The 1,153,433-nt window shown below is 44.5% G+C and overlaps 2 protein-coding genes across 4 annotated transcripts in view; both read left to right on the plus strand.

The window, feature by feature from the left end:
• The first annotated feature begins 445,899 nt into the window (after positions 1–445,899).
• Positions 445,900–944,787, plus strand: HBS1L (HBS1 like translational GTPase). 2 transcript variants are annotated; one of them, XM_085611611.1, is made up of 17 exons: positions 445,900–446,115; positions 498,073–498,138; positions 529,566–529,685; positions 709,663–709,774; positions 761,750–762,012; positions 797,861–798,026; positions 809,366–809,483; positions 820,018–820,164; positions 823,853–823,927; positions 832,370–832,487; positions 892,196–892,264; positions 896,136–896,240; positions 898,195–898,285; positions 915,515–915,623; positions 927,004–927,104; positions 940,320–940,464; positions 944,077–944,787. In XM_085611611.1, exons 1-17 carry the CDS (start codon positions 446,073–446,075, stop codon positions 944,086–944,088), a joined length of 1,860 nt encoding a protein of 619 aa, XP_085467737.1. In that variant the 5' UTR covers positions 445,900–446,072; the 3' UTR covers positions 944,089–944,787. The 2 variants fall into 2 exon arrangements, with proteins under 2 accessions (XP_085467737.1, XP_085467738.1); XM_085611612.1 differs by lacking the exons at positions 709,663–709,774; positions 761,750–762,012; positions 797,861–798,026; ... (9 more) ...; positions 940,320–940,464; positions 944,077–944,787 and adding an exon at positions 575,577–577,115.
• Positions 944,788–1,001,309: 56,522 nt separating this feature from the next.
• The window catches only part of ALDH8A1 (aldehyde dehydrogenase 8 family member A1), a 256,594-nt gene continuing 104,470 nt past the window's right edge, over positions 1,001,310–1,153,433 (plus strand). The window contains exons 1-4 of one of the 2 annotated variants that reach the window (XM_085611613.1): positions 1,001,310–1,001,531; positions 1,050,075–1,050,222; positions 1,061,177–1,061,332; positions 1,146,228–1,146,377. In XM_085611613.1, the coding sequence (XP_085467739.1) occupies positions 1,001,394–1,001,531; positions 1,050,075–1,050,222; positions 1,061,177–1,061,332; positions 1,146,228–1,146,377 (592 nt within the window). In that variant the 5' untranslated portion in view covers positions 1,001,310–1,001,393. The remainder of the gene's footprint in view (positions 1,001,532–1,050,074; positions 1,050,223–1,061,176; positions 1,061,333–1,146,227; positions 1,146,378–1,153,433) is intronic. The other variant, XM_085611615.1, reaches the window with a different exon arrangement.

Here is a 1,153,433-nt window from a genome sequence, read left to right on the forward strand (position 1 = left end):
AGCAAATCCAAGATAAAAGAGAATCAATTCTATTCTCTACTAGAGGCCCCAAAGATAGAAAAACAGAATCATCGGTGAGATTTTTAACGACTTACAACACAAAGAATAAAGCACTCAGGGATCTACTGAACAAGAACTGGTATATTATAAAATCAGATTCAGTCATAGGGACGACAATCCCAAAGCACCCCTCCATAACATACTGCGGGCACCTTCATTGAGAGATTCAATAATAAAGAGCAGTCCTGAGGTGAATCATGAACAAATCTGGTTAAGACCATCAAATGGTTTTAAGAAATGCACCCATTGCAAAGCATGCTGTATAGGTAAAAATTCAGTTAAATACTGTACCCCTTTTGGAAAAGAGGAGTTGTCGATAAAAGGTGCTTACAACTGCAAAACAGATTTTATATTAACTTGCTCCTGCAACCTAACATATGTGGGCAGTACAGCCCTACAAGTGCACAAACTAATTTTACAGCACATGAGGGCTATAACCAATGGGGATTGATCAAACCCAGTAGCACAACACTGTGAGATGATACACCAGATGAATCCATATTCATTATTTTGTCTTTGATGCAGTACCAATAAGCAGATGGGGGAATCATACAAAATCATTATGGGAACTAAAAACCAGATACATAATAATGGTAGACAGCAAGGTTCCCAATGGGCGCAACTATGATGAACTGTACTTGTGTTTGTAAATCTTGAGTAGGATCATTAGTTAGAAAAAAGAGCAGTAGATTACCTGTGAATTCAGGTAGTGCTTGTTCTTTGTTTACACTTTGTGAATTTCCCTCACACATTCGATTGGGAAAAGGCACCTAAAAAGTTAGAAGGTGACAGTCAAATTAACCGGCACTTGCCGAAGTATTGCACACAGCACTTTATCACTTTTAATAGAATCAACTTTCTAACCATAATTTGTATGAATGGTTTTATAAAAGTAAATGGATTGGAATGTGTGTATTGAATTAGGCATTTGCCTACTCACAACACATCCACGACTGTTAGTTGAGTCAGTGGATATAGATCTAATTATCCATTAGGCACTTGCCTGAGAAGTGATCACTAACCACGCTCATCTATTTTTTACTTTCATTGTAATTCGGGTTTTTTAACTAGTATGAAAAGTTGGGCTAAAAACTTTAGTTGTTTCCAATCATGATATTTTACAATGAATTTGCAATTGTTATTCATATTTGATATTGCGAGGTGTAGTCTTTAATCCATGTCTTCCCGAAAAAATGGAAGTAAAAAGTATGCAATATTACGTACCTGTCATGTGACCAAGGCCATTGCAGCAGCCGGAACCCAGTATGAAGGAAAGCTGGCTAAAGTAATAAGCACAAATCCACATAGATTCGGCTCCATTTGTTTTTTTTTTTAAAAGCGCACTAACGAGAGGTTGATATATATTTTTTGAACTTAGCACGTGTATTGCACCTTGCACTTTAAAAGAAGTTACGTAACTCCTAGAGCGTGTCATGTGATCAAGGCCATGTCAGGCCGAAACGCATCATGGCGATTGTGGTGACTGAGCAAATAAACTAAGCAAAATTCATGCACAAGAATTGGGTTCGCTTCCGTTTGTTCCCAAGGAGAAAGGAAGTGGCAGATATATATATATTCACTGAAAAAAACACCGGTTTTAGGGATGTTATAGTTAGTTGGACAGCTCACTCGAACAAACCAGAGAAATTTGGCCATTCTAGTTAGTTGAGCTAACAATAACTTGCGCCCCCGCAATGCACTGCTGATGACGTCACATATTACATCACTCATGACATGGTCAGTGATATCACTGATATCTCAAATGACATCACTGATGACATCATCCAGAGACTGGGTGATTTTTAAAGGTTTAAGAATGTTAATTATAGATACGCAAATCTGTATTGAAGAATGAGTGGGTGTAAGAGTGTCTGAATGGATGATTTAGTGGGTGCGTGACTGACTGTTTAAATTGATTAAACGTGTCTTAGTGAATGCATGGGTGAATGACTAATCTGTGTGAATGCCTGTATCAGTCTGTCAGTTGGTGTGTAAGTGGCTGTGTGGGTTGGTGAGTAGCTACATGAGTGTCTATATGGGTTGATGATTCGTTGTCTGATTTCCTGTATGGGTGCCTGAGTGTCTGTGTGGGTGGATGGGGTGTGTAACTCCCTGCATGGATGTGTGAGTGGGTGATTCAGTGGGTGTATATGTTCATGAGTGCATCTGCAAGGGGCTGTATGGGTGAGTGAGTGTGTGTATGGCTGTGTTGGTGAGTGAATGGATGTCTCAGTGGCATATGTGTGAGTAACTACATATGTGAAAGGCAGTATAAGTGAATGTTGGAGTATATAAGTGACTATATGTGAGAGTGAGTGATTGTGACAGTGGCTGTATGGATGAGTATGTGCTTGTTATAGTGATTGTATAAGAGAGTAAGTATGTGCTAGTATCTGTATGAATAAGTGAGGTAGTGTGTATAACTGTGCATAACTGTATTGGTGAGTAAATGGCAGTGTGATTGAGTCTTTGGGTGACTGACTAGGTAAGTATCTCTGTGGATGAGTGGCAGTATGTGAGTGTCTGTATGGGTGTATGAGTACATATATCAGAGGCTGTATTGATGAGTGACTGAGTGTATGAGTGACTGTATCGGTGAGTGAGTGGATGTGTGTAGACTTATGAATCAGTGAGTGGGTATGTACTAACTGATATTGGTGTGTCTATGGTTTCGAGAACGGTAGTCTGTATTTTAGAGTGGGTGTATGAAATGTTATATTAGGGTGTGAGGAGGTGCATCAGATTTTAAGTGGATGATGTTATCAGTGATGTCATCAGTGATGTCATTTGAGATGTCATTAGTTATGTCATCAGTGATGTCACTGACCATGTCATGAGTAATGTAATATGTGACGTCATCAGCATTGCATTGCAGGGCACGAGTTATAGTTAGCTCAACTAACTATAACCACTGAATTTCACTGGTTTTGTATGAGTGAAATGTCCAACTAACTGTAACATCCCTGAAACCTGTGTTTATTTAGTGAATTTCTAAGGTTTTTTAAATGCTAATTTCTAACTATAACGTACTAGTCACACTTGCAGACTGGTGCAGAAATGGGGCTGGGCCTCCGACAAGTGCTCAGTTGTCTGTTGCGTAGGACTTTCAGGAGATACCAGGAGGGCTTCTTGGCTCTCAAAGTTCCTCAGGAGTAAAGTGGACTACATCCAACAACCCGTAGTGTGCCAGGAGGTGAGTTTGCAGAGTGGTGGAGAAAGGGGGGGTGGCCTACAAAGGCATTTTAGCAATCCCACTTTGTGGGACTTACTGGCAGTAACAGGAGGGGTAGTTGGCCCCCAAGGACTACCTTGGGGGCCAACTTCCTCTCCTTTTACCTCCAGTAAGTTCCACAGAGCAGGACTGCTAAGTTCTCATAGCAGGCCATGCACCCTTAGCCCACCACTCTTCAAACGTGCTCTCTGGCACGCTCTTGGATGGGGAGTGAAATCCCCTTCGCTGCTGGGGGTCCTTAGGGGCCAACTAGCCTACCTGTTACCTCCAGCAAGCCCCACACATTGGGATTGCTGAGAGGTGGACACAGGCCATGCCCCCTTTCTCCACCCCTCTGCAAAGACGCCTCCTGGCAAGCTCTTGGTTGGGGGATGAAGTCCCATTGCTTCCTGAGGGTCCCTGGGGGCCAACTAGCCCTCCTGTTATCTCTAGTTGGATTGCTGAGTGGTGCGAGGCCACGCCCCCTTTTTACATCACTCTGCAAATGCACTTCCTGGCACACTGCTGCCTGGCGGATAAAGTCCACTTTAGTCCTGAGGTCCTCCGGACACAAGAAGACTTCATCACCCCACCGGCAGTGCGCCTAGAGGCGTGTTTACAGAGTGGTGTAAAAAGGGGCATGGCCTCGGACCACCTCTCAGCAATCCCACTATATAGGACTTACTGGAGGTACCTGGTGGACTAGTTGGCCCCTAAGCACCCTTAGGATTCAAGGGGACTTGATCGCCCGAACCAGAACGCGCCAGGAGGCACGCTTGCAGAGTGGTGCAAGCAGGGGGTGTGGCCTCAGGCGACATGCCAGCTTCTCTTTTTATTTTATTTTTGGGAGAAGGGGCTAGGTGGCCCCTTCCCTTAATTATTTTTGGGCCCTGGGAACCCCATCCCGCAGGGCTTGGGACATTTAAAAAAAAAAAAAATTTAAAAACGTGAAGGGGGCCGCATGCCCCTTCCCGTAGCCGATTTTGGCCCCATGAACTCCATCGCCCAGGGCATAGCCACTGTTAATTGTTTTTAAATAAAGTAAATTTAAATGAGGGGAGCACTGTGTAAATCAGCGCTATGTAACTTGCTGTTGAAGTTTGTGGGGAAAAGACACTATTCCCATCCATATTGTTCAACTCAATAGTAGTGGTCTAGATGACAAACAGTGTAGAGTGATTCAAGGTCCCCAAGACGCAGAGTAGATGTGCACAAGGTCAAACAGCTTAGGCAGCAGGTGCTAGAGATCACACAACGCAGGCTGTGACCAGATTCCAATTCGTGTCAAATTGTAGTTATAATTACACAAGGTTGTAGAGGGTGCCTGGAAATGCAAAAGCGTGACTGAAAAGAATTGTCTGCCTGTAGTGTTGATGTGGTTGAAAAGTCAGGCAAAAGAAGTTACCAGAGTCCAAAGAACGTAATGTAGATGAGCACAGCATGCCTGGGTTAGGGCTGGCCATTGGTGAGGCCACTGGTGGGGCTGAAAGGCGTAGTGCTTCAAGCTTACTTGTTTCTAGTTGTCTTCTTTGGTTTCTTGAGAAAGACTTGTTTCTTCTTTGATGATGTCAAAATTGTACTGTGTCAAATACTCATGTTTCTTGCACGCAGTTATTCCTTTCCTGTGGATACCTTCTTGTGTGCTTTTTGTTGAATCCATATTGTTCAACACAATACATAACATTACCAAATGCAAGATACTACACACTGTTCCCGCCCTGCCATAGCAAACTGCAATGTCACGGGGTGGGAACCTCGGAAAATTGCTGAAGCCGGCCCTGGGGGTGGCGGTCCCCAGGGCCAAGGAAGGATTCAGGAGGGAGGCTGCGCGGCCCCCCTCCCAACTGATTAAAAGCCCCAGGGGAGGTGGTGGTCTTTGGGGCTGGGGGTCCGCTACGGAGCCCCGTATTTTATTTGCTCAAGCCCCGGGGAAGTAGTGGTCCCCGGGGCAGTGTGGGGGAAGGGCAAAAGCCCTCCCCCACGCTACTTTCAATGTTATACAGCCCAGGGGAGGTGGTGGACCCTGGGGCTTGGGGGCGCCTCGAGGCCCCCCACCCATATTATACAAATGCCCTGGGGAGGTGGCAGTCCCCAAAGCAGTTGGGGGGGGGGGGGCAGGAGCCCCATACAGATTTTTTACAAGCCCTGGGGAGGTGGCAGTCCCCAGGGCTGCAGGGGGCCCCCGCATAATATTAATTATGCCACAGGGAGGTGGTGGTCCCCGGGGATTCTGGGACCCCCACGGGCCCCGCATTATAAATCTGCATTTTCCCCGGGACCTGGCCCACCCAGGGGCTTCTAGAAAACGAAGCGCGAGAGACCCCACTTTTTTTGGGGGGGGTGGGATTCACGGACCCCATGCACATCCTGCCAAAATTTTAAATAAATGCTTTTTTAGGCCATCGGGGTCCCTGTGGGATCCCCTGAGCAGGCCTAGGGGGTCAGGGGGTTTCTACCCTGCCCCCTTTTCGTGTTTTTTGTACTTTTTTCTTGTAACTCAGTTCTACCGAGTCACAAGAGGGCTGCCAACACTTCTTGATTTGAAGTGTTGGCAGCCAATCAGAATCAAGCTCATGATCGGGAGGGTTCACGGATCCACTGCGGTCACCAGATATCAATCTTTTTTTATTTTTGAATTTATCGGGAACAACAGAATGGATGTACACCATTTAAAGCAAAGAGTGCACTCTGGACAAAGAGCTATCTCTCTGCCAAATTTAGCGTAATTCCGTTCAGCGGTTCGGGCTGTAGCCGCGACAAACGTTTCCTATGGAAATTAACATAAGAGAAAAAACGTTTTGGGACCCCTCTTTTTTCTCGGCCACCGCTTGACAAATCACCCCAAAACTTTTAAGACAGGAGCTGACCGGAGCGGGCCATTAGTTTTGAAAATGTTGCGAAGATGCTTCAACCAGCGCCAAAGATATTGGCAAAAGAAAAAACTCATCTTGAATAGAAACAAGGTCCTAGCTATAAGTACCTACTTGCAACTGCCAGTAGGTAATATATAAATATATATATATTATAGTTATCTCAAAAAACTATAACTCGGAATCCCACATAGCTATAACTCATGCCCCATCATGAACAATTTTTATCATCAATTTTTTAACAGCAAATGTTGCAGTAATATTATCAATGATGTCATAGAAGATGTCATGAGTTATGTAATATCTACAGGGTGAGGGTGTGAGTTATAGTTAAGTTAGACATGATTTATAGTTAGTTGAGATAACTATCACTATAACTGGTGAATTTCTGAGGATTTTAGAGTTTAAAATATTACGTTGTTACTGAACATTTCACTTAACCATAACGTTATTTTAATCTTTGTTTTTTTCAGTGAGTTTCTAGTTTTTTTTAACTTAAAGTAGTATTTAGTTAGCATACATAAATCCAACCCTCTACAATGCAGGGCCCTGGCTGTGCACAGTGAGGGGTTGGCTGCAGGGCCTGGCCTGCATCCAACCCCCGAATGCAGCCATCCTCATGCTGCACACAGCCTTCAACCAAACGCAGTTGTGGTGTTGGCCACAAAGCCTGGCCTGTGCCCAGCCCCTGTGGCCAACCCATGTAAATGCAGCCAACCCCACACTGAGCATGGCCTTTGTTCATGCATTGCGGGGGGTTGGCCACAGGGCTGGCCTATCACCGGGCTCTGCAGCCAAACCCCTGCATACAGCCAAACCCCCGCTGCACATGGCCTTTGGCTATGCGCAATGGGAGGTTGGTCACAAGGCCTGGCCTGTGGCCAACCCCCCCATAGGCATCCAACTCCACTCTGCACATGGTTGCACGTGTGCCCCCCTCCCTGCTGAGTCTCTTAGGCCCTAGGGACCTCATCCCCCAGATATGCTTTTTTTTATCAAAGGGGAGAGGCCACATGGCCCTCCTCCCCAAGCCTTGATAGGCCCTGAGGACCATATATATATATATATGTCATCAAGGCCCTCCGGGGCTGAAACGCGTAATGGCTGCCGCACATTTTTGCTGAGAAAAATAACATTTGAAATCGCTGATTCAGTGGTCCGCGCTCCATCTGTTTTAGAGACAAAAGACAAATGTGGAGTTCCAGTGATATATATATATATATATATTTACTTAAAAAACCATAGGTTTCACACATGTTATAGTTAGGTGGATATTTCACTCGTAAAAAACCAATGAAATTCCCTCGTTATAGTTAGTTGAGATAACTATAACTCGCGCGCAATCCTCTGCTCCTGACTTCACATATTACACCACTCATGACATGGTCAGTGGCATCACTCATGACATCACTGATGACATCATCCTTGTGATAGAGTGGTGGTCGCGCGAGTTATAGTTATCTCAACTAACTAAAACGGGGGAATTTCATTGGTTTTTTATGAGTGAAATATCCACCTAACTATAACATGTGTGAAACCTATGGTTTTTTAAGTGAATTTGCAAGGTTTTTTAAATGCTAATTCCTAACTATAACGTGTGTGAAACCTATGGTTTTTTCAGTGAATTTGTACGTTTTTTTAAATGCTAAGTTATGTATGTATTTTAATTTTTTTTATATATTTATTTTTCAATAAACTACGTATTAAATTTTTTTTTTAGTTTTTTTAGTTTTTCACCGTGCGCGCACATCCGCGATTTAAAAAAAAAGAATTTAAATGTTTTTTTCTGCCTTCGGGGTCCTTCAGGGACCCCCTGACCAAGGCTAGGGGGTCAGGAACTCTCTACCCTGCCCCCTTTTCACGTTCGCCACCTTCCTTTTCCACTCTCGCACTGAAAACAAACAAAATGGCGGCCGACACTTCCTGATTTTGACCGATTCGAACGTTGACTGACATGTAACACCCAATCAGAATTACGCTCGCGCACGTTAGGGTGCGCGCACGGTGCGCGCACGGTACGCGGCTATAGATATGTATGTGCTTTTAACTGCAATTTTCTCAGGAACTACTGAACAGATTGACTCCATATATGCAAAAGGCACATCCCTGACCTGAGGACTACCTCTCTGCCAAATTTCAAGTAATTCTGTTCAGCTGTTCGGGCTGTACCTTCGACTAAAGGTTCTATGGGAAAATGCATGGGGAAAACGCGTTTTGGGACCCCCCTTTTTTCTCGGCCCCCGCTCGACAAATCCCCCCGAGACTTTCAGGGTAGGAGCTGAGCGGAGCGCCCCATTAGTTTTGAAAATTTAGCGAAGATTCGTCAACCGGCGCCAAAGTTATTCAAAATAGAAATTTGAGTTTCCTATGGGAACACGGTCCTAACTATAACTATCTACTGGCGACCGCCAGTAGATAATATATATATATATATATATATATATATATATATATATATATATATATATATATATATATATATTCACTGAAAAAACCATAGGTTTCACACGTGTTATAGTTAGCTGGACATTTCACTCGTACACTGATGTTGACGTCACATATTACATCACTCATGACATGGTCAGTGACATCACTCATGACATCACTGATGACATCTCAAATGACATCACTGATGACATCATCCTTGTGTAAGAGTGGCAGACCTCCTCTTATCTGAATATAAACTTTGATACACACATTGAAAAATACAAACTAAAGTTTTGAAAACTATAGAGATACCAATACCAGTTAGAACAACCTATTCAGTAATTCCTGTGCTGTTCTTTGCTACGGTGAGAGCAGTATAAACTTGATTGAAAACAGAATACAGCAGCACACATGCTCCAGCCCATAATTTTTTTCATTTTTTTTTTCCTGTTGAACAGTTTTTCATTACCAGTTTTTTTTTTTTGGGTGCTCTAGAAAAATCAAAAAAAATACAAAATTGTTAAAAAACTAAAAAAAAAATACAAAACAAAAAAGAACTCACTTCACTTCTCCAAGAAGAGCTATATTCCTAATATACTGTGTTGTAATTTTATTGAATGAATGTGTAGTGTATACATGAATGATTGAAATGATTGAAATGACTGAGTGAAGAGGAGGAAAGGACAGACAGAATGAGTGAGAAAAGGAAAGTATGATCAGTCATGAAAGGGAAGTGAAAGACTGACTGCAACAAAAGGACTAAGGGTAGAGGATACAGGTAAGAAGAGTGAATGAGTAAGGGAATGGCAGTGAGTAATGGAGAGTGATGGAGGGGGAGTGAGAAAAGGGAAGTAAGGGACGGAGATAGGAAAAGGGAGTAACAGATGAAGCGGATGAAGTACAGCAGGGTAAAGGGATTGAAAGTAAGAGAAGTGGAGTGATGGTGAGATAAGGGGTATGAGGATTAGAAAAGGGGGTAAGGCAAAGTGACAGATGGGGAGTGAGGGGATGGAGGGATTTAGGAAACTGGAGTGAGAGAAAGGGAGTCAGGATTTCAATGAGCAAAGGAGAGTGAGGGAGAGTGAAGGAAAGAATGCAAAAAGATGAAGGGGTGTGAGATACAGACAGGAGGAAGTGAAGTAGGAGAATAGGAGTGACTATGAGTAAAGGATAGTGACAGTTAGGGAAGGTGAGGGAAGGAGAATGACGGAGAAGGTTAAAAAATTAACATAGATGGAAAATGAGTGATGGAGAGAGGAGGAGTGGTAGAGACAGAGATGTTAAGGAAATTAATGGTAAGATAGGCAAAGGGAGAGAGACAGAGACAGAGAGCAAGGAACTGAGAAGGAGTAAGGCAGTTAGAATGACTGAGACATATGGAGACAGGGAGAGAAACATGGCTGAAAAATAGTGCTGGAGGCAGTAAACCTAGGGGAGTAGTAGAGAAGGAGTGAGGGAGTTACGAAAGAGCAGTAAAGGAAGAAGAGAGAGGGAAGGGGAATGAGAAAAGCAGAGTGAAGAGAAGTGAAGAAAAGGGAGCATGAAAGTGAAGGGGTGAGAAATACAGATATTTGAAACTTATCTGACCAACAAAATAACTTAATTAGAAATAAATGGGTTTTTTAATTACAAGAAAAATGGATTCAATTTCCTAAATTTTTTTTCTAGATCTGAAAAAAAAGAAAAAAAGTAGTAATATTTAACAATACATTTTAGAATACAGTACACATATTTTCATATTTAACAAAGTCATTTTTTGCACTTTTTTTGCTGTTTTCAGAATATATTGAATTTCACTGAAAATAGTGATATCAATTGCATTCATCATTTAACAGCGGGCAAAAAAATAAACAATCTGAAAGATTGTTTAAAAAAAGCCCTGAAACTATCCTCAGTAAAACATACCTTGATAGAAATGTAACATATATATTAAAAATATCTTCTAAGAACAATAACTATTTGCAATAAATAACGTCTGTAAATCTTGTTGCTTAAGCACATACACCAAAATATTATCTGTCAAAAAAGTCCACAATAGAAACATTTACCTTTCCATGAGGCCAAATGGTAATTTTTAAATCCTTTTTAGGTGAAATATCCAATGGTAATCCTATAAAATCGAAATAATGGTTTCTTCAGATGCTGCAATTTGTATCTAAAATTTTGGTTTTAGAAAAATTAAGTAGGAATTTGGTAATTCTGCAGGCAAACATTGCTTGAAAATCAATTGAGAATCATTACACAGTGTCCAGCCTTTTTCACATTTTAGATAAACTGTGTAATGACCAGAAGTTATAGAAGGTCCATCATGGAAAATTATTGCAACTGCAACAAAAGTATTTCCTGATATTGATAATTGATTTCCTACAAACTTCTTTATTAAAGTGTCCAATTTTGTTCCATCAGCTCTACAACGTTGCATCATTAAACTTTTATACTGTCCATATTTCTTTAAAAATAACGTTGATAACATTTCTGATTTACATTGAGAACATTCCATGTTGTGATTTGCATCTTTAACTAATTTACTAAAAGTCACTCATTTACTCTCTGGTAATGTTAAATGTATGAACCTTTCAGAATCAACATTAGTGCTGCATGTGTTCATACAGTTTTCACACCAATGTTCCCATTTATAAGAGAGACCAAACATATTTTCTATTTCTACCCCTTCATCTTCCAGTACCATAAGCATATACATTAAGAATTCCTGTGCATCTTGCTGGACATTTTGTGTAAACTGTGTACATCCAGAACATACAGCTAAAATATTTCTAACATCAGAAGCACTTTCTATTTTAGTTTTATCATTACTCAACTTCTCATGAAGGAAACTCAGCAGAGAACAAAATCTTTTTTCATGATTTAGTATTATCTGCTCTTGCAAACTTTCAAGATAAAATACAACATTCAGCACTACATTAGCGTAGCAGTTGACACCAGAGCTATTTTCAAAATGACAACCAACAACCTCTTCAACATTGTCCTTTTTATTTTTGCTTGCAATCACATCACTCTCCTTTTGTTTTCTCTTCTGTACATCCTCATTACAGATATTCTCAATTCTCCTTTTCCGACAAACAACACGTTTTTCAAACACAGGATACTGACCTAAATGAGGAGCATAGCTTCTTCTTAATCTATTATACTCCTTTACACAATTTGCATCAGCACTAACTTTTGAGTCATCAAAGTCTATCATGAATAAACCAGATAATTTTTTCACTCGTGACAAAGCAACATATGCCATACCTTCTTTAAACACACTAGATCCAATGTTTACAAAAGCACTATCTACAGTTAATCCTTGAGATTTGTGAATAGTTACAGCATATGCTAGACAAAACGGAAACTGCTTCCTACGTACATATAAGTCTTTCACAAGCAAAAAATGAACTGAACAACGGCTAATGTCTTTAACCTCTTCAATCTGATCAAATTTTATTTTAAAAAATTCAATTCCATCTTTTTTCTGGTAATTAACAAAACCCACAACTTTACCGATAGCTCCATTCACTAAACCTTTTTCTACATTCAAATTACGTCTTAAAATTACTCGACAGTTCATACGTACATAAAGATTCTTTTCTAAACCAGCTGTTTTCGATATGTTTTTATCTAGAGAATCCAATTTAGTTTTCAATTTGCCTGTCAATATATTAGTTATTCCTTCATGCTGTATTTTATCCACGGCTTCCATTTTCATAATCTCTTCATTTTCCAATTTCAAAAGTTCTTCATTGAATATAGAGCATTCATGTAGTGTTGGCATTGAGCAGATTACAGTATTTTTTTCTGCAATTTCCTTGTATATTTTCTCTGGAACTATTTGTTCTGTTGGAAACAAATTACATAGCAATCGACTCTGTAAAGTTTTTCTGCCATGTTCTGTGAGTAGTCCAATTCTGATATCTTTGAGAATACTTGCATAATCATCTTCATTTGCTTGTCGCATATTGGTAATCAGTTCTTTGTCCTCAAAGTATGACCAAATATTCACATTACCTATACTTCCTAATGACTTTTTCGTGTCTTCATGTGCAAGAGTATTAAATACTGGTTGTCCTTTAACTGGAGTGAGCTGCAGTAGATCCCCAAAAACTATAACATGTTTTCCTCCAAATAACACGTCATAGTCTGTCTTTAGAATTTGCTGCATTCTTAAATGCACAAAGGCAAGCATTAAGTTTGATAACATGCTTACCTCATCAATAATGAGAACTTTCATTTTCTTCAACACTCTTGAAACTTCAAAACATGCTTCTCCTGTGGTATTCTATTTTGTTCTCATGCTCTACTGGTAACATTAGCAAACGATGTAAGGTAATTCCTTTTATGTTATATGCTGCTAACCCAGTTGGAGCAGTAACAACACAAGACAAAGTTGAATCAGTTTTTTTCTGTAGGTAGCTTCTAATTACTTTAATTAAGAAACTTTTTCCAGTTCCAGCTTATCCACTCACATACATTCTGATTGGTTCAAATGATGTGCATTTTCATGTAGTAATCCATGATCAATTAGTTTTGTGACTTCTTCATAAATTTGTTGTTGTTCATCATTCAGTTGTTGTTCCAAATTTGGTAAGTCTATTAAATCATCCTGAGCTTGATTCATAGCTGTTTCCACTTCAGTCATGGCTATTGCAGCTTCATTTTCTATGATTGGTTGTCCTAGGGGATCTTGACTGAGCGTACCAGAACTTTGACTGTCTTGAGAACTGTCTCTAGCTACTTCAGCTGCAATTGTAGCTTCTTGTTCAATTTCTTCATTTAACATTTGTACATAATTTCTGAAAGTACTGCATTCTATGCTATCTTTACATGCATTAAAGGAATCTTCATAGCTCTGAAAATCTCCAAGTAATTCATCCTCTGAACGCCATGGTTTAAACAGCTGTAAAAGTGCTAAGTAGTAAAATTCCTTTTTGTCAGTAGTGTCGCAACTCAGCTTCCTGTGATTAATCAAACTTCCTTTTGTTTGTTTCACCAAACATCCTTCCTCACCAATGACTTTATATTTTCCATTGTTGATGTCTTCTGTGGCATTCCGTGTAAAAATGTAGTTCTGCAGCACTTCATAGAGACACATGTTCTCAAGATGATGACTTCTGTTTGGGTAATATGTGTCCAACATATTTGTTTTCAAAATGTCTGTACTTTCTGGTTCGTTCTCTGCTAAATATTCAATTTCTCGAATAGATTTCAGTACCCGATTTCGCATTCCTGCAAGGCCTAAACTTACCCGAATTATTCTTCTGGATTTGGAGTACAGACTTGCAGATGATAACCTATCTGAGCATTCGTATGACCCAATTTCTCGATGCGATAACATCTTTAAACTGAAACTGTATAGCTTTTTACTGACAGTCTTCTCGTGAGAAATCTCTTCCCACATTTCTTTCAATTCCGTTTTCTCAGATTTAGTGATGTAAGATGTGACATACCGAGCAACAGCAATAGAATTGTCAGCTACATACTGAATATCCATGTTAGCATTCCACATGGATAAAACGACTGGGTTGTAGTCATTTATATATTTTGACTCTTCTTTTCTTCTTAGGTTGTAGGTATTTTTCGGAGATTTTCTTGTAATGGTATGTCGCACAGCTGACATAAAACTGTTTACTCTTCCTATTGAAAGAACAGGTCGTGGAAATCCAAATCGACATTTTGTGTAGAATTTATCTTTACTCTTGTACTTTCGTCGACAGTATTTTCCACACCGATGACTTTGGAAACGTAAAACTTGCTCTTTTAAGTTTTTTCCTTCTGTGCTTTTAGGTATAGCACATGTTGCATATTCTTCAATGAAAGATAAAACTGCATCATCAGAATCTGTTCCAAATTTTGGGGCATCCTTGATCCACAACAGCATATGAATATGAGGAGCACCTCTTGCTTGGTACTCTTTTCTCCAAAAGAAATCCACAACTTCTCCAAGAGGTGGATTTTTTTTATTGCAGATGAAGGACATCATAGCCTCAAATCTATGATTGAAATATCTGCAAACATTAACCGGATCCAATGAGCACAATTCTCCTGCTGTCTTGTATTGGATGTTTTCAATATTTGAATTTGCCTCTCGAAGAAAATCCAGTAAATCATCCCAAGCGTACTCAGCACAGTTTGGGGTAAGGAACCATGTAGGAGTACCTAAATTCCGTAACATACATTTCAATTCTCCATGGCGTCGGTACCAATATTCATTAGTTCCACGCTGACAAGCCATCAGATTAATCAATTGAGATTCCAAATGATCATCTCGCTGTTGCACTTTGTTCATAAAATCCTTTGCAGACACATTATGTAGATGTACTCCAGTTTTTAAAATGTGATTTACTGCATAAGATAGTGCAGACAAGTCACTTTCAAATAAAAGATGGAACAAATAAGGAATACTTTGACAAAATCTTGTATCTTCTGCATATAATCTTGTAGTCCGATACGCAGAAGGAGGAATCTGTACTGGACGTTCATCATATCGTCCACCTTTTCCTGTAGGAAACAGCTGGGGAAAACAACGAGCTTCCAAGCTCTCCTCCCATACACTCACGGGAGTTCCTTTTGCTTTTTTCATCTGAAACAGATCAATAGTGTTTCCCATAACTTCTTTAGAATGAAGAGGATGTACGCTGAAATGTTCATAAATTTCTTCTTCTTTTGACTTATCCACTTTTTCAATTTGCCCAGTTGGTATTCCTGTGTCTGCTAGTAAAACTTCTTCATCTTCATCCATATAAATTGATTCATAGTACTTATTATTTCTTTTCAAATATAAATTTGCTCTTTGTACTTTTCGTACATCTACTAGCTCCTGCCAAATTTTCTTATTCTTTGTAGGTACACCATTAACCAGAATAACTAATGGTTCAGTTTCCAAACTATCTGCATCAATTGTTTCAATATTTTTTTTCAAATCTAATGGCAAATAGACAACTCTTCCTTTTAAACCTCTTTGTAAATCTGATGGAGGTAATTTACCTGTTTTGGGCTCCATGCGAACTATAGTCTGAAACGGATGGACACATTGAATGAGTATAGACTCATACGTATTTAAATCACTAAGTTCTGCAGGAACATCAACCAATTCTAAATTATTATGTACAGCTCTAGCTGGCATTTTATTTTCTTCTAACTTGTTATAACAGTATTTACAAATATGCTGATCTTCACCCAAATCAAAACAATTTTCCAGATACAAATATGTAGCAAAATCCTTCCACTCATAATTATTTTCTTTTTCACTTTTTTTTATAGAGATCAACATTCCTTGTTTGAGTTTTATAATGGCTTCTCCGGCAACAAATACAAGTAATATTTGGACTTTCATTAGAGATGATAGTACATTTTGTCATTTGATCTACAAAATTTTTACTAACAGTGGGTTCAACATTGTCTTCCACATTTTCTTCAATAACTGTGTCATTTCCTGCACTTTCTTGTTCTGGACCAAAGTAACAAAACTGAATATCATCAGTAACCTTCTCTACATCTGATACAGATCCACGCAACGGAGCACTATTCAACTCATTTAACTTTAGTGCTGGACTTTTAGCAAAATACAATCTTCTCACAAACTTTCTCATTTCAGTATGATGTACTGCCAGCATCCTAAAATGGTGAAAAACACTTTGACAAACTTTCCTAGAAAGACAAGCCAGAGAATGTCCTTGCAAACCAGTATTCTTTCTCACTCTGCATGGATCTAGTCTTTGAAGCACCTTAATCTTCTGTTTAACACTTTTTTTACTATATTCTCTTAGAAAGTCACGTAATTTATCAATAGATTCTTGTCGTACAGTACAAATACTACTACAATTCCAAGTGTACACTGGGGCTTTAGGACGTTTCCCCATAACCTCATCAGCTAACACTTCTTCCTCATTTCTTGGAACCATTTTCTCCTTTTCCATTACACAACCATCTTTAACTTCATAACTTCGACCACTGGTGTCAACTGCATGCAGCAAACTATTACTTTGAAGATAACTCTCTTCATTAAAAAATGGTTCAGTACTTGAACTATGCTTCCATTCTCCTAAGAACACATTACAAAAGTTTTTTTTCACTATTCTTTTCCTTTTGCTTTTTGACTTCATTACATTGACTATTTTATCTAATGTACGGATCCTGTTCAAAATTAAAATGAATAGTTTTCTTTTTAATTCCAAAGCCTTTGCAACAATTGATTCAATATGTTTCTTTTTCTTATAAAATATTGCTTTGTTCCTATATTTTTTCACATCCTTTAGCAAATTGAACACCACTCTTCTCTGAAACATTTTTTTACGAATGTTTTGAAATTCTGTTTTTCTTTTTAAGTCATTCTTTCTTGCTTCTGATTGTACATTAGCATTTAGTAATTTCTTTCTATTGTCTTGTTGTTTTCTTCTTGAAACACTATTTGCAGTGGATATACTTTCTACATTTTTTCTATGTTTGAGGATATTTAAAAAAAAATCCTTAGTCCTCTTACCAGAAGACTTTTTCTTTTTTCCAACATGAGGATCTTCAACTAATTTCTGTTGTCCAGTTGTCTTCAAATATAGATGTTTTTTCTGTTCTTTCCTCTTTCTTGATTTTATAGGCATGTTTAATTTATTTCTGTGTTGTTCAGCAATACCTAAAGGAAACTAAAAAAAAATACCTTTATGTAATTTAAATATATTACTATATTTTTTTTGAGCTTTTCAAATCCTATTATATGAGCTGCCCCTTTCCTATGAGTGCAAGTCTTACAGAACAAGAGCAACACAAATTAAATCTCTGACAACAATTCCTGTGTGCAGACAGACTCATGGTGTGATTCTAGGCAGAAAACGATATTTGATTGGCAATTTCAAAGCACATTTACTACTGTGGTAGAGCAAGTGATAATTACTGTAACAGCCTGACACATTTTCCTTATAGTTTAGAGAGGCAGAAAAGAGCACATGTCCTAACAGCTACTTGAGACCATGAGCATGTGGAACCTGGGTGAGTGATTAGACTAGAGCAAAGGAAATGAGCCTTGGTGATGTTGAATGTGTTAGCGTTACACACTGCTATCTGAAATACCACACAGTGCTGAATAGTAAGCATGGGAGTGTAGGAGAAGCAGCTGCCTGTGTGCTAAGAGTGTGTTTCTGGAGACTGTGTATTGTCAGGTACAAGAGAGATCTGCATGGACGCTTGCACAACTGCATGAAGACTGCAGAGATGTATGTAAGATCACCTATGGTAAGGGTTAATTGGAGTTTTGAACATGTAGGAACTACCTCACCCATTGCAGGAGTGGAAGGAAAATCTACCCTGTTGTTTTCAAATGTGTTACCATTTGCCTCTCATCTGTGAGATAGTGATTTGTGCTGTATGCTAACCATCACAGTTCAAGAAAACAAGCTGCCCCTTTCCTATGAGTGCAAGTCTTACAGAACAAGAGCAACACAAATTAAATCTCTGACAACAATTCCTGTGTGCACACAGACTCATGGTGTATTTCTAGGCAGAAAACGATATTTGATTGGCAATTTCAAAGCACATTTACTACTGTGGTAGAGCAAGTGATAATTACTGTAACAGCCTCACACATTTTCCTTATGGTTTAGAGAGGCAGAAAAGTGCACATGTCCTAACAGCTACTTGAGACCATGAGCATGTGGAACCTGGGTGAGTGATTAGACTAGAGCAAAGGAAATGAGCCTTGGTGATGTTGAATTTGTTAGCGTTACACACTGCTATCTGAAATACCACACAGTGCTGAATAGTAAGCATGGGAGTGCAGGAGAAGCAGCTGGCTGTGTGCTAAGAGTGTGTTTCTGGAGACTGTGTATTGTCAGGTGCAAGAGAGATCTGCATGGACGCTTGCACAACTGCATGAAGACTGCAGAGATGTATGTAAGATCACCTGTGGTAAGGGTTATTGGGCTTATGAACATGTAGGAACTACCTCACCCATTGCAGGAGTGGAAGGAAAATCTACCCTGTTGTTTTCAAATGTGTTAGCATTTGCCTCTCATCTCTGAGATGGTGATGTGTGCTTTATGCTAACCATCACAGTTCAATAAAACAAGCTGCCCCTTTCCTACGAGTGCAAGTCTTACAGAACAAGAGCAACACAAATTAAATCTCTGACAACAATTCCTGTGTGCACACAGACTCATGGTGTGATTCTAGGCAGAAAACGATATTTGATTGGCAATTTCAAAGCACATTTACTACTGTGGTAGAGCAAGTGATAATTACTGTAACAGCCTGACACATTTTCCTTATACTTTAGAGAGGCAGAAAAGAGCACATGTCCTTACAGCTACTTGAGACCATGAGCATGTGGAACCAGGGTGAGTGATTAGACTAGAGCAAAGGAAATAAGCCTTGGTGATGTTGAATGTGTTAGCGTTACACACTGCTATCTGAAATACCACACAGTGCTTAATAGTAAGCATGGGAGTGCAGGAGAAACAGCTACCTGTGTGCTAAGATTGTGTTTCTGGAGACTGTGTATTGTCAGGTGCAAGAGAGATCTGCATGGACGCTTGCACAACTGCATGAAGACTGCAGAGATGTATGTAAGATCACCTATGGTAAGGGTTAATTGGAGTTTTGAACATGTAGGAACTACTTCACCCATTGTAGGAGTGGAAGGAAAATCTACCCTGTTGTTTTCAAATGTGTTACCATTTGCCTCTCATCTCTGAGATAGTGATTTGTGCTGAATGCTAACCATCACAGTTCGAGAAAACAAGCTGTCCCTTTCCTACGAGTGCAAGTCTTACAGAACAAGAGCAACACGAATTAAATCTCTGACAACAATTCCTGTGTGCACACAGACTCATGGTGTGATTCTAGGCAGAAAAAGATATTTGATTGGCAATTTCAAAGCACATTTACTACTGTGGTAGAGCAAGTGATAATTACTGTAACAGCCTGACACATTTTCCTTATAGTTTAGAGAGGCAGAAAAGAGCACATGTCCTAACAGCTACTTGAGACCATAAGCATGTGGAACCTGGGTGAGTGATTAGACCAGACCAAAGGAAATGAGCCTTGGTGATGTTGAATGTGTTAGCGTTACACACTGCTATCTGAAATACCACACAGTGCTGAATAGTAAGCATGGGAGTGCAGGAGAAGCAGCTGCCTGTGTGCTAAGAGTGTGTTTCTGGAGACTGTGTATTGTCAGGTGCAAGAGAGATCTGCATGGACGCTTGCACAACTGCATGAAGACTGCAGAGATGTATGTAAGATCACCTGTGGTAAGGGTTAATTGGAGTTTTGAACATGTAGGAACTACCTCACCCATTGCAGGAGTGGAAGGAAAATCTACCCTGTTGTTTTCAAATGTGTTAGCATTTGTCTCTCATCTGTGAGATAGTGATTTGTGCTGAATGCTAACCATCACAGTTCAATAAAACAAGCTGCCCCTTTCCTACGAGTGCAAGTCTTACAGAACAAGAGCAATGCGAATTAAATCTCTGACAACAATTCCTGTGTGCACACAGACTCATGGTGTGATTCTAGGCACAAAACAGTATTCCTGGGTGATACCAGTACACCTTAACTTATGGTGAAGACATACTCCATAATATCTTACAAGTTCAAGGCAGTTAAATATCTTCCAAAACATAAAATGTAAAACACAACTTTAAAAGAAGAAACAAATTTCTATTATTTATATCAAAATACACCACATACATCCCCTCTCAAATTCATAACTCACCTTTAAAAGTAGTTAGTTGATAAAGAAATGTGCCACTCACACAGCAGATTATCAGAGCCAGAATCTCTGAGCTGTACTCCTCTCACCAAAACCACTGAATGGCAAAATTTCCCTCTCTTTTTTCACACATATACATGTTAACTTCAAATCACATTGCTTCCCACATTTTTTTTAATGGAAACACACATTTCTATTGGTTGCAAATTTCAACCCTTTCCAAATGATTCCTACCCCCAACATGACTTCTGCCTGCTACCATAGCAACAGATCATGGAACACTAGTGTGAGCAGAGAGGTCAGAAGTTCAGCACACAATGTTTCTAATCCAAAGAGCAAGAGTGCTTGACTTTTCAAACCTAACAGCATATCCAAAGTAATCTTCTGTGGGAACACATTTTTCTGAACCAATACAAAACATGCTTTTAAAAATTTAAACATACAGCCCAGTTTTTAGTGTTGAATGGTCTGAAACAGCCAGTGAGCTCTTTTTATTAAAGAAAAGTATGTAAGCCTCCATTTTACAACTATCTTTCTTTTCATATTGCCATTCTACTGAAAGACACCTTCTGAGTGCATCCAGATCTCCTTGAAAGATGTTCACAGTGTGGATTGTAGGTCATAGCTCTGTCTACTGGAGTGAAAAGTATGCAGAAAAAAGAGGTATTGTGAAAGACCTTGCTTTGCCAAATGTAGACATTAAATGGATTGGTCAGAGAGGGTTAAAGTAGCACCAATTAATGCCTTTGGTGATATCCTTTCTACATCTCCCACAGCTTGACCTTATAATTGTGCACTGTGGTGGAAATGACTTAGGCACTTTAACTGGGTAGGTCTGGAAATGCTTGTTAAGGACACCTTTGTGCAATTGATGTCACTTTTTCCACAAACTACCTTTGTATATTCTAATATATGCCAAAGGCAAAAGTTGAACTGGTCCAACCAATACTGTCCGCAGTTTGAAAAAGCAAAAAAGCACGTCAATAAGTCTGTTTCTGCTTTCCTCAGAGACTATGGTATGGGTTCTATATACCACAACAACTTGCGTTACAACATGCAAGGCATTTATAGAGGAGACGGTGTTCATTTCACAGATGAAGGGAACAGAGTCTTCCTCTTAACCTTTAGACTCTGCATCAGTACTTACTTGTAGGTACAAAAAAACACTCAATGAACACAACGGCTCTTTTTAGAGCCAACCAACATCTAAACACTTAAACTTGATTTTTGATTCTATTTTTTTAATGAATTTTTTGCCGCCGTGCGCGCACCGTGCGTGCACCGTGCAATATTTATAAAAATTTTTGGATTTTTTTGGGACCTTAGGGGTCTTTCATGGTCCCCCTGAGAAGGCCTAGGGGGTCAGGGACTCTCTACCCTGCCCCCTTTTCACGTTCTCCACTTGTGTTTTTAGCTCTCTTCTGCCTCTAAAACTCAAAATGGCGGCCGGGGGTGCGCGAACCGTGCGTGCACCCCGCGATTTAAAAAAAATTTTGGGATTTTTTTTGGACCTTCGGGGTCCTTCAGGGACCCCCTGACAAAGGCTAGGGGGTCAGGAACTCTCTACTCTGCCCCCTTTTCACGTTCTCCACCTTTCTTTTTCACTGTCACACACAAAATGGCGTCCGACACTTCCTGATTTCGACCGATTCGAATGTTGACTGACATCTAACCACCAATCAGAATTATGCACAGTGCGCGCATATAGATATTTATGTACTTTTAAATGCAATTTTCTCAGGAACTACTGAACAGATTGACACCATATATGCAAAAGGCACTTCCCTGACCTGAGGACTACCTCTTTGCCAAATTTCAAGTAATTCTGTTCAGCCGTTCGGGCTGTACCTTCGACTAAAGGTCCTATGGTAAAATGCATGGGGAAAATGCGTTTTGGGACCCCCCTTTTTTCTCAGCCCCCGCTTGACGAATCACCCCGAGACTTTCAGGGTAGGAGCTGAGCGGAGCGCCCCATTAGTTTTGAAAATTTTACGAAGATAAGCCAACCGGCGCCAAAGTTATTCTAAATAGAATTTTCAGATTTCCTATGGGAACTCGGTCCTAACTATAACTATCTACTGGTGACCGCCAGTAGATAATATATATATATATATATATATATATATATATATATATATATATATATATTCACTGAAAAAACCATAGGTTTCACACATGTTATAGTTAGCTGGCAATTTCACTCGTAAAAAACCAATGAAATTCCCCCGTTATAGTTAGTTCAGCTAACTATAACTCGCACGCCCGCAATCCACTGCTGATGACGTCACATATTACATCACTCATGACATGGTCAGTGACATCACTCATGACATCACTGATGACATCTCAAATGACATCACTGATGACATCACTGATGACGTCATCCATGTGATAAATTACCACATCTTCTCACACCCTAATATAACCTTTGATACACCGACTCAAAACGCGCGTGCTCAGTACGCGCATGCGCGCGTGGTCCGTACGCGCATGCGCCTGGTCCGTACGCGCATGCGCGCGTGCTCCGTGCGCGTACGCGCAAGCGCGCGTGCTCCGTACGCGCATGCGTGCGTGCTCCGTGCGCGCACCGTGCGCGCACGGCAAGTCATGTGATTTAGAAACAACACTTTTCATTGGTTTATAGTAGTTTCAGTTCCAGAAACATCCAACACCACACCCACTCCCCTCATTATTACTTCTGATTCCCTGGGAGAAGGAGCTGAGCAGCTTTTCCAGTACTCCAGTACTTGAGAATGGCAGAGCAGCAGTCATCTCCTGGGAGTGAGCTGGAGACCCTTGTGAGACAGAGACAGAAGAAACAGAAAGACTCTTTTATATGGCAATTTTTTACATTTCCACAGGGGCAGAAGAAGGTGAATGCTTCAAAAGTCACCTGCACTCTTTGTGATCGTGTCTTATCAAGAGGAGATCCTAAAAAGAAATACTCTTTTAGTATCTTCACTATGATCAGGCATGTTAGAGATGTACATCCTGTGGCTTATGCTCGAGCTGCTAGAGAAAACCCTCCAGCAGCTCAGCCGAGCACATCCGCAGCAGCTCAGCCGAGCACATCATCGGCAGCTCAGCCGAGCACTTCATCTGCGGCGGCAGCTTCACCTGGTTCGGTTCCTCTGGATATACACCCTCTGTTTAAGAGGGTGCATATAGGGTGCAATGCGTGCAATGCTCTTCTCTCTTATGCGGACACCAGCATTCCGCTAATAGAGAGCAAGATACAGCAGCACACGTGCGGCACCCTATAATTTTTGCCATGTCTTTTTTTTCCTCTGTCCCTCAATTAACACAACGGCTCTTTTTAGAGCCACCTAACATCTAAACACTTAAAACCCGCACCCCGCGATTTAAAAAAAAAATGTTTTTTTCACCCTTCATGGTCCTTCAGGGACCCCCTGACAAGACCTAGGGGGTCAGGAACTCTGTACCCTGCCCCCTTTTCACGTTCTCCACCTTTCTGTTTCACTGTCACACACAAAATGGCGGTCGACACTTCCTGATTTCGACCGATTCGAATGTTGACTGACATGAATCCACCAATCAGAATTACGCTCGCGCACGGCACCGTGCGCGTACTGTTCGCGCACGGTGCGCGCACGGTGCGCGGCTATAGATATTTATGTGCATTTAACTGCAATTTTCTCAGGAACTACTGAACAGATTGACTCCATATATGCAAAAGGCACATGCCTGACCTGAGGACTACCTCTTTGCCAAATTTCAAGTAATTCTGTTCAGCCGTTCGGGCTGTACCTTCGACTAAAGGTCCTATGGGAAAATGCATGGGGGAAACGCGTTTTGGGACCCCCCTTTTTTCTCAGCCCCCGCTTGACGAATCACCCCGAGACTTTCAGGATAGGAGCTGAGCGGAGCGCCCCATTAGTTTTGAAAATTTCGCGAGGATTCGTCAACCGGCGCCAAAGTTATTCAAAATAGAATTTTCAGATTTCCTATGGAAACACGGTCCTAACTATAACTATCTACTGGCGCCCGCCAGTAGATTATATATATATATATATATATATATATATATATATATATATATATATATATATATATATATTCACTGAAAAAACCATAGGTTTCACACATGTTATAGTTAGCGGAAATTTTACTGATAAAAAACCAATGAAATTCCCCCGTTATAGTTAGTGCAGGCAACTATAACTCACGCGACCGCAATCCTCTGCTGATGCTAATACTGTATTTAGACACTTATTTGCCCATGTCTTCTTACATAAATTTTTAGCTATACATATATTACAAATATTTTTTTTTCATAAAGACACATATGTCATCAGCAGAAGATTGCGGTCGCGTGAGTTATAGTTGCCTGCACTAACTATAACGGGGGAATTTCATTGGTTTTTTATCTGTAAAATTTCCGCTAACTATAACATGTGTGAAACCTATGGTTTTTTTCAGTGAATTTGCAAGGTTTTTTAAATGCTAATTCCTAACTATAACGTGTGTGAAACCTTTGGTTTTTTCAGTGAATTTGTACGGTTTTTTAAATGCTAAGTTACTTTACGCCATTCGTGGCGTGCGTGCCCACTTAACGCAGTTCGTTCTGTGCGCGCACCGTGCGCGCACCGTGCGCGCACAGTGAGCACGCGGTGCGCTTCGCGCACCGCACGCCCACTTTACGCAGTTAGTGCCGTGCACGCACGGTGGGCACGCGGTGCGCTACACGCACCGCGTGCCCACTTTACGCTAGATGGGCCATGTACGCACGATGCGCTTCGCACACCGTGCGCACATGGAGGACATACGATGCACTTCGTTATGAAAGGTCATTTTTAAATTTTGTACGTTTTTTATAAACCATGCACAAATGATGCCCTTCGGGCACCATTTGCACATGGGGTGGGGAGAGTGTGGATAATTTTTTTTTTTAAATATTTTTTTACCGTACGCGTACGGTAAGCGTAATCGGCGAAATTAGCGAAAAAATAAAAATTCCGTTTTTGGCATTGGGGGATCTTTGGCGACTCCCTCAACATGGCTAGGTGCTTTGGAGCTGTCCAAACAGCCCCTTTACATGTTTTTGTGCTTTGTATTTTAATCCACACTCTCAGTGCGAGAGAGAAAATGGCGGCCGCCCCTTCCTGGTTTTGGCCGAGTCGAATGTTTACTAAGATCTAAGAGCCAATCAGAATCGCGCTCGCGCACGCCACCGTACGCGTACGGTAAGCGCACCGTAAGCGCACCGTAAGCTGGCTCAGATATATATATTGATTTAAAGGCTATTTTCTCAGAATCTACTGAACAGATTTACACCAAACCTACAAAAGGCACTTCCTTGACCTGAGGACTACCTCTCTGCCAAATTTCAAGTAATTCTGTTCAGCCGTTCGGGCTGTAGCTGTGTCTAAAGGTCCTATGGAAAAATGCATGGGAAAAACGCGTTTTGGGACCCCCCTTTTATCTCAGCCCCCGCTTGACGAATCCCCCAGAGACTTTCAGGGTAGGAGCGGAGCGTAGCGCCCCACCTATTTTGAAAAATTCGCGAGGATTCGTCGACCGGCGCAAAAGTTATTCAAAATAGAATGTTGCGGATTTCCTATGGAAACGTGGTCCTAACTATAACTACCTACTGGCGACCGCCAGTAGGTAATATATATATATATATATATATATATATATATATATATATATATATATATATATATATATATATATATAGATATATATATATAGATATATATATATAGATAGATATATTTATATATTTTTGGTTTTTTTTTTTTCTCCAACAAAGAAAGGCACTGCACTCCAGAAGCTGCTGAATAACTGTTTTTACTTCATTAAGTTAAAACGAATTTCGTTGTGTGCGCTGCATCGCATTTGGCGATGCAGCGCGCGCAACGAAATTAGTTTTATTTATATGTTTACTTACCTCTAATCAGTCATAATTCGTAGTTTACTACCCCTCACCCTGCCCCTCCCCCACCCCACGTCAGCGCCCAGCAGCACTCCCACCACGGGCCGCTACTGCTAAACTATAAGGAAAATGTGTCAGGCTGTTACAGTAATTATCACTTGCTCTACCACAGTAGTAAATGTACTTTGAAATTGCCAATCAAATATCGTTTTCTGCCTAGAATCACACCATGAGTCTGTGTGCACACAGGAATTGTTGTCAGAGATGTTGCTCTTGTTCTGTAATACTTGCACTCGTAGGAAAGGGGCAGCTTGTTTTCTTGAACTGTGATGGTTAGCATTCAGCACAAATCACTATCTCACAGATGAGAGGCAAATGGTAACACATTTGAAAACAACAGGGTAGATTTTCCTTCCACTCCTGCAATGGGTGAGGTAGTTCCTACATGTTCAAAACTCCAATTAACCCTTACCACAGGTGATCTTACATACATCTCTGCAGTCTTCATGCAGTTGTGTAAGCGTCCATGCAGATCTCTCTTGCACCTGACAATACACAGTCTCCAGAAACACACTCTTAGCACACAGGCAGCTGTTTCTCCTGCACTCCCATGCTTACTATTCAGCACTGTGTGGTATTTCAGATAGCAGTGTGTAACGCTAACACATTCAACATCACCATGGCTCATTTCCTTTGCTTTAGTCTAATCACTCGCCCGGCCTCTGTTATAGAGGGAGCGCGATTTGCCCTCTACGCAAACGGATCCTGGAACAAATAAGACTGATCTAACATGGAGACATGACTTATGCTATATCCAAACATCTACACAGACAACACAAGATGAACTGGCAAGATATACGATACTTTGGTCTAGTATCAGTACCTGTGAACGAAAGAGGAGGAAATCGAACCTTAAAACTGAGAAGATTAGAGTCACATCTAATCATCAGGTTCAAGATCAAGGCCCCTCACGGCTTGAACGGGGATGAGGAGTTACACACTCATCTGTAGAAGGCATTTGTGAAATACTGTTATAGAACATCAGACTGATGCAGAAGAATATATAAAGGTACTATACCTTTAAGTATGAGCCAACATCCACATTTTCATAGAAGGCATTAGTTAAGCTGGAATAACAGGTACTAACCATATATAAGCATAACGAGCCCAGCGACCCGTATTGGAACATTCCGTAAAATGGGGATCGCTCCAAAAGGGCTATTCAACACAAAGCTCGAATGAAGTGATAATCAACTAAACACAACTAGAGAAAACAAATATAACATGTAGAACAGTTGGAGATGAGTTCCCAATCTGCGCCAGAAATCGTGCCATACTGGGAGATACAACAAGGACATTTGTCATAATAATGAAATGTGGGATAATCAAATCAAACAGTTAAATGGACAATGTATACCCAGAAATTAGCCTCTACGAAAGTAACTAGAATAAAAAGACAATAACCCATAAATTGAAACGAGACATTTGTGATCGCTTTTTTCAACTCGTGACTGACGTGAGAATATCCTTCTAAAAAAACCACGCTAAAACCATCACATAGTTTACCAGTAAGGCACTAGTCCTTCATGGCCTCTTAACTAAATTAACACTACACTCTTGTGTTACTCACCAACATGTGTATTGGTACGAACAATCAATGTAAACAATTGTATTGTCACAAATTTCCTGTATTATTTGATCTGTATTTTGTAACTTCAATTTACATGATTTTCATTGTTTACAACAAACTATATATTTTTTCTATGTCTATGGGGGGAAAAAAAGTGCACCAAGACCACGGACGTGGTCGAAACGCGTCGTCCTCTTCTGTCTGTTGAAGAATAAAACTGCTATACTGATCGAGTGGGCTCGTGTGGATTCTTTCCTTGACTGGAATCGACATTTTCGAAAATATATATATATATATATATATATATATATATATATATACATATTATCTACTGGCGGTCGCCAGTAGATAGTTATAGTTAGGACCTATTTTCCATGGGAAATCTGCAACATTCTATTGGGAATATCTTTGGCGCCAATTGACGAATCTTCGCGAAATTCTCCAAACCTTTGGCCAGCTCCACTCCGCTCCTACCCTTAAAGTTTTGCGGTGATCCGTGAAGAGGGGGTCGAGAAAAAAGGGGGGTCCCAAAATGCGTTTTCCCCATGCAATTTCCCATAGGATCTGTTGTCGCAGCTACAGCCCGAACCGCTGAACGGAATGACACCAAATTTGGCAAAGAGGTACTCCTCAGTTTGGACTCGTGCCTTTTGCATATTTGGTGTGAATCTGTTCAGTAGTTCCTGAGAAAATTAGGGTAAAAAAGTTAGTGATATCTATGGCCGCGGAGGATCCACGGACCGTACCCGCACCGTAAGCGCACCCTCCCCGAACGGAGCGCGCACCCTCCCGATCGCGTGCTGAATGCTAATTGGCTGTCGAGCGTCTCTCTACATTCGAAACCAGGAACTGTTGGCGGCCATTTTCTGCCTCGGTAGAAGCGAGGCTGCAGATGGAAGGGGAATAAGTGTGTAAAAGATATAAAGGGGGCAGAGTAGAAATACTCTGACCCTCTAGATCTGCTTAGGGGGTCCCAGAAGGACCCCCTGTGGCCCCCCTTTTTAAAAAAAAAAGCGGCGAAATGCGCGCACGGTGCGCGCATCCTATCGCGTTGGATGCACGGATTCTCTCGCGGTGGGTGCGCGGATCCACGGCAATGTTTTTTGAAAAACAACAAGAAATTATTGGTTGTATAACAAGTTTCTACACTGAAAGGTAGGGTGTATATTTTTGTTTTTTAAAGGTATGATTGTTATTAGTTAACAAAAACAGATTGTAAGGAACATTATACATGATAAGCTGATATGTTGAAAAGTCAAGCACACTTCCTGTCTTGTGTAGGAACATTGTGTGCTGAACTTGTGACTTGTGAGCTCAGTGCAGTGTTCCATGACCTGTTTCTATGGTAACAGGCAGAAGGCAGATTGGGGTAAGGGTTGAAATGTATTTCAGTTGGAAAGGGTTGAAATGTTTAACCAACAGAAATGTGTGTTTGCTTTTGAGTTTATGTGCGAAGGATTGTGATTTGATGTTTACATGTATATGTGTGGAAAATGAAAGGGAAACTTTTCCATTCTTTGCTTTTGCTGAGAGGTGCACAGTGCAGAGATTCTGTAAAAGAAAATACGGTGAGTGATTGATATACTCCTTAATCTACAAAAGAACTTGAAAGATGAGTTATTTAATTGTGAGGGGATGTATGTGGACTAATTTGATTTTAATCAGACTAATGTATTTTTCCTGCTAAAGTGTAGGGAGTACTTTTTTTCTCTACAATGTGTGTGCATGTAGAAACCATTCTGTGATTGGCATTTGTGTTTTTCATGTGTTTGTAGAGAGATAACTGTGCAGTTTTTATATTTTGGTAGAATTAGAAACCAGTCATTGCTTATGAATTTGTGAAATGAGTTATGTTATGTTTCTATACTAAAATGCAGTACTACTTCTAGATGAAGAAATGTGTTTTGATATAGTGCAAGGGATAGTGTTGTTTGTCTAGAATCACACAGTGAGTCTGTGTGCATTTGGGAACCACTGTGAGAGAAGCATTTGGTAATATTGTGTATTTTCTGACAGATAAGTGTTTTAAAACCAGTCAGGTTGTCAAGTTTTAGTAGCATTAGAAGACAGTTATGGCTTATGCTTTCATTAAATGAGTGAGGCATTGACAGTAAATTGCAGTTGTGAAATATGTAGATTGTGTGCAGTTCCCTTACCACTTGCACTGTAGTGAATGAGTTTTGGTAAGCTCATAGGGATAGTGGTGCTTGTCTAGAATCACACTGTGAGTTAGTGTGTATTTGGGATCACTGTGAGAGAATCATTTGGTAACATCATGTATTTGCTGACAGATAACTGTTTTCAAATCTGTCATGTTGAGAAGTTTTAGTAGCATTAGAATCCAGTCTTTGCTTATATGTTGATTAAATGAGTCATGCTTTGACACTGATGTGCTGTACTTAAATATGTAGATTGTGTGCAGTACCATTAACTCTTACAGACTAGTGAATGAGTTTTGGTAAACTCCTAGGATAGTATTGCTTGTCTAAAATCACACTGTGAGTCTGTGTGCATTTGGGTAAGGATTGTGAGAGAAGCATTTGGTAACATCGTGTATTTGCTGACAGATAACTGTTTTAAAACCTGTCATGTTGTCAAGTTTTAGTAGCAATAGAAGACAGTTATGGCTTATGCTTTCATTATATGAGTCAGGCATTGACAGTAAATTGCAGTCGTGAAATATGTAGATTGTGTGCAGTTCCCTTATCACTTCCAGTGTAGTGAATGAGTTTTGGTAAACTCCTAGGGATACTGGTGCTTGTCTAGAATCACACTGTGAGTCTTTGTGCATTTGGGAACCACTGTGAAAGAAGCGTTTGGTAACATCGTGTATTTGCTGACAGAAAACTGTTTTAAAGCTTGTCATGTTGTCAAGTTTTAGTAGCATTAGAAGCCAGTCTTTGCTTATGTGTTGATTAAATGAGTCAGGCATTGACACTAAAGTGCAGTCGTGAAATATGTAGATTGTATGCAGTTCCCTTATCACTTCCAGAGTAGTGAATGAGTTTTGGTAAACTCCTAGGAATACTGGTGCTTGTCTAGAATCACAGTGTGAGTCTTTGTGCATTTGGGAACCACTGTGAGAGAAGCGTTTGGTAACATTGTGTATTTGCTGAGAGAAAACTGTTTTAAAACCTGTCATGTTGTCAAGTTTTAGTAGCATTAGAAGCCAGTCTCTGCTTATGTGTTGATTAAATGAGTCAGGCATTGACACTACAGAGCAGTCGTGAAATATGTAGATTGTGTGTAGTTCCCTTATCACTTCCAGTGTAGTGAATGAGTTTTGGTAAACTCCTAGGGATACTGGTGCTTGTCTAGAATCACACTGTGAGTCTTTGTGCATTTGGGAACCACTGTGAAAGAAGCGTTTGGTAACATTGTGTATTTGCTGACAGAAAACAGTTTTAAAACTTGTCATGTTGTCAAGTTTTAGTAGCATTAGAAGCCAGTCATTGCTTATGCGTTGATTAAATGAGTCAGGCATTGACACTAAAGTGCAGTCATGAAATATGTAGATTGTGTGCAGTTCCCTTACCACTTCCACTGTAGTGAATGAGTTTTGGTAAGCTGCTAGGGATAGTGTTGTTTGTCTAGAATCACACTGTGAGTCTGTGTGTATTTGGGAACCACTGTGAGAGAAGTGTTTGGTGACATCGTGTATTTGCTGACAGATAAGTGTTGTAAAACATGTCATGTTGTCAAGTTTTAGTAGCATTAGAAGACAGTTATGGCTTATGCTTTCATTATATGAGTCAGGCATTGACAGTAAATTGCAGTTGTGAAATATGTAGATTGTGTGCAGTTCCCTTACTACTTGCACTGTAGTGAATGAGTTTTGGTAAGCTCATAGGGATAGTGGTGCTTGTCTAGAATCACACTGTGAGTTAGTGTGTATTTGGGATCACTGTGAGAGAATCATTTGGTAACATCATGTATTTGCTGACAGATAACTGTTTTCAAATCTGTCATGTTGAGAAGTTTTAGTAGCATTAGAATCCAGTCTTTGCTTATATGTTGATTAAATGAGTCATGCTTTGACACTGATGTGCTGTACTTAAATATGTAGATTGTGTGCCGTACCATTAACTCTTACAGACTAGTGAATGAGTTTTGGTAAACTCCTAGGATAGTGTTGCTTGTCTAAAATCACACTGTGAGTCTGTGTGCATTTGGGTAAGGATTGTGAGAGAAGCATTTGGTAACATCGTGTATTTGCTGACAGATAACTGTTTTAAAACCTGTCATGTTGTCAAGTTTTAGTAGCATTAGAAGACAGTTATGGCTTATGCTTTCATTATATGAGTCAGGCATTGACACAAAAGTGCAGTCCTGAAATATGAAGATTGTGTGCAGTTCGCTTACCACTTCCACAGTAGTGAATGATTTTTGGTAAACTCCTAGGTATAGTGGTTGTTGTCTAGAATTACACTGTGAGTCTGTGTGCATTTGAGAACCACTGTGAGAGAAGCATTTGGTAACATTGTGTATTTGCTGACAGATAACTAATTTTAAACCTCTCATGTTGTCAAGTTTTAGTAGCATTAGAAGCTAGTCTTTGCTTATGCATTGATAAAATGAGTCAGGGTTTGACACTAAGGTGCAGTACCATGTACTATTCTGTTCACTGTGGCAGAACTGAAAATTTAAAAGTTTTACCTAAGCACTGTCCTAGAAGTAGTCTGATTATTTAGTCAGTTTCTAAGTACCAAATAGATTGTTTCAAATAAAAGTGTTCTGACATACTATACACTTGTCTTTTACACCTTCAATTCCCTAGTCAGTATCCATACACTTCCAGGAAACATCCTGCCACTTCCTTTGCAGTCCTCTAGAGACCCATTCAACAGCATGTACTAATCCATTGACTGTGCCAAAACTCAAACACTTATAAATTCACCTAGACACTCTCTTTCCAGTACTCTAGTGATTCAGTCACTGCCTAAGTAATCATGCACTGAGCCAGTTCTTAGCACATGGACTACGTCAAACCCATATCTACTATGCATGCAGTCCTCTAACCACCTACACACTTGTCTTTCACACCTTCAATTCCCCAGTCAGTATTCGTTCACTTCCAGCAAACACCCTGTCACTGCCGTTGCACTCCTCTAGTGACCCATTCAGCATCATGTACTAATCCATTCACAGCGCCAAACCCTAATAAATTCACCCAGGCACTCTCCTTGCAGTACTCTAATCATTCAGTCAGTACCCAAGTACTCGTCCAGTGACCCAGGCCTTAGTATATGGACTGCTTCAAACCCTTATCCTCTATGTATGCAGTCCTCTAACCACCTACACAACTGTCTTTCACACCTTCAATTCCATAGTCAGTATCCATACACTTCCAGGAAATACCCTGTGACTCTCTTTGCAGTCCTCTAGTGACCCATTCAGCACCATGTACTAATCCATTCTCTGTGCTAAAACCCAAACACTTATAAATTCACAAAGATACTATCTTTGCAGTACTCTAATCATTCAGTCAGTGCCTAAGTATTCATACACTGAGCCAGGCCTTAGCACATGGACTGCTTCAAACCCCTATGCACTATGCATGCAGTCTTCTAACCACCTAGACATTTGTCTTTCACACTTTCAATTTCCTAGTCAGTATCCATACAGTCCAGCACATGTCACTGCCTTTGCACTCCTCTAGTGACCCTTTCAGTACCAAGTGCTAATCTATCCCCTGTGCGAAAAGCCTAGCACTTAGAAATTCACCTAGGCACTCTCCTTGATGTACGATAATCATTCAGTCAGTACCCAAGTAGTCATGCAGTGAGCCAGGCCTTAGCACATGGACTGCTTTAAATGCCTATGCAGTATGGATGCAGTCCTCTAATCACCTACACAGTTGTGTTTCACACCTTCTATTCCCTAGTTAGTATTCATACTCTTCTAGCAAACACCCTGTGAGTCACCAAGTGTGTCTCCTTATACTACTTTAATCATTTAGTCAGTTAGCATGTAGTCTTTTAGTGAGGTAGGCTTTAGGGCATGAACTGCTTCAAAGTAGTATGCACTATGCATGTAGTGTTTTAATGATCGTCACACTTGTGGTTCAGGGCTATAGTTTCATAGTCAGTTTTTATATAAAATGTGTTTGTACAGTAATGGAATAGTATAACTTTGAAAGTTATTAATATACATTTATTTGTGATTCTTTTTTACAGATACAGAACATGAGTGTTTCTCATCTGTTTGCACTCTTCTCGTGCAAGATTGTTTGGATGAAGAGTCCTTAGGTGTTTCATCATACTTGCTGTGCCGCACGAGTATTTTTTGTTAGGATCTCCTCGTAACAGAACTCTTAGGCAAATCTTGCGAGTGACGAAGGTGGCATTGGTCTTTGTTTGCTCCTTGGAAAAAGTAAAACATTTCCTCACCACTGAAGAAAAACGTTGTTTGTGTGGTGCCTTCTGCAAAACATTTTCTTCAGATTCGGTAAATATTTTAAAGCGGCAACATTTACAGTTTTTGTAAGTTAAACTTATAAAATATTGTTAAGTGTATGCATTTTATATATCTGTGATTTGTTTCTTGTGGTATTTTGTTGAGAATAAAATGTTTTTTTTTTTTTAACAATCTTTCTTATTTTCCAGGTCTGTCGTCGACATCCATTGTCCCCACAGTAGTGTTCCGCCTTGTTGTTTTTTATTATTGTTGTTACATTTTGTTTATTAGTTTATTGTTCATATATATGTTAATAAAATAAAGTTTGAAAATAGTTTTTCGTTTATATATTTATTATTATAAAAAATAAAGTTTGAAAAAAAATTAATAAGGTTTTTGGTTGTTCTCTTACCTGCTGTGTGACTCTTTCTTGTTCTTATTACTGTTATTTGATGGAGTCCACCATGGTGTTAAATTTTGGGGAACTTATCGCTGGAATACTGGTAATATCTGCAGTTTGCACCAACTTCTGAATAGTGTGTTAGATTTATCTCAACTTTACTTCCGTTAAAGTGCTGATAATGAAATGGAGAGTAGCCATTCCCGTGCAAAAAGACACGAGGTGCACCTTTCCGATTTATTCTAAATACTAAAATCCTGTATTGAATTGCACTGAGGTATTGGCTGCACTTACAGTGTACACACAAAATCTTTTAAGAAATCTCATTGGATTTATATTGATTGGGAATAGTGTGTCAGGTGCTGGATCTTGATGAGATACACTGCTCAGTTCGTATATTGTTCTGCACACGAAAAAAATCACATCACAATTTTCACACCAATTGCAATGCGAAACAAATTCCGGCGATAAGACACGTTAGCACCAGGGATTCTACACCTGCTTTCTGCTGGTGTTAAACAGGACAACTACCTGCACCATGAAAGGGAACACAGTCAAGAGCCACACCAGAACACCCACAGGTACCATAGAGTCAATGAGCATGATACAGGGATACCGATGAGGGCCAGAAGACTCATCTCAACAACTCCAGGACCGCCAATGCCCCCCAAACCCACATCTTAATAAGTGTGTCCCTGTAGTCATTGTCTTAGCATGATAGGCACGAGCCCTGCAACATCACAGTGTGCTGTCACCTCAGCGTTGGCAGTGAGCCTGGATGTGTAGCTACGCACGCATCCTCCTGCATGCACAACTGGCGTGTGCTGGTCTGGGGTTCACAGGTCAGTGCAGGGGTGTGCCTATCCGGCAAGGGGAACGGGGTGTCTCGGACATGTCCGTGTACAGGAAGTGCAGTAAGTGTGTCTCTGTGTTCTGGTGTGGCCTGCTACAAGAGCCCCAGCAGTTGATGTTGTAAACTGGCATGCACCACCTCCAAATGGCACTGTGATGTTGTAGTTGGAATGTAGCAGGACATGCGCAAATAGGCATTACAATGGTGTGCTGTATGAGTGCACGAGATACAACTGCGCACCGTTCAAAAGTGTGGGGGCTTGTGGGAGGGAGGTGCAGCCGTTTGGCAACATAACACACAGTGAACTCGACCATGTGCCACATGCTGGGCATCTCATCCATGATGACCACAGTCGCAGACATCCCACAACACCAACGACTTGCCTTTGTACACATCCTGTATGAATGCAGCGTGGTTTTCACTTCTATGCTCGTTCAGTGGTGTGATGTTGGCGGGTTGTGTGACTTGTGCTGCTTGTTGGTGTGTTTCATTTTGGCCATTGTTAGTCTATATGTGTGTTGTACTTAATAGTGCATGTGTGCCATTCTGCACATCTCCCCCCTCCCCCCACTCCCTGCTTCTTCCTCTTCCTAGTGCTGTTGTGTCTATAATTTTGTTGCTGCACAGATAAATACATGTAAAGAATAAATTAGAATAGTTCCTTGATTCTTTTAGGTTTCCAAACTTCTCTATTGGTTTCTTTTTAATTTTCCATATGAACCGTTTTTTAAATATTGAACAACACATAGAAGTCAGAAGTGCAACACACTTTCTAGAACATTCTACAACACGTGCAGGTTAAAAGTTCATCAATTTTTTAAAACTTAACCATATTTTTTTGTAACATTTTCTTGAATATTTAACGACACGTGCAGGTTAAAAGTTGACGATTGTTTTAAGTTCGAACAGTGCCTTTCAAATGCAAGTAGCAGGTGTGGTTGATCTGAGCAAATTTTATCCTTTGATATGTACTCCACGTTGAAACTGCTTTTTCTTAACCAATCACAAAGATGCTTTTCCACAAAACTAATGTGCACCCTACTTTTAAAAAAGAATGCTTTTCATGATATCTTCAGAGATAAGTTATAGATAGGAATTAGCATTTAAAAAACCTTTGAAATTCACTGAAAAAACCATAGGTTTCAGGGGCGTTATAGTTAGGAATTGGCATTTAAAAAACCTTAGAAATTCACTGAAAAAAACAAAGGTTTCAGGGGCGTTATAGTTAGCTGGACATTTCCCTCGTACAAAACCCTAGAAATTCCCCTGTTATAGTTAGTTCAGCTAACTATAACTCGCGCCCCCGCAATGCACAGCTGATGACGTCACATATTACATCACTCATGACATGGTCAGTGACATCACTGATGACATCACTGATGACATCTCAAATGACATCACTCATGACATCACTGATGACATCATCCATGTGATAAATTAGTGCATCTTCTCACACCCTAATATAACCTTTGATACACCGACTCAAAATTTCAGACGGCCATTTTGAAAATCATAGATACTCCAATACCAATAACTACATACCCACTCATTAACTCTTAGGTCTACATACACCTCCACTCACTCACCTGTACAGTCACTCATACTTACAGTCACTCCGTACAAGACTATCATATGCATTTATACACCTATATAGACACTCACACACCGCCAATCATCCATTGAGGTACTGACACACCTAGTCAGTCATGCAAGTAATTAAACACAGTCCAATTTACTCACATATACAGTTAAACACACTCAAGTTCACTTACTCATAAAAATAGTACCACATTCTTACGCTCTAATAGAATCATTGATACAAGCACACACTCATCCATACAGCCACTCTCACAATCACACACTCTCACATATACCCACTTATATACTCTTACACACATATATACTGCCTTTCACATATGTAGTTAGTCACACATGTACCACTGAGATATACATTCAATCCCTAACACACCCATACATACATACACTCACCCAACCATACAGTCCATCACAGATGCACTCTTAAAACCATGCACCCATAGAATCACCCACTCACACATCTATGCATAGAGTCACACACACCGTACCCACACAAACACTCAGGCACCCATACAGATACTCAGACAACCAATCAATAACCCATATAGACACTCATATAGCTATTCACAAAACCATGCAGCCACTTACACACCTACACACAGACACATACAGACATTCACACAGTTTAGTCACTAGTCTGCAGTAAGATACATTTAATGACTCACTTAAAGAGTCATTTACGCACCTACAAAATCATCCATTCACACACTTGTACACCCACTCATTCTTCAACAGACCTTTCCCTATATATATTAAACATATTAAAACTGTACAGAAACACATACCTACTGGATGATGTCATCAGTGATGTCATTTCAGATGTCATCAGTGATGTCACTGACCATGTCATGAGTGATATAATATGTGACGTCATCAGCAGTGCATTGCGGGGGCGCGAGTTATAGTTAGCTGAACTAACTATAACAGGGGAATTTCTAGGGTTTTGTACGAGGGAAATGTCCAGCTAACTATAACGCCCCTGAAACCTTTGGTTTTTTTCAGTGAATATATATATATATATATATATATATATATATATATATATATATATATATATATATATATTATCTACTGGCGGTCGCCAGTAGATAGTTATAGTTAGGACCGTGTTTCCATAGGAAATCCGCAACATTCTATTTGGAATAACTTTGGCGCCGATTGACGAACCCTTGCGAAATTTTCAAAATAGGTGGGGCACTCCGCTCCGCTCCTTCCCTGAAAGTTTCGGGGGGATTCGTCAAGCGGGGGCTGAGAAAAAGGGGGGGTCCCAAAACACGTTTTCCCCATGCATTTTTCCATAGGACCTTTAGTCCAAGCTACAGCCCGAACGGCTGAACAGAATTACTTGAAATTTGGCAGAGAGGTGGTCCTCAGGTCAGGGATGTGCCTTTTGCAGGTCTGGTGTAAATCTGTTCAGTATTTCCTGAGAAAATAGCATTTAAATCAATATATATATCTATATGCGCGCTCCGTGCGCGTACGGTAAAATTTACCGTACGCGCACGCTGCCGTGCGCGAGCACGATTCTGATTGGTTGTTAGATCTTAGTAAACATTCGAATCGGTCGAAACCAGGAAGTGTCGGCCGCCATTTTGTCTCTCGCAGTCTGAGGGGGTGAAAAACAAAGGTGGAGAACGTGAAAAGGGGGCACTGTGGACAGTTCCTGACCCCCTAGCCTTTGTCAGGGGGTCCCAGAAGGACCCCCAAGGGCCAAAATATCTTTTAATTTTTTTACGAAAAATCGTGGAGTACGCGTAGCGTGCGCGTGCGGTAGAAACGGAAAAATTCCGCGAACTGCGTAACGTGCGCGTACGGTGCGCGCACGGTGAAAAACCTTAAAAAAAAGAAAAAAATTAATACATAACTTAGCATTTAAAAAACCGTACAAATTCACTGAAAAAACCATAGGTTTCACACACGTTATAGTTAGGAATTAGCATTTAAAAAACCTTGCAAATTCACTTAAAAAACCATAGGTTTCACACATGTTATAGTTAGCTGGACATTTCACTCGTGAAAAACCATTGAAATTCCCCCGTTATAGTTAGTGCAGGCAACTATAACTCACGCGACCGCAATCCTCTGCTGATGACGTCAGATATTACATCAATGATGACATATGTGTCTTTCTGAAAAAAAAAAATTTGTAATATATCTATCGCTAAAAATTAATGGAAGAAGACATGGGTAAATAAGTGTCTAAATACAGTGATGTAATATCTGACGTCATCAGCAGAGGATTGCGGTCGCGTGAGTTATAGTTGCCTGCACTAACTATAATGGGGGAATTTCAATGGTTTTTCACGAGTGAAATGTCCAGCTAACTATAACATGTGTGAAACCTATGGTTTTCTAAGTGAATAGATATATATATATATATATATATATATATATATATATATATTCAATGAAAAAACCGAAGGTTTCACACATGTTATAGTTAGCTGGACATTTCACTCGTAAAAAACCATTGAAATTCCCCCGTTATAGTTAGTTCAGCTAACTATAACTCGCGCGCCCGCAATGCACTACTGATGACGTCACATATTACATCACTCATGACATGGTCACTGACAGCACTCATGACATCACTGATGACATCTCAAATGACATCACTGATGACATCACTGATGACATCATCCAGTGATTGTGTGTTTTTCTGAAAATTAAATATTTTTTATATTTTTGTATATCTCAAGGTCGATGGAAGAATAAATGGGTATATAAGTGTCTAAATGGATGCTTTTTTTTAAAAAAAAAAAATTGTGTAACTGACTGATTAAGTATATCATAGTGAATACATGGCTTACTGAGTAATCTTTAAATATTAAAATATCTGTATCAGTTTCTTACTTTGTGTATAAGTGGCTGCATGGGTTGGTGAGTAGCTACATGAGTGTCTATATAGGTTATTAGTTGGTTTTTTATCAGTATGAGTGTCTGAGTTTCTGTATGGTTCGGTGGGGGGTATTACTTAGTGCATAGGTGCATGAATGAGTGACTCACTGTTTGTATGTGTTGAAAACAGCATGTGTGCAGGACTGTATGGGTGGATGAGTGTGTGCATGGGTGTGTTAGTGAGTGAATGACTGTCTCTATAGTGTCTTTATGAGTAACTACATATGTTTTAAACTAGTATATGTGACTATTGGTGTATATAAGTGAGTATATGTGAGAGTGAGAGATTGGAAGAGTTCCTGTATGAATAAGTATGTGTTTCTATAAGTTATTGTTTAAAAGAGTAAGTATATGTAAGTTTCTGTAGAAGTAAGTGTGGTGGTGTGTATATAACTGTATATGCAAGTAAATGGATTTTTGATTCTTTATTAGCATGAGTGACTATGTGTGTGAGTAACTCTATGGATGAGTGGCGTTGTGTAACAGGATGTATAGGTGTATGAATACATATGATGAGTGAGTACATGTATGAGTGACTGTAGAGGACTGTTGGTGAATGACTGTATGTGTATGGGGTTCTTAGAATTACTGAATAGGTTGTTGTAACTGATATTGATATGTTCATTATTTTGAACATTTTAGTTTCTATTTTTGAATGTGTGTTTTTCAATGGTTATATTAGGGGAAGAGGAGGTCTGCCACTCTATCACAAGGATGATGTCATCAGTGATGTCATTTGAGATGTCATCAGTGATGTCATGAGTGATGTCAGTGACCATGTCATGAGTGATGTAATATGTGATGTCATCAGTAGTGCATTGCGGGCGCGCGAGTTATAGTTAGCTGAACTAACTATAACGGGGGAATTTCAATGGTTTTTTACGAGGGAAATGTCCAGCTAACTATAACATGTGTGAAACCTTTGGTTTTTTCATTGAATTTCTAAGGTTTTTTAAATGCTAATTCCTAACTATAACGTGTGTGAAACCCATGGTTTTTTCAGTGAATTTGCAAGGTTTTTTAAATGCTAATTCCTAACTATAACGTGAGTGAAACCCATGGTTTTTTCAGTGAATTTGCAAGGTTTTTTAAACGCTAATTTTTTTTTTTTTTCTTTTTTTTTTTACATATTTTTCTTTTTATTTTCTATCCTTTTTTAAAGACTATGGTTAAATTTGAAAAATTCTACAATATGTTTTTTTTTACCATTTTTATAAAATAAACAGGTAAGATTTATTAGTATAACTTTTTTTTTGTTTTTTTTTGTTTTTACCGTGCGCGTACGGTAAGCGCACGTCTTGCTTTAATTACGTAAGATTTCTACGCTGTCCGCGTTTATTTACGCAATTTGCGTAGACGCACGTCACGCGCGCACAGCGTGTAACGCGTACGCTGCACGCGCACGTTACGCGGAAGTGAAGGGGCGTGCCTGTTGTGCGCATGCGCGCGTGCGCGTGTCTTTTTTACGCGCATGCATACTTTTGCCGTAAGCGCATCGTAAGCGTACCGTAAGCGTACGGTAGGTCATGTGATCAAGAAACAAGACTTTTGATTGGTTTATAGTACTTTCAGTTCTAGAACCCTCCTACACCACACCCATTCCCCTCATTTCTGCTTGTGATCCCTTAGGAGAAGGAGCTGGGTTGTCTTTGTGATACGATGGCAGAACAGCAGAGCCCTTCTGAGAGTGAGGCTAGCAGCACTACCTTGAGGCAGAGAACGAGGAAACAAAAGACCTCTTTCATATGGGAGTATTTTTCTTTTCCAGAGGGCCAGCAAAAGGTAAATGCACCCTTAGTGACTTGTAAGCTGTGTAAGCGTGTACTTTCAAGAGGGAATCCCAACTAGAAGTATTCCTTCGGGAATCACACCATGTTGAGACACCTTAAGGATGTACACAAAAGGACACATGCTCGACTTACTGAAGGTAACCCTTCAGTAAGTCAACCAAGCACATCCACAGCAGCTCAGCCTGGACCATCATCTGCAGTGCCGAGTCCATCTTCGGCAGGTCAGGTGAGCCCTTCATCTGTGGGGGGAGCATCTCCTTTTTCTCGTCCTCAGGAAATTAACCCTCGGTTTCTGAGGGTTGAAATACGGTGCGCCACTTGTCATGATCTAATTTGTTATAGGGAGACCAGTCTTTCCCTAGTGGACAACAGAATAGATCAGCACATTTGTCGTACCGTGTAATATTCCCATTCTTTCTTTCCTCTGTCCCTGCATGAACACAACGGCTCTTTTAAGAGCCAACCTTACCTTTCAACTTTTTTTAATATATTTTTTTAAACTTTTTTTTGATTTTTTTTTACTGTACGCGTACGGTACGCGTAATTATTATTTTTTTTTTTTAAAAACACTAAAAATCAATTATCACATTACAAGGTCCTTGAGAGACTACAATGAAAAACTGAAAATGTGATTGTGGAGAAGTGGAAAAAAGGGACCATGAAATTTTTGACTTACCATACCCACTCAAAACAATATTTATTCATTTAAATTTTTTTTTAATTGCTTTAAAAATGGTTCTAGTTTTCGGAAACTTTCTATCTCAATCTGAAAAAAAAGAAAAAAGTATTAATATTTAATAAAACATTTTATAATACAGTACACATATTTACATATTTTTCCCAAAAAATGTTTGCCTTTTTTTTGCTGTTTTCAGAATATATTGCATTTCACTATAAATTGTGAAAGCAATTGCATTCATCATTTAACAGCGGGCAAAAAAAAAATTAACAATCTCAAAGATTGTTTTAAAAAAGCCCACAATCTCTTTTTGCATAAACATAACTTAACAGAAATGCATAATATTCTTAAAAAATATCATCTAATATCAATACTTATTTCTTTAAAATACCGTCTGATATTTTTGTTTCAGAAGTATAATCACAAAAATATATCTCAAATAACTCTACAATACATCTGGTTCCATTTCCTTTAGGCCAAATAGTAATTTTAAAATTCTTTTTTGATTATTTTTCCAATGGTAATCCAATAAAAATCTAAAGTTTAAATTGTACAGATCTCACCGATTCTCTGTAACATTTTGGTTTCCGAAAGATTTATTAATAATTAAATAAGTCCACAATAGAATTGTTTACCTTTCCGCATGGCCAAATAGTAATTTTAAAAATCTTTTTTGAATAAATTTCCAATGGCAATCCAATAACATTCCAAAATTTACATTGTGCAGATGTTACCGATTTTTTCTAAATTTTTGGTTTTCCAAAGTTTCATTAAAAAATGGAAAAATTCCACATTACAATTGGTTACCTTTCCATTAGGCCAAATGATAATTTGTAAAATCTTTTTATTTGTAAATTCCAATTGTAATCCAATAAAATGGTAAAATTGTTTTGTCCAGATGTTGCCAAATCTCTCTAAAATTTAGGTTTCAGGAAGATTAGATAGGAATTTGCTAAATCAAAAGGCAAACGTTGCTTAAAAATCAATTGGGAATCATTACACAGTGTCCAGCCTTTTTCACATTTAAGATAAACTGTGTAATGACCAGAAGTTACAGTAGGTCCATCATGGAAAATTATTGCAACTGTTACAAAAGTTTTTCCTGAAATTGATAATTGCTGTCCTGTAAACTTCTTTATTAAAGTATCTAATTTTGAACTATCAGCTTTACAGCGTTGCATCATTAAAATTACATACTGTCCGTATTCCTTTAAAATTAACGTTGAAAACATGTCAGATTGACACTCACTGCATTCCATGCTATGATTAGCATCTTTAACTAATTTAGCAAAAGTGACTGTTTTACTTTCTGGCAATGTTAAATAAATAAACCTTTCAGAATCAACATTAGAGCCACATATATTATAACAGTTTTCACAACTATGTTCCCATTTATAAGAGAGACCAAATAAATTTTCAATGGGAACCCCTTCTTCTTCCAGTACCTGAAGAAAAAACATCAAGAATTCCTGTGCGTCTTGCTGTACATTTTGAGAAAACTGTGTTCGTCCTGAACATACATCTAAAAGTTTTCTAATTTAAGTAGCACTTTCTATTTGAGTTTTATCATTACTCAGCTTTTGAAAAAGGAGACTCAACTCAGAACAGAATCTTTTTCCCTGATTTACTATTATCTGCTCTTGCACACTATCCAGATAAAATGCAACATTCAGCACTACATTAGCGTAGCAGTTGACACCAGAGCTATTTTCAAAATGACATCCTACAACCTGTTCTTCATTTTCCTTTTTCTTTTTGCTTGCAATTACATCACTCCTCTTTTTTTTCCTCCTCTCTACATCTTCATTACAGATATTCTCATTTCTCCTTTTACGAGAAACTACACGTTTCTCCAACACAGGATACTGACCTAAATGAGGAGCATAGCTTCTTCTTAATCTATTATACTCCTTTACACAATTTGCATCAGCACTAACTTTTGAGTCATCAAAGTCTATCATGAATAAACCTGATAATGTTTTCACTCGTGACAAAGCAACATATGCCATACCTTCTTTGAACACAGTTGAACCAATGTTCACAAATGCACAATCTACAGTCAATCCTTGAGACTTGTGAATAGTTACAGCATATGCTAGAGAAAACGGAAACTGCTTCCTACGTACATATAAGTCTTTCACAAGCATGAAACGAACTGAACAACGACAAATGTCTTTAACTTCTTCTATCTGATCAAATTTTATTTTTAAACATTCAATTCCATCTTTTTTCTGATAATTAATAAAACCCACAACTCTTCCCATAGCTCCATTAACTAAACCTTTTTCAACATCCAAATTTCTCCTTAAAAATACTCTACAGTTCATGCAAACATATAGATGTTTTTCTAATCCAGCTGTTTTGGAAATGTTCTTCTCTAGTGAATCCAATTTATTTTTCAGTGTGCCTGTTAATGTAACAGTAATTCTTCCATCCTCAATTTTGTCCACTGCTTCCAATTTCCTGATATCTTCCTTTTCCAATTTCAAAAGCTCCTCATTGAATATTGAGCATTCACGTAGAGTTGGCATTAAGCAGATGACACTTTTCTTTTCTGCAATGTTCTTGTATATCTTCTCTGCAACTATTTCTTCCTTTGGAAATAAATTATGTAGCAGCCGACTCTGTAATGCTTTCATGCCAGCTTCAGTGAGTAGTCCAATTCTGATATCTTTCAGAATACTTCCATATTCTTCATCGTTTGCTTGCCTCATATTAGTAGTAAGTTCCTTGTACTCAAAGAAGGACCAAATATTTGTATTACCGATGCTTCCCAATGACTTCTTCGTGTCTTCATGTGTCACAGTATTAAACACTGGTTGTCCTTTAACTGGAGTAAGTTGCAAAAGATCTCCAAAAACTATGACGTGTTTTCCTCCAAATAACACGTCATAGTCTGTCTTCAGAATTTGCTGCATTCTTAAATGCACAAAGGCAAGCATTAAGTTTGATACCATGCTCACCTCATCAATAATGAGAACTTGCATCTTCTTCAATACTCTTGAAACTTCCAAGCATGCTTCTCCAGTTAGCTTGTTGTATTGTATTTTGTTCTCATGCTCCACTGGTAACATTAGCAAACGATGTAAAGTGATTCCTTTTATGTTATATGCTGCTAACCCAGTTGGAGCAGTAACCACACAAGACAAAGTAGAATCCGTTTTTTACTGTAGGTAGCTTCTGATCACTTTTATAAGGAAACTTTTTCCAGTTCCAGCTTGTCCGCTTACATACATCCTGATTGGATGAAATGATGTGCATGAGCACTCTTTTTCTTCATGTAGAAATCCGTGATCAATTTTGTTTCTGATCTCTTCATAAATTTGTTGCTGCTCTTCGTTCAGTTGTCTTTCCAAATTTTGTAAGTCTATAAATTCTTCTTGAGCTTGATTCATAGCCGTTTCCACTTCATTCATGGCTATTGATGCTTCATTTTCAACGATTGGTTGTCCTAGGGGATCTTGACTAAGTGTTCCTGAACTTTGGCTGTCCTGTGAACTGTCTCTAGCTACTTCAGCTGCAATTGTAGTTTCCTGTTCAATTTCTTCATTTAACATTTGCAGATAAGTTGAGAATGTACTGCATTGTATGCTGTCTTTGCAAGCATTAAATGAATCTTCATAGCTTTGAAATTCTCCCAGTAGTTCATCCTCTGTACGCCATGGTTTAAACAGCTGTAAAAGAGCCAAGTAGTAAAATTCCTTTTTGTCAGTAGTGTCGCAACTCAGCTTCCTGTGATTTATCAAACTTCCTTTTGTTTGCTTCACCAAACATCCTTCCTCACCAATGACTTTATATTTTCCATTGTTGATGTCTTCTGTGGCTTTCCGTGAATAAATGTAGTTCTGCAGCACTTCATAGAGACACATGTTCTCCAGATGATGACTTCTCTTGGGATAATATGTGTCCAACATGTTTGATTTCAAAATATCTGTACTTTATGGGTCATTCTCGGCCAAATATTCAATTTCTCCAACAGATTTCAGTACCCGATTTCTCATTGCTGCAAGGCCTAAACTTGCCCAAATTATTCTTCTTGATTTTGAGTAGAGACTTGCAGAAGATAACCTATCGGAACATTCGTAGGATCCAATTTCTCGATGCGATAACATCTTCAAACTGAAACTGTACAGCTTCTTACTGACAGTTTTCTCGTGAGAAATCTCTTCCCACATTTCCTTCAATTCTGTTTTTTCTGATTTCGTAATGTAAGACGTTACATATCGAGCAACAGCAATGGAATTGTCAGCTACATACTGTATATCCATGTTAGCATTCCACATGGATAAAATGACTGGGTTGTAGTCATTTATATTTTTTGATTCTTCTTTTCTTTTTAGGTTGTAGGTATTCTTAGGTGATTTTCTTGTGATAGTATGTCTCACAGATGACATAAAACTGTTTACTCTTCCATTTGAAAGAACAGGTCTAGGAAATCCAAATCGACATTTAGGTGCCGATTACGATCCGTTAAAAACCGCGTACGAACCGTCGGTCGGAGCGAATTCCCCGTCCGACTCGTACCCGGTTGTAAAACTTTACAAACATGGAATTACGATTCGCACGGAAACACCATTTCCGTACGAATCGTAAAAAACACCGACCGACGAAAATTTACATACGAATGTGATCCGGGAATGCTGCGACGTGACGTCGGGACGCTTTCAGGCAGCGTTTCACGAACCAGGAATTACGATTCGAACCGACAGCAGTCCGGACGGCAATATTTTCACGGCACACAAAAAGTGCCGCAAAAGCGAAGTACGGCGCGAATCGACCAGAGTAGGTGGCCCGGTACGCGCCGACCCCCCCCCAGCCCCCGTAGGTACGCGCCGACCCCCCCAGCCCCCGTAGGTACGCGCCGACCCCCCCGTGTGTAGACCCGTGTACGGTGCATACCCCCCGTGTACGCTCGAGTCGGACCCCCCCGTGTACGCTCGAGTCGAACCCCCCCGTGTACGCTCGAGTCGGACCCCCCCGTGTACGCTCGAGTCGAACCCCCCCATGTACGCTCGAGTCGAACCCCCCCGTGTACGCTCGAGTCGGACCCCCCCCGTGTACGCTCGAGTCGGACCCCCACCCGTGTATGTACGGTGCGTACCCCCCCGTGTACGCTCGAGTCGAACCCCCCCGTGTACGCTCGAGTCGGACCCCCCCGTGTACGCTCGAGTCGAACCCCCCCGTGTACGCTCGAGTCGGACCCCCCCGTGTACGCTCGAGTCGAACCCCCCCCGTGTACGCTCGAGTCGAACCCCCCCGTGTACGCTCGAGTCGGACCCCCCCGTGTACGCTCGAGTCGGACCCCCCCGTGTACGCTCGAGTCGGACCCCCCGTGTACGCTCGAGTCGAACCCCCCCGTGTACGCTCGAGTCGGACCCCCCCGTGTACGCTCGAGTCGAACCCCCCCGTGTACGCTCGAGTCGGACCCCCCCGTGTACGCTCGAGTCGGACCCCCCCGTGTACGCTCGAGTCGAACCCCCCCGTGTACGCTCGAGTCGGACCCCCCCGTGTACGCTCGAGTCGAACCCCCCCGTGTACGCTCGAGTCGGACCCCCCCGTGTACGCTCGAGTCGTACCCCCACCCGACTCGAGCGTACACGGGGGGGTTCGACTCGAGCGTACACGGGGGGGTCCGACTCGAGCGTACACGGGGGGGTTCGACTCGAGCGTACACGGGGGGGTTCGACTCGAGCGTACACGGGGGGGTACGCACCGTACATACACGGGTGGGGGTACGACTCGAACATACACGGGGGTACGCACCGTACACGGGTGTACACACAGGGGGGGTCGGCGCGTACCTACAGGGGCTGGGGGGGGTCGGCCCGTACCTACGGGGGCTGGGGGGGGGGTCGGCGCGTACCTACGGGGGCTGGGGGGGGTCGGCCCGTACCTACGGGGGCTGGGGGGGGTCGGCGCGTACCTACGGGGGCTGGGGGGGGGGTCGGCCCGTACCTACGGGGGCTGGGGGGGGGTCGGCCCGTACCTACGGGGGCTGGGGGGGGGTCGGCCCGTACCTACGGGGGCTGGGGGGGGTACTGCACGTACCGGGCACCTGTTTGTACGTCTCCATGGTTGTTATGGGAGTTCGGTGCGGACGGTCTTTTCACCATACGGTTGTACATTCGGACGCCCGGGATGGATCGTGATTCCCCGGTCGGAGTTCACCTTTCACGTTTGTACGGTGAATCGTACGAGGACGTGTCGGACACATTTTCCGACCCGAGAACGTGTGGGGAAATATTCCCAGTGCGGTTCGTATGGACTTTTTACCATGCGAATCGTGATTGCCAGTTCGTACGGCACTTGTACGATTCGTACGGTAAAAAGACCCGATACGAGTCGTACGGGGACATTTTTTACCGGATCGTGATCGGCACCATAGTGTAGTATTTATCTTTGCTCTTGTATTTCCGTCGACAGTATTTTCCACACCGATGACTTTGGAAACGTAAAACTTGCTCCTTTAACTTTTTCTCTTCTGTGTTTTTTGGTATAGCACATGTTGCATATTCTTCAATGTAAGATAACACTGCTTCATCAGCATCTGTTCCAAACTTTGGGGCATCCTTGATCCACAACAGCATATGAATATGAGGAGCACCTCTTGCCTGGTACTCTTTTCTCCAAAAGAAATCCACTACTTCTCCTATAGGTGGATTTTTTTTATTGCAGATGAACGACATCATAGCCTCAAATCTATGATTGAAATATCTGCAAACATTAACTGGATCCAATGAGCACAGTTCTCCTGCTGTCTTGTATTCGATGTTTTTAATGTTTGAATTTGCCTCTCGTAGAAAATCCAGTAAATCATCCCAAGCGTACTCAGCACAGCTTAGGGTAACGAACCATGTTGGTGTACCTAAATTCCGTAACATGCATTTTAATTCACCATGGCGTCTGTACCAATATTCATTTGTCCCACGCTGACAAGCCATCAGATTGATCAGTTGTGTTTCCAAATGATCATCTCGGTGCTGCACTTTCTCCATAAAATCCTTAGCAGACACATTTTGTAAATGTACTCCACTTTTTAAAATGTGATTTACTGCATAAGACAGTGCAGACAAGTCGCTTTCAAATAAAAGATGGAACAAATAAGGAATACTTTGTCGAAATCTTGGATCTTCTGCATATAGTCTGGTAGTCCGATACTCAGAAGCTGGAATCTGTTCTGGACGTTCATCGTATCGTCCTCCTTTTCCTGTAGGAAACAGCTGGGGAAAGCATTGAGCTTCCAAGCTCTCCTCCCATACACTCACGGGAGTTCCTTTTGCTTTCTTCATCTGAAACAGATCAATATTGTCTCCCATAACTTCTTTTGAATGAAGAGGATGTATGCTAAAATGTTCATAAATTTCTTCTTCCTTTGACTTGTCCACTTTTTCAATTTGTCCAGTTGGTGTTTCTGTGTCTTCTTGTAAATCTTCTTCTTCTTCTATATAAATTGATTCATACCATTTGTTATTCCTTTTCAAATACAAATTTGCTCTTTGTACTTTCCGTACATCTACCAGCTCCTGCCAAATCTTCTTATTCTTTGTAGGTACACCATTAACCAGAATAATTAATGGATCAGTTTCCAAAGTATCCGCATCAATAGTTTCCATATTTTTTTTCAAATCCAAGGGCAAATACACCACTCTACCTTTTAAACCTCTCAGTAAATCTGAAGGAGGTAATTTACCAGTTTTGGGCTCCATACGTACTATGGTCTGGAACGGATGAACACATTGAATGAGTATAGACTCATATGTATTTAATTCAGAAAGTTCAGCAGGAATAGCATCCAATTCTAAATTATTATGTACAGCTCTGGTCGGCATTCTATTTTCCTCTAACTTGTTGTAACAGTATTTACAAATACGCTGATCTTCACCCAATTCAAAACAATTTTCAAGAAATATATATGTGGCAAAATCCTTCCACTTATAATTATCTTCATTTTCACTCTTTCTGTAGAGATCAACATTCCTAGTTTGTTTTCTATAATGAGTTCTGCGGCAACAAATACAAGTAATATTTGGTCTTTCATTAGAGATTATTGCAAATTTTGTTATGTGATCATTAAATGTCTTACTTACAGAGGGTTCTACATTCTCTTCCAGTTCTTCCTCATTTACTGTGTCCTTTTCTGCACTGTTTTGTTCAGGACCAAAGTAACAAAACTGAATTTCATCAACAACCTTCTCTACATCTGATACCGATCCACGGAACAGAGCCCTATTCAATTCATCTAACTTTATTGCTGGACTTTTAGCAAAATACAACCGTCTCACAAACTTTCTCATTTCAGTATGATGAACAGCCAGCATCCTAAAATGATGGAAAACACTATTACACACTTTTCTAGATAGACAAGCCAGAGAATGACCCTGCAAACCAGTATTCTCTCTCACTCTACATGGATCTAGACTTTGAAGCACCTTAATCTTCTGTTTTACACTTTTTTTACTATATTCTCTTAGAAACTCACGAAATGTATCAATAGATTCCTGACGCACAGTGCAAATACTACTACAATTCCAAGTGTACACTGGGGCTTTAGGACGTCTCCCCATAGCCTCATCCGCCATCACTTGTACCTCATCTCTTGGAACCATTATCTCCTTCTCCATTATGCAACCATTTTTCACTTCGTAAGCACGACCTCTGGTGTCAACTGCATGCAGCAAACTATTACTTTGAAAATAGCTCTCTTCATTAAAAAAAGGTTCACTACTTGAACTATGCATCCATTTTCCTAAAAACACTTTAGAAAAGTTTGTTCTGTTCACTACTCTTTTCCTTTTGCTTTGTGATTTCAGTACATTAACCATTTTATCTAATGTACGCATCCTATTCAAAATTAAAATGAATAGTTTCCTTTTTAATTCTAATGCCTTTGCTGCAATGGCTTCAATTTCTTTTTTTCTCTTATAAAACTTAGCCTTTTGCTTATATTTCTTCACATCCTTTATCAAATTGGACATAACTCTTCTCTGAAACATTTTTCTACGTATCTCTTTAAACGCTGTTTTTCTGTTTAAGTTAATCTTTTTAGTTGCAGAAGGTATATTTGCATTAACTAAATTCTCAATTTTTTCCTGTTCTTTTCTATTGAAAACATTCTTTCCAGTACAGACATTTTGTACATTTTTCCTTTTTTTGAATATGTTCTTTAAAAAATCTTTTGTCTGCTTACCAGAAGATTTTTTCTTTTTCCCAACATGAGCATCTCCAACTAACTTAGGTCCTCCAGTTGTCTTCAAATATAGGTTTTTTTTGTGGTCTTTCTTTACTCTGGATTTTGTAGGCATCTTAAATTTTGTTCACTGCTCTTCAGCAATACCTGAAAAAAACTAAAAAAAAAATCCTTTATTTTATTTAAATATATTACTACATTTTTTATGTTCTTTAGAAATCTTAAAATACTATAAACCCCTTTCCTATAAATGAAAATCACAATAACACCTTCACCAATTAAATATCTAAAAACAATTCCTGTGTGCACACAGAGTCATGCTTTGAAATTAGGCAGAAAACGAAATTTCTTTGCCAATTGCAAAGCATACTTTCTACTACTTTTTAGGCAAGTGAAAAGTACTTTTACAGACTGACACATTATGAATCCACTTTTCAGATTCTTAAAAAAGCACATGTCCAAACTGCTTTTTCAGACCAGCACCATGTGTAACCTGGGTGACTGCCTACACTCCAGCAAGGGCAACCAGCCTTAGTGATGCTGAATGTATTTGCATTACTGACTGAAACCTCAAACCCCACTCGCTTGTGAATACTGTGCATGATTCCACAGGGTAAGCAGCTGGGTGTGTGCTAAGAGTCTGCTTCTGCACCAAAAAATGGCTCCCCCTTTCCATCTAATGCAACTGTGAAATCACCAGAGCAATACGCAATAAATCTCTGCCTGTAATTCCTATTTGCACACAGAGTCATGTTTTCACATTAGTCACAAAACGAAATTTCTTTGCCAATTTGAAAGCACACTTACTACTCTTTTTTTTGGCAAGTGATAAACACTTTTACAGTCCGTCACATTTTGAATCCACTTTTCAGATTCTTAAAAAAGCACATGTCCAAACTGCTTTTTCAGACCAGCACCATGTGTAACCTGGGTGACTGCCTACACTCCAGCAAGGGCAACCAGCCTTAGTGATGCTGAATGTATTTGCATTACTGACTGAAACCTCAAACCCCACTCGCTTGTGAATACTGTGCATGATTCCACAGGGTAAGCAGCTGGGTGTGTGCTAAGAGTCTGCTTCTGCACCAAAAAATGGCTCCCCCTTTCCATCTAATGCAACTGTGAAATCACCAGAGCAATACGCAATAAATCTCTGCCTGTAATTCCTATTTGCACACAGAGTCATGTTTTCACATTAGTCACAAAACGAAATTTCTTTGCCAATTTGAAAGCACACTCACTACTCTTTTTTTTGGCAAGTGATAAACACTTTTACAGACTGACACATTATGAATCCACTTTTCAGATTCTGAAAACAGCACATGTCCAAACTGCTTTTTCAGACCAGCACCATGTGTAACCTGGGTGACTGCCTACACTCCAGCAAGGGCAACCAGCCTTAGTGATGCTGAATGTATTTGCATTACTGACTGAAACCTCAAACCCCACTCGCTTGTGAATACTGTGCATGATTCCACAGGGTAAGCAGCTGGGTGTGTGCTAAGAGTCTGCTTCTGCACCAAAAAATGGCTCCCCCTTTCCATCTAATGCAACTGTGAAATCACCAGAGCAATACGCAATAAATCTCTGCCTGTAATTCCTATTTGCACACAGAGTCATGTTTTCACATTAGTCACAAAACGAAATTTCTTTGCCAATTTGAAAGCACACTTACTACTCTTTTTTTTGGCAAGTGATAAACACTTTTACAGTCTGTCACATTTTGAATCCACTTTTCAGATTCTTAAAAAAGCACATGTCCAAACTGCTTTTTCAGACCAGCACCATGTGTAACCTGGGTGACTGCCTACACTCCAGCAAGGGCAACCAGCCTTAGTGATGCTGAATGTATTTGCATTACTGACTGAAACCTCAAACCCCACTCGCTTGTGAATACTGTGCATGATTCCACAGGGTAAGCAGCTGGGTGTGTGCTAAGAGTCTGCTTCTGCACCAAAAAATGGCTCCCCCTTTCCATCTAATGCAACTGTGAAATCACCAGAGCAATACGCAATAAATCTCTGCCTGTAATTCCTATTTGCACACAGAGTCATGTTTTCACATTAGTCACAAAACGAAATTTCTTTGCCAATTTGAAAGCACACTTACTACTCTTTTTTTTGGCAAGTGATAAACACTTTTACAGACTGACACATTATGAATCCACTTTTCAGATTCTTAAAAAAGCACATGTCCAAACTGCTTTTTCAGACCAGCACCATGTGTAACCTGGGTGGCTGCCTACACTCCAGCAAGGGCAACCAGCCTTAGTGATGCTGAATGTATTTGCATTACTGACTGAAACCTCAAACCCCACTCGCTTGTGAATACTGTGCATGATTCCACAGGGTAAGCAGCTGGGTGTGTGCTAAGAGTCTGCTTCTGCACCAAAAAATGGCTCCCCCTTTCCATCTAATGCAACTGTGAAATCACCAGAGCAATACGCAATAAATCTCTGCCTGTAATTCCTATTTGCACACAGAGTCATGTTTTCACATTAGTCACAAAACGAAATTTCTTTGCCAATTTGAAAGCACACTTACTACTCTTTTTTTTGGCAAGTGATAAACACTTTTACAGACTGACACATTATGAATCCACTTTTCAGATTCTTAAAAAAGCACATGTCCAAACTGCTTTTTCAGACCAGCACCATGTGTAACCTGGGTGACTGCCTACACTCCAGCAAGGGCAACCAGCCTTAGTGATGCTGAATGTATTTGCATTACTGAGTCCAACCTCAAACCCTGAAAGTATTTTTTTTTTTTACCAGTACACCTTAATTTATCGTGAAAACATAGTCCATATTATTTTACATGTTCCTCACATTTAAATTTCTCCCAAAACAGAAAATAATAAACACAACTTCAACAAAAGGAATTCCATTTCTATTATTCATTTCTTAATTTACCATATACATCCCCTCTCAAACTCTAAACTCACCTTTAAAATTAGTTAGCTGTGAAAGAAATGTGGCACTCAAACAGCAGATTATCAGAGCCAGGATCTCTGTTCTTTACACCTCTCTCCTCTCAGCAGAACCAGATAATGGCAAACTTTCCCTCTCTTTTTCCACACATATACATGTTAATTTCAAATCTCAGTGCTTCCCCCTTTTTTTCAAATGTAATCACACATTTCTATTGGTTGAAAACCAACCCTTTTCCAAAAGTACCCTTCCCCCAACTTGACTTCTGCCTAGTACCCTTCCCCCAACTTGACTTCTGCCTGCTACCATAGCAACAGCTCATGGAACACTGCTGTGTGGAGTTAGGTCAGAAGTTCACCAAACAATGTTTCAATTCCACAGAGCAAGAGTGCTTGACTTTTCAAACCTAACAGCAAATCCATAGTACTGTTCTTTGGTAACACATTTTTCTGTACCAATACAAAACATGCTTCTATTAATTTACACATACAGCCTAGTTTTTATTCTAGAATGGTATGAAACAGCCAATCAGTTCTTTTTTTATGAAAAAAATATGTATGCCTCCATTTCCAAACTGTCTTTCATTTCTTTTTACCATTCTACTGAATTACACCTCCTGAGTGCATCCAGTTCTCCTTTGAAGATGTTCACAGTGTGGATTGTAGGGCACAGCTATGTCTTCTGGAGTGAAAAGTATGCAGAGAAAACAGATATGGTGAGAGACCTTGCTTTGCCAAATGTAGACATTAAATGGATTGGTCAGAGAGGGTTAAAGTGGCACCAGTTGATGCCATTGGTGAAATCCTTCATGCAAATCCAACACCCTGACCTCATAATAGTGCACTGTGGTGGCAATGACCTAAGCACTTTGGCTGGGGTAGGTCTGGAAATGCTTATGAAGGACACCTTTGCACAACTGTTTTCACTTTTCCCTAAAACTGCCTTTGTGTTTTCTAACATATGCCAAAGGCAAAAATGGAACTGGTCCAATAATTTCTGTCCGCAGATTGACAAAGCAAGAAAGCACGTCAACAAATCTGTTTCTGCTTTCCTCCGTGACTATGGTATGGGTTCCATTTACCACAACAACTTGCGTTACGACATGCAAGACATTTATAGAGGAGATGGTGTGCACTTCAATGATGAAGGGAACAGAGTCTTCCTCTTGAACCTTAGACTCTGCATCGGTACTTACTTGTAGGTACCACTAAAAAATCACTTCATAAACACAACGGCTCTTTTTAGAGCCCCCTAATATCTAAACTCTTAAATCTGCATTTCATTTCATTTTTTTTATTTTTTTTCTACCGTACGCGTACGGTAAGCTTACCGTACGCGTACCCCGCGATTTTTTTTAAAATCAATAAATGTTTTCTTTGTACTTTTCTGTCCTTCTTTGACCCCCTTACAAATGTTAGGGGGTCTGTAACTCTCCTCCTTGCCCCCTTTTCAAGATATCACTCTTTTTTTCCTGAGTGAAACACACGAAATGGCGGCCGCCGCTTCCTGGTTTCGACCGATTCGAATGTTTACTAAGATCTAAGAGCCAATCAGAATCGCGCTCGCGCACGCCACCGTACGCGTACGGTAAGCGTACCGTAAGCGCACCGTAAGCTGGCTCAGATATATATATTGATTTAAAGGCTATTTTCTCAGAATCTACTGAACAGATTTACACCAAACCTACAAAAGGCACTTCCTTGACCTGAGGACTACCTCTCTGCCAAATTTCTAGTAATTCTGTTCAGCCGTTCGGGCTGTAGCTGTGTCTAAAGGTCCTATGGAAAAATGCATGGGAAAAACGCGTTTTGGGACCCCCCTTTTATCTCAGCCCCCGCTTGACGAATCCCCCCGAGACTTTCAGGGTAGGAGCGGAGCGGAGCGCCCCACCTATTTTGAAAAATTTGCGAGGATTCGTCGACCGGCGCAAAAGTTATTCAAAATAGAATGTTGCGGATTTCCTATGGAAACGTGGTCCTAACTATAACTACCTACTGGCGACCGCCAGTAGGTAATATATATATATATATATATATATATATATATATATATATAAATATATAAATATATATATATATATATCCAAAAGTAACCGGCTTAACGCACCACCCAACTACGGGCGAGATTCCCAGGAGGAGCTGACTGTGTTTATGCATATATATATATATATATATATATATATATATATATATATATATATATATATATATATATATATATTATCTACTGGCGGTCGCCAGTAGATAGTTATAGTTAGGACCCTGTTTCCATAGGAAACCCGCAACATTCTATTTGGAATAACTTTGGGACCGGTTGACGAATCCTCGCGAAATTTTCAAAACTAATGGGGCGCTACGCTCCGCTCCTACCCTGAAAGTCTCGGGGTGATTCGTCAAGCGGGGGCTGAGAAAAAAGGGGGGTCCCAAAACACGTTTTCCCCATGCATTTTCCCATAGGACCTTTAGACACAGCTACAGCCCGAACGGCTGAACAGAATTACTTGTAATTTGGCAGAGAGGTAGCCATAAGGTCAAGGAAGTGCCTTTTGTAGGTCTGGTGTAAATCTGTTCAGTAGTTCCTGAGAAAATAGCATTTAAATCAATATATATATCTGTAAGCGCGCTCCGTGCGCTTACCATAAGCTTACCGTACGCGTACGGTGGCGTGCGCGAGCGCATTTCTGATTGGTTGTTAGATCAAAGTAAACATTCGAATCGGTCGAAACCGGGAAGTAGCGGCCACCATTTTCTGTCTCTCGCACTGAGAAAAAAAGGTTCATAACACGAAAAGGGGGCCATGAAGAGAGTTGCAGACCCCCTAGCGTTCGTCAGGGGGTTCACGAAGGACCAAAAAGTATGAAAAATGGATTTAAAATTTTTTTTACAAAATCGCGGGGTGCGCGTACTGTAAGCTTACCGTACGCGTACGGTAAAAAAAAAAAAAAAAAAAAAAAAAGAATTAACAATCACATTTAATATATAAATCTAAGGACCCCCAAGAGAGAAAAAAACAATTGATATTTTGTAAAAAACGGCGAGGCGTGCACGGTACAAAATGCGCCACGTGGGCGCTCGGTGCGCGAAGTGCACCGAGTGCCCACAGCGTGCGCACGGTGCGCGAAGCGCACCGTGCGCGCAAAAATTAAAAATAAATACATAACTTAGCATTTAAAAAACCGTACAAATTCACTGAAAAAACCATAGGTTTCACACACGTTATAGTTAGGAATTACCATTTAAAAAACCTTGCAAATTCACTTAAAAAACCATAGGTTTCACACATGTTATAGTTAGCTGGACATTTTACTCGTAAAAAACCATTGAAATTCCCCCGTTATAGTTAGTGCAGGCAACTATAACTCACGCGACCGCAATCCTCTGCTGATGACGTAAGATATTACATCACTGATTACATATGTGTCTTTCTGAAAAAAAAATATTTGTAATATATGTATAGCTAAAAATTTATGGAGGAAGACATGGGTAAATAAGTGTCTAAATACAGTATTAGCATCAGCAGAGGATTGCGGTCGCGTGAGTTATAGTTGCCTGCACTAACTATAACGGGGGAATTTCAATGGTTTTTTACGAGTAAAATGTCCAGCTAACTATAACATGTGTGAAACCTATGGTTTTTTAAGTGAATATATATATATATATATATATATATATATATATATATATATATATATATATATAGATAGATATTATTAAAAAAAAGAAAATAATTGTATTAATTTAACATCAGTTCTGATGGTCTGTTATTTTAAGTCCCTGCCTCCATTATTTTGGATGGGAATGTAATGTACTGCCTGTGCATGGCTATGTGTGATGCTTAACTTACTCCAAGTCTAAGTTGAGGTATAGTTTTCTCTGTTTTCCAGCCACTACCATAGTCCCTCCCACATTTACTATTAAATCAGAGGCTTATGTGTGTGGAATTCTCTACACGTAGGTTTGTGAATTACATTTTGTAGCACGTAAGTAGTACTGTTATAGTAAAACTAAATGTACTACAAAATACAGTTGTTGAATTGAACCCTACATCCAGTTTTCTGTACATTTATACTGAATTTCATAATTATGACAAATGCCTGACTGGAAAGGGACAATGTGTAATCTCACATTCTGAAATTGCTACCCATGTATAAATGGGTGATAAGTTTGAATAGTTTGCCAACTTTTCAGGAGTGGATTGGAGACAATGCATATAAACACCACTGTCAGTGTTAGCATCACCAGCCTAATTTTAATTAATTACCTGTTTAATAATTTATTGGATTACAGAATATTCAACATTATTTTATAAAGGAGCAACAATATCTCCTCCTCCATCTTACCCTATAATACATATGGGCCTGTTTTAGAGTTGTTCTGCAAATACATTGGAAATGTGTACTCTTAAGAGAACAGAAGACATTGTAGATGTAGGTGTCCAACTGGTCATATTTAGTACAGACAGTAGTCTGCATGGTTAAGGGCTGCATCCTATAAAGCGATCACTGCAATTGCTAAGGTAAGACTAGTCTATGGAATGGGTTTTTGGCAGATCGGGGTCTTAATTAGATGAGGAGCTGAAGCATTGGCAATTTATCATCTTAGCCAGTGGTAAATGGCTAACTTTCACTGAAACTTAAATGTATGAGCTGTTTTTGGCTGGCAATGTACCAGGATGTGTTGCCACATTTAAAATAAACAACCAAGCGTAACATAATGATATACACAAAGCAACATAACAACAGCGAAGAAAGCAGGGAACAACATAGCCAAAACAGAATGCAGGATGACAAGCACACTACAACACATCAACATCACATTCCAATAATACAGCAGAAAAACACAGTAGCACAAAAAACAATTTACTTCACAACAAAATGTCAAACAACAAATATGGCCAAACATACTTGTCATTCATTACCATTTCCAGAAACCTTTTTTTTTTTTTTAAATACAGTGATAAAAGGTGTTTTCACCAAGCACTGGCATAACTTACCACATCAGTCATAAAATAATACACGTCAGAAATGCTGATGCAGTCCGAAGTCTATGTACTCGCATTTTTGTGCCATTGAGACCTTGCAGCTGATTTACTAAAGCATGTTGGAGTACAGAAAGTAGTATTACAGGAGTACTCCTTAACGTACTCCTGCATGACTTTATAAATTGACCCAAACTCCAAAGAAAGCGCAAATCTTTTTATTTGTACTAATTTGTATACGACTAGTCCCTGAATAGTCCCATTTTATTCCCATTTTAGTTGTTTTGGGGATAATTCATAAAGGCATGTAAGGGTATGTAAAAGAGCACTACAGGAGTGCTGCTTTACCAACTCCAAATTGCCATTGTGAATAGGCCCTATAGTGCCACGAAGACAATTGGCACATGTGAACGACAGGGCCAGCGCTAGGCATAGGCTGATGGGCAGCTACCCAGGGCCTCGCACTCAGCCCACCAGCATGGGGCCCCGCACCAGTGCCACACACCACCAAACCTTTTGTGCCCCTATGGATCCCATTGAGGAAAAGTGTCTGTTTGCAATTGAGCTTACAGGAGGTGTCCCCCTCCCTGGGCCTCTCAGGGATGGTGTGGGGAGGCCTAGGAAGGGAGCGACTTCATCTTGTGCCAATTGCAATAAGGCCTAATTGCAGGTGTGTCCTGCAATTAGGCCTCCTGCCTGGCTGCCCGTTGAGAGACACTGCGGGACACCCATTGTCAGCACTTTAAAGTCTGCACTGTTTTAACTCTCAGCCCCCAAGCTATTCTCACACCTTCAGCCAGATATGAGCTGTGAAAGAGGTGCTTGTAGGTGGCAGAGCGGGAAGCAGCGGCCCAGGAGGAGCCTGCACAAAGTGGCTTCCGGAGCCCTGAAGGGGTCACTTATGTCAATTAGAGGGGCCTCGCACATTCGCCTTCACGGGGCCCCAAAAATCCTAGAACCAGCCCTGGTGCCCTACTTCGTGACACATCTGCTCTTGGCCTGGCTCCTCAATACTTGTGGCCTCTGGTCTGCTACTATCACCTCCTGCATATTTTCAGAACCCACCCACTCCATGGTAATAATATGCCGCGTTTTCTTCTGGCGGAGGGTCTGAGCGACAAGTCCATCGATAGAGCCAGAATCATGGCCCTGCAGGCATGTGTGCGGGGGCGCTATCTGATTGGGCCTCAGATAGAGAGGAACATTCAAGAATATCTGTTTTAAATGATTAGTCTCGAGAGGATATGACGATTAAAGTGGAAAGCAGCAGGGTATAGCTCGGGCACGTGAGAGAAGGGAGATAAAGGACTCCCTTCTGGGGCTGCACGTTCATTCTTTCACGCTATCGGGCTCCGCATGCTGTATTGAGTCACAAAGATAGTTATCGATTCAGGTCACAGATGAAATCCAAGTTTCCATGGTCACTACATCTTTAATTGATATTCATTTGTTTTTCTTGGAGTGGGGACTACATTTTCGCAACTAGAAATCTTTGGTGGAATATGTGCGGGTTAAACAGTGAGCTATTCTTTTTCGAATTCAGTGAGCATTTAAGGCTCACACACACCCACAGGCAGACACAAACTTTTGGCTAGACCCTGAGCCAGCGCGTGAGTCACACAGAGATGAATTTGTGCCGGTGGGTGCAGGTGCTGGGCACCGGCATTCGTTTAAGAAGACTGTGACGTATTTTATTCATCAGAGCAAGACGTAGAAAGGCAGAAAACGGAGGAATAAAAATGTATAGCCACGTGTAGTAGTCAGTAGTACTAACAACTGACAAACCATTGACAATCGTCTTCCGGGTCCTGGGGCTTGTGCTATGAGTCATAAAACGTTCTAACTGGTAACATTTTCCTCACCATCGATAACATCTGACATTTTCACTTGGCTCGAGGGTTTTTGGCTCCTACCACTTCCACTATCACCACACAGCTGTAAAAACAACCAGCCGTTGTGAGTTGTGGGCGCTTCTCTTTCTGATTGCTAGCTGGTGGCCTTAGCTTGTCAATATTGCAGGGTTTTTATTAGTTCATACTAGATGCTGCCAGAGTGGCTCACGAAAAGTGGCCTCTCGGCCACAGGCTCTGACTAGGTGCCCAGCTGTGTCACAGTCAACCTCCAAAGCAGAGAGCTGTAAAGAAGGAATCCTCGCAGGATTAGTTGAGAACGCCTGAAGTAATTAGAAGGCTCAGAATAACAAAACATTAGATATGGAAGTAACACATTTTTTTTTTTTTTAGATTTATATAGCGCAAACTCGACCCGAAGGTATTGGAGCGCTTTACATGAGCACCGGTTACATTACACAAGGATCCATTCATTTTTTGGGAGGCACGGGTAGATTAAGTGATTTGCCCAGAATCCCAGGATGTAAACCTTGGTTTCCCAGCTCCAAAGTCGGCAGCTCTAGCCGTCAGACCCCATCCTCTCCCACATCTTCTCTCCATAAACATGTCTGCCTCGTCTTGAAAGGGCGCTTGTTGTCCATGCAGGCCTTCCAGAGTTTCTACTGTGCCCAGGTCAGAACCATCATGTATCCCAGTCGGGGGTGTCTCAACAAGGGCACCTTTAGCGCTAATGCAAGCAAGGAAAATGGCGTCCCTGGAATTGGAGAGGCAGTAAAACACAATCTCGATTTGGGTGCAGTGCAGAGGGACTCTCATGTATGTCTGTCCCAGTGCAGCTAAGCCTCTGGCACTATTGATAGCTACATACTTGGTTCTAGTTTTTAAAAATGGGGAAAGGAGAAAAGGAGGCAGCACCGGCACCCTGCATCATCTAGTGCTGGGCCACGTTAACTGCCATTTCGTTAATGAACAGTACAGACTAGTCTACAATCTATTTCTAAAAGGAAGGTGCACCAGAAAAGAAATCCATATCTAAATGATTATTTCAAAGTCTTCTTTTATTACTTATATATATGTTAAAATACAGCCAACACGTTTTGTTCCATTAAACAGAGGAACTTCATCAGGGCTCCCAAGTGGTGTTGTGGAGGAATCATATATATCCTTTTTTTAGGCAGTATCAGGATTGTTCTTCTCGTTATGAATAGTCATTTCCAGGTCACAATTAGTATGTGGGGACCCTATTATGTCCCATATTCAGTGCCTGCAAAGGGCCCTCTCCGTGCCGCTTCTCCCTACTGAGCCGGTGGCGTATGGTTGCATCTGCAGAGTACACTCTGGTGTATCAAATGTACTGAGCCCCCTCCTTGTGACAGTACTGTGTCCAAGCAAGCACATCTAACTATACATTCTAGCATTGCACGTATTTCTCTGTCGTACTCTCCAAGGAAAATGGTAATAGCAAAACAAACAACGAAAAGGCCGTGGCTATACCTTCCTATATCCACAGAGAATCTACAGTTAACATCTGTATGCAACACCCGTAGTAGAAACTATACCCTCGCTTTCACCATTACTGTTCACCCCACGCATTACGAGCTCTTTATGCAGTTACCGCTTCTTCCAGGAACACCTTGCCTCCTGTTCCAAAGAGGTTATTTCACTCAGGGCACCGTCTACCTCACACAGTGCTATAGGTGGGATGAGAAAAGTTAGGGGTCTCTAAAAGGGGTATGGGCCAAGAAGTGTAACTAGAAATCCTGTCTAAGGGGCATGGCCTGGTTAATTAAGTGTGCGTCCTAATACACGTAAACTAAACCCCTCCCAGACAAGCAATCAGCCACCGCTCCTCTTGAGGCTATCCCCATGCACCCCCTCCCTCCTTGCTTTAGTAACCACAATGGGGGAGCCAATTTTGGTGCATAACGTCCACTGTTTATTTGCATCACATAGCACGAGTATCAGAATTTAATAGTTATAGGCACTCTCCATGGTTATTCTTTATACCTTCTGCACAACTGTTATTGCTAATGAATCAGTTCATATTTATTTGCCCATATTACTTATGGACAGTACTTACGGCACAGCCTTTTGCACAACAGCCCCCTTAAGTAGGTGTCTAGTATTTGCAGCTTTTAGGCTTCCTTTGCTATGAGATTGATAGAGCGCTTACACCACTCTAATTTATATGGGTGCACTATACTCATGGTTTAAACGCACTCACATGTATTTTATTGTTTGCAGTGTTTTACGATTATTAAGATGCATTTAACCGACGTTATCTTCACATTGAAATGTAGTGTGCACATTCAAGTAGGATTTTACATGTATTAGAAACATTCAGAATTCCTGTATATGTAATGTGCAAGACGAAATTATATTTGTGCAATATAACCATGTTTAGTTTAAGTTGCCTTAATCGTAAGCCCAATTTGTAAAATTGTTGACAGTTTCGATTCTCCTAGGCCGCTCAAAACATTAATTAAATGAATCTCTTTTGTACTCAAAAGTAGCGTGTTCTCATCCTACTGCAGGTGCAGGAATTCAGCCTCAGTATTCTTAGATGTAAGGAGATACCCGGAATGTCTTTGAAGAAGACTAGAAGGCGAGAAGGGAGGACTTCTTTCGTGCCTAGCCTGTCTGGGAACCAAAGCCACTGGAAGATGAAGAAGAATTAATGAAAGCTACTTGAAAGTTACTGAAATGATACAATAGAGAAGTTTACCACATGATACATCGGGGGGGCTGAACTTTGTCTGTTTTTGATATGATGAGCAGGGACAGAGTCTAGAGACTTCTGCTGATTCTCGGAGGAGAAGGAGCATCTTAGAGCGAGCTCCATAGCCTTAATCTAGGAAACCTTTGACATGAGTACTTCTTAGGAAGTCAACACGTGCTGACAGCTTTGGGAAATGATATAAGAGAAATAGGTAGGACCCTCGATTAGAGCAGTGTAGGGAAAGATTAATTTTCTTTGTTTTGTTTGCCTCCCAGATGAAAAGAGAACTCGACTCAGCTTCTATTCTTTGCTGTATTTTGATTTTGGAGTTCATCATATTAGGCCTTTTATGCCGGATGAACTATATTCGTAAAATTGGCTTTGTATTGATTTTCATGTATCTGTATACTCTTATACTCAGGTGTGTTTATATTCAGTCATTTTTGGCCTTATAATAAATCCACAACAAATTGGAATTCGGAGTCTGTGATCCTTTGGAGTATGACTACATTTAAAGTATAACAATGACTTGTTTTACGCCCCTCTACCACTTTTAGCAAGGAAATAAAAGACCATCAGTCATAACTTAGTAGAATAATTAGGGAAGACTGATTTGGCCTAATCAAATGGTAGCAGAGGATGGTTTGCTTCTAAAGGAGAGGGGGAGAAAAGAGAAATTAAGAGTAGGATTGGAAAAACATAGAGCTTGGACCGAGCAGAAGACGGCAAAGGTGATGGAGGTTGGCGGACGCTGACATGCGGCGGAAACAGTAGTAGCGTGAGTATGAACTTGTGTGGTGTGTTAGATTGCGGTGATGAGTAATTGTATGATGTCTTGTGGAGTTGGAATGCTAGTTGAGTGATTGTGGGTTTATCGGTTCACTGGTCTGGACACGTGCGAATCAGGAAGTTTGGTTAGCGGACTCAAGAGAAGTCCAAGATCCCGGGATAGTTTTGTATTTGTAATTGTCTGATCAAAAGTGTGGGCATCATGAAGCGCTATCAACGATACATTTTGTGATAGGGAACTGTGTGTGCATGCAGGAGTAATTCGTGGTAGAAAGCCTCAGGTACCGGGGGTGGACTATGGCGATTGAGTGATCAATGCAGGTCGGGGGTCACAGCGGACAAATGTTCTTGTGAGAGTGTTCTATCGATCTTTTAGTATACAGACAATTATTGTTTTATGTAACTGTAAGTTATTGTGGCTGTGTAGGAGCAGTTACTTGGTTTAATAACTTTTGGATATACAGTTACTGGTAGTGTGAATGTACAAGCGAGTGTATGAGCTGAAATTGTAAAGGCGGGTGAGCCGCTGCAAAGAGTAAACAGTGACGTCGGTGGGATAGGTCGGTTGGTGTAACGCCGCGCTGGGATTAGTCGAAGTTTGTCAGAAGTCTAATATTGACATTTGGGTTGCAAATAATTGATTTTCATGATGAGATGTTTTAAGGTGTTGCGAGATTTGTGTAGAGGCGACACAGGGGTGGTGACTCAAGTAGGAGAAGAAGCGCCGCCAGAGGACACCCCGGCACATTATATGGCAACAAATGTAGGATTACATACTATAGTGTGGTTGCAAAATTGGCACAAAATCACAGAGAAAGAAGGTGAATTGGCTTTCCCTCGCTATGGGTCATTCCGAATGGAGGTGCTGTATCAGCTGAGGGGAGTGATGTCTTCTCTGAAACCTCCGCCTAGACCAGGGGTACTCACAAACTTTCTCTGGGGGGCCAAATTTACAGTGTGGTTTGTGGCCGAGGGCCGCACCGGTGGGGGCGGGGTCAGTGGGGGAGGGGGCGGGGCTAGAGCAAAAAAAAAACTGTGACCATGAGGTTGAACACAGGCCCCTGCAGCAGACGCCTTCGTCCACTGAGCCACCAGACCCGGCATTCATACATCTCTATCTATCTATCTATCTATCTATCTATCTATCTATCTATCTATCTATCTATCTATCTATCTATCTATCTATCTATCTATCTATCTATCTATCTATCTATCTATCTATCTATCTATCTATCTATCTATCTATCTATCTATCTATCTATCTATCTATCTATCTATCTATCTATCTATCTATCTATCTATCTAGCTCTGTCTCCCTCCCTCCCTCTATCACTCTCCCTCTATCACTCTCCCTCTCCCTGTCTCCCTCCCTCTCCCTCTCTCTCTTCCTCTATCTCTCTCTCTCCCTCTGCCTCACTCACTGCGTTTGTCTACCTCCCTCCCTGTCTCCCTCCCTCCCCCTGTCAAGGGGGCAAAAGTGAGCCCAGCCGCAGGAACAGCAGGATGACAAGAAAGCAACAGGACAAGGGGGGCAGCCGAGGTGGATTCTAGTTAATACATGCCGATGTTTATAGATAAAGGGCGTTAAAAGCACTGGCAAACACCCGCACAAATTAAGCCCTGGAAGACTTTGTCATGTCCGTCATATCTTTCAGACAGTGGCACAGGGAAAAGCCGGCTGTTGATAGGTGCACTAATGCTACGCGGCATATGAAGTGGTGTACAGCCAGTGCGCACCCTGAGTGTGTGCACCTTCAGGAGTAGGACACAACGTTCCCCGGGACCTGCAGGCATCACTCTGCAGGGTAATGCTTTTGTACTCAGGAATCCCTCTCGCCTTCCCAATGTGCTGCCTGGACCTCTGCATTGACGGAGAGACCAGCAACTACAGTCTGTTGCTGCTGCGCTGTCCTCAGCAGAGGTGCACCTGCCCTGGAGAGAAGGCATATTTTTGCGATATTGCACACAGATGCTGTCTGCACCAGGCCCACCCAAATGAGAGCCTGAGGTTTTATGTTTTATAAATATGGCTCCTGGTGTTATTTTTTTTGCACGGTTTGTTAAATGCAGGTCCAAAGATTTTACCTTTCATTTATATTCTTTCTTTCTTTCCCTTTTTAAAGATAACATTTATATTTCACTTTCCTGTCAATAAAAAAATGTAACTGTCTTCAGCTGTTGCATCAAAATTGCCTCTGATGTTGAAACCCTGTTTCCTATCATAGGTGCTTCACAGACTAACGCATGTGTGGTGTGTTGCGTGGGTGTGCCACGACAGATTCCACATTCAGAGTGCTGAGCTCAGGGTGGGGGCTGAGAAGGGTTTAGGCGACCTGGACGGCAGCGCCTTGATGGACTAGGTGTGCAGTTTCCTCTTTTGACAGGTGAATAGTCAGCGAGCTGTGGTACGGCAGGCGAGCGCTCAGCACCCACATGCATACACATAGTAGTGCCCGGTTCTTTTGAGCAGACTCCATGTGTGCTCCAGCCAGCCAGCCCAAAGTGTTGTAGCTTGTAGGTGGCATTGCAAGGTCTGTGAACAGTTGTTAGCCCATTGCCCAAATGTCCTTTATATCTTTGGATGATTAAAGACCTTAAGTGTTTTGAAATTACTACCCCCGTTTGACAAATCACCTGGTATTACCTCTCAAACTCAATTTTTGTAAGGCGTTGTTTTATCAACACAGATGTATTTCCCACTAGTTAAGCAGGATGCCATTAATCTGGCCAGTGTATGATTGCTCTGTTTTGTGACATTTTTGAAACATGAAACCTTTTGGTGAAAGTCCGTCACCTCACCCCGCGCTGATTCAGCTTCCCTGGAACGCACACAGCCGCCGCACCCAAGTACTTCACAGGTCTTTTAAAGACCATTCACTTGTTAATGAGGCTTTGTTGTATTTCATCTCTTCTTAGTGCCCCTGCATCTCTACTCATTCAGAGGGGAGATGCAGGGGCGCTAAGAAGAGGTGAAATACAACAAAGCCTTATTAACAAGTAAATGGCTTTCAAAAGAATCACCCGGCCCGGCCCCCATAGCTCCACGCTGCTGCAACCGGCGGTGCTTGCACAGGTACGATGTCTGCAAGGTCCGTGGGCCGCCAAGGAAGGCTTGCCGGGCCGCTGGCGGCCCGCGGGCCGTACTATGAGTATCCCTGGCCTAGACCAACACAATTTGAGGCATTAGATGCATGGATGAGAGCATCAATAGCGAAGAAAAGAGAAGCTTCGCAGGGAAGAATGAAGACAGCAATGAAGGCTTATCATGACGCCAGATGGGATGTGCAGGTAAAGAGGTGGAGAGTAGACACCATATAGGGCGGGAATGATTGTATCCATTCTGGCTGTTGGAAGGAGGATCTGGGGCGAAAAAGTAAGACAGAAGAGGACAGTGATACAGATGACAGTTTTCTTGATAGATTACAAGCAGAACGTCCTCCTCCCAGTGAATCTAGGTCTGAGCCGGAACAGATACCACGCATAGAGGAAATGTCAGGAGTGGGACGAATGCCATAGTGTACCACCTGCATGCACATGCACAATCCTGACAAATGACAGCTCCCACATGAGCGGAGAAACCCCCCAGGATGCACCAAAAATAAGCCCAGGGACAAGAATAGTCCTAAGTGTATGTGACAGACACACAAGTAATGCACACCACACTGGAAACACACATCTGAATGAATCACAAGACACTAACAAAACACACACACTGACATGCAAATAGAACATCACACACAGAGCATCTGTCAGCTTCAAGAGATAACACAGACCAAACACTGCACACATTCACATCAAACACACAACAGATGCACATGGCAATACATCACATTGCAAACACAGCAGGACATCAGGGGGTGCACTCCAGGCAAGGACAAGGCAACATACACTCACAGCACTGCATGCACGACAAGCAGTGTGTGCACAACAAACATACCAGTCACACACAGATATGAGTGGCAACATGAACACACACACCACCAATCAGCACAGCACCGACACAATATCACACTCAGAAAGTGATGCAGTAGCACAGCAAACACACATACAGCCAATACAACACCCACACATGCACAAGTCTGGGACTCCCAGGTGACAACACCATGACTAGAGGACTGTGCTGCACAAGCAGCAGAACAGCAAATGAGAAAACATCTCAGAAAAACAATACAAGAAACTCATATATAACCAATTGGTCAACTGTCCTCAGTGGCACATTGGTCCTGTGCACAGATCAGCACCACAAAGCATAGTGAAGCCAATGAACTGATGGGGAGGTACACACACTGGCAACCCAAGGGGACAGCTGACATGAAAGTGAAGTGGTGCGTGCGCCAGTAGTGGACAGGTGAGGAGTGCCCCATACAAATATAGATGCAGGGTAGGCATCCGAAGCACAGATAGGCAATGGTCGGACTCTACACCACACATGCCATAATGGCTCCAAAATAGACCCAAGTGACAGCAATGCATGCTAAAACACACCCACAATGTCAGTGTGGCTGAGCATGGCTGCACAGTGAGCACAAACAGTTACAAGACACATGGCTGATCAACAAAACACAACACTGACTTGCCAGACACACACTCTGCATACTTACAATTACCAACAACAAGTAGTTGTCCCCCACAAGTGCAAGGACACACCAACACACTGCATAGTGCACAACCTACAACTCGCATGTGCACACAGTCACAAGCACAGGACTGACCAATACAAACAACAGGCACTCAACTCCAGGGTGACACATGTGTGCAGTTGACATTGCAGGGGCACACACACACCAACACCACTGACAAAGTCACACCTTCACACTGCACACTTCATGAACACCCAAGTGCATACATTGAAATTAGCACATGTGACTAAGACGCCTGTGTAGGAGAGTAGGATCTGCTTCACATGTTTTCCCCCCACTTTTTGCTGGTGTTTCACTGTTTTTCGACTTTAGTCTGGCTGGGACGCTGCTAATCAGGGCCCCAGCCTAGCTGCTTCCTCTCTAAAATGATTCTATGTACTTTAGGTACAGTTCAGATTGGAACTGAGGTGCTCTTGTAAGCCCCTAGTATATGGTATACTATGTACCCAGGGTAAAGGTACCCCAGAGGCCTACCAGGGGCTGAAGCATATATTATGCCACCCCTGGAAAGCCATCCAAAATGACACCACAGGTCTGCTACGGCAGCCTGGGTAAGGTGGTGCATGCACCCGTTACTGAGATACAGGTTCACTATATCTCACCATATACCCACATATAAACCTATAAGTCACTGCTATGGCAGGCCTTATCAATCCTGCAGGCAGAGTGCTTGGTTCCTATGTGAGAGGGTGCCTCTGCATGAGCAGAGTCCCTCTGTAGTGTACGGAGACCCTTCTCTGATGCTGTTGGTAGTGCAGCCTGACCATATACTCTTAAGTGCATTATAACCAAACTGTAAATGCTAACTTTGGACTGGCTGCACGGAAACATGCTGTGTTTGGTGTCAAACACTTTGGAATCATACCCCCACACCAGTAACTGGTGTGAGAGTAAGATCCCACCCTTCTAGGGGGAGAGACATGACAGCACTGGTATACCCGGTAGAAACTTAATAGAGACCTGGCATCACAAAATGGATGCTGCAGCCACAGACACGGGTCTGGCCTCCTGCTGCTGACCGAAACTCCGGCAGGGGAGGCCTGGACAATAGGTTTCCTGTCACAGGGAGGTGTAACCACCTCCCAGACAGGCTGATGTGTATTGGGACTGGATGGGATCACTCTCTGAGTACTTTGAAGTCCTGCACTGGGGGCACATTTGGTGTCCCTGTGCATAGTCCAGCTCAAACCGGTTCAGGGGCTTCCTGCCCCTGCTCTGACATGAAACTGGACAAAGGAAATAGGTGTAGCCACCCCTCTTTCCAAACCCTCCCACAGGTGGGTCCCCAGAGTATATCCAACCCCCTACCTTAGTATAAGTATAGGACCCCTGTCCTTAGGACTTTAGATTACTCTGGACAAAACTCTGATGCTGAATCCTGGACCTTCGACGCTCTTCTCAAGACCAGAGGACTGAAGAAATCTCCCTTGGGGTCAAGGAGTGACTCCCCTGCTTGGCAGGCACCAATGAAGCAATTTGCCGGTCTGCATCATCAAAGCTCCCGCCAGACTCCAAAGTATTTGTAGCCCAGGAAGAGAATTTCCAGACATCTCAGAGGCCGACCCGAGTCCCCAGCAAAGCTGAGACCCACAGCCCTCGTGAGTAGCGTGGAACTGGAACTCCTGGTCACCGTGCATTTCTGCAAGTGTATTGACTTCTCAACGTCATGCTTGGGCTGACTTGTAGCCCCCATCTCGAGCACTGAATCCACTAAAGATTGTTGGCCTGGTCATTCCGAGTGACCCGTGGACTGCCATTTTGTGTTTTGTCTCAAGGTCCCTTTGCAATCCCTGGTCCGTTGACTGGTAGGTCCCTGAGGGGGTAACTTTGTATTTCCTTGAGCTTTCCTGGTTGCTCCAGATGTGCCCTGACTCCCAACCAAGTGGTGAGTCCCTCAGACCTTGCTGGTCTGCACCGAAGCATCTTTCTTGTTTCTGCGTGGGTTGCTGTTGCCAAGGCTTGTTGTGTCCAATCCGGACACCGACACTGCAGCACGCGACTTCCTTTGTGGGACAGCTCAAATCCAGCTCCTGGTTGTCCTCAATGCCTCCTGGACCTCATGGCTGAAGAGTCAAGCTTCACCTCCTTCACCTGAAATCATCCGACATCGGTGGGCATCTGCTCATCGCCTTCCTGGTCACTGACAAGTGAACCAGACTCTGTCCCCTCTGCTTTCAGGTTCTTCTCATCTTCGAACCAGGCTTGGATCCCTTCGGAAACTTTGCATCTTCACGGCAGCAGAACTTCTTCGCCAGCTCCCATTAAAATCAACGACGCGACCCGACACCAAAAGACACCTATGCACCCGGCTTCCCTGGGTGAGGTAACACAAGTACTCCAGTGCTCCTGTGGGTGCTAGTCCTAGAACTTCCTAAGTCCAAAAGGGTTTGGTCCTGACTCAATTCTAAGTGTCCCTAATATTTAAAAATCTAACTGCGACTTTCCCCATAGAAGCTAACGGGAGCTTGCGGCTGTGTTCACACACTTCACACCGCCCCCGTGGGTCCTCTGTGTCACTACCTTGGGTGGTTCCTTGGGGTCCCCGCGATTCTACAGGCTCTAGGCCTTGTGTCTAGTTAAGTCGTGGTTCTTATACCACTATTTTAGTATATGGTTTGGCTTGCCCCTAGGGCCTGACGTGTATTTGTGCTATTTTACTGTGATTATTGAAGTGTAACTTATGTGTTTTGACCTCTAGTCTCATAAAGAGACTAGGAGGGTGTGTTTAGTAATAAATACATATATTTTATATATATACCTGGTGTGGATATCTTTCATTTAGTGACTCAAGAGATTATAGACAAGTGGAGTTACATTCCTTCAAGACTTAGCCTGAAGGCTGCTCTCCATAGCTACCACTAGGATAGCTTTCAATAAAGGTTGTCTTTAACCTATAACCAATAAGGGGTTGTTTGGACTGATACAAGGTGCCCACTATAACTAGTGGACAGCATATATCAGGCCAACTTCTCACAGCCTGTACAACACTAGATGAGCTTACACCAACACTGCTGTGCACACATCAAGAAAGCACACACAGACATGATTAACCTCGCCTGCCAGCCTGCAATACTGTGGATAGAATCCCACTTTGTGCTGGCACTGTATACAGACATGACATGTGTCCAATATAGCTAAGCTGTCCACAGAGTGACCATAACATTGTTGTGTGCAGATTTAGATTCCGTATATAGGTTTCCTGAATTTATGCCCTTATATAGGTACAATTCACATTGCCCTTATTTGGACATAGAAATCCGGCCCTTATTTAGAAATTGTCCGTACAAACCAAATACAGGCATGGCCACCTACATCGGTCCATCCACGTCACAACGAATTCTTGGAAAACCAGACCCATAAGCCTTTAGGAATTTCTCTCAGCTTGAAGATTGATTTTGCCAAGAACTCATTAAGTATGCATGAACATCTATTCCTTAGGGGTTCATTCATGACGTTCCTCTGCCCGACATTTACGTCAATACTGGCATTCCTAGACACCTTCAAGGTATAAATATACCAGCACTTGCCCTGGCAAATTGCGGTTCCTGGAGGATTCGATCCAACCCAGACTACGCTGTTCGCCATGGCAAGTTCGGAAGGAGATCGAGTTCCAGTGTGATGCTCTGACCTGACGCTGCCATCCTCCTCGCAGAGAATCCAGCTCCAGTGCTCTCTGACTTCCCTTGCGGGGGTTAGACTATCGAGTCCAGAAAAGAGATTCCAACCTCTCTCATTCTCAGGTATGGAGCTGACTTGAACTTAGAGAAACATTTGACAACTCTTGGCTAAACTAAAATATAGCTATAGAAATGGCACCTACTTCAAACCTCGTACTGCACTCAGGTTAGGTACACTGGGGTAGAACAATTTAGAAGCATCAGATGAGTATCACATTTTAGCTTATGCTATTTATGTATGTATTAATATATGTCATAGCTACAAACCATGCTATTGCAGTACTATTTTATCTTACTGCTAACCTCGTACATATTGTACTTCGCAGTCTGTCTTACGATTGTAGCAATTCATATCTCTTGCATGAGAAATAAGACTGTTCAATAAACCCTTTTTATTGAAACACCTGTCTCTCTATTTCTGTGCAACTCTGGAGAAACGAAGCATGCACGATTGACTGAGTGAAACTGTTATCTTTTGTTTTCACGATTCTGAGACTGTTCCGATTCTAAAAGGAAACAAAGTTGTCATGTTTATGCGGCTGTCAGAGAACTAATCCCTTCTTGTATATTCAAGAAGTTTCTAGTGACCTCTGAGTTAACTGGCACACACAAGTAATTAAGTTTAATATACTCGATAGAGACATACTGACCTTAATCCTATGTCATATCTATAGTGTATGTTATTCCAATGCACAAAGCCTATCAGGGAGATAGGAACTACACTACAACAACAGTAGTCCATCACAGACCATCATCATTGCACCCCCAAGACTCAGAGTAAAGAAGAACTGTAGTGCATGTCACCCCTATAAAACCCAGATTAAAGTGACCCAAACCATTGGCAATGTTGAAGTGGCATATAGAGCTTGTGTCACAGCAACCCATACCCACACAGAAGAACGCTTTATTCATCAAGGACACTGACAATGCAGACAACAGGTGCCACTGGTCACATATCACAGTGATGGGCACCAAAAGTCGACAAGAGCAAGGCCAGTGGCCACGACAAAGTGCAGACAATGTCCATGAGATCCTGCACAGGGAAGGGGTAAACAGCAAGGCCAGTGGCCAATCCAAGGTGTAGAGTATGTCCATGAGATCCTGCACAGGGAAGGGGTAAACAGCAAGGTCAGTGGACAGTCCAATGTGCAGAGTATGTCCATGAGATTCTGCTCAGGGAAGGGGTAAACAGCAAGGCCAGTGTCCAGTCCAATCTGCAGAGTATGTCCATGACAGCAGTGAACAACAAGGCCAGTGGCCAGGAGAAAGTGCAGGTAAGGTACATGAGAAGCTGCACAGGGTATAATTAACACAGCCAGGAGCAACAAGGTTAGTGGCTTATACAAAGTGCAGAGTAAGTACATGAGATCCAGCACTGGAAATGGGTGATACTGTACCCTGCCATGGTCAGCAACACATTCAGGGTGCCAACAATGGGCAGTCCATGGCACCACTGTGGGAGAGACATGTGTGTGAGGGGGACTAACACTCAGACTTGGCTGACAGTCTGACTGGGAGGTGGCTGTTGGGGGACTGGACCGGGGAGAGAGAGGCCCAGCTGGGGTAGATCCATCAGTGGTTTGGGAAGCCTGAGGGCTGCTAGGACCAGGTGGGGTGGTGGCATGTGGAGGTGGACTCATGCAGCCTTGAGACACAGTGTGTGTGGGAGATTGTGGAGGGGTGCCCTTCCACTTCTTGGGGATTCAAAATGGCTTCCCTGTCTTGGGATTAATGCCAAGTGGTGTGTACACAACAGGCACACTCACCACAAAAGCAGGATCCTGTGCAGACGGTGTCCCTCCCTCTGGAGGCGTCCTGGATTCAACGGTGCGCTTGGCCCGGGATTGCCTCTGCCCCTCCATCCCCTGTTTACCAGGTGTACCCCCTACAGTGGCCTCCTTTCCCGGCTTCACAGGGCTCTGGATGGGAGTTGATGTTGTGGGTGAACCTGCTTTGGAGCTCTTTTACGTGGACTCTTAGCAGGCACCTGTTTCTCACTGGGCACAGGAACTGTCTGCTTGTCTTTGCGAGACACTTTTGGGCCAGGTGAGTCCTGGGCACAGGAACTGTCTGCTTGTCTTTGCGAGACACTTTTGGGCCAGGTGAGTCCTTAGCTGGGGATGCCTCTGAGGCATGTGAGCCTGAGGCCTGCTTCTTGGCTTCCTTGCCCTGGGTATTGCCTGAAGGGATTTTGCCTCTGCGTTCTGGGTGGGTTTAGCTTTCTGTGGGGATGTTGTCTGCACCCTGGCCTGCTTGAGTTGCTGCTGTTGTGTGCTGCGTGTGCTGTATCTTTCCCTTGATGTCTGGGGTGTGTGGTCACCATCATCCGATGTGGCCACTGACAGGGTGGTGGACCTGGGGACTGGAGCTGGACTATGAGATTGTGCCAGGTGAATGGCTGCCGTCACCGCAGAGGACAGAGACTGTACAGTCCGGTGTAGCCCACCCACGTCTGAATGAACGCCCTCCATGTAAGCAAGCACCTGTGCCAATTTTTTGTCGTGGTCCAGGAAGGCATTGAGGAGAGCTGTCTGCCCCACACACAGCTGGCGCAAAAGGTCCACAGACTCAGCACTGATGGCACCAGGGGGGACAGGTGCAGGGGCAGCGGTGCCTGGGCTGAAGGACACTCTTCTTTTTTTTGTGGTGCGAACACGGGCAGCAACAGTGGGAGTAGCTGGGAGGGTGGGAACTGGACGCTGTGTGATGGATGAGGAGGTAAAGTCCCCATTCCCTGTGCCCGACAACATAGATGCATCACTGCCGTCGTCAGATGACGTTGAGGTCTGCGTCTCTGGCTGCAACTCCTCTAGAAGACTCCTGTCCCCCTCCGATGCGCTGGTCACATCCGTGACATTATGCTCGTGTGCAGCAGTTGTGCTTGATGCATCACCACTGGTGTCTGTCCCCTGTCCTTCCATGCCCACGGGAGATGCTGCATGAGGGAGAGATGTAGGATCAGTACATTGGCATCAACATTACAAATGTATGCAAGCAAAGCATCACAAAAGATGATGAATTCTCCATGTTGCACAACACCATGGACAGTAACATTGTGCAACCTCAAACCAAAACTCGATTTTCCGTGGCATAATGCAAACTTGGCATAGGTCACACATGTGATGAACACACAGCCAAATAGCCTGTAGGTGGCTCCGTGTAACCAGACACACAGATCCCTCTGTGAACCCCTAGGGCCCTGAGGGGGGAAAAGATGTTCCTCCCAACATGTTGCCACTGCCACATCTTGAGCTAGCAGAAGTGGCCAACACAGTAACAGACTCCAACATATCACAATGGCCATGAGCGCATGCCATCCACCATGTCATACCTTAGGGCACAACTGCAGTTGCACATTGGTGTCAGATGTGTAGTCCTCACAAATCAGATGTCAGGCAATGCACACATTGATGATGGCACACTCAGATGAAGCACTCTGCCATTCCCTGCCATGGGATGTCCCTGACTACCCCAATGAAGATGATACCAGAAGGCCACAATGACCAATGGCAGGCCAAGGGGCCTTACACACATGACATGGGAAAAGACATGTAGGGAGAATGCATGACAGCTGCACCCAACACCGAGGCCACTTACAAGCCATTGCATCACACTAGCAACATCAGAGCCCTGCACTGGCCCAGGCTTGGAACACATGCAGCCACTCAGCACCAAAGTCACACTCCCAGAATACTCACCCACAGCTTGCTGCTGATGCCCCTTCAGACGTGCATCCAGTTCAGGCTGTGTCACAGCTAAGGTGCGTGCCATGAGTGGTGTCATGCTGCGCCGCGCCAACCTGCCGGCCTGTGGGATCAGACCCAGTGTCATCTGGGCCACGTTCTTGCTCAGCCGAGAGATGTCATCCCACCTCTTGTGACAGTGGGTGCACCTTCGGTTGGAGACACCCAGAGCCCGCACCTTGCATGCAATGGTCCTCCACACGGCCTTATGCTGGTGGACTTTGAGCTGCAGGCATGGGAGACAAGAAGGTGAAATAATCATCGTAACAGTGTAATGTACCACTATTTCCCAGTGCAGGAGCATGACACTGACTTATCCCAACTTCACCCCCATGTGTAGCAGAGACAATAATTCAGCGAACATCGTACATCAGCATGTGGGAAACATACATTAATGCATACAGGTATGAGGGTGGACACAGTACATGCCCATCTCATACCCATGCAGGATGCCAGCACAGAGAGCAATGTATGTGCTGACCACATCTACTGTACATTTTTCGGAATACCAAGACATACATGACATTGCTACATATGTTTGTGTGAAGACTCACTGTGTCCACCACTGCGCAACCCTCAATGCACTTGCCGTTTAACTGGCTTACTGTGTCATGGAGGTCACATTGAGGGACATGATCTCACTAACGCAACCCCTCATCACAAGGCCTGTCGTGTGCAATCTACATGGCTAAAATGGCTCATTGATGGAGAGTCAAGAGGAAAAGCACAAATTTGACACTCTGAACATTCAGTGATGTGTCCCTGTCAGATTGGGCGGTGATTGTGCAGGCCAGGTGGGGTCACACAGAGGTCCAACGTGGGGCATCAGAACTGTTACATGAAGGGATAATTTGGAAGCACAAACAGTGCCAACACATGCGAGTATGTGCACATGCTGGTGGTAATTGAAGGGTCTGTGCACAATAATGTGGAAATCTACAGTGTCATAGATGAATGACCAACAAGAGTTATGGGTGAGCCCCTCGTCCACCAGGACCTCTAGCTCCTCGGTGGTGAAGGGAGTAGCACGGATCTTCTCAGTCCTCGCCATCACTGTGGGCAGGAGTCAGCAGCAGCAGCAGTTGGTGGTGAGGGGTGGCAGGCAGCAGGCCCTGGAGACAGCAGCAGCAGTTGGTGTTGAGGGGTGGCAGGCAGCAGGCCTTGGAGACAGTAGCAGCAGCAGTTGGTGTTGAGGGGTGACAGGCAGCAGGCCCTGGAGACAGCAGCAGCAGTTAGTGGGCAAGGGTGGCAGGCAGCAGGCCTTGGAGATAGCAGCAGCAGCAGCAGTTTGTGGTGAGGGGTGGCCGGCAGCAGTGTCTGGAAGCAGTGGAAATGTGTGGCTCTCTCACACACATATATAGCCCCGGGCTCGTTTCAGTGGTTCTAAGCTGCTGCAATTGGTGTTCCAGGCCTGCCTTTTTCAAATCCATCCAATGACCGGCTCCGCGGTGGCGGTGCACACCTATCGCGATTTACAAAATTGCATCAGGCTACCACGATTGGGGTTCCCATTGGCTGTAAGAGCATGGTCCATGGTGGTGACACACAGCAGGGGCCAGGCGGACGCTGCCGCGATCGTGCATCTTTCAATAGCATCCAATGACCGGCCCCGCAGTGGCGGAGCACGCCTACCGCGCTTTTCAAAATTGCATCAGGCTACCACGATTGCGGTTCCCATTGGCTGTAAGGGCATTGGTGGTGACACACCGCTGGTGCCAGGCGGTAGCTACCGCAATTCCGGGGCCATACATTGCTATGTGTGGCCGGGATCTGGGTGGCAGAGCATGCCAACCGCCATTACCCATGTGTATATATGCCTATCTCTCCCGCAATGGAGTCTTGGGCCATGGCGGTGACACACCGCTGGTGCCAGGCGGTAGCAACCGCAATTACGGGGCCATACATTGCTATGGGTGGCCGGGATCTGGGTGGTGGAGCACTTTCACAGCACATATGGATACATCATGCTGTGTCTATGTCCAATGGGCAGTTGTCAATAGTGCAGAGTGACCTCATGATAAATGGCACGTCATTGTGCACACAATGTCAATGTGACATTTTCCCCACTGCTGACTACACATGCCGTGTATGTGATCTTGAACATTGCCATAGAAATCCCTCACATGTCACTTGTGATATTGATGGGCATGTACACCGAACAGTGTTGTGATGTAATCTGCAATGGGTACACAGTGCAATGTGTGAAAGGGCTGACAAAATCCCAGTGATGTATGTGATGTATGTGTTAATGGACGATGTGCAGATTTGACTGTCCACTTTTCTTGGCTCATGCACACACTTGTTGTTTAGGCACAGACTGTGCTCATTGGGTTGTTGATGTGGGCCCTGTGCAACCTACACATGAATGTGGGGCAGGCACAGCAGCAATATATGTGACAGTAGTGTTGCAGTTTCACACATATGCTGTATGAATTACTCTCAGGGCTGCCCGTGCTATATGTGGCCATATCCAATCCAATCCAATCCAAAATTTCTTTATTTCGGCCAATTAGGCCATAAAAGATAGAATCACACAAGACATTTAAAACATCACAAAAAGTGCAGACATGATAAAAGCAATAAAATCAATGTACAAATGTTACGGGCATCTAGAAAATGGAATTCATTAACCAACACAGTTCTTATTTATGATAGACCTTATGTGCCACATAGCCGTTAAAAATTTTGCAACTGCAAACACTATGTGCGGATCAGTGTTCGTTTTCAGTATTCTGTACACCTGCTGGTGACTCCTAATGCCCAGATTTCTGCATAGTGGGACTAGCCAATATCTTCTTGGTCTATTATATGCTGGGCAAAAGAACAGAATGTGGGTTTCTACCTCATCATGGTTGCAACACCCTGGACAGATTTTATCATTCTTTATTGTCCAGTTGTGGGTAAAAGTTTTAATAGGGAGAGTCCCTAGCCTCCATTGTATAAACAATTTTCTGGATAAAATGGGAAAAATAATGTCCATAAATCCCTCAAACTGATAATGGTCCTTGAAAGTTAGGAATCGGTCAGTCAAGGACCCCTTGTTAGATGCCGAGACCAGGGAGGCATAACATTGTTCCCTATATATACCCACAAGACGTTTGCGGGAGACCCCAAGACAACCTTGCTCTGGCGAGTCCCATAGTTCGTGTAGTCCCAACCTATAGAGTTCTTTCTTTATCGAGACTAGCCAGGTAATTTTGTCGCAGGAGTTCAGATTCATGACATGTGCAAGCTCTTGCCTATAGTGTAGAAGCTCAACAGTGGACCAGAGCCTATGCCAGAACCTTAGTGGCATAAGTTCCAGGTCCTCTTTTATAGAGGGTAAACCCATATCCATTCTTAAAGGAAGGAGGGGTGTGCCTCGGGGGAGGGCCAGGAGACGCCTTAAAAAATTGTTTTCTGCATTAATAATTCCTGTGCCCGCCTTGTAGCCCCAGAGTTCTCCACCGTAGGATGCGGCTGCTTTAGCTTGTGACTTGTACATTGCAACTGCCGGGCTAATTGGTTTGTAGGTGGAGGAATTTGCTACCTTCAAAATTCCCCCAGACAGTTGTGCGAGTTTCATACGGCTGATTGCTACGTGAGGTTCCCATGATAGGTTCTCATGCAGCGTTACCCCTAGGTACTGAAAGGTTTTTACTCTCTCCAGTGTAACTGAGCTCAGGGATGGATTGGGTCTGGTTTTGGCTGAAGGGTTGAATATCATAAATTTGGTCTTCCCTGTATTTATTTCCAAGCCATATTGGCTACAGAAAAGACCAAAGCCATCTAAAATCCGTTGTATCCCCATCGGGGATTTGGACAGCAGGAGGGTATCGTCCGCAAACATGATGGCAGGTACCCTCCTACCGGCCAAAGACGGGGCGTCATTATCTTGAACCTTGTCAAGATAAGCAATTACATTGTTAACGTAGAGGCAGAACAGGGTCGGGGCAAGGACACAACCCTGTCTGACCCCTCTACGAACTGGGAATTTAGATGTCAGCGCACCCGTCTTTCCATACCTGACCTGTGCAAAGTTGTTTTCATGGAGCCTAGTAATGGCATTTAGGAGATGGGGTGGAACTCCCAGCCCCATTAGTGTCTCCCATAGTTTCTTCCTGGGGACCAGGTCAAAAGCTGACTTCAGGTCCACGAACACCATGTACAGCCTTCCCCTCTCAATGGTCACAGTTTTCCAGTATAGGAGTACGAGGCGGAAGATCTGATCCATGGTGGACGTGTTTTTCCGGAAGCCAGCTTGTAGGGGGCTGAGAATTTTATTTTCCTCCATCCACTCCATAAGGTGGTTTAGGAGAAGGCGCGAGTAAATTTTCTGGGGGACATCTATGAGGCTTATTGGCCTGTAGTTGGCTGGGAGCAGAGGCGAACCCTTTTTGAAAATGGGCACTATCTCAGCCCCCAGCCAAGTACACGGAATCTCCATCCCACCCAGAATGGCGTTAAAGAGTGTAAGGAGATAAGGGCCCCATATATCTGCGTATGAGCGAAAAAGATCGCCAGGCAACCTGTCAAGGCCAGGGGCCTTCCCCCTCGAAAGGGCTAGAATGACATTTACCACCTCGGGAAGAGTAAATTCTAGGGCTGGTTCTAAGGCAGGAGCAACAATAGAGACCATGTCGCTCCCACCATCGGTTTGGGGTGGTTCCTGGTATAATTGGCCGAAATGGGCCTCCCATATAGATGCTGCAATATTTGGCTCAATTGCAGCTTTGGGGTCTGGCATACCAGTATTTACCAGGGACCAAAATTTCCTCAGATCTTTCGCTTCCAGTGCTGATGTCAGATCCTGCCATTTATTCCAGTCCCATTCGGCTCGCGCCACTGCCATTGTTTTCTTGTAGATTTGTCTAAGCTCAGCGAGTTTGCTCTTGTCTGATCCTTTTTTGACGCCCTTCAGGAGTTCAGACTTAGCCTTTTTACAAGATGCATTATACCAGGTTGAAGTTCGAGTTATATTTTTCCTTGGAGGTAACACTGGGTAAAAGACCTCACCTAAAAGGGCCACCAGTTCCTCATGTATGTGGGCTAATTTCTTGTTGAATTCCAAATTTCTTGGCTGTGAAATTAGATTGTCCGTTTCTATTAGCTTCGGGAGTGCTAGCCGGAAAATCTTGCTTAGGGACTCTTCGGAGCTCGCCAATTTCCCCCATTTGATCCTGCGTCTGTTGGAACTAATTATCAAGTTCCCGGGGTCTTTGCTGGGCTTTACGGCAAGTGATCGATCGGCACCTTTAGGGTGCGCCATAAGCATTACGAGTGCGTTATGATCACTGTCCGATCTTGGTATTATTCTAAAATCCTGAACCGTAGGCCAAAGACTGATATCAACAAAGATGTAGTCTAACCTGGATTCATGGTTCACCCTGTTAAAAGTGCATGCAGAGGGTGTATCTGAGGTACTGCGACCATTACATGCCCTTAAAGAAAAATTTAGCGTTAAAGACAAAATTTGTACTACAAGGGGCGACCAGATTTTGACATATGGCGATTGACATCGCGGTACGCCCCAAAGGTCGTCTTCCGCAACAAGGGCTCCTTCCTTAAGGCCTTCTAAAGGCTCAAAATGACAATTCAAGTCGCCTCCCAAAACTATCTTAGAGTCATTAGGGAGGGTGGCAAGGAAGCTAGTAAGATCGTCAAGTGTGGGAGATTCCATGGCCAGCTTGGTGGGACGGGAGTATACATTGATTATTGCTAAGCTCGAGGCGTTAGGCCACCTGAGTAGGACGCACTGGATGTCCTGCGAGTGCGTCGGTAAACACTCCGCATTACACCCAATGTGACTAGCCACCCAGATCGCCAACCCTCCGGAGGGCCTCCCTCTTCCTGACCAAGTCGCATTGATTTCGAACACAGCATACCCCACTCTAGATAGTGACTCCCTTGCCCAAGTCTCTTGAAAGAGACAAATGTCGCTGTTAGCTATCAGGGACTCCCAGTCGCTCGTGTCAAGTTTATTTGCAATGCCAGCGACATTCCAGGAGAGAACCTTTAAAGGGATGTCAGGCGGGTCAGGGAGACTTCCAGCACTTTTGGGCGGAGCAGCATCCAATAGTACAGTCGTAAGACTGGGCAGGAATGTTTCCACAGTGGATAGTTCCTTCGGGTCTGGTTTATGAAACGTTGGAACTGGCAGTTTTAACTTATTATTAGTACCACCCAAGACAATTTTGGTTTTAGATGATTCAGTTTCTTCACCGTGGGGATTAATAGATGTCAGAATCACCCGTGAGGGGGCGCCATATTCTTGACTGGCGCTATCTATTTCACATACACCATGCCCCTGACCCTTAAAGAGTCAATCCGTCTGTTCAAGACAGCTGTATCTATTGGGATGAAAAAGGTAACCAAGGTTTATGCGTGGAGCATTACTGGTGGGCCTGACTCTGTAGCCATCCGTGGACGGTCCAACCCGGGTCCAACCATTATCAATGGTCAAAATTGGCTTAAAAGTATTGGGATAGAAATATGACAGGGGGACCACTTCAATAGATGTAGACCCTTTGTTCCCGGTCCAATTGCAAATATAGGACACAATTTTGGGGTTCCTAAAATTTACAATTATACAGTCACCAGCACAATTCTTGTCAGTGTGGCCAATCCAAGGGACTCTTCTAACCATGAGAATTTCTCCCCTAGTATTGGGTGGAAGTGACCTGTGAGTATTAAGCCAACTAGTAACCTTGTTATGTAAAGCGTCATATGGTTCCAGCACCGTTCCCTCAAGCGGGGGTACTCCCTTCAGGACAACCGAATAGGCAGCAGCCTCTGGAGGCAGATTAACCACTATGCGCCTATCTTGTTGACTGTCTTGCCTATCTTTGGGGTTCCTTACGTCATTTGGTGATTTTACCTGATTAATACCAGAGGCCGTGCCAGATAAATTCTGCCTATTGGAAGATGCTGTAGCGAGTGGTGCAGAGGCGGGTTTTAGCAAAGGAGCCGGCTGCACCTTTTCCAATAGGGTGGCTGTCGGGGGTAAGGGGGGCGCGATGATGGAATCTGAAGATAAGTTAGGTACATTGGGAACCCCTCTAGAGTGCCCACCTATTGCATGCATACCTGTTCTTTGGTCTGATGCTAAACTTAGTAATCCCTTGCGCAAGTCTATTAGACAGATTTCAATGTTGGCCAGACGGTCTTCTAGGGGATTAAGCAGTTCCCTCACAAGAGTACGTAAATCAGAGAACATACTGTCATACATCCCTGCTGCGTTTTGTTTGCTTGGAGGATTTTTATCCGGGGTGTGTTGATGGATAGCTTCGTGTTTACGGGATGAGGCCGGCCCTTTGCTAGCTATGTCCTGTTTGGTTCCCCTAACTCTAGGGTTAACTTTAGTAGCTTTAGAGATACCCCCCCTAGTTTTGTTTGCCCTTTTATCCATTTTCGGGATTGCTCCCTCCTTCTCCCGCTGTGTGGGCTGGGTCTTGCTTATAGACTGCTCAGTGACAGCTGCCTCAGCAGTGGTGTGTGTTAAGGGGCCCTTGCAGTTTGGGAGAGGTAGGATGCTAAGCTCTGCATGCTCAGGATTTTCACAGTCAATGGAGGAGGTAGTGGAGCGGTTGGTATCAGATAAGTCTAAAAGAGCAGGCAGTCCCGCTTCGCCCCCTGCCGGAAGTGTTGTGAGACTTGATGGCTTGGCGGGGGTGGCAGCATGTGCGATGGGTCCCAGGGAGGATCTCCTCACCCAGTCTATTTCTTGGGAGATACGTCTTTCAAGGATGGAAATCTCATCCACAAGAAGGGACCCAGCTTTAGCGAAGTACGTATCCAATGTACCTGTTGGCCTTCCCGTCGCCATAGCACTCTTGCTCCTGGTTTCTCTCGTGGTCATAATGTCACCGACAGCACCTAGTATGTAGTGGATTCTAGACACACTGAGGTGCCCCACGCCCTCCCTCGACCGTACTCGAACGGCCTCAAACGGCCCGCTCTTTGCCCGGTCTTCGCCCCGGACTACGCCCCGCACGCGTCCCGCTGACGCGAGACAGGGAGCGACTAATATAGGGAAGGGGAGGAGTCGGGAAGAGGAACCAGGTGCGGCAGTTCAGCAGGCAGCAAAGCGCCCTGGTCCTCGCAGTCCCGAGGTGGCTAAAAGCAAGTAAAAATGTCCTCTGCCTCCCGGTCCAGCAGTGAAGTTCTCCGTGTCAGCCCCAGCAGTAAACACACAATCCAAGGTTGCGAGCGGCTCCCGCGAAGCGGGGGCCGCGAGGCGCTAAATGGATGCAAGGGGAGGAGTCGGGAAGAGGAACCAGGTGCGGCAGTTCAGCAGGCAGCAAAGCGCCCTGGTCCTCGCAGTCCCGAGGTGGCTAAAAGCAAGTAAAAATGTCCTCTGCCTCCCGGTCCAGCAGTGAAGTTCTCCGTGTCAGCCCCAGCAGTAAACACACAATCCAAGGTTGCGAGCGGCTCCCCCTTTGTGCATTTACATGGCCTGTTTTATTGGGAGGCACTTGCTGTGTGAAAGGGGACAAGTGTACAAGTAGTGTAGCAGAGGTTGTCCCTACATGTAAGGTGGTCTATGACTCAACTATGAGGCTTGTCATTGTTGTTGTGTCACGAGATGTTGTACACGTGTCATGTTGTATTGCATTGACATGTGTCCCCTTTCATCTCAACTAGGAGTAGACCAAATATACATCATCCCTTCACAGTGCTGGCAGACATGGAGAATGAGGAGATCCTCCGGAAATTCCATCTGGATAGAGCCACCCTACAAACCCTATGTGCTATGTTGGAGCCCCACCTGCAGCCTCGCAGGACATATCCGGGTGCTTTCACTCCAACAACAAAGGTGATGGCGGCCCTGCATTTTTTTGCCACAGGATCATTCCAGCACACAGTGGCCAGCGCAGGTGGGATATCACAACCGATGTTTAGCATGGTGCTACGGGATGTCCTGTCCGCTCTTATGATATACAAGGACAGATATATACATTTCCCCAGGAGGCATGAGTTGGCGGATGTTAAGGATGACTTTTATGCCCTTGGGCACATCCCCCATGTTGTTGGTGCCATTGATTGCACACATGTTGGTCTGGTTCCACCACAGGTATGTGAGTTCGAAACATTCTCATTCCATCAACGTGCAAGTGGTGTGCCAGGCGGATATGATCATCTCGCACGTGTGTGCCAAATTCCCAGGCTCGGCCCATGATTAATACATCATGCGTACCAGCATCGTGCCCCAGCTGATGGTTAATCTGCTTCTGGAACATGCATGGATTGTTGTGGGTGAGTGTGCAGAGTCAACTGGCATGCTGTGTGTGTGACATGCTGTCCTCTGACACAGTTGTATTACTAAGTTGATCTGTGTATCTCACACCTAGGTGACTCTGCATATCCCAACCATCCTTGGTTGCTGAGCCCAGTGCGCAATCCCCAGACACCGGCTGAAGTCTGCTACAACGATGCCCATGGGAGGACCCGTCGTGTGGTGGAGCGTACTTTCGGTCTCCTGAAGTCATGGTTTCGCTGCCTGGACAAGACGGGAGGTGCCTGAACTACTCGCCACAAAAGGTGTGACAGATTGTTGTTGCGTGCTGCATGCTCCACAACCTGCGTCAACAGCTTATCAACTGCTACTTTACTTGAAGGTGAGTGACAAGGTACAACGGGGCCATTGTCTGCTGATGTTGTTGTTGGTGAAAACGTTGATGTGAGCTTTGTGACTGCAGCCTGTTGTTCACTCAGTGCTGGCTGCCAATGTTTAGGGGACACGGTAGTCATGCACAGCTATAGGAGGTCTATGTCGGTACTGTTGCTCATTGTAGTATGTGCAGATTGGTGTACCTTGATAAAAACTGTTGTGTGTTGGCTGTGATGCCCCCGCCTGAGTAGTGACTATTGTTCTGTTGTGTTTTCCTAGGTCCCTTCAGCCTCTCCTTGCCTACAGACAATCCGTGCTCCTGTGACATTGTAATCATGGTTGACATTGCACATACTGTGATAAACATGGAGCCAACACAACGACATTTGTGTGTAAGAAGTGTTTATTTACAAGGGATATATGTGACAGGGGAGTGAATATTTACAGAAATGGGAAGGGTGAAGCAATGAGTTTAGATTGATGGTAGATGAGACAAGTCCAACAGACAGATGCCATTAACATGGTAGTGTGGGGAAGGATAGTTGATAGTCATTGGCAGGGGGAAGAGCTGTGCCATCATGGCTGGCCCCTTGGATGACGTTTTTGCAGGTTCTTTGCCACGGCTGGGTCCCAAGGATTTCTTAGGGCGGGCCCTTGGTTTTTCGGCAGGGAGGGCCACAGCTGCATCGCCAGTGGCATCCGAGGATTCACCCCTCTCCGTGTCCACAGGGGAGGATGGGGAACTGGCATCCTACCGGACACCGGAGGGAGGTGGAGGTGTTGTCTGAGCCGCTGGCCTTATCCTCAGTTCCACCACCAGCTGGCCCAGGAGGTCCACAATTTGGCCCATGCAGTGGTACATGGACCTCAGCACCTGTTGGAGTTCACGGGCATCTTGGTGGGCCTGGTCCTTTTGGCCCTGCACCTGTTCGTAAGCCCCAATGACCCTGGTGATATTGATCAGGGCTTTGGTACCATGGTGCAGTTCCCTCCGTGTGTCCCTGGGCCTCGCCCCTGCCCTGCTGTCACGGGCCTGTTGGCTCACCACTGTCTGTACACGCATACTCCCCCTGGCCTCCACAGTTGTTGGGGTGGGGTGTACATCCTCTGTGGCAGGGCGGGTGTTGCAAGCAGCACTGGTGCTGGTAATGGTGGTGGCCACAGGGGTCATTCCAGCATGGCTCAGCGTAGTAGTTGTTGCTGAGGGTGCAGGGGTGGCTGTGGTGTCCTGGGACTGGTTGCGCCCTGGCATGCCAGATGGGCTGGCTTCCTGCTCAAAATCAGAATTCAGTGAGTCTGTCCCAGAGAGTCCATGTTCTTACGGGGGAGGAGACTGGCTCCGCATGTTGGTGTTATCATCCGCCGCGGTCAGTTCTTGGTCACCTGTGGGACAGAGGGGAGATGGTCATTGACGCGCACACCTCAAGCTTGCAGGTCACTGTCTCAAATTCACAGGTAATGCAATGCACAGTTGACTATTTCACACATTGTATGTCTGCACAGTGATTAACATTATGACATGATGTGGGGGTACATACATTTTTTGGCCATAGGGTGACATGTCAATTGTTACCATGCCCCACGTGCATATTTCATTATTACGATGAAAGGTTGTCATCTGACAACTAGCGGATAGACAACTATGTGGGAAGCATCTTTGCTGATTGCTCTGCCTGGCAACCTTTACATCTGTGCATGACCTAGCCATTGTTGTCTCATGCATTTCTTTGTCCTGTCCTGTGCTTTGATTCAACAGACCATGCTTGCTTACTTTTCCTATAGTCCTTCATGCTCAGCCCCCATGGAAGTTACCGAGAGCATTCGTTGCTGTGCATGTTGGTGCCCTGATTTGCTTCTACATTGGATTTGGTGATTCACACTGCTGTTTCTGTGACAGTTACTCACGCTTAGCTGTGTGCACACTGTATATAGAGATTGTATCTGTGTCAATTTATGTGTGATGTGCGGCCTTGTGCTGTCATCTGTCTCCATGTTTTTCTGTTTGTATGCTGGGTTGCATGCACCGACTGTTTATCTGTCCTGTTGTCACATTGTTGTGGACTTTCTGGAACATGCTTCTGTGTAGGGTGTAGTGCTCCGTCCTGCTCAGGGGTGGGACAGGGGTACCTGGTGGGAGTCGTAGTGCAGGCCTCCCAGCCACAGACAGGACAAGCTTGGTGAATGGATACCCACCTTTTAGGTTTCAGTCTACAATGCACTATTTGCCACATGCTGGTGAGGGTGAGTGCTCCATCGTGCTGTTCTTGTGAACAAGGAGGCATGGTGGGAGTTGTAATGCAGGCCTCCCAACCCCCCACAGCCCTCCCCGTGTCGATGGCTACCTACCGGTTAGGTGAAGGTGGCACATAAAATGGCTAGCACATGCTTGGGTGGGGGGGAGAGTGTTCCATCTTGCTCAGCTGTGTAACAAGTGGGGTTGGTGGGGGTTGTAGTGCTGGCTTCCCACCCATCCATACCCCTCTCTGGGAAGATGGCTACCTACCTGTTAGATGGGTGTGAACTGTAATATGGCTGACACATGCTCCTGGGTGGGGTGTGGTGCTCTATCCTGCTCAGGGGTGGGACAGGCATACCTGAGGGGAGTCGTAGTGCAGGCCTCCCACCCACAGACAGGACGAGCTTGGTGAATGGTTACCCACCTGTTTTGTTTCAGTGTACAATGCGACCTATGCGACATGCTGGGGGGTAGGGGGAAGAGTGCTCCATCTTGCTGAGCTTGTGGACAAGGAGGCACGGTGGGAGTTGTATTGCAGGCCTCCCACCACCCAACAGCCCTCCCTGGGAAAATGGCTACCTACCTGTTAGGTGAGAGTGAACAATGCAATGGCTGCCACATGCTTCTGGGTGAGGGGAGTGCTCCATCCTACTCAGGGGTGCGACAGGACTGCCTGGAGGGAATAGTGGTGCAGGCCTCCCACCTCCCAACAGCCCTACTTGGGAAGATGGCTACCTACCCGTTAGGTGAGGGTGAACTATGCAATGGCTGCCACATGCTTATGGGTGGGGCGAGCACTCCATCCTGCTCAGGGGTGGGACAGGGGTGCATGGTGAGAGTTGTATTGCAGGCCTCCCACCCCCAGACAGACCAACCTTTCTTAATGGCTACCTACCAGTGAGTTTGGTTGGTAAGATACAATGGCTGCCACATGCATCTGGGTGGGAAGGAGTGCTCCATCCTGCTCAGGGGTGGGCCAGGGCTGCATGGTGGGAGTGGTAGTGCAGGCCTCCCACCCCCCAACAGCCCTCCCTGGTAAGATGGCTACCTACCTGTTAGGTGAGGGTGAACTGTACAATGGCTGCCACATGCTTATGGGTGGGGGGGAGGGCTCCATCCTGCTCAGGGATGGGACAGGGGGGCATGGTGGGAGTTGTATGCAGGCATCCTATCCCCAGACAGACCAACCTTGCTTAATGGCGACCTACCAGTGAGTTTGGTTTGTGAGATACAATGGCTGACACATGCTTCTTGGTGGAAGGGAATGCTCCATCCTGCTCAGGGGTGGGACAGGGGTGCATGGTGGGTGTGGTAGTGCAGGCCTCCCACCCCCCAACAGCCCTCCCTGGGAAGATGGCTACCTACCTGTTAGGTGAGGGTGAACTGTACAATGGCTGCCACATTCTTATGTGTGGGGGGGGGGCTCCATCCTGCTCAGGGATGGGACAGGGGGGCATGGTGGGAGTTGTATTGCAGGCATCCTATCCCCAGACAGACCAACCTTGCTTAATGGCGACCTACCAGTGAGTTTGGTTTGTGAGATACAATGGCTGACACATGCTTCTTGGTGGAAGGGAATGCTCCATCCTGCTCAGGGGTGGGACAGGGGTGCATGGTGGGTGTGGTAGTGCTGGCCACCCACCCCCCCAACAGCTCTCCCTGGGAATATGGCTACCTACTTGTTAGGTGAGGGTGAACAATGCAATGGCTGCCACATGCTTCTGGGTGGGGGGAGTGATCCATCCTACTCAGGGGTGCGACAGGGGTGCATGGTGGGAGTTGTGGTACTGGTTTCCTGGACAAATACCACCCTGTAAATGTTGTGTGGTTTTGGGGTGATTCAGATGGAGTGAATGTTAGATCTGTGAGACCTGTGTTGGGTATTGTGGTGCAGATGAATGGACTTGCGCCTAGGAGGTGTAGGTTTGTAGTTGTACAAGACAGTACATAGCAGTGTGATGGTATACATTTGTTAGTACTTACCAGCCTGCACTCCCCCGGCTATTCCTGTGAGACTCTCTGGATGCAGTATGGCAAGCACCTTCTCCTCCCATTCTGTGAATGTTTTTGGTGGAATGGGAGGGCCACCGCCAGTCTCCTGAGCCAGCTCATGGTTCTTGGCCCTCTTCTTCTTGACAACAGTCTTGAGGTCATGCCACCGCCTCATGATTTCGTTTCTGTTGCACGGGGTGGTCCCTACTGCGTTGACCAAGTCAACTATCCTTGCCCACATTTGTGGCTAATGGTGTCTGTTGGACCAGGTTACCAAACAGGTGAGGTTCAACTCGGATTACATCATCTACCATGACCCTCAACTCACCCAATTTTGGCATTTTCTGTGGTGCCATGGTGTGTGATGTGCCAAGGGGTTAAAGGTGCAGGTGTGGAAGTGGTGGTTGTGGTGGTGCTGTGTGATGTGCAAAGGTGTTAGAGGTGCAGGTGTGGAAGTGGTGGTGGTGGTGGTGATGTGTGTGTGGTGTACTGTTTTGCCTCTCCTTTCTGATCTGGTTTAAGCCCTTCTCTTCTGGAGAGTTGCAAAGGATTGTGGTCCTGGAAGGGGCTGGTTTTATACTCATCTATGTGGGTGAGTCAAAATGGGGTACTGATGTTAGGTGTGTTGTGTGGGTTGTCCTGGGATTTGTAGTTTTTGAATTTGCCATGGGGTGTGTCTTTGGGATGTGTTGGGTGTTTTTGGGAGCTGGACTAGTTTGCTGTGTGCCCTTGGTGGCCTTGTTGTGTGTTTTCATGTCGGCTGTCATTTTTTTCACGGAGCGTGCGCAGCGGTGGCTATGCTACAGCCCTTCCGCCGTATCTCCCATTCATCACTGTTTGCGACCGCGGCGGTCGGAAATAGCGGAACGTACCGCGGTCACAGCAGGGATATCCTAATTTTCCGGCCGGTATCTCCGCTGTCCTGGTGTCAGGTTGGTGTGTTTCTGTCGTGAATCCGACCGCCACGGACGGGTTTACGCCTTCTCCGCACGCGTCGGGCGTTTTTTCGGTGGCTCTTTCCTCCGCGATCAATTTTTTGGGCAGTTGATTCTAATCGGACCGCCGGTTTTGTCATGGTACCGGCGGGCGGTTGTTTTCTGCTACCATGGCGGTCTGGATGGTTTTCCGACCGCCATCCGAAGGGGCCCCTTTATCAAGAGGAAGCCATACAATGAGTGGAATGGGTACGACACAGATACCAGTGGAAGCTAGTACCCCACTGCCAGCTTCAGCGGATCCATAAAGGATAGATAGTGGGTCAGAGCGAAGGCGAACAGGAGCTTTGGCAAATTCTAGATCAGACATCAGAATGTGGGTTCCACCGGTGAGGGAGTCAATGATACAGAATGAAGAAAGAGAGATGAGACGAGAAGCACCTAGAGTAGCACCGTTGGGGGTCACATTTTGTGTGTCCAGGGAATCATTGGAGAAGCCGAAGCTGGGAGAGAGAAAGTCACCCGGTTTTGAGAATGGAAGAAAGTGGGGGTCCAAGGAGTACACAAAGTTGCGACAGGGAGGAATCAGGAAGTGAAAGAGACCAGAAGAGGATTCAGGTTGCATTAAAGGCACCGTTGTTAGATGTGGTGAGATTAAAAGCAGAAATCGATGAGTTGATTGAAGGGAATCTGCCATTGGAAGGAATTGATACTTATGACCCAAGCAAATTGCTATTCGTAGCTAAATACATTACCAGAAAGGCGAAGAGAGCTCATGATGCCTTATCACAATTGGCACGAAGGTATGAGGTGGATTTGACAAAGACTAAAATGATGCAGGGAACCTGCCGATTGAAGTACACAGATAAGGAATTGGAAGAGTAGCGAATGATAGGATTAAAGGCACACATCAGGGAACTAGTGATAGGGATGCGAGGTTGGAAAGCATTAGACAAATGGAAAGAAAGGTGGGCCAAAAAGAAAAGCACCAGGAATAGTGTAGGGAATACTCCACCTCTGGGTGGAGGGATGGGAACAACAGGGAATTTCCCTTTGAGAGAAGTACAAAATGGAGGGTATGTACACGTGCCATGGAGTAGAGGTGATTTGGCAGCTTTCACTAATGATTTTCCTCTGCTGAGGGAAAAACCTGCAGATTGGTACAAACTATTGGATCAGTTTGTTAAGATTTCCAAAGTGTTGTGGATTGATTTGAATACATTGTTTGATATAGTGGTTCCAGGTGATTTATGGTCGGAATGTAAAGTTGCCATTGAATGTCCTATTGCAGAACTAGCTAGAGATCCGGCAAATAATGGTCCTTCACCCGAGGTAATGAAGAAATATGAGCAAGTGATTACCTGGTTACAATCCAAGGTAGCTCCTCAAACTGTTGATTGGCTTAAAATCGATCGTACAACTCAAGAATCTAAAGAGTCGGTGCATGACTATTATGAGCGACTTTTAGTGGCTTTTAAACAGCATAGTGGATTGGACGCAATTGAGCAGAAAGACATGGGACAGTTTGTCTCGAAGTTTGTGCTGGGATTAAAATCTGATATTAGCTTGATGATACAGACTCACTTGATCTGTTGGCAGAATTAAACGATTGATGAAATTCTGCGTTATGCAAAATACTGTAGTGATCAAGTGGCATCGACACAAAAGAAAATGAAAGGCAAGTTGATGTTGGTACAACTAAGGAATGCCGAAAGGGCTGATCAGATGTATGGGGTTGGAGGAGGAATGGGTCAAGGTAGAGGAAGTGGTAGAGGAATGGGTCAACAGATGGTACCCCAACCTGGACAGGGAAAAGGAAAGGGGATGGATGCTGGTACAGGAGGTGATTGGGTAGCAAATCAAAAGAGGGTCACTGCATGTCAGTTTTGTCATAAACTCGGGCATTGGAAGCACGAATGATAATTGAATCCAGCAAATCAAATACAGAGTGAAGGATAGGGACAGATGTCCGAGACTTTAAACATCGTGACTAGACCCAGGTCCATGTATGAGAGAGGATATGAGCCACAAATGCAGGTACCTCAGCCTCCCAGAATACCTATGAATAATCAGGTGTATCATCAGATGCCCTACTTTGAAATTCAAGACAGATTTGACCGAACTCAAGATCCTCAGGAGTGTTAGAGGGGGGTGCAGGGAGATTGCACTTTGGGTGCGGCCTTAGAAGTAGATCAGAGTGGACCGTTTGTAGACGCAGAAGTGAATGGACATCCTATTACCTTTTTATTAGATACTGGAGCTGCGCGCTCCACAGTAAGAACAGAAGTGATTCCAAATGTATCTCTTTCAGGAGAATCGATTCAAGTGGTCGTAGTTTCTAACCAGAGAATGACTAACTCATTGACAAACAAGTTACCTGTGAGAATAGGACCATTCCAAGATAGACACCAATTTGTAGTGTGCAATTCAAGCCCAGTCTGCCTTTTGGGGCGAGATCTTTTGTGTAAGCTAAATTGTACCATATCTTGCACTCCGAGAGGTGTGGAGTTGCAAACATGTGATGACGATGCAGATTTTAAAATGGCCAATATGAACTTGTGTGCAGAAATATTCGTGGCACTCACGGCAGAGGAGTTGTCACGTGACTTGAGAGACTCGGTCTCTCCGAAGGTGTGGAATTTCACAGGAGAGGAAATAGGATTGATTCGAGGGGTTGAACCTGTCAAGACACAGATTAAACTAAATGCTGAATTCCCACGAACTCCGCAGTATAAATTGTCTCCAGAAATTGTGGCTGGAATAAGATCAGTGATTGAGTCTATGATTGTACAAGACATTCTTAAAGAGATCAGAGGAAGTCCCTGTAACTCACCTATTATGGGACTGCAGAAGCCTAGTGGAAAGTACAGAATAGTGCAGGATTTGTGCAGGGTCAATGAAATCGTGATCCCATGATCCCGTGATCCTGTAGTACCGAATCCAGCTGTTATATTATTTCAGATACCATGTGAGGCAGAATGGTTTACAGTAATAGATTTATGCCAGGCATTTTTCTCCATACCATTACATGAAGACGGACAGTTTTTATTTCCATTAAGGATGGACGATCGTGTGTCAACGTGGTGTCGTATCCCTCAAGGGTATACAGAAAGCCACTCTATCTTTAGTCAGTGTCTGATAAAGAATCTTGAAGGGCTGGTGATGCCTCAGAGGTCAGTTCTAGTGCAGTACATTGACGACCTTCTGGTCGCTTCTGAGACTGAAGATGCTTACAGGATCGATACTGTGGCTTTGTTGAATCATCTGGCAGAAAATGGACACAAAGTGTCTCCAAACAAACTCCAATATTGTTAGACTGAAGTTCAGAATCTGGGTCACCGGATTGAGAAGGGAAAACGAAGAGTGTCACCAGATCGCATTGAGGTGATTCTGCAAATGGGTACTCCGAAAACACAGAAAGAAGTCCGCGTGTTTTTGGGAATGGTTGGCTGTTGTCGACAGTGGATCCCAAATTTTTCCTTGCAAGCAAAGCCACTATTGAGATTGACTGGAAAGGACATTAGTGATCCGGCACCATGGGATAACGATTGCTTGAAAGCCTTCTACGAGCTGGGAGAGAGCCTATGTTGCGCTCCAGCTCTGGGAATGCCGATTATAACAAAGTGTTTTCGCTCTTCTGTTCTGAGAAGGAGGGATGTGCTTTAGCAGTCCTAGTACAGACACATGGAGGTGCCCGTAGACCAGTGGCATACTTTCCAGCTACATTAGATCCAGTAGCTTCTGCATTGCCCGGATGTCTCAAATCCGTTGCTGCAACAGATGTCAGCATTGAGAGATGCAAAAGCATAGTGATGGGTCATCTGCTTATTGTTTATGTACCACATTCAGTAGAACTGTTAATGACAAGACTCAAGACACAGTATCTAACGAATAACAGACTTACAAAGTATGAGCAGGTTATATTGGCTTCTGAAAATGTTACATTAAGACGCTGTACTACCTTAAATCCTGCCACATTGTTACCTGTTCCGCAAGAGGAAGAAGAGGATTGTGAAGAGCATGACTGCTTTGGTTGAGACTGAATTATCTACCAAACCCAGACCTGACATTGTTGATGAACCACTGTCTGAATCTGATTTGATACTTTTTGTCGATGGTTCATGCTTAATAGACAATGAAGGGTGTTTGAGAGCAGCATTTGCTGTGTGCACCATCCTAGGGGTGGTAGAAACTGCCTGTTTGAAAAGAGTATACTCTGCTCAGGTGGCCGAAATTATTGCTCTGATACGTGCTTGTACAATCGCGAATGGTGTCCGACTGACTATCTATATGGACAGTCAATATGGGTTTGGAGTGGTTCATGACTTTGGGCAGTTTTGGTCAAAGAGGGGATTTTTGACGTCCTCGGGATCCCCAATCCGTAATGGAGAATATGTACGACAACTACTAGAGGCTTTGCAGAAACCTAAAGAGATTGCAGTGGTTAAATGTGCAGCCCATGGGAGAGGAGAGGACTTCGTAACAAATGGGAATAACTATGCTGACGAAGTGGCTCATTTTTGCGCTGTACATGTTTGTGTTTTTAATGGAGAATATGTAGGAGAGAGCACAGAAGTGACCGAGCTCAGCATGATTTTAGATGCAGCCGATACTTGGGATGAGGTGAAGCGGCTGCAGGATGAGGTCCCAGAGTAGGAAGCTGCATCATGGGTCAGAGCAGGCTGTGAACAGAGGGAAGATGGCATTTGGGTATCAACAGATGACAGAGCATTACTACCCTATTGCTTACTGAGCCCAATGGCACAGCAAATTCATAGAGCAGTTCATCTTGGGAGAGATGCTATGGTGCAAGTGTTTAGGCAAACGTGGTTTAACCCACAATTTTGTGTGAGTGCTGAAGCAGTGTGTCACAGGTGTGTTACGTGTCAACAAACTCTCAAGAGAACTGATACCGCGGTTCAAATTTCCGACTTCGGTGGAGACAGATAGAGGAACACACTTTCATAATGAAATCATGAAGTTGTTGTGTACAGCTTTGAATATTGATCAGAGTTTGCACTGTAGTTCCAGGCCTGAGGCTTCTGGTCTTGTAGAGCAGATAAATGGTACAATCAAGATGAGGGTGTCGAAGGTGTGTTCGTAAACTTCACTGAAATGGTCAGATGCACTGCCTTTGGTGCTGATGAGTTTGCGTAGTACTCCTAATAAGAGGACAGGGCTCTGTCCCCATGAGATACTGATGGGAAGAGCTATGCGGTTGCCTACGGTGCCAGCTACAGCATTGATAAACATCACAGATGATTTGGTAAAGGATTGTTGTAGGGGACTGGCTGATGTGGTTAATTCTGTGTCCCACTAGGTCGAGGCTGCGATGCATCCACCTCGAGAGACCTGCTGCATGATCTCAACCCCGGTGACTAGGTGCTTGTCCGAAAGCACGTAAAGAAGAGCTGCCTTAAAGCTCGCTGGCGAGGACTCTACCAGGTGATTCTGGTCACAAGTACAGCTGTGAAGTGGGAAGGATTACCAAATTGGATTCATGCTTCGCATACTCGTCAAGTCCCAGAGCCTGTGGAGGAAATGACTCCCAACGTTCTGAGAATTGAAAACGCAACAGACGGTGCAGGAACAGGTCAAATCGTAGGCATCGGTGATGATGCTGAACAAGCAACTGAGCAAGAAAGAAGAGATCAAGCCGTTCCAGAGTTGAGTTCAGAACCTGACATAGACGAGATTGCAGAAGTGAACGTTGAACCAGGGCAAAGTGAAAGACCTGGTGCAGAAGGATCAGATCAAGAGGAAAAAAGGAGAACAGGTGCAGAAGCAGAAAAGTGTCCGACAAGAAAAGAAAGGCTAAACATAAGGCTTGCATCTGAGAAAAATCTCGTTCCAGCTCCTGAAACGTCTGAATCAGATCAAAGTGAAGCCGAAGAGAGACCGGATGGTCTAAGACGATCCCGAAGGGAGAGGGTACCGTCTCAAAAGTACGCATCTCCTAAGTGGACGTACCTGGCTGCAGATGCAGAGACCGAGGAACTCCGGGAGGTTGGAGACTGGCACAGTGAGTTACGGAGGGGAAACCCTATCGATTGATATTCAGTTGTTGGTACCTGGAGTTGAGGCTTTTGGAATCTTAACACTGACCATCCCCAATCCACCAAGGCTGAGTGGGTTACGATTTCTGATCCTTAACCAGGTTAATTTCCCTACCTTTGGTCGACACCCCACTGCACAAGAACCGGGAGAAATGTGTGCAGAGATTCTGCAACTTGTTCTTACTGTGCTTGGATCTAATATCATTAATGATGAAACTTAAACTGTGAAATAAGAACTCATTAGGCTTTAGAAAGAAGATAACCTAGGCCCTAGTGGAAGAAGATTTTAATTTAGGGACGTTCAATAGATGACGAATTAAAGGATAGGGCTGACTACATTTCTACAATAGGTTTAGTGTTATTGGACTATATATTGCAACAATCAAAAGCATAAAGAATAATAAAGAAACATTACAAATAACAGGATAAAGCAAAGAAAAGAAACTTTATTGATTTCGTTTGTACCTCAAGATACCAACAGTGGTTCAAAATGGAGTCTGACAATTCAGAACGCAAGAAAAAGTGCATAATTGGTACCCTTATTGTCGTGGTGCTTATTGTCATAACTGTGGTGATTGTTACATCTTTAGTTGAATCTCAAAATGTTGTAGGGAAGGGGGAACAGGTGACACTTGCCCCACTTGCCACAGATGTGGAAGGCGTGCATCCGCAAAAGATAGAGAAGTTATCAGGGAGACTAGTCGGATGTAACATGTAGACTTATCAAAGGTGATTTCAAGCTGAATGCATATGCTCGTTTGTTTTATGAACATGTGGATACGATGGAAGCGAAAGACTGTTATGTGTGTATGCAATTGCCTGCATCAGTAGAAGAAGGCATTCAATACCATCACTTACCTGTGACATATGGTATTACATGTAGTGTGTTGTTGAGCATGTTTTATAGTAAGGCACATTTTGAGTACTACTTCTCGAATTATGATGTGGTACTCTCAGACGTTCCAGTTCTTAAGTACTTGAACAAATATGATTACTATAAGGAAGTATGTCTAAGTATTTTCTGCCTACTATTACCTTAGATACATCATATGCCCATAGACACAATTTGACCTGCATGCTAACAGACATTGAAAAGTAATTTGTGGATCAGATAGAAGATCGGCATAGGCAGACCTTATTTAGACCAGATCCAAAGCCTAAAGTCATTCCATGGACACCAGAAGAATTAGATCATAAGGCAAATGGAAGTTCAGGTCCAATAGCTTTGGACTTTAAGCAAAAAGGAAAACTGTGCATTAGACACCCATCAACATATTATGATATTTGTGGGTGAGAGTGATTCTGAATACATTTTCTTGATTGAGGAGTCAATTAGAAAGGCGCTCTTGGATAAAATAACCATAGTGTCAAATCTGTATTTTGTGTGCGGAACAAATGCTCATGTAACTCTGCCTAAGAATTGGTATGGCACATGTTATCTGGCTGTGGTGTTCCCCAAAATCTTTCATGTGGAAGATTTGAGGCCTTTGGAAGGGAAAAGATCTCACAGAGGAAAATGTGGTGTAAGTGCAGGAGAAACTGTTGGGGATATATTTGGAGCCATTATACCTAGTGTGGGTGTGATTTTGAATGATGTGAAAATCAGAAGGTTGGCAACTCTGCTGGACAAGCTCTCTATAAATACGGCCCAGATTCTATTTCTTGTAGATGGGGAGATGGTTTCGATAAGGACTATGGTTCTTCAAAATCGTCTTGCTTTAGATGTGTTATTAGCAAAAGCTGGAGGAGTCTATCAATTATTGGAAGTTCAACAGTGCTGCACGTATATTCCTGACAATAGTCGGGATATATGAAAGTACATTAGTAACATTTGAGAAACACATCAAGATTTGCAGGATTTGGCTGCTGATGGACCCTGGGAACAAATTGGTAAAGGATTTGAAAAGGTTGGAAGCTGGTTTGGAAGTCTGGGACAGGGATAATGGGATACATCTTGAAACCTATCATAATAGCTGTCATTTGTATAATTGTACTACTGGGAGCCATCAAAGCTTACAAGTGGTAGAAAGCACGACATAATGAAAATTCCATGAAAAGGCGAGAGCAGCAGTTAGAAAGACTGCAGGACAGTCATTATCTGCATCTTAAAGGGTTAGAAAGATTTAGACAAGGACGGCAAGCTACAGCTTCTGTTTAGGTCGGTCTCTTCTCCAAGGAGAAATTGTGAGAGGTTAGAATGGTGGTGTTATGACACTAGTCATAAGAGGGGTGGACTGATAGAGCGCTTACAGCACTCTAATTTATATGGGTGCACTATACACATGGTTTAAACGAACTCACATGTATTTTATCGTTTGCAGTATTTTGCGATTATTAAGATGCATTCAACCGACGTTATCATCTCATTGAAATGTAGTGTGCACATTCAAGTAGGATTTTACATGTATTAGAACTATTCAGAATTCCTGTATATGTAATGTGCAAGACGAAATTATATTTGTGCAATATAACCATGTTTAGTTTAAGTTGCCTGAATCGTAGGCCCAATTTGTAAAGTTGTTGACAGTTTCGATTCTCCTTGGCCACTCAAAACATTAATTAAATGAATCTCTTTTGTGCTCGAAAGTAGCGTGTTCTCATCCTACTGCAGGTGCAGGAATTCAGCCTCGTTATTCTAAGATGTAAGGAGATACCCGCAATGTCTTTGAAGACTGGAAGGCGAGAAGGGAGGACTCCTTTCATGCCTGGCCTGTCTGGGAACCAAGGCTACTGGAAGATGAAGGAGAATTAATGAAAGCGACTGGAAAGTTACTGAAATTATACAATAGAGAGGTTTACCACATGATACATCGGGGGGGCTGAACTTTGTCTGTTTTTGATATGATGCGCAGGGACAGAGTCCAGAGCAGAGGTCTTCAAACTTTTGTAGGATGAGCCCCCCCAGCTGAAGTTTTTTAAATGTCGGGCCACCCCCCACCACCTGACAGAAATTTCTGGAATCTGGTACACCACATATTCGACCACCAACTGCATATCCCGGTCCATATACGGCAAATAATCTTCAACACAATAAGAGTGTTTTAGTTAACTGCAGGTTTGTGAGTAGGTGTGGTTAAATGACAGCGGCTTATTACACAGCTCAAAACAAAATGTTCCAAGAGAAAATGTGCGCAAATTGCCTTTACTAGGATGCTTTGTTTTACACGGCATAGAATAATAATAACACCACCAACATTAATGTGACGGGTGTGCCTGTTTTTCACCACAGAGATGCTCAATCTGTGGATGGATTTTTGCTACTGCCATCCTCAGGTTGTGCTCCACATCCAGTCTGGAATGGTACTTAGTCTTTAATACTGAAAGGTGAGATTTTAGGGTGGAGTGCACACCCCCCTGAGATTGTGTCGCACCCCATATATTGAAGAACACTGCCATAAGTGGAGGGCCACATGTAATTGGTGCAGTCGCTATGGGTGGGAACAAACCACCACAAGGCGGGACAAATAAAACAGATGTACCTATCACAAGCACTGATTAATGCACGGCAGGAAATGGAAACAATCAAAAGTGATGGGCATGGTTGAAGGCATGCGCTGCCTAGGTTCGACCTAAAAAGGTATATCTTAACCGTGCAACCCATCCATCCTAAAACCAATTACTTACAAGGGTGTTTTCTTGTCCATAACTGATAGAGTCAGAAAAGACTACATTAACAGTCTCTGGTCGATATAATAGTAAGTAATACTGACAATGATGAAAACGTGTTATCTTAAATCGTGCTATAACTGTCTGAAGTGGAATGACCATGTAGATAAATGCCATCTAATGGCATGCCATTAACAACCCCAGATGCTAAATGCTGGTGGTGGAGTGGAGACAGAATGCTGGTGGTGACAATAGAAAAGTGGCACAGTCATTGCCAGTAAAAAAAACACCAAGCACTTAGCTGTAAGGCTCATCAATAGAAAAGGGGCAAGCGTTATCCCAGAGAAAGCAAGGTACCTGCTTTAGGCTACATCCTGGCACAAAGCAAGAAGAAGAATCCTCAGAATTATGCACTGCATGAGAAACACACCAGGAGCAGGGCATGAGTGGGGGTACACAGGGGTGGACGGTGTCCACCCACTATTTTCACAGGGTGAACGCCGTCTGTCAGATTCTAATTACTGAACGCTACTACACAGGAACAGAGATGCTAGTTCCCAAATCCACCCCAACAGCAACCCAGAGCTTAGTGTAACAAGTCTCTAGAGTGGCTATCTTGGGGGGAAGGGGGAAAAGTGGATAAAATAACAAAAGAGAGAAGAGACTGTTCTGCTGGTTTCTTCAGTAGTCCGTCCTGCAGACTTCTATTGCTGAAGAAGTAACCTGTAGACAAGAGTTCATGTTATCATAAACCATTTAGACCTTAGACCTCTCTTTATCTCTTTAACCCTGTTTCCTCACTACCTTACCATACTAATTCCAGAACTCAGCCCCTCTTCTATTTCTTTTTACTCTTTCCTGTGTGTGCTCTTTGTTCTTTAACTGTATTCTTCGTCTGCAATTAGAAATAAACAGCTAAACCTAATGCTTATCTTTCTCATGTAATTCTTTCTCCCTGCGTATCTTACTTACTTCTCTATTTTCTTTCTATTCTCTTCTATGTTTTATCTTCCTTGCTTTCTGCCTTAATTTGCAGTTCGTTTTCTTTTAGCACACCTGCAATATATTTATATTCATAGGTTAAGGACTTCTACTCTCTTTTTGACTTGGTATTATTTATGTTCAAATTTGAATTCTACTTACTGTGGTTGGGGCCTTTTCCTATTGGTAATTAATCATCTGTGTATTTGGTATTTCTCTTCTTATGCTTTTCGTTGGGGTCTTATTACTCTCAGCTTCTAAACCACTGTTTGACGTTTTCTTCCTGTGGTAAGTATTGTTTGTCTATTTTAACTATTTGCAGGTTGCTCAAGTGTACTAGCGTGTAAGGCTAAGCACTTCTTCGTTTTTTGAGGTCTTGCCGACTCTGCACATGACCTCTATGCTGGAATACTAAAAGCTGCCTTCTTCACAGTAAGTTCTTATTACTTATATAGCTCACAGCAATTTACTTCAATTCTCTGACGTGACAAAATATACGCTTGATAACTTAGCTTCGTTTCTGTTTCTTTCTTCAGATGCTCCGGGCGACGCTGCTTCCTCTCTCTCTTTCGAAGCGGTACGAAAGCCTCACAAAAACAGAGAATTGCCGTTCTCCTCATATATCACTTAACTTCCTTGAACTCGGCTTACAACCTTATTATCAGCTGACTTCCGAATGCCCTTCAGTCCTGATAAATGATAAGCCCTCAAAAACTACACTTTGACTCTTTTTGTTAGCGTGCTCTGAAGCGCGGTCCTGACTCTGGAATTCTTGGTGAAGTGCGCAGTTCATAAGCCGCGCGAGCCTCACCTGGGATTCCAGTGCGTTCTCTGCTGTACACTAGAACGCTAACAGCCACTCGGTTCTGGTGGCCTTTTTAGGCGCCATTTCCGAGTCAGCTCCACCCAAGTATCTTCCATTGCACAGGGTGCGTAAACTTTGGGTTTTCGATGCGCAATTAACCCTATCTGTAATCTTGGAGTCCTGACAGTACCCTCCAACAAGGTAGGTTCTCTCCTCTGGGGTTTAGTTGGAAATCGTCGGTGAAAGGCCTTAACTAATCTTGGAGCGTGAACATCTTCATCTCGTTCCCAAGATCTTTCCTCAGGCCCATAACCTTTCCAGTTCACCAAATAGTAAAGCTCCCCTTTTTGCATTTTGGAGTCTAGAATTTCTTTGACTTCAAATTCAGTACCAGTCTCTAGTTGAAGAGGCCTTGGTGGCAGGTTTTTTCGTAAGTTTTCTGGAGCCTTCTTCAACAGGGATATGTGGAAAACTGGGTGTATTTTCAGCCTTGGTGGTAATTGAATTCGGTAAGTCACCGGATTTATTTTCTCCTCTACCAGATATGGACCAATAAATCTCGGTTGAAACTTCCGATTTCCTTTTAGTCTCAAATTCTTAGTACTTAACCAAACCTTATCTCCTATTTCCAAATGGGGGCCTTCTCATCTCTTTCTGTCTGCATAAGTCTTATACTTTTTCTTAGCTAGTTCCAGATTTTCAATTGCACTCTTATGTACCTGTTCCAACTGTGTTACGATCTCCTCCATCGCTGGAACTGAGATTTCAGTTTGCCTGGGGGTTGAGTTGGGGTGTCTTCCATAATTCATAAAGAAGGGGGAAAACCCAGTGGAAACATTCTTTGCATTATTATGGGCAAACTCGGCAGCCCATAGATAGTCCGACCAGTTTCCTTCTTGTTTTAAAAGAAACAATCTCAAATACTGTTCAAGTTCCTGATTCACCCTTTCGGTTTGACCGTCAGTTTCTGGGTGATAACTGGTGGAGAAACGGACTTCTGTACCCAACCCTTCCATGAAAGATTTCCAAAAGTGGGAAACGAACTGTGGACCTCTATCTGTGATTACTATTTTAGGGATTCCATGTATTTTCACTATTTGGGCACTAAAATGAGTCGCCAACTGCTTAGCCGTTGGCACTCCCTTTAGAGCTGTGAAATTAGCCATTTTAGAAAGGGAATCTACCACTACTAAGTTGGTATTGTAGCCCTGACTAAGGGGTAAGTCAGTAATGAGGTCTAATGTAACAGTGTGCCAAGGATAGGGTGGAGTGGGTAAGGGCATAAGTAAATCTTTAGGGGCCTGCCTTTCGGATTTTCCCTGAGCACAAATCTCGCAAGTCTTAACATACTGCTCAATGCTCTTTGACATTTCAGGCCACCAGTAGTGTCGCTGGATCAGTTCTCTGGTCTTTGCCTCTCCCTTATGTTCGGCCAACCTTGCATCGTGGCATTCCCTGATGATCTGTTGCTGCAACTTTTTAGTGGGAATATACAGAGCTCCGTGGAAGTAGGGCAACTGATTACGAATTTCCCTTCCTTCTTTCTTCGCCCACTCTTTCAAGGTCTTTTCATCCATTGCGTCAGAGATACTATGTTCAAGATCAACTGAAGTAATTGCTCCAATAATCTTTTCACTTGGGATAATGGATTGATTTCCTAGGGGTGTCTTTTGATTTTCTGTGTCTATCCTGGACAAGGCATCTGCTTTCCCGTTCTGGGCTCCTGGCCGATAAGTGATGACGAAATCGTAATCAGCAAAGTATAGCGACCATCGAAGTTGTCTTGGTGTTAGGGTTCTGGCTGTCTTTAGAAATTTTAAATTTCTGTGGTCAGTGTATACAGTGACTTGATGCTGTGCCCCCATTAAATTATGTCTCCAATCCTTGAATGCGTCTTTTATGGCCAATAGCTCCTTCTCTGTGATTGTATAGTTTATTTCCGCCGGAGTTAATTTTCTTGACCTATAGGCGACTGGATGCAGCTGCCCCGTTAACTTGCTTCGTTGGGACAAAACTCCTCCCACAGCCTGATCTGAGGCATCGGTCGCCACATAAAAAGGTTCAGTCGGATCTGCATGTTGTAGAATTGGGGCAGACATAAAACTTTCTTTTAGAGAGCGGAAGGCGTCTTCAGCTTCAGTTGTCCATTCAAATTTGAGCCCTTTTTTTAATAGACGGGTGAGTGGTAAAATCTTATGTGAAAATTCACCAATGAATCTCTGGTAAAAATTGGCAAAACCAATAAAGCTTTGTACTTCTTTGACGCTCTCGGGGGACTTCCAGTTTATTACTGCTTCGATCTTTTTGCGGTCCATAAGAATGCCTGTTGGTGAAATTACAAAACCCAAAAATTCAACCTGTGAGACACTGAAAGCACACTTCTCAAGCTTTACAAACAGTCTGTTTTCTCTCAACTTCTGTAAGACCCTTCTAACCTGGCTCTGATGTTTTTCCTTGTTCTCAGAGTAAATAAGGATGTCATCAATGTACACCAGTGCACACTGGTCGATGAATTCCTTCAATACATCGTTAATGAAGTGTTGAAAGGCTGCTGGAGCATTACATAGCCCATAGGGCATAACCTGATATGCAAATAGGCCGAACCTCGTTCTGAAAGCTGTCTTCCACTCATCGCCCTCCTTCATTCTCACCAGATGGTACGCTCCTCTCAGATCCAACTTCGTGTAAATTGTTGCTCCTTTCACTTGATCTAACAAAACAGATATTAACGGCAATGGATAACGGTTCTTCTTTCTAATCTTATTGATGGCTCTGTAGTCGATGCTAGTCCTCAAATCCCCTTCTTTCTTTGGCACAAAAAATAGGGGCGAGGAGACTGGGGACTGCGAGGGACGAATGAAGCCGTTTGCTAGATACTTATCCAAATATTCCTTGAGTTGATGGTGTTCTTTTTCCGTAAGGGCATACACACGGCTGCAAGGTAGATTCGAACCGGGTTCAATCTCAATTTTACAATCATAAGGTCTGTGGGGTGGTAATTGTTCAGCTTCCACTTCGTTGAATACGTCTTCAAAATCTCGATATTCCTCTGGTATGTCTTGTACATGGATTACACAAATTGATCCTCCAGTCTGACACAACAAATGTGCAGGATTAACCTCTTGCTCTCTCTGCGGACCTCCAAAACAATTTCCTAAACAATAATCTGATTCCATCTTAATGGCTCTGGTGCTCCAGTTGATAGTTGGGTTATGTTCAGTGAGCCAGGGAAGTCCAAGGATTAATTGGAATTGGGGGGCATCGATCAAGTTAAACTGGATCTTATCCTCATGTCCGTCATTCGAGATCAAATGTATTAATTCTGTGTGACTGACTATTGGACCCGAGGACAGATTGGTTCCATCTACAGCTCTAATGGGCTCAATTTTTTTTAACTTTCTTATGGCTTCAATTCCCACCTTGCTTGCAAACTTTAAATCGCAAAAGTTTCCGGTGGCTCCTGAGTCGATCATCACTGAGACTTCCCTCAGCGTCACGTGTCGGAATCTGATTTCCATCGATAAAATTAGATGTGGCGCTGCAGATTGTAGAGTATTGGTCACCCTATGTTCCTTTGGAGTCTGATCTATAATCACATCCACCTGTTCAACTCCTCCAACAGATGGTGCCTTTAGTTTTCCTTCGGCTTGAAACTTCCCTTGGGTTTCTTTGGACAAGCTCGCACAAAATGGCCTCCCGATCCACAGTACATACAAAGATTGCTGGCTCTTCTCTTTTCCTTCTCTTCTTTGGAAAGAGGACCCCGTATGGTACCAATCTGCATTGGTTCGATGCTCTGCTGACCTTCATAACTTCGTCCTCCTTCCGACCTGATTCGATCAAATTTTGGAACCACCGACTTGAAATCCTTTCTTTTTTCACCTTTTCTTTCCCCTTGACGGAAATCGATTTCCAGCACCAAGTCTACCAACGCTGAGATTTCTGTGGGTCTATTGGGTATTCCAGCCAATGCATCCTTTAACTCATCTCTTAAACCACGATAAAACACCGCTGCTCTCTTACTCTCAGGCCAGTTGGTTTCCACCACTAGTTTATTGAACTGAGCCAAATAAGAGACCACATCGCGATTCCCCTGTTTCAGGTCAAGTAGCTCGTTGTCTACGGCTTGGGATATCCGCCTTCTGTCAAATATTCGAAGGAACTCTTCTTTGAAGTTCTCATAATTTCGCAATATGGGATCGTCCTTTGAAATCAGAGGCAAAGACCAGGATGCTGCATCCCCACTTAGGTATGACAACACAAAGGCTACTCGAGATTGAGCATCTGGAAAAATGGAAGGACGGCACATGAAGTGTAACGAACACTGCGTAATGAATATTTGAGCCTTCTGTGGATCCCCACTAAAACGCTCAGGTGCCGCTAATGGAATGACGGGAGAGAGGGAGTGAATCACCTGAGTAGTCATCCTATTAGTCCCTTCTGTCAATGAAGCTTGAGCGTCCGACCCAGAACCAAAAGGTTGTCTAAGCCTTTGTGCCAATTCTGCGGTCTCTTTTCTAGAATTTACTACTTCTAATCTGAGGCTCTGGTTTTCCTCTCGGACTGCACTTAACTCTTTTTGTATGGTATCTAATACAGTTCCTAACCCTTGTAAGTCTATACCCTCAGCCATCTCTGTTCGGGTGTAAAATGCAACTTGGGCACTTCACTCTGTCAGACTCTAATTACTGAACGCTACTACACAGGAACAGAGATGCTAGTTCCCAAATCCACCCCGACAGCAACCCAGAGCTTAGTGTAACAAGTCTCTAGAGTGGCTATCTTGGGGGGAAGGGGGAAAAGTGGATAAAATAACAAAAGAGAGAAGAGACTGTTCTGCTGGTTTCTTCAGTAGTCCGTCCTGCAGACTTCTTTTGCTGAAGAAGTAACCTGTAGACAAGAGTTCACGTTATCATAAACCATTTAGACCTTAGACCTCTCTTTATCTCTTTAACCCTGTTTCCTCACTACCTTACCATACTAATTCCAGAACTCAGCTCCTCTTCCATTTCTTTTTATTCTTTCCTGTGTGTGCTCTTTGTTCTTTAACTGTATTCTTCGTCTGCAATTAGAAATAAACAGCTAAACCTAATGCTTATCTTTCTCATGTAATTCTTTCTCCCTGCGTATCTTACTTACTTCTCTATTTTCTTTCTATTCTCTTCTATGTTTTATCTTCCTTGCTTTCTGCCTTAATTTGCAGTTCGTTTTCTTTTAGCACACCTGCAATATATTTACATTCATAGGTTAAGGACTTCTACTCTCTTTTTGACTTGGTATTATTTATGTTCAAATTTGAATTCTACTTACTGTGGTTGGGGTCTTTTCCTATTGGTAATTAATCATCTGTGTATTTGGTATTTCTCTTCTTATGCTTTTCGTTGGGGTCTTATTACTCTCAGCTTCTAAGCCACTGTCTGACGTTTTCTTCCTGTGGTAAGTATTGTTTGTCTATTTTAACTATTTACAGGTTGCTCAAGTGTACTAGCGTGTAAGGCTAACCACTTCTTCGTTTTTTCAGGTCTTGCCGACTCTGCACATGACCTCTATGCTGGAATACTAAAAGCTGCCTTCTTCACAGTAAGTTCTTATTACTTATATAGCTCACAGCAATTTACTTCAATACTCTGACGTGACAAAATATACGCTTGATAACTTAGCTTCGTTTTCTGTTTCTTTCTTCAGATGCTCCGGGCGACGCTGCTTCCTCTCTCTCTCTCTCTCTCGAAGTGGTACGAAAGCCTCACAAAAACGGAGAATTGCCATTCTCCTCATATATCACTTAACTTCCTTGAACTCGGCTTACAACCTTATTATCAGCTGACTTCCGAATGCCCTTCAGTCCTGATAAATGATAAGCCCTCAAAAACTACACTTTGACTCTTTTTGTTAGCGTGCTCTGAAGCGCGCTCCTGACTCTCTGGAATTCTTGGTGAAGTGCTCAGTTCACAAGCCGCGCGAGCCTCACCTGGGATTCCAGCACGTTCTCTGCTGAACACTAGAACGCTAACAGCCACTCGGTTCTGGTGGCCTTTTTAGGCGCCATTTCCGAGTCAGCTCCACCCAAGTATCTTCCATTGCACAGGGTGCGTAAACTTTGGGTTTTCGATGCGCAATTAACCCTAGCTGTAATCTTGGAGTCCTGACACCGTCCACCCTGCCATAGATTTGGACCCCACTGAATAATGTGCTGAACTCGTCCCGGTGTAATTTCCAAACACCGGGACACTTTCAGCCGTGCCTGCACGTTGTCTGCTTTCCATCTGCAACAAGCAACAAAGTGCAGGTGGGGATGGGGCTTTGTTTTTAAGACTCCTGCTGGGCCTATAATAAAGGCCGAATTTGAGGGGTTACCAGGCCTCCTTTTGAGAGTCTCTTGGCTGGGAGCAGTCAGGAGCCTCACACCTAGATGCAAATGAAGCAGAGGGCAAACAAAGGTTATCACTTCACACATACACAGCTTTTCACTTTGTTCAGTCCATGTTAAGGAGATATGCATGCACTGTAAGAATGTCAGATGTGTTGGTCTTTCCCAGTATTTACACACAGCAAATTGCATTTATATAGAGCTTACTACACCTGAGGAGGCGTTGAAATAATTTATGTACCACTATTTATTACAGTATCACCCTACTCATCACAATGCAGGGAGTCAGAGTGCTTTACATCAACACGCGCATATTACATGTACAATACATGATATAAGTTTGTAAATGAATGTACAGGATGTGTTACATAAAACTGAGGAATTGCAAAGTGTAGAAGTCACATATCATCTTCCATAGCTCACTGTGCGATTATCCTCGCAATGCGCTAAAACGTACACATGATAGACCTGCTAAACATATGTAAGGACTTTATATCTAATGTCACTTCTTGTGATGCCACTTCCTGTAAAGTCGTGGCTTGTGATGCCACTTTCTATGATACCAATTCCTGTGATGCCATGTGTGATGTCACGCGCCGTGATGTCACTCGCATACTGCCTAACAAGGTTAGTCCCCTACTTCTTTTTTAGGATTTGTGCCCTGACCAGATGCATTCAATATGTTACTTGGATACGAATGTACTCCTGTGTTGCTCGGATGCCACAAGTTTCCATTTTCCTCCTTACTTGAGGTTTCCTACCGTGATAGGTCACTGATCCTCTCCTAACTGAATAACCGTGTCAGCTGGGTGTTGTGGGGGGGTTGTCACACCTTGGTGGAGGAACATGCATTACATCAGTTTGCAAGCTCACTGTATGACACTTTAATCTCAGGCCGGAACATGCTTAGATCATGAATGCAGGGGTGCAAAGAATGCAGAGTGCAGTATTCTCACTGTCACAGACCTCACTCTGTTAGACAAGTATTTTCTGAGGCACGCAACTCTTCCACTAAAATTCAAACTCTGCGAGATATAAGTTCCTGTTGCCCGCAGGCCGTAGCTTTTGAGGCTTCCATGTCTCTGGCACAGTCATTTGAAACACTTTCAAAGTTCATTCATTCTATTTTCAACACTTTCAAAGTCTTCACAGTCACTGGTGCAGGTGGCAGTTATGTTGCTGCCCATGTTAGAAGTTCTTGCAAATAACAATGGCGGTATTTGCACCAGCGCTATTCACACTGCTGCAGTGGTTTCCTTTTTTTATACAATAGTTTTGCTGTTTCTGTAATGTAATTGACAGACCATCGGAAAAATTCAAATAGCCCAAGTCGCAAATAACATCTGCCTCATTCCTAGAAAGCACAATTCTTAAAACTCGGCCTGCCTAGGAGCATGATAAAGGTATGAGTCAGTCATTATTCAGGAAAACACTAGATGGCAGCATTCTGCTCTTTAATGTTAACTGTACTTGCACTGATTTTCATAGAAAGGAGACAAAAATTAAAAAGAGACAAAAATGATCTTTAAATTATAAGAGTATGCACGTCGTACCCCATCGTTTTCCCCTCCATCCCCCTCCAAAACCAATGAACTTCGAGAAATGGGCTACACTAAATGTGTGCTCAAAGGCTGTAAATAACAGGGCAACATTCTTGTAAAAAAGCCCTTTTCACTTACCTGTTGACGATGTATAATGTTCCTGCCATCGACGATGCTGTCCCACTCATTGGTGGAACGTCAGTGGTGACGTCCCTGTGTGCTCTTTGGATGCTGTGCTCCAATGGAAAAGCCCCATTTAAAAATGAAGAAGAAATGCAGGAAGCAAACGTACCTGCGACGTAGGAGTAGACAACAATGAAAGTGAGGTTTTATTGTGGAGTGCGCGGCCCCCCTGAGATGGTGCCGCGCCCCCCCCTGGGGGGGGCGCGCCCCACAGATTGAAGAACCCTGGTCTAGAGACTTCTGCTGATTCTCGGAGGAGAAGGAGCATCTTAGAGCGAGCTCCATAGCCTTAAGCTAGGAAACCCATTTGACATGAGTATTTCTTAGGAAGTCAAAACGTGCTGACACCTTTGGAAAATGATATAAGAGAAATAGGTAGGACACTCGATTAGAGCAGTGTAGGGAAAGATTAATTTTCTTTGTTTTGTTTGCCTCCCAGATTTTGGAGTTCATCATATTATGGCTTTTATGCCGGATGAACTATATTCGTAAAATTGGCTCTGTATTGATTTTCATGTATCTGTATACTCAGGTGCGTTTACATTCAATTATTTTTGGCCTTAAAATCAATCCCAAAAAATAGGAATTCGGATTCTGTGGTCCTTTGGAGTATGACTACATTGAAAGTATAGCAAAACACACAAGATGATGGACGGAATGTTGCACATTGGCAAAACATTCACCCCCAGTCACAGATCTGGGTTTAATCCATTGTTATTTTGCTCAACACGCCACCCCAGTTCAGACATGGCCATATGGAAATCAGTCTTGACCCTGTGCCTCATGGGAACAGTCCGGCCCGAACTGCCAAGCCATGTCTTCCCTGCACCGGTATCAAGCATCCTAGGACCGGTTTCGGGGTTTCACCCCTCTTCAGCCAGGATAGCTTGACTCCAGTGGCGTAGTGAGCACGGGACCCACATCTGGGCACACCCTTCCCACATAGGGCGAACAGCAAAACACACAAGATGATGGACGGAATGTTGCACATTGGCAAAACATTCACCCCCAGTCACAGATCTGGGTTTAATCCATTGTTATTTTGCTCAACACGCCACCCCAGTTCAGACATGGCCATATGCAAATCAGTCTTGACCCTGTGCCTCATGGGAACAGTCCGGCCTGAACTGCCAAGCCATGTCTTCCCTGGACTGGAATCAAGCATCCTAGGACCGGTTTCGGGGTTTCAAGACTGATGTGCATATGGCCATGTCTGAACTGGGGTGGCGTGGTAACGATGGATTAAACTCAGATCTGTGACTGGGGGTGAATGTTTTGTCAATGTGCAACTTTCCGTCCATCATCTTGTGTGTTTTGCTGTTCGCCCTATGTGGGAAGGGTATGCCCAGACATGGGTCCTGTGCTCACTATGCCACTGGAGTCAAGCTATCCTGGCTGAAGAGGGGTGAAACCCCGAAACCGGTCCTAGGATGCGTGATTCCAGTCCAGGGAAGACATGGCTTGGCAGTTCGGGCTGGACTGTTCCCATGAGGCACAGGGTCAAGACTGATTTGCATATGGTCATGTCTGAACTGGGGTGGCGTGGTGAGCAAAATAACGATGGATTAAACCCAGATCTGTGACTGGGGGTGAATGTTTTGCTAATGTGCAACATTCCGTCCATCATCTTGTGTGTTTTGCTGTTCGCCCTATGTGGGAAGGGTGTGCCCAGACGTGGGTCCCGTGCTCACTACGCCACTGGAGTCAAGCTATCCTGGCTGAAGAGGGGTGAAACCCCGAAACCGGTCCTAGGATGCTTGTTTCCAGTCCAGGGAGGACCTGGCTTGGCAATTCAGGCTGGACTGTTTCCATGAAGCACAGGGTCAAGACTGATTTGCATATGGCTAGGTTCAAACTGGAATGGCATGGTGAGCAAAAAAATCTGTACTGGGGTGAATTTATGACATTGTTCTGTATTCTGTCCATCAACTGTTATTTTTGCATTGGTCGCCCCGAGTGGGACGGGTATGCTCAGACATGAGTCCCGTGCTCTCCATGCCACTGGAATCAAGCTATCCTGGCAGAAGAGGGGTGAAACCCCGAAACCGGTCCCAGGATGCTTGTTTCCAGTCCAGGGAGGACCTGGCTTGACAATTCAGGCTGGACTGTTCCCATGAGGCACAGGGTCAAGACTGATTTGCATATGGCTAGGTTCAAACTGGAATGGCATGATGAGCAAAAAACAATGGATTTAGGCTCAGATCTCTGTACAGTTTGAGCAGCTCTTTACATCAGCTACTGTGCTTTCACAGTGTCTTTTATATGCTGTCTCTGCCATGCTGCCAGTGGTTACCCACCCAGCAGCAGCTCCCCCTTTCAGCCTTCATCCAAGAGAAACCTAGCTGCTTTAGTACCCCCGCTATATTGAGTAGGAACATGTACATAGCCACCCGAGTCAAGTGGACTCCATCTGAAGCGTAGTAACCCGGTGCTCTAAGATTGATCAGCCTGTGTCTGACGAAGCCCCACCAATTTGACTTGTACAGTTTTGCCATGGATATGTTTCATTTAGGCCTGGAAATTTCAACCGCCCCATGGTCGATCGCCCCCTCCATTCATACCTTGCTATGATCTCTGACCATTTGATGTCTGCCGTGCAAACTAGCCTTACGATTGCTGTGAGCCCAGCTGTCATTGCCCCCAGTAAGTCCTTCTTCCCTAGGCATGTTAGGTCATTCCTGGGTAGGTGTTTCAGTCGGGCATCCTGCCTCAATGTGTTCTGGAAGGCTGGTAGTAACGGAGCCCATCTCATGCCTGGTCTTCCCAGCCAGGCTACTGCTGTGTGCCGCAACCAGGTTCCCTTGTAGTTTCTCAGCGCCAGTGCCCAGTGCTGCACACTTTTGGTGGCCCAGGATCCACGCTCTGCACCCCTTTATGGGACCCCTTGTTGTGAGAGAAACACAGCTCAGATACCTGTGGGCCGGATGTAAACCTTGAAGGCGCCTGATGTCCAGTGACTTATCTATCTGCTTTGTGCACTCAGTGCTCAGCCCTTTCGCTGCTGCGGTTTTGGCTGCGCCTATGCGAAAGGAGTGTGAGCCAAACTCCCTCTGAGGCAGACTGGTCTTGGCCAATGCAATCCGGAGGACTACGGTGAATTTGATGCGACTTAGGCACTAGCCATCTTCGTGGAGAAAGTGCAGCCACCCTCTGGGCAAGATTGGCCTTCTATAGGCTTGCATGAGGCAGACTGGGCAGCATGCCCTGTTGTCAAGATAATCCAAACGTGTGTGAAAAGTGAGGGGTCTTGAAAAGGGGCATGGACAAAGAAGTATAAGTAGTAATTCTGTCCAAGTGGCATGGCCTGTTTAATTAAGGGTGTGGCCTAATACACATGAACTACAATAACACACCTGTATTTGGGTGCCTCTGGGAGTTTTCGATCAGTTGCATCCAGACATATCATGGAACAATGTACAGACGCCCTAAGTTTTGCCAAAACTTGTTCACAATATCAGATGAATGAATAACAGGAATTATATAGTTGTGAATAATTAGATTTGAAAATGTTTCATTTCTGAATATATGATACAGTGAAAGATGCATCAGGCTTTGGCGCCAACAATATTTCAACAGCTGTGTGCCCCTTTTAGCCCTTTCTAATATAATGGAAATTACTATTGGCAAATATGTGGCCATTGCTCTGTGGGCTCTGCAGAGAAGTCAAGGACTGGAGGAGCATGTAGTCTGACAACACTTTCATGACCCACAGTCAGGCACTATGAGAAACTCGTAGTGCCTTTAGCCTCAGCGATTCCAGAGCTCTGAATTGTGTACCGTCATGAACACCCACCTGACCTCGTTCAGGCACCTAGAGGCAACTCACTTTGCACTATGACTAGAGTGTCTAGTCATGACTAGCCCGAGAACGACTCAGAATCCTAGGCATCAGATCCCAAATTTTCCTTAGCCTGCCTCTACTCTCATCTTTATGAATTAGTGACATTTCGAGGTTGCCAGTGTTCAGAAATTCATGCCACTACAGCATCGGATTATGGGCTACGGCGAGCAGCCAGTGGTGGGCTAAAACTAATAGCGCAAGCGTGATCGCAAAAATATACATCCCTAAAAATTGCGGTGGGATATTTGGAGAACGCCCTAGTGCCACTAACTTGAAGTCCCAGGCAACATTGGCCTGACATATCTAAATCAGTTTCCTCATGTAAGTCTCCTAATAATGAACAATGGAAGGACATGTGGCAAATATATGTACTGCTTCTGCCTGATCTGCAGCGCATCAAAAGTATTTAGCATCCTGCCTAACGTTCATTGTGTAGAGACGGCAGGGCATATAATAAAAATTGTTTATAAATGTAAATTGATGTGCTTTAACTCTAGAAACGTAAAGCACACTCTGCCCCAGCACATTAGTACCACTGATGTCCTCCAACCTCACTTCCTCCCCGAGATAGTTGCTCCAACTACCTGCCACTTATTGAAATGAATCAGCCCGCCTACCTACCTCGGCCACCAGGACCATTTTGTAGGCCTGGCAATGTTCCTCTTAAATGGACTTCTCATCAGGTACACAACCCCATAGGGCTAAAAGGGCTTCAGCACCCCCTCTCTCCCTCCATATGTCGGAGCCCGGGCTGTTGCAGCTCGAGCTGCTGTGGGCTCGGCTGGGCAGTGTCTGGAGTGTTGCCTCTGGCACGCCCTAGTTTTTTCATAACTTTTGCATAACTTTGGAAACTGGTTACAGGAGGCTTAGCTTTTTTTCTGGTTCCAGTACCCCCAGGGCCTCCACTCAGCCCACTCCTTACATTTGTATTTTACATTTACTGCCGTAGTGTGAGAATGCATTTCCCTAAACACCGCAATTTAACTGTTTTTATTAGGACAACTCCCTCATACCGAATTGTTTTAACATTTCAGGTGGTTTAATTAAAGTACCCTCCAGTCGGGTTGCCCCTTATTGGTCCTGATGAAGACCCGCAAGGCCAAGGTTTAAATATCCACATAGGCCATCAAGACGGGTCGAAACGTCGACGCCCACCCTTTGCTACCTGGGACACAATTCCAGTCCTTCGTGCAAGACCACCAATGGGGTCTTTTTTCTGAACTATACTAATTGTGTTCTCAATAAATGTGACCAGGTTTTTGGCTTGTGTACGGTGAATTACAACCGATTCACATTGCCTGTAATTGTAACTAATTGATCACCCCTACTACTATGCATCTTTCATTTCTTGTTCTATCCACGCACTTTTCAATCACTTTCCTCTGATGCACGTTTCCTCTTGGAGCAACCTTGTTCTGTTTTATGAATATTGCAGTAAAATTGCCAAAACTATAAAATAAATGTATATATAACGGCTTTCAGTGTTTTGGTTGTTGTCCTTTTGCTGATTAGAATGACCTATTCAATATTACGAGCCTCTGTTTAAGTATAATTGTGTCTAGGCTCCTGATTAGTTAACTAACTGACTAAGTAAAACATATTACACACTTATCAATCATTGGATAAGGACCATTGTTTTTGATATTACTAATTCGCCCAGGTCCTTCTTCCTTGGGTTACCCCATTTTTGTAATGGCCACCTTTGTGCAGGCAAGTCCTGCGAGGGTTTAATTGTTTAAATGTTCATTGTTTGTGTATTTTTGAATTGTTTCATCTTTGTGGTTTCGACTGTTCTTTCCACACTGTTGTCTTTTTAAAAAATTTCTATACAAATTGTCCTACTATGTCAGAGAGGGAAACACTGTCATACAGCGAGGATTATATCGAGAAACTATTACAACTACAAGGAGGTAACACCTTCTTAGGTGGTACCTCTACAAGTATAGACCTAACCCTTAACGAAAAGGTGTCTAAGCTAGAAAGACTTGAGAAGAAATTGATCAGGACTAGACTACACGGTCGCACTCTCGCTCAATATCTCCAATCGAATGTCATCCCGGTGGGACTACAAGTAAGGAACGAACTGGCCATTTTTCTTGATAATCCCAAGTTCAAAGAGAACTTCAGCTTTGTGTCTAACAACTGCTCAAGGCACTGGATGGTGCTAGGTATAGAGACAGCAGTTGAAGAGGTACAACGACTTATCAAGGAAATTTCTGAAATTAAAAAAGAAATTATTGAGGATAGGGCTTTAGTCAATGCTAAGGAGGCATTAGAGAGATTAGAACGTACAATCCAGGATTTTGATACATACACACAGGCAACAAAACTAGACAAAGTGACTAGAGATATTAAATTTTATGACAAGAAGATCACTTACCCATATTTGCAAGAAGGTTACTACGTTAGGGAACAACAGGGTACCTTTTCCAGTAGAGGTAGGAGTGGGTTTAGAAGGTACACTACATTCTCAGGCTCCTCCTTTGGCAGCAGCTCAGGGAGTGACTCTGAACGCCCAGGACCCAGTACAGCCATTCCTACTGGTGGTCTGAACCAATCCAACCAACAGCCCTCGTGCTCCTCCTCTTTTTTACCAGAGGAACCATGGTGGGGCCAGCGAGGACGGGGCCGCCCCTGGGGGAGACCCAGGGGGAACAGAGGACAGACATGGAACCAAGGGAGAGGCCAGTCAAGGAGACAGGCACACTTCCAACAGGAAACACATGGGGAGATCCAAACACGCAGGCAGCATTACAGATGGTAATTTACAAAACTGACAACCCTGTCATCAACTTGTCTAATTATACCTTAGCCCCTAATGAACAAGGGATCCTGGAAAAGGGTTTGTCATTTGTCCCGACCAACATGCCTAACAACCTCCACTTGAAGATTGAATTACACCAATTCTTTCGCAAACTGCGTCTTAAATATCATTTTTTAAAAACCCCCTACAACCCCACCTTTTCTGCCAGCGGACTGCGACCACCGTCTAAATTCAATCCCCCTGCGTCACTGATGCCACATAAACTTCTGGCCTTTGAACAGGTGGTTATGAGGGATGTGAATAACATACTGACTAACAGACAATATGTCCCATATAATATCAGTAAACAGGAACGCGCAGCTCTGGACACCTTAAAAAACAATCCCCATATTGTGATTAAACCTGCTGACAAGGGGGGTGCCATTGTTATTCAGAACACCGAGGACTACAAAAGAGAGATTGACTCCCAACTGGCTGTTGATGGTAACTATTTGAAACTACGTAGGGACCCCACTCAGGACATAAGTAAGACCATAAGGAACCTAACAGGTACTGCCCTGGAGATTGGTTATATCAACAAACTAGAGCATGACTACCTGAATAATAAACATCCCAGACTTCCCACTATCTATACCCTCCCTAAAGTACATAAACGGATGCAAAATCCCCCAGGGAGGCCAATTGTATCTGGTTGTGGCTCAGTCTTAGAACCCCTTTGTAAATACATCGATGTATTTTTAAAGCCCATCGCGGAACAGACACCTACCTATCTAAGGGATACGATGCAGACCATACAGCTCTTGGATGAGTATCCATATGACCCTGACACCCACTTATTAGTCACTATGGACATCACTGCCCTTTACACTAACATCCCACAGGTGGCAGCTCTCCAATGCATAGAACTAGCACTGGACGCTAGACCTGCACCACACCCGGTTCCTTCAGAATTCATTGTGTCACTACTTAAAGTTGCAATGACCCAAAACTATTTCACCTTCCTGGATCAGTTTTTCTTACAAACTAAGGGCGTGGCGATGGGGGCCAGCTTTGCTCCCAACCTGGCCATCATTTACATGAGTGAATTTGAACATCAATATGTCCTCAACCAGGTTAACCCATATAGTGAGTGTATAGAACTATGGCGTCGCTATATCGACGATATTGTATTCATCTGGCGTGGTGAGGAGGATGATCTCAAGAAATTCCACCTTTGGTTGAACACATGTTCAACTGATATACAATTCACGATGAATTACAGTAGAGAAAAAATTGATTTCCTTGACATTACAATCAAATCAGACTCAGAATCAGGGAAACTATACACTACACTATTCAGGAAAAGTAGCGAAAGGAACACTCTTCTTCGTTACTCCAGCCACCATCCACGCAACCTACGTGATAACTTACCGTTTGGACAGTTTCTACGGATTCGGCGCAACTGTTCCAAAAAAGAGAATTTCATGGAGGAGTCCGCAGGCCTACTATCCAGATTGGTAGACCGTGGCTACCCTATCAGGCTCTTAAAAAAAGCGCGCAAACGCGCATGGCACAATCACAGGGAACTCTTACTCACACCCAAAAATAAAGATAACACCCAAGAGGAACGGTTGGTTTGTGTAACCACGTTTAACACAAAGAGCAATGCCATCAAGAAGGCCATTAATCAGCATTGGCACCTAGTGGCTGACGAATTAGGTAACATGCCCACTCCCCTCCACGCCTTTAGAAAAGGTAAAAACATCCGAGATTATCTTATCAAATCTCTACTACCTACTAGTCATACGGGAGGACAGACTACCCTATGGGGTACTCAGGTCATGGGCCACCATCAATGTGGCTCATGTAAAGCATGCGCTCTAACCAGAACCACCAAAGAGTTCACACATAACAACCACACGTACAAATTACGGGAACACAGCAACTGTAACACCTCAGGAGTTATTTATGTGATCGCCTGCCCATGTAACTTCCTATACGTGGGTCAAACCATTCAGAAGGTTAAGTGCCGGATACTGCAACACTGCAGCCGTATCCGATGCAAGACACCTGGGGCCCCTCTGGTTGAACACTTCACCAATTTTGAACATACAGCAGACAGCCTGAGGTGGTGGATTTTGGAAAAAGTTAAACCTAACCCTAGAGGTGGTGACTTTACTGAAATACTGAATAAACGTGAGTATAGAGGGATCCATTCCCTTGACACGGTCACCAGGGGCTTGAACGAATTGGAAGAAACCAACAAACAAGTTTCCACCATGAATCAAAGATAGAGTAAAATTTCCCCCCCCCGACTCATTCTGTGATTAAAGGGATCTTTAATCAGTGTTACGTATTGAGTGGGAACAGACTGTTAAGTATCACCTGGATATCCATTGTATGATGACAGTAATGTATATATTGTGCTCTATAATTGTCAGTATGTATGTATATAATGTCTGTGAAATTATTATATATGTTTTATCATTGTCTTTGTAAATAAGTGTCAATATGTGGTTTGTGAACAGTAATTGTGTCTGTAAGGTATCACAGCATCCAAACGGCGTTGATAAGTTGTTCAGATTGTTCTAATTTTGTATCAGAATTGAATTCTTTAGAGTAATCCATCCCCCCGATACACACTAGTCGTCCCACGCTATCTATTCATTATTGGGTTCAACCATGGGAATTGTGTCCCGCCTTCCACCCTGCCTAAATAGGGAGAATGACGATCCACAGTTCCGCGATCTGCAGTCCCTTCACTAATCCCGGACTCATGCTGGGTTACCTTGGCAACCTCACGGTAGCCTCGGTCTAGCACACTTACGCCGTGCGTTCCAACTGAGACGCGCAACTTTAGTCCGTCTACTATCTCCGAGCCCCTTGACTTAAACGCCAATACGGTTACCCTGGTAACCGCACGGAGCCTCGGACGAGCTCACACCGCGCCGGGCCTTCAACGGAGACAGACGCTCCGGTTTCTTGAACACATTTGATGTGTATTTCATGGTAAGCTCTACCGACACCGCCACCTTTAGTTTGTAGATCGATCACTCACATGGGAGGCTTTTAAGTAACGATGCCCCCTCTTTGTTTTAGCCCTGATTTATTCTCTGCGCTGGGTATCCATGAACAAACCTTGGACACATCGCTATCAGTTTCGACCTTTCTACTGAAACGGTAAGATGCCTGGGTCTTTATCATTTAGAAAGAGCTGGTTAATTAGTCACGACTTTGTTTCCTTTTAATATGGTTTGCACCATTAGTTGTCTGATCCAAATTCTTTCTCCATTAGACACGGATTTAAAGACCCTTCAATACCAAGCCCTCTTACCCGGCCATTTTCTCTGTGGAACCACACCACTAGGTAGGCGAATTTTTCCCTACACACCGCAATTTAACTGTTTTTATTAGGACAACTCCCTCATACCGAATTGTTTTAACATTTCAGGTGGTTTAATTAAAGTACCCTCCAGTCGGGTTGCCCCTTATTGGTCCTGATGAAGACCCGCAAGGCCAAGGTTTAAATATCCACATAGGCCATCAAGACGGGTCGAAACGTCGACGCCCACCCTTTGCTACCTGGGACACAATTCCAGTCCTTCGTGCAAGACCACCAATGGGGTCTTTTTTCTGAACTATACTAATTGTGTTCTCAATAAATGTGACCAGGTTTTTGGCTTGTGTACGGTGAATTACAACCGATTCACATTGCCTGTAATTGTAACTAATTGATCACCCCTACTACTATGCATCTTTCATTTCTTGTTCTATCCACGCACTTTTCAATCACTTTCCTCTGATGCACGTTTCCTCTTGGAGCAACCTTGTTCTGTTTTATGAATATTGCAGTAAAATTGCCAAAACTATAAAATAAATGTATATATAACGGCTTTCAGTGTTTTGGTTGTTGTCCTTTTGCTGATTAGAATGACCTATTCAATATTACGAGCCTCTGTTTAAGTATAATTGTGTCTAGGCTCCTGATTAGTTAACTAACTGACTAAGTAAAACATATTACACACTTATCAATCATTGGATAAGGACCATTGTTTTTGATATTACTAATTCGCCCAGGTCCTTCTTCCTTGGGTTACCCCATTTTTGTAATGGTGGGCTCGGCTGGGCAGTGTCTGGAGTGTTGCCTCTGGCACGCCCTAGTTTTTTCATAACTTTTGCATAACTTTGGAAACTGGTTACAGGAGGCTTAGCTTTTTTTCTGGTTCCAGTACCCCCAGGGCCTCCACTCAGCCCACTCCTTACATTTGTATTTTACATTTACTGCCGTAGTGTGAGAATGCATTTCATAAAAAGGAATATAAAGTAGGGTTGACTAAAGAAAAATGCCAGCCATGTGGTTTAAAGAGCCTGCAAAGACCTCCTCTTGACACTAAATAGGGTTATAAATAAAAAAATATGTAGTCATTTGTAATGTGACTGTTCTGTCTTTGTTCCCTTTAATTATCATGGATCAAACAGGCAGCCCCAGAACCAAATTAAAAGTGCTTTCTATTTATATTTTCTGTTCAAAGTATGCACAGCTAAGTGCTGAAAATACAGCTTTAGGTGACTGTTTATTTTTGTACTGTCTGGGACATCAAAATAATGAGCTGGCAACCCTAATCATGAGACTGTAAGTTTGTTGCAGGATCAGCACATTATTTATTTCCTCCACCCTCAATCCCTGATTAATACCATAATAGCTATAGTTTAACTTATATCTGAAACCCTACGCTGCCGTCAATAACATGCTGAGTCATTTCAAGTATCTGGGAATGCACCCTGCATTCAGACAACTCACTCCCCATTCTCGCCCTTCACTTTCACTCTCACCCTGCACTCACACCGCTCACAATGCACTCACACTGATCACCATGCAGTCACACCATTCACCCGCTCACCCTGCACTCACAGTGATCACTCTGCACTCACTATGCACTTGTGCTGTTAACCCTGTATCTCACCTTGCAGTCACACAAGCACACTACTCACTCTGCACTCATGTGACACTTCACTCACCTGTCCCCCTCACTGCCCAATCTGCAATCTCACTCAAACAAGCCCATCACTAACCATGCATTCATTCGTCCCACTCTGCACTCACATCCGCACCCAAAATCATATGTTCACCTCATTCACCCTCCAGTCACTCCTCTTACCCTACTCTCATGCTGTCACATCGCTCAGTGTGCACTCACATGAGCACTCCTGCCACCCGCACAGTGCAGATGGTTAATGCGCCTGCTACAAAGAACGTCTACCATGCAGATCACAGAACTGAGTGTGAGTAAACTATAAGGAGCACTTAAAAAAATTAAATGTTTGTCAGAAAGGTGCTCTAGAGAGATGAGATGCATTCTTGGTGAGTGGTAATGAGGGAATTCATGGAGAAGGAGGAAATGGGGGAGAAGCACCAAAAAAGACTGTTGCACTGTGTGCGACCAATGCTAGGGCCAGCCCTGGCTGGGAGTGCTAGCCCCCCACTCCCCCCCCCCCCAAAGTTCGGGTCTAGTCGCGCCCCTGCTTCTCATCAAGTAATCCAGAAAACTGTTCGAGGAGCAGTCGATATCTTCCATCTTCAGACTACCGAGAATATGCGGAAGCTGTAGGTATCGAAAGAAACCAGCACAAAGAAGGGAAAACCTTTGACACAAAGTTTGGCATGAGACAGCAGTACCCACATCAAATTCCCCAAAGCAAGGAGCTTACCACCCTCCCAACACTCCAGAAAGCTCTTGTGGACCTGCGGAGGCAGGTTAGGATTATATCAAAGATAAATATATACATTTTAGAGAGTGGTATTCGGTAGCCTCTTTCTGAGATAGGACCAGAAAGAGTGAAACACCCTCAGAATCTTGAACTGAGTCTTTTTTAAATAGACAGAGTCTATAATACCAGAGGGAGGCATGATATTTCCCCCCTATAGTAGATATTCTGGGTACATGAGCCCCAGGGACCAAGGATCACCACCCAGAACCTTGACTAATCGTAAAAGGAATGTGGCCAGACAGTATGCCTACAGGTCTGGTAGTGAGAGACCACCCCTTCTCCCGCAACAACTGAAGAAGCTGTATACGAGACCTAGGCTTTTTGTAGTCCCAGATGAATTTTTTCCAGGAAGCCTCAATTTTACCAAAGAAAACCATAGGAAGGTAAAGAGGTATATATCTGAAGAGCTGCAGATATCGAGGGAATATCACCATTTTGATGAATTACACCTCCCAATTAACCCCAGATTTAATTGGGTCCGCTTGTTAAAGGTCGCTACCGTCCTCAAACATTTGACTGAAATTTTGCTTAAGTATCCCTTCCATTTTTAATTACAGTTTAACACCTAGATATGTTGCAGAGCTAACCCAACACGTGTCTTGTCCCGAGGGGGGATGTTAAGTTTGTAGCCTGACACGACTTCAAACTCACAGAATAGTGTATCATTTGCAGATAAAATTGATACTAGCAAAGAAGTCAGGATGGCTGCATCGTCTGCATATGCAAAGACCTTGAGATTTAGGTGATAAATCTGCAATGGGAGAATGTTGTTAGATTTATTCAGGGCTTGAATGTAAGGCTCAATATAAAGTGCAAAAAGCTGGGGTGAGAGAGGGCACTGCTGCCGGGAGTCCCTAGTGATCATTATAGGGAACGAGAGAGTACCCGATGATGAAGCACCCTGATGAACTGATCAATAGCATCTGTAGATGCGAACTCATCCTCGCTTTACATTTCTGATAGAACTGACTAAACTCCTACCGTATAAGCTTGCAATCACTATCTCGGTGTCCCTTGTCATTAAGGATTTTCTGAACAATATGCGCAACAGCTCGGTCCATGACCCGAAAAGATAATATTAGCCCAGTTTCTTCTCAGTTTTCAAAAGTGTTAATTGTTGAGCCAAATCTTCTTAAGAGCCCTATCAAAGAGTCTTTTCCTAAGGGATGCCTGAGCAGCTGCAAGTTGATCTGAGAGTATTAGACACAATGCCCAATCCTGGATAACTGCACTTTGTGCCAATCAATGTTCCATAGTTACAAGCGAGGAACGTATGCCAGTCTGCACCCTTCCTTGCTCTTTCTGATGATTTAAAGAATATTCTAAAGAATGCCCTCCACAATAGGCCTTGAGTGCGTTCCATACTGATAATGTGGAGGGCAAACCAATAATCAGCTCTAAATAATAACGCAACTTCCTTTTCATGGAACAGACAAAACCATCATCAAGAAGGAGTCTCCTATCAAAGGCCCAGGTACAAGGAAATACAGTTGAGATAAATGTTCCAGTCAAAGAAGTAAGGATAAAGCGTTACGGTTCGAAATCGCCCTTGGGTTCAGCTGAATCTTAAGGTGTGGTTGCAAAGAGTGGCCACAAGGAACATATCAATCTGTGAAAGTGTCTTATGGGGGGGAAGAGGGGATGAATAACAGGCAAACCCAGGCTTTCCAGGAAACAGTTTTGCCAAATGTCTACTACAGCATATGAAGCCATTAGTTGCCTTAATGTGTACCTTTTACACTTCGTCCCACTGGAGGTAGCAACCCAAACCCATCACGAGTGGAGTCAAAATCGAGGAAGAAAGAGATATTAAAGTCCCCACACAGTATCCAAGGTTAAGGCCATTGACGCAGTTTTGCCAAGAGACAATTGAAGACCGTGGAGTCATTCCCATTAGGCCCATAAACAGCGCATAGAGTGAAAAGAACACTTTTCCTAGTAATCATCGCTATACATCAACAACTGTTTGGGTCCAAGCTAGACCTGTTTATAGTACAACTCTTATCCTGCTACAAAAGGGCAACTTCCCTCTGGGCAGGAGAAAAACAGGTAGTACCAATGTCTCAATAGCCGAATTCATCAAGCAGGAATGTTTGCGTCTTAGTCAAGTGGATCTCCTGAAAACCGCCAATACGCGGACAAAGAAAAAAATGTTCTTCCCTAATGGGTTTTACTTTTATGGGGCACCTTAATTCCACTGACGTTCCATGAGAGCATATGGATTGGTCATGACTAGCCACAAGTTTAGCCATTACCATGGTTTGTCAAAGGCCCGATGCACCCTATGACAAGGCAGAAGAACACCCACCAACTCAGCACACATGTCTCACTAAGGATCAAATAGCACTTTTTCTCCTCCAAATTTTGTTATTTTGCCCCATGAATCCTGGGCCATTGTCACTTAATATCCTAGTGAGAGAATACATGCCTACAGTGTACCTCCACCCAAATACCCCTCCAGCATCCCTCCCCCAACATGATCCTTACCCCTAAGCCAAAACCCAAAACAATGGCCATCCACCACCCTTCCCCCCCAAAAAATAATTAAATCCTGTCAATAGCCATGATGATCAGAGCTCCAAAGGAGGGGCCACCAAATCTGAGATTAAGAGAACATAAATGAGAGTCCAGGGATCAAAAGAAACATCAGCAAGAGAAAAGCAAAACACCCTACCCACTCCCCTTTGCTTTGAATTATGGGTCGCAAAAAGACAGAAAAAAATAAGGCTAGAAAATAGATTTAAGGATAAGAACAACAGTTGTGAGTCGGAAAGCTGCCCCCTAAAGAAAAGAAAGAGATAGAAGAAAGAGAGAGGAAAATGGAGAAAGGAGGATAAAAAGAAGAAATGTGCAGCCATAGGCCCTTCCGAAAATTCGGGGGTAGATTGGTGACGGTCGCCCCTCTGGGGAGCCCAAATGGTGTCATTGGTGAAAATGGCATTGCTAGGTGAAAATGGCTTGAGCAGCATCTGAGCCCTGTAGCGGTCTAGTTGATTACCGCTGGCCGCCTCCGAGACCCCCCACCCAGAAGCATACCCACACATTGTAGCACCTTCTGGCCAGGCATGGCCAGAGGGCTTAAATAAACGGGCCGGGGTCGCTCGGGACTTCCAGTCCACACCAGTACCCAACCTCTGTGTCAGTGTCCCTCATTTTGGCACGCAGGCCGATGTTATGGTGCAGCACTAGGTGCGATGACTACTGCCGTGACACTGGTGACGAGGATGGGATGTGGAGAACCTGCCATCCCCCAGCTGGCGTGAGCAATCCGACCCGGCCTATCGGAGCAACGGTGAAACACACCTGTGCCGCTGGCGCGTCAGTGCGTGAAGCCCTGGGAGGATCTGCTCGGCGGAGCAGGGTCGAGAAGTCACCGGCCGGTGGCTTGAGGTATGGCCAGTAACCCCCCACTCAACCCTGGAGTGACAACCGAGCGTTAGGCAGGAGTGCGCTGGTGCTCCCGGTGAGGCCCCGGTAGAGCCCGCACTAAAGCCCAAGGCGCACGCATGCGCCTCAGCGCCCTGCCACAACCCGCCTGAAACGATCGAGCCAACGCCCGCACTGAGGCCCGTGGCACGTGTATGCGCAGCAGCGCCCTGCCACAATCAATCCGGAGAAAACCTCAAGCCCTGAGCCACAATACTGACACGCAACTAATGAGCGCATAGTCAGCTCTCAGCCAGAAGAGCAAACAAGCACTGGCAAAGACAAGTTGACAAATTGCCAGCAGCTACAACTAAAGCAAGCACAGCAAACAAGCATTGGCAGCAGCTACCACTAAAGCAAGCACAGCCAACAAGCATTGGCAAGGCTCACTGCTCTGACAGGCACACAACCTAAAAGAGAAAAAAAAAGAAGAAAAAAAAAGAACCCTAAGCCACGAGGACCGTCGTGCCACATTCAGCCATGACTGAACCGGCCGCAACAACAGCAGCTCCCCAACCAGCACCCCTTGCAGCACAATCAGCGCATGTGCGCACTCAAATTAATGCACTTCCCCCTTTTAGTGAACTGATTGACCCAGCCACCACATCCCCGAGGTGGAACATGTGGATCGGCCGCCTAGACAACTATTTCATTGCCACGAGAGAGACAGATGGTGCGGTTAAAAGGTCACTGCTATTGCATTTCGCAGTGGATGAAATCGACCAGCTTTTCGCGCATCTGCCGAACACAGGAGACCCCACGGAATACGAAGCTGCAGTCAGGGCACTCAACGCCCATTTTGACCCCCAACTCAACCCAGACTATGAATGATTTAAACTGCGACAAGCCCGTCAAAGAGAGGGCGAATCCATGGACGCTTTCCACACACACCTGAGAGAGCTGGCCAGCACTTGCACTGAAGATGACCAAGTCAAAGAAGTACGGGCGCAGCTCATCCAGGGGTGCCACAACAAAACCCTGTGAACCCTCATCCTCAGAAAACCCCGCATCACCCTAGAAGACATGCTTGTCCTGGCACGGTGCCACGCCCTGTCAGAAGTCAGAGCTACAGCCATGGAAGCAGCACTTACCCCCACAGCAGAACAGGCAGTGATGGTACCGCATTCTGGATCTGATTTATCAGAAAATGTCACTGCGGTCACAGGAGAACTACCATCAGGACTAGTGGCTCCTGTTGTAGTTTCCACTGGGTACCTTGAGGGTTTTTATAGTTATTGTTGAAAAGTGTGATATTTTTTGCCTGTAAAGATAATGTCGTGACTATAGGACCCAGTAATGATCCTGTTTCAAGGTCCATTTTTAATTATTTCAATTCTGAATCCTAGCAGGCCTTGCCCCCATTTAAAACCCTGACCACACCTGTAAAGACTATGAAATCAAAGCCCTTTCCTAAATGTGAGTAATCTGAGGTGGCTGAAAGGTAACATGTTTGGCAGAAAGCATATATCAATAATACAAAACACACAAAATAACAATTCAAATTAATGAAGAACCATCCCCCTTACATAACCCTCTCTATCTATCAATCAATCAGGGGTTTGTAAAGCCCAATTACTCACCCGAAAGGGTCTCAAGGCGCTGAGGGGGGGCATAGCTCCTGGGTGATCATGGTGATTCTCCAAAGAGCCAAGTTTTAAGGTTCTTCAAGAACTTGGAGAGTGTGGGTGTCTGTCAGAGGCGGAGAGGGAGGGTGTCCCATGCCTTGGAAGAAGGAAGAAGGAGCGTCCTCCTGTTCTGGACTTCTTGATGTGTGATGCCGTCGCAAGAGAGAGCTGGGCTGAGCAGAGAGATCTTTGTGGGACGGGTAACGAGAGGCGGAGGTTCATGTAGGCGGGTCTGGTGTTGTGGAGGACCTTGTGGGCGGGGGCAAGAAGCTTGAAGGTGATTCTCTTCTCGACGGGGAGCCAGTGTAGTGACCATAGGTGCTGGCTGATGTGGCAGTGGGCAGTAGATTGAGGACTAGTCTTGCGGCGGCGTTCTGGATGTACTGGAATTTGTGGGTTCTTTTTGATCCCTGCGTAGAGTGCATTGCTGTAGTCTAGTCTGCTGCTGATGAGGGTGTGGGTGACAGTTTTCCTGTGTTTGAGGGGAATCCAGTTGAAAGTCTTCTGGAGTAGGCGGAGGGTGTGGTAGCAGGAAGAGGTGGCAGCGAGATTTGGCAGTCCATTTTGAGTGCAGAGTCCAGGATGATTCTGAGGTTGCATGCGTGGTCCGTGGGGGAGTGAGGGTTCCCAACGGTGGGGGCCACCAGGTGTTGTTCCAGGCATCGGGGTGTGGGCCCATGATGAGCACTTCTATTTTGTCTGCGTTGAGTTGTAGGCAGCTGTTTTTCATCCATCTGGCAAATGCTTCCATTCCTTCTTGGAAGTTGTGTCTGGAGATGTTGGGTTGGTTGAATATGGAGATGATTTGTGTGTCGTCTATGTACGATACGATGTTGAGTCCATGTGATCTGACGATGGATGCGAGTGGGGCCATGTAGATGTTTAACAGGGTGGGGCTGATGGAGGATCCTTGGGGGACTCCGCAGGTGGTCATTGTGGGTTCCGAGAGGAAAGGAGGGAGTCTGACCCTCTGCGTTCTGCCAGAGAGAAATGAGCACATCCAGTTGAGGGCCTTGTTCCAGATTCCTGCATCGTGGAGTCTGCTGGCTAGGGTGTGGTGTGAGACTGTATTGAAGGCGACGGAGAGGTCCAGGAGGATGAGGGCCACAGTCTCTCCTCTGTTGAGGAGGGAGCAGATGTCGTCTATTGCAGTGAGAAGGGCGGTCTCGGTGGTGTGATTCTTTCTGAATCCAGAATGGGAGGGGTCGGAGATGTTGATTTCTTCTATGAAGGAGGCGAGTTGACTGTTGACTGCTTTTCCCATGACTTTTGATGGATAAGGAGATCGGTCTACAGTTTCTGAGGTCGGTGGGTTCCGCTGAGAGTTTTTCAGGAGGGGGTTGATCTCGGCGTGTTTCCAGTCATCGGGGAAGGAGGCGGTCTCAAAGGAACGGTAGATGATTTGTTGGAGCTCAGGCGATGATGTCTGCGGCTCTGTGGTAGATGTGGGGAGGGCAGGGGTCCATGAGGACACGGAATGGGTTGTCTCCATATTCTTTAAGGTATCTTCGATGCTGAGGGCAGGGCAGTAGTCCAGTGTTGGCTGTGTGGTGTGGAGAGCGGTGGGTGTGGGTTCCTCGTGAGGGTTGTTGTCATTAAAGTTGTCATAAATGGTCTTAATTTTTGATGGATGAAGGCGCTGAGTCTGTCGCAGAGGTTCTGGGAGGGTGGAATGTCGGTAGTCTCACTGTGGTGGCTGCTCTGAAGTTGTCGAGGTCTGCTGGTGTTTTGGAGTTCCTCCATAGCTTTTCGAGGCATCTGCAGGTTCATCTGGATTCTCGGAGTTCGGTGGAGAACCAATTGGCTTTCTTGGCTTGTGGGTTGGATGTTTTCTTAAGGGGGGCTATGGTGCTAGCGCAGCTGGTGATCCTGTTGTGAAGAATATGGGCACTGGTGGTAGGGTCGTCCTCTGTGGTGGTGGGAGGGAGGCGGCGAGCTGGTGGTCGGATATCTTGTTCCAATTCCTGCGCTGGAGCTGGTGTGGGCATTTGCGGGAGCTGATAGTTTTGAAGGTGAAGTGGACTCAGCGGTGGTCCATCCATGGGAGTTCGGAGGTGTAGCTGAAGGTGATGGAGTTTCCTGCTGTGAAGATGTGATCGAGGGTAAGTCCTGCTGAGTGTGTTGGTTCTGGTACGATCTGTTTCAGTCCGATGTTTTGGAAGTTGTTCAGGAGGGATGTGGAGTTGGGGTCTTGGAGGTTGTCGAGGTGGAAGTTGAGGTCTCCCAGCAAGGTGTAGATGGTGGAGGCGATGGCTTGTGGGGAGATGGTGTCTGTGATGGAGTCAGAGAAAGATGTGTGGAGTCCGTGGGGTCTATAGATGAGGGTGTCTCGGAGGATGGTGGACAGGTTGGTCTGTATCTTGAAGTGGAAGTGTTCCATTAGGTCTGCGGGCCCATCGGTGTAGGTGCTCATACAAAGGATGGCTTTGTAAGTGATGGCGATGCCTCCCCTGGGGCGATTGGGGCGGACCTTCTCGGTGATCTTGTGGCCTTCGGGGCTGGCGATGTCAGGTCCCGAGGCAGCGTTTGTCCAGGTTTCGGTTGGGAAGGCAACGTCAGGGGTGGTGCTGTTGAGGAGGTCCCAGATTTCTGTGGCATGTCTGTGTAGGGAGCGGACATTGAGGAGGATGCATTGCAGGGTTTGGGGTGCGGTGGAGTTGTTGCTGGAGGGTTGAGGTGGGTTCTGGTCTCGGCGAAGGTGAAGGAGTGTCGGCAGGTGAAGGGTCAGTGGGTGTCGAGGTGAAGAGAGCTGTGTCCCAAGTCCCCTCCTACCTATGGAATACATAGATCTTAACTTTCTGATATTTACTATCTCACAAATAGATCTCCAGGGTTCTTTTCATCTTCAATAGGTAGCTCGCACATAGAGGACCAGACTGACCCTGAGCACTATGTGTTGTTTCTGCTTGCTTTGGAGTGATACATACACTGGAGAAATTCCTTACTGGCCTTGAGTATAAAATGTTTGTAGTTGCAGCATAAATAACCTATGGTTACTATTGGGGCTTACTGCATAAATAGTACAGATGCACACATAGTTTTTACTTCACTCCCGTATCATTTTAGAACTCAAACTATTATTTTATACAATTTTCCCACTGTTTTAGGGAATGGTGCATCATTTTCTGGGATTTATTAGAACTTAGCATCTTTTTCACTCTTTTTTAGTTTAAAAACCTTTAGTAAATGAATTAAAGAAACAATAACTGATTACACTAAACACAAAATCATCAATGGAATAAAAAAGTTCCAATTCTAAACAAATTTGTGAAACATAACGCTCACACAAAATAATTTATAATCAATAAAAACAAAAACCCATATTCAGAAAATTACAACCAGTAATCATAGGTACATAACTATTTAAATTATTGCAATAAAAAAGAGGGGAAGAAATAAAATGGAACAAGCACAGGTAAAGCTAATAGGTTGCACCGATGCTAGAGCTATCGCCTTTGCCAATGTGTTTTAAGCTTGTTGTACACCAGCATGGCTAAAGGTTAGTGACATAAAGGAAAGTGGCATGGAGTGGAGTGAAATGGAGTGGAGCACAGTGTGATAGAATGAATTGGCAGAGTGGAGTGGCGCAGAGAGGAGTAGAGTGTCATTGAGTGGAGTGGAGTAGAGTGTCATAGAGCAGTGTGCCGAAGAGTGGAGTAGGTTGTCATTGAGTGGAGTGTCTTTAAATGTAGTACATAGAGTTGAGTGGCATAGAGTGGTGTAGAGTGGAGTTGTGTAGAGTGGAGCTTCATGGAGTGAAGTGGAGTGACTTAGAGTGGATTACAGTGTGATAGAATGAATTGGCAGAGAGTAGAATAGAGTGAGGTGGCACAGAGTGGAGTAGAGTGTCATTGAGTGGAGTGAAGTACAGTGTCATACAGCAGTGTGTCGCAGAGTGGAGTAAAGTGTCATTGAGTGGAATGGCATAGAGTGGAGTAGAGTGGCAGAGTGGAGTGGCATAGAGTGGAGTAGTGCAGAGTGCAGTAGAGTGGCATTGAGTGCAGTTGCGTAGAGTGTCATTGAGTGGAATGGCTAGAGTGGCGAGGAGTGGTGTGGAGTGGCGTAGAGAAGAGTGCTGTTTAGTAGAGTGTTGAAGAGTGGAGTGTCGTAGAGTGGACATGAGTAGAGTGTCATGAAGTAGAGTGGAACAGAGTGGAGTGATGTAGACTGGTGTAGAGAGACTACGAGTGACATAGAGTGGCATGAAGTGGAGTAGAGTGTTGTACAGTAGAGTAGCATCGTAGAGAGGATAAGAGCATAGCAAAATGGAGTGGTGTAGTTTCTTAGAGTTTAGTGGTCTACAGATGAGCGGTATAGTGTAGAGTGTGAACAGAGTGTTGTGGAATGAAGTGGAGTACAGAAGAGTAGAGTGGAGTAGAGTGGAGTAGCGTATAGTGGATTAGTGTGGAGTCAACAAAAGTGGCATGGAGTGGCATAGAGTGGAGTGGCGTAGAGTGTCTTAGAGTGGAGTTTCTGGAGCGATTTCTTTCCTTTCATATACAAAAACACATTTAATTGAAAAGTGAAATATTCTATGCTTGTGTTCCTAGAGTTAAGCGGACACACCGAACGATCGATCTTTCTCTCTCCCTAGCACTCTAGGTTTGCTTTATGTGATCCATAGGGTTACCTCTCTTCAGAAGAGAGTTCCCACTTGAGCCCTTATTTCTTTTAGATGATGTCTGCTGATGTAAAAACTGTGAATACTTTCCATCTTAAGAATTACTTTAGTGATAAAGTGCAGATCATTTATGCTTATGCATTTTATTCTCTCATCAGAATTCTTTTTTGGGTTTCTGAACAGACCCCTTTTTTACATTTACTTAATAATGGAATTACCATTCAAATGGTTAATTTAGATTAGTGAAATTCCTCAATAGAACACGCATGTTGTAGCATCTCTATTTTATTTGTCACCTTTACAAATTTGGTATTTTCCCTTGTTTTGAAATATCGACTAATACATTATTTGAACATGCAACAGTGATGACTAAAGACTGATATTTATTGAATAAATCAGATTGAATTAAATTAGAATTGTTAATAAAACCCTCTAACTTACACTAACTCTCTTATTTTGTAATTGTGGAGTCCCAAATTGACATCACTGTTCATGGTGTTTGATGTTTAAGGTTGTTCCTTTTAATTTCTCCTTGTCAATGAACAAAGGTCCATACAACCAGTAGTGGGGTTATTTAATGATTTCACTCAAAGACTGGGATACAAAGATCCCCATGCCCACGGGTGGTAGTGAAAGGACAGTTTATGTCACAGGAGCTGAAATAAATTGCCCAAGTTTAGAATTGCCCATGTGCCGTAAGTCCAAAGCCCTTATTGGAAGACTGACGAAGTTTGCAGTTCCAAAGGCAGTTGCAGTAGTGGAAGAGAAAGTATCAAGAGGGTTGTAAATCGTAATTGTTTTGTTGAGCTTACAATGTTGTGCTGAAGTTATGTGTCTTGTATTTAAGCAATGGTAAAGTTTATGAGTTTGCTGTTGAGCAGTTGAATTTGTTATCGGACTCAAAGTAGTGCAAGATCCCGGGATAAGAGAACATAAGATAGTTAAATAAGAAATATTGTGATATTACTTGTCTGATGGGATTTTGTGTTGTCAATTCATGAGGCACCATGGACCGCACAATCGAGATGGGGATTATAATAAATTGTTGTGCTCATACTAATAGTGATTGGTGTTAGTGAAACCTATTGCACAAATGGCAAACTATAGTGTACAAGAAAATTGTAAAGGAGGGTGAACCCCTGCGAGGAGTGAGAATTATGTCAGAGTGTGCCACGATAGGATAGGCCAATTGGTGCGAAGTGCCACACTGGAATTAGCTGATGAATCCTCAGGTGTTGTAACGTGAGAGGCTCCCGAAAAAAAGATTGTGTTGGGATTGGAAGTGAATATAGATTTGTACGGTACTGTAAATTGAACAAAAACATTGAAATTACCTGAATCGACATTTGCTCATTAATTTTGTATTTCTGTAATCATCAAATGCTTTAAAGCCCTTTGACATTTGATGAGAGGTGATGTGCAAGTGTGTCTGTTCGTGAGGGTGAGAGGGCTTCATCGAAAAGTATGCCAGTATTATACGGTGAGAAATATAAGGCTTCATACATGTTTGTGGCTGTGTCAATGGCACAAGATCACTGAAAAGGAGCATTAAGATTTCCACAATATGGTACTTTTCATTTAAAGGTTATTGCAAATTTAAGGGAAAAGCTATATGAAACTATGCCGCCTCCTAGATCTACACAGTTGAAGCATTAAATGCTTGGGAGCGAGCAGCTAATACCAAAGAGAAAGAAAGAGAACAGAATAGAGCAAAGAGGGCAGTGCTTAATTATGCTGATGCTAAATGGAATAAACAACAACAGAGATGGAGAAAATGTGTAGTTGAGGGTGCTAAAATGTACCCAGCAATAAAGACAGAAAAGCCTAAAAAAAAATAGAAATCAGGGAAATGAAAATGAGGTGACCGAAAGGAAACCTGATATTGATAATTATTTGGGGGATGACATATTAGATGCACTGTTGCCCGTCATGTCCGCCACCACATGCAGCTACAACTTCCGGTTCAAAGAGTGCTGCAACCGCTAGTGGAACAATGCACAACATGCAGCTACAACATCCGGTTCAAAGAGTGCTGCAACCGCTAGTGGTACAATTTGCTAAAGCCCCTCTTGATCTAAATATAATTCAGAATGGGGTACCACATCCATTACTCTTGATTACCATTGTGCCTGATGAAACAGCCACTACTATAATTGCTCCAGGTGTTACAGCTTCTTTTGTGACTGTCCCTGCCCAAATCACAAGTCAGATCAGCTCAGACATTAGCAATTCTGTTGCGACTGCACCAATCAATATTGCTCCAAATCATGTAGTTCCTGGAGAAGTAGAAGGATTAGCCTGGACTGGGTTTAACCCGACATCATAAACTCACAGATCGTTGCCCGGACCCCAACCCAGAATGTTCCATCATTAAGAGAAGGGAAAAGGATTGTTTTACAACCCCAGCTGCACAGGGAGAGACAGTACAATTTGATGATGACATTTTTCCCCTATGGTTTGAGGAAACTCCTGATAATAAGAATAGGAGATGTAGAGAGACCATCTACTAGTCAAGAAGAAGCAAAGCCCCTAGATGTACTAAAATTGAAGGTGGAATTGGAAGAGATTATTGGGGGATGTTAAGATATTTCACATTTGAGTCAATATCAGGAGAATGAGCGGATATACCTGAGTAAGGAAATCACAAGGTGTGCAGCTGAGAACATGATACATTGGCAGAATTAGCAGGTAAATACTAGGTAGACTTCTAGAAGAGTATTACTTTATAAAAAATGTTTCAGAGCACAGTTGGATGATGAAGCAATTGCGACCATGCACTCCTCAGGGATGATAATGCACATTGCTGAATTGGTGAAGTGCATTTGGAAACTAAGCAATTTTCACAGATTAGAGGGAAGCGGGCAAAGAAACAAGGAAAGAAAGAGAAACAATTAGATACTACAGTGATTAAAAGTAAGCCACCACCAATACCTCCAGATGAAGATAAGGCTCTAACATTTCTTATGAGAGAGAGATAGCAGGTGGAGGGTATGTTCATGTACCATGGAGTAGGGGTGATCTTGCAACATTCACAAACAACTTCCCAAAATTGAGAGAAAATCTTGTCCAGTGTTGTACACAAGTTGAATGGTTTTTGAAAATTTTGAAGGTTTCCTGAAGACAGTCTCAATATACAGAAGTTTTGGCTGATCAGATATACAGTTTGTGAGGTACAATAAAACAATTCCACATTCTTAGAGAGCATGTGGGTCAGGGCCTAGTCATAAATCATGAACACAACCATCTGATACGGGAGACACAGGTGGCTCTCGACCTTGGGGAGAGCTTGTGTAGGCCAGTGTGTATGTGTCCTGATGTCCAGCATGGGGAACGTGTGATTACTACATGTGGTGTGTATGCTGTGTCCTGATTGGCTGAGTGTTCCTGACTGCATGTGGTATCTAACTTTGTGGTATTTTAGCAATGTGTGCCTTTGACAAATGTGTTTTATTGAGGCCAATTTCCTCGGGCCTGTTTGTGGTGTACCTGCCTATCTGTTGAATCGATCAGAGTTTTCCCTGGTTGCGAATTTGTCTTTGGGCTGAGTGTAACCCTACCTGTGGCTTATCAATCAGTAGGCCTGGTTTTTGGTCGCAGGGCCTGCCTGACTATGTATCTCTGACTTGGGGTTGATGGGGAGGTAATTTTAGGTGAATTTAACAGCAACAATAAAAGTTTGTTATTGCGTATACATAGAACATGACTGTCATTGAAATCATATTTACCGACATTCTCATTATTATACATACAGTTGTCATAGCGTATATCGATATTGTTTTTACTGGTATTGACATTCTTATGCATGCATAGTTTAAAGTGTACATCGACATTGCATTTATTGGTATTGCCGCCATTATGCATGCATATATCATGGTGTACATTGACATCGCATTTACCGATATTAACAAGTGGTATGTAGGAAATGTTGGTGAAATGCAATGTGTTGGTTTCCAGGATGGAGGACAGATGTCACAAGTTGAAATTACTATTTCGCAAGGAAATTGTTGAGGTGTTCCGATTGATCCAAATTCAGGGATAGATATTGCACGTTTAAAAAGTTGACTCCTTTTCATTATTGTAACAAACTCGGGCATTGGAAGAGGGAGGGTCAACAGAATCCTAATCGAATAAGTGGGGATGTACAATGCAAGGTGAAAATCAAATTCAGATTCAAAATGTTCCAGTTCAGGGCCAGTTCAAGGAATGCAGACACCAAACCAGTCACCAGCCCCTTTGATGCAGGTGCCACAAGCGCCAATGGACCCACAGAACAAGGATAATCCCAGATTTATTATGAATCAAACACCAAGAGCAAATTCAAATCTGTTCCAAAATCAGAACCCATTTCAGCGGTACCCCATGTTTGATAATGAGAGTTTTGATTCCGACAATTCACAAACATGGAGCCTGTGGGAGGAGGAAGATTGAGTACTTGATGCAGTCTTGGAGGTAGACCAGAGTGTCCTATTTGTAAAAGGAAAGATAAATGGCCACCGTGTGTCATTTATCATAAACATAGACCATACCCATTCCACTGTTAGAACAGCAGACCTATCCCTCTCAGGAAAGACGATCCAAGTTGTAGGTATTACAAATATGCAAATAACTAACCTTGCTTCAAAGAAACTTACTATGAAAATAAGATCATTTGAGGAAGATCACTTGTTTGTTATGTGTGACTCAAGTCCTGTAAATCTTTTAGGTAGCGATCTTTTGTGCAAATTAAATTTCACAATTCACTGCATACCAGATGGTGAGTTTTAAGCACAATTTGAAGATGCTGAATTCAAAAGTTAGTTCAGGAAACAGCTGTTGGCTTGTACCCTGTAAGAATGGTAGAGGATTTATATCCTGATTTGCAAGACAATGTAAAAATCAAAATCAGAAGTATGGGATTTTTCAGAGAAAGATATCAGACTAAGTAAAGGTGTAGAACCAGTCTGAATAACAATAAAAACTAAATGTAGTGGTCCCAAGAACATCACCATATAATCTTATGCCTGAAACAGTGGCTGGAATCATTCCGGTGATTGAGACAATGTTAAAAGAAGGAATTTTGAGAGAAATTGTTGTCCTTGCAAATCACTGATTATGGTTTTACAAAAGCCCAATGGCAAATATAGAGCTCTACAGGGTTTTTAAAAAAAATGAACAGTACAGTTCAATGTTGTCCCACGGTACCGAATCCAGTTACAATATTATTTCAAATTCCATGTGAATCAGAATGGGTTACCATTGCAGATCTCTGCCAGGCCTTTTTCTCTATTCCATTGCATAAGGGAAAGTCAGTTCCTGTTCTTGTTTGTATTCATGGATAGAGATTTGACATGGTGCCAAGTTTCACAGGGGTATACAGAGAGCCCTTCAATCTTAAATCAGATATTAAAGAAGAATCTTTAGATGTTACAATCCCTTGAAACCAGATTCTTGTGCAGTACATTGATGACCTACTTGTGGCATCAAGTACACAAGAATTGTGTAAACAGGGTATGACTGTTTTACTGAATCATTTGGCTGAGAATGGAAATAAATTGTCCCCATACAAGTTGCAATACTATCAAAAAGTTCCTATATTTAGGACATCTGATTGAAAAGGGAATACGAATGGTCTCACAATAGAGAATCACAATTCTGAAAATGAATCCACCCAAAACACAGATAGAGGTAAGAATGTTTCTTGGAATGGTGGGCTACTGTAGGCAGTGGAAACCCAATTCTTCCCTTCCCCTTCCTGCACAAAAACAATCTCCCCATGATGTAGGCATCCTTCCACCATGGTGCAAGGGTGCCTGCGCCGGCACATGGCAGCTGTTTGTGCGCCAGCGCAGGGGGGAGCAAAGGTATACAACATATCCTTGTAAATAAGTCTCACTCCTGTGGTCTGAAAGTGCCGCAGCGTGGCGCAGCCAAAGGGCTTGCGGTGCCACTCTGCAGCACCTTCTTGTAAATCTGCCCCTCAATGCTTACTCAATTGTATGGAGACTCTCAAAGACCTGTGGCATATTTTTCAACTACTCCTGACCCTGTTGCAGCAGGACTTAAATCAGTTGTACTGGTTGGTGTCAGGATTGAGGGAAGCAAGAGTATAGTTATGGGATATCCTTTTATAGTGATGGTACCTCATTCTGTTAAAATTTTGCTCACTCATTTGAGACCCAATATTTGACACACAGCAGACATACAAAATATGAACAATTGATTCTCACAGCTGAAAATGTGGTGCTAAAAATATGTCAAACTCTCAATCCAGCTACATTGTTACCATTGCCTGAAAATGAAAATGATGGGGAGAAGGTTGGCATGACTGTCTCGGTGTTACGGATCTCTGTACAAAGCCAAGACCACACATTAAGGATGAACCCCTGATGAGCCCAACTATGTCATTGTTGCAGACAGCTCATTTCCTTGAGACAATGAGGGGATTTTGAGAGCAGCTTATGCTGTTCGTACAATTCAGGAAGTGGTGGAAGCCTCGTAGCTTCAAAATGTTAATTTCTGCACAAGTGGTGGAATTGATTTCCCTTACAAGAGCCGGCTATCCTTTAGGCCAATTGCGAGTGACTATATTTAAAGATAGTCAGCTTGACTTTGGTATGGTCCATGTCTTTGGACAGCTGTGGTCACAAACGGGGTTAATGACTTCAGCTGGATCTCTGTTCCGGAAGGGGCAGTATGTGATGAGATTGTTGGAAGCATTACAATTGCCACAAGAAATTGCAGTAGTGAATGTACAGTCCACACAATCAGAAATGACCATTTCACTGTTGGAAACAGATATGACGACTAAGTCGCTTGGCATTGTGCGGTGGTGGCACGTGCATTTAACAGGGAATATACAAATGCATCTGATGAGGACACCACCTTTTCACTGCTGCTGTCAGTGCTTGATACATGGGAAGAAATCAAGGGATTGCAGGAAGAAGTTTCAGAGGCAGAACAGTAGGGATGGATCAGAGCAGGATGCATTATAAATGCAGATAACATTTGGGTTTCAGCTGATGGAAGATCCAGGCTGGTGAATAGCATGTTATTTCCCATGACATTTCATTTTCATGGCTCTGCAAACATCGGAAGGGATGCAATGGTGAGATTATTCAGGCAGAACTGGTTTAATCCCCTATTCTGAGTTTTAGTTGAGGAATTATGTCATAGATGCAGGACATGTCAGCAGATGAATGTAGGGAGATGAACCCCCTTAACATTAAGCCACATAGAAAGATCAGGAGGACCCTTTAGCAGGGTGCAGTTTAATGGTATCTAAATGACTGTATGTAACAGGCTGAGATATATCTTGGATATAGTATGCATTTTCTCTCGATGGTTGGGGGCCTACCCAACATGCAGAAATGACAGTCTCACGGTAGCCAAAATGCTATTACACAAGCTCATACCGAGGTTCAGATTTCAATTTCTCTGAAGTCAGACTGAATTACCTTCTTTGGCAATGGTGTCCTTGGAATGTTGTGTGTGGCACTTCAAGTGGAACAAAGGCTGCACTGTATCCATTGTTTAGCAGCTTGACGATGAGCGGCTAAATGGGATGCTGAAATCACATTTGGCCAATGTCTGTGCATCTACTTCACTGAAATGGCCAGATGGTTTGTCATTACTATTGATGAGTCTCCAAAGCATCCCGGACAGAAGAACAGGATTATCACCACACATGAAAAACTCATGGGACGTGCTATGTGACTGCCTGCTGTACCTGTAAATCAGCTTGTAAATATCACAGAGGCCATGATACTTACCTATTTCAAGGGGGGACTGATGTGGTACGTTCTGTTTCTCACCAGTTTGGAGCTGTCACCACCACTCCGAGCGAGGAGCATAGTCATGACCTTAACCCTGGTGATTGGGTCCTTGTTAAAAAGCACATTAAAAAATTCTGCTTGAAGCTAAGATGGTTGGGACCCTACCAAGTGATTCTAATCACCAACACTGCTGTGAAGAGTGCTAAGTTACATAATTGGGTGCATGCCTCTTACACCCAGAGAGTGAAGTGTCCAATTGGTTAAGTGGTGACATACGAGCTAAGTCCGAGACCAACTGTGTCCATACATCCTGAAGGACTGGGGGGGGGGTCATGCTGATCGGAAGTCCTCATCTCTCAAAGTTCCTGAAATTTCGCAATGTGGTGTGGAAGCCTCCCCTGAAGATAAAGATCTGAGGATTGAAAGTAGGGGAGCCACTGGGTTGCCACCAGAACAGATGAACGCTCCTGGTGAAGGAACAAATGTGAGGAAAGAAAGGCTACACTTGAGAGCAGAATGTCCAAGTAGTAGGAGACCATTGACAACTAGTGTGTCAATTGAACACATCACAGTGGAAGCAGAATCCCATGCTATACTTGACACAGAAGATCAACAGAAACTAAGGCAATCTAAGAGAGCGAGAATAACTTGCCATAGGTATTTTGCACCCGAAAGGTCCTATTACACAGGAAATGTGCCTAATGCAATAGATCGGAATCCCAATGAACTGAGCAGGGGCAGCTCCTCCATTAGGGTGGAGGAGCGTCACCCTCTGGGGCCGACCAAACCAGTCATGCGCACTCTCCGTTTTCTCTATGTAGGCTACATGCAACCTTCATAGAGATAATGGCCTCATCATAGGCGCCCGGCTTGGCGCCGTCCCCACCAATCACAATGCTGCCATTGCAACATTGTGATTGGCTTAGGGGAGGGGAGGGGATTAAGGCTGCCTGCTTCCTGTTCCTTCAGGATGCAGGAGAGCAGGAAAGCAGCAGGATAACACATGACCCAGCCAAGGTCAGAGGCGGTGCCGGACACGGTAAGGTATGTTTTTTTTATTCCCACCCGAACCCCAGCATGACCCCCCCACACGCGAATCATGCCGGCCGTGACTAATTTGCAATGTCAAGGGCCACAGGATAATAGATCCCTTCCTCCCTGGGTTTAGTCTGCACAGAGTACAACCCTCACAGCTTACCTACCACCTCAGTTTCCAGGAGGTGGTAGACAGGGTAATATTTTACTGTAACACAAAAATTAATTGAATACATGTTTTGTGTAATAGTATGCATGGCTGGATTTGTACGAGCGATCATATTAACTCAATTTTGATGTCTACGTTTTTCTTTCACAAGAATTGTTTACTTTATGTTTTCCTTGTTTGGGTTAATAAATATGGCGTAGAATATTTTTCACTTACCACAAATATGTACTGTGTGTGTTCATCGCCTGATTCGTGTTCTACGCCCAGCTCGCTCCTAAGTGCGGTGGTCATGTGTGTTTAAATTTGGGAAGCAAATCTTACAAGAGGGGCTGGGATGTGGCAGGGGGCTGGTATGGATTTCCGCCGGAGTCCTGGTGGACTGCATTGAGGGATAGATTTGATGCGGGCCATGTCCTGGATGATTTTATACCTTTATTAAACGTAGTGTAAATGCGGAGGCTCAACAGAAAATTAAGGTTGAAAGCTGACTAGATGGTAATACGCAATGCAGTAGTGTTGGCAGGAGAACCTTCACTAGATCCTGGTTTTGCAGATACGTGGTGGACTGAACAAATTACAGCTTACCTGGGCACGAGCTCCCGCTGCTCCCAGGTGGGCCGACCCGCAACACCCATATGTTGAGTGGTTTCTCAAAAGTGATGGCTTTCGGGCTTGGTTGGTGAATTTTTTTAAGGATCTAAATCAACATGCTAGTTTGTCTCGGAACATCCAGGTGTGACACGTAAACCTGCCACCGGGCGAATATATCATAAGTACTTTGTCGAAACATGGTACTTCCTCAGTGTGTAGGAGGCAGGGATAAGAACGAGCTTGTGTAACAACATGCTTATCTGATGGTGAAGATTCTTCCACTTAAGAATGTACAGATATAATCAAATTGTAAACTACAAAAAAGTCTATACCAATGATTGAGCTAATCCTTACACATTTTTTGTACTGGTTGAAGCACTATGTATTTTTTATGTATTGTTAAGTGGATTACTGCCCCTGCTGCGAACATCATTGTTTGAACTCCAGAATTGGGCTCAACCTCCACATGGCATTCAGGACAGCCATTTACACCTCACCACTTTTAAATGGCACCAGCCTCCACTGAGATCAGATACACTTGAACCCAGGTGATATGATATATGCATTAAGACAGCATTTGATTCAAGCTATGAGAAAATGCAAAATAGGATTGGACAATTGACACCTCGTTGTTTTATTTTAGCAAAATCTGGCTCTACAAATAATGAACTGTGTCTAAAACAAACTGTAAAACATTGTGAAAAATAAACATGACAATTATTGTTAAAGACAATTTAAAAGGATGCCCTAGGGCCAAGGTTGCAGTAGAAGAGTAGGGATACCACAACATATTTAGATGAAGACGGGGTGAGGCTAGGGATGACTCACGCAGATCATATTGTGTATAAGGTGGCTAAAATATCCCCAAGATAATCATCAAATGGTTTGCTCAATTTGTACAAGTAGAAGTCAATACAAAATATTTTAGGATCTGACTGTAGAAAACATGTGTTTCCTTACCAAGGCTAATTGTAGAATAGTAATTACTATTACACTAATAGTTCTGGTGGTAATATTTGCAGTTCTTTTAGTTCGTATGAGTTTCACTTCCAAGACAGAAACTCTTAGATCAGCACCTACATCAACTACACATACACTAGATAAGGGAAAATTATAAGTTTCATTTATTGATGCTTCAAATGGAGATTTCACATCCGATGTTTATTATAGATTAGTTCAAGAATACACGCAAGGTGTAGATGCTAAAGACTGTTAGGTTTTATCACAATTACCTTCCTTTTCTTCTGAAGATGTAACATACCTTCATATTCCGCTTTGATATGCAGCTACATGTAGTATATTACTTAGTTTGTTTCATAGATAGAAACATTTATGAGATGATCCTTTTTAAAGTTCCCCTACAGAAAAGAATGAACGTTCATCAACAGGCTAAAGATAAGGGTGTAGCATCAGATTTTTTATGTCCCCTAAAAAGATGGACACTGTTAAGGCAAATAAAGAAAAAGATGTATTATAGAATGTTTGGAAGAAGGAAGAATATGAATGCAAAAAAATATATATATCCAAAGTTAAAATTAGTTGAACGATAGAAAGGCAATTTATGTGTTTATAAAAGGACAAATCAGTTTCAAAAATACAAATTGGGATACGTAGCTGTGAATATACATTTGACTTTCTTGGAGGGCCTGTTCAGACATTAACTGGAGAAGAAGTAGTTATTCCTGGAGTCTTTTTCGTTTGTGGGCATGATGCATATTTTCAGTCGCCTGCTGATTGGGAGGGTGTTTGTTATGTAGCTCTATTGTTCCCTAAGATGGATCGTTCAAGTAGCATAGATGCTGTAACAATGACTCATTCTCACAGACATACATACAGTATCATTGATGGATCTCAAATAGTTGAAGACATTTTTGGGGCAATCATTCCTCCAGTGGGAGTAGATCTAAATGACAAGAAAATCAGAAAGCTCTCTACCACGGTAGATAAGCTGGCTACTAGTACATTTAGTGCTTCATTAGCAGTTAACAGAGAGTTAGTAGTTATTAGATCAATGGTTTTACAAGATCGATTAGCTTTAGATATATTGTTGGCAGAGAAAGGTGGTTTGTTAAAGGCTCAACACTATTGTTCATACATACCTGATAAGAGTAAAATGTTAGAAGAATTTGCAAATAACTTTTCTGACCTAAAACCTGAATTAGAAACTTCAGAGACAACTAGTGTGTTAGTAAATGTAGGCAATTTTGGGGAATGGAATCCTAAGGGTCATACTAAAACCTATACTGATAGTTTTTGGCATTTGTTTAATCTGCTTATATGCTTTGTATACAGGATTTAGATGTTACTTAACAAGAAAGAAAGAGAAAGGCAAGCGAGAGAAGACATAGAAATGGAAGAAAGAAAGAATGAGGCCTACAGGAAGTTGAAAGAGGTGGAAACCTTAAGAGGTAAAATTGATGGCTCAGCAAAGAAGGAATGTGCACCTTAGAGATTAATTTGTGGTAAAATTGTGATGGCTGTTCTAGTAATCAGAAGGGGGAGGCTGCCGGAGTGAATTTCCTCATTTTATACACAAAAATGCATTTAATTAAAAAGTGAAAAATTCTATGCAAAATAACACATGTATAATAAATGTGAATTTTGTAGTGGGTCATCATGCTTATTCGTTGCAAGCATAGACATGAAATAACAGAATGTACTAATTTAAGTAAGCCTAACTACCGATGCCACATTAACAGTGATTTATGTATTTGAATTGAAAGGCTTGTTTTCCACAATGAACTGTTGTTTTGCACGAGATTGACTCTTCCACTGCAGATGCCATAACTTTTCAGAAGCCTGAATAGGCATTTGTTATGTATTAGACAACTGCTAGTGAGTTTCTCAATGGGAGGAGAAGAGAGGGCATGAAATATGACTCATGGGAAGAACTGTATGAACCACAAGATGTGAACTAAGGGGCAGATTTACAAGCCCCTTGCGACTTTTATGCCGCCGTTGCGTCTAGGGAGATGCGTCACGTTGTGAAGCCCTACACCACATTATACCTGTGGCAGGGTGGGCGTTCCGGCGCAAGAAAGCCTAGTAAAAGTGACGCAGTGAAATCTACGAGATTTCACTGCGCCACTTTCACGACGCCACTGCATCAAAACCTTACGCGTGCTTGAAGCAGGCATAAGGAGTGACACAGCACAATGGGAATAGGCATTCCTGAGCATTGCTGGAGTTGCGTCGTGCTTGCAACACGAATCCAGCAATGCGTCACCTTTACGGCAACAGATGCGTGACGCATCTGTCAATCCTTGCGCCATGGTGAGTCGCATTGTAAATGCGACGCATCCATGGTGGTGCAAGGGTTTTTTTGGGTGACGCAAGTAAACTGACGAATCTCTGCTATAACACAGAGATGCGTCAGTTTTTTGTAAATCTGCCCCAAAGTATCTTTTCAAGGAATTGTTTTTATGGCCTGTTGTGAAGATAAGAGAAACTAGGGAGTTTACCTGCTCCCAGAGATTTGTTGAAATCCTACTGGATACTGAGAATGGGGAACATGTCAATTGCTACAACATGAACGTTGTTACATTTATACTAGTGTGTGTTCATAGAGTAAGGCGGACAGACCAACTGATTGATCTTTCTCTCTCTAGCAGTATGATCTCTATTTCTGTGATTCATAGGGTTGCCTTTTTTCAGGAGAGATTTTTTTACTTGAGTCCTTATCCTTTTTAGGTCTCGGCTGGCGAAAGCAGCGCGCATGCGCTATACTCGTCATACGAGAGCTTCTTGGAATCAATACAGATTCCAAAGCTCTCAGAGGCGGAGTTGAAGCCCGGCCCATCTTCCTGATTCGCTGGCCTCATCCTGCATGCAAAACGCAGGCTCTGGACTAAAAAGGAGGCTTCTTAGTCCCTCCTTGTTGCCGCCTTGTCTCCTTTTAGCCCTCCCACCGGGATTGGATCTCTCACTTGCGGCGTTACACACTCATTATCTGCTATGCACTATATTTTTCCCAACACCGACAGCTTGTTAACTTTGAAACTGAGCGCTGCGCCACTTCACGGACACCACGCTGGGATTATTTATATATTTCTTAACTTTAGCACTGAGCACAGCGCCCGCTTCAAGGACACTGCGCTCAGTGTTAAAGTTAAGAAATATATATAGAAATCGAGCGCGGTGCCCTTGAAGCGGCGCCGCGCTTAGTTTTAAACTTAAGCATTTGCAATGTAATCGGACCGATTACATTGCAAATGCTTATTTTAATTTGGGAGGGAGCCCCAAACTCAAGGCACGCGGATTGTGCTGCTGTGCATACTCACACTCAGCAACGACGACTGGTACTGCAAACGACAGCGAGTCACAGGGATCTGTTTGTATATATTTTTTTGGTATTTGCATAGCGCTCGCCCCCCCATGCGATGCCCAAGTGCTTAGAGTTGTGATGCTTTTCATAGCTCTTTGTGTTGTAAGGCCTCGGCTATGTACCCTTTCCTTGACATGTTTGCCTTTGTTGAAATGCTGTTAACGTATGCACTAACTACTTGACCTTTAGGAAAAAACTCAAATCATCACTTTTCTAGTTCCTAGTCACTGCCTCTACACCTCCATAGCACGGAGATACCCCAACCGGGGTGATTCAAGCGCTCTATAAATGACATATATAAATAAATAAAATAAACGTAAATCATTGTTAATCTTAGAATTTGAGATCCTGAGAAGTAGCTGCGAACACTGCGGTAACGACCCGTTTGTTCTATTTTAACGAGTCCGCTCTGCATTTTATGCTTCTGAGGTTGAGTAAAAGAGGCCGCTTGATTTGGAGCAATCACTGCACATGTTTGAAGCAGTGTCTAATTCACTGACCTACTGACCTTGGAACCTGATGATTTGAACTTTAATCCCGGCGTCAGCACTTGACCAAACCGTCTTGTGATTCTTGCAATATTGTCATATCTCCTTGTAAATGCATATGAAGCAATTGTGTACATAGATAAAATAATGGGGAAAGGATGTAAAATATCCCGATCACTCGACCATCGACCACATACTGGTAGTATCTGTAAATAAAAGAAAATCAAGCAGCGGCACACACACTTTACAGTTTGCACAGAGTGGACTGATGCACTTTCTGGTGCGCATCCGATCTCTCCCCCTCGGCCATTCATCCTTCGGATTGGGATATATTGAGCACCACAAAGCCAGCCGGTATTGGCATGAAGGGATGTTTCACTTTGTAGAGCGCAGTATCCAACACTCAGTGGAGCGGGTGGGCTGTTCCTTGTCACCGGGGTGTCATCTGGATTGCGCAAGATCACATCTCATGCTAGTTTTTGTAATCTCTTTTCAATTCAACACCGAAACCTTAATGTTTCATTTACAAGACCTCATTTTGCAGATCTTGTGTTGTGACAAGACTTCAGTGTAAAGCATTGCTCCTTGGCAATAGGTCAACATAATATCAATTGCCCCAAAATAAATAAATAATAATAGGAACTGTTCATGTCATGTTACTTGTCTCCAAGCCCATTGCCATCTGTTTCACTAAAATACATGCTCATATCATAGCGAGGTTGGCGTCCCAGGGTGGGTTGAGATGTAATCGGTGGCTACATCGTTGACGAACCAGCACACCACATTGTATGATCCTGTCCAAATCTCTACACCTCAGTCTTTTGATCTGCAAACAAGGGGTGCACCATGGCCAGTAGTGAGAGGTGTGTTAAAATCTAACATTTGCATTTGCTGAGTATGTTTTCCATACAGAACAAACATGTCACCAATTATTAATGTGAATCCGGGTTAGTCGGAAAAGGTTAGTAAGGGTGTATGCAAATGTTTCAGGTGTGTTAGTTCTTCAATATTTTATCCTGAGTCTTGGCAAGGACTAGGGTCAACGTGATCACTTTATTAGGTTACCTGCTGCATTTATTTAACAGCTTCTAAAAGGAGAATCAGTGCGAGCTTCCAAGAACGTGTTTTAATAAGACCCAAGTTAATGATGCTTAGCTATCCAACATATGAAGCATGAATGGATGGGTGGAGACAGCTGGAATCCTAACCTACAGCCTCCAGGTTACACATAGAGCTCACTGATGGGTGCATTAATCCACCAAGCTAAATTACAGGCTTTTCTGGGTATGTTCTACTAATGAATGCATTATGTGCCTACTTCAAGTGTCCTTTAAGAGTGTTATCAGAGGTGGAATAGCAATGGTCAAAAAAGAGGCTACCCCAGGTAATTTTAACTGGCGACCTCTGAGTGACCTCTGAAAGCTTTACACCATGGTCTAATTGAATCCCTGAAAGAAAGTCAACGGCATGTTACTTTTGTCACTTGGCTGGCCTCATCCTTGTTAATTTTCTAGTTGGCCCATTTAGAGGAAGAACCAGTGTGAGTAGTGCTGTGGAAAGCGACCCTATTGCCAGGCTCTGTGAGAGCCTAGTCTCCATTATGAGGTTCTCTGAAAATGTTATTCATCTGTTAATTTTTTCATTCAAATTGAAGGTCCACAAACTGCAAAAAAGCTAAAAAAAAGTTTGCCACTAGTACTGTTGTACAGGCCAAACTCCAGCGGCACGCTCAAGTAGACAATGATGTCAATGAAAGGTTCAAAAATCAATTTTAATTGAATTTTGGATTTTTTTTAGAGATTCTTTGGCCATGTATACGTTTGAAATCCCGAGTTACCCACTAGCGCAATATGCAGGAACGGTGTGGGCTTGGTCGGGCTTAACCAACTGCAAAGTTATGGTGACAGAAAGCACTTTAAATGGTTTACTCCTAATATTTTCATGAGGTTTTCATTTCTTTTGTTGTTGCACTGAACAGATCACAATAGGCTATGATGTGTAACAGTCTCTATTGCATGTAGAGCTTCATATTTGCCTAATATTAAAGTCTATTTATATTATTTTTTTGTTAAATGTCATTCTGTTGAAGTAGATGTGGTCTAAAGGCTGGTTTGCAGGCTCTGGGCTGGTCGAAGTCAATTCTAACCTCCGATTCCCCTTCATGAGATCTGTGATCTTTGGCAAGCTAGCCAATCTCGCTGTTCCCCACCAACTCTGTCAAAGCTTGTAGTGCTTATAAATAGGCCTTATGTATGAAATAATCTATTACACTCATTTAATGTTTCAACTGAAAGTGCCTAGATGTGGCAATTTTTCCGTAGAATTGCCGTGATCAGACTTGTGATCTTTGGCAAGGTAGACAATCTCGCTTTTCCCGACCAACTCTGTCAAAGCTTGTAGTGCTTAGAAATAGGCCAGACTTCAGTATGAAAGTAATCTACTACACTCATCTAATATTTTAGTTGAAAGTGCCTAGAAGTGGCTCTTTTTCCATAGAATTGCCCTCTACGAGCCTCTTTCCTGACTTGCTTCGCGTCTAGGTGCGGGATTCCTGTTCTTATATATACTGAACATCATATTGATTTTGGTAGTTTAGATTTCCTCTACAGGTAATATATTTCGAGCACAGCCAATGAGTATTTACAATAAACGAGGACTCTTAGGGCCCGATTCACAGAACTAACTTAAGACAAAATCCTAAACTTACTACCATTTTGGTATTCACAGAAGGCACTTACTCATTTTGGTATTCACAGAAGGCACTTACTCATTTCGGTATTCACAAAAGTTAGGAGTCCTAACTTTAGGACTCCTAAATGCCTTCTGTGAATACCGAAAGTCTTAAAGTTAGGATTTTTCTCAGTTTAGGAGTAGTAAAGTTAGGACTCCTAACTTTAGGACTCCGGCTCTTCTCCTTGGCAAAGGTTCCTCTTGATTTCCCAGAAGTGATCTAAAAGTCTGGGGTCTGGGCCCCTCTTTTTATACCCAAAAACCCTTTGTTCTCTGAAGGCAGAGAGTATCTGTACCCAGCCAAAACCAGTTCTGGGGGGCACTTTGCTAGTGTACAACAACCTCCATTGTCAGTGTGAGCCCTGGCTCCAGACACACCACAAGGGGGCGGAGCCGCCATTATGGAAGGCAGGCACAGCCTTATTCAGGTGAAGGTGCTCCTCCTCCCACCACTCCAAATGCATACCAGGCCTATTCAGCCCAGCCCTGACTCATCATATTTCGAGAGCCGCTGCCCTTCTCCAGCCCCTGTCATTCAAAAGCCAGACATGCAATACACAAACCTAGCAGAGGCACACTGCATGGTTAGGCAAGAAAATACCTACTTTCTAAAAATGGTATTTTCAAACACAGAATGTAAAAATCATCCTCAATAAAAGATGCACTTTAACATTCTGAGTTCAGGCATACTAAACTTTACTTTTCAATCTTGTTCCTAGAGGCAGTTATGTTTATAAGATGTTATAAACAAACTCCCCATTCTGTCCTATGGCAACTGATAGCCTTGCAATAGTGAAAAACAAAATGGGCAGTATTTCACTATCAGGACATGCAACACACATCAGGGCATGTCCTACCTTTCACATACAGTGCAACCTGCCCACAGGGGTACCATGGGCCTACCTTTGGGGTGACCAATATGTAGAAAAGGGAAGGTTTAGGGACTGGCAAGTGTGTGCACTTGCCAAGTTGACATGGCAGTCCCAGACTGCTCACAGGCTCTGCAATGGCAGGCCTGAGTAACATTTTACAAGCTGCTTCTGTGGGTGGCACAATCAGTGCTGCAAGCCCACCAGCAGAATTTGATTTGCAGGCCATGGGCACACATAGTGCACTGTACTAGAGTCTGACAAGTAAATCAAATAAGCCAATCAAAAATGTATGAAGACGAAATAGTAGTAGTCAGTTACCTCATAAATGCTTAATTGTATGGTCCCTCAATCACAGTTCAACTACTGTGTTCCATTTCCTGCATCATTGCTGATTTCCCATTTCTTCCCTGTTTCCTGCACTCCTGTGGTGTGATGCACACACACTCCTGTGCTTACCTAGTTTGCTGAATTCTTTTAGCTGCTGACAAAGTTTGGCAGTATTTTCCTTGGTACTGAAGTGCACAAAAAAGTGATGGGTGGAATACTTGACTTAATCTCAGCCGCTGGTAATTATTTGGGCTGCATTCAGGTCTAGTGTTGCCATCTCAGTTTTAACCCAGCCATATGCAAATCATTGTTGACCCTGCTACAATAGGAAGACTCCAGTCAGAACTGCCAGGTCCACCCTGAACCAGAACACAAACAACCAAAAACCAGTTTCACCCTGATTGGGGCCCTTCACTCTGCTCTAGATTTGTTGCAGTGGCACAGTGATCATGGAACCCACCTCTGGGCATTGCCACTACACTTAGGGCGTCCCATTGAGTGTACAATAAAGTGATGAGGGGAATTCTTGAATTAATATCCTCCACTGGTAATTACTTAGGGCAAAATCCCAGTCCATCATTATTTTGCACACCATGTCTTCAGCTTGGACCTGTTCGACCAGGAACAGTCCAGCCCATACTGCCATCCAGATCCTCCTTGAACCAGAACACAAACAACCTAACACCGGTTTAGGCCTGATTGAGGCTCTTCATTAGAGTGTAGCTTGGTTCCAGTGGCACAGTGAGCATGGGACCCACATTCAGATATACCCGTTGCACTGGAGAAGTCACACTGAAGTTTACAAAAAGGTGATGGGTTGAATGCTCCTATTAATATTAGCCTCTGGTAATTTCTTGGCAGAATCCCAGTCCATCTTTATTTTGCACACCATGCCACCTCAGTTTGAACCAAAAATATGCAAATCAGTCTTGACCCTGCTCCAATAAGAATAGTTCAGCCTGAATGCTTGAATTTAATCTCAGCACGTGGTAATTGCTATGGGTTCCAATCCAGTCCATCAGTATTTTACACACCGTGCCACCTTTTTTTGGACCCAGTCATATGTAAATCAGTCTTTACCCTGCTCCATTAGGAACACTCCAGTCCGAACTGCTGGGTCAGATCCTCCATTAAATGGAACACAAGCAACCGAAGCACAGTTTGACCTGACTTTAACTCGTCAATTGGGTGTAGCTTGGCTCCAGTGGTACAGTGAGCAGGGCCACTCTGGGCATACCAATTGCACTGTAGTACATAAAAAAGTGGCTTGTGGAATGCTTGGATTAATCTCAGCCACACGCAATTATTCAGGGTTGCATCCAAGTCCATTGGTATTTTGCACACCATGCCACCTCAGTTTGGACCCAGCCATCTGCAAATTCGTCTTGACCCTGCTGCAGTTGCCAATCTTCCAGGCCACGTCCTCCCTGAACTGGTACACATGTAACCCAAGACCCGTTTTGCCCTGATTGGCACTCTTCAGTTGGGTGTAGCTTCGTTCCAGTGGCACAGTGAGAATGGGACCCACATCTTGGCATATCCAAGCAATGAAGTACAGAAAAAGTGAAGTGTGAAATGCTTCAATTAATCTCAGGCCCAGGTAAATGCTCAGGGTCTCATCCCAGTCCAAAATTATTATGCACACTGTGCCACCTCATTTTTGACCCAGTCATATGTAAATCAGTCTTTACCCTGCTCCAATAGAATCACTCCAGCACGAACTGCTGAGAACAGATTTTCCCTGAAACTGAACACAAGCAGCCCAAGCACAGATTTTCCCTGTCTGGCACTCTTCATTTGGGTGTAGCTTGGTTCCAGTGGCACAGTAAACAGGAGATCCACATCAAGGCATACCGGTTGCACTGTAGCATATAAAAAAGTGATGTGTGGAATGCTTGGATTAATCTCAGCCTCTGGCAATTATTCGGGGTTCCATCCCAGTCCATTGTTATTTTGCACACCATGGCACCTCAGTTTGGACCTAGCCATCTACAAATCAGTGTCGACCCTGCTGCAGTAGGAACAGTCCAGCCAGACCTGCCAGGCCAGGTCCACCCTGAACTAGAACACATGTAACCGAAGACCTGTTTTGCCCTGATTGGTAAATGTAAATGTCTTCAGTTCTGTCTAGTTTGGTTCCAGTGGCACAGTGAGCATGGGGCACATCTTTGGTAATACCAGCTGCACTTTCGGCATTGCACTGAAATTTATAAAAAAAACTGATTGGTTGAATGCTTGAATAAATCTCATCTCAGTCACTGGTAATTACTTGGGGTCACACCCCAATTCATCCTTATTTTGCACACCATGCCACTTTATTTTTGACCCAAACATATACATATCAGTCTTCACTCTGGTCCAGGGGAAACAGATCAGCCAGACTGGCAGGCAAAGTCCTCCCTGAACAGAAACACAAACAATGCAAGACTGGCTTTGCCCTGATTGAGGCTTCTCAGTGGGATGTAGTTTGGTTCCAGTGACACAGTGAGCACAGGACACACACATGGGCATGCATGTCGCACTTAGGACTTCGTAGTGTCCTTGGCTTTATCCAGTCTTGTCATTCTCCTGACCTTATACCACCTGACAGCAACCTCTTTCATCCTCCATGTCCTACAATGTTGTGAGATGGATTCTTTGCCTTGTTCTTGTGGAAAGACTGGTGAGTCCCAGCCTGGGGTGTTCTATATGAAGAGTCGTATTTGGATAACTCTCACTAATACTTTCTGTATATCATCCACTCAGGGCGAACATATTTTTGGGAAGTATGTGAGCTTGATCACTCGTGGTCTCATGAGACATACCCACCTGAGATGCCTTAATGCAAGCAGCAAGTAGTGCCTAAGTTTATCTCTATATCCCTTCCCCACATTTTTCTCAGTACAAAGCTCTGGCTTCCAAGTCCACTCAAATCAGGGATGGAGTACAAAAACGTGCGGCCATTAAAATCAGCTCCTCACACATGTGATCAAAGTCAGATCAATAGCTGAAATCACAGCTGCACATTATCCAAGTTAAGAAAGGGTAAATCATGTATTTTTCGATTACTGAAATGAAATAGGGGAAATTATATAGAATCCGATCAACCCTCAAATTCGCTTTGGCCTTTCAATTGATTTAACATTTTATTGTTATTTCAAATGTATTATTGCCAAAGTCAAAGTCAAAAAGGCTTTATTTCGATAAAAACATATCATAAAAGCTTTACAATTAAAAAAGAGTTTAAATTCATTTAAGTTAAAATCCAAATATCACATTAAGAGAAAGACATATCATAAATAAATGTTAAGAACGTATTAAACAATTTCTTTAAGCCTTTTGCTTCTGATGCGCCATGCCCAAGATAGGAATTTTGATAGGGCGCAAGCATACAGAGGGCGGGAGTCAGACATTAAAATACGTAACGCCTCAATGTAGTGCCTAGTGCCTAAGGAACGGCACAATTGCTTAAGCCATCTTCTTCTTGGGTATGCATACTGTGGGCATTCGAATAAAAAATGGGCCACAGATAGACAAAAAGGACAAAATTCAGTGGTCTGGGCAGGGGGATTCCACCGGGAAGTAAAAACATAAAGTGGGAGAGTCCCGGTCCTAAATTTGAAATAAAGAGATCTATCAAAAGGTCTCTCAATAATGTCGAGATACAATTCCCGGATCAGCTGATCCTTGAATTCCAAAAAGTCCTCCGTGAGTCTACCCAATGTACAGTTCAATTTTCTTTGAGTCGCAATCCAATTCCAGTATAGAGACTTAAGCGTAGCTTTCAGTGGGGAAGACCTGTTTTCCCATGCTGCGCTTAGCCCCAGATTGCACAGGAGGATTTTCATGTCGCTCAGCCACTTTATCTTGTGCCATCCCGGGAGTGACATAACTTCGGAGAGGCCTTTGGCATATTTAGCTAGTTCCGGGACACGCCATAGTCGGGCCCATAGCAGTAGAGGGCGAAGTTTCGCCAGGTCATCAATAGGACGACAACCTAGTTCGAACATCAGTGGGGTCGTTGGAGTACCTTGAGGGAGTGACATGATTGCCCTACAAAACTTTCTCTCAGCTCTTGACAACTCACTAATATTGCATGAACCCCACAGCTCAGCCCCGTAAAGAGCAGAGCTGACTGCCCTTGCTGCATAAATTTCCATAACAGGGGCTATGGGTCTAATAGCACAGGAGCGCTGTTCCTTCAGTAAGGCCCCTGATACTCTCTTGTGGGCTAGCAACATCTTGCATAAGTGGGGGGCCCATTGCATATTATGAGATAAGCGGATCCCTAGGTAATCAAACACATCCACCCTCCCCAAAGGTACGTCATTTAATTTCAAAGGGCGCACAAGATTTTTTGGGGGGGTTCATCACAAGATATTTCGTTTTGTCAGTGTTAATTACCAGGCCCCGTTTAGCGCAAAAGAGTTGGAAGTTATTTAATAATTTTTGGAGGCCCATAGGGGATTTGGAGAGTAAAAGGGTGTCGTCCGCGAAGAGGAGGGTAGGGATACGTTCCCCTGCCAGGGATGGTTCATCTGAAGGATCGTTCAGCAGATGCTCAACCACACCGTTCACATATAAGGAAAAAAGGGTGGGGGCTAGAACACATCCCTGGCGAACCCCTCTCTCTACCGGGATTCTACTAGTTCTCTCTCCATCCCTGCCCCATCTAATCTGGGCAAAGTTGTTTTCATGCAACCTTGCAATTAACAAAAGTAAGTAGTGGGGTACCCCCATGTCAGCAAGGACTCTCCAGAGGGTCTCCCTGGGTACCAAATCAAAGGCAGTCTTTAAGTCGATAAATGCGAGATAAAGACTGCCTTTGCCTAGGACCACCACCTTCCAATACACTAGTAACAATCTAAATGTCTGTTCAATGGTACCAGTGCCTGTTCTAAATCCTGCCTGGTAGTCGGAAAGGATATTGGTTTCGTCGATCCATTGTGATAATCCGACCAACAACACCTTCCCGACTACCTTTTGGGTTATATCCAGCAGGCTTATAGGTCTATAGTTAGACGGGTCGTCCCTGGCCCCCTTTTTGAAAATAGGGACGACCTCCGCCCCTTTCCACGATGCCGGAATAGGAGCTCCCCTACTAATGGCATTGATCAAACAGCAAATAAATTTGCCCCAATTCGAAATATCCGAACGTAGCAGATCCCCGGGGATACCATCTAAGCCGGCTGCTTTTTGGGGCCTAATGTTACCAATTGCATACTCGACTTCTTTGATCGAAAAAGCAGAATCTGCCGAACCTACCCCCCAGTCATTGAGTGTCGTGATTGTGCCTAACGTATCGATTTCATAGTCTACGCTTCTTATTGGGAGGTCGGGAGTTGCTGACGCCACCCCCCGCACCAGATCATCATTAGAGGTGGCTATGGGGGAAGTTTCAAGAATATCCCCAGTGTGACTAGCATACAATTTAGTAAAGTGATCGACCCATGCTTGACTTGTGATATTGCATGTGATAAGTTCGCTGTCGGGTCGTGTTTTAGCTCTAATTGCATCCCAAAAACGCCTTGGATCTTTCCCCAAGCTGGCCTCTTTTAAGGAGCACCAGTATTCAAGCTCCCACTCCTTTCTAGCGTTTGCGAGGGTTTTCTTATATAATGTCCTAGCTCCCTGAATTGCTCCTTGATTTTTACTTTTGATGGCCTTAATCAAGAGTGATTTTGCATGTCTACAGGCAGATGTATACCAGTCATGTTTCCCCCTAGGGTTCCTAGTTACCTTGTTCTTGGCCAGATGCTCCTCTTTAGAAAACACATTCCCAATAGACCTAAGGGTTTCCACAAAGATGGAAGTGACCCGGCCAGGGGTCGAGAAGGCCGGGTCACTGTTGTCCAACTCCATTTGTGAGGCAATAAGCAGTGTGTGTATAGTGTTGAGTTTGGTTTCATCCTTGGAGACCAAACTCCACTTCAAACGTCTCCCACAAGAGGAGATAGAGATTTTGTTAGCTACCTTAGGAGATGTTTTAATCCTATCGTTGGGCCAGGGATTCCTAAGGGACAAAGAAAGCGAATTATGGTCGCTTTCAACTGTAGACAAAACGACCATATCCTGGACAAAACCCCAGAGAAAGAAATCTAGCATGATATAGTCGATCCTTGAGGTGCAGTTCGGTCTATTAAATGTGGCCGCACCCATAGGATCTGAGCGTGTGCGGCCATTGGCAGCTCTCAAGTCGAACTCCAGCGTTAGAGCATTCAACTGGATCGCAGTTGCAGACCATTTTTTAACCGGGGGGATGGCCAAAGACGGGATGCCCCATCTTTCGTCATCCTCAGCCGGGTCAGAAGCGTCATCCTGTATCAGGGGCTCGTAGGTGCAATTAAAGTCGCCCGCGACCAGAACTTTGGCTCGAACTGTATTTTCTCTCAATATCGTGTCAAGAATGGAGACTGTCGGAGACGTAGAGCCACACTTAGCACCTCTGGCATATACATTAAGTACATCAAGAATAAATCCCCTTTGGGGACCTCTCAGGGAGATTCCTAGGATGTCAGGACAATTGATTTGTTTTGCATCTATACGAAGATTTAGAGCAATGCTTATCCAAATGAGTAGGCCTCCAGAGGGACGGCCTATCCCATTTCTAGCAAGAACTGCAGGAACAAAATAGGTGACATAACCTACCCGGTGTAAAGGTTCTAAACTCCAGGTCTCTTGGAATAAACAGATCGTGTGTGCCTCTACTAAGGCATTCCACTCCGGAAGGCATAATTTCCTGTGGATGCCAGCAAGATTCCAACTTAGAATTTTTAGAGTACCAAGAGGATCTTGGACGACATTTTTTTGGGCACTTTGGTGGACAATAGAGGGCGTGAATAAAACAGGGGGCACAAGCTCAGTGGAGACCTGAGGCGGTATGCTCCCATGCCCTGTGGTCACAGTGGAGCATGGGCTTAGAGCGGAGGCCTGCGGGGTTTCTTGAGGAATTAATTTTGGGGATGAGGCAGTCTTGGTGGAATCAATACTGTTTTCAAAGACAAAACTATCTAGGGGCTGGGATAATTTGGGACTATCATGTTCGGTGACCTCAGGGCGATTTACTGGACCCGATGATGGTCAATCCACTTCCTCTAAACAGCTAAATCTGTTAGCGAGTGGTAAACCTCTCCAGCCAACAGAGAGAGCTGCGTCTCTGCCCTCGTAATCCGGCCATTCGCTCCACTCCCTTCTTATATTCCAGTTGTTTATTTGTGGCATGTTCCTATCGGGGATGTCGGCCCAATAGTGTGTGGGAGGATAAAAGGAAGAGAGCCTTCTCACCTTTATTCCATCGTACTTAGGCCACAAGCCACGACGGCAAATATAATCCGCCGTACGTGGATTGTCAAAATTAACTATAATACAGTCCCCTTGGCTTGTTTTCTTCTCGCTTCCCACCCAAGGGACCCTACGCACCATTAGGATCCTACTACCACAGGAGGGTGGGAGCGGTCTGTTGGTATTGAGCCAATGCTGGACCTTGTTTTTTAAGGCCCACGTTGGTTCCTCAGCTTTTGGCCTTAACTCGGGGACACCGGTCAGGATCACAACATATGGATCTGCGTCTGCTGGTAGATGTATGTGGTGCCCGTGCTCCCCCCTGATATTATCATTAGGGTGTGTTGGCCCTGAGGATTTAAGTAGTGTGTTTTCCGAGATTTTGGCAGGGCCGGGGGGTTTAGGGGGCTCCACAACTTTCTTTAATTGAGCTGGCAGTGGCTTTGATCTTGTGTTTAATACATGGGAGGGTGCATTTGCCACTAGCCGCTCCGTTCTCAAGGTTGTGGGGGTTGGTTGCGGTTCCTCATGGGAAGCCAGCCCAACGCCCAACTGGACCCTAGGGGAAACATTCATTGAGGATAACTGTTTTTCAATGTTAGAAAGGGATAGTGCAATGGGTTGCATAAAGTCTTTGATAAGCTCTTCTAATCTAGATAAAAATAAGTTTTTGGCCTCGCAGACTTTGCAACCCTCGCCCAAACTACCAAGGTCACCAAGAGTTGTTATGTTTGTGGGCGGAGCAGTTATATCAGTGGCTGAATTAGGTAGGTTACTCTGATTAGGTATGCTTTTGCTTTGTACCCGAATAGGCGGTATTTTTTTCTTAGGTTTACCCTTGCATTTTTCCACCTCCCTAGGCTTCTTCCGTTTTGGAATGGCGCCCTCCCTCTTCCCCCTTGAGTGATTAACAGTGGGAAGCTCCTGCCTAGAACTAGTAAAAAGATCGGGCGTCTTCTCAAGAGCGTCGCTTGAGTGCATGTCCGAAAGAGCCAATGAGGCCGAAAGATCGACCGTATTTGGCACGCCATGGGTTGTAGTGAGTTCTCTCTGAATACGTACAGGCATTGTTAAGTTAGCATAACCACGTTAGATGTTAGAAAGCCATCTTTTTGCTTTTGCACACGGCACTGCGTTTACATGTTATTTCTTAAAACAGACTGTTGACTCGAGACTTGCTTCACACAAGCGCGATCTGTTGTTACTATCCCAAGCTCTGCGCAGCGACCTTGGTCTGTACATGGTGTGACAAACAGTCTGGGGTATTACACAATGCATGTTTTTCACTCTAGGTTGATCGGCCCACTATTTAGCCATAACACACGCGCAGCTGCAAATGCCTGAAAATTAGTGCTTTTAGTATCACAGACATCATGTTTATGATTCAGACCGAAGACGAGCCTTCCTGCGAGAAGTCTCCTGATGCTCCTGTGATGTGATTTCACTAAGCTGATCTTTGAGGTATGGGGTCCCCTATTCAAGCCTAAGAGACCTTCTATTAGCATAATAATAATATTAGCTTCTTAGTAAAGGGAAGGTGGTAGTATCCACTGTCATTATAATATGATCACCCCTTTTATATTCTATGGTATTGTAACTATGTTGCTGGTTTTGATATTAATCATTTGTCTGCTTGTATTAGCCAAAGTACTGCATCTTAGGACACGTGGTCTATAAAAATAAACCCCTTTTATTTACAACGTGTCTCTGTTGATTATTGTTGTGGACTGATGTGAGAATAATATACGAACAGGTATTTCCGATTCCCACCATTCCTGAGTACCCTGAGTCGCTTGTTCTGGGTTGTCTATTCATTGGGATCTCTGAGCTAAATCTTGGATAACGAATGGGACACTTATGCTAGCCGGATACTGGGTTCTGGGTTCTGAGGTGAGTTTCTGGTACACCACAATTCACTGAGGTCCTGGGGTTCTTCGCATAGTTCTGTGTATCAGCAGAATCCCTGCAACATGGCGCACCTAACGTTTGGTCTATGAGTTGAAACGCCTTAGTAGTGCTTACATTTAGTCCACAGCACCCTCATTCTTGTTTCCGGATAACAAGTCTGACGGATTTCAAACCTACCTAGTTCTATTGATATAGGTTCCTTCAAGCTTGATTATTAAAAAGGTTATTGAACCCTTGTGCTACTGAATACTTGAAGTGTAGCTTGTCCTTATGGCAATTAATATTGCGGCGCATAGCCGTGCGGCCCTGAAACGGCACTTGACGCAGTATGGGGTGCCGGACGCAGGCATGGACGTCATCTTTGTGGTGGGAGCCGATGCGGCTCACCCCTTTGAGTTGTTCTACTCTTGGGTGACGATTCCGGCAGTCAGTGGTAATGATAATACATTTCATTCTTACACTGCCACTGCCGCGCCTGCCGCCTATGCGCCTTATAGGACACAGGAGATACCAATATCTGCTTGGCAACATCAGATTTGGTTTAATGGCGCCCTCCCCCATGTGGTTATACCGCCGAGAATGGGCCCTTTATCAATTGCGGGGGCCACTTGGCCGGTACTAGCCGGATTTACGCCTCATCCCCGTTACCTCACGGTGACGGTGGATGAATTGCGTGTACTACACACTGCCCTTATAACAGTATATAGGGCGTTAGTGCAGTATGTGTCGCGCACTGTACAGGCGGGGGCGCCTGTTAGTGCGGGACAACCTAGTGATCGTCACGCGGTGGTCATTAGTCCTGTTATGGTCAATTCTGTTGTGGGCAAGCGCCCCCTCACAAGGGATGATTATCCTTTTTGGCTTGCTGAAAAATTTGACCAAATAGAGGCGGTGTATCCGCATACAACTCCTGTGGAAAAACACAGGATCCTCACCATTAGTTTGCCTAAAGACTTAGTTCCCCATATAGATGACTGTGTATCCTGGGGTAAGATTTTTGCTGCGACGTACGCGCAGTGCTTCGGCACTCCGTCTATGTTACAGCTGCCCTCCATCATTAAACAGGTTCAAGAGGACCATGGAGCGGAGTCTGCGATAGAATTGGGGATGCGGCTCCTCGGAGATTTTGGCCTGGTGGCTACCATGATAATGGGAAACCTTAAGGGTGATGCGTTGCACTTTCAGGTTCGTAATGAACTGAAGAAGGTTGCTGAAGAGGACAAGCCGCAGGAATTTGCTAAAATAATCGCAGAAGCATATCGTGATTTGGGTCGTAGCTCTTTAGGAGTTAAGCCTGTGATCAAGAATCCCGATTCTAAGCAGCAGGGTAAGGCAGGAACTTCTGGTAAGGATGAACGACCCTTTTTTCCAAAACAAAAGTGGCCGTTTAAACAACAGGGCAAGCAGCAGCAGAAACAGGGCTCTCGGCCTGCCTCTCCCGTACAGTCAAGTAGTGAACGCACTTATGATCTGCGAGATCGTGCTACTATTAAGTCTCCTGATAGATTTCAGGTTTCTGAACCGCGTTCTCCTCGTTCTTCACAGGAAACATCGGCTACACAGACTGGTGGCGGAGGCGGTGGCAAAGGTCGGGGTGCTCCACAACAGCGTGACCAACCCCGACAGACTGAGGGTAAAGGCAAGCAGGACGAGTTTGCTCGACAAAGACCCCCGTTTCAGAAGAAGAAAGTGGCGGCTCTGACGGCAACATATGCCTCAGATAGTGCGGACACAGCTTCAGAACCGGACATGGGCGCTGACGCTACTAGACAGCGCAGCGGAAATTACCATAGTCCGTCAAGCTCTGCGTCCATTTCTGGCGGCGACAGCAACTGATGTATTGGTTACTGTTGAAACAGCTGACACCAGAGTGGCTCCCCCTGATAGACTTTATGAAATAGTCTTATTAATAGAGGGTGACATACAACGTACTATAAAAGGGATTTTTTGGGATAATCTGACCACCACCTATGATATCCTCCTAGCGGAGGCAGATTGGCCCCCGGCCTTCATTTTGGAAGCTCCTAGAGGGGAGGAGAAAATCCTCCCGTCCTTTGCGCACACGGTGCCTAAGGACCAAGCTGAAATGTACGCTGGTGAGTGGGCGCTGGCGCTTGCGCCAGCGGTATATCGTACTCAGGTGGGTTGGGACCGGTTGTCCCCCTGCCATGAGATTCCATTGCGGTCTATGCCCCAGCCTCAGCCCCAATATCCCATGCGTCGTGAGGCTAGACCTCACGTCGCGGCGATCCTTGAACAATTGGAATATCAGGGTGTGATTGAAACATGTGTGTCCCCTATGAATAACCCTTTATTCACTGTGACGAAGCCTGACGGCTCGTACCGTTTAGTTTTGGATTACCGGCACCTAAACTCCCAGTGCCGGACCTGCGCGGTACAAAATACACATAGCTCGGCTCTAGTCGACAGTCTCGTGCGTAAACGATTTAAAACGACACTTGACATTTCCAATGGCTTTTTTAGCCATAACCTGTCCACACTGAGTAGCCAGTGGACAGCGTTTACTTCGGGCGGTAAACAAAAACAGTTTACGAGATTAGCCATGGGCTACAAAAATAGCCCTGGCGTCTTTTCCGCTCGCGTGGTTTCCCTTTTAGAAAGAATAGACCCCGAGGCATACTCCTATGTTGACGATATCTACCTCACGGATGACGAGCTGTTGCCGCATCTGTCTCGAGTCGACAATATTGTAGTGAGTTTTGCTGACTATGGCTACAAATTCAATTTTGCGAAGTCTCACATCGCGGAATATACAGTGTTGTTTTTGGGCTACGAGCTCAATAATGAAGGAAAGGGGTTAGCTCCCCACTTTCTGGAGAAGTGCGCATGCTTGAGTGCGCCAACGACACTAAAGAAATTACAATCTCTACTGGGCTTTCTGAATTTCGGCCGTACGTACATTCCTGATTATGCCCAGCGTATCAAGCCGCTTTACGCCTTGGTACAACCCACATTTTCGAAGTCTAGCTGGCAGCTGGAACATTCTAAAATTTTACAGTCTTTACAGGCTGACCTTCTTGCTTCACAATATTTGCTGACACGTGATAACCGCACCAACCTGGTAATAAGAATAGTGCCAGGCGCCGTGGGTTTCACGTATTTGACGTTTAATGAGGGCGATACAGTCCCAATTGCGTACAAATCCCACTTGTACACCTCTGCTGAATTACGTTTTTCCGCGGTCGAAAAAGTTCTGACTGCTGTACAGATGGCGATCCTTAAAGAACGCGCACTGTCACATGGGAAACAGATTCTGGTTGTAACACCCTATCCCGCCTTAGAAGCGGTGACAAAGGCAAGTGTACCAAATTCTAAAGCTTTGCATCCTCGGTGGATACAATGGGCCACAACACTGACGTCGCCAGACGTCACCTACATCTTTGATGCCTCATTACAGACTCAAGAGTTCTTGCAGTATGAATTCGTTCATCCGGCTCCTCTGTCTTTGCGCCCGCTCGAAGAATACCATTGTGTCATATACACTGACGGGTCTGCGCAGCCCGCAATTGGATCAAAGCGCGCCTACTCAGCGGCTTGCGCAATTGTCGTAGGCTGAAACCCTGTTGATGAGCCTGGATTTCAATAAGAGGTCTAAGGTCCCTAGGGCTAGTGGGTGTCTTCGCTAAGGCCAAAGGGCCTATAGAGGAACGCCTTGCTAAGGCCAAATCCTGAGATACCCTCCTCTCCAAGAGCGATATGCCTTGGTTGATGGCTTCATTTGCCCTGGTGATGTACTGGTCAATTGGGCCAGATGTCTGTACTTCCCCATGTGCAGTTTTACTCCTAGAAGCCCTCGGCATCCTATCACAACTACTAGATAAATACACAATACAAACTAAAGCTAGTCAACTAAGCAGAAATCGCTAGTATGGTACTTAGTGTGTATATTAAGGATGGCAGAGCAAAAACACCTATCTAAAATGTAAGAGGGGGGCCCAGTCCAGTCTTACCCGGTCTTTAACGGGCTTAAACGGGCCCGCCCTTGGCCCGGGCTTCGCCCGGCGCTGCCCGCGCGCTGTCCCGCGACGCGGGAGGTATGCAGGAATTTAAAGCGCCTCCGGGCGCGTGAATAGCGTCACCTGATTGGCCCTCCGGAGCTGGGGAGACTGGGTAATGTAGTTTTCTCCACTCGGCGGCCGCGTTTTTGGCAGGGCGGCGGCGGGAGGAAATGAGGCCAGGAACACCCAGAACAAACACGAGGAACAACAGGTAGGTTTTTATGGGTCCCACAAGTTCTCAACAGCGTCAGGGCAACACCCGCTCCCCCGGAGGTATGCAGGAATTTAAAGCGCCTCCGGGCGCGTGAATAGCGTCACCTGATTGGCCCTCCGGAGCTGGGGAGACTGGGTAATGTAGTTTTCTCCACTCGGCGGCCGCGTTTTTGGCAGGGCGGCGGCGGGAGGAAATGAGGCCAGGAACACCCAGAACAAACACGAGGAACAACAGGTAGGTTTTTATGGGTCCCACAAGTTCTCAACAGCGTCAGGGCAATTATTATTGCACTAAATGAGATGATGAAAACATTGGTGGTTAGTTGATTTTTTTTTTAAAAGCATAGTGCTCAAGATGCCACATGCATTCCTGACAGCAGGAGAACACAGATAGTTAGGTTTCTGTGTCATAAATTACATTTCCTTGAAAGGAAAAGGGGATTCATGTTCCTTCTCTACATCCACTCAAATGGGAATCGTTTTGTTGCAATCATGGTCAACCCAGGCTGGTGCTTGTCTTAATAAAATAAAACTCTGGGGTGTTAACCCCACCATCCCAGTTGTTTCAAGCTTTCAATTTAGCCAGTGAAATACAAGGCTTTTATCGGTCCATTAAATTAGAACAAACTAGTGCTAAATGAGTTAAAAAACATTTAGGTGTATTATTTGGAAATATTGATAAGGGAAGCCTTTAATGAGTACCAACCTCATTTTGATAGTGTCCAGTGTGCTCCACCATGACTGAAATAAAAGGGCTCCATTTATTTTTTAGACTGCGATTTTTACGTTTGATCAACACTTAGATTAACTTTAACAGACCCCCTAATAACATTAGGCAACCAAATTCCTAAATATTTAATGTTAGTATTCCTCTAACTTGAAGCGCATTGATACAAATATATCTTCTGACAAAATGCATTGAGTGCCAAAACTTGAAGTTTATTTATAGTTGAGCTTGTATCCCGAAATCTGGGAACACTGAACTATTAAATCAGGCAAGAAAGTACTAGGTTTAGGTATGAAGTAAACCGTCATGCACATAAGAAGAATTTTTGTATTCCTTCAGTTCCAAATGAATAAGAAACAGAATTGCTACATCTGTTCCTAAAAAGAAACAGTTCCAACCTAAAAAAAAGGAGTTGTAATACAGGGCTCTCTCTAGTTCATCTCTCCGAATAAACAACATAAAATAAACTATCCCATTGTCTAATACAGACTTTTAAGGTTTGCAATAAAAAAATGATATTAACTTAATGAATTTTAGACGTAACCCATGCTACTTTAAAGTACTTAACAGACATTGCCACCCTACTCTGTCAAAAGCTGGTATGGAATTTTATCCGAAATTATCGTTCCTTTAACTGACCTTTTTGCTATCCTTTCGCAATCCAGGGAGAGAAACCTCTAAATCTAATGCTAATAATTTGTTGAAAAAGAACTCTAAATTAATTAACAAAATTGGTCCATATCTGTAGCATCCCTATGTGTCCTATGAATTGGGAAAATTATAGCAGCTTAAAATGTACCCTCACTCTGCTTTATCCCTTTCACTAAAAATATGTATCGTTTAACCAAATTGGGAAATAAAATCTGGGAAAATTGCAAGTAAAATTAGGCGGGAAAACTGTCTGTCCTTAAGCTTCATTCTTTTTATCAATCAATCAATCAATCAAGGGTTTGATAAGCGCAACTACTCACCCTCTGGGGGCGCAATTCCTGGAAATTCACGATGATTCGTCAAAGAGCCAGGGCTTGAGGTCCTTCAAGACCAACCAGGGTCGGAGCAGCTCCTGGATGTTCACGGTGATTCGTCGAAGACCCAGGTCTTTAATCCTTCAAGAACTTGGAGAATGTTGGTGTCTGGCAGAGGTGGAGAGGGAGAGTGTTCCGTGCTTAGGCCCTGAGGAAGGAGAAGCAATGACCTCCTGTTCTGGTCTTCCTGATGCACAGCGCAGTCGCAAGGTAGAGCTGGGCTGAGCGGAGGGATCTTTGGGGTGCGTGGAATGAGAGGCGGTGGTTCATGTAGGCTGGACCGGTGTTGTGGAGGGCTTTGTGGGCGTGGTGGGAAGCTTCAAGGTGATTCTCTTCTCGACGGGGAGCCTGTGTAGTGCCCGCACGTTCAGGACTAGTCTGGTGGAGGCATTCTAGATGTTCTACAGTTTGCGGGTGAGGTTCTTGTTGATCCCGGCTTAGAGTGCGTTGCCATAGTCCAGTTTGCTGATGATGAGGGCGTGGGTGATGGTTTTCCTGTGTTCGAGGGGAATCCAGTTGAAGGTCTTTCATAGGAGACAGAGGGTGTGGAAACAGGACGAGGTGACGGAGTTGATTTGACAGTCCATTTTGAGTTTAGAGTCCAGGATTATTCTGAGCTTGCGTGCATGGTACGTGGGTGTGGGTGGGTTCCCGAGGGCGAGGGGTCATCAGGTGTCGTTCCAGGTGTTGGGATGTAGGCCCATGATGTGCACTTCGGTTTCGTCCGTGTTGAGTTGTAGGCAGCTGTTCCTAATCCACCCGGCAACTTCTTCCATTCCTTGGAGAATTTACAACCCCACATGTAATGAACATACTTTTTATTCACAGACACACAACTTTCATTCCAGGATTAGTTATATCTTAAAAGAAGACAAACTTCTTCATCAATCCTTTTCCCCACACATTGAGCCAATCGTGGTTTCTGATCACGCTTGCACATCTTTAGACCTCAAACTAGTGGTACCCTCACCTCCATCAAACCAATGGAGAACAAATTATATTATTATCGATGATGAAGATATGAAAAAATCAATAAAAAATTATATTATCCACTATTTAAAAGAGAATAACATGACAGAGATTCCTCTTGAACTTTCTGGGATGCCTTTAAAGCCACTATTAGGGGATGTATGATCAATCTTATGGCGGACAAACAAAAAAAGGAACACACACATTTAAACACACTAGAAGGCAGAATTAAAGATCTAGAATTTAGATTTCATCACAACAAATGTTCCATCAGTTAATGTGAATTAAAAGCCCTTAAATGTGAATATAACAAAATATTAAGCGCAAAAACCCACAGATGGGTGGAAGAGACAAAAAAGTATAATGCCCTCTATTAAAAATAAAAGAGGTATGCACATTACCTCAACAACTGATATTTTGAAATCTTTTCAAGAATTCTATGAAGAGCTACATAGAGCTACTAAACAAATTGACCTAAAAAAAGTGAAGAACTTTTAGATAAAATATCACTGTCTGTATTAGACCCTGAATCCAGAGATGCTATCAACAAATGAAATTCTTAAAGACATTGCTAGTTTGAAATTAGGTTGACTATAGTGCATGCACACAGTTTCTAATAACGCCTCCATATAAATCATTCCTGCACTATGCTGACACAGGCTTGATCCAAGGATCATTTTCTGTAGTAATACCTAAAGAGGGCAAGACCTGCTCGATTTAAAAATATATGCTAATGTATTAGCAACCAGATTAGAAAAAAAGCTTGGTCAACTGATACACCCTACACAGCCAGGATTCCTTAAGGGACGGTTAGCCTGTGACAATATGAGGACGCTGTGACATGCTTTAGAAAATTTCTTCAAATTCCTGCAGCCACAATAACCTTAAACACAGAGAAGGCCTTTGATAAAGTCTCATGGACATTTTTGAAAATGATCTTATTTTAATTTGGTCTTGGAGATAATTTTATAAAGCTGTCCCCTGCTTTATACTCCACTCCAACCCTCAAGCTATGGTTTGTATCAAAGGCTGTACCTCAAAAACATTTCCTTTGCAATAAACCACTAACCAGGGGTGCCCTTTATACCCGCTCCTCCATAATCTATCCATTGAACCTCTTCTTGAACTGATAAGTTTGGACTCAATATTAATGGTATTCCTTTCTCCTCTGGGATTCAGAAAGTGGGGGGTACATCGATGAAGTTTTGATATTCACAGAAGAAACTGAACTGGCTATTCCATGCATTTTTAAAGTGATGTCAGAATATGTGGAGGTGTTGGGTTACACTCTTAACTAGGATAAAACTGAGATTTTTCTTCTGAACATACACAGCTTGCCCACACATGTCCAAATGTTGGGTTTCAAATGACTAAGTAAATCCTTAAAATACCTGGGGGAGTGTTTTCAGAAAGACCTCAAAGAAACCCTAACTCTAAATGAGAGTAAGACAGTCACTAAGGTTAATGAATCAATTTTACAGTGGTCCTCCAAATTTAGAAGCTGGTGGGGTAGACAAGAAACAATTAAGAAGATGATAACACCAATAATTAGCTTTTTGATTAGTACGCTCCTCTTTAAATTTTCAAATTTTCACTTGACTTCTTTAAATCTGTAGATAAAATCCTTGTTGAATTTCTTTGGAAGTGTAAGCAACCCAGAATATCTATCAAAAAATTAGAATGGCTAAAAGGGGGGGGGGGGTTACATTCCCAAAATATCACTGTTACCAGAAGGCCTTACTGGGTAGATAAGGTGCTCAGTGGTTATCCACTTTAAACATACCCACTTGGTTACATATAGAGAGAAATCTTATATCGCCCCTTCCAATATGTGCTCTCATAATGATTCAAAATACTAACCAATTGAATACAGAACACACACTTTCTATCATGCATGATGCAGTAGACACACTACATAGAATTGATAGAAAACATTTGCTGCAAATGCCCAAATCGGATATGGCATCCCAGTGGTTCAACAAACAAATTACAATAGTAGCACATAATTTCCTTTGGTTTACTTGGGCACTGAAAGTCTTATCATTACTTAAGAATCTTAGCACTAGGTCTCCTCCGATGTCCTTCGCTGAATTGTAACACAAACACAATGTTTCTAATTTAGACTTTTACTCTTTTTTGACCTGCAACCGGGAAATTAGATCCTACTCATTCCCTAACTCTATCAAGCCTTTTAGGTAACTTTGCGAAACTTGGACGTGTAGCTTCATAAATATACCATTTCCTCTTGGCTCCTGATACACGAGTGAAAAAGAAGAATATTGATTCATGGAACACAAATATTAAATCACGATCTGGAAAAGATACTTCTCCCTTAGCCTAGCCAAAAATCTGGAACCCCCCTTTTATAGGGATAATCACTCCGGCTCTTTCACAAATGAGATTGTGGATAATACACAATGAATATTGGACTCCAATGAAACTACATAGATTGGGGATCTTGAGTTCTAATCTTTTTTGGAAATGGAATCTGGCACTAGAAGACAGGGCACATATGTCCTTCAACTGTAAAAATATTGGCCCCGTTGGCACCACATACAGGAAAGAATCCAGAACATTTACAAAATACAGTTTGGGCCGATATATAACTGTACCAATTTGCGAGTCGCAAGTTGCGTTGTTTTGCGACTCGCAATTTGCGACACGCAAAATGGAATGTATAACAGTGTCTCAGACACTGTTTGCAATACCCAAAGGGGTCCCCTGGGGACCCCTTCCCATTTGCGAGTGGGGTACCATCTTTTTGAAATAGGTGGTAAACTGTAAGTGTTTTGCAACTGCAATTGCTGTCGCAAAACAATCGGACATTGAACTGCGACCCGCTATTAGGAAGGGACGCCCCTTCCTAATAACGAGTCGCAACCCCTATTTTGCGAGTCAGTAATAGGTTACCGACTCGCAAAATAGGGTTTGTACATTGCACAGACCTATTTTGCGGTCCAAACAAGCCAATTTCCCGTTTGCAACAGCAAAAAATGGTCGCACATCTAGCCCTTCATCCTTAAAACAGCCACAGCTATACTGGGCATATATGCCTCCCTAAAATTTGATAATCTCCCTGTTCAGGATATCCAATTTATTGATCTCTTATTAGCAATAGGTAGCAAACTGATCCCTTCTGAAAGGATGAGTTCCACAAAGGTTTCCTCACAAACCTGGTGGGCCTGGATCTGTTTTATTAGAAGTGCAGATAATACTTATTTTAGGAAATCTCATACTTCATCTTCTATTCGAATATTATGGGATGCTGTGGATAGTTCTCTCCAGTAAACCAAACCACCGTAAGCTATTGTCTATCCCACAATATAATATGGTGTTAACTGCTTATATGTATGTACAGTCTTACAATTGTTCTTAATAATATCCTGTACATTGTAGACATGACAGATATCCCAATATCTGTCTTTCCTACCCATCTCTCTTCCCCTTATTATTTTTCTGTATTAAAAAAATATATTCTCTAGTAATCGATACATGATGGTATGGCCATAAAACTCCTATGAGTTTTACTACTATTAAACCACTATTTGTTCTTCAGATTGACTATCATATGATTTAATATCTGTGATGTCTTTTTGTCTACTTTTGAAAGTCATTTCCTATGGCCTGTCTAGAAACCACATAAACAGTATTGTATTTTTTCTGTTATCATACGTCGTATGTCAGAGATGGTTATCTAAACCTGGTAATCTGTATTGTGATGTTTTATTTTGTATTCTTTAAATCAATAAAAACTGTTGAAATGAAATAAAAATGACAGAACCAATTACTGAAGTAAGTTTACACATACATTTCTGTTAGAAAAAATAAAATCAATGCAAGACTATGACCATGAACAGGGGAAGGGGAATGTTGCTAGGGTATGAATTTACCTTAAATAAATGAAAAGACAAGAGGTGTTTGGCAAAACAGGAATAGTTGGTTTAATTAAACGCTGCTGTCAGGAGAGTCTTGACAGAGTGCATCTGCCCAAAGTATCTCGGTGTACAAAGTTTTGGCCATTGTTATAAACAGTTTATGAGGTACAATAAAGCAATTTCTACATTCCAAAAAAGCCTCTCAGTCTTAAATCAACAAATGTGGGCACCTAATAAGGACACAGATGGCTCTCGACCTCGGGGAGAGCTAGCGTAGGCCAGTGTGTATGTGTAAAGATGACCAGCATGAGGAGTGAGTGATCACAAAGTGTGGTGTGCATGTCGTGTCCTGATTGGTTGAGTGTTTCTATCTACATGTGGTACCTAGCTTGCGATATTTTTTGGGAACGTGAGCCTTTGGCCAAACATGTTTTATTGGGGCCAATTTCCTCTGACTAGATTATGGTGCAACTATCTATCTGTGGGATCGATCAGGGTTATTCCTGGGCATGAGTTTGTCTTTAGGTTAAGAGAGCCACCTATGACCTGGTATTAGATAGGCATGGTTGTGGGTAGTAGGACTTGTCTACCCACGTATCTCGACTCACGGTTGATGGAAAGGTCACCAAAAGAGCACTCATTGTATGCCTATTGCAGCAAGAGGGAAAGGGAGAGAAAGCGAGAGTGATGTTTCTGGATTCTTCTCCCTCTGACTAAATCCACTGGATGATTGCGCAAACACAGAATAAGTCCTGATTTCATCAAAGTGGTATTAGTGTTCTAGATCGAGGGTTACTATACAAAGGTATTAATAAGGCAATTTGTTATACGCAATAACTAGTACTTTCAACCAAACAGTCAATTGTTACATTTATACAGCTCACCAATTATAGTAGTTTTTCAATTTTAGTGGGATCCTTCTTTGAATTGTTTCATAATTGGACAACTCAGTCTCACTGTCTTAAGATATTTAGAGTTTGACTAAGATTGTTGAGCTTCACAACCCTAACCCTTAGTATGTGTCTCTAAGTTGCTTGATAATCACTATTTCAGTATTCCATTCACTAGGAGGGTTTATCACGTCTTGTGATTCACCTTAAAGTCTTAACAAGGCCTTTACCACAAAAACAAATGTAGTTGAAAATTCTCTCTGAGAACACTTCTCTTGTTATTCCTACGGAAGGAGGATTAGTGCACTAACCAGTATTTGAGTTTTGCTCATTCTAGGGAATTGCAACCAGAGGCATTAAATTGAGTCTGGTTTAAAAGTTGTTTTCTCTATTACAGGTGTCATCGGTGGAGAGTCGCACATGGTGTCAGGGATCAGGTGGCTTGGGCTTGGTTACTATTCTCTACTTCCCGCTGCAGCAGCTCAGAGGCACTGCTCCCGGCCCTCCAGCTGCTTGGCCCACAGTTCGAGCCCTGGTCCTCCCTGAAATGTTTGGGTGATTTAAAATACTTCTGGGTTATTGTAAAACACTTTGGGGTGATTGTGAATTACTTCTGGGGGATTGCTTAATACTTTTGTTTTTGGTAGAATTTGTGTGCATATACTGTGTTTTATTTTTTCCTACTGCCGCACTTGCTCACAACCGGTCCATTCTGGTTTTGCCGTTTAACCGTTGCCCAAGTCCTCAGCCCTTCCACCTCCTGGACAGCCTTCCCACTTCCCAGGGCTACTTAATGGAGGCTGCAGTGTGACCTTACAGTTGCCCGTCTGCACCCATCTGCGCATGGACCTCGTCCACCTCCAGAAACCCTGGCCCACTGCACTCCCAAAGGTACTCTGCCACCGAGCTCCATGCCCTGTACCCTGCACGCAACAACAACTGTTGCCTCACAAAACCAACCTCAACAATGGATCCTTTCTCTTGCTCCCACTGCTGTTTCACTGTCACCCTAGCACTACTCACCATCCCATCAAACAACGCCACGCCAACCCCAAATGCTGACACTCCACCGGCCCAAATAAACTGTGTCCTAGTCAATGCTAGATCACTCCGCAAATACGCCACCAAAATCTGGGACACCACCATCACCCCAGATGAGACCTTCATCACTGAGACCTGGATCACCCCCGTATCTGCCCCAGACATCGTCACGGTAACCCCTAGTGGCTACAAGATGGAACACCGAGACTGCACCAACAGACACGGTGGAGTCATCGCCATCATGCACAAGGAAGCAATCACCTGCACCATAACCAATGACAACACCACACCAACTATAGAACACACCAACTTCCAGCTCTACACCAACACCAAAACCACAGTCAAAGGCACCCTTGGTTACAGACTCCCAGGACCATGAGCAGGCATCAGAGATGCCATCGCCGAATTCATCACCTCGCTCGCCGTCAAATCCGAATACCACATCTTCCTGGGAGTCCTAAACTTCCACCTGGACGACCCCACCGACACCAACACCACTGACCTCCTTAAAAGATCAGACAACATTGAGCTGAAGCAGATTGTCACTGACCCTGCACACAGAGCAGGACACATGTTAGACCCCATCTTTACATCCAGCAGCAGAATCAGAAACAGCCACAACTCAGAACTCACCTGGACGGACTGTTCCATTGTACACTTCATCCTCACCGGCCTGCCGCACACCACCCCCAACCAATACAGCTTCCCTTACCACAGCTGTACCAAGGTAACCAATAAGCAAAGGGCCAACACCCTCAGCACCACTCAGCCCAACATCACCACCAACCTGAACCAGACAGTAGAAAATTTCAATGGCTGGATCACCAGTGCTGCCAACCAAGTCCCCCCACCAAACCAGCCAAAACACACAGACCCACCAAGCAAGCCAGCTGATACACGCCACAACTCAGCACATCGAAACCCAAGTGTAAAGAACTGGAAAAAAGATGGTAAACCAGTAAGAACTACACTGACCTAACTGCCTACAAAGCAGCCCTCAACCATTACAACCGCCAGCTCAAAGTCCCAAAAAAAGAGGCCCTGACACGCCGAATCGAAACCAGCACCAACCAAACTAAAGAACTCTTCTCCATCGTCAGAGAGATCACCTGCCCCACAGCACTGAAAACTTGAGCCCTCCCTCACAACAACTCTGCGACTTCCTCACTGACCACTTCACAAGATAGCAACCATCTACAGACACTTTGATCCCCAACACTCCAAACTCTTCTGCAACCCAACAACCTCAATCAACCACCAGCCACCCACTCAGCACATGGGAACAACTCAGCAAACTGACAACGACCACCCTGGTGAACTCCATTAACTCAGGAGCACTCACCTACCCCCCAGGTCCTCTCATTGAAGTACGAAGGCAAGCATTGGCCTTGTGGCTGGGGAATAGAATTTATACCCACTCCAGCCAAGATGGCCGCAGATCATGTGGCTAGGCTTTGTTTATCCCCCCTTTTTTGTTTCAACTTATCATATTTTTCACTTTATTTATCATTTTCTTTTACTCCATTATACAGATTTGCATGAGTAATATCTATTTATTTTCTAATAACAACAGCTGCTAACATGGATAAAATCAAAACCTTTGGGTTCTCCAATGAGGATTTTGCCAGACTAATAGGTGAGAGCTCGTTACCAGGCGGTTCGGCCCTTACCAATAAAGGTGAAAATGAAGAGTGGTTTAGACTACTTAATCTTAAAAAGAAAGCAAGACGGACTGAGTCCCATGCGGAATTCATGATAGAATATTTGAAAGCGGGAGTGATCCCTAATGGTCTTAGAATTTGAAACATCCCAGGCCTCTTTATAGAAATAAGGAAGTTTCTTGAGCGTTGGTCACTTATAGCCAATAAATGCTCAAGAGACCTCATGATTCTGATAATTGAGACAGCCAGAGAAGTGGTTGAAGTGCTTATGAAGGAAATTGCTGAGTTAGAGGATACCATAAAGAAAAACAACCCAGTAGAAGATGCTAAACGGAAACTCGATGATATTAACACCGAATTGAGCTCTTTTAGTGATTATCTTATCAAGAAAAAGACTGAAAAACTTCGTAAGGACATAAGATATTTCTCTGAGGGGAGAGTTTATCCATACTTAGGAGCACAATATTACAACGGCTCTAGAGATTATACTAATCAGCCTGATCATCAATATTGGTCTAGCAAGAGAATTCTAACTTTTTCAGACACGTCAGGATGGGAAGGGGAAGAAAGTCATGGTTCGTTTGATAACTACAGTAATAGAAGAGGTGCCTTTGAGGGACAAAGAAGAAACTCCAGTTTTTTAGGCAACCGACGGGGGAACATGAGAGGGAGATACAGAACACAGGAGAGGGGGCGGTATCAACATACAGACAACAACCCCCCACAATTCCTCCAAACCAGGCGGAACCAATACTGGAGAGAATAGATCCCTCACCCCAGGTTGAACCCATCCCTATTTTCAACCTTTCCAGGATCAGGCTTGATATACATGCTGAGGATCTCCTTGCGAGAGGCCTGTCATTTATACCCAGCACTGGTCTTAATCAGTTTGAATTAAACCAAGACTTGCAATCCTTCTTCCGTAAAGTTCGCCTCAATAGATTTTTTGAAAATCTTTATGTACGAGAGACAGAGAATAAATCTGGACTGAAACCTAAATTCATTTTTACTCCCAGTCTAGATGAGGTTGGCCCGAGGTAGGGATTTTTGAAAAAGTTGTAAATAAGAAAATCAAGCAAATGATGCAATTTGTACCTAAACCTCCCTATAACCTGACTTATGACGAATACCAAGCCATGAAATCGCTTGCTAATAATAAGGAAATCACGATCAAACCGAGCGACAAGGGCGGTGGTATCATCATAATGGACTGTTACCAATATAAAGCAGAAATTTATAATATGCTTAATGTCCCGGAAAACTATACTAGGGTCATGAATTATCCTGCTCAGAGAATCAAGAGTAACATCTTTGATATCACCAAAAGAGCATTAGATACTGGGAGTATCTGTACTCAAGAATTCGAATATTTGAACAAAGAACATTATCAGATCCCCATTCTCTATGGTCTCCCGAAAATACATAAAATCTTGGATAGGCCTCCGTTTAGACCTATAGTCTCCACCATTGGTTCACTCACCGAACCTCTTTCTAAATTTGTTGATGTGTTTCTGGCTCCACTAGTCAGTAACTTGCCAGCATTTGTGAGGGACACGGGAGATCTCATTACCAAAATAGAGGGCATTGAATTCAACCCCGCTACGGACATCTTGGTCTTAATGGACATTGTGGCTCTATATTCTAATATACCCCTAACCGGGGCATTGGAAGCTGTCAGAAGTGTTCTAAATGATAGTACGAATAACTTGAACAACCTTTTCATTCTTGAGTGCCTGGCTATTGTTCTAAATGAAAACTATTTTGAATTTGATCAAGTTGTATACAAACAGACACTGGGCATCAGTATTGGAGCCGCTTGTGCTCCTAATGTGGCCAACCTGTATATGGGGGTTTTTGAGAATAGGTTTATATATAATGAGGTAGCACCTTTCTCTGAGAATATCACCCATTATTATAGGTTTATTGACGACATCTTCTTTATTTGGAGAGGGCTGGAGGAACAACTCTCTGAATTTATTCTTTGGATCAATCTTTGCGATTCGCATTTGAAATTCACCTCCAAAACGAGCAAAGAAAAAATTGAGTTTCTGAATATTTGGATAGAGGCCATTGAAGACCATATTGAAGTATCATTATACACTAAACCGACGGCCCATTATACCCTCCTCCAATACCATAGCTTCCACCCACGCAGTCAAAAAGACAGTGTCCCCTTTAGTCAGTTCCTGCGTCTCCGCAGGAACTGTACTTGTATACAATCCTTTGAAGATCATGCTGAGACCCTCAAAAGCAAGTTGCGGAATAGAGGGTACCCTAATAGGATTATTAAGGATTCATACAAAAGGGCCAAATATTACAATCGAGATACCCTGCTGACCCCCAAAAGTAGAAATACACAGGAGAAATTGGTTTGTGTTACTAAGCACTCCATTTTTAACAATAAACTCCGCCAAGCGATCAATTCATCATGGCATATCTTGAATTCGGGAAACCAACAGAAAGACCTGCCCAAACCTATTTTTGCCTTCCGCAGAAATAGAAATTTGAGAAATGTTTTGGTTAAATCTATTATGCCAAGTGAAAACCGTATGGTCCAGCGCTCCATCACGGGTGCCTTACCTATCTTCGGCACACATAAGTGCGGCGGATGCCAGGCATGTGCTTTTGTGAAAACCTCCCCGACCCTTAAATGGGGCAAAAAGACCTTTTCTTTTACTGAAATGTCGAACTGCAGGACGACAAATGTGATTTATTTAATCTTGTGCCCCTGTGGCAAAGGCTATGTGGGTGAGACTAGCAGAGAGATGCGTGTTCGTTTTTGCGAACATAAATCTTCCATTAATAACAAACGTTCAGGAGCTCCTCTAGTCAAACATTGGCTTGAGAAACAGCACTTGATTAAAGATCTTGAATGGCTAATTTTGGAACGCGTAAAAATACCCAAAGATCATAATACTGAAGCCTTCAGAAAAAATAGAGAAGTTTTCTGGATATTTACTCTTCAGACTTTTGATAATGGACTTAATGAATCCCTCCCCTGGGAAAACGCGATTTGCTGATATCCAGATGTTTATTAGTACCTTATTCAAATTATTTTCTGATCTAACCTTCATATCTTCTGTAGACATGTAATTCCAACTTTGGTCGTTACCCTCTATCTTTCTTGGGAAGCGCACCACCCGTGCTTATTTGTAATTCATCTATGTTGATAGATTGTTATTTTATGACGATCTATGCATGCTCATATATACATCCGCTTTGGCTATTAACTGCCCTGATATCGGGTTCTTATTTAGGCTTTGTTTACCTATTGCCGGTACCTAGTCATGATACTCTTCCCGTTATAAGATGGCGCCTTTGTTCTACTTCGGACCAGCCTGATCCTCTTAATGCCCCACGAGAGTCTGGGTGATTTTCATCTATCCCCTCCTGAGTTTTGCGGCTTTTATTTCGATCACCCGCTTTAAGATGGCGGCTGTTTTTGCACGTTTTACGAGGCAGGAAATTAAATTATCCCGGAGTCTTGTAATCTTTATCAGGTGAGACTTGCTAGTTTTCCCCTCCCCCACGATCTCACTCATCAGTACTTAAGCAGTACGCACACTAGTAACTCGCTAACCCAGCGGTGGGGAGACCGTGAGGCCATTACACTAGAACCCAGTATATGCGATTGGACTTCATGTTGTGAAGTAAGTTTTTCCGAGTATCCCTGTTATTCCTAAGCCTGTGAATTTTACGATCTGACAGCTAGCGCAGGCTTTATTTAGGAGTACTTGTTATTCTATATTCCCCCATTTTATGAGCTGTTGCAAGCATAAATCAAGATAGGTACACTGTAGGCTGTTCCTATTTTTGGAATGCCAATTTGGCCCCAGATTCTATTTAGCATATAAAAGGATTCTTGTTTTGAGTTCTTATCTTAGTAATATGGTGGGCTGTAACTCTTTGGCCATAGCGATATACATCCTGTATAAACTAGATGTACTATAGGCTTCCCTATCGCATTGGGGTCCTTTATGCATGAGCTGCCCAGTTCTTTATGGTGTTAGTCTGTTGATATTACTAGGTGAAACTTAATTTTTGCTTGCGTAAATAACTCGCCCTCCGTTTTAGTTTTGGGTCATTAGTTCTTTCTGTCCCTTTAAGGAGTACTGTCTCGTTTTTTCTATAGATCTTTTTTAATACAGATTGACCTCTGGTTAGACTTACAGCGAGACGGCTTTTGCTCTTGCCACAAGAATTTTGACTCTGGGAGCATGAGTCTTTACCGTCACTTGAACTACATCAGTGTACCATGTAAGTTCTATGTATCTGTTTAATAGGCTAGTTTGACTGGGTCATACCTTTAGTTTTAGTTTTAATTATTTACTAAGGGCCTCCTAGGCTTATTGATGTTTTTTCTTCACAGCCTCTTGAGACACATTGTTGAACATGAACTAGATTTGGGATATCAAAGCTTCTCATTTTGTACCTGAGTGTACTCTGATTTCGGGATTTTCTTCGCCTGCTCCCCATTCCTCGGCCATTTTGATCGTGAGACTTCTTTTGACGATAACAAGTGTGTATTATGCCTACATAATTCACTTTCTTTTAGGGGGCACACTTTAAGGTGTTTTATTTTTATTTTCTCTTTTACTTTTCCTTAAATTTTTTCACTAATGGTTTATGAGTCTTCAATTTTTTCCATTTACCCGCCACCTCCTCCTATTCTCATTTTTATTTTATTTTTATTTTTATTTCTCTTGTTCTCCAACTCTCCTTCTATTTCAGCACCTCTGAAGTACTATGTCTTTATTTTATCATGTATTCTATAATTAGATAACCTAGTTATCTCTTTTTCCACAGATAAGACTGACGAGGCATAAAAGTTAATTTATGTTAGTCAATTCTGATCTATTTGTTGGTTTATTGTATCACATTGTACCTTGTTTCTCCGCCTTTTGAAATGCCATCAACGCCCTGAGGAAGGAAGACTCAGAAACGCGCGTCGGCGCATTTGTGTGTTTTTTATGTTTTTGTATTGTATTGTTTACATATCTGTATGTGATTATTTTGTATACACTGCACTGATTGTTATTGTTTATATGTTATTTTGTCTTTGTAATTTGTATTGCTTCATCGATTCTAGCCTGATGAATAGCTGCCTATTTGTTAATACTTTTGAACAAAAAATGAAATGATTTATTCGAAAAAAGAAAAATTGAGTAATATATATTTTTATAATAAAAAACAAAAGAATGTTATAAATTACTGTTTCTTTTCTGTGGTCTTGAGAGGTTATCTTTCTAATAGGGGTTCTTCTCTTGTATTTTGAAAAGCTAGGCTGAAGTCACCCGAGAATTCAATCTCGTGAGTGTTTAAAACCTTCAAGCATGTTGGAAATGCCACTGTTCCTAGAGAGCATATATAGGCTATGTCATATATGCTGGAAATTAGGCAGATGGAGGCTTTTAAACCCACTACTGCTTGTTTAGAGGGATTAACAGTAAAATGATTGACTCATGGCTGCTTGGGGGGCGGAGAACAGACCATGGACTTGTGAATGTGGCTAAACAACGCTGACGAGCAGAGGGAAAAATGGCTTTAAAGAGGAGGAGGTGGTAACAGCAGTAGCTGGTGTGAGTAGGAACATTTCAGATAGTCCCAATTCGTGAAAATACCCGAATAGCCACCAAATTAATAATATCGATCATTATGGTAGATTAGATAGATTTGCATCTGGCTGACTGACAAAGAGGAGAATCTTATCTGCAAGGATGCAAATGAGAAGTTTAGCTATTTAAATAAAATACCTCAAAGTGTGAACTCCTCTCATAACCAATAGGCAATCACAGAGAAAAGTGGAGAGATTGGGCATATACATCCTTGCCTAGTCCCACTATGTGTGCCCCATGTGTCTACCTCCATTCGGTTTTGCTGGCTACCATCAAGTGGTTCATACTTCCGCACTCTACTCAAAAAATGTGCATCATTTGAGTAACAATCAACTCTTGGCTAAACTTAGTAGCACAAGACAACACAGTCTCCAAGAGGCATATCAGCAAGAACCGGAGATAATTGTCTCTCAGCGCGCTTAGCGCGAAGATAATTATCGCCGGCTAACGCTGATTTTTATCGCTGAGATAGCGTGCTATCAGCAACGCTCATCTCAACAGCGATAAAAATCAAAGCGCAAACTGCCAAATGTGCGATTATCGCTAAAATCCAGCGATAATCGCACAACGTATGGCGAATGCTTGCTGATAGGGCAGGGACAGACTTAGCCATGATATCCACCTTCCATAGGATATCATGGCTAAGTCAGATGAAATGCAGGCATAAGGAAAGTAGCGATAACCGAGGTTAGCGCTACTTTTCTTATCGCTCTGCAGTTTAGCGTGAGGCTTGATAATAGGAGAAATGTCGCTTAGCGACATTTCTCTAATTATTCTGGGGAGGAACGCCCACTTTGCATCTCATTAGAGATGCAAAGCTGGGCGTTAAGGGAAAGGGCGCTGAGGCAAGGGTTCACACAATAGCGTGACCTTGCTAATAGGGCGATACAATTATCGCCCCTTTCCGGCCGAAAACGGCTGCTAAAGCGGCGATAATTGTCTTGCTGATATGCCCCCAAATGGGTTTTCTACCCTCTTCGAGAATTACAGGTACTCTTCATATTCTAACCCTAGCCAACAGGAGCGCACTGCTCCTTGCAGTCATATTGACATGCTTAGAGTACTGCAACAGCATATACTAGTATGCCCAGCCACGACTATCAGACATCTTTAGATTGTGTAATTCTCCTGATCAAATTGCCTGTCACAGCGCTGCACTAACTACAAATCAAAGAAAGATCTAATTGCAAGATTGTATATATGGTCACTTCCTGAAATAGGTGTAAACTAACTCACCAAGGTAATCTGGCCGTACACCCTGATCAAACACTGAATGTCCACCTCCCTGAATGAACTAACCATCCCAAAGTTTGATACAAACGGGTCAGCTCTACATTCTTCCACATACACGACTACGACCCTCTGTGAGTGGGTTGGATGATTCCAGTCCCTGCACAAAGCCCTGTTTATGCATCAAATGGAAATGCAGGCTGTATTGCACCTTTGTGTTAATGTTTGTGCTAAAGTCTGCCTCCTGGTAACTACCAGTTAAGAGACAAGGAGACCCTAGGAGCCAGACGGGACCGAGGGTAGGTACATTATTGTAAAAAACAGTGGTCCCATTCAAACAGAGTAAAGTAAGATGCTGCAATTAGTACAATGAAAAATTGGGTTTATGTATAAAGACAATGCAAAATTACTGGTCAATACAATTAAATAGTAAGCGAGGAAATAACGAACCAGTGAGTGAGTTTCAGTGGCAGGGTAAAAGGGAAATCAGCCGATTTCCGGAACCCAGGCAAGTGATTTAAAGGTGACTTTTTAGTACATGAAAGTAAGCATTAACAAAAAGTCAGTAAGGCATTTCATACTCCAACATTTGAGATAAAGATACAAGGGAGTTTAGAAATGGTTGTCGACGACGTTTCGATCCCTGTGTGAATAATGGGATCTCTTCAGGACAGGAGGAAGACAGGATTACCTGGGAGGTAGCCTGGGGAGGAGGGGAGAGAAAATAGAGAATGTGGGAAAAATTGAGGAAGGGTTAAAATATAACATAGGCGGATCATGGAGATGAATGAGGTGTATAACATGCTCAATGGAGGATGCGGGGGGGGAAGGGAAAAGGGGGGTTAGGTTGAAAGAGAAGAGGGGGGAAAAGAAGGTGGGGGGGGGAAGTTAGGGGTTGGTGTACAAGGGAGTAGATAGAAAAGGTAGTGAGTGAAGATAGTCAGTCCTATGGTAAGCATAGGAATAAAGAGTCTGAGGAGAAGGTGCAAGGTGAAAAGAATGGTGAATCCCAGCAGTGGGAAGTATCCAAACGGTGAGCGAGAGAAGGGAGTGGTGCAAGCGATAAGGTGACAGAGTAAGGAATGAGAGAGGACTTACGAGGCCAAAATTCAAAATAAACCAAGGCAAGGGAATCCAACAGAAGCCACGCAAAGCGGGGAAGGTCTGAGGCGCGAATGCGTCTGGCGGGTAGGCGGTGACGGGGTCGGTGCCTCGTTTGAAGTAATTGAGTACCGATTGTAGCGGGATACTAACGCGGAGGACCTGCGGGGAAAGGGAGGGTGGGGTGAGCAAGATGGTCGGAGAAGGGGGGCGACGGGCAAGAGGCAGTGAACGCGGCGAAGGCTTACCAGGTAGGTCGCAGCGAAGATCCTGGATGCGAGGTCTCGATTTGCAGAGAGTAATTCACGATGTGTGAGGACTCGTTGAGTACGAGCGAGTAGAAGGACCCAGCTAGGTATGTCCGAGGCGCGGACGTGTCAGGCGGATAAGTAAACTCGGGATCGGAGCCTCGCGGGACGTTAAGAGAATGGTTTGAAAGTCCCGAGCATTACGGGTGTCCCAGGGGGGGAGGCGTGATATAACCGCGCCCCCCCACCCCGACCATCTTGCTCACCCTACCCTCCCTTTCCCCGCAGGTCCTCCGCGTTAGTATCCCGCTACAATCGGGACTCAATTACTTCAAACGAGGCACCGACCCCGTCACCGCCTACCCGCCGGACGCATTCGCGCCTCAGACCTTCCCCGCTTTGTGTGGCTTCTGTTAGATTCCCTTGCCTTGGTTTATTTTGACTTTTGGCCACGTAAGTCCTCTCTCATTCCTTACTCTGTCACCTTATCGCTTGCACCACTCCCTTCTCTCGCTCACCGTTTGGATACTCCCCACTGCTGGGATTCACCATTCTTTTCACCTTGCACCTTCTCTATTATCATTCTCCTCAGACTCTTTATTCCTATGCTTACCATAGGACTGACTATCTTCACTCACTACCTTTTCTATCTACTCCCTTATACACCAACCCCTACCTTCCCCCCTCCACCTTCTTTTCCCACCCTCTTCTCTTTCAACCTAACCCCCCTTTCCCCCCCGCATCCTCCATTGAGCATGTTATACACCTCTTTCATCTCCATGATCCGCCTATGTCATATTTTAACCCTTCCTCAATTTTTCCCACGTTCTCTATTTTCTCTCCCCTCCTCCCCAGGCTACCTCCCAGGTAATCCTGTCATCCTCCTGTCCTTAAGAGATCCCATTATTCACACAGGGATCGAAACGTCGGCGACAACCATTTCTAAACTCCCTTGTATCTTTATCTCAAATGTTGGAGTATGAAATGCCTTACTGACTTTTTGTTAATGCTTACTTTCATGCACTTAAAAGTCACCTTTAAATCACTTGCCTGGGTTCCGGAAATCGGCTGATTTCCCTTTTTCCCTGCCACTGAAACTCACTCACTGGTTCGTTATTTCCTCGCTTACTATTTAATTGTATTGACCAGTAATTTTGCATTGTCTTTATACATAAACCCAATTTTTCATTGTACTAATTGTGGCATCTTACTTTACTCTGTTTGAATGGGACCACTGTTCCTTACAAACCTGGTAACTACCAGGCCATAATCCACGTTATTGCACATTATTGAGAAAAATCTTTCAGCAAGTGCTCTTTTCCTCGCCCATTAACTCCTACCCCTGCAGCGCTTTATTTCATTGGTTGTGATACATATCACTTTCTCTCCGTGCCACTCATAATGAGGACATAGACCCTCTGCATCCATGTCCATTTGCATCTCAAATTCGAAGAAAAATTCCTGAGATTTCGCTGAGGACTGAAAATGTCTCTGTTCATCGCTTAGGACATGGTCTAAAGAATAGGCAGCAACTGATTGGGCACATTACCTCCTCCTACCACCTTATGTAAAAGCTTTGAAGTCAGCTATATATATGAAATGCCAAATAAATGCATATCAATAAATACAATGAATGTCAGACCAGAATTCCCTCTGCACAATAACACACCCTCGGAAAGTTCAACAGTGTAGACAAAGGGTCACTGAACATAGATACTAAAAAAAGAATATGTTTTGGAAACTAAATAGGCCACTGCTAAGCAGAAGACAAGGCAGAAACTGAGACAGGAAACCAATTTGGCAAAAAGATGACCTGCCAGCAGAAGAAACCATGCCCTGTAGAACACACACCTTTGTGACCGCTGTGTGCCCGTCTACAGGATGTTTCTTCTTCTTAGATGGCAGAACACTACACACTATTATTGCCTTTGTTGCCAGTCCTACTTAACCATGAGGCTCAAGGGACAGAGGTGTTGCCAAACCAGCATATGAATGAAGGGGAGAAACAGACAAAGTGTGTAATCTTCGCAGATGCTGCTGAACAATGATAGGCCTGTTCCCCCCCCCCTAAGCTGCACCATTCTGTCTGGCGAGTACTTCCTGAGCACTAGATTTTGTTCCCGTGGGTTTAGGAAGGTTGTGGTAAGAGAAGACTGCGTTTTAAATTGTTCCTTGTTGCAGACAATCTCGACTTTGTTCCCCGTCTGATTCTTACACAGATTTCATCTTCGGCAGAATTATAGTTGTTGGCAAAGCCACTGTAGTTTTTGAGTTGTAACATTTCCTATTTGTGGGCTGGTTGTAATTTCTGCCACGTTTGGCGTTGTCCTTGACATCTATCTGGCATTATTTTAACTGTTATTGCATCGTTTTTGATCAAGAAAGCATTTTCAATATTCTCATTCAAAGTCAACCAGTGTTCTCAATTTAAAATCCCATCATCATGAAAGAGAATCCTTTCCTCGTATTCCTGTGACTTCTACGCAGTCCCCACAGAGCTGAATTTGTGCAACAAACATAAGTGCAGTGTCCCAAAGTTTTTCATAGGAGTCCACCGCTGACCCTGCAGAATGCTGGGGTTCTCGAATACCAAGGCAGTTTAGTCTTGACGCCTCTTTCTTCCATCATCTTAAACTTCCTGTCTCTTTGTCGCACTATTTCATCCTTACTTTCTCCCCACTGGCGCAGCAAGGTTGCCAGGGGGCCTACTACAGGAAACTGCCCACGCCCTGACCGTTGATTGGATAATGAAATAGAGAAATAATCAGAGTTCAGTGGGTCCCTCAGAACCCTTGGGCCGGTGCCCCTGCACCTACTGCACGACTGATAGTTACGCCAGTTTCTCCCTGTTGTTACGTTAGTAGTAGGAATTTGTTATAGCTCACGTATCGTCCCGAAGGGACATCTCGGCGCTGAGATAACAGAGAGTCAGGAGCTGCAAATTAAAACAGCCAGGTTTTAAGCTGTTACTTGAAAGCCAGTAAATTCAGTACAAGCCCTAATAGCCACTGTTTTGTTTTTCCCTGTGCCACTGTTTTCGTATTTTTTATCTTCCTTATTCTTTTTCCCTATTCAGACTTTCTCTCGCTGGCTGTGCTAAAACCACTGGATGAACAATAAATCCCCATCCCCGAAATGTAGTTCTGGTGTCAGCGGCAACCATGGATACATGCTTAGCACAGATTCCACCACTATTAAATATCTTGGGGCTTATTTATGAGCCCTTGCGTCACTTTTGCGCCCCCTGTGCGTCACTTTTTGTGACGCACCAGCGGCGTAAAAAGTGAGCCTTGTTGCACCATATTGACAAAGTGACGCATCTTCATAGATGCGTCACTTTGTAAACCCCTGCGTCACATTATACCTGCACCAGGTAAAATGTATGCAGGGGGGGCGTTCTGACGCAAGAAAGGGTCGTAGAAGTGACGCCCATTGCATTATAAATGGTTGAAACCTATTTGTTTACAATTAGGAATTTTAAATGTAAACACTTTTTTTCATGCACTTTATTGTCCTCCAAATGAAATGTTCTGTTTTAAAGTTTTTAACTTTTTTAAAGGTTTTTTAAATATTTATTGAATGAAATATAGAGAAATATCTGTCAATTGTCTGACCAGTGTATATGATGTATCTTCTTCTCAACTGTTTGTCTGTGATTTTATTGTAAGTATTGTTGTATAATTGTGTCTTTATTTTATGTGGCCCTCTTTGAGAGCCAAAACATAATAAACTTAAAATTTGAAATTTGAAAAAAAAACTTTAAAAAAAATCCTTATTGATGGCGAAGAGTTCTTTGCTATTGTGTGCATTGGTGTTTATTCTGTCTTGAAAGGCTGTTTTCTTTGTGGTTTTGAGGAGAAGGTGGTGTGCACTGTCAGTGGATTTGAAGGTTGCGTGGGGTTCCAGGGTTATATTGTTCCTCCAGCTCTTCTTGAATCATCTACAGGTGTGCCTAAACTGGTGGAGGGTGGGAGTATACCAGATGACTTTCTTGGAGTGTTGCTTGCCTGGTGTCTTCTTGAGGGGTGCCAGAGTGTCGGTGCAGATGGAGATCCATCGGTGAAGGTTGTGTGCTGCAGTGTTGGCGTCTGTTGGTGTTGGCGGAGTGGTCGTGCTGAGGAAGTCGTCAAGACATTCTTCGGTGGACTTGTTCAAGCTCTGACGAAGGGGGCGATGAGGGCAGTGGTATGTGGTGGGCACGACGAAGATGAGATGCACGCAGTGGTGGTCAGTACAGAGGAGTTTGGTGGTGTGGCTGTAGGTGAAGGTCCCTCTTGCAGAGAAAACAGAGTTGAGCGTGTGTCCGGCTGTGTGGGTTGCTGCGGTGAGAAGCTGCTTGAGCCCGAAGTTGTCGAGGTTCTCCAGTAGGGATGCTGTGTTCTGGTCACTGGGGCTGCCCAGGTGGAAATGGAGGTGTCCGAGTAGGATGTAATCGGTGGATGCAAGAGCCGGGGGGGCCTGTTGAACAGAAAGGAGTAACTTTCTGCACATAAACAATCATTTCCCACAACGCAGGTAACCTTGCACTTCAGTGCTTGATGCTTTTAAAACCTATTCAGATGCCATAGGTGCACACAGGTTTAGACCTGAAAGAAAAAAGTTCTTACTGTTACATTCCTTAGGATTTGAAGGGAGGGCTACTCTCAAACATTTACCTGATGTTGTGGGTGAAGAAAATAAAGAACTCAATGAATATGAGAGTACTATTAGAAAATTATCCAAAAGATATGATGTCCAACCTAGTATTGTTGTATTAAGGCACAAATTCTTCAAACATGTGCTGAAAAATGACGAGGATGTAGACACATACATCACTTCCCTTATAAAAATGATTGCTGATTGTGAATTCGAAAACATTAGTAAGCAGTTGGTACGAGACCAATTTATAAGCCAATGTTCTGACAGAACAATTAGACAGAAGCTCCTGTCACTAGAGAACTCCTCTCTTGAAGAGTCCATTCGTATTGCCAAAAGCACAGAAACATCACAGGTTTCAGTGAAGGAACTTGAAAAGAAGACAGTTGAGGTTGTTACCGCTGTACGCTTTACTAACAACAACAAAAAAGAGATATCTCTCAGAACAGTTTTTTTTAGAAGAACTGACATACGCTTTAGGTGTGGTAATCCTGTTCATTCCAAAAACGACAGACCATGTACAGCAAAAAATGTGGTTTGCATGTCTTGTGGTAAAGTTGGCCATTTTGAAAAGTGTGTCAGGGATACAAAAGAGAAAATGTCAGAATAGGGCGTGTCAAAGACACTAGTGACAGTGACAATGAAGATCCTTTGTCCGAAATGAAAGACATGATTCTTGTAGTCACGGACAGTGAAATCAGGACTGGGAATCTCTCAGATTGTGTTGACCCCTATGCAAACATACTTGTAGGTGAAAAGAAGCTTAGTCTCCTTGTGGATTCAGGTGCACGCATCACCATGATTTCTGAGTCACGTTTTACAGCCATTTGGGGCGAAAGACAGTTAATGCTCGCTGATTGTGCTCCTGTATCCTACGAAGGGCCTAAATTCGATCTAAGTAGCCATAGAAGGTTTGAATATCCTAGGGTGGTTCCACCAAGGTTTGTTCGATATGATGTTGTGTCCTGGAGCAAAGGAACAGGTTATAGCCATTTGTGATTCCACACAAGTAGAAGATCTATTGAACAAGTTTCCTAAAGTGTTCTCAGGTGACTTAGGTAAAATAAAAGGGTTCAAACATAAAATAAAAGTGAGAGATGGTGCCATACCCATAAAACACAAACTGCAAAGTGTACCATTTAGCATCAGAGAAGATCTGGAGAAAGAACTCTTGACATTGTGTAAAAGAGGTGTGATCGAACCTGTTGAATCCTCAGATTGGTTATCTCCTTTAGTTATAGCGCGAAAAAAGAACAACGATCTCAGAATATGCATTGACTTGCGCAGTCTGAATAAAGAAATATGGGTAGACTCTCACCCCCTTCCCAACATCTCTGAAATGCTTGGCATGTTGGCTGGAGCAAGGATTTTTTCTAAACTCGACCTTGCTTCCGCTTATCACCAGGTTGAACTCGACAGAAGCTCATGCCATCTCACCGCATTCAACTCACCATCAGGCATGTACCAATTCTGTCGAATGCCCTTTGGTCTGGCTTCGGCAGCTTCAGTTTTTCAGCGCCTCATGGTCAATCTTCTTAAAGGGATTAAAACATCACCATCTTTCAAGATGATGTCCTTATACAAGCCGCCTAACCGGACAACACATGATGAAACGTAACATTGTGTCAAGTTCTGTCCACATTTCAAGAACATGGGGTTGTCCTCAAGAGAGACAAATGTGTGTTCTCAAAAGACTCTGTAGAATACCTTGGTCACACAATCTCGAGTGCTGGTGTAACACCCAAACCTAGTCTGGTTCAAGCCATCTTGGATGCCTCTCCTCCCAAAGACAAAAAGGAGTGAAGTCATTACTTGGGCTGACTGAGCTCTATTCTCGCTTCATTCCCGATTATGCAACCAAAGTACGCCCCATCTCCAACTTGTTAAAACATCAAACTGTTTTTGTGTGGGACAATGAATGTAGGCATGCTTTTGAGTGGCTCAAAACTCAACTCACAAAGGTCAAAGCATTGAAACCTTTTGATCCTTCAATACATTGCATCTCAACTGTCGATGCCAGCTGTTACGGTCTTGGTGCTGTCCTGACCCAGCAACTAGGAACTCAAGAACACACAATAGGCTTTGCAACTAGGGTTTTGAGAGACTCCGAATCACACTACTCAGTAATCGAAAAAGAACTACTTGCATGTTGGAGGGCCATCAAAAAATTTAAATGTTACCTATGGGGCAGGAATTTCACCCTTCAAACGGACCACAAACATCTAGTGGCCATCTTACACAACACCAGCTATCGTAACACTACGCCACGTATAGCCTGTCTCGCCTCTAAATTCCTCCAATTCAACTTCGACATTGTACACATCCCAGGGGGGAAGAACATATGCGTAGATGCACTTTCACGCTTGCCTCCCACTCCTAACATGTCAGAGTTTGGCGAGAAATCCAATAGCGATGAAGAGCTTGAGGACTGCATAGTTACAGGCATACACCTACAACTTGTTTGTTCTGTTAACGAAAATGATTGGTACGCTGCCATGGTCAGTGATGAAGTATTGAAATGTGTAAACAAATACATTACTGAAGGCTGGCCCAAAGAGAAGAGTTTAAATGTTGACGTACAACCTTATATAAAAATCTGTGATGAATTATCTGTTGAAGATGGGCTTATTTTCAGCGTAGATAAAATTGTACCTCCTTTGGACCTCAGGAATACTCTTTTGACCAAAGCTCACAAAGGTCATCTAGGTGCTACACTCACCAAACAAAGAGTTTGTGATTATTCCTGGTGGCCCCAGATGGACAGAGACATTGATGCCTTGGTCCAAGAATGCACCATTTGTGCTGGTAGTGACAAGACCTTACGTATTTCTAACCCACCCCTTACTCCCAGTCCTCTTCCTGACAATCCTTGGGAAAAACTGGGAATCGATGTGTTGGGACCCTTCCACACCTTACCCCATCAGACGCGGATTGCCATAGTCTTAGTTGACTATTACTCAAAATGGCCAGATGTCAAATCTGTAGCCAAAGTTGACTCGAAAAAAAATCTCGACTTCATGAAAGACATTTTCATGCGGGAGGGGTTTTCTAAGACTGTCATTTCTGACTGCAGGGTACAGTTTATATCTACTGATGTTGAAGAATTCTTCAAAGAATCTTCTATCATCCATTACAAAAGCTCTCTCTATCATCCCCAAACCAACGGGCTTGCAGAGAGACTTAACACATTCATTGGGGACTGTATACAGTGGGCCATTGATCACAACAAAGTGATACCCATGGCTGTCAGAACCATGCTGTGGTTCTACAGAACCATGCCCCACTCATCCACGGGAGTGTCTCCCTTCGAACTGCTTAAAGGCAAAAAGTCCAGCACTGATTTAAGACCTGATTGGATGTCTAAGTGGCTCAAACGTAGCACCCCCTTCCCCACGAGCTTGATGCTTTGGTTAGACACAAAATTAGCAACATACAATGTAAACAAAATACATATTTTGACTCTAGGAAACATGTCTCCAACAGCAAGTTTGCAGTAGTTGACATAGTGAGAATAAAGAAACAAGGCTTTGTTAAGAAAGGTGACTCCAAGTTCAGCGAACCTGTTACCATTGATAAAATCTGTTGGAGTGCTGTACGTGTCAATAAGTGTAACTGGTGGAACATGAACAAGATTGTTAAGGTCAATGATATGTTTGGTGAGAGACCGATCCCGTGTTATGATACGATCTCAATACATTCTTCTGTTCCTCCTTACAGTGCTTTGGATGTTGTAAATAACCCTCTTGTTTCCCCCATGAGGAGTTGCAGAGATGTCAGATTACCCGTCAGGTTCAGGTAGTTTTCTTCTCGTTCTCGTTCTCTCTCTCGCTCTACCTTTCTTTTCCCTTCTTTTTCCCTTTCTTTCTCCAAGGGTAAGAGATATATGTAGTGTGCTGTCCACGTCTGCCCTTCGCGTGTGGACACTCTTTAGATAACTGTCTCGCGCTGTCCGTTGGTGCGCGAGCTGATCGAATGTTGACAGTTTGACTATGTGGTGGGACAGTTGGTGCGAAGTCTGCGATGCGCTCGCACGCCTTCAGTGCGATGTCTGTGGGATCTTCACTTTATTTGCAATAAACGTACCTTTAGCTACGGATGCTTCCTGTCTTCACTGCAATTTGGTTGGCCGTCACTTTTTTCATGCTAATGTGAGTTTTGTTATTGCCTTATTGCTAGAGTTTGCGTCATTTTTCGTGGCCGCTAACTGACCCTAATTCCATGTAGCGACGTATTGTAAATATGTAGCAAACACAGCATTAGGATTTGGTGATTGGCAGCAGTAAAAAAACTGCAGCTAAACATACCCCATAGATAGAAGTTGCAAAGATAGATAGATAGATAGATAGATAGATAGATAGATAGATAGATAGATAGATAGATAGATAGATAGATAGATAGATAGATAGATAGATGGATGGATGGATGGATGGATGGATGGATGGATGGATGGATGGATGGATGGATGGATGGATGGATGGATGGATGGATGGATGGATGGATGGATAGATAGATGATAGATAGATAGATAGATAGATAGATAGATAGATAGATAGATAGATAGATAGATAGATAGATAGATAGATAGATAGATAGATAGATAGATAGATAGATAGATAGATAGATAGATAGATAGATAGATGTATGGTAATGTCTATATAAGCTTGACATATAAGAGCACTGAAAACAAGCTATAAAAGCTAGACATACAGACTAAATTGATTTACAAGTATAACAGTAGTCCTTAATTAAAATATATACCAGCATGACGTACAGGAGTGTCGCTGCAAACACACTTCTGTGCATGCACTCTAAAAAAAGGATAATTTTTTAAAGAACAATTTCAAATTAACACAATGGAGTAGGCTGTGAAACCAGAGAAGTCTGATAAACAAAATCCACTGCAAATGGAATTCACAATAGCCTTAGCAGGCGATAGGAACTGATACAGCTGAAATATGCCTTGTGCTCACATCTGGTAGAAAGTGCCCTGCTCTCACATCAGGATCTAAACACAAAGGTAAAACTGAAGTAAAAATAAAAACAATGGGGGAACTACTGTGCGTGTGTGGATGTGCTCCTTGTGAAAGAGCAAAATATGCAGCCACTCAAAGTGCAGTTCGCCAGAGGCTGAAATTGGCTGACCCACTTCCTATGCTGTGTGCTGTGGTGGGTGGAAGAAAAATCTGATTGACACCACAACAGACCAATAAATGAAGAGAGCCGACTGAAAGCCCCTTTAAATAAGTACATTATACATATCATTTTCGCAAAAGTAAAATGTCTCGGCTAACGCCAGGCCTAAAAATATCACTATTCCCAGCAGTATGCATGTCAAGCCATGGGACGTATCAAAATCTCAGGGGACCCTCCCCTACAAGGTAAGGTGAGGGGGATCCATTACCCATTCCCTAACTGCCTTGCTACTCCTGTATGTTCTATTTGTTTGCACCTGGCCAGGTGAACAGTGTGGGAGTCTTCATGCACCTCAGGGGCTGTGGGGGCCCCCGTTACGCCCCTTTATCAAGCTGTAATTGATTTTCACACATGCTACTTTTAACTTGTTTAGAACTTTATTTAAAGTTTGTGTTGAACTTGAACAAACAGCGTAGTGCATTTTGAGGTAAGTAAGCCACTGAAAGCAATCCAGGTGTTAGCAAATTGCCTTGGTCTGACTCAGCCGAGGTAACCTTTGACCCTCAAATGCAAAACGAGCGTTCATGTGGCTTCTGCCTGCCACCCCACTCCACCCTCATGCAGAAGGAATAAAAAACAATGCAGTGAATTTTGATGTATAAAAAAGGAGAGAGAATGAGACAGCCTCTGGTATCTAGCTGCTGAATTGCACACTGTGAAATTAGATAACATGAGTCAAACTCACCTTCCCAACTTCACCACATTATGTGATCCTGGGCAAATTTTACTTTAGCAACGTCCTTTTTTTCATTAACATATATGAGAGCACCACCAATTAAGTGAGTTCAGAAAATGTGCATCCCAAAAAGTCTTGCTTTTGATTTATCAGACTGTAATGTTGTTCCATGCATTATCAGAATCTAGGCTACATATAACGCACACATGACAACTGTTCCCTGCTTAGTTCACTAGTACATTGCCGCCTTCGGCATGTTTGTAAACTTCATGTTCAAAAACTATCGCTTTTAATAAATGCCTCGCAGTGAAGTAGTCTGATGTACTAAGGTGAAACACTTTGAATGTTAAAGAAATACACTTTTTTGAATTTTGATGAAACTATGTCATATTTTTATATAATATATGCTGCTTGATTTACAAGCTGAAAATGCTCCAGGGTCAACCCTAGCCTCAGCTCTGGCTCGACTTTCCTTGCTAATTTGTTGGCTCGCCCATCTCTTAGTGCAATCCTATGTTTACAAAATAAAGCATTATATTTCATAGTATACACAAAATTGGTATCTAGTTATCTTCAATAATTCAAAAATATACCACATTCCAATTTCCAATACCCCACCTCGGCAGGTAGTTGAAAAGCCATGGCAAAGTAACTAAATAATTAATTACAAGCACATTTCGTCAGGCACGCCATGATTTACATACATTAAATTCCAAAATACATCTACATACATTTGAGGTGTTGGAGGGCCAACAATATACTACATTCGATCTAACTCTCAGCTATCATCTCTTATCCAGTGCTATGAGTCCGGGTGCGCCTAACACTTTGGGTATTCCTTAGTGGGGCCCAAATATCTTTAGGCTGACTCTGGGGTGGCAACAATGTTGGATAGCAATCAGCAGCTTCATTGCAATAATCCGCATGTCAGATTCAGCCGCCTACCCCCTCATCAAGGTACCCCCTCATCCAAGCCATAGCAGTTCTGCGTTTGGCTAGAAGAAATAGCAAAGCAGGTAATCTCCTAACAGATACTGGAAGTTAAGCAGCATGCTCTAAAAGGGCCATTAGGGCAGTCAGCACAAATCCCCTTCCTGTAACCTCTTCTACAGGCTTTGCCACTATACCCCAGTAAGGGGATATCTCCGGGATCCGCATCACGATGTAAGAATTCAGCTCGATTCCCATGACTTCTTTGGCTGTCTGGCTTCATAGATTGGGGGGGGGGGGAGATTTTCATGGTTATAGGGGTATAATGCGCTCTATTTATAAATCTGAAGTTTATGTCTGTATCTCATAGAGATCACTCTGGTTTGGGCACAGCAGAATGTTCATATTTTGTTGCCAAGTACTATAAAAAGATCTTTTTCCTGCAGCTTTTTTTTTTGCAGGGTCTCGTTTAGTTTCCACCTCATGGTAGGAAATGAATGTTTTTGTACAGCATAAACGTTGGGATGGTGCCAGACTGATTCTATGCACCCACTCAGGATATATTGTCCTATAGACTCGCTAGCTCACAGTGCCAACATAAGCCTAGTCGTGCAGCGAATGGTTTCTGGCAACCACTGACCTTGACAACCCTGGTCCCCCGGAAAGCATGGCGACAGATCTAGAACCCTTTCGTACAGTCACCCAATACTCTAGTACTCTTAGAGAAATATACAAGAAATACTCAGAGGGACATTTTCAATATTTTATTGAACCAGCGTGATTCTTGTAAGAAATATAGGTGCTACAATGATCAATAGACAGAAGCAAATGAAAGTTACTAACACCATCACAACGGTGAGCAGAATAAAAGGCTCCACCATGGTAGTAAAACAATGTATATACGCAGGCATAAAATACAATATAGAGTATTGGTCGTACTCCTACTATGCAGTCCCTAATCTAAGTGTCTAGGGTGAGTGTGTGTATGCACAGCCAAGAATCCCCATAATGGATGATCCAACCCCAGTTAACCTGATGGAAAAAAATGCAAGCCCCCATCTTGGTCATGAGCCGGACACCCTCACAAGAAGTCAGCAAGTTGCTGGGCCAAGGCATCAATGTGTAATGTCCTCGCCAATATCAGCGGAGCGCTCCTCTGCCTAAACCCAGAAATGCTTTTTAATTTATAAAGAAAAGCATCCTTGCAAGTTCTGTGCAGGGCAGCATTGTTTTGGTCTACAGATAGCCATGTCACCCTGTGAATAAAAAATAGAACGACATTTGCAAAATGTGTGTCGAGACCTTGGACGTGGTGATCATGGAATCATGATAATGTTAGGAGGAGCAGAATCTGTAAGCAAAGCGATTTCAGAGAAACAAATCCAATATTACTACACACACATGTGTGTAAAAGGTTGTTGTGTAAAGGGGAAATCAACTTAAGAAAGTGTGTCCATAATGAAGGATGGCATTGGTTCTATGTGGGCCTACCTCAGACGCATAGCAAGGGAAGCTGTGTGTCCTGCCTTATTCATACAATGCATTTTACAGCTTTGATACCCAACGCTAATTATTGTCTAATGTACATAGTTATATCAATGGAGTGGCTCATGAGGGAAGGACAGGAAATGCTGCTTTGGCCTACAACTGGAGCCGGGAATACATAAAGATGTCAAAAGGGCTAGTAACAACTTTGCTATATTATTTTTCTAGCATAAAAAAAGAATTATTCACAAATAAATGGTCAAGCATCCTAATCCCTCTCCTCACCAACGAGGCTTGCACCAGCTTTTGTAAAGATGGTGGGAGTAGGGGATTCTCTATCACTGACAAAGTAAGTGGGTATACCATATCATGTCCCTCCCAGTGGGTAAGTGTCCCCAGGCCCAGAGCATACGACAGATGCTATGCATGTCAAGGGCTGGCCTGGACAGCTTAAGTCATAGTATACTATCAGTCAGTCAGTCAAAGTACTTTTATTTCGATAAATGAATATCATAAAAAGACATAGGAACAATACAATACAAATTCATAAAGAAACATTATTTCATTAAGACGACTCAATCATTAAAAATGTTAAAAAAGAGGTCAGTCAAAATAAAACCATCTATTTACACTCACCTAAAAATTTCATTTATATACAACAATCCCCAAAGAAGCGATATCCTGCTAACAATATTAGTGATGTCACCATTATAAATTGATATTTGTCTGATTATTGGGTAACTTGCTTTTCTTGATCCTAACAGCCCCGACCAGGAAGCTAGCTACATGGTACATAATCCTAGGTGTCTGTAAAAGCTGTAAAAACATGATTGCAGGTTTAACTTGAATAAACCCTGCCTCCCTTAAAATGGGAAGCAAATATTTCTTTCTCGGCGCTGTGTAATAGTCACAGAACATCAAAAAATGCGTAGTGTCCTGTATCGAAAAATTATCACATTTACACGGGCTAGCGTTTTCTGGGATACACCAGGTTGGAAAATGTCCAAGTATTAGATGGATCATGTTAAACCTGAAACGGGTTAAAAGGAACCGGTGAAAAGGTAGGTTTACTGTAGTTAGATAGGGTTCGGTACCTATGTGAGTACTCAAAATAATGCTACTCCGAACCGAGGGTTTCTCCAATTCAACTCTTTCCCTTTCTGAGCTTAATAACTCGCCCATCATCCCCTTAATAAGACCAATATCTTTAGCAGTAATCCGTTCCGGAGAAGAAAAAAGTTCCAATCTCCCTAACTTAACAAAACAATTTTTAATGTAAGCTAGCCACGGTATATTTATAGCTCTATCCAACTGCAAACAGTCTTTTAAAATGATGTGGTTGAGGGGAATTTCTTGATTCTGCCAGGTTTTTAACCAGGCCACCACCGGAGCTACTCTAATCAGGTCTGTGATGTAACCTATTCCAAGTTCTGTATGGACAATATATGTCGGAGAGGACTGCGGTGCAGAGAGTACCGATCTCAAAAATTTATTTTCAGTAATCTGTATACTATCAGAGTTGCAATTGCCCCATATAGCACTTCCATATGTGGCAACAGCAAGACATTTTGCCCTATAAATTTTTAGTAGCGATGCTATTGGCCTAGCTCCTAATTTTTTACCAAATCCATGAAGGGCTGAAGATGATCTAGCTAGGGCAATGTTTCTATTCTTTATCTGGGGGCCCCAAGTGCCTCTTTCATCAAATGTGATCCCCAGATAAGGAAAAGTAGCTACTTTACACAGCTCTTGCTTCCCACAAAAAAATGTCTTTGAGATCTTACTCTTTTTACTCTTGCCCATTATCATAATTTGGGACTTTTTAGCATTAATCTTTAAGTCCAATGATCCCATAAAATTCTCAAATGCGTCCAATAATCTTTGTAGGCCCACCCCAGTGCGAGAGAGCAGGACGGCATCATCGGCATATAAGAGAACTGGAATACCAAGTTCTCCTACGCGTGGGATGTCTAGGGTTGCATCTTTGAGAATAGGGTCCAGGGCGTTTATATAAATGGTGAATAGTAGCGGCGCCAGAATGCACCCCTGCCGCACGCCCCTTTCCGACTTAAAGTGACTCATGCAGCGCCCTTCTGAAGTTACTCTAATCGAGGCTGTTAGATCAGTATGTAGGTCTACTAATAGATTGACAAGGGCCCTATCTAGTCCGATGTCTAGCAAAATTTCCCATAATTTAGAGCGATTTACCAGGTCAAATGCTGATGATAGGTCCATGAACGCCAGGTACATAGAACCCTCTTTAGCCCTTGTATATTTTTCAAATAGTAGGTGCAAGTTGAGCCCTTGGTCTATTGTACTTCTTTTTGGTCTAAAACCATACTGAACATTTGACAGAACCCCTTTCTCTGTAAGCCACTCATTTAATTTTGTTAAAATAACTCGTCCCAATATTTTCACCGAAGTATCAATCAGAGAAATAGGTCTGTAACAAGAAGGATCTTGCCTGTTACCCTTTTTAAAGACAGGAATAATAATAGATTCTTTCCAGGAATCTGGGATTCTTGCATTAGGAAGAGCATTAAAAACATTACATAAAATTTTTGCCCAAAATTTCGGCTCACTTTTATAAACATCCCCAGGCACCCCATCAGGGCCCGGGGCTTTATTTTTTAGAGTTAAGTCTATCGCCCTTTCAACGTCTACTACATCAAAGGAGACAGCAGTGTCAACAGTGGAGGGGGCCCCTGCGTCAGTTTCCGGAATCCTATTATTAGCAGCACCACTAATTGTTTCTGAATATATCTGACTAAAATATTTGATCCAGTCTTCGTCTGGGATATTTGCCTCCAAGGGGCTGTTGGTGTCCTCAGAGAAAAGTGGCTGGTTTATTATTTTCCAAAATAAACTACTGTTTTTTAGAATTTCTGGATCAAGGAGTTGGACCAGCGCATTAACTTTCAGGACCCTCTTTCTTTCTAAAATGGTTTTTTTATATACAGTCCTTGCACTGATTATGTCAGCACGAATTATAGGGGTCGCTTTAAGTGCTTTTAATAGGACTCCATGTGCTTTCGTGCATTCCTTGTCAAACCATCTTTTTCCTATCAAGGGCTTCTGACTCGATTTATTCTGAAGACCATGGTTCAATTCCTTACAGATGTTTTCAAAAGCCATTAAAATATCTATCGGTTGTGTGCTACTCTCTAAGCATATTGTTACTTCCTCTTCTACTTTGGACAACACATCTCGTAGGAAGATGTCCGGCACAATTTTAGTCCATTTCAGCCGACGATTCTGGTCTTTTGCCTTGAGGTTTACACCCCCTCTATCTTTTACTCTATTTAGTGAGATTAGATCTGTTTGCATCACTGCAAGTACAACGGGATTATGATCACTAAAAACTGAGACCTCTGTATAATAATTTAGCACATTATTCAACAAAAAAGGAGACACAAAAATATAATCAATTATAGTAGCCGTATCCTTTGCCTTGAAAGTAGGGGCTCTATATGTTCCCTTCCCACACCCTGATTCATAAAAGTTCCATCTAGCCAAAAAGATTTCCAAAAGCTCCCCAGACCTGGTATGTTCCAAATGAACAGGTGAGGAGAGGGGGGGGCCTTCATCCTCTTGACTTATACAGGGGAGGGTACATGGATGTATGTTAAAGTCCCTTAATAATATTAATTCGAAAGAATTTACATTAGCACTATAGACCGACAAGAAGTGGTCCAGTACTTCCAGATTTTGGCTGGTACACTCCTTAGCATGTGCATTATAAAAATTTACAAATAAAATCTTAGCCTTATCTATGGTTAATAATTCAACAATCAAACAATTTTCAGAGCCCGACATACACTGTGATAAGGTCCCTTTCAAGTCCAGTTTGAATAAGCTCAACAGACCCCCCTTAGACCTCCCTGCCACACTGCTAATTGCTGGAATAAAAAAATGGGAATAGCCATCCAAGGCGAAACTGTTCGTATTATCCCAGGTCTCTTGTAGGGCAATGATGTCAAATGATTTTAATGATGTTAGCCATTCGACATTCCCACTTTTATTTTTTATGCCGGCGATGTTCCATGTGGCAATTTTAAGGGATGATTCTGTTGGCTGTGTGGACTTCACTGATGTTTCAGACAGTCAGTCATTTTCCTACTATCTATTAAACTTGATTTAACTTGGTGTTTTTCCTTCACAAGATGGGACCAGCATACAACCAGTTTATGCGAATAAACAGCTTAATGGGTTTGCAAGACCAGAAAGTAAGTGTAAAAGTCAGGCACTTCAAAACTGCTCCGTTCTAAAGGTTGCATAAGGAGCTCCCACCTAACTCTGGGCTGCTTATCCATACACCATAGCCTGATCCACAAAGACGGAATACAATGAAAGAATAAGGCGTTCAGTGAATTCGGAATATTAAAACAAACATTCACAAGGCCCATTTGTCTTGCCTATATGAGACTCATTGGCTTTGGTGGAGTGGCATGGAGTGGAGTGGAGCAGTGTGGAGTGGAGTGGCATAGAGTGGCACAGTGTGGGGTGGCTTGGAGTGCCATTGTGTGGGGTACAGTGGCATCATGCGCCATAGAGTAGAGTAGTATTGTGTGACATGGAGTAGCATGGTGTGACATGTAGTGGAGCTGAATTGTGTGGCATGCAATGGCATTCTGTGGCTTGGTGTGGAGTGGAGTGACATTGTGCAGTGTGGAGTGGAATTGTGTGGCGTGGAGTGGTGTTGTGAGGTGTGGAGTGACGTGGTGTGGAGTGGCATTGTGTAGAACGGAGTAGAGTGATATTTTGTGGCATGGAGTGGATTGTCATTTTGTGGAGTGGAATAGAGTAGAGAAGAGTGGAGTGGAGTGGAGTGCATTCAATGGTTGGAGTGGTATTGAGTAGAGTGCAGTGGAGTGGTATTGAGCAGAGTGGCATGCTGCAAAGCGCTTCAATGCCTTATCAAGGGTAGTAAGAACATTGTAAATACAATTCAAATTGAGTGGAGTGGCATTGAGTGGAGTGAAGTGAAGTGAAGTGCCATTGAGTGGCATTGTGTGGCATGGAGTAAAGTGGCATTGTGTGACATGGAGTGGAGTGACATTGTGGCATGTAGCGGAGTGGCATTGTGCAGCTTGAAGTAGAGTGGAGTGGCATTAAGTGAAGTGGAGAGACATTGAGTGCAGTGGCATTGTGTGCAGTGGAGTGGCACTATGTGGCATGGAGTGGAGTGGCATTGTGTGGCATGGAGTGACACTGTTTGGTATGAAGTGAAGTTGCATTTTATGTCATGGAGTGGAGTGGAATTGTGTGAAGTGGAGTGCAGTGAAGTGGAATTGGATGGAGTGGAATGAAATTGAGTGGAGTAGAATAGAATTGAGTGGGGTGAACCTGAATTGTGTGGAGTGGAATTGTGTAGATTGGAGTGGCATTGCATGGTGTGGACTGGCATTGTATGCTGTGGAGTGGAGTGGAATTGTGTGATGTGGAGTGGCATTGTGTGGCATGAAGTGGAGTGGGATTGTGTGGAGTGATGTGGAGTGAAATTGAGTGGAGCGGAGTGGGATTGTGAAGTGTAGCGTGGAGTGAAGTAGCATTGTGTGGCATGGAGTGGAGTGGAATTGCAAGGTATTGTGTGGCGTGAAGTGAAGTAGAGTGGCTTTGGGTGGTGTGGACTAGAATTGCATGGCACTTTGTGGCACTGTGTGGCATGAAGAGGATTGCAGTGGCATTGAGTGGTGTGGAGAATTGTGTGGAGTAGAGTTGAATTGTGTGGAGTGAAGTAGAATTGTGTGGTATTGTGTGGAGTGACTTTGTGTCGGGTGGAATTGTGTGGCATTTTGTGGAGTGGAATTATGTGGCACTATGTGGCATGGACTGGTGTGGATTGGACTGGAGTCACATTGTGCGAAGCAGAGTAGCATTGTGTGGGGTGGAGTGGCATTAAGTGAATTTGAATTGTGTGGAGTGAAATTGTGTGGCATGGTATGGAGTGGAAAGGAGTGGCATGCTGTGGAAAAGAGTAGAGTGGAATTGTGTGGAGTCCAGTGAAATTGTGTTGCATTCTGTGAAGTGAAGTTGTGTGGAATTGTATGGAGTGCAGTGAAGTGGAAGTTTGTGCCATGCCATGGAATGGCATTGTGTGGTGTCATGTGGCGTGGAGTATATTGGAGTTGTATCCCATTGTGTGGTGTGGAGTTTAGTGGAATTGTGCAGAGGGAAGTGAAATTGTTTTACATTGTATGGAGTGGAGTGGAATTGTTTTGCAGTGCGTGGAGTAGAGTGGAAATGTGTGGAGTGAAGTGGGATTGTGTCTCATTGTGTGGTGTGGAGTGCAGTATTGTAGGAGGCTGGCTTAGTATATGGTGCACACTTAAGTGGAGCACCTTGCACTAAGCCAGATAACCATTACTGTGATTGTAGTGGTCTTAGAGAACCGTAGAAAGCTCTGTCGGTGGTAGCTGTGAAGAGAGCCTTCAGGCTTAGTCAAGGAGTGTGAAGCAGCTTGTTTTGCCAGTACTAATCATATAGTGTAGGTTACGTGAAAAGGAACCACACAGTGCAGTTCTAAAAATATGTATTTATTATAAACACTCACTAACACATTGCGATATCTCCTCCCCAGAGACATAATTATAATACGCACAATAGTTCAGAAATAGAACACATAAGTAGCACAAATAGACCATATTCTCCAAGGGGAGACTAAACCATATACTAATAAAGTGGAATGCGACCCACGACCCAAGTCGAGATTGGACCCAGAAGACTTAGACGAGCCGGGGTACCAAGGAACCACCCATGGTAAGTACCCAGAAACCCCTGGGAGGCCGTGTGTAGAGTGAAAACACAATAGTGTGCTCAATACAAGTCAATGTGGAAGTCGCGGTTGCAGTTTTCAAGAAGAAGGCCCCTTCCCATAGGACTTGGAAGAAACCCCATGGAAGATGGAGGGTTGGAGGGTCACCCCACCCGGGGATACCCCGGGAACCAGGATACCTACAACTATGAAGCCGGGTGCATAGGTGGGAAATGACGTTGGAAACCGCCGTAGATCACAATGGAGGAGTTCAGTAAAGATGCCACTGGCAAAGAAGGTGAAAGAGTCCGGTAGAATCCAAGGGTAGATTCAGGATAAGAGGTACCTGAAAGCAGAGGGAACAGCTTTTATGCCACTCAGTAGTGACCTGGAGGCATGGAAGACAAAGGCCCACTGATGTTGGAAGATGCGGGAGAGTTGACGGTGACCTTGGTGCTGTAGCTGTGTGGAACAGGCAAAGCTGTAGAAAACCAGGAGCCGTTCATGAGCTGTCCCACGTCGGATGTCAAAAGCGAGGGGATCGGTGTCCGGCGAGAGCACCAACAAACCTTGGCAGTGGCAACAAACATTGCAGACGAAAAGGTGCAGTGTTGGGACCAGCAAGGTCCAAGGAACTCACCCAGTGCAAGTGAGTCAGAGTAGGCCTCGAGCAAACAGGGGAATCCATAACAAGAGAACCTTGAGCAGCTCACCAATGATGCTGGCCCAAGGTAAAGAGGATGCGGTTAGGACAAAGATCTTGGTAGCAAGAGATGCTGGAGGCTGGAGCTTCTTGGAGACTGTAGACTCTAGAGAAGAGTGTTAACAAGCCTTGCGGTGCACAGGGGTACTGCTCCAGTGGTTCCAATGAGGGATACTGACTTCAAACTTGCTGAGAAGGCAGTGCAGTCCTCGAGGGAGTTGCAAAACCACCACCTCTGTTGCAGGACCTTTCGGAGTCCATTGGAGCTCAGGAACAGCAGACCGGTCAGCTTTGTTGCAGTGCCTGCATGTGCAGGGGAGTGTCATCATCACTCCAAGAGAGATTCCTTTGGGTGTCTTGGATGCCCACAAGCCTGGAGAAGAATCTGTATGGACCACAGGCACAGATGACGCAGAAGACTGGCAGGACAACGAGACCAGGAGCAGCAGGAGTCTTCCCGGCACAGGCTCGGTTCCCAAAGTGAAGTCCACAGTGCTCAGATGGTTGAAGATGAAGTGGTTTCGGATCTGAATCTTGTCCCTCAATGAATCCAAAGAACTACCCACAGGTAAGTCCTTAAGTACCCTAAGGAAAGGGTTGGGATGATTCAGGGGTCCCACCCAGTGGAGGGCTGGACAGTGAGGAGGATTCTCCCATGTCCTTTGTCCAGTTTCATGCCAGAGTGGGAGCCAACGGCTCCCTGAACTGTTTCCAACTGGAGTATGCAAGGAGGGCACCATATGTGCCCTTCAAAGCAGTCTCATGGCGCTAGCAAGTACCTCCTCCCTGGCCCAATACATTAAGTCCTGTCTGGGAGTTGGACCCACCTCCCTGTGACAGGAAACCAATTGTCCTACCTTCCCCTGCTTGAGCTCAGCTCAGCAGCAGGAGGGCCGAATCATGTCTGTGATCGGCAGCAGCCATAGCTTGCTGTCAGACTGTGGAAGACTGGTAGCGGGAACACAGAGGACTTCCCAGAGGAGCCCCACAGTGAATGGAATCATACCTCCAACACTGTTTATGGTGTTGGAGGTATGATTCCAACATGTTTGATACCAAACATGCCAGGGTTCATTACAGCCAGTTTAGAGTTGGCCATTGTGTAATGACGCATGGCCACTCCATGTATTGTAATGGCTGATGCACTTACAATGCCTGGAGAATGGAATCTGGTGTTTGTTGGGGTGCCCTGCTCATGTAGGGGCCCCCTCACCATTATAAGCAAGCACTCTGCCTTCAGGATTGAAAGGCCTGCCTTAGGGGTGACTTTAAGTATAGTGACATCATATATATAATAAAAAACTTATTTCTGTCATAAGTAGTACTAACACCAGCTTATACAGGCTGCAATGCCAGGGCTGTAGTCACAATGTGAGTGGTCTCCCATGGGTACATAATACATGCTTCACCGCATGGGGGACCCCTGGTGTACCCATGCCCGGGTACCTTAGTACCATATACTAGGGACTTAGAATGGTATACTAGTAGGTAGTCTGGGGGTACCTAAGTACTCACAATGGTCCAATTTAGGGAGGAAGCACAGAGACTGGGGTCCTGATTAGCAGGATCCCAGGCAGACTAGTCAAAAAATAGAATGCCAGCAGCAAAAAGTAGGGGTAACCAAGAAAGCAGATCCTACTTTCCTACAAGTGCAATCGGGGTCGACAAAGAATTCCACTCCCCTGGTGGAGTTTGTAAACTTTTGCCCACTCTGCGCTCCGTGCGGAATTCCGAAAAACTCAGCGAAGTGACGCGGGCGGAGTTTGTTTCTCAAGCGGCTTGCCAACAATAAGATGCCGAGCGCCTGCGTGAAAAAATAATGTACTAGAGCACCTCCTGGTGAGATTTCTAATTGCGGACTGTTGCAGCCGGTCGCGACCATTCGCGTTGAGAAATCTGCCATTCGCGTTGAGGAAGCTGCCGCTGAGTAGAATGTCTGCTCGAGCGGCAGAAAGCAGCAAACACCTGGTGCTAAAACTCAGTTGCGATTTAACATACTCCACCGCTGACGGAGCTCTGCAGAGCATGGCGGAGTCTTTCTGGCACTTCGCAGAGTTCCGCGGAGTAAAACTCTGTGAACCCCGTAGAAAGCTTAGATTAGAAATCTGTGGCTTTGTGTGGAGTGGCATTGTGTGGCGTGGATTCGATTGGACTAGAGTGGCATTGTGTGGTGTAGAATGGAGAAGAGTGGAATTATGTGGCATGGAGTGGAGCTGAATTGTGAGTTACTGTGTGGAGTGGAGTGGAATTGTATGGAATTATGTGACATTGTTGGAGTGAAATTGGTTGGAGTAGATGTGGAGTGGACTGAAACTGAGTGGAGTGGAGGTGAATTGTGTGTAGTGGAATTTTGTGGATTGGAGTGGCATTGTGTGATGTAGAGTGGCAATGTGTAGCATGGTGGAGTGGCATTGAGTGGCATGGAGTGGAATTGTGTGGAGTGGGGGGATTGATTGGAGTGGAGTGAAATTGAGTGGCATGGAGTGGAGTGGCAGTGTGTGCCATGGAGTGGAATTGTGTGGAGTGCAGTGGTATGGAGTGGAGTGAAGTGGAGTGGAGTTGAGTGGAGTGAAAAGCCCAAGGAAGCAAAGTCTATAACTGAGGCAGTGGCGTAGTGTACTTGAGAATTACTTAGTCGACATTGACTTGGAAAGTTATGAGCCTGATAAAAAAATTTGCATTACTATATAGTTACTTGGGCACAGACTTGCAGAAAACATTAAATCGTCTACCTGAATTCATGGTTACCAGAAATGTTGTTCAGTGTCACAAGGGAGGGTTTTGGCAGGTGAATATGTTGAGAAGGTAAAAAAGCTGGATAAAAGTTTACAGATGGAGGAGCCTAGCGCTTGACCAAGATGGCCGCGTGAGCTCTGAGCTCCCGAGACCCTCGCGCCCTCCGTCGACTATCCTGTCTCTAATCCTGTCGGTATGCATGGCATCGTGTGGATGACCTGTCAGGGAGGCGATTGATGCTATCCGCGGTCGGATCGCCCACCGGGAACCGGACTTATGCCTGGCGGAAGTTTGCGGCCTACATCCGAGGGATGCCAGGAGCTAGAGTTGGCAGGATGCCCGACTTCTAGTTGAACAACAACGGCCAGGCGAGGTGTGAACTGTCGGACGGAGGTCCCCGTCCTTTCACTTTCGCTTTCTCTCCCTTTGTCAGCCCTGCCCCTGGAGAGCTCTTGGTAGCTTTATTACCCTATGTACGCTCTGCAGGCTACTCTGGTGGCCCACTGCAGAACTGATCACCCCTGATTCCTTCCATTGAGAGGGACCCGTCTTATCTGAACCGACCTGCCTGGTACCAACCATGTCGGGCAAAGCAGAGGTGGATCGGCTGAAGCCTAAGTCTACCAGGCGGGGAGCCTATACCCAAGTCAATAGTATGGACCGCTATGCTCTGCAGAAGGGATCACCGAGTGGGTCGAGCCAGTCGCCGGATACCCAGAAGGAGGCCTCGCCTTTGGCCCCGGAGCTCTCACTACAGGATGTCATGGGCGCGCTCGAAGGGATGCAGACCTCGATGGGGAGACAGTTTGATGCCCTGGCGCATAAGGTGGATGCCATCTTGGTGGATGTTAACCTGATCCGTGCGGACTTGGGCAAAACGAATGAACGGGTTAGGACCCTGGACCTCAAGACCACGGGCCTCACCGATGATGTCACGGAACTGCAGATCGAGGTTCGTAAGCTGAGGACCGAGAGTGATCTCGCCGCCCGCCGGCTGGAGGATTTTGAGAGCCGGGCCAGGCGCAACAACGTGCGCGTCATCGGGGTCCCGGAGTCCTCGGATGAGGCTTCGGTTGACCTGCTTGTCGAGGACTTGGTGCTTAATCATCTGAAGCCCAAGGGTCTTGGAAAGTTCTTTGCGGTTGAAAGGGCCCATAGAGTGCCGGGTGGGAGGCCCAAGGTGGGTGCCCCACCGAGGCCGATCGTCGCTCGGCTCTTTCATTTTCGAGATCGGGACGCTATCCTGCAAGCATCGAGGGTGACGGGCCCGGTCCCCTTCCAGAACGCGTCGGTGAATTTCTACCCGGACTTCACCCAGCAGGTGCAGAGGCAGAGACAGGGCTTTCTGGGGGTGAAGAGGCGGCTTCGGGAGAGGGATCTGAAGTATGCCATGCTCTTCCCTGCCAGACTACGTGTGGTGCACGAAGATCGGACATTTTTCTTTGACTCTCCTGTTATGGCCGATGAATGGCTGGACGCTTTGCCCCGACGACGGACGGGGGAGGACATTGCCGAGGATGGGGACAGTGGCCGGGATGGGCAGGGCTGATTTTTCGGAGCCGGTCTGATTCGATTTGGCTATATTTGAAGACTTGAATAGAGTGCAGTCAATGCGGAGGGCGGCGGGAGGACGAGGGGTGCTCTTTTCCTCCCTTAGGGTACTTTTTGTAGATTTTTGGGGGTTTTTGTAGGGCGACAGGCACACTGCAAGTTGGGGGGGCTTTGTAAGCTGCCGCAGGGGTGCAGGGTGGGGGGGGTTTCTGGGATTTTGGGTTTGTTGTTGGGGGGTTTATTTCTGCAAGGCATGATGATTCTTTCCAGGACTGTTCCATGGTGGCTCTTCGGGAGTGGGGTGGGCCTCTTTACGTTTGAGGATGGGGGGTAGGGGTTTAAGTGTTATAAGCTGGAATGTTAATGGTTTGGGGGATCGCATTAAGCGTGGGATTGTTTTGCAATTCTTGAAACGGTCAATGCCGGATGTTGCCTTGCTGCAGGAGACGCACCTTATTGGTAATACGTGCTATGCTCTGAACAGGAAGGGGTATAAATTCATAGCACATTCGGGATTCTCCTCTGGGTCCAGGGGTGTGGGCATCCTAGTCAGAGCCTCGCTACCATTTGAGGTGGACTCCACCATTGTTGATGATAGGGGGAGGTTTGTGGCGGTGGCGGGGCGGTGGGAAGGAAGAACTTTGGTTTTAGTTTCGGTTTATGTCCCGCCGGCCCTGCAGGCCTCCACGTTCACAGATCTGGGTAGGGCCCTGCTGGATCTCCCGGGGGGTATGCTTGTGGTGGGAGGTGATTTCAACGCTGTTGGCTCTGGCCTGCTGGATAGATACCCGCCCAGAGACACAGGGGGGGCTCAGAGGTGGCTCCCAGACTTCCTAAACACGCTTGGCCTGATAGACTGCTGGAGGCTCCGGCACCCAACACAGAGCCAATACACGTTCCATTCCGGGGCACATGGTAGTCTCTCCAGGATTGATTACCTACTCACTCTGGCTGCGCATGCCTCATTGGTCTCCGAGGCGAGGCACATGGCGCGTGGTATATCTGACCACTCGCCAGTTTGGATCCGGCTGGATCTGGGTCGGGAGGGAGGCGGAAGGGTGGCCCCTATCAACCCGTGGTATTTCCGAGACCCCAAGATGCGCAGCGCGCTGGTAAAGAAAGTAGATAATTTTTTCAAGGATAATCAGGGATCCGTGGACTCGGCAGTGTCGCTGTGGGAAGCATTTAAGACCGTGCTCCGAGGGGAAGCCCTCTCCCTAGTAGTAGCTGCCACGCGGCGGAGAGATGGCGAGGTTCTGCAGGTTGAGGAGGAGATCGCGGCTCTGGAGGGAGCGCTGGAGGAGGAGGTTACAGAGTCCTCACTGCATGAGCTTTGCTTGAAGCAAGCTGAGTAGAAGGATCTGGTGACGAACGCCGCTAAGACCCTCAGTAGGGAGCAGCAGGGCCGATTGTATGATGTTGGTGACAAGGCAGGGAAACTCCTGGCTTGGCTGGACAAAAAAGAACGGGTCAATAGAGTTGTGCCAGAGTTGACGGGAGAGAGGGGAGAGGCGATTGTGGAACCTGAGAGGATTGTACAGTGTTTCTCGGAATATTTCTGTAGGGTCTATGCCTCAGTGTCGGATAGGCCGCCCGAGGACTCGTCTGACCTCCTCCGTGATATCGAGTTGCCCTGTCTCTCCGACATAGATAGGGAAGATCTAGATGGTGACATAACGGTTGACGAGGTGGCGGGGGCTATCCGCGCGTTAAACTCGGGTAAGGCCTCGGGACCGAACGGTTTGCCGGTCGATTTGTACAAGTTATTTCCGGATAGGGTCGCCCCTCACCTGCGCGCCATGTTTATGGAGGCGCGGGGGAGTGGGACCCTCCCGTTGGACCAGCGACTGGCGACGATCGTGGTTATACACAAAGAGGGCAAATCCCGAGATAAGTGCGTCTCATATAGGCCTATCTCACTTCTTAACGCAGAGCCGAAAATTCTGGCTAAAATCCTGGCGACCCGATTAATTAGGGTACTCGGTGACTTGGTCCACCCGGATCAATCCGGCTTCATCCCGCACCGAAACACAGCGTTAAATCTTCGGCGCCTTCATGGCGTAATCGCCAGGGCGGACACACTGCGTGAACCGGCTATTGTGGCGTCTCTTGACGCCACGATGGCATTCGACACGGTGGAATGGGCATATTTGTGGGCCGTACTGACCAAGTTCGGCTTTGGCCACGGTTTTGTGAGTTGGGTGAGGTTGCTGTATGAGGGGCCACTTGCGAGTGTGGTGGTGAATGGTCGTGCGTCGACTCCGTTTCAGCTTGGGAGGGGTACCAGGCAGGGTTGTCCCCTGTCGCCTTTGTTGTTCGCCCTCGCCCTTGAACCGCTGGCTGCGTGGATACGTTGGCACCCGGATATACGGGGCCTTAGATGGTCGCCTGAACACGAGGACCGTATTTCGCTCTATGCCGATGATATCCTGCTGTATCTTGCCTCACCCAAGAAATCACTTATAGTGGTCTGTGACGTACTCACATCTTTTGGTAGGAACTCGGGTCTTGTTATCAACTGGAGTAAATCATATTTGTATGTTCTTAGTGGCGAGGTTCCCCGGATCCCTAGAACATGTTCGATACAGGTCGCTCAGCAGGGCTTCGTGTATTTGGGGATCTTTATCTCCATGGACTCTGCGGTGCGATATGAGAAGAACCTGCTCCCCCCCCTGGCACGCCTGAGGCGGGATGTTGAAGGCTGGCGGAGGCTGCCGCTCTCCCTCGTCGGGCGTGCGGCCCTGTTCAAAATGATGTCGCTTCCCCGCTTCCTCTACGCACTGCAGAATACTTTGGACTGGGTTCCGGCCAAATACTTTCGGGAGGTCGAAGGCCTCCAACGACCGTTGCTTTGGGATGGGCGGCCGCGAATAGCTATTGCAAAGTTGACGCTTCCATGGTACGACGGGGGCATTGCGCTCCCAGACGTCCGACGGTACTATTGGGCCACCCAGCTGAGTGCGATTAACCATGGGTTTTATGGCCCTGCCCTCAGCCCTGGGTATGCCATGGACAGGTGGTTGCTGCGTGGTGGTAACTATTACAGGGCGTTGTATTCGCGGTCCTTGGACTCGTCCCTCACGGGGCCCACTGCTGTGGCGGTGCGAGTGTGGAAGATGGCAACTGACTCGCTGGGCTGGAAGGATAGGCTCACCCTTGCTACCCCGCTATTTGAATCTGAGAGAATGGGTAGGCTTTGGCACACAAAAGGCTTTGACAAATGGGACTTGATCGGCATCTCCAGGGTCGGAGATGTCCTGATTAAGGGGAGGGTGAAGTCCTTTGAAGAGTTGCAGAAGGAGTATGAGCTGGGGCCCTCTGAGTTTTTCCGCTATATGCAGGTGCGTCACGCCCTCCGATCAGTCCTCATAGAGGGTGAGAAGGTGCCTGAGTCCTCTCCTTTGGAGGACCGGGTCCTTGATGGCCATATGCCCGAGAGCACGATCTCGCTCATCTATAAGAAACTGATCAACGTCCGGGCGGATATGCTTCTGGGGTTGAGGGACCAGTGGGCTAGGGATGGCCTTGAGTTGGATGACGAGGATTGGCAGTCTGCTGTTTCATCTCCTAAGGAGGTAGCGATCCCGTCGTGTCTGAGGCTGGTGCAGCTTAAAATACTGCATCGAGTGTATGTGACGGGGCCAAGGCTGGTTCACATGGGATTCTCGGAGGACGGCCTATGCAGGAGGGGTTGTGGTATGGTGGGTACTTTCCTGCATATCATTTGGGAATGTGGTGTCATCACGGAATTTTGGAGGAGAGTCCATGCAGTGATGGAGGAGGTGACGGGCATTGCTATGCAGCCGGAAGCGCGGTGTTGTCTACTGAATGTCTGGGGGCCCACTGATCATAATGCGGCGCAGACCCAATGGGTGACTCTGGGCAACATGGTTGCTAAGAGAGATATTGCGCGAATGTGGGGCTCTACGGGGCCCCCCACATTGACCGCGTGGAAAGAAAATATGGACTGGAGTATGTTAAGGGAAAAGACGGTCTATTGCGCTAGAGGCCGCCCCCGGAAGTGGCACGCCATATGGGGGCGGTGGAATCAATACAGGGGGGGAATATGTCTTGCCCCGGATCTGGATCCTCCCGAGGAACAGCTTTCCTCCTAACCTTCTTTCCAGCCCAGTATGGTTTATGGACTTTTTGGCCTCTACAGTCCCTCTTCTTCCTCTTTACTTTGTACTGTAACTGTTAGATGAGTGGGGTCCGACCTCCCCTGGGGGGCTCATCATGGGCTTTCAGTATTCTTGCCTTGCTGGGGTTTGTTGTGCGTTTTTGTGTTTAATTAAAATTGAACCTTTGCACTTCTCCTTTCATGGTACTGGGGACGCATCTCTGTTTCTATATATCGATGCTGCCGAACCTCCGGGTTGTCGGCTGAATAGCTGTGTCCTGACTTTTGAAAATAAAGGTTTTAAAAAAAAAAGTTTACAGGTGAGCAAAATATTGTTATAGAACATCATAATTTGTACTCTAGAAAGTAGTTTGCGGAGAGACAATCAATAAATATGTGGTAGTGCTGCATGTATTGGCCAGTACATGTGCATTTGAAAATAACATTATTTAAAAGACCAAATAGTGACTAACTGTTATTCAAAAAAAGTTCAGGTGAGTCTTTTGTGTTAGACAGATCCATCACTTGAAGAGACTATCAAGCTAACCAAAGAAAATGAGAGATCAGCAGTGTGATGCAAAGTGATGTCAGGAGTCAATGTTCAAACTGAGCATGCCGATGAGAGTATATTATGGAAGTACAATGGTGACCCTGCACTGTATGTGAAAGTGAATGCTGTATGGCAGTGTTTCTTAACCTGTAATCTGGAGACTCCTGGGGGTCCGCGAAGCCTACCGAGAAGGTCAGTGACAGCGTAGAAAATAAATAATATTAGCATATAAATACAAAAGCAAAATATAAATTTGAAGAATTTGAAACATTCTGTAAATGTGGAGGAACTGGAAATTGGAGACTAAAAATTTAGTTGGTATCCTCGGTTTGATTTGTGAGACTGCAAGTGCATCAAACAGAATGCAATATGGATGATGGGTTGCCTTAATTGAATTTACAAAAAGCTCCAACCTATTGATTAAAATTAAAATGGTGATTTGTTTATATTTGTTAGCGAATTAAAGAAAATATTTCTTAGTTTGTGTGTTGCTTTGAGGTTGATATCATCAAAATTGCTAAAGTCAGGGTCCCCAGCTTCCATTAATGACTCAGTGGGGGGCCTAGATCCCAACAATTATTAAGTCTTGGTCCCTGGATTCCAGTAATGATTAAGTGGATGGTCCCCAGAAGTCAAAAGGTTAAGAACCATTGCTATAAGGTGAGACTATGGTGAGACTTGTGTAGGAGCAGAGACCGAATTTGAACAATGTCAATTGTCATAGCTGTGGGTCAAGGAACCACTTAGTGAAGAATGCAAATTGTCCAGAAGTAGAGTAAAAGTGCAACAGCTGTAATATTATTGGTCACTTCATGAGGGTTTAGGGAGCCAATGGGAACCCTATTTAAGTGAGCTTGGTAAGTAATGTTAGTTCACTTTGAAACAATATAATAACATTATGAATACGAGTCTTCATTGTTGAACTCTGCACCATCTGTTCTCATGCTGTAACACTTGTCCTTTGGCTCGCATTCAATTTCTCAGTCACCGTTCCAGGCTCCCCTTCAGGAGACATGCGCAGACTTCACGTTACTCAGCTTAATTCAGTTATACGTGAGAGGCCCAAATGCGCACTAGTGATAAAGTCAGAAAGACAAATATTAATTTCACAAATAAAGTGATCGCACTATATACCACCCACCTCTACTCTATTCCCTTTTACTTATTAATACTTTTCCCGCATTAGCATTAGCATTAGCTTGTTTTCGTTTCAAGTAAGCAGATGACATGCACGTGAGTCTTCAAGACTCCATTTTAGTATCTTCTGCTCAGGCGCTAGAATTTCCCTCCACGCATTAGTTCGTCATACTACGTAGATGCAGTTGACGCATGCGCACAACAGTTCCCCATTTAAAGCGGTATTAGCCCGTCTTCATTGTTATCCACATTATTACACAAAAACGCGAGCTTCACTAACCCGCATGTTCATGTGGTGGGTATTAGTTTTCACAAACTTTTGTTAATACCTTCGCTGGTAAGTTAAATGAGTGAATTGCATCTGAGCAAGTCTCTTTTCTACGAAACCTTGCTCCATCAATCGCCTCTCTGATGGCATTTTTGAGCCATCACAAAATTACCCATCCCTTCCCTGATGCCAACTTTAGCATATCTCAGTTTCTTTTTCTTGCATCTTATTCATGTCAGTTACTTATTTTCCTTTCGAATTTTGCATCTTTTTATATAGCTTTCCTTTTATATCTTCTAGCTGAATTTCCTTGTATTCCCTCTTTTGTTTCTTTCCTTTCCCTTTCCTCTCTAAATGTATTATTCTTTTTCCTTTACTCCTGCAACACTTACATGTAATCATTATTGTCAATACTATTGTCATTATCACAACTATTGGTAATATTAGCAGATCTAGAAAACTGTTCCTAAAATTAGCAAACCATTTCCCTATTGATGTTATACTCTTTGTTAATTTCCCCCATACAATGAATATGTTATTATAGTCTGTCTTTAACCTATGAAGGCAGAATTTTCCCCTTTTCACAAAGTCTAGGGACATTGCAGCATGAGCCTCGCCCTTTGCATACATTCCCTCTTTCTCAGCCCATGGAGGTACATGAGATTTCTGTTCAGCAGCTTTCTTTGTTAAATCTTGTCTCCTTCTACTAAATTCAAAAATTATTTTTCTTCTTCACGTAATATACATGTTAGGTTATCCTTGTGTGCTTGTGCCATATCTATTGAACTCATTGTTAAGAAAAAATCACCCATAAAGTGTGCATCTTTACTAGTAAGTACTGGATTCATATTCTTTCTAATAGGTAGTTCTGAAAATACTACATCTAAGTTTGAATAAAAATACTGAAGCTTTCCGGTTACATAAAATAAACTTGATAGAACGCTACTTGATATACCATATGTCAAGGGTATATGGTGATAATTTACCCCTTCTGACACGGATGACGGTAGTTTCATACAGACATAACAATCACTAATTTCCATTGTATTAACTTACTGAAATAACAATTTAGAAACACATTTAAAGACAAATCATTGTCTGATTCATTATGATGATAGTTTATCTCATCTTCTACCCCTATTTCTATTTTAGTCCCTTTTATTCTATCTACTTTCTCATTAGTAGTTGTATTATTCTTATTACTTGTAACCATTAACAAAGGTACTCCCACTGTTAGAAATAACCACACTAATACTAATAATAATATACTACATAAGCAAAACCTAAGACATTTTCATTTTATACCCCGTTTCAGTTGCTCAGTGACTTCAACTTCTGCCATTTTCAATCTGAGAAAATTTATTTTTTATTTATTTATTCGCAATTTAATCTCTTTTATTCCTAAGGTGGTCTTAATTTGTTTTAATCAATCTGTGCAACATGAACTTTCTCAGATTCCTCACGTAAATGGACATTTTGAAATTCTACTAGAATTACATAGGTCCACTCAGTGGCCTTGTATTTTCTGTTTAGAATACTCAGTCTTGGCCTTCTTCAAGTGAGTTTTACTATTGGCTGTTTGGGTTTAGGTTGACTTGAAACTTCATTTACTTGCTCTGGTTTCCCCCCTGATTTTCTAAGGTAGTATCTTAATCTTTTCACTCCACCTGGCCAATTATCACCTTTTCTAACTCTTTTGTCCTGAACTGCACTTTCACCTTCTTTGTCGTTTTCTAAAGTTCTTTTATTTTCAATATGTCGGGCACAATCTGTTCTTGTTCTTTCTGTATTTGGAACTTCTTCTGCCTGCTCTTGTTCAGGTCTTATTGTAATTTGTTCTTCTTCTGCCTGAACTTGTTCTCCTACAACTATCTGGTCCTGTTCAGGTCTTATTTTGATCTGCTCTTCTTCTGCCTGAACTTGTTCTTCTTCTTCTATCTGACCCTGCTCAGGTTTTTGAATAACTTTGTTCTCTTCTTCCTAAGTGTGTTCATCTTTCCCTGTCTTTTCCTTTCTACCTTCTTGTTTTTCAAATTTGTTTCTTCTTCTTGTTTCGATAACAGCTTCAGGTATGTCATTCACTGGTATCTACCCTTCTTGACTTGTACTTGGTTGTTCATCATCTATTTGTCTTTCAGAATCTGCCACCTTAGATTCTTTGACTTCACAACCTTCAGCTTCTGGTGTCTCAGCTGGTTCGGTCAGTTGCTGCTTTTGTTCTTCAGATGGGCTTGGAATTCTTCTGGTATGGCTAGCATGAATCCAATTGGGTAAACCTGCACATTTCACTTCTGTGGTAGTGACTAGTATGACTTGACGTGATTTAGCCCACCTGGGTGCTAGACGCGATTTTCTTGCATGTTTCTTCACTAACACCCATTCTCCAGGATTCAAATCATGCACCTGGTCTGGCTGCCTTGCAACTGCGTCTTCTACAACCTGATGAGAGACAGAACGCACCATTTCAGCCAATCCTTTGCAATAGTTCAATACAACCAGGTCATCAGTTATATTCATCAATTTATTTCCAGGAATAAATGCTTATCTCATTGCCCTTCCCATGAGCACTTCATGAGGACTCAATCCTGTTTTCCTGTCAGGAATGCTTCTGAGACCCATCAATACAAGAGTACAATAAGCACAGTGCAGTTTTTGTTCAATGTCAAATGCAGCACAGATTAAACAAATTATCTCATTATTAAAATGAGGTCCTCTATCTGATTCCAAAGTAACTGGAAAACCCGAAACGAGGTATCAACTCCCTCAACAATAATTTAGCAACTGTAAGACTGTGATTTCTTCTTGTGGGGTATGCCTCTTCCCATCTCGAGAACAGACACACTATGACAAGTACATACTTCAATCCATTGCACTGAGGCAACTCAATGAAGTCTAACCACAGTCTGGTGAAGGGTCCTTCTGCTTTGCCCAGCTAACCACTGTCTTTCTGCCTGGGTTTTGCTGCTGACAGATCAAGCATCTTTGGCAAAGTCTTTCTGCAACTACTCTAAACTTTGGATTATACCAACTTTGTCTGAATAGTCTGATCATTGAGTCCCTGCCAATATGTGTTGTCCCATGGTATACTCTTGCCATTTGAGAGAGTAAGCAATCTGGCTTGACTGGTCTGCCATCTAAGTACATCCACACTTTGTCTTCTGTCCTTTTTGTACAACCTGACTTTATCCAGATTTCCTTTTCCTTTTCCTCAACTTCTTCATGCAACTGTCTGACCTCATCCCATGTTTCTGGAACTGAGAAAAACATAAGTTGGCAGCTGGTTTCACCCGTTTCGACTTTTCTGTTAATTGCCATTGTATTTCTCGCACAGTATTGAGCAATTTGGTCTGCGTACCTATTCCCTGCTGTCACATAGTCATTTCCTGACTGATGTGCAGCACATTTGACAACAGCTATTTCTTTTGGCAATTGTAATGCTTCCAACAAATCTTTTACATTTTTACTATTTCTGATAGGAGATCCTGAAGAAGTCAGAAATCCCCTCTGCATCCAGAGCTGGCCAAAGTTATGCACAACCCTGAAACCATATTGACTATCCGTAAATATGGTTATTTTCCAATTTTTCCCAATTTTAGATGCCTTTGTTAAGGCCACTAATTCGGCTACTTGTGCAGACTTGACTCCCGGTAACCTAGATGCTTCAATGACTCCTGATATTTTGCATACAACATATGCAGCACTTAGCCCTCCTTCTTCTGTTCTCAGACATGACCCATCCACGAACAATTCATGATCAGATTCCTTCAAGGGAGTTTCTTTTATATCTGGACGGGGCTTAGTACATAATTCAGTCACATCCAAACAATCATGATAAATCTCATCTTTCACTTCCTCACAACATGGATCTGGCAATAATGTGGCAGGATTCATTATTGTATATCTTATCACTGTCACATTCTCAGCTCCCAAAATCACTCTCTCATACTTAGTCATCCGACTAGGCGTAAGGTGCTGTGTTTGCGTCCTTGTTACAAGAATCTCAACTGAGTGTGGAACATATACCTTTACAGGATGTCCCATTACAATTGACTCACTCTGCTCCAGACTCATACAGGTAGCAGCTACTACTTTTAATCAGCCAGGTAAAGCTGAAGCCACTGGATCCACGGTGGCAGAGAAATACGCCACTGGACATCAGCTCAATCCATGTCTCTGTGTTAAAACTGAAAGTGCACAATTTTCTCTTTCACAACAAAACAGAGCAAATTCTTTTGAATAATCAGGCACACCTAAGGCAGGGGCCTCACACAGACAATTTCGCAATTTCACAAATGCTTCCAAACATTCGTCATTCCAATCAATTGGATCTTTCGCTCTTTTCCGAGTCAGTTGTATCAATGGTTTTGCTAGCAGGGAGAAGCTATTTATCCACTGCCTACAATACCCAACTACTCCCAGAAACATTCTCATCTCTTTCTGTGTCTGAGGTAGATGCATTTGTTTGGTTATTTTTATTCTTTCCAGGGTCACTTTTCTAACTCCTCTTTCTATTTTATGCCCTAAATATCTAACTTCTTGTTGACAAAACTGCAATTTTTCTGGAGACACCTTGTGTCCTCCTTCGGCCAAATGGTTCAGTAATGCAATTGTGTCAGTGACACTATCTTCTTGTGTCTTTGATGCCACCAACAGGTCATCAATGTACTGAACCAGAACTGATTTCCCGGGATAACTAATGACTCTAGACACTTTTTCAGGATTTGATTGAAAATTGAGGGACTCTCTGTGTACCCTTGAGGAACTCGACACCATGCCAAAATACGATCTTCAAACCGGAAGGTGATGAGATACTGGCTGTCTGGATGTAATGGTATGGAAAAGAATGCTTGACACAAATCAATCACTGTATACCAACCTGCATTCCAGGGTATTTGATAATCACTGCTGGATTTGGCACCACTGGGCAACAAGGCACTACTATTTTGTTTATTTTCTGCAAATCCTTCACTATCCTGTACTTACCACTAGGCTTTTTGAGTCCCATAATTGGTGAATTACAAGGACTACTCATTAACTCTTTCAAAATTCCCTGTTTAATCATCTGGTCAATTACTGGAGCAACTCCTGCCTTTACTTCTGAACTCATTTTGTACTGACGTGTGTTTGGAAAAACTGCACCTTCTTTTACCACTATTTTTATTGGATCTACATTCGCCATTAGCCCTATATCTTTTCTTGAAAAATCCCACACCTCTGGATTTACGGTGGTTCTCAACTCTTCTGGTAATTCACATTCAGTTACTAATGAAAGCATTTCATCCACTTCTTTACCTTGCTTAGCTAACATCATCTTGTAAACAACGTCCTCATCAGGTGTTTGAAAAGCAACACCATCAGGCATACAGTAGATTGTACAATTCATTTTGCACAATAGGTCTCTCCCTAACAGATTTACTGGGCTTGAGTCACAAACTACAAACCGATGCATGTCTTTAAAGTTTCCAATATGCACTTCCATTGGTTCTGTTACTGGTGTTCTAATCGGTTTGTTTGATACTCCTACAACTTGGATAGTTTCTCCCAAGAGGGGTAGGTTGGGGATGTCTGCTCTTCTCACAGTAGACCGGGTAGCACCAGTGTTCAATAGAAAAGTGATGTCACTACCTTCAACTTTCCCATCAATAAATGGACCTGTCTGATCTACTGGCAAGGATGCGCCAAGCACCTCTTCCTCCCCCCTCAGGCACCGTCATTGCATATAGTGCGATTCGTCTTCATTCTGCAAAAAATACTGTGAAACCACAGGGTTACTCTTACCACTTTCTCCGTGAAATCCGGTGTTCGCACTGTATATTTTAATGTTGACATGGTTTGGTATAGGAGGTTGTGGCACCTGACACTGTGGAGTAACTACCTGCTGCTGCTGTTGCTGTTTCACAACCACTTCATTCTGCATCTGCGGATTTAAATTTTGATTTGGCCCATTATTATTCTGGACATTTTTACACTCGTTCTTCCAATGTCCAAGCTTTCTGCACGCATGACAAGGACATTTCTTCAAAGCTTCCTCTCTATTCATTTGTCCTCGTCACTGTACCACCACTCAACACTTGTTCACTTTGATTCTGGTCTTTTATCTCATTATCAGTCTGAGAAATTAATTTTGCTTCCTGCTTCTCTGCCAATTTCACCTGTGCCCACATCATTTTCTCTTTTAGCTTTCTATGTTTTGCCTCAATGTTGTCATCACAATACCTTGCATATTTCAATATTTTGTCTATTGTCTTGCTTTGCCAGCACAACATGGGCTGTTGAATCATCTGACTAATCTCTGGCTTCAGACCATACACAAACCGATATACAAAATGTCCCATATCCTTATCACCAATGTTCTCAAATCCTCGATACTGCTTGAACACCTGTAACAATCTCTCATAGTACGCGTGTACGGATTCTTTTGGCTCCTGAGTTGTTCTATCTATTTTAACCCAATCAGTCTCTATAGGAGGTATTTTCCCTTTCAAAAACGTAATCACATGGTGATATTTCTTCATCACCTCCTCTGATGGTGCTCCTGATTTGGAATCCCTTGGATATTCCTCATTTGGCCAAGCAAGTGTAATCTTACATTCTGTCCATAAATCAGCCAGTACCACAATGTCAAATAAACCATCCAAATCCTTCAACAAAACCTTTGAAACTTTCACAAAACTTTCCACCTGTTTGTACCATTCAACTGGTTTCTCCCTCAACCTAGGAAAATCATTCGTAAATGACAAAATATCCTGTCTGATCCAAGGAACATGAACGTATCCACCACCAGGAACTTTTCTCATTGGACATATTCTCTCAATCTTATCTGATTCTCTCACTGCAAATGCATATGACAATTCTTTTTCTTGTACTTCCTCTTTCTTTCTTGTCCACCTAATCCTCCATTTGTCAATGTCTCCCCACTTTCGGAAAATATTCATCAACTCTTTTATCTGTAATCTTTTACCAGGAGCATTCACACTTTCTAAATCCTTTTCAGTAAACTCCACTCGATATGGTTTTTGCAATAATTTCGATTTTCTTATATCTATTCCAATCTCTGAGGCAACTTCTGTTAATTTCTCATGAAATACTTTTGCTCTTCTTGTTATGCTCTTGCATAAGAATAACAACTCCTCGTCATTGTAAATGTTCAATCCTTCTGTGCTCACATTACCAGCTATCATTTCTTCCAAATCTACTTTCAATCTGCTGATATCTTGAATCTTTGATTGTGAGTTTCGTTTTTCTGTTCCCTGTTCCCATCTCTCTAAATCTTTATGAGTAACCGTTGTTGAACTTCCTGTTCTTGCATGGAAGAGGGACCATTTTTCTTTCAAAATCGCGGGTGAAACTCTCTTCGGGGTTTCTGCTAAAGGTTCCATTATTGGGAGATCCATTAATGAAATGACTGAATCACTCTCACAGGCCTGATCATCAGACATCACTACTTCTTTTCTAGGATTATTCATAGGAATTGTTACAACTTGAGGTTTCGGGCAAACCTTTTCATCTCCATATAACGGAATACCAGGACCAATAGTCACTGGTACTGTCAAAGCCTCTGCATTTAAATTCAATTGGCTTATTTTCTGAACTAATTCTTCCCTAGTTTTACTTAAGGCTTCTCTCTCATTATCTTGCAACACCCTGTTAACTAATGTATCATGTAAAATTTGTGGGATTAAAGGCGTTCCTATCACTGGTGCACTCGGGGTGCTTCTTGGTATGGTGGAGGGTTTTTAATTAGAATATCCTCCAATAATTCATCATCTGATTCTCCATATCCTGTCGTATTCATGTGTTTCGTCTTTTCTTGCCTCCTGACTGTTCTTCAGCCATTAATACTGGATATAGACCATCTGTCACCACAGCTTTTCTCCAACGCTTCATTTGATCTCCACTTGACTCATACGGATATCTAGGCAAAAATCCTCTAAATCTCCGACCACTTCTGAATTTTTCTCAATCAAATGCCTCAATCTCCCATTCTTCCAAAGCTTCATACTGTGTCATTCTAGGATTTGGTTCTAACATATTCATTCTATCTCTCAAATTCTGAAGTATCTTTACATTAAAAGTACCATGCTCCGGGAGAGCCAAAACACCATCACCTTTTGTATACTCCACCCAATTCTCCAACTATACGCACGTGTGATACCCTTTCTCCATCATCATAAATGAAGCAGGCGTTTTAGGTGGCGGAATAGGAATTCCCTCTCTAGTCATCACAGGCTTGTCTTTCTTAAAGAAAATTTTAATTTTCTTTATTAACGTCATTTGTTTTCGTTCTCCAAACATTTCAGATGAACGATATAGGAAAGAGTCTTCCGTATATCTTCTAGCTCTATTACCTATGTTGCATCCTTTATCAGCACGACTCATACCTGCAGTCAGATTAGGACTCAACATACAATTCTTTTCCGACCAATCCTAGCGCGGCTTCTATCAATCAGCCAATCAGACTCAGGCTCGCACTCGTGGTCTGACCAATGCCAGCGCAGCCTTTTGTGACGTCAGTATTGCTCGTCACTACTGACCCTCCCTTTACAATCTGCTTCTTTCACACGCCCGCTGTTTCAACCAATCCCAGCGTGGCTCTTTGTGACGTTCGTATACTCTTGCGACTGACCCTCCCTTTACAAGGTAATACGAAAACTTATTTCTTTAACTTATCTTAAAATAAACTTCGTTAGTAACAACATAAAAACATTCACTACTCTGTGTGTTCCACTAAACAAAGAATAGATTTCAACTTACTCTTGAGTTTCAGAATTACTCCTCTTCCGCTGCGAGTAAAACCCCTGTTTACTCTTCATTCAAGCTCAGGAGAACCTGCTACTCCTTCAGTGATACCCCTTTTGGGAAATAATACCAAAGTTTTATCAGCGAACCCTTCTGCTATCACTTGCACTTTTACATGATATATTCCCTAATACAACACTGCCAGCCCTCCGTAGCTTCTCAGTGTTATGACAACAGACGAGTAACGTCCTGCAGTATGGCTTCAATCACCACCCGCTACTCCATTCCCGGGATGCCCAGGCAACCTCTGTCCCTGTGCTTCTAGACAACATAAAACAAAACACTAACTCCTTTGTTAAACATAAATCAATAATCAATAATACAATTTATCACCAAATTCTTCAATAATAACCATAGCTCTGCTACCAGAAAACTGATCCAACGGTGTACTAGCAACAGATACTCTACTACCATATACTCACCTGGGCCCATAAACTCACTTAAAGTAAACCGCTGGTTGAGAAACCTCCATCAGTAGGACAAGGTAAATATGAAGCATAAAATATTATGGATAAGTACAAAGAGGTTTCTCCTGGGAAAGTAAATAAGGTAAAAGGTTTTGAGCATAGAATAATTTTCAAAAATGGTGCGCCCCTGTTGCAGACAAAATGCATTATGCTCTACTAAGTGTGAAAGGAATTACATGAACATTTAGAAGACATTTTGTAAACACAGAATAACAGAAGCACAGAATAAGTAGGTGAAGCATTCAACATCGCAAAGAAGAAAAGGGCCAAGTTTTCTTGCGTGAGTACTTGTGCTCCTTAAATAGGAATATTGTAGTTGATGGCCACCCCTTACCAAAAATGTAGGTGATGCTGGCAATGGTAGAGGGCTGAGTGTTTCACTACAATGGACTTGAAAGCAGTGCACCACCAGGTTGTTTTAGAGAAACAGTCAAAAACAGTAACTATATTTGTAATACCTTATGGAACCTACTTACAAGTGCTACTTGGGCTTTCCACAGCCACAAGCATCTTTCAGAAATTGATACATTGCCTTTTCCAAGATTTACAGTGAGGGTGCAAGCATTCCTGGTTGACTTTTTAATATTACGCACCGATCAAGGAGGAGCACAATACCCTTTAGATAAGGTGCTCAACATTTGGAATGAACAATGTTATGTTATGTTATGTTATACCATTTGTAGAGCGCGCAGCTGCCCCAGCTTAGGGGCGTCTCGGCGCGGACAGCAGTTTCCAAGGAAAGTCAGGTTAGGCCATGGGAAAAAGATAGGTTTTAATAGCCTTTCGGAAAGACAGCAGACAGTCTAAACAACTGAACTTCAGGGGGAGGGAGTTCCACAACTTAGCGGCCAGAAAACTGAAAGATCTACCCCCTGCTCTGGTTCGTTTCACTTGAGGGACAGTAGCCAGGATCTGCTCGGTCGAGAGCAACAGGCGGGCAGGGACATAGGGGACGAGCAGATTAGATAAGATCTCGGGTGTAGAAAGTTTTAAAATTTTGAAAGCTAGACATAAGGTCTTAAATGCTATCCTTTTTGAGATAGGGAGCCAATGGAGGCGACGTAGGGTGCCCTACCCGGAGCACGTTCTTGGAAGTCCAAGTAATACTCGCGCGGCTGTATTCTGGACACGTTGAAGGAGGTTCAGTTCCGCTTTATTGGCACCTAACAGCAGGGAGTTAGGATAATCGAGTCTAGATAAGATGGTTGCCTGGACTATTAGTTGACGTGAAGCCGAGTCAAAAAACCCTAGAATAGGCCTCAGATCCCGTAGGAGTCCAAAGCAGGTGCCCGCGATTTTCTTGGTGTGATCTTGAAAACCCAGAGTAGAGTCAAGCCAAAACCCTAGGTTCTTTACCACCAACTTAGGGGTTGGGGCAGTGCCCAAAGATAGAGGCCACCACTGTGTATTCCAGAGCCCCTTGTCCTTCCCCACCAGCAGCACCTCTGATTTGTTGGCGTTAAGCCGGAGACAATTCTTCGTCATCCAGCCTGCAACCGCCTCAAGACCATTCCGAAACTGGGTAGCATCTTTAGCATGATCATCCGAGAGAGCCACCACCATCTGGGTATCATCCGCATAGGAGACCATGGTCAGACCATGGTCTCGCGCGACTACTGCCAGGGGTTGGACATAAAGGTTGAACAGAGCCGGACTTAAAGCCGAGCCCTGGGGAACCCCCTGCTTGGTGAGCTGGACGGAAGAAGCGAAAGGGGGGGCAAAGACCTGAAATGATCTGTCGGACAAGAAAGACCGAAACCATTCCAGTGCCAAGTCTTCTACCCCAGCTTCTTCTAGACGGCGTAGTAGGATCTGATGGGAGACCGTGTCAAACGCGGCGCTCAGGTCAAGCAATATGAGCGCAGCCGTTTGACCTTCATCCAGAATGGTCCGCAGATGTTCACTCACTGCTAAGAGCGCTGTTTCGGTACTATGGCCAGAGCGAAAACCATTCTGGGAAAGGTCTAGGATCTTATTATTATTCAAAAAGTCCGAATGGACTTTATTGACGTGGGCCTCTGCAACTTTAGCAACCCAGGGCAAAAGAGAAATAGGTCGAAAATTCTCCGGCTTGGCGGGGTCCAGTGATGGTTTTTTTTAGAAGAGGGAGCACTTTGGCCTGCTTCCAAGCCAAAGGGACCATTGCCTTGCTAAAGGAGGAATTAATAGTCTGCCATAAAGGTGTGAGAAGTATGGGTAGGCAGTCTCTGAATTGGGCCGGCCTCATGGGGTCATGAGGGGAACCTGATTTGACTTTGGTGCTCAAGGCGAGAAACTCATCCTGGGAGATGGAAGGTATGACTTCCAGTGTGGTATTAGGCTTTGATATTAGAGGGCTCACCAGGTCCCTAGGGCAGTTAGGAAAGGATTTATAAATAGCTTCTACATTTTGAACAAAATAGGCGGCTAGATCCTCGCATTGTTGCTCAATGCGAGGCATTACTGTGCCCAAAGAAAAATCTGAGTTTCTTGTAAGTTCTGTGGAGTACATGGAACCGTAATACCAGAGGGCATCAAAATAAAAGAAGATTTGCTTAAAGCTATCAAGGAAACACCATCAATAAGAGACAAAGAACAGTTAAATTATTTTTTGGCATCAGTGACTATCACTCTAGGTTCATAAACAGTTATGCAATATGTACAGAACATTTAAAATATGTTAAAAAAGATCCATTTGTTTGAGCAGATTTAAAACAAACGTTTTTGAAAATTTTAAAGAGATGCTGAAAGAATGCCTGATTTGATTACATATATACCTGCTAGTGTGATTACAGTTTATACAAATGCTCTTGGCATCAGTGCCATTCTATATCAGCAACAAAGGGTGGAAGAAATAAACGCTAACATGTGTCTCGTACAATAAAAGACATTGAGCAAAAACTTGACGCCGTAGCATGTGTGTGGGGCATCAAAAAATTTAAAACACAAATGTAGGAAACACTTACTTCTTTACATTGATCAGAAACCTCGTACTTATCTTTTGGGAGAGAAAGGAACCAAGGGGCATATTTATAATGATGAGGAGTAGCATGGAGTTAGCCTCCTTGGCTTATCGCCGCACTCCGCCACTTCAGAAACGCAGGGCTGCACCATATTTACAACAATATGGTGCAGCCGTGCATTTTGTCCTGATCTGGCGCTACATTTAGCAGTCTAGTGTCAACGCAGGCACTCTTGCACCATAGTGCAAGGTTGTCTGCAATGAGGGGAAGATTGTTCATATGCAGGAAGGTCTCCGTTCCTGCACATAAACAATCTTTAAATGGCGTTTTGTAACTTTTGTGTGTGCTGCTTAATGGAGCACACATAAAAGTTGCAAAACGTACTTTTTTCATAGTTTATCTGCACAAATGGAGACCTTCCTGCACATAAACAGTCAGTGGAGTTTCCTGGGGTGAAGGGTGATGTGAGTTCTTCTAGGGAGCTTGAGGATGAGGCTGGTGCTGTGTTCTGGATAGTGAGGAGTTTTGTGATGTGTGTTGGGTGGTCATTCCTACATTGAGGGAGTTGCCGTAGTTTAGTCTGCTGGTGACAAGAGCTTGCATGACTGTTCGCCTGGTGTCAGCGGGTCTTCCTGAGCATTCGGAGGGCGAGGAAGCAAGTGAATGAGACAGCACTGACCTGCCTCTTCATGGATAGCTGGCAGTCAAGGATGATGCCAAGGTTGCAAGCGTGATCAGTGGGTATGAGTTTACGGAGTCAACAACTATGTAGATAAAACAAATAATTTCTTGGGGAAAGTGTTTGCTATAGAAGGATTGCTATGTGAATTGGTTTCCGACAATATTGTTCAATTAATCTTTGAGAAAATGAGATTTTTTGAGAGACAAGAAATTTTGTATGCTCTACAATCCAATGGTTGTGTGGAAAGAGTGAACTGCATAATTAAAGAGAGAATACAGACTGCTCTGACATGTGGTAAAATGTCAAGGGGTTTAAGTAGGAAAAGATTTGGTTTATCATAACTGTCCACATTCTATGATCGGTGTTTCTGCATTTTGGTTATTAAGATGAGAGGAATCAAGAATCTAGTTGAAGCCAACTAGTTATGCGATAGTAGTGAGAGACGATTGCCTATAGATGACAAGGTTAGGGAAAGAGTGACAGTTGTGCAAAGAAAAATGAAATAATATCATGAGCAAAAGTGAAACATCAACCATACCAACGTGGTGGTCAGTGTATGGGTTAAGTAAACATGGATGCGGATTTTGTAGAATGAGGACAAAAAGAAACATGGCTGCACATGGGAGGAAAACTAATTTAAAAAAAATTGAGGAACATTTTCATAAAGACAGGGGTCCAACATTGTGCATTGTTGGAGGATGAACGTTTATGGCCTGTATGCTATCTAATTGTTCTGACTGAAAAATAAAATAGATTATTGCTCTCAGGATTTCAGTAGCACTTATCATACCAACGTTTTTGTTCTGTAAATTCAGTCATGATTGTACTGTTGCGCGGTCTAGTAGTGGGAAGGGCGGAGCATGGGAGGAGCGGGAGGAAGAGGAGGCGCCAGGAAAGGGAAAGTTAGTTAGAGTAGGGACGGCGAGGTGTAAGGAGGCAATAAAGAAACCTCGGATAACGTCCCGTGTCTGTTGTCATTGTGGGGGCATCGCAGGGGACACGACAGCTGGCGACGAGGGTGGGATGAGCAGCAGGCTCTCCCGACCCCACTAAGTGAAAGAGCCCGCCGGAGAATGAGTGGCTGCAGAAGAAAAGCCCCCCCCCTGCGCACAAGGAGGAAGAAGCGTGTGCGAGCCTGAGCAGCAGCAGCAGCAGTGAGGCCTACCTGCCCGATACCAGCTGCAGCATCACGGAGTGGTGAGTGAAGCTCCGACAGCAGCGCTTGCAAGCAGGAAGCAACGGTTGAGCCTCGTGGGAGGCCCGGTGTGTGTGTAGATCCGGCGGCCATCTTAAAACCAGGCAACCTCTGGGGACACCCTTACTAAGGTGAATCGGCGGCCATCTTGAAGTCAGGCGCCAAGACAAATCCTCAACAAGCACAAGCAAAAGTAAATATAAAACAAACAAGCACGAGCAAAACCAAGACAAGGAAACAAACAAGCACAAGCAACCACAAGACAAGTTTCAACAAGCACAAGCAACAGCAAATTTGAAATAAACAAGCACGAGCAAAGCAAAGACAAGGGAGCAAACAAGCACAAGCAAACCCAAGACAAGCTCTCAACAAGCACAAGCAAGAGCAAATGTGAAATAAACAAGCACGAGCCAAACCAAGACAAAGGAACAAACAAGCACAAGCAAACTCAGACAAGTTCGCAACAAACGTAGACAAAAGCAAGCGAGAAGCACAAACAAGCACGAGCAAATTCAAGACCAATTCGCGAAAGCCCGTGAGCTGACAGAAGGGTGCTGAGCCGAACACATAATATCAAACCACAGATCACCGACGCGACAGGATGCGAAACCCATCGTCATGGGGCTATCACACCTGCGCCCTCCAGAGCCTCTGGTGCTTGTCGTCGGTAGCAGCATGGGCCCTCGCTGGGAAGAATGGATTGAAGATTTTGAGGACTACATCAAAGGCTCCAAGGTGCTCGGGGATGAGGATCAGTTCATTGCACTCCGCAATCTTGTGGGGAAAGATGTCAGCAAAATGATCAAGGAAATTCCTGCTGCGGATGCAGGAACATACGCCAAGGTGCGTGAAGCCCTGGATAAAAAATTCATACACAAGAAGAATGTGGACTATGAGAGGTATGTGTTCCAGCGGGCGCGTCAAGAGAAAGATGAAATAATGGGCGCCTACATAACGCGACTTCGGCGGTTAGCGCGTCACTGCAACTTTGAATCGTTCTCGACGGATGACGCCATACGCTTGCGCGTGATCGATGGCTGTCAGTGAGAAACCCTTCGAAGAAAACTATTGAAGAAGAGTCACACCTTGGACGAAATCGAGGAACTAACGAGGGTGCATGACCAGGCCGAGGAACAGGCCAAGTCCATGGAATCAGGGTGCATGGAGCGCAAGGAACTTGTATGTCAAGTGCGCACCAGTCGCCCCCGCCGACGGTCGAAAGAGCGCGAGCGACACGCCCGACCATCATCGCGCCGCCGCTACCCAGAACATCGGCGACCAGATTCAGGGAGGAGGAGCAGGCGGCATGATCACGCAAAGAAGGCGACTGCGCGACGTTGCTACAGATGTGGGTATGACTTTCCACACAGCGGAGCATGCCCGGCTATGGGACAACAGTGCCGCAAGTGTGGCCGAAGCCATCACTTTGAAGCCATGTGCGGGGAGTATCGCCGTGAGAAAGACAAAAATGCACCTGAGTCATCGCGAAGCGACACCCGCAGGCATCATGTGCGAGCAGTGCGTGACCGCCAGAAGTCATCATCAAGGTCCTCCCATTCCAGCAGGGAGTCGCGGTCATCAAGGTGGTCAAGGAGATCTCCATCTCGAGAGTCTGGGTCAACGTCAGGTGAACGGGAGTACTCGGTGGAGTACGCGAACATGATCGCCGACCCAGACCAACTCAAAAAATATCCCCGACTGGATATCAGCGTCGGTGACCATAACACGAAGTTCGTGATGGACAGTGGGGCGTCGCTGAATTACATCCCAGTGACAGAATACAAGAAGATGAACCCCCGCCCCCGACTGAGCCCTGCGCACGTCCGTGTCTACACCTGGATGTCCAGGGAACCACTTCCGTATCTTGGAAAGTTTCCAACTGTACTAAGGCATCAATCAACATCGGTCCCAGCAGTGATACATGTCATAGAGGGGCCGGAAGCGGACTGTCTCCTCAGCTTACCGACGGCTGAATGATTAAGGCTGGTGGAAATTCTATATCGCGTCACCAATGACGGCGACATCATCCACAAATTCCCGAAACTGTTCACTGGACTCGGAAAAATGAATAGGGGCCAGATCCGCCTGCATATCGATGAACAAGTCCGACCTGTTGCCCAGCATCCTCGGAAAGTTCCTTTTCACCTTCAGCAGGCTGTGGAAGACGAACTGCAGGACCTCTTGACAGCCGACATCATCGAGCGTACAGAAGGCCCCACGCCGTGGGTGTCGCCAGTGGTGATTGTCCCGAAGAAAGGAACTCCGGGGAAAGTCCGGCTATGTGTGGACATGCGCATGCCCAACACAGCCATCGAGAGAGAACGCCACCCAGGACTTCACTTGAGTGACATGATAGCCGCACTAAATGGTGCGCGAGTGTTTTCCAAACTAGACCTCAACAAGGGGTATCATCAACTGGAACTCCACGAAGACTCTCGATATATCACGACGTTCGCAACGCACCTGGGGCTATTCAGGTATAAACGGCTGAACTTTGGCATATCATCAGCTGCCGAGATATTCCAAGAAGCCATCCGGCAGACCATCCATCATATCCCCAACACACTGAATTACAGTGATGACATCTTAGTGTATGGGGCAAACATTCAAGCCCACGACACGGCCCTCGACCGAGTCTGCCACGCCCTCTTGGAAGCAAATCTAACGCTCAACAAAGAGAAATGTGAATTCCATCAGGCAAAGCTGAAATTCTTCGGACACATCTTCTCCGGTGCGGGGATGAAACCTGACCCAGACAAAGTGAGCTCGCTGAACGACACCAAGAGCACACGTGATGTCAGCGATGTGCGGTCCTTCCTGGGCATGGCGAGCTACTGCTCACGGTACATTGAAGACTACGCCACTCTCAGTCACCCCCTCCGGAGGTTGACCAAACAAGGCCAGACATTTGAGTGGACTCCGGAGTGTGAACGAGCCTTTCAAGACATCAAACAGGCCGTAGGGAAAGCCGACAGTTTGGCGTACTTCAGCCCGGACCGCAAGACCGAAATCACAGTGGACGCGAGCCCTGTTGGCCTAGGTGCCATCCTGGCTCAGTACGATAAGGACACTGACCAGCGCCACATAGTGGCCCATGCCAGCCGAAGTCTTTCCGAGACGGAGAAAGCCTACTCCCAACCCGAGAAGGAGAGCCTCGCGGTAGTGTGGGCCTGTGAGCACTTCCACGTGTTCATATATGGGAAACATTTCACCATGGTGACGGACCACCAAGCACTCGTCACCATCTTCGGGAACCCGCGTTCCAAAATGCCACCCCGTATCGAACGCTGGGGATTACGTCTGCAGGAATACACATTCACCATCGTCCACAAACCGGGGAAGTCAGCCAACCCAGCCGACTACATGTCAAGGCACCCCGAAGCCTCCCAACGTCTCACTCTGTCTGTAGCCGAAGAGTACATCCACTTCGTAGTGGACCAGGCGCGGCCGCCGGCTGTTCCTCTGGAAGTCATCCAGCAAGCCACCTCGCAGGACGAGCTGCTACAAAGTGTGATCCACAGGGTACAATCACATCGGTGGCGACAGGACGACACATTTGAAGAAAGCGATCCGCTGAAGCGTCAAGAGCTGCAGGCGTTCAGACACGTGAGCGAGGAGCTATCCATCACAGCGGAGGGTCTGCTCCTGAGAGATCACAGGATCGTCATCCCCCAGCAACTACGTCAGGGAGTCATTAATCTGGCTCATGAGAGTCATCGAGGCGTGGTTGCGACCAAGAGGGCACTTCGCGAGCGTGTCTGGTTCCCGTTTCTTGACAAAATGGTAGAACTTACTCTTAAAGACTGCCCGCAATGCCAAGTGGTAGGGCGCGGTGATCCTCCAGCCCCGCTTCAAATGACACCATTACCATCGGGTGTGTGGCAGGAATTAGCCATGGACTTCTATGGCCCCATGCAGTCGGGCAAGTACGTGCTGGTGATAGTTGATGAATACTCGACATTTCCCATTGCCCGATTTGTCCCTTCCACCGGAGCAGCTGCCACGCTTGCCGTCCTAGTGTGGCCGAAGCCATCACTTTGAAGCCATGTGCGGGGAGTATCGCCGTGAGAAAGACAAAAATGCACCTGAGTCATCGCGAAGCGACACCCGCAGGCATCATGTGCGAGCAGTGCGTGACCGCCAGAAGTCATCATCAAGGTCCTCCCATTCCAGCAGGGAGTCGCGGTCATCAAGGTGGTCAAGGAGATCTCCATCTCGAGAGTCTGGGTCAACGTCAGGTGAACGGGAGTACTCGGTGGAGTACGCGAACATGATCGCCGACCCAGACCAACTCAAAAAATATCCCCGACTGGATATCAGCGTCGGTGACCATAACACGAAGTTCGTGATGGACAGTGGGGCGTCGCTGAATTACATCCCAGTGACAGAATACAAGAAGATGAACCCCCGCCCCCGACTGAGCCCTGCGCACGTCCGTGTCTACACCTGGATGTCCAGGGAACCACTTCCGTATCTTGGAAAGTTTCCAACTGTACTAAGGCATCAATCAACATCGGTCCCAGCAGTGATACATGTCATAGAGGGGCCGGAAGCGGACTGTCTCCTCAGCTTACCGACGGCTGAACGATTAAGGCTGGTGGAAATTCTATATCGCGTCACCAATGACGGCGACATCATCCACAAATTCCCGAAACTGTTCACTGGACTCTGAAAAATGAATAGGGGCCAGATCCGCCTGCATATCGATGAACAAGTCCGACCTGTTGCCCAGCATCCTCGGAAAGTTCCTTTTCACCTTCAGCAGGCTGTGGAAGACGAACTGCAGGACCTCTTGACAGCCGACATCATCGAGCGTACAGAAGGCCCCACGCCGTGGGTGTCGCCAGTGGTGATTGTCCCAAAGAAAGGAACTCCGGGGAAAGTCCGGCTATGTGTGGACATGCGCATGCCCAACACAGCCATCGAGAGAGAACGCCACCCAGGACTTCACTTGAGTGACATGATAGCCGCACTAAATGGTGCGCGAGTGTTTTCCAAACTAGACCTCAACAAGGGGTATCATCAACTGGAACTCCACGAAGACTCTCGATATATCACGACGTTCGCAACGCACCTGGGGCTATTCAGGTATAAACGGCTGAACTTTGGCATATCATCAGCTGCCGAGATATTCCAAGAAGCCATCCGGCAGACCATCCATCATATCCCCAACACACTGAATTACAGTGATGACATCTTAGTGTATGGGGCAAACATTCAAGCCCACGACACGGCCCTCGACCGAGTCTGCCACTCCCTCTTGGAAGCAAATCTAACGCTCAACAAAGAGAAATGTGAATTCCATCAGGCAAAGCTGAAATTCTTCGGGCACATCTTCTCCGGTGCGGGGATGAAACCTGACCCAGACAAAGTGAGCTCGCTGAACGACACCAAGAGCCCACGTGATGTCAGCGATGTGCGGTCCTTCCTGGGCATGGCGAGCTACTGCTCACGGTACATTGAAGACTACGCCACTCTCAGTCACCCCCTCCGGAGGTTGACCAAACAAGGCCAGACATTTGAGTGGACTCCGGAGTGTGAACGAGCCTTTCAAGACATCAAACAGGCCGTAGGGAAAGCCGACAGTTTGGCGTACTTCAGCCCGGACCGCAAGACCGAAATCACAGTGGACGCGAGCCCTGTTGGCCTAGGTGCCATCCTGGCTCAGTACGATAAGGACACTGACCAGCGCCACATAGTGGCCCATGCCAGCCGAAGTCTTTCCGAGACAGAGAAAGCCTACTCCCAACCCGAGAAGGAGAGCCTCGCGGTAGTGTGGGCCTGTGAGCACTTCCACGTGTTCATATATGGGAAACATTTCACCATGGTGACGGACCACCAAGCACTCGTCACCATCTTCGGGAACCCGCGTTCCAAAATGCCACCCCGTATCGAACGCTGGGGATTACGTCTGCAGGAATACACATTCACCATCGTCCACAAACCGGGGAAGTCAGTCAACCCAGCCGACTACATGTCAAGGCACCCCGAAGCCTCCCAACGTCTCACTCCGTCTGTAGCCGAAGAGTACATCCACTTCGTAGTGGACCAGGCGCGGCCGCCGGCTGTTCCTCTGGAAGTCATCCAGCAAGCCACCTCGCAGGACGAGCTGCTACAAAGTGTGATCCACAGGGTACAATCACATCGGTGGCGACAGGACGACACATTTGAAGAAAGCGATCCACTGAAGCGTCAAGAGCTGCAGGCGTTCAGACACGTGAGCGAGGAGCTATCCATCACAGCGGAGGGTCTGCTCCTGAGAGATCACAGGATCGTCATCCCCCAGCAACTACGTCAGGGAGTCATTAATCTGGCTCATGAGAGTCATCGAGGCGTGGTTGCGACCAAGAGGGCACTTCGCGAGCGTGTCTGGTTCCCGTTTCTTGACAAAATGGTAGAACTTACTCTTAAAGACTGCCCGCAATGCCAAGTGGTAGGGCGCGGTGATCCTCCAGCCCCGCTTCAAATGACACCATTACCATCGGGTGTGTGGCAGGAATTAGCCATGGACTTCTATGGCCCCATGCAGTCGGGCAAGTACGTGCTGGTGATAGTTGATGAATACTCGACATTTCCCATTGCCCGATTTGTCCCTTCCACCGGAGCAGCTGCCACGCTTGCCGTCCTAGACGAAGTATTCGCAGCCTGGGGAGTACCCAAAGTGTTGAAAACTGACAATGGTTCCCCGTTCAACGGGCAGGAGTTCAGTGACTTCATGAAATTGATGGATGTTCGGCACCGGCGAATAACGCCGCTATGGCCACAGGCCAATGGCACTGTCGAGAGATTCATGGCCACTCTCAAGAAAACATTCCAGCAGGCAGTGTATGACAGAAGAGATATGCAGTCAGCCCTCAATGACGTGCTCCGTTCATACAGAACAACGCCGCATGCCACCACAGGCAAATGTCCCGCGACACTCATGCTGGGGCGCCCTGTTTGGACACGGATACCTACCTGGGAAGGAGCTCTACGACCAGTGTCCCCAAGTCGTATCCATCGAGAAGTGGTGGCGGCTGACAGGGCCCGCAAAGAAGGCATGAAAACGTATGCTGACGGCCGGAGGCGAGCCCGGTCGCTCTCTTTCAGAGAGGGAGACTGTGTAGTAGTTCAGCAGGAGCAATGTAAGAAAACGGACAGTAAGTTTCGAGCGGAGCCCCTGACCGTCACTCGACAGAAGGGAACCATGTTGACGGCGGAATCGGACAGTAGGCGCATCACTCGAAATGTGTCTCACTTTCAAAGATGCAGCTCGGCTCTGCAGGAAGCACTGGAATCACGGCTAGAGTCGCCAAGAACTGAGCGGTCTGAGCAGCGACGTACAGCTGCCACTGACCCGGAGGGGGAAAGTGGAAGCATCCCCACCGCGGTGGCGGAAGGCTGGTCTCTCAGACCACGACAAACAATTCGCCAGCCATGACGGCTAATCGAGGAGATGTAGATACTCTGTGAGTTTGTTCTGTTAACAAAGGGGGAGATGTACTGTTGCGCGGTCTAGTAGTTGGAAGGGCGGAGCATGGGAGGAGCGGGAGGAAGAGGAGGCGCCAGGAAAGGGAAAGTTAGTTAGAGTAGGGACGGCGAGGTGTAAGGAGGCAATAAAGAAACCTCGGATAACGTCCCGTGTCTGTCGTCATTGTGGGGGCATCGCAGGGGACACGACAATGATGTTTCTGTATGGCGAGAATGGAACTGTCGAATGTTCTGAGATAGTGCATAGCGTGTGTTGGATGAAGAACTGGGGTACACTGTTGAAACGTTCCCTTGCAGTGAAAGAAGCTTTGCGTGGAGATGCTACTCAGCAAGCCACTGTGTTGACTAGAAGTGGAGGAGTCTCTAGATGTCCACATTATTTAGGAGCTCGTGAGGTAACTCCCTACAAAAAGATGACATGAAGTTAAAGCATGTGGATTAGTTTGCGCAATATAGTTTTCACATAATGACATGTTGAGGTTATAGCATGTTGTTCGGTCTGAGATATATTGTTTTCAGATAATGGCCTAGTGTTTTTACTTTATTTTCATACACGGTTTAGTTGGTGCAAGTCATAGGTTATCACGTTTTTATGCTTTCTTATTTGTAAGAAGGGGGGCAAATGCATCCTTGTGCTTTCTCTATTTCATGTTTCTTATGCTTTGACTCACTTTTCCCTCAATGCTTGTGTCTTTCCATTCCAGCTCACTTTGTTCCATTTCCTTGTCTCAACCGTTCTCCGACGATTGGAGCCTGGCATTTGGAGTGTCAGGCTGTTTGATTGATAGGTTCTGTATCTCTACTAGTAAAGATGCTTACTTTTTACTTCAACGTGTTCCTTCGTATGCCTTCCAATGGATCCGTACAAAGTGCACCAACATCACTGCATAGTAGTACACGGACGAGATAACTGCACTATTTTTTTTAATGAATCCAGCCCAGAGAGTTTTTGTTCGCCCTATATGAAACTCTGTATCTCATAAGCTAACTCCTGCTTTTCTTTAATTAGATGACTTCTGCTTACTTTCTGGAATCAAATAAATTCTAATCGTAAACCCTTTCATCTGCCTGGCCCACAGGGTAGCGATACTGATCACAAGAGTGGATGGAGTTCCTTATACAAATAGGCAGAGCGTCCCATCTATATGCCCAGTATGTGCAACAATTGTTCATGAAGTAAGTGCCAGCTTTGATCGCCCACATTCTTCTCCTGTCTGGTACAAACTAATTAAATAAAGAAAATCCACCTCTTCTTCTTCAAAGAACAAAGCCATTCATCCCAGAATCACATTACAGAGTTCCAGGACAGTTTATCACAATGATTAAGTAGATAGTAGGAATATATAATTATAGTGCTTAGGACTAGATTTGAACAACAAGTCATCCACTATGAACTCACTGAAAATGAAGTGTTCTGTCACTTACAGCTGAGGCATGCACTGGCGAGACCTCTATAAACTACTGAACAGCAACAAGAAAAGGGGCTCTGATCTGACCATTCGGGCAAAATCATGGCTATAAACCCTGTATAAATGTAAGGCCCAGCAGGAGGGAGACTTTCTTTTTTTTTACAGAGATTTATATAGTGCAAACTAGACTCGAATCGGGTATCAGAGCGATTTACATGAGCACAAGTTTCGGGACAGAAGGACACATTCATTTTTGTTAGGCACGGGGAGATATCGTGATTTGCCCAGAATCACAGGATGTTGAGCATGGTTGCCGAGACTCAAACTCAGTTCCCCAGCTTCGAGGTCGACCGCCCTAGCTGTAAGGCTACATCCTCTCCTTGAGCGTTGTTGCCGAGACTCGAACCCAGTTCCCCAGCTTCAAGGTCGACCTTAGCTGTAAGGCTACATCCTCTCCCCAATTTGGTCCCCTAGATGATTCAGAGTGGTGATGTAGCGCCTAAAGAGTTTGAAATTTGTAGGGGTGCATCATATTCACTGTTAGTTGGCACCCGCACATAATCAATGCATATTTAGTTGTATCGTATACAATGTATTAAGCAAATGTATCAGTTATATTGTAACATAGAAGTGTTAGAAATGCGAAACCACATTGTGAGTATAGTCGGTAAAATGCATAACGATAAGTTTCTGTGTAATGCAATGTATTAGACTAAATGTGTAGCTCGATTGAATTAATTCATGTATGTCGTCTATCCACGTATGTGAAAGTAAAAGCACTAATGTTAGAATGTAATTTAATAGTGTGTTTAACCTAGTAGAGGCCCGAAGTCACATATATCGTCGAGGAGAAAGGCCTGGTATTTCTTATGTTAGCTGAATGCGGTAGGCCGCAAGTGATTTATCCTAGTAGAGGTTTTGGGCCGCAGTAAATTGTAGAGTTAAAAGATGCGAAGTATTTCTTCACTCTGTGATCTCACCGCAGGTGCAAGGACAGTTGGTTCGTTAGTAAAAAGGTCTTTGTCTAACAGTTGAATTATGGAGGAAGCCAGACATGGGAGTGCATTGGAATGTGCCAATCGCAACTTCTAGTGCCGACGGTGTCTGGGACTCAAGGCCAAGCTGATGGACGATGGAAGATGGACGGAGCCGAATGGAAAATTACTGGAAGAAGACCTGGTTGAGGAGGTGTGCCGGAGGGCGTGTTCTGTGTTTTGGGGTTTCGTATTAGGGACAGCGCCCGGAGGGTAGAAGAGAGAAGAGGTAGGCGAGGAGCTAGAAGGAGCGTTTTATTTTTATTTATTTATTTATTTATTTTGAAAAACTTTATTGTGCAAAAATAGCATCGGTACAAATATGGGCCTACAACCACCAGGGCCGGCCGCTAGTATATGCATATCAGTTGCTGGATGTCACAAAGCCGCGACTGATCCCCAGAGGCGAAGCAGGGTTACAGGAGATATTCTAAGCAGCTCAGAAGCTAGGCAGGATACGGATATTTTAATTTTTAAAGGAAAAAAACAAACAAACAACGAAACAATGAAACAAAACTCAAGGCGAGAAACAGTCTAGACGATGTTGAGCTCCGACGGGGGGATCCCACCACACCAGGTAGAGAATCAGGAGGACAAGGAGGATGACCGGGGGGGGGGCACGGAGGCAGCGGGGAAGTCAGAACAATCAGCCAAAAGAGTACCGTATTCCAGGAACCTCAGGATCAGGGGGACAGAGAAATGTCCGGAGTATCTACCAAAGGGGGCATACAGATGTTACCTCGGTAGGTGTTCCACTGACCCCAAATTCTACCCCACGCCCCAGGCTTGCCCTGAACCAGATACACCATCTTCTCTCTGAACATGCACCAGTCCATGTTTTCCTTCCACACTGACACGGTGGGAGGCCGTCGGGAACCCCAAAGCTGCGCAATATCCCTCTTTGCAATCATGTTCCCCAGTGCCGCCCCCCGGGCCTGAGCGACGTTGTAGTCATTCGGCTCCCATACATTCAGCAAACATCGACGAGCCTCAGGCAACAGAGCGACCCCAGTAACACACTCCATTACAGCATGCACACGGTGCCAATATGCCGCAACCTCGCGGCACTCCCAAAGGATATGAAGGAAGGTGGCGCTCATGCCACAGCCGAGCTTACACAACCCATCCGAAGAAAAACCCATCACAACCAACCGAGGACCCGTCACATAAACACGGTGAAGAATTTTGAGCAGGACGAGACGGAGACGGGCAGGAATGGCAACCTCTTTCGGGGAGGACAGTGCGGACTGCCAGTCTTCGTCATCCAGCTCCAACCCGTCTCCGGTCCAGGCCTCCCTAAGACGCACAAGGAGGTCCGCCCGATTGTTGATCAATTTCTTATAAATCAAGGAAATCGTACTATCGGGCAGATGACCATCAAGTATACGGTCCTCGAGTGGCGAGGATGCAGGGACTGTGGTACCGGCCTCGAAGACCGACAGCAAAGCGTGGCAGACCTGTGCATATCTGAAGAACTCCCTCTCACTCAACTCATACTCACTCTGAAGCACCGCGAAGGATTTGACCGCACCCTTCACCCAGAGATCACCCACTCTGCTAATGCCAATCATTTCCCAGTTATCAAAGCCTTTCGTTGTCCAGAGGCATCCCAATCTGTCCGATGCGAACAAGGGGGTCGCTCATGTCAGATGATCATTCCATCCCACAGCCACGTTGGCATCCTTCCACACACGTACTGCGATCTTAGTGGGTCCCGTTAGGTTCCTCCCCGCCGTCCGAGAGTAGAGCGCTCTGTTGAAGTTGCCACCAGGCAACAGATATTTATCCATCTCAAAAGCCGGATTCGGACCGGGTGCATACGCAGCATGGTTGATGGCGGACAACTGGGAGGCCCAATAATACCTCCTGATTTCCAGGAGCGCGATGCCCCCGTCATACCAGGGGAGAGTCAGTTTCGCCAGAGCGATGCGTGCGCGCCCATCCCAAACAAGTCTCCTCTGTAAACCCTCCACCTCCCGAAAGTAGGCCGCCGGAATAATATCAAAGGAGTTCTGGAGTGCGTAGAGAAATCGGGGCAGGGACATCATTTTAAAAAGTGCCGCTCGACCGAGTGGCGACAACGGCAATCTACGCCACCGAGTCACGTCCAACTTCAATCGCCGGAGAGGGGGAAGAAGATTATGCTCGTGGCGGATCGCCGGGTCCAACGACACGTAGACCCCCAAGTACTTGAAACCGGATTGCGAAATGTGAATAGGAAACCTATTCGGTAAGGGGGGAAGGCCACCGGAGATAACATACACACACGATTTAGACCAATTAATGATCAAACCGGAGTTTTTCCCGAAAGAAGTGAGGACGTCAAATAAGACGTTAAGGGATTCACACGGGGTAGGTGAGATACAAGAGAATATCGTCAGCGTACAACGAAACCCGGTCTTCAAAGTCAGGGGCCCACTGAATGCCCCTTATCGATGGTTCCCATCGGAGCCAGGCTGCAAGCGGTTCGAGAGCAAGAGCAAAGAGTAGGGGGGACAACGGACACCCCTGCCTAGTACCCCTCCCGAGGGCGAAGGGTTGGGACACCCTACCATTGACAACAACCTGAGCTAGCGGATCCGTATATAGAAGTCTCACCCAACTAGTAAATCCCGCACCGAAACCGAACTTCGCCAGAGTGACCCAAAGATATGGCCATTCTATCGTATCAAAGGCCATCGTGGCATCCAAGGAAGCCAAGATGGCCGGCTCGGAGAGAAACTCCGCCCTAGCGAGAACGCCATGTAAGCGCCGCAAGTTGAGAGCGGTGTTCCGGTGCGGAATGAAACCAGATTGATCCGGATGAATCAGGTCACAGATGACAGCGAGTAAGCGATTAGCAAGGACCTTAGCGAGAATCTTCGGTTCAGCATTCAATAGGGAAATAGGCCTGTATGAGGCACAACGATCACGAGGCTTGCCCTCCTTGGGAATCACAACTATAGTAGCCAGACGCTGGTCACAAGGGAGGGAACCAAGCTCACGCGACTCCAGAAACATATCACGGAGAAACGGTGCGACTTTATCCGGACGCAATTTGTACAATTCAATAGGCAATCCATTGGGGCCCATAGCCTTGCCAGAACGGAGTGAACGAATCGCGGTCGCAATCTCGTTGGCCGACAACGACGCCTCCATGCGCTCTCGATCCTCTTCAGACAAGCAGGGCAGCGCAATGTCCCTCAACAAGAAACGAGAGTCATCCTCATCTCTATCGGACACCGGGGAGTAGACCAAACGAAAATAGTCAGCAAAACACTCCACAATCTCGCCAGGGTCAGTCACATGCACACCGTCAGAATTCTGAAGCACAGGGACCACACGGTTCACTCTCTCTTTCTTATCAAGCCATGCAATCAATTTACCCGCCTTATCCCCGACATCATACAGTCTACCTTGCTGTTCCCTGTACATTGTCTTGGCAGCATCCGTAACAAGGGATTTATATTCAAACTGTTTCAAGCTAAGGGCGTGGAGCCTATCCTGAGTGACACCTAAGTCGAGATCAGCCTCCAATTCCAGTATTTCGACCTCCAGCTTCACAACCTCCCCATTCCTAGCTTTCTTGGTCTTGACTATCAAAGATAGGGCCTGTCCACGAATAACAGTTTTGAAGGCTTCCCACAGGGACACCGAGGACAAAACAGACCCCTCGTTCTCCAGGAAGTAGTGGTCGAGCGACTTAATGAGGCTGTTACGAGTCTTGGGGTTGCGCAGATGCCAAGGGTTAATAGGGGCGATCCGCCCCGCGGCGTGCGTCCCCGTGTCGAAAAGAAGCCACACAGGGGAGTGATCTGAGATGCCCCGGGCCAAGTGTCTTACCTCCCCCACGTGGGGGGACTGGGCCACGGGCATGAGGAAGTAATCCAGCCTAGAGAGACTCCCATGAGCCCCGGAGTGGAAGGTGTATTGACATTGCGTCGGATGCATTAACCTCCAGCAATCCACCAAACCAAAGGTGTCCAAAAACCCACCAAGCCATGATTGGGAAACGGGAAGGGCCCGGGGGGGTGGCGATCCAGATCGCCGGATAGCACGGAGTTGAAGTCCCCACCCATGAGGAGAAGACTATCGGGGAGTTCCAGCAACATCCGACCAACATCAGAGAAAGTGGAAGTCTGGAGGCCTGGGGGAACATATATCGTGGCTAAAGAAAGAGTCTTACCCTCCCACCTACCGGTTAGGGCGGCATAACGCCCTCTGTCGTCAAGGATGACATTATCAATCTCTAGTGGGAGGGAAGACCGGACCAGAATACCAACCCTCTGGAACCAGTGGTGAACCCGGAGTGTGCAACCAATCGGTACCCCCACCTGTTCATAGCATGACACACATTGCCGACCAAATGCGTTTCCTGCAGGAGCACAACATCAGGGGTCAAACGACGCAAATATTGCAGTACAACACCCCGTTTAATACGATCCCCCAATCCATTGACGTTCCAAGATATCAACCTCAACCCACTACCCCCCATCCCCACAAGAGTTGCATGGGTCCCCCCACAGAGAGCAGGACACCTGAAGCAGAGAAAGAACCAATATGCCGCCTTGAGAAAAGAAAACACAAACACCCTCTCCCACCCCCCAACCAAAACCCGTTACAACTCCCCCCTCCCTGCACCCCTGCAGACTAAAAAGCCACCCCAAAATGCAGTGTGCCTGTCGCCCTAACAATCCCATTCTACAAAAAGACCCCGGAGGAGGAGAGAGGCCCGTCTCCACCCGCCACCCGGACGCGAACTACTATAAGGCAAAATATACAAAAGAAGTAGAACTCAACTGAGCAATGTCCGATTATCAGGGTTAGAGACCAAAAGGTCACTTCTGTGTAGGCTCACCACCCTCGGCACCTCCAGGGTGCCCCGTTCGATCGCTCCGACCAGGCAGGGAATCCAACCAGTCACTCACATTGTCCGGTCGCTCAAAAAAGGAGGTCCGTTCCTCGTATTCCACTCGAAGCCTGGTAGGGAAAAGCATAGCATACTTTAATCCCAGGTCCCGGAGACGTCGCTTAACCCCCTGACAGCCCATCCTCTGTCTCTGGACAAGTTGAGTGAAGTCCGGGAAAAAATTAACAGAGGAGTTTTCAAATTTCACAGGACCGTGCACTCTCGAAGCCTGCAAAATCGCATCACGGTCTCTGAAATGAAAAAGTTTTGCGATGCTAGGCCTCGGAGGGGCGCCGACTTGGGCTTACCACCCGGAACACGATGTGCACGCTCCACAGCGAAAAACTTGCTCAGTCCAGAAGGGGCAAGATGGGTGAGGATTAGATCTTCGACCAGGAGGTCAACCGCACGAGTCTCGGGATTCTCTAGAACCCCTATGACGCGAATGTTGTTGCGTCTTGCCCTGTTCTCAAAATCCTCCAGCCGATGGGACATCAGGTCGTTGGCCGATTTCAGAGTGCCAAGGTCTGTGTGAAGTTCCGACACATCGGCCGTAAGGCTGGAAGTCTTCAAATCCAATGACTTCACCTTCTCGTTGGTCTTAGACAGGTCGGCCCTGATTAGAGTGACATCAATGGCGACCGTGTCAATTTTACGAGCCAAAGCCTCATACTGCTGGCTGATGGTCTCCTTCATGCCGGCGATGGCGCCCATAATGTCCTGCAGGGACAAGTCAACAGGGGCAGAAGGGTCGTCTCCGGCGTGCTCTGGGGTATTACTGGAGAGCCCGGGGGATCCTTTGGCTTGAGTATAACGGTCCATTACATCTGTCTGGAACGGTCCCCCATGAAGAGACGTCTTGGTCTTCCGCTTCTCGGGTTCACCCCTGCCCGTCATGTTGGAAGGTGCACCCCGGAGGGGCCCGCAAGACCTGGTGAAAATGGCCGCCGGCAGGTCGGGCACCAACAGGCCAAGAAGCTGGCTCGTACGGTCCGGAGGAAGTCACGACTTGACCCAAGAGGCTATAATGAGGAGGCAGCGATGACACCAAATGGAGGCTGGATTGGTCCCCGGCCGAGCGAAACAGTCTCTCAATCAGACCATTTCAGGATCCGGAAACGAAACCGAAAGTGGGGGTACGGCCACCGATGAAGTCCCACTGCCGTTGTTGTTCAACTACGACCCGGCTCCACAAGTCACCAAGTCCCCGGCACGGCCTCCAGGTGGGCCTCAAAAGTTCAAAGTGCTGTAATTCTGGTCGCCCAAGTCCGATTCAAATTCTGAAAAGAGTTATGAACTCAGTCGAGGTTCACCTTCGAGAGTCCGTCCGAGAAATCAGGATATCATCAGGATAAATTGCGAGGAGTGGCGAGGGTCCGGGGAGCCCTGTGCTCACGCGACCATCTTGGATGCGCGCTAAGCTCCTCCTCCTCAGAAGGAGCGTTTTTAGATCAAGCTCTCCAAGTGAAGACTTCTTAGGAAGTTCACTTCTGACACCTTTTCACGATTTCTTGGGTCTTAAGGGAATGGTAAGTAGGGATGTCATCCAGCATAGAGTAGGGACAGAAATGCTTTGGTTTAATGATTCCTAATATCGAAATTAGCTTGGTAGTTATCTACCTCATGCTTTTAGAAGCTGTACTTTTGTTCATATTCAACCGTATGCGGATTCTTCGTAGAGTGGCATTTGTATTAGTACCCATTTACCTGTTGAGCCTTGTGCTAAGGTGCTTGTATCTGCAGATGTTTTTCCTGATAATAAAATCCCGATAGAAATAGCAATTGACTTCCGAGTCTTCATTTATGTCAAATTGCGGAAGGTATTCTTTGATAATTGTGTTTGCTCCCTCCACGCTATTAGGCAGGTAAAAAGGTCCAGTCAACCAGAGTGGGTTCTTGAGATAAATGGATATAAGAAAATTGGGCCCCAGCAGTTGGTAGCAGGGTCGGATGGTTACTTCCGATAGCGAGGGTTGATTAGATAAGATAAGTGATCCTTGAGACCCATAGACGATAAGTAATGGTGAATCATCAGATGGTGAGCAGCAGACGACGGCGGATGATGATCATAGACGGCGAGTAGCAGTGCGGCAGGAGGCAGCAGTTCGTAGAGTGAGTATCAACAGGATGAGATGTTGTAGATTGCGGTGGTGATTTGTTGTGTGATGTCTTGCGGAGTTAGAGTGAATGTTGAGTACTTGTGAGATCAGGCTGTGAGCGCGCGCAGCCCGGGAATTGTGGTGTAGAAGACACCCGTGGTAGATTTTGTTGACAACCCAAAGGAGATCGTGAGGTACCATCGATCACCTGGACCGAGATAGGGGGAGCGAATATGTGAGTGCATGACAACTCGACACTGGTCGCGGGTTGCTGTATGTGGATTTGAGTATTTGTAACCTATCAGAGGCGCTGCCAACCGAGGTCAACAATTTCGAGAGACTGTGGACGAACAGTCAGAGGCTGTGGACGGACAGCCAGAGAAGTAACTTGTTTGGGATAAACGGTTATTTAAGGGTATGAATGGGACGAGTGCAGGCATGAAACGTAAACAGTAAGGAGAGGGAACTGCTGCGAACGAAGAAAGGTGACATCAGAGAGTGTCGCGCTGTGATAGGCTGGTTGGTGTTAGTCGCGCTGTTATGGGAGGGTTTGACATCAAGAGGTAAACAGTGTGTGAGATCGAATTTGTCAATCATGAAGTGTTTTAAGGTTTTTCGAGAAATGTGTAGTGGCGATAAGCATGTGGTTACTCGAGAGGGAGAAGAAGCCCCTCCCGAGGTTACTCCAGCACATTATATGGCAAAGAATGTGGGTTTGCATACGATCATTTGGCTTGAGAATTGGCATAAAATGACCCAAAGTGAAGGGGAATTAGCATTCCCGAGGTATGGCTCGTTCAGGCTAGCAGTGTTGTACCAGTTGAAATCTGTAATGGTGGGGTTACGACCTTTGCCAAGGCCAACACAGTTCGAAGCACTACATGCGTGGATTAGAGCAGCGCATGATAGGGATAGAGGGAGGAATCAGGAAAGAGTGAAAAAGTCGATCAGGGCTTATCAGGATGCTAGATGGGACGCAGCGGAGAAAAGATGGAGAGTGCAGGCGATAGAGGGAGAGAGACTTTATCCCTTATTGATCACATCAGAGGGGGTAAGGAATGTAAAGTCAGAAGAAGAGGATGAGAGTGAGATAGACGATGACTTATTGGAAAGATTATTGTCAGAGAGACCACCTCCGTATAACCCAGAGGTCCCAGAAGGGACATTGGTTCAAATAGAAGATACTAGAGGAGTAATAGGCCATCCAGAAATGAGAGTAGAAGGAAGACTCTTAATAGGAACAGAGAGTACGAGGAGCCCGTCTGAGGCAAGCGTAAAGGTTGAGAGAGAGGGGAGGTTACCGGATGCTTTTAAGGTACCGGTTACCATTGGACCCATTGTTTTGATTTACCACCCGGATACAGAGGAGGGCGAAAACCCAGAGCAGACAGCCGAGGGGGTTAGGAGAGAGGTCACAGTAAGTGGCCTGGCGGGTGCAATGACCCGGAATCCGAACCCTATAGAATGGAGTACACCCTTGCCAGCCATGTCAGATTCCTCAGGGGAACAAAGAGAGCAGAGACCAGAGAGGTCGAGGTCCCTGATGGAGTCGAGATCAGATTTACGATCATGGGTACCACCCCTGAGAGGCCAGGACCCAAGGGTAAGAATGGCAGAGAGAGAGCAGGTCAGCTTCGGGGATCGGTCCGCTCCAAGGGAAATGTTCCGAGAAGGGAGGTCGCAGGACCAGGAATGTGAGGGAGACGGTAGAGGGAGGGTGGTCTGCCGAGAGGTGCTGAAAGGAGCCCTGGGAGCCGGGATGATAGATGTAGTAAGTTTGAAAGCAGAAGTGGATGAGATAATAAGCGGAAGCTTATCCCTTGAAAGATTGGTAACATATGGACCGGATGAAATACTCTTTGTGGCGAAGGATGTGACTCGGAAGGCACGAGTTCCACATGAGAAATTGTCAGAATTGGCTAGGCGATACGAGGTAGATTTGTCTAAAACTAAAGCACTGCAAGGAAGCCATAGGTTGCAGTAGAGTGACCAGGAATTGGAGGAGAAAAGGGTCGTCGGATTGAGGGCCCATAGCAGAGATTTGATCCTAGCCATGCGAATATGGATGACGCTTGATAAATGGGAAGAAAAATGGTCCAGGAAGAAAAGCTCCAGAGGAATGATAGGAGGGACCCCAACTCCGGGTGGAGGGCAGGTAAAGATAGGGAATTTCCCTTTAAGGGAAGTGCAGAATGGAGGGTACGTGTACGTACCCTGGAGCAGGGGCGATTTGGCGGCGTTTACCAATGATTTTCCCAGGCTTAGGGAGAAGCCAGTAGAGTGGTATAAGCAAGTTGATCGTTTTTTTAAGATCTCAAAGGTATTGTGGACCGATCTGAATACTTTGTTCGACATCGGCAGTATCGAAAGATGTGAGAGCATTGTGATGGGTCATCCGCTTACTGTTCATGTGCCACATTCTGTTGAGTTGTTGATGACTAGGACTAAAACACAGCACCTCACAAATAATAGGTTGACTCGTTATGAGCAAGTCATCCTTGCTGCAGATAATGTGACGCTGAAGAGGTGTTCTGTTTTAAATTCTGCTACACTGTTGCCTATTCCAAAGGTAGATGATGATGAAGATTGTGAGGACCATGATTGTCTCGATGTGATGGAACTATGCACCAAACCGAGACCTGACATTGTCGATGAACCGCTCCCAGTTTCAGATGAGATTTTCTTTGTGGACGGTTCATGCTTAAGAGACAGTGTCGGTCGACTGAGAGCAGCGTTTGCTGTGTGTACCATCACAGGGGTGGTTGAAGCCGCTTGTCTTGAAGGAGTACACTCCGCACAGGTGGCTGAGCTTATTGCGCTGACCCGTGCCTGTTTGGCCGCTGATAAGATCCGTGTAACGATTTACACAGATAGCCAATATGGGTTTGGTGTAGTTCACGATTTCGGACAGCTATGGTCCCAGAGAGGGTTTATGACATCTTCCGGTTCACCTATCAGAAATGGGGATTATGTACTACAATTGTTGGAAGCCCTACAAAGCCCAGATGAAATTGCCGTTGTTAAATGTTCTGCACACACTAAGGGAACCGATTTTGTGTCATTGGGTAATAATTACGCAGATGAAGTTGCTCAATTTTGTGCAGAGCAGGGATGTAATTATACTGAAAATCATGTTGTGGAAAGCGAAGAGAAAACAGATTATACTGTGATGTTAGCTATGGCAGACTCATGGGAGGAACTGAAGCAGTTGCAAGATGGGGTCACCGACCAAGAGCGGGACAGTTGGATACGAGCGGGATGTGAAAAAGGAGAGGTGGATATATGGGTTTCGAATGATGGACGCGCTGTGTTACCGGAATGTTTGTTGAGTCCCATGGCGAGACTGATACATGGTGCTGTGCATCTTGGCAGGGATGCAATGATGCGAGTGTTTCGCCAAACGTGGTACAATCCGAAGTTTCGGACGGTAGCTGAGGCTGTGTGTCAGAGGTGTGTTACCTGTCAACAGATGAATGTAGGAAAAAGAACCGCTGTGACGTTGAGTCACATAGGTAGGTCAGGTGGGCCTTTTAATAGGATGCAGCTGGATTTTATTGAAATGCCGAAGTGTAATGGGTTGAGGTACATATTAGTTATAGTATGTGTATTTTCCAGGTGGGTGGAGGCTTACCCAACACGTGGGTGTGACACACTCACCGTAGCTAAGTTGTTATTGAGGGAACTAATCCCGAGGTACGATTTCCCGATCTCTTTTGAATCAGATAGAGGAACTCATTTCCACAGTGAAATTATGAAGCTGCTTTGTGCTGCCTTAAATGTAGACCAAAGATTGCACTGCAGCTACCGACCAGAGGCTTCTGGGATCGTGGAGCAAATTAATGGAACTTTGAAAGCCCGAATGGCGAAAGTATGCTCTTCGACATCTTTGAAATGGCCAGATGCATTACCTTTAGTTCTCATGAGTCTCCGGAGTGTCCCTGATAGGAAGACTGGATTGTCACCCCACAAGATAATACTGGGGAGGGCGATGCGCTTGCCAGCAATACCTGCTACTGCCTTGATTAACATCACTGATGACATGATTTTGGACTATTGTAAAGGCCTGGCTGACGTGGTCCGTTCTGTGTCTCAGCAGGTGCAGACAGCAACGGTTCCCGCCGCAAGCGACCTGTGCCATGACCTGTGCCCAGGCGACTGGGTATTGGTGCGCAAACACGTGAGGAAGAGTTGCCTGGATGCTCGCTGGCGCGGGCCGTACCAGATAATCCTGATAACGAATACAGCAGTGAAGTGTGGGGGACTGCCGAACTGGGTACACGCTTCCCATACCCGTAGAGTTCCAGCACCCTTGGAAGAAACAGCCCCTCTTGAGAACGAAAACCCAGTTGAGGTGGCAGAGCCATCTGAGAGGGCAAGTCAAGCTGTAGGGGTTGCTGACGCAGCTGGTTGTGCACTGAACCAAGAACGTGAAGATAACACTGAAAGAGACTCGGAAGAAGAAGAAAGAGCTGCAGGGGGCAGTACCGAGTCGGATTCTGCTGAAGAAGAAAGCAGTGCACAGGGTACCAGTAGGGAGCACGGAGGTGCCACAGAAGCAGAAAGAGTTTGGCCCGTGAGTCAGAGGTGGGGAAACTCGAAATCGGCACCAAGAACAGATCTTGCCCCAGTTTCTGAAGAATCTGAAGCAGAGCAAGAGGACGTAGATCGACCCCAAGGTGCTCTGAGAAGGTCGAAGAGAACAAGAGTGCCATGCCAAAAGTATGCCTCACCAGAGTGGGCATACACAGTGACTGATGCCAAGTTTACTGAACACGGGAAGATTGAGATCGATCACACTGGTCAACAGTCTCCCGTTTCCGAGAGTGGAAGTGTTGTTGAAGATCCCAGGCTTGGAGATCGAAGGAGTATTGACCATCAATATTCCGAATCCACCATTCTTGAGTATCATCCGTGGTCTGATTTTGGAAATGCTAGACTTCCCAACCTTTGCAGTCATACCCGCACCCCAAGAACTGACAACCCTTAAGCTTGAAATGCTGCAGGCGGTCCTAGAGCTGTTGGGACCGGCAGTGATTCTGGATTGATTGTAAAGTTGTTGCACATAAAAGTTTGATAAGAAGATAACCTAGGCCCGAGAGGAAGAAGAATAAATTTAGGGATTTTCCGGTGAAGAGACGAAGAAGAGTTAGGGAAGTCTTCCCGATCAGAAGAAACGAGAAATTGGACTTTGCTAAAGGTTTCCCCGGTTCAAGAGAGTAGCTGGATTGAACTTACTGGATGAGAAAGAGACTTGTGTCCGCAGAGACTGTACTAAACATCGAGAACATTTCAGAGATGGCGGAACCTGGGAATACGCATCGTAGAGCCAAAATAGTGATAGGCACACTGTTAGGAGTAGTGATAGCGGTTATATTTGCAGTAGTAGTGACTTCATACATGGTGGCCCATAGACAGGAGGGGGAGGTACAGGGAGCACCCACACCTACCACTCTAGGACAGGGAGGGGTCACTATTAGAGATCAGAGAGCTCAGACGCTCAAGGAGGATCGTATGTTTCACATAGATTTGTCCAGAGCCGATTTTAAACTCAATGCTTATGCGAAGCTGTTGTATGAATACGTGGATGCGATAAATGCGAAAGATTGTTATGTGTGCATGCAGTTGCCTGCTTCGGTAGATGAGGGTATTAGGTACCATCATCTCCCACTGACATATGGGATCTCTTGCAGCCTATTGCTTAGTTTGTAATATGAAAGGAAACAGTTTGAGTACTTTTTCTCAAATTATGACACAGTACTTCCCGAAGTTCCGGCATATAAGCATTTGAATAAGTATGACTATTACAAGTCAGAGGATAGGCTTCGGAAGTATTTTAGACTGACTGTGAAGCTAGATACATTTTATGCTCATAGACATAATTTGACATGCTGGTTTTCCGAAACGGAAAAGAAGTTCATAGGTCAGATAGAGGATAGGTATAGAAAATTAACCCAGACACGAAATACAGGAGATAGTCCAGTGGATTGGACGGATGAGGAGAGATGGCATAAATCTAAGGGAAGTTATGGACCGATTGCATTAGATGAGGTACAGAAGGGGAAATTGTGTGTTGCCCGGCCTCAAACTCCCAAGGAGAAGGTTCTAGTGGGGCATAGTACGTGTGAACATACCTTTACCATGGAGGACTCTGCTAAGAATTTCTTGCAGAATTCGATACAGGTGATTCCGACTGTGTACTATGTGTGTGAGAGAAATGCATATGTGATATGGCCTGCGAATTGGTATGGTACGTGTTACTTGGCGATTATCTTCCCAAAGATTTATCATACGGAAAATTTGAAGCTATTAGAGACGGGACGCCATTCTAAGGTGCGTAGAGCTGCGAATGTAGGAATGGTGATTGGGGATATATACGGAGTGACAATATCTAGCTTGGGAGTGGTTCTGAATGATGTGAAGATAAGAAGGTTGGCGACTGTGGTGGATGAATTGTCAATGAATTCGGCAAGGTCATTGCTGTTGGTGAATGGAGAAATGTTGTCGATGCGAAATATGGTTTTGCAGAATAGACTTGCGTTAGACGTATTATTGGCAAAAGAGGGCGGAGTCTGTAAATTGCTGAAGGTCCAAGAATGTTGCACGTATATTCCAGATAACAGTAAGGACCTGGTGAAGTACATTGTCAACATTACCACGATCCATAAGGAAATAGAAGATTTGACGGAAGAGAATGTGTGGGAAAAGATTAGCCAAGGATTTGGTCGAGTGGGGACTTGGTTTGCGAACTTGGGAATGGGATTCCTGGGTTCTGTTTTTAAGCCAATCATAATTGCAGTGGTATGTGTGATCTGTTTGTGGGGACTCTTAAGAGCCTGGAAGTGGTATAGAGGGAATAGGGCCGAAAGAGCAAATGAGCAGAGAATGGAGAGATTACAGGATCGTCAGTATCAGAATCTTAAAAGAATGGAAGGGATCCGACATGGTGGGATGGTAGCAACTGCGGTTTAGATCAGCTTTATTCCAGGAGAAATGAGAATGATGGTGTGATGACAGTTGTCATCAAAGGGGGGAACTGATGTAGTGCCTAAAGAGTTTGAAATTTGTAGGGGTGCATCATATTCACTGTTAGTTGGCACCCGCACATAATCAATGCATATTTAGATGTATCGTATACAATGTATTAAGCAAATGTATCAGTTATATTGTAACATAGAAGTGCTAGAAATGCGAAACCGCATTGTGAGTATAGTCGGTAAAATGCATAACGATAAGTTTCTGTTTAATGCAATGTATTAGACTAAATGTGTAGCTCGATTGAATTAATTCATGTATGTCGTCTATCCACGTATGGGAAAGTAAAAGCACTAATGTTAGAATGTAATTTAATAGTGTGTTTAACCTAGTAGAGGCCCGAAGTCACATATATCGTCGAGGAGAAAGGCCTGGTATTTCTTATGTTAGCTGAATGCGGTAGGCCGCAAGTGATTTATCCTAGTTGAGGTTTTGGGCCGCAGTAAATCGTAGAGTTAAAAGATGCGAAGTATTTCTTCACTCTGTGATCTCACCGCAGCTGCAAGGACAGTTGGTTCGTTAGTAAAAAGGTCTTTGTCTAACAGTTGAATTATGGAGGAAGCCAGACATGGGAGTGCATTGGAATGTGCCAATCGCAACTCCTAGTGCCGACGGTGTCTGGGACTCAAGGCCAAGCTGATGTTCTGTGTTTTGGGGTTTTGTATTAGGGACGGCGCCCCGAGGGTAGAAGAGAGAAGAGGTAGGCGAGGAGCTAGAAGGAGCGTTTTAGATCAAGCTCTCCAAGTGAAGACTTCTTAGGAAGTTCACTTCTGACACCTTTTCACGATTTCTTGGGTCTTAAGGGGATGGTAAGCAGGGATGTCATCCAGCATAGGTTTGGTTTAATGATTCCTAATATCGACATTAGCTTGGTAGTTATCTACCTCATGCTTTTAGAAGCTGTACTTTTGTTCATATTCAGCCGTATGCGGATTCTTCGTAGAGTGGCATTTGTATTAGTACCCATTTACCTGTTGAGCCTTGTGCTAAGGTGCTTGTATCTGCAGATGTTTTTCCTGATAATAAAATCCCGATAGAAACAGCAATTTACTTCCGAGTCTTCAATTATGTCAAATTGCGGAAGGTATTCTTTGATAATTGTGTTTGCTCCCTCCACGCTATTAGGCAGGTAAAAAGGTCCAGTCGACCAGAGTGGGTTCTTGAGATAAATGGATACAAGAAGATTGGGCCCCAGCAGTGGGTAGAGTCCTTGCAATACACACGAGAAATTAATATTAGGGCAGCATCTAGACTACTGCAACTTAAAATACTGCACAGAACCTGCCTTTTCAGCATATCAAAGAAATATAGCTTGAAAGCCTGTGTCACCAGTGCCATCCCTTTAACCAGACTTGATGAGAAACAGTACTGGCCTTTATGATACACATCTGCATCTGGAAAAATAGGAGAAAAACTGAGAAGATATCCCAAGTCGGTGTGCCTAGATTTCACATTGACTAGGGCCAGCTTCCTCCTTACTAATGGAGGCTGGGGAAGACATCTGGGGTGTAGGGTTGGGGCGCTTTGCCCGCCCACTCCTTTTTCCAGGAACTGGAACCTGAAATTTCTGAATTGTGCTTGAAGGAGATGCCGTGTACCATGTTGAAGGAAGGAGCCCACTGACTGCTGAGGAGAGGTTTTGGAGGGATCCCTGCACCATCTAAAAGCTGCCTAGCAGGAATGGGGCTGTAAAAGATGAACAGATTGCTCACCTGCTGTAACCCAGGCAATGATCTTCACTGTGAACGTTCGGCCATGTGGTGAGACCTTGCCATCCTGGTCTCCCTGAGGGCACCCTGGGTGAGGCATCTTGTTTATAGAATATGGGCTTTCATTTGGGTACTTTGATCTCCACTTCACTGGTCCGTAGAGAGCTGAAAAAGGCAGCTGGAGATGGTGAGAGTGACTACAAGAGACAGACAGGAAGATAAAGATGAGCCTGAGATGGCTTGGCACTATGAAAATCACAATGGCATCCGGTAGTTTCAGTTCAGTCTCCACAGGCTCCCTGCTGCAACCTGAGGTTAAGTCTTAATTTCTTTCGGTGGTAAGTATGAGTTTTGGGCCAGAGGAAGCTCCAAAGACGAAGATCCCCCCTCTGGGAGATGCAAGCAGAGTTGGGCGCCGAACTTCCTGTCCCCGCAGAGCCCCTGCTTTCCATGATCTGAGGCGAGCTTGCAAAGCAACAGGGCCGGAGGATGTTGTTGGAGACACAGGTAGGCAATGAGTCAGTGCTACCTTCCTCCGTGGTCGGTGTGCAAGCGCAAATAACAGCAGGAGTGGAGTTCCCCAGGCTGTACAGTGCCCAGCTAAAACACAGAGGAGACCATAATCATGGGCACTGGGGCTGCTATATGGTTAACCTAAGAGCAACCTTACCGTGTCAGAATTGTTGTAATTACTGTAGGCTTTTCCAACAAGTATCTTGCAAGCTACTAGTTGCTCTCCAGCTACCTGTAAGTAGCTCTCCTGTGTGCATCACAGCCTACCACATGTGAATCTTTTTCTTGTCTGACATAATATATGCACACCAACATTGAAAAGTATGTGTTTGAGGCCAAAATATGTGTATTTTAAGAATAAAAAAATTAATGATCTTATGAAAAAAAGGTTGCAATACCAAAATATATTTAAAGCTGATATTTGAGTGATGAATTGAGGGGCATTGGGGAGACTTGTTACTAATATCATTAACTTGATGCTAGGGGCATTGCAGGTATGGCTGATATGCATTACCGATGTAGTGGTGTGTCACATTGACACAGCCTTTTTAGGTCTCGCCTGACCCAGCGCATGCGCTGGTCTGGCGAGACTTTTTGAGAGGGCTCCAAAAAGTGCTACCAGGCCAGCCTAGAGCTACAGTGCATGTGCGCGGGCACGCGCGCCGCGCTTGACGCGAATACGGCCGCTTTGATGTTTGATCGCGATCACTTTCGCGGCCGCACGGCCACTTGGCATAACCAATAGGTCTCGCTTTTGGGACCTCATAAGTATTTAGTTATGCAACTGTTGCATGGCTAACCACTTATAAGGTCCCAAAGGCGAGACCTGTTGGCTATGCCAATGCTTGTTTTACATTACTGCTGCTATCCTTGCCCGATGCACTGAGGTGATTACTGTGTGTAATCTAACATAGTGTGGCACTAATGTAATCATGTCTGATGTGGTCACTGTTACAACACTAAAAATCTGAGTAGTTTGGGATGATTTTTATTGAACATAATTACCTCTTATTACAGAAAAGTTTGGAGACCCATGATCCATAACTTTGGGACAGTTAAAGCAGATGATAAACAACAAGGCATTGGAGCAGCTTAATCTAGCTCCTCTCCTTATTTACGTTATTTTATGTAGGCTACTACTTCTTTAGTTCGAGTGTTCTTACCTTTTAATAAACTAGGGGGGGACTTCAAATGTATTAGTGAAATGCTCAATGATAACTTTTAACAAAATCATTTAATAAGTGCATATACTTTTGAAGATTTTATTAGAAATGTAACTCTTTCTCACGATTATCCGAATGATTTAGATATGACACACCATTTATGTATCTATGATTTATTGCACCTATTAAATTACACATGTGTTAAATATGAAAGTATGTGCACATATATTCAAATGTCAACTGCTGTGTTAACTTAGCGTAACTAAAGGCCCTAAGCTTTTGAATTTCAATGTTTAACTTTCACGTGAGTGTTGCATTGTTTGAAAGTTCTCTCCTCTGCTGGTGCATATACAAGGCTCAGAATTCTGCAGTGTTAGGTTGTAGCAATAGTAAGGTACAGGAAAAATTTCCTCACAAGAAGAAGACATACTAACGAGGTGGGAGACGAGTTCTCATGGCAGAGAGAGATGTTCAAGGACAATCGAATGCGCCTCATCGAGAGCGTGGGAGAAGAGCTGAATGTTGTGAATTTCTACCTAAGATTATGGAAATGTACCGAAAAGTGACAACGCTGTTTCCCTTGAGTGCTTGTAGGTTAACAGATATTCTATTGTTAGCTAGAGAAGCAGATCCCTTTAGGATTTCATCAGGTGCAGACCTTTGATGAGATTCCTCTCACCATGTAGCTTCATGATATGCCATGCAGACTTGGAGTACTTTTACAAAAGACTCTCTGATGTTGACACCTGTTTCTTTGTTTCCCATAACTTACTAGAATTTCTCTTAAGTTAGTATAGAGTAGGATAATTAGATTTATCAGGACTACTAATGTCCTATTACTTACCGGTAATCTTCATTACTCCTGGTCCCGTTGTCCTCGTCCCATTCCTAACAAAGTGGAGATCACCACAAGAACAGGAGCATGCTGGGATACCTACCCCACTCCCTCCCGCTGGGAGTACATAAGCGGTACCAGCCCAGCATGCAGCCTAAAAATACCAAGCCAACAACCGGAAGGCCAGCCGCCAGGGAGGGAGGGAGGGAAGTAAGGAATGGGACGAGGACAACGGGACCAGGAGTAATGAAGATTACCGGTAAGTAATAGGACATTACCCCCAGGTCCCTCTAGTCCTCGTCCCATTCCTAACAAAGTGGAGAATACCAGAGCAGAGAAGCAGAGAACCCGGCTTTCCGGAACCCCACCAAAGCCAGGGGCACCAGACCGAGAAAAACGGCACCCAACCGAAGCAGAAGGGAGCCCACAAGAAAACGCAGGCAGGAGCACACAACCAGCCATGCCCCCAACCAAGCCGACAGAGCCGAGACCCCAAAACAAGCGGGGGACGACCAAGAAAGGACCGCAAACGAGCACAAGACCCCCCAGGCAAGCCCGAAGGAGGCCCCGCACCCAGAGCCAAGCTTCAAGTGATCACCCAGAGGGGCAGAAAGAAAGACCACCCCGCGAACCACCAGGGGAAGGGAGCCCCGGAGAAGCGGAAGCGCCCCAATGGAGCAACCCAGCCAGGAAGGGCAAACAACCAGGGAGAAAAACCACCAAGGGAGAAGCCCACAGCCCCAGGCACCACCAAGCAGCTGCCCCATCAGGGACAAAACAGGACATCCCGGCCCAACGCTCAAGAGCGTACGAGAGCAGGCTGCACAGGGCGACACGGCCAAAGGCCCAGGAAGGAACACAGCAGGGCAAGACAGAGAGCGAACCCCACAGAGCAGGGAAGAAGGCGACCCACAGCCGGACCAACCCACAAACGACCACACCAAAAGGCGAGGGGATCAAAGAGGAGACCGAAGAGGCACGCCAAAGCCAGAGAAACAACGAACGCGACCAACCACAGGACCAAACCCAACACACCAGGGGAAGCCACCAGCAGAGCTGCAAAGACCAAAGAGGGAGGAACCAGACAAGAAAACAGGCACCGACCCAGTGCAACAACCAGGAAGAAAGGGGCCAGGGAATCGAAGCAAGGCCCCCCCCCCACAAACAGCTGACAACCGCGGCAACAGGGAACCAGAGGCACAGAAATCCAACAGAAGGCCCAGGCCAAAAGGCAGGAAAGACCACCCGCTGACCCCAGCAGGGACACTGGACGGCAGCAGCCAGGGCCGCTTCACCGGGAGAAGAAACCCAGGGCACAGGAACCCGCCAGCAGCCAGGCCCGAGGCAAACCCAAAAAAGCAGGAGACACAGGGACACAAACCCAGGAACCCGCCCAATCAAGGCCAGGGAGAGCAACAAGTGCCACCCGAAGCAGACTCCATACACGGCCAGGGCACAGCCAAGAGAGAACAACCAAGGGCCGAACATGGAACCGGGGAAACAAACCCCAGAACCGGGAAGGAGGAACTGCCACCAACCAAGAGCTGACCCACAGACCAGGAGGACACCAAGGAACCACCCAAGGTGAACCCAATGAAGGGCAAACAGGAAGGACCAACAAGGAGGCCAACAGCCCAACAACGCAGGCGACCCAGAAAGACCCAAGAAGCCAACCGGACAACCGACAGGCCAGCCAGCCAGGAGGACCCCAACACGGAGCCAGCAGAGCCCGAAAGGAGGGGCAAAAGGGCCAACCGACCCAACCCCAAAAACCCACAACCAAGAAGGGGCCCAGGGAATGACACCAAAGCTAGCCACCGCCATGACACCAAAAGAGGAGAAGCAGCAGGAAGACAGAGAGGGAGACCGGCAAGCCACAAACGTCAACCAACACGAAGGCCCCAGCGCACCAGCCAGGCGCAAAGGAGCGGCACGGGAAAGGACACAGGACCAACCCAGTACCCAGACCACCAGGGCCAGAACCACCGGCCACCAAGAGGCCAAAAAAGAGGACCAAAAGCACCAGAGAACGAGCGGCCAGGGAAGGATCCAGACAGGGACCCAGGCAGGGACCCTGCAAAGGGAGGCCAAAAACAGGGACCGCAAGGGAACCAACCCAACAGAGGCAGAGTCGAGGCCCCAACAGCACCCCGGAACACCCCAGGCAGCCCCAAACCAAAGCAGAGGAGCCCGGAGAAACCAAAGGCGCACATCCCACCAGGGGGCGTGGGAACAGACCCAAAAAGGGAAGAAAAAACCCTGTAGAGCCAGCAAGAGCAATGGCCAGAGACACCACAGGCCGAAAGCAGTCAGCACCAGGCAAGAGGCAAGCAGCAACCCTAGCCAGAAAGCCCACCAGGGGCCCCACCAGGACAGCCCCGGAGCCAACAGCCAACCAAGACCAAGGCCTGCCAGGACAGAGGGAGGGCAGAACAGCCCCCCCTCCCGGAAAAACAAAGGAACCCAAGAAACAGGGAGTCCGGAAGCACCAAGGACCCCGATGCAGGACACAAAAAGCGACGCAGCCAAACCAAAGCAGGGGCAAAGCCCAAGAGCAGATGTGCCGCACCCGCAGACGGGGTGGGATTGGGGGGCCGGTCGCCCACCTCCCCGACCAGCAACCAGCACGAACCCCACTCACAGGGAACCTGCTGGGGGAAGGAGCCCACCAGCCCGGGCAGGAGGGCACGCTGGAGGGGAGAAGAGGAGAGAACACAAGGGAACCGGCGGGCCCAGCCGGCACCCCCAGGCACGACCAGGTGCCAGCAGGGAGGAAAGGCCACAGGCCAGGAAACCCCACAAAGCGAAGCCCAGGGCACTGGCCAGGCACATGGGGGCAGGAAGAAACAAGGCAACTCGAGCACGGGCCAAGCCAACACCCCAGGGAGGAAGCAAGGAGAGCCCAGCACCAGGAGCCGCAGACAGGCACCCAGACAGGCATGCACCAGGCCCGAACACACGAGAACAGGCAGGAACCAACAGGGCGGACAGGCAGAAGGCGGTAGAAGCCGGGCAACAGGCAACCAAGGCGAACACCCAACCAGTGCACCAACCAGGCCCGACCAGGGGGAACAGAAGCACGCAGGGCAGGAAGGATAGAAGCCCAAAGGCCAGAGGAACGAACCAGGCCGAACCCTGCCCAAAGACAAAAAGCCCACGAGAGCAGACGCGTACACAGGGGAACAGGAGGAAGCCCACAGCACCTGCCAGCCCCGGCACACCCCCAGCAGTGGAAAACAGGGAGCCAAGGGCGCAGCACAGCAGAAGAGCACAGCACAGGGAAGAAAGAAACCCGCTATGCGGCACTTACCAGGGGGACAGGCCAACACCACCAAACAGAGACCGTCCCCCAACCCCCCGCCCAGAGGTCACCCAGCAACAAGCGCCGAACAAGCGGAAAGCCAGGAGGCCCGGGAATCCACAACCTGCGGAGGCAGCCCCCCCCCACGGCACCGGGAAGCAAGGCAGCACACAGCGCAGAAAGCCACACAAAGCCCCAACCCAGCATGCAGGGACAGGGAGCGCCACAAGCCAGCACAGAAAGGCCCTAACAGGAATCAACCAGCAGATGGAGAGACCAGAGGACACCGGGACCCAGAGCACCAGCAACAACCCAAAGAACCCATGAGGAAAAATGAGAGCGCCAACAGTAAGCAAGGTGAGAATACCACCGAAGCAGCCGAGCATGTCCCCCAGCCAAGATATCCAAAGTAGCCGCACCGCGCACAGCCTCACCCAGCCAGGCAAAGCACAGACCACAAAGCCAGAGGAACATGAAATTGCGAGGCAACTGCGAAGAAAAGCGGAATCGCTATGGGGTACTCACCACGGGGGCGGGAAGAGCCAACCACAAGCGCCCTGCCCACAAGAGCCAGCCCAGGCGCCCTCCAGGACACCAGCGCCGGGCGGGGAAGAGGACTGCAGCAACCGTCCTGACACCGACTCCCATCAAGGCCCGCCCCTGCACCGACATCACGAACAGCAGGGGAGACAGGCAGGCAAGAAGGCCAGCAGTACTCCAACAAGCCAGGCAGGGATACCAGGAGCACCACCCAGCTTAGCCCCTGGACCCCCAAAACAGCCTCATCAGCGTGTCTTCCAGTCTGGCCAAGCCTTAGGAAGACGCGTGCTGTAACCCGGAAGAAATTCGGAGAAACTGTGCCCCAGCCGCAAAGGGCGGACGCCCATCAACGCGACTCCCAGCAATCCCAGCAGCCCGACGAGACAACCATGGAAGAAATTCACAGGTAAGACAGCAAACACGTACCATTCTGTCGGAAGACAGAAAAAAAGAACAGGCTGCATGCTGGGCTGGTACCGCTTATGTACTCCCAGCGGGAGGGAGTGGGGTAGGTATCCCAGCATGCTCCTGTTCTGTTTTTTCTATCGCGGAGATAGTGATCTCCACTTTGTTAGGAATGGGACGAGGACTAGAGGGACCTGGGGGTATTGACTAGGCACGAAAATCACAATCTGCAAATTAACCTCCAGATTCTTTTCCTCTTTTTTTTCTGTATTCCAGCCTCCGATTTTTAGGTGTGTTGCTGTTGTTAAGACTGAACTTTATTTGTAGGTTTAAATTCATTCTTGTGATACTATATTTCTATTATATGCTTTTGAGACACATTTATATTAGTTTGTTTTTCAGTTTGTAATAAAACCCTTTAACCTTCTTAGAAGTCTTATTCTTATTAAGTGAATACATTTGATATACTAATTTGAAATTTGTAGTTTGTGTTTATTCCTATTACCTCTCACGCAACAATTAAAGAGTCATTGACTAACGAGAGAAAAGTAGAAATAGAGCATTCTCAGCCTCTAGGCCAGCAGCTCAATGCTTTCACAGTAATTTTGCAACATTTCAGAGTTGTCTGTATGAATTGGGGAGAAGCTTGAAGTTTGTACTTGCTGACTCCCTATCCCAATAAGTCTTTATCCCACACCACATCCCTGAGTAAGCCTTGGACTACTCTGCCTAGTTACTCTAAGGATCAAGTGACATCAGTGTGTACAGCAGTGCTTAATTTGAGCCAGAGCTTTCGGTTGCTGAGCACCGGCACTTTATTGGTTTCTGGTGCTCGGCACCGGCACCTAATTGTCAACACCACACTAGGGCAGTCTGCCACAAGGTGGCGCTGCTCATGTAATTTAGAGAGGAGCAGTATAACAGTTGTTTAGGGAAACAATATACATTAAAAAATTACTAATACCTGCCTCCCCAGCCATTCCTTTAGCTTTGGGGACCTGAAATTATCTTTACTGTCGCATTTACATGCGAGAGAGATGGTAAGTAGTTGTTTTGGCAGTGATGACAGGGGCCATGGGTGGTGCAAGCTGCAGTGGCCTCCTGGTCAGAGCGCTGGCACTTAATATTTTACAAATTAAGCACTGGTGTACAGGGTGTTAAGTTTTGGGTACAACAGTAAGGTAAGCTCAAGGTCACCAGTTGTAAAGGGCCCACATTTTGACAATTTTGCGCCCAGTAACCTCTGATTTTCCTGGGCCTCCTGAAAAATTCACAGAGTATCCAATTGACTTAGGCTGGTAGCTTATTTGCAAAGGTTAACAATACAGGTATGCACTGCTTAACGAAGCCTCAAAGGTAGCTGCTGAGCTGCCCTTAAAATAATAAGTACTTCCGGCACTGTATGCATTGCTGCAGTCAGTGCATACAGGGCTGATAGTCTTGCCACTGCAGCCCCACCTTGGCACCAGGCATTCTTTTTTTCTTTCTGCTGTTTTACGTGCATTTTTATGTCCGAAAATTTAGCTACAAATAAAAAAAATATCCAGGAAATATCCAAAATGGAAAATATCTGCAGGAATTTTACAAATTGGCGAAAATCTGTTGGTAACTAAGAAATCTGTGTTTTCTGCAAAAAAAGCTCGCTCCTCGGTGCATATTTGGACTGCCTCTCCTAATTTGTAGACTTGATTAAACAGCTTATTCATGAAGAAAGGCGGATGGCACCTCCTGAGAGAGCTTTTCAATAGGGAACCAAACTCATAAAGTCAAAGGGAGAGAGACCCACTTATCATCAAAGGGTTAATGACCTGCATGGAAATGGCTTCTCTACCAGAAAAATAAAACCAGGGTTCCTGTCAGCATGAGAAGTTTTTCTTTTTTAGCCAGAGGTCCCCCTTGCACAAAATCACAGTGATAGAGGGGTGTTAGTGAAATGTGTACATGTACAGTTAACATTATGCGTGACATGTTTTACAACCTCTACAGTGTTTTTCCAGTTCCGTAGCCTCAAGTTGTTCTGGAGCATGTAACATGGTACAACACAAGTGCTTTACATGTACTGCTGTTCAATCTCTTTCAAATGTGTAAAGTGCTATCTTATATGTACTTTTCAAATGAAGTTGATATGGTTGTTTTCATCTATGGGGTGTGTTAGGGAATTGTTATGTTATGCAGATCTGTACAGTGCATTATCACTCCGGAGGGTATCCTGGCGCTGGGTAGGTGTGAGCCATGCCACAACTAGGGCTTAGTGGGACTACTCGAAAAGCCAGGTCTTCAGCTTCCTGCGGAATTCAAGAAGTGAGGAGAAGGCTCTGATGTGTAGCTTCAGGTCATTCCACACTTTAGGGCCAATATAGTCAGTCCAATGCAATGGCACATGCATTTAGATTATGGTTTATGGTGGGGTGTGTTGCATTAAGTTATACTGCACTTGAGCAGCCCTGTTTGATCCTACGGAGATGTGTATGTCGATGAATGGCTCCCAAAAATGAGTCATTTAGATTGTGACACTGTTGTCAGTGCATCACTGCATAGATGTCCCAACTGAAGGGTAGTTTTCTCATTTAGATGTAATATGCAGAAGAAAGCAGGAAAGGCATGAGTCTGAACGCAAAATCATAAAGCTGCCTTACCACCAGAAACTCTACCACATTCTAAAATGCCATACAGCAGCTGTGTTTGCGTGTGCTGTGCGGAGTATAAAATGCTCCTCCGAAAGTTGGTACTTCAATAATAATATGCATTGTAGCCCGACACCAAGGGCTATACCACATGTTAAAGGCCCTCTACCTGAGGCTTTGTGATTTAGAACATCTACTGCTAAAATAGTGAGATACAAAAATTTGAACAACCACAATAACGCGAATGTAAATATATATAGGTAAGTGTAGATTTTCTATTCTTAACTGCTCGTCTACATATATTCAAAATATATACACATGCAGTTAAATACAGTAAACCTATACTTATGTATATGTACTTAACTTCTTATTATTTTGGTCATCAATATTTTAACCCCTTCGACGCGCTTGACGGAACGGTTCCGTCATGCACGTCGGTTGGGCTGTGCTTATGACGGAACCGTTCCGTCATGGCCCCGCCCGCGCACGGAATCTTCAGCGTGGCGCGGAAATCCGCGCCGCGCTGAAGGGGTTAATTACGATATTTTTCAGCATGATATTTAGTGTTCCATATGCTGGTATTATATCACCTGGGTTATAGACATACACTACTGGGCCAAACCTGTTTCGTTTACTTCAGTCAATTTTAGGGTTATATTTTTCTATATTCCCACCATGAAAGAAAATTTACTACAGCTCTCAACAGAATAACGATATACGAAAGTTTGAAAGGTCTGAAAGCCCTGGCTGGTGACAGGGCTTTACTGCAAAATTTTGGAATGCTAACAGTTATGTACAGTTCCTAGAAGTATCTCTAATTCCTTTAGAAGAGCTATTACAAAATTGTAATATTAAACCATCACAGCCAGTGCTGCTGGTTCCTTATGAGTTTGACTCTATTTTGTCCTTTGACAAAAATAAATCACTCATATTTTTTGTCATTTAACCGATCAACGTGCACCAATGCTTGGATGCTGTTGGATTTTACGATAAGCAGCCTAATGCATAGTGCAGCATTGCATTCCTTACAACATCCACATTGTAGTGAAAAATCATGCACACCTGCAGTAATTTATGGAGACCTCTGTAGTTGTTACCTAATGTTGCTCTAAACTGTTTTTGCTTTGTGTTGTCATGACCGGTTTTTGGTGCAAGGGTTGTTTTGAATAGTATTTACAGTGGCGGCTTTAATTTATATTAATATTAGAGTTAATTTTAGGCAATCATTTGCAACAGCAGATCTAGACAGTGGTTTCCTTTGTAGGGTAGACACTCAAGCATGTCCCTTCTCTACTGTTCTTTAACAACGCTGTATGAAGTGTGAATCTATTGTAACAGGTAAGGGGGGGGCGAGGCAGTGTTCTCTACTGCTTTTTTACTCTGATCACACATGCACACCCGCCTGAAAAGAAGTTCCTTTCCGTGCAGCTCTGGCAGGCCAATATTTTACTTTGCCACCGTTTTTTTTTCTCACCATTTTTATCCCTTTTTAGGTCTCGCCTAGGCAGCGCGCATGCGCTGTCTCTCTGAGACATAAAGTAATCTATATCATGGGTGAAACTCCGCCTATTGCCAGGTAATTTGTCCTGCCCCTTGGCATTAGTTAACTCATGCATTTCTTTTGTTACCGTGCTTATTACTGGCTGTACTTCCGATGCGTCACTTCTGTTTATTCCGGAAGCAGCACCGCCTAACTTCAGTGTCCTTACCCTTACACAGCGTAATTGTTTTTTTTTTAAATAGTGTGCATTAACATGCACGCGCAACCTTCCCCTTCAGCAATGCTTGAAGCGGCTGTGGCGATTTCATGGCAGGAATTAAAGAAAATAGTGTGCATTAACATGCACACACAACTTTCCCCTTTCCAGCAGTGCTTGAAGCGGCCGTGGCGATTTCATAGCAGGAATTAAAGAAAATAGTGTGCATTAACATGCGCGCGCAACATTCCCCCTTCCAGCAGCGCTTGAAGCGGCAGTGGAGATTTCATGGCAGGAATTAAAGATCCACAATAGTCAGCCCGGGGACTGGTGGGCTCCCTGTATTGGCCCTTTTCCTCTTTGTCTGCTCCGGAATTCAATGAGTTTCCATACCATTTACTGCCGCCAAACTTTCCTCATCCCACACCTACTCAGGTAGCAGCTTCTGAGTTTGTCACACACCGGGCCTTCGAGAGGCCCACACTCTTTGGACCCATCAATCCTGCTGTTCGTCTCCAATATTTACTTGCCCTACCACCACCCACAGGGCTTATGCCGCTGCACAAAATACAGAGCAGCTGTCTTACCGGTCTTGGAGCTCAGCTCAGCCCATTTGACTCCCAGAGCACCCTCACTGCCTGCCACAAGCACCAGCAAGCGCACACAGCAATCATACTCCAGTGGAGGGGAGGGGCGTCAGCTACAGATGAAGCTAAAACCGCCTGTTTCGACGAGATGGAGGGCAGCGCACAGCCATTTTCACACACCACCATCTTGTTTGTGTGATTCTAAAAGGCTCCAATTATTATGCAAATGTATAGGTTGTGTCTACCCAAGCTCTTCAATTGAGAATTATTTGCTAAGACCCAGTCCCATCCCAACACCAGTGGTATAAACCAGCCTGAATAGAGAGACCTGGTTAAGAGGTAAATCCAGCCTAATTTTGGATCATTCTGAGTTGAAACCACTGTGCCTTCCGCAAACTTTTTTTATTTTGTAGTTTGTAAAAAAAACTCTGCCGCACATTTGTCACACTGATGGTTAGAAGTTTGTGTTGCGTGATTACTCTTTGACATGCATTTCTTCTTTCTTTGAGGAAGATCTTTTACAATTTTTCAAACTCTTTTACTTCAAAAAGTGTTCCTGTCGTAATCCAATGTCTATTTACATGGATTTAATATGATCCCCATGTATTGAGTACACTTCTCATCAGTACACTCTCAAGTCTTGCTTCCAGCCAATCAGAGAAGCTTGCCTTTGAATATGCCTTCCAATCAGAAAAGCACACCGCTGGAACTTTACCTTCAGGTGAAGGCAGCAGTGTGTAATTACCAGCCAGCTGGCTAACAAACGAGACAATCGCTAGGAGTTTAACTTCTCAAACTAAGGTACATGCTTGTAGCTTTATTTCAACCTACTGCTGATGGTCACCCGATTATTAGCCCATCACCAGCTAGTCCACAACAAGCTTCAAACAAGCATTTGCAATGCAATAGGTCTCGCATTGACGCGAGTTTGAGCTATTGGCATTGTAAATGACAATGCCTTTTATTTATGTTTTGGTTTTTAAAACATAAATAAAAGGCATTTTAATTTACAATGCCGATAGCTTAAACTCGCGTAAATGCGAGACCTATTGCATTGTAAATGCTTGTTATGTTTTTAGGTTTAGTCTGCACAGCGGGCAGCTCCTCTACAGTGCTTAGGTTGTACCCCTACTGCCGCTACCTCCAATGGCTGCACCCTCCCTCCCCCACACTTATTCTAGTTAGACCTCTGCTTAGGTAACTTCATTGGATGTCACTCTTCCAGACCACTGCTTGTACTTCCAATGACTGCACCTCTGCTTTCCTGTACCTCACATTTTTGTATACCTTGTCTGTGCAGTCAAGCTGAGGACTCAGATGTCTGAACATCTGCTTTTCCTTTATCTTTGCTTGCCATTTCTTCTGCTTGATTTGACAGCCCAGTTTCGCTGCAACTTGTTTGTAGCTGCACTAGCGAGTGACTCTTCTCGGTTGCAGCTATCCTGCCCAGAGAGTAGGTGCTGTGACCAGAACATCCCAAGCCTTTATTTGATGAATCCCAAACTCCACATTTCCGTTCTTTCTTTTTTTTTTTAAGTTTGAAAGAAAAGTTTATTAAGAAAAGCAAAAGTAACATTACAGAAGTCATAGCAATAAATTCAAGCCAAAACATTACAAAGAATTCATGTCAAAACACTGCAATAAATTCATGTCAAAACAATACAATAGATTGCACTACAGAAAATGAAATCAAACTTACGAGTAAAAATAAACCCTTAATACATAGCAATTAAATCATATAAGCACTGGAGTTATAAAGAAATCTGGGAACGCACAAGGGATTCAAGGGGGCTTCAGAACCTCTTGCTGAGACGGTTTTGGCTGGGAACATTGTTTGGCGCATCTGTCAAGGTAAAGTGTAACGGGGGACCACAAGACCAAACGCTTCGTTGCCATCTGAATAGGATATACAAAGGAAGTGTCCAGCCTATTATTATGGCAAGCAACATACCACCATGCCTTATAAGAAATCTTTGTGGTATCCTTCCAGTTAACAGTAATCGGCTGAAAGGCAGCTGCAAGCAGCAAATCAATAATTTTAGTATTGGCTGTAACATTCTCCCAACACGGTGAAAGGCTTCCTAGGAAAACGTGGGAGACGGAAAAGAAAAATGCAGTATTGAAGATGAGATTGATTTGAGACCAGACTTGTTTCCAAAAACTGTCTACCAATGGGCATAAAAATAACATATGAAAAATGTCAGCTTTAGGGGAGTGACATGACCAGCAGCTATCCGGAGTAGTTGCAAATCTACTATTCATAACACTTGGAGTAAATAAAAGTCGATTGTACACAAAGAACAACGTTTGTGTTAGGTTAGCTGCCCTGGAAGATTTGCGCAGTTTAAGCCATATCTTATTCCAAAGAGATACTGGCCACGAGAGTTGAAGCTCCCGTTCCCAAGCCTCCTCTATTTTAGATTTCTGCCTGACGACATCCCTCCCTTGTAGAAAACTATATATACTAGAGGCAGAGGATTTAGTATGAAGTAGGGAAGACAGCTGTGAAGGAGGAATCTGGTAATTAGAAGCACCGGGCGTAGCTGACAATTCGTTAAACTTATCCATCACAGCCACCCTGAGTAAATTATATTTATATATGAACGAGGCAGGTAGGTCGAAACACTGTCTGAGTGAATTAAAGGGTAGAAAACTGGAATCGGAGAATAGCTGGTGTATCCAAATTAAGCCTTTCCGTCACCAAGTCTTCCAATAAATTGATTTATTTCGAATAACTAGGTCCTTATTATGCCATATGATCGAATTTAGGAAGGCGTCAATAGTGGTAGGGGATGGGGAGAAGGTAGAAGCCAGAAGTTTAGAAGTCAGTTTAATTATGGGAGGGATGTATGACATTACAACGCGTGTCATTACAACGCGTGCAGTTACATCGCATGCGTTACAACGCATGCAATGTTACAACGCTATGCCCTTACAACGCAGGTCTTTACATCGACTTGCACTAGATGGCGTGCTGACATTAGAAAAGTGTAATTTACTATTCCAACTCCAGTCCACGTAACAGTAGGGAAGGTGTTGGGATAGTAAACTACACTATTTGTAATGTTAGCACGCCATCTAGCGCAAGTCGATGTAAACACTTGCGTTGTAATGGCATTGCGTTGTAACATCGCATGCGTTGTAACGCATGCGATGTAAAAGCTGCGCGTGGTAAAAACCGCATTGTAATGGCTGTTCCCCTTATGGGAGTAGACACCGCCTGCGGTTTGCGCGAGAAGGAAAGATACTCAGAGAAGGAGAAAGGAGATAAGAAAAAACGCTCAATTGTAGTCCATAATGGACAATCCTCCAAAGGGGCAAGCAACCAGAGTGAAGCTTGACGCAAAAGAAAAGCCTTTTGACAAACCTGAAAATCTGGAAAATTAACTCCCCCCTCTGTTTTAGGACGTATTAATTTAGCTAGGGACATTTGAGGCCTCTTCGAGTTCCACAGGAATGCAGAAAGAGTGGAATTGATTTTTTTTTTAAATTTGGTAGGGATGGGAACTGGAATATTAGAAATGGTGTACAGAACAATGGGTGACAACATCATCTTTATAGTATCTAAGCGCCCCCACCATGATAGGTAAAGGGGATGCCACTTGGCCGCTAAGTCGGCAATTTTTTGTATACATTTATTCAAACATAGCTCTACTGTGCCTGATATTGAGGGGGTGACATGCATTCCTAGGTATTTAATATGGGAGGGACTCCATGTGAAATTTGATGCACTAAAATCCACACTGAAAGTGTACTTGGTCAATGGAAGAATCTCGCATTTATCATTGTTTAACTTGTAACCAGAGATATTAGAGTAAGCCTGTACCTCCGCCAAAAAGGCAGGAATAGAGACACTGGGATTAGACATAAAAAGCAAGATGTCATCAGCGTAGGCAGCCAACTTAAGGTGAACGTTTGCGGACTGGAAACCAGATAAATTTGGATTTTGACGTAACTTAGAAAGAAAAGGTTCCAAGGCTAAATTAAAAAGGAAAGGAGAGAGAGGACAACCCTGACGGACTCCCCTGCCCAAATCAAAGAACGGAGAGATCAATCCATTGGCACATATAGCCGCACGTGGATTGAAGTACAAAAGAGAAATCAGGGATACAAACTTGGGACCAAAACCAAACCAATTAAGAGTGTTAAACAGGTAGGACCATTCAACCCTATCGGAAGCTTTCTCAGCATCAAGTGCAATCGCCGCAAGGGAATGTTTTAAGGATGGAGATTTAGACAGGACATTAAAGAGGTTATCTGTTATATACCTGCCCTTGACAAATCCAGATTGTTCTTTACCTAGTAGATCAGGTAAGTAAGAGTCTAGACGTATCGCTAAGGCTTTGGAAAAAAATTTGTAGTCAATGTTTACCAAGGAAATGGGTCTATAATTCTTGCAATACCTATGATCCTTGACCTCCTTCGGTATAAGACAAATATGTGCCTCTGAAAAAGAACCTGAAGAGCTACCCAATGTGTTAAAGAAAGTCATTAGAGAATGTAACTTGGGCAGCATGAGTTTAAAAAAATGCTGATAAAATTCTACTGTGAAGCCATCAGGCCCAGGCGCCTTATCCTTCTTAAGTTGCTGAAGAGCCGCAAATAATTCTTGCTGTGTCAAGTCCAACTCCAAAGGAGTTAAATCCGGCGGAGAGTGGGAGGGCCTTTGGAGATTCGAGAAAAAATTAGATAAAGAATGAGCATTGGGCTGAGATTCCGAAGCGTAGAGGGAGTTATAGAAGAGAGAAAATTCACTCAAAATCTCAGCATCTTTAAATTTTAAATCCGAATGATCGTCGTAAATAGATTCAATGTTAAGCTTATTATGTTTAACTTTTAAGTAATTAGCCAATATTTTCCCTGCTTTGTTTTTACCTCCATAAAATTTGGCGCTAGATTTAAGCAAGTATAATGAAGCATCCTCCATTGATTTCTTGTTAAATTCCAATTTAGCGTGAATAAGAGCCGTGAGGGTTTGTTTTGAGTGTGAGGTGTAAAAGGAATGCTCCAATTTTTTGATATCCTGTAAAAGGTCTTTAGTGAATCTACGTGAAATATTCCGCCTCTTAGCAACAAAGCCAATAATAAAGTCCCTCGCTGATGCTTTAAATGCATCCCATGTAGTTGAAAAGGGCATGGAGTGGTTATGATTGAACATAAAAAATTCATCAAAAAAAGTGGTAAAAGAGGCAGTGAATTTTGGGTCTAGAAGAAGGGCATTGTTGAAGCGCCATCTTTTGGGACCAGTGATTTTAGGCAGAATCTCTAGACCAATTGAAACAGGGCCATGGTCTGACAATAAAATAGGGCCAATTTCCGCATGTGTAAGGGTTTGTGAGATGGAGTGGGATACAAAAATATAATCAATCCTTGACTGGGTTTGATGCGATGGGGAGTAGAAAGTGTACTCTCTGGTGGTCAGGTTACAGAGACGCCAAGCGTCCAGAAGCTTGTGCTGGAATACAGCTCACACAGCTCGCACAAATGTTTTCTGAGGTTTGTTTGGAATATAGGAAACCCGGGAATTCCTATCTATAAACGGATCAAAGACCTGATTGCAGTCGCCAGCCAAGATGAAATTATCCTCCATGCAGAGAGCAATCTGTCTATTCAAAGTGGACCAAAAAGAAGGATCTCCACATGTAGGGGCATAAACGTTGAAAAGAGAAACAGGAACACCCTTCAAGGACAACTTAACATTCAACCACCTACCATTAACATCCGAAGCCTGAGCCAGTAACGAAAGCGGAAGGGACTTACGACAAAGAATCATCACCCCATTCCTTTTACCATCACCAGGAGAGGAGTAAACTTCCCCCACCCAACCTCTTTTCAGCTTTAATGATTCAACTTCGGAAAGGTGGGTCTCCTGCAAAAAAACAATGTCCGCGTCGAGCATGGCTAGGTGTGTCAGGACTCTTTGCCGCTTAATGGGAGAATTTAAACCCTTAACGTTCCATGTAATTAGTTTCAATGGCATAGGTGTTTAAAAATAGCGCAAAATGCAATCAAAAAGCAAAAATCCAAAGCAGTACAATCTAAACTAGACTAAATAATAGTAATGTCATTAAACCATGAACAAACAATGCAGTAAGCAATTATAAAATTGATAAGAATAAATGAATGGAGATACAGAAACATACTAACAAACAAAGAAAGAAGGAAAGAATAAAAGACAAAGAGAAGAAATAGAAAAGGGCGAAGCCAAAGTCGTGAACTAGTGAGAAAAGATAAGAGCGAATGCATATTAAGAAAGTAAACAATACAGAACTGAAGAAAAAGCCATCCTTTAAATTAAACTAGTGGAATCGTGAGAGAAATTGAAAAGTGAAATGCAAAAAATAAGAGGATAAACATCACACAGAATAGGGGAAGGACAGAGAAAGAAGAAAGGATAAGAAAGAAGAAGAGAATAGGGACAGAAGAAAAAACAAACAATGGTAACATACCTACACAAAAAAGTACCATAGGATCACGGGGGGGAGGGAGGGACCACATGGAATGGGCGGCACATCCAGGGATCGACTAACAGACAGTCAGGAGGATATCATGGAACACGAAAGGAGCATCTGCGGAGACAAAATAGAGACAACATTAGGATAAACATAGCCGATAAGGTGAAAGTGATAATAAAAATAAAAAATAATAGGAGAAAGCGAGCAAGTAAAGAAGATAGCGGTAAAAGGTCAGCGACAATAAACTCGAAAACTCTAACCCTTCAAAAGGGCTCAATTTATAAAGTAACAGGATATATCATGAACAACGACAAAGATGAAGAAGGACCAGAGGAATCCATGGCAATCGGTTTACATGAGTTGATATAGCTCTGCAACCGCACGGGATCTTCATACGTAGTTGTATTGTTATTGTGTGTAACCTTGAAGAGACAAGGATGAAAAAGGCCATATCTGGCTCCTATGGAGCGGAGTTCAGCCCGCATGTTTAGAAAGGCCTTGCGACGATTTGCGGTAGCTTTGGCATAGTCCTGTGCGAAGAACAAAGATGAACCAGACCATGTAATTCTTGGTGAAGCTCGTACTGCCGAAAGGACTTTTAACAAATCTGTATATTCCAGAAAATATAGAATAACACCTCTCGGTCTTGTCGCAGATGAAGCCTGTGAAGGAACACGGCCTAATCGATGAGCTCGCTGAATGTTGAGGATCGTTCCATCCGGCATGTGGAGCAATTTCAGAAGAAAAGATTTGAAAAAGGAAACAGAGTCCATCCCCTCAAGACCCTCACCCAAGCCATAAATGCGGCGGTTATTTCTTCTATTACGATTTTCCAAATCCTCCACCTGCTTCTGAAGAGCAGATACTTGAGAGTGAAGATGAGATACTTTGAGTGACGTATCCGTGAATGAGGAAACATTTTGTTCAACAGAAAGGACCCTTGCTTCCAGCTGAGACCAATTATCTGTTAAAGCCTGTAATTTAATGTTAGTTTCTTCCATAAAGGGCCGAAGAGCCCTTATCTCCTCCAAGAGTAGCTCCATCGACACAGACGAAGGTGGTTTAGGTGGAGATGGAGGATCCTTCTTTAGCCGTTTGGTATTAGACTTCCCTTGAGCTGTAGACGGGGGCTCCATTGCAAAGTCTAGGTCCTGAGAAGAGGGATCTGAAAAGTCTGTTAGCCTGGAGAAATCAGAAAATATTTTCGAGTTTTTGATAAAAGTATGTTTGGGCTTGGAATTCATAGAGGATGGTATCCTCGTTCTGCCCATAAGATCACTCAACATGCACCACAATACTGCAAGTTGTGAAACAAATGAGCGCAGTAAAAATATAAAATGTCTCAAGACAACTTGAAGACTAGTAATGGATTGTAAAGGAGTGGAAGCGAGATGAGAAAACTTAGCGGCTAAAAAAAAAGAAGAAATCCTCAAAGTGTCATAAACCAGAGTGCAGCCAAGCCAACAGATAGAAAACGTAAATTGAAATAGGGACAAGCATCCATTTATGAGACCTGTCCATTTGGGATTCTCTAGAAGACTTCCAGTTGACTTCTCTCGTCAGCGTAAGGTATATATTGAAGTATGGTGAAAGGTCAAGGCCTAGGCAACTGATAACGACCTCCATGAGCAGGGCATGATTGCAACTCCCATACAGTTAACCCACATCAGCGCTGTTAATGAGGTGCAAAGAAATGGTCTTAAATCTATACTCCTCACAGCATAATAGCCCTGTCTCAGTCAGTGAGGACCCACACATCAGTGTTGACTGACAGGAATACTGCTCGTGGAAAGCCCCACCGGGTCAGAAACTTGGCCAATAATGAAAATGTTATCAATAGCAGCCTCCAAAAACATTAGCAGGGGGGCAGAAGAGCTCACCAAAATGAAGATATCAAATTGTCCTTAGCATCTGAGGAGACGCGCATCGCGCGTGAAAAAACAAGATGGCGGCCGTTCTTCAAAGAGAACCGCTACGGAGCACTCACTGTCCCATAAAACATGTTCGGAGAGCGAAACGAGGTCCACAAGCCTTCCTCTACATGCTGCACAGCTTCAGAACCCTCCGCATGCCCTCAAACCAACGGCGAAGTGACCGCATGGAGCTGAATCCTCCGGGCTGATCGGGAGCGTCACCCAGCCGCCGCCATTCCGCTCGGGCGCCAAGCCACGCCCCCCGTTCTTTCTTTTTCACTACCGGGAATTCACTAATTTTTTTCCTCTTTGATTTTTAACTTGCTTGCTGACACTCTTTCTTTTTTCTTAACTCCTTACATATTTTCTTGCGTCCTTCCTCAGCCCCTCCTTCTCTTGTGCTTTCCTTTGTTGATTTTTTCGTTATCTATCCCTTTCCCTATCCTGGTAACATAGCGCCTGGCATTCAGGTACCCCTGTCTAAATATTAGTTTACCATATCACTTTTACACCTGCTCACCAAACTAAAACTTACAACAACAAAATAATTTTTAATAATCACGTCGGCAAAACCTATTGCATTTACCTATACTTGTTGAAGAAAGAGTCTGCAACTCGTTCAACTCGTAAAGTCATAGTCACTGTAAGAGTAAAATATCTGCAATCCATTTATCAGATGTACATAGATAATTATTATTAGTACATTGCAGTTTTTTCCAAATCCAAATAAACACTTTAAAAAAAAGAAAGAAATGTAAACATTTCAGATACAAATATATGCTTTCTTAAGCATGCATTATAATATTTTCATAAGGAAATCATGTTTTCTTGTTATGAATAATGAATACTTATCTCAAAGTGGCAGCCTTTGACAGCTCCGATGACCACCACTGGTTGTACAATGGCACCATGTCTTTTCTGCACTAACACACTATTTCCATATAAGCCATGGTAGTCAGGACACACAGTAAATTGAGGTTCATCCTTGGCGTGTACTGGTTGAAGCCAAAGATCTGATGTCTCGAATTTTCTGGCAAGGCAAGGAGACCAACATAGAAACATTGTCCAACTTGAGCATCACAACCTGTCTTCCATCACCAATTAGTAAGGAGCCTGCCAGTAACTCTAAACAATTTATATGCATAGAGTTCTCTCTCCTTGACTATATTTTACATGTCACTGTGTCTCCAGATTGTGCACCCAAACCCTTCACTCTCACATCTGATTCTGTTACATACTCCGGCGATTCCCCAAACATTGTGCATCCTTTCAAAACCTTTAAATTCTCTAGCCACCAGTTTAACACGTCTCGAACTGCTGGAGTCATTTGAGCCTACGCCACATACTTTTTTACCAAACGTACATGCAAATCTTTTGTGTATGATAAAGTAAGGGTCCTGGAAATATCACTTGTGAGGGCAAAGAGACTAGCCCTACCATATTTGCCAAGGATCTAAATTAAACCTTTTTCCATCTGAATAACATTTATCTCCCTCTGTATTTCTTGAACTTCCCCTTTGGAAACCTCAGAACACCTTCCAATGTACTTAGCACTAACCTTGAAATCTGTGGGCCTCATTTATGGCATTTTGGCATAGGGCAGCGAGCAAGGCACCTTGCTGTGCTGCCGTACACCAAAGTGGAAGAGCAGGAATACACCATACTTAAGCAATACAGTGCATTCCTGTCCATTCTGCCTGCATTGGCACCGTTTTGGCAACCTGGCCCCAATGTAGGCACCCTTGCACCATGGTGTAAGGGTGCCTCTGTTGCAGGCATGATTGTTTTTGTGCGTGAAGGGGCACCTTTCTGCATAGAAACAATCCGACAAGACGTTTTGCTCTTTCCATGTGTGCTGCAATCTGCCGCACACATGGAAAGTGGGAAAAAACAAGGAGAAATATATATATATTTTGCCTCATTACGCCCCACCTCGGGAGGCAAATGGTTGTGACGCTTCCCCAGACTTACATGACTTAGCAAATGATAGGCAGGGTCAAACTTCATAGGTGTTGCATGGGAAAACCCACCGAAAAACCCATGGAATGCCTCCCGGATGCAGAGTAAGTTGACGCAGCGATTTGCGCTGCATCGCATTATTCATGATTAATGAGGTCATTCATAGTCATGCAGGGTGGCTTTGCATGGCTTCATAAATCTGTATGAGAGCCCTGCGTCACACATGTACCACTTTATGTGGTGCAAAAGTGATGCACAGCTCTTATAAATAAGCCTTTGAGTTTCCTGTGATGGAATCAAATTTGACTTCTTCCTGTTCACCACAAAATGTAGACTGCCTTTCAAACTCTCAGCCAACTGGGATTGTATTTCTACACTCTCCTTTCGTGATAGTATATCTGAATTGTCTATATTGACCCATGTATGATCCGAGGTCCCTAACACTTTCTTTTACATCGACTAGTAATTTTAGGGCAAGGCACAAAGATGTGAATAAGATTTCCATTCTCATGACATGTAGAGCAACAATTACCCATGCTATCAATAAATATGACCCTTCTCACCAGTGTATAGTACAGCCTAAACTGAGGAAATGGATGTATGTCATTACATCGCATACTAATACCAAGCATGCCATTAGAACGCGGGTATTACTACGCAATGTCAATGACAACGATATGCCATTACAACGCAAATTTTTACCATGACTATGCCTTTACCACGCATGCCATTACAACGCAAAGGCATGCGTGGTAAAGCTATACTCGTGGTGAAAGTTTGCAAGGTAAGGGACTACCCTACCCCTACACAACCCTTCCCCGCCCCCAGTCCTCTCCCTACAATAACACTACACTACCCTGCACGACCCCACGACACTACACTAAAACACTACACTACACACTACAACACTACCGTAAACCCTAATGCACTACAATACTCAAACACTACAACACTACCCTAAACCCTAAAACACTACACTACACAAACTCAACAGCAGTACCCTAAACCCTAAAACACTACAGCACTACCCTAAACCCTAAAACATTACACTACACAAACACTACAACACTACCCTAAACCCTAAAACACTACGCTACCCTAAACTCAAAAACACTACACTACACAAACACTACAACACTACCCTAAACCCTAAAACATTACACTACACAAACACTACTACACTACCCTAAACCCTAAAACACTACACTACATAAACTCTACAACACTACCCTCAACCCTAAATCACTACACTACACAAACACTACTACACTTCCCTAAACCATAAAACACTAGACTACCCTAACCCCTAAAATACTACGCTATTCAAACACCACAACACTACCTTAATCCCTAAAACACTACACTACACTACATAAACACTACTATACTATCCTAAACCCTAATAAACTACACTAAACAAACACGACAACACTACTCTACACTACAAAAAAACACACTAAAACGTTATAAAAAAAACCCACACAACACAAACATTACGACACTACTTTTACACTACCCTAAACCCTACAAAAGTAACCCCCACCCCAAGCGCAAACCCCCTCACCTCTCTCCTCTCCAGCGTCGCCGTCTCTGCTCCCGGTTTCTGCTTCCTCCTTCCTGCTTGGTGCACGTTGTTGTGAGGAAACAGCCTCAGTTTCCTCACAAAGACTTGGATAGCCGCCGCCGCCGCCATTACACAATACATCGCATGCGTTGTAAAAGCACATGTGATGTAATGGTATGCGTGGTTTTTACCACGTGTTGTAACATCGCATGCGTTGTAACGCATGCGATGTAATGACAACGCGTGGTAAAAACCGCGTTGTAATGGCTGTTCCCCGAGAAAATACTCCATTATCAGATAAGATGTCAAAACAGTGACATAACAATGGCTCCTGAGCTCCACGGGGCTCCTTTCACCGCTGGCCTGAGATCTCCTGACTGGGTCTGGAGCATGGGGAGACCCCCTCTGTCAACTTTGCAGGAAGGCCCCTCAAGTTTGGTTATGCCACTGCGTCAAAAACCTTATTTGTATGATGGATTAATCTCTCTCAACACAATTTTGCATATTAGCATCAACATCTAGGCCTCACACCTACATTATGTTGTATTGTCAGGGATATTGTTGTTTTGCAGCACATTATATTTTAAAATATACCTCTTGGTAATTCAATGGCTGCTTGCCCTTATGTGCATTGGTGCTCTGCCGTACTTGCTTTCGGCACCTCTTTTTTTTCATTATAGATGTGGTGAAAAATAGCCTATTATTTACTGTTAGTATAATAAAAAAAATAGTCTGAAACAGTGTGTATGTCCAATGGCTGGCAAAGATACATAAAGGCTTCTGCACTAGCTATCAGATGTCCAGAGCTGTAGAAGTCCCAGCCCTGGCCTCAGGGACCAGATATGCCGCATTACCACCTCTTTCAATGACACACTCAGAGACACCTGTACAGGTAGCACCGAACGCTTCAGAACTCAGCCCTGTAGAGCCTGGGGTTACACTTCAATCAAACTGTCACCTCACCCTCTACCATCTCATCACAGTATGGTATGGGTGGGGTCAGAAGCCTGAATGGCCCCACCTTTTCCTGTAAAAGGTTGGGAGAGGGTGAGGTGAAAAAGCCAAAGGCTGAAAAGCTACAGTGTGCAAAGTGCATTGCATGGTGCATGTATTACACAAGCTTTAGCTTTCACTTTCATGCTTCAGGGATTGAGGTAGGCGGGATCTGTGTGCCTGGCACAATTGTCTGCCCAGTACTAGCACATGAGGAACTGTAGCAGTCTGGCATAGGCAACTGAAATTAAGTAAAAATAAATTTCTCAAATGTTGTGTGCCTCTATGTGAATGAGAGAGTGCAATAAATAAGAGTGACGAACAGTGTAATTGTGATTGAGTATAAGTGATACTACATAAGGATGAAAAAGCAAGAATGAGACTGAGAGCAAGAGATGAGTGCATGTAGGTGTGATTTAGAGTAACAGTGAGAAAATTAGAATGAGTAAGTGAGAATGAGTGTAAGGGCATCTGAGTGAAAATGAGTATGAGTGAAGGAATGTTAGGGAGTATCCTTGAGTGACAGTATGTATATATGGGTGAGTAAGAGTATGTGTGAGCGCGTATGAGTGAAACTGAGTGAGTGTCAGGGAGTTGGTGGGAATAAATCAGAGTGAGTGACAATGAGTGAGACTGTGAGAGCAAGAGTGAGTGCAAGTGAGTAAGAGTGACAGAAAGAGTCAGTATGAGTGAATGAGAATGAGAGTGAATAAGTGAGCAAGTGATTGTGTTTGTGTGTGCGCGATATATAGTGCATATGAATTAGTGTGTGAGAATATGTGTGTGAATCAAAGTGAGTGAGTAATGAGGATGCAATAAGAATACATAAAGTCTGAGTGACTGATCCGAGGATTTCCACTTTACTTTTTCTGGACTTTCAGAAGTCAGTGGACTTTTATCACAGAGTATTATTGTTGAACTTGGCCTTTTTGGCTAAAGTTCACCTAAACTTTTTGCTTTTCCCCTAGACCGTTTTCCTGACAGAGAGTTGCAAAGTTAGATGCTGTAGGTTTCTGCCACTGCTAATCAGTGTGCAAGTACCGATGTTCCCTTTAGAAATTGTAGTGGTGATTGGCTGTCTCTGATTGCTATGTTTGCCTTACTAGCAAGATCCCTAAGTGATGTGTACTGTGACTGCCAGGGCTAGTACTAAAGAAATGCGCAGAGGGAACACAGGTCTTCAGTGTAGGGCCTGCGCGCATTATGCTAAATTAGCATGTTGTCCTAACAAGTGCTACCACTTGTCAGGCCTTATCTTCCCTTTTGCATGCACATGGGGTACCCCTATAGGACATCCTGGGTAACCCCTAGGCAGGGTGCAGTGTAGGTAAAAGGCAGGACCTGTGCCAGTGTGGGTGCTAGGCCCTGATAGTGGAAAATACTCCATTTAATTTTCCCTGGTGAAAGGCCATCCTACCTATAGGATAGAATGGGGGAGGTTGGGTGTAGTATTATTAGCCTAGTTTCCCAAGAATTGGAAATGGAACAGTGAAGTTTGGTATGTCTGAACTCACAGCGTCATAACGCATCTTTTTGGGTAGATGGTTTTGTCTCTGTGTGTCTAGAAGCCGCTGTTTGAGAAAATGGCCGAGTTTGTGATTTAGACCTTTTTGTGTGTCTCAGCAGAATATGAATTGCCTGCCTAGATCTGGGAGAGGCAAGAAAGGCTGAGGAAGGTCGTGCCCCAGGGGAGGGGTGGAGACGGCGCCAGGCTGCCCTGCACCTGGAACGGGGAGAAGGAGAGGCTTTGCGAGGTGAAGAGGCCCGGTTTATAGCCATAAAACAATAGACCCATCTCCCTCTGAGTGATTACAGATCCAGGGCCCCAGTATCACAGGGAGAACGGTGACACTGGGGGGAAAATACGCAAGACTGATTTAGGGAGGGGTCAGGGACCCCGGAGCACAAGGAAACTTCAAAGACAATGAGGGGTATAACTAGAAGAACTGTAAACCCAAGACTTTGGTTATGTTGATGATGTCGTCGAGAACAGTCTCGGTATCATTCAGAGAAGTGCTGGGAGCGCTTTCAAGATGCCGTGGACTGGTCGAGCCTCTGGGGGCTTTGACCTGTCTGCGATCGGGAAGAAAACCTCTGCCTCAGGAAGAGTTGCTGAATAGGCTGCAGGAGACACTTGGCCCTTGCTTCGTGATCTGGGGCTTATGGGCAGTTTGTAGCTCTTGACCAAGGAGAGACTGAAAGGCGCTGCAGTGGGTCGTGTCCCCTCTTCTTCCTGAGCAGGACTTTGCTGTGTGCTGCATCCTGTACCCCAAGGGCCCGAGGTGAGCTGGCTCCCTGTTCAGAAATACAGGAACATAAAAGTTTCCAGGAAGTCTCAAGTGGCACGGTGGTGGGACCGTGACGTGGCAGCCTGAGACCTCCGAAGGGGTGCCTAAGGTGATCGTGGGCAACCGGAGCGAATCAAGACTCTGACACGCAGGGTGCATGTCTTGGTGCGGCTACAGGTGTTGGAGCACCTGTGGATTGTGGGCCTCGTGAAAGAGATCAGAGATTCGGGACACGCAGGGGGTGCATGTCGCAGTGCAGTTAAGGCGCTAGTGAAGAGCGCCGGGACATCGTGCGCACTAAGGAGTGAGTCTCCAACTCGCGGTTCGGCGTGTGGTGGTGCAGCCAGGGCGTTAGTGAAGAGTGCCTGGTACCTCATGTGCACCAGGAGGAGAGGTGAGACTCAGATTCGCAGTGTACCAAGAAACAAGGTGGGTCTCCAGCACGCAGGGTGCATGTGGGGGTGCAGTTGCAGCGCTAGAGGAGAGTGCCTGAAGATAGTGTGCACCAGGAGACGGAGCGAAACTCGGACGCGCAGGGTATATATCAAGGTACCAGCTGAGGCATAGTGAGGTGCGCCGGTCATAGGAGGCCGGAGGAGGAGTGAATCTCGGACACGCCGGGGGTGTGTGTCAAAGGTGCCACCGGAAGTGCTGGTCAGGAGTACCGGGGAACGGTGAGCACCGGGGAGCGAAGAAGTCCTAACAGCGCTGGAGAGGAGGGCCAAGTGATCTGGCCCTCGAAGGCAGCGTGGGGTGGCATAAGTGTTGTGTGGAAGGCTTCGTGGAAGGAGTTTGTGCTGAACGTTGGCGGCCCGAACTGGTAGCCCCGCAGGAACTGCACTACCGGCCCGAGCGTGCCTTGCCCGTGGTGACAAGGTTCTGGAGTGAGGCCAAGCTGCTGCTGCAGGAGGGAGAGTGGGGTCGCACTCCCCCAGGTAAAGTGGATCATCGCCTGGGGCGGGGTACGGGCTCGGAGGGACACTCTCTCGGCCTCTCGCTGCTGGCAGCTGTGTGCGCCTGTTGCTTCGGCCCAGATCTCGGTCCATGCTGGTCCCGGATGGGGACTTGGGTGTCATTGTTGATCCGTGTTGGGGGCAACCGGTCGCACAACTTCTGAAAACAGTCGTATAACACTTTGCATATTTGCTGCTAAGGAACTATCGAACTATTGGACAACGTCTGACACTAGTGGTGCTTAACGAACTCAGGGGTTAGCGCGCCACGCACTACGTTATGTTTCTCTTGCAGGATACAGGATCATACAGGATCATAGCGTGGCACACTGCATTGGTTATTTACTGCACTGTACTGAATTGCACTGTGACGCATTGCCTTATTCCTTCCATGCACAGGGTATGCTGGTTGTGATACGCATCGCATAGTCTTCCTATTGCACTGTATGCAATTGTAGTGTGATGCATTGCTGTATTTCTTCCTTGAACAGGGCATACTGGTAGCAATCCAAGTTGCATTATCTTGTGTTGACTCAGTACATGATCGTGACGCTACACATTGCATTGTTTCACTGTGACATTGTGCAGGAACCCATCATTAAGTAGGGCAGTATTCCTTTTATTTTGCAACGTGTATGATTCTAGTGATACGACGTACCTAACCTGTTGAGAACGGCTAAAAGTCAGCGTAACTGTTGGTTAGAAGCAGTGGTTGAGGATTAAGACTGCCCAACCCACCGGAAACAATATTACCCATTGTGTATATGTTGGATTTGTATCGTGTGGTCATTTCGTATATCTTTCTATATAAAGTATACTCGTTTTATGCAAACTCGTGTGGAGTCCATTTGTGGTGACATTGGGATTGCTGGGGGCGTGGTTGCACATACTGAACACTCGTGCCTTGGAGATAAGCCTGGCTGCTCATGTCAAGCTACTAAGGGGGTGAGCAGGGCTGTTGTGGATGGTGTCCTTTTTTGGCCTAACGTGAAAGCGGGGGGGGGGGTCCGGGTCGCGCACTTGACAATGGTGCACGCGGGATCTCCAGCTTCTAACAATTATCAACAATTTTATCTGCCCATCGTACCTCTTCTATATCATATAGACACAAATGTGTGTTATCGAAAGCCCTGAGGAAGCGGGGAGTTAATCATGTGAAACATGTTGGCTGACAGAATTGCTACTTTATTGAACATTGGAGATCAAAATTATGGAATCTTCTCTATTAATGTTTAATTTGTGAAATACCAATAAACTTTTAATTGAATCAGAAGGGACCTTTATAAACATTGGATTTACTCATTTTGGAACTACATCATTCTTTTTTATTTTGGACAATGCATATGATCCATCGGTAATCCACTGGTGATCCATGTGGCAGGATCACCAATTTTGGAACTCTGCTAATTTGTTTTTTGTTCTGGACTCCCACCATGATCTAGTGTGCTATTGTTGAATGTTTTCCTTTCAGTAGTATCCTTATATTCTAGTCTGTTAGGATGACAGTGATTGTCACTCTGAGTGAGAATAAGGTAGTGAGATTGTGACAACGTAGTAGGAATGAAAGCGTGTGTGATAGTGGAATGAGTGAGAATGCATGTGATTAGTGAATGTAAGTGAGCATGAGTCAGATTATGTGCGTTTCTCTTCCACGTCTGCTGCTGGCCCTGCATATTGAAGGAAATTATTGGCTAATGAAGGAATTTGGGGTTAAATTCTGGCTGTGACATATTGAAGGTTAGTTTTTACATAACGGGCATCCATGCAAAATGGTGGCACTGGCACAGTAGAGTTAATTCCTGCCATATGGACACCATTGGCAAAATGCTGGCACTGGTATATTGGAGGTAATTCTTGACATATGGGACATCCATGGGAAAGTGCTGGTGCTGATATTTTTGAGATATTTCTTGGCATAAGAGGTAACAATGGCAAAATGCTGGCACTCTAGAGGTAATTCTTTATATATGTAATATGGGTGGCAAAATACTGGCCATGGTATACTTATGTACCTCTTGGTATAGGGGGCACCCACACCAAAATGCTGCCACTGACATGCTGAAGGTAATTCTTGGCAAAAAAGGGCACTTATGTTGATACTATAGTACTGGGAGTAATTTTTGGAGTTAGGTAGGATAGCCATGGCACGAGGAAAAGGCAAGCATGATAAAAAGCTGGTGCTCACATACTAGAGGAAATGTTTGACATTGGTAACCCATGGTACAAGTCTGCCATCTCGGCAAAAATCATGAACTGGCTTATTGTATGTAATTTATGGGATAAGGTAGAATGCATGTCACACGGGGGCATACAAGACAAATACTGGAGGAGACATAGTGGTGAAAGCAGAAGCTTTGAAATTAAGAAGTCAAGACACTCACCCATATTTACCACTGGCTTTGGTGAGATGTTTTTGAAACTTTGTGCAGCTGAATCATGTTTACTGCTTAGAAAATGTCTATAGGAAAACTGCATATTCCCTATCCACAATTACAGGTTTATTTAGTACCTGATAGATGGTACACATCCTACATGTCAGCAGTGGGCTTAAGCCTACACTATTCTGGCAGAGGACCACCCACCATAGCTAGAGATTTTTGTCTTCCTGGTGGGGACCTGTGTCTTCAGTGCATCCATTAGTGATGAACTTTAGACACAGCTAATTACTAAATGGGTGCCATGTTTTTCAACGTGCTTACCTTTCATTTTTGGGTATCATAAATACACTGTATTTTTCCTGGCTTGGGACCAACAAATCTTGCATGAATGAGCCAGATAGGTAAAACATGTGATGGTTGTCCACATAAAATAGGGCAGGGGATTGTCACCTTGATGCGGCCATCCTTTAATTACTACACTTGTCTTTTCAAAAATGGATTATAGTAATGGCCTTTTTCTTAACGCTCGGGAGCAAGTTCTAGCTAAGCTGCAATCTGTACAGAATGCGGCAGCTAGATTAATGCTTAATGTTCCATTCCGTCACCCCACATCTGCGGCTATTCATCAGTTGCACTGGCTGAGAGTAAAGAGTCGGATAAAATTTAAGGCTCTATGTATCGCTTATAAAGCCATTCATGATTCGGGACCTAAGTTCCTGAAGGATGCTTTTCGGATTTATGTTCCCAATAGAACTTTACGATCAGCCTCTACTCATCTTCTCCCAGTGCCACGCACTAGAACCTCCACATGGGGAGACAGACGTTTTTTGGTAGTTACTCCTAAGCTGTGGAACTCCCTTCCCTTTGCTATAAAAACTGCCCCTACCCTTATCATGTTTCGTAAACTCCTGAAGACTTGGTTATTTAACCAATAGCTTCTTCATATGTCTTTGTCAGGAGGATGTTCTGTATGCGCCGAGACACCTTAGGGTAGTCGTGCGCAATAAAAGTTGAGTAAACATAAACATAAACATAAACATCCTGTGGTGGGCAAACACAAGGTCAATGTTTTTTTTTTTACAGCAGAGAGGCTCCACTGACTTTTGTAAAAATAACAGTTCCCACTCCTCTATATGGGGTACAGGACCGGGTACCCCACTACTGCAACCCTCTAAATGACCCTCAGTGACAAAGGGCCTAATTTATATACAGGCAGGTTGACCCTTCTCCGTTGCCCTGACGCAGATACCACCCACCTAATTTAAAAATGACTACCAAGCTGGCAGTCATTTTTAAAGCATTGGTACGAACCGCCAATGCGGCAGTTCCTGTCATGGTTGTTTTCATTTTGGTTCAGGGATCCAGCAACATGACAGAGCTGTGCACCAAAATGTTTTCTTTTTTCTTTTCAAATAATTCAATTTTAGAAATATAACAAGAAATGTTCCCCTCGCCATGGGAGTGCAGTCCCATGGCGAGAATTGGATTCAGCAGTTTTCCATGCCCCCTACTGGGTCTTCCTTGCAGCAATGGTCAGTGAAAAGTGACCTTCAATTCCACTCATCTAAATTAAGTTGGCGGAATTAGAGGTCTGCTTCCAACAGGGAGGAGAAGGAGTAGTCTCCCCCATGATTAAACCCTGAGTCCACCAGCTTTTAAATTATCGGGCGGACTTTTATCTTGGCACTGGTTTATAACACAAATAGTATCTGTGTACGCCCTTTGGGTTATTTTTATGCACATTTGTGCAAACCACGACTGCCACAGAATTTAACCAGGTGGAGACGTGAACCTTTTACTCCTGTGCAAGAGACCCTTTTTCAGCATAGTATTACTAATTCCTGTGGTGTAGGTGGACCGATTGGTGTGTCTAACAGGAGTGTTAGTGCTGGACACTATCAATATGGGCCGAATCTTCACACACAGAATAGGTTCGAAGTACTATCTGGTCTTGAACTGTGCGATTGACGGGGGGCACCTGCAGCTCAGGACATCGGGGCTTCAGGTGAACCTTCTAATTCAGATAGTTTGGTAGGCAAACTGTCAGGATGTCTTGCTGTCTCTTGGAACATTGCGGGCCTTGCTGCTAAAATGTCTGATGTAAACTGGGTGATCTATATTAAACAATTCTCGATTATTTGTTTACAAGAAACCTGGGAATTGGGATGTGAACTCTTTTTGGAAGGGTATAGGGCCTTCTTTGTGCCAGCCTTGCCATCTGTGCGTGGTAGGCCCAAGGGGGGCCTCGTAATTTTTGTATCTATATTAATTTCCTGCGAAGTACAAAGAATTGTAGCACAGCATACAGGTGTAATGGGTGTAATCTTATGTGGAGGTAATGTCCGTGTCGGGCTGGTGAACTTTTATAATGCTGTTCATGATAGTGGTGGCAGGAATCATATTTATTTTTTAAATTCCTTTGTTTCAAATTTTATGGAAAATGTGGGCCATAACCTTCTGATTATGGGGGATTTTAATTTGCATCCTTGTATAGACCCGTTGCATAAATGTTTACCAGAAATGGTGTGTGATCGGGCAGACTGTCTCCATATGGAGCATACAAAGGAGGGTGAACTGTGTAATGACTTTTTGAATGACCATGACCTCTCTTTGGCTATGTCTTTAAAAGACCCTCTATTTCGCTTTGATACCCCTACGTTTAAAGGGCATGGAAGGGGTACCTTCATAGACCACATACTGGTCTCGCAGACGATGCAAACTTTCGTGGATTCTTTTACCATTGACTTTAGTGAATTCAGTGACCATAATCCTCTTATAATCGGTCTAAACTGCCCATGGTTCAAAAAAGGTATTACGAGTATCAGGCAAGGTAGTTTGGTTACAACAGATGGTAAGAGGCGCTTAAAATGGTCTATGGTCTCTGAGGATGTCCTCTATAAGAATATCACTGAAGGCTGTGCCGAGGACATCAAAGTTTGTATGAATGAGGGAGGTGAACCCAAGTTGGTTTTAGAAGCGTACCAAAATATCACGGAAAGGGTATCAGCATTTCTATCGGTCCCATATAAACCCCAACTTAACTCAGGCCCGAGATGGTTCTGTCATGACTGTACTCTAGCTGCCCGTAATTTGAGGGTAGCCTTGGCAGCAACCCCGAGGAACAGGGAGGCGGTAAAACTATGTAGAAAGGAATATAAGGCTACTATTGCTGCCCGTAAAGAGTTTTTGAGGAAAGAGGCCTGGGAGGAATTGCTTGATCCCTCCACTTTGAATAACAGTACTAAATTTTGGGGTCTGGTAAAGAAACCTTTTTTGACTGGGGACTCGGGAGATGGACTGGTATGTTGTATAACTAAGGAGGAATGGGAGAGTCATTTTAAAAGTTTATATTATTCAGAAGCTGATGCAACTATGGTTGCTGTCCCCTCTGATATGGACAGTACTGCCATCATTTTTGATATAAATGAGGTTCTGGTTGCTATAAAGGGTCTTACTGCTAACAAAGCCCCTGGCCCTGATGGAATACCACCTGATCTTTATAAATATGATCCGGACTTTTGAGCTCCCATTCTGACTGCTGTTTTCAATGCAGCAGTCATTTTGGGCTGCCCGGAGACTTGGGGTCTCTCAACAATAGTTCCGGTCTTTAAGAAAGGAGACAGGGGTAGTGCTTTGTGTTATCGCCCAATCTCGTTAATTGATTCAATGGTGAAGATAATGGGGAGAGTTATACTCCAACGCCTAACAAGCTGGTCGTACGAGAACAATATTCTGTCGACCTCTCAATATGGTTTTTGTGAAGGGCGTTCAACTATAACTCAATGTCTTAATTTGTTTCTTATATTGAGTAAATATACTGTTGTGTATAAAGGAACAATTCACCTTGCCTTCATGGATCTGTCCTCTGCCTTCGACTGTGTTAACAGGGGGAGGCTGTGGCAGACCATGAAGGATAAAGGTATTGATAAGGGGATTGTGGAGTTCCTTGCGGACCTGCACAATGACACAAGAGCTAACGTGAGGTTTTCATCGACCGGGGAAACTACAGGAAGTTTTAGCATCAACAAAGGAGTACGTCAGGGGTGTATTTTGGCCCCTTTTCTTTTTAACTTTTATATAAATGACCTTGAGGCTGTGTTACAAGAGGTAAAATCAGACTGCCCTAGAGTTGGTCTGAGGGGTATCCCTCTACTTTTATACGCTGACGATGCGGTCTTAATTTCCAGAACTGAAGTTGGTCTACAGGCACTATTGAATGTTTTTAATAATTTCATGTCTGATAGGGATCTTAAGGTCAACAATTCAAAATCTTATATTATGCATGTTGGCCGACAACCAAAGAAGAAGTTTAATTTTAAACTGAATAATGTCCCGATCCCTACCACCCAGACATTCACCTATTTAGGTATCTTATTTGATACCAAACTTAATTGGGCTCCTCACCTGGCCAAGAAAAAGGGGGAAATGTCTAGAGCCAATGCTTCCATCTTCAATATTGCGTCTAAACTGGGGAATAAACCAAATGTGGCTATGATGAAATTATACAACTCTAAATCCATAGCCACTGCTGTATATGGTAGTGAGATATGGGGCTACATAAATGGCGAACAACTACAAATAGTTGAAAATAAATTTTTAAAACGCCTGTTATGTGTCCCATGTAGTACCTCGAACTTAATTGCGCATGAAGAACTGGGCTGCCAGTATCTATCCGACATTGTCGGTTTAAAACCTCTGTTATGCTGGATAAAACTATGGTTAAGTGATGAAATCCCTCTAACACACTTGATAGTGGAAGACCTTATATCACTTGATCATGCCATGTGTGTGCCTTGGCTTAAATACCTGAAGTCCCAATTTTTGAAACTTGGTCGCCTGAATCTGTTTGATAATCCGAGGGATATAGTCAAGGGTGATGTAGTAGCAATTAAAAAAGCTTTCTCTATGAAATGAATTGCCCTAAGAGATGAAGTTGAGCTCTTAAAACCTAATGTTAGAAAGTATATTATGCTGAGTACTTGTAACTCTATGGAAAAGTATCTAACATGCTCCTTCACCTCACATGAGAAATTTTTGCTGACCCGATTCAGGCTTAACATTTTCCATCTTCTCTTATTTAGACCCACGGTAGATATTTTTAAGAAACCTGTAGCTCCCTGTGGCTGCGACGGGAAGTCTCCACAGGATATGCTACATTTTATGTTTTTATGTACATTTTATGAATATCCCCGTAGGAGATATCTTCTCACCCTTTTAAAGAAACTGAATTTTAAACAAATTAGACCTGCCTTTATGTATTTACAGATGCTGTACCCGGATAGTGTCCTCCAGGTGTTAGAATTTTTAAAATTGACACTAAGATTTAGAAAATGTTTAGATGAGTAAATGCAACTACCTCTGAACTATCAGTCGCCCATTGCACCAATGCACTTTTTTTCCTGTACTGTTTTGCCTTTGCACTCTTTTATGGAATTTATTTATGTATTGTATGTGTGTGTGATTGATTTTGTTATTAATGTGATGTTTTTTAATATGAACTGTTTATTGATGTGTACTTTTATGGATTGAAAATATCCGAAATAAAGTCATTATCTATCTATCTATCTTGGCGGTACGTATATTGCGTCACCATTGAGACGGAGTGTGCATACTGCCAACATATAAATGGGGCCAGAGTCTTTATAGAGTATATTTGAACCACAGGTAGCTCTACCATGAGTACTGGCCTGCGCAAGTGAAAACTAGAAGGCTTCACTTGGAAACAATGGATCCTTTCTGTGAAGGAAAAGAGCCTATTATCATTTGAGGCAAACTATGGGTTAATGAGCCTGACACTGCACACCCTTTAACTTACAACAGCTGGCAGGTAAAAGCAGGCTGCTGGGATTTTTTACAATTTCCGTTCCCCTGCACAGCTAAGGTGCTTCTGAAGTGCCATATCTGAGTGCTATCGGCTCTGAGGAAACTCTTCCTGGGAAGTGATTGAGGTGCGACCATTATGCAATAAAACTCCACAAGGAGCTCTTTGTAAATGCTGGCGGTGAGATACCCAGAAGGCATTTTCTGAGGAAGGATAGTATTAAACAACACCTACAGTGCATTATTTTAAGAGCACATTATCCGACAGCGAAATTATTAGATTGTAGATATGGTGCATGCAATTTACGATGGCTAACGTTTGAGTAATATCAGCTTGTTTTTCATCATAGCCGTCCTTATGTTATTACCAAGATCTATCATTTCCAAACGCAAGCCTCATTACAACTGCTCTTAAATTGTAAAAGGGTTGGTAACTCTCATTACAAACCCAGTAAAATTAAGAGGCCCATGGATTTACACCGGACCTGATGTTTTCCTCCCAGAGATTTCAATCTCTAAAAATGTATTTATTTGTATTTATTTATTAAAAGTTTTGTATAGTGCGAACATGATCCCAGAGGGTATTAGAGAGCTTTACGTACGAGTTGCGGAAGACATAGGCAGATAGCTGTGGGAGAAAAGTAGAGATATATACATCAGGTACACAATTACATATTAGAGGGCGACATTGAGGCCATAGCAATTGCCAGGTAGCAGATTAATCGGCTAAACAAGATAGGATAGGAGACAAAAGGAGAAAAGCTTCTAGTTCAGCGCAGTGCTCATCAGTAGAGTTTCCACTTCTCTTTTGAAGGCAAGTGTTGAAGCAATCAATCTTGTTTACACAGATAGGGAGTTCCAGATTCTCGGGACAATATCAGAGAATGTACGACTGTAGTTTTTTAATTTTTTTATTTCTTCGGCTTGAGCAGCAATGTACTGGAGCTCCTTGAGGAACGGGAGCCACCCGATAGTTCGAGCTTATTTGCCAGGTATAGAGGAGTGTTGAAGTGTAGTGCTCTATGGGTCATAAAAGCAATTTTTAATTGAATCCTTGACTCAAACTGAAGCCAGTTGAGAGATTTCAGGTCCGGAGAGATGTGGTTGGTTTTCTTGGAACCAGTGATGAGCCTAGTCGCAGCATTCAGAGATGCTCTGAGGGGGGCTAATCTGAGTTTCGGTAGCCCGCATAGAGTGGCACTGCCGTATTCTAGTCTTGAAATGACTAGTGCTTGCACCACATATTTGGAGTCATCTTGGGGAAGGTAGGGTTTGAGTTTTCTTAGGATGCTCATTTAGAAGTTTGCTCCTTTGGTAGATACCCTGATGTGATCTTGCATGATTAGGTTATTATCTAGCACAATTCCCAGTGATTTCATGGAGTCAATGATATGTGGTGTGCAGTTGAGAGCGGAGAGCGGAGAGGTTTGTCAGATATTTCTCAACAATGGTGGTTTGCCTAGTGGGTGAAATGAGGAGTTTGAGGTGGTTGGAGGATAGCCAATTTAGGGTTTTGTGCAGGGTTCTTTTGAGTGTCTTGATATCTTCAGGGAAGAGATTTTCATGTACAGGTGGGTGTCATCTGCATACATGTGATACTGGATGTTAGATGCTTTGAGGATTAAAGTCAGTGGTTCAATAAAAAAGGTTGAAGAGCGTGGGAGGGAGCGAGGACTCTTGGGGCAGCCCAGTGTGCAGGGGTTGGAGTTGGATAGAGTTTGATTGGATTTGACTCCCTGCGTTCTGTTATTGAAAGATTTACGGAAGGTTGTAGCTTTGCTGAGAGAGAGCTGTGGTAGATACAGGCTATGCCACCTCCCGTTCTCTTAACTCGATCGAGTCTGATAATGTTGTGGCTCTGAGGGACAAGAATGTCCAGGATGGGACCTGAGCAGTCGGTGAGCCAAGGAGGTCTAGTTCCTGAACAAGGATGAGATCGGCAAGGTCCGTGGCATGTTTCACAGCTGATCTACAGTTAAGTAACATGTATTTCAGGTCTGATTTGTGGTCATTGAGAGAGGGCTGTGTAATGGGGATCTGCATGAGGTTATTAATGTTTAAGGCATTAACGTTGGGTCTGGGAGCTCTATGCGGGTTAGATGTGATGCTTTGTATAGCCTCCGTGTTGCCTTGCTTGGGATTAGTCGCTCCAGGAGCATTTATAGGGGAAGTTAGAGAGGTTCCAGAAAGGACTGGGATGACCGAACGAGAGGAGTTGTAAGCTCGGAGGAGGGAGAGAATATCAGGTTCCGATAAATGATTTTTGGATCTGGCGGGTCTAGATGGGGCGTTAGGGTAGGGAGTGGTATTCCAGTTCAGGCCTGGGGGTTTCTGCCCGAGGTCACTCAATAACATAGTGTAAGGAGATGGTAGTTTAGGGTAATGGTGGATCATATGCAGGATCTCCTGTGAGGTCTTGTTGGAATAGAAGTCAAGGGCCAGCTCCGAGGTGGAGTTAATGAGAGTTTGTATGTCAGTTTTGAGTTTTAGAAGCTCTCGGTTTATTTCCTTGAGCTTAGATGCAGGACCAGATTGTGGTTCAAAGCTCTTGTGGAGTGGAGAAGGAGGGTTGTTGTTCACTAAGGTAGAGGCAGACGTGTCCCAGGAAAGGGGATGATGAGGAGGGGGGACATCCCCTGAGGACGATTTCTGTCTCTGTTGGACAGGAGAACAAAGCAAGTGCGAGCTAGAGTTGGCGTGAGGAAGGAGTTTGGGTGGAAGGGAGAAAGGTTCCAAAGTTGAGGATTAGAAAGGGAGCCGGTTCTCTTGGTGTTGATGAGGTTAGGGGGAACTGACTTCCGGGTGGAGAGGGGGCGAGCCTGCTCTAGAGAATGGGGATTATCTAGGAGAGCGCCAGGAGTAAGGGGAGTGGGGGAAGTGTAGGAGAGGTGGACGGAGCTAGGGATAACATGTGCTCCAGGATTACAGGAATGAGGGTGGTCAAGTCTGGGTGGTCGAGAGACGGGGGAGTCTGTAGAGCCAAAATTTGTCGGAACTAATGCTCTATGAATGTTGTTCAATGTAGGTGGGGCAATCAACAGGTGATTGTGGCTCATAAGAGAGAGATCACGGAGAACCTGTGGCAAAGTTAGGGGAAGGACGTCCCTAGAGTGATTAGGAGTGTCACTTTGGTCCAGCGATTTTTTAATCAAGGTGAACCTGTCAGTAAAGATGCACAGGTTTCGATCAGAGGCTTGAATTAGGATAGTCCAGTTGTTGTAGATGGATATGGTAGCATTTGCTCTGAATGTGGGTGACGTCACAGCCAAGAGTCTTAGGCCGTGAGGAAATTTCTTAGCCGAGGCGATTCTGAGTAAAGAATGGAACGCCATTCTCCACTGAGCTCTTCTTTTAGTATAAAGGATCAGATCACTAGTAATAGCACCTTTTTAGACAAAAATAGGGTCAGAGATAAGGGTGATAAGGATTTCAGGATTAGCTTTGAGCAGTCTATGTTTCAGAGATGTAATGACGTTTTTGGACAGGTTGGGCGGATAATTAATTATGTAGCTATTCATACCTAGCTTCTCTAGTCTGGAGTCCAGTCTGCACTGAACAAGGGAGGGCATGATAGAGAGAGATTTATTCGCGAGGATTAGTAGAGAGGGAGGAGTGAGGACAGGTTTCCAGTGGAGAGCTCGATCGGATGGCAAGGTGATAATAAGCAATCTTAGATGGACGTCTCACATTTGATGCGGAGGTAGACGGTGTTACAGTCCTGATTTGAGTGCAGGGAGTCCCAGACAGGTGTCTGGAGGGATAGCGCAGAACTAGACAATCATAGCGACCTTCATATTGGCCTATTGAGTTGCTGAGTGAGTAGCCAGGATTAAACCTTAGAGTGGAGGGGATGGATGCAAAGCCCAAGGAAGTAGCGCAAAGAGCTCCCTACTTAGTAGTATACCAAGAAGTGCGGGCCTTCTCAGGGGAGATGCAAGAAAACCACCTCAATGAGGATGGGTCTTGTGAGACAAGGAGGGTTCAGCAGCGGACCATAACGCTCCAAGATGGCCACCACATTAGTGAAGGTAGTTAATGGGGTGGGATTAGAAGAAGGCCAAAGAAATTAACCTTCCTAGTCAGGCTGGAGCATGTGCTCTTTCAGATCCAGAGCAGAGGAGCAGGGCAGTGCCCTTGTCATGGATGACTAGTGGAAGTAGAGATAAGTGAGGCTTTGAAGGCAGGGGACAGGGGACATACCAGGAAAGACAGAGCGGGGGACTCTATCCCTGTTTGAAAATTTAGGCCAGGAACAAGTATTCAAGGAATGGCCATTTTAGGTAAATCAAGTTTCACAAGATGGCGGGATCTAGACCTGCCATCAGGGGATGCAAGATGGAGGAGGAACGAGTGAGCGTCATTCCTGCTTCAGTCTGGCAAAGATAAACAACCAGTTAAGGCAGAGAGAGCTCTTCAGTCTTAGTGTCGTGGCCAGCCCTCAGGCCAGGGAGTTTGGAGCTCAGCTGCAAAGATAAACATCCAGTTAAGGTAGAGAGAGAGCTCAGCAGTCTTAGTGTAGTGGCCAGCCCCCAGACCAGGGAGTTTGAAGCTCAGCTAGAGAGGGAAGCCTCTATCGAACTCTTTGGCCTGAAGATGGCGTCCGCAGGCTGAGCTAGGTAATGCGGCAGAATCCCCAAAGTTGGAGAACAGGTCGAGGGCACTAACCCTATCCTCAGAGAAGACTGGAAGTCTAGCAGGCCTGAGGAGAATGTTGCCAGGCCACTCATTGCGTCGGGGGACGACGTGTTCCGCAGACCGCCTCATCAATCGATAGATCAAGGCAGTGGGCTCACTAGCAACCGAGCCGATGCCTCCTGGTAGGTCGTGGTCCTCCTCGTCAGCGACCGGATCGTGGTGGCGGGCAGGAGGGCTCAGAGACAAACAAAACAGGAGAGACGATGCGTCGCGGAAGGCCAGGGACATGGTCCTCACCAACTGCATAGAGATCGGGGCAGCTGTCTCAAGAGCAACAGAGTCCAGCTAGCAGTCATCGAGCGAGTCTCCATCTCCGCTCACCAGAGGGCTCAGCTCGAGGCAGTAAGTGCCGGCTGTAGGGCCGCCATGCAGCAGCAGCATCAGGAAGATCTTCGGGGTGATTGGCATCAGATAGCCGTCGATAACAGCAGAGTAGCCCGGTTAGCGACCCCAGGGCCAACCGCCATTGCCAACAGGGCCAGGCTCAAGGCTGTAAGTTCCAGCTGGGGCCGTCTCACAGCCGTGGCTTAGGGATATGTGGGAGGAGGGCACAACTGCACTAATTGACTTGTAAAAAGTTGTCCCAAAGTGCGTGATGACTTTTTGCAACTCAATTATGATTTTTAAAACTGATCTATCTACTAATAGTTCAGCTTGCAAAATCCCCATTCAGAGTGGGTCGCAATCTGACCTACATCATGATTATCATTGAGGTAGGCCGCAAAATGTAAATCACTAGGGTAGCAGACCAACATGTCTGTGATTCCCATCAAGTAAAGAAAACTTTTATTTTTTAAATGCAGCCTGTTTTCCTTAAAGGAAATTGAAGCTGCATTTAAAAACAATAATTAACTTTATGAATAAAAATTACTTGAGAGTTGGCAGAGGTCCTCGCGTAAACAGCTTCCTAATCCCCAACAAACTTTCTTAAAACATTCACAAAGTGGACGGGGATAGGTTGCAAAGAGTTACCATCTTCCTTAAGGTGTTGATAATATTTCAATGGTTTGCGACTGGAATTTCAATTGAAAACCCTTGATACATCTGATACTAAATTGCAGTTTTGAAGGGACACCCTAAACACAGTCTGTCCAACTTGTGATCCTCTATCCATTTGTAAATCCATTTGGCGATTTGTTAAGCCTTTACCAAATTGCAAAGTGGGTTTAGTGAATACCGAAAAACAATTTTGAGGTCGCCAAGGCTCTAATTTTGGAAACTACAGGATCTGTGACTGAAAAGTGGCTCATTCATGTGCTCCAAGCAAGCAAAATCTCCGGGAGATAAACTAAGGGAATATTAGCCTTTATCAAGGGAATTGGATGCCAAATTTACCTGTGGCAGCCGGCATGGCTTGCGGCATGGGGTGGGGTCACACGCTGGAGGGGTGGTCATGGAGGGGAAGAGGGGTTCGCGCATAAAATTTTAAACTTTTTTTTCAAAAAACTTAGCTTTTCCCCGGGTCCCGCATCTCTGCTCTTGCTCTCCTCATGTAACTTGAGGTACAGGAAGCAGGCAACACTGACCAATCACAATGCTGCAATGCAGCGTTGTGATTGGTAAGCACCCAGGCTCCCCTGACCAATCACAATGATAAAGTGTAGCATTGTGATTGGTTTTGAGCACCCTGGTTTGACTCTCTACCAGGGGCTGGGGGCCTGGGCTTGTTCTCCACGCAGGCAGTACTGCCTGCCTGCATTGAGAATGGGAAAGTGTGCATGACTGGTTTGGGCGGCCCGACCACTCCTCCCCTGCCCTGCTCAGGGATCAGGGCAGCCCCGCTCACCCGTCTACCCGCAAAGCAGCACGAAGCATAAAATGATAATAACTAAAAGTTAGGAGGAGCCACCACTGGAATTTCCTGATGATTCCTTGTGTCTCAGGAAACCTAAAGGGTACATTGATGATCCCCTATTAACTTCCACTTTTTACACTTGCCCTCTGCAATTACCATCACTCCAGTGTCAGTTATTTTGGGAAGCAGATTTAGAAGGGATTTAAGAGGGGATACACCATTACAAAAATATTCCTCAAGACTTCAAAATACATTAAGCATAATTGAAGAGTTGGGTGTGCAAATTAAGAAATCCTTCCCACAACTGACATCCATTCAGAAAATGGCCCTCTACTAGCCTGTGGTGCCTGCAAAATAGATTTTGCTAGTCATCTCTTCCAAACGCTTCACTGGCTACCCATCCATGCTTGACTAATTTTAAGAGAATGGGCACTGTTCGCAGTAAATAATCTGCTTTTCTGAGAAAAAGGCTTCTCCTCTATCAGCCTATGGGCCTCATTTTAAGTACGCGGGCAGTCCGCTGACTGACACTACCTCTGCCACCTTGGCCGAACTACTGCCCACCATATTTTGAGATCTCCACAACCCCTAGAGCCAGGATCATTACTTGACCGTGACACTTTTAGACTTTTCTCCTTGGTGTCAGGGTCATTTTAAATGTTTCCCAATTCTGGAATACCCGGGCATCCCTGGTGGTCTTGTACTGAAAGAAAAAGTGCACCCGGCTGTCCGCTCAAATAAGGCACCTACACTGATTGCCCTAACTCAATTGGGGTGCCGGTGCAGGGTTTTTGCAGGTAGAGTCAGCAGGAGCACTGCCATCATACATAGGAAGGTCTGCCTGACTCAAAATAGAGCAGGCAGACTGTCGGCCTGGCGGACACGTTTGTGACACAGTTCCTATCTGCCAAAGTACCATTCAGGCCCACTGAACATCTTTTAGTGATTGCCTCCTTATGCAGATGGGGAGGAGAGTGTTGTTCATCTTGGCCACAGCTTGTAAAACACTTTCCCTCTGTTCTGGCCAAATGACCTTCGAACTACTTACATCCAGACAAGCCCTGAAAACAACTCTTTTAAGTATGCTAAGCCTGTTGAAGGGCATGTCTGGCTTCACTTCTCATTTGGTTCAATGGCAAGAGACCATCAGGGTGATGATAAAAAATGATGACATAACATACAATGTTGAACCTCCCAGAATAATAAAATTGGAGGCTTCTTATAATAAAGTATGCAAAATATTGGAAACTGCTACTTAATGTGATGTTTTGGTAGCATAACCTATCTGTTCCTTCGGCTCATGTGTGCTCTTAGCTTCTTCCCTGTGCCATGTGGCATATGAAAATAGCCGACAGTTTATTTATTCCCGACTGACTGTGGTGAGTGGGGGAAGCCTTCACCACACTTTGGACCTCTGTCAACTTTCTTTTTGAAATGATCAGCCCGGAGAGTTAATGATCCGAAAAAGGTAATTGTAAGCTTTCCCAAGTAGATCAGTGCAGGGAGCGCTTGCCTTTCAAATATTGGTGGTAATTGTAAGCTTTCCCAAGTAGATCAGTGCAGGGAGCGCTTGCCTTTCAGATATTGGTGGTAATTGTAAGCTTTCCCAAGTAGATCAGTGCAGGGAGCGCTTGCCTTTCAAATATTGGTGGTAATTGTAAGCTTTCCCATGTAGATCAGTGCAGGGAGCGCTTGCCTTTCAAATATTGGTGGTAATTGTAAGCTTTCCCATGTATATCAGTGCAGGGAGCGCTTGCCTTTCAAATATTAGAATGTCTGACAGAATATCGACAGACAGAAAATCGACCTACAAAAATATCGACACAAAAATATCGATGACAAGAATATCGAGATCCTATCTACAACATGGTAAGTACAAAAATATCGAAAATAAAATATAGAATGTCAAAAATATCGTTATTAAAAATATAAAGTATTTTTTAGTTAAAAAAAAATATGTAAAATAAACCAAATAATACTTAAAAATAAAATAAACATAATTAAATATATGTTATAATGTTTAAAATTAATACTTAATATATATAATGTAATAAAACATTAATTAAACATATACATATAATATATAATATATATACTTACTTGATAATACATTTTAATAATTGTTTTAATAACTTATAACTTGTTAAAAATTATTATAAATTACAAATACATCATACACATAAAACAATAACATGAATACAAATTAAATAATTATATATAACACATTAAAAAAATTATATTTAATTTGAATATTGTTAAAATTAATTATATATTACATTAGCTAAAATAATACAAAAAATATTAAATAGCACCGACAATAAAACTACTACTCCAGCTCCAAAAAAAAACAGTAAAGAAAATGTTGGATAGCGTAGAGCTAAAAATGACTATTTCCACTCCAGGGAGTGTAACAATAGGGAAAGTGTTGGATAGCGTAGGGGTAAAAATTACTATTCCCACTCCAGAGAGTGCAACAGTAGGGAAAGTGTTGGATGGCGGAGGGGTAAAAATTACTATTCCAACTCCAGAGAGTGCAACAGTAGGGAAAGTGTTGGATAGCGTAGGGGTAAAAATTACTATTCCAACTCCACAGAGTGCAACAGTAGGGAAAGTGTTGGATAGCGTAGGGGTAAAAATTACTATTCCCACTCCAGAGAGTGCAACAGTAGGGAAAGTGTTGGATAGCGTAGGGGTAAAAATTACTATTCCCACTCCAGAGAGTGCAACAGTAGGGAAAGTGTTGGATAGCGTAGGGGTAAAAATTACTATTCCAACTCCAGAGAGTGCAACAGTAGGGAAAGCGTTGGATAGCGTAGGGGTACAAATTACTATTCCAACTCCAGAGAGTGCAACAGTAGGGAAAGTGTTGGATAGCGTAAGGGTAAAAATTACTATTCCAACTCCAGAGAGTGCAACAGTAGGGAAAGTGTTGGATAGCGTAGGGGTAAAAATTACTATTCCCACTCCAGAGAGTGCAACAGTAGGGAAAGTGTTGGATCGTGTAGGGGTAAAAATTACTATTCCAACTCCACAGAGTGCAACAGTAGGGAAAGTGTTGGATAGCGACGGGGTAAAAATTACTATTCCAACTCCAAAGAGTGCAACAGAAGGGAAAGTGTTGGATAGCGTAGGGGTAAAAATTACTATTCCCACTCCAGAGAGTGCAACAGTAGGGAAAGTGTTGGATAGCGTAGGGGTAAAAATTACTATTCCAACTCCAGAGAATGCAACAGTACGGAAAGTGTTGGATAGCGTAGGGATAAAATTTACTATTCCAACTCCAGAGGGTGCAACAGTAGGGAAAGTGTTGGATAGCGTAGAAGTTAAAAATAACATAGTTATAAATAAAATAATTATTTAAAATAATTAGTGATTTAATTATTAAATAACTCAAAATTATTTACAAATACCAATAAATAATTATTACAAACATAACTACCAAAGAATAATTAATTAACAATACATTAATAATAAATACCAATAAATAATAATTAATAAATATTAATTACCAAATAATAAATATTAAACGATAAAATATTTTTCATAACCAAAAACATATGAATTATTAAAAAGTAAATACCAATTAAAATATATTTAACCATTTAAAAAAATATATACCGCAAAATAATAATTATGAAACATTAATTACCAATTAAAAAATATTGAACTATTAAATATTGTTAATACGCCAAAATAATAAATATCACACATTAATTACCAATTAATAATTACTTATTAATATATTAATTAGAAATATCAATGCATAATATTTAATTATATTTAATTCCCAATTAATGATTAATCAACAATTAATTATTTTTCATAACCAAAATATTATAATTTAAAATATTTACCAATTAATAATTATTGTCCAATTAATTAATTATCAGTACCCAACAACTAATTTAATAATTACTTAATTAGATTTCAATTACTTCCAACACGATTCCCTTATAAACGCACGACACACTCCACTAATAAAATAATTCACTTAACATAATTATCAATTAATCAACTAATTAAAACTAATTGCCAATTAATAAAAATTAATTACCAATTAATAATTAATTAACAATAATATAATTATCAATACCAATAAATGAAAATAAATTATTAATTAATTACAATTAAATTACTTCCCACCCTATTCCCCTATAAACCCACAACCCGCTACAGAACTTAAACGCAAACATTTATTAATATCAATTTATAATTCCTAAAAATGTATAATTAATTCCATATAATTAAATTACTTCCCACCCTATTCCCCTATAAACCCACAACCCGCTACAGAACTTAAACGCAAAAAATAATTAAAATTAATTTATAATTCCTAAAAATGTATAATTAATTCCATATAATTAAATTACTTCCCACCCTATTCCCCTATAAACCCACAACCCGCTACGGTACTAAAACACAAAATTGACTTAAAAAACCATTGTTAACATATAAAAATTGTATACGTATATGTTAAAACCAGTAGAACACTTAACTAAAAACATATAACACATACATATTAAATACATAATAAAATACATAACAATAATATAAATATCGATATTAGTAACATCAATATTAGTAAAATCGATATATTTGATGTCGATATTACTAACTTCGATATTACTAACATCGATATTAAAATACTTACCTTAGGATCGATATTCTGTCCATAGATATTATTGACATCGATATTCTGTCCCTTCGATATTTAAAACTCGATATTTGTGTAGGTAGATATTTTAGTTTCGATATTTTGGCTGCTCACCCAAATATTAGTGGTAATTGTAAGCGTTCCCATGTAGATCAGTGCAGGGAGCGCTTGCCTTTCAAATATTGGTGTTAATTGTAAGCTTTCCCATGTAGATCAGTGCAGGGAGCGCTTGCCTTTCAAATATTGTTGGTAATTGTAAGCTTTCCCATGTAGATCAGTGCAGGGAGCGCTTGCCTTTCAAATATTGGTGGTAATTGTAAGCTTTCCCATGTAGATCAGTGCAGGGAGCGCTTGCCTTTCAGATATTGGTGGTAATTGTAAGCTTTCCCAAGTAGATCAGTGCAGGGAGCACTTGCCTTTCAAATATTGGTGGTAATTGTAAGCTTTCCCATGTAGATCAGTGCAGGGAGCGCTTGCCTTTCAAATATTGGTGGTAATTGTAAGCTTTCCCATGTAGATCAGTGCAGGGAGCGCTTGCCTTTCAAATATTGGTGGTAATTGTAAGCGTTCCCATGTAGATCAGTGCAGGGAGCGCTTGCCTTTCAAATATTGGTGGTAATTGTAAGCGTTCCCATGTAGATCAGTGTAAGGAGCGCTTGTCTTTCAAATATTGGTGGTAATTGTAAGCTTTCCCATGTAGATCAGTGCAGAGAGCGCTTGCCTTTCAAATATTGGTGGTAATTGTAAGCGTTCCCATGTAGATCAGTCAGGGCCGGCTTTAGGGCGGTGCGACCGGTGCCACCGCACCGGGTGCTGGCTTTCTGGGGGCGCCGTGTTTGAAAATTAATTATGCTTTTGAAGCACTTGCTGCAGCGTTTTTTTCCCCCGGCAATTACCAGGCCTCACATAAATGTCAAGATAACTCGTGTGATTAATTTTCTTCCTGGAGAGAGATCAGTGTTTTGTAAAGTTGAGGTTTTGACTTGGGTGAAGATAGTGCAGAGGGTTAATATGCCTGCTGCAAAGAACGTGTACCGAGTAGATTACAGAGTGCGTATGATGTAAACAGATCAGCAGGTTACTGCTTTCAAAAGAGACATCCTTTTGTTACTTGCAATTTATAACTTAAAGTCCTAATATAGAATAGTGAGCTATCAACTTTCATCCTAGAATTGCATACACACTGCAAAGTATACATTGTTAGAACATTGATTAATGTTGCAAAAAGGGTTAATTTGGCTAGAAATCAATTCTTATTATTAAAGAAAACTCCCAACTATGCTGTTTCTTTTTCGACTCTGAGTTTGTGTTTCTCCACTCCAAGCACTCCTAAACTATACGGCCTACCAGTATCGATGACATGTGACTCCTACACTTTTATTCCTTTGGCTTATGTAACATTTCCTATACACTGATTTACACAGGTATGATTGATTGTCTCTGTGTAATGTCTGTGTGATGCAAAGTGCTCGGACACCCTACACTGGTATGAGTGGCGCTATATAACTAATTTAATGCATCTGAGAGAGTGTGGTTATGGAGACTTGGTCACTGTTAAAGGGTGCTAGTGAGAGAATCCGTGGTGGAGGTGGTCATTGGGGGGGCGCCAACAAACATTGTTGCACAGGGCGCCACCAGCACTAAGGCCGGCCCTGAGATCAGTGCAGGGAGCGCTTGCCTTTCAAATATTGGTGGTAATTGTAAGCGTTCCCATGTAGATCAGTGCAGGGAGCGCTTGCCTTTCAAATATTGGTGGTAATTGTAAGCTTTCCCATGTAGATCAGTGCAGGAAGCGCATGCCTTTCAAATATTGGTGGTAATTGTAAGCTTTCCCATGTAGATCAGTGCAGGGAGCGCTTGCCTTTCAAATATTGGTGGTAATTGTAAGCTTTCCCATGTAGATCAGTGCAGGGAGCGCTTGCCTTTCAAATATTGGTGGTAATTGCAAGCTTTCCCATGTAGATCAGTGCAGGGAGCGCTTGCCTTTCAAATATTGGTGGTAATTGTAAGCGTTCCCATGTAGATCAGTGCAGGGAGCGCTTGCCTTTCAAATATTGGTGGTAATTGTAAGTGTTCCCATGTAGATCAGTGCAGGGAGCGCTTGCCTTTCAAATATTGGTGGTAATTGTAAGCTTTCCCATGTAGATCAGTGCAGGGAGCGCTTGCCTTTCCAATATTGGTGATCTGCACATCACACTTTGAAATCCTGGCCAGGATGATTCTGAATTACGTCCATCAGAATGTTGGCAAAGGGTGTATTATTGGGTATTGTCAATTTTTGCACCTAGAAAAGTGTGTAGAGTTTTTTATGCTTGTCGGTATATCTTGAAAAAACTGAAATAAGTAATTTTTGAATGTGTCTGTGCCGAATTGAAAGAATCTGCACATGCAGTGCCTGCACCGTGCCACACTATTAGTGTTAGTGATGTTGTGTTGACAGGTTCCTGGAAAAGGCAAATTGCATGCCTTGATATTTTAGGACAGTTTTCCTCTGTAACGTAGGCACTGAACTGTAGTTACCAAACTATTTAATGCAGTAAACCTGTGTGTGGTTGTGTGTTTCAATGGCACCTTAAAAGTGGTTGTGCAATACTCAGTGGTGTGGCGAGTGCATCATGGCCTCTAGTGCAAGGAAGGAAAGAGGCCCCTGTGACTGCTGTTTGAGCTGTGAAATGCAGCAATAATCAGGATACAGTGTGCTCCACATGCCTCTCAGCCCTGGTGCCACTTCACCTGCTGCAGCAATGAAGCTCCACCCCTTTCTGCTGGACCGATATCTCAAACACATGAAACTGCTCTTACCATCCACGTTTTGGTCAGCATGCGTGGAAAAATTAGGACGTCTCTTTTTGGATGGCAAAATTAGCAAAACAGTGATATCTTTCATAATGAAACTGTCAGCCCTGCAGAGGTCTGGGGTTTGTAATGTGTCAGCAGCACCTTCTAGACTTCGTGAGGGATTCAACCAGGGATTTCTTTTTCGAATAAAAAACGACATGTACTTGTTTTTAATGCTTTGAAGAATCCTATGCTGTAATGCACAAGATTTTCAATTGAGACTAAGAAAGCCTTGAGAAAGCCCAGGTCGTACTGACCAGAGCGCGAAACACGTGTCGGTTGTTTGGTTACTGTACCATCATAAGAACCATATGTTATGAAGTTAATAAAGACTTTATTCAAAATCAACACTGGACAACTGTCTTCCTCAGAAAATATTGAATTAAAGAAATATTGGTTTCACTATACCTACAATAATTAAAGAGGAGCAAATACTCAAAACTTAAAAATACCTTCTAGGAGCGCAGTCAGCACAAAGGGATAATGTGGGGCTGGGGCAAGAACTTTAACATTTGTAAGTGTTATTTGGGCACAGGTTTCTCCTCTTGGCCAGATTACATTAAGTTCAAACAGCATCTGCATTGACCAACCAGTGCTAAAAAATGGCACTGATCAATATGTGCAAAAAGCTTTTTTACAATGCTCATTTGGTGTAAATTGTGTCTGTGAACAGGTCTGTCGATAAAGATAAAAAAGTAAAAAGTATGTGACTTTTCCCATATTTAAGAATGACAGCGAGAAAACACAGAGTTCAAAATAGTAGAGACGTGGGCAAGCCAGAGGCAGGTGTGAGTGGTGGTGTTAAAAGTGAGAGACGAGAGAGCAGGAGTAGAGAGGAGACAGAAACAATAGGATGGAGAGGGAGAAAAGGGAGAAGAGTAGAAGGGAGGGAACAGTGCAAATCGGATACAGATGGGAAGAGAATGCAGATGTGGTATAAAGAAGAGAGCATAAAAGTTTGTGGAAGTGAAGACAGAAAACAAATACAGAGAAGGGCTAAAAAAGAGAGACAGCTAATCAGTGCTAGAAGAGAGACATTAAAGAGCCAAGATTCAAGAGAGAGAGCAGAGCATGGATGAAAGGGGAGGGGGAAAAGGGCATAAGTAGAATGAATAGGAAAGAGAGGGCACCTTAGAATTAGATGGAGAAAGGTCGCACAACAGGGGTGTCAAAGGAAACTGAAAATGGGTAGAGTGGTGAGAGGATAGACTGGTAGAGCAAAGACAGCGGGCAGAGGGCAGAGCAGGGGTTGAGGGAAGAGATTGAGGCAATGCAAGTGTCCACAGCAGTGTAAGAAGTGGGCTGTGGATTTATTAAAAAATGTTTGGGCATCGCCACTTATTTTTTAACAAACTAAGCACTGAGTACCTGGCGCCCACCGCAGTACGTGAGGCAGAAATGATGGACAGTACCAGCAAGAGGTATCAGGTTCAAATCTACCATTTGCAATCACACTGTCATTTTTTCTAAGTACATCCAGGAGTACCAGTCCACTTTTATCTTATTTATTTTTGATGGAAAATGGAGTGGTGGCATTTGTAATGTGGCTTCTCTTTCTACAAAACGAGCAAATGATGAACGGAATGGTGAACAAATCAAACATTCACCCCCGTCACAGATCTGTGTTTGATTCATCGTTTTGTTGCTCCCCACGCCATCTGAGTTTGGACCCAGCCATAAGTAAATCAGTCTTGACCCTGCTCCCCATGGAAACAGTCCAGCCCAAACTGCCAAGCCAGGTCCTCCCTGGACCGAAAACATGCATCCTGGAACCAGTTTTGGGGTATCACATCTCATCAGCCAGACTAGTTTGAATCCATAATGTGCTGAGGAATAGGAACTCCTAAATGAGGACTCTATTGCAACTGCCACAGGAGAGTTTGTTCTGAAGTTCTTGGGTTTTTAGCTTTATAAAAAATGTGCTTTTTTCATATATGGGAAAGAACATCAAGCATGTCATTCAAAAAATACTTCCCCTTCTGATCAGCAGATGATGCTGACTCTTTCTGTCATCCAAACCAGAGACATCTGAATAGAAAGCCTTCTGCTCCGAGGATCTTTTGCTGCCAGTCTCTGTATTTTTCTTAACAGCTGTTTTCTAAATAACCCCCGTATTTTTTGTTACCTCCTTATCACCTCTGCCCTCTCTTGACCTCTTGAGTGAGGGAGATCTTGAAGAGCTTGAGGAGGGAGGTGAAACCTCTTTCCTCTTATTTTCCCATGGCTATACTCAATCTATCTAGCATGACTCCAGACAGTAATGCTCCTCAAGAATTAAATAATATTGCCAGAATCTGGACTAAATTCTTGAAAAACGCTGTCCTCCAGACACTTGCTATACTTGCCAAAAATGTATTAATAACCCCCAGGCAACCGTCAAACGAGTCTCACCTATGCATAGCTAAAACTGAAAGCTTGAGCATCCGCTGTGATTGTTTCTGTTTCATGTGTGAGAAGCAAGCCAGTCCTGCCACAATCATGAAGCACAACAAAGCTACTGCAATGCCAGAGATATGGTAAGCACGTTTAGCACTGGGGCCATTTAACACTTACTATTATAAGGCTGCAGGGCACAAGGCTAGGGAACAGTGCCTCACTCCCTCTGCCTGATTCTCCTTCACCAGATTCCATGGTCCCTCCAAGCAGGGGAGGGAAGGTAGCCAGGAATCGATTATCACGATCTAGCCTGACAGAGACCTCAACACTCCTTCATCTTTGTCCTGCGACAGGAAACAAACTGGGTGAGTCTGGGTCAGTGCTTAATTTGAGCAGGTGCTTTCCGGTGCTCAGCACCGGCACCTAATCCTCAGCACCGGTGCTTATAGCACCAGTTAAGGACACACTCATTTGGAAGGCACGTGATTTTCCACAGAATCACAGGATTTTGAGCCAAGACTCGAACACTGTTCCCCAGCTTCGAAATCGGCAGCTCTAGTCATTAGGCAAAGTTCTCTCCGGAATAATAAGTGCTGGGGCTCTAGTCAGGAGGCACTTTGCACAGCACATTTCTCCGGTTAGCGCTGCCTTCTAAGGAGAGCCCCGGCACTTTTTATTTTACAAATTAACCACTGGTCTGGGTATGCCGCCCTATTACCGGATCCACAAAGGAGGGGGCAACTCAGTGTCCCTAGGAACCAGGGTGAATATATGTCAACAATAATGGATCCCTTGGGGGAAGGGTGAGCCTCTGCTTCCTAGGCAAAGATAGGTGCTTGTGGTAATGAGTGTGATTTGGAATAGTCAATCAGTTTATTGGCTACTCATGTATCCTGTTCAGCACAATCCTGTGCAGAATGTAAACATAAACGAAGTATTTGGCACAGTTATTTAAATAATTCAAAACAGTGTGAAACACAAGAATGTAGGGTAGTGACTAGTGAGAAATACAAGCAATGGCACTTAATTATAAAGTCAACTGAATAACACTTTGACCTTTTGATCCTAAAAGTACAACTTAAACAGAGTCTTCATTAGGACAAGGCAAATAGACACCTCAAAACGTTTAATGGAAAGAATGTATATAAGTAACTGTTGTTCTGAATTGATCAGTTTCATAATGCGAGTTTGTGGAGAAGTGTGGCTCAATGGTTAGAGCGGCAGACCCTGATGCAGAGTTCTGGCCCGGGACCAGAGTTCAATCTCCCGCCTCGGTGGGTCTTGGATTCAATTTCCTCGGACCTGATAATTCTCGCCTTAGTGCCTATTCTAATCATGGGTCCCACGCTGCAACTCTGGGCAATAGCTTGCTTGATCTCCACAACGGCCCCAGCAGCACTCAGATGCCAGGCTTCACCATGGGGGTGCCCAGGAGTGAACATTTCACAGGGAAAGGCCAGGAAGGGTTCCACAGCGGTATGAGTAAAAGTGCCAGGATACCCCCATTGGGGGTGGCAGTGCGCTATACAAGTACATATACATTTATTTTCATAATGCCTATCCGTGTCTGCGGTTGGGTGCGCTGTGAAGCACACTCCTGGGAATTAGCAGAAGCTGTCAGGATCGCAGCTTTAGGAAAAAGCAGTGAAATTCTGTATTGTTTCCGTCCTGAAACATACACGTAAAATAGTAAACACATAAAGAAATAATCAGTGTGAGAACTCTATATATTGTTTCAGAATGATTATTAAAGCAAAGAGATTAATAATTGCCATGTTACAAAATAACCCAGACAATTTTACACTCATTTTTCAACTACCATTGCTGGCTGTTCCCAAATAATAAAATATAAACAAAAGGTGGCAACCCTATCCACCAGCAGTGTAATTGCCTTTACACTAACGCATATGGAAACAAACACCGAGCTACTTCAGCCCCCCAGCATTGTTAAAGTAATTTCACCATTCTTTAGCTCATAGCACATAGGCACACCCATTATTTCATCCTATGAAAATGACAGAAAAATGGCAAACTACATTCTTCTTCCAAGGTAAACTCATGTATTCTCTTCACTTCACATTAGCAGAAACACAAAAAGACACTGATATGGTGTAGAAACTAATACATGCATGCTAGATGTATATATGGAGATGGGTTTTAATGGCTGGAATGATTGATTCCTAACTCCACATCCCTCCCCCATTTTGGTATATTCCATGTGTTGTCACAAGAGATATAAATAAATGCAGTGTGCGCACACTAGATAAGCGCGTGACATTAACACTATACCTAACATGTGTATGTGTTCTCATTGCTGCCACAAGGCCACTTGCAGTGAGGCCTTTTGAATCTAACAGCATGGCAATGAGTGTGGTAACCAAAGGCCCTACACTGCCGAGCATAAGCCTGTGCTAACATTCTGGCTCTAAGAGATGCTCCTACAGTTTGATCTCAGCAATCGACTGAAAGAGAAGGTTGCTAAGATGCTCTTCTCCTGCAGTGGACATCAGTGCTAAAGACACTTGGTCGAGGGACAGCCAACAAGACCCAACCCAAAAGACTACACGTGCCTTGGAGAAGCACCATCTGCACCTGGTAAAAGTAAAAGCTAGCACCATTTCAGAACCTAATCCAAGAGACAATATTTCTTCGAGAGAGAGGTAGGCGTGCCTCACACAATCCACATGTGTGTATCTCGATCAACGCAAACTGCAGAAGAGCACATTCAAGTCAAAGCGTACAGTATTTCTAGGCATCCAAAATCCAAACAAGACAACTCTCTCTACTACGCCTCGCTATTGACAACCTGTTACCATCCACCAAGCTCAACAATGCAGCAAGCACACTCCAGCCTTTTAAACTACTGTCTGCACCCTTGTCATTACCTCCGAGTTGGATAATATGGGTGACATGGTTCGAGAATTACCAAAAAGCCACAAAAGAGACAGATCCTGAAGCAAAAAAGGTCTATCCTCTTGCAACTGGTCAGTGAAGCGGCACACAAAGTGTTTGTGACAGTCACGAACATTGGTCCGGATGATGGCTAAACTGCTGGATTTGCAGCTTTGAACTTCCAATTCAGCATGCAAGCAAATACTGATTATGTAAGTTTTGTACTACATCAGGTGAAGCAAAGCCCACATGAAACCATTGATTCCTTTTACATGTGCCTGTGAGACCTAGCCAGCACATGTGAGCTTCCCAATGCGAAAGAACTACACGCCCAGATCATCCACGGATGCATTCCTCGGTCCACTGGAAAGAGATCCAGAAAAATGCCAAAATGCAACTGACCTTGATGCTCGTTCTAGGGCGTGCCTACGAACTGGCTGAGAGGAGCCCACATCGACCTCTCACTAGCAAAGAAACTGTTAGAAATAGGGGTCTCTAGTTGGCAGAGATAGGTACCTTTGTCCAAATAGGGGCCCTTGCTTCTAGTCCGGTGAAGGGGGATACACTCCTAAAATAAACCCTGCACACCCCCTTGGTAGCTTGGCACGAGCAGACAGGCTTATCTCAGAGGCAGTGTGTAAAGCATTTGTGAACACATACAGTAGCCCAGTAAAAACACTACAAATGGACACCACAATAGTTTAGGAAAATAAGTAATCTTTATCTAAACAAGACCAAACAATAAAAATCCACAATACAGTATCAAAAATAAGACTTTCAAATGATAGAAATAGTTCAGTTCATTGCAAGTTGTATATGCAACAGTTTTCCCACAAAGTAACTTAGATGCGTCACGCAAAACAAACAAAAGGGTCGCAGGGAAGGTGATGCATCAGTTCCTTGCTTCGGGGGAGTCGATGCATCTGTACCTTACTGCAGTGCAGAGGAGGTGATGCGTTTGTTCCTTACCGGAGAGGAGGGGATGCGTCTGTTTTTTACTGCGTTCCGGTTACGATGCGACAAGATGGCGCCTCAATGTGTGGCGATGATCTGGTGCGATGTGACAAAATGGTGGCGCGATGCGACGGTCCGGTACGATGCGTGATCTTTTGCAGCCGCACGGCAGGTGCTGCGGCAGTTTTCTCGGCGATGCGTCGGGACCTGGTGTGGATGCGGCGCAGTTCTTCCTGGTTGCGCGGCGAGGCATCGGAACCAAGTGCGGATGTGGCACGCTTCTTCCCCGTGGCTCGGCAATGCATCAGGAATCAGTGCGGATGCGACACGCTTCTTCCTCGTTGCGTCGATCTTCCAGCTCCCAGCGACAAACAGTCTCTAGATGTCCTAAACAGCAGCAGGCACTACTTCGCAGGGTAGAATTCCCAGAAAGGAAATTCAGGAGAGCTGGTGGTGAAGTTTTGTGTCCCTGAAACTTCACAATAGGAGGCAAGCTCAGTTTCAAGTCCTTGGAGATCTTCCTCAAGATGCAAACAGCAAAGACCTTTTTTCTTTTCCTTGGCAGCAAGCAGCCACTGCAGGCCAACCCCAGACAGCAAACAGCACAGGGTCAGTATTCCTCCTCAGCTTCTCTGGCTCTTCTCCTTGGCAAAGGTTTCTCTTGATTCCCAGAAGTGATCTAAAAGTCTGGGGTCTGGGACCCTCTTTTTATACACCAAAATCTTTTGTTCTCTGAAGGCAGAGACTGTCTGTGGGGGCACTTTGCAAGTGCACAACGACCTCCTTTGTCAGTGTGAGCCCTGGCTTCAGCTACACCACAAGGAGCAGAGCCGTCATTGTGGAAGGCAGGCACAGCCCTGTTCAGATGAAGATGCTACTCCTCCCACCACTCCTCCAGCCCCTGTCATCCAAAAGCCAGACATGTAATACACAAACCTAGCAGAGGCACAGTGGATGGTTAGGCAAGAAAATACCTATTTTCTAAAAGTGGTATTTTCAAACACAGAATGTAAGAATCACCCTCACTAAAAAGATGCATCTTAACATTCTGAGCTCAGGGATACTAAACTTCAATTTACCATCTTGTTCCCAGGGTCAGTTATGTTTATAAGATGTTATAAACTAACTCCCCATTCTGGCCTATGGGAACAGATAGCCTTGCAATCGTAAGAAACAAAATTGGCAAGTATTTCACTATCAGGACATGCCACACACATCATGGCATGTCCTACCTTTCACATACAATGCACCCTGCCCACAGGGGTACCTTGGGCCTACCTTAGAGGTAACTAATATGTAGAAAAGGGAAGGTTTAGGGACTGGCAAGCGTGTACACTTGCCAAGTCGGCATGGCAGTCCCAGACTATACACAGGCTCTGCAATGGCAGGCCTGAGTCACATTTTACAAGCTGCTTCTGGGGGTGGCACAATCAGTGCTTCAAGCCCACCAACAGCATTTGATTTACAGGCCATGGGCACACATAGTTCACTGTACTAGGGTCTGACAAGTAAATCAAATAGCCAATCATGGAAACAGTAATCCATAACACAATTTACAAACGAGAGCATATGCACTTTAGCACTGATCAGCAGTGGTAAAGTGCCCAGACTCCTAAAACCACCAACAACAGGTCAGAAAAAATACAGGAGGAAGGCAAAAAGTTCTGGGATGACCCTGCTAAAAGGGCCAAGTCCAACAGAAACAAATTAAATCTGAACCAGGAGGGCCCAGTGAAGAAACACACTGCTGTACCATAAGACATTGCAGTAATGTATGGAGTGCACGGTACCTTTAAGAACTTGTTATGAGCGAGCGAGGTCACTTGTCAAAAGTGACTGTATTTCAGTTGATATGTTTCCTTTTAAGTTACTACTTTATGGCCCAGGCTGCTGTCCTGCATCGGTTGTTCTGTCTTCGATGGGTGTCTGATGCATGTGGGCAGGCTGGGTGTGGGGTCCTCATTTATTATCTTGTAATCTACTAAATAAATGCTATACTGATCTCCGCTTAGCTCCTGAAGTCTCTATGTAACATATTGTGACGATTTATCAAAACATTTGACACTTGAGAATTTGGAGCCTACAGTGTACTCCAAGCAACCCACGCTATCATCTGTCCCATTTCACTCGTCAAAACCATAACTTGGTGAGTACTTCTTCTGTACTTCCTGGAGCCCACACAGTCCTAGGTTACCTTTAGGCTTTTTTGAGCACAGCTCTGCCGACTTCCTCATTCCAGCTCTGTGTGCTCTGCTACTCCCTGAACACAGGTGTGCCACTGAGCTAGCGTGCTGGCGTATGAGCTTGATATCCTTTCTTCAGTTTACATGCTTGTCCTAAATGTAAATACTTAGATGCCCTACGCGTATATGTCCTCCTGGCACTAACTTTACATTTCAAATTTGTTTCTGCTTTAATTATTGATGTGCCGGTCTGCTCATATGTCAATGCCAGTGCTAGATTGCTTTGGATATTTCAAGTTTAAAGCAATGTTTCTGTTTTAATTACAGACATTGTGCCAATATGATCCTATTTCGATGCCAGTGCTAGATTGCTTTGGATATTTCAAGTTTACACCAACATTTCTTTAAAACTTGAGAGCTTTTGTTTGAATTGGCTCAAGTGAACTTGAAAATACTTATTGGCTTCACAGAACTGGGCCATTACCTGTATCGACTCTTAATTGTTTTCAATAGCTTCTAACTATTTTGCTCAGATCTCACTATTTCTTCAACCTAATGACAAATCTTTGATCAAGTGGAATGCTTGGTTAAGATCTTTTGAGAACTATTCAATCACAGTTGAATCAGATGGCTTTGAACCTTAAAGAAAGGCTGCTTGTTTGCTTACTCATTTGGCTAATGAAGGGCAGCAAGTTCCTGATAATTTGCTTCCAGCTGCTGCCACATTTGGACAATTCAGAGATTCTAATGAGTCCTCAGAAGTGATTACAGGAATTAAAGTCAAATTATGAGAACAACCTAGCATATTTTTAGAGAGATTACATTTTTTCAAGACGAAACAAACAACTGATGAAACTGTTGAAGAATTCATATTAGCATTTAAAGCATTAGTTGCTACATGCAATTTGGGATGCATCCATTGACAAATATAAGTTTGAGTTCAGTTTGTGAATAGCTGATTTTCCAAAAAAGATACAAGAAAGGCTACTCAGTTGTCGAGACCCTCCATTGTCAGAGGTTGTTGAGATGGCAAAAGCATTGAACATTCAATAATCTCTAGTCACATGATGGCTCAGGAATCCACTCATACATCTTCTCCCATTGGTAATGCTGTGGGGTATACTGAACATGTTGATGCTGTACAAATTAAAAGCAAAGCCATTAAGAATGTTCGGCATATTACTATCACTTTCTGTTTCAGGTGCGGCTCTAAATCCCATTTAATCAATTGTATGCAATATTCAGCAGTAGGTAAACGATGCTATAAGTGCAAGACATTAGGTCACGAAGTTAAGTTACACAGTGTTGACTTCAATACAGGGGATTGTCCTGTGTCTCTATCAAATACGGTCCTGAATTTGGAGATTGACTTCTTGTTCACTAACAAAATTGAGGAACATTTATGTCAGGTAACTCTAGGTTCCAAAATAACTCTTAACATGACGTGTGGCTCAGGTGCACCTATCATTATCATATCTGATACTTTATTTTACCAACATGTTATCCTAGCACACCAGACATACATTTTAAAGTTTATGTTGATCAGGATACCGATATGGTTAGGTTCTTCATAGACATTGTGTCTTGCCTTGGCAGGCTAATGTCAACTAAAATCTGCGTTGCATTCAAGGGTAGAAATTAGACGGCTGGCAGGACCTTGCAAAACTTGGTCGTATGCTTGTGCCTGGTGCTGATCCACCATTCAGGGTAGCAAATGTATCTTTACTCACTACTGATGGTGTTACTCCCACTGAAGATATTATGAAAAGATTTCCTGATTTTTTTCTAGTTAGATTGGCTCATTCAGAAATATATGCACGCAATTAAGTTGGAGAGGCATGCTATACCTGCTACACACAAAGACAGACATGTCCCCTTAAGTGTTAGAGATTAATTTAAAAAAAGCTAGTAGAGAAGTTACTTAGAGATGGCATTATCAAACCCACTGACTCCACTGAATGAGTAAGTCCTATTGTAGTTGTGTGCAAAATTGATGGTGAGATTCACTTGTGTGCTGATCTGCACAATCTCAACAGGAACATTGTGGTTGGTTGCCATCCCCTTCCCAAGGTTCAAGACTAAATTGCCAACATTGGAGACTCCAGGTTTTTCACACTTTTGAATCTCAAACCAGCTTACTCCAAGATACCCTTAGATGAAAGGTCCCAAGAGTTAACCACCTTTGTAACTCCTTTCAGAGCAGTTAAGGTTTGCAGACTCTCTTTTGGATTGGCAGCAGCAGCAGTTTTTCAGCGCCTGATGGACAACATATTGGAGGGTGTGAGTGGGGTACAAGTATTTCAACATGATGTGCTGATTTTTGCTAAAACGTTACCTGAACATGATCACACTCTTGAAACAGTTTTCACTATATTTAAAGGGCTTGATATCACTCTTCGCAAAGATAAATGCAAATGTTTAGCAGAAAACATTGACTACTTATGACACTCTATCACTTCCAATGGTATTTCTCCAAAACTTTCCTTGATTGAAGCTGCTGAAGATGCCCATTCACCCAATGACAAAGATACACTTCACTCTTTTCTCTGGCTAAGCAAATACTATTTAAGGTTTGTGCAAGGTTATGCTTTTATTGTGCAGCCATTAAGGAATTTACTCTAAAAGGGAGTAAAGTATATCCGGTATGATGATGTGCAAGAATATTTTCAGAAAGTTAAGAATCTCATTATTTCAGCCCCAGCTTTAACTCCATTTGTAGCAGGCAGAAAGTGTATCATAACTGTTGATGCTAGTCAAATTGGATCGTGGACTGTGATTTTTACTGTTATGTCAGGACAAAAAAACACCATTGGCTTTGCTTCTCACTCTCTCAGTAGTGCAGAAGCCTATTACAGCGCCATTGAGTGAAAGGCATTGGTATGCTGTTGGGCAGTGGAAAGGGCCATGACTTTCATTTGGGGTTCCCATTTAGGTCTATTCACAGACCACAAACCATTCCTCCACCTGTTGAGTGGCAATGGTTTAGAGAAAGCATCATCATGATTGGTCAGATTGTTATCGAAGCTGCAAGAATGTAATTTTACGGTAAAATACATACCAGGTGGGAAAAACATAAGAGCAGACTGTGTCTCCAGGTTATCCATCAGAGGTGAAGAATCCAGCACACTTCAAGATAATGAGAATGTGATTTGTTTTGTGGAGGATATACTGCGGAACAAAGAGACTATCACACATAAACAATGGTTAGAACCTTCCAAATAGGATACCTGTTACAGTCTGCTTTCAAATTCATGGAAGGATGACCCAAGAAAAGAAATGTTGAGGCTTCTTTGAGACCTTTAGGACAGATTTCAGTTTTTGAAGTGGCCCTAGTATGTAATGAGGTGTGTGCACCTCCTGTGACTATCAGAGATCATATTATTAAGGAGGCACACAAGGGCTTTTTAGGGTTCAGAAGCAAATGCAAATAAATAAAACAATTTTAATGGTGGCCTGCATTGGAAGCTCAAGTTTCTAAGTTTATTGATAATTGCACCACATGCTTGGTATCTGATAAGCACTGGAAGGTACACGAGTCAGCTATTCATATGGTCTCTCTACCGGAGGAAGCTTGACAAAAAGTGCCCATTTGAGTTATTGCCTGGTAAGAAAAGATACATGATGGTTTTGATTGATTATTTTTCGAAATGGGTGTATTTTGGTTTCACCTCTGTTCCCAACACTAACTCTATAATAAATCCACAAAGATTAAGAATTTTTGATGTAAAAGCAGCACCCAAAGATATTGTTAAAGACAACGGCACCCACTTCACATCAGTGCGCATGATGGACTTCATTGAAGGGTTTCACATTACTCATCTCAGAGTTGCGCTTTAATAACATTCTGCCAATGGTTTGGTTGAACACATCAATAAGTTCTTAAAAGAAAAAGTGAAAACAGCCTCGACCATGGGTCTTGAGGTTGTAACTTTCTTCAGGCAGTAACTCCACACAGTACAACAGGTATGTCCCCATTTATGATGTTACACAAAACAATGTCAAGTGCTTCGGTTTGTCATGACTGGGTGAGATGGGTAAGTAAAAAGAGGACACCTGACTTGCAGACTATGGCATCCAGAGTTGAAGCAATGTAAAGTCAGCTTAAGAAACGTTTTGACAAAACACGCCATGTCAAATAATGAACATTGAAAGCAGAGGATTGGGTTTTGATCAGAAACCGCACTAAGGTCAAGAAGGGTTTATTGAAATGTTCAAAACCATTTTGTGTTGAAAGAGTGTCTAAAGCCTCAGTAATTATACAGTACAAAGACTGGTGGAGTAAGAGAGATCTGGTCAAGATTACCCAGGCTCAGGCAGCCAAAGTTCAAGTTGTGTGAGGCTATGATGGCAACAATTCTTCTCTTGAAAGCACTTAGTAGCAAACAACTCAAGAGCATTCAGCTGACAGCCAAGGGTCATCTCAGATTGATAATGCAAATGATTTGTTCCTTACACAAAGGTAACCTGGTACAGACATTGTTCCTGAACAATTTAATGATTGCATTACTTCACATAACACCAGAGCTGTTCGCAATACTACTAGGCCTTCTAAATGTAAGGATTACTATATGTCTTACAAACAAATAATACATGTGTGGTTGTAAATATCATGTTGTTATGCTTATTGCGGTAATGTATGAAGTGTGCTGTACCTTTAAGAACTTGTAATGAGTGAGTGAGCTCCTGCTTTATGCTGGAGCGCACTGGTTAAAAGTAAATGAGGTCTTGTTGCTATGTTTCCTTATAAGTTACTGCTTTATAGCCCAGCGCTGCTGTCCCACATTGGTTGCTGAGTCTTCATTGGGCGCCTGATGCATGAGGACAGGTTGCATGCGGGCTCCTTGTTTATTACCTTGTACTTCATTAAATAAATGATGTACTCATCTCTGCTTGGTTCTCCAAGGATCAATGCAACACATACATGTTATTCGTAAATCAACCTAGAAAAGGGCCAAACAAGTCCAGTAAGTTTGGAGGCCATGAGACGAATCAAGAGTCCACATGTCAGACAAAGGCTAGACCTACTTCGCATGCCCGAAAGTAAAATATTTGTCAAACATCTACAGACCAGTAAGCCCAAAAAGGATGAGAGCAGACCAAACGACAAATTAAAATAAGCTCTCTGTAAGGCAAATAGAATCTGACAACAGTAGAAAAGCCCAACAAGAGTATTCTTATTAAACTAGCTCCTCAGAATCAGAACATGTTCATTTAATCTTGGCACTCAGAAGCCTGGGTTTAGCCACTAGACGAATGCAGCCGCAGTGCCGACTACATATAATGGGACAGCCTGATTGACACTGGTGCCACTGTGTTCATAATGCCAAAGACATAACACCAATGCCTGCGTCCATCACTGAAACTAAGGCAGACAATGAAAAAAAAATTACGCTTATATTAATACTGCAATTGACCTGACTGGTGCTTTCATCATCAAAGTTGCTCACCAAAAGAAATCCACATAAGTGCAATTTTTGTAGCTAAAATCAAAAGAATCACCCATCAACCGTAGCCTGGCAGAATCCCTAAAGCTAGTCACCTTGGAATTTAGTGTTCAACAACACACTGCACAGATATTAGAGGAGTTTGTAGAAGTATTACAAGGCATCGCTTGTCTCAAAAAGAAAGTTGCAAACCTAGATATCGAACCTACCATCCAACAGGTAGCGCTCCACCACAGAATTCCATTTCCTATTTGAGCACAAGCAGAATAGAAGATAGAAAATGTTAAAACAGACGCCATCATTGAGAAGGTGGATGGGCTGACACCCATGGGCATTCCCCATTGTTTTTTTTTGTTTTTTATTGTTTTATTCATTGCAGTACACATCAATCAAACATTTGGCACATAGAAAGTCACCTTGCATGCACATCTCTCAATTGGTTACACAGTTCTTGCGATTTTAGCCACATCGATATACACCCATTTGAGATCATGGCAGTAAATCCACGCTAAGCACATCGTCCCTCCTCCCCTACTGATATATGATCATTAGAATGTATCTCTTCCCGGGGTCTCTGTAAAGTCGTAGACCCATCTTGGTCATCATCCAGCTCTAGTCCATAATGTCTACGCCAGGGATGGCAAATCTTTAAAAACTTTTTGGGGCATCCCCTCATTTTAAATGTTACACGTTCCGCCCCTATGTACATATCCATTCCCATTCTCCATTCTGTCAGAGTAGGGACTTCTTGTGTACCCCATGCCTTAGCTATATCTCTCTTAGCTACCGCCAACCCCAAGTTATATAATACAAGACTCCTCCTGGGCAGGTCTATATCTGACAGTATGCCGAGCAACACATATTTGGTATCTTTCAGAAGCTGCTACCCAAGTATCTCGCTTAACCATCCCATTATCTTGACCCAATATCTTTGTATATGCAAGCAGTCCCACAGTGTGTGTACAAACGTACCAGTCTCTGTCTTACATCCTAAGCAGTCCGGGGAGTCCGCTAGCCCCATTTTATAGAGACGGGTCTTGTTATGCAAGTTCTATGGAGGATTTTAAATTTGATTAACCTTAATCTCAGTTTGATGGCTATCTCTCTTGGGTACATCAGCGCTGCCTCCCAGTCTATATCCTCCAAGTTACCTAAGGAGATCTCCCACTTACTCCTCAGAGCTACCAGATTATCTGGGGCGTTATTAATAAGTGTCTTGTAGGCCCACAATACCGCCTTTTCTGATATTTTCTCTTGCAAGAGTCAGCCCTCCAGCGGAGCAAATTTAGGAGTACCTGCAATGTCTATCCCTTCTGCGGTCCAAGCGTGTTGTTTTTGCATGTATTTATACCTTTGCCTATCACCCATTTGGAATTCTTGCTGTAAGGCCTCAAAGGAGATCAGTGAGCCCTCCTTTATTAGATCCCCCATAGTTGAAATTCCTATCTTGTCCCAATCTTTGAAACCTTTCAGTTTCCCTATTTCCGGGAGACGCGTGCCTTCCCATAGTGGGGTCTGCTTTGTTATTTTCTTGTCCCAGCCCCTTTGCCTTTCTGCCACCCTCCACCCCTCCAATGCCCTCAGGGTTGCCGGCAACAGGCTTCTGACTCCCCTCCCTCCATATATATAGTGTAAATGGGAGTGTGCCCCAAATTGTCTCTGCTCCAATGCGTATGTCAGGTGTGTTCTCGGTAGGTGTCCCCACTCATTGATTACTATAAGGTGCGCAGCTCGATAATACGCTCTAATGTTCGGGAGGGCTATGCCCCCATTATATTGATTGCGCTGCAGTGTGCGAAGCGCGACACGTGGTTGTCCCCCATCCCACAGGAGTGTGTGAACCCCATTGTCTATTGTTCCAAATACATCCTCCGGAATTTTGTAGTGTGTGTTCTGTAGAATATATAAAAGCTTGGGGAGCATAATCATTTTGTACATTGCCGCGCTGCCCAACAATGTTAGGGGTAGATGTCTCCATCTTTCTACATCTGCATGGAAGTCTGCCACCAGTCTGCGGATATTGCGCATGAGGCATTGCGTGATGTCTGTGGATATATACATCCGTGATTACTTAAAGCTTTCCGTAGTTATTTGCAGTTCCCCAGGGAGATCATATATCACATGGGGTTCGCCCATCTGATAGAAGACTGATTTGCTCCAATTGGTCTTATAGCCCGCATGTTCTTCGTATTTTCCTATTATTTGGAAAAGGGTTGCGATCGTAGATGAGGGGTCAGTGACATACAGAAGAATGCCGTCTGCATACAGTGAGATGCGTTCTTCTCTCCCATGTGCTGAGAATCCCTTTACTGCTCGATGTGATCTTATTATTATGCACGCTACTGGTTCCAAAGTCAATGCGAAGAGCATCGGGGATAGTGGGCACCCTTGTCTAGTTCCCCTCTCTATTACAAACTCCTCAGACATCGTCCTATTAACTCGCACCCTTGCCTTCGGTGCCCTATAGAGTAGCTCGACCCATGATATGAAGTTAGGGCCAAACCCCAACCTCTTTAATGTCTGCCACATGAAAGGCCAGTGGACTGCATCAAATGCTTTTTTCTATGTCCAATGACCGCAGCAAGTATGTCTTGGGCCTGTCTTGGACTGTACTTTTCCAATTTGCTAGTCGTCGTAGGTTAAACCTCGTCGCCCTACCTGGCATAAATGCCAACTGATCGTCGTGTATAAGGGAAGTAACCACTATAGTCAACCTATTCGGCAGAATGGATGCCAAATATCTTCACCTCCACATTTAGGAGAGAGGTTCGCCGGTAAGCACCATAATCTGTTGCCGGTCTCCCCCAGTTATGGGTTACCACTACCGTCGCATTTTGCAAGTCAGGGGGCAAGGTACCCTCGTCCCGAGCCGCCCGGATCATTTCAAGGAGGTACGGTCCCAAAAGTGCAGAATTAACCTTAAAGAATTCTGCAGGTAGACAATTGGGTCCCAGGGTTTTCACTAACTTTTGTTTATAAATGGCCCCGGTGACCTCTTCTAGCGTTAGCTCCCCCTCTAATTCTTCCCAGTGTTCAGGGGACATGACTGGTGGGACCACCCCATCGAGGTATTCTTGGATCTTAGCATCTCCCACCTGTTTCTTGGCTTTGTAAAGGGTGACATAGTATCTTGCGAGGCATTAGCTATGTCCCTTGCTGAGGTGAGGTTTTGTCCTTCCCACTGGATGGTGTGTATCCACCTGGCATCTGTCTCTTTTCTACCTAACCATGCTAACAGCCTTCCCGCCCTATCTCCTGTTTCATAGAGGCGGTGTCTTGAAGCAAGATACATCAACTTCGCTTCCTGACGTGCCAGCGCTTGGTATTCCGCACATGTTATGCCTATCTGGCGAATAGTGGATTGGGTGGGCTCCTCCACCATATCGCGCTCCAATTGCCTAAGTTTATTTTCCAAAGTAAAAACCAAAGGAAATGATGGACGGAGTGTTGAACATTGCAAGCACTCACCCCCAGTCTACTGATCTGGGTTTAATCCATCACCGTTCTTTAGCCCACTCTGCCACCCCAGTTCAGACATGGCAATATGCAAATCAGTCTGACCCTGTGCCTCATGGGAACAGTCCAGCCCGAACTGCCAAGCCATGTCTTCCCTGGACCGGAAACAAGCTTCCTAGGACTGGTTTCTGGCATTTCAGCCGTCTTCAGCCAGGCTTGCTTGAATCCAGTGGCAAAGTGAGCAGTTCGGGCTGGACTGTTCCCATGAGGCACAGGGTCAGACTGATTTGCATCAATTTGCAGTAGACTGGGGGTGAGTGCTTGCAATGTTCTACACTCCATCCATCATTTCCTTTGGTTTTTACTTTGTTCGCCATAAGTTGGCAGGGTATGCTCAGACGTGAGTCCCTTGCTAATTCGCCGCCTGCAGCAAAGCCCTTATCAGCTCCTAGCAGACTGCAGGCCGGGCACCCATTCCGTAGCAGAAATCTCTGACACGCTGCCCTCCTCCTCTGTAGCAACCCTCTTCCCTGCCTAGCCTTTCCTCACGACCAACACCCCCCCAACACACAACCCGGCCCCCCCTCCCACACACACACATCCCGCCCCCCCTCTCTTCCTCATTAAGCATGAGATCACTTTCACTTTCAATCATACTCGTTGACTCCTCGTGTATATATCCCTTTTCACATAAAGTGCTTCAATAAAGTGCTCTGGATAGTTTATAGCGGAGCGCTACAGATGTCATCTGGTAGGGAGACAAGTGGCAGGGACTTCTGTGATTAGCACAAGATCATACATGTGGGTCCGGTAGGACTTGGAATTTGGATCTGCCAGTTCTCGTTCAGTGGCATCTCTTGTTCTCAGTCGCATAGTGACACCGCCCATTTGAAATCACCTCTTCTTTAATGTTTGCTCTCTTTCAGAGTGGTGTTTTTGTTCCATATTCCCCTCTTCTCGCCCATACATCTCACTCCTGCGCGAGGATCAAGGCTCCGGGTGTGAGATCCCAGCATCACCTCTTTGTGAGGGTGTTTCTTGGACAACGGCACCCGCCGCGTGCATCACCCTTGAGATAAAGGCAGGCTACCGGCAGATTCAGGGTGTGGCTTCTGTGCTCTACAGCCGGGGTGCCTAGCTGAGAGCACTGCGTTGGAAAGCATCGCACAGCTGTTGCAGCGTGTGCACGTTTAAAGAGCATAATTCGACACATAACTCCATGTTTTCAGACCCGAACTCGCTTTTCATAAATTACAGTTTTTTTTAAAGTTATATATATATACACTTTCGATTATCTGCATTTTAAAAAAAAAGCCATGAACAGTTCTATTCAATAGCAAACATGTTTACATATTCTAAAGCGATGTAAATAAATTATAACAATTTTTATCGTAAACATTATCCACAAAGTTGATCAAACTGTGCACATGACAATAAATTAAATTAGTGTTTACATTTTTAAACAAGTCGACTACCTACAATTTTAACAGAAGTATAACATATTAAGAATAAAAAAATTATAAATAAACAATTTATAAAGCGCATGGCTGCTTCCACTGAAGTGTCCCTGCGCAATTATCAAATAACTAACTCATGATAAGCTGTCTCTACTTCCATACCACATACGCCACGCTGTGATTTCGTGACGTAGGAGTTGGCCTACCAAAGAGATTGGTCTGTTTGTAGTGTAAGACTAAATAATCTTAAACATATTTACAGTTAAGTCCAATATTTATATAGTACGACTTTAAATTATCACAGTAGTTAGTGCACTTGAACAGAAGCAGTGCTAAAAGACTACAACTCCCAGAATGCATTACATTGCTCATTGAAAATCCAGTACTAGGAACATGGAGTTACCGTGACTTGGACTCATCTGACCACACGAAGACATATGTTATTGTCCTGCAGGAAGAAACAATGATTTCTGCTCACGAGTCGATGCTTGCTTCCCACGCTCAGTTAAATATTAAAATATTTCGTTTCCCTAATGGGCATGACCCCCTGAGAATGCTTCCCTGACCTCTGACATGCCCTGATGGAGCCTAGCGCCCATCTGGCTCCCCTGCCTGTGCACTTCCTGCCTCTGTTACTTTAATGAATTCATCACTGCTCTCCGAGGGGGCATGCTTCTGAAATTGGTGCTGGCTGTGAAAATGCACGGGAGGAGGCGACTTAATGCAAGCAGGCCCCAGTCTCACAGGACCCAAAAGGCCACGTCAGAATATTGGACACAGCTGCTTCTTTCAGCGGAAATGCGCCTTGTTTCTGTAGATCCCACTTAGTCTGCTTTTATGAGCTTCAGATTATGGCACACGAGGGGTTGGGGGCAATAGAAGGATGTGCCCAGGATCACACAGCTGTGTTGCAGTTAGGCAGCAACTTTAGAAGTCAGGTCTTTTAGTCGGTTCACATTATGTAACTTTAACCACCATACCTCATCCCCTGCATGGCAAATGATGCATACACTGGGTTAGGGCAGTGCCAAATCCTGCCCTACCCAGGGTGGCAGACAGGGCATGTGCTGGGCATCCTGTTTCTAGGCCTACACAATTTATAGGTGGTCGACATAAGAGTGGAGGCCAGAGATTACCACTTCATTATTTGTAAAAGGGGTGATTTCCTTTCTGTCTGGTGTCTTTAAACTGTTGATAGCGCTGGGTCAAAGTTAGACACATGCCAACTATAATGATAGCCTGATAATCTTTTAGGAGCTCTTAAACTCCCCACTTACAGCGGCTTGTGAAAGCAGAACCGGAAACCGGATGTTTGCTGCGCCTGCCTGAGGCGCTTTGGGGCTTATTTACAAGTCCCTTGTGCCGCCAGTATGCCACTTTTTCCCATATTAAAAGCAGCGCTTAATTTGTAAAAAAAAAAACATAAGTGCCAGGGCCCTCTTCAGGAGGCCACTGCAGCTTTCATCGCCCATTGCCCCTGCCAGCGCTGCCAATGGCAGTATCAACACAACTACTCCTACCACTCTTCCTCCACCCTCTCTCTCCCTACCTCTCTCTACCTCTCTACCTCTCTCTCTCTCTCTCTCTCTCTACCTCTCTCTCTCTCCCTCTCTCCCTCTCTCTCTCTCTCTACCTCTCTCTCCACGTCTCTACCTCTCTCTCTCTATCTCTATCTCTACCTCTCTCTCTACTTCTCTCTCTACCTCTCTACCTCTACCTCTCTCTCTACCTCTCTACCTCTCTACCTCTCTCTCTCTACCTCTCTCTCTCTACCTCTATACCTCTCTTCGTCTACCTCTCTACCTCTCCCTCTCCCTACCTCTCTCTACCTCTACCTCTTTACCTCTACCTCTCTGCCTCTCTCTCTACCTCTCTCTCTCTCTCTACCTCTCTCTCTACCTCTCTCTACCTCTCTCTACCTCTCTACATCACTCTACCGCTCTCTCTCTACTGCTCATTCTCTACCTCTCTCTACCTCTCTCTACCTCTCTACCTCTCTCTACCGCTCTCTCTCTACCTCTCTCTCTACCCCTCTCTCTACCCCTCTCTCTACCCACCTCTCTACCCACCTCTCTCTCTACACACCTCTCTCTCTCTCTACACACCTCTCTGTCTCTACACACCTCCCTCTCTCTCTCTCTCTACACACCTCTCTCTCTCTCTCTACACACCTCTCTCTCTCTCTACACACCTCTCTCTCTCTCTACCTCTAAGTGGCAGCCGGAGCCTGATAGCACAGCTTGTCCATTTAAAAAAAAAAAAAAACATTGGCATAGCCAATAGGTCTTGCCTTTGGGGCCTTATAAGTGTTTAACCATGCAACAGTTAATGTTGTTGCACCAAGGATATTGTGCTGCATAACGAAATACTTATAAGGTCCCAAAAGCGGGACCTATTGGCTATGCCAATGCTTGTTGTACATAGCTATCAAGTTTCCCAGATAATGTGTGATGTGTTGCGCCAGTCCATAGCTTTCCCTTTGAATTCCAGGACTTGTACTGCTGTTACTTAATGGAATAAACAAGGCTATGTGTCCCGTAATTTGAAAAAACCTGGACTGGAGTAGCACAGAGCGCTGGGACCAGGGCAACTTAACAAGGCTGTTTCTACAGCACTCATCTTGAACTCGTGTATTTCGATGTGCTCTCATTTGCAATAATAAAGAAAACGGAGGCATAGTAAATAACACATTTGCCTCGGATCAGTGCTTTAAATGGACAGGTACTGTCCGGCACTGAGTACCTGCACTTCTTTAATTTGAAAGGGAGTACCTGCACTTCTCAGCACTGCTGAAATACATTTAATGGGAGAGTACTGGCACTTTTCTGGAGCAAACAGGTACTCTAAATAGTGAGTACTTGCACTCAGTGGCAGCCTGCATGGCTCGCGGGTGGCAGGGCGGGACGCGGGGGGTTCTTGGAGTCATACGCAATATGAAAAGAATAAACTTACCTTACTGCCGGGTCCTGCGTCTCTGCTCCTGCTCTCCTTGCCGAACTTGACGAACAGGAAGCACAGCCAGGCACCCACTGACCAATCACAACACTTCAATGCAGCGTTGTGATTGGTAAGCACCTAGGCCTCCTGACAAATCACAATGCTGCAATGCAGCAATGTGATTGGTCTGGGAATGGGGGCCTGGGCATGTTCTCCACGCAGGCCGTAATGCAGCCTGCATGGAGAACAGGGAAAGTGTGCATGACTGTTTTGGGTGACCCGAGAGGGACGGCAAAACATTCATGTGCACTTACTAGTGGGCAAACCACTCCTCCCCTGCCCTGCTCCGAGAGCAGAGCAGCCCCACCCACAAAGCAGCACGGAAGCATAAAATGATAATAACTCAAAGTTATTATCATTTTATGTTTCTACTTAGCAGTGGTGGCTCCTCCATTGGGGCATGGGGGCGTTGCTCTACTGCTTTCTCACAGTGTGAGAAGCAGAAACATGAAATGGTAAAACTATCATTTCATGTTTCTGCCTCTCGCACAGGGAGAAAGCAGAAGTGCCTGGTTGGGGGTGGGCGGGCGGGTGGGCGTTCCTGCTCGAGTGCAGGGGAGGTGTGGCTAGCCTACTGTCTTTGCTGCTGACTGTTTGTTCGGCCCCAGGGCCGACCAAATCAGTCATGCGCAATTGCGCACTCTCTCTTTTTCTCTAGGTAGGCTGCCTACATAGAGAAAATGGCTCCCTGGCCTGGCGGCGCCCAGCTGGGCGCCGCCTGCAGTGCCGCACCAATCACAATGCTGCTATTGCAGCATTGTGATTGTTCTAGGGGAGAGGGAGTGTGGCTGCCTAGGTTAAACGCAGGCCCAGCCCGCCAGTCGAGAGCAGCAGGAGTTAAGGCGGTGGCGCGTGACTCAGAGGAAGCAGTGGGAGGAAGGTAAGTTTTAAATTGTATTTTGCTTACTGTCCCGCTGATCCCAAACCCCGAGTGACCCCCCCTCCACCCGTCTTGCCGGCCGCGACTGCCGGGCCCCACTGAGCCCCTGCCATTCGTGGGATCTATCAGTGGCTTTCACTCTAGCGGACAGGTCTCAGAAAATACCACCCTGCAGCCCCACACAACCGTGTCACGCATAGGACTCAAAGAAATAATGCGCTTGCCCAGGACCACGCAATTTGGTTAAGCGGAAAAACCGAGGTTAGGATGTGGGTTTCCTGTTTCCACGGCCATTTAACCACCAGAGCACATTGCTGAGGTCTAGCGAGCTTCCCGAAAGAGTGTCACTTGTGTATTTTTGCTGGTTGGTTTTAGCTGGTATTATGGAATCTTATAAAGTTCTGGTGAGTTTGTTAAAATGTCTTTATATGTTCGGTTCTTTTCCAGTCGAACGTTATGATGAACATTTTTAGCTTCAGCGTGATAAAGAACTGGGCACCAAGAGATTAAGTGATTTGCACCAGTCACATAATTTGTTAAAGAGTGTGCGCCGGGATTAGAACCCAAGTCTCTCCTTCCACACATTGATGGTGCTTAAGCGGAAAAAGGGCAAATTTACATATCCTCCCTGCGTCACAGACCCGTCATCACACTAACTCATTCACACACGCATCCATTGGTGGGCCCATAACGCCAACACTCATACGTCTCACTCTGAATCTGCGCACAGGAGGAAAGAAGCGCTGGACATGTGGGGGTACCTTATTACCTATAGGAAGAAAATTCTTTACATTATATACATTTGTCACTGTAGAATCCTACCACACGTTCTCACTCTCACTCTAACTTCACTATATACGGGTCGAGAGTAACAGAACTACCTACCTTTCCCCCTACTTTTCCTGAGTACTATTCAGGCATCACTCCCCGTTAGATTTTAACCAGACCCATAGGACTCATTAATAAACTACTTGGGGTTCCTATAGGTCTTTTTAGCCTCACCACATCACCCACCATCCCCACACACCCGCACGCACAACTACGGCTACTCCAATCAAAAGATCTCCGAAAGAGAGCCCTCTTGAAGGGCCCGTGAGGGACTGCAGCGCCACCCCCACGAGGAGCAACGCCCGATGATGATGCTTTGCACCCGCAAGGGTGTGTGAGGGCACTTGGAAAACCACCTAGGAGTACCTGGCCTACACCAGAGACATCACCACGAACCTTACCTACCACCACTATCTTCCCAACCCCTCAGGCAGCTCACCACTCTGGTACTGCCAATCATAGGAACTGATACCATTTTGTGTAGTAGTGTGATAGGTAATGCCTTCTGACACCGATGCAGGCAACTGCATGCAAACATAACAATCTCTAACATCCATAGTCTTTACATATTCATACTGTAACTTTGAAAAAACGTTATTAGAAAAATCTGTTATAGACCTACCCTTATGTAAGTCAGTTCTATCTATCAATCTAGTTGTATGAGTATCATAAATCTTCCCTACATTAGTCTTATTCTCAATATGACTCTCTATCTTCTCGAACGTTACTCTAAACGAAATTATTATAGCTAATATACTCCATAGAAGCATTAGTAATCCTGTACAACAACAACACACCTTGCACCATCTTTGAAGGAACACACATGTAGATTTTCTACCTTCTGTGTTTGCCATTTCGGAAATGATCGGTGTCTTTTGACTTAGCCTCTTTTATTTACAACAAAATGTTTGTCTAAACCCAAGGCTCTTAAGCGCCGACTTGGTTCCTTTTCGGTAAAATGTCTTATCCGGTAATTCAATCTCTCCTGCATCTTCCTCTCGTCGCTTCAGTTTGGCATTTGATTGTCTTTTACCTTGTCTTCACAATCTTCATTCAGAATTTCCTGAACATCCGTTTCTTCTCCGATGTCAGACAAGATAACTCTCAGGATTTCTGAATCTTCTTCCTCCTCAACCACTTCCGGTGCAGTCACACCTAGACTTTCTTGGCTGTCTGCTTCCTCTTGTACTTCAGGAAGTGCCACATATGTCCATTCCGGTGACTTATACTTCCGGTTGGGTTTCTAATTCGCTTTTCCTTCTTCAAGTGTGTCGGATCCCGGTCTTCTGATTTCTCTTGACTAGACACTTTATTCACTTGCTCTGCTTTAGATGACTTTACTCTTGTCAATCGATACCTCAGTCTTTTTATTTTGTTTGGCCAAATTTCCTCTTTTGCTGGCCTTTTCAACCTAGTTCCCTTCTCACCTCGCTCGGTTTTCCAAGCTCTCTTCCTCAAAACTCGTCCTTCTTGCACTTCTCCTTCACTTTCTTCAGAATCAGTCTCGATTTGACCTTTACCCTCTTTTGGTTTTTCTTTCACGACTTCCCGTTCCCTGTCTACAATTGTCCCTCCTCGTGTTTCTTTCACGCAATCTTCCTGCTGACTTACTGTCCCTTCTTTTACCTGGATGTGTGTATTCCCTACACCTCCTCTGGAATCTTCCGCAACAATCTTACCCTCACTCTCTGTATCTAATTCCTCACCTCCTAGTTCTATGCTCTCAGGTGGAATTTCTCTCGTACTTGCATGTGGAGCGTCTTGATCAAGAATTTCCTTGTCAGTTTCCTCAATATTCTCCTTTACCTTCTCCGGTACTCTCACCTGTTCAGTATCTGATTCGGAGCTAGTATCCGAAATTTCCAGTCGTCTCCTTAATGGCAAATTCTCTTGCTCTGGACCTTGACTTGGTTCCAACTCTCCCCTTCTCGGAGTTTGTCTTGTTCTGGTTTCTTCTGATTCTGACTCAGAACTGGTATCCAACTCTCCCAAATATTCTTCCTCAGGTCAATTTACAGGACTAGTGATCGTGAGAGTATGACTCGCATGAATCCAGTTCTTTACTCTGGCACATTTCACAGCCGTCGTCGTGGTCAAAATCACTTGACGTGGTTTTCCCCAACGTGGGACCAGACAATTCCTCCTTCTATGCACTTTGATCCTCACCCAGTCTCCTGGACTTAAATCATGAGCTTCTTTTCCAAGGGTGGTTGCATCCGATCCAATCTGATGAAAAACAGAATGAACGGAATCAGTCAACCCCTTGCAATAATCAAACACAAAGTCATCAGATATAGGCAGCAGTTTGTTGACAGAAATGATAACATGTCTCATCGCTCTACCCATAACAATCTCATGGGGACTCAGTCCAGTATTCCTATCAGGAATCGACCTAATAGTCATGAGCACTAGAGGCAAGACATCAGGCATTTTAAACCTGTGGCCAAACACATTTTCCCCAATCTGTTTTTAATGGTGCCATCATCTATTCCACTACTCCAGAAGCCTCTGGACGGTAGGCACAATGCAGTTTCTGTTGTACATTCAATGCTTCACAAATCAATTTTATGATTTCATTCGCAAAATGCTTTCCTCTATCTGACTCAATCGTAACTGGGAAACCAAACCTAGGGATGAATTCTCTCAATAGGAGTTTTGCTACTGTAACCCCATCACTCCTTCTGGTTGGGTATTGTTAGACACGGGGTAGCGTGGTGCAGAGCGGGTGGGCCAAACTCCGGAGGAAATGTGTAAAGCATCCACGCAGCACACACAGGCGACACACGAGGCACACTACAAAAAGAGACCACACCAGTTTAGGTGAGAAAAACAGCATATGTATTATGCAGAACACGTTGTAGAACCATCACAGGTGCATATACATTGTGCCAACCGGCACTGGGTAGTACTTTACATGGGTAATATTTACAGGGCAGCGCCAATCGGGCCGCTGCCAGAGTCATCACAAGCACAGGCAGAATAAATGCGAGTCTCACTAATAAACGTAAAGCAGCCATTACCTCCTGGCCAGATCAGGCACTTAGCCACAGTGCAATTAGCCTTAAGCATAAACATAAAGCATCACATGAGACATCATCATGAGCATAAATGCATGATGCATGAGTCCTAGGCCCAGTATGCATAAAACCAGCAGTGCAGGCCTTAGGGACAGAAAAGCATTATCACTCGGCATAAACCTGTGGGCATATGCATGTGAGCATTAGGCCTACCAACAGTGTAAGGCATCAGGCATAGTCATATTAAAATGAGGCTTCACGCATGAGGCATTATCAATAAGCATCAACAGATTTGCATAAACAACATCAGCAGTGGGCATGGCAAAAACCTTATTAGCATCAATGCATTGGGAGAAATAAATTAGGCATCAACCTTATGGGCATAATTGCATTAGGCCTAAACAAGTTAGCATTGGCAACAATATTATGCAATAAATCATATGGGGCAATAGGCCTCGCCAGCATAAAAACAGTTTGCCCCAATCAGGAGCACAACACTCTGAAACTGGCCCCAGGCCAACTGGCCTCCCTCCGGGCTCAAATGCCCTATGTCCCGCAAAGTCAGGGCTGGCTGCAAAGACAGCAAAAGCAAAGTGCGCAAAGCGCTGGGGCAGGGCAGGAGTGTCTCTCACTCCTCTCTCTCTTCTCCTGAGGAGTACAATGCCCCCCAATACGTTGCAGCTGCCTGCGCACTCGCAGGGCAGCTGGGAGTCAGGCCCAAAAACAAGCACTGGCACCACTGCGCAGTTGGGAGCCTAACTCCGGGACCCCTGAAATTCACAGTGCTCCCCAAGGTTGCAGCTGCCCGCTGTCAGACGGGGCTGCTGTAAGGTCAGCACAGGCACCAAGGTTCCCTCAGAGCGGCATCGGGGGGAGGCGAGCACCGACAATGTGCTCCGACACCACCCCCACCAAGCTGGGCCTGAGCCCTACTCACCGGGCTCTCTGGAGTGCTTGCGCCATCTCTGGGCACCGGCACTGTGCCCCGATAGGCCCCTTCCTGCTGGCAGGCGATAGGGGCAGCCGGAATGGAGCACACACTGCTCCCGCTTCTTCAGTGGCTGCAGGGCTCTCTCTGGCAATAACGTGGGGAGTCCCACAGGCCTTCTCCTTGGGGGGGGTTGAAATAAGGCACACAGGAAAGTAGCGCCCATGCACCTCACCTCCTTCTGGGGCACAGCTGTAGCACTCACGAAGCGCAAGGTTCCTCCCAAGTCCAGGGACCCCCAGAATAAAGTAGCGCTCTGGCAGCACAGCGCTGCAGGCTTCAGCTCCTCACCTCCTTGAAGTACAGGCCACCAAATATAGCGCTTTGACAGCACAGCGCTGCAGGCGTCACTCCTCCTCTGGCAACCAAGAAAATAATGCCTTCAAGGCGCTAGGGAGCTGGTGAGGATCCCAAGTCCCACACAAGACAGTAGTGCCCACGAGGCGCTAGGTCCCAGGAATGCCGTCAGGGTCCCACAGAATCAAGCTGCAGCAAGAATGCGGGGAATTGGATATATAGTGCTTTAGCAGCACAGCGCTGCATTGAAAATAAACAGCTATCCCTGGCAGCATGCGCAGCTGGTCTCACGCACCTTCTTCTCTTGGGCAGGTGCTGGAGGCAGCGCTCACCAGGCGCTAGAGAGGCCCAACAGCTCCAGGGACAACAGACAATGCTCCTCTTCTCTGGCAATGTAGACAATAGTGCCCCCGAGGCCCTAAGAAGCAGGAAAGTCCTTGGGGGCTGGGATAGCGCTGCAGCCCTCACAAGGCGCTAGACAGCAGGAGGAGCCCAGTCACTTGAAATGTAGCGTTCACGAGGCGCTAGGAGACAGTTAATGCAGGGCAAGATCAGCAAGCAGCAGGGCAGCTCACCCAAAAATGAAGCAGCAGTTGCTGGGAACAGTCATCCTCCATTACGATGGCAATCCTGCTAGCACAGCAGTCTCCACTCCAGTAGAGTCTCTCAGTGGCCCTGTGTACAGCAGAGGGGTACAGATGGGCACAGGGGCCAGCACACAGGCCCTTGCGGCGGTACCTCCTGGCAGAGTGTCCCCTCTCAGTCAAGTCCACCCTCAGTCTGAGCAAATGGCATCTCTACTGCTCTACATATACACCCCTCCTCCCACCTACCAGAAAGGGCTGGAAGCTTCTAGAAGGTCCTTGGCAGCGGAGTGTAGCGCACCTTGTCACTTCAAACACTAGACCGCCAACCCACCTCAGGCAGGCGGCACAAGCAGACAGAAATGGCGTCCATTTTAAAAGTGACATTTTACAAAGGTGCATTTCTACAATGGTGGAAATAAAGGTGCGTACACCATTGCACAACATTTATTAATTTCAGTTCAGACACACCATGTCAGTAAAAAGGCTATGGGGAAAAAATGTTAGGACAATAAGGGCCAAGTCCAACAGGTATGCTTCCACTCAGCGTGAAAACAGACAAACAACTACTAGAACATATCTTAGTCGATTACATGGGGGCATTTCAATTAAATCAATCTGCATTCTGGTAAAAGGACCTCCTCCCATCCTATCGTTCCCAGACTCACCACTGTTTTTCTTCCTGGATTGTATTGCTGACATATTAGACATCTTTGACAAAGGCTCTCAGCTACTAGCCGAAACTTGTCTGCTTGAAAAGTCTAATCATAGCATCCCCACCCACATGTTCCTGTCCATGGTACATCCGTGCCATGGTAGAGATCATGCTATCAGGCATTACTGGTCTTCCATCCCGATAAACCCAAACTCTGTCTGTCTCTCGTGGTGCACATCCGGATTTTATCCACTGTATCTTTTCCTTTGTCTCCTGCCTCTTCCTGTAACTGCCTCACCTCTTCGCAAGTATTCACAGTGTTAGTAAAAAGTAAGGGACATGAGTTAATTTCCTTTTCCCTGTTCCGATTAACAGAATTCTGGTTGCGCGCACAATATTGCGCTATGTCATTGGCGAATCCGTTACCCGCTGATATATAATCAGTACCCTTTGTGTGGGCTGCGCATTTTACCACCGCCAATTGCTTAGGCAGCTGTGTTGCCTCAAGCAATTTGCCAACCACTTCCGCATTCCTTATAGGAGTTCCACTCGATGTCAAGAACCCTCTTTGGGATCAAATCTGCCCAAAATCATGCACAACTCCGAATCCATTCTGACTATCAGTAATCACAGTGACTCTAAGATTCTTTCCCAATTTACATGCTCTTGTCAAAGCAAACAATTCAGCAACCTGAGCTGATCTCACTCCTTTCAGACATGACGCTTCCAATACAGCCGCTACAGTACATACTGCGTATGCTGCATTCATCACATAGTCACTTTCTTTCAAAGGTACATCTTTTATGTCTGGACGCGGCTTGGTACAAAAGTCAAGGAAATCATGATCCACGTCATCTTTCACTTCCACATTTACAGCATCAGGCAGCAATGTTGAGGGGTTCACATTGAGATACCTCACAAGGCTAACATTTGTAGCACCCAAAATGACTTTCTCATATTTAGTTAGACGACTATGCGTCATAAATTGGGTGCGGCTCCTTTTTAAAAGGATCGCAACGTCATGGGGTTAAAAACACTCTTACAGGGTATCCCATCACAATTCCTTCACTCTGTTACAAACTCCTGCAGGTAGCAGCCACTGTTTTCAAACAACCAGGCAACGCTACAGCTACAGGATCTAGTACCGCTGAAAAGTATGCAATTGGTCGTCTTAATTTCCATGCGTCTGTATTAACACAGAAAGTGCACATCCATCTCTCTCACTGCAATAGAGGTCAAATTCTTTTTCATAGTCAGGCATTCCAAGAGCTGGGGCTTCACACAAGCTGTCTCTCAATTGTTTAAAAGGTTTCAATTCTTCTTTGTTCAATTCAAGGGGGTCTTTCACATCACTCTTCGTCAAGCGCACCAGAGGTTTTGCAATCAGTGAAAAGTTGCTGATCCACTGATGACAGTATCCAACCATTCCAAGAAACATTCTCACTTCTCTTTGAGTCATTGGTGCTCTCATTCCTTTTATTATTCTGATCCTGTCTGTAGTCACTTTTCTCAGACCCTTTTCAATTTTGTGACCTAAATATTGTACTTCCTTTTGGCAAAACTTTAATTTTGATGGGGATACTTTAAGTCCTCCATCTGCTAAATGATTCAGTAACGCAACTGTATCTACCACACAGGCTTCTAGGGTTCTTGATGCCACCAGTAGGTCATCGATGTATTGCACTAGTACTGAGCTTTCGGGCATTTTTAAATCTTCCAGTGAATTCTTTAGGATCTGATTAAATATCGATGGACTTTCTGTATACCCCTGTGGGATTCGGCAACATGCCAACGTACGTTCTCCGAACCGGAACGCAAAACTCTGTTGGCTGTCAGGGTGCAATGGAATAGAGAAGAAAGCGTGACACAAGCCAATGACCGTGTACCATTCTGCATCATGGGGAATCTGATATAGGATCACTGAAGGGTTTGGTACAATTGGACAACACGGTACAACAATTATATTTACTTTTCTCAAGTCTTGCACTATCCTGAAAGTTCAGTTAGGCTTTTTCAAACCCATGATTGGTGAATTACATGGACTACTCATTATTTCTTTCAAAATTCCCTGTTCAATCATTTTGTCTATTATAGGAGTCACTCCAGCAATTATTTCTGGTGTCAATTTATATTGGGGAATATTCAGGTAACTTATTCCTTCTTTTACAGTTATCTTCACAGGGTCTGCCCTTTTCATCAATCCCATATCTTCTCCCGTGAAATCCCATACCTCGGGTTTCACTATTTTCTTCAATTCTTGAGGCAATTCTTCTGGGTTAAATACAACAAATGCCTCAGTAACTTCAGGTTCCATATTGGCCATGGTCATTTTATACAGTACATCCTCATCAGGAGTTTCAAAAGCTATGCTATCAGGAGTACAGAAAATCATGCAGTTCATCTTACACAACAAATCCCTCCCTAACAGATTTACAGGGCTAGTATCACAAACAACAAAGCGATGCATATCGGTGAATTTCCCTATTTTAACTTTTACAGGCTCAGTAAGATACGTTTTTATCTGTCGATTTGAGACTCCAACTACTTGGAATGTGTCATCCGAGAGAGGAAGATTTTTGACATCAGCTGATCTAACAGTTGAACGAATAGCACCAGTATCTACTAGGAAAGTAATATTTTCTTCATTTACCTTTCCATCCACAAAAGGGCCTGTCTGTCGGTCTACCTCTAGAGTTGCGCCAAGTACGCACTCCTTTCCTCTCCTCGGCACCGTCAATAACTCTCTTCTGACTCACTCTCATCGCGTCGCAGCCAATACTGCGAAACAGCACTAGCGCGCGGTAGCTTTGTTACCTGTTCCTCGGTGTAGAATCCTGTCTCATTACTGTATCTCTGAGGGCTTACGGTCTGTGGAAAAGGTGGATTTGGCACCTGACACTGTTGGGCAACAACCTGCTGCTCTCGCGGCGATTGAAAACTCACCTCATTCTGGATTCAATGTTGCATTATCGCCATTAGCACTCGGGGGGCGATTTACACTCGGATATGCAATGCCCTAATTTTCCACAATTATGACATGGCCACTTCTTTTTCGCCTCATCTAAACTAATATGTCCCTTTCCTTTTCCAATATTAGGTTTTGGTCTCACATGGCCCATGCCATTTGCTTGTTCGATCAGTTGGGCTTCTTGCCTTTCCGCTACCTTAACCTGAGCCCACATGGCTTTCTCTTTCAGCTTGTGTTGTTTTGCTTCAATTTCGTCGCTAAAATATTTTGCATGCCTCAGTACTTTATCTATCTTTTTATTTTGCCAATCTACTGTATGCTGTTTAATCATTTCGCTTACCTCAGGTCTCAACCCATACACAAATCGATATACAAAATGACTTAAATCTTTCTCACTCAATTTCTCATCACCACTGTATTGCTTAAAGGCCAACAGAAATCTTTCATAATAGGCATGGACAGATTCTTTAGCTTCCTGGTGAGTTCTATCAATTTTTACCCAATCAGTTTCTTTTGGAGGCACTTTATTTTTCAAAAAGGTAATTACCTGTTCATACTTCCTCATTAATTCTGGATTAGGGGCACCTGTTTTAGGATCCCTAGGATACTCTTGAGTGGGCCAACCTACTGTAATTTTACATTCCACCCATAGGTCTGCCGACACAATTATATCGAACAGACCATTCAAATCTATCCACAATACTTTTGATAATTTAACAAACCTTTCCACCTGTCGATACCATTCCAGAGGCTTCTCCCTAAGCCTGGGAAAATCATTTGTAAAGGACAAAATGTCCTGTCTAGTCCAGAATAAAGAGGATGTGGGGCAGCGCACACCTTACTTTTCAAAATAAGCTAATTGATATGGTAAACTTATAACCTAGGTGCTACAGTGTTATGCTTGCTTTCAGTTCAAGCATATGTAAGTAAATGCTAGGAGAAAACTAACCCATGAGGTTGTTTACACTGTGCACACTACTGTGGGTGATTAGAACCCTTTGTTTATACAATCCTTTTTAAATCACAGTAAAATAATCAAATCCAACCAATCTGGTATATACAATAACGTGTGTATTTGGTATCAATTTTTACAAAAATATGCATTGTTGTACAAAACAATCAAAGCAAATGAAGTAATCATGCCATTTCACAATTCTTATGGCATATTTAGCATGCAAATGCGTCATATACATTGCAAATGAACAATACATGAGAGTAAGCCCGATGCATTTCGGGACTGTCGTGTCCCTTCGTCAGGGGAAATCTGTAAATAAAATAAATTGCATTACTGATATATTAATGCTTAGATGCCTCAATTACACCCAAATTAGTTGAGACCAATCCGTAACCCTAATGAGTCGATAATTCGATGAACAACTGGTAAGTGTACAGGTTAGTTTGAGTTTTGTATGGTCCACATGCTGTGGTCGCCAAGCAAATAAGTGGCCGAGTAAAAATGTGCAGCAAATACAGCAAAACGCCACCAAATAGAATGTGATTAGAGGATGGATGAAACCATGTGGGTTTAGAAGATATCAAGGCTGTAGGAGCAAATACACGTGAACCGGTGTATACGGGACAAAATAAGACTAGTCAAAGAGTGAAGCAAGTAAGTAGAGGTGAACTCACCTCCTCATGAAATAACGAAAAACAAAGCTGAAAAGGTAATGTACCAGACGCAAGCTCAAGCACTGCTGTAAAAGAGAATGTGTGTAAGTATTTTTTAAGGGAAATGAATCCAAGTAAATGCAATAAGGTGAAAGACTCACCCTTCGTGGATCACGTCTCGGAAAAAAGGGAGGAAATGGTTGTCTGAAATAAACCAATAAAGGGGAAGAAATGTGCTGAACGGGTCATATAGGACACAGGTAAAAATATCTGTTGCTCAAATGCAGCACTTACCGAATGAACTAGATGTTTCAAGACGCGTAACTCGGGTCAGTGGCGGTAAAGTTACCGAAGAAGCGGTTGACTGAATCTGCTTGTTACTTGCGTTGATATTCAGAAAATAGAAATAGAGATAGGCCTGTGAAGTGGATAACAACTATGGGGGCCATCTTAGAGCAAGAAAATGAATAACAACTGAAGAAACCATCTTAAAGCAAGAAATAAAGACGAAATAGACTGAAAGGGCCATCTTAGAGCATGGAACTAAGACGAGATAGACTGAACCGCAGGAAATAAAAAATAACCTGTATAACAAGTGACCAAAGCACACATGATCACCATATAAACAGTAAACAAGAAAGGGAAACGCCGCGTAGCGATATGGTAATAATAGAACTGTAAAATGTGTGATGTGGTTATAAAAACATAAGGAGAAAGAAAAGTGGAACAAAGGAAATACATCTCAACAAAAGATACTCCAGCAGTGTGGTTAGTAAAAATATCTGTGTCCATCGTTATAAAAAGCAGGACATATCCAAGCGATCATTAAGACCTAAGGGAGACATAGTTTGTAATCGTTGAATCCAGAAGATTTCTCTACGCAATAAAGTTTTGGTTACATCAATACCTGGACGTACAACCATTTTTTCAATTATTTGAAACCGTAGTTGAGATATAGTATGTTTAGCTTCACCCCAGTGTGTAGCTATACTCGAGGTAGTGTTTTTATTCCTGATTTTACTTTTATGTTCGGTAATGTGGGTTTTTATTTCAGTTTTGCCCACATATGCTTTCCCGCAGGGACATTTAATACAGTAAATCACATGAGATGAATTACAGTCGCTAGTGTGTAATAGTTTGATTTTTGAACCTGATACTGGATGAGTTAAAATATTCCCTGTTATGACATTGTTGCAATGGGTACAAGCAGAACATTTTTTGGTGCCTTGATGATCAGTTAGAGTGGAACAAGGGTTTGGAGTAGCTAATAAAGCTCGTAGGTTTTGTCCTTTGGTGTAAGCAAATAAAGGTTTAGTTTGAAACAAACCATTGAAGTCATTTTCTTGCTGTAATAATTCCTATCTGGAATTAATAATATTCTTAATAGATGATAATGTAGTAGAAAATCTGGATACAAAAACAAGCCGTTGCTCTGTGTGTCGCGGTTGCTGTGTGAGAAGATCCATACGAGATTTAACCATTGCTTTAGTCAAGCAGTTGTTAATGACATCTTCTGGGTATCCTCGTGATATGAATCGTTGTTTAGACTCATGTAAGTTCATCATGCTGGTTTGAGAGTTTGAACAAATTCTGCGAATCCTTATGAATTGAGAAAGTGGTAAGTTTTTAGGAGACTTTTTGGGTGAAAACTTGAGTATGCCAAAACACTATTACGGTCAGTAGGTTTATGGTAGACTGATGTTTCGAAGTGATTGGACATTGTTTTTACAACCTGTACATCAAGAAAGTGGATGGTTTCCCTATGAATATTGTATGTCAATTGAATGTGTTGGTTGATATTGTTTAGAGACTCAATCATGGCTATGAAGGCTAATTCAGTGTCCTTCCAGAATAGAAAAATGTCATCAATATAACGACAGTAAAGGATGATTTTAGACCACCGGTTTGCATTAGTAATAATGTTCTCCTGTTCATATTGAGACATAAAGATATTTGCATATGCTGGGGCTCCCGAAAAACCCATGGATGTTCCTGTGAGTTGTGCGAAATATTGTTGTTGCCATTCAAAATAAATGTTGTGCAGACAGGTATTGATGTAACCAAAACTTTATTGCGTAGAGAAATCTTCTGGATTCAACGATTACAAACTGTGTCTCCCTTAGGTCTTAATGATCGCTTGGATATGTCCTGCTTTTTATAACGATGGGCACAGATATTTTTACTAACCACACTGCTGGAGTATCTTTTGTTGATATGTATTTCCTTGGTTCCACTTTTCTTTCTCCTTATGTTTTTTTAACCACATCACACATTTTACATTTCTATTATGACCATATCGCTACGCGGCGTTTCCCTTTCTTGTTTACTGTTTATATGGTGATCATGTGTGCTTTGGTCACTTGTTTTACAGGTTATTTTTTATTTCCTGCGGTTCAGTCTATCTCGTCTTAGTTCCATGCTCTAAGATGGCCCCTTCAGTTGTTATTCGTTTTCCTGCTCTAAGATGGCCCCCTTAGTTGTTATTCGCTTCCAGGTCTATCTCCATCTCTATTTTCTGAATATCAACGTTAGTAGCAAGCAGATTCAATTTACCGCTACCTCGGTAACTTTACCGTCACCGACCCGCGTAACGCGTCTTGTAACATCTAGTTTATTCTGTAAGTGCTGCATAAGATCGGCTCTTTCAGTCTATTTCGTCTTTATTTCATGCTTTAAGATGGTTTCTTCAGTTGTTATTCGTCTTCTTGCTCTAAGATGGCCCCCATAGTTGTTATCCACTTCACAGGCCTATCTCTATTTCTATTTTCTGAATTTCAACGCAAGTAACAAGCAGATTCAGTCTACCGCTTCTTCGGTAACTTTACCGCCACTGACCCGAGTTACGCGTCTTGAAACATCTAGTTCATTCGGTAAGTGCTGCATTTGAGTGTCGAGTACCTCACAAGACTTACCTCTGCCAGCAGGGATGAGATGGACGCAGGGAAGGGTGCCAGAAGGAAGGGAGTGGGTTGGTGCGTAGGGTATCTTGAAACCAACTAGAAAACAGGAAAAGACCCAGTTCAGTAAAGGACCCCAACTCCTGCTCGTACTACAACCCATAATCCATACACAGAATACCCGTGTCCCCAATGGTGAAGACTCACGTCAGTGCTCTGCAGACCACGGGTTGCAGTCTACTTGTAGCTCAGTAGAAGGAGCAGCCAGGAGAAGTACAGCTCTGCAAGTTCCTCAGCAAACCAAAGTAAAGCGCTTCTGCGCGTAACGTAGAACAAAATGCAAGGCAACCACAGAGGCACCCCTGGAAGGCACACGTCCTGATGACCGCTGCTTCAACACTGTGAAACTCTTTCCCACTTCAGCGCGCATGCGCGATGGGACACTGCATCATCTAGTGACAACCCCAGGGTAAGCATTCCTGTACTTGACGCCGTTACCTGTTGTGCGTGTCTGCTTGGCAAGGGTAACGGAAACGGAAGTTAGAGCTGTCCTGGAATAGCGCTCCAGCGCCGAGAAACCAAGTGAGAACTGACACGCGCACATGCACTGTAAGTATCTAGAGAACCCTTAAGCGCACCTGCGCGGTGGGACCAAAATGACCATAAACGCGCTCCAGCGCTGTGAACCCAAAATAACTGCAACAGCGCTCCAGCGCGATGAACAAAATAACTAAAACAGCGCTCCAGCGCGGCGAACCCAAAATAACTGCAACAGCGCTCCAGCGCGGTGAACAAAATAACTAAAACAGCGCTCCAGCGCGGCGAACCCAAAATAACTGCAAAGCGCTCCTGCGCGGTAAAGCAAAAGACAAACCCCGCAACGCTCCTGCGTTTGCAAGGCTCAAGGATCCGGATAGAACATACTTCGACTCGTTTCCAGCGTAGGGATGAAAGCCCTCCAGTGTCTCTACAGCAGGGAGAGGTTCCGCTCGTGTCCGATGCTGCTTGGCTCCGGGACAATCCTCACGACTCGAGGAACTACTAAGGAATTCGAAGCATAGAACCGGCGGGAAACGCGATGGTTATGCGTTTCCCCCGGAAGTGTTTTCATGTCCTTTTGTCTTTGGTTGAATGACTAGACCGGGACTCAACCTCCGCCCGGAAGTGAGTCTCCCGATCGTTTGAGTGTGTTAACGGGGGCGCCGGCAAGCGCCGTGAACACGACAGTACCCCCCCCCCAAAACAGACCCCCCCCCCGGCACACCCGGAAACCCAAAAGGGGGAAGCAGGGCGGGGGCTCAAGGGGTGACTCAGATGAAAGGCGCAGACCAGAACGGGAGCATGGCGAACATGGGACAAGGGCTCCCAAGACTGCTCATCCGGTCCATACCCCTTCCAGTCTACCAGGTAGAACAGCTTTCCCTTGGTACAACGGGACCCCAGGATGGCCCGGACCTCGTACTCAACATGGTCCTCCACCACCACCGGAGAAGGAGGAGAGGGAACAGAGCCACCAGAACGGACCGGCTGCAGAAGGGAGACATGGAAAACCGGGTGGATCCTCAGGTGCGGAGGAAGAGAGAGCTTCATGGCCAAAGGGTTAACCACCTTCTCAATGGCAAAGGGACCCACGAATCAGGGCAACAGTTTCTTGGGGCCATGTACATTGAGGTGCCGCATGGACAGCCACACCCGGTCTCCCACGCAGTACACGGGCTCTTTCTGACGATGAGCGTCAGCATGTCTCTTGTAGGTGTCCTTCGCCTTGGCCAATTCAAATCGTGCTTGCTGCCAGAGTCTGCGCAGGGAATCGTGATAGGCACGTACCGTCGGCAACAGGCTGGTCCAGGGCACCTCCCAAGCAGAGGTGCGAGGGTGACGGCCGTGGAGACAAAAGAAGGGGGACATGCCGATGGCCGAATGCCTGCCGTTGTTGTAGGCGTATTCCGCCATCCAGAGTACCTCGGACCATTCCTTTTCAACCGTAAGCAGCAAACAACGGAGGTCCTGCTCCATGTGTGGTTCGTTCTTTCGGCCTGACCGTCGGTCTGGGGGTGGTAAGCTGAGGACAAGCACACTTCCATCTCGAGGATCCTGCACACTTCCTTCCAGAAGCGGGACACAAACTGCGATCCCCGGTCCGTTATGACCAAGGAAGGAATGCAATGGAGGTGCACCACCTCGTGCACGAAGAGCAGTGCCAGTTCCGCAGCTGTGGGCAGTTTCAACAAGGGCACGAAATGCGCCATTTTAGAGAGATGATCTACGATGGTAAGGACTGTGGTATGACCCGTCTTGGTGAGTGGTAGTTCCACCACGAAATCCATGGAGACAGTGTGCCATGGATACGGTGGCACAGGGATGGAACGCAGAAGACCAACAGGAGGCTCCGATCTGTTCTTACTCAAAAGACAAACAGTACAGCTCGTCACATGGTTCCTCGTGTCCGTCACCATGGTTGGCCACCAAAACTGTCTTCGTACGAGCTCAAGTGTCTTATGAAAACCAGGGTGACCTGATAGGACATGATCGTGGCACAGACTGACTGCCTCTTGCTGGCTGGGCAACCCAGTTAGGTATAACCGTTCTCCTTGATACAGCAATCCGTCCACGCAAGTCACCCCTTTGTGTCCTTCTGCCAGGGCCTCTAGGTCGGTCTGCTTCGTGTCTTCTTTCACCTGAGCCATGAAGTCCGAGGATGTTACCACGCCCTGGAAGTGTTTCTCTGAGATTATAGGAACAGGCTCGGTGTGGTCAGCTTCCTCGTCGGACTCTCCTAGCCGTGATAGGGCATCGGCTTTGGCATTTTCTTTCCCAGGTCGAAACGTGATCACGAAGTCATATTAATTGAAGAATAGGGTCCACCGAAGCTGTCGGGCGGTGAGGGCTCGTGCTGACCGTAGAAACTGGAGGTTCCTGTGGTCGGTGTAGATGGTGACAGTGTGTTTTGCGTCTTTTAGGAAGTGGTGCCATTCCTTGAACGCGGTCTTGATAGCCAGAAGCTCCCTGTCGGACACCGTGTAGTTGCGTTCCGTGGGTTGGAGCTTCTTGGAGTAAAAGGCCACCGGATGCAATCGGCCTGTGCTGGTGCTTCGTTGGGAGAGCACGCCCCCTAAGGCGTCCTTTGAGGCGTCTGCCTCCACCACGAAGGGCTGCTCGGTGTCAGGGTGCACCAGAACCGGGGCTATGGTAAAACGCCTTTTTAGTTCTCGGAACGCGTTGTCTGCTTCCTGGTCCCAACCGAAGCGCACTCCCTTGCGCAACAGGCATGTAATAGGAGCTACCATCTCGGAGAAACCTGTGATGAATTTACGGTAGTAGTTGGAAAAACCGAGGAACCGTTGAACCCCCTTTACGGACTCCGGAGGAGGCCAAGATAGGATGGCTTCAACTTTTTTGTCGTCCATGTGGATGCCTGCTGGAGTGATGATGTGCCCCAGGAACTCAACAGAGGTGACGTGAAAAACGCTCTTCTCCAGCTTCACGTACAAACGATGTTTTCCCAGCTGTTGAAGGACGGAACGGACATGCTGCACGTGCTCTGCTGTGGTCCGTGAGAAAATCAAAATATCGTCTATGTAGACAACACAGAAGATGTCTATGAAGTCCCTCAACACCTCGTCTATAAAGTACTGGAACGCTACCGGGGCATTACAGAGTCCGAAAGGCCTGACCTGGTATTCAAACAGACCGAATATCGTCCGGAAAGCAGTCTTCCATTCGTCACCCTTTCGGACCCTGACTAGATGGTAAGCACCCCGCAGGTCGAGCTTCGTATATATGGAGGCATTTTTCACCTGCTCCAGGAGGTTGGTAATCAATGGTAGCGGGTAACGGTTCTTCACGGTGATGGCGTTCATCGCTCGAAAGTCAATGCAGGTCCTCAGATCACCCTCCTTTTTCGACACGAAGAAAAGAGGAGAGGAAACCGGAGACCTGGAATGGCGAATGAAACCGTTGCCCAGATACTCGTCCAAATAGGCCCGAAGGTGGAGGTTCTCCTTCTCCGTAAGGGAATAGATTCTGCTACATGGCAACGTGGAGCCGGGGATCAGGTCTATTCGACAGTCGAATGACCGATGTGGTGGCAGAGTGCTGGCCCCCTTTTTGTCGAACACGTCAGCTAGGTCCTGGTATTCCTCTGGTATGGTTGCTTGGGAAACCACCCCCATGCCTTGTAACGGTAGCGATCGTGCTTGTATGGAGCGATCTCCCAGGAGGTTGTCCGTCGTATAACAGGTCCCACAACAGTGTTCTGAGTCCAAATGTATCATCCAGGACACTCAATCAATACGGGGATTGTGCTTCACCAACCACGGCAATCCCAATATCAAATTGAATTGAGGGGCGTCTATGACATCAAAGCTGATGGACTCGGCGTGATGATTCGCAAAGGACATAGTCATGTGCTCGGTTTGGTGTCTGATAGGGCCGGACATTAGGTCAGTTCCATCAACAGCCTTGACGTTTTCGGGTTGGGCTTTTGGCACTTTGGTCATGCCCAAGGCACTCGAGTAAACGGTATCAATGAAACAGCCAGTAGCACCGGAGTCCACCATAGCCGTTACCTGCCAGATTCTGCCCACCTGATTCTGTAATGAGACTTCCACCCCCATGTGGTGACTACCGTCGAAAACAGCAGGGATCGCTAAGGTGTAATACGAAGAACCCAGAGGACGGATCCCGTTGTCTACTGGGTTGTCTCGTTTCCCGTCTTGTCAACCTTGGTGATGGGTAATGCAAAAGGCCTTCTGCCCCGAGGTTTAGACGTCTTCACCGGACATTCCCTAACGAAATGTCCGCTTTTTCCGCAGTACAGGCACTGGTTCTGCTTCCTCCTCCGTTCTCTCTCTTGACTCCTCAAGGGCCCTCTTATGCCCCCGATTTGCATCGGTTCCGTTGTCTTGCCCTGGGGAGTGGTTTCCTCTCTGGCCTTGTCCGCACCTTTTTCCCCAAAGGACAAGAAACGGTTGTCACTGCCTTTTCCCTTCTCAGTCCTTCTTTCCTGTAGTCGGAAATTCATTTTCACCACTAGATCGATGAACGGACGTATTTCGTCCGGCGGGTTGGGTAATTGTGAGATAAGATCCTTCAGGTCATCGCGTAATCCCCGATAGAACACCGATACCTTCTTATCCTCAGGCCAATGGGACTCGATCACAAGTCTGCTGAACATGGTGATGTAGTGAAGCAGGTCCTGGTTGCCTTGTTTTAGGTTAAGCAACTCATTGTCCGCTGCTTGCACAAAGGTGTGACGAGCGAACATACGTCACATGGCTTCCTTAAACGTTGGAAGGTGGTGTAGCATGGGATCGTCATGTTCTACCAATGCAATGGACCACTGAGCTGCGTCTCCGCCCATGTATGATAGAATGTAGGCTACTTTTGATGTGTCGTCGGGAAAAGCCGCGTTTCTGGCCATGAAATGCAAGTGGCATTGATGGATGAAGATGCCATACTTGGTACTGTCACTGTAGAAGCGTTCAGGTGGTGCCAGCTGTACGGGATGAGGGGCGATGACTTGAATGGCTGTGTTCGGGTTGGTGGCAGTGGAGGACCCCCCAAATGTGAATGTAGGCTGTCTCAGGAGACCTTCCTGCACGACCCTGGGGCTCGGGGTAGTTCCCCAAGGACTGGTGACCCCGGCTGCCATCTGGCCCTGTAGGGTAGTTATGTCTCGGCGTAAACTGAGGTTCTTTGCCTGCATGGCAGCCAGCATGACGGCTATGTCTTGCAACGTAACCTCCGGGTCGCCCATGTCGTCTAGGCGAAATGGTTAACGTGGGCTTCGAATTCTGTCGAGTACCTCACAAGACTTACCTCTGCTTGTGAAGCGATTTCGCAGAGACGACAAGAGCGCCTGCCCCTGTACCCACCTGACCCTCGTGGACAGTAGAACCCAGCAGGGATGAGATGGACGCTGGGAAGGGTGCCAGAAGGAAGGGAGTGGGTTGGTGCGTAGGGTATCTTGAAACCAACTAGAGAACAGGAAAAGACCCAGTTCAGTAAAGGACCCCAACTCCTACTCGTACTACAACCCGTAATCCATACACAGAATACCCGTGTCCCCAGTGGTGAAGACTCACGTCAGTGCTCTGCAGACCACGGGTTGCAGTCTACTTGTAGCTTAGTAGAAGGAGCAGCCAGGAGAAGTGCAGCTCTGCAAGTTCCTCAGCAAACCAAATTAAAGTGCTTCTGCACGTAACATAGAACAAAATGCAAGGCAACCACAGAGGCACCCCTGGAAGGCACACGTCCTGATGACCGCTGCTTCAACACTGTGAAACTCTTTCCCACTTCAGCGCGCATGCTCGATGGGACACTGTATCATCTAGTGACAACCCCAGGGTAAGCATTCCTGTACTTGACGCCGTTACCTGTTGTGCGTGTCTGCTTGGTAAGGGTAACAGAAACGGAAGTTAGAGCTGTCCTGGAATAGCGCTCCAGCGCCGAGAAACCAAGTGAGAACTGACACGCGCACATGAACTGTAAGTATCTAGAGAACCCTTAAGCGCTCCTGCGCGGAGGGACCAAAATTACCATAAACGCGCTCCAGCGCGATGAACCCAAAATAACTGCAACAGCGCTCCAGCGCGGTGAACAAAATAACTAAAACAGCCCTCCAGCGCGGCGAACCCAAAATAACTGCAACAGCGCTCCAGCGCGGTGAACAAAATAACTAAAACAGCGCTCCAGCGCGGCGAACCCAAAATAACTGCGAAGCGCTCCTGCGCGGTGAAGCAAAAGACAAACCCCGCAACGCTCCTGCGTTTGCAAGGCTCAAGGATCCGGATAGAACATACCTCGACTCGTTTCCAGCGTAGGGATGAAAGCCCTCCAGCGTCTCTACAGCAGGGAGAGGTTCCGCTCGTGTCCGATGCTGCTTGGCTCCGGGACAATCTTCACGACTCAAGGAACTACTGAGGAATTCGAAGCACAGAACCGGCGGGAAACGCGATGTTTATGCGTTTCCCCCGGAAGTGTTTTCATGTCCTTTTGTCTTTGGTTGAACAACTAGACCGGGACTCAACCTCCGGCCGGAAGTGAGTCTCCCGATCGTTTCAGTGTGTTAACGGGGGCGCCGGCAAGCGCCGTGAACACGACATTGAGCAACAGATATTTTTACCTGTGTCCTATATGACCCGTTCAGCACATTTATTCCCCTTTATTGGTTTATTTCAGGCAACCATTTCCTCCCTTTTTTCCGAGACGTGATCCACGAAGGGTGAGTCTTTCACCTTATTGCATTCACTTGGATTAATTTCCCTTAAAAAATACTTACACACATTCTCTTGTACAGCAGTGCTTGAGCTTGCGTCTGGTACATTACCTTTTCAGCTTTGTTTTTCGTTATTTCTTGAGGAGGTGAGTTCACCTCTACTTACTTACTAGCTTCACTCTTTCACTAGTCTCATTTTGTCCCGTATACACCGGTTCACGTGTATTTGCTCCTACAGCCTTGATATCTTCTAAACCCCCATGGTTTCATCCATCCTCTAATCACATTCTATTTGGTGGCGTTTTGCTGTATTTGATGCACATTATTACTCGGCCACTTATTTGCTTGGCAACCACAGCATGTGGACCATACAAAACTCATACTAACCTGTACACTTACCAGTTGTTCATCGAATTATCGACTTATTATGGTTACGGATTGATCTCAACTAATTTGGGTGTAATTGAGGCATCTAAGCGTTAATATATCAGTAATGCAATTTATTTTATTTACAGATTTCCCCTGACGAAGGGACACGACAGTCCCGAAATGCATCGGGCTTACTCTCATGTATTGTTCATTTGCAATGTATATGACGCATTTACATGCTAAATATGCCATAAGAATTTTGAAATAGCATGATTACTTCATTTGCTTTGATTGTTTTGTACAACAATGCATATTTTTGTAAAAATTGATACCAAATACACACGTTATTGTATATACCAGATTGGTTGGATTTGAATATTGTACTGTGATTTAAAAAAGAATTGTATAAACAAAGGGTTCTAATCACCCACAGTATTGTGCACAGTGTAAACAACCTCATGGGTTAGTTTTCTCCTGTCTAGTCCAGGGAACATGCACATAACCTCCTACTGGATTCTCCCTCATGGGACATTCTGTTACTACCGTCTCCTTTTCTCACACCGGGAATGCTGAAAAGGTCTTATCTGTTGCATCATCTCTCTTTCGGAACCACCTACTTTTCCATCTATCTACATCACCCCATTTTCTTAGCAAGGCAATCAGTTCTTTAACTTGAGTTAGCCTTCCTGCAGTATTCAAATTTTCAATATCTTTTTCAGAGAAATCTACACTATATGGCTTCTGCAACAATCTTATTTTCTCAAAGTCAATGCCCATCTCACTTGCTGTCTCTTCCAGTTTCTCATGCAAACTTCTCGCTCTCCAAGTTATACTTGTATACAGAAACATTAGCTCTTCGTCCTGATATGCTTTTAATTTTTCAGTTGGAATTGTCCCTACTATTAATTCCTCCAACGTTATTTTTAATTTTGCCACATCCAAAGGTTGAGGTTCTGTATCTTTTCGCTGTAAACTCCTTAACCAATCGCTTAATTCATCAGAAGTGGGACCTACAGGAATGGTTTCATTTCTTATTCGTTCCATACTTCTTTCTGGGGTCTCTGGTGCTGATTCTGTTGTCATCAGCGTCTTACTTGAGGGACTTTGATTCATTGTCAGATTTTTATGAGTACTTAACCCTGAGGTACCTACTAATTTTCCCCATGGATTTTCTCCTGAATCTCTTTTTTCCATCTCAATTTGTTTATTACTATTGTAAGGAACTGTTAAACAATGCTCACTATCTTTCTGTTTCTCAAAGACAGGCATCGCAGGTCGTATAGTTACAGGAACAGTTATGGCTTCCATATTTTTAGTCAATTCCCTAATTTTCTCGGTTAATTCCAGGGTAGTTCTAGCCAGTTCAGCTGAGTTTTCATTTACCATCCTGACAGGTTGTGCTATTTCAGAATCTCTAAATGGATTATTTTTCCCTACATCAGGTGGCATTTGCTCAAAAGCTTTATTTCGCTGTGTTTCTTTTACTGGTGCACTCGGCATCAGCAGCGTGGAGTTTAGTTGATACGGGGGAGGATTTTTATAAAACATGTCCTCTAGCACATCATCCTCCAATTCATTCAGACCATACTTGTAACCTTCTGACCCTGTATTGTTTCTTTTTTCTGTACACTTTCCACCACTAGTCTCTCCAGCATTTCTCAATGGAAACATCCCATCAGTCATGTTTGCACTCCGCCATCTCCTCATTCTGTCATCATGACTTTCCTGTCCACACGGTCTACCAAACATGTAATTATACCTTCCGAAACTTCGCTGCCGTTCTCTTTCATACATCTCGTCTTCCCATTCCGTTAAAGCTTAAAATTGAGTAGGTCTAGGTCTCGGTTCTAACCTCATCATTCTTTCTCTTAAGTTCCTTAATACAGCTAAACTGAACGAACCACTTTCTGGAAATGCTAGAACTCCATCTTCTTTAGTATACTTTGTCCAATTATCTAGCCAAATACATGTATGGTACCCATTTTTTGCTACCATAAAGGATGCGGGCGATTTTGGTGGAGGAAGTAGCTGTCCTTCCCTAGTCACAATTGGCTTGTCCTTTTTAAATAGGCTCTTGATTTTCCCAAACCATGACTTTTTCTCCTTCTCTGGTGGATCGTAATACATCATTTTTGCTTATTCTTTATTCCTGAATCGCTAGACTTCTCAAATCGTTTCTCTACAACTATTCTGTTTGCTGTCCAATCGCAGCATGGCTCACTCTAACGCACCAATCCGGAGCATCTACGTCACTCTGTAATCCTCCAATCCCAGTGCGACTTACACTAACGCACCAATCCTGGGCGTCTACATCACACCGGCAATTCTCCACTCGTAGCGCGGCTCACACCGGCGCACCAATCCATTAAACTTCGTCTCTCTATGGCTGGCCAATCCCAGCGATGTCTTTCTGACGTCAGCTTGTCTCGCTACTCCTGCTTCTGCTGACCCCTCCTTTACAAAATGTAATCAAAAATCTGTTAGTAACGACATAAAAACACCATCAGTGCCTGTTTCGCTAACCCAAAGAGATAGTTTTACTCATGTACACATGAATTCAGTATTTCCAGTAGGCAGCGCTTACCTCTACCCTACCACAGAATTATTCAATTTCGCCGATAAAGTAGCACTTCCCTCTACCTTACCCTTCTAACAAGCAAAAAGGCTAACCGTTTCTCTGGGGATAAAACACATATGGAAACTACAATGCTCCTGAGAATTAAGGCCAGAGTTTCACGAGAGAACCTGTTGCTATTGCACTCACGCACTTTCACACAGAAATGTCCCTACCGATGACAGACGACGATGCTACCAACTCGAACCCAGACAATGCGTCGTGCGACTTCACTTGCCACATATTTTTTCCCGTGTACCTACAGGGCAATCAGACAATACACCGTACGACTTCACTTGCCACACGTTTTTCCCTGTGTACCTACAGAGCATCCAACTTCCTACATCCCGGAAGTCTTCAAAACAAAATAGAACGCGACACAACTCAACACAGAGTGTTAGAACATAAATAAACAATCAATCAATCATTCATAACTCAAAAATCTATAATCAATAATCACCAAACCAATGCAATAAAACCATAACTCTGCTACCAGAAAACTGCTCCAGCGGAAAAAGGGCAAATTTACATATCCTCCCTGCATCACAGACCCGTCATCACACTAACTCATTCACACACGCATCCATTGGTGGGCCCATAACACCAACACTCATACGTCTCACTCCGAATCTGCGCACAGGAGGAAAGAAGCGCTGGACATGTGGGGGTAACTTATTACCTATAAGAAGAAAATTCTTTACATTATATACATTTGTCGCTGTAGAATCCTAACTTTTGACATCAAGGCACTCCACCACTTGGTCGATGGACCAATTAGTTGGACTGGTTGATGGAGATTTAGAACCAGCTAAACCACATCAAAGCTTCGTAACCTTTGATTATTCAATAACTTATAAAAAAAGCATCACAACGGAGGTCGCCTGGAGATCTTCAGAGCCATCCGAGTCTGCGCAGTAGGCATCGCGCTCACAAGACGGTGGCCACTTCCAAACTCCATTTTGAATATTGCGACCTAGCAGGCCCGAATGCCAACTTAAGCAAAACAAACATAAAAATAATTAATATACGGAAATGAAGATTCTAATGTTTAAACCCACACTAACCCCAATTTACATTAGTATCTTCCTAGCTTATAGCGACATTAAAAGCAATAATACTCACCATTCCGCAGTACCAGGAGCACAAACCATCACAAAAGCAACATTAATCATGCAATTTTCTATACCAACACATTCTACAGTTAATATGCGTACCACAGTTAGTCATTAGAATTATTTTAGCCACGCAATTGCATTTAGTCCCCGTGTATCTTGTGTTTATCAAGGTGTAAGGTTGGTTAGTAGTAACACTTCAAACAATTAGTACAAATTAGTGTGTAGAATGATTAAGTAATTAGTATATTCATGCAAAATAGAGAAGGTATACAAATTTTCGTTTTACCTGCTCCATCAATGGTCGCATAAGGTTCAGTGAATGTTCTCCTGTCTGAGTGGTCTGCTCCCTTTGATTGTTGGTAGTCAGTCACTGGGCATTCTGTGTAGTTTATGAAAACGCGTGAATGTGTGAACGCCTCTGGTCAATGAAGCGTGTGTGTTTATTGGCCTGCGGCTGGCTGCAGTATCTAAGTTTGTAAAGTTATTCAGGGATCAGTAAATGTTCTCTATTTCCTGTGGTCTGCTCCTGGTGCTCGCACTGCCCTTCTGAAGTTCTGCTCTGACCTGACCTTTGAGTTCATTTGGTCTGTTTCTGGTGTTGCTTGCTGAATGTTTAGAGGTCTTCACAGATGGGTGAAGCGACATGTTTATTATCTGTTTCTGTACTGCTCACGAAGTTTTACGTGGTCTGCTCAGATCGGTTAAACTTTGTGGTTGGATGTCAGATTCTGGGGGGCGATTTTTGTGTTTTGTGAAGTGCTTCTACGAGCAGTGAAAATTCTGCGGTTTGTTGATGCTGCTTCCGATGGTGGTTTTAGACTTTTGTGATACCGACCTCGAAGTGGGGAAACAGGGCTCGAGTCTCAGCAGGAACGCTCAACATCCTGTGATTCTGGGGAAATCACTTAGGGGTCGATTCCGATCCGGGTCGGACAGCTCTCCAAGAGCTGTCCGTAGCCTTATCCTGCGACCGACATGTACCCATAGCCGGCCCGTCCTGTAGATGAAGTACGATGCGCATAACTGCCAAAAACCCGACCGACACGTAGGCTGTGATTCAAGCTTCATTCTCCATCCGAACCATAACCCGGAACGCCGAACCGAGTCGCCCGGAAGCAGTATCCATAGCAGTTTCCGCCCTGACAAGTACGATGCGTACTTCCTACGCGCCGGACGGGTCGCCACTTACGGCACTTCACAGCATCCAGAAAAGAAGCATATCAGCTACGATTCGCGCCACAACTCAATCCATGGCTACGGACGGACCAGCTTGCAACGGGTACGAGACGGAGCAAGAGGCAGCATGTGCGAGACGAACACATCATGAATCCCATCGCGCAGATCATACCAGTACTCTACATGTATGACCGGATCAGGAACCGACGCCGACGGCGCAGACGGTAAGTCAGACACCTACCACAAAAACAAACGACATGTACCCACACACAGGGGATCCACATCCTGGCCACTAACAACAGGCCACCATAGGGGTTGTATGGCCAGCACCACTACCACCCCCACTCATAGGGCTTATGTTGCCCATCACCCCTGCCAATCCCACCCATACGGGACCTGTTGCCCATCATCCCTGCCACCCCCAATCATAGGGCTTATGTTGCACATCACCCCTGCCACCCCCACTCATAGGGCTTATGTTGCACATCGCCTCTGCCACCCCCACTCATAGGGCTTATGTTGCGCATCCCCCCGCCACCCCCACTCATAGGGATTATGTTGCCCAGCACTACTGCCACCCCCGCCCATAGAGGCCTGTTGCCCATCACCCCTGCCACCCCCACCCATAGGGCTCATGTTGCCCATCACTACTGCCACCCCCACTCATAGGGGACTTGTTGCCCATCACTACTGCCACCCCACCAATAGGGCTCATGTTGCCCATCACTACTGCCACCCCCACTCATAGGGGACCTGTTGCCCATCACTACTGCCACCCCCACTCATAGGGGACCTGTTGCCCAGCACTACTGCCACCCCCATCCATAGGGGACCTGTTGCCCATCACCCCTGCTACCCCCACTCATAGGGCTTATGTTGCACATCACCCCTGCCACCCCCACTCATAGGGCATATGCTGCCCAGCACTACTGCCACCCCCACTCATAGGGGACCTGCTGCCCATCACTTCTGCCACCCTCACCCATAGGGGACCTGTTGCCCATCACCTCTGCCACCCCACTCATAGGGGACCTGTTGCCCATCACTACTGCCACCCCCACCCATGGGGGACCTGTTGCCCATCACCCCTGCCACCCCCACCCATAGGGCTCATGTTGCCCATCACTACTGCCACCCCCACACATAGGGGACCTGTTGCCCATCACTACTGCCACCCCCACACATAGGGGACCTGTTGCCCAACACTACTGCCACCCCCACTCATAGGGGACCTGTTGCCCATCACTACTGCCACCCCCACCCATAGGGCTCATGTTGCCCATCACTACTGCCACCCCCACTCATAGGGGACCCGTTGCCCATCACTACTGCCACCCCCACTCATAGGGGACCTGTTGCACGGCACTACTGCCACCCCGACCCATAGGGCTTATGTTGCACATCACCCCTGCCACACCCACTCATAGGGCTTATGTTGCACATCACACCTGCCACCCCCACTCATAGGGCTTATGTTGCCCATCACTACTGTCACCCCCACCCATAGGATGGGTGGTTCGCCACACATCCATCATACTCCAACATTAGGTATGTCAGCAAAATACATCCCCCTAACATCATGACAACAGTGTGTAGTCTGTGGCAAATGCCCACAACAGTGATTATGACTTCGAACATACAATGTAACTAACAGCACATGTGTGACTAACAAATGAGTGTGCCCTACACAAGGCAAGCATCACTATAGCACTGTGTCAATGTAAAACGAACACCCCCTCACTGTGTAGAACAAAAGTTAAGTGTGGTGTTCCAAACTGCAGCAAATGTCGAGCATTGCGGTGATGGGGTCTAACCCCCCCCCCTCATCACAGTGACCAAAAGGTAAGTGTCATCATGGTCAAAGCTGCAAATGCCAAACTGCATGTATGATCCCTGCTCCCTTCTCACTTCTGGGGCAAACTAATGGTTGTGTCCCATACCCACAGATATGTGGTGAGGCTATCAGTGCAGTGAAAACAAAACATACTCTCTGCCATGTGCAGACAAGCACCACACATGGGAACTGACAATACATACAGTGTACAATGACACAAGTGCAGAAGTGACCATCCCAAAGCATACACACATCTCGAAAATAGACACACTAATCAAAACAACCTGTGTAGACTGTAGGTGTCAGCTCACAAACTCCCATTCCATGCCAGCATTGGTACCTAACAACCAGGATGAATGTGCACAATGATGTGATATGACTCACAGGGACAGCAGGGAAAATCACAGAAACAGCATCCAGACAATGGCCCACAACAGCAACACCAATGCACTGATGCAGATGCACAAACACAAACAGGCAACCTCACACTGCATATCTGACACAACATGTGTGTGTGTGTGTGTCTCAGTATCCCCAGGCAACTACACAACACATGAGGGGGACTGAACCACAGTGACACAGATGTGGACACAGTGCCATACAAAAGTAAACCATCATTGGAACCCCCTTAGTGGGCAATCAGGCATTGTGAGATGAGAGGGAGCACAACAGACACATGTGACACAAGCTGGAATGAACACCAACTAACACAGCAAGAGACTGACACACAACAACACTACCCCCAGGGACCAGACATTGGGGTGACACAAGCATGCATGACACCTCCACTGTGATGACAAAGGTAGATGTCGTACAAACTGGGAAACCCAGGCATGTGTCCTGTGCCACAACCGTACATCACACCTACACAAACACAAATCACTCAGCATGGCCCGTCATCCATGGACAAATGGGAGCTAGAGGCCCATCCATGCAAACATTTACATCAGTCCACCCTCAACACCACACACCCTGAACTGCAACAATGTGCATCTGTGAAGCCCACATGGACAGGTGACATTGCACATGCACCCATGACAAACACAGGAATGTTGGGAGGAACTAAGGTGCACAGACTCATCACACAAGGACAGTTTACCACCCTGGTGAATGACAGACATACTGCACAGTATACGGTACATGGCCATGACGTCAAAGCTCATGTAACCTTCCGAATACCTGCCACAGTCCCAGGACAATGCAGAACCCAAGGAGAACCACAAGGCACACATGCTGACACCTGCAAACATTGCAGCCCTGAACCGGAAAAGTGGGAGCAGTCACACACACATACACATGTCTCAATCACTAAAAAGTACCACCTAGGGACAACTACATGATATTGCGAACAAACAAGTGCCTTGGGGACCCCTGACTGTGTCCCATCTGCGTCTGACCACATCATCACCACTCAGAACAGACAAATCCCAATGATGAACCACCAATTAACAGTAGTGTGTCATGCACCCACACATCTGGTAGCCCATGGCAAAGTTGTGGGATGATCTCAGTACCACACAGCAAGCATCAGCAACAGGAACATATCAAGGGAACACTGCCTGTGTATGAAAAGGGATGTGGACACACACACACACACACATGCTCACACAACACACACCATGGGCCCAGGCTATGTCACGGGACAACACATCCGTGACATAGCCTGAGGGGACCCAACTCCTGTGTAAGTCCAGCTGTGCCAAACATAGTCACAGCACGTACCACTCATGTCAGCAGAACACTTGGTCAGTCAGCCATCAGTTACAACACAATGAAGGCTCTGGTAACAACAGCCTGGGTACGTGAGTCTCTCCTAAGTCATCTGCACATACTCAACACATATGTACAGAAGGTTGCACAGAGGACCCAGTTGCTCCTCTACCAATGATGCCCACACCTGTAGGTCCAGTGGAGATGCGCCCAAAGTCAGGGAAATAGACAAATTGGACAATGGGAAGCACATCATATGTGCATAGGTACACGCCACAGATGTGACCATGCAAATGAAATGTTCACAGAGATATCCACAAATTGTTGATCATGACACACCCAGTTAGCTGCAGTACCGACCAGAATAGGATACATGTCACATGGACCACATGGAGTACCTCACATCAACACCTCAGTATTCAACATTGGAAATCAAGAATTACAGGTTCAAGGGCATGCTAAACATCATCACCCTAATGTACAGCTAAATCAAGTTCACAAGGATAAAGAAAAAAGCTTTATTCAGCATATGAAAATTGAAACGTCCGTTCAAACAAAAGGCCAATGGCCAGTCAATCAATCAATCAATCAATCAATCAATCAATCAAAATCCTTTATTCGATCAATTACAAAATGATCATAAAAGTACATGTATAAAAAAACTATTTTCGATATTCAATTTCATTTAAAATCCAAAATACAATAGTTTATTTTAATCTTACTAAAAAAATATTAAATTAAATCTATAAAGGATTGTCCATTCCCATGGTTTTACTCCTATTACATACCTTTCATCCAGTGATTAGTTCTAGTGCTGGGTTTTTCCTTTTTTTTCATGCACGCCCATAGAAACGAAGTTAATATAAAACAAGTCAGAGGATCTGATAGACTCTTTAAAAAATATAGTGCCATCCTACATTGTTTAAAATTCATCTTCTCCAATATCGGTTTTAAATAACTATTCCTCTCCTTCTTATACAATTTGCAGAATAAAACAAGGTGCAGATCAGTTTGTCTTGACAAGCCATCACAGGGGCACAAAGTTAAATCAGCATGGTTATAAGTTTTACCAGGGTAACCTAACATAAGAGGGATCATATTCAGACAAAACCTAATCAATATGAATCTGTGATGTGCATTTGTGACGTCTGACAGATAAAATAAATATCCTCTCTCTATCACTGGGGGGATTGATCTATAGTTCACCATTGCCTGCTTTTTACCATATGTTTCCCTACTCTCAAACTCTACCCTCATCCTAAATACATTTTTGACCTTTTCTTTAGAGATCTTTCTACATTCATCTGGATCTTGAAACGGTTTGGGTAACCCAATTTTGGTTAGGAGTTTTTCTACGTAGCACAACCATCTGGATCTCCTCCACTTTTCCATATTAAAGCAATTCTTAATTATTATATATGTTAGGGGGAGTGTGTCCCTTCTCCAGATTGTGTGCCATAAAAGGACAGGGGCCAATTGTATTGAGTCGGTGATATAGGGGAGTCCTAGTTCTAAGTGCAAAATGTAAGTAGGGGTCGAGGTGGGGAGGCCAACTATGGACTTGAAAAACCTGTTTTCTATAGTTTGCAGCGTACCCGTTTCGACAGTACCCCATACCCCCGCCCCATACGTCACTGCTGCGGTAACTTTAGCCTGATAAATTTGTTTTATTGGCGATAATGGCCTATCGCCCAGTTTTTTAGCAAAGGACTTTACTGCCGACAGGGTTATTTCCATTATCCCTCTGCGTCCTTGCACTAATTTTGTCCATGCCAAATCCTTATCAATAAGAACCCCCAAGTACGGGAAGGAATCCACCACCTCAATCCTCTCATTCTCCACATGGAGGTACGGTGTTCTCTCTCTTTTCCTTGCCCCACTATCACAGCGAAGGATTTGGTACGGTTCACCCTCAAATCAAGTGAGTCCATAAACGATACATACGAAGATATGAGGTGCTGAAGGCCGGACCCAGTCCTGGCCATCAATACCGCATCGTCTGCGTATGCCAAGATAGGTAGAGGTTGTGAATTCAATATTGGAACATCTCTTGTAGACTTGATAAAGGCTTTTTCTACTCCATTTGTATAAATGGAGAAGAGAAATGGCGCAAGAACGCAGCCCTGCATAACTCCTCTGGCATTTTTGAATGGGCGTGTACAGTCTCCATTTTTTGTGTGACGTACCGAGGCCATAGCGTTGGAATACATCTGTCTAATAAAATTTAAAATTAATTGGTCGACTCCCATCTCCCTCATAATAGTCCACAGCTTTTCATGGGTCACACAGTCGAACGCTGCCGACAAGTCCATGAAAGCCATGTACATCTTCTCCTCCTTCATCCTGGTGTATTTTTCTATTATAAGTGACAGGTTTAGACACTGGTCAACAGTGCTCCTTCCCTGCTGGAAACCATATTGGGCCTGCATTAAAATATTCTTATCTTTGGCCCAAATCTCTAGCTTAGAGAGGAGGAGCCATTCCATTAGCTTCGCTGTTGTGTCCAGCAAGGAAATTGGCCTGTAGTTTTTTGGGTCAGACCTGTCCCCTTTTTTAAATATAGGAACTATAACACCAACAGATTGAGGGAGGCCAGCTCGAATTATGCTGTTCATCACATTCGTCAATAATGGTGCCCACAGGTCTGGTATTCCCTGAAAGAGATCTATTGGTACACCGTTCGGACCTGGGGCCCTGCCTGAACTGCACGACAACAAGTTCATCCTTACTTCGCTGAGTGAGAAGAACGAAGAAGAGGCCTGTTGATCATCTTTCATATTTAGAACAGGGGGTTGGAGTGTAGAGGCGAAGATACTCTCAAAATGGGCTACCCAAGCTTCCTCATCTACATTGTTGTCTACTGTAGGGCCTGCAGGATTTTAAAAATATGGTACATTTATCATCCTCCAGAAGTTGCGGCTGTTTCCCATTTTTGCTGCCTCTCTAAGGTCCTCCCATATAGTTTATTTTAATGCCTTCTCTCTTTTTCTTCTATTAAGTTTGTATTTAATCAGCAGTTCCTTGATTTCCTCCTGGTTTCTGGGTCTATTTTTCAGAGCATGGATCAAAGCTCTCCTTGCCGCTGAACATGGTGAGTCAAACCATCCCCTTTCAGATTTCTTATTAATATCTTTAGAACGTGTAAGGGTCAGTTTTGCCTACTCTAGGAAATCACAAAAGGCCTTTACCATGTTGTCTACTTTGGTCTCAGGATCTAGACATGTTGCTATATTATTAAGTGTAGCAGATATAATTTTCACAGTCAGTTTAGGTTGGTTAACATGGGCCCATTTTAGTTGTATTCCATTTCTTCTTGCCACTATTGGGGTATCTATATTTAAGATTTTTGGAGATTCCACTCTGGCTGTTTTTATCTGTAGTGATAGCATAGAATGGTCACTATAAATTGTAAATTGGTTTTCCAACCTAGTGGCTCTTAAACTAATAGGGGCAGTGATTAACATATAGTCAATAATTGACTCTCGCTCGTTTCGTAGGAAGGTTCCACCCAGTTTCCCTGATAGTGCTTCTAGGTCACCCGTGATTACCAAGTTTCTCTCTGCTAGGATCCTATTAGGCAGTTGCCATATTCATTGTGCATGAAATGGTTAAGGCTGTCCCCCCCCCCCCCGCAGTCCATTATCAAGTTACAAGGAGTGAACTTGAGTGACAACTGTTACATGTTGCTTGCCTGCACTGGAAGGACAGGGGACATCCTCTCGGAGAGGCATACATGGGGGCAGGCCAGGCACCGCAGGGACAGGATTTCGGTGCAGCAGAAGGAGGCAGTGAAGGGGTGGTGGATGCAGGAGAGTCACTTGCAACTGCAGTGGAGCTGACTGAAGTGGTGGGTGCAGTCACAACTGTGGGGCACAAGTCAGATGGGGTGGGTGCCGGCACAACTTCAGTGGGCAGGTCAGATGGAGTGGATTGGGTCCCCACTGAGGTGCCCAAGTCAAACGGGGTGGTCGTGGACTCCACTGCAGGGCCTAAATCCATGTGAGTGGAATGGGGTGCAGGTGAGGTCGGCAGGACAGAGGGGGGGACACGGTCCCCACATCAGTGGCACTAACTGTCTGACCGGGTGTGGAGGAGCAATTGGTAGGGGGGGAGGGCCTCAGCATTTTGGGGATGGTGTATCTGTGGGTGGGGGAACCCGGGGCAGGGTGTGGCGGGGGAACCTCTGGAGTGGTGGCCTGGGGGATGGAGAATGGAGACATTGCCTTGGAGCTGCGTGGCGGTGGTGGGGTCTTGCTCTTCCGGCTCCGGGGGGACTTGCGGGTGGTGGCCTCAGTCTGACTGCGCCTAGGGAAGGGTGTCCGGGTGTGAGGGGCACTCCCCTCTGTGTGTGGGGACTTCCTCTTCCCCTTGTAATCTGGATCTGCTGGGGCGGTGGGGAAGGGGCCAAGGTCACAAAGGAAGAGCTTCTGTGGAGATGGGCTTGCAGGTGAGGCAAGGGAAGGGGGCTGGGAGGGAGAGGTTTCAGAGGACTACGGAGTGGTTGTGGATGACTGTGTGTGTGTCTGCAAACCTTCCCCTGTGAGTGTGGTATCAGTCCCCTGCGCTTGCTTGTGTGCACGTCTAGACCTTGGTTTGGGTGTTTGAGTGCTGCCCGTGTCTGTGACTTTGTGAGAATGTGCAGGTGTGTGTGTGCTTGGGACAGGTAGGTTGCTAGGAATCGTGGGTGGTGCAGGGGTAGGAGGGGTACGGGACTGTTGGAGGAGGAACACTACTGCTATCAGGGAGGAGGCCACGGACTGATTGTCCCTCTGTAGGGCAGACGTGCCCGATGAAATGCCCTCCATGAAAGACACCAGTTGCGTCAACAGAGTGGTGTGTGCATGGAGGATACTCAGCATCGATGTCTGCCCTACATGGATCTGTCTAAGTAAGTCCACAGACTCCTCACTCAGGGCAGCAGGGGACACAAAGGGCAGGGGGTGCGGTGCCTGGCACAAAGGAGACATGCTCCCTTACACGGGAGCCTACAGGGACCTCTGGGATGGAAGCCGATGGGAGGGTGGTGATGGTGATGGTGGGGGCGGTGGCGGGGACAGCCTCACTAGCTGGGGTTTGGTGGCAGCTGACACCCGCCTCCACAAGGGAGTCATCCTCAGAGCTGCTGTGGCCCTCAGCTGGGGGGAGGGTGCTGACGACTCCTCGGTGTGGCTCCACTCACCCTCCATGCCACTGGGTCCCCCCGACCCCTCTCCTTCTGTCCCTGTCAGGCTCTGTGGCTCCTCCTGGTTCGTGGAGCTGTCCCCTCCGGTGGCCGTGGATGTATCTGGATAGGAATAGGAAGAAAGAGAACAACATCAGTCACCTGCACTGACTGCACACACCACAGTGAGTCCATCACATCACAGGGCAAGGCCTGGCATCATCAGCTGAACACTTCTCAAAGTGCCAACACTGTTTAGAATAAGCCAACTGTCAGTCTCACCATCAACCATGTTACTCAACTCCCTCCTGGACTTGAACCCATATGTCTGTTGCATGTTGGATGCTAATACCCCAATGTCCCGACATGCACCACCTACACATTTGTAGGACATGCAAGTGAACATGTAGGAGTATGTCACTATACACACAGCACATCTCTTGCCACTGACTCTGTACAGGTGTCTGGATGAAGGGATGGGCAGAGACTCATTTCACATGCTTGTGATGCATGCCAGCAACACCCACTATGATGTTATCATGTCCTGATAGTCAATGCCACAATGGGGTGCATGGTGCACACTTGAAGAAAATGCTGGATCACTCATAGCAAGTTCAATGCCATGACACTGGCATGCCTGGAAAGTCAGTCAACACTGTTTCCTGTCACAGGGACAGAGCATCCAGACAACAACAGTATGCACTGTGTCACAATCATAACTCGGGGTAAAGCTAACTCTGCAGATGACAAGTGCACTTGCCCATCCCCTGCAAACAACATATCCAGGACCCAGAAGACCACACATCATGCAAATCACACATATGAGTCTCTGCAAACACAACTCCATGTACATTAGCACATCACAGTCTGCCGTGCATGTAACCCAGCTGCCTGAAGTACACAGTTGCATACACCATTGTGCGCTGTCAGATGATCACACACCTATATGTCACACAAGTCTTGTCTCTCACAGTCACATCTCAGATGTCCTGCTGACCCTCATAATCATGGACACCCAGTTGTACGTAACAGGAAGCCACACCATAATGACACAGAGGCAGACACCTGAAGGCACATGTCACTAAGCACAACCTGTAAGTTGATCCACAGGAGTGGGATTGCAGAGTGTTTCTAAATGCCCGTGAGAAGGCATGACTGCCCAGGTCTACGTGAAACAGTGTTTGGCCCTGGACAGTAGTCAGGTGGCTAAGCAAGTGTGACATACTTGATATACATACTCCTGAGGCCCAAAAATTGGAGTCCCCTGCTGCATGGTTTTGTTTTAAATACCCCAGCCACATGTGGCGAGTCAGACCAGCAATTGGAACACATATCAAGGGCACACACAGATCACATGTCAGATCCCAGGCATTGGGCAAACAATTGAACCACCCATAAAACACACAACAGAGTCACGGGAACAGATGCTGTCCGGTAGCTGAAGCATAGCTGACTGCAGGGACACAGTGCCCTAGGGACACAAGCAACAGACTGTAGGGGCCACACCTGTGGAACAGATGAGGAGGGTGCAACACACAATTGAGGGACCTGAGTATTGGACTACAAGACCTACGTAATGTGGAAGTGTGAACAGGTCAAAAGACTGCAATTAGCATGTCAGACATAGTACACAGATTAGGCATGGACTTACCCCCTTCTTGCTGCTGTCTGGCCTTCAGCTGCCTATCCAGGTCTGGGAAGACCACCGCCAGGATCCGGAGCATGTGGGGGGTCAGGGTCCGGTGTCCGCCCCTCCTGCGTGGAGGTGACAGCTTCAGCTGGACTCTAGCTATCCTCCGGGTCCAGCCCCGAAAGTCCTGCCACCTCTTCTGGCAGTTGCAGATCCGGCACTTGTAGACCCCCACCGAACGAACTGCCCGGGCGATGGTCAGCCATATCTCCTGCTTCTGGTGGGCATCAACCTGTGAGGATGACAAAGTTAAAAGTCCATTAACACACATGCCCCATATTTGTGCTGCACACATTTGGATATACATGTCATCATCACCAAGGGAAATGAGTTACACAGGTAGTGCAACCATGGGGAAGGACAAATCACCTGCATGTCTGACATGTTAACAATGCCTGGGAAGTTTAAGCTTGAACTAATGCACTTTAGCAGCAGAACACCTGTTCATTACATGTACCTACACACTTTGGGTGATGAAAGTAGTCAGTGAGAATGCTTGCCACTGGTGTACACACTGTTAGTACTGCTAGTCAGACAACATGCACAATTAGGAAGGCAGTGGACTGCACACTCACCTGCTCCCCTGGTTTCCCATACAGCTTGCTGTACTGAGGAAGGAGCCCGTCCAGCAGGGCCTGGTTCTCCTCCTCAGTGAAGGCTGGGGCCCAATCCAGAGTACGTGCCATAGCAGGAGCCAGAGGATGCAGAGATAGCAGCAGTGGTAGCAGGGATGTGGTCCAGGAGCACGTAGTGCAGGCAAGTGAGCTCCCTGGGGGGCAGCCAACCTTATATCTATGCAGCAAAGACAGAATCTGTGCCATGTGTCCCAAGTGATAGGTCCAACACGGTTGCATTCTATGAATCTGGCCAATCCAAGGAAATGTTCGACTCATACACGCCTTCCGCATCGTTCAAATCTTCACCTTCATGAAACACTAGGAATTGCAACATTGTTGAAGGCATCCAACTGAATTTCCAGCGCACAACTCGTACAAGTTTTGAATCCGCATCCGTCTCCATGACAGTCCAGAGCCAATGGGTGCGTCCGGCTTGGTCAGCTGACTATACAACGCGTATTTTGAAAATACACATGCACCCGTCTCCATACGATTCAATGGCCAAGGCGTACGCCTGTCTCGGACCATGCCTGCCCGACGCGCATGCATGATAGTCACCCGCGTCGGGCCTCATTGCAGTCAATGGCAAAGCGTACGCACGGCTCAGTCATGAACCGTACAATGCGTACGCATTGTCACCTGCGTCGGACCTCATTGCAGTCAATGGCAAAGCGTACGCACGGCTCGGTCATGAACCGTGCAATGCGTACGCATTGTCACCCGTGTCGGACCTCATTGCGGTCAATGGCAAAGCGTACGCACAGCTCGGTCATGAACCATGCAATGCGTACGCATTGTCACCCGCGTCGGACCTCATTGCAGTCAATGGCAAAGCGTATGCACGGCTCGGTCATGAACCGTGCAATGTGTACGCATTGTCACCCGCGTCGGACCTCATTGCAGTCAATGGCAAGGCGTACGCACGGCTCGGTCATGAACCGTGCAATGCATACGCATTGTCACCCGCGTCGGACCTCATTGGTGTGACTATTTGACGGATTCAACACACAATTACTTGCCAGGGACACCAGTGCACACCTACCACACTACAGCATTGGCCACACAGTGTCCCATGGCATGTAAGGCTGCATTCCCTGTGTGTTGGGGGGAGCCACATTTGGTTTGTTGGGTGGCACTTTTGTTCAGCCACTCCCAGGCTGTGCACGTGTACATGGGGGCAGAATCCTTTGTGTGTCGTGCACATTACCACTGTGACGTGCAAATGTACAGTAATGGGCATGAGTTACGGACACAGTTTCATGTTGGATATGTTTAGGACATGTCACATACACCCTGAGTCCTGGGGTGATGGCATGTACGTCACAGTGAGACCTGTAGCCACAATTCTGATGTGCACCCACAGTCTGTGTGCATGTTGTGTCTCAGATGTGTCTGATCAAATGTGCCCAATGGGAGACAGTCTCCACATCCATGTGGTATATGCATCAACCTTGATGGTGTGTGTGTGTCTAAGAGATGTACATGTAGGACCTGCAGGGACAACAGTGGCCACTACCTGTGGGACTCACGCTTGCCTTGTCGTGTGTACGTGATATGCCATGTCCATGCCAGTGTCGATGTGGCAATACAGGGACCCTGGATATCTGCATGGCAAAGATCTGTGATGCCTGGGAGACATCAGGCCTCACTTGTCACTGTGGTGTGTGTTTGTAACGTCACAGCAGTACATAGGTCGGGTGACACAGCCAGATGATTGGCCATTGCACTACATGGGACTCATGTGGACATGTGGAATTGAGATGTGAGGTGATGGTCTCGTGGGTGACATATGTGTCCATGCCCAACAGCACACACCTCAGTACTTTGTGTAATGTCATGATGTATCATGTGATATTGAGCCTGGTCATGGCCACATGGGTGGGTGAACCGACAATTTTCCTTTGTTCATCTCTGTTCTGCAGGGCACCAGCTGTTCATCGACCGTTCCCAGACCTTGTAACCATGCAGGAACGTGACTGCATCCGACGGTACCGCTTCACTAGGCCACTGATTGAGGAGTTGGAGGAGCAGTTGGCGCCATATCTGCTACCTGGCCGGACATACCCTACAGCACTGACCCCAGAGGTGAAGGTGATGGCAGCCCTACACTTCCTTGCTACTGGTACCTTCCAGTACACTGTGGCTACAGCAGGTGGGATGTCGCAAACTATGTTTAGTCGTGTGCTACATAATGTCTTGGAGGGGATGTTGCATTTCCTTGACCTGTACATCAAGTTCACATGTTCACATGTGGCCCTGATACCACCACAGGCACATGAGCAGGCATTCCGTAACAGGAAACATTTCCACTCGATCAATGCTCTGGTGGTATGTCTTGCAGACATGTGTATCACACATGTGTGTGCACGGTTCCCTGGTTCTGCGCACGATGCCTACATAATGAGGAGTAGTCGCATTGCAACGCTGATGTCACAGATGCCAGCTCAGCATGCCTGGCTTGTCGGTGTGTACTGACTGTTTATCATTGCGTGTGTTTGTCAATGTTATATTCCGCACTCCTACAAAACTCAGCTACTTGTTCATTTTTGTGTGTGTAGGTGACTCCGGATATCCTAACATGCCGTGGTTGCTGACACCCCTCAGGAACCCTGTGACACCAGCCGAGATGCGCTACAATGAGGCACATGGTCGGAGCAGGAGGGTGATTGAGTGGACATTCGGCCTCCTGAAAAGCCTCTTTCGCTGCCTGGACAAGACCGGAGGGGCCCTCCCATATGAACCTGCAAAGGTGTGCAAAATAATCCTTGTATGCTGCATGCTACACAACATGGCAGTGCGGAAGAAGGTGCCTCTCATCCAGGATGACGATGACCAACCTCCGGCACCTGTGGAGAATCCCGGCCTGGGCCAAGATGCCAGTGATGATGAGAATGAGGGTGACACCCACTCACAGCTCATCAACAACTTCTTCACCTGAATGTGAGTTTCCAGGGTTGTTATGTCAATGTATGGCGTTAGCCTGGAATGTGTTGTGGCTGCTCTGTTGCTGTCTGAGTGTGTCTGTGTGCCACTTGACTGGATGCGTGCAGTGATGTGTTCATTCAGGTGGTGTGTACTCCACAATAGGGTAATACTGCTAACTTGTTTTTGTGTAGGTTTATTGTGACATGTTTTGTGCATGTGTATTGCATTTCTCTCCTGTTCTGCTGTGCTTTTGACTGTGTCTTGTGTCTGTCCTTCACAGGGTAATTTGCCTGTTGTTTGTTCAACACTGACCCCCAACACCCAGAATCTGACACCAGTGTGGGAGTAGTCAATCGACATCAAGTGATGTGCCACACACCCCGGACTACAATTCTCAGACACTCTGTGATCGTGTGTTCACCGTAACGTACAATTGCCTTGCAACTATTTTTGAATAAACATGTTGCTGATGTGTAATGACCCTGTGCTATGCTTTGTTAGGTGCGTTGTCTGTCTTCCCACATCTGAGTGACATTTGCTTACCTCACCTGTGGACTTGTTACCACTGACTGTGGATAGGTGTTGTGTTTGTGCATACCTATGTGTTTCAGGTCAACATCATTGTGTGGGATGAGTAACATGGCCATGGTGAGTATGTGTTGTGTTGCCATTGTGGTGTGTCTCCCTCACATGTGTCACATCACCATGACTCACCTAACGTTGGTCACATTGTTGCAGTATTTGGCATGCACTGTGTTGTGTAGCAGATCGACATCTCCCTGAACATGACAAGTTGGAATCACAACAGAGGCAAGTATGGTGTACCAGTGAGTTTATTTTCAAACATGTGTGAGGGAAGTGCACAGGATGGTGGGTGCTGTACATTGTTTTTGGAATCCAAAGTTCACATTAGAGTTGGAAGTGCTGGTAGATGAAATGTCCAGAGTAAAGTCCACAGTCATCTGCTACCTTGGCCCAACATGAACCCTCCATGTCATGTGGGCGAGTTGTGTGTGATTGAACAAGGTGAACGGGTTGTGCACAAAGAACATTGTCCAGAACAGGTTTAGAGGCCCTGGGGGATGTGCTGGGACATCTGCCTCTCACACGTCCTTCTTCGGACGACCCTTCTTCTTCCTGGGGAGGGATCCTCAGGTGCAGGCCACTGCGGTGCAGGGGACTCTCCGCCAGAGTCCTCCCTCCCTGTGGGGCTGGCAGATGGTGTTGCAACAGATGTTGTGGCCACACAGGGAGGTGTGGACAGGTTTGGGTTGATCTGGCGGAGGCATTGGAGTATGTCCCGATGCACCGCAGTAAGGGCATCCCACTTTGCCTCCATGCGGATCCCCACTACCTGGCCAAATCCACTGGTGCTATTGTGGTACGCATCTACGATGCGTGCCAGTTGGGGGTCATCATGCAGTCCAGACCCCTCTGCAAGACGCGCCCTCTGCCTCCCACCCCTCCCAGCACCCCTATCCACACAGGCAGGACCAGCGGTAGGACGCACAGGTGACACTAGGACTCCTTGGGTGGTGTTGCTGGAGGTGTTTGCTGTAGCTTCCGGGGGTCCTAGTGTCCCTGTGCTGTGGGTGTTCAGTGGCCTTGGTCTGTCCTTGTTGGCGGGGTGCCCTGTCAGTTTCCAGATGCTGGAGGTGTGGGTACAGGGGGTGCAGATGTTGATGCTGCTGGTGCTGCATGATGACTCACACCGGAGGGGCCAGGTTGGTTGTCGTCATCCGAAAAGGACAGAGACAGAGTCAAACCAGAGAGCTCAGTGTCCACCAGAGTCTGGGACTGGGAATCCTTGTCATTTGGTGCTGGGTCCCCAGCACCACCTGTGTTTGGAAGAGACACACAATGTGAGTTATGTTTCTACAGGCATCAATGGTTCACAAACATGACATTTTCTACTGTACGAACAGATGTCTGCCTGTACACTGCTTTTTCCAGCTTGTCACGGACAGAGTTTGATATTGTTGTTGCCCATTTCCCAGTAGGGCCTTGTGCTCCCCACAACAGAGCCCAGTGTCAGACATCTTGTCAGTCCATTCCCACTCCCTGTGAGGCGAGCATGGTTCAGTGTATGCTTGCTGGGTCATGTGGGTGGGTGTAGATTGTCTGTGACTGCGACTCCCATCATACTCTTGGCTACACCCCTCTTTCCAGCATGCCCATACTTCCTCCCTCTTGACTCTGCTTCCCTGTGAGGGGGTGTGACAACAATGGCAAGATGGCTGACTGTGAAGTCCTGGTGTTTGTTGTTGCCCATTTCCCAGCAGGGCCTTGTGCTCCCCACAACAGAGCCCAGTGTCAGACATCTTGTCAGTCTCTTCCCACACCATGTGAGGCAAGCATGGTTCAGTGTATGCTTGCTGGGCCATGTGGGTGGGTGTAGATTGTCTGTGACTGCTACTCCCATAAAACTCTTGGCTACACCCCCTTCCCAGCATTCCCATACTTCCTCCCTCTTGACTCTGATTCCCTGTTAGGGGGTGTGACAACAATGGCAAGATGGCTGACTGTGAAATCCTGGTGTTTGTTTGGCTACAAGTCCAAAGAGAGCCCCTGTGCTTCACACAGCGGCACCCAGTACGGGGTATCTTTTGATGATATTTCACAGAGGTGTGGGTCAACGCATTCTACCCGGTGAGTTGTGTGGAGTTTGTGTTGAGGGGGGTGTGTGTCTCCACATGCTAGTAAGTATGGTCAGAGCTGTCAGTCCTCCTTCCCACCCGGCCAGACATCCCACCATGAAACGTGCTTCCATTGTGGGGCGTGAAATTTTCTTTCAGGATGTCAGTCAGTGGTGTCCTGCTTCTGATTTGCGCACATGCCCTACCAAGGCCTTGTGCTCCCCACAGCAGGACCCAGTGTCAGCCATCTTGTCAGTCATTTTCCACTCCCTGTGATGTGGGTATATTTCAGAGAGGTCTTGATGGGCCAATCAGGAGGGGGAGCATTATCTGTGACTACAAACCCCATCTTTTGGCTACACTCACTTCACCTGCATCCCCACTATTCCTTCCTGTCCGTCAGCTGCACTGTGAGGTAGTGTGTTTGTGGTGGCAAACTGTCTGGCAGTGTCTATCTAGCTTTGTGCCACTGCCTTGCTCTATTTGTTTGTAGGTTGATGCATGTCATGACACAGTTCCAAGTCACTATGAGATGGCAGGTATTGTGTTTGTCTGACTGGCATACACATCTTGGAATGATTATCTATTGGTTACTGCAGCTTTGCTTGCGGTGCATGGTTTCACTGTCCCCTTGCCACACAATCTTGGGTATGTTGTTTGTGTACTCACCAGGCTCTGGTATGTCTGTTAGACCATGGACGCTCTCTGGTGGTAGGATGTCCCGCACCTTCTCCTCTCAGGTCCTGAAGAAGACTGTTTTGGCAGGAGGGCCACCGCCGGTGCACTGACTCAGGGCGTGATCTTTTTCAATGAGTTTCTTGACCCTCCTGCCAGGCGCGCAACACCCATTGGACTCAAAGGGCTTCAGCCCCCCCGTCGTGTGTGGCAGCCCGGGATGAGACAGCTACCCGGGCACACACACAGCCGCACCCGAGCACTTCACAGGTCTTTAACCTCTTCTATGCCCATGACGAGATAGTCTCGTCATGGAGCACGGTTGCGCTGTGCCCATGACGAGACTATCTCGTCATGGACCCCGCCCACTAATGAAAGGCCCGGCACAGGAGGGGGAAAGGGCGGGGCACTGAAGGGGTTAAAAGACCATTTGTATGTTAATGAGGCCTCGCTGGTGTTTCACCCTCCATAAGAGCCCCTGCAACTCCACTCTGCCTATTACTTAAAGATTCAGCCCCCCCCCGAAATATTTTCTTAGCCCACCCCGAAATTTGGCTCTAGTTGCGCCTCTGCCTCCTGCGCAGGTCATACCACCTGTTCTGGATATCGTCCTCTGTGCGCCTTGCTGGTGGTTGAGCGTTCACCTTGTCCACAATCCTCGCCCACATCTTGGTTTTCTGTGACATGAGGGTCCTTTGGACCAATGTACCAAACAAATGTGGCTCTACTCTGATGATCTCGTCTACCAGCAGTTCTAACTCACTATCTGTGAACTTTGGATTCTTCTTTGGGGGCATGGTGATGGGTGGTGGTGGTGAGGGATGTGTGTGTGAGGGTGCAAGTAAGGGTGGGTTGGTGTTGGTTTTTCTGGCTGTATGTGTGTGTGATTTTGGATGAGGTGCTGATGGTGTGTGAGTTGTGTGATGGGTGAGTTGTGAGTGTGTCTGTGGTTGCTGTGTAATGGTGTTTGCTGCTGGCTGTGTCTCCTGTTTGCAAGGGATCATGGTAGTGATTGTAGTCCTTTATATATTTGGAGTTGTGGGTGTGTCTTTGTCCCAGGTTTTTTTTATTTGATATTTATTGGCTTTGTCATTGATTGTTTGGTCCTTTTTTTATCATTTTTCCTTTGGGTTTTGTAGGCATGACGGAGACGTTCATCTGACGGAAACGGACGCTGATGTTGGCTCGTGCGGGCTTCTCCGCATCGTTCACGCTGCCTATCTTCTGTGTTTCATACGCGTCGGTCGCGGAGATCTCTATTACTTGTGGCCCGGTTTTCTGTGCGTGTCGGTCGTGCGACTTGGTCTCCATGCGGGTCGGTCTGGGTTTACACGCATTGCATCGTACTGCACGGATCAGACATCGCGGGTACGGGTCGGTCGGGTTCATTCCGGGTTCGTGTCGGTCGGTGAAAATCGCGTTGGTTTTCCGTCCGGTTCACTATTTTCCCTACGGCTCGGTCGTACGGCTTGTATTCCGTACGTGCCGGTTGTAATTCACACGCATTGCATTGTACTGCACGGGTCGTACGGCGCTGGTCCGTGTCTGTCAGTATCCAGTCCGGGTCCGTGTCGGTCGGTACGATTTGCGACGGGAATCGGAATCGGCCCCTATATGTCTTTGTGCCTACCAAAAAACAAATGTGTCCGCCTGTAATGCAGCTGGTGCTCGTATAAAGCGCTCTGATACCTTCGGGTCAAGTTTGTGCTGTATAAAACTGAAAAAGAAAAAAGTGCTGTGCTGTTCGTTTCTTTGCGAACCGAAGGTGAGTTGTGAGCCCTGCTTACTCTGCATTAATACTCCACCAGATTGGTTGGAAAAGCCCCACATGGCATATCTTGCCTCTTTTCCACGGGTGGAGAATGGTTCCTCTTTAGCTGTTTTCATTTTCTTGAACGCTCTGCTCTAGTTTGGGTGCACTGTTCCTTCTGCTGGTAAATGGTCTCTTAGGCACTGTGCCTGTGCGTGCCAGGCACTGAGAGACAAGGCAATGGGTAGCTGCTGCCAGGCGGTACGGAGCAGGAATATCAATGTTTAAATATCGATATACATAAATATCGCCGCGAAAATATCGTGGGGAAGAAATATCGACAACAAAAATATCGTTGACAAGAATATCGATTGTCAGGTAAGTAATATCGATTACAAAAATATCGACATGATAAATATTGTTTACAAAAATATAGTTGTTAAAAATAACGAATTATTAATAATGTCATGTACTTTAGTGTTTTTAATGAGAATTGTTTGTCATTTTATTATATGTGTTAAAATTTTACTAGTTATTACATTTGCTTAAGTTTAATTTTGCATTTTTAGTTCTGTAGCAGGTTGTGGGTTTATATGGGAATTGAGTGGGAAGTAATTTAATTATATAGATTTAATTTATTATTTATAGTAGTTAATAACATTTTTATCCAGCGCTTTCCCTACTGTTGCACTCACTGGAGTTGGAATAGTAAATTTTACCCCTCCGCTATCCAACGCTTTCCCTACTGTTGCACTCGCTGGAGTGGGATTAGTAATTTTTACCCCTCCGCTATCCAGCGCTTTCCCAACTGTTGCACTCGCTGGAGTGGGAATAGTAATTTATACCCCTCCGCTATCCAACGCTTTCCCTACTGTTGCACTCACTGGAGTGGGAATAGTAATTTTTACCCCTCTGCTATCCAACGCTTTCCCTACTGTTGCACTCACTGGAGTGGGAATAGTAATTTTTACCCCTCCGCTATCCAACGCTTTCGCTACTGTTGCACTCACTGTAGTGAGAATAGTCATTTTTACCCCTCCGCTATCCAACGCTTTCCCTACTGTTGCACTCACTGGAGCGGAAATAGTAATTTTTACCCCTCCGCTATCCAGCGCTTTCCCTACTGTTGCACTCACTAGAGTGGGAATAGTAAATTTTACCCCTCCGCTATCCAGCGCTTTCCCTATTGTTGCACTCACTGGAGTGGGAATAGTAATTTTTACCCCTTTGCTATCCAATTATTACCCTACTGTTGCAGTTACTGGAGTGGGAATAGTAATTTTTACCCCTTCGCTATCCAACGTTTTCATTACTATTGTGTTTATTTTGTTATTAAACGTATGTTTTATTCTTTTTTTAATAGTTTAATGTGTTAATTAAATATAGAATATTTTATTTTATTTTAAATTATTTATATGTGTATGTTTTATTTTTATATAATTTAAAAAGTTTATAAATTAAATAAAGATAATAGTTAACAAATGTATTTAAGTAAATATATGTATATGTACACATTTTTTGTGTTTATATTTATTAAATTAACTTTATTTTTTATTATTAGTTAAAATATATATTACATTTCATTTATTTTGTTAATAATATTAATATTATTTAAGTAATTTTATTTGTTATGTCATTTTTTAAAGTCGATATTTTTTACTTCTATATTTTTTACATCGATATTTTTGTGGCAATATTATTGTACTTACCTGTTTAAGTATAGGGAGTCGATTTTTTTGTAATCGATATTTTTACATCGATCGTTTTGTCAACGATATTTTTTACATCAATATTTTAACATGGATCCCTGCCAGGCATGCGGCCAACAGACTCTGCTCAAGCACTGGGTCCCTCGCCTGACAAGCCGGCTGAAAGCAAACAGAGATAGCCCGTCCCATTTAAATCTTCAGATATTAAGAAGGTCAACCAGGACCAGGGGCATACCCTGCCTCCAGGTAGAACTCTCCAATTTAACCGCATAAACCTGCCACCGGCAGGTCTGTAATGGCTGTGGCAGACTGAGTCACATGTAGGAAATCACTGTCTTTGTTAGAACAGATTCACAATTGCTTTATTAACGTTCCTGCTTTCTCAAATTTGCTTGAAAATGCACCATTTGCCCACTCTTTTTTCAAAATTTTCTTGGGGGGAATCCCCCCAAACCCCACGTAGGTTGTTTAAGTTCGCTCGCTACGCTTGCTCGCTGTAGTGCTGTACAGCAATCAATTTACGCCGCACCACTTTGAAAGTTCACCAGCCTCCACTGTTACTTGGCACTGCTTAAAAGCAGTGGGGCGATACTCCTCCGCTATAGCGGAGGAGCTGCCACTGCTTGCACTTCTATATTTCCACTTAAAGTATTGCTAGGATCACACAGTTTAACTAAGCAGATTAGCTGGGATAAAAAACACATTCCAGCATTCACTGAAAGAATTTTCGAATCTTTTAAGGAAACAGAGGTGAGGATTAAGTCCCTAAGGGACCCTAAACTGAGCCTTTCATAAAACTGCCACTCACCATGTCTAGAGATCACGCCTATATCCCTCCTCCTCCCCCACTCCTGCAGCGATCCAGGTTGATATGGACTTCACCTCCTCCCAGAGCTAACCAGTGGCAGCTCCTCCATTGGGGCGTTTGGGGGCCGCCTCACTGCTTTCTCGCAGTGCGAGAAGGCAGAAACATAAATGGTAATAACTACCATTTATGTTTCTGCTTCTCGCACTACGAGAAAGCAAAGCAGAAGTGCCTGGTTGGGGGTGGGCGGTCCTGCACGAAGGCAGGGGGGGAGTGGCCTGCCCACTGTTGTGCATACTGACTGTTTGGTCGGCCCTGGGGCTGACCAAACAGTCAGTATGCGCAACAGTGGGCAAGCCACTCCCCCTACCCTCGAGCAGGAGCGCCCACTCTCCAATTTTCTCTATGTAGGCTGCTGCATGCAGCAGCCTACATAGAGAAAATGGCCCGGGTGGGGCGCTCTCAGAGTCGCCTCACCGGTTGTGATTGGAGGAGGGAAGGGAGGGAGGCTGCCTTACCTGATGACGCGAGGAGAGCTGCAGCCGGCGGGCCTTGAATTCGAAAACCCAGGAGTCAGGACCGGACGTCGGGAACCATCCAGAAGATGGCGCGGGACGGTAAGTTTTATTTTATATTTTTTTTCCCATTAAAACCCTTCCGCCTCCCCCCCCGTGCGGCGCGATGACCCAATTTCAAATTACACCCCCCCACCCGCCCGTAATGCTGGCCGCGACTGGTCGCAGTACTTCTGAAAGGAACGGGGACACTGATGGATGGCTGGAGGGCGCCTGGGCTGGTTAAAGAGTAAAAGCGGGCATCTGGAACAGCTGAAAGTAGGGTAGGGTGGCACTGCTCTGTAACCCTCTAACTCATTCATAAATGTCGGTCTCAGTGTGCCCGCCGTTGTCCTCTGGCATGTCTGTGGGCACGGAGGTGCATGGCATTATTTAGCGTGTTACCAGCTCACTGAAAGCGCTTTAGCGCCTCATCAGGGTATGAATGAAGGGGTGTATAAATGCAATTACACACTCTGCTAGGATCCGTCTCCACGCTCTAGGGGGCCCTACAATAATCTTACAAATGTCTCATTCGAGCGATTGACAGATTTGAGGAAAAATGCGGCCATTCCTCACAATACGGTATTTCCTTGATTGTCACACCCGTTCTTTGGGGGGAAAAAATCACTTTTGTGGTTCAACCGAAATACTTTTCATTCAATAACCTACTTGTGCATCAGAGCAAGTCTGGGTATTTAAATACTTCTGAAGCAGAGCTAGGCCCTGCCATGCACTTCCTCTGAGAAGCATATACGCTGTGTGCCAGCAGGGCCTAGCTTCAGAAACATTTCTATCTACAAGTAATGTTACGTTTCTGAAGCTAGGCCCTGCTGGCACGCAGTGTGTATGCTTTTCAGAGGTGCATGCCACTGCCAGCAGGGCCTAGCTTCAGAAAAATAACAAGTCTTGTAGATAGAAATGTTTCTGGAGGTAGGCCCTGCTCCCACGCACCCATCAATGAATGATTGAGAGGCAAGGCGTATTTGTTTAATTGAAGAACCATGTGAGGGGTGACATGCATGTGGTGAAGCTGGCCACTTATCTAGCATGCAACAGAGGAGGATTTCTAAATGAAAGGCGTGCAGTTTCTATGTAAGTCACCGTCCTTGTCTCAGGTTCTGTATTTCCCTGTCTGTGTACCCATGCATCCTTGTCCCTGTCCATGTTCATGCCTCATTGAGTGTCCATGCACCCTGGTCTGTGTCCCTGTCTCATTGTCCACGTGTCAGGTTCTGTGTCTCTGTGTGTGTGTTAATGCACCCTGGTCTGTGTCCATGTCTCATTGTCCACGTGTCAGGGTCTGTGTCTCTGTCTGTGTGTCCATGCACCCTGGTCTTTGTATATGTCTCATTGTCTATGTGTCAGGTTCTGTGTCTCTGTCTGTGTGTGCATGCACCCTGGTCTGTGTCTCATTGTCCACGTGTCAGACAGGTTCTGTGTCTCTCTTTCTGTGTGTCCATGCATGCACCCTGGTCCATGTTCAGTCCTCATTGTCGCTTTGTCAGTGCCTCTCTTCCTCTTGTGCTGTACTATCCTGCTCCACTGTCCATGTTTTTGTGTACGTGTATGACGGGAATGAGGTGGAAACGCGGGGGAGGGATGAGACTATGTACTGGACTGCTAAAGAAAAATGATAGCAATGTTGTAAATCTATATCAATGAGAGCTCCAACCATGGGCGAGGTGGGAGTGTGATACTTCTTCAAAATGAAATAGATGTTGCATGCATTATAACAAGAAAAAAAAACATGAATTTTCAAACAAGATATTCAGTCCTGTAGTGCATGTGCACAAGTAAAAAAAAAACGTATTTCAAATAAATGAATTTAGAAACGCTGACATAACAGTCCACAGGGTGTTGGTGTGGGAAATCTGTGATATGGTTTGCACAGCGACTTGTGGAGCAAGGTCTGGGATATGGGTGGCTTGCTTTATACTCTTGGGCTGGCTTTTTCAGGCAGTAAATAATTATGCATTTAATTTACCTTTGCCATTCGTCACATGTATAACTTTTTTCCCAGATGAAGTGGAACATTGAAAATGGGCTTGAAAATGCACCATGTGCCCACTCTTTTTACGAAATCGTCTCAGGGGAGCACCCCGCCGAACGCCCCTTATATTTTTCGCGCTCACTCGCCGCGGTGCACTCCACCACTCATTTTACGCCCTACCACTTTCAAATGTCACCAGCCGCCACTGGCTAAGACCATGAGGACGAAGCTGGCTAAAGCAAGAGTAAGCACAAATAGTGCCACACCAATGTCCAAAAGCAACCTAAAGTACTTACCTTTGAGCCAGAGGATATTATTAAACCCAGATCTCTTGTCTGGCTCTCCCCGCAAGAAGTTGCAGACTATGTGCAATCTCAGATTTGCCAGGGCTTTGACGAAGATGTCAGAGTACGCCTATGCTCTGAATGCCCCAGACCTCTCTGGCAAAATCACAGAAACCGCAGAAGTTGACCCTACTCTACTTACTTTCCTAAAGAAGTATACCGAGGACTCTAAGAAGGGTCTAGATCATGCCTGGCACAACAGTCAAGCCAAGCTGCTGGATCTATCACGCTCTCTTACTAAGATCCTAGAATTGGTGTAACAGGCCAAAGAGTCAGCAACACCCATAGACCCAGACGTTTTAGTTGGCTGGGCCCAGTGGGCTGCGTGCACACTAGGCAATGCAAATTCTGCCATATCCAGTGAGTGTCAACAATCCATCTTCCTTACAATTGACCTGAAGCTTACCGAGCTTGTGAAGTCTGATTCGGGGCCTATAGCCCAAGGTTTTTTGTTTGAGACTTCTTTCCTAAAGGCACTATCTAAGTTTGTGGCCTTGTACATTAATTTGGACAAAGCTCAAGGTTCCATTTAAAAAGTGTTCAGACCACATTTTTGTCCGGACCGGACCCTTCAGAGGGCCTGCGTTCAGCGGGGGCTACCACCAAGGCCCACAAGACTTCTACCAATGAGGTAGGGTAGGAAATAAGGAATCCTCCAATAATTCCACTTTCTACCCCTCCAGCGCCAACTGGAATTTCTTTAGGAAAGGGTGATAAAGAGGTGCCCAAGGATCATTCCAAGAATCTGGTTCCACAGGTAAGAATTATTCCACTTTCTGAAGTTTTACTGGCGGGCAGAACACAGTTATTTCTTCACAACCGGCAGAGTCTATCACAAGACTCTTGGGTTCTCGAATCCATTCAGCGGTAAAAGTTAGAGTTTTTCAACACTCCTGTCCAGCCGTGTCCCCTTCCCACAATGTATTTTCCCCAACAGGTGCAATATTTCATATCCTCAGAATCTCAAACCCTATCGGAAAATGGAGCTATAAAAGTGTCATCTGCCCACCCAAATGGTTTTCTCAGCTATATCTTCCTGGTAGAAAAGAAAGGGGGCAGGTCACACTTAGTGTTGAACCAGAAGGACTTCAATGGGTGGATAGTCTAACGTCATTTCAAGATGGAGGGTATCCACCTTTTGAGGGACATCCTTCAAGAGGGAGATTGGATGGTTCGGTTGGATTTAAAAGATGGCTATTTAACCACCACCATTAATTCTCCCCATCTGCGTTTTCATCAATTCCTTCAGAAAGTCCATTGTTACGAATTTTGGGTTCTCCCTTTTGGCCTAGCCTCTGCCCCATGGTGTTTCACAACGATAATGAGGCCTGTCATGGAGTCCCTACGAACTCGAGCAGTGCGTCTGAACATCTACTTAGACAACATCATTATCATGGCCCAATGTCCCCAGTTAGCTCTGACTCATCTAGAATGGACAATCCTTCTCCTTCAGGATCTAGGTTTCATTATAAGTGATCAGAAATAAATCATGTCTCTTTCTCAGCTGCTAGAAATCCTGGCTTTTTAGGTGGATTCACTGCTGTCTCAACTGATTTTACCTCTCTACAAAGTCCAGAACATCAACGAAGAGTTGAGGTCAGCCTTGAGCTGACAGACTGTATCTTTGTGGTCGATAGTCCGCCTAGTAGGATTGTTGGCCTAATCGATTGAGGACATCTTTCCTAGCTCCCTCCATTTTCATGCACTTCAACAACTCAAGATTCAACACCTCCGGAAGGGTCTCAGTGATCAATTGCCTGGAACTCCCTGCAAGTTGTTCTGCAGTTTGAAGTCTCTCTCCAGAAAGGCCGGATTGTTGCATTCTCCTACGTATGGACAACAGTTCCGCAGTCAAGTATGTAAGCAAGTTGAACGGGACCAAGTCTCACCTCCTGGCGGAGATAGCCAATGATTTTCAGCATTATTGCCTTCAGCATTGAATTTCGGTAGTAGCAGAATATCTTTTGGGTCAATGCAATATGATTGCAGACTGGCACTCTCGCTATCAGCAAGTTTTAAGTAACTGGATTCTTCACCCAAAAATCTTCCATGCGCTTCTCCTTCGACCTTTTTGCATCTCACCACAATTGTCAACTCCCAGCCTTTTTCAGTTGGTGTCCGGACACATATGCATTTCTCCAGGACTGGTTCCCCTCCCTGGGCTATGCCTTTACTCCTTTCAAGATGATTCCCAGGGTTGTTGCACAATTGAGATGCCAGAAGGCAGAATTGATATTGGTGAACCCAGTCTTGAGAGCTCAAGCTTGGTTTCCAGTGATTCTGGAACTGACTTGAGCTTGTCCTGTGTGGACCCCCTTCTGTTGGATTCTCCTTATGGATCCACTGGGACATCCACATCCACTGATCCTGTTGGAAAACCTTTCTCTGGTGGTTTGGAGGGTTTCCAGGAAAGGTGGAATCTCCCAGGCCTATCACAGGAAGCTAATGCTTTCATGAGTCAAGCATGGTCCTCAAGAACACACAAGAGATATGCTTCAGCATGGATGCAATGATGTAATTGGGGCAGTGATTAGGGTGTAGATCCCATTGGAGCAAATCGCAGTTTGATCATACATTTTTTGTCATCACTAGCCTCAGTAGGCTTGGACTACTGTTTTGTGAACAATTTCAGATCTGCTATTTCAGCAGCTCATCTGCCGGTGGATGGTAAGCTTATTGGTGAACATCCTGTAGTGTATAAGTTATTGCGAGGGATTCAAATGGTTAAACCAACTCAACTGAAGTATTCTGTTCTTTGGGGTGTTAATGTGGTTCTTAATTTTTGGGAAACCTGGTCTAATAATAAAATAACTATCAAGGAAACAATTGTCAACTAAATTGACTATGTTTTTCTGTCTGATTTCATGTAAGAGAGTATCTGACGTGCAAGCTTTAGATTTAGCTGGAAGAGTCCTTTTGCCAGAAGACATTGACATTTCTATTTCCAGATGGACAAAATTAAATTCCAGGTTGGTATCCTACCCAACTTTTCCGGATAACTCTAAGATTTGCATAGTGCAAAGTCTGAAATCGTTGAGTTAAGTACTGCTGAGTTTTGTACTGATATGAGAGGTCATGTTGATTGCTTTAAAAAAGCCTTTTAGACCTGTGTCAGCTGCAACTCTAACTAGATGGATGAGTTGAATGTTGTCTGAAGGGGGTATGGATACCTCTGTCTTTGGAGCTCACTCACCTAGATGGGCAATGGCTTTGAAATCATTTGCATTAGGTTCACAATTGGATGACATCTTAAGGTCGGCAGAATAGTCCTTAGAATCCACTTTTAAGTAATTCTATGTTAAATTAATTGCTGATGTCGCTTATGTGGGGTTGTCCTGACATGGGTTGAAAATATTTCTAGCATTGCTACAAGAATGTTTGATTCTATTAAGGACAAGGAGCCGAGGATTATCCCACTCGCCAATTACGATCTATGGGCCAGCATTTGCAGGTTGTTCCTCGGGTGAGGGAGGTGCGTGCAGGAGGACGCTCCTTCAGCACCCTGGCTGCAAAACTTTGGATCTCTCTTCCTGCGCACATCCGTAGCATCGACAACTACCTGGCATTCTGCAAGGCCATTAAAACACACCCTTTCCCTTTGCTATAGGTTCTGCCTTCTGTTAGTATCCTCCCAACTTCTGCCTGTGAGCGCTGGGATGCCCTTTTGCTGGGGCAGCTGTGCGCTATACAAAACTCATAACAGAACATAACTCTGTCATTTGCACTGTTTCTTATTGACATAGATTATGTGATGTATGTATTTTCCCTTCCTGATAATGTTGACTATGTCATCATTTTTGAAGTATGGGCCAATGTTTACAGCTGTGATGTTTCTTATTTCTCCTAGGAAATGAAGACAAGTGATACAAACTGGGTGGATAATCTGTCTTTCTGGCTGTGTTCTTCCATGGTGACTGAGTTCTCCGTGGGATGATATTCTGCCCCGGTGACAACAGACGACTTGGACTCAGGATATTATAGTTGAGCTCCCATTGAGCCAGTGTTTGGTTCTGTCGTTGATGATTGTTCTTTAGGGTCTCAGATTGTTCAACTGTTTTGCTAGTTTTGAGGCAAAGAAAGGGGATTCTATACAGCAACAAGAGGGTTATATAGGGTTGTGAGCGCTATGGTTGGGACATTTGACTATGGTGGTCAGGGGAAATGTAATGTTTAAAAAGTTTACATTTGATTGGCTGATGAAATTAAAGTGCAAAGAAAGAGAATCATAATCGGATCCTCCAGTCCTGACATAGATTTGATGCCAGATTTTCTGATTTGAAATTGTACAATTCTGCCACTAGAAGGTTTTCTCTCTCTCATTTTATAGCAAAAGTGAATGCTTTGTCTTTAGCTATTGGCACATGAGGTTTAAGAAGGGGTGGCAGGTAGAAGCCATGTGAAAGCTTGACTCAATTTGGGCTCAAAGAAGAGCTGAGCAGATAAAGGGCTCTGAGCGGACTCTACCTTGTGCCTTGAGTGCCTCTTCCTGTTTTCTGGAACTGACTGCTAAACATGGCCGTTTCTACTTGAAGTTCAGTAAAGTTATGCTATTATTTTCAAAGTCCTCATTTCATTTGATATCATCGAGTATTGCTCAAGCTGACAAGAGTTAACGATCCGGACGTCATTTCAACCTCTTTGGCTTTCATACTATATTGACATGATTCTCTGCAGCAACGCAATGAAAGCCGTTGTGCTTCCTATGCAATCAGTGATGCAGCAGTGTGCAACTAAAGTGTATGGGATAGGGATGTAGGGAATGGCGTGATGCAGTGGAAGCTCTTTTTGGGTTCTCAAGCACTGGGCCCATACTGTTGTTATCCTAACTTAGTCACTTCACCCAGTGGCTATACTTCACCTTCAGACGCATTGGTCCTCAGATGGACCTTTCTTCGTCGTAGTGAGGGGTAAGAAGTCAGGGTGTCGAACTATTGGCCTCCCAAAAGAGGACAAATAATTGGTAGCCAACATACAAACTAGAGATCAGGTTCAAGCACCCTACTCTCAGAACCATGCTATAAATATAGATTATTGAAATTGGAAGAACCAAGCTTCTAAAGACGTTCAATCTAGAAAGAATTTTACAAACCAGAAGCTCTGCTGTGGCTACATGGAACAAGAGCAGAAGAACCTGATGTTCTGAAAATAATCTTTGACTCTCCCTCAAGCATTTAGCATTCAATATCTTGTACGGAAAGTTTCTGCCGAAGGAACATTACGACTCAGACAAATTTAGATAATTTGGTTATTGTATTAAAGATCCAAAATCAATGCATATAAGTAACATTTTAAGCAGTTTATAAATTAATCTTACAGCACATAGTCTAAAACCACACATTTAGTCAAAGCAAATCTATTTTTAAATAAAAGAATCCATAAAAAGGATGGTTAAAGATAGAGTTTTCTTCCACCCTTAAAGGCAGGCATGGTTCAAACGAGTTCTCTTAGCATGGGCAGGAGGATCAAGTTAGAGTCCACGAAGAAAAAGTTCATGGGCACGAGCAAGGGGAGTTGAGTAATAATCAGGAAAGTTCAAGTCTGGTCCCTCAGCAGACAACTCCAAATAGGCCAGTAGGTAAATCATCAGCAAAGGGAAAAAGACAAGGGCATGAGAAGGATAGTATGGCAGTCAAGCTTGATGCAATGGAAGAGAAGGGGACATGAAGAAAAAGGGAAGACTCTCTCCTCATAGGAAAGTCATTTTTTATACTTCAAATTGTCTATTTGTGAATTCAGTTATCACCATACGATGGTCTAACCGTCATGTGACCATTCTTCTGTTCACCAGGTACAAAATTGATACTCCAAGATATTTTCCCATGTTGCTGATGAGAAATGGCTGTCCATTCCATCCTCACAGGTTAGTTGACAAAGAGCTTATTTATTTTGTTACTCTTGATGGATTAAGTTGAGAGGTCAAGTTAACACCAATTCACACACAATGAAGTGCTACGAAAAGTGTCTTGTTGATTAAAGAATGTTGCATTAATAGAACAGATAAACCAACTTTTGAGGAAACTTAACAAAAATCCATTACACCAGGCTATGAAATAATGCAGCCTAAGGAAAAAGGCAATTTAATGCCTTTTAAAGTTAGCATTTCTTATTTAGAAAAATAAACTCATTATGAAGTGCAGGCATAATGAAATAAATCAAGCATTTCATATAGAGAAATAATTGCACCGTTGTCAGTGATTATTGCATAGAAATGTTCAAATCTAATTATGGCCTACTACCAAATTTTTAAAAGTACCAAGATGCAAACTATTCCTAAAAATCATTAAAATAAAATTGCTTTTAAAAATCAAAGACCCCGATAATGTTAAGCACTTATACTGAAAGTTGCATTCAGATACCACATTGCATAAATCTTTTGCACCACGTTTCATTTTGTTATGGTGCATTAAAATCAAGGCAATAAAGATGCTACATTTCATCATTAATTTTTCATAACAACTTTGTTAAAATATAACAGTTTTAGGTCATACAGTTAGCCAAGAATTGGGAAAATGTGTTTGTTTTCATACACAAGATATGGATTTATTGGGTGTACACATTAACAGCTCCTTATGTGCAAAAACAAACAAACCATTGTATCAAGATAAGGAAGAATCAATGAACATCATTGTAATGTAAAAGCACTGGTGGAGGAAGACATCCAAAGATGGAATATATGACAGTTATGGGGTAATAACAGGAAGGATGTAATAAGTGCTTACATTTAAGATGTATATGATGTTAAGTTGTTAAGCTGATAATGCCTGAATGTTTGCCATGTCGGAAGCTTGTGAGAAAAAAATACTAATAAAAACCTATCTAAAAAAAAATTAAACTTTGTTAAAATATAGGTAATCAGTTAATAAGTATTAAATTCATTATTTTATTAATCCTGCTATTTCTACATATCCAAGCAATTTTATAGTGCTAGTACTTCAGTTTTTCTCAGTTTCAGTGTTGTTTTTCCAGACGTGTGCAAAATGCACCTTAGAGTTTTGTTGTCAGAATCAGTTTTTGCGTTATGTAAGGAATAATCAGCCTTTACGCTGTAACTAGCTCCACTCTGATGACGAATCAAGCCAACACATTTTTCCACATCAGATCATCACAAACCACAGTTTTGTTGTATTTAGCCTGTTTCTTCTGGACTGTTCCAGAATTTTCATTTCATCAAAGCATTCAAGTCAGTAATGTCTTTAATATAGCTCTCTAAATCTCTGCTGTTATACGCTATGGTAGGTGAAACATTGTTTGACCTTTAATAACTGGCAGACTTCACCGTCCTTCGTGAGAAGGATGTCAAGGGTAAGTCGATTTTGCATCACCATATACCTTATTGAAATCATTTCAATATCTACAACAGAAAATCCTCCAGCTGTACTGGTGGCTAACTTATTAACTATAGTAGAAAGCTTTCTAATTTTATGTGACTTTATTGCTACTCCTACAGAAGGTATTAAAGCTCCAAAAATGTCACCTATTGTTTCACTTACACTCACATCTGTCTTCATTCTCCCGTTCTGTTCTTTTAATTCTCCTTCAATTTGTTTCACATGATAACATTTTGGAAAGTCAATTCCCATCTTACAATGTCCTTACCATCTTTTCGGTAATTTATAAAAAGCATTCTTTCCACAAATATAAGATCGCCTCCTTCTAAATATCTTTCCCGATTATTATAAACATCAAATCTATGTTCACATTTTCTAAAACCTACACATTTTGTGTTAATAATTGATCTTTTTCTGTAAATATACGAAGTTTTCTTTTATATTAGCAGTCTAAAGCTAATGTAGCCGTTCCTTTTACTATTTTATGTTCTACTTCTGTTAAATTCCAAAGAGATAATTTAGGAGGTGTCGTAGTTATAACTGTCGCATTACCTCGTCTACTTTCTACAAAATCTATGAATTTCTTTTAAGCTCTCCATAATTTACATGTTAGGTTATTTCTAGGTACATAAGGCATGTCCAAAGATTGAGTTGGTCTAAATAGATAACCCATAGTTTCAGCTAGTGGAGCTTCATGGTGAGAATTTAAGCTTTTTAGTACAGGAAGTTCAGAAAAGATCAGATCTTCATTTGAATAATAAAACAAGTGATCAGTACCATAAAACAACCTAGTCAATACACTGCAAGAAATTCCACATGCTAACGGTAGACTATGATAGGTAACACTGTCAAAAACTGATTCAGGTAATTGCACTAATAGTAGCAATCACTAGCATCCTTTGAGTCAATGTACTCATTTAGTAAAAATAGTGTACGCAAGGGTAGTGGCGCTTAAATCAGCAACATCCCCATGGGCACAGCCGAAGGCCTGCAATAGGCAGGATTCAATATGCTTGAGAAAAGCTTTAGAAGAATGAAGGTTGATCAAATATTCATTCATTAAATCTGTTTATTCATGAATTGTAGATGCTACATCTCCAAATTAAATTGATTGACAGTAAATAAGTCCATCTGTCCGTTCTAACTTATCTCCCGATGCATTTTTGGCAGGTCGCCCTTCGTCAGGGGTAGTATCTATAATGTTAACAAGCGAAGAATATCATAATTGTCACCAAACAAAGAACAGGGAGAAATGTCCCTACACCTGTTGTCAAGACGAGTTAAAAAAAAAAAACTGAACAACTGTCACCACAAATTGAGGATAAGGTAGGTGGTGAATGAGAGTAACGAATAATAGCCCCAAGTGTGGATAATATCAGACATAATAAATCTGATGTGTTAAGGCTGAGTGAGAAAAATGCGTGCGAAAACGCGTGATGTTAAAAAACGTGAGTGCGGGCGGAAATGTGCTCATTAAAATCAAAGGTGCCGAGTTCATTCTAGTGGGGTATGGAACGTGCTAGTTTAAAAACAACAGTGAATGAAAGGTGAGGACCGCTCATAAAATAATCATGGAAAGTGAACCGGTATCGATCCATGCAATATCAAACGTCCGTAAGACAGAACAGTGGTCTAAACAACTGGTGCGGTGCAACATGAAAAAGTGAACAACTGTTAGTCTGTGCGTGTGCTGTATTGAATTAACCGACTAAAGAAATTCAAGAAAAATGAATTGAGAACTTACGTTTCCCCGGGCGTGTATAGAACAGGTAATCACAAGCAGTGCGCAAGTGGTGTTGGTAAAATTACTGGTGTGATGAGCTATGGAAACTGAAAAGGGGTCTGGAGTGTTAGCAACTAACTCTCTCAGAACTCGGGTGCCATATTTGAGTGTAGTGCCAAATAAAAGATCAACCGAAGACCCAGTGCGAGCAGTTATGTATATAGACATTTCAAAACGTTTGAAAATGTAATTCTATTCTAGAAAAATAAGTTAGGTGAAATCCTATGTATAAACACATAAAAAACACAAACGAAAATGACCTATTCATTAGTAGCATATAACAACGTTGAAAATCGAAGCAGTGTGTAAATCAAAACGGGTAATTGTTGCCCTGATTGCACTGTAGCTCATGATGTGACATAAAGAATGCATGACCCGGTAAATGCATTTGTATCCAGAATTTGTAAGATGAATAAAGTTTATGTGAAATTAATGTGAAAAAAAGAAGGGAGGATGCTGAAGTGAAGGGAAAATAGTTAGAGAACAAACTGTAAAACGATATAGAAAATGATCAGCTGGAATGAGGTATGAAAAGGAAGAATGTGAATAAGGTGGAAACTAACAAAGAAATAATGAGCGACAATGAGGGTGACAGGTGAAGTGAGATATAGATGAGATGAATAAAGAAAGTATGAAAGGAAATATCATCAGACAATAGAAATCACAATAAGTGACATAAGTACGCAGTACCGGTTTCATAAATAACATTGAAATTCCATGCGATCATTAAGACCATTCAGTTTCATAGAGTCCAACAACTTCATCGAATGGTTTTCCCTCTGTAAGAGGAAATTGTTGTTTTCTCCACCCTCTCGTTTTTTGATTACTTCCAGGACTGCAAATTGTAACTGACGGATGTTGTGACGGTTCCCCATGAAATGTACGGCGATGACCGATTTGGAATTGCTGGTGCGGATGCTGCTCTTGTATTTGTTAACTTGAGTTTTGAAATTCTTTCCGTTTTCCCAGTGTATACCAGGCCACAGGGCACTTCAAAATGTAAATAACGTTTTTGGTGTCACAATTCGCGTTTACCTTGAGTTTGATCTTAGTGCCTTTTATGGGGTGTGTAATAGTAGATCCTTTAATAATGTTATTACAGTTGTTACAGTTGTAGCATGGTACATTTCCTTTATAGATTGCTGGTGGTGTAGATGGAAGTCTATTCGTGATTAGTTCTTTGATGTTCTTGCCCCTGTTGTAAGCGAAAATCGGTAATTTGTTGAAAATGCCTTTAAAGTCAGGTTCTAGGGCTAATATTGGCCAGTGACCCTTGATTGAATTTTTGTATATGTGACTCAGAGTGGAAAATGCTGATACCACTACTGTGCGCTTGGACTCCCTTCTTTTTTTCACATGAATTTTACATAAACTTTATTCATCTTACAAATTCTGGATACACATGCATTTACCGGGTCATGCATTCTTTATGTCACATCATAAGCTACAGTGCCATCAGGGCAACAATTACCCATTTTGATTTACACACTGCTTTGATTTTCAACGTTGTTATATGCTACTAATTAATAGGTCATTTTTCGTATGTGTTTTTTATGTGTTCATACATAGGATTTCACCTAACTTATTTTTCTAGATTAGAATTACGTTTTCAAACGTTTTCAAATGTCTGTATACATAACTGCTCGCACTGGGTTTTCGGTTAATCTTTTATTTGACACTACACTCAAAGATGGCACCCGAGTTCTGAGAGAGTTAGTTAGTTAGCTGTTGAAGCAAAAGGCAGACAACTCCTGCTCACATTCCTTTGTTTTTGGATAAGTCCATTCAGGAGATGAGTACTTTTGACTTGGTAACCTCACTGTTTTTAATCTCCTAACAGCTATTCGCTCATCATCACTGTCAATTTGATCGGACTATTCGGAACTTTCAGGAAAGGTTTGTGGTACTCACACTTGTCCTTCAGTAAGGCAGTGTATCAGTAGTTCACCTCTTCTGGGACAACCGTATCCATTTACAACTCGCATTCTTGCTGCACTAATCCTTTCATTTGGATCTGTATCTCTCGTAGTCAACTCTACTGGCTGGGACCCTTCGGTACCGACAATAGTTGACTCTCCCAGACCCTCATCACGCCAAACGAGTGCTGTCCTAGCTGCTTGCTGGTCCACAACAGCTTGACTAACCTGCTCCCTCCGTCTCACGATAACCACGTCACATCAGGAACAGGTGCTGTTGTATCATCAAGAGGATATGGGACTCTGAGAGTGTGTGTGGCTTGCACCCAAATCGGAAGACCTCTGCACTTCACAGCCGTGTTGGTGACCAGGATCACCTGGTAGGGCCCTCTCAAATGGGGTTCCAAGCCCAACTTCCACATGTGCTCCTTCACCTTTACCCAATCAGAACTGAGGTCATGGCAGCCCCTCTGACCTGGTGAGACTCAGAACGTACCACATCAGCCAAACCTTTGCAACAGTCCAATATTAAGTCATCTGTAATGTTGACAAAAGAGTTTGCAGGAACAGCTGACTGTCTCATTGCTGGGCCCATAACGACTTCATGGGGCGACGATCCTGTCCTTCTGTCTAGTGTACTTCTCAGACTCAACACAAGAGGAAATGCATTGGGCCACTTCAAAGACGTTGACGCACACACCTTTGTCAATCTGGATTTCAATGTACCATTAATCTGCTCCACGAGTCCAGAATCCTCTGGACGGTAACTGCAATGGAGCTCCTGCTCAGCTTGTGAAGCTGCACATTACATTTTCAGGACCTTATTGTTAAAATGAGTTCCTCGGTGTGACTCAAGAGAAGCCGAAAATCCAGACCTTGGAATCAACTCTCTCAACAACAATCTAGCTACTATTAGACTGTCATTTCTTCATGTTGGATAGGCTTTCACCCATTTTGAGAAAATGCAAAGAATGACCAAAACATATTTCAAACCGTTTCACAAAGAAAATCACTGGAGATGCCGCTGACTACAAGTTAAGCACTTCAATCTCAATGTCCAAAAGAGTATCAAAAGTCCTCTGCCATCGGCCTTCCGAGACCTGCTGCAAAAAGGTCTCACTGGTGATCCAGAAACACGATTTGAAGAAAACATGGAGGCAGCACCAGGGATGAGGTAACACTAGAACCAAATTAGCCTTTTTTCAAATTTTCTTTATTCTTCTTTTTTAGATTAAAATAGCAGGACAACAGCCAACGCGTTTCATCCCTAAAATAGGAACTTCATCAGGGCTGAAATCAACATAAGACAATACATAATCAACCACATATATAAAGAACCACATATAAAAAACAGATAAGACCAAAATACACACAAATTTAACATATAAAGCAACAAAGATATATAAAAATATGTATATTTCCACAAAAACCAACATTTAAACATATTTGATGTATAAATGAGACTGGCACTGAAACTCACATAAGAGAAAAAGGAGAAAAAACCACAATGACCTGTTCATTATGTACACAATAAAGACTATCTATAAACATTAATCAACCATTGCATTTATCAAAATCCATATAAGAAAGCAAGACAGGCAACTCTCATGTCATTTAAGTTAATAATAAAAGCTAGAAATTCATATTCAAAATAGAAAGAAAAACAACAAACGGGAAAAAAAAGAGAAAAGACAATATAACTGTGAGACTATACACATGAACATAAATAAATAGAACAACAATCTCAATGTAAGATAAAACATAAAATGCACACTCTTGAATCCCTCACCAAGATATTTGTTATATGTAAAGACCAAGTATTATTCAAAGGATCAAGGCAATGGTCAGCCGATCAAAGCAAGAATTAAGAAACCAGTCCTATAGAAAACAATCAGAGGTAACATATATAAGTGTCTTTTAGTATGCTTCTTATCCAGCACATATGTATACATTCAAGAGTAACATTTTATAACCTTGGAATTTATATCAATACTAAAATGTCGTATCATAAATGAAAAAAAAGGAGGAGGAGCCTAGCGCGCAACCAAGATGGCCGCGTAGGTGCGAGGCTCCCGAGGACCTCCGCAACCTCCTACGATTATCCTGAAATTATCCTGCCCTGGATGAGGGGACTATGTTGGTGAACCTGAGCTGAGGTGGCACCCGTTTCCCGCTTCCGAATCGGACCTCGGACACCGGAGTGAGCACCGATTGAGGTTTGCGGCCTTCCCCTCGCCGGACCCCGGATTTGCGCTGTGGGGTGGTCCAGTGACAAAGTGAATAACAGCGGCAGGCAGGGCCTGGCGGCTCGCGTACCCCGCACTTTCGCTTTCGCTTTCGCACCTCCTTGCCATCTCTGCGAGGTTGGGTTGCGGAGCCCTTGGTGTTGGTGTGGCCTTGCTGGGGGGCCCTGCCTGCCTGCGGGCTGTGTTCCACCCCGCTGCTCTGAGGTGGCCCCCCCCGGAGTTCGTGGCCCTGCTTTCCTGCCCTACACGACGTGGCTGGTGCGACTGCGAGACTGGAGGCCATGGCCACGAAACAAGATGGAGACCGGGCAAAGACCAAATCGACCCGGCGTGGCGCCGTCCATCAGGCCAATAGTATGGACCGCTATACCCTTCAGAAGGGATCTCCCGATGGACCGCGTAAGTCCCCTGAGAGCCCTCCTGATGCCCCAGACCTGCCCGCAGATCTGACTCTGCGAGATATCATGGGCGCCATTGCCGAGATGAAGGCCTCGGTGGGCCAGCGGTTTGATACACTGGCGCAGAAGATCGACTCGGTCCTCGTGGATGTTGGCCTGGTGAGGGCCGATCTTTCCAAAACCAACGACCGAGTAGATTCTTTGGCCCACACCGCATCGGGCCTAACGATAGATGTGGCGGCCTTACAAACAGAGGTGCGCCGGCCTAGTCAGGCGAGTGCGCTTATGGACCGACGCCTGGAGGACTCGGAGAGTCGGGCACGGAGGAACAACATCCGCATCATCGGGGTGCCTGAGGGACGCGAGGAGGCGGCGGCGGATCTCTTTGTGGAGGACCTGATTGCCACCCATCTCCAGCCACGGGGGCTGAGTAAATTCTTCGCTGTGGAGAGGGCCCACAGGGTTCCCGGGGGAAGGCCGAAGGTCGGAGCCCCTCCGAGACCTCTCATTGCCCGGATTTTCAATTTTCGGGACAGAGACGCTATCCTGCAAACCTCCAGACTGCATGGACCGGTCAAGTTTGACAATATGGAGGTAAATTTTTACCCCGATTTCACCCCAGCGGTCCAGAAGCAGAGACTGAGCTTCCTAGGCGTCAAACGCCGTCTTCGGGACCTAAACCTCAAATACGCCATGCTCTTCCCAGCCAAGCTGCGAGTGGAGGTGGATGGTCGCACGCACTTCTTTGATCGTCCCGAAGCGGCCGGGGACTGGCTGGATACTCTGCCCGGGGATCGTGATCGGGGGGGCGGGGGGGGGGCGGCGGGGGGAGACGGCACGCTGGATCGGGACTGAGGGTTTAATATTGGGCCTCACTCTGGACGAAAATGATGCCACTTTCGATTCTGCGTCAGTTTTTGTAAGTTCCCCTCCTATGGAGGTTGTGTTGGGTCTGTTGGGGGTTCTCCCTCCTCCTCTAGGGGGTCTAGTTAGTTTAACTATATATGGGGCGACAGGCACACTGCACGTTGGGGGGGCTGTTCGGGCTCATGCAGGGGTGCAGGGAGGGGGGAGTTCTGTTGGGGTGGGTGGGTAGGGATGGGGTGTTGTTCGTTTTTATCACAAGGCAAACGTACTTTTGTGTTAGTTCTAAAGTGCTCTCCGGGGGACGAATGATGGCTTTTGTGTATGATGGGGGGTAGGGAATTAACTTTGTTGTCTTGGAATGTGAATGGGCTGGGGGACAGGATCAAACGAGGTGTGGTCCTGCAGTTTCTGAAGAGAATCTCGCCCGATGTAGTCTTTCTGCAGGAGACACACCTCATTGGCAACTCCTTCTGCGCCATGAATCGGCGTGGCTATCGCCTAGTGGCTCACTCGGGCTTTACGTCTGGCTCAAGGGGTGTGGGCATCATGGTGAGGAACTCGCTCCCGTTGGAGATTGATGAGGTGCTCCACGATGACAGGGGACGTTACACGGTCTTGGTGGGAAGACTGGAGGGCAAAGTGGTTGTCTTTGTGTCAGTATACGTCCCACCGGGGCTGCAGTCGACCACCTTTACAGACCTGGGGCGGCTTCTCCTTGGCCTTCCGGGGGGGCTTTTGGTTGTGGGGGGGGATTTCAATGCGGTGGTATCTGGGACTGTGGATCGTCACCCCCCTAGGGACCTCCCCCGGGCACAGGCGTGGCTACCCGGCCTCTTGGATACATTTGGGTTAGTGGACTGCTGGCGTTTAAAACACCCCACGCAGCTGCAGTACACTTTCCACTCGGGAGCCCATGGTAGTCTCTCACGACTAGACTATGTCCTTGTCCCGGCGGCCTATGTTGGGAGGGTGGGAGAGGTGCGCCATTTGCCACGGGGTATTTCGGACCACTCCCCGCTTTTACTGCACTTTGATGTCTTTCCGAGGGGTGAGGGTAGGGTTGTCCCAATCAATCCTTGGTACCTGCGCGACCCCACCATTCGTGCTGAATTGATTAAATCCCTTCAGCGATATTTTGATGAGAATATGGGGTCCATGCCTTCGGCTGTACCGCTGTGGGAGGCCTTCAAGGCAGTACTCCGAGGGGAAGCCCTATCCCTTATTTCCCACGCCCGGAGGCGCGAGCGGGAGGAGGTGACCCGGATGGAGGCTGAAATAGCCGAGTTGGAGGGTAATTTAGAAGGTGGGGTGACGGATGCCGCATTACATGTCCTCCAACTCAAGCAAGCGGCCTATAGGGCCCTCGTCACGGAGGCGGCCAGGGGCCTCAGTAGAGAGCAACAGGGGCGACTGTATGATGTGGGTGATAAGGCTGGTAAACTGATAGCGTGGTTGGACAAAAAAGAGAGAGCGAATCGTGTGGTCCCGCTGATTGAGAAAATGGATGGTGTGTGTGTAACTGAGCCAGAAGAAATCGTCTCCTGTTTCGCGGATTATTTCCGTGGGGTGTATTCCCCGGTGTCTCCCTGCTCGGAAGAGGATTCCCGTGCCCTGCTCAGGGATATCGCGCTGCCGTCCCTTTCCGGGGATGACAGGGTTTTGCTGGATGCCGCTCCCACCTCCGACGAAATCGCCCTCGCCATACGCTCGGTCGCTTCCGGCAAGGCCATGGGTCCGAATGGTCTCCCTATCGAGTTGTACAAGTTGCGACCGGATACGCTGGCACCCCACCTCCGGGCTATGTTCCTGGCGGCACACTCGGTGGGCTCCCTCCCGCTGGACCAGCGCCTGGCTACAATCGTGGTCATTCACAAGGAGGGGAGACCTCGGGACCGGGTTACATCCTATCGGCCCATTTCACTACTGAATGCGGAGCCCAAGATTCTCGCCAAGGTACTGGCCAATCGGCTGGTTGGCGTGGTGGGCGATTTGGTTCATCAGGACCAGTCCGGCTTTATTCCTCATCGCAACACAGCCCTTAATCTGCGGCGCTTGCACGGTGTGCTCGCGCGTGTCCCGTTTATACGGGAGCCGGCCATTTTGGCGTCCTTAGACGCCACCATGGCGTTTGACACGCTTGAGTGGCCATACATCTGGGCGATGCTTGCGAAGTTTGGATTTGGCCCAGGGTTCATCAGTTGGGTCAAATTGCTGTATTCGGGCCCACTGGCGCAGGTGGTGGTGAACGGAAGAGTATCGGCTCCGTTCGAGCTGGGCCGGGGCACGCGGCAGGGCTGCCCCTTATCGCCGCTCCTCTTTGCACTTGCCTTGGAGCCCCTGGCGGAGTGGCTGCGGTGGGAGCCTTCCATCCGTGGTCTCCGCTGGACCCCCGAGTATGAGGACCGCGTATCCCTATACGCTGATGACATCCTTTTGTACCTAGCTTCCCCACATAAATCGCTCATAGTACTGGTTGATGTTTTGCATTCATTCGGTCGTAACTCCGGTCTTGTCATCAACTGGGCTAAATCGTGTGTGTACGTTCTCTCCGGGGAGGCTCCTATCCTCCCGCGGGGCTGTCCGATCCAGGTCGCCCCGCAGGGATTTAGGTACCTGGGTATCTTCATTACGCTGGACCCGGAGGCTCGGTATGATCGGAACTTGCTTCCCCCCCTCCAGCGTCTGAAAGAGGATGTCGCGCGCTGGCGGCGTTTGCCGCTTTCGCCGCTCGGCCGGGCGGCATTGTTTAAAATGATGTCGCTGCCGCGTTTCCTGTACGCGTTGCAGAACACTATGGACCTCGTCCCAGCGCGCTACTTCCGCGAAGTGGAGAGTTTGCAGCGCCGCCTGCTCTGGGACGGGAGGCCACGTATTGCCCTGGCGAAGCTGACGCTCCCATGGTATGATGGGGGGATTGCCCTTCCGGATATCAAACGGTACTATTGGGCCTCCCAGCTAGCCGCGATTAATCAGGGCCTATATGGGCCCGCCTTAAACCCGGCATTTGAAATGGATAGGATGCTCCTTCCAGGTGGTGACCATAATCGAGCGCTCTATTCTAGCGCGCCCGATGCTCGCCTAACGGGCCCCACGCGTGTCATGGTGCGAGTGTGGCATGCGGCCAATGCAGCTATGGGGTGGAAGGATCGTTTGACCCGGGCGTCACCACTATACGCGTCTGAGCGGTTGGGCTCCTTGTGGACCTCGAAGGACTTTGAGAAGTGGGACATAATAGGCATTAGCAAAGTGGGGGATCTCTGGACGAGGGGAGGATTTAAAACGTTCGAGATGCTGCAGACGGAATTTCAGTTGCAGGGCAGCGAGTACTTTCGGTATTTGCAGGTCCGTCATGCGCTGGGCTCCGTCTTTCCGGACGTTGCCTCCATCCCGGAGTGTTCCCCCCTGGAGGATAGAGTGCTGGATGGACACATCCCGGACAGCACGATCTCACTGATCTACAAAAAACTGATCAACGACCGCTCAGACTTGTTGACTGCCCTTTGTGGGGCTTGGGTAGCCGACGGGCTGGAGCTGGACGACGAGGACTGGACCTCCGCGGTGGCCTCCCCGAAAGAGGTGGCCATACCGGCTCGCCTTCGTTTCGTCCAGCTCAAGATACTCCACAGGGTCTACATGACGGGGCCAAAGCTCCTGCGTATGGGCTATGCTGAGGACGGTCTGTGTAAGCGTGGGTGTGGTGCGTTGGGGACTTTTCTGCATATCCTGTGGGAGTGCCCGGAGGTGGAGGGGTTCTGGCGTGGTGTGCATGAGGTGCTGCGAGTGGTTACGCATGTGGCGCTGTTGCCCGAAGCGAGGAGATGCCTGTTGAATGTGTGGGAGCCTACCGACTATTCGGTGCCGCAGACGTGGTGGGTGACTCTGGGGTATATGGTTGCCAAGCGTGATATTGCCCAATTGTGGGGATCCCAGAGGCCCCCGACTGTCTCAGCTTGGAAGGAACATATGGATTGGTGCATGTTTCGGGAAAAGGTGGTGTATGTGGCGAGAGGTAAGCCTGGGACATGGGTGAAAGTGTGGGGCCCCTGGAACGCCTACCGCGGGGGAATCTGTGCTCCACCGTTATTGCCTGATCCGTCGCCGGCCCCGTCCCCTTAGCCAATTCCTCCCCCCGGCACCTGGGCAGTGGGTTTACCCAGCCCTAGTTCTGATCTCTCCCCCCTCTTGAGACTTCTATGGATGGCTAGGATTTCCCCCTTAGGGGAGCACGTGTTGCTATTTCCGATTGAGGATTGCCTTGTGGGTTTGTTTGTATTTGTTGTTCTTTCAGTTTAAAATGGAACCGTATAGTGGGGTCTGGATGGTGTGGCTTGCAACGATGTTAACTCCTATGCATGCTCTGCCGCAGCACCATGTGTTTTATAAATGTATATCGTATGCTCCTTTCATTGCTAGCGGCCGGCCGGAAGGTTGTAGGCCCTTGTTTGTATATTTTTGAATCTTGTAATAAACGGTTTCAAAAAAAAAAAAAAAAAATGAAAAAAAGGGAGAGAGAGAAGCAAAAGGAAAAGATTTATATATATATGTAAATGTGAATTTATCCCTCGCCTTTATCCTGGACAAATTTAATGTTCTTCCCTTTCTCGGGACAATAACATTTTCGGTACTTTGATGATTAATTGGGGCACTAAACCCTTCTGTGCCAATCATCTAATTCTTGAGGAGTAAATCCAGATTGTTCTCTTTGAGTATCAGAATGCAAATCTCTATTTGTCAAATCTCTACTTGTACCAGGTTACAAATTTATTACGACATGTCAGGAACTGAAATTCCCAGTGGCACAGTCATTTCTGAAGCACAGTAACTTATTTCAGGAGGCTCGCTTATTCTGGGGACATAAAAAGGTGGTAGCTCTGAACCATTCTGCTTCTAGGATCAAATAGTGTCGGATGTAAAATGGAAACTGTACTATTAGTACCTGTAATATTGCTTCGAGTCAGGTACATATGTGCCTGAAGCAAAGATGTGGTTGTGAACTCTAGTGGATTACCATGTGCAGTATTTACTCCAGCAGGTATAGTCGGAGTATGGGCAGTATTTACCAGTGACTGGGATTTATAAAGAGGTACAACAGGACAAATAGTAACGTGAACGGTTAAAGCATCTGGAGCATTCAATTCAAACGGGTTCAAAAGAGCTGTTGTTTCTGTTCCCCCTCTTACAGCAGAAACAAGTGTAATCTCTTTTGGTATTCCAGACATTAAAGGGGCATTTGGAATCCCAGCTGTATTTCCATTTGTCAAACTCCCACTCTGAGATTCATTGTTTGGTGGTTAATGATTCATTAACAAGACATCCCAAAGTTTGTTGTTTATGTCACTACTTTCTCGTTTTGTTTCAGCATCACTCTTTTCTGTCTCAATATGTTTTCTCTTCTCCTTTCGTTTTCCCCTAATGTCTCTTTTGACTGCTATCAAATGGTACATTCTTGTTCCCTGAATAACATCTGCTCTCCATACTTTCTGTTGTGCATCCCATCTAGCTTTCGATAACTGAACTATGGTTCTTCTATAGCTTCCCTGATATTTTTCTTTCTCTTTTTGATGAGCTACATGTTCCCAAGTATTTGATGCCTCAAATTGAGCAGGTCTCATTTCGTATAAATTCCTCCTTAGATTCTCAATGATTCTCAAATTAAATATCCCATAACGAGGAAACTGTAGGACCTTGTCATTCTCCGTAATTGTGTGCCATTGTTCAAGCCAAATATATGGATGTAATCCTTTTTCAATCAATACGGTGTATTATGCCGTACCCTTAGGCCAGAGCTTTCCAAACTCTGTGTCTCGACACGGTACTGTGTCGCCTCCCATGTGTGGGTGTGTCACGCAACGATGACGTCTCCGGGCAGATATGGGTGAATGCTCTCTTGGACGTTTGCATTCAGTGACGCAGTTCGTGGAGGAAGGAGAGGCGTTAGGCGAGCATGAGCGCGCGGCCTCGTTCCCTTTGTGACGGGCGTTGAACGTTGAATGCGCGGTCCACAGAGCCGCCTCTGCTCCCCATTCCAGGCGCTCGGTAAGGTAAATTTCGAAATTTAAAAAGTGTGTTGGCATTAAATTGTATCCCCTGGTTCTAGGTTAGTGAACTAATATGATGCCAATCTCGGAGGTGTAGTTTGTATCCCCTGGTGCTAGGTTAGTGAACTAGTGTGGCGCCAATATCGGAATGCTCCTGAATTTTCACTGCCAGGGTGGAAGATGAAATAGGTACGCTATAGAAACAGACAGAAATTACTCCAGCAAAAGTCTAAATCAGCTGTTAGTTTTACAACCTCATCCGATGTGGCCCAGGTGATTTCAAGAGCCAGGTGTTATAGTATTATGTGAAATCCTACTGACTGTGCTTTGGGACACAAAGTACTACAAAGTCAGATTTCCCGTTAGTCGCACGGTTCAAGTTCACATAATATATATCACCTTATCTGCTGACTGGTTTTTTTCATTGTTGTTTTTGCACAATGCCATTGTGTGCTGCAAACATTTTGTAACTTACTTCCGTGGGCGTTTATTTTTAGAATATCAGGAAAAGGGAGAACGCTCTCCCACCGCACCCCTAAAACTGCTTGGTCAGGCGGCGAATGCTATTCGATAATACACTCTCAGCCCTCGAGGCAAACTCAGTGTTGGAACTGCCCTCCTTGGCTCTCTCCGGAGACTTCCCAGAGTCTCAACTGCATCGCAGAGGTATGTTGGCATGTGTTTTAATTCTTGATGAATTTCCCAAGTGGGGTGGAATCATATTTTGATATGGATTTATAAAATGTTGCCTTACCTTCTTTGTCATGCATCAGAAATTTGTGATTGCTCTTCTGTCACCCTGCTTAATTTGCTAAAAAACAAAAACAAACAGTAGGTGCGGGGCCTAACATTTATTTTTTTCTTAGGAGCAGCCGCAGGTCCTGAATTTCGAAACTGCGTAAATGTAACTAGGAATTTCTCCGAGACAGTGCATGTAGCACAGCTAAGAGGAGAGTGTTTCTGAGCTATGCTGTCTGTAGCGCAACTTGAAGAAATTCAGAGTTAAATGTAAGTACTTTAGAATGTGCAAGTGCATGAAAACTGGTGCACCGCTGCCCCTCCCTGAGTACACATCTTCATGATATGGCCACTGGTGCACAAGAAGGATCGCATGCGACTCTCACCTCCAACCACCTGCACAAATTAAGCACTTTTCTGTCGCAGCAGAAGCATCCACTTAGTTAGGTGCCGTGTTACAATAGCATGAGGAATGGGGAAGTAGTTTAAGGTCACTCCAGCACTGGATTGAAAGCGTGCATTTGTATTTCATTCTCTTTTTTTAATCACTTCTAACATAAGTGCTTATCTTCCCTTCTGAGGAAAAAATAACGACCAGCCTTTTTAGGTTATATCTGAACTACCGTGGGAGTGATATCTGATTTTTGACCTACCTGTGGTAAATTTAGCACAGTTGTTCTCTTCCTTGTAAGCCGAACCTCCCTTTTCAAACTGGTACATATTTTATACGCCATAGGGCCCAGATTTAATAATTTGTCATTCAACGCAGCACAGCAAGCAAATTTGCTACTCCGAGTAGCCCACGGGGCAAATTACAGCCCAGAGCCATTTCTAAAATGAGTGGCCTGCTGCTGCTGTCTGCCCAAGCACAGACACTCTAAAAAGCTGCCTTGCTCCATGCAAATAGTAACTACACCTCCGAGATTGGTGCCATACTAGTTCACTAACCTAGCACCAGGTGATACAAACAACACTTCCGAGATTTGTGCCATATTTGTTCACTAACCTAGCACCAGGGGATACAAACTACACTGTAGTTTGATTTGTATTCCGCTCTCCCCCATCTCCGAGCCCTATAGAAACAGAGAACCCGTGGGTGGAATGCACTGTGTGTTTAAGCATCAATTCTCTAGGAGCGCCTGGAACACAATATTTGTCCGTGGCAAACCACGTGTGATGGACAGGGCTAGGCGTGGGGTCAATGCTGGTGATAGCGTCGGGCTCAGTGGGGAATCTGTAAGTTTAATTTTTTTTTATTGTGGCTATTTGAAGGGGTGCAGGTGGCAAGAGGCCACCAGTTCCGGAATAGATCAGCAGCATGCACATTATTATTCATATTTCAAAGACACGCAATCTGTGATGAATGAGGGTGTCCTTGCCGGAACCAGCTAAAAGACTGATGACTTCAATTCTGCCCTTGCTTAAGGATCTTGCCATGATCAAGATGCTTGAACAATGGTTGTGGGTATGACCACCAGGTCGACTGGTCCTTTTATTCTTGTCAGAGTAGTTGCAAAGGCTGAGATAAAGGGTCTTGGGAAGCCAAAGGATGTGGATTCTCGAATGCCAGGGGTTAGTTGGCCCTTCTGGTTATTGCTCTGATATTTGGTTTAGTTGGCATTACAGCAGACACCAAGTATGTTTTTGTGCCCCTGAATCACCGAATTAGTTTCAGAACTGAGTGGTAAAAGGTGTGTGTTCCAAAACACTAGCAGGGCTGTTGTTCTGAGATCCCATCTGTTAATAAAAGAAAGGCCGTCATAGCCCCAGGGTTGATATTATGTTGCTTAATGTACTTCTACCTCCGTTAATACAATGCATTATGTTCCTGCATTGTATTTATGTCGTTATCATTTGCCAACTTGAGCTGTGATTGAGAGGTATAGTTATAGAAGAGTGAAAAGATAAAAGTAAAGATCCATAGAATATTATGTTTTTTGAAACAGAGGAGCAGATGCACAGTCATCACTGGGATTAGTCATCCTTCTTATCTTCAACCCATTGAACATTTTTGCGATTTATAGTGCTTCACAGAAACTCATCGATAAATCTTGCACATTTATGCCTAACAAACACTAACAGACCTGGGGATGACCAGGCTACTCCAAATTACAGAAGATACTTTGCCATTAATGTGGATCATGTAGTCACAGAAGCAAGCTGCCTCAGTTCGGCTTCTGTATTTAGTAAAACAATTATCCCTTCCCTAATTTAGACAAAAAAAAGAGCAAGGGTGGGTTTTTCAAGAGTTTATGCAGCCAGGCTAAGATGGCCTTCTTGGTCCTGGGCTGTCTCAATTCCTTGAGCTGTCCTCATAATGTTCCATCATGTCAGCTGGGTCTTTCTTGGATCATGCCACTCCTCCTGGTAGGTACAGTCCAGCTTCTTGTGCATGCAGGTAGGCTTCCTTCGCTCTGCATGTCAAACAGCAAGACAGTTCTGTATGTAGCTTTCCGACCCTCCGGTCCAGGCTGAAGAGAAAGTAGTATCCATGCAGAGGTTCACTTCTGGCTTTTGCAAAAGGTGCTGGTGTCTAGGCTTTCTTGATATTGTGTTGATCCATTGAACAAAATACTGCTGAGAGGACCAGTATTCATCCTTCACAAGCAGACACTAGTTTAGATCAATGTTCCGATGCTTCTCTAATTCTAATCTAGACATTCATTTTTAAAGCTGCACACTTGAAACATCATGTTCAAATAACCTGTGTTACATGCTTACCTTCCTATGACTGCTCAGTTATTTTTGCACTAAAGTGAGCCTTACTGTATGCTGGTTTGAGATGTTTGTGAATATAACTGTAAATCCGGAGTTCTTCAGTTAGCCAGCAAGATAGTGTTGCACTCTGGTTGTTTGTACATTCTGAAAGTCACGTTTCGAGCAAGCTGGTTTTTTTTTTGCTGTTAAGTAAATGCTTTGTTTATATTTCTGACTTTCAAAATTGGTTGACATTCCAGCTCTGTGTTTACTGCTTACTCTTCCAGTGTAAATCCATTCTCATATAGCTGGGTCTGAGCTGAGGTGGCGAAGTGAACTAAAGAATGATGATGGATTCAACCCAGATCTGTGACTGAGGGTTAGTGTCTGTAAAGTTTCAGCACTCCGTCCAACATCTCCTTGTGTTTGCGTCATTGTTTTATAGACAAATCTTAAGTCCTATGATATTATTGACTAGATTAGAATTAGATTCTTGAAAGATGCCAGCCATTATTTTCAATACAGCTTGGGCAATAGTTTGATTTCCCAACCATTTTAGAGGTTTCAGAAACGTGGTCCTCCAACTTAATTAGAATTTCCCATGGGTAATGTTGGGGTGGCTCTTCCATCTTAAATGTCATGTTTTCTGCATGCCGCACTGCTACCTCATTTAGGTTGCCTGTCTCTGGTCCAGTCAAAAAGGCTTCAGTGTCACAGCAGAGCAATATGTGGTTGTTTATGTGATTATCTCTTGATTGCTTCCTGTTCAAATAAGTAGATTAAAACTGAGACATAAATTTGTTTTTAGGAAAGTAAGCAATCTAGTTTGGCGGGGAAGACCATGACATGGAAATGTAAGGGCCTTCTGATAAAGGATGGAATATTATTGTGGGTTCTGGACAGCTCACTTGGCATCCTGAGTTTGTCCGAGCCAGCGTCAATGCAGTTATTACTTCTGTCCCACCTTATGATGAGAGCTCTGATTACACATGATTATCTATTTCTCAAATCCTGAAATGTTACTAGAGAGAATGAGGACTGTAAGCAAGGTATAAGAATGTTAAACTTCTATCTCATGTTCTTCCTATCTCTAGATTTCCACATTTCTTCATTTTCCCGGAAGACAAACAGAAACTCAAAATGGATAAGTTTATAATTAAGAAGTGAAAATCTGGCAAAGATGGCGTTTGCGCAGAACAAAATGTAGCAGCTATTGAACAAGTTACCCAAGAATCAACTGAATGGTCTGTCTCAGTACGTAAGAAATGTAAAGGCAAAATCTCCAATCCTCGTTTATATAATAAAGCTTATATGAAACTGTGGTTCACATTTTCTGGTAATGAAAACCATCCTTGTCCCCAGTGTTTAGTTTGTGGTGAAAAACTTGCAAATTAAAGTATGGGACCAAATAAATGAAAACGACATTTTACCACAAAACACAGCCATTTGTCAGAAAAACCAGTAGAATACTTTATTGAGCTTTCAAAATCTATAAGGAAGCAGTCTGCATCATTCACAAAGAAAATGAAGACATCAGAGAAAGCTCAAAAGGCAAGTTACTTGGTTGCTCAAATAATTGCCAAAAACAAGGAACCACACACTGTTGCCGAAACTACCATAAAGCAATCTTGCTGTGCTATTGTTCGAACAATGTTTGGGCCAGAATTTGAGATAGAAGTTAACAAAATCCCTTTGGCAGATAACACAATTGGAAGACGTATTCAAGATATGTCTGCTAACGTTAAGCTGCAAATGAAGGATACTTTTCAAGACGATAATATGATCTGTACATTGCAATTAGACGAATCAACAGATGTCAGTGGGTTAGCTCAATTACTGGGTTTTATACGTTCCATTCATACTGACAGAATTATTGAGCAATTCCTGTGTTGCCTAGAACTTCCATTGAGAACTAGAGGTAAGGATATATTTAAAACTTTAGATTGCTTCATGAAGGAAAATAATTTGTGCTGGTTAAATTGTGTCGGGATATGCACAGCTGGTGCACCCTCAATGGTTGGCTCAACAAAAGGTTTTATAGCTTTAGCAAAGAAAGAAAATGAAAATATCATATTTACTCATTGCTTTTTACATTGCGAGGCACTAGTCGCGTAAACCATTGGAAATAAATTAAGAAACGTTATGGACAAAGTGATTCAAATGGTCAATTACATTAAAAGCATACCACTTAAATCAAGATTATTTGCTCATATTTGTGAGCAAATGTGGCAAGGTTTAAAAAGTTCCTACTGCACACAGACGTTCGATGGCTCTCAAGAGGTCGCGTGCTGTGTCGTATATACGAATTGTGGGAAATGATGCTTAAACTTTTTGAGGAAAATCAGCAAACCAAATTCTGTGATCTAATTCAAAACAAACTTTGGTGCACAAAATTGGCATATCTTGCTGACCTATTTGAACATTTGAATAAAATTAACACCAGTATGCAAGGAAAAGGAGAAAATATCTTAACAGCAGTAGATAAAATTTGTGCTTTGCGAGACAAAATAAAAATTTGGGAAAGGAAAGTGAAATAAGGCAGTTTTGAAATGTTTTCCAAAACTGATGAGTGCCAGCTGAAATGTGATATCAGCCCGCTGATTGTTGACCATTTAACATAGAAAGTTTATCATTACTTCCCAAATGTTGAAATCCAAGACTATGATTGGATCAGAAATCCATTTCTTTCAACTGCAACTGGGAACTTTTCACTTACTGAAGAAGAAGAAGTAGCTGAAATAAAAAATGATTGAAGTATGTTAATGAAACATGAAGAGGGTGATTTAGACAGCTTTTGGATTTGTGTTACAAAAATGCATCCATACAATCTAGCGAAACTCCCTCATGACCTATCTTACTTGACAGGTGTAAGTCAATTTCGGCATGGGCTACCGAAATATATCAAATCAACAATCAAAAATATAAAGAGAAGACATTACAATTCTATAGAAACTTTATTTTAATGTTTTTGATTTATTTCAATATCAAAGATTCCTTTGCTTATTTCTTTTTTTTAAATATAATTTTTTTTAAACATTTATATACAATAGAACATGATAATTACATATAATGTAAAACACAGAATGTTTTGGAATAAATAACCCCTGAGTGCAAGTTCACAGAAAAACGAAAACAGGTCTTACATACATACTACACTACACACATGCAACGTCATACAAACTCGTACACCATTCAAAAAGAATTGTGTGTATCTGGGAAGTGGGAGACAATAGAAAGCCAAATTCTCTGTAACCAATCAAATTAGCTGCGAACAGCAAGATCCATACAGCATTGGTCGACGCGCGTTTCGGTGGTTGAGAGAATGATAACACCACCTTCATCAGGATCATAGCCAGATAACAAAGGAGCACAAGACACCCAGGGGATACCTGAAAAGTATAAATACATTGTGTTCAGCGCCCAAAAACAAGAACTTAATAAATCAATTGGACTTTGATAGCAAAGAATCTGTTAGTACAGATCTGAAAATAGTGACCCAGCCACCGAGTACTATACAAGACTTACATACACCAAGTGACATATTTGTTTATCACCCCATACTTACTGAGGAGGGATTAGCTTTTAAATGTTGAAAAATGCATACATACAGCTAGAATATACATTAATCGCAATGATACCCTGTGCCAGCTACCTGTATAGCAAGATAGTCAAGGAAAGACAGAGAAAAGAACCCATAATTTCAACAAAACAAAAAAGAAATTCCCAAGTGAACATTTCACCATGTGATTGCCTTGTGGTTAAAACTGATCATCATATGATTTGAGAATGAATCACATTGTAGGTACTCACTGGTTGTAACATTGCGCAGATCTAAATGGCAGCGGAGATAGCCACTACGTGTCAAAACCGGATGTAGATAGCTTGATGCTGGGAATACACATTCTGTAAGAATGCAAGGCGCCGCGGCCAGGGCGACTGAATCCTGAATCTGGGATCACGGTTCGATCCCCGGTGCCGGTGGCAGATAATCCCAGCACCATGTAACTCTGGGCAATAGCTTGCTTAATCTTCCCGACGGTCCCCAGCGCCTAGAGACCCTTACGGGTGATTGTTCGCGCTTTACAAATGTGGATTATTATTATTACAGATTGTGAAAAATTGCCATCGTTCGTGTCCCAGGTGTATTAATGGGGGAGAGGATCGTAACTTACCGAGAGTTCTCACATGTAAAGAGCACTTGAATAGAAAAATGCTTTGATAAAATGTAACGGCGGAAGGAGATTTCCTAAAAGTAAAAAAATACCCAATAGTAACTAATACTGAGAGCAAATGCTAGCGTGATTACGTATGTCTCAGAGCCATAAAAGATACCTACCGAATAGAGAATGACCAAACACAATTTAGATAAGTGGATATATCCAGGTCACGCTGGGCCCAACAGTTTCATAGTCATGTCCTATTTATTGTCAAGGTTCTTCAAAGTTGGATCATTCTATAAAAAAGCGACAATAAAAGCAATGTTTCTAAATCATGGTAGTTGAAAGGAGATCTGGGCAATTACACATGGGACATCATTTCTATATGGAGCGGCTGCATACACAAGTCTAATATATGGTAGTATCTATATACAGAAAGGAAAGTGTCAGAATTATATGGAATTGGGTCACAACCTCTTTTAAATTATGTGCCCAAAAAAGTTTTTTTGTTTAAAAAGAAAATGTTTCTGAGGCGTCAGTTAGATTAGGGATATGCTCTACCCAGATTGATGAAAGAGTATTGACAAAAAAGATAAATACCGGCGCGTACATAATCAAAGAACTTATGGTGCATGGACAGCTCACTCAGCGAGCACTAGGTCGAATACGGCCTGCCCACATGACTTGGGGAGCCGGCCTGCCCCAGAGGACTGCGGGGTACAGCGCTAAATACAAGACACACAAGGATACGGACTGCGTCAAGGACTTACCCGATGTTATGCCCGTTAAATCATCAGTAGATCGACTGCATGGGGGCCAAACGGTTGCCCGGCTTGGATGGTGACGGCCCACACCGGTCGGGCATTTATAGACACCGTGCTTACTGAAGGCGCGCAAACCAGATACGATCACGTGATATGTAAAAAAAATTGAAAAGGGACTAGGAAACCAAAACGGCAAGCCAAACAATATCGCCATATTGGAATGGTGAAATGAACTACCGACGCAATGGAAAATTTGTTTTCGAACTGTAAGTTGAAGGCAAACGCTAGCTAATCGCTAAAACTTAACAAGGCTCTGCAGTGCAATAGACATATTGCTCTGCAGTAAGTGGGAAAAAGGTAGAACTCCTCCATTAGTTGGGTCCCCAAATATAAAGCCACCTATGGGACAAATAGGGGGTGGTGACATACAACAACCCTCAAGAAAATGAATTGTTAGCATATGACATTAAGAACATACATGTGTATGGGTACTCATGTGGTTCTCAGACCTCATGAGAAAATATATACACCTGATGAAAATAATACAACTGTAGCTGAGTCCTACCAAATTAATGCTGAAGATTTTCATAACATTTGATGGTGTAGGTCTGTCAGGGAGAGCCCAGATGGGGGCCGAGTCTCGCATACCCGGGGGCTGGGCACTCGCCTGTAAGGGGAAAAGGGTCCGGCAGCTCTGGAGTTAACAAACTCATCACCCCCTCTCCCCTACATGATGATACGGAAAGCTGCGAGGGGGACGACCAATCACGGCTAAGGGAGGTGTGGAAAAAGAGTCTCTCACGAGAGGACAGGACACACACGGAAGTCGGGGAGAACGAAGACGGAGGAGCTGAGGACGCCCAGAGAGGAGAGGCAGAAGACTCCAGGACGTGGGGAGATCCTGCCAAGCAGGAAGAGGAAGCCCCCAAGGACCGACCAGACCACCCACGCCACCACCGCAGAACCGGAGACGTGTAGCGAGGACTGGTGGATTCCCCTGGGAGACGCGAGCTTGCCGCCGTAACTCCGGAGAGTTACAGCAGTGGCGGTGAGTAGGCAGTAACCGGGGACCCTGAGCGGGAGGAAGGGGTGGGGCGAATATGTGAGTCGGGGCGGATGTCGGTTGGTAACCGAACAGCCCCGGGAGGTTTCCGTTGGGAGCTGTGTCGGAACAGCTCTGTGTGTATTTCTTTTGCTACAGAAATTAGTCCTTTGTTACTGTTCTGGGAACCTTGCGGGCTGACCACTCTTTTCCTTGACTTTTGAGATTTTTGTTTTTATGACACTGGAACGGCACAAGATTTCGGCCGGAAATTCCCCTCTCGTTGTATTCCTCATCTACCCTCCGCCCTGCTAACCCACACAAAAAAAACGTATACTGTATTTCTCCCGTCGTTCCTTATTTCCTTCCCCATATCTCGCCTTTCTCTTATCCCTTCACGACCCTCCCTCACGTATCACCCCTTCGCTCAGACTGTATAGTACTGTCCACACCCGGAAAGGTGAAGGGTATTACAAAAGCATGTTATTGGCTAGAAAACTTACCGCCAGTTATCTCTTGTCTTTCCTCTGGGTATCCTGGGAACCACTACCGGCGAGGAGAAGTCTAAGATTTGAAGGCGGAGGCTCTCCATTGCGACGGCTCAACCATTCCACCCCCCCTGATGAACTGTACCCGAAAGTCAAGACTCTGACAAATCATTCATCGTTTCCCATCATCCACCTACCTGTAATGTATATCATAACAAATACTGTATCACAATTACTCACCCTATACGGCCTCCTAGCTTTCATTTCCAACCCTCCCTCTGACAAGGACCCACTGGAAAGTGACTTACTAAGTGTGCGATATTGACCAACAGAAAGCTTATTGACCTTGATTGGGTCTGCATGGTTCAGTGATGGGTCTAATGAGCAATGAAGTCATATCCCAAAAGGCTCTTAAAATATGAGGATGACTCATATTTGATATGGAGTGTAAAACTCCCTTCAGGATGAAATAAATGCGCCACGACGGGCATAGGAAACTGACAGAGCCACGTTACCAGAGGCCGGTCACATTCCAAACAATCTCTTCATTCAGTCCCTGTTTGACACTGTTAAAAGTGAAAATCCAAAAAGTTTCTCTTCTTTTACGGGTAAATTCCACAGGGATTCCTGCTTGGCACTTCACTTTCTCCAGAATGCACCACCGAAGGTCCCTTTCTGAGTGGTGTTTATCTAGACAGTGCTGGACGAAGGGGGCAGTTTTTTTGTGCGTCCGAATTGCTAATTTGTGTTTGGTGTATCTTATGCGAAATTCATGTGCTGTTTTGCCAATATACACTAGAACACATGGGCACAGCAACATATAAACAATGTTGTAGCTTCTACAATTAGTAAGATGTTTTAACTTTATGTTATGACCCATGTAAGTGAGAGAGTCCGTGATTATGGCCGTGTCGCAGGCATGGCACGATCCACATTTGTGGTTGCCTGCAACTGCTGGTAGGCCCGTTAAGGTGGTTTGACATAGGGTGCTTAGTGGTAAGGGTCTAGTATGCACCAAGATATCGCGCAAGTTGCGATTTCTCCGATAGAACGGTGGTTGAAGCTGGGGTTCATTCTCATTGGTGTTCAGAATCTTCCAATGTTTGAGTATAACATTTTTGATTTTATGGTTGAGTTGAGAATGATTAATAATGCATGTAACCTGGTCTCGAATTGGGTGCTGTGTGCCTTGTAAAAGGGCATCACGATTGTAATACTTAGCCCTTTTGAATGCGTGTCTCACAAGTCTATGAGGGTAACCCTAGGCAGCAGTCATTGTTTGAGGGCGTCTCCATGTCTATTGAAATCGTTCATGTTAGTACAGTTGCGTTGAACCCGTAAGAATTCCCCAAAGGGGATTGATTTTTTTTGACAGGTTGGGTGGTAGCTCTGATATTGCAATATGGTATTCTTGGCTGTTGGTTTCCTATATAAGCTGGCTTGTATCGTGTCGTTGAAACCAGAAATCAGAATATCTAGAAATTTGACCAGATTAGAACTATAGGTGGCCGTGAATTTAAGATTGCCATCACTTGCATTGAGCCAAAGAATGTACTCATGCAATGTATCCATGTCCCCTTGCCAAATAAAAAAAATGTCAATGAACCGTTCCCAAGTACAAACATTTCCAAAGAAAGGGGCCGCTTCATTAAATACACACAAATTTTTTTGAATGATGATCGAGTTTGTATGAATTTGCATGTGTGTAGTGTAGTAAGTATGTAAGACCTGTTTTCGTCTTTCTGTGAACTTGCACTCAGTGGTTATTTATTCCAAAAAATTCTGTGGTTTACATTTTATGTAATTATCATGTTCTATTGTATATTAATGTTAAAAATATTTTTATATTTAAAAAAAAAGAATGAAGCAAAGGAATCTTTGATATTGAAATAAATCAATAAAATTAAAATAAAGTTTCTATAGAATTGTAATGTCTTCCCTTTATATTTTTGATTGTTGATTTGATATATTTTGGTAGCCCATGCTGAAAATGACTTACAGCCTTCATGTAGTAAGATAGGTCATGAGGGAGTTTCTCTAGATTGTATTGTTGTTTTCCTCTCTTCTCCCTGACCTCTAATTATCCTATTTAAAGGGGGTCCCCACTTTTTGCGTTAACAAAAATGCATCCAGACATAGGTAAAAGAGTGTTAGAAATTCTCTTGCAGTTTTCTACTACATACATTTGTGAAGTATCCTTTTCAACGATGACAAACTTAAAGACACTGAAACAGGGATGCTTGAAAATGCTTGATGATGAAATGCGAGTGTCTTTATCTAATATTCAACCAAATATTGACCAGCTGTTTTCATCCTATCAAGCTCATATATCTCATTAAAATAGTAAGACAAGTGATGTTTTTATTCCAATTTTGTAATTCATGTGCTATGAGAGACAATATAGCAATTTGGAAAAGCAAAGTGAAAGAAGGACATTTTGAAATGTTTTCCAAAACTGCTGAGTGCCCGCTGAAACGTGATATCAGCCCGCTGATTGTTGACCATTTAACATTGCTCGGAGAGAACATTCACCATAAGTTCCCAAAATGTTGAAATCTAAAGACTATGATTGCATCAGAAATCCATTTCTTTCAACTGCAACTGGGAACTTTTCACTTTCCGAAGAAGAATTAGCTGAAATAAAAAATTACACTGAAACGCGGAAGCTTGAAAATGCTTAATGACGAAATGCAAGTGTCTTTATCTAATATTCCACCAAATATTGACCAGCTGTGTTCATCCTATCGACCTTATTCATCTCAATAGTAAGTGCTGTTGTTTTTATTCCAATTTTTTTATTCTTGCACATATTTACATAGTGTTACTCATAAAGGCCATAAAGGCCAACATGTTTTGGAAATGTATATGTGTTATATTACAAAGCATTTTTTTTTTAAAAATCAATTAAAGGTTTTCGTGAGATATGTTGTGTCCCATACATTTTTATATTTACAATTTCTTTGACATATGTATTTGTCCTTATCTCTTATACCCAGTTAATTTTACCTCAAAGTGCTGAAGGGGAAAACATATGACTCGTCTTATTTTCTATTGGCTTTAGGCATGCTGCGCTGAGGAGAGCAGCCCCATCTGAGTTCAAAGCGCAGAGACCGGCTGATAAGTTGTATAATTGTTTTACCACTCACAATTCCCCTTTCCTGAACAGATTTTTGTATAACTCATATTCAGCAAGGCAGCAGGCAGACTTTGTGCATGGTTAGAAGGGTTGGCATTGCGTGAACCCGCCCTTTTTGTGCCGCAAATCACTGGGGCATGTGTCAATGTGTGCATGATTATATTCTTGTTTCAGGCACAAACCTAACCTTACACCCAATGTATATTGGTTTCTTTTTGCGCGCCTAGGATGTCAGCAGAACAAGCGACGAATAGACAGTTTTGTCACTGTCTTTGTTAGAACAGATTCACAATTGCTTTATTAATCTTCCTGCTTTCTCAAATTTGCTTGAAAATGCACCATTTGCCCACTCTTTTTATAAAAATTCCTCAAGGGAAGAACCCCCTGACCCCCCCCCCCCCCGTAGCTTTTTCGGGTTCACTCGCTATGCTCGATCGGTACACTGCAATACTGTGTCCCTAAATGTTGCATTTCTAAAAAGGGTGTCACCAACATGAAAAGTTTAGAAAGTTGTGCCTTAGGCGGTGAGTGTTCTACTACTTTAACGGGTATGGCCACATCCCCTTGTACTCATTTTTGTAAGACTTTGAAACTTTTCATTTTTTATTCAAATTCGTATTTCACAAATGTCTTCATCTAAACCAAGAAAAAAAATTCCCTCACAATTCTCTAATTTGGCAGTCAAAACCAATAACAGGGTGACTTTCTATGACGTAGTCAATCAATCTCAGCGGGACTTTACACCAACAGATCAATCACAGCATGACACACTGTGACGTAGATCTCGCTACTTGCAGTAGCTCACCCTCTTTTACAATTGTTTTTTAGCACCTTTTCTAAGCAAATACACAGAATATGCACGCTATTTCAACAATTAAATCGGTCCGCCCCACTAAAAGAAACTTGTTTATCACTCTTACAAGGAAACTAAAATAATTTTTATATATGTTAAATAATCATTCACTTCAAATGAGATCTCGACCACCGAAACTTCACCTTAATTGATACAGTTATTCCCTGTGCACCTGAGAACAACTATACCAACCGCTTACCACTAACAGACAAAAGAAAGTCCCTGTCCCTAAGATGTTGTTGACGACGTCTCATGACAAACACCACAACACAGCAGAGCACTTACTCAGTGTCTTCTACACTGAGACAACCATGTATGTGTGTATATATCCCGGGATCTTAGGCCACAAACGGACCCGATAACAACTTCTTTGCATAAAGTGATGTGGTGCACAACCTTTTCAACTTTGCATAACATCACACAGCCATTTTAAAACACTGCAATCTAAGCCAAAGCAATCGCAACGCGCATCCCTATTAATACCCACACTCCTTTGCTGCTGCAAGTCGCTGGAATCCGTCAGCACTCCATCAATCCTTCTGCCGAACCATGGGATTTTGGCCTTTCTGGCTGGACAGGGGAAATGCATTTTGGGCACCATAAATTCTTCACGTTACTAGGCACAACCATTACTCTGCTACCAAGTTTTGTTACAGCGGAAGGTCTTTTGGGATTTTTAAACACTGGGCCCATATAGTTGTTATCCTAACTTAGTCACTTCACCCAGTGGCTATACTTCACCCACAGAGGCATTGGTCCACCGACGTACCTTTCTTCATCATAGTGAGGGGTGAGGAATGAGGGTGTCGAACTGTTGCCCACCCATGAGGACTAATAATTGGTAGCCACCATTCAAATTAGAGATCAGGTTCAAGTATGCTGCACTCAGACCATGCTATAGAAATAGATTATTAAAACTGGAAGAACCAAGCTTCTAAAGAAGTTCAATCTAGAAAGAATTATATAAACCAGAAGCTCTGCTGTGGCTACACAGAACAAGAGCAAAAGAACCTGATGTTTTGAAAATAATCTTTGACTCTCCCTATCATGCATTTAGCATTCACTATCTTGTAAGCACAGTTTCTGCCAAAGGTACATTAAGACACAATATAAGACTCAGACAGATTTAGATAATTTGGTTATTGTATTAAAGATCCAAAATCAAGGCATATAAGTAACATTTTAAGCAGTTTATTCATGAATCTTACAGCACATACTATAAAACCACACATTTAGTCAAAGTAAATCTATTTTAAATGAAATTATTCATAAAAAAGATGGTTAAGCATAGAGTTTCCTTCCACCCTTAAAGACAGGCAGATGGTTCAAAGAGTTCTCTTAGCATGGGCAGAGGGATCAAGTTATAGTCCACGAAGAAAAAGTCCATGGGCACGAGCAAGGGGAGTGGAGCAATAACACAGAAAGTTCAAGTCTGATCCCTCACCAGACAGCCCCAAATAGTCCAGTAGGTAAGTTCATCAGCAAAGGGAAAAAGGCAAGGGCATGAGAAGGATAGTCTAGCAAGCGGGCTTGAGTCAATGGAAGAGAAGGGGGCATGGAGGCAAAGGGAAGACTCATCCTCCTAGGAAAGTGACATTGTGTACTTCAAATTGTCCTTTATGGCATCAGTTATCACCATACAATGGTCTGACTGTCATATGACCATTCTTCCGTTCACCGGGTGCAAAATTGATACGCCAACATATTTTCCCATGTTGCTGATGAGAAAAGACTGCCCATTCCATCCTCACAGGTTAGTTGACAAAGAGCGTATTTACTTTGTTACGCTTCATGGATAATTTGAAAAGTCAAGTTCACACCAATTCACACTCAGTGAAGTTCCAGGAAAAGTGTATTGTTGCTTAAAGAATATTGCATAAACAGAACAGATAAAGCAACATGTGTAACAAAAGTCCTTCACACCATAATGCAGCCTAGGGAAAAAGGCAATGTACTGCATTTTAAAGTTAGTAAAATAAGTTCAAGCATAATGAAATAAATCAAGCATATCATATAAAGAAATTATTGTAACGCTGTCAGTGGATAATGCATAGAAATGTTCCACTCTAATTATAGCCTACTACAAAAAATTTTAAAGCACCTACACACAAAACTATGCCTAAAAATTATTAAAATACAACCGTTTTTAGAAATCTAAGATCCTAAAAATGTCATGCACTTATACTGAAAGTTTCAGTCGTATACCACATTTCATAAATCTTTTGAACTTTCCATTTTGTTATGGTGCATCAGAATGAAGGCAATAAAGATGCTAAGTTTCATAAATATTTTTTCATAACGACTTTATTAAAATATAAGGTAATCAGTTAATAAACATGTAAAATTCATTATTATATTTATATTAATCCTGCTATTTCTCATAGAAGTTAATGGACAATGGAGCCTAGCAATGGTCAAAATTGATGTGATTAAAGCTTAAGATGATTGGCTACGGAATTGTGAGATCTACTTGTTTGTAATTGTATTACTCCTCTAGCTAAAGATGCCCTATTCCACCCTGTATTAATCCTGCTATTTCTACATATCCAAGCACTTTTACGGTGACAGTACTTCAGTTTTTCCACACCTCTCTAGGCACAGCCTATGCGATATTCTACTGTCTCTGGAGCGTCGGGCGTCACCGGGGCATAGGACGGAGCAGTAAATACTTTTAAATTTTGAGCTTTTTCCCGCTCTGTCAATTTCCTCCAAACTCCGACAGGGAATGAGTTAAAATGGCCATCGCGCATGCGCGGTATTGGCCATCCGTCACTAAAGAAAAAGGACTCGCGCGGTCCTCGCCCCGCACTCCCACTCCACCTGAAGCTGCCTCGGGCACGACGCACCCTGCAGGGGAGGCCAAAGCGCTCCCAACGGCACCGCGGATCAGAAAACAGGCAACGCTTCGAAAAAACACCACACGCTGGGGAGCGCCGAGCAGTACAGAGAAAACCACAATAAGAGGTCATGTTGAACTAAATGACCTGCGCTAGTGAAAAAACAGCCCAATATCAAGCTGCACACAGTAAGCAGCAACACATTAGCATAGGTGTATACACACAATCTTGAAACAATGCCCCAAACCCACACACTACCACACAAAGAGTAGTAAGGGAAAGGCACTTAACTGGCTGCGGAGCAGCAAAGAAAGAGGAAGTGTTTACCTCATGTAGAGAGTGAGCAGTATAGTGGTTGGAGTGGGAGGAGTCAGGAGGGCAGAGGAAGGGGAGGAGAAGCGGCAGGAAGAGGGCAGACAGAGTAGGGACAGGGACCGAGTAAGAAGTGTTGAATAAAGCTCCTGATAAACATACTTCGTGTCTGTTGGTCTTGGTATAAGACACGACAGCTGGCGACGAAGGTGGGATACTGCAGCTCAGTGTTCCCCGACGTGTTAAGAAAAGTGTCTCTGTCCCCATGGTGCAACCGACGGAAGGCGCGTTGGAATTAAGAGCGCCGGTTTGCGCCGAAGTGGAAGTCGCCTTGAGGTGTGTAAGCTGAGGTGCTGGTAAAGAGGATAGAGCGGGAGCCCACCCCGACTCTACTGGAAACGCCTGTGATTGCAGTGAAGCCCCGTGGAAGAGTGGGGCCGAAGGAGCGCTGGTGCGTGCTAAAACGAAACCTCACCCCGATGCGTGAGGAACGACACGCGCACGAAGAAATCTGTCGGAAGCTCAATCCGAGCCTACCTTGCCAGGTGAACTGCTCCAAAAGTGTGCGCGAAGCACTGATAGTGTGCTGTGACTGCGGGAGTGCTGAGAGAAGTGTGGCAAGCTTGATGAGAGGAACAGCCAAGACCTCGTGGGAGTGAGAGGCCCTATGTAGTGGCCATCTTGGAGTCAGGCAGTTTCCTAGAAGACATCCCCATGAAATCAATGGGGCGGCAATTTTGAAGTCAGGCAAGAATAAACAAGCACCAGCCAAGGCAAGTGGAAAAAAAAAGAAGAAAAAAAGGAGAGAACAACAAAACAAACAAGCACGTGCACAGACAAGACGACCCCAGGAGTGTGCTGTCAGGATGTCGAACCACAATTCGCCGCAAAGAACTGAAGTCAAACCGATCGTGACGGGGGTGTCACATTTGCGCCCACCAGAGCCGTTACCACTTACGGCTGGAGAGAGCATGGGCCCCAGATGGCAGGAATGGCTTGAGGACTTTGAGGATTACATCAAGGGATCAAAAGTGACCGAGGATGAAGACAAAGTGATCGCGCTGCGCAACCTGGTGGGCAAAGAAATTAGCAAGGTCATCAAAGAACTGCCTAGAGCGGACAGAGGAACATATGATAAAGTGCGTGATGCGCTGAACAAGAAGTTCTTGCATAAAAGAAATGTGGATTACGAACGATATGCTTTTCACCAAGCCTGTCAAGGGAAAGAGGAAGTGATGAGCACTTTCATAACGAGGTTACGTCGATTGTCCAGATATTGTGAATTTGATGCGTTCTCAACGGATGATGCTATCAGGTCACAAATAATTGATGGGTGTCAGTCTGAGACACTGAGGAGGAGACTGTTAAGGAAGAGTCATAACCTGGAGGAAATAGAGGAAATGACCCGAGTTTATGACCAAGCCGAGGAGCAAGCCAAGAGCATGGAGACCGGGCGCCCGGAGAGACGAGAGCAAGTATGTCGAGTGCAAGACAGTCACAGTCGCAGATATTCGAAGGAGCGACGGCACCCGTCCCGACCATCCTCCCGCCAGCAACGCACAGAGCGCAGGAGGCATGAGTCAGGCAGAAAAGACAGGAGACAAGATGGTGGACGGAAATGCTATCGGTGCGGGTATGACTTCCCACACAGAGAAGCCTGTCCAGCCATGGGGCAGCAATGTCGGAAATGTGGACGAACTAATCATTTTGAAGCGACGTGTAGAGAATATCGCAGGGAAAGGAAGAACGAAGGGACAAGGCCAACTCGCTCTGACACCAGACGACACCATGCGAAAGCCGTACAAGATCGGCCAAAATTGTCTTCTAGCTCGTCACATTCTAGCAGGGAGTCGAGGAGATCTCACTGGGCGAGAAGATCACCGTCCCGAGACTCTCGATCAGGGTCTTGTGAATCAGAATACACTGTTGAATATGCAAGCATGGTCGCAGATCCGGACCAACTAAAAAAATACCCGAGATTGAACATAAGTGTGGGGAATCATGCCACGCAGTTTGTTCTGGACAGTGGAGCATCGTTGAATTACATCCCGGTAACGCAGTATAAAAAGATGAAGTCACCGCCTCCTTTGTGCCCGGCGTACGTCAGGGTATTCACTTGGATGTCAAACAAACCACTCCCCTGTTTAGGAAAATTTCTAACCACTCTCAGACATCAGAACAAGTCGGTGTCAGCATTCATACATGTGATTGATGGCCCGGAAGCTGACTGTCTTCTCAGCTTACCGACGGCGGAGCGACTTCGCTTGGTCGAGATTCTATACCGGGTCAGTGGTGACCAAGACATCTTACACAAATTCGCCAAGCTGTTTACCGGGCTAGGAAAGATGAATAGATGTCAGGTTCGGCTTCACATCAACGACCAGATAAGACCTGTCGCTCAACATCCCAGGCGAGTGCCTTACCACCTCCAGCAAGCAGTGGAGGATGAACTTCAAGAACTACTCGACTCTCACGTTATTGAACGGACTGACGGCCCCACCCCGTGGGTGTCACCCATAGTCATCGTGCCAAAGAAAGGCTCCTCTGGTAAAGTGCGGCTGTGTGTGGACATGCGGCTTCCTAACACTGCGATTGAAAGGGAACGCCATCCTGGGCCTCACTTGAGTGATATGATTGCTGCGTTAAATGGTGCCAGGGTGTTCTCGAAACTAGACTTAAACAAGGGCTACCATCAGCTGGAGTTGCATGAAAGATCAAGGTACATAACAACTTTTGCAACTCACTTGGGTTTGTTTCGATACAAACAATTAAGTTTTGGCATTTCCTCGGCTGCGGAGATCTTTCAAGAGGCGATACGCCAAACCATACACCATATACCCAATACGCTGAACTACAGCGATGATATTCTTGTGTACGGGTCCAATGTTCAAGAACACGATAAGGCCCTCGATCGGGTATGTCATGCCCTGCTGGATGCCAATCTAACATTAAACAAAGAAAAGTGTGAATTTCATCAATCCACACTCAAGTTCTTTGGGCATGTGTTCTCCGGAGCGGGAATGAAACCTGACCCTGAAAAAGTGATGGCATTAAATGACACCAAGAGCCCTCAAGACGTCAGTGATGTTCGTTCCTTTTTGGGTATGGCCAGTTATTGCGCCAGATACATCAAGGATTATGCCACAATTAGCCATCCCCTCCGAACTCTCACAAAGCAGGGACAACCTTTTGACTGGACCTCTCAGTGTGAGCGGGCATTCCAAGATATCAAACGGGCTGTTGAGGCAGCCGACAATCTGGCATATTTTGACCCCAAAAGAAAGACAGAAATAACTGTAGATGCTAGCCCGGTGGGCCTAGGTGCAATCCTGGCTCAGTATGATAATGATGAGGATCAGCGCCATATTGTGGCCTATGCGAGTCGCAGTTTGTCAGACACCGAAAAGGCGTATTCTCAACCGGAGAAAGAGAGTCTGGCTGTTGTCTGGTCCTGCGAACATTTCCATGTCTTCATTTATGGCAAACACTTTACAATGGTGACTGATCATCAGGCGCTCGTCACCATAATTGGAAATCCCAGGTCGAAGATGCCAACTCGGATTGAGCGATGGGGTCAGCGGTCGCAGGAATGCACCTACACCATACTGCACAAACCGGGAAAATAAGCGAATCCGGCTGACTATATGTCACGCCACCCTCAAGCAGCGTCGGCGTCACGAATGACAATAGCTGAGGAGTATGTCCACTTTGTTGTGGGTCACGCTCAACCACCAGCGGTTCCCCTGGAGGCCATTCTAGAGGCTACTGCGATGTCGTTCTGCAGAAGGTACTCCGTCGTTTGCAGACAAATAGGTGGAGACACAACAGTGAGGAGGAAAGGAAGGATCCTGCAAGTAGTCAAGAGCTGCAAGCATTCCAACATGTGAGTGATGTCCCGTAGTGGCCTGATAGTACTGCCAATGTATCTCTTCACACATTTGCACTCTATAGCATAAATCATGAATTTGGTGAGACATGTGATGTTGGTCCTGATTTTATAAATCCTGCCACCTGGGCCCTGAAATTCTGTGATTCTGGCGTGTGCCCATTTGCATGCTGTGCATTGTCCACAGCCAGAGAAACCACATGAGTGTGTGGTTAGCCAGTTGTCTATGTTTTTGGGTGTGGGATAACTCGGACTTAAAATATTCTTAAGTGAGATGCCCCGTCTGAAAGTGATGTCTGGTTTGTCAGTGATGTAGTCCCTGAGCGATCTATCTGCCTTTAATAAGTGCCAATGTTTGATGAGACTTCGTCTCAAGATCCCAGACCAGTCATTGTAGCTTGTCACCAGTCTGATCTTGTTGTCCTGTTTGATCGCCACCGTTCTCTGGCGGTCTCACATAATCTTGAATTGACGCGTATATCTCTCATTTTCACAGAGAAGTGTCGAACACGAACACCTCTCTGGCAGGATTGTGACATCCCTCGTTCCCCGCATTGAGCATAGACCCCCATGTGGGCCGGAATTACAACCACATTTAAAGTAGGTCTGAGTTATTTTGGTATCATAATACTTGCTTATTATCGCACGGCTCGAGGTCTTTCTGATATTAGATTATTCTTATTTGTTTCTCTTTACATAAACAGAAATTTTCCACAAATACGAAGAGAGGTAAATATTTAACCTCAGTACCTTGATATATTTTTGTCAGTCACCTTTGGTGAACTATGGTACGGCGCTTACTTCACACGACGGCATTAGTGTTACCATCATTTCACTGAATTAGAAGTATCACAAAGTAATCACTTTCAACTCACAATCGGGCCGTCCTTTCTCTCCATTCGTTTGGTGCGGTTTTCAAGACTATTTGTCAGAAATCCTTTTGGTTCCTTCCTTTTGTCACTTTGGAATAAAACTTTCCAGCACGCAATTATTCACTTTCTTTAATGTCTTCAATTCAAAAAGCAAAATACTGTTTACTGTTGATGCTCAATTCCTGTAATGACCTTCACGGTATGAGTTGGTATTTATCTGTTTGTTTGCACAGCCTTGAGGAAGTCGTGGGACTACATTCCCGATACGACGAAACACGTGTTGGCTGTGAATGGCTGTAACCTTCATACTTCACCTGAACACTTCTTAATAAAGAAGACACGAAGAAGACTGTATTCTGTCGTATGATTTACCTTTTATGTACTCATATTCTCATGTATGAAATAGACGACGAGAACTATATTATTCACGTGTGCTGAGGATTCAGTAATAAGTGACGTTAAGCTTTGGCTTACATCTGTAGAGTGTGTGGTTTCTCTACACCTTCCAGCACCGTCATATTAGTGATTTGGAATTATTGTGCACTTTCTCTGAGGCGCCATATACCTATGACACATACCACAGACCTGTGAAAAGAGTTTATTAATAGGTGGCTGCACAGAGAACACCATGACTACAAATATGGGAGAAAGACCAAATAGGGACAAAGAGGCTGAGGATCTGTTTAACAACATCGCTAATAACACACCCCTAAGTACGTTATCACAGGGTGGATCTACTGCTAGGAAAGATGGTCTAAGGGAGAAATTCGTTAGATTAGAAAAATTAAAGAAAAATGAACTCTCACGGTGGTGGGATGCTGCCACCCTGAAACAGTATATGAAGTTGAAAAGGATTCCAAGGGGTTTAAGATCACAAATCCTTCCTACTTACGAGGATTTGGAAGTAGATCTATTGAATGAATGGGAGAAGGAATTATGTAACAACTCAAACAAATTAATGACCATACTAATAGAAAACTGTGAAAGGAAAGTCACACAGTTACAAAGAGACATAGACATGTTAGAGATCAAGGAGCTCAATATACCGGAAGGCACTTTTAAGAACTATGCCATTCTGAATGATATAATTGAACGCCACGTAGCGGAGATCAAGATACGTAAGGCACGCAAGTTAAGAAGAGATGAGCGCGACTACTGCGAAGGGCGTATTTTCACCTTCGCCAAGAAGTATGATCATCTCATACCTAAGACTAGACAACAGACCCAAACTGTAAGTGGCTCACTAGGTTCCAGCTCCACCTCCTTGAATACTACACATACGAGTGGCAGTGAGGTAGAGGAGGAGAGTAACGCCGGTAATACTGGAAGTGTTTTTTTAGCAGAGGTAGCAAGAATAAAAAGGGGCAACAAGGAGTATAGGCGGGCACCTCAAGGAGAAAAACCAGGAGGGGTAAGAGAGGAGGAACGAACAGAAGACACACCAGGGGTCAGGACCAGGCCCTGGAACCAGAGGAAATATATAACGTAAACATTATCAATTTAAGTGACACACAATTGTCTGAGGATGCCATGTCAGTATTAACCAGAGGAATGAATTTTTGTCCTAAATTCACTGGCAATGTATGTGATGAAAAAATTGATCTGTTTAAATTTGTCAGACGCATGAAACTTAAAAAGCATTTTGAATCTATGAATATTGTCAATAAAAGTGTGACTAAACATTTGGGCATGTCTACACTGAGTGAAAAATCAATACAAGACATCTTAGATACCAGACTGCTCTTGTCAATAACGGAGTGTGAAGACAAAGCCGTAACTACAGATGCTATTTTAAGGGATTTAAATATCACCACCGATTACAATATCTCTAGTAACTTAAAGGACAAGTCCAAATGGACTCCGACACTAATTGCTGGCAATAATGTGGATATATTCCATAAATTAGTACTGGCTGATCTAGACAGACATGAAGATACCAACACCTTCACCCACTCTAAATATGACAACCTATCTAGGAAAGAACATACTGCATTGAAAGACTTAAGCAACAACAATGACCTTACCATACGCGAGGCAGACAAAGGGGGCAATATGGTGATTATGCGGAGTACAGACTACAACAACGAGATTAGATCACAACTCGCAGATCTAGAATGTTATGAGCCACTACATACTAATCCAATTTGGGTCCTCACAGATCACATAAATACACAACTCAAGCGTTGGCATGGGCAGGGCTTAATTGACGATGACGAACTGACCTTTCTAAAAGTGGACAGACCTAGGTTCCCATGCCTATATACTTTACCTAAAGTACATAAGGCCTGTCCTTTTCCCCCTGGAAGACCCATTATATCGGGCATTGGGGGTCCAACAGAAAAAATCTCAGAGTACGTTGACACATTTTTAAAACCCATGGTAGTCAACCTTCCGTCCTACATCAGGGACACAAAACATATTCTCAGTACCTTAGCTGATTTCACCTGGGAAGATGAGATGATTATGGTAACCTTGGATGTCACAGCGCTGTATACCAGCATTAAGAGGGAGGCAGGGATGATGGCGGTAAGAAGAATGCTATACAATAGATCAGCAACCACTTGGGAACACACCGAGATGCTGATGGAAATGGTGACGCTGTTACTAGATAACAATGTGTTCCTATTTCAGGGGGACTGGTATAGACAGAAGCAGGGTGTTGCAATGGGCTCCAGATTTTCTCCTTCGTATGCCAATCTCTTCATGGGATGGTTCGAGGCGACGATGATCTGGGGCCCATTGGGCACCAATTGGAATGATTCGATACTATACTGGGGAAGGTACATTGATGACTGTTTTATGATATGGACAGGGTCCCAAACAAAACTTACTGAATTCATTAAACATCTAAATTCCAATGATCTGAATATCCACCTCACCTCAGAGCAGAGCAAAAATAAAATTTCCTTTTTGGATGTGGATTTTATGTAGAGGACAGATGCTTACAGAGTAGACTATTCAGAAAAGCAACAGCATGTAACTCTGCACTCCATGCATCCAGCTCACATCCACAACATCAAATTCGGTCCATCCCATATGGAGAACTAGTGAGGGTGAGACGGAACTGCAGCACCAACATTGACTTCGAAACACACAAGAGAAGTACCCTCAATAGATTTAGGAATCGTGGATATAATCAGGAGACCTTAAAAAGGGCTGAGCGGAGAATTGACACGATCACAAGGGCAGATACTCTGAGGGAGAGAACGGTGGCGATCAAACAGGACAACAAGATCAGACTGGTGACAAGCTACAATGACTGGTCTGGGATCTTGAGACGAAGTCTCATCAAACATTGGCACTTATTAAAGGCAGATAGATCGCTCAGGGACTACATCACTGACAAACCAGACATCACTTTCAGACGGGGCATCTCACTTAAGAATATTTTAAGTCCGAGTTATCCCACACCCAAAAACATAGACAACTGGCTAACCACACACTCATGTGGTTTCTCTGGCTGTGGACAATGCACAGCATGCAAATGGGCACACGCCAGAATCACAGAATTTCAGGGCCCAGGTGGCAGGATTTATAAAATCAGGACCAACCTCACATGTCTCACCAAATTCGTGATTTATGCTATAGAGTGCAAATGTGGGAAGAGATACATTGGCAGTACTATCAGGCCACTACGGGACAGAATCAGAGAACACATCAGAGCAGTTAGAAATGGGGATATGAGATACCCCATAGCTGCCGATATGTCTATCTGTACAAAACAAACAACCATGAAATGTTTTGAATTCTATGGAATTGACTATATACCCAGACACCCCCGGGGCGGGAATAGGGAACTGACGCTGAGACGCAAAGAGGCACTATGGATTTTAAAATTGAGAAGCACTGAATGTGGTTTGAATATCGATCATGAGCTACATTACTTCTTGGGCAGATAGACTGTACTGACAACCACACTTAAGCAGCTGGAACTACATACATTACAAACGATATACCCGAACATAATGGCGAACTGTGTATGTTTAGTTGAATAGTCCGATATTAATTGTGGCATGCAGGGTGACATTTCCATATGCTTCACATATGACTCTAAAGTTTATGTCTTTAAATTGTGTATTTCCAGACGCAGGAATATATTAACGAATAGCATGTGTTTACTATCTACATGTTTAAATCTTTATGGCCATAGATAAATAATACTATGACCTACTGTTGAATTTGTTTATGAATTAGACAATTTTTAATCGAACTGGTGGAGAGACTAAAGGACACATATAACTCACTTTCAAATAGTGTACCGACCGGCACAAATGCAGCCAATTTACGTACGCGTCACGATCACCATCTGACTATATAATAAGTCGCGACCCTCCTTGAATTCACAATGGGCGAACTTAGGCTTCTACAGATCGCAACAGGCGAATACTTTAATTCAGGGTCACTGGGACGCAAACACTAAACACCCCCACTCGGTTTTGGCACGTGTAGATTATAGATTGACTCTTATGAATTTGGACTTTATAATATACTGTATACGATAAGGTCCAGTGACTGTCAATAGGGAAATATTACAGCAGTGACGTTATATAGTACTTATGAGCTCTAATCCTAATACGAAAGATGGGGAAACATTGGAATAACATAGAGTCTGTTCTCTATGTCAGTTGAAGTGACGCGCACTATGACGATCAACCCGGATGTACTTATGGCATGGCCGCCGTGGCGTTGAGCAAACACTCGCTGTACGGGCTGCTACACTCGGCGAACCCGACGATCGTATACCGCTGGCTGGATTGAGGACGAGGGCATAAGAATATTAAGAATACGCCAGGTAAGGGTAAAGCTGCATTTAGAAACAGGAAGATGAAACGAGAAAATAGCGAGTAAGCAATGCAGCCTTTTGTTGTAGTTACTCATCTGAAGTGAAACGAGTATAATTTTGAATATAAAGTGAGGAACATATATTTTGGATTTATTCACAGTTTTAGAGGGACACCGGGTCAGCGTGGAATAGTTACCGGAGTCTCATCAAATACATTGAAACTGCATATATGATATGAAGTGTTTTAAATATAACTTATGGCGGTTTCACACAATTTTTAATTGTAGTTTTTGTCTGTGGTGGAACATTTGGAATAACTATGGTTTTGTTTATTAAGCACGGTGTGAGGAGCGTAGACCCGGATTCAGCTACAGATTTGAGTGAAGTCTAGAGCAATATGGTTTAATCTCCAGATTATCATTTTAGGGGTTGAAACTGCACAAGTGGTGTTTAATGTCTCACATAGCGACATGGCGGTCTCACATAATCTTGATTTGACGCGTATATCTCTCATTTTCACAGAGAAGTGTCGAACACGAACACCTCTCTGGCAGGATTGTGACATCCCTCGTTCCCCGCATTGAGCATAGACCCCCATGTGGGCCGGAATTACAACCACATTTAAAGTAGGTCTGAGTTATTTTGGTATCATAAGACTTGCTTATTATCGCACGGCTCGAGGTCTTTCTGATATTAGATTATTCTTATTTGTTTCTCTTTACGTAAACAGAAATTTTCCACAAATACGAAGAGAGGTAAATATTTAACCTCAGTACCTTGATATATTTTTGTCAGTCACCTTTGGTGAACTATGGTACGGCGCTTACTTCACACGACGGCATTAGTGTTACCATCATTTCACTGAATTAGAAGTATCACAAAGTAATCACTTTCAACTCACAATCGGGCCGTCCTTTCTCTCCATTCGTTTGGTGCGGTTTTCAAGACTATTTGTCAGAAATCCTTTGGGTTCCTTCCTTTTGTCACTTTGGAATAAAACTTTCCAGCACGCAATTATTCACTTTCTTTAATGTCTTCAATTCAAAAAGCAAAATGCTGTTTACTGTTGATGCTCAATTCCTGTAATGACCTTCACGGTATGAGTTGGTATTTATCTGTTTGTTTGCACAGCCATGAGGAAGTCGTGGGACTACATTCCCGATACGACGAAACACGTGTTGGCTGTGAATGGCTGTAACCTTGATACTTCACCTGAACACTTCTTAATAAAGAAGACACGAAGAAGACTGTATTCTGTCGTATGATTTACCTTTTATGTACTCATATTCTCATGTATGAAATAGACAATGAGAACTATATTATTCACGTGTGCTGAGGATTCAGTAATAAGTGACGTTAAGCTTTGGCTTACATCTGTAGAGTGTGTGGTTTCTCTACACCTTCCAGCACCGTCATATTAGTGATTTGGAATTATTGTGCACTTTCTCTGAGGCGCCATATACCTATGACACATACCACAGATCTGTGAAAAGGTTCCCAATAGCCCAGTTTGTATCTTCTACCAGTGCGTCAAGCACTGTTGCGGTGCTGGATGAAGTGTTTGCGGCGTGGGGCATTCCGAAAGAACTCAAGACAGACAATGGCTCTCCTTTTAATGGACATGAGTTTGGTGAGTTTGCGAGACATCTGAACTTCACACATCGCAAAGTCACGCCCCTATGGCCGCAGGCCAATGGTACCATTGAACGATTCATGGCCACCCTGAAGAAGACGTTTCAACAAGCGACCGTTGAGAAAAAGGATCTTCAGGTGGCTCTCAATGAAGTCTTCAGGGCTTATCGAACAACTCCACATGCCACCACGGGAAAATGCCCTGCCACCTTAATGCTGGGTAGACCAATCAGGAACCGGATACCCACCTGGGAAGGCGCTCTGAGAGCAGTCTCACTTGCTCGCATTCATCGAGAGGTCATGTCAGCTGACTGTCGTGGGAAAGATAGAATGAAATCATACGCGGATGCTGCAGATCGGAGCTTATAAATTCTCCCTACTTCCATGGACAGAGTAATTCCACAGTCATACGCACATACACTCATCATACGCTAGGGCCCATCACACCAACATTCATTCTATTACTCTATCCACACTGAATATACGAGAGAACTCCCAAATCAATCTGCATCTAATTTGAGGTCAATGCAACCTAATTGAAACGTCTCGAGTCATGATTTAAACAATAAGAACACATTTGAGATCTCAATAAATGACAAAGAAATAACCACCCGACACTGGAATTCAAACAAAAGTTATTTTATCTAAATTAGTTCAAAATAAAAGTCATCCAATAGCAAAATCATTATTCTCATAGTTACCTATTCTAGCTAAATGTCGTATTTTAGATCAGGACAGGTCTCTCAAAGTCTCCCGAGTCGCCGTCCTCTCAATCAGCATCGATCCTCTTGAACATAAGTTCAGGAAGAAGTGGCCTTAGACCCTCTCTAGTCTAACAATATTTATACCAAAACTTACACATTAAAAGTTACAAACAAGCTCCAAACGTCCGTTGAGCAGAGCGAGCAGGAAAGGATGTTGGCTCGCAACATTTAGAAAAAACCTCCGCTCTCGAATATCTCAAAAATAAAAACACGGAAAAAGGAAGCTCAAACTAAAATCGCAACATCCATGGATGCTCTTCTCCGGAATTATAGTGAAGCCACCGCAAGTTTATCAAAATGTTCATTTGTGACAATTGTTCTCCTCCAAGGATATCTGGCGATGAGCCCAGAGCTGCTGTCCTTTCATAACTTTTAGCTCAGTCAGAGGCCGAGGTCATGTTCAACCATATTCAGCGAGGCCTCTCTTCATAATTCATCTACTCAAATGCAGGCTATAGATGTCGGCCATTTTCCAATAGGCCAAAAATGGATAACTTAATTAAAAGAAACACAAAACAACGTTACTTCATTGTAATGATTATACAGTGTTAATTCCCACTAATACCCTTATGTGTGTGTAATTATCTAGCCATTTGCGACATAAAAAAGCATTAAAGCATATTATTTTAAAGCGCAAACACATAACAAATAGCACTTTAGCCACATTTATTTAATCAATTTGCTCACCAACTTAGTGCACTTATTAATTAAGCCATGCAATTGAATTCCCACGTGTAATTCTTTCATTAGTAAGGTTGATTAATTAGAACACTTGACAAAAATTAATACTTAATAATTAGTTCTTAGTAATTTTAATTATGACATATTAAAAAATAAACTGAAGTTTGAGTTTAAATAGAAAACCCTGCTCCAGCAATCCCCCCTTTGGTGATATCTCATCACCACAAAAATCCAACCCAAAATGTAGTCCTGTAATAATCAAAGATGTCTCGTAGACAGGTGGCTTAGAACAGGTTAAAGGTTTATTCCATAAGTTACAAAGACCAAGTAAAACACCAGAAAGGCCACTGCTAAGATCCTATGTGAGCCCCACCAGGAGCAGCCTCCCTGCTGCTCAGCCCATCTCTTCCAACTGCCAACTCCTCCAGTCCCACACACCAACATTCCAAGTGACATCACTCATGGCTGAGCAGCAAGGGACAGGACAGTAATGAGGAAGATGTACATCAACAACAATAGATTATAGCACATCTCCCTTCCTTCGAAAAACAAGCAAAAGATATGCATTGAATCAAGATAACACAAAATCAGAAAAGAAGTACATTAAGCAAATAATTATACATCAAATCAATAGTCGCAAGAAAATAACTATAACAAAAGAATGATGAACACCATCCCCCTCCCCAGAGAAACTAATTAGATGGTACACACTAGAACATATAACATTGAAATAGGGAAACACACCTCCCTATGAACTCCAACAAATTAGATGGTACACACTAGAACATATAACATAGAAATAGGGAAACGCACCTCCCTATGAACTCCAACACTGTAATAGGGGAAAACACCTCCCTATAGGGGAAAACACCTCCCAAGGACTCACTGAACTTGTAATAGGGAAAATACACAACCCTATGATACTCTGTAATAGGGAAAATACACCTCCCTATGATACTCAGAACATTGTAATAGGGGAAAAACACCTCCCTATAGGGGAAAACACCTCCCAAAGACTCACTGCACACTGTAATAGGGAAAACACCTCCCTATAGGGGAAAACACCTCCCAAGGACTCACTGAACTTGTAATAGGGAAAATACACAACCCTATGATACTCTGTAATAGGGAAAATACACCTCCCTATGATACTCAGAACATTGTAATAGGGGAAAAACACCTCCCTATAGGGGAAAACACCTCCCAAAGACTCACTGAACTTGTAATAGGGAAAATACACAACCCTATGATACTCTGTAATAGGGAAAATACACCTCCCTATGATACTCAGAACATTGTAATAGGGGAAAAACACCTCCCTATAGGGGAAAACACCTCCCAAAGACTCACTGCACACTGTAATAGGGAAAACAACTCCCTGTGAACTACAACTGGAGCATATAGCTCCCAAAACTACTTGAATTAGAGCACATAGCTCCCATCCTCGTCGCCAGTGTAATAATCAAAGATGTCTCGTAGACAGGTGGCTTAGAACAGGTTAAAGGTTTATTCCATAAGTTACAAAGACCAAGTAAAACACCAGAAAGGCCACTGCTAAGATCCTATGTGAGCCCCACCAGGAGCAGCCTCCCTGCTGCTCAGCCCATCTCTTCCAACTGCCAACTCCTCCAGTCCCACACACCAACATTCCAAGTGACATCACTCATGGCTGAGCAGCAAGGGACAGGACAGTAATGAGGAAGATGTACATCAACAACAATAGATTATAGCACATCCCCATTTCTTAGGAGAAATTCAAATGTCTTTTTGCATTTATACTACACTCCAGTTTCTCTTTCATCATCTTGTTTCGTTTCTAAGTACATGCTCTCTCTAAATTCTTCTAATTCTATTTCTTGTGGGTCTCTTTTTGACTTCTTTTGCCTCTTTTCAACATTTTCTTTTATTATTTTCTTTTTACTTCTCCTGTATTTACAACATAAACACCCTAATCTAAGAATTAATAAAGCAACAATCACACAAGTTAAAGGAAATAATATTTTACCAAAAATGGTACTACCTATCTTAGCAATAAAATTCGTAACAGCAATCGTCTTATTAGCCATTTTAGTCCAGATACTTTCAGCTTCCAGTGGTACTAATTCTTCATGCAAATCAGTAATAATTTTGATATAGACCTTTAGATCTTTGCTTTCATCAGGAATGTAAGTGCAACAATGTTGAACTTTCAGCATTCCACAGACTCCACCCTCCTTTGCCAATAGAATATCAAGGGCAAGTCGATTTTGCATAGACATGGCGCGTAAGGCAACCATTACTGTATTTACCAACAGAAACCCTCCAGCGGTGCTTGTCGATAAGCGATCCACCACTGTCGACAGCTTCCGAATTCCATATGCATTTAATGAAATTCCCACTGCTGGAATCAAAAGCTCCAAAACTATCTCCTACAATTTCTGACCAAGTTTCTCTTCTAAAGCGTGTTAGTAGATTAATTTGTTCTGCGTCTTCTATTCTATCCATATGAAAAATCTTTGGAAAGACCAGGCCAACATAACATGTGCCATACCAATGGTCAGGCAACCTGTAATAAGCCCTATTCCCACAAATATAATACACTCCCGGGAAAACTGGATCTTCTCCTCCTTTGAATCCCCATCCCGTTGCAATAAAGTATGTATCATGACACTCACTAGTCCCAACAAAATGATTATCATATTGGGATTTCCTTCTGGTAATGCATAGTTTACCCTTCTGTGGTGCATCTAAAGCCAAAGTTGGACTGACTCCATTCTTCAACTCTTTTCCCATCTCAATGTCCCACACTGTCTCACTCATTTTATATCCTCCTGCCTTTTCATCCATGCTTATTCTCCTCTTCTCTACCATGTCTAGAAAAGATTTTTCTTCTTCCTTCAAGCTACAAGTTAAATTGTTTCTAAAAATGTAATCTAATGTTAATTCTTCTGTTTCAATAAAAATCTCACCAAAAATGTTAGCTTCTTTAGCAGGATTCAGTTTTTTATTCATAGGCAATTGCCCAAAAATGTTATCTTTATTAGACATCTCATAATCTATTTTCCCTAACAGATAAAAAATACTACTTAACACACTACATGAAATCCCATACGTAGCTGGAAGATGATGATAAGTAACTCCCTCTGAAACAGATGCAGGCAATTGCATACAGACGTAGCAATCCCTTACTTCCATTGTCTTTACGTATTCATACAACAATTTTGAAAAAACATTGCTAGAAAAATCATTAATTGACCTATCCTTATGTATGTATATGTTACTAATTCTAGTTGGTACTACTTTCTGTGAACTCTTCCCTATGCTAGTCATATTCTCAGTATGTATTCCAAAGGTGTCTATTGTAACTCTAAAAGTAACTAATAAAGCAAGTACACTCCATAACAGCATTAATAGTCCTGTACAGCAGCAGCACATTCTGCATCATCTTTTCAGAAAGGTACATCTACTTTGATTATTTTCTGTGTTAGCCATTTTACTACTTTGACTGTGTCTTTTGACTTAGCCTCTACTACTCCACTACTGAATCTCTAGATCACTAGATCGTTAAATCTATTAATTCTCAAATTTCTTCTTCTTCACTCTTCTCCAAGTGACTCCTTTAGTTCACTCAATTTGGATTTTCATCACTTTTCACTTCTTCTTCAGCAACATCAAATTGTATCAGATCCTGAATATCCTGAACATCTGTCTCTTCTCCAATGTCAGTCAAGATAGCTTTCAGGATTCCAACAGTTTTCTCCTCCTCAACCACTCTCCGTAAGGTCCCCTCTGGATTTCCTTGACTTTCTGCCTCTTCCTCTCCTTCAGACAGTGCCACATACGTCCATTCCGGTGACCTATACTTCTGGTTGGGTTTTCTGATTCTCTTGATCTCCTCTGGTTCCTTTGATTTCTTTCGTTCTTCCTCTTTTGCTTGATTTTGACTTGACACCTCGTTCACCTGTTCAGCTTTCGATGAATTTACTCGTGTCAGCCGATATCTCAGCCTTTTTATCTTGTTAGGCCAAAGATCTCCTTTTACACTTCTTTTCTGTTTCACCTCTCTGTTGTTTCTTTCTCCAATCCAAGTTCTCTTTCTCAGAACTCGACCCTCTGGTTTCTCATTCTCACTCTCATCCGATTCTGTCTCATTTGCCTCTTGCTCATCAACGATTCTCTCTTTTTCCATAGTCTTCTTCTCCACCGATTGAGATTTCCCTACTGCTATCCCTCCTCGGGTCTCCGACACGCAATCTTCTTGCTGTCTACTTGCCCCTTCACCTAGCTTATCAGGAATGTTCCCTACACCTCCTCGGGGGTCCTCCGCAATCTGTCCCTCTCTATCTTCTTCTGACCCTACTTCTTCAGAAGTAATCTCAGGTGGATTTTCAATCTCTTCATCTGACTCAGGTGTAGTCTCAGTGGAATTGCTCTTTTGTTTTCTTTCTTTCTCTTTTCCTTTTTCACTGCTCGTTGGAACTTCAGGCACTTTTCCAGAATCTAAACTCTCTTCCGAGGTCCTCAATGTTTCTCTTGAAGCCTCTCTTGGTAAGAAAAAAGAATCACCTGACTCTCTTTCTGACTCTCTTTCCCCCCTTTCAGGATTCTTTTTTCTTCTCACTGTTTCAGTATCTGCATCATCACTGGAATCTGACTCTTCAAAGTACTCTTTCCCAGTCCCATCCTTCGGATTTGGAACTCTCAGAGTATGACTTGCATGAACCCAATTCTTCACTCCAGCACACTTCACAGCAGTCATTGTAGTCAGAATGGCTTGTCTTGGCCTTCCCCACCGTGGAACCAAGCAATTTCTCCTCCTGTGCACTTTTATTCTTACCCAATCCCCTGGGCTCAGATCATGCGCTTGCTTCTTTTCAAGTGTAGTGGCGTCTTCTCCAACCTGGTGAAACACAGAATGAACTGCGTCAGCCAGGCCTTTACAGTAATCAAAAATCATGTCATCAGTTATTGTCATTAACTTGTTGACAGGCACGAATGCATGTCTCATTGCTCGTCCCATCAATATTTCATGTGGACTCAACCCCGTAGTTCTGTCTGGAGTAGATCTAATAGTCATCAGTACTAGAGGCAAGACATCAGGCCATTTCATTCCAGTGGCTAAACACATCTTACTAATTCTGTTTTTGATTGTGCCGTTCATTTGCTCAACAACGCCAGAAGCCTCTGGCTTGTATGCACAATGTAGCTTCTGCTGTATGCTCAATGCTTCACAAATTAAACTCATGAGCTCATTGTAGAAGTGTCCCCCTCTGTCTGACTCAATTGTCACTGGGAACCCGTACCTAGGAATCAACTCTTTTAACAGCAACTTGGCCACTGTTATTCCATCATTTCTCCTAGTTGGATATGCTTCCACCCACCTTGAGAACAAACAGACTACCACTAGAACATACCTCAATCTATTGACTTGGGGCATTTCAATGAAATCTATTTGCATTCTGGTAAAAGGACCTCCTTCTCTGCCTATTGTTCCTAGGATCACCACTGTCTGCTTTCCAGTATTAAACTGCTGACAAATCAAACATCTTTGACAGATGCTCTCTGCAATCAACCTGAACTTTGCATTGTACCAGGTCTGTTTAAAGGACCTAATCATGGCACCCCTCCCCAGGTGTCCCTGACCATGATACATTCTTGCCATTGTTGACAACATAGAATTTGGCATGACTGGTCTTCTATCCCTAGAGATCCAAACATGATCTTTTTCCCTTGGTGCACAACCTGCTTTGATCCAATCTCTCATTTCCTCATCTCCTGCTTCATCCTGCAACTGCTTCACCTCATCCCATGTTTCCAGGACATTAGTAAACATCACAGTACAAAAAGACATCTCCTTCTCTTTTCCCCTGTTAATCGAATGATTGTTCTTTGCACAATACTGTGCTATGTCATTTGCGAACCGATTACCAAGAGTAACAAAATCATTTCCCTGTCCATGAGCAGCACATTTTACAACTGCTAGTTCTTTAGGCAGCTGTATCGCCTCAAGCAATTTCCCAATCACTTCAGCATTCTTTATAGGAGTTCCACTCGAAGTCAAGAAACCTCTCTGTAGCCAAAGCTGGCCAAAATCATGAACCACTCCAAATCCGTACTGACTATCAGTCATTACAGTCACTCTCACATTTTTCCCAATCTTGCAGGCTTTTGTCAGTGCCACCAATTCCGCTACTTGAGCAGACTTAACTCCTTTCAAAGGTGAAGCTTCCATAACTTCTGAAACCTTGCACACCGCATATGCTGCACTCAGCACACCTTCTTCTGTTCTCAGACACGATCCATCCACAAACAGCACATGATCACTCTCAGGCAGTGGCAGATCTCTTATGTCTGGTCTCGGTTTTGTACAGTAATCAAGCACATCCAAGCAATCATGATCAACATCATCTCTCACACTCACGTTTTCAGCATCTGGCAACAGTGTTGCTGGATTCACATTCACACATCTCTCAAGAGTCACATTTGATGCTCCCAGAATGATTTTCTCATATTTAGTCTGCCGACTATGTGACATATATTGAGTTCTGCTTCTTGTCAAAAGAATTGCCACATCATGAGGTACGAATACCCGTACAGGATATCCCATTATTATACCCTCACTCTGTTCCAAGCTTCTGCATGTAGCAGCTACTGCTTTCAGGCAACCTGGCAAACCCACAGCTACTGGGTCAAGTGTTGATGAGAAGTACGCAATTGGCCTCCTCAGACGTCCATGTTTCTGGATTAACACTGAAAGTGCACATCCATTTCTCTCACTACAGTACAGTTCAAACTCCTTCTCATAGTCTGGCATTCCTAGAGCAGGAGCCTCACATAATCTGCTCTTCAATTCTTCGAATGCTGCCATTTGTTCTGCATTCAATTCCAATGGGTCTTTTATTTCACTTTTGGTCAATTTAATCAGTGGCTTTGCTATCAGGGAAAAGTTACTTATCCACTGACGACAATAACCCACCATTCCCAGCAACATTCTTACTTCTCTCTGGGTCATTGGGGCTCTCATTCCTCTGATAATATTGGTCCTGTCAATGGTCACTTTTCTTAGACCTTTTTCAATATTGTGTCCAAGATAATGTACTTCTTTCTTGCAAAATTGCAATTTGGCTGGAGATACCTTTAACCCTCCATCTGCCAGATGATTCAGTAAAGCTATGGTATCTACTTCGCAAGCTTCACGTGTCTTCGATGCCACAAGTAGGTCATCGATATACTGTACTAGTACTGAGCTTTCAGGCATTGTCAGACTCTCCAAAGACTTTTTTAGCAACTGATTGAATATTGAAGGACTCTCTGTATACCCCTGTGGGATTCGGCACCATGCCAAAATACGCTGTCCAAACCGAAATGCAGAAATCGGCTGGCTGTCATGATGCAATGGAATTGAAAAGAAAGCATGGTACAAATCAATTACTGTGTACCATTCAGCATCATGAGGAATCTGATACAAAATCACTGATGGATTTGGCACAATGGGACAGCATGATACCACAATTTTGTTAACCTTTCTCAAATCTTGTACTATTCTGAACTTCCCATTAGGTTTCTTCAGCCCCATTATTGGTGAATTACATGGGCTACTCTGTAACTCTCTCAAAACACCTTGCTGAATCATTTTATCTATTATAGGTGTTTGAACACAAGTTGGTCGCACACTGCTCGTCACACCAGCAAGTTGCCCCAAAGGACTGTGGTGAATGTAGTGGCGACGGCGGGTACGCCTATGCCACGATGTGTAAAAAGAAAAAAGTATGTGTTGCATTTAGCCATCTCTGGACACGTGTTTCGAGGTAGTTGCCTCTCGTCAGCAGGGAGCAGGACAATGTAAAGGGGTGCCGAGTGGACTGCCAAAATGTAATTAAAACAGGTCAAATACCTCTCATGGCGCGCAGGTGCAGAACCAGGGCTCGTCAGCCCGATAGCTCACAGGAGCCGTAATAATTTGAACACAAGTTGGTCACACACTGCTCGTCACACCAGCAAGTTGCCCCAAAGGACTGTGGTGAATGTAGTGGCGACGGCGGGTACGCCTATGCCACGATGTGTAAAAAGAAAAAAGTATGTGTTGCATTTAGCCATCTCTGGACACGTGTTTCGAGGTAGTTGCCTCTCGTCAGCAGGGAGCAGGACAATGTAAAGGGGTGCCGAGTGGACTGCCAAAATGTAATTAAAACAGGTCAAATACCTCTCATGGCGTGCAGGTGCAGAACCAGGGCTCGTCAGCCCGATAGCTCACAGGAGCCGTAATAATTTGAACACAAGTTGGTCGCACACTGCTCGTCACACCAGCAAGTTGCCCCAAAGGACTGTGGTGAATGTAGTGGCGACGGCGGGTACGCCTATGCCACGATGTGTAAAAAGAAAAAAGTATGTGTTGCATTTAGCCATCCCTGGACACGTGTTTCGAGGTAGTTGCCTCTCGTCAGCAGGGAGCAGGACAATGTAAAGGGGTGCCGAGTGGACTGCCAAAATGTAATTAAAACAGGTCAAACACCTCTCATGGTGCGCAGGTGCAGAACCAGGGCTCGTCAGCCCGATAGCTCACAGGAGCCGTAATAATTTGAACACAAGTTTGTCGCACACTGCTCGTCACACCAGCAAGTTGCCCCAAAGGACTGTGGTGAATGTAGTGGCGACGGCGGGTACGCCTATGCCACGATGTGTAAAAAGAAGAAAAAAGAAAAAAGTATGTGTTGCATTTAGCCATCCCTGGACACGTGTTTCGAGGTAGTTGCCTCTCGTCAGCAGGGAGCAGGACAATGTAAAGGGGTGCCGAGTGGACTGCCAAAATGTAATTAAAACAGGTCAAATACCTCTCATGGCGCGCAGGTGCAGAACCAGGGCTCGTCAGCCCGATAGCTCACAGGAGCCGTAATAATTTGAACACAAGTTGGTCGCACACTGCTCGTCACACCAGCAAGTTGCCCCAAAGGACTGTGGTGAATGTAGTGGCGACGGCGGGTACGCCTATGCCACGATGTGTAAAAAGAAAAAAGTATGTGTTGCATTTAGCCATCTCTGGACACGTGTTTCGAGGTAGTTGCCTCTCGTCAGCAGGGAGCAGGACAATGTAAAGGGGTGCCGAGTGGACTGCCAAAATGTAATTAAAACAGGTCAAATACCTCTCATGGCGCGCAGGTGCAGAACCAGGGCTCGTCAGCCCGATAGCTCACAGGAGCCGTAATAATTTGAACACAAGTTGGTCGCACACTGCTCGTCACACCAGCAAGTTGCCCCAAAGGACTGTGGTGAATGTAGTGGCGACGGCGGGTACGCCTATGCCACGATGTGTAAAAAGAAAAAAGTATGTGTTGCATTTAGCCATCCCTGGACACGTGTTTCGAGGTAGTTGCCTCTCGTCAGCAGGGAGCAGGACAATGTAAAGGGGTGCCGAGTGGACTGCCAAAATGTAATTAAAACAGGTCAAATACCTCTCATGGCGTGCAGGTGCAGAACCAGGGCTCGTCAGCCCGATAGCTCACAGGAGCCGTAATAATTTGAACACAAGTTGGTCGCACACTGCTCGTCACACCAGCAAGTTGCCCCAAAGGACTGTGGTGAATGTAGTGGCGACGGCGGGTACGCCTATGCCACGATGTGTAACTTGCTGGTATGACGAGCAGTGTGCGGCCATTTATACCTAATTCATTACGGCTCTCCTGAGCTACCGGACTGACGAGTCTTTGACCGGCACCTGCGCGCCTTGAAAGGTACTTTACCTATTTTTAATTGCAGGCAGTCTACACGGCACCCCTCTACACTTACCTACTCCCTGCTGACGAGAGGCAACTACCTCGAAACACGTGTCCAGGGATGGCTAATGCGACACATACTTCGTACATAGGCGTACTCGCCGTCGCTACTATATCGCCCATAGTTCCATGGGGCAACTTGCTGGTATGACGAGCAGTGTGCGGCCATTTATACCTAATTCATTACGGCTCTCCTGAGCTACCGGACTGACGAGTCTTTGACCGGCACCTGCGTGCCTTGAAAGGTACTTTACCTATTTTTAATTGCAGGCAGTCTACACGGCACCCCTCTACACTTACCTACTCCCTGCTGACGAGAGGCAACTACCTCGAAACACGTGTCCAGGGATGGCTAATGCGACACATACTTACTCTTACACTTCGTAGCATAGGCGTACTCGCCGTCGCTACTATATCGCCCATAGTTCCATGGGGCAACTTGCTGGTATGACGAGCAGTGTGCGGCCATTTATACCTAATTCATTACGGCTCTCCTGAGCTACCGGACTGACGAGACTTTGACCGGCACCTGCGCGCCTTGAAAGGTACTTTACCTATTTTTAATTGCAGGCAGTCTACACGGCACCCCTCTACACTTACCTACTCCCTGCTGACGAGAGGCAACTACCTCGAAACACGTGTCCAGGGATAGCTAATGCGACACATACTTACTCTTACACTTCGTAGCATAGGCGTACTCGCCGTCGCTACTATATCGCCCATAGTTCCATGGGGCAACTTGCTGGTATGACGAGCAGTGTGCGGCCATTTATACCTAATTCATTACGGCTCTCCTGAGCTACCGGACTGACGAGTCTTTGACCGGCACCTGCGCGCCTTGAAAGGTACTTTATCTATTTTTAATTGCAGGCAGTCTACACGGCACCCCTCTACACTTACCTACTCCCTGCTGACGAGAGGCAACTACCTCGAAACACGTGTCCAGGGATGGCTAATGCGACACATACTTACTCTTACACTTCGTAGCATAGGCGTACTCGCCGTCGCTACTATATCGCCCATAGTTCCATGGGGCAACTTGCTGGTATGACGAGCAGTGTGCGCCCATTTATACCTAATTCATTACGGCTCTCCTGAGCTACCGGACTGACGAGTCTTTGACCGGCACCTGCGCGCCTTGAAAGGTACTTTACCTATTTTTAATTGCAGGCAGTCTACACGGCACCCCTCTACACTTACCTACTCCCTGCTGACGAGAGGCAACTACCTCGAAACACGTGTCCAGGGATGGCTAATGCGACACATACTTACTCTTACACTTCGTAGCATAGGCGTACTCGCCGTCGCTACTATATCGCCCATAGTTCCATGGGGCAACTTGCTGGTATGACGAGCAGTGTGCGGCCATTTATACCTAATTCATTACGGCTCTCCTGAGCTACCGGACTGACGAGTCTTTGACCGGCACCTGCGCGCCTTGAAAGGTACTTTACCTATTTTTAATTGCAGGCAGTCTACACGGCACCCCTCTACACTTACCTACTCCCTGCTGACGAGAGGCAACTACCTCGAAACACGTGTCCAGGGATGGCTAATGCGACACATACTTACTCTTACACTTCGTAGCATAGGCGTACTCGCCGTCGCTACTATATCGCCCATAGTTCCATGGGGCAACTTGCTGGTATGACGAGCAGTGTGCGGCCATTTATACCTAATATATTATAGGTGTTATTCCTTCAATTATCTCTGGTGTCAATCTGTATTGTGGGATATTAGGGTAAGTGATTCCCTCTTTCACTGTAATCTTTACCGGATCTACATTATTCATCAATCTCACATCTTCTCCAGTAAAATCCCAGACTACTGCTTTTACTGTATTTCTCAACTCTTGAGGCAAGTCATCTGGATTAAATTCAGCATATGTTCCAACAATCTCATTTTCTCTATTATCCAGAGTCATCCTATATAAGACATCCTCATCCGGTGTCTCAAAGGCTATTCCATCCGGAGTACAAAAAATTGTGCAATTCATTTTACACGATAAGTCCCTACCTAACAAGTTCACTGGACTGGTGTCGCACACCACAAACCTGTGCATATCCGAAAACTTCCCTATTCTTACCCTTACTGGTTCAGTAAGACGAGTCTTAATCTGTGTATTAGTTACACCAACCACTTGGATTGCTTCGTCCAAGAGAGGAAGATTTCTTATATCTGCTGACCTGACAGTTGATCTCGTCGCTCCTGTGTCTACTAAAAAAGTAACACTTTCCCCATTTATTTTCCCATCTACAAATGGTCCTGCCTAGTCTATTTCTAGAGTTGCTCCAAGTATGCACTCTTCCTCCTCTCTTCGGCACCGTCAATAGTCCCCTTCAGACTCACTCCCCTCATTCTTTAGCCAGTATTGTTGTACTGGATTAGCACGTCTCGGTTTGTTTACATGTTCATCATTGTAGAATCCTGAGTTCTGGTTATATTTCTGAGACCCTCTGTTCTGTGGCAAGGGAGGTTTTGGCTCTTGATTCTGCTGCTTGACAACCTTCTGCTGTTGCTGCTGATGATTACACCCCTCGTTCTGCACCTGTTGATTCAAGGATTTATTCTCATTACTCACTAATGGTGGATTCGTACACTCGGATCTCCAATGCCCCAATTGTCCACAGTTGTGGCACGGGAATTTCTTCTTCGCCTCTTCTAAGTTCCCCTTTCCTTTTCCTGTACCATATCTAGGCCTATTTCCTGGATTATTTGCTTGTTCAACCAGCTGTGCTTCTTGTCTTTCTGCAACCTTCACCTGTGCCCACATTGCTTTCTCCTTCAGCTTTCTTTGCTTCGCCTCAATTTCATCACTGAAGTACTTCGCATGTCTCAAGATTTCATCAATCTTTTTACTCTGCCAATCAACTGTGTGCTCACGAATCATTTCACTGATTTCAGGTCTCAAGCCATATACAAATCTGTATACAAAATGACTCAAATCCTTATCACCCAGATGTTCATCTCCACTGAACTGTTTAAAAGCCAGTATCAACCTTTCATAGAAAGCATGAACTGATTCTTTTGCTTCCTGATGTGTTCGATCTATCTTAACCCAATCTGTCTCTTTAGGGGGTACCTTATTCTTCAGGAACACAATAACCTGCTCGTATTTTCTCATAACCTCCGGGTCTGGAGCTCCTGTTCTCTGATCTCTCGGGTATTCCTTAGCAGGCCAATCTACAACTATTTTACACTCTGCCCACAAGTCTGCTGGAACAATTATATCAAACAGACTATTCAGATCAATCCACAGCACTTTTGACAATTTCACAAACCTATCTACCTGCCTATACCACTCGACGGGCTTTTCTCTCAGTCGAGGGAAATCATTCGTAAATGACAAAATATCCTGCCTAGTCCATGGGACATGTACATATCCTCCTCCAGGAATCTCTCTCATAGGATAAGCATCCACTGTTTTTTCCTTTTCTCTCATGGGAAATGCTGAGTAAGTCCTGTCCACTGAATCTTCCCTTTTCTTGTACCACCTATCCTTCCACTTTTCCACATCACCCCATTTTCGCAATAAGGAAATCATTTCCTTAATCTGCCCTGTTCTGCCAACATCATTTAGATTCTCAATGTCCTTGTCAGAAAAATCCACTCTATAAGGCTTCTGCAAAGCTTTCACCTCATCCATGTCAATTCCCATTTCACTCGCTATTCCTTTTAACCTGTCATGTGTACTCTTAGCCCTCCAGGTGATACTCTTACACATGAATAACAACTCTCCATCATGATTTTTCAACATTTCTGTAGAAATTGTTCCCGCAATAAGCTCCTCCAGTTCTATGCGCAACCTGGCTACATCAATTGCCTGAGAATCTTTATCCTTCTTTTGAAGAACTTTCAACCAATCATTCAAATCCTCAGCCGTTATTTCTGTAGACTTTTTCACTGTACTCACTTTTTCTGCCATCCTCTGTGGTTCCAATATTGATCCTTCTAAACAACCAGTATTCAATCCTGAATTAGGCTGTACATTTAACTCTCCACCACATGTGTCATGTCTCAACTGTCTCAAATGATTTTCTCCCGTCCTCATTCCTGACTCTTCTGGCGAACTAACTAATCCATTACCTACATATGGAACTGTCAAACCCTTTTCTCCCATTCTTTGCTTATCAAAAATAGGCACAACCGGACCTATAGTTACAGGCACTGTAACAGCTTCTAGATTCTTGGTTAATTCTCTAATTTTCTCTGTCAACTCGGATGTGGTTCTTGCTAATTCTCTTGTTTTCTCATCCCCGATTGCATTCTCTCTCTCTCGCTCTCTCTCTCTTTCTGCGAAAGAGCTACCACTTTTCAAATCAGGTGTCGCAACTTCTGTTTTAATGATTTGCAAAGTATCTCTTATTGGAGTAGCAACTGGTGTTCTCACTTCTGGTTCTGGTCTATATGGAGGTGGTCTTTTGTAAATCATGTCATCCAAGACTTCATCCTCATATTCATTAGCCCCATACCTCCTAAATTCTGCATCAGATACCTTTTCCGTACCTTTCCTCCCTTCTGTTTCCTCAACAGTTCTCATAGGATACAGTCCCTCTGACATACTAGCATCTGGCCATCTCCTCATTCGATCATGATGAGTTTCACGATCATATTTCCTCCCAAAAATGTACCTATAGTTACCTCCACTCCTCTGTTTTTCTAGCTCATGCACCTCATCTTCCCATTCTACCAGCGCCTCGAACTGTGTCGGCCTTGGTCTAGGCTCGAGACACATCATCTTTTATCGTAAATTTCTCAACACGGCCAGATTAAATGAACCATGTTCCGGGAACGCTAAAACACCATCTTCTCTAGTGTACTTAGCCCAATTGTCTAACCAAATACAGGTATGATACCCATATTTCGCAACCATGAAGGATGCAGGGGTTCTTGTCGGAGGTAGCAATTCACCTTCTCTAGTTATTATGTCCTTATCCTTGTCGAACCACTTTTTAATTTTACTGAACAAGGATTTCTTCTTCTTTTCCTCCGTTTGATAATACATTTTCATGTTTACCACAACCCTTTAGTCCTTTCCGCAACTGTACGATATTTTGTCCAACAACAGTGCGACTCACACCAACGCACCAATCCTGGAGCGTCTACGTCACCCTGTACTTCTTCCAATCCCTGCGCGGCTCACACCAACGCACCAATCACAGCGCTTTCGCTGTTCTAACCCACTGTCCAATCACAGCGCAGTCTTTCTGACGTCAGTAGTCGCTGCAGTCGCTTCTACTCCTGTCTCCTGTCACTCGTTCACTCCTCCTTTACAAAGCCTTTTCAGTAGACTCTGTTTCAGATTCTACAAAATCTATTAGTTACAACATATAAACATCTCCATTGTCTGTTTCGCTAACCACAGAATAGTAAAGACCTTTCCCACAAGAATCCTGCTTCTCTCTAGAACAGCGCTTACCTCTGCTCCACTACGGAATTATTACTTTCGTTGACACAGTAGCACATCCCTCTACTCTGCCCTTCTAACATGCATCCATTAACTGTTTCCTCCCGGAATGCTCCAAAGAGTTTCACAATTAACTAAATGCTCATACATTCACGCACTTTCATACCAGAAAATGTAGCACATTTACACAGAATCCTGCCTTTCCCGAGAACAGCGAACAATCTGTCCTGCTACAGAATTATAACACACGTTAACCAAGCAGCGCTTACCTCTGCCCAGTCCTTCAAACAAGCTCAGAAAATACCTATTACTTCTCCAGCAGTAAGCTTTAACAGCGAACCTTACGGATCCCTGGGACTTAAGACCAGAGTTTCACAGATAACCTTCGCTACCATACACACTTCTCTTATACAGAAATACGTCTCTAATAGTAACACATGACGATGTCACTGAATCGAACCCAGACAATGCGACGCGCAACTTCAATTGTCACACGCTTTTTCCTGCATTCATACAGGGCCAACAATCCCGTCTTTCCCGAGAGCAGCACTCACTTCCCTCTGCCCTACTACGGAACCGTCACCGACTCCCTACGTCCCAGAAGCCGTACACACTACATATAACTCAATACGACGACTTCAACATTTAATGTTAGTACATGTATCAACATCAATCAATAAATCCAAAAGCCTATGTACAAGCAATTTATCAGATCAAGACAATAATCATAACCATCATACTGCTACCAGGAAACTGCTGCAGATCGGAGCTTATAAATTCTCCCTACTTCCATGGACAGAGTAATTCCACAGTCATACGCACATACACTCATCCTACGCTAGGGCCCATCACACCAACATTCATTCTATTACTCTATCCACACTGAATATACGAGAGAACTCCCAAATCAATCTGCATCTAATTTGAGGTCAATGCAACCTAATTGAAATGTCTTGAGTCATGATTTAAACAATAAGAACACATTTGAGATCTCAATAAATGACAAAGAAATAACCACCCGACACTGGAATTCAAACAAAAGTTATTTTATCTAAATTAGTTCAAAATAAAAGTCATCCAATAGCAAAATCATTATTCTCATAGTTACCTATTCTAGCTAAATGTCGTATTTTAGATCAGGACATGTCTCTCAAAGTCTCCCGAGTCGCCGTCCTCTCAATCAGCATCGATCCTCTTGAGCATAAGTTCAGGAAGAAGTGGCCTTAGACCCTCTCTAGTCTAACAATATTTATACCAAAACTTACACATTAAAAGTTACAAACAAGCTCCAAACGTCCGTTGAGCAGAGCGAGCAGGAAAGGATGTTGGCTCGCAACATTTAGAAAAAACCTCCGCTCTCGAATATCTCAAAAATAAAAACACGGAAAAAGGAAGCACAAACTAAAATCGCAACATCCATGGATGCTCTTCTCCGGAATTATAGTGAAGCCACCGCAAGTTTATCAAAATGTTCATTTGTGACAATTGTTCTCCTCCAAGGATATCTGGCGATGAGCCCAGAGCTGCTGTCCTTTCATAACTTTTAGCTCAGTCAGAGGCCGAGGTCATGTTCAACCATATTCAGCGAGGCCTCTCTTCATAATTCATCTACTCAAATGCAGGCTGTAGATGTCGACCATTTTCCAATAGGCCAAAAATGGATAACTTAATTAAAAGAAACACAAAACAACTTTACTTCATTGTAATGATTATACAGTGTTAATTCCCACTAATACCCTTATGTGTGTGTAATTATCTAGCCATTTGCGACATAAAAAAGCATTAAAGCATATTATTTTAAAGCGCAAACACATAACAAATAGCACTTTAGCCACATTTATTTAATCAATTTGGTCACCAACTTAGTTCACTTATTAATTAAGCCATGCAATTGCATTCCCACGTGTAATTCTTTCATTAGTAAGGTTGATTAATTAGAACACTTGACAAAAATTAATACTTAATAATTAGTTCTTAGTAATTTTAATTATGACCTATTAAAATATAAACTGAAGTTTGAGTTTAAATAGAAAACCCTGCTCCAGCACGGACGCCAGAAGGAGAGCGAGATCACCATCCATCCATGAAGGAGACCGTGTCCTCGTCAAGCAGGAACAGCAAAGGAAAACAGACTGTAAGTTCAGAGCCGAGCTCTGACGATCACTCAGAAAAAGGGCACCATGGTGACTGCAGAGTCTGACAGCCGAAGAGTTACCCGAAATGTGTCACATTTTCAGAAATGCACTCCAGTCATGAAAGAGTCGCTCCAAAGGATGCTGGGGCATCAAGAGAGTGAAGGCAGAGAACAGCTTGCCGGGGCTGTCGAGAATCAGTATCCTGATGCTCAAGGAGAACTTGAGTTGGTAGCAGGAACGATGTCACTTCGACCGAGACGGGACATCCGCAAGCCGAAACGACTTATTGAAGAACTGTAAACAAGTCAGTCATTTCATTTTGTTAAAAAGGGGAAGATGTCGAGAGTGAGCGGTATAGTGGTTGGAGTGGGCGGAGTCAGGAGGGCAGAGGAAGGGGAGGAGAAGCGGCAGGAAGAGGGCAGACAGAGTAGGGACAGGGACCGAGTAAGAAGTGTTGAATAAAGCTCCTGATAAACATACTTCGTGTCTGTTGGTCTTGGTATAAGACACGACACCTCAGACCTTATATAGTGACAATCTCTATGGTATGGGGCACCTAGAGCTCATGAGATTTGTAGTTTTATCAGAAAGTGTTTTTTATTGGCTGTTGTGTAATAAATGCAAACAAAGGAGAAGCATAATAGGAGTCTTCGGTCCTGACATAGAATCATCTTTAATGCCCATATGGGGCTGTAGGCTCGCTCTATGGTTGGGACATGTCGCTATGGTAGTCATGGGAAATGTAGTGTTTAAAAAGTTTACATTGATTGGTAGTTGAAATTAAAGAGTAAAGAAAGAAAAGCATAATCGGAGTCTCCGGTCCCGACATAGGTTTGATCCCAGATTTTCTTGTTTGAAACTGAACAATTCAGCCTCTAGAAGGTTATCTCTCTCCTTTAACAGCAAAGGTGCTGTGTCTTTAGTTATTGGCACATGCAGTTTAAGTGGGGGGTTAGGTAGAAGCCAAATGAAGGAAGGCTCGGCTCATTTTGGGACCCAAGACCACCTCGAGCTGAGCAGATGACGGCCTCTGGCTCGAGTCTATAAGTGCCTTCAAAGGCTCGTCCTCTTTTCTGGTATTGACTGCTAAACGTGACCGTTTAGAAACGTTATACCATTATTTCCGGGGTCGTCGTTTTATGTGTCGTCATCGCGCATTGCTCGAGCAAACAAGAGCTAACGATCTGGACGTCATTTCAAGCTCTTTGGTTTACACGCTGTAGTGTCGTAGCTCTCTGCAGTGACGCAACGAAAGTCGCCTTGCTTCGCTGTAATCAGTGATGCAGCAGTGTGCGACTGAAGCGTACGGGGTGGGATTGTAGGGAATGGCGCATGCGTGCAACGTGCTTCTCATGCGCCGGCCGTCCATGCTGGGGAGAGAAATCACCTATCTCTAGGGGCACGCGCTGGCCGGAGGGCACCTGAGCGTGGCGCGCTGCCCTCCCCGCAGCCATGGCGCGGCACCGGAATGTGCGTGGCTACAACTACGACGAAGGTTAGCGGGACAGAGATCTAGCTGTGGGATGGGTGGCTGAGAAAGGGCACGAGATCAGCATCAGGGCCGTTTTAATTCCACCAGCTGTCTCAGAGTCAGAAGGCCGGGCAAATGCAGGTCATGACAGCCCCCTGCATGACGTTCGTCTTTTTCTATGCTGATGGTACAGCAGCGGACGGTGTGTCTAATGGAACCTGCGCCAGCTTGCAGGAGCTGACTTCACCCCCCCCCCCTCTCCCCCCTTAGTGCCGCGTGGGCAACTTCAGAAAGTTTAACATGCAAGAAGGGAGCCTCCCACTAGATATTGTTAGTGTGTCAGGCTGCACCATCATGAGTTGGGCATACTTTACTTCTTCATCCCGCATTAATAAGTTGCCTGTGCACCCAGGTAGGGGCGCGTATTGTAAACTGGGGCACTGCTCTTCCTCGTTCGCCCTTACACAGACTCATTTATCTTTGTTTATACTGCAGTTAATACCAACACCGCATATACGGGTATACCAGGTTTTAACCCCGAATGAGATCGCTTGCTAACTTGAAACTGAAGTTTGACCAGCATTTGTTAACAAATCCTGTCGGGTTCCTGATAACGACGCGCAGTAGAATAACGTAGGCACTTGCGCAAATACAATACACTGTATAAGGAAATCCGTGTATTTGTCACTGATTCGATTACCGTTTGCTCCTAATCAATAGTGCTAGAACCCGAAATGTGATTATTGCACGTGTATGAAAAGTTGAAAGCAGACTGAAAATAGAACACAACACACTTTGTGAACATCATTAGTTAATGCAGTAGCCTGGATGTTGGGGAGTTGCTCACTTTGATGTTGGGCTGGCTGAATAGCAGATGTCAGTAAGCTCCTTGTCGCGTTTTCTAGGCATTATGCTGATGTGGCTGCTTAGCTGTTTCTCAGTAGTCTGAGGGCCCATCATTTCACGTGTATATAAGCCATGAATATATATAGGTGTGTATATATACATGTATGTAGGTCATTTCACTAGAACTCCTTATTCAGTATCGTATATCACCAGTATGAGACGTCTGTAAATGAAAGTAACTCGGTGTAAAGAGAGCTACCATTTAACATCTTTGGTTCTCTGCTTGTCTCGATCATTGGAAGAATGTTTGTTTTTTGCCTGCTAATACATAAGGATAAAGGTTTGAGTAAAGCAAAGATCAGGAGCATGCAGGGTAGTGTGGCCGCATGTTTATGTTCAAATCATGTTTAATTTTTAATACATCCTCTGTGTTAAGGAAAAGTTGCTGTTCGTCTGAAATTGTTTTTTGCTTATTGTTACTTTCCATTAGAGCTTATTTTCCATTAGAGCTTGAGCGTGGGCCAAAGTAGCATACTCACACTGACGTTGCCAGAGGCGCCTATGTATTGTATCTGGTGATATACGGTGCCAAAGTAAGGAGTGGTCCGTAAACCCAGAGTTAAGCTATAAATCTGGGACATTTCTGAATATCTTGCTTCAGATCAGCAGGGGGATTTTGGGCGTGAAGGGTGGTGACAAAGATACTTATGTTATCAGCATTTATATTATAGCGTAGAAGGTACGAGCAGCAGTGAATCGTGCCACACACTAACCAAAGTCTTGGTGAAAAGAATTGTTTCGGTTTCATTGTGAAACAAACGGGCAACCTGCTGCTTTCAGTTTTCCAAGAAGGTCCCTAGTCGATGTGATTCAGAAGGGCAATAAGCTAAGCACAAAAATAGGGCAGGACACCAAACAAATAATAGTTTTTCAGGGCAGCAGTTATTATGCAGAAACGATAAAACGTGCAAACAGAATAATAGATCAATCTATTTCTGATATATTCCATTCTCAATGACATTGGATGTGGGATTATCAGAAATACACCTTGAAACAAAGCAGGGAGCTGACACATTTTGTCTTCAACAAGGCTATTGTATAGACCAGTGGTTCCCAAACTTTTTCGACCCACAGTTCCCTTGCCCTGTTGGCCGCAGCTCCCCATTATGTTACTTTTTTTGGTTGGTTTGGGATGTAAGCCTGGCATCAGGAGTACTTCCATTTTTCTCCCGGAAAATAATTGGGATGAAGCTGGTGAAGGTATTATAATCATATATGTAATCCTATCCTGTCCACTGTGGAATCCCATGCAGTGTCAACGACTGATTAGAGGGACACGGGGTTCTCGGAGAAGTGAAGTGCTGTTGCATTGTGCTCTTTAAAGAGGTGTGTCTTTGAGAGCCTGGGCAAATATGCACAAAAAAATAAACAAAAACAAAAAAGTGTCATATAATTTCATTCTTTTGCAAAGTACTCCAATGTCTTTGGATTAGGTTTGTGCTTATAAAAAAAAAGGGCAAAATGAAAGTTATTGGGAGGAAAATAGGGACAGAAGCTCCAATTTTAGGTGCAGAGTGCGAAAACCAGCACTATAGTCCCTGCCTAGCGTGTTTAAAGCCGCCATAGTATTTTGGTGGGTGTAAGGCACATACAGCCTACGCTACATTTTACCACACAGCAATGTACCCCCGTCCTGAGAAACAGGTAGACGTGATGTTAACCAAGCTCATCAGAAACATATTTTGGGGCCACAATAATAGAATATAGAGTTCTCTTACTTAAGCGGGGACACATTTTTACGCTTTTAGTATTTTGAGCTTTTCCTTTGTAGATTTATATAGCGTGAGCTCGACCCCGACCCAAAGGTATTTGATTGCTTTACATGACCACTAGTTATGTTACATAAGGACTCATTCAGTTTTTGGTAGGCACAGGGAGATTAAGTGAGTTGCTCAGAATCACACGATGCTGCGGCTCGAACCTGGTTCCCCAGCTCCAAATTAGGCACCTCTGGCCGTTAAGCCTCATCCTCTCCCCAGTTGTAACGCAAAAACGCCACATGTTTAACAGACTATTTAGTGCAGTTCACAGTATCATTACCGGTATGGATTTCAAACCATGATGTTAAAAGCGCTAGGCCTGCAGGTCTCAGTGTGGGGTACAGTTCACGCCTTCCCTTGCACCACCTCGACACGCCCTGCCACTGTCTGCAGATATTCTCTAACCTGGGACAGTTCATCACATGCAACATTCAAGCATTTGGAAAAAACTGTATGTGACGATGATGAATTGTGACATTTATTTATTACATTAAAAATGATCAATTCTATGATATTTTATTTACTGCTTGCCAGAACGCTGATTGATGGCCTGTTAGTTTTCAGAGTTTGAGACTGAATCACACGTGATTGTAGCATTTATTTTAGGGTCTGAGTTTAGCAGTGACATTTTCAGAATGTGTCCGTGTGGTGGATTGTGGCAATAAAATGAATAAATGAATGCCATCTTTGAGTCCAATTTCTGTATCCCTTGGTCTGGTGGAAATGTCATGCGGCTACACTCCAACAGCATCAAAATCTCCCGGGCACTACCATAGCTTTAAGTTCTTCCTCTTTCTGGTCTCGCACTGTACTATGGACCTCGTAGTAGAACATTGCCCAGGTCATTCACTTACTTCGTGACTTTAAAGTTCAGTATACAAGATTAGTATGTCCAATGCTTCAGTGAAGAAGTTGACCCGCCCAGGAAGAAAGCACCATGCTGCTAACCCAGAAAAGACCGCAGAGACCCAACCGTAAGTGGACCAGGATTCCAGCCTGCGCACCCGTAGTCTAACCATGCAGTGGTTTACAAACTGTGCACTCTGTGTTCACGTGGGCACCGGCTAGTTTTGACGGCGCACCAGGGTGCTGCGGTGCACAGATTGGACAACTCTGGTATAGACTGTGTAAGTTTCTTCTAATATGTCATGCAAGTTTGATATTGGGAGAGGTTTAGAATACATCGGATTTTGTTATCCCTTATAAATGCACACCTCTAATTTCTTTTTAATCAGCGACTAATGACGCACTGAGTCGCCGGTTATAAAGAAAAGATGTTGGAACTAGACTATTATTAGTTAATACAGTCGAGTTCTGACTACAGCGCCTGTTGCCAGAGCCAGCTGTCGAGGTGAAATGCAGGTCAGGTTACAAAGCATAATTGAAGCAGCTGTTAAAAGCAACTAAAACAGAACATTGCTTTTCTTTTTCATGCTGTATTTTAATAGCTTACAAAGACAGGCAGAGAGAATGTATAATTTTTTTGCACACCTTAGATAGAGAAGCTAGAATCTTTCTGCATGTTTCTACACATTCAGAGCTACTGCAGATTTATTTTTATTTTTTTAAATAGCAATGCGCCAAGGTTTTAAGTAGTTTGTGGGAAAGAGGATGGTGTGACCATGTACTGTATGGTACTCCTGGCGTACATACGGATATTGCAAGTCACCTCAAGGTTCCATAACCGTATAAAGGAACTCGGCCTTCAACCTTTTCCTCGTTTTGATTATGTAACTCTTCAGTGACCTGCAATATCCTTATTATGTATGGCAGGGGGTACTTTATCCCTTATATTGTAAACAAGTTTACGTGTGGAAGATGAAGCATATCTCACACTGGTCGAATATAATTAATCAGTTCAGAAGAGCAGGCAGCAAGTATTGAATGCACGCCTGGATGGGATAGTGTGGGAAGCAAGTGCCATTATGCAGAGTTCCATATGGCAACATTACAAACAATGGACTTAACATACATTGATTGTACCATGCATGCAGCATAAATTGTTGAAATTTACTTGAATAGGTTTCCTTATCCTTTTTATGATTCTGCTTTTTTTTTGGGGCATGCATTAAGAGATATTAAACCATCTTCTGTGATTGAAGTTTTTTGCGCCTTACAAGTGTTGCTGAATAAATACATCTGCCTAAAATGTCAATTAATCTATGCAGCATTCATAATGTTATCTAGTATGATTGATAAAGTAAAGTTATCTTCATTATGGAAGATATTACAATAGTTGATGGTACACTGGACTATCCCGGATGTAGAAATATCTGGTTTTGGTAGGATTCCCTGCGTGGCCGCCGAGCCGGGTCCAAAACTGAAGCGCTACCCCTACTGGCGTTTTCTCCACATTACATTTTGGGGCCTTTGGTATCATGGATGCTAGACTCAGCCACACAAGTGGGGTTACATTTTTACCTGGGCAAGTGGGTGAAGGGAGGATGGTAGGAGTTTTATGGATCCGTTCGGTTTCCAGATGTTTACGTTGCAGAAATGCAATGAAAATCTTCAATTTTAGCCACAGTTTGAGATGTGCAGGGCACTGAGTGTACAAAATAAAATAAAAGAATGGCATGGTATCCACACAAAACACGTCATCTTGGACTGCACCAGGGGTTTAATTTTCAGAAATGCCTGGCTTTGGTAGGTTTTCCCTGATGGCACCTGACCCGAGCCTGAAAATTGCAGCCATTCAGCATATAAATAGAACAATATTGGGATCTAGCCAAACTATGCAACCTATATGATAAAAAGAAAAAAACACATCCAAAATCAAAATTTCCCTTCTTGCCATAAAGATGGGAATGCTTTGGTCCCCAGGAGGGGCAGAAAGACTGTTGGCGTCATAGTGAGATAGAGGTTAGGCCCGATGTGTGGGCAGGCCACCCCCACACATTGTAGCAATAAAAAAGGAAAACTCCCTGGTGTCTAGTGGGCTTCCTCTCCCACCCCCCCCCACCCCGCAGTGAGGCAGATTGGAGTTAAAGACCTCTTATATGATTGGGGGAGGGGAGTGGCTGAAAGACTGCTTCGGGTCATTTGAGAGGTTTGGCCAAGCCCAGTGCTTGGACAGGCCACCCAACCTATTTTTCCACCCAAAAAAACCCTGGTGTCTAGTGGGCTTTCTGCGGGCATACTGGAGTTAACAGCCTCCAATCTGCTCCAGTGGGGTTTGGGGGAGCAGAAATACTTGTGGGCCTTGGGAGGAGCTTTAGCCCATTGCCAGGGGGGCCGCTCCCCCCTTCATATACATTGCCTGGTGGTCCAGTGGGCTTTTTACTGGGAGACAGATTGGAGGAAAACACTTCCTATCTGCCCGATGGGGGCAAAAAGACTGCTGGGGGTTATATGGGTGGGTGGGGGCTCTGCTAGATGCCTGGGAGGGCCGCCCCCCCCTCTGTTTTGCGCAAAAAATACAATCACTGGGGTCTAGTGGGCTTTCTACCCCCCCCCCCCCCCCCCCCCCCCCTCCCGGGGGCAGACTGTAGGTAAAAAAACTCCAATTTGCCTCCGTGGGGCAGAAAGACATTTGGGCCTTGGGGAGTGGGACATATCTAGCCGTTTGAGTTTGTGAAGTACACCTGGGAGCGATAGGAGAGTATGAGTGGGGGTTGGAATTGAAGAAGAATGCAGTTTCTTCTAAGGTTGTGGAGTTAGTTACATTTGTGGAAGTCTTATATTTGGATAATGCTTGGAAAATGGTTAAGGGTTAAGTGGATAAGAAATTGCTTTTGAGGAGCAAAAAGTTTGTTACCACGCAATGTTTGGAAAGCAAATCGTTGACAATCTCCCATGAAGGACGTATAGGTGTTTTTTGGTAACCTTATGTAGGTTTCGAGGTTGAGTGTTTAGTAAGGGAGTGTAGCAAGAATTTAAAAACAAGAACTATGACAGTGGTTTGTCAGAAACTACCAAGATATCAGTGTCCAGAACTGGCTGTAGGCTTGGCGGAGCAGGTGAGAGGTGAGCATTCAACTCTATGTAATTGTATTGATAAACTTGTATTCTAGGTGGGTTGACGAGTTTTAGTGATATTTAATCTAATAGCTTAATCACATTTTTGGAAGAGGCTTTCAAGAGGGAAGATTACACAGAGAGCCTTTTGACACACAATGGTCCACAGTTTTGCTTCAATACTGTTCGGGAGTACTTGAAAGCTTGTAGAATTGAGCTGGATATATCACCTGGAAACAAAAGATGTCGGTGAGGATGAAAAAAACATAGAAAAAATGCATACTGTTAGTAAAATTGAGTAGTTTGGAATGGAGAACAATGTTACAAGAACATATTGCGGAGTATTGTTTAGCACCACACTCTACCACTGGCAAACCAACATTTGTTTTGTTTAAAGTGAGATGACCCTGCACATAGCTGTGTCCAGGTGGTATGATGTGGAATTTAATTTAGAAACTTAGTGATGTGGATGATTGGATGAAAAATGAGTGGAAAAAAAAAAGAAAAGAAAATTGATAGAAACAGAGTTAACAATGTACATGTAACACTAGATGATTGTGTAAAGGTGAAGACTCTCATTGGGTGTCAAGAATAGTCTTAGTTTACAAGGCCTATGAGGGCAGTAAAGATGGTTAAGAATGCCTTTAAAACGAGTGATGGAAGGATATGGACTAAAATATGTATTGGTAGAGTTGCTGCTTCTAACTAAATGGTGATTACAAGATGAAACGGAGAGAGATGAGACGGGCTGATGAAAGTGCGATAAACGTTTGGAATTAAGGTGAAAGGGTGACTTCTAAAAGAAGAAATGAGAGAATACGAAGATTTCCAGGTTACTCAGATGACTTGGTTATGTGCACACACCTTCCATTTTGAAAGTTTAATGCTTAATGATTGCATTTTGTATTTCTTCTGCTTTATGCTCAATTGTATTCATGTAGAATCACTTTTTTAAATGGATATATAGTTCAGGTGAGGTTTGTTTGATTTGTTCATAGATAACAAAATGGGAAAAATGTATTTGTTAAATTGAAATGAGGGAGAATTGTGCCATATAAGTGAGGTTGTGTTTCTTGAAGTGGCAAATGCATTGTTTAGCGATAGTGTTGAGTTTTATGATTGAATTTGTTGGAGGAGTTGGCGCAAGAGATTGCATGGATAAAGTGCATAAATGAAGGGCATAAATGAAGGGTTCTTGCAGCCACACTTTACTGGTTGTCATTTGTGATTAATCAACACCAGTCACTGTTGACATTCAATCGTAAAATATGCTGTTTGTTTAGATGCAAACTCAATTACATGCAGTACATTTAGAAGACTTATTGTGCTAATGCATAGCTTTGGCTTTTAACCCCTTCGCTGCGGCGGGAATTCCGCCGCAGCGCTGGGGGGTGCGGGGGGGCAGCGCGGTGGCGCTGTGCTCATGACGGAGCCACTCCGTCATGAGCCACGGTTGAGCTGTGCTCATGACGGAGCGGTTCCGTCATGACTCCGCCCAGTTGCGTTGTCCCCCCGCACAGGCGGGGAAACAGCGCCGCGTGGGCGGAGCGGCCGCCAACGGTCGTGGCATGACGGAACCGCTCCGTCATGAGCACACGGCAACCGTGGCTCATGACGGAGCGGTTCCGTCATGAGCGGGGAAGGGGTTAAAAGAACACTTCTTATGTGATGTTAGTAACGTGGAATGATAACCTGATCATTGTAACCATTAACAACTGTAAAGTTAATACATGGATGCAATCTATGCTGTACTTTTGTGAAAGCAAGAATTTTGTTATAGTTCTCGCAGAACATCTTACAGGTCACCTTAGTACCAGATCAGGCAAGCCGGGCATTTGTAAAGTTGATTTATGAGGCAGTAATGGTTGCAGTGTGGACAAACTGCAGAAAAAACCCCAAATGTTTGCTGCACCGTCACCTAGCATGTTATGGTCTTTGCAAAATTACATTAAAAATGACCAGTATAATCACAGCTTGCCTTTGTGCTGCAGCAGTGGTCAGCGATGCGATCAGACAGTGTAGGTACTTATTTTAATCTTCAAGCCACACATTTGAAGTCTTGCAAAGCTGGTGCAATGGTTATTATTTTTGTTGTATTACCAAAATATACAACAGCAATACAGGCCTGCCAAGTATCACGCTTCAGGTGTGACTCTTAACGCATTTCAGTGTGGTGTTCCGCATCACCGCATTGAAATGCATTGTCACGCATTTTGATGCCACACTGACTCTCTGCCGTACCAGCACTGAAGTATTGGCCACGCCAGGCTGCTAGCGCGCGTGCCTGTGACCTGCGCCGGCTCTGCTGCTCCCCGCAGACTTACCGGCCCGGGCGCTGCCACCAGCACAGGCTCAGCACTGCTACAAATGTATCTTTAATGGCCTGCTGCATTGAAATTGCCGTCTGTGGCGCGGCTGTGTCACTCACTACAGACAGCCAGGCCTGACGTCATCCGGCCCTGCGCAGCTCCAGTCCTATTTCGCTGCTCGCACTCCTGGCGGACCGTGGGGATCTGAGGTGGTCGGATCAATTCCTGCCAATGCTGGCAGCGGGCTCCCACTCTCTTGTAGTCCTCTCAGTGCTGGGCTGTTGCAGGGAAAGTCAGGCTAAGAGGCGAGCAGGCCATTCGGCATCAATAGAGTGGGTATATATCTCTAAGCTGAACTGATCGGCGGACGTATGACGGGCCGCAGCGTCCCAGTGGTATCAAATCACGCGACAAGCGGGAAGGCCCAATCCCAGCCCATCGGGTTCGACCTCAGCAGCCGCAGCTAAGCTGTAACGTGTTCCACCAGGGAGATCTTCATCAATGGTGCTCGCAGCAGCTGATAACAGAGTAAGTGAAGTGTGACTTGTTAATCCTTGCCTTCCTAATGTACTTTCCTTTTTAGGTCGAGGACTACCGGTCTGCCGAAGGCAGAACCGGAAGTCGGAGATTTTATGTTTTCTAGAGTGGCTATTTAGCCCGCCTCTCTTTTAGCTTCTCCTCCATTGGCTGGCTTCCTAAACGGAGGCCAGCCATTGGAGGAGAGAGCCGTCCCTCCAAATAGGCTCCGTCTTTTTCAGATACGGGGGCGTGTTCCTTGCTGTTCTTTCCACTTTTTAGCCACGCCCTTTCTCGAACAGCAGGAACACGCCCCCGAATCCGAAAAAGTTTCGAAGCTTCCATCCGCCATTTTTTTAGGACTGCCTTCAGTGTGATGACGTTATTGCCAGCGCCGCCGGTACTGTTCTGTGCAAAAGCCAAAGCTATTGTCTTTGCCAAAGCTGAATTTCTTAAAAATTGCTGAGTTTTGGGGATGTCCTGTCTCGAGCTCTCCATCCCATTCCCCGCTGCCTGCCCCCCGCCGGCATCTCCAGAAACTAAGCGCTAAAGTGATGTGCCCAGGATCACACATTGTGGTCTGTTAGGACATTTGGGATTAAAGAAAATTACATTTCATTGTCTGCGAAAAAAAACGGATCGCCTAGAAGCAGGCCAACCAGAAAGAAGACGCTTTGTTCATTAAAATAGCCCTTATATTGCAGTCGTTGGCTGAGTGAAATGTTTGTCGGCGGCAGGTGGACGTATTTCAAATGTCGCATGATATGGGGGGGAGGAGGAATGGCAGGCAGTTAATCCCCGAATGTGTGTTCTTTTTGGGTTCTAGCGCTGTCCAGAAGCCGTGGTTCCCCGCTCCGTCTCTTCTCTGCCAGGAGGTGTTCCCTCCAATTACCGGCCGAGTCCTGTAGCTGCAGTTTCCTGCTCTCCCATCCCCCACCGAAGGCACATTCCCAAACCGCTCCTCGCATTGCAGCAGAACTGGTTTCGAGCCTGCAGTGAGCCCCAGAACCACCGCCAATGTAATGTTTGTAGGAACTCGAGACTCCTCCCGCCACAGGCACCCATCGCGTTTATGCAATACAGAGTTTCTATTTATAACTGGCTATGTTCTCAACATCTGATACCGCCTTTCTGCCATTGGAATGCCTTTAAGGCGCTATCTGGTCATAGTGCAGTTAAAAAAAAAAAAACAACAACCCAAAAAACTTTTTATAAATGTTCTAAAAATGCAGTTTAAACATGAGAAATGCATCGACCTACATCAAATCACAGGCTCCATACATTGTAGTGCTTTTGATGCCACACCCACCCTGCGTAGTGTTGTTTCTGACGGTGAGTGTATCCCCCTAGAGTTAGTCATTATTACAGAACCACACAACTTCAACAACCCGACCAGACGTGCTCTGTGTATGTTGAAACAGTTTTCCCTCCTGGGTTCCGCCGGCTCTCCAAGCTCTTCCGCTCCAGATGCTCTGGCAAGGGTGTAGTTGTGTTTGCTTAGGGAAGATTGTAGGTTTAAATGTGACTTCTGTTTGTCAATAGAAAGAGGAAAATGTGTCCGCGTGTGTTCCAGGTCTTCACAAAGCACTGTGTGTATAGGTCTGTGTGCTGAGGTACGATGTTGTTTATGCGCCTCCGCTGGGGTGCAGTTGTCCATTACCTGGTGTGAGAAAATTTGATTCAGCATCAAAGAAAGAGCAGAAACACCAGGTGGGGGTGTGGTATGTTGGTGAGAAGAGATGTTTGGGGCGAGCAACCGAAAAAGCAGAGTCAGTGATTTTGGCAAGTTAAATGGAGAATGGGGGGGGGGGTGGTCAGTAGGAGAATAAAAAGAGGCCGCGATTGTACTCAAAGTGGTAGGATTTTGTTTTTGTACAGCTTTTTGTTTGACAAAAAAAGCAATCTCATTTGCCTACTTCCTTTGTCTTTTTGTGTTTGTTCCAGTTCTGGGGCATAACATTTTTTTAAATCTGGGGCATAACATTTTTTTAAATCTCTTTTTGGTTCCTTGACTTGCATCCTTGCACGTCTCGCATCAGGGAACTAATTAATGGCAAACAGTTTGACACTTCATCAGACAGCTGTTATGTTCTTTAAGTACCTACAAACATTCCTCTGTGCTGTCTTTATGCTGGTTCACGTGCAATGACTTTTTAGATCCTAATCAGAGTTTTCTGCACACATTTTGAAAAACAAAAATTGCTTTTCGTAATGCTTGAAAATATTGAATTCAGTGTTACATTCCTAAGTACTTGAAGATAGGTTTGCTTTGGTTCCAGTTTAAGTATTTTTTTTTTCAAATTGCTTTGCAAACAAGCATTAGCAAGGCCAATAGCTTGAAAGTTTCACTTGAAAGGTGGGACCTATTTGCTTTGGCAATGCTTGTTTGGAGCTTGGTTATTTAGTCACTGTTGTATTACCTCGGCATTTGAGTTCTCTACCATAACATGCGAAAACCAACATTTCTATAAAAAAAAGAAATCTAAAAAATCTCAATAAAAAGTCTTAAAAAATTGACTTAAAGGTAGGAAAGAGCCCAGGAAAACAAATAAACAAGGAAAAGAGAAGATGAAAGATAAAAAGTAGGGTTTAAGTTTTCCTTGGTAAAGACAAACAAGCATTTACAATGCAACGGTCTCGGCATTGTTAAAGTTAGAGCTATTGGCATTGCTAATGACACTTTTTTTGTTTGTTTTTGTTTTTAAAACATTTAACCCCTTCCATGCGGGGCGGATTCCCCTGCTGTGCTGAGCGCTGCTTGCGCGGGCGTGGTCATGACGGAACGGTTCCGTCATGAGCACAGCTCAACCGACGCTCATGACGGAACCGTTCCGTCATGAGCGTCGAAGGGGTTAAAGAAACGGCATTGTTATTTACAATGTCAATAGCTTAATCACTCTCAAATTAGTATGGACACTCCCTTGAACTAAAAATGTGCAGAAAGAGCACGTTTTGGAACTGCCCAATAGGTATCACATATGCAAAAAAAAAAGCTAATGCCAATAGAAATGACAAATTATTTATTTAGGGATACAAAAAAAAAAAAATGAGCAATACCAATAGCTCTACCTATAATATTGCCGAGACCATTGCATTGTAAATGCTTGTTGAAGCGTGTCATTCAGCCAGCCTAAAGTTACAGAGAGCACCTCAGCATGCAGCCAGTCTGCACAAAGTTGAAGTCAGCAGTCCTAAATGCTTAATTATCAAGCCGACCTGCCTCTCTGATTGAGTGTACCTTTAAGGTCTTCTTACAGTTATGGACCGGCAGGCAGTTTGACCCGGGGGCCGTCCCTTTATTTCTCTGGCCTTGGGTTAATATCCTGCTGCGCAGCGTTGGCCCACTACGTCTTGAACAGTTTTATAAATAGCACTGCAACAACACCTTCGGTCGAATTTGCGCTATCATAGTAGGAAATACTAACCATGGTGTCATTTTTAGACCTAATGGTTGAAAAGCTGCATTTGAGCTTTGGAGCCTGTGAACCTCTCTGTTTTCGGAAAAGACTCTGGCATTTAGAAAATAAAAGCGTCACAATCTGCTATTTGTAATGTGGTTTGAAAAATTAAAGCATTTTTTTAGACGCTTTACCACTCAGCGTGTCTTCTGCCAACATAACAGACACGCACTCTCCTCTGCTGCAGCCCTCGTGCTTTTCTGGAGGTGATGTTGCTACTCTCTGGTCAAGATCAAATTTAAGTGGAGTACCGAACACCTCGAGCAAGTGAGATAAATGCCACTTGACCCCTGTTATTGGTAACTTTTTGTTGGCTAGTACTCTAATTGACTGAGCCCTCTAAGGTTTTACAAATACGTTTTTTAAAAGTATGTTTTTTCCATGTTATTGCCCCCCCCCCCCCCCCCCCCCCCCTGTTTTTCGGTCTTGGCAGTAAATTGTTCTTTTATGTCAAAGGGGATTTTCCTGTCGTTTCTAGCTGGTGGCATCTGTACACGTTCAAGCTGAGTTAAATGATATATATGAGTGTCTTTGAAGCCCCTGAACTTGACATGACGGGGCATTCTGTTGTGATGTGCAATCACATGCGCATTTCTGCCCCAGTTGTGAAGTGTGATATGAGCTGGCTGCTGGCAGTAAAATAGTTTTAAACGTAATTCTTCCAGAAAGTGCTGCCAGTGAAGAAATGTAGTTTGTGTTTAAGCCATACACTTAATTCCATAGGTCATGCATGCCCATTTTAGAGACCTCTCCATCCCCCCCCCCTCACCCACTTTTTTCATCCCCGTAAAAACCCTGATGTCAAGCGCTTCCATTTCTGGTGCTTTGCAGCAGCTTTAAGATGATCTTAGAGTTACTTGCTGCTCAAATGGGTGTCATTTCTGATATATATACACACCCTCCTTTTCATTGCTTGATTTTGCGCGCGAGAAAGTGTCACTCGTAGTCGTTGAAATGTCAACTCATAATGACACTGAAATCCTGAAAATGTCACACATAGCAATCTGAAACCTTGGCAGCTATGGCAATAAAGAGAAGCAAGAAAAGAATTTGGAGGCCATTTGCTTGCGATCATTTGTTTTTGAATTGTAAAGTGAATTAACAACTGCATATACCTTTAGCCCCTTCACTGCTGGGCCTTTTCCCCCCTGTGCTAAGCCTTTTTTCTGGCTATTTGGGGTAGTTTGCGCTTAGGCACTTGTAACGTTTTGAGCACATAAGGTATCCACGCCAAATTTGCGTCCTTTTCTTCCATTATCATGGGGATTCTAAAGGTACCCAGGGTTTGTGGATTCCCCTAGAGGGGACCCAGAAATTAGCCAAAATACAGCTATTTTGGGGGGGGTGGGGAAGGAGAGAATGGGGGGGAAAAAGTGCTGCAACTGAAAGTCTGTTTTTTTTCCCCTGCAAATGGTATCAACAAAGGGTTTGTGGAGCTGAAATCACCATTTTCCCAGCTTTCAGGGACTGGCAGACTTTTGTCAGAAAACCGACATTTTTTTTTCACAGTTTTGGCAAATTACATAGTCTATTTTTGCTATTTTTTGTGCTTTCAACCGTCTTCCAGTTAATGGTAGAAATGGGTATGAAAGCAGTAATGGATCATAGAAAGCTATACATTTTAGAAAAGTAGACTAAATTCTGAATTCAGCAAGGGGTCATTTGTGTAGATCCTTCAAGGTTTCTTTATAGAAACTAACAGTTGAAAATAGGAAAAATTGAAAATGAGTTGAAAAAAACAGCCATTTGCGCCAACGTTTTCATCTGTAAATTCTTGTAATTATGACGGATGTTTGAAAGCAATATACCGTACATCCGCTGGACCTTTCTGGTTGTGGGGATATATAGGACTTGTAGGTTCACCAAGAACCCGACGAATCCAGAGCCAATAACTAAGCAGCGTCTTGCAATGGTTTTTTATTATGTACTGGGTATATAGCAATTCATTTGGTGAAATATATTCAGTGAAAAATCGGGATGAAAGACGCCTATGTATTTCTGAAATTGGAACAAAATTATATAGTTTTTAAACAGTAGCTTTTTTCACATTTCCGAAATTGTTAGTACCCATTCTAACATGAGAATTATATGACGTTTTTCAAAGTGACTCCTTTTTTTCCTCATTGTCTTTCATTTGGGAGGCAGAAATGCGTCGAAAGTCAATAGTTAATAACAGGTGCTCTACAATTCTGTGTTACTCTAAGAATTTTGAGAAAAATGGTACCTCACTTGTATATGTAGGCTTGGTGCCCGTGACAAGAAACGGCCCAAAACGCAACGTGGACACACCACATTTTCACAGTGAAAACTGACCCTTTTTTTTGCAAAGTGCCTAGCTGTAGATTTTGAGTTGTAGCTCTGCCGGCACCTAGGGAAACCTGGCAAACATATACATTTCTCAAAACTAGACACCCGGGGGAGTCCAGCGAGGTATAGCTTGCGTGGGTCCCCCAATGTTTTCCCACCCAGAATCCCCTGCAAACCTCAAATTTAGCTGGAAAAAAGACTTTTCTCAAATTTCTGTGTGGGCAAGTTCTGGAATCTGCGTGGATCCACAAATTTCCTACCGCGTTCCCCCAGGTGTCCTGATTAAATATGGTACTTCACTCGTGTGGGTGGGTCAAGTACCCACGACGGGCATGGACCCGAAACCTATTGAGGCAACATCAAAATTACCTATCACAAACATCCTGGTTTTGCAAGGGGGTCCCATGAGTTTTTGGCCGCAGGCTCGGCGGCCATCTAGGGAAACATACCAAGCTCACATATTTCTGAAAACCAGACACCCAGAGGAGTCAAGCGAAGTATGGCTTGCATGGGCCCCACAACGTTTTCCTACCCAGAATCCCCTGAAAACCTCAAATTAGTTGAAAAACAATAACATTTTTCTCAAATTTCTGTGTGAGAAAGTTGTGGGGTGACTGGGCTGACACAAATTTCCTACCACGGAGCGTTCCCTTAGGTCTCCCGATAAAAATGGTACCTCACACGCTTGGGTGGGTCAAGTACCCGCGACAGGCAAGGATCCAAAACGTATTGAGGAGACATCAAAATTACCCATCACAAAACAACCTGGGTTTGCAAGGGGGGGGGGGGTCACCTGGGTTTTTGGCACGTGGCTCGGCGGCCATATTGTGAGACTACTAAACCCATGCATTTCTGAAAACTAGACACCCAGGGTAGTCTAGCGAGGCATGGCTTGCGTGGATCCCCCAACGTTTGCCCCAATATGCCTCGGGGGGGGGGGCAGAAAGACTGTGGTGATTATTTTTGGGGTGTGTGATCCTTATCATGCCCATTTTGGGTATCCACCACCCCTGCATCATATCAGGGGCAACTGCCCCCATCTGCCCCTGGGGGAGCAGGAAGACTGTTGAAATTGTACTTTGGGGGGGGGGGGGGGGAATTGGCCTGCCCAGCCTCCACCCTCACATCAATAAAAAAAATTCCCTGATTTCTAGTGCGCTTTCTGCCCCCTGGGGGGCAGATGAGGGCTACTGCCCCCCCGGGGGGGCAGAATGACTTGCATTTCTCCCTCACCCCAACATCAATAAAAAAAATCCCTGGTTTCTAGTGGGCTTTCTGCCCCCTTTGGGGGGGGGCGGGGCAGGAAGCCCACTAGCAACCAGGGACCAACATTTAGAGATCTTTACGCTCCTCCAGGAGGGGGATATCGACATACTGTCATTGACAGAAACCTGGATGGGGGACGCATCGGCCCCCGAGATTATCACTGCACTGCCAGGGAATTTTGATGCCATTTGGCCTAATAGGCAGGATAGCAGAAGAGGGGTGGGGGGGAGGGATTCTCTTCAATACCAGACTTACGGCCACCATGATAATAGCAGAAAGCATGGATAATACAGACATCCTGGGAGTTAAATTTACCTCCAAATCCTCTTGCCTCCTCCTCCTCCTGACAGTTTACCGCCCCCGGATGCAACTCCTGGTTTCAGTGATCACTTTGCCGAGATCATGTGTGACCTCAGCACACAATACCAAAGACTCGTGGTAGCTGGAGATTTTAATTTCCACTGGGAGAGGGAACCACAGGCAAAGCAATTTGACACGATAATGTCGAATCTGGGACTTCACCAACTGGTGAGCTGCCCTACTCACATCAAAGGGCACACCCTAGACTTAGTCTGGTCATCTAACCACCGGGACAGGCTACTACATATTCAGCCGTGTGCCTGGTCCGACCATTCACTAATTTCCTGCTGGGTCCCTCTGGATAGTTCCTCGACACAACCTCCACCTGATTGGAGGAGAGTGCGGAATTGGCATAAAATCCAGACAGACAATCTAGTGGACACACTATAGAGATTACCCGCACCCATTTCTGAGGAACGCAACACTAACATTGACTTAGATAGCCAATCCCTTAGCAACACTCTACAATTGGCTATTGACCAATTAGCACCCGAACGTAGGGAAAGAACGAAACTCAAACGCAAGGGGGCCCCATGGTTCAATGAAGCACTGAGGGAAATCAAACGGAGCCTTCGTAAAGCTGAGAGACAGTGGAGGAAAGCTTATGACTTCACTGACTTAACCATCTACAAAGCCACACTAACTCTCTATAAAAAATCTGTTACCATCAGGAAAGCCGAGTACTATCAGACACGGATAATAGATGCTCCTAATAAACAAAAGGAAACCTTCAAGATCCTAAATGAGCTCAGTAAAAAGGTTGACGTAAAATCGGCATTAGCACCCCTTGATAATACACTACAGACCTTCTTCCTCCAGAAGGTAACAGACATTCTTCTGGAGATTGGTAAAACCCCCATCACCCTGAGCTCTCCGGAGCTGGCCACACCTCTGCCCCTGTCAGGCCAGTCCCTCACAAATTTCCCCCCATTGGACCTAGAATCTCTGGTAGCCCTGATAAATAAAACTAAATCAGGCTCACCGGCCAACCCGTGCCCACCAAGGATCTTCCAGATGGCCTTTCCAGCCCTGGACCATCAGATTCTCACTCTCCTGAATAACTCCTTGGCGACTGGTCAGGTACCCTCCAATTTGAAGGAGGCTAGAGTTACCCCCCTACTAAAGGAGTTAGGAGCGGACAAGGCCGAGCTGAAGAATTATAGACCTATCTCCCAGCTCCAATTTCTGGCGAAGGTCGTGGAGCAGCATGTTTTGAAGACGACCTCTGCATTTTTGGAAGAACACTAGTTGCTCCAACCGCGCCAGGCTGGTTTCAGAGCCCACCATAATACGGAGTTAGTCATGCTATCTGTACTCGACGATCTCAGGATGAAGGCCGATAACAAAGAGTCGAGCGCCCTGATTCTTTTAGATCTCTCTGCAGCGTTCGACATGGTCAGCCACACAACGCTACTGACTCGGCTGATGGACCTGGGCTTTCGGGGGCCTGCCTACAATTGGCTAAAATCATTTTTATCAGGACGTTCGCAGAGGGTCCAACTTGGCGATCAGGTATCGGACAAGGGTAGTATCTCCTGCGGGGTCCTTCAGGGCTCCGCATTATCCCCGCTCCTCTTTAACATATACCTGCAGCCCTTGGTGGCCGCGTTAGCCAATATGGAATGCCGAGTCTTTAACTACGCAGACGATACTCAGCTTATTCTGAGGATCGATAACTCGGCCCGCGCCCAAGAGGCAGTCCAAAACATCCTTATGTTTACAATAAACTGGATGACTGAAAACTCCTTAAAAATCAACCCGGATAAAACCGAAGTCCTTGCCATGCCAGTAAAAGACAGCCCCCTGGAGTCACCTCTTTTGGCCCAAAGAACTAGGGGCCTCTCCTAGCCCATCACCAGTTGTAAAAAGTCTGGGAATTAAGATCGACTCCGAACTCTCTGAGTTACTAAGTCAATTCGGTGGTGGGCACATGCACTGGTCTTTTAAGATAACTGAGGAAACTGGCCCCCCTGCTTTTAGTTTCATCCATGAAATCCATCGTATTGGCAACTATCATCTCGCGTCTCAACTATGGGAACGTGCTCTATATGGGATTTCCCCAGAAACGTATGAACAGACTACAGGTGGTACAGAATGACGCAGCCAGGTTGATCTTCACTGCCCAGGAGAACCCATGCCTCCCCCCTGCTGCATAAGCTGCACTGGCTGCCTGTCAAACAACGATCAGAATTCAAGGGATTGTGTATTGCCCATAAAGCCCTTTATGGACACGCCCCAGGATACAGAAGGGAACGCTTAATTAAATATGTGCTAGGGCGGGCGCTTCGTTCAGCAGAAGCCGCCCAGCTGGTTTGCCCTCGGGGTAATTTTGCTTTCAAAGAAGGGCGAGCTGTTTCAGTCCTTCTGCCACAACTCTGAAACCAGCTGCCAGACACCATCCGTAAAGAACCTGGTTTGCTTCCCTTTCGGAAACAGCTAAAAACATTTCTTTTCGGGGACACTTCCGACTACCATGGAGACCACCCCTGACCGGACGCTGCCTTTCTTCTTCCAAGCACTAAGAGACCTGTCGGTATACATGCGCTATACAAAAATAAAATACAAATACAAAGACTGTTATGCCCCCCAAAAATATGGGGAGAGCAAGGGCCCTTGCCCAAGGGGCTACTACCCCCTCCCTGGTGTCAAGTGGGTGGATCCCTGCTTGGCTCATTTCAGTTTCAGATTCACTGAACTGACGTCAGCGGGACGTGCACACTGATCATCATTTCAGGGGAAACCAGGGGAGCAGCCTTGGGTGCTGGGGAAGCTCTTCCCCCAGCTCCTGAGGCTGTTGGGGGAGGGGGGGGTACCAGAGGGATTCCCTGTGCCGTGTGCAAGGACGGCCGGGGGTCGTCCTACGCACATGAGCACTGGTGCATCGGACGGCCCCTGGCCGTCCGCATCGAAGGGGTTAATGAACAGCATAGGTTCCTCTTAGCAGTGGTGTACTTGACACATAATTTCAATGTATGGCTATATGTATGTATTTTATGTTGTGTCAAGTGATGTTTTTATATATATGTTTTTTTCATAATTTGGTTACAGCCCTGAAGAAGTTCCTGTGGCAAAAGGAACGAAACACGTTGGCTGTTTGCTGATTTTTAAATGATCATATGAATAAAAGAAGAACTTTGGAATATACTTGCTCATTTGGACTTATTGTTGTGGAGTGCACCTTCCTTTGTGTGAAATTTCTATAACTAAGAAGTTCACTGTTAATGTCTTAATTGTAGCAGTGCAGAACTATAGTTTTACTTTCTCCTAACTTTCACTGGCTCCATGGTCGTTGCATCATCACAGCCTGCAGGCTGCCTGGGGCGCATTTCCAGTTACACGTTGCTTCTCTTCTAGCGCAAAACTGAGGGCGGGGTGAGGAGGGGTAACTGCTGCCGCTTATGGGCGAAGCTCTCCTTATCACAGTATACAGTCTGCTGCAAATTTAATGTTGGGGCATTAAGTAACCCTTCAATTTATTTAGATGTGCCTGAAACACATGTAAGTTCACAAAGGTACAATAATTGACATTTAAGACCATTTAAGTGGCATACTCACGTTCCGTATTAACAAGCATTTGCAAGGCAATAGGCCTCGCATTTGCGAAAGTTTAAGCTATTGGCTTTGTAAATGACAATGCATTTAATGTATCTGTTTTAAAATCCAACACATAAATAAAAGGCATTGTCATGTACAATGCCAATAGCTGAAACCCTTGCAAATGCAGACCTATTGCATTGCAAATGCTTGTTTTAATTGCTTTTCACTTTATAGCCTTTCACTTTTATAGCCAGCATGTATTTTTTCACCCCATTAGTTGCCTGCAATGCAAGGGCTTTTTCAAAGCTAAAAATCGACGTATATTTGATTAAATTATACATTTTATTCCAAATATCACACCTCTTGTGAGACACAGTGCTTGCAGACTTGCATCCATATTGTCACACTCGTGCTCAAAGACCTCTTATGTTGGGGAGTTAAAAGACCACAATCTCTTTTGTGTACATTGTATTGTTCTTTAGAATGTGTTTGAAGAAGTAAATGTGAGAGGTACGTTTGGAAATTAATAAGAATAACAATGAAAGTTTATATATTAAGTTCAAGCTTAGTAGGGTTAGAGGACACAGCTTTAACTTAAAGTTTAAGTTACACTAAATTTTGGCCATTGGCACTCAAAATTAACTTTTGATCTAGTTACCTTTTTAAAAAATAAGGATGCTAATGTCTGATCCTCTGTATTATCTTTTTATTTATTTTTTAAGTCTGGGAAAAAACGGTTAAGTCGGGTATGAAACCGCATGTAGAGAAAGACTTGTAACTTTCCTGCTAATAGCGACTCTACCCATTGCCATTGCGGTTTATGTACACGTTTGCAGAACTAAGCAGGGTACCAAACACTGATGGCTTCGCATACGTGCTCGAAGATTCGGCCAAGCTAGCGCTGCGTCTGTTACAGAATTTTGCAGTGAGCTAAGGTGAAAGCTGAGCCAAATAACTTGTCTGTGTGAAACATCATTGCCACATATATACTGTGATAGCTTTGCTCATTTATAGAGCTACACATATCAATAGGGTGTTGTCAACACCCAAGAGAAATCTGAGCAGTGGGGTAGCGTCATGTTATAATGTCATGTGTACATTGTTGGCAATAGGTAAAATGTTTATAAAGTTGTTGCTCGCTAAATTACTGTCTCCTGTATTGAGCGTTTGTTTCTGTGGACCATTGGGAGGTTGGTCTTGGCTCGAGTGTACTAGAGAGCTGATAGCGTTAGAAACTGTGCTTACATAAATTTGTGGACTTGAAGCATTTTAGATTTTTTTGTATGCGAGGCAAAGAATGCTGAAAAGAACGCCTACCATGCAGAAAGAGAAAGTAGAGGCTTCTTATTTGGGAGGTGACACACTTGCTTGTCTCCAACACAAGTATAGCTTGTCATATCTGGAGATCTTCAGAGGTTTTAGGTCGTGCTTCTCACATCTTTGGCTGTTTATATATAGTACATCTATTGTTAGCAATACTTTAATCATATGTGTTTAGTGTAGGCTTTGGGACTGGCCTTGCTCATGCTTCTGTAGCTTTCTTGCCAGTCACTGACAACTACTCTTGTGTTTTTCCTGTCTTCGAAGTATTTTGGTTTCACCATATCTTTGATTAGATTACTTCAACGAATCAATCAAACAACCTTTGCTCAATTTTTAGATAAAATCATAAAAGTACAATCACAAGCCCATCATAATTATTATTATAGTGTTCCGCAAGTCATTGTAAAGTTCATGTCTAGTGTGCAAACAGAAACAGCCTGCAAAAAGATGCAGAATGCAAATGGCAACAATTTATAACCCATACGAGAATATAATACAAAATGCTAAAGGCAATTAACGTATATTGTTTTATGTTCTCTCATTGCTGCTTTTATTAAACTGCTAACACTGACATATGCCTCAGCATCATCTAAAGGTTGCAGATAAAGAGAGAATATTCGACACTGTTTTTAAAAAGGGCTTTAAATAGATGTTGAAATACAGCCTAAACTATTTACAAAAAAACAAAACTTAATAATGACCGAGAAGACACGTTGTCTCGTGGACAAAATGCAAAGCTACTACTATGCAAACCCAACACAAAAGGAAAACATAATAAACACCAAACTGACCCTTCCCTAAACTGCAAAAGACCCAAACCCCTCCACAGTATTCTCAGACAGACCTGAAAGATCTCAAGATGTTTAACCAATGAAAGAGGTGAGAAAAGACTCTGGATATGGTAAAAAGCAGCATAGCCTATGACCGTCATTAGAAGAAGAAAGGGGGCAGTTGCCTATTTGTGTGAGCCTCTTTTTGAATTGTCCTACTGCCAACAAGGCGTTGTGGTTGCCTCAGTTTGTTTCTATCGTATAACCTCTTGAGTAAATAGAGGACAAGTTACATGTGCGCCTACCTCTGAACAATGGGACAAAGGGTCCATCTTTGTCAAAGAGTTGAATAACGTTGAAAAAAATCGCCTGGTGCTACATATAATCCTAGCTCCCGAACCTCTACGATCTGGATCCTCCACATGATCTATTGTCACATATCCCAAACTTTCAGTACTACTCCTCTACTTTGTGTTAGTTTACACAAATTATACAGTTCTAAAAAGGAGAATAATTTGGCAAAATTAAAACCAGGTGCATTAGAAAAATCTTTGTTGTGAAAATTAATTCAAGATGCAAATAACTATTAGAATTCTTAAGTGCACTGATTGAAAGACAGGACAGTTGGTATTCAGTTCAACCACTGAGATTTGAAGTGATATATCAACTTAGATTGAGAGGCCTCCCTTAGCTTGCCCATGATGAGGAAGAGTAGCAGCAACTAAAAAGCAAGCAAAGCTCTCACACGATAAAGTATTTATAGCTCAGGTCTCTTGAAAAAAGTTAATGTAAAATCGGCAAACAATCGCCATCCAGTCCAGATTGCCAGTTTTGGGGCTGATATTTGCAATAGTTCAACTCCTCAATGAAAAAGCGATTGCAGGCTTGCTAAAGCGCCTTTCAGTACCGGAATGATTTAACTACACAGGAGGAATGAGTAACAGACTCGCTTACAACCCCTAAAGAAGGAAGATGAAGTCTGTCAATTTGAGTACAACTGAATTAAACCTCATAGCAATTAGTTAATAGGAATTTTAATGAGTCATCCCACTAAATGTTCGCTGTTAGTACCCACGGCAGAAACAGGCTGGTATAGGGACAACAGCTACGAGACTAGATGTCTACTTGTTACTGGGGCAAAGAACTGGCTAACATGCTCAAGAACAAATTGAGGTTTATAAAAATAGCCTTACAACACCATAACAATCTTACTCTCTTTGTGATCCCAGCCAGGATCATTATATTAGTTGTATCCTCCCACTGCTAAAATCGGGGAACTAATTTTTCTTTGGGATGTTTCTATAGAATTTTAGCACTACATAGAACTGCGAGGCCCTCCCTATTTCCCCTTGTGTATTTAATTTCTTAGCTTTTTCTACAGCTCTGCTTGTTTCCTTCTCCACTTTTCCCTGGAGTCTGCTGCCTGTCTCATCTTCACTTTTCCAATTCACTTTCCACCACTTCACGAGTCCATCTCTGTCTCCCATTTTGGTTGTATGTATTCATTGGTGGTTTCTGCACTTTAAAGGAATCTGCTAAAGAACTGTTGCTTTACAGTGGCAATGTATATACTAAGCGTAAAAGGACCGTTGTGATTTTATTTTCTTTTTTCTTTTTTGCCATTGACTTTTACTGATAGAGATCAGGGTGTGTATAATATTCCCACTACCACAGAGTAATCTCACAGTTACACGCACATACATTCATCATACGCTAGGGCCCATTTCACTAACATACGCTCAAATACTCTACCAGCAGCAATAAACCTGTGGAAAGAAAACTCCTAATCACCCTGCATCTATATCGAGGTCGATAAGACCTGGTTATTGTGACTGTCCATAAACATAATCTATACAACCTATACGAATAATCAAAATATAATACACAATAATTGACAAGAAATAATATCCAACACCATGTTCAAGTTATATTGCTTTATCTAAAATTAGTCAAAGAAAATCAAGCAGCATAAATCATTTTTCTCATAGTTACCTATTCTAGCTAAATGTCAGAACGGGTCAGGACAAGTCTCTCGGTAAAGTCTCTCAAGACGAAGTCCCTTCAGCATCAATCCTCAGCAACGCAGATTCGGTACGCGGCAAAGGCAAATGGCAAGTGGCAAAAAGGAGTGGGGGAACCCTCTGTAGGCTAACAGTTTTTATAATAAATCAAACAAAAGAAAGATACATAGAAAAGTTGTAATGTCCGCTGGACCGCTGAGCAGAGCGAGAAGGAAAGGATGTAACATTGCTACATTCGAAAAGCTCCGCTCAGGAAAAATCACAAAATAAAGACTACGGAACAGGAACCAAGAATTACAAATGTATCTTGTTAGTTCTACTTCTCCTCGGCAATGAGACCAATGCTCAGAATCTTTCTCTAAGGCTCCTTTGTTTTCCCAAGGCTGCCAAGGACGTTCCATTTCGCTCGAAGATTACCCAGGCTGCTGATGTCCTCACGGAAAATTTCACAAGGCAAGCAAGGACTGTGGTCAGCTGACTTCAGGACCATATTCAGCAGGGCTCTCTTCCATCACAGTTTTCTACTTTCAAATCGAGGCCAGGCTTACAAAATCGGCCATCTTTAACAAAGGCCACCATAGGCCACAATAGACCATCTTAATTAAAAGAAACAAAAACAACGTTACCACAGCATAGTGATTAAACAGTGTTAACCCCACTAATACCCTTATGTGTATGCATCTATCTAGCACTTGCAACATAGAAAAGCATTAATTCGGAAAGCGTTTTGTGCTCAAAAATAAACAGCACATAGCAACGTTTAAACATGAAAACACGCACGTTATTGTTAACCCCTTCGATGCTGCGCAGATTCCGCCGCTGTGCTGACGGAATCTTGCGCGGGCGTGGTCATGACGGAATGGTTCCGTCATGAGCACAGCTCAACCGTGGGTCATGACGGAACCATTCCGTCATGAGCACCGAAGGGGTTAAACAGCACATTTATGCGCACCCACGTGTAACTCTCTCTTATTAGGACAAACGGATTGATTAATATAAACACACTTACACAAGACAAATAATTAATTGCTAGTAATTAATAAAATTAATATGACAAATAGACATGCCAGAGCTTCAAAAACCAACGAATTTTCAAACAGAAAACTCTACTCCAGCATTACAACTTCAGCAAAGGGAGACATATACTGGAACGTAATTTGTTTCTTATTCTGTAGTGTACTGAGATTGTGGGGTTATGATGGAAGCCTACGGGCGCTTTGTGTCTAACTCCAGGGACATTTTTGTTTTACTCACGGGACTTCTAATAACAGCCTATGGTATGGCCGTCTTCAACATCAAGCATTTTAGTTTGACTCAAAGGACCTTATGTAGCAACTTAGGGTACTGTAGACTGCTATACGAAGGGCACGTTAGACTGGGAACTGCTAGTAACGTATAAACGCTTTGCAGCCCTCTTTGGGAAATTGTCAATTAGTTGATTTTCAAGTATATGAGAACGTGCTGCTTAAAACGCTGAGACCTGTTGACTTTGCCAGTGTTTGTTTATTTTGTATTCTGCTGGTCAGATCTAGTGGGTGTTACCATATTATAGGCACACATTGAAGAGTTCAGTTTGCTGGTTGAATTGAGGACAGTCTAATTTTGAAGATTTTTAGTCAGTTGAATTCTTACTGCTCAGATCCAAGGTAGGTGTTAATTCGGAAAGCGTTTTGTGCTCAAAAATAAACAGCACATAGCAACGTTTAAACATGAAAACACGCACGTTATTGTTAAACAGCACATTTATGCGCACCCACGTGTAACTCTCTCTTATTAGGACAAACGGATTGATTAATATAAACACACTTACACAAGACAAATAATTAATTGCTAGTAATTAATAAAATTAATATGACAAATAGACATGCCAGAGCTTCAAAAACCAACGAATTTTCAAACAGAAAACTCTGCTCCAGCAATCCCCCCTTTGGTGATTTTATCACCAAATAAACCCAAAAAAAAATTAGTGAAAATTTAGTCCCATTTTAGGAGAAATCGGAAATGTCTTTTTCCCCTTACACAACATTACACACCAGTCACTCTTTCATCATCCCTTTTTGTCTCTAAGTAAACACTCTCCCTCAATTCTTCTAATTCAATTTCTTGAGATTCTTTTCAACCTCTTGTTTTTCTTCTCTTTATTCTTTTCTTTATTCAATTTCTTCCTCCCTCCCCTGTTTTTACAACACACACACACACTAATCTTATTATCAATAAAGCAACAATTATACAAGTTAAAGGAAACAATATTCTACCTATAATAGTACTACCTATTTTTGCAATAAAATCCTTAACCGCTATCATTTTATTAGCTATTTTAGTCCATAAATTCTCAGCTTCAAGTGGTACTAATTCTTCATGCAAATCAGTAATATTTTCGATATAGACCTTCAGGTCTTTGCTTTCGTCTGGAATGTAAGTGCAACAATGTTGAACTTTCAGCATTCCACGGACTCCACCCTCCTTGGCCAATAGAATATCAAGGGCAAGTCGATTTTGCATAGACATGGCACGTACGGCACTTAATTCCGTATTCACCAAAAGAAACCCTCCAGCGGTATTTGTCGATAAGCGATCAACCACTATGGACAGTTTCCGAATTCCATAAGCATTCAAAGAAATTCCCACTGCTGGAATCAAAACTCCAAAAATGTCACCCACTATTTCAGACCAAGTTTCTCTCTTAAAACGCATTAGTAAATTAATATGTTCTACATCTGTTATTTTATCTATATGAAAAATCTTTGGAAAAACCAGGCCCACATAACACGTGCCATACCAATGGTCAGGCAACTTGTAATAAGCCTTGTTCCCACAAACCTAGTATACTCCTGGAAAAATTGTATCTTCTCCACCTCTGAAACCCCAACCTGTTGCAATGAAGTATGTATCATGGCACTCACTAGTCCCAACAAAATATGTATCATATTGGGATTTCCTTCTTGTAATACAAAGTTTACCCTTCTGTGGTGCATCTAAAGCTAAAGTTGGACTAGCCCCATTCTTCAACTCTTTTCCCATCTCAATGTCCAAGATTGTCTCACTCAATTTATATTTTCCTGCTTTCTCCTGCATGTTCAATCTCCTTTCCTCTACCATATCCAGGAAAGCTTTCTCCTCTCCTTTCAGACTGCAAGTTAAATTATTCTTAAAAATGTAATCTAATGTTAATCCTTTTTCTTCAATAAAAATTTCACCAAAAGTGTTAGCTTCTTCCCGGGAGTCGACTACTGCCTTAATAACTGTATGATCCTTTCTGAATCTAGCGGCCGGCCCTGGTGGTTGTAGGCCCATGCTTGTAATTGATTTATTGTTCAATAAAATTTTCAAAAAAAAAAAAAAAAGTGTTAGCTTCTTTAGCTGGATTCAGCTCTTTGTTCATTGGCAAATGCCCCAAAATACTATCTCTGTTAGACATCTTATAATCTACTTTCCCTAACAAATAAAAAACACTACTTAAAATACTACAAGAAATACCATATGTAGCTGGTAAATGATGATTAGTAACACCCTCTGAAACGGATGCAGGTAATTGCATACAGACGTAGCAATCCCTTACTTCCATTGTTTTCACATATTCATATAACAATTTTGAAAAAACATTACTAGAAAAGTTATTAATTGACCTATCTTTGTGTATGTAAGTATTACTAATTCTAATCGGAACTTCTTTTTGCGAATTTTTCTCTACATTTGTCACATTCTCTGTATGCATTTCAAACTCCACTTTAAAAGTAACTAATAAAACTAAAACACCCCATAGAAGCATTAATAATCCAGTACAGCAGCAGCACATTCTACACCACCTTTTAAGGAAAGCACATCTATTTCGATTATCTTCTATGTTAGCCATTTTACTACTTTACTTCAGCCTCTACTACTCCACTACTGAAATTGGAACTCTTAAATTCTTCAGCAATTCTTCAGGTTTCAGTTTTTTTCAAATGATCCTTTCGTTCACTTAATCCAAGTGAATCCTTCCTTTATTCAGTTTGGATACTTGTCATTCTTTACTTCAATCTCTTCAACATCAAATTGTATTAGATCTCCAACATCAAAATCCTCAGTACTCGACTCTCCTCCAATGTCAGTCAAGAGTACTTTCAGAATTTCACCAGTATCTTCCTCAACCACTTCTCTCAAGATCTCTTCCGGATTATCTCGAGTCACTGTTTCTTCTTTTCCTCCTTCAGACAGTGCCACATAAGACCATTCCGGTGATCTGTACTTTTGGTTGGGTCTTCTTACTCTTTTTATTTCTACTGGTTCTTTTGACTCCTTTGATTCTTCTCCTTCAGCTTTTGAACTTTGACTCGAAACTTCATTCACTTGTTCAGCTTTTGATGTACTTGCTCTTATTATTTTGTATCTCAGCCTCTTAACTCTGTTGTTAGGCCAACGATCTCCTTTTATCACCTTTTTCGGCTTTATTTCTTTATTACTTCTTTCTCCAATCCAAGTTCTCTTTCTCAGAACTCGACCCTCTATTTGTTCATTCTCATCATCCAATTCTGTTTCAAGTGCCTCTTGTTTCCGTTTTCTAGTAGCTTTCTTCTTTTCCACAGATTCTTTCACCACTGTTTGAGATTTCCCTACTTTTGTCCCTCCTCGAGTCTCCGACACGCAATCTTCTTGCTGTCTACTTGTCCCTTCACCTAGCTCATCAAGAATGTTCCCTACACCTCCTCGGGGGTCTTCCGCAATCTGTCCCTCTCTATCTTCTTCTGACCCTACTTCTTCAAGTATAATCTCAAGTGGTTCTTCAATCTCCTCCTCTTCTGATTCAGGAGTAATCTCTGCGAAATTTCTCTTTTCTTTTCTTTTTCCTTCACTGCTTTTTGAAACTTCAGGCTCTCTTACAGAATCTGATCTCTTCTCTGATACTCGCAGTGGTTCATTCAAAGCTTTTCCTACTTCTTTCCCCACTGATTCTGTATCTTCATCATCACTGGAATCTGACTCTTCAAAATACTCTTTACCAGTCCCTTCTTTTGGGTTAGGAACTCTCAGAGTATGACTTGCATGTACCCAGTGTCTCACTCCAGCACACTTTACTGCAGTCGTCGTAGTCAGAATAACTTGTCTTGGCCTTCCCCACCTTGGAACCAAGCAATTTCTTCTTCTGTGAACTTTAATCCTCACCCAGTCTCCTGGACTCAGATCATGGGCTTGCTTCTTCTCAAGTGTGGTAGCTTCTTCTCCAACCTGGTGAAACACAGAATGAACTGCGTCAGCCAGGCCTTTACAGTAATCCAAAATCATGTCATCAGTTATTGTCACCAACTTATTGACAGGCACGAATGCATGGCGCATTGCACGTCCCATTATTATTTCGTGCGGACTCAAGCCAGTAGTTCTATCTGGAGTAGATCTAATAGTCATCAGCACTAGAGGTAAAACATCTGGCCATTTCATGCCAGTGGCTAAGCACATTTTCCAATCCTGTTCTTGATTGTGCCATTAATCTGCTCAACCACACCAGAAGCCTCTGGTCGGTATGCACAATGTAGCTTCTGCTGTATTTTCAATGTTTCACAAATCAAACCCATGAGTTCATTTTGAAAGTGTCCACCTCTATCAGACTCAACTGTTACTGGAAACCCGTACCTAGGAATCAACTCCCTTAACAGTAACTTTGCCACTGTTATTCCATCATTTCTTCTAGTCGGGTAAGCTTCCACCCACCTTGAAAACAAACAGACTACCACTAGAACATACCTCAGTCTGTTTACTTGGGGCATTTCAATAAAATCAATCTGCATTCTTGTAAAAGAACCTCCTTCTCTGCCTATTGTTCCCAGACTCACCACTGTCTTTTTCCCAGTGTTAAATTGCTGACAAACCAAACACCTTTGACAGATGCTTTCTGCAATTGTCCTGAACTTTGCATTGTACCAGGTCTGTTTAAATGACCTTACCATCGCATCCCTCCCCAAATGTCCCTGGCCATGATACATTCTTGCCATTGACGACAAAATGGAGTTAGGCATTACTGGTCTGCCATCTCTGTAGACCCAAACATGGTCTGTTTCTCTTGGAGCACATCCTGCCTTAATCCAATCTTTTTTCTCTTCCTCTCCTGCCTCTTCATCCCAGGTTTCTAAGACATTAGTAAACATCACAGAGAGAAAAGACATTTCCCCCTCTCGGTCCCGATTAATGGACTGATTTGTCTTAGCACAGTATTGCGCAACATCATTGGCGTAACGGTTTCCAACCGTGATAAAATCTTCTCCCTGTCCATGGGCAGCACATTTTACGACTGCTAACTCTTTAGGCAGCTGTATCGCCTCAAGCAATTTACCAATCATTTCAGCATTCTTTATTGGAGTTCCACTCGATGTCAAGAAACCTCTTTGTAGCCAAAGCTGGCCAAAGTCATGCACAACTCCAAATCCATACTGACTATCAGTCAACACAGTCGCCCTCAAGTCTTTCCCAATTTCACAAGCTTTTGTCAATGCTATCAATTCAGCAACTTGTGCAGACTTCACTCCTTTCAATGGTGATGCTTCCATAACCTCTGAAACTTTGCACACCGCATATGCTGCACATAGCACACCATCATCATTTCTCAGGCATGAACCATCCACAAACAACACATGATCACTCTCATGCAAGGGAAGATCCCTTATGTCTGGTCTCGGTTTTGTACAGTACTCAAGCACATCCAAACAATCATGATCATCTTCCATTTTCACACCCACATTTTCAATATCCGGCAAGAGTGTCGCTGGATTCACATTCACACATCTCTCAAGAGTCACATTTGATGCTCCCAGAATCACTTTTTCATATTTAGTCAACCGACTATGTGACATGTACTGGGTTCTGCTTCTTGTCAAAAGAATTGCCACATTGTGAGGCACGAATACCCTTACAGGATATCCCATTATGATTCCCTCACTTTGTTCTAGACTCCTGCATGTTGCAGCCACAGATTTCAGACAACCTGGTAAACCCACAGCTACAGGGTCAAGTGTCGATGAGAAGTACGCAATAGGCCTTCTCAGTAATCCATGTTTCTGAATTAACACTGAAAGTGCACATCCATTTCTCTCACTGCAGTACAGCTCAAATTCTTTTTCGTAGTCAGGCATGCCTAAAGCTGGAGCCTCACACATTTTACTTTTGAGCTCTTCAAATGCTGCCATTTGTTCCGCATCTAGATCCAATGGGTCTGTCATCTCACTTTTTGTCAGTTTAATCAGTGGCTTTGCTATCAAGGAAAAATTAATTATCCACTGACGACAATAACCCACCATACCCAGGAACATTCTCACTGAGTTTTTGGGGCTTTCATTTCTCTGATTATTCTGATTCTGTCATCCGTCACTTTTCTCAGACCCTTTTCAATATTGTGTCCAAGATAATGCACCTCTTTCTTGCAAAATTGCAATTTGGCTGGAGATACCTTTAACCCTCCATCTGCCAGATGATTCAGTAAAGCTATGGTATCTACTTCACAAGCTTCACGAGTCTTTGATGCCACAAGTAGGTCATCAATGTATTGCACTAGTACTGAGCTCTCAGGCATGATCAAACTCTCCAACGATTTCTTCAATAACTGATTGAATATCGAAGGACTCTCCGTATACCCCTGTGGGATTCGACACCATGCTAAGATACGCTGGCCAAACCTAAATGCAAAAATCGGCTGGCTATCATGATGTAATGGAATTGAAAAGAACGCATGACACAAATCAATTACTGTATACCACTCGGCATCATGTGGAATTTGATACAGGATCACTGATGGATTTGGCACAATAGGACAACATGCCACTACAATTTGATTAACTTTTCTCAAATCCTGTACGATTCTAAATTTCCCATTAGGCTTTTTTAGTCCCATTATCGGTGAATTACACGGACTACTCAGTAGTTCTCTCAGGACTCCCTGCTGAATCATTTTCTCAATTATAGGAGTTATCCCTTCAATTGTTTCTGGTGTCATTTTGTATTGAGGAATGTTAGGATATGTAATCCCCTCTTTTACTGCAATTTTCACTGGATCTACATTATTCATCAATCCCACATCCTCTCCAGTAAAATCCCAAACTGTCCTTTTCACTGTGTCTCTCAGCTCTCGAGGCAAATCCTCCGGATTAAACACAGCAAATGCACCAATTAACTCACTCTCTCTATTCTCTAGAGTCACTCGGTACAAAACATCCTCATCTGGTGTCTCAAAGGCTATTCCATCCGGTGTACAAAAAATTGTGCAGTTCATCTTGCACAACAAGTCCCTACCTAACAGGTTCACTGGACTCGTGTCACAGACAATGAATCTGTGCATGTCTGAAAATTTCCCTATCTGTACTCTTACTGGTTCAGTAAGACGTGTTCTGATTTGCGTATTGGCTACACCAACTACTTGGATTGCTTCATCCGAGAGAGGAAGATTTCTAACATCTGTTGACCTGACAGTTGATCTTGTCGCACCTGTGTCTACCAAAAAAGTAACACTCTCCTCATTTATTTTCCCATCCACAAATGGTCCTGCCTGGTCTATTTCTAGAGTTGTACCAAGTATGCACTCTTCTTCCTCTCCTCGGCACCGTCAATAATCACCCTCAGATTCACTCCCTTCACTCTTTAACAAGTACTGTTGTACCTTGTTTGAACGTCTTGGTTTGTTTACCTGTTCATCATTGTAGAATCCTGAATCCTGATTATACTTTTGTAACCCTTTATTCTGCGGCAAGGGCGGTTTTGGCTCTTGACTCTGCTGTCTCACAACTTTCTGTTGTTGCTGCTGTTGATTATTTCCTTCATTCTGCACCTGTTGATTTAAGGATTTATTGTCATTACTCACTAATGGTGGATTAGGACACTCCGATCTCCAATGCCCCAATTGGCCACAGTTGTGACAAGGAAACTTTTTCTTCGCTTCCTCAAGACTTCCCTTTCCTTTCCCTGTATATCTAGGTCTATTCCCTGCATTATTTTCTGGATTATTCGCCTGTTCCACTAACTGTGCTTCCTGTCTTTCCGCAACTTTCACCTGTGCCCACATTGCTTTCTCTTTCAGCTTTCTTTGTTTCGCTTCAATTTCATCACTGAAGTATTTCGCATGTCTCAAAATCTCATCTACTTTCTTACTCTGCCAATCCACTGTATGCTCACGAATTCTCTCACCAATTTCAGGTCTAAGGCCATATACAAATCTGTATACAAAATGACTCAAATCTTTGTCACCCAGGTGTTCATCTCCACTGAATTGTTTAAATGCTAGTATCAGCCTCTCGTAAAAAGCATGAACTGATTCTTTCGCTTCCTGTTGTGTTCGATCTATCTTTACCCAGTCTGTCTCTTTTGCAGGAACTTTACTCTTCAGGTATACCATCACCTGATCATACTTTCTCATTACCTCTGGATCTGGTGCCCCTGTTCTTGGGTCTCTTGGATATTCCTCAGTAGGCCAACTCACAACTATTTTACACTCAGTCCACAAGTCTGCTGGAACAATTATATCAAACAGACTATTCAGGTCAACCCACAGCACTTTTGACAATTTCACAAACCTATCTACCTGCCTATACCACTCGACGGGCTTTTCTCTCAATCGAGGGAAATCATTCGTGAATGATAAAATATCCTGTCTGGTCCATGGAACATGTACATATCCTCCTCCAGGTATTTCTCTCATAGGATAATTATCCACCGGTTTCTCTTTTTCTCTCACTGGAAATGCTGAATAAGTTGTTCTATCTTCAGCTTCGTCTCTTTTCTTATACCACCTATCCTTCCACTTTTCTACATCACCCCATCTTCGCAATAATGCTACCATTTCCTTAATCTGTCCTGTTCTACCAGTAGCATTCAAATTTTCAATATCCTTCTCTGTAAAATCCATCCTGTAGGTTTTTTGTAAAGCTTTCACTTTATCAATGTCAACTCCCTGCTCATTCGCTATTGCTCTTAGCCTGTCATGTGTATTTCTTGCTCTCCAGGTAATGTTTTTACACATGAACATTAGTTCACCATCATGATGACTCTTCAGAATTTTTGTTGGAACTGTTCCTGTAACAAGCTCTTCTAGTTCTACACGTAACCTAGCCACATCAATTACTTGTAAATCTTTATCCTTTTTCTGTAGAACTTTCATCCAATCATTCAAATCTTCAACTGTTATTTCAGCAGTTTTTCTCACTGGAACCACTCTCTTCTGCGGTTCTAAAATTGGCATCCCTGAACAACTAGCTTCACTAGCATCCAATATTTCACTACATGTGTCATGTCTCAATTGTCTCAGGTCACTTCTTTCTGCTCTTTTGCCTGAATCTCCTGAAGGACCAACTGAATTTGTCAAATTATTCCCAACATATGGAATCACCAGTCCATTCTCACCTGTCCTCTGTTTGTCAAACACAGGCATAACCGGACCTATAGTTACAGGCACTGTAACAGCTTCCAGATTCTTCGTTAACTCCCTAATCTTCTCAGTCAACTCTGTTGTAGTTCTGGCTAATTGTCTGGCATTCTCATCAAGGTAATGATCACTTCTTACCTCAGGTGTCTCATTTTCTGTCTCACTGACACAAACTGTATCCCTTATCGGAGAAACAACTGGTGTACTTTTGTCTGGTTCTGGTCTATATGGAGGTGGTCTCTTGTAAATCATGTCATTCAAGACCTCATCCTCATACTCATTAACTCCATATTTTCTCATTTCTGACTCAGGAACCCTTTCTGCTCCTCCTTCAACTGTTCTCATCGGATATAATCCCTCTGACATACTAACATCTCGCCACCTTTTCATTCGATCATGATGAGTCTCACGATCATGTCTCCTCCCAAACATGTATCTGTAGTACCCTCCAGATCTCTGTTTTTCTCTCTCATGTACTTCCTCTTCCCATTCCACTTATGCCTCGAACTGTGTAGGTCTCGGTTTCGGGTCTAGACATAACATCTTTTCCCGTAAATTTCTCAACACGGCCAGATTAAATGAACCATGTTCTGGAAATGCTAGAACACCATCTTCTTTAGTATACCTAACCCAATTCTCCAACCATATACAGGTATGAAACCCATGTCTTGCAGCCATGAAGGATGCAGGTGTTTTCGGTGGAGGTAACAATTCACCCTCTCTCGTTTTAACATCTTTATCCTTGCTAAACCACTTTTTAATTTTACCAAAAAATGTTCTCTTCTTTTTCTCTTCTTGGTAATACATTTTAGCGTTTACCAAAAACTCTCTACTCTTTCCGTATTATAAATATACAATACGAATTTTCAACCAATAGCAGCGCGACTTACACTAACGCACCAATCCTGGAGCGTCTACGTCACTAAATAGCTCTTCCAATCCTTGCGCGGCTCACACTAACGCACCAATCCTAGCGCAAGCACTATTCTGATCTACTATCCAATCAGAGCGCGGTCTTTCTGACGTCAACAGTTGCTGCAGTCGCTTGTCTCCTGTCTTCTGTCACTCGTCTACCCCTCCTTTACAAAATCTTTTCAGTAGACTTCGTGTCAAAATTTCTACAAAATCTATTAGTTACAACATAAAAACATCTCCATTGTCTACTTCGCTAACCTCAGAATAGTAAAAGAGAGTCTATTTCACAAGAAACCTCTCGTTGACACAGTAGCACTTCCCTCTACTCTGCCCTTCTAACATACATTCATTAACTGTTTCCTCTAGGACTTGTCCAAAGAGTCTTACAGTCAATTAAATATACGAACATTCACGCACATTCATACAAGGAAATATAGTTCATACATACAGAATCCTGCTTCCCGAGAACAGCGAACAATCTGCTCCACTACAGAATTATAACATACATACATCAACTAAACAGCTTTCCTCTGTTCAGTTTCTCAAACAAGCTCAGAGAATACCTATTACTTCTCCCGCGATAAGCTTTAACGGTAATCCTTACGGATCCCTGGGACTTAAGACCAGAGTTTCACAGATAACCTTCACTATCATACACACTCCTTATATTCCAGAAATATCTAGTAGTAACATACGACGATGTCACTGATTCCGAACCCAGACAATGTGGCGCGCAACTTCAATTGTCACACGTTATTCCTTACAATTCCGTCTTTCCCGAGAGCAGCATATACTTCCCTCTGCCCTACTACGGAACTGCTACCAGCTCCCAAGTTCCAGAAGCACTACATATAACTCAACATTACGACTCCAACATATAGTATTAGTACATATACCAACATCAATCAATAATCAATAAGCTAATGTACAAGCAATCTTATCAGATCAAGACAATCATCAATAACCATCCTCTGCTACCAGGAAATTGATAGAGATCAGGGTGTATATAATATTCCCACTACCACAGATAGAGTAATCTCACAGTTACACGCACATACATTCATCATACGCTAGGGCCCATTTCACTAACATACGCTCAAATACTCTACCAGCAGCAATAAACCTGTGGAAAGAAAACTCCTAATCACCCTGCATCTATATCGAGGTCGATAAGACCTGGTTATTGTGACTGTCCATAAACATAATCTATACAACCTATACGAATAATCAAAATATAATACACAATAATTGACAAGAAATAATATCCAACACCATGTTCAAGTTATATTGCTTTATCTAAAATTAGTCAAAGAAAATCAAGCAGCATAAATCATTTTTCTCATAGTTACCTATTCTAGCTAAATGTCAGAACGGGTCAGGACAAGTCTCTCGGTAAAGTCTCTCAAGACGAAGTCCCTTCAGCATCAATCCTCAGCAACGCAGATTCGGTACGCGGCAAAGGCAAATGGCAAGTGGCAAAAAGGAGTGGGGGAACCCTCTCTAGGCTAACAGTTTTTATAATAACTCAAACAAAAGAAAGATACATAGAAAAGTTGTAATGTCCGCTGGACCGCTGAGCAGAGCGAGAAGGAAAGGATGTAACATTGCTACATTCGAAAAGCTCCGCTCAGGAAAAATCACAAAATAAAGACTACGGAACAGGAACCAAGAATTACAAATGTATCTTGTTAGTTCTACTTCTCCTCGGCAATGAGACCAATGCTCAGAGTCTTTCTCTAAGGCTCCTTTGTTTTCCCAAGGCTGCCAAGGACGTTCCATTTCGCTCGAAGATTACCCAGGCTGCTGATGTCCTCACGGAAAATTTCACAAGGCAAGCAAGGACTGTGGTCAGCTGACTTCAGGACCATATTCAGCAGGGCTCTCTTCCATCACAGTTTTCTACTTTCAAATCGAGGCCAGGCTTACAAAATCGGCCATCTTTAACTAGGCCACCATAGGCCACAATAGACCATCTTAATTAAAAGAAACAAAAACAACGTTACCACAGCATAGTGATTAAACAGTGTTAACCCCACTAATACCCTTATGTGTATGCATCTATCTAGCACTTGCAACATAGAAAAGCATTAATTTGGAAAGCGTTTTGTGCTCAAAAATAAACAGCACATAGCAACGTTTAAACATGAAAACACGCACGTTATTGTTAAACAGCACATTTATGCGCACCCACGTGTAACTCTCTCTTATTAGGACAAACGGATTGATTAATATAAACACACTTACACAAGACAAATAATTAATTGCTAGTAATTAATAAAATTAATATGACAAATAGACATGCCAGAGCTTCAAAAACCAACGAATTTTCAAACAGAAAACTCTGCTCCAGCATTACAACTTCAGCAAAGGGAGACATATACTGGAACGTAATTTGTTTCTTATTCTGTAGTGTACTGAGATTGTGGGGTTATGATGGAAGCCTACGGGCGCTTTGTGTCTAACTCCAGGGACATTTTTGTTTTACTCAAGGGACTTCTAATAACAGCCTATGGTATGGCCGTCTTCAACATCAAGCATTTTAGTTTGACTCAAAGGACCTTATGTAGCAACTTAGGGTACTGTAGACTGCTATACGAAGGGCACGTTAGACTGGGAACTGCTAGTAACGTATAAACGCTTTGCAGCCCTCTTTGGGAAATTGTCAATTAGTTGATTTTCAAGTATATGAGAACGTGCTGCTTAAAACGCTGAGACCTGTTGACTTTGCCAGTGTTTGTTTATTTTGTATTCTGCTGGTCAGATCTAGTGGGTGTTACCATATTATAGGCACACATTGAAGAGTTCAGTTTGCTGGTTGAATTGAGGACAGTCTAATTTTGAAGATTTTTAGTCAGTTGAATTCTTACTGCTCAGATCCAAGGTAGGTGTTAAAACTGAGGTTTGCATTGCATATCAAACTTAGGTTCACTAAGTTTGCTTCAATAGGACTGTTTTTCAGAATAAGGGGAGTCTGAACTGTTGAGAATGTGGAACCTTATCTCTTTATATGAAACCCACGTATACCATACAAAGATATGAAGCCAGTGCAGGCCAAGGCACATGACAGCAGCAACCCACTAGAAAAAGTGTGTCAAAGCAAGTTCTGGGGTCGTAGTCCTAAAGTTTGAAAGTCAGACTTGAGTTTAAAGAGAAAAAAAGAGAAGAAAATCCTACCTATGAGGTCACTTCTTGTGAAATCACATCTCTGACGTTGCTTCCTTTCACATAAGGTAGATAAAAGGATGTCAGAGACTGCTTCTCCAGTACCTCACCCTCTTAGCTTCAAATCAAAAATGTAGAATGTGACACTTTGACACTTGAAGATGATTGTTTGCACTCACTATTTTTTTCTAACGCCATGGGCCTTAGAAGACTTTATAGCTCTCATCGCCTCCCCTTTGTTTATGGTAACTCCAATTTTACCACCCACGCAGCTTAAGGCTCATTGTTATTAGAATGTGCTAAATACTCCAAAATTGACTGGTGTGGACGGGTGCGCTTCTAGAACATATGATAGAATTAAGTGAATCAATTAATCTGCCCTCCTCATTTGAGATAGTGTTAATCCTTAATATTCGGGACAAACAATCTCACCTTACCCTGGATGCCAGGAGCCTATTGCTCCTTTGGAGAGTTTCTGGTTAAGTCTTGTTAGTGTGTTCTGCATTATTCCTATCTAATAGCCAGAGTTGACTTTTGATGGCCAAAACTTTACACCTCTGTGACTCTGTAGTTTCTAGGTCATTTGCTAATTACTCTTCTCTTCCCTATCCTTTCTATGTCATGCTTTCTCAGCTATCAAGCGGCCCCATACTAGGTATTCTTTATCTATAATCGCTTCCTTGGTAAGAGTTTCAAAGCAGTGTGTCTTTACGGCGCTGTGAAGACGTTTAATTTCAACATGGTACCTATTATCAAATGGCATACTGCTGGTTATTAGTCTGACAAAGCTAGTTTTGTGGGTCATACTTTCAGTCACTTCCTTCATTGTGTGATGAAAATCATTCAGAGTCTAGCATAGCATTTTTGGGAGGCTGAATAATGGGAGTAGTTTGACTGATGGATGGTGGTTTCTCTCAAGCATCTTATCAGTCTCCTTACTAACACACACCCTCCTGTGATAAAGTTGAGGAGCGGCCATATTTATATTAAATTCTTTCTTAAGAATCATCCGTTAACAAATTCCAATCACCACCCACCAGAACATGGCCTGAACTGAAGCTAGAAGTTGCTGAATTGGGACACTGATATAATCCTCTTGTCCAGAGTTCGCTGTGAAGTCTTGAGCGGTTCAGATAGGCTTACCTCTCAGTTTCCCAGTCTGCAGCAACCATCTCTTTACACTGTTATCTGCAAAGGTACCTCCTAATCATAAGCCCACATGTAAGACAGTAATGATGGTTAGTCCTGCTCTTGTCGTTTAGCTGATACAAAGTAGGATCTGAGAATCGTCTTGACCTGTATTTTCAGGTGTCTGTATAATGTGTCTCTTGTTTAGAGAATCTCTGCTCATTCTTTTCAGGGACTCAAGCGTCCCATGCCTTTCATTCAGAGCATTAAGGCCATGGACGTTAAAGGAGAACACTCCTGTATATTTAGGCTTTGAGATTTATTGTCTCTTTATTTAGTTCTTCTTTCACCCAGAACAGTTTGTCCTAGAGGTCATCAATGAGTGAGGACAAAGCCAATCTGCCCCTTCCCACACACACACCCAACTTCCAACAACCCTAAAACCGCAGTCATTAAATAAAGAAAACCATACATCCCCCATCTAGAAATGAGCAGCAATTTTGGAAACTCTTCCCCCTTCCCTTCTCTAGTCCTTTCTTTTCCCATCAGTCCCCTAATTCTGAACTGCATTGTGAATTAACGAGCAGAAGCAAGGACCCATAATCCCTTCCGTGTCCTTGTTGCCTCCACCCATAAACCTTGCCTAGTGACCTTTGAGGTCTTTGTAAAACCCCAGTAGCTCATTTGTTCTCTTGACCGAGGAGCTTGATGACTCCTGGTGCATCTCAGACGATGACTTTCTTGCTTAGTGTACTGCTATTATCTGTTCCCGTAGTATAGTCTCCAGAACTGCTTTTGAGGAGTTGTTTCTTTGCTACTCTCTTACATCATCCCTTCTTAGGTGGCAGAGCATAGGGCAGTGGAAGTCTATGATGCCCTGACTCAGCAGTTCATAGGTCATCTTGCATTTGCAAAATTTATTTTGCTACTCTTAAGATGGTTAATCATAACCTGACAATGGCAGACCTAAAACTTCTACCATGGTTGGGAAAAAGTGGTTGGAGGGAAAGCTAACTTGCAAACACTCCGATTATCGCATGAGCAAATGTTCACCTGCATATTTGCTCATGCTAAAATGCAGTTCACTAATATATTCTAGGAGTACTATTTCTTGGCCTACTCTGTAGAGTCTTGTGAATTCACAAAAGTCGTATATCTGCACTTAATGCAAGGACATGGGTGCAATTAGTGATTTTTTAATTTAACAATTAGGCCCCGAATTAGGTCTGGCATTAAGCATGACCTTTTGTGTTTTTAGGTCTTGCCTCGGCAGCGCGCATGCGCTGCTCTAGGAGGGCCTTTAGTCATCGGTCTTCACTTTTCAAGCACTGCACTCTTGGTGGCATCCACCTTGCGGGAGCGAGCAGTGGCGCGCCACAAGTACGAGTTCAGTGCTTGAAAAGTGAAGTCTGTGCGCGCACACACCACCACTCCCGGGCTCTCCTCAGATTCTCCAACTGCCTTTTCTCTTTCTCATTTTCTTTGCCCGATCTCCTCTCTATATGTGCTGCAGCTGGTTTACTGCGTGGTCTACCTCGGATGCACTTATTAATTTATTTAATTTGCCACGCGGGGCAAAACTTAGCGTTTCGCAGCACTATAGCAGTGTGCTTTCATTTTTTGTGCAGTCCTCCTCTAACATGCATGTTTAGTTATTTAATTACTTTCGCGCAACACCGTTAAGGGTGTATGTGAACCATCTCTTCTTTGGCCCGCCCTTCATTACCTTTAATCCGTTTGTTTGTTGCGCTCGTCTTTGATACGTTTCTCCCTTTTGCCTGTAGTTTACACTCCTCTTCATCTTTTTAATTTCTGTCTTCTTCCCTGCTGCACTGTTCCATCCCTTTCCTCTCTGCACTCTTCTTCCCTTTCCTCTCCTACCTGCATGCATCCTCATGTCCAGTTCTTTAAACTGACCTCTTTTATGGCCTAATCTTTTTCTTCTTTTGCACACTTCTCACCACTCCCTTCCTTCTCTGTTCCCCCTTCGTCATTCCCTCCCTAAGTCATCTATTCCTGTGTTCTCTCCTCCTCACCCTCATTGTTTCATTTTCTCTTGATTATCGTGCCTCATTTTCACTCTTTTTCAAAATGCATACAGCCAGGATATTTACTGTAGGTGCGCTACAGCAGCTCTGACTACACTTCTCTGGCATGAAATACAAAAATTCCTCAGTTTCTTTACCTTCCCTTCAAGCCCATCCTTTCAGCATTCCCTCATCACTGCGCACCTCCACCATTTACCTACCACTGTATTTCGACTTCAGTTAATCTAGAAAGGGCAACCCCATACTTTAACTGCTTGACAGGACAAGCTACAAGATTGAATTCTATGCAAGTTCACTTAATACCACACCCATGTCATGTCTTGCCCTGGCCCTGTATGTATCGTTCACAATAAATAGACCGTTCCAGCAGCACTGTTTTTTCAAATTATTTTTTTAATGGAAAAATGACTTATGAAGCACATTCACCTAGTATATTTATAAGTTATATGACATTAATAGTAGGCTTTACACACAGAGTAAGGTTTGCACGAGGAGACTATTTCCCATATTATAGCCGACTAGGGTATTATAGCCGACTAGGGTTAGAGATTAGATTCTTAGTTCGATACCTGCCATTCTTTGTCTGTGTTTGCAAGGGTTGGCAGAAAGAGTGCATTGTACTAACTTGCCGGGTAGTGGGTACCCAGTCACTCGGGGTCACAGGTAGTGGTGGTCTTAGTCGAGGCCACACAGGGGCAGATATTGCAGGTACATAAAGTCATCCCGTGGAACAGTCTGATCGTTGATGGAGGAGTGAGTGGCTGCGCGATGAGGTGAACCTCTGGCTGTCGATTAAATGAATGGATTCATTATACAATGGTTGAAACCCAGGTCTTGCATGGTCATCAGTTACTTAAACATTCATTGCACAAAGGAGGGAACATGTGGACCTATGCAGTCACAAGCTGCTTGAAGAAATTGAGGCATCAATGCAGAATTTAGGTATTTAGGTCCCACGATTATTGGATACAGACAGGATGAAGTATGCTGGCATCTGGGGCTGCATGCAAGGTTAGATAAGAAATAGTTGGCAGTTCCTCAGTTTGTCTGTTTCGACTGCTTGATCTGCTCTGGTAATGTTTCCCTTGAACTCTGTTTATGGGTGAACAAGAATATTCTCTCCACACCAGGTAGTTTTCCTCCTGGTTCCTTCAGCAGCAGAGTTTTATATCAGCAGGATGATTCTGTCCCTTACCTTTTTGAAAGGGAGACAACCACTGAGAATGTTTCAGGCTCTTGCCTTCTTTTACACTGGTGTACATGAATTAATGAAAAGGTGAAATCTGGCTTTGAGGGCAGAGCAGTCGCCTGTCCAGTCCAAAGAACAGTTTACCTTTCCAAGTCAAGTCCAGAGTCTTTAGTGGGAGTAAATTGCAACTAAGCTTATATTCCTTTTAGTTAGGCTTCGCTCCATGGCAACCATTTAGAGGTAACTAACATTGCGACTTTAAAGGGATTGCAGGTAGACAGTTCCGGTTCTCTGCTAAAAGCACTGGAGTCGGGAAAGGGGATGTGACCCCATCCTTTCTGTGGGGCATATGTCCCAGCTGAGTTTCCCGGCCAAAGTCTTTAAGTGTTACACTCTGGCCAAGTTGCAGCTTGATAAGTTGAGTTTCAGTCACTTGGCAACATAAAGTCTTTCCTCTGTATGATGATGATTCAAAGCCTGACACAGCACTGTGCTTCTTATAGATATTTAATGGATGTGGGAATTGCAATCCTAACGCAGGGGGACTTGAAAAGATGGGTAACTCTGGTTGCAATAGACCATAAAAAGCAGACCATTTTGTCTCTCTTTCGCTCTTTTTGTCTCTTTCGCTCTTTTTGTCTCTTTCGCTCTTTTTGTCTCTTTCGCTCTTTTTGTCTCTTTCGCTCTTTTTGTCTCTTTCGCTCTTTTTGTCTCTTTCGCTCTTTTTGTCTCTTTCGCTCTTTTTGTCTCTTACGCTCTTTTTGTCTCTTTCGCTCTTTTTGTCTCTCGCGTTCTTTTTGTCTCTCGCGTTCTTTTTGTCTCTCGCGCTCTTTTTGTCTCTCGCGCTCTTTTTGTCTCTCGCGCTCTTTTTGTCTCTCGCGCTCTTTTTGTCTCTCGCGCTCTTTTTGTCTCTCGCGCTCTTTTTGTCTCTCGCGCTCTTTTTGTCTCTCGCGCTCTTTTTGTCTCTCGCGCTCTTTTTGTCTCTCGCGCTCTTTTTGTCTCTCGCGCTCTTTTTGTCTCTCGCGCTCTTTTTGTCTCTCGCGCTCTTTTTGTCTCTCGCGCTCTTTTTGTCTCTCGCGCTCTTTTTGTCTCTCGCGCTCTTTTTGTCTCTCGCGCTCTTTTTGTCTCTCGCGCTCTTTTTGTCTCTCGCGCTCTTTTTGTCTCTCGCGCTCTTTTTGTCTCTCGCGCTCTTTTTGTCTCTCGCGCTCTTTTTGTCTCTCGCGCTCTTTTTGTCTCTCGCGCTCTTTTTGTCTCTCGCGCTCTTTTTGTCTCTCGCGCTCTTTTTGTCTCTCGCGCTCTTTTTGTCTCTCGCGCTCTTTTTGTCTCTCGCGCTCTTTTTGTCTCTCGCGCTCTTTTTGTCTCTCGCGCTCTTTTTGTCTCTCGCGCTCTTTTTGTCTCTCGCGCTCTTTTTGTCTCTCGCGCTCTTTTTGTCTCTCGCGCTCTTTTTGTCTCTCGCGCTCTTTTTGTCTCTCGCGCTCTTTTTGTCTCTCGCGCTCTTTTTGTCTCTCGCGCTCTTTTTGTCTCTCGCGCTCTTTTTGTCTCTCGCGCTCTTTTTGTCTCTCGCGCTCTTTTTGTCTCTCGCGCTCTTTTTGTCTCTCGCGCTCTTTTTGTCTCTCGCGCTCTTTTTGTCTCTCGCGCTCTTTTTGTCTCTTTCGCTCTTTTTGTCTCTTTCGCTCTTTTTGTCTCTTTCGCTCTTTTTGTCTCTTTCGCTCTTTTTGTCTCTTTCGCTCTTTTTGTCTCTTTCGCTCTTTTTGCCTCTTTCGCTCTTTTTGCCTCTTTCGCTCTTTTTGTCTCTTTCGCTCTTTTTGTCTTTCGCTCTTTTTTTTTGTCTTTCGCTCTTTTTTTTTGTCTCTTTCGCTCTTTTTTTTTTGTCTCTTTCGCTCTTTTTTTTTTTGTCTCTCTCGCTCTTTTTTTTTTGTCTCTCTCGCTCTTTTTTTTGTCTCTCTCGCTCTTTTTTTTGTCTCGCTCTTTTTTTTGTCTCTCTCGCTCTTTTTTTTTGTCTCTCTCGCTCTTTTTGTCTCTCTCGCTCTTTTTTTTTGTCTCTCTCGCTCTTTTTGTCTCTCTCGCTCTTTTTGTCTCTCTCGCTCTTTTTGTCTCTCTCGCTCTTTTTGCCTCTCTCGCTCTTTTTGCCTCTCTCGCTCTTTTTGCCTCTCTCGCTCTTTTTGCCTCTCTCGCTCTTTTTGCCTCTCTCGCTCTTTTTGCCTCTCTCGCTCTTTTTGCCTCTCTCGCTCTTTTTGCCTCTCTCGCTCTTTTTGCCTCTCTCGCTCTTTTTGCCTCTCTCGCTCTTTTTGCCTCTCTCGCTCTTTTTGCCTCTCTCGCTCTTTTTGCCTCTCTCGCTCTTTTTGCCTCTCTCGCTCTTTTTGCCTCTCTCGCTCTTTTTGCCTCTCTCGCTCTTTTTGCCTCTCTCGCTCTTTTTGCCTCTCTCGCTCTTTTTGCCTCTCTCGCTCTTTTTGCCTCTCTCGCTCTTTTTGCCTCTCTCGCTCTTTTTGCCTCTCTCGCTCTTTTTGCCTCTCTCGCTCTTTTTGCCTCTCTCGCTCTTTTTGCCTCTCTCGCTCTTTTTGCCTCTCTCGCTCTTTTTGTCTCTCTCGCTCTTTTTGTCTCTCTCGCTCTTTTTGTCTCTCTCGCTCTTTTTGTCTCTCTCGCTCTTTTTGTCTCTCTCGCTCTTTTTGTCTCTGTCTCATGCATTCGCTCTCATGCATTCGCTCTCTCTCTCTTCATTGTGGGAGCTGGTACGCAGGCCCATGGCCCCCACTTGGTAAATATAGTGGCTTGTTAAGCACAGGACTCGGGGCTACGGTTCAGTCTGTGCCTTGACTAAACAGTACCTGCGTTGACGTAAGCTGCGAATGGGGGTGATTTTAACCAATATTTTTTGTTTGTTTGTCAGTCACTCGTTATTCAATGTCAGATGTCCAGGGAGGTGATTGCTGACCTCGAAGCCCTGACAAATTTGCCGCAAAGACATGCAGGCAATGAAAAGCGTTGGCCTTCCTTGAAACGGGTTACAACATGCTGTGTTTTTAGTATTGAGCGAACTCACGCTTAGGATTAAAAAGGGTGTAACCATATACGTGAGTTTTAGCTCAATTTTATTGCTATTTGAGACATTCTGTCTCGTGTTTTTCACGGGGTCTTCATTTTCTTTTTGCTTTCTTTAGCGTGATATATTTATCACCTTTTACACCTCTTGACACTTTTCTTACTGGACACAAATTTCTTTTCTATATGAGAAAGTCACCGATGATAAAAATGTGGGCAAGCTGGTGAGAATCTGCCAGTAGCTCTTCTGGTGGTGCACACATGAGGTGCTTTCTTATTTTTCCACACATTTTTCTTTGTGGTACACATACACCTAATTGCTGAGGGTGTGTCGGTTTGCAAGTGATCTGACCTACATTCTTCTCTATTTTATAAAACCATTAGAAAGATGGGCACAGGGGACTGGATTAGACTGTATAACTGATGTAGCAGTGGTTTGGTTGAGGTAGAAACCCCCTATACCAGTCTTTCTTAGAGTAAATGGGTGTTGCCCGATGTTGCCTGATTTTTTTTTTTTTTTTTTGGTTTGAAAATGTATAAAAACCATGCCAAAACAAGTCCCGCATTGACAAAAACAAAATGCTGACCAACAATTTCAGACCTACTTGCTTTACCAATGCTTCTTTATTTTTGTGTTTCCCATAATCCTATTAAAACTGGTTACACTAATTTTCCATTATGAATAGTTTTGGGGAATACTAGCATATATAAACACATTTTGCTAAATGATGCTGCAAAGAAACGGTACCTAAAATGTTACAGTAGTTTAGAGAAATGTTTTTGCATTTTTTGGTGAACATTTTATTTTGAAATTATAGAATCATCAATCTTGCTTTCAAGCTTCTGCAAATATTTGCATCTAATCAGAAAGCATTCTGGGAGCAGTATACATAGCCTCATATTGCTAAACATTGAAAACGTGTGTACACATATTTATACTGGAACCACTGTCTGTAGTACAGTCCGAGCTTACAACATTTACTTAGGTTGCTCACCCTAATAATAAAGGTTTTGCATTAGTGAACCATCAATAAAAGTTTAAACAGCATTAACACATGGACACAAATATTACCTTGACTGCAGGCAATGCCTTTCCCTGATCCATAATGTGGTACTGTAAACTGGCAGCCAAAGGGTTTGTGCTGTAGGAGGTTGGGCCTACTTGTCCCAAGGGCAAAATACACATAAACTTAATGACCTTGATCCCAAACAATATGTTCCGGGTGTTGGGCTATAGGAATTCACATCCCTGATATGGCTATAGTGCTTTACAGTATTAAATCTTAAATTATACATCTGATCTTCAAAATAGACTTTCCTTGAGTCATTAAGCGTGGTGTAGTTGTTTTCCTTGGGTAGTCATATGATATATATTTAAAAAAAAAAAAAAAAAAATTTTGGGAAATTTTCTGTAAAGTGGCTCTGAACAAAGTCCACAAAGCAATCACAGATAAATTCAGGCAACTCCACCATGACCCCTGGCTGACCGCTCTATCACCCCTTCATGTCGGTATCGCCTGAGGTAGGGTCCTTGGTGCCCCTGTGGGCCCTGTCTGCCATGTTGTCCATATTGAGTGGGGTACTTAAGCCTGGTTGTTCTTGTCGGGTGAAATGCTTAAATCGCCTGTTAGTCCAGGATAGTCTCTCCATTTCCCCAATATCCTTTGGAATTTTGTGGGGCAGCCACAGCTCTCTGCCTGCATGCATTTGTTCATGCCCTCCCTCCACATATTTCTGGTGGGAGTGTATTCTCGCTCCTAAATTTTCTCCAGTCCCTTTTTGCCACCACAAAGCCCAACTGGCAGAACAATAGTTCTTTCCTCGGTATTCCCAGTGTAAGCATTTGGTGCTTCTTGGGGATAGCTGCCCCCATTACAGCTTCCAATTCGCTGTTGATTTGTCTCCAGTACTCTCCTACCCTCTGGCAACTCTAGAGAGTATGTATAGACGTGCCCTCTGCTGTACTACACCTAAGGCAGGTGGGGGTCTCTGCTCGCCCCATTTTGTACAATAGGGACCTATTGTAGCATACACTATGGAGGATGTTGAATTGAATTAATCTCAGTCTGCCTTTAATGGCCACTTCCCTGGGGTGCATCAGGGCCGCCTCCCAGTCGATATGTTCTAAGTCCCCCCCCACACCCATTTCCCATTTGTCCCAGAGTTTCCCGGGAGTATTGGGGGTGTTAAGTATGATGCTATACTGCTTGTGTTGAGTATGATGCTGTACAGCTGTGTAATCTCACACCCTAGGGCCCATCCTTCCAGTGGGCTATTCTTAAGGAGTTTCGGCTCCAAAACCGGGTCTTTTTTTCAAGGCATGCTTCACCTGTAGGTATGTATTTGAATCTTTGGGAAGGGGCAATGCATAATCCTGCTGCAGCACCTCAAATTATCTAAACTCAACCGCCCCTGCCTTCAAACACATCCCTCAATATATCTAAGCTTATCTGATCCCAATCTTTAAAGCTGGTTAGCCTGCTAGTGCCAACACCCCTCCTTTCAACAAAGGCATGGCCAAAGTAAGCCTCCCTCTCCATCTGGTAGTGTTGTCCCACACTCTGTGTGGGTCATTTTTGGTACTCTCCCTACGGTTTGCTATTCTGTACAACCCCTGACAGGTTATTCTCTGTGTGCCTCATCCCAGATCAGTATGCAGAGGATTGCGTCTATGTTGTCAAAACTATTTGTTAGGGATGTAGCATGGGTTATTTTGCAGCACATTGAGCAGTTTTGAGAGGGTGATCCTTTTGAAGAGGACATCCCTGCCCATGATAGGAGGAACTTGCGTCACCGTTCTAAATCTACCCAGAAGTCTCCCATGATACAGCCCAAGTTTAAGTCCAGAAGGGGTCCCTTGTCTGTCGTTATTTCAATTCCTAAGTATTTAAAGACCACCATCATCAGGTGGAAATCTCCGGTCACGGTATTCAGCCCCTCTTAGTTGGTAAAGGACCGATTTCTCCCAATTAATTCATAAACCGTAATATGTTTCGAAGTTATGGAATACTGATAGTATTGCTGAGATAGAAGACTCAGGATTCGCTAGATACATTAAGGCGTTGTTGGCTTAAAGTGATATCTTTTCCGGGTTGTTTCGTTTCTTCGGGAAAGCTCACTATGCCCACCACGCAGCACACCAGTGGCTCCAGGCAAAGTGCAAACATGTGGGTATACAGTGGGCATCCCTGTTGTTCCTTCCCCAAAGGAAATATCTCTGAAACCGTTCTGTTCACCTGCACTGCAGTGGTAGGCGCCTTATAGAGGTGGGCCAACCATGCACAAAACTTTAGGCTAAAGCCGGAACTGTATCCAGGTCCCGAGCAGCTATTGCCAGTCGATCAAATGCTTTCTCAGCATAGAGTGATATTCTTGCTTTGAGGTCCCTGTCTGTACTGAGTTTGTTTAGCTGAAGTCGTCTGAGATTTAATTGCGAAATTCGTCTTTGCATGAGCCCCGTTTGGTCAGCGTGGACCACTGAGGTTATCAGCCCGACCAACAGTCAAGCCAAGATATTCACTAGAATCTTACTCTCAGTATTCAACAGTGAGATAGGTCTGTATGAGGAGCATAAAGTATACATTAACAATAAGGATATTCCTTCTGTTCCATGTGCCCTTTGCTGCCACCCAGAAGCCCCCAGGGTCCACCCATCTCTTTTCTCCCTGAAGACTATTTTTCTGAGGATTGCACCCCTCCCTCCCCCCACCCCCACCCCCCCTCCCCCCTTGTGTATCCATGCACAATCAAGGTGTATCTGCCGCTATGCAAGTAGGTGTTCCCCAGCAGGTGGGTCTATTGCAGTAGTATGTGGACGGGGGTGTCTACGAATGTATTGTGTTCAAACCCCTCTTTGAATCTTACAGCCGAATCTGTTGAATCTCCACCAAAAGGTCTGTTGGTGGGATAGTCCCTCGGGTTCCTCATTAGTATTTGCTGTACCAACCCAAACACTGTTACCAGCGCTCCCTGTTGTCTCACATCTGCCCAAGATGTCTACTTATCTGCCCTGTGTGTCATGGGCAAACGTTCAAACGTTCTCGCTTCTGTTTAGTGAGCTCCTCACTATCTTCAGTGTCGGGGAAGTTGTCTCGGACGCCGTCCCTTGGGAAGCTGGACTCTTTGCCTCGATTCTCGCTCGTGACTGCTGCTGCCGATCCACGCACCGAGCATGGCGCCGCTGGCCCCATGGTGATCGGAGAGAGGAGTGCAGTCTCAGCTATTCTCGGGGCCTTTCTTCGATCCATTCCCACACCTGGCCCGAGTGGTCAAAAAAGAGGCTTGCACTCAGACAGCACCTTCAATTTGAACAGATATAGAAGCATGCATTTGATACCCATGGCCCGCTATTTCTGCTTCTCCTGTTCGTAGGTTTTTCTCTGCTGCTGCACCATCTTGCGTATAGTCTGAAAACCTGAAAAGACACCCACATTCCCTGTTCTAAGTCTCAGTTCTTGTTCCCTGGTGTGAGCTTTGTGACCGGCCTGAGAACTGTCTCAGGGAGGGCCTCACGCTGGACGTGGCCTACCTGCTGCATGCTGCACTCTCCCGATTCGCCAGACCCCTCAACAAGGTAAAACAGGGGAGGCATGTGGAGCCCATCGCTCATTTTTCTCCCTTGGCATCCGCCTAAAGAATTTAACTGGAGGTCTGTGGGCCAGGTGCTAGCCCCTTGGTCCCGGAGCCAGCCCCTTTGTCCTGGTGATCTCCTCGCCTCACACAGGCCGCTGACCACTGCGCACTCTCCTCGGGACCGGCATGCTGCCCTGAACCTAGAGGGGGAGTAAAAAGGTCCCGGTGCAGTTCAGGTGTTCCCTTGGGCCGCCGGCTTCTGCAGCAGCTAGGGCCAGGCCGCCATGCTACCGACAGTACTCTCTAGGTCCTCTACAGCCACCACCCCGCAGAGTCCCCCACCCAAGGGCTGCAGCTGATCTGCCACCTCCCGGGGGGTGCCCACCAGCTAAAACACAACCCGGAGCAGAGTTCAGCTGCTCGGCATCCTCATAGTAGGAAAGGGTGGTGCAGCCACCTAGTTAGATGGCATCTGCTATCTTGCGCTGTAAACCATGCCTCCTCTAATCATATGATATTTGACTTCTCAGTATGGTGGCATACTGAAGTATACAAAATGTGATGGATGGAAAACTTGAATTAATCTCAGCCACTGGTGATTACTTGGGGTCACATCCCAGTCCTTGTAGATGAGCCCTAATCAGGATGAAATTAGTTTTGGGTTGCTTGTGTTCCAGGTCAGGGAGGACCAGGCCTGGCAGTTTGCACTTGGTCAAGACTTATTTGCATATGATGGGTCCAAAGTGAGGTGACACAAACTGATATGTGGCACCAATTAATTACCCGTGGCTGAGAATAATTCAAGCATTCCATCCATCACTGTATCAGCAGGATCCATGAAAGGAATTTAGGCATCAAACACTTGTGTGCACCAAAATGATTTTCCTTTTTGCTTGCCCCTAGCCCCCTCTACCCGAAAACCTCTCCCAGATTACCTTGCTGAGAAAATTGTAGTTCAATGTCCCATTTTAATTTGAGGGAATAAGCCTTTGTACTATACTTTTTCTTCTTCGGTCACAATTTGGTATTTATGAACAGTAATCATGTTTGTTTTTCCTTTTAGATTTTGATGACGACGACTTGTATGGCCAGTCTGTGGAGGATGATTATTGCATATCACCAGCAACAGGTTAGTTTGTGGTGCATGTTGTATGTATAGGAGTGTTGTCAGTTTCTCAATTCCTCAATAAACTGTGTTGTACCTGTCTTTAGAGACCTCTTCGGCCATTTTGTTCAACGATGTGGCGGTCACTTCTTTATGTATTGCGTGATACTTTAGGCCTCATCTGGAATGTTGTGCTTAGCTCTCAAGTCCATGTCGGGCACACTGTTTGCAGTTCTAGCAGGCCATCAGTGGGATGTTCCTGGAGTATTGTCAGGTGCCTGCAGCATTGCCATTACAGATGAATAGGTAGCTGCTGGATGGATTGTACTGTTAAAGAATCTGTGGGTAATAAATAGGTGGATGGTATATGACTGGAGCATAAAGGTAAATAAAGGTTTCAACTTTACCATATATCCAGCACCCCATATTCCTAAAAAACAGAAAGAGTTGTCTTTTTGTCAGCCTCAGAATTACAATCACCAAAGTAGCTAATAAGGATAATCAAATCTTTCTATACATATTGAACTACAACTCTTCTTCCCCCATGATATTCAGCACATCCAGATTTCAGTGCTGCAAAACAAACCTTTCCAAAGGAATAAGGAATCCCCACTCCTCCATTGGCAAGAGCTGGAGTAACCCTATGAGGGTAGGTGACATCTGAAGATTGTTTCCCAGTTCCACATGAGCAGCTTTATACCTAGGTGAGGAACAAAAACGTGTTGAATGAGAGACATATGCACAGACTTCTACTTTTTTTAAATATATTTTTTAAGATGATGTGAGCAGACATCCTCCCAAAAAGGTTGTGTTTTGGTGTCTCTTGCTCCTCTTCTGGTCAGTCTCCACCTTCCATTACCATGTATGCCGCCTCCTTCAGCCCTATGCACAGGTATTTTTTATATATATATATATATATATATATATATATATATATATATATGCGCATCAACAGTAAAGCAGTGAGCTAGTGTGCTCTATATATTTTTTTTTAACACTTTATTAATCGTTTTCTTATGGTAACATACAGGCAACAGTATGAATACATTCATGGCATATCTGACAATTCAGTACATTCCAACCATCATCCCTCGCATCCCTTCCTCATTTCTTATTGAAGGTTCCCCATCGTGTCCTCGTTCAGTTAGTTGTGTGACCAATCACTGTGCCCATACCGGCACACCTTCAACGTTATCAGCTACTGGAAGGTAACCGCTTACGTGGCGTACACTGCTTTTGCCCGCCCCATGCCAAGTAGCAACCCTTTCCCCTCCTTCCCTCCCGCCAGGTGTTTTAAGTTGTGTGCTCTAGTGCCCCTCTTAGGTAACCTCTCCTGGACCCTCTACCCAGAGGTCCTATTCTGTACTCTCCCTCTGGACTCCTATTATCTGGATAGCACTCCCAAATCCTCTATCTCTATTCCACCATCTCCATGCACTTATATCAGGCTCCTTTAGGGTTCAGCCTCCTGCGAAGCCTCCTGCTGCACTTCTTCTGTGGCATCCTCTGGCTGCTTAAATTGTGCTACCAATGCCTCCCACGCCCTGGCTGCTTCTAATGACTTCTTGCTTCAATTTCGTCTGGCCTCCGTTAGACATACGGCCCCCTCATAGCTTGCCCAGCGCATAAACTCTCTCTTCCACCTATCTGTGTGGGGTCCTTCCCTTGCCTTCCAATGACTGGTGATGTCCCTTTTTGATAGTATAAGACCCAGGTCCTGAAATTTACTTGTGACTTTATTCCTAGAGGTGTGGGGGAATCTGTGCAACAGGCAGTATCCCGGAGCCATGATCACTTCCTTCTCGTCACTTCCGAATAAAGTTCAGTCACCTCCCTCCAGAATTTTCCTATTTCAGAGACAGCTCCAAAACATGTGGAGAAATTCCGCCCCCTCCTTCCCACAGCGGGGACAGGCCGCTGTCCCCGCGTTGAAGTGCCTGTTAATGCGCCCTGGGGTGAGATGTGCTCTATGAAATACATAGGAGTTCGCTAATTGGAATCTAGTATTTCTAGTGATCTTACTGAGTCGTTCGGTCAATTCCCCTCATACTTTTTCCTCTATAGGTTCCCCCAGGTCTTCTTCCCATCTCTGCTGTAATTCATTAAGAGCAGAGAGTGTTGCCCGACTAAGCCTCTTGTATAAGCAATGACCGCCTTGAATGTCCGTGCTGCCGATACCACATACTGGCACCCCTCAGCTAGAGGCGGTTCGGATAGCCCACTCCCCTATTATTGCGTATTGCTGCTGTTAAGGCAGTATGTAATAGAAAGTTTCCCCTCAGTATCTTGTATCCCTCACTAAATGTGTCAAAGGGCAGCAGGATTCCATCCTGGTATAGCATCCCAACTGTGGTTATCCCTGCTGTTGTCCAGGTCTTCAGTCTTCGCCAGTCCGCTCTATTTGGTAGTGGCATGCATAGCGCTAATGGAATATCCAGTGCATCTGTGCGCTTGGGTTTGGACCTCTGTAGGCTCCCAACCCAACATTTGCAAGTCACTCGTAGTTCTTTAGTAATTTCCCTTTCCTGAATGGGCAACCATAATTCTACTCTTGAGAGGACGTCCAGACTCAAGCGTCGGTCCCCCTGTTATGCAGTACCCCTTATCTGACTCGCAACCCATTTCATGAGCCATTGCAACTGGGCAGCTATATAGTAGTACTCAGTCTGGTGCTGCCAAACCCCCCCTCTGTTTTGGTCTCATTAATGTCTTTAGGGCTACCCTGCACCTCCCAGCACCCCACAGAAACTCCGTCACCATCGTCCAGAGATGTCAAACCCTCTCCGCTGGGATCCATACCGGTAGTACCCAGAAGAAATATAGGAGTCTCAGAGTGTCACCATTTTTAGGAGCGATATCCTACCAGTCAGTGATGAGGGGAGGGTCCCCCAAAACTTGAAACTGGCCTTTGTCCCCCTGATAGCTTTTCCCACATTGCTCTCTAAAAGATCTGCTCGATCATGATAGATTTGGACCCCCAAGAATGGGAGACATCTGCCTTCCCACTCTACACCATCTACCACCTGTGGTTTGCATCGTCCTTGCCTGGTAGAAAACTGTCACGACTAGCCCCAGTTTACCTTAAAGCCAGCTACTCTCTCCAGTGCAATCAGTAGTTCCCTGGCTCTGTCGAGATCTTCTCCCATGTTCCTAAGGAATAGCAGTAAGCCATCTGCATATAACGCTATATGATGGGTTCGTCCCTCCACCTCCAGCCCCTGATACATGTTTCCTGTCTTGGCTTTTACAGCCAGTGGCTCCATAGCCAGAGCGTACAGAAGGGGTGATGGGGGACACCACTGCCGTGTTCCCCTCTCCACCCCGTAGCTGTCCGATATGATCCTACCTGTCCTGACTCGGGCCTTAGAATCTGTATACAACAGGACCGTCCATGCCACAAAATGTGGTCCCTGTCTGAATGCACGCATCACCCTGAACCAGTACGGCCATTCAAGACTGTTGAATGCCTTCTCTGTCTACTGCAAAGATGACTGCCTTCTCTCTGCAATATGTGTCTGCTTCCAACACTCTCGACATCCTACGAACATTCATCGCCGTGTTCCAAGATGGTATAAACCTCGCTGGGTCCTTGTGTATATGATCTGTCATATATGACAATAGTCGTGTGGCTAGTATCTTCCTTAACCCCTTCGCTGCTAGGCCTTCCCACAGGAAACAGCGCAAAACGCAACGTGGACACACCTCAGTTTCACAGTGAAAAATGACCCTTTTTTGGCAAAGTGCCTAGCTGTAGTTTTTGAACCCTAGCTCTGCCGGCACCTAGGGAGACCTAGCAAACCTATACATTTTTTAAAACTAGACACCCAGTGGAATACAGGATGAGGTGACTCGACTGCCTCTCGCCAGGTTCTGTTACCCAGAATCCCTTGCAAACCAAAAGAATTGTCAAAATAAATCACATTTTCCACACATTTCTGTGGTGGAAAGTTCTGGAATCTGCATGGATCCACAAATTTCAACCCACCCCGCGTTCCCCAAAGTCTTCCGAGAAAAATGGTACCTCACTTGGGTGGGTAGGCCTAGTGCCCACGACAGGAAATGGCGCAAAATGCAACGTGGACACACCACAATTTCACCGTAAACTAGCATTGGCATTGCCAATAGGTCTCGCTTTTGGGACCTTATAAGTATTTAGTTATGCAGCACTATATCGTTGGTGCAACATCATCAACTGTTGCATGGCTAAATACTTATAAGGTACAAGGTTTAGCCATGCAACAGCTGATGTTGTTGCACAAAGGATATTGTGCTGCAAAACTAAATACTTATAAGGTCACAAAAGCAAGACCTATTGGCTATGCCAATGCTTTTATCAACTTGCAGGCATGTTTCATAACTCTTTAACTATTTCATCAGCTGAGAATTACACCCTGACTCGATACGGTCTGTATTAGGTAATTCCTAATTTAGGAGCTGCCTTGTTTACGAGTTCACTGTCAGGACACGCCTGCAGAAAAACCGAATAGGGAGGTGAAGGTGAGAGAAAGCGCTTTTGTGCCTGCGAAAGGATGCACATTGATTTGTAGTGAGTCACTTCGTGATTTGAGGCCAAGCGACGAGCGGCAATTTAGCTCGTACGTCAGTGCCAGTCATGGGAACCTTGCTCGAGGCAGCAGGAGGTGAAGATATCACGAAGGAATGAATATGTGCAGCTATGTCACCGCTTCTGTTGCGTAGAGGCAGAAACACTAAACGTTCCTCTTCTACAGAGCACCACTGACCGCCGGAGACCCACTGGAATGTTCTGTTAACGGTTGGCAGAACTGTTGTGCGGCTTATGTAAATACACCGATAACGTTTAACTTCTGCTGCTCAACTGCGGCGATGACTTAATAGAAAACTCGCTGCTCCAGTTAGGGTGTCGAAGACTGTTTTGTTAATTATTGCACATTGTGTGTTGCAAGAAAGGAAGTGTAGCCGGACGTTAAATTTAACTAGCCTGGGAGTTATGCGCGCGCGTGCAAAAAAGAAATTTTCAAAAAACCACGTGAGTGGTCAGCGAGTGTGTGTGTGTGTGTGTGTGTGTGTGTAAAAAGGATTTTTTTTTAAAAGCACGCGTGTGGTGTGCGCGCAGCAGCATCAAAAGTGAAAGTGATCGCGCTCCAGATGGCGCCTGATCGGGCACTGAAAGCTGGCGGCGCTAGGCCAGCAAAAGCTGTGGTAGCACTTTTAAAATCCCGTTACTAAATGTCTCGCAGAGCAGCCCATGCGCTGGCTCAGGCGAGACCTAAGAATGACCTTTTTTGGCACATTTCTGAAAACTAGACACCCGGGAATTTCAGGGAGGTATGGCTTAGCGTTTCCTTACCCAGAATCCCCTGCAAACCTAATTTAGCTGAAAAAAAATCACTTTTTTCGCACATTGTTTGTGTGGGAAAGTTGTGACATCACCGGACTGACGCAAATTTCCTACCACCCAGCGTTCCCCCAGGTCTCCTGATAAAAATGGTGCCTCACTCGTGTGGGAGGCCCAAGTACCCGTAACAGGCAAGGGCCCAAAACTTAGTGAGGCGGCATCAAAGTTGCCTATCACAAAACAACCTGGTTTTGCAAGGCGGGTCACCTAGGTTTTTGGCCCCGTGCTCGGCCATCTAGGGAAACCTACCAAACCCACACATTTCTGAAAACTAGACACCCAGGGGATTCCAGGGAGGTATGGCTTGTGTGGATCCCCCAAAGCTTCCTTACCCAGAATCCCCTGCAAACCTCAATTTTAGCTGAAAAAAATCACTTTTTTCACACATGTGCTTTCCCCCCCCCCCACCCCCCCCAGGGGGGCAGATTGGGGGCAGGAAGGCTGGAATGCTGTAATTTGTGCGGGGGAGGGGGTGGGGGCATGGGCATGCCTGTCTGTTTTGGGCAGCTCCCACCCTAATTCAAATTTGCCCCAAATAAATCCCTGGCGACAAGTGGGCTTTTTGCTACTGCCCCCATCTGCCCCCCGGGGGGGGGGGGGGCAGAAAGGCTGTAATGGTGGCGGGGGGTGGGAGTATTGCCGTGCCCGTTTCGGGCAGCCCCCACCCTAAAAAAAAAGCACCCCAAAAAATCCCTGGGGTTTAGTGGGCTTTCTGCCCCCCCTCCCCAAGCAGGGATCCACTAAAGGCTCATTTCAGTATCGGTTTCTGTGCAATGAGGGCAGCGCGATGTGCGCGCTGATCTTCATGGCACAGAAACCAGGGAGGGGGCCTCGGGAGCTGGTGAAATAGAAATCCCTCTGCTGTCTGCAGCAGAGGGGATTTCGTGCCCCTGGCCTCATGACGGAATGGTTCCGTCATGAGCACAGGGGCACCGATGCTCATGATGGAACCATTCCGTCATGAGCATCGAAGGGTTTAAGATTTTGTAATCAAGATTAGGCATAGAGAGGGGCCTGTACGCTGTCTTGTCGGATGCCTGCTTCCCTGGCTTTAACAACGGGACTATTAAAGCCTCTATGGTGGTCTCTGGTAGTTTCGACCCTTGTTTTCCTCGATTGTATATCTCCACCCATCGGGGTCCAATAGGTCTACGTATGTGGCGTAAAATTTGACGAGAAACCCATCTGTCCCTGGTGTTTTATTTCTAGCCATGGCCTTAATGGCACTTTTTAGGTCGCACAGCTCTATCTCTCTCCCCATTGCCTCTGCCTCCTCCCTTGGAGCATCGGTATTTCAGCACTTCCCACATAGGCATCTACCTCCTCAGCTGTTGGGGAAACTCTACTTCTATACAACCCAGTATAGTATTCACAGAATAGTCTATTAATGTCTTGCTGATGGTATCGGATCTCACCCTGTTCATCCTTCATTTCCAGGATAACAAATCCCCTTTTGGCCGAGAAGGCCAACCATGGCAGCAATGCCCCTGGTTTATCCCGTCCGGCATGCGCCTGTATAATGTAATTCTAGTAGTCAAAGCAGCGCAATCTCTTTACATACTTCCTTGGCTGCCAGAAGCTCTTCCTGTTTGCGTACATTCTCTGGTCTTTCCCTTTCAATATCTCGCAAGCGCTGTTCAGCTATTAAATTGCGCCTCAGAAGAGTCCTCCTCACTCCCACCATTTGGGAGATGCACCAGCCCCTAAGCACTACCTTGAAGGCCTCCCACTCTGCTAAAGGGCTTGAGGCAGTTCCCACATTTTCGTCAAAGTATTGCTCGATGGCTGTTTTGATCGTTGCCTGATACCCCTGATCTTCTAATGTCTCTGGTCTGAGGCACCACTTGGTGATGCTCTTCCTAACCCTGGACCAGCCAAGCCCAATTAGCAGTGGATTGTGGTCTGAGATCGTCCGTATCAGCTATTCACTAGTCTGCACGCACTTATGGACATCTGGAGTGCACAATATGGTGTCCAACCTAACACGTAGCTCGTTCATATGCAAGAAGAATGAGTAGTCCCTATCCCCCGGGTGTTGTGCCCTCCAGGAGTCTATCAGTCCCCATTGCAGCTGCCAGTTTTTTCTTGCAACTGCTTTTCTGCAAATTGGTGAGTCTTGTAGTAGAGGGTGGGAGCGATCTAGTTGTACGTCTTCAACACAGTTATAGTCCCCACCTAAGAGCACTGATCCAGTTAATGCCTGCGCCAACGTCCTAGAAAGGGCTGCCAGGAAGAAGGCCTGATCCATATTTGGGCCATAGGTACTCCCCATTGTCACATCCCTCCCATCAAGTAAATCCGTATTTCTATCCATACAGACCACATACCGCCCTTCTGGGTCTATGATCTGTTTAGTACATTGGAAAGGGACTCCTACTCTCACCCAGATTAGCACCCCTCTGGTGAATGCAGAATAGTTTGTATGGTACACGTGGCCCCGCCAACGATGCTGTAACGCAGCTCCCTCCTTTGCATTTATATACGTCTCCTGCAGCATTGCAATTTGCATCCCTCTGCGCACCAAGAATGCATGTACCTTGAGGCACTTTGTCATGGAGTGCATCCCTTGTACATTCCAGGAAATACACCTGAAGTCTACGGTGGGTCCCATTGGGTTGACACTGAGCTTTCCCTATCTAATTTCTTGCCCCAGACACACCTGTCCCCTATTGAAAACCCCTGAGATAAACAAACTTCCCAACTCCCCTTCCCCAGGACAGGTAGAAGTAGTCCCCCTCCCATCCAAACACTTAAACTGGTCTTCTGGTTGTGCAGTTGTGGTGGCTATCGCCCAGCCCCGAGAACCCCTCCGCCCGAAATCCCCCCATGTTGCAGCAGGTAATCTCCACCTCATCCCCCTCCTCTTTTCTCCTATCGATTCCTCCTAAAGTCCCTCCTCCCTATTTTTTTCTGTGGTAACTCCAAAAAGGATATAGTTCCCAAAAATCTGCAGTTTCGTCTGACTTTACAGTTCTCTGTCAGCCAAGCTTATCAGCGGTATTAGGTGTTACTTTCGGCAGCTCTGTCTCCGATTCCTCTGCTGTGCTAGTTGTTAGAGAACACTCCGACTGGTTATTCGCTCGATCACTTCATGTTGACTTAGGGCTAGACTTCGATTGGCTAAGCTCTGCCACCTCTTTGAGGGCCTTGCATAGTTCCGCCTGGACTTCCGTCGAGGTCGGTGCCCTTGTCTTGCCATGACCCACTTCTCTCCTGTCTGCTGTCGACCCCGGTGAGCTTCCCCTCAATCCACACCCCTCAATCCACACCCTGGTCCAGAGTCCAGCCATCCCCAGGCTTCCTGCGGCATCTGGAAAAATTGCACTCCCTTCAGGCCAGCTAATCATTTTTCTGTTGGGCCTGCTTGAGGATGTGGTCTCTGTTTCTTAAATGAAGCAGGCGGACTACTATTGACCTTGGAGGAGCTCCTGGTCTAGGTGCTCTGGATGGGACTCGATGCGCCCTCTCCAGGGCATAAAATGGCGCTAACCCCTCTGGAGCCACTTTGCTGTTCATCCAATCCTCTAGAAATTGCACCATATCGTCTCTTTGCTCTTTTTCTGGTACTCCAACTATGCGCAAGTTGTTTCTGCACGATCTCCCTTCGCTGTTTTCTGCCCGCACCTCCAGTATCCTTATTTTTGCTTCCACGGCTGTGAGATTTCCTCAGTTTCGTTACCTCCGCTGGGATGTCTGCGAGTGTTTTCTTTGTGCCAGTTGCTCTCCCCACCAGATGGCGGTGATCATCTTTTAAGAGGCTGAGGTCGGTGCCAATGATTTCCATTTTGAGTGCTTCATGGGATGCTGTGATAGTCTCCATGATGTCCGCCAATGTGGGGCGTGTGGCAGAGGCATCCCTCGCTGTTTCTGGGATGTCATCCTCTTCATCCGTCTGGGTGCTCCCGTAGCCAGGATGCCATGTCCCTTCCTATTTGGCACTTTCACCATGCTTGCCTGCAACCTTACCTCTCTGCCTGTGGCCGTCAGATGCCAGTCTCTTCCTGATGCCTATCTGTAATCTCCATCAGGCCCTTCCCTCAGAGTTGGGCTAGATATTTCATGGACAGTTGCTGCTGATTCCCCTTGGTCCCGCAGTAGGCCCAGTGCCTCTCGGATGGCCTTTAGTTCAAGGTCACAGCTCGTTTACCTGGCTATCTGTCGCTGCACTCCGTGGTTCGCGCTCTTTCTGGCCCTGTCAGGCCTACTTCCCTTTAATGTCTGGGGTTCAGTTGCCTCACCTCTCGGTAGGTTTGGTATGTCTCTGCTGCTCTCAGCAGTCCTCTCCAGGTTCCCTGTTTGGTGTCCACAGCTTCTCTGTTGATACAGCTCCCCTGATTATCTTTCTGGCTGTTCGAGTGCTCTCTCGCTTCTCTAAGCACTCTCGGTCCGAGTCAGCTTGCTGTGACCCTGCGTAGCTGCGCTTATGAGTCCCAGGGTGCTGCTCGATAGGCCTTCACTCTTGGTCTACCGCACCTTTTATTGCGGGCCCTCACTCCGCTCCCAGACCTTCCCTCGCTTAGCCACCGTGGTCTCTGCCTGCAGGCCCTCCGATTCTGCTTACCTTCCAGCTGTTCACTGCACCGCTGTCTGTGCTGCTTATCCCTGCTAGACAGGCCTTGATTTGCTCTGGCCCCACACCGCCACTTCCCTTGGGACTCTGGCCAGGTATGCGCCGCGTCCTCTGTTTTACCACTCCTCCGTTTTCTCCAATCCCTGAACTGTCCTGGCTTCCTCGGTGGTCTCTTCTGAGTACGGCCACTGCCCGTGTCACCCGCGGCTGCCGCCTCCTACCTTGCTGTCGCTGCCTCCGCTCTTCTATGTGGCTGCCTTACTGCTGTTGCAATGGTCACTCACCGCCCTCTGTTGGCACCACTGCTTGTCCTTCAGCTCAGCGAGTGCTCATTTCAGGTCACCCGCGTCTCCGTTGCTCCCAGATGCCTGGCCTACCTCGTCTTCTGTCCCCAGGTTCCTGGTTTCATCACCACATTCGCGCTGCGGCTGCCATTTTGTTTGTCTCGGAGTCCTCCTGCAGCCGGCCTCGTTACCTTGCTTTTTTGCTGCCTAATGCCTCTTAGCCTGTCATTTACTTGCTCCTGAGCACTTCAGCTTTCGGTCCCTCCGCTTATTAGAGGGGTTGGGATTCAGGATCTTGTCAGATGGGGGATTCCTATGCTGGAGCTCCGAGGTCCGCTCCCATCTACATCGGCTTCAAGCCACGTCCCGAGCTAGTGTGCTCTATAAAAAGCCATGCAAAAAGTTTGTAAAATATAGCACCATTCCAGATTGGCAATGTGGTTGTGGAACATGACCCCCTAGCCAATTAGCAAAGCCCCCTTCACTGCATAACCTGGCCAAAGAAAACCCAGCCTGGGCTAATTAAAATGTAGCTTGTTTGCACTTCACTGCACAGGTGTACGTATTCCCAGCTGGTGAATATTTGGTGAGTGGAGGAGCGAGATGGATGAACCTGAGGCAAAGTATTGCTTTGCTGACCCAGCAGGAAAAAAACTGTCTCCTAATGTTTCTGAATGACTCCCTTTGCACCAGCTACCAGCTTGTCAGAGAGGCTTGCTGAACAGGTATCCACTTGGAAAGGGTTGGTCAGATACAGGCTTTGTTTCATCAGTTGTTGCCAAGAATGAGTGCAATATGTAAAAGGCAAATAGCTAATTTGTCATGTTGGACAAAAATGCCTAACATGACAAATTAGCTATTTGCATAAACCGGGTCAGCAGGCTATCATTACACCAAATGGGTACTTTATTGAGCATGAAGAAGAGTGGAAGTACTCCTTCAGCGAAGTTGGGGCACATGATGGTATATGTTGCATTTTGCCTTCTAGTCCGTTGCACACATCATGGCAGTAGTTATGTTGCCACCACTACAGCCAAAAAATCTGAAATACAGGATTTTCTTATTGTTAGATGATTGGTGGCTAGTAAAGATGGAGAGTCGGCACAGATGTTATAACACCTCATAAGAGAATTGTGATGTGTGCATGGAGCCCCCAAATCTGACTGCAGAATATCAATCGGCCTGGATGAATGTACATCAACAAAACACACTGATAAACACAAACCGTGAATTTAGTGACTGGCAAGCAGATTTGTGCATGGAAGATTTATCTGGCTGAAAGGTAACATTTTGTATGATTTCCATCCTTACCCGCTTTCCAACAAACTGCACTACCCTGTAATGCATTACAGGTAACAAGTAGGATGTTTTACTTCTGTAGAATACTGACCTCCTCGTTCATCCAAGAAATGGTAAATATCACTTCTGACAATGTTTCTGAAACTTAGTCCTAAATATGGTCTCTATTCTCAGCCCCCCCCCCCCCTCCCCCTCCCCCTCCAATGCAGTTTTTATCTCTGGTGTTTGATAAATTAAGGATACCATTCCCAGAAGAAATCTATCTTCCATCTTATTCATAGAGAGACCTCCGCTCTAAAAGCGCCGAGTTCAGATAATAGCTCAAAACTAGAGGCCCAAACAAAGTCTCAACAAGAAAACTGGCAAGTGGCAGATTCAGGCTTCTGTAATGGATAGTAGTGTATCACATGGTCCAGAAGGGCAAGGCAGGTGTGCTAATATAGTGATTCTTAACCTACTGACTTCTGTAGACCCCTACTTACTGGCATCTGGTGGCCCCCAATGAATTGTTATTGAAATCTACTGAGTCATTATTGGAATCCGGGATGCCACCCTAAGCAATTTCAATGATTTGTAACGCAAAACAATATACAGGAACAAGCAGATGAATTGTGTTATTTGTTCCACAAACCAATATAATAAAAAAGATCTCCATTTGAATGGGAAGGTTGAAGCTTTTTTAAGTTCGATTGAGGCCACCCATCTTCTATACTACATTCTGTTTGACTGCTCCCACAAATCAAGCTGAGGATACCAACGTTATTTCTAGCTTCCAATTTCAAAATCCTTCACATTTACAGAACGTTTTAAAAGTTTGTTTTGCTTTTTGTTTCTTTATTTACCCCCTTCAGTGCCCATGACGAGATAGTCTCGTCATGGAGCGCGGTTGCGCTGTGCCCATGACGAGACTATCTCGTCATGAACCCCGCCCGCTAATTCAACGCCCGGCACAGGGCGGGGAAAGGGCGGGGCACTGAAGAGGTTAAATGCACCTTATTATTCTGTTAATATTTTATTTTCTAATCAGTCATGGACCCCCTGATAAAGCGTTGTGGACCCCCAGGAGTCCACATACCATAGGTTAAGAACCGATGTGCTACTTGATTAAAGTGACGTGACCCTGAGAGTGGTGCTGATCCATATACAGTATGAGTAAATCAGAGTTCAGCGATGTCATGAATGCAGTAAATGTTTAAAGTGAAACCAGATGAAGATGTGTAAAGGGTAGGATTGCAAACTAATTGTATTTTTTTTAACTGACTTTAGACTTTACAGTTAGTTTCTAGTGTAGCCCTGTAGCTGAAGAACAATGGAGCAAACCTTACTAAAAGTTAATACCAAATTTTATAGCATTCGTGATGTAAAGTTTCAACGCCTCTGTGTCCTTACTAGAATTGAAACCTTCTGTCACGTCAGCTAGGAAATGTTGTATTCTATGTCTGGACTGGAGGAGTGGATTACGCTAGTTTAAAGCTTACTCACTACAAGAGAGCCATGTCAATCACTGGCTTGAAGTGAAATCTTTTGAAGGTGGAATCGGAGAACCAGTCTGCTGCATTTACAATATCTTCCAGCTGAGCACCTAACTTGAAGGCCTTAAAGACCATTGCACCCCTTGCAGAAAGTACTCAGAAAATGCTAGTATCAATACCTTCTTATTGCTTCACCCATCGGACAATAGTTGGAGAGGAGAACCCCTTAAACTGCTTTTTTAAGGATGGGTGCGGTTGCCTCTCCCCCGGAGGACTCCGTTCTTCTGTCATGGCCTCATATGCCTTAATGCATTTTACCACACAATTTGTGGTTGTCATCAAATGCAGGGTAAGATACCACCTTAGAGTTTCTTTGTCAGTCTGGATAATGAAAGGTAATCCCATCCAGGGTGAACAACCTACTTGCAACGACTAAAGCTCGAACATCTGAGGCTCTTGCAGGGGATCAAACAAAGCAGCATAGCCAGCTTACCACATTTACAATATCTTCCAGCTGAGCACCTACCTTGAAGGCCTTAATGATCATTGCACCCCTTGCAGAAAGTACTCCTAAAATGCTAGTATCAATACCTTCTTCTTGCTTCACCCATCGGACCCATCGGGCAATAGTTGGAGAGGAGAACCCCTTAAACTGCTTTCTTTAAGAATGGGTGTGGTTGCCTCTCCCCGGAGGTCTCAGTTCTTCTGTCATGGCCTCATATGCCTTAATGCATTTTACCACACATGATTTGTGGTTGTCATCAAATGCAGGGTAAGATACCACCTTAGAGTTTCTTTGTCAGTCTGGATAATGAAAGGTAATCCCATCCAGGGTGAACAACCTACTTGCAGCGTCTAAAGCTCGAACATCTGAGACTCTCTTACAGGGGATCAAACAAAGAAGCATAGCCAGCTTACCTGATAACTCCTTGAAAGGTGTTTATTGTTTGGCCTAGAGAGAAAAAGATTAGGAACCCAATTACCATTGCAAAGAGAGAAGTATCTGGGTTTTGGAGGGACGGCAAGCCAGCTGCTTCTCATTAACTTCTGCAACAGGAGATGACCCCCCCCCCCCCAAACCCACCCCACTGGGAGGCCTTTCATGGGATCGTGGCCTGCTGAGATAGCTGATCGGAAAATGTTAACTGACCTGTAAGCCATACCTTTTGGATTCCATCTCTGAAAGAAAGTTCAGAATCTGCACACCACCTGACACCACAGGATCCAAGTCCCTCTGCACAAACTAACCCAGCCTTCCAAGCATAGGCTGTTTTGTACTGTTTGATTGTGGAGGATACCCAGGCTTTCAAGAGGAGAGACTGAGCTTGTTCTTAAAGGCCTGAAACTTGCCATCTTTGCCTGTAATCCTCCTTCCCATATATCGTACCATGCCTTCCACAACCAGTTTGTGTGGATTCCCTGACTGATCGCAAAGGAGATCCCGAAAGAGGGATTCGAAAATCCCAAGAGTTTAATCCGAACTGGATACCGAGTTGACATCTCCATGAGGATGCCCGTTGTCTCCTCAATTGTGCTGATATGCGGGTTAGCATTGCAAATAGGTGAAACTCGTATGCCCTCTCCTTGTTCCTATCCTTGGGAAAGGCATCAGTCGCTGCTGCCATGGGGTCTGGTCTCCAACTGAAGAATCTGTCCACTTGATTGTCCAGCCTGGAAGTGAACAGTTCTGTTGTGAAGGGCCCCCACTTGCAAGTTGATTCTTTAAATATATGAGGGTCGAGATCCACATCCTTTTGTCCTGAAGCTTTCTGAAGTGCCAGTCTGCCAAAATGTTTAAAGAGCCCGGGTGATGTTCCGCTGTAACTGAGGAACAGGATGCTGGGAATCCTTTGGTTGTAGGACAATAGCCCCTTCCACTAGAAAGTTCCTTATTTATGGGAGGGAAGCATCGCAGTCTGAGAAGACTATGGGACGTGGTTGTCTGGGCTGAAAAGGGGAGCCCTAGAATTTTATACGAAAGCCCTGGATGGTTCGTAACACCCAGGCATTGGACGTTGGCACATGCCAGTTGTGCATAAAAAATGCCACCCTGCCCCCAACTCTTAAGTGGGGGAAAAAAGAGTTGCACTTTCCGTTATTGGTTCCCTAGATATTGTGTCCTCTGGAGTTGCCTCTTGACCCAGTTTGATGTTGACACATCACCTGGAGGGGAAGAAACCTCCAAATAGTGCTGTCTAAAGGAAGGAGACTGGGAGGCAAGGTGGCCAGCTGGGCACCCCTTCCATGGCCACCCACAGTGAAAAACCTTGAGGTTAAAGCCTGGGTCTTACTAAGGGAGGTGAACGTAGAGGCAAATTTCCCTAGGTCTTTTATAAATGGGTCCCCAAACAGGACCCCCTTGTGCCACCACCCCTGCTTTCGAAGTTGCAAGATCCCCTAGGTTAGGGTCCACTTTTAATAAAAAAGAATCTGCGATGCTTAGTGGACAGAGTGCAGTTGGCATTGCCCAATAGAATTCGACCTCGCTGAGCCCATCCCGAAAGGCCATCCTGAGGAATGAGGGATCCAGATTCTTTAGCCTCCTTTGCCATAATGAGCATCTTGGTCAAGATTCCTGTGACATCAGGGAGCTTATCCTGGCTGGACTGCCATGAGTGGGCTATGCCTTCATTCGGGTCACAAATATACCTAGCCAGGAAAGTAGCTATTTTCGAATTCAGGTCTGGGGGGAGGACTTTATTGCCTTTGAGGGAAAGGCGTGGACACTCCACTCTCAGGTGGTTACGGACCTCCTTATCCAGAGTCTATCTGAGCCTACCGGCCACATAGGCAGCCTCCTTTGTCGCTGAAAGCCACTCTGGGGCACAAGAGTCTAGTAAGTCCTCTGGGGTCTAACATGCCCCCCGTTCGACCCTTAGTGGCTGATAATGATTACGCTTGGCCTTTTTAGGCGGTGCTCCAGTCTGCCCGCATTTTTGTGGGGTCAAGAGTCAGGTGGGTTCTGTCCTCATGAGGATGGGTCCGGGACATCTTTGTACCAGCTATTGTAAGGTCTTCACATAGGAAAAGATGGCATAGGAGACAGCTCTGTGTATGGACACATCCGCTGCGTCACAGAAATTATTATCTAGGGGAATGTATTGTATGTTCTCCTCTTCTAAGAGAGAAGTTTCTTTGGCCCAAATGATTGCAATAGTATTAGGCACTAGTGGTACCAGTTGTGATATATATAAAGTTGGAGAGGTCCTGGGGGCTGATGCCTTGGGACACTTATCACCGTGACCCCAAATTGAAAGGATAGGTACCCTGGGCCAGTGTCCCGCTTGCACACTTCAGTGCTTATGCCCAGAACTAGTGAGTTTACTATACATACCCCTTAACAGTGATGTCAGACTCCAGGCCGGTATGTTCTGTGATCGGACGCGCTGCTCTTTGGAAGTTTGATTCAGATGGAGCATGCCATCGTGAAGATAGAGAGGAGCGCGTCTTGCTGAGAGCGCCCACAGGAGCCTCTGCAGGTTGAAGGACCTTTCCACATCATGAGGCCCTCTGTAACTGAATAGGCGGCTACAGCCTGCATCAGAAGTGGCTCGCGTTCCTGCGGGATCATAAACCTGTAGGAAGCAATGGCAGAGCAGCAGAATAGCACAATCAGTGTAACGTGAAGAAAAACAAGATCTCATGCGGAAACCTAAAGCAACTTATCTGAAGAGCTGGGGAGCAGTGAAGAAAGAGAAAACAGACCGAGGAGAGGGACTATATTGTGTGCTCAATACTACCATTGGATAGACTTTCACTGTTTATTCTTCCTTTCCCTAAGGTTCAGGAGAAAGGAAATGAGGTTAAGTGTGATACTCTCTTGACTATGGAGACTATCACACTTGTGGCATTTGCCTGACTGTCATTTCCATTCTGAGGTTCTTGACTTCATGTTCTTGCTATGAAGTGCTTCAAGAGGAATTTAGGAGACGCACACTCTTTCACATACCCTTATGGTAGTTGTTTACCGAGCAAATAAATGCTGCAGAGGAAAGTGTGAGAGGAAATCTGTTTGTCTGCATTATGGATCATGGAGAATAAGAATGAGAAACCAACAAAGAATACATGAGTTAGTGTCTTTAAAACAGGTTAGCCAGGTGAGTAGTGCGTGATCAATCTTTAAATGGAAATGGCGAACCAGCAAGTAATATCATTGCAATTCTAGAGGCCATATACTGGATACACATTTATTTTCTATTGGAGAGTGGTAGGCCTCTTGGGGGTTCAGTTTTTGGCTGATTTAGCCAACAGGTCACTTAACTCTGTCTGCATCCTTTGGTTGAGGACAACCACCAATCTGAAGCTAGAGACATCTGTCTGCTGGTGAAAAGATTTCTTAACTTTACTTCACTGCAGAGAAAACGGGATCATAGTGGGACCCTGGGCATATGAAAAGCCTCCAATGTTTGAGTGGTTGGGGCCAGTAGCGTGGCTGGTGCATGTTTGTGAAGTAATTTAGTCAAAAAGGTGGCCTTACTGGCAGAGTCAAAAATGAAGCCTCTGTAACAGCCTACCATTTTTTATAAAAGACTTAACAGTTCTGCAGTACTGTAAATTAACATTTGCTTCTACTGGTTTCACCTGTGGTTTTATTTTTGGCAGATTTGGGACACAGCATTAGTCCTTGATAGGTGGCTTGTGCCTCATCTGTCCCAACAAGAGGACAGTAAAATGGTATAGAACTTTGGGGTGGAAAATGTCTTTTCCTTCTATGTAGTAGCCAGTGAAATCTGCCATTAGCCCTAGGTAAAGTCCAGTGTACATGCACTTGGGCCTCTCCTAGTTGGCCTAGTGTATTTCCAACTCTGGGAATCCAGTAAGCATTGAACTCTGAGATGGTGAATGCAAAAAAAATAAATCTGATTTGGGTAGAAGTTTAATTGAATCATTCCATTAACTTCCAGATGGTTTGATCAGTCAATCAATTAGGGATTTCGAAGCACGCTTCTCACCCGTGAGGGTCTCCAGGCGATGATGGGGGCAGCTCCGGTCAGTTGAGGAGATAGGTCTTCCTGAAGATTTGCAGGGTGGGGGCACGTCTGATGTCGATCAGGAGCTCGTTCTAGGTCTTGGCTGTGATGTAGGAGAAGGTTCTTCCACCCGTTCTTGCTCTGCAGATGTGCGGGGGTTCGGCGAAGTCAGCGGATCGGAGGTTTATCTTGGGTAGGCGGAAGGAGATTCTGTTGTTGAGATATTGGGGTCCAGTCTTGTGGAGGCATTTGTAGGCGTGGGTGAGTACCTTGAAAGTTATTCTCTTCTTGACGGGGAGCCAGTGGAGGTTTTGAAGATCTGATGTGTTTGTGTCGAGGGATGCCAAGGACAAGTCTGGCTGCGGTGTTCTGTACGGTCTGGAGTTTGTGGAGCAGAGACTTGTTGATCTATGGGTAGAGGGCGTTTCTGTATTCAGTCTGCTGGATGTGAGTGCGTGGGTGACTGTCTTACTTGATTCGGGGGGATCCATTTGAAGGTCTTCCGAAGGATGCGGAGGGTGTTGAAGCACGTGGAGATGACGGCGTTGACATGTCGGGTCATGTAGAGGGTGGAGTCGAGTAACCCTGGGTGTAGTTTGCGTCGTAGCGCTACGCGAAGTGCACTTTGCGAGCTACGCAAACTGCGTAGAGCACTGTGCAAAATGGTGTTCGCACTGATTGCACAGTGCCGAATGCATGTCTGCACTGTGCAATCATTGCAAACCACATCTTGCACAGTGCAAGCGGTCGTTTTCTGCCGCTCGAGTAGATTTGTACTCGAGCGACAGCTTTCTCAACGCGGACTGGTAGTTTCTCATCGCGAGCAGTCACGAGCATAAGCGACCAGTTGCAATGAGAATCCTGACCTCCCCGTGTTGAGAATCTCGCCGGGAGGTTTATTTTCCACACTCTCAATCGGCAACTTGATGTTGCTGATTGCGAAAGAGAAAGTCTCGCCGGGATGTTATTTTACTCGCTCGCGGTCGCCAACTTCACGTTGAGGACCGCGACCAAGCAAAAAATGCCCGCTATGCTACGCAATTTTGCACTGTGCTTTGTGCAATTTGCGTAGTTGGGCAAACTACGCGAGCGTAGCGTAGCCTTACGCCCAGGGTTAGTCGAGTTTGATGCCGAGGTTCCGGGTGTGGTCCGTGGGGGGATGGGGGGCTGCTGAGGGCAGTGGGCCACAAGGTGTTGTCCCATGCAGAGGGCGAGGGTCTGAGGACGAGGACCTCTGTCTTCAAGTTGAGCTTCTGGCAGCTGCTGCTCATCCAGGATTCAAATTCCTTCCTTCATCCCTTCCTGGAAGTTGAATCTGGTGGTGATGAGGTCTTTGGTGAGGGAGAGGATGTGATGTCAGACGATGGCGGCGAGGCGGACCATGTAGATGTTGAAGAGCGTAGGGCAGAGCACTGATCCTTGGGGTACTCCGCAGTTGATTTCCATGGGTTTGGAGAGGAAGGATGAAAGTCTGATTGTTTGGGTTCTGCCGGTGATGAAGGATCAGAGCCAGTCGAGTGCGGTTTCCTGTATGCCGGCGTCATGGAGTCTGGTGAGTGTGCAGTGGGAGATGGTGTCGAAGGCTGTAGAGAGGTCGAGTAGGATCAGGGCCGCGGTATGTCCTTGGTTAAGGAGGGTGCAAATGTAGTCTGGGGCGGCGAGTAGAGCGGTTTCAGTGCTGTGGTTGCTGCGGAATCTGGATTGGGAGGGGTCGAGGATGCAGTTCTCTTCTATTAATTTTGTTAGTTGGACGTTGACTGTCTTCTCTGTGACTTTGGTCGAGAAGGGTGGAAGGGAGATGGGTCGGTGTTCTTGAGGTCCGTAGGATCTGCTGAGGTCTTCTTGAATAGGCGTCTGACTTATGCGCATTTCCAGTGATCGGGGAAATTGCTGGTCTAGAAGGTGGCATTGATGGTGCGTCGTAGTTCTGGTGCGATGGCTCTGTGGAAGATGTGTGGAGGGCAGGGGTCCGTTGGGGCTCCTGAGGGAATACATTTCATGGTCGATGCGGTGTCTCCGGTGGTAACTGGGGTCCAGGAGGAGATGGCGGGCTGGCTTGCGTTGCTGGAGGTGGGAGTGGTTTCGGAGTCAGGTTCCTGGTCATTGAAATTTTCATAGAGGCACTTGATTTTCAGATGGAAGTAGGATCCCAGCTTGTTGCAGAGCTCCTGGGAGGGGGTGATGTATGTGATTTCGCTGGGGGGGTTTGGTGAATTCCTGGATGATGCTGAAGACTTCCTTTGAGTTGCTGGAGTTGGCGGGGATCTTATTCTGGATGAAGGTCCTTTTGGTGGATCTGATGCGTTGGTGGTATTCTGCCATGGCGTTCTTGTAGGTGATGCAGTCTTCCGAGCATTTGCCATTTTTCAATTTCTTCTCGAGACATCTGTAGGTGCATCTGGATTCTTGGAGATACCAATGAACCAGGTGGCCTTTCTGGGGCTCTGTCTGTCAGGGTTACGTAGGGGTGCGAGTTTGTCTGCGCAGTTGGTGATCCCTCTGTGAAGGTCTTAGCCTGCGAGGTTGGCGTCGGTCGAGGTGGGGGAGGGGCATCACGGTTGAGGGTGGCGTTGATCTGCTCCTCTGTGACCTTGCTCCAGTTCCTTTGTGGAGGGCAGGGTGCAAGTTTTGGGGCGGTGGGATTGTCGATGTGGAAGTGTACGCAGTGGTGGCCCATCCATGGGGTTGCGTGGTGTGGCTGAAGTGGATGTTGTGTTCTCCTGTGAAGATGGGGTCGAGGGTGTGTCCTGTCTTGTTGGTGGGGGTGGTGACGAGTTGTTTCAGTCCGAGGTTGTTCAGGAGGGTGGCGGAGTTGGGGTCGCTGAGGTTGTCGACGTGTAAGTTAAGGTCTCCGATGAGTATGTAGTCCATGGAGGCGATGGCGTGAGGCGCGATCCGGTTGTAGATGGTAGTGGTGAATGCGGTTCGAGGTCTGTAGGCGAGGGTACCTCGTAGGGTCGTTCTGGGGCCGGTCTGGATCTAGAAATGAAGGTGTTGGGCGGGCTGTCGCTGGAGGTGGTCGGTCGGAGGGAGTTCTTGTGTGCGATGGCAAATCCTTCTGAGCGGTTGGGGCGGTCCTTCCTCTGGATCTTGTATCCGTTGGGGATGGCGGTATTAATGTCCGGGCCGGAGGTGGTGTTGGACCATGTTTCTGTGAAGAAGGCGACGTCTGGTGCAAGGGTGTCGATAGGGTCCTAGATCTCTACAGCGGGTCTGTGTAGTGAGCGCACCCCCGAAGCCCTGAGGAGGATGCATCACAGGGTTCCGGGGTGCTGGCGTCCAGTGTGGGGGCTGCGGCTGTGGGGGTGTGGAGGGTGGTGAAGGTTTGGCAGCGGTGACGGCAGGACAACTGGCTGTGGGTGGTCAGTGTAAACAGCTGGCAGTTGTTCCTTCCAGGGTTGAGTGCGAGGAGGGCAGCTGAGTCGTAGTGGTGGGTGGTCGGAGATGGGCGCAGACAGGCTTGCCTGGAGGGAAGCGCAGCTGGGTAGGCGGGAGCGGGGACCGACAGGGGCCGCGGGGGCAGCAGCTGCGGCAAAGGGAGCGGGCTGAAAAAACAGGCAGAAAATCACATAACAAATAAAGAATCACTAACAAAAATACAATAACAGCAAGACAAGAAAACTCGCACAATAACAGCAAGACAAAACAGGCACAATGGCAAAAAAGACAGAAAACGAGCAGAAAGCGGGGAGTGGCAAGGGGGAGGGGCCGCGGGGGCAGCAGAAGAGCAAGGCTTTCCCACTGGACTACCAGGGATGAGGCGCAGGCAGGAGCCTGCCGGTAGAGGAGGGCCTTGAACACCTACCTGCACAGGGCAGCGGCATCGGCACAACCGTGGAGCTGCTGGGGCAGAGAGCAGGTCTCTCGGTTTTATGACCCCTACAGTTCGCATTTTGTCTACCATCTCATATTGCTCATGCCCTAGCTTCAGAAATGTTATGATGTTCTGCTGGATAGTTGTAGGAATGTAGGATCCTTCTAACATGGTTACACTCCACTTTTTGTCTGGTGTCAGATTGTTTTTGACTAATCTGACTGGGATCCTGATAATCTGAACCCCGGTTACTGGGCTTCTGCCTAAATTTGACTATGGTACTGCTGTACCCTTATAAGTCCCTAGTATATGATACGGAGGTACCCAGGGCATGGTGCACTAGTCTCCCATGGGCTTCAACAAGTATTGTGCCACCCATGAGAGACCACTCCAACTGTAACTACAGGCCTGCATTGCAGCCGGTGTAAGTTGGTGCTTGCACCACTTACGACAGATATAAGTTTTCTTATATCTGAGGTCACTACACTTAAAACCTATAAATCACCCCTAAGGCAGGCCTTTCAATCCTGAGGGCAGTGTGCTCTGTTTTAAGTGTAAGGATGCCACTGCATGAGCAGGACTAGCCTACAAACCACAGAGTAGATTCTCCAGGCTTTGTAAGTGCGGCCAGCCTTTTTTATACAAAATAGTGGTCATCTGTCATTACTCGATGGCTAACTATATAGTGGCTGTGCCGAACCTGGGCATGTTTGGTATCAAATATATTGGAATTCTACCCCAACAACATTACCAGTGTTGAAGGTATGATTCCATGCACTGGGGGGCTCCTCGGGGAAACCCCCAGCACTCTTGGTAACAGCCTTTCAGGGTCTGCCAACAATCTAGTGCTACTTTTGACCCCAGACACAATTCTGCCCTCCTGATGCTGAACTTGTAATAAGCCAACCTCCTGCAATGGTTTTATATGGTTCCTTAGGAATATGGTGGTGTTTTTTTTTTCTGTTACCTCTGGTTGTTCTGAAGACAGGATGAAAAAGATGTTGCAAATCTTGTTGGTTGGGTTGAAGCCTTAGTGCACTAATGCTTTGTGGAATTGTGGATTCAGTCAGCTCTGGGTATTCTGCATCTAGACAGAAGAAATCCGCAACCATAAGGGAATTGTTCGCAAAGGGTTTTCTTCCTTTTTTTTGTGAGGTTAAGTCTGCTAATTTTTTTCTTTCATTATTGAAAAGGGTCGCTCTATAGGTGACAGGTGCTAATCTCCCTGTAACAACAAGGTGACCCTTCCAATTTTTTTGTTTTTTTATATAGCTTGTTATTTTTGACAGGTAGTAACAAAAGAACCTTGTCCATGATGTGAGATTCTTAGATCCTTTTATTGTATAACTTTTTGTCAGTTTTGGGCCTGTATTAGGTGAGTGTGTACTCTTGGTCTGTTGATCAAAGTTAAAATGAGAGGAACCCCTTTGGGAAACCAAAGGATAGGTAGGGGTACTCAAACAGGTACAAGAAGAGTTTATCCTTTAGTTCACACTGCTAACCCAACACACTTTCAAACTAACCGTTACACTTATTCAGCTCTCATCCACATATATTTCTGAGAATTTGGCGCCAAACAATAAATCTATAGTACAATAAAAGTAGAAATTAGTACAAAGTTAATTAAAAATGACTTATACCAACCTAAGGTTGTGTATATCAACAGTAATTTAAAAACAATCCATATATTAAAACCACCAACTGTCTTAGTACTCTAACAGTACTCTAATACAATAATATACTAGACAAATCTAATAAAGTTGTTAAAACAGTACGAGAGACATAATCAGACAGTATTATTTGTCATTCAAGTTAGCACATCTTTAAACGAAGAGACAAATAAGCCAACTGGCACCCTCCGTTTCAATTTCTGTTGGTTTTCGGCTAAGCCAATCAGCATTAACATGATTGTGCAAAGGAAAGTGCATCGACGCGTTTCGATGGTATACATTGGTCTTAAACCATCTTTTTCAAGACTAGAATTTTGCTCTCTTTTTACAGTTCAATTTAATTTAGAAATTTCCAAATATACACCTGTTTAAAAAAATTAATGTTTTGCAGTCAGTGTACATAAAAGACCAATTCATAAACATTATACATCATTATTTTATTAACTTAATACTTCAAATACACCATGATTTAACCCCAGGGTCCCAGAAATACATTCAAACGCACATCTATTTCAATCTCTATTCAAACAACTATATGTACATCATGTCAATCTTTAACCAAACCTTTCTATTATAGATATTTTGAATCTCACCTAAAAGGTCAGGACAGTCCACCAGGTGAATTTTATACTACCCCGGGTTTATATATTAACCTCTTCCCTAATATTCTCACCTGATGGTTATTCAGGTGTGGCAGCGAGGTGTTTCCAAAAGGGCAATCCAAATGTTCTTGCTCCTTTTCTTTCAAATGCGACTCTCACAATTCGAGTCTTTCATGTAACATAAAAATACATAATTAGACTAAAAGATGAATAATTCTTCATATTTAGTACTAACCCTCAATTTGCTACTTTATAATTCAAGATCCATACCTCCTCTTTATTTTATTTTTTCTCACAGCTTGTTATTTTGGTCACTTTTCCTTTTGAGTCTTTCCAATAACTGTAATACGTTCTATTTTCTTCTGACCTATTTAGATTATAAAGGTAAAAAGATGTACTCTATTATTCCCATTTTGATATTTTGTATCATCCCTAATGTAATCTGGAGATACGGGGCAACATACCTTTGATTTTTACTAGAATTTGTATCCGATTGGCATCACAATCTTAGCTTCTCATCCCGAGTATACCTTTCCTTCTGGATATTCGTAGTACACACACGTATGTGGCCCTTTATCAATTAGGCCTAGTTTGAAACCGAGAAACAAAACCGGGGGAAAATGTTTAGCCCTCTTCTCTCTTACCTATTATTGTCTATGCAGCATTGAATTATACGAAATCCTCAGTCTTTTCCCTCTGTTGCTAGACTCTACTGCCCTCTTGTGGGTCATGATCACCAAACTATCTATTGACGGTCCGTATAGTTTTTAATAAAAAAGGACATATTCCCAAGTTCAAAACGGTCTATTTCACTAACGCCGGACCGTGATAAGAAGTCTACCAATTCATAGTCCGTGTCACTTTTAATAAACAGACCATATTTGCATCTACAAACGAACTAATTTTTAATAAAATAGATACTTTTTTAACATTTGAGCAAATGCCCGTATCTTTTTATAATCCTGAATTATTCCTCCTCCTTAACGTCTCTGTATTTCTCTAGTGATGCCCCCAATCTACTTGCACATCAACCCCCTCTCTCCATACCTTGTCCATTTCTTGTGGCACGGCGTCTGGATGACTCTTCTCGCTCGGCTCAATAATAGGTAAGTAAGTAAACCGGCATTTCCTTCCTTTAACCCTTGTAATCAACTGATTTGCCTCACCTGTACTCGCACTGTCGGCCCCTGTGAACCCGGAACTGAACCGTATTCGAGCATTCTTGTTATTAGCTTCACCGGAATTATACAGTCATCGCAATTCTCTTGTACTATAGATTTATTGTTTGGGCCAAATTCTCAGAAATGTATGTGGATGAGAGCTGAATGAGTGTAACGGTTAGTTTGAAAGTGTGTTGGTTTAGCAGTGCGAACTAAAGGATAAACTCTTCTTGTACTCTTGCTCTATTGCCATTCATTCTTTTGATGGATACTTCTTCCTATAATTTACTCATTTTATGAATACTCCTTCCAGGCTTTAGCCAGGTCCTGAAAGCTTTCTTCAAAGCAATGATTTTCCTACACTGCAGGGAGGCACCATGTTGCTCCAACTGCTACTCTGTTTTCAGATGTGATGTCACATGGGTATTTTGTGTGACCAACTCGATATGCTGATTTCATTCTTGTTTTTTCAGTGTCTCAAGGACGTGATCAGGATGTCTGTCTCATTGATGAAATTCTCAGCGTTCGACATTAAATGTCTCCTCAAAAGGCGTCAGGCTTCAAAGCCTTGCAGACAGTGCCAAAAGGTGCCACCCCTTTCAGGCCCCTATGATCAGTGTATGTGGAGTCTATGTATGGGACACCATGCTGTGCCCTGTGATTCTTGCTTTTTCATGCATCTGAAGGCCATCAGGGATAGGAGGCCAAGTTATTTTTGGCCTTGCGGGAAGACCTTTCAAAAAGTAAAAGTTCCAAAAGGAAAAGTTCTCCTAATAGATTGTACCACAAAAAAATGAATAGTCATAAGAGGGATGAAATCTCCATAGGGAAGAGGTCCCGTTACAGTGATGATTGTTCAGAGTCGCAGCACTATTTGCTGATGCTGACTCTTCTTCGATATCAGGAGAACCCCGGTGCCGAAGAAGCTGAGGCTATAGTTCCTCAGTCCTTTGTCTGACTCCACGCTGGTTGAGGCTTTGGCGGCTAGCTATGCTTGTCCTTGTCAGGATGACCCTGAAACCCCCAGGGTTACTCCCCAATGGGAGAAGGGACTGGTCCTACAGGTTTGGCAACTCTGTTGGCTCTTACTCCACTTCTCCCAATGCTGCACCAGCACTGGGCTTCAGGCAAAGTCTGAACTTTCCAAGGTACTGTCCTCCCTTCATTTTTGTCCTCACACATTTCTGACCCTAAAGTCTCTGGTGATGCCACCCGCGGAGCTGGCTCCAGTGCACCAATGGGGTGTTAATGAAAAAAAAGTATTCATGTCGGAAGGGAAGAAGTGAGGGGTAACTTTAATTTGTAAACACTGTTGAATGCCCTCGCCCAGGCCCAAGATGAACAATTTAGAGGAGATTTGGTTCAGATTTTGATGAAGAGGGTAAGGATTACGGACACACAGAGGATGACGACCTTCAGCCCTCCTATAATACTGATGCCGACCTTTATTTCTATTTGAAAATGCAAGTGGTCTACATATGTCCCCAGTAGGGGACATTTCCTACTCCTCTCTCCGTCCCAGGCAGGTATCCTGTCGCTTTACAGTTGTTAAAAAGGCTGACAGATTTGCTTTCTGCAGGAGCGAAGATGAGCATTCCGATGGAAGTGTTTCATCATTGTTTAGTTTTCTGTGCAGCCCTTGCTTCTATTTAATGAAGTTCTCCTAGACAGTATAATGGTTGCCTGGGAGAAACTTCTTTTTTAGGTCTTTCCTGAGATGGTGTTTGCACTGTTGCTTGAAAGCCATTTTGTTAGCCTAAAGTAGAGGTTAGAGGCCACCTATTTCTTACCATTGGTTGGCTTTATGTCACTCTTATTTGCTGGCTCCTATTTGGTCAGTGTGTTCCATCTTCACTTCCTCTCAATGTTTTTCCATCCCATGAAGCATGGCCCAAGTACTGCTTACTTTCTATGTGAGTATCCTTCCACTCCTCAAGCTTTCTGAGCCAGGCTACGTTTTGCTTCTACTTGCAACACTCACTAAAAGTTCATGTGTTTGTAGACTGTCTCCCCTCGTCCTGCTCCATGTCGTTGCTTGCCCCATCCCTCCCCTGTGTGTTTGCCCCATCGTAGCTTGCCCATTCGCCCTCCCACATTGTTACTTGACCCGTTTCTCCCCCCCCCCCCCCCCCCCCCCCCAAACAGGTGTTGCTTGCCTGGGCCCTATCTATTTTATTGCTTGACACTTTCCTCCTGTCACCCATTCCTATCGTGGGTTCCCGGTCTACACCTAAACCCTCCATTGTTGCCCACCCACCAGAAAAAGGGGCTATGACGTGGCCAGAGCTGGCCGCTTTATAGGACCTACTTTTTAGTTGCGCTGCTGCACAACATGCCTAACCACATTGACAAGTTTTTAGAAACCAGGGAGCCCAATTGTAATGGTCAGGGACCTTGGGTATCAATAAGTTACAAACACAGTAATCCCCGAAAAGGAGAGTACAAGGAGGGGAAATGAATATAGACTAAGAATTAGTGCGTTATTAAAGCTGTCCAGCCGGACAGGGTTAGTTTAATATTGTATACATTTGCAACAGAATCCAGTAGGACACAGTCCTGCGTCCAGCAAGGTACATATAATACAAAACAAGGGCTCAGGCAGAACAGATGCTTGTGAATCCTACATTAGATAGAACAAGCAAAAATGAACGACACCATTACGCAAAAACAATAAATTAAATTGTGTTTGCGGTGTACAGAGAGTCGACGACCAATAGCTCTTGCATAGGTAAGACCTTTTGGCTTTGCCAAAGCTGGTTTGCCCTGTAGCCCATAGGTAGCTTGCCAGGCCCCATAGGCTGACTGACTCCAGGTTAACCATACTTTTTGATCTCCTATCCATCACTGGAGTGTCTAGGGGTTCAAAAGTCTGTGAAGCAGAACTCCTACAACTTTCCTAATGGCCTTCTAGACAGAGTGGCCAGAAAGGTAGACCATTTGGGTCACAAAGTATTTTCCAGATGGCAGCTAATGCCACATACCTTTTGGGCCACCTTAATGGAATGGATAAAAACTCCTGTTCGGAGACCATTTGAGTGATTGACAGGATGCATCTAATCCGAAACTGAAATGTGACTTTGACTCTGGAAGCAATATTACACAATGGCAAAACACTTTGATGTGTGCATTTGGATTTTTGAGTGCTGTCCAGTCCACATTGATGGACTTGCCACTCGAGCAGTAGGACGACGTTCCAAATACTAGGCCAGGCCTTCCCTGCACAGCATGTCCACCAACAATATCAAATGTTCCACGAGCACGATCGGGCTGTGCATCTTGTGCAATGGAAACTTCTCAGCCTGTTCAAATGCTCCATCAGAGCTATTGCTCCTTTTAAGGCAGGATTGCATCTAGAAAGCAAAATCTCTGCATGCCCCTGGGACCTAGCCTGCCTAGGTGCAACATTAAAAACAAGCATTGGCATAGCCAATAGGTCTCGCCTTTGGGACCTTATAAGTGTTTAGCCATGCAACAGTTGCATAACTAAATACTTATAAGGTCCCAAAAGTGAGACCTATTGGCTATGCTGAGCGGTCGTGCGGCCGCGAAAGTGATCGCGATCAAACATCAAAGCGGCCGTGAAAGTGAAAGTAATCGCTGTAAAAGCGGCGTGCACGCCCGCGCACATGCACTGTAGCTCTAGGCTGGCCTGGTAGCACTTTTTGGAGCCCTCTCAGTAAGTCTCGCCAGACCAGCGCATGCGCTGGGTCAGGCGAGACCTAACAAGCTTAGGAGACTGTGCCTTTTTTTTTTTTTTAATTCATGGCAATATTTGCGAATTTCGTTGTGAATGTACCCTGCCCCCCCCCCCCCCCTCCCCTTTTTTTGGGGGGGGATTTGTCTGAAGCTAAGACCCAAGATGGCTGCCAGCACGTCCTGGTTTAAGGGTTGGTAGCCGATCAGAGCACTGTAGATCTCTGCACAAGCTTGTACTTATTTGAGAAGGCTATGCGATCGCAGGTGTACATATTTGGATTTCCTGTAATTTCTCAAACTACTGAACGGATTTACACCAAATAACTAAGCGTGATCTGCGAACCAAAAGCTACCTCTGTGCCAAATTCGGTGTAATTCCATTCAGCTATTCAGGCTGCAGGTATGACTAAAGACGCTCTATGGGAATTAACATGGAAAACACCCCCCTCATCCCCTCTTCTCGGCCCCTGCTTGATGGATCACCCCAAAACTTTCCATGCACAGCTAGAATTACCAGCACACTTTTTGGGAAAGTTTAGTGGAGATTCGTCAAACTGCGACAAAGTTATAGGCTAGTCAATAAACCCTTTTCCTGCAGAAACATGGTCCCAACTATAACTACCTACTGGCAATCGCCAGTAGGATAGAGAGAAAGATAGAGAGAGAGATATCTCTATCAACAGGGGCCCCTCAGCTCACTCGGACGGAGCTTCCCAGCAATAAACATCCAAAGATGCCGAGGCCCAGTTCCTGACACCATCAAACATTTATTCACAGTTCAAGTGGCTGCTCATATGGAATCCTGACACGTTTCGACAATCAAACCTTGTTCACAGGTAAATAGTTCCCATCCTGTGTCTTGTACAATGGGAACTATTTACCTGTGAACAAGGCTTGATTGTCAAAGTGTCAGGATTCCATATGAGCAGACACTTTCACTGTCAATAAATGTTTGGTGTTGTAAGAAACTGGGCCTCTGTTGGACAGATTAAAATCGCATGCACTCCGAAACCACGTGGCTTTGGAGTGTGCGTTTTAATCTGTTCAGTATGGGGCGGATTAATTGTGTACATGACATTGGACTCCCAGTGCCCACTGAATGTGCCCCACACTCGCTCAGCTAGACCAGGAAAAGTGGGTAATCTAGTTGGTGGATGTATATACATATTTGTATACAATTATAAATAAATGGTTTAATGTTGATCTAGGGGCTCTTGGTCAGCCCTTTTCATCCATTGATTCATTTAGTTATCATTCACCGAGCACAGCATAAACAATGAGTGAACCCACTTCAGTTGTCTCTTCACTGTGAGTGATGGCATTTTGCACATCTCTGTAAATTATTTCCCACCTCTTGTTTTTAGGCCTTTTTTCCTTATTTTGCAAACATGCACCCATCTTTACACAGCAGCATTTTACATTTTTCTACTTGCATTTTTGCAAAAAATTATAAAAATAAAAAAAGTGCTATGGCCAACGCACCTAGGGCAAGAAAGCAAAAGACACACAATTGATGGACGGAATGCAGAACAAATCAAAACATTCACCCCAGTCAAGAGATCTGGGTTAAATCCATCATTTTTACTCACCATGCCACCCCAGTTTAGACCTGGCCATATGCAAATCAGTCTGGACCCTGTGCCTCATGGGAACAGTCCAGCCCGAACTGCCAAGCCTGCTCCTCCCTGGACTGGAAACAAGCATCCTAGGACCGGTTTGACCAAATGGACCAGCATTGCAATGCCTATTTTAAAGATGGTGACAATATTTCCCGTGATTAATGGGAGACTCCCTTTCTAACTCCTAAAAATATAGGTTTTTAATGATTTTTAAAAAAACATAGTTACCATGAGGCCTAATTGAGCAGTTTTAATAAAAGTCCCATACAGATAAATATTGAGTGACCGTCTGAAGAACTGTAAAAGTTTATCGTATATAAGCTATTCTTTGAAGCTTTTCTAAATGGTCTTTCACAGGATTCATGGATAAGTCTACGTTTGTTGAAAGCAATGCGAACTGAACGAGTACACTTCCTCCAAAATATTTTTTCTGTACTGAATTTGAAAGCTGATTTTCCTAAAGTAATCACTTTCTACCAGATTGTAGTGCTTCTTTGCTGTTAATTAGTAGTTTCTGTTCTAGTAATGTTGTGCACCATTAAGTGTGATCTTTCTTGCCAATAGTTTTTGCTTTCCCACGTTAATGAATGGTGTTCCCATTATATGCCAGTAAGACCAAACCCCTAATTATAAACCTTTTTTTAATGTTTATAAATAAATCTAGCTCACGTTTCTATACCCCGAGATCGTTCTAAACTGTGGTTATTCTGGTTTTTACGACTTGGGTGTGGTTAATACCTGGTCATGGACTATGCATGTACTTACTACTACTATAATCATGTCCTTCCACTAATGCATTTGTAAGTGGAAAGCCTTTTTCTTGTTTGTGTTTATGCTTGTCTTGTATAGGTAAGAGCACAGATCCAAAATCATCTGTCAGTTACATTCTATTGATTGTTTACTTATGCTTTCTTTTAGCTTCTCAGTTTATCTACTCTAAACGCGGTAAACCATCTGCCTTTACTGAGCCTTTGGAAGAAGAGTATGGGGAAGAGCAACCTGATAATGCAGTGCCAACACTCAGCGTAGCTGATCAAGGTACGTAATTTTGAACTCGACTAAAACTTTGGAGTGAACCTTTTGTTTGACTCGCCACACTTAACCATACGATTGACTTATTTAATAATCTATTTAGATATGCTTTGTCTTCTCTTGTGTGTTTTTAATGTTTTTATGATTTTTTCTTTTTTAGTTTACAAATGCTTTATTAGAATGCAAAAAAGCAATTACTGAGGGTAAACATACCCAATCAAATAAGTCCAAGCATGCAGAAATAAATAGTTCAGTATGAAACAACTTCACAATTCTATAAACAAAAGAAAGAAAAGGTAAATACAAAACCAGCCAAAATTAATAAAGCATAAACTAGTGAACTAGGAACCAAAAAACTTCAATTTAATGATATAAACTCATCACTAAACCATATGTATTTTAACAATATTGAGAAAAGAAGATGAAAAGGCAAAAAGGAGAAGAGGGAAAGGAAAAGAGGAGAAGAGATCAAACGTTAACAGCAATGCAGTAATAATAACCTAATAAACACTCCAATTTTTTATAGGGGTTCATAACTAATAACATTAGATGTGGATTAAGCAGATTGTCTGGATAAGATTGAGGCGATGATGACATAACAGATTCCAACCAACCAACCAATAAAAGTAATTTTAGTAGTATCTTTCCACGTCGTTATAATTATTTGTAAAGCAATAGCAATTATCAAATCAATAAGCTTCCCGACCATACCCTGTGAAGAATATTCATGGACAAAATTTCATTCAATTTATCCCATATGACTGACTAAAGCTTTTTTACCAAAGGACAATCAAATAACATGTCACTTTTATCATAAGAACAAGACCAACGCTTAGCCTTCAGAAATTCAAGCTTTCTAATAATGCTGATAGGGGTTAAGAATGATCTTTTATAGAAATAATATATTGTTTGGGTTGTGCTTGCTGAATGAGAAGTGTGGATCTTAGCCCACACGGAATTCCTTGTTTGGAAAGCGAACTGTTGGTGAAGATCAGTTTCCCACATTAGCTCTATTTTTTGGTTTTGTTCCTAAATCAGAAGAACCAATCAAAATCTTATATATGCCAAAAACGTTCTTTTGTAAGGAGAAATCCACTGTAAAAGAGGGAAGCTGTGTATGTGAAACAGAAGTAGAGTTTTGAGAAATAAATAGAAGAGGAGTCTTAAAGTGTTGATAATGAGTAGCATAGTAAGAAGATATGTCATATTTTCTGGGTTTCAGAAAAAGTTAACAGAGAACCATTGGAGAATATATGACTGTTTTTTATAATTCCTTTAATAATTCATTCTTTCCATGAGATAACTGTATTTCGTTTTATGTGCTTATTGTACCTAATTGGAGTTTGTGAAATAATTTCACAATTGGGAAATAATTAAAAGTTTAACAATGGCTATAAAATGAGTAAGTATAGGAGAGAAAAAAGCCTTTGGGGGTTGGAAAATGTGAACCACCTCCTTGAAAGAAAATGGTGTAAATTGAGCCCGTTCCAATTGACCCCACATTTTTGACACTTCTTGAGGATTCACTGAAAAATAAGTCCAAATGTGTTTGTGTAAAGGCAGAATGGTATAGCCTATGATTAGGAAAATTTAACCCCTCCAATATCTTTGGATTGCTGAAGACATTCTAATGAGATTTGTGATTTGCGTTTCTTCCACAAGAATTTGATCAAGGAACGATTAATAGTTTTAAAAAGTGTAAGTGGAAATATAACCGGTAGCATGGACAAGTAAAAATTAACTATCGGTAACAACATAATTTTAATCTTACCTAATCTACCCCAAATAAAGGGGACTAACCCTCCACCAATTAAGTAATTTTTGTATTTATTTAATTAAGATCAATTTTAAGTTTCTTTGATATTATTTGAATATAGTATACATAAACATTTAATGCATTTTGAATTCCATGTGAACCCAGTATCCTTAAACCTATCTGGGAGGCAATATTTAAGGCGGTAATGCTGTTTGGGTTGGATAAATATAACAAAATATAATCCGTGTATGCTGTGAATTGTATATCCATGCTCTAAAATTGAACGCCTAAAAAATTTGAAGAATGACAAATTCTTTCTAAAAAGGCTGCTTAACATAAAATAAATAAAAGTGAGGATAGAGGGCAACCCTGTCTAGTCCCTCTGTGAAGAGAAAAATAACTGGATTGATTACAGTTGATGCAAATAGAGGTAGAGGGTTCAAAGTGTAATAAATGAATATATTGAAGGATATGAGGACTAAATCCATGTCATTTCAGTGCTCTGAACATCCATTCCTAATTCACTCGTTTAAAAGCCTTTTCAGCATCAAGATTTATGGCAGCTAAGGAGTAGGTCAATTTGGAGGCCAAATGAATGATATTGAGGAAAGTTCTAGAATTATCCAAAACTAACCTCCTTTAACAATCCCCGACTGGTGCAGGTCAACTAAATCGTGAATAACATGATTAATACGAAGTGCCAATAATTGAGCCAAAATCTTACAATCTGTGTTAATCAGAGAGATACGTCTGTAGTTACTACATTGAGAGAGATCTTTACCTTTTTTTGGAAGCAAATAAAGCATGGACTGAGAAAAAGAGCCTTGTGTCCGTCCTAAGTTTAAATAATAAATAAGAATTAGTAAAAACTTTGGAATTAAAAGATGCTTGAAATGAAGATATAAACGCACAGAAAAGCCATCAGGCCCAGGAGGTTTATCCTTTGCCATGTGATTAATGGTATTGAAAATCTCTCGCTCAGAAATTGGAATATCAAGAGAGGATAAATCTACAATGTTATCTGGGGACATAAAAATTGATTGGAAAAAAGCATCGATCTGTTCGAGTGAAGGAGGGGACTCGGGGGCGGGGGGGGGGGGGGTAACATATAAATTAGTATTGTATTCTGTGAAACACACTAATATTTTGGAGTCACTAACATGCCTGACCCCGGCAATGTCTGCTATGGCAACTATCTTAGACTTTTAAGATAATTAGCCAGAGATTTGCCAGCCTTATTCTGACCACCAAACGTTTTACCATTAAACTTAAATAAGCTACCTCAAGCATTAGCCCAAGATTGTCTGTTATATTGCATTTTAGACTTAATACGTTTAGACAAAGTATCAGTGTGATTGAAGAAAAATATTTGTTCCAAGGATTTAATTTGTTTTAAAAGTTGCACCAAGTCTTTGAGTCACTTCCACTTCCACTGCAACAAAATCTATTATTAACTCCCTAGCAGTTGCTTTAAAGGCTTCCCAAATAGAATTAATCTGCGTCTCTGAGGAAAGATTATTCTCGAAAAACCTGTGTAAAAACAATGTAAACTGTTCTGTAAATTGTTGGTCAAGCAGAAAGGCATTGTTAAATCTCCACCTGCGAGAAGAGGTTATAAGGATATGATAATGCAAGTCTACTATGACAGCATGATCAGAAATAAGAATTGAACATAACTCAGTATGTATCAGTATTTGGAGAAAAGAGTGAGTGGAAAATATGTAATCTGTTCTAAAGTGGGAGTTGTGAACGAGAAAAAAAGTGAATTCTAAGACATCAGGATTAGAGGTTCTCCAACATCTATCAACCCTCTGGAGGAAATGGCTCTGAAAGGCTCTATGCATTTTATTAGGAATAAACGAAGACTGAGATTTTCGATCTAGAAAAGGATCCATAAGTTGATTGCAGTCGCTACCCACTATAAGATTTTGTGGTGCATGGGAAGATATTAGTGTGGAAAAATCATTCCAGAATAATCAATCTACACCATTAAGGCCTAAACAATGCATATTGAAAACTGATGAGCCATCTACCAACATCATCTTTAACCTCATTCAACAACTGAATACATACCATTTATGAAACAATATTATAACACAATTATTCTAATTTACAGCAGTGTAGCCAAAGACACTCCTAAACCATTGCCCAAGCAAGGAGGCTATATCTTGTTCTTTATGATGCTTTCCTTGTAATAAAGCTTTTTGACAATTTAATTTTGATAAATGAGACCACGCCCTTTGTTTTTTGGTCGAGCCTGAGCTAGCACGCATACACTACTCTGCGAGATGTGTCCTGCACGCAGATACACGCTCGTACGTTGAGCAGGTAAGTTTATTCACCTCATCCACCAACAGTCGTCTCCCAACCACTTTCTTCAGAATCTTCCCTTTCCTGATTCCTTAATGGAATCAACACATCGTTCTAACTTCCAATTCTTAAGTACACTCTTAATGATAAGAAAGAAGGTGCGCGCTACCACACATCTTTCTCCTCAACTGAAACATAGCAAATTGCAAACAAATGTACAACAAGAAATAAACACATACAATTTCAGAAAATAAAACAGCGTAGCATAAACACATCATGTACCACAAGACCAGCATGACTAAAACATCATACCTAAACAGAATTACGACCTAACGTAATCCTTCATGTATACCGGAAGTCTATGTGCCCTTTGACTCCTCCCTCGAACATCACTCGAGGCACCGGACAGGTCATGAAAAGAAGATGAGCATCCAGAGAACTTGGGACCTGAGTTAAGTCTGTTGCTAACCAACAAATCAGATGGATCAATGGGATTGACAACCACAACACGACTTTTGTTCCAAATTCTCCCATCACTTGTTTTAACAGCATTGTTGAATACTTTAATCACAGGTCTTACAGCGGTATATTTTGACCAAGGTTGACACCCCACCGGAGCTTTTATCTTGACCAAATCACCCACCTTTACCACTTGGAACTGAGCACATTTCTTGTCGTCAACATAGGATTTTCTTAACGACTGTTTCTCTAACTCTCTGTCCCTCCAACTTCCTATTTGATTGTCAACAAAACCCTTGTTCATGCGCATCCAACCAGGACATAATAAGGTATTGGGAATTCTCCCTTTAAAGAGTTCAAAAGGAGATCTTCCAGTGGTAGAATGGGGTGACACCCATAAGCCAAGATTCTGTCTTGAAGAGATTCCTTCCAATCCAATCCACTAGCTCTCGCCAGTTGAATACTTTCCTTAGGGTTTTGTTAACCCTTTCAATCGCACCATTCGTTTCAGGATGATAAATCGCACACTTTTTATGACAAATCCCACATTTGTCCTGGAAATTCTTAAACTCATTTGAAGTAAATTGTGGTCCATTATCAGAAAGAATGCTGTTAGGAAAACTCTCGCTCTTAAAGATTTCCTGTAAAAATCTGATGACACACACAGTACACACATCTCTAACCGCACATACTTCTATCCACCTGGAGTAGAGATCCAAGACCACTACCAAGTACGGGGTATCACACACATCATGTAACGGACCAATGATGTCAATGGAAATCTCATCCCAAGGATGATTAGGTAACTTCCTGCACACCATAGGAGTTTGTTTTGTCTTCAGAATCTTGTCACTAGCACAGCATTCAGTACATTCGCGAACCAACCTCTCAATTTCCATATCCATACCAGGCCACCAAAACTGCAATCTCAACAATTCTTTAGTCTTAACAATTCCAAGATGTCCAACATGGGCAAAGTTGAGTAACCTTTTCCTTATACCCATAGGAGGAACCAATTTAGTGCCCCTGGTGAGCATTCCCTCAAACACTGGCAGTTCATCTGAAACCAAGCTCTATGGTTTCTCCAACCGTTTACTCTCTGCCAACAACTCAATCACTCTACTCATCTCCTCATCCTTGTTAATTTCCTCTTTCCAATCATCCTGAGTGACAGTACCCTCCGTGATCTCACATACATTAATAACTTCACTGTCAACAACATCCTCCCCACTGTTCACACTGAGATCAACCAACCTAGATAGACAGTCGGCCGATCTATTGATGACCCCTGGAATATAATCCACATCAAAATGAAATTCCTGAAGAGAAATAATCAATTTCCTTATTCTAGAAGAAATAGAGTCAAGGCCTTTCTTGGAGAACACCTCCTTTAAGGGTTTATGATCCGACAACACGTTGACCTTCATCCCCCAAATCAAATTCCTAAACTTCCTCAAAGCCCAAAATATGGCTAAAGACTCTTTCTCTATAACCGAATAATTCCTTTCAGCTCCTCTAAGACACCTTGAGGCACAGGCTATGGGACAATCTCGTCCATTCTTTTTCTGAACTAGCACAGCTCCCAGACCCTTTTCACTAGCATCCGTCATAATCACAGAAGGATCACCAGGTACAAACGCATGGAGAGCAGGGGCCTTACTAAGTTCTTCCTTGATTGAACTAAACTCCTTCACACACTCACTGGACCATTGAAACCCCACATTTTTCACTGTAAGTTTTCTCAAATTGTGAGTCTTCCCCGCATAACCAGGGATAAATTTACTGTAGAACTCTACCATTCCAAGAAACGATAAGAGTTCTTCTTTGTTGACCGGTTCAGAAATGTTCATAATAACATTAACCAACTCCTTCTTAGGAAAAACACCATGCCCAGTTATGCAATGGCCAAGATAATTTACTTCTTCTACCCCAGATTTGCATTTGTCCTTCCTGAGAGTAAGACCAGCTTCTCTAAGACGTTGTAGTACCGCTAGCACACGAGCATTGTGCTCGTGAAAAGTGTTACCAAAAATTAAAATATCATCCTGATAACACTTTACCCCAGCAAGACCTTTGAGGATGTGTGACATTATACGTTGAAACACCGGAGCCGCAGAGATCAGCCCAAATGGCATTCTACAAAATTTAAAAGTGCCCATGGGAGTAACCAAGGCAGTTAAGTCCTGAGAAGAGTCATCCAGTTCAACCTGGTGATAAGCTGATGCCAAATCCAGAGTAGAAAAGTATTTTGCACCCCCCAAAGTACTAACCATCTCATCTATGTTAGGTAATGGAAACCTATCCACAATGACCTCCTTATTCAATGCTCGTAAGTCAATGCATAGACGAAGCTCACCACTGGCCTTCTTGGCTACAACAATGGGAGCCAACCATTCTGTGGCTTCAACTGGTACTATTATGCCTGCACTCACCAGCTTGTCAATTTCCTTTTGTACCCCAACCTGTTCATTTAACGGAATTCTTCTCACTTTAGCAACCACAGGTACTGCTCCGCTCTTTAACTTGATGTGATGTTTGTACCCCTTAAGACTACCCAGAGTGTCATTAAATATATCCGAAAACTGCTTCAAAAACATAATAGAAGGATCCCCAACCGCTTGTACCTGAACTTGTGGAGAGGCATTGGGGTTAAGACTTACCCCAAGCAAACGTTGGTGAGGCCAACCCATAGGCGAATCACCATGCTTAGCAACGTACACTTTCCCAGCAATCATCCTCCCACCAAGTTCAATAGTAGCTACAAAGTATCCAGATATTTTAATTGGTAAACCCCCATAACCCACAGGAGAGAGATCATTTTTGAGCAGTTTGACTTTATCAGAAAAATGTTGAATAAAGACGTCATCACCAATCATTGTCAAATGTGAACAGGAATCAAATTTGAATACTAGCGATACCCCTTCTACAATCACCATATGAGAGGGATGATCACCCTTGCTAACATCAACCTGGAAGGTAACAACTTTTACATGCTCGTACGTTGAGCAGGTAAGTTTATTCACCTCATCCACCAACAGTCGTCTCCCAACCACTTTCTTTAGAATCTTCCCTTTCCTGATTCCCTAATGGAATCAACACATCGTTCTGACTTCCAATTCTTAAGTACACTCTTAATGATAAGAAAGAAGGTGCGCGCTACCACACACTCCACCCCCTCTCTCCTTCATTTCTTGCCTCTCTACCCATATCCTCCATCCTTCCCTTTCAGTCCACCTTCTCTCCTGTTCCTCTCCCTCTCTACTGCATCTTCTTTGCTGCCTTTCTCTACCCAGTCTTCATTCCTTAACTCCTTGGGTTTCTTTCCCTTCTATCACCCCATCCCTAACCCCCCCTCTCGCATCGCATGAAATTCCCCCTTGGGCCCCTGCCCCACAACACATATCTGAGAGGTCCCTGGCATTTTAGCTTGTGCTGGCCACCTCGTAGATCAAAAATGGCCTTGGCAGGAGGTCTTTGCAGAGAGGCCCTTGCAACGCAGGGGCTGGGTGTATCCACTCTTTGCCCCTCTCACCTCTCTTTAAAGCACTTTAGTGCTCTGTAAGGGTGCCCAGTGCATCTCTGAGGTCTGATTTCTTTGGGTGACAGAAGTCCCAAAGGCCTGTCCACGCCCCAGCTCGTGTCAGGAAACATTTCTACGCATTGGTGTCACTCTGGTAGCTCCCGAACTAAGGAGGCTGAACCAAGCGATTTATATTTCAAGACCCATCCGACAACAGTTTGAGGCAGTATAGCTTCTTGGCGCTGCTTGCTCTGGCAAATCCTGAATACAGGATAATGAGCGTAGACGCTTCATATTTTAAGTCCCGGCTGGTATTAGGCCGCGGTGCTACTCACTCTGGCAGGGCCTAAATTAGAGGCGCTGCAAGCCTTTCATATTTCACACCCCGGCTGAAGTCAGGCAGCTTTGCTACCAGCTTCTTCTCATTCTGATAACTCCAGCACTGAACGTGTTTTGTATTTCAAGTCCCATCTGGCGGCAAGCTGCGGTGCTACTCGGTGTCCCTCTCTCTGATAGCGCCCGAAGACGGGATGGTGCATCAACGCTTTGTTTTTCCTGTGGCTAGTGAAGTGCTGCTCCAGCGAGTGGCTTCTCTGGAGTAATCAAGTGAACCCTCCAGGACTGTACAGGAAGCAGACAGTGAGCACGCAGTCAGTCACTCAATGCCCGGGGGGGGAGCCAGTGACTTTCTGATAGAAGGATTGCTAACATTTGCAAAGCTCTATATGGTGCAGCAGACGTCGAGCTGGATTACATAGTTTGCAGCGGTGCAATTCCGCACTGACATTTTCATGTCCCATTCATTCCATATTGCACTGCATTCTTGCCCAGGCATTTGGACTGAAAGACTAATACAAAAAAATGTATTTGCACAAGCACTCAGTGCATACACGGTTTTCACCATATCCTGCACTGCAAACTTGTATCCGTGCAATCTGGAGCAGCCGGTCTAACATTGGTGGACTGAAATCTGAGCAATCCTGCCCCAGATGTAAATATTATCACTCAGTCAGTCACTAAATGTTTGTAATCCAGCCCTTGCTGCTGTTCAGCCGTCAAGTCAGGCGCAGACATGCTGCGAACAAAAGCAAGCTCGTCAACGGCTTTTCTGAATGTCAGAAGCGTTATTTCAGGGTAAGCTACTGGAAGACGTACGCAGAGCATCACCAGTGTTGTGATTGAAACAAAAGTCTTCCCTTTTTGCATTGCAGCGGTAGTAAGGCAGAGGCACCTTACTCAACTGTTCAGATCAGCACAAGTGCTACTGATTGGAGACATTCACGAGTTGCGATTTAAGCTAGCAGGCTCAGAGGCATGGGCAAAGTGGGCTCTGGACCAGGGCACCAGCACCAGTCTTGCCCTGATCACCCTGAATAATTCTTAAACATGGTTTTAATCACTATTTTCCTTCATTCTTTCATGTGGGTGATGTGTGAGCATCTGTTACAGATATTTTGCAGAAAAAGTGTTTGTTTCATGCAACATCCATAAAAAGATTTTTTTTACATCGAAATAGGACCTCACATATGAGAAATGGTAGGGTGTCGCAGAGATTTGCAGTTATATTAGTGAGCTGCTGGGGTGTTTCAGTATTGAAAACACACATCACTATCCCTAAATATTAGATGTAAACACATTTAGAATTTGGACCAGTGTGCCTGTGCACTGTCAGTGACGTTGCCAAAGAGGGCATAAAGAACTGAAACTGGATCATAAATACAAAGCTGTTCCAAACAGGGGCCCCAAAAATATGCTTGGCCCAGGGCCCCCAAATCCTTTAAATGCCCCTGAGCTGGCTTGAATCATTGTATTTGCTGAGTGGTTCAAGTTCTGTCCGTTCCTTGACATGAGTGTGTATCACACTTTTGGTACTCGCCGGAAGTGAGTAGCCTCTGTGGATGTCATGCCTAGCGCTTTCGTTTCCATAGTCGAATACCTAAAGCATAGATGCCACGTTTCCCATATCCATGCATGGTGATTTGTTGCAGGCCAGGTTTTCTTTTTTGAATTCTGGGACTTGTAGTCCTGTCTTATAAAAGGATAAACAATACTAAAAGTCTCAGAATTCATAGAAAACCTGAACTTGAGCAGCACATCAAACATGGACCTGGGAAATTTGGCAGGGCTGCGAAAGTTGCTCAGGTGCAGACCTTCGGCTCATACAAACTTCACAGGCTCCCCCAGTAAGGAGGAGAACACATCACAATTCTGCAGTTGGGCCACACTTCTATTGGCAGACCCGCTGCAATAGTTCTCTCAGGTGCATCTTGGTAGTTGTAGTGTATAGAAGTCTTTTTACAAATATTCCCATAGTATTCGCTGAGAAGTACAGCCGCTTCTGGACATCCCTTAGTTTCATGTTCTTTGTTACTTGTCAAAAATGCACATTTTCTGTTGAGGTGTGAGACTTTCTGCTGTAGTTTCTGTGGTCAAATTCCAAACAGCACCTGGGACCACACCACTGGCTTTGACATATTTTCTGTCTTCTCCAGCAGAGAGGAGTACATACAGTCTCAACAGATGGGTCGCACTCTATTTGACAAGCCTGAAACACTCTTTCCCAAATGCATCATGGATGATGTGCGGAGCAGGTTAACAGAGCTATGCTGTTATTTAGAGTGCCAGAGTACTCTAGCTATCGGGTGATATCAGCTCCCCATAGAATATCTGCCCCTCTGCCCCAGGAAGCAGTCGGAGCACGTCAACAGACATCCTGAAGCAGGTATTAAAAACAAAATTGGATACGATTTCTTCTTCTCATTCAGAGAGTCCAATAATTCAAGGAGAACTCCAGAAGATTGAGTCCTGGTAGAGAGATTATTTATTTCAATATACATTCTTGGTCATTAAAACAAGATGGCAGCCAATGCGTTTCGTACTCATATCAAGAAGCTTCTTCAGGGCTTAAAACCAAAGTACACAATTGAATCCCAAAGTAAAAACATATCTGTTCATACAAATACAATCGCAAGGTTTACATGCTTTAAAGTAGTGTGGCTGTTCTGCAGCATGTCTAAAAATAATAAAAATGTCTGATTCCTCCAGTGTTACTGTACTTAAAAAAAATAAAGTGCATTAGCCCTGACTGTCATAGCGCTTTTTCAATTTAGTTTTGGCCACACTGCGAAGCATCTGCGCTGCTGCCCAGCGTGGATACCAAACATTCCCAAAACCAATAGCTGTGATAGGCGAGATCTATTGGCTTTGCCAATGCTTGATAACTGGGTTACGAAGACTTTAACGTTCCATGAGACAATACATAAGCTACTCATTGCAGGGACACATAAAGAGCCATAAAAAAAACACACTATAGTAAACCTATAGTACACTTTCTACACAACCAACCACAGTGAGTAAGATAGAAAATGGTGGAAGCCAGAATGAGCAAAACTGCAGAAAAAAATAGGCTGTATTGAAAAGGAGTATACAAAAAAGATTTGAAGAAAGAAGTAGAAATAAAAGCAAAAAAGAGAGGAAAAAAAGGGTAGTACAAGGACTCACCCAATATAAATATAGCTGAAGGATGACAAAAAAACAGCAAGACTTTAGCCATAACAATGAAAAGCGAAAAGGACAATGGTGCTGAAAGGAGGGAGCCAGAAAAAACGGAGGACACTCTAAAGATAATAAGACCATTCCGACAAGGCGCCCAAAGTGTTTATCGAAAACTGCAGTAGACATTGTGTATGGAAAAAAATGTGTACACTGGAACAGAGAGACATTAAGGAAAAGAGACATCTTGATCAATTAGACAATTGGTGATCTGTAAAGAAGAGAGAGAGAATAAAAAGTTTAATATTATAAAATAAATGAAGAACATTTAAGATTTACTAAGTTCCATGTCTTCTCCTTTATGAATGTGTATGAATTTCTTAAGCTCAACAAGGTCTTCCAAAGTGTTGACTTGTCTTTGTATGTGACCTCGCTTGAAGAAACAAGGATGAATAAGGCCATAACGAGCGTTCATGGATCGAAGCTTTGGTCTGGGATCCAGAAATTCCTTCCGACGATTAGCAGTAGCCCTGGAAACATCCTGACTAAAGAAAATCTTTTTTTAACAGGACCAAAGCATTTGTTTACATTGTTTAGCTGCTGTAAGAACCATCATTAGATCAGAGTACTGAAGAAAAAATGCAATGATCCCTCGTGGTCTATTCAAGGCCGAAACTGTTCAAGGACTGTGCTCCATCTGAATATTGAGATCAATGAGGACGGACGTCTAAAGGAAATGCTCTTCCCTTTCTCAATTTATGATCTGGCAAGACTTAGATGAGACACCCCATTTTAAAAAAAGAAAAAAGGGTGGTAAAGAGGAAAAGGCAAGAACCTTCTCTACGAAGATAACAGACTTACTTGAATGATGTTAGAAGCAAGAAGTTTGAAGTAAATTGAGATAGCGATATATAAAACGCACTCTACGCAACAAGTTAAACAGAATCCATTAACATTAGAAGATAGCCATACATGGTGAAAATACTGAGTGAGGATACAGAGAAACTTATGAATAAGAGGCAACTAAAAGCACCATTCTATCTTTTATCCGAAAGTACTGAAGGATTGCAAGAATATATTTTGCCGATTGATTGAGGCTACAAAACCGTACCAAATTCAGGTCGCAGAGCTCTGCCCTCCAGAGATCCCCGCCAAATCAAACAGAAGACGCCCCACTTAAACAGCACAGTGTAAATCCTTCTTAAAAGATTGGAAGCCCGTGAAATTGCCAGGAATTCCAAGACGTGTGCTCCCAAAAGCAAGGAACAAGCCAGAAGCCAGGAACCAATACCAACTCAAGCAGCAACGACTCCCAACCGGTGTGAAGTCAGCTCAGCTCCTGCAAGAGGAACCCTGACACCTCTGGAGCCACGAAAAGCGAGGGGGTGACTACTGGTGTCCTGCCCTGTCCGCATCTGCTCACCTGAGTGCCGCTGCTGTCCCGCTGGGTGTCCCTCTGCCGTTGCTGTTGCCGCCACGCTATTCTGCGGCCCCGGCGAGTGGAGACCACATCTCCCAGGCACCCTAGCGCCATCTGACGTCACCAAAGCGAGGGTTATTACCGTACCTATGGCCCAGAGCCCTGACAAAGTGAGTGGGGAAAAGCCGGGGGGTTCGACTTATGGCCCTTTGGATATGTACTTCAGGAAGGTCGCCAGGGAGGAAAAGAGGGACCTTTCTTTGGACGAACGTAGGACTGAGCGCCGTCGCTCCATTGAAAATATGAAGCGTAGGGCTGTAGAAGTCAGTATAATTGAGGAACCCTTGGGCGCTGATGGTAATGGCGGGGCCAGTGACGCTACCTTTTCTAAGGATGGTGTGCCCTTGCTATTACGTGATTGTTCACCTGTGGGTTGTCCCCCCGAAGTACATGATATTAGTAATACTGCCCTCTCTAATGCTATAATTAGCCCTATGGTGCCTAGAAAGCTGTTGCCTGCTCGTGGTAAATCAATAGTGAAAAAGCACAAGAAATTGGATAAGGGTAAATTCTATGGCCCGCCCCCGAGGAAAATAAGACGTAAGGAGCGGCTGGGCCAGGCTAAATTAACAAAACACAACCATTGTGATTTTGGGTGCCATACCACAGCTACACATAGTGCTGGTACAAAGCTGGCGGTTGGACCAGTTAATAGACCAAATCTGAATCCATTCCACCCTTTTACGGACTCTGATTTGGCCGTGACCAACTCTGAAATCCATCTGACCCCCGAGGTTCTAGCTGAGTCGGACGCTTCATCTACATCATTGTGTACCAAATTGGGAGAGCTGTTTAGCACCTTAATTTTGCCTATTACCAATAGTTTGAAGAAATTGGAGCAGAGGTTGGAGGGCATAGAGTCTACCCTGAGTAAAATGACCAGTCCGGGAATGGTCCAAGCACATAAGAACATTACTCATGCTAGGACCCCCCCCACCCATGCTCCCAAGGAACCCCCCCAACCTGGTATAAATCCCTTACAGAACTTAAACCAGCCGTTGCTTGATTTACATAGACAGGGGCCCCCTATGATAGGGAAACACCCAATCAGTAAGTCTATTACTAAGCCAGTGGAAGGGAACGCTATGGCTACTAAGGAGTCTATGAGGCAGGAACAGGGAAGTTCTAGCCATTATGGTAATATGGGGAATCACGGGCCACAAGTAGACTTACCCCCAGAGGCGGTGCCTCTGGTGGTGGTCCTAACGGGGGTTCCCGTGCTAGCGGACAATAAGAGAGAGGGTTTTTACCAGCTGAAAAACAAAATTGTCCATTGGCTAAGCATACATAGACCAATAAACAATAATCTTAATGGGGAGATATTACACGTTAGGCGCCTTCCCTGGATAGGTGGCAGATGTAAAGATGTTGAGGGAGATATCGTCCTGATCAATTTTAGAGACCCGGGTGTAGTTGACTACATAATAAATTGGCCCCCGGGAGTGAGTGATAGTTGTATTAGCCTTCGAGCTTTAACCTATTTTTATCCGAGATCCCTGGTTTTCCCTCCATCACATCACATGAATAAGGATAAAGCAAAATTAAGTATTCCGACAATACCCTATGGCAGGAATATGTTACCGGACCCCCAGGGTTGGAATGTGATTCCTCCTAGATTTACTAGGTACAATAATCAGCGAAAGGAGTACTTGAGGCCTTTTACACCCCTGGAGACAATGAATAGGTTCGATGTGTTCTCGGGTATGGATGATTGTGATTGATGTTTAAGGATTGAGAGGGAAGGGGGGGTTAGCTCTAGTGCATCCAGGCCAATAGGAAATGGGCTGGTCCACGGTAAGACTAAAGAATTGCCTAATGGGATTATGGCCCCTGCGGATCCTTCAGGTCTGGATTGTTCATCTTCGGTCCATATGGACGGAGGGAGTTATCCCCTAATCCCTACAGTGTACTCCCAAATTCCCAATGCCCTGGAACCACGAGAAGCGGGTGGTAGTAAAGAAGTCCCCATTACTCTGCCCTCCAACAATAAAAAGATCATACATTTAGTTTCTTGGAACATAGCAGGTCTGTGGAAAAAGTTGGCCCTCCCAGAATGGCACAACTTTATCGAAAAATACGACGTATGCATGTTCCAGGAAACATGGAGTTTAACCCCCGTTTTTAAATCAGGGTATGTAACCTTTTGGCTACCCGCTCATAGCGGTGGTAAGGGCAGACCAGCCGGGGGACTACATATATGGATAAAAGTAGAATTAAATTGGAAGGTTACTGCTCATGATCTGGAAAGTGAGGACATCCAACATCTAACAATCGTAGGCCAGGCAAAAGATAGCCGAGTGGAATTATTTAATATTTATGATAGAGGGATCCAGGGAGATAAAACGTCAAAAACCTTTATGCTCTTAGAGCAGGCCTTAGGTAACTGCTCCCCATCATCTAAATTCCTTGTAGGTGGGGATTTCAATTGTACATTCGAACCGCTAAGCAGGGATGACCTTCTAGGCATAGCGGAGGAGTATGCAAACTGGTCTATCCCTACCTTGTCACTTCCTCCAATCAGGAAATGGACAACCAAGGCACTGCAGATTAACGCTCTTACTGTTGATTTCAAATTAAGAGCATTGAATGGTAGATCATCCTCTGATCGGGAAGGGGCCATGACGTTTAATAGATTTAATGGCCCGTCCCGAATTGATTACATTTTATTGGACAGCACCATGTGGTGTGACTTAGTGGATATGGAGGTAGTTCCCTCGCAGGACAGTGATCATAACCCACTGAGTTTGAAGTTAGGGTGGAGCAAATTAAAAAGTAGTAGTGAGCAACCCCCACTGAGGCGAACAAATGAGGTGGTCCCATATAATGGAAATCGGAGGCTGAAATGGGAGAAGATTAGCTCCGACCCTGAGAAACTGGTTAATATCAGGGCTTGTATTGAAGACCTGATCTGTGAACTGACGGGATTAAATCCAGAAACGGGGGATGCTCACGAGCTGCTTCTTCCCCAGATTTATAAAAAGGCTATCGAGAAAGTGGGCAACTATTTTTTAATCTCGAGCGCAAAAAAAACAACCCCCAAACCTAGTAACCCCTGGTACTCTGCAAAGTGCCGGGCTAAAAGACGCAAGTTAACTATAGCCCTGCGCAAAAAGAACCAACCCCTAATTAGAGTTGCAATGAAGGAATATGCAAAAGAACAAACACGAGCAAAAAAAGACTGGGAAGAACAGTATTGGCAGGATCTCAAAAGTGCCTCCGAAAGGAAAAATGCTTCATTGTTTTGGGATCTGATTAACAAGGCTAGACAGGGTAACCAACCTGTACTTGTGAATCATATTACCAGCCAACAATGGTATTCCCACTTTTCAAAAATATATAGCGGATTGGAGGCAACCAGATCCTCCCCTTTTGAGCCAGCCAGACGGGCTTCTTCCATCATGGCGCCCGTGGATCCGTTCTTGACTTCGGAAGTAGTATTGGCTATAAAACACCTGACCCCGAGGAAGGCCGCCGGTCAAGATGGTATACCTGGGGATCTCCTTTTGGAAGATCCCACAACCTGGGCTTCAGTTATTGCATTGATAATGAATTTAATTTCCAGGGGGCACCCCATCCCAGATTCGTGGAGGGGTGCTGAGGTGATCACAGTATATAAAAAAGGTGATAGGGATGACCCTGCTAACTACAGACCGATCAGTCTGATTGACGTGATCCAGAAAGTGGTTGGCAGGGTCATCATCTTGAGGGTAGGTGCATGGATGGAGGAGGAACAGGTGCTCTCCCATTTCCAGGCCGGGTTTCGGAAAAAAGTGGGCACGATGGACCAGGTCTTCCGCCTCCTTGCGATCTATTGGAAGTCGGTGACAATCAATCGTGGTAGCCTTTATCTGGCTTTCATAGATCTCAGGATGGCGTTCGACCTGGTCCCTCGCGCAAGGTTGTGGGAAATCCTGGAGAAGATGGGCTTCCCGGCTCCATTGTTGCATTTCATTGTGAGACTCCACGAGGATAATTATGCAAGGATCAGATGGGGCACTCAGGGACAACTGACGGAGGAGTTCGCCAGGGTTGTGTTATGGCGCCGACTTTATTTTCCCTATTCGTGAATGGTGTGGTGGATTATCTGAGGGAAGAGCCGGCGGATGCACCATCCCTGGCCGGGGAAAAAACCCCTACTCTTCTCTTCGCGGATGACACCATCTTGATCTCAAACCCCAGCTGGGCTCCAAAAGCTTTTGAACCGCTTTAGTGAGTTCTGTAAGGATAGGGGTCTCACAATCAACACTTCCAAAACGAAGCTAATGGCCTTCGCACCACCCAAAAGATTTAAGAACTCCCTCATGTTAAATGGTGAACTCCTGGAGATGGTGGATAGTTTTGATTATTTGGGGGTTAGGGTGAATAGCCGGATGACCTGGAAAGACCATCTGGCTAAAATGCTATTAAACTTTAAAACAGTAGCTGGGGCGGTTTTGCGAGAACATAGGGCGTCATTGAGCAAACCAGTGGCACCTATCCTCGCAATTTATGAAGGACAGGTTTTGCCATCGGCACTCTATGGCTCTGAATTATGGGGGTTTGAGAACATCCCGGAGATAACCACTTCAGAAAACAAGTTCCTGAGGGATCTTGTAGCATTACCAGTCTCCACTCCATTAATCCCTTTACGTCTTGATATGGGCAGGCGCCCCCTTAAAGAATTAGTGCGCCTTCGCCCTTTACTTTTTTGGGTGCGTCTGAGAAGAACTGAAGAGCTCCAAAACTATGCAGCCGCTCTAGATCTTATCCTACTCGATAGAGGTAATAGGATTAAGTGGCTGTGTAACCTGAGACAGATGGTTGGCTTGTTGGGTCTGAGCGATCTATGGAGGAGTCAATCCCCCCCCACCCAAGCTAGTTATTAAGAAGCTGTATTGGGATTGGGTGCAGTGTGAGACTTCTAGAAGAGGCACAGGGGGTGCTCTTACTGAGCGATTCCTAGAGTTCAAATGGTCTAGGATATTTGAACCACTTCTTGATTTTATTGAGAAGCCCTTGGATAGATCACTGTATTTAAAAGTTAGGTTTGGGATCCTCCCAGTAAATGCATTCACCTCTGGGTGGAACAACCTATGTGGCTCCTCTAAGGCTTGTCCGTGCTGTGCAGCACCTTTAGAATCTGTTGCACACCTTATGTTTGCTTGTCCAGCTTATAGGGTGCAGAGGAGGATTTGGTTAAAACCTTTGTGTAAACAATTGGGCCTCAGGTGCCATGTAATGGCGCTGAGGGTCCTTTGTACTGATACGTCTTCCACCTTGATGGTTTGTGGCGTAGCCAAATTCATTGGAAGAGCCTGGTTGATACGAATAAAGAGACTTAAATCCCAACTTACCCAACAGGATAGAGGGCTTTCAACAATATAGATTTGACACCATTGGCATTAGACAAATCGGAAAGTGGGTAGTATGATCCTACCACTTATCTAGCATATCTGCTTTTTATTACAAGTTGTGTATTATGATATTATATATTCGATTTTATTATTGTTAATGAAATATATTGACGAGTTGTTTTACTCTTTTAAATGTGTTGTAACAGTCAGGATCTCGACATGATTTAATTGTATTTTAACCATGTATTTATGTGCTTTTATGATGTTTTATTCATCGAATAAAGAATACTGACTGACTGAGTGATATTGAGATCAATGGATTTTCGTAGGCCAACTATTTTAGGTATATGAAGCTTAAAAAAAATTTACCATGTCAGGGCCTTCAGAACCGGTATGCCATATATGTGTAGGTTATTGCGCCTGATACTGTTTAAAGATCCTCTGTTAACTTCTTCTACTACTTCAACTGAATCACCTCTTTAGATAATATACCAACTTTAGCGACCACATCTTGAGCATCACTAACTCTGTTCCACCTCTTAAAGTCTAGAGTCAAGACAAGACCATTTTCCCTCAATTCTCTGAAGTGCCACACGTGTGTGTGTGTGTGTGGTTTATTTTCTTGGATTTCTCCGTTCATCCATAATATCCTCCAGTGCCGGAGGCAATGGTAATTAATTTAGAGAAGAGGATCTTTTCTTAACCCTTTTATTGGCATTATCTCCAGACTCTTTGTGACCATTAGCGTTAGAGGGGACAGAAGCCTGGATTTAGATGAATGTGCAGACTCCATATTTAATCGGGAATAGAACTGAAGTGGCTTATGAAGCCTTTCTAAAAACCAGAAGATAACAAAAGAAGTAAAAACCAAGGTGCGCAGTTGCAAAAAAATGGTCCACTATATCAGAAAAATTAACTTTAAAAGTCTTATGTAGAGTCACAGGAATGGCTTGACGGGTGCAGAGAAAAACATATCAACCGATGCTCCTTTATAAAATCCCCATGAAAACCAAGCCACTGATGAAGTTGCTCATAAAACTGCCCTGTGAATACTGATCACAATATAATAGAGGGTAAATACATTTAATGCAGTTGTCTTCAGTATATAAGAGTAATACGCCACCTTTGGACCCATGAAAGCAGGTTAGAACAAAGACACGCTTCCTGACCGCATCAGCAAAAAGCTTTGGCAAAGTCAAAAGTTCAGGTAATGTCACTAAAAAATGAGATCTGTTAACCTTGCAAATGGTGTGGGTGTTATTTTGTGGAATTCTTCATCCTTAACTGCTTTAGTATTTCAGTTCCTGCTTTCATTAAACATTTCTCTAGTTAAACACATTTTCAAGCTAATTGCTCCAAAATTAACATGTAGCATGAAAGAAAAAAAAGTCATAAAATCGAAGGCCCTCAGGCGGGGTAGAACAAAGAGCCATGAACTTGCTGAGGGACTACATGTCCCAGGTCCTCACACCACTACCTCAAAAGGACTAAAAGAAGCCAAAGATTCCCACAGCGTGGGCTGTGCTCATGTCAAGGGCAGGCCAGGTTGCCAACATGACAAAGCTGGGCTGGACATGTCAAAACATACGGCACTCATTACTGTGGAAGCCGCGTCAGGAAGAAAACTGGAATTCTCATGCATGAAAGGTCTCAAAAGGCCTTGACACTTGACACAAAAGGCCGCTTCACTTGACACGGAGATTGAAAATATGGAATCAACTCTTTACTTATGTCCAATTAATTTTTCTTGTGTGCCTTCCAGATCGGAACTTTTATAGTTTTATTTTCAAAACTTGGTTACACTGGATAGGAACACAATTGCTGATCAAGAAGCGCATGATAACCTGAGCCCTGAGAATAACTATCCTCTTAATTGTAAAAGTTTATTTAATTTGTTATCGTATCGCATTGAGCTTATCATTGTTGCTCTTAAGAGACTGGAGGTTTGAAGCTGGCTGTTGGACAGTGTGTCAAGACTAAGTGGTGGTCAGTCGTCCTCAGTGAAAGTTGGACCACAAGCTTGTAGTTAAGCTGTCCTATTAATATAGGCCCCATCTTGAGAGCTGAGTGGGGATATAGGACTTTATAGGACTGCCTGGGGACATCTGCCTGGGGTTATCTGAATAAGGCCGTAACGAGCATTCATGGATCGAAACGTTGGTCTGGGATCCAGAAATTCCTTCCGACGATTAGCAGTAGCCCTGGAAACATCCTGACGAAAGAAAATCTTTTGACCGGATCAAAGCATTTGTTTACATTGTTTAGCTGCTGTAAGAACCATCATCAGATCAGATTACTGAAGAAAAAAGGCAATGATCCCTCGTGGTCTATTTGGGGCCGAGGCTGGTGAAGGACCAATCCTGTGCGCTATTTGAATATTGAGATCAACGGAATTTTGTAGACCAACTATTTTAGGAATATGAAGCTTAAAAAAAATTGTCCGTGTCTGGGCCTTCAGAACCTTCCGGTATGCCATATATGTGTATAGGTTATTGCACTGGATACTTTTTAAAGATCCTTATAGGACTGCCTGGGGACATCTGCCTGGGGTCATCTGACCCCAGGCAGATGGCCTAAAGAATGTTATGGAAAAGAACATAGGCTCTTATTTTTCCCAAATTCCATTGTTTTGCCTCCATCTAGTCTTAAGTCGTTTAGCATTCTGCCTCTCCAGAAGGGGTTTGATCTACCTTTCTCATTGTATCTGAATGATTGACATTCAGTTGGAGGACCGTAAGATTCAACCCATGTTAGGGAGGTTATTCCAAATATTGGCATGCTGGGGGGCTCGCACCGAAGATGCAGGTTTCTCAGGCGTACCTGGAGGAATTCTGGAATAGCGCAGGATTAGCCTCACGACTTGCCCACCCTAGATAAGCATCTGTTGTATAATATTATCAAATCATTTTATTACAAGACACCTGAGTTAGAAGTCATACCTGGAAGGCTATAAATGTTTTGCTATACCAGCATTTTCCTCCTACTAGTGTTGTCCTTCAGGACATATGTTTATCTGGCATTCTGTATCTTTGTTGCTCTGTAACATTTCTCTATAACTATAATAATCTCTTGGTGTGGGGTCTCTCCCTCCCCTTAGTTAAATTATCACACTTCATGAATAATTAGTATGTATACCCTAATTTACTGGGCATTTCCAGAGTTAGAGAGCCTGTGAATTGTTTAAATGTCATTGTGCTTCTCTTTACCATAATTTATGCACTTCTTTTAAAAAAAATAATAATAATAATCCAGTTTTATTTTTATTGTACATCATTGCAAGTTGTTTTTGCAAGTTTAAAATAAGAGGTGATCTGGGTATTTAGACCCACTTTTTTCATGTAGTAACAATTCAGTTTTGTATTGCTGTATCTAATTTTCTCAGGGCCGCAATACAACTACAAAAAGCTTTACATTAGGTGATCGATTTGGGTAAAATTCCGATCTCCCTATTATGTGAGATGTTACCTCTCCTCCTTTTTTTTTTTTTTTTTTTTTTTTTTTTTTGTATTGGAAGTCTGTCCTGATATTTTGCTCCGTGAAGTGTCCTGTGTATTTTGTGATGTTTGTTTTTATCTTATGATTTACATGCTTAATTTTAGTTTTTTTCCAGTCACGCCTGCAGGCAGTGTGCATGTGCTGTCGCTAGGGTGATGATCTCTTTTGTGTTTTTTTTTTAAAACACTACTTTTTTCTTACCATTGGTCGGCCTCTTCATCACTCAGTTTCTTCCTCCTCATTGGCGAGCACATGTAAATGTCACTTCCTCTTCATGTGTGGTTGTCCTGTCGAAGGGGCATGGGCCAAGGACTGATTCATTGGTCTTTATGGTCCTTCCACTGCTTATGACCGCATTGAGGTACTTTTTTTTGTTTCCCTTGTGGATGCTTCCTTCTCAATTTGGATTATTACTGCTTCTTTCCGCTGCTTTCACCTGCCTCCTCCCTCAGACGCTTGCCCTGTGACTACTTTCTCACGTCCGACTGACCTCTATTGCTTGTCCCATGACTGCTTTCACCTGCCCCTCCCTTAGTCCCTTTCCCTGTGATTGCTTTCAAACTCCCACCCTCCCTGCATCGCTTGCCCTGTGACTGCTTGCCTCGTGACTGTTTTCACCTGCCTCTCCACCACCCAAAAACACTTGTTTGATCCTTGCCTCACAGGCCTATTTACCTCAATACTTTAATGCTCACAACACAATCTACCATACCATTTAGTAACCTGCACATAGCGTGCCTGAAGTTCTAGTGGCCTCAAATGTTTTTTTTTGTTATGTGAAAGTTCATTTGTATAGCTCCTTGCACAATTTGTAAGGTCCATCAAGCTTGTTTCGGAATCGGAGCCCTTTAATGAGCTGGAATTCTCTGTGCGCAGAAACAGAGCAGTCTTAGGTGTTGTATTTGGAAGGATTTCCTGTTTTTGACGTGCGTCAGAATGCATAGTGGAAGGCAAGGGTGAAATATGCTAATTCGTTGTCTAGTTATGGAATATATCACATATATCACCATTTGCGTATCCAACTATATAATTTAGTGTGGTCACAAAAATGGAAAGGAACTTCTTATAGTAATGTCCATATCTACAATGTATTATTGTATTTCTTCAGCAAACAGTCAGCAGGCCAAGTTCCAATAAAATATTCCAATTTTTATTCCAAAATTGTTGCAGATGAATCAATATGTCACATATTCATGAAGTCCTTTCAGCCGACGAGTTTCGTCCTATACCGGACGTCATCGGGGCTGAAAGAAAATCTATATGCACCAATCAATAAATTGAAAACAAATTTAACAAAAACATTCGCCTTGTAACCTGTACATGACAATTCAAGGTATCTTCTGAACCTGCACTCACTCCCACCTTATAAAGCCTGCCTGTCTCCATTCTAATATTAACCACAACCCAGGATGAGCAGCAAGATTTAATATTCTATACAATTATTGCTAATTATCTTAAGACATAGTTCATTATATCACTCTTAAACCCCACGAGACCCATTGCAACAACTAAATTTGTTTAACCCTGTATTGCCCATCCTACAAACCTTTTCACCCCTTGGTGACCAGTAATTTTATAACATGACTTAATGTCAAATTGAATCACCTGACACATACCTCTTTATTCAAATATTACAACCAGTATTGATAATTTTCAGTCTCAATAATTATTTAGTTGGTTTCTTCTTGTACTCCATTCAATTAAGTCTAAATGATGAACAATTCTAAAAGAATATATGATACAAAAAAGTCACATTAATAACTACTTCCCATGTGTTACCCAATACCTCCAAGTTAAAAAAAAAAAAAGGGGGGGGGGGGAACAAAGAACATACCTAATTTTATATATATATATATATATATATATTAATCTTTAATTATTCAGTCAACCTCTTCTGGCTCTCCAGACAATTCTAGCCAAAATAATATTCAATTCTGAAAAAATATGGAAATGTCACATTAATGACTGAAGTCCTTATCGTTTTACCTATTCCTAAATTTGAAGGGAGAGGAGGGATATACCTCTTAAAATGCGATGATCAAATTGTAGTTCAATTATATCCCACTTACATCATTAGTGGTGAACCCTATGATCTAAACAGACAGATTCAATTATTTAAAATATTGCAAAGTCTAATTCTGGCAATAGCATTGCTCCACATCTTATTAAATACTATTTAGAACATGTAAAATACTATGGGTGAATGTACCTTATGATTTGCTGTATTAGCTTATACTCTATTCCAGCTACCTTGGTATTCAAGTCCAGTGACCCTGTACAAATTCCAAAACCTATAATTATTGCTCTTAAATTCACGAAACTATTGATATTAGCACATCAATTCAATAGTGAGTCAAACATACCTTAATATATACACATAAATATTGGGTCTTCGTAAGTATTTTCCCACAGAATCCACTGCCCCACAGTATCTATTTGCTCCTAGTTTTGCATTATCTATATAAAAAATATAGACAAGTAGAGTAAAACTCTTCCATAATCACAGCTACCCTATCCCATTATCTACCGAACCACTTCAATATTACTGACTTAACAACAACTAGTAATCTCAAATACGTCTAACTCACCAGCTGAGGCCGCGATAAGCCTCCTCCATGAACAGCCGGTCCGATAATTCCCGCTGTCAAAGGTTTTCCTGCTGACTTAACCTTTTAAATCATGTCTCCACCAATCCGCTGTCAGCTGTGTTCACCCATTGCACCAATCCAATCCAATCCTCTTTCACAAAATCCCTTTTCCCTTGAAGGTAAATATATTCAGAAGTTTTTAGATTGCTCCTTCACTACAGTTACTGAATGTTTAAGATATTGTCTTCACGAGAGCACCTTTCTAGCATCAGTTTGAAAGGACTCATGCATGTTTTTTTTAGGTCTCGCCTATGCAGTAGGAGACCTTTAGCCGTCGTGCAGCTGTTTTTCTGAGCACATACTCGTGCTTGTGGCGGCATACGCCTTGCGGGAGTGCGCAGCGGCGTGCCACAAGCACAAGTATGTGCTTTGAAATAGAGCAAACAGCTGCTACTTAGCGCACGCACGCACTCCCCCCCCCCCCCCCCCCCCCACCCCACCCCTCCCACTTGTTCACTCTTGCCTTTTGTCTGCTTTTTCGCCCGTCTGCATCTCCACTTTCACCAGTTGGTGTGCCTGTTTCTATGCCTTCTTAACTATCTGCACCTCTTTCCTCGATTCAGGCCTTCTGTTGTGCTCCCCACAGCCCCCCGCACATGTACCCGCCTCCTTCCTGCTTGTGCTTAGAGTTGTGCTCAGTATTTCAAACTCTATTTGCGTGTTGCACATATTTTTTTCTCAGCAGAGCATTCTCTCTCAGACAGCATTCTCTCTAACTCTTTCCGGGCATCCTGCTCTGTTCCCCCGCTGCCCTGTCTGTTGTGTCCTCTTCATACCCATCTCTTCCACCAGACCTTATTTCACAATGACTGTCTCATACTGTCCTAGCGCCTGTCTCTCACCTTTGTCTCCCGTCTGTCACTGCTGCAGCGCGCCTGCTGGCCTCGCAGCTTGTCCCTCAGTACAGTGCACCCCACAGGAGACAAGTCCCTGTGGAGGCCATCCTGCCCCTACCAGCCCTGCTGTTTACTTTCTATCAGACCCTGTGAGTCCACGTCAAACTCTTCCTCTGCCCAGTCTGTCACCTCTTCTTCCTCCCATTTCAGCTTGTCTCTTCAGTACGTACCCTGTACCCCAGTCACCGTCTCTTAATCTTCCAATGCTGCCGTCGTGCTCGGGCATTCGGTGCACTTGTCTGTCACTTCTCCTTCTCTCTGCCCTGCTTCCTCTCCCCTCTCTTCCCTCAGTCTTGTGTCTACTTCCTCCCCCTTGCTCTTTCTCCCTTTCTCCCTCCCTCTCCGCCTCATCCTACTCTTTCCACCCCCACCACCCTACTCTACCCTCTCTCCCTTTCTGTCCCTAAACCCTTTCCTTCCGTCTTAAGTTCATGCACTCTCTGAAAAGCGGTTACGTTCGCCAACAATATTTGTTGTTTACAGTGTTTAAACAAGCAGCGGCATAGCCAATAGGTCTCGCATTTGGCACCTTATAAGTATTTAATTATGCAGCACAATATCCTTACATCAGCTGCTGCATGGCTAAACACTTATAAGGTCCCAAAGGCGAGACCTATTGGTTATGCCAATGCTTGTTCTGAGTTAGGGATGCTGCTTGTTTTTTTCCTCATAGATGCTTGCTTTACTGTTTGATTCAGCACCGAGAGCATTCATGTGGCAACCGTTCTGAATGGTTTAGGTCGCATTGGTTGTCGGCATCAAGAGGGAAACCTTTTTCTACCTCTTTCTTATGTCATTCTTTACCAATGAGGCCCTGGTACTGAACTTTTCCTGTTCTGTTGCCTAAACCTAGTCATCTGGTTTCAACTTCTTTAGAAACCTGGGAGGATCCACAGCAGGGTGCTCAGATTGGTGTTTTTAGGTATCGGCTACACAGTGTATGCACTGTTGTGCGAGAAGTATCATTTTCAATTCAATGGGCTTACGACCCGCCCACAGCATACCATTAATTGTTTTGTTGTCACCCATTTGCAGTGTTTCAATTGGTTAACCCCTGTAGGGTTACCCTTCCTTTCTTGTGTTCGCTCCTCCCTGGAGTATGGACCAAGTATGCATTGTTTCTTGTATTTTTGCTGCATACTATTTCTTTATTTCAGAAGCTTTTTGGTATTATTCCAGGACATGCATTGTTCTTTCCTACGTTTAACACGGGCATTCAGCTTCCTATTTATGGTGCTTTCACCCTATTTGCTGTCTCTATTGATGCTTTAGTTACTTACACCCACAATTGTCCTACTCTGCTGCACTCTACTTTGGGCTATTCTGCTCTAATCCATGCCACTCCACTCCACATCACTCTACCTCACTCCACTGCACACCCTTCTACACAGTGACACTCTACACCGCTCCACTCTGCTCTACCAGACTCTGTACCACTTTAACATTCCACTCTTTTCTTTTTCCGGATTTTTATATAACACAAACTCTACCTGAAGGTATCGGGTATCGGAGCGCTTTACATGAGCACCAGTTGCTTTAAACGCAAACACAGTCATCATTTTTTATGTTAGTCACGGGGAGATTAGGTTATTTGCCCAGAATCGCAGTATGTTGAGAGTCGTTGCTGAGACTCGAACCCAGTTCCCCAGCTTTGAGGTAAATTGCTCTAGCTGTTGGGCCACGCTCTGATGCTCCACTCTATGCCACCGTACTGTACTCTGTGCCACTGTACTGTACACCACGCTACTGTACACTGCTGTAATGGTCAACACTCCACGCCACTCTAATCTATGCCACTTTACTCTGATCTATACCACTTTACGTCACACCACTAATGTTTAGCCATGCTGAACAGCAGCCATGCTGCGGGTACAACATTGATAAAAGACATTGGCAAAACCAATAGCTCTCAGATAAGTGCGACCTATTGGCTTTGCCTATGCTTGTTAGTTATTTCATTTGCATGAAGACAAGGTTTGATTTTGGCTACATGTGATTGAATTACCACTGTGCTTTTTCCACTCCTTTGTTTCTCAATATTTCATAAAAATGCTGACTTGGGACCCCTTTGTCTCTTTTTAAATATAATTGGAATCACTGTTAACTGTTAAATGCCCACATGACAGTTACACTAGATATGTTGTGAACTCCCAGTTGCTGTACAAAATTAAGACCTGCTTATTTTTCCCCACATTTAAAATAAAATCAAGTCTTTACTCCCAGCCCAGTAATCACAAGATGCAACTGTTTTAATTCCAAATTCTAATAGAAGTTGGATGAACAGTTGGCATGGAAGGGTTTGATATGTGAATTTGTAGAGCGTGGCTAATCACCAGTGAGGGTATCCAGGCGCTAAGTAGGGCAAGCCTGAGGAGGAAGGAGGAGATCATGCCCGTTTCATTTGGAAGAGCCTTGTCTTGTGATTCCTTCTGAAGCCCATGAGGGAGGGGTAAGTTCTGAGGTGTTTTGAGAGGTGGTTCCAGGTCCTGGCTGTGAGAGATGAGAAAGCATGTCTTCTTTTTCTGGTCTTCTTGGTGCGAGGTAGGGGTGCATTTGCCTGGAACACAGATCAAAGGTGCCTGGTGGGTTGGTCGAAGTTGAGGCGGTGGTTGAGGTTAGTTGGACTGGTGTTGTGGAGAGCTTTGTAGGCATGGGTGAGTAGCTTAAACTTGCATCTTTCCTTGACTGGGAGCCATTGGAGATTGTTGAGGTGTGGAGAGATGTTTATTTTGTTGGATGTTTAGGATGAGTCTGGCGGCGGCGTTCTTGGGGTTTGTAGTCTGCCTAGGACATAGGCTGGGATTCCGATGTAGAGGGCATTTCCGTAATCAAGTCTACTTGTGATAAGAGCCTCTGTGACTGTTCGTCTGGTGTTAAGTGAGAAACACTTGTAAATCTTGCATAGCATTCGCAGGATTTGGAAGCATGATGAGTAGACAGCATTGATCTGTCTGCTGATGGACAAGTTGGTGTCCAGGATAATCCCCCGGTTCTTGGCATGGTCCGCAGGAGTGGGTGGGGGGGCCAAGTTCAGAGGGCCACCAAGAAGCTTCTAAGCTGGAGGCAGTTTTTCATCCAAGCAGCGATGTTGATTATGCAGTTTAAGTTTCCTTTGGCGATGCTAGTTGAGTCTGTAAGGGAGAGGATGAGCTGTGTGCCGTCAGTGTAGGATACTATGGTGATGCCGTGGGCTCTGACTGTCCTCGAGGGGCATTATGTAGGCGTTTAAGAGTATTGGGCTGAGCGACAATCCTTGCTTCCGAGGTTGGGGAGGGGGAGGAAGAGTATAACTCGTTATGACCGTGAGCAAAACAGATATCCTCTTGAGGGCTGGTCCGCAGATACCCAAGTGCTGAACCGTTCTGACGAGTGACTTGTGGAACACCGTATCGAAAGCTGCGGAGAGGACCAGGACTTTGAGTGCAGCCGTTTCGCCTTGGTCCAGGATGTTTCTGATATCGGTAGCCCCAATGAGGGCTGTCTCTGCTGGTTTTGTGATGTTGGGTGATAAAAGTACTGCATAAGAGGCCTGTGTATAAAAGTAAGCACTTGTTCAGGACCACAACATTTAAATGTGTCAAAAAAGAAAAATTTATATTTTTGGCTTAGGGCAGAGATGTCTTGCTGCTTGCTTAGTAATTTATCCGCAAATAAAAAGCACTTAGTTAATGCAGAGCAAATAATTGAGATGAAGGTCACCAGTAGGCTATGTGACCATTACTGTCTGATAGTCTGGTTTTAAGCAGGAAGTGCAGAACTTATTCAACTATTTTATCCTGTCATTTTACCTTCACACGATTTTAAACCTGTAGTGTTTCGACACTATTTTTTATTAACTTTGCTCCCTTCACCCCTTCTGTACTTCGAGGACTATTGGGCAGTTAGATTTGCTACGCCGCTTGCAACTCAACTTACTAAGTTACCATTCCTATTAATGCTGACTGAGTGAACACAGTTTCTGGGAGCAAGGTAACGTGTGTGTGTGTGTGTCTCGCCACTGTATCGTTGTAGTTGGGACTTAGTTACAAAAGGAAGAGTGTTTTTTTGGTTTGTTAATATTGCTAATAACTTTGGAGTGGTTTGAAGAATCTTCTGCAAACTTTTCAATAAAGGTTCATCCACCGCAGCTCCTTTCTTGAAAGTTTTGTGGTGATTCATCAAGTGGGAGCCAAAAAAAGGAGACCCTTTAACACAATTTCCCCATCCAATGTCCTTGAGAGTTTTTTGAATAGTGCTTCATCCTAAACGGAATTACACCAAATTTAGCAGAAAAGGATACTGCCATTTAATGACCAGGAAGCTCTGTCCCCATGTCCTGATTTTATTATTTTTTAGGTCTCGCCTGGCGATAGCAGCGCATGCGTTGCACTCGCTACGTGAGTGCCTTTTGTAATCGATTCTCCCAAACGCTTGCATGCACGCGTCTGCATGGACAAACATGGCTGCTCTTGCCATTTTGTCCACAGCAAACAGTATGCGCGTGTCCATAGGGACTGTGGATAGTCCGACGCCATCTTGTGATAATAGCTTTCTATTGTCATGGCAACCAAGCTTCTTATCAGAAGCTTGTTACGCTGCCTTGTTTTTATAGCGCGAACTTCGCCCGAAGGTATCGGGTATCAGAGCGCTTCTATTTCTCCTTGTTTATTTTTATTTATTTAGCTTTTAAGCATGGTCTGCAGTGTCTGGAATCCACTGAACCGCATTATTAAAGGACAAATTATTTTCAAATAAAGTGAGCAGCATATTTTTACATTCTTGTTAAAAGTGTGACATTGCTCTTTCAAAGACCCGATCCTGAGATACTCCTCCTATCATAACATTATCATTGCGAAGAGAAGACACCCGCCTAAACAAACATTTAAGGTCTCACTTAGTGTGCGGTGTCTCACAGCTCGGGTTGTTTGTCTCACTCGCTGAGCGAGACACATACTTTGGGACGCAGACAAAGGCAATACGTTTCCTTTTCACTTGGTGCAGTCTCATGAGAATGAGCTTCCCGCATCGGATTCTCATTCATTGCAGGTGTGTCTCATATCTAGGAACAAACCAAATATGTTCAAACCTATAACATTGCATAAATAAATAAATTAGAGCACAGGCAGCCTCACTCATTGGCGTAGGTCTTGCATCCTGTAGGCAGCAGAGCGCGGCATAATGCAAATTCCTGAAGGGGCAATTAAGGAGTTGCAGCGCCACCTGCTGACTGCATGTGTTTGAGTAAATGTCACCGAAGGCTTATTGCAATCTGTTTGACGTTTAGGGCTGAGGGAGTGAAACTGAGTGATTATGCAAGCCTGAATGGAATGCATTATCGCGGTCAGGTTTTGTATGGTGATGCTTCATGAATGGTGCTAGTCATTGAAGCTACACTTCTAAGTAACAAGCCGGCTTCCTGCTGAGATCTCGGAGTACTGTCCAAAAGTCATCACTTTTACCAACAAGCATTGAAAATGCAATATGTCTCGCCTTTGATTAAGTTAAAGCCATTTGCTTTGCTAATGGTATTGTATAGGAAAGCAAATGGCTTTAACTTAATGAAAGGCTAGACCTATTGCATTTTTAATGCGTGTTATTTTAAGCCGGGAAGGGTACCAGAACCCTCTGGAGATTGTGGAGGGTGTCCTGGAAGGCCCTCACTAAGGCCAAATTAAAAAAAGTGTTTAGGTTGCTGTGATCCTGTGGGACTCCTCCAGGAGCCAGCGGGACTTGTTGCTTCCGTGAGTTCCCCAGGAGCGAGAGTCCCGTGGGATCGGCAAACCATTTAAAAAACGTAAACAAAAAAAAGGTGGTTGGAGAGTGCCTGTTCTAGGTTGGCTTTGTATAGGTGGTTGGCCCTGTGGCTAACCCATGGTGCACATAGAGCCAAACACTGTGCGCAGTGGGGGTGGCCTCCCGTGGGGGTTGGGCGCAAGGTTTGGCCTCTAGCCAGGTTAGGCCATGCGCCGCAAGGGGTTGTCATAATTGCATATGGTAATAAAAGATTATTCTACATTTGGAAAGAAAGAAATGTATCAGTTATTTCAAGTAACTATAACCAGGGCCACTGCAATTATGCGGCAGTGGAGAGCCAAATTGTACGAGGGTTGAGTAAATTATTATTCAGCTAGGGGAAAAAAAATGAAAGTGTAATGACATTTTTTTGTGATATTACTTCATTATTTTGTCTTTTTTTCCACTTGTTAACACTGTCTGGGTATTGATCGAACCTCATTAAGACCATATTAACACCCAAATATAGCAATGAGCAACAAAAAGATAACCAGTCAGGCTTCAAAAAAGGCCTTTCACTTTGTAGCAGCATGTGTCGCTACGTTTTTAATAACTTATGAACTATTTGAGCTAGAAATTTTTTTGGGGGATGAAGTTCTGCAGATTATGCAGCAGATGATTGATCATGTGGCAAATGCGGCAAATCTATAATCAGGCGAAAAATGCTGCAGCTGCATGATCGCATCATTCCTGTGGCCCGGACTATAACTCCCCCCTTGCCATGCACTACTTAGGATCTCACATATTACATTACATTACACATGACATATTCTATGAGATTGATAACATCTCTGATATCTGAACTTAAATCAATAATAATACTGTACATGGCAAGGGTGCAAGTTACAATTTTCTTGAAATAACTATAACTGGTGAATTTTAGTTAAAAGACTTTATTCACAGTTAAAAGTCCAAGAGCGTAGTAAAACACTTCAGCTTAGCCTCTGATTAAATTGCTTCTACACTATAAATGTGGAAAATAGTTTTGTTTTTTTCCATGTGACGGGGGGGGGGGGGGGGACTGTAAGCACATTTACTGTAATTGTGAGTCTAGCATGTGTGATGTTTGGCCTATAGAGTTCTGTGAGGGCAATTGTTATCAGTCTTTCTGTTAGTTTATTGTACTCAAACATACATTGGGTCTTTAGGCAATTTGTAATTAAGATTCGTGCAATTAGAGCAATTTAAGTAGTCCTAGGTTCTTCCAAGGCTTGCAGTGATTGTTCTTTGTTACTGGCAAATAGCTAGATCATGGTAAGCTGGAGCTTGCTTTGGTCTGGGCAGAGACTCAGGCAGCCATGGTCCTCTATTGTAGTGCCCATCGGAATTCAATAATATCAAGATAACAGCGATTCTTATTAGAATGTGTACAGATAAACAATGTAAAAACAAGTTTAGTGGCAGAATACAGTTGTACTTTTCAATAATGCAATGGGTAAAGAATAGTGATACATTGGTTATGTTGAAAATTAATTGTATGTTCTTAACTACTTATGCGTAAAGTGCCATGTGTCCCATGTGAACAGCGGAACAAAAAAGAAACAATAAACCATTACAATTTTACAGACCGCATACACACAAAAAAATCATATGTTTCTAAAACTATAACAAGCAACCACTTAGAAAAATTATCAATTGAAATCAAGCCCCTGTATCAATGAAAGGGATCGGGTAGCTGCTTCGCTTGTATGTGTCGATGACATTTCGACCCCCTGTACAATATGGATTCTCATCTGGACCAACAGAATGTAAAGACACCGAAAAATAAAAAAAAAACAGGGTAACTACTCCATACTGTAATAATAGTGTCAAAATAATCAACAATTGCCACTGTACTTGATAGAATCTAAGGTACTTCAGACAGTGTGCACACCATCCAAAGTGCGCAAAGGAAGGGGTAAGGATACTCACATGGGGCACTCTGGACGGTGACTGGGTAAAAAAACAAAAAAATGAGTAAACAATATCATAGGGAACTCAATGAACAATGGCAACATTTGCAGTGGGTTGGCAGTAGCATAGGGAAATCTATGGGTTCTCGAAGAATGCTTACCCCCAAGGTGAGGATGTTGTCTAAGCAATGCAATGCTTGATTGGAGGTGCAAGGCACCACAATGAGTGCCTAACCAATAATAGGACGGTTGCAGGAAACTGCGCGTGCACCTCATGGTCTGAAGGATTCTGTGGTCAAATCAAAAAACGGGCTGCACGTATCCAGCCTGTCACTCCGTCCGTGTCAGCTGGAAGACTCTGCGTTTTTCTTCCTTTTGACACTAATGAATGGCCAAAACGAGGCTTGGAGCGAATGCCCCAGTGAGGACAAAAGGAGACGTGGTCCTGAGGTTGTCAGGGTAACTTGTACACCCCTGCTTGTGCAGCGCTGTGACAAGCTGAGCGCTGGGTGTCCAGTGTAAGGAAAAAATTAGATAAGAGTTGGAAGGGATGAGAAGGCCATGAGTGCACCCAGTAGGGAGCACGTGTGGGCAGCTTCCACTGCTAGACTCTTATTAGCCACGGACACTATATTGAACCCTTTGTGGACATTCCACACCGTGACTCCATTCAATATTTCTGCATCCTTCTGTGTTTTTTTTATTCTTAAGTGTCTCCATATTCTGTTGGTCCTGATGAGACGCATATTGTACATACAGGGAGTCAAAACACCATTGACGCATACAAGCTACCCGATCCCTTTGATTTGATACAAGGGCTCAATTTCAATTGATCATTTTTCTATGTGGAAATTTGTTATAGTTTTGTAAACATGATTTTTTTCTTGTGTATGTTGTCTGTACAATTGTAATGTCCTTTATTGCTTGTTTTTTGTTCTGTTGTTCATGTGGGACACATGACACATGACACATTACGCATGTTTATTTAAGAGAAATAAAATAATGTTCGAGGCATATGAGCTGCAGATTGTACACTTAGCATAGGTCGCCATCTGGTGTTGGGCCCGGATGTTTGCAGTTTGTTTTTCTTCTTGGACAGTCTTTGGAAGTCACGAGTTTGGTGACTCCTCCTTCGGTCCGTACTGCGCATGGGCTTCGGCTCCATCCTATTTTCAACAAACTAATGTATGACTACTTTTTCTCTCTTACATTCTTGAACAGTACAATTGTATTCTGCCATTGAGCTTGTTTTTTCAGTGTTTATTCGTTTACATTCCTAATCAGAACCGCTGTTCTTCTGATATTTTTTAATGCTCTGGTTCTTATTGAGTAGAGCTGCCCTTGTTTTCTGTTAGCATTGGAATTCAATGCCACTCTTTCTAGGGCCAAAACATGTGCACTGCTGAATGGAAAGATCCAGTTCTGTCATCAGTTAGGGGCATCTGAGGGGCACCCCATGGGATTTGGAAAACATTCCAGTGTGCCTGCAGGACTGTCTTTGTGGCTGAGAGTAAATAAACAGCTCAGGGAAGTTGCACTGCAAAAGTGGTTCATCCGAATGGTGTCTTGAGCTCTAACCTCTTACTTTCCGCAGTGTGGCTGAATAGAAGTGCCAGTGCTCTCAGAGATGATTACTTTGGTACGTGGGAGATAGTGGCACAAGATTCAAGTCTCGCCAGCATTACACACATTGGGAATATCAGGCAGTAAAACATTTGGTAAATATGAGCAGTTGCTGCTCTGGTTCTGTTGGTTGGTAAGAAGTGTTCTCTCCACGTAGGACGCAAATAAACATTCCAGCTAGAAAACCGAAAGTCCAGGTTCAACAGAATGGAAAAAGAAGAAATCTTGATAAGTATGGGGCCAGACTGAGTCCTCTAAGGGTCTTGCTTCTGCTGCAGGTCATGTCCATTCTGGGTTTAGTGACTCTCTTAATCCCTTGAGTCCTGCTTAGAATTGGTGTGACCCTCAAGCCACTCCACTTGTTCGCATCAGTCTTTTAAACGGATCTCTGATTTTAATCCTCCACAGTGAAGATTCTGAAGCACCGTCCAAGTGTGGATGCCCAGCAGACTAGGGGGCGTTAGTCTGTTACAAAATGGTGCTTGCCTTCTAAGCCAAATGAGAGCCCCAAGGGGCACATATGTCTATATTGAACTCCTTCATCTCCTAGTTTCCTGGTGACTGCTTTGAATTCAGCTTTGTGCTGAAGTGTTACCTGGAAGACTTTTAGGAGATTATGCAAGTTTGGTCTTGGAAGGAAACCTTCTCGTGCTTTTTTCAAAACGACTTCCTCATCCAAGTAATACTGAAACGTAACCAGGGAGTCTATGATCTGTGCTGTTACATAGGTCGAGCACCAGATGCTTCCCTGTACCAGGCTCTGACCTAAACGCGTAGTGTGGAGGGCATGGAGGTTACTTCGTCCTTACTTAAAGGGTCATGTAAACTCTCACCACTTCCACTGCTAGACTCTTATTAGCCTATGATGGAAGTGCTTCCAGTCAAAGTTCCTTATGTTCTTTCACTTTGTAGGTTGTTTCTTCATAGTCTAGCGTTAACCACATTCAGTTGATTAAAAATTCACCGCAATGGATTAACATCTCAAATCCATATAGATGGCATTTTCAGTTCATTTGTGGCATCTACCCTACACATTCTATTGGTATTCTTCCAGTTATAGAGTAGATGCAGAATTTATCTGTATATTGTACCTTATGCAGCAAAGTATTTATTTAATAAACATTTTTTAATGGCAGTCTGGTCGCTGTAGTTGGAATTGATAGAGAACTGCCAGAAGACGAAGGAAATGTAGTTTAAAAAAAACCCTAAATGCCTGGCTCAGTCGAGTGGTCTGATTTGCAATCATGCTCACTATACGGGGCGGGTAGGTCGATAAGTGCTGTGGGACGGGCGGATCGTCGTGTGTGGAACCATTTTGTGTTAACAAGTCAGTGAAACCAGGCCCCTGCCCCCACAACAGGGATATTCTACATTAGAGGGTACTCTGGGACAGCAGTAATCTGCTGTGAGCTGTTTAAACTGTTTAATAGGGACTGCGCACTAGAGGGAGAACAAGTTTGTTAGGCCCTTACCTGCAGAAGTCCAAAGTGTGGATTGAGACTGTCTGTCTCCTAGGAGATTTCCGAATAGAGGAACAGCTTCCCAGTCCCAGCCCCACCCCTAGGCCAGCAGACCTAGGACTGCTGATTGGTTTCCAAATCTGAGCCCCCCTCTCACACCTGCCCAGGCTCCTTAAGGCTTTGCTGGGTGCACCCCAATTCATTCTCCTCCATCTTGTGAGTTGGAGCCTACCTGTGCCCCAGATTGCAGTGGGCAGAGTCCTGGAAGTGGTGAGGAGGCAGACTAGTGCGGTCTCTTTCCTAAAAAAATTTAAAAAACTATTTTCCCTCCCTGTGATTACATCATCTCTTCTTTTTAAAAAAAAATTCTTTAGCTGTCTTTGCCTGTGGTTGTTTCAGTTTAAAATTGTAGTTTTAACCGGCCCGTGATTGCATAATTTCTCACCTGTTTTTGTGTTTAAACTTGTGGTTTTTCCTGCCCGTGACTGCTTCCATTTAACCTGTTGAATTGTGGGATTTGCAGTCCAAACTCTGTAGTTTTCCCCTCTCCTTCCCCGTGACTATCCGTTCTCCCTCCAAATTTCTCCTTTGCTCTGTGCTAAGACCTGTATGTTAAGCAGTGCACCCCCAGCCACCATTTTGTGTTAACAAGTCAGTGAAACCAGCCCCCCTTCCCCACCCACCCCGCATCAGGGATATTCTACATCAAAGGGTGCTCTGAGACCGCAGTAATCTGCTGTGAGCTGTTTAAACTGTGCTTAATAGGGACTTTCGCCAGGAGAGGGAGTAAAGTTTTATACAAACAGTATTGTTAGAGGGCAAGTTTGTTAGGCCCTTACCGGCAGAAGTCCAAAGTGTGGATTGAGCCTGTCTGTCTCCTAGGAGATTTCTGAATATAGGAGCAGCTTCCAACTCCCTACCCAGCAAACCTTGTGTGAGGTAGCTGGGACCTTATATAGTCTGCTGTTGTTTAGTACATGTGTACACTGATGTGTGGTTGTATCTGGTGTTTCTATTGGATTTGGGTTAGTGTCCTCATTGGTTGGGTGTTTGAGGGTTCTGATTAGTTTCTGGGTCCGTGACTCAATCAATGTAGGGTTGGGACTAGGGCTAGGGTTAGGCCTTTATTTGGAAGTAGCGATTAGGGCTTCTGCTGTGATTGGTTGCTAGACTAGGTGTGGGACTAAGAGTAGGGTTAGGCTTTCTATTGGAAGTAGGGACTAGAGCTTTCTGTGCCATTGGTTGTTTGGACTTGGGTTGGGACTACTGGTAGGGCTAGGGCCTCTATTGGATGTAGAGATCAGGGTTTTTTAAACTGATTGGGTGCTTAGACTAGGGCTAAGATTGGCTGTAATGTCCTGGTCTCCTATTGGTTCTAGATTTTAGGGATAGTGTTGTGATTGGATAGTGTTAGGGTTAGGGTTCCCATTGGCTGAAGCGGTCACCTGATTACTAGAGATATAAAAGGCCAAGGCTAAGGGCAGTTGCCTGTTTGAGCCTGTTCGAGACTGTTCTGAACCAGGGCCAGAAATGCTGCCCATGTTCCCATTCAGTAATACCCACTGCACACCATCCACATCCACAAACATAGTAACACTCACACCAAATGTAAACCACACACAACCCTATGCACAAACCAATGTACCAGCATACACTACAAAACCAACCAAACCACATCTATACATATTTCTATCCCAACTACCACACATACCCACCATGACCTACAAACAGTACACAACTCATTCCTATACCACTAACCAATCCACTCATCACTAACACAACCCGATTCATACCTATCTCCCATCCAGACACACTCCCTGTTCTAATTACTCCTAACAGACCAGCTTTTATCACTAACAAACATATAATCGGCCTTCCATCATGTGTCCAACCAACACCCTCCTCTTCCCTCTACCATAATAACAAACGCACAACACATACACTGCACTCCACAACGCTTTTTAACTCTTGCAACAAACCAGTCTAAGACGCACGCTTACCTGTACTTCATTCCCTCCTATAAACATACTCTACTCATAAACACATCCCCACCCCTCTACCTTACAACCTCCTCTCACAAACAATACTATATAACCAAATCCATTACATGAAACCAATACACCAGCACCGCTTTTCACTACTCCTCAAAAACAAAACCTATCTCACACACCAGCACAACAAGATCTTAAAAGCACAACACCTCATAATACCATCACAAAATACAAACATACACCCACCTTTCAAACCACACAAAGGAACACACTCCAATGCAAAGCTTTCTCTCTTCCACCACACCTAACGCAGATACAGCAACACAGCAACTCTCTTCTAAGCGCCTCTCATCCATTGGACAATTTAGAACCTTAATACATGACCCACATGCTGCACCACCACCCTTGACTCCTACACCTTCTCCCCTAAACTCACGCAAACAACATAAGCAAAGTGCCAAACCTCAACTTCGCTTCCCCGTGTCTACTGCACAACAGTGTTACACCTCCAAAACACAACACATCAACTCCCTCTCAAACACCGTCTCCACCACATACACACACACAGACGCAAAAAATGCCTTCTTAGCATGCTGGATGAGGAACATGATTCAGAACAGCTACACGATTGCTATCCTAATACAGCTAATGCCAGCACTAAAAACACACCTGCTACAGACACACACAATACTGATCACTCTTCTACAAAAGTCTCACTATCACCAAAGGCCATTCTCTAAACTGTCTACTAATAAATGCTCGATCCCTCTCTTAAAAACAAACATCACATCTATGACCTTATCACAGATGCAAAACCAGACATACTATTCATAACTGAATCATGGTTGGGAGATGACATGGCCCCAGTCCTGCATGAAGCCGTTCCTCTAGGATATCAAACGATCACCCAAAATCGTATAGGAAAATAAGGAGGTGGTCTAGCTGTTGTGTTAAGGCAAATATTACATATCACTAAAGCTAACGATATCGCAATAAGAATTGTGAGGCTTTTCTAACAAGATGCAATCCTACACAGTCTTCCTCCTTTTACTTCCTGCTCCTTTACAGACCTCCACCTAGCAAGGCGACATTCCCAGACTCACTTCTAGACACAGACTCAAACCTGATAACAATATACTCCAACCTATGCGTTCTGGGTGACCTCAACATTTGGTTTAACAAACCCAATATGACCCATGCAAAAATAATAATCACTGGCCTAGACGCACTGAACCTGCATCAGATTGTCCACAAACCCACACACATCTCTGGACATATCCTAGATGTCATTTTTGCTAATACTGAACTAGTTACTTTTAAAACTAGAACTCCAGTTACATGGTCAGACCACCACTTGCTTTTTTTCCAACATAAAACAATACTAAGCGACTCACCTAAAACTACCTTGCATCCATCCACCTATCGGCCGTGGAGCAAACTCAATTTGGAACACTTAGAAATACAACTAACATCCAGTACAAATCTGGAAACAATAAATTCTGCTCAGTATCTGAGTTGCTACAGGAAGCTTTTGACATCCTGATACCACTCAAAACCACACAACAGAACAAAAGAAAAAAAGCGCCTTGGAGAAACATAGAAAAAAAAAACCAGCAAAAAAAAAAATTAGGAAGCTTCAACGTACCTGGCTCAAAACAAACACGAAACAAGACGAACTTCACCTACAGAAAATTAACAGATTATACAAGTCAGCTATCTAAAAAGCTAACAAAAAGGTACTTTTCAGACAGAATTCAAAATGCTAAATGTGCAAATAAAGAATTCTATAAAATACTCAATTTCACAAACCAAATTGCCTAGAAGGAACTCATCCCATTACTCAAGATTTCACAGACAAACTGGCAAATCATTACACGAGCAAAGCAGACTCATTTGACTTGTACTTAAAACAGAAAGAAAGCACCAGCACTAACCCTTTTCCAAAACAACAACCCAAGAATACTCTAACCCAACCTCTCCGCTCCTTCCAACACATCTCACACAATGAATTTATGGACCTTGTCAAAGCAAGCATGCCTGCCAGCAGCCCTTCTGACCCCTGTCCACCACAAACTTTCAAGACCATTCTTTTAACAACCTCTGCTGCCACTCCAGTCAGAAGAATCATCAACGATTTCTTAACTACCAGAATATTTCCAGAAGAAATCAAAAAGTCACAGATATGCCCTTTACTAAAGAAAAAAAACTTGGACCCGCTGAACCCTGACAACTACAGACCCATTGCAAATGGACCTTTCCTGGGCAAACTGATAGAAAGAGCAGGGTTCGCCCAGATGTTTAATTTCATTGAAGAGAATGCCATAAGTTCAGACTTCCAAACAGGATTCCGTCCGGGAAGAGGCACTGAATCTGCCCTCCTTGCCATCTGGGATGACCTGAAGAATACAGTAGACCGCAACGGGGTTGCTGCACTACTCCTCTTGGACCTCTCGGCTGCCTTTGACACGGTTGACCATGACTCTCTGAAACAAAGACTCTATGAAGCCGGCATAGAGGGAACTGCTCTAGACTGGATCGCGTCCTACCTTCGAAACAGAACTAATGTCATCCATACCACACCTTTCTCGTCCAAATCATATTCCACAAAAGCAGGGGTCCCTCAAGGCTCTCATCTTGCCCATGCTTTTCAAAATCTACATGAAGTAATTACCGGAACTGTTCAATCAATTTCACCTCACGTGCTATAAATATGCAGATGACACACAAATACGCCTTCATCTTGAATGCCCCAAAGACATTGGAAAATCCCCAATTTTCAGTTGTCTCAGAGCCGTGGATCAGTGGATGACTTGGAGCCATCTCAAATTGAATGCTTCCAAAATGGAAATACGTGTGGTGATTGGAAACATTATGACCCGCCTGGCCTGATGAACTGGGATCACTGCTTGTGTAGTATTGAAGGAAGTAAAAAACCTCGGAATGACCATGGACTCCAAGCTGTCAATGAATGCCCAAGTGGACAAACTAGCAAGATCAAGCTTTGTCACTATAAAAACGCTGCGACTAATTTTCCCTCATTTGGGATTTCCACACAAAGTCCAAGCTACCATCTCCCTTGTTCTGTCCAAACTCTATTACGCCAATAGCCTCTACCACAGATCACCTTAATGACCATGAAAAGACTACAACGGATTCAGAACTTGGCTGCCAACCTACTCTTGCATATCAAACCGTGAGACCACATCTCACCTGCCTTGAAAGCCCTGCATTGGTTACCGGTTGCCAGAAGATCCACGTTCAAGCTACTTTGTATCACCCACAAAACAATACATGGAATGGGACCGCTCTTCATCAGGAATAAAATCACCAAAAACATTCATCATAGGAACCTCCGCTCTAGAGTGGCACCTCGCCTCAAAATCCCATGATACAAGAAAAAAACTGATGGCACATCCTTCTCTGTTCAAGCAGCCCCCCCCGCATAAGATCCACCGACAACCACCTTATCTTCAGAAAACTACTCAAGAATTGGCTCTTCCCCACATACGCACCATACGCAAACAGAAACTTACAGCATACCCCTCTGTATATAAGCATTTATTTTCACTATAGATATGTACCTATCTTTGTGTATTGCTTTGTAGAAACATGTAAAATAATTATGATAAAAAAAATAAAAAAATGACCTCCATGTGCTTTGATCTGTCTGTTACTTTTCTCCTGAAAAAGCATATCCAATGCACTACCCTATTTCTCATCCTGTACCTCTATCAATATATTTAATCTACATATACTTACCTCCTTTATGCATCTATATACTTTTAATGTACTTATGGATCTATGTATTTATCACTTTCTTCTAATTTAGCATTTCCAATCCACTACCCTATTTCTCAGCCTATACTTCTTTCAATATATCTTCTAGCCCAACTTTCTGACTCATCTCAAACTTCTTTCTACTACTCTTTCCAATGCACTACCCTATCTCTCACCCTATACATCTATCAATATATCCTCTACATCCACTCTCTCATTTATCCCAAACCCCATACCACTACTATGACCCCCAAAATAACCCTTTCTAGACTCTCTCCGACTCTAGCTGTCCTTGCATCATCTGACACCTCTTTTACTATACCGATCCCCCATAACAAACCTTTCTAAACTCTTCCCTCTGACTGTTCCCCTCGAAAAACCCTTTTTACTCATCCAAAAGCCTCATCCTACTGCTATGACTTAAAAACAGAAATAAAAAAACCAAACAAAATCCTTCACTCTTCTATACCTCCTCTATCCTTTTCAATCGAAATGACAGATTAATATGTTCACTTCTCAAATTCCTTATTCCACTATACTAATTCACCACTAATCATTTATGGGTTCCAGAGTAGCGTGCTACTCGCCAATAAAGCGTTTCAACATCCAATCAGGGTTACAAGCGCAATGTAAATGCAAACCTTTTTCCCTTTTCGACCCCTCCCCAACCCTTCTCAATCCAAATAGCTGACTAACTTATCCACCACTCAAATTTATCTCATGTTTCACCATACTAATTCAACACTAATCCTTATGAATTCCATAGTAGCGTGCTACTCGCCAGAAAAGCGCTTCAAAACCCCATCAGGGGTAGCAAGCGCTATATAAATACAAACCTCTTTCCCTCCTCTATGCCGCCACCTACCCTTCTCTATCCAAATAACTTAATAACATATCCACCACTCAAATTATTTCACTATACTAATTTTTTTTTTTTTTTTTTGAAAACCTTTATTGACAGTTCAATAGAGAACCAGTATGGGCCTACAACCCCCCGGGGCCGGCCGCTAAGCAATCAGAGCAAAAAAGGCAAGTGTAAACACAGGCAGCACATCGGGGAGCAGAATCGTGACACTAATACTGTGAACAGCGTAAGTAGGGCACCAGGAGAAAAAGGTTTTCGTTTTATAATGAAACGAGGCAGAAGGATCAGGTGCCAGACAATTTTCAAACAGCAATTACAGGTATGCAGAGGAATAGACGTAAACAATTTACAGCAATCTATTAGGTCAATGGCGCAAACACAAGAACATCAGGATGAGGAAGAATATCCTAAGCAGTTGCGCCTGCAGTCCCCCGCCAGAACTCCCGGAGAGCACCCCGGAAATTGTGGTACACATGGAGCGGCAACGAGTCATAGCAAAGGAGGTGTATCACACTGATCCCAGAAAAAGAAAAACAAAAAGAATCAGAGAAGAAAAAGGAGGCCATAGAAAAAGACAAAAGACGAAAGAATCCCCTCCCCCAACCCCCCACCCTGCACCTCTGCAGATGAGTACGGCCCCTCCCCCAAGCAGTGTGCCTGTCGCCCTGGAACCAGACCCGAAATATAGGAGAGTAGGGAAAAAGAAGTAGGAAAAGAACCCCACCAGACGGGGAGGTAGAGAAAGTATTAATAAACTGGAGGAGGGCCTTCAAAACATACCCCCGGCTTCTCCCTCCCGCACGGTAAGTTTCCCCCAAAGTGAACAATAAACAGCACAAAAGCGATCTTCTCAAAGAAAGATGGGGAGCATTATGCACCTATTATGCTGTTAGCTATGCCAGGAGAGCACGCAACCCCTGAGCCCGCCCGTCCACTAGATGACCACCCCTGAAGGATCAGCCTTATCCCTGACCACTCTTTGGAATTCTGCCCATGCCCACCCCTCGACCCAGCACCATATCCGACGTTCCAAGGTAGAGGATTGTCCAAAAACGTCCGAGAAACGACGCACACAGGTGAGGTGGAAGTCTCTGGGCATCAACACAGTCCGCACCGTGGAGAAACAGACTTCCCAGTGCTGCCCCAGGATATGCACTGCACTCAAGGTCCAGGAAGGCAGAAGCAGCCAAAGCAGACAATAGTTGCTGGAGTTGTCCCTGGGTCGCAGGAGGGCACGTACGGGACGAGGCTACCACATCCCACTCAGGTCCAATGCCTCCAGGACATATCAGGCCCTCAGCTGGACGAACACATTGTAGCATACTGGCCTGAGTGTCCAGCCGTGCACTAACCTCAGGGGTGGCCGCCAAAGTGTCCTCCTGTGCGCAGTGTGGGTAGTCCCTGTGTACGTGCGGACAGGCGGGCCGCCATTGCCCCAACGCCGACGCCACACCGTCGAGCTTACCCCCCCAAGACCCCGACACCATGAATCAAGGAGGAGTGAAGAGCACCAAGGGCCTCGAGGAGGTCGCCGTACCCCGGCACAGCTCTCTGCGATCGCGCCGCCACACTCCCAAAAGTCGCACTCTCACAAGCCCGCTGCGACCCAGCGGACAGGATGGTAGGCTTCATCGCAACAAGATGGCCGCCAAGTATGCCCGACCCTCATCGGGGCCGGGACCCTGGGACAAGCGTCTCGATGGCCACGTCGCTGGTGACCGGGTTCCGGGGGCTGGCGAAAAGTTATCCGTTGCGTGGTCACGGGCAACAGTCGTCCCCACTACGGACCCGCTCCCGTAAAAATCCGGGGGCGGCCCGCAATGATCAGGGCAGGATACGGGCGGCGGCCGGGCAGCTCACCATCAAAGGCAGGGGCAGCCACCGGGGGATCTGAAAATTGCACCCACGGGCATGCACTCGGTCCACTACACTTGACAGTAGAAACGACCACGACGAAATGTAGGCCGAGTTTGGCACCGCTCCGGTGGACCGCCTCCGCCCAGTCACAACAGGCCGCTGTTGTTGAACTGCCACCCGGCCACAGCGTCCACTTGAGGTCCCGGCTCCAGGGCCGCACAGGCCGCAAAGTTCAAATGAAAGTTTCTCCGGCGATACCGCAGCCAGAAACCTCGGAGTCACACAGTCGGGTGCCACTCTCCTTCAGAAACACGACCACGTAGCACAGGTTGAGGATCTCGTGAAGGATATCCGTGCGGGATGCGGAGGTTCACGGAGCCGGGAGTCTACGCTGCCTTCCCGGTCGCCATCTTGGCTCCTCCCCCCACTATACTAATTTTTAACGCTAATCCTTTATGTGTTCCGGAGTAGCGTGCTACTCGCCAGAAAAGCGCTTCAACACCCATCCGGGGTAACAGGTGCTATATGAATGCAAACCTTTCTTCCCCTTCTATCCCTCCGCTATCCTTCTCACTCCAAATAACTGACTAATATCCACCACTCAAATTACTTTCATATTGCACCATGCTAATTCACCTCTAATCCTTTATGGGTTTTCGGAGTAGCGCGCTTCAACACCCCATCAGGGGTAACAAGTGCTATATAAATACAAACCTTTTTTTCTCTTCCATCCTTCCGAATCCAAATAACTGACTAACCTATCCACCACTGAAAATTTACTTGCATGTTTCACTATACTAATTCAACACTAATCCTCTGAGTCCCCGATTAGCGTGCTTCTCGGCGAAAAAGTGCTTTGACGCCTCGTCAGGGGTAGTAAGCGCTATACAAATGCAACTACAATACAATACAATCTGGTTGCTTAATGTCTACATTGATAATTGGTAGCTGTGACCCTATATGACTGACGGTACAGAATTACTAGTAAGTACATTTTTTCAATACTTAGTTGCTTTGATTTGCATGCATTTTACGAATAATTGGTGGTAAAGTCTACTAAACCGTAATTAAAAAATGTTATTGCAGATTTAGCCGTTTGTTTATTTTCTTTGAAAAGTAGTTTACTGTTTGTGTTTATAAAGATTTGTGACACTTAGTAATTAAATGCCATATTTTTCTTCTTTCTTTGCATGATTTGCTGTGGATACCTTTGTTTTAACCTTTTCTTGCGACCTTATGCATCTGAATATTATTGGCTCTCGTAAGGTAAGGAGCCCTATTTTGTACTTCTAATGTATTAGCTTGTGTAAACAAAACCCCTTTTCTTGCCACAACACCTTTAGATGTTACTGAGAGGTCTGTTGAAAATCTCCAAATTACCTTCATTGAGCAGGAGAAAAACATAAGATGCTCTCCACCGTTGAATGGGGGTCTATCATTATCTGCCTTGATGAACAAATTACCAGTTGAATCATTTCAAGACACGGTGAATGAGCAGGCTACTGTAAGACATTCGATGAATGCCAGCTCATTGAGTATTATTTCAGTCCCTAACAGTGATTTGAGTAGATCTCATGAACCTCTTGGAGATGGGCCATCTAAACATTTTGCCTTAAAGCGTTTTGAGACGAAACATGAAATGCCAGACTTAAAATCACTGCTCATGGCGAGTCCATTTGATAATTCCTCTGTTACACAAAATGAAATAGAATGTGGTGTGCATAAAGGTACAGTGCAGAATTACAGCGCAATCCCTTCCCTAAAAGACAGTTTGGAAAATGTGCATCTTGATGGACTAGGCTGCCACAAACAGAAAAGTCAAACAGAACTGTTCTGCAGCCTTCAGTCAGTACTTCAGAGTTCAGACTTCGAATTATCCTCTGAGAAAGACAGTTTACTTGTGTCGAAGTATGGTAGCCCGTCTTTGGCTGATCTGATTCAAGAACATGTAGAGAATTATCCAAAGCAGCGACTGACTTTTAGCGAGTCAAGTAATCCACCTCAGCTTTCATTTCCAGAGGAAGATCTGGCTTCTTCGCTGTCTCTGACCGAACTAGTGGGCAAGCCTCTGGGCCATCTTGGAATGCCAGATGTTTTGGAATCTTTGTCATTGTTGACCTGTTCTAGTAACTCCAATAAAATGGAAACGGAAACCTTTTCGCTGACAGAGTTAATCTCTGGAACAACTGATAAAGTGGATGTGCCTTTGGGATATAAAGATCCGTGTGAGTTCCTGTTCTCAGAAGTACCAGCTTCTAAAGCAGAAGATAACATGGATCTCAGAGATTTGATAAAATATCCAGAAGTTCTTGCAAAGCCTGAAATGGGCATGTCCAAATTGGAAACTAAGCAAATCAAGTCTATGCGGTTAAAGCATCAAAGGGATGAACAGTTGCTTGTGGAAAGTAGTCCGAATAAGAAAGGACTGCTTCCTAAAAGGCATGTTCAAAGCGGTAGCTGGCCAAAGGCTCTCACAGCACCTCCATCAGATTTTGCATTAACACTGTGCTTTAGTTACAATTCTAAAGTGAGGGAGACTGCTTTGGGTGACATTCAGCAAAATGTCCAGATCAACCGACAAATCCAGGAGGCTAAGGACAGTATAAAGGATCCTTTGCAGAGAGTAATACCATTTGATTTTAAAACGCCATCTCCTGATGATATTGTAAAAGCCAGTCAAAAGAAGGCCTTTACAAGAGACTAGTTTAAAACAAAGACTTGTGTTGCATAGCAGGAGCCTTTTTATGTTTTTTTAATTTTGTATAGGTGCATGTATATTTGACCAACTAAACAATCTATTTTGCTGAGGATTTTATTTTCACTTTTAACTGTGACTATTACCGGCTTACTTGAACTATATTTCTATTGGTGTATATTGATGATTTTAACATTGTCTTGCTAGAAGGTAGGCAAAATTAGTAGTGTATAGAGCATGGGGCACCTTTCATGTTTATTCTCGCTGCATAAAGGGACATGCACTTAAAAATGAAAATCGAATATTTTTTACGAAGCTTTCATGTCAGCCAGAAAATGAAATCCTGTAACCTGTCTCTGGTCCGTTGTCTTATACTTGCATGGGTGTTGTCAGAGTGGCAGGCCATTTGTTTACACCTCATGGAGAGTTTCTGGTTGATAAAATCTGCTACAGCATGATTTTCATTTTTAGAGTGCAGGATGAAGTCCCTAGTGTTCGGTCATCCGTTTTGTTAGGTGACTTTTTTTTAAAGTCCTGTAATGTGAGAGATACACTCTGTGCATGCAAAAAGTAGTGACTGATTCACAAAGGTAAATTTACAGTTGTTTTTGAATTCACAAACCTGCATTTTAATAGTGAGTTTACGAGTGCGAGGAGAACTCCGAAGTTCTCCTCTCCGACTGCAGACTCTCCGCACTTGTAAACTTACTATTAAAATGCAGTGTTGTGAATTCCAAATCAAACGTAAAATTACACAAAAGTGTAAGTTTAGCTTTGCGAATTAGGGCCTTAGTATATAGTAGGTTTGACTTCTACTGGCAAAGTTTTCTGATGACTGTGAAATCCCCGTTCCTGCATCCCTCCATTGTTTAAGAAATACTCTAGTAGTACCAGCCATCTGTCTTTAATAAGTACACTACCAAATCTTCAGTGGCTGTATAAACATTCCCCTCTTAACTTGTTCATCTTCTTTCGAATGATTCTGGAAACCTGACCAATTTCAGGATCACAGGGACCAAATTTTCCATCAAATTTTATGTGTGAACATTTTAAACGCATACCAGGCTTTAAAATATATTTTTATTTCTTTTGTGATTGCTGCTTTTAAAGCTGAAATGTAACACTTTTCTCTCGCGGCTGCTAATTTCTAAAATGTATAAACTAATAGCAGAGTGGGATTGTCAACGGTGCTGTTGTAAATATGTGTTTATGTACGTATAATTTCCCTAAAAAAAATGGGGGTAAAGATGAGTTTTAGTTCTAATCCAAAAACTGTTAAAATGAGTTGGTAATGAAATTATACACCACAGCTCACCTCATTGCATTTATCATGCCTCTCATATGATGTCACAGTTGCCATCACAAATTGACATAATTTGTGACCTCACCAATGCAACCAGTCATGTGGCATCATAAATTCTAAATGGTTGCTCTACCGCAGTCCAGGGCTATTCTCACAGAAATTAAACCTTTTCCAGCACTCGTTACAGTAAGTTTCAGTTCTATTAAGTACACGGAGACGAGGATTATGCTCAACTTTCTTATTTTTATTCTTTCAGCAGAGTTCAACTTTAAACATAAACTACCTTTCCCAAACAACCCATGGAAAATGATTACAAATAAAGTTCAACCAATCACAGTCCATGTCCTTCCATAAGAGTACGCCTTCTCTAGACCACTGTCCTCCGCCATATTCGCGCATGACCTAAGACATCTGACCACACAGAGTTTGGGAAATCCGTCCAAAGCTGCGTAGGACCCCAGTTTAGAGTTGGACTTCGTTCTCCTGTAGATGTGGAAGGTGACACCAAAGACCCTGCCTGTGACATCCAGAGCTCTGGCATCCGACGCTCTGCGGCAAGATACTAGACAAAGCAGCATCGTACGTTTTGCAGAGAGCGGTTTTCTTGACGGATACTTGTTCTTTTGCCAAGAGTGACCAAGGTTTAATACCACATTAACATCCCAAAGCCTGGAATACCTAGGTTCCAGCTGCAAGGCCAAACGAGTCCCTCTCTTGCTCTTACATCCCACCAGATATTCTCCCACTGAGGAACCTCAAATTGGTAAATGACCTGCAGAAATGGTGGTGTGGTATGAATTGATCATCCTTTAAGCCAATCACTGCGAAGCCAAAGAGGCCAAGAAGTTCATTATTGGGACAACTTCACACCCCATGGGATCCTCACTGTGTTTAATACACCAACAAAACCATTGTGACGAAGCCGACCTGTATCTTTACGTTGTCCCATCTGCCCATGCTGATGCCAAGAGTGTCTCAGCTTATCGTGAAAGACCTGGGTCTCTCCATCTCTCTTGGTAATCCTCCATGCCATTAGGGACATCTGCTCCTGTAGGATTCAAGGGTGAAAATTGCCCAGAGGATTCTGAAGGAGATCCAGAGCGTGGGGTAGACTGATTGGAAAATCCCAAGAAAGTTCCAGAAGAACGGGAAACCATATTTGAAACCTCCAGAATGGCGTGATCAAGACCACCTTCGCCTTCTGTGTCGCTGTTCTTGTGGATCTGGCTTCCAACTTAAGTATCTGGCCACCTGGTGGTCCAGAGATGATGCAAAGAGGTCCACCTAGAAGGGGCCCCACCGATCGTGTACGGTCTGGAAAACTTGAGTGTCCAGCTGCCACACTCATGCCTAGCCATTCCCTTCCCTTGACCACAACTCCGTTAATTTGTTGGACACTCCTGGTAGGTTTTCCGCTGTGACTAATACGTTGTTGGTCAGGCAAAAGGTCCAAAAGTCTTTGGCCAAGTCCACCAAGACTTTGGATCTGGTCCCCCCACCAAGTGATTTCTGTATCGGACGGCTGGGATCTTGTCCATTTTTAACAGGACACAACAATTGACCTCTTTGGTCCAGGATTGGACTGCGAAGGAACCTGCCATTAGTTTGAGGCAATTGATGTGTCCCTGTATCAACCCCGCTTCCCCAACCAGATTTGCTGGTGTTGGACTTGATCACTATGACCAGGTCTGGATCAAATATGTTCCACCCATGCCAGGGCTCCATGTGAGCCATCTGCCATCTTATTTTGATCCTTACCTCCTTCAGAGGCATTTACTCAGAGTATTGTGTACTTAGATTGTGGTGGAAAGCTTTAGCCTCTAAAGAGACCTAATTGTGCAACAGGCCCGGGAATATGGCCTGAATGTAAGAGGATAATAAACCCACTTCTCTGGTGCTGAGAGGTTGTGGTGCGAGCCAGAGTTTTACTCCTTTCCCGTCAAATTTTTGCTATTTTCCTGGAAATAAGGCTGAGGGACTTCTCCGACTAATTGATGACGAAGCCCAGGAATGTGGTCTGTTTGGATGGGGTCAGCAGAGACTACTTGGCATTTATAACAACCCCTTCATTTTCCAGCAATTGTATTGTTGATTGTAATTGAACCCTCTGAACGGACACTGGTCCATAATAAGGATGTTGCGATAGCCTTGTGCTCTGCAGGATTTTACCACTGGTTTCAACACCTTGGTGAAGCACCAAGATGCGAAAGAGAGTCCGAAAGGTAGTGTCTGGAATTCGTACAGATGGCCCTGTGACCGTAATTGTAAGAACCGGCGATGAGGAGGAAAGATTGGGACCGTCAAAAACGCATCCTTTAGGTCGAGGCAAACCATCCAATTCTCTGGCTGGAACAAGTTGCATAAGAGATGGATACCCTCCATCTTGAAGTGACAAGCTAGCCAGCCATTGAACTCCCTTAGGTTGAGGACGGGCCTTTGATCTCCATCTCTCTTCTACACCAAGAATAAGTTGCTAAGAAAACTGTTTGGTTGGAGTTGAGTTTGGGCAATAGCATCCTTGTGGAGGAGGTCCTCCACTTCTTGGCTGATCAAGTTCATCTCATCTTGTGTGAAAACCAGGGGACGTGGGTGCGAGAGTTGGATTTGGGAACCCTAGAACCCCATTTGAAAGCTCTGAACCGTTTGCAATACCCATGCGTCGGAGTTAATTGCCTCCTAGTTGTGTAGGAATAAGGCCAAACGACCACCCACTCTTTGATGTGAAGTGGGGCAGACACTTACCTGACTGGGCTCTGAAACTGCCCTGTGGAAGAGCCTTGTGCGTAGAGTTTCATCTGTGCTCGTCTGGTGGAAAATAATTCTACGGAACTGGGCTGTTCCTGATTTTTGCAGTATTTCGGTCCCCGGGGAAGGCCTTGGTATAGAAGCTGCCGGCAGAGGGCCCTATGCAACTGCCGGCCCCGACAAAAATGCGCGGGTGAAAGATTTTCTTAATCAAGGCCTGGGCTTTGTCCAGAGATGTAAAAGTGGCCACGAATTTGCACAGTTCTTTCACAAAATGCCAGAAGAGTCCCCCCTTGAGTTACTGCCCTTGTCTGAGTGAAAGGTAAGTTCCCCAGCTGGGGGTCGACCGTATTGGGAGAGAGCAGCGTCTCTCCGTAGGCAAAGCGCAATTGGTGTTGCCTAAGAAAATGAAAGTGCGTTGTGCCCATGCAGAAATGTCCTCCAGGGTGTTGTTGGATCCTGAGGCTTTGGCCCCCTCTGCAATCTGTAAGTGGGCCTACCACAGCCAGTAGCTTGTCGTGGCACGACTTCCATGACCTGTCGATACCCTCCATGGAGTCTCGGATGCATTTTTGTACGAAGGTGGCCATGTGAGTATCTATTTCTGGAGTGAGGCCTAGCTTGCTTGTGAGGTAAGGGTGTGAACATTTCGCCCTGAGTTTTGGGTGAACTTCTTTTTCCAAGGGCTTCCTAAGGCAGACACATAGTTGCCCACCTTAGGGGACAGGAACCAATCTGCTGATATGGGGTGGATTAGGTCGTCTGGGTCCAACATGTCAGAAGGATCATCTCTCTTGAGTGGTGGTAGAGGGGGTAAGAATGGGAGAAGGGCACCAAGGTCGGTCTGGAGGGACCCTCCTTGTCATAGGAATTCCCATGGGAATCTTCATTGTCCCCATCTGGAAGCAGCTGGGGAGCAGACAGGTCCTCCGTGGCTCATACAGCGTCTGCTGCTGTCCCAAGTTCAGGTGGGGCTGGGTGCACAAGGAAAGGCTTTTAAAACTTTCAAAGGGAACTCGGGTCCACACCTCAGTCCGACTTGCGCTCAGAACGGCTCTGCAACACCTGGTTGGGACCCAGAGGAACAGGCCAGGAGTGGGGTCTGTCCAGGGACAAATTAAGGGGGCCTGGATAGGTATATGGCAATTGCATAAAGCGCCTTGAAAAATTCATCATCTGAAGGAATGACCGCAATGGACTCCTCCACTAGATATTCGCCCTCTATTTCCATATTAAAGAGCCCAAAGATCCCGTTAAGATTGGCAGAGCCAACTATGCAGACCAAAGCAATAAAGATTTTGAATAGCCCCAGCAGCTTACTTATATACTGGATTGCACCAGAAAGCATTTGGGGTGTGTTAAAAAAAATAAAGAACTGGTAGTTCCAATTTGTGAGGGCAGAATATGGCACTGGGAGAACCAGTAAAACAATTTGCTGTGCCAAGCACAAAGAAATGGGTCTAAACCCCGGGGCTGAGAACGGCTTACAATTAACAGGCACAAGAAGTTATTGCTGCCTGGGTCCATTCTCAAGCAGCACCCCAAACCTGCAATCGGGAGATAAATGCTGTTAAAATGCGGAAGAGCAAGGAATACAGACCCACTTAAACAGGTGTCCGCCACTTGCAGTTTCAAGATACAGCCTCCCGGAAGGGCGTTATGGCTTCCAACGTGACTCTGGAGAGGCAGTAGCTCTGCAGGCTGGTCAGTTACACTGACGGAAGTCATGCGCGTCTCCCCCAGAGCAATAAGATGTGACAAGCGCGCCGCAGCGGGATGTGCACTCTCTAGTGGGGGAAATGCCTCACCACACTCCTGCGGCCCGAGATTGCAAAGAAAATACGGCTGCGAATGGACCCCTGGCTCGCGCTCCCACACCAGGAATCTGAAAGGGGTAAAAACAGTGTTACTGGCAATAAATCCCCATGCAAAACATGTATCTTATCATGAGAAATGAAAGGAAGAACTGATCTCGTCTGGAAGCAGGAAAGAAAGAGGAAGTGGTTTAGAGGGCATACTCTTATAGAAGGACATGGACTGTGATTGGTTGAACTTTCTTTGTAGTCCTTTACTCCATAGTTTTCTGGTAAGGGTCGTATTTTAAGAGTTTAAGTCTGCTGGAAGTAGTAAAGATAATAGCGTTGAGCATAATCCTCGCCTTCTGTCCTGACCTAGAATTGCATGCCTCATAAAATAAAGAGAAGAAAGGGAGCTAGTGTACTAAAGATGAGCCCTAATGAAGGGACTGCATTGAGAGGCAGTACAGCTGTTTGCACTCGGGTATCCTCATAGACTTTATGTAGCGAAAAAAGGCGCAAAAGTATTAGATACCCATAGAGGTTAAATCCATTTATGTGTGCCATCTAGTGGCAGCATTGATAGCCGTTTGTCCTAACAGAGGCTGCTGCACTTTCCCCATGAAGTACAGTATTGTCAGGCGTATTAAATGCAGATTTGAGGCTGCAGTTCCACTCTCAACAGCTATCCTTGCAGAGATTATACATAAATGAAAGACTTCTGAATCTCTACTTGCAAGTAATGTGTCATGACTGACATTAAATGCATATTAGTCTCGGAATGGCAAACAAAGGAGATTGTAGGGATTTAAATATATTAATGCCAACCTTCTTGCTACAGTTGTAGATAAACTTGGTAAGCAAATTGCACCAAATTCTGCAGTATATTCCTCTGAAATGCTTTTTATTTTTCCCCAAAAACACAAGTAAAAATGTATCATATATTGCAACAGAGTTGCTAGCTGTTTTGATGTGAAACGTTAGCACACATGAAGCTAGTCTATAAAACAATTCACCATTATATATATATATATATATATATATATATATATTCGCCTTTCCCCTTCCTCGAGTTAGCCGGGACGCTTTTGCAGCGGTGCGCGCCAGGGTCCGAGGCGTCCTGTTTACAATTTTAAATCACCACGTACACGAATGCACGCGCACACTCCATCCGCCAGAGTTAAGCACGACTTCAAAAGTGCTTGGGAATGCTTTTTATTTTACGGTACCAAGCCGTAAAAACCTAACTCGTTTCGGCGTCAACGATTCTTGCTCACGGGTAAAAAAAAAATATATATATATCTCTATATATCTCTATATATATCTCTACGACAATCCTGACAGCAAAATGTTTCTTCCAAAAAATTCGAGCAGGAACGGACCACCACGCAGGCAGAAATTCTTTTGAGTGCTTCTTTATTTTCCCTTCAACAGCAACATGATGCGTTCGACCGGCCTTACCCGGTCTTGATCACATGACATGTCGAGACCACACTGTAATTAAGTAAGGTTGCACAAAAAGTAAGCTCCTCCCATTTCATTCATAGAATTGAACAACAGACTATAGGTACATGAGCTAATGACAGCGTTAAACCTATATTAACAAGCAAACTCCGATTTAAAAACTTTTCCTACTGGTATTCATTTTACTATCTTATAATTGTCAAATATAGGTTGTACCATTTAAAAAACACTATATGTAAGATTAACACATGATTAATACACAATAGAAATACTGGGCAAGTGCCCAAAATATAATGGTATTAATTTCATCACCTTATCTAAAATATCATGATTTTATACGTCTGTTGATGGAGCAAAGGGCTTAGTACATAAAAAGTGCATACCTACCAAAGCATAAATAAATAGATTAATGCAAAATGACTATTAAAACCATAGGTCTCTTGCATATTCTATATATAAATTAATAAAGCAGATGGAAAGGACACCTAAAATTACAAAAAATCAATCATTATACTATTTAAAAAACGCTATATGTAAGATTAACACATGATTAATACATAATAGAAATACTGGGCAAGTGCCCAAAATATAATGGTATTAATTTCATCCTTATCTAAAATATCATGATTTTATACGTCTGTTGATGGAGCAAAGGGCTTAGTACATAGAAAGTGCATACCTACCATAGCATAAATAAATAGATTAATGCAAAATGACTATTAAAACCATAGGTCTCTTGCATATTCTATATATAAATTAATAAAGCAGATGGAAAGGACACCTAAAAGTACAAAAAATCAATCATTATACTATTAAGTGCTAATGCAGTATTAATTCATAAAGCCAGGATGACACTTCATAAGGTATTAGTATACTGTAGCATTTGAATGTGCAAAAGTAAGCATAATATGTGCAAAACTTGTGTAATATGTGCAAAAAGTGCTCAGAATTGAAGTCACAGGAAATTCATTACATTTCACCACTGTACACTAAAACTATTGTAATAAACACTTAAATCCATACATGACCAACAATAACCGGAACCCCATACATCACAGACATCGAATAAAAGCCAGTAAAAGCAAGAAACTAGTAAAACCAGTAAAAATCTGATAAAAAAGCAAGGCCAAAATTCCAATCAAAGTCAATCATACATAAAAAAAGCATTTATCAAAATTCATGGAACAAGAATAGCAGCTTAGAGACAAAACCCAATTTATGTTATAAAAAGCTGTACAAATCTTCTCCAGTGTTTAAGCCATTCGGCATCTTCGTGTCTAATTGTAAAATGTAGGAGCTCTCTAGTTGTCGCAGCTTCTTCTCTCTATTGCCCCCTCTTATCGATCTGGGCACTGTCAATTACAAAATAACTCAGATCGTTTAAGTTATTATGATGCACTAGTTTGAAATGACGCGCGACTGGATAAGTGGAGTCCGAATTAACAATAGTACGCAAGTGCTGTAAAATACGATTAAAATCCTGGAGCTTGGTACTGCCTATGTACTTTAAGTGACACGTACATTCCAATACATAAATTGCGTGGTCGGTCTTACGGGCGAATAACCCTTGGATTTTACACGGGGTAGGGGAGAAAGCATCTAAAAATTCCTGTTTGTTAATTCCAAATTTACCCGTTCTATTGGATAGCCAATGTCTGGTGTCACATACTTCTGGACTAGTTGTAACTAGGGCATCCCTCATAGAGGGTGCCCTTCTAAAAGTAATAGCTGGCAAGGCATCCAATTTGGGGGCAAGTGTAATGTCAGATTTCAAAATCGGCCAGTTCTTATTTATGATTTTTCGGACTTGTTTTTCTTGACAACTAAATGTGGTAATAAGCCTGACCACTGCCTTCTCGGTTTTAGAATCACTTATTTCAGTTGATGCTTTACTCCCTTCTTTATTGGGCACAGTTAATTCTCTATCTCTATTGTGTACTTTAGATAGAGCTGACTGTAAATCATTCATTTTATAGCCCCGTGCCAAAAACCTATGCACAGTCATTCAATCAATCAGTTAGGTCTTCCTCATTGCTACAAATCCTCTTTATCCTTAAGAACTCACCGTAGGGGATGCTCTTAACAAGGTGTCTAGGGTGAGTGCTACTGGCATGTAGCGTTGAATTCCTGACAGTAGCCTTTCTATGAAGTTTAGTGTGTATAGTGTTATTGCTAACATGTAACTCAACATCCAGGAATTCGACCTTCTCATTACTAACAGTAGCTGTGAATTCCAAATTCTAATTGTTCTTATTGATTTCATCAACAAAGCTTTTTGCGTATTCTTTAGATCCCTGCCAAATCACACACAGTCTATGAAATGCCACCACCTGACAATGTTTTTCGCAAAAGTGTCAAATATATATATATGTACACATAGTCTCTTTCTCTCTCTCTCTTTTTATATCCATCCTTACCAAATATATCCCCCAGGGACAGAAACACATTGACAAGAGCTATTGTAGATATGTAATTTGGTAAAATAATATTATTTGTAGTCTTGTTATGAGTGTTCACATGGGAAACAGCCGGTCTCCTGTGAGTTGAATCTACTTCGAGTATCAGAAAAGATAAAAACTTCATCTGTTAGTGACTTTGTGTGGACATATATAAATATGTGTGTTTAAATAACTGGAGACATTTGGTGATTTCTAAGATGCCATAATGCTCCTTCTATTCACAATCCCACAATACTAGCAGGCACTCAGCTGAGGATGTAAACTTCAACAATGCATTTTGTTCAAACTCCTCATCTAACAGTGCCTCTGGCATTGCCAATCAGGGACTGGACAGTGTGCACCTTCTGTCCTCTTCTTATTGCCCGTGCTTGCTGGGCATGGCCATATGCACCCCTGCTCCGAATGCATGGGGCACACAATGTGCGCTTTAGCCCCATTGTGTGTCCAGTACTACTACATAGGAAACTCACTAGATATGAATATAGGGCATCTGTTTTATCGTTTTCATTTCAAGATTTTGCTATAGGAATTTTTAATAGAAAAGATTGCTATCGGGATCATGCTGTATCATTCTTCGTGCAAGTGAAAGGGGCATTAGTGCCATTTTGCCCTAACCTGCACTGGACCTCTGATGTTTACTTTTGGATTGTAGCTGATTTTAGACTTTTTTTTGCGATGGGGGGATTTGTATGTATGAGAATGTAGGCAGCATCTCCTAGATTTACACCTGTCACAATAGAAGGAGGCGGGCCCCTCCTGGCATTTTTTTTTTTTTAATGGTTGTGGGCCCCAAAACATTATGCCTCTGGGCCCACTGCACACTGGGCACGTGGCGGGCCCACAACCCAAAAAAGAAAAAAAAATGCCAGAAGGGGCCCACCGCGTGCCCAGTGTGCGGCGGACCCCAAAAACATTATGCCTCTGGGGCATGCGGCGGGCCCCTCCTGGCATTTATTTTTTTTAAATGGTTGTGGGCCCGCCGCGTGCCAAGTGTGCGGCACGCCTCAGAGGCATAATGTTTTTGGGGCCCACAACCATTAAAGAAAAAAAAAATGCCAGGAGGGGCCCGCCTCCTTCTATTGTGACAGGTGTAAATCTAGGAGATGCTGCCTACATTCTCATACATACAAATCTAGGTAATATTGCAGACTGTCACACTTACTTTGCTATAATTGTCTGTATGCCTCTTACAGATGATTCAAGGAGTGAACTAAGAACATAAAAGTCTTAATGTTCTTAGAATACCTTGATTGCAATCATCTTTTTGAAATTGACTTTCCAATGTACAGCATACTGGTAAAGTCTTGTATTCAACAGAGATAAGAAGTGGGCTTCATATTGGCTTTGCAGAGCCCACCTAGCACAACTCAAGAGGTTCCATCTTCGTTTAATAAAAATGTAATTCCATTCTCTACATAACCAACACAAACTCCCCCTGCATGCGTTCTGAATGGAGTCTCATTCTGTTGTCTGCACCTGGTTGCTATGTGACCTGCTGTGGGCTCATGGACCACCAGGGAGATACTCCAGTGAACTACTGTAGGAGGACACTTTTGTAAAAATCGCGCATCTTTTTACAAAAGTGACGATTTCGCGGGCACTTTGGTAAAAATCGCAGTATTTTTGCAAAAGTGCCGATTTCGCGGATTGCCGCGAAATCGCGATATCCTGGAGGGTCTGGTTTTTGGATAATCCCTAAGCAGTGCCTGCTTTTTCATGAGATTCTGTCCCTCCGTGAATTACCTCTTCGATCTGTGGTAAGCTGTCTCGTGTGAGAGGGCGTGCTCTCAAAAGTACATCTTTTCCTTAGAAGTTGGCAAAGGATATCATTGTTCAGTTCTGATTTGTTTGAGCTTGAACTGGCATGCCTCTCTCCACGTTCATTGGAACAGTGTTGGAAAACTTCTGAAGCTGGGAATTTCCCCCCCACCGATGGAATTGTCACACCTTCAGGGCATTGTTAAATAACACTTGATGTGACATAGAGCTACACAAAGTCAAGTTGAACTGTGATAAATGGCGGTCTGTGGAATGCCTTTTCTTAATCCAGAAACTGTATTGTTATAATCAGTTTCGAGTGTTTGTGGAAACTGAGGAACCCAAGCCCATGTTTATTTTATTAATTCACAAAGAACAAGTAGCCAGTTCCTTCATTAATTTTGTGGTGTCTGTTTTTGCAATAATACTGTATTGAATAATATTTTGAATGAGATGACGAGCCATTAAAATCTGTCTGTTAGACCGACAGACTGAGTCTAGAAGCATGGCTGCTTAGGCATCAGACCTTGCTGTGCCAGCTTGTTACTTTGGGGTTTACCCATACTTTTCAGCTTGAAATGTAGCCAGTCAGGTAAACCTCTCCAGAAATAGTAAAACTTTGATTTCTTCTCTTTCCCCAATGACCTGCAGTCTTTTTCCAGACTGGCTGACTGTAGTGGAAGATCCAGTAGTCTTGTATTAAAAACACTAATATACATACGGTTTTACAGTTTCAGTCTGCAGAATAGAACGTCTTCCATCACAAGGTACTAGGTTGATCTAAGAAGGTCTCTTCTGTGGAATCCTACTGGATTAATACAGTGTTCAGAGAGCTCAAAGGTGATAGTTAACAACATCAGTATTATGGGGTGCGATGTACAGACACCCCATATCCACTATTGTGTCTGGCTCTTATGACTTTATTAATAGTTTGGAAAATATTTAATAATGACAAACCCTACTAGTTAAGCTCCACACTAACTAGAAACTAGGATAAACCGTTTGAACCAGATGTTGAAAATGTACTGCGTGGAGGCTTTGTATTACTCCGTGCTGACACATTCATACCAGTGGGTGCCTTTATTAGTCCTGCAGATACCTTATTTCGGTAGTATACTATTTTTCATATTTATTCACCCTTCAAGTAAAACTCAGTATGGTAACCCCTAGGTTTTCAGCAGCATTGGTTCAATCAAACAAATAATGATCCAAGTTTATCGAAAGCAGTTTTGTTTGTTGGTTGCTATTGACCCTTGTTTTATCACCACTTGCATCCAGTGTTCATCATATAGGTGCATCATTTCTGATAATACAAAGTTCAGTACATTCACCGATTTCAGTGTATCTTCAGGCTAGGAAAGGTTTAAAAGGTGTTCAGTAGTTGCATAGTATTTTGTGGCACAAGTGAGATATAGTCAGCATCAATTATGTCATATTACAGTAACATCCAAAATACCTGTGTTGCTAGAAATACATTGTGAATTTCATGTATATTGACCTACGCGGCGTTTTTTCTTCCCTTGTACATAATTCCCTGCGCTTATTAATAAATGGCTGGTGAAAGCTTGCAACGTGGATGTGTGCAACTGTAGATGCATTGAACTTATAAATTTCAAAGATGTCAATGTTTACTTTCCATAGTAAGCATCTGTATCAATAAACATATTCCAATGTCATTTGGCGAAAGTAGCTTGCCAGCTAATGCCAGACATTTTTCAGTTCTTAGAGTATTTTTGCTACTTGAAAAGAGACGTCTAGACACCCCAATATGTAAGGCAATGGAAGTGTTTCGTGATTTGGACACACCGTTTTCTTAGCTCCTTCTTTTTGCAGATTTTGTAGGCTGCAATGCACAACCTAATTTAACTACATATCTTAAAATCAGCAACTATGCATTACCACGAGTGATTGATAACAGGGAAAGGATTACATTCCCAGGGTAAAATGGATAGTATTCGAGTCAAAGGAAAACATTGGGTAATAAAAATAAGACCTGGCAGAAACAGAGGCATACTAAAAACAGGATGCAGCAGCACTTAGCTCCCGAGAGTCTCCAATAGTGTAGAACTCCGGAAGATACCTTCTTATATGGACAGGTCACATTTGACTCACACTTAGGCATTATGCCCTAGTCACCAAAAACTAATCAAATCAGCCCTTGAGCATACATCTAAAGAAAACGAATTAACACTATAAAACTGCTAAGTGTGGTGTAAATTTTTTATCTTGGGTATGTTAGAAGTGGTAGCATTATCCTTCTGAAGAATGCGTCTAAGCTATCTGTTTGAAGACTAGAATTGTTCTAGGAATACCTACTCACGGATGTTATACACCAGTGAATTACATTGTATTTAAAAATCCCGGCCTCCAGCCACAACGCAACACTGCTATTTTCAATATGTTAGATGTTCTGTTAAATGTGCTTAACTGGGAGATTACAAAAGAGAGAGACTCCAAATTCGTTGAATGTGCTCATGGCATCATATATTTTGAAAAAAGATATGCACAACAGTTATAACAGCACTGTTAAGCATGAATGCAAAGGCAACCCTAGAAAACGAAGTGCACATTGTGCTCTTGGCAGGACGTGGCGGCGCAAGTGACAAAGTGAGGAACACAGCGCTTGGCGTAAGGTGAAAGGTGAGATGCAATATATACATGATTGTTGGTTCAACACAATGATTAACAGTGCTGTTATAACTGTTGTGTATATCCCTTTTTTCATAATATATGATGAGCACATTCAACGAATAATTTGGAGTCTCTCTCTTTTGTTCTCTGCCTGTAATGTCGCGTACATACAAGTGTATTTATTCCTATTGAATCCGGTTGAGATATTGTTGTCTATTTTTCCTGTTCTCGCCCAGATCGCAACTCTGTCTATGGGTTACACTCCTGTGGCTTTTTACTAACTGGGAGATCGACATTGCTGCTTGGACTGAATTTGACCTGGGACTGGCATTGGATAACGTGACCAAGTTCACGGTTTTAGTCCTAAACCAGAGACAATATCACCTTGCATAAAATCACATCTCATACTAGAGTGCTGCACTGGCAAATATAAGATGTTCCAGTTTCTAGCACTACTTCTAATCAATGAGTAATCATACTTGATTGCTTCTATGTTTTTTTAAATAACCTACCTGTTCTCAAACTGCAGCTGTGTTTTATCAAGAGAAACAAGGATTTCTGGTGTATATCTTAAGTAAGCTGATTATTCAGTGTGCAGGGCATATCGGCAAACACTCTCATGTGGTACATTAACAACTTCCCTTGGTCTGATCAATGCCAAGAAGTTGTGGATGGCATACGTAAGGTTTGGGAAATACCGAACGTTCATCAGGAAGTAATTAGTACCAGCATGTCTTTCCCAGATCCCAAGCAGAAGTCTCCCAAAAATGTTAGTTAGCCTACTTGATTGAAAGGGTTCTTCCTCATTTTAACCTAGCCAGTAGAAACTTGCTGTAATGGTCAGGGATGTATGTATGACGGAATGACGACATTTACCATGAATGCCTTACAAATGACAGTGGAACCACGACAGTATCTACACAACGAAAGTCTTAACACCATTTTTACCACGAGTATGCCTCTACCTTGAAAATGTAAGTATTTTACAGGTGAGTATAAACCCTTTAAACGTGTGTAATGGGTATATAGTTAATTATAAAATACTTAGATTTCCGTTGTAAAAGCATGCATGGTAAAGGCATATGGTGGGAGAAAATTAACAGGTAAGTTTAACCCCATTTATATTTTTTTAATAACACACACACTAACCTTTTTATATATATCTAAATAGATATATCACCCCATTAACCCACAATCCCTAAACCCTTACTACCCAAAAACCCATAAACATCCTATATCCTAAATTTACCATTGCCACCCAAAAACCCATACGACCCTAAAAAATACCCTTGCCATCCAAAAACTCACCCCCGTCCTAAATTCGAAAATTACCCTTGCCACCCAAAAACCCACACCCATCCTAAACCCTAAAAATACCCTTGCCACCCAAAAACCCAAACCCGCTCTAAAATACCCATGCCACTCAAAAACCCATACCCATCCTAAAAACACTCTTGCCACCCAAAAACCCTTACCCACCCGAAACCCTGAAATTACCTTTACCACCCAAATAACTATACCCACCATAAACCCTATACCCTTGCCATCCCAAAAACTGTTCCCACCGTAAAAAATACCCTTGCCACTCAAAAACCTATACCCACCCTACAAATGCCCTTGCCATCCCAAATCCCATACCCACCCACCGTAAACACTAAAATTACCATTACTGCCCAAAAACTTGTATCCCCAAAACCAAATATATATATATATATATATATATATATATATATATTCAACACAATTGAAAAAAGACGCGGCACTCCTCTCGATGATTGAGATGTTAGTTTAATCTCAGATAGTAACCCTCCCTACGCGTTTCGAACCGTAGTTCCTGGTCACGGTAGACTGTTACAGTGGTCCCTTTTCCATTTCTTGGTTTTATACAATTACTTCAAGGTGCCATTATTGTTGCATTATGGGTATTGTAGTTAAACAAGATGCAAAATATTCGGAATTAACATCATTCCTTACTAAATAGTGATACTTGTACAAAGAAAGTGGGTATTATTACTTCAATACCTTTCTAAGTATACAAAATTGATTGCTAAGTGCAAAGCACCTAAGTGCAAATGGTTAATTTGTTTGTGTGCAAATAATATATCATTATAAATGGCGAATGTTTGAGGCTAAGTGCCTGTAAGTGCAGCAAAGTCTGCTGTTGTGTGTGTCTGTATGGATACAAAGCAAAACTATAATACAAATTTGTATGCAGTTCCATGAAAAAATTTGTGTCATGTGTATGTGATAATACAGCGAGATTATTTCCTGATACAGTTATAGCCAGATGTTACTGTTGTTAAAATCTTATGGTGGAATGTTATATAGCAATGGTGGTTGGGAAGGTCTATAAATGCACATAAAGTTCCTCGTCCCCATTCAGGCCCAACGGCTGTTTCGTTTTGAACCTCATTATTAGGCGCGATTCAAGTCTGCGTAATTTTTGGGTGCGATTACCACCTCGTTCACTTGGGGGCACTGTGATTAGTCCCGAGTATTTTATGTCCAACCATGATTTTCCCACATGCAGTGACATATGTCTGGCTATTGCATATGTCGTGTCTTGATTCTGAATGGCACGCACATGTTCTAATATGCGTTTCTTGAGGGGGCACGTTGTGCTGCCAATGTACTGTTTTCCACAAAAGCATTGGAGGAGGTATACTACAAAAGTGGATTCACATGTGATGGTCTCTCTTATCTGGAAGTTTTTACCAGCTGGATCATTGATGTTTTTAAGGTTTTTCCCAATCTTACAGGCTTTACAGGACAGACATTTGGTGAAGCCCTTAGATCTTGATTGTAGCCAAGTTTCAGGTTTTGTGGCTACAAAATGACTCCGTACCAAGTGATCCGAGAGGTTGGGCGCTCTCTTGTATGATATCTGTGGATGTTCTCCTATAGACATGCCAATGTCGGGATCTTTTTGTAGTATGTTCCAATATTTGTTAAGTATTTTCCTGATCATAGGAGTTTCCTTACTGTAGGTGAGTATCAAACGTGTTTGGTTGTCTTCTGTTGATCCTTTTGTCACATTTGATTTCTCATAGTTGGTTAATAGTTCCATTCTGCTTTTGTTCTTCATTTTCAATTCACCTCTTGCAATATCAGCATGACTGTATCCTCGTTGTAAAAATCTGATTTTTGTTTCCTCACATTTCTTCACCATCTCTTGCTCTTCTGAACAGTTTCTCTTCATGCGTAGTAACTCTCCATAAGGTATGCTTTTCCTTAATGAGCGTGGATGAAAACTTTCGCCATGCAGGAGACTGTTAGTCGCAGTTTTTTTCCTGTGTACCGTTGTCTGTAAACGCCCATTTTTAATGTAGACCTTAGTGTCTAGAAAATCAATTTCCTTTGGGCTCAGATTATATGTGAAGCTGAGTCCCACGTTGTTATTGTTGAGTTCCATGAAGAAATTCTCAAATTCATTTGCAGTCCCTTTCCACAACACAAATAGATCATCTATGAAGCGTAGCCAGAGGGCTACGTTCATCATGTGGTGGTTGTTCTCCTCTCTCCAAGCTATGTTCCTCTCCCACCATCCCATCATGAGATTCGCATAGCTGGGAGAGAAGGAAACTCCCATCGCAGTACCACAGCGTTGTACATACATTTTTCTGTCAAACAAAAAGATATTATTGTTCAGACAGATAGAGATCATTTCAAGTAGCATTTCAGAATGTGCTAGTTGACTGATGGGTCTCTGCTTGAGGAAGTATTGAATTGCATGTAAGCCGTGATTGTGTTGAATAGAAGTATATAATGATACTGCATCAATTGTTATTAAGAGATAGTTAGAATTCCATTGAGTGTCCATGATGATACGTAAGAAGTCGCCAGTGTCCTTTATATATGAGCTGAGTGTTGGTACAATGGGTGCTAGAAAGTTGTCCACATATAGAGACATGTTTTCATACAGACTCCCACAACTGGAGATTATTGGACGCCCAGGTGGTTTGTTAAGAGTCTTGTGTACTTTTGGAAGGAAATATATGGTGGGTATTATTGGATCCTCCACCATTATGAAGTTTTTCTCTTCTTCCGTTAAGAGACCTTTGTTGTGCCATTCATTGAGCCTGTCGTTCATTTCGCGAATTAGGTTATTGATCGGATTCTTTTCCAGACACTGGTAGCTCCTTGTATCAAGCAGTTGGTGCATGGCTTCTTCCATATATTGTTGCTTGTCTTGGATGACAATGTTCCCGCCCTTGTCAGCCGGTTTGATTACGATTAAGTTGTTGTTTTTGAGTTTTTGTAGGGCTGTGCGTTCTTTTTGTGTTAGGTTTTCACGATTGTTGTTGTTGGGAACATTCTTAATTGATTCTAGGTCTCCAAGGACGAGTTCATAGAAGGTGTCAATCTTATTGCCCGGGTATAGGACTGGGCAAAATTTGGACTTCTTTTTGAAGTTTGTCGGTACTCGTTTGTCCGTTTTAATGTTCATTTCCACCAGAATTTGTTTATCTGAAATTTGAGTTGTTTGTGTCTCATTAGCTAATTCATATGCAACACGCAACTGAGGTATTTCTTCAATGCGGTACGGTTGGAGATCTTCCATATCTGATACATGTGGTTGTGTGTCCTTCTTTTGAGGTGATTGTCTCGCAAAGAATATCTTTAATTTCAGTTTTCTTATATATTTATATAAGTCTATTTTGGTTTCAATTGGATCTTGGTGAATTTCCGGACAAAATGACAAGCCTTTGTTGAGGACATTATGTTCCAATTTGGTGAGGGTGTACCTTGAGAGATTGATGACCAAGTCTGGTGATTTTTTGTTTCTATGAGATGTTGTTTTTATTTCCTTGTTGAAGTACGATTTCTCAGATTGTATCTTCCGCCTCTTCCGCTTGCCTCTTCTTGTCTTTCTTGTTGTTGGTCTGAGAAGAAGGATCCCCTTCCTCGTCCTCTTGTTCTGCCAGCACCACGTCCTCTTGGTTTGTTCTTGGGTGCTTGCTGCTCCTGATAGAGCAGCTTCATCTCCTCTAAAAAAGTAAATTTACGTGAGGCTGCTGGTCTCTGCTCCCCTTCGCTCAGGTCAGACTCAGTTTCACTTGACAGTTGGCCAGTGGGCGGATCAGCAGTTGTCTTTTGCATTTCCCATTGTTTTTTATAAACTTCAAACTTCCTTGCAAAAGTGAATATCGTACCATACTCGTAATCGTCTTCATCTCTTCTAAATTTGCGTTGTTTCCGTTGTATCACCTCTTCCTCGTGTTTGTCCAAGTTGCGTTCCATGTCTGCACGCAATTTTTTCGTAGTATCGTCGTCTTCATTACTAGATAGTATTTGCGATTCAGCATCAGATATGAGTTGATGTAGTTCTTCAACATCTCGCTTCGCGTACTTGATAATGATACGTATCATGTTTTTGGAGCACTCCATATTATTTTTGCCCCACTCCTCCAACATTTCAGGTTTCGTGTCCGGGTGGTTGGGAAGTGTGAATACGCGAAGACCCCTAGGTACCATGTCATTTTCAAGGTATTTTTCCAGGGTGATAATTTCCCAGCTGCGTGAAGTTTCTTTACGTAAAAGTTTTTCTAGTTGGGAAAAAAGCTGTTTTATGGTGCTAATACGAGGCGGTGTTGTTTTGTTTGTTCCACTTGTGTTTTGTAAGGTAGATCCCCTTTGGAACATGGTTTCAGCTTTGGTTGTCCTTTTTGAAGCTCTTAGTTCCATTTCTGCCGTTGGTTTGTAATTTGTTGTTCTTAATTTGTTTGTTGACTTTGACCCTTCAGACACTGTAATTTCAATTACTGTTGCCGTTGTTGTAATATCACTATATCCGTGATTGTGTGGGACCCTGTAGCAGTCTTTAATGGTTCTTTAACCGAGGCGATGGGGATGTGGTGTCCCCACTGAGAGTACACAATTCGTCGAGAGAGCCAGAATCACTCGTTGTTATACGTCAAATAGATACGCGGCTTATAAGTAGCAGTTGCACGTATCTTGTAGGGCTCGCTGCAGCATCAGAGAGGAGAGATTCCGAACACACAACTCACGAATCTCATGGTGGGAGAGGAACATAGCTTGGAGAGAGGAGAACAACCACCACATGATGAACGTAGCCCTCTGGCTACGCTTCATAGATGATCTATTTGTGTTGTGGAAAGGGACTGCAAATGAATTTGAGAATTTCTTCATGGAACTCAACAATAACAACGTGGGACTCAGCTTCACATATAATCTGAGCCCAAAGGAAATTGATTTTCTAGACACTAAGGTCTACATTAAAAATGGGCGTTTACAGACAACGGTACACAGGAAAAAAACAGCGACTAACAGTCTCCTGCATGGCGAAAGTTTTCATCCACGCTCATTAAGGAAAAGCATACCTTATGGAGAGTTACTACGCATGAAGAGAAACTGTTCAGAAGAGCAAGAGATGGTGAAGAAATGTGAGTAAACAAAAATCAGATTTTTACAACGAGGATACAGTCATGCTGATATTGCAAGAGGTGAATTGAAAATGAAGAACAAAAGCAGAATGGAACTATTAACCAACTATGAGAAATCAAATGTGACAAAAGGATCAACAGAAGACAACCAAACACGTTTGATACTCACCTACAGTAAGGAAACTCCTATGATCAGGAAAATACTTAACAAATATTGGAACATACTACAAAAAGATCCCGACATTGGCATGTCTATAGGAGAACATCCACAGATATCATACAAGAGAGCGCCCAACCTCTCGGATCACTTGGTACGGAGTCATTTTGTAGCCACAAAACCTGAAACTTGGCTACAATCAAGATCTAAGGGCTTCACCAAATGTCTGTCCTGTAAAGCCTGTAAGATTGGGAAAAACCTTAAAAACATCAATGATCCAGCTGGTAAAAACTTCCAGATAAGAGAGACCATCACATGTGAATCCACTTTTGTAGTATACCTCCTCCAATGCTTTTGTGGAAAACAGTACATTGGCAGCACAACGTGCCCCCTCAAGAAACGCATATTAGAACATGTGCGTGCCATTCAGAATCAAGACACGACATATGCAATAGCCAGACATATGTCACTGCATGTGGGAAAATCATGGTTGGACATAAAATACTCGGGACTAATCACAGTGCCCCCAAGTGAACGAGGTGGTAATCGCACCCAAAAATTACGCAGACTTGAATCGCGCCTAATAATGAGGTTCAAAACGAAACAGCCGTTGGGCCTGAATGGGGACGAGGAACTTTATGTGCATTTATAGACCTTCCCAACCACCATTGCTATATAACATTCCACCATAAGATTTTAACAACAGTAACATCTGGCTATAACTGTATCAGGAAATAATCTCGCTGTATTATCACATACACATGACACAAATTTTTTCATGGAACTGCATACAAATTTGTATTATAGTTTTGCTTTGTATCCATACAGACACACACAACAGCAGACCTTGCTGCACTTACAGGCACTTAGCCTCAAACATTCGCCATTTATAATGATATAGTATTTGCACACAAACAAATTAACCATTTGCACTTAGGTGCTTTGCACTTAGCAATCAATTTTGTATACTTAGAAAGGTATTGAAGTAATAATACCCACTTTCTTTGTACAAGTATCACTATTTAGTAAGGAATGATGTTAATTCCGAATATTTTGCATCTTGTTTAACTACAATACCCATAATGCAACAATAATGGCACCTTGAAGTAATTGTATAAAACCAAGAAATGGAAAAGGGACCACTGTAACAGTCTACCGTGACCAGGAACTACGGTTCGAAACGCGTAGGGAGGGTTACTATCTGAGATTAAACTAACATCTCAATCATCGAGAGGAGTGCCGCGTCTTTTTTCAATTGTGTTGAATAAAATACCGAGATCGTGTCCTGATCCCGACGTGTGCACCGGCTGGGAAGGTGCTCCTTCCGTGCAGGACATTTGTGTGCAAAAAAAAAATATATATATATATATATATACTCAATACTTACATTTGCATGTACCTTTTTTACCACACATATTCCTTTACTATTCATGCCTTTACAATGAAATTCATTGTAAAGGCTTATTTGTGATAAAGAAATGTCTTTGTATAAAGAGCCGTAGTAAAGACTGTTTCGTTGTAAAGCTTCGCTGAAAAGGCATTTGTGGTTTTACCGTCGTTGTAAACAATCTTTCCTCTCGGCGACAGATATGTTTATTACAGCTGCAGCCGCAGGGCTTTGACTCGTATCTGCTTTACTTTCTTCCTGGCTGTTAATCCTGAAAAAGTGTGCATTCGTAAACAGCAACTACTGCTTTTTGATTTTGTTCTTGGGCTCTGCGTATAGAGAAACCCAAATTGTTTATAGTCTTTCATTTGGTTTTATGAATACACTTCTACCATGAATATTCTCTATGGGAAGGTTAGCTCAGCAATGCTGCCATTGTTTGGAAAAGAAACCTATTGGATCTGCGAAAATAAGTATCATGCAACTTTATAATAATTATTAGATTGTTGAAGATTCTAGCAAGCTGTAGCTCGTAGTCTCTGTGAAAATCTATCATAAAGTATTAAGAATTATAGTACCGAGACGCAAAAAAAAAAGTTAAGAAAACGTCCATTGAAAGAATATAGAAATGCGCACGCAAGTGATAATGCTTAGATAAAGAGACCACTGCAGGAAGTAGAGTATAATGGCAGGTAACACTTTTAGTCAAATATGTCCACAAGTTTAAGTACCAGCTTCAAAGGTGTGAGAGGAATGTGCAGCTAAGTAGTTTCAGTCGTAGTGAAACATTTGTCTTTTTTCGTTCGTGCAAGAAACTAGGCGATAAGATGCAGGTGACTAGGGGTGTAGGTGATAAGAAATATATTTCTTGTACTGTGGTATCTGTATAAAAACACATTGAAGTGTAGTTCTGTGTAGCAAAATATCCTTAGCTGTTATCACATGCCTGAAGAAAGATCTGAAGGAAGAAATGTTCCAGGGACTTTCTAAAATGTGTATGGAGGATTTGAGCTTCCATGTCAGACAAGTCCATTAAATAAAGATGGTTGGAGACAGAATTGAAGACCTTGGCAGTTGCGTTCCCTGGTAGAACTGGAGGGGCTTTATAAATGAACTCAACATCAGTACTAAGCACAGTAGAGATAAACGTGCAGCTTCGTTACACAAGACTTTGAATGTTGAAGATTGTAATGTTGTTCAAACTACATGTCAGCTTGGTTATAGTATTTGTCCTGATGGCTGTGTACCAGTCCCCACCACCATTGGTATCTGCTGTGCTTTACAGTCGTTGCACATTAACATTTGTTCTGAATGTTCAAAACATAAATAGGGTGCATCTCTACTCCTACATTTCATAGATTATATCAGGCCTAATGTTCAAACATGGTGACCTTTGGGCTGCACGTGCTGTATCTTTGGACCATTAAACCTTATCTGAACTGCTGATTTGCTTTAAGCATGGACATTGTCATAACTTGCGTCTAAGCTTGGACACTGTCACAATTTGCATCTTGTACTGTAGTGAAATTGTATGAAGTGCGAGTGCTTTTATTGTCAGCTGTTTTATACACATAACAATCTATCCACTTTACACTTTAATGTCAGTATTGCTATAGAAGATTTAGTAGAACACTGGCATCGTTGGTACAGAGGAGGAATATTAATTGCTTCAAGTTGCACACTGTTCTCTGCTTTCCTGTGTTGAGCAGACTACAATCATGCCGTGGAATGGGGGCTTAATGTAGAGGGTCAGGAGTTTCGGAAGAACTGAGGTAAGTGAGAGGGTGAGGAGAAATTTGTGCATCCTGGATCGGTTTGTGAGAGCTGGATCAACTTTTGTCTCGCTGTGTGTATTTTTGAGTCGCTCTCCTAGAAAGAGCAAGCGTGGAAGCCCGTGACTAAGGTTTACCCCGGACCAGACTTCCTTTTTGTCTAGTCTCCAGTTCTTCAGGCTGGTTTCTGACCTGGATGAGAACTTGGTATTGTCCCCACAAACAGTTTATCTTGCTGCTCAATCAATTTTTTTTCCATATCTCCCTTTTATCTTCTTAATATTCGTAGTTCTCCATTACCCCCCCAAAGAGCTAGGTAGGCTGGAAGGATTGTGGTATTACATGCCACATAAGACGCACCTTGGGAGACAAGCACAGGAAGGCATTGAGTCTTGTGCTGAGCAGCACGTTGTCTTTCAGTGCTTTGAAGACTGACGAGGACGGAACAGCTGTTCTACGACTGCTCAGTGGTAGGCACTTAGTGTTTCTGGCGGATACAGCTTAACTTATGAGGTGTTTTTTTGTAAGTTTTTTTTTTTTTTTTTTTAGCTTTGGTGAGCTATCTTCGCGCAAGGCACAGCTGCCATCCCATGACTATCTTCTATCATCACATTAGAACACCTGCTTCCGCTAAAGGATCGTAGTTAATTTCACTCTTGTTTTAGGGGGCGCGAGAGACCAGAAAACAATGGGCTGAGTGAGTCTTTGTTTTCTGAGGTTCAGATTTGTGGCTTGCAAGTGAAAGGCCGCTCTCCGCGGTGAGTGGATAAGCTACTGCACTATTTTATTAGCATAAGAATTGCGATGTTAGAAACCCTGATGTGACGACATCCCGTTCAGGCAGCACGGTCTAACCTAAAAAAGGAAAGAAGACTTTGGGATATGGTTTTGTCTGTCGTGCAGGTCGACATGCTGAGGAATAAATGTAATTTGGGACGGAATCACTTGTTTATCAGGCTTGATGGGCAATCGTGAAACTGATGCCCTCATTACATTGATTGAAATTTAATCATCCAATGTTTGGACTGTGCTGCATACTTAAAAAGGCCCACACTTTTTTTTGGAGAGGGTCTACAAATGACTTAAATCCTGTTTCCATCCACCTTTATTTAGTGAATTTGTCATCTTGCATTGAGCTGCAAATCCTCTATATGTTTTAGAAAGTCCGTGTAACATCTCTTCATTCAAATCATTCTTCAGAGTCCAGTGATAGTTGACGTTTTTGCTACACTGCACTACATTTCAGCATGATAAGCTACTTCAATCGAATAAATGTTTTTACTTCCTACACACCTATTCGGCTGTACTTTGTGACCACGTTTCTAGAAGGTACAGAAAAAGAAATGTTTACCAGGGATCCAGCTAGTTAAATGCAGATTTCTCTCACATCTTTGCGGCAGATAGTTAAGCCTTTTTTTAACCAACTTACTAAAATGGTTACCTGCAGGTTATTCATTGCTCTATGCAACAGTCGCATTAGATGAGCAAGCTATATGATTGATTTTGGATTGTTACCAGCATTAGGCACACAGATCTGCTGCAAGAGCTTGAACCCACTGAGCTTTCTTACTGAGATTCAGATCTATGACTTGTAGACTGCTGTCAAAATTCTAGAGTAGGAACATTATTCCACTTAATGATTTTTTTGGGATACATAGATCTCCACACCATGTGCAGTACCTTGCTGAGTGCCTACTGTTCAACCCAGAGTGCCTTTTCACCAGTACTGCCCTGACTCTACCACCACTATTAATCTGTTGCCGATAACCCCAGTAATTTTGGGTGTCAAAGATATCTCAATTCCAAACGTTCCTGTGAAGTTCCCCAATCTAGCCACACCAAAGTAGAATATTTTTTTCACAGGTTCCGCTTCTATTCTCGAAATAACTGTCTGTTAAATCTCTGCTGAACATTTCCGTTTGTTATACAAAATTCACTTGTAGGCTGCTTCATCTCTGAATTGTGACCGTTGCGTAGCACCACCCTGTCAATGCTGTCTTCTTTCAGCCCTCTGCATCACACCAATGACAATTCCACTGCTGTTATGTCTGTTTTTAATTCTCCGCCGTAGCTTCTTCTGCCACCATGCCACTGCCGTTGTGCACTTAAGTAGTGTTGCAGCTGCCATTCTGCCTCTGCCATCGTAATAGCTCCACTGTTAGCATGCCTTGCCCATTTAGAACTCTTCTAGTGGTACCTCCCCAAGCATATAGTTTATGCTTCATGTACCTCCTTCTGTGATACCTCTGTTGCCATCATTTCCAAGCCTCTTAAATGCCTGCATGTCTAGTACATCATTTAATGAGAAAGGTTGCTTTCCTCAGTGTGGTTTCTGAAAGGATACTAAGTTGATAATTGAAAGCTCTGCTATTGGACCAGCTAAATGAATCCAAAGGGCGTGAGTGTGTCTGCTGTGTGTTTAGGTTTTGATCCACACACTCACCGGTCTATCTTTGCACACTTATTTTATGTGAAGCAGGGCTTATGCATTCCCAATAGTCTTAGAGGCAAAAGTAGATGTCTGTTCCTTTTTGTTGTTAATAAAAGGTATCTTGCGCAACAGCATGTATTGGGACAATATATTTTGGGGCAGATTTACAAGAAAGTGACTCGGTCTGTGCTGCAAGCCATTTGGCTGTGCTGCACTGAGTCCCTTTCAAAGCACAGGGATGTGACATACTTACAACAATATGTCGCATCTCTGTGCTTCGCCCTGCGCTGGCGCACAAACTGCTGCCATGCGCAGGCACCCTTGCACCATGGTGCAAGGATGCCAGTGTCATGGGGAGATTGTTTTTGTTCAGGAAGGGTTCCCTTCCTGCACAAAAACAATCTGAAATGCCGTTTTTCAACTTCTATGTGTGCTGCATTAGCACACATAGAAGTTGAAAAAGTCATTGTTTCAATGATTGTTTATGTGCAGGAAGATGTCACTTCTTGCACATAAACAGTCATTAGAGGTGATTTCCTCTTTCTATATGTGCTGCAGAATGCAGCATGCATAGAAAGAGGGGAAAAATGAGGAGAAATGAATACATTTCTCCTCGTTACGCCTCCCCCGGGGAGCAGCAACACCCATGGAGCACCCCTTTCACGCAAAGTGCGGTGCAGAGGGGCCATATTTACAAGGACTGGAAAAGTTACACAGGGTGGCTTCTCCCGTCCTTGTAAATATGGAGCAGTAAAATGCGCCACCGGTACGTCACAAAGTGACGCGCAGGTGGCGCAAGGGGCTTGTAAATCTGCCCCTTTGTCTTAGCTTTGGAGCAAGACAGCACATCTGTTTTTGTGGTCTCCATAGTATATATTTGATCTTTGGTTACAGTCAATGATGGGTTTGTGAATAAAGTATTCATGTCTTTTACGTAATTTGGACTTTCAGGTCACTGATTGCCTACATTTTTAGTGTCCTCTTCAAAAATGCATGTTCTTATGAGGTACACATTGTGAATGCACACTACACACACTATCTCAAAGACAATATTAAAACAAGCATTGACAATGCCAGTTGGTCGCGCTTACTTTTATATACAGGAGACTGATTGGTATTGCCTGTGCTTGCTTCTATTAGCCTGCCAAGATGGGTGTTCAATCGTTCACACTCCTGATGCAGTTTTTCCAGTGACCACTAGCCAGCAGCAAACTGGTGTTATCTAAATGTGCCTCTGTTTGCAATGCTGTGTTTGGAGCAGGAACAACAGCAAATCAACCAAGGTGAAACCAAAAAGCTCCTCTTGGTGATTTCAACACAGAAAGGGAGGGAAGCAACAAATAGGAGCAAGGCAACCGAGACAGACACGAAAACCATCCAGTCTTGAGCACGGTCTGCCTCAGTGGAATGTGGTGTACAGTGCGGTCTCCTGTGAAAGCTCCCACCGTATGTAGCAAGACTGCAAAAAAGAGAGCGAACACAAGATTTTTTAAATAAAAAAGGCAAACCCTCTGGGGTTTCCAACTTTTATCTCAGGTGAACACAGTTGATGAGGCTCTGGTTGAATAAGTTGCTGCAGTGCTGTCAAGTGGGCTGTAGTTTAGAGTCGCACTTTAAGCCAGTCCCGGCTTTTTGGCCAGCACCTCTACGTTGTCAGACCGGTCTCAAATTTCCCTTTATAGCTACAGTTTTACAGAATGGAAAGTGCTTTTGAGTAAAATGTCTAGGTTGTCTGAAAGTATCACTGAAGGTAGCTTTGTAGTTATTTAGTTCAGTAACATTAGAAACTTTAGAATAATAATTTAAGCAGAAATTGTTAGTCGTATTCAGGAGTAGAGAAAGTTTGGATTTATTTTTGTTTTCTATAGCGAAATTAGCTTATATAGGCATGAGTACTTCTCTGTCTTTAGACTGCATTTTCTGATCTGGATTTCAACTGTCCTTCGTATAGGCAGAAATGTTTAAAACGTGTAGGTCTCACCTCCCGGAGAGCTTTGTCTGTGAAATACCTCTTGTGGACCATACTCAAAACTTGCGGTGGTCTTAGAGCCCACTCATTGTTTACCATTGATTGGCTTTATTGTTGCTCTCATTTACTTGATTCTTAATTTATGACTTCCCTTCCTCTTCTTGTTTTGACCCTCCCCTGAAGCATAGCCGCTGTATGATCCTTTTGATTGGATGACTTGTATTTTTCCACTGCCCACATTCAGGAACTACTTTTTTTCTTGTTGTACTCCATGAGAGCACATGTGTTTTCAAGCTCTCGTGTGCTGCCTCATCACTCACAACCCCATCTTTTCTTTTTGTTGGCCCCATGACAAGCCTCATGTGCGTCCATTGCCCCTTCTCACTTTGCGTTGCTTCCACCTACCTGCTCTTCCATTGCTTCATGACCCCTTGCTGCCCATATTTTTTCCCCGTTTCATTTTTTTCATAGGGCCAGACCACTAACATTTGCTGACAAGTTGCTCTGCACTGCTAATAGTACTTTTTTGTAACTATAATGCCATATTTTAATTTACCCATCCGAAGGGTACCCTACAACATGGATCAGTAAATAAAAAAACAAAAAAAGGTATCTGCGTGACTCCGTAGGTGCTTGGCTGTCATTGTGTCACCCCTTTTTTGTATTTGATTTTTTTATTCCCCTTCTCCCTCTTCACAGCATCGGCAAAAAGCATCAGCAAAGCCAGTAGGTGAAGAAGATGCGACCTGTTGGTTTTGCTAGTGCTTGATATATATACTGTGCTTTTTACCTGAACCTCAACTCATGAATTGACTAGATGGTGGCAAAGCAACGAGTGTGGTGATAGGTCTTGTTTTACACCATTCCTGTACTCTGGAACTCGCAAAAAACTAAATTGTGGGCATCACTTGAGTAAAGTTGGTGCTTTTTTAATTTATTTCTCAACTTCGTCTGGTTTGTAATTCCGTTCTGTTCTGAATATTGCTGCCCTCTATTTTGAGTTTTATTTAAACCAAACTTTAATCTATAAAGATATGACTTACATTTTATGTTTTTCTGCATCCTAATTGTGAAGCACGTTAAAAGAAGTGTTATTTGCTTTGACTGAATATATGTGGAAATTGTAATTTTCATACGCAGCAGGTGCATCAAGAGCACATTGGAGAAGAAGTGTGTGTTGTGGTTTGCCACAGGCAGTGTGCGCCAGGTCATGGGGCACACCTGGCATTTTCACACGGCAAACACATGCATTGATATGCCACGGTGGAAATAGTTTCACATCTTAGCACTTAGCTTCAGGAACCATGATGCGCTAACCTTTTGTCTCGATTGTGAATCCGAAATGGAGCAGATCACATTCCTGTGCTATGCTGCTTACCGTACTAGTCTAATTTTGTATAAAATGTCTGCAGCTTCTACTACAATATTTTAATGACGTAAAATTTTGTATACTTACATTTGTTATGTATATTTGGTATGAAATGTGAGGAAGCATATCTTTTAAATGCTTTAAAATGAACATTAACCATAGGTTATTTTTGTACCTTTAATGTAGCTTAAAGCTTAGTGGAAAGATTTTCCTTTTGTCATGAAAGTTGAACTATTTTATAGACCACAACGTGACTTAAAAGAACTGCATTTTTCTTATTAAATCATTAAAAATGTGTACAATTTAAAAACTAGTCTTTTCACTTTTTGTTGTTGTATATCTGCCAATAAGTAGTTCAGCATGTTCGTCTGTTTCTTATATGTGGTTATGTCTGTGTTGTACGCCACTATAACATATTTAGGGTAAAGAAAGCTATGCACAGTTGTGCTTTAATGTTGGTGCTCTAATTTTTGGGCATTGTAAAGTAGACTGTATATAGCTGTACATTTTCTACAGAGTTTAGAGGTACCAAAGGTACTCAAGCACAGTGTTTGAATTAAAACTTCTCAAAGCAGAATTCCCATGATCAGTCTGCTGCATTCATGATGTGTAGCTAAGTCCCTGCTAATATAGGGGATAAAATGGCCCCTGCTGTACAGTATAAGGACATTGCAAGTCAGAGGTCCGTGCCCATATAGAGGAATGAGGCTGAAGCCACAGCTCTTTTATAAGGCCATGGAACAGCAGAGGGGACTTTAGTCCTCATATGTGGTCACAATGTAACCCTTTCCACAAACAAATCCTTGGTGTACTGCTCTTTCATATGAAAGATCAAAGAACATTAGGGTCTCTAAGAGCAGATGGTTGTTGCAAACATATGTAATCTGGTTGATGAGTCTGATCTAAAAGATGTTGTAGCTTCAAATGTGTAGAAACATGTAGAGAGATTCCATCTTTCCTAAAGCTACATAAAGCGTGTAAGAAATAAACTTGTTGCCATAAATATATTTTTTCTGTTTACCATTGTTCATCTAGAAAAACAGTAGAACCCATGTTTAATTTTCGTTTTATAAGCACAGCTTTAATTATGCTCTGTGCCCTGCCATTCCACTTGGCTGCTGGGTCTGGCAGCAGGCTTAGTGACTTCAGAACTCAACTGTTTTAAGTTATTAAAATTGAGTGGCTGTGTCGTTTATTTGACAGACTACAAGGAACGTCTGCTCCCTTCCTTCTGGGGCATGGAAGTTTGTCTTTGTTCTGTTAAAAGTATGGGCTCTAAAGTTTCTACACGTAAATCTTTTTGGGCTTATAAACCACAACTGACTTAGGGTTTAACATTTGGCTTCTAAACCAGAGCTGGCTATGGGTAGAACACGTGTTACAGAGCTTCTTAGCAGATGTATGAATGTTTGCACACTAGCCCTGTCAACCTCTGCTTTTCCAAAGCTTCAACTCAGTCATGCATGCAGTAAACAAATGCAAATTGTTATCTGCAATACAACTTTTACAACTATTGCCTGAGTAAAATCAGAACTTACTAAAATAGTGTTATGATTGGTGCCGCAGCCGTTTCCTCACACCTCGCTACGGGAGTCCACTCAACAGGATTCCCCACTGAATCCTCACAGGGCACACTGGTCTTGGTAAGCAGGTAGATGATGGTGCTCCAGCCTGCAGGGCTTGGATTCCCTGGACGTTGGCCCCTCACCCAGCAGGGAGACTAGAATGCCTTGGCCCCCACTCTTGGTCTCAGGCTTAAGTCTTACAGCGCTTCCTCTCCTCACACAGCCTGTCTGGTTGCTTTATAGATGACAATTTTTGTGCTGCCAAGCTCCCCTTCTTATAGTCTAATTCCAGACACCAAGTGTTATTTAAGGTCATGGTCTTTGATGTTCATTTTTGGGATCTGCTTTGTTTGATTTGAAGTGCCCACTCTTCTGCCCTCTTGAAAGCGGTCTGTCACAGTAGGAGCGTCTCAAACGTTAATAGCCGCACAACACAGGCCATGGAGATCACACCTAGATGTCAGCCACAGTGATGTGTATCAAAAGGTTAGAGCAGGGTCCCAGCCTTATTCTTTATGGTTCTCTTATTGGCCCCATTTCCTTCCTGAGATGTGCCCAAGCCCTTTCTCTGTGACCGCTCACAGAATCATGGAACTCTCTTTGAAGTCTGCAGGGGAAGCCTGGCTCTCACTTCTGCAGGGTGTGTCCCGCCTAGCTTGCTGGAATGCAGCAATCTAAAAATCTTTCTTGAGGGCTATTCCTCTACCTCCTCTCATGTTTCACCATGCAGGCCTGGGTCTTCCAAAATAAAACCCAGGGTCCTCCATGTATTGCACCATCCACAGGCACACATACACGCAGTACATGTATACAGTATACACCCACTGTACAGCACTGAATCCTTCCTGTACATGGACACACTGCAAAGTACTGCATTATTCCTGTATTGTACCTTTCCCAGGCACACATACTTAGCGCAGATACACTACTCGTGCTGCGCAGCACTAGACACCAAACCGATGTAGGCCAAGGGTGAGTTAGGCATACACCAGCGGAAATTTTAAAATGAGTGAGGCTGCATGCCTCACTCCAGTGACACTGGTTAAAAAGAACCTGTTCACTCTTACTGATCACTAGACCATATGCTGAAACCACGGTGCTCCTGCTGCCTAATTCCAGGTGAACTCCTGGTGAAGGCAGTAGCCCTCCACCACTATGAGGGTAACGCTTTGGGCGCTCTTCTCAGTCCAACAAGACTGCAATTCGTGAGTAAGGCCTATGTCATGACGCACACGCATGATCAGTGTTTGCCTATGACAACAATATTCAGCATTACGTATTTTGACATCTGTACAGCTTAGCACTCAGGGCAGGGGTGCACGTCTATTTCCATGCGGAGAACTTCTCCGTCCCAGCACTTTTCATCCATACAGTGGTACAGTTCTTTATCAGCACTTGGAATTCTCTCAAGGGCTACATTTCTAGAAGTTAAAAGGAACATTCGTTTTGGCAAATAAATATACTCTCCACTTGGCTTTTGAGTAGAGAGCTCAACCATCTCAACCTTGTGAAAACCTTTAAATAATAAATCAAAAAAGTTGAGGCTCAGGACTGGGGTTGTCTGAATCTCATAAGACGATGGTTCTTGTGCAAATAAAAAAACCTTCGCAGGACAAATTTCAATTCAAAACCATAAGGTTTATTTAAATTTAAGAATCATTACAGAAGGCAAAAAGTAGCTAGTCAGTCAAATTCAAATGAACATCAATAATGCATCGGATAAAATAGCTACAGGATCAACATAAGGTCGTATCCAAAGCAAATAAATAGCCAGAATCTAAGTTGAATTCGGCAAGAGGACTGACTTAAAATCTTCTAACTTAGTTTAAATATTAAGAAATAAGCAGACTAACGCAGAGTCTGCTCAGAAAGGCAAACTAGATCTGGCAGCTTTCCCAACAATGGCTCATTTAATAGATTTTAAGGCACTGAAAGCCTCACACTATGCCCGGCCACATCTGACTGGATAACGCTGTGCTACTAAAGTTGCATAAGCCAATAGCTTTTCAAGAAGTTATGATCTATCAAATAAGAAATCTTTAGGAACACCTGCTTTCATGAATAATTATAATTCAGGCATGTTTAGAAATGAAAGCAATAACATGACATATGTGCAACAAATAAAAAACAAACAAGTCAACTAATAAATGCTTCTTAGACTCTTGTAAAGAACATTGAATGTGTTACAAATACAGAAAGTCTGTACATGGCTTCCTTCTTGAGGAACACAAATTAATATATTTCAGCTCGACAAGTAAAAAGCATTGTGAAATGAATTCTATTTAGCTTATGTTCTGAAATGGAAAGAAAATGCACATAGAAAGCTTGTTCATACAATTTAAAAGCACAATGCTCTGTCTCACTGTTAAATACATTTCTGTGCAGGCTGACTAGGCTGGAGTCATGTTAGCCTAAGCTACCTAAGCACATTTAAGCATAATTTTTTAATAATTAAATGCTCTCACAGCCTTGAGCTAATTCTATGGTGAGGACAATTGTCAAGGCTGTACATCCACTGAAGCAAGATCTATGAACATCCTGCTTCAAATATATGTGAGCCCAATCCCACAGATTGCTCTCTAGCACTTTGTTCCTTAAGGCCAATACTTTCTGGAGAGTCTAGCACCTTACACCAATAAGTATTTAATGGTTCTTCGTTCATCAATACTATCCAAGCTGGCAAATTGCAGGTAACCTCCATTAATTAGTTGGGTTGTTGATCGTCAATTGAATCAAAGAAGAGCATCCTGAAAAAAATTCAAGCATTGCTGGAAACCACACTAGTGTTATGTAGGATGGTAAAATCAACATCAAGGACTGCCTCTGTCTTTTGACTGTGAACTTTACCCTCATAATCCTCACAGAGAGGACGTGAAAATGTATTTTAAGCTTGTTGTTCATTCCTCAAGGCCGTCCAAGCACACTTATCTGTAAGCCCATTGAACTGTGATTTGGCTGTTTCAAAGACACAGAACCTTGTTTAGGGGAGGGTTGAGCACAGCTTTTAATTAGAAACTGAAGGATTACCAACCTCACTATCCAGTTGCTCTCATTTATGAGATGGCTAATGTTCTGGTCCACACTCTTGTTTGGTAGTTAAAGCAAGTTAAACTCCACTTGCATAGAACTCTAGTGCTCCAGGTAGTGTTTCTGAAACTTGTTGGCCAGCTCTGGCATCTTGGATCTCATACCTCTTAATTTTTCTGTTGTACCTTACTGTGAACAAATTCTAAACAGTTAGTTTAGGAGTTCTTCCTGTGACCGCTACCCTTCCAATCAAAAATCCATAGTAAAGGACACCTCTTGTGATCTAAGATTCTTTGCACATTGTCCATTCAATTCGGACCTCCCAAAGGCCTTTTCTTACAGGTAATTTCTTTAAATAACTGTGGCTATTACTTTTTATCCAGAAGTGGTCATTGCTTTAAATGAAATTTCCTAATTTTGAAACACACACGTTTCGAAATCCCAAAAGGCTCATGCGTCCCCCTAGTTGATCAGGATAAATTTATAGAGCAAGAGATGCTGAAGCAAGTGTAATCTTATCAAGTTTCCAGTCACAGGAGTCTCCTGGTGACCCTAGAAGAAGGTTTTAAGAATCCAACTGCAGCACTATGGGAGAAGAACACTTTAATACCTCTCCCCCTGTCACAATAGTGTTATGGAAATATAGACTCTTACAAACAACCAGGATGAACATACTGAGGGGCCGCCGGTTTTGTTACCGAGAAAGAGCTAGATACAATATGCTCTAATTTCAAAAGGATTAAAGGAATCCCTATTGAGGAACACGCTTTTAAAAGGAAAAGCAACCCCGACATCAGCCAATAAAAATAGTGGAAACTTGAACACAGGCTGAGATATATTATTGGTTTTAAATGAGGTATTATTGGTTGTAAATGAGCTCTGACTAAATATGATGCGACTGATGGGATCCTAAAGTTGGGACCGGTTTATCGTACAACAGCAGGCTCGATCCCCATTTAGGAGAGATTCAAATGAATTAAGAAAATATCAAGCCTTGTGTAAGGGAGGGGAGTGCCCAGTTACTAAGAATGTTTGCATAACAGAGTGACACATTTTGTGTCTGCCTATAAATTCTTAATGAACGGGAGTACATAATACTACTGTCTTGATAAAGGTGGTATGAGAAAAAGCCTTCGAAACGCGTCAACGCCCTTTTTTGTTGCCACAAATCCATCTGTACGAACATCGCCCTAGATGTTGATGATCTACAAGGCATCAGGTTGTTTGTGTACAAGTTTAACTCTGGGTTATGGCGATTTAGGACCAAGATTACTGTCTGTTTTAACTCTTGCGTTACGATTTTTTAATTATTGTTATTGTGATCAATTGTTTTTAATATTGTAATATCATTTCCAAGATGATTTTTTGGATGTAAATGGTTTCAACTGAGCAAAAAAAAACTGTTTTTAATTTTAAAAAACAATAAACTGTTTTATAAATTACAATCCTGTTTTCATGAACTACAAGTTTTTGTGCCAATACACTGTGCCACCAGTTTTAACGGTGACTTTTATGAGTGGGTGTTGTTTGTATGCAGTCTGGTTTGGTTGTGGAGATAAAAAACAATCCCAGAGGACGGAATTTTTAAATTTATGGAAATATAGACCTATGGTGTGTAATAGGTTTTATCTGACAAACTATCCAGTGACCGTCTCTTCAGTGGATCACGTAGCTAATGAAAGCGAAAGAAGGAAGCCATGCTGATTGGTGCCATGGACAAAGAACATTATGACTCTAGTACTTTGGCTTTTTGGGTCAGAAAGCATGGTCTAAAACTTGGAGGCAGTGGGCTAGTTTTGATATGTCCATGCCATTTGGCATTTAAGTTTAGAATGATCTTGGAGTCATCAGCATAGCCGTACCATGTTAGTTTGAAGAACGTGTGCTCTAGTAGTGTTGGAGGTAGCTGTTGAAGAGGACTTATTTGTCTGACACTAGTTGGCGCTGAAATGAGGTGCATTAAACCGGTAGCTCTTGATCCATCAATGAGGTAGGTTGAGGTCCAGTCTCTGACTGCTTCCTCAATGCTAGCTTTCTTGTCTCCCTAGCAGGAGGGATGGGAACAGTGCCAAATATGTTTTGGCCAAAATGTAGCTGGCAAATTTACCTGTAGTTCCAAAGTCTGATTGATATGTTGTACCACTTCTTCTCCACTCCAGTGGCTGTCACTATAATTTCAGAACCTAGATGTTGAACCAGTTGGTGTGCTGAGTCTCGGTTTGAACTGCATGTCCAATTCAATATTGTATCTTAATTGTTTGCTAATATGATTCACCATATCAGGCCACATGTATATCCTAATTAACAGTGAGCATTCTCAAAAGTAGCTGGTATTTTGGTATTTTTGGTATTACACGCCGAGTCCGTGTCTCCAGCAGACCTACCCCGCTCTACCAGTCCTGGTAGAGCGGGGTAGGTCTGCTGGAGACACGGACTCGGCGTGTCTAACGCGAGGAACTCCTTGCGTAGCCTACCAGGAACTGCAGTGTACTATCCTATGGAGTTTATAGGGTAGACCGAGCTGCAGGTAAAATACCAGCTACTTTTGAGAATGCTCACTGTTAATTAGGATATACAGTTTGGATTCAAATGTAGATAGAATATAATTTGGTCCTGAAGAATCGCTAGAGTATTCCTCCATTAGAGCGAGAAACATGTTGACCCCAATGAGGCAGTGTATATAACCTAGACCATTAACCTAAGTTACCAACACTCAACCTCACAGTTTTTAATTAGGCGAGGAGGCTCCCTAATAAATTGATTGAGAGAGCACCCCTCCCCACACCCCCCCCCCCCCCTATTTTAGCATCTTCCTTCATTCATCTACATCACTAAAGAGCCCCACACTCCCACCTCACCTAACGGCTGATGGTTGTGTGAGGGCTCCAATATCCAAATAAAAAACTTTCCTTGAACACTACATGGTCTGTCTCACCAACTTATTTTTTCCATGTTGTGTGTTCACACATGCATTTTTATCAAATTAAATGGTGTTTTTAAGACTATTTTATTTTTATACACATTTATTCATGGCCTCTCACGCACTTAATGGAACATTCTTTGGAAAATGTTGGCCTCATCGAATATTCAAGCTTTTGCCCTGGTCAAGAACATCGGTTTCCAAACTAGCCCTAGGTCAAAATGAATACATAGTAGAGAAAATTTTGCGCGCTCAATTCTTCAAACACAGTTCTGTAAACATGCAAGCTGTAAAATTAAGAACATTATTTTTATATTTTGGCTTGGCAAGTGGCACTGATAAAAGCGTAATCTTTTTAACATCATGTTTTCCCTTCTGCTACTCGGTAATTAAGCGCTTCTTCTTTTCATATGGTGCACCAAATTAGTCTAATAAATTCAATAATCGATCAACTCCATAATGAGTTTTAATAATAAAACTGGTTTTGATCCATCACTGTCCCCTGCTCACACTATAATCACTTGCTGTCTGATTCCATCTTCTAAATGGATAAACTTTGTCTGCTCAAAAGGGTGAATCTCAGTACTTGAAAACTCTGTGGTCTTATGAGAGGAAGTGGCTTTTTCGCAGAGAACTAATTGTACCTATCTGTCGCTAAAATTGTTCTCGGCTGTCTTGCGGAGACTCTTAACTTTGGTGTTGCTCCTACACTGGAAAAAGTGAACCACTCCAGGCTAGTTAAACGAGAAATGCGGTGAGTCATTAAAAATAAAAAAAAGGGTAAATGTCGTCAATCGAAGAAATATGAAGGGCATGTCAGTAAAACGTAGGTTACCGGCAACCTATGAGTGTTTATATTAATCTGTGTAAGAAGATATCGATCTATGCATAGCTATTTTCCTCTTGATGTAATACCGAACTGGTCTCGGTTCTATTAATAGATTCCTCCCTTGATCTTTCGTATTCGACGAAACAACAGAACTTAGTGTTTTGTTAATACTTCGAAGACTATAATCATTTTTAAAGCCTTTATGCACAGTTATACTTGTCAAATTGTTAAGCATAACACTTTAAAACCTATTCAAACGAAAGTCATAGGATTCAAATGTAACAGTCTAAATTTGACCGAGAACCATTCTCCAGATTAGCTTTTACTGAATAAATGAGCTTTTGCCTGGAAAAAAAATAATTTAAGAAATTGGTTTGGAGACTATGGTGTTTTGGCGTGGCGTTTCCTATAAGGAGATAGTCCACAAAAACCATGAGCCACTTGGTCTTGTAGCTTTTGAACGTCCTTGTCCTCCAGACAACAAATGTTTCTTCACTGTTAAAATCAGTGGTATATTTAAAGAAATAATCAACAAACGTATGCAAGCTGTAACATAAATACATTTATAAAAGACTGTATATGCATAAATAAGGGCCCAAGGACGACTGAGGTTATAGCTGCAGTGGATGAGTCCGTGGGGGAGCCTGCCCTATGAATTTGGATTCTCTTGATTTATGTCTAAAGCATGTACATCTCTAAAGAAGAACTCTAGGAGACTTAAAACCCCTCTAGGGACTATGAAATGTAATCCTCAGGCAGCCAGCAAATGGTACAACTTTATCTTGATACTATGAGTAACGTGCCCCCCTCTCCCTGCAAACAACCCGGATACACAGTAACTGCAGCTTATTAAGGATGCCTATGCTTTGTTAGCTTCCATTGATATGATGTGAATAAAGGTGAACCTATCCCGCACAAGATTTTAGATTGCGTTATTAGAAAGTATATTCGAGAGGGTAGCACAGTGTCTCTGCTTGTGTGTGTTGTCGGAGGAACCCAAAGACCACTCCTCTGACACTGTTGGTGAACAACTTCCATCTGTACTTTACCCTACAGTGCTTCCTCATTTTGCAGATCTTGAGTATGTGACTGCACTAGAGTGAACAGAACAAGATCCACTTGGGTCCCAGCTGGTTCTGGCTGTCAGTCTTAACTACAGCGCAGTCACTTCAAGACCTAATCACAGAGAAGATACAGGTGCAATCAATAATGCTTTCTAATTGTGAGCTCATAGTCTTATTTTGGAAACGCATGTTCTTGGATTCTCTTTAGCATTCACAGCTTATTTTTGAATGGCAAACAGTAGCCCTTTTGAAGAGGTGAGTTGTTGGTGGTTGTTCTCAAGCTCCATAGATAAAAAATATGGTCCTGTAGATTGTATAGCAATTTCTGTGAGCTTTCACAAGAGCATTTTGCTGCTTATGCATTCTATATCTAACAGGTTCTTTTAGATGCATAACAGTTCATTGATAGCATAACTGAGTGGAGCTCTAAATTTTGTTTCTTTGCATAGCTGTCTATTCCTAATTTATTGAAGCTGGCTGACCAGTCGGGGCAATGCTTTTGTAATGCTTAAGCTGTCAAGGTAACATGTAGAAGGGTCGGGGTTGAATTTAGCTTTTCTTAAATTGTGTTTATTTTTAGGGATCAGGGTTAGTTTTAGTGATGGCTTCTAGCATTACATTTTATTCAGTTTCAGTGAGTGGTACTTTCTGATTCCGTATAGTTGGGGAGAAGGTGGCTTTCTGTGGCTTACTGGTGATATTTACGCACACGTTGGTAACCTGACTGTGATTTTCCTGACAAAATACTTGTGCAGGAAGGACCTGGTTGAAAGGCTAACCTTGAGCAACATTTATTTGGTGAGGATTATGCCACAATTCACCCTTTCTTCAAGTTCCTTCTACAGACATGGCTTGTGTGGATCCTTTAAGAAATAGCAAGTTTCCCACTTCGCATACTCTGCAATCCGGTATTACAGGGAAGAGCTTGAACTGCATGCTGTAATAAACGTGGAGATTCCCCATGCCAATAGTTCACTCCACACAAGCACTCTTTCAAACGCACCCAGATTGGAACACTGTTAGATGCTAGGGCAGATTATTGTTCGGCACCCAGTTTATATAATCTAAAGAAATTTTGGTGCAACACTTGTCTCAGTGCCACGCCATCCAGGAGAGCCATCAACTGATAATTCAACAGAGATCCTTTTTATACAGATTCCAGATGGATTGGGTACAGGTCCTCTTGATAGCCTCATTGAAGGAAGGGCGTACACATTTTCTATGCTCTGTGTCCTTATCATACACTCCTTTCCACAATGGATATTTTCTCGCTGGGGCAAGGCGGGTTCTTCACCCAGACTCACAGAGGCTGTTGTCTCATGTTTGGGGATAGGTTGAGGAAATCTAAACCCTCTTATTCCATTTCCTAGGTTGAGCTGAATACTATTTTAGCTGCCAACTCCCTTTTTGGCAAGAGTTGTTTGGCAGTCACAGGGCATCTTTTGTTTTGGTGTCCCATAGATAATACGTTTGTTCTTGGGGCAGAGTTAAGTTTGGTTACTTTTCATGTTACCTCAAGCTGACAAGACTCTGCTGTGAGTTAACTGGGTTTGCTTGATCAATCATCCTTGTTAACTTACAAAGACTGTTTCACAATTTTTCTTTTGGGTTTGACATGTCTTGGGAGCCCGTATCTGTTTGCCTGCAGCCACCGCCCGCTACTTCGATCGGGGGACTCCAATCCCCACAGCTCATCGCGCCGGGGAGGTACCAACTAGTGTCTTTCGCTCCAGGAGGCACTGAGAGGGCTTGGGCTCCCGCTGCGCGCTTGTGTGCCCTGCCCAAGGGTGGGCCTGTCTGCGCCCATCGCTGCCGGACCAGGCAGGGCCACCCCTCTTGGCTCCTCGACTCAGGGCCCAGGTGTGGAATATTGGCCCAAATTATATATTCTAATTCCCATACTGTGGACTGAACTCTGGGTGGATGACATCTTCAAACACTGAACTAAGCAGCAAGGCAGTGAGCCACAAGTATAATCGATTTTTCTCTTTCCTCGTGGTGCCCGCCTTCAAAAACTGTGTGATCCCCATATGACTTTGCAGTAGCGAGGTTTAAGGTTAGGTTCAGCTCAATTGCACTTATTTTTATCTGAGTGCAGTGTATTGTATATTTTTTATATTGAATATGACAGTCGAGGTATATGAAGATCTTCCCGACCAAGGGTCCTTAACAGATTTACAAACCAAACAAATAGTAGCCCTAGTAGCACAAAAGCTAGTACAATTACTAAAATCACTTTCTATTAAATTAGACCAACTGAATGGAGAAATAGTTGGGCTTCGTGACACACTAAAGAATATTGATGATACCAGGGAGAAGACGAATATAACAATTGGGGGGGGGGGGATCTACTGAACAACCACCACAGGAAACAACCACCTGCAATGTGGTAACTAGCACATTAGCTGCTATTAGTAATAGGGATTGTGGGGGCCAAGGTAGAACAACCCTAGGGAGCAAAAATGGTCCCAATGGGGTCTTAACTCACCCTCCTCAAATCGAGACCCTGAACAATCAACCATGCCGTACTAGAGGGGGTAGGACTGAGAGGACTCGGACAATCACAAATCATGACACGCTAGGAGAGCTGAAGGCTCATGAGGGAAGAACAGACATCTCTATAAATTTACCTCCTGAATGCTGTTCATATGTGGCCGTTATGGTAACGCGCCTCAGCTAAAGCCGGGCCACAGGGAATCGGACCATACTTTTAAAAACAAAGTGGTTCATTGGCTAATTAAGAACTGTAGTTAACCAGTCAGCTGTGCAAACCAGATACTCTTAACTAGAAGAGTAAGCTGGATTGGCCCCCTAGATAAGAATTTTCAAGGAGACCCTATTATCATCCATTTTAGAAGCCCTAATTGGGCAAGGAACACTTTGGAAAGAGCGGCTGTACCATCATACCATGACCACAATGTGTCCTTATTACCCCTTGGCTTTTTATACAGACACCTTAGGCCTATCTATAACAGGGGAGGTGATCGGGGGCCTCCTAGGGTGAATCCTGCAGTGCCCGCTCATCCACTATACGCCCTATCGGTGTCTAACAGATTCCAAGCCCTAAACACACTTCAAGAAAATGATTGACATAGTATTCCCCGTCTACCCGGTACGGAGGTTAGACGCGATGGAGAAGAGCTGACGGGAGATGGGGTGAAGGGAGACAGAGCTTTAAATGCTGATAAGTTCAGAGCTTTAAATGCTGATAATTTGTCAATAACCATGCCTAATTCCCCCTCAAATATAATAAGCCTACCACTAGTGCCCCCATATACAACCTTGATGATAATACAAGGAACCTGCCAGTCAATGGCTATACAATTGTCACATGGAATATAGCCGGACCGGCAAGTAAAGACGATTCACTGGGTTGGATAGATTTTATTAATAAACATGACATAATCTGTATGCAAGAAACATGAAGCACGGACCAAGTACATTTTGAAGCGTTTACCTCTTATGATTTGCCGGCATCACCCTCTCCTGTAGATAGAGCAAAAGGTGGGTTGCTAATTCTTCTGTCAAACTCCCCGTGGTAGTTAAGAGATATCAAAATAGGAGACAACTCACAGATACTGTGGTTGCACTGCAAGGATGGATGGGATGTCCTCCTGGTCAATATTTATAACAATGTGTTCGAGGCATATGAGCTGCAGATCACACACTTAGCATAGATCGCCATCTGGTGTTGGGCCCGGATGTTTGCACTTGTTTTTGTCCTGGAAAGTCTTTGGAAGCCACGAGGTAGGTGACTCCTCCTTTGGATCATAGTGCGCATGGGCATCGGCTCCATCCTCAGATTGTGTTTCTCGCGCTCCACTTCGTAACCGTTACAGATTCCATTTCGACGTGCAATCCTTCACCCTTTCTACGGTATTGTCTTGATCGCGAACCCTTCTCGTCGCGCATCTCTCCTAGTCGAAGTCTTCGATTCCGGTCGTCGACGAAGGTCTTCGGGCCTATCTGGGCCTTAGCATCTAGTTCATGGAAAGGATGCCATTCAAGAAGTGTCCTCAATGTGGGTCGAAGTTTCCCCACACCGATCTGCATGAGGTGTGTAACCTCTGCTTGTCACCAGAGCACGAGGCCAGAGACTGTCCAGCTTGTGCCTCTTTCCGCTCCAAGAAGACCATTCGGAATCGGCAAGATCGGAGGACCATGGCTCGCTCGTCGACAGCAATCCCCGACGATATCTTCCAAGAGGGCGTTGATGTACCGGAGCGGATTGAAGAAGGGCTTGTCAGCGCTTTCGAAGCCGATGACTCTGACGTCGAAAAAATCACTCCGGCACAGAGGGTCATAAGTAAAGACGTCGACCCCGACCCCCTCCATACAAAAAATGCTTCGGTCATGCCTTCGGGCCCAGGTGCACACCGACACACCGCTTCCCACGCCCCGCCCTCGGGCCCGGCAAAGAAGCCTACCAAGCCTTCAGGCAACTCTGGCTCGAGTCAGCCTGTGTCCGGTGCCGAAACTCTATCTTCAGCACTGAAAAAGAAAACGCCCTCCTCCTCTGTGTTGACCCCTGCTTCCACCTCAAAGCCCTCGACAAGAAAACAAGCACCGACTCGCCGGAGCCGACCAAGAAGCCACTCCCCAAGAGTTCGGACTCGCACTCTTCGGGGCCGAAAAAATCATCGGGACCGAAAAAACAAACAAACTGCAAAACAACTCGGGTCCAAACCCAAGGACACTCCGGAGCCGGTGCCGAAAAAGCCCTCGGAACCGAAACACTCTGCGCCGAAAAACAAACCTTCATCAGAAGAGCTTTTTCGACCAGACCCTGCACAAAAAACTCTGGTTAAAGACCCTAAAACTGGTCAATTGAAACTAAGCTCCAGCAAAAGACCACTGGACAAGCCTACACCTGCTCCACCACCTAAGAAGAGGGACATTGCTACATCCCCTCTTAGAGTCCCTTCTCCACCTCCTCCTCCACCACCTCCTCCACCCCCTCCTCCCCCACCACCTCATTCTCCTACAGCATCTCCTACACCAGTAGAAGACGATGACACCTCTGATGACACTGGGGGGGGGGGGTGTGGACGATGTGCAACTAGGGGATCCTAGCCCACCTGGTTCCCTGACCCTTCCGATGACTATAATACACCTGATGTCCTTAATCTTCCACAAGACGACATCTACCCCTCTAGGCCTTCCCCACCAGAGGACACCATGGGCTTTAATCAGGATTTCTTGATGGACACTCTTGACACCACACAGGTCAACATCTACTTTACCCATGCTCAAAGGAGTTATTAAGCATGCTCCTGATGTATTCAAAGATCCTGTTAGGGCTCGAGTCATCAACCCTCGCATAGAAAAGAAATACAAAGCTGCCCCTACAGACCCAGCTTACATTAAGGGTCCTGTTCCATTAGACTCCATGGTGGTATCCAATGCCAGGAAGAGAGCTAACTCTCAGACATCAGGTGGCGCAGCCCCACCTGATAGTCTAAACTCTTGGACGCCTCTGGCAAGAGGACAGCCTCACAAGCGGCTAACATATGGCGCATCGCCAACGCTCAGGCCCTGCTAGCTAGATATGATAGGGCACATTACGACGAGTTAGAGTCCCTATTGCAACACCTCCCGGACAAATCTAAAAACAAAGCCAACGACCTCATGCAGGAGGGTAAACTAATAACCAATACCTCCATTCGTTGCGCTCTCGATGTGGCAGATACCGCCTCCAGAGCTATAAATACCAGTGTTCATTTGCGTAGGCACGCTTGGCTACGCATTTCAGGCTTTTAGCCTGAGGTACAAAGTTCGATCCTGAACCAACCATTCAACCAAGAGCACCTCTTTGGCCCTGATGTAGACTCCTCCCTGGAGAAAATGAAAAAGGACATGGACCCAGCCAGGTCAATGGGAGCCTTGCAATCGCAAGGTCCCAGATGTTCTTTTCGTCGCTCCTCCTACAGAGGCAACTCCAGAGGCTACTCATCAGACAACCCTTCCACCTCTTACAAGGCTTCCACCCAGTCAACCTTCACCAGAGGTTACCAGAGAGGAGGTTACAGAGGCAACAATAACAAGGGCAGAGGCAAGACTAACAACACCCGCTCTGCCTCCACCCCTACCCAGTGTCTTCCCTCCGCTTCCCCCGGACCATTCCACTCCTGTCGGGGGAAGACTACAACAGTTCCTTCCTGTCTGGACCAACATCACCACAGACAGGTGGGTGTGACAGATAGTTCAATCAGGTTACTGTCTCGAACTTACCTCAACCCCCCAAAACATACCACCCAAACAGCGTCCAATATCACAAGAACATCTATCGCTGCTAAAGCAGGAGGTAATCTCCCTTCTATAAAAAAATGCAATACAACTGGTTCCCCTGCGCCAACAAAACACGCAAGTCTACTCTCTGTATTTTCTCATACCAAAGAAGGACGGCTCTCTGAGACCTATTTTAGACCTCAGATCCCTAAACCTATACATACACTCAGACCATTTCCACATGGTCACACTTCAGCAGGTCCTTCCTCTTCTTTCACAAGGCGACTTCCTTGCTACCATAGATCTCAAGGACGCCTGCTTCCATATTCCCATTCACGCAGCTCACAGGAAGTATCTCGGGTTTGTAGTGGACGGGCAGCACTATCAATTCAAAGTGCTCCCGTTCTTAGTCACAACAGCGACAAGGGTATTCACCAAGTGCCTAGCGGTAGTAGCAGCCCACTTAAGAAGACAGCAAATTCACTTCTTCCCATATCTCGACGACTGGCTCATAAAAGCCAGCTCATACAACCAGTGTGTACACCACACTCGCACGGCTATCCAACTACTCCACGACCTGGGGTTCACAGTAAACCACACCAAGTCTCATCTGCAACCATCCCACACACAATACCTCGGTGCCACCATAGACACCTCAAGAGCGCTAACCTATCCCACTCCAGCCAGGATAGCAGGCATGCAGGCTCTCCTCCCCAAATTTCAACCTCAACACTCCCTTCCAGCTCGAGTTTCATGCAACTCATAGGGATGATGGCCTCTTGCATGTTTATAGTGCCTCACGCAAGACTCCAGATGCGTCCGCTACAAGAGTGCTTAGCACGCCAAAGGAACCAGGCTCAAGGTCAGCTAACAGATCTGGTGTTGGTAGACGGTCGCACTCATCGCTCTCTGCAGTGGTGGAACACCAAAAACCTTTCCAAAGGGTGACCGTTCCTAGAGCCAGTTCAGCAAATTGTCATGACAGCGGACCCATCGCTCTCCGGATGGGGAGATCACCCATTACATCACACCATGCAGGGCAGATGGACACCTCAACAAAAGTTACTCCATATCAACCACCTGGAGTTACTAGCCATATTGTTAGCCTTAAAAGCATTCCAAAAGCAAATATCAGGCAAAGCTGTCTTAGTCCGCACAGACAACATGACAGCCATGTACTACATACAGAAATAAGGCGGGACACGCTCTCTCAGCTAGCACCGAGCATATGGAGATGGGCTATACCCCAGAATATATGTCTCCTAGCCCAACATGTCCCGGGAGTCCAAAACACCATAGCCGATCTGTTAAATCGTCAAACACAACAGATCCACGAGTGGAACTTCATCCGTAAGTTCTTCAGCCATTTTTTCAAATGTGGGGGCAACCACAGATAGACCTCTTCGCCACCCATGAAAACGCCAAATGCCCAAGCTTCGCCGCCAGATATCCACACCCATTGTCCAAAGGCAATGCGATATGGATAAATTGGTCAGGCAGATTTGCGTACGCTTTTCTGCCTCTCCCACTCATTCCACTGGTGGTGCGCAAACTACAGCAACACTCGCTAACTCTCATTCTAGTTGCTCCAACTTGGGCCAGACAACCGTGGTTCACCACATTACTGGAACTGTCTGTAGCCCCGCACCAAACATTACACCTCTCACCACGCCTCTTAACCCAGAACCGTGGAGAGATCAGACACCCGGACCCAGCTCATCTCAACCTTGCGATATGGCTCCTGAGGTCTTAGAGTTTGGTTACCTTAATCTTCTCCCTGACTGTATGAATGTCATTAAAGAAGCTAGAAGTCCCACCACTAGAGCCTGCTATGCAGCCAAGTAGAAGCGATTTGTGATATATTGTCATAACACCATCAATCCCCTAGATGTGTCTACCCAACACATCATAGGGTACCTGCTACACCTCCAAAGGTGCAACTTAGCCTATACGTCTATTAGACTGCACCTTGCTGTCATAGCAACATACCTACAAAATAGACAACACTTATCACTTTTCAGAGTACCTGCCATCAAAGCCTTTATGGAAGGCCTTAAATGGATAATTCCTCCCAGAGTTCCACCCTCACCTTTGTGGAATTTAAACATCGTTCTCACGAGACTAATGGGCCCTCCTTTTGAACCTCTACATAAATGTGAGCTACAATTCTTAACATGGAAAGTTGCTTTCCTAGTGGCCATTACTTCTCTTAGGAGAGTTAGTGAGCTACACGCACTAACTATCCAAGAACCTTTTTTGCAAATCCATCATAATAAGGTTGTTCTACGAACTAATCCTAAATTCCTTCCAAAAGTCATTTCTCCCTTCCACCTCAATCAGTCTGTGGAGTTGCCCGTATTTTTCTTGCAACCGCAGACAGTCGCAGAAAGAGCTCCTCATACTTTAGATGTTAAAAGAGCATTGCTTTATTACATCGAGAGAACACAACCTTTTCGTAAGACCAAACAACTTTTTGTGTCTTTCTCACCACCACACAAAGGCAACCCCATATCAAAGTCGGGGATAACTAGATGGATTGTTAAATGCATACGAATCTGCTACCACAAAGCAAAACTTACTTTATCTGTTCCTCCGAAAGCCCACTCTACACGAAAGATAGGGGCTTCTATGGCATTTTTAGGGAACATTCCCTTAGATGATATCTGCAGGGCAGCTACATGGTCTACACTGCACACATTCACAAAATACTATTGTGTAGATGTGCAAACAAAACAACAAGCTAGTGTGGGCCAGGCTGTTCTCAAACACTATTTCAAACTACTTCAGCAGATACTGGTGGTCGCCGCTAAGGATGGGTACTAATATACAATCTATGCTAAGTGTGTGATCTACAGCTCATATGCCTCGAACGGCAAATGCTACTTACCAGTATGCATCTGTTCTTGACATGTAGAGCTGCAGCTCCACACACGCCCACCCGCCCACCCACCCACCTTTTATCTGTTCCAGTACCATCTTACTTAGATACCGCATACATGGGCATCTTTCCTGTTTCTTACAAAGCTCCATCATTTACCTGCTGGCGAAAAACAATCTGAGGATGGAGCCGATGCCCATGCGCATTATGATCCAAAGGAGGAGTCGCCTACCTCGTGACTTTCAAAGACTTTCCAGGACAAAAACAAGTGCAAAGGACCGGGCCCAACACCAGATGGCGATCTATGCTAAGTGTGTGGATCTGCAGCTCTACATGCCAAGAACAGATGCATACTGGTAAGTAGCATTTGCCCTTCGATTCAACTTGCCACAATGTAGTCCTTGAATTTGAAAAAGGGCTAGGTAATCTAGTCAAAGTAATGAATACTAATTTTGCAGTCGTGTGGGTAGGGGATTTGAATATACAAATATGCCCACTGTCCATGACTAAAGTATGGGGGAACAAGAGCCATGAAGGGGACGATTATATACACTTCCCACATAATAATTATGGAGGTACCCTAAACACAATGAAGGCAAAATATGATCTTGATCTAGTACAATGTGCACTTGATAGCAACAGTGGGGTGATACCAACCTACATTGGAAGAAATGCTAATACAATGATTGACCATGTTTTAATATCCACGAATATTGTACATTTATGTTCTATGCTGAGGATTGCACAACTGTTACTTAGTGATCATAATTGTATTATAATGCCAATATTGATATGGGGCAATACATTTGTGTTCCAACAGTCATTGGTAACATTGCCCCTATCAGACCAAATGGTACAAGAATCAAATGGGAGGGGATTGACCCAGGTAGTTTTAAATAAAATTTTTATAGAATGTGGTATGGAGATTTCCAATTGTCTCAAAGTAGATGTTAACCCTACAATACCACTAACAAATCTTTGTAAAATCAATGAAGTTATTGATAAGATAATGACTGCACCCTGTAGAGGTAAACCTACTCAAAGTAGGGGATGGTTCAGCCATACATGCACCCAGGCCCAAAACCAACTAAAACAGGCCCTTAGTAGCAGACCTAGGAATAAGGATTTAGTCCAAAACTTAAGATCTAACTATAAATCTGCACTTAAAATGAGGAAAAGGGAACTCCAGGAGGTGGTGTGGGGTAAACTATCCCTGGCAGCGAATACATCTAATAACGAGCTTTTCTGGGAAATTGTCAATTTACCATTTCTCAAAAATGAATCCCGGAATTATTGTCCCATGTTAGCTGTGAAGAATGGGTGCTAAATTTTTCCTGTTTTTTTAATCCATCCGATCATGATGATTTTGGACCCCCTAGCCTAACAGATTGTACGTGGCCAATTATTTCCCTAAATATCATGCTTGATGAAGTCAAGCTAGGAATAAAGGGTAGTAATGGAGGAAAAGCCGTGATGGAGTCCCAATAGAAGTTTATAAAATGGTACCGGATCTATGGGGACCAATACTCACTAGAGTTTTTAATTCTGCAGTAATTGAGGGCCCACCACTCACTTGGGGGTCAATCAGTTATTATTCCCATTTATAAAAAAAAGGAATGAATCGGAAGCTAAAAATGATCGCCCTATCTCCCTCTTATTCTCCTCAGTTAAAGTGATGATTCGAGTTTTATTAGCAAGAGTGGAGGGGTGGGCAACAGGTAATTAGATTTTATCCCAGGCACAATATGTTTTTAGAAGAGGGCTAGGTACGACAGAGAAATGTATTAATTTAGACCTTTTAATGGGTAAATATACGTGCGCCAAACAAGGGAGTCTACATTTATGTTTTGCTGACCTCAGCAGTGCTTTTGACCTGGTTGAACATGCCATTCTTTGGCCAGTTCTACTCAACCTTGGTGCTCCAGAGCTTATCTATTTCCTTGCAAGGTTGTATGAGAGATTAACAACCAGAGTTCGGTATAGTCAGCGGAGTGAGTGTACACTAAATTTTAGGGTTAAAAGAGGCATCTGCCAAGGCTGTGTCTTAGCACCTTTGCTTTTTACTTTATTTATAAACTAAGTTGACACAACCCTTAAGTTAGAGCAGGCAGACGCATCCCAAGCTGTTCCGGTTCTGCTTTATGCAGATGATGCTGTGCTTTTATCTGGAACTCCGGTCGGCGACTTTGTTTTATCATTTGCCTCTGTTCAAGCCCTTGCACAGACTGATTCCTTCCAGAACTATATTTCTAAGAAGTTTTGATTTGATCAGTGACCACCCCTTTTCTTCAATCCTCTTCTGACAATTGCGTTGCCCTAATCTGATCTTTCTTTAGAAGTTAGCTGCTGTTTCCTTTTAACCATAGTTTTCTGTGCCTCAGTCTTCCGCAAAAGATGGCATGGTGACTGTATTGCCTGTACATTTCTCGGATTTTAAGTTTTATCATGTTTGGTCTTGGCAGTGTCTTGGTGGACAATCCTCAAATATGCTGTTCCCAAAGAGGGTAGAGTGGCACAGAAATGTACTGTCTCATGCTGTGTTATTATCAGCATTAAGTTTTGCTGTATGTAGGGAAACGAGGTGTTCCTGTAGGTGTCTGGTCCATTTTATCAGAAAGAGGGCAGTTTCAATGGCGCTGTCCTGGAATGTTTGCTGCTGAGTCATTGGTTTGATTGTAAGGCAGGCTTTGGACCGTAAGTCTGCAGTGACAAAAAGTTGATGAATTCTGTGGCAAGGTGCCTTTATTGAAATATTCTTTTAATATCCACCTTCTCAGGTGTACTGCTTTGGTATTGATTTAAGAGCTGAAAGATTTTTAGTGGAAGTAGTCATTAGAAGAAAGTGACTTGCTTTTTTCAGTGATCTTTCTAGTGGTTAGTCTATCTACCTGCAGGTTTCCCACCATTTTGCCCACTTCCTATGAGTACTTTGGCATGCTAAGGTTTCAAGTTAGTTTCTGAAACTGCAGTGTAAAATTCTTGTATGAAATCTTTAACATAGTGATGGTGTGGCAGGGAAGTAAGAAGTGTTCCTCCTCCTGTTTAGAGACGAGTCATATCTTATAACACCAACAGAAAGGCTTGACCTCTCTTTGACAGGATCAATCTGTTTGCAGCACTGACCGATAGACACCTAATGAAATGCAAGTCTGTGCCTTTGACTGTAAAGTGCATGCCTCTAGACTCTGTGCAGGACCCTACACATCTTAACTCAAGGGCACAACCAGATCCCTCATGGTGTTCTGATACTTCAATACTTTCAGTAGGCAAGGGCGAATTTCCTTCAGCAAGGTAAAGAAGGAAGCAGAAGAAGGTTTTGCAAGACAAAAGATGCAAAATCTGTTATAGAGACTTCTAACTGCAGATTCCGCAGCTTGGGAATTTCCCCAGGCACCAGACTGGATCTGGAAATAGCAATTCCCTCATGTCATGTGGCTCTGCATTAGATTCATCCCACTCCATATATTACATCAGGGCCCCTATATCTGCATCACATCCTTTCAATGACATCAGTTGCTTTCTTTCAGTGCCTTCGGACATTGATCCGGAGCTTTATTGAAGCCTGTCAGGCGGACAGTTTTCTTTTTCCTCTTTGTGCAAACATGACACAGTTTAAAACTTGCAGGGACTGCAACCAAGAAATGTCAGTGACGGACACCCACAACGCCTGCCTCTAGTGCCTCTGCTCCGAGCAAGGCTCCGTGTCATGTGAAAACGTCACAAAGAACAAGAGGCATCTGCGACCTCTAAGCCAAACTTTCCATTGCAGAACTTCGGAGGAAGTCGAAGAAGATCCGGTCCCAGTCGAAGGTGTGGTTGCGTTCTTGCTCACGAGGTTGTTCTCATGACCATTCATCTTGAAATCCAAGAGTTCAGGTAAGTGGAAAAAATACAAGAAGCACAAGAAATCGAAGCATGGGTCCCCTTCATCTCTCCATTCTTGCCATTCAGTCACTCAATGCCCGAGTATCTCTAGGCCACGTAATATTTTCCCTCCCACAGAACTGATTCTGCAATTTATTCCAATGTTCCCCAAGTTCCTTGGGCCATCAATAACACTGCAACATCTTGCCAAATTTAAAATCGCTCTGGACAGAGTATTTAGTACTCCGCTGGATCCCTTTGGCGTGCCTTTGGCCCTAAGGATCCATGGTGGCCTCCAGTCGGGTTGCTGCTGGTGAATTCATCCCCAATAGTGACTGTACCGCTCTACCTTGGTTCAAGCCTGGACCTGTTTCTGATCTCCGGTCCAGTGGCTCCAGTAGTGGCAGAACATCTGATGTTGCCTATGGTGCTGCTACCGACACCGCATTCCCTGGTCATGATGCAGCCCGATGCCAGAACCGATAGTTTCTCTGAAAGCTCTTAACCTGATGCTGATGATGACAATGACAACCTTACGGCGAACAGAACATATTTTTGGACTTGCAGGATACCACTGGACTAGACCCCTCCCCAGACATTGTTTTTATTCTCCTCTAACCCGGCTACGGCAACAGAAGTGTCTCTTTCTCCACAGTGATAACGTTTTCAACCATACCCTGCACATAACACAAGTAAAAACCTAATGTTTTGACTGAGGTGAACAACTCAGGCAAAACGACCAAAGAGCCTCTGCTTCTGTTCAATGAGGCCTTTACTGATGACCTACTCCAACATCTCGTGTCAAAGAGCTTAGGACTACAAGCCGTCTATAGTCGCCTTAACCTAATGTGTTCTCCACAACTCTGCCAGATAGAGTCAAGGTGCATGGAAACATTCACCAAATGTATGATTTCTTTCCACCAGCCTTGCCCTCCGGTCTATCAATACTAATTCCTTCCTGGGCAGGTAGACGCTTCCATTGCGGGACAGAGTGGCAAATATCTTGCCCGGTGTCCTGGATCAAATACGGCCAATCCTACAATGTCTTAACTTGGATGGCTAGCACAGTGCGAAGCACTCTATTCACTCGGGTCTGGGTGTGACTGACTGACTGGCTGGGTAGGGCAGTTCGAACAGTGTGGTGCTTAAGCGCCACACCTAGATCCGCTCCATGGGTGTCTCATCTGATGTCCAACAATCCTTAATGGACATGCCCTTCGACAGATCTAGGCTGTTTGGAGTGAAGGTGGACTCTCCTTGGAAGGGTTTATAAACACTGCTCACTCTCTGGGCCTATCTGTTCTTGTATGGAATTTCCCCCGGCAAACTCATTGCTTTTGGGGCTTCAGCAGGGGATACCAGCAGAGGCAATGTCAGACTGTACCTCCGCAGAAAGAGGCATCCCAGCCCTTTTGAGGCAGAGTCCGGGGATCAAGCCAACAATGTCCAGGCTTCCTGGTGCAATGATCTACCCACATCCCAGCCCCCCCTCTAAAGATATGCCACCCACACAGCAAAACCTTTGATAACACCACTTTCCCATGCTCCGTGGAGAAGTTGAGCTCCCTTGGCAAGGGAGCTATAGAGAAGGGGGCTGTCATCCGAGATCAGGACTGGCTGTTACTCCTGCTACTTTCTGGTGCCCTAAAAGGATGGAGGTCTCCGTCCTAGCCTCCATCTGAGCCCTTTGAATTTCTTCCTCCAGAAGAATAAGTTCAAAATGCTCACATTGGCCTAAGTCCTGTCTGCCTTGGATCCATTTGACTAGGTGGTGACATTGGATTTGTAGGATGCCTATTTCCACATCCCTGTCCTACAAACCCCCAAACTCTGCCTGTGGTTTCAGATAGGCTAGGAGCATTTTAGTTCACGGTGCCCCCTTTGGACTTTCTAGTGCATCTTGGGAGTTTTTGAAGGTGGTGGTGCAGGTTGCAGCCCATCTGCAGAGTTTAGTTATACCAGTCTTCCCAAACCTTGAGAACTGGCTATTGAAGGCAAATTCATCTCAAGTAGTTGTAAGCCACCTCCAGACAGTGGCCGACATAGTTGGGGTTTTCCATCAAAGTCCCTGAGTCACACCTATTTCGCAACAGCTCCCCTTGATTGGAGCCCTCCTGGACAGATTTATTTTCCAAGTCTTCCTGCTGCCTCAACAAGTTGCTCAACGGGTCCAAAACATGTGGTCTGTCTGCATGATGTTTTAATCATAACCTGGGCCTCAGTTAGAGTGGCTGAGGCTTCTGGACCTCTAGGTCTCTTGCTAGTGGACCATGCCTGGTGGCAAATACATGCTCAGCAATGCGATCTGAAGTCTTAAAACTAAGGGAACCTATCCGAGTCTTTCTTGGTGTAGGACTGCAAGAGACCTGAAGTGGTGGCTTCTCAACCACAATTGGACAAGTGGCAGACCTCTCTTCGTACCCAACCCAGAGATAACGATCATGGTGGATGCATCGTTGGTAAGGCTGTCTGGGAGAGATGGAGATCAAAGGACTCTGGTCTCCTGTTGAATCTAATCTCCAGATCAACCTGCTGGAGTTGCGAGCGATTAGCTGGTCGCTGAAGGTGTCCCTTCTATTGTTCAAAGGTTAATGGGTGCAGGTTCTCACTGACACTATCGCTATGTGGTATTGCAAAAAACAGGATGGAGTCGGATTATCGGTCCTTTGCCAGGATGCTTTGCATCCGTGGAAGTGGCTGATCACTCAGGACATTTCCCTTATTGCCCGGGATCTGGCGGGACCTTTTTAACACCAGGGTAGATTAAGTCTGCCGTAGTTGCCTAGCTTATTACGAATGCCAGCTATACTCAGTGGTGGCACATGGCATCATCCAGCAGTGAGGGGGAACTTGGCTCGATATGTTCACCACCGTAGAGAATGCGCAGTGTCCAGAATTGTGTGCATTGGTGTTCCCAAGGCAGGTCTCTTGGAGCTGCTTTCTGTTTCAACTGGAACTCGATGTAGTGTTATGTGATCATGTGCATTAGGACCCTTGTGGTCCTAGGCAGACTCCTTACAAAGTTATGTAATCAGTTGGGAGGTTTTTTTTTTTTTTTTTGAAACCGTTTATTACAGATCTTAAAAGTATACAAGTATGGGCCCACAACCTTCCGGCCGGCCGCTAGCGATGGTAGGAACATACGACATACATTTATGGAACACGTGGTATTACGGATGAGCATTTCTCAGTAGGTAACAATGTCAAAGGCCACATCGTCCAGACCCCATTATGCGGTTTCATTTTAAATTAAGAACAACAAAAATTAAAACCACACCCACAAGGCAACCCACAATCGAAAATAGCAGCACGTGCTCCCCTAGAGGGGGGGTCCCAACTGTACACAGAAGTATAAAGAGGGGGAAGAGAACAGAGCGAGGACTGGGGGAACCCAATGCCCGGCAGCGGGGGAATGAGTCGGCTAAGGGGACGCGGTGGTGCACAGATACCCCCTCGGTAGGCGTTCCAGGGGCCCCATACTTTCACCCATGTCCCAGGCTTACCCCTCGCCACATACACCACCTTTTCTCGAAACATGCACCAGTCCATGTGTTCTTTCCAGGCCGAGACCGTCGGGGGCCTCTGGGACCCCCACAGTTGAGCAATATCACGCTTGGCTATCATGTATCCCAGAGTCACCCACCACGTCTGCGGCGCCGAGTAATCAGTCTGTTCCCACACATTCAACAGGCATCTTCTCGCTTCAGGCAACAGCGCCACATGCGTAACCAGTCGCAGCACCTCATGTACACCACGCCAGAACCCTTCCACCTCCGGGCACTCCCACAAAATATGCAGAAAGGTCCCCAAAGCACCACACCCCCGCTTACACAACCCATCTCCAGCATAGCCCATACGCAGAAGCTTTGGCCCCGTCATGTAGACCCGGTGGAGTATCTTGAGCTGGATGAAGCGAAGGCGAGCCGGTATGGCCACCTCCTTCGGGGAGGCCACCGCGGAGGTCCAGTCCTCGTCGTCCAACTCCAGCCCGTCGGCAACCCAAGCCGCACGAAGGACAGTCAGCAGGCCCGAGCGGTCGTTTATCAGCTTTTTGTAGATCAGTGAGATCGTGCTGTCCGGGACGTGTCCATCCAGCACTCTATCCTCCAGGGGGGAATATTCTGGGATGGAGGCAACGTCCGAGAAGACGGAGCCCAGCGCATGACGGACCTGCAAATACCGAAAGTATTCACTGCCCTGCAACTGAAATTCCGTCTGCAACATATCGAACGTTTTAAATCCTCCCCTCGTCCAGAGATCCCCCACTGTACTGATACCTATTATGTCCCACTTCTCAAAGCCCTTAAAGGTCCACAGGGAGCCTAACCGCTCAGACGCGTATAGTGGTGACGCCCGGGTCAAGCGATCCTTCCACCCCATAGCTGCATTGGCCGCGTGCCAGACTTGCACCATGACACGCGTGGGGCCCGTCAGACGAGCATCGGGCGCGCCAGAGTAGAGCGCTCGATTGTAGTCGCCACCTGGCAGGAGCATCTTGTCCATTTCAAATGCCGGGTTTAAGGCGGGCCCGTATAGGCCATGGTTAATGGCAGCGAGCTGGGAGGCCCAATAGTACCGTTTAATATCCGGGAGGGCAATCCCCCCGTCAAACCATGGGAGCGTCAGCTTCGCCAGGGCAATGCGCGGCCTCCCGTCCCAGAACAGGCGGCGTTGCAGACTCTCCACCTCACGGAAGTAGCGCGCCGGGACTAAGTCCATAGTGTTCTGCAAAGCGTACAGGAAACGCGGCAGAGACATCATCTTGAACAATGCCGCCCGGCCGAGCGGCGAAAGCGGCAGGCGCCGCCAGCGTGCGACATCTACCCGCAGACGCTGGAGGGGGGGAAGCAGATTGCGTTCATACCGGGCCTCTGGGTCCAGAGTAATGAAGACACCCAGGTACCGAAATCCCTGCGGGGCGATCTGAATCGGACAGCCCCGCGGGAGAATAGGAGCCTCCCCAGAGAGAACATACACACACGATTTAGCCCAGTTGATGACGAGACCGGAGTTACGACCAAACGATTGTAAAACATCAACTAGCACTATAAGTGATTTACGTGGGGAGGCTAGGTACAGAAGGATGTCATCAGCGTATAGGGATACGCGGTCCTCATACTCGGGGGTCCAACGGAGACCACGGATGGAAGGCTCCCACCGCAGCCACTCCGCCAGGGGCTCCAAGGCAAGCGCAAAAAGAAGGGGCGACAAGGGACAGCCCTGTCGCGTGCCCCGGCCCAGCTCAAACGGGGCCGATACTCTTCCATTCACGACCACCTGCGCCAAGGGGCCCGCATACAACAATTTGACCCAACTGATGAATCCTGGGCCAAATCCGAACTTCGCAAGCATCGCCCAGATGTATGGCCACTCAAGCGTGTCAAACGCCATGGTGGCGTCTAAGGACGCCAAAATGGCCGGTTCCCGTATAAATGGGACGCGCGTGAGCACCCCATGCAAACGCCACAGGTTAAGGGCTGTGTTGCGATGGGGAATAAAGCCAGACTGGTCCTGATGAACCAGATCTCCCACCACACCGACCAGCCGATTGGCGAGTACCTTGGCGAGAATTTTGGGCTCCGCATTCAGTAGTGAGATAGGCCGATAAGAAGTAACCCGATCCCGAGGTCTCCCCTCCTTGTGAATCACCACGATTGTAGCCAGACGCTGGTCAAGCGGGAGGGAGCCCAGCGAGTGGGCCGCGAGGAACATTGCGCGGAGGTGAGGCGCCAATGTATCCGGTCGCAGCTTATACAACTCGATAGGGATACCATTCGGGCCCATGGCCTTGCCAGAAGCGACCGAGCGTATGGCGAGGGCGATTTCGTCGGAGGTGGGAGCGGCGTCCATCGACACCCTGTCCTCCCCGGAAAGGGAAGGCAGCGCGATATCCCTGAGCAGGGCACGGGAATCCTCTTCCGAGCAAGAAGAGACCGGGGAATACACCTCGCGGAAATAATCCGCGAAACAGGAGACCATTTCTTCTGGCTCAGTTACACACACACCATTCGTTTTCTCAATCAGCGGGACCACACGATTCGCTCTCTCCTTTTTATCCAACCACGCTATCAGTTTACCAGCCTTATCACCCACATCCTACAGTCGCCCCTGTTGCTCTCTACTAAGGCCCCTGGCCGCCTCCGTAACGAGGGCCCTATAAGCCGCTTGTTTGAGCTGGAGGACATGTAGTGCAGCATCCGTCACCCCGTCTTCTAAATTACCCTCCAGCTCAGCTATTTCAGCCTCCACCCGGGTCACCTCCTCCCGCTCGCGCCTCCGGGCGTGGGAAATAAGGGATAGGGCCTCCCCTCTAAGTACTGTTTTGAAGGCCTCCCACAGGGAGATAGCTGAAGGCACTGACCCCACATTCTCATCAAAATAGCGCTGGAGGGATTTAATCAAGTCAGCGCGAATGGTGGGGTCACGCAGGTACCAGGAATTGATTGGGACCACCCTGCTCTCACCCCTCGGAAAGACATCGAAATGCAGCAGAAGCGGGGAGTGGTCCGAGATACCCCGTGCCAAATGGCGCACCTCCCCCACCCTCCCGACACAGGCCGCCGGGACAAGGACATAATCAAGCCGTGAGAGACTACCATGGGCCCCCGAGTGGAAAGTGTATTGCAGCTGCGTGGGATGTTTTAAGCGCCAGCATCCACCAATCCCAGTGTGTCCAAGAGGCCGGATAGCCACGCCTGTGCCCGGGGGAGGTCCCTAGGGGGGGTGACGATCCACAGTCCCAGAAACCACCGCGTTGAAATCCCCCCCCCCACCACCAGAAGCCCCCCCGGAAGGCCAAGGAGGAGGCGCCCCAGGTCCGCAAAGGTGGTCGACTGCAACCCCGGTGGGACGTACACTGACACAAAAACAACCACTTTGCCCTCCATTCTCCCCACCAAGACAGTGTAACGTCCCCTGCCGTCGTGGAGCACCTCATCAATTTCTAACGGGAGCGAGTTCTTTACCATGATACCCACACCCCTCGAGCCTGACGTGAAGCCCGAGTGAGCCACGAGGCGGTAGCCACGCCGATTCATGGCGCAAAAGGAATTACCAATAAGGTGTGTCTCCTGCAGGAAAACTACATCGGGCGAGAGTCGCTTCAGATACTGTAGGACCACACCTCGTTTGATCCTGTCCCCCAGACCATTAACGTTCCACGACAACAAAGTTAATTCCCTACCCCCCCATCATACACAGAAACCCTCATTCGTCCCCCCGAGAGCACAGTAGAACCAACACAAAAAAAGGGTTGCCTTGTGATAATAACGAACAACACCCCATCCCTGCCCACCCACCCCAACAGAACTCCCCCCTCCCTGCACCCCTGCATGAGCCCAGACAGCCCCCCCAACGTGCAGTGTGCCTGTCGCCCCATAGATAGTTAAACTAACTAAACCCCCAGAGGAGGAGGGAGAACCCCTAAGAGACCCCACACAACCTCCATAGGAGGGGAACTTAAGCAATCCGACGTATGGTCAAAAGTGGCATCATGTTTGTCCCGAGCGAGGCCTAATATTAGTCCCTCAGTCTTGATCCGGCGAGCCCTCTCCCCCGGCCGCTCCCCCCCCCCGCCACCCCGATCCCGAGACAGAGTATCCAGCCAGTCCCCGGCCGCTTCGGGACGATCAAAAAAGTGTGTGCGACCATCCACCTCCACTCGCAGCTTAGCTGGGAAAAGCATGGCGTATTTGAGATTTAGGTCCCGAAGACGACGCTTGACACCAAGGAAGCTCAGTCTCTGCTTCTGAACCGCAGGGGTGAAATCAGGATAGAAATTAATGTCCATATTGTCAAGTCTAATCGGTCCCTGTAGTCTGGAGGATTGCAGGATAGCGTCTCTGTCCCGAAAATTAAAAATCCGGGCAATGAGAGATCTCGGAGCGGCTCCGACCTTAGGCCTTCCCCCGGGAACCCTGTGGGCCCTCTCTACAGCAAAGAATTTACTCAGCCCCCGTGGCTGGAGATGGGTAACAATCAGGTCCTCCACGAAAAGGTCCGCCGCCGCCTCCTCACGTCCCTCAGGCACCCCTATGATACGGATGTTGTTCCTCCGGGCCCGACTCTCGGAGTCCTCCAGGCGGCGATCCATCAGCGCACTCGCCCGAGCAAGCCGGCGCACCTCCGTTTGTAGGGCCGCCACATCTGTCGTAAGGCCCGATGCGGTGTGTGCCAAAGAATCGACTCGGTCGTTGGTCTTGGAGAGATCGGCCCTTACCAGGCCAACATCCACGAGGACCGAGTCGATCTTCTGCGCCAGTGTATCAAAACGCTGGCCCACAGAGGCCTTCATCTCGGCGATGGCGCCCATGACATCCCGCAGAGTCAGGTCCGTGGGCAGATCGGGGGCATCAGTAGGGCCCTCAGGGGACCTGCGTGGCACCTCGGGAGATCCCTTCTGGAGGGTATAGCGATCCGTGCTGTTGGACTGATGGGCTGCGCCACGCCGGGTCGATTTTACCTTTGCCCGATCACCATCTTGTTTCGTGGCCATGGTCCCAGTCTCCCGGTCGCACCAGCCACGTCGTGAAGGGCGGGCAAGCCGGTCCTCGGGCTCCGGGGGGGTGCCACCCCAGATCTGCGGGGCGGATCACAGCCGGCGGGCAGGCAGGGTCCCCCGGCGAGGCCACACCAACACACAAAGCCCCGCGACCCAACCTCGCATAGACAGCAAGGAGGGTGCGAAAGTGAAAGTGCGGGTTACGCGAGCCACCAAGCCCAGCCCGCCGCTGTTGTTCACTTCGTCACTGGATCGCCCCACAACGCAAATCCGGGGTTCGGCTAGGAGAAGGCCGCAAACCTCAATCGGTGCTAAAGTCGGTGTCCGAGGTCCGATTTGGAAGCGGAAAACGGGCGCCACCTCAGCTCAGGCTCACCAACACAGTCCCCTCATCTGGGACAGGATATGCTCAGGATAGTCATAGGAGGTCGCGGAGGTCCTCGGGAGCCTCGCACCTACGCGGCCATCTTGGTTGCGCGCTAGGCTCCTGAGTTGGGAGGTATTTGAGTGTTTCTGGGTGTGGTCAATAAAGTCTGACACAGTGCTTTCAGTTGACGGTTGCATGCCGAAGAATAAAGACGTATATAAGAGCTTTGTGTGTGGTGTGGCTTTTTTTTTCATGCTCCAGGGCTGGGATTGACACAACTGGCGACGAGTAGGGTATATGGCCCGAAGAAACAAGACTGCTCTCCCTGAGAGTTTGCGGTGGTCCCGCAAACTGCTCGTGAGTGCCACATGTGCCCCAAAAACAGGCTACAGTGGCATATGTGGAGTCAGAGCGGCGCTTCTGCTTTTACAAGGCCCTTGAAGAAGGTGAAGGCCTTACAGAGGAGCACAGAAAGCCCACCAGAAGCCTACTAGTAAGGCTGAAAGAAGAGAAACTGAGCCACAGCGTAACACAGAGCCATCATCAATACAAAGCAGAAATGCAAAAGGCAGCGCAAGCCAGGTGCAAGAAAGCACTAAAGGCAGAGGCAACCAGGCGCAAAGAGGCGCTACAGGCAACAACCAGGTAAGATGCACACTGTAAAGAAAGAAGATGGCTCCACACATCATTCTGGGCGTGACAACCCAGATGTAAGCACACATCTGAAGCTTACAGAAGGTTCAGGTTCTAGAAAGCAGCAACTGCCGTCAGGACAGCATATACTGTCAGTATCAGTGAGTCCCAGCACAAGTTTATCTATCAGTTTTATATAGGGCGAACATGACCTGAAGGTATCGGAGAACATTACAGAGTTAGCACAAGAACAATAGCAAGAGGGACATAGATTAGATAAAAAAAACTATATTGTAACAGTAAAAGAGGTAAACGGTGTACAGTGGGATATGTCAAAAGAATAGCAGCAAGTATCTGGGTTACATAATTCATAAGCAAAAATACATAGTACATTATAAAGAAGAATCCAATAGACAGTAGGACATGTGAACGCATCAGTTCCGAGGTAGCTGAGGTAGGGAAAGGGGAGGGGAGAGTTGACGCATAGCTATCCACCGAGGTAGAGAAAAAACATGCCATCTTAGCGCTTAAATTCATGACAACTTGGTGCTATATAGAGTAAGCTCTTCAGCAATAGCATGAGGTACATAGAAAGTAGATACAAATATATATTAACTGTAAAAAAAGAGTAAATGAAATACAGTGGGATATGTAAACAGAATAGTAGCAGGTACCCGAGTTACACAAAGTGAAAATATAGTTATGATGCTGCTGTATTTTTTTAAACCACCATTTCCATTTGACCGCCAAAAAGCAGGATATTGGCGCCAGATGGTCTGCATGGATCGATATGTTCGATGACTTCATAGATGCTCTAGAAGAAATAGATGACATAGATCCTTGCAGGTGATGAAGTGAAAGATGAAATAAAGCACAAGTTAAAGAGATCGCCACGTGAAGCAACCAAACTCACTTGGCCAATGCCCAAATATCACGCTAAAGGTAAATGGCTGCCTTAAATTCTTTAATATAGACAGTGGTGCATCGATCCATATCATGCCGGCAGAAAAATACAACAAACTGGCTCAGATACCATGTCTAACACCATTGAAAACAAAGGCGTGCACATGGGCTGCTTCTACGCCAATGCAAAGTCAAGGGTCATTCGTAGTGACCATGAGGCATAACAAAACAATGCAAGCACCATTTCATGTCCTCCAAGGTATTTATTCGAGTACACGTTTACTTCGTTTCAGCACTGCTGCTGACATGGGACTGATATCCCTCAACTACAACCTTAATGCACGTTCTGAAATATTAAGTAAATTCCCGTTATTTCATGGACTAGGGAAATATTAAGTCATTGAAGGTGCAACTTCACATTAATTAGGACAGTCGTCCTGCTGCTCAGTGACACCATCTGATTGCTTTTCATTTACTGGAGGCTATTGAGAAAGAACTGAAAATATTATTAAAACATGACCTCATCAAGCTCTCCTCTGGCCAGTCGCCATAGGTTTTGCCCATAGTGATGTTGCCTAAAAAGGACAATGGAGGTACAGTGGGCATATGTGTTGCTATGCGCCAGGCCAACAAAGCCGTTGAGCGAGAAAGACATCCCCTGTCCACACATAGCGGACATGATTACTCACCTCAATGGCACAAAAGTCTTCTCCCATCTTGCTTTAAACAAAGAATACCATCAACTCGTGCTGGAAGAGAACTGTAGGTACATTATTACTTTTTCAACTCATGTTGGTTTGTTCAAATACAAAAGACTTACCTTTGGTGTGCCGTCTGCTATAGAAATCTTTCAGGATGTCATTCGCTGAGTAGTTCAACCTATGACACATGCTTTTAACTAGTAATGATATGCTAGCTTTTGGGGCCACTTGACAGGAACATGACAGAGCTTTTACACAAGTATGCCGTTTCCTCGCAGATGCAGATCTAACATTAAATTCAGGAAAGTCTGAGTTTCACAAAACCAAACTCTAATTCTTTTGTTATATTTTCTCTGAAGGGAGAAATACTCCTGACCCTGAAAAAGTACAAGCATTGTCATCCACTTGTGCCCCACAAGATGTAATCATGCTGCGATCCTTCTTAGTCATGGTCAGCTATTTATGATACATTAGTGACTTCGCCACAGTGAGTGTCCCATTAAGAGAGTTGACTAAGAATAAAGTTCCCTTCCAATGGCCCTCTGAATGTGACCAAAGCATGAAATAAAAAATGCAACGTTATGGCCTACTTGATCCAAAGTTGCAAAGTAAGATCATAGTAGCCGGAAGCCGGTTGGGGCGCGATCCTTGCTCAACACAGTGGACATCCATATGCTCAGACACACATTGTGGCCTATGTTAGCAGAAGTCTATCTCAGACTGAACGTGTCTATTCTCAGCCAGAATAAGAGGTCCTGGCTGTAGGGTGGGCTTGTGAAATTTTTAATCTAGTCTGTACGAAAAGCATTTCACCCTTGCCACTGACCACAAGGCTTTGCTCACCATTTTCGGTAATCTAAAAGCCAAGATGCCCCCTCGCTTCGCGAGGTGTGTGTTGAGATTTCAAGAGTATGATTACACTAATATGCGTATGCCATGGAAGGATCAAAACCTTGCAGATTACTTCTCTCGAGTGCTGTTACAGTGTCACAATGCAACATCTGAAGCATATATCAATTTTATAGTAAAGTCCATCACCCCTGCAGCTCTATCCGTTGAGTAGACCATTGCTTCAACCAACACGGACAGTGACATGCTCACACACAATGATATAATTGCAACAAACTCCTGGAGAAAGCATATGCTACCTTTCACAGATGATGTTGAATGTCACAAATTCAAAAATGTTCAGGAAGAACTCAGTCGCTTGAGGGTATACTAAGAGGTTCTAGAGTTGTCATACCTGAAAGCTTGTGGCTACAATTCATTGAACTGGTAGAGACAGAGTGGCTTACTCTTCTTGACAAACGAGTCAAGGAACTGAAAGCATGTCGCCTGTGCAACTGATCATCTCCCAAGACAACACAGCATCCGCTAAATATGCCTGAACTTCCTAAACCAGAGTGGGAGAAAATTGCTGTTGATTTCTTTGGACTCATAAACACCATCATCTCATGGTAGTTATGGTAGTTATTGATGAGTACTCACTGTTTCCCATAGTGGATTATTTATCATCGACCACCCATGATGAAGTCATCGTGATGCTGGAGGATATTTTTGCGGCGTGGTGTGTTCCTTCCATCCTCAAATCTGACCACGGTCTGCCCTTCGATAGCAGAGCGTTTAAGGACTTTCTTAGTCGTTTGAATGTCAAGCATCAGAAAAGCACACCTCTCTGGCCACAGGCAAATGGCGTTGTTGAACAATTTATGGGCACCCTAAAGAAAGTAGTTCAGCATGCTGTGCTCTAAGGAATCGATCTCAAGTCAGCCTTCTGTCCCGCCCTTCGTGCCTATCGCTCAACTCCCCATTCTACAACAGGTGAAAGCCCTACCACCTTGCTGTTTGCGAGAGCTATTGGGGCAAAGCTATCACAATATACTACCGGCCAGTTAATAGACACTGATGAGATTTGTGTAACAGACATTTGCAAAAGTAAAATGGTCTATGCAGATAAGCAGTGATGCTCTTGGGACATGTTTTTCGAGAAATGAGACCAGTCTCAGTCAAACAAAAACGCAAGTCTGTGACATAGTGTGTTCATTTAACGGTTGTATGCCGAAGAATAAAGATGTGTGTAAGAGCTCTCTGTGTGGTGTGGTTATTTGTGTGCTCCTGAGTTTGGGTGGACACGATATTCAGGACTCCTGGATGCCTTTCAGCTCCCAACTCTCCTGCCCAGAGTACTGCAAAAGATCAAGCAAGATACAGCGTCAATCGTCCTCGTGGCTCTGGACTATGGGAGGAGAGTGTGGTACTTGACACTTCTGGTCATCATTTGCCCTTCGATCAGGCTGCCACTTCGAGAGGACCTCCTGTAGGAGCAGCAGTGCCTGGTCCTGCATCCAAGCCTCCACAACTCAAACCTTCATGTGTGGAAATTGAGCAGCAACAGTTGATTACTGTGTGCTCTCCCTCCGGAAGTGGGTGGTGTCACCTTGGCAGCTAGGCATTGATCCACCAAAATGGTGTACACAGGATGCTGGGATAAGTTTGCTGCCGGGTGTCTCCCCCCTGCCCCTATCCTCCCACCCCCACCCGTGACATCCAACCCTTGATTGCAAAGTTGTTTCACATCTTGTTGTCCATCGTCTCTCTTCCTCGTTCTTCCTGCGACCAAGCAGGCTTTGGAAGATTTTTCAATCCTGTTTGGAGGACTCAGTCACTGCAAGTAGGAGTGGGCACTGGTTAACCCTGGAAAGACATTCCTAAGCAACAATAGCATAAACCAGCACCAGGAATCATGAACATTGCCATGCCTTAAAAGCGAACATACATGACTTTAACAACTGAAAAAACCCTACTTGCTCCCATAACCAGATACAATAACCCGGGTGGGTCATCAGTCCTGATAGCTTGGGCTAATCCTCGCCGCTGAGTCCTTAATAGAATTGAAACTTTCTGTTACGATAGGTAGGAAATGTTTCGTTTGAAGGCAGAACCTGGTGGGGATAATTATGCTAGTTTAAAGCATATTCACCACCAGAGCTGCAATAGAGAAGACTGGTTTGAAATAAAACCTTTTAAAGGCTTAGTTTGATGACCAGTCCGCTGCATTCAGCATATCCTGAAAAGCGGGCTCTCAAAGCAAACGCTTTTGAGGCCATTGTCCCTTTGTAACATGTGCACCGAAATTCTTGGTATCAATTCCCGCCTCCTGCATGATCCATCCTACCCACCTGCCGATGGTCAGAGAGGAGACTGCCCCAGAAAGATTTCCTGAAAGCAATCAAAAGTTTTCTCTCCCTGTGGGGACAAAGCTCCGCCGTCATAGTCTCATAAGCCTTGATGCATCTGACAACGCATAACTTGGGCACTGCTGGAAAGGCCGGGTACGAGATCACCCAGGAGTGACATTTGGTGCATCTAGAATTATGAAAAGTGACTCTTTCTAGAGTAAAGGATCTTCCTGAAATGTCTAAGGCCCGTTCGTCCGTCACTCTCCTGCAGGAGATTTGACACAATAGAATGGCCAGTTTGTCTGACGACTGCTTCCTGGAAAGGTATCTATTGCTTGGCCAAGCTGACGACATGAACCTTATTCATGTCCCAAAGGGTCAAGCATTTTAGTTCCGGAGAAAGGGCCAGTCTAATGCCACAAGAAATTTCTTAATAAAAGATGTTCTCCCACAGGAAGACCCGCAATCACAGCGTGACCTGCAGAGATTACTGATCGAAATGTATTGACAGACCTATAAGCTAGACCAGTGATACTCAAAGTACGGCCCAGGGCCACTTGAGGCCCTCTTGACATTTACAGGTGGCCCCCCTGGTAAACAGCAGCACCAGCTGCGGTCTAGCTTCTGAGCACTAATGTTCAGAAAGAAATGTTAAATAACCGGGCAAGCATTTATTTACCTGCAAATAAATGCTTGTCGGTTATTTAACTTTTTTTTTTAAACCCCCTTAAATGATACCTGACCCACCCAGACCCACTACAGCCACCCAGCTGGAATCAGCGTGGCCCTCGGTCACCCCACAGACGGTACATTGTGGCCACTGGGCAAATGTTTGTGAGTACCCATGAGCTAGAGTCTCCGCAGCCAAAGAAGCCAGGAAATGTAGGAAGTGGACAACGTCTTCCCCCACGGGATTCAGGCCCTATAGCAGACGCCATCTCATCCATTGAGACAAGGCTAACCGATACAGCTAGACTGTTCTGTCTGCCCAGGCTCTGGAGAAGAGGAGTGCTGCATCTCGTGATAGGCCTAGGAGAGGATTCCTGGAGGGATCACTCAGTAGATGAGGATACTGGTGTAGACTGATGGAGAAGCCCTCAAAAGTTCCATCAGAACTGGAAATCAGAATTACGACTTCCACGCTGGGGTAATCCCCACCAGATCTGTCTGCTGTCTGCACACCTGAGTTGTCATTTGCATGTTCATGGCAAATGGGGGAAAGGCGTAACCCCGCTCTGCTCGCCAAACCTGGAGAAAGGCATTGGTCGCTACTGCTCCTCCAGCTGAAGTACCGGGGACGTTGATAGTCTAGTCTGGATGCAAATAGGTCGATCGCGAACGGACCCCAAGGGAGGTGAGGGCCTGGTACATTGCCGGGAGAGGCTTGCACAGGCTCAGAGCAGATTGCGAGGTTTCAAATCTGAACCCGGAAGATGTTAAGCAGTCACTGATACATGGTGTCACAGTATTCCCAAAAGTTCAGATGCTTGATATAGTAGACTGCCACTACAGTATCCATTTTTAACAGTACTCAAGATTGCACTCAGTCTTTGGTCCAACATTTGACTGCAAAGGAGCCCACCATTGGCACCAGGCAATTGATGTGTAGGGACTGTTCTGCAGTGAACCATCTGCTTCCGGGGATGAATTCCCTACAGCAAGCTCCCAACCTAAACCGCTGGCATGGGACTTGATCACAATATCTGGTTGTGATCAGAGTATGGTGCGACTATTTCAAGTCTCCATATGGGAGAGCCACTACAGGAGTTCCTCCTTGGCCTCGTCTTAAAGGAGAACGTCCTGGGAGTACGTGAGACTGCGACAGAGGTGAGAGACCTTTAGCCATTGGAGCGCTTGAAAGTGTAGGGGTTCCAGAGAAATGGCCTGAATTGAAGTTGACAACAGCCTACCATCCTGGCTATCTGGCGGGGGGAGTTCCTTGGTTTTGCCAATGTCCTGCATATCTCGAGCAGAATCTTGGCCATCTTACTTGAGGGAAGACTCCGTGTCCCATAAAAGTGGTTGACTATGAAGGGACCAAGATCGACTTTGCTTAATTGATAACAAACCCCTGAGATTGAATTGCTTTCTGGAGAAGGCGGGACAGAGCAACCGGGCATTGATCCATCAGCAGCATATCGTCCTTGTACACGATCATTTGAACGCCGGACTCCCTCAATCACTGGTCTTAGAAGCTTGGTGAAACACCAAGGGTCTGACGACCGGCAGAAAGGTAGAGAGGTGAACTTGAAAGTTTGGCCCTGCCACTGGATTTGGAGAAACTGACGATGCAGCATAAAGATCGGGACCATAATATGAGCGTTCTTGAGGTCTAGTTGGACCATCCAGTCACTGGGTTTGTAGGAGGTCACAAAGTAAGTGGATGCCCTCCATCTTCAAGTGGCGGTACACCAGCAGCTCGTTGAATTCCTGGAGATTGATCACCGGTGCTGACCTCTTTCCTGTTTCTGGACCAGAAACAGAATGCTTAGAAACCCAGAGGGGTATAGAATGCATTGGCAAATTGCTCCTTTGTCTAGAAGCTCCTGAATCTCCTGCTGTATAACGGAGGCCTCCTGTCCTGAGAAAAGGATATTTGGAGCTGAAAAGGGGACCTGTAGAACTCTATGTAGAAGCCCTGCACCGTTTGGAGCACCCAGGCATCTGACTTGAGGGCCCGCCAATTGTGTATAAACTGCGCCAGCCCTCAAGCGCTTGCAAGAAGTGACAGAAAAACTTGTGTGCATTGGGTTTGGTTCTTCCACCCCTGGGTCCATTGTGTTGACCTCTGTGGCGTGTCCGTCCTCGGGTGGGTAGAAACTTCCAAAGCAATAGGAGTCTTGCCATTGGCTGTGTATGAACTGCCGGCCCCTGCTGTAGGCTGAGTAAGAGAAACGTCCAGCCAAGCTCCCCCTACCATGGCCAGCCCCACTGAAAACACACACATTCAAAATACGCTTGACCGTTGACTGAGCCTTGTTCAGAGAATTAAATGTGGAAACTAATTTGCTTAGCTCCTTGACGAATGGGTTTCCAAAGAGCCCACCTTATGCCACTTGGCCTGCCTATGACATGGCCAACTCCCTTATCTTGTGGTCGATTTTAATTAAGAAAGACCTGCGCCTCTGTCGAGTTGGCGCAGTTTGCATTGCCTAGAAATATAATGGCCTGTTGGGCCCAGCTGGACAAGACGTCTGGGGAAATTAAAACTCCGAGTGCCTTGGTGTCCTCTGCTATGTCAAATATTTTTGCGAGCTGGCCTCTGATGTCCGGGAGCTAGTCCTGGCACGAACGGTCAATATCCTTCTAAGAGTACCTAATGTATTTGGCTAGGAAATTGCCCATCCGAGCGTCTATCTCAGGTGGGACAGCCACTGTCCCATCCAAAGACAGATAGGGGCACTTCGGCCTAAGGTGGTTCCCGATCGCTTGATCAAGGGCCTTACGGAACCTGAGGACTACATATTTAGCCACTTTTTCGCAGGGGGTCCACTCAGAGGAGCGGGAATGTATGAGGTCCTCGGGGTCTCAAAGGTCAGACAGAGTCAGCGGGCTCTCCTGCGGAGGGTCTAAACCCCACTGAAAGATGTGGCAAAGCTCGCCAAGATCGTTTGTGATCGGAATCGCTCTCGGAGCCCGTAGTGGAACCGTTTGAAGGGGGGGCTGGGAGGGGGTTCTGCCTGGTTGCAAAGGGTCTGAGGGGGAGGTGAGCTCCTGCGGCACACGCGCGCTGGTGGGGTGCGCGCCGTTGGTTGTGCCCTTAGGGGGTGCCAGAGGTTGGCCCCCAAAAAGGCCTGTTTTAGTCTGTCAAAGGCGCCCCGATCTACCCCAGAGTCGTCTGGGTGTTTGCATGGGTTCTCAGGGGAGGGCAGTGGCTTGCCCCACAAGTTGTGGGGCCAAGGGCCCAGGAAGATCTTCCTTCAGTGCTAGGGGTTGTAGGGACCTTTGTGCTAGTTCCATGAGTTTCTTCTCTAGAGGTTCCACTGCATCCAAGATTCCATTAATGATGGAGGCGTCTACCATGTCACAGAAGTAATCTGTGATGAGAAAACACTGGACATCCTCCTCCTCTTGGTACTCTCCATACTCTTCCATGGGGTGAGGTAGGTAGTACAGATGTACGCCTGCTTACAGGGTGGCCACCCACCTGGTAAGAGGGATAAAGAATAAAGGGGGTACCCCTTAATGAGCGCCTGATCGGGCCAGTGAGGGCCCTTGGTAAAGCAGCTCTGCTGGTCAATTTGAGACTTACAGGAACGTGTAGCAGGCAAGAGGCAATGAAGACCTGAGCAAGGCTGTATGTGCAGGAACCCTAGCTATGCAAGGCATAAGATCCTTGAAGGGGGGAGGTCAGGCAGACAAACTCACCCTTATTACTGGCTCAATTACGGTAGAGCTGGCAACCTGGGCTGTCTGCCTCACGGGAGGCTTTCCCCCAACACAGTCTCACCCCGGAGAGTTCAAAGCTCCAGGCTAGCGGGGGCATTTGAAACTCAGCCTGGCCGTGGGCAGAGGCCCTCTGCAGTCAAAGAAATTGACGTGTGCTCCACTCCATGGTCCAGAGAGACAGAACATCTCTAGTGAGATGTGTGAGAGGCACTGTCCCTCTACCGGCCAACGGACTGTCACATGCCTTAGTCGCAGAGCCCTCACATGAGGGAAACTGACAAATTTATCGGCCGCGAATGGAGCGATTTAACGTTCCCGTGGCCTTTTAGCAATGGGCGGTGCGAGCGCCTCTAACAATTGCGTTAATAACAGTACCAACTGTACACAGCAATCACATTAGTCAAGTAAAGAGTTAAAAAGGGAACTGGAGTCCCAACACTCATCTGTAGGTTGCTGCTCGCTGCAAATGAAGAGAGCTGAACAACTCCCATTGCAGAGGCTGACCGCTCCTGGTTGGACAGAGTCTTGATTAGTTGTGAACTTCTCCTTCCCTGGGGTTATGGGAAATTAAATTTGGCTGTTATTGAGTTAACGGCTGCTATTTGAATAAAATTGATGAAAGAAGGCCTCTGGGTCCTGCCATAGAATTCTATTTTCCTGGCTCTTGAAGATTTTTTCAACTTTGAAGGGGAAGATAGTATTGATTTGATCAGCAACACAAACACGCTTTTAAATTCAAAAGCACAATTTCATATTTAAAAGCAGAGTGGCTCTCTCATGAATCAACTGTGTTTTTTGCAGTGGTTAGATGTTAATGGGTTTTTGAACTTTTGATGTACCTTTCTGCAAAACATCTCAATTGTTTCTCCCACACAGGAAAAAATGCTTTGCAGATTGAGCTTCACGCCGCAGGATTATGAGCTGAATAATGTGTTATCTCCTACTTCTTCAACTGTTGTGGTTTCCCCAGTTTAATCTTCTAACTCTTCTACTTGTGGTGCTGTGCCAGAAGAGACTTCTTTGCTCCAGGCTGAACTACATGCATTGGCAGGGATTTATTTTTTGGGATTGCCAAATAATTGCAAAGCTGCAAGAACCCTGTGCACTTCATTCTTATAGTGGCCCCTTTCAGTGGGACTTCTTTTCAATGTAGGGCATTTTGACTCCGTCAATTTCAAGGGCTTCTTTGTCTCAACAGAATGTTTTTAATGTTCATCCCCCATTAGCCATGGACTAGCTTTCTGAGGACCAGTTCTGCACCCGTACATGTTTCTCATGATTGAATGTGGTTGTTATTCAAACCGGTCAAGCCGGTCTAGTCGAATTTGGTATATGAGCAAATGATTTAGGTTCTGTAGTTAGATCAGCCTACCAATTACAATTTTTTTTCCTGTCTTTTGTTTGGTGATTTGCATCTTGTTTTTGTGTTGGAGAGGCCTAAGATATAAATAGATTGCTCCAGGTAATGCTTCGTGTTGATAGGATCCTATAGGGATTCGAAGTGGTGTTAGTTCCAAGTCTTAGTTTTCTCCTTTTAATATTTGAAAGTATCTACCAAATCACACCAGTACTGGGAACTGCTTCTCAAACCTGTGTATACAGAGCTTTTGTTGACTTTACCACCGATGGATATGTATCTAAACTCTAACTTTCACTTGTTCTGTTCCCTTCCTTACCAGTTTTTTCTATGATTTGCTTGGGCAGAAACTTATCTCTCTTTAACTTAATGCAAAATCGATGAAGTTATTTTTATCTCAGCCTGTGATACAGTGGTATGTGAAGGATTTGTGAAGTGCCACAAACCGCTTGCAGCAGCATAGCAACGTACCTTCATTTTCCTGCTGGATGATGCATGTTTGTTAAACTCTATCGAGATGAGATCTCTGCAGCACAATCACCTGTGTTGTATGCATGATGATGTGGACAACACAGGAGATACCAGATTACATTTTTTGTTTTAGGAGTATACTACGGGTGAGAGAGCATGGAATAGAGGGTGCTTCATGACCACCTCTTCAGTGGGGACGTGGGGCACCCTTGCCAAGGGGAGTACACCTTTGGAGTGAAGGTCCTCCTCACTTACTGCACGCTATATGTGCTAGAAATGAGAGATTGAAAGCCAAGTTTCATGACAATCTAGCTGATACTAGAGTGTTCTCTACCCCAATAAAGCCCAAGATCCCAAACTTGACTGCAAAGTCTTCTTTCTGTGGGGGGGGTCTAGTTATGTGATTCAGACAGGCTGTCCTGTGTGCAGTGACACTTGTATGCTACAGTGACAAGTCAAGGATGGGAGAAGTGCTTGGCTTCTCTCACCTTTCTCAATTGATGTGAAGGAGTCACACCAGGGGCTCGACCCAATCTCTTGTGGATGCCCTAGAATCCAAAGCACCCTAGTGAAGCCCATATTACCTTGGGCTACTCACATTTTCTGCATGGAAAACAAGATTGGTGAGGGGAGATTTCTCATGGTGTTCATTGTTCTCATATCAAAATAGAATGAACCACCTCAGTTGCTATGCCAACGTCTCAGTTGTTACCCCGGAAACCCTCAAACCCGACTTTCCTCCATCTATGTATATTGTCTCCACTGAGGCTTTTTTGTGGACTGCATTATCATCATCATCTGACTCTGCACCTCGGTACTCACTTCCCCAGCTGAGCGATGCCTCCTACTGGAGGGAGAGTGTCTGGTAGAGAACACTGGTGAGTTCAGTACATGAAAATTAAATTCTCTCCTAAACCCAAAGACTATTTTATTGTGAAAAGAAGAGATTAGGGATAAGGTTAAAAACAGCATGTGGCGCCAATGGTAAGAATTACTTATCCTTGGTGTCGAAGGGTGGTCAACATGTTTCAGCTGGTAAATGCTTCTTAGGGGGTCAGTGGCCTTCGTCAGGACTTTACGAGTCAGATACCTTTATCTTCTTGGTACTCCACTGTGCACCTTGATTTGTTTTTTGTATTCAATCGTAACTAGGTATATTAGTCTGCAGAGTTTAGAAAAAGAAAAAAAAGGAGACGACCCAAAAACCGAGGAGAACATGTATATCATTTATTTAAAAAAGTTATACTCCTGTATTAGTTCCCCAATGATGACTACTGCATGAATGAATCTTATCGATAGTGCGGGATTCATAGTTTTTCACCTCACAAGTCTTATGTGGGTGAAGGGGTTATTTCTGTTTACATTTGTATTGGAAAAAATGCAAGTTGTGCAAAGGAAAGGTCCACTGTTTGTGAACGTTAGTGATTCTATATCCCAACAAAACTCAAAAATGGGATTTTTTTAATATTCAGTTTACACTGGCAGCTAACACCATGTTTTTTAATCTAGCAATATGCTTCTTTGTGAGGGGTTCTATAATGGTCTTGTGCACTTGTCATTAAGAAGTGGTGTATTTTTAAAACTGCTGCTGTAGGTAGTAATAACTTACAGTGAGAAGAAAAACTGTGTGGAACCATTATAAAACTACCTTATAGTGGGTCACCTAATGCCTCATGCGTAGCGGGAGGGGACAGCAATTATTCTACATCTCTCACTGGAATCGACAGGAAAGACAAAATATTTAAACATATTTTAACCAAAATGTCGTGTTAGGGAGAGAAAACAAATGGCCCTCAGTGTAACCAGTTGTTTGGCTTTGGTTCCTAATCCTTCACTTACTTAGTATGTTAGAATCTCCAGGCTCCGGTGGGCATGTCTTCCCCGTCCCGAAGGTAAAGGGGAACTGTCACGAGGCCGTATTTATACACCTTGATTGACTACAATTTGACTACAACGCGTCCATTGCGTTTGTCCGGCGTACCGCATAGGTTGTGAAAAGAGGCTCAAAAGATCAGACCACAATGAGGATAAGTAGTATTTAGAATTTGGCATGCCGATCCCACTGTAAAAAATTACCCTAGAGTTTGCATAACGATGTGTATTGGGTGTACATGGGTTGGTCGATAGACTTTTTTTTCTAGTAAAACTAACAAAATGCGTACTGTCAAAACTTCTATGTGAGGGTGACTATGTGCAATTTTATTATAGTAGTTACAATTTTTTTTAAGTTAGCTGTGGGTCTATTTGTTTACGTTAGTGTCACAATCTCCATCTCTTGGGGAATTTAGTTTTTTTCTGAAAAACTGGCAATAATGACGTAATGGCAGGTACACAAACCTATTTATTGTGTGCTGGTGTTTATTCTCGTCATTCGTTCTTGAACTGAGTGGTGCCATCTAAATATATATTACATTTTTGTTGTAAGTATTTCAATACACTAATAGTTCCGGGTCAATCGATTGATTGATTGTAGGAATGTAATTCTCTATTTGTGCTTATTTAAACAGATGTGAATTACTGTTAATCATAGCAAGTTTTATGTCCTAGGCAGGTCTGGTTATTTAATCATTGACAGCCAGGGAATGCTGTCATTCAGCCAATTGTGGAAGGTTTTTATTTGATAAACCCATCTATGTTGTTTTTGGAATAGTATTTTTTCAGCATCCCTTCCAATGTGGTCTTGGGTCTCTAGGATGACCCACTGCATTTCAATATCTGCATGTTTTTCATTGTGGAAATAGTGGCTTATCCAGGTCATAAGTCTTCCACATCGGATGTTGCGTCGATGTTTCTCTATGTGGTTCTTGACCATTTTACGCATCATGCATATATTCTTGAAATGGCATACATGGCTACAGGTGAAATACGTGGCTACAGGTGAAGCTGGGCAATGGTACGTATCTGTTGAGACGCATGCCCACGGAAAAAGGGCTGAAACAGGGCTGTGTCTTAGCATCCACTCTTTTTAATCTGTATATTGCTGATCTAGTCCCACTGCTAACCAGCTGTAATTCACACGCCCCAAAATTAGGATACATCTCACTATCCTGTCTACTCTACGCAGATGACATAGTCCTGATCAGCAAAACAAAGGTAGGGCTACAACATCTCTTAAACTCTACGCAGGATTTCTCCCAAGCAAATGATCTAACGATTAACTTGGACTAGAACAATGACAGTCGGGGGGAAAAAAGGCGACAAACCGCTGCCTGATTCTGGGGAGACACCAGAATAGAGGATACAACTGAATACAAATATCTTGGTGTGAAGCTGGATACAGGCGGCCGCTTTGTGGCACAGAAAAACAGCATAAGGCACAAAGGTCTAGCACTCGCAATCTCCCTAAAAACATTAAACTCTAAATTAACTGGCCCATCGATCCTGCCGCTCGTTGAGGTGGTTCGGGCAAACCTTTTGTCAACCATCACCTATGGTAGCTAGGCACAGAAAGGCAGGGACGCGAAAATACTCGATGCCACAGTAACAACCGCATATAGGGTTATTTTTGGGCTGCCAAAATACCTCACCTGCGCAAATCAGACTTGAATTTGGCGTTTTGAAACAATCATTTGCTAGACAAGGGGCCGTTGTCATTGCATGGGACAAAGTGCGAAAAGCCGAACGGGGTACGCTTAACGAACAGCTGTGGAAGGAGTTAAAATTACACCCCACATTACCAGCTGCGGAATATCTACATAGCAGTCTACATAAATTGGGGCTAAACCAACTTTGGGAAACACCGACAACCACCCCAACCTTTAAAAAATCAGTGTGGAAGACAGTGAAACTCCTCTCATGGCTGGAGGATAAGGACGCACTCTCAAAGATGACCCTGAATACATATATGAAGCCGGGCGCCCAAGCCTACTTCAACTTGGGATATGACAAAAATATAAAAATGGCTTTTATGAAATATAGATTTGGACTGCTCCCCTGCTCCCAGCATCTCCCTCCCTGGCTTCGCAACAAAGCAGGCTCTGTGTGCCGCTTATGTGGATCGGCTCGGGAAGACATGCTGCATCTACTATGCTCCAGCAAAGAACTCACAAAAGCACAAAAGAAATTTCTGAAACAACTTTTCAATCAACGAGGGATTCGCACCAGGAGGCAAGCTCTGTTGGCATGTCTTACACCTAGTGATCCACAATTGAACTGCAGAACAGTAAAGTATCTGAGACTGTGCGGTAGCAAAATGCCAGAAATGCAGACAATAGTAACCTAGTCAGAAAAAATATGTGTAAACGTGCAAGGGGTCTGAGGACACTTCGAACATATAATTCAAGCTGATAAAACTGACAAGTTATTCATGCTACTATATCTGCACAAAATTAGCAAGCTTTTTTAGCACGGTTTTTAGATACAAGATTTTTATAAATGTATGTGATAGTTTTTAATTGAATATATTTTATGTATTGCAACGGTTTTAATTAACTATGCAAATAAACTACTTGACTTGACTTGCATGGGCACGCGATCATGTAAATTGCTTGTGTGGTATTGCAATTGGTATGTCTCTTTAACACCCAGTTAAAGTCTGTGTCAAGGTGAAGGGTTTTTGTTGCCTTGGTCAAGTGACCTACTGTGCAGGAGCCACATGGATGGTGTCCTATCACTGGTTGCTGGTCCTCATGACATCTGGATGGTGGTGTTGGCTTGTTTCCTGCTTGGTGACCGTGTGTGTACCACGTAGTCTTGAATGTTATTACTACTCTTATGGGCAAATGAGTTTTTTCATATGATTTGATGCTGTGCAGTATGTCGTGACACATGATGTCTTTCTCAGGACTTCTGTTGGCCTTTTTTTTTTTTTTAATCATGTTCTCTCTGTTTAGATTTCTGGCTTGCTTTTGTTGATGATGTGTCCTGGATACTCTGTCTTTGAGTTTTTTGGCAAGGTCTTTTGCCTGACTATTAAAGTCATACTTGTTGCTGCAATTACAACAAATTCTTAAGAACTGACTAGGGTAGATTGTCCTTCAGGGGATGTGAGTGAAAACTGGTAAAGGTAATTAAGCTGGTCTTATCTGTAGGTTTGTAATATATCTTGGTGCTTAGACATGTTTAATTTGACAAAATTGTTAAGTTCAGGAAGTTGAGTTGCGTCTTGTGAACAGCACTTGTAAATTTCAAGTAGTTGTCTTTTATTTTAAACCATCCCAGAAATTCTTGAACTGACGCTTCTGTTCCTTTCCAGGCGATGAATATATAGTCTGTTTCGCTTCCAGAAGCATATACTCTGTTTATAGGAGTTGGAGATGTCAAGAATAATGTGTGTTCGAGGCATGTGAGCTGTAGATCACATGCTGTGCATAGCCCGCCATCTAGTGTTGGGTCCGGATCTTTGCACTTTGTTTTTGTTCGGAGAAGTCTTTTCCAGTCACGAGGTAGGTGACTCCTCCTTTCGGTGAAAGTGCACATGGGCATCGACTCCATTGTTAGATTATTTTTTTTCCGACATCAGGTTCGGATGTGAATTGCTGCGCTCCGGTTCGGCAACGTTTCTCGGGTTCCCTTTGACGTGCAATCCACTACCCTTGACGACCTGGTTCCTCAATCGCTTTTCCTATTCTACGCGTATCGTTTCGAACCAAGAATCTTCGATCGGGAAACTCATGGAGGGCTGTTGGGCCTACCCGCTCCCGGCTCGCTAGCAGTTGATGGAACGCACTCCATTCAAGCTTTGTCCCAGGTGTTGCGCCAAGTTTCCACGCACCGACCAGCATGAAGTGTGCAATCTCGGTTTGTCCCCGGAACACGACGAGAAAGACTGCGACTCGTGTCGATCATTTCAATCAAGGAAGACGCTCCGTGATTTTCAGGCTTGACGTCACGAAATGCAACAAGGCAGCTCTGTACCGGGCATATTCGGAGTAGATTCCGACCAAGAACACGCTCAAGGAGCCGAGGAAGAAGAACATGTCTCCGTGTCTGAAGCAGACTCCGACATGGAAGAAGAGGACCAAGTTACACCGGGTCAGCGTACCGTGAGTCCAGGAACCCCCTTGCCCCAACAACCAAAACCTAAGAATGCTCCGGTCCTTTCTCTGCCTGGTCGGCACCGAGAAAGTTTCGAGCACCCCGCCCGCAGGCCCGGCCCCGAAACACAAAGAAAAGCCTTCCGGCTCAGGATCGAGTCGGCCCCCTAGCAGCACCGAACCGCAATCCTCAGCACCCAAAACCAAGCATGTCCATCCTCCATCTTTGTCCAAGCCTAAATCTTCGGTGCAGAAGAGTTCGGAGCCGAAACTCTTAACGCCGAAAACTACAACTAAAGAGAAAAAGACTCCAACAAAAGATTTTCGGTCCGATGTTCTACCTCTGGATCCGAAACAAAAAGAACTGGTGTATCAACCCAGATACTGGACATATTCATGCCAAATTACCAGAAAAAAAGGAAATTGGCACAACAGGATGAACATCATATACCTCTAAAGAAAAGGAATATGGGTACAAACCCATCACCACCTGATATTCCACCTCCTTCACCTACTAATCCTCACCTACTTATTACCACCATTAATTCACCACCACTATCACATGACCCACAGGGTGAGGGGGATGGAGATGAATACAGACCACAAGATGCTGATCCGTGGTAGAATTATAATACTGATCTACATACAGTCACTGACCCTGATTTGTATCCATCTAGGCCATCACCTCCTGATGACAATGTAGGGTATATTGAGCTTCTTAATAGGGCTGCTCACTATCATGGGGTGGAATTACATAAAGAAACTTTAGAGGAGGACTCCTTATTCGAGACATTAAGCTCCAATCAAAAAACAACACACACTTTACCAATGCTTAAGGGGATGCTTAAGCATGCAGATGAGGTTTTCAAAGACCCTGTCAGGGCAAGAATAATCACGCCCAGAGTTGAGAAAAAATATAAACCAGCACCTACTGACCCTGCTTACATCAAAGGTCAACTGCCCTTAGACTCTTTGGTAGTCTCTAATGCTCGTAAAAGAGCAAATTCACTAACCGGTGAGTCCCCTCCTCTCGATAAAGTTAATTGATGCTTCTGGTAAAAGGGTAGCTTCTTAGGCAGCTAATCACTGTCGCATTGCCAATGCTCAGGTTTTGCTAGCCAGAAATGCTATATCTTATGTAATATATGCCTGATGAGCATAAAGCTAAGGCAAATGATCTCATACAAGAAGTAAAACTCATTACGAATACCTCCATCAAATGTGCACTAGATGCAGAAGACACAGCAGCACGTGCAGTAAACACAAGCGTATTGCTACGCAGACGACCTGGTTAAGAATATCCGGTTTCAAACCTGAGGTACAGACCTCTATTCTTAATCAACCTTTTGACAAGGAACACCTATTTGGCCCAGCAGTTGACACCTCGCTGGAAAACATTTAAAAGAACAATGAGGTCGCAAAGTCCATGGGGGCTTTACAATTACCTGCTAGTAGAGGTTCCTTTCGCCGCTCCTTTTACAGGGGTAGTTCTAAAACTGTTATCACAAAATATCCCTCCTCCTCTTACAAGGGCAACAATCAATCGCCCTCTTCAAGAGGATATTTTAGAGGAGGTTTTAGAGGAAACAATGGTAAGGGAAGAGGCAGATTCAACTCCACACGCACTTCCCCCGCTAATAACAAACAGTGACTTGCTTCCACTACCCTCCGATCATTTCACTCCTGTTGGGAACGTCTCTCTCAATTTCTCCCTGTCTAGAACACCATCACCTCAGACAAATGGGTTCTACAAATTATCCAATATGTTTTCTGCCTGGAACTTACAGACACTCCTCCAAACATTCTTCCAAGATCACATGCAGTGTCACAAAAACATCTCACCCTTCTAAAAAACAAAAAAAAAAAAGAGGTTCAATCTCTGTTAGAAAAAGAAGCAATAGAACCAGTCCCATTAGAGCATCAAGGGTCCGGAGTATATTCCCTATACTTCTTAATTTCCAAGAAGGACGGATCTCTCAGACCTATACTGGGTCTCAGAGAACAACATCTATATATTCAATCCGACCACTTTCACATGGTAACTCTATAACAAGTACTTCCACTCCTTCAACAAGGCGACTTCCTGACCACTCTAGACTTAAAGGACGCCTATTTCCATATCCCAATGCATCCTGCTCATCGCAAATACCTAAGGTTCGTGGAAGCAGGACAGCATTATCAGTTCACGGTGCTCCCATTTGGAGTAACAACCGCACCCAGAGTTTTCACCAAGTGCTTAGCAGTAGTTGCCGCTCACCTTCAAAGACAACACTTCCCATATCTGGACGGCTGGCTCATAAAAGCCAGCTCACAAAAAAGCTGTCTCTGTCACACTCGCAAAACAGTGCAGTTGCTCCACGATCTTGGATTCACAGTAAACCTGTCCAGGTCTCATCTACAGCCATCCAACACACAGGTGTATCTGGGAGCAACAATAGATACACAAAAGGCTTTGGCCTACCCCAATCCGACCAGAATCCACAACATGCAGGCTCCGCTTTGCCAGTTTCAGCCTCATCACTCATTACCAACTCGAGTGTTCATGCAGTTACTAGGGATGATGGCGTCTTGCATGCTAATAGTCCCTTACGCAAGACTTCACATACTTAGCAGTCAATGGAACCAGGCTCCGGGTTGGTTATCGGATCTAGTGTTGGTGGACGGCCGCACCCATCGCTCGCTGCAGCGGTGGAATACATGAAACCTTTTAAAAGGGTGGCCCCTCATCGACCCGGTTCCACAGATAGTGCTAACAGCAGACGCATTGCTCACTGGTTGGGTAGCTCATCTCCAAACGCATACAATTCAGGGCATGTGGAGCCTGCAGCAAAAACAGCTCCACATAAACCATCTAGAGCTGCTGGCAATTCTTCTAGCACTCAAAGCGTTTCAAGTTCATCTAGTAGTCCTGGCTGTCCTGATCCGTACAGACAACATGACAGCAATGTACTACATACAAAATCAAAGGGGTACACACTCTCTCCAGCTGTCTCAACTAACACAGAACATCTGGAGATAGGCCATACATCACAGAATGTTTCTCCTGGTACAACACCTTCCAGGAGTAAACAATCAGATTGCAGATCTGCTCAGTTGTTAAAGACAACGGATTCACGAATGGGAATTCTACCCTCAAGTTCTCCTCCCATTATTTCAAATGTGGGGCTTTCCAGACATAGATCTGTTCGCCACAAACCTAAACCGAAAACGCCCTTACTTTGCATCCAGACATCCACACCCATTCTCCAAGGGCAATGCACTATGAATGAATTGGTCAGGGATATTTGCCTACATTTTCCGCCTCTCCCACTCATTCCATTAGTGGTTCGGAAGCTCAGACAGGCGTCCCTGACATTAATTCTAGTTGCTCCCACATGGGCTCGACAACCCTGGTTCACAACCCTGTTGGAGCTCTCAGTAGTTCCTCACCAAAAACTACACCTCACCTACAATATGCTCACTCAGCCGTGGAGAAATAAGACCTCCAGATCCCAGCCATCTCAACCTTGCGATCTGGCACCTGAAATCTTAGAGTTTGGCTACCTTAATCTTCCGCCAGACTGTATATATATTATCAAAGAGGCTAGACATCCTACCACAAGAGCATGCAATGCACTAAAGTGGAAGCGATTTGTTATATACTGCAATAACAATCAAATAGGTCCACTGGATGCTTCAGTTCAAAATATCCTTTGCTATTTACTACATCTGCAGCGTTCCAATTAAGCGTACTCTTCCATTTGCTTACATCTTGCTGCAATAGCTGCATACCTACAGAACAGACAAAATGTGTCTCTTTTTAGAGTGCCTGTCATCAAAGCATTTATGGAGGGACTTAACAGAATCATTCCTATAAGACTTCCACCTGCTCCAGTGTGGAATCCCAACATTGTCCTCACCAGGCTAATGGGTCCACCCATTGAACCATTGCATAGATGTGAAATACAATTTCTTACTTGGAAGGTAGCTTTCCTCATATCTATCACGTCTCTGAGGAGAGTGGGTGAGCTTCAGGCACTAACCATACAAGAATCATTCTTACAAATACATCAAAACCATGTGGTTCTGCGGACCAACCCTAAATTTCTACCAAAAGTCATTTCTGCCTTTCATATCAACCAATCTGTTGAGTTGCCTGTGTTCTTCCCTCAACCAGATTCTGTGGTAGAATGTGCTTTACACACACTAGTTTTGAAAAGAGCTATTTACTATATAGAAAGGACAAAACCTTTCTGCAAAATAACTATTTGTCGCTTTTGCTCCACCATATAAAGGCAATCCAATATCAAAGTCGGGCATTGCAAGGTGGATTGTCCAATGCATTCAGATATGCTGTGCAAAAGCAAAAAAGAACTTTAACAATTACCCCTAGAGCCCACTCCACTCGCAAACAAGGGGCTTTTATGGCTTTTCTAGGAAACATACCCATAGATGATCTCTGCAAAGCTGCAACATGGTCTACACCTCACACATTCACAAATCACTATTGTGTAGATGTGTTAGCAAGACAGCAAGCTAGTGTGGGCCAAGCCGTTTTACATACACTATTTCAAACCACTGCAACAGCTACAGGTTAGCCACTGCTTTGGGAGATAACTGCTTTGTAATCTATGCACAGCATCTGATCTACAGCTCACATGCCTCGAACAGAAAATGCTACTTACCCAGTATGCATCTGTTCTTGGCATGTAGAGCAGTAGAGTCACATCCGCCTCCCCGGGTACCTATACCTGTTGCAGTTACATCTTGCATACATACATGGACATCTCTTACTACTCTTACTAACTCCATCATCACCCTCTGCTGCAAACAATCTAGCAATGGAGTCGACGTCCATGCGCACTATCACTGAAAGGAGTAGTCAACTACCTCGTGACTGGAAAAGACTTCTCCGAACAAAAACAAAGTGCAAACATCCGGACCCAACACTAGATGGCGGGCTATGCACAGCATGTGACTCCACAGCTCTACATGCCAAGACAGATGCAAACTGGGTAAGTAACATTTTCCTTCTTCGAAGTTGTGACATACAATCTATGTTCCTCCCAGAGTGCTCATTTAAAATTGAGCTGCGCAAATGTTTTTCTATAGGTGGGCTCCAGCACGGACTGCTTGTTCTAGGAGTGATCTCGGGTGAAGGGTGGGGCACTGTGAGATATTTCTAAGCAGAGGGCTGTCTGCTGCCTGAAATTTGGCTGGGGCCCTCAAAGATTTTTCACAGTAGGAGACTTTTGTAAACACCGCTTGCTCTGTAATTTACCTATGCTTGGTGGTGAGTGGTATGGCTGGAGTCTTTAGTGAAAAATTCAGTTCACACATGATCTCCCAGCACATGCGCATGCGCTGGGTCAGGCGAGACCTAAAAATCACATGGGTGATGCCCACCATGTCTTTGCTTGCTTTTAAATAAAGCAATCCGTTTTTTGTCATAGCAGCTTATTTTCCTTAAAGGAAAACAGAATGCATTTCAAAAAGAAAAATGGAAAGATTTCTTTTCATTTTTTAAGGCTAAGCGGTGGTCCATGGCACAACTGCCTGCTCTTAAATACTTTTTTAACAAACATTCACAAAGGGGAAGGGTTCCCTTGGGGACCCCTTCCCATTTGCGAATGGGTTACCACCTACTTGAAGTAGGCGGTAAAATGCTAATGTTTTGCAACTGCATTTCGGTTGTAAAACATTCACACACATTCACTGCGATTCAGTATTAGGAGGGATTCCCTAAACATGCCTATTCCTAATGCTGAATCACAAACCCAGTTTGCAATTCCATAATAGGTTACCAAATCGCAAATAGGGATTTGTACATTGCAAAAAGCCTTTTAGATAGCCTTTCTATTCTGCGAACTGTCCCGTTTGCAATCACAAAAACGCTTTGCAGATCTGGCCCCCAGTGAGGGAACAAAATGCAAGATGTGTGAAGAACAGGATTTTTGTTTCCATATTTACCACTTTACCTTTTGCATTCATCATAAAGCAGTCTCAGTAAAAAACGAAAACTGGATATACAGCTGGAAATCGGCTGAAGTGGTATACATTTACAAAATGCCACTACTTAACAGCAAAGTTCCCCCCACACTCACAAAACAAGCATTGGCAAACCTAATAGATCGTGCCGGCAAGATGTATTGCCAAAACATTTTCATTTGATAACTTTATTTCGGTCAGAAGACCATAAAAGCGTACAAACATACATCCTCAAATACATATACACAATAAAACAATAAATAACATTTCAAAGTTAAAAAATCCTATTTTTCCTTTTTTTTTTAAAAAGAGATTAAACTTAGAGTCGTCAATATGAAAGTAGTTAGGTTAAGAACGTTAGTCTCCTTCGCCACATGCTGTAGAGATAGCGGGATACAGCGAAAACAATTTTTGGGTCGGTGTCATAAACTAAAATCCTGTAGGCCTGCTTAAAATGACGAAAACCCAGGTTCCTACAAATGGGGATCAGCCAACTTTTCCTGATTAGGTGATACGCGGGGCAAAATAGCAGAGCGTGTAAAACAGACTCAGATTTATGGTTACAAGCAGGACAGCTTTCCAAGTTTTGTGCCTGCCACTTAGAGGTAAAAGACCTAACCGGTAATGTACCATACCTTAGCTGGATGTACAATTTGCGTGCAAGTGGGGGTTCTATTTGGTCCATGAATTCCTCGAGTTTAGAGTCTTGTTTAACCAGGAGGAATTCCAAGGTCAGCCTACCCATAGTTGAAGAACTCTGGTATGAAGAAGAGTTTTCCATGGACACCAAAGAAAGAATTTCTTTCTTTGAAATCGCAGGGCAACTTTCCTCCGGATTCTCCCACATTTCCAAAAGTCCTAATGAAGTACAAACTTTATTAATATACAAAAGCCAAGGGATCTTTTTTGATTTAAGTGCAGGCCAGATCTCAACAAACTCTAATTTAAATGAGGTCAATTCAGGCACAGACCAAAGCCTTTTCCAGTAGAGAATAGGTTTTGCACTGATGATCTCCTCTATGGGGACCAACCCAAGATCAAGCCTAAGAGGGATCAACGGTGTGCTGGAAGGAAGCCCCAAGAGAGATCTTAAAAAGGATTGCTCAGCCCTTGAGAGAGACACTGACTGCTTGTGTCCCCAAAGTTCGGCCCCGTATATTGCGGCCACTCTAGCCTGTCTACAATAAATTTCAAGGGCGGGAGAGACTGGCTTAAAACTCGATCTTTTAAAAACTTTATTCAAGCCCCCTGTCAGTTGAGAGAGCTTGAGTGTTGACTTAACAATCTGGGAATTCCAAGAAAATTTCTCAGTTAAAGTCACACCCAGATATACAAAGGTTTTAACTCTCTCGAGGGGAATACCAAATAAAACTGGGTTGGGGCGCACCCGCACAGGGGGGTTAAAGATCATATATTTGGTTTTTTCCAAATTTATTTCGAGTCCTCTTATTTCACAGAATTTGGCGAAACCATTCAGCGTGTTTTGTATGCCCGTTGACGTTCTAGATAATAACAAAGTATCGTCCGCGAACATCAATGCGGGCACACGTCCTGAAGCTAGTCTAGGAGTGTCAGTATTTTTTATAGAATTTAAATGGTCAATGAGGCCATTGATATAGAGGCTGAACAGTGTGGGGGCCAGGACACACCCTTGGCGAACTCCTTTTAAAACAGAAAAGCGATCAGTGAGTTCACCATATTTACCACATCTTACTTGGGCATAGTTATTGGCATGAAGCCTAACTAAGACAGCCAATAGGTAAGATGGAAGGCCCAGGTCTGCCAGAACTTGCCATAGTTTAACACGAGGGACCAGATCAAAAGCAGCACGCAGGTCCACAAACACCAGGTAGAGGCTGCCACCCTCAACCAAGGCAGTTTTCCAATACAGGACCTGCAGGCGAAAGATCTGGTCTAAAGTGGAAGTACCAGCCCTGAAGCCTCCCTGAAAAGTGGTCAGGATTTCATTCTCCTCAATCCAGCCAAGGACCCTGTCCAAAAGGACTCTCCCCATTAGTTTTTGTGAGGTGTCTATTAAACTAATAGGCCTATAGTTGGAGGGAGTCAATGGGCAACCCTTTTTAAAAACAGGTACAATTTCTGCCCCAAGCCAAGTATGGGGCACTTCACCCCCCTGTAGAATGCTATTAAATAAGACAACCAGGTAGGGTGCCCAGATCTTTGGTTGGAACTTAAATAGATCTCCGGGCAATTTGTCAAGACCTGGTGCTTTATTTGAGAGCATTTTCCCAATTGCAGATTCCACCTCGGCCAAAGTAAAAAATTCAATAGAGGCAAGATCCATTTGGACAAGAGAAAAATCAAGGGTATCTGCAGAAGTTCTATCAAGGTCATGTGTTCCATACAAGTCACAAAAGTGTTTTTCCCAAATTGAGGCAGCTATATTTGGGGCAGGTGCAGATGAGTACCCATTTACTCCAGTTGCAACAATGGACCAAAATGTTTTAGTGTCCTTACAACAGAGCGCATGGCCCAACTGTTCCCACAGTACAACTTCACCCTGCTTTCTTTGCTTCAACAATAGCCTTTTTATATAGAGAACGATTATTTTTAATTGCTTCTCTATCTTTTGTTTTTATTACAAACAGCAGGTCCTTTTTAGCTAGGCGGCACGTTTTATTAAACCATCTAGCCATTTCAGTCCTAGGATATATGGCCCTTTTTACTGGGTACAGAATATCCCGTAATGCAATGACCAATTTCCCATGGATGTCGGTAGGGCTGACCAAGGGTCCGGCGGCCCCCATCTTTTCAATAAATGGAATTATTATACCATACAGTTCCGCCAACTTACTGCTAGAGATTTGGAATACTGGCCACTTTACTCTTCTTCTACAGTTTCTAATTATTAGTGGTTCGGGTACAGGATTTTCAACCAGGGTCGAGTTTTTAAGCCCGAAGCTTCCTGGTTTAAGTGTCAGGACTAGAACGTTGTGATCGCTGTCCAACCTCTCCATGACCATAAAATCAAAGAGTCTATCCCAATACTTAGCTTCAATAAAGATATAATCAATTATTGAGGTATAGCTAGCTTTGTTAAAGGTCTTTATCCCAGGTCTATCTGGCATTACCCTACCATTACACGCTCGCAATGATGTATTTAAAGAGAGAGACTGCATTTGCAAGACAAGGGGAGTCCATGCTTTTACCGGTGGAGTAAGTGGATCAGGAATATTCCATAATATATCCACTTCATCGCGGTCTCCCATACTTGAGTCCAATAAAGGCTCAAAATGGCAGTTGAAATCCCCGCCCAGAATTATCACAGTAGAGGAGTCAAGCGACTGCAGTAGGTTGGACAATCCGGTAATGGCCTCTGATTCCAGGCCCCTCTTAGTCGGTCTTGAATATACATTTATCAGGGCAATATCCACGCCTTTTTCCACTTCCAGGAGAACAAATTGTACATCCCGTGAGTGGATTGAAATAGCCTTTGCTTTTACACCCAGGTGGGAGCCAACCCATATGGATAACCCTCCCGAGGGCCTTCCCCTGCTACTCTTGCATGCCAAAATATCAAATATTGCAAAGCCCGGAGCCACAATCTTTTTAAGCAACCAGGTCTCTTGGAGCATGCAGATATCAAATGAGGAAATAAATGAGCTCCACTCCGGGTTAGAGGATTTATTTTTAAGGCCGGCCAAAACCAATAGCTTGGATGCACTTAAAAAAAGAGGAGCGGGTTGTGGGCGACAGAGGGAGCAATGGTAAGTGAGGCTGAGAGGGGTAAAACAAACGTGATAGAGGGTGGGTGGGGGAAAAGCATCGGGGGGAACCAGGGGGTACCTTGGGTGGCAGTAAAGAGCAACGGGATCAGAGGTTGGGCGGGAAAAAATAAAAAAGTAATGGGTGGGCATAAAAAAACAAGGACAGAGGGTGGGCATAAAAAAGCAATGGGAATAGAGGTTGGGCATTGAAAAGCAAAAGATACAGATGGCGAGTGGAGAGAAGAAACAGGAACAGAGGGTGGGCAAGAAAAACAACAAGAACAGAGGATGGGTGGGGAAAAACAGGAATGGAGGTTGGGCTGGAAAAGCAATGGAGAGAAGCTTGGGAGGGGGACTTGCGCCATGGATAGAGATGGGTGGATATAAAAGCAGGTGGTGGGGATGAAGCCGTATGGTGGGGAAGTGCGAGGGAAGAAGGAGGTGATGACAGTGTGTGGAACATGTGTGGAGGAGAGTAGAACATGGGAGAGAAAACAGTGAGGAGCACTAGGGGTGGGCAGTGAAGCAGATGAGGGTGGCAGCTGGAAAACACAAGCACTCTCAATGGAGTGCTTCACAAAAAAGAAAAGCCACTATCTTTGACAAGATGTCAATGTTCTGTCAACAGTGGGCATATTGTTTCAAAAACGTTACTTGTGTACAGGTGGTACTGTTAAAACTTGCCACTTTTTAAGTAGCCAGCAGGAGAAACTGACTGTTCAATAAAGGTAAATAGTAATTTATCACCACACATTCAAAATACATTTAAAAAAAGAACGCTTCTGATATCAGTGGCACTTATTGAAAGTTAATTTATAGATAGAAACCTGTGCATTTGTCTTTGGAAACTGTGATAGTCATGTATCACTGTTGACCTCCAAATGCTAGGAGCTGCTGTGAACTTTGAGTACATGCCACACACTGTCTTGATGTAGGTGATAAGATGCTGTGCCGTGCATACTAAATGGGGAAACAAAGAGGAAGAGAAAGACAGCAAAGCATGGATGGAAAAGAACTTGCTAGCTGGAGTAAAATAAAAGGCAGTCCATGTTTAATGGTGAATAAAAGAGGCTAGAAATTGAATCGAGGCTATGCAGCCTTGGCATTTGGTGCTCCTGACATTCCATATCACCAGCAGCAGATCGCATAGCTTTCTCGTCCAAATCTGTCTTTTACTTCGCATTCTAGCACTTGCAGTTTTGCTTTTATAATGTGGTGGAAAGGTTCTCTGGTTTGAAATTGTCAAGAAACAAACATGGCTGGAACCGCTACTAATACTTGATGTGAGAGGGCCGGGGAGCTCTACTGAATGCTCTGCTACACTATTTAATTAAGTTTACATTACAGTACAGATATGTTCGTTGTGCAATTTCGACACCTGTCGGTTGCAGATACTACTGGAATACATTATTCATTCTTTCAGGTTTCTGTTCTAACCATTTTAATGTATGATACATGTACATTAGAACATTTACCTTAAAATGTGAGTTTTAAATTCAACTAAGGGTGCACCTTTTAAATTTATTGTGAAACATATTTGAAGTTGCTAACTTAACACACTCACTGCACTTACTTGTACAGGGAGTTGTTGCATGCCTTCACTGCATGCAGCTTTGGCTTTAGTGCACAGAGGCCCTTTACTGTCACACGCAAAGGAAAAAAATTAAAGCGAACATTGCATACAGTCCTGCTAAACTAGGAGCAAAGGTACTCCCCATTGAAGTTCCATGTTTCTGGAGGAACAGGGAGCCTTCATATTTGAAAATAATTCTTTGTTAGCGCTAATATGCAGCATTCTAAGACAAAATGGCGAGGGGTGCTGTGGTTCCAGTTTTCTCTGAACTATACATTCTACACTGTGTTCACTGTGGCTTCTTGTGGGAGACTAGTATATAAACTCTCAATGTTAATCCCGACCAAAAGATGATCGGAAGTGTTAGTCTTAATTTTTAAGTAAACTCAGTAGATGACAAATGTATTTTAGATAAGTGGAGTTATGTTGTACTATTGGACGAAGGAAGGAGTCTGTAAATTGTGATAATGGTTTGAGGATGGAACCAATGCCCCATACTATGGGACAACCCAGTGGTGGTATTTTATTTTTATGCATTTTTCGAAGAGAATATAAGTAGTATGGTTCTCCGTTCTTTTTGGAGGATGAAATCTACTTCTTTTTTTGGAAATCCAGCTGTTAATCTCGTGGTTCTTCAATTATGCTCTCAATATTGTCTTTACAATCTCGCTGTGGGGTCTGTTATCTGCTAGTTTTATCACCAGGTTGTGGTCGTCAGTGAGTTTTTAGTGTTCTCTCTTTTTTAGGTCTCGCCTAGCTATTGCGTTTACGCAATCGCTATGCGAGACTCTAGTAAGAGGGGCATTTCAAAGTGCTCTCAAAAGTGGATTGTATGGCGAGCACGCGCACAATCACGTGCATCGTGCTGCCATGCAATCAGTTTGGGGAAGCGCTTCAGCCCACTGGCGCCCTCGGCATCATACTACAAAGGGTCCGCTCCCCCGCCTGGAATGCGCTCCCCCGCCAAGCGCGCACGCCACGCTCCACCGCGTCTCGCCGTGACAAATTTGCTTTCACTTTCGCGCTGCGGGCGCTCGCTCGCGTCCGGAGCACTTTAGAAGCCGGGCTTGTTTTTGCTTGCATCCGCAAGGCACTTCATTTTCGAGCACTAGTGGGAGAAGGTGGCACAGATCAATGTTGCCGTGGCAAATGTTATTTCCAGGTTATATCTGGAGGAAATGTTGTTAAAAAGCTGTGAATCTGGGGAATAGAGTGCAGAATAAAGGTCATTCAGACCATTTCCACAATTACTCCCCACTAGCAGAGCCAACCCTCCCCCATATCCCTTGCGGTAGAGGGAATACACTACAGCGGTTTCAGCGCCTGATTTCAGGGTGGCTCTCAGAGGGAGGCCCTCACACCCATGGTTTGCCAGAGATGTCCCTTCAATTACATGGGCTGGGTAAACACTCGCCTTTCCTTGGGCTATATGTAAGTGTAAGTGGCTCAGGCACGCGAAGGGCAGGAGGCTCCCTCCGCAGAGGCTTAGAGCTGCCCCCTCTCAAAGGCTCACACGGGCAGTAGGGATTTGTGAGGTATGTCCCCGTAATACCTCTGCCCTCCCCGGTCAGCACGTGAACGCTCGGGTCCTGCATGTGCCCAATCCCCGTGCACGCATCCTTGGACGGGTGCACTGAAAGCTCAGGTCCATCATGCGCCCGTCCCCGAGTACACATCCATGAACCGGTGCACGGATGTTCGGCACTACAGGCAAAATGGCGTCTTCAACTGCTGTGCTCCCCATCTGCATTTTTTCGGTCCTTTCTTCGATATTTAGTCGCGTTGCCAAACCCCTGTGGTATTACCGCACATGTTAATACTGCATCCGTTATTACCAATAAGCGTTCTCGATAATACTGGCTGCAGTGTAAATTAATCTCTGCTACGGCCTTGTGGAATGGGACATAACCAGCGGAATCGGTTTTACCGCAATAGTTCCCACATGTGAACTCCTAGTGCCAGGCCTTTTCTCTTACATCATTGACAGGGTAACCACCTTAGGAAGAAGGCCTGACTCGCTCCTTTCATGCCACAAACCGGGTACCACAGAGCCCTTTGCTGCCTTTTCAAGGTGGCAATTAAAGTGGCCACCCACTGTGCAGAAGGAAACGGTTATCTCCTCACAATCCTGTATCTTTAAAAATCACCAGGAGGCATTCTTTGTTAGATGACGTCAGCTGGGGTTTCCAGATGTGTTGTGACCTCACTCACCACAAGCCCTCTTTAACTCCAGAATGAACCACGTGGAGGCTGCTGGCGTGGCTTCCCACTGTCTAGCTCTGAAGAGATTTCCTTAAACTGGCATGGCCAACACCACCAATCAGAAACCGCAGGAGAAGAGGTTCGTTCTTTCTCGCTTTCTCTTCTTCTTCTTCTCTTCTTTCTCTTCTTCTTCTTCTCTCTTCTTCTGCTTCTCTCTTCTTCTTCTCTCTCGCTCTCTTCTCTCTTTCTCTTCTTCTCTCTCGCTCTCTTCTCTCTTTCTCTTCTTCTCTCTTCTCTCTCTCTTCTTCTCTCTTCTTCTCTTCTTCTCTTTTTCTCTCTCTTCTTCTCTCTCTTCTCCTTCCTGGACTTTTATCTGCTCTTTAACTCTCATTTTTATGTGCACGAATAATACGTACTCAACTCCACATATAAGTTCTTCACATATACATTTTGTCCGAAACTTTCTGGAAACTACAAACCTTTCTGTAAACCCTGAAGATAAAGACATCTGTACACAATTAATAGATTTCATGACTAGTTTTTGTACAATAAAGTATCCAAGAGTCCTAAATGTCTATCCGTCTGTACATTTCTTTATGAAGAGCTTCAGTAAAGGTATATTCAATTTATAAACATTCACAATAAATGAGACATTGGCAGCGAAACCACGACAGCTGTCAACGGTCTTAAACAATGACAGACTAATGTTGCCCTATTTTGGGCCTGTCTCTATCACACAGGTTTAAGGGTTGGTCCCTTAGGAGCAGGGCAACTAGAATCATGCAATTGTGCTTCCGCCACGTTTTTCGCGTAATTTTAGACTTCCCGAGTTTTCCAAATATCCATCTGCTGCATAATCTGCAGATTTTAACTCAATTTGTTTAAGTTTGTAGCTCCAACGGTTCGAAAATTACAAAGTAGGCAGCAAAATGTGTTGCTGCGCAGCTGAAGTCCCTTTGAAAAGCTTCACAGGTCACCTGTCTGTTGCTTTTTATTAAGATGAGGTGCAACCAATGCCCATACCGTGTTAACAGTGTAACAAGCATTGGCATAGCCAATAGGTCTCGCCTTTGGGACCTTATAAGTGTTTAGTTACCTAGTACAATATCCTTGGTGCAACAACATCAAGTGTTGCATGGCTAAACACTTATAAGTTCACAACGCGAGACGTGTGGCTCAATGATTAGAGCGGCAGACCCTGATGCAGAGGTCTAGCCTGGGACCAGGGTTCAATTCCCCGCCTCGGCGGGTCTTGGGCTCAAAAATTCCACGGACCTGATCATTCTCGCCTCGGTGCCTATTCCAATCATGGAGTCCCACTCTGCAACTCTGGGCAATAGCTTGCTTAATCTCCACAACGGCCCCCACAACGCTAAGGATGCCTGGCCTCCACCTTGGGGGTGCCCAGGAGTGGACGCCTCACAGGGAAAGCCAGGATGGGTTCCACAGCGGTATTCGTACAAGCGCCTTGAGACCCTTGCGGGTGAGTAGTGCGCTATACAAGTATCAAATTTACATTTTACATTTACATTTACCTATTGGCTATGCCAATGCTTGTTTGTAATGTTCTGATAAGGCTCGAAGTCTAGTTTGTTAATTTATCTATTTGAAGAGAGCTTGTTCAAACGTTGTGATCTCCACTGGTACCATCGCATTGGTGGGACAAAATGTTGATTCGTTTATTAGGTTGGTGTCACCCATATTATCGGGTTTTCTTTATTTTGAAAGAAGGCTTTTAGTTTGATTTTCCTGCAGTCTATATTTTCATTACTGCCTACAGCAACAGTTTTTATTACTGCCTACTTCAGCGGTTCCCAATCTGTGTGCTGCGGCACCCCAGTGCGCCGTCAAAACTAGCTAGGGGTGCCGTATCATTGATGTTTTACACTTGTGTAACTTGGGATGGTATTTTCATGCAAATAAAACTGATGAATGACCTCACGTTGACATAAATAATGCATGCTGGGGTTCACTTAACTTTTTCCTTCTCTTTATCAATCCATCTCCGTGCTGTCAATAATTAAGTCTATATATTATAAATGCTTTAAAAGAAACACCTAAAGCGGCCAATGAGCATGTGCCCTCGTTTATGCTGACTACAAACCATAGTGACAGCTATGTGATATTATTTAAGGATTGCAACGGATGTGCAGAGAACAGTTTAAAATGCGATGTTTGACTTTCTTTTCGGATTTTCCTTGTGGTTTTGCCAGCAAGCGAACCACAATTCTGCCTCTGGGATGCCGTTTAAAAGATTCTGTATATTAATGTTGCCTATGTTAGAGCTGACCAGCAGTGGATGGAAAACTAGACTTGTACGATTTGACAATAAATCCCGCTGTAATTCACCTGGCTCGGCCACTACCAGTGCTTGAAAAAATGACTTGTGTGTTTGATTCCATTCTTGTGCTGCTGCCGTTAAGAGAAGAGGGGACTCTCAAAACGCAACACTTACTTTTTTGTTGCTGAATACTTTTGTATTGGTGCCAGCTGGAAGGAAAATGGCCCAGTTGGATGTCAGAATGATAATGTAGCACTAAATGTTTTATAATGCAATTACTGCGGAGTATACAGTCACCCTAACATTTCAGTTACTTTAGAAAGTTAATCAACAGTGCTATTCTTCTCATGACTAGAAACTCTTTTGGTTAAGTTAATATCCATTGCTGGGGTTTGACTGCACAAATCGGCAATTTCACGTGCCAGGAAGTTTAGTTTATTGGTGCCCCATGTAAACATTGCATTAAGTGCCACAGTGCGTTTATAGCCATCACTTCGTTCCTGCAGCTCCTTTCTTAAAGAACCGCTAGATGCGGCCCAATTATTACAGACTCAAGCTGTGTGAATAGTGCTTTTCAGCTGTTTGGTGTATTTCGCGTGTTTGGGATGTTCCATGCCGGGTGTGCTTTCCTTTTGTCATAGACAGCAATGAGTGTAATTTTTTAGACAATAATAGAGTTTCCATCTATTATTTAGGACCTTTTGACACTGCTTTTGCGAGAGACAGAATATTCAGTTGTTTTTCAATAGTATTTTCCCAAATGTTGTAGACTGACTGACAGACTAACTGTGCTTAATATATCAAAATGTGGTTGCCTAAATAAGGCCAGATAGAGAAAAGGATTGCACACGTAGATAACACTTTGGTGCACAAATAGCAAGCTTTACAAGTGTAAATTCCTTGGTGGGATTTTGACGTCTTAATACGGATGATGTGGGTTTTATTTGCGTGAGCATGTCATATATTGATTCTTATGAATATACATGGCTGCCTTATTTCAGAGCACTCTCACTAGGATTGGTTTTGGCCTCTGCTGTGGAGAGACCACATCAACACGGCCAAGGCCTACAATGCGCATGATGTATGAGTGCCATAGAGGTGATGTCAGTAATTGAACAAAACAGTGCTTTATTAGAAGAAGGTTGTGCCGCTTCAATTTTTTAAAACAAAAAATAATTTAAAAAAAAATCCATATGCAGACCCCAGTGCTAAAAAGTATTGTTTCTGACTTAACCAATTAAAGCTTTTTTATTAAACAACTGTTATTTCTATTTTTTTATATCTATGATTTTAATACCTTCATCTGCTTCATTCCAATTATTTTCAGCGAATAAAATTGAAGTACTCCTGAGGTCAGGCTTACAACCCCCACCCCCTCCTGCCAAAAAGACAACCTAATGGGCAGACGTGGCCAAGGGAGCCACGTGTCGATAGTTTGGGAAGCACTGGCCTACAGCAACAGTTTTAAAACATACACCACTTCTTAATGACCGCTGCACTGGAAATCATATAACCCCTCACCAAGCAGCATATTGCTAGATTAAAAAACAGGCAGCCACAGCTGTTAGTGTAAACTGATTATAAAAAAAACATTTTTAAACACTGCATTTTTGAGTTTTGTGGAGATATATAGAGCCAACAACATTCACAAACAGTGGACCTTTCCTTTGCACAACACGTATTTTTCCAATAAGAATGGAAACAGAAATGACCCCTTCACCCACGTAAGACTTGTGAGGTGAAAAACGATGAATCCTGCACTATCGATGAGATTCATGCATGCTGTAATCGTCACTGGGGAAATAACAAAATACATGAGTATGAGGATTTTCTTTATAAATGCTATACTTAATGTTCTCCTTGGTTTTTGTGTTTTCTCCATTTTTTTCGTTTTCCAAACTCTGCATGGTAATATACCTACAGTCACGATTGGATACAAAAAAACTATTAAGTACCCAGAGGAGTACCAAGAAGATAAAGGGATCTGACTCCTAAGATCCTGGCGAAGGCTATTGGCCCCTAAGGGGCACTTACCGGCCGAAACATGTTGACAACCCTTCTAGACGCCAAGGATAAGTAATTTTTCCTATTGGTGCCACATACTGTTTTTAACCTTATTCCTAATCCCTTCTTTTCACAATAAAATGGTCTTTGGGCTTAGGAGATAATTTTAATCCTATTTTCATGCACGGATCCCGCTAGTGTACCTACCAGACACCCTCCCTCCAGTAGGAGACATCGCTCACCTAGGGAAACGAGTACCCAGTTGCGTAACCCGATGATGATGCCGCCCACAAAACAACCTCAGTGGAGATATTGTACACTGTTGAAGGTAAGTAGGGTTTGAGGGTTTCCGGGACAACAACCGTGAAACTCTGGCATAGCAATTGTGGTGGCCCACTCTATTTTGATTATATAGGTACGCCCTCTGGGAGCAGAGTGGACCCAATGAAGCTCCTTTCTCACCGCATTGATTACTATAGGTGTTCAACGTTCACCTCACACAAAGAAGCAAAGGAGGTAATATTTTTACCTTGGATTCTAGTCCTCTCAAACTGCTGTTCAAGTGCCATAGAGAAAATCTCAAGAGGGGCAAGATTGCAGAATCATCTAAGCTTAGCCCTCTGAAAAGTCATCTTGATTTCAAGTTAGCGGTAAGTTTTTGAAATGCCTACTAAGATATATAGGAGATTTTGACCTATGCCTTTCTTTATTCCTCTTTATCCTCTAGTTTGAAGAGTTTTCCCCCTGTGCTCCATATATGGAACAGTAGCTTACCAGCACTGCATTGGTACCTAATTCTGCTAGACCCCTTTGATCGAAGGTTCTACATTTGTTTAACAATTGTGGCTACTGGAGGATATTTCTTTCTATTGCAAGAACACAGACTTTCCATTTTGATAATGTATATGCTTTACCAGAATTTCAGATTGCCAGGGGCAAGTTTGTACAATTGTCATCCCTTCTGGTTCCTTGCTTTGATGACATGAAAATTAAGCTAAAGACCAGGCTTTCTGCCACGTCTACTTCTTCCACATCGTCTTGTACTTTACAGGGGCAGCTCTGGATACTCCCCTGGTTGTTCCGGCACCCAAACCTGGCCCTGTACCTGTGTTCCTAAAATTGAGGTGATCAAAAAACTTTTTGCCCCTTTTTTGTGTTCGGTTCCTCCAGGAATTAGGCCTTAAGCATGCATCCTCTACACACCAGAATGGGTATCTCTGGTAACATCCCCCCAAGTGGAATGAGGGCTACTTGACGTCTCAATTTCCAGATGTATTTCTAATAAGGCTCTACTCGTTGTGTAGCCTTGGAGGAGACTAAGAAGTAGTAGATGGTGGGGGGTTCCTTCATGCATTTCTCTGTCTGGCTGCTTTTAGCACCGGCGCCTTTAAATTCTAATTTCTGACAATTCACATACCAATAGGATTATCTTGCTTTTGCAGTGTCCGGGTTTTAAGATTTTAGTCTAAAACTGCTTTTTATCCTCCTATTTGATGCTCTTCGAAGAGCCAGCCAAACATAAAGGCACTCCTATCACTCTTTCCTTTACTTCTGGGGACTCAACAAATCTTTCTTGTCATGTTTCTAGTGGTCCTGGCCTTCTATCCAGGACATGTGGTGTCTGCTATCTCACGGACATCTTGCAATGTTTTGGGGTCCATTTGAAACAGTTTCCTTCTGTCAGGGATTGCTTGCACAGATTTCTCCAAGAGGGACACTGGCAGGACAGCATCAGCACTGAATGCTAAATTTGATACACTGCAAGTTTTCTTAACCACAGAAATGCATCCTAAAGTTCTAGTTTCTTTTATCGGATCACCTGCTGAAATTACTGATCCATAATAATTAATTGTCCTGTACGACAACCCTTATTCATTCAAACGTTTTAAGAAGTTCACAGGCACTACAGCATTGGCTTCCACAGGCATGTACCAACATGTCCATGCTTACCATGCTCCTTTCTCTAGTGCCCATCATTCTTTGAGCAAACCTGCAGCCTTCTACAAAAGCCTGAACTCTCTATTTCACTGGATATCCTCCAAACCGGAAGATACAGGGTTTGCTTCCCACCGTCTGTGCATTGTAAAAGACTGATTAATAAACGCTTTTTAACGCCAGCTCCAGAACACCTGGAAACCAATGCTGAGGAACCCAGACTGTAGTTACTTATACTAGCTGACTTTCCTATGAGGACATCATAAGCAACCCCCTCTGAATTGCCACTAAGGCTAGAAAAGCATAATCTTTCCAACTCTGTTGCAGTGTTCACCACTACCTTACCCTGATCCAGTCTCGAACTGAAATATCCCCTCAACTTATTTGTTAACCTTTCTGCAAGAAAATCCACTTTCAGCATCTCTGGATTTAACATTGTCTTTGGAATTTCTGAAATACCTTGCATTCCAGTTTGTCGCTTAATTGTCCTGCCCGCGTAAGTACTCCTTATTTATACCTATTTTGTGATCAGAACAAAAATATCCCAACCCCTTGACTATGTCTGGCCATTCTTTTGATCTGGAATGCACTAGACCATTAAATAGCATAGTTGTAACATTGTTAATCCTCAAAAAAGAAAAAAATTCTATCTATTTTGGGAAGGTCTGCAATGCCAAAAAAGCCTGTGTCTCGTTTATATGCATTCATGTCTTCTCCATTGCCCATCTGCCACCAGTCTCTATTGCATCTAATTTTGCTCTGCATTGGTGTAGACTTTTTGTTTGCATATTTCAACATCTGGAACCATTCCAAAAATAGCTTGCACATTTAAGCTTCTAGATCCTGTATCCACCAATGAAGTTAGTCCCTCACTTTCTATGTCAACAGGACATTGTCCCCATACCATAAACCTTTGTGCATACTTCTCAACCTCATTCTTTTTAAAGCCCTTTAAAACGAAGACCATGGAAACGCAGCTTGTATTGATGTAGATAACATACCTATTATCATTGCTATGTTCTTCCACACCATCTTTTCAGCCTGTAGTGCAGCCAAATTCTTTTGCTTTACCCTTTGAACCATCTTCAATGGTAACCTCAAGATTCCATCCTGCATATGCAGTTGGAAACACAAAATATATTTGTTGGGTTAAAAATGGACTTCTCCAAAGTTATGATGAATCTCAACCTTTCCAACGGTCATTGTACCTGGTCCACATACCAGTACAACACTCCAAGTGTCTGGGACATTAAGATATCGTCCAGCTCACCTATCATCCTTACACCTCAGTCCCTTTAACATGCCACAACTGAACTTAGCACATTTTTGAAATACCATGGTGCTGTTGGCAGACTGAATGACAAACTCACAATCCGGTACAGATGACACAACCAGTGGTATAGCCGGAAAAAAAAAACAGACTTTCCTCCACCATTGGAATTGTGAAGCACCGGTCTCGTAGTTCCAACTTCACTAACAAATTGTGTTCTTGTAAAGTATCCCTTAATAGTTGGATCCCTTCTATCTATAAATATGTGTATACTACCACTGTATTTATCTCCAACATATTTGACTGGCCTCCTTCCCTTGCCTTCCTTCTTTGCTAAGACCAAAACACTTACATGTACTCTTCTGTACTGGTGAACATGGCCCTCCGTAACTTTTATCTCACACTAAGAGAGCGGCAATTTTCTTTAGTCCAGTTGCGTTCTCCCAAACACACTAATTATTCAGAAAAGCGCAACTGGGCCATGAAGAAAACCGAGAAGAGAAGGGAGAAGAACAAGTGTACAGATTGAAACTCTATAGTCTTCCTGGGGTATCCAAAGATTTTGGAATAGACGCCTCACTCAGTTTTTGTGACATGCTTCATCATCTGCGCCTATCCACACCCTGATATACCACCAGGGCGGCCTCAACCAGAAGACCGTCTCTTGAAGTTCTTAGATAAAATGAAACTGGATAAAGCAGGGATCCAGGGAGGACTAGTAAAAAGTGAGTTAAAAAAGACCTCACAGCATATCCCAAAGCAAAGCTTTTATTAGTAGGGTACAAGGGGTATGGTTAGAAAAAAAAATATGTAAGTGTAACAAGGTTATAGTTTGAGTGTTCTTGCTCAGTTAACCTTGATTCAACCGAGTGCCAAAATGTTTAGGCCTCACAAGTCCAAAATGGATCTGGCAATAGAAATGAAACTTTCTATTGCTTAAAGGACCCCTCTCCAAGCCCTTTTTTGTATGTCGCTCTGTTTGAAGAGAAAACTAATCCACTTAGGATCCAAATACTGGTGTTAAACTTCTCTTTGCTTCAATAATCTGCCTTGAATATTGAGCGCTGTCTCCCTCTCTCTCTACCTCTGTCCCTCTCCCCCTCTCTCCCTTCCTCACTCTCTCCCTCCCTCCCTTCCTCACTCTCTCCCTCCCTCTTTCTCTTCCCCCCCACCCCCACCGTCTAGATCATATACATTGTCATAGTTTGTCCATCTCCTCATTACTCCTTTTAACCAAACTCTTCCTCTGTATCGGGGCACATCAGCTTCTCTTTAAAACCGCTTAGGGACCCTCTTCAGTTTGTGCCACAAAGGACACCTTTCCTATGCATGGGGCTCTACCATCCATGACTATTGTTTCATTATCCCTGTCTTTCAAATGATTTTCCTTCCTCCTTCTCTTGCCAATAGTTTTCTCTTTAGCTGCATTTACCTTCTCACCCCCTCCGACGGGGACAAAAATTATTTTTGCGAGAGCTTGCCACTTTTCCTACTTACAATAGCTGTCGTAAGAGCCTCCATTATGGAAGCCTTAATCTCCCTATGAGCATAGCACCTCACAATTTCCTTCTATGCTGCCTCACCAGCTAAAATATCTTGTACCTCAATTCCTCAAGTTTATGCTTCTAATCCTTAGTTTTTTTCTTTTTTTTAATAGTTCTCCTATATCACATAAATAAATGCAGCTCTCCTATTCGAAATGCTTGGTAGTCAGTTAGGTGTAACTGACACTCAGAACATCATCTCTTCTTAGCTCTTGCTCCACTTATTTTTCCTATTAGTTTACTCTAATTTTATTATGGCCACCTAACTTCGAGAGATGAGTACGCATTTGATACGGGATGTCGTCATAGATGGCTTCTTGATCATACTTTACCTTATGAGGCAGTTTCTTGTTTGCGCTTGTGGCTGCCTGCCTGCGTGTACCAGTACTTAAAATGCACATTGTGGTCCCTACCTCCTTAACGGTCTGGCTTAGTTATCACACAATTAAAACTAAGATTCCAAATGTTTTCTTTTGCCTCTTACGCAAAAATTAAACTGTCTTTACTGTGACCTGAATAAAAATCCTAATATTTTTCCACAAATTGGAAAACAATAACCCTCCCCCCACACTACTTGCCATGCAACATGCATTAACTACCTCACCATAGAATCTGAACTTTTTGATTGTGTTAAATATAGGCTTAGTCTACAGCAAACAATTATGCCAAGTCTGGAAGGACGTTGTTTTGAGAGCATCATAAGGACGACTGATATCACTTTAGAGTGAGAGAAGTTTTCCAGTCTCGCTGATCCACTTTTCCACCAATATACAATTTCAGGGAAGGCATGATTTCAGACATTTCAAGCAGTCCTGAGTATTTTCAGGTAAAATTAATTAATCTTACACTTTTCTTGGAAAGCTAGCTGACCGACTCCTTCGGCTTTTTGTTGTTGTACAGTGATGGATATCACATCAGATCTTTGATTGTATATGTTCCTGCTTGGAAGTTTACACCCCTGCCATTTAGCTGTATTGGTGCCTTCCAACAATCCCCATCATCTGATCTCTCACATGATCTATTCTGGCAGTGGATGATCCTGTTTAATCAGAGGACTTCTAAACCAGGCTTAAATCCTATATCGAAGACTCTTGCTCCAGTAAAAATTGTTTAAAAGTCATTACTGTTTTACGATGGAAAGATCATATAACTATCAGATTTTGTGAATATTGATCCATTAATTAAAATTGCGTTCAATTAAAAACCCACAATTTGAAGAGCCGCTTTTAGCCGGGTTTCTCTCCATTTTTTTCAACTTTGCAAACTTTGTGGTGTTTTTGAAGATGGCAAACTAAAAAAAAATCTTTGAAAAGCAGAAGAGGTAAGAGTCACAAGTGGTCACACCGCTAAATTGTAAACTTTTATAGGAATTCTAGGGCGGCACCTGATGCTTTCTCTACATCGTTGGGCTCTAGGGTGTTAACAGTGCTAGTCTTTTTACTGTATCTTCACTTGGTTTTTTATAGTTAGCCTGCTTTTAGATCTGTGAATGTTAAGTTCAAAAACACAGCAATGCGGATCAGTCTGGGTAGGAAATTGATTAAATAAATTACTTTACAGCTGTTGAAGCAGTTTGATACATGTTAAGTCTGTGGAGCTATAGAAAGCTGAATAGGCTCCCTATATATATATTTTTTTTAATTATATTCCTTTGTTTACAATTTGTCAAACCAAATAGAACAAAACAATTGGCAGTAATTCGGCTTTCTCTATATATTTGGTTAAAGACAACAGGGACCTGTTAGAACTGGAAAACCCTCACGTGCTACATTTGACATTGATATTTTTGTAATGTATTTATTTAACTAAATCAGTGTACTTTAAATACAGCTTTGTATAATGTGAGCAGGGTATTAGTATATTACAGTAATAGATTACGATTTATGCTCAAAGAAGTGGGTTTTTTTTTACTAGTAAGTTCTATTCATCAAATCCCGGCGGGTCCACTCAGCTTTTCATCCATCTGAGGTCGATAAAATGAGTACCATTGAGTTGGGTAACAATAAACATCTGTTATTCAGCGCCAGGACACCTACGGGTAATCGTGCGCTTTACAAATACAGCTGTTGTGTTATACATCAGGCAAACAATACAAGTGTTAAATTATTGTCTCCAAGTCGGCAGGGCTTTGTGGGATGAAAAAACTAGGGGCTCTCTCAAAGGGACGTGGCCAATGTAATTAAGGGCGTGGCTTAAAACACGTAGCTAAAAATCTGTCCTTAGCACATAGTGTGCCACCCGCCTGGTAGTTTGCTGTTTCTGTTATTGCATACAGATATGATAAAACACGTAACATTATACCTACGACAAGCCAGGACTTTTGGCTTTGTCAGTGGTTGTTAGTTGCATAAGATAAATAAGCAGTAACTATGGCTAGTATATAATATTGAAAAAGCTTCCACTTAAAGCCCTGGTGACACCACGACAATGTTGCTGCTCCTGAGTTCCAAAAAGAGAAGGGGAAATACAGAGAGAAAATGACTCTCTTAAGGATTTCCCTCTCCTACTCTGTTCACCTGGCATGACGTCATGCCGTAACTTCTCCACTAGTGAGAAGTGAGCAGCGCACATTATGTGCCTGCACTTACTGCAGTCCGGAAAAAAACGGACCGCCTGTGCCAGTGCACAAAACAGCCCCGTTTCGAGGCCCCCTTAAAAAATCTACCGGTGCTCAGACCCGGTGAGACCCGACCCACTTAAAGCCCTGGGTGTAGATCATTGAATTATTTGAAGCCAGCTGCGCCATTAAGTACAGCAACCCCGGAATGGCTAACGATGTTTAATCTTTAGTTAAAGCTGTCTATTAGTGTGGGGGTAGATTGCCATCTAGTGGCTAGTTTTGAAAGTCTAACAGCAACGTAGTAAAAATCGATTCTGCATTCGTTTTTTTCTTCTTCCTAATGGCGGATTTTGAATTAGTATAAGATTTTATTTACCATATATGGATAACGTAAATATGCCTGGAAAAAAAATCTAGCTTCGAAACGCGTACAAAAAGGATATAATAGACCAAATAAAATCCCAAACCACAAGTACACTTGCTTTGATAGCTTTATTTCGGTCGTTGACCATAAAAGCACAGCTAAAATATGTACATACAAGATAAATCATAAATATTTATACATACAGATAAAAAATTATTAAACAAGGGTTATCAAAGTTGAAATTTACACATCGTTCATTTGATTAATAAGGGTGGACCTCCTCCGCCACATACTATGTAAAAAACGGGAAACAGTGAACACAATAGGGGGTGAGGTATCATAACGCAATATCCTGCATGCTTGTGCACATTGTTTTAGGCCTAAGTTTCTACATAGTGGCACAAGCCATGATCTGCGTATTTCTTTATAGGCAGGGCAGAAGAATAAGATATGAGCTAAATCTTCTTTGATTGCGTTACAACCCGGACAACGTCCCTCACTTCTCCCTACCCATTTGCAGGTCAGGTCCCCGATTGGAAGGCAGCCATACCTTAGCTGAATATATAACTTTTTAGCAATCGGGGGCTGAATTTGAACAAGTACACACTTAAAATGGGAAGCGCAATTTACATCGTATTTGGAATGGTGATAACGTCTAAAATAGTTTTTAATTACATTTGTTCCTAGAGGTAACCTTTCAACATGCTCTTAAAAAGAATACGCGCTAAGGTAAGGTACAATCAGAAAAGCGAAGCGTTCCAGATAGCAACTCCAACTGCTACCATTTTCCTCCAAATGCATCTCTTTTAATTAGTATGGAACAATATAAGATCCGGTCCGGCACAGTGTTTTTAAAATGGAAGTGATATGTCAAGTTACGGGAGTTAACCCTTGCACTTATTTCCCCAAAAATTCCAAAATCTAAAAATGAATCCTCTTCGATACACTGGGCAGACTGATAATCTAACACCCTGATCCCATACATCATTCTTATTGCTCGATTTTACACTGCTTGCATTTTAAGATTTGACTGGGGTCGGCGGGGACAAGATGGCCACCATAGTCCTTTCCACAGTGCTTCGTGGATCTCTTAATTGACTTTATTGGCATTCTAAACTCAATTCAATCCAGTATGCCTTGCGGACAATAAAGAGAATGCGCAAGGTTAATAATGCCAGACTAGAATACACAGCTCTGACCATTTGCTGCGGCATCTGCTACTGTCTCGCAAATCCGCCATGCTGTCAAACTTGTGAACGGTGCTGCTGCGAAAGAAGGTAGTTTCTGATGGAAGTTCTGGCACCAAATGCAGCCTCACGTTGGCTGCTATGTACACAATTAGGATGCAATTAAGATACTGAAATCGATAGTCTTTATCAAAGCTCTGTCAATATTGTACCGTGTGCAACCCAGTAATTGCACCTGCCCTCTTCAGAGGAAAAAAACTTTACCTGCGAATTCGTCATGTCACCCAAGCATCTGAAAACACATTAAGAAATTAACATACAGGGGCCGATTCCGATCCGGGTCGGAAAGCACTCTGACCGAGTCGGATCCGGAGTGTTTTCCGACCGAGCCGGACCCCTACAGTCCGACCGAGCGAGTACGATGTGCACGTATGCTGTCCGACTCTGTTCGGTCGGACTCGCATAGAAGTCAATGGGAGCCAGTTGTATGACGCGTACATGCACTCCCATTGACTGAATGGGTACGTCACGAACAAGTGCGCCCCCTACAGTGGGTACGCGTCGGTGCCATCCGCGCCGTACATGCCTGTGTGGGGGAGACCCATGGGCCCTGTGTGCGAGTCGGGCGGCTGAGAGGGGGGGCGGGGTCCAACGCTGACCCCCGAAGTCCGACTCGGGAGCTTTCCGGCTCGCACAGGCTGTCCGATGCGTGCATCGTACTGGCTCAGTCGTGAATCGCATCCATTGCACGCCACGGTTAGCTTACGACCGAGACGTACGGAGCGGTTCGGACCCGGAAACGACTCGGTCGGTGAAGTTCATGTAGCTTGCATCGTACTGGCTCGCTCGTACAGCTGTACGAGTCGGGCGGACAACGCGTACGGCTCGTAGTTTTTCCGTCCGGATCGCGTTAGGTGCCCTTCCGACCCGGATCGGAATCGGCCCCACAATATTGCTTTTAAATGTATCGAGAAGACATAAGCTCCCAGAATTTGCCACAGTTGTCAACTTAATCTCAACCGCTATGCTCCCTCTGTCTGTATTAGTATTTATCTGACCCTAAAAGATACCCAGAACATCAAATATATGATAAATGCAACCGCTTGACCTCGCCAGACCACATTAGACGAGTTCACTTGAGAGAGGACCGAGTAAACACGCCAGCAGCATCTTGACCCCATTCGAAGAATTCTTGCAGAGTCTATGACCCCAAGAGCTGGAACAGATTGAATCCCTAATTGTACAACTAAGATAGGCATAATATAGTACTAGCTAATGAATGCAGCTATTTAAGCAATGCCACTTTCAAAAACTGAAGACACTAACTGCTAATGCTAACTAGAAAGGGGAAGTAATTGAAGTGCATCTAACATTTGCATGTGATTTTGAACATCTTTAGTAGCCTACGATATAGCAGGTTACGCCACTTCATTGACACTAGTACTAATAGCTTGCACCCAATTTGAGCATCCGCTCTTAGATGGTCTTTCCTCAGACCCCTCTTTAGACTGTGCATTTAATGCTCTCCACTCCTACAAGCTACAGGTGCAAGAGCGAAAATGGCAAATTCCAATCTCCATAATGTCTCTCACCTAGACTAGCTTAATAACCACTTTCCTTATACGCAAACTACTAAAACTACGACCAATAGTGAAATAAACAATGGTCTCAAAACCAGCAATAAAAGAGAAAAATTTGATCTGCTCACACCCTTGAAACCAGAAAAAAAGCCATCTTAGCAAAGTCATGAGTGAAGGTAAATCAATTAAGCATTTTCTGACCTTACCCTCTGATAAGCTACATGCGGTCGAAGATATGCTAGATGACATGAAAAAGAAAATCAATAACATTGCAAACAGAATAGAATCTTGATTGCTTCCCCTCCATAGACCGAGAACTCGAGTTTGAGGTCCCCAAGCTCCTTTAGGCTCAAGATGATCTGGAGGACAGAAGCAAGACTAACAATGCACAGTGTCCCTTCAGGGAAAGAAGGGAATAACACTGTCATTCACAACCAGCCTGCTACCCAGATTACGACATCATGACCTGTGAAATATAGATCATTCAAGATGCTGCCTTGTTCCCTGATCTCAAACCCCTAACCAACACAACTCAATAGGGATCATGATCTACTTCCTTGAATAGAGAGACGCAGGCCACAATGATCTGTGAAGTGGCAAGAACACAAAAAATATCACATAATGCAGCCAACAAGTCTTTGTCTAGAACGTTCGAAAGCCAGAGCTGCAAGAAAATCAATTTCTCTATATTAGACCGCTAATGAAAAAACTCAGCATCAGATATGGAATGATGTACATTTACTGAAGTAAAATCACTTACAAATAGAAAGCCATGGAATGGAATGGTGGGGCATTTTTATTGAGATCTTTGAACGAGAAAAAGCTTTGTCTAAGGTCCGAGGTTTTAAGGCACTACGGAAATTTAATGCTATCTGGCATGGTATGAATCGGGATTGATTTACTAAATTCACTTTATTCCTTTTTACTGTTTACTATCTATTAATCTTTTTAGTTACTAACTCTTCTTTTTTCTCCTTTTTTTTTATTATTCCCCCTTGAAACCAAAACGTACACAAAAAAGTATGTAATAGTGTATTTCTTGTTTGCATTTTCTGTTTGTCTCCATTGCAAAATAAAAATTACAAAAAAACAAATAGAAAGCCAGACCTTTCGATGAGCTTGGAGCTGAAAAACTTCTTCGACAATCTGTGCTATGAGAAAATGGAAACAAACTTGAACCCTTACTCCCGGTCAACAGTTCCAAATAAATATCCACAAAGACATTCTAAATCAAGATAGGAACAAACACCCACTCTCTTACAGCCTCTGCAATATCCTAAAATGTATACTGATTGCTCATGGGCGACTGCTCCATCAATATCTGGCTATCACTTGTCTGGGAATGTCCTTGCCCCAGTGCTTTATATGGAAAAATAGAAGTGCAGTTACCCTATACTAGAGTACCTACTTGCTTCTGAGAAGTGCGGATAATCTCTAATTTAAAGTATTGTACCTTTGCTGAGAAGTGCAGGTACTCTTCCTCTCGAAATAAAGTGAGTACCGGTACACCGTGCCCGAAAGTACCGGCCCATTTAAAGCTCTGCTTGCACTTCTGGTCTGCAAGATCTTCCTTTGTTCAAGGTCCCATTTTCTCTAACTGTTGTGCTTCCCACGCAGCTTATAACAGTTAAATAGATTGTTTATCAAATAAACTGTGGAGCGTTCAGGAAATCAACAGTCCAGTCAAGAGGTAGAACATTTATATCTTAAAGTTCGCTCCAACATTGCCTTAATACAGGAAACCCACCTAAGCAACATAGACAGCCTCAAGGTGAAATGGAACTGGGTCAGTAATGTTGTCTTCTCACAAGCTGCTTAAAAACGGTGGCATTCTAGTACTAGTACCTGCATACAAACATTGGAATGCTTCTGTAACTGCTATGAAATCCGGTAAAAATGGGAGATGGTTCCATGCCATCGTGCGGGTAGGTGACATTACGTGTCTCCATTAACATCTATAAATATTTATTTTTGAAAAGAAATACAAGAAGCTGTTAGATATATTACCAACCCAAAAAATGATACTTAACAGGAAATCCTTTGCCAGATATCTTAGTAAATCTCAAAAGACCTTCCGAAAGCTTACACAAATTGAAAATCTTACAGACATCTGACGTCTGGCCAACCCCCGAAACCAAAAATGTTACATCTTCTCCAGCCCTTATAACTCCATGGTTAGAATTGACGATCTTTTTACCTCCTAACACCTCCATAATACCATCACTCAAACTGACATTAGTGCAGTTACCCTGTTAGATCATGCACCCACTTCAATTACATTTGAAAATGAATCATTTTCCAATACTTCACCAAATTCGAGACTTAACACAAAAATCCTAAATGACAAAAACATTTAAAAAAAAAAAAAATTCTTGTTATTGTTAACCAAAACAACATCACAGCTTGCAAATGGTACAGATCAAGTGGCGTGACAGTCAGTGACGCGTTGCATACAGCTCCATCTTATCATGGGAATAAAACCTTGCAGTGAACGTTAGTACATCAGGGTGTTAAATCATCCGGGGACGGCTGCGTCGGCAACGTGGATGGTTCACATATATTACCCCTGTATTTGTTCCATTTCCCCCCTATTTGCGTCCGACCAAAACATTCTAACATCTCTGCAGAATTGTTTACCAGCAATGCCACTGAGACAACCTCTACAGAAACTGTACAGTATGCTTATATAGCTGCTTTACGAGGTGAAATAATTGCTCAAGATTATTTAAAATCACTTTATCAGGTACAACATCAATTCCACTTACATGGAACCTCTGGAACTAAAAACAGAATTCAGTAAAGAGTACATATACGGCTGACCACATCCTTCTCACCATTAAATCAAATCATCATGCTGGAGGAAACTTCAGGCAAACCATCTCAAAGCAAAGGGAGGGAAAACAAAAGTAATTGCCATCAAACAACAATCAAGCATTCCAAAATCCAAAAACAAAATAGGGTAATTTTTTCAAATAATTCTACAAAACTCTTTACACCAGCAACAGTCATCGCACCACAGAGAAAATAAATCGGTTCTTTGCATCTACACCAAAGCCTCCACACAGCCAGGATAATCCATTGAACCTATCCTCCCATGAATTAAAAGATCCCCATTGAAGAAATCAAAGAGCATCTGAGCAATCTAAAGGAATAAATCGACTAAACCTAACAGGTTCACGACATAACTTTGTGGCACTCATTGAAATTCTAAAAGCAAAACTCAATCAACTTTGAGTACTTTCTTAACCTCTCTGCACCTTCTGGTACTCTTACCGAACCAGTAAGTGCCAAAATCTATAAAGGAAATATCCACAAGATAATAAAACTACAATTTCATTACTCCACGCAGATCGTAGCACTACTTTTTGATGGGGCAGAATTCCAGCATCCAGTGCTAGATTGCTGGCAAATATCTAACAATCTGAAACAAAAAACCTGCCTTGGTTGCTGCGAAGGCGTTTGACAGTATTAAATGGTCCTCTCTCTTGAAAGCCGTAGAAGGCCTTCACGGCATTAAATAACTTGTATTTCTCCATGCTAAGCCACAAGCATCAATATTAATGGTCTCAATTCAGAAAATTTCAAGTTGACAAGAGGAACTAAACAAAAGTGTTCTCTCTCTAGAGGCACTACACTTAGTTTTTGCCCTCAAACTGTTACTGATTAGGATTAGACTAAACCTCAAAATCGAGGGTTTTCATATTTATTTGCGCTAATACAAAATATTGGATTATACCGGAGAAATCCTCCTTCACCAACAATGCTGGATCCCCAATCTTCTAGCCAAAATCAGGTTTACTCCTTTATCTGGTTATTTACTCAATCAGGACAAATATGAAATCCTACCTTTATCTATATTGTCTCAAACCTTTTCCCCAATTGTCATTTGAAATGGTGCATAGCTAAGATAACATGTGGGCATATCATTCTCAAACAACCTGGACCACTGTCTCTAAATTAAAATAACGTGAATCAAAAAATTAAAGATAAACTATCTACTTGTTACCCACTCAACGAAACAAGTCTTTTTGGGGCTGCCTTGACTCCTTTAAAATGATGCTCACGTCAGCCATCCTATACACTGTTACTAGGATAAATTACTTTTCACCAAGGCCGCCTTTTCGGCATTTGAGAAACTCCTCGCATCTTTCCATTGGAACTAAAAGCTCTAACTAAGGAAACACCAAGGTGGCCTTAACTTCCTAATTTTGTAGACCTTTCAAACCGCTATGAAATTATCAGCAGCCCAACCATGTTTGCTACTCTCCTCTGGACAGATCACCCACACCCTCCCCAGGTAAACTTCAATACTACCTTATCCAACACCTCCCATTTGTTTCCTCAACCATCAACAGAAGAACATGTTCCACTGCTGTTTAGCCAACAAAATAATTACCAACGTGTATGAAAAGTCAAAGATGAGCAAAACAGAAGGGCTAAGCCACCTCTTGAGTGTAACACTGATATTTGCACTACCAAGCCACAAACTTTCCTGCACACTTGGATGAAACACTCCATGTACACTATAGTTAATATGTAGAGACTCACCCATTCCATTCCTAGCCCTGCAAACAAGGTACATTCTTGACAGTTAAAAAAAAAGGAACTACAAGAAAGTAACGCAATTTCATAATGCAAACCTCTGCAAAATTGTATTTCAAACGCAGTTAAAATGTATTCATCAGAATCTGGAATGAAAGTAGCTACTCAACCTCAATTTACTGAATTATCAGCAACACATTTTGTGCCTCTCAGAAAATCGAACCTTTGGGCATGTGGGCTATTTCATTTAGTGTTCAACGTACCATGGTCTCACAAGAACTGATCTGGAGAAGATGCTGCTGATGTGCAAAATCTGTTTTTTTTTTATCACAGACTATTTTCTTTGCCCTACTCAGGTTGTTGTGGAATCCCATGAAAATGCATAAATAGTCTTACTACCTAATGACCTGCACGCACTGTAATGTAGTCTCTGCAAATTTGATCCTGCCCTAAACTATTTGAGTTTTGGTACGAAGTCTCGAGAGACCTCTTCAACGTTATTACATGTAGGATCCCTACCCTACAAAACGTGCTTTTAAGATCCACATACATTGACAGAAGTTCAAAAGAAAACCGGTCAAACCCTATTGGACCTATTCACATTGATCACTAGTCAACAAGTGACTACTCGCTGGAAAGACCTCAACACAGCATTCCATTATCTCAAAGTGATATGAAAACATAATTTTTAACTGATTTAACCCATTAACTGCTGGGCATATTTTGCTGATACACTAATGTTTTAATGTGGTTAAGTAGTTGATATCATGCTCTGTAAAGTGGTTGAAGGCGCTCATTATAGACTAATTGTATTCCATCAAACAAACATCACCTCGTGTTCATACTCTTTTTCGAAACATGACAGTCGTTCAAACAACATGCAATGTATGGTACAACAACCCTATCACCCATGCTACAATTATACTCAAGGCTGTGACCATGACTTACTCGATATCAACCTCTACGACACCGAACTCCACTAGGTGGTCCTCTCAATGCTGTCTACGTACCAAAAACCAATACACGTTAGATCCAAAATAAGAACCCTTTTTATTCAAAATGACTTCTAGATCTAACTTTGGCTGACCTTCTCATTTGTGCTCCATTCGGACGAAAGACGAAACCGATACTGCTCATTATAAAAATAAAACAAAACCAAATGTCCAACAAATATCCTCTCGCTCGTAGGATCTTACTTTCTCTGACCTGCTCCCTACCATGTGTTTTCGTAACTTCTTGGTGGTAGTCACCCTGCTCTCACCTGAAAAAGAGACGTGCGTTGTCAACGGAATTTGGATGCGGATATCTGTCGCGTGATAAGAGGCTGCTCATCTCATTTGAAGTACTCTACCGAAGATGAACACAACAAGCATCTGCAATGCAATAGGTCTCGCATTTTCGAAACTTTGACCTATTGGTATTATACATGACAATGCCTTTTGTTGTTGCAGTTTTTTTAAACACATAAATAAAAGGCATTGTCATTTACAAAGCCAATAACTCAAAACAGTTCAGTCCCTGGTAACATGCGCACACACACATCACCCTGCCTGTGCATGACAGTTGCTACGTCCACGACGGGCCATGCATCATTTCAAATTATTTTGGTTCAAGCTGTGTTCTGATTGGCTGGCCAGTCTCTGTGGAGTCACTAGTACGTCAGAGAAAACACAAGGGTATCCCCAGGTTTTATAACGATACAGGCCACAAACACGGGTGCCCACAAATAGAAACATGGGTGTTACAGACAGTTGTACAACTGAGTGGGGCTCATTTAGAGCGAATGAAGGCCGGCCTTGTCGGAAATCCGCAGGTAACACACAAATTGCTACCGCAGACGCTCAACACACTGAGCTATCTCACTGTTGTAAAAACAATGGGATGCGTTTTAAAGTATGTTTATATCTGTAATAAGATGACAGTTCTTTAATCAGTGTGCAAGCCTGTACGTCGGTCAGTCTTGGACACGTAAAGCCAGCCGGACAGTTAGTGCAGTCCAGGCTCCGACGAGCAACTACAACATTTTTGTTGTAGCAGGGACGTCCTAAACACAAAGCGCTGCAGAAGAAGGCTGTGGGGCCTGCCTGAGACCGGACTGCACATCCGGGGTTGTGAAGATGGTCGTAAGGTGTTGGACCGTGTCTTCAACAGAGCAACAGAGGGGCCACTTGACTCATAAAACACCCCCACAGCCCAACCCACCCCCTAACTGGATATACACAGGCACTCTGCTAGGCTGAACCACAGGCCACGGCTGCCGCAGGTTCACACAAGTTCACAGCACATTATTCACAAATTGGAATTTTTTGGCTCTCAAATAAACGAAGGCTGAAGGAGGGGAATAGTCGACATTGTGACTTTTTGAATTAAACTCCCTTTGGGTGTCTGTGGTAAAGGGTGGACATGTTTCAGAACGACCCGCACCGTACACGGTCTTACTGTGGGGTTTTAGTAAGGCATTTCAGTTCAAAATCCTCATCCTTTACACCGAAGAGCGCCTCTTTTTGTCTCTTGTGGATCCCATGAATGTCCACAGATGAATGCTGCCCTCTGACGTCGAGGCTGTCAATAGGAAGCTACTAGCGACTGTTCAAAGAAGGTCCTGTAACCGCACGCACCTGAACAGCCAACGCTCATTCTTCTGTACGCGTGCCCTTTCAGACGGTACGACGCCAAGTCTGCTCCAGTGGCATACTGTGTGGTCCTTGTATATAGGGCAAACATGAGCACCAGTTACATTATACAAGGACATATTCATGTCTTGAATCACAGGATGTTGAGCCCACGTGAGCCTCCAGCCTGCCTGCTCAGCTCAAAGCTGGGCAGCTCTAGCCTTAGGCCACATCCTCTCCCACAAGAAGGGAAGCATTCTCAATATTATATACAACGAAGTCATAGCTGTTGCTTATTTATCTTATGCCATTTACAACCACTGACAATAGTCCTGGCTTGTGGCAGGTTTGATGTTACTTATTGTATTAGATATATCGATGCAATGACAGAAGCAGCAAAATACCAGTGGGCGGTACACTACGCCAAGCACAGATGTTTAGCTTATGTGTTTTAAGCCACGCGCTTAATTACAGAGGCTGGGCCCCTATGAGAGACTTCCCCCCCCCCCCCCCCCCCCAGTATTTTCATCCCACTTAAAGCCCTGGTTGGCGCTATATAAATGCTACAACCAGGTCCAGCACCAGCTCTCTGCTCTGCCTGCAGCAGTGGTGCAGAGTCCTATTACCGTGCTGGTTCAGTGATCCAGCAGACTGATTTGTCACCATGCCTACCTAAGTGGTGCATGGTCCATTCTCTGTGCCTGCCCGATTGTGGCTGTTCCAATAGCAGAGTCGCAGTGCCTGCTTAAGAGGCCCAACGCCCAATCACCGTGCATGCACCAGTGCAGAGTGCCCAATCGCTGTGCCTGCTCCAGAGGCACAATGCACAGTCACCATGCTTCCTTAAGAGGTTCAACGCAACGACCAGTCACCCTGCCTGCACAGTTTAAAGTGCCCAGTCTCTATACCTGCTCCGCAGGCACAGGGCCCAGTCGCGGTATCTACTCGAGTGAACCCCTGGCCTGGTTACTTTGGCTGTGTCAGTGCAGAGCGCTATTGTAAATATTCCTCTTGAATTGGCACAGAGGCGAGCTCAGTCACCAGGAGTGTTGAAGAGACCCAAGGTGCAGCCACTGTACCCGTGCACCTGACTAGTGGCGTAATGAAACTAGACAATAAATTCATGCAAAACCTTCTTTGAACATTTTTCGTCTTTGTCACCAGCCCTGCACATGAAATAAGTGTGAGCGCCGGAAGCCTTTACGCCGAGAACATTTCTCACTCAAACAAATCCTCAAACTGCCTTTGAACGGAATGACTGTGCTTGCGCTTCTCCCAGAGACATCTCATCAACCGGATGAACCAGCAACAGCATATAAGTATGTAGGGACAAGCTGTGCTGAAACTCAGCATAAGTGAAAGCACACCATGCGCGTGCTGTGATGAAAAGAGACGCCCTCTGGACTGGGGAAAATACAATGCAAAATAAAGTGGAAGCGCGCCATTGCCGCACACCAATAGCGTGCACATCTTACGCGTGCACATCTCCTGTCCAGGCAGGCACGGCGAGAAGGAGACAGTGAGGGAACAAAATATGCCTCCCTTCTAATAAAAAGCATGCATTTGGAAGCCGCGCCAATCACAAGCATGGGTGGAGCTTCCACCCCCGGTTCGGAATCTAAATCGATGACAATAGATCTCGCAAGCGAGCAGTGCATGCGCTGCATCGCTTGGCGAGACCTAAAAAAGCGGACTCTCATAACCATGATACAGTCTAAAAACTAGAGCCCCATCTTAGAACAATAAATATGCGACTCGAGAATGCGAATTATCATAATGAACACATCTAATGGTGGTACTCTCTGCAACTTATTTATGATGCCTATAGCTATACTAATGTCACTGTTATTCAACAAAAGAAACTTTGTAGTAGAGATCTGGTAAGGTCCTTACCAAGGGTCGGTATTGCCGCAAATGCTGCCCCACTTTTATAGCAGAGCCTAGTGCCTGCGGCAGGAACGGATCAAACCAATGGCAATGAGAGTCGCCTGGTGAGGCTTCCATTGACTTTGGTTTGATCTGTTCCTGTCGTGGGCACTTGGGCACAGTAAAAAGCAAAACACACTTATCTGATTGTTGCAGCTTCTCCAGACTGAAAAACAAAACACAAAAAAAATCACAAAGCTTTATTTTTGCCTTGCCACATACACAATACCACAGCACACCTCAGAGTGCAAGGGATGAGGCCACTCCAGCCACTGTACATTTATTATGGCACTGACATGCAGCAGATAAAAGTTTAGGTGGAAGAGAACTAAACAAAAACATATCTAAGTCAGACTGTGCCAAAAACTAAGCTCCGGCACGAAGTGTCCCCCAGTAACAAATCGTATACGTAAGCAAAGATTTGCTGCCAGCCGTTAAAGGTTTGCAAGCAGCAGACCTGTTTGCCAGAGCTTGTTTTCTCATGGCTTATGTAAACTTCATTGTTGGGGGAGCCTATGGGCCCAAAGATGGATGCCGCTTGTGTCAGGAGGGTCAAACCCCTAACATATTTTTAGGAAATGTACTTTCTTAGGGGGCTCGCACATTTCAAATAACATTTACATGTCCCTTGGGGAGATCAGCCCTTATGTCAGAACTGCCAACCCCCACACACTACAATGCTTTTTTCCTTCAAAGCTTTCTGTAGTGCAAACTCAATCCAAAGGTATTGGTTTGCTTTACATGACCAACAGTTGCATTTCACAGCCATTTTCATATTTCTTGCCATGGAGATGTTTGCTTTCCCCTGGGGAGGGTCCAGTCATGCCCTCAGGGATAGTCAACATGTCCACAGCCCAAACGAATATGCCCCTGGCCCCGGTGATTGGCCCACATGCAGAAGAAACCTCCCCCCCCCCCCCCCCCCCCCCGGTATGTGTTTTATATAGCGCAAACTTGACCCAACTGTATTGGTGCACTTTACATGCCACCAGTCAGGGTCGGGCTGGCCAGTAGGGCAATCGGGAAATGCCCAATGGGCTGGTCTGGCAAGTCAGTGTGTGGGACAGTTTGTTAGCTGGTTCTCTGCCTGTTTTATTGTTGAGTTAGCTGATATTATCACAACTGCTGCCTGCAGCAAACTAAAATGCATGCATTTTCCCATACCCTGCAAAACACCTATGCTGCTTGTCTTTACAAGTACAAAACTGGCCTGATTTGCAAATATAGGTCACTTTAAGCTACTGGTTGCTAATGGAGGCTATATTTATATTGGTGCTTGCCATGACACTGTCTTTTTTTTCGGCTCTGGAGATGTTTGCTATCCCCATAGTCAAAATAAATATGCCCCTGGGGGTCAACCTATTTATAGAAAGGGCCGGCCCCCAATCAAGAGTTTGTTGTCGTCAAATAGGTTTGGTTTCCCCTGGAATCTTTCACAAATTAATATGCCTCCGGGGAAGGTCTGCCCTTGCAACGGGGGTGGGGAGGGTTAAACCTATTGACCTACCCCCTCTCCCCCCCCCCATCTCCCAAAGACAGAGCTCTGGTGTCTAGTGGTATTCCTGCTTGTGGATCACGACGCAACCATGATCCAAGGAAAGGACACCCCCCCCCCCCCCCCCCCCCCAGGCGTCCTGGGGAGAAAAAAACCCACTGGACCCGGGAGCAGTTCTCCTACCTGCTTTTCATCTGCTCCAGTAGGTGTTTGGGCGGAGGCTGAAGTGGAAGGGATTCTGCTTCACCCCCACCCTTGACCAGTATTTCAGGAAACGTCTGGTGCAAGCATTCGAGGTAACTTTAAAGCCCTCCCCAGTGTCGGCCAGTTGCCAACAGAAGCACTGGGAAGGGAGTGTAATCAACGGCTGCACTTAGAGGGGAAGATATGAGTTAAGGGGGATTAAATGGATGATCTCTGTATAAGATTCTTGCTTTCCAATGTTTAACTGTTAAAATAAGAGATGTATAGCATTTTATAGGTCTCGCCTGAGCCAGCGCGCATGCGATGCTCTGCGAGGCTTCTAGTAAGGACTTAAAACTCTGAGCACACGTGCGTGTGCTTTTTTTTTGTTGCTCACAGGCTATTAGCCTTTGCGTGAGTCTTTCTAAGAAAGACAGCACGCAATTGGCTAAAGGCAGGTGCATGTCCCGCCTTCTTTCTCCCCTGGTCTCGGGAGCGAACAGTAGCACGGCCGGGTGTCAGCTGCATACCTCTCATTCGTTGCAGTGCGCGCGCACCGCACTTGTTTTTTTTTACCCTTTCCAATTCACTCGGAGGTGGCCAGCTGGCTTTTGATAACAATGTCCTTTGTACATAATTTGCTCATTCAGTTTATAGTGTTATGTCAGTGGCGAGGTGTTTGTAAATATCATTTAGGCTCTTCGATAGCGCTGAGGTGAACCACTGCACCCTTGTGGCACTTCCCACGTGACACTATGTGCCCACACTCTAAAAGCACCTTTGCATTTTATGAATTGCTGAAAGGTGTGGAGAGGTTGGGGCCAGGAAGATGCGGTGTGGGTGGCACAATATGCTACTCGATAACCCGGCTCTGCTGTGTAGGTACATGTAATGTAATACTGTGATTGTTTGCCGTCAAGCCCACACTATGCTTAAATGACATATTTCAGCAGCACCCAGTTACTCTGATGTTCAACCCATGGACTGTGCACACAGGCCTGAACATCTGCCTAATGTGTGCGTGATTGCCAACAGTAGGACATTGTTATGTCCATTCTTAATAGTCACCAATGGCTAATAACCACCACGCTCTAATATGCTGCCCGTTCCCCGCTGATGTTAAACACTGCAAACTGCACTTCCTCTCGAAACAAGTTCAGTGTTTGCTCTTTCACGGTGATTACCGTCTCTCTGTGCATTCTACAGACTCTTCTGAAACCTCATAGGGTGTGTTTTTTCAACCATCTCTCCAACTAGGGTACGATTCCTTGCCTCGACTTTCTGCTTAATATCAACTTTGTTAGTCCAATGAAGTGGCGGAGTAGCATCGCAATGGGCTCTAATATAAACATGCAAATTGATCCCTGGCCAACCGGTGCGTTATGAAAAGCACGTGCATCTTGCGTGCAGAGTCCTGTCATGCTGGTGAGCTCCTAGGCTTGCTCGATGTGAATGGGCATATTCTGGAACCTCAGCAGACAGATCCTGTGGTCCTGACAGCTCTACAGGAGAAGATACAGTTTAAGCAGCCCAAGCTCTTCAGCATGCGCGAGTTTATTGACCATGTCGGCCACGACCTAAAGGATATGATGCTCTACTGCAAGTACAAGAGTCGGGAATGTACTCATAAGGACTTCAACACTGTAAATATGCACGTTTCCTGAATCTTTGGTTCCAGATTTTTCCTGGATGTTTGGTGCACTTTACACATAAAAATTGCTGATTATATTGTGGAGGATTGACGAGAAGACTTGGAAAAGATTCTTTTGATTATTTTCTTCACTCAAGTGGCGCTTGGATGATACATGCCCAAATGATCTTCAGCCATTTTGATGTTTGACCCTGTTCTTGGATCTTACATGGCCAGAAGGTTATCATCAATTTTGGTGTTTGACCTTTTATTTAGAAAATGCAAAAAGGAAAATGTCATTTTTTTTTTTTTAGTGGTCAATTTCAAAGCAGGAAGTAGGATGCTTCTTCAAAGCATTTAGCAGGGCACAGCTAGGTAACACCTGGCTGTGGGCTAAAGGTACTCTTTTCCTTTTATGTCTATAGGCCTGGTACACATTGACAGGTAGGATCTTAACTAGAACTCCCCTATCAATCACTTTCAATTTTACAATGCCAATCACTCCAAACATCATGCTATTAGTCATTGCAATCCCTCTGCTAAACGGTCTAGAAGCTGAACTGTTCGTATAAGGGACACAGATGTGCAGTAATTCTTTACTCTGTGCTGTCCTATACAGTAATTGGTTATAAATGGAGCCAAATAAATATTAAGAAATGTCAGCCAATGAGATTCCTCCCCCACAAATTGGAATTGAGCAAGGGACTATTTGTGGATTGCGTTTCTTTATCACACTGGTTCTAGGATTAAGGGCCCTCTTTAAACCTACATATGTTATGGTGGATTGCTCTGCATAGAAATCGATCAAACGATTCCAGTGAACTTATTTGATATTTATGCTTTTTTAATCCTACAATAGTAGTTAAGTTAGAAGGCCTGAACACACAAGAGGATTTTATTGTGTGGCAACAATAATTTCTTCTTAAATGTAAACCAGTATGTATCTTCTAGCAAACATTGCAGCAACCAAAGACCTTGTCTTCAGCAAGGAGAAACTGGTACATGCACTTTCAACTATGACTGATATGTGCTTGTGGCAGAAATATTGTATGTTAAAACACATTCATGTTACACTAAATTAACACTGTGCAAAGTGTTGATACCAAGCAGCCAGTCAGAGCTTACAAAGCCACCCTCAACTAGATCTGCTCCCCAAAATGAATGGTTTTCCAAGATCATTCCTGTTGAAGTGTATCTGGCTAAAGCCATGGGTAGTAACAAAGAGTAGGATTAAAAAAAAAAAGCTCACCAAACAGTTTACTAAGTAAAAAACTAAACTAAATCAATATATATATTTATAAACTCTAAAGGTGTGACCAAAGTTAGAAAAACACATTTAGATAGCCTCATTTAGAAGAGGGCAGTAAGAGATAATCCACAACTATTTTGTTTATCCCGTCTGCAGCTTATGCAGTCAAACCACCCTAGTTGGATTTCTCTTGTTTACAGACCTCCCATCGGCACAAGTCTTTGGTTCTGCAAAGACTCAAAGTAAACTCTGTCTAAACGGTAGCCGGTCAGTGGCCCAGCCTAGAGAAGTGAATCGCTACCATTTTTTGACAGAGTAGGCAACAATACAAAAACAAGCATTGGCATAGCCAATAGGTCTCGCTTTTGGGACATTATAAGTGTTAAGCCATGCAACAGTTGATGTTGTTGCACCAAGAATATTGTGCTGGATAACTAAACACTTACAAGGTCCCAAAGACGAGACCTATTGGCTATGCCAATGCTTTTTTAACTTTGTGTCCTCTAACAGCCGTGACATAAGCACATGACATTTTTCATCTCCTTCTCTTCACATTTTCTTCGCTTCTAAAGCTGTAATTGTTGTTTGATGATTTGCTAAATCTCAATAAAGGATCTGAGTATCATCTGTATACATTTGATACGAGAGATCATGGGCTATAAACAGATGGGTGAGGACAGTTTTGTGAATGTTAAATAGTAACAAGTGATAGAGGAGGGCCTTTGAAGAGACGCTACGTGATAGTTGATATGAATTTGACTCATCTAAACATATGTACTTGGTTTGGCAAAAAGAATCAATCCACTCCAGAGCTTTGCCTCTCACGTCCCACCTCTGCCGACTCGACCATCTCGCATAATTGCCCTTCGTCTGTGGTATCAAATGCAGCAGAAAGGGCTAGTCCTATTAATGCAGCTGAGTAGTGCCTATCACGTAGCAGTAGCAATCAGATGTGAAGTACCGTTCAGTTCTTCTGAACTAACAGAAAATATGTTTGTTTCTAATAATTCCCCAATTGCTAAACTATTCTAGATGCTGTGATCTTGGACAAAAAGAAATGTCTACCCCTGGCTTATGAATCACTGGCATTTTAGGGTCACAGGGTGTTTGTTTCACTATATGAGCAATAGGGCACATTTATTTTTATATAATAGGATGGGACCCGAAAATACCAATTTTTTTCTTAATTAATGTAGCCTGGAAAAATCAGAAAATTTCAATTTGCCACTGTGCATTCAACTTCTCTTGAGGATACCAAGTTAAAATTCCCAAACTTGTGTGCTGAGAATATCAAGGCAATCTACTTTGAAGTATCTTTCTAGTATTCATGTCCACAATGTTTCATTGAAATTATAAACTCCGCTCATCACAGAATTTCTGGTATATTCAATCAGATGGTATTGTGTTTGCTAAATTCTAGTTAATACTTTCTAAACTCTAAAGGGTTCCTTGGTAGAATTCTGTGCCTCATCAACACAGCCATCAAAGTTTCTAGTTTTAGCTACCCAAATTGCTTGTTTTTTCTGCAGGTGCAGTGATGTGGATCGCAAGCCAGCCTTTCCAGGTCAGCTTTATACTTAGCCAGCACCTTACAGTTTGGCGGTCCTTATGTTTTAATTGCATCCGCTCAGTTGTAACCATGGATTATGACATCTGCTTATGTTTTGTAGTGGGTCTAAAATATCTAGTGTAATTTTTAGTTGGCATAAAAATTATCTAACATACCAGAGGAATTGATGAGAAATACTGGAGAAGTGGTATGCAGGGCCTGACGGATCACTGGACATAACCTTAATATTTCTAGTATGTATTTGGCTTGTTTAACGGAAATCTAGTTGTCTTTATTTGAACTAAAGTAGATCATGAAAAATTATTCAGAGAATGATCAATCCAAGCAAAGACAGGTCATAGCTTGACTAGTTGAACTGCAATTGAGCTCTCAGTCTAGTAAATGGGCAGCTGCAAGAGTAAACTTTGTATATTCGGTGAGACCTAGTGTATCTAACAAATTGAAAAATGTTGCTAAAACATACTCCACGTCAATTCGAACATTAAAATTGCCTAGAATGAGAATTTTCGTACCTTATCTATCAGTTGAATACTGAAGCCCTAAAAACTCGTTTTAAATGCTGCATTATATTGCAGTGGTCTTTAGATTACTGATGCAATATGTGAAAATGCAGCTTCTGAAATAAATTAATCATTAACTGCTCCATATAAGCTTAGGATCAATGACTGGTCTAAAGTTGTGCTGGTCAGAATAGAAGAACTCGACTCCACTACCTTTTTTCCTTAATGTGTTTCTTTAAATTTAACATGCGATGACTGCAGTTTTGGACTCTGCTTTGTGATGTGCATTTGTAGTTGTGATCAGAGGAGGCCGAGGCAGACCGTTACCTATCAAAGCACCTATTTCAGAATTCTGAGGCAAGGTTATACTCCTCTTTTTGCAAACTATACTCTGGCAATGGGGGTGACTCATCCCTGTATCAAAACTCATAAGGAGTCAATGTGAAAGTTGTTCTGGTTTCACAAACTGAGTTAAGATTAAGATCATGTTCTCTTACAGCTTTCCCCATTTAAGGTAAGACAATATTGATTCACCTGCAAGTTCCAACCATAACATTAAGTCAATTACGTTAAATTTGGAGGTAAGCGGATCATTGATTTATTCTTTGTGGAATCAGGACTGCTTTATCCATGAATTGAAATGCACTTTGGCTAATGGGCATACTGTGCAATACCACTTTTTACTATTAAATTGAATCTTGCATGTTTCATTAAGACCAGTGCTGAATAGTGCCTCATAGTTGCTGAATGCTTTCCTAGATGTATGCACAACCTTGCCCACTTGTATTTGTAACTTTCTTCTGGTTTCAAGTGATATAACAATGTATTATTGAAATATGTGCCGCATTTGCAATGGATTTGCAGTATCAGGATATTGTTTTTGTGGCTGCCATCCATTTAAAAAAAAAAAAACTTTAGGACAGCACTTTTTTATGGTTGGCAACGACAAGAAGTAAGTATTTCTATTGTGGATCCAGTTGCCCTTGTGCATCTTGGCAAACAGTTGTTTTTTGTGTGGATCCTCCTATTTTTTGCTGAGAGCCCGAAAGCTCACTAAAAACCGTTCAAATTCTTCCTTAATTTTAAAGAAAGGAGTAATCGTCTGCATGTAATAGAAGAACCTTTCATAGAACTGCGGAAATAAAATTAATTTGTGCTCTCTGCGGCACTGGGATGTAAAGTGCTTGTTATTTGATTGTGGAAAGTTAAAAGTCCAGTAAAGATGTTACATCAGACCATTATTGGCTGACCTGTATAGACCTGTACTCAGTAGAAAAACTTAAGTCTGAATACTGTATCTATTGTCAAATTTTAACTTTTTGAGATTTTTGGGGGGAATTTGTGATGTTAAGGAACTATGGGCATTAGTACATGAAAGTGAGAGTACGAATTTTGTCACAAGATCTAATTTCTGCAGCCAGAAAACTGGATCGTTTGGCATTATTCCAGTACTGTCCATCAACAGAGGCAAACAATCAAATTCACTCAGCAGAATTAAGTTTACAGAGGCAGTATTCAATGCAGAGGAAACGTATTGTTGTAGAAGATATGATTCAGTCTTCGAACGGAGTCGTGGTAGCAGCATTCAAAGAAAGATTCCGATTGCTTTCCAGGGAGTCGCAGCATGATTCAGTGATGTAGTAAATGATAAATGTCAAATGGATACAGTCGTTCTACAAGAAGATAACTCCTTAACCCCTTCGGTGCCACGCCCTTTCCCCCTCCTGTGCCGGGCGTTTCCTTAGTGGGCGGGTTTCATGACGAGACTATCTCGTCATGGGCACAGAAGAGGTTAATGATGCCTTGACAACAAGCTTCTGGACATCTTTGATGTGTGGATTAATAAGCTCTACAAAGAAATATTACAATTTATTTTCTTCTCCAACTGATTGTGTCCGAGCAGCAACTGAGAAACGGTGTGAGAATTAGCTGTTAATAATATTTTTACAAAAGCCATTATGAGAACATAACATTCCACTGAGAGGTAGAAGTAAGCTAGTGGCTTCAACCATCGATCATATTTTCAACAGAGAGCAATACAAATAAACAACAGTGTTAGGTCTTGCCAGAAGCCATTTAAGATGCCATGGGAGTAGAATTTAATTAAAAAGAAATCATAAATAATTAGAAATATATATGTACAGCCCTCTTTTTCCACTGGTCGTTACTGGGTCATTAACATTTTTGTTTTGCCCATCACAACATACACCAAGGGGCAGTTAGTCAGCCGCCTCAACCATTGGCCGCCTTACACTGTAAGTAACCGCATTGTGCAGGATCACGTGAACATTTTCCTAAATTGGGGGCACTTCAAGGCCCAGGCAACTACTGGGCTAATATTCTACTTTTCCAGTTTTGATTTTCTTTCTTTTGCTCTTTTAAAATGTAGTAGTTATCCTTGTGTTTTCAATCAATTTTTTCAGGTTACAATAATTCAAATCCAGTGGTACCCTCTCTGTGCACCCATAAGAAAAATGTTGTAAGTCTGCATTAAAACTAATGAAGGGTTCTATACCTGCCCTTAGTGCTAATAACTGCTCGGAATCCCCAGTACTGTTTGTTAAAGCCATATATGAATGTTTTAATATATAATTGTTATTGCAAACATATAACTGCTATGTTTTGGGCTGCACTCCTTTCCCCCTTTTTATTTTAAAGGCCATACAGGTTTCGAAAACAAGTGTGGCCTCTCCTTCTTGAGGCCAGTGCTATTGGCTTTATCAGTTCTTGTTTGAAATTGGAAAGTATTTTCTTCTGATCTGATGTTGTAACATGTTTTGAAAGGATCACTGATTCTATGTCAGGACTAGAGGCGAGGATTGTGCTGTTCTTTCTTTTATTTTCCATAACTCAGCACTTCAACATTAACAGTAAAAACTACAAGATGCATTGTTTTTGTAGTCCATATGACAATCTTTATCCCCCAATCAGAGGCGTCCGTGATCCCTGAGTACATGCTGTCACCAACACTCCTCCTCTTTCTTTCCTGCTCAGCCGAAGATAAGTACCGTTTTTCCTCTCGCTTCAGGGCGGGTGGCATTCGATCTAAAAAAAATGCGCGTTTAGATAATTCTGTGCCTATGTTTTGAAATCGTAAGACCTGGTCTTATTTCACGAGTGCTTAACGCTCCGGTGGGTTTTATGGTGAATTTGCAATTGTGACCTTTCATGATACTTGTACTTAAAAGTGTTTGTGCGCGTGCAAGCGCTGCGGCGTTACCTTTGTTTTTCAGCAGGTTCGGGCCGTGGAAACCATTTATCGTTCCACTCGTGGCCCCTCAGCGATGTGCAGTGCGGCGCAGCAGTGACAGGGGGCGCTTGTCTGCGTTTCGCTGATCTCAGACGCGCTAGGCGCGTGGAGATCAGAGAGCGCCGACAGTTCGCCCGCGCCGCACGGCCCCCATAGCGCTGGAAGCCTTTACGCCTGCATGGGCAGGTCTGTAGTAAATTAATTGAAATCTTCCTTACGCCCGCTTCGCGGGTAGGTATCGCAGCACAGTGAGCCCGGATTGCAGCCTTATCGCTGACTCAGCGCGTGTATTAGCTCTTGCAGAAAGATTCCCGGGGCGGGCCCAGACGCTTGATACCCTCCAGAGAGCATTAGGGTTCGTCGCCCCTTCGGGCTTACAGCCCAGGGTGCCCAAATCTGTGCTTTGCCATGCTTAAAGTGCACCCTTGCCAGGTAGCTCCGCTACTAAAGTTTAAAACAGTGGGGTTGCTTTCTCCTCAGTGGTTTCTTCCAGTTTATTGTTGTCTACTTCCCGCTAATTTTAACTGGGCCGTGGAGGAGTACACGTAGGAGGAATCCATATAGGTCATCCCACTGGATGACGAGTTTTGTGATGCCGTGGATGTCTCCATCCACCAAGCGGTGAATGCGGCCATGGGGCCTTTTGAACAGCGTATAATGCAATACGCTTTTGTGTTTGACGTACAGAGCCCAAGCAAACGCAAAAGTACGTCCGCTGTGGACCTGGGTGCCTTTGACCGCCTTAAAAAGGAGTTTTTGGCCAGATCGGAAGGCGATCCCCACCCAACCCCCCGATAATCCCAGAACTGCCACCACTGCAGGGGGACGACGAAGACGCCTTCGAGTCCGCGGATGAGGCCGGACCGTCCAGGCCCTGGCGCCCCGCAGAGCCTTTAGCCACAGACGCTTCGGAGGGGGGAAGACCAGTCAGATATGTTGGTCCCCGAAGATCTTGTCCACCCCCGCTTCTCGGAGTGGGTTCCCTCCACTAAAGTGTCCGCATTTGTGGCGGGGCGCGTGTGCATCCCCCTCGAGAAAGTGAGGGCCTGCCTAAAGGCTGGGTGCCCGCGCGCCTTCCGGGCAAAGTAGCCTTAACCCCGGAGGTGGACCCTAGAATGGCCACCTTCCTGCAAAAATATATTCGGGACCCCAAGAAAGGGATCGACCGCTCCTGGCGTTCATGCCAGGATAAGCTCCTGGACATTGCAGGTCCCCTCACTAAGGTTCGCGAGCTCTCAGAGGAGGCAAAGGCGTCTGGTACGCCCCTTTCAGCGGATAGAATTTCCAATTGGGCTCAACGGGCGGTCGTCTTCCTTGGCAACGCAAACTGCGCCCTTTCGACAGAAAGGAGGCACTCCTTCCTGATCAAAGTAGACCCAAACTTGGGGGATTTCGCCACATCGGAGGCGGGAGCGGTGGCACAGAGCGGTCTCTTCGGAGAGCCGTTGATGAAGGAGCTGACAAAGTTTGTGACCATCTTTACCTCGCTTGATAAAGCGCTATCGTCAATAAAGTGAGTCTTTCACCCCAAGGTCTTCATCGGGGCCGGCCGTGGCAGGGGGCGCTCAACCGGCTGCTTCTGCACACAAGGCCCTCAACGAGGCAACAACAGGAAGCAGCATGACACAGGCCGACAAGAGTTTTTCCAATCTCGCCGGGGCTCCAGAGGTCGCGGTGGACGAGGAGGCGGCAGAGGCCACATCATGCCTAATTCAGATGAGACTCCCTTCTTTACCCCCTCTCCTGGTGGGCGGCAGGTTGGCTTTTTTCGTAGACAACTGGAAAGTGGTTACCTCAGACGCTTGGGTGTTACAAACCATCCAGGGGTTCCACATAGAATTTTGCGGTTCCCCCATGCAAGATGTCTGACCTCGGCTGTTGGTTTTGCAGAAGATCAAGTGTCCCTCATAGACAAGGAAGTGGCAGCTCTACTGCAGAAAGGATCGGTGCTTCCCACACACCTCCATCCCAGAGGGTTCCTGAGCAGCATCTTAGTAATCGACAAGTCCGATGGGGGGCAACGTCCCGTAATCCACCTAAAGGAGTTCAACCAGTGGTTGGTACACCGTCATTTCAAGATGGAGGGCATCCATCTGCTGAGGGACCTCCTTCAACCAAACAATTCGATGGTCCACCTGGACTTAAAGGATGCGTACTTGGTCGTACCCATTTTTCCCCCCGCACTGTCGCTTCCTGCAATTTGCATGGAAGGGTCGAGTGTTCGAATTTGTCTCTCCTCTTCGGACTGTCATCGGCCTCATGGTGCGTTACCAAAGTCCTAAAACCAGTGGTAGAGACTCTCCTTTTGGAACAATGTCCAATACAACTCACAAGCAATTTGCAAGATGCAATAGATCTTCTCCAAAGCTTGGGGTTTATTATCAATACCAAGAAGTCGATTCTGACCCTGTCTCAAAGGTTGACTTTCCTGGGGTTCATAGTGGACTCGGTATCATGCACCCTGAGCCTGCCAGCTCACAAAGTTTCCAAGATCCGCAGGGAACTCCGGCGGATGTTGGCGCGCCAATCAACCTCACTCCGTCAAGTGGCACGTCTAGTAGGAATCTTGAGTTCCTCGATCCAGGCGATATTCCCGGGGCCGCTCCAGTACAGAGCGTTTCAACGCCTGAAGGCTTTTACACCTTCGCAGGGGACTCCCAAACCTCGGATCAAGTCCTACTCAACGACGAAGATCGGGTGGAGATGACCTGGTGACTCAATAACATGGAAGCATGGAACGGGAAGGCCATTATCGGTTGCGAGCCAGACCTGGTGATAGAGTCCAATGCCAGCAAATCGGGCTGGGGAGCTCGCTGCGGGGAATCCTTTACAGGAGGATAATGGTCCGCAGACGAGGGACAGCTCCACATCAACTGCTTGGTACTGATGGCGGGGTCCTTTGCAATCCATTGTTGGACGAAGGGCTAGGCATCCTGCAATGTGCTCCTGAAGATGGACAACGTATCGGCCATCCGTAATATCAATCATCTAGGGGGAACAAAGTCCAAAGCATTGGTGAACCTGGCCAAGGAATTTTGGACCTTCTGCTTGTCCCACAACGTCTCGGTGACAGCGGAAAATCTCCCAGGAGAGTCCAATATCATAGCGGATTGGTGCTCCAGGAGTTGGTTGGACATGAGTCTCTGGCAGTTGCATCCTCCGACCTTTCAGTGTCTTCACAACCTGTGGGATCCCTTTTCAGTGGACCTCTTTGCCTCCCGGTTGGACCATAAACTTTGTGTTTCTTCAGCTGGAAACTGGATCCCCTGGCAGCAGCAACAGACGCTTTTCTCCAGGACTGGTCCAAGGAGGAGGGATATGCCTTTCCCCCGTTCGCCATGATAATGCGGCTGACAAACCAGGTTCGAAGGCAGCGGGCGAGATTGACTCTCATCACCCCTTGTTTGAGGTCTCAAGTTTGGTTTCTGGTTCTTCTGGAACTTTCTTGGGATTCTCCAATCCTTCTACCCCACGATCCTGGTCTCCTGAGGAATCCCCAGGGCGACTCACCTTCTAGTCCAACAGGGTCGGATGCCCTTGATGGCATGGCGGATTTCGGGCATCGGTGGAGAATCTCTGGCCTATCGACAGCAGCTCAAACTTTATTTGGGGCAGCCTGGGCGGACAGCACTACCAAACGTTACAAATCTGCATGGACCAGGTGGGTCCGTTGATGTGTTCGAGGAGGTCACGATTCCTTGGGGTGCGAGGTGGTGTCTATCATGAACTTCATAGCCCCGCTGGCAACGCAGGGCCTAGCATACCGCACTATAAATTCTTATAGATCGCGCTCTCCGCTGGGCATCTCTCGGTCGATGGACACCCGGTGGGAGAACATCCTCTGGTATGCAAACTGTTGCGGGGTGTCCATCTTTCACTTCCACCAGAGCCCAGGTATTCCTCATTGTGGGATGTTAACAAGGTTCTGCACCTTTTCCAATCCTGGCAGAATAATAGGTACCTTTCCCACAAATAGCTGTCAGCGAAGTTGGCCATGCTTCTCTGTTTGGTCTCCTCCCAACGCATGTCGGATGCCAGGGCATTGGATATCCCTAATCGTATATTTACCCCAGAAGGGGTTACGTTCCATGTAACGCGCAGGACTAAATCTGATTCTAGGTTCATTTCCTTCCCAGCTTTTGATAAATCCCCGACGCTGTGTGTGGTTCGATGCCTCTAAGAATACGAAGCCATGACAGAAGAGACTCGCCCTCCGGGTGAGCGCCAGCTTCTCATTTCCCTACGGAAAACTTTCAAGGCAGTTTCACCACCAACAATAGCTCGTTGGATCTGTTGGGTGATGCAGGAAGCGGGCATTAATGTCTTGCAATTTGGTGCACACTCAGTAAGAGGAGCGATGGCCTCCAAAGCGTTCACCTTGGACGCTAGTCTAGAGGACATTCTTAACGCTGCAGATTGGTCCTCGGACTCCATGTTCAAAAGGTTCTACTTTAAAACGGTTGTGAATATGGCATCGTTGGTGGTGGATAAGCTTTCAACGAGCATAATCCTCGCCTCCGGTCCTGACATAGAATGAAAAATGTCCTAGTAACCATGGCGGAAAGTTTCAATTCTATTAAGGACGCGGCGGTGAGGATTATTCCCGCCCGCGGCTCATGGAGACCGAGCCCTACCCTCATTGAGACATCTTTTTTATGCTGGCCTTCAAGTTGAAGCAGGTCTATGCCTGTCCTCTCGTCGTATGGGATAAGTATACCTATTTAGATTCTGCATTGCTGCTCTGCTATTGTCTGGTTAATCTTGTTATGGTCTGGATGTTGTTACCTTTTACAGTTAAGAGAATTGTTTCATCAGTTTCTTTGGCTTCTCCTAGTGTCTGAAAGCTCCAAAATGGACTAGACTTCTCTTGATGTCCGGATGATTGCAGTCAAGAAAGAGGAGGAGTGTCGGTGACAGCATGTTCTCAGGGACCACGGACGCCTCTGATTGGAGGATAGAGATCATCATATGGACTACAAAAACAATGGATCTTGTAGTTTTTGTTGTTCATGGTGAAGTGCTGAGTTATGGAAAATAAAAGAAAGAACAGCATATTTCTCGCCTCCGCATCTTTAATAGAATTTAAACTTTCCTTCATGGTTACTAGGAAATATTTCATTCTCACACTGCGAAGAATCAAGCACATTAAAGAAGTTTTTGTGAATCAACAAGGAAGTCAAGTTGAACTGTTCCAGTTGAAATGACGTAATAAAATGTAAGATAGTTGGGTTCCTCCAAGTGTGAAGAATTGTTCTTAGAGCTTTACAAAATATGATCTAATCACATACGCTGCAAAAAGTGCTGGTGGCCCCGAGTACAAATATAATCTTAGATCAAATTAAGCTGTATCACCAGTTGGAAGATCATCAAATTAATTCCCCCATAACTTCACACAATTGAAATTTCAAATACTGGGAATTGTGAAAGCTCTCCCAAGTCAGGGTGTCGTATATAAATGTACACAAAGGAAATATTTGTGTGTTGACCAGCTTACTTTAGTGAGACCTAAATATTTGATTTTCTTTCTGGATTTAATTTGCAACATTCAGCATTGAATTGGCTAGCATTGTACATTGTCTTATAAGTTGTTGGCATAGACAATTTAACTTAATGTGCAGTTAAAATGACAGATTGTCCTTCTGTCTAAGTACATAGAGGTGTGTGTTCGTTTTATGCGCTAAGCATAGTGCATGCTCGATTCAGCCCCTGAAAGACTTCACGCCAAGAAGAGATTTGCCAAAGATTTAGTGGTTAGCCTTAGTGATAAGGGTAACCACCTTGAGTAGCCAGTCAGGATAAGCCTTGAGGTCCCGATCCAGGCTTTTGTATTCTTTCCCAAATCTACACAGACAAGATCTTGGGTTCTGCCTCTGAGTTTGCAAGGCCCTGTGTGTCCATGTTGGGGGTGGCGCCATTCTGAGCACATAGACATAAAATGAATGGATCTGCGCCTTCTGTAGTCTACCTACCTTCCTACAGTGAGGGTAGATCCTGGATAGAAAAGTCCCAACATTAAATGGCCTTCAAGAACTTGCATGCTAGCATTTAGCTACGAGCGACGTGATTACATACTACCTAGCTGTATCTTCTTGACAATCGAGGGAAGTGGAGTACGGGGTTGCCTGTTACTCCTATCGGCTTTGTCTATCAACCTGTCTTTTTTGTTAATGGGAAATGACATTTTGACATGAATGTGCAATGGGGCATTGGGGCAGGGGGAAAGAGGGTAATTTTAACTTGTCCAAGATGCTTTCACAACACGTACGTGGTACCAAGCTATGCACAGTAGAATTCTTTTTTTTTTTTTTGCATATCAAGTTTCTTGTTCTAGCTCTTGAGTGTTCTGTACATGGGAAATAGTAGAGAATCGGGCAGTAGTAACAATATCTCAAAGATGCTTTATTTTACTGCTCCTTGGCGATTTCAGTTACAATATTCCACCTTTCATTTGTGTAACGCAAAGGTATGTAAGTGTTCAGATTAACATGTCTTGGAGTTATCCCAAAGCACACAGAAATACCATTGTTAGATACCTTTGTTAGGGTGCCAACCTTTGTGAACTGTTAAATGTTATTTGATATTGTCAATGGATAATATGACTAGAGAACTGCTGATTACAGCTAAGTTACATTTTCATATTTTTGAGGAGACTCACTAGAGGAAAAGAATAACTTAAAGAATATTGATACACAAGTTTTTCAACATATGTAGTTCAATTGAATTAATTTTGCAGTGCTCTACATCTGCAGTTGACTAGTTGCAATAAAATCTCTCCTAGCTTGGCACCTGGCTTGATTAGCCTTAAATAAACCAGCCAGTGTAAAGGGAAAAACAGTTCTATTTACCCGGTGCTGAAGTCACCAACAATAAGCATTTTAGATTATTGATTAGTTTATTGATTTCTGTTTGGATCTCATTCTTGGAATGCCCCTTTAAACATTCTGTCAAGTAGCTTTCTTATTTCTCGCAACATTTAGTTGAGTGCAGTTTAACCAATTTTTATTTTTCTTGCTAGGAAGAACAAAGGATTCCCAGTCAACAAAATCAGATTCAGAAATTGTACCAAAGGTTACGAAGATGACTGTGTCCGCCGGGAAAAAGCAGACCATGGGATTTGAGGTTCCCTGGTAAGATTGGTGTATCGAGCATTGTATCAGTAAGCTTCAGAATCTGTGTGTGAAAAAGGCATTGCCTGTCCCGCGTAAGGGATAGCAAACTAATCTCTGCACATTGTTCGATGCTGGTGGAAGCATTGCATGTTGTGATAGTAGTGTTAAATGGTTATGAAACGTATTTGATTCATAAAATTCTCAGAACAAAGGCTTCATTAGATACCCTCATTCAAAGGTTTGGGATGCTTCCCTTGTAGTTCGTAGCTGAAATAAAGGTCATTGCCATGTTGGGCATACTGGCTAACAAAGAAAAGGTATAGGAAAGCTATGATATTCAAAGTAATAAAGAACAAAAGGACAGTTTAACTTTTAATTAAAATATTTCCATAGTAAAATAAAATGTTTCTGTTGTGTGTGATCTCGCACAATAATGCCAGTGGATATCCAATGAATAAGGTGACTGCTATTTCAAAATACAATAGTTGCAATGGATTTGACATTATTAAATAGATGTTATTGCGTAACGTTTGCTTTAAAGGTATTTCAGCATTATAGAAGACCACTGTCCCTTTTGTGAAGTGAAACCGACTGAAGAGACATTAGCCTTGAGCTCTTGTCTGTGAAGTGAGTGCTTGTGAAAGGAAAGATTGTCAGAGCACCAGGAGCTAATTTGCTACCTTGATCGATAGTCTGACATGTTCTTATTATATGTTACTGTTTTATGTACTGAAGACCTAGTAGTCTGGTTAAGGCCACTAACAGATTCTCTGTGACAGTTCCAGTAACACCGTCCCATCTGAGAGAACCCACTGACAGCAGCTAGGGCCCAAATAGAGGGTCCTTAAGGTATGAGGTCAGTGCAGCAGCCACCCTGCTACTCAAAATAGGATGAACTGAGTAAAGATTCTTTAGTATTGCATCCATTTGGAGGAAAGCCAGAGTTTAGGAAGAAACCAGTTACTTAGCTGTAAGAATGGTTTTGTAGCTTGAAGTTCTTCTAGATTCACATGTTTTGCTATTTCCACTATCTAATGGTTGGATCCAGAAGTTCGAATTGCAAACTTTTAGCCTTCTACAATTAATGTCAATATAGGTGGAGGATACTAGACTCACTGTGATTGTGCTGGTAAGCACACCCAGCCCCTTAATGAGATCTTAGTTTTAAATTATTTTTTTTAAATATGTATTTATTTTAATTATTTACCCCACCCTTTCTTCAGTTAGGAGGTGGGAGGGTTGCTTGTGAATCTAGAAGAGATTAAGACTGCAAAATAAGTTTTACAGGTGAATAATTGTGTTTTTTGTGCACTGTGAATTCTCTCCTAGATTGATATTTCCCTCAAATATTAGTTGATATAAGGTCCCTTGAGGAGGATGGTTGAAAAGAGGGAGTGGAACCAAATAAATATCTCCTTATTGCCTACCCCACTGCTGCTTCATTGCACGTTTCTTCACCCACACAATAGTGTTTTGTTTGCATGTGCTTAGATAGTCATGTTGCCGCCATGCATATATTATGTCCCATTTTTGTAGTGGAATGTAGCCTTGGTCTGACCTCCAGTATGCTACAAAGAATTGTTTGGACATTCTGACACCTTTAATGCATAAATTGCACTACAGCTGTTAATGTATCTAATGTGTCTAAAGCTTTTTTCTTCTGCATTACTTTTTTTTTTTTTTACAACGCTGGTATTGTTTGGTTATTATGAAATTGAGAAACAATCTAAGGTAGGAATTTAGGATGCATTCTCATGATGACCCTATCCTTACTGAGAGTTAGATATGTGTCTGCCCTTTAAGGGCCTCATTACGATGTCGGTCGGAAAGCATTCCGACCGACGTCTTGTCGGAATTGGTTCCGCGAGTCTTACCAACCGATTACGATGTTTCCGAACACCGTTCGGTCGGACTCCCTTTGACTTCAATGGTAGCCTGTGTTCCAATTGACAACACAGGCTCCCATTAAAAAAAAAAATAAAAAAAAAGGTGGCTCCGGAAAACCTTGCACCCTGTAGCAGGCACCACATGGTACCTGCCACACTGTGCATGGTTGCAAAGAGTGGTCCCATGGGCACCCCCACGGGCCCAAACTGAGGCCTCTGGGTTAAGGGGGGGGGGGTCTGCTATGGGCCCCCTAAATCAGTTTCTGCCAGAGGTCCTGTGTCGGACAGACCGATTCGGAAAGGCTGTCTGACATCAGACATTGTAATATGTCGGTCGGAAACCTGTACAATTTGGCTCCGACCGAGTCTCCAAATGCTGGTCGGAACAGAGTCTGAAAGACCGAATGGTTATCTTCTATCGTAATCGTTCGGTCGTAAATAATTCCGAGTCGGTCAGAAACTTGGGTTCCGACATGAGTTAGGAAAATCCGAATGCCAATCTGAGCCTTTCCGAATGACATCGTAATGAGGCCCTACATGTTTGTAACTCACCCATTTAAATATATGATGGCAGCTAAAAAAAAACTGTCTTTGGACTGAAGAAGTTTAATAATGCCATAGGCATGTGCTTGCTGGAGTGGAAATCAATTTAAATGAAACGGTTTAGCATCTGTCTCACACCAACAAAGTTGAGCCCTGCTCAGATGGTGGTGTTCACTTCTCCACGACACATCTTTGCCGTCGTGTATGAGACGATCAGGAGCTAAGCACCACAAAAGTTATTGAAATTCCAGTTCAGTCAAAGAGTTTTGATTAGTTGTAAGCGTTTTATTTTCATTAAAACTGTTGTCTTTTTTTTTAATTCAGTTTGTTAAATTTTAGTGAGGCCTTTTTCTTTATTCAGTTATAAATGTATCACTCAAACAACAGAAATGATAATAAAAAAATAAAGTTAGATCAAATCACATCAATAATGCATAAAGGGAAGAATCGCTGTTATAATACTGGGGTGAAAATGGTGTTAGCAGGAACCCATAAAGAGATGAAGTTTGAGAGGCAAAAGAGATGGAGCATGAAGCTCAAAATGTGATCAGTCAATAACAGCTGGACTTCCCATAAAGCGAGGTTTACGAAACTCAGAGTCTCAGCAAAATAAGACAAAAATAATTATGCAGTAGCAAGAGCAAACTGCACTCAGCAATACATTCTAAAAAGGATACCAATCAGCATTCAGCCTTCAGCATAAAGACATTAGCGTTCAGCTTCAGAGTGGAATGGGTATGGGGTTTGGAAAAGCTTATGGAAAAGAAGTGGTAACCTACTCTAGGAGCACTCGCTAATATAAACAGTAAAAGAATGTTCTATCTTCTTTGCCAAGTATCCAATCGGCTTTCAGGATTCTTCTGAGTACAGACTCTCCTCTTCCTTTCACATAATGCTGCACAATAAGCTACAGAGAATTAGCACGAAATGTGAAATGATATTAAAACGATGTCTACGTATAAGGCCTTTCGATTCTTAGACCTCCTTTCTCATGCGCATGGCCACATTTCTAACCTTCTAATAAAGTTAATTGTATGTTAGTTAAAACAATAGGCTATGTAAAATAGAAACAGTGGCATAAGCTCGTGACATGGTGCATCGACTAACAAGTTGACCACTTATCTACCCCCCTTTCTCGTCTTGTTTTTGATCCTTACCTTTGCAGGGCTCTGCATTATGCACCTTAAAGGGTTACTTATCTGCCATCTCTGCTTTACTGTGGCTGCCAGATCAACCTTCCCTCTTCAAGTACCCTATTGTAAATAGGTTCCATAGCGGTCTTCAGCACGTTTCCACATACTCCATTTGTTATGCCTCAGTGGAAACTTAATTTGGTTCTTACTTTGCTTTTGAGTTGCTTCATATTTGCCCTCTTAAGCTTCTCACCATCAAGTCGAACTTTCTGGTGGCAATTACATCTGCCCAGAGGGTCAGTGAACTGCAAGCGTTTTCTTCTCAGCCTTCATATGTATCTTTCTTCCTTCGGACTTGAGCGTCCCTCTTTTCCGAAGGTATTCAACCCTTTCCATGTAGACCAGTCCATCACTTTTCCTACCATTTAAACTCTGCCTCATCCCTCTAAAGAAGAGCAGAGACTCCAACGGCTGGACCCAAACAGAGCGTTTCCATTCTACCTTGACAGCACAAAAACGTTCAAGGTGGAAGATCAACTCTTTGTGGGATACGTCTTGCCACGGAAGGGAAGCCCTTGCAGAAATTAACCATCTTCCGATGGATTGTACTCTTTGCGTCCAATGGGTGTTGCGCGCCTGACTACAGAGTAAGTTGTTAATTCAAGAATATGCCCGCTTTCACGTGTCCAATGTGACTATATTAATGTTTAAGTCTCTCGTGCTTCTTTGTTGTTCATTATAATACATGACCGGAAAAAACTCCTCTGTGCTGTAGATGGTAATTTTGCTGTGCCTGGTCCTACCTCCACACACCAGTGGTCAGTGTTCTTCGTGGCTCCGCGCTTCAGGCGTGGAAAGTGGCAAAAAGAAACTAGCAGAGTGCTGGTGTGGCACCTATGTAGGCACCACACACATCACTTTCGGCGCGGACCACGTCGACAACGCTACGCCAAGCCGAACTACCCCATGTACCGGCATGCAGGGGTACTTCTCACAATAGATTTCCGGATCCAGTCTTGCCTGGTAATAATTCTAAGGTAAGGAATCTGCTGCTTAGTTAGTCTCTACCAAATAAGGCGTTACCGAAGGCAAGTTACTTGCTCGACAGAACCAATATTATTGGTTAAAAACAAACAAAAAAAAAGATAAAACCTAAAATTCAGAAGTTGAGTTAATGAACGAAACCGTGAATAAGAGTTTGTGAAAGAGAACAAGTGTAGTATAGGTATGTAAGTGGGTAAGTAAGAAATTGACAGCAAGTCTGATGTAGTGGGAGCGAGAGTGAGTGCATGAGAGATAATGACAATGTAAGTGAGAAAGAATGAATGACGGTGGTGAGTAAAGAGTCGGAAAAAGATTAAGATTGTCAGTTTTTGAAAACTTGAGTGAGTGAAAATGAGGGCGAGACGAGAGTAAGCGGATGAATGCAAGCTTTAGAGTGTGACTTAGAGTCAACAAGTTAAAGAGATGGGGAGTATGGTGGAGATGGTGTGCATGCTACAGTGGGTGAATGAAAAAGTGAGATTGAGTGGGAGGGAGTTTGAGTTAATCTAAGTGAGTCCATGATTGAAAACATTAGGGAGACTTTTGTATAGTGTTGCAACACTTCCTAAATGTTTATTGTAGCTCTGGAATTCGTTTGCACTCTAAAAGCAGTAGATGATAAAGACACAATTTGAAACTACTGGTGTGTCTATGAAAAGTATTTTTTTTAAACCAGCCACTACATTCTTGGCTATTTGGAGCATAACTGTATTTGGCCATTTCTGTCAGATTGGGCATTCTAGTGCCATAACCCCCCTCTTCTGGTCAGACGTCAGGCACATGTGCTGTGTATACTAAAGGTCTGCTTTTGTTTTGTACAACTTGTATCGGAGGAAAATGGCTGCTTTGCCTGTACTTATTTACTATTTTAGTTTTTGATCGCTACCTTGATTTACAACGGCCGTTGCTGTATATTAAATACTTTTGTAGAATTATTCTATATGAACTTTGTGCATGCATGGGGATATGTGAGCCAATAATGAAGACTCTCACTATGTCTGCACTTCATAGGTCCGTGTTTTCAATTGCTGCTTTTGTTTTGATCTGGTTATTTCTGTTGCACACGATTCACCCCTAAAGGGGTATCTCAGCTCAGAAGTCTTCGGATAACAGGCAGCAGCCACAGAAACAATCCCTAAAACAGTTAAGTTTTGAGTAATTTCCTAAATTTAAGATGATCCAGGCAGAAACGTATATGAACTGGGAGGGCATTCCAGTAGAAAGGGGCCAGATATTGGAGAACTCTACCCCTCTAAGCGAGACTTTTTAATCCAAGGGATTTTGGGCGGCCTTTTGTCTGTAGATCATAGAGCCTTTCCTGGACTGTAAAGGGTGAGTTTCGAGGCTAAATATCGAGGACCCTTCCCTATTAGCGCTTTGAGTAATGCAACCCGTTTTTAAGACCATCCTTTTGCGAACTGGTAACCAATGTAAAGAGCATAGAAGATGAGCAGATAGAGACCTCTCAGGAGCATTACAAATAAGGCGAGCTGCCGTATTTTGCACCACCTGTACTCTCGTCCACAAGGACTCGCTAATGGAGGTACATAAACATTGCCATAATCCAAGCGACTCACCACTAAGGCTTGGACAAGTATCTTCCTTTTTGACGGAGGTAGAAACGGCAAACTTCTTGTGACCTAAAAAATAAGAAAATCTATGTATGGCAAGATAATTCGAAGCCTCTGTCATTTCGAAATAGGCTGAGTAGATAGTTTGATGGGAGAGCATATGTAGATGAATTGAGGCTTAGTGAATTGGTGCATAATAAGATGGATGGATGGGCAGACTGATGGATGGATGGATGGATGGATGGATGGATGGATGGATGGATGGGAGATCGTCTGTCGATGGCTGAATGCTCTGGTGATTCACCAGTGGTTAATGGATACATAGGTGAGTGGGCGGAAGAGGTTCAGGAAAGTGTGTCCAGGAGGATGGTTGAATGCATACATGAATGAATGGATGAATGCTTCATATAGACAAATGAGTGGATGATTTTCTTGTGAATGGATACATAGATGGATAGCTGGGTGGGTGGATGCGTTAATGGGAGAGTTTCCAGAAAGATAGATGAATGGATGCATGAACAGGTGAATGCAGTGGATGATGGAAACATGGAGAAGTTAATGGGGATGATTTGGTGAATGATGCATGGGCTGAATGCCCTTGTACCCACCGGACTCGCTCCCCTACGTAAAATTCATCCCCAACTTTTACGCCTGACCACTTTGAAAAGTAAACAGCCGCCACTTGCACCATAGTCCAAGCGCCTGCAGTAAAACTTTGCTCTGTTTGTAATTTTGTGGTTCACCTGACCATATCAGTAGCACTAAGAAACCTATCATTCAGTTCCCTTTGCTTTTACACTTGCTGTATAATGACAGTTACAGATTACTCAACAAGTTCCGTCTCTGAGGTGTCTCAAATCTCTGTGAGAGTTTTACTATCTCTCTTCCATGCACAAAAGTCTCCTTCTCCGCTCTGTGAAATGAAATCCGTTTGACCGTGGAATGCTCTCATATGAATCATCATGGTGCGGGTCTAGCATGGAGAACGTTTTTTTTTTTTTTTTTTGGTAGTGTACATCTCACAGTACCTTTTTTTTTTTTAAACGTTCCTATTTGTTTTTTCTTGAGAGAAATCAATCACTCGCAGCAAAGTTGACTTAGGATTCTTTTTTTGTATTCAATTCGCTTATTAAAGTTGAAGACGTTTCATTCTGTTGCTCATTCTCTGATGCCGGCCAGGACTCGCGCAGCATGCTTCGTGTCTGGGTGATTGGTCACTTTTTATTTTTTTTACGGGGCTCGAGAGTAAGTTTGTTTCGTTGATAGGGAAATTGGATGGCATCAGCTGGACTTTGCATGGATTGACATCCCTGGAATGGAATGACATCAGCGTTTTCCTTTGGTGTAAACCATTTCGACATGTGAGCAACGTGACGAAATGAACAGTGTGGAGGGAATGACGTAGGCACAAGTACTGCAGTTGTTTAACCTTTTGAAACAAAAAAAAACGTTTGCAAAGTTGGTGTTTCCATTTTCTCACACACCCTTAGTATGTTTTTGTTTTGTTTCCGGATTCTCTGTTCTTGTCACAGGATTTGCAGGTCCTTGGACCTTTGTTGGGCCATCTGTAGGGTCTCAGATTCTTGGACATTCCAATGGGCCAACATGATTGAAGCTTGCACTAGGTTCTCAGTACTAGGCCCGTGAAGCACGCAACCGGTTTCGAGGTCCACTCTACAACAAAAAGCAAATGTCTGAATCCTGTGGAAAGTAAATTAGGCTTTGGCAAACATTTCCATTTATAATCTGACTCTTCCATATTCTTTTTAAGCTATGTTCAGGGTTTCCTGATTGAAAAGTGCTTGAAAAACAAACCATTCCATTTGTAAAGATTGAACACAGTGTACATTTTTTAGTTTCTTTAAGATTTGTTTGATTTTCCTACAGTACTTTTTTAATTTTAGTTATTTTTCCTTTTAGTTTTATAAACAACACTTTACCAAAGCGAACAGCTTGGCACTTGAATTATAAATGCAAGATCTGTTGGCTTTGCCAATGATTGGTCTTCACCCCCACTGGACCGCTCTCCATGAAATATACTGTGAAGAACCCAAAATGGATGAACGTTAATTTTATAAAGTTTTGTGCAGATTCGAGTGTCTCTAAAAAGTATTTCCAATTGAGACTCCGACTTAATCAAAAGAACACATGCCAGAGTGTAACTCACTCACCACACCCTTACAGAGGAAAATGCACACTCTTCACATGTTCACGTTGTAGATGGCTTCACCAGTTATTTTTTCTGTGGTCCATCGGATGCCATACCCAAAACTACTTTAACAGATCCCACTGCCTGTGGGGCTGCCACCTGCTAAACTCCACTAGTTCCCTGCTTGTACCCACTGGTCACTGGATGGCGTAGGTTGCTCAATCAGCCTCTCAGCAGTATTGTCAATACAAATGTATGTGAAATTGAATAGGAGATGCTTGGAGGGGTGTCTCATATTACATGCACCTCTTTCTCTCTCCCACCCCCTGCTCCTCCTTGAGCAATGATATCATGCACTAGAGGATATTATAATGTGGCATTGAAGACACGTTTGCTCTCAAGACTGACCCAGCATCCATTTACTAGATCACTTAAAACATCTATAGCCATGACCAGCTTAGAAAAGTGCTAATATTATCTGCCTGCTAACCTGAACGTCCTCTCTACACATGAAGGAGGAGTTGTGAATTAAATAGATTCCTGTGAAGAGCTGTTCCAACCACATGGCCACCGCTGGAAGAGCCATATGCTTGTGCTTAGGTTGAGCAGCCTCTGAGTCAGGCAACTGATGAGCAGGATATGAGAAGTTCAAAATAGAATTGAAGTCATAGATGACCATGTACGAAAAATAGGCAAACTTGCAAAAAGTCTTGGCCAGAAGCTTAAACAGGTCACAGAGAAGCAAAGGACCCGAAGACCCATTTCGACCAAAAAAAAAAAATCCTCATTCAGATTTAAGAGAATGGGCGATGACTGGCAATGCCTGTCAAGTTCCTCAATTGCTCAATCTGTTGCTCTTTGACATTGTATATAGTGCTCTGTCACTTTGTTGTTAAGTTTGCACCAGATGTATCCGCATTCAACAATGTTATTTCACCAGCTTTGTTTAAAAAAAAAAAAAAATCATAATAAAAATACATACATATATGCTTACAGGGGCTTTCGATCTGCCCTCTTCATCCACTGGCCTGTTAAGGTTTCATTCTCATTTAGCTTCTGCCCACCAAAGCCTGCAGCATGTGGCAATAGATCAGCCTTGCACAGGCATTAGCGGTCTTCACTATAAGTGGTATTTTTCTCATGCATATTCACCTAAAAATGTAGTCCACTTTGGTGCCCAGTTGGGAGAGCAATCGCTGATTTTACATAATGTGTGTTTTTCAAAGCTAATTATTATGGGGAGGGGGAATTTTTTTGCTTACTTTTGTTTCCAAATATATGCATGCCACTTTTATGTGGCAGGATTTTTACTTTTTTATTACTTTTAATATATATTAATTTGCACACAAAAAAGATTTTAAAGATTGCAGGGTCGCCAAGCTAGGCCAGACCTATTGGCTTTGCCAATGCTTGCTTGATATTGTCTGGGGAACTGTTTTGATGACAAGTCATTTAAAAGCCGTGTATCAGTTCATTTAAATGCAATGTAAAGTAATACAAAATGCTGTTGTCCGCATCAAAGAATTAGAAAAAAACACATGAAAGAAAGCTTTCAGCATGACTAATTTCTGCCTCCCTTAGTCAGAACGCTTTGGATCTGGTAGTTGTGTGCTTACCTCTGAAGCCGCTATGACTGCTTCAAAAGCAGTTCTGAGAGTCTGCAGATAATGCCGCATTTGAATTCTCAGGCTTACCAGAAATGCGCTCTGTCATTCTTTCCAAATGCCACTTGTGTTTTTGTGCATTGTGGTGCGTTCAGTGTTCTATAAAAGAGGTCAAGTGGGGCATACAGGACTGGCATTTTGCTTCCCTCACCTGTACATCTCGAGTCCTTCCGACTTGGCTCACCTTCATCAATACTCTGTGAATGTCTCCAAGCAGTTCTTATGAACGCATTACTTTTCAGTTTGCCCTTTACTCCATGTGCATGTGACACATACAGATCCTATGTTATCTCCAGCTGTGCTCAAGGTGTTTTACTTCTATTGCATCAATGTCTGGTGTCAGAAGGACACGGTCAACAACCCTGGGAATTGTATTTTGACTCCCAGTCCTTCCACCGTCAACGTGGATCCCCTGTGCACCAGTAAAACATCAAGCCTTGATATTCTTGTGTGACAGACTGACTTCTCTCCTATTTATTGCAGAGGAGCATAGAGAGTGACTGCATGACTCTTTTGTTAGGGCCATGTGATGAGAGCCAGTTCCTTACTCTGACCATACAGAAGTTCATGAACTTCCAAACACCTAGTCTTACGTCCAGGGTGTTGGCCGCCATGAGAGTTCACTATAACAGATTGGTGGGGCACAGCCAAATAAAGTAATAACGTCGAGCAGGCTCCTTTTCCCGTACCACCCAAAGATGGCCTTCGGCAGGATAGAAATCATACTTTCCTACTCATCACTCTACAATACACCAGGATCACTCTGTGCATTTCCCATGAACAATGTGGTATGATGCAAGTTCCCACAAGAAAAAAGGTTTTTCTATAGGTTACATCTCAAATGCACCTTTGCCAAAGTTACTTTTAGGCTTGGCGGCTATTGTTCATCTTCCACTTTCGTGCCCTACCGAGAGACCTAAGGAATATCTCCAGTTGGAAGGGTTATTTCACATTAAGATTTGCTAGGGATACAGTAGAACTACATGTGAATGCATGAGTTCGTACTTACCAGAACATAGACATTGTAGAGTAACTAATACTATAAAATTATCCGCTATCTAGATTGCAAGCATCCCTCTTTTGCATTTATGGGTATGTTAGGGCTCTTAGGCAAGAGTATTTACATTTCTATGGCGCAGGATACTCAGTACTGAAGGTTTGAGGAGGACATGCAATTGGCTAGAAAACTAGGAACCCGATAGAATGTGGTGCGAGTATAGGTGAGCGTTGTGACTTCTATTTTGGTCTTTTCTCGCCTTGCAGAAATCATGACCCTCCAATGATCGTCTTTTTTATTTGTTATTTTTAATATTAAGAACCTCACTGACTCCTATTCCAGGCCTGAGGTCTATTAAAGGCACACTGCTCTGTGTTGATAATGATCTGTTATTGCAGATCTGGAAAGGTGTGCGGCAAACGTTTGATTTGGTGTCTGTTTTGGGTGAGCTCAATATGACGCTCTTGCTAGAGGTCCTGTATACCTTTTTTTACTTTCTCAAAGTTGAACAGAATGATCTAAGTTTGTGTGGGAATCAAAAAGTAAGCTGAGCCTGTAAACAAACTTTCCATACCTTGAGCTATAGTTGAAGGCAGTGCAGGTTCGGATTATTAAAGATCAACTGAAGGATCTTAATGGAAGACAATCGACCTACAATTTTTATCGACAACCCCCATACCTTTTCCTTCCTCCTCCTCCCCTTTTTGCTGAATACATTCTACCTTCTTTGCTGAATACATTTTTGTTGGCTTTAGGACTCTGGGCACTTTCTCACTGCTAAAGTGCATGTGCTCTTTAAAACTTGGAAAACATTAGCTTATTCACAATTGGCATATTAAACTTACTTATAGGTCCTCGGTAAAGTGCACTACTTGTGCCCAGGGCCTGTAAATTAAATGCAGTTAGTCGGCCTGCGGCACCGATTGTGCCCCTCATTAAGTAGCCTTTTAAATAGGTCTCCGGCCTGCCATTGCAGAGCCTGTATGTGAGGTTTTGCATTGCCATGTCGGCCTGGCAAGTTAAACTTCTTCTCATGCCCAAACTTTCCTTTTCTTTTCTTGGCTATTTTTATTGGATTTTTGAGAATCATAACAGAACGAATATGAACAAATGTCCATTATCTAAAAGATGACAATACGGAAGGGTATCAATTTATCACAAATCTGCACAGAATATAATAACAATCGGAAGGCATATAGAGAAGCATTTTAAACATAAGCACAGGTGCACCACATGTTAGGGAAGAACAATTATAGAGTATTTCCGACAAGGAAGTTCTTCCAAAATTCCTTTTTATTCCAAAGTCAATAATTTTTTTAAAACAAGGTCATAATCATTACTGTTCACAATGGCACAGCTGCGCGTTTCGTCCTTGAAGCGGACTTCTTCAGGGCTGTTAAATTCAAACTCATAAATATACACATAAATACATAGACATAAACATATATATCACATTACAAACTAATCAGATATTTAAATACACATTCACTGCCGTGTAGAAGTCCATCCCTGCATTTCATTTTACTATAGTCTGTATCTCACGTGCTCCCCAGTACTTGGCCAGGTCTCTTTTGGCAATCACTAAACCCAGATTACAAAATATTATCTTACCCAATTCTAATAATAATTTGTGCTAGAAGAAGCATATGACCAGGCAGGTCCAAATTGCACGAAGAAAATGTCCTCTTTGTCTCTTGCATCGCAGGCGACCCGATGATGTCGCTCTCCACATTTTATACAAGCGTGCCCCATCATAATAGATCTGGTAAAGGATCTTGAGTTGGAAAAGTCTGTGTGGATCTAATTGCTACTTCCCTGGTAAACATTAGAGTGTCCTGCCAGTCCAGGTCGAGTTTGCCCAATTCAGCTTCCCATGTAAGCCTGATTGTCATCTATGGTTATGTACACATTTGATACCACATTTTCCGTTGTCACCCCAATTAGGAGCCTATGTTCCAAGGGTGCATCCTGTGGGAGGTCTGCGTCGACCGATTCCGCTCTGAAAGCATTCTTAAGTTCGAGGTACTTAAAGTATTGCATATTATTGAGTTGATACTCATGCTGGATGCCAATACGGTCCCAGTCACTAAACCCCTTCAACTTTCAAAGCTCTCTAAACTGCTTTCGACCCACAGCAGAGTTTCCCGGGTGATTCTCTTTACCCACCCCAGACACCTGGTTGTCTTTTGCCACACCTCCAGTGTTGCCCGAGTTGCAGGAAGGAGGGACCTCATCCCCTTTCCCGGATAGAGATAATGGAGATAAGTTTGATTTGAAAATTGTGATCTCTCCAACACGTAGGTAGAGTGATCTCTATCAGCATGGCTCCAATCATTTATTGCAGTCAGTTGGGATGCCCAATAATAGGCTCTAATATCGGGGAGGACTATGCCTCTGTTGTAGAAATTCCTTAGCAGTGTCTGGAGGGCAATTCTGGTATGTCTCATTCCATAAGTTTCCGGGGTTCGCCATAAATTTTAAAGAAGACCTCATATTGGACTTTATAATAGTAGTTTTGGTAGGGTATAAATAAATTTCAGAAGGGTAACCATCTTAAACATAGCTGCCCTACCAGGGCTCTCCAACGAGTAGCATCTGTATGAAATTCTGCCAATATGTGCCTTACATTGAGTTCTATGCTTCTATCAGGGTCTAGTGGTGCATAGATGACCAAATACCCAAAGCCCTCCCCAGTCACTCTGCCTCCCAGAAAGGCCTACTAAGGCAACATGATCAGTTGCAGTGTATAGGACTGGTTTATCCAAATGATATCGTACCCCGGATGAACACCATAGTTTTCAAATGCCTGAAGCATTGTTGGAATCGAATCCTTTGGTTGGATAAGGTACAAAAGGGTGCCATTAGCGTATAACAAACTTTTTTCTTCAGTTGCCCTAAAACCCATAATGCTCTGGTTATCACTGACCATGCAGGCTAGGGGGTTCTAATGTCAGGGCAAAGAGAAGGAGAGCGAGCGGGCAACTTTGTCTGGTTTCCCGCCTAAAGGGAAATTCTCATGACCTCATGCCATTAACCCGTACTGCTGCTTTGGGTTTCAGATATAGTAGCTCTATCCAGGCCAAAAACGTACATCCAAAGCACATTCTTCTCATGGGTTTCATCATAAAAGGCCAATGAACAACGAGAAAGGGCTTTTTAGCATCCAGGGAGATGAATACATGAGGTTCTTGACTGGACCTAACCGCTGCCATCCAATTATGGAGCCTGCATAGATTACCCCTGATATAGCTCTTTGGCTTGAATTCAAACCGAAACTGATGGATAAGGGAGGAAATGACCCCCGTAAGTTTAGTGGCGAGAACTGTTACCAGAACTTTAGCTTCAATATTAAGTAGTTAGATTGGATGGCAAGATCTGCACTTGGATGTTTTTCCAGCTTTATGTATCACCACTATCGTGTCTCTATGTAGCTCAGGTGGGAGTATGACCTCCTGCAGGGCTGTCGCATATAGTTTATGCAAGTAGGGCACTAATATATCGATCTGCTTTCTGAAAAATGTTGCTGGGAGACCATTGGGCCCTGGTGTTTTGCCTGGATTCAGTATAGCCACCTCCACCCGCACTTCAGTGAGAGAAATGTCATCTTCCAAGGCCAGGAGGTCCTCAGCTGAAGGGATCGGCATATTCACTGCATTCAGATAGTCTTCAATCTGATGTTTACCTGCTAGGAGGCGATCTTTATAAAGGGTCTCAAAGTTTGCACATTCCTCTATCGCTTTGTCTGTTGCACGACTTGTACCACCTGGCCCTTCTATTCGGCTCACCCATCGCGCCTCTACCTCACACCGCCCCAACCATGTTAACCGTTTCCCTGCCTTGTCACCAGTATCATAAAGGTGGTGCTCGCGTGGCCAAAAGATTGGTACGTGCCTCATTAGTTGCCAGCGCTCTATATTTGACGCATAAGGCCTCAATCCATCTCAATGTCAGGTGGTTCGGTCGAACCGCGTTTGCAGCTTCTGCTCTAATCAGGCTCCGGTACAGTTCCTACATGTCCTCGATTGCTTTCTTCTTTTCACAAGCAATAATATTTTGCTCCCTAACCCGGATCACTGCTTTCTAAGCCTACCACAGTTGAAGCGACAGAATCTTTGTTTTCTTGAAAATAGACTTCAGTATCTACTCTGAGTTCCCACAGGGCCATTTCATCCCTTAGCTCCCACGCATCCAATCTCCATCCTCTGCCATTCTCACATGGCTTCTGTCCCATGGAAATCCAAAGCAGGAAGTGATCAAACAGACCCCTTGCTAGATATTCTGCTCTATGGATTATCCCTGCTTTCCCGGCCTCTGTAAAAAAAATACTTTATACATCCTAGAATAGTAAGAGTATCCTCTTTCCATTGCGCAATGGCAGCGCCAGAGATCACTCACGCCTAGGGTATCTACAAAGTGTATTAGAGCTTTGATTCCCCCCTATTGTTTAGGCCCACTGTTTACATTTGGAGGTCCAGGTGTTAGGCATGGCCCCTGTTCCTCTTCCCCTAGGTGTTACCAGTGAGGGATCCTGCATGGGTCGTGAGGGAGGTCTTTCTTACAGCCATCTCCATGCCTCCTCTGGTTTTTCAAAGAAATGGGTTTTGTTTTGGAAAATCACCTTGAATTTAGCAGGAAAGAGAAGCATTTACTGGAGATGCATTGGTCAGAGTTTCACCTTGAAAGCATCAAAGGAGCAGCGCTGCTACTGTACCTCTCGAGAGTAGTCTGCAAACCGCATACTAGGTGAGGAGTCGTATTGAAGCAAGCCTAGTTGACGTGCCTCTTTAAGAATCATGTCACGATCATGAAAATTCAAAAGCGGCATTGAGGGCTCTCAGAGAGGCGCCAGGTGGGGGCCTCGCTGCTAGTGCCCTGTGGCCCGCTCTCTCACAAAACGGGTGGGGAAGTTAGTGAACACAAAGTGGTCACTGAGCCAATTCTCCAGGAATTCAGGTGTAATAGAGCCCTCCCCTCCACCAGGAAAGCATACAAATCGGAGGTTAAGTCTAGCACGATTTTTAGCATCCTGAACCCTCTAAAGTGAGTCTTTAGTATTTGCTCTTATAGTTGTCAAGAGTGGGCTGTATCTTCCAGTTCTGAGATTCTATCTTCTGTTGCCGTCACCCTGTCTGGACATTCTGGAGATCTTGACTCAGTAATGAGACTTGTGTGGCTATCTCCCCACCTTATTCTCCTTTTTTAATTTTTTTTAATTTTTATTTTATTTTGCCATACAGTAGATTACAAAATCGAAAAGTAAAAATTAATTTCAAGACAGTCTCCCCCACCCCCCTCCCCGAGTCCAACTACATTAACAGTGAGTATTACATACAGTGAGGAATTACACATTAAAACGGAACCGTTTTGACAATACTTAAATATTAAATCCTATACCTGGGAACAGTAGAAAAAGAAAGATACAGAGAAAAAGAAAAACAGAAGAGTCCAGGAGGGGGGCCAGGAAAGGAGGGGGGGAGGGGGAGAGCCGGCCAAACAGCCAAGCGGGACAGAAGGGGGAAGAGGGGAACATAAACCAAGCGATTATTCTCATACATTCACAGTATTACGCCACCTAGTTAGAGGGTCCCAAATCACTAGCCCTCTTTTTTGGCGTCTACAGCCTTCTCCAGTTTACATGTGGCCAGCAGTCGAGCCTGCCATTGAGCAAACAAGGGAGGGTTCAGATCTTTCCAGTAAGAGGCAATACAAATCCAGAGAATAGTCATTGCAACAAATAGCAGAGCTCCCCCTGACTTCATATCGGTCGAATCATACAGCCCTAACAAAAGAGTGATTGGTGTGAGTTGAATATCTAGGGATAAAACAACACCCAAGAATCGCTTAACTTTATCCAATAAAGGTACTAACTTTGGGCATGAGGCGAACACGTTCACCGACTCTGCACAGAACTCGGCGCATCTCGGGCAAGTTGTTCCACTACCTGTTCCCCATTTAGCGATTCTGCTGGGAGTTATGTATAAAAGATATCCTGTTTTATAAAATTGCGCTTGCAATTTAGCAGACCGCAAATGAGATTGTGCAAAACTTAGTGTGACACAAAAGGTATTAGGGGGATATTCAATATACGCTGCCATTTTTCATCTGTTTTACATAAATCATCAGGCGTACGTTTATTTAACATTGCATAAATACTTCCAATCCGCGGTGAACTGGGCCCTTGTAGTTTGTCTATAAGGTCAAGCTTAGCGAAGCCAGCTGGTCCACCAGACTTGTGTGCCAAGTAACCAGTAATAGCGTGATATTGAAATAGCTGGTTGTTATTTAAGTTATAGCGAGTTTTAAGATCGCAGAAAGACCGGATTCCATCAGAAGTCATCACATCCCCTAGTTTGGAAATACCGGCGTAATACCACTGTTGGACGTATGTTTTATCAAATATAGGTGGTAGATTATTGTAATTTCTAATAGGGGTGTAATGATTTAATTTGCCGGGTCCAAATAATTTACGAATATTAGAGAAGACTCGATAAGCGGTCGTCAGAGTCTTGAATCAAACCCGCTTATAGTAGCCAAACTCCAACTGCCGCCAGTGGCAACCCCTGGCGCTTTCCCCTAGTAGCGTTATGTAGGGAGATGGTAGACCTGAGGGGTTCTCCGCGATGTGATCTTGCATTAGTTCGGAGCTGTATTGAAGGACAGCAGCCCAATACAGTTTTAATTTAGGTAGAGCCCATTCACCTCTTTCTCTAGGTAGTGAAAGTAATTTAAAGGCCCTTCTCGGCTGTGAGTAGGCCCAGATAAATTGGGAGAAGATTTGTTCAAATAAATGTAGCATGTTATTTTTGAATTCTAAAGGGATTGACCTAAAAAAGTAAAGTAATTTAGGGAAAAAGGTCATTTTTAAAACATTACACCTCCCTACCATTGTCAGATGTAAATTATAAATCTTTTTCAGTGATTTCTTCATGTCAGCTGCTAACAGGATCAGATTTTCCTTTACTAATGAATCTAGGTCCGCTACTATATCTACCCCTAGATATTTAGCTTTTTGAGTAACTCTACTATCAACCCAGTTTACTTCTTCATTTATGATGATTTGCATTTTTGTTTTATTAAGGGCATATCCTGATAACTTCCCACCTTAGTCTCCAAGGCAATCCTGGATTGCTGAATTGCCGCCATTAAAGCCGCATTGTCTGTTAATTCCCTGAGCCCTCAGGAGGGGAGGGTCTCCACTGGCCTAGTCTATTTATCTTCACTGGTCCGGGGGGGGGGGTCTGGGGTCCTTATCCTTAGCCATGTTGCAGGTGGCAGTCAACGCATTTGCGCCTGCCCACCAGACAACCACCATTCCACTCAGACAATGCAGTCCCGGTACCACTCTAAGATCACAGTAGTTGGTTTCTGTGTTTCTTCAGTAGCAAAGCAGAGGGTGTGAGTGCTCCAGAGCAAACTGTCCATTGTGATCTAGAGCTCAGGATCATCCATCCCCGTGGCCCTGAGAGGCCATCAATAGAGGTGTCTCTCATACGATGAAATGTGTCCTCAGCCTCTGGTCAGTGCCCGCTCAACTCCGCTACCAACAGTGTCCAAAATAGGCCCCGAAATGTAGGTCTCACCCCTATCTAGCAGGGGTCCTCGATGCCAATTGACAGCTCAACGTGGGCCCCGTCGGGCTGTCTGATCTCACCATATATCTTAAATTGGAAAGAAGGGCGAAAGAGGGGGTAGACGTTGAACCGGGCCCCCAAACTGCTTCAGAGTAGATGCAAAATATCCTCCCACCGCGGCGGTCTTTGGGAGTGGGGGGGGGGCACTATTTCAGGGTGTAGCCAATGATCACCAGGGCCCCAAAGAAGGATCCAAAAGTTCACTCTGTTACTACTGCCTCAGTCACTCTCCTGCGGCGGGGAACGACGAAGAGGAGAGGGGCACCTCTGCAAGGACCTCTCCCAGCTTGACCCCTCGGGTTGCCAGCACCCGGGGCCTCCAGCGGTCCACTGTATCCATCACAGCAACATCATGAGGCCCTGTGTGGCCCTGGCAATCCCCAGACGCCCCTCACCGGCAGTTGGACCTCTTGACTGCACAGTCCCGCTGCAGTGGCGTCCTTCTTTTCACATTCCCCGGAACGTGTTTTGGTCGTCTGCAATCATATGGTCTGCAGTAGTCAGTCTCTGCCTCTCTCCTCACCGCCATGCCGCATCTCCAATCGGCCATGCACCGATGTATGCCAAGATTAAGCGTTGGCTAAAGGTGAGCCCCGACAGGGCACAGAGGGTCTCCCGACTCAGTTGCTGCCTTCACCTAGCACTTTATCGCTTCTGGGCCGGCCAGTGTGGATCACTACCCTGCGCTCAGATGCTGGCCTGGACGGGTGCCATCTTTGTCCAGCCGCCTCATGCCAAGATGGTTGTTGCCACTCGCCTCGGGCCCCCTTACTGCTCCAAAGCTGTCCCTCCGTGGGGCCAGTTGCAGTCCAAGCATGAAATGAGTGAGGATTGCAGGACGATAGGTTTCGGAGGTGAGGATATAAGCAGGATTTCAGTTGGCCCTTCCGGAGCACAGCCCTGAGCACGTCTGACCTGTCATCATGTCAACAACGCCCCAAAAGCTTTCTTTTTTAATACATATGTCACCCTAGGGTAGCCCTGGACAGCCCAGAGGGCAGGATGCAATGTATTTTAAAACGCGGGTAATGTACTTCAAGTTTTACATGTCCTGGTAGTGAAAAACTCTTAATTTCGTTTTTTCACTACTGTAAGGCGTATATCTCCCATAGGATAATGCTGTTAATACATTATTGCATTTCATAAGCATAATTTCCAAATGGAAATATGTAACTGGTTCATGTTTGGTGTCTCTGGAATCCTAATGTAAAATCCTTTCTTATAGTGAATTCAGATTTTAAATTACAATTCTGAGAATGCCACTTGGCATTTTCTTACTTTAGCCATTTGGTGCCTGCTGCCTGTCTCTAATCGCATGTCTGGGGTGGGTGACAGTTGGGCTTTGTGCATTTCCCCTCGATAGTCGCACACAATGGAAGCTAAGGTGTTATGTTATGTTAAACAAATTTGTAGAGCTCACGTCTACCCGAGGGTGTCTTGGCGCTAATCAGAATAGTGAGCAAATTTAAGAGGAGAAACTACTGGTTAAAGAGCCAGAGTTTAAGAGACTTTCTGAACTTTAGAAGAGAGGGAGCTGATCCAATGTGAATAGGAAGAAGATTCCACTGTTTGGTTGCGCCGACCAGAAAACTGCTTCCACCCCGTTTAGGTGTTTTGTATATGAAGGTGTTTATTTTGAAAGTTCCCATTGATCTAAGATTTCTTTTGGGAGCGTGCCAAGAAATAACTTTCCTCAGAAAAACTGGTCCAGAATCCTGGAGGGCCGGGTAGGTAAGGCAAAGGGATTTTAATTTGATCCTGTTTTTAACGGTCACCCCTTGAAGATCTTTTATGGCAAGAGAAACAGACGGTTGTTTGGGAAAGCCTAGCAGTAACCTAGCAGCTGAGTTCTGCAGAACTTGAAGTTTGTTAATATATTGAGACTGCAGGCTGATATATAAGCCATTGCAGTAATCCAACTTAGAAAGAATTTATGTGGAAATTACGGTCTTTCTGGAATTAATGGGGAGAAAGTTTAGTTTTTTCTTTACAAGAGGATGATATAACTGCATTCATTTGCTTACCAAGAGTCAACTTATCATCCAGGATTACCCCAAGGCTCTTGGCTTTATTTGTGGGTGAGGGGAGCATGCCCATTTCTTCCGGCCAACTGGCCGCAGACCAGAAGTTGCGATTGTTTCCCTGCAACATCATCTGACTTTTCTCAGTTTAGCTCAAGACGGTGCTTGCTCATCAATATGCTGATTTGTCTCATGCAGTTCCGAATTTGATAGCTGGTGTCATTAGAATTATTAGAGGCGGGCAGCACCATCTGTGTTTTGTCCGCGTAAGATGTGAGTGAGAAGCAGAAGGATTGAATAAGAGGGCCAATTCCGTTACAGATACATTAAAAAGGGTAGGGCTGAGCGATGATAGAGAGAAGGAATTGGACGTGAAAATATCTAATTTGACCATGTTCTCCCTACCAGTAAGTAAGGATTTAAGTAATTTCAAGGCCAAATGTTTTATGCCAACGGCTTCCAAACCGGGGACCGAGGTGGAATGGCCCACTATGTCGAACACCGCCGACCGATCTAACAGGGTCAGAGCGGCTGTTCCCCCTTCATCCAGAATGATAAGTTAATCAGTGGCCTTAATTAGGGCTGTCTCTGTACTATTTTCTGATCTGAACCCAAATTAAGTTTGGACCAGTCGGTGGTTCGCTTTGATGAAATGATTCAATTGGCTGTTCATGATCTTTTCTATTATTTTGGAGGGAAAGGGGAGTCGAGAGATGAGTGTGACATGATTGGCCATCCTGTAAGGATAGGAGGAAAGAGCTGGACCAGCCTAACTTACAACTGAATTGGTTGTGCCCTGTCCCCACAGAACGGGCCTCTGTAGTGAGTCTGAAGGAAGGGCAGTGCCTCTTTGCACTTCAAACGCCTGTCTTTGAAGTCTTCCCCATTTCAAGGGCACCAGTGGTATAAGTACTGGACCTCACACACCACCACTTCAGTACACTTCTGGACCTGTGGATACTCTACCAGGCAGAAGGACTGCTGTGCTGAATGACAGCCACTCTGCTGGAATTCTCCTCTAGGATGAACTGCTGCCCTGCTTTGCTTACCTGCTACCCCCCTTCCCTGGCTGAGAAGGACTGGACCTGCATCTCTAGAACCAAAACCTCAGAGTGACTCCAACGGCTAGTTGGCTGCCCTCCTGATCAGAAGCCTCAGGGGCATAACAGGCTTCCAGCTACCTTGCATCTGCTCCTTGACTCTGCCATTTGTGAGTCTAACCTGCCAAGTGGTGCCACCCCAGGCCTGGACCTTTGGAAGTCGGCCTAAGGTGCTGGTCAGTGGAACTAATGCATCTTCTCTTCTGAACGGCGCATCCTCGATCCGAACAGACACATCTCCATGGCTGAGCAGCACATCCTCGAGGAGAACCAACGCATTGCTGCTGCATTGATTGGGCCCAGCGCAGGTGGTCTGCTTCGCCGTCCGTCTTTGGAAACCAACGCATTGCAAACTTTGTGGCGCATCTCTGATCCAGGTCCTCTCATCTCTTGTTGCCCACAGCTTGATATGGATGCTGGCATCCACATTGCATTCTTGAGCTCCATTGAACTGATGTGTTGCCAGCTGCGTGCGCATCCTTGACTTTGCATTACAAGCCCATCGACGGGATCCTCGCACAGCAGCCTTGCTGAATCTCGGAACGGAGGCATCGCTACAGCTGTGCTATCTCTGCTTCGGATCCGTGCAATGCTCCTCAACCAGCATTTAAGCTACTTTGTTTAGGGGGCCTCACTGTGTCCCTGTAGTTGGTCCAGTCTCTATTGCAGGCGACCTGAATATGTGACTTTGTCCCAGACTGGTGGAACCAGATATCCCTTGTTCGTGCTTTATGCTTTTACATTCACTATCTTCAGTTTCCCTGATTGGATTTTTGTTTTTTTGTCTTGTTCTATTTACTAAAATATACTCTATTTTTCTAAACCTGATGTGGGATCTTTTCTGCGGTGTTTTCACCATTTTTACTGTTTGAAGTGTTGCACAAATACTTCACGCATTGCCTCTACGTTAAACCTGACTGCTCTGTGCCAAGCTTCCAGAGGGTGAGCACATAATTATTTTTCGGGTTTGCCTGCCCATTACCCTGGCTAGGATTGATATAGCTGCTTGACCAGGGCTCACACCCCAGTCAACCAGTAACCCAGTTTCCAACAATTGGCAACAGGCTATGAGGGCATAGCAGAGCGTTTACCACTGGAGGTTTTTTTTTGGTAATTATTTGGATACTCAGTGGAAAGCAGGTTTATCCATTCTACAATAACTGGGGAATTTTATGTGGACCCACCCTATACATTTAAATCTGCCACTATGACTATCAGCAGAAGTTCAGAGGGTCAGAACTGGCAAACTATTCCTTGTGAGCTGGGCATGGGCCCAATTGAGATGTCTCCTACCTGCATTTGAAGGTAGGTCTTCCTGATTCGAATTGTAAAAAAAAGATTGTAAAGGAAGATGACTGACCTGGCATAACTCCTCGGTGGAATGAAGAAGGCTAACTTTGAGCTTATACAGAAGCTTGACTGCAAAGGAACATTCGACTGCCTTAAAGTTAAGAGTAGACTGGCAGATTGGCTTGGGGCCCAACTTTTATTGAACAAGATCTGAACTAAGATGTGAAACAGGTCGTTTCACAAGGCATGTGACTCTCCATCTGCCTGTGACCATGACCTTCAAGCTACTTCGTGAATGGCATTTTGATCCCCAGTGAATCTCCAAGAAATGTTGTAGCTCATCATGGATTTAGCCGCCCTAGATCAAGTGCTGGAGATTCGTAGACGCAAAGAATTACTATGCCAATGTCGTATTTTGAATCAGAGATGCGACACTAGAAGGGACTTTTGCTTTTTCTCTTTGCGATACCTACTGTAAAGATTATGGTGAAGAGACATCTTAGAATACTCCCCATATTGGAGCCCTTATGAGCTGCTTCTCCAATTAAGACAAAACCCCACTAAAGAGATCTCAGGAGTAAAAGTCTGGGGTGAAGAGGGAATAGTCAAGCTGGTCTCTTCAGGGTGCGTACGGCACTAGCCTGTGGGTGAATGGACCAGAACTTCCCTTATTTATTTTTTTTCCTCCCCTTTCTTATTCCCGTCTTTAAAAAAAAATTCCACTCCCTCTGGCCTGTTTATCCTTACAAGTCTGTTATGCCGTGACATCAGCCATGAAAAATGGGGAATTGCATTTTCCATTATGGTGAAGTACCCATACCAGACTGGATTGTTACCTTCTTCGTATCATGGTAGAACTGGAAATGTAAGTTCTTAAACCCTGGTGATTAAATTCCTAGTGCCATTTATAGACGGTAACATTTACTCTGAAGTGCTCGAACATGTAATCTCAAACCACAAACTACTGAATTGAACTCAGACGTGAGGTGCCATCACTAATTTTCTCACTTTATGAAAATAATTTGTTGTAATTTCGAAACAATAACAGTGCATTCTCATATGTTTTAACAAAGTAATTCAATGTAAGTAGCCATCTTTGCGTTTACTGAATTAAGTTGCATTTGCCGGTAGGACGGACACACTCCTACATCATGACACAACACTAGTTTAAGGATTCCAATAATAACTACCACCGGAATGAGCATTTACATACAGATGCATTGTCAACAATTCGATCTAATTGCAATCTTATGAACATAAATGAAACTTGATTAGACTAAAAGAAACTAGTAGACTCGAAAAAATGAAGCTAGGTGCAAGCAGTATGTGCCTGCCGCACCCATCATGGACCCTGCGCTGCATGCATCTAAAACACTGCACTGTTCCAGCTTTTTATATAGTCCTGGCACATTTTTTACACTGAGTACGGCATCTCTTTTTTTCTTCATTTTGACCCCTCTGCTTGTATTGTGTACGCACTCTGTCTCTTTCAGTTGTTTTAAGTCTGGTATGTGTTTTAACATCCGATCAGATATGTCCATGTCCCATATAAACTGTTTATTCATCAGAAATTCTGAATCCGTTGCTAATAGCATCTTCCAGTTTGCTGCTCGTGGTATTTCTCTTGGTGCACTGGGACTCTACTCTTACCTGCTTAGTTCCTCTTTCGTCTGTTCCCTTCAGGTATAAAGAAAGCGGTCTTCCCGTTGACAACCGCAGACACTGCTTCTGTCTGGGCCCTGTTAGTCATGCATCAAGTGTGGCATTTATATTACTTTTACTTTTAGAATTTCTTTGCTTGCCGGACGTGGCTTTCATTGGTGTCGATCAGACCATTTTAACGAACAGGTTAGAGAATGCAGTAATTCAATAGCTTTAACAGCCTTACAGTCGTGGGGCCAATTAGAACCTGGCATTAAAAAAAAAAAATGTTTGGTCTGCCATCCTGCTCCATGCACAGGAGTATGGGCAGCAACTTGGGCACTATCTTAGAATACATTCTTTTTTGGGTGAAGCAAAGCTTCCTCTGTCTAAATGGCGAGAAAACATGGATTCAAATTGCCATGTCTGTGATGAACCTCAAATCATTACTTCCCTTCCCATGGCCAACTGTGTGTGATAAACCAACTCCATCACAAATTGTAAGAAAACAAAAAACATAGGTATTTAGTTTGATATAGAGATGACCTTTATTCCTCACATTAACGCCTTGGTCAAAAACACACACTTATAACTATCATAGTGGAGAAAACCCTGCTCCCTTCTACAGATCATGCACTTCATTGAACTCACAAGAGCCTTAGTTTGTAGTATGCTGGACTATAGCAAAGCCATCTACAAAGGCCTAAGGAAAACTTAAATGCGTAAGCTACAGAAGTTCCCGAACCAATGAGCTAAACTATGCCTAAATCTAATAATAAAAAAAACGACCACATCACCACAGCACTGGTGTTCTCTGTACTTGCAAAAGTGGATTTCACTCTACCGACCCACAAGAAATATGAATTGCAAAAATACTGTCCGTCTGTGGCAAAATAAATCCAGACACCTGCAGCATGGTGAAAAACAAATCAGTCTTGGACCCTCACCGGGGGAATATGCACTAAGAGTTCAATCATGCTACCTCAAGCTTAGGAAATAACAATAATCTGCCTATTCCCTTCCATCCCTGGGATCAGTTCGTCAACCAGCAGGATACTGCCGTGATCTGATAGCTCTTGAGACTGCTCCTAGCAAGACTAAAAGTAATTTCTCATCTGGATTTCCTCATCCGAATTGTATCCGAGCTATTTTGATGGCTATATATTGTGGATATGACGCTACTATTGCGCCACCCTCGCTCCTCCATAGCAATTGCTTACTATCGTCATCCTTTGATGCTAGTCTAGAGCTGCTCTCTGTAAAAAACATTTTCACAGAAATTCCTTTTTGTTTTGCTTTATTGGATGTCTTTCCCCTAAAAAGTCATGCTTTAAACCCTGCTGCCCTTTTCCATGGAAAGATGGCCATTTTTGACCCCCATGAGGTCAGTTTGTGGTGCACAACTCCAACTCCTGTGACGAGTATGGCCTCATGCACACAATACCAATAAAGGAGCGAGAGGTGAAACTTTTCATTACATATGTTATCTGGTATTTATAAAGCGCGCGACTACTCCCAGGAGTGTCCGGGCGTTAGGAAGAAAGACCACTTAACGGCTTGCAGAACATTCCCTTTACAACAGAAATCAAAACTGGAAGAGCCATGTTTTCAGATTCCTCCTGAAAATAAGGAGGTCTGGTGTCTGTCTAAGAGAGAGGGGTAGGCCATTCCACAGCCGAGAGGCCACTGCTTGAAAAGATCTCCCCCCCCCGCCCCCCCCTACCCGGGAGAGCAGGACCTTCGGAGTTGAGATCAAAAGCTGAGCAGAGGACCTCAAGGTACTTTGTGGTATATAAGATTGAAATCTTTCCCTAAGGTAGGGGGCTCCAATCTTATGAAACGCTTTAAAAACCAAGAATAATGCTTTAAAATGGATTCTTTTCCACACCGGAAGCCAATGTAGGGAGGACAGAAGCTGAGTTGTGTGAGTCCTAGGTCCTGTCAAAAAGATGTCCCTCGCCGCCACATTCTGGATTACCTGCAATCAGCCCAGTAAGTACTCGGGGAGGCCCAGATACAGGGAATTAACGTAGTCCAGTCTTGACACCACCAGGGCCTGGACCACTGTTTTCCTGTAAGGGACTGAGAGCAGGGGGAGAAAGTTCCTCAGCATTCTCATCACCCCGAAACAAACCCCTGCCACCGTTTGGAGTTGAGCCTTCATAGAAAGGGCAGCATCCAATTTAACCCCCAGATTTATCACGATGGTGACTGAAGACGAGGGGGTGGGTTGGACATGTCTTGCGGCCACCAGGTGTGCCAAGCTTCATACGGACGCGGACCGAAGAAGATAATCTGACTTTTCAGAGTAGCACTTCAATTGGTTGTGTCTGAGCCCGGAGAAAACTTCAGAGAGGCAGGTGTTAATTGAATTGCCGTTGAATTCGATACACTTCTCGCACGTGAACAACAGCTGAGTGTCGTCTGCATATGACACTATTTTGGCACCGTATTTATCGGCGAGAAGGGCGTGAGGGGCCATATATAAGTTGAACAAAGTTGGGCTCAATATTGAGCCCTGTGGAACCCCGACATTCATGGGATATGTGAAGAGCATGTAGCTCGGCGTGGATCTCGTACAAGATCGAAGTTGACCTCTACTATATCTTTGCAGTCTTCTAAGGAGTAGAAAAGGAAAGGCACCGACGAGATTACTCCTCATCCAAACATCGTTCCCGCTCGAGAGCTATATCTACCCAACACTCTCCACCTGAGTTGTACTCAGAGCTGGAAGTGGTGGACATCACTTAGACAAAAGATTCCTTGCCGACCCCAGCTACGGTCATGGCCCAGGCTCAGCAATGTTGCCAGTCCTGGCTCCGATGCCAGTGCCTCCTTCTGTCTATGTGGCATTTCTGGTGCAGTTTTTGCATCCCATAACAGCACTGTTCAGGTAGTGCACTGGTTTCCTTTCATGCTCCTGTGGGATCTATGGATCCATTTGGGTCCCTGACTTGAATACCATCAGCCGTTTCTCCCCCAGCAGCATTTGACACTAAAAGCCTGCCTTTGGGCCCCATGACTCACCTCTGGCATTAGCCAAAGTCTTACTGACGCCCAGGACCCTGCCAGCGGTTCCTTCACCAGCACCGTTGATGCAAATCTTGCCTCTCCTCAAGCGACAAAAGCCATGTAATGTAGTCAACAAGTAATATACGATGACTAGCTAATTAGGCCGGGTATCTAGATCGGGACTCAGCCTGGAATTTTGCTGAGACCGCATTGGTAGACTATGGATGGTATGTTTGTGGCTGATTGTAATACTTTTCAAATACCTGAGATCGCCTCCCATAATGATGACCGTAATAGTAAGGTGGTCAACTTTGTTCCTCATGCTAAGTCTGACAATGTAGACTGTTTGGCACTTCAGAATGTATGCGTCTTGGATACCTCCTCAGAAATGGAGACGATGTGCCAGTGGGGCTCGCACCCTTAGAAGTGGCACCCTTATCAGTAATCCTAAGGAATGCAGCAGCAATGGTACTGAAGCTACTCCTTCCCACAGAAGAGGTCTTACTCAACATCCTGAAAGAAATCTTGCAGCCTGTTTCGGTGGCGTCCGAACTCCCTCTCTCTTTCAATGATGCTCTATTGGATCCAATCAAGGTAGTATGGGATAAGCCTCCATCCGCCAGTCTGATTGCCTTTTAATATAGGCTGGCACAAAGGACTCCTGATGTTCTCTCTATTCATCCCTGCTGAAATGTTTTGTGGTTCATTCCTCCTCCTGCTCCAAACAGAAATAAGTAACATTCTCCACTGTACACAGAGTGGGAATGAAGGTGTTTTCTGCTATGAGTCTGACGCCACAATCAAGAAATGCCAAGTGTCTGTTAGCTCTGTACACCCATGTGCTTTGGGCGATGGTACATATGGTGGTGACAAGTAGGTCTGGGCCAAAATTCCGTTCCGTTCGCGGAAATTGCGATAATTTTGCATTTTCGCGGAAAGCGCGACAATGTCAAAATTTCCGCATTCCGCAGCTTAGCGACAATTTTTTTCTTGCTCGCGCTGTAAAATACATTCTCGGGTGCGCGCGATCGCCTTACCTGAATCCCCGCGTTCGCCGACAAGTTTTCCCGATCCGGTCGCGTTCTCCATGAGATGTTTGATTGTTGGTAGCCATTTGCGCTGTCTCGTCTTTCTTCTCGCGATCATGCACCGCGAGACAAGTGAAAACAAGATGGCCGCGCCCGCGAGCAACCGCATGGGTAAGTTGGCGAGCCGCGACCACGCAGAAAATACCGCGAACGGGCGGGAAAAAGCTTCCGCATCTTCGCGATATTTCCGCGTGTTTGCAGAGATTTTTAACATTTTCTCGATAATTTGCGAAAGTGAATTTCGCAAAGTCCGCCCCCCCTAGTGACAAGTCTCACATACCACCTGAAGGACCGTATAACTGAGGTGGTCAGCGATGGTTAGGATACTGCCAGACAAATCCAAAAGGTAGGTCTAGACTTGGTGGCAAGGCCATGGGCTTCTTGGTTGTTCCATGATGCTTGTCTGGCAGCAGGGAATGTACAAGCCAGCCAGAGGGATATGCTATTTAACTAAAGATTTAAGAAAGGGGGAGGAACCACCCAATCCTTCAGGCTACCGTCTCCAATGCAAGGCTTCCACAACAATACAGGAATCCCTGAGGCTATTCGAAAGAGTTGTCATTTTGTCAGCGCCAGCCTTTCCTCAACCAACAGCCCTAGCCAATTCCTGAAGCAGTACGGTGGCCAGGGAAAGCACAAAGGCAGACTGGTCTAGCATCCGTCCTCATCCTTATCCTCCCTGAAATACCCGGGAAATCGCTTTAGTTACCCCTGAAGAGATCATGTGCAGTCTGTTTGGGCTGAAGGGTGTTATCCTTTCTGCAGGCCTGGAAAGCCATGATGATACAGTTGGTCCCACAGAGTTCTGCCCTCCCTTTACGTCACCCCCTCCATTCAAAGGACTCCTTTTGCAATCTGTGATGGGAGGTGGCTGCACTTTTGCAGAAACCAATGTTGGAGTTGGTCCCTTTGCAGGACATTGGACAGGGATGCTTCCCAAGAAGGACGATAGTCTGTCTTATCCTGGTCCCCAAGGTCTTGCACTTTTACCTGTGCAATGCCAAGTTCACAATGCTGTCCCTGGATAACTTATTTCACTGGAAAGAGAATACTGAATGGTGTCCCTAGACTTGTGGTATATTTAAATTCACTGATTAATAATATTCAAGTCTTCGTAATGTGTATCAAAAATGTATATCACTTAAAGACCTGTTGGTACACATCGACTTCGTGAGAAAATTAGGAATATATTTGTTAACTGCTGCAAATCCTGTGCAAATGGTACAAGCCTAAAAACATTTGACAAGTAAGGGGGAACAAATGAGAAATAAGAGCGTTTGCTATTGAAAGAGTAAATTGTAGCAGTAAATTTGTAGTTCTTCTATTGAAATGACGCTTTAATCTGAGAAATGATAGTAGCATTAGTTGTCAGCTATAGAACCTCATTTTTGAACATTTTCTCACCATAAAAATTTGAGTCTGAAGTTATGTCATGGGAAAACAATTTTTTTTTTTTTTTTTTTTTTTTTTTTTTTTGTTGAAACCGTTTATTGCAATCTCAAATATATACAAGTATGGGCCTACAACCTTCCGGCCGGCCGCTAAAGTGACAGAAGCAAATGACATACATACAATAAGGCACCTGACTTTGCAGAGACGATAAAGCAGGAGGTATCAACAATGTGGGCCACATGACTCTGAGCCCACAATACCGTTTCGTTTTATACAACACAACAACATAAAACCACACCCGCAAGGCAACCCGCGATCGAAAATGACGACACGTGCTCCTCCAGTGGGGGACCCCAACCATCCAAAGAAATCCAGAGAGGGGAAGGGAAACAGATCCGGGACTGGGAGAACAATGTGCCCGGGGCTGAGGGAGGGGGTCAACTAGGGGGGTGGAGCTGGTGAAGTGGGAGGCAACAACGGCGGCTCACAAATACCCCCGCGGTAGGCATTCCAGGGGCCCCATATCTTCACCCATGCCCCAGGCTTACCCCGCGCCACATACACCACCTTTTCTCGGAACATGCACCAATCCATGTGTTCTTTCCAGGCCGACACCGCCGGGGGCCTCTGGGATCCCCACAGTTGAGCAATGTCACGTTTAGCTATCATATATCCCAGAGTCACCCATCGCGTCTGCGGAACCGAGTAATCGGTCGGTTCCCACACATTCAGCAAGCATCTCCTCGCTTCAGGCAACAGCGCGACATGCGTAACCGCTCGCAGGACCTCATGCACACCACGCCAGAATCGCTCCACCCTCGGACATTCCCACAGAATGTGCAAAAAAGTCGCCAAAGCACCACACCCACGCTTACACAATCCATCCTCGGCATAGCCCATACGCAGAAGCCTTGGCCCCGTCATATACACCCGGTGGAGTATCTTAAGCTGGACGAAGCGAAGGCGAGCCGGGATGGCCACCTCCTTCGGAGAGGCCACCGCGGAAATCCAGTCCTCGTCGTCCAACTCCAGCCCATCGGCAACCCAAGCCTCGCGGAGGCCAGTCAGTAAGCCCGAGCGGTCATTTATCAATTTCTTGTAAATGAGGGAGATCGTGCTGTCCGGAACGTGGCCATCTAGCACTCTATCCTCCAGGGAGGAGGACTCCGGGATGGAGGCCACGTCTGGGAAGACGGAACCCAGTGCGTGACGGATCTGCAGGTAGCGAAAGTATTCACTGCCCTGCAGCTGAAACTCCGCCTGCAGCGTCTCGAATGTTTTGAATCCTCCCCTCGTCCAGAGATCTCCCACTGTACTGATGCCTATCATGTCCCACCTCTCGAAGCCCTTCGAGGTCCACAAAGAGCCCAGCCTCTCCGACGCATACAACGGTGACGCTCGGGTCAAACGGTCCTTCCATCCCATAGCTGCATTAGCCGCGTGCCATACTCGCACCATGACACGCGTGGGTCCCGTCAAGCGGGAATCAGGCACGCTAGTGTAGAGCGCTCGATTGTAGTCGCCACCGGGCAGGAGCATTTTGTCCATTTCAAATGCCGGGTTTAGGGCGGGCCCATAGAAACCGTGATTAATTGCAGCTAACTGGGAGGCCCAGTAATACCGCTTAATATCCGGGAGGGCAATCCCTCCGTCGTACCACGGGAGCGTCAATTTTGCCAGAGCTATACGCGGCCTCCCGTCCCAAAACAGACGGCGCTGCAAGCTTTCCACCTCACGGAAGTAGCGCGCCGGGACCAAGTCCATAGTATTCTGGAGAGCGTACAGAAAGCGCGGCAATGACATCATCTTGAACAATGCCGCCCGGCCGAGCGGCGAGAGCGGCAAGCGCCGCCAGCGCGCGACGTCCTCCTTCAAGCGCTGGAGGGGGGGAAGCAAATTTCGCTCGTAGCGGGCCACCGGGTCCAGCATAATATAGACCCCCAGGTATCGAAATCCCTGCGAGGCAATCTGGATCGGACAACCCCGAGGGAGGACAGGAGCCTCCCCGGAAAGCACATAGACACAGGATTTAGCCCAGTTGATGACAAGGCCTGAATTACGGCCAAAGGAGCGCAAAACATCGACCAGGACAATCAGCGCGGGGAGGCTAAGTACAAAAGGATATCGTCAGCGTAGAGGGACACGCGGTCCTCATACTCGGGGGTCCAACGGAGACCACGGATAGAAGGGTGCCACCGCAGCCACTCCGCCAGGGGTTCCAAGGCCAGTGCAAAAAGGAGCGGCGACAGGGGACAACCCTGTCGCGTGCCCCGTCCCAGCACGAATGGGGCCGAGACTCGACCATTCACCACCACCTGTGCCAATGGGTCCGAGTACAACAATTTGACCCAACTGATGAATCCCGGGCCAAATCCAAATTTCGCCAGCATCGCCCAGATGTAGGGCCATTCGAGCGTGTCGAACGCCATGGTGGCGTCCAAGGACGCCAAGATGGCCGGCTCCCGCACGAACGGAACGCGCGCGAGCACCCCGTGCAAGCGCCGCAGATTAAGGGCCGTATTGCGATGGGGAATAAAGCCGGACTGGTCTTGGTGGACCAAATCGCCGACCAGCCGGTTGGCGAGCACCTTGGCGAGGATTTTAGGCTCCGCGTTCAAGAGCGAGATAGGCCAGTAGGATGTGACCCGGTCTCGCGGTCTCCCCTCCTTGTGGATAACCACGATGGTAGCCAGACGCTGGTCCGGCGGGAGGGAGCCCCGCGAGTGGGCCGCAAGGAACATTGCGCGGAGGTGGGGTGCCAGTACATCCGGTCGCAGTTTATACAACTCGATAGGAATGCCGTTCGGGCCCATGGCCTTGCCAGAAGCGACCGAGCGGATGGCGAGGGCAATTTCGTCCGAGGTGGGGGCGGCATCCATCAACTCCCTGTCCTCCATTGAGAGGGAGGGCAGCGCGATGTCACGCAGCAGGGCATGGGAATCCTCCTCCGGGCAGGGAGAAACCGGGGAATATACCTCGCGGAAATAATCTGCGAAGCAAGAGACAATGCCTTCCGGCTCAGTAACACGTACACCATCCATTCTCTCAATCAGCGGGACCACACGACTAGCTCTCTCCTTCTTATCCAACCACGCAATCAACTTGCCAGCCTTATCACCCACATCATACAATCGCCCCTGTTGCTCTCTGCTGAGGCCCCTGGCCGCCTCCGTGACGAGGGACCTATAGGCCGCCTGCTTAAGGTGTAGAACGTGCAGCGCAGCGTCAGTCACCCCACTCCCCAGATCACCCTCCAGTTCAGTAATTTCGGCCTCCACCCGGGTCACCTCCTCCTGTGCGCGCCTCCGGGCATGGGAAATAAAGGAGAGGGCCTCCCCTCTAAGCACTGTTTTGAAAGCCTCCCACAGGGAGATGGCCGACGAGACAGACCCCACATTCTCCTCAAAATACCGTTGCAAGGATTTAATCAAGTCCGCACGAATAGTGGGGTCGCGCAGGTACCAGGCATTGATTGGAGCTACCCTGCCCTCCCCCCTCGGGAAGACATCAAAGTGCAACAGGAGTGGGGAATGATCCGAAATACCCCGCGCCAAATGGCGCACCTCCCTCACTCTCCCGGCATAGGCCGCAGGGACAAGGACATGATCAAGCCGCGAAAGGCTACCATGGGCCCCCGAATGGAAGGTGTATTGCAGCTGAGTGGGATGCCTTAGACGCCAACAGTCCACCAATCCCAGTGTGTCCAAAAGGCCAGACAGCCACGCTTGTGCCCGGGGGAGGTCCCTAGGGGGATAGCGATCCATAGTCCCACAGGCCACCGCATTGAAGTCCCCCCCCCCAACCACCAGAAGCCCCCCCGGAAGGTCAAGCAGGAGGCGTCCCAGGTCCGCAAAGGTGGTGGACTGTAACCCCGGTGGGACGTACACTGAGACAAAGACGACTACTTTGCCCTCCATTCTCCCCACCAAGACAGTGTAGCGTCCCCTCTCATCATGGCGCACCTCGTCTATTTCTAGCGGGAGCGAGGTCTTGACCATAATGCCCACCCCTCGTGAGCCTGATGTGAAGCCCGAGTGGGCCACCAAACGATAGCCACGCCGATTCATGGCACAAAAGGAGTTACCAATGAGGTGCGTCTCCTGCAAAAAGACCACATCAGGCGAAATCCGTTTCAGATATTGCAGGACCACACCCCGCTTAATCCTATCACCCAGTCCGTTAACGTTCCAGGACAACAAAGTCAGGTCCCTACCCCCCATCACATACAGAAGCCATCATTTGTCCCCCCGAGAGCATCTCAAAAACACCAATACAATGAAGGGTTTGCCTTGCGGTAGAAACGAACCACACCCCACCCCAACCCACCCATCCCAACAGAACTCCCCCCACCCTGCACCCCTGCATGAGCCCAAACAGCCCCCCCAAAGTGCAGTGTGCCTGTCGCCCCATAGAAAGAAAACTAACTAGTCCCCCAGAGGAGGAGGGAGATCCCCCAAGAGACCCCACACGACCTCCACAGGAGGGGAACTTACCCTAACAGTCAATGGTGACAATAACACAGTCCAGAGCAAGGATGGGAAAACAATTTGGACAGCAACATGAAGATAATACAGAAACTGAAGATTTTTGCTATGGGTCATGCAAAAAAGGAGAGGATGGATTTAAATTGGAAGTCAAACACATTGTTATCTGAAAAACTGCTATTCCGGCTGGGTTGAATGCAGATCAGGATTTACATGTACACCTCAAAAAAAATTTTAGAAAATGAACATAATTTAACTTTCAAGTTGGATAATGTGATAGAACATCAATAGAATTAAACGAACCGGGAAATATTTTGGTCATAGAATGCACTATGTGTTAACGTGAAAACCTGTGATGGAATGTGCCATCTTAAGTCTCGAAGGATAGCTCTTTCAACTCTAATTGGTGGCCTGAATGTATATCATTTACCAATAAACTTAAATCAAAACTCCTATAGGAAGGATACCATATAATTGCATCCACTGAAAGCTAATAGAGTACTTTCATGGCAGGCTTTGTGTGACCTCTGTTCAGCAGTTTGAGGCACATTCGCATAGAATGTTTTTCAAGCCTCACCATCCTATTGATGAGATTTTTCAGTAGGCCAATTAAAATGAATTTGCAATAATTCAATGCACCATTTCAGGGCTCTTGTTAGCTCGACCTGATGATTTGTCGTACGAATGGGCGAATGTTTTAGAGCAGATAAAGCTGCATTAGCTCGTGGAATAAAGGAGAGTTTGGAGTCTAAGAACTTCCAGAGTCCATATTTTAGGTGTTGTGGAAAGAGTCATGCTTAGGTTAGGGGTCCATTTGAATGGCAGTTGGTCAGCCTTACCTTCTTCAGTTGTGAATCTGTCTTGACTATGCTCATTCATACAAATCTCTTTCACCCATTGCAGCTTGTGGTCCAAGATTCAGAAATGGTGGCCTAGTTTGTTAGCTAGTTTTGTCAGTTGAAAGTGGATTTGGTTGTCATCATCCCACAACTAGTGCTTCCTTAGCAGCTGAGTCAAAGTGGCCATGTAAATTTAGGAAACCATGAAGAGTTAGGATGGTCTTCGAGGCACTAGATCTTAATTTCTCCTGAGGCGGAAAGCCGGGAGTAGCATCTGTTAATTCGCTAATGCGCCGCATGATTTTTAAACTGCACTGTATTAATTTTTAACCCTTGCCAGAACTTTGCTTCTCTCACCGTTCGCAGCCGATTAGGTGCTGGGGGTGTAGAGACTTCACGCTCTCGAGTCTACCGCTGGAGCGGGCAGACATCTTGGGGGGGTATTACAGGGTAACGCGCTAGTGTTCGCCATTCTCTGACCAATAAAATGAGGACGCTAACGCGTGCGCGCCGCACTAGATCTTAGTTTCTCCTGAGGCGGAAAGCCGGGAGTAGCATCTGTTAATTCGCTAATGCGCCGCATGATTTTTAAACTGCACTGAATTAATTTTTAACCCTTGCCAACACTTCGCTTCTCTCACCGTTCTCAGCCGATTAGGTGCTGGGGGTGTAGAGACTTCACACTCTCGAGTCTACCGCTGGAGTGGGCAGACATCTTGGGGGGGTATTGCAGGGTAGCACGCTAGTGTTCGCCACTCTCTGACCAATAAAATGAGGATGCTAACGCGTGCGCGCAGCGGACGCGCCAGTGGCGCCCCAAAGGCAAGCCCGTCTGCGCCCGGGCCGAGACCAGAGGCCAGAGATTCTGCTCCTCTTGAGGTAAATACTTGCCACCAAGCCTCCATATCATACTCTGCTGAATCTTTACGTACTATCAGAACTCTTGAACAAGCCAAGCACCAAACCCATACTGGTTGTACTCAGAAGTTTCCAAATATGTTAGAAGGGCCGGTAACCTGTAAACACTGCCGATTTCAAAGTGATTGGTTAGCAGTTGACATACCAGACCCAAGGAAGGACCTAGATTCAGCCACTATTGGTCGAAGCAACATATTATTCAATGTAAGATCACTAGCTAAACACCCCTTTGAAATATGGGACAAGATTGCTTCCCACTCCCCAACACTATGTTTTTTTACAGAAACGTGGCTGAACCCCTCAAATCATCCCCTGATAAACCTGGCAATTCCAGAGAATTATAAATGTATTCATCTGGACAGGGAAGGAAAAACAGGAGGGGGCATAGCCATTGCTTTTAAAAATCACCTCTCTGTGAATTGGGTTTCCACCTTAAGCAATGATTGCTTAGAATTGGGAATTTTTAAGATCACTTTATCTCCCTCTGATAGGTGGTATGGAGCTTTAATTTATCGCCTTCCAGGATCCAAAGCCAACTTTACGGACCTTCTGGTGGAACATATAGCCCTACATGTGCGTGCTTCAAATACATTTCTTCTGCTGGGGGCTTTAACTTTTATGTGGAAAATCTTACTAACCCTGAGGTAAATAAACTTTTTTCCTCCCTGGAGTTAATGGGACTCACTCAAAGAGTTGAAGGCCCAACTCATCGGGCTGGTCACTTACTAGATTTAATCTTTTCCAACTCAGACCAGTTGAGTTATAGCCCTCCAGACCCCTTCACATGGACAGATCATTCCATGATCACGTTTTCCATTCATCAGTCGTGTCCGAGGAGCTTAGAAATATCTACAGGACAAAAACTAGAGATGCGCAGGCCATGGCGCAATCTTTCATTAGAAGCCTTTAACAAGGCTCATTCCTTGGAACCAACAAAGAATGCCATGGAAGTATCCAAAATGTTGGAGGCCTTCAACGCTGCCCTAGGAATAGCCTTTGACAACGTAATACCAAAAACAAAATATGGTACTTCTCACTGGTTTTCGGGGGAGCTAAAGATGGAAAAATCTAAATGTAGGCGATTGGAAAGAATTTGGCGAGCTAGTAAGGACCCTCAAAATAGACTACTTTATAGACAGTCCTTGTCCAGATACCATTTGAATCTAAAAGCAGCCAGACGTCTGTTCATCATTAACCAAATAGAACGCCAGCAATTCCCCAAAAACCCTTTTTGGTATAGTAAGGGACTTTGTATCCCCAAAAGTATGCAGACAGTCGCCAATGGAATCTCAGGAGTTTTGCAACTCCCTTGCGATTTACTTCCATGAAAAGATATCTAAAATCTATGAGAATTTCTCATCAACAGCCCCCCTTACTTCCGAACCTCCTACCAAACTGGAGGAGTTAGGAAAGATAGCAAGTAGCACTCTAGATAGTTTAGAACTGACCTCGATTGCGGAGGTCTCAAAAGGCCTCGCTACTGCCAAATCTGGATCGCCGTCAGATCCCTGTCCGCCAAAGACAATGGCTTTCCTAGCCACAAGTTTTGCCCCTGCAATTCGAGACATCTTCAATCACTCAATATTAACTGGCACCATCCCTACCACATGGAAGGATGCGTTTGTCCGTCCAAACTAAAAAAAAAAAACAGCGGACCCGTTAATTTTGAACAACTATCGTCCCATTTCTTTACTTCTGCTTCTGGGCAAACAGCTGGAAAGCATTATCAACAGACAACTAAGTTCATACTTGGAATCCAATCAAATCCTGGATCCATCTCAGTCGGGCTTCCGGCCAGGTTTCAGCACTGAGACTGCCATTTTGGCAGTGACTGACTCGCTCAGGCAGACAATAGACGTAGGAGGATCAGTAGTACTAATTCTCCTAGATCTCTCCGCAGCGTTTGATACCATCACACATTCAAAGCTGGCGGAGAGACTACTCTCCTGTGGTATCCAGGGGACAGCCTTGAAATGGCTGCAACACTTTTTGTCTGAAAGACCTCAAACCATCATGCTAGGACCTTACACCTCAGCCAAAATGCATCTTGATAGGGGTGTCCCTCAGGGCTCCTGTTTGAGCCCGACTTTATTCAATATATACATGGCTCCCCTGGCAAGGATAGTCGAGCAGTTGGGATTTGAGATCATCTCATATGCTGATGATATGCAGCTTATGTTTACCATCGGTCCAAATCCAGCTACAGCGAAAACCCGCTTCGCCATCGGCATGCTTGCTATCTCAAATTGGATGACAGAAAACTGTCTTCAATTGAACCCAGGAAAAACCGAGGTTGTGCTAATGGGAAAAGCCTCGGACATCTGGTCTGACGACTGGTGGCCCTCTCAATTGGGTGGCGCACCTGTTCCAGAACAATCTGTAAAAAGTCTAGGTTTAAAGTTGGACCAGGCACTGACCATGAAGGACCACATTGCTGCCACCACCAGCTCCTGTTATAGTCTACGTCTGCTCCGAAGAATTCTTCCCTATATGCCTACCTCCCACCTGAAGACCTTAGTTCAGGCAATGGTAATCGGTCGTCTGGACTATGGAAATGCTCTGTTGGCTGAAGTGGGAGAGACCCTATTGGCTAAATTGCAAGTAGTACAGAACACCGCAGCTAGAATGATTCTCAATCGTCCTGCAGGCTCCCCCTCAAATTCACTGCTTAGGGAACTGCAATGGTTACCAGTAAAAAAAAATCCTTTTTTAAAATTTGTTGTCTAACCTATAATGCTCTGAAAGATAGAGGTCCTCTCTACTTGCAAAAAAACCTCGTAAAATATTCTCCCTGCAAGAATCTCCGATCCAGCACATTAGGCCTCCTTCAGGTTCCCCGAATTTGCCTGACTCGCACAGGGGGCAGAGCCTTTTCATATCTCGCTCCAAGATATTGGAATGAGCTCCCCATGGCCCTGCGTAAAATTTCCAGCTACTGTATTTTTAAGAAACAGTTGAAAGCCTTTCTATGTTAATTGCTTTCTCTGGTTCACTCTTTGTTCTTTCCCTGGTTCACTCTTTGTTCTTTCCCTACTCGGGTTACTATTTTCTAGGCAGCGCCGAGATGCCCCAGGGTGAGTCGAGCACTATAGAAAATCAATTAACATAACATAACAAAGCTCTTCTCCTGTACCATGCACAAAGCTCTTCTCAAATATGACCCCCTCCCCTTCATAACGCACATACGCTTACCTATTGGTTTTGGAATCTGTTTTCCAGGCCATCGACAGCAAAGGTGTGGGTTTTTTTGTCACTAGATTTTTTTTATTTATTGCAAAGAGAAACAGCGTTGTTTTCCTTATGAATTGTATATCTATCAGATACCAACATCCGAACACAAGTTGGAATTTCAAAATTTGATCTCAAGAAGGAAAAACGTAAACAGTACATTCAGTAAATTAACACTCAACAAACTAGGGTGAGTGAAGGGAGGAAGAGTGTCCCGGGAAACCAAGTTTCCCCACAGATCATAAAAATGAAATCAAATTTGTGTCTAAACTATGTTCATGTCCTGGTGTGAAATTGTCTGCTATTACACCCATACATTAAAAGAAAGAAACAACATCACTGGGACCCACTTCTCCATTTGTGTACAGTAAGGAGTACATCTTGGTGTGAACAATCCTGGGCCATATCAGTCTCTCCTGAGTGGTTGGGGACCTAAAAACGTCATGGGTGGCACTCAATAAAACTGTAGATCCTCCTTTCATACTTTAAACTAAAACAAGCCCGGAAGCTCAAGAAGACTGTATAGCCCTTTGACACCATTTCCTTCTTAATAGTTTGCAGCTCTTTTCTCCCCAAGCGTGTGATTGACTCGTGCCCAAGAACAAATTAATTCTCTTGCTCAAAAACCTGAGGTCTGGATTGTAGGCTGCTGTCCTCATGATTATATGTGTGTTTGGCTCCGGATAGTTCGAACAGCAGCATACCCATCCCCGACTGACTTTCTGGCTGGCCTTCTGGGGTAGACGGTTCTGACTTTGAGCAACCTGATTTAATACTTGAAGTCAGGATTCAATCCTTTGTCCGACAGAAAGGATTGTATCAAAACCTGCAAGTTCTCGCTGTCACTGAAGATTCTCTGGCGCATGCATCTCGATGGATGTTAAGTAATTGCACCCTATTTTCTAGATGCAAGGTGGAAGCGATGGTGAATTACGGAAAGACCTCTTTTCGTCTTGTTTTGTTTTTACTTGGCACAACTTTGTTTCTGTACAGCCGGCTGTCTGCCCAGTCTAGTCGCATCTTTCATAGTTTGCATTTTGATGGTCCTGTATCCTATTTGGACCCCATCCACAGAGGCTACATTTTCGCAAATGTCCATTTAAACGCCTGCACCTCATGCAGGGTGGTCTTTAACTAGGCTTTCCCCGAGGGTTACATGCATCACTTTAGGATCAGGGCAATCTTAGACTGGTTGTCAGAAATGTACCTTGAGGCTTTTCAATTGACAAAATCAATTTTTCTCCCTCATCCACTTCTTCTTAATTTACTTCGGAGTCATATCGCCCACTCCATTATTTACCTTTGAACACACAGGGACAGATGTACCTGCTCTTGGGCATGAGAAGTCTGAATCAATGCAGGGACCCTGAAGCGTTCGCTGCTCCACCGTCCCTTGTCAGTGCAGAAGATTCTTTAACCAGCCCGTCGGGGCAGAATTCCTCCTGCTTCTCCACTAAGGGTCTCACCTCAGTTATTCCTGCTGCCCCTCTCCGCCTGTCGTCGGGGAAGGCCTCCGATCAGTTGATCTTTGGCGCTCAGATTTGGTTGATCTATGGCGCTCAGTCAGGCTCATAGACCTGCTTCTGCATTAAATCACTGCTGTGCTCTCCTCTATCACTCTGACTACCTTAGCCACCATGTTATTATCAGGCGCGACAAAGCAGAAATAATCAGGACATCCAGGCAACAAAATGCAGATTCAATAGGTCCCGTCCAAAGCTAGTTTTCAACAGCATTATACTTTGCAAATAAAAGCTCCGCCCCACAAATGCTTCTAACTGTCCAGTTCCCCACCTCCCTTAAACCGCTCCCATAGGTTAGACTCCTCCATTCATGCCTCAACAATCCACACAAAACATAACCCATCTGTTGCCTTCTGTGCACCACTCTTCCTCCCAAGACACATTTCCTGCCCCCTCCGATAAACCGGTGCTCCCAAGCCGGGGTTTGTCCCGGTACTATTGCGTTCCATCCTTGGCTCCGAATAGCACGTTCGCTGATGCATTTTTATAGCTAGTTGCACCAACTTTACATGTGCCTTGAGGCCCTCTACTGCAATGATCCTCTCAAGCACTGCTCAGAAGGGTTCATAGCAGTATATAATCCTAAACTCCCGTGTCAGTGGGGAAAATGCTTGATTATTCAGCTCTATTGTTATCTGGTGCTGCTACTGACACCCCCTTCTTCTTAAGGAGGGGCATGTCTAATTTAATAACTGCTTTGACCTTGTTGCGGTCTCTAACTGCACCATAAGAAATTCAGGAGCGCTCTCCAGCACTACCTGCTGGCAGGCGCGCTACACCATACATTCGCTAGTACAGATTCGGCCTGTCCTCGACCCACAGTGGCGCGTCACTGCTCCGTGCTCATACCAAGAGGGTGACCAACTGGCATGGGTACAAATTCAGGGCAGCGAGTGTAAAATGTTTAGGACAAAGGGTCAAAATTCAGGACAGAAGGTCAGAATTCAGGACAAAAATTAGAGACAAAAGGTACATTTTACAGACACATCAGAGGAGGTCGCACAATATAACAGACAACCAACACAAGCACAAGTCAAACGTTTATATTATGTTGAGATAACCTTGCACTACATCTGTTGTGTACCTGAGTGAAACTTAAATACCTGTGTTTGCATATTGGTTGCACCTGGGTAACGTGCCAAAATGAAACCTTCACCCACCCCATAGCTTGGCCCCTGGTGAGGTGACAGAAGCACATAAACAAAAGCAGTTTGCCATGCCCTGGGCTCTGGCAGGAGGAGGCCCAGCAAATGCTGTCACTGGCCCATTATCATTCTGTATGTGATAATTAGGCCGACATACAGAATGATAATGGGCCAATAGCAGCCTCGGCCAAGTCAGGTAGGGGCTGCTGCAGGCCACTGATCACAGCAGGAGCGCTAGCTGGCCCCTGCAGTGAGAGATACAGAACTCTGAGGCTGCTTGCAAGGGGCAGCTCGCTCTAAAGTACCAAATTGCAGACAAAAGGTGTCCCTGAAAGAATTCTTCATGGACAATGGACAGGCGTGGCCCAAATTATGGGAAGTCCGTGAAATTTACGGACGGTTGGTCACCCTACATACGAACAGCGATGCAGTCTGCCTCAGTCACACCAAGGGCCAAAGACTATGAATGGCAGGGACCTGGCCACAGACGTATGCGCATAAGATCTTACTTAAAAAAAAGTTGTGCATAAGAAGCTAATATAAAAAAAAAAGAAAATTACCTTACAGCGCTATGATGCACTGCTTCTGACGCACATGTTACATGACTTATAAGATCTGAAATCTATGGCAGTGCAAGTTATAGTTAAGTCAGTTATGTAAACAAGTGAATTTAATTTAGTTTAGGTTTTTGAAAGGTAACTTTTTTATTATTAGAAGACCTAAATATAACGTAACTTTTAAGATATATTATTTATTTATATATATATATATATATATCTACTGGCGGTCGCCAGTAGATAGTTATAGTTACAACCTAGTTTCCATAGGAAATCTCAAAATTCTATTTTTGAATAACTTTGGCGCCGGTTGACGAATCCTCGCGAAAATTTCAAAACTAATGGGGCGCTCCGTTCAGCTCCTACCCTGAAAGTCTCGGGGTGATTCGTCAAGCGGGGGCCGAGAAAAAGGGGGGTCCCAAAACGCGTTTTCCCCATGCATTTTTCCATAGGACCTTTAGTCGCAGCTACAGCCCGAACGGCTGAACAGAATTACGTGAAATTTGGCTAGCCATAAGGTCAAGGGAGTGCCTTTTGCAGGTCTGGTGTAAATCTGTTGAGTATATCCTGAGAAAATAGCATTTAAAAGCATATCAATATCTACACGCGCGCACCGTGCGCGCACAGTGCGCGCACCCTGCCGTGCTCGAGCGCAATTCTGATTGGTTGTTAGATGTCGGTAAACATTCGAATCGGTCGAAACCAGGAAGTGTCGGCCGCCATTTTGTCTCTCGCAGTCTGAGGGGGTTAAAATAAAAGGTGAAGAACTTGAAATGGGGCAGAGTGGACAGTTCCTGACCCCCTAGCCTTGGTCAGGGGGTCACAGAAGGACCCCTAAGTGCAAAAAAAACATTTTTTTTTTTTAAAAATCGCGAGGTGCGCGCACGTTGCACGCACGCCGAACCGTGGGTGCGCGAAGCGCACCGAACGCCCACAGCGCGCGCATGGTGAAAAACCTGAAAAAAAAAAATACATAACTTAGCATTTAAAAAACCGTACAAATTCACTGAAAAAACCATAGGTTTCACACACGTTATAGTTACGAATTAGCATTTAAAAAACCTTGCAAATTCACTTAAAAAACCATAGGTTTCACACATGTTATAGTTAGCTGGACATTTCACTCGTAAAAAACCAATGAAATTCCCCCGTTATAGTTAGTGCAGGCAACTATAACTCACGCGACCGCAATCCTCTGCTGATGACGTCAGATATTACATCACTGATGACATATGTGTCTTTATGAAAAATAAATATTTGTAATATATGTATAGCTAAAGATTAATGGAAAAAGACATGGGTAAATAAGTGTCTAAATACAGTTATGTAATATCTGACGTCATCAGCAGAGGATTGCGGTCGCGTGAGTTATAGTTGCCTGCACTAACTATAACGGGGGAATTTCATTGGTTTTTTACGAGTGAAATGTCCAGCTAACTATAACATGTGTGAAACCTATGGTTTTTTAAGTGAATTTGCAAGGTTTTTTAAATGCTAATTCGTAACTATAACGTGTGTGAAACCTATGGTTTTTTCAGTGAATATATATATATATATATATATATATATATATATATATATATATATATACACACACATACAGACACACACTTGCATATTTATACATGAATTTGTACATGTGGAGATCATAAAACATGGTACAGGAGAAGAGCTTTGTGCATGCTATTTTTAACTCTTGGTGACTCAGCAGTCTTCTTGCTGCTCTGTGTTAGCCAGGCTGAGCGCGATCTTATTAGGATGTTCGTTGTTAAAGACGTTAGTAGCACTTCCTGGATTCTGGCAGTTTGGTATCCACTTTAGTAATAGCAGTAAAACAACTGTCTGAGATGAAACAAACATTGACTTTCAAAAGGTTTGTATGGATGCAAAAATACCCTTCTATTTCACAGTAGACTTTTAACGGTGTTAAACCGTTAGAAGTAAAAATAATCAAACTGTATAACATCCAGATGTCTTGTAATATAAACCTCTTTTCTTTTTGTCTTTTAAGTTGTGGGTAGTTTGAGAAAGAAAGCTTATATGTCCATAACAAACAACTTCAATGTGGTGCTATTGATTAATAACGAGAATGGATACTGCTCAGGTTGACTGTGTCTTCGTGCTATATATTTTTATACATGTTGCTGCATACAGTAATATTGAGCCGTTAGATGGTGTGACTGGCAGAACTTGCATAATGTCTTGCTGGTTGTCTAGGAGTGTAGGGCTCTTAATAGTCCTCTTATTGCTAAGGTTCGATTGGCCTTGAAAGTATTTTTTTACATTTAGTTTTTAGCAATTTGGAATTTATAAGCAAGTTTTTACATAACCAGCTTATTTTAATCAGATTACACAATGTGTCCAGTACAATTTCAATCATTTTTCCCAACACTGTCACACCCAGCACATTACAATAGAACAAATAACCTTACATTTTATAAAATGATGAAACCTACACTTCTGCCTCTCTCTACATCCTACCCTCCACTCGCCCGCTAGAGAATCCCACAATAAGCTCCACCTCTCTGAGTTTCTCGAGGACGATGAAGTTGGCCAAGATGATAGCCGCATCATGCTCATAAGCTAGGAGATGCTTGGTCCAGGTACTGCGATTGCATTATTTCCCATTGTGAGCCACGTATCCAACTAATTCCTTAGGGGCACTCCACTGTAGACTCCTTTCTATACCAGTGACTCCCCATGTCTCTCTTTCCCCATCCTCTTGTCTCTTGAGTAAACATGTACCACCTCACATAATGACGGTGGCCTGGCATCAAGGGGGTCTGTCAGCAATCGAATCATCTCGACCCATACTGTTAAATTTTCCACTCATTTTTCAACCCGCTGTATTTTTTCATTAGGACTTCCTCTGTATTGGACATCTATCGGACTCCACTTGACAGCTGTCTTTCATACCTCCAAAACAGAGAACACACTTCGCTTTTCAGGGTGCCTTTTATCAAAGCCTTGTGGAAGGGCTGAAACTGATTATTCTACCACAGGTGCCACCCGCTTCTGTGTGGAACATCCACATTGTTCTCACTACACTACTGGGCCCTCCTTTTTGACCACTACACGCTTGTCCCTTACTTTCCTTCCTTGAAGGTGGCTTTACCTGTAGCCATCACTTCTACCAGGCGTGTTAGTGAGATACAGGCTTTTACCCTGGAAGAACATTTTAGTACACCACAATAGAGTAGTCCTCAGGACAAACCCCAAATTCTTAGCTAAGGTGGTCTCTAGCTTAAACCTTAATCAGACCATAGAACTCCCAGTGTTTTTCCCACATCTAGAATCAGTAGCAGGATGAGCTCTTCACACTTTAGATGTATAGAGTGCTTATGTATTACCTTGATAAGACAAAACCCTTGCAAACACATTTTGCCTCTTTCTCCAAATCAAGCACAGGGCATGCTCTCTCTAGAGCAGGTATAGCATGCTGGCTGGTCGGGTGCATACATACCGGTTATGCTAAAGCCAAACTTCCTTTGCATGTCCCTCCCATAACCCATTCTACCTGCAGAACAGTAACTTCTATGGCTTTCCTGGGCAATATTCTTATAGTCTACATCTCCAAGGCAGCTAGGTGGTATATCACGCACACATTTGCAAAGCATTACTGTGTGGATGTTTTAGCTCTCCCATCAAGCTAACGTTGGTCAGGCCATCCTTCGCACACTTTTCTAATCTTCAACATTCTCAGGCTAGCCACTGCTTCTGGGAGGACTTCATTACAGTTTGTGCACAACCTATGTATCTACAGCTGCACATGCCAACAACTGAAAAGGTTACTTACACTGTAAGCACCTGTTTGTGGCATGTAGTGCTGTAGATTCTCAAACTAGATGGCACGAGGTATGCACAGCATGTGAATTTACAGGACTATATGCAACGAACAGATGCTTAAGTGGAGATAAACATTTCCCTTAAGTTGCATTTTGATATATGTTTTAGCCATACATTCCCCTCCAAGCACCCCCACCTTAGCCTCCCATTCAGTAGCTCCATCACTTGCATTACCCCAATTATTTTCAGAGTATTGGAGAAGCCTATCCCTCAGCCATTGAGAAAATAATATTGTCTGTCTAAGCCTCCACCTGCGGTTGCCATTTGGGAATTCTTGGGAGAGCCTTTCTACAATCTCAAGTGGTCAGCAGTATAGAGTACCCTGACCAGTGTCTGCACCAATATGTAACGAGTCCGGTTTTTTTTCTTCGCAGAAGTCATGCAACAGGAGTAAGTTCAATCTGTGGGCTGCAGCAATAGTCACACACCTAACAATTGTATTCGTCCCATCACCTCTTTAAGACATATCGTTGTGGGAGACTTGGTGCTTTCCCTAGATGGATATCTGTCTATTACCACATTAAGAGTACAGTTTAAATCCTCAGCTCATGTGATTTATAAATGTATGTAAGGGGCCGTGACCCTCCGGACCTTTCTTAAAAAAAGAGGGAAAAAAACATCTCCATCATTAACGTTAGTGGCATCAAAATTTAACCAAGCAAACTAACCGAGCAAACGTCATTCGCTTCCAACATACCCAGCACTAATAAGTTTCCGCCTTCCAGATCTGTTAACTACATTCTTTAGTCTAAATTGGACTCTTGGTGCTATCCAGATGAGCACCCTTCTAGCACAGCAGGAGTAGGACATAACATCTAATTTTCCCCTCCAATTTTTGCTGTCTTCATCAATACTATCACTAAACATATGTGTTTCTTGTAGCATTGCGATGCACAATCCATAGCGCCATAAGTATGCATAAATTGTGTACCACTTGGTATAATTACTTAGTAACCTGACATTCCAGGTTATTATATTGAATTTACCTCCATAGCTAATTGGACATTGGGCGTCCTCAATAACTAAACTCATTGGCACTTGCAGCTCCTTCAAGCGCAGGTTAGACATCCTTGGACAGTGTATGTATCAACCTCAACATGAACTATGAAAATCGATCCTACTACCTGACCCTTCCCTCCGCAGGTTAAGGCATCCTCCCATATCAAGGTCAGCCACAACAACGCGACAGGCACTTCCAAAATCAATAAGCCAAAATCTTCTAATTTGTGATTTCACTGCGGAGGACTTCGCTCAAGCTCTTGGCACCACACCCCAGGCCTTGAAAAGTAATGTTGTGAAGACTAGATATCATGACAATACAGATATAAAGTCTTCACCACAGATTATTTCTCGTTTTTTATGTGTCTTTTAGTGCAATGGAAAGTCTGAAAGACAAAGGTTTAATCTAAGTACATAGGCTTCGTATCCAGGGTCAGGGGTACTGCATGTTGGACAGGGCTAAAGACAAAAGGTGAAGCCATAGATGTTATTTCTCACAGGCCCATCGTTAGTATTGCATGGTAGATCAGACCCCTCAAATGTTCGGTATAATTCACAACCCATTTTGAAAGATGATCTAGGGGGGTTACCAGACAAGCTGAGCAAGAAGATGTGTGGAAACCAAGGAGCCCCATAATGTGATCTGAATGTAGATTTGTGTCCTTTGGGATCCGTAGTGCTGTAGACAATATCCAAGAACAGAAGTGACGTGATGTGCCTTATGGTGAGGCGATCTTGTTTTGATAATTTCGTTGTTGGCAGCACAGCATATGCCATACTTTTGGAAGTGAAATTGACAGGGTATGTCTTATTGAGCTGCCACCTTGTTTGTGTCATTTTATTGTTCAATTGTATGTTTTGATTTTGAGCTAGTTTTGTTTAACAGTGAGAGCTCTAATGTTTTAGTGGTGTTGGCAAAGTGATCTACCATTAGTTAACAGGTCTGTTTTGTTTAACGTGCTCACAATTCTGTTGCTGTCTGGATTGACGGAAACCAGGAACGAGGAAAGGAAGAGAGAGGCAGAGAGGGATAACTTCATGTCATGAATATGGCAGGTGCAAGCTGGTCACCAGGTGATGCACCAGGGTAAAAGGAGACGTAGTTTTACTCGAGAACTGCCTGTCCGGTTTCCACCCTTTAGTGCCGAACACCCCTGACTTGTACTGATGAAGGCCTTTCAATCATAACCTCATTTGTTGTCCGTGTTCTCCAGGGTCTCTATTTCAGTTGTTATCTAGATTTAGCTCGGAGTAGCCAGTGCCTCCACTACCCAGTTCGGTCGCTCTTGGTCAGACTGCCCGCCTTCAGGTCTGTTAGTCCCTCGTTTATGTTGTGATTGTCTACCTTTCACAGGGAATGCAACTTAAACGATCAGTGGTGTACTGTCAGGCCTGCCGAAGATGTCCATGTCAGTGGAGTCCATACTTTCTAGGGCTTTCTCATGGTCCTCTGGTTCAAGAATGTCCTAGGGCTTCCTGTCAGCGGTAGTCCTTACTGTGGTTGATTTCATAATTAATGCCCTATTGGCGAAGATTGCCTCACACCACCTGGAAAACATTACTCTCCCTGTTTATTTCATAGAAGAAATGAGCTCACATTTGTATTCTGTGACTCTTCGGCATGAAGGAGTCCCCCTTCTGAGAGCAGACTTCGTGACCTGCCAGTCCTGGTCTTGGCATACAAAACAAGCTAGGGCTGTGTGGTACTGTTCAGGCATCTATGTCTGATACTGGGGTTTGTAGCTCCAGTGGCGGAATGAAACTATGTTTAACAACAAAGGAAGCATTTCTCCTATGTGCACTTCATACCATCCTTTTCAGTCGTCTCTGGAATTTCATGCTCTGTCCTCTTATTCTACAACCTTTTGCCTTAGATGCTATATGTAGGGGCCCACTATAATTTGTGCCATTCATACATTCCTCCATCCCCTCTAGCCTTCTTTATGTGATAGCAGTCCATCTATGGACTAAATCTATGCCTGATCTCTCTGACTTGACTTCCTTGTTCACGTCCACAACTTCGATGTCCATGATGCTCCGTTTCCCACTCACTGTGGGTATCTTTCTTATTATGGAGTCAAAAGGGTATCTTACTGAATGAGTGTAGCCAGCGGTGGATTGGCTTTAGATATTGAGCGGTTGCTGGTAATTGGTGCACTGTGTGCCCAGGAGGTATTGCAACATGGATTGAGAGAGGATTGATATTTAGTGGCCTAAGTGGGTGTGCAGTGTTGGTCTGAGTGACGTGGTGCACCCAGAAGCAGAGTTGCAGCAACAAAGGGAGCGGTGGTCTACCACTATAGTGGACTTTGTTATGTCTACCTAGACACTGAGTTATAGCAACACTGGGAAAGGCTAGCTGACATTGTATTGTTCCTGTTACATCTGTCCAGAAGCGGAATTTCAGCATCAAAGAGACAGGCCAGCCATCACTTTAGTGGTCCTTGTAGGTTTCCCCAGAAGATGAATTCGAACAACTGGACAGGCAGGTTACAACTGTAATGGTCCTGTGAGGTCTACCCTGAAGTGGCCTTGTAGCTAGTTAGGACAACAAGTTACAACTGAATTCTTTGATGACAGTGTCAAAGAGCATACGATGTTAACTCAGTAGTGGGGCCAGAGTAGCAAAGAGAAGAGCAGAAAAAGCACAGTAGCAGTCATTCTACTTTATCTGAGGGATAGCTGGCTTATCGGAGAGATGAGAGTTAGAGCAACTTAGAATGGAAAGTGGAATAGTGTTAGAGGACTGTTTAATTAGATTGCAGATTGAGTGTCAGGTAGTAAGAACTTACTGTACCACATTAAAAATATCAATGCCTTCTCAATGACCAAAGGATCACTGTACAAGGTAGACAACAGAAACGCAATATCCTCCAAGATAATCTAGGCGTTCTTTGAAAAGGACAACAAACTCTTGGTATTGTTTATGCTATACTTGAATGGAGTCTGCTTCGCACTGTGCTTCCACATTCCATGACCATGGTTGGGTCCTAAGAATGCTTACCATTTATCTTATCCTCTTTAAACCAAAAGGAAGGTTGTGTATATTGACATTGTCACACTCCAGTCCCACATCCAGGCCTAGCTCTCTGATCAGATCCTAACTGCATCCCTCAATTCCTCATCCCCTGCACCAGCTCCCTTAAAAATCCCAGACCACCCTGTCATTATTCTGCCCATTGATGGGAAACTGTTGTACTCCCTAATCTACCACACACAAGCCTGCCTTCACTGATAGCATCATGGAGGCAGCTGCATCCTTAATTTCACTTGAGCGGAAACTTGACAGCACCATCAACATCAAGACAACTTTACTGGCTTCCCTTACTCACTTGTATCAAATTCAAGTCCTAAAGCACTATGCACTCGTGAAACGAATTTTAAAGAAGCATTTGTAGAGCCAATAGTTTGTTCTTTGTTCCCTTCCCCTCACTCTCCTCTTCTGTCCGAGCCTGGATTGTGATACGACACCCCTAATAAAATGTAATCATTTTAGAGCAATGTATTGAGTCAACCCAGTAGGGTTTCACTACTAGGTTTATTTGTGTATTTTTGTTTGGTGGCGGCTCAACTGTACGCCTTGTGAGGCATCTTAACAACCCACCATGAAGCAGCACAAGGACAGCGCAGTTGTACCCTCTTTCGGTCAGCAAAACCGGGGAGTTGGCCGAATGCTTGCACAGACCTCTGCAGCTCAGGGGCTCCTTCCACGATGGAAACTCGGCTTTTGACGATTCTGGGGTTAACACCATGAGTACAATTAAAGTTTGTTATTAACATATTCTGGCTTTTGATAACTATTCAGTGTGTTTTTGTTTATCATTTTAATAATACATGTATTGGTTTTAATTTAACTTTATATCCAGGTAAAGATATTTAAAAAGATCATCCTCGAGGTTGTTGAGTACATTATTGTGCTAATCTACACATTCTGCTAACATTGTACACTAACAAGGACTTCTACGTCAGTAAAGAGGTTTCTTGATTTGAAAACCTCATGCTCAAAAAGTGGAATGCAGATCATAATGTTATGTGCAATGAACAGGTTTGTCTTTCAGGGGGTGCGGTACCGGATTATCGTTGTCACAATATTGTCGGGCCTAAATATCCTCTACAAAACTATGTAGCATTGGAATTATTAAAAGAAAGCCTAAACCCAATGAGAAAATGTTATTGAAAATTATATTAAGGATGCGATATTTGTCAGACAAAATTTCTCTCTGCACTTTTGTTATACAACCTTATGGGCCTTTTTATCCCTCTAATGTCCTCATTGTTTCTGTTGACTTCAGTGCTGTTTCTGAAGAGAATTCCCAGAATACCATCACACCTCGAAAGGGGCAATCTCCTGAAGATGCTGCTCTTCCTGCTCCAGTAGTACTTGATGCAACTCCTAAATCTTCCCCTCCATCCCAAAACAACCAGACGCCTGATGACCTCGGTACAGCCACACCTGCTGCGAAAAGCATCAGCAAGTCAAAACACAAGATAGACGTGAAAGCAGAGCTCGAGAAGAGGCAAGGGAGAAAACAACTGCTAAACCTAGTTGTAATTGGTAATGTCTTTTCGGTATTTTGGTTATATTACATTTTTTGTTTCATTGAACATTTTTTGGAACAACTTTAAAAATCATCATTGTGCATGAAACATGCTTCCTTATTAACACCACGTCCGCCCTAAACTTTCCTTCGTAGTTAATTTTGTGGACTACTATACAATCGTAATTGGATGGGAATTACTTTGTTTGAAGAAATATATTTATGGCCTGCATGGATTGATTTGTTAGGTTGCTCCATGTTTTTGCTTTCAACCTGCCAAGTCCACATAGGTCCCTTTATTGGTCAGTTATCCCACAACAAAATACAGCTGCATTTTATAGGGAAGTGAAGCGTAGAATATTCTGATTCACACACACTCAACTAGATCATTACTTGCACTAGAAAGCCATTCAGGGGATTAACAACCAACTGTTCCAACTCTCCTCCATAGATATATAGCTATTTCTTGCAGTCAGTGAAGACATTATTCAGCACTTATCCAAGGCAACGTAAACCCCTATCCTCCTACTATGCCTCTAATCTCAAATATGGTATTCTGTCAGGTTCTTTGCCTGTTCCAGCTGTGGGTTTCAAGGCAAGAGTTATCAAGCAGTTGTACTACTCCCTGTTGTACTCACCCTACAAGCAGTCAGTCAACCAGCCTTCAGTGACCCTGAATGTGTTTTCACCATCATGGATTCTGCTGCTGTAAACCACAAAGATGTGCTCTACAAGTTGATGGGCAAAAGATTCTCTGGAAGGGTTTTGATCACGATGATAAACCTATGGTTAAATCAAGCCTTGAAGTACTTTAAGAAAGTTTTCATGTTCTCACGTCAGCCTTGGTTAGAGGGGTTCCATTGGGTGATATCTGCAAGGCCTCTAGGTCATTCTTTCTTCATACATTTGCCAACCACTATTGCTTGGATTTGGAAGTGAGATGAGACGTCACTTTGCCCAGTCTGTCTTTCACCTCCTACTGATTTAGTTCTCCAGTCCAGTCAAACAAGGTAGGTTTTGCTTTGGAGTCTATTCAAATATGAGATATCTGCGGGTAGAAGTATCCATCAGAAGAAAAAACTACTTACATTCTGTAACAATTTTTCTGGTGGATTCTGTCTACCTGCACCTTCCTCTTGGATCCTCCTTCCTCCATGACCTAGAGAAATCTTACAGGCTTTCTTAATGAGATGCCAGGTTAGTATTGTATTGCATCCCTGCTTAATTGTCAGTCTTCTTGATAATGCCTCGGAAGCTGCAGCAGAAACGGAGTTGAACTGATGTCAGTGGTGCTTGTCCTGATGCACCAAGACCCTGACGCAGCCATCATGACCTAGGTCCCCTACCATACCACCACTAGAGAGCTATTGCAAAGATTTCCGGACCAGTCTAGCGCCTGGGCATATTCAAAGGTGAAGAATCTGCAGTTAGAGTATCCACCAGAAAGATAGGTACCAATGGTAAGTAACATTATTATATTATTTGTAACCCTTTGCTTCAAATAACAAGAAGAGACTTTATGCTGATGATCTTTTTTAATTGCATTTGTTGTCTGTACCCCAGACACAAGACCAAAGGTCGAAGGATTTGCTCTACCTTTTTAACAAAAACCTCTAATAACTGTGAGGGTCACCTGATTCAGTGATTCCATAGTTAAGAAGGCTTCGGAGTTTGCACTTTCAGGTAAAGAGCTTTTCCTTTGAAATAAACCCCTGAAATGAAACTGGGACAGGGAGAAATCTGAAAGGGTGAGATCTGAAAATTGAGCCATCTACAGGTGGTGATCTACACACTAAGACCTCCAAGAAGTCAGGCAAGGAGCAGGCTAGATCAGACAAAGTGCCTGATAAAGGTGCCCAGAGAAAGACTTACAAAGCTTCATTGGCAATGCCAATGAAATTACTAAGCATGATCACCATGTGCACACTGTCAAAAACGCAACCCACCATCTCTGTGCAGTCTTTAAAAACATTTTTGAAGACTGTACTGGCGACACTGTTACTATGGACCCTATTAGCTTGATGATGAATGATTCAAGCGCATGGATCTATGAAAGATACCAACATCGGAGAACTGCAGTTACTTGTAAGTAACTTAATTTGTATAATAGTTGTAGGTTAGACAGGGACCCATGTCAGAATTGTTCACCTATCTACGTTACAGTGGCTACAGGCATTTGTAATTGCTTTTGGCTCTGAGTGGCAGACGTTTATGAGCTAGGCACAGTCCATTTACACGTGTCTGTTCCATCTCAGAGTTGAGATCCATTGCCCTACCATCAAGAGCACTTTTTCCCACTCTTTTTAAGGTCTGTTCTGCCAAGACATTAAATCCCTGTAAGTTAATCCAGTTGTTGATTTTAAACACACAGCAGTCCTCACTAGTGCTATTGAAAGTGCCAAGTTTGCAAATTAAGCCATAGTTTTCAACTTCTTCCTTTCTAAGTCAGTATATAGGAGTTTTTAACATTGTGATATGGCAGTGTTTAGTCCTGCCAACCACTGGACCATTGACTAAACAGTTCCCTAGATAGTTGGACAATTGCACAGTCCCAAACCAAATGACAGAAGCTTGCTTCCTCTTATAGGCTTTGAACACGGGTATCTGTATTTCTTGGTTTCATTCTTTGTAATGTGAGATGGATTCTGAGTAATTTACTTGCATGTATTGTAATCTTGAACTTAATGTTTTCACACATTTCCCCCACATTTATTGTATGTCATTTCTGTGATTAAATCGCTTGTGTAATTATTTTAAATAAGTCAAAACTACTTAGTTTCTCTAAGGGCTTGCTGTCTTCACTACATTGTCAATTGGGTACGTTGACACATTGAGGTTTCAAACTCCTGCCTGTTTCCTTGAATGTCTTCTGTACGTCTGCTTGGAATAATTTTCCTTTCTACTGCCATGCATTAGTACTTTACATTTCTTCTAACTCTCTAAATTTCTCTGAGAAACATAGTTGGGTTTTCAAGTTGTTCAGATTCCCTAGAGAGAAGTTTTACTGCTCCTAAACCACTGCTGTTTTGACCCTCCTCTGTGCTATTATGAATATTTGCCAAAGTGAAATCTTCCTTGGGACTTCAGGTGCATTGTTATGAATCTATGCTGCCTGTCAGTAACCTAGTGCATGAACCATTGTCTGCCGTACTGTTACTGTGCCCGCATGAGAGATTGCTCCAATTCTGGGAGGCCGGCTTTTCTAATATCTTTAAGAGTTTTTAGGGCAAGTCTCGCTCTATTCCTTCTCTGTCTAAAATCGCAAAGAGCTTAACCTCTAAACTAATTAACACAACCTCCGTATGCGAAATCCGGTGATTGTGACAGGTTTTTAGGTGCTGGGAGAACAAATTGATTTCATTTTAAGGCCAAAATAATATCTTCAACTCCCTACTTACCATTTATTTCTTGCTGTCCCTTTCTTCTGATTCCCCAGCTCTTCCATTATGCCATTCAGTTGACCATACCCCTCTGCTATATTTTTGTTTCCCTGTTCCCTTGCACTCTATTTTTATAATCCCACATTTCTGTGACAGTTTTCCTCACCCATTACTTCTCTTCTTTGATCCTTTTCCTTACAAGTCTCGTCATGGACTGCGCAAGCGCAGTCGCTTGCGAGATCATTTGATAACTAAAAGTTAGTAGAAGGGCTTCGAGCTCGCCCATTACTTAACTTTGGTTGGCTTTGCCGTCAGTTTTAATTGTTTTCCTTTTCATTTGACTGTGGCAGCTGGTTTCGATCTGCCGGTTTCCCTGCAGACTGCTTTAAGAGGATTTGGGTTTCACCTTCTTAAGATTCATCACACACAGACCAAGCAGTTCAGGAAATCAGCTGTGTGTGCTTTACAAATCCTTTCCCCATGTTCTCTACTTTTCTTTATACGGGTGAGCCGAATTGAAAACCTCTTAGAAACAAAAATATGCGGCACTTTTATCTGCTGCATTGCCAGCGGAAGCCCTGCACCCTGCAGCTGGAAACAGCTGTCGCTATTCCAAATGAACAGACAGCTGCATAAAACCACTTGCCACTAAAAACCCACTGCCTCATAATTTTATGTGCACATATTGTCTTTCTGCAACAAGTCTCGTCAAGGCACATGTAGAAGGCATATGCAAATGGAAACCTGCTACGCCCTAAAAGTATATTGGATTTATTTTATGTAATATATGCCTTCTACATATTTTCGTTCTGTTTGTCTGCACAGTGACTCTAGTGCAGGAGTGTCCAAAGTAGCTTAATGGGGCCGGATCAATGCCTGAATTTCAGGTAATTTACTTTTTATATAAGTTTCATTTAGATTCACAGTAGGCACATTTTATTTAATCTGTATCCTAAAAATTCGGTACGGGTGCAGCCGTCCTGAACTTGCACTAGATACCCCTGCTTTTGGCACTTACACTGATCTTCCAGAACATTTGGGAGAGTGGCCAGGCTTTAGGAGGTGTTGATATGTGTGATGGGATTTGCAACTACCTTGGTTTCTTAATATCTTTTATTGGACTGCCTGCAGATATTGGGTGCTTTTTAATTTTATGTGCACATATCTTTCTGCACCAAATCTCGGCGAGACACGTGTAGTAGGCATATATTACATAAGATAAATTATAATATAATTTTGGTGCGTAGCATGTCCCTTCTGCAGAAGCTCATTTGGGAGTGTGAGGTACCCCTTAGTAGTGAGTACACTACTGTTGCGTCATGGTCTCAGTGTTCAATGTGTATGGTGCTTAGAAATGGGACGTTTGTGTTGCGAAATAACCTTTGGTGCTTTTCTATGTTTGATATAGTTTTCTGGTACATGATTTCTAATTTCAAATCACCTGAATTTCCAAAATGCGTCATGCACACTCAGGAGGGGGTGTAAAAGGAATTTATTTTGCCCACTTGGGATTGATTGTTTATATGTACTCCGCCTACTTACTGTGAACTTATAATTGATGCGAGGAACTGACCCCCCTCATCACTTTGTTGGTCTCCCTGCCGCATGTAATTCACATAACTGAGTATTCATGGGTACATATGACAAGGACAGTCACAACTTTTTCTTGACATTTGTCTTTATATATACATATGTTTTACTTTTAAAAATGTTAATTTAAAATGTACTAGAATTGTATTTCAGAATACAGGAGTACAGGGCTTGAGTGCAGCAATTTCATATGTTTGTAGTATTGACCATTGATGGTATTGTTATACCTATCTACTTTGTGATATTTGTGTTTGGTGCGTAGTACATGAGACTTATTCGCAGACCTTTGTGGGAACCATCAGATCTATTGACTTTGAGAATTAATTTACTGTGCACCGTTTGTTGATACCATTTGGATTATTTGCACTGCTGTATCTTCTATTGGGAAACATGCTAAAAACTATATTTTGAGTTTATGATGAAATCCCTAAGATGGGTGACACATCTGATACTCTTTATTTTCGTACATCACTGAATTCTTCCCCAAGACCGTATTCACCATTCTACTGAAACGTTACAATGTATGAAACAGTTTACAAGTGACAGTGCCAATATTATCCGGGCATGATTTGTGTTTTTTCTATGCATTTTACTTTATTTTTGCACATTCAACAATGGCCGACACACTTTTTTATTGAATATGTATTGACACAAGTAACCAGTCTGTAATCTATGTTTACGTTCTATCACTTTACACACGTGATTTCCTTTAGTATTTAATCTGTTTGTATCACTTAAACCCCAATGCGGGATCAAGGCCAGTCAGCCAAAACGCTTTGCAGAGGGCTAGAGTACCGAAAATATCTTCTTCATACACCCCCTCCTGAGTGTTCGTGACTCGCTTTGGAATTCAGGTGGTTTCACTTTGATTTACTTAGCGCCGCGCTTGGCACCACGCGACACCTCTGTGTGGTCGCACATCAACAACGGACCTCTAGGTACCAAAATGTTTAATTTCTAGGATGTTTTACCAACAATGTGTGTACACGTACGGGTCAGAAAGCAAATTGAAGAATATTTTATATGCACCACAACTGTGTACGAAGTTCCTCGCGACCGCAGGGCCTCTCATGTTGTCAGTATGAGTTAAGCCCACCTCATGCCGGGCTTACCCATTCACACCAATTTGGTGTTTCGCAGCCATAATCCACTTTACTGTTTCCTCGACCCAGCCCAGCGTGCTTGATATGTACATATGTCCCAGCAGCCACACGGTTTGACCCTTCTTGGCTGTTACTGTTGAGAGAAGATCGCATCTTAGATGTCGTATGATGATATGTAAGCCCTAAACCCATGCCATTTCCACCCGCCCAGGCTCTTAATTCTCTCTTCCTCCAGTCTATATGCTGCTGCCCCTATGCAAAAGGGGTGCCATCCAAATTGCAGTGGAGGAAGACCCGCTTGTTTCAGGTTTGTACTCATAACTGCTGTGATCTGATACCTACTGAGGAATGACCCTCCCTGGTGCACAAAGAGGGGGAGGACTGTGGAGGGCCTTACATGGAGATATGTTTACATCATGCACATGGGGAAATCTACCTCCGGTGTGATGCAGTAGATGGGCGTAACATTGTCCTTTCCTTAATGATTCATTTTTTAACGCTGGAGCCTCACTAGCAAGTGACTGTCTACCATGTGCACATCCTGCAGACACGCGCGCCCCAGTCCCTCTTGAGCTGAGGACATCAATTCACTCACTTTTTAGGCCCCAAAGAATGCCAATGAGATAGCCGCTGTGATTTGTTCTTTCACTATCCTCTTTGCAGACCACTCGCAAGGCTTGTAGTAGCCTTACCAGCCTACTTGAGTCTCTGGTATTTGTTACTCGCCTGGATGCAACCCCACCCATGCATTGCTGTTCTGCAATAGAACTAGTAGGTCGAGTCCCTACCTGCCTGCAACTTTGCAAAGTAGGCCCCTGAGCCCAAGACTTGCATTTTCCGTTAGTGAATGCACAGTGTATAAATGTCTCTTCTCCGATGACCGCCTTGTCCTCAGTAATGTCTACAACACCGGTCTCTAGTTTGAAGTGGGCCAGGTACTTGCTGTACTTGGTACTGGTCTGGGTAGCCAAGGCCCTGTCGACCAGTGTCCTAAGATCAGGTCTACCAGGTTCCATAGTTCCTAAATAAAAAACGTAATCTCCCGAACCGCTTGAGGTGCCAGCTGCTTGAACCTTGCCAGCTGAAATCGAGAAAGAGAATCCACAATGGAGTTGTCACATCTTGCTACATGCCTGGCCTTAATTGCAATGTTTGCACTTAGCTGATGACCGACCAAATGGTGCATCAATCCCAGAATCCTGGGGCATACATCTGAATCAAAGTTTGGGAGATGGACTACAGCATGATTGTTGGACCATAGTGTTGTTTGTTTGTAAGCTTGTCCTTCCAGAGCAAAAAACCCAATGCAGTAGGGAGTAACTCTAACAAAGTATTACTCTTCGTGACCACTTTTTAGTGCCGGGCGCTGGCCCGTCCTGCCGTACATCAGATTGCTCCATATCCTTCACCCCCCTGTCATGACAGTGAACAACTCCAGTTGCCTGGCCTTTTCCCATGGTTTGTGCCAAATCAATGTCCTGTTAAAATCACACAGGAAAGACAGCAACTGCTGAAGGTCCTGCTTGACCCAGGCCCTAAACATGACCCGGTGATGTTTCTTGGTGAGCCCTCTTATCTGCCCAGCCAGCCGCATGGCAAAAGTTCTCTGGGCAGGGATTGCCCTGCTTGCAAGGGTCATTTTGCCCAATTGCTGTTGAATCTTAGCGTAGTGTTCAATCTTCTGCTTAGTCTGTTTTTCAGACTTTTTTTTGGCACCCTACAAACCACCTTGCACAGAGTCCAGTTCAATCCAGAGGAATGTTAGCTTGGTAGTGGGACCCCACTACCAAGTCATTGGTCCCTGCTCCTCCCTGATAATCAAGGTGGCCCCTATGGCTACTGTTTCTCTGGCAGGTTTTTTTGTTAGTGGAGGCTTTGCATTTTCAGCAATCATTGGCTAGGTGGGAGCCGCCGCCGTTACCACAGGCATGTTTGAACTCCTGGCCCCACTTAAACTCCCCATTGTTGTGTTTCAAACAGGCTGTTCCACGCCCTCGAACTGTTTCCCCCTAGGATAATGGTTTCCTTTGCTCCCTTGTTGCAGCCAGTTCTGCTTCTCGTTACTGCTATAGACTCGAAAGGGCCTCCCAGGTTTGCTCGCCCCCTCCTGGGCCACCACCATATGGTTGTGTGAAACCTGTCGCATCCTGCTGATCCCAGTCTATAATGGACCATACCTGCATTTTCTGTCTGAACCCTTTCATTCTATCTTAACCATGCCTCGCCCTGGTAAATGTGCTGCGCATCATCAATCTTTTGCTCGTAAAGTAGGAGTCCTGCCACACTCGAGAGAAATTTGTCAACACACATGCTAGTGTCCTGAATTCCCTGGAGCCAGTTCTCAAAGGATTTCTCCTTTCTCTGTTTATGCTCATCTCTCCTATCCTCATCTTTCTTGTCATGGGCTACCAGACCCAAGCCTCCCTGTCACACCTCTAATAATGAGAAGATGCCAGTATACTCCTTATACCAACACGCATAGGAAGTGAGAGGTAAAACTGGGACTCCTTTTCTATCCCCCCCAAAATAAACTGTACCAAAACACAAAAGAAAAGCAGGAATATCTGTGATTTCATAGATCAAGATTAAGATCCCAGGTGTTGGTCCACATGGGGATGTTGTAGCAGCCCTATGATGAAGCATGCCACTATAAGTGGATGAGGGCATTTTAAAGAAACTTTGCGTCTTTCCTAAATATTGCTCCTGATATGAGATTATTGATATTCCTCCTTTTCTTTTGTGTGTTTTTGTAGAAATAAACTCCTTATACCAAATCCTTTCTTTAACTGCTAGGGGCACTAAGTTATCTAAGCCCATTTCCCTCGCATTCATGGTGGGGATCACCTGGGGAAGTCCTTAAGTATTTGCTGCCTGGTTTACTGCTTTCTGAGCCCTGCATTGGACCCCATGCCCCAGTTGGATCAGCCGCTGCAGCCTGCTTGGCATAGGGGCTTTCTTTTTCCTGTCCTGCTGTCCCTCCTTACTTTTTTCTTGCTTCTCCGGTTGGCCGATCACCTCTTGCTTGTCACTAGGATTGCACCGCTTACTAGCCTCCTTACTTTTTTCCTGCTTCTCCGGTTGGCCAATCACCTCTTGCTTGTCACTAGGATTGCACCGCTTGCTAGGTTCGCCCTATGGCTCAGGTACTCCACTCGCTGTAGCTGAAGCCTGCCCTGGTTTCATTGCCCACTGACCCGACCAGTAGCCTGCCCCAGAAAAAGGGTAAGGTGAAGGAAACCGTATCCCGCGGGCTCCTTCCTGCCTTAAACTCCCCTAGCGACTTACACATCGTCGCCTTGTAATTTTCGTCTCCGGTTAATAGAGACTATAAAAAGACCGTTTATATAAAAGGTGCCCTTGGTGCGAAATACGCCTATTCAGAGACCCACGAAGTTTGTAATCCGTGTTTGTCGGCCCAGAACAGGACTGTCCTGCGTGTAACCTGTTTAAAAACAAGAAGTCGTCAAAAAGCAGATGAGATCGAAGGTTAGCCCATAACCTAGAAATGGCAATGAAGGCAGAGTTCTCCAGAGAAGAAGAGCACAGCAAGGCTGAGCTAGACTCAAATGTAATGGTCAGATAGGGGTATATTATCACCAATCCGCTCTACATCACCTCTGATTGATTTAGCAAGGGAGAAGAGCCCCACGTGCATGTCGAAGCCACGATGCATCAAACTCTGGAACAAGGGTCGGGCCCAGGAAGATCACTTCAAGGGTTGTGAGTACAATTGACCCAACCTATGCAAAAAAGATTATAGATAAACCTCCCCCTCCACACCACGGTGCACCACAGCACTCCGGCTCTGGTCGACACAGAGAGCATGCCTCGGAGCTGGACAGCTTGAAAACGTTCTCGATTGGGTAACGAGGCCTACAGGGTGGGATGGAACAGATACCAGGTCAGCATCGAAGTCGAAGCAGCCATCGGCATCGAGCAAACACCCACACCAAGTTTTGGCTTGGTACAAAGTGTCTGAATTGAAAAAATGTTCTGATTTGAGTCATTCATACTCAAAGCGCATGAACCTCGTCAAAGCCTAAAGAGCACTGCTACTCTAACGCCAATGAAGACCTTCGTGCCTGCACCCCAAAAAACAAAATGGCCTTCCTCTGCAAGCACACCATTGCCAGAGAAACAGGCAAAAACACATCACAAGCCTGTAATGCAAGAGGAAGAAGGCAATGTATTTGAAGGCTTTTATGAACTGATGAAATGGAAAAGTCATAAGGAGGCATCCAAATGACCAGCAACGGATTTGGATATGCCACAACCATTACCAAAGAAGATAGCTACTGAACACAGGGCCACAAGCCACATGACATTAAGTCAACCATCATAACCGTGCACAAGGTCACCCTCACCTACCCAGGAAATCGAGGGAGGAGACAGCCCAGAACATGAGGCTGATTACCATGACACAGGGAGACACAGCCTCGACCCATGGGACGACGATGATGTGGTCCTCCCAGACACTGACATCGAGCCAACTGTCCCAAGTAAGGCATTGCCACCTGATGATACCTCTTTTTAATCGTAGTGTGATTCAAAGGACAGCCGAACATCACAAACTGCCAATGAACACCACGGAGGAGAGGATGGTCCAACACCTACCAATCATAGGATTCATGCTTAAAGTCTCAAAATAAATTTTTAAAGACCCAGTAAAATCACGAGTGCTTACTCCCAGGATTGAGAACAAATACATATCCTCTATACATCAGAGGACACCTTTCTACAGCCTCCCTAATAGTAACTACAGCACGTAAAAGAGCTGCGCCACAGAGTTCAGGTGAAGCACCATCTCCTGACAAGGAGGGCAAACGCATTTACACTGTAGGGAAGAGAGTGGCAACGGGATATGCCAATCACTGGAGGATAGAAAATTCTGTGCTCCTTCAATCCTGATCTAATAGGACATTGGATGAGATAAAGGGATTATTGCAAGATCTCCCAGACCATTATGAAAAGAAAGGGAAACAGCTGGTTGCAGAAGGGAGACAAATCTCAAACGCATCAATAAGGTGTGCACTGACTAGTACAGCCGCAGCTGCAAGAGGAATCAGTTATTCAGTAATGTTACTTTGCCATGCATGGCTTAGCGTACCCGATTTAAGCTGGAAGTTTAACAACATATTTTGAACATTCCGTTTGATAGTGAACATCACTTTGGTCCTGAGGTTGACACACAACTCGAAAAGATCAAAAAGTACTTGGAGACCACCAAATCACTGGGTACATTACAGAAAATGACTCCAAAACATCAGCCCTTTTGAAGGTACCAAGGCAGAGGAGCCTCAAAGAACAGCATGCAGGAAACCCCAAGTTACCAACAACCTTAAAACAATACCACCAGTAAGCTGTCCATGGATATTACAGAGGTGATTTTAAGTCCAGAGGCAAAGGTAGGGGAACACCCACAAAGGGAGCCTCTAGCACAAAACAGTGGTCTTCCAAACATTCCCCCCGATCACACATCACCTGTCAGGGGAAGGTTACAATTCCATGTGTTGTGGCCACAAGTCACATCTGACAAGTAGGTGTTGGAAATTGGAAAACGTGGATATTGTCTCAAGCTAAAAACACAGCCACCAAATATTCCACCAAAGAAACACACCCTTAATACTCATCAACACCTGATGTAAAATCGTTATTACATAATCGGGCAATAAAACTTGTTCTATTCAAACATCAAGGAAACTTCGTATACTCCCTATACTTCTCAACACCAAAAAAGGATAGAATGCAGCGCCCCATACTAATTTTACGCCCACTAAATGATGCTTCCTATCCAAACACTTCCATATGGTAACACTGCAGGAAGTAATACCGCTATTACAAGAATGGGACTTCATGACAGCACTAGATTTGAAGGACGCATACTTGCATATACCAATGCATCAAATGCATCGCTAGTACCTAGGTTTTGTAGTGGAGACTGAGTTTTAGATGCACACATTGCTATGTTAGCATAAGCGTCTTAGAAGTTAGAAACGCCATCTTGCTGCTTTTGCACACGACACTGCAGATCGATGTTATTATATGAAAACTGCTTGCCTGCCTTTTCTTCACATGAGAATGGTCTGCTGTTCACATCCCTAGATGTGCACCGCGACCTTGGTCTGAACATTGTGTGCAGAAACAGTCAGGGCCAACAAACAATGTATGCTTTTGAATCCAGGTTGATCGGCCCACGCTCTAGCCATAACACGCACACAGCTGCAAATGTTTGAAACTCGAGCGCCTTTGCATGCATTAGACACACATTCTGGAGAAGACCTTTTCCAGGCACAGAGCAAAGCTGATCCTGTTATGTGATTCCCCTAAGCTGATATTTACGGTATGGGGTTCCCCATTCAAACCTAGAGACCTTCTATTAGTGTAATAATACTAGCTTACTAGCGAAGGGAGGGTGGTTGTATTCCACTATCATTTGTAATATGATTTCTCCCTTCATTTTCTATGGTATTCTAACAATGCTGATGGTTTTGTTTATAATCATTTGTCTGCTTATGTTAGCCCAAGTACTGCATCTTAGGACACGTGGTTTATAAAATAAACATTTTAAACTTTACTGTGTCTCTGGTTACTCTTGTTGTGGACTGATAGGAGAATAATAACGAACCGGTATTTCTGATTCCCACCATTCCTGAGAGTACTCTAAGTCGCATGTTCTGGGTTGTTTAACCATTGGTAGCTTCGAGATGATATGAAGAGCGAATGAGACACTGATGCCAGTCGGATAGGGGTTCTGGGTACTGAGGCGAGTTTTTGGTACACCGCAATTCACTGAGGACCTGGTTTCCTGTGCATAGTTCTGTGCATGAGCAGAATCCCTGCAACAGTTTTCGTGGTAAGTGGACGTCACTATCAATTCAAATTACTACCATTCAGTGCGACCACAGCCCCATGCGTGTTCACCAAATGCTTAGCTGTAGTAGCTGTGAGTCTACGAATGGAAAACATACATGTATTCCTATATCTAGACGACTGTCTGTTAGAGAGTTCAAGCAAGCAGAAATGTCTATAGGACACTCAAATCACCTATTATACAAGTTAGGATTTCCAATAAATGCAGCCAAATCGCATCTACAACCGCTCCAAATACAACCTTACCTTGGAGCCATACTCCATTTTGATCACAGCCAAAGCTTATCCCAATTCAGAGGGTTATCCACCTCCACAACCAACTGGCTCTTTTTCAGGCACATCGTCCCCAACAGTGAAAATGGTAATGCACCTCCTAGGAATGATGGCCTCTTGCTTAGCAATAGTACCACATGCAAGACTGCAAATGAGACCCCTTCAATAGTGTTTAGCATCACAATGGTCACAAGCAGGGGGGGTGCAACTTGGAGGATCTAGTTTTGGTGTCACTCAAGGTCTATCAGACTGTACAGAGGTGGAACACACAGAAGGGGAGAGCCTTCAAAGACCCAACGCTGCAGGTGACAATCGCAACAGATGCATCACTCAAGGGTTGGGGTGCTTACTTGGAGGACATTACAGTACATGGTCACTGGTCTACAGAGCAACAGACATTTCATATCAGTGTGCTAGAGCTAATAGCCATACAATTAGCTCTCAAAGCATTCCTACCCAACATAACAGGGAAAATGTTTTTCTACTCACATAGAATATGACTACAATGTACTACATCCAGAAACCAGGAGGGACCAATTTATTGCAGCTATCTCAACTAGCGCAAATCATATGGAAATGGGCCATCAAACACAAGATTCACCTTCTGGCACAGTACATACCAGGGGTGGACAACCTGCTAGCAGACCTACTTAGCAGGGCACAATAATAAGTACACAATTGGGAGATACACACTCAAGTCCTATAAACATACTTTCAACTGTGAGGGGCTCCAACAATAGATCTCTTCACCGCCCTAGAAAACGCAAAATGCCAACACTTTGCATCAAGACTCCACACCCACAATCCAAAAGCAAGGTACTATGGATGTCAAAGATATTAGTGTACACTTTTCCCACTCATTCCTTACATGGCCAGGAAACTCAGCAGGCGCCACTAACTCTGATGAAGCAACACAGGCATGTCAACCATGGTACACAACCCTACTGGAGCTCTCCATAGTATATCATGAGAAACATTCCAACTTTTATAACACACAGTGGGGCCAGAGTCCAGCACCCCAATGCAGCACAACTCAATCTTAATTCCTCACTCTTCGCCTTGCTACCTGGTTTAGCAGATATAGGTGAGCAAATGGCAGAGGATTACTCCAAATGGGTGAGTACCGCCCATGGCAAGACCGCCCTGGTAAAAAGCAGGGTCACAAACATCAAAAGCCCTTCCAACCATGGTTTGACGAGACACTCGGAGCATCTAAGCAGGGCAGTTAGAGGCAAGAGCGCAAATGGCACAAAGAATATGAGTTAGTAGAAAGCAAAAAATATAAAGAAGGTCTTGCAGGACTTAAAAAGCTCTTTGGCTGCCAATCTGCTTATTACTCAGAGCAAATCAGACTTGCCAGCGACTCTAGTAAAACCCTCTTCCAAACTATCAAAAAAACTAACCTTATCTGCAGCTAGCAATTCAGCAGCTAACAGTCAAGATTTGTGTGACTCATTAGCTAGCTTTTTCCAGGATAAAGTTACAAGCATCTTTAACAAATTCACAGCTAACAGCGCGCGTAGTTCCGATAATAAGCAGTCCCCAGAGGCTGTCTCCACAAACATGAGCATGAGAACAACTTGTAAAGGCTATTCCAAACAAATCGAATGTGGCTCCCCTCAAGATCCTTGCCCCCCCCTCCCCCCCAGAAAATAGTGCACTCAGTATCTGAGGCAGGGGCACTGCACCTGACAAAAATGTACACTGCTATGTTCGAGTCTGTGGTCTTTCGCTCCCATTGAAAGTCAGCTTCAGTTCTCCTCTTGCTAAAAAAAAAGCTGATCTAAATATGATAGATTTGAGTAACTAACATCCGATCTCTCGGCTTCCCTACCCTGCGAAGCTAGCGGAGAAGCAACTTGCCTCCTTCATAGATACTAACCATCTCCTGGACGACTCCCAGTTTAGGTTTAGACAAGGCCACAGCACAGAATCTGCGCTAATAGTGACTATAGAGGAAATTAGAGCGACATTGGACGGGAGTGGAAATATTGCCCTCGTCCTGTTAGACCTGTCAGCAGCCTTCCATATGGTCAGCCATGTGCTGCTGGTTGACAGTGTGTCGAGCCTTAGGATAGAGGGCTCAACTCTCCTGCTTCTACAGCCATTTCTCTCTCTGATAGGCAACAAGTGGTGGCTGTTGGAGAGTTTGCATCAAAACCCTACTCTGTGTCTTGTGTAGTTCCGCAGAGATAATCATCTAGTCGGTCGATATTCAACATGTATGCAACTCCGCTGCATATGCTTATAAAATCTTTCGGACTATCATTAGCATCTTATGCTAATGACACGCAAATTATAGTATCACTCTCCAAAGATGATGTCCTCTCCAATGACATTTAGGAACTGCATGAGTGAAGAAGGTAAATGTATGGACTGCAATTGTGTGAAATTAGATTAATCGAAGACTGAGGTTATTCTGTTTGGGAATAACCCTTCCTTCTGGTCCCTGGCTTGGTGGCTATCTGATCTAGGATCGCTCCCCATCAGGGCTTCCATATAAAATCCCCAGTGCTTCCAGACAAAGATCTGAAGTATAAAAATCAAGTTAACAAGGTCACCTCTGCTTCCTTCCTCACTCTGAGTGATCAAATAATGTATACCATTTGATCTCTTAAAAACCGTGGTCATCGCTCTTTTCTTTTTTTTTTTTTTTATTGAAATCCATGTAACAAAAAGTTTTTTTTTATCCATAAATGCATCCATAAAATTCCTTAAATATATCAAAAATGATACAGAATTGTTAGTGTTAGCACCGGTTTGCCAGAAGGGTGTGACACCTAAAATCAATAAAGATACACAATATAACCATTGTAACAAGATTCAGTCAATGACTGGTTCTCGGGGACTTTAAAATACATCTAGACCAAAAGGAAGACCCAGAGACCAAGAAGTTGTGCGAATCTTTGAATATTTTCAGCCTGACTCCTTATGTGATGTCTCCCACACATGAAACGGGTCACATCTTGGACCAGATCTTTTCAACATGTAACATAGATTTAGATAATCCCTTTCCTATTGTTTGATACGACCATTTTCTGCACACTTTCAGGCTTAAAAAAGATCTGAGTAGGATACAGTCTCATTGTCTACAACGAGCTAAAGAATATAAATCCTTTAAGCTGATGACGCCCGACTCTCTGGCAGAAATACTGAACCACCATCCAATCCTTGCGAAAGGCTCCTTGGAAGATGTGATGCACGCTCTGGAAAGCTGGCTTAAGAATTGGGCACTGCATTTAGCCCCGCCTAAGATGCGTAGTGCCGTACAGGGAAGAACTTCGGCTCTGTGGTTCACTGAGGCCTTAAGAAAAAGCAGAAGTGCTTGTAAATGCCTTGAGCGACTATGGAGAAAACAACTTTGATCCAATAAGTAAAAACACCTATAAACAGACACTTAAAGTGCACTATGCAAAGGTTTGGGACAAGAAAATAGGCTTTCTGTCCACTAAAATTGAACAAGCCAGAAACAGTAGCAGAGAACTGTTTAAAATTGTTAAAGATTTTGCATCCCCCAACGTCACTCAGAGCCTTTTTTACTCCCACCCTTGAATGGACGAATCAGTTTGCAAAATCTTTCTTTGACAAAATTAAGTCCGTTCAGGATTAATTTGACAATCCTATCTGTGTGTCAGGACGTTGTGCCATATCCTAAAGGCCACTTTAGGGAGGAAATACTTTTGGACTTCGCGCCTATCTCCTTGGATACTTCACTTACCATCATGAAGGTGCTTAAGTCTGGCTTGCCTTCGGATCCATGTCCTGCGAAAATAGTGGCATCTGTCACCGAGGTTCTGAATCCAGCCGTTAATCAAGTCCTGAATCTGCCCTTGTTAGAAGGAAAGGTCCCGGCAAGGTGGAAACAGGGTAAAATCCTTACTCTTTTAAAGAAAGCCTCAGCTGACCCTGCAGTGATAAGCAACTATAGCAACTATAGGCCTATAACAATGCTTCCTTTTTTCGCCAAGGCGCTGGAGAAGTATGTGAATGTGGTTATTGCTGACTTCATTGAGGCTACTAATGCTCTTCATCCCAGTCAATCGAGCTTTAGAGCAAATTATAGTACTGAAACGGCCTTATTGGAAGTCACTGAAACTATCAAAGCCACCCTTGATAGAGGAGGCAAGGTAGTATTGATACTGCTGGACCTCTGAGCGGCTTTTGATACCGTGCCCCCACGGACGACTCCTACAGAGACTTGGTGAATGTGGCATCGGGGGCACGGTTTTCATGTGTTTTTCTTATTTTCTGGAAGGCCGTCAGCAATCTGTCGACCCAACATTTGCCATCGGTGCCTAAATTTAACCAGACTAGGAAGGGGGGACGCTCCTTCCAGGTGGTAGCTGGAAGATTATGGAACACTCTGCCTCTCTCCCTCAGACAAGAACAAGAGCTTCTCAGTTTCAGGCGCCAACTTAAGACCTGGCTGTTCCATCAGTAATGGGGACTTGTTCGGATGAGATTGCATAACTGTTTCTCTTTCAAGGGGGACCGGTTAGCGCCGGGACACTCCCTGAAGTAGCCGTGCGCTTTATAAATTCCCCATAACATTAACATTTAGCCAGTAAAAAAAAGAAAACGCATTTTGAAACATAAAAATCCACTGCCCATCATTAATACAAGCTAAACAATTGATTAGACCTTAGATACTTTAAGCATGTGCGTATAAATAGAGTATGTGCAAAATACTAATTCATCCTATATACAATGATATAGCTAGATTGCCAGAAAATACCAAATGTCATATAATAGATTAGGAAACTGGTATTACAATACATGGGAGAAAAACATACTGGAAATATCTTTCAAAAGATAAGCTGGATTTTGAGATCTGAATCAAAATAGTTTGCCCATACCCTCTCAAACTTCTTAAGTCCACCAATTCGCAATGCATAGGCTCATTCAATTTTTTTTTTTTAGCTTGCTTCATTTTTCGGACCCATTCATTTATAGATGGTATAAGATCTGATCACCACCTCTGAAGCAGAAGCGATCTAGCGACAGCCATTGCATTATATAATAATTTGATCAGTTTATCTGAAAGAAGAAGGTCTGGGTCATAGCCAAGTACTATTAACCAGGTATTCAAACCTATTAAAATACCACATTCGAGTTCCAGATAATGAAAAATGTCATTCCAGAACCTCTGAATCAAAGGGCATTGTAATATAATATGTACCCAATTGGCTGAAGGATGGTTACGGCAACGAAAGCTCTGCGCTGATTGGTTAGAATAAATCTTGGATAGAAAAAGTGGAGTTCTATTAAGTAGCCATTTACTAAAAAACAACATCCTTCGCCAATTAGCTCCCCTTAACGTACTACAATTGAGCTTAACCGCCGACCACATACTCGCTGTAATGTCCATCTCCTCATGTTTTGCCCATTTTGTAATGGCCTTCCCCTCCAGATAGATTCCCTTGATTGAGGATAAACACTTTTTCCATTCCCCAGGTTTCTTAAATGCCATATCTTCTAACAGATCATATACTAAACTTTTCCGTTCGATGATCTGGACCAAATCAAGTTTACTCGAGAACTTACTAAATATATTATACGACCCAAGGAGAAGGAAGTCATTCGGAATTAAGTAAGACATTTCGACTCTTTTCAGCCATATATCATTCCTTTAAAAATCTGCAATTTTCCACAATCCTGCCCTGGCCCATTTTTGTGTAATTACTAATGATTCTCTTATCCCAGATAGTAAAATAGGACCAGATAACGGAGTTGAGGAGGTGATTGCGGGGATAGAGTATCTTCTATAAAAAGCCTGACGTTTATGAAAAAAACACTTTATACTCTTATACCGTACTAGCTTAGGAGATTTAACAATTGTTAATGGGCAGTGGATCTGATTTTCTTTACAAATTAAGTTAATAAAATAATTTTAAAAAGACCCGATTGTAATTCCGGCTTAAATCTAGACATATATTGTGCAAAATAATAATCCCTCAAATTTGGGAGAGCTAATCCATCATTTTCCAGCTCCTCATATAAAGCGCTAAGTGTAATTCGGGGGACCTGCTTTCCCCACAGAAAATATGTAAACATAGACTCTATTTTAGTAACAAGCATTGGCATAGCCAATAGGTCTCGCCTTTGGGACCTTATAAGTGTTTAGCCATGCAACACTTGATGTTGTTGCACCAAGGATATTGTGCTGGATAACTAAACACTTATAAGGTCCCAAAGACGAGACTTATTAGCTCTGCCAATGCTTGTTACTATGTTCTAATTATTAGTTCTTCATTAACCATTTGGTTCTCTCTTGCAGTACAGTGCTTTGACGCCCTCTGGGACAAGCTCTGTGAAATAGAAAGGCCCTGGGGGACCTCAAGCATCAAAACATCCTCTCTACCCTCGGCTACAGGCTTCGTAGAAAGATATGTGGCTCTAAGTTAATTTGGTTGTCTTAGATAAGGATTGCTTGCGGGTATTCGTGATTAATAAAAGGGGTCAAAATACTGTTTTGCCAGATTTCGACTCATCGTGCACATGTACTGCTCACATCTAAGAATTTATTAATACCAATCGATAGCAAAGAGGGAGGGGTCGAAGAGCAAGAGAGAAAGCAAGAGATAGCGAGAGAGAGAGAAATCAATTGAGCGAGAGAAAGAGAAATGAATAGGGAGAAAGAGAGAGAGAAAGAGAGATGACTAGAGGGAGAGAAAGGGGGAGATAGGTAAGAGAGGCAGTGAGATAGTGAGAAGGACAAGGAATGGCAGGAGAGGGATAGGGAGAGATGGTAAAAGAGTGAGACACACACAGACAGTTAGGTAGAAAGAAAGAGGGAGAGAGAAAGTGACAGAGAAACAGATGTAAGAGGCAGAGAGTGAGACAAGGAGGAGGGAGAAAAGGGAGAGGCAGAGAGAGAGATTAAGAGGGGGAGGTAGTGACAGTAAGATGGAAAGAAGTGAAAGATTGTGGCACAGAATGAGAGATTGAGAAAGAGACAAAGTAAAGGTAAAGAAAGAAAAAGACAGAGCGCTAGACCGGTAGGGGGAGAAAGAGAGAGAGGAGAGAGCTCCGCTTGCACGAAAGAGAAAAACAGAGCGTGAGAGGGAGAGCGATTGTGGGAGAGTGAGAGGTAAAGAGTAATAGAGACAGAAAGGGACAGACAGGAGAGAGCATCAGGGGAGTGATAGAGACAGCAAGAGACAGACAAGAGAGAGTACCAGGGGCGCGAGGGACAGAAATGACATGCTTTGCCACAAGCTGAGCTCATCCCTCCGTCGCTGGCTCTGGAGGTGACATTGCTTTTTTCCACGTCTGCAGAAGATGCTGGTGGAGTGACAGGATGTGCACTCCAGGGAGAAGAAAAGACGTCAGAAGGCATCAGATGATGGTGCTCGCGGAGGTATGTAAAGGCGGTGTGCAGACAGGGAGTGTACATAATGCAGACGGGCCCTGGGGCAGTGGGAAGCCGGGATTTCTAGAGCAGCCACTGGAGCATCATCACGGAGATCCACCCCACGGGCCGTGTACTGTCTGTGCCTAGATACTGTGATAATGCAGCACTAAAAAGACTCCTCATACACGTATGCTAAAAATACCCCTTATCTCTTGATCTCACTGGAATACAGTCGGAACACATTTCAATTTTATTGGAATTACTTCGACCTCATCTATCTAAAGTGATGCAGTTATGAGTGGAACAAAGGTGAAAAGAAAGAGAGAAGGGAAAATTAATTCATGTAGAAAGGGAAACTAGCTCGTAGAAAAAACAAGGAAAAGTCGTGAAATTAATGATAGAAGAACAAGAACCTGACAGTGGAAAAATGAGGAGTTTAAAAGGAAAAGGAGAAAAGACCCTGAAAAGATGGAAAAGAGGGGAAAAATAAGAGAGAGAGAAGAAATGACAGTATAATATAAAGGACAACGAAATAGAGTAGGAGAAAAATGTAAACGAAGGGATGAAAGAAATGTAATGAAGAAAACTAGAGAAAAAGAAACAAAGTGAGGATAGGAGTAAAACATGGCAATCTGCATAGTAATATTCCATATGACTTTTTTAAAAATATATCAAAATCTCCTGACCCTTTAATCCTAGTAATGTAACTGTATTTATGAAGTATGAATTTTGCTGAGGAACAAGGAAGCATTGTTTAGCGGCAAGGGCACAGTGATACCATTTAACGATGGTTTACAATGACGCAGATAAGACGTCAGCTAAGACGTCTGGGGAGGGTGTTACTTAGTTTATTTTTGTTCATTTTATCAATAACAAACAACTGAATCAGTCCTGCTGTTATTTGAGCACATGATTCGCAGGTTACATACAGATCTCTGCAGCTGGCACGCATCCATGAGGAAACAATTTCTCGCCATGCTGTGGCGGGGGAGCGCATTCCAGGCGGGGGAGCGGACCCTTTGAAGTATGATGCCGAGGCTGTGGCTACACATGCACGCGCCAGTGGGCTGAAGCGCTTCCCCAAACGGATTGCATGGCGGCACGATGCACATGATTGTGCGCGTGCTCGCCATGCAATCCACTTTTGGGAGCACTTTGAAATGCCCCTCTTACTAGTCTCGCATAGCAAGTGCGTAAACGCAATAGGTAGGCGAGACCTAAAAAAGGAGCTCATTAAGACACAGGGAATAGCCGAAAAAAGAAAATTAAATAATGGAAGAACAGACATTTTAATCAATGCAGCCCTACCCAATATGGTTAATGGCAGAGAATTCCATTGAGGAATAAATCCTGGACTTTTCGTAAAAGTGGGGCAAAATTCAAATCATATAACTCAGTGATTTGCGCCAAAAAATAAACGCCAAGGTATCTTTTCGGTTTTGTATTTATACAAGAAAGAATATCAGGATGTAAATCCATGGGTGCTCCACCACACTGTAGAATTGCTGTCTTTTTTTTTATTTTATACCGCCAAGAGACTCAAATAGCTCAAAGATCTCAAATGTTTTTGCTTGGACCACCTTCTCAGGCTTTATAATAAGCATATTATCGGCGTATAGTTTCAATTTTGCCATAGTTGGTAGTGGAGGGCAGATGTCCATACTATTCCTAATGGCAATCGCCAATGGCTCGATAAAGGCAAATAGTACCGGGGACAATGGACATCCTTGTCTAGTCCCCAGTTTAACCTTGACTTGGCCAACCCCCGTGGTGTTAATGATTATATTGGCTAATGCATTCAAATAGTTTCTGGATCAGCCCCGTAGTTTTAAGAGGTATGCCAAAATTTGCCAAAATAAAAAATAGGTCTCCCAGACAACTAGGTCAAATGCCTTTTCGGCATCTAAAAGGAGGACTAGAGCTGGTATCTTCCGAGTCTCAAAATAGTCAAGTGCCTCCGCTAAATAGTGCGTATTAGTGCCGAGCTGCCTTCCAGCAATAAAACCATTTTGGTCAGGGTGAATCAAATGAGAAGCAATTCGATTAAAACGATTGGCCTAAAGTTTAGTAATTATTTTATAGTCCGAATTTAAAAGCGTGATGGGACGATAGGAATTAGGGGCTTCGCTATCCTTGCCTTTATTTAAAAAACTCACTATATTTCCAAATCTAAATGACAATGGTATCACCCCACCCTCTAAAATTGAGTTTGCCAACAATAAAAGATAATCCGAAATGGTGCTAGAAAAGATTTTAAAAAAATCTGCCGGGAGGCCGTACAGACCACAAGCTTTCCTATTCGGGAGATGTTTAATTACATCCTCCAGTTCATCTTTTGTGAAAGGGCTCGCCATTCTTACTTTCTCCACACCTGAGAGTACGGGCAGTTCATGTCTTTGGAGAAAATCTCTCAAGGATGTCATTTCAATGGTCTGTTGTTGGCTGTGTATGTTCCTATAATGTTGTAGCATTATATCCCCTATTACTAACGGGTCGTCAGTATGGGAAGCGGTTATGGGGCATTTCAATGAAGTTATCTGATTAGTTACAGGCTGCTCCCTTGCCTGCTGCGCGAGGAACCTGCCGGTATAATTACTCTTTGTAAATTTTTTGCCTGAGGTGCTGATAGGAGAATTCACTTTTGAGATAATATTTTTCACTGAGATCCCGTTTGGCTGGATCGAACTGCCGTTGGTTGAAAACTGAGGGACTGCTGAGAAATCTATCAAAGGACCTTTGCACTTTCTGCTCTAAGAATCGCTTTTCTTCCTTAGCTTTCCTAATATTATCAGCAACCTTTCTGATAGCTAGTCCCCTTATGAAAGCTTTAAGAGAGTCCCAGACCGCGTGCGGAGGTGCAGAACTGTGATTTCGATCAAAGAATTCTTTGATCTCAGTTTTAATAAAGAGCACTCAGTTCTCTGATAGATATTGCCTATTTAGCATCCATCTTTTAGGGGTCATAGTGTATTTACCCAACTCTAACTCGAGAATCACGATCGCATGATCTGAGAATCCATTCTGAAGGATTCTCTGCTGACTAAAAGTGAATTTCCTAGAAATAAGAAAATAAATCGATGTGTGACGAGGTACGAAATCTACCTGAAGAACAAGTATAGGCGATCGCAGTTGGGAATACTGCCCTCCAGGGATCCACTATATCCAAAGTCAAACCATAGTTGTGTAAAAACCTCAAAGTTTTAGGCTTTAACTGCTTTTGGACAAAGCAGAGGAGTCGATTTTAGGGTTCATTAAAAAATGAAATCTCCCCCTAAAATCAATTCACCGGGTACTTGAATTAAAGATTGAAAAAATTCCTCATACGACATAGGATTATCCTCCACTGAGGCATATATACTAGAAACGGTTACAAGTCTGCCCCCTAGGTTACAGGTGGCCCCAACACCACCTTCCACTCTGATCATTTACCAAATGAACTTCAGCCGGAAGTTTTTTACTAAGGAAAATCGCCGTGCCCCGAAGAGTTGCTGAAGATGAGGAAAAGCCCCTGTAAGCTGCCCAGGACCTAAACATTGGGAAATCTACTAGTTTCCCTGCTGGTATATGGGTCTCTTGTATTAGAATGGCCGCAGGATTCTCAGTCGTAATCCATGCCTCGATGGCCCGCATTTTCTTTTTATTGTAAAGGCCATTAACATTGAAATAAACTACTTTCAAAATTTCCTTTTTGGCCATTAGCAATAGGCAAGGTAGCATCCGTACAACTTAACAACATAAAGAGAAATGTGCTGAAAAACAGTGGCAATGGTCAATAGCCCTGTCTGAAATCAAACAAAATATAGGTCTATTGATAATGAATGAATGGATGTATGTGTGTGTGTGTGGATTTAAAAAATGAATTTAGTTTTTTCCCCATGCTCCCTTTTCCACCCTGTGACTCCACCCAGCTCCTAAAGCCACAGTGAGCAGACCGCTGTCCCTGCTCACATCTGACAAGCTCCCCCGCCCCCCTAACTGGCACTATGACTTGGTGCCTAGTGCAACCAGTCTCCCTACCACCATTCCTTGAAAAAAAAAAAGGGGGGAGAAAGATAAAGAACGCAGAACGAACCAAAGAAAATCGAAAGAAGAACGGAAGAGACACAGGACAGGTTAAAAAAAAACAATAACAAACTATCTACAAATAACTAACCATATGTACAAATGCATACTGGCAGCAGAAAAGAGCAGCAAGAGATAGGTCAATTATACATAAATAAAGTAATGTTTTAAATCATAGCATCAGCACTTTAACATTATATTGACATGTTCGAGTCTGCAGGTCATTAAGATTTATCCAACGAGATTTGTTGCAATAATTTCTGCGCTTCAGGGACATTACAAAAGACATGGAATCTGCCTTTGACTAACACTTTTAACTTGCTCTGTTGAGCAATCATTGCCTGCGCTCCCTGCTGTTTAAACAAATGTAACATTTTTACAACCTCTTTCCACCTTTTGGCTGCGGAGGCCGACATATCCGGGAAGATACGACAAAGTGTAACTTCAGTTGAGGTGAACTGTCACTGTTTAATGGCCTTAGTTAAAATTTGTTCCCTAACCCTAAAATCCCCAAAGTTAACCAGGATAGTCCGTTGGAATTTAGCATTAGGGGGAAGATGTGCCGGCACTCGATGGGCTCGCCTAAGAGTAAGATCACCATTAAATTCTGGAAGGACATTTTTTAAAAATAAATTAGTCAACCCATGACTGCTGTTCCTCAAGGCCCTCCAGAATTCCGAGAATACGTAGATTGGAGCGTCTACAATGATTCTCGAACTCTTCCAGTTTATACTCCAAAGCTAATTTCTGGCTCTGGAAGGCGGCGACTTTATTATTCATTGTTGAGACTTGATCTTCCAATTGGGAGATCCTGGTCTCTGCCTCAAGAAGACGTGCCGGGACCGGAGCCATATTTTCTTCAATTTGGGTTAAGCTGGCATGAATTACAGCAATGTCAGCAGATTGGGAGGCTTTCAGATCTCGAATCTCCTCCAGAATCAAAATGAGGAGACTTCCCATTGCATGGAGAATAATCTGTTCTCTTGAGCAGAATTGTCCTGAGTTAGTTCTGGCCTGATTTCGGATGGCAGAGCCTGTGGGTCCAAGGATATAATCCCTACTAGGGGTGCCAGGGCATCTTCCGCAGGGATAGGTAGTTTAGTAGGTAGTGCAGCTGAGCTCCCTCCAAAAAGAAAAGAGAGAGAGTGTCTACCCTATGTAGGACCCCTAAGACTCTGATCCTTACATAAGTCCATAATGTCATCCACTAACAGGAGCCCATTCCCTGCCGCCTCCTGTGCCGCTGATGACAACCCGGACTTGGGTTTAAAAAATAAAGGATACTTTTTAAAGTCCATGGTTTCCCCAGCTAAATTGGCCAGCGTCACTGTCTTTAGTTTGAATAGATCAGAGATGCCTGCCCTGGGAGAGGCAATGGAAAAAGGGCTAATGCTGGTGCTTGAATCAAGGTCTACAGGAACACTTCCCAGATGGTCTTGTTTGGCAGCCTCAGAGCTTGCCATTTTAGTAGTTTCCGGATTCAGATTCAGGGCTTTCCTAAGAGTCGCAGCGCGGTTTGTTCAAGCGGCAGCCTGGCGGTCTCGTTTTTCTACCCTTTGGCCTAAGCTTGGAGAGTCAGCGTGAACTGTTGCAGTACCTCTAGCGCCTTTGGTGAGATTCCACATACTGCATTTATCGGTTAATGCCTGGGACCATCCCTCTCCCCCCGCGACCCTCAACCAAGTGGCGTGGGGATCCCCCGTACACCAATAAGGAAAATGCGTGCACTTACCCTTTCTTGGGGAGAAACCTGGTGGTCCCAATGGCAAAAACAAAACAAAAATAAATATTCCTCCAAGGAGTGAAGCGCCTGCGCCAGACCGCACCTAGAGATTGCCCAGGCTCATGAAATATAGAGGTTAGCTGGTAATCCTCCTCTGGTACGTATGGAGTCAGACTAATGAACGCATGTTAATGGCACTGTAGGCACTGTAGGCAAGGTGGATGCCTCAAATCCGTAAGTCAGGGCTGCATACACCAGTGAAGAACCACACTGGAACCTTCCGGTGCACGTCTCACCCTGCTCGCGTTTCTGTATCCAGGCTATATTGACAGAAAACAGAGAAGTGAAGGAATTACGGCCTGACCTCTCTTCTGTCTCCACAGCTGCAGTTTAGCTCTGACTCTCCAAAAGAGGACATCCGAGAGACGGTTAGAGTCACCACACAGTTCACAAATATCCACAATTCAGTGAACTCGAGGGGCCGGGTATCGTCTCCCGTCTCCTGCTTTCCCGGACTCACGCTGGCGTTCGCGTCTCAGCGTCTACATGGTTTGGCGGCCAACCTGTGTTTCGTGTCTTCGACGATCATCGGAAGTGGAAGGGGTGTGTGGTTATGGCGTGCTCAGCCGGTAGCCTGCATTCCCGTTTCGTCATCGCTCTCGTTTTGACAAGACTGGATTACTGTAATAGCCTTTATTTAGACTTCCCAAGGGTCCGCTAAAAAAACTGCATACTCTCCAGAGCGCTGCTGCGGGCTTTCTGCTTAAACTCCCTAAACTTGATTAATCGAACACAACCATCAGCAAACTACATTGGCTGACAGTTAAGCAAGGTATCATCTTTAAAGCTCTATGACCGGACTATAAGACCCTTCATGGGCTGGGTACCTCTTACTTTAGATAAAATATGAGGTGGTTCATGCCCGGCAGGACAATGTGCTCCAGTCCTTCTGGTGGTGCCATTCTTCAAATGTGCCTCCTGGGGTGGTATAGTTTCTTCAGGTATACTGATTTACTTTTGAGTGGTCTTCCTTTTGAACTCAAAACAGCTGCCTCCCTTTACATCTTCAGAAAGTCTCTGAAAACTTGGCTCTTCTTGAACCAATAGTATAATTGAGTTCCACTGTTCCTTGTCTCGCAGAGTGCCAAGCCACCTCTGAGTATTAGTTTATGCTTAACAAATGCTCAAATTCATTCAATCTTGTAATCTGGCTCCTGAGGTCTTAGAATTTGGGCACCTACAATTACCCCCAGAATGTATGGACATTCTAAAGGAAGCCAGAAGACCAACTACAAAGGCATGTTATGCATCCAAATGGAAACCTGTTGTTCATTATTGTGCTGCTAACATAAACCCTTCTTCACTATCTGAATATCAACTAGTATGTTAAATATTCAAAAGGCACATTTGCCATACACATCTATAAGACTGCACTTAGCTGCAATTGCTGCATACCTAGAAATTAGGAAACATCAATCTATTTTTCGTATTCCTTTCATTAAAGCATTTATGGAGGGTCTTAGTCATTCCAGTCCGTACACCTCCTGTATCTGTGTGAACCGTAAACATTGTATTAACACGCTTAATGTCCACACCATTTGAACATGGAAGGTTGCATTCCTTGTTGCTATTACTTCACTCGGAAGAGTCTGTGAAATACATGCACTCACAGTTAAGGAATTGTATTTCTAAGTATTTCAAGGCAAAATTTGATAACGCACAAACCCAAAGTTTCTGCTGAAAGTTATATCACCTTTCCATTTAAATCAGACATTAGACCTACCAATCTTCTTTCCCAAACCGGAGACAGTTGCGGAAAGGGCATTATGTACACTTGTAAAACGTGCCCTTATGTGCTATGTGGAAAGAAAAGAACACTTAAAAAAACGTAACAACTATTTGTATCTTTTTCAAACCCTAGGAAAGGGAATACCATATCAAAAGCAGGAATTACTAGATGGATAGTAAAATGTATACAAATTTGCCACATGAAAGCAAAAAGAACATTGCCAGCAACGCCAGGAGCTCGTTCAACAAGAAAGAAAGCAGCATCTGTGGCTTTCTTAGGCAATATCCCACTAACGGGCATTTGCAAAGCTGTAACTTGGACAAACCGACACTTTTACCAAACACTACTGTGTGAATGTACAAGCCAGACAAGCTCTAGTGAGACAAACAGTTCTATGCGCATTCTTCCAGGCAAGTGCACCATCTGATGCCTAAAGCCACCTCAAGAGGAGTACTGTTTTAGTCTATAGCATGTGTATCTGCAGCCTACACATGCTACGAATGGATTAGGTTACTTACCCTCTAAGCATCTATTCGTAGCGTATAGTGCTGCAGATTCACATGCAGCCTCGCGGAGAGGTATTGGATGGTGGCATATATATATATATATATATATATATATATATATATAATACATTTCAGCTTTTTCTGCAGCAAACGCTAACTTAGCAGACTATTTCCTCACTTCCTGTATGGGGGAAAACATAACCTAGCAAAGGAACTGTTGAACATGCGTCATACCTTATCAAGGAGGAGAAACAACATCAACCATAAGACTTCTTCGAGAAAAACTAATTGTAGAGTCCGGGCCCAACACTAGATGGGCAGGAGTGTGCATAGCATGTGAATCTACAGCACTACACACTACAAATAGATGCTTACAGGTTAGGTAACATACTCCTTCAGCCGTCTGTCTAGTCTTCTCCTTTCTATCCCCACCATTCTTGCTTCGGGGGCTCCGAGGTGTCGCTGCGGTGTTCACCCAGCTCCTCTATGCTCAAGTCCTGATTTCCTGAGGAGCTGGGGGATTGCCTTTTACGCTGCAGCGCAGCCGCCCTGTTCACATGCACTGCTGTTGCTACTCCATGCTTGGGCGACCTGCTGCTTCCAGATCTGCCTGGGCAGTAGCTGCAGGGATGCTGCTTTACAATCCTTCTCCTGCTTTTGTCTTTTGCCTGCATCTTTCCTCTTATCTCCCATGGCAGGTGACCCCAAGGTCTGGTCGAGCAGCCAGTCACTGCCGTATTTGGCAGTTGCCTGTTTAGCCTGGGCAATTTGTTGTTCCAGCTTGTCCTGACCTGCTGCCTCGCCTCTCACCTTGTCAGATGTCCTGCACCTCTGTTTATCTCATTTGCCTGCCATGCCGCTGCCTTCCTCTCACTGCACCTACCATGTGATTTTGCGTTGCTTTACCCATCGTTCTCATCCCGGAGGTGGTCCTGTGATCTTGGGCTGGTCTCGCCCTTGTCATGCCGATATCAGGTTTTCTGTGCAGCTGCTTTTCTTGTTGTCTACTGATCCAACCTCCAACTTTCAAAAGGGAAAGACTTATGGTGCAATCCTTCTCAGGTAGAGTGACTAGAATTTGGAACTCGCTACAAAAGGGAAAGACTTTGTAGTGAAGAGGTCCACAGCCAGACTGTAGTTTCAAGTGGATTTATTGAGAGATTTATGGCGTAATCCTTCTCAGGTAGAGTGACTAGAATTTGGAATTCGCTACCTCCGAACCTGCGCACCACCGCCTCTTTCTAGATTTTCAAAACCGATCTTAAAACTCTTCTCTTCCAAAGACACTTCAATCAATAATGCTCCTCAGCAAGCTCACCTCCAGCCACACGCCCCCTCATCCTAGGTCATGACCTAGATTGTTACATGACACGAGAGCTACTATGACCCTCTGTCTCAATATGTAACTTTTTAATCTAGAACTCGCACCACGAGTAAATGTTGTACATATAAGTAGTGAAGCCTACTACCATGGTACTCTTTCCCTTATGTAATTTACTTGCTCTATTGTAAATCACTCTGACACTTTTGGGTAAAGTATGCGCTATATAAAAACGCATAAATAAAGAAATTGGCATCTTTCGCCACCTCCCGGAGCTTGAGATCCCCTTGGTTGACCGCACTTACCTTCTCGGGTTTCCAAAGCACTCTTGGCAATGGCAATGGCGAATATACTACCAGCCAGCTGATCCCAACAACCACGTTCACAGCAACAATGGCTGTGTGTCAAATTTGCCAGCCTTTGCTGTGTGTGCTTTTTTCCGAGTTCCCACTCTACTCGGCTCTTCGCCTCGGACCCTCATGGCACCTTAGGCACAGTCCCACTAGATGCCTCCTGAACTGCACTTCATCACACTAGTCTTCGCATGTAAATAGCATCCAATTGGGGCTGGTGAATTTACAAAACTACTTGTTCAATCTGCAGTGCAGTACACTTCTATACCCTCAATTATCTAATATAAGCCATATCATTCATTGCTGAAAGTTTAAAAAAACAGAAGCGCTATGACGGGGGTCAACGCTTTACTTGGCATCAACCTGACCTTTTGTCAAATTGTACTAGTCTGCAGTGCTTTGATTTTGACTTCCATCCAGATAGCATAGGGCACCACAAAACATCTCCCCAAGTGAGGTCTCAAAGCCAGCTGCAATTAGGGAGGTCTAACAATGATTAATTAAAGAGAAATGAGTCTCTCCTTGGCTCTTCTAAAGTAGGCCATAGCAATGGTGCTAAATATTATATAGGATTTTGTTTGTGAAGTTCTTAGTGAGGTCATGATATATGTCCGGTGGGTATGAGTGATGGTGTGCGTGCCTCTGATCATAAACAGCCAGCTTCAGGCGGTATTTTTTCTTAATATTATTTTGTTTTTTGACTAGAAAACTAGCACTTCAGATGTATGTGTTTATGGAAATTTTAGTTTTTTTCTTTAAATACATGAACCTGTCATGAGCAGAAGAAACATTTGGCTGTGTAGAGTGGTAGTTAGCTCTAGCTCCTGGCCTTTGGACAAGCCTGATGCCCAACCCTCTTGGAGCGGCAAAACAAAACTGAGTGTGACCATGTACTGTGCTTGGTGAGCCAGGATCTGATCCAAGTTTACTGTTATTGGCCTCCGGATTCTACTGAGTTTGATGCTAACGTTTACTGTGCATAGTTTTAGGCCTTGTGCATCATGGGTTGGCAATAGGGCCTAGCCTTTGCCAGTTGTATACATCTAGTCAGGGGCGTTTTCTCCATTAGGGCTCTTGAGATGCGCCTCAATGAAATTTTACACGTTTACCAAAATAGATTTATTTCGAGATATAACCATATCACTAAACAAATCGATGTATTAAAGTCTGGGCTGTCTGCCCCGCCTCGTTTTGAAGCAGGAGTCTGAAGTAAGACAGTACATCAACTTTCTGCAATGTGATGCAGGGCTTTCTTTTCTAAAGCCCTTCATTGTAATTGTATTCTATGGTGGTATCCACTGTAGGCCAGTGACGCTGTCAGCATCCCAGTTTCAGGCACTGGAGTCTGCACCCCTGAGTGAGGGCAGACGTCAGTCATTCACAGACATTGATCCCACCCATTTCCCAATCGTCACACAGTATGACTGGATGCAAGCACCTGTGTTTTGGAGCATTGTCCTCTGTAATGCTAAGTGTTATAATGCTAATGTTGTGTTATGTTTACTGTGCTGAGAACCCTGGTTACACTAACCTTCCCTCACTGTGGCACCCCAGCCCTGGCTGCAGGTCACTGGCCCCTTTATAAGTGGGGCTGCTTTATTTGTTCCCCTGTAAAATTGATCCAAAAAAGGAGCAGGGTATTTGTTCTCTTGCGAAGTTTATAAAAATATCTGAGTAAAGCTCAAAGGGAGAAATATGTGCTTGTAGTAAAGACAGTTACATGCTGTATGACGTTAACACGAGCCCTATCTCCATGCCTTTAACTTTAATGCCAGAACCTTGGATTGATTTAAGAGTGTTATCTGTTTTATCATTTTGTGTTTCTGTATTTTTTTCGTGCATCTTATTGCTTCTGCATAGTGCATACTTTTGAGTCATACAAGGTGTTTGAAGGGCTTTGATTGAGAGCTGAGGCTGAAGGGAAAGCCAAAGTGCCGGTCAGTGGGTTGGGCTCTCTGCCGAGCACACACAAACATGTTCATGTATTCCAGTAGCAATTGAAATTCTGTACAAACGTGTGCCAAGGGGGTACACAGATGTCAAACTATTTACAAGGCAAGAGTAAGAGAAAATAAAGTGCTTAGATTTGAGTGCAGTTGGGGGTGGTAAAGTGAGGGCGATGTGGGGAAGTGCATTTGTGGGAGAGTGAAAAGAGGGTGCTGAGAGGTAAGACAAGGTTGGAGATGTGCAAGGAAAAAGGGCATATATATCTAAAATAAAGCTCACAACTGAAGGTCAATACTCCTTCCACGGGCCTGTATAGTTTAACAATTTCAGAATTTAAACATTTCTAATAATTTTTTTATATCAAATCATTGTTGTAATTTATTTATCTTATTTTAAACAGCTAACGACCATTGACAAAACCAATAGTACGGGCGGGTTTTAGGTATATGTCAGTTGTTGTACTATATACCTGATTGCAAGAACTTGTCAGAGAGAAACCAAAATACCATTCAGGTGGCACGCTTTAGGAATCACAGAAATGTATTTTACATGTTCCCTTTTAGAGAGCCTCTACTTTTTTTTCTTCCCACTTAAAGACCTGTCTGCACATATTTCTATATTACTAATTGCAGTCCACAGCTCTGGGTGCTTTCTGATGTCTGGTTAGAGCATTTTCCTCCAAGGTCGATGCCGTGTGCAGTGCAACACAGTGTGCAAGCACACAGTTTAAAGGGCCTGAAGTTGTCGGGCTGTACAATTTGCAGATTACAGTTACTATTGAACATGTTAATGCAGTAAGATATGGGGCAGTTGTTAATGTTTTTAATATTTCAAGACTATACTTTCCCACTGCCTTATAAACGTTGCTTTATATGTTCTTGGCCATTAGATACATTGATGGTTCTAGTAAGTGGAAAAAATAGATTTTCCACAAAAGGGCTAGTTCTGACTTTTTTGCTTTTTTTTCAATTTTTTATAGGAACCTGACTAATACTGCAACTACAAAAAGCCATGTAACACATGGGCCTAATCAAATTTCTTCATATCACCGCAAGCATGCTTCCCTCTTTTGCAAAATGTTCAGACTTTGCTATCAGCACCACTTCTGTTTAACTTTGCATGCAGTACGATTCAGTTATGTAAAGACATTGATCATTATTCATATGAAATTTTCTCCAGAACACATCCAGGTTCCTGTCTCCTCTGCACTTTCGTCTGTACTGCTGTCACCTACTCTTCACATTTGCATCTTGCAAATTCATTTTAAAATTTAGCTTTAAGGCGCCTTCTCATGGTTGACGTTCATAGTGAATGTCTGTGTCCTCAATAGAACACATGATTACGGAGTATAGCCATCACCTTTCTTGCATTTAATTACCCACGTAAAGGACACTTCTGAAGACCTGCCCAGAGAGTCGTGTGTGGGAGAATTTTACCTGCGCACCACTTGAAAAGAAACAGAATGCTTGCATGGTGACTTGCAAATTATTTGCGGAATCCTTGAGATGGGATCATTCAATTTGCTCTTTTTTTTTTTTTTGGCCCTTCGACAACCTCAAGAGACATCAAAGCCACATATGAGCCAGCTGTGCTTAATTGTATATCATTTGTAAAACACGCTACTCCTGTGCACTTTTAGAAGTAGGCTGACCGCGTCAACGTTTGGTAGGATCTTATAAATATATGTCGGTATTAAGAAATAAATACTGGTTCAAGCACTTGCACTGGCACAAATTAAGCACTGTGATGAAGTCTAATGGGGCACATAGGAAAAACATGAGATGCAATAAAAGGCTACCCCCAGCTAAGAAGCAGCAGAAAACATTCCACAAGAGATTGATCCTGCCATGCTCTGAATAGCATGAAAGAAACGGCAGAAAGTTAATTGATGACCATACTAATGAGTTTTATTTTTAATTATTTTTCCTGTGTCCCTCATTTTTAGTTGTATTTTGATTCCTGACTTAGTGGTTGTTTACGCTTAGTTACTAAAAGAAAAAAGAAAACGTTGGAAATCACAAAAACATAATAGGTTATTTTTGGAACCACTCACTACTGTTAAAAATGAACTTTTTCAATAAGTATCATAATCGTTGTCCTAAACCTGTTACTTTTAACCTTGGCATATACATGAAGCCTGTGTGTAACAGGTGAAGAATAAGGTATACAAGATATTTAATCCCCTGCCTTGCGCAGCAAGGGGACTGCCTCCAATGCAGAATGAACGACCAGTCTTAGCTGCGTGTTACCTTTGTCTGTATACAGAAGGGATTCGGTGCCAGCCTTAAGGCAGGCCCTGCGCCCAATCATATGAGTTCGGTCGTGCTTGGCTGCAGGGCCTGGCCTTTGACCAGGCCTAGTCCCAACCTCAACTGAGGTCGGCCGACCCTGGCTTTGAACAGCCTTTGATTAAACCACCATGGGTAACCAGACCCTGCTGCCCATGCCCTTCAAACATGTGCAAGGGTTGCCCAGACTCCCATGCAAGACTAACCACTGCTGTTCAAAGCTTTCAACCAAACCCTGCACCCATCCAGTGGCCTGTGGACCACTATTCCTGCCCTGCAGCCTGGCCATCATCCCAACTAAGCATGGGGTCAGCCAGTCCACCATAGGTAGCCATATGCACTGTGCACTTCTTTCTGCCAAGTCTGGTATCTATTCACTCTAAGGGTTGGTTGCAGCATCTGGATTCAACCAACCATGGAGAACCAACCCTTTGGGTGAACCAAACCACTAGCGGCAACCAATCCCTCAGCACACATTTTTCGGCAATACCCTCCACCTAACCATACCTGTGGTGAGACAGCTCCTTTAGTTAACAGTTAAACGAAAGCAAGCTTGGACTGGCAAAACTCTGGAACTTGAACCAGCATACATCTAATCCATGCAAGCCTTTAAAAGCTTTCAGAAGAAAAATGTTAATCCTACTCTCTAGAATAGTTTATCTAGTATGAATATTGTTTTGGGCTTGTCAACAGTCTGCAAGCCTGATGTGTGTATGCCTCATGCTTAGAAGCAAACATCTCTATATGAGAGGCACCATCCAAAAATAGCTGCTCAATAAAATATATTCAAGCTCTTAATCGCTTCCCGAGCTCTTACTCTATGTTCCACAAACAAGTGTTAGACCGCTCACCATACTGTATATGAACCTGCATTCACCTGTTCCAGCCTGCCATCGTAGGCAATTGCAGCAAAGCTTTCTTAACATCCTTTGAAACCACAACCTGTTTCTTTCTCGTTCTGTCAACTACTTGTTGTTCTGACATGGTCTCTAAGTTGCATGTCTTTCTAGACACTAAATAATTACCTATTGATCAGCGTGGAACTGCATTGGCTTCGATGGTCTCTTTCTCACTATCTTAAGTTTAAACTTTAAGATTTAGAGGGGTAGCTTATGTCTTGTTTTGTGTAAGGTCCCTGTCTTGTTTGCAACCATCGCCCACTCAATTCTCAAAAAGGATAGTATATTTATGGAGCTTAGCATGAGTGATGGCTGTGACAGATATCTTCCAGGTTTTGTTTGTTCGATGTTTTTGTGGCTATCCAAGGGTGTTGATTATTAATTGAGTAATATTTCTTTATTTCTAGGTCATGTGGATGCTGGCAAAAGCACGCTTATGGGACATCTACTTTACCTCCTTGGAAATGTGAACAAAAGAACTATGCACAAATATGAACAGGAATCAAAAAAGGCTGGAAAAGCTTCATTTGCTTACGCTTGGGTCTTGGATGAGACTGGGGAAGAAAGGCAAAGGTAGTCTTATCTTTTATTGAAGCCAAATGTCCTGCAGGCAAAGCCTTAATCTGCGTCTGTTACTTTTATTTGAATTGATTATTGCCTCACTGGAAGTCAAGTCTTTTCATAAAATCTTAATTTATGTTTTTTCTTTAAAAATCTTTTGGAATGTGGAGATTGGCTGAAGTAGTGCAGTTCATAACTGTGGAATTTCTTGGTTTGGCTACTAGTTTGCTCGGACTGGCCAGGGACAGCAGTCTTGAGTGTGCTGAGCTTGGTTACGCATATACATAGCACTGGTAGGGCAGACATGGTGATTTTGGTTCTGAATGTGTTGTGGGTCAAAAACTGATTGCAAGATAAAAAATCTGTTTCCTTACTGTGTCATTGAGGCTCGTGTAAAACAGAGATGGATGATAATGCTTAACTCTGGAAGAAGCCCAATTCTCCAGAAGCATTTTTTTAATACTGGACCTAGTTGATAACTCACTGTAGTAGGTTGAGGGGATGGGGTAGGTGTGTGGGTCTCAAGCCAGTTTTAGACTTTTATAACCTAAACCAATTTTTAACAATCAGATTCCTCCTTGTACATCCTTGAGCTTACACAACGGTGACACTACAAATAAGGTTCATCTAATTCCCCAGCAAAGATCACAATAGGAAACATTTCAGTCTTGCTGTAGTGCAGTTAATACCAATAGAAATATCTTGTGTTTGTTGTAACTTAAGTCAGACCGTGTTTATTTTATTTGCTTTAGTATTGTGCTTATGCAGGCAGCAGTGACCTCTCCATCTAGGAAGAGTGTGATACAGAAGAGGGAGGGGCATTATTCCACAGTAACCTATTGGCAGACTTCTTGAAGCATGCCATGCAGCTACCTAGGGCTCCCCAGTGCTGGATGGAACTGGTGTGGTTCTAAACCTTTTTTGGAAATGGGAGTTCCAAATTGTCTAAAAGTGTAGACGCAGAGTACTAACCCCAAACCTTTGCATCACACGAATCATAAGTATTTGTTTACGTTACCACTAACCATCAGGGCAACCAAACTCTCCACCTAAGAAGTTCACCTTTATTTCTAGTGGAACTTCATATTGTAAATGTGCCGCTCGTGGGAGCATTGTTGTTGTTTCTGGGGTAGAGAACACGTGAAGGACTGCGAGGACCAGCAGCCCAGTCCACCACAGCTGCACCCTCTTCCCTCACGACCCCGCCCCCTGCCTAGACACCTCATACGGCTCGCGGCCCCCGCTTCGTGGGAGCCGCTCGTGGGAGCATTGTTGTTATTTCTGGGGCAGAGAACACGTGAAGGACTGCGAGGACCAGCAGCCCAGTCCACCACAGCTGCAGCCTCTTCCCTCACGACCCCGCCCCCTACCTGTACGGATATAACGTTACCACACGGACCCGGGCCCGTTCTAGCCCGTTACAGACCGTGTGAGACCGGACCGGGCCACCCCTCTTGGGTTTCTCCTAACCGAGGTATCTGTACAATTGATTGCTATTCCAGGGACACATTACCGTAGTACACTTAGGATCATGGCGGCCAGGGAGACAAGAAGCAAAGCTCACTCGTCCAGTGCAACTATGGCGGGCACTTTGGACTGTTTTCTGATCAGAGCTAATTCTCTGATATCAAACGAGATCACTATTCTGGAACGTCGCCTCTCGCAGGGTATTGATAATGTTAAAAGATCTTCCCTTGGCCACATAGCTAATGCAAGAACACCTGATAGGTGTACTATACCACCTAACCCCGTATCTAACAGCGACCACTTGGTAGTAACCACCTTGCCCGATTCCGGCATTTGCCCTGGATCGAATAGAGATTTTATATTGGCTACTATTGATTCCAGTATTGTACCCCCCCCCCCCCCTACTGCTAATGTGACGCCTGCCAGTGGGTGTGGGGCTAGTACCCTTCAGTTACGAGGCAATAGGGAGGTGGCTGTTCCAAAAAGAAAGCGAGGTCCACAGACAGGGGGTGGTAAGAAGGCAAGGTTATCTAACTCCGTAAACCAAACTAATTCCAAAGGTCGGGCAAACGTTAAGGTGATCCCTCCCGTAGCTAGTGAACCTATTAACTTTCCAGTTCAGAGTCACTCTATATCACAGCCTTCCACTATAACCATTAGTGATAATATCCAGGCAAGGGCTGACCCTCAAATTCCAGGCTTTGGAAGTATCCTGAAATCTTTGTTGGACCCTCTGATCGCCAGACTTGATCAAATTGATCTTAGGTTGGCCAAAATAGAAAGGGCCATTGGGCCTAGGACAGACCACCCACAAACTGTAGAAACTATCGAAAGGAGGAGGGATGTTAATGTAAGAGGTGTACATCTAGCCAATTCCCCTTCTTCAACAACTTTTCCAGTTTTGGTAAATCCCCCTTCTCAAGCACAGGACATCTCAAAAAGGAACACTTACTCCTCTCTTTCCTCCTGTCCTGGGGTAATGGCGCAAAAGTCTATTGTAAATATTGAGCAAAAAAATTTGGAGGGCAATAGACTGAGGAAGGAACTGATAGTAAATCTACCCCCGGAAGCTGCTCCCCTGGTAGTGGTCCTAGTAGGAGTCCCCGAATCCACCAATACAGGAGTAGAATCATTTGCTTCACTAAAAAATAAAGTAGCAAGCTGACTAAACAAACACAGACCCCTTCCTCCACAGATTTTTAGTGAAATCCTGATGGTCAGAAGGGTCTCATGGCTGGGATCACCTAAGAAAAATATCAGCGGCGACTGTATTGTGGTCAACTTTAGGGACCCAGGGTCAGTTTCCCACATTCTTAGTAGCCCGTTTTACGGGGAGGACTCAATAATCCGGACCCTTCCACTGTCTTTCTTTTATCCACCCCATGTTAGATGTTCTGACATGGGAATGGAAGAGGGTTGGACAAGGTTGGGACGTGGAAGCCATTCAAGAGGGAACAGGAATAACCCACATCATTTTAATAGGTCACCTCAATATCTGGATCACAATCGGTTTAGCTGCTTGGATGAAGTGGACTGACTACGCGGTAACTCCAATTTGGGGAGTTATCTGAGGGCGAGTGCTATCAGTACCAACGATTCTTCCCTGCATGATCGATTGGTTACATGTATGAACAGGGGTGGACCTGCGGGAATAGATAGTGCTCAGAGTGCCCAGCCAGGGGCTTCTCTGGCCACTATCATCCACGACGGCCAGTCCGCGGTCTTAGTGGAATGTAGTATGGTGGAGATTAAAACGATTACAGAGGGAAATGCTGTATCAATACTGGAACCTATACCTATCCCCGCACCACTGACAATTTTGTCGTGGAATTTAGCAGGAATAGGAGATAAAATAATGTGTCCCGAGTGGGGCTCGTTCATAGATGGGAATGATATATGCCTCTTCCAGGAAACTTGGGCTAGGGAGGAATACCATTGGAGTGGCTTTGTTTAATTCTCAGTCCCGGCAAGGTGGAGGGGGGAGGGTAGACCGTCTGGGGGCTTAATAATCTGGGTGCGCTCCCACTTGAGTTGTCGAGCCAGGGTTTTGAATACGACATCAGAGGATCTCCAGTGCGTGATTCTAGAATGGCCGAATGACTCCAAGCTTGCTTTGGTCAATGTGTACTCAAGACCTGTGAATATTACATCGGAGTCTGGAACCATCGAAGAGCTCTCTATATTTTTAAATACGATTCCTCAGGGCACTGCCTTTCTGCTAGGGGGTGATTTTAACTGTCATTTTGAGCCGCTTTTGGGTTTGACGGATAGTGGTTTCGTGGAGGAGGACGATTACTGGAAAATTCCCCCAGTAGTGGGCCCTTCACCCAAGTCATGGGCGCCTTTGGCTGTCCAAATTATGGCCCTAACTTTAAAGCATTCAATTAGGGCATGCAATGGCCGCTTAAAATCAGATATCCCCTCTAAGTGCACTTTCAACAAGCCCGGGCAAGAGTCACGCTTGGATTATATATTTGTTGAAAGTTGCGCATGGGATAAGGTCATTGATTTTAGGATAGAAATTAGGGAAGACAGCGACCACAATCCTTTGATCCTAGAATTTCTATCCCCGGGCAACCCCGAAGGCTTATGTAACCCAAATGATGATCTGGATGTCAGGTGTCGCTTATCCAGTAACAGGGGTAGGGTCAGGTGGGAAAAAATAGTCACTCCCGAAATATATAAAAAATTTGGGGATTTAAATCTGGAATTAACTGGTATTTTGGCTGATGTTCTTAATCCCATAGCGCCCAAAGAGAGAAGGAGAGGTAACAGACCTACTTGGTACAATACTGCCTGCAGGAAGTCAAAAACAGAACTTCTCAAGGCCGTGAAGTTTAACAATAATAAGGCGCTAATAAGACAAAAACGATCAGAATATAAGCAGCTAATATACCATGCCAAGATGGAGTGGGACAATGATAATTGGGCTAATTTAACTATTGCACTAAATTCAAAAGACTCCCGGAAGTTTTGGCAAATTGTTAACACGGGGTCGTCTGATCCTTTACCGGCGATAGTACCTAATATTGCTGCTAACGTCTGGGAAGATCACTTCTCCTCCCTCTATGGAGGTGACCATGCTACCAATAATATGGAGCAGGGGCTAGGATTGTTTAATTTCACCACTGATCTACATGAGGACGAGTTTAGGGTAGAAGAGGTCCTTACTATACTATCTAGACTTCCAGCTGGCAAAGCGCCTGGGCTGGATAAACTCCCTGACGACCTCTTCAAACACGAACCTAAGGTTTGGGCCCCTTATCTAACGGCTCTATTTAATGCAATCCAGAGGGGTATGGCGGTACCTAGTACTTGGCTGGGGGCTGAGATAGTCCCAATCTTTAAGAAGGGCTCACCTCTCCTCCCAGCCAATTACAGGCCTATCAGCCTTATTGATGTACCTCAAAAGAATTTTGCAAGGCTGATCTTAGATCGCCTTAGGGACTGGATAGAAGAGTCTTCCATTCTAAGCCCTTACCAGGCTGGGTTTAGGAAGAACGTGTCTACTACGGACCAGATTTTCCGCCTGACCCTGCTATTTTGGAAAATTGTTAAAACTGAGGGTGGCTCGTTATATACTGTCTTTGTGGACCTCCGTGCGGCGTTTGACCTGGTCCCCAGGGTCAAACTATGGTCTGTCCTTTTACAACTGGGCATTCCTGTTCCCCTATTGAACATGATGATTCGACTGCATAGGGGAAATTTCCCACCGGTCAGGTGTGGGAAAAATGGTGCTTTAACATCTAGATTTCCCGTTGACAGGGGAGTCAGACAAGGGTGTGTTTTGGCTCCCACCCTGTTCTGCCTCTATGTCAACGGAGTATTTACACATCTGAATGAGGTCATAAATAGTGATGCCCCCAAGCTCGCTGGATGTCTGGTCCCTGCGATTATGTTCGCAGATGATACCCTACTAATTTCGAAGTCCCCGATGGGCATTCAACGAGTGTTGGATGGTTTTGAGATATTTTTCCTCGAGCGGGGATTAGAAATAAATACTCTCAAAACAAAATATATGATCTTTAATCCACCAGTAACGACACGCCCTAACCCGAGAATAGGGAGAGTTAGCCTAGAAAGGGTCCAGACCTTTGAGTATTTGGGGCTCACCTTAAATGAAACAATGACATGGGTCCCACACCAAATCAAAGCCCAACTTAAACTAGCCCAAGCAGCGGGGGGGAATATAAGACTCCTAAATAAATCATGTGCCAAACCAATTGGCCCACCCCTTGAAATATACAAACTACAGGCAAGGGGGGGGAGTAATCTATGGCGGTGAACTCTGGGGCTCTTATTGCCGTCCAGAGATCACAGTCACAGAAAATAAATTCTTAAGGCAGTTGTTGGCGTCCCCCCCCCCCCCCCCAGTACTCCTTTACTGCCACTGAGACTCGATCTGGGTCTCAGATCTATAGATGAAGAATTGGGTCTCAAACCTATAACATTCTGGCGGAGGATTTGGATTACCCCAGAGCTTCAGGACTAGAGAAAATAACTTTTGGAAGTCCTAGGGCTCCCTAACGCAGGGAAACATCCTTGGCTGAGGTATGTGAAAGAGGAATTGGGGAGAATAGGCCTTACGCTGCTGTGGTCTGACCCGGCGACAGCATGTATTAGTGTTTCACGCAAGCATTTGGCTAATGTATATTACGAAACCAAACTAATTGCCTATGTACAGAAATCCCAAGCTTCCATTCTAACACAAACTTTCCTATTGTTTAAAGATCTTTATCATTTTGAGGATGTTTTAAACGATATCAGACCATATTTTACAAGAAAATTGTATTTGCAGTGGAGATACGGCACCTTACCTATAAGAGCCTTCACGAGTAAATGGTCTCCGCTCTCTCCCAAAAATTGCCCTGGTTGTGATGTCGATCAGGATAACGAACTGCATATACTATTTTTCTGTCCTGCTTACAAAAAGTTCAGAAGGTGCTGGATTGTTCCCGTTTGCAAAAATTTGGGGTTCAAGCACTGTATGCACGCTTATCGAATTTTTAAAACAGACCTAACTTCTGTAATAGTTTTTGCTGTGTCATCATTTTTGGCAGCTATGTGGAGGAAAAGAAGGATTTGTGACAACCTTGCTTGAAATCATATCCTCCCGTCAGTGTCATAGCTGCCATGAAGAGGTCTTTTAAAGTCTAGATTGTATGGAGGTATTTTATAATGCCGTATGGTCTTGTATATTTGCACTAATCTTGTCGATTTTCTTTTTTTAATGCTAACTGTATGTATACTTTTATGACTAATGTCGAAATAAAGATTGATGATGAAATGTAAGCTTGTCCTCTATGTTTAAGCTCTTGAGCTAGTTGCTTTGGAGTAGCCTCTTTATAAAAAATAGATAAACTTGTTCAATGTTTGCAGGTAACTCTGACTGCTGTCTTCTTAAATCTAGAATGTATTTCCTCTTGTCTTGGTGAAAGTGAGTGCTTTCAGTAATCTCTGTATATCAGATATCAGGTTCTTATCAAGATGATAGACATTACCTCTCAGTTACTTCCAGCTGTATCCAGGTGTGTTCAAGAGAGCACTGTCCTCAGCGGTTCCGTCTTCCTATCTCCAATTTCTCGAATTTCTTCAACTAGAGACTATGGGTATACTGGTAAGGAAGTTGCTCACATCATAAAGTATGTAGATCATTGGTCCCACATGGGCATACAAATGCCCCTTTTAAAGCTGAAAGCAGTTTTTCTATTCTTTATTCGTTCTTCTCTGAAGTAACCTTGTCTTGATTCTCATTAAAACGTCATGCCTGATTTTCTACCCAAACACCCAAGGAGGACCTCTATGGTACTGGACAGTTTCCAGCAGCTGCCCCCTGTTGCTGTCCATCTAAAGGGACTTGATTCATATAGAAGCATAAATGGTCAGCAGACTTATTTATGCTCCTGACTAATGAGAACTGAATCCCCATTTATTTTTCCAAATTAGGCATGTCCCAACAGAAGACTTGTATACTAAAAAGAGCAGTTCGTTTTGTAACTTGCACTTCTCTTTTTGAGAATGGGTCAGACCTCATGATGTTATGCTGTGCTAAGAAAATGGTTTGAAAGACATTTTATATGTTTCTTTTCTGTGTTCTTTTTAGGATATTGAGTTTTGTAGAGTAGTTTGTGAAGATAACTGAACCTTTTCAACCGCACTTATGCCTAAATAGTTATGCTATTCTCACTATGCCATTTCATTTTTCAAAAAAACTTAAAGCTTACAAATAAAATTATATTCATAGGACCTGGGCAACTTCCTGTTTTTTATTTAAACGCTGCATTGCCTTCTTTTAAGGAGTACGTTTGGTGTACGAGTATGGTCCATTTATCTTTCCAGTTATGTTCATATAAAGCGTTCTAATGCTCCTTGCTATCAGTGTCTAAAACACAAGTAACGGAAAAGAATATACAAGAGCTTTAAACTCACTCTGGTTTTTTCGCACAGAGAAGGCAGATAGAGCTGGGATACATTCTGTCAAATGTTGTACCACCAGCCCTTATAGCACTACGTTTTTTTGCATGTGGGACTCCAAGGATAAACAAAGGGAGTTGCCACGGTTTGTTGAGATTTTATCACTGACCCCCTCTTTATCTCAGTGTGCAATTCTGGGCAACACTGTCTCTCTCTGCAGCTAAGTAGGCTATTACTAAGAAAACTAAAAGTTTATGATTAATTCTATATCTCATTGTTGTGGACGCATCATCAGATCTTTGGGTTATGAGAGAGAGAGAAAAAAAGTGACACAGCATAACAGGTCAGTATTTTGTTGCATCTGTAGGAAAGTAGGATCTACTTCTATGGTTAACCCCACTTTTTGCCTGGTGCTAAGCTGTATTTTGACTAGTGTGACTGGGATCCTGCTAATCGGGACCCTAGTCTATCTGCTTTCTCCTTAAACTGTTGTGTTCAGTACTTGGGTACATCCCAGATTGGATACTGGGGTACCCTTATAAGTCCCTAGTATATGGTACTAAGGTACCCAGGGCATAGGTACCCCAGAGGTCTCCCATGGACTGAAACATGTATTATGCCACCCATGAGAGACCACTCAAAATGGAACTACAGGTCTGCCATTGCAGCCTGTGTAAGCTGGTGCTAGCAGCCCTTACTAAAGATAAAGATTTTCTATATATAGGGTCACATCACTTAAAACCTATTAAGTCACCCCTATAGCAGGCCTCTGCAATCCTGAAGGCAGGGTGCTTGGTTCTAAGTGAGAGGGTGCCCCTGCACAAGCAGGACACCCCTGCAGCCTACGGAGTCCATTATCGCGGGTTGTCAGAGAAGCAGCTATATACTATATAGAGGGGCACTGCTTAATTACGCGATGACCATCTCGAAAACGGCTGCAACTAATCCTATCATGTTTGATATCAAAACATGTTGGAATCATACCCCCACACCGTAAACTGTGTTGGAGGTATGATTCGAAGCACTGGAATAGCACTCCGCTATTGTAGACTTCAGCAGTATGTCTCCTTGGTCAATTTGCTTTTACAGCAAAATGTTGATTTGCTGCTTTAGCAATAAAGAAGTACTTTATCTCATGTTGTAGATAACCCAGCTGCCACGGGTGGCCTCCTGGCGATAGGGCCATGCCTGTTTTACCACAAATAGTAGCTCATTGATGTGACTCATGTATTGATGTGCTTTTAGTCTGTTGTAAAACATTGGTTGGTCGAATTTCTCTATCTTGCTGCACAATAGTTACATGCCCGAGGTACCTGACCTGAGAAGAATTATCGGTTTGTGTTTGTCACAAAGGTGACACCTTGAGAAAGAGAATTTATGTGGGCAAAACAGGAGGGAATGTATTAAAAACCGAGAGCTGGACGAAGGTATTTTTTAAATATTGATTTGAGGATAATCACTCAAGGGCTATTGACTTGGGCAAAATGAACGGGTTCTTAGGGTGTCACAAAACCAGGTATCCAGCAGCCCGTAGACTAGTAACCTCCAGCAAAGCAAATCTGTTTTTATTAAGTTTGAACATATTTTAGTCCACCCAAGAGGAAATGGTCTTTAAACCAAATCGAAGGTAGGTCTGGTGTCTGGACATACTGGGTGCAGCTTCTCATTCAGCTACATATTCAATGCATATTTGGAGAATTTGATAATAAATAGCACGATCAAGTAAGCAATCAGGAGGTTGGCGTTAAAGTATAGTGTAACGTTAAGCCCTGAGGCACTATGCAGGTCAATTGAGCAAACCGTGATCTCAAAGGGGGTGTGTAACAGCTTGCACTCTCCACTCCATAAAACTGAGCTGGAATCCAATAGTTAATGAAGAATACTGAGCCTGTCCATCAGCTGCTTGTTATCAACCATGCCAAATGCTTAAGTTGCGTCTCTAAGGGTCTTAGTGCCATTTTTTCAAGCACCCATATCAAGTCTAATGTTGTCGAGCAATGCTGGGACTACAGATTCTGTGCCTTTACGGGGCCAGAAGCCATCATCTTACATGCAAACGGCTGCCATAGAGCGTGTCCCTCCCAAAACAATGTCATGGCATTTGATCTGTGTATGTTCTACAAGGGAAAAGTGTGTTGTAAACATATTCATTCCAGAATTTGCTTCTAGTTGTAGATTTCTAGAAACGAAAGAAGTTTAGTACATATGAAAAGAGTGTCTCTCAAACTGTTGATCTCTGTTCTCCTGCAAATGGACTCCTGGTGCCCCAGAGACCATCAAGATGCTTGTGTGCACTTGTCATTCTGTAGAGTGTAAGCAAGACATCTGCAGTTCATAGTAAAAGACCAACATTTGCAGTGCTTATGGTGTTCTCTGACTTTTCTTTATGGTAACAGCACACTTAATTTTTTGCATTCTTACTTATCTGAACACTTGCATCTAAACACAAATCACATATTCCAGTGTCCATTGAGATTCTAAGTCTCTTCAAAAGACTATAGTTTTACCGTTGCCTCCCTTTTCCACTTATAAGGCAGGCCGAATTCCGTTCCATCAACTTGCGTGAAATGTCTGTGCGCAGTAGTCCAAACAAGCGCTGCTTATGACTGCTAAAATTATTGCAGATGCGAGTCACCAAACCAGTTTGTTTTGTACAGAATCTCAGAGGTTTATTTGAGACCGGTCATATTGCATATTTGTCCATTTATGAAAGGCTGGTCACATTTCCCAAACATGGAAGAACCGGTTATGACTTCTTTCAAGATGCCAGCAAACAGTTAAACAAATTATTCTTTGAAACATGTTTCTGGACGTCTCAAGTACGGCTCCTCAATCTTAAGCTACGGTGTTCAATAGTTCCTTTACTTGAAGCACTCACAATATATAGAAGAAATCCTATCAGTGATGAACCTTAAACAGAGAAGGTGTTTATGATCCATATCCCTATATTGAAGCTCAGGCCTCCAAGGCTGGCTACTGAGTCCTCCTCCCTTAGGTGAATCATGAGAGGCCTAATACACATGAGTACCAAAAAGTCAATGTATTACTTTAACAAGTAAGTAGGCATGCAATCTTGCATCCTGCCATTGAACTATCAGACATTTTGGAATTTAGCCCTAAAATAAGAGAATCCCCTAAAAGCAATAGCTGTCCTTTTGAAAGAAAATGATTGATAGTTGCACCAACAAATGCTCAAAATTGTAGTTTTATAGATAACCCTGAGGTAAGCAAGCTCTAAAGATCTCTTGGTAAACTGTAAAAGTTTCACCACTGCTGAGATTTTGTTCATTGGTCCAAAGTGGTCCTCTGAGTTATCGGAAGACACTGTGTGCAAATGATCTTCTGTTAGGGGAATCAGCAGCCGCATACTTCTTTATACTTGCATATATCTTTATTCAGCCACAACACCTTAACTTGAATGGGTAATGTTAAGATGTGTAACAGTGTTTTGCTTTTGTTTTTATGTGAAGGGGTGTCACCATGGATGTGGGAATGACGAAATTTGAAACCAAGACCAAAGTCATTACGTTGATGGATGCACCTGGGCATAAAGACTTCATTCCAAATATGATAACAGGAGCAGCACAGGTTGGTTTGTTCTTTTCTTTCTTCTTGCATGTGTTTAAAGGGTGATGGTGTCATTAATGAACAAGCATACTTCTACGAGCTGGCTTAGCTGTTTAATGCAGTATAGGCACAAAAGTATGTACTATTGTTATATCTATTACTCTTAAGCCCTGACTCTTTCCATTCTCAACGTGTGGGTTTTCTTGTTGTCTAGTGGTGGTCTAGAAAAGTTTTCTGAGGCCTTTTAAAATGAGAACTTGGCACACCAGTATATGTAAATAATATGCCGCACATCCCTGCATATATTTGTGCCCTGGGCTATTTTTCTCACTCATTAATGTGGACTTGACCCTGCTTCTCACTCAACAAATTCTTTGTGTGTCCTTGCCTCAGTTGTTTTGGCTTCTCTCTATGATATTATTCTTGCTGTTATTTCTCTCCTACTCATTTTCCGTCAGATTGACCATCATGTTCTGCAATTTCTCTCCGTTATGCCATTCTCATCGTGTCATCAACATACATAACCTCTGCTTCTCATTTCTGGAGATTAGTGATCCAGTGCATGCCAGTGTTCTGCGCTACAATTGAGATGAGGGCCCTACAGAACCTCCTGATTTGTAGAAAGCGTGCCCTGATATGGAAAAAAAAAAATATAAGTTGGAAAGTAATTAAAGGTTGTTGCCCATCCACCTTTTGTGGAATGTATCAACCTTGCTTTTAGTAAAGTGAAGATATTACCCCCCTCCCCCCCCCCCCGACACCCTTTCTCCCTCGTTGAGCTCGCCTTCGTTGACCATAAGAAAGTGCTGTGAGTAACTCCAGAGAAGGTGAAAGCACCTGACTGGAAAATCAGAAAAGCATCTACCCCAGTATATGATGACTGTCCTGGTCCAAGGTAAGGCAGAGCCAGCGTCTTATTGGGTGTATCCAGTAATAATGGTACTGCGATCTACCTAAAAGGAACCTGAGTAATTATTGTTAATATGGAACGCTGGTTACCCTAGAATTCTGTTGCTTTGCACTTATAATTGCTACACTGATATTGATTAGCGACAGCTATTAACGTTTTTGGAAGCTGCACAATGATTAATTCTTTAAGGGCAGAAATGTTTAATCAAAATGATTAAAACAGATGTCAAAGTTCTCACAATCTCTTGGTGATCATAGAGAAAGTGCTAAAAGTGTAATCTTTATGTATGGGAAATTCAGATAGTCGCTGGAAAACAAAATTAATAGTTACCAAAAATTGGGAAATAAAAGTGAATCCAAATATGCATAATTTCTCCATAATCTAAGTGCACAGATAGACATTTCAATCTAAAGGCAAGATGATGGGTCACCATGAGGACGCAATGAATAACAAGCCTGTTTGCAAACACTATGTAGGGAAAAACAAACACATGCCAAATATCTCTGCGTCAGCTATGGTGTTCTATTCAAGAAAACCTCTTAAATTTAACAACTCTTACTTGTACAGTAGAAAACCAGCACTGCATGTACATCAACTAGTGGAGCACTAGTACCAGATGTGAGAAGAGCAGTCTAAATGTGTCCCAGTGTACTCATCCGAGGAGCTACCTTGGAATGGTGGTAGCATTCTCCTAAACCCCTTCTGTGAGCTGTGTTCTCATCCCCTGCTCTTCGGAGTATATTTCACAAACACCTTGTGATGAACTCTCCATCAGTTCTATGTGAGATAAATTAAATATGCCCCTGTGCATAAATGTGTAGTCACTGAAAACAATTTTCATGCCATTGAAAACCTTGAATGAAAGTCCTAATAACCAGTGTGGTGATGGTCCACAGCCATCATATACTTCTGAAAACAAGGGGGGAGTACCCTTTTTCCACAAATCTGCAAGCTGACTGTATCTGTGCGAAAGTAGACTCTGCAGCAAGGCATGTTCTTGCTAGTCTTCCAAGTTGCTTGGTCCTGCAGTCTAAGTAATCTTCTCTTTGTGACGTGTAGCTGTAGATGCGCATGCTATGCATACTTCTGCCATCTAGTGCTGTGCTCCGACGTGTATAACTTGTTTTTGTTCGATGAATGTCTTTTGAGTCATGAGGTGTAGTGACTCCTCCCTTAGGCAGTATTGTTCATGAACATCGGCTCCATCTTCAGATATTTTTCCTTACTCATCCCACCAGTGGCAGGTCCTCCGGGGAAGTCCTCAAGCTTATCTTTGAATCCTCCAGGGAAGTCCTCAAGCTCATCTTTGAGATCTTTGGTCGACCTCCCTTAGACACATTTGCAGCTCACTTCAACACCAAGTGCAAACAGCTTGCTTCTTATTTGGGCAGTGGGCTCAGTTCTCTAAGGGGCCGCTTGATGTTGAACTGCTGGCGCTGTTTCTGTATGCTTCCCTCACAACCACGCTGATCTCCCCAAGATAAAGGTGAGCTCAAGATATACACTTATCCCAGTGAACCTGGCATCCTCTTTGCCAGGATTGCTTCTGTCTCGTAGTCCCATCTTCTTCAAGGAGAGGATTTTTTTTTGTTCTTTTAAGATGAGAAAGTGTTGCACTACTTGTTAATGTTGCTCAGTTTGAGCACTTTCATCCTCTGGAACTGCCTTTTAATACCCGGACCTCTCCTCCGAGAACCTAGAGGTCCATGCAGCTGCCAGGAAATCCCCCAGCCGAAGCCAGTTTTGTTAGGGGATCGGTGCTTGTGGGAGCATAGGTAAATACGAGACAGATGTAAGTTCGGTGTAGCATGTGGAATGGAACAAGTGAGGTGGTGCTGGGATGAAAGGCTTACCGTGATCAAATAGAAAACCTCATATGGACTCTTCTCGTATTATAAATACAGAGCCTCCAGGAGCTTAGGTATTATTAAACTGTAGGCAGATTTAGGACAGGCGTGAGGGCGAAAGCCCGAGGAGGGTGCCTAAACAGTGAGGAGTGAAGGAGCAAGGCTTACCGTGCAGAGAGCACAATGAAAAGCAATCCTATGGTAGACCGTACAACACAAAACTTGGAAAAAAACCGCACGTCAAAAAACAATGTCATGTAGACTCAGTCAATGGCGTATTAGGTTTGTGTTTGCTATTAGTATAGCGGGGTGCTGAAGAAGCTGTAGGCCCTCACTACCCGGGAGTGCCGTAGGTAAGTTGAAAAAAACAACTTATCCAAAATCATTAAAGGAAAAACCAGCTAATAACGCACACCCATATTGAAAGTACAGTTCGATATCAATCCCTTGTCTTGGGACCAATATATATAATAATAAGACCAGCAATTTCTCTAAGTCCTTCAAGAATCCGGAGTGTTCCAAAGTTCCATATAATGGTTCGCATATATGTCAAATCTTCAGAAACGTATTCTTTTTAATGATTTTCAAACTCATATCCAAATTCGCAACAGCCAACACGTGTTTCGTCCGTACTTAATAAGTACTTTGACTTTCTCAAGGCTAATGGTTGATAAGTCAAATCCTGACTTGAGATAGCGACATCCAGATGAGGTAATGGTTCACTGAGATATATCACAATGATTATACAAAGATGTCGTCAGTTCAAGAACATTCCAGCGTAGATTTACAGTCGTCCATGTTAATAAATCTAGGTCCCAAAGCACTCAAAAGTAACGAGTGGATAATATGTACCGATCTGTGGGGATGAGTCGTAATATATCGAAACGCGCTTGATAACGCTAAAAGGAAGTAGACCGTGGTAGACCGTGTTAGGGTGTCAACTGGCGAATTTTAATAAGGCAGCATTAGAAGGAATTTGGAAGTGAGAAGCCTGTGAAGAAGAAGATAAATTGACCAGTAAGTGGAGTGGTGCAACAAGGAGATGGTCAAACCCGGAATGGTGAAAAACCAGCGCTTACCGTTCGGTGGGGCACGAGAATTATCTAAATAAATTGGCAGACCGCGGCTGTGTGTGTCCACAGATGAAAACCAGCAATGCTGGTAATTAAACGGTGCGGTGGCCTGCGGAAGAAGGAAGAACGCATTAGAGCACTTAGAAAGCTAATGCGGGACGGATACCCCGATAGTGTTGTGCATGGCTTACTGTGAATTAGGGAGGTGTCTGCTGCGACCAGGAGGCTAAGTGAGATGCCTTAGGGCACGAGAATAATCTAAATAAATTGGCAGACCGCGGCTGCGTGTCCACAGATGAAAACCAGCAATGCTGGTAATTAAATGGTGCGGTGACCTGCGGAAGAAGGAAGGACGCATTAGGGCACTCAGAAAGCTAGTGAGAATTAGGGAGGTGTCTGCTGCGACGAGGAGGCTAAGTGAGACACCGTAGTGGTGGGATTAAATGCAATGGAGGGTGTGATCATGTGACAAGTCATATGATCCGTTCAGTGTGTGCTCTGCCGCCAAAGTGAAAGTGATCGCGATCAAGCGTGGCGAGCGATGTGCTTAATGAGCGTGACGAGGAAAGCCATATGGCGCCTCTGCTCATAAGCGCGCACCTGAACTTAAGCTGTAGGCTGGCCATGGTAGCATTTTTTGAGGCCCTTACTAAAAGTCTCGCCAGACCATGGCATGCGCTGTGTCAGGCGAGACCTAAAAAAGGGACAGCGCTAGGCTGTTAAACGACGATAAACCAACCTTAATAGTGATTAGGCTACTTTTTATTTATAAGCTCTCACCCATTTTCAGTGTCTTCCCGCTGACATGTCATCCAAGTCGATTCTCTATCAAATAAAAAAATCTGTGATGTGTGTGGATACTGGCAAGGATGATAATGTCAGATATGATGTATGCATGCTAATGCAGTACAGGCATGCAAGTACCTAACACCTATTGAAGCAGTTTCTGGTCCTCCTCTTAGGTATGTGGTAGGCACACCAGCAAGCTGATAGCAGGAAAAAACCTTTGGACTAAGAGGGACTGCCACCATAAAGCTGATGTACATGCCCCTGGTTTCGGCAGTAGGTATTTTAACCCCTTGAGTTAATTTATCAGCTTAGCTAGTCAAACAAGGAGGGCGGTTTTATGTTACATAATTTAACAATTCTGAAAAAGCAGATGATCTTAAACAAAGTATTCTTTATGATTAATTGTAGCTATTGTTTAAAACACTGGGCTACAATAGCTAGCACCGTCATGTGGTCAAAAATTGCTTGCAAGCGCCAATAACGAGAATTTTGTCAAGCACCATGTCTTAAAATTCTGCATCCTGTGCAATTATAATATGGACTCTTTTTGAGAGATCTATATCCTCTTAAAAACCATGCATTGCTATGGTAAAATTATATATTTTAACCTTTGATCATAAAACGTTATATGCTGAAACCACGGAATACGAGAAAAACAGACTACGGACCTGTCGTGCAGGTGGTCTCTATGATCGGGCAGTAGGTTGACCACCTCACTCTAAGTCATCACAGGCACTGTCTCTTGTCCTGAACTTTTCACCTACATGCCATTGATTTCATATGTGGTAGATTAGTTCAGTGGAAGAAAAACAAGACTACAAAACCAATAATGCACTAGGCTATCACCCAAGTCTAGACCTGTTCACCCTTTTGAGTTGTAAGAATTGTCTGGTCACAGCTGGGGGACAAGTGTTTCCTTTGTGGAATGCATTTCTTGAGCTCAGTGTACAGCTGCTCCCTTTCAGAAAGGCCTCAAAACTCTCCTTTTCTAAGAGCAGACTGAAGCCATCCGACACTAGCACTGGAATACCCATCTGGGTTTTCGCACAGTAGAAAGATGATGCTTATGAGTTCCCTTTCTCGTGAATTCTTTCCTTCTGTCATTAAATGCATTAGTCTTTGTAACAGTAGTCAGGAAGTCGGGGGTAAAAAGCAATCGAGAGCAGTCTAGTTGGAGTTTGCCCGTTCTTCAGCTAAAAGTCAGATCATCATTGTCCTATCGGGTCCTGTTTCCAAGAGTGTTAAATAGCCACTTCTGGTCATTTGTAAGTGGTATTGCTCGGCATCCAGATAGAAAGAGGGAGGGGGGTCCACTTCCTCCAATGACTTATTTTGAATATGTGCCTTCCATGTGGGTTGTTGCTCCTGGTTATTAAATGGGTTATATTTTTCGCCAGCTGCACCTCCTAAGCAAAATGTTTGCCCCTGTGTTTACATTTTGCTTATACACTGCAGATATTTTGGCAGATATCGCTATGAATATAAAATTCCCTTACTATTGTGAAGGAAAGTTAAGGACGCGGAGGAGAGGATTATGCTGATCTTTCATTTATTCCACTCAGTAGCCGTAACAACATGTTTTTTTTATCAAAGACTACAAATCCCATGATTGTTTGCAAACAGTAAGCGAACAACCATAGTCAGTCCCATATAAGCAACATCAAGGAATAGTACTTCCTCCTCCTTCGAGCAAATATCCTGAATCACGCTTTCCAATCAATAGTCTGCTTCTGATCCGATCCTGTACAAAAAACCGAGATACCCTAAGTGCCCATAAGAAAAGGTCCTTAAATATGCAACAATTCTTGGCAGTAGAATTAACTATCCCAAACTTTAATAATGCAACAGCGTTGTCTGGTCAGAAACAGTAGACATCAGAAACTCGTTTACAGGAGATGAGACAAAGCAGCATCGCCAATTTACCTGTTAATCCCTCTCTTGAAAGGTATGTGGTATCCTGCCAGGATTGCAGTAACTGAAGCACTAAAGTGACATCCCATAAGGAAGTATACCTAGGTTGCAGTGGAAAAGACAACCTAATACCCCTCAGGAGTCTTCAAACCATCGGGTGTTCCCTGACCGGAATGCCGTGTATAGGGACGTGACCCTCAGAGATTGCCAATATGCTTGCATTGATAGTGTGGTAGGTCAGACCTCTGTCCACCCGTTTGGACAAGAAGTTGACAATGTGCACTATATACACCCCCACCAGATCCAAACCCTGTCTCCCACACCAGCGTGACCACTGTCTCCTCGCAGAGCTATACCTCTTGACTGTGGAATCTGCCTAGGCTCTTCTGATGAGGGAGGAAGCCCCCCGATGAAAGGCCCAGGACTTCCCAACATCCCCTGTAATCCTCCAACTCATAAGTCGGAATAGCCTCTCATGCACTAGTGGGTGCAAGTTGCCATGTGGATCCGTCAGAGACTAGGAGGAAGTTGGATTGAAGATACCAAACTTGTAATTTCCAAACTGGTGTCACCAAGACCACCTCCACCTTCTGTCTCCTGAGCAAAGCCGCGAGTCTGGCTATCATGAAGAATGGGGGACAAGCATAAACCTGAAATTGACGCAAATCCTGCATGAAGGCATACGTTGTCTCCGCAAGGATATCCGCACACCAGCTGAATAATCGGGGAAACTGATGGTTGAGGCAGGACACACAAAAAGGTCTACTTGACACAGACCCTATCGACTCATCAAGCTCAGAGAAGAGGGGTCCAGCTTCCAGGTGCTATAATACTTAAGGTGTTTGGATTGCCAGTCTGCTGTCTGGTTGAACTTCCCTGGCAGATATTCTGCCGTTACGGACAATTTGTGATCCAGGCAGTATTGCTAGAAATCTCTGGACAAATCCGCCAGCACCTTGGACTTCGTCCCCCCATACAGTTGATGTATCTCCCCCCCGAAATGTTGTCCTTCTTCAACCAGATGACGCATGATACCTTGTTGGCTGCCAGGCTCCGCACTGCAAAGGATCTGGCAAGGAGTTCCAGGCAATTAATATGGAGAGACGTACGGTTCTGACCACTGTCTGCCTGTGGTAGTATCCCCACAGCACGCTTCCCAATACTGATGACTGGCGTTTGACTCTATCACCAGTTCTAGGGCTAATCCGAAGATGGCTCTGCTGTTCCAGGCCTGCATATGCTTGAGCCACCAGCGGAGCTCTGATTGAGTCTTTGGCAAGGGCGAAACCTCCTGAGTATATGTCATGCCCTTCCGCAGGTGGTGCGCTTTCAGTCGTTGAAGGGCCTGATAATGCAATGGATCTGGAAAGATTGCCTGAATTGATTCTGAAAGGACGACCACAATCTGGGCCAGATGGTGAAGGGAAACCCTGTCCCTCGTCAAGGTTCTGCCCAACTCCAGGCGAATCAAGAGCATCTTCTTTTGGGATAATCTGAGGCACTGGCGTACCGTGTCAACCTCGAACCCCAGAAAGGTCATCTGTTGCACCAGTACGAAGTCTGACTTTTGCCTTGTAGACGCGAACTCCCAGCCACAGAGCGCAACTTCGGGAAAACCCCTCCCAGGGCCTCCTTTGCCGCTGAGATGACTCACGAGAATGAGGGCACCGCAGGGCCTGAAACAAAGGCCCAGTCACCGCAGTACGGTGAGAGGAAGGGAGGCTTTAAGGCCTCACGGGGAAAAGCCGTAAGGCGTGTAAATTAAGTCGAGCGTCTAGAAGGAAATGCCTGTAATCGGAACACCCTGCATACACCAAATAAACAATACAGCCCTTAGGCCCAATTAAGCAGCATTAAGGAAAGCATTTATCTGTTTACTGTTCACAAAGACTCATGGGATTTGTAGTCTTTGATTAAAACATGTTGTTAAGGCTGTTGAGCAGAATAAATGAAAGACATGAGCATAATCTGAGCCTCCGGGCTTGACCGGGAATTATGTCCTAAGGAGCCAGATATACAGATCAACCTGAAAGACAAAAGAGAGAGGGCCCCTAGGTAAAAGGAGACCGCCTGAAACACAAACATTGTATAAGACGCTCTACGTTGCTGTGATTCATATTGTCGCTCACAACTAAACCCCCTTTGGATATTCTATCACCCCCCCACTGTGATTTAACAGCCTTACTGTTAGCAATTGTTGTTTACTTTTTATATAAATGTAAGATACTGAGACTATTCCAACTTTAAATATAACTGTATATAAGGAGATCTTGTATTCTTTTTCTAGGATGGTATCTCCAAAGGTGTTCATTTCTTTCTGTTGTTTTTAGGATGTGTTTACTGTTTGTGGTATAAATGTGGTATGCCTGATAGTGTGAGATCAGATGTGATGATTATCTTGGTGTCTTGGTACTGTTGCCTTTATTAAGTTATTTGTTGTATGATATTGATCACCCTGATTTTCTCTTAGTATGTCTAGTTTTATTGCTTTGATATGAATTAAAATAAGAAACGCAAATTTCGTTTATGTCCTGGGATCTAATCTAATGTATACCACCTGACCTAACTTTTTGTACCTTTATTAACTGCAATCTTTGTGATCGGAATTTTTGCTAGGCGCAGGTTTTAGACTTGTTAGAGCAATCTAAAGAGACAAGTTTTTCTCCGTCATTTAAAGTATTTTGCAGACAGGATAATTCTTCTTTGCTAGTATACAGATCAACTTGCCCAGCTCATCCCTCAAGTGTCTGACCTCACTCATTAAACTAATCAAGTTTTGTGCTTGAGTTGGATCAACTCAAAAAGGGACTGGTACCCTAGACAAGCCTCCCACCTGTCTACCGACTGTCTTGACCTGTTCCTAGTAGTGCAATAAAATAACCCCTTTTTTCTTATCTGCCATGTTGGGTGTGTAGAGACCACGCACCTGAGTATTATGATACCCTTTTTTGGTGGACACCCTCCTAGCTTCTTTATTTGCTCCCTGTGAGTGGAGTCATATCCTGTAGCATCAAGTCCTACACAAAGTTCTCAGAGCACCTGAGAACTCTCGAAGTGTCCACTCAATCTTCCTCTTTTTTGTCATCTTGTAAATTTGGAGCAATGGAGGGTCTGTCCATGACCAAGTTTACTGACATCAATATGGCCGCTCATTAAGCTCCAACCAATCATCCCACTGCTCAGGCATTCTCCTCTGCTGCTTTCACCTGAGACACGAGATCCTATGTTTTCAGTGTAGTGTAGTGCTGGCAACATGTGAATTTAAGTCCTCTTACAGTGCTAGAGTATCAAAAAGCAGCTCAACTCAAGCTGGCGCAAAAGCAGCTAAGAATCGAGACAACCTTGCTTAGAACCATGTTCATGTCTCTTCCAAACTTTGATGGGGGGGCGGGGGCTCTCCCTTTACACTAAATGCAGCAGATATGTTGTCTGCAACAAAAATCTAGTACTTTACACACATCAATAGAAGCAATTTGAGATTATAGATGCTGGCAGTCAGAGCTCATTAACGAGGCAGCCATTGTGCTTGCTTGACAAGCTCGTCTAGGATTAAGAGACTTTGTTACCTTACCAGTGTTGTAAGCTTGTACTAAAATTGTCAAAGAAAAGGCAAGGTATCTACCACACCGTACACAAGGAAATAGCACATATACATTCCAGGCTAAGGTCAAACTGTTTTAATATAAATAAGCTGTTATTGTTTGTTTTAGACTCTCGATCAGGTTTAATCACACGTTTTGAAGCACTTAAGGATGTCTTTGTAGTGTGTAAAAGTACGCATATGGTGTTTTTTTTTTGTTTTAGATTAACATATTATGTATAGCTGGTATTTAAAGACTCCTTCAAAGACAATGAAAGTGAATTTGGTTAACGTGATAAACTCGAATAATGGTTTGTATTTTCTCCTACAAAACCGGACTTCTAAGATGACTAATAAAGTTCAGCTTCATGGCAGAAGACATGCAAGCATGCGTTGTCTTTATTTTCTTTTTCCTGATGTTTCAACCTGTAGCTTTTCTTTGTAGGCTGATGTGGCCATTCTGGTGGTGGATGCCAGTAGAGGAGAGTTTGAAGCAGGATTTGAGGCTGGTGGTCAGACACGAGAACATGGATTGCTCGTTCGTTCTCTTGGCGTGACTCAACTAGCAGTTGCAGTGAATAAAATGGATCAGGTAATTTGAAAAAGTAGATATTTCCTCACTCAAACCTGTCAAAGAAGTTTCACATTTTAGAATATTCCAAAATGGCACCTTATCTTTACAGACTACCTATGGGCAAGAAACATGTCTTTGTGTAATGCGCAAGTGTTCCTTAGTCATCGCAAAATTGTGAAAAAATAATGATAAATCTTCAGAACTGTATATTTCAACAAGAAAAAAAGTACATTTTATGGTCTAGCGTCATTAGAAATATTGATTAATATTTATCAATTTAGTGCCGACATAAACTAACTTGCTCACGTAATTCTATAATTTCCTGTTTTCACCATGTTTAAAAATACTGGCTTTTCACGTTTTAAAACTTCATATTCGTCTTCTCAAATTTTCTGTGTTTGGATGACACCTACATGGTATTGATTAAACAAAAAAATATTTGTAGTTTGGGATTTCAAACTGCCTGAGGTATGACTAATGATTTGTTAAGAAGATTTTACATCACTGTATTTGCTAGATACTAAGTTAGCTTCAACTACTTTCAGAAGAGTACATTTGCCTGTGTTGAAAGAATTCACCAGATAGGAGTATCACCTCCACAGCGCATCTAAATATTATGCAGAGTAGGTGAAGGTCATCCCTTTTGAACCAGTGCATAGATCTTATTTATGTTTCAATATATTTCTGTTGGTTTTAGAAGTAGAACACAAATGATCAAGAAAAAAATAACTTTATATGCTCCTCCACTCTAAGACAGCGAACACAAATTGCCGTCCCATTGGAATGGATTTTCCCTTTGTTGATTTGCCCCTCCTTCAAATTTCATTGCACTCTACTTTTTACAAGTCACCAAGGGCCACATGCATCAATGAGAAAACTGGTCGCAAACGGGCAGATTAGCAGAATCTGCCCCTTTGCGACCGGTATTTTTGCATTTGGGATGCATCATCCCAAATGCAAAAATCGCAATTTAAGGAATCTCTAAATAGCGATTCCTTAAATTGCGATTGCATTTAAGGAATCCCAAATTGAGATTCCTTAAATGCAATGCATTAAAGTTAAAAAATTAGCGATTTCGCTAATAGGGGGAGCAAATTACCATGAAGTTGAACTTCATGCTAATTTGCAAAAACTTTGAAAAATGCACTTTTGTGCATTTTTCAAAGTTTCATGTTGCGCACACACATGCCCTAAGAGCATGTGTGTGTGCAACATATGTGCACAGATCAATTTCAGGGGTGCAATAGGGTGTCATTTTGACACCCTTGCACCCTTGAAATTGCATGAGCAATTTGCGAGTACATACTGGTACTCGCAATTTGCTCATGCAATCTCCAATTCATTCCTATGGGCCTGGAGGCCCATAGGAATGAATGGGACGGCATTCCTTAATTGCGACTCGGAATTTGCGAGTCGCATTTGAGGAATTTGTAGGAATCGCTATTTTTATAGCGATTCCTACATGCATAGGCTTTTGCAATTCCTTAATTGCGATTCCTTAAAATTCGCAATTAAGGAATCGCAAAAGTCTTTGTTGATGCATGTGCCAGTAAGTGATTTGACCAGAATCACAGAATGTATGCTTTACTACCAAATAAAACGGCCTGCATGTTTGGGAACATCAGGTGATCAATTGGTCAGTGCTTAAAGGTAGCCAGGGTACATCCTATAGATGTACCCTAGCCAAAGTGGTTTTTCAAACACCATTGTCCGGTTATGGCAATACGGGCGCAATTTCGTTGTTTGTGCTGGGCCCACCTTTAAAAGGTGCGCATGGCCCAAACAATGAAAGTGCGCCGTATGACCATCAGTGCGCTTCCCCCAGGGCAGCCGCGAACACGCGGTGCCTTGGGGGCTGCGCGTTCCAGTGAAATACGGAGCGGCTGCTTGACAGCTGCTCAGTGTTTCACAGTGCAGGTGGCAACCCGCCTGCACGTTGAAAGGGGATTAGAGATCCCCTTGCAGGCAGGTGCAGTTAGTGACTCCACCCGCTTGCAAGGGGATGTCTGGATGGGTCCATGGGACCCACTGTACCACCTGCAGAGGGCTGCTCTCAAGAGGCGCACTGAGGGTGTGCCACCTTTTAAATGGTGCACTGTCACTGTGCCTCCTGAGGGCTTATTTGCCTCTGCGCCCACGTCTGTAATATGGCGCGGGCACACAGGCAAAGGGATTCACTCATTTGCATGGGGCATGCCGCCATGCAAATGAGGGAAAGCCCCCTGCAGATGGCACTGGCGCTTTGAACGCCAGCGCTATGGGTATTACAGAAGGGGCCGCACAAGCGTCTGCAGTCCCTTCTGTAATACCAAAGTGCCTCGGGGGTGCCCAAAGCGGGCGCAAACGCCTGTTATGCCCCCCAGGCCACTTAGTGTAATACGGCATCTGTACTACTCTGGCAGCCACCACCGTCAGCATTCTGCAACTGATTATAAAATTAAATAGAAGAAGAATAAAGTAAATATACATAAAAAGCAAAATATAATATTTAAAACATTAAACCTGCTCTGTAAATGTGAGGGATTTTGGAGTTGGAAGCTAAAAATGTAATTACTATTCATATCATATGTGGTATCAGTGCAAGTAAAGGAAACAGAATGGACAGTTGGTGGCCTCAACTGAAACACTGGTTTGTGAGGGCAAAAAAAAAGCTTACATTAACCACAAAAAAGGCGAAGTGATATGCTAGAGGCCAGAGTATAGCATATCGCTTCATTAGTTACAAATAAAACCACATTTTGAGAAGCTCCAATGTTCCCATTATAATTTCGTTCTTTCCTATATTTTTGGTTTGTAAATAAATAAAATATTTCAGAATTTGTGTACTTGTTCGAGCAATACTTGTTTCTGTAGCTGCGTTGTTTTGAGGTTCAAACCGTAGAATTCGCTTAGGCTGGGGTCCCCAGCTTCCAGTAGTGATCCGTGGGGCTCCCTAGGAGCCAAAAGGTTCCCGCAGGTCTGGGACCTTCGTAGTGTCTCAGTGAAAGGCAGCGGTTATGCGGAGTGCTGTGTCCGAGCCCTTATGCGCATGTGCGCCCGTAGGGTGTCTCGGCAAGAAGCTTAATGGAGGAACGATAGTTAAATGACACAATACACAGAAAGGAAGCAATGTTAATGTATTTGTAATGACTTAGTTAAGTTACGGAAAATCGTATTGGTCGAGGTGCACCTTATGTGATTACTTTGATGAAACTGAAGCGTGGAAATGGGTATCTGCATGTACGCTGATGATAAACTTGAACTATCTCTAATGAAATATAAAGAAATGTGCAGAATCTTTTAATGTTTTTTTTGTTGTTAAAAGATTTCAAAAACCCAATGGCAAGTACAACTTGAATGCAGATACTGGTACCTTTTCCTGGCATGACTTCTTTCCGAATTGCGCTACAAACCTATGATCTGGTGTGTTTTTTAACCAGCTTTTCGTTCGAAGTGACAAATGAATGATCTTTCTACATAAATTATGGTGCATCAAGCTTGCGCTCCACAATTAGTGATTTTTTAGATGGAAATGTATTGATAGTGCGTCACAGTGGCAATCGCCCCAGCAGTTTATGCATCCAATAAGACAACTAATTATATCAGCAGGATGTTGCTGGTCAAAATAACTGAATTTTTATTTATTTTGATTACTCTGTTTTAATTCATTTGTGATTTCATGATCTACATATACTTTCTAATTTACTCCTAAATTATTTACTTGTAGGTGAATTGGCAGCAGGAGCGATTTAATGAAATTACCAGTAAACTGGGACACTTTCTTAAGCAGGCCGGCTTCAAGGTAAAGTGCTTTCATGGCCGTGTGTTACTGCATTAATTTTGTTTCATGATGTGAATGTCAAAGATGGTTGCATTTTGAGTAATTGTAATATGAGCCAAATAGAGATAAGTCCCAAAACCTTCGGGTAGTCTATTTATCTTAGAAAAAAACATTTTCTTTGCTGGTCTTTTTTTTATTTTTTGCTTTACTGTGCATGTTCTGAAGTCCTTCCTTCTGTCCCTCAGTAATTTGGAGAAAGATTTTTTTTTTGCCAGTTGTGAGTTTTTGTTCTCTTTAGCCTCTGTGCAGGTATTTTTCATAAAATTGTGTCTTGTGGCAAAAAAGTAAGAGACTGCCATATGCTCTGCTTCCATGTGCTTGCAGTGTTTCTATTATGAATAAATGATTTTTTTGCAAACATCATCTACAGTTAGATTTTCAAAAAAAGACAAGATTGGGAAGCTTATGACTGTCCAAGACTACCATGGACTCTCCCTCTGGATGTGTCCAAGAAAAGGAGCCCCAGTAGTGGTAATTCCAGGTCTCCTTATTGGTGTCCCAGACCCTCCACATCGAAGCACTACATGTACAAGACATTAACATAAAGGAAAATCTTGTACACGATGCAAAAGCATGCATTGAATCTATAAGAAGTAGAGGAAGACGCGTCCGAGGGCATTCTTGTTGAGTTGGTCAGAAACCTCAACATTGCTTTCTGTAGAAAATAGTTACTATTATTTGGTTACTTCAAAGAGAATTCCTATTGGAAACATCCGCAGGCCCAGACATGCGATCTGGACCGTCCTAAGGAGAAGATGGCAATCTCTACCCTCCCATACACTCTCAGCAGACCGACGTCAACAATAGACCAAAGTCTAGAGTGCCAAGGGATGATAATACCTCTGATTCATTCTGGATAACATATACCCCCCACTTCTCTGTGCAGTATATCAATTAGAATGTCATCAATCTATTAGTTCTAACAAGGGGTGTCATCTGGTAAAGGATGAGTGGTATTTCCCGACATACTTCATTTAGTTAACCATTGCAAATAAAACTAAAGGGCCCATAATGTAACACTGTGATTTGCAGCTTACTTTAACCCCCTGGCCTAAGAAGCATACTTTCCTTAGAACAAGTAATTCTTAGAAATGGAGCAATTGTAGCAGGAAAGGTTGTTTCTGGTTGCTGATCATCTGAGGATTTCATTGGTTTAGCGAACACACCCGTTAACACTGGCGATGAAAGCTTTAACATTTCCTTTCCTCCTGCTGCGAATGAGAGAAGATATTGGAATTCAGTTACCTGTATCTATACTGTAGCTCCAAAGCCATTAATAATTACAAATGCATCCATGACCAGCGGCTCTAGTCTGAGATAATTCACCTTATCATAGGAGTACTGTTCCTGTGTTAGATGCATTTCACCCTGCCTATCCATCCTCACTGTATAAACATAATGCTGATGTTTTAAAGGCTGACTTTGCGTCTTCCACCAGCATTAATATTTCTTCTGTCTCAATCCCCATGTCACTAGATCAGACAAACTACTTTGAGTAGCTTAATAGTGGATGACTTTGAAACTTTCAAAGCAGTGTGGTTGGTTATAAAGTATTGGAATATAGTGTTGCAGTGGTGGCTGGTGAAATGTTTTGTGGTGTAAATACCTTCCAAACACTGCTCTAGTGTGAGTCAAAGTTCCCCAGCTATACTGTGTTGGCCATATTTACTATCTTCTCATAGTTATGGGGCTCTTCTGATGCGAACTCCTGCCACCCGATACCGCCCCCCTCATCCTGGAACTATTAATACCTTCCTTATCTTATGGAACTTAGAGGCATTCGAGTATAACAAGCTAGGCTGATCTTTACAGGATTCTGTAGTTCCTTAAACATTCTCACCTCTGCTTTTTCATCTAGATTAGATTTTTATGAAGGTGTTGGGAAGTAGGCTAGAGGGTCTTCTTCTGTTGTGCATTCATGCTGACCAAAACAATTAACGAAAGACCCTAGTTGAGCGAACTGAAAACGCCCTTTTCCTCACAAAAGTAGCTTAATAAGAGTGGTAGGAACAGGTTTCTTGCTGCCTTTAGAATTCAAAAAGGCTTTCAGTTATGTGGACCAGTGTGTCTGTGTCTACATGCTTAGGGTGAACTGTCTTGGCATGTGATTTTAAAGATGGGTAGCCTAGTAAGGGTAGGAGGGCTAAGAATGCCTCCCTAGGGTGGTGGAGATTCAAGGAGGGACAAGACAGGGTTTCCTTCAGCGCTGTCTATTCCTGAGCAGGAAAGTACTCCATAAGATCGTGTGTAAGTGTAGTGACTTACAATTTTGAGTAAGATTGTCATTTTTAGTTCAGCGATTCACCATGCCAAGGGTAGCTGTTGAGACCCCAGCTCAATAAACTTGCTTTGACATACCCTAAAAGGTTTGAGATGTTCAATCGGATGCAGTCGTTACAGGGCTGCAGGTTTACCCTCCGTGCCATCTGTTCCTCTCGAGCCCGCTTCTGGTTCTGCACCACTTCGGTCCTGTCCCTAGTCCCTGTGGCGTTTCCTTCCACATCGCTGGAGGAAGGGCACCATGTTGTGGTCTTAGACTCAAAGCTGAAAGCATCTCTGCCTCACCCTCGTATCAAACCCACTGGTATTGCTCATTCACTTTCTGAATGAACATAACACCTGTTTATTACAGCCTCAGTTCACTTGCGAAAACAAAGGACTAGGTGCTAAAAATAGCTCGATCTGATAAAATCTGACTCTCCATCGCAAGTGGGCGAGTAGATTTTTTGAGGCCTGCTATTGAGTTGAACACTTCTCTAGTCTGTCCCCCTGCTCCTGCCACTGAGGCGAGCACATCTTTTGTAGTTGTGATCAGATGAGCTGCAGAGTTCCTTTACCTGCAGCTGCACTCTAAAATGTTAAGACTAATGTCCTCATAAAGCTCCTTCAGCCGAGCTAGGTCCCTACTGAACCTATCCTGCTCTTGGGCACATGGCAAAGCTATGTTCTGGCCCCTAGTCAACAGGCTGGTCGCTCATCGCCACAGACCAGCTCTAGAACACCCTGACTATCCCACTTGGCATCCTACACCTGAAAGCTTGGTGTTTCAGGTGTCCCCAATGCTTTCCCTATGACCCCAAACTGACCTTGAATCGAAACAGATGGAAGTGTTTGTAATGCACGTTTTCTTCTGTTTCCTTGCCCCTAATTGTGCTCAGTGAATGCCAGCTGCCTTACCCATACTTTGTGTCCTGGTTGGTCAGGTTTTACTTGCGTTTCTAGAAGAGTTGCAGGCGTCTTTCTCACAAACTATTTAATATGACTAGGCTGAATTTGGTAATCCATTCTGGTCTGTATACGACTATTTTTGTGGGTCAGGCTATTAGCACAAGCGTGGTGCTACGGCGCCATGCCAGGTGGGGTCTACGGGAATTTCCAGGCATTCTTAACCCTTTCGATGCGCATGACGGAGCGGTTCCGTCATGCTCATCGGTTGCGCTGTGCGGATGCTGGAACCGCTCCGTCATGGCCCCGCCCGCGCACGAACCCTTCAGCTCAGCGCGGTAATCCGCGCCGCGCTGAAGGGGTTAATGGATGTGCCATTTGATGGCCCGTGACTCTATGGTGAAAAAGCAGATCCATCCTTGCAGCGATTCAGAAAATCAGGCCACAGCTTGCTCTCTGGGTCTTTCTACACCCGCTAGACAGTTTCCCCCAGAATCTTGTCCATTTTGAGGATTCATCAGTTGTTTCCAATGGTGTTCACATCAGACCCCTCCCCCATTGCCGAAACAGCAACCTTTCAGCCCTTCCGGGGTCAAGGCCACATCTTCCAGAGACCGCTACCAGCCTATCTGGGACACCATGCAGATCAGTCCCCCACCCCTCCAGAAACCCATTTAGTATATAATTTCCGACTCTGTCACCCTGTAGGAGGCAGGATCCACCATTTTGTCAGAGGGCGCCAAGCCGTTGGGTCAGTGAGGGGAGTCCTCTAAATTGGTCTACGGACTACACCCTCATATCTTTTTACTCCTCTGCACCTTCCGCTCCCATCAGAACTGATGACTTAGGATCACATGTCTTTTGTGCAGCATGAATTGCAGCCCCTTATGGTCAATGGGGCCATTGAGAGGTTTTCGGACTTGTAAGTAGCAGCTCGGTGCTATTATTTGGTCCTTACCCCTGTCAATGCTTTTCTGCGGGGAAAAAAACAGGTTCAAAATGCTCACATTGGCCCAGGCTTTCTCTGCTGGATCCTGGAGACTGGATGTTAGAGTTAACCTTCAGGTGTGACTTCAACATGTTTATAGTGAATCCTAATCATGTTGGAAGGTTCGCCATTGTTAGGACCTGCAGGACACTTATTTCCACATTCCTGTGCTGCAGGCCCACATGCATTACTTGCAGAACACATTAGGCCAGGAGCATTTTCTATGTTTGGCCCCACCAGTGCCTCTTGGGGGTTCACAAAAGTGATGGTAGTGGTTGCAGCACACCTTAGAAGGTTTTGGTCTTCCATTCCTCGACGACGGGCTCTCCCCAGGCAGTCGTAGACCACCTCAATATGATGAAGAACCTTCGAACATCGTTACTGCTCACTATCAACATGCCAAAGTCATACTTGACTCCTTCACAGGCACTCTTATTCATCAGGGCCATTCAGGCTATGGTGCAGATTTGTGCCCTTTCCCCAGAGTGGAGAATCCAGGACAATTGGGCTATGATCCCAATATTTTCAGGCTTGTCCCGGATTCCCATGAGTATGGCTGAGGCTACTGGGACTGCTGACCTTCTTCAGCATTATGGGCTGACATGCCAGGTGGCACACTTGAGCTTAGCAGTGGTATCTGAAGTCCAGGTGGGTGCAGCACCAGGTGGTCCTGTGGGATTCTGTGAGGAAATTTAGATTATTATATGCTGTGGTTGTGCTACCTAACCGTGTAATAAACTCACCATCCTGTCTTAAGTCCAGTCAGGCTCTTTGTAGAACCTTAGCTGAAAGCTGGGTAGCTGTGGCTTTGGGCAGACAGGCTTTAAGAAAGGAACAAGTGCAAAGCATTTAAAAGTGCCAAAAGAAGAAACAAACCACACACAAAGGCAATCCAACACCAAATTATAAAAATAGATCTTATTTTTAGACACCAAAACGAACAACATCCACAGGTGGGTCCGAAGATGTACATTTTTAAGTAAATCACTCGGATTGCAAACAAGCATTGGCTCTACCGCGGTAAGTTTGAAAACTTTATAAAGTTGTGTTTGGGTAGTCAAGCCCACTTTAGGCGACTAACTCCTGAGGGACCAGTCACAGGCGCCAGTAAGGCTTAGCAGGACAGTTGCCTTGCAGTCAAAGCAGTCTCCAATCAACATCAAGGCTCTATGGGCGAATTATCAAGGCATCAATGGAGTGGTGTGATGCAAGGGATACAGGATGTTGAACGGGTTGACTGGGGGCACCCTTCTGTCCATGAACATGACTGGGCAACTTTGGCCATCGCGGTCTGTCCCTCAAAGTCCAGTTGAAGTCCTGCCAAAAACCAGTTGCCACTGGTCTCCGGTCACAGCAACACCAGCAGTTCCCTTTAACAGCAGATGGTGTCAATCTTAGCTGACCAAACTACCCTTTGACGGCTCTCATGGATCCAGCAGACTCTGTTCAACATTTGAGTGTCATGTTTCAGTCTCCCAGGATGCATTTTTGTGGTCAGCGGCAAACAAGCAGTAATAGCTAACAACTTAGCCAAGGTGGTAATGTTCAGGTTTTGTGGGCCTGAAACTATAACAGGAAATCAGACAACTGACTCTGTGTTCACATCTTCTGTCTGAGGCCCTGGGACAACTTTACCTAGAGCAGGGCACCACCGGCACAGTCCGCTCTCTTCTAGCCCATGAGCAGCAGGTGCAGCCCAGTCTTTAGTGCAGCCTCTCTTTGCCAGGTGCAAGGAAACAGCAGGGCAGTCCATCTTCGGTCCTTTCTCCAGCCCAGACGTGATCTGGGTCCCAGGGGTGCCACTTTTATGCCATCTAGCTATTCCAGAGTGCAACATTCTGCCCACTTCCAAGATGGTAGAACCCCTCTCTTGGTCTGTGGAGCTCGATAACCCACCCTAGAGGTGTGGCTACCTGAGCGCAACTCGCCCACGGAAAATATGGTTTGACAACCATTTTCCCCTATATGTCCCCGACGCTAGCCTGTCTACCAGAACAAGAGAGCAGCCCCTCTCGTGTGTGCCCACCATTTGCCTTTCAAAGGTGGCTTCCCCTTTAAAGCTTCCCCTTTGGGCTCCCTGTACTTTTTAATTCCCAAAAAGGACTGCTCTCTCAGGCCTATACTAGACCTCGGAGAACTAAATCTGTACATTCAGTCAGACCACTTTAACATGGTTGCACTCCAACAGATGCTCCCACTCCTTCAGCAAGGTGACTTTCTGTCCACTCTGGACTTAAAGGACGCCTGCTTCTATATTCCAATTCACCCTGCTCACCGGAAATACCTCAGGTTTGTGGTTGACGGCCAACATTATCAATTCAAAGTTCTCCCATATGGAGTAACTACCGCACACAGGGTTTTTACAAAATGCCTGGCAGTAGTCGCAGCTCTTCTAAGAAGTCAGTCATGTTTTCCCATATCTAGACGACTGGCTAATAAAAGCCAACTCGCAGATAAGTTGCCTACGCCACACTCAAAAAACAGTCCAACTGCTTCACGACCTTGGGTTCACTGTAAACCTCACCAAGTCTCATCTCCAACCATCCAACACACAAGTGTATCTAGGAGCTACAATAGATACTCAAAGAGCTCTAGCATGTCCCAACCCAGACAGAATCCGCAACTTGCAGACTCTAATCTCTCAGTTTCAGCCTCAACACTCGTTACCAGCTCGAGTGTTCATGCAATTGCTAAGAATGATGGCGTCTTGCATTTTAATTGTTCCTTACGCAAGGCTCCAAATGCGTCCCCTACAGGAATGCTTAGCACATCAGTGGAACCAGGCTCAAGGTCAGTTATCAGATCTAGTGTTGGTGGACGGCCGCACCCATCGCTCTCTGCAGTGGTGGAACATACAAAACCTTTCCAAGAGGCGGCCATTAGTCGACCCGGTTCCACAGATAGTGCTAACAGCAGATGCATCGCTCACTGGTTGGGGAGCTCATCTCCAAAAACATACCATTCAGGGTATGTGGACTCTGCAACAGAAACAACTCAACATAAACTATCTGGAACTTCTAGCAATTGTTCTAGCATTGAAAGCATTTCAACTTCATCTAGTAGGCAAAGCTGCCCTGATTCGCACAGTCAACATGACAGCAATGTATTGCATACAAAAACAGGGGGGACACACTCTCTCCAGCTCACAGCTACCCCAGAGCATCTGGAGATGGGCCATACCTCACAAAATATATCTCCTTGCACAACACCTCCCAGTAGTAAACAACCAGATTGCAGATCTGCTCAGTTGTCAACGACAACAGATCCACGAATGAGAACTTCACTCTCAGGTTCTCCTCCCATTCTTCCAAATGTGGGGCTTCCCTGAGATAGATCTGTTCGCCACCCACCTGAACGCAAAATGCCCAAACTTCGCATCCAGGTATCCACACCCATTGTCCAAAGGCAATGCACTATGGATGAACTGGTCAGGGATATTTGCTTAAGCTTTTCTGCCTCTCCCACTCATTCCATGAGTGGTTCTGAATCTCAGACAACAGTCCCTGACACTATTCCTAGTTGCTCCCACATGTGCTCGTCAACCCTGGTTCACAACACTGTTAGAATTATCCGTAGTTCCTCACCAAAAACTACACCTTACTTCCAATCTCCTCACAAGCTAGTGTGGGCCAGGCAGTTTTACTGACACTATTTCAGACCACTGCAACAGCTACAGGTTAGCCATCGCTTTGGGAGATAACAGCTACATAGTCTATGCACAGCATGTGATCTACAGCTCATATGCCTCGAACGGAAAAAGCTACTTACCCAGTATGCATCTGTTCTTGGCATATAGAGCTGTAGAGTCATATGCGCCCACCCGCCTCCCCGGGTTTCTATACCTGTTGCAGTAACATCTTACTTAGATACAATATACATGGACATCTCTCATTACTACTCTTACTAACTCCATCATCACTCTCTACGGCAAAACAATCTAAACATGGAGTCGATGCCCATGCGCGCACTCACCGTAAGGAGTCACCTACCTCGTGACTGGAAAGACTTCTTCGAACAAAAACAAAGTGCAAGCATCCAGACCGAACACTAGATGGCGATCTATGCACAGCATATAACTCTACAGCTTTATATGCCAAGAACAGATGAATACTGGGTAAGTAGCATTTTCCTTATGCTACTAAATACACTTATGTGGAGATCATTTATGTAGTTCATGCAATGTAGTGATATATAATCAAAGCTACTACCATCAGGCACTTAAAAATGCTTTTCATGTTCTTTCTAAGTAGGAGACAGACGTTGCTTTCATCCCTACAAGTGGCCTGGGAGGTGAAAATCTAGTCACAAAGAGTGCACTTGGAGAACTTACCGAATGGTATAAGGGACCGTGCTTGACGGAACAAATTGGTAAGCCTTGCACACTTTTTTCATGTATGTATTAGTGTGTGTATAAACACGACCTAAGCAAAGTAAAACAAGGCGAAAGCTTTAAAGTCACTGAAAGATAAAGGTTGAGTAAACTAAATGTATCTGATCTTTTAACAGTGGTTACCTAAGCAGGTGAATCTTAAGAACTTTACTGAACAAGTTGAAGTCTGTGGCTAGTCTAAAATCCTCTCGTAGGACTTGCTACAGTTCTTGGGTCTAGAGAATTTTATTCACTGTTTTTGGTTTAGCTATTTTTTTGACTTTTTTGTAAGAAACTGATTTTTTGTTTCTCACCATTGGGGACCCTACTGCTATTGTGAGTAACTTATGTAGGGAGACCGAATGGCAAAGGATTAATGCTTTAAATGTTTTGCGTAGGATATTAAATTACACTTTGACATTCAGAGGTAGATAATGTAAATTGATTATGTTAAAATTATTTAACTTGCAACATTCAGGCGCATGTCTGGCTATCAAATGGAGAATTGCCTTGAGGGGAACTATTTTGGCTGGAGCGTAGCTCCGCAAGGTTTGTATTTTCCTCTATCCGATCCAGATTTAATAGTACCAGTTTGGTGAAGTAACTCAGGTTTCCATCTGTGGAACACCATAGGTTAAATCCCTCTCTTACTCGGAGGTGAATGTTAACTGTGGAGTTTCCCAGAGAACGCTTTTCTCCTTTTTCTCATCAATCTGTATGTGTAGTTCGTAGGGAAGCTGATTGAGGTCTTAGATGTCAAGGTCCTCTCTTATGCAGATAACTCTTAACTAGTGTTGACATTTGAACAGTATACTGCTAATTCCATCAGTCCAATAGAGGAGTGCTTGGCAGGCATAGACAGCCGAATAGCTTCCAGTTCTTTAAAAATTAGCTATAATATCATTCAGTTTTGGAGGGGGATCTATCGTGTCAGTCCAGCAACCTCTAATCAGACTGATCTGGCCCTCTGAATGACCCCATCTCTAAGGCCAAGAACATGAGTTATCTTAAATGCAGACCTCACTTTTGCTGCACACACCCAAAAAAGTATGGCCTTGTCTGCATCTTGGCAAAACATTCTGTCTCTTATTCCGGCACATACCCATGAGTCAGTTGTGGGTACATCTATCCTGTCGTGCTTTTGCTATACCAATCGGATGTACCCTAGTCGAGTCCTCAACCGCAAACTACAAAGAATGTAAAATATGGTGGTAAGGATAATTTATAAGCTGCAGATGTGTATTGAAAACGCCAAAGATAAAATTTGCACTGCCCATTTTACCTACCTCGCCAGCCTGTTGTTCTGTGGCTGTGCTGTGTGTCAACAAAGACTCTTGGGTGGGATACATGCTGAACCTACATAAGATGCTAATTGTAAGCTCATTTACAGTCTAAGGGGAGCAATTCGGATCCTGGGACCCAAACTTTGGAATAAAATACCATATTCAGTCCTTTCAATTGAAAGCCACATACAGTTGCACAAAACTCTAAAGACTTTTTTCTTTTATTAATGTTTTTCTGTTTTGTCGTGTTTGGTGTCTTGAAATGTCTTGGCCATTCCTAGCACGGAGATCCCTTCTGTAGCATTTTACAGATCTATATAAATATATACAAGTCACTTTTGCTTGCATATACAAGTGGAATGGTTGATTTTATGTTTCTATGAAAGTGGAGTTGCTTTGTGGAGCTTTGGAGATGGCTTCCATATGAGACTTCTATTCCTGTAGCTGTCAATGAGAACCCCAGAGATTTATCTGCTGTTAGGTTGAGCGTAATACTTAGTGGTTTGCATTCCTTGAGTCTTTGTCGAAAGCCTGGGTTCATTTTGCCTGAGAGTATTTGAGAAACCCATATTTGTTAGGTTTCCGTTTCAGAGAGTAGGTAACTTTAAGTCTTAAGTTATGGAAGATGGTTTAGACTATTTTAAGGTCGCCCAGAGAGAATGATCTGATGAAGGCTTTTTGGCATCTGCCTACTAATGAATGATTATACCATTGTTCCCTGCAATGGAAAGCCCTATCATGTCTTGATTCTTTTTTACATTGCCCTACAGATGTATTTCTGTGCGATAGGGGAGATATGCCACAAAATAAAATGCATGGTTCAAGTCCTCCAGATGGTCTTTAATGGTGCCCAGTTAAAAATATATGTTTAAAAATGGGCTTGGTCTGTTTTTATCTTGTTTTACTCCACTTGATAGAGGTTTGCTAACCATTGATATTTTCATGAATACTAATGACTGTTGTGGTAGTTGCATATAGAATAGCATGGTTTTCTGTTTTCCAAAAGCCTTTCTTTTATAAGTATTAGAATGAACTGGTTCAGAGATGTGAGACTACTGTGTGGGGTAGAAGATAGTATGAAGTGTTACCCTTTACTGAGACACTTAAGTATTAGGTGTGCACATTACCTACTTCATTCTATACATGAGTTGCACAATGTCAATAGCCTGGCCAGGGACTCTGTCAACAAAAGTAAATTGTTCTTTGGAATTTACCTAATCTAACAGCCTCTTAATCTTGAGCTCCTCATAGTAAATAAATCCTATATATATCTTCACTGGAAAAAAAACATAGGATTGAGGGACGTTATAGTTCAAAATTAGCATTTAAAAAACATTAGAAATTCACTGAAAAACCACACGTTTCTGGGACGTTTTAGTTGTTGGACATTTCACTTGTACAAAACCAGAGAAATTCGTCTGTTATAGTTAGTAGAGCTAACTATAACTTGCGCCCCCGCAATGCACTGCTGATGACCTCGCATATTACATCACTCATGACATGGTCAGTGACATCACTCATGACGTCATCCAGTGAATGTGTGTTTCTGTAAAGTTTAAATGTGTGTATGTATGTATATGTATGTATATATATGTATATATATATATATATATATATGTATATGTGTATATATATATATACACACACACACCAAGGTGTTTTGAAGAATGAGTGGGTGTATAAGTGTCTGAAGGGATGATTTAGTAGATGCGTGACTGGTTAAGCGTATCTTAGGGAATGCATGGGTTATTGAGTAAACTGTGTAAATGTCAATCAGTCTGTCAGTTGGTGTACAAGCGGCTGCATGAGTTGGTGAGTAGCTACATGACTGTCTATTTGGGTTATTGATTGGTTGTCTGAGTATCTGTATAAGTGCCTGAGTGTCTTTGTGAGTGGGTGGGGGTGGATGACTCTGAATAGATGTGCGAGAGGGTGATTCACTGGGTGTATGGGATGGGATCAAGAGTGCATCTGTGAAGTGCTGTATGTGTTGGTGAGTGTGTGTGTATGGGTGTGTTGGTGAGTGAATGGATATCTCCGTGATCTATATGTGAGTAACTACATATGTGAATGGCAGTATATGTGATTGTTGGAGTATATAAATCACTATACATGAGAGTGAGTGACCTATGAATCACTGAGTGAGTATGTACTAACTGCTATTGGTCTGTCTATGCTTTCAATATTGCTAGTTGCTATTTTAGAGTGGGTGTATAAAAGGTTTTATTAGGCTGTGAGGAGGTGCATCAGATTATCACATGGATGATGTCATCAGTGATGTTACTGACCATGTAATGAGTGATGTAATATGTGACGTCATCAGCAGTGCTTTGCGGGGGCGCGACTTATAGTTAGCTCTACTAACTATAACAGCAGAGTTTCTCTGGTTTTTTAGGAGTGAAATGTCCAACTAACTATAACGTCCCAGAAACCTGTGGTTTTTTTCAGTGAATTTCTAAGGTTTTTTTAAATGCGAATTTCTGGTGGTCCCCGGGGCTGCAGGGGCTCCTATGGGCCCTCGCTATTATTTTTTGACAATGCCCCCGGGACATGGCCCGCTTTAATATATGGTTGCAAAAGACGGAAATTAATCCAAATGAAAAACGAAGGTGAGCAGGCAAGGGTTGTGAGATGGAACTTTCCACTTGCTGAAGGAAGTTGTGTATGAAATGCTAAGCGCAACAGTCACGGATAATTAACAATCTTCATTTTATACATTAAAGTAGCAGCTGTGCAAGTGAATGCCAATAAAGTTTTGCCAAGCTACGTTTATGGAGAAAAAAACGACTCACCTGTTTGTAGTTGACTCTGCAAAAAGACATAAATGCAGTGGTGAATATCACGCAGCGAGTCAAACGCAGAAACATTCCACCCGTGATCAAGCCTTGAGAGAGGAGAAACGCGTTGGGTGTACATGACCTATGAGACTTTGCGTTGGGAATAAAAGCATTTCTACCAATTACATCTGGTGTTTGCGTGCCTTTCTGAAAGGAAGGGAGGCAGTGTGTGGATTTGAATGCGGATGGCTCCGGTGCCGCGACACTGACCCGCCCTGCAGGGTCTGAAGCTCATCGATGGGAGCACTTTCGGTGGTGTATATATATATATATATATGTGTGTGTGTGTGCGCGCACGGGTGTGCGCGCGGGTGTGTGTGTGTGTGTGTGTGTGTGTGTGTGTGTGTATATATATATATATATGTGTGTATATATATATATATATGTGTGTATATATATATATATATATATATATATATATATATATATATATATATATATATATATATATATATATATATATATATATATATATATATATATATATATATATATATATATATATATTTTCAATCAATGAGTAGACTCCCTCCTGCTTCCTTTTAGTCGGAAAGAGAGTCACAGACCCAAACTTCGTGGCAGAAACTGTTTATTTCACAATAGCCGTATGGCGCGTTTTGGGCAATGGAATGCCCTTGATTACATGTAGAAACTCAGTCCGCCTTCATTTTTTATAATGCATTGTCATACACCGGTAATAGACATTAACAACATACTAATTTGGAACCTAACAAACAGTCTTTCTTCAGGTCTGCTAGTTTCTCTACTGTGTCCATTGTATAAGAACTAGGTGCCCAGATGTCGTGAGTTAATGGTCTTTGCGCACCAAATAAAACCCAGTTATATCAAAAACATGTTGTATCTATTTTGAAAGACAAACATATATAGCTAATAAAAAACATATTGAAATAAATAAATACATGATTCCAAATATAATAAATGTTTTTTTAGCAAAGCATTTAAAATCCTATCTGTAAAATTATTGGTAAAACACATAATAAATATTAAGTGTTAAAACTAATTTCTGCATAAATGCTTAAAAGGATGTAAACACTGGGACTGTGCAAACGTGCTAAGAAATCTCACTTAGTGGAGATGATTACTTGTCAGTAACTTTATAGGTACTTGTACCTCCATCAGGGAACTATTTTATTGCAGAGCCCTGCTCCTATCTCTGCATCAATGCTAGAACTGGACCTCTACATCTAAATATGTAAAGGAAAAATATGGAACCCCGACGTGGTTCTATGTACCTATTGCTAATAAAGTGTAGTAGACTAAAAAATTCAGACCAGTATGACTGTATGATATTTTGGTTCCGTGCTCCCAAAAAGTGCTATGTGCTGAATAGTAGGACTAAAGAGACAATACTTTTATATTAAAGTCATACTTTTATATTAAAGTGCTGGTGCTTATGAACCTCTGGACTATTCTTTAACAGCTGTGTCCTCATGGATATACCTTTCCTGAACATAACTGTAGGGTTATCCACCAGGTTCGGTGCCAGCACCGCGTCCGTAAGTATTATGGGACAGTTACGCTATAAGATGGATTTTATTTGCCTTTCTTGCTGGTTATATGTCAAAATCAACCTAGGTGCAGTGTTTTCCTGTCCTATCTCCTGAATGTTATGTTCGAGGCGTATGAGCTGCAGATTACACACTTTTGCATAGATCGCCATCTGGTGTTGGGCCCGGATGTTTGCAGTTTATTTTTCCTCTTGGAAAGTCTTTGGAAGTCACGAGGTCGGTGACTCCTCCCTTGGATCGTATTGCGCATGGGCTTCAGCTCCATCCTCAGATTGTTTTTTTCCGCCATCGGGCTCGGATGTAATCTTCGCGCTCCGGTTCCGAACAGCTTCCAGATCGACGCGCAATCCTCACCCCAATCGCTGTATTGTTTCGATCACGATCTCTTCAATCAACGCGCCTTCTCATCGACATATACCTTCGGTTCCAGTCGTCGACTGCGGCCTTCGGGCCTACCCAGGCTCCGGTCCCGGCTCATGGAAAGAACTCCATTTAAAAAGTGCCCACGATGTGGGTCCAAATTTCCCCACACCGATCTTCATGAGGTATGCAACCTTTGCCTCTCCCCTGAACACGAGGCTCGAGACTGTCCGGCCTGTAAGTCTTTCTGATCCAAAAAGACTATTCGGGACCGAAGAGCCAGAAGGAACATGGCACACTCCTCGACGTCCATTCCAGTCGACATCTTCGGAGACGACTTCGAAGATCCGGAACATCATCGCACTGAAGAGGACCTCGTCAGCGCTGCCGAGTCAGATGTGGAGGACATCACTCCGGCGCAGAGGGTCGTGAGTACCAATCTACCCCCTCCCACACCCGTGCCGACACCCAAAAAGGCTTCGGTCACGCCTTCGCCTCCGGGCCTAGGCAAGACCAGAGACACTGCTTCACACACCCCACCTTCGGGCCCGGTGAAGAAGCCAAGTAAGCCTTCCGGCGGCTCTGGCTCGAGCCAGCCTGCCAGCGGTGCCGAGAAACACACTTCGGCACCGAAAAAGAAACCGGCCTCCACCTCGACAACGAGCTCCGCACCGAAGACCTCGGGGTCGAAACCCAGCTCTTCGGCACCGACGCCATCTTCGGTGCCAACCAAACCACACAAGGCCACCGGCACCAACACTTCCAAGCCGAAGCCCATCTCGGCGCCGACCAAGAGACCGGAGGGTCCCAAGCCGGGTTCTAAACATCAAACCTGCACGGAAAAACCTAAAAAATCATCGGCCCCCGACGCCTTCGGCGCTGAAGGACCAAATTACCTCACCAGAGCTATGTACACCGGTCCCCTTGCAAAAAACTCTCACCAAGGATCCAAAAACTGGACATTTAACACTCTATTAAGAAGAGACATTTGGAGAAGCCTGCTCCGCCTCCACCTCCAAAAAGGAAGGACTCTGCTACCTCTCCGTTCAGAATACCTTCCCCTCCCCCTCCACCTCTTCCTCCTTCCCCACCTCCACCCCCTCTGCCCTCTCCACCCCCACCTCATCGTTCTCCTACTCCGTCTCCAGACGATGATGATCAGGGGGACCCATATGATGATACAGGGGATGTGCCACAAGACCCCACCCCTACAGGATCTCCAGATCCATGGGACGATTACAATATATCAGATATCCCCAACATCCCACAAGACGATATTTACCCTTCTAGACCATCTCCACCAGAAGATTCATTAGGGTTTAACCATCTTCTGCAAAGGGCAGCACATTATCACGGGGTGGACATGCATAATGACCCTGTGCAGGAAGATTTCCTCCTAGACGCATTCGATACTTCACATAGGTCCACCTCCATACTGCCCATGCTCAAAGGGGTGGTAAAGCATGCAGCAGAAGTTTTTAAAGACCCAGTTAGAGCCAGGGTCCTTAACCCACGTGTTGAAAAGAAATACAAACCTGCTCCCTCAGATCCCTCTTACATCAGAGGACCAGCGCCACTAGATTCCTTAGTGGTATCTACAGCACCTAAAAGGGCAAACTCACAAGCGTCAGGTGATGCACCACCACCTGACAAGGAGTCAAAACTGCTAGATGCATCAGGCAAACGCACAGCATCCCAGGCCGCCAACATATGGCGTATAGCAAACACTCAGGCACTGCTGGCCAGATATGACAGGGCTCATTATGACGAATTAGAAAGCATAATGCACCATCTCCCTGAAAAATATAAAAGTAGAGCCAACAAATTAATTCAAGAGGGTAAAACAATCACAAACACCTCTATACGTTGTGCCCTAGATGCAGCAGACACAGCCTCCAGGGCCATCAACACCAGCGTCCTTCTCCGACGTCATGCTTGGTTAAGGGTATCTGGGTTTAAACCAGAAGTACAAGCCTCCATCCTTAACCATCTCTTTGACCAGGAACATCTATTCGGGCCAAAGGTGGATGAGGCCTTAGAGAAGATGAAAAAGGACACTGATACCGCAAAATCCATGGGGGCCTTACAGTCTCACCCGCCCAGACGCTCCTTTCGCCGCTCCTCTTTTCGGAGTGCATCCAGAGGCTACTCCTCAGACACAGCGTCCACATCGTACAAGTCCCCTACTCAGAACACCTTTACAAAAGGTTACCAAAGAGGCGGCTACAGGGGTAACAACAACAAGGGCAGAGGCAAAACAAACCACGCCCGTTCTGCCACACCTACTACCCAATGACTCTTCCCCACCCCCCCCCTGCTCTTCCCAGACCATTCCACTCCACTCCGGTCGGGGACAGACTACAAAATTTCCTTCGTCTGGGAGACCATCACATCAGACAAATGGGTGACCCAAATAATTAGGTCAGGCTACTGCCTGGAACTAATATCTACCCCCCCCAAACATTCCACCCAGGCAACGCCCAATTTCACAAGAATATTCAACATTACTAAAGCAGGCAATAGAACACGTTCCTGTCAATCAATAAAATTTGGGGGTCTACTCCCTATATTTTCTAATACCAAAAAGGGACGAGACTCTACGACCTATTCTAGATCTCCGGCCCCTAAACACATACATACACTCAGACCATTTTCACATGGTAACGCTTCAGCAGGTACTTCCACTCCTCTCCCAGAACGACTTTCTCGCCACACTGGACTTGAAAGACGCATACTTCCACATTCCAGTACACCATGCTCACAGAAAGTACCGCAGATTTGTAGTGGACGGACAACACTACCAATTCAAAGTGCTCCCGTTCGGAGTCACAACAGCACCACGGGTATTCACCAAGTGCCTAGCGGTGGTGGCGGCACACCTGAGAAGACAGCACATTCACGTCTTCCCTTACTTGGACGATTGGCTAATAAAAGCCACTTCATACAATCAATGTGTACACCACACCGCCCCCACAATCCAACTCCTTCACCAACTAGGCTTCACGATGAACCACCAAAAGTCCCAGCTAACACCATCCCACATACAACAATACCTCGGTGCCACCATAGACACCTCAAAAGCAATAGCCTACCCCAATTAGGCCAGGATTGCAAGCATTCAGACTTTGCGACAAAAATTCATACCTCAACACTCCCTTCCAGCACGAGTGTTCATGCAACTAATAGGGATGATGGCCTCTTGCATTTTTATAGTGCCCCACGCAAGACTCCAGATGCGTCCACTCCAAGAGTGCTTAGTGCGCCAATGGAACCAGGCCCAGGGTCAACTGACAGATCTGGTGTTGGTAGACGGTCGCACCCATCGCTCTCTGCAGTGGTGGAACACCACAAACCTTTCCAAAGGTCGACCGTTCCTGGACCCGGTTCCCCAGATAATACTAACAGACGCATCGCTCTCCGGCTGGGGAGCTCATCTACTACACCTCACAGTGCAGGGCACATGGACGCCGCAACAAAAGTTACTCCATATCAACCATCTGGAGTTACTAGCAATCTTTCTAGCCCTGGAATCTTTTCAAACACAGATTTCAGGCAAGGCAGTCCTCATTCGCACAGACAACATGACGGCCATGTATTATATACAAAAACAAGGCAGCACACACTCTCCACAGCTCTCAATTAGCACAGAGCATATGGAGATGGGCAATTCCCCACAAAATCTTACTCCTAGCTCAACATGTCCCAGGAGTCCAAAACACCATGGCAGATCTGCTCAGGAGACAGACACAAAAAATCCACGAGTGGGAACTTCACCCACAGGTTCTTGATCCGTTCTTTCAAATGTGGGGGCATCCGCAGATAGACCTCTTCGCCACCCACGAAAACACAAAATGCCCAAGCTTCGCCGCCAGATACCCACACCCATTGTCCAAAGGAAATGCGATATGGATGAACTGGTCAGGCAAATTTGCGTACGCTTTTCCACCTCTCCCACTCATTCCATTAGTGGTGCGAAAACTACAACAGCACTCCCTCACACTAATCCTAGTAGCTCCAACGTGGGCCAGACAACCGTGGTACACCACGCTGCTGGACCTCTCGGTAGTACCACACCAAAATCTACACCTCTCACCATGCCTCCTAACCCAGAACCATGGAGAGATCAGGCACCCGGACCCAGCTCAGCTCAACCTTGCGATGTGGCTCCTGAAATCCTAGAATTCGGGTACCTAAATCTTCTCCCTGACTGTATGAACGTCATCAGAGAAGCTAGACGCCCTACCACTAGAGCCTGCTACGCAACCAAGTGGGAAAGATTTGTTGTTTATTGCCATAACAACACCATCAATCCTCTGGATGTGTCTATACAACACATCATAGGCTACTTACTCCATCTACAAAGGTGTAATCTAGCCTATACATCCATTCGACTACACCTCGCAGCAATTGCAGCTTACTTACAAAACAGGCAACTTCTATCACTTTTCAGAGTACCTGCCATTAAAGCCTTCATGGAAGGCCTGAAAAGAATAATTCCCCCCAGAGTACCACCCTCACCTGTGTGGAACCTAAATATCGGTCTCACAAGGCTGATGGGGCCTCCCTTCGAACCTTTGCATAAATGCGAACTGCAATTCCTAACATGGAAAACCGCTTTCCTTGTAGCCATCACTTCCCTTAGAAGGGTCAGTGAGATACAAGCACTTACCATACAATAACCTTTTCTTCAAATGCACCAGAACAAGGTTGTTCTCCGTACCAACCCAAAATTCCTACCTAAGGTCATTTCCCCTTTTCGTCTAAACCAATCTGTGGAACTACCAGTATTTTTCTCGCAACCTCAGACCGTTGCAGAAAGGGCTCTGCACACGCTAGATGTCAAACGAGCCTTACTTTACTACATCGAGAGAACACAACCTTTCCGAAAGACCAAACAACTGTTTGTCTCTTTCTCTCCACCACACAAAGGCAACCCCATCTCAAAATCAGGGATAGCTAGGTGGATTGTAAAATGCATCCAGATTTGCTACCACATAGCAAAACGAACGCTTTCCGTTCCCCCTAAATCCCATTCTACACGAAAGATAGGGGCTTCTATGGCATTTCTAGGGAACATCCCATTAGACGATATCTGCAAAGCAGCTACATGGTCAACACCGCACACTTTCACCAAACACTATTGTGTAGATGTGCAAACTAAGCAACAAGCTAGTGTGGGCCAGGCTGTACTTAAAACACTATTTCAAACCACTGCAACAGATACCGGTGGTCGCCGCTAAGGTTGGGAACTGCTATATAGTCTATGCAAAAGTGTGTAATCTGCAGCTCATATGCCTCGAACGGAATATGCTACTTACCAGTATGCATCTGTTCTTGGCATGTAGAGCTGCAGATCTACACACGCCCACCCGGCTACCTGTATCTGTTCCAGTTTATCTTATTTAGATACAATACACATGGGTTTCTTCACTGTTGTTACTACGCTCCATCTTTCCCTGCTGGCAAAAAACAAGCTGAGGATGGAGCCGAAGCCCATGCACAATACGATCCAAGGGAGGAGTCACCGACCTCGTGACTTCCAAAGACTTTCCAAGAGGAAAAACAAACTGCAAACATCCGGGCCCAACACCAGATGGCGATCTATGCATAAGTGTGTAGATCTGCAGCTCTACATGCCAAGAACAGATGCATACTGGTAAGTAGCATATTCCTTTTTTTTGTTGATTCTAGGAGCGTATCTCTACTTTTCATTTTTACTTTGGCTTGTGCTTCTCTGAGGATTGAATCATTGTATCCTCGTTGTTTGAACCTCTTAATGGCCTCTTGAGTACACCTCTCTAGTTCTTGCTCATTACTGCATATTCTTGTGATTCTGAGAAGTTCCCCAAATGGAATACTTCTCACTAGATGTTTTGGATGGTTGCTAGTTGTGTGGAGTGTGGAATTCCCAGCTGTCGCTTTCCTATGCAGAGTAGTGACTATCTGTTCATTTTTGATAAAAACTTGCACATCTAGAAATTCAATCCTCTCTGTGCTAATATGTGATATAAATATCAGATTAACAGAATTATCATTAATATTGTTGATGACGTATTAGCACATTCCTCACTTCCCTGCCATACCACGAAAACATAGTCAATATATCTGAACCAATATTTGACATGCCGATTGTACATTTCTGAATGGGTGCCCCTGAGAACCTGCTCCTCCCACCAGCCTACCATCAGGCAGGCATAGCTGTGAGAGAAGCAGGCTCCCATGGCAACGCCCCGCAGCTTTCTGTACACATCCGTGCTGAACAGAAAGTAATTATTATTAAGGCACCATGATATGCATTCCATTAACATTGCATTATGTTTATAACATTCAACTGGTCTAGAGTTTAAAAAATGCTTGATAGCCTGGAGTCCTGTACAGTGTTCTATGCATGTGTATAATGACTCGATGTCTAGAGTCATAAAGACCATTTCTTTCTCCCATTTGATGTTTTTAATCTTATTCAAGAAATCCCCAGTATCTCTTACATATGTAGGTAGATCCTTAACTAGTCCCTGTAGGAAATAATCCACATATTGGGATGTGTTCTACCATGCTGTTAATCGCTGAGATTATTGGGCGCCCAGGGATAGGGGAAATGTTCTTGTGTATCTTGGGAATAAAGTATTATTGGAATAACCGGATATTCCACCCTGAGATATTTGTATTCCTCCAATGAAATCATGCCTTCTCTTTTGAATTGAGGTAACTTTTTTTCTAGAGATGCTTTAGCTTTGTTGTACTCCTTCCAGTTGGTTTTGACATAGCATGTTTGATCCTTTAGTTGTCTTTCTGCTTCCTTGATGTACTCAGTCTTTGGCCAAATTATAATATTGCCACCTTTGTCGCTTTTTGTGATGACCACTTCATGATTTTTTCTGAGTTTCTCCATTAGTTCAGTATATTTCAAATAATTGTATTTCTTTTTTCGCCTTTTGTTGTTTACTTGATGAATTAGCTTTTTGATTTCTTCCATCACTGTTTCATGAAATATGTCTATTGCATCCTTTGGCATTGCCGGTATAAACGTGGATTTCGGTTTAAAGGGGCTGCTCCCAGCCCCTTGCTGTGTAATATCCATAAGTCGAAGCTGTTCTTGTGTGGAAACTGTCATCGTTGAGTCATCTGTGTCTGATTCTGCTGCAGTTCTAAGTTCGTATGTGTCACGCAGTAAGTGAATGTCTGATACCTGTAGGCCTATTGTATTACTAGGATTTTTTCCCCCTCTTTCTCTTGTTGGTTTTCTTTTAAGCCATTTTTTATAGTAAAGAACTTTCACAATTTGAGTTTGCGGATGTAACTGAATAGGTCTATCCTGGTTTGCGCATAAATAAATTCATTTGGCGGACAATATGACAAATCCAGGCTAAGCAATCTTTTCTCTGCTGGTGTCAGTACTATTGTTGATAGGTTTACAATAGTTTTATCGTCCTTGTTCTCTATTTGCGCTAATAATTTTGTTTTGGTTTTTGATTTTTTGCGTCGCTCTCTCCTTTTGGCATTCCTGTTTTTTCTACTGATTGACCTTGTTTCCGAGGTCTCAATGTATTGCGCCAGTCCGTCGCTAAAAAATCCACCTCCTCTCCCAGGCTGAGTCGTCTTTCTTCTGTGCTGATTGTGTGTGTACTGCCGCATTCCAAGCCAGTATCGCTACTCAAGGAGGCTGCATCAGAAACTGTCATATGTATGTATATATGTATATGTGTATATATGTGTATAATATGTTCACTGAAAAAATCATAGGTTTTAGGGAACGTTGTAGTTAGTTGGACATTTCACTCGTACAAACCATAGAAATTCCCCCGTTCTAGTTAGTATAGCTAATTATAACTCCCGCCCCCGCAATGCACTGCTGATGACGTCACATATTACATCACTCATGACCTGGTCAGTGACCACTGATGACCTCTCAAATGACGTCACTCATGACATCACTGATGACATCATCCAGTGACTGTGTGTTTCTGTAAAGTTTAAATATGTTTAATACATATAGGGAAAGGCGTATTGAAGAATGAGTGGGTGTATAAGTGTCTGGATGATTTAGTAGGTGCGTGACTGACTGTATAAGGGAGTGATTAAACTTATCTTATTGAATGCATGGGTTAGTGGGTAAACTGTGTGAATGTCTGTATCGGTCTGTCGGTGTGTAAGCGGCTGCATGGGTTTGCGAATAGCTACATGAGTGTCTATATGGGTTATTGATTGGTTGTCTGAGTATCTGTATGGGTGCCTGAGTGTTTGTGTGGGTGGGGTGTGTGTGACTCTGTACATAGATGTGAGTGGGTGATTCACCGGGTGCATGGTTTCAAGAGTGCATCTGTGATGGACTGTATGGGTGAGTGTGTGTATGGGTGTGTTAGTGAGTGAATGTATATCTCAGTTGTATATGTGCGAGTAACTACATATGTGAAAGGCAGTATACCTGTGTGTTGCAGTATATAAATGGGTATAAGTGAGTGTGTGATTGTGAGAGTGGCTGTATGGATGAGTCTGTGCTTGTATCAGTGATTGTAGAAGAGCGTAAGTATGTGCTAGTATTTGTATGAGTAAGTGAGCTGGTGTGTGTGTGTATACCTGTATAGGTGATTACATGGCTGTGATTAATTATTTGCATGACTTACTAGGTGTGTGAGTACCTCTATGGATGAGTGGTGGTGTGAGTTTCTATATAGGTGTATGAGTGAATATGATAGTCCTGTACTAAGTGACCATAAGTATGAGTGACTGTACGGGTGAGTGAGTGGATGTTTGTGTAAACCTAAGAATCAGTGAGTGGGTATGTAGTTATTGGTGTTGGAGTGTCTATGGTTTTGAGAATGGCAAGCTGTAATTTGGGTGTATCAAATGTTATATTAGGGTGTGAGAAAATGCATTAATTTATCACATGGATTATGTCATCAGTGATGTCATTTGAGATGTCATCAGTGATGTCACTGACCATGTCATGAGTGATGTAATATGTGACGTCATCAGCAGTGCATTGCGGGGGCGCGAGTTATAGTTATCTGAACTAACTATAACCGGGGAATTTCAATGGTTTTTTACGAGTGAAATGTCCAACTAACTATAACGTGTGAAACCTATGAATTTGCAAGGTTTTTTAAATGCTAATTCCTAACTATAACGTGTGTGAAACCTATGGTTTTTTAAGTGAATTTGTAAGGTTTTTTAAATGCTTATTTATGTATGTATTATTATATTTTTTATATATTTATTTTACAATAAACTACCTATGTATATAGTTATAGATTGACTGTATCCTGTAATATGGAATGGCTCAGCTCTTTTTTTGTTGAATTTGGATAAAGTTGAACAGCATAGTTAATATCTTCCATAAACTTATAAACATTTTTTTTTTTTTAGGGTTTTCCGCGGCGCGCGCACCGGCTCCGTGTGCGCATGCGTGCGTGCTCCGTGTGCGCATGCGTGCGTGCTCCGTGTGCGCATGCATGCGTGCTCCGTGCGCGCACGGTGCGCAAACGGCAAGTCATGTGATTACGAAACAACACTTTTCATTGGTTCATAGTAGTTTCAGTTCCAGAATCTTCAAACACCACACCCACTCCCCTCATTATTTCTTCTTATTTCCTGGGAGAAGGAGCTGAACAGCTTTTCCACTACGTGAGAATGGCAGAACAGCAATCTTCTACAGAGAGTGAAGAGGAGACCTTTGTGCCACAAAGCCAGAGGAAACAAAAGGACTCATTCATATGGAAGTTCTTTACTTTTCCAGAGGGGCAGAAGAAGGTGAATGCCTCAAAAGTCTCATGCACTGTTTGTGGAGTTGTCCTATCTAGAGGAGATCCCAAAAAAAAATACTCCTTTAGTATTTATTCTATGATGAGGCATTTCCAAAAAGTGCATCCTGTGGCTTATGCTTGTGAATCTACAAGAGCCACAAGAGACAACCCTCCAGGAGCTCAGCCGAGCACATCATCTGCGGCCGCAGATTCACCTGCTTCAAGACCTCTGGATATCCACCCTTTGTTCCAGAAGGTTCAAATACGGTGCAATGTGTGCAATGTTGTTCTCTGTTATGGTGAGAGCAGCATCAACTTAATAGAGAACAAAATACAGCAGCACACATGCTCCACCCCATAATTTTTCCCATTTTTAGGTCTCGCTCTCGAGACCTATTGTCGCCGAGATGCCTCTCAAGGGAGACAGACTGGGGCACGCGCAGAGTGTTGTGATTTGTGATTGCTGTCTGTGAATGCGCTTCACATGAACAGCATTTGCGCGATGAGTGCTCCTCTCCGGAAGACCTGCTGAGTTAATTATAGGTCCGCAGCGGGGGGCGCCTGTCGGCATGCTGTGATAATGACCTTTTTTTCTTTTGAGAGTGGGAGTACCTGCACTTCTAATTAATTGGAGAGACCCAGCACTTCTCAGAAACAAGCAGTTGCCCTTCTATTTCCCTCATTTCAAGCACTGCCCGCGGGCATGCAAACCGATCGCTACTCGTGGACGCGCTTTCCTTGAACACGCACACATTTCCTCGAGCTGGGCTGTGCGCAATACTGTAAACCGCTGCCACGCGCGCACAGTGCACTGACTGGTGCGTTTCTACAATAATTTCTGTAGACAAGAAATGCAAAGAACACGAAAGCACCGATAGTACGCAAGCTATGACAGCGAGTCATAAGTACCCTTTCAGGTCAACGGCACGCCTGGAGAGCCCAGCAAACAAAGCAAAGGTCCCAAAAGACGACATTCGGTCGCGAGCATGAAATGCCGCCACGTGGGTCAGCAAAATGGTAGAATCGTTAGAGACCCCTGCACTAGACTGTGCAGGAGGTTGCTCGAGTAAGTTTGCCCATTTAAGAGTGCACCTAAACCAGCTGAGTGCTGTGTTAACCCCCCCACTAACTTCGGCAATGACACATGATTTTATGGGGTGGCAAACACATGAATCTGGTGAGCCTCATAAGTGTGATTGTCCTCCCATTAAATGGACTAGGCGTCTCTGTCGAGAGCTGTTTAGATTTCCTGAGTTGCTTACTCACTTTCAATAAAAGGCCTTGCGATTGGGCTGGGGGGGATACACCGATATTGATAGTAGGCTTCAAAAAGTCTCTGTTTTTTACTTTCTTTGCAACAGGCGATACAGCACTCCTTCCTGTAATGGGGCGTCACTACTGGTCCCCGTCTCTCACAGCTCTGCTTTGTTTTTGGCTTTGTTGTTTTTTTATTTATGTTTTTGCCCCTACAGTTTTGTCTTTTAGCTGGGTTGACGGCTCCTCTAATCTTACCAAATCTCATGTTCTCGTTCTGACTTTCTCAATAGGGCTCACTCCACCCCTGCTAGTACGGCCTCAGCGGAGGCTCAGTGAAACCTCCAATAGGCCTCGCAGTGCTAGCCAGTAAGAATGGCTGCACCTGACCACCATCTGTCCACTTTCGGCTTCTAGCGGGCTTCTGCTGAGCACTGGATTGTGCTGTGTGAGGCTAGGCACTGCTAAGATGGGCTAGGCTGAGGGTTGTTACGTTGGAAGCTGAGCAGCACCCCGAGGACCGGAAGTCTACGAGTCAACATGTCTGTGGATTGATGGGTCCGTGAGTATGATAGCAAAGAGCGGTAGGCAACAAAAGGCTGCAACCTAAGGGGGACTAAAGGGTCTCTAGGCCTCTGAGAGCAGTTCTCAGCTAGCAACAGCTGCGGCAAGCCGTCCAAGACCATATCCGTCTATAACAGTTGTGGGGCTCACGGGGCAAGTTTGAAAATGCGTGGAGCATAGTGGCATAGAGAGGGGCTAACCAGCATCAGCTGGGGAAAGACAACTTTGGCTGTGAAAGAGCCAGCCAACGCCCCCAGCAGTGCAAGGATGGACAGACAGTGTGCACATGTGTGCATGCCTCACCTCTCTCAGCAGTTCCTGGTGTCCTGATGCTCTTCCTTCAGGCCTGCATGCACCTGAGCCAGAGCCTGAATGCTGGGAGCACTGGATGCGCCGAGGCTGCAAGAATTCAGTGCAGCGGTCTTCGGAGGTTTTGACCGCAGGCCTTCTCTCTGCTACACCGCCGCACCTGAGCCAGGGTTCAGAGGTCCCTGACACCTGCTGAAGCCATGAACCGTCCAACAGGCCACAGCGGTCTGGCACTGCAAGGGAGGGCATGAGCGTCACTAGCTGTTTCTGCGGCTCTCCACTTCAGGCCATGGAAGAACGCTGCCTGCCTTACCTCACCTCCTCTCCCCCCTCGTGGCTACAGTCTGAGCTCCGTCACGGCATTCTGCAGCGTTCAGCAGCAGCTCTTTTCTGCTCTCTCCGCCCCTCTCTACATGTGTATGAAAAATCCCTGGGACATTCCTGACCCGTAACCCCTGTGAAATTATTCCTGCCTTTAAATGTTCAGTCAGCATCCGAGCGTGGAGCTCGGTTCAGACATGTTAATTTTTTGTTTTTTCCAATTTTTCCAGCAATTGCTGTTGTGGGCTCAAAGTACTGGTGGGCTGATTAGAAAATAAAGATGGTCCACTGGAATGGGCAAACAACTCAGATCACCAGGGGCCAAGAACTAGACGGAGGCGGTACCACCAATAAGAGGAAGTTTAGCAACCAGACATCTGAAAGTAGAACCTGGCTTCCTTATTAATACAAGAAGCCCTGGGAATCATTTTTTTCAACATTAACTTTTTGTCTAAATATATTTTACTAAGAAAAGGAATGGCAGTTTTAGTCCTTATTTCAGAAAACATGTTTAAAAACGGACATTTTTAATGTTTATCTTAAATAGACAGTTCCCCCGAACATGCTATGACCACTCTAAAGGTTTTACATTTATGATTAGCTGGACCAAGTATAACTACAAAGGGGAAACAGACGGGTGTGACATGAGCCCCCGAGGGGCTAATTGCACCAATATTACCCTACAAGCCGTGACAATGACCCACGTCATCGACTTCATGAAAACCCCAGATGTTCTTATCACCTATCCAGATGTCCTCAGGCTGAACCCGACTTCAATTGAGGGCATCAAGCTATGATGCTCTCCGGAACACTGACCCTTGCACAGTCCCTCAAGATCACAGGTGGTAACGCAGAAGTGAACCCTCATGGCCCTGAAACTAGGAAAACACACTGCCCCACAGACCATTTTGACTTCCCACAGTCCACACTACCTAACCAAATAAATTCAGATTAAACTTTTCCCTATGTGACGTCACAGTGAGCCCATATCCTCACACACCATAAAAGTCTCCCAAAGCACGGTCCTCACAGGTCCCATCACTGCATTTGAACTCACAGGTCCTAATTGTCCCTCATTTGAGTGCTCTTACGAGGTAAGCACACTACACTTGCCCAGCAAACTTTCATCGCAGCCCTTAAAACGCAGGAGGCCTCGCCCACTCAATGTATACCACGAGAACTCACAGACCTCACTGTATTGTATTGTATTGTATTGTAATGTAATCGGTTTTGTATAGCGCGCAGTTACCCTTGGGCATCCCGGCGCTTGATCAACCATACCCTAACCAAGAGCAAGAAAAGCACATTACAGAGGGAACAGATACGTTTTCAGCAGTTTCCGGAAGTGCAGGGTACCAGTTTCTGACCGCAATTCCAGCAGGAGCGCATTCCAGAGGGTGGCGATCTGGACTGCGAATCTTCTGCCACCCGTACGGGCCTTTTACACCCTGGGGGCCCTAAGTAGGGATTTCTGGTCCGAGCGAAGGGTTCTGGGAGCTTTATAGGGGACCACTAGTTTAGATAGAATGGGGGGCCCTTGCCCTGAAGAAGTTTATGGGCAATACAGAGGGACTTGAACTTGACTCTCTCCCGGACTGGGAGCCAATGCAAGATCTTCAATGCTGGTCTAGCTGACTGCCTTCTAGGAGCATTGGTCAGTAATCTAGCCGCAGCATTTTGCACTTGTTGGAGCTTGTTCAACGTGGCCTCTGGGGCACCAAGGAAGATCGCATTACAGTAGTCTAACATAGATGTAATCAGACCCTGAATAAGAAGCTTCCTGGAAGTAGGGGGGAGAAGGGGTAGGACTTTACGGGCAGAGCGAAGGAGCCCAAAGCAGATCCCTGCCATTTTCTTTGCCTGCGTCTTAAAAGTAAGGTCCTGCTCCAACCAGACTCCCAAGCTCTTAATCTCCTGTTTGGGGCAGGGGAGATCTCCCAGGCAGCTAGGCCAGCTTGACAAAGGGAGAGGGGGAGCCTTGTGCCCCAGTAGCATAATTTCAGTTTTGGATCCGTTGAGTTTCAATGCTGAATCACACATCCAAGTGTATACCTGGGACAGGCATTGGTGCAATACCTCCGGGTTCTTCATCAATTGGGAGAGGGCCACCACCAGTTGAGTATCGTCAGCGTAGCTGACGATTTTTATCCCGAAAGGTGCCACCACATCCTCTAGGGGGGCCATATACACATTAAATAGAGTGGGACTCAAAGAGGAGCCCTGAGGGACCCCACACTGGAGGGGGATAGGAGAAGACCGAGCACTACCTTCCCGTACCTGATAGGTTCGGCCAGTGAGAAAGGACCGCAGCCACTGCAACACAACACCTCTTACTCCCACATTGGACAGTCGTTGTATCAATACTTGATGGTTAACCGTATCGAAGGCAGCGCTAAGGTCCAGGAGGATCACTGCCACTGACCCCCCAGAATCTAGCATGCCTCTGGCTTCGTCCACAACTGCCAGGAGGGCGGTGTCGGTGCCATGGCAAGGGCGAAAGCCGGTTTGGGTTTCTCGAAGCAGCCCGTTGGACTCCAGAAAGCTGGACAGTTGATGGTTAGCCAGCCTTTCTGCGATCTTGCCGAGTCCCGGCAGTAGAGAGATAGGCCTGAAATTAGCCAAGTCCGAAGGATCCAGACTAGGCTTTTTCAGAAGGGCCTTTACCACAGCCCTTTTCCAACCTGGAGGAACCACCCCTTGCGCGAAGGAAAGATTGATGAGGTTCGTGATAGGGGCCGTGATAACAGAGGCCACTTGTTTAAGGAACCTCATTGGCGCAGGGTCGTCAGGCGAGCCGCTCTTCATAGAGCTAAGTTCCCTTGTCACATCAAGCTCAGTCGCCGGGTCAAAGGAGTCAAATCGAACGAGGGCGCCTCTTCCTTGATCTGCTACATAGGTGTTCTGTGGGGCCTGAGGGAGCTGCGAGAGAATGTTCTCGATTTTGAGGTGGAAGTAGTCCGCGAGCTCTCTACACTTTTCCGCGGGATTGTCGTGGATAACTGGCGGCTCCGGGATCTTGAGAAGTTCCTTAATTACTTTGAATGTCTCTCTAGAAGAGTTAGAGGCGTTAGTAATCTTTTCTTCAAAAAATTTAGCCTTAGTAGCGCGTAGGGCTTTCTTATATAACCTCATGGCTACCCGGTAGTTCACTCGACTGGCCACCTCCCAATCCCTTCTCCATGTCCTCTCCAGCTTCTTACAGCCTCTCCTAAGGGAGCGCAGCTCAGCGGTGTACCAGGGGGCCGAGCCCATTCTGCTCCAACTCTTAGCCACTCTCTTTTTGGGCAGAATGGAGTCTAGAGAATTGGTAAGCCATTGATCAAAGGCCAGATCAGCCGTAGAGGGATCATCGGCCAAGGGAGGGAGAGAGCTCTGAAGCTGCGCTGTCCAGCTTTCGAGTGACAGTTTAGACCAAGCCCTTTCCAAGGAGTAGACTCTGGGGGAAGAGATGGACCTGGGGTCGCATCGCATAGAAAAAGGTATCAGAAAGTGGTCTGACCATGGCAGGGGGCAGGCCGGTAAGGCTTCTACCTGCGGGATGTTAGAGAAGATCGGGTCGAGAAGATGACCTTTAATGTGAGAAGCTCCGTGATTACTAAGGGTCAGATTGTAAACTTTCAAGTCAGAACCCAAGTCTGTGGCTATAGAGTCAGAAGGATCGTTAAAATGGAGGTTTAAGTCCCCCAGTACCATAAAGTTGGAGGTAGAAGTGGCCATCTGCATAACAGTTTCCATAAGAGAGTTGATAAAGAATCCCGAAGGGCCTGGGGGGCGATATATTAGCAGACCCGATACAGTTGTGGTAGGGGAGATGCGTAAAGAAAACTGACAACTTTCACAGTCCTGAATCTCGCTGTTAGAGGCCCTACATACAAAAACATCTCTATAGATGATGGCTATGCCTCCCCCTCGACCTGAGGGTCGATCCAAATTGTAAATAAGAAAGCCTGGGGGAAGGGCGCGTACCATGTCCGCCCCTGAATTGGGTGTGATCCATGTTTCTGTTAAAAACAGAATGTCTAGATCGTGGTCTTGTATCAAGAAATTAATCTCTACTGCATGGCAAGGCAGCGAACGACAGTTTAGTAGGGCCATAGCCAGAGTATACTTGCCCCTGTCAACTTGTGTGATGTTACAGGTAGAGCAGGCGACGAAGGGGTAAACTCCCTTATATACGTACTTACATGCAACGCTTTTCGGGGCGCGCAGTGACAGCAATTCCTCCCGGGTGTATGTAAGGAGATTAGCTGCGGAGGGTTCGGGGGCCCTAGTCCTCGGCCCGTCCTGGCGCGGACGGGCGCAGACGGGCTTGCCTCCGGCGCGCCAGCGGCGCACCCGCTGCGCGCGCGCGCGCGCTGCGCGCTTGCATTGGCCTGCTACAAATAGTCTCTCCAGGGACCCAATCGAAGATGGCGGCCGTGAATAGGCCGAGAGCGGAGGGGAGGAGTCTCGCAAGGCGAGTGAAAGACTTAATTTTAAGGTGCAGGTAAGAGGGCTGAATGAAGAGATAAAAAACAATGGAGCAGCACTTTAAAAAAGGTAAGATTAAAAAGTGAGTCACACAATTAAAAATCACAATACACAGAGATAGCAGCAAAGATATTAAAAACACAGTTTTAGGGCTAACAAGCCCTCGAAAATGTCGTTGGACGAGCAGAGGCGTTTGTGTGCAGAAAGATGCTCATAGAAAGAGTATTTGCGATCGTGGGGTTGCGCGCTTGCATTGGCCTGCTACAAATAGTCTCTCCAGGGACCCAATCGAAGATGGCGGCCGTGGATAGGCCGAGAGCGGAGGGGAGGAGTCTCGCAAGGCGAGTGAAAGACTTAATTTTAAGGTGCGGGTAAGAGGGCTGAATGAAGAGATAAAAAAACAATGGAGCAGCACTTTAAAAAAGGTAAGATTAAAAAGTGAGTCACACAATTAAAAATCACAATGCACAGAGATAGCAGCAAAGATATTAAAAACACAGTTTTAGGGCTAACAAGCCCTCGAAAAGGTCGTTGGACGAGCAGAGGCGTTTGTGTGCAGCAAGATGCTCATAGAAAGAGTATTTGCGATCACTAGGCCATCAATCCGCCCTAGCAAGAACCAAGTTACTTAAACAACCCCTATTCATCACCAGTCCTCCCACTACGATCGCTAACCCCATCACAGCACTGTTGCCACCAAGGTCATTTGAGCCTTCTACGGGTCAATAAAAGAATACACCTCACCGCAGATCTATTATTGCCACCCACCTAAGAACGTCACACTTACCACGTCCACTGATTCTTACACTTCCCCACCACACGAGGGCTTACACTCACGCCCCAGAGATATTCGCACAAGCACTACCCTCACACATGTCAAACTGCCCCGCCCCACCCTCAGGGCAATTCTCTCCTTCTACCGGCGGTGCTCACCGTGCAATGCGGGTTGTTCATTGACCTCCAGTGCGGGCGGGGGGCCAGGCCCTAAGAAAAGGGACTGCGGCAGGAGCGACGACACTGCGTGAACACTGGTCGGCCAGGATCAGTGGATTTAGTGGGGATCGACCCCTCATGCTTCCTAAGCACAGCTGACGGTTGATAGCTTTCCCGCCTCGGCCACGAGCGCTTACCCAGTGCATCAGCCCACACGCTCGCCCCCGTCAACCTCCAACGCAGAGTCCAGACACGACTCCAGCCCACCCCTCTGACATAACACGTCATTGCGAGCGCGCACCTCACCCAAAGCCATCCGTTCCAATTGTAGTTGGAGTTGCAGACGACGCCGGTTGTAGATTGTGTAGTTAGCGACTGTTTTTTAGCCCCTACCTGTAGTCCATACGTCTCCCAAAGACGGAAAGACATTTAACATTTTCCAGCTTTCCCAACAAGATTTTTCAATTCTATTTGGGACAGGCTTATGCGTCTTTATCTTCAAACAAAAACTGCAGGCAATCAAATTAAAACTTTCAAAACACTGCATTCCCCATGACTCCATCATAGTCACCTGATCAACCATAGACACCCAGCCCTATATAACCCACTCGTAGCAGTCCAGCTTTCTTTTTCTTTGCTCCAGTCCAAGGAAACAGACAAATAGTACGAGACACAGCAACGCCAGGACACGCAACTAAATGTTCAAGACTAGTGACAGGACGTCAACCAGAGCTTTATGTGGGATGAAAAAACTAGGGGGGTCTCTCAAAGGGGCACGGCCAATGTAATTAAGGGCATGGTTTAAAACACCTAAGATAAAATTCTGTGCTCAGCATAGTGTGCCGCCTGACTTGTATTTTGCTGTTTCTGACATTACATCCAGATATCTATGTAATATGTTGTATACATTTCTAGTTTGTCATGATTACATTATTTATGTTCACGTGCTCCATTCTATGTTCAGGAGCTTTCATTCTCATCATGAGCTCGTGTCTGTAGTAACATTCTGTTGGTTGCATGTGCGCAGTTGCTGTTAAGCGCGCATGCTGTGTGATTATGATTTAAATAAGCATTTATTAAACAAGCACTCCCGTGCGTTCAACCTCCTTCCTGAAGTATGAACGGTCTCACTTAACAGATTCCGTTTGGACTTCGGAGAGGAAGGACGCACTCCAGTGGTGTCATCGCTTTATCTTGAATAAACCTTCAAAACTACTTCTACTTGTTTTCCATTGGATTTACTTAATTCATAAGAAGAATCCTTCATTTGAACCTGATACAACAAGTAACATCATACCTACAACAGGTCGGGACTACTGGCTTTGTCAATGGTTGTTAGTTGCACTAGATAAATAAGCAGCAACTATGACTTGTATATAATATTGAACAAGCATTGGCATAGCCAATAGGTCTCGCTTGTAGGACCTTATAAGTATTTAGTTATGCAGCACAATATCCTTGGTGCAACAGCATCAACTGTTGCATGGCTAAACACTTATAAGGTCCCAAAGGCGAGACCTATTGGCTATGCCAATGCTTGTTTGTTTTTGTTCCTGTTAAACAGTTTTTCATTCCCTGTTTTTTTTTTGCTGCTCTAAAAAACTTTTAAAAAATACAAAATTCTTAAAAAAACTAAAAAAAGAATACAAAACAAAAAAGACAATAAAAACAGTTCTTTTCAGAATTTACCAACATCTAAACACTTAAACTTGATTTTTAATTCAATTATTTTTTATGATTTTTTTGCCGCCGTGCGTGCACCCCGCGAATTTTTGAAAAAGAAATAAAATGTTTTTTTCACCCTTCGGGGTCCTTCATGGACCCCCTGACAAAGGCTAGGGGGTCAGGAACTCTCTACCCTGCCCCCTTTTCACGTTCTCCACCTTTGTTTTTCACTGCCACACACAAAATGGCGTCCGACACTGCCTGATTTCGACCGATTCGAATGTTGACTGACATCTAACCACCAATCAGAATTACGCTCGCGCGCGGTGCGCGCCTATAGTTATTTATGTACTTATAACTGCAATTTTCTCAGAAACTGCTGAACAGATTGACACCATATATGCAAAAGGCACATCCCTGACCTGAGGACTACCTCTTTGCCAAATTTCAAGTAATTCTGTTCAGCCGTTCGGGCTGTACCTTCGACTAAAGGTCCTATGGGAAAATGCATGGGGAAAACTCGTTTTGGGACCCCCCTTTTTTCTCAGCCCCCGCTTGACGAATCACCCTGAGACTTTCAGGGTAGGAGCTGAGCGGAGCGCCCCATTAGTTTTGAAAATTTCACGAAGATTCGTCAACCGGCGCCAAAATTATCCAAAATAGAATTTTCAGATTTCCTATGGGAACTCGGTCCTAACTATAACTATCTACTGGCGACCGCCAGTAGATTATATTTATATATATATATATATATATATATATATATATATATATATATCCATCCATCCATCTCTGACGAGGTGCTGAAGCAGTTTACAGCCAATAGCACGCCACTCTGCAACCCAATGTTAGTGGTTATTATTGTCATTGCGATTAGTGGTGTGCTCTAAAGACAAAATTGCAAGCAGTTACTTTGTGATATTTTAATACCAGGTAGGTGTGATCATTAGTGGGGCCTATGTGGTTTCAGGTGAATGGTCGGTGGAATAGATAGGCTGGTGGGGGAGATTAGGTAATTTTAGATTAGTGGGATTTCAAGAGGAGTGGTCTAAACTGAAATGAGGTATCAGCCAATTGCAGTAAGAAGGATAAAGGCAGGCTGGCATGACACTGAACGAAGGCTATACTCAAACAGCTTGTATGCAGAAGATGGAAGGTTAGAAGAGGGGTCACTGTGAAGAAAAAGTCAGGGTCAATTTTTCATGCTGGCTTTTAGGAGTATAGAGGGAGAAGGTTTTCTGAGATGGCAAATAATCTGATATAAAATTGCATAAAGAGGTACTTAACAAGGAAACCATCTCAAGCCAATTCTCTCTCTCTCTCTCTCTCTCTCTCTCTCTCTCTCTCTTTATATATATATATATATATATATATATATATATATATATCACTGAAAAAAACATAGGTTTCACACACGTTATAGTTAGGAATTAGCATTTAAAAAACCTTGCAAATTCACTTAAAACCATAGGTTTCACACATGTTATAGTTAGGTGGATATTTCACTCGTGGAAAAACAATGAAATTCCCCCGTTATAGTTAGTTCAGATAACTATAACTCGCGCGCCCGCAATCCACTGCTCATGACGTCACATATTACATCACTCATGACATGGTCAGTGGCATCACTCATGACATCACTGATAACATCATCCTTGTGATAGAGTGGCGGTCGCGCGAGTTATATTTATCTGAACTAACTATAACGGGGGAATTCCATTGGTTTTTTGCGAGTGAAATATCCACTTAACTATAACATGTGTGAAACCTATGGTTTTTTATGTGAATTTGCAAGGTTTTTTAAATGCTAATTCCTAACTATAACGTGTGTGAAACCTATGGTTTTTTCAGTGAATTTGTACGTTTTTTTTTTTTTTTTTTTGAAACCGTTTATTACAATCTCAAATAGTTACAAGTATGGGCCTACAACCGTCTGGCCGGCCGCTAGAGTAGCAGTAGCATATGACATACATACAGAAAATCTCTTGGCGGTGCAAAAAGGGTAAATCAGGAGATATCAGTAGTGCAGGCCACATAACTCCAAACCAACAATACGGTTTCCTTTTGTCAAAACACAACAACACAAAAACAACCACACCCGCAAGGCAACCCGCAATCCCAAGTGACAGCACGCGCTCCTTAAGTGGGGGACCCCAACCAATCGCCAAACTCTGAAGAGGGGAATGAGAACAGATCAGGGACTGGGGAACCACGTGCCCATGGCTGGGGGAGGGGGTCGGCTAGGGGGACGGAGCTGGTGAAGCAGCCGGCAGCAGCGGCGGCTCGCAAATACCCCCGCGATAGGCGTTCCAGGGGCCCCAGATTTTCACCCACGCCCCAGGCTTACCCCTCGCAACATACACCACCTTTTCACGAAACATACACCAATCCATGTGTTCTTTCCAGGCCGACACCGCCGGAGGCCTCTGGGATCCCCACAATTGAGCGATGTCACGCTTAGCGATCATGTATCCCAGAGTCACCCACCGCGTCTGCGGAACCGAGTAGTCAGTTGGCTCCCACACATTCAGCAAGCATCTCCTCGCTTCAGGCAACAGCACGACACGCGTAACCACTCGCAGGACCTCATGCACACCACGCCAGAATCGCTCCACCTTTGGGCATTCCCACAGAATATTCAAGAAAGTTGCCAAAGCACCACAGCCACGCTTACACAGTCCATCCTCAGCTAAGCCCATACGTAGAAGCCTTGGCCCCATCACATAGACCCGGTGGAGGATCTTAAGCTGGACGAAGCGAAGGCGAGCCGGGATGGCCACCTCCTTCGGAGAGGCCACCGCGGACATCCAGTCCTCGTCGTCCAACTCCAGCCCATCGGCAACCCAGGCCTCGCGGAGGCCAGTCAGCAGGCCCGATCGGTCGTTAATCAGTTTTTTATATATAAGGGAGATCGTGCTGTCTGGGACATGGCCATCCAGCACTCTGTCCTCCAGGGGGGAAGACTCCGGAATGGACGCGACATCCGGGAAGACGGAGCCCAGCGCGTGGCGAACTTGTAAGTACCGGAAGTACTCACTGCCTTGCAACTGAAACTCCGTCTGCAGCATCTCGAAAGTTTTGAATCCCCCCCTCGTCCAGAGATCTCCCACTGTGCTGATGCCGATCGTGTCCCATTTCTCGAAGCCCTTCGAGGTCCACAAGGAGCCCAACCTCGCCGATGCATATAGCGGTGACGCCCGGGTCAAACGGTCCTTCCACCCCATAGCTGCGTTAGCCGCGTGCCATACACGCACCATGACATGCGTCGGTCCCGTCAGGCGAGGGTCCGGCGCGCCAGAGTAAAGCGCCCGATTGTAGTCGCCACCGGGCAGGAGCATCTTGTCCATTTCCAATGCCGGGTTCAGGGCGGGCCCGTAAAGGCCATGATTAATCGCAGCTAGCTGGGAGGCCCAGTAATACCGTTTAATATCCGGGAGGGCAACCCCCCCATCGTACCACGGGAGCGTCAATTTAGCCAAGGCGATACGTGGCCTCCCGTCCCAGAATAGGCGACGCTGCAAACTCTCCACCTCTCGGAAGTAGCGCGCCGGAACCAAATCCATAGTGTTCTGGAGAGCGTACAGAAAGCGCGGCAACGACATCATTTTAAACAAGGCCGCTCGGCCAAGCGGCGAAAGCGGCAGACGCCGCCAACGCACCACGTCCTCCTTCAAGCGCTGGAGGGGGGGCAGCAAATTCCGCTCGTAGCGGGCCTCCGGGTCCAGAGTAATATATATACCCAGGTACCGAAACCCCTGGGAGGCGATCTGGATCGGACAGTCCCGTGGTAGGACCGGAGCCTCCCCGGCAAGCACATATACACAGGATTTCGCCCAGTTGATGACGAGGCCTGAGTTGCGACCGAAGGAGCGCAAAACATCAACTAGGACGATCAGTGATTTACGCGGGGAGGCGAGATATAGAAGGATATCATCAGCGTAGAGGGACACACGGTCCTCATGCTCGGGGGTCCAACGGAGACCACGGATGGAAGGGTGCCACCGCAGCCACTCCGCCAGGGGCTCCAGGGCCAGTGCAAACAGGAGAGGCGACAGGGGGCAGCCCTGTCGCGTACCCCATCCCAGTGCGAATGGGGCCGAAACTCGTCCATTCACCACCACCTGCGCCAATGGGCCGGAATACAACAATTTGACCCAGCTGATGAAGCCCGGTCCAAAGCCAAACTTCGCCAGCATCGCCCAAATGTATGGCCACTCAAGCGTATCAAACGCCATGGTGGCATCCAAGGACGCCAAGATGGCCGGTTCCCGCACGAACGGGACACGCGCGAGCACCCCGTGCAAGCGTCTCAGATTAAGGGCCGTGTTACGATGGGGTATGAAGCCGGACTGGTCTTGGTGGACCAAGTCGCCCACCACGCCGACCAGCCGGTTGGCCAGCACCTTGGCGAGGATTTTGGGCTCCGCATTCAAGAGCGAGATAGGCCTATAGGATGTGACCCGCTCACGGGGTCTCCCCTCCTTGTGGATCACCACGATCGTGGCCAGACGCTGGTCTGGCGGAAGGGAACCCCGCGAGCAGGCCGCCAGGAACATCGCGCGCAGGTGGGGCGCCAGCACATCCGGTCGCAGCTTGTACAGCTCGATAGGAATGCCATTGGGGCCCATGGTCTTGCCAGATGCGACCGAGCGGATAGCAAGGGCAATTTCGTCCGAGGTGGGAGGAGCGTCCAGCGAATCCCTGTCCTCCACCGAAAGGGAGGGCAGCGCGATGTCCCGAAGCAGGGCATGGGAATCCTCCTCCGAGCAGGGAGAAACCGGGGAATATACCTCGCGGAAATAATCCGCGAAGCAGGAGACAATGGCGTTCGGCTCGGTGACACATACACCATCCATCCTCTCGATCAACGGAACCACACGACTCGCTCTCTCCTTTTTATCCAACCACGCTATCAATTTACCAGCCTTATCACCCACATCATACAGTCGCCCCTGTTGCTCTCTACTGAGGCCCCTGGCTGCCTCCGTGACGAGGGCCCTATAGGCCGCCTGCTTGAGGTGTAGAACATGCAATGTGGCATCCGTCACCCCGCTCCCCAGGTCACCCTCTAGTTCAGTAATTTCGGCCTCCACCCGGGTTACCTCCTCCCGCTCGCGCCTCCGGGCGTGGGAGATAAAGGAGAGGGCCTCCCCCCTAAGAACTACCTTAAAAGCCTCCCAAAGGGAGATGGCAGAAGGGACAGACCCCACATTCTCCTCAAAGTACCGCTGCAAGGATTTGATCAATTCGGCTCGAATATGTACGTTTTTTTAAATGCTAATTTATTTATGTATTATTATTTTTTTTATATATTTATTTTACAATAAACTACGTATTAAAAATTATTATTATTTTTTTTTGGTTTTTCACCGTGCGCGCACGGTGCGCGCACCCCCGCGATTTTTTTTTTTTTTTTTTTTTTTTTTTTTAAATTTCTGCCTTCGGGTTCCTTCAGGGACCCCCTGACAAAGGCTAGGGGGTCAGGAACTCTCTACCCTGCCCCCTTTTCACGTTCGCCACCTTCCTTTTTCACTCTCGCCCTGAAAACAAACAAAATGGCGGCCGACACTTCCTGATTTCGACCGATTCGAACGTTGACTAACATGTAACCACCAATCAGAATTCCGCTCGCGCACGTTAGGGTGCTCGCACGGTGCGCGCATGGTGCACGCTTATAGATATTTATATGCTTTTAAATGCTATTTTCTCAGGAACTACTGAACAGATTGACACCAGACCTGCAAAAGGCACTTCCCTGACCTGAGGACTACCTCCCTGCCAAATTTCAAGTAATTCTGTTCAGCCGTTCGGGCTGTACCTTCGACTAAATGTCCTATGGAAAAATGCATGGGGAAAACGCGTTTTGGGACCCCCTTTTTTCTCAGCCCCCGCTTGACTAATCCCCCCGAGACTTTCAGGGTAGGAGCTGAGCGGAGCGCCCCATTAGTTTTGAAAATTTCGCGAGGATTCGTCAACCGGCGCCAAAGTTATTCAAAATAGAATTTTGATATTTCCTATGGAAACACGGCCCTAACTATCTACTGGCGACCGCCAGTAGATAATATAAATAAATAAATATATATATATATATATATATACATATATATATATATATATATATATATTTCCCCAGACAAAATCAAAGGTTACAGGGACGTAATAGTTATGCTCAGATTTCACTTGTACAAAACCAGTGAAATTCAGCAGTTCTAGTTACCTGAGCTAACTGTAACTTATGCCCCGGCAATGCCCTGCTCATGTCCTCACATATTAATTCACTCATGACATGGTCAGTGACATTACTGATACACAAAGGTATCCCCCAATTGCTTTGAGGCCTAAGAGGAGGGGGAAGGAAATCAGTACAATGAAAACAACCTCTTGACTGGCCTATCTAGTTTCTACAGTGGTTATCACTCAGACTGGACATTTCCCCTTAGCACAGAATCTCAATATTCACATTACTTTTTCTTTTTTGTTTTGTTTATTTATCAAAAATATTTGTTTCTTTTCTATATTGTCATATACTAATTTGCATTGAATTCACAAAAACATTTACAAATGCGACAATCTTGATATCATTTCAGTTTGCAGAGACCATTATTAGCTTCTCTTAATTTAGAAACAATTTATAGTATCCCCCAAAATAACACCATCAACCTTCCAATCTCACCTTTCATTCTACTCATACATACCATCAATCATACCAACACAGACAAAGGGTCACAATAAAAACACTTCTGTGGTGGAGTCCTGCTCGTTAATCCTGTTTGTCACAGTTATCAAAAAGCACAGTTTTGACATTCACAAGTCCGTCAAATTTATTTCTGGTTGATTTTACTTTTCACTTGATTCTTGGGTAGGACTCCCAGAAGTGTGATACCTGTGTTTATTGAGATTCTGTGCTAAGGGGAATTGTTTTCATTGCAGTGACATTACTGATCACATCATCCACAGAACCACTCCCACACAACCACTCACATACCTATTCACAGACCCATACAAGCACTCTCACACCCAATCACTGATCCATAGAGACACTCACATTCCTTCACTCACTCAGCTACCCACGCAACCACTGACCCACCCATACAGCCACTCATGCACCCATTTACTCACCCATACAGCCACTCTGTCTCCCAAACAGCTGCTCTTACACCGACACACTCAGCCACTCACTCACCTACTCACACACCTATACAGTTACTCACACACCCAGTCCCTTACTCATACTATACTAACACATACTCCTACACCAATACAGTCACTAACACAAGCACACATTCATCCATACAGCCACCCTCACATTTATTCACTCACCTATACAGCCTCTCAAATACCCACTGCCACCCATACACCACTGACACAGCCACTCTCACCCATACAGTCAATCACTTTCCCACTCACACACCAATACAGCCATTCACTGACCCGTAAAACCACTCACACACTCCTAGAGCCACTCGGACACCTCGTCTCACACTTGCATACACACAGTCACTCATATTAAGTGTTACAAATAGTATCACTCAGTAGAAGTACACAAAGTTTACTGATTTAACATTTGTAGTATATTACTATATATCTTTAACGCTCAGAAACATTTAGAAAACCCTCCCAATCACTGGATGATGTCATCCGTTATGTTAGTGATGTCATTTGAGATGTCATCTATGATGTAATATGTGGAAGTCATAAGCAGTGCATTGTGGGGACATAAGTTATAGTTAGCTCAGGTAACTATAACTACTGAAATGCACTGGTTTTGTATGAATGAAATCTGAGTAACTATAACGTCCCTGTAACCTTTGATTTATTCAGTGACACACACCCTTGTTTAAGAAGTACTCTGAAGCTTCCAATATTACATTTAAAAGGTAAGAATTATTGTTACTAGTTTCGGTCTAAGACTTTCAATAGATGATTTTTATTATTTTTTTTAAAGTGGACTATGCCAAGAATAGTAGATTTGTAGCACAATGGAAAAAGGAAGGAAATAGATCTGTGAAGAGAGCTACCCTCTGTCACATTGACAGTCTTTTGTTCGACGTTTTGTCAATGATTGTTGGTGTGTAGGTTTTTCCTTAATGTCAAAGAAGACTTCTGGATTTAAATCGTGTGGTGCCTGCCATTGCACCATGTTGGTGACTGATCCACACTTAATTTGTCTCTGGTGCCTAGAGTGCTACCACGACTCAAACTCGTGCTCTGACTGCTGGGCCTTGGATCCAAAGGCTTTGAGGGAGCGGTCCCTAAAGCTACTTGCGGCCCGGTGTTCGACTCCACACCGTTCGCCCCAGAGGTCTCATTCTCAATCTGGGTCAACACAAGAAGTTGAAATGTTCTTTAACTTCTCCCCATCTGTCGGCTGAAGTGACGGGTGAGTCTCAACATTCTAGGCCTCATTCTGCAGAATCTGTGCCTGGGTCAGCTCCGTGCCTCCCTGCCTTTCCAGGAGCTGGAGCGACCTCCTCCCAGCTTCAAGACTTCTGTGATGCCATGTGCCTTATATTTGGGCAACCTGACCCTCCCAGCCCACCTTCGAGCTCCGGAGTCCCAGAGGGGGCTCCATCATGTTTGGCAGTGGCTCTGGCCCCGTTGTCGATGCCCCCCAACGGATCTGGTGTTTGATCCGGACTGGCGCCGGTCTTGCCCCTGTGCCTTCCCCGGTGCCGGCCGGTTCTCCGAGACTCCCGACTGTGCCAGCTCCCACCGTTTACGCTAACCTCAGTCCCATTCTTATCCCTGATGACCCAGAGAGGGATCCGCACCTACCGACGCCGATTCTGGTTCCAACTGCACCCTTGGGTCCTAGGTCATGCCCTCAGCCTTATTTTAAAGTGCTAGGAATAGAGGGAGATTGGAAGGGGTCACTGGACCCTTTACAAGACCAAAAAATAGGAGGCGTGAGAGAAGCCGCAATTTATTCAGCTTCTCAAGCCAGTACTTAAATTATCAAAAAGAATGAATCACTTAGGTCGTTTTCCAGAGTCTCTTGGAAATTTTCTGATGAGGACCCTCTGCCACAATCTCACGGCAGCGGTATATCTTGGTTCTCTGCTTATTTGATTAAGTGGGATGAATCATCAGAAGGTCTTGGCACCTGAGTGTCCTGTTCTCCAGGTGTTCATCATCCTCCACCAGGAGGGAGACTGTCTGGTGTGCGACAGTCGTGAGTGGGAAGAGTGCTGGAAAAATAAAAATAAATATTAAAAATATCTTCTCTCCGGTGTAGTTTATTTTTATTTTCTTAGGGGAGGGATAAGGTTGAAAAAGTGGGCGGTGCTTGGTTGGATAATTTTAGGTCCAAAGCACCTGGTGAGTGGTCGGTTGACCTGTTTCAGCCTGTGTCGCCCAAAAGGGTCAGATGGCTTTCTTCAAGACCAAAGGATCCAGCCGTCTCAAATGTTGAGGGTCTGTGTATGTGCTATGTAAGGTGAGTGGATTTGCTCACCCTGTTTGGGCAACAGGTTGAATTCAATGCCTGTTATGGAATACCACATGGCAGGATTACAAGCCCCAATGCCAGCCTCATGGAACTGAAACGCCCGCATAGATTCCAGCAATAGACCAAATTAAGGCCTTTTACCACATGTCCATATCTGAAAGAGACACGTTAGTGATAGATTCCTTACCTTAGAATTACCCCCAGGCTCAGACTGGATCCGGAAAGTTTTCGTCAGCAGTGCCCCTGAACGTCGGAAGGTGGCGTTGTGCGGCTCTGTGTCCGTCGTAGGCGTCGTGATCGCCAGGATGACGTTGTTGCAGCTACTTAGACGCCGCCCTCGTGCTCTGACGGCAGTTCTTTCTTTTTCTGCACCAGCAAGCGCAGATCCGGAGAGAGCAGTACCCCCAGTCAATTTTTGACTGAGTTTTTGGGACTTTTGTCTCTGTCTTTTATGAGTCTATCGACTACTGGTGCTCTAGGGATGCCCGATTTCAAATCTTGTGAAGTTTGTCCCTGCATGATGTCGGTGACGGACCCGCACCGCGAGTGTCTCCATTGCCTGGGGCGCAACCATGACCCCACGTCGTGCCCCGACTGCCGGGCCATGGCTCTGAAAACTTTGCGGGAGCGATGCCGAAGTTGCTTGGGGCCCAGGAGTCGGCTCCGCGCCGGTCAAGTTCCGGTCCCGTGGGAGGTCGAGGGACCGGTCGCGGTGCCGCCATCATCGTTCGGCGAAGTCTTCGCACTCGGGTCAGGTAAGACGAAGCACAAAAAGTCGAAGAAGCGCCGTCGCTCTTCGCCTTCCCCTAGCCTGTCGCTTGACATGGCTGAGGGTGGTGCTGCCCCCGCGGCTCCGCCGGAGCCTACGCCAGAGCCTAGGCAGTTGCCGACGGCCTACCCACCTTACCCGGGTCCGCCTCCGACTCCTGCCCAGCTGCAGGACTTCCTGGCAGCCATGGCTCGCGTCTTCGGCCCGTGAGCCCCGCCGGCGTGCCTTCGGGCCCTGCCGGTTCGACTGGGGGTTCTCTCCCTTCTTCGTCTTCGTTGACGGCTACGGCGTAGCGAGACCCCCCATGGATCCATGCATGTATCACAGCCGACGTCGGTTGACCTTGTACGACCTCCACCGACGTCTACGGCACCGCCGCCGGCATCGGCCGGCCACCCGGCCGATGTCGTCCCCAGCTTCCACACCAACATGGAGACGGTGCCGGACCAGTGGCAATCGATTCCGATGCCGATGGGGAATTTCTATCCCTTTCTCCATCCTTCTCCTGTTCTGTCTGCCCAGCATGTTACGGAGGACTGGGAGGGGTCTGAAGACCCTCTTGCAGCCCAATGCGAGTTAGTCCCGGACTGGGCAGAGGATTTGGAGGACGCAGGTGGACTGGATTTTTCTCCACCTGGCGCACTGTCTCCTTCTACCATAGCTACGGAGGAGGGTGATACTTATTCAGTGGTGTTGCGTAGGGCAGCCGAGGCTCTCCACCTCGAGCTCCCTAACCTCCTGACAGAAGTGCTTCGGCCAGCGGCTTCCTCTGCGGAGCCACTGCTGCCCTTTAATGACGCACCCTCAGATGTTCTTTTGGGCACCTACCTGGTCCAGGCCCAACACAGGGGTTCCTGTGGATAGGAACGTGGCCCGACGCCATCGCCCGGCCCCGGGCAACCCCGATTTCCTCTCCCAACACATTAACCCTGAGAGCTTGGCTATCCAAGCCTCTGCATCCCCGAGCGCATTCCCTTCCGCTCCTCCGGACAGAGAATCCTAGAAACTGGAGCAGTTTGAGAAGAAGATTTTCTCTTCCGCCAGTTCAGGATTGCGGTCTGTGAACACCGCATGCCTCTTGGGACGTTATTCCCACTCTGTGTGGGATACGGTGGCGCAGGTGCTGCCTCAGTGTCCGGAGGAGGCCCGGACGGTGCTCTCGCAAGCTATTGCTGAAGGGAGAGATGCAGCCAAGTTCACGATTCGTTGTGGTCTTGACACTGCCGACTCGCTGGGCAGAGCGATTTCCACAACAGTGGCGCTATGCCGTCATGCCTGGCTGAGGACAACTGGCTTTTTAGGGTATGTCCAGAACACTCTGATGGACATGCCTTTTGATGGCACTTGACTTTTTGGGGACAAGGCAGATAGTGCGTTGGAGTGCTTTAAGGACTCCTTAGGCCTTTCCGCCACACGCACTCCGGCTTCTGCTTTTAGCTCCTTTCGTGGCCAAGGAAGGGGCGCCCAAACACGTTCATTTCAGAGCCACAGGCCTGCGCAGCAACAGTCTCAGCGCAGCTGCTGACGTGGGACACGCCGAGGTGGGTCACGGGGCCAGCGGGCAGGTCAGTCCACTACCACCCCTGCCACCACTGCCTCCAAACCTTCCTAGTCCGGTGTTTCAGGCCCAACAAACGCCAGTGGGCGGTAGGATTCGCCATCACCTCCACCACTGGCGCACCATCGCTTCGGACAGGTGGGTTTTACAGATAGTCTAAAGGGGCTACTCCCTCCCCTTCGAGACTATCCCTCCAGCCATGCCACCTCAGTTCCACCGCATGTCGGGAGTTCACTTGACATTTCTCCAGCGTGATGTTGCGGCCCTCTTGGGCAAGAGGGCCATCGAGCGCGTTCTGACGCCAGAAGTGGGTCGCAGTTGTTATTGTAGATAATGATAGCACGTTCCTGAATAGGAAAATGTCTTTCGTTTTGCACTCAATCTCAGAGATATGATCTCTTTTGTGAAATTAAACTCGGGTAAATCGGAATTTATTCAAGTGTAACTTGAGTTTATTAACCGTTGTTCAAAGTTAATGAAGTCAAAGAATTGTATTCATTCTTTATCAATGCATCATATATCCAACTGCCCAATGCATTTCGGGCTTTTTTTAAGCCCTTCTTCAGGGGCGGTACTCTGAAAGGATAAGGTATAGGGTTCAGTATATATATACATTTTATAAACACTCAATGGAAAAGAACAATTTTTATCCAAACAATTATACAGTAGATTTTGATTGTAACAAACATGGTCATGTTGAAACAGTATTAAAAGTAATACGTTCGTAATGAGTAAAAAAACACAATACCAGTGTTGGTAATTACCAAAATGGAGGTACACTACACATCAAAGTGATGTGAAAATATCCACTTGTTTTACATGTTAAAACAACATACTGTGATGTGCATTTACCAAGGTCATAGGAAATAGTGAAGCCGAAATGGACCGAGAAAGTTTGGGTGGTAGTGTAAGTAAAAAAATTAAATGAAAAAATGAAAATGCCATATAGGACAAAGTAATGTGGTGTGTTTTTGCCAAAATTGTAGGAAAAAGTAAAAACGAAATGAAAAGAAAAATCTAGATGGTGGTGTGGGTAACAAAAATACATACAGCGTGGGGCCTTTTAAAAGAATACAATCACTATCTGACAAGTAACGGAAGATCAAACTTACAGTTGGTATGGTGATGTATAGGTTCTCCTGAACCCGGGAGAATCAAATTGGATTCTCCCGGGTTCAGGAGAACCTATACATCACCATACCAACTGTAAGTTTGATCTTCCGTTACTTGTCAGATAGTGATTGTATTCTTTTAAAAGGCCCCACGCTGTATGTATTTTTGTTACCCACACCACCATCTAGATTTTTCTTTTCATTTCGTTTTTACTTTTTCCTACAATTTTGGCAAAAACACACCACATTACTTTGTCCTATATGGCATTTTCATTTTTTCATTTAATTTTTTTACTTACACTACCACCCAAACTTTCTTGGTCCATTTCGGCTTCACTATTTCCTATGACCTTGGTAAATGCACATCACAGTATGTTGTTTTAACATGTAAAACAAGTGGATATTTTCACATCACTTTGATGTGTAGTGTACCTCCATTTTGGTAATTACCAACACTGGTATTGTGTTTTTTTACTCATTACGAACGTATTACTTTTAATACTGTTTCAACATGACCATGTTTGTTACAATCAAAATCTACTGTATAATTGTTTGGATAAAAATTGTTCTTTTCCATTGAGTGTTTATAAAATGTATATATATACTGAACCCTATACCTTATCCTTTCAGAGTACCGCCACTGAAGAAGGGCTTAAAAAAAGCCCGAAATGCATTGGGCAGTTGGATATATGATGCATTGATAAAGAATGAATACAATTCTTTGACTTCATTAACTTTGAACAACGGTTAATAAACTCAAGTTACACTTGAATAAATTCCGATTTACCCGAGTTTAATTTCACAAAAGAGATCATATCTCTGAGATTGAGTGCAAAACGAAAGACATTTTCCTATTCAGGAACGTGCTATCATTATCTACAATTTGAATTCCCTACTCAGGGGGATTAATTCGTTTGCACCAAGTAATTTTGCTTAAAATATTGACCTGGAGAAATTTTGAGTGCGCAACTTCTGTTCTAACTTTTCGCAGTTGTTATTCCCACTACTTCCTGGTTCCAAAGAACGACAAGGGCCTTTGTCCTATCTTAGACCTTTGGAACGTCAATCGCTTCCTCAGGAAGGAAACGTTCAAGATGCTCACACTTGCTCAGGTCAAGACTAGATGGTAGCGTTGGACTTGCAGGACGCTTACTTTCATATCCCCGTCCTGCCGTCCCACTGGCGTTACCTGCGGGTCACGGTAGGCCACGAGCACTTTCAGTTCACCGTGCTCCCTTTTGGCCTTGCCAGTGCCCCGCGAGTGTTCACGAAAGTGATGGCGGTGGTCGCAGCTCATCTGCGCAGATCAGGGGTTTCAGTCTTCCCCTATCTTGACGACTGGTTGTTAGAGGGCTCGCCCCAGGCTGTCGTCTCCAGACTACGGCCGACCTCCTGCATTTGCTGGGGTTCTCCATCAACGTGCCAAAGTCACACCTGATTCCCTCTCAGAAGCTCTTCTTCATCGGAGCGGTTCTGGACACAGCGCAGTATCGGGTTTGTTCGAGGCATGTGGGCTGCTGAATTCATATCTGTGCATAGATCGCCGCCTAGTGTTGGGTCCGGATGTTTGCACGTTGTTGTCCTGGAAGAGTCTTCGAAGTATCCTTGGATAGGTGACTCCTCCCCTGGACTACAGTGCGCATGGGCATCCCCTCCATCCTCAGATTGTTTTTTTCCGCCATTGGGTTCGGATGTGCTATCTTAGCTCAAGTTAGGAAAAAACTTTGTCGAGGCCAAAAGGCCTTTAGTTCGCGTCGGTACTGTTTATCGATCGGTTTTCGATACCACCTTGTTAGTTTACTAACTTTCAGGACCGACTTTTTTCGCATTTACCTGTCCATCGACTACTTCGACGATGGAATCGAGGACGCCATTCAAGAGGTGTCCAGTGTGCAATGCGAAGTACCCCCACATCGACGTCCACCCGGTGTGCAACAAATGCCTTTCGCCGGACCACGACGAATCGACATGCATGGCCTGTGCCCGGTTCCGTTCCAAGAAGACTCTACGGAATCGACGAGCGGCGAGACTCGAAGCGCAGCACGCGGCACCGGCACCAGCGGACATCTTCAACGAGGCCGAAGATGTCGAAGAATTGGAAGTCCTACCCTCCAGTCCCGTTTCCGAACACGACTCCGGATCGGACGAAGTCGACGAATCACTCTTCCACAGAGGTGAAGACGACACCGAGGTAGGAGACGACGAGGAGGCCTTAGGGGCCGAAGAGAGTAGCTCCAATGATGAACAAGGCCTGCCTGTTCAGACCGAAGAAAGCCCAGTGCCACAGTCTATGGCTCCGGTCGAGGGATCGCCTTCGGGCCTTACCCGAGACCCATCCCGCAGTTCTTCGGCCCCGCCCTCGGGCCCGGCCTCGGACATTAAGCGGCAGCCATTACTGCCTAAACCGGCTGGTTTCACTTCTACAAAACCGAAACCGAAAGCTGCAACGGTTCAAACGAAACCGAAAGTGGCGCTAGTCGGATCGAGGCCTTCCACGCCTTCGACGCCAGTGAAACGCGTCGGCACCGAGCGCACCAAGAGAGACTTCGGTGCCGAACTTGAAGCGGGCGACGTCGGAGTCGACGTACGGAAAAAGGCCTTCGGCGCAAACAAGCCTGCTCAACTCCCGGCACCGATGACACCGAGGACCGCACTGCCTGCTACGTCTCGCATCGCTCCCTCGACAACGCCAAAGTCTCACGCATCGAAAACGTCGACGGTCATTTCCACACCTCGACTCGATGAACCACCGGCGCCGAAAAAGTCCACGGCCGCCTCTACGAACCTGGTCGGTGCAAAAGCCTCAAAGGCGCTCCAAGCGCGACCCGTTGCGGCACAAAGCAGCAAAACAAAGACTGCCCTCCAGGACCCGTCGGGTTCCGGACCGATCGACGCTCCGGCAGCCTCTTCGGTGCCAGCCAACATTACCTTTGGCTTGCCTCCGTCCACAATCCCGAAGATATTCCAACTCAGGACACGGGTCACCCAGACCACGATTACACCTGCCGAGACGTCTCCGGCACATGTCATCGACGCCAACACTGGCAGAATGATTCTCCACGAGCGGAGAATAACTTCGGAACCACCGTTGGACCCTTTCAGGATACCACTAAAAAGGAAGCTGCCTGTGGAATCAGAACCTGTCCTTTATGAGCCTTTCCACTCACCCTACCAGGATCCACAGTTATTCTCTCCCACACACTCTGACACGGATGCGTTGGAGGACTACATGGAGGACCAAATCCCCTACCGTGGAGACATAGACCCTGATGACCAGCAGGACCCTGATCACACTTGGGGCGACCCTGTAGACCCAGGTGCACCTCTCGATGCACAGGACCCACAACTCTATGGGGCAAAAACATCTCCCACAGAGGATACTGCAGCCTTCAATGCTCTTATTGAACGTGCTGCGAATAACCATGGGGTGTAGCTTCACTCTGACACCATCGAAGATGACTTTCTTATGGACACTTTCGCATCCTCAGAAAGGCATGTAAAGACTCTGCCCATGTTGAAAGGAGTCCTCAAACCAGCCAAGGACATTTTCAAGGAACCCACCAGGGCACGAGTGATAAACCCCAGGATTGATAAGAAATACCGATCAGCACCTGGGGATCCTACTTACATCAGAGGCCAATTACCGCTAGACTCCATTGTCGTAGCGAATGCTCGCAAGAGGGCACACTCGCAAACGACAGGTGACGCTCCTCCCTCGGACAAAGAGTCCAAGGTGTTAGAGACCTCTGGCAAGCGAGTTGCCGCCCAAGCTGCCAACATATGGCGCATAGCCAACACTCAAGCGCTCCTTGCTCGCTATGATAGAGCGCACTATGACACGTTGGAGCAACTATTCCAACATCTCCCTGACCAGTTCAAAGAAGGCGCAGAAATTCTCATCAGAGAAGGACAGCTACTCACGAATGCTTCCATCAAGTGTGCACTAGATGCCGCTGACACAGCTGCCAGGGCCATAAACACAAGCGTCATGCTGCGACGACATGCCTGGTTACGAATCTCTGGATTCAAGCCTGAGGTACAAAATAATATACTCAACCAGCCTGTCAACCCCGACTATTTATTCGGGCCGGAGGTCGACACCACCCTTGAGAAGATCAAAAAGGACACAGACACTGCAAAGTCCATGGGCGCCCTCCAAACTCAGTCCTTTCGGAGCGGCTCCTTTCGTCGCCCCGGAAACAAGGGAGCAGGTAGAGGACAGGGGTCACAACAAACGTATAACAAAGGCAATACACAGACCACCTACGATAAAAACACCCGAGGTGGATATCGTGGCTCCAGTACAAAGGGCAGAGGACGCGGCTACGGCAACACCAGGTCCTCCCCCAAAAACAAGCAGTGACGCCCTCTCCCTTCCTCCCGACCACATAACACCTGTCGGGGGAAGGCTACAAAGGTTCCTGTCCACGTGGAACTCCATCACCACGGACAGGTGGGTCAAAGATATTGTCAAATACGGTTACTGTCTAGAGTTAACCTCCACTCCACCCACAATACCACCAAGAAACCGTCCTATGTCCTCAGAGCACTTAACGCTCTTACAGCAGGAGGTGCAAAGTATGCTTCTAAAAGGCGCTATAGAGGTCGTACCCGTCCACGAGCAGGGTACGGGAGTGTTTTCCCTCTACTTCTTAATACCAAAAAAGGACGGGTCACTCAGACCTATATTAGACCTAAGACCCCTGAACCGGTACATTCTTTCAGAGCACTTTCACATGCTCACTCTCCAGCAAGTCCTTCCGCTTCTCAAGCAGGGAGACTTCCTAGCCACGCTGGACCTCAAGGATGCGTATTTCCACATCCCCATTCACCCCTCACACAAAAAATACCTCAGGTTTACTGATCAGGGTCAGCATTACCAGTTCAAAGTCCTTCCCTTCGGCGTGACAACAGCGCCCAGGGTTTTCACGAAGTGCCTAGCTACGGTGGCAGCACATCTACGGAGGCAGCACATACACGTCTACTCCTACCTGGACGACTGGCTCGTTCAAGCGAAGTCAGCCCAGCAATGTGCCAGCCACATGTCCCGCACCATTCACCTTCTTCACAGTCTGGGATTCTCACTAAATTACCCAAAGTCCCATCTCCAGCCCGCACACGTACAACAGTACCTAGGTGCGACTATAGACACTCTGGCGGCCACAGCTCAGCCAAATTTAGTGAGGATCAACAGCATGCAACTGCTGATCTCCAAGTTCAAACCCAAACACTCACTTCCAGCGCGAGTGTTCATGCAGTTGATAGGCATGATGGCCTCCTGCATCTTCATAGTCCCACACGCGAGATTACATATGCGCCCGCTTCAGGAGTGCCTAGCACGTCAGTGGAATCAGGCTCAAGGACAGTTGAAAGACCTAGTGTTGGTGAGCGGTCGGGCATACAACTCTCTGCATTGGTGGACTCCACAAAACCTTTGCAAGGGCCGACCGTTCCAAGAGCCTGTTCCACAAATAGTACTGACAGCGGACGCGTCTCTCCAGGGATGGGGAGCTCATGTACTCCACTACACAGTGCAGGGACTATGGACGACACAACAGAAGAAGATGCACATCAACCTTCTGGAACTGATGGCAATCTTCCTGGCCATGAAGGCATTCAAGGTACATCTGTGCAACAAGGTCGTGTTGATCCGGACGGACAACATGACCGCAATGTACTACATACAGAAACAGGGAGGAACACACTCTCCACAGTTGTCTCATCTGGCTCAGAGCATGTGGAAGTGGGCCAGTCAAAGGAACGTGTTCCTCATGGCGGAACACCTCCCCGGCAAGGACAACCAGATGGCGGATCTGCTCAGCAGACACAGCCACCAGATGCACGAGTGGGAGTTACACCCATCAGTACTCCAGCCGTACTTCCAGCAGTGGGGTCATCCGGAGATAGACCTGTTCGCCACAAGCGAAAACGCAAAATGCCAAAGCTTTGCCGCCAGGTTCCCACATCCGCAGTCGCAGGGCAATGCGATATGGATGAACTGGTCCGGCAGATTTGCGTACGCTTTTCCCCCAGCGCCGTTGATACCGCTGGTGGCTCGCAAACTCAGACAACACTCCCTGACACTCGTCCTAGTTGCTCCTACGTGGGCACGCCAGCCGTGGTACACCACCTTCCTCGAACCTTCCGTGGTGCCACATCAAAGGCTGCGGATCAAACCCGCTCATTTGACGCAGAACCATGGAGAGATTCAGCACCCAGATCCGCAACAGCTGAACCTGGCAATCTGGCTCCTGAAGTCCTAGAGTTTGGCTATCTCAACCTGCCACCTGACTGTATGGACATCATCAAGGAGGCCAGAAGACCCACTACAAGAGCTTGCTATGCAGCCAAATGGAAAAGGTTCGTCATTTATTGCAGTAATAATGACATTAACCCGCTGGACGCATCCATCCAAAACATCATTTGCTACCTATTACACCTATACCGATGCAATCTGGCGTACACCTCTATACGTGTCCATTTGACCGCAATATCAGCCTATCTGCAAACCAGGCAGCACCTCTCTCTATTCAGAGTGCCTGCCATCAAAGCATTCTTGGAAGGACTCAAACGAGTCATTCCACCTAGTCACCCACCGGCTCCAATGTGGAACCTCAACCTGGTCCTCACACGCCTAATGGGTCCACCCTTTGAACCTGTACACTCATGCGAGATTCAATTCCTCACCTGGAAAGTAGCTTTCCTGGTAGCGATCACTTCCTTAAGAAGAGTTAGTGAACTCCAGGCACTAACCGTTCAAGAGCCATTTATACAGGTTCATGCCAACAGGGTCGTACTACGTACCAACCCAAAATTCATGCCCAAAGTAATATCGCAGTTCCACATGAATCAGACTATCGAACTGCCCGTTTTCTTCCAAAACCCGCAAACTGTCGCAGAAAGGGCACTCCATACACTAGATGTACGGAGGGCCCTCATGTACTACATCGACAGGACTAAACCCTTCAGGAAGACAAAACAACTGTTCGTTGCCTTTGCCCCGCACCACAAAGGTAACGCCATCTCCAAAGCAGGGATAGCCAGATGGATAGTTAAGTGTATTCAAATCTGTTATCAAAAGGCAAAACGCACACTAACTATTCCACCACGAGCCCACTCAACACGTAAGTTAGGGGCTTCCATGGCTTTTCTAGGAAATATTCCCCTGCATGATATATGCAGAGCAGCCACATGGTCCACTACACACACTTTTACTAAACACTATTGTGTAGATGTGCAGTCAAAACAGCAGGCAGCTGTAGGACAGGCTGTTCTAAAAACTCTTTTTCAGACCGCTGCAGCTGGCACAGGTAGCCGCCGCTAATAGAGGGCACTGCTATACATTCTATGCACAGATATGAATTCAGCAGCCAACATGCCTCGAACTGAATATGCTACTTACCAGTATGCATCTGTTCTTGGCATGTAGGGCTGCTGACATTCATATCGCCCTCCCTCCTCCCCGGCGCCTGTCGCAGCTGCAGCTCTCAGAATTACTGTAAAGCATGGTCATCACTTTCTGTATCTACTCCATCACTGCCACAATGGCGAAAAACAATCTGAGGATGGAGGGGATGCCCATGCGCACTGTAGTCCAGGGGAGGAGTCACCTATCCAAGGATACTTCGAAGACTCTTCCAGGACAACAACGTGCAAACATCCGGACCCAACACTAGGCGGCGATCTATGCACAGATATGAATGTCAGCAGCCCTACATGCCAAGAACAGATGCATACTGGTAAGTAGCATATTCAATCCACCCGAACAGCGAGTCCGGGACATTCGGGCTATGATTCTGATCTTTCGGCCCTTGTCCTGGGTTTTGGTCAGGATGACCTTGAGGCTGCTGGGCCTCATGGCCTCCTGCATCCTGCTGACCAATCATGCCAGATGGCATATGTTGGCTCTGCAGTGGGACCTGAAGTTCCAGTAGGCGCAGTATCAGGGGAACCTGTCCGAGAACGTCCAGATCTGAGGGCACTGCACGAAAATTGCAGTGGTGGCGCACGAACCAGCATTGGGTCAGTGGCAGATCGCTCTCCCTTCCCCAACCGGAGCACACAGTGCCGGATGCGTCCCTCCTGGGATGGGGCGGTCACATGGGAGAGGCAGAGATCAGAGGCCTCTGGTCTCCGGCGGAGTCCAGGCTCCATATCAACCTTCTGGAGCTCCGGGCGATCCTACTTGCACTGAAGGCATTCCTTCCCTCTGTCAAGGAAAGAGTAGTGCAGGTGTTCACAGACCACACCACCGCCATGTGGTACTGCAACAAGCAAGGTGGAGCGGGGTCGTGGACCCTATGTCAGGAGTCTCTGCGTCTCTGGACATGGCTGGAATATCAAAGCATTTCCTTGGTGGTTCAACACTTGGCAGGTTCTTTGAACGCCAGGGTGGACGAACTCAGCCGCAGGTGCATGATGGATCCCGAATGACGTCTTCACTCGGAGGTGGTGCAAGGTCTTTTTCAACAGTGGGGAGAGCCTTGGTTAGATCTATTTGCCACGAAGAGAACACGCAATGTCAGCAGTTCTGCGCGTTGGAATTTCCCAGGCAGCACTCGCTCGGCGACGCTTTTCGTCACGAAATACAGTTGCGGTCTATTGTACGCCTTTCCGCCTATACCAATTCTACCCAGAGTGCTGAAGAAGATCAGGCGCGACCAGGCCCAAGTCATTCTTGTGGCCCTGGACTGGGCTCGAAGAGTTTGGTATCCCCAGCTACCCGATCCGACTGCCTCTTCGGGTGGATCTTCTGTTGCAGCAGCAGGGGACGGTCCTCCACCCGAACCTGTCCAGCCTCCACCTCCTTGTGTGGAGATTGAGCGGCGACAGTTGATTCCATTTGACTTGCCACCTGAAGTCTGTGATATCATTCTGGCAGCCAGGCGTCCCTCCACTAAATCAGTATACGCCTGCAGGTTAAACTAATTTGTGGCATGGTGCACAGCAAAAGCTGTGGAACCCCTTTCTGCCCTTCTTTCAGAATTCCTTTTGTTCCTTCTTTCTTTGGCCCAGCAAGGCTCTACTCTGGGCACTATTAAGGGCTACCTTTCTGCAATTTCAGCCTTTCTCAGGCTCTCTAATCAGCCCTCACTTTTCAAGTCCCCTATTGTAAATACATTTCTCAAAGGCATTACTCACCTTTTCCCTCCTATTCCTTTTGTGATGCCGCAGCGAGCCGCTGCACAACTGTCCTCTTCGTTTATTGACTTTGAAGACTGCTTTCCTGGTTGCCATCACCTCCGCTAGGTGCGTGAATGAGCTCCAGGCTCTTTCCTGTAAACCTCCTTTTCTGTCTGTTCATCCGGACAAAGTTGTGCTCCGCACTCGTCCTTCCTTTTTGCCAAAGGTTGTTACTGCCTTCTATATTGGGCAATCTATCACCTTGCCCACTTTCTTTCCGCCTCCACACCCTTTCAGAGTGAAAGAGAGGCTCCACCGTCTGGACCCAAAACGTGCGCTCTCATATTACCTGAATCGCACACAACATTTCCGGGTGAAGGACCAGCTCTTTGTTGGCTACGTAGGCGCCAAGGAAGGCCGGGCTGTACACAAGAGAACTATATACCGCTATATACCTCCGGTGGGGCTGCGCGCCCATTCCACAAGGGCGACAGCAGCTACTACTGCATTGGGATGTGGTGTTCCCCTGCAAGACATCTGTCAGGCAGCCACGTGGGCCTCACTGCACACTTTTACTAAGCATTATTGCCTTGACAGCCAAGTCCGGAGAGACGGCTTCTTTGGCCGTTCTGTTCTCCGTGACTTTTTGGTGTGATCTTGATTTGCAGACCCACCACCGGGGTTGGTATTGCTGGGGTATCTATTCTAAGGTAAGGGATCTATCACTAACGTGTCTTTCACATGCACAAGTTGCTTACCTTCGATAACAATATATCTGTAAGAGACATTAGTTAGTGATAGATTCCTTACCCTAGAATTATCCCCAGGTGTCAGACTGGGTCCGGAAAGTTTTCGTCAGCAGTACCCCTAATGTCTAATGTCTCTTACAGATATATGGTTACCGAAGGTAAGTAACTTGTGCAACAGGCATTAAAGGAAACCTGTTGCCCTAATAGGATGATTAGGGCAACCTAATACTGGTAGAGGATGATGAAAACCTGGAGAACGGGACACTCGGGTGCCAAGACCCTATGATGATTCATCCCACTTAATCAGTAAGCAGAGAACCAAAATATACCTCTGCTGTGACAATGTCAGTGTAAATGGCTGAGGGCCATTTACAAGACCAGTCTCAGCACAAAATGGGCTGGTATGAGGAATTGGGTGAGACCTTTGGACTGGATACCTTCCCAGATTCGGGCCTGCTTTCTCCCCCTAACGTGGCTCTGGAGGAGGGTGAGCATATGCTATGGTGGGGAGAAGGGAAGCCGAGGTCTTCGACCTTCAGCTTCTTTTAGTGGTAGTCAAGACGAACATCTTGGCAGAGGTCCTGCAGCTATGTGTGTCTTCCTCGGAACCCCTCCTGACTTTCAGCGAGGCCTTAACTGATGTCCTTCTGGGAACCCGGTCTGTGCCCAGCACAGGGGCTCCTGTGGACAGTACAATCGCTCGAAGCCATCACCCATGGCTTCAGGTGACCCAAAATTCCTCACCAGTTACTCTACCCCTGAGATTTTGGTGGTCTGAGCCTCTATCTCACAAGGCGCGTTCCCTTCCGCACCTTCAAACAGGGATTTCAAGAGGCTGGATAATTGCGGCAAGAAGATTTTTTTGAACCGTGCATGCCTATTAGCCTGTGACGCCCACTCTTTGTAGGTAACGGTTGCGCAAGTGCTGCCACAAGTCTGGAGGAGGCCCGGGTCGGGTCATTCTCTCTCAAGCGGTGTCAGATGGGAGAGATGCAGCAAAGTTCAGCATTCGTTTTGGGCTTGACACCACTGACTTGTTGGGCAGAGCAATGTCATTGATGGTGGCTGTTCAATGCCATGCCTGGCTCAGAGCTTCTGGCTTTTCTGGGGATGTCCAGGCTTCCCTTATGGACATGCCCTTTTATGGCACCTGTCTCTCCAGAGACCAGGGTGACTTGGCCCTGAAGCGGTTTAAGGACTCGCAATCTACGGTCAAGTCCTTGGATCTCTCGGTGATCACCCGTCCCCTGTCTACTTTTCACCCCTCTCTAGGCCGCGGAAGGATCTTTCAGCCATGCCAGCCAGAAGACGCTGCATGTTAAGCAACCTCTACGCATCTGTGTGCACTGCTCCTTTCGACCCCCTTGGTCAGGCGACCAGAGGTAGTCAGTCAGCTCCTCCCCCTGCATCCTCTAAGCCTTCCTAGTCTGGCACTTCGAGATCATGGGCGGCTGGTTGGATACCGGATTAGCCATCACCTCTACCATTGGCAAAACATCACATCAGACAAGTGGGTTCTTCAGAAAGGGCTATTCCCTCCCATTCAAGACTACCCCTCCCTCCATGCCTCCGACTTGCGACCGGCTGACAGAGGACCACCTAAACTTGCTTCAGGAGGAAGTCAGGACTCTATTGGCCAAGGGAGCCATAGAAAGGGTTTCTGGTGCCCGAAGTAGGCTATGGTTGCTATTCCCACTTCTTTCTGGTCCCGAAAAAGGACCAGGACATTCGTCCTATTCTAAATATGCGAGCCCTCAACTACTTCCTCAAAAAGAAAATGTTCATAATGCTCACTCTGGCTCAGGTAGTCTGCCCTAAACCCCAGAGACTGGATGGTAGCTTCAACTTACAGGATGCCTATTTTCACATTCCCATCCTGCCTGCCCATCGGCGCTACCTGCGGTTCACGGTAGGCCATGAGCACTTTCAGTTCTCCCCTTTGACCTTACCAGTGCCCCTCAGGTGTTTGCCAAGGTGATGGCGGTGGTCCCAGCTCATCTGTGCAGATCAGGGGTGCCAGTCTAGCCCCTATCTCGAAGACTGTTGAAGGTGAGCTCGCCCTAGGCTGTCCTCTCCCACCTCCAGATTATGGCGAATCTCCTGCTTTCGCTGGGGTTCACTATCAATGGGCTGAAAGTCATACCCGACTCCCTCCTGGATGCTCCCTTTCATTGGAGCTGTTCTAGACACAGTGCAGTTTCGGGCCTATCCTCCCACGTCCAGGATATTCCGGCTATGATACGAATGTTTCAGCCTCTATCCTGAATTTTGGTGATACTGGCTGAGGCTGCTGGGCCTCATGGCCTCCTGCATCCTGCTGGTGACACATGCCAGATGGCATATGCAGGCTCTGCAGTGGAACCTGAGTTTCCAGTGGGCTCAGCATCAGGGGAATCTCTCAAACATGGTCCAGATCTCGGATGGAACTGCACAGGATCTGCAGTGGTGGCTCACGAATTGCGATTGAGTCAGAGGCAGACCCCTTTCCTTTCCCTTCCCCAACCAGATCACACAGTAGTGACAGATGTGACACTCCTGGGATGGGGCGGCCATCTGGGAGAGGTGAAGATGAGAGGACTCTGGTTTCCGGTGGAATCCGAACTCCACATCAACTTGCTGGCGCTCCAAGTGATTCGCTTTGCATTGAAAACTTTAATTCCTTCCATCAAGGGAAAGCTGATTCAGGTGTTAAGAGACAACACCACCACCATGTGGTACTGCAACAAACTGGATGGAATGGGGTCCTGGCCTCTTTGTCAAGAGGCCCTACATCTCTCAACATGGCTGGAACAGCAGGGCATATCCCTGGGGGTTAAACACCTGGAGGGTTCCCTAAACACTAGGGTGGACAAACCCAGCTGCCAATACCTAGCAGATCTCGAATGGCTTCTCCATCCGGTGGTGGTGCAAGGTCTCTTTCAGAAGTGGGGAGAGCCTTGGTTAGTTCTGTTTGTCTCCGCCGAGAAAGCGTAATGTCAGCAGTTTTGCGTGCTGGAGTTTCCAAGGCGTCACTCGCTTGGTGAGTCTTAACGACTCGAGTGGCGCTCAGCCTCCTGTAAGCCTTTCCATCAATACCACTCCTATCCAGACTGCTCAAGAAGATCAGGAGCGACCGGGCCCCAAGTCATTCTTGTGGCCCCGGACCGCGCACATAGTCTGGTATCCAGAGAATCTCCAACTGGGCATCGATCCTCTGGTCAGGCTGCCCCTTCAGGAGGATCTTCTGTCGCAGTAGTAGGAGAGGGTCTTCCACCCGAGCTTGTCAACTCTAGGCCTTCTTTTTTTTTTTTTTTTTTTTTTTTAAAACCTTTATTCTTTTAAATCAGTGACACAGCTATTCAGCCGACAACCCGGAGGTACGGCAGCTTTAGAGACACAACACATGCGAGCGTCCACATTTCACTGACAGGAGAGTCAAAGGTTCAATTTTAAATAAACACTAACCCAAACCTAAACACAAGCAAGGCGATGAGTACTGAAAGCATAAAAAGGGTTCCCAGCAGGGGGAGCGAGCCCCAGTTCGTCCAACAGACACAGGTCGATAGCAAGGGAAAGGAGGGGAAGTCAGAGACTCAAGAAGACAAACACATACCAGCAAGAAGTACAAAGCCGGAAAGAAAGCTAAGGGGAGAGCTGCTCCTCAGGCGGGTCCGGGTCTGGGGGCAGGCATATGCCCCCTCTGTACTGGTTCCATCGCCCCCATACAGAGTGCCATTTCCGAGGGCGCCCTCGAGCACAATACACTGTCTTCTCCCTAAACATGCTCCAATCCATGTTTTCCATCCACGCAGACAATGTAGGAGGCCTAGTAGAGCCCCACAGACGAGCGATGTCGCGCTTGGCTACCATGTTCCCTAGGGTCACCCATTGAGTCTGTGCCGCGTCGTGGTCAGTAGGACCCCAAACATTCAGGAGACAACACCGCGCCTCAGGCTGCATGACGATGCCCGTCACCTCCCCCATCATATCGTGGATTCGCTTCCAAAACTCCATAATCGCACCGCATTCCCAAATAATATGTAGGAAGGTGCCCACCATACCACAGCCTCTCTTACATAAGCCCTCCTCAGAGACACCCATATGGACCAGCCGGGGCCCCGTCACGTAGACCCTATGAAGTATTTTAAGCTGCACCAGCCGCAGGCGTGCGGGGATCGCGACCTCCTTAGGAGAAGAAACTGCATACTGCCAATCCTCATCGAGTTCGAGGCCATCCCTGGTCCATTGATCGCGCAACCCTAGAAGAAGATCCGCCCGAACATTAATTAGTTTCTTATAAATGAGCGAGATCGTACTCTCTGGCATATGGCCATCCAGGATCCGGTCCTCTAACGGAGAGGACTCAGGCACCTTCTCCCCTTCTACAAGGACTGATCGCAAGGCGTGGCGCACTTGAGCGTATCGGAAGAACTCCGTGCTCCCTAGCTCGTATTCCTTCTGCAGCTCCTCGAATGACTTTATCCTATCCTTAACCAAAAGGTCTCCAACCCTGGACATGCCGATCAGGTCCCATTTCTCAAACCCTTTTGTATGCCAAAGCTTTCCCAGAATATCGGAGTCAAACAGAGGGGTGGCAAGGGTAAGCTTACCCTTCCAGCCCAGTGAATCCGTCGCCACCTTCCATACATGCACGGCCACCCTGGTGGGCCCCGTAAGAGTTAAGTCCAACGACTTCGAGTACAACGCTCTGTGGTAATTACCCCCACGTAGTAACCATCGGTCCATGGCAAAGCCGGGGCTCAGCGCCGGACCATATACACCATGGTTAATCGCGCTCAACTGAGTGGCCCAATGATAACGTCGAATGTCTGGAAGCGCGATACCACCGTCATACCATGGGAGCGTCAACTTAGCAATCGCTATGCGCGGACGCCCTTCCCACAATAGCGCGCGCTGGTGGCTTTCGACCTCACGAAAATAACTGGCCGGGACCAAGTCAAGGGTATTCTGCAGGGCATAGAGGAAACAGGGAAGAGACATCATTTTAAACAGGGCGGCACGGCCAAGGAGGGAAAGCGGCAACCGCCGCCAGCCCGCCACGTCCCGTCGCAGACGTGCCAAGGGAGGGAGCAAGTTCTTCTCGTATCGTAAAATGGGGTCGGTGGAAATATAGATCCCCAAATATAAAAAACCCTGCTGGGCTATCTGGATCGAGCAGTTGCGCGGGACAGGCGGGACATCCCCACACAGGACATACAAGTATGACTTCCCCCAATTGATGACAAGACCAGAGTTCCTACCGAAAGAAGTCAAGACGTCACAAACCACTATAAGAGATTTCTTAGGCGAGGCGAGGTATAACAGAATATCGTCGGCGTAAAGTGAAATACGGTCTTCGTGGTCAGGCGACCAACGAATCCCACGTATATCGGGGTGCCATCGTATCCACGCCGCCAGCGGCTCAAGAGCAAGGGCGAACAACAACGGCGACAGGGGACAACCCTGCCGGGTGCCTCTCCCGAGCGCGAACGGTATCGACGCCCGCCCGTTCACCACGACGCTAGCAAGAGGCCCCTCATAGAGCAACCTCACCCAGCCTACAAATCCAGGCCCAAAGCCGAACTTGGCTAGTACAGCCCACAGGTATCGAAGGCCATTGTGGCATCGAGGGACGCCACAATAGCCGGCTCTCGCATCGTGCCCGTCCTAGCAATCACTCCATGGAGACGTCTAAGATTCAGTGCAGTGTTACGGTGCGGGATAAAGCCCGACTGATCCGGGTGGATCAAGTCGCCAAGCACCCGGACCAGGCGGTTAGCAAAGATCTTAGCGAGGATTTTCGGCTCGGCGTTGAGAAGTGATATCGGCCGATAGGAGCCACACTTGTCCCGGGGGTATTACCGTCTTTATGTATGACCACAATCGTCGCCAGCCGTTGATCAAGCGGAAGAAACCCATTCACCCGCGCCTCCACAAACATGGCGCGCAGGTGAGGAGCCAACTTATCCGGGCGAAGCTTATACAGCTCAATCGGCAAACCATTTGGGCCCGAGGCCTTACCGGAGCGCAACGCACGGATAGCTCACGCCACTTCGTCTACAGTTATATCGCCATCGAGGTCATCCCTATCAATGGCAGAAAGGCAGGGCAGAGCGATATCACGCAGAAGGTCACACGAGTCCTCAGTCGGCCTATCCGAGACCGAGGTGTATACCGTACGAAAATAGTCCGAGAAACACTGGACTATACCGTCGGGGTCAGTGACAACCTCTCCCCCATCCATCGACAACTCCGGCACCACTCGATTAACACGCTCTTTTTTTATCCAACCACGCCAGCAATTTCCCGGCCTTATCACCAACATCATACAATCGACCCTGCTGCTCCCTATTGCTCCCTATCGAGGGTCTTGGCAGCGTTCGTCACCAGATCCCTATATTCCAATTGCTTCAGGCTCAAATTATGCAGTGTGGCTGTTGCAACATCCTCTTCCAAGGCCACTTCTAGAGCCGCTATCTCGTCCTCTACTTGTGTCACTTCGGCGTCTCTCTGCCGCTTGGCGGCCACTACCAAGGAAAGGGCCTCCCCTCTCAATACAGTCTTAAAAGCTTCCCACAAGGACACCGCAGATTCAACCGAACCCTGATTATCTTGAAAATAGCGATCAACTGTCTTCAGCAACGCACTGCGCAGCTTGGGGTCACGAAAGTACCAGGGGTTAATGGGAGCCACCCTGCCCCCCACCACCCGGCCAATATCCAGACGGGCCCACACCGGCGAATGATCAGATATGCCCCGTGCCATGTGCCTAGCCTCAGATACCAATGAGGCGTGCGCAGCCAGAGTGAGCAAGTAATCGATCCGAGAGAGACTCCCGTGGGCCCCGGAATGAAAGGTATATTGTCTCTGAGTGGGGTACCGTAGCCTCCAACAGTCTACCAGACCAAAAGTATCTATAAAGTCGGGGAGCCACTTCTGAGCACCCCCGGTGTCCCTGGGCAGGTACCTATCGAGCATTCCAGACCCAACCGCATTGAAGTCTCCTCCCACCACTAGCATCCCTTCGGGGAGTTCCAACAAGGCCTTGCCCAGATCAGCAAACGTGGAGGCCTGCAGGGCAGGAGGGACATAAACAGAAACCAATACCAACGTTCTGCCCTCCCACCTCCCCGCCACAGCCACAAAGCGCCCCCTGTCATCAGCGATGGTGGAGTCAACCTCAAATGGTAGGGAAGCTCTAACAAGTATGCCAGCACCCCTGGAGCCCGAGGAAAACCCCGAGTGAGCAATGAATTTATAACCCTTTCTGTTAAGTGCATACCATGTATTCCCTATAAGGTGGGTCTCCTGCAGGAGGACCACATCTGGCGAGGTCCGTTTCAAGAATTTCAGGACTATCCCCCGTTTAATACGATCCCCTAAGCCATTGACATTCCAGCTAATTATGTTTAAGCCCCTATCCCCCATCCCCAAACACAAAGAGACCTCCACCCCCCCCCCCGGAGAACCACGATCGGACAATACTGACAACCATTGCTACGCCTTGCAAGAAAAAAACAACAATCCCCAACACCAACCCCAACAACCCGAATCCCCCCCCTCCCTGCACCCCTGCGTCAGCTTACAAAGCCCCCCCAACTTGCAGTGTGCCTGTCGCCCTATCAAAAACAAATCTACAAAAAGTACCCCGAGGGAGGAAAGAGCTCCTATCTTCCCCCCGCCGCCCTCCCATTACTGCAGTAGGGTACGAGTCACTGTCCGGGGCTGAGTCAAAACAGACCGACACCGGTGGTATCACTTCTGTCCATCCCGGTCGCCTTCCGCTCCATCCACGCGGTCCCGGCCGGGCCGTCGCCGAGGGAGCGCATCCAACCAGTCCCCCGCCATGTCCGGTGATTCGAAGAAGAAAGTCCGATCCTCATACACCACACGTAGCCTGGCGGGGAAAAGCATGGCATACTTCAGGTCCATCTCCCTAAGCCGCCGCTTCACCCCCAAGAAACTCTGCCTCTGTTTCTGCACCATCTGGGTGAAGTCAGGATAAAAGCTCACAGAGGCATTCTGAAAAGGCACCGGGCCTGTAACCCTCGATGCTTGCAGGATAGCGTCTCGATCCCGAAAATTAAAGATCCGGGCGACAATCGGCCGCGGGGGGGCTCCCACCTTAGGCCGTCCACCAGGCACTCGGTGAGCCCGCTCCACCGCAAAAAACTTGCCAAGGCCCTTAGGCGCAAGATGATTCACCACCAAGTCCTCGACGAGTAAGTCCACGGAGAGCTCCTCTGAAGTTTCCGGGACCCCAATAAGGCGCACATTGTTGCGCCGGGCCCGACCTTCAAAGTCTTCGAGCCGGCGGGCGGAGAGGTCATTCGTGGTTCGTAGCTTACGAACCTCAGCCTGGAGTTCCGAGACATCGTCCGCGAGACCAGTAGTCTTGAGGTCCAGGGACCTGACCCGCTCATTGGTTTTGCCCAGGTCCGCGCGAATCAAGTTGACATCAACCAGAATCATGTCCACCTTGTGCGCCAGGGTCTCGAATTGTCGCCCAATCGAAGATTGCATCCCATCTATCGCCCCCTTGATATCCTGCAATGATAACTCCGAGGCTGGGGATGAATCGGCCTTCTGTGCTTCCAGCGACTGTCCCGATCCACCAGGCGACCCCTTCTGCTGGGCATAGTGATCCATATTGTTGGATTGGGTATATCCTCCCCGCCTGGTAGTCTTAGACTTCGACTTGTCTGCCTCCGATTTGGTCGACATCTCGAACAGCAGGGCGGTCAGTCGCAAAAAGACGTCCCTCACTCAGCCAGAGGAAACAGGGTCAACTAGGACGTCAGCAGCCAGCCAGTGCCGAGCGGAGGTCTTCCAGACAGCAGGGGACCAGCATAAAGCACTCCCAACCCAGAGCAAGCAAAGGGCGAGAAAGCGAAAGTTAAAGTGCAGCGGCACCCGTCCGCCAGTTCACACCTCCCGAGGCCGCTGTTGTTCAATTAGTGGCTGGGCATCCTGCCAACGCAAGCCCCTGGCATCCTTCGGAGGTAGGCCGCAATCTTCCGCCATGCACAACTTCGGTTCCCGGTGGGCGATCTTAGCCCGGACAACGTCAATTGCCCCAGCTGTGACTCATCTGCAGGATTCCGTGCATGAAAATCAGGATTTAGGACAGGATAAGTGCAGGAGGGCACGAGGGTCGCGGGAGCTCAAGGCTCACGCGGCCATCTTGGTCAAGCGCTAGGCTCCTCCAACTCTAGGCCTTCTTGCTTGAAGATTGAGTGCCCACAGTTAACAACATTCAATCTTCTTTCCGAAGTCTGTGATATGATTTTGGCATCCAGGCGTCCCTCTACCAAGACTGTATGCCTGCCGGTGGCAGAAATTTGTAAAATATTGTACAGAATGGTCTATTGATCCTCTTTCTCTCTCTCAAGTTCTTTTCTTTATTTTGACCCTTGCCCAGCAGGGCCCTGCTCTGGGCACTCCTAAGGGGTACCTTTCGTCCTTGTCCGCCTTCTTGAGGCTGCCAGATCAACCCTCTTTATTTAAATCCCCTATTGTAAAAAGATGTCTTAAGGGGCTTGTACATATGCTCCCACCTGCCCCATTCATCATGCCTCAGCGGGACCTTGTTTTGGTTCTCACCTTCCTAATGTGCTATCTGTTCAAATTCTCACACCTGCCCCCTCAGGCTGCTTTCCTTCAAAACAGTCTTTTTAGTGGCAATAACTTCTGCCAGGAGGGTTGAGCAAATTGCATGCTCTGCCATGCAAGCCTTCTTACATGACCATCTTCCCTGATAAGTTGATGCTTCGCACCAGGGCCTCTTTCTTACCGAAAGTGGTAACACCATTCCACGTGGGGCAATCGGTAACCTTGCCCACTTTCTATGCTCCTCCATACCCTCTAAAGAGGAGGAGCACCTCTACCATCTGGAACCAAAAAGAGCATTGTCGTTCTACCGTGATTGCACTAAAGAATTCCGGGTGGACGACCAAATCTTCGGGGGGTACGTTGGATCAAAGAAAGGTCATGTGGTGCAGAAGAGGACTATCTCACGATAGGTCGTCCTCTGCATCAACATTTTCAATCCTCTGGCCATGAAACAGCCTCCTGAAGGCTTAAGAGCTCATTCCACCAGAGCCAAGGCTGCGACCACAGCCTATCAACATGGTGTTACAGTCCTTGACATTTGTCAGGCAGCAACGTGGGCATCACGGCACACATTCACTAAGCACTCCTGCCTGGACAGACTGGTCTGCAGGGAATGGCCTTTTTAGCCGCTCTGTCTTACAGGGTGTCCTGATCCAAACTTGTCCGCAGTCTCTCCTCCGGGGATGGTATGCTGAGGTATCTATTCTAAAGTAAGGAATCTGCGGCTTGATGTCTCTATCAGAAGGACAAGTTACTTACCTTCCGTAACACCTTATCTGGTAAAGACATAATCAAGCTATTCCTTACCGACCCCATCCTCCCCGTGAACAGGTTTTTAAGGACAGGGATGATCTCTTTCGGGTTCCTAGTTGTTCTAAACACACCAGTGTCAGCGCTCTTTATGGCTCTGCGCCTCTGGCGTGGAAAGTAACTCGCAGAGTGCTGAGGTGGTGCCTACATAGGTGATGTGAACATCACTTCCGTTGCAGACAGTGTCGACGTCGCTTGTAGCCAACTAGCACCACCTACCGGCATGCTTGAACGAGTCTTCCGGATCCAGCCTGACGTCTAAGCAATTCTAAGGTAAGGAATCTGTACTAGATTGTGTCTACCAGATAAGGCGTTACTGAAGGTAAGTAACTGGTCCGTTTGTAGACCACCTTGATTTCTACAGTATAGCTGCCCATAGTGTTGATCATAAGTGTACTGCTGCTTGAGTAATTGTAATTTTCACTGCTATTCTTTACTCTAATCAATAATGGATTCAAGTAAAAGCATTTCAAGTCTGTTTCACTGACTAGGTAGGCTTATTGCAGATCCCACAAAAGCATGCTGCTTCCAATCACTCCCATACGGTCCAGCATATCACCTGGAGCATCTCCCTCCATTTCCTCTGTTTAAACCTGTGTTTTCCTGGCCCTGGCAGGATGGAGGTGCCGCTTCCAGTCTGCAGCAATGGATACAAAGTTATAGCACTTCATGTGAAATGGGTACAAGTAGCCAAGCTTTCCTCGTCCAAACATGTCAGTCTCACTCTTTATTCCATTAAACAGTGCTCACAAGCGATCTCTTGTCATGACTGTCCCTCTTATTTAGCAGCCTCTGTATAGGTCATGATCACACCACCAAGTTTCATTTTCAGAGGTCATGAAAAAGAAACTGTAAGAACTGTCTCAGTTGGCATTCATGTAGGAGCATTAAAAGTCCTAGGACAACCACAGAACATTTAGACGAAGGGCTGAGGAAGCCAAGTAGTGGGTTTTGGATCCCTCTATTCTGACAGCCATCTTGCCGCATACTGTTGTGCCTAATACAGTTCATTTTTATAAACTTCTCTCCTTGTCTTTGCCAGTGTTGTTTAGAGTGACCATCTGTTTATATACTTTACATGTTAGAAAGTGATAAGAAGCTTGAGTACAGAGAGATTGCTGAAGCAGTTTGAATTACATTTTATTGATCATGCAATGTATTCCCTATTGTTAAAACATTTATATTTTATAAATTGCATTGAAAAAATGTAATGTGTTAGTGTTTCAGTGCATGTGAGAAGCTTCTTCATGAACTGCTTGTTGAATTTTGTTTTTTCTTCCAGATTTATTCAAGCCACCTCAACGGTCGGTGGATAAACCCTTTAGATTATGTGCATCTGACGTTTTTAAAGGTTGGTGCACGCTATATCTTCTAAAGTTAATAAGTGCAGTACAACTTTGGGTTGGCAGAATTCATATTCTTCTTGAAGACTGAGAATTAAAGCGTATGTGAACATAAACGCTAAGTTTTGTCATTCTGACACGATATGGCCTGCCTTGAATCAGCTGCAGGCGATGAGATGATGTGATGCCTTTTCCCATATTCCTGAGGCACTCAGTGGTCACTGGGCTAAATCCTTAGTCTGTACTGATGTTTACCACTGGTGCGGCAGGGCCTCGAATTCAAGAACATTGTGTTTTGTTAAATAAGTGACACTCTTTGTGTGCTTGACTCACAGAGGTAGTTAAGTGGAGGAAAGAAGGCTTCAAGAGGTTCTAGTAGGTTTAAAACTCAAATTTAATATACCACAGTATACCACACTTTAAACTCTGTATCCACTAACTGGTATTTTAAAAATCAGCAAAAGAACAAGAAGGTTTTAATACCTTATAGTGCTGACTGTATTTGCAGCAGTGACACAGTGGGACCCTGTACACAATATATTATTCGGGCCAATAGACATTGTTGTCTTATGTAGGGAAAAATAGGAAGATTTTTTCTGTATTTGGAAGCACTCATGTCTCCATACTTTTAATATGACTTGGTTTGCCTGCCCCAGTCACTAAAATGAAGGTGTCTGACAGATTACTAAATTGCTGTTTACTCTCCAACATTTTGGCTAGTTTCTCAATGACCCTGCATTACAAAGGAGAATAGCTGATTCAATTGGTATTCAAGCTTCCAAAATTCTTCCAAAACTTCAATAAAGCATAGAAGTGTTGCAAACGACCAAAAACTAAAATGGGATACACATCAACAAAAAATTAAGATTTTAGCCGGCCAACAAAATGGTCTATAGTCAAATTCCTGTGTTACCTTAATGCAGTTCTTGGCTGCTGGTAGTCAGTTAGTGACAAGGGGCATTGACCAGAATAAAAAGAAACCTTTTTGTTTCCAGCAGGTCTCCAAAGTCCGAATCGAACTACTTGTGACGAAAATGTACTAACACCCACAGTAGCCACCATTGGTACCAAACTAGGACTGTACCTCATTCATGGTTGGTTGGGATTTAAACATTTGGGTCTCTGACATGGCTCAGCAACTGGCTTTAAACCCACTGTTTTGCACTTGAAAATTGGGAAACAGGATATAGGATTGAGTGAAACCTTTACATCTGGGTATGTTAGAATAGATATGGCTAGAGTTTTTAATAACAATTCTGGAATTGGCTCTACCAGCTTGAGCCAAAGACACCCTATCTTTAAGTATCGCTCAAGCTGGAAAAAGGGTGATGTATCCTCCCTTATGTCATGGATTGTATGGATTTGACACCCTCATTGAGAGGATGTGGGACCATTACCATATCTCCAAGATCTGTAGGCACTTCTGCCAAGTAGCAGAACTAGTCTTGGTAAGTGTTTTTTGTTCTTGCAGGGCTCTAGGCTGATTTTCTAATACCATTAAAAACCAGACTGTTGAGAAAGTGCTGTAGCGTCTTTGAGATGAAATCGATGGCAGCTTCTCCGATGGCATAGAAACCACTGTCTTGTGCTGCATGGAATGTCTGTGCCTTGGACACTGTTAATACTGCACTATGGTCTTTGCTCTTCTATACAATCTCAGCTATCAGCAGACTCCATAGGGGCAGAAGATATCCTTTACAATGAGGGGGCTGCACTCTAGGTACCCTCCCAGGCCATGTATTCAAGTGAACAACACAAAATGACATATAGCATCTATTGTCGGGTCACACATATTGAGTCCTCTGTGTAATAAACGAGCCTTTCTGGACCCCAGTCTGGTTTTGCCCTATTTGGGTCTAGTCAGTGAGATGCAGCTTGATTCCTAGAGCACATACATCTAGGGGTTTTGGTGATTCACGCTTCAGGATTCTTAGCGTTTTACCATCTGACGTACCCTACTGTATGGGAGGTTAAGCACCACGAAATAAGTTGAGATCTTATCAAGTTTGGAATTTAGCCTGCTGCCAAGGGCTATACCGGCAGTAATGTTAAGGGTCCTAAACACTCATTGCGGCTCGGGCCTATAACGGAAGAGAGAGCCTTTAACAACTGGTATAGCCCAAAGCAAAAGAGTATATGGCTATTCGAACATTCCACCCACTAAGGGTTGAATTTTCTAAATTAAAAAGGGAGAAACATGAAGACAGACATTGGAATGTTGGAGCGCCATGCTTATACCAGCCATTATAAACCCAGAGCTACTCCATTGCCTTCAGTGAAACTCTCAACATTTCTATGTTATAATCATGAGCAGTTGCTCATAATGTTTGTTCATTGCATATCTGTATAACAAGCTAGACAGTTATCCTCAAAACCTCTTTTTCAGGCCACATTGTTACATATGTGTTAGATGCCTCTGAACCTGACGGAGAAAAATAGCAAAGTACTTCAAAATTGATCATATGTGATTTGCATCTCTCTGGTCAACTTATGAGTATAAGCGAAAGTCAGCTCACAGAGCTCACATAAGCTGTTTTGTGTTCAATACTCGCTGCTCTGTGAATCTCCTTTTGGGCATTTATTTGAGTTGTTGCAATAGAGACCGAATCTTCAGCGCTTAAAACTGCCCCTATATAGCCTTCTTGAGACTGCCAGTTAGAGTTAATAAAACCTGCACAATATGGCTTGGGGGTAGTTCAGACTTCACACTCTTTTATTACATCTAAAGTTTCCAGTAGTTGCTAATTATGCCAGAGGTTACAGTCCATAGGAGACATTGTATGAGAGTAAATTAACAGCGTGTTTTGGGCATTTGTGCTTCCAGTCAGCACTTCTCTGCTGTCTCAAAGTTCACACAATAGTGTTGCAGATTATGAATTCATGGCCAATGTATAATCCCTAGCTTGGTGAGATATAGAATGTTTAAAATTGAACACCACTGACATTTATCTATTGAGATAAGAATTAAATTTAATGCTAGGATGCACTCATGTAAATATATTTTGGTTATCAGTTGAAATTAATTAATTAATAAAATTTTACATGCCTTTGGGAACACTGATTTAATGAAATCCCAATACTTTCCTTGCCTGTGATAATGTTTTAAGATGGCCGCCATGAAATGTGCATTATGCTTCAATCGAACCAAGCCATCTGTTATTTCACAGTTTTTAACTCGCGTCCCAATTTTAGACTGCTAAAAGGGTGTTTCTAACTTGGTTCTAACTTGTTGTCATTGACATTGAAGAAGGCAGATTGCCGAAACGCATTTGTCGGTGCAGGGGGGGGTTCCAGCAAATTAAAAGATCACTGAAATAAGAATTCCTGTGAGTGCTGTCCTTTGTATGCCAACTGAATGGTTTGGAAACGTGTAGAAATATATATATATATATATATATATATATAACTTGACAAAGGCTAACTGCTGAAACGGGTCGTTGCTTTTGCACATAAAAACTCTGTGCAAAGCCACTTGGTGTGCAGTTTCTTTTTTCTTTTTTCATTTTTAATATTTGATGAAAATTGCTCTTTGAACTCTTGATGGTGTTGCTTCCATCAATGGCACCGGCACTGCGAGGCCAGCGGCGGCGGAGAAGCAACGCATTTGGAAGAAAAAAAAATATATATATATAATCTCAAAACAATTCCTTAGTACAAGACAGACTCCATAAATTGTGGTGCTCAAAATTCAAGTTTCTTTTCTTCACCCAGCATGTTGCCCATTGCCAGTTTCGACTACTTGCTGTAGCCTTGATCATATATATATATATATATGGGGAGAAATGTTGTTCAAACAGATGAGACATTGCAAAGTGTTTAATTGTGGTCTTAAAAATAAACTAAGTAAGGTATCCATAATGTACTGCCCATGTTTTCTAGATCAAGGAGCAGGATTCTGTGTGACCGGTAAAATAGAAGCTGGCTATGTCCAAAGTGGGGACAAACTACTAGCAATGCCCCCTAATGAAACCTGCACTGTTAAAGGTATGTGTGCACAAAATATTAACGTGTGAAGATAACTCTCCTTTTTAAGAAGTAGACATGAGGTTGAAAAGCTGATTACCAACTTCCATTGCAAATGTCAAATTTTATGTGTTATCAGACCCAATTTATTCTACCTTTTTTTTGTATCTTCTTGATTTTGCATTCAATGCTCATTTTGTTTACTTTACCTGCTGGTTTTCGTATGCCCCCTTTTGTTCTTTGCTGTCTTGTTTGTTATCAGTTTTTATTATTTTTTAGAACGTTTGTTGGGATAAGCAGATTGATATAACCTTAGAGCCTTTAAAAGAATCTATGATATCTGTGTTCTTGGAGATGGGCGAGGGATGGAGTTTGAATACACAGTCTGAGTATGGCAGTCATGCGTGGCTGGCACAGGTAAGAGCTGGTGGGGTGGGGCCGGGTGGAGAGGAAGTCGACTGATGGCGGAATCAGGAAAATAAAATAACACCACTCACCTTGTGCTCTCCGTATCGTTGACTCGGCAATGTGGCAAGCGCAATTTGAGTGGTTTTATTAATTTGTGTGTTTTATTTTCCCTATTCGGTCATCACTAACCCCCCCCCCCCCCCTCATTCCAAAAAGCCGCTGTTACCAATACCGGTCGCATCTGGTGGCAGTACCAAAATTGAAGGGCCCTTTCCCAACAGCCTCTGGCTATTCCCAAGGCCCATGGATGAGTAATTTCAAGGTGAGTAGCACAGTTTCATTTGTATACTGAAGTAGATTGATTAATGCCAGGGTACACAGGTGCTTTGTGATATTCCTAGTTTGTTGCGTTGAGGTGCGCCCTCAGGGCAGCACTTTCTCCAATTCAAAATTACTACTTTTCAATCCTTCCTAAAAATACTTGGGAAATGTATAACTTTCCCAAAATATTCCAGGACTGGAGTTAGAATAGTAAATAAGCCTCCTTGAATATTTGGAAGAAAGTTGCCCTTTTTCCAAATATTCTATGACTGGAGTAAGAATAGTAAATTTGACCTTCCAGTGTCTGCCACGCCCACTGCTGCCCTGAGGGTGCAGTTGAGGGCAAGAAACGCAAACAATCGTGCTTTGCGGTAACAGACATTAGCAGGACTTGAAAATACTTCTAGAGCAGACCCAATCCCAGTGTCTTGTCCCTCTAAAAGACTATCTTAAATGTTATCTTCAAAATGTTTGTCTTCAATGATTCTTTAAATTATATTTATTCAGTTTCCCCATTCCTAAATATGATTCTCGCTGTTAAACCTACAATATCTTTCATGCCATACCCAGGCTTGTTATTGACTACAGTTTCTTTCAAGTTTATAACATTTTCTTATATTTAAAATCATCTCTATCTAAATATTGCACTTTTTTTATCTCATGACATTTTGAATTAGGTATGCTGTTTCTTGCAAGCTCCATCACCTTAGCATTGTCCTTGGTACCAAGCAAAATGAATAGCGCAGTATGGTCTTTTGAGTGCATTTATATGGCACTTTAAGATTGTACTTTTCCGACCACTCTGTGTCTAACTCTCTCACAACCACCAATCACTTTTTCTCTTCCTTATGTACACATTGTTAACACCAAATGACTACACGCTGAGGCCACCATAAGACATTAGATTGCCAAAAGGGAATAAACATCTCAACAAGCAGTCTATGAATCTAGTTATTTATTTGTGTTATATTGTAATATTCTTTAAACTTTCTAAATTGTAAAACTGGTGTGTATGAAAATTTGCAGTAGAAACAGAGATGAGGATACTTTCGTGTCCAATGTAGCAAAACGTCATGTAGAAAGAAAATTGCTTCTCTCAGAGCTTGAAAGGGCAAATAGGTTCGTAGAGCACTTATTCTGAAATTGATGAGTAATGAAGAGTGAAACAGAAATGGGGAAACCCCTTTTGAATTCAGCAGATAACTCTGACATCTTACAATAGATTTTTGCTTTAACTCATTTATAGGAATTACACTACATGATGAACCTGTTGATTGGGCTGCAGCGGGCGATCAAGTTAGTCTCACTTTGACGGGCATGGATATTATCAAAATCAAGTGAGTGTGAAATATGATAGCAGTCTGTGTGTTTTAGCCTGAAGGTAATCATTTATCATGTTATTTCAAAATAATATCTCTGCTATGGCTCTTGATAGTCCTCCTGAGCAGTGCTTGGAGCTCTGAGCTTTTGGAGCAAGCCATGCTTCAAATCTCTGAATGCTACTTAGCTATGTTTTTTCTCAGTTCTTATGCTGATCACAGTTGCCTGAATGTTTTCTACTGAAAATGTCATTGTTGATCCTTTAGTTTGAAAGTATTAAAAATTGGGGAGACCAGTGGGCAGTGGAAAAGTGTTGTTTGACCCCCTTAATCCAGGACTCTCATTCTCTTTGGCTGATACATTGAGACCGAGTCCCTTAGACTGTTGTTGGTCTTGTTGCACAAGTCACTTGCTCTCTATTCTCATGAAACCTGTTACTAATTGTTGTGGTCCATATTGGAGTAGTTTTTTTTTTTTTAAAGTTCTTCTTAAAGACATGTAAGAAATCTTCAAAATGGGGGTATAATGTGGTGCTACGTATCCCTATTCTGACCCTAAATTATTCAATTACTTAAAAGAACTGAAAGTGTTTCTAGGATTTTCAACTTTTTGGATATAGAGGATGGCCATGAGAGATTTTAGTCGCCTTGAACTGGTCAAGGACAAGTCTTGGTCGCCCCCATAAGTCTCTCATTTTTAGATGTTAGGCTGCTGACTTTGTATGGCCAGAAGGCAAGAGCTCAATGAATCCTTTGTTGAAAAAAAGGTTGCTGGTTGGTGGAAACCAGATATACTTGAGAATATTCTTTAATGGTGGAAAGTGCAACAACAAACCGCTTCCCACTAATTTCAGCCTTTTTGTCCAGATGTATGAAGTGAACTTAAAACAATTACTTATATGGAAGTGGTGTCCTTGTACTACTTATCAAAAAAAGCTGTAAAAAGGAAGAATTATGGGACTTATGGCACTGGCCACAAAGTATGGACTCTTCACATCAGTGTAAGGAAGTTGCAAGTTTTTGTTTTTCCATTTAGCTTGACATTTGCCTGGCATTCTGTGTTACAAAAAGTTGAATTCATGCAATGACCAGATCCTGAATATCCCTGGGACTTCAGGATACCTCAATGTCTGGGGTTGGTAGGCTTCCATACCTAGGTACCAGTTAGTTACTGGCCCAAATACTATGGTGATTCCCCTAGGGCAAATATTTCTATTTTGTCATATTTCAAAGTCCCTTGACATGGTCACAGTTTTTTTCTATTTCTGTCCCCCACATTGAGCCCACCAACATATTTGTAGTGAAGAGAAGTGTGGGAGCTCATGATGGTAGGGCAGTTGCAAACAAATTCTATATTTTTCATTCACATAAATGTGAACAAAGTGTGGGTATTGCAGCCATTGTTTGACCTTTGCTGGTAGCTCTGCACACCTAAGGTAGTGAAATTGAGACCACCTCACCACCCTGGATTCTTCTTGGTTGCTAGTTTTCAAAAATGTCATGGTTATGATTCCCTGGATGCCAGCCAATTTCAAACCCAAGCATGAAAAGTGTATTTCTTCTTTATTTTGCTTCTATAAATGTCACTTGGCATGGGGCACCTTTGGCCCATCCTTGTTCCATATTGTCTGACCTAATTCGGGAGAAGTGGGTTGGGATGTGGGGGAGGCCGCTCACAAGGCAAACAAGAGCTACCGGGCCTCATCCATGGGCGTTGAGGTTGTTTTTCGCTGTACTATTGTCAGTCCAACATACACTACAACAATTTGAAAAAGAGCGTTTACTGTATTGTTCTATTTCCAGCCACAATTAAGGCAGTCCAATGTTTAAGAACATATCAGTAATGAATAAGGAAAAGATTCAATTGTCAGGAGTCTTAAGAATGCGTTCAGTATCCAACTTTTATTCATTTTTCAACACATGATATATTCCAGTCAGCCCAGCCAACACGTTTCATCCCCTAGGACTTCATCAGGGTTGTGCATTCCAAACTTGTGTGATTTCTAAATGGCATGAAGCATGACCACCTCTTTCAGTGTCTTCATAGGATTAAATCCCTTTTCGGGTGGTATAGTAACCCCTAGATCATCTGACATTCCAGTCGTGTGACCCGACGTATGAAGACTGTGAAAGAGGAGGTCATACTTCATGCCATTTTGAAATCACACGAGTGATCAGACCAGCCATCCATTTTTAAATTCCCTATTGTAGGTAGGTTCTTGAAAGGTCTTCAATTTATGTTTTCATCAGTATCTTTTATTATGCCCTATTGGACTTAAATTTTCTTACGTTTCTGATGTGCGCTGCTTTGAGTCACTCCACAACTGTCCACCTTTCTGGTGGCATTACCACCTGCCGGGAGGGTCAGTGAATTGCTCATCCACCATACCTTACCATCTACCCAGACAAGCTGGTACTTTGGACTTTAGTATCCTTTTTACCAAAGGTGGTCATTCCCTTTCAAGTAGGCCAATCTATCACTCTTATCTACCTTCTATGTTCCTCCTCACCCCTTTAAAGAAGAGGAGAGACTCCCCCCCCCCCCCCCCCCCCCAGCTTGTCCCAAAAAGAGCATTGTCATTCTACCATGACCACATGAAAGAGTTCCGAGTAGGCAATCAACTCTTCGTTGGGTACGTCTGGGCCAAGAAAGGGTATGCGGAGTAGGAATGGATTATCTCATAATACAGTGCTCTGCTTCAAAATCTGCTATGCCCTGGCCAAAATGCAAACTTCTGAGGGCTTGCGAGCTCACTACCAGGGCCAAGGCTGCGACCACTGTGTTAGCTCACAGAGTTCATGTCCTGAATATCTGTCAGGCTGCAACATGAGCTTTTTTGCACTCATTTACGAAGCACTACTGCATGGACAGGCAGGTCTGGCATGACTGCCACTTTGCCCATTCAGTCCTTCGGGACTTTTTAGTCTAATCTGCATCACAACCCCATCTTCTATTGCTTGGGTATCTATTCTAAGGTAAGGAATCTGTGGCTAGAAGTCTCTAAAAGATGAACAAGTTACTTACCTTTGACACCTTATATAGTAGAGACTCTATCTAGATGCAGATTCCTTAATGACTCTCCCATCTTCCCTGTTCTGTATAAGGTTCACCCCTTCTAGGGCCCTATCTTGGCACACCAGTGGTCAGTGTTCCTTGTGGGTCCATGCTTCTGTCCTTGAAAGTTGCAAACAGAAACTGACATCCGCGCACTGGATGGCACCTTTATAGGCACCACATGTCACTTCTGCCATGGACGGATCTCACAATGTTACGCATAGCCGAACCACACCACCTGCTGGTGCATGGGGTTGCTGCTAATGGAAAAATTCCGGCTCCAGTTTGACACCAGGGGAGTATTCTATGGTAAGGAATCTGCAGCTAGATAGTCTCTATTAGATAAATTGTTACCGAAAGTAAGTAACTTGTTCTTCAAGCCTAGCACTTCACCCAAGAGAACAATAACAGATTGCCATACCTGGTGCTTGTCTTTGTTAAAAGGAAGTACTTTTAATACTCACAGCAAACTCAGTACTACACATTACAGGTCATAGATCTTGATCCTCCACTGGCGCAGGGCAACTGCTTGGGGCTGGTAATCCCCTTTCCTCACTCTCTCCCTAGTTCGAGTTTTGTCTTGGGCAGGTCTCCAGTACAGGTGTAGTGTTACACCCTCTTGAGTTTGTACACCCAGTTACTCTTATTAGCCCCAGTAGTCCTTATCTCACCACTTGAAAGTTTTGTCTGTTTGTCTGCCATAGCATTGACCTTCAGCTCATGTCTGGCTCGCTCTCTCCCTTCGGAGAGGAGACGCTCTGGCTGGGAGTGCTCCCGCACTCACATCAAGTTTATGGAAGGCAGTAGCAAAGGGTGCCTCCCAGAGCCTGCAAGCATGCAGGCTTCGGCATTGTCATATGTCTCTGGCTGGTTGCAATCCTGCTTCAGGTGCTTGTGGGTGGTGGCTGTGAGGACAAGGTTCATATTGCTGCCTCAATGTAGTCTTCTTATGACTCACATTCCAAGGTTAGCAGCACAGTGTGTTCTGGTGCAGTTCAAAGTCAGTGACCAGTCCGCTCAAGCCGAGTTTCACAATATACAGCAGTAGAGTCCGCTCAACTTCAGTTTCCCAATCTCACAGCAACACAGTCTGCTTGGTCACAGCATCATTGTTGCAGAGGCACAGTCTGCTCAGGCACAACTTCACAAGGTTGTTGCGGTGCCAGCCAGAGAGATTGCACTCCGGTATTTGGAGCATGCGGATCTCTTTCTCTCTCGTCTTCCCGTGTAGAAAGAAGCTCAAGTTCTTGAATTAGCTGCTACTTCCTTGGCCTGCAAAATCACACCTCCTGCAAGGATGACAACTCTTTCTCTCAGTAGGAAGTTTGGCTGCATAAGCTTTAGGACAAGGGGACAGCGTCTTCCTTTTAAGTCAGTCTCTGGTTATATCTTCTCACACGTGGGAGTATGGCCGTTAGGCAGACACCTGCTCTGATTGCACATCAGCCCTCTGAGTACTCTCTGGAGCACTCCCTTCATTGATCAAAGAAAATTTGGGACTGGAAAAACAAGTGGTCAGTGGCTCCCACTTTTTTACAGTCACAAAGATGGGATGTAGATTCTCTGTCTGTACTTATAGAACCGGTTTGAGTCAGTTCCTGTTTCATCTGGCCTCTCCGTACTGTTCTCCACACTGTTCTCCATACACGCGCACAATCTTTGTGCAGAGGGGTACTCCTCACAGCAGTGGCAGTCTCCAGAAGTGTACACACAACAGAGACACAATGTGGTGTGAGCTTTCTGCACCTGGAATTAAACAGCCACACTGAACAGTTACCAGGAAATTAAGAAAAGGGTTATCACACTTAAAAGGACCCTTCACTTTCTGAACAGCTCTGATTGCAGTGCCACCCTTCACCCCCACCGTCTACCAAATGCCAGTGCTCAGGGAGACTAATTAGCAGCCCATCTTGGCAAAACAAATCTAGTTGAATTGCTAAAGGCTCATTGTCTTCTTTCCCCACTTTACTTTCTAAGTCTCCTCCCTCCAACTTCAGCAATGGCAGCAAATACTTGCACTGTCTTGGAAAGCCACCTGGCCTCCATCTTTGTACATGAACTGGCCAGGATTTCCGAAATTAAACCAGCGGGCCTCCTTTTCTGATTCATTCCTATACACAATGTATGTACCACACAGGTCACACACGCACAACTTACACTTGGGATGTTAGCACTAGTCTCTGCGATAGCGCATAAAAGTAGACCTTTACATGAATTGGTCAGTAGACCTCCACTCCAATGACAGATAAAGTCTGGTCACAACTAATGATTCACAAAACACGGTATATTGCCATCATCGCTCTGCATGCTAAACCTGTGATGGCAGTCTACTGTTGATAAAAGGAGGGCATGGTGCATCCCTCCCGGTAACAGGACAGGTCCAGGACTCACTGTCCAAAGGTATTCCTAGGTCTTTGTGCAAAAACTAGATTAGTATGAGACTACGGCTAAAATCGAAAACCACAACACCGGGTACTCAGTTAGGCGGGCAGGGTCGCAAGACTGTGCACCACACAAGGGACATTCCCATCCCAACATGAATAAGATACCTACCCACCCACAGACATAGGGTTCTGGTTTTTGGGGGGGTGAGACATGTAGGTATGCAGGATGGTAGGACTTTTGCTATTGACCCCAAATTATTTTGTTTTGGCTCCCAAATGTGAGGAAATCGTTTGTTAACCATAATTTGATGTTTGCAAAGCATTATGGATAGGGAGAACAGGTGGGGACCAAACAAGCCACAGCTCCTTGGATTCCAAAGGTGTCTAGTTTTCAGTAATGTCTTGGGCTGGGAGGAATCCCTGGCACAAATACTGCAGAGCCCCTCCCCCATACACCCCAATGTGAATTTGGGCTTCTTCAAATAACACCTGCTATAATCATGTTGTTGGCCAATTACAATACTGTTCGAGGCATGTGGGCTGCTGAATTCATATCTGTGCATAGATCGCCGCCTAGTGTTGGGTCCGGATGTTTGCACGTTGTTGTCCTGGAAGAGTCTTCGAAGTATCCTGGGATAGGTGACTCCTCCCCTGGACTACAGTGCGCATGGGCATCCTCTCCATCCTCAGATTGTTTTTTTCCGCCATTGGGTTCGGATGTGCTATCTTGACTCAAGTTAGGAAAATCTTTTTTCAGGCCAAAAGGCCTTTAGTTCGCGTCGGTACTGTTCTCGATCGGTATCGATATTATCTTTATTAGTTTACTAACTTCCAGAACAAACTTTCGCATCTTACCCGACCGTCGATTCGACAACAACGATGGAATCGAGGACACCATTCAAAAGGTGTCCGGTATGCAATGCGAAATATCCCCACGTCGACGTCCATCCGGTGTGTAACAAATGCCTTTCACCGGATCACGACGAATCTACATGCATGGCCTGTGCCAGATTTCGATCCAAGAAGACTCTACGGAATCGACGAGCGGCGAGACTCGAGGCGCAGCAAGCGGCACCGGCCCCGGCCGACATCTTCAACGCCGAGACCGAAGAAGTGGAGAACCTACCCTCCAGTCCCGTTTCCGAACATGACTCCGGATCGGAAGACGTCGACGAAACACTCTTTCTCAGAGATGAAGACGACACCGAGGTAGGAGACTACAATGAGGCCTTAGGGGCCGAAGAGAGTAGCTCCGGTGACGAGCAAGGCCTACCCGTTCAGACTGAAGAAAGCCCAGTGCAACAGTCTATGGCTCCGGTCGAGGGATCGCCTTCGGGCCTTACCCAAGACCTATCCCGCAGTTCTTCGGCCCCGCCCTCGGGCCCGGCCTCGGACATTCAGCGGCAGCCATTAATGCCCAAAACGGCTGGTTTCCCTTCTTCAAAACCGAAACCGAAAGCTGTATTGGTTCAATTGAAACCGAAACCGGCGCTGGTCGGATCGAGGCCCTCCACGCCTTCGACGCCAGCAAAACACATCGGCACCGAGCGCACCAAACGGGACTTCGGTGCCGAACTCGAAGCGGCCGACGTCGGAGTCGACATAAGGAAGAAGGCCTTCGGTACCACCAAACCTGCTCGGCTCCCGGCACCGACGCAATCGACTCCGACCCCAAAGGTCAAACAGCCTGCTGCGTCTCACACCGCTTCCACGGCGACACCAAAGCCACACATCGAAGAAGTCGACGGCCATTCCCGCCCCTCGACTCGATGACCCACCGGCGCCGAAAAAATCCACGACCGCCTCAACAGAACCGGTCCGTGCAAAAGACTCGAGGGCGCTCCAGACGCGACCCATTGCTGCGCAAAGCACCAAAAAGAAAATGGACACGTCGGGCTCCGAACCAATTAAAGCTCCAGCAGCCTCTTCGACACCAGCCAACATTACTTTTGGCCTGCCACCATCCACGGCCCCGAAACTGTTCCAAATCAGGACACGGGTGACCCATACCACTATCACGCCTGCCGAACGCTCTGGGGAGACGTCTCCATCGAATCTAATCGACGCCGACACCGGCAGGATGATTATCCACAAACGGAAAATAACTTCGGAGCCGGCTTTGGACTCCTTCAGGATTCCACTTAAAAGAAAGCTGCCTGTGGCTTCAGAACCAGTTCTTTACGAACCTTTCCACTCACCCTACCAGGATCCACAATCCTTCTCTCCCACACACTCCGACACGGATGCGTTGGTGGACTACATGGGTGACCAAGTCCCCTACCCCGGAGACATGGACCCTGGCGGCCAACAGGACCCTGATCAAACTTGGGATGACCCTGTGGACCCAGGTGCACCTATGGATGCACAAGACCCGCAACTCTATGGAGCAAAAACATCTCCCACAGAGGACACGGCAGCGTTTAACGCTCTAATTGAACGTGCTGCTGCCAATCATGGGGTGCAACTTCACTCGGACACCGTCGAGGACGATTTTCTTATGGATACTTTTGCATCCTCAGAAAGGAATATAAAAACTCTACCCATGTTGAAGGGTGTCCTCAAACCAGCCAAGGACATCTTCAAAGAACCCACCAGGGCAAGAGTGATAAACCCCAGGATCGACAAGAAATACAGATCAGCGCCTGGGGACCCTACTTACATCAGAGGCCAATTACCTCTGGATTCCATTGTCGTTGCGAATGCTCGCAAGAGGGCACACTCACAAACAGGTGACGCTCCTCCCCCGGACAAAGAGTCCAAGGTGTTAGAGACCTCTGGCAAACGGGTTGCCGCCCAGGCAGCCAACATATGGCGCATAGCCAATACTCAAGCACTCCTCGCTCGCTACGATAGAGCGCACTACGACACATTAGAGCAACTAATCCAACATCTCCCTGACCAATACAGAGAAGGTGCTGAGATCCTCATCAGGGAGGGACAGCTCCTCACAAACGCATCCATCAAGTGCGCGCTGGATGCCGCAGACCCAGCTGCCAGGGCCATAAACACTAGCGTCATGCTGCGACGTCATGCCTGGTTACGAATCTCCGGATTCAAACCTGAGGTGCAAAACAACATACTCAGCCAGCCTGTCAACCCCGACTATTTATTCGGCCCGGAGGTTGACACCACCCTAGAGAAAATAAAGAAGGACACGGACACTGCAAAGTCCATGGGGGCTCTCCAGACTCAGTCCTTTCGGAGCGGCTCCTTTCGTCGCCCCGGAAATAGAGGAGCAGGTAGAGGACAGGGGTCACAGCAAACATACAACAAGGGCAATACACAAACCACCTACGATAAAAACACCCGGGGTGGATATCGTGGCTCCAGTACAAAGGGCAGAGGACGCGGCTACGGCAACACCAGGTCCTCCCCCAAGAACAAGCAGTGACGCCCTCTCCCTTCCTCCCGACCACATAACACCTGTCGGGGGAAGGCTACAAAGGTTCCTGTCCACGTGGAACTCCATCACCACAGACAGGTGGGTCAAAGATATTGTCAAGTACGGTTACTGTCTAGAACTAACCTCCACTCCACCCACAATACCTCCAAGAAACCGTCCTATGTCCTCAGAGCACTTAACGCTCTTACAGCAGGAGGTGCAAAGCATGCTTCTAAAAGGCGCAATAGAGGTCGTACCCGTCCACGAGCATGGTACGGGGGTGTACTCCCTGTACTTTTTAATACCGAAAAAGGACGGGTCACTCAGACCTATATTAGACCTGAGACCCCTAAACAGATACATTCTTTCCGAGCATTTTCACATGCTCACTCTACAGCAAGTCCTCCCGCTGCTCAAGCAGGGAGACTTTCTAGCCACACTGGACCTCAAGGATGCGTATTTCCACATACCCATTCACCCGTCACACAAAAAATACCTCAGGTTCACTGTTCAAGGGCTTTTAAAGGACAAGGGTACCCCTTATGCGAACCTGGGGTGATACAATGTGGAAGAAAACAATGGTTCGGGATGGCCTAAGAAGGTCCAGTGCAACGAGAAATCCTTAGGAGGGCGGATGATTTGGTGTAGGTTCAAAGACTCATACGGGAGAATAATACTTAATATAGAGAAACAGGGGACAGGAAAGGTCAAGATATGACACTTATTTATTGTACATAGGTTGAATTCAAGTGCTCACATATTTAGTGACAAAAAGCGTGACATGCAGGTGAGGGTGGACTCTTTAAAAAAGAACATCGCATTGGCAACAATAGAGAACCATTTTTTCTTGGTTAAATCAGTACAAAAAAGGTTCAAGTTGCGTAAGGTCGACGACGTTTCGAACTCAATTATTTGAGTTCATCTTCAGGACAAATGTGAGCATATGAACTTGGAGTTCATATGCTCACGCGTACCTGCACGCATCCAGGACCCGCTCCACCCCCCGCGAGACCCCCATTGACTGAACCGTGTGCCGCCTGTAATGAATTAATTTCCCGGCACCGGAACCCCGCCTCCATACATTGAGCAGGTTGAACTAAGTCCTTCACTCCAGCAACTAGTCTCTTCCGATACATTCACTGAATTTTTCGGCACCGGAACCCCGCCCCCATACATTGGGAAGGTTGGACTAAGTTTGTAACTCCAAGTTCATATGCTCACATTTGTCCTGAAGATGAACTCAAATAATTGAGTTCGAAACGTCGTCGACCTTACGCAACTTGAACCTTTTTTGTACTGATTTAACCAAGAAAAAATGGTTCTCTATTGTTGCCAATGCGATGTTCTTTTTTAAAGAGTCCACCCTCACCTGCATGTCACGCTTTTTGTCACTAAATATGTGAGCACTTGAATTCAACCTATGTACAATAAATAAGTGTCATATCTTGACCTTTCCTGTCCCCTGTTTCTCTATATTAAGTATTATTCTCCCGTATGAGTCTTTGAACCTACACCAAATCATCCGCCCTCCTAAGGATTTCTCGTTGCACTGGACCTTCTTAGGCCATCCCGAACCATTGTTTTCTTCCACACTGTTCAAGGGCAGCACTACCAATTCAAAGTCCTTCCCTTCGGCGTGACAACGGCACCAAGGGTGTTTACAAAGTGCCTAGCTACTGTGGCGGCACATCTACGGAGGCAGCACATACACGTCTACCCTTACCTGGACGACTGGCTCGTTCAAGCGAAGTCAGCCCAGCAATGTGCCAGCCACATGTCCCGCACCATTCACCTCCTTCACAGTCTGGGGTTCTCACTAAATTACCCAAAATCCCATCTACAGCCCGCACACGTACAACAGTACCTAGGTGCGACTATAGACACTCTGGCGGCCACAGCTCAGCCAAATTTGGTGAGAATCAACAGCATGCAAATGCTGATTTCAAAGTTCAAACCACAACACTCCCTTCCCGCGCGAGTGTTCATGCAGTTGATAGGCATGATGGCCTCCTGCATCTTCATAGTCCCCCACGCGAGACTACATATGCGCCCGCTTCAGGAGTGCTTAGCACGTCAGTGGAATCAGGCTCAAGGACAGTTGAAAGACCTAGTGTTGGTGAGCGGTCGGGCATACAACTCTCTGCATTGGTGGAATCCACAAAACCTTTGCAAGGGCCGACCGTTCCAAGAGCCTGTCCCACAGATAATACTGACGGCGGACGCGTCTCTCCAGGGATGGGGAGCTCATGTACTCCATTACACAGTGCAGGGACTATGGACACAACAACAAAAGAGTATGCACATCAACCTTCTAGAGCTGATGGCAATCTTCCTCGCTATGAAAGCATTCAAGGTACACTTGTGCAACAAAGTCGTGTTGATCCGGACGGACAACATGACTGCCATGTACTACATACAGAAGCAGGGAGGAACACACTCTCCACAGTTGTCTCATCTGGCTCAGAGCATGTGGAAGTGGGCCATTCAGAGGAACATATTCCTCATGGCGGAACACCTCCCCGGCAAGGACAACCAGATGGCGGATCTGCTCAGCAGACACAGCCACCAGATGCACGAGTGGGAGTTACACCCATCAGTACTCCAACCGTACTTCCAGCAGTGGGGTCATCCAGAGATAGACCTATTCGTGACAAGCGAAAACGCAAAATGCCAAAGCTTTGCCGCCAGGTTCCCACATCCGCAGTCGCAGGGCAATGCGATATGGATGAACTGGTCCGGCAGATTTGCGTACGCTTTTCCCCCAGCATCACTGATACCGCTGGTGGCACGCAAACTGCGTCAACACTCACTGACGCTCGTTTTGGTTGCTCCAACGTGGGCACGCCAGCCGTGGTACACCACCTTTCTCGAACTTTCCGTGGTGCCGCATCAAAGGCTGCGGGTCAAACCCGAGCATTTGACGCAGAACCATGGAGAGATTCAGCACCCAGATCCGCAACAGCTGAACCTGGCAATCTGGCTCCTGAAGTCTTAGAGTTTGGCTACCTAAACCTGCCACCTGACTGTATGGACATCATTAAGGAGGCCAGGAGACCCACTACCCGAGCTTGCTATGCGGCTAAATGGAAGAGGTTCGTCATTTATTGCAATAATAATGACATTAACCCGCTAGATGCATCCATCCAAAACATTATTTGTTACCTATTACACCTATACCGATGCAATCTGGCGTACACCTCTATACGTGTCCATTTGACCGCAATATCAGCCTATCTACAGACCAGGCAGCACCTCTCTCTATTCAGAGTGCCTGCCATCAAAGCATTCTTGGAAGGACTCAAACGAGTCATTCCACCAAGCCACCCACCGGCTCCGATGTGGAACCTCAACTTGGTCCTCACACGCCTGATGGGTCCACCCTTTGAACCTCTACGCTCATGCGAGATTCAATTCCTTACCTGGAAAGTAGCTTTCCTAGTAGCGATCACTTCTTTGAGAAGAGTTAGTGAACTCCAGGCACTAACCGTTCAAGAGCCATTTATACAGGTTCACTCCAACAGGGTCGTACTACGTACCAACCCCAAATTCATGCCAAAGGTGGTATCGCAGTTCCACATGAATCAAACCATTGAATTGCCCGTTTTCTTCCAAAACCCACAAACTGTCGCAGAAAGGGCACTCCATACACTAGATGTCAAAAGGGCCCTCATGTATTATATCGACAGGACCAAACCCTTTAGGAAAACACAACAACTTTTCGTTGCCTTTGCCCCACACCACAAAGGTAACGCTATCTCCAAAGCAGGAATAGCCAGATGGATCGTTAAATGTATTCAAATTTGCTATCAAAAGGCTAAACGCACATTAACGATTCCCCCACGAGCCCACTCAACACGTAAGTTAGGGGCCTCCATGGCTTTCCTGGGAAACATTCCTTTGCATGATATATGTAGAGCAGCCACCTGGTCCACTACACATACATTTACCAAACACTATTGTGTAGATGTACAATCAAAACAGCAGGCAGCTGTAGGACAGGCTGTTCTCAAAACTCTTTTTCAGACCGCTGCAGCTGGCACTGGTAGCCGCCGCTAATAAGAGGGCACTGCTATATATTCTATGCACAGATATGAATTCAGCAGCCCACATGCCTCGAACTGAATATGCTACTTACCAGTATGCATCTGTTCTTGGCATGTAGGGCTGCTGACATTCATATCGCCCTCCCTCCTCCCCGGCGCCTGTAGCAGCTGCAGCTCTCAGAATTACTGTAAGCATGGTCATCACTTTCTAGATCTACTCCATCACTGCCACAATGGCGAAAAACAATCTGAGGATGGAGAGGATGCCCATGCGCACTGTAGTCCAGGGGAGGAGTCACCTATCCCAGGATACTTCGAAGACTCTTCCAGGACAACAACGTGCAAACATCCGGACCCAACACTAGGCGGCGATCTATGCACAGATATGAATGTCAGCAGCCCTACATGCCAAGAACAGATGCATACTGGTAAGTAGCATATTCATTGTTAGGCTTACCTATATGTGAAGTATCGTTTTTCTCAGGAGCAAGGTGGTTACACAAGATTGTAGGACGTTTGCTATTATTTGATTTTCTCAGAACCCTTTGATATTCAGTTGTGAGTTTCCAAAATCCCTCACATTTCTGAGTTGTACGAATTTCCGGTCTTTATTTGTATAAACTGATTCGTGGATACAATAAAAAAAAAATGCAAGCTATCTATAACTAAATTTCTACTCATTGCCATGTGAAGCATGCACAGTACACAGTGAAAAATAATTGTAAGGAACAGCTCAGTTGTTGGTCGTCACAGGTTTTTGGTCAAACTACAAAGGCGAGTTTTCAGAAATGTATAGCTTTCTGGGTTCACACCTACTTTACCCACAAACTGCAAGTAGGTCGAACATCAAAACATTTCCCTGATTGTATTGTTCCAGAATGCTGGGAAACGTGTGTTTTTTATTTTATTCAAACATGTATTAGTGACATTCCTTGGAAGACACCCAAATCCTTTGTGGCAGTTTTGAAGTACCAAATATTGGCGATTTTCTCACACCACTCCAGAGTAAATTGCAGACCCTGGATATCTTTACAGTTTCCTCCGTGTGTGGGAAAATAATGCAGATTTGGCCTCGATCATTTGTTGGGTGTTAAAAGAAGAAACACACACAAACTACCCTAAATATGTAAAAGGAAATGGTGCCTATCATTGGGGGTCCCTTCCTACTTATATGTCAAAACACGCAGCAGTCAGTCTCCTAGGTATGCAGAGGAGTGATATTCACATTACTACTTACAGTCCCCATCTCTCAGCCATTGGTACTTGTAGGAACTTTTTCAAACGTGGTTGTCAAGTCATTTTATGGACTTCATATGTAGCTTAGGTTTGAAACTCGCAACTCCCGCCGGTCTTTTCCCTCTGAGGGTGGGCTTTGCAAGCCTTTCAAACTCGCTATCGCCAGTGTTGTAAAACTGGAATGTTTGCCCTATAGAAGGAATCCAGTTCAAATATTTGCTTACTAAATAATCAATGAGATAACATCGACCTAAAAGTCTTTTTTTTTTACAAAACCTATGCACAAGCAAACGGTGTTGGAGACTCAGTAAAATCGTCTACAATAAATTTTGGATTACAAATCCAGTTAGAAAAGTATATAGTAAAAAAAAAAAATGCAGACTGCGCTCCTCCTGGGTGGTGCTTCTCTCAAGTCCTCACTCCCCATTTACTTCAGTGAGTAATCGATTTCTAAAATATAAGGTGACAGTGGAGGAGCAGGTAGAGGTGTCGTGCAGCGGTGGATGAGGAGAAGTTTTAGTTTTTAGTGGAGGAGATTGGTTCGCAGGGAATATGGTTAAGTTTGAGGTGCGTCTCCTCGTTCAAATTGGAAAGGAGCAAAGAGGGTAGTAAGTACCACACACAACCTAAATGATTGCTCAATGACAAAATTGAACTATTTTCAGTATGATGGCATTATTGTGGGAAAGGAAAATGTTGTGTTGCAAAAAGTAATATTCAATTTCTTCATCGATCTGGAAATCTTTCCTAAATCGTTCCTAATTCTCCTGCTGATCCTGTTTAAATCCTCTATAAACTTAGGCCCAGGTGTAGTGAAAGTTTATGCAACGCATGGCAGCATGCAAAATATCTGTGCTGTGTTGCTTGAACTTGAAAAAGCAGAACTGCACCGTATCTACAAAGACATGGTGCAGTTCTGCTGTCTCCATGCAGTGGCAAACTTGCACCATAGTGCAAGGTTGCCTGCGTAGTGGTCAGGATAGTTTTTTTTCCACACAGGTGTACGTTCTGCTCAAAATTATCCTTGGAGGCATTTTCCTTTTTCTGTGTGTGCTGCCGAAAACCGCGCACATGGAAAGAACCAGGTGAAAGTTACAGCAGCCTCAGGCATGCACACCATGTTGGTGCAAACTCGTTTCTACAACTCTTTGAAATATGGATTTTCATGTGGATGCATTGCAACACTCATGGAGCGCCTCGCTGATGAAAATGAATGGAAGGCAGTGCAATGCGATGCTTGACTTTTTTTTTTTAATGAAGCAACACAAATAACTATGTGCATTGCTTTGTAAATACCAAAATGGATTTTGCGTTGGGCCTGCATCAAAAAAGTGACACAAACCCAACACATATTTATAAATCTGGGCACCAATTTTCAGAGGATTTTTGTGATGTAGGTGGTGCACGCAGTTATTTTTTCTCCTCAGGCACATTGTCCATGAGTAGCTGTGGAGCACATTGTCCACGAGTAGCAGTGGCGTAACAATAATTGAGGGGGCCCCCCTGCAAGGTACGTGGAGGGGCCCCCTCCGGACTCTGTCAGGATCTCCCCAGCCGAAGTGCAGTGCTGTGGGGGCCCCCTGGAGCTTGGGGGGGGGGATGCGGGGGCCTGTGTTACGCCCCTGATGAGTAGCTGTGGACCTTACCTCCGACAACTTTCTTATACAAGGCCTAAGTTGTACCTGGAGTTGTTTCTTGAATCTTGTGATGTCAGTTGCACGAGGACATGTGTCATCCGAGATGCACAAACATTTTGAACAGAATGGTAACATAAATAGATTTCAAAAAGGCGGTTTAAGTCAAGGTGACTGCCGCACGGACATCACCTGAAAAAGCCAGTATACCTCGATAACTTGTTAAATATCTTTTGTGACCAACATTGCCCCAGATGGGCTACAGGCTTCAGTTGGAAATAAGATTCAGAAACTCGCAGGCACAGAATTGTGCGTTTACAACAGCAGCTATTGTTATGGAACTCGCTTCCGGCCTTAAAGTCCTAACCTGTCTATCAGGAAGTCACTAAAATCTCATTCCCTCCAATAGCATCGCAGTTGTGTCTAATCACACGTCATGTTTGTTACTTTTTGAATTGTTACTCCGACTTTCCACTCACTTGTGTTATGCTGAATGTTGTTTCTAAAGTGGAGTAATGTCTATTATGTGGTAGCTCTATAGAAAATCTAACATGCATTGGCAGTGTCAATTGGTCAGGCTTTAAAAGAATGTTGTATGGTAATGTGAAGCATTAAAAGTAGATAGCATGGGAATGAATATGCATTTGTGTGGAAGCAAAGAACTGTAGAATAACATTGGTGTAGCTAAAAGGTCAGGTGACAGTTGCCAGACCTAAAAATCCCTGTAGGCTAATGACTTCCCTGCTTCCATCTGTGCTGCTGCCTGAGAAAGTAAATGCAATACATTTTACAGCGGTACAATGTTGTGTGTGCCCCTGAAGGTTCAAGCTCAGCCAGCTGGGTAAATAAACAAAATGATCACAGCTGCGTGGAGGGCAAGCACTCTTTTTGTGGAGCACACGTCTGCTGATTTGAAACATGTACTCCTGGCTCCCATCCTGTGGGCAGAGCCAAAGTCCCTCTCTAGTGATGCTCATATAATTGTCTGGCGACAGCCTTGCTGTTATGCTAAACCATAAAAATGGATTTATCCTCATGGTTATGTCTGCATGTGATGTTGATGGGAATGTTGCTATATAGGCAGCTCCAGTTTTTTCCAGACATGTTTGCTTTTGTAACATATCTCATGGTCACACCTTAAACCAAAGTCCTAAGCAGTTGAGTTGCTGTTCCTATGTTACAGTAGACACTGAACTGCCTGCAGAATAATAGAATCCTCGTGCAACAACACCTCTGACCTTTTCTGGGTGCTTCCTTAATCACACTGCGTTGAGTGGCTAAGGTGGACCTGAGCTCCCAACCTATGAGCACCAGTGCTAGTGCTTTTAATCACTGCACTATGTTTTTTTACAAAAATATCGTTCATTCGTTAGTCGATTTGAGTGTCTACACAAGCAATTTGCATGAATATTTGATGTTCTATATTGGAAGATACTAAAGTTTAGTGTTCTGCTTGTTATTTGCAAACTTCCTTGCCATTTCAGAGTTCTTTACTGTTATATGTTTCTTTTAGTGTCGGTTGTGTGTTTTGTGGTCCAAAGGACCCCATCAGAGCCTGCACTCGTTTCCGGGCACGGGTACTTATCTTCAATTTCGATATTCCCATCACTCAAGGTTTTCCTGTAAGTTAATTTTGTCTTTACTACACAGTGGTCTTCCAAATGGAGCTTGCTATGTTCATAAATGAATTTAGATGTCTGCATTAGATGGATGGGCAAGATATTTAAAAATGTTGCTTCTCACAGTAGAGACCCTTGAAATAACCATTTCAATCCAAGTTTTTGGGTTGAGGCTGGAGTTCGGATGACACAAATAAATGAAAAAATCTCAATGGGCCGCTGAAGGGACTTAAAGTCTATAGCCAAACAGTCCTGCGTATGTATGAGGGAAGCTTGCACCGCCACTTCACATGCTGTCCATATTTTGTACTTGTGATTTTTTGCCCTGTTTGTGGAGAAACTGCTGGTTACATTGATTAATATTTTTTTCTCTGCTACTGCTTGGGTTCTGTGCCTTTTTGTTGTTGGAAGAGGAGTACTGTCTTTTGTTCTGTATGTGGAATTAGCTTGCTAATAAAGCACTCAACTATTTGTCTGTTTTTTAACGAGCCTTAAGTTGAGTCTTCTTAGGAACTTAGAACTTGATTTATACATGGCCAGCAATAGTTGCCATCCATTCATTCGTACATCATCTGTGATCTATCACAATAAAAGGCTAATGCATCTGATTGTTGATTAATCATGTATATGTTTTAGAATTTAGTAATTTTGAGCTGTTCGAACAAGTATCAAGTTGAAATTTTGTATCTGTGCTTAGTTACAGACCTTGGGGGTCCATTACGATGGCGGGCGGACACCGTAGCGGTACACGGGACCGACCGCCAGAGGTGCAGCGGTCCCGCCATGGCAATTAGGATGCCACCGCCACGTGGCGGTGGCATCCCGCATATATTGCATTGCGGCGGGCGGTGCTGTAAGCAGCACCCGCTACAATGCAATATATGCATGTTGTGCATTGGCATGCACAACGTGACAGGCACAGCGCTGTGCTTGCCACCTTGTTCATGCCAATGTTGATGGGTACCATATGTACCCTCCAAGTGCAGCCGCCCATGCCCCTGATGACCCGCAACGGGCCCGAAGTGAAAAACCCGCATGCCTTTTCATGGGGGAGTCTCCGCCATGGAACGGCATGGAAAATGCCACATACTAATATTGACCATATTATGGGCCTTTTCTGCCCGGTAGGCAATCGGCACGATTGCCTACCGGTGGAAAAGCGGCGGATGGTCTTTCCGTCCGCTGCGGTACCGCCATGCTAATGTGGCAGGGGTAAAAGGCCGTCCGGTGGGTTGTGTTGGCGGGCGGATTGCCACTGCCGGTCGGGTGGTGGCGATCCACCCGCCATGCTAATGGACCCCTTGGCGCTGATGGGACTTGGCTAGAAATGTACTACATATGCATGTAAATGTAATAATAGTATACATTGTATTTGTTGATCTAGATATGACTACAAAAAACTAGGATATGACTAATATGCACAAATCCACTGAAATTCACCAGTTATGCTCAGAAATGCACACAGCTCACACCGTGCCCAGCATGTAGCTCTTTATAGCGGTTTTTTGTTTCTGAGCAGATGGCATACTGCCAATTTAGCATGGTGAATTTCATGTATTTTTATGGCATACATATGTCAAACCTTTGCTGTACCTTTGCTGTGCACAGCCTTAAATATGCAACCAACTCAGTGGTGTGCAGCAGGGGTTTGAAAATGAAGTACTCCATGTTTTCTTAAGAACATTATACATAAAGACAACAGGAGTATACCCATAAACCGGGTTGAGATTTGGGTAAGTTAGAGTGCAAAAACAGTATCTCAACTGGTATTATTTGTTAGACTAGTAAATAAGCATGCACAAGACATTGCAGGTGAAGAACATAGGGAGTTTCACGGTTTAGTTAAGCGTGCCAAGAGCATCATCTATTGAATTAAAGCAGGAAGAAAACAAAAAGGCATAAGGGGGTACAAAGTCATTGAAAACAGTTGTTACAGCACTGTAAGCAATAAATACAAGTGTAACCCAAAGAAATATGTGCACACAAGTGCACGTGACACAGGGAGTTACGCCGTAGGTGACAAGTGGACACGATAAACGTCGTGAGTGAAAAAGTGACAGTAATTTATAAACCACTTGAGGTTCACAAAAGAGTATTTCCATAAATTGATACAAACTCAAATTGTTTTAGTGAACCAGAGTGAAATGCGCCACAAATTGCGCTGGGATGGCGACAATGTTTCGATCCAAATGGTTAAGGATTATCATCAGGATCAGGTTACTTAATGAAGGGTGCTGTACAAGGGAAGAGTAAAGGAAAATTAGGAGCAGGAAGGAAAGGTGGGAAAGTAGAGGAAGTGCAGAGCGGCGGAACAATACCTGTTCGCGGTGGTCTGCAGAGAGGGACAAGAAGGGTAGACGGGCCAGCGAGGCTCGGACCCAATGGTTGTGCCGCCAGGTTAGAGAAGCGAATTGCTGTAAGGAGAGAAGTATATCCCGTTGGCAAGGGGAGAGGGGGTAAGGCGCGTCAGTGGCCAGAAGAGCGATGAAGAGTAAGGGGACTTACCGATGAGTAAGTCACACAGGCAGAGGATTAATTCCTATGGTGCAAGCCCTGTGGGGTCTCGTGAGGGGAGGAGTAGCCGTCTCACCGTAGACCCTAAATTAAAGAAAAACAGAAGATGTGGAAAAAACTAACCAGTAGGGTGAGCGCGTGGGGCCAGCGCAGAGTAACCGCACTTACACAATTGATGCTGGTCCGGAGGCGACTGGAGCTGTGGGAAAGAGGAGAGAGAGAGAGAGAGAGAGACCCACTGCGGTCAATGGTGTGCTCATGGTAAAAGCGTATGTCGAGTAGGGAGCCAGCTGAGTGATAAAGCCGCTGCAAGGGCGCCCATCTACCCTTCTTGTCCCTCTCTGCAGACCACCGCGGACAGGTATTGTTCCACCGCTCTACACTTACTCTACTTTCCCACCTTTCCTTTCCTGCCCCTAATTTTCCTTCACTCTTCCCTTGTACAGCAACCTTCATTCATTCACCTGGTCCTGATGATGATCCTTAACCATTTGGATCGAAGTGTCGTCGACATCCCAGCGCAATTTGTGGCGCATTTCACTCTGGTTCACTAAAACAATTTGACTTTCTATCAATTTATGTAAATACCCTTTTGTGAACCTCAAGTTGTTTATAAATTACTGTCACTTTTTCACTCGTGCAGTTTATCGCTGTTCACTTGTCACCTGCGCCGTCCACTCCCTGTGTCACGAGCACTTGTGTGCACATATTTCTTCAGGTTACACTTGCATTTATTGCTTGCAGTGCTGTAACAACTGTTTTCAATTACTTTCTACCCCCTTATGCCTTTTTGGTTTCTCCCTGATTTAATTCAATATGATACCTATGGTACATTTAACTAAACCATGAGGCTCCCTATGTTCTTCACCTGCAATGTCTTGTGCATGCTTATTTACTAGTCTTACATATAATACCAGTTGAGATACTGTTTATGCATTCTTAAGAAGATTGGCACAATACGAACACTTGCATTCTTCTTGGCAAATTTAATGCAGATCCATCAGGCAGGTGCCTAGAAAAGAGGGGGGGGGGGAGGGCTGCAAAGGTGACCTACCCCTTTTGAACTCATAAGATTCTTTGCTCTTTGATACAGAAGCAGCTGCTAAATGTAATTATGCCACATTTGTCATGTAAATATCACTTTACTCAAGGAAGTGCCTTTGCGCTGTTTCACAAAAATCCATTCAATAGTTTTACAAACGCACATTTCTAATGAGTGTCCCAGTCTTAGTATGAAGGTTACATTTTAAATTTAGAGATATCGGGACCGTTAAGTCCTAGATCCTGTGTGCATTCGCAAATCCAAATAAAAAAAGAAAGGTATGTCCTGAGACTAGGGAACCTCTTCCCTGCCATTCCTTGCTGATAGGAGCCACTATTACCCAACATGCTGCACTAAGCACCTTGTTGAGAAGAAAGAGGGAAGCGGCATAAAGGAAATCAGATTAATGACCTCACAATGTTTATCCCAATAAGTAACAACACCTAAAGGCATAATGTAATCAAAATAACTGCGTACTTAAACAAGTAAATAATACTACATTCATAGTTTTTTGTTTCATAGTGACAATGGTAATATGATGCGTGATCCCATCTGTAAAATTATTTACAAAAACAAGTAATTGCTTCTGTAACATCCAAAGCGAGCTCAAGAGCATTGCATGTGGTTTGTTTGTTATGGTTTACATGTCGTTTGTGTGCGTTATGGACAGTTTCCACAATCCTAACTTGCGAATTTCAGTATTTTTTCAGTTTAAATTTGCAGCCATAACGCCTCTTTAACTGTGGCTTGTTCAGTGAATTTCTAAAAATGTTAACCTAACCATAACTTTAACCTTTTGTGTTTTTTCCAATTACTATATGTGTATGCAAGGCACATGTTGCCAATACGTCACATGCTGTGCATTACTTCCGGCATCTACGGCTTGCAAGTATGTGTGATACACTATCTATTGACGGAAAGCTTCACTTTTTGGTCTTAAATGCAGCTTTCCATCCAGGAACGAAAGAGGTCTGTGATTGTGTTCCGCATTTATTAGTGCTCTCAAGCAGACACTTGACTGTGTGAGCACTAACAAAACAACATAAATATTTTCACACAAACAAATGTGAAAAGAATTTTCAAGCGTAAGTTTACCTATTTTAATATTGCATGTTTTTTTCCAGATACTATGGGGTAGTTCAACTTTAAGTGACATAAAATGTCATTTTCTAACAAAGTGGAGGCGTAGTTGGGTCTTACAAGGCCTTCTGGCCGCAAAACAGAGGCCGGTCTCTTTATTTTTATATGTATTTTGGGGGTGAGGGGAGGTTTGTGGCCCTCAAGGCATGGCTCGCAAACACGTAGAGACTGGTGGACGAACCTCTGGGCCATGCTGCAGTTTACGAACCCTGTCTCATAGGCAGCAAATGCAGCGAAAAGTGTACTTTTTCTTTTTTTAACATTTTATTCTTGGTAGTGGCTGTCTCTTTGCGCCCCTCCCACCTGATCCAAGGTGGGCAGGAATGCCACAAGTGTCCCTATATGAGTCCTTTATTTGTTTTCACAATGTGGGTCTGAACCATAGCACTTGTAATGGCAGGCACAACAGATTGTATTTCTTTGTGGTCAACCAGTCAGAGACTTCGGGTCTTCTTACTGGGCTATGGGTCCTTAGACACAGGTGGACGGTTTGGGGGAGGGGTGGATGTGCCCTTGTCCAATGAGATTGAATTTCTTTCCTAAATTTGGGTCGTGAACTGTCCTTTTACCCGGGTTCAAGGACTGTTCACTGACAAAATGGGTCACCATGCCCATTTGACATATCTGCCCAAAACTGGAGATGTCAAGTTCAAATCAGATCAATCTTTTTTGGAAAGCTTCATGAAGATTTATCAAATGGCACCAAACTTATTAAAAAACAAAAATACCTTTTAAATGATAACTCTGACCTACCCATACCTACATAGTTACTATCACAGACTCTGTAACACATAGGTTATACCTCCATGTTTTAAAGCAGATTGAAATCTAAATAAAACAGGAGTTGCTCATGAATTGACGGTCTAAAGAACATTAAACTTTTTGGATACATTTGCTACTCAAGTTCCTCTGTCAGACGCAACCAGACCTCTCCATGGCCAGTTAGTTTCAGGTTAGTGTCATGGTCGGCCCACGTCTTTCCTCCTGCGGGATCCATCCAAATACGAGAAGCTTGTGAGTAAATGAGTTGTTGTTAATAACAGGCATTCCAACAACCGTTCTGTGAATTGTGGACAATTATCTCTGAAAAGAAATGTTGCCATTGACTTAGATTTATAGTCTGAACTACACATTTTAGCAGTTCAACAATGTCCTTCGAAGTTAGTGATATCTTTACCTCACAAGTAAATTACAAGTATAACATTATTTAAAACCTAGGTTGCTTTGTAATTGTATGAGGAGATCTGCTTTAGAGTGTAAGACCAGGAATGTAATTCTTGTGTTAATTTATGTGGAAATTATTTTGTGAATGTCAGATTCGGTTCAGTAAGGGGCGTGGGGCAAATGGACTGTTGGGCTTCAACTGTGGTGACTGAGGTAGTTTGCCTTTCTTGTCACAGGCACCGTCCTACTGTGGCTCTGTAACTGGGTAAAATACAACTCCTTCAGCACTCGACTCTGTCACAGCCATGGCTAGCAGTCACAGCTTCCCAGGGCGGTAATGTAGGGGTGCTCAAGCTCAACTAATCACACAACACTATAAATGAATGTCATGCCCAGTGCTTCTCATTTTTTTTAAACGGTATGCACACTGGAAGGAGATACTAAACACTGTTACAAAATAATGCAATTTAGAGTCCTTGGGTGATATCCGACCGGTTGTGTTGCTATCTTCCCCAGATCCTTGCTGTTGATCTAGGCTTGGTTCCTTCATTTCTCCCCCCCTCCCATCCCCTGGGCCCTGGTAGTCCCACACTCTAGTGTGAAAAGTATTAGTGTGATTAAGTTTCCGATGGTTATCACTCCTAAATTTGATGTGATTTGCCTTTCCTGCTTTTAATATCACCACACATGGTGGATCAGTACTCGTAGAATCAGTGCAGCTACCCAGCTTTCTCTGTCCTGAGCACTCGCTCCTTTTTTCAGATATGTAGCTTAGTCCTTCACCCTGCAACATCTGCTGGGCCGCACTCTAGTAGTGTGCCGACAGTCCTTGGTAGTTGCAGTCCCAATCGAACCTCTAAAGGATGTTGCTGGGGTCGGCCGCCTTAGTTGTATGTACAGCCTCTTCTGGCTGTGAACGGCTTAGTAAATGTAGCCCTTCAAGGGCAGGCTCATACCACCACACACAGGCAAGTTTCTTCTAGAGTCTAGACTGATGCTGCCACACACAGGCTGGTGACTTCTGACACACAATCACAGCCCACACGAATATCAGCGATCCTGAGTTTCTTGCTAGGAACCAACGTAAAGATACTGCAGGCCTACAGATGCCAGGGTACACAAATCCCTCTTGTCAGTTCTTGTCTTCTCTTGGGAGATGCTGCACCTTTCTCTTACTGGAGACGCTCCTTTTTCAGGTTTGACAGTCTCTCTCTCTCTCTCTCTCTCTCTGCCTGTCTCTCTCTATCTCTCCAGACAGACTTCTAAGTTGTTTAGGGCAGGTAATCTGCTCTTCCATTAAGATATCCTGTCTCATGTGATTCCCCCCACTTCTGGGAAACTGGATGTGAGGCAGACTCTAGCTCTGGTTGCTCAGTTGTACACTGAGTGCTCTGTTGGTCACACCCTTCCTTGTCCAAAGAGGATTATAAACTGAAACATCAGGTCCTAATTGTATGCACCAACTTCTGACAGACGACGTGTATCCACTCTTAGCAGCTTCAGAACCGTTTTTTGGTAACTTTCCTTTGAAGTGTCTACTTCAGGCTGCTCTCCAGACACAGCCCTTTGTATAGTGCGTTATTTTTCACAGAAGTTAGTCTCCACCCTCGAGCACCCAAACACATTGAGTCGGAGGTGTGGTGTTTCTGCACCCAGCAGTTTCAGCGGACAAACGGAGTTAATCAAGGAAATAAAATGAAAGGGCAGACCATGTCTAAAGGTTCCCGTCAACGTCCACAAACGTCAGAACTACCACCACTCACTACTTCCATTCACCAAATGGCAGCAGCCCCCTGCCGTGCAAAAGGTCTAATTGAATTTCTAAAGTAGTCCTGCTGCCACTCTACTCACTTCAGAGTCTGTCTTATCTCTCAAGCTTCAAGGATATCTGCAAAACACTTCCACTGTCTTGGGATGCACCCTCACCTCCATCTTGTACATAGGCCAGGCTAGCGTATCCCAAATGGATCCCACAGGCCTGCATTTTTCTGGCTCACTCATACATACACCATGCATGTGCCACGTAGGCGACGCCCATGTACAAACACAACATTCATGCAGGACGACAACAATAGAAACTGGGAATCACATAGAATATGAACTTTACACAAGTGGGCCAGTAGGCCTCTACTCCGTTTTTTATCTCTAATACTGATTGTGTCACAACTATTGATTCACAAAACACTGTACTCTGACACCACCGTTCTGTGCGCTAAACCCAAGACAAAGTCAGTAGTCCACTGTCTGTCAATGAGGGCAGGTTTGGTCTGCCATCTAGGTCCAGGAACAGGCCTAGGCGTCTGCGTACATGCTAGATCAGTGGGGTGCGATGTCCAAAATAAATAAGAAAACAGAATACTAGATTCACAAAGTCAGGCACTCGGGGCAGGAGAACACAACTGCACATCATGCATGGTACAGCCCTGTCCCAACAGCTTGTAAACATTATTTGTAAATAAATCCAACTACTAATTCATATAATTATTTTGTGATTCAAAAAAATCATTACTCTGAAAAGGAAAAGGAAGCAAATATATTATAACAAATACGATACAGGTGCTCTGGTATTCCGATACAAAAACTCTAAACCATTAATTGCAGAACCCGCGTAATAAGATATTAAAAAGCCAATCCAATCAATGAAAAGTATGTTTAATTTTAAAGATATGATCACTTCATCATAAAGTGCACTAAAGCTCTCCACAGCTAGATATACACCATTGGATTCCCTCAAGAAGAGAAACTGGAATGTATTTTCAATTAGACTCTTATTGTTTTGCTTTAATACAAAATGTAAAAGCTATTTTTGAAGACAAATATATTCTGGGCAGACGAACAAGGGAATGCCATTCATATGACAAAACCCCTATTTTGCTTCCCAAATCTATCTTGTAGCTCTATGGGGAAAAGGGATCTGCCCCACCCTCATTATTGTCTTGTGGCCAAAAATGAGATGGTGACCAACTAGGCAGCATCACCAGGCTGCAATTTAACATTTTAAATATGTACTGGTGAAGGTCTTCTGCCTATATATTCTAGGTCATATTTATAATCGTGTACTAAAGTTTGATTCTAATGTGGATTTTTGGGTGCCTTCTCATTATTCTCCTGCCCTTAAATGTATCAAATAATTCATTAAACCTCGTTAGTTGCCAGTTCCTATTAATACACAGTGGTCACACCATTTTTCAAACCTAGTGTAGCTCTAGAGTCGCATCTTCCCTTGTTAGAAGTGTTAAAAACAGATCTTTTAAAGTCTTAACGTCTACATTAACAGGAGGCCGCCCTATCCCCAAGCGAAGGGCTTCCTCACTTTTCAGAGTCTGTGGCCTTCTAAAGTATAGCAGGTGCTGCCGAGCCTCATTGTAGAATTAGTGCTATCTTTTGCTCGGAGGCTTCAAGTAAAAGTCTGACATTCCTCCATAATTATTATTGAGTCAGACAAGTCCAGCCATTGCAGCGAGAGCATTAGCGGATATTCTTTTTTGTATGTAGATCACAGTTCTAACTACCCATAAATCCAACCCCTAGATGATTGTATCTCTATGCCCTGGTTAGTTTGGTTCACATTAGCCACCAGTTATAGTTCACGTTCCAAGTACCAAAGCTCATTATTTCGTTTTTATCACGGTTAATGCTAAGTCTCAGGGTAAAGGGTAAGGCTCGGCACCATGCTGCCTCTGTAGGACAGTCAGGGTACGGTCTAAGATTACTAGATCATCAGCATATAAAAGTTCATTAATGTGCTGGTCGCTAGCTTAAGGAGGAACTACCACACGCCCCTTCTAGGCAAGGGTCCTGGACCGATTTTATCACTACAGAGCACAGTAGGGAAAAGGCACAGGCCTCCTTTACTTCATTGGAAATATTGATCTTATTAGAAAGCAATCTTGTTTCTTCTATTTGAATCTTGGTCCAAGTTTCTGCTAGGAATACTTGATGAGTTTCAGGAGTCCATCAGAGATACCTAAGCCTTCCATCTTGCTCAGTAAACAGGGACAATATTCTGTATCCAAAGCAGACAGAAATCCACAAAGTAAAGTATAAATTGCAATCTCTTGTGGACTTTCATGTTATATAGAATAAAGGGAATATTTGTGCCAATGTTTAACTAACACTGATAATCCACAAAAAGATACTCACAGTTTGCAAATGTACTGCATCGGCAGTCTCCTGTCCTCTGCTAAGATATAAAAGAAACACGTATTTCTTAAGAGAAGTAGCACCCTTGAAATATCAGTAGCTGGCTGGTTTTTGTGACATATAATGCTTTACCAACACTGGGTAGTAAAGCTGGCCTGAGGTCTGTGTTAAAAAAAAAAAGAATCATATTTTCAGAAAAGGATATTTGAATTCATTTATGTCTGTGCACATCCGAAGCTGAAATGCGCAACACTGTGCCTTGTCGTCTTACTACTTCTGCATCACTGGTAAAAGGTTTACCATTCCTAGTTCCATGAAAGAGTAAATGAGGCATCTGGATTTCTGACGATCATTTTAATTCGGGTTGCATTTACGTTATATTGGCAGATGTATGATTAATTATTGTTTTATGCCAGAGATATAATCCTTCTCAGGCACTGAGTTTCTCGACCCCAGAGATCCCTGAACTTGTAGATACTTCATATCAGGAGGGAGTCTTGAGTCTTTGAATAGGAGGTGTTGGAGCTACAATGATTGATTTCTCATCCTCTGGAAAACCTACACTAGGCAAGGGGATGGGGAGCGATATGTTATATTAGACACATTATCCCAGAAGCAATGCATACTTTTTTTTGTGGCTAAATATATGCACCTCTTGGTGTATTTGCTGGGACTCTGAACTTTTTTTTCCACAAAATTATTCTGTGGTGTATGAAAATATGGTATTCGAGTTAGCAAGGACAGAGCAGCAACTGGTGGTCATTTGCTTTAATGTAATGTGAAGCGTTTTTTTGGTTGTTTTTTTTGGCATATTTATATAGCGCGAACTCGACCCGAAGGTATAGGAGCGCATTACATGAGCACCGTATTTACATTACACATTCAGGCACGGGGAGATTACGTGATTTGCCCAGAATCACAGGATGTGGACGCGACCTCGAGGCTCGAACCCTGGTTTCCGGCACCAAAGTTGGCAGTTTAAGCCGACCGACCACATCTTCTCCCCAGGGTTGTACTACCAAGTTTAGTGTGTCGCAATGTCATTGAGTTGCCTTTCATGCTACATTGTTTTTAATTAGCTAGATGAATTGGAAATTAGCAGCATTCATTCTGTTGCCCAAAGAAGTGCTTAGTATCGAGGAAACTGTCCATAAACACCTGCTGCTAGAGCTTGTGAAATCACTCTTGTTGTGTTGTTGTGTATGTCAGCTCAACTTTTTTACACTGTGATTACTAGCTGCATCTTCAACAGATATCAGCCGTCTACTTTGCTTGTTAACTAAGAATTCTCCCCCTTGGTTTAGGTTCTGTTCTAGTATACATGTTTCACAGAGTTGCAGTATTTCATTCGGTGTTTTCGGCCATTGTCTTTCTTTACAGGTGCTTTTACACTATCAGACTATAAGTGAACCTGCGACAATAAGAAAGTTAGTAAGTGTCCTACACAAGAGTACGGGTGAGGTCGTAAAGAAAAAGCCTAGGTAAGTATTTCATTCAGTGCCGCTCCCAATTTGAAATGACATTTTTATAATAATTACATTCTAGTGTGTTCATTTGACTTTATGTATGCCTAAAAGGTGCTTCAGCATATGCTTGATAGGCTTTCTATAGAAATAGATATCAGAAACACCGTACGCTTAACAATGTAATTAAAGGCCTTCTATATGTAATTATTTCTCTATTTATTGTATTTGCTTAGTGAGTATTTAGCCAAAGGTGTCCTAGTGCTGATTGGTAAACTCATGAGTAATATGACCTGTTGTGTGAACAGCCATGATTTAAGTTGTTTTCTAAAGCTCTGCTATTTGGTTTCTCTTCTCAAGAGAAGAGTTCCATATGGTGTCTACTTAACAAGCGACGGATCTACTTTCTTGTAATGTTTTTTTTTCTATTTTATTAATCTGAAGCCGATGAGTAGATAAACATATTGATCCTCCTGGAGAAATACTAAGATAAAATCCGCTTAATTAACTCCGGCCCACAGTCTTGCATCAGTTTGAAACCGATACCTAAGCGTTTAAAGAGGATGCTTTTATCTATAGTTAGCCAATGTAAAAGCTTGTAGATGTCCAGAAAGATGGCCCTTATGTGCTAAACTCAAATGAAGACAAGCTGGACACATATGCTCCAGCTGGAGGTGCTGCAATGCAGAGGATGGGAGGCCAATATGTAATGCATCGGAATAGTAAAGTTGAGAACCCACTACTGCATGAATACTAGAATAGTATGTTGGTCTAGGACTGTAGGGAAGAATTTTCCATACAATCTTCGGGTAGTAAAAACAGAGAGTCAACCTTGTTAGTATTGGAGAGAAAAGACAGGTTTAAGAGAACATGACCTTGAGATTTTGAATGACCCAGACTGGCTTTGGACACTGGCCAAGAACATCAGGCTACCAGTTAGTAGTCCAGTAATAGGGAGACACCCCCATATAGTCAAAACCTTAGTTGTGTCAGAACGTAATATTGGGCAATTCATTGCCATCCACTTAGCCGCTGGCTTTTAACCTTGTAGAAAGTTGTCCCGTGCCACATTATGTCCATCCAGTCTGAGAATTATTTGTTTCCCACATAGCATATACAGCCGCTGCGGCTCCTCCGCTCTGGCTGAGAAGCGTTGCTGCCCCCTGCCAGCCACAAAACTTGAAAAATAAAACTATAATAAAATGGGTTTATTATAGTTTTATTTTTCAAGTTCTAAGGGTCGGGCCAAGTTTGAGTTTTGGGAGCGGGGCCATTGTGGTGACAGGCTGCAGGAGGAGTGGTGCGCATTGCTATCATTGCATCGTTTTAATTGGCTATGGGGAGCCTGTGTGCCCGGGTGCTTCCTGCAGCTTCTTCTGGACTGGAGTCAGGAAGAGTATAAAAGCGGAGGAGAGAGATGCAGGCAGTGGAAAAGGTAAGTGCATTATAAAAAATATATTTTCATTTCCCCCTCCTCCCCACCCCCCCACCTCCCCCGTCCGTCTTTCGCGCCACCCCCATTTCCCATTGCCACTGGATTGGTAATAAATAACCTTTCTAGTAAATTCTCTGTGAACCTGCAGATTTCCTCACCAGCAACCCGAGTGAATTGTGAGCTGAGGTTTTGTGGGGTTTGGTAAGCCAGTCCCAATTTGGTTGTGTGTGTAATATACACCATCGTTCAGTCAGTCTCGTTGCGTCTGGCAACGTGGAAAAAAAGGACTGGCACGGACACCATTGCGTTTGGTGTCTACCGTCTCACATGGCTCAGTGGTGTCGCATCTGGAGGTGGTTCCAGAGACTTGGCTGAAGCCACATAATGTCATCTGTCAATTCTAATGAGCTATTGCAAGATTTCCAGTTCCTCACCTGCGAGGAGTCAAAAGGTGAGAAATCTCCAAGTAGATAAAGATAGTTACCTAGGGTAAGTAATTTTTCTCCATTCACATTGGCGCATGCTCCAAGCATACTGCTCTGCAGCAGTCAATACAGTAATTGTACAAAGGAGAAATTTGATAGCAGGTTACTGAATCACAAACTGGGTAAAGAAGGGCATAACTAATCACTATTTGCAAAGGGCGGGTTTAGACCGTCCCTTCCAAAAAGGGATTCATTATGATATATGCTATTTGTTGACCAAACTGCACTGTCTCTCCTTACGGAAAACTGTCTTCATAAAAAAAAAATATGTACACATATACATTTAAACATATACAGTTACACTTATACATTTATACACATATGTAGTTTATTATTTTCTATGATAAAGTTATAAGGGAAGCACAGACGTGGTGGTCTTCTGAACCCAGCGGGCCACCATCCCTCTGATGGTCACCAATGTTTTTTTTTTAGTTTAATAATTTTATTGTTAATCCATGAACGTACAGAGAAGAGAAAAGAAATGAAAACCTAAGGAGAGCACGCATATAACAAGCAAGGTATACACGTCAGCGGTAAAAAAAAAAAAAAAGAAAGAAAAAGACTAGGTTTCCCAGTTAATACAGAGCAGCAACACCAATATTAACAAGATAAAACAAAAGACTTTTACACATAAGGTTGAGATTTACAAACTCGTATAGGTCACCATTGGTCCCCATATTTCCTGGCCTAGTTTCTTTTTCCGCGTACCTTTCAACGTATATAAGCTGTACTCAATGTTGAAGGATGCCAAAAATCTAGCCCGCCAGAGTTCAAAAGATGGTGCATCCCTCTGTAACCACATTGAGGCTATACATAATCTTATCACCGAAGTGGCCATGAATATCAAATACCTATGTTTATACATCACTGAATCCATCCCTTTTTCTTCATCTATCCCCAATAATACAAACGCATTGGACAGTCGTACCGTTCCACCCAATATCTCCTCCAAGAATTTCTCAATATGGCCAAAAAAGCTGTTTAAGTACGTGCATGAATAAAAAATATGTAGTATATCAGCCTCGTCAGACCCACAACAAAAACATTTCCCATCCCGGACAAAAGCCTTTTAGGCATCAAGTAATATAAGACTGAAGGCATCTCCCGTGGTATTAACGATATCCATTAATGTCACCACCCTGTTGATGTGGTTAGTCGTCCCTCGCTGAGGGATAAAGCCATGTTGTCTAATAGATACCAACGGGGTTATAACTTCAGCTAACCGGGTTGCGAGGATTTTCAAATAGATCTTACTATCGGTATTTAATAAAGATATAGGACGATAAGAGGCCGGATTTTCCACTGGTTTATCTTTTTTTTTTTAAAACAATAATACTCACCTCATCTCATGACCGGGGGGGAGGGGGGAGGGGGGGGGGGGGAGCCCATCTGTGCCTGTCTGAACGTAGCCAGCATATCATATTTCAAAGAGTCAAAGAAAGTTTTATACATTTCCAGTGGGAACTTATCCGGCCCAGCAGCCTTTCCCGCAGCCAAGCTATTAATGGCCCGCTCTATCGCCTCCATAGTTATAGGAGTTTCGAGGAGATCAGACTCTTGTTTATTTAAGTTATCACAAAAACGCAGGGCAAGAGCCTCCCCAGCTTGTATATCATACTCTTCACTTTTATGTAAAGTCTCATAAAACTCATGAAATACATCCAAAATCCCCTCCTCTGTTTCTACCAGATCCCCACGTGCATTTCTAATTACTTTGATCTGCTGGGCCATCTCTTTAGATCTTAATTTCTGAGCAAGGCACCGTCCACTAGCCTCACCGTACTCGTAATTCAAGTGTTTTTTAGTCACATATTGTTTAGCCATTTCTGTGCTCCAATGCAAATTAATCTTCGCTTTGCAGCAGGCTACTGCCGTCAAAGTTTCAGTAACAACCGAACCCCGTTGTATATCTATGACAAGTTTTTCTTCAGCACGCGTTAGTGCCGCATATAATCCCTGCAATAAAGTGCGTCGCTGCTTCTGCTTATATAAACCATAGCTAAGCACTCCCCCCTAAAAGCGGCGGCTTTGAAAGAATCCTAGACACATCCAGTCCCCGCAGTATTCCGGTGGATTTCAAAAAAGGGCCTGATCCAGCTTTTAATCTTATTTACAAAAGTTGTATCACATAGCAGTTTCCTATCAAATGAGAAAGCACGTGGTCTAGTGCCGACCCTACCGACATTTAGACTTAGTACAAGAGGACCATGATCAGAGGTATCTTGTGGATACACCTGAATCCCAGGCCCAATCAACATTAAACGTGAGACAAGAAAGTAATCCAACCTCACTAATTTTCGATGAGGGCAGGAAAAAAAAGGCGTATCCCTGTTCACCTCTTCTCAAAATATCCCAGGCATCCACCAGACCGTGATCTTCTACTAGTGATTGAAGTGCCTTGAAAACTTTCGGTTTCCTCCCATTAAAGCGACAATTATTATCCCTTAAATCCGACGGCCCCAGATGTAAATTCAAATCGCCACAAATTAATAGTGGGGAGGGCCACTGGGCAAGCTCAAAATTAAGCCCCTCTATTATTAACGCCTCATCAAAATTTGACCCATAATTAGAGAAGACAGTGCACTTCTGTTTCATCTTCCCAATTATACATTCGGCAATAGCCCATCTCCCTTGCTTGTCTGCTAATACCCTACCAGTCCCTTGAATGTGATTTCTCGCTAAGATTGCCACACCTCTTGTAGTGGTAGACTGCTGTGTACATATCAAAACTTTAAAACCAAGCTCCAAAAGCATCTTTCTCTTAGCCCAAGGAATGTGGGTTTCCTGAAGACACATCAGATCACACTGAAGCATTGCCAATTCCCTTGGCACGCGTTGCCTTTTATTGTAATTGTTCAACCCACTGACATTCAGCGAACAGCATGGAATACCGTTAACCAATCCACTACCCATCATCAGTTTCCCCAAAATCTATAGTTTTACACGCTGTACTGAGCGGACAATCACATATCCTACACCCCTTCCCTGCACGATCATGGACCATTATTTTCTTTTTTTTTTTTTGCCTCTCCACCCCAACCCTCCCCCACCCAACCCCCATAGCACCCCCCTCCCTCCACCATTCATCCCACCATCCATCCCACTAGAGGCGTAAGGACCATGTCCTCAGTGATGGGGAGTGATTGTGAGTGCATCCCGCCGTGGCCCACCCAAGACCTGCCACAGCCCCCTTCCACTGCCCTCTTAATATACACACCGACTGGTTACTGGGGCTCAGTCTTAAATAGTAGTCTTAAATAATCATAGCAAATTCACACAAAAAAAAACCAACAAGGAAAGAGAAGCCCTCCTAAACCTTGATCCTAAAAGTAACCAACTTACAAGATCATTCCCTGTAACACTTTTATCTAGACATAGCTACCACACCCTTATTCACTGCCCTCTTAGTATGAGCACCACCTGTTTCACAGAAAAGAAAAAAAAAAGGTAAAGAGGGTTCTCAGAGCAAAAAAAACTCAGTTTTAGTTGATAATCCACAGTTTCACATTGTAGCCAAAAACTCCTGCGCCTTAATCTGACAAAAAATACAATGTCTTTCCTTTATAAATCACTTTCAGCTTGGCAGGGTTTAAAAGAAACGCTTGCCCCCCCTGGGCTTGAAAAGGTGCGATCATTTGACGTAATCGCCACCTCTGTCACACACAAAGATATCACATCCCTTCCCTTTTCGTGGCCTATCTGGCCTAGCCAGGTCATATAATGCTTCACGCAACAAATAATTTTTCAGACATATCAGAATTGCTCTAGGCTTTTCCACAGCTCCCCCGGCTTCCGTTTCTGCACAAAAGGAAATCTGTGTCCCCTCATAATTTCAACATCCCAATTCCAATCTTTTAAGTCCAGGAAGGCCTCAGTGAATAATTCAACTACAAATCGTCGAGTGTCTGTCCCCTCTTTGCCTTCTGTAACCCCTAAAACGCGGAGATTATTTCTTCGTGCTCGGTTTTCCAAATCTGTCAACTTCCAGTCAGTGTCTTCCCTTGTCTTCTGAAGAATAGTAATCGAGGATTTTTGCTGAACCAATTGATCCTCAACAACAGATATCCGCTTCTCTACTTCATGTACCCTTGTTGCTACCTCCGTGCAAGATTTAGCAATGCGACGCACGGAGTTTTGTAGCTTGCGCACCGCCCCCTGAGTCCGGAGCCCTTCAGCTTTAGTTTCTTCCCTATGGACCATTATTACCTTATAGATAGTCGCTAAGGTAATCTCGTCCTCTGGCTCTGAATACACATTTCCACTAGGGGTTACTTGATCAGATTGAAGACTAGGTGAAATATCCCATAAGGACTTATTAGCGGCACTGGGTTTATCTTTTAATGGTAGAATCTGAAAGAAACACGTTAGTTAGATTCCTCACCTTAGAATATCCCCAGGCGTCAGACTGGATCCGGAAGATTTTTCGTCAGCAATACCCCTTGCGCGTCGCTAGGCGTCGTCTGCGGCTCCGCGTCCGTCGTCGGCGTCGTGCGCCGGGATGACGTCGTCGGAGTACTTAGACGCCGCCCTCGCGCGCTGACGTCAGTTCTTCTTTTTTCCGCGCCAGTAAGCGCAGATCCGGGAGAGCTACCCCTTTTAGTCTTTTTTGACTAACTCTTTTTGATCATTTTTGATCCCTGTCTGTCGACATCTGGTGCCGGTAGGATGCCTGGGTTCAAGGCTTGTGAAGACTGTCATCGACTGATGTCGGTGACCGATCACCACCGCCGGTGCCTCTATTGCTTAGGCCTCGACCACGACGCGGAGTCGTGCAACGACTGCCAGGCCCTGACTTCGAAGGCTAGGCGGGAGCGGTCCCGCAAGCTTCTCGAGCTTCGCCACTCGGCTCCGCGTCGTGCGCGATCCCGGTCCAGGAGGAGGTCCAAGGATCGCTCGCGGAGCCCTAGCCGACGCCACCATCGATCGTCGGGCTCCAAGTCGTCGGGTAAGTCCAAGCACTCAAAGAAGTCCAAGAGGCGACATCGCTCTTCGGACTCCCCTCGCCGGTCGCGCGACTCGGCCGAGGGTCCAAGTGGTTCCACCCCCGCGGCTCCGGCGGAGCCGCAGGTGCCGCGTCCGCCCCCATACCTTCCGGTCCCTGGGGCTGACGCGGCGCCGGCGGAGATCAGCGCCTTCCTCTCGGCCATGAGGAGCCTGGCCCCGCCGTCGACGCCCGCTGGCGCGCCTTCGGGCCCCGCGGGCTCGACTGGGCGACCTCGCGTGCCGGCGGCTCCGGCCCCGGCGCCGTCGACGACTCCGGTCTCGACGCCGCAGGTCCCCGCGGGGCCCATGCCTGGGCCCCAGTCGACGCCGGTTGACCTTGTCACTCCTCCACCGGCGCCGACGCCTGAACCACCGACGCCGTCACCGCCGACGCCGACGCCTGTGACGCCGACGCCCCAGTTTAGCCCTCATCCGGACCCGACGCCGGCACGGCGTCCGCCGACGCCGCATCCGACGCCGCTAGAGACCTACCATCTCTACAGTCCGGTTCCGATCATTCCTCCTGTTTATCAGGAATCGGAAGAAGGGGGCGACTGGGAGGGGTTCGAGGACCCTCTGGCTGTTCAGTCACAGCTTTCTCAGGACTGGGCAGATGAACTGGGGGAGGCCAGCGGGCTGGACACCTCGCCAGACGCTGGATTCACTTCTCCTCCGACCGTGGCTTCGGAGGAGGGTGCAGCATTTTCTGTGGTGCTGCGCAAGGCGGCTGAGGCCCTTGGGCTCGAGTTGCCTGCCGTGGCTGTGAGGACCAACATCCTCACTGAGGTGCTTCAAACCTCAGCAAGCTCCACTGAGCCTCTGCTGCCGTTTAACGAGGCCCTCACTGACGTTCTGCAGGGCACCTGGTCCAAGCCCTCCACAGTTCCTCCTGTGGATAGGAACGTTGCCAGGCGCCACCGCCCTGCTCCGGGCGACCCCAGCTTCCTGTCCCAACACCCCACCCCCGAGAGTCTGGTTATCCAGGCCTCTACTTCCCAATCCTCCTTCCCGACCGCTCCGCCGGACCGGGATTCCAAGAGACTCGAGCAGTTTGGCAAGAAACTGTTCTCGTCCCTTAGTTTGGGCCTGCGGTCCTTAAATACCGCCTGTCTCTTGGACCGTTATTCCCATTCCCTGTGGGATACGGTGGAGGACGTGCTGCCCCTGTGTCCGGAGGAGGTCCGGCCACGTCTTTCCCAGGCTCTGGCCGATGGGAGGGATGCAGCACGGCACGCCATAAGATGTGGGCTTGACACCACGGACTCGCTAGGTCGGGCGATTTCCACCACGGTGGCGCTCCGCCGCCACGCCTGGATGCGGTCCACGTCATTTTCCGGGGATGTCCAGAACACCCTCATGGACATGCCCTTTGATGGCACTCGCCTGTTTGGTGAGAAGGCGGACAGTGCGCTGAACCGCTTTAAGGACTCCCGGGCTACGGCCAAGTCCTTGGGCCTCTCGGCTCCGCGGGCGCACACCTCCGCTTTTCGCCCCTTTCGTGGCCAAGGAAGGGGCGCCTCCTCACGTCCGCAGAGCCACCAGCCGCAGAACCAACCTGCGCGCGGTCGCGGACGTGGCTTCCGCCGTGGCGGAAATGGAGGCCGACGTGGTCAGCCCACATCCACCCCGGCAGCATCCGCCTCAAAGCCTTCCTAGTCCGAGCTTTCAGGCCCATACCACGCCAGTGGGCGGCAGAGTTCGCCATCACCTGCTCCACTGGCGGTCCATAACATCGGACAGGTGGGTGCTGCAAATCGTCCGAAGGGGCTACTCCCTCCCCTTCGAGACGACCCCTCCAGCCATGCCACCACAGCACCACCGTATCTCGGGGGATCATTTGGATCTTCTCCGCGAGGAAGTTTCGGCTCTCTTGGCCAAGGGGGCCGTCGAGCGCGTTCCGAGTCCAGAAGTAGGTCGTGGTTGTTATTCCCACTACTTTCTGGTTCCCAAGAAGGGCAAGGGGGGCCTGCGCCCTATCTTGGACCTCCGGAACGTCAATGCCTTCCTCCGAAAGGAAAGGTTCAAGATGCTAACGTTGGCTCAGGTTTTAGCTGCCCTAGACCCTGGAGACTGGATGGTAGCGTTGGACTTGCAGGACGCATATTTCCATATCCCCGTCCTGCCGGCCCACCGGCGTTACCTGCGGTTCACGGTGGGCCAAGAGCACTTTCAGTTTACCGTGCTCCCCTTCGGCCTCACCAGTGCCCCTCGGGTGTTCACGAAAGTGATGGCGGTGGTCGCAGCTCATCTGCGCAGATCAGGGGTCCCAGTCTTCCCCTATCTCGACGACTGGTTGTTGAAGGCGGGCTCGCCCCAGGCAGTCGTCTCCCACCTCCAGACTACGGCGGATCTCCTGCATTTGCTGGGGTTTTCCATCAACGTGCCGAAGTCACACTTGAGTCCCTCTCAGAAGCTCCTCTTCATCGGAGCGGTTCTCGATTCGGCGCAGTTCCGGGTCCATCCACCGGAACAGCGGGTCCGGGATATACAGGCCCTGATTCCCATCTTTCGGCCTCTATCCCGGGTTTCGGTCAGGCTAGTGTTGCGGCTTCTGGGGCTGATGGCCTCCTGCATCCTACTAGTGCATCACGCCAGGCGGCGCATGCGGGCTCTGCAGTGGGACCTGAAGTTTCAGTGGGCCCAGCATCACGGCAACCTGTCCGACCATGTCTTGATCTCGGAGGGCACTGCACAGCAGTTGCAGTGGTGGCTCACGGACCGCGAGTGGGTCAAGGGCAAGAGCCTCTCCCTTCCCCAACCGGAGCATGTCGTAGTGACGGATGCGTCCCTCCTGGGTTGGGGTGGCCATATGGGAGAGGCGGAGATCAGAGGCCTCTGGTCTCCGGCGGAGTCTCGTCTCCACATCAACCTGTTGGAGTTGAGAGCGATCCGGCTTGCACTGAAAGCCTTCCTTCCCTCTGTCAGGGGAAGTGTCGTGCAGGTGTTCACGGACAACACCACCGCCATGTGGTACTGCAACAAACAGGGCGGGGTGGGGTCGTGGACCCTTTGTCAGGAGGCTCTGCGCCTCTGGACATGGCTGGAACACCAGGGCGTCACCCTGGTGGTTCAACATCTGGCGGGCTCTCTGAACGCCAGAGCAGACGAACTCAGCCGCCGGTGCATGATGGATCACGAATGGCGTCTGAACTCCGAAGTGGTGCAAGGCCTCTTTCTCCTCTTCCTTCTTTCTCTGGCCCGGCAGGGCTCTGCCCTGGGCACCCTGAAAGGTTATCTTGCTGCCATCTCCGCCTTCTTGCGGCTTCCTGATCAGCCGTCTCTTTTCAAGTCCCCTGTGGTTACACGCTTTCTCAAAGGCATTACACACACGTTCCCTCCTGTCCCTTTTGTAATGCCTCAGTGGGACTTGAATCTGGTTTTGACATTCCTGATGTGCGCTCCCTTCGAGCCTCTTCACAATTGCCCTCTTCGTCTTCTAACTCTAAAGACTGCTTTTCTGGTAGCCATCACCTCGGCTAGACGGGTGAGTGAGCTCCAGGCTTTATCTTCAAAGCCTCCTTTTCTCTCTGTTCATCCGGACAAGGTTGTCCTTCGGCCTCGTCCCTCTTTTCTTCCTAAAGTGGTGACTCCATTTCACCTTGGGCAGTCTGTCACCTTGCCCACCTTCTTTCCGCCTCCGCATCCTTCCAAAGAGGAAGAGAGGCTCCACCGTCTGGACCCAAAACGTGCGCTCTCCTTCTATCTGGACCGCACAAAACAGTTCCGGGTGGACGACCAGCTTTTTGTTGGGTACGTGGGCGCTAAGAAGGGGAAAGCTGTGCACAAACGAACCATCTCTCGGTGGGTCGTTTTGTGTATAAAAATCTGCTATTCCTTGGCTAAAAAGGACCCTCCTGTTGGGCTGCGCGCCCATTCTACTCGGGCCACGGCGGCTACTACTGCCTTGGGACGGGGAGTCCCTTTGCAGGACATCTGTCAGGCGGCGACGTGGGCTTCTCTACACACGTTTGCCAGGCATTATTGCCTTGACAGCCAAGTCCGGAGGGATGGCTTCTTTGGCCGTTCTGTCCTCCAGGACTTTCTGGTGTGATCTTGGTTCGCAGACCCACCACCGGGGATGGTATTGCTTGGGTATCTATTCTAAGGTGAGGAATCTAACTAACGTGTTTCTTTCAGATGAACAAGTTACTAACCTTCGGTAACGATGTATCTGTAAGAAACATTAGTTAGTTAGATTCCTCACCGACCCTCCCATCCTCCCCGTTCTGCGAACTGACATCTAGGGTTAAGGTTGTCCTTTCAGGCCCCTAGATTTTATTTTTGGCACCAGTGTCGGTCTTTGCATGGCTCTGCGTTCCTGGCGCGGAAGGCTATGTACAAGAACTGACGTCAGCGCGCGAGGGCGGCGTCTAAGTACTCCGACGTCATCCCGGCGCACGACGCCGACGACGGACGCGGAGCCGCAGACGACGCCTAGCGACGCGCAAGGGGTATTGCTGACGAAAAATCTTCCGGATCCAGTCTGACGCCTGGGGATATTCTAAGGTGAGGAATCTAACTAACTAATGTTTCTTACAGATACATCGTTACCGAAGGTTAGTAACTTGTTCTTCACAGACTCATACATTTTTCAGACAGTTTCATGCAATTCTTGATTCATCATAGAATCTGTACTTAAGACATCTTCTTCTGATTGCAAACTACCATCATCGGCCCAGTCGTCGATATTGCTCCGTTTTTCACTGTCATTAGCATTCTTTGAGGTCATAGAAACATCGGACATAGAGTAGAACTGCCCCCCTGAACCAGCAGACTCTCCATCATTCATTAAGTCTACTCCTGACTCCGTATCTTGGTTTTCACAATGCTGAGATAACGATACATTTGGCCGTAGCCTCAGTCCAGGTGACATTACTTCCACTCCATCCAGTTCAACACGCTCAGCTATGTCCAAACAATGCTCAGAACTGTCAGTGAGTGGCACTGGAGAGACTGGAGCAACAGTTGAAATACTTGCAGCGGTTACATTGTTGTTTGTGGAGACAGGCATAGTTTGCTTCGGGGGCTGCATATAAGATAAATCCACAGGAATGGAACGAGGGACAGCTTTTAAAAAAAAATATTTCTGGTATTATACGATCTTTCATAGTGATTGCCTGTTGTTGGCGTCCTCGACTAGGCTGCACTCCTTCAGCCCCGTTTACCGATACACCTCACGGTTGTTCGACGTAAGTTTGACCACCGGTATTACCGGCAATCACCTCCGGGGGTGCCTCCAGCACTCCTCCTCCTGCCCCCTCCATCCTCGTTGTAGCCGCTGTATTGACCACATTGGCTGCACCTTTTGCCCTTGCACCCTTTCCTTTCGGAGCCATTAGACTGCCAGACTCAGCAGGCTTCAAGAGCGAAAAAAAAAAAAAGCTTCTCAGACTTCTTCGGTGCCTGCTCCCACCGACAGCCTCGCCTCCTCTGCCTCTTCTGCCGCAAGCGAGACGAACAGCGCCACGGCAGTTATGGGTCTCGATGCCTGAGGCGCTAACACATACGCCGGCACACAGCAGCCCCACTCCACTACTCCGGTTGCTTACTCCTGTAGCTACACGGAGCGCCACTACGGGCCCACATATGAACACCACTTCTGCGATACAATGCCATACGAAGGAAGGCTTCCGCTATAGCAGGTATGTCAATTGCTGGTTCTTGGGCGATTTCCAGCGGGAGCGAACTCACAGCCTCTCACTCGGCCGCACCGGCGGCCGCCATCTTGCAGGTCACCAATGTTAGTGAGTCTCAATTTGTGACTTGCTTCATAGATGAGGTAAGTCTAACAGCAACACACTAAGATCCAAAATGATGTGAACCAACCTATTAGTACAAAGGTCGATTCACAAAATGTTACACTGGTCACTATGTGACCAGTATTTTGCCACCAGTGTTTTGTATTTCTGTCTCCTAATTTGCCTGTTCAACATAATTTTCAAGCTGATCTACTCAGCACTACTGTTATGGACCATGCCTTCTTGTATTAGTAGGCCAGTCTCCCTTATTAAAAGAAAAATTACTTTTGAAATATGCTGTCATAGAGTGGTGAGAGTTGCCTCTCCTAATCCAACCTTGCTGCAAGTTTTATGAATTAAATAATGTCTTATCTGTACGCCTCTCTAATTAAGAAAGTAGCTTTGTATATTGTTAATACTGTAGCAAGGAGGATTAATGTTAAAACATAATTATGTAATCATTAACCACTAGCTGATCTCTTTTCTTTCTAGTACATACGTGCTATATTAAAATGAAAGCTCAAAAGCTGTGGCCTCAAAGGATGGTTTGCATGTTACCATTAAACTAAACCTCGTGTGTTTCCTTTCACAGGTGCTTGACCAAAGGCCAGAATGCTCTAATCGAACTACAGACCCAGCGGCCTTTAGCTCTCGAACTGTACAAAGACTTTAAGGAACTTGGGCGATTCATGCTGCGCTACAGTGGCTCGACCATAGCAGCTGGAGTGGTCACTGAGGTAGCGGGTTAACTTGTTGTCTATGGAAAATGCTTTCAGCACTCTAGCAACTATCTGGTTTACAGGTGCTCCATTAAAATGAATAGAAGAGCCAGAAAAACTATAGGCTGTTCATTATCTTCAAAGGAAATGGTAATATTCGAAATTAAGAAAAGAAAGGAGTAGATCATGTATACTTCACTGAAAAGTAGGAGAGCAAAAATAAAATTGCACCCATCCAATAGAAAGAATAAAGTAAACAAGTCAGCGAACCAATGGATAACACTGAATAAAATAACATTCAGAATCGGGCACATAACAAAAAGTGTAAACGATTAGATCACCACCTTTCCCGGGCAAGTAGCAGAAAAAAGTTGTGAATCCTGCAGAATGACTATTACCTACAGGAAAAAATAGATCTCTTAAACAGTTGCCCTGCAAGTGACAGCACAAAAAAGAAATCAGTAAATGTGGTGAGTATACAAGAGTTGACAAAAGTTAGAGCATCAAAAAATGTGAGTATATTATTTAGGATTAAGAGTAAGGGTCCTCTTTATCTATGGTATATTAAGCTACCATTCGTATTTTGCATCCACACACAATAGCATACAGCATAGAACAATTGGTCATCCCCTTTGGCCATTGATTCTCTTGCACTGTGAGTGACTGCATTTTACCTGACACAAATGCATATTCACAGAAGAAGAAGTGAACTTAGATGCTAGACATGGTGGATCAATAAATGATTTTGCCAATGCCTTTTCTCATTCTTTATCCTTTTTTAGGTCTCGCCTGCCCCGGCGCATGCGCTGGTTTGGCGAGGCTTATTGAGAGGGCTCCAAAAACTGCTACCAGGCCAGCCTAGAGCTACAGTGCATGTGCACGGGCGCACGCGCCACGCTTTACCGCGATTACTTTCACTTTCGCTTTGATGTTTGAACGCGATTGCGATCGCTTTCACTTTCGCGGCCCACGGCCGCTTTGCATAGCCAATAGGTCTCGCTTTTGGGACCTTATAAGCATTTAGTTATGCAACTATTGCATGGCTAAACAATTATAAGGTCCCAAAGGCGAGACCTATTGGCTATGCCAATGCTTGTTATTTTTTGTAGTCATTCTTGTGTGTTCATGTTACATGACAACCACATTTAAGCAGTGACATGGTTTTTTCTTCTTTGTTTATTTTTGCGGTGTATGCTATCCAGTAGAATTATAAATCTATTTGACTATCACACCAGCTTGCCAAGAACAATATATTGGCTTTGCCTATGTTCATTTCCCATCAAAGTTTATCTATCCGCTTGTGAACTGCTTCTTATATTTAATTGTTATGTACAGACCTCTAACTCCTATGTATGGCTTGTTTTGCAATTAGAAAGAGAAATACACAAATAAATGCCACCTGAGCTCTTCAAGCAATCTTACAAGTAATTTAGTAAGAAATAATCTCCTTTATGCTAAACATACAACACCACTTGCGAGGATTTTGACATCCTAGATTGAGCATTTACATCTGATTACTTTTAAGCTAAAGTCCATATTGATATCACTGTGTTTATAATAGAGTAAACCCAACGTTGTCTCGTTTCTCGTATGAATCTTTATTTACAGAGTTACCCTATCTTTCATAGTTAAACTGAGAGGGCCAACCCACTGCAAAGTACAATAGATCACTCACTAAAACACAAAAGTCAGACTGTACAAAATTAGACTCAATAGGACATTATGGGTATACGGGTATTCTCCATTAAAACAGTGAGAGCAATCACTACATCAAAAGGACCAGACAAAATGGTATCCGACTACAGTGACTCCTGTGAGTGAGAACTCCCAGAACCATGAGGATAGATGCTGTAGGATGGACATCTAACAGCTATATGAAGCCCTGAATCTTATGTCACATTTTTGATGGGGGGGGGGGGGCGGAGGGGGGAGATCCCTCCTGTATTGAAGCAAGTTACATTGACTCCACTGAAAGCAGACCCCACAATTCTGTCCAATTATCGTGCTATTTGCCTGCACCCCTTGGTCGCTAAAGCAGTGGAGAATATGGTAATCACAATTCTGAGTCAATTTATTGAATCAAGCAACATACTTCCAGCTCAAGTTAAATTGCAGTCAGGGCACGGTTTAGAAGCAGTGTTGATAGGTGCTGTAGACGACCCAAGACTTATTCTCTTGGATTTGTTGGCCAATGATCCCATTCTATTCGGAGTACCCACCTTGAAGCTGTAGGTAATAAAAGGGAGCCACTAGTCTGCCTGAAATCCTTTCTAGGTGGATATACGCAGGCAATGGCCCTTCGTCCGACTGACTTCAGTGCTATCAAATATGTGTTTCCACAAGACTCCCCTCTCATCTACCTTATTCAACATATACGCAGCGGCTCTAGCCAGGCTTATCAGACGTATGATTTGCCTTTTATACTGATGCAGGCAATATGCAGATCAGTAAAGTGGACAGTAACTCAGAGTACAGTGTTCAAACTGTATATCCTCCATTACGACATGGATGGCCATAAACCCTTAAATTAAACTCTGACCCAACTTAAGGCATGGTAGTAGCAGGCCTGCCCGCTCTGTTCAGAAACGTGGTGGAGGGAAGACTCTGTGCAAGCTGTATGGAACTTGGGCTTCCTCAGAAGGAAATCTTGTGCTGAGTGCCTTGAAACTGAAAAATGTCACCCTTCACTTCTGCCAGCAATCAGTTTGCAGGTTGGCTAGATGGTGGTTTCTTCTTATTTGGGCTACCGGGATACAATCTTTTTGGGGATCGTAAGGATTTGGTTGCTCGCTGGCTAGCAATACAAAGAGTGTCAACCATTTGGGCATCAATATACGCTTGAATTCTTGCAATGAATCTCTGTTTCTAACTGGGTCTTTATAAAATTCCTCTCTGTGAGCCCTAAGACAAGGTTCTCTGGGTAGCCCACTTTTTGTCTTCTTGGTTCAATCACCTGAACGGTGAGAAAGTCATCACAGGCTCGAATGGCTTATTCTCACTTTTATTGTTTTGCAGTTTGGGGGCAGTCGTTCTCGGGTCGTCTATGTAAATACAGTGTTTAACAAAATGCCATATTGCTTGTGGATCGAACCTAGTGAATTTGAGTGGAAAATATATAGCCTAGTGTCTAGAGCTAGCGACCTTGAAACATGGAGAACCATATTCGAATCCGACCCTGTGCTTAAAAAATACAAGGGAAGAAATATATGACGTAGTCTGGTTTTATTGTGAAGCACTTTAATGTCCTCAGGCCAAGTTTGTGCTATAAAAACTGCAAAAAATGTCACCGGAGGTTTGCCAGACTTTGGGGACTTAAAGTGCGATTGTAGGTTCGGCTATTTTAATACCACGACATCCAGGTTCGCTAGTGGTCGTGCTATGCAAGTTTGCACCATTAGTTCATTTCAATTGCAGTAATATAGCAAACCGATTCTGGCAACGCCCAGAAATCAGCGATGCCCAACTTTGCCATGCGCGAACTGCATCATTCGACTATGCTCAAGCCTACAAATCTGTTTTGAATTGTTATATTAATATAGTTAAACGCTGTAAACTGGTATTTTTCTACGGTGTCCCAGTTGTCCTAATTACTCTTTTAGACACATGTAACTATATTCTTTTTTTTTTCAGATCAAAGAATGACATCGGTAACCACAAACCGGATTTCCACAGACCAGCTGAGTAATATCGGAGACCCCTCTTCTGAGCTGCACCGACCCAGGACATCTGCACCACGAAACGAAGTGCAATTAAACACAACGGCGAAGGGAAACCTCAACAGACTTTCAACGCAGCACCCCTTTCACAGCAGGGCCTCTCTACGCCGAAACGGGACGTTCAACGGACAAAGTAAACGCCATCTCCGTGAGAAGAGTAGCACTTTCTCATTTCAGTAGTAGTTCTCGGCCTCAGGTGGCTGTATGCAAGCAACTTTACCGAAACCAGTGGCAACAGAAAATGAATGACTCGTCAGAAAGGCTAAGCAAGCTACTTCCAGCACACCGCTGTTTACAGTTTTATTTTATCTCTTCCTTTTTGCTGCATTTCTGCACGTTCTTCATGTAGAGTAATTTAATTTGGTGTAATATATTTAAAGATCACTCAGAATTTTTATTTACCTGATCCCAGGGGACAGAACATAAAATGCATAGGATTGTGCTATCAATGGCTGTTTAATTGATTATAATGCGGTGCATACCCAACAAAAAGGTAGATCTCAAACACCAATACAATTATTATTTTCTTATCCATTCAGTGGAATCTGTGCCAACTGTGGCTGATTTTATTAAAATAAATTGAGACGTTGTTGAGATATTATTAAAGTCCGCAGATCGGAGCATACAATAGTGTGGTATGGTTTTATTGTCGCTTTTGTGGTTTTAATGTCTCTCTTGTATGAGAACCTGTGATTGTCGCGGCGTATATGCGGGGTAATGCAAATATTTTGTGGCCTGATATTTTATTTAAGGAAAAATACTTCAAATATAATGGAAATTAATAGAGCCTTCACTTCCGCGTTACTTGGCCTTTAAAGTGTATGCATTCGTTTTGCATGATGCTCTCGACATAAAATTAATGCGTTCGGTAACTGGGAATCATTATCTCGTTAATTTCCATCCCGCTTTAGTAGTGCATAATGAATTAACCGGCTGCTTTTTTTTATTGTATAACAGCAAAGGGCATCAGTCCTGTGACCTAATCAAATATTGTTCGTGCAACACCAGAAAATGACAGAGTGAGCCGATCAGCATTTTATCTACATTTGTATGAATATGAAATTTGGACATAACCATAGGTACCTTTTACACACGTGATGTACATACATATGGGCAGACCAGCACAATAAGTATTGGATTGAAGTAGTGAATGTCATCGATAATGTCCTTGGCAAGAGATCAAGCCTTTTACGTGGCCAGGACTCCAGAGAGAGGGGAGATATACTTGTTCCATTCAGTGTTATGAGCGGAAACAGATGCATGGGAAATTGAAAGCAATGATGTCTTCAAATATGAATTCTCTCGTTTTTACCTAGAGCTTTCTGAGCCAGCACAATTGTAATAGTTAAATGCTGTACCTTTGTATGATACTATCAGAACCCCTTTTATAGGGCCACAGGCCGCACAGAGGCTAATGGGCCCAAGCGTGGTGGTTGAGGCCTTTTACTCCTGATATCCCAGGGCCGACCTACCCTGGATCCTACTCAACTGGGCCAAGTACAGCTTCAGCACTTGCCTGTGGGGGGCTTAGATGCAGGACAGTGAACATGACTCATAACTCAAAGTGCGGACAGTATGACATTTTATCAATGTCCAGTCAAACACTTCCTTTCATAAACAAGCATTTGCAATGCAACAGTTTTCGCATTAACACGAGTTTTAGCTATTGTCCTTGTAAATGACAATGCCTTTTATTTATGTTTTGGTTTTTGAAACATAAATAAAACGCATTGTCATTTACAATGCCAATAGCTTAAACTCGCGAAAATGCTAGACCTATTGCATTGCAAATGCTTGTTCAACAGTATGGTCTAAAGCTTCAAAATGCCCTATAATTGTTTCCTCCGCCCTTCGGGCAAGAAGGACAGTAAGCAAGATTGCCGGTCATTCCTGTATGTCAAAGCCAAGTGGGGAGAGGCTGACAGCCCCGAGACCTGTATAAGGGTTGGTTCTGTCAGTAGAGTGCTCAACATGTTAAGGGCCACTGGATTTATGCAACTGTTGAGGAACAAATTAGGTGGCAGGGCTTACTAATTTACTCAGGAAGAAAAGTGACATTACTCAGCATAATGCGACAAATTCTTTGGCAGTATATTTTAATATTTCTTCCTTTTACCGCAAATTGAAACTGTCTGGGCAAGGATTTCACATCAGAAGTAACTCTACATTTCTTCTAGATCCTCAGATCGATACTGCAGCCGGTGACTCATTTAATGCTTAAAAGTGCCTTCTCGGAATTACAGGGGCGCTAAGAGGCAGCTGCAGCTTTTAAAAGCACTTACCTTAACAGGCTCAGGAGGCATTCAATAAATGACAGTTTAAGGCAGAAAAACATAGGAATATGGAATATAGCTTATGTACTCACTATGCCGGCATTCACGCTTGAAGAATTCAAAGGCACAGGAGTTCACATACCACAGGTGCAAACTGGCAACCACACAGAGTACTCATGGACAAAGTTTGCTGCGACTCAGACATTTTCCCTGGCAAATCCAGGGTGCAAGAGCAACTCGTGCATGCATTTGCCTCAGAAAGGCAAACACGCCTTTATGAATATGCTGTCATTGTGACAAAGTAAAAAAACACATTTGCACACTTGTGATAAGAGATGCACACATCTGATCAGCAATGCTCAGAATGGAAAGTGGGGGATTTCCTATCAGACTACATTTCCTAAATGGCCAGTAGAGCTGGGACAGATATCACCTCTGTCAAAGGTCCTCACACACAGACAAACGTTCTCCAGCAGAGGAAGTTGTACCGCGTCTAATTCACAACAAATAGAGACGGTTGCAGAGCACTGAACATGCTGCGGAACTCACTTCAGGGCGCTTTATAGTGGAGAGGTCCAGATGCGTCTGCCCTCAAACCCACAGGATAGTACTGTATTTTTCCTATACCAATCGCACCACGACCTGTCAAGCACAAGTGTTTTGGGAAAGAGGCCTAGTCCTCGTCACCAGCCTCTTCACTACCACCGTCAATGCTGCCATGACATCTCTATGTTTCTTCATACTGACTTCTTCAATGACATGGATGCCAGTCTCGGCCGGCACTGCCGACTTTAGAGAAGGCACGGACAATGGGGAGGGAGGAAAGGCGGGCTGGCGTTTTTTTTTAAGGCATATACAATGGGAGGGGGGTGGGGGAGAAGGCACAGACGACGGGGGGGGAAAAAGGCACATTGAATGGGAGGGGAGGGTGGGCGGAGGAAGAAGGCACCAAGGTATATCCTACCTGCAGTAGGAGAACCTCATCAACGAAAATAGAGCTCACAGTCTAACCGTACCGTGTAACAACCGAAGTAAAGGGGCCAGTCGCCATGGGAGGTGACAAATAAAGAGGAGGTGGTACTAAGGAGGGACTAACAAGCCTATTGACGAATCAGGAGCCAGCATTTAGGACAGACAATGACAAGCCAATCGCAAATATGGGCGGAGCTTCTATTCACCTACTTTACAATAAGCCTCGCAGAGCAGCACATGCGCGCTGGCTCTAGGCTCAACCTGAAAAGTAGTAGTTGGCTTCTAAATCGACGCATGTAAAGGAATACGACATCCAGAAGCAACACAATCCCCATTGAGGTCGGGGCTCTAGTAGTTATCAGGCAAATCCCTGTACCACCCTGCTTTGTGTAACTTGTTCAGGATTATTCCACATTCACTGGTGGCTGCATCAGGGAATGCAAACTGTTAGGCTGTCTTCAAGAGTTCTCTTTCAACTCTTTAGGATTTCAGTAAAAAATATGTATGGTGCTGCAGGACCTTCAGCAGTGAATCCCCTAGGGCCCAAAGGCCCCCACTCTGGCAGTGTAGCAGTGTTGAGTAGTGCGGCGAGTTCCCTCTCCTCGTGTGCTCCCAAGTCTGGATCTCAGATGGCGAAGTCTGGCCGCTTGCGATGGACGCAGCAGCACTCAGAGGTGCAGGCTCTTCCTGTTGAGCAGCACTGACACTCGACTTCCAGTGATAAAAGCTGCTCCCGCTCAGGGGACACAAAAGGTAAGTTGCTGTTATCCTAACAAAGGGGGAGGGGGACGTTATGTGCACGCTGCACCACCCTTCATGTATTGTCATTGACGTAAGCGCCCAGCGAAGGTGGTCCCTGCGCACACACTGCAGAGCACTACATCTATCATGTAAGGTATTCCCCTCAGGGATACTTACAACCTGCACATGTACTAACCATACATGTACTGTACCCTGCCTAGGTACATATACAACTAACATAGAGTCACTACTACTATGCTGTGCAGAACTCCACACCTACCTGATGTAAGGCCGAAGGGGTGTTAAGCGTAAGACAGTGGAACTTTTAAAAAGGTGAGTGAGTCTGTAGTCTTTAACACAGGGTAAAAAGGACATGATCGCTACTACTGATCACTGCACAGTATGCTGCCACAACTGCGCTTGTGCCACTTAACTCCAGGCAAAGGCAGTAGCCTTCCACCACTATGAGGGTAGCACTTTGGGTGCTCCTCTCGGTCCAACAAGACAACAATCTGTGAGACAGGACATGCGACGGCACACACACATGATCCTTGTTCTCCTGTGGCAAAAAATCAGTCTTCGGGATCCAGACAACAGTATACTTGGTCACTCAGGGCAGGGGTACACATTTTTTGCCATGCAGAGGACTTTTATGTTCCTACAGCTACATGCTTGGTTCTTATCCCTTGTCTGACATTCACTAGGTCTGCGAACAAGCGACCAAAGGACTGACCCCAAAGAACAAGAACTATTTTACATGGTGCTTCACTACTAGCAGAAGCTGGAAAAATCCTAAACCATATGAAGAAGGTGGGTTAATGCCAGAACTATGTCAGTGTGGTTTGCAGGCAGATATTTGCAACATAAGCTTGTGGCATTAATTTTGAATAGTTCGTTACATGTAAGGAGCAAACTGCTGAAACAATACAATGAAAAGAATGTTACGAGGACCCTTTTTTTTTTCTCCTTCAACACTGCAGCGTTAAATGCGGCTACCCCATGCACGAGCCTTGTTGGTAAGATCAACAGACCTGTCTGTTCATCAGTTAAGCAACTTAATGCTGGAGTAAGAGTTGACAAAACACTTCTGCTACAAATATACCACTGTCCAGGAGAGTGAATTAAATTATTTTAGTCCATTGGGCCAGGAGAAGCTGGATAAGAGATGATAAATTATTCCTACCTCCACGTAGCACTTACGACAGGCTGTGCCTCCATGAAGTTGGCCATCTTTAGCTTCGACACATTTTTGGGTTGTCTGGGTGCCAAGCTGAAGGCCAGGGACATTGCTGCTCTCACTCAGCCTACAGTACAGTTGCAGTTCTCACCAACTCCGGTGAAGCTGTTATCTGCTCCAGTACATATACTGGTGTTTGACCCCTTAGTCCCAGGCTCCTGTCTCTAGGGGCACAGCAGCTCCTAATCCTGTTGTTTGGCCCACATCTTTTCACAACCACCTATGAAGGACACTGACTGATGAGTGGTGCTTCCATAGGTCCATCTTTTAGGTCTCCTCTGTGCAAAAGGAACTCACTTAAGTCATCCAGGCACTTAACCCCTTCGATGCTGCGCAGATTCCGCCGCTGTGCTGACGGAATCTTGCGCGGGCGTGGTCATGACGGAATGGTTCCGTCATGAGCACAGCTCAACCGTGGGTCATGACGGAACCATTCCGTCATGAGCACCGAAGGGGTTAAGTGAGCAACCCCGCAGGCTAAGAAAATTGACACCCATCAAGTGCAGTATGCAATCTTGGCAATGCTTTGGAAATGCTGTAATGGACTCCACCAACCTCACCAGAGATTGGCAGTAATTTTGCTCTGGTTTCATCTCTAAACCTCGCACTAGCTATTGAATGCCTGGTCCTCAAGCAGGTTAAGGATTTTTAGAGGAGCCTGTTAGTTAAGACTGCAATCTCAGCATCTCTGAACAATATCCATTATGCTTTTAAGGATAAGTATCTGGGATTCCCCTATGCCAGTCTGTGATGGTGACTGCTAATTACCTGAAGCACACGATGCTGCTCTTCTGCATGCAGAAGGAAGCATCATGTCTTAAATACTATTGGAATAAATAGTACCACTTTAGTAGCTTTTCCTGATATCCTTGCATGTTACCAGAATAAATCCAATAAAAATATATGCATAACACGGGTGATGGATAGGTCTGCTGAGCAGAAAATGCTGATGTCCTGGGCCCTTATAGTACTGATGGTAGGACCATTAACTTTGTTCTGTCTACGCAACTGAAGTATCCCTCAACTTTAAGGCAGAGGCACTGGTATTTTACCTGTCTCTTTGGGCCTGTGCCACTCCATGGTTTGCCGTGGGCCTCAAGGTGAAGGTTAAAACTATTTGGTGTTCCCTAGCCTACAGTAGGACAAAGCAGAGCACATGTTCCCTGCTGATTGAGCCCCACTCCCTCCCCCAGTGTACTAGTTTCTGTCCCATGGGTATCACTGTGCGTGTATTCAAGTCTCGGGCAACTTGGATGTCAGTGGCCGGGTCAAGAACACAAAGCAACTTAAGACACATTTCGTCCTGATTGGGGCTCTTCAGTCAAGTGTAGCTTGGCTTTGGTGACACAGGGAGAATGGGACAACATCTAGGCATGTCCTTGCCACTTTTAGGGGGGTACATCAAACAAACAAAAGGAGATGGGAAAAGATGCTTGCAATAAATTTTACCTCTGGCAATTGCTCAGGGTAGCATTCCAACCCATCACTCTTTTGCCCACCATGCCTCCTCAGTTTGTACCCAACCATATGCAAATCAGGCAACATATTTACTCCTACGTATAAAAAATGTTCTCCTTCGGAAGCTTGGCCCTCAGATCTTTCAATGCAGTATGTCTTTTAGATCGTTAAACATAAGCGTAATGGGATAGGGCCAGCAAGATCTTGATCCCATCCCTGGTGAACTCAGGGCCTCAATGCATACAATCAGGAGATGGCCAAATTTGTTCTGCATGCACAACACAGACTGCAGAGCTATTGGCACCTGTTTCATACTTGTATTGTATTGTATAAAGTTCTTCTATAGCGCTTTCTGTCACCCTACGGGTATCCTGGCGCTAAGAGACTATAGAAAAAACCTGAGACAGTAGGAACGTTTGCCGTTGTGCCAAGAATGTTACACTCTAATCTCTGCCAAAGAGCCATGTTTTAAGATTTTTCCTAAAATTCAGCAATGATTTGGCTTGGCGTAGATCTTGGGGGATTTGATTCCAAAGGCGGGCTGCCGCCGTACTGAAGGCCCTGCCTCCCGTCTTGGTGTGTTTAACTCTGGTAACCACTGCCAAACTTTGGCTGGTGGACCGAAGAAGTCTCTTTGGTTCGTACCATGAGAATCTGTCGCACAGAGGAGGAGGACCAATGTTATGGAGGGCTCTATACACCATGACCAGTGATTTAAACTCGATCCTTTTATTGATCGGGAGCCAGTGAAGGTCCCTCAATGCCAGTGTTGTTGAGGAGTCACGTTGTCTTCCCAAGGCCAGTTTGGCTGCGGCGGACTGTATTCTTTGCAGTCCCTGTACAGTGTACCGAGGGGCACCCAGGAACAGTGAATTACAGTAATCGAGCCTACTTAGGATCACGCTCTGAACCACCAGAGATCTGGTCTCAATAGGGAGGAGCGGGAGGATTTGACGCAAAGCTCTTAGTAGGGCAATACAGGTGCCTATGGTCTTGTTCGCCTGGGATTGCAGCTGGAGATCTTCATCCATCATAACCCCCAGGTTACGGACTGTTTTTACTGGCAGTATCGGGGCGTCTTCCGGCAAGAGTCGTAACTCACCCGAGAGATGTTTAGGCAGTCTCGCTGCGCAGCAGTGCAGTAACTCCGTTTTCCCGGCATTCAGCTGCAATGAATTGGCTCTCAGCCAGTCTGAGACTTTCTGCATGCAGGCCTGGAAGGAATTCATGGGCACTGCATGCTCTCCCTCCAGGGAGAACATTAGCTGGATGTCATCAGCATAGTTAACCACCTCAATCCCGTAAGATTTTATTAGAGGGATCAGGGGTCTCAGATAGGCATTGAAGAGTATAGGGCTGATAGCTGAGCCCTGGGGTACTCCATGGCGAACCGGGGTCCAGGAGGAAACAAAAGGCGTTAATGTCACTGCCTGTTGACGATCCGTCAAATATGACCGTAGCCATTCCAAGGCGCGACCTGTCACCCCCATATCTTCTAACCTTGCCAGCAACACTGAGTGATTAACCGTGTCGAATGCTGCCGACATGTCCAACAGTACCAGCACAGAGGAACATCCACTGTCGGCACGCATTCGAAGTTTGTCCAGAACGGTAATCAATGCAGTTTCCGTCCCATGCCCAGGCCGGAAGCCAAACTGGTCCCTGTCCAAGATCAGATGTTCTTCCAAAAAATTGGACAGGGATTTGCTGACTAATTTTTGCAAGATTTTAATTGGAAATGGCAACAGGGAAATTGGGCGGAAATTAGCTGGCAATGAGGGATCAAGAGAGGGTTTTTTCAGTAATGGGGTGACCATTGCCTGTTTCCACCTGCTTGGTACAGTTCCTGCACTCAGGGATTGGCAACAAATTTGCCACAGATCTGAGAATAGGGCGGGCCCGAGCTCCTTCCAGATCTTGTGAGGAAGGGGGTCCAAGGGTGATCCTGATGAAATCTCCCGCGCTATCTCATGAAAGGAATCCTCCGTAGGGGGGATAAAATGGCTCAGAGTAGTTTCTCTTCCGGTGTCTACGCTAATCGTGGAGGGCTCTATAGCATACTGATCGAACCCACCCACGATATTGTTGACCTTCTCAACAAAAAAAGTAGCAATTTTGTTACACAAGTTTTGTGATGGCTGGATAGTACTGGCCATACAGCCCGGGTTACTAAGGTCTCTAACGATGTTGAAAAGTGCCCTTTTTCCATTGGGTGCCTGCAGAATGGAATTGGCATAAAATGTCGCCTTAGCTTCCCTAATAGCTGCCTTATATTGGAGTTGTATAATTTTTAAGGCTGTTCTGTCTGCTTCCAGGTACTGTCTACGCCAGCTTCTTTCCGTCTGTCTGCGTACGAGGCGTAACGCTTTTAGCTCCTCACTGAACCAGGGGGCCGAAGGAGTACAACGCATTCTCAGTTTTTTTTTTAGGTATATGGCCTTCTAATACTAAGTTGATGGAAGTACTATAACTAGTATAGTTTTCTTCCGGTGTAGCCTTTGGGTCAAACAGGTTGGAATGTGGGAATAAGGAGGATGCTCCTCTCCTGAAGAGTTTAGCCCAGTCCCTTCCCCACCTAAAATGTGCTTGTTTGTTCACAGCCAGTTTATCCTCTTGTATGCTAATCCTGAACTGTATTAAATAGTGGTCAGTCCAGTTTAGTGGAGTAATACTGATAACTTCAGTTTCAGAGGGTTTGGCGAAGACTAGATCGAGTATGTGGCCTCCCACGTGTGTAGGTTGTTGGACCAGCTGATGGAGGCCACAGTTCTCACCGGTGTAAATCAGGGCTTGTAGATGATTTCCAGAGCTCCCTGTTTCCCAGAGATTGAAGTCTCCCAAGAGCAGCATTCTGGAGTGTGTGGAAGCCAAGGCGACAATAGTGTCCAATAGTGCCTGGTGGTTAGCGTCCAAACCCGGAGGTCTGTAGCAAACCATACCCGATAGCACTCTCCCCTTAGCCTCCTGTATAGAGAAGCCCATGATTTCATAGCCTGCTATGGCTTCAATCGGTAGCATAGCACAGTCCCACTGTTCCTTAAAGATTAACCCTACCACTCCCCCTCTCCCTGATACACAAGGTTTTTGGATGATCTTATATCCAGTGGGGCAAGCTAGCCCGAGTTCTACTGAGGAGTCCGCATGAATCCAAGTCTCAGTAACGAACAGCAAGTCAAGGTCTAAATCTTCCAGCAGGTTGTAGATATCTTGATGGTGTTTGATAAGTGACCTGCTGTTGATTAAGCCACAAGACAATGCCTGTCGCTGTCCCTCCCGTGACCTGTTCCCTAGTTTAAGAAGGGTATCTTTGGAGTAGCATAGTCTGTCGGCGCAATTTTGAACAGCGTTTCTGGCGCAAGGCGCGACCGAGGCGCCTCCGGCGCGCCGCCGGCACGCCCGCTGCGCGCGCGCTTGCGTGTCCTGCATTTATATAGTGCAGGCTACTAGAACGCTAACAACAATGGCGTCCAACGGTGTCTCTAAGGTGAGTGAATCTCGCAAATGGCGAGTGCTTGAACTTTATATTTTATAGTGCGGGTGAGTGGGCTTTGCAGAAATACAGGAATATCACAATTTCACAATTTCTTAAAAGATAGCCCAATCCAACCACAACCACCCTATGTTAAAAATAGTGCAACGTACTTCCGACTCTTCAGCAGAAGCGTTCTACGATCGCAGTTAGGTTAAAACAATTTTGTCTCTATGGTGCTGCGCGCTTGCGTGTCCTGCATTTATATAGTGCAGGCTACTAGAACGCTAACAACAATGGCGTCCAACGGTGTCTCTAAGGTGAGTGAATCTCGCAAATGGCGAGTGCTTGAACTTTATATTTTATAGTGCGGGTGAGTGGGCTTTGCAGAAATACAGGAATATCACAATTTCACAATTTCTTAAAAGATAGCCCAACCCAACCACAACCACCCTATGTTAAAAATAGTGCAACGTACTTCCGACTCTTCAGCAGAAGCGTTCTACGATCGCAGTTAGGTTAAAACAATTTCGTCTCTATACTTAGAAGGCATGCCTGGATGAGTTCAACTGGAGTTTCAGGAGATGTCCAAGCACTTTTGATATACCTTTTGATGGGTCTATGTTGTTCAATGAGAAGGCTGATTCAACACAAGAACACTTCAGCCTCAGCTCAGTCTTTGGGACTGTTGTCTCAGGCCAAGCAGTTTCACCATCAGTACAGAACAGTCTGAACTCTTCCAGATGACTGTCTCACAAATAGTGCCATCCATCTCAACATGTATTACAGGCACAGGATGTGGCAGTGGCCATGGCCACTGCCACCATCAGGAACAGCTATCCTCCAAGTCTTCCTATCCTGTTGTTGAGGCTTCCAAGCTGCTTTAGATTGCCATCATAGGCTCAGTATCAGCCTGTAGGAGCCCAGATATGCTATTTCTTTCACAGTTAGTGATCTATTACATCAGACAAGTGTGTTTTCCAGATTATGCAAAGGGCCTACACCATACCTTTTGTAACATCCCCACTGCATCATTAAACCACACCAGAGCAACTCTCTGAAGATCACGTCACAAGCTTGATAAAGTCAAGCTTCTCCTGCCCAAGGGTGCCAATCGGTGAGTGCCCGGAGTCTGAAAGAGGTGAGTGGTCCTACTCATGCTATTTACTTATGCTGTAGAAAGGCGGAGGCCTCTGGTCTATTCTGGATCTCTGGTCAGGTTGTATTTTTAATGACAGGGATTTAAAATGCTCACTGATTCTGTGTGCTCTTCTCCCTGGAGACTGGATGGTGTCTCTGGACCTGCTGGTCGCATATTTTCACATACCCATCCTGCAGTACAAAGAGCCTTATCTGCAATTCACAAAGGGCTTCGAACACTTCCACCTTGTAGTGGTGCCATTCAGACTTATCTTGGCCCCTTAGGTGTTCACAAAAGTGATGACAGTGCTTATTGCCCATCTTCAGAGGTTGGAGATGCATGTTTTCCTTTACCTCAATAACTGGCTGCTGAAGACTGGCTCCACTTAAGTCATTGACCAACTCTGGGCGATCTTTGGTGTTTTCCATCAATGAGACTAAGTCCTACCAGCATCCCATGCACAGGATTCCCTTGATTACAGCTGTCCTATAATCAGTGAAGTTCATGGCCTTTTCACTGCTGCAGCGTGTCTGGGACATTCAGAATATGATATATTGAGTAAAACATATACTTCCAACATCAGCCTGTCTGTTGATTCCCCGGTGTTCAAATGAACAACCAGAAAGCTAACATTCTGTATTTGATAAGTGTGGCACTCCTGAACATCATCTTGATGGAATTAAAACTGTAAAACATTTTCTTTCTAAATGAATTCATCAAATGAGGGGGCTAATTTTGTCACACAAATAATGGTTAGTGGGCTACAAAAATCAGGATTTATTAAGCCCAAGTCCTCTTGATAGACCTGACTGGCTCAGGAAAGTAAGCTATTTGTATCTATTGAGCCTGAGCATTTGCCAAAGTTGTGACTCCTTTTCATGTTGGCAAATTAATTACTCTTGTACCAAACACAAAAAAAAGCCCACGGGTTCCAATGGGAAGTCTAAAGGGTGTGTGGGTTCTGCCTATCATGCTAGGAAGGGGATCCCTTTTTAAGGACGGTTCCCCTCACACACCAGAGGTATCCTGCTTCATCATAAGGGTGCCTCCTCGTGTCCAGAACCTAGTCTTGACTCTGGCTACAACCCCCTTGCTACGAGGGAGGAGCTCAGGGATTTTCTTTTTAAAGAGGATGGTCCTAAAACCCTAAGTAAACGTGGTGTGTTCTAGGTGGAGTGCATTGCTATAGTGAAAAGTGGTTTAAAACTGGCTACAAGGTTCGCTAAGGCGAACTTTATTCTGCTACCCTGTGACAGGATTAAAAACAGCTTGTAATGTGGGTGCCGACATTAGAGACAGCTGCATTCGGAAACGATCAACATGTTTCGGCCTCAGGACCTATAAAAGTGTCGTGGCCTTCATCAGAATCAAATTTCAGCTACTACAAACAGTGAATATATACAATACTGAGTGAAAATGCAATGGACTATGGTATGTGATACTAAACCAGTTGTCCTGTTGTCCAGTAGATTCGACGGTGGAATCTACAACAGTCAGGGAATTTACCACATCTGTCCTGGGATATGAGCCAAAGGTACATATGCCAACCAGCCACTAGAGATGAGCGTGGTTTCCCAGGGCATACATCCAACGGGCAGGGGGGAACCACGTACACCCTGGGAAACCAGGCAATTTGCCGAAACGGTCCTTACTGAAGGGAAATGAGGACTGTGAGGAAATACGCCTTCAATATGTGCAATCAGCAATAAAATAATTTGACTCACCAAGAAAGTCGTGTCGCTGTTTTGATCTGTGTGCCGCTAAAACTGACATCCGCGAGGAGGGAAACACACATATATATATATATATATATATATATATATATATATATATATATATATATATATTAAAGTGATGGTTTAGTTAGGAGTTTAGATCCTTGACATGGGTTAAAAAAAAAAGATATAAACTGAAAAAAGAGCAGTTAAAGAGGTTTAGCTGAAAGAGACGATTAGTTATAGATTCCTTACCTTAGAATTACCCCCATGCGTCAGACTGGATCCGGAGAATTTTTTCCTTAGCAGTACTCCTAGGCGTCGGTAGGTAGCGTCGGTTGACTCCGCGTTCGGTGTAGTGATCGCTGGGATGACGTTGCAGTATCTAATTAGACACCACCCCTCTGCGCTGATGTCAGTTCTTTCTTTTTCCGGGCCAGCCAGCGCAGATCCCGAGAGAGCGGTACCCTTAGTCATTTTTTGACTAACTCTTTTTCGACTTTTGTCGCATATCTTTTTCAAGTCGTTCAACTTCTGGTGCACACAGGGATGTTCCATCATCGGACCGGCTTCAAACCTTGTGACTTCTGTCTCAAGTTGAAGTCGGTCACAGACCCGTAATTCGCGTGCCTCTGGTGCCGGGAGCGTGACCATGACCTAAAGTCATGCTCCGACTGACGGGCTATGAACCCGAAGTCTTTCCGGGAGTGGTTCTGGAGGCTCGGCAGTCAGCTCTGTGCTGCTCAAGGTCCCAGTCGAGAGGAGGTCGCGCGACTGATCACAGAGTAACCACCCTCATTCCTCCTCAAAGTCTTCGTCATCGGGTAAGTCGAAGCACAAGAAGAAGGCGAAGAAGCACCATCGCTCTTCGCCTTCTCCCCGCCCGTCAGCCGACAGGACACGGAAAGTCATAGTCCTTCGGCTCTGCCCGCGGAGCCTACTGGGACGACTCCAAGCTTCACTCCCTTCCCAGGAGCCGGAGCGACCCTGCCCAGCTTCGTGCATTTTACGAGGCCCTTCACTCCATCTTTGGGCAGCCTGACTGCTGGCACGCCTTTGGGCCCCGCGGACTCGGCATGGGGCTCTAGGCCTTTAATGCCGGTGGCCCTGGTGCCGCAGGGATCCAGGACTGGATCTGGATCGGTGCCGGTCAACCTCATGACCCCTTCGGCACCAATTCCTCTGACCAAGCCTCTGCCACCTCCGATGCCGGTTGTGTCCCCGGCCGGCGTCGACCCCGGCCTCCCCCTCGATTTGGACACTGAGCCGGAACGGGCATCAACCGACGCCGGTACCGATGCCAACTGGTACTTTTCTACCACTGTTCTACCCTGGTGTTCCTTATCGCCCTGAGTGGCAGCCCGAGAAGGGTGAGGAGGACTGGGAGGGGTCGGTTTACCCTCTGGCAGACCAGCTTGATGAGCCGGACCGGAAAGAGAATATGGGCGAGGCCAGTGGTCTGGATACCTCCCCAGACCTTGGTATGCTTTCTCTCCCTATGGTGGCCAGAGAGGAGGGAGCCTCCTATGCTGATGTGTTGCCTAGGGCGGCTGACACCTTGGACCTTGAACCTACTACAGTGGCAGTCAGGACTAACCTCCTGACTGAGGTGCTTCAGGTCGCAATGGCCTCTTTGGAGCCCCTGCTGCGGTTCAATGAGGACCTCACAGACATTCTTCTGGGCACCTTGTCCAAGCCCAGCACAGGGGCTCCTGTGGATAGGATGATTGCCCGACACCACCGCCTGGTCCCGGGCGACCTACTTTTCCTCACCCAAAACACTACCCCTGAGAGCTTGGTGGTCCAAGCCTCAACAGCCAAAGGCGCTTTCCCTACTGCTCCCCCAGATAGGGAATACAAGAAACTGGACCGCCTTGGGAAGATGATGTTTTCTTCCGCCAGCTTAGGACTGCTGTCGGTGAACACCGCATGTCTCTTGGGTCGTTACACCCACTCTGTGTGGGACACGGTTACGCAAGTTCTGCTACAGTGCCCAGAGGAGGGCCAGGCCGTACTCTCCTGTGTGGTCGCAGAGGGTAGAGATGAAGCAAAGTTTGCCATTCAATGTGGGCTGGATACTGCCAACTCGCTGGGTAGAACGATTTCTACGTCAGTAGCCATGAGGTGCTATGCCTGGCTGAGGTCCCCTGGCTTCTCTGGGGATGCCCAGTCGACCCTTTTGGACATGTCCATTGATTGCCGTCATCTGTTTGGCAACAAGGTGGACAATGCTCTCGAGCGCTTCAAGGGCTCTAGAGCTACGGACAAATCCTTGGGCCTCGCTGCCACCTCTCGCCCTGTTCAGTCTGCCTTTTGTGGCTACGGAAGTTGTGCCCCACTACGTTCCACCCAGGGCCACAGGCCGGCTCAAGCTATCCTGCCTCTACGTAGTCGAGGACATGGGACCCAACGCCGTGGGTCTGGTGGCAACGGGCGGGCTAGTCCACCAGGGCCCCCTCTGCAGCAGCCTCCAAACCTTCCTAGTCTGACTTTTCGGGGCCACCAGTTGCCAGTGGGTGGCAGGATTCGCCATCACCTCCCCCACTGACACATCACGTCAGACAGGTGGGTTTTGCAGGTCGTCCAAAGGGGCTAATCCCTCCCCTTCAAGACTACCTCTCCCTCCATGCCATCCTACACTCCATCGCATGTCGGAGGATCACTTGGCCCTTCTCCATCAGGAAATTACGGGCTCTCGGCCAAGGGAGCTATCGAGCGAGTCCCTGTCCCAGATATAGATCGTGGTTGTTACACCCACTCCTTCCTGCTACCCAAGAAGGACAAAGGCATGCGTCCTATCTTGGATCTCAGGGACGTCAACCGCTTCCTTCGGAAGGAGATGTTCAAAATGTTCACATTAGCTCAGGTCCTGTCTGCCCTCGACCCTGGAGACTGGATGGTAGCGTTGGACTCGCAGGGCACTTACTTCCACATTCCCATCCTGCCAGCCCACTGGCGTTCCCTACGGTTCACGGTAGGCCACAAGAATTTTCAGTTTACCGTCCTCCCCTTTGGCCTTACCGACGCCCCTCGGGTGTTCATGAAAGTGATGGCAGAGGTCACAGCTCATCGGCACAGATCAGGGGTTCCAGTCGTCCCCTGTAGTGTTTTTATTTAGATACCCGTATATAGGTTTCCCTGAATCATGTCCTTATATAGGCACAATTCGCATTGCCCTTATTTAGGCATAGTGAGGAAATATGAATTTTATGACCAGATTATGTCCCCTATCTTAGACCCCAACGGCTCCATGTACATGCTACAAGTACATGTATGTTCCCTCCAGTTCCAGTTATGAAGACGCAAATACATGTGCGTCCACCGTCAACATGTCCTCTTTCAGATCCGCCATGAATGAGTCGGATATTCCGTTCCTAAGTATGAAAGGCCACCGACTTTATGTGGTTCACTTTCCACGTTTTACAGTTCAGGCGAGTAGGCCCTGAATTCTGCCATCAAGCCTTTTTCTGCCTTCTGCCTCTGAAAGCTCCAGTCCGAGCCCGCATCTGTATCCATGAACTTTGTCCTACTCCCTGCGCGGCTAACGGTGCCTGATCCGGCCTGTTGCCTGCCAAAAACTGTATTTCACCTTCAAGATTATCTGCTCCGCTCCTCATCCGATGCATTCCTGTCTAGTAGTTTAGGTAAACATTCTTCCAGCTACCGAGCAAAGGGCCAGGCCTCACTGTCCTCATGCAAGTAATTCATAGCCCCTGTTACTATGGAGGATTCCTGCCCCCTCGCATCTCATGTAGACACTTAGACGCTTGTACACGCACTAACAGTCAGTATAGAATAGATTCCGTCCGAGAGACCTTTCCTTTTGGATAATACAGTTCTTTAAACATAAGATATTAGATATGATTTGGGATTAGGTTGACATGACCCCCCCAGACTTCTGTCTCCACATGTAGAGCTAAATGTCAAGTCCCCTTCACCCTCTAGTTGCACGTCAATCACACGTCATGCGGCTGCGCACGCATCTCTGCCAAGTATTTCTGCTGACATTGCAGGATTCTCTTATGGATCCACCCACCTGTGACATCATGTTTAATAACGTTTCTAGTCTACGCCTATGTTTACGCCTTTTTTACATTACGTATGTGTATTATTATCTATATTATCAGCTGTTACGCCTCCTGCATCTGTCTTAATGTAATGCTTTTCATATAAATATCTTTACTTGTCAATAATGTATTGCCTTCCCTTCCTGAACCCTCGTGGTGATGGAATTTGATGCCTATGGTTCGAACCATAATTCCTTGTAAGGAATAAAGCCTTTCAGAACCTCTAATACCACGGATTCTGCCTCTTATTTTTACTGAGTTATTCTTACTAGACTTTACCGCATAAAAAATAGTACAGGTAATTAAATATTTACCACATGAATTGGCGCCCGAACAGGGACACTTTCTCATCTCACGCGCCGGAGGTGCGTTGCAGGCCCGGTCTCCTGCCACAGCTGGACGGACAACAACGCGTACCCGCAGGATTTCCTGTATCTCCCTCCGGCCAAGCGGGGGCGACTGAGGCTGCGATCAACACCCAGACGAGGCGGTGAGAAGTGCGAAGTATCCCGACCAGAGCCTAGCTGAGAGAGCAAGATCCGAGGTATACAGAGGCCCACCAGGTTCCGAAGTTCCGAGTCGAGTCGAGTCCAGTCCGGTCCAGTTTCAGTTCAGTTCCGAGGCCTTCCGTTCCGTGCTACCCGGTGAGTACCGTTGCCGGGGAGGCATTTAGACGTGCACATTAGGTTGTGCCGGTCAAGACGGGTTTGGGTACACAAATCCGGTCTGCACTGTTTCAGCAGTGTATCTGTACTGTTTAGCAGTATATCTAGTATGTCTTGCATATAATTCAGTATTATCTAGTGTTAGTATTATGTCAGTAACTAGTTTCCTATTAGTTATCATCGTTCGTTAACTGTTAAATGTTAAATGTTTTAATACGTTCTACATATTGTGGTGTGAATGATTGTTCATTATTGTGTTTATTGTATTAAGTGTGTTCAAGATTAAGTAATAAGGTCTAAAAATGCCGCTCTTTTCAAAATTAAGACAGATCAAAACAAGAAAAGGGGTACTCGAAGAAGCTGTTCCCATTCCACCTAGGGACACCCCAGGGTACTTTATGTATCATAAGCATGGCCTAGATGCCGTATTATTTCTTGATTTATGGGTGGACTACACCAAAGATTTACCAGAAAGTCAGAGGTGGCCCGCAGCTGGGACCTGGGATGCAGATTGCATCATGAGAGTAGAAGCAGAATTATGGAAAAAGAAAGCCAGACAGTCACAGAAAGATGCCATTGAATTATGGCGTAAAGAATCATATAGACGTACAGAAAAGGCGCTCAGACAGGAAGAGAAAAGTAGGGAGAATTCGAATAAAGCCCGAGAAAATATATTAATTGAGGAAGGTACCCGAGTAAAAGCAGAACAAGTAGACAGACAAAGAAACACCCTTATGAATGGTATGTATCCTCTTCTGGCCGAAGGGTTACCTCAGGCCACCCCGGAAATACTGAAAGACTTGACACCTCCATTACTCCCGATAAAAGCACATCCCAAAACAGCAAAAGATGTTTTCCTTTCTTCCTATTTAGATGATGTAGCTCCTGAATATGCTAATGTTCCGCCACACACACCGCCTACCGATGGTGCTCAACGCCAAGATCATCCGTCTGTATCCCCGCAACAACAAACTCCTACGCACATTCCCACAGGTCCATCTGTTTCTACCGCTTTTCCTACATCTACAGTTTCTATCTTACATCCAACAAATCCTTTCGTGCCTAGCACCTCAGACGGTGCGACAGGAGGTACGACAGAAATTTTTGCCACGCCACCCCGAGGAAATAAATTATCCCTTAGAGATTTAGCGTACGAACGTACACCCCAACTAGCAACTTCCGACATGTTTAAAGAGCATCTAGAGGATTGTAGATGTGATCCTGTGCCCGGTAGACGGGACGGTATGCTGCTGTCATCACTACGTATACGACGAGCTTCAAGGTATTTAGCGACGCTACCAGGAATGGTGGCACATTTAGACAATATATATCACTTTGTCCAATCAGGGCGAGGCCCTGAAAGTATTGACGAAGCCATGGAATACCAGAAAGTGGATGTACAGAGACAACTGTTACGCTTCTTCATAAACTGTGTGATCAGAAACCAAGACAGGCCTGAGGTAGAGCAGAAGGAAATGCAAGTACTTACCAAATGGGGTCAGAATATATCAGAAGGGAAACATGATAGACAGACATGTATAGTAGTTATGTGCCGAAAGATCCGCAAAGAAGTAGAACGAATACATAAAGAAAGATTAGAGACAGACCAACATGAATCAGAGGGAGAAGAGGACGAAGAATCAGAAATGCCCACAGGACACTTAGAGACAATGGCTTATGTAGGTAAAGGAAGATCTTTTAATAATACCAGATGCTTTAATGATCCAATACGTCCGATACGTCCAGAATGTAACAGAAATTTTCAAGCCCCTATGTTAAATACAAGGTCTCCTGAACACCTATTCCAAGCTGCTGATAAACTACTCCGAGACCGAAGGGGGTACCATATGCTCGATTCCATGGATGAACAAGAATTAGCCAGGTCAGCAGTACAATGGGCTGACAGTCCCGGCAAATACAGTGATGATGCACTAGCACACACGTTTCTGAACCTTACCCCAGACGAACAGCGTTTAGCTGGTATATACATGATTCAACACCTCCTTATATTATATAAAAGCCAACACTCCGATTCTGGACCCCTACCTGACATATTGACAGAATTACTCACGAATAAGTGGAGAGGTTCAGGTACTGATTTAATTAAAGAAATTCTAGAATTTCGAAACCAGTATATAGTTTTCGTATGCCCAGAACATGTTCCAGTTCCCACTATGGGAAGAAAAATGTATCACATAGAGAGAATCCCTTACGCGAAGTACACCCAATCAGAGGTGAAGATAATACCTTTAAACGCGTGTTTGTGTACACGCCTATAACTAAAATTGAATTATTAGAAATGAAGAAAGTAGTACCCAGCCATGACAAGGATCCAGCAGGTTTCCACCGTGAGATAAAAGACATGTTACTCATGGGAGAGTATACCTACCCCGACATTATGAAAATATTAAAAGTATTAATGCCTGCCGGTATTTACGAGAAACTCAAAGAAAAGGAATGGGAGGTGGGAGACCAAAAGATAGATTGGACAGCATTAGAAAACGAAGAAAAGGCCCGAGCTGCAGGATCAGGGCTTGGGGAAAAGACTACAGCACTACCAGGATTACTAGTGCAGGTACTGCCACGTTTATTAACCACGAAAAAGGAGGACTGGGGTGCAATCTCAGCCTGTAAACAAAAGCAAGATGAAGACACTAGTGATTTCTATTCCCGATTTGAAAAATGTTTTGGTATAAATAGTGGCATAAAAGCAAGTAGCGAGTCATATCCACATCTGTTTGTGACAAAATTAGTTGAAAATTCCCTACCGCAAGTTAAGAATAGAGTATTGAAATTCGAGAGTACCTGGCAAGGTAACACCCCGTCACAGATGTTACAGATGTTACAATATCACCACAATAGAATTAGAGAAGAACAAGAACATGAACAAAGACGTATGAAAGACACGAAAATGAAAATGCTTGTGGCTCAGTCAGTTCCAGCTGATGGTCATAAAAAGGGTGATTCCGCAGGTCCGGCGAAAGGGACATGCAACTATTGTAAACAACAAGGTCATTATATACACGATTGTGCAGTTCTGAAACATAATATCGCCACGGGTAAAACCCAGGAAAGACCACGTCCACCTAGACAGGATCAGAACCAACCACAAATCCCTCAGCATGCACAATCTAGGCCAGCTCCGCAACAGGCAGCTCCACAACAGACCGTAGCAACACCACAAGCGCAGCCTATTGCTGCAACACAAGCAACGACACAACAGATGTACCAGTATGCACAAACTGATTATCCCGATTATCAGCGATACACATGAAATAGCCTAGAGAGGGAAGTTGGCTTACCCCTTATCGAGGTTCCTGTAGATCAAGAGGGACCTTATGTACATAGTGAACTATTAGGGGAAGACAGAAAGTTTTTACTTGATACAGGGGCAAGCAGAACAACTATACGACGCAGTGAAGTTCCAGGGGCACCCCTCTCAGGCTCACAGAATATTTCCCTTGGATTCTCAGGAAAGCCTATCATTAATGAAGTATCGCAACCCCTTCCACTTACGGTTGGTCCTTTGACACGAACTACAGATTTATTGCTTACTAAATCATGTCCAGAAAACTTGTTAGGTATAAAAACATTGAAAGCTCTAGGAGCTATAATATGTTGTTCTCCGGAAGGAGTACGATTATTTTTACGTGACTTCAAAGGTCACTACGTGTCCAGAGACATGGATCACCGGCTGCAGAATTTACCTACACATTTATGGGCACAAGGCCCTACTGATGTTGGTTGCATGAACATTACACCATATCGAGTCACACTAAAAACAGGAGTGGTACTACCACGAATGCGACAATACAAGTTACCACCAGATGCTGTTGTGGCTTTACTGCAAATCATTGACGAGCTTATTGCACAAGGAGTGGTTGTGGAAACCGACTCCAATGTATGTAATTCCCCGATAATTCCGATTCTTAAAAGAACGGATCCAAAAGCACCACCAGTATATCGATTAGTTATTGATCTGCGCGAATTAAATAAATGTATTGTACCACAATACCCTGTGGTCCCAGATATCTCTTCATTACTAACAGCTATTGATTCAGAAGCAACGTTCTTTACTGTAATTGATCTCAAGAATGCCTTCTTTAGCGTCCCAATAGATCCGGAAAGTCAATATTTGTTCGGATTCAGTTTAAATGGACGAAGTTTTAAATTCACACGCGCTCCTCAAGGATTCACAGAAAGCCCCAGCATCTATAGCCAAGCACTGAAACGAGAACTTGACAGTATCCACATGCCAGTTAACACTGCCCTGCTTCAATATGTCGATCTGCTGATCACCGCCCGAAGCGAACGTAAATGTGAAGAAGCGTCACTGACGGTTTTACAAATTCTGGCCGACAAGGGGCACAAGGTGTCCCCTTCTAAGCTGCAATTCTGTGTCCAGCAAGTTGTTTACCTTGGGCACTTGCTGTCCAAGGAGGGAAGACAGCTTACACCCAACCGCATCCAGTTAATTGCTAACATGCCACCACCTAAGACACAAAAGGAGGTGCGGGCTTTTATAGGTCTCACTTCATACTGTAGGCAGTGGATCCCTCAATATGCATTTCTAGCAAAACCACTCATTCAGTTGACAACACAGGAGGCAGCCACATCGACTGTCCTCCCTTGGACTCAAGAACATACACATGCCTTTGAAAGCTTAAAGAAAGCTTTATGTCAAGCACCTGTTTTAGCAACACCATGTTACAGTAAGCCTTTTACACTCTTTGTTACAGAACGCGAAGGTACTGCCTTGTCAGTACTCACTCAGGATCACACAAACCATGTGCTTATTTTTCTAGTACATTGGATCCCGTAGCTCAGGCTCTTCCTGCGTGCCTGAAATCAGTGGCAGCAACAGCTTTAGCAATCAGACAAAGCGATGCCATAGTATTAGGACATCAATTGACAGTACAAGTACCACACGCAGTAGAGGTTCTCTTGAACCGCACACAAACACAACACTTGACTATAGCAAGACTCACCGGTTATGAATTAACATTGTTTCAGCCACACATAGAAATCAGACGTTGTAATACATTAAATCCTGCCACACTTTTGCCAGTAAATGGAACAGATCCATTAGCACATGATTGTATTGAAGTCATTACTATCACGACGAAACCCAGACAAGATTTGACAGACATCCCTTTATCAGATCCGGACCTAACATTGTATATAGATGGTTCATGTATGAGAACAAGTACAGGAGAGTTAGTGGCCGCTTACGCAGTCACAACAGACACTGAAGTCATTGAAACCAATTGTATTAACACCCTGTCAGCTCAAGCAGCAGAGCTCATCGCTCTGACACAAGCCTGTATTCAAGCCAAAAATAAGAAAGTCAACATATACACAGATTCACGTTATGCATTCGGAGTCGTCCATGACTTCGGCGTACTGTGGCGAGAGAGAGGATATTTAACTTCTCACGGTACCCACATCCAACACGGACCCCTCATTCAAGCTCTATTAGACGCGATTCATCTACCTACTGCAATATCGATTATGAAATGCAAGGCCCATACGAAAGTTACCGATATCATTTCCCAGGGTAACGACCTAGCTGACAGAACAGCTAAACAGACTGCTCAGAACCAGACTGATACAACTGACACGACAAAGACAATAGTTCCGACACCAACACATTGCATGACAGTTAAGGATCCCGCCCTTGATGTAATTGACATACAGACACATGCTACACCAGAAGAAATAAAGAAATGGACTGAATTTGGAGGGATCCAAACGGATCAAGGATGGATGACGAAGGGAAAATCTATATGGTTTCTTCCCGACTCCATGGTTCAAGTCATCATTAACACAATACATAGTCCAGCGCACCTAGGAGAAAAAGCTATGCTAGACAGCATTCAACACATTTGGTTCAACAAACACTTGCGAGCAGCAGCCAAACAGAAAGTACGTACTTGTATGATATGTTGTCAGTTTAATCCAGGTAAAAGCATTCCCGTAGAGCAGGGTGGATTTCAACCTCCCGATCACCCTTTTGAAGTCCTCCAGATGGATTATATCCAGATGGAACGATGTCGAGGATTCAAATATGTTCTCGTAGTTGTCTGTGCTCTTTCCCGTTGGACAGAAGCCTACCCGGTTTCAGATTACACTGCCCCGACTACTGCCAAACAGCTAGTTCGAGAATTCTTCCCACGGTACGGTTTGCCTCGTATCGTGTACTCAGATAACGGCCAGCCATTCTCATCCGAACTAATGAAACACGTTTCACTTCTGTTAGGTTATCAATGGAAATTCCACTGTGTCCGACATCCCGAGGCAGCAGGTCTCGTGGAACGTCATAATCAAACTCTGAAAATTAGATTGTCCAAAGTATGTAGAGAAAAAGGTGTCGATTGGATAGTAGCCTTGCCAGTTGCGCTCTTTTACATGAGAATGGTAGCACATTCTCGAACAGGGCTATCCCCGTATGAGGTGATCTTCGGTAGACCACCAAATATGTGGGGGACGCCTATACCTCGTAAAATCACTGATGTTGACTGTAATATGCTGACAGATTACCTGGCTTCCTTGATGTCTGCACTACAATCTTGTCGTTCACAGGTAGCTGCAGCTTTTCCCGATAACACTGAGGTGAAGCCCCATGACGTGGTTCCAGGTGACCTGGTTCTTGTGAGGAATTTCGACCGGAAGACCCAGCTGGAGCCCAGGTGGCAGTCGCCCAAGCTCGTCTTGCTGACCACAAGGACAGCCGTGAAGATTGAGGGACGTAAAGGGTGGTTGCACTCGAGCCATATCAAAAAATTTTATGGACCACCGTCCGATGTGAACACTCAGCCCTGCATTCCCTCACAGACAGACTCAAAGCTCCCCTTGGTTGAAAGGACGGAGAACGAACTCTATAAACTGAAACTAAGGTCTAGCAAGTCAGACAATTTGATTGTTTAAGTCCTCTCCAAGGTGAATCGGTTGAATTGGTCTCTGACATGTATCCTCTAGACCGAAATAGAGAGAGAAATAGACAGATACAGCTTAAAAAACATGCGTACTGTAAATCGCTTCGTAGTCACTGCATAGTGACATTATTAATTTTGTTTTTTCTAAGTCTTCTGATCATCATTTCTAGTGTATTGCTACATATGTATTACCCTATTTCTAAGCGTGCTTACAATGCTACTGCTGAACATTCTTTTAGCGAATTACCTCCGCATGAGTTGTCTTATAGATTTGCGCTGCGCAACAACACTTTTATTAGTATGTTACATCATTCCAATCAGACCAACAATGCTACCAATTGTTGGATATGTGGCCGACTCCCTCCCTATCAGAACTATAAGGGAGTTTTGCCTCTCTTTCCGTATCCGTTCACACACAATGGCTCCTGTGGAGCATGGTTTAGTTTGATTAATTCCCTAGATTCAAATTCCGTAGTTTATCAAGACAACTGGGTATGGGGAAACCTGAACCTAGTTTTGCTTAAAGTCTGCTACCCTAACAAGGAGGGACTTCCCCAAAGAACAGGAACTGATCTAGAAAATGAAGTATATGGATTAGGTAACTTTACACTTAACCTCATGATTCTGAATGTTGAATCCGAAGCTACACCAATCTTGCCCGCTATGTCAGTATTTCCAGTTAAAGGTGAATTATGTGTAAGAAAGAATGGTTCAATACACATGGGCCATAGTAAATGTACCACTGTAATAAAATTCAGTGATCAAGGCAAGTCTACATTCAGAGCTTCTCGTCATTCCTACTTCATATGTGGCCAGACTGCATATATACGTTTACCTCTAGATTGGGATGGTACCTGTTACCTAGCATTCCTTCTGCCACCTGTTTTCCTAGCCCCTCCTGACTATCACAGAAATACCCATTTAGTACACAATAGACAGCAGAGAGATCTCCCGATTGTCGATTACACTGAAACGGCATGGGAGCAATACACAGATTTCAATAAAGGTTTCTTTCCCTATATAGGTACAGTCACTAATAGTAAACTGATACGTAGATTAACTAGAACCCTTGAAGCAGTAGTGAATGAGACTACTTCCGCCCTAGGCAACTTAACAGAGGAGCAGTCTGCGATGCGGATTGTTGTGCTTCAAAATCGTCTTGTCCTTGACGTCATCCTGGCCGATAGGGGCGGAGCTTGTAGGGTCATTGGATCAAGTTGCTGTGTTTTCATACCAGAAAACTCGCCGTCAGTATATAAAGCCATAACTCGCCTTCATAAGATTATAAGCCAGATACACCAGAGTCCAGGCACCTGGACTTGGTCCGGTTGGTTCTGGAGCGTGTTGTCAGCCTGGGGATGGAGGATTCTATCCTTCCTAGGTATTGGCTTTCTCATATTATTCAGTTGCTGCTTATGTCTACAATGTGGGCCAGCGATTTGTGGTTTGTGTGCCACATCGTGTATTCCGCATCCAAGTTTTCATTCAAGATCCCGGAAGAAGAAAGAAGAACAAATGATGCTATATGAACAGATTGATGGATTGATGAAGATCGATATCTCCTGAGGGTCCGTAGGGGACAAGGAGGGAATGAGGAAATATGAATTTTATGACCAGATTATGTCCCCTATCTTAGACCCCAACGGCTCCATGTACATGCTACAAGTACATGTATGTTCCCTCCAGTTCCAGTTATGAAGACGCAAATACATGTGCGTCCACCGTCCACATGTCCTCTTTCAGATCCGCCATGAATGAGTCGGATATTCCGTTCCTAAGTATGAAAGGCCACCGACTTTATGTGGTTCACTTTCCACGTTTTACAGTTCAGGCGAGTAGGCCCTGAATTCTGCCATCAAGCCTTTTTCTGCCTTCTGCCTCTGAAAGCTCCAGTCCGAGCCCGCATCTGTATCCATGAACTTTGTCCTACTCCCTGCGCGGCTAACGGTGCCTGATCCGGCCTGTTGCCTGCCAAAAACTGTATTTCACCTTCAAGATTATCTGCTCCGCTCCTCATCCGATGCATTCCTGTCTAGTAGTTTAGGTAAACATTCTTCCAGCTACCGAGCAAAGGGCCAGGCCTCACTGTCCTCATGCAAGTAATTCATAGCCCCTGTTACTATGGAGGATTCCTGCCCCCTCGCATCTCATGTAGACACTTAGACGCTTGTACACGCACTAACAGTCAGTATAGAATAGATTCCGTCCGAGAGACCTTTCCTTTTGGATAATACAGTTCTTTAAACATAAGATATTAGATATGATTTGGGATTAGGTTGACATGACCCCCCCAGACTTCTGTCTCCACATGTAGAGCTAAATGTCAAGTCCCCTTCACCCTCTAGTTGCACGTCAATCACACGTCATGCGGCTGCGCACGCATCTCTGCCAAGTATTTCTGCTGACATTGCAGGATTCTCTTATGGATCCACCCACCTGTGACATCATGTTTAATAACGTTTCTAGTCTACGCCTATGTTTACGCCTTTTTTACATTACGTATGTGTATTATTATCTATATTATCAGCTGTTACGCCTCCTGCATCTGTCTTAATGTAATGCTTTTCATATAAATATCTTTACTTGTCAATAATGTATTGCCTTCCCTTCCTGAACCCTCGTGGTGATGGAATTTGATGCCTATGGTTCGAACCATAATTCCTTGTAAGGAATAAAGCCTTTCAGAACCTCTAATACCACGGATTCTGCCTCTTATTTTTACTGAGTTATTCTTACTAGACTTTACCGCATAAAAAATAGTACAGGTAATTAAATATTTACCACAATAGAATTCCAGTCTTTGTTTAGGCATTAGCCATGCTAACCAAATACAGACATGGTCACCTACATCCGTCCATCCCACGTCACAACGAGTTCTTAGAAACCAGACCCTTAAGCCGAACGGGGCTTTCCTTAGCTAGGATTATTGATTTCTCCAAGAACTCATCTATTATGCATGAACTACTATTCCTTAGGGGTTCACACATGACGTCTTCCTCTGCCTGACTTTACGTCAATGCTAGCATTCCTAAGCACCTTCCAGGTATAAATATGCCTTCCCTTACCCTGGCAAATCACGGCACGACTCAGCACGACCTGACTACATGGTTCACCACGGCAAGTTCGGAAGAGACCATATCCCGGCCTGACTCACTGACCAGACGCTGTCATCCCTGCTCGCAGAGAATCCAGCTTCCAGTGTTCTGACTCCCTTCGCGGGGTGTTAGAGTTTGAGACCAGGAAAGAGATTCCCACCTCGCTCATTCTAAAGGTATGGAGCCGACTAGAACCTAGAGGGACTCTTGGCATACTAAACTTAGTATATACCATACTATAGAAACAGCACCTACTTTTACCTCGCACTAAACTTAGGTTAGGTACACTGGGGTAGGACTATTTTAGAAGCATCAGACGTGTATTCACTTCTTAGCCTGTGTTATTTATGTATGTATATATGTCATAGCTAAAAGACAATGCTATTGCAGTATTATTTCTTCTTACTGCTTACGCTGTACGTGTTATATCTTGCTTACTGTCTAACGATTGTAACAGCTCATATCTCTTACACGAGAAACAAGACTGTTCAAAAAATCCTTTTATTGAAACACCAATCTATCTATTTCTGTGTAATTCTGAAGAAACTAAGCATGCACAATTGACTTGGTGAAACTGTAATCTTTTGTTTCCACGATTCTGAGACTTGTTCCGATTCTAAGGGAAACAAAGTTGTCATGTTTATGCGGTTGTCAGAAACTAATCCCTTCTTGTTCATTCGAGAAGTTTCTAGTGACCTCTGAGTTAGCTGGCACACACATGTAATTAAGTTTAATGTACTCGATGGGAGCATACTGACCTTCGTCCTATGCAAAAACTATAGTGTATATTATTCCAATGTGCAGAGTCTATAAGTGAAATAGGAACTACACTACATGGCGACCAACGGTTTGGTAAGGCACTCATTTAATGCTAGATACTGAAGTAACTCAGTTGTGCTTTTCTCCGAGACCCCTACTCGTAATACTCCATAAGACGTCTGGAGTGGGTAGGGATAATATCCGCCATAGCGGAGTAGGATGAAATCCTATGTATTAGCTGTTTGGTCTGTTCAACGTTGAAGGATCCAGTGTTCCAAAATATTGTGCACCTTATCTTTGTTTCCTTGAAACTTGTTCTACATTTTTCATTAAACAAAATGTCTGATACAGAGGCTCCGGCTGACCAAGTCGTAGCAGCTCTTAATACTACAGGTTTAAATGAAACCGATGAGGGTGTTCTAAACATCCATCCAAATTTAAGGAGAGCCATCACTCTAAAACTTATAAAACATGGCCTAACACCAAGAGGTGGTAGAGCAGTTTTTGTGATAGAGGCACATGAATCTTTTCAGACAGAGGTATTCTATTCATGGATTACATTCCCAGAATCAAATCCAGTAACAGAAATGTTTCACTTCTTCAAAGAAGATGAACCACCTGAGGAATATTTTCCCTTCGAGGATGTTGAAATTCCACTCACATACCAGGAGCATCAGCTCTGGTTTCTAGGCGCCCTAAAACATTACAATCCCATTACCAGGAGCGGTCCACTAGGTAGACAAGGAGCAACATGGCCGATTTTAGCCGGCTACACACCTCATCCTGATATCGAAGACATGTCAGACGATGAATTACTCACTCAACTCAAGGAGTTAATAAAAATGTACAGACAGTTAGTACAATATGCCATGCGGACTTTAACAGTCCAACCACCAATAACGATTCCAAATCAAACCCCTCACCATGGGAATACACTAAAGATTACTCCACAGACTTTACACGCAGTCATGGGTAAAATGCCCACAAAATGTGAAGAAATTCCATTCTGGATAGCTCAAAAAAATTGCTCAAATCGAAGCAGTATTTCCTAATACTAGCCCTTATGAGAAACACAGAATCCTAACAATTTGTTTACCGGATGGGGATCACGCCACATCTGGAAGACTGCACCACTTGGGGCACAGTCTTTGCTGCCATCTATACTAAAACACATGGTGTTCCGTCTATTGCGGTAATATCTGATGTCCTGAAACAAATTCAAAATGAATACGGGGCAGAGCCTGCTCTGAACTTAGGTATGAAACTACTGAAAAACTTCGACCAGGTCTCAACAATAATATTATCTAATATTAAATGAGAGGCAGCATCAGTGGCGATCTGCCAGAAATTAAGGGAATTTAATGTAACAGAATATCAACATGAACTACCCAGAATAATAGAAAAATCCTATGAAGAATTAGGCAGAGACAGTTTGGATGGAAAACCAGTTAAACCACAACTGTCTGAGGGTCCTGACAAAGATTCAATTAAACACAATCCTACATCTTCTAAAAAGAAGTGGGAAAACAATAAACAACGTTCAAAAGAGAAACGTTCTCAATCCCGAGGTAGGTTTCCTCAGAAGGAGCACTCTGACAGGAGGTATAACCTCAGGAATAGGGATAATTTGAAAAAACCTGACAGGTATCAAGATACTGATACACGTTCCTCTTGTACCTTTCAGACATCTTCACAAACATCCAAAAGAAGAGGACGGTCAGATCACAAAGAAGAACGTGTGAAGTCCAGAGACGATCAACACGTTCAGAAAAACAAACAAAAACCTCAATTTACTAAGAAAAAGGTAGCAGGTCTGAAGATCAGACATGCCGAAAATCCTGAGGACACAACTCAAGAACGGACAATGGCTCAGACAATGCTGGACAGTGCAGCAGAAGTAACAATAGCTCGCCAGAACCTGAAGGAGCTTCTAGAGACAGTGGACTTGAATGAATACATAAAAGTTGAAACTGTAGACACCAGGGTTAGTTCTCCACAATGTTATATTAAATAACACTCCGGATGGAGGGAGACATACAGAGAAAAGTGAAAGCACTCTTTTGGAAGAAGCTTTCAAAGGGTTATGATATACTTCTAGCAGAAAAAGGCTGCGAAGACATCATTGTCAGCCTTCTCCAACCATGTTCCTATACATTTAAAATATACTTATGCCAGGAAATGGGCAGTAGCCCAGGCCCCAGCATTATACAAAAATCATGTAGGATGGGATGAGGACTCACCTCACCGCAAAATCCAATTAAAATGTCAACCTACTGCACAAAGGCAGTACCCAATTAAGCAAGAAGCTAAAAAACCGGTCAGGGAGATCTTAGATCAACTTGCATACCAAGGGGTGATTGAAACATGCACCTCATCAATGAACAATCCTTTGTTTCCTGTTTCCAAACCAGACAACACATATCGTCTAGGTTTGGATTACAGACACCTGAACACTTGTTTAAAACATTTGCCGTGCAAAATGTACACAGTACAGCATTAATGAATAACATTGTGCGTAAAAAATATAAAACCACATTGGATATTTAAAATGGTTTCTTTTGTCAAAACAGCACCTGAAAGTAGGTATTTGACAGCTTTCTCAATAATGGGGACCCAGTGTCACTTCTGTCAACTCCCACAAGGGTTCAAGAACAGCCCGGGGTTATTCCCAGCAAGAGTAACAGTTACTACAAATTTATGATGACGAGGCATTGTCATAGGTCGATAATTACTATCTGACAGACGATGACTAGGATAGGCACTTGAACAGGGTGAACACCATTGTACTGGGCTTCGCCTTTGAGGGCTATAAATTCAACTTTAAGAAATCAAGAATTGCCCATCTCAATGTCCTTTTCCTAAGATATGAACCTTCAAGTGAAGTCAAAAGCCTGGCAGCGAACTGTTTAGAAAAATGTTTCTCCTGCTCCAACCTCCAAAAACGTTGAAAAACTTTCAAGCGATTCTAGGTTTCCTGAATTTTGGAAGAACTTACATTCTAAATTATGCAGAAAGGGTTAAACCTCTCTAGGAACTAATCGAACCTGATTTCAAAATCAAAGATTGGACACAGGAACACACACAAATCCTGCGTTTGCTACAAGCTGACTTGTAAGCAACAAATCACTTACAAACACGCGTAAATACACGCTATTTAGTGATCCGAATAATTTCGGGTCAATGCGGATTTATCTACTTAACTTTTAATTAAGGTGAAAAAGTACCAATTGCATACAAATCACATTTGTTTACACAAGCGGAAATGCACTTCACTTCAAGAGAAAAAAATTCTGACAGCAGTTCAAACCACTGTAGCAAAAGAAAGAGCTTTAGCTCAGGTGAAACGCATTATTGTCGTGACTCCAGTACCAGCCTTAGAGGCGGTTACAAAAGCGAGCATTCTGAATGCAAAAGCTTTACGTCCCAGATGGATACAATGGGTTAATTCTCTAGCTGCAACAGATGTTAAATATGTTTTTGATCCTTATTTTAAAACACAAGCATTCCTGCAATACGAACACGAATGTCCTCTGCCTATTGAGATTCTCCCTCTTGACCAGTATGAATTTATAATTTATACTGACGGATCAGCACAACCCGCTAGGGAAAGTAAGCAAGCTTACAGTGCAGCCCTTCTGGCGATACACCAAGGCAGACGGAATCGGTTACGAGGATGGAAACGGCTTATTAAGGCGGTCTGGAAACAAAACGAGCCCGCATTTGGGGAAGACTGTTTAACTGATTGTGCAATAACACTGGCAGTCTGAAAACATAAAAGTGCCCGTATTTGGGGAAACAACTTATTTGAACTCGGTATATTTCAACAAACCGATTCTGTTGAGAAACTGATTAGGATCAATTTGGTCTGTTATTTTTTGCGGATATAGATATAACCATACATATCAATGCCCTTGACACTTTATACAGATATGTTTCGCTAGACTCCGTGTTTTTCTGAAAAAACAGTGAAAAGTCTTTCTCTGAATTGAGTCACGATTTATCTATACCTCCCTTTTTTCACTTGAGCCCTGAAGAAGTTCCATTATCTATCTATATAGGAACGAAACGCGTTGGCTGTTGTTGTGTACATCTATGAAATAAAACTCAAAAAAGAAAAGAAACAATCTGGACTCTTGTGTTTTATGTTCGGTGCACCTCCCTTTTGAAAATACAGTGCAGCCTGCGCTATCGTTAAAGGTTGTATGCGCAATGGTAAATTCTGACCGATGGTCACTGAAACACAATCTCTAGCAGATTGTACAGCTCAGCGAGCTGAACTACAAGCATTCAGATTGGCACTTGAAAATACGGATCGCGAATTCCCCACACTTATAGTGTGCACTTCTTTTTACTGTGTACAATCATACAATGAATATTTACAGAATTGGCTTAAAAATGGTTTCAAAGATGCAAAAGGAGGCACAATCAAGCATAAAACGCTTTGAGAACAAGTAGTTCAGTTGCGAAACGGACTACAAAACACTCACGTGATACACACGCTGAGTCATCAACGTGATGGCGTTCACGTTGCAGGGAATTCATTGGCTGACGAACCCGCAAAGGGGGCTGCGCAAACGGCTGCCGTAGCTGCAATCACTCGTTCAAAAACAAAAATAGACAGTGAGATATTGGTGGCTGTCAATGCTTCAAGCAAAGGCAGTGGTGCAGCGTTACCTAAAGTTTCAACTCAAATAATCTTATATAATTGATGTGAACAACATTCCGTTTGCTCGAATCCCAAGAGTGGGGGATAGTGTAATTCCAAACATGGAACATAGATTAGGACTAATCCTAGCAGCACATGAAGGGATAGCCTCTGCCCATGCAGGTGTTTCCGCCACAGTATCGTTATTAAAACAGAGATATTGGTGGCGTGGCATTAGGAAACAGATCAAAAACTGTTTTGGAATGTGAATTATGCCAAAAGATGAAATTCTCTACAGTGAAACGTCCTGCGCAGACGCCCCTGTTAATTTCAGATAAACCATTAGCTTGTGTTTACCTGGATCACTGCGGTCTCTTGCAAAGGGATGGTAACTATAAATATATCATGGTCGCAGTGGATTAGTGCTCAAGGTTCCTATGGATGTGGCCTCAACACTCGGCTGACGCTCCATCTGTTATAAAAGATTTGCGAGTCGTTATCGACACATACGCAATAGGCACACTACATTCTGACCAGTGCCCTGCGTTTAGCTCTCGGGCTTACAAAGAAACCATGGCCAGTTTGGGAGTTGCATTGCGGTACTCCTCTCCATTCCATCCTGAGGGAAATTCGGTTGTGGAAACGAAAAACCGGGACATAAAGCGGTCTATAACAGCTAGGGTATTAGGTTCGGGTGATGGTTTGGTTAAACATCTTTATAGGGTCCAACGCTCTTTAAACAATTTGCCAAGAAGTTCTCTAGGAGGGGTCACTCCATATGAGGTCCTATTTGGGACAAGAATGTGGGTTCCTGATCTCGAATGTAAAGGCACAGTGGTGGAAAATAAACTATTTGATATCAAAGGTAGTTTGGCTGTTTTACAGGACTTAAATGAACTAAGGTCGAAACAAAGCAACGTGTTCCTGAAGCCAACCACCACTGGGAATAATCCAGCCATCCCAGCAAGGCCTGTCTGGATCCCAAAGCTTGGGGATCTAGTCAGAGAAAAGATCACGAACAATAAGGAATTTGGGCCTTCTTACAGACAACCAGTACCTGTCCTAGCAATCCCCGGATCAAGCACAGTACTTCTGCCGTCCCTTGCTGGTAAAAAGGTGAAAACATTTGTGTCCATCGACCTCATCAAACCACACTATTTGGCCGATACTAAGCAGTAGGCCATGTGGACTCCGACCAAGTAGCAGACGCACTCCTCTAGCTACTATCCAAGAGGTTCAAACTGAAAGACTCATCACCATTGAGAATCCAACAGTAAGAAATGAAGGACTAAGCAACAATGCTATGGAACTCATTCCTCTTGAAACCCAAATAACAATTCGTCCTGATACACCGGTCTACACCAACGTAGGAAGTGAGCCACTGGTTCCAGCGATTTCAACGAATCCGGATGCAATTCCAACCATTGACGGAACTGCTTCTGGCTATTTCATTAACTTTGATACATTTTCTGAGGATCCCAGAGAGCCTGAAACGACGCCAGCCAGAAGAACTTTCAAAGAACAAGCACAAGACTTCAACACGTGAAAGACTTTTCTGGTTTCACCATGGATTGAACTATGGATTATTTCTGGAATATTTTTCTTTCTGCTTTGGCTAGCTTTAGTAATAACTCTGAGCATTTTGATAGATTGAAGATATATTCCTTTGGATACAGGAAGTAAAAATGTGAACTTACTTTTGAAACCACACAAATCATCCCATCGTGAAGCAAGAGACTTGTCATCAGTGAACATCACAGCCGTTCCTATACAAGATGGTATAGTTTGGGACAAAACGGATTATGATATATTCGGTCCGTCTGAACTTTTGAAGATTCCACACTTATTCAAGATATCATTAAGTGACTTTATTACCGCCAGTACCTATTCTGATGATTGGGACTTTGAGACTGTAAATAACATGATGTCTGATCTATGAACGTCTGCTACATTCTCTAATCACGAATACTTAGAGGGTTCAGCAGACTATGAACAGCATTTTTTTTTTCAAACCACTATGGTCATCATTTCTTGCATAAATCTGCAACACCTAGAAATGTATTTATGTATAACCAATGGGAACATTGTCCTACACCACCAAGGGGTAGCTCAAAAACGTTTGAAATGAAGTTTCCATATTTTTCAGGGTACAATACATCCAATCCAGAAACGTTTTACTTTAAAAATGTGAACAAAACAGGAACGAAAAATATGTTAACTAATACGAAACAGATTTATTCTGCAGCCTTTATTGCCCAACTGTCTAGACAGGGTTTCAACCTTTGGAAAAAGATTGACACGAAATCTGTCTGGGGTACAAAAGATTGGCAAGTACAGGGGATAGAAGCTTTGTCCCAAAAACGTCTTGCCTTGGGTTAGCCAAGATCAAAGACATGAACAAACCGTCCATACCTACACCTGCAAATAATAGCACTACACAGGGGTGGTCAATCTACATACCATCTTACAATACAACAGATCAGATTCCGAATGGAAAAAATTGTTGCTCTGGCCCACAGACACACACATCTGTCAAGAAAGATTCCTGAACAAAACACAAGGTTTAACACTCAATAGGCCAGACCGACGCTATGTTCAAAGACAGCATCCAGGGGTAGTAATAACATACAGTGTAGGAAAATTATGCCTTGATTGGCTACAGACATCTACGCTAGAGGATGTGAAAGAACACTTATCTTTACTTAAAGAAGACACAGACCTTAGGGAATTCTTGCTAGGTCCTAGAAAACCGTGTCAAAAACGTTTCATATATGCCGGCATCTATGCTGCTTATAATGAACCTCCTGAGATTTCTCTAAATTAATACGATCAATTTCACTGCAGAAAGAATACGTGAAATTGATCGTATTAATTTAGAGAAATCTCTCGCTGTGGTCGACAATGGGTTAACGACTTTGTCATCCAGGATATATTCATTGGGCAGCATTGTATCCTCTGCTATAGACATTGTGGAACAAGATTTGTTCCTGCTGCATCAAGGCCAGTCTCAATTACGTTCTATTCTGTCATTAGGCTGGACGCTACAAAACTTGCGTGCAGGCTATGTGCCTCGGCGTTTCATCAACACGTCGTCTCTGTTTTCTGATTACAATCTCACTGAAAAACAAATCGAGCTGGCACAAAGGGGAGCGAAGTATACAGTGCTGAGCATTGAAAAACTGGAAAAATTGCCATTTACGGTAGCAGAAAAACCAGCTGCTGAATGGATCATACATTGCAAAATAACTCTGCCTGTTACAACTTTCCATTTTCAGTATTGCTTTAAACACATGCCAGTAGGCAAATAAGAAAGGTTGGGTAAAGAACACATCAGGACATCCTGGGATTTACCTTACACACACAGATGTTGGAGTGGGAGGCGTGAAGTGTTTATTAGCGGTACACACTGTGAAAATGAGCGGTTCACTCATATGTCAGGATATTAGCTTACACGGGGCCTGTAGCGGTTCCACTGCAAATTTATCCTGCCACCTGCAAGGTTCACCAGCCGCTGTGATTAATCCAACGTTTGGACAACTTTCAAATGGGAGTTACCTCATGTTGAATTATCAGAGCTGTTGTGGCATGTTGCCAGGTATCCCATATCTAGTAACGGTTACTTCCAGGGTCACTTGCTGTATGCAAGTCTTGTTCCCCCAAATAGACAGTCAGGGAGTTGCCATTATGGCCTTCACTGAACATCTCTTCTATACGAATTGATACTTTAAGCAGAATAAAAGCCATTCTTTTACAACAAACCGTGCCTTTGACCTCGGCCAAAGAAACCTATGATCTACAAGTTGCAAGGACTTCGGCTGAGATACAGGCTCTGTTAAGGACAAATAGCCCTACACATTTCACAGAAATGTTGGGACGTATCTTAAACATGTCTGATACGAGCGGTATTGTGCATGTATTTAAGACCTTATGTTCGGGACTGTTAACACTTTTCAAGCAGTCCTCTGAATCATTTCAAGCTTCATGCACTCGGTGTTTGATGGTCTGCCGTTAATTCTAGCACTTGTTGCAAGAATCCTGTTTTTATTCCTTCCGCTACGCTATGGCAAGCCAATCCACCAGCGTCACTCCCAGCACCTTGGAGAATGCTCTCCTGGAAAGGAAGTGTCGTGAGCACATAGTGCAACTATTGGGTTTACATCGTCTACGAGAACTAAGTACCACATGGTTTCTGTCGTTCAGACCAATCTGGCGAGATTGCATCTTACCTGTTCTACGCTGCCTGCTTTGCGGTGAAGAATGCGTGCTAGACATCTGTCTAACACTCCCATCAGTCATGCCAACGGATATCGATACTCTGCTGGACCTGATAACGGCCCATGCTCTGTGTTGTCTCCAGAGGCTACCAATCCTGATGACGGCATTCATTGAGATCTCACAGACGCAACATGCTACTGCTGAGGTACAAGATGGATCAACAGGCACACAGGTATCAACGAACACTGCTACTGACGATGCATCACATCTATGTGCAGTTAGTCTTCTAAACGAGGTAATTGACCTATCACCGACGACTTTTGTCTGCAGGATTAGAGGATTTCATGTTTTCCCCAGCATCTTCAAATAACTTTTGATTTGGCTCACAGTGTACCATATAATCTATGAATTTGGCCTTAATTTTTTCAAAATAAAAAACTACTAAATTTGGAACTTTCCTAAGATCGCACTTTTGTGAATATTGACTTTTTCTTTTATGGTTAAAGGCTCGGCTTACAGTAGAACTATTCATAGAGAACAGACTTCTTTGAAACACTTCCAGGGACACATTGTCACCTTTTTACAAATTCATATAATCATGACATGAAATGGCTCAAACCTTTTTCTTTCTGGTAACCTGGACCATTTCATTACATATGTGTATATATATTTGTTCATTTCTGAGCATTCACTGTAAATATATGCTTAGAATGCAACATTGCTTTAATATTTACAGCACCTTTGCATTTCATGTGTAGCAAACTTTTAACAAAGATTCCTTTTAGTATGCTTTTACAAATGTTTTTAGTGAACATGTGATACTCAATTGTATGTGTTTAGCATGTTTAACATTTAGTAATATCGATCATTCATCAATGGAGTGGGTGTTGTGTTTCGATTTAGATACCCGTATATAGGTTTCCCTGAATCATGTCCTTATGTAGGCACAATTCGCATTGCCCTTATTTAAGCATAGAATCCCAGTCCTTATTTAGGCATTAGCCATTCTAACCAAATACAGGCATGGTCACCTACATCCGTCCATCCCACGTCACAACGAGTTCTTAGAAACCAGACCCATAAGCCGAACGGGACTTTCCCTAGCTAGGATTATTGATTTCTCCAAGAACTCATCTATTTTGCATGAACTACTTTTCCTTAGGGGTTCAGCCATGACGTCTTCCTCTGCCCGACTTTGTCAATGCTAGCATTCCTAAGCACCTTCCAGGTATAAATAAGCGTTCCCTTACCCTGGCAAACCAAGGCACGACTCAGCACGACTTGACTGCACGGTTCGCCACGGCAAGTTCGGAAGAGACCATATCCCGGCCTGACGCACTGACCAGACGCTGTCATCCGTGCTCGCAGAGAATCCAGCTTCTAGAGTTCTGACTCCCTTCGAGGGGTGTTAGCGTTTGAGACCCATAAAGAGATTACCACCTCGCTCATTCTAAAGGTATGGAGCAGACTAGAACCTAGAGGAACTCTTGGCATACTAAACTTAGTATATACCATACTGTAGAAAACAGCACCTACTTTTACCTCGCACTACACTTAGGTTAGGTACACCGGGGTAGGACTATTTTAGAAGCATCAGACGAGTATTCACTTCTTAGCCTGTGTTATTTATGTATGTATATATGATTATATGTCATAGCTAAAAGACAATGCTATTGCAGTATTATTTCTTCTTACTGCTTATGCTGTGCGTATTATATCTTACTTACTGTCTAACAATTGTAACAGCTCATTTCTCTTACACGAGAAACAAGACTGTTCAATAAATCCTTTTATTGAAACGCCCGTCTATCTATTTCTGTGCAACTCTGAAGAGACGCGTTCCGATTCTAAGGGAAACAAAGTTGTCATGTTTATGCGGTTGTTAGAAACTAATCCCTTGTTCATTTGAGAAGTTTCTAGTGACCTCTGAGTTAGCTGGCACACACAAGTAATTAAGTTTAATGTACACGATAGGCGCATACTGACCGTAGTCCTATGCAAAAACTATGGTGTAAACTATTCCAATGCGCAGGCCCTGTAAAGGGAAATAGGAACTACACTACACCCCTATCTTGATGACTGGCTGTTGAAGGCAGGCTCGCACCAGGCTGTCGTCTCCCACCTCCAGACTACGGCGGACCTCCTGCACTCACTGGGGTTCACTATCAATGTGCCAAAGTCACATCTGATTCCCCCTCAGCAGCTCCTTTTCATCGGAGCAGTTCTGGATACAGCGAGGTTTCGGGCTTATCCTCCCAAGCAGCGAGTCCAGGATATTCAGGCTATGATACCAATGTTTCAACCTCTATCCCGGGTTTTGGTGAGAATGACCTTGAGGCTGCTGGGCCTCCTGCATCCTGCTGGTGGATCATGCCAGGTGACATATGCGGACTCTGCAGTGGGACCTGAAGTTCCCGTGGGTGCAGCATCAGCGGATTCTTTCCGATTGCATCCAGATCTTGAAGGGCACTGCACATCAATTGCAGTGGTGGCTAATGAACCAGGATTGGGTCAATGGCAGATCCCTCTCCCTTCCCTAACCAGAGTTCACAGTGGTGACATATGTGTCACTTCTGGGATGGGACGGCCACATGGGAGAGGTGGAGATCAGAGGCCTCTGGTCTCCGGCAGAGTCCGGGGTCCACATCAATCTTCTGGAGCTCCGGGTGATTTGTCTGGCACTGAAGGCATTCCTTCCTTCTGTCAAGGTAAGGGTAGTGCAGGTGTTCACGGTCAACACCACCACCATGTGGTACTGCAACAAACCGGGCGGGATGGGGTCATAGACCCTGTGTTAAGAGGCCCTTCGCCTTTGGAAGTGGCTGGAAAATCAGGGCATGACCCTGGTGGTTCAACACCTGGCAGGTTCTCTGAACACCAGGGCAGAAAAACCTCAGCCGTCGGTGCATGATGGATCACGAATGACGTCTTCACTCGGAGGTGGTGAACAGTCTCTTTCAGCAGTGGGGAGAGCCTTGGTTAGATCTGTTCGCCACCGAAGAGAACGTGCAGAGTCAGCAGTTCTGCATGTTGGAATTTCCAAGGCTGCACTCGCTCTGCGACGCTTTTTGTCGCGAGGGGAATTGCGGGCTTCTATACGCCTTTCCGACTATACCACTTCTGCCCAGAGTGCTGAAGAAGATCAAGCGCGACCGGGCCCAAGTCATTCTTGTGGCTCCGGACTGGGCACAAAGAGTCTGGTATCCCGAGCTCTTGAACATGGCCATCGATCCTCCGTTCAGACTGCCTCTTCGGGAGGATCTTCTGTCGCAGCAGCATGGGACGGTCCTCCACCCGAACCTGTCCAGCCTCCACCTCCTTGCGTGGAGATTGAGCAGAGCCTTTTGACCTTCCTCCCGAAGTCTATAACGCCATCTTGGCAGCCAGGCGTCCCTCCACTAAAATGGTATACGCCTGTAGAAAGAACAAATTTGTGGCATGGTGCACAGCAAAGGCTGTGGATCCCCTTTCTGCCCCTCTTTCAGAGGTTCTCCCCTTTATTCTATGTTTGGCCCAGCAGGGCTTTGCTCTGGGCATCCTTAAAGGCTATCTTTTGGCCATTTCGACCTTTCTTCGCCTTCCTGATTAGCTTTCTTCGTTTCAAGTCCCCTTTTGCAAATAGGTTTCCTAAGGGCGTTACTCACCTTTTTCCTCCTATTCCTTTCGTAATGCCCCAGTCGGACTTGAATCTGGTTTTAACTTGCCTTATGTGTGCTCCTTTTGAGCCATTACATAATTGTCTTCTCAGACTAAAGACTGGTTTTCTGGTTGCCATCACCTCTGCTCGCAGGGTGAGTGAGCTTCAGGCTCTCTCTTCTAAACCTCCTTTCCTTGCTGTCCATCTGGACAGGGTTGTCCTTCGAACTAGACCTTCTTTTTTCCCAAAGTGGTTACATCTTTCCACATAGGACAGACCATCACTTTGCCCACCTTCTTCCCGCCCCGCATCCTTCCAAGGAGGAGGAGGGACTCCACCGTCTGGATCCAAAACGTCTGTTATCGTCCGCAATCCGTTATGGATTGTGGATCGCACAAAGCAATTCCGGGTGAACGATTAACTCTTTGTTGGCTATGTGGGCACCAAGAAAGGTCGGGCCATGCAATAACGGACCATCTCTCGATGGGTCGTCCTTTGCATTAGGATCTGTTACTCCTTGGTGAAAAAGGAGCCTCCGGTAGGGTTCCACCATGGGGACGGCAGCCACTATTGCTTTGGGAGGTGTAGTCCCCCTCAGTGGCATCTGCCAGGTTGCTACATTGGCATCATTGCACATGTTCACTAAACATTACTGCCTGGATAGTCTAGTCCGGAGAGACTGCTTCTTTGGCCGTTCAGTTCTCCAGGACTTTCTGGTGTGAACTTAGTTCGCAGACCCACCGCCAGGGTTGGTATTGATGGGGTATCTATTTTGATGTAAGGAATCTATAACTAATAGTCTCTTTCAGATAGAACAAGTTACTTACCTTCGGTAACGATATATCTGTAAGAGACATATATTAGTTATAGATTCCTTACCGCCCCAACCATCCTCCCCTTTCTGCGAACTGACTTTTAGAGTAAGAGACTCCCTTTCAGGCCCCTAGTTTTGTGCACCACTGGTCAGTGTCTTGCATGGCTCTGCGCTCTGGCGTGGAATGTCATGTAAAAGAACTGACATCAGCGCGCAGTGGCAGCGTCTAAGTAGATGCCGTGACCTCATCCCGGTGATGCCGACGACGAACGCGTAGTCGGCCGACGCCACCTACCGACACGCAGGGGTACTGCTAAGAAAAAAATTCTCCTGATGCAGTCTGAAGCCTGGGGTTAATTCTAAGGTAAGTAATTTATAACTAATATATGTATCCTACAGATATATTGTTACCGAAGGTGAGTAACTTGTTCTATAGCTACATGTTGGAATGAGATACCAGCTAATGTTTAAAAACACCATGCAATACTGGAATATGCCAGTTATAGTTTATTGAATTAAACTGTAACTTGCATTCTCATCATACACTGCTTATGACCTCACATATTACATCACTCATAAAATGTTAAATGACAATTGACAACATCACTCATGGCATCTCAGTCACAGCCTCTGGCCAGATCCTGTATCCAATCCGCATCAGGATTTCGATTCAGCTGTATGTAGGACAAGTTTGACACAGAACTTAGCCTATAGACTGACTTGTCTGTATGGCCAGGTGTCATATCAGACCCTGCATCCAACATATAATGGAGGTTAGAGGGTACGCTCACCATATGATCTGACCCTGCCCCCAACTCTCAACTGGTGGCCAACCATTTCTGTGAATGACCTTCAGCATGCTCATCAGGGGTTGACCGCAGGGCCCAGGCCTTGGGCTCACCCTCCCCAATCACCACCTAACACCTTACATGCTCAGCCTTTCACAGCAAAAATTGGCTAAAGTGTCTATTGTTCATTGATCTTCAGCAGCCAGACCTTTGCAAGTGACTTACTCTTGGTGAATACAACTAAAAATACAATGGCATCCATCAAAGGTGCTTAACTTCTGAAATATCAATTTATTTTGCATCTTTCAAAAGCTTACAGACAAGCTGATAAGCCATCAATTTACATTGTTGAATTGCTCCTCATTCACAAACCTTACAGCACACTGTCAGAATCATTGTTCAATCTCATTAGCATTCAACAATGTTTTCTAAATCAAATCAATGATGTCATCAATGATTACATTTAACAGGTCATGAGTGATGTCATATTTGAGGTCATAAGCAATACTAGATGGGGTTGCAAGTTATATTTAGTTCTCTAAACTAGAAGTATACTTGCCACTTTGTACTTATTGTTAGGACCTAGTTCCCATTGGAAGAGCGTGTTTTGGTTTGCTAATAACTCTGACAATGTTTGACTAATATATGCGAAACGTTCTGGGGAAAAAAGTTCAACCACCTCCACTCCTTCTTTGAAAGTTTTGGGATGATCCACCAATTGGGCTGAATAAGAAAAGGGGGACTGCTCCCAAAACGCATTTTCCCCATGCAATTTCCATAGGGAGTTTTAAACAACACAGCAGCCCAAACGGTTGGATGGAATTACATCAAATTTGGCAGAAAGCTAGATCTTTTCCCAGAATGAATGCTTTTAGTGATTTGGTGTAATCTGTTCAGTAGATTTTGAGACATATTTGCATATCTGGAAGAATGAGTTTACTGGAGGCTTGCAAGAGTCCCGCATGCATGCAACTTCAAATGACAGAGCATTCTCATTGGCTGAGCAGGCCATTTTTTCCAGTTTGCCGTCTCGCTCCTACGGAGTGAGAAGCCATGGCGAGTCTGATTGGCTGGCTAGAACAGGAAGAGAAATGTTACGCCCGCCATTTCAGGACTCAGGGACTCAGTCCTCATTTCCTGAATAAGGTATAAGGGAGCAGGTTATGGTTACCGTGACCCTGTAGACCTTGCATGGTCGATAGGACCAAGGCGGCACACCCCCACCCATAGATGGGACCAGATAAAATTAAAAAGTAAAAATTGGGGGATTCTGCAATCCTGCGGGAGCAAGCAGGACCTCCTGGTTCCTACAAGAGTCCCAATGGAGCACACGAGCTGCGCTGGCTCCTGTGGTTTCGGAAAACCATTTGAGAAGAGGAGGTTGTGAGTGTCTGTAATTGGTTGGCAGCATACAGGCAATTGGCCCTGCAGCCAACCCCACTTTGTGCATGGGATGGCGCCCACATGGACAGGGCACTGCGCCTGGCAGCAAGCCAGGTCCTTTGGCCAACCCCATGCTGCACACTGCTGGGGTTTGACTGCCCACTGGGGGCTAGGTGCAGGCCAGACCCTGCTGCCAGTTCCATAATGTTCATGGCCAAAGGCTGTGGCCACCGGGGCTTGGCATTGTTATGTATTGTAATAAAATATTACTGTACATTTTTTTACGTAAAATTTCACCTAAAAAAATAACAAAGGGCAAAGTGACGTTATAATTAGATGAAAATATCAGTTTAAATATAACATTTTAATGATGACATCATTGAAAACGTGTCTGATGACATTTGAAAGGACATCATTGATGGCAAACACTGCGTGCGGATGCGCGTTCTAGTTATTAGAATTATCTATAAATGGTGAATTTCTGTGGTTTTTTTTTGCATATAATGTTACTTTTAAACTGCGCACACACACGCATACACACACATATATAAGTGCACTGGTTATGAAACAAACTGAAATTCACATGTAATGTTTTACTAAACCTACCATCACTCGTGCCCTGTCATACACTACACATTAACTTCCATATGACTACTGATGACCTGTTAAATGAGATCATTGATGATGTCACTTGAGATGTTATTAGTAATATCGTCAATGATGGTACTGTAGACACTTTTAGCTGTGAGTGATGCAGACGTTAGCTTGACAAGTTAGGTTTAGTGCAGATTATTGAAGCTGATGGTAAAAAAAGGGACGGGGGCTCGAAAGTGGCACTTTCCATTTAAATTCCTATAGGATTCTTTTCACTCCATCTGACAGGTGCAATAAACAGGACACCAAACATCGCTAATTTGCTAATAATTTTGGCACAGTTTTACAGACTTGCACACACTTGGAAGACCCTTATCATATTTAGATTATTGTTGCTCATTTGATTTTCACACTGACACTTGATGCGATGATTAAAAAAAAAAGATAGCAGCGTTTACCCATTTTAACTCTGATAGGTATCTTTTCTCCCTGTAACAGAATAAACACTGATCAGAATGACACCAAACATGGTATGAAACTAGAACTTTACTCAGGGAGGTTCCTTTGTTCGGTTTGCTCTAGACGTCCATTTCTGATTCAAAGTACCAAAGTTGGATCCACAACCTCCAAAATAGAGTTTGTGACCTGTTAAAAATATATATATATTTTTTTTTTTAAAGCACGGCCAGGCCACACATGCAGTGGTGATTGCTCACCTGCAGAGGACTGTGGGAAGGCCAGGTCCTACGGCAGACCTACAATGTGCACAGCCAAAATCCATGCACAGAAGAAGTTGGCCGCCTACAGTGGCTAAGCAGCAGGGCCTGGGTGAAGGTCTGGCACTGCTGCCCCCCTTGATATGCACATCCAGATGCTCTGATCAACCGTAATCCTAGCATGAAGCAGGTTGGTTGAGGGGTGTGGCCATAGACCAAGCCCTGCAGCAATCCTGCTGCATGCAGTTCAAGTTTGTGCACAGCAGAGGTCAGCCAACTGTAGCTGGTTGATTGCAGGGCCTGCACCCTTTTGGATGTAGTATACTATCATAAAACCTCATAACTTCACTGCAAAAAAAAAAAAATGCCAAAGTAGAGTAAAGATTAGCTTTGGTTAAAATGCCTTAACATGTTTAAAAAAAAAAAAACTCAATCTCGGTTTAAAAAAAACTACAAAAAAAAAGCGCAGTTTTAGTACGGTTACGGTTAGAACTCTGTGTTTTTTTGGCTCCCATTTATTGCCCCTGTCAAATGGAAAGCAAAGAATCATATAGGAATTTAAATGGGAAGTGTCACTTGCGAGCCCCTGTCCCTTTTTTTTTTTTAGCACCACAGTCAATAATTTGCACTAAACTTAACTTGCCAAACTAAAGCCTGCTTAACTTTTTCATGCGAACGTTTTGTGCAGATTTTTCGAACATCATCATGGTTATTGTGTCCCTGTGTAGGAGGTTGAAGTGGTGAAAGGAGATGTCTTGGTGGGTTGGGTTTATGTTTCGCTATCCTGCAGTGTTGCCCTTCTTCATGGACGTTATTTAGGAGTCACCAGAGGTTTCAGTTGCAACCCCTGGCTTGCCCCCCTGCAACCTCTGGCACTGCCTCTCAGTGTCAGGAAGACAGGGGCTACTCATCGTCAAGGACATTGTTTGGGGCTCCAGCTTCCTTGTTTTCTGGCAATTTGTTATCACACTAATAGTGAACAATATGATATTATTAAAATTATTAATTAACATTTGATAGAGCACATGGCTACCCTTAGGCATCCTAGCGCTTACGACAGCAGACAGTCAAGTACAGTTCACGCTCAGGTCTGGAACAGCCACGTTTTTAGATGTTTCCGAAACCTTAGGTGGTGGGTCATTGACCGGAGATCAATGGGAAGTATATTCCAAAGCTTTGCAGCATTGTAAGCAAACATTTGGCCTCCAGCCCGTGCTCTCTTGATTTTCGGCACCGTCGCCAGGAACATATTCGCCGAGCGCAGACTTCTCGAGGGGCGATGGAAAGCTATAAGTGCGAGGTAGATTTTTGGGCCCTTACCCCAGAATGTTTTATGTGCTATACATGATGACTTAAACATTATGCCTTCCTTGATTGGTAGCCAGTGAAGCTCTTTTAAGGCCGGCTTGGCTGAGTGTGCTTTAGGGGATTTTGCGCAGCAGCCTGGCTGCGCAATTCTGTACCACTTGTAATTTCCTTGTTGTGGTCTTTGGAGTCCCCAAGTAGAGTGAATTTCCATAATCCAGCCGGGATAACACCAGTGCCTGGACCATGATCCTGCGTGCTGATTCAGGAAGGAATGGAAGGATTTTTTGCATCTGCCTAATGATGCCGTAACATTACGCAGCTAATTGTACTGCTTGGTGGTCAAAGTTTAGCGATCTATCCAGCCAAACATCCAAACTCTTAATCTTTTCTTTGGGCTTTGGCACCGGGCCCAGACATTATTACATTATATATTATACATATGATATATATTATACATATTACATTATTCACTATTAGTGTAATAAAGAATTGTCACAGTTCCTACCACACCTCACCTCTCCTAACTATCACACTATACCAGAATGACTGATATCATTCCTCCCAACATTTATGAATGAACAAATGTCTTGTACCCTGACTTTGGACCATATTACATGATGTGGGTAATAGCTAGCTGCAGCTGGTGTTCCCCAGTTTGTTTGAAAAGGCTTAATAACTTTTACAAATGTTTTACCATACATATGCAAGGTCAGGTTTCAGGTGCCACGTGAACATCCAGAAAATCCACCAGAATAAGCATAAAGCAACCTGCATAGATTACCTCACTGTGAACCTTCCAGAAGACAGCCCTCATCAAATTAATCCCCTGCACCTGTTCCTTGCTATAAGCAATTAGAATGCAACCTTTTTGAACATTCTAAAACACTTTCTAGAAGACAGTCTCATTAAATTAGTCATCTGCCCCTGTTCCTTGCTATAAGCAATTCGAATGCGACCTTTGTGAACATTCTAAAGCACCTTCTAGAAGGCAGCCTCATCAAGTTAATTATCTGCACCTGCTCCCTGTTACAAACAATTAGAATTTGACATTTATGAATGTTCTAAAGAAGTCTTATATAAAGACCGTCCACACTCCTCCCCTTCGCTTAGCCTAATAGCCTGCCACTTACCTGTTTCCCGGCTTCCAGGACTCTGCCTTGGCAGCTCCCTTAATCCTCCTACTTCGACCTCACTGCGAAGAACGTACCACATCAGTCTTGCACCTGGATGGAAAAAAGAACAAGAAGAAAAGAAGTGATGCATTAACAGACTTGATTTTACTATGTGCTGAGCTCAGTTGCAACATAGTGCTGCAAACAAAGGTAACCAGTGTTTTTGTTCAACTTGTACATACTGTTGGCAGGGCTCTGCTAGAGAGGACTTGTATGAAGCTAACCCTGTCCAAATTTGCTTATAAGTTTGTTGGGGAAATCATACTCACTACATTTTCAAAACTTTTGATAAAGGAGCCTCTACGGACAATCTAAATGAAAACAAACAACGACAAAACTAAAGGTTGGTTAAGATTTGAAAAGCTTTCATGAGGTGATTCCTTAAGACATAGAGTTTATCCTAGACGATAGCCTTATTATTTTTTTGGTAATAGATACCATATCTGCTGATACAATTTATCAGACTGGTGTGAATGCATGTTGCAGTGTTGCTGTTGAGTTGATGAGCCACAGCATCTTTGATTCTACATGCTCTCTCCCAGTGCTTAATTTGTAAAATATGAAGTGCAGGTGCTCAAATTTTTTGGGGAGGCCACGCCCACCTGTCCAGCTCTAAGCACTTCCTCCAGAGGCTCCACCCACTTCCTTTATTGGTTCCGCCCACATCATCAAGCCTCAACACATCATAGCCACCTCCTCACATCTTGAGTTCTGCAAGAAGCTGAAGACATTGCTCTCCACATAAGCACTTTGAGGACCTCCCACCTACACACCTGCCCAAGTGCCTGGATACCCTCTTGGGTGATTAGTGCGCTATACAAATCAATACTGCAACATAACATATTGTAGCATATGGGAAGCCTATGACAACTTAAAAGTTATCTCAAATAAGAGAATGTGTGCAAATCTGAAAATGCAGCTTTAGGAAAAGTCAATAGAGGACTTGAGGCAATTTTGCAAACTAAAGAGAATGTGCTTGTACTGTGCGGTTTAAAAGAAAGGAAGGGATGGAAGGAATTCATTTTAGAAGGCAGCATCAAATGCAGGGTGGAAGGGGGTACTGGAGTGAGGAAATAAATAAGTAATGGATGAAAGAAGGAAGAAATAAGAAAATAATGTGAAAAGAAGAAATTAAGGGATAGAAGGAGAAAGGAAATCAATGATGCATGATAGATGAATAGAAAGAAGAAAGGAAAGGAGGAAGAAACGCAGAAGGAAGGGTTGGGGATAAGAAAGGAATAAATTAAAGAAGGGATGAAGGAAGGAGCAGGAAAAAAGAAAGTACGAAATGAATGGAGGAAGAAGGATTAAATGCACCAAGAGAGGAAGGATGGGGAATGAATGAGGGTGTAAGGAAGCAAGAAACCAGAGGGGAAAGAAGGCATGGCTGGAGGTGCTGAGGGAGAGAAAAAAGGAAAAGAAAAAAAGATGGGACGAAGGAAAGAAAGGAGGTCAGGGGAACGGATACGAGTATGAAACGTACTAGGTCCAGGAGGTACAGAGAGAATAATGACAGTGCAATATTGCAAAGAAATTGAAAAAAAAAAAGATTAAAATACATTTGTGTCCTTAACATACCATGTATGTTTGTAAAGCACATATTCACCAAAAGAAGCCTTGACAATGAATTTAAAATGTTGTGATCCAGCTCAACTGCACAAATTTTATCAACCTCAAAAAGATGAAAGACTGAGTTGCCACACCAAGATTTAAATGTATGACCCTGAGAACAAACACAGATTCTTGGAGTGGATATAAAAAATGTGCAAGAAGGAAAAACATAAAAAGGGGGAGTGAGGAAGGAGGAGCGGTCTGATGGCAAAGATAGATAAGTAGACAAAAAATGTGAAGAGAAGTGAAGAAAGCAGAGATTGGAGTGGAGCAGGATGAGAATGAAAAAAGGAAAGAAGAGAAAGGGAAGAAGAGCAGACTGTGGGGAGTGCATGAAAAGAGAGTGGAAGGGAAAGATGAGAAGGTGAAAAATGAAAAGCAGTTAATGATGGGAGGTGGCGATTAAGAAGAAACGTGGACATAGGGCAGAAAGTGAAAGAAGAATGGAGAGAAGGGAAGGAGTAAGGTGTGAAGGGTAGGAAGAAAAGAAAAATACTGAGGAAAAGCAAGAAAAGAGAACACCTCTGCTTTATTAAATATACAGTAATTAATTATGTAAAGTTGAGGGTTGACAGGGCTATATCATTCTTGACCTGTCTCATCAATGCATAGCTGTGCTGTCCAAGACACACAATAGCGATTAAGGACACCATATCACTAAGTGCAAAGCTTGGGGCACACCATTTGTGCATGCACTGTGAAAGCTTGTGCCATTGTTAGTTTTAAGGACTCGTTCTTTCAGAGTTTATGTGAACATGGCGGTCATCCCCACCTCCTCAAGCTTGGTGTACGCGCTGCCAAAAGAGATTGTTGCATCAGGTGCCAGGAGTGCTAAAGCGGGCACTGCCAACACGTTCACTTAGAAATTCATTAATTCATCCACTTACATTGACTTGAGTATTGAAAAATTCATCACAAATTAACTCCATGTGAAGATAGAAACAATGTCATATTTTTAAATTACGGCTTCCTTTTACAATTTGTCCACTTCAGGCATGTTTGCACAGGTCTGTCTGTGTAGTGTATCCTAAACATTCTACATTTTAACAAGTGTGCACCGAATCATTTGCACAACATGAATGACCCTTTAGTCCTCAAGAGGCAACAGTGGTGGAAGAATGAAAAAGTCATATATGACTTTTTCAATTTAGCTCCTAAATGATAAATCTTTTTTCAAAACAGTTAACCCTTTCCGTCTCATAATAAGCCAATTACATACAGTGTAGTGGGTCAAGGGAGCATTTTACCATAAGTGGATTATAATTAAGGAGACTGACAATGGTTTCCGGACAGTGGTTTCTGCAGCATACTATTGCTCATTTTGTTTTTGGGCACTTTAAATCAACTGGCATGTATGTTTGGATCAATCAGTTTCATCTGTTGTGTTCATTCATCTAGTAATTGAATTTAGTGGAAATGAAATGAAAGGACACACTTGCAGAGACAATGCAGCAAGTATACAAAATTCAAACATACAAATACTTTCCTGCTATTACCTAACCTGCTTCAGCCCACTGCTAACCACATTTTAAATCACAAAGTGCATACACTTGTGATTCTGGATGAGAGTATCCTTTTTTAAAAGCGTTCTTTGTTTAGGGTTCTCTATAGCCAGTCTTTTAAATTTGGTAAAGTCAAAAGCAACTTGTAGATTAGAAACTGCTTTCTTTTCAGCTATCTGCTATTTCTTTTAACAAAAGTGGACTTCTTATATCCCACAGCTGAGCTAGTACAAACTATCAGTCGCAATGAAAACACTACAAAAATGCACAGAGTCCTCATTTTCAAGGCAAACACACAAATGACAAAATCAGCAATGGCCCTCCCAGCGCCGAAAATGATTTGCCCCAGTTACCTGATCTTTGAGGGATAACGGGCTAGTCACATTTTTTTGCGTCACCTTGTGCTGACTGGGTTCAGAATGTCCTGCTATGCCTGCTGCCCTGTGCTGACTGGGTTCAGAATGTCCTGCTATGCCTGCTGCCCGACTGCTCCTCGTAATGCTGCCTGGTCCTGTGCCACGCAATTAGAGTGCTGGCAGTTACTAAGTGCAGAGCAGCACGTGCACACTGTAGTTAGTCTTGGGCCATGAGTACTAAGTTCGAAAGCAGAATTACAGACAGCTCTCCAGGTCCGTGCTGATAAAAATGCATGCTAGAGTATGCACTCTTTTTTAATTTCAGAAAGGCAGGGCAGCAAAATAAATCTACAGAGGATTTCATAGCATCAGGCTATCAAACCCAAACTATGTCACTCAAGCGCAGTTTCTGGCAACCATCGGTCGGATTTTACATGGCAATAAATCTGAAGCGGAGGCCCTCAGCATGAAAGACGTAAGATTAATAATGTGCCTTAATGCCGGATATGTATTTTTTTTTGTGCGGCTCTTGTTGCTTTTAATGTATTGTATTTGCATTTATATAGCGCATACTACTCCCGAGGCGTCAAAGCGCTTTTTCGGTGAGTAGCACGCTACTCCGGAACCCATAAAGAATTAGTGTTGAGTTAGTATAGTAAAATATTAAAGTAATTTGAGTGGTGGATATTAATCAGTTATTTGGATTGAGAAGCATAGCGGAGGGATAGAAGAGAGAAAAGGTTTTCATTTATAAAGCACTGGTTATCCCTGATGGGGTGTTCAAGCGTTTTTGGGGGTTTTTGGCGAGAAACTACTCCAGAGTTCTCATCTCGAAAAGGTACGTACATCAACACTCTTCCCTGGGGTGCCAGAAAGAGTGTAGTCAAATGGAATCCTAAGCCGCATATCAGCATTAAAGGTTTGGGCAAGCATTAACTCTCGTGGCCAGTATAGAAAAGAGCTATGGTCCTCCAATACACCTGCAACCATTTACTTTGTCTTGCTAGATTCAACTTTAGACAACTGCAGTTCATTCAATCAAGAATGGGCAACATGCATGGCAACGAATTTGATAAGACAAGAACTATTTCTCAATTTAACCGGAAGAGAACATATTGGTAGCCACCACACATGTAGAAAATGTGTCACAGCACAGGAGAGACCTTTCCTGTAATGTGCGCTTGAAAGTGGAGGCCGCGCAGAAAACTGAAACGTAAGGAAAACTAAAAGGCCCACGATAAACAATACTTGCATAGGCCTACCTCTAACATGGGCCAGGAGTAAGGCATGGGCAGTCTTAAATGGGCCCGAAAGACCAGAAAGAACTAAAGTGGACATGGGCAACATTCAGAAGTGTCAGAACTGTCACTCGGCCAGATTCAGCTGCTCAATGTGAATGAAGCCCAGAAAAGCATTCGCCTCAAAATCCCTTACATTTTAAACTTACTGGAAATGTACTTTGCTGTCCAAACTGTTCAGAATGATAGCCCAGGGTTCGGAACAGGGCTTCTGTAGTAATAAACCTACCTAGAAGCAACATTATTGAAACAAGATATAAGATGTTATGATTAGCTGCCGGAAGCTAGAATAGCCATCCATTTTGATAGCAAAATGGCTTTGCATGCACTTGTTTATGCTCTTTCTCCTGTCTTTGGATAGGACTGAATTACGTTTGTTTAATTGTTAAAGCAGAATGTTAACAATAATGTATACAAAAACACACAGGAAAGGGCTACCTAGCACACCCTCTTCTGCCACAGTGCACTCAGACTGGAGAGGTGGGAAAATCTGAGGTCTCACTTAAGACAGCTGTGCACAACAACGCACCAGGATCTTCAGCCACACTGGGAAGAACAGCTTTTTAGGACGTGCAGCATTCATTCTATGAGATATTACGATATTCCACACTGAAGTTTCCGCGTGAACCTATCAGAATTCAGATAAATAAGTTATCTGCTTCAAAGAGCTCTTTCTGCCAGTAGTTGTCTCATGTTACTGAGCGGGGTGCGATTCAGGATGGTCGACAAATCGTGCACCCAAGTTTCATCGCAACAAGCGCCAACAATGATTTTAGTCAAGTTATTTTGGAAGGCACTTCACTAAGGCTGATTTGTCACTTTTCCGGTCATTTGCTGTATTTGGGTGCCAAACTGGTGCGGAGGTGAAACCTTTTCCCAGACAGTGTCAACGTTAAAAAATGACAAAATAATGAGATAATACTCTCCCTTCCCCGGCCCTCACGAGTGACTCTTTACAACCATGGTTGACTGACACAAATGCCAAACACTCTGAGGCAACCGTGAGTTGCACCAAGTACGCGTCCATGTGCACGAAGGTATTCATAACTGACACTATAAAACTTTCTCTTACAAGGAGCGATTCAAAGCACGTGTAAAAAAAGCAAACGAAAGCCATTCTAGAAACATGATACTGCTAAACTACGTGAAAAGGCCCAAACGAATAGATTACATTAAGCAGGAAATAAGCGGTCCAACTAAATCGCAATGAGGGTGTCAGGGAAAAATATCGGGAATGCATGTAACATAAGGCACTTCACGCCCGGTTTCACAAAACAACAATTAATTCACAGGATTCTGAGAAGCCCAATAGCGACTGCACCACGTTACCTCTCTACTTACGAAGCAAGTAAATAGAATCTATGAAACACATACCTGCTGCTTTTATCGTGGGCGCTCGTTTAAATTCACTTCTACTGGAAGTTTTACGTTATTGTAAAACATTTGACCTGCTGTACTACACAATTCCAGCCTGCCGTGCGTTCAGCCAAAAGCCCGCCCTCGGCAGTTCCCCAACGGAAATGAAAGCATGTTCTTTGTGCGAGGCAGCCACGATCTGCTGACGTGACATCACTAACGTGATGAACGTCATGTTGTTGATCTTTTATCATGCCTGGACCGGGGTGGGCCTCACGAAGAGGACATACCAGGCAGCAACAGAGGAATGAACAGGAATTCATTATTAATAATTACCGGGTCCTCTGCAGGAGGAGAAAGACCGCATAGACCCGGCCCTGTGATTTAAGTGCCGGTGCTGAGCACCGGAAAGCACCGGCACAAATTAAGCACTGCTCTCTCCATCCCAACCCCCTTCCCCTTGGGATTTGCCACCGGAGCAGTGTCTTGTCCTGTAAACTGAGGGCAAGTCTCTGGAGGATTCGGAAACTAGCGTTACCGCAACATTGAAATCATCTGGGATCCAGGTAGGTGGCTTATGACAAGAATGGCTTAGTATTAGCTTAAATATGACTCTTCTTGGCAGCTGAGGTAGGTAAAAAATGTTTTTAAATGTATGCTCTGTGCATGCTTGTGGGTGAGAGTGTGTGTGTATGTGTAAGCATTTGTGTGTGTGTGAGTGAGTTAGAGTAAAGGCCAAATGGCATGTGATTTCTCTTCCGCTACCCCTGGCATTCTAGTGAATTGACTTTCATGCCCTTGTCTGCTAGCCTGAACGGGGCAGAACATGGTACTGCTCATTTTATTGAGACAATTTCCACTTTAGCATGGGGGCAAGGATGTTTGTGGCTGTGGAGCACCTCTATAAGGTTTGAGGAATTGTGGCCAGGTGGGTGATGATGGTTGCAGTCTTTCTATTCTGCCTGGAGTTATGGGATTGTGTGGGAACAGTATTGACAGCCAGCACAGAGATTGGCGTCATTGAGGTGCTGGTGGGGCTGGCATGGCCCTGCTTGCTGCGACCCTTTACTTGCTAATTTGGACACCTCAGTATTTCCTCCAGAACTGATGATGGACACAGATCTCTTTCCTCAGGAGTCCACTTCCTGCCTTATATGCTTCAGACCCCTTTCATCTCATCTACCTCACTTCCAGCATCCAGGTAATAAACATTACACTCCCTATTCATAAATTTTAGTTTGCTCAATATGACCGGGACGTATGCATATCTGTTGTACTACCCAAATGGGGACTAACCAACCTAACCTGCTAGTCCAACTCTCCTCTGCAAGAGATCACAAGCAATCCCTGGGGCCTCATCAGTGAGGTCCAGCATGAGACATGGCAAGGTACAATGGGCCTTCATCTGTACCAACCTGTTGCTCACACAGACCACTCATACATCGCAAAACACAGCATTTGACTCCAACGCAGACCCTTATTTCTGTTGTTGATACTATGGTTTGTAGAGAACCTCCTTCTGCAATATCCCATTACTTGCTTCTAATGGAGCGCACAGCATGTCTACAGCTTTAACAAAATATTGAGCTCATGATAATCATGAATTGCAATGTCATGTATCTGCAGTCACTTCCTCATTGACGACGATCTGGGTTTTTCTCTTTCCCTGCATTGCCCTGCCATCCCATCCCCATCCTTCTGGTTGGTTTCATCCTGCTATCTCAACAAAATGATTGCTTGGTGAGCTGTGTATCGATGATAGTTGGGCCCTACTGGTTCCTCTCTGTGCTTCCACCCCCCACCGAACACGTCCGCATTCAATAGATATTGTCCTACAACATCTCACTTACATCCACACCTGGTCAGATGTGCCTGACATTCCATTAACACCCAGTGCCAACCAAACACATTGGACACTCCTCCTCAAATACATCCTTCTCATTTCTGATATGCCTCGTTGGCACTTACCAGCTAAGTAGTATCCTTATACCCTTGGCACCCTGAAAGGGCACAATACGGCACCACGCCATTTTGGTTCGCAAAATGTTGCCTCATCAGCAGCACATCCATTTTCGCTCACCGACCTACATATCCGAACAAACATTTTCCTCAGCCCAGCCCAGATAGATTTATACTTCCACCAGCAGAACAAGTTGAACACACCCCAATGCAATGCTCCATGCAAGACGCAAAAGGGTACCAAACCCATATCGTTGGCTTAGCACCACTACCTGAAAAGTACAACCACATCAGGATAACGTTTGCACCTCACCAGAAAATGAAGGCCCATCCTCTGTCGCCACGCTGTGTGTAAGACCGCGACAGATCCATGTAGTTGTTTGAAAATTGCCACATGAGCAGTCCATCTATAATCAGAACCACTCGGAATACGTTAACTTAAACATGCATCACCCCCTACGTGTAAATAAATGCATCAAAATAATATAGTATGCTGCTAATGCCTCGTAAGTGAGCGGTCACCTTCGGGTGATTATCAGGGCCGGACTAGCCGTAGTGGGAACCGGGTAATCCCCCGGTGGGCCGCACAGACGGGGGCCGGTTTTTGGCCCCTGGGGGCCGTTTTTGTTACAGGGCCGTTTTTGCAGCATAGCTGCAAAATCGACCCTGTAACAAAATCGGCCGATAACCGGCCTTGGCAGAGAGCTCGGCGGCACCCCCAACCCCCGGGGGGCCTGCCGAGCACTTTGCCAGGGCCGGTTTTGGTTCCCAGCCCTGGTGATTATTAGAACTCGTGCTCTGTGGCAGAATGAAACAAACGGCAAAGTTATTAATCACACACACATCTACCACACAATCCCATGACGGGATAGCTGGCTACCACCCAATGACCACCATTACTAAACACAATGCCCACGGACCCCCTTTACCCTGGTTAACCAGCATCTAAGAACCGCAATGGGTGCCCCGACCCCGAAAGCCTCTCTAGACCAAGCGACTGGGCGAATCGAAACGTGCTGTTCAAAATGCAGGTAAAGAAACAGATAAAACACAGCGTCACACCGTATCTTGTATTAATACCTCATTGATTTCAACAGTGATTCAATAAGAAACAAGGTGACATACTTTTATGTTCTCATTCCTTTTGGGAAATGCGATTTTTGGATCAGTATTTGGGACCTCTCACCACAACTGGTGTACCTCTTATTTTGTTAATGAGTGACTTTTCAAAGGGTGGAAAAGAGGGCGGGGCATCGGAGGGGAAGTGTGTTCGCTCAACAGCAATAACAAAGTCCAGCACTAGAGACTGACTGCTCCGAGGAGTGAGTGAGCCCTTAGTTTACATTTCCAATGGCGGAACCACAGAACCTTCTGGTGCTGCAGAACTTCATTGGCGGCCGGTTCGTCCCGAGTGCCTCCTACATAGACTCCTTTGATCCCTCTACGGGTGACGTTTACTGCAGGGTCCCAGACAGTGGCAGTGCCGAGGTAAGCAAAACACCAGGCTTTGGTTTTTACAGTCCATTTGCTCATAATTTAAGGTGGATGTTGCTTTGAATAACTACCTAACCTAATAGATTTTAAATTTTTCCATACCAGCCAGGTGTGAGCATCCCTTCAAGGAATGTGGTGTTCTTTGCCACTTATAGTTCTCTCGCAATGGAAAAAAATAATAAAACTACAGGTACCAGAATGCTGGGAAAAAGCGCGAGACGATGTTATTTGCCCCCTGGCAGGGCCACGCTAAGACCTCTGCCAACACAGTAACTACCTACCCCCATGCCCTTGCTTTATCTCCTGCGTTTCACCTGGGTATTTGCTTTTTTGCGTTGTACACCAGAATTATGTTGGAATTATATTCTGCACATCTCAGTGATCGAGAGATGGACATTTCGTTAGTTTGCTCATCAACCTTTGTATCCATGGATATGGGATGGGCTCTGACACGGTTATATACAGAATAATATTGTGCATGACCAACAATTCAACTTGAGACAGAAAACAACAACAAAAATCAATACCTGCATTAGGCTGCCATGTCTTCCTGAAGAATTGATTTTCTGGATTGAAAGGAATGTTCAAGTAGCCGTGCAGAAGGGAGTTATGCTTTTTACTAGACTCCTGCCGGAAAACCACCCATGTGCCTCTTCTCAGTTCTCACCTTGTAGAACAGGTCAGAAGGTGCACGCTTTCAGAAACAAGCATGCTAAAGCCAGTAGATCTGGCCTCGGCATGTGTGCACAGTTTGTGTTCTTACAAATGTATGCAGTATACGAACATAATGGCAAACATCAAATGGAGCGGCCCAGCAGGACAGGCACCCCGAACCTCGTACTGAGTTGCACGTATTTTTATTTTCAGGCAGCTGTGCACAGGCGATGAGGTTAAAGGTCATCACTCACAGTGCAAAAGAGACAGTGCACGAAGTGGGCTGACCCATTGGCAGATTTTTGTGTGCGTGTGTATGTGTGTGTGAGCGCGCGCGCGTGTGTGTGTGTGTATGTATGTATGTATGTATTGTTTTGGGAGATATCACGAGGCTACTGAAACATAAATGTATCCAGGCTAGAGCAAAAACTACCCCAGTTCTGCATTCCAGCTTTTCTTGTACTTTTGAAAAAAAGCAGAAACTCTCCTGCAAATTAATTGGAGAAATTATCACACACCATTCGGTTCCCGTTCTGGAAAATTCTTTGTTGGCCTTAAGCAGTGATTACGCTACGAAAAGACACATCCAACCTCTTCTCTTTTCCGTTATACTTGCAAAAAGTACAATTGGTGGACAGAATGCTGAACAATTTCAAACATTCACCCCAGTACAGAGATCTGGGCCTAAATCCATCGTTTGTTTGCCCCGCATGCCATTCCAGTTTAGACCTGGCCATATGCAAATCAGTCTTGACCCTGTGCCACATGGGAACTGTCCAGGCCGAATTGCCGAGCCAGGTCCTCCCTGGACTAGAAACAAGCATCCTGGGACCGGTTTCGGGATTTCACCCCTCATCAGCCAGGCTAGCTTAAGTCCAGTGGCATGGAGACCATAGGACCCACGTCTGGGCATACTCCTCTCACTAGGGGTGACAAATGCAAAAAAGAACAATTTATGGACAGAATGGTGAACAATGTCATACATTCACCCCAGTACAGAGATCTGGGCCTAAATCCATCGTTTGACAGAGTTGGAATTTAATTTTTAACAGAAATGTAGGACTCTGGAACTTGGAAGCAAATGCGAACGATCGCCCAGTGTACTTTCTAACAGTGTGGAACAAAATTAGTCCTTCATTTTCAGAGATCACGAGTTTTTGCAATGCTATTTAACAAATGCCCAGGAAATAAGTAACATTCATAGACAGGACCTGACCACTCACCTCCACAAGCTTGCCACAGAGTGTTTTTAATGGCTCACTGCAAGGGACTGTTTGATTCACAAAAATATAATGACACAACTCTTTCAGCTTTATAAAAAAAAAATGGTTCTAAATAACAAGATGAAGTCGGAAACAATACGAAACGTTGAAAGAGACTATGTTAACAAGGTCAATTTTTTATTTTTATTTATCATTTTCTGTCATTTTACAAACATTGCGTAGTAATTTACCATCATTACAAATCAAGACAGCAAACACAGCATAAACAGATATTTCGTGCACAGTCTCATATCGCACATTCGAGTAGGGTAGTTTCTATAAAATACATAATAACATGCCCTTGGTCAGACCCTGTTGCGCGGCCATTTTCTATGTACAACTTTAGCACCCACCACAATTCTATGAATATCTATATCGCAGGTGGAATGAGTGGATACAGATCAGCCCATCCCAGTCGGGAATATACCTGTAGGTGGTTGTGTGGACGAGGGTGATCCAATACCAAGTAGATATTCTTTAAACGGCCCCCAAATATCCTTTGGCCGGGAGGTTCAGGGTTGCGTCGTGGCATAGAGTTCGCTATTTGTGTTACGAAAAGTAAGGCTGGACAGCCAAGTGTTTACAGTAGGGGAGATCCTGCTACTCCATTTAAGTGCCATTTCCCGCTTCACTAACAGGAGGGCTATATCGATAAATTTAGGCAACTCCTTTGGCATGTTATAAACTTATCCCAGCAGCGCAACTTCAGGTGTGGGATCTATTTCCAAGTGTGTCATCTGAGATACTAGCCTAAAAACAGCTCTCCAGAAGTTACCAATCTTGGCGCAGTTCCAAGTAAGGTGGGTAAAGTCCGCCTGTGGGCTCCCACACTTTAAGCAGTTATGCGGGTGGCTGCGGTCAATAGCATGGAGTTTTGCTGGGGACATGTAAACCCTCCATAGGTATTTAAAGTGTATTAATTTGTGTCTGCTGTTCAGAGAAACCTCCTTAATCTGAGCGCAGCAAAATGCCCATTGTGCGTCCTGAATCGGGTGCCCCAAATCATGCTCCCATGCCTCCCCCAACTTGGAGTCGTGACTCGGAACCAAGGTCAAGCAAGCCTTATACATTTTTTAAATCAGATGATCCCCCTTTGCACTAGTTATTAAGAGAGACAGCAGAAGAAAAGAGTCTGCTTCCAGTGGGTATTCCGGGATTCTAGGTCGGAGCGCTTGGCGAACTGTACTGAAAATAAATTGGTCCATAAATGTCACTACACCTAACTTCCCCCCCCTTCTGTACTGGTGAAATAGGTACATGTCTCTCAGGAAATAGGTCCCCAAACCAGACTATGGAGTAAGAAGCTAGCTTGCGCTGGACCAGCCTCTCTTCAGTAAAAGGAAGCCATGGATTATTAGCAATGTGGATATCAGAGGAGTAGAGAGTACGGCCCCCTGTGACCCGAGACAGCTTGCGCCAGGCCCAGCTTGTTGTTGACACTGAATGTCTCGGGGGAATCCCTGTGGTAGCACCGTACTCAGAAGGGCAGCGAGCACCAGGTCGGTCTCCCACCTCCCGTTTGCGCATCCGGGTGATACCAGGAGTGTGCAAAGCTGCACTGTGCCACGACATAATAAAGTAGAACATTTGGGGTCCCAAACACCCCCCTCTCATATGGCAAAGTCATAGTATCCCAGCTAGTTTTGGGTCTCCCTTCCCCCCTGTAGGATTGTGTGCAGTCTAGTAGCTAGGGGGTGGAGTATCCGGGGAGAGGGGAAGAGGAGGAGCGACGGTTGAGGCGGGCAGTTAGAGTAGGGACGGGGAACAAGGAGGACATGAGAATAAAGCTCCTTGAAAGAGAATACTGTGTCGGTCGTCATTAGGGGGGAACACGACACGACAGCTGGCGACGAGGGTGGGATGAGCGGCATGCTCTCCCCTGAACCCCGAAGAGAAACGTGGTCTGTCCCTGAGCAAGGTGCGGAGAGGAAATTCGAAGGTAGCGCTGTTCGCGCCGAATTCCGGACTCACGCCGGATCAAGTGCCCTGAGAGAGCCGAGGAGTCGTGGGCGAGAGTGAGACCCTGGCCCCTGCTGTGCGGACCGGAGCACCAGCGTCGGCGAAAGGCAAAGAGTGACTCACCATGAGCAATTAAACCCCCCCCTCCAGCGCGAGGCTGGAAACACGTGCGTGCCAGGAGGAGCTGAAGCCATAGCGCGCGCTTACCCTGATATTGTCGAGGTCCTGTGGAGCTGGTGAGTGAGGCCATCGATGCAGCGCGGATCATGGGGGGAGGATTGTGAGAAGCAGCTAAGCCTCGTGTCAAGCCTCGTGTGTGGTGCCGGTCCGGCGGCCATCTTTGAATCAGGCAGCTGCAGGAGGACACTCCCTTTGAATTGAGTAGGCGGCCATCTTAAAGTCAGGCGCCCAGGAGTCACCAATGAAATTCAACAAGCCCTGGCAAAGGCAAGAAAGAAAATAAACAAGCCCAGGCAAAAGCAAGAAAGAAAATAAACAAGCCCCGGCAAAAGCAAGAAAGAAAATAAACAAGCCTAGGCAAGAAAGAAAATAAACAAGCCCAGGCAAAGGCGAGAAAGAAAATAAATAAAGGTGAAGACAATAAACAACATACATAAAGGCCATCAGAATCATCCATACTAGAAAAGGTCAACAAACAAGCACGAGCAAACACAGGAAAGGAGCGCAGTAAGCCACGCCATACAAAAGCAAATCACGATGTCAAACCACGGATCGCCCGCACGTCAGGAAGTAAAACCCATCGTGATGGGACTGTCACACTTGCGCCCACCAGAGCCCCTGGCGCTCGTGGTTGGGGGAAGCATGGGGCCCCGTTGGGAGGAATGGATCGAAGATTTTGAAGACTACATCAAAGGATCCAAGGTAATCGGTGATGAAGATCAACTAATTGCGCTCCGCAATCTCGTAGGAAAAGACATCAGCAAAATGATCAAGGAGATTCCGGCTGCAGGTGCAGGGACGTATGCCCAGGTGCGAGAAGCGTTAGACAAGAAATTTCTACACAAGAAAAACGTAGACTACGAGAGATACGTGTTCCAGCGGGCGCATCAGGAAAAAGACGAGATGATGAGTGCATACATAACTCGGCTACGCCGGTTAGCCCGCCACTGCAATTTTGAAGCGTTCTCAACGGACGACGCCATCCGGTTGCGCGTCATCGATTGTTGTCAGTCTGAGACGCTCCGGAGAAAACTGCTGAAGAAAAGTCACAATCTTGACGAAATCGAAGAAATTACGAGAGTGCACGATCAGGCCGAGGAACAGGCCAAGAACATGGAAGCAGGACGTACAGAACGCAGAGAGCAAGTCTATCAAGTGCAAGCTAGTCGCCCCCGCCGACGTTCCAGAGAGCGTGGGTGGCATTCCCGGCCATCGTCGCGTCACCGTCAGTCTGGACACCGTCGGGATGGAGAGGCAGACGCCATGAGCACGCGAGAAAGGCACCCGTGAGAAAGTGCTACAGGTGCGGATATGATTTCCCACATACCGGTGCGTGTCCAGCTATGGGACAGCAGTGCCGCAAGTGTGGATGGAGCAATCACTTCGAGGTCATGTGCGGAGAGTATCGCCGGGAGAAGGAAAAGAGCACACACGGGACGTCGCGAGGGGACACCCGCAGGCACCACGCGCGAGCAGTGCATGATCGCCCAAAGTCCTCGTCACGATCTTCCCACTCCAGCAGAGAGTCGCGGACGTCGCGATGGTCGAGGAGGTCACCATCCCGAGACTCCAGATCAGCATCAGATGAACAGGAATATTCGGTTGAATATGCGAACATGATTGCCGACCCGGATCAACTTAAGAAATATCCCCGACTGGACATCAGCGTCGGTGAACACAATAAAAAATTTGTGATGGACAGTGGTGCGTCACTGAACTACATTCCGGTGACGGAGTACAAAAAAATGAACCCTTTTCCTCGTCTGAGTCCGGCACATGTCCGGGTCTACACCTGGATGTCCAGGAAGCCACTTCCTTGCCTCGGGAAGTTTTCAACTATGCTGAGACACAAAGCAATGTCAGTTCCCGCTGTGATCCACGTCATAGAAGGGCCGGAGGCTGACTGTCTTCTTAGTCTGCCGACGGCCGAACGGCTGCGACTGGTGGAAATTCTCTATCACGTCAGCAATGACAGTGACATTGTCCATAAGTTCCCAAAACTGTTCCTGGGACTTGGCAAAATGAACAGGTGTCAGATCCGTCTACACATTAATGACCAAGTCCAGCCGGTCGCCCAACATCCTCGGAAGGTGCCGTTCCATCTCCAGCAGGCTGTGGAAGATGAACTGCAGGACCTGTTAGCGGCTGACATTATCGAACGAACGGAAGGTCCCACACCATGGGTGTCACCAGTGGTAATCGTTCCAAAGAAAGGGACTCCTGGAAAGGTTCGGTTGTGTGTGGACATGCGGATGCCTAACACCGCCATCGAAAGGGAGCGTCACCCAGGACCCCACTTGAGCGACATGATAGCCGCACTGAATGGCGCTCGAGTATTCTCCAAGCTGGGCCTCAACAAAGGGTACCATCAGTTAGAACTTAATGAGAGCTCTCGCTACATCACAACATTTGCAACGCACCTGGGGTTGTATCGATATAAAAGACTGAATTTCGGCATTTCTTCAGCCGCCAAAATATTTCAGGAGGCCATTCGCCAAACCATCCACCACATCCCCAACACACTGAACTACAGTGACGACATCTTAGTGTATGGGGCAAATGTCCAGGACCATGACACCGCTCTGGACCGAGTCTGTCATGCCCACCTAGAAGCGAACTTAACGCTCAACAAAGATAAATGTGAGTTTCATCAGTCAAAGCTGAAGTTCTTTGGGCACGTCTTCTCGGGGGCCGGGATGAAGCCCGACCCTGATAAAGTGAGCACATTAAATGACACCAAGAGCCCACGAGACGTCAGTGACGTGCGGTCTTTCCTGGGAATGGCAAGCTACTGCTCGAGATACATCAATGACTATGCCACCCTTAGCCACCCGCTCCGAACACTGACCAAGCAAGGACAGCCATTTGAGTGGACCCAGGAGTGCGAGCAGGCTTTCCAGGAGATCAAAAAAGCTGTGGGAGCAGCTGGGAGTTTGGCATACTTTAGCCCTGACCGCAAGACAGAAATAACAGTGGATGCAAGCCCTGTCGGCCTAGGTGCCATTCTAGCTCAATACGACAACAACACGGATCACAGACACATAGTGGCTCATGCCAGCCGAAGTCTCTCCGACACGGAAAAGGCATACTCACAACCCGAAAAGGAGAGTCTGGCGGTAGTGTGGGCCTGTGAGCACTTTCACGTGTTTATATATGGAAAACACTTCACCATGGTGACGGATCACCAAGCGCTCGTCACCATCTTTGGGAATCCGCGCTCCAAAATGCCACCTCACATCGAACGCTGGGGACTGCGCTTGCAAGAGTATACGTATACCATTGTACATAAGCCGGGAAAATCAGCCAACCCGGCTGACTACATGTCGCGACATCCCAGGGCATCCCAGTCCTCCAGACCGTCTGTCGCAGAGGAATATATCCGCTTCGTAGTGGATCATGCGCGACCACCCGCTGTTCCCCTGGAGGTCATTCAATAAGCCACCCGGCAAGATGAGATGTTACAGAGGGTGATGCGCAGGGTACAGACACACCGATGGCGGCACGAAGAGCCCAATTAGGGGAGTGATCCGACGACGCGTCAGGAACTGCAGGCCTTCAAAAACGTGAGTGAAGAGTTGTCTGTCACCGCAGAGGGTCTGCTACTAAGAGATCACCGGATTGTCATTCCCAATCAACTGCGACAAGGGGTTATCAACCTGGCTCACGAAAGTCATCGGGGCGTAGTTGCGACAAAAAGGGCTCTCAGAGAGCGGGTCTGGTTCCCGTTTCTTGATAGAATGGTGGAACTCACTCTGAAGGATTGTCCGCAGTGTCAAGTGGTAGGGCACGGCGATCCTCCCGCCCCACTTCAGATGACACCGCTACCACCTGGAGTATGGCATGAATTAGCTATGGATTTCTACGGTCCAATGCAATCAGGCAAATATGTTCTCGTAGTAATAGACGAATACTCACGATTTCCCATTGCCAAATTTGTGTCGTCCACCAGCGCCGCCGCCACCATCACGGTGTTGGACGAAGTCTTTGCAGCCTGGGGTGTGCCCAAGGAATTGAAAACAGACAATGGTTCACCTTTCAACGGACAGGAATTCAGTGACTTTGCAAAACGAATGGATGTCCGGCATCGGCGAATAACGCCCTTATGGCCACAAGCCAATGGCACCGTTGAAAGGTTTATGGCCACCCTAAAGAAGACATTCCAGCAAGCTATGCTCGATAAACGAGATTTGCAAACGGCTCTTAATGAAGTGCTCCGAGCATATCGAACAACACCCCATGCCACCACGGGCAAATGTCCAGCTACACTCATGCTGGGACGCCCCATTCGGACACGGATACCCACCTGGGAGGGAGCCCTACGACCAGTGTCTCCAAGTCGTATCCACCAAGAAGTAGCAGTCGCTGATAGAGCCGGCAAGGAGAGCATGAAAGTATATGCTGACTGAAGGAGGCGAGCCAGGTCTCTCTCCTTTCATGAAGGGGACTGTGTTGTGGTCAGGCAAGAGCAAAGCAGAAAGACGGACTGTCGGTTCAGAGCGGAGCCCCTGACAGTCACTCGACAAAAGGGCACCATGCTGACAGCGGAGTCGGAAAACAGGCGCATCACTCGGAATGTGTCTCACTTCAAGAAATGCAGTCCCGCCATGCAAGAAACACTCGCCGTGGGGCCCACGACGCCCGGAACTGAGCGCTGTGAAGAACGGGTTGAGGATCCCACAAATCGGGAACGGGATGCTGGAGGCAGCTCTGGAACTGTGGCTGAAGGCCGGTCTCTCAGGCCCCGACAAGTCATCCAACGGCCTAAACGGCTAATAGAAGAAATATAAATCTGTGTCACATGTTTTGTTAACAAAGGGGGAGATGTAGGATTGTGTGCAGTCTAGTAGCTAGGGGGGCGGAGTATCCGGGGAGAGGGGAAGAGGAGGAGCGACGGTTGAGGCGGGCAGTTAGAGTAGGGACGGGGAACAAGGAGGACATGAGAATAAAGCTCCTTGAAAGAGAATACTGTGTCGGTCGTCATTAGGGGGGAACACGACACGACACCCCCCAGGCCAGTCTGATGATATGCGTTCTGAGAGTGGCAAAAAACCTGTTAGGGAGTGGAATGGGGATATTATGGAACAAATACAAGAATTTTGGGAGCATATTCATTTTTAACAAGGTTAATTCACCCAATAATCAGTAAGAGGATAAGATGGCATTTACAAAAAATCTTATTTAAACAACAGCCAAAGCTGATGCATAATTAAACACGTCTTCCATATTCTGAGAGACCATGTCTCACCAAAATCGCTTGTGAACCGTTCTTTATTGAGCAAATCAGAAGGAACACTTTTTCACCATCATTTTAATGGATAGGCTTGACAGCGCAGCTGTCACTAGACAATTATGTGAGCATCACTAGAGAAGTTCTTTGGCTTTGCCTTGGAGCCAGAAGTACATGTTTTGATTGAGCATAACTTGTGTGCTTCCACACAAAAAGAGCCTGTCCTCCACACAGCTGTGATCATTTTGTTGATTTATCCAGCTACCTAAGCTTGAACTTTCAGTGGCACACCCATGAAATTGTAATGCTATTAAAGTGTCTTAGATAAGTAGATAATTGATGAGATTTTCTCAGGAAGCAGCACAGATAGAAGAGAACAGGCATTAACCTACATGGTTTCTAGGTCCGGCTTGACATTGCAATTGTCACCTGACTTTTTATTCTATACCAATATTATTCTACAGTTTTTTGCTTCCACACAAATGCATATTCATTCCAATGCAATTTACTTGTAGTGCTTCACATTGTCACACAACAATCTTTTAAAGCCACACCTGTTGGCATTGCCAATGCTTGTTCAAGATAACTATCATAGAGGCATTAATATTGTACCCAGATACAGGTGAATACCTCTAGATATCCTTGAGCCATTTAATAAAAATAATCCCTGTGGGTCAGTTGCAGCGTAAAGCGTGCATAGAATATTTATCTGAGAGAGACTTCTCGTAATAGATTCCTTACCTTAGAATTGCCCCAGGCATCAGTCTGGATCCGGAGATTTTTCATTAGCAGTACACACGTGCGTCGGTAGGTGGCGTTGGTCTGCTCCGTATTCGTCGTCCGTGTCATGCGTGCCGGAATGATGTCGTAGAACCTACACAGATGATGCCAGGGCGTGCTGCTGTCAGTTCTTTCTTTTTCCGCACCAGTCTAAGTGCAGATCCGGAGAGAGCTACCCCTTAGCCTTTTTTTTGCTAACCTTTTTTCGAGTTTGTCAAGATTTTTATTTAGTCTTGTACTCCTCGTGTCATCAAGATGTACCAACATAGGACCGGATTCAATCCCTGTGGATCCTGTCATCAGATGATGTCTGTGATGGATCCTCACTTTGTGTGACACTGGTGCTTGGAGCACGACCATGACTCGAAGTCGTGCTCCGTGTGCCAGGCCATTAATCCGAAGGCTTTTTGGGAGTGGTCCCGAAAACTGTTGGAGGCCCGGCACTCAGCTTCACGTTGCTCCCATTCTTGATTGAGAGGTAGGTCATGAGAATGGTTGTGGAGCCTGCACTCCTCATCCCATACGAAATCTTCGGGGAACTCGGGTACAAGCACAAGAAGAAGTCGAAGAAGCGGAGGCGTTTTTCAACTTCACCCTCTCCTTCGGCCAACACAACGCGGGACACAGAGCATAGCCATTCTAAGCTTCCGTCCTCGAAGCCTTTTTCTGAGAAGACTCCGCACCTCCCCTCTTTTCCGGAAGCCGGAGCATCTCCTGCCCAGTAATGAAAGTTTTATGAGGCCTTGCACCTCATCTTTTGGCAGTCCGGCTCCACTGGTGTGCCTTTAGGCCCCGCGGAGTCAGTCTGGGGCCCCAGGCTTTTGACGCCAGTGGATGCGGCCCGACTCCAGAGGGCCCAGGTGTATCCGTTATCAGATCCGGACCGGCATCGGTCGTTCCATCTTGACCATCCCGACATCAATCCCTGCGATGATGCTCCTGATCTCGACTGTGCCCCAATTCTGCGTCGACCCCTTCCCGTCCCCGACATGGACACAGAACCAGACCGATTTTGATCGACGTCGGTTCTGACGTTGGAAGGGACTTTTGTCCCGGTGTTCATCCTGGTGTTGATTTTGTGCCAGGAGGTGGTGAAGAGGAGTGGGATGGGCAGCTGGACCCTTTAACAGCTCCGCTTGACGGCTCCATTGACTGGTGGATGGACCTGGGTGAGGCTAGTGGGTTGGACACTTTCCCTGACACTGGCATGCTTTCGTCCCCTACAGTGGCTATGGAGGAGGGGGCTCCCTACGCATTGGTAGTGAGAAGGGCAGCCGAGGTCCTTGATCTCGAGTTTCTTTCGGTGGCAGTCAGGAAGAACCACCTGATAGAGGTGCTCCAGCCTGGGGCTTCGACCTCCAAACCTCTTTTGTTCTTTACTTACTAATGTCTTTCTGGGCACTTGGTCCAAGCCCAGCATAGGGGCTCCTGCGGACAGGACAATCACCTGCCGCAATTGTCCTGCTCCGGGCGACCCATTATTCCTAATGCAACATTCTTCCCCTGACAGCTTGTGTTAGAAATTAGGATCTGCTTTCATTGTTACCCCCACATTTTTATGGTGTTATTCTGTTTTCTGACTAGTCTGACTGAGATGCTGCTAATCAGGACCTCAGTCACTGTGCTTCCTCCCTAATTTTGTCACAGTAAGTACTTTGGTACCTCCACATTTGGCTACTGGTCTACCCTAGTAAGTCACTAGCATAAGGAACTGAGGTAACTAGGGCATAGGTACACCAGGGGTCTCCCAGGGGCTGCAGCATGTATTATGCCACCCATGAGAGACCACTAAAACTGTGACTACAGGCCTGCCATTGCAGCCTGTGTAAGTTGGTGCTAGCACCGCTTACAACAGATATACTTTTCCTTATATCTGAGGTCACTGTACTTAAAACCTATAAGTATGGCAGGCTCTTCAGTCCTGAGGGTAGGATGCTTGGTTATAAGTGTGTGGGTGCCCTTGCATGAGCAGGGCCCCTCTACAAACCCCAGAGTCAATTCTGCAGGCTTTGTAAATGGGGTCAGCTATTCAATACATACAGTGGACAGCAAGTTAAATGCGAGATGTCTAACTATATAGTGGCTGCACCGAAACCGGTCATGTTTGGTATCAAGCATTTTGGAATCCCACCCCAACACTGATTCCAGTGTTGGATGTAGGATCCCATGTACTAAAGGGTTCCCCTAGGGTGCTCCCCTGTATTCCCGGTACCAGCCTTTTAGGGTATAACAGCAAGTTAGTGCTGCTGCTGACCACAGACATGGTTCTTCCCTCCTGCTGCTGAGTGGAGCTCGATCACGGGAAGGTAGAACAATAGGTTTCCTGTCCCAAGGTGGTGTGTCCACCTGCCAGACAGGACTTAGTGTATTGGGCTGGGGTGGGGGCTCTTGCAAGCACCACCAGACTGCTTTTAATGGCACATTTGGTGCCCTCCTTGCAAATTGGATTGAAATTGAATTGGATCGAAATTGGACAAAGGACATGGGAGTATCCTCCCCTCTGTCCAACTCCTTCTCTGGGAGGCAGCCTTGAATTGTCCCAACCCTTTCCCTATGGTACTTAAGGGCTTACCTGTAGGTGGCTCTTCAGATTCGTCGTGGGACAAGATTAAAATCCAAAACCACTTCAACTTCAACCATCTGGGCACCTTGGACTTTGTTGGACTTTGCCTGGAACCGAGACTGCATCAAGGAAGACTCCTGCTGCTCCTAGTCTCTTCGTCCTGCCAGTCTTCTGCTTCATCTGTGCCTGTGCTTCATCCAGGTTCTTCTCCAGGCCTGTGGGCATCAAGGACACCCGAAGTAATCTCCAAGTGAATTCTACTACACCTTCTAAGGTGCAGACGGTATAAGCAGCTCTCAAATCTCCCCCATCATCCTTCAAGAATGGGCCGTCAACAAACAATACATAATCAGGCTCTGCAAGGTGTTCATCTTTGATGTCAGGTCTTGGCTTGGTGCATAGTTTAGTCACATCAAGACAGTTATGTTCAACTTCCCTCCAACTATTTCAGTTTCAGGCAAAGACACTGTAGCAGAGTTTAAACAAGAACATCTCTCCAACGTAAAGTTGTCTGCCACCAAAATAATTGGCTCGTATATGGATAGGCGGTTGCTAGTTAAATGTTGCGTTTTAGTGCAGGTGAGGGGCACCTTCACAGTATGCATTACTGTGAGAGGGTATCGCATAGCAATACACTCAGTTTGCTGAATGCTGATATCTACCGCAGCGACCACCTTCAGGCAACCCTATGGCTACTGGGTCAAGAGTGGCTGAAAAATAGGCAACCAGTCTTATGAAGTCACCATACATTTGTGTGAACACTGAGAGAGTGCACCCTTCTCTATCACTCCAATACAAAATAAACTCTTTACTTTAACCTGACTTTCCTAGAGCCGGGGTATGGCAAAGACTTTCTCTCAGCTTGAGGAAGGTGTGCATGCCTTTGTTGTCCCATGGTAGTGGATCAGACGCATCCTTGAGTGTCAGCATCTGTAGAGGCCTTGCCACTCAGGAAACTTTGGGTATCCTCTGGTGACAGTAGCCCACCATTCCAATGAACATCCTGGCTTCTCTCTACGCAATGGGAGAGTTCATTTTTAATATGGTGGATATTTTTTCCTGAAATACCTTCCTTGGTCTTTTCTCAATTTGATGTCCCAGATAGAGGACTTCCTTTTGACAATATTGCACATTGGGGGCATTTTTTGACCATTTTCAGCCAGATCATTCAGTAAGGCAATGGTATCTTGCTTGAATGCTTCTTGTGACATCGATGCCATTAACAAGTTGTCAATATTTTGCACAAGGACTGAATTGCATGTTGACTTCAGGGTCTATAGATTCTTTTTAAAAATCTGATTGAAGATTGAAGGGCTCTCTGTCTACCCTTGTGAAACTCAGCCACATGCCAAAATTCTATTTTGGAACCGGAACTCGAAGAGAAACTAGCTCTCTCCATGCTGTTGTATGGAAATGTAAGCTTGACACAAATCGGCCACCATAAACCAATTCACTTCACATGGTATTTAAAATTGTATTACAGCAAGATTCGGTACCACAGGACAGCATGAGACAATTATATTATTAATCTTTGTAAGGTCCTGCACAGTACGGTACTTGCTGTTAGATTTCTGCAGGCCCATGACAGGGAAATTGCGTGGACTGCCCAAAATCTCCCTTCAAATTCCCTGCTGTATCTAGACCAAATTGCTAGGGCAATTCCAGCCATCTTCTCTGGTGATAGATTGTACTGGGGCATTGAGTGATTTGGTTAAACAGTTTTTTGAACTGGTTCCGCACCTTTTATAAGTCCAATATCCCTTGCCTGAAAAATCCCAGACTTACAGATTTTTCTGAATCTTTCAGATCAGGAGATACATCATCTGCCGTCATCCTGAGGCGCAACCAACAGCAGTCCCTTGTTTGTCCAGTTTGAATCCACATCCTCATCATGGGTCTGAGCTTGACACCCTGCAGTGTACAGTAAATTATGCAATTTAACTTACATCATAAGTCTCGACCCAGCAGGTTAACCGGACTTGAATCACATGCCCCAAACTGATGGTCTTCTTCAAAGGAACCTATCTTTACAGAACCTTCTCTGACACAGGGTTCGCAATCTGTTTATCTGTAACACCTACTACTTGGTTAGGACAGAGGGTGGGTGTGGTGAGGAGAGTTTCTTGTATAAATTTGGGGCGCCAAGGTTTTTTAAGAAAGTACGTCTGAAGGTACTAAGGGCTGCCTTGGAGGTATGGGTTAAGGTGAGACGTAGATGGGGGATTGGGTATTATTCTGATTTTTCCCCTATTTGGGATTCTCCAGGAACCCCGATCTGCTTGAAGGATAGCCTTGCAGTCCCTATCAGAAGTGCAGGTATTACAATCTGGTCGGACCTGATTTCAGAAGAAGGGATCTACCCTTGGGAGGTATTAAGGTCTCGGATTGGAAGTGATTTCTCCCGGTTTAAATATATGCAATTGAGTTCTTGGTTCAATGCGGAAAAAGGGGATATAAGTGGTGACTGGGAAACAGAACATCTTTTGCAGAACCCTAACCGTAAAAAAAAAGAAATCTCTTTATGGTATGGAAAACTTATGGATTCTGATGATAAAGAACTGCCTCCGCAACATGCAGTTTGGAACCAGTCCCCCCTCGAGGAGATAGCAGTAGACCTTTTTGAACCTTCAATGAAACTTTTGTACAAATATGTTAAACCGGCTAGTTTAAAGAAAAATCACTTTTTTGTGGTAAATAGACTTTATTATACTCCTGCTAAAATCGCCAGGTTTGCTCCCTTATCATCCCCTAAGTGCCCAAGATGCAATGCCCCGAGTGCCAATGACATACATATCTTCTTTGAGTGTCCTGCTCTGAGTAGATATTGGAAAGAAGTGGGGGACGCCCTCTGTGACATTTTTAATACTAGTTTTAGGATAAATATCTCTTTGATAATTTTTGGAGACGTTGGAATATCCGAGAATAATTTATCACAGTCACAGCGGGGTCTCCTGCTAAACCTAGTGTTATTAGCTAGACGTGAGATATGTATGAGGTGGAAAGATCAGGGTCCTCCTAGGGGGGAGGATTGGTATAAGGCGGCATTTGCTATGGCTCGATTAGATCAGGGAAAGGGCAGGGAAAGTGAGTTGAACATATGGCAACCCCTATGGTCCTGGGGCCTGAAATTGAGATTGATTTAAACGCTGCTGGTTGCCCCTGTTGCCCCCGCTCCCCCCTCCATACCCCCCTCCATACAACCTCCTTTTTGTCCTATGATTACACCAAGCCTACATCAACGGGGCCGGTCTGGCTAGACCTAAGCGCAAACAGTGGCCGCAGGGCGTATAGATCAAGATGACGGCCTTTTCTGTTAATGCTTATTGGTGAGATGAGGATAAAAAAAGAAAAAAAAAAAAAAAAAAAACACCTACTACTTGGATTTGTTTTCCAGAAAGGGGTAGGTTTGGGACATCTGCTGTTCTAACAGTGGAATGGGTAGCATCAGTGTCAATCAAAAATAACACTTGGTGGCCATTCACCTCACCTTCCATGAATGGACCACTCTGGTCTACCTCCAAGACTGCGCCAAGTACACAATCTACCTCCCCTCTCAGGCACCATTATTGGGACTGATCAGATCCATTGTCTCCAGACACATCAAACACCAGGAATTGTTGGAAACTGCCATGATTCTCTAAGGGATTTGGGACCTGGTTCACATTAAACCCCCAGTTTCCCATATTTTGCTGAGCCATCGGGGCATGAGGCACCTAAATAATGGGGGCTTGTGATATATTGGGGTTCTGAGGTCTTTGCATTTGTACATTCTTTAGCTGCATTGAATTGTAATTTTGCATTTGACCATATTCAGACATTCTGTTTGAGTTCAGTCTGCACTTCCTCTTCCAATGGCATAATTTGTTGCAGTAATGAAATGGATTAGACCGCTTCAACGTCGCCATATCTATTCCAGTCTTTAGTTCAATTGGCACACTGTGACCTCTAACTTGTGGGACACCATTCTCATTATGCATCATTTGTCCTCTGCCTTAAAAACCAACTCCCTGAATTCCACCACCAATGCCATTTCCAATGTATGGGCCATTCTGAAACCCCTTTTGCGCTTGGTTTGTTTGGGCTAACATGAATTCTTCCTTAAGCTTTTTCTGCTTCATCTCCAATTCATCACTACAGTACTTCGCGTGCTGAAGTATTTCATCCAATGGTTTACTCTGCTGCACGCAAATTACATTCTGCTAGATGTGTGAACTGATTTTTGGATGCAACCCAAGGACTTTTAGGGTTTTCAACATACCTTTGCTGTCTGAATCGCTGCAGAGGGAGCTCACAGTGGGTGTGTACAAACTTTTTAGCTTCCTGTGTAGTTCACATAATCTTCAACCAATCAATCTCTGCCTGTGGGACCTTACCCTTCATGAAATTTATCACTTGATCATACTTCTGCATGACCCAAGGAGAGGGGGAATTTGTATGCACTACGGTGGAGGGTTCTGCATTAGGCCACTGTATTGACACATTACATTCCGCCCATAAGTCATTGGCGACCACAATGTCACAAAAGGTATAGAAATCCTCCACCAACACCTTAGAAATCTTTACAAATCGCTCAATTTGGGTGTACCACAAATCAGGATTCTCTCTCAATTTTGGGAATTGATTTTTAAATGTAACGAGATCACCTTGTCTCCAGGGCACATGCACATAGCCTCCTCCTTGTACCTCTCTCAAGGGGTAAGTGCTTGTGTCCATATTGGTTAGAAGGTCTGCTTTCTGGATCCCTAGAATCCTCTTTGAACATCCTCTTCTTTACCTTCTGAGTCCACTTGTCTTTAATCATCTCTAGACTAATCCATTTCTGTATGCTAGTTACCAGTTCCACCACATTCATTTTCAACCATTTGGCTCCTCATACTAGCGAGTATGTCATCACTTACATGCACTCTGAAACTTTTCTGTAGAGTCTGACTTTTAGATAGCTCAAAATTGTATTAATTGGCCCGTTCTTATAGCCTTTTCTGAGCTTTTACAGCAGGTTGAGTGGCATCCGAACATAAAAACAATAATTCTTCTTTGTGATGCCCAGATAAATGTCCCTTGTCCAATGAGTTCAACCAGCTCCATTTAACCTAACAACATTTAAGGGTCTTGTGTGGTTCACGTTATTAGTCTATTGTCAACCTCCTCTGTTTCTTCAGTTCCTGTTGATCCTCCCTCCAACTGGGATCGAGCTCCTAATTCCAAAAATCCAGTAGCACCTGGTGCACCAGGTGTTGGGAACACTACAGATGGGTCCGTTGCAACAGCACCCCCTAAAGTACTCGGGGCACATTAAACTATTTGGGAACTCTGAGCTGTGGGGACGGTAGCGACAATTGGACTCTGGGAACCATCAGGGGCGTAACACAGGCCCCCGCGGTGCGGGGGGGGGGGGCCCGAGCTGCAGGGGGCCCCCACAGCACAATAGCTCGGATTAGATCCGGAGTGGGGGCCCCTCCGTGTACGTGGCAGGGGGCCCCCCACAACTTTTGTTACGCCACTAGGAACCATACTTGATGCTATTGGGCTCCGGGCTGTTACAAGTAGGGCAGTTGCAGCCAGGATTGCCGAAATCGGAGCTGTCATGACTGGGTCGACACTGCCAGGATGTCATAACTGGTGCTGTCACAATAGAGGCTATTATAGTTGGGCCTGCGGTAGATGGCTCTCTGTGTTAAACACGGACTGAGTTAGCGGATGCATCCGCATTATTTCCATTATCTGACAGGAGTCAGAACTGTGTTGTATAGGGAGGTCGGAATGACAGCAATTCTTTTAAAAAGTAATCACAAGAGTCAATATCAATGCTAATCTTAGACAGGGCACCTGAATCTTTCTCTTCCTGCGCTTTCTTCTTCGTTGTATCATTTGTTAATACTGGATACATCCTCTCTTGTGCACCTGCTGTTCAGCATCCCATTTCGCATCCATCTAACTACGAACTGCCATTTTAGCTCGATTCTGATATTAATTATTCATAGTATTTTTATATAAGGTATTATTGTACAATAATGCTTATTTATTTATTTAATTTATTTACTTGAGTTTTATATAGCGCTGGCTAGACCCAGAGGTATCAGAGCGCTTTACATGAGGCGAGTTACATAGTTTACAAATTACACATTGTTACAGAAGGTACATATGTTACAGGCCGGACATCAGACACAGTTACTTCCTCGGCTCCATACTGTGTCTTCTACCCCTCCCCCACCTCTTCCTTCCTTCACTCTTTGCCTACTTTTCCTATTTCTTTCCTCTCTCCCCTGAACTTCTCTCACCCTGCCTGCTTTGTTTACCCTTATGCCTATGCTCCGCTTAATCTTCCTCCCTGTTACCCTTTTACATTACCCCTATATTCATTGTAAATGTAGAACAAAATCTACTCAAAAAATATTGAAAGTAGTTCTAATGTAGCTACACAGGAGTATTATATGCAGTAACTGGGGCTCCCTTGCAGCAAGTGCATTTTTTCTCAGTAAGACCTCATAAATGTTAATTTGCCCAGTTAATAGTATCATTGGGAGAGCATTGGCCTTGATCAGGAGCACTTTCTTATACCTGAAGACCTTGATATAATCACCAATCAAATTGCGCCACTTGTCGTGAGGACCATTTGTGCTAGACTGGAAGTGTATAGGAGGAGCTAGCATCAGCAGGACAATTCAAACTACAGTGAAGCCTATTTGGTTCCACTAGAACAACAGGTAGAATGGATGTCCAAACCTTAAAAGTGTATTAGCAGATTAGTCAAGTTACAGCTTTAATCAATTGATAAATCAGTTTACCAAATAAGCATATATATCAATTTGGTTAATCAATCTGAAGTTATATATTATATCAATGGCGATACAAATCATAACCAAATCAAAAATGCACAACAGAAAATAAATTGGTTCCATAAAGGAACTTTCCTAAGTTAAATAAAGCATGGAGAGTGGCAAGGTAAGATTTTGCCTATCGAAATATTGTCAGAGAAACAGAAGGAGCAGAGGAACAACTTTATCCTGGTGTACACAGGAGATTGTAAGTCCTGTATAAAACTATTTTTTTGAAGGAGTACAGAGGTCAAGGGTCTCTTTTGCTGAGTGATAAGGGGTTAATCTGTTTGAACTTTGAACTGGGGGGAGAGTAATACTGCCGCGCAGAGGAGCGCAGAGGAGCAGAGGCACATTACCTGGCCTGGAGAGTCTCCTGGGTCCCTAACGCTGCAGTCTCGCCGCGCCGCTTTGCAACACCCGGCGGTCTGCGGCTGGAGACTACAGCTCCCAGGGAGACTTGCGGCGACCTCCGGCTCGCCGGTTTAAGAGAAGGACGCATCGCTGGGCAGAGGGTGGGCCGTCTGAGGCCGTCAGAGGCAGGAAGAGGCTGGGCTGGGCCAGAGACCCTGTGAGTAACAAACTGTGCTTTATTATTCACCCGGAGCAGCATCGGATAAGGCTGTGGGACTTTGCAGGCTTATACCTTGATAAACTGGTCATTTGATTCCTGGTGACACCTAGGCATAGTCAAAGCTGAAAATCAACTCCGTTTAATCTACTACAATGTCAGGCACAAAGAAAGACAAGGTGGTTACGGGGGCAGGCTCCATGAACAATTTCCTTGTCAAAATGGTGAATAAAATCAATGATGACAGAAGGGCTTCTTTGGGCAAAGTAGCTTCTCTAGACTATGACCTCCCTCCAGAAAGAGCAACTACGCCGGAGGCACCTCTAGAGGGCGAAAATAGCACTGACCGTGTGTTAGGAGAACAAAACGCATGTAATCCAGCTAGCGTAGTAGTAGCTTCGATCCACCAGGCCCCTGATACCATTATGCTTGATTCTATAATGCTTGATAAATTATCTTCTGACTCCGAGGAAGAGGTAGAGGTAACGGAAGGAAGTAAAAGAGAGAGACCTGTTAGAACCTGTAGAAAGCAGCAAAGTAAGAGGGGGGGGTAAGATCACCCACAGGAGAAGAGGGGACACTCACTTGCCTGATAGTCACATCTCCCCTAAAGCCAAATCGAACGCAGAGAGTAAAAAGGAAACTAGCATCACCCTGAGCCCTGAGCAGTTTGGTTTGCTAATCAAAACCATAGAGGCCACTTTTGACCTAAAACTTAAGGATTCCATTGACTGCCTTGCAGCCAAATTGGACACAGCGAATGCGGAGTTAAAAAGACTAGGAGGTTTATTGGACCAACAGTTGGCCATTCTATCTAAGGCTAACCCCCCACTCCCTTCAACTAGTTCGGTGAGCTCTGAGGTTGTGGGGAAAAATGCTACCAAAGCCCCCAATTCACCTCCTTTGATCCCTCAGGTCAATTGCACGGTTAACAACCTTACTGTCCCCCCAGCCACCTGTCCCCCACCAGTAGACTCGGATGTAGACCCGGCTAGGAGCCATCAGAGATCAGGTCTCTTATATAACACGAATGCCATACAAAGTAGGCGCAATAATTTTATTAATCTGCCCCCGGATTGCGCCCCCTATGTCGTCGTGTTAGCCAATGTTCCGGTGCATTCCCCAGGCTCTTCCGAGCCACAAGAGGAAGTGCATGATTCCCTCAAAAACAAAGTGGTGGCTTGGCTGAGTGCTAAATGTGGTTTCCCTACTAAATTTGCTGGAGACATTATCACGACTAGGAGAGTGAATTGGATTGGTCCCTCGAGGAAAACTTGTAGAGGGGATTGTGTGGTCGTGAACTTTAAATACCCACAACATGTGGCCACAGTCCTCCTACGGGCAGCATCTCTGATGGAGGACAGCAATGGTATTCAAGTGCGCCCGTTAGGGTATTTCTACAATCATGTCAATTTAGCCTCCCTGCCCAGACAAAGACTAAGTCCATTTACCCCGGTGGGGCCCAAATCGGCTCCTCAAAGTTTGTTTCAGGGACGCGATAACCTCTTTACCTTTGGTCCCCCTATTACAACTCACAACAGATTCGATGCTCTCTCAGGTCTCGATCTTTGCGATTGACGGGGTGACGGAGAGGGTACAGTGGACGATGTCATAGTGGATTCAACACCAACGGTTCATGTACCTTCTTCTGCTGTGGATGATAACAGTTTACCAGAGATCACAATTGATAAAGGGGACACGGTCAGACTGTTATCCTGGAACATTGCTGGTTTGCGGTCTAAGAAGGGAGACCCAAACTGGGAAAATTTTGTAAAGCGCCACGATATCATTGCCATTCAAGAGACTTGGGATATGGAGTGTGATTACTGGTTGGACGGTTTTACATCTTATTTTGTACCTACTTTGCCTTCCCCCGCAGGCCGGAACAAAGGAGGTCTTTTGACGCTGGTATCGGTGAACATCAAGGGCAAAATCACCCCGATAGACTGTGCCTCTCATAGTTTCCTCGTATTGGAGATAATATTAGAGGATGGTTGTAAATTGCTTCTTGTTAACTGCTATAATGCACCGAACGGTCACCCAGAAACTGTGCATTTTACATGGTTATCAGACTTTTTAAGTCTTTACAGAGACAAACAATCCACTTTGTGTCGATTTATTTTAATGGGCGATTTTAATGTTCATTTGTGCTCACATTGTGCCCTAGTGGAGGAAGATGGGCCAGATAGCGTGTCCCCCCCTCACCTAGAACATACACAGAAGGGTTTGGTGCTCGAAAATGTATTACGGGAAAATGAGCTGTATGAACCAGAATTCTACGATAAAAGTACACGGGTTGCCACTTTTACGGGAAGGGCTAGTGATTCGATAATTGATTTTATTTTTGTTTCAAGAGGTTTTCTGAATTATGTGATTTCATATAATGCAATTGCTATGCCTATGAGTGACCATAATCCTGTGGGCTTGGAGCTAGTGAATAGCTCCTTCTTGTTAAAATCAGCTGTCTTCCATCGGTCTATATTGCCTGTAAAGGATAAGGATCAGGGGAGAAGAATTAAATGGGAGATGGTTGTACCGGACAACTTTTTCTTAACTCTATCCTCCTCAGTTTCTGAAGAGCTAAATGTGTGTGCCAACCCGTTAACTGGGAGCAAGGAGGTTATATCTTCCTTTGAAGGTATTTGCCGGTTTGTGTCCATTTGCCTCACAGCTAAAGGTCAGGGGGGCAAACATAAATCGGTGAAAGGCTGGTTTGACAAAAATTGTAGCAAAGCACACAACCGCCTTAAGAAAGCCCTCAATACTCGCCCAAGGGACAAAGCGTTAGTGGCGCGACTAAGAAAGGATTTCACCACGGCCACTAATTTGCGTAAAAATGAACTAAAGAGTAAAGCCTGGGAAGATTTAATGGATAAAGCCACCCTAAAAAACAGCGCTAAGTTTTGGTCAATTATTAACACCCCCTTACTTTCAGGCGACCAAAACTCAGTGCTGGAACTAAACATATCAGAGGAGGACTGGCATCGGCATTTTGAAAAAATTTATGATAGTAATAGGGAGTTGGAACCTTTCACAATCCCTACTATTAAGATCCCCCTGGAGCCTGTGAGATTTGATACAATTGAGGTACTTAGAGCTATAGAGGAGACAGCAGGACGCAAGGCCCCGGGCCCCGATGGAGTGCCAGCGGATATGTTCAGGGCAAATCCGCTGTTTTGGGCCAATATTTTAACAAAAGTTTTTAATGCCTCTGCCGCAGTGGGATTCCCTCAGACCTGGTCTTTAGCTACAATTGTGCCAATATTTAAAAAAGGGCAGAGAGGAGACCCAAAATGCTACAGACCAATATCGTTGCTGGACTCCTCGGTAAAAATCCTAGGAAAGGTTGTCCTAGCGAGAATATCCGCGTGGGCCAAGGGGAACAACATCCTGTCCGAGGCTCAATTCGGATTTAGGTCAGGGAGGAGTACAGAGGATCAATGCCTCAATCTCCACCTCATAATTTCTAAATATACCAGAGCAAAAGGGGGAAGTATATTCCTTGGCTTCATGGACTTGTCCACAGCCTTTGATCTTGTTAATAGATCTAAGCTGTGGGCAATGCTCCTGAAGATGGGCCTCGATAGTTCCTTGGTACACTTTCTGGCGGAGCTCCATAAAGACCTGAGGGCCCGCATCAGAATGACCACTGACGGAAAGTGTACCGAGAGTTTTAGATCAACTAGAGGGGTCCGTCAGGGATGTATACTGGCGCCAATGTTGTTCACGCTATACGTGAACTCTTTGGAGGATGATCTAACGGCTGCCTCAAAGGATATCCCGAGCATGGGGGGTGCACCAATTCCGTTGCTCCTCTATGCCGATGATGCGGTGCTAATAGCCAGGACCCCAGTTGCCCTGCAAAAGTTACTCGACTCCTTCGGCAACTTTATGTCCAGTCTTGACCTGGTGGTTAACAAGAACAAATCACACACTATGTCAGTAGGATGTGGTAAGCTTAAAGAAAAAACCTTTTTTTGCGATGGAGAGGTGATTACAAGTGTGAAAGTTTTTACATAATTGGGAGTGATTTTTGACCAAAGGGGAACTTGGACACCGCAGTTAACATCTAAAGCGAATGCGGTGAGAAGCTCATATTCTGCAATCCTGGGGTTTACTAAGAGATTGGGGGGGAAACCAATCGAGGCTGTCCTGGCCGTTTACAAAGCCAAGACAGCCGCGATCGCTAGATACGGGGCTGCAGTCTGGGGTTATGTTAATTCTAAATGCATTCAGACAGAGGAAAACAAATTTCTTCGTTCTCTGTTGGGACTACCCCAGTCAACTGCCACTCACTCTTTACATCTTGAGCTGGGTTTGGGTTACATTCTAGATATAATCAATCTAGCTCCACTCTTGATGTGGATCAAGCTCTGGCTTAACCCGAACCTCAGCCTTAATCACAGGATAATCAAAGACTGTCTTATATTAGATCACAGGAGGGATATTCAGTGGCTGTCATATATTGAATCTATGGCCGCACATTTGGGACGCCCTGAAATCTTTAATAGTCCAGAATCCCTGTGCAAAGCTGATTTGCTGTGGGTGAAGACCAATTTCATCAGATTACGTATGGCCGAGCGTGAAGCGGATGAGTTATGTAAACCCTCTGTGAGGGCTCATGTATTGATAACCCCATCTTTTGAGTTGGCTCCTTATTTGTCAGTGGTCACTAATTCTTTTCATAGGTGGCTACTGTCCAAATTCCGTTTTAACCAGATTTATATGGTTCTGCGGGACGAGAAAGACTGGTGTAAGCTCGAGGAATCGTCCCCATGTAAATGCGATGGTTTCTCCACTCAGGATAATGCCCATTTTCTGTTCTTCTGTTCTTTTTATCACAAACCTCGTACCCGATATTTAAAATCAATTCTGAAGGAGCTGGGTTTTACGCAGTACAAGCCTGCGTTGTTATATTTACAGATGATGCATTCCCCTGTAATTATGTATTGCACTGCTAGCTTTTTGGCTGCATCTGTTAGACGTAAGAGATCAAGGTTAAGATTGGAATCACAGATGAGGACAGATACTTGAATTCATGTTTATTGTAGTGATGAGTGCAAACTGTAATGAATTTTGTGTAAATAATGCCTTTTTAACTTGCTTTTAAAATCCACCTACTGTTTAATACTGTTTTAACCTGTTTCTTAAGATATATGAATGTATGATATTTGTTGTAGAATACTTTTATGATTTTAATTAATCGAATAAAGTGGACTTTGACTTGACTTGAAAAAGTAATCACAAGAGTCAATATCAAAGCTAATCTTAGACAGGGCACCTGAATCTTTCTCTTCCTGCGCTTTCTTCTTCGTTGTATCATTTGTTAATACTGGATACATCCTCTCTTGTGCACCTGCTGTTCAGCATCCCATTTCGCATCCATCTAACTACGAACTGCCATTTTAGCTCGATTCTGATATTAATTATTCATAGTATTTTTATATAAGGTATTATTGTACAATAATGCTTATTTATTTATTTAATTTATTTACTTGAGTTTTATATAGCGCTGGCTAGACCCAGAGATATCAGAGCGCTTTACATGAGGCGAGTTACATAGTTTACAAATTACACATTGTTACAGAAGGTACATATGTTACAGGCCGGACATCAGACACAGTTACTTCCTCGGCTCCATACTGTGTCTTCTACCCCTCCCCCACCTCTTCCTTCCTTCACTCTTTGCCTACTTTTCCTATTTCTTTCCTCTCTCCCCTGAACTTCTCTCACCCTGCCTGCTTTGTTTACCCTTATGCCTATGCTCCGCTTAATCTTCCTCCCTGTTACCCTTTTACATTACCCCTATATTCATTGTAAATGTAGAACAAAATCTATTCAAAAAAATATTGAAAGTAGTTCTAATGTAGCTACACAGGAGTATTATATGCAGTAACTAGGGCTCCCTTGCAGCAAGTGCATTTTTTCTCAGTAAGACCTCATAAATGTTAATTTGCCCAGTTAATAGTATCATTGGGAGAGCATTGGCCTTGATCAGGAGCACTTTCTTATACCTGAAGACCTTGATATAATCACCAATCAAATTGCGCCACTTGTCGTAAGGACCATTTGTGCTAGACTGGAAGTGTTTAGGAGGAGCTAGCATCAGCAGGACAATTCAAACTACAATGAAGCCTATTTGGTTCCACTAGAACAACAGGTAGAATGGATGTCCAAACCTTAAAAGTGTATTAGCAGATTAGTCAAGTTACAGCTTTAATCAATTGATAAATCAGTTTACCAAATAAGCATATATATCAATTTGGTTAATCAATCTGAAGTTATATATTATATCAATGGCGATACAAATCATAACCAAATCAAAAATGCACAACAGAAAATAAATTGGTTCCATAAAGGAACTTTCCTAAGTTAAATAAAGCATGGAGAGTGGCAAGGTAAGATTCTAAGTGGAAGGTGTCAGCCCTAGATGAACCAAATTAGGATTCAAGGGAAATAGGCAAGCTCAAGAACCAAACAAGAGGAAATAAGCAGATTTAGGGAAACGTCTTCTCTTTGTGAGGTAAGCACTGGATTTGCAAAACTATTCTAAGTGACACAAAGTTATATCAAACAGAATTCTCAAGACTCTTCGTCCCAGCCACTCCCTCCAAATGGGGCAATCAGGATACACTGTCTTCTGGTAGGAGGTACACTCTCTACTTTTCCATCCCTGGGCAAAGGCTCACACAAGTGCATGACCATGTAAATATCAGCTGTCTGATCTGGCGGGTTCAGAAAGCTCTTTCTCATCCCAATACACTGTGAAAATCACAAGTATCCAATTAACTTTTAAACTAACGTTTCTAAACAATTAACATTTCTTGTAACTAATGATATTGATAAGACACCCGCAAGAGAAATCGCATACCAACCAACAGTACATTTCATAAAACAATACTTCAAGAGGCTCTATCCTGATCGCAGTCGGGATAACGTTAAGAAAATCACAATTAAATGGATTCAACCATGTCTAGTGGTGACTGGCATGGATCAGGGATGGCAGGAGGATAGGGGGTGTTAATTTTTTTTCTCTTCAACTTACCTGATCACTGCGTCTTTCCTGTTGGGCCGGAGAAGGAAGCACCCAGGCTCCACTAAGCCAATCACTATGCTGCAATCCAGCGATATGATTGGTCTGAGCGTCCCGGTTCAGCGCTCAGATGGGGACTGGGAGTCTGGGCATGTTCTCCACCCTGGCTGTAATACAGCCTGAGTGGAGAAAATGCAAAGTGCGCATGACAGTTTGGCCGGCCCAAGACAGCTGGTCAGTCATTCATGCGCACTTACGGAGTGCCACCACTCTTCCCCCTGCTCTGCTACGCAAAGCTGCAGAAGCAGGAAAAAATACAATGATAATAACGTTATTATCATTTTATTTAAATTTTTTTTACACTGCTCAAAAGCATTGGGGCAACGCTCCTCTACCTTAGCGGAGGAGCCGCCACTGACTATGTCATAGGCAATACATTAATTATACCTACATCGAGCGCATGTCGGAAATCGGGAGGAGTTCTCCTGTTTGCCTACCACGGCACCAATTGAAGTGCCTTGTATAGGGCAGATATGCCCTCCCTTAAATACAGATTTGGAATGAACACTTCCATACTTACCTTACCCAAAAGGGGGTGGAATCTCATTCTTCGTTTTTGACTTCCAATTGCTTTTTTATTTGGACGGTGTAATTTGGAAATTAATGTCCCCTATCAGACATATTTTTGATACTCTTGACAACAGGACCAGATGCTATGCATTGACCTCATTCAATTCTTGCCCAGAAGAAGTTCATTGTTTGTTGGACAAAATGCGTTGGCTGACGTTATCGGTATTTAAGAGAGCCATTAATAAAAGAAGAACTTTATTGGATTCGTGAAATTCGTTTTTACCAATTTCCCAAATTTCTGTGATCAAATTGATTTTGTTGTATGTGGTGCACCTCTAGTTGGAATGTTTGAAAATATTAATTATACTTCAGTTATATAAGTGTGGCTCGGTTATTTTGATATAATGCGCCACATGTTATCACACGGGTAACTGTTTAACACACTAATTAACATATGATTAGTACTAATTAGTGAGAATTAAACTTCTGCTGTTCCAGTCTGCATGCCCTTGTTGTGTTTATTCATCCTATGAGATCCAGTTTATAGGAAGCAAGACTTTTAACAAGCTTCAGCAAAGACAATAGGTTTGGCATTTGTTGCCAGCGTATTGGCTTTATCAATGCTTTTAAAAAATGTTTTAAAAAATCTTTGATAAAAACCATTAAGAATGGTGGCTACCCATATGTGCACAGGAGTGTATGTGTACAGGGAGACGTCTTTGAGATAAAGTTTTACAAACCTATTCAAAGATGGTCACCCTAATAAGATGCTCATGCACAAGCATGTGTGGCCATCTTTGAATGGTTTGGAACTGAAAGTCCATTCAAAGATGGACACCAGTGTATGTGTGAACCAGAGAGGCAGTCTTTAAATTAGTGGAAACCATATCACAAAAATGGGTGCTCATGCATGCATATGTGTGTGCATGCACACTTACGGACAGCCATTTTTGAGTTGATTAGAAGACCAGTCATAAAACGAAAGCCGCATTGAGTCTATATGCGGTTTGCACTGAAAGCTGTAGCGAGGGCTCAGCAACGCTGTAGCGAGGGCTCAGCAGCACTGTCTGGCTAAGTGTTGGGACCTCTCAAAGCAAATAAAATAAATGTAAAATAAAAATAAAAGCAACATAATGGTCCGCACGGGCAAGATGGCGACCGAGTGCTAGCTAGGTGCTAGTCGCGTCGTAGGTGATCTTCTCTTGTGATGGCGAGTTAAGGAAAAAATGTAGGGTACTTGAATGGCGAATTACCAGCACGGAACTATTGCCACACGGTATTCATTGAGGACGGAGCAGTACTTACCAGGGATCAGACAAGGGCTTTGGTGCTGGCGCGGATCGCGGAGGAACTGATTGCAGGCTGCCGTGGTCTGGAGCGGGAACTGGTGCGGATTCGGTGCTGGAGTGGCGGAGACCGTCCGCACTTCCATACGGTCGCTATGCCCCCAAAGACAGGAATCAAGGCTAGGGGCGGACCTGGGCAATTGGCCCCGGGCAAGCTCCCGCAGCAATCCCAGCAGCAGCAGCGTCTGAGCCAGGCGGAATCCTCATTGACACCCTCTATGGTGGCTCAGGGACGCCGGAAGCGAGTACGCCCGGAGAATGCTCTGGACGGGAAGGGGCGGGCTGTGGTTGCGCAGCCCCAGCCGCATCGGCCCGCATCAATTATTGACTTGTTCCGGGGCATAGGGAACAGTGCAGGCTCCGTATTTTCAGAAGATATACTCGCCGAAAGTATCTCGACTAAGGTGGATGGAATTGAAGAATCGAATGTGACGGGTAAGCCGCCGCTGGGCCAAGGGGAAATATTGAACCCAGGGGAAATAGCGGTGCTACCTATTAATATGGAGGCCACCATAGGTAAAGAGAGTATGGTGCAATCGGGACTAAGTACTGGCATAGGACATATAGGGAAATCTCAAGCCAACAAGAGGAAGGTCTGGGGCAGCACCAAACGCCACAAACTACAGGGGTGAAGGAAGGTGACTCTAAAGGTCCCCACAAGCCTCGTAGGGCGCTGCAGGTGGGCAAAGAGAAGGATATGGATTCAGAAGCGAATGAGACAAATGACTTTTTTTCACTATCCGATGCCACTTGGTCTGGTCTGGGTTCCGGCCATGGGACTAATTCAGAGTCAAGTGAGGAAGATAGCATTTCAGGCACAGATGGTAGGGGTAGGGCTACATCTATCAGGAAAACACACCCTCGGTCTGGGAGAGCAGGAAGTTCCAAACAATCGGATCTTAGATGGGATTACTCTATGGGAGATCAATTGATGGGGGGTAGAAATCAGCTTAATTTAGAAATAGGCCTGGAAGGGTCTCCGGTACCCTTTCCCACCCTAGAGTCCATATTGCAGTGCGTAATGGCACATAGGGAAGAAGCCATATTAGAAAGCAAGCGCTCCCAGAATGCTAACCGGAAACTTCAGGGTGCGGTTCGAAAAATCGCTAAAACCTGTAATGACATAAGTGATCGGATGACAGAGCTGGAAACAAGGACGGCTGCGCTGGAAGAAGATATAGTGGGTTCAAGAGGTCTAACCACAGCGCATGAAGAACAACTTATTGATATTCACTGGAAATTAGAGGAAGGGAAAATCGACAAAGAAGGAATAACCTACGTTTTCTTGGAATTCCGGAGGGGAAGGAAGGGCCTGATGCACGCCTCTTTATGGCCCAGCTTCTGGAGAAGTCTTTTCCTGAATTGGAAGGATGGAACTGGGCACAAGAAGAGCACATCGAGTCCCGTTCAGTATTCGACAGCCGGTTCGCCCAGATGCCAAACCTCGGGCACTTCTGGTGTATTTTGGAAACTTTTTGCTGAGACAGAATGTGTTTGAGAAAGCAAGACCAGAAGCACAGCGGGCGGCTGATGGATTTACCTTTTTCACTAGGCCAGACTTCTGTCAGGTCACAGTGGAGCGACGATGGCGTCTGCGGCAACTGATTTCCCAGTTCCAAGAGAAGGGAGCACAGGCTTTCCTTCTTAATCCGGCTCAATTGAAAGTTATTTGGAAAGATGAAACCCGATTTTTTTTCTCTGAAATTAAGGCCAAGGAATTTTTTAATACTGGGGGGTAAATTAATATATCTTGTTAGATTTTGCTTTTCGTATTGCAAACAGGGTAAGTAATGAAAATATGTGTAGAAACTAGGGTAAGATATTTCATTTTGTTTTCCGATAGATGTTGGCTTATCTTCAGTCTAGGAAGGACACATTGATGAAATTAAAGTACAAAACGTTGGGGTATGCCGTCACAAGGGAATGGATCACCATTCATCACACACAGACCTAGAGAGGTCTGTTGCCTTATTTAACAGGGAGGGGAGATGGGTGGGGTGGGAATAGGGTGTTGGGAGGGGGGGTAAGGGTGGGTAAGGGGGGTAAAAAGCAGAAATTCCAGGAAAGCAAGGTAGTTGGACAGAAGACAAGATGTACTAGTGGTAGCGGCAGCAGTTACAGTCAAAGGAGGGTAAAAAAGTGGTTGAAAGGGCTTTACAGGTATGAAGGAAGTTGTAAAAAGAGGGGTGGAGAAATAAACAAGGAAAAAATAATATGGGCAGGCTGACTATATCTACAATTAATATTGGTGGATTAAATGATAGAGGTAAAAGAAATAGGGCCGGGGAAATGTTGCGAGTACTAGTGGCTGACATTATATGCCAGCAAGAGACACACATTCCCTGGCATAAAAGAGGGATTAATACAATACCGGGGTACTCTCAGGTTATTTGCTCATCTCAGTCCACCAATACGAGAGGGGTGGCTATACATGTTTCTCAGCGATTGTTACCTATTGAACGCATTAAGTCGGATAAATGGGGGCGGTGGGCCATTGCTTCCAAACCAAATCAATTTATTATTTGTACAGTGTACGGTTCCAATATTGATGATGCAGATTTATGGTCAAAGTTGGAGATTGAATTAGCGGTCTGGCATACGCCCTTAATCATATGTGGGGACTTGAATATTCATGTAGACACCGGGGGATGGGGAAAGGGTGGATATATAAGGAGGAAACCTCAGGTTTTTAAAGCTTTAAATGCTCTTATTGATAGCCACGGGCCGGTAGATATGTGGTCTTGTAAAAAAATAGAGGATCCAGGTTTTACCTATTTTTCATATCCACACAGGAAATATGTTAGACTCGATTATTTTCTGGCCTCAGTCTCTCTCATTGAGGGAGCACATATTAAAAGACTTCCGAAAGTGCTGTCAGACCATAACCCATTAGTAATGAGTATCGAGGCCCCGGCATATACTAAGGGCTTCTCAAAGTGGACATTCGACAAAAAATTATTAGTTACAGAAGGATTTATAGCGCATATTAGGGGGTGGACCAAACAGTTTTTCGATATCAATAGATATAGTACATCTAGAGAAAATGTTTGGAACGCATATAAAGCTGGGCTCAGGGGTGAAATAACAAGCTTTGGGATATTTCATCAGAAACAACAGAGAGGGGGAATACATGCTCTCATAGAGGAGTTGAGTTTGAATGAGAGACAACATATGGAAGCCATAGTACACAAACAGATAGAGGTACAAACTAACCTAGAGTTAAATGTAATCAGGACTAAGGCCAAAATTAATGGAATCTATAACAAAAAAGGAGCGGAAAGATTTCAAACGGCAACACGGGATAATTATGAGTACGGGGAAATGACGGGGAAACATTTGGCACTGCGAATCAAACAAAGGGCGACGGCAAACAATATTTTACAATTAAGAGGGGAAGATGGAACGATGGTTACAGATATATCAGGTATTTTAAATATACTTACCGATTTCTATCAGGATCTCTATAGCTCCAGGGATCCGATATTAGATGGAATAGGGATAGCAACGGGGAATGAAGATTCCCAGTTGTTGGAGCTTGAGGCAGATATTTTGTTGAATGAGGTCTCTGAGGCTTTAAGGACAATGGCTCTAGGCAAGGCATCGGTCCCGGACGGGATCCCGATGGAAATATATAGAGCTCTACAGATAGAGCTGACCCCTCTATTGTTGGATCTGTTTCTATCGGTTCAACAGCAGGGGGTTCCACCACAATCTTGGCAGGACACGAACATTGTGATATTCTTGAAGAAGGGCAAGAAGCCGGAAGACCCCGCCGCATATAGACCAATATCTTTAATTAATACAGATGAGAAACTTTATTCTAAGATATTGGCCTTAAGATTGTCTAAGATAATTGGGACCCTTGTGAGCCCTTGGCAACATGGCTTCATCCCCGGCAAAAGTACTACGGATCATGTTCGAAGAGTTATCTCTTTATTTGATATTGCCGAAGCCACAGGGACACAGATGTCGTTGATTTTGCTGGATGCACAAAAAGCATTCGATCAAGTGGAATGGGCGCACTTGTGGAAAAATTTAAGATCTAAGGGATTTGGCCCACGGATATTAACTGCCATACAGGCCATGTACTTTAACGCACACGCAAAAATACAGTTAATGGGGAAGGAGTCGGGTAGGATTAAGTTCACTCGGAGGACACGGCAGGGCTGCCCGTGCTCCCCTATATTATTTGCCCTCTATAAAGATCCCTTGATTAGATCTATAGTGGAGGATCACACAATCAAACCAGTAGTGACCCTCGGATATAACACCAAACTACTAGCCTATGCAGACGACATCGCTGTCGTTACCCCAGATCCGCTTGTTGCCATAAATCAGATTGAGAGGCTTGCAGTCGAATTTGGTAAACAATCAGGCCATAGCTTAAACACTGACAAAACACAAATCGTATGTACAAAAAATACACAATTTCAGGATTCACGTCAGATAGAGTCAGCCACGTATTTAGGGATAACTATCACAGCAGAGGTTGGTACAACATGGGAAATAAAGTTGTCGCCTCTCGATAAAAAAATGAAGGGGGACTTGAAGAGACTGGATAATTTACATTTATCTATTATTGGCAGAGCAAATGTCATCAAAATTACGATGTTTCCTAAGATCTTTTATCTATTTCGATGTATACCATTAGAGCCGGAAAACTTATTATTTAAACAGGTGGAGGGGATGTTTAGTCAATTCATATGGGGATATGGGAAAATTAGAAGATCAATAAAATACATGACTTTACCGCAACATCGGGGGGGACTGGCAGTTCCAAATATGTTATATTACTTCTGGGCAGTAATGCTGCAACATATGAGTATTTTATTTAGGCCACGGATTCTGGATCAGGTTAGGGTAGCCAGCGTTGTGGAGGTGGATAAAGATACTCCACCATCTATTTATGAACTCGCTATGGGCAAACTAGCACCAGGGTTAGCCTTAAGGCAGCTGGAAGGCAGCTATTATAAAAAAACACGCTTTAAGATTATAAGAGCAGCTTGGAATGTATGGCGGAAGATTGGTAAAAACATGGAAATACCCAGCATTCATAGATATACACTGCTGTGGCGTTCCTCGGCCTTTCCGGCACTACTGTATGACAATATAGGTACAATATGGGAAAAAGCAGGACTAAAAAATATAGGAGATATCATTGACCTGAATGGGATGGCCTCATTTGGGGATCTTCAGGAACGATATGGGTTAGATTCTAGCACTATTTTTAAATACATACAAGTTAGGGAGATTATAAATAGATTGGTCTCGCAACCTATTAACCTGGGTCGAATACCTCTACTAGAATATGTGACGAAAAAACAATATCGAGTTAAGGATGTGTTTACAATATTGATGGAGGCTACTATGGACGATATCCCTAAAGTAGAAAGTGCATTGGTGGTTAAATTAGATAATCCGGATGTAGACATCAGTAGATCACTTGAGTTGTCGAAAAAAACCTTTTTGACCGCTAATCTTAAAGCTCAAACTTTTGAAACGGTGTTTAGACTTTATTTTACTCCGGCTAAACTCTGGGCATGGGGGAAAAGGGATAATAATAATAAGTGCCCCAGATGTGATCAGGGCCCAGCTGATATAATTTATATGTTTGCTGATTGTTGCAAATTGGATAGCTTGAAGGAAGGCATTGAACGTTTTCTATGTCAAAACTTGGGGCAACCAGTATCTCTAACCTCAACTATGCTGATACTTGGTTTTGATGAAAGACTACAGATAGAACATCGTCAAGTCTACTTATGTTTTATGGTGACAGCTATCTATCGCATACTGATTGCCACTAGGTGGAAGGATGCAGATCCGCCAACCTACCAGGCTTGGTATGCTAGACTCTATCATATTTTTAACTTAGAGATGGCATTGTACAAATGCAAAGGTAGGAGTGGGAGGGCAAGGGCCCGAAAGATTTGGGGGCCATTGATGGAATAATAGCTGAATCTGGAGGAGAATCTGTGGATAGGTATTTTGGTTTAAGTTTGTTCTTAGCATATGCCCCTATACCCGTGCTTATGTGATGTTTTCTTATTGTTCTCCTCCTCTTCATTGTTTTGTATTTCTTGTTATTGTCTGAACAAAGCTCGATTTATCTATATAGTCTATGTACTGGTATGTCAGAAACTAGAGTTTGTAACTATTGCTTCCTGGATTAATAAAGAAAAAAATGTATAATGGTCCGCACGTGCATGGCACGGAGTGAGGCTTCTTTTCCTGAAGTTGACGTTAATGTGCTTCAGCAGAATTACGTCACTCAAAGAGAAGCAAAGCAGAGCCTGAAGTGGGCTGATCCCTTGCCACATGCTGCATGCTGTAACAGAAGAAAGTATTGAATGACAGTAAATCAGACCAATGGATAAAGAAGGCTCGATGAATGCAAGTATATATTGTATATCTGTCTTTGTGAAATAGAAACATCAGACCTAAAAATTGCTTCTTCCCCACTAATACAGAGCAATCCTGCAGCCACGAGATGCTGCCATCTGACTTTGAAACCCCTTGAGCAGAGCATATCTACAGTGTTTTCAAACGAAATATCTTCCTGAATTTTGTTGAAAAACACCTATAAGCATAGAGAAAGTAAAATGTACGAATTCATATTTTGAGACGTTTTGGGACCAAACATTCATTTTGAGTTTTAGGGTACACGCAATAAATCTGTATAAATATTTTTAGATGTTGAATGAGTTTTAATCTGGTGGTTTTCCTGTTCGACAACCTTTTTTACTTTGTCAGCGCATAATGTGCACTGTGACCTGCACTGGTCAAATATGTGCTGTTTGTTGAACATTGCTGGTTAAATTATAACTTTTCTCCGTTCTGTGTTCAAGAAGAAATTTTATTAGTCAGATAGTATGTGGGTTTAGCATGTTTTTGCTCATCTCTAATACGGCGTTTAACAGTGCAAAATGTATAGTTTGAAAAGCTGCAATTTTAGCATTGGCACAAGCATGACACAGCCACCATATGAGGCCTTAATGTGTGTTTATATGCCTATACGTATGTATATAAATGCATGTGAACAAGTGCACACATACACACACTCGCTCTCGCATTCACTCCCTTTCTCTCTGACTCACTCAGTCACTGCACCAGGCACTCCTTGCCCCATTATTTCACTCTTGCACATTGGTGCTTTCTCCCTGTGCCACATTTTTCAGTCTGTCTCTTCCTACTTCCTTACCCTTTGTGTGTTTTTCACTCTTTGCCTCTGGGTCAAAGTCTCATGAGGAAAAATAAGTCGTAAAAATAAGTGCTGGTGGGCCTCACCTACAACTACCGGCTCAAATTAAACACTGACTACACAAGAACGTACACTCAATGACGTTGTGTGGGAAAAAACTGTTGAAAAGGGATTTGCCTGGATGAGTGTCGTAAAACCACTGTGGCTATTCCTTAGAAATCTTTGTTCTAAAGAAGTCTGAGCAACAGCGCTATCTGCATTCAGTCCATCATCGGTCCAGGTTTCGTCATTCCAGTTGTTCCCTATAAAAAGATTGGCCAGGCTGCAGATGGGCATGGAGGTCTGTGAGAGAGAGAGAGCACATTAATTAGTATTCGTACTGTTTATGTCACCTTATGAATGTACAAGGAAAGTAGAATATACTCATAGGAAGAATGAAAATATCATTTCGGGCATACCTTTTGAACTTTGAAAGCCTCTGGGGAAGGTCTTACAACGTGTTCAGTACCTAGACAAGCTCACCTGAACAGACTCGAGTGTGCACACATTTGGCTTGTCCCTAAGCGATGGCTTTGTGGGTTGTGTACATGTGTCCTGCATCCATTTAACTTTCGTTGCCAGGAAGCATACTCCATGATAGCTTGTTCTTGTTCTGACACACTTTGTGCTGTTTAACGCCAACACAGCCATACTTGTGCATACTCAGGATAGTTTTTGTGCCCGAAAACTATCCTTTGAGTTTTTTGCCTTTTTTTATGTCTGCTACACAAAGCAGCACACAGGCAAAGGGAACATATTTCTCCTCGTTACACCAGCCTCAGGCAGGCGCACCACTTTGTTGCATACTCATGCCTACATCTAATTGTATATGTGGGGTTGTGTCAAAATCCACGGTGGTTTCACAAGAATCCTGTCTGACAACGTTTGGTAGTGTTTTTCTGGGTTTATATTTACGTGAAATAAACAACAATGAAGAATAATGATGTTTATTATGGATTCAATACTCAAATATTGAATTAACATTAATGCAGTCATAACAAATTTAATATGATATATGGAAGTGTGTTTATTGGTGTAATTTAGTTGGGACATATTTTCAGACCATTGCCCCATTGTTGTAAATTGAAACCACGATGTGATTAAGCATTTACTAAAGACATGAATTCTCCTCCCTTAGACATGTCTCTTTCGTTATGTTGGCTGAAGTTTGGACTCCATTTTGTATTGTCATGTCTCCACGTGCTCAACACGAGAAGAGTCCTATCTCCGTGTTAGTTGCTCTTGTAATCTGCCTAGTAACAGTCTATAAATAGTTCCTTTGTCCGCCTGGCGCATGCCCAGGCTTGACCACATCTGTTATCAGTTAGTCCTTGCTTGACCATGTTTTCGCGGGCTCAAGGAGTATGTCAGCTCCACCCACATATTGATCTTGTATCGAAAATGTCCATAAAAGGTAACATTCCTTGTCTCATGTTGTATCCTCCCACTTATGAGCCCCTCTGTTGTGTATAAAAGGGGACCGTGTACGCAAGTTCTTTGTGCTACTCTATGCAATACTGAAGGGTATTGTATGGATTGTAGGACCACCCTTAAGGGTTAATAAACTTTGTCTTTGTACTTTGCAGTTTCCGTGCCAACTTCCTTATAGATTCCATTGCAGGAGAGCGAACCCTTGTGTCCTGCGGGCCTAGCTGAGGCCTGTATTCATCAATTGGCGCCCGTCACGTGGGGCTCATCGGCGACTCGGATGCTCGAAGGATTGGTCGCGACGAAGGTGAGGAATTTGGCCGGGGATGTGATCACTGCCAGAGGCACTTTAGTCCTGGCATCCCGAGGTTTTCTTCCTTCCCTTCCGACCTGACCATCTGGGTGGCGCCGGTCCTCGACTGAGACCTCTTCTGTCGGTCCTGCCGTGACAGCCGTTTGGGTGAATTTTGGGAGCTTGGCAGTTGGAATCTGGACTCTTGATTGGTAAGAACCGTTGTACGGTGCTTGCTCCGAGTTTTTGAAGCCTGGTTTGGCTATTTGAGTTTGATTTGTCATGACCGGTCATATCTTGTATTGATTATTGTGAGAATATATGCGTTGCAACACATATAGGCAGGTAATGTGGAGATATTTCTCCGGAACTGTGTAACTTTGAACGGCACAACGTTTAAGTGCCATTTTTTTGATAATACTGCATATTCTGCATTATTTTTGAGCATGCCTGCTTTTAGCGCACTCCGTAAGTGGTGCTGCTGCTTTGGAAACCGGTTAAACCTCGAGGAATCTGCTCCAGCTCCCCCAGAGGGGACTCCTAATAGGGATATGTATGTGAAGCATGGTCTTTCTTCCATAATGTACAGCACAGTATGGAGGAAATATACCAGAAAGGATCCTGAGTTACGGTGGCCGTTGTATGGGTCGTTTGATATGCGTAAGATTGAGTATGTGGAACAGTGTATGTGTAAGCGGCGTGCTCGTCAAGACATGTTTGAATGTGTGCGATTATGGGTGAAGGAAGTGCGTGAGCGAGAGAAGCGTGAGAAAGCGCTGTTTGATAAAGAGCAACGGAAGAATGATCATGTGAGAGCACAGGAAGCAAAGCGTCGGGAGGAAAGAGAACAGACGGAGAGGCAAGAGAAAGAGCGTAGGTTACAAGTCTCGGGTCAATATGCTGTTCGTCAGTCACTTTATCCTGTCCTTGATAATCATGACGATGATTTTTATTTATTAGATCGTTCTCCGCCTCCTTATGTCGGCGCGTCTGCCCCGAGGCCACAAGATTCTGGATCGGGTTCGGGTAAGGTGGACACGCGGTCCATGTTATCGGCTGACCGAATGGGTGAGCTTCGGCCTCAGGCTCCCCCATCTGGCTTAATGGTTACATCGGTAGGGTTTGATGGTACACTCTCCCGAAGCCCTCTTTCACGGCCCCTCACATTTCAGGTTGATTCTTTTTCTGCACCCTGTCCGTTTCTGCTTGCCCCGAACACGCCGGACAATATTATGGGCCTTGATATGTTGAAGCACTTCAGAGCTACGATCTGCTGCTCCCCTGCTGGAGTGCGGGTGATATTAAATGACAATTACCCCCTGTCTGAACGGATGTGTGTGGTTGCAGAAGATGCTGTGTTGGCTACCCTCCCTTGTGCTCTGTGGGCCACCTCGGATACTGATGTGGGACAGATGGTGATTCCGCCTGTTCACATTAGTGTCCAGGAGGGGGCGGTGTTACCACGCCTTCCACAGTATCGTATTTCGCAGGAGGGGGAAGAGGCTCTTATACAGATAGTGCAGGATTTGATTAAGGTGGGAGTAGTGGAAGAAGTTCCCTATAACGTCTGTAATAGCCCGATTTTACCCATTTTGAAAAAGGATACGGATGCCAAAGTCTATCGGTTTATAATTGACTTGAGAGAAGTGAACAAGATCGTGATACCTCAGTACCCAGTGGTTTCTGATATCACGACGTTGCTTACTTTGGTCCCGCCTACGGCGACCACGTTTTCAGTTATTGATTTGAAAAATGCCTTCTTTTCAATTCCTATTCATCCCGATAGTCGATACCTCTTTGGTTTCACTCTAAATAATAGGTCTTACCGATTTTGTAGAATCCCTCAGGGTTACACGGAAAGCCCTAGCATTTACAGTCAAGCTTTGAAAAGACAATTGGACTCCTTTGTTCTGCCCGAGGGCGTCGCCCTCATTCAATATGTCGATGACATCTTGCTGGCGGCCGACACTCCGGAGTTGTGTGAAACGAGTACGTTGTCTTTGCTTTCCTTTTTGGCATCCCATAATCACAAAGTATCTCGGTAAAAGTTACAGTTCTGTAGACCAAAGGTGACTTATCTGGGTCACCTTTTGTCTAAGGAGGGGCGTGCACTCACACCAGATCGTGTCCAAGTAATTCTGGACACGCCGACGCCGTCCACGCAGAAGGACGTGCGTGCATTTTTGGGTCTTGTTTCGTTTTGTAGGCAATGGATACTAGGGTTTTCACACATAGCTAAGCCATTGTTAGCCCTTTTGACAAAAGACACACCTATTCCGCTTCCTTGGACGAATGAGTGTGACACTGCCTTTCAGAAATTGCGACAGGCTCTCTGTTCAGCACCAGTGTTAGGGACTCCTGATTATACCAAACCTTTTTCGCTGTATGTGCATGAGAAAGATGGATGTGCATTATCAGTTTTAGTGCAGATGCACGGCGACAAGCAGCGCCCTTGTGCATATTTTTCGGCTGTACTTGATCCTGTTGCCCGAGCATTGCCTGGTTGTTTTCGCTCGGTTGCGGCGACAGCTGTGTCAATACGCCAAAGCGAGGGAATTGTGTTATCTCATAAGCTGTTGGTATTAGTCCCCCATGCTGTTGATGCCCTGCTTAATCCGACAAAGACGCAGCATTTGACCAGTGCCCGTTTAACGGGATATGAGCTGACGCTTTTGGCTCCTCATATTACGTTAAAGAGGTGCGTGACGTTAAATCCGGCCACATTGTTGCCATACCTCGAGACTCAGTCTGAAGCACGGAAAGCACATGATTGTATTCTTGTGACTGAGGAACAAACAAAGGGTCGTATTGATCTCCAGGATACGCCCTTTCCAGATGTAGATGGAGAACTGTGGGTGGACGGGTCATGCCTGAAGCTACCAGATGGTACGACTTCAGCAGCGTATGCAATTACCACATTGCAAACAATAGTGGAGGCAGCACGCATACCACAGAAATCAGCTCAAGCAGCGGAACTGATAGCATTAACACGAGCATGTGAGCTCAGTACAGGATTGTGTGTGAATGTTTATACAGATAGCCGGTATGCCTTCGGAGTAGCGCACGATTTCGGCCTGCTCTGGAAGGAGAGAGGGTTTTTAACGTCACATGGAGTACAAATAATGCATGGGGAGTTAGTTCATAATCTTTTAACTGCGTTGACATATCCGAAGAAAATTGCCATCATTAAATGTAGCGCCCATAGGAAAGTTGTCGATAAAGTTGGAGAAGGGAATGCGTTAGCAGACCGGGTGGCACGGGAGACTGCGATGCAGCCTGGTGCTACTGCCATGTATGTAGTGAAGTCGCAAGTAGAAAGATGGCATGATGCGAAGGAAGAAGTGCGAGAAATACAGAGGACCGTTTCTGATAAAGAGCGGGAGCAATGGTCTAGTGAGGGAGAATTGGATGATGAGGGTTGCTGGAGAAATAAGCAGATGGATAGATGGAAACTACCCACGGCTTTTGTACAACCTATGGTTCAGATGGCACATGGGCTAGCACATGTTGGAGCTTCCGCAATTGTAAAATTGCTTACCCAAGTCTGGGAGCATCCAGAGATTGCTAGCACGGCCCAGAGGGTGGTGCAGACCTGTATGATATGCCTGAGGTACAACCCAGGAAAGGGTACTCGAACTCCAGCAGGAGGATTTGTAACACCTACTGCACCCTTTGAGGTTCTGCAGATGGATTACATCCAGCTTGAGCGCTGTAACAATTTGAAGTATGTTCTAGTAGTGGTTTGTGCCTTTAGCAAATGGGTTGAGGCATACCCTACGAAAGACAATACTGCAATGACTACCGCCAAGATGCTGTTGAAGGAGTTCTTCCCTCGATATGGCGTTTGTAGACTTCTGTGGAGTGATAACGGACCCCACTTTATAGCGGATGTTATAAAGTATGTTTTGAAGGGTCTGGGCATCACCCAGAAGTTCCACGCAGTATTTCACCCTCAATCTGCAGGACTAGTCGAGAAGTATAATGGTACACTGAGGCTCAAGATCGCTAAAATCCAAGCTTCGACGTCTTTGACTTGGCCAGATGCTTTACCACTGGCGTTATTGTCAATTAGGTCGGTACCGCACTCTCGAACCGGTCTTACACCGTACGAGATTGTCTTTGGACGTCCAATGAATATTTGGGGTCCACCAAAACCTAAGACTGTGTATGATGTACCTTGTGTAATGATGAATGATTATCTGGCACAGTTAACGGATAACTTGGTTTCTATTCATCAACAGGTCCGGGAGGCGCTCCCTGATCGGTCCACCGGTGGAGGACATAGTCTCCGGCCTGGCGACTATGTCATGATAAAAATCTTTGACAGGACGAATAGCCTGGAGCCGAGATGGGTTGGTCCTGAGCAAGTCCTACTTGCAACGAGGACGGCTGTGCGAGTTTCCAACAGAAAGAATTGGATCCATTCCCTGCACTGCCGCAAAGTACCGCCGGATTGGTGGAGCCTGCTGTATTGACCGATCAACGAGAGATTCTGACCACAGAGAAAGGCCGTGCTGTGGAATCGAACGGCGCTGAGGAGCTCTTTCCGGACCACGCGACTCCTGGAGGAAAGCGATATCATCTGAGGCCAAGAAAGTGAATCCTTCAGTATCGGGACATGTTGTCAGAACGGCCCTTGGGTTAGTGAAACGGAGAGCCAATGAGGCAAGGGGGGGGGATCAGCCCTGCATTAGTGTAGTGACACCCGTCTTGGCCCGTTGGTGAAGAAATCGACCGCTGCCTAAGGGGAAGAGTTCTGACAAACCTTTTAGTTTCAGGAAGATATTGATTCTTTATCTTGACATGGAGAAAAAGAAGATCCTTTGTGCAACAGGTTTTATGCTCACAGTAGCTATTGTTGGGATAACCACATGGTTTGTGGAGGATGTGACTCCTGCTCGAGAGTTACTTGTGTTGACCACTCCAGTGCCTGAGGAGCACTACTTCTATACCCTTCCGTATCAAGAATTGAAGCATCGTCAGTCTTATTTGAATAACACTTTCATTCAGATGTTGCATCATACCCACGTTGCCACGAATGCTACGAACTGTTGGATATGTGGTATGATGCCAGCTCATCAGAAGAAAGGAGGAACGCCATTCATACCTCTTCCTTTCTCTCATAATGGCTCTTGTAGAGCATGGTACACTTTGCTTTTTGCCACCCGGAAACCCACAGTGGGACGATTACTCTTCAGACTCAATAAAGAATGTCATCAGGATAACGATGGATATCCGCAAGCGAATGGGACAATTTGGGAATGGGAAGAGTATCGACCAGACAATGAATCGATTCCTTATATTTTCACGAACACCAGAGACACTGTGGGAAAAGACAAATTTGTGATTCAAGTGGCACAAGCTCAAGCGGACCTGTGTGTCCAGAGTGTGGGTTATATTCCTGTTGGTGTTAGTGATTGTATTACCATATTAAACATCGACGGGTTGAATAACAGTACCTTCTTAGCATCCCATAATACATACTTCGTATGCGGAAATAAAGGTTATTACCGTTTGCCAGCCGGTTGGTCCGGAGTATGTTATGTAGCATTTCTATTGCCTCCTGTATTTTTGGCACCTGCATCCTATCATAAGGATTTGAAGTTGTTAAATAATGTGACTGTAAATAGGTATAAACGTACTCTATCAATTGATGATGTGGATCAGACTGACACCAGTCTGCAGCAGTACATTGATTTTAATTTAGGATTGTTTTTCTTCGTTGGAGCTGCCCTAAATAGTAGGAAAGTTCGAAGATTAACAAGAGTGGTAGAGGCTGTGACAAACCAAACCGCTGCTGCTCTTGGGAATCTTACGGAAGAATTGCAGATTACCAGAATTGTTGCATTGCAGAATCGTATGGTGTTAGATGTTATGTTAGCTGATCGAGGTGGAGCTTGTAAAATTATCGGGAGTAGTTGCTGTGTGTTTATCCCTGACCACACACCGTCAGTCTATAATGCAATCAACAGGTTTCATAAAATTGCAGCTGAAATCCATACAGAAAACGGCACTTGGTCCTTTTCTGGATGGTTTTGGGCATTGATCACTGCTTGGGGTTGGAAGGTTTTAACTGGTCTCTGTATAATTATAGCAGTTCTGTTTTCTTGCTGCATCTGTGTCCAATGTGGTCCTTTGCTCTGTTCCTTATGTGTATCATTCTGTATTCCCGATAAGAAAGCTATTGCCAATGTCACTTATCAGAAACGTTTAGCTAAGGAAGTAGAAGGAATGATGACAATTGACATATACGATGATTATCCTAACAAACCGGATGTCTTCAGTAAATGCTGAAAGGGTCGTCTGTTGTAAATTGAAACCACGATGTGATTAAGCATTTACTAAAGACATGAATTCTCCTCCCTTAGAAATGTCTCTTTCGTTATGTTGGCTGAAGTTTGGACTCCATTTTGTATTGTCATGTCTCCACGTGCTCAACACGAGAAGAGTCCTATCTCCGTGTTAGTTGCTCTTGTAATCTGCCTAGTAACAGTCTATAAATAGTTCCTTTGTCCGCCTGGCGCATGCCCAGGCTTGACCACATCTGTTATCAGTTAGTCCTTGCTTGACCATGTTTTCGCGGGCTCAAGGAGTATGTCAGCTCCACCCACATATTGATCTTGTATCGAAAATGTCCATAAAAGGTAACATTCCTTGTCTCATGTTGTATCCTCCCACTTATGAGCCCCTCTGTTGTGTATAAAAGGGGACCGTGTACGCAAGTTCTTTGTGCTACTCTATGCAATACTGAAGGGTATTGTATGGATTGTAGGACCACCCTTAAGGGTTAATAAACTTTGTCTTTGTACTTTGCAGTTTCCGTGCCAACTTCCTTATAGATTCCATTGCAGGAGAGCGAACCCTTGTGTCCTGCGGGCCTAGCTGAGGCCTGTATTCATCACCATTCGATAACATACATGCTGTTCTATCATTCACTCCTGCTCTTCCCCTCACATCTCCTTCCCCTGCTTAACTCATGTCCTCACAAGCTCTGTAGACATGGGAGAAAATTATGTAATGGGGTTTTACAATGTGCATGTAGTGTAAATGTACTTTCTAGTGACCCTAACGGTGTCACTTCTCAAGACCTCTTCTGCTCTAGTTCAATTGCTGAGCATAATTGTATTTCTTTGTATGAAGACTTTTTTTGAAATGTTTCATATTGCTTTGGACATTTCCTGATAGCAACAACACAGAAGATGTTTGATGATTTCTTAAAGTGGGTTAGTGCTTATGAACTTAGAAGTAAAAATGAAAAATCTGATTTGCTGAATAGTGTGTTACTTTTGATAATGCCAGGATGAGATTGCATTTTTCTAAAAGCAAGTATTGTGTATAAGAACCCTTGATTTGGTGGTTGGCCCATGATTCCTTTCCTTTTCTATCGGTGATGCTGCCTGATTTCTTTATGATTTGACTGTTCATTTGGGACTTAGAAATTATTTCTGATTCTTATTACTCTGTATAACTGCATTTGAGCCTTCATGGCATTTATTCTGAACCATTTGATTTTGAGGTTTTTGTAAAGGCGCCACAAAAAACCTTGGCGTCTGGTTCGACGAAAACCTGAATTTTTCGACACAGGTGAAGAAGCTGGCCGGTACCTGCTTTGGCACTCTTAAAACCTTGAGGAAGTTTCTTCCTCTTCTGCCAGGTAGTGCCAAAGAAACTGTGGTCCGTGCCCTCATTTTATCCCGTTTGGACTATGCCAATGCCCTCCTGGTTGGCAGCCCGGGTTTTCTAGTTAAGAAATTGCAAGTTGTCCAAAACTCGTCAGCCAGGCTCCTTTTGGGCTTGCAATCAAGGCTTAGTGTTCGCACTCACCTGCGTTCCTTGCATTGGCTCCCAGTCGAATCTCGTCTGAAATTCAAAATGTTATCCATTTCCCATCAGGCCCTCTATGGCTTGGGCCCTATCTATTTGCAGAAGAGGTTTGCCTTTTACACACCAGGGAGACAGCTGCGCTCGTCTGCTCAGCTGCTGGTTCAGACCCCCAGGTTTAATCGCCAAAGACTTGGGGGGAACTCCTTTGTGCGTAAAGCTGGCCTGGCCTGGCCTGGAACTTGCTGCCCTTGGTTCTTCGGGCTACCCAGAACCCTCTGTTGTTTAAGAAAAAACTAAAAATGCTGCTTTTTTAGTCTTGATTGGTGTGCATTTCTTTTCTCTTTTTTCTGAAGCAAGCGCCGGGACACTTTCGAGTATCCGTGCGCTGTATAAATTAAATATAACATAACATAATCAAACCCTTTAACCTTTCCTCTGATCTAGAAATCAGTTATTGAGTGGTGCCTATTACTTATGAATATTACTCTGCTAAATTGATGTTGAGGAGGGTGCCTTTTAACTCAATATCAAACATGGGGTAGAACTGAATGTGGTAAATTCAGGGTGATTCAAATTTTGGGGTGTCCTAAATATTGGGTTAGGTGTTCCGCTCTCACCGTGGCATGGTGGACAAAAACATGTTTGACTGGCATCCTGCTCCTAACAATTAGCATTCTAACCATCACTTTTTTGTTTTCCTAAGTGGGACTCTTTTGTTTCAGCCCAGCAGCTGGTAACTTCTATAGCGTTCAAAAGTCCACTAGAAGGTACCACCGTGGCAAATTAATTCAACATGGCCATGCAATATCAGCTCACTTGATTATAGAGAAGCCAGGCCACATATGCTTCTCGAAGGATCTAGCGAGCAATGAGACCACACTAGGATTGAAATTATTTTCCAAATTTAGTTCAATTAGAATTATAGTTCGTGAATTAAGCCCTAGTAGGGTAAAAGTATTTGTCGATGTCACAATGCTATTGTTCATTAGGAACCTTGATGGAATGTTCAAAGCTGACCAGGCAATCAGACTGCTCCCTTTGCAGACTGTAACTGCCCTTACAGGCCCATAAAAGGAGTATTCTGTGCTTCCAGCTCCTTGCTCCTTTGGCATGCCCTGCTTCATCTCGTTTCCCTCCACACACTTTTAAATCAAGGTCTGCGAGGGAAAACAGCTTGTCCATATGGCTACAGCTGTCCAAATCCAGCACTCTTGTATCATACGCAATTTGCACTGCATGTCATGCTGTGCCGGCGTCTCCCCTTCTATGCTTAGAGGTAATGTAAGTCCTAACAAACACTGAAAAGTAGGGGGAGGGAAGCTGACATGTTGTTTTATTTTTTTACAGGAATTTGGGCTTACATTTTCCTTAAGCAAAGGAGGTGACAGATTGGTAAAGGACAACACGGAGAGTGAGAGGCTTGTGTAGAAATGTCACTGCTCTGGGAAAGGAGGGGGTGCTAGTGGCTTAATCTCCCTTACCTACAGGGCAATAATGACTGTTAACTACCTAGACCTCATTTTGGATCATTTCCTAAAGTTTGGGCCCATAACTGTAAGGAGGATAGATAAAATATGTTATAGCCTGTAGGTGTAGGCAATAATGCTTAAGTAATATGGATTGACAAAATAGGATCTTAAAACAGTCTTTCACTTAGGTTACCTCTAAGGGTACTGCCACATCAGTTATACCCTAAAATAATGAGGTATTTAGGGCTTGATTGCATATTTCACTGGATTAAATTTAAGAAAAATCATGGAACCGAAGAAAGACCGGATTGTGTGCATACAGTGCTGTCTACAAAAAAGCTACCCTCACAAATCTGTACAAGTGGGATAATTAGTAAAAGACGTAGTTTGATTACTTGAAAGTAGTTGTGTCCCCTCATTTATTGTAACTGGTCTCAGATAGAGTTAAGAATATTGGAATAATAACATAGTACTATAGTAAAAATGAAAAATAATGGCTAATTCGTGGTTAATATAATGTTATGTAAGATATCTTAAACCAAGAATGTTTTTACATTTTTTGAAATTTTTATCATAATTAAAATAGGACTGAGCAGATTTTAAAATATGGCCTTCAAAACGGTCAGACTTCATACTTTCTTTAATCTGAAAACTGCTAAATTTACCACCTTTATCCAACACAAGGGTTTTGTATTTAAATATATGATTTTGTAAGAAAATTCATCATAAGAGGCACTTGTCTTTTTCCTGCAGTGTTTATCATGTAATTAATTCAATACTCAGGTAGAGTTATCTGTCAACCCCTTCGCCGCGGGGGTAATTCCCCCACGGCACGGGGGGGGGGGTGGCGCCACGGTGCTCGTGACGAGCCTAGCTCGTCATGAGTCACAGTGGAGCTAGGCTTGTCACGACTACGCCCACTGATTAATTCGCCCGCACAGGCGGGGAATCAATCGCGCATGGGCGGACCGCGGCCGTTATGACGAGCACAGCTCGTCATGAGTACAGCTCCACTGTGCCTCATGATGAGCTGGGCTCGTCATAAGCATGGAAGGGGTTAACAAATACAATTTCTCTTTCCTATTTTGTGATGTTTTGCACTTGCAAACAACACAAAAATATCCTTCTTCCTAAATAGTTACATTTGGAGGTTGTCTTATTTCGAAAACCTATTTGAATTATAAGGTTCAAGAAGTGTATTAATATTATTGAGTGAGGTAAATCGTGAATAATTGAAATGTTGTAAATCTTTATTGGTATACTGAACTGCAACATGTTTTATGCCCAGACGGTTGTCACATTATCACTCATAATTATCTTTTTGAAGGTGGAGGCTGCGGTATCAGCTGCTAAAGATGCATTTCCGAAATGGTCATCCAAAAGCTCTCTAGAAAGATCTCACATCTTGAACAAGCTGGCGGATCTTATTGAACAGCGGCTGGAAGAGTTTGCGCAAGCTGAGTCAAGAGACCAAGGTAAATGCAGAAGAGGTCCAAGAAAATCAAAATCAAACATTTGATGGGAACAGGTTGGCAAAACTGTGTGATGAGATGCTGTAGGGTTGTAGCTAGTGGAGACCATACTCACACCATACTGAATAGACCTGACAGGATCCCAAATGAGCTTTTTAAATCCAACTTGGACATCTGAGGTCCATACATGAATTATCTTTCAAATTCGATATTAAAGGGTATGAAGATCAAGCCTACTTGGATCGCCGCAGACTCTTCTCAGAAGATTTTCTGCAGACAAGCAAAAGTGATTCTTTTGGAATGGATCAAGGAGAAAAACATAATCTCCAAGTTCCATGTGGGGTTCAGATGTGGCATTAGCACGGTTGATCAGATCTTCCGTTTTAATTGTATTTTTTTAAAGGCGGAAGTTGACTTTTGTCGCTTTCATCGATCTCTGTGTTGCCTTTGATCTAGTCTCAAGAGCACTGCTGTGGGGAACCTTAGGTGAGTTGGGCATTCCCTTCAATCTATTGGCAATTCTGGTACGGTTAGACGAAGAAAATTATGCAAGGGTTAGGTGGGGCTAGCTGGTCCAACTCACCGACCCCATAAGGACATTTCAGGGGTTGAGGCAGAGCTGTGTCCTGGCCCCAACCTTATTTTTGTTGTACTCAAATGGCATAGTGAATTGGCTGGGTAGGGACAGCTGTGACTCCCCTAAAGTTTCAGGCCGGGGAAATGGTCAGAACAACGCGGGAAGAGTCACGTGCGTTCCAACAACGCAAGTGCTACTACGCTTGCATTAACTATGCATATGTCTTAACTACGCCTATGCGTGGCTAAGGCAGTGCGCAGTCTAGCCTGCTGCTGGGCGGAAGCAGGAAGGATCGGGAGAGGACGCAGTGAAGTGAGTGGGGCTGGGGCCAGGTTTTGAGGATGGGGGTGTTTGCAGAGCTGGGAGGGGGTCAGGGTTGATTTCACGGGAGGTGGGGTCAGGGAAGGTTTTAGGGCTCAATGGTTGGGGTAGGTTTTAGAGCTTAGAGGAGGGTGGGGTAGTTTTTAAGGCTGGGTAACAGGGACATTTTTAGGGTTCAGGGGGAAGGGGGTTGGTTTTCAGCAGGGAGGGGAGTAGTTTTAGGTCTCAGGGATGCGGCTTGGGAGGCCGTGTGTGGTAAATGCATGCGTGGTTATGTCACACGTGGTTCTGCTGAGGCTCCTCACATGGGAACTCGCCCGCCACATTGTGCCTCAACTCACTGAAAACCGGCGTCCCAGTGCATGAATATGGAGAGAACCTGGTGTTAAAGGCTGAGCCCTGTTCTGGTGCGGGCTTTCAAGAAAATTACCTCCATCTGACACCGGCCCCAGAAACAAGATGGTGACCGTCCGCCGCTGGAGCCTGCTCCTGATCGGCGGAGCCCGCAACTGATCACGAGGCTCCTGCAGCACAACCTACGGGGTGGAGGACTCACATTTGAAGAGCGGTGAGGCAGCGGACCTACTGTCGGCACCTGCGGAGCACAACGTAATGCCCGCGGGGATGCGCAGGACCGGACCGGGGACTGCCCCCTTCTCCCGCCAACGCGACGTTGATGCCGTCAAGGATCCGGACCCGCACTGGCCGAAAGCGCAGCAGTGAGGAGCGATCCGCCACCTCCCACCCAAGGTCAGCGGGCGAGAGGCTCTAGTACTACGGCCCCAACCTGAATCCTGGTAACACTAGTCCTTTGGGGATGCCTGGTTCTAAAATGGCGCCGGTCGGACTTAGCGGCTGACTCTGGGCGAGAGGAGAGTTGCGGCCCAACACCAGAGCACTCTGTCCACTGTGAAGAGGTAGGCTGCCGCGCCCCGAGACGACCGCTGCCCGGAGGGGGGGGGGGGGGGGGCATCGCACCCCTACATGCGCCAAATTGCTGCATTAACTTTGGAACATGCCTGGCCTTAAATTGGCAGCCACACGCCGGCGTTGGATCTGCGCAATTGAACCTCCCAGAAGCAATTGGCGCAGATATTATCTAAAACAGCAGGGATCGGAGGGGGGAGAGCATCGCCACCCCCCTTGTTCACGTTTGTGGACTCTGCCTACTTGGTGTGGCCCAGCACAACCTGTGTCCAGCATGCTGCTTCCCTCACCACCATCCGCCCTTCTACCCCTATGGACATCTCCAACTCGGTGGATACCTCCAGACCCAAGACCACCAACCTTGAGTGCAACACCACCTGAACACCTAGCTGAACGATGGCAAGAATTTCCTGCTCTGTAATATATCATTGTCCAAGCCTAAATCGCTGTTAAAATGTAATCCTGAGTGAATTTGTAATTTGTATATATTTATATCTCCAACCACTAGTATATGTAGTAGACCTTTGTACTTACAACCATTCCTATGTGATTTTAGAGTTTATCTGTTAGTATCTCTTCCTTGAGTGACTTTACAACTTGCACATTTGCAATTTTTCCATCCTTTCGCTGCACTTGTACATTTGCATTTTTTTTTCTCTGTTTATATCTCTTATGTAACTGATGTAATCCAAAGTTCTTATGTAACGCAACTGGTTCTTTTGTAAAGCACTCTGACACCTTCGGGTAATTTTCGCGCTATATAAAATCGCATTAAATAAAAAAAAATAGAAAAAAACACAACCCTCTGGCCAGAGTGTACCTCCCTTTCTTCTCACGGATGATACACTGCTGATTTCGAAATCACTTAAAGGCTTCCAGCAGCTCCTGGATAAATTTAACAATTTCTGTAACAAGCGTGGGTTGGAGCTTAAAAGCGCAAAATACTAATTTACTGAATTTAATCCTGCAAGAAGGAAGAACATAAAGTGTAAGCTGTTTCTCAACAAAGATCCCATAGAACAGGCTTGCAACTTGACTCCCTGGGCCTAAGAGTAACTCCAAACTTAGACTGGACCATGGAGATCCTAAAATCCCATTGCTCTCTACTACACTACACCTTAAGACTATTGAAGGTCTTTAAAGAGTCAAAAAGAGTCTCTCCCTCCAAAGAGATTTAAAATGTTAAGGTTCTCGGAGTGGTCTTATACAGCTCCGAGATTAGGGGGTATACAAAATGTAACACCTTCACTGTGGCGTTAAACAGGTTTTTTAGGTCCCTCTTCGTACTTTCACAGAGCACCCCTTTGATCCCACTGTATCTTGACACAGCCTTTAGGTAGATCTCTAGGCAAACTGAGCTTAAACCAATGGAATACTGGCAAAGGCTTTGGACTTTGTCGTGCCTTAGTTATTTACTATGAACCCATTATGGAGCTTATGTCCTCCCCAGCAATTTTGGGCTGAATGGGCACTTGCTCATTCTGGAGGGGAAAATTGCCCAGCCTGCAAAGGCCCCCGAGAAGACATTTCTCACCTCCTTTTTTCTGCCCAACCTCTGGCTTCCAGTGAAAGAAATGACTGTTGCCGCTGAGGGGGGTGAAGGTCAAGATGCTTCACTGTGAAACGGAAAGGTACACTTAGGCAAACTGTAAAAGCCACAGAAGGGCGGTGGCGAAAGAGCTCCTAAGGATGGAGGTGCAATTTCATGGAGTGCCCTCCCCCTCCACCAGTGTTGGATGATGAAGTATATCAGGGGTGTATCACCGCTCTAAGTGCACCCTAATTAGGAGTTAGTGACTCAATCGCCTCTCCATTTGGATGCAGTGGGGTGGGCAGGACCTGCAAATGACCACCGCCTTGCATGCTACATACTGAGGTCAAATTCGAGCAACAGGGGGTACTGTATCTAGAATAGTTAGAGTACACACTTATGAAGGTTCTTGTAACTGGGAACATGTTAAGCATTGAAGAAAACGGAAGAGAGATCTGAGCCCTAAAATAACCATTGGTTTATCCTCAGTAATAGCCACTTCTCAACCCGACACCTTGGGCACTTGAAAAAGATTTGGTCCAAGTCACATCCCTGGGAGAGGAGTGCTGGTTTACTAACGAGCTAGGACTTTACCAGCTCTCCCTCTGAATGAATGCTGAGGTACATTCTTTTAGGGTGAGAACTAGAGTTTAACTAACTTGCTGTCACAAAAATGATAACATTGGCAGTGACTTTGGTTGTTTTCAGATTGCATATATAGGCCTGCAGCATCCATGTGGATTATTATATCTTAAAGATATAAGTGTTATGGCTTAATCCGGATACTTTCCTTGCCTTAATACCAATGTAGATCACTTTGTAAACATCCTTTTGGGGACAATTAAATGCAGACGTTGTAGACTTGTTATGATTAAGCCTGGGCAAAGCACTACGCTACGCTCGCGTAGTTTGCGAAGTTTGTGCTACTTCGCACTACGCGAATTGCACGTAGCACAGTGCAAACATGCGTAGCGTAGTATTGCATAGTGCAGCGGTCATTTTTTGCTTGCTCGCGGTCCTCAACATCAAGTTGGCGACCGCGAGCAAGCAAAATGACATCCCGGCAAGACTTTTTCCTTGTTCGCGATCAGCAACATCAAGTTGCCGATCGCGAGCGTGGAAAATAAACATCCCGGCGAGATTCTCAACGCGAAGAGGTCAGGTTTCTCATTGCGAGTGGTCGCGTATGCTCACGACCGCTCGCGATGAGAATCTACCAGTCCGCGTTGAGAAATCTGCCGCTCGAGTAAAAACTCGAGCAGCAGAAAACTACAGCTCGCACTGTGCAAGATGCCATTTTCAATGATTGCACAGTGCCGGATGCTTGTCCGCACTGTGCAATTATTGAAAACGGCATCTTGAACAGTGCGAACAGGGTACTACGCAGTTCGCGAAGTGCTACGCGTAGCTCGCGTAGTGCACTTTGCGTAGCTTCGCGTAGTGCTACTTCGCGAACTACGCCCAGGGTTAGTTATGATGTCATGTGATGCGGCAGCAACTGGTTCTTTTATTTTTTCAGTTTGTTCAATTCATAGATGCTTGTTTGGAGGAACAGAAGGAATGGTGGGTTTTAATAGTCGAGTGTTGGCAGACATTTTAAGTTTGGACTGTGTTGTAAAATTATATGATGTATCAATTGTCTAAACAGAATCTAATTGTAGGGTTCATCGGTGTGCTGATCCCACGGCATAAGCAATATAATTAGCCCGGTTGCTAAACTATTTTGTACTGAGAGTAAATGTACTAAAATCCTGTTTTTTTCCCTACATGAATTATGTTGAGAAGGGCCCATGTTGCTAACCCCCATCCTGGCGCCTGCACAACAGACAGGGCAGACATAGAGCTTTAGCTTGAGCATAATGGATTTCTACTACTGCATAATGTTCATACGTACATTTTCTGCAAACATTTCACATGTTAAGAAACCTGTGGATACTATGCAGAGAAGAAAGACTGCTGTGCTATGAAAGGACACCCATTCTGCTAGACTGCTGCTCTGAAAGAACTGTTGCCCTGCTGTGCTGTGCTGACCTGCTGCCCTCTTGCCTGGGTGAAAAACAGAACTGGACCTGTAACTTCACCCTTGAACTCAGGTCACCGGTGTGACTCCAAGGGCTAGTCTGCTGTCCTCCTGACCTAAGCCTCAAGGACATAAAAGGCTCCCCAACATCCTGCCCCAACCCTTGGACCCAGCTAATGTGAGTTCCTGACCCCCAAGTAGTGTCTCTCAGGTCCTGGACACTTGCTGTGGCTCATGGAGCTGTTTTCAAGCTTTTGGGGTCATCCCACTGAGTTCTCACTGCTCACACAGTGATTTAACACTAAGGGCCTTATACAACTTTGGCAGTCCTATAGCAAATGGTGCAATGTGCCGTCTGCTTTAGGACTGCCAAACCCGAGTTTCTGCCGCCTGCCAGATTAGGACTTTAATCCTGGTCTTGTGGGTGGTCCTGCAGTGGTCTGATTCTGACAGTGGCAGTCTTTGAGGCCTATAGAAGGGCCTCACATGAGGACCACGTGGCCAAAGCACCGACTGCACCTTCCTGCACGGTGAGGCATACATGCCACACCGTGCAGAAAATGAGGGTGCAAATACAGGGGGGCACTCATACATAACTCTTTGTGTATGCAAGATAAAATTAAGGCCTCCTGCAGCATATGCGTTGCCACTTTAAAACTATTAACAAGACTTTTCAAATGGATTCCAGTTAATTGGAGGAAAAGAATAGTCCAAGCCCTCATAACAAGTAGGCTGGATTATGGGAACGCTCTGTATGTGGGCATGACAGATTATCTGTTTTCAGGACCCCAAGTAACACAGAATGTAGCAGCCAAATTGATCTGTAATAGGGATAGTTATATCTCTGCATCTGCTTGTTTAGTGACACTACATTGGTTGCCCATGCGCCAAAGAGCGAACTTCGAATTGCTTTGCTACTCACACAAAGCATTGTATAAACTAGGCCCAGCAACTCTACAAGCAAGAATGGAATTCTATACTCCAACATGTGATCTGAGATCTCGCAATGTTGCATTAGTCAAAACAAGACGAATAAAAAGAGTTAGAGCAGGACACACTTTCTCACATTTAGCAACTATTCAGTGGAACAGGCTACCATTAGATTTGCCTTTTTTTTTGTTGAAATGTGTTTTTATTGATTTTCAAATTTGCATTATATTAGTACACTTCAGGCAATACTATTACAATACATTCGTAATTTGATACCAGTATTTCACCTGTATCAGTTTTCTAGTAGATTAGACATCAAGACATCATAAACGTAACTGGTATTTTCTCTTTGTACAAATTTTCCAGCCTAAGGGATAGAGAATTAGACTGTAACCCAACATTAATATAACCAAATGAATCCTCACATTGACTCCTGTATTTGAAATTATAATTTGTTGAACACAATAACAATGCACGTCCAATATCTAGTAACTGCAAGTTCTATTTGCTCGCCTGCACGCAGCACTTAGACATGTTTTGATTGTACTGTACACTGTCTTACAGTATGTCTATTATGCCATGATTGCATGTTATGTACTGTGTGGACTGGCTTGGACAATAGTCAGTGAAGGGTCATGCGCCTGTCTCCGTATACTCGTTTCTGAACAGGTTGGCGACATGGGTCTTGTGATCTAGTATGCCTCCTGAGTCTGGTTCTCATTTCGGTCAGGTGAATGAGTGGGCTCGTCAGCCTAGTTCAGCCATATAGTGCGAAAATCCGCCAGCATTGCATCCCAGCCCTCTGTGAGTGGCTGTTTACGAATGCCTATCACATCCTCCCGACGCAGTGCTATACTCTCAGCCTGTGCCCAGCAGAGTAGCAATTGGAACCAGGTCCTCTCTGCGGGGGGGGGGGGGGGGTCAGGCGATTTCTAGCGTCTCGTGATCAAAAGCTTGGCCATCATGAGATCCAGATCTATATAACGGGATGTCACTTTGTGTATCCTAGATCTGTGGTATGATCCCAATATGCATACCTCCCAGACCCAACTCAGTGCATGCTCCGTGCACTGCGTCAGGATTGCAGTGACCGCTCTCCAATACTGCTGTAAGATCGGGCAGGACCAGACTATATGAAGCAGGTCAACCCCGACTTCACCACATCGCAGACAACCGGCATCTGCACGATTAAAATATTTATTGATTTTGGCTGGTGTTAGGTAGGCTCTGTGTACTATGTAGTACTGGATGAGCCAGAATCTTGTGTTGCGGGGAGATCGGGTGGGACCCTCGAGCATGGCCAACCATTCACGTTCAGTGCAGGGATTCTGCGAATCTGCCTCCCAGTGAGCACGTAATGAGCTCAATTGTGGCGCCATGTGCGTTCTCAGTGCCCTCGCAAACCATTGGACGAGGTGTCGGCCTGTACCCAATTCATGCAAATATTGCACAACTAGGTGAAATGGTGCAAGAGAGACACAAAGAGATAAGTCTGAGAGAGACTTTATTCCGCAACCCCATCCATCGTCAAGCTGGGCAAATTGACAAACTCAGAACTCTACGAAGCCCTGGTTCCACGCTAGAACATAGAACGTGGAGCCAGGCCATATCACACTAGGTGCATGGGCGGTTCCTGCGCTATGTTTCCCCATGAAAGTTGCAGCGTGCGTACCACTGCTGCATGTAGTAAAATTGGCCCTGCAGAAAACCCAAGTCCTCCGCTAGTGCCTCAAAAGGTAATAGTTGACCCTCATTGAATAAGTCCCGACTGTCAGAACGCCAGCCTCCTCCCATTGCACCAGCTCCACTCCCGTAACAGCGCGTTGTCTCCTGGGCATCCCCACTATGGGAAGGGACGGTGCGTATGAGATCAAGCTGCGCATGAGCTGCAGGCTACGGCAATCGCAATAATGGGCCACACCCAGCATCCGCTGTGCTGGAGGTCTGCCCTTCTTCCTGGGGTGGAATAACTCAACCACCTGCAAATGAGTGAGAGCCGGTGCTTGAGTCGCCAAGTCTTCCAGTTGGCGTGCGTTTAACCATCGCACCACCCATTGGAGTTGAGCAGCAAGGTAGTATTGTTCCATATGTGGTAGTGAAAGACCTCCGCAAGTTGTTGAGGGGTAAATTTTAGTCATGTCCACTCTACTGCGCGATGTGCCCCAGATAAACTTTCTCAGGTCTGTTTCAAGATTTTTGAACAGCGCCGGCCTAAGACAGGATGGCAGATTTACAAAATAATACAAAAGGCGCGGGAGCACCACCATCTTTATCAGTACGATTCGGCCCATAACTGTTAGTCTAAATGTGCTCCAAAAGGCCATCGGCGCTCGCACCGCAGTGATGGCGTGCAACAGGTTGCCGTCGTGGAGGTCTGTTGGGTCCCGGTAGATGTGTATACCCAAATATCGAAATGTTGACAGTTTCCGATGTACTGGTCTACCATCAATGGTCAGGTGTGGGTTTGGAATGGTGGCTACAGAGGGTTACAGGCATGATTTGTCCCAGTTCACCCGGAGTACCGAAACGGCTGCAAACTCTACCAGTGTTCGCTCCACAACCACACAAGGCAGTCTAACGTCTTTTAGGTATATGGGCAGGCCGTCTGCAAATAACGACACTCCGTGCAGGCTCTCACCTAGTGGGATTCCCCACTCCTCTTGCATATGCGCAGCGAAGCGGCCAGAGTTCGATGGCCAGCGCAGATAGAAGCGGCGACAGTGGGCAGCCTTGCCTGGTGCCCGCTCGATAGGAATCCGGTCGGATAGGTATGGGCCTGTTTAGACCCTGGCTATTGGCTACCATTAGATTTACCTCTTACTGAAGAACATTTTGGATTTAGGTAGAAACTAAAAACATGGCTGTTCAGGACATAGATGTGAGGCCTCTGTGTCACCTAATACCTCTACAACTGACAGCAGCCTTACCAGCGCGGTGATATCATCTAGGTGGTGAGGATTGATGAGCTTTACAAAAACCTCAAATAAATATTGTTTTTTGGGACGAAATCCTCATAATCAGTTCTCAAATTTTTAATGGGTGGAAAATTTGCAGGCACAGATGCTTATTTGCAAGTAAATCTTGTTTTTCTCTCCTGGGAAAATATTTTCTCTGTGGAGTAACCACTTTCCTAAGCCCCCTGAAACAAATAAGGTGTATGAGGAACTTTTACACAGTGGCGTAGCTAGGCCTTTTGCTGTCCGTGGCAGTCCCAGCCGTTGCCGCCCCACGGCTGTCGTAAGAGTAGGGTGGAGGTGCTGGCGATGCATTCCTGCATTTGCCACCCCTTATCAATGAGCGGGGGGTTCCTCCTCTAAAACTCGTGCCCCCCCCCCTTGCTACGCCACTACCTTTACACTCCATTTACACACTTTTTGGGAGTAATTTTAGATATATAAATGGGAGGGAAACCCCACTGGAAGGATTTGTGAATAGTCTCAGATTATTGGAGACGTACATACATGCTTACAGCATTTTAATGGTCACCCATTTTCGTTTCGTCTGAGAATATCAATGCTTGTCCATTACATCAAACTTAGGTGTAAATCTCAACATGAGAGCAGATTTTCCGCCATATTAAATGCCCTTTACACTTCGAAAACTTCCTTTAAACTGATTATGTGAATCTAAAGGTACATTTTAGAACCACTATTTGCTCTTTTGTGCACTTATGTTACATTTAGGCTTTCCAAAACATCTATGAATCAGGACCAAACGTTCCAAACGGGCAGATTTTTATAATTTCTGTAAAATCCGTAATTCCAACAGCATTTGAAACCAGATCAGTAAACTACTGATTTACCAGAGTTCCTAAAGAAATATCATTCAAAGAACTGGATCTCAAAACGTGCAGGGCAGCAGTCAGTCTCTTTTTGTCAGTTACTCCAGAATGGTACATTTCAGGACTAACCTAAAAGAGGGACCTCGCAATATACACATCACTGAAAGGGAACAACAATTGTTGCATGCATGTTGGTGAACCATATGTTACAGGAGGCTAGGTAATGAAGAATCCAAACATGAGTAAAATGTAATTGAACTGGAACAATCTATTGAGCATGTATGTGAGTGTATGACTGAAGCACGAGTGAGATTAGAAACAGAGCAGGTGCATTTAATTGAATCAAGTATTAAAATCAGCATTTTGGAAATGTTTGTACTTTTGGTGAATTTGCTTGGTGCACACATTTATTAATGTGGTAAAATGATTAAAACATACATTATGGTGTTTGCGAACTTATATAAGAAAAAATCTATTAAAGTAATGATAAAGGTATATACAGATTATGATGTTATTTAAAACTATTATGAAATGATACATCAGTGGAAGAGTTTTAAACCTATTTTGATGTTATAACAAAAAATAAAGTGATAACTGGAATAAGCTTTGAATTTCTAGAATGCTTTAAATGCTGGCAAATTATGAATGATTTAAAGGTTTGCAAATTATAAGTGCCTTAAAAAGGGAAGGTTAATCCTTCCCTGTAACATCACATGTATGGTACTGTTTTTTCTATTGCAAATTCTGTTTCTTTGCCTTAGAAATCGGTTACAGTGATGTATATGTTGGCCATTTCATTTTTTTTAAACGTACGCTTTTACGACAGGGTTTTATAGTTGTACATGTCGTTTTTTTTTTTTACATATATAGGAAAAACAATCACATTTGCACGCACAGTGGACATCCCTCGGTCAGTCTACAACTTCCGGTTCTTTGCGTCTTCTATCCTGCACCATACCACAGAGTGTACTCAGATGGACCAAATGGGCTGCCTAAATTATACTGTGCGGACCCCAGTGGGAATCGGTAAGAAATCTATACTATGTTCAGAAGCTGATAAATTAAAGTGGTTCACTTAATAAGAGTTATCACTGATTATTGAATTTTTCATAGAAACTTGAGGTCAAAAGTTTCCAGTGGAGTAGAGTCCAAGGCTGAAGTCGGTGAGTGCCCGAGACGGCATCATTGAGTCCCCACTAAAGCTGTTGTTTTGGCACCAAAACCTCAGCGTGAGACAAAGTTGGATTTTGTAGTTGCTGAGGTCACTTCACAGCTGGAATATACTTGCCACCTCAGACCTGTCCATTTAAAAAAAATATATATATTTTTTATTAGTGCATGATAACAATGTTGTATTTTACACATTAGACTTGTCATTTCATACAGGAACTGATGTACAAAGAAAAAAAGTTATATACTTATGAACAACAATGCATTGTAATGCATGCAATTAAAAGCGGACCTTTTGTAAAAAGGAAAAAAAAAGGAAAAAATAGTCTTGTATCCATAAAGTCTTCCATAACATTCTCTCATGCACGTTTTTTTCCCTTTTTACCCCCTCGCCACCCGGGGTTGGCCATCTGTTAAATTTTGCTGTCTTGAATCTTTGTTCTATCTCTCAAGCCATCTGGTCAGTGGTTCCCAGATCTTTAAACCTCGAGATTGGATCCCTCTTTTTTCATATATAGCTTTTTCAAAATTATAGTTCGACACTAGTCGTGTTAACCATTGATGATAAGCAGGGGGTGTTGGTTCTAGCCAGGCTGAGGTTAGAGAAAGTCTATATACCGCCATACTTATAAAAATCAGCTGCTCACCTGGTTTCCCTTGAACCTCCTGATCTACCCAAAGGCAAATCAGGGCTGAAGTAAGACTTATATCCCTGCCTAGCACCTCTTTAAAAAATTTGGTTATCTATTTTTTTAAATATTTAGCGTAGCACAGGAAGCTAGCATATGATCAAGATTCGCCTGATACAGAGAGCCGCGAGGGCATAGAGTTCCCTTCCCACTTCCCCATTTAGCAATCTTTTTCGGCGTATAATACAGCGAAAAGCAAGTTTTAAAATACTGCGCCTGAAGCCGTGCCGGAATAAGTAATTTTTGAGCTAATTCTGTTGAATGAAAAAATAGATCCTCTGTAATATCTATTTCCTCTTTCCACTTAGTAGCCCGCGGTCCCAAGTCGTCAATCATTAGGGAGTTTAGTGAATTATACACAATTCCTATAGTTGAATGGTTCTGTCTCAAATTATCTATGATGGGATTGTTCTTGAAACCTAATGGGCCGCCTCATTTCCTACCTCGGAAGTCGCGTACCTGCAAATACTTGAAGAAATCCCTCCAGTCTAATGCGTATTGTTCTTTAAGAGTCTCAAAGGAAGCTATACCAGAGAGGGAATAGAAATCTCCAAGTTTAGAGAGGCCCTTATCTAACCATTTCTTGATTATTGAGTCCTTGAAAATTTCGGGCAAGTTTGGATTATTATTGATCAGTGTGTAGTAATTCAAACGTCCCAATCCTAGCATTTTCCTAACTGCTTTCATGGTTTTATATCCAGCGGCCAGCGTCTTAAAGCGTACCTTTTTATAATGGGAATCATTTAAAAACCTCCAAGCCTACCCCCAGGCGTCCTTGCCCATTATAAGTTCGATAGGTGTGGATATGCTTTCAGAGAGGTCGTTAATTGGCTTGTCGGAAAAAAGAGTGTAATTATACAAAAGGGTAGAAACCCAATAATACAGTCTAATATTTGGAAGGGACAATCCGCCCCTGTCTTTTGGTAAGGAGAGGAACTTATATGCTCTCCTTGGTTTTGCATAAGACCAAATGAACCCTGAAAACAGATCTTCAATCTTTTTTAAACAAGTATTGCTAAATTCTAGCGTAATAGCCCTAATGAAATAGAGAAACTTGGGGAAGAAAAGCATTTTAATAGTATTGCATCTCCCGATTATCGAAAGGTGCAAGTTATTAAAACGCCTTTGCTCTGGTTTATTTTGTCTATCAGAGAATCAGTATTGCACTCAACCAACTTTTCGACATCCGCCATAATATTTATTGCAAAATATGTAGACTCTCAACCTGCCTAGGGTCATCCCCCATACTGATATTTTTACAAATAATCTGGGTTTTAGCTCTGTAGAGGGAGTACCCGGACAGAAGTCCAGATTTGATCGCCTCTAGTTCTACTTCCACCATAGATATTGCAGGATTAGATGTTACTAGCGCAATATCATCGGCATATGCCAATACTTTCGTTTCCCTGCCTTGAGTGATAATTGGGCTAATCCTTTGATTGCCTTCCAGTGCTCGTAAAAAGGAATCGATGTATACGGCAAATAAAAGAGGTGAGCTGGGACATCCCTGGCGTGTACCTCGGGTTATTTTGAATGACTCAGTGAGTGCTCCATTAATGAATAGTTTTGCGGAGGGTGGAAAATATAGTATCTTAAATGCCTGTATAAATTGGTGGCCTAGCCCGACCCTTGACAAAGACTCCCAGAGAAATGGCCAGGAGACTCTGTCAAAGGCCTTCTTGGCATCAAGTAAAATAAGTGCTATGGAGTCTCTGGAGATATGCGTAGCGTCAAGAGTGAGATGGTTCTCCTAATATGGTCCGTGGTGCTACGTCCAGGGATAAACCCATGTTGTCTTGGTGATATAACTTTATGAATTACCCCAGCTAACCGAACCGCTAGTATTTTGGAGTAGATTTTGCTATCCGCATTTATTAGTGTAATAGGACGGTAGGATGCGGGATCCTGAGCTAGTTTATGTTTTTTTAAAAAAACGATAATTTTTGCTTATGACCATGATGCTGGTGGATTCCCCCCCTTAAAAACATGTACAAACAAGGGAAATATTACCTCTTTTAACTCTGTAGCACATTTTATAATATTCTACTGGAATATTATCTAATCCAGTGGTTTTACCATTGGGGAGGCTGTTAATGCATATCAGGGCCTCAACCCTTTGGGGGGACTCTTTCAACTGAGTCTGATCATCTTGCGATATCTGTTCTGTTAAGATCTGGTTGAAATAATACGTAATATCGTTTGAGCAGGGAAACTCTTTGCGAATACCTACAGGGTCTGAGATTATAGTCTGGGTGGCATCACACACTGAAGTAATCGTATTCCTTGTAGCTTCTTGCCTGGCCCGGATCGCAAGGTGATGTCCGACCTGCTCACTACACTCGTCTGCCTCGTTTCTCCAGGTTTCCAATCTTTCTGCAGCTTTTTTGGAAATTACCTCCATAACCGCCGATTTGGCTGACATTAATTTGACCAAAGCATCAGCAGGGTCGTTGCCATCTCTATGTGTCGTAATTAAATTCTCTTCTGCAGCTGCAAGTTGCCTTTGCAGAGATTCTAAAAATTGGCGTTTTTTCTTATTTAGAGCAAGTGAAAAGCTCAGTGTCTCTCCCTTTACTGCAGATTTCAATGCGTCCCAAACCACTTCAATCTTAGTACTGCCAAGATTTTCTTTGATAAATTGGGGGAGCCACTGCCTCATATGATTACAATAATCATTATTTAACAGTAAAGACCGTTCAAACGTCCAACTAACCATATCCGATTGACTATATTTTCCCCTCTAATCTCAAGAACTAAGGGATTATGATCAGACACGATGCGTGTGGTCTTTTCTACTGTACACTTGTGAAGAATAGAATGCGATATGAAAATATAATCCAATCTCACCAATTTATTGTGCGGAAAGGAATAGAAAGTGTGGCCAGGATCTGCGGAATGTTGAGAATGCCAAATATCCATGAGAGCCTGTTCTTGGCTTAAAATCCTCAAGGCCCTAAACACCTTGGGTTTCCTACCATTGTAACTCCAATTTTTATCTGCGGATATATCTTGGTTTGCGGGAAGATTTATATTAAAATCTCCGCACATGATAAGTGGTAGAGGCCACTCAGCCAGCTCATTGATCAGATATTCAAAAATTAGAGGGTCATCAATAACGCTGCCGTAGATTGCACATACAGTGATAGAATCCCCATTTTCCCTGCGGCATACCGTAATGACCTACCTCCCATTTTGATCAGCAGATGTGCGTGTAAATTGAAGTGAACCTTTGGGGCTTAGTATTGCCACCCCCGTGTCCTGGCACTTTGTGTTGTTGCCCCAACTACTGTAAAACCGAGTGTGCCTAGTAGATGTATCTGTGTCCTATCGATGTGTGTCTCCTGGAGACATAAGATGTCAGCTTTGAGAAGTCTAAGTGCGACTGCAGTGTTACGGCGTTTCTTTGGATCATTTAGGCCACATATATTAATTGTTGCAATACGTAATTTACTCATTTAGTCCAATAAGTGGTTTCGCTTTGCTTGACCCCTGACCAAAAATAAGATAGAACAACAAAAACCCTCAAGTAAAAACTCTTGGTGCCAACCCCTTACCCTTGCCCCTCCTCCCCCCACCCCCCACCCACAACCAGCCATTGAGACTACCTGGCTTACCCAGAGCCAGGGTGAGGGCGTCTGGGCTGTCAGGAACCTTGTAGGCCCCCCGATCGAACCCGAGCTGAATACCACATTTGTGCTGTGAGCCCAATTTTTTTTAATTTTTAATTTTCCTCCTTTTAAAACTCCGCTTGTTTATGCTCATTTAACCTTGCAAATGCAACCTCCTTGCCCTTAGCCCCCATCCCTTTAAATCAGCCTATGACATTTCGGAAGCATTCAATTAGTGTTCAATTAGTTTCTAAGAGTCATTAGTCCAAAATCGCTAAGATTCTTCTTTCTTTTCTTTCCCCCCTTCCATTAGTGTTTGTTTGCACCTTTGGTTGACTCAGTAATCTCCTGCAGATAGGATTGGGCTTGAACTTCAGAGATGAAGCTGCCTGTAACTCCCTTGTAGACAATCTTTAGGCGTGCCGGATTCCGTAAGTATACAGATGCTCCCACTTGTTGAAAAGGGGCGCAGAGTTGTCTTAACCTCCACCTCCGCTCCACTGTTGGATGGGCGAAGTCAGGCCTAGTAAAAAACTTAACTCCATTGAACTACCTCTTACTAGTTGGTCTTGCTAGATCAAAGAGTGTCTGGCGTAAGAGAAAGTTCCCCAAAAAAACTAGCATGGTGCGAGGATATTGCGCAGGAGATTGGGGGCGTTTAGGAATTGTTAATGGGAAGCGGTGTACTCGCTGTAACTCCTTCTCGAAATCCCAGCCCTGCAGCTCAGGAAATGCGCCTTTCAGGAGTGAAATCATATACGCCCTGGGGTCATTCCCTTCGACTCCTTCCGTGATCCCAAGAAAACTGAGGTTATTACGACACATTCGGTTTTCTTGTTCCTCTAGCTTCATCTTTAACTCCTTAACTATTCCTTTTTGTTCTTACTCCTGTGCTTTCAGAGAGGAGACGTATTTCTCAAGATTCTATGTGCGCACCTCTACAGACGTCATTCTATCAGCAATTTCTGCACATGTACGACCCACTTTCCTTATTGCACCTTGTATTTTTTGTGTGGCTTGTCGATTTTTCCTTTTGTCTGATTTGACCTCTTCTTGGAAGCTCTTGATGGAATATAGAACTTCTGCCAAGGTGGGATCATCCTTGCCGCTAACGTTATTGACCCCCGTGGCTCGCTTGAATTAAGAATTTACGCCGGCGCATACAGTGCATTCTGAGGGAGTCATCAATTGAGACGATGAATAGTCCCACCTGAGTTCAGGATTACTTCCATGATCCAGATTTTCTCCACTCCTGCATCTGCTTTGTCTTTTCTTTTCCCCCCCAGGATTTCTCTTTTTGTGCCGCGGTTTGCCCTACTGCCTCTGAATCCGAGCTATTCCCGCAATCATGTCCTTCTCCATCGCTGGACGTTGAAAGCCCGGTCTCGTACATCTCGGATTCATCGGTCACTGACATAGTTTTGTCCCTTCTGCCAGGTGTCATTGGTTGCTGAAATGGCACACCATCAGGGTTCACTTGTGGTATGTCATACGACTTTGAAGGCTTTTAAAGCTCTTTAGCGAAAGACTCTATTTCGGCTGTTCTTGTGTCTGGGTTTTGAGATCCAGCTAAGAGCCCATTCTCAATTTGCACCGTCCTAACCTCATGATTTTCAGGGGCAGCACACTCAGCTGCTTCTGAGTTTTCTAGCGGTGCAGAAATTGTTATGGCTGGAACAGGGTCTAGAACAGTGTCTAAAGTTGGTATTGCTGTTGAGCTTTCCGGGGGATTCTGCTAAGTTTCTTGGGTTTCATGAGAGGGGTGTTGCAAACTCTCTAATGTTAGTCTCTAAGCAGGCTCAGCATTGACTTGCTTCCCTTCGCTAGACCCAAAGATATGAGAGATTAGGGGCTGAGAACAGTGTCCATGATTAGTATCATTGTGCTTTAGTTTTTTTACTTGAATTTTCTTAATTTGCTTGGAGGCTTAATCATTTATGTCCGGAGACTTCCCTCTTTCTACTTGCTCTCTGTATTTGACTCCACGGGTTGAAGGTTGTCTCTGCCGCCCTTCAGGGAGACTTGACTGTGCATCAGCAGATGCAACGGGGGATACAATGTTGCTAGTTTTATTTTTAACTAATTTATTTGTTTTGACCCCCTGCCCCGTCATTTTCGCTTGCTTGCCTGTTCTCCAGTGAGGAAGACGTGTCAGCTGTCTCGGTTCACTGAAGGAAATCTGACTGGAGTGTAGTGCGCTTTTCTCCGTACCTGCGCAGGCCAGGAGCCGATAGAGAGTCGATAGGGTCGCGTCGCCGCAGAATGATACGAGGTGGGCAAGATGGCGACTGAGTAAGCAGCTACCTGGTGGAGCTCCGCCGATCGGACCTTCGAGCTGACATCAAACTGACACAAAACAAGTGCTAGCATGCCGAAAACACGCTGAGAAATGCTGAATTCTATCTGAAGCAGAACGACAATAGGCACAATCAAATGCTCAACGAGACTCACGCATGGCACCTGAGGGCATATTTAGAATCACAGTGATAACGGCTTGGTTAACCGAAAGTAAATGGTGCAGAGAGTTACAGAGACGCCCGACCGGAGCATCTAAGAAGAATCGCATGGCTCCAGCATCCCCACCTCGCAACTCAGCCCCTGTCTAAGGTTTTCATTTTTGATTTAGTCACTTTCTGGTGCTCAAGATCCTTCTGCTTAGCAAGGCTGGAAGCTGTAGCTGGGCAGGGCTCCACCAGGTGGGACACTGTTGCTGTGAAATCCTGCTGAACCTGATTTCAGAGTGGGGAAAAAACTCTAAATGGGGTGAACTTGGGGCATGATTCGTGAACTATAAGTTTAATTTTACGAGTACGGAGACTCGACAGTTGGGACAGAGAACTACATATAAAAAGATATGACAGGCCAATATTTTTATGTGCGGAGTCTTCATCACAAGGGTGGTGTCCTGCAGTCGTAAAATTACTGTTAGTAAAATTGAACTCGTAGTTTGTGAATACCAAAAATATTGTAAACTTACACGAAAGTTCAAGTTTAATTGTGTGAAACAGGTCCTTCGTTTTCATGTCCACCTGTCTTCTCTTGGAAAGCCTTATCACGGTGTTTTGGTCAATGGGAGGTCGAAAAAAGTTTTAGATAACACTTTCTTCAACTGCTGGAAAAAGTTGTGTGATGGGTTGGGTCCTCTTTGATTTAGGAATACTGCTATATTTGAGTGTTTGATGCAGGCAAACGTTTGGTCAGTCAGTGACCTTCAAATAGCAGTTCCAGTCCTTGAATGGAAGTAGAAATCAGGGGTATCAGAGACTTCCCTTCTATAGCAGGGCTGTCTTCTTCAAGTGTAGTCATCCCAGGTACAGGAATGTTTTGAGGAGGTGGTGATGATTTGCCAGACTATTCCTGTGCACCAGTCAATGATTTGAGAATTTGTCTCACGCAGACATTTGTACGTCTCATCCAATGTCTACCTTCTTTCGCAGTTTCACAGGGGTTTAAAAATTTCATCATAACCCCAAGATGGCAACGTAAGATCATATTACATGTTACCCATCGCACATTTTTATGTAACATGTTTATTTTGAGGTAATTGGGTTGAACAAGCTGTTTCTTCAGAGTTCAGTTAACAATGGGCACTGATTTTATTAGAATGTTTAGGCTTAAGTTTCATGAATTAATTGTTGATTAAACAATGGACAATGCCGAGGGCCAGAGGATTTATGTGATCATGGGACTGCAACACTTATCACATGATTATGCATTTACTGCTTATGCCACATATATTGGCACATTTGCAGATTCCACAATAATTGTTGTTTATAGCTAAACTTGATGAAAATGATACTGACAGAGAATGAGTTGCATAATTTGCTTTTTTTTTGCTGTATAATTTAGAAAACCTTGACACATAATTTGTCCCTCCATGTTGCAAAATCCTCTGCTTCCCTGCCTGCTCTAATAAGTCTTGCAGATTTGAGCTTGGTGTGTCAAGCTGCCCTGACAAGTGATTCTGCCCACCCATGGATGCCTTTAGGGGTCGCCAGGGGTCGCAGCTGAGACCCCTGGCTTGCCTCTTGCCGCCCCTGGCACTACTTTTGCGACTCAAGGCCTCAGAGATGACAAAATCAGTGCCTGGAACACAGAGGCAGCTCTTCCTGATGGACGCTGGTTGGAGCTCCACTTGCCTGGGTTTCTGTAATTTTTTTAATTATATAAATAGTTATTAATATTATTCACTATTAGTGTAGTAAAAAAAATGGAGCACATTAGCTGGAATATGACCCTATGTGGGAATATAGCATGTTACAACGCATGTAAAAACATCGCATGCTATTACAACGCGGTTGTTACTACAACCGCGTTGTTAGTACGCAATACCTTTACATCGCAAGTCATTACAACGACTTGCTGTAGGAGGTGCCCTGGACTTACGAATATTATTACTATTCCTACTGCAGTTTGCGCAACAGCAGGGAAGGTGTTGGTTTTTATATCCAATACCTTTGCGTCCCCTACAGCAAGTTGTTGTAATGACTTGCGATGTAAAGGTATTGCATACTAACAACGCAGTTGTTGTAACAACTGTGTTGTAATAGCACTGCGTTGCGGAAACAGCATTGTAAACACTGTTTCCCTTATCTGGAAGCTAAGGTATGTAAAAAAAGGCTGTTAAATGTATGTTGTGTGCTTGCTTGCGGTGAGAGTGTGTTTATGTGCGTGAGTGTGTGAATGTGTTAGTATGTGTAAGCATGTGTGTGAGAGAAAGTAATGGTTAAATGGCGTGTGATGTCTCTTCCGCTACCCCTGGCATTTTGGTGTATTGACACCCATGTGTCCACCCTCATAGTAATTATCAGCAATGCATATTTGGACATGAAGATGGCACACCAGTGGCAAACCAAAGGCAAGCCGACCTGTGCCCCGTCTGTGTGCTGTACTGGCATATAGCAAGATACTTTGCTCCTGCACCATCGTTTCTGCCGGGCACACACAGAAATGCACTTCTGAGCATCACCTGTAATCAACCTACTGGCAGGAGTCCCCCAATAACCAGATGGAGATCTGTCTCATTGATCTGAGACCACTGCTGAAACCAGCCACAAAGGACTGGACACACCCCAATCTTTCTGTGATGACGATAATCAACTACTCGTTATCTATATATAGGCAAAGAAATTTTGGATCCTATTTTAAACTCAATTCAATTCAATTCAATAAAACTTTATTCGGCCGCATTATGGCCATAAGTACATTTACACAAAGAATGACCCAAAAATACAGTACAAATACATAGTAATGAGAAGAGCAGAGCTACTTTTACATCTATAATTGTTTTAAATCAGTTACTTGTATATATTTAGTATATCGTGATAAAACCTATGGTATCAGCAAATACATTGATAATAATGAACATTATGCAAAATCAATACTAAAAAAGATAATCATACAAGTTCAAAAACATTTCTTCCTTTGGGACTGCAAAACCCAACCCAGTTCTATGGCTGATCAAAGTTTTTTCTTCTGCGTACAGCCCCAACCAAAAAAAAACGCGTAACCCCATAACATATTGGGGGTGAGGACAGCATTTGCAGATATATCAGGGCAGGTCTTACTTGTGCAAGATGGCAATTTTTTAAAAGAGGTACAATTTATTTAAACCGTAAATCACTATAAAAACCGCAGAAAAACATAAAGTGCAACAAGTCTTGGTCCGAAAAATCATCACAGGAACAAGGCTTTAGGGTCCCTGACTTAGAGAAACCCTTGGGAACTGACAGACACCAATGAATACAATTAAACCTAAATATGGTTTAAACTCTCAGGTTGATGCTTTGTTTGTCATGGAAACCTCGCTCAAGGAGTGTATTACAAAGGCTGCTCGGCCAACGCACACGTAGAGTTAATAATATAGAACATCTTCATAGAGCTGAAGATGTGTTGAAATTGGGAATGTTTTTCAATTTGCTTGAAACTACTGATTAATTTCAGTGTGCTTCACTTAGCATAACTGGGCTGCACCAGGCTGCATTCTTGGAATGCTTCAGGAAAGTCATTGTCTATTTTAGGTGTACAAGTGGTTCATGTACATGTGTCGTTCTCTATGACGGAAAGTCAATGAAAATATAGCCTCAGCACTGGTCTCAAGTCGTGTTTTCCTTAATTTAGATGAATAAGACAGGCAAGGGGGTGGGTTTGCTATTTTCGTTTGTAGACTGATCTAACAGTTGCCTCCCCCCCGCCCCCTAAATGTGATTATTTTGTTCGCCTACTATCTCTTTCTCATTAGTGTGTAGGCCTTTTAGGTGGTTTTGCAGTTTGTCTTGGGGACCCTGTATGCATTGTTTTCTACCAATTTACTAGTCCTAAGGGACTTTAACATCTGGGTTTATGAGGCCATGGTTGTGGATCAGGCCCGGCTCCAGTAATTTTTATTTGGGTGAGCCAAGGGTGTATTTGGGTGGGCCACTGCGGGCTCGATTTGTCGCATATATGTCTGGGCAGGCCTTCTTCAGGGCCCTCCTTTATCTCTCCTTAGTCTTACAAGGCCCAGTAAAACGCACTCTTTTCCAAATCTCTTTCTAAATATTATCACTCTCAAAAAGTGTTTTTTTTCCATGTAATGTTCCTTTGATGGGAAGAGGAGGTTTCTGGGGTGGTAGGTATCAGGCAAGTGACACTTCTCGGGCTCCCTCTGTGCGAGCCCCAGGGAGAATCCCTCTTCAATACTACCTCCGCCTGACCCCGGACTCTGCAACGTACTCCCTTACAGGCTTGATTATCCACTACTCCTCTCCAGTGCACCTTATCTCACAGTTGACCTTGGGCCCTAGCCCCATATCAGGCACCATCGGGCTCCACTTTCATTTTTCCGGTAAAAACCTTAGTAAAATCCCCTTCAAACTTAAAACATTGGATATAGCAGTGAATCTAATTAGCACACGCTTTAAAGTATGTTCCACAGTAGCCCTTATGACCCAACTGCTAATTAAATCAACAAAAAACAGAAAGGCCATGACAGGGCCAGCTGAAGTGCTGATGGGAATGTATTTTTTGGCGCCTCACCAATAACCTCTTTCTCTGTAAATACCTTTATACCACCTTCCAACAGTGCCCCCCATCCCTCCATTGCCCCCCCCCCCTATTGACCTCCTCCTCGGATTCCCTCACTGCCGCACACCACAAGTGCCCCTCATCTCCCCATAGCCCCTCCCCCTCTTGACCTCCTACTCGGATTCCCTCACTGCACCCTCCACCAGTGCCCCTCATCTCTCTGTAACCCTTCCCCATTCTGACCTCCTCTTCAGACTCCCTCACTACCACCCTCCACCAGTCCCCCTCATCTCTCCCTAGCTCCCCCTCCACCCCATGACCTCTTCCTCGGATTCCCTCACTGTCACCCTCCAACAGTACCCCTCATCGCTCCATAGCCCCTCCCACTACCTCCTCCTCGGATTCCCTCACTGCCACCCTGCAACAGTGCCCCTCATCTTTATGTAGCCCCTCTCTCATATGCATTTCATTTGTTGTATAGCGCTACTCATATTAGTGTAGGGTGTGTCAGACACTTTACACCACGCACACATTATACAGAGACAATGAGTCATACAAGTATGTAAATCAGTCTACAGGTAATGCCACATAAGCCAATGAGGATTACAAGGTGTAGGTATCACATGTCATCCATACTGGTGGGCAGTATATTTTAAGAGGGTTTGGTCTGGGGAAACACAACCTTAGGATTTAAAGAGTATTCCATGGGGGTCAGCTTTACTGATAAAAATGTATCTCTGCCCAAACATACTCATTTTAGCAACATTAGAATAGTGAAAGACTGAGGAAGTTCTAACTATATCACAAAACAAAAAAAGCGAAGTTCTAACTATGCCATTCATGTTTGTATGCAGCTCTTTGATGACAGTTCATTGGTCATAGTCCTATGTTAGGATTGTAACTTCTGAACTGCAAGTAACACAAGGATCTCTGTGACAAAGGCAGTAACCCACTGAGCTATCCACATAAAATACAGCTCATCTGCATTTAAAAACTACTAACAGACAAATGGTTGCTCTCCAGCAGGAGCATTAATCACCAGCGTTATCTGCGCATTTTGTATTCTCTTATTGTTGTCCTGCATCAGCCATAATAATGATAAAAACTGTTCAAATGAAGCAAACACGAAGTATGTGTCCTGCTGGGCCTGTGCAGATTTTAAAAAGAAAAACAAATAGTAACACATTCTCTTACCTACTCCATTAGTCAAACTTTGTGTCACACCCTGGTGTAATAAGCAGCTGCAGGGGTCAGGAAAGGTGAATAGGAATAAACAAACTTCTTTTCTCCTGCGCTGCATAGAAAAAGAATATCCACGCAGCACAGAGGACAGTAGGCAAAGATTACTGTTGTCAAGGTAAGGATGTGTCGCCTTTCGCCATGTGGAGATGAAGGGGTGAAAAAAATAAACAAAGCCTTGTTAACATGTAAATGGTCTTTTAAAGACCTGTGAAGTACTCGGGTGCGGCTGTGATAATCTCTAAAACTGTCTGTGTGTGTGTGTGCCGGGAAGCTGTCTCAGCCCGGGCGCACACACAGACAGCCCTTTGAGCCCAATGGCGTTGCGCGCCTGCCTTCAAGCCCTCACTGCGAGGGCCAAGATTCCTGTTTGGGTGGGCCAGGCTCATGTTTCGGTGGGCCTGGCCCACTCGGCCCTCCCGCTAGAACCGGGCCTGTTGTGGATACCACCTAGATCTTGAAAACAAGGTCCCGCACAGGCAGTCCTTAATTTAAGTCAATAACCGGCACTTAATTATCAACACCGGCACTTATGACAGTCTGCCACATGGTGGCGCTATTTGTCTAAGTTAGAGATAAGCACAACAACAGTTGAGAATTAGTTCAACTTGCATTTTTTTTTTTTCTTGCATATTTATACAGCGCAAACTCGACCCAAAGGTATTAGAGCGCTTTACATAGCACCGTATTTACATTACACATTCAGGCACGGGGAGATTAAGTGATTTGCCCAGAATCACAGGATGTGGACGCGACCTCGAGGCTCGAACCCTGGTTTCCTGCACCAGAGGCGGCAGCGCAGCCGATGGACCAGATGACTAATACTTGCCACCCAAGCCTTTCCTAAAGTTTTGGTGGTCTTGAATAGTCTGAATTGCCATACTTGTCGGAGTGGGATGGTTAGTACTTGTGTTCGTACTGTTATTTGCAGCACTGGAAGGGGTCATGGTAATGCATGTTGCACTGGCCTCCTAACGAAGGCCCTGGCACGTAAAAAATTAAGCCCTGCTCCTAGGACTCACTGAACTGGAGACGGAGCCTACCCATCAGGTGGACCACACGCTTTTCCTGATATTTTGTAGTCTTGAAAAGTCTGTATTCACAAGCTCTCAACCACATGCGTTTCCAGACAGCTACGCTATAGTTTTCATTTAGGACCCATAGGTTCTACCCCTACTCACTTTGGCAAGCAGGTGCTGGTAAAAGATTGCAAGTACCAATTGAATCTTTTGTGACCTTTTCTATTCCCTGCATGTCTAAGGACCTGATTACGAGATTGGCGGTGCGGAAGTGGGACCGCCGTGCCGCTGCCTTGCCCCCCGCACGGCCAAACCAGTGGGCGCACCGCCAAGTGGACCCCACCCAGTTCACTCTCCTTAACATTATACTATTCTGATGTAGCATGCTGGCGCGTGGATCATCCGCTGGCGGAGTACGTGCCCCACAGGAACCTGGGAAGTGTAGTCCGGATCTCTCCCCGGTCTCCTCCTGATCTCTCCCGGTCACTGAAGGGTTCTGGCAAGCAGCTGAATGGTGGCAAGAACTCGCAGGCAGTGATTACAATATTGAAGTGTTCCACGCCGCTGGAGACCGACCCCACTCTTGAACGCCTCCTTGCATGTGGCCGTTGGCGGCGTGCGCGTCGCACAGGAACCTGGGAAGTGTAGTCCGGGTCTCTCCCCGGTCTCTTCCCGACCTCTCCCGGTCACTGAAGGGTTCTGGCAAGCAGCTGAATGGTGGCAAGAACTTCCAGGCAGCGAGTACAATATTGAAGTCTTTGGCCTCTTTTATAGGCCCGGACACAGTAAAGCTAACATAATTCCCAGGTATAACTCAATCCCAATTGCTCCTTTGCATAATAAGTATGCACTTTTAAGAAGCTGTAGCGAAATTGATTGACAGAGAAAGGAGGTGGTTGTCCCACCAGTTAGGATTATGGACCATACCTGAATCTGTAAGAAGATAGTCGCTGACCCAGGCTTACAAATTCAGAAGGGGGTTTTGGGAGAGCCACTGGTTAGCAACAAAAATGATATCCCCAACTGTAACTTGATGGAAGGCGGATCTTGTATACGATCCGATGAGCATTTACACATTATGACCTGGAATGCTTGGGATATTGCCCCCAAGACCCTCCAAGAGACCATCCTGGAGCAGAGACGGACAGGAGGACGCCGAGGCACGATGGGTCGCAACAGAAACAAGCAAGCGGATGCCACTGCAAATGGCGCAACACAGCCCACATTTGGCAGTGATCCCTCTAACGCTTCAGACAATGATGTGATACCTCCTACTGGTACAGACCCCCATGATGCTAAGCTGGACTTAATATTGAAAGAAATCCGAGACTCACGAACGGCGCTGGAGACACGTATGGGCACGATGTCCACTAATCTCAGCTTACTACAGGCGGATCACAGAAAACTGTCCGACACGGTCAAATCGAATAAACTGGCACTGAATGATCTTATACCCCAGCAGACTATGCACTCCACTCAACTTGAACAATTCCAGCGACAATTGAAGGGCTTGCAGGACAGGGTGGACGACGCGGAAGGGAGGTCCCGCCGCAATAACGTTCGCATACTTGGAATACCAGAACGCAGCAAGGGATCCAACCCTACACAGTTTGTGGAGGACTGGCTTAGAGACCATGTAGCGAAGGAGCGCCTAACACCACTGTACAGCGTGGGGCGGGCACACCGGGTGCCTTCCAGACCTCCTCAGCCGGGCGCGCCGCCTCGCCCGTTGATAGTGTGCATTTTGCACTACAAGGACCGCAACACTATCCTACGGGCTGCCAGAGAGAACGCTCCTGTGCGTTTCGAGAACAGGACAATTTCACTCTACCTGAATTTTACCCCGGCAGTCCAGAAAGCTAGAGATACATTTTTGGGAGTGAAGAAAAGCCTGCGCGACCGCAATTTGAAATATGCACTGCTCTTCCCGGCTAGACTGAAAGTTGCCTATGGTCAGAAATCATATTTTTTTGAGATTCCTGAGGAAGTTGCGGACTGGCTTGAAATTACTTTTACACCAGAGACTTCTAAGTCTTCGCTGCCATCGGAACAACTGTGTAGAGCCTCCCCGATACGAACGACTGGACTACCCCGTTCGGGACATGGCAATACCATGGTTACTACGAACTCTGGCCCAACCTTGGAACAGATCACGACCAGCCAGAAGGATGCACTCCTTACAGCGGTGGCTCTGGCGGCTCATGATGTCCAGGCTGCGGTGTCCTCGGAACACTCATCTGATGCCGACACGGTGCGCTCTGAATCTGACACTAGCATAACGCTGTTTCCCTCGATTACGGCCCAGGTTGCAAGAGACTTCTGATATTGTGATCTGGGATGCCTGGGAGTGGTAATGTATACAAGGGATATGCACTGTGTGTATTGCTGCTGATGGCTGCTTTGCCGGTCCAGGGTACATATGCTTTATAGTGTGTTAATGTAATCAAGACATACTCGAATGTATATTATATTGATTTCATGAACTGACGCAGTTTTGGCCTATACCCCCCAAGCGACTGCGATGACGCATTTTTTGTTTGTAGTCCATGTTGGAGTATTGTTCTTTGTTTGGTCCTCTGTTGTTTTATGGGGGAACCTAGTATTGGGGAGTTTTTATGTGATGGCGTGCTCGGCTTTTCAGCAACTTCTACCTACAGGGTTTCGGTCTCCACAGGTTACACTGCAATTACGCTTTCTGCACCGCGATGGCATTACATAATACGTACACCTATTGCACATGGAACGTGAGGGGATTAGGTTCAATTCATAAGAGACAGCGGGTTTTGGCACAACTTACTAGAAGGAAGGTTGCAATAGCCTATTTACAAGAAACTCATCTTCATGTTGGTGAGGCAGGCGATTAAGGCTTTACCACGTAATAAGACTCCAGGGAATGATGGCCTACCGGCCAAATTTTACACAACGTATGCTGTCTTGCTAATTCCTCATTTGCAATGTCTTTATCACAAATCATTGGGTGGTGGGCTCCCCGCTACTACATTGCAAGCACTAGTGGTTTCGCTATTAAAGCCCGGGAGGGATGCTTTGCTTATTTCGAGCTATAGACCCTTATCACTCCTCAACACAGACTATAAAATCCTGAGTAAGTTGTTGGCCACTCGCCTCAACCAGTTTATTCCCACGCTAATATATTCCGATCAGTGTGGATTTGTACCTGGTCGGAACACAGCACTCAACATCAGGCGGCTACACCAAGTTATGTTAGGCACATGCGACATGGGAAATATGGAAGGCTGCATATCCCTTGATCTGAGGCAGGCGTTTGACTCCTTACGATGGGATTATATGTTCTATGCTCTAGCACGCTTTGGCATACCTGAAGAATACATAGCATGGATGCGCTTACTATACACGAACCCTACGGTGCGAGCACGCACGGGTCGTCACATCTCGGGACAATATGTAGTGGCTCGGGGGACAAGACAGGGCTGCCCCCTGTCACCGTTGTTGTTCATCCTGGCGTTGGAACCACTTCTACAAAGACTCCGCACTTTCGCAGTCTGTCAGGGTATAACGCGCGGTCGTACGTCCCACACAGCATATGCTGATGATTAATATTGTACATTAAGGATATGGGCGCTGATCCGCATCCAATGGCGTCCATTTTTGAGGCATTCCACGGTCTTTCTGGCCTGACCATCAATGCTGCCAAGTCGTATGCGTATTCCTTTGACAGCGCTGAGAGGAGCGGACACTTTTGGTTCGGTCCCTGGCCCTTTCAAATAGCACCTGATACCTTTAAATACATCGGCATACAAATTTATCGCAATGCCTCGGACCTGCTAGATGGCAACCTAGGGCGTGCAATTGCAGCTCTTAAATCCCAAATTCAGTTCTGGGTCTCACTGCCCCTATTGGTGGCGGGCAGGGTGGCCATCACGAAAATGGTGCTATTGCCGCGGCTCCTTTAATTCTTCACCAACCTACCGTTACTTGTCCTCATGTGATCCTTTAAAGTGTTGAACTCTCTCGTGACGGAACTAATATGGGGTACAGGGCGTAGACGTATTAGTCGGCCGAAATTGCAACTTCACGCGAAACAAGAAGGGATGGGGGTGCCGAATCTGCGTGCGTATTGCTATGCTAGCCAGTTGCAGTGGCTGACGTACTGGCTTGCAGGACGCAATTTGTACGAACTGGATATGTCATCACGAGACAGGGATAATGGGATCATCCACAGACTCTTACTACCACAAGCCCCCCTGCTAGCGTCGACACCCCACTTATTGAAATTAGCTATTACTTACTGGCGGAGTGCGGTGCAGTACACTGGACAGATGACACCGTATGCCCCCACCATTCCTCTGCTGGGTATCCCCACACGTTAGGGACTAACCTTTAAACGTGCCCTTCAGGCTTGGACTGAGGCGGGCATTACTACATTAGGAGACTTTTTTACAGAGGGAGTACTAATATCACATGAGACGTTTGCACGCGTACATGATGCCCCTGATACGTTGTTCCTATTACACGCACATATTTCCAGATATATACGCATCACATGGTCGCCCGAAGGTACAGAACCACCCACTAATTCACTGCTTACCATGCAATAACTAATGGGTAATGGGGCTCGACTGATAAAATGGCTAACTCACGGGATTCGAGGATAGAGAGCGATCTCATTACAGCAGCTCCGCAACAAGTGGGAAGGAGACGTGGGCCGTGCACTCACAGACAAGGAATGGGACACTATATTGGGGTTCCCCAAAAAGGTCTCTTGTAATCCCAAATTTAAATTTATCCAATTGATGTTGCTACACAGGGCGTACTTAACTCCACACAGGCTAAGCGCTATGTTTTCAGGGGGAAATGAATGCCCACGCTGCCACACACCTAACGCGGGGTTGGTACACATGATATGGGCTTGCCCTAGATTGGGACATTACTGGGCGACGGTATGCAAAATATTAACGGCGGTGGCTCCGGTACGCCAGAATGACACCTTGGAATACTGTATACTAGGTCTGGGATCCCGTGAAAAGAAGGGCAGCTCTACCTCACGATTTGCTAACCTTGCTTTCCTTCTAGCCAAGAGAGCCATAACCACACAATGGAAGGCCACTAGAGCCGCGTCCTTACAGGAATGGCACACAGAAATGCTAAGATGGGGTAAAGCGGAGGGGACGTAATTGAAAAGGGAGGAATATAGAGGCTTAAGGAAAACACCGATCTCACTGAGCTGGTATGCAATGCTGGAAGAATACGCTGCGATAGATATTTTGTCCTACTCTAGGGTATGTTGGGTGTGTCACACGAGGGTCTGATCTGAGGATACAGGACACTTGGGCACCTCACATTATCTGTTTGCCATGCTGGGTAAGTTAACAGCACTGTGCAGTTCACCTACAACAGACTTTGGAACCGAGAAACACACACCTATGGAGATGATTGATATACAAATGCTACTATTGGATATTGAGGGCCGAGCATGCGGGGTGGCGAGGGAGGTTAGGTAACTGTTTTTTGTTAAGATGTTTTAACTGCATTGTATCTTGATAGCTTTAACAAATTACTAACCGTTTCGCTAAACTTATGTTGTAAACAAAAATGCTGAGAACGATCTGTATTGGCATACTGTTAGAGACTTATTTTAATGATGATAGTCCACTATGTGTTGCCATTCAAGGACACTTATGGATTCCCGACACTGTTGATGAATGTTAGCCTACGAGGGTTGTAAACATGTAATACTATACCGCGAGCTTATATGTCCTTTTTCGCCTGACGATGTTTGGCTCACTGTTCGGTAAAATCAATAAAAACAAATTTAAAAAAATAAAAAATGACCTGGAATGCTGCAGGGATTAAAAATAGGATTAATGATGAAGAATGGTTAAAAACGATAGAGGTTTGTGCTTTAATCCTGATAAAGGAAACCTGGTATACTGAGCCCTTCTTTATTAATGGCTTTCAAACTGTCTGTACCAAGGCTAGCCCTCTAGAATGGGGCGAGCAAAAGGAGGCTTAGTGACATTAATTGTGGTAACCTCGCCTCTAATATTAAGGAAAGCCAATCCTATGTCACAATTTTACCAGCTTCTACATTTCTATTCGGAGGGGAAACAGTCTATCATTGTAATAAACATTCATAATAATATCTTCGATAATACAAGAAGCAGGGTCATTAAGCTATTAGAAGAAGACCTGGATCATTTTTTAGAGGGAGTGGGAGGGGACTATGTACTTGTTTGGGCAGGTTTTAATTGTGATAAATGTGATATTGAAGCAGGCAAACCATGTGGCTATTGTGACTGTTTTGGTGACCGAATCTCCAATTTCCACATGACCCCTATGGGGAAGCAATTAACAATGCTATTCATAAGTATAACCTTGCAGTTATGGAAACTAATATCCCTGTAGGAGAGACAACTATCCAAACACATGTAGGGGCTAGGTCATTCTCGAACATCGATCATTTTATTGTATCAAGTAACTGCAGGAGCCTGGTAGAAAAACCTTTAATTTGTGTAAGTCTCCTTAGTGATCGTCACCCGCTAATTATGTCCTTAAGACTCAGCTTAACACGACAAGAGAGCATGAAGGCAGCGGATATAAATATCAAGACTCAAGGTAATAACGGAGTTTCCATCAAATGGTCAGGTGTGAACCCCACCATTTTTATGGATAATCTGAAAGGGAAAAATCAAAGGGATATAGAAATCTGTCTGGACAGTTCCTCCATAAACTCTGCAATTATAACTACGTTTTGTAATATAACAACTGAAATAGCGGGTGATCTGATTTCTAAAAAGAGGAATAATGTCCGTGATCATAACTTCAGATGGTTTAACCAGGAGTGCTCAAGATTAAATGGGGAATTAAAAACGGTCCTGAAAGTAAAAACCAAGAGATAGCACAAGGATTAGCACTTTGAGGAAAGTTTATAAAAATAATCTGAAACAAAGGAAAATGGAGATTCGTGAGGAGGCCAGGGATAAATAAATCCAGGCCGCAGAGACACGAGATGCAGTCCTATTCTGGAAAACTATCGACCATCCTTTTTTTAAAGATAATACTGCAGTGAAAATTGATATCGTTGTTCCCCCGGAAGATTGGATACTGCATTTCGAGAGCATTTTTAATCCAGATGCTGTTAAAGTCACTAAGTGCAATAATGGTAATTATATACCAGTGGATCCCGTAAAGACTCCCCCAATAACGCTAGATGAAATTAAATTACACCCTACAATAAAGCGCCAATGGCAAAGCCTCTGGACCGGATGGGGTACCCATCGGCGTTTTTGAACACAATATTGATTTCTGGACCCCTATCTTATTAAATGTTTTTAATGCCACTCTAGGGGGAGTGTTGCCTGTATCCTGGGTTGAAAGCATTATTGTACCTATTTTTTAAAACAGGGGACAGAGGGAAGGCCAATTGTTACCATCCCATATCCCTTCTTGACTCCACCTCAAAATTGATGGGTAGAATTATGCTGGGGAGGTTAGAGAACTGGGCCACTGAGAATGATATTTTAACAGAGGCCCAGCATGGATTCAGAAGGGGTATTGAGACGGTGGAACAATGTGTACATTTGGAGTTATTGATAGGGAAATATACCCTAGCCAAGGAAGGGGTCTTACACCTTTGCTCTGTTGACCTCACTAGCGCCTTCAATCTCGTTAATCATGCCAAATTATGGCAAACATTGAAAGTGCTAGGTGCCCCTATTGATATGATTATTTATCAATCCCAGATATACACTTTTTTAACTTCTAGAGTACGGTATGGAACAATGGGGGAATGTACCCTGGATTTTAGGGTAAAGTGTGGAATACGACAAGGTTGTGTTTTAGCCCCCCTCTTATTCTCCTTATATATTAATAACGTGGATCCCTTTTTACAAAACTTAGCTGTAGATGCTCCAAAAGTTGGTGCATGCCCCACCCCGGTACTCCTATTTGCAGCCAACGCTGTCCTGTTATCAAGGACAGCGAATGGCCTGCAACACCTAATAGAAAATTTTGCGTTGTACATGTCTGAAAAAGACCTCCAGCTAAACCTTAAAAAAACTTTTGTTATGGCATTCAGGAGCAATAGGCTAAAGAATAGACAACATCATGTGGGAGGGACTGCCATTATTAGAGTTTCAACTTTTTCATATCTGGTATTTCTTTTTACCAGGAGTGGCTCCTGGAACACACATATAGAATCTTGCAACTTGAAATTTCTAAGAACTATGGGGCTATTTTTAGATTCTCTGCAAAAATAGTCAATAAACCCATACAGGAAAGTCTTGCCCTGTATAGGAGTAAGTGTGTTAAGGGGCAGCTATATGGGGGAGAGCTAACATCGCCTCCTTACAAATTCAAGAAAACAAATTGCTAAATAGAGTTTTGGCAGTCCCTAGCTCCCCAGCCAACTACATAGTACATGAAGAATTATCTGTACTGTACCTAAGTGATCAAATAAGTATGGCAGGCCTCACTTTTTAGCAAGGGATCTGGGCCAAAGACAAGGCTAAATTTACAAAGGATATAATTATGGATTGCTTGGCCCTCGATCATAGCAGAAAAATTCCCTGGCTAGATCACATTTATACCCTTTTAACATGCTGTAAGGTAGATTTTGATAGAAAGTATCCTGTATCCATCCATGAAGTTAAGATATATTAACGCTAGGGAATGCATAAGAGAGGCTGAAGTTAGTCGAAAACATAGTATTATCTCTTGCTGTGAACGCCCATTAGTGAGGGCCATACAAACATACCTAACGTTGGTAAGAAATATCCAACATTGATTCTACCTAACGAGGCTTAGATTTGGCACACTTCATTATATAATAGCATTTCCTAGAATGGAAAAGTGGTGTCACAAACTTCCAACTTGTCCGTGTGATGGAAAGTCCCCCCTAGTCTATGTTGCATTTCATACTTCTTTGTAGTTTTTATAGGGATATCCGGTAAACAGTTTTAAAACCTCTATTCTTATCTAATATGCTTTTTTATTATAAACCTGCTTTTAACTTTGTATGCAGCCTGGAAAATGAGAAAATTATGAATGCTGTCATCCTGTTTATACAATTGGCAATTAGGAGAAGAAAGGATTATTCACACTTGGATGCACTATTATCTGAAAAGCCGGATGATTGCACCTAGCTATATCATCTATTTCTTATCCTGATATATAACAGCACCTTGCACTTTATGTATCTCTATGATGAATGGCTATTTTGCACATAAATTACTGTATATTATATAAATGCGCACTGAACCCTGATGTATTGAGTGATTATGAAATATGCTGTTTTTAACTTGATGGACTCAAAAATGTGTTTTCTAATTTTAACTGTGTTATATTTTAAAGTAGTAATGATTAATGGATTTTTAAATTAGAATGCTTTTATGGTGGTATATTTTGCACTGAATAAAGATAATTTGACTTGACTTGACTTTTTTAGTTACTGGCAGGTAGTTCTTGAGGCGTTCCCAGGGCGGTGCCTATGAAATACGCACTGCAATGGAAACGTCAATTGTAGTACCTGCATGGCAAGGACCAGTGCAGTCCATGATGTGCAGGTACTGGGGTGCATACACTAAGGGGGGGCTTAATTTGTACCCCTGCATGCACCTCATGGCCTTGAGGCAACCGGGGGACCCATAGGGCTCTCTTTGTTTCCTCTTTGCCAGGGTTTTCATGGAGGAGGAACCGCCATGAAAATCGTGGCAGAGAGAAACTCGTAATATGCTTGGCGACACCGAGGTAGCCTGGCCAAGCATATTATGGCCTCAAGTCCATCGCACCACCACCACCAGGGATCTCTGATCCCTGGAGGTTGTGGCAGTGCAATGGTGGTCTGACCGCCCAACTTGTAATGATATGATCAGATTGATGGTGCGGCGGTGGCTGAACTGCTGTACAACCGTGAGTCTAACGGTCCGTGGACCACCAGACTCATAATCAGGTCTTAAGAGCCATGACCGAACATTTTGTGAAGTGATTTACTACTTTGCTTGACATCATCACCCCCATTAAGTGTCTTCAGACAGAAAGAGCTAGATACTCCAAGGCTGGTTTCCATCTTAATTGACTGTTGTGAATAAACATCACAAGCACTGGAAATGTCTCTAGTATTGCTCTTAAATGCCAGAGTTAAAGGTTCAGCATTTAGTACAACCCAAAGTATATAGGAAGCTGGTTAAAATGGCAAGAGTAGCATTTTACCAGTCACATATATTTTCAGCTCTTATTCAGGCCATGGAGATGTTTTATATTTTTGTCCCCTCTCCCTCAGTGGCCTCCACTACCTCCTCTGGAGCTCCGCTCTAGAGGTGTTCCAATCTTCTTAAATTCAGACTGAGACCAAGTAGCATTTGCCTATGCATTAAATCCTTGACTATGCTTTAACAGATCTTTTCAATCAATCAGGGATTTTTAGAGTGCGCTACTCACCCGTGAGGGTCTCAAGGCGCTGTGAGAGGGGGGGGGGGGGCAGTTGAGCAGCTTCTCCGGTTGAAGAGCCAGGTTTTGAGGCTCTTCCTGAGGCTATGCAGAGTAGGGGAGTGTCTGATGTTGACTGGCAGCTTGTTCCAAGCCTTAGCTGCGACGAAGAACAAGGCTCTTCCACCTGCTCTGGGTCTGTGGATGTGGTTCTGCCAGGGCGATGTCGGTGGAGCGGAGGTTCCTTTTGGGTATGTGGAAGGATACTCTCTTGTTGAGGTATTTGGCTCCGATGTTGTGGAGTGATTTGAAGGCATGGGTGAGTAGCTTGAAGGTTACTCTCTTCTCGACAGGGAGCCAGTGGAGGTCTCGTAGGTGTTGGGTCATGTGCTGTGTCTGGGGCTTCCAAGGATGAGTCTGGCTGCGGTATTCTGGATGGCTTGGAGCTTGTGTAGCAGGGTACTGTTGATCCCGGCGTAGAGGGCTTTGCCGTAGTCCAGTCTGCTGGTTATGAGTGCGTGGGTGACGGTCTTTCTGAATTCGAGGGGGGATCCACTTGAAGGTCTTGTGGAGGATGTGGAGGGCGTTGAAGCAGGTGGAGGTGACGGCATTGATCTGGCGGGTCATAAAGAGAAAGGAGTCTAGGATGATGCTCAGGTTTCAGACGTGGTCTGTTGGAGTGGGAGGGTTTCTGAGGGCGGGTGTTGTCCCAGGCGTTGAAGGAGGGTCCCTGGATGAGGACCTCTGTCTTCTCTGAGTTGAGCTTCAGGCAGCTGTCATTCATCCAGGATGCGACGTCCTTCCTTCCTTCCTGGAAGCAGAGTCTGGTGTCTTCGGGATTTTTCATGAGGGAGAGGATGAGCTGGGTGTCATCGGCGTAGAATACTATGCTGACTGAGCCCATGCTGCCTGACGATGGCGACGAGCGGGGCCATGTAGATGTGGAAAAGCGTGGGGCTGAGCGAGGATCCTTGGGGTACTCCGCAGTTCATCTCTGTGGGTTCGGAGAGGAATGGTGGGAGTCTGATCCTTTGGGTCCTGCTGGTGAGAAAGGAGCGGATCCAGTCGAGTGCAGTTTCTCGTATACCGCGCCGTGGAGTGTGCGGTGTGAGAGGGTGTCGAAGGCTGCAGAGACATCTAGTAGGATGAGGGCTGCAGTGTGGCCCTGATCGTGTAGCGTGCGGATGTCATCGGTGGCAGCGAGGAGGGCGATCTCAGTGCTGTGGTTGCTGCGAAATCTGGACTGGGAGGAGGCGAGGATGGCGTTCTCTTCGATGAGGGTGGTCAGCTGGGCGTTGATGAATCCCTTGGTGACTTTGGCTGCGAATGAAAAGAGAGAGATGGGCCGGAAGGTTTTCATGTCCGTCGGCTCGGCCGAGGGTTTCTTGAGGAGGGTCTTGACCTCTGCCCGCTTCCAGTCGTTGGGGAAGATGCCGGATTCGAGGGAGGTGTTAATGGTCCGGCCTAGTTTAGGTGCTATAACGTCAGGGGCTCTGTGGTAGATGTGCGGTGGACAGGGGTCTGTGGGGGCTCCTGAGTGGGTGTTCTTCATGGTCGCGGTGGTGTCTTCAGTGGTAGCAGGTTTCCAGGTGGAGATGGTCGGCTAGTTGTCGGTGGTGGAGTTGGGGTGGTGTCTGGAGTGTGTTTGCTGAAGTTGTCGTAAAGGGCCTTGATTTTCTGGTGGAAGTAGGAGCTGAGCTTGTTGCAGATTTCCTGGGATGGTGTGACGTCATGGGCTTCACTGGGGGGTTTGGTGAACTACTGTATGACGTTGAAGAGTTCTTTTGCGTTACTTGCGTTGGTGAGGATTTTGTTTCTGATAAAGGTCCGCTTGGTGGCTCTTATGTGTTGGTATTATTCCTTCATGGCGTTCCTGTAGGTGTTCTGGTCTTCGGTGGTTTTCCTGTTCCGCCAGCGTTTCTCAAGGCGTCTGCAGGAGCGCCTGGCTTCTTGGTGGTCGATGGTGAACCCGGCGGTCTTCAGGGGGTGTTGTTTGACGGGGTTGCGGAGGGATGCAAGCTTGTCTGCGCAGTTGGAGATCCAGTGATGTAGTTCTTTGGCTTTGGAGTTGGCGTCGGTTGAGGCGGAGGGGGGGTCGTGGAGGAGGGTGGTGTTGAGGTGTTCCTCTGTGAATTTGCTCCAGATCCTTCGTGGCAGGCACGGGGCGGGTTTGGGTGCGGAGGTGGTGTTGAAGGTGAAGTGTACACAGTGGTGGTCTGTCCAGAGGGGCTGCGTGGTGTGGCTGAAGTGGATGTTGGTCCCTCATGCGAAGATGGGGTCGAGGGTGTGTACAGCTCTGGTGGTGGGGGTGGTGACGAGCTGCTTCAGTCCAAGGTTGTCGAGGTTTTCAAGGAGGGTGGTGGAGTCGGGGTCGCTGCGGTTGTCGAGGTGGAAGTTTAGGTCTCCAATAAGAATGTAGGCCATGGAGGCGATGGGTGCGACGAGGTTGGCAATGGGGGTGGTGGAAGAGGCGTGAGGCCCAGGGGGCCTGTAGACAAGGGTCCCGTGCAGTGTGGTTCTGAGGCTGGTTTGGATCTAGAAGTGGAGGTGCTCTGTGTTGGAGGGGGGGTCGTTCGTACTGGAGGTGGAGAGTTGGAGGGAGCTCTTGTGTGCGATGGCGAGTCCTTCTCCTGGGGAGTGGGGGCGGTCTTTTCTTTGGATCTTGTATCTGTCGGGAAGGGCGGTGGCGATGTCAGGGGCGGAGGTGAGTTGGCCCATGTTTCTGTGAAGAAGGCGACGTCTGGTGAGAGGGTGTCGAGCAGGCACCAGATCTCAGTGCCGCGTCTGTGGAGGGAGCATACGTTGAGGAGGATACATGTCCGGGCTTCGGTGGTGCGGGCATCCGTCGTGGGTTCAGTGGTCGTGGAGCTGTTAACGGTGAAGGATTGTTGGCAGTGTCGGCAGGAGAAATGGCCGTGGGTGGTGCTCATCGTCGATCTCTGGCAGTCGTTGTTTCTTCCGGGGTTGAGTGCGAGGAGGGCAGCGGAGTTGTAGCAGTGGAAGGTCATAGATCTAGGGTTCCTGGCGCTGGCTGCAGTCTGGTCATGGATGGGAAAAAGGTATCAAAAACAGAAACAAACAAAACAAAACAAAACGGATGGACACAATGTACAGTAAAAACGAAATAACAACAAAATGGGGAGATTGCTAAAAGAAACGAAATGACAACAAAATGGGGACAAGCGCAATAAACAAATACCAACAAGATGGGCACAGAACGGAGCGGTCTCGAACCCTACCCGGGTGGGGATCAGAGGATTTGGTGCGAAGCAGAGCACAGCGGGGCTGCTGGGGAAGGAGCAGGCCGCAGACCGTGGGTCAGAGGTCTTGCTCGTGCTCCCCCGCAGTGGCTGCCATTAAGTAGGGGAGGGGGGAGGGACGTGAAGCTGGGAGGCGGGAGCGGGGGGGGTCGGGGGGGAGGGGTCACGGGGCAGAGGCGGCGGCAGGAACAGCAGGAAAAAGCAACAAAAACAAACAAAACAAAATGGTTGGGCACAATGTATAGACAAGCATTTACAATGCAATGGTCTCGGCAATATTATAGGTAGAGCTATTGGTATTGCTCATTATTTTTTTATCATTTTTGTACCCCTAAATAAATGGCATTGTCATTTTTATTGGCATTAGCTTTTTTTTTTGCATATGTGATACCTATTGCATTAGCAGAGAGAGAGTGAGGTAGTGAGATAGAGAGAGAGAGAGATGGGGTTGGGCCCACTGGAAAGGTCCCTGGAGGAGGTCATAAAGTCATGGCTCAGGCAGATACGGATCGTACAAAGGAAACTGAGGTGTCAACTGGTTGCAAGGAACCTTCGAGAAACATTACTGATGGAATATTACTATATCTCATCTTGTCTTTAGATATCCACTTTTCCCTGCAGACAACTTCTCTCTCTCAATGCAATGGTCTCGGCATTGTCCTCAGGTTGAAAGGAAAGAAGTAGGTCTCCTGCACTTTAAACATCAGTTTAACTATTTCCATATATGGTCTGTGCATTATATTGTATATGAAGTTACTCTCAGTGGAAGCCCAACAATAAAGCTTTTTTTTTTTCTTATTAAACTGAACTCTCCCCGACGCTGTACCCACTGTGCTCAGGTTCAAAGTCCCCATACTTTCTTACACGACTGGACTGCTGTATATACTGTACTTTAACATGCATAAATGTGAGGCGCTCTGACCCCCTCGGAGGCCGCCTTGGCGGCATATACAGTTTTCTAAATAAATACATTTTCAGCCGGGTAAGATAGGCTTTCAAGACCATAGACCGCGGATTGGGCTGAACGTCCATTGGACATGTCCATTTTTAACCTGTAAATCACAGGCTTTGAGCCTGCTCGGATGGCTAATGCACCTGCAGGCCAGATCAGCACGGCCCGCAGGTTTCAATGCTTACGTTTTTGCTCAACGAATCGATGCGGCGACTGCTAAGATTTGTTTGGGTAACCTGCAGGTCACAGGTTTGAATGCAGACTAGCGGGGGCGGGAGAACCCCCCCCCCCCCCACCCCACACTTCGTCAGTGACCTCAAAATAAGCAGCTGTGGCAGGCCGGGGGCGTGGTTGGGAAAAAAGGGGGCAGGGAAGCACTTTACATCTGCTCTTAGCTTCCTGGTTCCTCCCCCTTCTGCAGGGGGGCTCTTGAGGAAGGGGGGAGGGGACAGAAAGCGAGGAGGATGGAGAAGGGGGAGGAGGGTTACAGTGGAAAGACTGGATAGGTGAATAAGCTGGGGCAGATGGGGAACAGATGTGGTCAAAGTGGAAAAGTGCTGGGTAGGGGGTATCAGTGCGTTTCTTTGTGATCTCTGCTCCATGTTTTGGGGGTTCCGTGTTTAAAGCTGCCTCGTAACAGTGCCGCTGCTTCCGCTACTGCCCTGGGCGAATCCAATGCAGCGCCCTGAGGCTTCAGAATCGGCGCTAAACCAAACGAGAGGGTGGGGTGGGGATTAGAGATCGAGAAAGAGTAGCTACGATGTAGAGACAAGCAAAACAGATAACGCAATTGATAGAGGAGTGAGCAGGCAGACAGGAAGTATGACGGGTAAAGAAATGGGAGGCTAGACGTGTATGTGTGCAGTCAGGCTCAGACCAATGGTATAATTAGTGGCGAGCTTCGAGCAGCCTGGCCTTCCTCTCCCGAAGGAGGGAGTCCAGGGAGGGCCGTTTCCAGGGAGACTAAAAACAGACGTGGGACACAAATCCCGTACAATCCCTAGCAGTCAATGCAAAGTGGGCGGAGACCTGACCAGCTCTGGACGCTTCACTACGAACCGTTAACAAAAGAAAGATCCGGTAACATTAATCAGTTCGAGGACATACACAGGACTCTCCGAGTACCCTAACTCCAAGGACATCGGACTTAGACACACTAGTAGAAATCTGCAACACCGGTCTCCGTAAATCCCTACAGTAAAGGCTACTACCCAGAGCACATTCTAAGAGCTGTTCATCGCGCGTCTATCGGTATCGGTATTCCTCCACGCCGTGCCGCCGGCGAACTCTCTTGATAACTAGCCTCTGCACAAGCTCATTAAGTTACCGCTCCCTGCTTCTTGGCAATGATATCCCTCTCCCCAGCCCTGGCGTTCCTCCCTATATTCAGCTCTCACCTTCTGTGTGCAGTCCTCGGCAGCCGCAGGACACGGATGGCAGGCCTCGCTGGGAATGCAGCAGACCGGCTCTCTAAGGGGTGGAGGCAGAACCCAGTAGCCAAAGGCTACGAGTGAAAGGACGCGTAGGGGCGGAGGCTCCCAAACCCATGCGAGGCAGAAGAGGCTCCAGCGGTCGCATAGCCAGGCCAAGAGCAGGCCGTAGAACCCGGGACATGGAGCTCAACATGACTGGTGGTAAGAAGGCATAAGCGCGCTGCGGAAGACAGGACACACTTGCAAAGGGCACAGGCCGGAACAAGCACACCACTGCCTTTCTCCGAGGCGAACCAAAAATGCCTTGGAGAAACGCAGTGGCGGTTTCGGTTTCGGGGGCGTGTTTTCTTTTCTCTCCTCTTGCCATTGGCTGGAGGAGAGAAAAACAAAAACACGCCCCCGAATCCCAAAAGGACAGATGGAAGCTCCAAAACTTTTTCGGCTTCGAGGGCGTGTTCCTGCTGTTCTAAAAGGGCGTGGCTAAAAAGTGGAAAGAACAGCAAGGAACACGCCCCCGAATCTGAAAAAGACGGAGCCTATTTGGAGGGACGGCTCTCTCCTCCAATGGCTGGCCTCCGTTTAGGAAGCCAGCCAATGGAGGAGAAGCAAAAAGAGAGGCGGGCTAAATAGCCACTCTAGGAAACATTAAATCTCCGACTTCCGGTTCTGCCTTCGGCAGACCGGTAGTCCTCGACCTAAAAAACTAAATAACAACAAAATGGACACAATGCAAAGAAATGAAATAACAACAAAGTTGGGAAAATGCTAAAAATAACGAAATAACAACAAAATGGGGACAAGCGCAATAAACGAATACCAACAAGATGGGCACAAGGCACAGAGCGGAGCGGTCTCGAACCCTACCCGGGTGGGGATCAGAGGATCTGCGGTGGAGCAGAGTACAGTGGAGCTGCTGGGAAGAGAGCAGGCGTCAGACTGTGACACGTTTCTTTACAGCTTCCACTAAGAACATTCCCACAAAGGTTTGGGGTCTAATTTAGAGTTTGGTGTAGGGTTACTTCATCACATTGAATATAATGGACTTGTAATACGGGAGACGGAATATCCACCACCTTTATGATGGAGTGATTTGTCTGCCAAACTTTAAATCAGGCCCATAGTCTTTTAACTGGGGGACTCTCTGGACACAAGGCTGAAGATGATAGTGAAAGTATTCAATCAGGTTCTGGTCCCAGAGGTCAATCAGCTATGCAATCTTTCCTAGCAGCGGGTTCATGTTTGTGGGTGTTCAGAAATTTCAAAGGCTACCCTTGCCTTTGAATGCCTGCTTTCCACCACTTGGGTAGTATTTACTCCTGTATATGATTACAAGATTGAGCGTGAAAAAAAGAATATATGAATATAAGGTCCCTTTTTGTGAATTCCTTGCAAGTCGCAAATCCAGCCGTTGGTCTTTGTAAGTTTCATTTTTGAGTAAATTGTGCCTAATTTGATGGCCATAGGAATGCAGTGGGCTTAAGCTACACAATGTTCTGCATCCAACTTGGTGCTATTGCTGGCAAAAGTGTTCTTGTAAAAGTGGAGTTGCTCAAGGAATGTCCACCCATTTGTGCCCTTCTTGGCACATAAAAGGTTTATAGTATGCCAACAGCATTGGAACAGTGGGTGGGTATGAGCATTGTCTGGATCTAGCCCTCCAGAGTAGTCCAAACAGCTTTTTAAAATGTTTTTATACAAAGAATCTCGTCATCTAAATCTGCAATTTTTGGAGGCAGGGAGTGGTGTGGCCAGCGGTCCTCTGTTGCATGGGAGGCAGGAAACAGAGCTCCTTGCCCTTCCTCGGCTTAGCACCCTGAACGATATCCCTCCAGCATCCTAGCCGGACACAGCCCTGCTGCGGTATTACACATCTGTCTGCACTTTCTACCCCCCCAGCTACACTACACTGCTGTTGCAGTTGCTAATGCCACCCCTAGCGGGGATAGAAGGATGCATACCTGATAGCCCTGCTTACCTCTATCTGGACCTGGTGCACAACTTGCTGACATGCCACGCTCCAAAAGCAAGAAGGATAATCCAGTGATATCTCTTTGGACCAAGGCCATATCTGCGGATTTGAAAGCGCCACCTACCCCTTTGCCCTCAGAGACACAGCCTGTGTCCTCGGCTCCTGTCACACAGGGATACATGGTCTGGTTCCTCCAGGAGATTCTGTCTGATATTAGCTCCCTCAAGGACGAGTTTAAATCCTGCCTAAGGGACCTCCGGAAAGATGTCTCCGACATAGATGAGTGAGTGGACGATCTTGAACGTACACTAGATGCTAGGTCAGAAGACCAAGAGATGTTATGGTGGCGTGTAACAGCCCTGGAAAAGGAAAACTTTGACATACAAATCAAACAGAAAGATTTCGAGAATAGAAGCCGCCGCAACAATGTTTTCATCTAGGGCTGTCCAGGGGCGTGGAGGGCAACGCTATTATGTCCTTTACAGCAATCCTCCTCCAGGCAATTCAAGGAGATGATGATGCTTCCCCGTCAACACTTGACAGGGCACACCAGGTGGCCTCAGCCTCAGGACGCACAGATCTGGTGCTAGACATCCAGACCACAGTGAATTTTTTTGCTTAGAAATAAGTGATACTGCGAGCGTCCAGGGGCAAAACTGAACTAGTGTTCCGGGGGCATACTGTTCAACTTTAACAAGATCTCTTTCCCATTACATTGTGGAAACGGCGAGAATTTAAGCCTGCCACCGACAAACTCCTTGATCTGGGGGTTCGCTACCAGTGGGGTTACCCTTTAGCCCTCTTGTTTACGTGAAAGGGCAGATGCCGCTGGCTGATATCGCTCACGGAGGTAAAGCACCTGTTGGGACTTGCTGTCGACTCCCAGGACCATGATGCCTTCCCTGCTTGGGGTCCCCCCGGAAAGGATATCTGGCCTATTTGGATCATGGTAAAATTGCAACACCCTTATGAGCGACAGGCCGCGGCGTCCAGGCCATAACCCAATTGGGATATCATTCACCACCTCTGCAGCCTTGGTGGGGGGACCTCTCCCACTCGTTCCACTACAGGCTCCCTCTGAACATAAATGCTTCAGCAAACACTCTTGTCTGCCAGCAAGCACATTGACACTGCCCTGTGTAGTCTTCAGCATATTACCGGTGGCGCTGGGCTGTTAGGGCTAGGAGAAGCCCTTTACCCACCCTTTGCTATTGACTCTGTTCCTCCTCCGATGGCCATCCTCTGGCAACATATTCCCCAGGAGTGTGACTCCTCTAGCGGGTCTTGAGCGCTTAGGTGCCGGCCTCCTCAATACATGAAAGTTACTGTTGGACCCTGTTGGTCGGTTGTTACCATTGGTTGTATTTTATTTTTCCTTTCACGTCGACTTATTGTCTGCGTGACTGCAGATGGCAACTGTCACACCTAAAATCAGGAGTGGCAGGGAGGAGCAGGTGCATACAGTATTGCCTGCTCTTACATGGTCCTGTCCAATGGATTCTCAGCATTGTGGGCTTAGTTCGGGGTCTATTTGGGCTGCTTCCTTCTGGGGATGAGATGGGTGGTGATGACCTCCCCTTCCATAGAGGTTTAAGGTGCCCTTTCATTCCATCTCTTCTCCTTGTGTAGAGCACCTCACACACATCCTCTGACCTCATGTCTATGTTGGGAGACATTAAATTGATATCTCTGAATGTCTGGGGCTTAAACTCCACAAACAAACACACGCAAAACTGGCGATACATACTGCAACCCTGATGCCGTCCTTCTGCACGAGACTCACCTCCTGGGTACTGATCGCCACTGTATGGCACATCCGAGATACCCCAGGTGCCATTGGGCAGAATACTAAAATGCTTGGGGCGGGAATCCTCTGTAAAGCAAGCTTCGATACAGCTGTTACCAAGGTGGTCCAGGACGGGAAGGGTTGATATCTGGTCCCACATTTCCTTCAGGGACAATGGATGCTCACACTGCTCAACTATTTGCACCGAATACCTCACAGGACACTTACCATAGACACATTATGCAAGAACAATTAAAGGGGGTGGAAGATGACATTATCATGGGTGGAGATTTTAATCTTGTGTGGAACCGTGTCGTAGACAGCAGCGGATCCACATTTCAACATGCGGGGCCATGTCCTCTCAACTTCAACATGACATTGAGAATTTGGGCTAAGTAGACGCGTGGCATTACAAACATCCCTACACGTGGGATTACTCTCCTTTATCAACTATGCCTTATTTACTCACCCCCTCCTTTTACACCTAGACGCTATAGAACTTTCAGACATTTATATTTCTGACCACGCACACCTAGAGCTGACATGGGTGGCCAGTAGCTTTCCTAGAAAGAGCACACTGTCCTGACACCTGCCCCTACACCTTTGTCAGGCTTGTGCCAAGAACCATATTGCTAAGTTGTGGATGGATGACGGGGTATTGGTGATAACAGAACAAGACAAAATCCAGGCCTTTCATGATTACTATCAAATGTTATACTCTCAGGACGAGCTACCCCCTGAGCGGATTAAAACATACTTAGATATAAGTGTCAACGATTTTTTTCTGATATTTTGGTATTTACCATTGTAAGTATAAGATCATGATATTGTGGTAAACAACATTTTTTTAAACATTTTTGACACATGATGTTTGTCAACGATATTGTTTACCACAATATTGTGTCAATGATCCATGATGAAGATATATGCCTAGTCTCTGTTTTGCTTTATTTGGAACATGAGGAATAGGGTTTCTGATCTGGGCTCTGGCACTTGACTGGAAATCGAGTGAGCCTGTGCAAATCACTTAGGACCTTATTACGATATTGACCGGTCAGACCGCCGACTGCTTTCGTGGTGGTCAGGAGACCGCCGGACAAGCAGTCGGTGGTCCAACCAACGAATTACGATACAGCTGTCCGGCTGGTAGTTACAAAGTGCTCCTTTAGACGGATGGCGACTTGTGCTGCGGCCGAGGAAAAGGGCCACAGCACAAGCCGTTTAAAGGAGCACTCCCCTTCATGCACCGTGTGCCATGTACCTTTCATACTGGCTGAGAGTTCTTGAGGTGCCGCCAACCACAATGGGCCATGTACTAATGAATTCTCCCAATGTGGTCCTATTAGACGTATTCCCCACCCTAAGTTTGAAAAACCCTCCACCAAGATCTCAACCTGGCTCTTCTTCCAGCAAATTCAATATTACACTGCACTGGAAGGATTCACTTCCTCCGACTATTGTAAGTTGGACCAGGGTCTTGCTCCCTTAGTTTAGATCTTAGAGCACCCTTTTACAGAGGGAGGAATAAGCTGGTCTGTGAAAATATTTTATTGCACAGGTGTGAGATATTTTGGTGGAGGGCTTTAAAGACAGCACTAAGGATGATACTCTACTCCTGAAATCCACCCGACAAATACTAGTTGATTATGCTGCATTTAGGCAACTACACAAGGCAGTGTGCAATGGTCTAAGGGCACCTATCTCCGACACACTGTCATGATGTCCCCACTCTAACACTTTCTTCTAAACACCACACGGTTCATTGCTCTGCTTCTCTTCCCTGATAGTGAAGGTGTTATGATTTGTAATGTACTCCAATATAGGCTTGGGTGGTCTCCTAACCCTTTACCTTCATTTACCATGCTGTTGTACTACATAACGGGTTTGTGCTGACTTTTTACCTAGTTAGGTGCTGCATAAATGTTGTGTGGTTTTCCCCAAAAACTAGCCTCATTTATTATGCATGAGGATTCTCAGAATTACAGCAGGACTACCATCTTCTGCATAATAACTATGTATAAAGGTCATCCCTTTCGTAATCCTCAGCCGACATGACACAGCAAGGTAGAACCACTGAGGGTACCTTTTGGGTATATAAACAACATATCTTTGCTGGGGTAGGCATAGCAGAAAAACGTCCATGCTGACATGCTGACACGAGACGCTGAAGCTCCTGCACGTAGACACTCCAGTCCGCCGTGGCTGGACATCCCTCCAGCGGTGTCCATCTCGAGACCAAGATGGGATCCTTCAGTTTCTCACTTTGGGTAATGGGGTTGGTTTTATCCTGGGGGGGGCGGTTCTTGGCTCTATACCTACATACATGCTAGGTACATTTAGGTACATCTAGTTCGAGTTAGCATCATAGGAGTACGCATTATTTCTGTCATGTATCTATGTACCTGCATATATCTATTCTTTTAGCACTATGATAGAAATCTACCATCCATTTACTCTCTTGGCACTTATAATCGTTTATAACTGTTTCTGTCTTATGTTTGTTGCAGCACACATATTTTACAGTAGCATGACGCCGGCTCAATAAATGCTTATTGAAAATGTCCACATCGTTTATTCTGTGTATCTCTCTGAGACAAAGTGAGCATGAGTGACTGAGCGAAAAGTACTGCACTGTTTCCACGATTTCTGAGGGGTCAGGGTTGTCATGTTCAATAGTTGCCCGAAACTATTTGTATTTTCTCCTAGGTAAGAGGAGGTATAGTGGCACTGTAAGCTGGCTAATATACAGGTGAATATGTAGATTTATAGGAACTACACGACAAAGGCAGCGGAAACTGGGCAGGAGGTGGGGGGGTGGACAGTTTATTATGGGTCAGTTAGTACACAGAATAATGTAAAGATTTTGACCTAACTCTTCATAAATAGCCTAGCACTTTTCTTCTGCAATGTACAATGGAATCTATTGCTATATACCTATCTACTAGCATGCTATGTAGCTTCTTTTGGCAAACAACATTAACTTCAAAAGAACATATGGTAGTATTTATATTTAACACATTTGATCACAACACTGCATTGACATTTATTTGAAGTGAAAATTTCTAAACATGAATTAAAAAAAAATTAAACCTCCCTCTTGACAACACCATGAGTGAAACAATTATCTGGCGTCCCTTGCATCATGGCCAATGTTATTGTTATTGATAGTGGAACATTACAGGATAATAAAACATACAAGTGAGTTTTTTGTACACAGTCCATCTTAAACTGAATTACTTGAAAGTGCTCCCAAATGTCACTATCATATAAATTAGACACATGAAGTATGTTGATTTGACTTAAATCACAGAATTTACTCATGCAGGGAATCCGAGATTTGAACCTAGGCTTCCCAGTAACACATAGTGCACTTAGGCCACTGACTAAATTAAATTAGTTTTCTCAATCCTCTTTAAAACCAGAAGACAGTGTTTTTGTACTTATCTGTATTGTGAATAGTACACTGTGTTAAATAAATTCAGATCAAAGGTTAATCTGGCACAATATCTTGAAAACAAAAAAAAGATCTATAATGAAGGTATGGGAAAGCAGGACACTATATGCTAACATCACTTGTTTTTTTGACATTATAGCGCTGTTCTACAGGTGAGCCAGCCACTGAAAGCTTGAGCTAGGCTTGAGCCTGAAGCCTGGCTCTGGCTCAGCTCGAGGTCCTGCTTGAACATCGAGCCGATAGCAAGCCGAGCTTTCATGTGGCTTCTGCTTGCCTTCCTCTGTCTACCCAGATGTGGTGTTAGGGCCAGGGCTGCTGATTTTAGAACTGGGGAATCTAATTTGAATCTCAGCATCGACTAAACATCGTTTGATTCTGGGTAAAGCACTTAATCTCCCCATGCCTATAAACAATGGGTGTGACCTGGTGTACTATAAGTGCAGGTCACTTAAAGTGCTCCAGTACCTTTGGATCGAGTTCATGCTATATAAAAACTGCAGAAAAATGCACAAAGAAGTAAAACCAAAGCCGTAACATAGAGAAAGACAAATACATACCCATTTAATTAGAAACCTGGATGAACTGCAGCTTCCCTGCTTAAGTTGCATGGTCTTAGGCAAATACTTTGCTTCATCAAAACTCTTTCTTCATTAATCACTTTCAAATGTATGAGTTACAAATACCAGTTGTAGAAAAAATGGTTGCATTTGATTTAATAGGCTAAGATGTGACATATTGGCATCAATGCTTCATGTTAAAGAAATACACTTCTTTTAAATATTTAAGCCGCTTTATCATATTTTTTTTTTAAACTTTTTTTTATTGGTTTTATAAACATAACATAACAAAATCAGGTCACAAAAGACTGGTCTTAACATTGCAGCTTTATCATATTTTATATAATGTTTGTTCTATGATTTACATAGCAAACATATCATGGCTCAGCATGTGCTCGAACTCTAAGACCAGAGCCAGACCCTTGGCTCGACTCTGGCTTAGCTCTCTTGTTAATTTGTTGGCACACCCACCTCTAAGCTGTTCAATGCAGCGGTTAAAGTGCATTAAAAAAGGTATGGATTCTGCAATGGGGACTGGGGCACAGTGAGTGAGGAGGCGAAATCAAAGGCACAACTAAAAATAGAAAAATATTCTGTAACCATTTTGTTGATCTTTCAACATCGAGTGACTACTTATAAAATAGCGCACAACTTAACTGGAAAATAAATGTAAGTTAAACTAATCAGTCGGAAATGCACTACTTTTTGTTATGAAACATCTATTGGTTAATTCGATCACTACTACATATGCCTATGTTTGTAATCAGAGGCCCGTCAAATTGAATCCTGTTGGTGCAATTGGGAAAAGTGACTTGTGCTTTTTTAGTGCCATGAGGGCCTTGAACATACTGTGAATGTGTAAGTCAGTATTTGTAATGTGCATTACATACAGTATAATCTATGCTGCCACAAAATCCTCAACTAAATTTATGTTAAAGATAAAACGTGCTTCTAAAGTATAGATTTCAGCAATGTGCAGATTATACCTAGTGCAAACTTTTTTTTAACTGTCCATTAAAAGTACATTCTCCTCAGCTCAGTTTGGAAAACCCTTACAATACCTCTCAAAAAGAAAATGTATTTGTTTTCAGAAAGCTTCAAGTGACTCCTTCAAATAATGCCTACATTGATCCAGAGTAGCTTTACATTTGAAAATTAACCAATTGCACATATTTGTATTTCTTTGGGTGAGCAGACACCCTGGCAAGAAGGTTTGTTTCATTTTAGCTTTCTGCCCCTCCCTGGGGAATACAGCACAGGAAACTCCCTCCCTTCTACTTCAGCAGCTGAGCAATCTCAATTGTGCAACATGTTTCCTTTAGCTGAAAGGCAAAAAATATGGACAAATACCGTCACAGACAATGGACATTAGGCCTAATTTACAGACAGTCCATTAAAATTACGGATGGGTGGTCACCCAAGTTTTATCAAGGGATAATCTGGCAAATGCAAATGAGGCTTGATTTATATGCGTCTTCATTTGGTTATCATTTATTCATACCATTGGAACATATCTGCACCAGAATTGTGCTCACAGATAACTGATTCAAATTAAAATAAAGCTTTAAAAAGTACATTCATGACAGTACATACAACTTGCCTACCATATCCAGGGTCACTGTCATTATGCAGCAGGGGAGCTCCAAATTATGTGGAAGGGTGGACTAAATTATGCAGCACCAAAAGCCAAATTAGGAGGACTAATGCAGCACAATTTTCGATACTATTGCTTCATTGTTATGCAATTTTTACACATGAGAATACTGTCAGATCAAATATTTCAACCAAATACAGAAAAAAGCTTCTGACAGATGACTAGTTACCATTTTGAATGGGCCCTCCATTATGTGCGAATACACGTTGCCACGTTTTTAGTAATTTATGATGCATTTGAGCTAGAAATAAATGTTGTGTCAAAATCTGCATAATATGCATCAGATGACTGCTTGTGTGGCAAACGTGCAAAATCCATAATTATGAGTAGGGCTTGAAATGGAAAAATAGAAATGCACAGTACCTGTTTGTTTCTGAGAAGTGTCGGTACTCCAATTTACGTACTCTTGAGAAGTGCTGCTACTCTCCCTAACAAAAAAAGTGCCTGTACTCCGTACCGCGGACAGTACCGGTACTCCGTACCGGACAGTACCGGCCAATTGAAAGCACTGATTATGTGAAAATAGCCGCGGAATCACATAATTCCAGTTTCTCTGAACCTAGCTCGAAAACACTCGGCAAGGGGACCAAACCCGTTAAGTGAAGCATCCCTGACTTTCTTATACTTGCTCACCAGATGGCGCTGTTCTTTCACATACTATGTCAAATGAATAGGAAGAAAGGATTGCTGCGCTCAAATTAATACTTCAGGAGAAAAAACACATAAAAGCGTTTGCCTGCTTATGGTGGTATGTTTGTCAGTGCCAGTGCACTCGTAAGAATGGGGAAGCTAGGTGGTGGGTAGAGCCCATGAGACGGGAGAAAAAAATCGTAAAAGATTTTCAGGATGTTTGATTACTATAATTGGTAATGCTGTAAAATGGCTCCTTTTGCCTTTTACTAAACCACACACATATTTAATTATATTCTCTCTCAAACACACTCCTGTCCTTTCATTTTTAATTTCTTACCTATCTCTCTGTGTCTCTTCCATACCCTCACCTTCTTCCTGTTTCTATCTCAGCCATCCCTAGTTAAACCTCACTATATTTTGTTCACTCTCTTTTTATCTCTCTCTCTCTCTCTCTCTCTCTCTCTCTCTCTCTCTCTCTCTCTCTCTCTCGCTCTCTTTCCATTAATTCTCTTTCTCCCTCTTTCTTCCCCCACCGCTCTCCTACCACTCAGGGAGTGGGAAAAATGATAGAGACACCAGCTGTGACTCTGGCATGAATGTCCTTTCACCAAAAGGCCTGGGGGTAGTTGAAGGGACATTACATGCCATTTGACCTTTATTTACGTTCACTCACACACCCTTATACATACACGATCACACACAGACGAATGGCATAGTGAGCAAAAAAACGATGGATTTAGGCCCAGATCTCTGTACTGGGGTGAATGTATGACATTGTTCTGCATTCTGTCCATCAATTGTTCTTTTTGCATTTGTCACCCCGAGTGGGACGAGTATGCCCAGACAAAGGTCCCGTGCTCTCCATGCCACTGGAGTCAAGCTATCCTGGCTGATGAGGGCGGAAAGCCCAAAACCGGTCCTAGGATGCTTGTTTCCAGTCCAGGGAGGACCTGACCTGGCAGTTCGGGATGGACTGTTCCCATTGGGCGCAGGGTCAAGACTGATTTGCATTGGCTGCGTCCAAACTGGAATGGCATGGTGAGCAAAAAAAACGATGGATTTAGGCCCAGATCTATGTGCTGGGGTGAATGTATGACATTGTTCTGCATTCTGTCCATCAATTGTTCTTTTTGCACATCATCTCTGGCCAATTAACAGTGTAAACTCAACTACGATGCGCCTCAAAACTCACAAAAGCATTGAAGTGCCAAGAAAAACTATTCCATTGAGAGCAGGAGACCAGTTCTAGAGAGCTGAAGTAGTTTGCTATAGTAACATGTGTTTAAAACAAATGTCAGATTTTGTAGCCAGCACTCCACTTCCTGGCTAATATTTCATCCAACGCTTTCAGTAACTGCAGAATGCCCAGCGTCTTTAAGCCGGAAAATCTATGGACTACACTTTTCCTGTAGAATTCCAATTAGAATAAAATGTTCACAGAGAAGTCCAGACATTTCTTTGCATTCTTTAGACTGCTAAAACTGAAGAATCAAAAGGATTGCACAATGACTGTGTGGCACAGAGCCAACCTGTTCTTGGCTGAACAGTATTGAACAGTGGAATAATGATAAGAACACTACAGAGACCAGAATGCATTGGGAGGCTCATAAGTGTGCCTAGTAAAAGACAGGTGCTGGAGTGCTGAAGTAGTGTGCTGCCATACATGCTATGAGTAGATTCAGGTTACTTATTCAATCTTGTTTCACTTTCAATAATTATGAGTTTAATCTTGTTTGACATTAGGGCCAGGTTTATTTAATTTAACTGAAATAAAAATTATTTAAGAATAATCTGAGGATTAGCATGAGGGTTAGGTTATGGATAATAAATTAGTTTTATTTGATTTAGGGCCAATTTTACAAGTAGGTTTTCGTTAAGGTTAAATAAATACTTTAATCAATTTGTCTTTAATGAGGAGTGATGCTTGGTGTTGAGGATGGTGCAGGTGTACTCTTGGTGTAGTGCTCCTGAAGTAGTTTTAAATACATGTACAATTATTGTGTCTTTGTAGCTGTGGTGAAGATACTATCTACATCAAAGAAGTAGACCATGAGGTAGTAACATACAACTAGACATCAGACTAAGGGACAGAACAGTGGAGTTGACAGTGGTGTTTGCAGTTGGCAGTGCCGGCAGTGGTTGGCGTCGTTGACAAACTTCTGAGAAAATCTTTGAGCCCTGCCACTTAGTTCTTTTTCCAAATTAGGCATGATTCTGTCATGGTCTGGCAATACTGGATGATCCTTGCTACATGCTTTTTTCTCTTTTAGAGGCTCTTAGGGGCATTTGTGAGATTTAGAAGATCCTTGTGGGTTCAACTTAGTTGCACGCTTGATTTTCACTGACTACTTGAACTTTGTAGAGCCGCTTCCTCAAGTACATATGCAAACTGTTAAGAATTTCAACACTTCTTTTCCACATCAAAGTGGTGATGCTACTATTGCATATGTCTTCCTTCTGCACTCCCCAGAGGGCCTACCATGTATGGACAATCACTGCTGCACTTTAGTCAAAAAAGTAATTTCGAATGATAAATATATGTTTTGAGAAGTGGATAGCCTAGTTTTACCCTTGTAGATATAGGACCTTACTACGAGTCTGGCGGGCCCCGTGGTAAACTCATCTGAGGGCCTCTAGTGCTGCGGTCTCCAAGTGGTCATGGTGTTCGGGCGGTTGGACTGCCACACTCGTAATCAGGGCCATAGTCTGATAAATTAAGTCTTTTGGTACCTTCTAACCTTTAGGATTTGCTTTAAAAATTGCCTCTTTCTGTATTTTACAGGGTGCCAAGGATAAAATACGACTTGCTCATGTGAATAGCATGCTGCATATTTACTCTGTTGCTTTGGGATGGAAAAGTTATCTGCATGATAAGAGACGTTTACCCCTTCCTTAAATGCCCAACTGTACTGTTGTCTGGATCCCTAATGCTGATTTTTTTGTCATAGGCGAACACAGATCATGCGGGTGCACCATGACATAGGCCTGCCTTATGGATGGTAGTCTTGTTGCTCTGGGAGAGGTGGCCAAAGCGCTACCCTGATAGTGGTGGAAGGCTACCACCTTCACTAAGAGTTAAACAACAGCACAAGCACAGTGATGGCAGCATACAGCATAGTGATCAGTGGTAGTAAACAGTCCTGTGTACCCCGTGTCACTGTAGTGAGCCCTACTGGCTCACTCACCCTGCTGTGTGCTTAACTCACCTTTGGGCTACATCAGGTAGGTGTGGAGTGCTGTGCAACACAGGAGTTGTGGCTCTGCAATGGATGAATGGGTGCCCATTAAAGGGTACAGTACAGGAGTAGAGCAGTACTGTGTAGTGCATGTGAGATTAGTGCATGTGCTGAATGTATGTATGCCTGCGAGGAATACATGACATGAAAGATAATGTGAATGCACAGTGAAAGCATGTGCTGGGTGTATGTGTGCTTGCATGAACTACAATACATGAAGTGTTCTGCAGCATACACGGTTAGGATATGTGCTGGTAGAGTGTGTGTTTGTAAACAGCACGCCCTGGTACAATACAGAAAGGCTACAGTACTGAGCGATGTACGATAACTGAATGTGTGTGCTCTATGCATGTGTGTCTGTAGTGGGACAATGCATGGTCGGTTACAGTAATGGAGAGTAAGTGTGCTGTGAAAGTACACTCAATGCAAGCGTGCCTCATAAGGTACATTACATGGAGGACCCTGTGTTGCATTTGGGAGGCCACGGCCTACCAGGTGAAGACTTGAGGAGGGGAAGAATCTTCCCAGACAGATTTGTGTATTGCTGCATTCCTGTGAACATGGTTGGACACACTCTGGCGGAACAGAGAAAGGGACTCTCCTTTTATACTTCAAAAAGTTGCTCTTGGATTCAGTGACAGATCATAAAGAAGGGGACTGGATACACCTTGAAGTACTGGGTATTTTAAGCCCAGCGGTGCAGGGGCACACACCCTATGACTTCTGGGTTCTCCCTGTTCCAGACCTACAGAAACACAGAGTCTTCTGGGTGAAGTCAAAGATTCATTTATTGGCTGCAGACCAATTACAGGTATCCTAGAAGTACAACAGCGTGTATGTTCTCAGGAGACTGCTAAAAATCATAGAAACGGGCTTCTCCTTAAGTACAGTTTTTCCTGCCTCAGGCATACATTCCTAGGTTTATGATATGGTCATTTAAAGTATACATTACAAACGAAAAGGCAGAGTCATGATGACCATCCCACATTCCAGTTAAGCCAGCCCACAATTATTTACACAGCAAGGTTCAGATCCCACATCAGATATCGATAGGCCCCAATAAAACACGGGCAGCTCCTGTTGATAGAAACAAGTCATAAAGCAGGAACAGTCAGGTGTGAAAGAGATTAGCCAGAGGCTTGTGTGGGATGAAAGGACTTTATGGCGTGTCAAGCCCTGATGCTAATCACAGGTGGCCGGAGGAAGGGGAGCTCGTGAGACCAGTTTGACCTGGGGCAGCAGAGCCAAGCTGCCCAGGTCACAGAAGAGTCATGGAAAGGCAAATGTGCTGTGAGGCCCGTATTTGCTTCATTATAGCCTATGTGAGGGCAATCACAAGATGGCCACTGCTTCCAAAATGGAACCTGCGTAGTGATGCAGAATAACGTGTACACAGTGCATTCATAGCTAGAACGGTATACAAAGCACTTGTACATACCGCAATAACCATTTGCGGTTCGCCAATACCAGGATAGACAGGGGTGGGGCCCTGTCCCCTACGCGGTCACAGAGATTAAAGTACGACAGACCCTTCTTTTGCCCTTACATAGGCAATCACTATACTCATCTTAATCCGAGTCTAGGTCAATGTTCACAAAGTCATGGAGATGTTGCTGTAGCATCATCCTATTACTTAGCTCGTCCCTCGATACAGGTTTCCTTACACATAAGGTAGCACAGAGGCCACATATCGCAGGAGCACACTGTATGCACAGACAGAACAGGAAAAGAATCGCTAAGATCATTCCAATGACCATCAGAACTTTCCAACCCCAGGCAGATATCAGTTCCCAGAACCACCCCACCAGTGACCAATCTCCTTTATCCACGTGTATGGACTCAGATATTTTATGGAGTCTGGAGATGGCTTGATAGACTGTTGGAGCGTTATCTGGTATGAAAATGCAACAACTGGATTGGATAACCTTACATACCCCACCGCGGTCTGCAAGAATAACGTCTAGAACCATGCGGTTCTGCAAAGTCATGAGGCGATCCGCTTGGAGCTCATCTGTCAAATTACCGAGGGCACCAGCCGTTACATTGACAGTGGATTCAACCACACGAGTCAGTTGTCTCAGGTTCCTACTATTTACCATAGGTCCCCAAAATGGCAGGAAACCCAAGAAGAAGTCTCCCGCTTCCTGACCGGCAGTATCCTCCTTACTAATTACGCCCCTTACAACTCTAGTCTTGTGATAGTCAGAGGCAGCAGTAAATGTTGGCGGTAGCAAGTTCACAATATAACATGTGCCCGAGAAATCAGGGGGCAACCATGTATATGCTCGGTCATTGCAGATGAAATATGTGCCCTTGGCAGCCAAAAACGCAGGAGAAAACTGTGATGGGAAAGTGTACGTTTCAGTACAGTCACTTCTCCCCAGTTGAGCTCTAGGATTCTGACCATTACCCTGTAAGCAGAACCGACCTATGTGGGGTACGACCCAGATTGGGGATGAGATTTTTCGCTGTTTTTCACTCAGACTAATACTATACCCCGTTGCGTTCCATCCTACATAAGGTCTCAATTCTTCCTTGGGTATGGACGAGTATGCATCGATATCTCTGCTCATATCGGCAACTCCTTTCATCAAAGCCTTATTATTGGTGATAGGTCTGATGGAACGCGGTTGTCGCGGGGAGTACGTATCTAGAGCATAGAGAAACATGGTCTGGAATGCCCATGACGATCCATTGTAACTAAATGGCAGCACCAAATAGGGAATACCCTTATTAATGGTATGTGGCATTAACCCACACACCCAGCAATTGGTTGTATTCATTACTAGCTGGTGTTGGTGCAAGAGCTGAATAAACGAGTTATTTACAAATTCTGATCGTCTGATTTGTTCATGTTCAGGCAGAGGGTGAAAAGAGTGTGAGGAGGCAGTAGAAAGGGGTATAGGCTGTACAGTGGGTGCAATGGGCTTTTGAGAGGAGAAAAATACAAATCCAACGATGAACATTATTATACTACATAGTATAAATAGGCACAAAAATACAAAACATTTACTCTTTATAATTTTACACATCCTTGCTTTAAAGTTCTTTTCCTCAACGGGTCTCTCCATCTTAAAAAACTCCATCCTCTAATCGGGCCGCTCGCGGCGGATGAGTTTCTTCTGCTAAGGAGTACGCCTGTCAGTCCAGGGAAACGCCCTAGACCAACCAGAACCGTTGACCTAACGTCTTCGGCCTGTACCCCAAAGTCTTGGCACCGCGACTCTGCGGCTGAACCCGGATGGTGGTTCGAAAAACAAAAATCAAGAAAGTCCTTCAGATGGGAGAGCTTATAATGTCAAAAAGAAAAGATAGTAAGGAAATCTTTATTTGTCCATAGGCCTTGGTCTCAAATTATAGCGGAGACGGCCAGGTGCTGTTTGATCCTGGAACAAAAGTTCAGGCTCTGTGGTGTCCAATCGACTTGATGATGGCACAGCTTCTTGCAAAATATCGTTACTCTCTTGGTCTGAAACTGTGCCTTTTATGCGTGCATCACTGAATGGTACAAAACGAGGTACAGTGTCTGTTTCAGAGTCGGCGATACCCTCCTGGACCCACTGGTCATATGGCAGGGGCAAGGGGACTACCTTGCAGTGGGTGCCATGGACCCAATTCTTTCTCCCTTTCACCCGAACCGCTGATCTCGTTGACAGAAGTCCAAGGTGGGGGCCGATCCAACGAGGCTCGTCGTTGCTTTTGCGCTGGAAATTTCTAATCAGCACCCATGTGCCAGGGTCGATAGGGTGTCCAGGAGTTTCAGAAGCTTGGGGAAGAGTATCATGCACCTGTTGATGTAAAACACGTAGTTTAGCAGTCAAATCATACAAGTAATCGAGTAGTACTGGATGCTCGATCTCACTGAATTTCGTAGGCCTTGGTACACCCCATACGTTGGCCGGGCGGCCAAAAACCACTTCGTAAGGACTAAGTCCCACTCGTGAGTGTACGGTCATTCTGGTGGACAGGAGTGCTAAAGGCAGAGCATCAGGCCATTTAAGACCGGTGCTCGCCTGTATTTTGGCCAGTTTAAGTTTTAGAGCGCAGTTATAGCGCTCTACTAATCCAGCTGATTGGGGGTGATTTGCAGCGTGGAACTTCTGCCTAATACCTAGCCCCTCACACACATTCTTCATCACTTTACCCACAAACTCACTTCCGTTATCACACCACATCATTCTTGGCATTCCAAACCTAGGGAAGAACTCTTTCACAATGGCTTTGGCTGTGGATAGGGCAGTGTTATCCTTTAGAGGATAGGCCTCTACCCATTTTGAAAAAGCGCAGACAACCACCAATACATATTTCAGGTTGTTGCACCTTTCCATGTGGATAAAGTCCAGCTGCAAAACTTCAAATGGGTATGATGGGGGTGCAAAATGACCAGCTGGAGTTGGGGTTCCCCTACCAGGGTTATACTTCAGACATACCATACAATTCTTGACCACATTCTCTGCACACTTGGGAATCCCAGCATTCTGCCATACTGGAGCCAACAACTTACAAATTCCTTTCGTACTGATGTAAGCCATTCCATGTGCCATTGTAACTACTGGAAGCACATATGCATCAGGCAACAACCATCGCCTATGTTCTGTCAGATCAATCCAACAACCATTCTCATCCAACTTACCCACACTTTCTCTCCACTTGCTTAATTCTTTCTCTGTGGCTTCAGCTTGAAGCGACTTCACACTCTCTATCGTGTTTTCACACATTCCAACATCATCAACCCATCTTGCGGGGCCTGCAACATACATTCTAGTCTTTACATTCTGTGCTGTTTCTTTCGCGATCTCATCAGCAAACGCATTCCCATGTCCAACGTCATCGGTGATTTTCCTGTGCGCACTGCATTTCATAATCGCAACTTGCAACGGTAGGGTCAGTGACTCAAGGAGATCATTCACCAACTTGCCATTCTGAATTTTAGCTCCATGCAACGTCAGGAACCCACGTTCTTTCCACAATCGCCCAAAACTATGAGCCACGCCAAAGGCGTACTGGCTATCGGTGTATATATTCACTCTCATTCCTTCAGACAACACGCATGCTCTTGTGAGGGCGATTAATTCTGCTGCTTGGGCCGAATTATGTGGCACTCGTGCAGTTTACACAACCGTGTGTAAAGTCGTGATAGCATATGCAGCAGTCGTGTCACCATTAGGGAGCTTGAAACACGAACCATCCACCCATAAAGTACCATCACACTCAGTCAGGGGAGTATCTTTTAGATCTACTCTCCCTTTCGTCTCTTCTTCTGTTCTGAACAGACAGTCATGTTGCTCAATCTCATCTAGGTCTGCTGGATTTGGCAATAACGTAGCTGGATTCAGCGTGTTGCATCTCTTTATGTGTATGTGATTTGCTAACAGTGTGAGCTCATAGCCTGATAATCGCGCACTAGTCAAGTGTTGTGTCTTGGTTCTGTTTAATAATGTGTCTACAGCATGTGGAACCATAACGATCAATGTGTTATCCATTACCAGACCAGCAGATTGTCGGATAGACATAGCTGCAGCAGCTGTCGCTCTCAGACAGCTTGGCAATGCCCTCGCTACAGGGTCCAAGGTTGATGAAAAATATGCGCATGGGCGCGGTCTGTCGCCAAAAGGCTGTGTTAACACTGATAATGCACAACCATCTTTCTCGTGAACATACAATGTAAAAGGCTTGCTGTAGTCAGGGGTACCCAACACAGGAGCTGAACATAATGCATTGCGCAATTCCACAAAACTTTTCTGGCACTCTTCAGACCATGGGATAGGATTCGGTGTGTCTTTGCATGTTAATGCTAACAAAGGTTTTGCCAACAGAGAAAATTTGGGATCCAGTGCCTACAGTATGAGGTAATGCCCAAGAAAGCACGTACTTCTCTCTGTGTTCTTGGCACACTCAACTGTGCAATGGCTTGAATTCTTTCTGGGGTCAGTTTCCTTCCCTCCTTCGATAAGAGATGACCTAAGTAGGTCACTTCTTGTCGACAATATTGCAGCTTTGAGAGAGACACTTTGTGATGGAAAGCAGATAAATGACGCAACAATGATAATGTGGCTTCTTTGCAGATCTTCTCAGTATCCGCGGCAATTAGTAAATCGTCAACGTACTGAATCAGGATAGCGCCACTAGGTAAAACAAGTGCATCAAGCTGCGCTTTTAAAGCTTGGCTGTATATTGATGGACTTTCACAGTAGCCCTGGGGAGCGCGTTTGAAGCGGAAGCTTCGGCCTCCCAGACTGAAGCCAAAAATGTCTCTACTCTCCTCTGCAATTGGGATGCTAAAGAAAGCATTCTTTAAATCGATCACTGAAAACCATGCAGCAGAGGCTGGAATCATCGTTAGCAAGGCAGTTATATCAGGGACAACTGGAAACTGTGGCACAACAATCTTATTAACCTCTCTAAGATCAATCACAAATCTGTAAACAGGTGGCTGTGAAGGGTCCGTTCATTTTAAGACAGGCAAAATCGGACTATTGCAAACGTTGCCTCTTGTCTCTTCAATTACACCCTTATTAATCAAGTCGCTGACAATGTCTAACAATGCTTTCTGGCCTTCATTAGAGATCTTGTACTGGGGAATGCGTGGCAGTCTGACATTAGCCTTTAAAGTTACCACGTATGGTGGTATTTCCAAGAGGCCCACATCATTGGGACCAGCAGCCCAAAGGACATCCGGAAGGGATGACAATTCAGGTGGCATTGTATTTTTAGACAGGTACATCGGGGAAATAACTTTCCTGCCTAATGTAAGTTGTACTCCTGACGGTGAACAATACAGTGTAGCATGCAATCTTTTTAACAAATCTAACCCTAGCAAATTTTCATTACAACCTGTTGTTAGGATCAGGGGTGCTTTCAGCTCGCAAGGTCCAATAGAAAGTGACATGGGACTAGAAATCGGGTTTCTAACTGGGGCGCCAGAAAAACCTACTGAAACATTTATATCGCCAGACAAAGGTGCGCCAGGGAGTTTTGAATGCATGATTGAACTCTTTGCAGCACCAGTGTCTAGCAGAAAGGGCTCCGTTACATTTGCTGTAGTCACCTCAACATACGGTCCGCTCTGATCCACTGGCACTGAAACAACTCCCTCTCTCTGTCTACGGCTGTCCTAGTAATCATTATTTTCTGCATCGCCGTCCTCTGCATAATAATCATTATTGTAGTACTGAGCTGTATTACTACTCGCGTTGGCTTGCTGATCAAAGCTATTGATGGTATTTTGAGGCGGAAGAGGACGCGCGTTCTGGGGAACAGTCCCACGCCCTCTGCCTCTAGGAGTTTGCTGACCACCCCTCCCTCTTGCGCCATACATGTTGCCGTTAAGCTGCATCAATTTAGGGCAACTATATTTAAAATGACCTTCCTCTTTGCAGTATGAACATTGGTTGGGACCTACAGGGACACGTGGTTGATAATACCCATTCATTTGCTGATTGTTCTGAAATTGTTGGGGTTGGTGATAGACACCTTGGGGTTGCCTATAATTATTCTGACCTCCACGTGGCGGATAGGCCTGCTGTAAAAGGACCTTTGTTTTTAGTTCTTTCGTTTTCTTTTCTGTTCTATCTTTCTCGTCTTTATCTCTGTTTTCATAATACTGTGCAGTAGCCAGTATTTGCGCTGAAGAGGAAACAGCCCAAGAACTTTCTGAATCTTTTAACTTTTTACACAGGTCAGGAAGTAAATTCTGCACAAATTTATCCACAAATAACCGTTGGCCACCCTCAGTACTCATATCTTGCCCACTGTGGTCAATAAACGTTTCTTCAAACCTGGTAAAGAAGTCTGACACTGTCTCATCTTTCTTTTGCTTGCATGCAGATAGCTTATCCCAATTTACGCGCATCGCGGGCATTATTGTCTTCATATACGTGATGATTCTACCAGGGAGTTCTGCTATTAAAGGCTCTGGTTTCGCGCCACCAATCTGTCTAGCGTCAGCAGCGATGAAGTTAGCCCATGTGTCCCCTAGTTCTGCAGCATGATCCATATTACAAATGGATCCCCACAAAGGCTGTGGAACCACATTCCCAAACAGCATATCTATATCAGCCAGATTCATTACACAGGATTCTGCAGTTTGTGACAACTCCTTATAATAACCGGTAGGGTTTTTACGGGGATCAGGCAATGTCTGCTTAAGTGCTAACACCTCAGATCTTTTCCATGGAACATGTACCCAAATACGCTGAAAATGTGCTAAGACAGGTGGATTAGCATTTGGTTCAGCAGGTCTCCAAACTGGGGGAACCTCACGCATCGGATATTGGCGTGCTTTTACCCTTTTTCCCACAGGGAAATCAGGTTCAAACAACGACTGTTGACAATCATCATTCCTGAAGGATAATACAACCGCAACTGCTTTATCTACATCGCGATCCACAATGGTACCAGTTCCAAAATCAAATCTCACTCGACACAACTCCTGCAGGCTTGGGTCTTTACCACTATCATCCAATTCCTCACAGAGAATTTCGCACATTTTCTCAAAGACATACCTCTGTTTTGGGGCATCCCATTGATGGAAAACGTTGACAACTGATTCCACATCATATAGTGAAGGGAAAACAATCCATCTACGCGCCATGCGATCTATTACCTTTTTCTCATCGGGGTTAGGCAATTGACTGCGCAATTGCTTACGCTGTAAGCCAGGAGTCGCACCGGATGACTCAAAGAGAGATGACATTAACGTAGTAACCACATTAGCTAAACGCTGTCGCGCTGAAGGAGTAGTTGAGGCGAAAACAGGGGGATAAACAGAGGGGAGAAAAGAGGATGCAGAAACAGGTACTGGAGTGGTGCAAGGAAGAGTGTCAGGGGAAGCAGCTGCTGAATTAGACAAAGTCGCAGGAAGCGCGGGGGCAGTTGGAAACACAACTGGCGGCCCTTGAGAGGGCTGCGCTATAGGGATAGGAGCCGGCTGTGAAGCAGCTGGCGGTAGCGGCAAGGCTTGCAGTATATTAACTGGAGGTGGCATATTCACAAGCTGGGGAGGTGCCGTGGCATTTTGAGCATACGGGGGTGGCGAACTCAACAAATGCGACATCAGGGGATCTTTCTCCTTTTCTTCGGACTCATTCTGTTTAGAGTGCTGTAAAGCTGGGTAACATTTGTCGATCCCTAACTTACGCTGTCTGTGCAATTGCTCACTCATCTGCTCCTCCTCATTGTCTTTGAATTGTACAGCTGCTTGCATTACTGTCATACCTTTCTCTCTCTTATTCTTTTTCGCTAGCTTAATTTCCTTCTGTTTGGCTTCCTTCCGCCATAAGTGGAAAGAATCAAACATCGCCGGCCAGGCTTTCTTTTTAAACAATTTAATTTCCAAATTATCTAAAATATCGGTATCGAAACTACCATTTTGGGGCCATTTTAAAACACCGTCTTTTCTGGTGTAGTGGATCCATACTTCGTTATATGCAATGGGGCCTACGCCATGTTTTACATAGAGCTCATAAGTTGGAGTTCCAACCGGAGGAATCGGACATGATTCCTCCAGCTGGAAATCTCTTCCACAACCCAAACAAAACAATCTACCAAATATTCTAGAACCAGGCATCTTTGCTCATTAGTCTAGATCCAAACGTCAAAGGATTATCAATTACGATAGTCTCGTGAATACACGAGTCCTCTGGCTTTGGCGTTTGCAAACTCCAAATTTCCAAATCAAAACGATCCCGAGGGATACCAAACAAATGGGAGACGCTCCACTTATACTTAACTGAATATTGATGATCAATGGCGTCACCAGAAGACTCTCTCGATTGTTTCGCTCTATCAAAACTCGTCAAGGGTCCAAAACAGGTCGATTAATCAGGGCAGCAGTCCTTCGTAGCCGTCGGGACGCGGAGAACCTCGCAGAAAAGACTTTCGGACCACGTCGACATGCAGGGGTCGATGAAGTGGCGGCCTTCCTCCGGAATTTCCACACGAAGCTCCTCACGAACCTCTGGCTTGGACTGGTACCGCTGAAATCGTCCCGAGTTGGGCGCCAAACTGAAGTACTGGGTATTTTAAGCCCAGCGGTGCAGGGGCACACACCCTATGACTTCTGGGTTCTCCCTGTTCCAGACCTACAGAAACACAGAGTCTTCTGGGTGAAGTCAAAGATTCATTTATTGGCTGCAGACCAATTACAGGTATCCTAGAAGTACAACAGCGTGTATGTTCTCAGGAGACTGCTAAAAATCATAGAAACGGGCTTCTCCTTAAGTACAGTTTTTCCTGCCTCAGGCATACATTCCTAGGTTTATGATATGGTCATTTAAAGTATACATTACAAACGAAAAGGCAGAGTCATGATGACCATCCCACATTCCAGTTAAGCCAGCCCACAATTATTTACACAGCAAGGTTCAGATCCCACATCAGATATCGATAGGCCTTAATAAAACACGGGCAGCTCCTGTTGATAGAAACAAGTCATAAAGCAGGAACAGTCAGGTGTGAAAGAGATTAGCCAGAGGCTTGTGTGGGATGAAAGGACTTTATGGCGTGTCAAGCCCTGATGCTAATCACAGGTGGCCGGAGGAAGGGGAGCTCGTGAGACCAGTTTGACCTGGGGCAGCAGAGTCAAGCTGCCCAGGTCACAGAAGAGTCATGGAAAGGCAAATGTGCTGTGAGGCCCGTATTTGCTTCATTATAGCCTATGTGAGGGCAATCACAAGATGGCCACTGCTTCCAAAATGGAACCCGCGTAGTGATGCAGAATAACGTGTACACAGTGCATTCATAGCTAGAACGGTATACAAAGCACTTGTACATACCGCATTAACCATTTGCGGTTCGCCAATACCAGGATAGACAGGGGTGGGGCCCTGTCCCCTACGCGGTCACAGAGATTAAAGTACGACAACCTCAAGAAAGGAGACAAGGCTGATAAGGAACTCAACGAGTATGAGTGGGAGCCGAGGATTAACCTTTTGATGCACATGTTCCTGTGGCTGGCATCCAGGTGTGAACGCTGGTCATTTCCATGAATCAATCAGCTTCAGAGTTTTGCCTGTTGTGACAGACATCTTTCATTAGGAAAGAAGAAAAGGAGAGTGGACACTTCAAAAGAAGCAGAACCCTGACATAAACTCAAAGACTCAGACCCTAAATCACATTTGGTATTTCGAAAAGGAGCATAAGAAGGGGAAGTTGAGGCCCCAAATGTGTTGTATGCCTATCAACCAGATGGGCTGTGTGCAGAGGGCAAGGTCTACAAGACTACTGCCTGTGACTGGGACTGGGGGCCACTGCCTGCTAGTCTCCCTTCTGAGTGAAGGCACATCACCCAGGGAAAACCAAATTTACCTTCCTTGGAGCCTGGAACGCAAGAGTCTGCCTTCTTTCCAAGACCAGTGTGCCCTGTGAGGAAGAAGAGTGTTAGAGGGAATGAGGCCCAGCGACGAGCCCTACCATAAGGACTCCCTGTGCAAGGTGTGAGGATTCAGCTGTGCACCGATTGAGCTACAGGTGTGCAGGCTTGTTTTTGGTGACCCCTGTATGCTAGAAGAAGGCTGCCTTAGACTGAGCTGTGCAATGAGCGCTGTGCGGGGATCTCCAAGCCCATTCCGCCTCATAGCGGTGACCCCATATGCCAGAGGACGCCAACATGGAAATAATTGTGTGGCCAGTGTGCTAGGACTTGTGAATGCCATAGCGGCAATCCCATGTGCCAGGTGGTGTGGGCGATTGCGCCAGAGGAGTCTGTGGTGTGTACGGAGGCAGAGCAGCAACCCCGTATGCCAAGAGGTGCTGCTGGTACTAACTTGTCATGGATTTTAGGACCTCGCCTGGGTCTAGATTGAGGCTGGGACCAGCAGGTCGAGCCTGCTCAACAAGGTCTGCCCTAACTGACCCCCGAGGGCTGAGAGGACACCAAGAAGGATGTCGCCCCCTCTGCTAGACTCAAGTCGGGAGCCAAAAGATTTATTAACTCAGCCCCACCCTCCACTGGGAAGACATTGATGTACTGTTTCTTCGTGAGCTGGAAGCTGCTCCAATAGCTGTGGCTGCGCCACTCAGAAGAATGAACCTGTGGTGCAGTTCGGGTTCCTCAATTTCCCCCTATTACCACGGACAGAGTGATTTCACAGTCACACACACACACACACATCACACGCTGGTGGGGCCCATAACACCAACATTCATTCTATCAATCTATCCGCACCTTACTCAGAAAGAGGGAAAAACCATCGGTTTCCGAAACTACACTGCTTTCCTTGATGGGAACTTTATCACTCTCCCTTATTCTATCAAACCTTCGCTTCACTTCCCATCAAGAACTATATATATATATATATATATATATAGGTCAATGAATAATTTAGTTGGTATTAGCTTAATGACTTCTTAATTCTCTAAAATCAATCAATAATGCATTTCAATGAAAGAACAACCCGACACACATGAATTCAATTAATATTTCTTTATCTAAATCAAATGCAGGTTAAATCCTAGTTAATAAATTTAATCTTTTGTCATATTTACCTATTCTGGCTAATTGTCGTTTTCTAAGTCAGAATTTGGTCCTCAGTCAGATCGTCAAAGTTCGGTTCTATCATGCAGAGTCACCGTCCTCTCCGTCAGCATAACATCAGGATACTGGCAATGACGTTCAAGAAGTCGCGCTAATACCTCTCTAGTCTACTATTATTTATACTAAAATTTACATTCCAAATGTTGCCATAGTCATTTTCGGAGGTTCTCATTGGACAATCGAAATACATTCTAAGGCATTAGGAAACATTCAATGTCGTCCCCACATATTAAAAGTTCCAAACGAATGTATGGGAATATTAGCAATCCATATTGCAGGTTGCAACAATTTCTGTTGAAGGGTTGGCCTTTCGCCCGGAGCAGCCTTGATGGGCACAGCGATGACAGTTCACCGGCAGGTCACAGCTGCTGAAGTTTGCGCAAGCACATTTCTTCTTTCCCTTCATTGATTTACTTCGTAAATGTCTGATTCAGTCGGCGGCCATTTTATAGCAGGCCCAAATGGTCAACTTAAGCAAAGAAACACAAAAACGTCATTAATACATTGAAATGGTTAAACAGTGTTATTTCCCTTGCTAATACCCATATGTGTGTGCATTTATCTAGCCATATGCAACGTTAAAAGCCATTAGTACTCGTTTATTTAAGCATAATTCATGATAACATCACATAAGCAATGTTTATCCTATTAATATGCATATGAACTTAGTTTACATGTAAATTTAGCCATGCAAAGCAATCCCACGTGTATTCCCTCGATTAATAAGGTTAATTAGTTTTCCATACAACACTCTGTTAATTATTATAATTAATTATTAATTGTTTAAATCCAAACATACATAAATGGATTGGGTATATAAAAGGAAAACATTTTACTCGCTCCATCAATCTCCCCTTTGGTGATTTTATCACCATAAAACAAAACCCACAAAAATCAATTTATTTTTCCCCTTTTACGGAAATCCGAAATGTTTTCTTGCTCAATTATAATTCTGTTTCCCCTTCATCTTCTCTTTTTGTTTTGTCATACATACTCTCCATTCTTCCAATTCTATTTCTTCAAAAATCTCTTTCTTGTTTCTTTTCCTTCTTTTTGATAATTTCTCGTCTAATTTTCTTTTTATTTCTTTTATGTCTGCAACACATACATCCTAATCTAAGTATTAATAATATGAAGATTACACACGTTAATGGAAATAATATTTCCCTAATATAGTACTACCTAATTTTCCTAAGAAAGTTTTAATAGCAGCCATTTTATTACTGATTCTAGTCCAGATACTTTCAACCTCTAGTGGTACTATTTCATCATGCAGTTCTGTAATATTTTTGATATAAACCTTTAGATCTTTGCTTTCATCAGGAATGTAAGTACAACAATGTTGAACTTTCAGCATTCCACAGACTCCATCCTCTTTCGCCAATAAGATATCAAGGGCAAGTCGATTTTGCATTATCATAGCACGCATAGCAACCATTTTGGTGTTTACCAAAAGAAATCCCCCAGCGGTGCTTGTTGACAAGCGATCCACTATGGTTGACAATTTCCGAATATTATTTGCATTCAAAGATATTCCCACTGCTGGTATCAAGGCTCCAAAAATGTCACCTACAATTTCTAACCAAGTTTCTCTTCTACTACGCATTAATAGGTTATTTTGTCCATTATTTTCTACTCTATCCATGTGAAAGATCTTTGGAAAGACCAGGCCAGCATAACATGTGCCATACCAATGGTCGGGCAACCTGTAATAAGCCTTGTTCCCACAAATGTAGTACAATCCAGGAAAGACTGGATCTTCTCTGCCTCTAAATCCCCATCCGGATGCAATAAAATATGTATCATGACACTCACTTGTCCCTATATAATAATAATCATATTGGGATCTTTCCCTCATAATACATAATTTGCCTTTCTGTGGTGTATCTATAGCTATTGTTGGTCTAGCTTCACCTTTCAGCTCCCTTTTCCCGTCTATGTCCCAAATATTTTCCCCTTCATGTCCTTCTGCCTTTTTATGCATCCTCAATCTCCTTTCTTCAACCATGTCTAGAAATGTTTTCTCTTCTCTCTTCAAACTGCAAGTTAAATTGTTTCTAAAAATATATTCTAAGGTTAGTTCTTTAGTTTCTATAAAAATCTCACCTAGTACATTAGCAGTTTTAGCAGGATTCAATTTATTATTCATGGGCAATTGTCCAAGAATGTTATCTATATTAGACAGATTATATTCTAATTTCCCTACTTGATAAAATATACTTGTTAAAACACTACGTTATTCCATAAGTTGCTGGGAGGTGATGATAAGTCACTCCTTCTGAAACAGAGGCAGGCAACTGCATACATACGTAGCAATCCCTTACGTCCATTGTTTTTACATATTCATACAATAATTTTGAAAACACATTGCTAGAAAAATCAGTTATAGACCTATCCTTGTGTATATGTTCAGTGCTTGTTTTAAATGGAACTACCTTTTGTGAACTCTTTACTACGTTAGTCATATTCTCTGTATGCCCTTCTAGTGTATCTAAGGTTACTTTGAAAGAGATCAATAGAGCGAGTACGCTCCAAAGAAGCATTAATAATCCTGTACAACAACAACACATTTTACACCATCTTCTCATAAAGGGACATCTACCCTTGTTATCATCTATGTTAGCCATCTTGTTAAATTGACCGTGTCTTTTGACTTAGCCTCTTCTACTCCACTCCTTGTACTTTTACATGAAAGAGCTATGCACTTATCAGGTTATCCCAGTCCTTCAATTTCTTATTCAATCCTTTATATTTTCTACAAAGACCTTCTTGAATTTACTCAGTTTGGCATCCCGTCGTTTTTCACTTCCTTCTCATCATCCACATACAGAAATTCCTGAACTTCCGCTTCTTCTCCAATATCGGATAGGATAACTCTCAGGATTTACACTGTTTCTTCTTCTTCCACCACTTTCAGTAAAGTCTCCTCTGGATTTCCTTGACTATCTACCTCTTCTCCTTGTTCAGGCAGTGCCACATACGTCCATTCAGATGGCTTATACTTCTGGTTTGGTTTTCTTGTTCGTTTGTTTTCTTCAGACACTTCTGTCTCTCCCTCCTTTTCTTTGTGTTGACTTGTCACTTCGTTCACTTGTTCAGCTTTTGAGGGTTTAACTCGTGTCAATCGATATCTCAGTCTCTTTATCTTGTTTGGCCAAAGGTCTCCTTTAGCATTTCTTCTTGGTTTGCCTTCTTTACTGTCTTTACTATTTCTTTCCTCGATCCAAGTTCTCTTTCTCAGAACTCGACCCTCTGGTTCACTGTCTTCAGATTCTGTCTCGTTTGGCTTTTCTTTTTCACCAGTTTCTTTTTCCACCTCTTGTGTTTGCCCTACTTCTGTCCCTCCTCGGGTCTCCGACACGCAGTCTTTCTGCTTGCTGCTTGTCCCTTCACCTGACTCAGTGTTGGATGTCCCTACACCTCCTCGGGGGTTTTCCGCAGAAATCTGTCCCTCTCTCTCTATTTCTGTCCCTTCTTCTCCTTCAAGAATTTTCTCAGGTGGAACTTCTCTTTCTCTTTCATCTGGTGTGAATGTCACTTCTGTCGAAATGTTCTTTTCTTTTCTCTTCTTCTTTTTGTGCTCGCCACTGGCGTTTTGCTCGTCTCCAGAATCTGAACTTGTATCTGAAATCTGCAATCTTTTCCTCAGGATTTCTTCTCTTGGAGTTGGAGCTAGTCTTGGCCCCTTCTCCCCCCTTTCGGGATTTTCTTTTGTCTTTGAATTCTCGTTGTCTGAATCATCACTTGATTCTGAATCATCAAAATATTCGTTTCCAATGCTGTCTGCTGGATTTGGAACTCTTAAAGTGTGACTTGCATGTATCCAATTTTTCAGTCCAGCACACTTCACAGCAGTTGTTGTGGTCAGGATAACTTGTCTTGGCCTTCCCCACCTTGGAACCGAGCAATTCCTTCTTCTGTGGACTTTTATTCTCACCCAGTCTCCTGGGCTCAGGTCATGGGCTGGTTTCCTTTCAAGGGTGGTGGCATCCGCTCCAACCTGGTGAAACACAGAATGGACTGCGTCAGCCAGGCCTTTACAGTAATCCCAAATCATGTCATCAGTTATTGTCATCAATTTGTTGACTGGAACAAATACGTGTCTCATGGCCCGTCCCATGATAATTTAGTGGGGACTCAACCCAATAGTTCTGTCTGGAGTAGATCTGATTGTCATCAAGACCAGAGGCAAGACATCAGGCCATTTCATTCCTGTGGCTAAACACATTTTCCCTATTCTGTTTTTGATCGCACCATTCATTTGTTCGACCACACCAGAAGCCTCTGGTCGATAGGCGCAATGTAGTTTTTGTTGTACACCCAATGCTTCACAAATCAATCTCATGATTTCATTGTAAAAGTGTCCTCCTCTGTCTCATTCAATGGTCACTGGGAACCCGAACCTTGGGATGAATTCCCTTAACAATAGCTTGGCCACTGTTATTCCATCATTTCTCCGTGTTGGGTATGCCTCCACCCACCTGGAGAACAGACAAACTATCACCAGAACATACCTTAATCTGTTATAAGGGGGCATTTCAATGAAATCTATTTGCATTCTGGTGAATGGTCCTCCCTCTCGGCCTATTGTGCCTAGGCTCACCACGGTTTTCCTTCCAGGATTGTACTGCTGACATATCAGGCATCTTTGACAGAGACTCTCTGCTACCAACCTGAATTTTGCATTGTACCAGGTCTGCTTAAAGGCCCTTATCATGGCATCTCTCCCTAGATGTCCTTGGCCATGATACATCCGTGCCATGGTTGACATCATGCTATCAGGCATTACTGGTCTTCCATTCCAATAGACCCACACATGATCTTTCTCCCTGGGTGCACAACCTGCTTTTACCCACTGTTTCATTTCTTCATCTCCTGCTTCATCCTGTAACTGCCTCACGTCTTCCCATGTTCCCACAACATTAGTAAACATTATGGAGCAAGAAAACATTTCCTTTTCCTTTGCCCTATTGATTGAATACTGGTTTCGGGCACAATACTGAGCCATGTCATTGGCATATCGGTTCCCGGTAGTAATGTAATCACTACCTTGACTATGAGCAGCACATTTCACAACCGACAGTTCTTTGGGCAACTGTATCGCTTCAAGCAATTTTCCAACCACTTCTGCATTCTTTATAGGAGTTCCACTTGAGGTCAGGAAACCTCTCTGCAGCCAAAGTTGGCCAAAGTCGTGGACAACTCCAAAGCCATACTGGCTGTCAGTTATCACAGTCACTCTCACATTCTTCCCAATTTTGCATGCCCTTGTCAATGCCACTAGTTCTGCTACTTGAGCGGATTTAACTCCTTTCAAGTGTGATGCTTCTATGACTGCTGCAACTGTGTATATAGCATATGCTGCACTCAACAATCCTTCATCCGTTCTCAAACAAGATCCATCCACAAACAACACATAATCACTTTCTGGCAATGGTAAATCTTTTATGTCTGGTCTGGGTTTTGTGCAAAAATCAAGCACATCCAAGTAATCATGATCAACATCATCTCTTACCTCCACTCTCTCTGCATTTAGCAATAGTGTGGCTGGATTCACATTCACACATCTTTCCAGACTCACATTGGTTGCACCTAGGATGACCTTCTCATACTTAGTCAGCCGACTATGTGACATGAACTGTGTTCGGCTTCTTGGTAAACGATCGCCACATCATGAGGTACAAACACTCTTACTGGATAACCCATCACAATTCCTTCACTTTGCTCTAGGCTTCGGCATGTAGAAGCTACTGCTTTCAGGCATCCTGGCAAACCTACAGCCACTGGATCTAGCATTGACGAGAAATATGCAACTGGTCTCCTCAATCTTCCATGTTTCTGTATTAACACTGAGAGTGCACATCCGTTTCTCTCACTGCAGTACAACTCAAACTCTTTCTCATAGTCTGGCATACCCAGAGCTGGGGCTTCACAAAGGCTGTCCTTTAGTTGTCTAAATGCTGCCAATTCTTCTTTGTTCAATTCAAGGGGGTCTTTAACCTCACTTTTTGTCAACCTTACCAATGGTTTGGCGATCAGGGAAAAGTTACTTATCCATTGACGACAGTAGCCAACCATCCCTAGGAACATTCTCACTTTTCTTTGAGTCATTGGGGCTCTCATTCCTCTGATAATTCTGATTCTGTCTATTGTTACTTTTCTCAGCCCTTTATCAATGTTATGTCCTAGGTATTGTACTTCTTTTTTACAGAATTGCAATTTTGTCGGAGATACTTTTAGTCCTCCATCTGCCAAATGATTCAGCAAAGCTATCGTGTCTGTCTCACAAGCTTCACGTGTTTTCGACGCCACCAGTAGTTCATCGATATACTGAACCAAAACCGAATTTTCAGGCATTGTTAGACTTTCCAGATATTTCTTCAACAACTGATTGAATATTGAGGGGCTCTCTGTGTACCCCTGTGGGATTCGGCACCAGGCCAAAATACGCTCTCCAAACCGAAATGCAAAAATCGGCTGGCTGTCATGATGCAACGGAATGGAAAAGAAAGCATGACACAAATCAATTACTGTGTACCATTCTGCATCATGGGGAATCTGATACAAAATCACTGATGGATTTGGAACAATGGGACAACATGACACAACAATTTTGTTAATCTTTCTCAATTCCTGCACAATCCTGAACTTCCCATTAGGCTTCTTCAGTCCCATTATAGGTGAGTTACATTGACTACTCATTATTTCCCTCAAAACTCCTTGTTGAATCATTTTCTCAATTAAAGGTGTCACTCCTTCAAATATTTCAGGTGTCAGTCTGTATTGTGGAATGTTTGGATAAACTACTCCTTCTTTTAGTGTAATTTTTACTGGATCTATATTTCTCATAAGGCCTACATCTTCTCCAGTAAAATCCCAGACTCCTGCTTTCACAGTCTGTTTCAATTCTTTGGGTAATTCATCAGGGTTGAATACTGCATAAGTTCCTGTGATTCCATTCTCTTGATTAGCTATTGTCATTTTATACAATACATCCTCATCTGGTGTCTCAAATGCTATTCCATCTGGGGTACAGAATATAGTGCAATTCATCTTGCACAGAAGATCCCTTCCTAGCAAATTCACAGGACTGGTGTCACACACCACAAATCGGTGCATGTCTGTGAATTTCCCTATTTTAACCTTTACTGGTTCTGTAAGGTATGTCCTAATCTGGGTGTTTGACACACGAACTACTTGGATTGTTTCATCCGTAAGAGGAAGATTCTTAACATCTGCTGATCTGACAGTTGATCGCGTAGCTCCAGTGTCTACTAGAAAAGTAATGTTTTCATCATTAACTTTCCCATCTACAAATGGTCCTGTCTGATCTATTTCTAGAGTTGCGCCAAGCACGCACTCTTCTTCCTCCCTTCGGCACAGTCAATAATTCTCCTCTGAATCATTCTTGTCATTTCGCAGCCAATATTGTGAAACAGCGCTTGCGCGTTGCGGTTTGTTTACCTGTTCTTCATTGTAGAATCCCACTTCTTTGCTATATTTCTGGGTATTTCTGCTTTGCGGTAATGGCGGTTTTGGCACCTGATTCTGTGGATTAACAACCTTCTGCTGTTGCTTCGGTGGGCCACTCACCTCACACTGCACCTGTGGATTCAATGATGGATTTTCATTATTAGTACTTGGTGGATATTTACACTCGGATTTCCAATGCCCTAATCTTCCGCAATTGTGGCATGGAAACTTCTTTTTAGCTTCTTCTATACTACCTTTCCTGGGCCAAATCTCGGTTGGATTCCTGGGTTATTGGCTTGTTCGACTAACTGAGCTTCCTGTCTTTCTGCAACTTTCACTTGAGCCCACATTGCCTTTTCTTTTAGTTTTCGCTGCTTTGCCTCAATCTCATCACTAAAGTATTTGGCATGTCTCAGGATTTCATCAATTTTCTTGCTTTGCCAATCAACTGTGTGCTGCTTAATCATTTCACTGATTTCGGGACGTAAACCATACACAAATCTGTACACAAAATGACTCAGGTCCTTCTCACCAAGATTCTCATCTCCACTAAACTGCTTAAAGGCTAGTATTAGTCTTTCATAGTAAGCATGAACTGATTCTTTCACTTCCTGATGCGTTCGATCTATTTTTACCCAGTCTGTTTCTTTGGGAGGCACTTTGTTTTTCAAAAAAACCATAACTTGTTCATATTTCTTCATTACCTCGGGGTCTGGTGCTCCTGTTTTGGGATCTCTCGGGTATTCTTTAGCTGGCCAATCTATGCCTATTTTGCATTCTGCCCATAAGTCTGCTGGCACTATTATATCAAATAGGCTATTTAGATCAATCCACAGTACCTTTGACAGCTAACAAATCTGTCTACCTGTCTGTACCACTCGACAGGCTTTTCTCGCAATCGAGGGAAGTCATTTGTAAATGACAAAATGTCCTGTCTTGTCCATGGGACATGCACATATCCCCCTCCTGGAATCTCTCTCATGGGAAACTCTGTCACTACCTTCTCTTTTTCTCTAACAGGGAAAGCTGGGAAAGTTCTATCTGAGGTATCATCTCGCTTTTTATACCACCTACTTTTCCATTTGTCCACATCTCCCCATTTCCTTAACAATGTGATTATGTCCTTAATCTGCCCTTTTCGCCCTGCAGTGTTCAGATTTTCAATATCTTTTTCCGTGAAATCCACTCGGTAAGGCTTCTGTAAAGCTTTCACCTTGTCCATGTCAATTCCCATTTCACTTGCTATTTCTTCTAACCTGTCATGTAAATTCTTTGCTCTCCAAGTGACACTTTTGCATAAGAACAACAGCCTGATAATATTTCAGCTTTTCTGTGTGGATTGTCCCTACTATTAATTCTTCTAACATCATGCGTAATTTCGCCACATCAATGGTTTGGGATTCTTTCTCTTTCCCTTGTAAGCCCTTCAGCCATTCGCTCAATTCATCTGTAGTTATACCTACTGATTTCTCTACATTCCCTGGTTCTGTCATTCTCTGTGGTTCTAATATCGGTCCTCCTACTGTTCTGTTTCTCTCTACAAAATCAGGACTATAAAACGGGTTATTTGACACATTTAGTTCACCTTCACTCATTGTGTGTCTCCATGGATTCTCCCTTGCTTTCATTAGGGGTTGTTCCACTTGTCTATTGCTTACATACGGAACTGTAAGACCATGCTCGCTTTCTTTCTGCTTTTCAAAAATGGGCATAACGGGACCTATGGTTACAGGGACTGTAACTGCTTCTAGATTTTTGGTCAATTCTCTTATTTTCTCTGTTAGTTCTAGCGTGGTTTTTGCCAATTCCCTGGAATTTTCACTCTCAGCCTTATTTTCCATCTCTCTTTCCCTAAGAGAATTCCTTCTCTTCACCTCTGGAGTCGTATCCTCTGTTTTGATGATTCGCAGGGTTTCCCTCACTGGAGTACCTGAGGTTAGTGTCTCTGATTCCTGTCTGTACGGAGGTGGGCTTTTGTCAAACATATCATCTAATACATCATCCTCTGATTCATTTGCTCCATACCTTCTAGGTTCTACATTATGTCTTTTCTCTATACATTTCCTTCCTTCATTTTCCCCTGTAGTTCTTACGGGAAACAGTCCTTCAGTCATACTTGCATTTCGCCACCTTCTCATTCGATCACAATGAGTTTCACAATCATTTGGCCGTCCGAACATATATCTATATCTACTGCCACTTCTCTGTTTTTCTCGCTCATGCATCTCATCTTCCCACTCAGTCAAAGCCTCAAACTGTGTCGGTCTAGGCCGTGGATCTAAGCTCATCATTCTTTCCCGCAAATTCCTTAAAATTGCCAAATTAAACGAACCATTTCCAGGGAACGCTACAAATCCGTCTTCCTTTGTGTACTTTGCCCATTTATCTAACCAAATGCAAGTATGGTATCCATATTTCGCAACCATGAAGGATGCGGGTGTTTTTGTCGGAGGAAGTAACTGTCCTTCCCTAGTCACAATCTCTTTGTCTTTCACAAACCATCCTTTTATTTTACTAAACAAGGATTTTTTCTTCTTTTCGGCTGAATGATAATACATTTTCTTTTCTTCCGTGAACCCTTAGTCTTTTCTTCAACTGTACGATCTTTAGTCCAATAGCAACGCGACTCTCACTAACTCACCAATCCTGGCGCGTCTACGTCACTGTCACAATCCTCAAATCCCAGCGCGACTCACACTAACGCACCAATCCTGGAGCGTCAACGTCACCCTGTACTTCTCCAATCCTAGCGCGGCTTTACACTAACGTACCAATCCAGAGCGTTTTACACTTCTGACTAGCTGTCCAATCCCAGCGCGGTGTTTCTGACGTCAGCAGTCGCTGCGGCAGCTCCTGCTCCTGACTCCTGTCTCCAGTCTACCCCTCCTTTACAAGACTATTCAGTAGACTTTGTTTCAAATTTTACAACACTGTTAGTTACAACATATAAACATCTCCATTGTCTGCTTCGCTAACCACAGAATAGCAATAGACCTTTCTCACGAGAATCCTGTTTTCTCCGAGAGTAGCGCTTACCTCTGCCCTACTACAGAATCGTTACTTCCGTTGATAAAGTAGCACATCCCTCTACTTCACCCTTCTATCAAGCATCAATTAACTGTTTCTCCAGAATTAAGACACATAGTTGGAAACGCAATGCTCCTGAGAAATAAGACCAGAGTTTCACAATTAACCCGAATGCCATTTCATTCACGCACTTTCACACAAGAAAATGTAGTACATTCACACAGAATCCTGTCTTTTCCGAGAACAGCGAACAGTCTGTCCTACTACAGAATTATAACACACGTTAACAAAGCAACGCTTACCTCTAATTTGTCCTTCTAACAAGCTCAGAGAACACCTGCTACCTTTTCAGTGATAAGCGTTATCGGTATGCCAATTGGTTTCCTGGTACTTAAAGACCAAAATTTCACAGGTACCCTTCGCTATCATTCACACTTCTCTCACACAGAGAATATCACTAATGGTAACACACGGCGATGTCACCGAATCGAACCCAGACAATGCGTCGTGCAACTTCAGTTGTCACACGTTTCTCCCGTGTACCTACGGGCAACCACAATCCTGTCTTTCCCGAGAGCAGCACTTACCTCTGCTCTGCTACGGAACTGTTACCGATTCCCGACTTCCTACATCCCAGAAGTCGTGCCAACAACATAAAACTCAATACAACTTCAACATATAGTGTTAGTACACATATCACTACCAATCAATAATCGATAAGCTATATACATGCCAAAAATCATTAAACCAAAACAATAAAAACCGTCTCTTGCTACCAGAAAAACTGGTGCAGCTCGGGTTCCTCAATTTCCCCCTATTACCACGGACAGAGTGATTTCACAGTCACACACACACATCACACGCTGGTGGGGCACATAACACCAACACTCATTCTATCAATCTATCCGCACCTTACTCAGAAAGAGGGAAAATCCATTGGTTTCCGAAACTACACTGCTTTTCGTGATGGGAACTTTATCACTCTCCCTTATTCTATCAAACCTTCGCTTCACTTCCCATCAAGAACTATATATATATATATATATCTATAGGTCAATGAATCATTTAGTTGGGATTAGCTTAATGACTTCTTAATTCTCTAAAATCAATCAATAATACATTTCAATGAAAGAACAACCCAACACATGAATTCAATTAATATTTCTTTATCTAAATCAAATGCAGGTTAAATCCTAGTTAATAAATTTCATCCTTACCTCAAAGTACCCAAAATTAATAAAGCTCTTCTTGTAACAACCAGACAGTATTTTGCAGAAAATAAGGACTCAGTGACAAGCCCAACGACATTGTGGGAGGCGTACAAAACGGTCCTTCGAGGGCAGGCGATCTGGATGGTGACTGACCACAAGAAAAACCAACAAACAGAGGTACACGACCTTGAACAAGGGGTGGCTAGGGCAGAGGCTGACCATGCAACACACATAGATGAAGACACTACACATAGAGTGCTCATGGCGCAACAAGAATATAAGTCCTATGTTTGGGAGGCGGCAAGGGCTAGACACGCTACAACGCAGCATACGATCTACGAACTAGGGGATAAAGCGGGTAGACTGTTAGCCTGGCTTGAGAAAAAGGAGCGTGCGGCTAGATGGGTGGCATGGATCCAGTTAGAAACTGGTGGTTTCACGTCGGAACCTCGGCAAATTGCGGAGGCCCTGTCGACGCACTACGAAAAGATTTATACTCCGGAGGCCACGTCCACCGTTGTGGACAATCTGACGTTCCTTAGAGACATCGCCATGCCCACGCTGGCCCCGTCCGAGGTAGCGGCCCTAGAAAAGACCTGACCGCGGAGGAAATTACACTTGCAATAGCCGCCCTCCGCACTGGGGTTAAATGGAATTCCGGTGGAATTCTATAAGAAAGCCACAACACACATCGTTCCGCACCTATTGGGTATGTACACGGACAGTTTGAAGAAAGGGATTCTACCCCGGGATCAGAGACTGGCCACCATAGTAGCCATCCCCAAGCCTAACAAACCACCGCATGAGTGCACCTCCTATCGCCCAATCTCACTGCTGAACGCCGAGGCAAAGATTCTTGCAAAAGTCTTGGCAACAAGGCTGCAGCCGCACCTTGCTACCGTAATACACCCGGATCAATCTGGGTTCATGCCTAATCGAAATACCGCCCTGAACATACGGCGGTTGCATGGAGTCCTCGCAGATCGCTCCTCGATAGAAGAGGATGCAGTCATTCTCTCGCTGGACGCGCGGATGGCATTCAATTTGGTGGAATGGCCCTTTCTCTTTGCTGTTCTCCGCCACCTGGGATTTGGCCCCAAGATATGAGCCTGGATCCAGCTTTTATATACCAAGCCTCTGGCGCAGGTGGTCGTAAATGGGCATGTCTCGGTCGCCTTTCCGTTGGGGCGGGGGACGCGACAGGGCTGCCCCCTCTCCCCGCTCTTATTTGCACTGGCACTAGAGCCGCTTGCGGCCTGGGTGCGACAGGAACCGGTTATCCGTGGCCTAAAGTGGACGATGGGGTGGGAGGACCGCCTCTCTCTGTATGCGGACGATGTCCTACTGTACTTGGCCTCGCCGGCGCGCTCGATACGCTGTCTCCTGGACATCTGCGCGTCGTATGGGAGGGTGTCCGGATACACGATAAACTGGGAAAAATCCTATCTCTATGTACTCCAGGGCTCCCCGCCGCGGCTCCCTGAGGGGTGTGACATTCGGGTGGTAGAGGACGGTTTCAAATACTTAGGCATATATGTGACAGCAGACAGAGCGAAATTTGTCGCGGAAAACCTGACACGCACCTTGGTTCGGTTTCGAAGCGACGTTAAGCACTGGCGTTCCCTGCCCCTGACGCTGCTGGGAAGGGCCGCCCTTTTTAAAATGATGGCGCTTCCTAGATTTCTCTACCTGCTTCAGAATACACCCTTCCCGGTTGCTTCTGCATACTTTACCGCCATAAACGCAGAAGTGACCAGTTTATTGTGGGAAGATAAGACGCCACGGATAGCGTTCCATAAGCTGACCAGAGACTGGTGCGACGGGGGTATCGCCCTCCCTAATATTAAGATATACTACTTGGCATCACAGCTTATGGTAATAAACCAGTGGCTTCACGTGCCGGGGGACGACCTGGCTTACCGTATGGACCGTCAACTGCTGGGGACTGGAGGGGTTATGGGAGCGTTCTATAATCACACTAAGAAACGCTGCTTAACGGACCCAACGGCACATACTCTACAGGTGTGGTTCGAGGCACAACGTGCTCTTGGCTGGGAGGGGAAGATAACTCAGGCCACACCACTATGGGACGCAAAATAGTTGGGAGTGCTGCGCACTACCAAGGGATTTTTACAATGGGCTCTAATTGGAATATCGAGGGTCGGTGATCTCTGTAAAAAAGGTGACATAGTCACGTTTGCCCGTTTGCAAGCAGAATATGACCTGGCAGCCACTGAACGATTTCGCTACCTACAAATCAGACATGCACTCCGGGCGGCAGTCCCGCCTGGGACTCGGCTGGCGGAGTCCTCGCCATTGGAGGATAGACTCCTCATGGAGCATCTGACTAAGAGAGCTACGTCCCTGACATACCGGAAGGTGATTAACAATCAGCCAGATCCATTTTCAGCCCTTAAGGCTAAATGTGAGACAGAACTGGGAGCATTTGATGAGACGGACTGGCAGGTGGCGCTTTCCTCCCCTAAGGAGGTGGGGATATCATCCAAACTGAAGCTGGTACAATTAAAAATTCTACACCGCACATACTATACCCGCACACTTCTATATAAACTTAAACGGACCAACTCACCGCTCTGTCTTAGGCAGTGTGGTGCGGACGGCAGTCTCTTCCATACCCTCTGGGATTGCCCCGTAATCGCCCAGTATTGGCGGGCGATCATGCGCACACTCTCCCAGGTGACAAAAGTCCCGACTCTTCCGGAACCGAGGAGGTGTCTCCTCAATGTGTGGGAGCCTACGGACCTTAGCCGTGTGGCGCAACTCTGGGTGACACTGGGACTCCTGCTGGCAAAGCGCAACATAGCCCAAAGATGGGTATCCAGTCAGCCCCCTACCCTTGCCCAATGGTGTAGAGATATGGACACCACAATGGTTGTTGAAAAAACGGTGTACATACATAGAGGCTGCCCCAAAAAGTGGACCCAGGTGTGGGGAGGTTGGAATGCGTACAGAGGGAATATATGTGACCCCCCACGTGAGACCTCAGAGTCGTAATTGAGTGATTGAGATCCTATGGTTGATCAATAAGTAGATTAAAAACTGCTATACTACTACATGATACAGCTGGAGGTCAATGTGGTACCTTGCATCACTATTATGTCAATTTACTGTGAAAGTGCTCGTTGAATGCTTGTGCACAATCCAATGGTAGTTATGCTGATTTATTCAACGCCAATGTACGTTGTTTTGTGTTTGACTTTATCAATAAAAATATTTTAATAAATAAAATAAATTTCATCTTTTGTCATATTTACCTATTCTGGCTAATTGTCGTTTTCTAAGTCAGAATTTGGTCCTCAGTCAGATCGTCAAAGTTCGGTTCTATCATGCAGAGTCACCGTCCTCTCCGTCAGCATAACATCAGGATACTGACAATGACGTTCAAGAAGTCGCGCTAATACCTCTCTAGTCTACTATTATTTATACTAAAATTTACATTCCAAATGTTGCCATTGTCATTTTCGAAGGTTCTCATTGGACAATCGAAATACATTCTAAGGCATTAGGAAACATTCGATGTCGTTCCCACATATTAAAAGTTCCAAACGAATGTATGGGAATATTAGCAATCCATATTGCAGGTTGCAACAATTTCTGTTGAAGGGTTGGCCTTTCGCCCGGAGCAGCCTTGATGGGCACAGCGATGACAGTTCACCGGCAGGTCACAGCTGCTGAAGTTTGCGCAAGCGCATTTCTTCTTTCCCTTCATTGATTTACTTAGTAAATGTCTGATTCAGTCGGCGGCCATTTTATAGCAGGCCCAAATGGTCAACTTAAGCAAAGAAACACAAAAACGTCATTAATACATTGAAATGGTTAAACAGTGTTATTTCCCTTGCTAATACCCATATGTGTGTGCATTTATCTAGCCATATGCAACGTTAAAAGCCATTAGTACTCGTTTATTTAAGCATAATTCATGATAACATCACATAAGCAACGTTTATCCTATTAATATGCATATGAACTTAGTTTACATGCAAATTTAGCCATGCAAAGCAATCCCACGTGTATTCTCTCGATTAATAAGGTTGATTAGTTTTCTATACAACACTCTGTTAATTATTATAATTAATTATTAATCGTTTTAATCCAAACATACATAAATGGATTGGGTATATAAAAGGAAAACATTTTACCCGCTCCATCACCTGCACCTGCACCTGCTGGTTGCTGCTGCATGTGCCGCAACCAGCCTGACTTCTTCAAGCAGGATCTAAGCTCACGAGTGCCCACTCTTAGGGCACCCGCTGTACCGCTGAATGCTCACGTGCTGCAGGAGTGGGTAAGACTTTAACTGGGCTAGTGGGCCCCAGGGGATGTGCGAAAGAACGTTCTGTGGCACCATAGGCTTTTTTGACTACTTCATAAGAGTCAAAGGGAAGCTCTTGAGTATGGTCTATTAGTTAGCATTCCCTGGATGCGACCACCAGTGAATGTGGAATACCCCTGACCATGCAATAAGTGAGAGAGTTGGCCAGGAACGTGCTTACCAACTTCTATGGCCCAACCTCAAGGAGATTGTGTTATTGCTTGTGAATGTAATTATTCCTTTTAATGTGTAGAGTTAGAAATAAAATACTTCTTTTTCTTCAAAACGAAAGTATTGGACTCGACATTGATTTATTGTTCATGCTGTTTGCACTTTGAGTTATGAGTTGTGTTCACTTACCTGTATCTACACTCCCCCCCCATGAGGAATCCTTTGACTGCTCGTACACAGCAACCACTTAGAGTCAAGCGCAGAAGGTGTACGTGGTCCAATTGCTCAGGATCCATAGTAGGTCACCCCGGGATATCAAGAGCAAAAGGCCTCAACCACCACGGTTGTTCCCAGTAGTCCCTTCGTGTCCCGTGGCCCTCTGAAAGGGGTTCAAACAATTGCTGTGTATAATGATGTCTGCTAGGGTTTTAAGACCTGTTGTGACATCATCTACTGGATGTCCCTTTAGGTAAATCAAGGTAGAGACTTTTAGTACTAAAAGCAAGTACTACAGAAAAAAATTAGACTTGAAAAGCACAGCAAATATTAAACTCCTGTTTTTGAATTTTGAAAAGTCCATATTATATCTCAGTATGACGTTTCTTGCATGATTTACTTACCAAATATGTTGAAGACTTGGCTCGTGTTATGGACCTTCGAGCCAAGCTAGGCCATTAGGCTTGGGTTTGACTCAGCTCTCCCTTTTCATTTTTAGGACTTGCCCATCTCTAGTTCCAAAGTGATCTAAACTGAAGTCAAAGCTACAGCGAATACATGTGTTTTTGTTTTGCTGTTGAACTGTGTTTGGTAGCATATATGCCTCTATGACTATATTAAGCCGTATTAGAAGTTCTATACATCAATTTATAACTTTGTCAATTGTACAACATTGCGTCCATTACTAGTTCTAATGGCATTACTCCTAGTCCTACTCCCTCGCCTTCCTTCATCACAAGTGAGTCCCTGCCTCCCTCTAGACCCATCCCAGCCCATAAAAACTCTGCCCGCCCCCACCTCCACCTGTACGTAAACAAGCTGAGCTAGCACTCAGATGTACTGCACCGGGAGGGAGGGAGGGAGGGAGGGTCCTTAAAGGAAGGCTAGGGAGAAGGACTAGGAGTAATGCCATTATCATTAGTAATAGATGCATTACCTCCCCTCTCTCCCTCCCTCGCCTTTCTTCATCACAAGTGAGGACATAGCAAGCAGAAGAAAACAGAGATGGACAACTGAGTGAAAAAGAACACCAAAAACAAACAAGGTGCGCCAAACCCAGCGGAGCAACATCCCTGGCCCCTCATAGAGGATAAGACCCTGTGGCCCAGAACAGTATCCAAGTGTTCCAGACTAGCATAGACAAACGAAGAGGGAGAAGACCCGGTCACAGCCCTACATGCCCCCACCACAGAGGTACCCTGTAACTCGGCAACTGTAGCTGCCATACTACGAGAAGAACGCCCCCGAACCCCCACAGGAGGACCCCCCCCCCGCACTCCCCCGGAAGCAGGGAAGCCATCAAGAACGGGGATCGAATCCAAGGACCCAGTGTAGCAGCGGAACGCACAACACCCTATGTAGCAGGACCAAAGACAACAAACAAAGCGACCCCCATCCGGAAGGACTCCACAACCTGCAGGCACCACAGGAAAGCACGCCGCACATCCAGACAGTGCAAAAGAGACTCCCCAGCAGAGGAAGGAGCAGGAAAGAATCCAGGCAAAACCACCACCGGACCGAGATTAAATGCCAAATAGACCTCAGGGACAAAGCACGGTACTGGCACCAAAACCACCCGATCCGAAAAGAGCCTGCAGAAAGGACAGTAACACAACAAAGTGCCCAAAGCACCCAAACTGTGCGCTGAGGGGACGGCAACCAAAAAACAAGTCCCAGAAGTCAAGAGGCACAACCCGAGACCCCCAAGGGGCTCAAAGGGAAGGACCAGACAGGACATCCAACCCCATCAGCAAACTCCACAAAGGGAAGGATCTTGCAGGGCGAGTAAACAAATTCAACAGACTCTGAAACAAAAACGAGGCATCAGACCCCTGTCATCCCACAAATCACCCATTACAAACAGGAGCTAAGAGGGAAAAGACGCAGGTTGCCCTCCACTCACAATTATTCATAACAAAAAACCTGCTCTATATCTGACGGATAGAATATCCTGAACATCACCTTCCTCCCTTACTGGTGAGGATACTTATAGTACAAGCGATACTCTGCTGTACTTACAGGGTGTTCCTATCCCCTTCTTATCTGCACATTTATTTTTTAGTGGAAAGGTTACCGATGATGATAAGTGGAACATACTGATGAGTACCTATCAGTAGTTCCCTGGCGGTAGTTTCCGTGAGGTACCTTCCCTCTTTTCACACATTTTTTCACACACTTTTCATGATGATTGGGTGTTAGGAACTGGTGGTGGAGTTATAGACACAGATAAGAGTTGTTTTTATATGAAGGGGACAGGAACACCCTGTAAGTACAGCAGAGTATCGCTTGTACTATAAGTATCCTCACCAGTAAGGGAGGCAGGTGATGTTCAGGATATTCTATCCGTCAGATATAGAGCAGGTTTTTTGTTATGAGAAATCCCACAAATCACGCCAGGAGCCCCGAAAAGCCTGAAGAGCTTCCCACTGCACCCACAGAGAAGCCACCGACAACCCCAGAAGAGCCCCAACATAAGGAACCGCATCACCAAATGAGGTCAGGCACTGTGGGATCCACTTCCGTAGCAGCCCACCAGGCCACAAAGGCCCTCCAATACCCAGCAGAGGATTGCAGAACGAAGGACCTACAGAAAGCCCGGAAAGGAACAGCCAAATCGACAAGAACCCCCAACACAGCTAAGCCCTGCCGCACAACCGCCAGGCCGACCCCAGCTCAGAGCACAGGGGAAGGGATGGAAATACCCAAGGGGACGTAACCACTGGAAGGACCCACTCCCGGTCGCAACACAATCCAGCCAGGAGAGGCCCGGAGCAGCGGCAAGGGAGGGAAGTCATACAGAAGACCCTGAGGCCAAGGAGAGGCAAGGCCGTCAACTCCCAGAGCCCCAGGACATCGGCCTGAAGAACATAACAGGCCCACTGAGGCAATGACCGGGCTCGCAAACAGGTCCATCACCACAGGGAGGCCCCAACGACCCACCAATCGGTTGAACAAACTGGGAAGGAGGGAGAAAATCCCGAGACGAAGGAACCCCCCTGTCCAACCGAGCCACCCGCACATCGTACACCCCCCGAACATAGAGAGCAGACCAACCCAGCACCCAGACCTGAGCCCACAGGAAGACGTTGCTGGCAATTAAGGCCAAGGACCTGGAACAGGTCCCTCCCCAACGGCAGACATAGGACCTCGCAACCAAAATATCAGAATGAACCAACAGCCAATGGCCCGCAGAGACCTGAAAGCGAACCAGGGCCAGCCAAACTGCCCACACCCCCTGCTAATTCCAAGACCTCCAGGAGTTCAGCAGGGATCAGCCCCCCGAACCAGCTCCGACCCCAGCCAAGCACCTCACCCAGACCGGCCAGCAGCAGAAGACACAACAAGCGGAGCTGGTAGAGCCAAGAAAATCATGGCCAGAAGAAAATGCCGGCAGAGCCATTAGGAGAGTCCCACCCGGAACAGGACAGGCACAGGCAGCAGAGACAAAAGACTCCGAGACCCCATCGACCAACACCACAGGATCCAGCAGGCTAGAAGAAGAAGGTGAAAACGAGCCCAGGGAACCAGAAACATCCAGAAGCCAAAAGCCCCCACAGCCACTCCACCATAGGGGGAGCCCCCAGGGACATCAAGGCCAGAACAGCGACATAAGAGAGACCAGGCGCTGGATGGACAAGTAACCAGGCCGAACAGAGGCCGGAAACGAGCCCCGAGGAACACCATGGTCCAAGAGGGGACAAAGAAGAAACTCCCAGCACACCAAAAAGCCGCGCCCCGGCAGAACCACCAAGGCCGCCCCAAAAAAGAGACCAGTCAGCTGCATGCAGCAAGAGGCCAACCAAGAACAAGGAAAGAATACCCCCTCCGTAGGAAGAAGATCCAGGAGAGGAGTCAGGACCTCTGTGGAGACCATGGGAGAGGACAAAAGGCCAAAGGGAAGAACGCAAAAACGAAAACGGGCACCCCCACAGCGAGCTGCAGAAACACTGAGAAGAGACATCGACAGGGACGCAGAGAGAGGCGTCCCTGAAAACCAAGGAGGCAAAAAACTCGCCCAGCCGACCCAATGAAAAACCACAGGAAGGGCCAACACATGGAAGGGAACCGCCCGAACCCAGGAGTCGACTCAATGGACACCCAGAATGGGCCGACAACCGCCGGACACCGTCAGCACCGGTAACAGAAAGGAACAGGCCCCGGCGCCAACGTGCAGGACCAGAATCCGACAAAAGGCCCGTTTGGCCAGCAAACAGGACACTCCATCCAGCAGAGCCACTCTGCGTGGACCGGAGTGAGGCACAGGATCCAACTGAACCCCACCAACCGGAGGAATCTGCCAAAAACGGATCACGGAACCACAAGCAACATAGCGTAGGAACCAGCAATCCGAAACGTCCCAGCGCCTCCCCGGAAGAAAAACCCAGAGCTGGCCACCCACTGGCAGGGATCACCCAGACAGCAGTAGCAGGGCTCCCCCAGGGCAGAGCCATAGGTGTGGAGGCAGCGTACATGGGAGAAAAACCAGGCCAAAACTGCTCCCACCGGAAAGACGGACGAGACACCCACTATGGTGGATGACCGAGAGGTCCCAGACCAAGGCACACAAGACAAAGCCGAATGCCCATCACAAAGCAAGGCAAGCATAGGGTCCAGGCTGGCCAGAAGGACAGAGGAGTCCAAGCCACCCTGAACAGCTGCCGCCAGGTCCACGAAATCCTGCAGCAAGGAGGGCGCAGAATAAGCCGAGAACAGACCAGACCCCAGCGCCAAGGCAGCAGTCGCAAATGCCTTCCCAAGGACATAGACCACCCACCTATCCATCTTAGTAGATGGGGTACAAACCACTGGCAGAACAGCAGACTCGCCAAGCAGCGTGGCCAATGCGAGGAAAGGGGCTGTCCCCCCCCCAACAAGCAAAATGTCTGGAGGAAGTGAGGGACCCGCAGTATGCCCAGTGCATGCCACACACACAGCACCCTCTCCCACACTGACCCCAAGGGCAAGCCCAACCGGGAGGGCTTAGTGCACCAAGGAAAAAGATTCCCACAGTACGTGCCCAGCCGGAAATGAGGAACACCCAAAGGTCCAGCACAGGAGCCAGAATGACCCACAACACCACCCCGGAGACATACACACTTCCAGAGGTGGGAGAAGTTCCCTCCTCAACAGAAGGGGACCGATCGCCCACAGGAACCAATGGACCAGGACGGGACAGACCAGAAGGCACCGGCCGAGCCCGCAGAGCACTGGACCCAGCAGCCTCAATCAAGCCCTGCACCAGCTGTAGACATGAGAGGCACTGCACCCCCCACTGAACCCAGGCATACAGGGTGCTCCAGGGGTAGTGCCGGAGACCCATCAGCAGATGATGAAGAAGAAGAGGACGCCAGAACGACCCCACAGAAACAACCACATGCGACCCAGGACCGCAAGAAACCGGAGAGAACACTCCCCAGCAGCCCCATGACAAGGCAGAAATACGAACACGCCAGTTAAGATAAATCGCCGCCAAAGTCAGCAGAAAGGGTCCAAAATGAAACAAATAACGGGTTAAAAACCGGGCCTACCAGGTCTCCCACGATGTGCACCGCAAAGGCCGCCTTGGCGCCTCAATCCAACAAGCATTTACAATGCAACGGTCTCGGCATTGTTAAAGTTAGAGCTATTGGCATGGCTCATGACAATGCCGTTTATTTAAATGTTTTAAAAACAAAAACATAAATAAAAATAATGTCATGAGCAATGCCAATAGCTCTAACTTTACCAATGCCGAGACCATTGCATTGTAAATGCTTGTTCTGTAACTTCATGGAGTTCCATGGAGTGAAATTTTTCCCACCCCTACATTAAATGTCGTGTCTAGTTGAAGACTTTTATTTTACATCAAATACACTTGAGACCATTAAGCGCAAGGGGCAGTTGGTTAAAAAAAAATAGATTCTGTTTCCCTCGGTGTTGATCTGGTCTTTACTCCGCGTCTGAAGTTAAAGATATGAATCGAGCGCACAGTGCTGTGTTTTGGAGCAAAAAAAGTATATGTGTCAGAGGTGCGTGTAGCTCCTTTGTTGAGGGTAAAACTAAGCCCCCTTCAAACAGAAACAAGGTGATGGGGTACACAAACAGACACGTATACACAGAACACAAATAGAGACAGACGCACAACAGACACATTAAGCATTCCCGCTCACAGACCTACCCACAGAGACTCACGCAAACACAGCCAGACTTATACCCAGAAACCCACACAAAGACACAGACTCGCAAACACACAGGGCACAATCACAACGTCACGTTCATAAGCACACATACATACAGCCACAATCCGAAACACAAGCACACACAATCAAACCATCGCGAGTCAGAAAGGCGCCAGAGACTGAATAAACGATGTGAGTGCGTGAGAATTGCCCGTATGTTGATGCCCCAGAGGTGGAGTGAGCGACTGCGGTGCGGGTGCAGTACCAGGAGTGAGTGTTCTCTCGAGTGGGGCGAGGGCTCATTTTGTGGGGGGGGGGGGCGCTCCCCACCTCCCGCGGTAAGGGCCGAGGTGGGGCGGGCGAGGCCGCTGTAGATAGGGGTGACAGTCGGCAATGGAAGCCAGAGCCCCTAGCCGGCGGGGGCCGTCAGACGGGAGCCTCCGTCCCTGCCCGGGAGATTAGTGCGTCTCCCTCACCGCATTCCCCACAATCCTGGCTGCTCACACAGACCCCCGCCCCCACCCATGAATCATGGGCTTGTCACCCTGCACCAGGCCGGAGACACCGCTGTATCACGTTTATTGCACTTTAAGTGGCGGGTGGGCTGGGCCACTACGGGGTGGTGGGGGAGGGGGCTGGGATTGAGGTAGCGCCATGAGGGTCTTGAGACCTCTCCCAGGCGCTCACGCGACACTTCCGTGAAGAGACAGGCAGCATTGTGGGTCTCTGGATCACACAAGGAGCGCGGTGCTATATAGTGAGAGAAACAAAGCGCGCTGACACCTGAGGGAAAAGTAGCGTAGGCGCTATATAGAAACCCACAAATAAATAAATAAACAAAACAAAGAACACCCTCTCCCACAGTCTGATGCATGAACTAATCAGGGTATCCCATTAATATATACGCGTATATGGGTGTGGGGGGTTCCTTCAATAAAAGTAGAAGCATCGAGGTGCACATAGCCACCGAAGGGGCATATAGTTATCTTTAGGAAATATATGCAAACCTAGAAATAACGCCCCGATTGTCGTCCCATTTGAGCATGACTTGGCTAGGGAAAATCAGGCTTGTCTCAACTTTCTATAGTAATAAGAGACCACCTTCGTCCCCGTCTCTCTGCGATTTGTGGCTGAAGATATTGAACAGAGGTCGAGCTTGAGGGAGGGTTGGGGGGGACGCGGCAATCCACAGTCATCGAATGACAAGAGCGTAAAAGCAATAGACGTCACCCACCGCAACGGGAAGAAAAGCCTCAAGTCAGCACAACACATACTATATGACAATTAAACAAGCGCGTGGTACAAGAAACGACACAGACGTGAAATGTGTACTGGGACTTTCTAGTTATTGACTTTCCCAAAGATAAGTTACGCGACACCCATTTCTGGCACAACATTAATGTTACATCTCAGGCGCATTTTTACAATCCCCTTTTTAAAGTGTGCCTAAGGCTCCGGGGTATCCTATGTTTGAATTTTAATGGAATGTTTTGTCGATAGTGCTTCACACCGCACTTTAGCCGTTTCTCGGCGCTATAAATACCAGGTATTGCTTTTGGCCAATGTAGTTTTCCTCAATTAAACGGCTTTGACAGGGAGGCTGGTTAGGAGTTGCCGCATGTTTCAGCGGCGAGCGTTTAACTCCACGAACCCTCCTGTGGCTTACAGGCCCTGGCAGTCGTGGACTCTGGTGATAGATTTGTGTCTCTTGCGTTTACAATAGAAGCATTTTAAATATATTTTCATCATTTATTTCTGGCATTTCCAGCTTGTCAGGCCTCTTGGGTGGGAAGCGCTGTTATTGGTGTTTTTATGTGTCTGTCCCTCTCCGTCACCCATCACAGAACAGATTCATCTTCAAAGACGCCCTCCCATCCCCTAACCGCGAGCCTCGGCGTGTGATGGAGAGGGAAAACGTGCGTGTTTTTTTTGCTCAGAAATCACGGGGAACAGGTCTGAGAGGTACCCCTATAATCACCCGGACCAGGGAGCCCGTCTGCTTCTAAAGAAACTCGAGGCGGGGATGGCTGGCACCGCTCCTTCTACAAAATAAAAACACAAGCCGAGGGCACCGGAAGACACCACTGTAGCAATCCAGAAAGAATTCACACACAAACACTGCGCCAGCACATGCGTGGTTAATAACAAGCGCACAGTCAAAACACTAACGTAAAGGGTGAGGGTGGGGGAAGGTGGAAGGGGGAGGGCCGCACAGATGCTTTGCTGTGCCGGGGAGCGACATGGAGGGAAGGGTGGGGAAGATACAAGCATACAAGGGAGACAGCTGAATTCTATAATTCAGTGCTGCAAGAAAAAGAAGAAAAAAAACAGTTCCTGTAAAGAAAGCACAGCAAAAGGCAAGCACACCACCGCCTTTCTCCGAGGTCAAGAAGAAATGCCTCGGAGAAAGGCAGTGGCGGATTCGGATTCGGGGGCGTGTTTGTCTTTTCTCTCCTCCAGCCATTGGCTGGAGGAGAGAATGAGACTTTCTTTAAAAAACACGCCCCCCCGATCCGAAAAGGACGGGGCATAATCGGAGTGACTGGACCTCTTCTCCAGTGGCTGGCCAGCATTTAAGAGGCCAGCCAATGGAGAACAGGAGAGAGGAGGGGCGGGTGCAAGCCCCTCTTCTCAAAGACATTAAATCTCCGGACTTCCGGTCTGCCGACCGGATGGTCCCGAGACCTAAACACATAGCCCCAGCCGCAGGAGGACCGCCGGACCCCATTGCGGCTTCCTGTGCAAGTGTTGCGCCGCTCGCCCACGAGGAGACCACGGAGACACAGCAAGCCGGTGGAGAGAACCAAACCGAAGACTCCCCGGCACCGCCACAGGGAGAAAGCCAAAGGTAAGCCTCACCTAGGGAGACAAAAAAGAACAGGTGAAGGTGGGGGCGGGCAGAGTTTTTATGGGCTGGGGGTGGGTCTAGAGGCAGGCGGGCCTCACTTGTGATAAAGGAAGACTAGGGAGGGATGGGAGGTAATGGGCAATATGTTTAGAGTACATAAAGTTGCCATTTAACAAAGGAAAGAGAGGTATAATGCAGGTGAATGAAAAATATATTTAAAGTTAAAAGTAGATCCATCAGGTAAATCATCCATTTATAAAAGAAAATGCCATTTGTAGTGCCTATTACATGCGTACTATTAGTAATATGAGCTACTGTTATTTTAAACATTGATTTGTATTGGTAGACAAGGCTTTTTAAATGTGATTTTATTTAAGTAGGATGTATTGATAAGCTGCTCAGCTGCCATGGTTTATAATAACTGTTCCACAGTGGATTGCCTTTTTGATTATTTGAACCCTGGAAATGATTATGTTTATGTTACATTGTCCCATTTTCAGCTTTTTGCCTTGGTCAGAGAATTACGATGAGGGTTTTTTGAACAGTAGGGCCCAGATTTTTTTCAATACCCTTGCAATGCAGCGCACCATGTAAAGTTGCGTTCGGTGAACAGGAGAGAGCAGAACAGCACTATATTTTCTAGGATGTGGCGCTGTTCTGCTATCTGCCTGCGCTGCTTCACATTTGACTACCATGCGCCAACGCAGACACTGAGACACCCTTGTGCAAGGGAGTCTGAGTTGTGGTATGCATAGTTTTTGTCCATGAATGGGTGCCTGCAAAGAGGGAAAAATCAGGAGTAATGAAAACATTTCTTCTTGTTACCCCTGCCTCTAGGGTGTGCAGGATATTGGTGCAAAATTTCTTTCTGCAGTTCTTTGACATAGGGATTTGAATCAAAACTATTGGGTGAATGCATGCACCACCCATGCAACGCCCCCTTGATGCAAAGTAATGCATAATGCACCTTTGCGTTACTTTTGGCTACAATCCAAAGCAAACAGCGATTAGCATTGAAATGTAAATACCACAACACCTGGCGTCGGGTTTGTATTACGAAAGTAAATCAAACCCGACACAAAGTCTTTTTGAATGTAGACCTTAATGTTTTGCAGCGCAAGGAAATGTGCTGTGATACATATCCAACATGAGAAAACTGTTGCTGTTTGTATGCTAATAATACCCTAACTGTGGTGCCTCTTATTTAATTCCATACACCTAGCACTAGATGTCACTGTTGCGTTATCAAATTCACAATGAAAACTATAAGTGGCGAACATCACAAATAACAGAAATCAAGCATTAACAAAGCTGATCCATACGTCAGAGCTCTTCAGAGTATGTCTGGCTATATGAATAAATGAACACAAGTATGGCTGGATCATTGGATAGATGAGTGAGTTCTTAGATGTTAGGATGAATGGGAGAGTGCATGATTGTGTCTAAGTGTGCGAGAAGATCAGGAGTGCGTAGATATATGAGTCATTGCGTGCATGAATGGATGGATGAACCGGTGCTTGAGTGCCTGGATGGAAGAATGGCTGGATACATGGGTGAGTGCATGGGCTGATGAAAGGGGCAAAGACAGAGAGTGGGGCAATAACTGTGAGTGGGGGCAAGGTCTATGTATGTAAGCATTGGCAGTGCAGAGTGGGAAAAATGGGAGAATGTAGGGGCCAGGACAGCTTTGTAGAGGGAAAGGGGCAGCGTGTGATGCGGTTGGGGCAGTGGTAATGTGATGTGGAGGAGCAGTCTGAGAGAGAAGAGCCCGTGAATGGGTCCGGGGGCAGTGCGGGGGACAGGCGCATGTGCACGGCCAGGGGCAGTGTGTGGAGAACACAGGTGTCAGGCCCTTGGAAGTTTTACAACTAGAGCATAGCTCCTCTTTTCTCTACTAATCCCACAGGGGTAAGTGCGCAAACGTTACATCACACTGTTCTCGATAAGGATTTCAATTTACGAACTGCAAGTAACAAAAGGATATCTCTGACCAAACCAGTAACACGTTGAACTATTTACATTATATAAACTTCTGTGATCCGCATGGTACAAGTGCTTTACAGCAGGAATATACACTCTCAGCGCTACTTTATGATGAGTCCAAACTTCCAGTGGACAAACTCCGATGTCTCCCCAGCAGGTCCATTAATCGCCAGGGTTATCTTGACATTTTTATTGTTGCCTGAAAAGTGCTGAAGGCAAGGGAGGCTGCAGCAGGTGCTTTTAACTCATAATATATTTGAAGACATGGCGCCCCCACCCAAACGTCAGTGCCCGGTGGCACCGGTCGCAGATTGGGCCCTGTTTGTCATAAACAGTTGTTTTGTTTTCATTATTGGAGTCTTCCAAGTGTATTATGATCTACAGACATTTAGGCTTCAAATCTATATAACGTATTCAACAGAAGTTGATAAAGTATCATTCTAGTCACACTCTCGAAGGCTGATCATCTGTGGTATGCGCTGTGTCATAGAAAATTGGGAAATCCCAATAATTTACATATTGATCGTTTGTTGTGCATGTGGTCTGTGCGTGCATGCATGTGTGTGCCCCTGTAGGTGAACTTGAATGTTGTGCGTAAGATGACCTTTATCACACATGCCAACATTTCAGAAGAGGAAAGGGGGACATTAAAAAAAATAATCGTGAGAATGTATTTCTCCCAATGACTTCTATAGAAGTGGAGGCAATTTCATGAATCAGGCCTATTGACATGCATGATGGATGTATGACGCATTCACGCATGCTTTTACAATGCATGCCTTCACAACGCGGACAATACAACAAACGCGTCGTCATCATGCATTCCATTACAACGCAAGTCGTTACAACGAATTGCCTTAGGGAAGCGCTGGACGTTGGAATAGTATATTTTACTATTCCAAATCCAGTCTGGGCAACAGTAGGGAGGGTGTGGGATTTAAAATCCAGCAATGCGTTCTTTAAAGCACGTAATTGTAACGACTTGTGTTGTAATGGAACGTGTGGTAACAACGCATTCGTTGTAGTGCCTGCGTTGTAATGGCACTGCGTAGTTCTGTTTGCGTTCTAAATGCTGTTTCCCTGCATGATATAGTGGTGTGTGCTTAGTATTGAAATGTGGAATGTTGTGGCTGTTCAAAGGGCTTTGACTGGTAAGGGCTCTTGTGTAGAGGGGGATGTGCTTACTGCTTGGTGCTTCTTGGTTGTCAACTATGGACTGCACATGTACATTCAGGGGCGGCTCATATGTTATGGCGGAGGAGCGTCGCTCCACTGCTGGAACCAGCAGGCGCATGTAAAATAAAATGATAATAAAGCAGTTAATAAAACTGCTTTATTATCATTTTATTTCACTCCAGAGCAGCCACCGAGTCTAGAGGGCGGAGCCATCAGGAGCAGGAGGAGTGGTGGGATCGGGGCTCTACCAGTGCGCAGGTAGGTTTGCCGGCTGTCGTAGGACGGCCAAACCGACATGCGCACTTGGATATCTCCAGGCTATTGCGGGGAGATTGAGGCAAGGCTCAGGAGCACAGGTTCCCAGTCCCTGCTGGAGCGTTGAGCCAGCCCGTTCAGCCCAATCCCTAAATTTCTCTCTTGCTGGGTAATACCAGCATGAGAACAGCATCTGGATTGGCGCAGGGGACTCTGGGAGCCTGTGTGAGCATCGCCTGAAGAGGCAGCGGACAACAAGCTGCAGGTAAGTTTTTATTTTATTATTCTATCCCTGCCCCATTGCCACCCTTGCAGCCCCACCGATCTCCCCCGCTAGCGGCCACCACTGATGTAGTTCCTTCATTCCTTGGGTGTTTTGAGCCTGTATAGTACTGATTGCCTTTAACTGCTGTGAAAAATCTAAATGGCAGTAAGAGCTTTGTTCATTTGTCTCTCTTTGCGCACAGCTGGATTGATCAGTCCTTGGAATCTGCCCCTCTACCTACTGACCTGGAAGATAGCTCCAGCTATTGCTTCCGGCAACACGGTCATTGCAAAGCCCAGTGAGATGACGTCAGTAACCGCATGGATGATGTGCAAACTTATGGACGAAGCAGGTAATTTTCAACAATCCAGCCCTGTATGTTTTCAGTACTCTGTCTAGTGGTAGGGATCGATAAAGCAGCATCGTAAATTAACTATTGTGGTGCCATTAATTTTAGTAGAAAACTTGTACTATGGAAAGGCAACAAAAACATTATAATGGGTCAAGTGAAAGAGTGTTGCTTTTGAAAGCAGGCATGGAATAGCCTGTTCACTTCTTTTATATAATGGATATATTGTCCACTTGCTAAATGCCAGGTGAATGCATTTACTATCAGAGAGGATATTTCTGGTGAGGCTATTTCTGCAGTTTTGTCACGTCGACACGTTTCAACTCATAAGCTCTCACCGAAGGTAAGTTGACATGTTTCCTGGTGTTTGAGATAAATAAGAAGATGAGGAGGAGATTTGTCCTCTCCGCAAAGCTACCCACTGGGGAACAAGGTTCGAATCCAGGCATGTGCTCAATATCCTGAGATTCTTGGCAAATCACTTACTAGCCTGTGCCTTAAAAAAAAAAAGTGTAACAAGTCTGGTTCACTTTAAAGCACTCTCATGCCCTCAGGCTAAGATCTTGGTCTGTAAAACTGCAAAGTAATGTAGTAGTTGCTCACTAGGTATAAAAGATGTTTCCATGTATACATATTGTTATGGATTTTTCTGTAAGATGAAAAGTCACCACCCACTTAGGCATGTATGCATGATCCTTTCCACTGTTAATTTCACTGCTGATTGCTGCTTGTTAATTGTAACAACGTAGAGGAGAGCGGTTAAAGGACAGACACCTCTTGGTCTTATTCTGTGTCTGAAACATCATAAGGACTTCTATCTCAGAAGATAAATAGAAAGGAGTAACAACTACCAATATGCAGGGCTTTAAGTGGAATGAAAAAAGTGTGGGGACTTTAAAAGGGGCATGGCCTATGTAATTAAGGGTGTGGCTTAAATAAACACATTTTCTGTGATTTCCTTAGAGTGCCACCCAACTTGTATTTTGGTGCCTGTCTGAGCTTTTCTATTTAGCATCCAGATATATCGCACAACTACTAAAGTACACCTAAAATCTGCCAGGCCTATAGGCTTTGTCAATGGTTGTTATCTGTTTAAAATAAATGGGCAACAACAATGACTTTGTTGTAAATAATTAATATTGAAAATGCTTTCATTCTGGAATTGTAAGACTGTGAATTAAACTTTACTGAGGCCTATGGAAGAGGCAGTGGTCTTCAGAGTGTCTCAATCACTCCTGTTATGTTTACTCAATGTTAGATATGTACACCCCTTTTCTCTCCACAACGCATCCATCTCCATACCTTACACCTCTTCTCTTTCCTCTTCAGATCTTTTATTCACTCTTTCCTGAATGCACTTCCTCGCATCTCCTTCACTTCACCTCCCACAAACACCCAACACACCAACTCACCTGTAAGCATTGCATTTTCTTTTACTTCAGCCATGCCAATATGTTGACATCTGGATACCTCCTTCATACACCGAATCCTGCACAGAATGACAATTGAAGCAGGAATGCGTGACCATTGCTCTGTGCGCTGTGACTATAGGCCAATGATTGGATGACCATGTATTCTGAACTCCTTTTTGACCCACTGACAGTCAGTGTGAGAAACTCACACTGCCTTCAGCCTCCACTCCAGAGCTCTGAATCGTGGCCTGTTATAAACACCTGCAACCAACTCAATTCAGAGTATCACTATACAACAATAATAGCGTGGTGCAGTGGCCAGAGTGGCTGACTCCAGAGCGCGGGGCTCACGGTTTGATCGCCGATGGCAGCTCAGCATCATGTGACTCTGAGCAATAGATCCCGAAATCTCCCCGATGACCCCCTAGTGTCTGGATACAGTTAAGAGTGATCAGTTTGTGCTTTACAAATGTGGAATTATTATATGAAACTAAATTACAGAAACACATCATCCTGGAAATAGCAAACACTCTTAAAGAATGCAAGATCAAGTAAAACCTGGGAAATATAAATCAGAACTCAATCTCTGCTATTCATTTCCTTAACTTTTTTTTTACATTTATTATTCAGAATCAATCAGTGTTTTTGGCCAGTAATGTTAAGGACATGAATATATGGCCTGATAGGGACCCGTTTCAATGACTGTTTATAATTATTCCCGAGCCTGATACTCAGAGACCCAGACCAATTAAAGCCCTGCCAATATGGCGGCAAAGAGAGATGTCCTATTTGGCCAGAGGTATGTGTGGATAGTAGTAAGATATAGGACGGTCATGTGATAATCAACACTCCTAAATGTCAATACTGGGTTATCCCACCCCGCGACTAATATGACACTATTCCAAGAAACCTAAAGAAAGTCCAGTCAGGCATAAACCTTTTGGTACAGAAAGGTCCCTGTCCTACTTACTTGTGGAAATAGGGTGAGAAGTGCCTGGTGGATTTGTAAAGTTCCAGATGAATCATGTTGGATCTAAAGAAAATGCTAATTGACAAAGAAGAACATCTGTGAATCCAAAAGAGACAACACAGGCTCGTGAATGGGACAACCCACTCCATGGAACTACAAACATATAACAAATTTAGTGGTGATGCCTGAAGCTGGCATCCTTCATAACATACTAATAAATCGTCAATTCTGGTTCCACCGTGGTGTCCGGAAGACAAACACTGTAGAAGTGCTGGGGCGCCTGGGAAATTTAGTTTCCCTGCAGTGCATTGGCTTGACACTCCAGGCATCAGCTCTGTGATTACCACTGCAGATAAGTGCATAGAGAGCATAGCGCCAACCAAGCCCAGGACCTGTGAGCAGGTACTCAGGCACAGAATCTGGTGAACATCATAATGGTGATATGTGCTAGGGCAACGGGAACAGGTTTTTTAACACCAGTGGCAGCTGGCAACTACAGGGAGGGGGACAGGCGAACACGCGGGTGGAAAATATTATACAAAAAATAAATATAAATAAAACTTACCTGCCGCAACGTCCTCGCTTAGGACCACTTCTTTACTGGAACCGGATGCTGGAACTCCCTTACGCAGACTTGGCGCTGCTCACATGCAGCATGTGAGCAGCGCCAGGATTGGTGGGAGCGGCCTCACTTGACGCTCCACAGCGCACTGAAGGCCAGCACTTACCCTTAACCCAGCTGGGTTAAGAGGTTTAAAGTGTACATGAGTGGCTGGCCATCGCAAGACAGCCGGCCAAACAGAAATGCGCACTTTAAACAGCACATTAGCCAGCCCACCCACCTCCCTGCTGCTGTCACTCAGCAGCGGCCCCACCCCCATCCTGAAGCTCGGCTCGGGATCGGGGATCAAAAATACAATTGTAATAAATTAGCATTTCTTTTTCATCTCTTGGGCTTTGAAGGGGAATTTTAGTGGAACGAAGCGCCACCGCTTTAACGGAGAAGCGCCCCTGTTTGACACATACACTGAGGCTCTGGCAATAAGGCTTGCTGCTGAAAGAGTCCGAGATATATTAATGCTATGGTAATTCTGCACGTCTTTTTAAAGAATTGTTCACACTTTTCAAAGAATCTTTGTGCCCTAGATTACTTCTACTCCAACAAGCCCCACTTGAAACGCACGTTTTTCTTACATATTTCTGAACTCTGGATACTTACATTTGTGACAATTGGTGGTTCAGCACACAATTCACCAGCTGTACTTGATGGTCGATTTCATATTTTGTGTTACTGTAATTCCCTCTAGCCATTTTTTTTACTTGATTACTAGAACGAGGAGTATGCCTTAGTTTAACCTATCTTTTATTGTCAAAGTCACATTTCCCCCTTTATTTGTATGTTTGCATTATATTTTCTCATATCTCAATTGGAAAACCTTTACCTTTTGTGCACTGTTTGCAAATGTTAGGACAGATGAGTGCATCCCACATGCCCCTGCTTGTACTTCTTTTACCCAATCAGAGAATTGTTTTAAAAAGGAATCAAGTTATGTGTACACCAACATATGAATTTTTTTGTCAAGAATGTCGTAAGATTCTGCAAGAGACTTAGCAGCGATGCTCTGTGAAAGTAGTAGCACCCTCCGTGATTTACAGCAAACAGAGGAATAACGCCCAAATTATGTAGATTCTCCTTGCGAGAAAAGTTTGTCAAAAAAGGGTCCAAGATTTGCATTCCACAGCAAAATGTCCACATAAGTTTGTTAAAGCTATAGGTTCAGAAAGAACAGTGATGATGAACCTTTATATTTTACTGGCGTGCCAAGTAATCCTTATCCTTCCCAGAAGTGTATAAGATCCATCTCCACCCAAGAAAATTTGGAAAAAATTGTGTTCTTTTCAGCACAATTTCCCTATAAAAGTCAAAAAAGCTTTAGGTGTTTTAGGCAGTTCAAAAAATGTCATCTGTTACAACTGACAATCTCCTTCAAAGGGGCAGATTGCAAAGCAAAAACATGCACACAATGTCAGGCATTATCCTGTAGAATTAGAGGGATTTAATAGAGTGATTTGTGGGGCTGTCACTCACGTTCCGAAGACCTTACTGGTTTGAACAGCATCACATCAACCTTACAGATCAGTGTGTCAGGCAGCAGGGGTGATTACCACTGGTAAATGTGCTGAAAATGTAGATTTGGAAATGTAGCAAACTTATGGCACATATATCATCTTGGCTGAGACCAGGTCACACTAAAAAGAAGAAATTCAAGGAAGCATGGGAATTTAGCTAGATACAGAGCAGTTTCCAGCATTCAGCCACCTGAGGTGGAAGGCCTCTGGAGAATTTGCACTCTCCATTTGCCATCTTGAGACTATTTGTTGTAGCCTGACACCCTTTTGACCAATTTGTGATGACGGTATTAGGCAGCTTACTGCAGTTTCCTTAGTGGATTACCAGCCCTCTATTCAGTGCAGACTCTGCACTGCGGAAACCGACAACCACCATGTTCGTGTGAATGTCAAGTATCATTGTCCTCAAAACAAGGTTCTAATGGGACTAGGATGGCTGCTTCGTTTCTGGAAATGAATCTCCCTCATGCTATAAGACTGTGAAGTGGAAGAGAAACAAGGTGAGAATATGAGTGCCAGAAGCATCTCCATTGATGGATCCCTATTATTGACGAGTATAACCTAAGGGACCTCCAAGACTGTCTCCATAGTAGGAAAGGTCGAAGCTTACTAGAACACCTGTGTCCACATTCCACATAGGGTGCACCTTCCCTTTTTGTGCCACAGTGGACTTTAAACAGGAACGCAGAGTGCAAACAGGGAAAAGTGACCCTATTGTGATGAATGCGCTGCCTTCAGGCCAGCCAAAATCTTGCTTTGCCCTGGGGCCAGTAAATTCAATGAAATTTGGAATGGCTGCTTGAAAGCAGCACCCTGTTTCTCTGTGCATGTGGCAACCCACCTGCACTTTGAAGAGGGGAGAGAGATCCCCTTGCAGGCAGGTGCAATAAGTGGCTGCAACCGCCTGCAGGAGGATATATGGAGGGCCCATGGGACCCCATTTCTCTCCTCCAGAGGACTGCTTTCAGGAAGCACTCTGACAATGCATTTCCTTTTTGTGGCGCATTGTGAGTGCACCTCCTAAAGGTACATTTGTGTCTGTGCTCTCGTCTCTAATAGGGCACAAGCACAGAGGCAAAGAGATTCCCTCATTTGCATTAGGCCACACCCCATATCAATGAAGGAAACGCTCTCTCATGATAGCACTGGTGCTACATGTGCGCCAGCGCTATCAGTATTACAGAAGGGTCGAACAAGCATCTGCACCCCTTCTGTAATACTTTTGTGCCCGGGGAGGGGATGAAGAAGGTGGGCGTGCACGCCCTTTGCGCCCCCGGGACGCAAAAATAGTACAGTCCTTGGTACCTGAACACCCATAGATGCAGAATCAATCAATGTAAACTGAACAACCACAGCAAAAGGCAGGGTTTGTGATGGAAGCCTCAATACATGCTGCTTTAGAGTGGTGCTTGGAGAAGTCATTGCTTTCTTGGGGGTGTTCCTCAGGGGTCGATTTTATGGCTTTTTGCTTCCAAGATCTGTATGAGAACTCAGTGTTACCTAACGGCAGGTTTGTATCCAATATCTTACCACAAAGTTTCCTCATGCACAGTGGCGGATACAAATAAACTAACTATTCCAATGTACACAAATATGTTTGGGCACTGGGTGGCTCTAAATGTCCTTGCAAGTGATTCCAAATTAGGAATTGACTTGTTGACTCTAGAACCAGGCACAAAATAAAAGTCAAAATTAAAAATAAATATATTAGCACTGCTACAGAAGGATATCCACTGAAAACAGTTTTTTTTCCAGTTGAAGCACTGCATTCCATAATACAGAAACATGTATTAATTGCTGGAGTATGGTAATCATCAGCTGATGTATGCTTTGTAGTGCCTGGATCGGGATGCTGATTAGCACTCAGTTGATTTGTGACTGAAGATGAGCATTTTATCAGAAATAACGGGCCATCGTGGACATACGTAGTAGGCAAATCGGGGTTACGGTGAATCTTTTTCCCCTGTAACACCTGTTAACACTCAACTCATATTGAAGCCCCCATATTGGTGTTAATCATAGGCCTGAAGGTGATGTTGTTATCCAAAGGCAATAGGCTGATTCAGAAACGCTTTTAGGAGTACAGTAAGTAATTCTCTTCCATGACTTTTTTAATCGGCCTGAATCATCTAATTCAGGGTTTTCCATCTTTTTCTGTAGTAATAGCTACTTATGTTCAGTGTAAAGCATCCCGAGGTATTAATAATACCATTAGTGTTGAAATAGCAACCACATCAGACAAATTAAGTTAGTAGCCACCGAATACTAAATTACTAGCAGTGATCACCTCAGTTCATCAGGAATAATATACATATACTAATTCAACTAAACAAAAGCTTCTAATTTGGACTGCACACGGGAGAGCAACCTAAAGGTAGCTTCAGAGCTACTTGTAGCTTGCAAGCTACTTGTTGGAGAAGCCTGGTCTAACTCCCTATTGGTAAAAGTGCAAAGAGGGTAAATTCCCTTCTTTTTGAATGGATTGAACATGAATATCCCAGACACAGTCCAACGTTAGACGTTTTGGAGTCAATTAACAGAGGTAGG

Source organism: Triturus cristatus, chromosome 6 (assembly GCF_964204655.1).
Source record: "Triturus cristatus chromosome 6, aTriCri1.1, whole genome shotgun sequence".
NCBI classification, from domain to species: Eukaryota; Metazoa; Chordata; class Amphibia; order Caudata; family Salamandridae; genus Triturus; species Triturus cristatus.

Excerpts from the sequence above, each read along its gene's own strand:
- HBS1L (XM_085611611.1), top strand. The coding sequence starts at position 446,073 with ATGGCGCGGCACCGGAATGTGCGTGGCTACAACTACGACGAAG. Across the intron at positions 832,488-892,195 it reads GTGCTTGACGGAACAAATTG|ATTTATTCAAGCCACCTCAA; the intron begins GTAAGCCTTGCA and ends TTTTTCTTCCAG. Across the intron at positions 896,241-898,194 it reads TGAAACCTGCACTGTTAAAG|GAATTACACTACATGATGAA; the intron begins GTATGTGTGCAC and ends ACTCATTTATAG.